At 41.7% G+C, this 1,153,433-nt stretch overlaps 9 protein-coding genes, 1 long non-coding RNA gene and 3 pseudogenes across 16 annotated transcripts; 8 read left to right on the top strand and 5 right to left on the bottom strand.

The window, feature by feature from the left end:
• The first annotated feature begins 17,512 nt into the window (after positions 1-17,512).
• On the top strand, positions 17,513-27,815 carry ccn1l2 (cellular communication network factor 1, like 2). The gene is made up of 5 exons (XM_033618500.2): positions 17,513-17,811; positions 17,954-18,167; positions 24,387-24,740; positions 25,703-25,905; positions 26,173-27,815. The coding sequence occupies exons 1-5, from the start codon at positions 17,746-17,748 to the stop codon at positions 26,473-26,475; spliced, it is 1,140 nt and encodes a 379-aa protein (XP_033474391.2). The 5' UTR covers positions 17,513-17,745; the 3' UTR covers positions 26,476-27,815.
• Positions 27,816-59,231: 31,416 nt separating this feature from the next.
• Positions 59,232-64,634, top strand: lmo4lb (LIM domain only 4-like b). Of its 2 annotated transcripts, none has more exons than XM_033618791.2 (5): positions 59,232-59,590; positions 60,871-61,109; positions 61,223-61,319; positions 61,693-61,851; positions 63,802-64,634. In XM_033618791.2, exons 2-5 carry the CDS (start codon positions 60,895-60,897, stop codon positions 63,808-63,810), a joined length of 480 nt encoding a protein of 159 aa, XP_033474682.1. In that variant the 5' UTR covers positions 59,232-59,590; positions 60,871-60,894; the 3' UTR covers positions 63,811-64,634. The 2 variants fall into 2 exon arrangements, with proteins under 2 accessions (XP_033474682.1, XP_078027114.1); XM_078170988.1 differs by lacking the exon at positions 63,802-64,634 and adding an exon at positions 63,154-63,787.
• Positions 64,635-126,292: 61,658 nt separating this feature from the next.
• bcl2l16 (BCL2 like 16) lies at positions 126,293-132,096 on the top strand. 3 transcript variants are annotated; one of them, XM_033619479.2, is made up of 4 exons: positions 126,293-126,521; positions 129,495-129,715; positions 129,817-130,419; positions 131,561-132,096. In XM_033619479.2, exons 3-4 carry the CDS (start codon positions 129,937-129,939, stop codon positions 131,687-131,689), a joined length of 612 nt encoding a protein of 203 aa, XP_033475370.1. In that variant the 5' UTR covers positions 126,293-126,521; positions 129,495-129,715; positions 129,817-129,936; the 3' UTR covers positions 131,690-132,096. The 3 variants fall into 3 exon arrangements, with proteins under 3 accessions (XP_033475370.1, XP_078027116.1, XP_078027115.1); XM_078170990.1 differs by having other exon boundaries at positions 127,667-129,715; XM_078170989.1 differs by lacking the exon at positions 126,293-126,521 and having other exon boundaries at positions 126,586-129,715.
• Positions 132,097-132,358: 262 nt separating this feature from the next.
• Positions 132,359-135,098, bottom strand: LOC117252506 (tubulin beta-1 chain). The gene is made up of 4 exons (XM_033619478.2): positions 134,949-135,098; positions 133,851-133,959; positions 133,648-133,758; positions 132,359-133,539 (listed from the first exon to the last, which is right to left on the bottom strand). Exons 1-4 carry the CDS (start codon positions 135,003-135,005, stop codon positions 132,479-132,481), a joined length of 1,338 nt encoding a protein of 445 aa, XP_033475369.1. The 5' UTR covers positions 135,006-135,098; the 3' UTR covers positions 132,359-132,478.
• A 46,325-nt stretch (positions 135,099-181,423) lies between these two features.
• Positions 181,424-194,597, bottom strand: LOC117253220 (Golgi-associated plant pathogenesis-related protein 1-like). The gene is made up of 7 exons (XM_033620614.2): positions 194,529-194,597; positions 193,413-193,514; positions 193,167-193,193; positions 192,760-192,966; positions 188,172-188,255; positions 183,909-184,058; positions 181,424-181,604 (listed from the first exon to the last, which is right to left on the bottom strand). Exons 2-7 carry the CDS (start codon positions 193,438-193,440, stop codon positions 181,600-181,602), a joined length of 501 nt encoding a protein of 166 aa, XP_033476505.1. The 5' UTR covers positions 193,441-193,514; positions 194,529-194,597; the 3' UTR covers positions 181,424-181,599.
• A 75,725-nt stretch (positions 194,598-270,322) lies between these two features.
• LOC117253093 (protein crumbs homolog 1-like) lies at positions 270,323-364,910 on the top strand. Its single transcript, XM_078170987.1, has 13 exons — positions 270,323-270,526; positions 289,615-290,310; positions 303,912-304,107; positions 307,260-307,399; positions 323,037-323,222; positions 323,335-323,448; positions 335,752-336,705; positions 338,244-338,785; positions 342,988-343,153; positions 348,190-349,051; positions 355,278-355,394; positions 355,538-355,664; positions 357,200-364,910. Exons 1-13 carry the CDS (start codon positions 270,457-270,459, stop codon positions 357,419-357,421), a joined length of 4,392 nt encoding a protein of 1,463 aa, XP_078027113.1. The 5' UTR covers positions 270,323-270,456; the 3' UTR covers positions 357,422-364,910.
• A 27,582-nt stretch (positions 364,911-392,492) lies between these two features.
• Positions 392,493-393,420, top strand: LOC144464364 (uncharacterized). Its single transcript, XR_013492090.1, has 4 exons — positions 392,493-392,716; positions 392,816-392,869; positions 392,976-393,050; positions 393,185-393,420. It is a non-coding gene; the product is annotated as an uncharacterized LOC144464364 (long non-coding RNA).
• Positions 393,421-417,559: 24,139 nt separating this feature from the next.
• On the bottom strand, positions 417,560-947,247 carry LOC144464370 (uncharacterized; annotated as a pseudogene). Its single transcript, XR_013492097.1, has 9 exons — positions 947,108-947,247; positions 942,404-942,722; positions 940,436-940,447; positions 837,515-837,537; positions 778,259-778,282; positions 768,223-768,232; positions 748,220-749,596; positions 681,779-681,799; positions 417,560-419,784 (listed from the first exon to the last, which is right to left on the bottom strand). The product of XR_013492097.1 is annotated as an uncharacterized LOC144464370 (transcript).
• Positions 481,597-484,798, top strand: LOC144464302 (uncharacterized; annotated as a pseudogene).
• On the top strand, positions 722,932-734,290 carry lhx2b (LIM homeobox 2b). Of its 2 annotated transcripts, none has more exons than XM_033619352.2 (5): positions 722,932-724,003; positions 725,472-725,674; positions 726,322-726,689; positions 730,114-730,319; positions 733,529-734,290. In XM_033619352.2, the coding sequence occupies exons 1-5, from the start codon at positions 723,821-723,823 to the stop codon at positions 733,817-733,819; spliced, it is 1,251 nt and encodes a 416-aa protein (XP_033475243.1). In that variant the 5' UTR covers positions 722,932-723,820; the 3' UTR covers positions 733,820-734,290. The 2 variants fall into 2 exon arrangements, with proteins under 2 accessions (XP_033475243.1, XP_033475242.1); XM_033619351.2 differs by having other exon boundaries at positions 722,933-724,003; positions 726,319-726,689.
• A 56,464-nt stretch (positions 947,248-1,003,711) lies between the features above and the next one.
• Positions 1,003,712-1,006,841, bottom strand: LOC144464301 (uncharacterized). 2 transcript variants are annotated; one of them, XM_078170985.1, is made up of 4 exons: positions 1,006,116-1,006,841; positions 1,005,624-1,006,017; positions 1,004,040-1,004,166; positions 1,003,712-1,003,941 (listed from the first exon to the last, which is right to left on the bottom strand). In XM_078170985.1, the coding sequence occupies exons 1-3, from the start codon at positions 1,006,196-1,006,198 to the stop codon at positions 1,004,131-1,004,133; spliced, it is 513 nt and encodes a 170-aa protein (XP_078027111.1). In that variant the 5' UTR covers positions 1,006,199-1,006,841; the 3' UTR covers positions 1,003,712-1,003,941; positions 1,004,040-1,004,130. The 2 variants fall into 2 exon arrangements, with proteins under 2 accessions (XP_078027111.1, XP_078027112.1); XM_078170986.1 differs by lacking the exon at positions 1,004,040-1,004,166.
• A 52,466-nt stretch (positions 1,006,842-1,059,307) lies between these two features.
• Positions 1,059,308-1,060,231, top strand: LOC144464330 (protein FAM200A-like; annotated as a pseudogene).
• A 51,166-nt stretch (positions 1,060,232-1,111,397) lies between these two features.
• Positions 1,111,398-1,117,933, bottom strand: LOC117253087 (uncharacterized). Its single transcript, XM_033620435.2, has 5 exons — positions 1,117,902-1,117,933; positions 1,112,659-1,113,574; positions 1,112,439-1,112,508; positions 1,112,173-1,112,347; positions 1,111,398-1,112,030 (listed from the first exon to the last, which is right to left on the bottom strand). Exons 1-5 carry the CDS (start codon positions 1,117,931-1,117,933, stop codon positions 1,111,865-1,111,867), a joined length of 1,359 nt encoding a protein of 452 aa, XP_033476326.2. The 3' UTR covers positions 1,111,398-1,111,864.
• Positions 1,117,934-1,153,433: the final 35,500 nt, after the last annotated feature.

Here is a 1,153,433-nt window from a genome sequence, read left to right as displayed (position 1 = left end):
CCCGCCTACTGTTGCTGCTTCCTCTGCAAGCTGCTTTCCAACCCACCTCCACCCCAGCTCCTCCTTTTCATGTTGTGTCTGACTTATAAATGTTATTTCTGTTTGTCATTGATGCTGGCTCTGTTCTTTTCCCAGGGGGTCTTTGCTGCTGCTCTCCCTGCCTTAGGCTTTCCATGTAGGCACATGGAAGGGCAGGGAGGTGTGCTCTCTCTGTCTTATGGCTTTCCACGCAGGCGTGTGGAAGGGCGGAGAAGTGTGCTCTCTCTGCCTTAGGCTTTTCAAGTAGGCAGGTAGAAGGGCAGAGAGGTGTGCTCTCTCCGTCTTATGCTTTCCATGTAGGTGCGTGGAAGAGGCTTTCTGCATAGGCCTGAGGAAAGGCAGAGGGGCCACAGAACAGAGCATTACCACAAAATATAATACTGCAAATGGAAATAAAGTTTTCTTTGACAAAAGTGTTCCTGACTGAACTCAGGTTTAGATTTCGGGAGCTTTCCACTAATCGGAAGAATGGATGAGGCCTAGTGGATTAAACACTTTTACGACTAATATCAGCAGTTGCCTCTGATACTTTTTACTGAGGTCAGTAACTTCCCTCTTGCAGCCAGACAGATTTTAGCTTCTTGAGTGTGTTCCCTCAAGAACATGACTGGACTTTCTATGTGGTGTTAAGTTGCTGGAGGAGACAAGGTTTCAGCAGCAGCTTTGAAGCATGCCAGGTTACTTAGTTTCTTTCACTTTGAAATGATTCGCGACCCTCCAAGAATTTTCTCACCCATAACCTGGAAGAGTTTTCAAAGAGTCCTTTGAATAAATTACCTCAATCCAGTTGAATATCAACGCAAACACTCCTGCCTAATTTTAGATGCCAATAACACTGAATACTTGTCACTGGGTAATAGTGCATGCCCCTAGCTGTTGAGCAAACATATGATCTTGCTAGTTTGCTGAAGGAAGCATTTTGCACTGAGCTGTGTTAAGATTGAGTCTAGCCAGGCCTGTTTCTGACTCACACACACAATACCTTCTGTGCTGTCATTTCTTGATTAAAAGTGACTTATTTCCATTTGCTGTATATTGTTTTGGGGTTTTTTTTCAGCCTCAGACTTTGTGAGACTCAGTTCCTGTAGGGGAGCCCTGGAACATTTTATGTTTATGGCTTTACTGTGATAACATTTTCCCCTCTGAATCACAGGCAGCGCTGTGTAGTGCTGCCACCTTTCCCCTGCCCACTAACAAGACACTCTCTGTCAGTTTGCTACACCGCCAACTCCCACACTAAAGTCCCTTTGAAATACCAGTTTGTTTATTCTTGTGTACTAAATAGGCAGTGTGCAGTTTAAGAAACCTCAGACTGACTGCAGGGAAAGGCAGCATCTGTTTTAGTGGCTCTCACTTCTGTAATTTCTTGCTAATTCATGTTTCTTCAATTGTACTCATGTTTCTCAAACTGTAGTGTGTTTTCATGCAAACTTCCTTTGATGGCACAGTATCTCTGAAGTCTGTGTTATATTTTCTCTCTTTTTGGCTTTCTGTATCTTTGTTTTCAGTGTTGGATTTTATGGAGGATGACTCCACACATTGGTTACCTTTTTATTTGCAAAACTCAGATTTTAGCTTTTAGACATCAGTTTTTGAAAATAAAATCAATGTATACATGAAATGTCCATGTTTTTTTTGTTTGTTTGTTTGTTTTTACACACATTACCACACACACACATTATCCTTCTCAACTAGAAGTGCTTTTAACATTTCTGCCCAACCGTCAGTCCAAATAGTCTATTCCAATTGTGGTCTATTTGGTTTAGTGCATAATGGTCTGCTGGACCACATAGTCCTCAGCTGTCTGTATAGTATGGTGACAAAATGTTGACATTTATTGTTGTACAAAGTTATAAGTGTGAATATCTAAATCTTTGAAGATTTCACTTTATGTAACATTGTTTCAAATTTTCTGGCTCCAGCTACAGCCAAGATGGTAGAGACTGGTATATCCAACCTCCAGGCTCCAAAACATCCTTTCAGCACAATTTACATTCCCATGGTGTGGCACTGTATTATTGATGTACAGGTGGCAGTAACACACCAAGATGTGCTACAATGTTTGCCAGATAAGACCATCCTGATGACATGAGCTCAACATTCAGTTTCCCTCTCTGTATCAGTCTGGACTTGTGCCGCCTCAAACATTTTCCAGAAATTACAATCCAACTGGGGCCAATCAGGGATCCACACCATGGTTGACAACATAAATAGCCAATCAGGGACTGCACTGTAGTTAGCCAGCTACAGCTCGCAGAACAGTTAGGCCCCAATCACTCAGAAAGCGTTTTGCAGGTTTATTTTGTTGCCAGGCAACCATCCCATCACTTCATAACCTTCTGGTGTATTCAATCTACCATTTATTTTAATAGTTTTTCATTTATTTATTTCACAGTAATTAGTAGCTAGTTCTTAAAATGAACAGGCAGAGGTTACTAGCTCTGGTTGAGGCTGAGAGACTGTCAGCAAAAAGTTTGTTGGACACAGGGAAACTGAGATCTGTGTGGGTACATGAGACCCTAAAAAAGAGGGTGGATCATGGGGAGTACCACCAGTTGGTCCAGGAGCTTTGCCTTCATGATGGCTGTTTCCAGGCATATTTTAGGATAACTCGAACTTTAATTGCTTGCTGTCTATAAGAGAAGTCAACCCCAGATGCACAGAATGTTCCAAACCATCCAAATGTGCTCTTATCCAGGTGTGCTGATTAATCCCATTTGATCATAAGTAACCTAACCTGTAAGTACCTAGCACTGGTAATGCCCCCTAAACACTATATAAGGGCAGGTGTGGTGTTGTGTGCAAAGACTCTGGCCCAAGGATTAGAGAGATGCCACCAAAAAAAGGCTGTAAGAAGAAGAATCTCAGCAGTAGTGAAATTGACGTACTGTTTAATAAACGTCAACAAAGTAAATGTCATTTGCCAGAGTGTGAGTATTGGTGTTAGTGGAAAATCAAAAACCTTGCAATGGCAAAACATTTGTGATGCTGTAACCATCGTGTCAGTAGCAGTGGTGGAGGAATTATTCAGATCCTTTCCTTCAGTAAAAGTACTACTACACAGTAAAAATACTCTGTTACAGGCAAAATCTCTCTTGAAATTTTTACTTTACATTTACATTTAGTAAATAAAATAATTTAAATAATTTAAAACCAAAGCATTAAACCCTCATATTTGAGAAGATAGAACTATGAAATGTTATTCATAAAAAATGATGAACAATTATCAGAATAGTTGCTAATTAAATTTCTAATCAATCAACTAATCATCTCAGCTACACTTGTACATGTTCATATTGTTTGTGCGCATAAATCTTTATTTGTAAATTAACTAAAGTTATTCAATTATAGTAGTAGTGTAAAAAGTACAATACCTCCCACTGAAGTGTAGTGGAGTCAAAACTGAAAGTGGCATGAGATTAAAATACTTAAAGCTATAGTTGGTAATGTTGGAGAGCTAGCAAGATTTGAAAGCGGCACCTCCTCTCAGCTCCACCCCCTCCTCCCCCTCCCGTCAGTGCTCCGTCCAAAGCCATGGCTCCACAAACTTGAATGCGCATCCTACACTGCAGTAGAAGTCAGCAGGGCAGAGGAGAGCCGAGTAAAATCACAAATCCCCCTGAAGCAAACAAATAATTACCTGTCCAACAGAAAGACAGCAACCTCTGCATCACTTTTCAGGCCCTTCAGCTCCCTCAGTTGTCTCCACCGTTCAAAAGCTGCACCGATGTTGACATCTGGTTTGTCGCAGCCTTTTCTGCCTCTGACTTTCTTTTCTCAGCCTGTTTAGCGGAGCAAGCCGTTACAAGTAATGCTGGAAGTGATACTTTTGGCTGCATTTTCTCTGCCATTGTTCAGCAAACTCCTGCTAACTCGGTATTTCTGCTGAGGAGTGTGCTGAATATTTCTGGCAACGGTGACACGTGATGAGTGCACGCAGGGAGGAGGGAGGGAGGGACGGAGGGGGGCTCGGGCAGGACGAGACATGAAGGCGTCTGATTGCTGGTTCTTTCCATTCGCACCGAATGGCAGGGATTGGTCAGAGTTTTTACAGGCCTGCAGCTGCCATAGAGGTCGGATTTTTTTTCATTCCTTTTTCTGAACACATTATGTATTGACTACTCTCAGGATGGAAGGGCCATTTCACCCAGTATAACAAGAAGTGTCTCTGAACAGGATTACCAAGGATAGCTTTAATTAAAGTCAAAGTACTTCACATTTGTACTTAAGTACAGTATTTGCAAGTCAGTGAGTGGGGTCAATGGACCAAGTATAGTAGTATTTCTTTAGCCCTGAAATTAAATATTCCAATCATTATAATTACTCTAAAACACAATCTAAGTTTGACTAAATGAAATTCGTACATTTTTTGAATGTTTGTCAAATGTAAAACTTACTTTTCCTTGTGTTAAGCAGCAATTTGTAAATAGTGAGAAACAAAATATTTTTCTCTTATCTTAGTAAGAGTGCTCTCGACCACCTGTAAATTTTTCTTTTGCTTAAGAGAAGAGAAAAATAAGAAAACACTGGTGAATCCCACACATAGATAGGTACTAACAAAATAAGTACAAATTGTGGATACAAACAAAAACAAGAGAACATTTCTTCATACATCATTTCTTGTGTGAGGCCCACTGTGTTTTGGTGAATAATACTGAAGGTAAACATAATTTTTGTTTGTTTACAAGTCCACTTGTTGCAGCCTCTCTTTGGAATGGACATGTCCATCAGTACCTGCAGCACACCTGCTAATGCCAGACACACAATGGCCAGGTTATTGCTAGTATTGCTAGCACTGTGGCCAGTTATTGCTGCTCTGTGCTCCCTGCTGTCATCACTCCTATTAGATGCTGTGGAGGAATGTGCGGGCCACAGCTTCCCTCGGCCCTGTGCTGGGCAGCTGCCAGCTCAAATCATGACTGCCTTTTGTATGTAGCTGCAGGCCTGCAGCCACCACATGCAGGACGAGCCTACTTCATCATTAACTTTTATACATCTCAAGAGTTTATGAGTTTGTGGAACTGCCTCCTCCTGCTAATGAAAACCCATCCAGCCAAAGCCTCCTTAAAATAAATGACAATTGGAATAAATTCCTCCAAATGGATGTTTTTATACACAGTGCTTTGTAGTATTTATTTTAGCAAGTATCTATTTATAATTTTTCACAAATTATTCTAGAAAGATGACATGTTTAACCTAGAAAACCATTCTGGTCCAGCAGCTTTCAAATCATTTAAATTGTATCTGGTGAGCTTCTGACTTTATCATCAACACACAGAAAGGATAGAAGCTCCAATATTAAATATTTGAATAAAAACATGATCCCTAATACCTGAAGATGCAAGAAAAATGAATGATGTTACCTGTCAAGTTATCTGCCGGGCCATGTCAAGCCAGGTGTACGCTGCTGAATGTAATGGTGAAATATTTTTCCTTTGAATGGTTTATGGACACAGATCCATGGATGCTTGCATGTTTTTCATTGAAGACTACAGGTCTGAAATAAATTATGCATCAAAGACAAGAGGAAGAATTGGCACTCTTTGTTTTCACCTGATGAACAACAGTTAGTGATGTCACGCAAGCCAATTAGTAAGTAGCCTGTCTATGCAGCCCCTCAGTAGCTTTAAATTTAGGCTTAGCCACTATAGAATTAATAACTTACAATAGTAAATAGCAACATGACAAAACAAAACCAAATGAGCATGCTTCATCTAGAAAACAGTGTGTTGTCAAAGTGCCTATGAATAAATTTTAAACTAAACAAACAGGTGTTGTATATATTTGAGGAGACTGCAAATGAAAGGTAAGTGAACATGTGGTAATGGTGAGAGTGAATGTGTGAATCAACCTTTTGTGTGGCTGTGGGCGCAGCCATCACCATAACAAAAAAGTCTCTCCAGAAATGAGGACTATGGCCCAATTCCAATCCGATCCCTTACAGACTCACTGACTTAGAGGCGCGTTCATGTGAAGTGCGTGAGTGTGTGAGGGCTGTCCCACTGTCAAATCGTCAAGTCAGTGAGTCAGTGAGTGAGCCCTTTATGCCCCCTTACCATAGGTCAGCATCAATGCGGACTTACAGTAAGGAAATTACCCACAGTTCATAGCGTTGTGACGTCAAATACAGGGGTTGCCATCGGAACACCGGAAGTGTTATAAAAAATAAAACAAAAACACGGTCGGCAGATATGCAAACGGTAACGTTATGGAAGGAGAGCAAAAAAACAGATAGATAAACAATGAAACATTACATTAACAAGGATTTAAGATGGTACATAAACACACATGAAGTCAGAGGAATACCAGTGGTTGTATTCCACACACAAAGAATAGCCTATCTATCTATCTATCTAATAGCCTATCTATCTACCTACATATATATATATATATATATGTATATATATATATATATATATAATTCTTTGTGTGTGGAATATATGCTGACAATAACCGATAAATGATCACGTCCAGAGGCGCCAGTGTCAACAACATTTTGTAGAGAGGGGGATAAGTGCTGTCCCATTCCTATTTATAGCATCCGGAGCCCTTTCAGACTCTCACACTCAATCACTTACAGCTGACGTCAGTTAAGTCAGTGAGGGTTCAGGGCTTGAGTCTTTAGGGGCCGGATTGGAATTGGGCCTCTGTGTGCTGGGATTTTAAAGGTAGGCATATTTTCCAACAACTTATACTTCCAGAGATCTTACTGAGCAGATTCATGTAACTTCATACACACACACACAAAAAAATCTAATAAGGGTCAAATCATTTCTAAAAAACATGCTCTCCCGAATGGTATATTTGTCCTTTCATGGTAAAGGTTGTGAAGCTAAGCTAATGCAACTAAAATTGAAAATTTGCTATAAGACAAAAGAAAAACTTCTGATAGGGATAGCATGTATTTAATAGATAACAGACCCTTTGGGGACCCCACAAAAAAGTGAAGCACAAGAGGAGGTGACGTCTCCAAAAGGTCAGATGAACCAGTCCAGAGCCATATTATTAATGCCAACATAGTATTTCAGACAGCTGATTAAGACATTGTGGTCCACTGTGTCAAAGGTTGAGCTGAGGTCAAGGAGAACTCAAAGATATGGGCCTGCGTCTGCAGCAAATAGTAAGTCACTGCTGACCTTGACCAGAGCAGTCTCAGTGCTGTATGAAAACCACACTGATATGTTTTCAGGCATTTGATTGTTGTTCATAAAAGAAGTCGAGTAGAGACAATGTTCTGTGATGTCTCCTAAGGATGATTGTTTAAAAACTCGAATTATTGCTTTTCGGTTGTATGCCTCTGTGCACCAGTCAAGTTTCTCTTACAGTTTACATCCTGTGAAAACATGAATGTGTCACACACATCTTCCCGCCCTCGGGATAGAAGATCTATACAATCAGCACAGTTTCAAGGTGGACGCCCAAAATCAGAGGCACCAGTTCAGTATCTGATCAAATATATCCCCATGCAAAACATTATGATGTCACAGTGCAGCTGACCATTGACGTTTTGGATATAAAATGCCATCACTTCATCATTATATCCTATTAGACATTTGTGTGAGATTTTGTCATAATTAGCATAAGAACTATGGCCAAAAACATGTTTTGTGAGGTCACATTGACCTTGACCTTTGACCTTCAACTGCCAAATTCTAATGAATTTATTCTTTAGTCCAAGTGGATGTTTGGTTAAAATTAAAAAAAGAAAACCCTCAAGTGTTTTAGAGATTTCATGAGAATGAAATCGATGCAAGGTCACACTGAAATTTGACCTTTGACCACCAAAATCTAATCAGTTTATCATTTAGTCCAAGTGGACATTCTTGCCAGATTTTAAGAAATCTCCTCAAGGTGCTCTTGAGATATCACATTCACAAGAATGAGACAGAGGCAAGGTCACAGTGACTTTGACTTTTGACAACCAAAATCTAATCAGTTCATTGTTTAGTTCAAGGGGATGTTTGTGCCAAATTTGAAGAAATTCCCTCATGGCGTTCTTAAGATATCGTGCTCATGAGAATGGGACGGATGGACAGACAGATGGTTGGGTGGACAATGCAAAAACATAATGCCTCCGGCTACGGCTATGGCATGGAGGCATTCAAACAAACAAACAAACAAAATAACAATATAATATGCTGCTGTTGTTTGTTCAGTATTTCTGTTTTTGGCAGCCTTTAACAAATTCCCATTTCCCATTAGGCCTAAATCTTCACAGAATAAATGTTGAAACTCGACAAAAGAAATCCAAGAGTCTACAGTGGAAAATTAAATCTTCAAAGTACAGAAGTGAATATTAATGTGTAGGTAAGCGATGATGACTGTTAGAAATTACTACCATGAAGGAATTTTTTTTATCTGCAGGCATCAGAGGACTGATGTACTGGTGCCTGTTCCCTGTCATGGGCATCCAAATCCATTACAGATCATGACATAATCTGCTCACACATCTATGAATTCTAATACTGATCTGGTGATCAGTGTGTACAGTATGGACAGTGTGTGTTTGGAAGGGAAAATGGAACTCTTTCAGAATGCAGTGTACCAGGAGCTTTTTAAGGACACTAGTATGAGGAATGTTGCGAAGACGTAACCTGTGGAGGTGGAGTCATGACTGGGGCTGGAGTGCAGCTTTCACACACGTACATACACACTCTCACACAGCTGATTTCACACTGAACATATATGTACATTTACCTAATCGCATATTCCTTACCAACAAATGTGCAAAATGTGTTGTGGTGTCCTTAGTTCTTCTTGTATCTTTTGTATACAGATGAGCAGGCTTAAAAAAGGATAAACACCTGAGCAAGACTGCTGTGGTGTGGTTGTAGATCAATAATGTTAGAAATAACAAGAGATAAAGTCTACGGCCTGTAAGCTGCCTTGTGTTGGGCTCAAAATGTAAAGTTTGTCCATATGGTGGTGCCAGAGGAACAGAAGGATGTGGTTCATCACTTTGAGAGCATGAATGTCCTTATTAACCCTTTGAGCTCTGCCAAAGAAATGTTCCGCCAGTGCATATGTTGGTATTTTTGGTTATTGTGATGTCACTTCTTGAAATATTTTCAAATGCTTCATATACCTGAAATCTGTACAGCCTAAGCTAAACAGTTATGCAAGTCAGTAAACCATAATAACTGGTAAAAGTATTGAAATTAAGTCAATTTAGTCAAATTTAAAATAAACAGAAATCTGATTTTTTTCCATCAAATTTGAATAAATAATCACACAAAGCATATCGATCCAAAAGATTTCTTAATGTAGAAACATGATCAAAATATTTCTTAACACTAATAAGTTAACAGTAAGTTATTTGAACCATGTACATTTCTTAGTTTTTGAGATATGCTCATTTTTATGATGAAACTATCAAAGCTGTTCTGATTTCGATTTCATCTGCATTAGAAATATTTCCCCCATGCCTACGTTGGTATTTTTTGGTATTTCATATCCCTAAAATCTGTACAATTGAAAAGCTAAAAGGTTATTTAAGTCAATAAACATAATTGATAATAGTATTGAAATTGTGTCATAAAAACAAACAAACAAATAAACAAAAATCTTGTGATCTTCTGGTGTCACCACATGATTTCACCATCTTTTGGACCACTTTTAGGATAACATAACGCCATCATGCATCACAAGCAGATGCATGATGGTGCAAAAGTAGTCTTAGCTTTCTGTTGCTGCAAAAATTAACCCTCTCACTAATAAAGTTTTTATTTCATACAGATTTTGATCGATATGATCTCCCATGGCCATGATGATACGATACTGTGGCATCATCCCACCGCACGTAGCACAATGTGGTTACATCCCTGCATGTGGATAATGTGATGGCGCATAGACACAAGTCTCAACTTTCTGCTGCTGCAAAAAAATGCTCTAGCTAGTATAGTTTTTATTTTAGATCAATGTTAAACAGGATCATGAACACAACAACCCCCACCCCCACCCTCCTGTGGCCGCTGGCAGGAGGTCCATTTTTAGAGGGTTTAATATAATGAGGGTAAATTAGTGTCAAATGGGCAAAGTTTCGGGTTACTATAATTTTTCATTAGTAGAATATTTACTAAAACTGATATAGAAGATATGAATGAACCCAGTCAGTGTTAAATGAATTGACTCTGGATGAGACTTACTGTTAGGCTTTTTAAGACACTTGTTCTAGAAAGCAATACACTTGAACGAAAGTGTTCTTTGCTAGTGAACATTCAATATTGGCTGAAGAGACGACACTATCTTAACATCTCTGCAATCACTGTAATGTAAAGTATTAGTAAATAACCTAATACTGTCAGCTCGTGAAAAATGTCAGTGATTTAATGATAAAGGCATTGAGGAGATGTGAAAAGATCTGTTAAACTTTTGCAAGATTAAGGTAAATGGCCCTCTTAAAGGCCCAGTGTGTAGGATTTAGGTGTTATATCCGCAGAAATGGAATGTAACATAATAAATGTTTTCTTTCGTGCAGAATCACCTTACATGAGAATCATTTTTTCATTCCCTTAAAATGAGCCATTTATATCTATACTGACAGCAGGTCCTCGTCTGCGGAGATCCCCATGTTGCACTGCCATGTTTCTACAGTAGCCCAGAACGAACAAACCAAACACTGGCTGTAGATAGGCCTTTTTGTTTTCTCACACTTAGTGTCAGCTACCATAGTTAGAAACTCCTCAAAGACTAGTGTGGTACAAATATTAAAACTGCTTTAGTATGTGCTTTTTACCAGTTTTAATCATCCGATCTGTTTGTATTGGAGAAGAAGAGACCTGAACAGTGAACACTGAAGAAATTTCAATCAGTAATCTGACACACTGGACCTTTAAGTGTTAAACTGGCTGCTAACTCATAACACACTGTTCCTGTGGTTAAGTGATGTCTTTTTAGTTGTGGGTGATTGGCTCAGATATAGTCTGAGTGGGCGGAAGTTCACTGCATAGATCAGCCTCTCATTGGGTGGAACAAGCCACCCGCTGAAGTCCCGCCCTACCACCTCCAGTTGTGTATCAGTTTTCAACCGTTTTCAACACGTCCTTTACTAACTTTTGCGGTGTTTGATCTTGCGGGGACGTAGCCATTTTTCTGCCATGGTTTGCGTCCTGTAGGCGATATTTTTGTGGCCGTGTTACACCAAAACCTGTCTCCCCCCAATATTTTTGCAAGCGCACCGTTGCTGTGGCACCGCCCAGAACGATTGTGACTGGTTGAAATAAATACAAGCAGCCGGGACGTTTTTTTTTCTCCAATCTTAAAGGGCCAGTGTGTAATATTTGGCATGGTTTATTGTCAAATCTGAATCTGAATATTCTACCCATTAATATGTTTATATAAGTGTATAATCGCTATAAAATAAAATTTGTTTGGTTTTTGTAGCCTTATAATTATGCTTTTATACATATATATATATATATATATAGCAAGGGCCTTGCTTTAAAGAGGTCGCCTTCTTGCGCCGCCATGTATGTAAGGCAGCCCAAGCGGACAATCCAGCCAGCCAGAGAATGCGTTTCGCATGTATAAATAAACCAACAAAGACAGCAGAAGGAAGGAAGGAGGAGGAGGAAACAGCAGAGAGTGTTAGTAGTTCGTCGACAGAGAGTAGTGAAAAGTTTTTTTAGTTATAAAGTTTGCGAATGGACCACACTTACCACGCAACAGGAGAGAATGAACCCGAACCGTCATCTGCGAGGAAAAGAAGACGCAACTTCACTCCTTGTGATGCACTCTCTGCTTTTCCTCCTGATGATATATCTCCCCAACGATGGTAGCAGTAGCACTGAATCCCATTCTGTGCAGCCAAATGGGAGCGGAGGATTCAGCCTCTCGTCTCGCCCGCTCAGCATCCAAGTTCCTCATCTGTATGCTCCGGCTCAAACAGGTATGGCTCTGGGTCTGTGTCCGCTACAAGAAGCTCTTCAAAATCGCGTTCAAAGTCATCCATTGCAGCTACTATAGTCCGGAGATATCGCTAGGCTAAATAAACAGCTGAGCTCTGTTTACAGGCTACGCTGTCAGTCAGTGTGCGGGCTGGAGATTGGTGGAGCAGAGAGGGGAGGGGGTACCCGCTAGGTATTGTAAAGGAGAATGTGTGTATGGAGTGTGTGTGTGTTACACTAGAAGAGTCAGAGGGTGAGACGGAGTCTTTTACCCCCTGGAGTGTTACCGGAGTTTTTGGAGTGCTCAAATAAACGGGCCTTTGTCCCGAACGCTACTCTGGTCTCCTGCTCGTGAGGGATTCATTACAATATCGTAACATGGTTTAGATTTCCAAATAAACATTCACCTCGTCGCTAGATAGACCTACTCTTGAAAAACTCATGTCTGCACAAGGCTTTTTGTCCCTACGAGGCGACCGTCATTTACCCGACGGGAGGGGTGAGCGAGTGAGCCATGCAATCTAGAATTTGACCACTGATGTCACTGTTTTCACTGGTTTTCAACCCATTTTACACAGTGGCCCTTTAAAGTGAGAGTCGGCCCAGCCAGACCTTTCTTTTCTTGAGAGCGAGACTAGCTCAGATATTACAGCATCTCTTCCTGCATACTGTGAACACTTCTTGTTTATCACTGTGATTGCTGTGAAAGTGAAATTCACAGTTGTTCAGCTGGATTTGCCATTTTTGTTACTACATTTCAAGGAAATGTAACAATGAAAGGAGTCTGTAGAGGGAAGAAAATTTTAAATACTAGGTGGTTTGCATTTGAGGTGTTTTCACAGTGGCAAGTTACCTCGTTAGAAGTTTGTAAGAAAAATGTTAAAAACACTTTATGACTGACTCTTCATGCTTGTGGATGGTATCAGATATCGAGCTGAGAAAACAAACAAGAAGCAACAGCGTGATGAATCACCGACTCCTGACCTCCATGTGTTTTGGAAATATTGTCCTGGCCAACAAACAATGGTTGGCACAGGGCCAGACAGGGCGCTGCCAAACTGGCAACCCCTCCTCCACTCCCTCCTCCTCCCGCTCCTCCATCAGTGTGCAACGCAGCGTGTCCAGTACACACATCCTGCCTTTGTGGACCAGGAATTCTAAGAATCCAGACTGCTGCCCTCCTCCCCACTGCTGCCCAACAAGGTGCTCTCACCCTACTTCCCTCTCACCCCCCATCTCACCCCACTCCAGTGTCCTGGTGGTTTTACAGCCCAGCCAGTCGAGTGTCTGGGGGGCTGCATGTGGTTTGATGTTGTGCTCTCTGCACACAATAACATCACCACTTCAGTCTGGAGTTACAGCACCTTCTGGCAGGTTGTGGGCTCTGGTTTGGTCCCATCCATATAGGCTACTACGAGTTTTAAGAGGTTTTCAGGGTGGGCTGTGGGTGCTGAGGTTAGTCCTGTTTCATCAAAAACTGGGGGCTTCTTTCATGGCAGAAAGTGTGAAAATGCTTCTGAAATATCATGGCAATAAAATTCTTTATTGAAATCCACAAAATTATCACCTCTCTTTTAATGTAATACTTCATCGCTAGCTCATTGCTAACTTAGAAATTTTGTTGGCACTTTCACTTCTGGGCCAAGGAACAATGGGGGCTGATCGTAGACTGACGTATTGGTATGGTGGGTGGGTCACGCAACTACTCCAGCTGCAGTTATACATGTACCTACTCTGGAAGCTTAGGGACACTGGATGTACAGTGTTTTATTTTGGTGTGAATTAAAGATGATGAAACAAGAGAAATTGTGGCCTCCTTATTATCCACAAGGCAGACGGACTGAAGAACATTATCGAACAAGAAAGTAGGGTTACAATAGTTCTCTAATTTCTCCCAAACTTTGTGGTTTTAAAGTTGCTACAACTAAGTGACTGATGAGTCAGAGGTTCTACATCTGCATTTTTCTGTGATCAGCCTGACAAACAATAACTGCTCCTGGCAACCACTACTGCAGCTTCCATGCTGACTGAGAATGATGTTGTGGGACAGATGGGTCGGTTGCTGAATTACAGTAAAATGAATTGGAAATTCAGTCTGATTATCAAGCTACCCCACAGCTTCCTCAGAATTGTCAGCAGTTCAACTGAGGTGTGATTTTTTTCCTCTCTTTGGATTGTTTAATGTGATGGATTTTTACAGACTTTAAAGGGCTCTCCGGGATTTAGTAGATTTATTAAGAAAACAGTTACAAAAAATAAACAGAATTTTGCAATTAAAGAATCATTTTTGACTCACCACAAACACCACTCAGTAAGAACAAGCCACAACCTCCAGAGCCGAAAAATGAAGCCAACACAAAAGTGCCAACAACTGCCAAAACTGCAGTGCCTCCACTTGAGGCTAATCTCTGGGCCACAGGGGATTTTCATGAGTGGCCACTAGGAGTCTTCATATACATACATATATATATATATATATATATATACAGTACAGGCCAAAAGTTTGGACACACCTTCTCATTCAATGCGTTTTCTTTATTTTCATGACTATTTACATTGTAGATTCTCACTGAAGGCATCAAAACTATGAATGAACACATGTGGAGTTATGTACTTAACAAAAAAAGGTGAAATAACTGAAAACATGTTTTATATTCTAGTTTCTTCAAAATAGCCACCCTTTGCTCTGATTACTGCTTTGCACACTCTTGGCATTCTCTCCATGAGCTTCAAGAGGTAGTCACCTGAAATGGTTTTCCAACAGTCTTGAAGGAGTTCCCAGAGGTGTTTAGCACTTGTTGGCCCCTTTGCCTTCACTCTGCGGTCCAGCTCACCCCAAACCATCTCGATTGGGTTCAGGTCCGGTGACTGTGGAGGCCAGGTCATCTGCCGCAGCACTCCATCACTCTCCTCCTTGGTCAAATAGCCCTTACACAGCCTGGAGGTGTGTTTGGGGTCATTGTCCTGTTGAAAAATAAATGATCGTCCAACTAAACGCAAACCGGATGGGATGGCATGTCGCTGCAGGATGCTGTGGTAGCCATGCTGGTTCAGGGTGTCTTCAATTTTGAATAAATCCCCAACAGTGTCACCAGCAAAACACCCCCACACCATCACACCTCCTCCTCCATGCTTCACAGTGGGAACCAGGCATGTGGAATCCATCCGTTCACCTTTTCTGCGTCTCACAAAGACACGGCGGTTGGAACCAAAGATCTCAAATTTGGACTCATCAGACCAAAGCACAGATTTCCACTGGTCTAATGTCCATTCCTTGTGTTTCTTGGCCCAAACAAATCTCTTCTGCTTGTTGCCTCTCCTTAGCAGTGGCTTCCTAGCAGCTATTTGACCATGAAGGCCTGATTCGCGCAGTCTCCTCTTAACAGTTGTTCTAGAGATGGGTCTGCTGCTAGAACTCTGTGTGGCATTCATCTGGTCTCTGATCTGAGCTGCTGTTAACTTGCGATTTCTGAGGCTGGTGACTTGGATGAACTTATCCTCAGAAGCAGAGGTGACTCTTGGTCTTCCTTTCCTGGGTCGGTCCTCATGTGTGCCAGTTTCGTTGTAGCGCTTGATGGTTTTTGCGACTCCACTTGGGGACACATTTAAAGTTTTTGCAATTTTCCAGACTGACTGACCTTCATTTCTTAAAGTAATGATGGCCACTTGTTTTTCTTTAGTTAGCTGATTGGTTCTTGCCATAATATGAATTTTAACAGTTGTCCAATAGGGCTGTCGGCTGTGTATTAACCTGACTTCTGCACAATACAACTGATGGTCCCAACCCCATTGATAAAGCAAGAAATTCCACTAATTAACCCTGATAAGGCACACCTGTGAAGTGGAAACCATTTCAGGTGACTACCTCTTGAAGCTCATGGAGAGAATGCCAAGAGTGTGCAAAGCAGTAATCAGAGCAAAGGGTGGCTATTTTGAAGAAACTAGAATATAAAACATGTTTTCAGTTATTTCACCTTTTTTTGTTAAGTACATAACTCCACATGTGTTCATTCATAGTTTTGATGCCTTCAGTGAGAATCTACAATGTAAATAGTCATGAAAATAAAGAAAACGCATTGAATGAGAAGGTGTGTCCAAACTTTTGGCCTGTACTATATATATATATATACACACATATAACTCACCTTTTTTATTTTATTAAGGCTTTAAGTTACGCATAATTAAGGGTGAGCTATTCTTGACAGGCTGTCAATAGTGTCCTCAGCTTCTCAGTCAGATCCACCCCTTGCTCCTCCACAGCTCCACCCTCTCGCCCAAATATGGTCACTTGTGGCTCCCAAAAACCAGGATGGCAGTGGCTCAAATGCCTGGAGTCCATAAATTAATGGGTGACGTCACAATGGCTATGTCCATTATTTTAACAGTCCATGAGTAGGACCTTCACATCATCACATGACCTTCCTCCATAGATAACGTGGCCCAGATGATAATGATGATGTGGATTTTCGAATTTCCATTTTTTCTGGCCTCTTGAGGGACTTCTCATCTATGTCTAAGCTTTCTCTAGAATGGCTACTGAACCAACGTGGACGAGAAGTCTTCTGTGTAACAAAAATATTTCTTTTAATTTTTTCTTGTGTTTTAATCATTTGGTGCTCTTCTAGATGTTTCTAACCCTCAGGCTGGTAATCATCCCCTGCAGTCATGCCTGCCTACATATTATACTACAGTTCACCCTGGTCAAGGTCCCACAGAAATCCAGAGCTGGTCAGTCCTTTGTACTTACCTGATGCATAATTGCTGCATCATATCCATAATCTTATGTTATTATCACTGGTTACATCCATTTTGACACACACAGATGATGTCTCAGTAGTTTCTCTCAGCAGACATGTTTTTTGGTATCCAATGTGCCAAATTACATTTCCCATGTTTCATGACAGCCTGAGCCAACGCTTAATGTGAGGACCTTCCTGCTCACTTTTTACGTGCCCCTGGGATGACAATGGGAAAGCAGATATTTTCCTACCAATCATGGGAAACTGAGGACAGGCTTGTATTTCCTGGAATGTGGCCCATTCGGAAAGAGATGGAGAGAACACAGGATGTCCTGAGCAGTGTCCCACAGCACACTGCAGTGAAAGGCAGAACCTGGCTGGTGGGCCAAGGCTGGTGAAAGCATTGTTCACAGGGATTTTCTCCACATCACCACTCCCCTTGTTCAAGACTCCACGATGGAGTGGGATTCCTTACTCAAGTTTTCCATTACACCTGTCCCACCATTATTTTCTTCTTTCATGCAGACATCTGTCAAATATGACCTGACCTAGGTATGTGTAATACATTCTAATCAGTGTTTGGTTGCCTGGGTATACCAGTCACTACCACCAAAGATTAGTCTCTTGCATTCATTTTGACACCTTGACATCCCTGAGGCCACATGTCCACAATAACACAGTGATTTGAGCATGTCTATATCAATATTTCACACCAACAGAACCTCCACCACCTCCCTGTGGACACTCTCCCCTTGTCTTGAGAGGAGAGTCTATGATATCACAGCGGGGCGGGGACATATGTGTCTATAAGTACAGGTCGCACACAGGGAGACCTCTCTATGAAGTGGAGCTGAGCTGTGTCGATCTGTGCTGACAACAAGACACTGTAGGAGAGCAAGAGAGCAGAAGGGTGTACCTCTCTGTGCGCAGACTCTGAACTGTGGATTTTATCCTGGAGCTGACAAGACTTCCTATCTTTAGGGACTCTGGATGAATGATCTAAACAACTTCTTACTTCTACAATTCTTTATTCCTTTAGAGGGTTTACCAGTTTCTCTTTTTGTTCATCTGCTGTAATCAGGATGCTTTGCCCTGTTCTGCACCACATCATTTCCACCCTGTTTGTGCTTGGCAGTGCTACAGTAATGGTGAGTTGCTGTGACTTGTGGCCATTTACTTTTAAACCTTCTCCTCTGTTTCTGAAATTTCCTGTTGATTTGAATTTGAATTTTAAAATCGGATCCACCCATTGTGACACATCCTGAGCTGACCTCTGACCCATTTCCCCAGGCAGAGAATAAGTGCCCTTCTGAGTGTTCCTGCAGCACCTCGCCCCAGCCATGCCCACCAGGCGTCAGCTGGGTGACCGACCACTGTGGCTGCTGTAACGTTTGTGCTCGGCAGTTTAATGAGGACTGCAGTGCCACTGAACCTTGTGATCACATCAAGGAGCTACGCTGCCATCTGGGGGCTGGAGGAGACCCTGAGCGAGGACTGTGTCGAGGTGAGGGCCACGGCTGGACTGAGTGAGGCACACTGTTAAACTAAAATGAAAACAACAAAAAAAAAAAACAGCTATGGACTTCATGCCCATATGTAGATGTTGTAATGAAGCAGCAATTATTTAATGTTTTTGCGTATTTGTGTCTTATGAAATATTAGGGTGACCATATTTTGTTTTCCAAAAAAGAGGACACTCAGCCCGGCCACGAAATAGCCTACTTAAATGATACTTGCAGTTTACTCAAAGATGCCTTATAATTTTAATATATTTAAAGTTTATATGTATGGATAGAAAATCAAGTTATATTACAAAATAATATCTCTCAAAGACAGAAATTCAGATAGGTCCCGATAGATAGGGGACACATACACACACTAGAGTGTGGCTACCCGATCCGAGCCCGACGGTGGGTTCGGTCAAAAATGTATAAATTGTATTCGGGCTCGGGTTGGATTCAGTCAGCTTTCAGTGAAAATGTAGTGTAAAAATAAATAAAATCCTATTGTCTGTCCTGTTTATTGCTTGGGGACTGTTATTTACGTGACAACACCTGAACAGAACACACACACACACATTGCCTCGAAGCCTCGGACCTCCCGCCTCCGCCTTGATTAAACGCTGAAAATAAAATAAAAGAGGGAAACAGGTTTTTCCTATTTTATCTTACTTTGTTATTAGGCATGTCCCGATCCGATCACGTGATCGGAAATCGGGGCCGATCACGTGGTTTCAGACTCAATCGGAATCGGAAGTTACATCCCGATCAGGGATCGGATATAGGCCTATGACATATCAGATACATGTCAGGGTTTTCCCTATTTGTCTAAAGCAAGACGGGCCGCATGGGGGGCGTTCAGATGTAGCTCTTTTGCACTCTCAAACCCATTACTTTTACTGTAGACGTGCGTCATGTGCGCTCATAACCCAAAGCGACGCCAGCGGCGCGCCTTCGGTGCAACACGCTTGTTTTTCGTGAACGTCCGTGTGTGTGTGGCTGCGTCGTCGCGGACATGTAACGATATGAAATGACGGCGCTTGCGAGAGTGTGAGAGACGATCGTCCGTGTCACCGTGTCAGCTGACTGTTTAGTGTGGCTGAATTGTTTCACTGCTGACTTCCAAGCAGCTGTTGTTGTTGATGTTTGAGCGCTACAGACCCCAGCAGCAACAACAGTCACTGCAGCTTCTACTGAGAGCGAGTCAGACGTAACGCACGTGAGACAGACACACGGACAGACTGCGCAGATGTCGCGGACATCGTTAAACTTCTTACACTGTTGTGTGACGGCAGATACAGAACCAGGTATTTATTTACAGTTAGAGAGGGAGAAGGAGTGAAGTGAGCTGGGGGAGGGAGGGAGGGAATGAGGGAGGGAGAAGGAGCGAGGTGGGGTGGGGGGGGGGGGTGTGTGTGTGTGTGAGTGAGGTGGGGGCAGACAGGCAGGTGAGGGAGGGATAAAGGGAAAGAGGCTGGTGATTGAGAAAGGCATGATAAGCTATTTTATTTTTGACCAAATGTTCTTGTTGTTGACTAATGGATAATGGAATTAATATTATACCGTGGAGCTACTGTACTATTATCATATAGTGAGGTTTTGATATCATGACATGTCTTACAATACTGCAATAAATGTCATGGGCTTGTTATTGGGGTACAGTATTGTAATATTGTGAGATTGTGATATTGTTACATCCCTAGTAGAGCACAAAGAACAGAAAAATAGTGGGATGATACAGTTAATCTACAGTAAAAAATTTTACTGCATTGCCAAAGTATCAGATTGGGACTCGGTATCGGCAGATACTCAAAATCAAATGACTTGGACTCGGACTCGGGGGCAAAAAAATGTGATCGGGACATCCCTATTTGTTATATTTCTCCCTCTCCCCTCGCTGGAAGCCTTGGACCTCCCGCCGCCCGCTCCCGTCTCAAACATGGAGGTCTCCCTCTCCGCGGAGCACCCATGGCACACACCCAGCCTGTTAAATAGCCTGTAACCATAACAACTGTGTGACACAAACTCAGTGCTTTGGTCATTAAATAATGTCGGGCTCGGTTCGGTTTCGGACATAACAAAACAGAATGACTGTCGGGTTTGGACAGAAATATGCGGCCCGTGCTGCACTCTAACACACACACACGCACAAGGAAAACCGGGCATTATCATCAATTTATAAACACCCCCCGGATGCCCCGGACAGGACGTGAAAAGTGGACATTTCCGGGCAAAAGAAGACGTTTGGTCAGCCTATGAAATATTGCATAATATATTCAAGGTGCTCAAAATCTCTCAACTGAGTCACCATTCCAAATTGCATAATGCTTATTCTAGGATCGCTTATTTCTTGGTAGATGGGAAAATACTGCCACATATCCACAATATAAAGTTTCACAATATCATTATTTCAGATCATGCTCCAGTCTCATTTTCTATGAAAAAATATGAATCAGTGGGAGAAAAAAGGAAATGGAGATTTGACTCTCACCTTCTCAATAATCAAAGCTTCTGCAAATATCTAGAATCACATATATCACTATTTTTTGAAAGTAATGATAACAATGACATTTCTCTTACACTGTTATGGGAAACCTTCAAAGCGTATGTGAGGGGGTGTATAATTTCCTTTCAGTCCTTTCAGAGAAAATGTGACAATGCTGAGCAATTGGAGTTGGACAATCAAATAAGGAAAATGGATGCAGATAATGCTCAACAACCGTCTCCAGAAAAATACAATGCAATTTCATCCCTCAAGTATAAACTCAATCAGTTATTATCACAAAAAATCTGTAAAACCTGTATCTTTATGAAGCAAAAATACTTTGAATTTGGAGATAAACCTCAAAAATTGTTGGCAAGGCAGCTTCGTAAAATAGAAAATGATAGAACCATCCATAGAATTAAATCTGAAAACGGTATACTCCACACATCACATAAAGACATAAACAGTAGATTTTAAACAGTTCTACAAGGGGTTATACATCTGGATTTAACACGCGAGCAGGCGATATGCAGAACTTTCTAGATTCATGCAAACTATCAGAATTAGACGATAATGATCGTAGTTGTTTAAATGGGGAGATTACTTGTGAAGAACTTATAAAATCAATTGACTCAGTCAAATGGGAAAAGTCCAGGTCCGGATGGACTAGGGAATGAGTTTTATAAGAAGTTTAGTGGGCGACTCGCCCCCTATTTGCTTAGAATGTATAAACAGGCATTTAAGGACGGTGTAATGCCGCAAACCCTGAATGAAGCTATTATAACTCTCTTACCAAAAAAAAAAGGAAAAAAATTTGAAGAAGTTGGCTCTTATAGATCCAGCTTTTTATTGAACATGGACCAGAACATTCTAACTAAAACTTTAGCTCAAGACTTTGTGTGTTGATGGATGGATAAGTTACTGTATAGTAATCCCACTGTAAGGATACTGACAAATCAGACATTATCTGCTCAGTTTAAATTATGTAGAGGTACTGGACAGGGGTGTGCACTTAGCCCTTCATTATTTGCTTTAGTGATGGAGCCGCTTGCAGAGACCATTCGATGCCATCCAGATATACATGGTTATGACACGGAACATACTGTAAACAAGATATCACTATTCGCGGATGATATTTTGTTATATGTATCTCAACCGAAAACTACAATACACTCAACATTATCCGTAATTAATTAATTTGGTAACTTTTCTGGATATAGAGTTAATTGATGTAAAAGTTTGCTGATGCCTATACAAATGGAGGATTATGGTTGGCTCGAATCACTTCCATTTAAAATAACAACAGGAAAATTCACTTACTTGGGAATTGTGATTACTAAAGAGTATGATTCATTATTTAAGGTGAACCTTCTTCCGTTAATAGATAAACTTAAGGACAGTATTCAGTTTTGGAGGACACTTCCAATTTCATTAGTAGGGAGGATAAATACAATTAAGATGGTTTTTCTTCCACAACTAATTTATCTCCTCCAAAACATACCAAATTTTTTTAACCAAATCTTTCTTTAAGAGGCTAGATACAATAATTCTTCCCTTCATATGGAACTATAAATCCCATAGAATTAAGAAAGAATATCTCTGGAAGCATAAGCTCCATGGAGGACATGCTCTGCCTAATTTTATGCATTATTACTGGGCTTCAATTATCCGTCTTATTGCATCTTGGTTAGATGATACTGCTCTGCTTTCAGAGCAACTGAAGATGGAGGGAGAGGACTGTCTGCCATACTCTGTCGGTGCAGTTATTCTATCTCCAGTTCCTCTTGATAAAACATATTATAAATATAATCCCATGATACATAATACAGTCCTAGAAGACCTGGAAACAGATATCAAAATACTTTAAACTAGGAAAAATAAAGAAACGGCTCTTGTTGTACTGGAAAAAGGAAGCTGCCTCAACATTGAAGTTATGGCTCACAGAACTGACCGATACACCGATTTATTATTAAAGATAAACAAAATGAATTTGAAGAAATCTGGCAACCTTTAATCTCATACCTTACAGGAAATAAAAAGGAAAACAAATTTTAACTCTAGTCTGAGACAGGGTGGGGAGGGGTGGGTGGGGCCGATAGGGGTGTGAATGAAGTTTGTTATGACCTGTGGGTCTGCTTTTTGGTGTATTTTCCTTTTATGATGTTGTTGTTGTTTTGTGTTTCTGTTTTGCTTGTTTGCAAGGACATTTTTTAGGTGACATACAAGTATCACCAATTAATGTTTCCTTATCGTCCTCTTGTGTTTGTTTGTTTGTACAGGGAAGGGAAAAAAAAAAAAGAAGAAGCATGGCAAAAGCAGTCTTATTTGAGGTTGGCAGCGGATGTTGCGCTCTGACGTGAAAGAATGTGATGTAAAGCCACTTTAAATTATGTACAAATGTTGTGATACCTCCATGAATGCTTCAAATAAATTATTTGAAACACAATGTACTGCTGCGGACAGCAGCAGCAAAACGTATTTTAGCCACCTAAAAATGTCCCACCTAAGAAAATTAATAGCAGTTTAAGTGTATGCTATATTGAGAGTATTTTCGCTGCTTTACCTTAATGTCAGACAGTAATCTCTAACTGAAAAAAATGAAGCTGTTTCATTGTTCTATTCACAGCCAGACTCTACTGAGAGAAACACTGATTTAACATTTAACACAGGAGCTGCTGGTCTATTACTGCCTCTTTTATTATTTTGTTTGTGTTATTGTGTGGCTTTGGCATTTATAAGGTTTAGTTTGGGTTCACCAAAGTCACACAATGACAATGAGTAAATACCTGATTGAGGCAGTGCAAGACAAGCAGCTCCCATGTTCAGCATTCTCAAATGACTGTTTTTGTCAGTGGAGTCTGGTGGCTTTGACAAGAGCATAGATGGGAAACTGAAGCCGTCCCCTGTCAGAAAGGGCTGTCTGGTGGGAAGACAGAGCAGTAAAAAATACTGTCAATATAACGTACAATTAAACTGATATTGATTTTTTTTGGACAGGATTTTTTTAGATGGCTGAATTATGTTTTGTTGCTGACCCCACCACAGCAGTGCATTGTGTAGCTTCTTTGTTGGACACCAGCACTTTTACAAACTGGGGGTGTACTGACAGACGTCTACTGTAGGTTATACATTGACTATGGTTAAGTGCCCCATACAAACCCACTTCAAAAAATCTTTCCCCTTAAGGAACACTCGGATTGGATTGGATTGGATTGGATTTAACATATGACAATCAGTTCACTACTACTGGGAAGCACTACTTAGCCTTTGGAAACAGATGTTAAGGTCTCCAGGAGCAGTCAGTGAAAATAATCCCAGTGACGTCATCAGGGTTATTCTGGAGAAAACAAAACTTAACCAGAAAATCTGTGTGATAAACTGGAGGTGTAAATTTTAAAAGATGTGGGCGTTTTCCAGCCAGGGAGGGTCGAATAAGAGGTGCAGTGAATGAATTTGCATCATGGGAAGTGTCTCGTCCAAGGGTTTTGGAGTTTGATTACAGTAGGGACTGACAGGAAGGATATTTCTATTGCACAGATTCCTGGTGTATTTCCTTAAATTGCTCAAAAAGCATGAAATCATGAAATATTCCTCTTTAGAAATATATTTATTTTCTCAGTTTGATTCAGGCTGTGTTGTGTTTGTGTACAAACACAGTTTTTCAACTGTGTTCCTCTATGAAGTCCACAGGTCTCTTTTTACAGCTGTGTTTCTATGTTTTGTATATGCATGTTAACAGCTGAGGCCCAGGGTTTGCCCTGCGAGTTCAACGGGCAGGTGTACCAGCACGGAGAGGACTTCCAGCCCAACTGCCAGCACCAGTGCACTTGTATGGACAGGGTGGTGGGCTGCATGCCCCTCTGTCCTCACCAAGTGCCCCTGCCCGACTGGCGCTGCTCGCGGCCCCGGCTTGCCAGGCCAGAGGGCAGCTGCTGTGAGGAATGGGTGTGTGACGACGACAACCACATCAGTGAGGAGCCAGACAAGCTGACACACACCTTCCTGTCAGACAGACAACTCCTTCCGAACCACATCAGTGCCCTGCTGCAGGCCCAGCCACACCCAGCTGCCACCAGAGGGGCCACGTTCAGAGGTAAACATCACAGTGTATCCCAGCGATGCTTTTTTGGTGCCCACCACCATCCCAAAATATGGTCTGAAGGAGAATTTTTCATGTCGATGTGCATGAGATGGGCCAAACCATGTCAGAATCACTCAACACAACATTTTCCACAGTATGGTTAAACAAATCCTGTGAAAACTGCTTTGGAATCCATCTTGAACTGGTGTCAGAGAGATATTTAGCTTCTGACAAACAATTGAATTTAGCTGTAATTACATGATTTACCACGTCATTACTCTAACATTCCATCAGAAATGTATACAGATATATATTCATTTCAGTTTCCAGTTCAGAGATTTTTTTTGGCTTAACTTATGACTTAAAATGAAATTAAATAATAATAATCATAATATAATCATTATTATACAAAGCTGATATTTTTAGTACACCCTGGACAGGTCACCAGACTATCACAGGGCTGACACATAGAGACAGACAACCAGTCACACTCACATTCACACCTACGGGCAATTAAGAGTCACCAATTAACTGATCCCCAACCTGCATGTCAATGAACTGTGGGAGGAAGCTGGAGTGCCTGGAGAAAACCCACGCTGACACAGGGAGAACATGCAAACTCAACACAGAAGGGTAAGTAATTTCTACTGTAGAAGTGAAGATTTTGACCTGGTATTAACAGTACAGTTAAGGTCATGTGGTTGCCAAAATCTTTGTGATTCATCCTATGGTGAATATAATTGTCCACAACTAATTTCATGAAAATTTGTCCTTTAGTTGTTGAGATATCCTCCTCAGGACCCAAGTGTGGGAAAACAAAACAACCAACTGACACCTCTATCCTCAGGTTCTTTCAGTGCTGGGGCAAAAAATATCTCATGAGCTTTGAAAATGCATGACATTTTTTTTTTAATTTAACAAACACACTATATAGTATGCTTGTAACTCATTGCCTTTGTTTTTTGTTGTTTCAGAAATGGTCTCCATCCCCATGTCTGAGGTGTTACTTAAATCCAGCTGTTTCCCACAAACTACAGAGTGGACTGAGTGTTCCACCACATGTGGAATGGGCATTTCAAGTCGAGTGACCAATAATAACCCAGACTGTCGACTGGTCAGAGAAACCAGACTGTGCCAGATCTGGCAATGTGGGCTGCAGCTCCCTGTAGCTAGCAAGGTATGCTAAAAAAAGGAGATAAACATAAAATACTAGTGGGATGTAAAGGATATTGCATTACGAGCTCATCTCAATTTCTTTGAACAGTCCAGTACTGGTGGTGAGTCAGCCTTGAGATGATGATGCTATATTTATCAGTCCTTTGGAATTCTAACATAGTATGGAAAATGCAAAGTGAAATCATCAAATGCTGCATTGCTCCTTGATAAAAACTAAACAGGAGTTTCATGATGTTGTTTTGATGGTGGCTCTGTTTCTGTCATCCAGAAAGGGAAGAAGTGTCAGCGAACTGTCCGCCCCCAGGAACCGGTCAGAATCACCTTCGCCGGATGCTCGACAACACAGCAGTACCGCCCTCGTACCTGTGGGGCTTGCACCGATGACCGCTGCTGCACACCCTCCCTCTCCCGCACTGTATTGCTCCACTTCCACTGCCCTGATGGAGAGAGCTTCTACAGGAACATGATGTGGATCCAGCGCTGCAGCTGCAATACAAGGTGTTGTGTACACAGCAGGCCCTCCAGCCCTTCAGTCACACTTCACAATGACATCCACACCTTCAGACACTGAGGCTGACTCGTCATGCCCAGTCCTGAGCTGGCACCCGGCTCCCAGGAACGCTGCTCAGCCTTGATTCCAATTTTTCCCAGTGGCCACTCACAGTATTGCAGCAAAAAAATCTCCTGCCACCCAAAACATAATTTTCTCCACTGACCACCATTATTTGGGAGAAGTCTGGAAAACTGTTGACAGGACACCTCAAACTGCAAACAAGGCCACTTATGACTCTTTCTATTATGAGTTTTTGATCCATGAAGGTATATATGTATAAAAATTTCCACCAGCCAGGAAGAACTATTTAAAAGTCTGTGATTTCATCACAATGTAAAGTCTATGGGCTGAGCGGAAACTGATGGGCATAGCCAGCAAAAACACACTACTGCGCAGACTCAGTGGGCCGCATACCCTGCAAGCTAGAAATATTTTTGATGTATGCATGCAGCAAGGCAATTGGACTGAATAAGCGCCATCTTGGTATCCAGATCCAATAATACATCCTTACCTGGCATGCTGTACAAAGACTCTGCACCTCTCCCTCCTTGAACCCACCACCTTACTCTCTGTCAGCACACCCTCCCCCCAAATAGGCAATACACTCGCCTGCACTTTAAATTACATCAGTTTGTTAACGCTAGAAGAGTGTTACTTCTCTTGTACCAGGCAGCACTAAGGACAACACACTGCAGTTTGCTGCTGTGTTCAAGCACTGGCAGAGAGCTTTCACTGAAACTCCTTTTATGTAATAGTTATGTTGTGTCCTCTCCACAGAGGGCAATGTGACAATTTGTCATTCACAAAAGATTTGTTAGACCAGTAATTGAGAACATTTAAGAGAAATGATGGGAACTATGACATGCATTTTCAGCAATAAGGAAGAAAGATGACAAAAGACATATTCATCATCAATGACAATGAGGGCTATGTGTTCTTTATTGCCCGTCCTTTGTGATACAGCATTTCCTACACATGTACTGGTTGTGGCATTGATTGTCTGTGTGTGTGTGTCTGGGTGTGTGTGTGTGTGTGTGTGTGTGTGTGTATTTGCATGTTTGAATAATGAGGAACTTCTACAAGTGAGAATTTACAGAGAATGTGCTCATGATTCTACAGTATATACATGAAAGCATGAGTATACATATTTCACTCTTAGCTGTGGAGTGGTTATTTCTAGGATCACCTCATTTTTCGGGGTGTGAGTTTGTTTTTTAGTGTGTGTCCTTCACAGTGTACATACAATGCTTTATTTTAAGTAATAAAAAGATGGTATATATTTAAGACATGCGACACATGTTAATCGGATGTTGTTGTCTGTAAACTCCTGCACATCAAATAAAAACTTATCGACCTAGTGTCTTATTGTTTGGCTAATGATTTAAATAAATGTATAAAGAAGTGTTGCAGTTGTTGCACTTTTAGTATTTGTTTTAGTGTTGTGGGTAACTCACTGGAAAGTCCACTTTGGGAATAGACCAACCAGAGGGTACTGGACAACCAATCACTATAAAATAGGAGATTTCCACATTTAGTTCACAAACCAGCTTCTCTAACCAGTCGCTGCTTAAATCATTATATCAAACTGCAACAGTCAGCATGTACCAGAGGGAGCAAAGTTTGGGACTAACTGATTTGATTGTTGTTGTTTTTTTACCCATTGTGTTATATAATATTTTGTGAATTTTCTTACTAGTTTTCAGGCTATAGCTGCTGGGGTTTGGAGTGAAGTGAGAAAATTAAAATGAGCCTAAGGGCCCGACATGCCAAGTCAACAGTCAGCCAATAGTCAACGTTGGGCCGATGGTGAGTCCGTCACCCCAGTTGGTGCGATGTGTTCTGCACTGTTGGCCCTTGTAGACCCCTGTCAGCTTTTTTTTATTTATTTATTTATTTTTTTTGGCCTATTCAGCAAGTTGAATCTGTGGTGGCAACGGTGGAGCCCATCGGTACATGAAATCACTCTGATTTACAGTACAGCTCAGAAAATAAATGTAAGTGAGTGAAGTAAATAAAGAGCTAAATTCAAAAGGGAGTGAGTTAAAAACAAACTTCTTACATTGGGTAAGATTGTTTGTCTTTATCCACTTTATAGTCTTTATGGTGTGTTCATGTGCAACTTTTTGGCTGAGACACAGGCGATGTGAGGCGAAGTAGCAAGTGACTATGACAATGGGAGAGGCATAAGGGCTGCTGCTCTCTCAGATCACCTGGCATTAGCAGTATGGCTATGGCATATTTTATGCCCTGGAACTAATCAGCCTGTCTAGTATGCGTTTGTTGTATATTGATGGGCCACAACATAAAGTCAAATGTCTGTTTTAATTAGTGTTACAGTAACGTTAGGCACATGTCGCTATGTCGATTCAATTAAATTTAATGTTACAATCGTAGCATGGGTTAATGTCCGGAGCTTGAGTTATTAGCGGCTCGGTCCCAGCAATGGGTCAGGCATTTCGGTTGTGTTAGGTGAGTAGCCCAGCAGCTCAGCTAACATAAGCATTGTAAAATGTAGCCCGGCGGGCAGCCTGGCGGCTGTGTTTAGCTATTCCCCTGCCTACTTCAATGATGATGGTACCTGTAATAAATGCAATATATGTGCTGAGATGGAGGTGAGGCTCAGTGACTAGAAGAGCTGGTAGAAGCGCTCCATAGCTGCAAGCTACTCCAGTAGCCGTAGTAGCTCTAGTGCTAACTCTGGGAGCTAACGCTAACATTCCTCTCTCCTCCGTGAGCTCACGGAGAAGAGTTGGAACATTAGCATGGCAGCCGACTAGTGCTAACGTTAATGTCCCCAGGCTTAAGCAGGCTCCCGGAACGTTAGCATGGCAGCCGACTAGTGCTAACGCTAACGTCCCCACGCTAGAGCTCACCGGAGCCGAGAAGCAGGCTCCCGGAACGTTAGCATGGCAGCCGACTACTGCTAACGCTAATGTCCCCACGCTTCTCGGCTCCGACTCACTGAGCCTGGCAGAGAAGCATGGGGACGTTAGCACTAATGGGCTGCCATACTAACATTCCAACTCTTATCCATGAGACCGTGAGCCCGGCTCCCAGCTCAGTTGGAGCGTTAGCGTGGCAACTGAGTAGTGCTAACGCTAACAGGAAAGCAGGGAAATAGCTAAACACAGCAGAGACCGAGAGTGAGTGAAAGACATTGCTAACTGCTAAACTAAGCCAAACTAAGTTGGCTGTTTAGGTTTTATTTCCTCGCCCCTGTGAATCTGCTTGCAGTGAAAGCGGGGGCTAACCGGTGCTTCCTCCTCATGCTCCACTTCACTCAGCTGCTAACACAGCCAGTTAGCCTCCGCTAGCTTCCCAGCAAGCGGCTCTCCATTTGGATCCAACCGGAGCACCGAGCCCTGGTTTGTTATTCAGGTTAATGTGGGAAGAAGCAGCGGGTATATCAGGCAGCTGAGTGAAGCTGGACCGTCTGGATGTGATAGTCTGTGGAGGTGCTGCGGTACTGGCCAGCACAGACTAGACGGGTGGGAGGGGGGGCTGTTGGAGAGCAGAGGTAGAGGGAGGAGTGGCTCATGACACACTTTGTTTTACTCTACAGGCAGTGCACAACAGCGAACCTAGCGGTGAAACGATTTCGCTTATTGCTCCTTTAATAGCACTAATAAACCCAATGTGTTTTAAATATAGAACAACCAGGTTTATTTATTTATAAGCAAACAATCTTAAATATGAGGCCTACATATTTTTTGAGCGTACATGATAAACTGATTCACTGAACAAGACTGGCTTACAATTAGCCTATTTTTGATGTGTTGTTAGATAGCTAACAAACAAAATGTTATCCTTAATAAACTTTGAACAACAACAAACTACAGCAGGGCTATTCAATTAGGCTACTATTTCAACTGGGCCGCATTTCAAAACCAGGGGACTTATTTATAAAAGAGTGCTTAGGATTCATACTAAAAGTTGACATGTGCCCAAAAGCTGAAAATGGCGTGCGCCAAAAAATAATCTGATTTATAAAACCGTGCGTACGCACACTTGCACGCAATGTTCTCTTTATAAATGTTGTGCGCACCCAGATCCGCCTCATATTCCGCCCTCTACACACCCTAGTTCAACCATAAATGGTCATGCAAATCACCTCATGAATGCAATTTGCATATAAATAAGCCGGCATGTGAGTGTTCTCTCGTTGTGTGAGTCACGGCGACGGGTTAGAAACGAACCAAAAAACGGAATTTCTACGAGACTGAGCTAGAGACCATTTAACGGGAGGTGGAGGACTGAAGAAAGATTTTATTTGATGAGATCCTGATCTCGTAATTATGAGAAAAGATCTCATAATTACGAGATCAGGATCTCGTAATTACGAGATAAGGATCTCGTAATTATGAGATCAGGAAAGGTGCCACATTAGCCACTGCTTAGCTCAGAACCACATACTGCACATCCACGAAGGGGGGTCGGAACTATTGTACTGTAACCAGCTGCCACTCCGGTGGTGCCATCTTGACTATATCCCATATCTTTATTAGCTATAATGTGTATATATTGGAAATTACGACGGAGTATTACACTAAGCAAGGACAACAGTGCGCACTGTATATATTTTGATCTATTTTGTACTTCAGATTTATATTGTTTGGCGTTAATTGGTGACAGAAAAGAACGAATTTCATTCTGCAGGGAAACGTATGTCCTTACTGCGCATATTGAATCTTGAATCTATGTTTTATGAAGACCCTGTGTGCGCTCAGAGCTGTGGCACAAGTTACACACCGAAATCTGACGGAAGAAAAATAATAATAAGACGAAAAATAAGTAGGCTGTGTGTGACTTACGCGCTGATGAAGTTGTGGGTGATCAATGCGCCTGACATCGATAGATTTAGTTTCAGCACCACGGTAGTGGCCAGCTCCTGTTAAGATATAAACAGAATGAAAGCGGACAAGGTAATTACAGAACTTGTCTTGAGAAATAGCTTTCAAATCAGAGATTAAATGCATTTTCAATAGAGGCAACTTTTTAAATTAGGCTATTGCTTTCTTTTCACTGTCTGCATCCATTTAAGATTTTACTTGAGATTTTACTTTAAGAAACTCTTAACAGGAGCTGGCCAATACCGCGGTGCTGAAACTAAATCAATCAATGTCAGGCACATCGATCACCCACCACTTCATCAGCGCATAGGCTAAGTCACACACAGCCTACTTAATTTTCGTCTTATTATTATTTTTCTTCCACCAGATTTCGGTGCGTAACTTGTGCCACAGCTCTGAGCGCACACAGGGTCTTCATAAAACATAGATTCAAGATTCAATATGCACAGTAAGGACACACGTTTCCCTGAAGAATGAAATTTGTTCTTTTCTGTCACCAATTAACGCCAAACAATATAAATTAAGTATAAAATAGATCAAAATATATACAGCACGCACTGTTTTAATATCTCCTTGCTTAGTGTAATATTAATGTGCCTGCTGCGGCTGGATCTGTGAGCGTTTGGTCGCTAAGAAGACTGTTAAGAGTGGGTCAGCTCGATCTTACAACTCCTTAGTGAAAGATCTTCTTAAGCTAAGAGCAATCTGGGGAATGCGGCCATTATCATGTCAACATACAGGGAAAATGTGTCCAGAGTTTATGACATTTACTGGGAGAGCTAGAGCCATTTGAATAAAGCTGACGTTATTACTGCTGTAGCATGATGTTATTAGGCTAAATACTACATTTCTAACAGTGTCTGAGCTGATTTATTGACACAGCATGCTTGTAAGCTGCTGTAATGTTTACAGGTTTACAGAGGAAATAACGGGAAATAACGGGATGTGACTTAATCGTGTGAAAATATCGTTAGTGAAACAGAAACAAGCGTTAGTTAGGGGACAAGAGTCAAGAGTCACAAAGACTCATGTGGGCTATGTTAAAAGTTACTTACAGAGTTTGGGACGGAGTCTTTTACCCCCTGGAGTGTTACCAGAGTTTTTGGAGTGCTTAAATAAACTGGCCTTTTTCCCGAACGCTCCTCTGGTCTCCTGCTCGTGAGGGATTCATTACAATATGGTAACATGGCTTAGATTTCTAAATAAACATTCACCTCGTCGCTAGATAGACCTACTCCTGAAAAACTCGTGCGCAAGGCTTTTTGTCCCTACGAGGCCGCCGTCATTTACCCGATGGGAGGGGTGAGCGAGTGAGCCCTGCAATCTAGAATTTGACCACTGATGTCACGGTTTTCAACCCATTTTACACACTGGCCCTTTAAGGAAAAAAAAAACACCAATTCACGGTGCTGTGCCGACGCAGTGCATTTATTTTGAAAGAGACTGTATGTATCAATTAAATTTCCTGTAAAAACGGAAGTGTATTTAAAGGAGACAATGCATGTAACAGGCAGAACTTTACACGGTGTCCCAGAACGTCAACAACCAACGTACCCAGGGTACCTTGCAGAAGGGTATTCCAGGTAAGAGGTTCAACAAACTCTGAGTCTAATCCTGAACTCTGAGTTGACTTACCCTGAGCTGGGAAACTCTGAGTATCCGGTTCCAGAACAGCTGATGCTAATTAGTTCAATCAACTCTGAGTAGGTACACCTTGAGTTAAGCACGTGCACAACCACAACAGGACTCCGGCTTGTGGCACCTTGCTGCATGTCACTCCCTTTGTCTCTCTCTCTCTCCCTTTCACGCTTAACTGTACTGTCAATTTAAGGCAAAATGCACCCCCCAAAAAATATTAAAAAAGAATTCTTGCTAATTTCAGCAGCTATTTTAAGCACATATAGATGGTTGATGCCTTTGCCACCCAGCAAAAATCTCACTCTGTACTGACATCAAAACTTGAGAGCCCTGTGCCATTAATTTACATTTAACCACACTTATTAAAAGTACATACAGGTGAAAAAGTGGTGGAGTGGTTTTGAATAAAAACATTATTCAAACAGGTAAGGCAAATTTTACTTGGCCATGATTGTACTTTTCTTTAGTTTTATCCATATTTGATTAATTAAACAAAGTCATTCAGTGGCTATATGTACTGTAGGCCACCAATATCAAATAAAAAGCTACCGTTCACAAAAAAAAACATACACCGCACAACATTTGCTCTGATGAAAGTGCACGTCCGTGGTGTGTCAGATTTGATATGTGTGGCCAGTAAATGATTGAGCCTAATGAAAAAACGGTACCGTTCAAACAGATATTCATTGGGGAATGACAGCACATCTAAATGGGGTCTGAAAATCCTCTCCTGGCGTAAAGCATTGTGAATTAATTCTGCCTCGATATCGATGGGATTTTTTTTTTTCCCTACTTGTCTGCATTGGTCTTCATAGCTTAGCGCCACTAAAGGGTGTAAGCTTCTTGTGAAGATTGATGCACTGTTAATCTTGCAGTCAAGTATTTTATACCCATAATGCGTGGTTGTGACCGTCACCCACCCTCCCTGGAGACTAGCCTAACAGCCTTTATTGGAAAAACTTCCTAATATGAGTCAGAGAGGGCCGTGATACACCAAAGTGTGTCAAGGGGAAAGTAAGGAAACAAGCAAGGGGGAGGGGGCAGGTGCATAAGTCCTGAGTTATATAGTGACAGTGCATGCGGAGAAGAAGGAGGAAAAACAAACAAACAAATAAACAAACAAACGAAAAAAAAACAGGGGAGAAACAGGCAGTGTAGCTGATGTATTGTGGCCTTGAGGTGGTTGTGCTCCATGCAGATTATCAAAAATAAACATATACATGTCTACTATACTGTACTGAAAAACAAAAACAAAAGAGAAGTCTATACTGAACACCAAAAATGTGAGAGTCTTGGTGGAGGGGGAAAGCCCGATTGCAGAGAAGAGTTGCCAGTGCGGTGTGGTAGGTTTGAGAAGCAAGTGGGCCCCTTTGGAGTGATCCCATCGGTTCTTTGCGATGCATCACGGAGCTGAAGTATCGAACATGCATGCGTGTATTTGAACCCTCCCAATGTGTTTATGAAAACCATCACCAGGGTCCAGGGCCAGCCCTGCGGGGGAAGGGGGGCGGTATGGCACCCCAAGACCGCAGGAGCGTCCAGACCCCAAGACCAGGGAGCCGCAGAGGCCGCAGGACAAAACGCAGGCCCAAGGACCCAGGGCGGCAATGGCCGGCACCCCCAGAGAGCCAGAGACACACCCCAGACAGCTGGTCAGGAGGCAGAACCCCGGCAGGAACCCACAGAGCCCCCAGGGCGCTACCCAGCCCACCCGCCACAGGACCACGGGACCCCCCAGACACCGGGAACCCAGCCACACCACCATGATGTAAATGGGCTCCCTGGCTCCGACCCTCAGCCCAGGAGGGCCGGGCCCCACTAGCCACGCTATACGTATCTACAGTGTGTGTAAACCCACCACCCCCCCTCTTACTATGATTCTCCGATTCCTGACGGAGAAACATTAACCCTACACCGTGAATGTGAATGTGAGTGCCCATAAGTGTGATGTGGTGCATTAAAATTGAGGGACATAGGAGACAGGTGGGGGCAAGGCTGATGGCTACAGCACACTGCTGTCCTGCAGCCCATGCAGCCATAGGCACCTGGAACCTGTTCCCATCTGTCCCACAAGATGTAGGTGTATGTGGTGCTTTAAAATTGGAGAACAGATAAGGATGGGCCGGGGGACAGCATGGAGGGCTACTGGACACCACTGTCCCATAGCCTGCCCCATCATGAAGCCCCCCAATCCATCCGTGGTCTGCACCTCGAAGAGTGAGTGTATGTGGTGCATTAAAACTGTGGAATGTGTGGTGAGTGAACTAAATGTGGTTTAGGAGGCCAGGCCAGTGTAGGCCCGGCCCGAGGGCTGGAGGGATGGATGGGAGGGGCTAGAAGGTGGCGCCAACCAGACCCCGGCGCCGCGAGGCCCCCCAGCGCCCATGGACAGCGGGCCAGGCGGGCCCCAAGGAAACCCCCCACCCAACCCCGCCCCCCAAGCAACTGCAGTGTCAGGCCCCCGCAATGGTCCCGACCTGGGCCACACCGCCCGCAGCAAATCGACCCCCAGCAGAAGGACGAGGCGCGCCACCAGGGTGCACGGACGACGGGCCCCACCCAGCCCCCCCGAACCCCGACGCGCAGGAGCACAGGCCAACCCGTAACCCCGCCAGTACCCCCCCAGACCGCCACAGACCCAAAGCCGGACCCCCAGCCCATCCGACCCGCCCCCTACCGCCGGCCGCACACCAACAGACAGGCCCACACTGCGCAGCACCAGAACACCCCCGCGGGCAGCACCCAGCCCCCACACCAGGCCCCCCAACCCGGGGGAGGACCCTGGGCCCGCCCGAGGCTGGGAGAGAGGAGCAGGGAGGGACGGGGAGAGGGGGGAGGGAGGAGGGAGGGGGAAGGGCAGGAGCAGAGTGAGGGGGGGGGGAGGAGGAGGAGCCCACCCACCCCGCACCACCGGGGGGACCGGCCACGCCACCCCAGGCCCAGGGAGCACGAGGAGACCCCGCCCCCCCCCCAGGCACACAGGGCGAGCAGTCCAGACGCACCCGCCCCCAGGGGAAACCGCCCGGCCCCGCGATCCCCCACAGAGCCAGGGAGCAGGCCCGGATTCAAGGGGAAGAAGGTGCACCTAACACATGCTTAAGACCTTGAGTTCTGATGAACCGCTGTGGTATATTGTGGTGAGAGAGATAGAGGGATTAGGGGTTACATCATTAACAGAAACATGTTACATACATAGTATGAACCATGTAGGAATTACAACCATTTCTTCACACAGTCCCCCGACTTTAAGGGCTCATAAGTATTTGGACAAACTAACATAATCATCAATTAAACAGTCAGTTTTAATACTTGGTTGCAAATCCTTTACAGTCAATGACTGCCTGAAGTGTTGGACACATAGACATCATCAGATACTGGGTTTCTTCCCTGGTGATGTTCTGCCAGCCCTTTACTGTAGCTGTCTGCACTTCCTGCTTGTGTTTTGGGTGTTTTGCCCTCAGTTTTGGCTTCAGCAAGAGAAACGCATGCTCAATTGGATTCAGGTCAGATGATATGACTTGGCCATTGCAGAACATTCCACTTCTTTGCCTTAAAAATGTCTTTGGTTGCTTTTGCAGTATGTTTCAGGTCAATGTCCATCTGCACTGTGAAGCATCGTCCAATGAGTTTTGAAGCATTTGGTTGAATCTGAGCAGATAATGGTGCCCCAAACACTTCAGCTTTCATCCTGCTGCTCTTGTCAGCAGTCACATCATCAATAAATACAAGAGAACCAGCTCCACTGGCAGCCATACATGGCCATGACATAACAGTACCTCCACCATGCTTCACTGATGAGGTGGTGTGCGTTGGATCATGAGCAGTTCCTTCCCTTCTTCCTTCTCTTGTCTTCCCATCATTCTGGTAGTTGATCTTTGTTTTATCTGTCCATAGTATGCTGTTCCACAACTGTACAGGCTTTTTAGATGGTTTTTGACAAACTCTAATCTGGCCTTCCATTTTTAAGGCTAACCAATGGTTTGCATCTTGTGATAAACCCTCTGTATTTATTCTAGTGAAGTCTTCTCGTGCTGACAAGAGCATCAGGATGAAAGCTGAAGTGTTTGGGGCACCATTATCTGCTCAGATTCAACTAAATGCTTCAAAACTCATTGGACGATGCTTCACAGTGCAGATGGACAATGACCTGAAGCATATTGCAAAAGCAACCAAAGACATTTTTAAGGCAAAGAAGTGGAATGTTCTGGAATGGCCAAGTCATATCATCTGACCTGAATCCAACTGAGCATGCGTTTCTCTTGCTGAAGCCAAAACTGAGGGCAAAACACCCAAAACACAAGCAGGAAGTGCAGACAGCTGCAGTAAAGGGCTGGCAGAGCATCACCAGGGAAGAAACCCAGCATCTGATGATGCCTATGTGTCCAACACTTCAGGCAGTCATTGACTGTAAAGGATTTGCAACCAAGTATTAAAACTGACTGTTTAATTGATGATTATGTTAGTTTGTCCAAATACTTATGAGCCCTTAAAGTCGGGGGACTGTGTGAAGAAATGGTTGTCATTCCTACACGGTTCATACTACATTTTTGAAAAAAGCCTTAAATGAAAGCTGAGAGTCTGCACTTTAAGCAGGTATTCATTGTTTCATTTAAAACCCATTGTGGTGGTGTACAGAGCCAAAATGACGACAACTGTATCATTGTCCAAATAATTATGGACCTGACTGTATTACACAACAGCCTTTCTTGAGTTGTAATATTTATATGTACAGGTGGCATATGCTCACAGGCTGAGTGGCACTATACAGACACGTTTAGTGAGTGAATAAATGGTGACCATTTTTCTGTAAAGTATGTTAATTGGTTTCTGTGGCCAGCAGATATTTTCTCCAGCGAAATATGTTCTACAAGGAGATTCAGCCAATGGTTGATGTTGAGGGTCTGTTTATCTTTCCAGTTGACTAGGATTGTTTTCTTGGCGATGGCGAGAGCTACAAGAAGAGAGTTGCAGTGGCTGTTTGGGAGGTCAATTGTCATCAGGTCACCAATTAAGCACAGGTTGGGAGATAATGGGATCCTGCAGTCCAAAATGGAGGAGAGTTTTTGAGTGACTGTTGACCAGAAGTGCTGGACGGATGAACATAACCAGAGTGCATGAAAGTAGGTGTCTGTAGTGTTCTGAGTACACTGAGTGCATGTGTCAGATTGACTAAAGCCCATTCTATTCATCTTTTGTTGGGTGATGTGTGTTCTGTGGAGTACTTTAAATTGGATAAGTTGTATATTAGTGTGTCTTGTCATCTTAAATGTATTTTTGCATATTTGAGTCCAGAAGTCAGGGTCCGGTGATTTTCCCATTTTAAAATTGGTAAATGTATAGAACTGGTCTTTGACAGTAATTTATAAATCTTAGAAAGGTTCTTCTTATTACTTGCAGAAAGCTTTGTAATACACTGCCTGGCCAAAAAAAAAGTCGCCACCTGGATTTAACTAAGCAAATAGGTACGAGCCTCCTATTGGATAATTACTGCATGGGCGATTATCTTTCAGCTGGCAACAAGTTATTTAACCCCAACTGGTGCAATGAGTTGCTTCTCATTTCCTAAACAACCATGTCGAAAGACACATCCCGTGGTCGTGGAAAAGTTGTTAGTCTGTTTGAGAAGGGTCAAATCATTGGCATGCATCAAGCAGAGAAAACATCTAAGGAGATTGCAGAAACTACTAAAATTGGGTTAAGAACTGTCCAACGCATTATTAAAAACTGGAAGGATAGTGGGGACCCATCGTCTTCGAGGAAGAAATGTGGCCGGAAAAAAATCCTCAATGATCGTGATCGGCGATCACTTAAACGTTTGGTGAGATCAAATCGAAGAAAAACAACAGTAGAACTCAGGGCTATGTTTAATAGTGAAAGTAAGAGCATTTCCACACACACAATGCAAAGGGAACTCAAGGGATTGGGACTGAACAGCTGTGTAGCCTTAAGAAAACCACTAATCAGTGAGGCTAACCAGAAAAAAAGGCTTCAATTTGCTAGGGAGCATAAAGATTGGACTCTGGAGCAATGGAAGAAGGTCATGTGGTCTGATGAGTCCAGATTTACCCTGTTCCAGAGTGATGGGCGCATCAGGGTAAGAAGAGAGGCAGATGAAGTGATGCACCCATCATGCCTAGTGCCTACTGTACAAGCCTGTGGGGGCAATGTTATGATCTGGGGTTGCTGCAGTTGGTCAGGTCTAGGTTCAACAACAGTATGTGCTCAAAGAATGAGGTCAGCTGACTACCTGAATATACTGAATGACCAGGTTATTCCATCAATGGATTTTTTCTTCCCTGATGGCACGGGCATATTCCAAGATGACAATGCCAGGATTCATTGGGCTCAAATTGTGAAAGACTGGTTCAGGGAGCATGAGACATCATTTTCACACATGGAGTGGCCACCACAGAGTCCAGACCTTAACCCCATTGAGAATCTTTGGGATGTGCTGGAGAAGGCTTTGCGCAGCGGTCAGACTCTACTGTCATCAATGCAAGATCTTGGTGAAAAATTAATGCAACACTGGATGGAAATAAATCTTGTGACATTGCAGAAGCTTATCGAAACAATGCCACAGCGAATGCGTGCCGTAATCAAAGCTAAAGGCGGTCCAACGAAATATTAGAGTGTATGACCTTTTTTTTGGTGGTGACTTTTTTTTTGGCCAGGCAGTGTATGTTTGGCAAATTCTGGTGGCTGCAAAGTGTCCTGAGGCGCTGGAATTCTCCTCTTGATTGTTTTTATCAATTGTAAATATTGTAGAAAATTGCCATTTCTTATTTCAAAAGTTTGAAATAAGTTTGTGTATGTCATAAGTATATTGTCTTGGAAAAGGTGATGGAGATGAGTTACTCCCTTCATCTCCCATGTGCTAAAATGGAGAGGTCTTTTGTTAATTTCAAAATCCGGGTTGTGCCAAATTGGAGAGAGCAAGCAAGGTTCTATCAGAGAGTTTGTGATTTCTAGTGTTTTCCACCAGGCTGATAAGGTGGAAGCAATCATTGGGTTCTTAAAACAGTTATGACGTCTGAGTGTAGTGGTGATAAATGGGAGGTCAGAGAGTTTTATATTGTTGCAGTCCGCCTGTTCTAGTTCGAGCCAGGAGTTGTAGTCTTCGTTAGGATATAACCATTTCAATAGGTATTGTAGCTGGTTAGCTAAATAGTAATGTTTAAAGTTAGGAGCGTCCAATCCCCCTTCCAATTTGTTTTTCTGAAGGGTACTTAGGCTAATTTTTGCTGTTTTGTTCTTTGAGTAGAATTTTATAATTGCAGAATCTAATGACAGGAACCATTTCGATGTGGGTGTGAATGGAATCATGGAAAAAAAATAGTTAATTTGGGGTAGAATTTTCATTTTAACTGTGGCTATTCGTCCCAGGAGGGAGATGGGAAGATTATTCCAGCGCTTCAGGTCACCACAGATCTTATCTTGCAGCGGGCTAAAGTTCAGGTGGACCAGGTCTGATAGTTTGGGTGAAATATTTATGCCAAGATATCTTATGTTGCCCACAGGGAGAGAAAATTTTTGGTCTGCAGGATTCCAAGAGTTCTCCATTATTGGCATTATTGTCGATTTAGACCAGTTGATGGAGTAGTCCGAAAGTTTAGAAAAATGTGTTATGAGATTAAATACTTCATGTAAAGACGATTTCGGTTCTTGTAGATAAAGTAAAATGTCGTCGGCATATAGATTAATTTTATGCTCTGAATTGGCGGAGTGGATACCTATGATCTTGCTGTTCTGACGGACTGCCATAGCCAATGGTTCGATGAATATTGCAAACATCGATGGGATTTCCTACATACGGACAGCCCATGTCTGTCTGACAGCTTGCTTCAGGCTCGGCCTGGAGGGAGGAGAACTCAGGGTTTCTTATAGAAAACCTGCCAGCGAGCAGGTTAGGTTCACAGAGTCAGTTGCCATGGTGATTGACTCAGAGTTTGACTTACCTCTCTTTCTGGAACCCTTATTTCAGGGTTAACATACTCAGAGTTTTCACTAAACCCGCTTTCTGGAATACCCCCCAGGTCGTATAGGGATGTGAAAAGTCCATGACCAAACGACAATATGTGATGAGGTCAGACTGAAAATGTGTTGGGGGTTTTTTGGCTTATGGCCTTTAACAAATTGTCTCACAGCATGCTGGGATAATCCACCCATTTAGCTCCAACACGCCATAATATGTGAAGTGCACAATGATAGTGTTATCCATTGGCCTTAATCTAATTAGGCAAAATCTAGTTTAAAATTTTTAGTTGAATTAACTCAAAACTCAAAAACTGTTGACTTGACATACAGTAAAAAATTATGTCAAGCTCACAAGGGATGAGTTTTTGTATCAAATCAACATAAAATCTTTATGTTATTTTGACAACATGGGGCATTTGTGTAGATTTTACATTAAAATTTTGTGTCATCGATGAATTAGGGTATACTACACAGTCATTTCAGTAAAGTAGAAACTATACTGAACTGCCCCAACATGTTAAAGAGGATGCCTATTTCACTTAACAGCTAAGTGACAATGCTGATATGGTGTTTTGCAGGTTATGGTATAATGTAGTAAAATTTAGTGTGTTAGCAAGTTAGCACTAAATACAAAGTACAGATGAGACTGAGGGGAATGTCATTAGTTTTGTATTGGTCATAAACCAAAATATTAGACACATGGAAATTTTGACGAGATGATGATGACCATTTCACTCAATACCACAATTGTCAATCTCATGGTGGCCGCAGAGGAAATCGATCACCAAAGTCAGTGGGATTCATTCTGTGAGAACAATGAATTCCCTGCCATTTTAAAAGCTAAAAATTAATATCTAAGATCATATCTAGACACTGGCATATTGGTGACGGCTGGAAATGCAAGGTGCATTTGTCACAGGTGGAGTGGGCCGCTGACGGCGTGGCTACGGCCCTGGTGTGCTGTGTGTTGTCGCTGCAGTCAGCTGTTGGCAGCGTGCTGGATACACAGGCTGTGTGCTATGATGAGCTGGCTTTGGGCTCATAGATATATATAATCATTAGATGACTCATTCCTGTGGCTACTGTGCGTCAACGTCGCCGCCATCTTGGGGAGGTCACAGCCAGTGTTCTGTCGATTTCCCCTACCTGTCGAGAAGTGCTGTTTTGTGGTTCTGCGCATGCACAGAGCCGATTTTCCAAGTTTCGTTTCCACGCCCATAAATTTTTGCTACTCGTCAGTCCATGCCTGAAAATCCATTTTCTTTGCGCTTTTGGCCTATTTAAGAAGTTAAGTTAGCATGTAGATTGCACTCTGGCTTTGCTTTTGAATTCAAATATTAAATAATTGCATGTACTGTGTCGTATAATCGGTAAGCACTTGACTAGACTCACAAGTCAGTCTTTAGACGCTTTGCTTAACTAAAGACTGATGTCTTTCTCCCTGATTTTGTGTTTAGATGGGCAGATACAAAACTCCCTACGTTGCAGAACCAGTAGTAAATCCGCAGGGCGGTCCTTCGGTGGCTCGCTGAACTCTTGTGCTTGTAAACATAGTCCGACTGCGTTAAAAGTTTTAAACAAAGTCGTTGTAAGTGCTTCATTTCCACAATCTTGTGGACTGAGCACGTTTGATAAAATGGAGTTAAATCTCTCGGCATCCAATTTCAAGCTCTCTGTGTGTTTGTTTCCTTGCGAACGAGAAAAGGGGGAGTGCACATTTCCGGGAGGGCGTGTCGTTTTAAAAAATGCAAGAGGCGTTGCTTTGTTGCCGGCCGTTTTCTCCGGTGTGTTAAACACACTTTAGAAAGGAGTGTCCCCAGACAGAAGGCGGAGATCTCTGATTATCTGGTGGCGAGACTAGCACTTGACTTGCACGTGTTAAGTCCAAAATATGCTACCCCTGAAATATTGATTAAAAATGTTAAAATGGTATGTCTAAATATGCTGCCATTAATCCTACAGTGGCAGTGAGGTAATTAGTAGTCTTACATGAATGCATTTGTAGCCGGTGCACTGTTCCTTACCCCTCCCAGTGCAGGGCTCTGGCTTCACTGGTGTTCCACTGATTGTTGGGCGGCGCCACGCACCTTTTATATACTGGTCCGGTCACACCGGCCATCCCTCTCTTCTCTCCCGGTTCCACTCGTCCCCCGTGGTGGCTGTGGCCTGGCGTGGCAGAGCCTGTGCAGGTGTGGTGGAGCCATTGTGGCGTGGCCGTGAGCGCATCGGAGTGCTGTCTGGCGTGTTTTGCCATCGTGGCGCACGTCTCCTCTTGCAGCATAACAGTGTGGCAGACTACTGTTGCCATGGGGCCAGGTTGCCCCGCTGGAAGCCCTCCCGGTGTGGTTGTGCCTCCTCGTGGCGGAAGCTGTGGAAATAACTCCGCTGCCTGCCTGCTGTGACACTGCGCCGGTGAAGTCCATTTAAATACTAATTCATCGCCACGGCTCCCTGGATGACACTGCTGTTTTGGCTTTATTGTTTTGGCATTGTTTTTGGTTCTGCTATTCTAGTGTCAGTTAACGTTTGATTATTTTGTTGTTTTGGTTTTTCTGGGTTAAGTGGGGGCCAGAACCCTCAGCACATAACACTGAAAGACGCCTGCTCATCACTGAGCTGCTGGCGGAGGCCTAACCGGTCCCCTGGGTTTCTGGGGTCCTGCTGTTGCTTTTGTTGATTCATGATATGTCTGATTAATTAATTTGAACATTGATTAATTTCAGTTACATTTCTTTTGTATTTCTCGTGGTTTTTGTTATTTGAAGATTTAAATCCTTTTTTTGTTATTTTCCATATTACTTTGTTGTTTTTGGTGTGTGTGTGTGTGTGTGTGTGTGCGCGCGCGCGCGTGTGTGTTGTAAGACCAGTCATACTGTGAGGCCATTTTAATTTTCCCTCTCTCCCTATGGACAGGTGCTGTGGGCCCAGAGCAGTGCCCCAATCCCTGGTGGTGGGTTCTTCACTTCTCCTCAGCGTGTGTGTGTGCAGTGTCACGGGTGATAGTTTAGTTTATTTTTCTCCTCCCTCATTGGTTTCAGGCCGCTGCAGTAAGCTCCAGCCCTGTCCTTTCCCCTTTTGGCCCAGTATTTCGTTGTGGTATAGACTGGTAATACTGAGCCTTTTTAATAATAATCTGTGTAATAAAGAATATTTTGATACCTTGAACACCGTCTCCTGCCCAGTGGTGATCCGAACCTGTGTGACCTTTAGCCTCCCTAAAAATATTAACTACTTCTTGGGGCGAAATTCCCCAGGTGGCATGGTTCGGCAACACACTCATCCCTACCATCCACTTGCCACACATTGATTAGTGGGAGCATTATTTGATGCCAAGTATTTCATCCATTAAAATACACTACCCATGAAATATTAATTTCATTACACTTTTTATACATTAGACGAAAGAGAGATTGTATATACAGATAGAAAACCATAAAGTAGCATTTTTTTGATAGAGTAGCGTGAATCGATAGACAGACCTGTCGGTTTATGCAGCGGTAGCAATTTTTAACAAAAGCAGCAGAAATCGTCCGAACCCCGGCTGGCTAGTAGGCCTACTGTTGTGTATGGAGATAAGTCTTCAGCAAACTTGGCGTGCTCACTCAAAAGTCTAACAGTGTAGGCTAATTGGGTGCCGGTCCAAAAAATTACAGCAAAGCAGAAAAACCCAACAGCACTAACAGTATAATACTTTTTACAGTAATAGTGGATTACACAGCAGCAGTCGAACGGACGCTTTTCAGCTCATAGCCGTCCTCAGCATTAAATGGTTTGTGGGCGTGTGTCCCTTTTAACAGAAACCAGCTGGAGTGATATATGGTAACAATCATTTCACCTGCCATTACTGGGTAAATAGATCTATACATTCATGTTACAGTAATGTAATAGGAATCTACTCTTATTTGAGTAGCCAACACAATGTATTGCCAGATGAGGAAACATTTTTATTAATACCACTACTAAAATACTACTCTCACTGCTCCTCCTACAGCTACTAAGAATCATAACTGAAGCTATTATTTAATCTAAGAAATCTATTTAAAGCGTCTTAGTGTCCCTGGGTCAAATATAAGGAGAAGATGCCAAAGTAAAAAAAAACAAAAAACAGAAATGAGCTTTAAGCAAATCCATAGATTGCACCAATTTTCATAGGCTTGTTTTCTACACTTGATATCAAAATATTATTTTAAAAAATGTTTAAGATTGGATAATCACATTAAATGTTTTATCTCAACAGTTAACACTGGAAATGTTGGTACAGTGAACGGTGTTGCTTTGATGCTAGTGGAGTTCATGGATGACTGGAGTAGGTTATATTTAGAATTATGAGTGTTCACTGCCCTCCAGTGGTCACTGCAACACTAAATGACCCCTAGAAATGCAGTATATTGTTTATATCAATTGCATCAATTTCTTCAGACCTCTAATCTGTCAGTTCATATCAATCTGGTGAGTTACTGTTTAGACAACATCCACAGAGCGTATACATATTGATTTATTGACAACATTTTCCCCACAGAACCATTGTTATACATCTCATAATGTAAGAAGTTCATTTAAAGATTAACCACAGTTGAAAAGTGGTAAAGTAAAGCTGCTTGCTAATCCTTTTGAGTAAAACTACAGCCACTGTGTACTGTTCCTGCTCTGTGTTTTTTTTTTTTCATCATCATGTCAGGATGTGAAGTACAAACCTGCCAGTGTCTGCTCCTTGCAACATCATAATATGCTGTCCTCTACTGGAGCTCAACTGGAAGTACAGCAAGGCGGGAGGTTGATGTACTGACTGAGAGCTGGGACCTTCTCTGACCTAATCTGCCCTGCTGTAGTGTACTTCAGCAAAAATAAATCCCATCAATGTTAGCAGAGCTATTTTGACCCTACTGTGAGGTGGGTGGAGGGGTTTTGAAAAATACTGTATGTATGTAAATATATCCTCATCATATTCCATACATTGTGCTTTTATCAATATATGCAAGTAGGCCTATGGTTGTTGGCTTTTTTGATGCTTTATTTGGGCATATATTACCGAAGATTTCAATGATAGTATAAATGGATGGATGGACGGATGAGATATTGACTAGCCCATTAGCTATGTCCCAGGCTGTCAAATATGACAACATGTAGTCTGCATTTATAACCTAAGTTTGAGATGATATTTAGGAGTGGTTGGTATTTAATGACTTTGGTCATAAAGGTTGCAGCCATTTTTAACTCGTCTATTAATCAGCCCTAAACCTAAACTAGATTATGATTCCTTTGAAAGCCTTGTTCTTAGTCTTTTACATCTGACCTGGAAAACCTCGCAGCCACGTTTATTTGTTATAGTGTACCGTGCTCCTGGCCCATATTCTGAATTTGTATCTGAATTCTCAGAGTTTTTATCCAGTTTAGTTCTTAAATCAGATAAAGTTATTATTGTAGGTGATTTTTTCATGTTGACGTTGATAATGACTCCTGTGTTTATCTCATTATTAGACTCCATTGGCTTCAGTCAGAGTGTACTGTTTTAACCACACCCTCGATCTAGTTCTGATGTATGGAATTAAAATTGATAACCTAAGAGTCTTTCCACAGAATCCCTCTCTATCAGATCATTATTTAATAACTTTTGATTTCTTTCTACTCGATTACATGCCACTCAGCAACAGTTACTATACTAGGTGTTTATCAGATAGTGCTGTCGCAAAATTTAGGGAAATGATTCCATCAACGTTAAATTTAATACTATGTCCTTCTGTAACAGAGGTTTCCTGTACCGACTTTAAACTCTCCCGAATTGATCATCTTGTTGATAGCGCAGCAGGCTTGCTGCAAACAACACTCGACTCTGTAGCACCTCTTAAAAATGAGTTAACAAAGCAAAGAAAGTTCGCTCCGTGGTTAAACTCTCAAACCTGAAAATTAAAACAAATATTGTTAAAATTTGAAAGGAACTTGTTTAGTCTGGAAAGACAGTCTCAAAACGTATAAGAGGGCCCTCCGCAATGCCAGAGCAAACTATTACTCAGCATTAATAGAAGAAAATAAGAACAACTCCAGGTTTCTTTTCAGCACTGTAGCCAGGCTGACTGAGAGTCACAGCTCTATTGAGCTTTGTATTCCTTTAGTCCTTAACAGTAATGATTTTATGAGCTTTTTTAATGACAAAATTCTAACTATTAGAGGCAAAATTCATGACCTCCTGTCCTAAAACGGAACCAATCTGTCCTCAAACACAGCTGTAAGACCTAATATTTAGATAGCTTCTCCCTGATTTCTCTTCAACAATTGACCTCAATGATTTCTTCATCTAAATCAGGGGTTGGCAACCTTTACTATCATAAGAGCCATTTTTGACCAAAAATATTTTTCAAAAATCTGTGTGGAACCACAAAATATATTTGAGACTTTTAATGAAAGTAATAAGGCCTATTAAGTCTAAATTAGCCTATACTAATAGTCTAAATGATCATTCATTCATGTCTTACCACAAGGCGGCGACTCTACAGGGCACTGTTCATGATTATTTGGTACTTCATCTTTGCAGAGCTGGCGGTGGAAGCAAACAAATCTGTCCGCACACTAGTTAATTCTCTATCTTAGTCTGAGACTTTTACTTTTTTGATCTGGCATCCATAGCTAACCAGCTAGGAGGACTCCTCAAGATGAGCCTCTGCTGTGGAGAATTGGCACAATTTCAAGGCAAATGTGTCAGGCAGTAGATGTGTTATGCACATTTTAGTTATTTTCATTTGGTTTGGAGGCTTCACAGTTTCACAACTGGAGAATGCAGGAGTTTCTTTAGGCCTACAACACTGATATATAAAAAAAATAAATGTTAAAAAACAAGAACATTACTCATTTCCATGTAATTTTTTTTGTCAAGGAGCCACTGGAGAGGTGCTAAAGAGCCACATGTGGCTCCTGAGCCTCAGGTTGCCTACCCCTGATCTAAATCATCGTGTCTCTTAGGCTCTATCCCAACTAGGCTACTTAAGAAAGTCTTAACACTCACTTATTAGACATGATCAGTATATCTTTATTAACAGGCTATGTACCACAATCATTTAAGGTAGCTGTAATTAAACCTTTACTAAAAAACCCACCCTCGATCTAATTTCTAATCTTCCCTTTCTTTCAAAGATCCTTGAGAAAGTAGTTGCAGGCCAGCTGTGTGAATTTCTCTGTGATAATAATTTATTTGAGGAATTTCAGTCAGGATTTAGAGTGCATCATAGCACTGAGACAGCACTAGTTAAAATTACAAATGATCTTCTGATTGCTTCAGACAAAGGACTTGTCTCTGTACTTGTTTTATTAGATCTTAGTGCGGCATTTGACACAACTGACCATCAAATTCTGCTACAGAGACTGGAACATTTAATTGGCCTAAAAGGTTCTGCACTAAGCTGGTTCAAATCTTATTTATCTGATCGTTTTCAGGTCATCCATGTTCATGATAAATCATCTCTAAGTACTAAAGATTGTTTTGGAGTTCCACAAGGTTCTGTGCTTGGACCAATTCTGTTTACTTTATATATGCTTCCCCTAGGTAACATCATTAGAAATCACTCTGTAAATTTCCATTGCTATGCGGATGATACATCGATAAAGCCAGAAGAAACGGATCAATTAACTAAACTTCAAAAATGCCTTAAAGACATAAAAACCTGGATGAGCTCCGATTTCTTGATGTTACATTCAGACAAAACTGAAGTTATTGTTCTTGGCCCCAAACACCTCAGAAACTCTTTATCTGATGATATAGTTTCTCTGGATGGCATTGCTCTGGCCTCTAGCACTACTGTAAGAAACCTTGGAGTAATATTTATACAAGTCTTTAAAAACTCTTAAGCTAATTCAGAACGAAGCAGCACGTGTACTGACAGGAACTAAGAAATGAGATCACATTTCTCCTGTTTTAGCTTCTCTGCACTGACTCCCTGTAAAATCCAGAATTGAATTTAAAATCCTACTCCTAACATACAAAGCTTTAAATGGTCAAGCTCCGTCATATCTTAGTGAGCTCATAGTGCCATATTATCCCACTAGAACACTGCACTCGGAGAATGCAGGGTTACTCGTGGTCCCTAAAGTCTCCAAAAGTAGATCAGGAGCCAGAGCCTTCAGCTATCAGGCTCCTCTTCTGTGGAATCATCTTCCTGTTGTGGTCTGGGAGGCAGACACTGTCGTCACATTTAAGACTAGACTTAAAGGACAACTTCGGTATTTTTCAACCTGGGCTCTATTTCCCCATGTGTATGTGTGCGTATGATTCATGGGTACCACTCGTTCTAAAATTGGTTCAGTATTGAGCCGCGAAATGAGCTTAAACGGTAATGGGGGCAAATGCGTCCCGTATAAAAGTGCTTTTTTTCGCCACTGACCGGTTCAGATCGCCAGTGTTATCTCTGTAGATAGCATATTGTAGCGGCCCTGGGGCAGTGGTGAGTGTGAATGAGTGGAGTCAGCTGTCAGTCAGTGTTGGAGCAGAAAGGCGGAAGGCGTCCCCGCTTGGTAATGTAAATGAGTATGTGTGTATGAAGTGTGTGTTATACTAGAAAAGTCAGAGGACGGAGTCTTTTACGTGCTACCCCCTGGAGTGTTACCAGAGTTTTTGGAGTGCTCAAATAAATGGTCCTTTTTCCCGAACGCAAGAACAGGATGTCGCGCAACACCCCGTACAGCTTTCATAGGCTGCCTTTGTCAGACGGCGAGATGCTGAAGTTGTGGCTAGTTGTGCTACAAATGGATGCTAACACTCCTGTCCAGACACTGCGCCTTGCAGACCATCGGGTCTGCAGTGCTCACTTCTCCCAAGATGACTACTGCCAGCCGAAGAAGAGAAGACATCCCATCCCGAAACACCTCTTCCTCAAGAAAACGGCTGTCCCACGAGCAGAGAGAGCTACAGACACAGTGGAGCAAAGCTCGTGACATCACACAACCCAGAGGTAAGGGAAAGGCTAAGTTAGCATGCTATTTACAGAGATAGCACTGGCGATCTGAACCGGTCAGTGGTGAAAAAACACACACTTCACACACACATACTCATTTACAATACCGAGCGGGGACGCCTTCCGCCTCTCTGCTCCTACACTGACTGACAGCTGACTCCACCCATTCACACTCACCACTGCCCGAGGGCCGCTACAATATGCTATCAATCATATGCACACATACACATGGGGAAATAGAGCCCAGGTTGAAAAATACCAAAGTTGTCCTTTAAGACTTTCCTCTTTGATAAAGCTTATAGTTAGGGCCAGCTCAGGCTTGCCTTGTACCAGCCTCTAATTAGGCTGACTTAGGCCTAGTCTGCCGGAGGACCCCCTATAATACACCGGGCACCTTCTCTCCTTCTCTCTCTCTCTCTCTCTCTCTCTCTCTCTCTCTCTCTCTCTCTCTCTCTCTCTCTCTCGTGTCCTATTACTGCATCTTGCTAACTCAGCCATTCTGGATGTCACTAACTCGGCTTCTTCTCCGGAGCCTTTGTGCTCCACTGTCTCTCAGGTTAACTCGTATTGCAGCGATGCCTGGATAGTGTGACGTGTGTGGTTGTGCTGCTGCCGTGGTCCTGCCAGATGCCTCCTTCTGCTGTTATCATTAGTCATACTTCTACTGTTAAGACATATGATTATTGTCACAAATGTATACTATCAGATATTAATATATACTTTCAACATATTGTACCACAGTAACCAGAACTATAATTATAATATTATTACTTTGATTAATTTTGTCGTAAGCTACTGTCATTACCGTCTGTCCTGCATCTCTCTCTGTCTCTGTCTCTCTCTCTCTGTATCTCTCTCTCTCTCTCTCTCTCTGTCTCATTGTGTTATACGGATTACTGTTAATTTATTATGTTGATCTGTTCTGTACGACATCTATTGCACGTCTGTCCGTCCTGGAAGAGGGATCCCTCCTCAGTTGCTCTTCCTGAGGTTTCTACCGTTTTTTCCCCCATTAAAGGGTTTTTTTTGGGGAGTTTTTCCTTATCCGCTGTGAGGGTCCTAAGGACAGAGGAATGTCGTATGCTGTAAAGCCCTGTGAGGCAAATTGTGATTTGTGATATTGGGCTTTATAAATAAAATTGATTGATTGATTGATTGACTTAAGACTTTCCTTTTTGATAAAGCTTATAGTTAAGTCTGGCTCAGGCTTGCCTTGTACCAGCCCCTAGTTAGGCTGACATAGGCCTAGTCTGCCGGGGGACCTCCTATAATACACCACCTATACAGTAATACACGAGCACCTTCTCTCCTTCGCTCTCTCTCTCTCTCTCTCTCTCTCTCTCTCTCTCTCTCTCCTTTGCTAACATTCATGTCCTGTTATTGCATCTCTCTAACTTGGCTCTACTGCATGTCACTAACTAGGCTTCTTCTCCAGAGCCTTTGTGCTCCACTGTCTGGCAGGTTACCTCGTATTGCAGCTGTGCCTGGATCGTGTGACATGGTTGTGCTTCTGCAGTGGTCCTGCCAGATGCCTCCCGTTTACTGTTATCATTAGTCATACTTCTACTGTCATTATACACATATGATTATTGTCACATACATATACTATCGTATATAAATATATACATACAACATATTGTACCAAAATAGCCGTAATTATTATTGTAATATTATTACTTCATGTGATTGATGACAGCTGAACCTGCCTGCAGTGATGTTGATTCACAAGTCAAACTTTTTTTGCAGTCTTTTGATCTTACTGCTGTCAAATTCTTCTTTTTTATTCACTGCTGGTTTATGTGAAGTGGTGTTTGATGATTTATGGCTGTGGATTGTGAAATCTAAAGGTGATATTTGGTGGATTGAAACTAGGCCTGTCATCCCAGGAGGCTGACTAGCCAACAGCCTTAGCTGTAGCTACCACCTGGCTTTGGATGCTACCATCACCTTGGCCTTTGCAGCTACCACCACCAGATCTTAACACCTACCACCACTAGGCCCTGCAGCGGCCCTTCCACCGGGCCGGGCCCTGCAGCAGACCGGGCCCTGCGGCAGCCCATCCACCAAGTCAGGCCCCGCAGCAGCCCATCCACCAAGCCAGGCCCTGCAGCAGACCAGGCCCTGCAGCAGCCCATCCACCAAGCCAGGCCCTGCAGCCCATCCACCAAAGCCAGGCCCTGCAGCAACCCATCCACCAAGCCAGGCCCTGCAGCAGCCCATCCACCAAGCCAGGCCCTGTAACAGACCAGTACAGGAGCAGCCAGCAGCAGCCAGGCCTCAAGCCTCCAGGAGCAGTGTCCACCATAGCTCCAGCAGCTGCTGGCTACCACCAGGCCAGGCTAACACTGTTGCTCCTGCAACAGCTGCATTGCCTCCTCCACCACCAGTGTTAGCCGGGGAGCTAACACAAGGCCCAGGCATCTGGAGCAACCCAGCTAACCAGACCAGCTAACCAGCCCAGTCAGCGGCTGGTGAAGAAAGAATGCCGAACGGAAGAAACAACACACGGGGCAAAGACATGACAACTACAGACAACCTGGAAGAGATTAAAAGATCTCTAAACTTTATGTCAGGTGAGCTGACAAAGTTAACATCGCAGCAGGATCGACTAATTTGACTAATAGAGGAAGTGAAATCACTGAAAGCCATGCTGACAGAGAAAGACATAAAGATAATACTGCTGGAGCAGAGAGTGGATGAACTGGAGCAATACACAAGACAAGACAACGTAGTATTAACAGGTCTTGAAACTTGACACCGCACCTATGCTAGAGCTACTGCAAACTTGGAGACATCAGAAGATGCCCCGCAGGAAGAACTGCTGACATTGGAACAACAAGTGGTGGACTTTTTGCGCTGTAAGAACATAAACATCCAAAGTGATGCTATTTCTGTTTGTCACACATTACCAAGAAAGACAGAGAAGGCAAAACCAGCTATCATCATGAGAATCATCAGTAGAAAGCAGAGGAATGATTTGTTAATGCAAGCAAAGAAACTGAGAGGTACTAATGTATACTTAAATGAACATTTAACAAGAAAAAATGGCATTGCATGAGAGGCAAGGATGTTGAGAAAACAGAAAAAAATCACAGCAACATGGACCCGAAATGGCAATGTATGGATTAGGGAAGAAGAAAGGTCACAGGCTAAGATGATAAGAGACCTCAAAGACCTAGATAAATTCAGAAGAAGATAATGAAGCTTGGTTGATGTAACTGAAATCAAAGTTGAAGTCAAACTTGATATAGGTGTAAGGTAATGGATTGAAGAGTGGACACAGAATAGATACATATACTGGAACATGGATCCATATACAAACTTAGATGCAGATTCTGAGAGTAAAATATATGATGTAGAAAAGGGTATAAACAAAAACATATTAATTCCTGTTAACAACAAATGTGAGTATTACACTGAGGAGCAATTTAATGATAAACTAAATTTGAATGGAACGCTGTCTATCATCCATTTCAGCAGTAGAAGTATAAATTGTAACTTAACAAAAATAAAAGATTACTTAAAGCAGTTCAGAAAGAGTTTTAGTATAATTGCAGTGTCAGAAACATGGTTGAAGGATGGGGATATGGATGAATTTCAGATAGAGGGATATGAGTTGTATTATGTAAATGGAAAGAATAGAAAAGGTAGAGGGGTAGCTTTGTATATCAACTCAACTTTGAACTGTAAGGTTGTTCGTAACATGACAACTGTTGTCGACAGTATTATGGAAAGTATCACAGTGGAAATTATTAATGAAAAAGCTAAAAATGTTATAATCAGTTGTGTCTATAGATCACCAGGTTCCTGCATAGAGACATTTACAGACAAAATAATGGAGCTGTTTGACAGGGGCCATAATAAGACTGTGTTTTTATGTGGAGACTTTAACATTGATCTTGAAAATCCAAGTTCACTGTATACAACAAGTGAAATCATAAATTCAATGTATAGTTTGAGTCTGTTTCCAATGATATCTAAACCAACAAGAATCACATCACAGACTGCAACTATTATTGACAATATTTTCACAAATGCAGTTGATGGAAATGTAGTGAGTGGGATCTTGATAACTGATGTAAGTGATCATTTACCTGTTTTTGCAGTTTATAAAAACTGTCAATGTAATACAACGGAATTCAACTCAGAAAATTGATAAGAAACAGATCAAAAGAAGCCCTGGAGTCACTGAAAGAAGACCTAAAAAAACAAAATTGGGATGGAGTGATGGAGTGTACTTAAATGATGTAAATATAGCTTATGATTCATTCATGACGTTATTGATAGATTTGTATGAAAAAAACTGTAAACTCAGAAGTCTTGCCAAGAAAAATGCTATTGACAAACCATGATGACTAAAGGACTACGGAATGCCTGCAAGAAGAAAAATTATTTATATAGATGTTTTTTAAAATTAAGGTCAAAAGAAGCAGAAGATAGGCATAAGAAATATAAAAATAGATTAGTATGGATAATAAAAAGGCATAAAAAGGAATACTATGGTGATTTACTAAATAAAAATAGAAGCAATATGAAGGCTACATGGGGAATAAGAAATAGTGTAATAAAAAATGATAAAATAAAATCAGCTCTTCCAAATTATTTTGTGAAAGAAAATCATGACATTTATGACAAAACTGAAATAGCAAGCGAGTTTAATGATTTTTTTTTGTAAATGTAGGTCCTAGTCTTGCAGCAAACATACCAACAATAAATGACAATGCAGATGAGAACAGAGTAAGGGATAATGTGAATAGTATTTTTCTTGGTAAGGTTGAAAAAGAAGAAATACTGAGTATTGTAAAAGGTTGTGCAAGTAAAGGATCCACTGACTGTGTAGATATGGACATGATATTAGTAAAGAACATAATTGAACTGGTTATTGAACCATTTACATACATACGCAATCTATCATTTTCAACAGGGATATTTCCTGAAAGTATGCAAACAGCCAAAGTAATTCCACTTTATAAAAATGGAGATAAACATGTTTTCTCCAACTACAGACCAGTATCCTTGCTTCCACAATTTTCAAAAATATTAGAGAAATTATTTGTAACCAGGTTAGACAAATTCATCGACAGATACAATATATTAAGCAATAGTCAGTATGGATTTCGTACAAATCACTCCACAATGGCACTAATGGAATTAACTGAAGAAATATCCACTGCAATCGACGAGACATTATTTTTTAAGTATTTTTGTTGACCTCAAAAAGGCTTTTGATACCATAGATCATATTATACTTCTTAAGTAAATATGGTATCAGAGGGGTAGCACATCAGTGGGTTTCTAGCTACTTAGAAAACAGAAAGCAATTTGTGCAGATAAATAATGTAAAATCTGAATCATATCATATAAAGTGATTTTGTTAATTTATCCAAACTGTTCAAATGTATTCTGTTCAAATGTATTCTGTTTGCGGATGATACTACTTTATTTTATTCTGGGGAAGATATAACACAGGTGCTGAATGTGGTTAAAAAATAATTTGAAAGAATATGGTTTGATGTAAATAAATTATCGCTAAATCTTGAAAAAACAAACTTTATGATATTTAGTAATAGAGGGAAAGGCACTGATGCTTCAATTAATATAGATGGTATTGAAATTAATAGAGTAAGGGAAATGAAGTTTTTAGGTGTCATCCTGGATGAGAATTTGAGTTGGAAATCACATATAAATTATACAAAGGTAAAAATATCAAAAACAATTGCTCTGTTACACAAAGTAAAGGATTCATTAGATAATAAAGCATTGTACATTTTATACAACACCATGATTGTTCCGTATATGACCTACTGTGTTGACGTTTGGGGAAATGCTTGTAAAACATATACTCAGTCAATTTTCATTTTACAAAAAAGAGCTATAAGAATAATCAGTAGAAAACAATATAGAGATCCAACAAATCCATTATTCCTTCAGTTAAAAATGTTGAAATTTCATGAATTAGTAGATTACAGTATTCTGCAAATTATGTTTAAAGATTTGAAAAAAGAGAAAGCAAGTATAATTTAAAAGGAACAGAGATCTTTAAAAAACCAAGATTCAGAACTAAACTGATGGAACATTGCATTTCTGTGATAGGAATCAGTTTATGGAACAATCTGAACAAAAAAACCAAAGAATCCAAGTCAAACATTACATTTAAAAGAACAATTAAAGCCAGTATGTTAAGGAAATATATTGAAATATGTTAGTTATGTTTGATTGTCATACCCATTGTCATGAAAGGTATAGTATCTAAATAAAATAAATAAAAAAATAAATAAATAAAAATAAAAAATAAATGTTTGAATGGTATCAATTGAATTGTAACTCGGGAACCAAAAAGAACGTGACTGTTTGTGTTGTGGCCGGCAGCTATTTTATTTTATTTTTGTTTATTTTGTTGTTGTTGTTTTAATTTAAGTGCTTTGTAAATTGATTTTTTGGGATAAAGGGGCGGATTAAATAAGATTACTCTTCTTTCTGCTCCCTTTCATTCAGATTTGGGAATGTTGTGTTTATATTGTATTATTATAATTATTTTTTTTTTTTCAATGAATGAAATAAAAATAAATAAATAAATAAATAAATTACTTAATGTTGTTGTAAGCTGTCATTACTGTCTGTCCTGCATCTCTCTTGGTCTCTGTCTCTGTCTCTCTTTTTCTGTATCATTTTGTCATATGGATAATTGTTAATTTATTATGTTGATCTGTTCTGTATGACATCTATTGCACATCTGTCTGTCCTGGAAGAGGGATCCCTCCTCAGTTGCTCTTCCTGAGGTTTCTACCATTTTTCCCCATAAAAGGGTTTTTTTGGAGGAGTTTTTCCTTATCCGCTGTGAGGGTCCAAAGGACAGAAGAATGTTGTATGCTGTAAAGCCCTGTGAGGCAAATTGCTATGTGTTATCTGTGATATTGGGCTTTATAAATAAAACTGAATTAAATTGAATTGAATTGAAAGGCCTCTTCCAAGTTAGAGTCAAAGATGAAGACTACCTCTAAAACACACACCTCTTTGAACTCTTCATGAACCACCACAACATCTGGTGTATTGGCAGATAGATGTTAAAAAGTACCTGGGTTACTGTTACAGAGATGAAGCATGGAATGTTCAATCTGGAAATCCATCGGTAAAAAAAAAAAAAAAAAATTCTCCCTTTACCTCTGGAGGCACAGCCCGGAGTTTTTCGACTAACAGAAGTGCAGGGGCCTCAGCAATCGCTCACACCCTTCACTTCCGGCGGTGCCCCCAGGGAATCGCCGTGTTGTTTACAAATACTTCGGGTAGAAAACCAGCAGAGTTTAGCTATATATCACATTTTTCACGTCACTATATCACCATGTAGACTAATCTGATGTTTGTTAAGTCAATAAACACAATGATTGAACAAAAGTTACTATTTCTGTGTGCACGTTTTGTAAATAATAATAACATCGTAGATTAGCTGGGCTAACCGTTAGCTGTTGACATTAGCCGTTAGCGGTGTCTGTAATAACCATAGACTGTATAAAAATAAGGTAATAACTCAATAAACGGTCCGTGAATAAAATATTTTTTCCAGCGGATATCTTAGTTACATCATGATTGAGCTAGCAAAGCAGTTTGTGTTGCTATGTGTGGTATTTATTCAGTTATGGGAAATCACGATGTCTAGAAAGCATTAGTGGCTGCAGCTGACAGGGACAGCTAACAGCAGCAGCAAAGCTAACATCAGGATATCATCTGTTAAAAGCCTCTCGTTGTCGGATACGACATGAAACTACTCCAGTTAGCTCAACCATGTTGTAACTAAGACATCTGCTGGAAAAAAAAATTTTTTCACGTTGACGAGATGGCGTTTTGGGTGGAGCGGTCGCTATGAACGCGGAGCTTGCTGTTTCTGTAGGTACACATTTCCTGGGGACAGCTGCACGTCTCGGCCACGCCCCCTCCCTTGTGATTGGCTAAAGTGCAGCATCGTTCAAACTCAAAGCCCCGCCCTCCCCACCTCTCTAGTCGTCTTTCACACAGGGCTGCTGACAGATTCTACAATGTAAATTGCAGAATCTGTCTTGAGAGATTATGGAATGTTTGACACTGGAATGTCTGTACATTCTCACTTAAGGTGAAAAATGGTTTGATATGTCCCTTGTCCACTATTCTGTCATGATATGCTATGTACATTGCTTTGCAAGCATTCAAAATGTGTGACATTGTTTCAGTGATCTGTTCTGTGGGGTGATGCAAACAGTGAGGAACCTGTGTTGTAGGAAACCAGATGGAGAGGTTGAGTCGGGTTTGACAGACTTGTAGTCTATAGCTTTTACTGTGAATGTGACAATGTCCTCACTGAGTGCAGTGTTCTTGGGAAATGAATGAGAAACAGAATGATCAGCACAGGAAAGACATGAAAGTTCCCTCTGAAGTTTTAATCCAGTCCTGTGTTGTTGTTGTTGTTGTAATCCATAAATTCGCCGGGTGCATGTAGGTGTTAGTGAGTGACTGTGTCCACCATATGTGGCTGTTGCCTTGACAGAGATGAGCGGTTCAGTTATAATGTCCTCTGAGACCCTCACAGTCCCAGAGTCAGACCACGCCCACTCCAGGAACACTTCAGAAAAAAACTAAAGAAAACAAAAATGTGTCCTTATCACACTCCATACATTGGAGCCTATTTTTATAAGTGTGGTTGCTTGCTTTTTTGCGTACTTGACCAAATAATACCTAAGATTTCAATGACTAGTCCCCTGTCTGACACACACAATTTTCATAAGCTCTTTATGTGGCGTGTTGTGAGCATAATGTAGCAAGGTCTTAACTTTAATTTGAAGGTTGATTTGATGAATTTGATGAAATATTCTGTTACTGTGTATCATTTCTTACCAAATAACTTCTTAACAACTTGGGCAGAACTTGCTAATGGAGAAATTCCACAAGCTACTGAAAGATGATTACATTCATGTTTTGACTTTTTTTTGACTCTTCTAATCAAAAGTTGAATACACAACTTCTTAAATGTAAAATTTGGAGCAAGAGAGCAAATGTCCATTAATTCTAATTAATAAAGCACCGGTGGACAGTTTTGAAAATGTCTGAACACATTTCCTCAGGGCACAGTTACTTACAGTAAAGTATGAGAAAGGAGATGCCATCTACATCCATGTAGCTAAACAATAAAAAAAATACCATTATTTGTTTGTAGCTATAGCTGTTTCCCATGTCAACACCGCACACACACAAAGTGGCATCCTGTGAGTAGTTTAAGGGATGTGAATGTGCATATTAATAAACCACTATAATCTCATAAATCATTTTGACTGCGGGCACGCCCCCTCCCCCCTTATTGGCTGCTGCGCGCTTTATGTCGGTTACGTCCCCTCTTAGCAATTTAAATAGTGCCTTGCGCAATTTGATGAATAGTGTCGTTGTCAAAAGCGCTGGAAACAGATCAAGGAACGTTGATAGATGGACAGCTGGAAGAGAGAGGAGAAGAAGAGGAGCTGCGTCATGCCTCCTCCTCACGGTTACATGTAGTTATTTCTCTTCGGAGCTGGATCTCGGGGCGAGTTTCCTCAACTCTTACCGTGCTGTCCCGGGCTTTATGTTGTGTTGCTTTGCGTTTGTTCTGGAGAGCTATGGAAGGCAGAACATGCCAAGTCTAAGTGTTACAACTGCACGCGTGTCGACGTTCCTGTGAATATTTTCTCAGCTTCTCAAACTTTACTAGAGGAGGAAAAGCTTCGGCTCGTAAAGGTAACATCTTGTTTTTCCTCTTTCTTTTACCTCTGCGCGCGCATTTCTGAATAAAGCTTTCCTTTAGGCTTACATCTCCTGGTTGGAGATGTAAGCCTAAACACAGCATGTCAGTTAAGATAATTTAACATAGATACTGTATAAAGTTAGAACTAGTTAGGGACCGTTTGTTACTTATGGGGGGGGGGGGGGGGGGGGGGGTTGCACATCGAAGGAGGCATGTCAAATAATTTTGAAGCACTGGGGAGGGGCTTGTGTTTTTTTTATTTTGGCTAAGAGGAGCACATAGGCTACAAGTTTAAGTGGTTTTATTTGGTATTTATTTGAAATACCATCTAAACCCAAAATCCCATTGATGGGTTTGAAAGGTATGTTTTGTTTGAAAAATACCATAATCACACCATTTCTAGTAGTCAGAAAGTGTAAAAATGAATGTTACCATCCAATTTCTGTAATTTTTAGGGAGGATTTGCAATTTGCTAAAGAAATTAGCTGTTTGTTTTGGTGATAACTCTAACTCCATGCTGTTTGCTTGTTGCTTTGGCTCCAATTCTGCTTATATTTGGTGTGAATATAAAAAAATACAGATATTTATGGTGGAGGAAGGGCTATGCATTTACCCCCAGTCACCCACCAGGGAGGCTCAAAGAAAAATATTTGTAACTTTGGGGAGGGTCAAGATAAAAATAAATCAATAAAAAAAATCACAGCTCAGCCACCCCCTTCTCTGATAAATAAAGTACAGTCCCTTGATGCTGAATAAAACACTTTTATACTCTTCAAGTATTACATATAGTCTTTTAACTGGCACTCTTCCAAAAGTCCAATTTGTTGACTTCCCCCTTTCCTCCCTGCACACCAAAATACATTGTTGACTTACGGCCTGTTGCATTAAGTACCTTTCCCTCTGTGTACTTGCCAATCCAAAAATAAGATTACTTGTGGTATATTAACGTTATGGAGTTTCAGTGAACACAATTTTAATATATTTTGCACTTCATGTGCTGCACTACTATGTACAGAGACATATCTGTGAAAATATTTAAGTTATTCTCTTGTGTTGATCGATATGTTAGTGTCTGGGTCAACCTGTTACAGCTTTTAAAGGGATCATGTAACAATTATTAGCAGTCATGCTGAAGCCCTGTCTAGGTTTGTCACAGCAAATGAAAATGGCTGATGTGTGCCTAGTCATAAATACAAAGGGCAGAAAAGTGAATATAGCTGGGTCCAGCTGTTCTACCTGTCTCAGTTGTCAAACCTCTACTCTATGTGTCTAGGAGCCTTTGAGGGCCCACATCAGCATGGTGAACAGCCAAGCATCAGGCATACCGCCAGCCCCCAGGTCATGTGCAGGATGCGGGGGGAAGATTGCAGACCGCTTCCTGCTCTTCTCCATGGAGCGCTACTGGCACACTCATTGCCTCAAGTGCTCTTGCTGCCAAGCCCAGCTGGGGGACATTGGCACCACCTGCTACAGCAAAGGGGGCATGATTCTGTGTCGAAGCGACTACATCAGGTGAGAGGAAGGAAGAGGTGGCAGAGGAGGAGGAAGGAGGAGGCAAGAAAGCTGCTGGTTTTTAGATTTTGGAGGCTGTACAGACTGAGCAATCTGTGTTTTTGTGTTTGCAGACTGTTTGGGCACAGCGGGGCGTGCAGCGCCTGCGGCCAGTCGATCCCAGCCAATGAAATGGTGATGAGGGCGCAGGGAAATGTTTACCACCTCAAGGTAAATCCCCAGTTCTCACATCAATGGGCTTTATCTCCTGCTGCTTGTTTGACAGAAACATCTGGGATTTGTTGGGGAGAGACAGTGGAACGGGAGGATGTGTCCCCTTAGTATCAGGAGAGAAATTGGTTGTGTCCTCCATCATTTACCTCATGTACTCAATTTTACACTTTGATTGAGACATATTTTAAGATATTTCAAAGTGATTCATATATTTATTAATACTTATCAATCTGGTTTCAGTGTCTCAGGTGACTTTGCTGACAAAATTTTGTTTCAACTCTTGATATCATGCTCAAAATATATTACTGTGCTGTAGCAGGTTGAATTTGATCAATTTCTGACCCTTTGTTTATTTTCTGCTCCTCTGTAGTGTTTCAGCTGTGCCACCTGTAGAAACAGACTAATGCCTGGCGATCGTTTCCATTACATCAACGGTACAATCTTCTGTGAGCACGACAGACCCGGCGCTGTCTTGCTCAACAGCCACCTGCCTCCACTTCAGAGCAGCTCTGTGCTGACAGACCAGAAGGTGAATAAAGGGGTTATTGACATGACGATACAGAATCATCTGTATTTACAGCAAAGCATAAGTTCTCCTTGCATAGATATGAATATATTTATTAACCCTGGGGCACCAGCAGGACATGTCATTAATATGAAGAAAATGATGCAGCAAAGTGGGTAAAAATAAAAAATGTCAGAGGTGCTATTTTTTATAATGCAATCACCAGTGTTTACACCACAATATGTCACAGAAAGAAACAAAAAAAAGTGTCTTAAATATAACAGTAGAAAGAAAAGGTGAAAAACAATAGAGACTTTAAAGATAATGTATTTATAAATGGCAGTGGTGGAATGTACATTACTCAAGTACTGTACTGCAAGTGCATCTTTGAAGTACTTGTACTTTGCTGAAGCATTTTCTTGTTATGTTACTTTACACTTCTACTCCTTTTTATAGGGAAATATTGTACTTCTTATTAGCCATATCTCATCAGTGATTTTACAAATGAATACTTTATAAACACAGTGCATCATGGGCTTATAAAATACATTTTTTTTTCAGATTAATTTGTAAAAATGTATTTTATGTTTAAAATGAGCTCCACACTGACCAGATACAATATTAAGATACTACTTACATGTTAATAGGGGTGTAAATCACTAGTTTCATCACAATACAATATTATGTAGCTTCTTTGGACAATGATACAATATTTGCCGTTATTATAAAGTCTGCCACGCTGCTATTTTGATTGAGTGTAATTCAGGGGTCTGCGATCGATATGAGTCGGTATTATATGATCATTTAACACAATCTTTTTACAGAAGAAGCTGCTACCCCTTTCTTTTTTTACTTTTGGCTAAAAGGATAAAAACCACACATACACAATGTAAATAAGTTGTTAAGTTTACTTAAAATTGACTCCATTAACACATATAAAACAGCACATGGGATAAATTAACCCTCAGATCTTTTTGTAAGAAATCCTTTTTTGGAAGAAAAGTTTTCATTTAAACCCAAACCATCATCCTTTTCCTAAAACATCAGGACTATCTGGCTCAAAGCTGAAGGCAAACTTCTCCAAACAGCCATAAAACAACAGCATCATAATACAAAAGTGATTTGGCTCATTAACTGTCAAGGTTCATAGACAAAACAACTGTTTTTAGCTAGTCACCCATTATAAGCTTAAGCACCTTTACATTACTGAAATTAGCCCAGCAGCTAGTGGACATTTTCTTTAGCAAGAGCTAAACAAATTGCTCACTGCATCTCCCAACAGAATAGTGCGATTAAATTTCAGCCTGCATGCATGTTTTTTTTCAGCTTAACATTATTGAGACAGAGCAGCTGATGTTGCTGCAAGAAGTTAGCAGAGTGAGATGCCCAGCAAGTCAGGTAACATAATGTTGTGTCTTATCTCGTAACTGGATGGATTGTTACACCCCTACATTAATGCAGCAGTAATTGTTATCCAGTATTATATATATATAATAACATGAAAGTGACAGGTATTATTCTGCTAATAATGCTTTTACTGTTGATACTTATTTACTTGTCTTACTTCCACTGAAGTATAATTGTGAAAGCATTACATAGTAATGCATACAGTTGAGTATTGGTAGAGTAATTAGGAATCTAAATACTTCTTCCACCAGTGAAAAATCAAATATGATTGTGGAACAATGATGCTAAGTGATTTTCCAGTGCTCTTTACAGCTTGTGCATTACTACTATAATGTAAGAAATGATTTTAAATCATATTGCATTTCATATTGTTTTGTTTTTTAGATTTTATTAATTCTCAAATAGGTATTATACAATAGATTGTATTTGTTCATGTGGGTGTGTCTATGAGAGAACAGAAACATGAACACAAAAGAACAGCTGTGGGGCTTTGTGTTCATATAGCCAGAGGGTATCTGTTGTGCCAGTGACCCTGACCCTTCTCCCTCTCTCTTGTCTTGTCTGCAGGTATGCTGAGTGGCAGAAGTGCTGAGTGTCGCCCTCACCCTTCCTCCAAGCTTCACTTTTCTTCGGTGCACTATTCTTCTCCTGCTACTGTCATTGTTGTGGATTCTCATCACTGACCCGCCTCTCCTCCTCAGGGAGGACGCAGTTTCTCACCAACATCCCTGCCCATCACCATGCCAGAGACTATGTACCACATTCAAAGTCCCATTTATGTCGTGTTCAACGTTAATGTGGTCTGTGCATCATGCAAAGACTTAGTGCTGACTGCACTGGCAAAAGGCTGCTTCAGGACTTAGAAAAAAGTGGAGGAAAACAATGACGATGAAAGCCTGCACCAACTGGAAGATGGAATCAAAGATCCTCAAATGAACATTTGATGGACTGCTGTAAAATGACTGTCAAAGCTTTGCTTATGCCATGTGGCATCCATTTCCCTGAGCGTCAGTGTTTTTAATGAACTCTTGATCTCTCTCTTGTATTTGTTAATCTGAGATCTAACACACTGAGTATGGAATATAAAATTGATGGGTGTCAGGCAAAAATCCAGAGTATCTGTAAGTATTCATTCATAGAAAACCTTTTAATGAGTTTAAAAAATGTTTGTCAGAAGTGAGATTCAAATCTTGAACATAAACTTTTTTTTTTAAAATACTTGAGGAAAACAAAATGTAATGTTGCTGTATGATTACTTTTCAGACGCCCTGCACAAAGCACTGAAATATCCAGTGACATTTTTTTCTTTAACTTCTGTAGAGTTTCATTTCTTCATCAGATGCCAGTTCAATGTGTGAAAAACAAATTGTGGAGTTAAAATTAAAAATCCTATAAAATGATTTTCCTGTTACATGTCATGAATCGCGTCATTTTGAAGCCCCTCAATGGCATTAGAGTGCCATTGTATTGCATGGCACCTAGCACCGTGGATGTGACTGTCTCTCTCACTCTCTTTAGCCCTGTATGGTGAAAACATGCCTGATTACCCTGAGGAATGGAATTAAGGGGCTTGAGCTCTGACCATTTACAGAAGCAATTAAACATGAGCCCTGTATCTGTGTTGCTGGAGCTCTTGGGAGGCTGAACTTGGGGCATATCCTGTGGCTGACTGGCTCAGTGGCTGCCTGCCTCTAATAAAGCCTAATCTGAAAGCAGGCTAATTAAAGGGGAGTGGCACCTTCTATATCCAGGGCATTTGAAACAATCTGATGTATTTACTGTTTACCATGTTCTAATTAAAGCTCCAACACAGACTGGTTTGTTTCCCACCACAGCTCTTTGTTCTCTGCCACTCTGCATGGCTTCTGAAAATGATTTTCCTGAGCTGCATCTAATTTGTTCTAACTCTGAGTGCCTTTTTAATGCTACGTAAAAACTTCCAAGTCTCAGCATACCATCGGAGGTTGGAAGTTAATCTCAGTGTGATAGCAGCAGTAGAAAGCAGAAGATAGGATCTGCTCTACTTTCACACCTTGTCTGGGAGCATGGCAGCCATCAAACTCACACCTTAATGCGCTTAGCTATTTCAAAACGTCCCACTTGTCGTGGTAGGTGCTGATACTGCATCAATTATTTATTCCACGTCTGATCAAGAAGCGTCACGCAAATTCATTAACGTATGCAAATGATCACAATTACAATTATCTTTGTATCGTGATGGTGAAGAAATAAAACCTCGGCACATTCCCAAGTCCCACTGCACCACAAGTTACACTTTGCATTCAAACTAATCAAGCCTCATCTGCCTTTTCCTAATTAGCCGGAACGTTCTCAGATGCCAATTAGCAGGTCTCATGAAAAGGCTCTTTGCCATGAGGCGTTGTCTTTTATCAGAGCTTCTGCAGGTGTGTGGCTCACCATGTAGCCTGTGTCATAGGAAAGTGTTTATTCCTGCTAATTAATCATATTAACACATGCAGATGAGTGTAATTGCCTGAGCGCCTCCACCTCACACTGTGTGAAGACACAAGATGATGCCAGGATATTTTTACATGCTCATGATGAAGAGGACCAGTGAAGCCTCCTTCTTGCCCAGACACTCCCGTGATATAGATCCAAGATGGCTGCCCTCCTTTAGCCCAGTTCTCTTTTGATGCTGATCCGCTATTCTGTCAGCCAGAAGCTCTTTCGAACTACTTGCCAGACAGAGTGTTTGGAATTGGACGATGTGCTGGCGCTAGCTTATATATCTCTGTGATGGTCCAGTCTGCTTTGTGTTGCCAGATGTAAACTAAAGTCTGAACAGCAGGAGAACACAGGGGCTTAGTTACCATGTAATAACTGTTGTTAGGAATGGTTTCAAAATGGAAGTATTTATTTTCACTTTAAGTTTGACTTCATCTTTAATGCTAAATACTCATTACTTGTGTTTTTGAGCTGCATGTCTATGAGAGTACTTACCAACTGCTGTTAGCAATACCACATCTTCGCCTAGAATCCTGCATGGGTCCATTTTTGAGAACCCACACCAGCCCATATCCATAAAGCTCTACCAGAACCGACGCGTCATTATGTCTAAGTCAAAGCCATACCTGCCTGCACCCATATATGGTGCCGTAGCATTGTTTCGACCTCTCATTGTTCCGACCTCTCATTAGTCCGACGTCCCGTTGTTCCAATATGTGATTATTACTGTATTTGTGTACCAGAGATACAAGTGTCATAGAGAGGAGAGAATGAAACACCATAACCTCCTGTTATTAACTCTGGGGTCCAGGTTGTGTGGGGAGCTCTCCGAGGTGCTGAATGGCTCCTGGCGGGCGTATTTCTACCTTGATGGTGCGCCACGACCGGCTCTGGGTCAGCTGGGAAAGGCTTGAGGCGAAGCAGGCTCACGGCTTATGTGTTTGTCACTTTCTTTTTCATTTTAACCCACACCATGATCTTTTCCTAACCCTAACCAAGTGGTTTTTGTGCCTAAACCTAACCAGACCTTAACCACAGGGCATCATGAACAGTGGGTTTAATATGGTTGGAACAATGGGATGTCAGACCAATGGGTTGTCGGAAAAATGGGCAGACCCCATTTTATTTGTGAATAGAAGATTACAGGTTAGGGTAGTACGACGCAGTTGTTTTGAGCGGAGTGGTGAGCGAGTGGAGCGGGATAAAATTTCTGATGGAGCGGAGCGGAGCAAAGAATGCGCAGAACCAAGCGGAGCGGATGAACGGTGCAAAGTGACAGGTCTGCGAGCGAGGAGCGGAAATTTTCACCCGCTCCGCTCCGCTCACATGCTCTGGTTGACATGCCACTGTCCCAGGCCTACCTTCAGAAATGCCTCATTCAAGGCCATGACCTCATGGAAGAAATCACGGCATTCTGCCTATGGAAGTTCCACCAGAGCATTCCCTATTGAGTAACCCAACTAAGTGCCACCTCAAAAGCTGTGCTAAAACAGCCCCCAAAGGAGGTCAAAGAGGTAGAGCATAAACCTGAGAATGTGCAGGCGGTTGACCTGCAGACAGAGGTAATGCCCACCTTCAGGTCAAGTATCTGTAATGTCCCACAGTCTGCCTCACATCTGTAGAAGTCTGAGGAGAGGAACCTCATTGATCTGGACAGCAAGGTCACCCACAGACAGGCCTACACAGAGTATGTCCAGTCCAGTCAGTCCAGTCAAATCATCATGCTCAGAGTCAGGCCGTTCACCAGTTTCAGGAAGAAAAGAAGGTAAATCCTGAAACAAACTGACTAAACTGTGGACAAATAAAGTACTGCCTGTTCACAGGGTGTACTTACCTCTTCGACTTACCTTTTGTTTGTTCAACCTGATGGACAGAAGTCTTTGTGTATGATGACATTTATTTCTAATACTTACCTTTGGTTCTGTACTTCTGTTTGCTTAAATCCTAAAGGAAGGATCTATGGTTCTGAGTACTCTTTTGTTGAACCTGAAAGGCAAAACACATCATTTTAAATTTTCTAATTACCTTTTGTTGAAGTACAAAGACAGAATTTATAGTGCTTAGTTACTTTTTGTTCAATCTCACTGAGTATCAAGGTTATAATAATAAGTATTAAAAACAAACTAAAAACATTTTTTTTTCTCACACATGGACTGTGCCTGGCCGTGGCTTGGGGGCTTATTCCACTCATGAATTTTGAAGCTTTTATGTGTCTTATAAAAGGCAATTGCTAACAAGTGGCTAAATGATACAACAGAACATCATCTTCCCAAATGCGGCCTTACAGCCTTGTTGTGGTAGGGATGTTAAATCATGCAACCGTGGTATAGGTCCTTATAGCCTAACATTAGCTTTTTACTTCTGGCAATTCCATTTAGGCTTCAAAAACCATAAAAGCGATGCTTATTTGTGAAGATTATTTTGCTGAATAATAGCCACAGATCTTATTTTCTGCAGTATTTCAAAACCCAGTGGAAAAATTCCATAGACTTTTTGACAAGAGAACAAGGGCAACATTAGCTTAGAGTAACAGAGTAACCAGGAAATAAGTCCTCATAGCTTTTGATTTTTTAAGTCATTTTATATCTGTGAGCTCCACAATCAAAATCATAAAAAGCATAAATCTAGACAAAGAAGTACACAGCCATTGGTAAGTGAGCAAATATTTTTGGGTTGTAATGTCTGTGATTGAACCCAAATGCAGCACTCAGCGACATTTGGTAATGACCTTTATTTATACACAAGGGAACAGAAACATGAGCTGACAGTTCATTTTTTGGCCCACACACAGTCTGTGGGTTCAGGTCTACGGAATGGACCGGGCCGCATTTGGAAGTGGGACCGGGAATGAGGACGTGAGTCCTCTGATCCGAACAGTTCAGTCTGACAGCAGGCAGAGATAATAAAGAGGGGCTTACTGATGGTGTGGATGAGAAGGGGAGGGCTCCAGAATCAGAGGAGCAGTCCAGCAAAGCAGCAGAGCTGACAAGGTATGAGTAGCAGGAAAGTAGCGGCCAGGCAATGGATCGAGGAGCTGACAGGTAGGTAAAAGAAGGACACACACACACAAGGCGGTGTGTGGCATCTCACAGCAGGGAACTGACAAGCAGGAGGGAACACTCACACTGAAATGTCGTGGCAGGAAAACACCACACAGCCACAGGCAGAAGGAAACCAGAGACACTGAAGCAGAACCTGTGGTCAGGGACAGAAGGCAATTTATTGGGAAACAGACAACGTAGACAGGTCAGAGGCAGGCAGGGTCAGTAACAAGGAATCAAGCCGAGAGTGAATGCTGAAAAGTCTTGCATGAAGTGAAAGAACAATCTGGCACTGAGGGAAAGGCAGGAGCTTATATGCAAGGATTGCTGATAAGAAGCAGCTGGCAGCAGGTGAGTGGAGGTGTCTTGATGAGGGGGCGTGGCTGGCAGGTAGAGTGGAAAAAACACAGGGAGAACAGGGGAGCGGAATGCAGGCTGTGACATGGATAAACTGATCCCTTAAAGGAACAGTGTGTCAGATTTAGGGGGATTGTTAGAATTCCTTCAGTGTTCATTGTTCAGTGGGTTTTTACGGGAGCTGAATTATCCACAGAGGTCTCTTCCTCTCCAAAACAAATGGACCAGTTGATTCAAACACAGCTGTAAGACCTAATATATATTTAGATTGCTTCTCCCCAATTTCTCTTCAAGAATTAACCGCAGTGATTTCTTCATCTAAATCATCAACATGTCTCTTAGACCCCATCCCAACTAGGCTACTTAAGGAGGTCTTACCTTTAGTTAACACTCATATATTAAATATAATCAATATATCCTTATTAACAGGCTATGTACCACAGTCTTTTAAGGTAGCTGTAATTAAACCTCTCCTAAAAAAGCCCACCCTGGATCCAGAGGTGTTAGCCAACTATAGACCAATATCTTATCTTCCCTTTATGTCAAAGATCCTTGAGAAAGTAGTCGCAGACCAGCTGTGTGATTTTCTCCATGATAATAATTTATTTGAGGAATTTCAGTCAGGATTTAGAGTGCATCATAGCACTGAGACAGCACTAGTTAAAATTACAAATGACCTTCTGATTGCTTCAGACAAAGGACTCATCTCTGTACTTGTTTTATTAGATCTTAGTGCGGCATTTGACACTATTGACCATCAAATTCTGCTACAGAGACTGGAACACTTAATTGGCCTAAAAGGCTCTGCACTAAGATGGTTTAAATCTTATTTATCTGATCATTTTCAGTTTGTTCACGTTCATAATGAATCATCCTTACGTACTAAAGTTTGTTTTGGAGTTCTGCAAGGTTCTGTGCTCGGACCAATCATATTTAATCTATATATGCTTCCTTTAGGTAACATCATTAGAAATCACTCTGTAAATTTCCATTGTTATGCGGATGATACACAGTTGTATTTATCTGTGAAGCCAGAAGAAGGTAATCAATTAACTAAACTTCAAAAATGCCTTAAAGACATAAAAACCTGGATGAGCACCAATTTCCTGATGATAAATTCAGACAAAACTGAAGTTGTTGTTCTTGGCCCCAAACAGTTTAGAGACTCTTTATCTGATGACATAGTTTCTCTAGATGGCATTGCTCTGGCCTCTAGCACTACCGTAAGAAACCTCGGAGCAACATTTGATCAAGATTTGTCTTTTAATTTTCATTTAAAACAAACCTCACGGACTGCATTTTTTCATCTGCGTAATATTGCAGAAATTAGGCCTATCCTGACCCGAAAAGATGCAGAAAAATTGGTCCATGCTTTTGTTACCTCAAGGCTGGATTACTGTAACTCTCTATTATCAGGAAGCTCTAGTAAGTCCTTAACTCTATGGGCCCGAACGACGCATTGTGCGTCCAAATTCACACCTGTTCTTCTCTATTGATTTTCTGCGTTTTTGACCGTGCGTCATAGCGAGAAGCCACGCATATCACGTGAAACAGCGAAATTGTAGCTTTCCGACAAGACCAAGCACTGGTAGTCCAATGTTTTCATAGCGAAAAAAATGATAAAGTTACACTAAAATGATGAATAACAGAGCTTTCATACAGCTCTGCACACACATTACTCTTGGATGGATTACTCGCGAATGCAGACTCGCACAGAAATGCCACACATATCACATGAAAGTGCAGGACCAGAGCTTTCCAGTGATGCCACACACATCATTGTACCGTCATCCCATCACGCTATAAATCCAGATTTATTGTCTACAAAATAAAAACCTGATGAATTTCTTCAAAATCCATTATACAGATCTTGTTATCAGTCACTTCATATAGTGAGGTATATCGTATCTTACCATGTCTTAGGCTTGCGTGTGTTTCTCCCTGTCAATCCACATTTGTAGTCCGGCTTTCAAGATGCAAATATCTCCATATTGTCCAGCTGACACTCCATCAAACTTTGTATGGCAAGACCAGCCACTTCACCTTTGCGCACCCAGACAACTTTAGCCTAATTATGCATGCATGACAGGGCCGTAGTCACCATATACATTGAGAGGGACATGTGTGTCCCCCCAATGCCCAAAATGCCCCCCCAATATATAACTGAAACTGAAAAACAACAACAAACTTTGTTTACTGCAAACAAAGTGGCAAATATTATCTTGGAGGACATCACTGCACTTTGTTGACTATTTTTCTATTATCTTAGATGTAAATATTGCATGTTTCTTTCAGATAAAACACATTTTTGACTTGTGAATGAGTCAATGGAATTTCTTGCAATAATGAAAAAATACTGGCATCATGTCCGCCTGGCACAAACCATGTTTTGGACAGCTGTGAAGTGACAGAATGTCCCACCATCATGGTTCTTACATTGTCAGATTCCAGAGAGTCTCCCCTCTTCATATATGGCAGAATATGTCTTCTTCCAACTTGCTATGGTGAGATACATATAAAAATGTAAGAATTTAGTCACACAGATTTGTTTTTTTCATTGATATAAAAATTAATATAAAATACAGGCACATAGAAGGACACAAAATAATGGCAAATCTGGATAGCCCTGATTGACCTGAAAAAAACAAGATATAGCATGTGTATCTAGCCTTTATAATGACTGTGATATGAGCTTAAAAGTAAAGGCAGTAAAAATACCCCAAAAATGCCTAGGGCCCATAGGGTTAAAAACTCCAGCTAATTCAGAATGCAGCAGCACGTGTACTAACAGGAACTAAGAAACAAGATCATATTTCTCCTGTTTTAGCTTCTCTGCACTGGCTCCCTGTAGTTAGGTTAGGGCTGGCTCAGGCTTGCCGTGTACCAGCCCCTAGTTAGGCTGACTTAGGCCTAGTCTGCCGGAGGACCCCCTGTAATACACCGGGCACCTCTCCCTCTCTCTCTCTCTCTCTCTCTCTCTCTCTCTCTCTCTCTCTCTCTCGTGTCCTATTACTGCATCTTCCTAACTCGGCCATTCTGGATGTCACTAACTCGGCTTCTTCTCCGGAGCCTTTGTGCTCCACTGTCTCTCAGGTTAACTCGTATTGCAGCAGTGCTGTTGTGTTGTGTTCTGCTGTTGTGGTCCTGCCAGGTGCCTCCTGCTGCTGCTGCTGTTATCATTAGTCATACTTCTACTGTTATTATACACATATGATTATTGTCACATATGTATACTATCAGATATTAATATATACTTTCAACATATTGTACCACAGTAACCAGAACTATAATTATAATATTATTACTTTCATTAATGTTGCTGTAAGCTACTGTCATTACCGTCTGTCCTGCATCTCTCTCTGTCTCTGTCTCTCTCTCTGTCTCTCCCTCTCTGTCTCATTGTGTCATACGGATTACTGTTAATTTATTATGCTGATCTGTTCTGTACAACATCTATTGCACATCTGTCTGTCCTGGAAGAGGGATCCCTCCTCAGTTGCTCTTCCTGAGGTTTCTACCATTTTTTCCCCCCTTAAAGGGGGATTTTTGTTTTTTTTTTCCTTGTCCGCTGTGAGGGTCCTAAGGACAGAGGGATGTCGTATGCTGTAAAGCCCTGTGAGGCAAATTGTGATTTGTGATATTGGGCTTTATAAATAAAATTTTATTGATTGATTGATTGATTAAAACTGGTAAGAAAACTGAATAAAGCAGTTTCACGTTAAAAATCAATGTTTCTCCAATGCTGTTTGGCATGTCAGAGACGGCCGCAAGCTGAACACCTACTTTGATAAATTAAGATCCAGACAAGGAGGTTTTTACCAGGAGCCAAATTATCTACAGAGGTCTCTTCCTCTCCAAAAAAATGGACCTGGTGATTTAAACCTGTAAAACCTGAACAAAGCAGTTCCACAGTATAAGTCAGCGTTTTTCCAACAAAGCTAGTGCCAGTGTTTGGTTTGTCTGTTCTGGGCTGCTGTAGAAGCATGGCGGTGTAACATGGCGATCTCCGTGGATGAGGACCTGCTCTATATGCAGATATAAACAGCTTATTCTAAAGTAACAAGGTGATTATACACAAAAGAAAAAAAAACACTTTTTCTTTTACACCATTTCTGCCAATATACCCTCCTAAATCCTACACACCGGACTTTTAATTGACCTTTTTAATCACAGAGCAGTAAGTACAGGGGTCATCAGCTGGACTCTGTACATAGATGTGTAGCCAGCGCCATCATACTTTTTGACTAAATTTGTCTGGTCTGTATCATGTTGATGAAGTTTAACTTTGTTACGCTTTTATGCCTATCATTACTCATGCTCTGTATATTCCAGACAAACTAGAAATGTCAAATACATTGTTTCTGAGGATTTTTCCCAGAAAAGGCTCACATTGGGTGGTTAGAACAGCAATGTAAAAGCTCTCTTGAACTGCACTGTACATTGTTACATCCATTATCAAAAAATGAATAAAAAAACAGATTGTTACTTTTAGCCAGGACTTTGTGTTGATCTTGAATCAAACAATTTTAGTGTGAGCTTCCAAATATTTAGATAGATTATGGATTAAAATGATTCCACATTACTGAAAAAATAGGCAGATGAGCTGACAGTGAAGGATGCCAGAGAGGTAGTGTGTGTTGAGTTTGTGCTGTAGATGAATGCTGATAGACAGGTCTTGTCAACCCTTAGGCACTGAGCTCAATGTAAGTATTTTTGCTGTAAAACCGCCATCTGGTTGTCACCATTTCCAAAACCCAAGCGTGTAAATGCAATGGTAGTGTGTTGAAAGATGTCTATGGCATTTAACTGTGATGACAATCCTTCTCGAGCTGCAAAAGCTATTTATGGTAACTCTGATCACTGAGCACCAGATGACTGCTGAGAAGTAGCTACAACTACTACCAATACACACCTAATTTGTATCCACAGTGTGTTAAATGTTCAGACGATTTCTGAATCCTCTTTGAATTTGCTGAGGTCTCCAGTGCTGCACCGCATACCCTGCATTGTATGGGAATAAACATGAGACACTGCTAGAACATGTAGGAAGCGAAGCATGTTGCAGCTATAACTCACTGCCTTCAACATGGGAGTAGAGGAGCATGATGACAAAGAGAGTGACTTTACAACTCTGAACCTCATACTGGAATGTCAGGGAGGGGAGAGGGAGAAAAGTTCTCTTGGCCAATCGGAGCGCTTTGAATAATTAAAGTGATCGGCTTAATTAGCTCAATTACGTTAATTTGACCACGGAACACGGCCATATGGTGAAAGGAAACAAAAGAGGGGGGAACTAATTAAAAGTAAAATAATGAGGATTTTAATTAACTGGCTCCCCAGACAGTGGAGCGCAGGGATCAGGAGCCTGCTACCATAATTAAAGTGCTGTAACGCTGGCAACATCTCTCCTCTCTTTCTTATATCTGTGAGGGCTCTATCCATCTAATTAAATCTGTAAATAAATTAGCAACATTGAGGGTTCCTGCTTGACTTAACACCGCCTTCAATCCACCCCCCACCTTCCCAATAACACACTCACCTTACTTTCAGCACACTGCACCACCCATATGTAGGCAAAGGTTGAGCTAAGGTCTGTCATTAACAGAGGGATGTGGGTAGAGGATGGTGTGTGTGTTTCACGCTATCATGTTTGTGCAGGCTGATGCTTGTGTTTGCTTCCTTTCATAACCCTGCATTCTGTTTTGAAGCTCTATCTGCTGGGAACACTGGCTGACGCAGATCAGAGGAGGCCAAAGTGGAGGTGACAGTGACATCATCTCCATGTGTAACACATGTGCAGGCTGCAACCAACTGCCATGCATGTTTAGTACGTGCCATCTGGGCTTCCTATCTCTGTCCGTTATATATTGTACCTCATTTTCTTATTGTTATCATTCAGCCACACCTCTCCTTTGCTCTGTGTTCAACCTTCCTTGGCCTTTTTCTTTCTCCCATGCACACACAGCCCCAGTAAACCTGCAGGAGCCACAACCCGTGGAAGCAGCAGCTTTTTCATTAAAATGCATTCAGACTGACAAGAGACTTATTTGCATACTAAATTAACAAGCACTTAAGAGTTTTGAGTGAACTGTTACACTAACAGCTCTGAGTAAATGAGGATCGAGCGAGCGTTCGACTGTCATTACCCACGGCTGTCACCGTTGGACAGAGAGACACACAGAGACAGATAAACGTGACACAGTCAACAAATGTATTGTCTTTTCCACCTCCACAGTCCAAACTATGGTTAGAATGATGCATCGGTTTGATGGTAACAAGGCTGATACTGGTTTTTCATTACAATCAATCAGTGTCATCCATATGATGAAGTTATTATAGAACTGATCAATGCTACGCTGGTAGTCTATGAAAAGACCCTAACCTGATAATAATAACTCTTAGATCAAATTCTAACATGTATGGATGAGTAGGCTCTAATGGTAGCGGCAGCAGTAGTCATGGTAGTAGTAGTAATATCTTGAAGTAAATCCTCTTGGTAATTCAATAACTATATAACTATTCATGGTCAAGTCCAAGAAATGTGTAAGTTAATGAGACTATAGCTTCGAACACTGTTTAAAATGAACTGCCTTGATAACAGAGCGGCAAATTTCATTTATACAAAGAAATGACCCCAAATACCCACTTATTGTTGCTAATTTTCCCCTCAAAGCCTCTCTCTCCACTGAGTTGGTCTCCACTAAGAAAAATGTCTGTCTTCAGCACATCATGTTGCAAATCCTGTTCCTGTGTTTTAGAAATATTGGTGCATTTTTTCCATTGATTTCCATTAATTTCTGTTTGGAATGAAAATCAATTAGCAGACTCTATGGTCACTTTATCTTTACAGTATATACTTTTACTTGTTTGACTAGCTTTTCAGGCTGTTCTCATGCACCGTTCATACCTTTTCCTATGAAAAGTAATGCATCCAAACTCCTACATTTCCCACGTAACTATGAGCCAGAAATTCCTGCATAAACCTCATACTTTGGAAGCCTGCGACCATGTGACCAGTGCGCTGGCGGGAGTAAACAGGTCCCGAGTGGTCTTGTAAGGAAGCAGGTTGGGATGGTGAACGGGTCACAAAATCATAGACTATGTTAATCACGTAACTTTACACCTAAGACAAAATGTCATTATTCATAAGATATACAAACTGTTCTTTGAGGATCTCTCTCTCTCTCTCTGTCTCACTCTCCTTCCTCTATCCATTCTCGGAATCCATCGGCTGTATTCAGCGTCTGACATCCAGCAGACAGCGATACAGCCTCTGGGGCTCTGGGGGCAGACCTCCGATTTTTTGGCATTCCAGTTTGATTTGGGCGGAGGAGGCAAAATTCCGTTTCTGACTTCCGTTTATATATAAGTAAATATGCTGAACCATTGCAATGGATTCTGAGTTTGCAGTGATGCTAATTATGTTCGGCCTCATTAGTACACTGCACCATTTAACCTGGCAACAACTGCAGCCAGCTCAAACGTGATTGGTCAATATCACGCGGACTACAAACAGCCTACAACTGGAAACCAGGGCTCTTCCGCTCTTCTTCCGGAGGCAAGCTCTCCAGGGTTTGCCTACAGACTCTACATTCACTGAATGTAGAGTCTGTATATAGAGACTACCCTCTATCTATCTGTCATTCCACAGTCATAAATCATGGATTACCAGAACCATCCAGGATGCCATAAACACACATCTGGAAACACTGACAATTATAAAGCAGCAGCCAACAATGAAAGAAGAGGTGGAAAAGGGCTAAATTACAGTGCACAAGTTGAAGAAGCTGACAGGATCATATTTGTGACAAATAAATTATATATATGTTTATACATTTACTACATCCCTGTTTACATTGCAATCACTGTGCACCTGTCTACCACAAATATATATTAGATTTTAAATTTTAAATTTGTTAGATTTTACCCATAAATTTTACTTCTGCACCAATTTATGTTTTAGTCTCTTTTGATTTTTACTTGTGTAAAAAAAACAAACCCTTTTTAATACATGTTTATTAAGCATTGCTGGAAGGAGCCTGAGATCTATGACTGTTCCTTTGTAATTGCTATGTGTAAGACAATATATATAAAATAAATATAAATAACTTATTATGCTTGTTTGGTTATACTGATTAATTTTCACACCACATGAAGTGAATGGAAATCAATGGATGCCTGAAACAGTAGAAAATATGCATATGGAAATATATATATATATATATATATATATATATATATATATATATATATATATATATATATATATATATATATACATATATATCTTTATTTTTATCTGTCAAAACCATGTCTGTCAGTCTTTAATCCTGGCACATTAAAAGGGTTACACCTCCGCCGAGTGCGACTGTGGTGATGATGTTCCCAGCAGTGCCTTGTTAGGTGAGCACACAGGGGTGCTGTATCAATGCCACTCTCAGCAGGCTGTGGAAGAAACTTGAGGGAGGGCTTCTCACTGAAGAGACACACAGACAGCAGAAGGCTGTTTGCAAAGTGACTGAAGCACCAGTTTACACCCCTTTTCCCATAAGTGTTTCGCTGATAGAAAAAAACAAACAAACAAAAAAAAAAACAAAACACAGCATCAGCTCAGTATCCAGACTGCACTGCATGATAATGGAAGATTTGCTTTGTCTTCATGTGTAATTTTACCGCACCGATAACGGTTTGGACAGGAGTTGAGTTATGGTTTTCTTTGTGTGTTGTATTTTATTTCTAAGATTTTTCTGCCTCTAGTAGATAGGACTGCTGAGGACAGGGAAAGGAGAGAGAGAGGGGGCTACATGCAACAAAGAGCCCTGAGTCAAAATCAAACCCGCAGCACTGCTAAGGACTCAGCTTTTAATAAATGGGGCTGCTCTACCAGGTCAGCTACTGGGGTACCCCCAGTGTTACCTGTAAAATTAATATTGTGTTACTGCAAATTAATATTTAAATAAAGCAGTGCATCGTCACTTAATTAGAAAAGAAATGTTGCAATAACCTGGTTTACGATGGAAGTGTGCTTAATAGAGCAGCCCTCCTTGGCAGGGCATCAATTCTGCGCCAAAAGCAGCTAAACTTCTTTTGTCGCTTCCTGCAAATCACCCCAGAAACTTTTACAAACTTTCCTCTATTTTGTTTTTGTGTTTGATTGATTACTATCCTCTGTCTGATTGTCATTCTCTTATGTGTTCATTCTCTTATGCGTTCACGTGTGCGCGCTCAGGGTGATCGGTGATGCAGGGTCTCTGAAGAGCAGCAGTCTCGTCAGTACTGATGTCCAGATTCTCAAGTGCAGGCATCGCCAATTCCCAGTCTGAGCAGCAAAGACTTTCCTCATCCGTTGACATTGCTTTGCATTTGAAACAACTACACCACCAGGTTTCCAGTGCTCGACTCCGGTATTCTGCGGCTGGCTGAAGCTCATGAGCTGCGGCGGCTGCTTCGTCCAGTAGCCTCAGTTCCGTCCGTATACTCGGGCTCAAACAAATACGGCTCAACAAAGAAATGCTGTTCCTCCTCAGTTTCTAAGTCTTCAGACATGTTGGGCTGTCCTTTGCTAAAAGACCGTAGTGCAAATTATCTTTTAGCTACTGTGGTTACTGCTGTCTCCCTGCGTTGCACGTGTCATGTGATGTAAACACGGGTGAGCAAAGCTCATGCTTTCGCTGGTCTCGCGCAGGCGCGCACACGTGAATGTGGAGCACAGAGAAACAGTCAGAGCTACAGGCTACAGTGAGGCTAAAAACAGAGTTCATGTGACGTTTTTCAAAACAACTTTTTATGTCGTGGCTGCAGCACACTTGGATCACTATAGATGAGCAGTATGGAGATACTTTGTGGATTCAATTTTGTGTTCTTGGATGTTAGTCTGGGGCACCGTCTGCCATTAGGTGTGCTGGCCGCTCCCCCCGCCGATCTCCGCAAGGGATTTGAAGACTCTAAAACTTCACCAGGGCCTCCATTGGCATATGGGTGAGTAGATAATGGCTGAATTTTCATTTTTGGGTGCACTATCCCTTTAACCAAGAAAAAGGAGAAGACATTAAATGCAGGGCTTTAAGTTGCAAATTCTCATTCACCCGTTATTCTTCAAGAGAAAAGAGACAGAAGTACATTAATTACTGACTGATTAATGACGTGGACGCGAATGTCTCCAGTTGCCTCTATGTCAGCTGCGCTGAATTTGTGCTAAATGTATGCTCCTGTGTCTATTTTGCAAGTGTTGCAAGTGCTTTTTGTAGTTGGCTTTGGACAGTGGTGGCATGTGGCTGCAAGTCACTCATCATGATGAGTCTGTAACCCAGGGGTCGCATTAACCGGATATTCTCGGTCATTGACCGTTTTTTTACTACAATGACCGGAAAATCTGAAGGCTGTTGGTCATTTTGACCGGTTGCAATTACCACCCCTGCCCACTTGGCGGTGGAGTACACAGTCAGTGGTTTAAGTGGCTGCCGTTTTCCCACTACAGAGAAAAAGTAATTCATCTGCTTCATGTAGCGTTGTTGACATAACGGCCTGGACACACCAGATGCGTTAGTGCCACAGAAGTCCTGCGAGTATACTTGCAGGTGCTTGACTGTCTACACAGGCAGCGCATTTCTCCTGCGCTCTCCACGCCGGTTAAACATCGACTCCACTCGTCTGTTCCCGTCAGTACTCATTTTTTCACTTCAACAGGTCATTTTAAACATGGGTAAGGCCATATTTTAATCGTTTTTTATAACGTAATAAGTTAATGACAATTTGTCATTGCATGTCTGTGTATTGAGGGTGTTGGATAAACACTGAATGAATAGGGCATATTGTTCTGACCATTTTATTCATGTAGTTATGTCTGTAGGCTCGGTGACACAAAATTAAAATTGTAATGAAGTGATTAGGGTATTGAAAAATGTGTTCGGTTTTGCACTGTTGTGTTATTTTGAATTATAAACATGGTATTTTCTCCTCACGTTATTATTGTATTTTGAAAATTGGCCGGATTCTGTCCGACTTCCTGTTTGGTACTATCCACTCTATCCAGCTTGACAGAAGTGCTCGCAGCTCACGTGAAAAATAGACCAGACGCCGAACTGAAGTGCTGCGGTGTGTGGATGTGACTGTTCATCTTTTCGTTCATGTCCTTATTAATGCACACTTTATAACTTGCTTGTTGGATTTATTAAAAACGATCGAATGAAAACTAAATGTCTTTGAATATCTTTATTATCATTTAAAAACGAAAATTAAAATGACCGGTAAAAATAGGTTATGACAAGATTTTTATGACCCTGTCGGTCAAAATGACCGGCGACGAAAAAGTCTAGCGCAACGTCTGCTGTAACCAGTCTGTAAACTCTCCTCTCCTGCGACTTTGCTAGCTAGCCAAGTACAGGTTTTTAAATGTAATCATCAGTAAACATCAAGGAAAGATGCAGAATTTGGGCTCCAGGTGAACTAGCATTCTGCTAGCCATTGTACAGGCGTTGGAAAGTAAACTGGATAACATTTTTGCTGCTTCACATTCCAACAGGATATCAGGAATTAGCAGAGAGGGTGAGAAAAGGAGAGGAGGCATGTGCTTTACAATGAAAGACTGGTGTGATGGTGGGAATGTGAGGTGCTGTCCTGATCCTGCTCTGGATCACTGCTATACACCGTTAGGCGGCTGCAGTGCTCAAGACACTGCCCGTGCTCAGGAGCAGCAAATCATGCGGATGTCTTGAGCTCTTTTCCCACTGCAACAAAAAACCCGTCTGAGAAGCACCCACTGACAACCAAATGAGCCTAGCAGACAGATGTCAGACCTATCAGGGAACTTAGCATTTTGGTTGCTGCCTGTCACCAAAAAAAAACCAAAAGAAAAAAAACAAATGCCTAATACTACAGATTTTAGTTTTTCCCTGGCAGTGACTTCTAATAGCGGAGTAAATTACGACTCTTTGTCTATCAGGAGCAAAAGCAGAGGTTAAGTGATGTTGTAGTCCACTCACTCCCAACTCACCAAATACCGCTGCTTTGTCAGCAGCATCAGACACTTACCTACAGAGGCACCATTTGCGGCAGTATGAGTCGCACCAGGAAGCGGCAGTTTGTGACAACAGTAGTGTAAAGAGCAAGAAAATCCGTATAGGGCAGGTGGGTCAAACAAACTATGGACTTTCACCCTGTTTGTTTCCTGTGTGAAACCAAAGGTCAGTGTTTTTGTTTAAATTTTGTTTAAAATTTTGCAAAACAAAAATAAAAAATCTTGCTTAAAAAGATGGAAAGCATGTTTCATCTTTGACTTCATGCCTTTTGGAGATCCGTTCATCTTCTAATTACTTAACTCTTCACAGTAGAGTGTAGAGTAAAAAAAAAAAAAGGAAGGGAGCACCATGCAAAAGCTTGGGCAGCCCAAGACATTTGAGCTCTCAGACACGTTTTACCAGGGCCTCAGACCATAATTAGATTGACAGGGCTTTGGCTTGTTCATTAGGAAAGGCCAGCTGATGCAAATTTTTTAGCTTTATAAATACTCTGCCTCCTAAAAACTTGTCCCAACAATCAGCAGCCATGGGCTCCTCTAAACAGTTGCCTAGCACTCTGACAACTAGAATAACTGATGCCCACAAAGCAGGAGAAGGCTAGAAGAAGATAGTATGTAATTAAGAAATGGCAGTTAAAAGGAACTGTGGAGGTCAAGGTGAGTCTGGAAGACCAAGAAAACTTTCAGAGAGAGCTGCTGATAGGATTGCCAGAAGGCAAATAAAAAACCCCATTTGACTGCAAAAGACCTGTAGGAAGATTTAGCAGACTCTGGAGTGCTGTGTCCTCACCACAAAATTCAGCATCAGAAGTCTACAAAGGAACATCTAAACAAGCCTGATGCTTTTTGTAAAAAGTCCTGTGTTAAAAGGTTAAAATAGAACTTTTTGGATGCTATGAGCGAAGATATGTTTGGGGGGAAAAGGGTGCAGAATTTCATGAAAACAACACCTGTCCAACTGTTAAACACTGGGGTGGATCGATAATACTTTGGGCTTGTGTTGCAGCCAGTGGCAGGGGCAATATTTCACAGGTGGTGGTGGGGGGGTGGGGGCGGGGGGGATGAATTCAGTTAAATTCCAGCAAATTCTGGAAGCAAACATCATACCATCTGTAAAAAAGCTGAAGATAAAGTGAGGATGGCTTATACAACAGGATAATTATCCTAAATACACCTTGAAATCCACAATGGACAACCTCAAGAGGAGCAAGCTGAAGGTTTTGCCATGGCCCACACACTCCCCGACATAAACATCACTGAAAACCTGTGGATAGACCCCAAAAGAGCAGTGCATGCAAGACTGCCCAAGAATCTCACAGAACTAGAAGCCTTTTGTAGGAGGAATGGGTGAAAATTCTCCAAACAACAACTGAAAGTCTCATAGCTGGTTACAAAAATCGTTTAGAAGCTGTGACACTTCCCAAAGGGGGCACTTAACTAGTGAGTATTGACCATGCAGGGTGCCCAAATTTTAGCTTCAGGCCCTTTTTCTTTTTTTGTTATTTTGAAACTGTGAAAGATTGAAATTTAAAAGTAATCTTGTTTAAATGATTGAGGAAATCTTTAACAGCATGCCTTTTGGAAATCAGTTCATCTTCTACTTAGTTAACTACTCACAGTAAATTAAATTTTGACTAGGGGTGCCCAAACTTTTCTTTACGCCACTGTATGTGTAGCTTGCTATGCTAGTGACGTATGTCACATGATGTATGTCAAGTAATGTGACATTACATTAGTGACGATCGTACTTATTTTAAGCCAAACTATATATATGTGTATATATATATATATATATATATATATATATATATATGTATATATGTATGTATATATAAAAAGACAAAAAGACACGATGCATATATAACGGGCATAAAATGACATGCCTGTCCAAAACTGACCCAGGAGGGTATGAACTGCATCATATTTTGACTTGTAGGTCCACTGACTCCTCTGTAATGGGAATCTTACTTTTTTCCAGGTAGAATCACAGTCCTGCCTAGCAGGAATGCCATCTAGCTTCACCTTCATCATTAGAGGAGGAACTGCCAAACTGTTGTCAGATGAGCGTCTGGGGATTAAGCTCCCTCTGTTTGTCTTTTTACGACAGGAGAGCTGGGACAGGCCAGGCCCTCATGGCCCTCATCAACCCCCCACTCCACCGAACCAGGTGGAACACACGTGCGTTCATTAGCGCCCTTTAATGAGGAGCAGATGCAACAATGCTCCCTCTCACTCTCTTGCTCTCACTCACAAAGAGCTGTGCAGAAGGACAGACAGACACTCATGCACACACACATTCAGACACAGCACTCCTGCTACGGATGGTCATGGAAGCAATGATTGTGTGTTTAGTATTTATATTCAGGCATACACACACACACACACACACAGGCAGGCATTCACACCCAAACACTCTCACATTGAAATAAATAGATTCTAACACATGAAAATCCATACTATATATGTGTTGCACACACTCTACCTCCCATACATTGGCCCATTCATTCAGTCCTATCAGGGGGGTGGGGTGGGGTCTTTCACAGCTCAGACGTGTGGGCCTCATTTGTCCAATTTAGATGAATGACTGAGATCATATATCATTCCCCTTATGTCAGACTATTTTTATCTTGGAGGAAGTCGATGCAAGCGAGCTGCAGGAACCAGAAAAACGCCCCATCTGTGGATCTGGGTTGAGCTCTTACTGGTGTGAGAGGCTGAACTTCTCATCATTGACAACAGAAGCAGATGGGAGGTTCAATGTCATTCTGAGGAAAACACAATCAAACTGCTGATGGACATATTGGCTGTTCTCATTACCACTTCATGTTCGAGCAACTTCTTTAAATCGAGGGGTAAATACACGTAATCCCTAAATTCTGGAAGAAGTCCATGTTTGAGTGATTACCAAAGCCAATAAATCTGTTAATGTTATGGAAATGCAAAGAGGCAACAGCACTAATTATAATCTGACTGATTTTTAGAAATAGTTTACCAAAAAAGAAACACTTTAACATTTGCAGATTTACACTTATTGGATTTCTTTCTGAAAGTCAAATGAGAAGGTTCATAATACTTAATTTCTGTTTGGTAAGACTGAATGTAGGCTATTAAAGTAAGACTGCACTTAGGCACATTAGTGCTATGAGCTAAATGCTAATGTAAGCATGCAAACATGCTCTTAATGACAATGTTAACATGTAAATGTTTAGCAGGTAGGATATTGTGTTTATCATGTTCACTATCTTACTGGTTGTTTAGCATATTAGCATGCTAATTTTTGCCAATTAGCACAGTAAACACACACTAAAAACAGCACAGTTAAGGCTGAAAGGAATATCATTAGTTTTACAGGTATTTGAACATAATCCATAATTAATAGGCAAATAAACATGTGGTTTTAGAGGAAGATGTAGTGTAACTATTTCTCAGTGAAACAGGTGGAGTGTTTTGTTGTCACAGTAATACCCCTTTTCCACCAAAATGAGCACATATAAATGGGTTTATTAAACACCTGTAAACCTGCTAAAAATAGGCAATAGTCCAATCCTTTCCCATTACCAATATACCAATACGCCCTTTCTGTGTGTGTGTGTGTGTGTGTGTGTGTGTGTGTGATCTCTTACTTATTCAGTCTTTCTTTCAAACCCAGTTCAAACAAATTTGGATTGATGTTTGAGTACTGCTTGGGCGGGAGACATACGGTATTTTGTGGCGGCGCATCAATGCATCTCACCAGTTAAGGGGCTAAAGTCACCCAGGTGTTATGTTTCCATCAATGCCGATTAGAGCCAGAGCCGATAAATACCAGTGACTATTGCAGACTCAATTGCCCTGGGTGTGAATGCCAATTGTAACCTGTCCCAATACATTAAAAAGTCAGATGTTAGCAGATGTAAGCGGGTTTTTTTGTGCAGTGAAAAGGGGCTTGGCACTGCCAGGTTTGGTATCATTGTTTTTCACAGAGACCAACACCTGTGTTTACCAACCACATCCAGCGACCCCCACAGAAGTCGAAGATGCAGCACATCTGGGGTGCCTGTGGCTCAGAGGTAGAGCGGGTCACTCCTGGCTCCTCCAGTCTGCATGTCGAACTATCCTTGAGCATGATACTGAACCCCAAATTGCTCCCAATGGCTGTTCCACTGAGGTGTGAGTGTGTTAAAAACTGAGTAGCAGGTGGTACCCTATATGGTAGCCTCAGCCACCAGTGTATGTGTGGCCGATGTGTTTGAATGGGTGAATGGGACAAGTGCAGGTCAATTTACTGGGTGGAGAAATAAACTGTTTGTTAAAAAATAAAATTGTCATTTTTACTCTTCTGTTTATGTTAAACACATGAAATGCATGTTAAGTGAGCTGTTGAAGGTTTTAGAGAGAGCCAAGCTAACTTAAATGCTAAGCGAGGCTAACCACGTCCTGATGCATCTCTGTTCTTTAGGGACAGTTTGGATCTTTTGAAGTGGGGTTGTATGATTTTATCCATAGTCAGTATATTACATGTGGTAGATGTCAGTCGGAATGCCCCCAGTTTGGAGAAGCAGGCTGGAGTCAGACACAGAGGCAGTGGCAGCAGCAAAACATATTTTAGCCACCTAAAAATAAAAATCCCACCTTAAAAAGATCAATATCAGTCAAAGTGTACGCTGTGTCTAGAGTATTTTCACTGCTTTACCTTGCCGTCAGACAGTGATTTCCAGTGGGGAATTAAAACTTTTATAACCCTCCCTTCAAAACAGACGCCATTAAGAAAACCAATAATGTAATATTGCTGAACACAGAAGCTGCTGGCCTACCACTGCCTTGATCAGTTAGTTTGTTTGTTATTATGTAACTTGGTGTTTACGAGCCATTAGCTTGGATTCACCAAAGTCACACAATAACACAAACTAATTAACTGATCGAGGCAATGGTAGACCAGCAGCTCCCTTGTTCAGTGAGTTTAAATGAGATTCTGGTGACTTTGACAAGAGCACAGATCGGGAACTAAAGCTGTTGAAGCCTTCTACACTTGCGACGGGCTATCTGACAGAAAAGTAAAGCAGTTAAAAAATACTGACTTAAACTGTTAGTCTATTGAATTTTTTTTAGGTGGGACTTTATTTTTAGGTGATTAAAATACTTTTTGTCCAATGTATAGCTTCTGAGTTGGCACTCCTTTCTACTCTTCCAATGTGTTCTTATGCCAACTCATCAAATATTGCATATTGCTGCTTTGTCAGTGCCATTCATGTCTACATATTATGTGGTAGGTATCCTCCTGAATTTGTTGTCGAAGTTGCAGGATGTTGTGTCAATTTCGACTGTTAAATGCATTGTCTTCTCAAAAGACACTTCCAATTTCCCAGGAGATGTGCAGTTTCTGCGTGTAAGATGCATGCAGTCTTTTTCAAAATAAACTTAGATCATCGGTAAAAACCCTTGTATTTATATCTATTTCATTGTGCAACACAAGCATGTGATTAGGTTTAAGGAAAAAAAGATCATGGTTCACACAGAAAGTGAACAATGGGCTCCTGGGTGAAAGTCTGGGGTTTTGTTGGACCCATCCACCACCCCTCCTGCCTGCCCGCCCTGTAGGGACTTTCCAGCTTATATTATATTGTAACTTGCAGCATTTCAACCTGACAAGGTCCAGTGGCATGTCATAGTGCTGTGAAAGGTGCCATCCGACCGTGTTATGAACTAATGGCGCCCATCCATGAATCATACTGCAGGTGCTGTCCAGCCACCCGGCAACAGATCACACCACCACCAAAGGTTCTGTCCGGCCACGTTACAATCTGATGCTGCCCAGCAGCATATCATACCGTTGCAAAAGACAGCTTTTGCCTTGGTGTCTGACACTGCAATCACTTAGCAAGCAGCAGTATTTGACAAGTTTGGAATGAGAACATTCTGGCTTTTCCAAACTGGAGGCATACTGCCATCCACTGTATGTAGTACACTGACCATGAATAAGTAGCCCTTGCAACCCCATCTCAAAAGATCTGAACTATCCTTTTAAAACACAGATGAGCCTCATGTCATTCATATAATTTCACTATTTAAAAGAATGCAAATATTCACATTTCTCCAAATTTTTTTAAAGGTAACACTGATTCTGATTTGACATGCAGAAATGGTTGCAAGCCAGAGTCGATCCTGCAACCACTGCGGCAAGGCATCGCCTCTGTACATGGGGCACCGGCACTATCCACTACACTACCAACGCCCCACACATCTGTTTTCTAAACCAGTTGCTTGTTTTGTCTGGAATTCCATGCCACCAGTTTTCAAACCCTGACTGCTTTCTAGCAGAGGGCCAGGCTTTAAAGCCACAATCCCCTTATTGCCTATTAAAGTTAACTCACAACATCCCAGCCTTGCTCCCTAATTGAGGCTGCTGAACTGGAGAAGCAGGTGGGGTTCAGACTGCCACATTGAGGTTTAGACACAGTACCCCCTGAGCTAAGCTAGCTGACATGTCAGCAAAGTGTAGTAGGAAAAATAATATCTGAGAAACTTGAATACATGCAGAACCAGTGTCAACAGACTCAGAATGACAATTACAGAAATCCTTTGTGTAATTGTTCAAGCAAAAATGTTCAAAAATAAGTCATTTTAAATAAAATACCTTTGTCAACCTGAAAACATGATAGCAAGTTTAACACAGTCTGCTTCAGCTGTAAGTGTCTTCCTTGTTATGTTTATGCAATAATTTTAATACCTGGCCATGAATACTCAACCACCGAGCATGTGAATGAAGGTGTAACCCAGCAACTTTAAAGATCACTGTGAATTTTATAACTTAACACCATTTCATCAACCAGGGACCAGTTAGTAAGCTGACACTCACTGATGTTCTATAATTGGAGAAATCACGTTTAGAAATGTGCTTCATTATATAAAAAATCAGTGTGATAGTGTGTAGGCTAAAAATAGAAGCATGATAAGGGGACTGTGTTGAGCAGCAGTGATGCCTAATGCCAACAGGGTCCATGTCATTGGTCCGACAACCCATTGGTCCGACATCCTTTTAGTCCGACGGTCCGCGGTGCTGAACAGCTCCCAGCGGGCGTAATTCTACCTTGATGGTGCGCCACGACCGGCTCTGGGTCAGCTGGGAAAGGCTTGAGGCAAAGCAGGCTCACGGCTTATGTGTTTGCCACTTTCTTTTTCATTTTAACCCACACCATGATCTTTTCCTGACCCTAACCAAGTGGTTTTTGTCCTTAAACCTAACCAGACCTTGACCACAGGGCATCACGATGATTTCGGAACGGACTTCGGAACAATGGGTTTAATATGGTCGGAACAATGGGATGTCGGACCAATGGGCAGTTCCCATGCCAACATACTGTCAATGGGCTTTTGACTGCAGAGGTGCTACTTTGGTTGTTTACAGTTATCATCTCAGTCTACACAGCTTACATCAAATGGAAGTCAGAAGATCTTTCCTGAACTGCCATTTGGATGTCTCAGGAAATGTGAGCACTCATGCAGTGTGTTTTTTCTGTTTAAGTGAGTTGCACCAGATCTCCGATATCAGAACCATGATCGACTGACCAACTGATAAGGTGAATTCAGATTGAACACAAAGCAAAATTTGACCTTACTTTTTTCGTGCCAATTGGGTAACACTTTAATATATGGTGTAATTTCATTGTATGAATCATTAACCTAAAAAATACTTGAAATACTACTGGCACTTCAAAGTAGATAAGAAAACATTGGGAATATGGGGTTAAGGGAATAATTGGGAATTTTATGAGTCAGAAGAGATTCTATTATTGTAAATACCGGGTACCTTCAGAACAGGGTTTATTGACATCACTTACTTTAAAGTAAAATAAAGTAATCATGGTGTAAGTAACAGTTACACAGTTGTTTCACAATTACAATATGCTACCAAAACTGCAGATCTACACACACGCACACACAGACATATATATAGAGGGGACTTGTCAGTCACCTATGAAGTACAGAAACATAAAAACAGGCTAAACGCAAATGCATAGAAAATTTAACCAACCTGCTCAAGTTTGTTTGGATTTACTGTGGTACAACAAAAACAATTGCTATTTGCTCATGGCAGTGAGCAGTTTTACCAACATTATTTCCAATCCTCAGTTTGGTCTGGCAGGTACCCAGTGTTTACAAAAAAAACCTAATTGCCCTAATGTTACTCCCATGTCCCCCATGATATTATTTTCTTACAATAAACGTACATTTAAAGGGATTGTTTGGATTTTTTGAAGGGGGTTTGTATTGTATGGGCTACTTATCCATAATCAGTGTATTACTTCAGTAGATATCATTCGGCACGCCCCCAGTGTGGAGAAGCAGGCTGGAGTCCCCCACAGAAGCTAGGCAATGTTCTGCTGCGGAGGGTTCAGCAACAAAACATATATCGAGTATTTAGAATACAGCTGACCCTATCAGACAACCCATTCAGATGGGAGGCCATTTTTACAGATTCTCTTCCCCATCTATGCTCTTGTCAAAGCCACCAAATTTCATGGACCACAGGGGCTGCTGGTCTACCACTGCTTTGATCAGTTTGATTGTTAGTTTGTGTTATTGTTGTGACTTTGGTGAATCTGAACCAACCCTTTAAATGCCAAAGTCACACAATAACACAAACAAAATAACTGTTAGAGGCAGACCAGCAGCACCGGTGTGGAGTGTCAGTGGAGTCTGGCTTGAAGGAGACCAAAATAACAGCTTAATTTTCCTGTTGGATATCACTTGGTACAGTTACACACTGTTAATGTACGTCCACGTACAGTGCAGGCTAAGACTGTTGATTGTTGATGTTTGGTTACATTGCAGCCTGTTTCACTGCTGTCAGCTGGAGCTTTCTCAGTTAATACTGGATCAGTTTCAAAAATTGTTGTTTCCATTAATCACACAGACACAAACGTGGGAAAACAGAGTCCACGTTGAAAAATATTGAAGTTACCCTTTAATGGTGTGTTCACACCTGACCTGTTTTTTTTTCCGCTAGCGACACATATATACAAAGTCAATGCAAACGGGCGATTGAGCGTATATTCGCCCAGGAGAAAAATCGCTCGGGCTCCTAGCGACAGCGACAGAGCGACAGAGCGATTTTTCGCTCGTTGCTTGAGATGAGAAATCTCATCTGGAGCAGTATTTTGCTGGGTCCTGTCGCTTGCAGCTCAACGCTGATTGGCTGCCGTAATCCTGGAATCCCGGGGGGGGGGGGGTGCTTGACTGTCATGACATGTCAGCTTCATTAAAAGTATAGCTGCAAATTAAAAGCAACAATAGACGTAAAAACACACAGACACAATACATCTGTGATCAGTTCCCTAATTTAATTTTAACAATTTTTTCAGTCTCGTTTCATTTTATGGAAGTGATCAATGTAAGTGCACTTGTCCTAGAGCCGCCAAGAAGGTTTTTATAATGCAAATAACTCTATTTAGATAAAACCTACAAGCTTCTCTTCCTATGACTTTTACTAAAAATGTGTCTTGTGTGTTTTCTGAAGCCTTTAAGTTACAAAAATGAAACACACTACACTTCTGAGCATTTATACCTCTGACTGAAATTATACATTTTGATACATACAGGATATATTGCAAAACTCTGTAAAAGTACACCAAAGCATACATTTTCGTTTCCAAATATTTATTTGAAAACGAAACCATTCATACTGTCAGTAAAAAAAACAGTTTGTTGATAATAAAAAACGAATGTAATCTCAACAGTGACCGCGCCAGCCGGCAGGACTGCGGCGCTTGGAGGGGTGCTGTAATCCTGGCGGTCCTAGTGTAAAGCACCACGGACAGCGCCAATGCATCTATCACTGTAGAGGCTCTGATGCCTGAGTCAGAGCATGTGAGAAGAGTTGGAGTTGGAGCTGCCTCAACCATAGGTTACTGGTAGGAAGAAAAATGGCTGCTGACAAAACTGTCACTGTCAACTGCCTCCAAGCGCCGCAACGATCTGCCAGACCATCATATGTAACTTCACTGTTTATGCTGCCCGTGTGCTCAGAAGCACACAATGAACGCATTTGAGTAATTTCCGAGAAGTTATGATAAAATAAAAAAAAAGTATTACAGACTATAGAATAGGATTGACAACCTCTCCAGTGTCTTATGTCAATTAATTAACACTATTTGTTGGCTTTTGATAATGCCTTTTTTTTTTTTTTTTTTGCTGCTGAGCTGCTGCTGCTGCACTGTGTCTCCTGTTGAAAGTGGTGATTTACTAAATATATTCTACAATAATAAATTAGATTAACTTTTGGTCTATAATATTGTTGGCTATATTACGCATTTTAATGAAAAATACTAACTAAAAGAAATAAACACCGAAATAATTAGTGGAAACTTTTTTTTTATTGATTCTCCACCTCTCTGACATACTAACAACACACACACACACACACACACACACACTGAACACACGACTGAATGAATGAATGAACATTGGAAGCGGTTCATCCGCAGTCCCGCCGGCTGGCGCGGTCACTGTTGAGATTCGTTTTTTATTATTAACAAAATGTTTTTTTATTGACCGTATGAATGGTTTCGTTTTCAAATAAATATTTGGAAACGAAAATGTATACTTTGGTGTACTTTTACAGAGTTTTGCAATATGTATATAGCCTACTTGTATGTATCAAAATGTATAACTTTCAGCAGCGCTCTGCCTCGGTCGGAGGTATAAATGCTCAGAAGTCTAGTGTGTTTCATTTTTGTAACTTAAAGGCTTCAGAAAACATACAAGACACATTTTCAGTAAAAGTCATAGGAAGAGAAGCTTGTAGGTTTTATCTAAACAGAGTTATTTGCATTATAAAAACCGTCTTGGCGGCTCTAGGACAAGTGCACTTACATTGATCACTTCCATAAAATGAAACGAGACTGAAAAAATTGTTAAAATTAAATTAGGGAACTGATCACAGATGTATTGTGTCTGTGTGTTTTTACGTCTATTGTTGCTTTTAATTTGCAGCTATACTTTTAATGAAGCTGACATGTCATGACAGTCAAGCACCCCCCCCCCCCCCTGAAATTCCCTGATTGCTTCAATGATGTCATCAAAGCGAAAAAGCGAGTCTCTTGATTTCTGCAACATTGACGAGCGATTGCAACTGAGCGATGAAGCGATATCAAAGGGGCGAACCGAGCGACAGCGAAAAAAAAACAGGTCCGGCGTGAACACACCTTAAGTCTGTGAGAGTTAAGAGCTTATGGGGGACACTGGAACTGTGCCAAACTGAGAAGATCCATTGTTCCTATTTGTCACCTAGACACGAATGTGTGAAAAGTGTGTCTTTTTTAAGCAATACGCTGTGTGCAGCAATACAGTGAATTTAGATTATACTTGTTTTAAGTAGTCAAATTTGCGGAAAAGTTGTGGTGATTGGATAAAAATGCAAGTTAGCACAGAATTCACAGGGATTGGTTGACTTTGTGTTAACTGTTGTGATTGCAACATCATGAAATCTTGGCGGGACTGTGAAATATGAAAACCATTTGTGAGTTCATGTTACTCCATTTACAGTCAACACACACCTTATATAAGAAAGGAGTGGATCACTTGTGCACAAACAGTGATAAAAGCTGCAGTGCCATGGGCATTTTGTCCTTCATAAAATAAATACTTTAATAAGTCCTTTTGTTGACGAGTACAACCCCATTTGTTTGATTACACATTTGATGCAAGGATAACGTAACAATCCACCTGCAACCTACAACCACTCAGTTCTGAAGAGCCAAGTGCAAGCAGGGGAGTGTGCTGATCAGAGGAGGTGCAGCTGAAATGTCACTGTGTGGTTTGTGTGTGTGTGTATGAGGTTTGACATTTCAGACAGAGATATCATTGCAGAACAGGGTGAGAGGTGTACAGCCCTGGTTCAGAAAGGGAGGGGTGTTCTGTCTCACCCTGAGAGTGGCGGACTGTGGTTTTGTCACCAAAGCAGGCCCCTGCTGTCAGACAATGCTGGGCAAGATGCTGGAATGCAGACTAGGAGTTAAAGTCCCTGTGGCTTCACTGGGCACCTGGTCCTCAGTCCCCCACTTGATAAGCGCCATCGCTTCTGCCCTCCTCAGTACATCCTCCCCCGGCTGGAAATGCCAGTGCAGGGCTGAGGGCAGAGTTTGCCCAACGCTGCCTCACCTTGATGAACCATGGGGCACCTATACTTCTTATCAGCACCCATACACCTGCACAGCAACCACAATAGGAGGCCATGGATGTGTGTCTGTGTGGTGGTAGTTGGGGGAAAGGCAAACAGAAGAACAGACAGAGGAAAGCCTGGTAGACAAGGAGGCCTCTTACTTTGATGAACTCATGGATATGTAAACAAGTACATTTCTTCCACACAAAAACAGCCTGACAGTTGGAGGTTTGTCAAGTCAGTGTGCCTTTGACTGTATCTGCTGTTGAACTGAACTTTCTTTCGCAGTGGAGGTTAGCGAAGGTGCTGCTAGATAAGAGATCAGGCCAATAGCCCTCCACCAATCTCTGGACCCATCTTTTGCTCTGTTTGCTTATTCTGCCAGTCGTAACCTCAGAAATAGGAGAGAGTGAAAGTGAGTTTAATTTGGGTGCTGGTAGCTGAACTCTATGATGGATTTCTATAATTAAACAAGCCTCTACAGTTGCTGTTGCTGTCTGTTAGACCTGTAACACTTAGCCTATGCTGTAATGGTCTGTGCAGCCACTGGGCTGCCTTGAGGAGGTTAAGTTGATCTATTTTGGATTTAGGTGGGCTGCTAAATGCCTCTTTGCATCAGGGGTTGCATTAACCGGATATTCTCGGTCATTGACCGTTTTTTTTTACAACAATGACCGGAAAATCTGAAGGCCATCGGTCATTTTGACAGGTTGCAATTACCACCCCTGCCCACTTGGCGGCGGAGTGCACAGTCAGTGGTTTAAGTGGCTGCCGTTTTCACACTGCAGAGAAAAAGTCATTCATCTGCTTCATGTAGCGTTGTTGACATAACGCCCTGCACACACCGGACGCGGAATTGAAGCACGGCGCCCAGCAGCGGAGGCAGTTTTCAGTCAGCGCCCATGTTAAAGGGACATTGTGTAACATTTTCAGTTGTTTATTGGCAAAAATTGGTGTCTGCATTCATAAATATGTCATCACTGGTGTACTATTACCTCCACCAATAATCTGACTTATTCTCGTAAAAGGAGAATTTCAGATTTGTTTGTACATTGTGTGGGTGAGTCGTCTGTGGGGTTACATTACGTTTTGCCATCTTGAGAATACACCCGCCAGCAAGGGACATACAGCACCGCCTTCGGCGTTTTCGTTGAGAGCCAGGCCAGCACTGCGTGACTGAGGAGCCGAAGGAGAGGAGCAAGAGGCACTTCGCTACTACCCTGGCAAATTTGAAACAAAGTCCCACTCTTTGAGCATAATGCAGGATCATGCATATGCAGCATCACGGGAGACGGAATCCTTGTCGTCAAGAAAGCGCAAAAGGGAATAGAAAAGGCAGCGTGACCGGCGAATTAAAAAAACGAAGGCCCACATCGGGGTGGCCTTTCCCAGGTAGAGAGAGCTGCTGAGGGAGAATGGTAATGCAATCACAGGCCAGCGCCGCTGTTGGCTGTTAGCCGCTGTTAGCGGCCAGTCGCTAACAGCCTCATCCCTCTCCTTGCATCACTGCGCCGCTGTTAGCTGTTAGCCACTGTTAGCTGCTGTTAGCGCTGGCCTGTGGTTGTATTACCTTTCTCCTTCAGCAGCTCTCTCCACCTGGGAAAGGCAACCCCAATGCTGACCCTTGTTTTTTAATTCGCCGGTGTGGATGTCTGTTCATGTTTTCGTTCATGTCCTTATTAATGCACACTTTATAACTTGCTTGTTGATTTTATTAAAAACGAACGAATGAAAACTGTCTTTGAATATCTTTATTATCATTTAAAAATGAAAATTAAAATGACCGGTAAAATAGATTATGACCAGATTTTTATGACCCTGTTGGTCAAAATGACTGGCGAGGAAAAAGTCTAGCGCAACGTCTGCTTTGCATATGTGTGTATATGCGCACACAAGCATGGCTTTGAGTGTATGCATGGCTACACACTTCTGTGTGTGTTTCCTATAATTGTGTAAGCCAATGAGGAACTGATAAGCCTAGTGGAGCCAGACAGCAGACACTTAAAGATGTCTGCATTGATAGTAAACCACGAGTTCAGTATAGGCACACAGTATAATTTTTAACCTGGGCTCCTATGGTGAAGTGTATACACAGTGTCTGAATAAACATTCCTTAAAGAGAACAGGTAAACAGATTGATCTCATCACTACTGGGATAGTGAGCAAAGCTCAGGCTGAATCCTGGTCTGTGTGATGTTATCAGGATGTCAGGTTGTCATAACCATCAGAGCACAGTTGCTCTGCATTCTTGCACTGCCACAACAGCAGACTAAAGAGGAAATTTAGCTTTTCCTTGGAGTTGAATGTAATTCTCCATATTGGGAGAGGAAATCTTAACACGTGATTGTCTGCAGAGCCTCTGCTCTGGTTGAGGGAGATCAAAGCGTGGGACAGGCAGTGTTAAAGGGGGCTTATTTAACTACTGTGGTGAGGGTCCGCAAGCTTAAAACAGCTATGATCTCACTGCTCATTGAAATGAATCCTACATCATCCTTCCACTCTGTGGCCTTGAAAGAAACTGTCTGCAGAAAATAGGTTAAAAGCTAATTGATGACATGTTGTTGGAGTGCATGAATCGTGCCTCTGCCTGTGCTCGTGAATCTGTGCACAAGGACATTACAAGTGCCTGTGAGAGTGCATGTGCCATGTCCCTCGCCCCCATCCCTCCTGTCTGTGTTTTTGAACTTGGAGATGAAGCCATCTGCACTGCTCTCTGGAGACACCAGGCTCCCTCGTCTCCTTGTCTCTCCCCCATTTTCTGCTCCCACTATAATGGGAAAATTGCTCTGTCTTTCCGCTCTAGTTGGGATTGGCAGCGTTGATAAGCATTGCAGAGACAATTAGCGGTAGGAGTTTTTATTGAGAGGCTTTCAAATGACGCTGAGCTGTCATTGGTGGCTAATACCCCTCGGGACATACCACTGCACTGAACATGACTCCCTCCTCAGTGAGAGCACACCCCTGCTTAGAGGTAAAGTCCAGTGTTTGGATGCAGCAACAGCCTTCTCAAAGAAGCACAGTCTTTTCATGGCTATAATTGCATTCATCTGAGCAGGGTTTACCCGCAATATATACTCAGACAATAGATGTGTACAGCAGCTGTTTTTGTTGCCTTTTTGTTCCTTTTCATTTTGTTGGCGATGAATTAGGGACATTTCTCGCTGTGCTGCAGTCTCTCAACTAATTACTGTTAAAAGGTCTGATATGACTTGGAGGTAGGCAGGCAGTGAGAGGTTGGAGCCTGTAGGCAGGCAGAAATATGAAGGTGTGGAAGGGGCTAGGGGCATTGTTTATGAGCTAAGTGAAGTGGACCATCACAGAGGGAGTCAAGCAAAGGCCAAATAAGAGATGGAGGAAACGATTAGAGGAGAGTGAGGGGGGAATGAAAGTGTGTGTGTGTGGGGGGGGGGGGCAACAAGAGCAACATTCCTGCATAGGACTCCATCCCCCCTTTCAGTAACAGGACACTCTTGTCTCTGTAGTGAGGGCGTCGCATGAGAAAGCCCAGAGGGAGTTGGGTGCCCTGCTCCCTCTACTTTTGTGTTTTCCTGTTTGGTGAGTTTTTACATTTGCTACAAATGTGTGTAGTTTTCACCCCTTTCCAAATCTTAGCAAGATTCAGCGACAACCGTCAACATTCCCAGAGCTATTCATTATGATCTGCCTCTCTTCCAATTCTCAAGACCAGCTCTCTAATTTCTTAATTCATCTGGGGTCAAACAGGCATCAAAACCCCAACTTAGTAGCTGCCAGGTTTTTCTTGAGCTCAGATAAAAGCTGTAATAATAACAATGCTAGGTGAGTCAGTGGCGCTCAATTCACAGCACACTGCTAATTGGCCATAAATGAGCCTATCTGGTTTGATTTGCTGCTAAGCAATGCTGCTTAAGCTCCCCCAGCTGCCCGCTCTGCCACTGCCCTGCTAACACCCGAGACCACCTAAGCTGAACTCATAACTTGAAACCTAAACTACACCTCTCTACACCAACACATAAAAACTGTAGGTAGGGCTTATTCCTAAGCCTTCCCTGCATTACAAATAAACCCTTGGCTAAGGCCTTCATTTGAGAAGTTGTATGCAACTTTCATTCTGAGAATAGGAAAATGACATACTGAAGTGAAGCCTTAAGACATTTTAAGTGTAGACATGAAGGTTTTACTGTCCCACAGTGTTGCTGATCAGTATGAAAGACTTGACATTTGGCTTGAAGTTGAAAATTGTGGATGGGGGCTGGTGTGTGTAGTGGGGTGAAATAGCATGGACTGAACCAGAGACTTGTACAGGACAAGTTAGAACATTATTGTAATAACTATAATAGTTACTGATAGATGTCAGTTAAAGGTCCCGTGTCTCTGGGGGATATATTTGCAGAAATGGAATATAATATAATAAGTGTATGCTTTCTTTAGTGTATAATCACCTGAGTATAAGAATTATTGTGTTTTCATACCTTAGCATGAGCCATTTATATTTAGATGGGGAGCACCACCATGGTTTCTACAGAAGCCCAGAACAAGGCATTTGCTGTTTTCGCGTTTTCACATTTTTGCCTCAGCCACCATACTTTGAAGCTCCTCTGTGACAAGCAGCATCAGAAAACAGATTATTTAATGTAGAACTGCGCTATTCAGTGTTTTTACCTGTTTAAATGACCTGGTCTGTTTGTTTGAAAAGGAAAAGACTTCTATGGTAAAAACCTCCTAAATCTGGATCTAAATTTATCAGAGAGGTGCTATTACTTATTAGCAGGTGCTAGGCACCACATCTGAGAAACACTGATTTGTAATGTGAAACTGCTTTATTCAGTGTTTTTACCAATTTAAATGACTGTGTCCGTCTGTTTTGGAGAGGAAGAGACCGCTGTAGATAATTCGGCTACTGCTAAAAAACGTCTGGAAATAAGTCTAAAATAAGGCGAGTACACAGGCCTGCTACGATGTCCCTACTTTACGCTGCCATTGCATTTTTACACAGAACCAAACAACAGCGGCATCTTGCTGCCCTAGTGTGTGTTTTTAGACAGCATCATAGAATCAAAACAAGTGTGACAGGCATGATGTGTAATACATCAGCATTGGCTTCTAGTGTGACATAAAACATTCAGGTCGGTATACAGTGGTATAACACGGCAAAAACAATCATTTACCATCTCTGTTATATGGCAGCTAATCTCGCCCTCTGCTCCAAGGGTAAGGAGCTCCTGGACTTCATTGTTTTCCCAATTTGTGGATATTTTCGGCTGCTGTTGTTTGTCTGTGAGTTAGCTGAGTAATAGTGAGTAATCTCTCGGTGATGGATTGCACACATAACACGTTGTCAAAATGTCACACCCATCCCACCCTGCTAGCTGTCTCTTATACACAGACATAAATTCGGAGCTGTTACTACCTCTGCTGTCAGTTTAAAGGCAAGACAACTCTGTCCCCCCATCCCCCCCAGTACTGCAATAATACCTCTTATACAGAACCCCGAGGTGCAATAACGGTCTGAAATTCCCACCTTGAACAGGCAGTGTGAAAAGGGCTGAAGATATACAAATAGTCACTTAGGGTTGAAGTACATCTCTTTACAGTACATTTATGACAACTACAGAGTTGAGTGTAGAATTTCAAACAAAAACTCTGTTTGTACATCAAACACAGATGTTTGGTATATAAATTTTATTTGATGTACACTCTCTAATGTACAGTACAGTCATGTGTGTGATTGTAATTTCTCAATTTGTCTAACTCATGAAACTTGAACACTTTGTTTCTTCACTATGTACATTGTACAAACTAATTATATTTATAACAATAAGACAACACTGTGTTTAAGATCTTATCATTTTTAGGGACCAAAAAATCCTGGTTAGGGTTAGAGAAAGACTATGGTTTGAGTTAAAATAATCACTCTCGCGTGATCATTTGTGGGTCTTGGGTTCACTTCCAGATGACCGCTGTACAGCCAATCATAATGTAAGACTTCATCAATGAGTGCAAGACCCCAAGCCAATCTGACAAGCTTGAGCACATCTTGTATGTGGATATAGTATTTTTTGTAGGAAAATGTACAAACAGTTTATGACAACAGCCTGGTCCATGGCATGTGCATCGCTTTGTTAACAATATCGCAATGTTCACACCATTTCATAGAGGAAAAAAATACAGCCATTTGACACTACACCAGTCCGATGATGCAAAATGGTCATAATTTATGCAAGCAGGCATGCTGAAGTTATGTGACATCGTAGGAGCACCATGCACAGGAAGACAGGGTCTTGGAACCTCCCATTTCCAACAGTGGAGGAAGGCAGGAACCAGTGACAGAAGAGCCATGATTCAAGAGGAGGTACGGAACCTGAAGGAGGAAGGACAAAGGTCAAGGGTAGTGGAGCTAGCTTCCCAAGGAGCCTGGACCAAATGGGACCTCCCCGAGAGGAAGATCACTTGGGCGGACCTGTGGAGGCTGGAGCCATTCCGCATCTCTTTCCTGCTGAGATCAGTGTATGACACATTCCCAACCCCAGCAAACTTGCATAAGTGGGGCATGAGAGAGGAGCCATTGTGCAAGCTTTGTGGGGAGAGGGGCACCTTGGCACACATCTTGTCCGGGTGTAAAACAGCACTCACCCAAGGAAGGTACAGGTGGCGCCATGACAAGGTGCTCATGACACTCGCTAACACCTTAGAGCAGGAGAGAAAGAAGAAACGCCAACCACTTCGGAAAATAACATCAATCCAGTTCGTAAGGGAGGGGGAAAAGCCACCAACCACAGCAACAACAAGAACCAGTCTGCTACAAAAGGCCCAGTCATGGGAAATGAAGGTCGACCTGGGAGGAAGACTGCAGTTCCCCCAGATCGTCCAGACAACCCTGAGACCGGATGTGGTACTGTGGTCTGAAGAGGCAAAAAAGATCATCCTCATAAAACTTACAGTCCCATGGGAAGAGGGGTGTGAACAGGCCTTTGAAAGGAAGAGCGCCAAATACCTAGACCTTCTGCATGACTGTAGAGGGAAAGGATGGCAGTCATGGCTGTTCCCGGTCAAGGTCGGCTGTAGAGGATTCCCTGCCCAGTCAGTTTGGAGAATGCTCACAGCCATTGGAATGACAGGGAAGGAGAGAAAGACAGCAGCTTGCAATATGGGGGAGGCAGCAGCCTCTTGCTGGTTATGAAGAGGAGTTAAACTGGAAGCCAGGAGGAGGAGATGGGCAGTGACTTGGCCACCACTGCCGAACCCACCACCAGGAGGGTGTCGTGGTTAAGGGTCAAAACACCCGACGAACGGTGGGTACTGCCTGATGACATCAACTCCCCCTGGCCAAGGCTACATTCACTCAAGGTGAATGAAGGAGAAGCATCTTCAGATGTATTTGTAATCTGAGTGTCGAGAAACATATTTACTGCTCACTGTTATGAAAACTACTGAAACTCTATTTTTATGGCTGTAGCGAATGAGATAATAATATTACTTTGGACACAGCTTAGGACTAATAAAATGAAGCCTATTTCATAGATGTGGGCATAAACAGTAGGCAGACATGTCTCAGAGTTTACTTGAGCCAGGGCCTACCAGGTAAATAGGTTTTGTTAACTCTTGTCTGAAAAATGGCTTTGTTAAGCTCCTATTTGTTTGGTATACATTCGGTGATATACAGAAAGATAATGTTTAGAAACAGACTAGCTTGTTGATTTGGAGATGTAGTAAATGATACATGATGATGGTATTTACCTGCCATCAGATATTCTATGTGTCAGATGGGATAGGGTCACTGAGAAGGGTGAAAGTAACAATAAAGAAGACAAAAACACAGGGGTGTAAATATAGACAGTGCAGGCAGTGTGGTTGCACTGGGGCCCATGGGGTGGAGGGGCCCGACCGCCACCTGGAAACACGTCCATGTTCAAAGAAGAACTCACATTAAAACAAAAATGGTGCTATTTTCCATACATGCCCTAAATAAGGCAACCCATCTCCATCATGGTTTTCTGGTTTTGTAAAACAGTGTCAATCTATAACAAATTCTAAACTTATTCTACATAAACTTTTGTTTTTTAAAAAAACCCTATAATTTACCAATAAAAACTATAAAATTGAACTAATAATTTCGTATTTTCTTTTGTAGATTTGTCTTAAACACATATGTAATGATGATTGCTGTGTAATATGTATGTTAATGTGTCCAATATCAAGTATCTGCAAGTGGATGTAACGTAAAAGCGGCAGTAAGACACACTGTTGCTAAAATATATTTATACACCTAAAACTGTGTGTGTGTGTGTGTGTGTGTGTGTGTGTGTGTGTGTGTGTGTGTGTGTGTGTGCGTGTGCTTTATAACTTGTAACTAGGGCGTAATAGGGCCTCTCATAATAGCGTGCACTGGGGCCCATTGTAACTACCTTACGCCACTGTAAAAACAGTAAAGTCGTGACTTAAAAACAGTTACATTACAGGCAGAATGCAGCAAGTACTGCGTCTTTCCATCAATAGATTCTCTCTTTACCATCTACCATAACAACAATAAAGTTAGATTCCCAAAGTCACAAACTCCATCAACCTTTGCTTAGCTTAAACTCAAATAATGGCAAATTTGATTGGTTCCACTCTGTGGGGTCCAGACCTGTTGGCACCACTTCTCCACCTTTAGCTTCAGATCAATCCCTGCACATCCTGTCGGCTCTGTTTGCACAGCTTGCTGCCCAGTGCTCATACTAATACAATACATTACCTCAAAGCAGAACAAACTATCACAAGCTGTCATAATGCTTAGTGTGCGCAGCTGGATCATCAAATAGGTGAACCTGCTGGCTCTGTGATGCTCAGGACTAGATTCAAAGCGACTTTAAAGTCTGAAATAACTAACTGATGATATTAAAAGTTAATTGACTGGGTGGCCAATGCTAGACGTTTACAGTATAGTTGTGTTTCTGGTATCATTATAAGCCCTACAAATATTTATTTGGTTTCTGTTGATGTCAGTTTGTTGATGGGCCCGTCAGTAAAAATGATCTGTTTGGCCCATAGACTGTACAAAATAGTGGATGGAGCTACCGTGACATCACCCATTGGTTTGTGGACTGCTGTTTTGAAGCCTCAAGCCTGGCATTTAAGCTGTTGCAATCTGTGTTCTTGGAGCCTGAAGGGACCGTATTTGTATGAGAGGGTGGAGCTGTGGAGAAGCGAGGGGTGGATCTTATTCACTGAGAAGAAAACCATAATATTACATCTCTGAGCACAGGGGAGCTGCTGGTCTACTGCCGCCTCAAACAGTTAGGTAGTTTGCGTTATTGTGTGACTTTGGCTTTTAAAAGGGTTAGTTTGGATTAACTAAAGTAACACAATACAATAAACTAATTGACTGCACCCGCGTTCAGCAAACTTAAATTACTGTTTTTGACAATGGAGTCTTGTGGCTCTGATGAGAGCAAAGATGGGGAAGTGAAGTTGTTAACGTGGTGTGATGTCATAGAAAGGAGCAGGGCACTTGCCAGTCAGGAAGGTCCTCTGAAATTTGCATGACAAGGTTAATGACTGTAAACCCTAATCCATCCATGACATAAAATTTTAATGTGAAGTCTACACAAATGCCCCGGATTGTCAAAATGACTTGAGTGTTGAGATAATTTGACCAAAATTTATAAAGCAGATCTCACCTAAGTAGTTTAAGGCCAATAAACAACACTATCATTGTGCACTTAACAAATTGTGTGAGTTTGCCAGCATGCTGTCAGACAATGTGTTTAAGGCCATAAGCCGAAGAAAATGAATATTACAGTGTCTAACCTAAAGTTGTGCTGAGGTGAAATTAAGAGCACGTCCTGGTTCAGAATTAATCTCTTTACCTTATTGAAGCAATTGAGAAACCTACGCTTGTCACAATTTATTTTTTTGTTCAATTAAATATTAAAACAATATTGTAAAATGTGTACTCAGTGTTTTTAATTTCACAAGACAGAATTAAATGCTCAAAAAATTATGTTAAACTGACATTAATTTCCCATCAGACAAGGGTCATGTGACACATTTATTTTGTGTCTGGTGCACTCAAAACTCTTGTGTTACTGTATTGTACTAAAGTAAAAGTTTGAGTGCAAACTGTTTCCAGAGAAATAAAGTTGAGTGAGTGGATGAAGGTTTACAGTGTAGGATTCTGACAAGATATAAATCTGTCATGAATAAGACAATGTTCCTAATTGTTATCAAATTACGTTTTTGATCTATTCAAGCAACAAAATATGCATTAAAATGTTGAAAATGTGTTTGAGGTTATTTTCCCCAAACACTGTGTGAAACTTTATCGATCAATTAATCAGTTTTATTTATAAAGCCCAATATCACAAATCACAATTTGCCTCACAGGGCTTTACAGCATACAACATCCCTCTGTTCTTTGGACCCTCACAGTGGATAAGGAAAAACTCCCCCAAAACCCCTTTAGCGGGGGAAAAAATGGTAGAAACCTCAGGAAGAGCAACTGAGGAGGGATCCCTCTTCCAGGATGGACAGACGTGCAATAGATGTCGTACAGAATGGATCAACATGATAAATTAACAGTAATCTATATGACACAATGAGACAGAAAGAGAGACAGAGAGAGAGACAGAGACAGAGACAGAGACAGAGAGAGATGCAGGACAGACGGGAATGACAGTAACTTACAACAACATTAATGAAAGTAATAATATTATAATTATAATTAAGGCTATTGTGGTACAATATGTTGAAAGTATATATTAATATATGATAGTATACATATGTGACAATAATCATATGTGTATAATAACAGTAGAAGAGTTAGAAGCTAATGATAACAGCAGCAGCAGGAGGCATCTGGCAGGACTACATCAGCAGCACAATTACACACGTCACACTATCCAGGCACCGCTGCGATATAAGTTAACCTGCGAGACAGTGGAGCACAAAGGCTCTGGAGAAGAAGCCGAGTTAGTGACATGCAGTACGGCGAGATGCAGTAACAGGACATGAGAGAGAGAAGGTGCCTGGTGTATTATAGGAGGTCCCCCAGCAGACTAGGCTTAAGTCAGCCTAACTAGGTACAAGGCAAGCCTGAGCCAGCCCTAACTATAAGCTTTATCAAAAAGGAAAGTCTTAAGTCTAGTCTTAAATGTGGAGACGGTGTCTGCCTCCCGGACCGCAACAGGAAGATGATTCCACAGGAGAGGAGCCTGATAGCTGAAGGCTCTGGCTCCTGATCTACTTTTGGAGACTTTAGGGACCACAAGTAACCCTGCGTTCTCAGAGTGCAGAGTTCTGGTGGGATAATATGGCACTATGAGCTCTCTAAGATATGACGGAGCCTGACCATTTAGAGCTTTATAAATTAGGAGTATGATTTTAAATTCAATTCTGGATTTTACAGGGAGCCAGTGCAGAGAAGCTAAAACAGGAGAAATGTCCGCCCCCTCACGCCACCACACAACTACACAACCCACTACTGACTCTTTTTTCTATTTTTTTATCAAGCTCACATTTATTGACTGTCCGAATATGTCTTTTATTGTGTGTTTGCGTTGTTTTGTAGGCTACTGTCTGTTCTTACTGTATTTACTGAGCTATGAGATACCCTGAATTTCCCTGAGGGGATGAATAAAGTATCTATCTATCTATCTATCTATCTATCTTGGTTCACACCTCTGGATCCAGGGTGGGCTTTTTATAAGAGGTTTAATTACAGCTACCTTAAAGGACTGTAGTACATAGAATGTTAATAAAGATATATTGATCATGTCTAATAAGTGAGTGTTAACTAAAGGCAAGACTTCCTTAAGTAGTCTAGTTGGGATGGGGTCTAAGAGACATGTTGATGATTTAGATGAAGAAATCACTGCGGTTTATGAAATATGGGTCTTGGTAACCTGGGTCATTCATCCTTGAAATGTGGAAATATGCATTTAGGCACTTCTAGAAGTTACATGGGCTCAGCCTGTTCTCATTCTTAAGTCATAGAATAACACTACCTTGTCAGTGATTTCGTGTTACAGAAAAGCCATCTTTGGCAGGGATATGATACGCTGCCAGGCAGAGTCAGTTTGTAATGCAGCCGTAATGATACGATGGTTGGCTGTTCATGAGTCTCATGCCAATAGACAATGCTCTAAACACAGACACACACAGACACACAGACACAGACAGACAGACTGACAGACAGACAGACAGACAGACAGACAGACACACAGACACACACACACACACACACAGAAAAAAATACATTAGAGCCTTATATGAGGACAATATAACCTGTGTGAAGACTTACATTCAAGTACACAACTATTACCCATAGAATCAGACTAGCTTTATCATCTAGCTAAAGAGTGAAGACTTTTGTTGAGATCAGAGACAAAGAACATCTCATGTTTTATGATTGCAATATACTGACTGGAGGCTTTTTGTAAAATGCCCTTAATTTCTGATAAGTTGAATGATTTCGCAGGAGTTCTGTGTTGTCTGTTTTATCACGTCAGTGTATTTTTTGGTGTCCTTTATTTCCATGTGGGTGGGACTCTTTTACGACACAATAAAAACCATGACTGTTATGCTGCCAGTTATCGTTATAATATTACGTAAACACATATTTTCATCTTTACAGTCCAGCTAATGATGTGTTTGAACAAAAAAAGGGATTTGGTTCAATAACAATCTAGTAAATAATCTGAATGCATTTCTACAAGCACCAAATGAGTATATAGCACAATAGTGTGTTCTTCCCACCCACTCCACCCTTCTTACATCTTGATACATACTTGTGAATGTTGCAGAATTGTAGTTTTACAATGCTTCTAATTTGTGTAATCTCAACCATGAGTGACACATCATTATCCTCTGCGTTGCTGAGGCTGAGACTCATACTGAAATAATGTAAAAACAATAAAGGCCAGGTAAGGCTCTGCTAACCACTCTGTGAGTGTGACAGGCGTTGAAGTGGGAAAATGGGGAAAGCAATTTCATTCCCATTCATTTTAGTAATAGCCTTAGTGTTGCCGAATGTTTCCACTAATGCATCACTTGCAGGTATCTGACTGACAAAAATAGATTTTTAATCTCATTATCTCCAAAAGAGCTATGCAGGAAGAGAGATGGAAAGAGTGTGTGAGAAACAGAGCTGAAGAGAGTGTGTATGTGTGTGACTGTTCATGACTGAGTGTGTTTGAGAGGGAGAGAAGAGAGAGCAGGAGGGGGTATGGGTGTACAGATATGCACCCTCGCTTCCTCCCACCCCTAGGTGCTCTAATTGAGAGGAGGCTTTTGTTATATAAACAAGAGGTACACCTCAAGTTGAAAATTAAATATTTGCGGAGCAGGCATCATGCTTTTGAAAGTGATATATATTCTAGTGGGTGAACGCTGGTGTCAAAGGGGTGCTGATGAAGAGGTGGTTACTGGCATGGAGAGCCTGCTCCCTGCACCAGACAGTCAATTCTCACCTCGCTGCTCCCTCACAACAATGAACACAACAGCCTCTAAAGCTCTATTTCTGTACGCTCCAATCTGATCATGCTGCTGCTGATTGTTCTACATCTCGATAGGCTGTTAAAGTGGTAATCTGCAAGTTCCTTGTTATTTTCCTCTTTTACTTTGTCTCCATGTTTGGTGCTAAGCGCTCATTACTGCAGTTTTGCTCTGCAAGTCCCAGAGATCAATCAGTGTGTCTGGTGCGCCAACATCTTTTTTCTCGGATTTTTGAAGTTTAAGTTTCTCTAAGTAGCACACTTCCATGTCTGGCTATTGCTGCTCAGGCTAATTTATGTTTCAGACATGGCAGAAAGTCTGACTTCCTGCAAGGCAACGTGTAGACGTGCAGCAAGTCAGAATTCCCAATGGATGGGCCATATTTCCTCGATACAGATCAATTCCTTCTGGCAAAATGTATGCTGAATGAATTGTAAAGATAAGATGATCAGATCATGCAGGTATGATGTTGGAAAGTTCACTCTCTCAGGATAATAAGGAAGTTATTTAAATATACCACAAAATGAGATTTGAGCATGGAGGTTCATTCTAGAACTTAGCAACAGGTTGTATGGCAAAAAAACAAAACATCAAAGCTTTTTTCTGAGCTTTCAGTATCTCATGTCACATGATGGTACTTGAGCCAGTTCAACTGATGAATACGGGAGATGTAGCTAAAAGCTCAGAAAAATAGTTTAGTTTAGTAGATCTTGTTAGTATTATTTTGTAACACACAAAATTAGATGTTTAACATGGTTAACTGGACTGAAAGTGCCATCAGCAGCTGAAGGCCACTCTGCTTGTGTTACAATTGAGGATAAAGTAATTGTTCCTGGATGGAGTAAATCATCATCATAATGGGGACAAACTGAACACATTTGCTGGACAAAATACCAGCCTTCAGTTCAGATTCAACTGACAGTTTTTTACAAACATGTTGTTAAAGTATCAACTGCTGTTAACAACATGCACACTGTAGCCTGCAGGTCTTTGTAGCAGTGACCACAAAAACCTAAAGAAATGACTTTGCAGGACATTTGCAGGACAAAGCTACCATGATGTCACCCATTGGTTCATGGACTACCATTTTGAAGGCTCGAGTTTGGCATTTTTGCCATTACCATCTTGGTTTTGTGGAGCCAGAAGTGACGATATTTGGGTGAGAGGGTGGAGCTGTGGAGGGGGTGGATCTGACTGAGTAGCCAAGAATGCTATTATCAGACTAAATTTAAGCCTTAATAAAATGTAAATTGTATATAAAGAAACAGTTGTCATAAAAAGAGGATATTACCTATAGACATCAAAACCTTTATTTTTGTTCCAGGCTGTAAGCATGTTTATTCCTGCTGTAAAGTTGGGCATTTTAATGTGGGGGGTATATGGGGATTGACTGGCCTCTGGAGAAAGCCTCAAGTGGTCGTTAGAGGAACTGCAGTTTTCGGCTTTATTTTTCGGCCCCAGGGGTTGCTGCTTGACTATCACATGTTATTTTCTAGTTCACATTGCAAACAATCAAAATTAAAGAAGTCAAAGGTAAATGTTTTTTTGACAGGTGTGTAAGTTTGAAGATCTTTGGGGAAAAAAACCCCCAAACAAACAAAAAAAACAAAACAAGTGTTGAAGGTGGAAGGTTACAGTATGACAGACACTATACGCTAATTAATGAGAGACATTTGACATTGACATTATTAATTTGAGATGCAGAAAGACAACATTTCCTCCTGTCTGCATGGGAGGAAAATGTGTGCTAATGCATTGGCAGAACAGAATAATACCTCTTAACAATAGCTGCCTCTGCAGATTCAGCCACTATCTAAAAGGCTTGTATGGCATGGCAGAGGGTAAATGGGAGCTGGAGAGTCTGGTGTGAATCAATAAAAGCCATCAAACACCTGAGGGGTCCCACAATTTTCCCACAAACCACTCCACCCCCTGGGCAGGGGGAAACAATGGTGGGGCATCAATACCTGCAATTGGGAGAAGGTGGGGCAAGCAAACCATACAAGTGGGTCACCTCTCCAGACAGCAAATGGGTGTGCAATCGTTTGCATCAATTCAGTCCAGTGGGAGATGGAGGAGAGGATAAGGAACAGGTGCCATTAGGAGTGTATTGGTATAGAAGGTGGGCACTTGGGAGGAAGAAGGGGTGTGGAGGTTTTTAAAACAGGTAGACATGGAGACACAGGGGGGTGTAGGTGTTTTCAATTACCCACAAATTCAGGGCAATTTCCTCCTCTTTCTGACCACACCTCCCACTGCGAGGCTGATGGGAGTCCTGAACAAGAGGCGTGGAGATCGCGATTGTTTGACTGCAGGTTGGTGGGGAGGAGCAGTAGGAGGTCGGTTTTCATCCGTCTGCCTTGTTCAACCTTTCTCTGTCACCTTGCAGCTTTTATTGGAGCTTTCTGTTTTTTTGCAGTGGGGTAGGAACTTCAAAGCGCATCTCAACTTCTGTGTAGATGTTGATAAGCCAGTTCCTGAGAGCGAGAGATACTCTTATGCTGCTTAAAGATAACAGAAACACATATAGACACACACACACACACACACACACACACACACACACACTCTCTTTTGTTCCATTCAGCAGAACAAGACCATGCTGTTTCTGTTTTGCAAAGTAGTTAAATTTGCTCTGTAGCAATGCACACCTAGTCTCACTGATCACTGTCAGCTTCAGTTAAAAACGCCTCTGCAACTGCCATTTGCATTGTGTTCCATTGTGTTGACAGAGAGGAGAGGTTTTTAAAGCTTTGGATTAAATTATTGCAGATACTTTGTCTGCATGGTGTCCTGGAGCAGATATGTTCTGACAAAAACACCTCAGCGGGGATGACAATTACAGAAATGGAACCGTTGTGCTCATTAGGACGGGGATGTGAACCATGATAATAATGTCCACCCATACAGGCTTGTCTGGCCCTTATCAACTCATTATTTGTTGCGAGAAACTCTTATCCCTTTACCCAGTGTTTAATTATTATTGATAATACACTCTAATTCAGGGGTCTTCAGCATTTTTCAGGACAAGGACCCTTAGCTCCAAGTGAGGTGGAGGAGTGACCCATATTGTATAAAACTGAGGTGCACTTGATATTATTCTTTAAATATTTTTGGGTCTTCTCTCATTTCTGCTTGCCTGTAGCTGCTAAATCAGCAGCAGTTGTAGCATGGCTTAACCTTAGTCTAAACCTCTGCACTTTTGCTGTTGGTTTCTGAGGTTGACAGTGTGTCAGAGTCTCTTGCCTAAAAAAATTGAAAATTATCCATTGTGCCTCACAAGAACACCTGGAATAATACTAATACAGCTAACTGGCCAAAATGTTTCAATAGTATGCACATATTTGCTAACTAGCTCACCTCGGCCATTAGGGTATATGTATCACACAGTGATTTAGTGTTAGCTAGCTCACATGATTGCACAAGGATCCATGGGTAACAGCAGCCCATCACCATGTTGTGTACTGTAAATTAAATGGGCTTTAAATAGGCTGATGCATCTTTGCTGATAATATGTTGGATTCATGTTAAAGTGTATTTTCTGAAATATTTTAATTTTTAGAAACTGTTATTATTAAATTAAGTAAAGTTCAGTACCAGAACTGACCTGTTACGCGTCATTATGTCTAAGTCAAAGCCGCACCTGAGCCAACTCATACTTATGATTACGCACATATGATGCTACAGTCACTCACATTAAAATGGGTTCTCTGTTCTTGAATTACAAATCCAGTGGAGGAAAAGGCTCTTTCACTGGCCGCACTCGATGCTGGGATGACGAAAACATTCTGCACAACCACTGCCAGGTTAGGATACATTTTTGTTCGGGCCTGTGTGTAATTGACAACAGAGTGAAAAATTGAATTTCCCCTCGGGGATTATAAAAAAAAAAAAAATTAGCATGCTCCTTCCACAACCATAAAACCTCAAAATGATCCTTCTTGGGTGTCTTGAACTCTATGCAGGCACCTTATCCTCGGGCTGAAAAGTTTCATTGTTGGAGTCATTCATGTCGGTGATGAATGTGACGACCAGGTCAAAGATTTACCTCGTATCATTGACTTTCAAAATAAAAGAAATTGTGACTTGATAATAGGGTTTCAGATGTCAAAATATTACACATACTGCACATCTTTTTCATTTGTTTTATTCTGAAATATAAAAATATATATTTTTCAGCTGCCCGCCTGCAGATAGTTCATTTCTACCTGTGAATTTATATGTTTATATATTTTTACCTGTTACACAGCTTTTTGAGGGTTACCCGTCAGGTACCCAACGTGGTACAGGACTGTGCCCCCTTGGGTTCACGAACCCCGTGTCAAAGACCCAGGCTCCAATGGATTTACTTTTTCCTCTGGGAAATGTAAAGCATAAGGAGAAAAAAAATATAACAAGAAGTGACAATGAAAATCTGTGAATAAAACAAAGCAAGCAAACAACTTATGACCCATGTCAGGCAAGGCTGATGACCAACCAGGCAACACCACAAAAGCCCCAGGTTCACTCAAGTATCAACTAGCTGTGATTTCAGTCTTTGTAAATTTGTGCAGTATTATGCCAGCATAGGTGTACTCAGGCTGCAACTAATGATTATATTCATATCTTTGTCCAGCCAATGGTCTAAAACCCAAAGATAGTGTTTAATTATAGAAGATACAGAAAACCAGCCAAAAGCACCTTTTAAACCAACATTTCCAGGAACTTTTATTACCAGGAATTTATTTACCTGGGTAAAAGAATTCCTAGTAATCTGTGTGGTTTGCGTTTCCACCGCACCTCAAAGTTCTGGAAAATTTATTCAAATTAGCGTGATGACGTAGTTGAGTCAGCGTGTGCCCTGTATTTGGCTCCGCCAGCTTGTTTACTGGTAACACAGTGCTGGTAAAGAGAGTTGGGGCTGTTTGTCTCAGCCAGCAGCTCAGTTTAAAAGTATTTTAAGATAGGTGTCAAACTAAGTTAGTCAACATACAGACAGCTGTCATTAGAGCTTATTAGTAACAATTCGCTATCAGCCAAACTAGTGTGCTGTCCTTGCGTAAAACATAACGTTAGTGACGGTGGATGAGAGACTGTGGGCGGAGCATATTGAATATCGCTGTCTACATGTTTACATGTTCATGCTGCTGAACACATGTATTGATAAAGTATTGGCTTCTTACTCACTAAGGGTTAATGTCACTTACAGTAACGAGCGTAGCTGCCGTCAGTTCGTGTCATTTTCTAGTTATCTTCACTTTGTTTCCACTGCGGCCACTCGGCTGTTCATTGGTTACTGTGTTGTGTAGGCTTGTGTGTGTGGATGTGTGTATGTGGAGGAGTTCACCGCCAGCACAAAAGAACCGATACCGTTAGCGCTTATCAATACTATGGTCTTTAATAATTTAGCTCTGGGGCTAATTTAGTACCAGGTTTCGGTACCCATCCTTGATCAAAACACAAATGAAGTGAAGCCTGTAGAAATGAAATAAAGTTTGCAGCAGCTGCCCATGCCAGGATGTGCGGAATGCTGCAAGTGTTTATTCCACCAATCAGCGTTCTTTAGCACACCGCCCCACCCCTCAAGAATTCTGGGTAATCTGAAAAGTCCTACCCCCCTTCTAGGTACTGTTTTCAGGGAAAGTTTGGGGTTGAGGGAAAGTTTTTTACCTGGGTAATTTCGGTGGAAACGCACAGAGGTTTTTCAAAATCCTGGGTAAGGGCCTAATGTTGTCATTATTCTTACTGAGAAACTTGAGACAGTTAGGGGCATTTTTCCATATTTAAATGATCAATAGATTCTCAGAATTGGTGCTGATTAATTTGCAGTCACTCAACTTATCGATTCAGCTTTGTAGCACTGATTGTTGTCTGGGGACATGATGAAGCTGCATGAACAGCGGGGATCAGTGGGAGCAGAACGTGCCTTTCCCAAACTCCACCCTATCCACTCCCACTCCATCATGGAGTGTAACTCCATTTATAGTCACCTTCACAGCTGATTGAAGCACCTGTCATTAAGGTGTAGGGTATAAATACAGCAACAAGCTTTGGGACAAACTTTCCTCCCTGTGACAGTCAAAACTTTTCATAATTCATGGAGAAAAATAAAACTTAATCCTATTTTCTTTTCTTCATATGTATTTTTAGCACTTATATTTGATCTGTATGTGCTGCTATTGTTGACCTGAATGTTTATGTATTATCCTTTTGTCATTAAAAGAAACAAATAACTTGATAAAAAAAAATACATTTAAGGAATAGATAGAAATAAAACTTACTTCTAAGTTTCTTTGGTCAATCTGATGTTTATAAGCTGCTTGTTTCTTGCAACAGCTCCTGTAACTTTATACTATACAACACTTTACAATCAAATGAACATGACTGTTTTCCAGAGATGAGAGAAGGGTGTATTTTATTGGAAATACAACATAACCTTTAAAATGTTAACGCCTATATGACAGTGTTAAATGTCTATCATAGTTTGAGCAGTTTACGTTTGTAAAGGTAGTCACATGGTACTTTTTTGTTCTGAGCATCTTCACCATGTACACAATACAGCATTGTACATGGTCAGTAAGTCTGTTACTGTTGGAGGGTTTGATAAGCCACTTCCACTCCTCGCTAGTTGGTTTGGGACAGCACTCAATGTGGCTGACCCTTCGCCGGAATGCAGAAACGGAGTGAAAGTGGGTAGGGCGAGGGTGTATGGGCTGGTTTGGTAAAGGCTCAACAACAACTTAATCTGGCCATGAATTCAGGGAAGTCATTTTAAGTTTTTAGCCATGCTAGCAGTGTGCCTTTACATCAGTGTTTGGGTCAGTTTTGTACAGGTGTTCAGGGTTCCCAGAAAATAAATCCATACTGACACTGGTGCTCCCCTAATTTGTCTCCTAAAGCCACATGGTTGTTGCTACAGGTTGAACAATTGGATGGACTGTCACGAAGTTTGGTACACATATGCAGTGTTTGAAAGTAGTGACGTACATGTAATCAAACTAGTAGTTTAACTACATAATGCAGTGGCTTGCTGGTAATTCAGCTACATTCACATTTGCAAAACAAAACAGTATCTTTTTTTGCCACCAAACGTGTGTGTTTGTAGCGACCTATCACTGTTTTTCCACTGGGGATATGCCATGAAAATTGTTTTTTTTATTTTTTTATTTTTTTTTTACCAAGACATTGCTGTGTTTCCAAGATATTGATGGCTTCTCCAGTCAGGATTGTGCCATTAAAGCAGGTTTTTAAGGCCAAACATGATCTTTTCCTAAGGACAACTTGGTGGTTAACTGCATGTTAATCAAAGTGTTGTTGAAACATAAAAACAAGTAAAGCTTCAACGTATCTACTATATAATAATGTACAAATGTAACATTTCAGTGGTTTGCAGAAACGTACAATGCCAACATCTATATTCTGCCGATTGGGCTGCAGCCATTGATTATTGCTATTGATTAAAGGCGCTGTATATAAGAATGTGGCCAAAACGGTTACTGCACTCAAATTCAAAATACTGCTGCGAGTTGTGTCCACTCCCCCTCCCCTACAGATTCGAGGTTTCTGGACAGTGGCACGCTGGAGACTGATTTGTTTGGCCACGGGCAGCTGCCATGGCAGGGCTGCGTCGCTGCGTCCTTGATCTTCGGTTCTCCAGCGGACCGTTCGAGCAGGTCCGGCTTCTCTGCTGCTTGCACTGCTGCCGGGATGCAGCTGAGGAGAAGCCGGCTGCTAATGCTATGTACCGGGACACTACTAACGCTGCTGCGGGAATACAGCTGAGGAGGAGCCGGCTGCTAATGCTATGTACCGGGACACTGCTAATGCTGCTTGCCGTGCTGCTGTAGCTCAGTCGTAACTGTAACTGATGCTGAGACTCTACTGACTATGTGATTGGTAGATGGCGGTGGGTGGTGCAACAGGCCAAAACACAAATTCAAAACATAAACATGATTTGCGGACTGTAAAAATGTTTTTTAAATGCAAATATTCTGGCTGTAGCTACTGTTGTCGGTGATATCAGTATGTTATATGAACATTATTCCTTAGTCTCTGTGACATATTAGGATGATTTTACTACTATTTGTTTTAGATTTCTTACATATAGCTCCTTTAACAATTGTTCAGAGAAGCTGTTGAATGCTACAGTACTTTAGAAGCTACCTTGCTATCTGAGTAACCTTTCACAATGCAATACCCCACCTGGACTGTGTTGGATTCTCTCTGGAGGGCAAGTGCCTGACTGGACACTCAGTACATTTACATGGACAGTTTGATTCCACTTTTAATCGGAATGAAAGGCCATTCCTATTAAAAGTGGTCATGTAAACGGTCATTCCGATTGAAAAATGGTCATTCCGATTGAAAATTTAATCCGATTTAAGGGGGTGGTTTATTTGTCATTCCGAATGAAAGAATTTCATGTGCATGTATACACTCATTCCTCTTTAAGTTCATTCCGGTCTTTCTGCGCATGCTCGTTTCCTTGCCCTTCTGGCGCGATGATGTATATAGCGCGCATAGCAACGGGCTGCATAGCAATGGGCTGCATAGGAACAGGCTGAGATAGAGCAGTCAGACTCGTTGCACTCACTGGTTTCCATTCGCCACAGCACGGTCTTCTATCTCCCTTCTCCTCCTCGACAAATGAAACATTAGCAGAACAAGGTTGTTGTCGTACTGCTGCTTCAAGAATATAAGCAAAACTAATAACGGCGTCGTCAAGCATCTTGTTATCCGGAGCGAGGACTACAGTGTTTTCTTCCGGTAAACGTAAACACGTAACATCCGCCCTGCCCCCTATCCAATCAGAAACCTTCCCTGCCCCAAACCTTGCGCAGACCTGAATAAAGGCGATTAAACTGATCTCCTATGTAAACCCTCATTCGGAATGAATATTTCCCATGTAAACTACCTGGAAAAACTTTAATTCCGAATGATTTCATTCAGATTTATTTCATTCCGAATGAGAAGCCATCATGTAACCGTAGCCATTGTGTACATAACCAAAGCTGATATTCATTACACTTTCCCATGAATAATGGTGTATATTATTTTTTTGGTTTATGCATGACCTGTGAACAAGTGGGCACTTTTTGCATTGAACTCAACTGAGTGGCATTTTATGGTGGCTTATTGACTTTGTTGTATTAGATTTTGTTGTAATTTAGCATCACATGTACCTTTTATATTTGATTGTTTCGTTTCCATTTCTAAATAGCTTTAGTTAACCAAACCAGATTTCTCCTGAGGGTAGCTTTGCTGTAATTCAGTAATTGGAAGCTTCCAAAGCTATGTTTTCAAAATAGCTTCCCAAAAATGTATACTCAGTTATGTTCCTCTCTGTAAACTTTCTTTTTGCCAATTGGTGCTAGCTATTCAGGTCAAAATCCTGGACAGTGCCATTCAATCAGGTGACTCTTTTTCTATATGTCAATTCCAACAGAGCAGAGACTCTGGTGTGAGAAGGAGAGGAGATGTGTGCTTTATGATTTTAGGACTGATGTAATGGTGGGAATGTGAGATGCTGTCCTGTTCCTGCTGTGGATCACTGCTGTTCAATGGCAGCTGCAGAGCGGTGCTGCCTATGTTCAGGTGAAGCAACCAAGTGGGCATCTTGTTGAGGTCAGGATGTATGGACAGTTAAATCATTCCACAACCAGAAACCTTTGATCACCAGAACCATCTGGAAACATGGACAGTTATAAAGCAGCAGTCAATAATGTTGGAGACATGGAAAATGACTAAATTACAGTGCACAAGTTAAAGGAGCTGGTGGGATCAAAATTTACTGGAGTTGTCCATCCAGCTCCATCATCAGGTCCAAATTCCAAGTGTTTTAAGATTATAGGCCTACTTCTCTTCAGTTGTACTTTGTGGTTAGCGCTCATTAGAAACTGTTGCCATGCTTACATGCAAAACTATGATGGTGAACATGGTAAACTATACCTGCTATACATCACCATGTTAGCATTGCCATTGTGAGCATTTTAGCACGTTGACACTAGCATTTAGCTACAGCCCCGCAGCTGCTAGTGTAGCTGTAGGCTCTCAAGTCTTTGTGTAGGTAAAAATGTTTAAAAATGAGTCTAGTGGCAACTGTGAGTTACATCATGTTTCCTATTAATCTTGCACCTTCCTCTCCAATGCAACTATGCACACATAAAAAAAACTCTTTACAAGGGACAGGAAGCTTCTCCTGCTTGCAGATGTTGCCACATGAACATGTGAGGGGCCTGATAGGAGCCTCTATCAACCATGTCACTTCCCCTGCTCCCTGGCTCAGCAATGAGGAACAACTAGGTAGCCATTTTGCACAAACACACACACACACACACACACAAACACACACACTGATACTACATCAGAAGTGTGTGTGTGTGTGTGTGTGTGTGTGTGTGTGTGTGTGTGTGTGTGTGTGTGTGTGTGCAGGGGGTGGGTTAGGCTTCTTTCTGGATGGTTAGCCTTATCTTCCCTCCCATGCACATTTACAATGTACGCTGCGCCAGATGGCCAGAAAACACAGAGCTGCTAATAGTACCACTTGATCATGTTTTCGCTACACTATAAATCAGTATATTAACAACATACATAAATGTCATACACGGAGCATTTGATGGATCCCCATGTGACACGTAAAGCCATTTCATAAAAGGAGAGTAAACACTTAAGGGACAATGTAGATTTAGCCATATGTGCCTTAGTGTTCTGTGAGAGAGATCTCACAGGCAATATCCACAATTTAAATACACTGACTTGAATGTAATTAGAATGGCTCTTCATGTTTGCATTTACATACATTTGTAGTTCATAGAGAGGTAAGATTACTGATGAACATGTAAGAAGAGTTAATTGGCCTGCATCTATGATTCAAAGCTAAAGCAGCCTTTATTTTGAAGTTCATTGTAAACAAGTGGTTATGAGCTCAAAACTTGGAGAGAGCTATCAAATTCCAGGTAAGCCTGCCACAGCACATACACACACACGTATATATATGTATATACATACATATATATGTGTACATATACATACATATATATATGTACACATACATACATATATATATATATATATATATATATATACACACATATATATATGTATATGTACACATATATATGTGTACATATACATATATATACATATATATATAGGCACACACATTTATCAGGCACACACTCGTAAATGCGAGGCAGTGTGTCTCCAGTAATACATTACTGCTCCCATGTGGTGAAATCGAAATTTAGCTGCACTTATAAAGGGTCAGTTCACCCAAATATAACAAAAAGCACATACTTTATCACCTCTGTGTAGTGGCATCTCTTCATGCACATAGTTTGGCTTTATTTCCTCAGGTTTTGTGATATATTATTATCTAGATTTCTGCCTCCACCCTAATACAATAGAGTTGAATGGGATTTTGTATGTGGCACATACAGCAAATCTCCATAACATGTCGATCCATGGAATAGAAAAGGCAAAAAGTACCTACAATAAAGACAAATAGGCCTTTATCACAGAAGACATTTTGACATCATAGGAGAAGCACAGTTGTTACTGATAACATTAATGATAGCTTCATTCTATTCAAATCTCCCACTAAGCCATAACTTCCAACTTTGCTACAGTGCAGATGCTCTTGCTTGCTTTCTGCTTTGATTTTGTTTTTCCTTCTTGTCACAAACTCCTACACACTTAAGGAGGTTTCCTAATAACTTTTGACAACTCTGGGTTGCAATTGTATGCTATTTCTTCAGAAGAAATTGCAGATATTGACATATACACAGAGCGATGGCAGGGGACAGCTCAGACCAGCGGGAGCTGCAGCATGAATAATCTCTGTGTGACAAGAGTGTGTTGAGTCCTGCAAAATCCACAACGGGGTAATCATGCCAAAACTGTCGGAAATATCTACAGGAAACTGCCGTGTTACAGACAAGGATTTTTACACTGGAAGCTGAGAAAGGACAACCATTGGTAAGACAGCTAAGTTTGCTACCACTAATCAAAGTAGCGTTAACCATGATGCTACCTTAAATAAATTAAACCTGTATGATACAGTATCTTTCCCAAAACTTGTTAAAGCGGTACCCAAACAGATTGATCCCACTGCCGCCATGCATACACTTGATGCTAAGCCACATGGAACAGAAAAACAAATTCTGGCATCGTAGGAAGGAATACAGCATCACTGGGCATACAGCTCAAAAAACAAACATCAACCACTATCTGAACTAGAAAAACAAATAACTGGTTGCTCTGTGTTGTAGAGTGTAGATCAAAAAATGTATCGGGTGCTTTTGGAAAAAAAAGGAGCTATCTAATAATCAAGATATTGTCATTCGTCCAGCGGATAAGGGCGGTGCTGTAGTTGTGCTATCTAAAGGAAAATATATTAAAGAGGCTCATCACCAACTTGATACCAAATATTATGAAAGACTACATAGTAACCCCTTGCTGGACATGAATAAACAGTTTGATGCTCTACTGAAAGAGGTGCTTGATGAAGGTTGTATTAATACTAATGCATTTGGTTTCTTAACTGTTGAACACCCTGTCGTGGCAGCATTTTATCTTCTCCCTAAGGTGCATAAGGAGCCAAAAGATAACCCTCCTGGCCGTCCTATAATATCAGGTAATGGTATTCTTACAGAACCAGCATCTAAATATATTGATTCATTTATTAAACCTCTGGTTAAGAAACTTCCATCTTTTATTGAGGACACCACTGATGTGTTGAATTATGGAGCTACATTAGGGTCAAAAGTTTTGTACTTGAAAAAATAAAATTTGAAACTGAAAATTCATGTGTTGATCTTGAATTTTGAAAAATACAACAATGTATTCAAAATAAAAATAAGCGTATGAAACGTTTTTTTTCAGGTTCAACAGCCACATTTTAAGTGCTGATATGTCCGATTTCCACATAGCACTGTGAACGCAGCGTAGTGTCCGCTTCGCTTGCGATGATGCCGTCCGGTCGGGTCAACCTGCTGGAGCCCATACATCCAGCACACAGGTGAGAAATGTTAACTAAGTTTTGGGAAATCATAACAAACATTAAAGGGTCATTTTTGTGACAAAGCACATTTCCACTCACCTGACCTGGCTCCAGGTGATTTTTGTGGCTCCAGGTGATTTTTTCCTCAAGGTCAAGCTTGGGGAAAAAAATCACCTGGAGCCAGGTCAGGTGAGTAGGGAGGTGTTTTAGAATTGTTTCCTTTTCCCCAAGCTCAAAGGTTTCATCCAGGGGAAACGTTTACTGGATGTGGAAGCATCAACAGGGCCGTGACGATGGAGCTGTGGAAATGTGTTTTGTCACAGAAATGACCCCTTAATGTTTGTTATGATTTCCCAAAACTTAGTTAACATTTCTCACCTGTGTGCTGGATGTATGGGCTCCAGCAGGTTGACCTGACCAGACGCCATCATCGCAAGCGAAGCGGACACTACGCTGCATTCACAGTGCTATGTGGAAATCGGACATATCAGCACTTAAAATGTGGCTGCTGAACTGCAAAATCTGGCATAATTTATCGCTCTTATACCGCAATTGGTGCTCAGTACTGTCTAAAACAGATTTCTAAATGGAAGTTTGTCACTGGCATCAATTTTTACACTGCCAGTCACATGAATATGCTGTATATAAGTGTTGAGTCAGAATTATTTTAGTTCCTACGTTCCCTGAAGGCACTGTCACACCCGTCTCAGTTGATGCCATGCCCTCCACACCACATCAGGGTCAAAAGTCTGAAACTGAAAAAAAAAAGTTTTGAAAGTGAAAAAAAAAAAAGATCTGAAAGTGAAAAAAAGATTTGAAAGTGAAAAAATAAGATTTGAAACTTTAAAAAATAAGATCTGAATCTGAAAAGATAAAACATGCAACTGAAAAAAATAAGACCTCAAATGTTAAAATATATATGGAAGTGAAAAGTGAAAATAAGTTATTTATTCAAAAGAATTACCAAAGTGAATCAAAATTATATTTAACCTGAAAAAAAAAGTTTCATACACTTATTTTTATTTTGAATAGGCTACATTGTTGTATTTTTCAAAATTTAAGATCAACACATGGATTTTCAGTTTCAAATTTTATTTTTTCAAGTACAAAACTTTTGACCCTAATGTAGCTCCATATTGAACAGGATTGCTAATTTGACTCAGATCCAATCCCATTTTCTTGTTACTATGGATATAGAAAGTTTGTACACAAACATAGACCATCAATCAATCAATCAATCAATCAATTTTATTTATAAAGCCCAATATCACAAATCACAGGAGGGGTTATCTGCTTTGAGCCAATATCTCTCTGACAGAGTGAACTCTACTCCTTCATCTGATTTTCTACTGAAATTGACAGACTGGGTCATTCATAATGACATTTTTTTGTTTATGGATGAAGTATATAAGGATTGGTGTTCCCATGGGTTCTTGTTTCTCTCCAAATTATACTTGTTTATTCTTGGGTTTGTGGGAAAAGGAATTTGTTTTAAATCCTGTTAATCCTTTTCATAATTGCATTACATGGTATGGCCGTTATATTGATGATGTATTTATAGTCTTTGATGGCAGTGAATCTCAACTTTTGGATTTTCATAAATATTTGAATTCCATCAATCCCAATATGTGGCTTTCTACTGATTACTCTCAACACAGTATAAATTTTTTGGATTGAACTGAAGGACAGTTGCATACCACTCTCTTCAGGAAAAGCACTTCGCGCAACACTATTCTTAGAGCAGATTGTTTTCATCCTCACCACCTCATAGAAAACATTCCATATAGTCAATTCCAACGCCTACGGCGTATTTGTGATTGAGAGGTTGATTTTGGTGAACAAGCGGAGGCCATGTCCAGTAGGTTTTCAGATAGAGCTTACAAACCTTGGGTGATCAAACAGGCATTTGACAGAGCTCAGTTACTTGAGTGGGATACTCTTCTTCATAAAAATAGACACAAGCCTGTACATCAGTCTCGTTCTTTTTTTGTCACTACATATAGTACGCATGCTGAACAAATTAAACGGGTTATTAAAAGTAACTGGGCCATTATTGAGAGTGACAATCTGTTGAGTCAAGTTTTTCCTCAACCACCTGTCATTTCTTTTAGACATGCCCCCACTCTCAGGGATAAGCTCATGCATTCATATCTTCCAGCAGATAAAAAAATGTACCTGGTTGACCGGTGGGTACTTTTAAATGTATGCGGTGCCCTCACTGTGATAATGTCCTGGAAACTAAAAGTTTTGTTGATGTAAATACAAACAGGACTTAGAAACAAAGTAATTTCATTAACTGTAACACTACTTTTGTTATATACCGCCTGTCCTGTCCATGTGAGGAAGGTTTTTTCTACATAGGCTGCACTAAAAGACGCCTGAGAGATCGTCTAGCTGAGCATAAATATGCCATTAGAATTAAAAATCATGACTACCCCATCGCCGATTTTATAAACTCTTATAAACTTGATCTTATGTTTTAAAGGGGCAAAAAGCGAAATCGTTTCAACGTTAGGTTCGCTGTTGTGCACTCCCTGTAGACCAAAACAAAGTGTGTCATGAGCCACTCCTCCCTCTACCTCTGCTCTCCACCCCCCACCCCACTCGCCTCAGACTGCAGCTTCTCCACGGACTATTACATCCAGACGGTTCCGGTGTTTCTTCCGCAGGCTCCACTTCACTCAGCTGCCCGATATACCTGCTGATTCTTCCCACATTAACCTGAATGAATGAAACCAGGGCTCGGTGCTCCGGTTGGATCCAAACAGAGAGCCAGGGCTAACGTTAGCTGGGAAGCTAGCAGAGGCTCACTGGCTGTGCTGGCAGCTGAGTGAAGTGGAGGCTGAGGAGGAAGCACCGGTTAGCCCCCGCTAGCTGGGAGGCTAGCAGAGGCTAACTGGCTGTGGTGGCAGCTGAGTGAAGTGGATCCTGAGGAGGAAGCACCGGTTAGCCCCCGCTAGCTGGGAAGCTAGCGGAGGCTAACAAACTGGCTGTGCTGGCAGCTGAGTGAAGTGGAGCCTGAGGAGGAAGCACCGATTAGCCCCGGTTTCACTACAGGCAGATTCACTCGCCACAGGGGCGAGGAAATAAAACCTAGCCAAAAAACAGCCAGCTTAGTTTGGCTTATTTTAGCAGTTAGCGATGTCTTTTACACAGTCTCAGTCTCTGCTGTGTTTAGCTATTTCTCTGCTTTCCTGTTAGCGTTAGCACTAGTCAGCTGCCACGCTAACGTCCCTACTCTTGTCCGTGAGCCGGAGCCGTGAGCCTGGAGAAGAGTAGGAACATTAGCGTGGCAGCTGACTAGTGCTAACGTTATAGCACTTCTCACAGAGAGGACTCACAAAGTGCTTCACAAGTTCAAATACAAAAAATACAATAGCAGAAACAATGCAAAATACACACACACACACACACACAAAGTAAAGTGCAACGAAATACAAAGATGATACAATGGACAATTAATGGAACGCATGCCTAAACAGATGTGTTTTTAACTGCCTTTTAAAAATGTCCACGGAAGAGGCCGCTCTCAGCTCATGAGGTAGTGCATTCCACCATTTTGGTGCAACAGCCTTAAAGGCTCTATCACCTTTCGTCTTTAGTCTTGTGTGAGGGACAGTAAGTAGGTGGCCATCAGCGGACCACAGTGACCTGACAGGACAGCGAAAGGACACCAGATCCGTCAAGTATGCAGGTGCTTGACCATGGAGGGCTCTGTAAGTGATGGTTAAAATCTTGTGCTGGATCCTGAAATTAACAGGGAGCCAGTGTAAGGATGCCTGGACTGGAGTGATGTGAGTGAACTTATGAGATCTGGACAGAAGCCTGGCGGCAGCGTTCTACAGCCCACAAACGTAATAAACCACAAACGTAATACAAATCTGCAGCTTTGAATGTAATAATCCCGCAAATGTAATAAATTTCCCACAAACGTAATAACAGCTGCCTACTACAAACGTAACACACAATTTTCCGCAAATGTAATAACTATTACATTTGCAGGAAATTATTACATATGTGGGAAGGTGAAAATCTAAACTGTAATAACTTCCCACAAATGTAATATGAGACTGAATAATGATCTTTGTGGTTGTTGTTGTTGTTTGTTTGTCCGAGGTGCTGAACAGGTACTGTAGGCCAGATGCTGCAGAGAAATCCGTATTAACAAGAGGCAGAAGAAAATAAAATAAATCCAATTAAACGACATATTTGCTGCCACAGAGTAATTCTGTGAACTGACAAGGAATGGCCAGTGTGTTTGTGTGTGTGTGTTTCTGTAAGTTATTTCTAACTTACTCAGAATGCTGCTCTGTCACTTTCTGACCCGCCCCACCCGACCTGCGGGTTGCTTGTCAACACATGCATCACTATTGGCAGGTGTATAAACAAACAAACAAAAACAACCACAAAGATCATTATTCAGTCTCATATTACATTTGTGGGAAGTTATTACAGTTAAGATTTTCACCTTCCCACATATGTAATAATTTCCTGCAAATGTAATAGTTATTACATTTGCGGAAAATTGTGTGTTACGTTTGTAGTAGGCAGCTGCTATTACGTTTGTGGGAAATTTATTACATTTGCAGGATTATTACATTCAAAGCTGCAGATTTGTATTACGTTTGTGGTTTATTATGTTTGTGGGCTGTTATTACGTTTGCGGGTGTAACAGCCGGTCTAATGAAGTTTTATTGAGACAGGTGAAAAGAGAATTACAGTAATCTAGACGTGAGGAAATAAAAGCATGGATGATCATTTCTAGCTCGGAATAAGTTAACATGGATCTGAGTTTGGAAATGTTTTTGAGGTGGAAAAAGCAGGAGCGAGTGACAGTTTTGATGTGGTCATCGAAGAGCATGGCCTGATCAAATGTGACCCCAAGGTTTCTCAACTTGGGGCGCACATTTGCACTGAGGGACCCTAAGCAGCTGGCCATTTTAGATGCTGAGGCGTCAGGTGCAATAATTAAAATCTCAGTTTTAGCTGCATTCAACTGAAGGGAGTTAGTAGCCATCCAGTCCTTAATTGCATTCATACAATCGTACAGTGAGTCAATTCCATCGGTCCTATCAGGGTTAAAAGAAAAATACAACTGGAGGTCATCTGCATACATATGGTATGAGATACCTTCAAAATTGTTGATGACATCTCTGAGAGGGAGCATGTAGCCTATGAGAAGAGTAGGGACGTTAGCATTAGCACTAGTCGGCTGCCACTGCTAATGTTCCTACTCTCTGTGAGCCCGCGGTTCATGGCTCCAGCTCACGCAGAGTATACATTAGCGTTAGCTCACCAAGTTAGCACTAGAGCTACTACGGCTACTGGAGTAACTTACAGGTATTTGAGCGCTTCTACCAGCTCTTCTAGTCACTGAGCCTCGCCTCCATCTCAGCAAATATATTACATTTATTACAGGTACCATCATCATTGAAGTAGGCAGGGGAATAGCTAAACACAGCCGCCAGGCTGCCCGCCGGGCTACATTTTACAATGCTAATTGCAAATGTTAGCTGGGCTGCCGGGCTACTCACCTAACACAACCGTAACACCTGACCCATTGCTGGGACAGAGCCGCTAATAACTCAAGCTCCGGACATTAACCCATGCTACGATTGTAACATTAAATTTAATTGAATCGACATAGTGACATGTGCCTAACGTTACTGTAACACTAATTAAAACAGACATTTGACTGGCTGTAGCCTTTTATAGGGAGGGAGGGCCAAGGGCTCTGGGGGGGGGGGGCAGCCGGACCGAGGGGCTGGAGGCTGGAGATCAACACAGAGGGAGGTTGTGTGAGGTCATGCTATACTCCAGATGAAAATACACCTCTAGTTCTTCACATAGCAATTGTTTAATTCCTTCAATCTAGAAATGATGAATTTCGCTTATTGCTCCTTTAACTGAGGTTTGGTTGGACAACAAGAATGGAAATGCTGCTCTTATTGAATCCACTCCACCAAATTTTAGATTTGAGTTTGAAGTACGACAGAACAAAAAAAAAAGGGTGGCGTCTGTGCCTTTTTCAGAGATTTGTTTGTAAGAAGCTATCATTTGATAGTTTTCATCTTTTGAATATGTGTAACTTAAAATAGAAATTAAGTTCTCTCCATGTATTATGTGATATACAGGCCTCCTAAATACTCTCCAAATGTTAAATCTACTTCAATTATTTGCACTGAATTTGACTGACATAACGGGTGATTTTAATGTACACACGGATAATGGGAAAAATGCCTCAGAAATTTCTACCATACTTCTTCCATCTGATGATCTGATCTGATCTTTCTCAACATGTGAGAGAGCCTACCCATATAAGCCTCTTCTCCCCTCGGACACCGGCGTCCGCGCTCCCTCCCTCTGTTAAATGGGCTCACAGGCGAATCTCACAAATCTCACAGGCGCACTACGTCATCAAACCATGTGATGTTTGGTATCACCGGATTCAAGGCTATTCAAGAGAAGGCTGAGACACGGGGTCAAACATGGGGGGATGGCACATGCGCAGTGTAACTTGAGCTGCGATTCTGGAGGGTGACAGTGAATAAGTACAGACCAGATGTCACTGCGCATGTGCAATCCCCCCATGTTTGACCCCGTGTCGCAGCCTTCTCTTGAATAGCCTTCACCGGATTCAGGAAGCTCTTGGCTGAATCTGGCATCGTTTTTCTTTTATTCCTTATGGATTTCGCACCAGAGCAGCCTAAACACACTAAGTCCAAAATCGCGATGAGTGGTGACAAGTCATGTCATGCCGTTTTTCCGAGGGGAAAAGTTAAAGGATTACTCGCGATCTCATGCGGATCTGTTAGCGGGCACGTAGCTTTATAAAAGGTAAGAGTCTCACTCCTACCACTATTTTTGGCTGAGATATACCGCCTAGAAAGTGGGATCACAACTTTCACGTTTCATATGGCTTTATTTGGTGATGTTTTATGGTGTTTCTGTTATAAACAACATCAGCTATCATAATCACGCCTGATTTCAATAAGGTACGATGTTTGGAGCTGGTTGAGTGTTGTTTGATCACCGATAGTACTGTTTTGAAGCGATTTCAAAATATTGCTGCTTGTGTTTAAATCACTCTGTGGTTCAGCGCCGGAATACACTGCCTGGCCAAAAAAAAAGTCGCCACCTGGATTTAACTAAGCAAATAGGTACGAGCCTCCTATTGGATAATTACTGCATGGGCGATTATCTTTCAGCTGGCAACAAGTTATTTAACCCCAACTGGTGCAATGAGTTGCTTCTCATTTCCTAAACAACCATGTCGAAAGACACATCCCGTGGTCGTGGAAAAGATGTTAGTCTGTTTGAGAAGGGTCAAATCATTGGCACGCATCAAGCAGAGAAAACATCTAAGGAGATTGCAGAAACTACTAAAATTGGGTTAAGAACTGTCCAACGCATTATTAAAAACTGGAAGGATAGTGGGGACCCATCGTCTTCGAGGAAGAAATGTGGCCGGAAAAAAATCCTCAATGATCGTGATCGGCGATCACTTAAACGTTTGGTGAGATCAAATCGAAGAAAAACAACAGTAGAACTCAGGGCTATGTTTAATAGTGAAAGTAAGAGCATTTCCACACACACAATGCGAAGGGAACTCAAGGGATTGGGACTGAACAGCTGTGTAGCCTTAAGAAAACCACTAATCAGTGAGGCTAACCGGAAAAAAAGGCTTCAATTTGCTAGGGACCATAAAGATTGGACTCTGGAGCAATGGAAGAAGGTCATGTGGTCTGATGAGTCCAGATTTACCCTGTTCCAGAGTGATGGGCGCAGCAGGGTAAGAAGAGAGGCAGATGAAGTGATGCACCCATCATGCCTAGTGCCTACTGTACAAGCCTGTGGGGGCAATGTTATGATCTGGGGCTGCTGCACTTGGTCAGGTCTAGGTTCAGCAACAGTATGTGCTCAAAGAATGAGGTCAGCTGACTACCTGAATATACTGAATGACCAGGTTATTCCATCAATAGGTTTCTTCCCTGATGGCACGGGCATATTCCAAGATGACAATGCCAGGATTCATCGGGCTCAAATTGTGAAAGACTGGTTCAGGGAGCATGAGACATCATTTTCACACATGGATTGGCCACCACAGAGTCCAGACCTTAACCCCATTGAGAATCTTTGGGATGTGCTGGAGAAGGCTTTGCGCAGCGGTCAGACTCTACCATCATCAATGCAAGATCTTGGTGAAAAATTAATGCAACACTGGATGGAAATAAATCTTGTAACATTGCAGAAGCTTATCGAAACAATGCCACAGCGAATGTGTGCTGTAATCAAAGCTAAAGGCGGTCCAACGAAATATTAGAGTGTGTGACCTTTTTTTTCTGGTGGTGACTTTTCTTTTGGCCAGGCAGTGTATATCTCTGACATGCTTGTGACATATGAACCTTCCAGGACCCTGAAGACATCTGGGGCCAGTCTACTGACAGCCCCAAGAGTCAGAACAAAACAGGGTGAAGCAGCATTATGTTATCATGCACCACAAACCTGGAATAACTTCCCAGATGATGTTAGACAAGCCCTGACTACTTTTAAGTCAAAGCTAAAAACATTCCTTCTTTTACACTGTTTACTCCATATGACTGCAACCTTATTTGTAATGGTGATTTTAAAAAAAAAAATGTAAATCATTTAGTAATTAATTTTACCTTTTATATCTTTTGTTTTTTCTCTTTGCTCTTTTCTGTATCCTTTATTATGTTTTATATTTTATTGTTCTGTAAAGCACTTTGAATTGCCCTTGTGTATGAAATGTGCTATACAAATCCAGCTGCCAAGCTGCCTTAGCCATGATGGCGTTGTGACAGTGAGCCAGCATGCACAATAATATATACTCCTATTCTGATGCACATATTGTTAATATTTCTTATTCTTATTTATATTCATGTAGACATTGTGTTGTACATTGTAGCATAATGCCTTTTTTTTCGATTTCTAAACTTTACATACTAGTTTTAGACATTGTAATGTAGCATAGCACTTTTTTTTTTATTTTTTACACACTCAGCATATAGCACATATTTTGTATTTTTTTTAAATATTTTACATACTGGTACGAAAATTGAAGCATAATGCACATAATTTTACTTTTATGTTTTTACATACTCATTATTTTCATACTTCCTATTTCTGGTTTCAACAATTCTCTGCTTGACAACAGAGTGACTATAATGAATCACAATATGTCAGGTTGTTGTATGATGTCTGATATTTTGCACTTAGAAAAAAAGAGATGATAGTTGTGGTTTAGAAGTGAGTTGCACATCATGTTCATGGTGACTACAGCCCTTTAATTAAAAAAACAAAACAAAAAAAACATTACATTAAAAACATACACACAACATACATTAAAAAAATTCTCAAAAGCTGGACAACTAAAATCAAAACTACCTGCATGACTAGAGCTATGTGAGAAAATGTTTTTTAATATATATGATAATTTAAAACCAAATTTGTATTCTAAATAGTTTGAAAGACTCAATGCTAAGAGAATAAGCTCATCAGGTTATGACAGCTAAATCATCATTTTGTTTAGGGCTCACAACTGCAAGATTTGATCAGAAAGATGATACCAGCTAAATGCTCAGAATACAGACACAATGAATTAAGTGGAACAGAAATTAAGTTTTAGTGTGGGAAAAGTCACAAAGTCATAACTCTTTGCATTCATCATGTGAATGATGTTAACAGCTCACTGAAAGCTGTAACCGATCAACATCATTTATTGCCTTTGGTTGTTTGCTCTTTGTAAAGCTAACATGTTTCTCCTGTGTGCTATTTATCCGGCTCTAGCTCTTGTGTTGGAATGGGCTGTGTGTCAGGATGGCCATGTCTGTGCATACGAGGTTGGAGATCAGTGTCAGTTTCCAACACGGGCTCTATATTTAGCTGGTAGGGGGAGTGGGTGACCCAGTCTGAGTGCAACACGTACAGAAACACTTCTCTGGACCCTAACAATCTTTCACCTGCTTGCTGTTTCTTTATAATTGGTGTGTGGTGAAGGCGAAGATGAGGTGAGTTATGAATATTTTATTTCCTCACTAAAAATGACTGCAGTATGCATGTTTACATCCCTCTTTTCTGTACTTTGATTTTTATGAATTTACATCTACAGCATCCCCACACCACAATGACAGACTGATGTGCCGTAGAGATTGCTTGGCAGTTGAGCTGTTATTTGTGTCCTACTGACAATCCATCTTGGTAATCAGTGAAGAGGCAATTAGAAGTGACCATGTGTCAGTCAGAGGTGCCAGGGGCCAGACTGGGCCTGAACAGTCCTGACCCGCTGGTGAGAGAGGCTTTTCTGATGGCCCATGACTACATAGACTATGTAACCACAGGAGGGGCAGACGGCACCATGGGTCCTGCTCCTACAGTCTGCACCACAGCCCTGCGCCACGCCGGAGACGAGCTCTTCAACCGCTTTCCCATCTTCTTCAGGCGCTGGCCTCGTGTCTTCCAGGATGTGACAGAGAACACAGCCTGCCCCATGCTCATGAGCATCCTGGATGAGCACTTCTTTCCCCCCGTCACTGGGGGGCGGCGCAGAGAGCTGTCCTGGAGCGCAGTGCTGTCAGTATATGTGCTGGCTGGCCAGATGGCTCTGCATTGCCATGAGAGAGGCATGGTGGTGGTCCTGCCTCAGCTGAAGGAGTGTGTGGGGGCCTATGTAGAGAGGGTAATCTGCCCTGAGATACGAGACAAGGGAGGATGGGTAAGATAACACAAGTGGATGCTCTTAACTTTATGTCAGAAGTGTGGACTCGAGTCACATGACTTCAGCTAGACTTGAGTCGCAAATTCGATGACTTTAGACTTGACTTACCAAAATCAAAAAGACTTGCAACTCGACTCAACTTTAACACCAATGACTCGTGACTTGATACCCTCCCTCAAGCTATTAAAAAAGTGTGCCATGAATCAATTAATTTCTCTTCATTTCCTAAATCAACTAACATTAACTCTATTCATTCCCAGCAAGTCAACACTTAATTTCCCAGATCCATTTTGTTTGAACCAGTCTGACAACACTGAATCAAGTTGTAGGAGAGAACCACAAAGAGCTAACATTATATTACTGAGCATCAGTTGGACAAAATGCCACCAAAGACAATCTCATTGCGTACAGAAACTATGCGGTGTTCAATAAAAAAAAAACAGATGGCAGTATGCAAAACATGTGGGTCAAAAAAAAAAAAAAAAAACCCACAGAGATGCAATAATGTCCGTCATTCGAAATTTGAAATTGCAAATTTCAGTAAAACATAAAAGTTGCAAGGGGCTTTTATCTTGACAGAGTTAAAGACATTAACACCATAAATTGGTGCAAAAAAACTCATAATGTTCCCAAACCATGTCACCAGAATGCACAAAATTAAGTGTGATGCTCAAAATGTTCTGTTGGAGGACCCCCAAACCCATTTCATGTCTCCCTCTCAATGTTGAAATAAAACCTACGGCCTTGGTCTGTTCATGTATTTTTACATATCTTGATGAATAATCTAATTTCTTAAAAAAAAAATCAAATAAATTCAACAGAAAATACTGAAATGCTGAGGTACAGGCCTTCTGTATATTTAAAAAGTTTTCTTATACCTCTTAATCAACAAGGCCTTGCAACCCCCTGTGAAGCTTTGGTGACCCATAGTGGGAGTTGGGACCCAAGGTTAGCAATCACTACCCTTAGTGATATATGACCACTGTCTTAGTGCACTAAAGAAGAAAGATGCTCTCAAAATACTATTTGCTTGGGGTCTTTATGTTGTATCCTTTGACTGGGATATATTATCGCAGTGTATTGTACTGAAGTGTTTAACTTAATTTTAAACTTTCATCTAATCATTTGTTTCTGACAGACTGGTTTTGTGTCACGCTTTGGAGAGAAGCAGGGCTTGGAGAGCCAGGTGAAGAAAGTGTGTTGTTGGACACTGCTGGCATTGGCCATCGGCATCCTCACCTACTGCTTGTGGAAAAGAATGACCTAGCCAACACTACCACCTAGTGACCACAACCACAAACTGTCCAAAGCTGAGCAACTACATGAAAATGTTTGCAGATGTACTTTACAGTCTGTAATTCTCAATCATTAAATATTTCATAAAGGATTTGAACAAATCACATCACTGACTGCAAACTTAATGTTCTGGTGATAGCCAATGTACAACCTTATGGCAGCCTGTGATGTAAGCAGCATTTCAGCCATTCCTATAGTCATGTGGGTGAAAACTGAGCTTACAGTTTGTGCAGAAATACATGAACTTCTGGTATAAATCACTCTGCTCTGACCTCCATGTCTGCTGTATACCAAGTTTATATGCAGGCAGGATTATAGAGTGGACTGGCATGTACTCTACTTCATTAATGCTTATTAAAGACATTTTGTGATAAACCATATTGTGATCTGCCAGTTGTTTTCAGACCATAGTATTAACATTTGAAACCAGTTATTTTAAAACTTATTTCAAATACACTGCACAAGACACGCTTATGTATCACTGCTGAATTTGATACTGTATTTCACAGATAGCATCATTTCTTAAACAGTAGTTCTACAATTACACTTTGATTAGTGTTATTTGTGCCAAATTAAAAACACCTCAGCTATCATCCCAGTATCAAAATATACCAAGTCATTAAAAACCACTAAGCCAGACTTCAAATATGCAGAAGAACTTTTATTAACATGGACAGAACACTGAAAACTGGAAAGGACTTAGAACATTTCACTGCAACAATTTGACAGCAGAGCTTTGGAAAAGTGTAGATTAGAACATTTAGGGCAGCTCCTCCTCACCCTCCTCCTCAAACTCTCCCTCCTCCTCAGCAGTGGCATCCTGGTACTGCTGGTACTCAGACACCAGGTCGTTCATGTTGCTCTCTGCCTCGGTGAACTCCATCTCATCCATACCCTCACCGGTGTACCAGTGGAGGAAAGCTTTGCGCCTGAACATAGCTGTGAACTGCTCAGAGATGCGCTTGAACAGCTCCTGGATGGCTGTGCTGTTGCCGATGAAAGTGGCAGCCATCTTGAGGCCACGGGGAGGAATGTCACAGACGGCGGTCTTCACGTTGTTGGGGATCCATTCAACGAAGTAGCTGCTGTTCTTGTTCTGTACGTTCAGCATCTGCTCATCTACCTCTTTCATTGACATGCGGCCACGGAAGATGGCAGCCACCGTCAGGTAGCGGCCGTGACGTGGGTCGCAGGCAGCCATCATGTTCTTGGCATCAAACATCTGCTGGGTGAGCTCTGGCACAGTGAGGGATCTATACTGCTGGCTGCCTCGGCTTGTGAGGGGTGCAAAGCCTGGCATGAAAAAGTGCAGACGGGGGAATGGCACCATGTTTACAGCAAGCTTACGCAGGTCAGCATTGAGCTGTCCAGGGAACCTGAGGCAGGTGGTGACGCCGCTCATGGTGGCAGAGACCAAGTGGTTGAGGTCACCATATGAGGGGGTTGTGAGTTTGAGGGTGCGGAAACAGATATCGTACAGAGCTTCATTGTCGATACAGTAGGTCTCGTCTGTGTTTTCTACAAGCTGATGGACTGACAGAGTGGCATTGTAGGGCTCAACAACTGTGTCTGACACTTTTGGGGAAGGCACCACGCTGAAGGTGTTCATGATGCGGTCGGGGTACTCTTCGCGGATCTTGCTGATGAGCAGGGTGCCCATACCAGAGCCCGTACCACCGCCCAGGGAGTGTGTGAGCTGGAAGCCTTGAAGGCAGTCACAGCTCTCTGCTTCTTTCCTCACCACATCGAGGACAGAGTCTACCAGCTCTGCACCCTCTGTGTAGTGGCCTTTAGCCCAGTTGTTGCCTGCACCACTCTGGCCTGCAATACAAGAATTGAGACTAAACATCACACTTTTAGGTGCACAATGAGAAATTTTCTGATCTTAAGTGCAGAGAAAAAAAAGTGAAATTAAAAAATTAAAATTACCAAACACAAAGTTGTCTGGTCTGAAGACCTGGCCAAAAGGTCCAGATCTCACAGAGTCCATGGTGCCTGGCTCCAGATCCACCAGCACAGCACGGGGCACATATTTACCACCTATAAATGAACAGGTAAGAGGTTAGGGATAATCAAATTAAAAAAAAAAAAAAAAAAAAAAAAAGAACTAATCAGGACTGCTTAAGACTGACCTGAGGCTTCATTGTAGTAGACATTGATCCTGTCCAGCTGCAGGTCACTGTCACCATGGTATGTACCAGTTGGGTCGATACCGTGCTCATCACTGATCACCTCCCAAAACTGAATCAAGACAGAATGCAAACCTTTGTTAGCTCTTAAGATCAAATGACAACATTCATTCATTCATTCAGGATGTGGGTCTGTTTTACTTGGGATGCCAGAGTTTCAATCAAATTTATAAAGCCCAATATCACAAATCACAATTTGCCTCACAGGGCTTTACAGCATATGGCATCCCTCTGTCCTTAGGACCCTCGCAGCAGATAAGAGTTCAAACTTTATTTCCCGCCGTGCTGCCTTCGCGCGCGCGGCCCGACCCCCTTATTGGCTGCGACTCAGGGGTTACGAATTTGAAAATTCCTGCTACGTCACTAACCGCCAAGACCGCCTACTTAAGGCAAAAGCCGGGCGCAATTCAAAAGGCAGTGCCAAATAGGCCTCAGTGAGCCGGGAAATGTTACAAAATCAGTAACGTTACCCTTCCAAAAAAAAAAAAAAAAGGGGGGGGGGTGTACTTTTACAATCGTACCGGATTAACGTTACCATTCATATAAAATAAAGTACATTAAAAAAAAAAATCACGTTGCTTTCCTTTTTTAATAGACAATGACCACTTCCTTTTTTCCGCATTGCAGTACTTGTTGGCAAACGAACAATGGTGATATTAAGCCAATAGTGCGCAAACGGAAATCGCATAACAATGTTAAAACGAATAACTAAAGGTTTAATGTGTTAACTACAACAGGCGGTCAGAACTTACAATTTTTCAACAGATACATTTTACGACACGAAAAAAAAAATGTTCTAATTGTTTAAAGCTGTCTACACTTCGACAAATTACGGCCCTAAAGACGTCCAAAGTCGTCATTAGTTTAAATTTAACATTAAACGGCAGTTTTCGTAAGTAGGACACGTTCGTATTTCGAGGGTGTGGTTTCTGCGACGCGTCCGGGCACAAAGCATCGGCTTCTACAGCAGAGTACACGGTGTTTCCCAACAAAATAACTCCATTTATAATTAAAAAAAACAAAAGTTTAGGTTTTACTAACCTTGGCACCAATCTGGTTTCCGCACTGGCCGGCTTGAAGATGAACAATTTCCCTCATTTTTATTTGTGGAGGTAGAGTCGACAATTGAATGACTTAGCCTTTCTTGTATGTGCGCACGCAGTGCTTGAACCCTTGCTTTTATACTACACCCAGACCCGCCCTTTACGCCTCATGTCGAATTTGGATTGGCTGATTTGCCCAAGCATGTTTGACAGACACAATTTTAAACCAATCAAATGTTCTAATGCCTATCCGCTATTGGTCTAATCCTCTTGCCAATCATATTCATGTCAAACGTGTGACTAACGTCGTCTGTGGACGTTGGCTTACTTGACTCATGATGGCGGAGCAGAAATACGACACTGAATATTCTGCTTTTCACAGCCGCACGTTGGCGTCTGTAACAGGCACTGAAACCTTTTACGTCCTCGATTACAGTGAAATATTTTGATTTGTCCGGTTATAAGACAGCAATCACAGTTGGTTGCTAGTAAGCCACAGTCCACGTGGCTGACAAACAGAATACAATGGTTCAGTTTAGCAGAAGTTTCACTAGCGGAAACTGTCGCAACAGAGCTGGACATGACTGGCGTGGTTTCAATCATAATTTTCAGTCATGTGCCTCAGAGGCCCAGGAGTCTACAGATTCCCATTCCAGCAGCTAGTTTGCCAGCTTAGCTCCCCTTTCAGTAGCTCACTTTAGTAATTAGCTGATGAACAGATTGGAACAAAAAGCTTGGTGATGCTTGATGATTTCAACCATTAGGTAATAGCATCATATCACAGAGTGTTAAATGCAAACATTGTGTGAAAATATTTCAAAGTAAAGAAAATAATAGTTATATTACAGGAATGGTTATATTTTAGGTGAACACTGAACATTAGGCTTAGGCCTACTACACTATCAACAAGGCAGGCAACCAAAAACAGCCCTGCAGTTCCCTGGCAGATGTAAAATCGTCTGTGGTGTAAAGTGTTTTCTTCCATCTTAATGTAGGTTTTAAACCTGTCAGAGTCAGCTTTATACACCTCAAAACATCTTTCAGAGGCATGGTGAATTCTTAAAGGGATAGTCTGGATTTTTTTGAAATGGATTAGTGGGAGATACTTATCCATAGTCAATAGCCTATATTACCTACAGTATGTGAGTCAGCAACCGCCCATTTTGGAGAATCAGGCTGGCACAGAAGCTAAGCAATCTAATGATGTCAAGCAGCAACAAAATGTATTTTAGCCTAGAGTTGCCACCCGTCCCCACCCGTTTTTCCCAGAATTGTTCTCTTTTTTCATCAGCTGTCCTGGGAAAAAAACAAAAATCTCTCCCGGGACACAGTTTGTCCTGTTTTTTGGGGGAAAATGCAGCAGCAGCAGGCCAAGGAGTCCATCCAGAATCAGTGCAACAGGCTCAAGAACATCTGTGTCAGAGAGACAACAAAGAGGTAAGAGGAGCTGTGGGAAGTCCTAACAGTTCACTTAGTATATTTGCACATCCAATCATGTTTTAATTTGTATTTTTTCCATTTATATTTAACCCTATGGGCCCGAACGACACATAGTGCGTCCAAATTCGCACTAGTTCTTCTCTATGGTTTTTCTCCGCGACCGTGCGTCATAGCGAGAAGCCATGCATATCACGTGAAACAGCAGAATCATAGCTTTCCGAATGTTTTCACAGCAAAAAAAATGATAAAGTTACACTAAAATTATGTATAACAAAGCTTTCATACAGCTTTTCACACACATTACTCTTGGATGGATTACTCGCGAATGCAGGCTTGCACAGAAATGCCACACATATCATGTGAAAGCGCAGGACTAGAGCTTTCCAATGATACCACACACATCATTGTGCTGTCATCCCATCACGCTATAAATCCAGATCAAGTGTCTACCAAATAAAATCCTGATGAATTTCTTTGCAATCCATTATACAGATCTTGTTATCAGTCATTTCATATAGTGAGGAATATCGTATCTTACCACGTCTTAGGCTTGCGTGTGTTTCTCCCTGTCTATCCACATTTGTAACGTTAGTCCAGCTTTCAAGATGCAAATAGCCTATCTCCATATTGTCCAGTTGACACTCCATTAAACTTTGTATGACAAGACCAGTGCACTTACCTTTGCGCACCCAAACAACTGAGGCCTAATTATGCATGCTGACAGGGCCGTAGTCACCATATACATTGAGGGGGACACGTGCCCCCCCCCAATGCCCATTTTTTTTTTAACTGCAATCAAAGTGGCACATATTATCTTGGAGGATATCATTGCACTTGGTTGACTATTTTTCTGTTATCTTAGATGTAAATATTGCATGTTTCTTTCAGATAAAACACATTTTTGACTTGTGAATGAGTCAATGGAATTTCTTGCAATAATGAAAAAATACTGGCAATCATGTCCGCCTGGTACAAACCACATGTTTTGGACAACTGTGAAGTGACAGAATGTCCCACCATCATGGTTCTTATATTGCCAGATTCCAGAGAGAGTCTCCCCTCCTCATATATGGCAGAGTATGTCAACTTCCAACTTGCTATGGTGAGATACATGTAAAAATGTAAGAATTTAGTAACACAGATTTGTTTTTTTCATTGATATAAAAATTAATATAAAATAAGGGGCACATAGAAGGACATGGAATGATGGCAAATCTGGTCTCCTATGTCCGAACTTCATGTTCATTGGTCAGTCTGAACTGTTAATAATGGCCGAGCCCTCTGCCTCAAACATTTGGTCGAGTGTCCCTTTTTTCACAAATCCAAGGTGGCAACCCCATTTTAGCCACCTAAAAAAAGTCCCACCTAAAACAATCAATATTGCTTTAAGTGTATGCTGTATTAAGAGTAATTTCACTACTTTCCCTTTCTGTCCGACAACGATTACCAACAGGGAGCAAGCTTTTGCTTAATTCAAAGCCGAATTCCATTGACTTGTTATGTTTTTGTTGTTAGTGTGTGTCTTAAAGTGGTTAGTTTAGATTCACCAAAGTGACACAAAAACACAAACTAACTAATTGATTGAAGCAGCGGTAGACTAGCAGCTTCTGTGTTCAGTGAGCTAAAATTACTTTTTCTGTATGTGGGGTTTCATGGTTTTGAAGAGAGCATAGATGCAGAGCTGAAGTTGAAGACTGCCTTCCTGTTGGAACAGGCAATCTTTTATTTTTTAGATTATTTTGGGGGCTTTTATCACATTCTTTATAGAACAGCTGAAGAGTGACAGGAAAGGGGGAGAGAGAATGGGGATGACCTGAGCTGCAGGTTGGAATTGAACCCAGGCTGCTGCAAAGGATTCAGTCTACATGGGGTGGACACTCTACTTACTGAGCTAGAGGCCTCCCCTGGAACAGGCTGACAGGAAGTGATATTGATTGTTTTAGGTGGGACTTATTTTAGGAGGCTAAAATAGGTTTTGTTGCCGACCCTATCTGCAGCAGTACATCCCTTCGCTTCCGTGTCAGACTCCAGCCTGATTTTCTTAACTGGGGGCGTGCCAACCAACATCTACTAATGGTAATATATTGATTACGGATGAGTACCACATACAACCCCACTTAAAAAAAAATCAGAAGCCTCCCTGTAAGATAACTCATGACTAAAAATATTACAATTCAAATTCAGTGTAAGTGTTAAAACAATGTAAAGAAGCTGGCTCAGACACAGAATGCCTGGAAAAAAGAAAAGTCTTTGTGTGTTTGTATTGTCTTGTCTGCTGTAAAGCAGAGTTGTGGAGTAAGGGCAGAGGGGCTTATTAATAATTCATCTGAATATTAGGCGTGAATGTGGCTGTGATGCCAGAGCTCTTGGATGGTATAGTTGCCATGGCCATGTCTCCAATGACTGAAGGAGGAAAAATATCACTCCCAGGTGGCTGTCGCCGTGATGATTAGGCTCTCCAACTGGGGGTTGTGGACATCTGTGCCTTAGCACAGGGCTTTAGATAAGCTTTTCAAGAGCCTATTCCCAGGCTTAAGAACAGTATCTATACATACCATACATTTTTATGTAGATTTGTGCTTGTGCTGAATAGTAAAGGCTTTCTGGGGTGGTATGAATAGTAATTCATTGAGTGAGTAGGCCTACCGTGGAGTTTGAAAACTATTATTAAAAGTTTGTATTCATACAGCCCGGGACCGCATGTTTTTACAGTAACACCACTGCTATGCTATCATATAATACAGTATGTAGGGCAGGCTCAGTCTCCTCTGTGTGTGCATTGTAATCTGACACACAAAGGCCTCCTCTGTTTGCTCCATGACTGTGTTATGTCATGCACATCAGCCTTATTTTTCATATTGTATATCATACCTGTGGGGGGAAGTTGTCAAATAAATAAGAAAAAAACACTAAAATTATCAGCTGGCATTATAACAACAGATGATCAGAGTTGCTTAGCCATGAAGGTCTAAAACAAAGGCTACAGCAGCTGGATTGAAGAGAAGCATCCACTACCAGCATTGACATGTTAGCAGCGGGTTACTTTTTATCTACCAGCCCTAAAAATAAAGCTTCTATATGGGACACTGAACATTGTCTGCTATTTTACATTGCATGTTTTTAGCTGGATAACACTGTCACTGTTTTGTTGCGTGAAAATGATGATGTTTTTCTACTTTTTGCAGCAGCCTTTGATTTGGACCTGTCTTGGTAATCTGACTTTATATCTTAACAGTGTGTAGTTTGTTTATTTGAGTTTCCTGTTTATGAGTCACAAAACATGGCCAACCTGAACAAAGTATGTGGATGTATGTGATCGTGAACATCTCCATAACCATGGGCATTATCATGCTGATCTATGGAGGCCAATCAAATTCTTCCACACCAAACTGGGAAAATTGTTGGGAAATGTAACCCAACCATGAAGAACATCCCACAGACTTTTGTGGACATCTAGTGTATCAAATGTGTTTCTATCCATTGAGACATCCTCTGTGTATTTTGTATAGAGGAAAGATTATATCACAGCATTAAGATCTCCCCGATTCATTTTTTATAGTTTGAGTTTGAGCATCTAGTGCTGTAGCCTACCACTGAGGAGGTTTAAAACTACACATTATAAGCAGCTCGTGATATTTTTAATGAGGCCATGCTAGCAATGTTGCTCTAATGATGACAGTGACTGTGTTTACATGCACAAAATATTCTGTTTTTTGCCCTTATTCTGAAAAAGACCACTGCCTGTTGGTTGGCTCACCACTTTGGTCCAGGCCGAAACATCCTAGCAACCACTGGATAAATTGTTCTGGCATTTATGTAAATATTCATGGTCCGCAGAGGATGAATCCTAATAACCTGGGTGGTCCCCTGACTTTTCCTCTAGTGCCCGTGACATATCTCCACAACTACTGAATGGATTGTCATGGCATTGGATAAACAGTTTATTCATGTTCCCCTGAATGAACTCGCATTGGTGATCCATAGCGCTTGATCTAGTCAAAATTTAATTTGTCTTATTTAGTCTATGACTGATAACCTGAAAAACCAATGGCATTCTCATCAGCATAAGCATTGCTTTCTGATTACTGCTAATTTAAACAAATGTTTACATTTAGAAAAGCCAAAGTAAGATAGTCAAGTCATCTCAAGACACATTTTGGATAAGGTAGGTCTAGATAGCCAATATGGTTACCATTACGCATGCGATAGATTAGTATTGTCTCTGTGGGCATGTTAACATACTGATTTAACAGCCATACATGAGGCACTGATGCCAGGCCTCACACAGGCTGAAGTGTTTTTTTTTTTAACCTGATGCACGGACTCATTGCAGCGTGTGGTTATTGCCAACTTCACTATGTGTATATTGAGTTTTGCCAAGTGATAATGCAGTTGGTTATGCAGAGTTTATGCTATATTATATATATCATAGTATTATATATATAACAAATTTACTAGCCTTGTAAAAAAAGAGACGAGCTGTGCAAGTACCCAGGAACAGTGGCGGGCTTTTTAACCAATTTTACATAGTGGCCAAACGTGAAATTACAATGACCTGGGGCCTCATTTATAAAACATTGCATAGGATTCATACTAGAAGTGTAAGTGCGTCAAAAAATAATCTGGTTTATAAAACCGTGTGCACGCACACCTGCAAGCACTTTTCCCTTTATAAATCACAGTCCACCCGGAAGGTTGCGCAGGTGGATTCACCTCATATCCCGCCCTCTACACACCCACATTCTACCATGAATGGTCAATGCTAAGTACCTCATAAATATTTTTGCATATAAATAAGCCTGCTGATCAATGGCAATGTACGCTCAATCATGGCAGAGAAGACAAGGAAAAGGAATTTCACGGAGAACGAAATAGAGGTGCTTGTGGGGGAGGTGGAGGCAATGGCGGTTTTGGGGGGGGCAAGAGTCGGAGGGGCAACGCGGAACTAAATCGTCTCAACAGGTTGCCGGTCGGACCACTTAAAGTAGCGCACCCATCAAAAACATCATTAGAGAATTGTGTGCGACAACTCTGAGCCTGCACGGCAACACACAGCACCATTGAAATAAGCTCTGAAAACATTTTCTTTCTCATTTGGCTCATGGTAGTTACATGTCACATCATGTTGATGTAGCGATGTGAAATACAATCCGGAGTTTTCATGGGTGTTTTATTGTGAAAATTGACTGGATACTCTCGTCTTTTCTGCGCCTGATTTCCTGTTTGACTTGATCTGGTCTGTGTACATTGACGTGCCGTCGCGCGGCATCCGTCAGTCTGTTCCCTACGCTGCTGTGCGCCAGGATGAATGAGTCGTGTGGAGCCAGGCCACTGTGCCATGTAAATTTGTCAGAACCATGTTTGAGGCACAAATAACTTGTAGCCTACATTGATTGTATGCACATTTTTACGGTTCACATAGACAAATTCATTTTCACTCGGAGCCCTTAAAGCAATGTGAGTGCAGTCAAATGCGCCGATTACATTTGGAAAACCGGACATTGCTGCAAATTGCCTTTTATTGTTGGCCTCTTCACCCACCGTGTAAGGAAACCTTATGTATCGACTGGTCATGTTAATAATGCCATCCAAAACGGCTGGCATTATTGTGCTCAGGGATGGCTGCGATATCCCAGACCTAAGGACAGAATTTAACTGCATTATATCATACCCAAAAGGGGCTTTAGGCAGAACATATAACATGATAAATTGTTAATCATATGAAACACATACCTGACAGCTAATTCCCACTGGAAAGAGCCGGTTGCCAGAAACCCAAGACTGGTCAGCACCTGTATATGCACGGGGATGGTGCAGTTCTGGCGGGTCGGTCTATCTTACACTGGACCAGCACATGGATCCAAGAGCACTGCTCTAGGGAATCTAAATCTGCTTATTAGCCAGTCATCATCATGGGCCAGGAAGGCTTCGTGGTCCCTAAAAACTCTATCCATCCTGATCCTACCATTGCCAGGGCATCCATTGTGCAGCATTACGCACGGCTGTCACCACGCTATTTATATGCTTACTTAGCAATTAGACTGATTGTTACACACCTTGTCACAATTAATAATCAATCAGTGCTATCCACTGCTCTATATCATTTGAAGATGGAAGTATGATATATGAACATAGTGCTGCAAATACAGTAGGCCTAATGGCTCACTAAAGGAACACATCAGTAACACTGCAGGCTTGAGTGTTTATGATTATGTGGATCTATAAGTCTGATGACATTAAATGTATGAGATGAATCTGGCTTCAATTCACCACCTCACCATCTGCGCCGCCAGTTTTCCCCGTCTCCAAAATGTTCGTGCGCAAGGATCAAAGTGGACGTACCAGTGCGCACATTCTTCTGCCAAGTTTATTTTATTATAACAACGTTTGCGTGGGAAGCATCTTTCAGGCCCCGTTTTGTGCGTAAGCAAGGTTTATAAATGAGGCCCCAGATCTGTCACATGATGCTACAGGCCCCAAAAAGACTGTTTTTCCACTGACTTACATTGGAAAAGAGACATCTTTTAATTGATTGATAAATCTTTTTGGGCATCACAAACTCCATGAAATGAGTGCAGAAGATAAGGGTAATATCATGGATGTATTAGGAGAACTGGATACAGGGGCTCTGTTCATTCCAGTTGCTCAGTGGCACATGAAGCCAAAATAGTTCAAAATTACTCAGATGATGGGCACTGCTTCTGCATTGTGCGGCCCATAGAGCAGGCGTAGAGACTGGGCAATCAAATGTGGCCAAGCATCTAACTTATGCTGGCCAAGCTGCTAACTTCTGGTTTAACGCTCCGCTTACTTGAATGGGGATGAAATTATTTCATCTTGAGCCTCTCCTAGATTTTCGGGATGTTATTAGACTGAATCGATCAAATCTTGTTAATGAAACAAGTCATTTTGCAGGGGTTATGTCACTCAAAAAATGTATCCACTGATTGACAGACATCTCTTTTCAAATGTAAGTCTATGGGCAAAAGTTTTTTGGGCCGCAGGGCATCACATGACAGACCCTAAAAACTGCAGTACTACTGTTTGGCTACTACGACAATTGGCTTTAAAGCCCGGCACACTTGGGTAATCTCATACTGCGGAAAATTGAGCTTGTTTGGCTTCATGTACCACTGAGCAACTTGTAGTAAATGTCCCCACTGCTGTAACCAGGTATTTTTGTACATCTATGGCTCAGTGTAGCAGCTTCAGTTGATTATAGTGGGTGTGCTCTGCTGTGAGTATGCTGCCACAGACATGTCACATTGCATCCATGTCCCATGTATTTCGGCTAGTAGCATTTAGCTCAAAGGACCGCCATGCTGTATCCAGCCTCACAGAGCTGATAGCATGGCTTATGAGACTTAGGGCTCTAGTTTCCTGGCGCAGCGCAGGTGGCGCAGGGTGGCGAACCCCGCGCAGAGCTAGTTTCGAGCAGCGCAACCCGAGGCGCGCTCAGTTTGGTAGTTTGGCAGACCAAGGTGCGCTGAGATGGGTGTGGCGGCGCAGCAGGGGGAGGTGTCGACAGATCCAGCTTGGCGCAGTGACAGTTTCATTGATTTACAATTGTGGTGACCTCCTCCCAGGCTACCTTTGCATCATCAGCCCGTGGAGGTCTGCTCGCAGTTCCGAACTGCGAGCTTGGACTTCCCGGACCAAAACATCAGTTTCCTCCTGGGAGGAGTTTGGCCGTCTGACGCTGCTGCTCTCTTCTGCCATGGCGAATTGAGGAAACTCTCATTACACCTTCGCGCGGCGCATTTGAGGGCGAGGAGAGGGGCTCATTTGATTGGTGTGATGTGTGTAAAACCCACTCCACGCCTTCTCTCCTCCCTCTTTCCGACTTGCGTCGGTAGGAGGGACGGAGGTGGGAAAGAGGAGTAGCTGTGCCAGGGCACACGGTGTGCCAAACTTACAAAATCCGCCTGGCCACACCCAGTTGGCGAAGCGCAGGTGCACTGCGCCCCCGCCGCACCCGGTCTGCGAAACTAGAGCCCTTAGTCTTGAATAAACAAAATGTGACTGTTTTAGGCAAATAAAATTAAAATAAATAAAACATAAAATGAAAGGCACTTAGCAGTTGTCAGCAGGAGTAGGCCTCCACTCCTGGAACCAGATAATACTGTAGTAAGATTAAACAAAAAAAGCAAACATGGAACATTTTGTGATTTTGTTTGATTTTACAGAATTTGTTTGATGGCAAGTTAAAACATTTTCTGGGTAGGCTGGGTTCTTTTGGGGGAATTGGGAGCCATTAATTTAGAACTTATAAAGTATTTTTTTTAGCCCTGCAAACATGGACTAATGACTTGCCTATACTGTGTAACATGTAAGCATATTCCAGTAATAACACTGAGGCAGACAGTGTGTGTTACAGACAGCCTCAGGACTTTGTGGATACTCTCTTTTATCTCAGTCAGTTTTGCTCCTATCTGTGCTATTACTGGTCAATTATAAGATAAGATAAGATAAGATAAGATATACTTTATTGATCCCCCAGGGAGGAAATTCAAGTATCACAGCAGCACAGGACAAAATCAAAGGACATTAAGTAGAATAAGATTAAAGAGAAAAAATAAAATGTAAAAATTAAAAGATAATAGATAAATAAAAGATAAACTAAAAATTGCTACACATTCATTATTCATTGATCCCTGTCTTTGGGACATGAAGTGTATGCATTAAGAGGTTTGTGGTGACAGTTTGAGGAGGTCAGCTGGGGCTTAATGCACGAAAAACATTTCAGTGCACTGGACAGAGTATTGCTATCTGATGCTTTTTATAAGTACATTACCTCATGATGCAGCACTTCTACAGTGTACTTACTGTGCGGTGCCATGCAGTGTGTCTCTGCGTAGCCTTGTTGAACGGGTTGAACCACTGCTGCTTGCCATGACTCAGCATCTCTCAGAACACTGCAGCATTTAGCACCTAGCCTCCAGCAGTTAGATCAATATTACAAAAAGAAAACAGATGCAGCTGGGATAGACACACCCACCTCAGAGGTTATAGTGCTTTAACAAGATTACCTGTGAAGTCACTGATGACATTTGATCATTAATTATGTTCACCAGAATCTGGGGTCTGCAACCTTTACTTTCAAGAGCCATTTTAAAAATAAATCAATGGGTCGAAATAAACATTCAGTAATGTGTTCTACTACAAGGTGGCTACTCTGCAGTGAGCTTTTTATGATATTTGTTTCTTTAACTTTACAGCATTGGTGGTGAAAGCAGAGAATCTGTCCACACACTATTAAATTCTTCATTTTTGGATTTGGAATCTATACCTTGCTTATCTAGGGAGACTCAAGACCACCCATTGCTATTGAGCTTTGGCAAAATGTAGAGGAAAAGGTGCCAGGCTGCAGATGTACGATGTATGATGTACACATTTTAGTTGACACAATGTTAAAACAGTTTTTTTTCTGGCTACACATTTTTACAGCTGGAGAATGTAATAATCACTTTAAGTGATGATTATAAAATCTTAAATGGTTTGGCCCCGCCTCCATTAAGAGACTTTGTTGACTTTCGCTCCAAAGGGTCCATAAAATCAACACGAACATCCTCAACAAGAGACTGTCTTATTCCTTTTCGTCGTACTGCCTTTGGGCAGTCAGTTTTTTGTGTGAAGGCCTCAACTCAATGGAATGCCCTACTGGTTACCATTAAGAACTGCAGCTCCATCTACAGTTTCAAAATTAAAGACACTGCTGGAAGACTCCCAGCACTGCTCTCACTGATTTTATAATACTGCTATGTGTGTGTGTGTGTGTGTGTGTGTGTGTGTGTGTATGTGTGTGTGCGCGCGGGCATGAGAGAGACTGTGTATGTTTGCACACATGAGAGAGTGTGTGTGTGTGTGTGTGTGTGTGTGTGTGTGTGTGTGTGTAATGTTGTGCTCTGTGTATCTATGTTATGTTTCTGTTCGTAACCTGCCAAGGGACTGCAGATGCAAATTAGCTTTAAGCTAAATCTGGTGCAATACATCAAATGGTAACATTTATGTTTAATATTGTACATGGTCCCTTTATAAATAAACTAAAATAAATAAATAAATCACTTATGGAGGAATTACTTGAGTATGCTATGAGTCCAGCTATTGCTTTTTACGAAAATCTCTCATAGTGTATCTTTAAATAGAAAGTAGTTCCACAGACCAGTCTTGATAGTGGGTTCTGTAGATTATCCAATAATCCAACACCATTTGTTGGAAATTGTTTCTGGAAAGAAATATTGTTTTTATAATGTTGCTTTTTAAAACTATTATTGGGTGATCCAAAACTTAAAAAAAATCATACTTGCTAAATACAGTTGAGATAATATGTTCCACTAATGAGGGATTTTCATTAACATACACTGTTTTGAGTGTAAAAAACCCAAACAAAACATGCATACAGATAAAGTGAATGAATGCTCTCAGGAGATGTAGAGAATCAACAATATACATTAGTGTGTAGCAATAACAATGGCATGTACTACAGAATAAATGTGATTCTGATATGTACATTATAAACCAGTGGTTTCTAAATGTTTTTGTGTTTCATGCCCCTTTTGAAAACAGAAAAAAAGTATCCATGTGAGAACATGAACTGCATCATAACAGAATAATTATGCAAGCACCAAGTGCATATTGAGGTGAATAACGCACCAGCTGGGGGAATGGTGTTCCAGTGCACGAGTGCTCCTGATATATTGTGGGGAATTGTTTATCAGGGTGGACAGGTGTTAGACAGGAACAGCTGGGCTCATGCAGCCAATGCAGCATGTCTGCTGCTGAGAGAACCACTGATTCACTCTCATATCAGGTTACTGACTCGCCACTGCTGCAGCATTTAGCCAGTCTCACATTCTGCTATCAGTCTCAACACTTTCAGGCCACAGACACAGAAGACATGATCGAAGTGTGTCAGGATAAAGTGTGTTTGTTTGACTGCAGGTTACACCCTGAGTTGACTTTGTAAAGATGCTGGAAAATACAATGGCTCAGCTGAAAAGGACACAGAATGAAATGACTTTTTACAGAGATGTTTGTTTAAAGCTTCATTTGGATTTGGGCCACTAATAGCAGAGGCTTTGAAAGAGTATTTAGACAAAGGATACATGAAATACTTAAATGCTCCATTATAACCAATAGGCCACTGCCCAACAAAGCAAAGCACGTTAACATATTTGTTCAAAATTCAGTTGAGATTCCATCTCACTTTTTGACATCTGTTTTACAGCACAAACCATTTGGGTAATACTTTCTGTGAAGACCACATCTTTAATGCATTATAAGGCCATTCATAGTGAATTATAGTGCATTTATAATGCTGTATGACTGCACTCATAAACAGACATAATGTTTCCTGATGCATTATATCAACAGTCATAAAACATTATAGATGTTCCTGAATAGTTATAAACTAGAGGTTGACTGATTCTTCATTTATTTGAAAGGGACAGTACACATTAATGAACATCAGTATGTGAGTACACGTGTAAATGTGTCGGAGTTAGCAAACCTGCTAATTTACATCCGTAGTCCCTTGGCAGGTAATAGACAGACAGACACATAGGAGGTAGATGAGAAAAAAAGAAGGAGTAATAATAATAACAGTACACAAGGAGTTCACATTAAAATACCCATTCATACATAGACATAAAGTGCAGTGTGGATTCTATAAAGTGCCGGGTGTAAAGTGCCAGTTGTTAAACTGATGGGGCTTATGATGCATTATGAATACTTTAATATAAGTTAAATACTTTAACTCACCTACACACTTTAACAATCAACTGCAGTAAGGACTCATAGAATGTTATAGTCCATGTAGTATCATAAGTTATCATTGTATGTGTTGTGGAGTGATGTACATATTGATGTATCAACAGTAATGTATGCTTCGTTATTTTGTTGTTGGTGTTTAGTAAAGTGTGATGCATTTTCATGTAGTTAAAAGGATCTATGCTGTCATGCACTAGAATACTCTGCCATTTAAAAAAAAAAAAGACTAAAGCCTGACATCTTCAGACAATGTGTCATGAGACAGAGAGCTTTTAGTTACAAAATAACATTTTTCAAAAGTCACTATTTGCAAGAATGTTAGCTTCAAAAAGAAAAATTATGTTTAACAGAAATAGATACAGTCGACGTCACAGCTACCCCCCCCCCCCCCCCCCCCCCCCCAATAATGTAAAACCGCGGAATTTAATCTTGTTTTGCTAACGCTAACAAGTTGTCATGGCGTACTTTGAGTCGCTATTGCCAGCTGACAAGGATCGATATGTTAAAAAATTAAATACACTGGGGTTGGATTGTTGTCCATACGTTTTAAAAGACTGGGCAAATGACCCGACTCAGTGGCCTGAACTTAATCGAGTTACCTGGTAAAGTACTATATCACTTTTGCTATAGGTATGATGAATTAAACTTAACATAATTTCAGTACCTGACATTAAAGAGACGAATTAATGTTCTCTTTCTCTCGTGTGCTCTTGGTCCCAAGGGAGGGCATATGGGGAGGTATATGGGATTAGCCTATGTTCACTGATGTTCTGTGACGTTATGTCAGTAAATGTTTACTTGTTCATATAATTGAAAACCTGTTAAAGAAAGTCTTTAGAAAATAGACAAATTAATGAATTCCAGCACTTTATTATCATCATTGATTAATCATCAAATAAATTCATTCATCCATTCATTCATTCATGTGCTGTTAAGCAGGGATTTTCAGAGCAGCCTCAAAAATTACAGGTCTCTGGAGGCTCATAATTTCTTCACAAGTGGCTTTGTCGGAGTTGTGCTCCATCACAAACTGTCATCATCAGACACCTTGCTGTTCCGATCTGATGTGAAGCCATCCTGGCGAGTGACAGACAAGCCGCATTGGACAGGGGTCGCAATACAGCGGGATGGTTCTGTTCTGGCCGCCCATTGCGACTGTATGGCAGGGTGAGTGTGTGTGTGTGTGTGTGTGTGTGTCAGAGAGAGAGAGAGAGAGAGAGAGAGAGGGGTGTGTGGTGTGTGTGTGTGTGTGTGTGTGTGCGTGGGTGTCAGAGAGAGAGAGAGAGAAAGAGAGCGAGAGGTGGGTGTGTAAAATGTATTAATATTGTTATCTATCTAGATCACGTTGTATATTAAGCCTTAATTTTTTATTCTTTTTCAGTCTTGATGAAAGTTGTTCCCATGTTGCTGCTGTGCTTTTTAAATTAAAGGCTTGTGTTAGGATGGGTATTAACAAAGTGCCATGCACGAGCAAAGCCTGTGAGTGGAACAAAATGTCAATTAAAAAAATTGAGCCCGCCCTTGTTGCTGAGACAACTTTTTACAAGGAGGACACCACATCAAGGAAGAGGAAACTCAAAGCCCCAATACCCAAAGCCTCTCTTTCACAGCAGAATCAGTTGCTAACTATGCTCACTGACAGATCACCTGATGCTGTGGTTTTGAACAGTTTTAAGAATTTTACCAGACCATCTAAAAAGCCATGATGTTTCAGCCAGCACGATGAGGAGGTGGAAAATGTGGAGAGAGCAACAATCAGCCAGGCATCCTGTGTACAGTGGCATCAAGAGTGAGTTGGTCGTATTACAGGATCCATAGCCCACCATGTCTTGACAGCTGCTGATAAACCAAGCAAGTCGTTAATAAATGAAATATGTCAACAACGACACAGGCCAATTATGAAGCCATGGATCCAGTGGGGGAGATACCATGAGAATGATGCCATTGAAACCTATCGGCATGCTCCTCAGCCATATATATATATGTTCCCCAGTAGACACACCGCATCACAACCTGGTCATCAGGAAGGCTGGTTTTCGCATTTGCCAGTCTATGCCATACTTGGGGGTTTCATGCGATGGCTATGTGAGTGCTGTGGGGAGGGTGTTCTGGAAACTAAGTGTCCTTATAAGTGGGCTCAGGATACTTCTGGTGGGTTCCAGCATATCCAGCAGTGGCTTGCTGACAAAAGAGGACACCTGGAAACGCTGACAAGCTTGAAGAGGAGCCATGCATATTTCACACAGGTATTTAAATATTTTAGCCTTACTGTACACCAAAATTAAGCATGAAACTAGAATTTGTATGATAATCCAAAATATATAGAGTATTGTCTATACTGTAAATATTAAGTATTACGATTGTATTGCATTTGTTTGTAAATGTAGCAAGTAGTAACAAACTAGGTCCAATCAAATGTCAGAGGCTAGATAAGCAGGCAGCCCCTTACAGAAATGTACAATGGCTTTATTTGATAGGTCAAAATGCAGATGTTTGTCACCCAGCAAGTATATGCCGACTTCATCACTTGGACTCCTCAGACTTGCCTGATATTTAGGGTCACCAGAGATGATGAGTTCATCAGTGGTGCCATCAGTGTGATGCAAAGATTTTGGTCACAATACATTGTTCCTAAACTTCAGGAGCTGAGAGATGCACAGGTAAGTGGTCTGATTTCCTATTAGTATGTAAAAATTACAATAAATAAGTCAGTGTGACTCTGAGTCATATTTATTTGTTACTGAATCATTTTGAATCATGTTTTAGACATTTAATTGAATACTTACTGAGAGAGCTGGGTGATATTTACAAACTCTAATATAATACAGTACATATATTCACAATATGAAATTAATGGAATGTGGTCTTGTACCCTGTTCTCAGTATAATCCATAACATACAGTATGTACATGTTTCTGCTAAGGAGGCAGAGTACAGGCCTGCTGAAAGCAGCGCAGAGAGTGGCACGTCAGGTGGCACAAGTGGTGGCATGGCAGGCAGCAGCATAGCAGGCAGTGGAGACAGGCAGCAGAGGCAGGCAGCAGAGGCAGGGTGACAGGGTGTTCAGCAGCAGAGCAGCACTGAAAGAAATGAAATACCTCTGGAAAGACAATCAACAGGTGGAACAGTCAGAACACAAATGAGTTGTTCATCAAACATATTCATCCTGCAACATATTTTGCCAGGAGGCCCAGATTATTAAATGATAGCACATTTATTTTATCCTTACATTCAAATTTAGTTGCTGTTGTACATAATACTGCCAGACATGTTCATTAATGCTGCACAGACATGTAGAATTCGGTCAATCATGGCCTTGTCTCTCTTCTGTCTCTCATCCCTCAGTCTCTTCACCAGTTGCAGAGGAATAGGACCATCCAAAATAGGGAACCGGCTCTTCAGAGCACCAATCACTCTCTCTTCAAGAAACAGATCACGTATTTGTTGTCAAAGTTCTTTTGTTACTTGTCTTACAATAAAACTATTACAACTGACATATCTAACTTCCTTGCTTCTTCCTCTAATGTCCATCCTATACATTTTTGCTTACTGTTACTATGCTCCCATGATGGTTCCAGAGCCCTCCTTGTCGGATGATCTTCTTTATGTCCTTTTAAATTTGCCCAATATACCAAACTTATTTGAAGTCTTCTTAAATCTATTGGCAATTCTCCCATTTCAACTTGCAATGCAGGGATTGGGGTAGTCTTACAAGCCCCGCAACATATCCTTAAAGCTGCACTTTGTATTATTTCTATTTTATCCAAATGTATTTTAGATGCAGATCCATATGCTATACATCCATAGTCCAATGTGGATCTTATTAATCCTATGTATAGCATTTTCATTATTTTCTTATCAGCTCCCCACTCTCTACTTCCTACACTTCTAATTACATTTAAAACTTTTTTACACTTATCAATTATCTTACCTATATGTACCTGCCATGTAAGTTTGGTATCAAACCACATTCCTAAAAACCTTATCACATTCACCCTTTCTAAAGTTTTCCCATATATTTTGAACTCAAATTCCTGTTGTATTTTCTTTTTGGTAAAGAATATAGTTTTGGTTTTCTCCACTGAAAATCTGAATCCCCATTTCATAGACCATGACTCTACATTATCAATTTCTCTTTGTAAACTCTTCACAATATATTTTACATTTTTCCCCCGTTTCCATATTGCTCCATCATCAGCAAAAAGAGATCTTCCTACATCACTTGCAACTGAACTATATATATCATTTATCATGATAGAAAATAAAATTGGACTAATCACATTTCCTTGAGGTACTCCATTCTCTACCGGCAAGCACTCTGAAAAACTTTTATTTATTCTTACCTGTATTTTCCTGTTACTTAGAAAATCTTTGATCCAATTAAACATGTTTCCCTCTATTCCTAATTTTTTAATTTTTATCAATACTCCCTCTTTCCATAACATTTCATAAGCTTTTTCTACGCCAAAGAAGACTGCAGCAACTATTTCTTTATTAGTCTGTGCCTTTCTAATATCTGACTCTAGATTTATTATTGGGTCCATCGTACTCCTCCCTTTCCTGAAACCACTTTGGTATTTTGATATCAAATTCCGTACCTCTAAGTAATATGTTAGTCTTTCTACTATCATTCTTTCCATTATTTTCCCTAAATGCGAAGTTAAGGCAATAGGTCGATAGTTTGTTGCTTTGCCTGACTCTTTCCCTGGTTTCTTGATTGGAACTATCACTGCTAATTTCCAACCATTTGGAAGCTTTCCCTCAGTCCATATCTTGTCGAATAATTCCAATATATACATTAATGTATCATCATTTAAATGTTTCAGCATTGCATAACTTATTTTATCTTTTCCTGGAGAGGTAATTTTTGCTTTCATAATTGCTCTTTTCATTTCATCAAGTGTAAACAAAGAGTTTAACGTATTTTCTTGAGCTTTATTGCACTCTAGATATTCCACATTCTGCCTTTTCGTATTTTCTCTTGCTTTCCTTTCTTCCTCTTTAAGATTTGCATTACTATGAACTCTTGCTAGAATTTTAACCATCATACTTGCCTTTTCCTCATCATTTATTGCTAATGCCCCTTCATGCTCCAGAATTGGATAATTCCACTCTTTCCTCACTCCACTCATCTTTTTAATTACTCCCCATACCTCATTGATGGGAGTGCTTTTTCCAAGACTTTCACAATATTTCTTCCAATAGTTCCTTTTTGCTTCTCTGATTATTCTCCTTACTTTAGCTTGTTCTCTTTTGTATTCCACAAACTTATCAAATTTCATTGCCTTTTTGAATTCATTAAATGCTTTGTTTCGATTCTTGATTACTTTAGCACACTCTTCTGTCCACCATGGTACTAGCCTTTTATTTTTCCTTCCACATTTCTCAACAATAGCTTGCTTTGCAGCCTCAATTATAACCTCTGTTATGTCCCTATTCCCTTTATCAATATCGTCATTTAATTTCACTTGCTTCATACCTTCCTTACTCAGATACTTGAATTTTTCCCAATAAGTTGTTTTGAATATCCACCTTTCTATTGAGCTAACTGTCACACTGTTCTCTCCTCTACCCACCTTGCATGTTATAGGATAGTGGTCACTACCTATTGTTGTGTCTTTGTTTACCTGCCACATGGCTATGCTTGCAATCTCTTGTGAAACCAGAGTTAGATCTAATACTGAATTAGACTGTGATCTATGACTTATTCTTGTTGAAGAGCCATCATTCAAACATACCAAATTTTTATTATCCATTATCTCCTCTATTACCAACCCATTGTGGTCTGTTTTATCTCCTCCCCATAATGTGCTATGAGCATTGAAGTCTCCACACCATATGACTTGTTTCTCATTTTGACCTTCTATTAATTTTATTTCGCTTATTTCGATTCTTTTACGTGGATTATAAAAATTTATGATAACCATATTGTGATTTTTTTCCCAAATTTGCACTACTATATATTCCAAGCTACTCCCACTCCCTAGGATTCTATACGGTATTCCTTGCTTAATGAATGTTGCACATCTTCCCCCGGAACCATTTACTCTGTCATTACGTTCACATATATAACCATTAATCACAAAACTCAGATGAGGTTTTAACCATGTTTCCTGAATACAAATAATATCTGGCTTGTTTCTTTGTTCATGAATAAATCTTTTTAATTCTTGCCCATTAGCTATCAAGCTTCTCGCATTCCATTGAAGCAGAAGCAATTTTATTTTAATCAGACTTGTGACTGTGCCACCTCATCTTTCCTCAACCTTTCCTTGTTTTTCAGCTCTTCATACACCTGTTCCCATGTTATCCCTTTTATATCTAGGTAGCGATTGGCGCTTTTCACAACTATTGCTGTTTTCTCCGATCTATGTTTTGTTTGGAACGTACAATTAATCATTTTATTTACTGACAATCAATGTATCTTCCTTCACTTTGCAGCACTTTCCTTTGTCCTCCTGTCTTGGCACCATCTTAGTTTCCTGATTTCCGTGGACTCTCCTGACAGCTTCAGCATATGAAATTTTTTCCCCATGTTTTGTTTGTTGGATTTCCTTAGCTTTTTTCCTTGCCTCACATTCTCTATAGACCACGCTATGATCTCCTCCACAGTTTGAGCACTTCAACTTAGCTCCAGGTTCACATTTTCCAAATTCATGTTCTCCTCCACACCTTCCACATACCTGTTTGCCTTTGCAATAGGCTGCAATATGTCCATATTTCTGACATTTGTAGCATCTCAGGGGTGGAGGAACATATTCTCTGATATTGTATCTCATGAAACCAACAAACACTGAATCTGGAAGTTTCCCTTCGTTAAACTCCAGCAGGACTGACATACTATCAACCTTTTCCCCCAGCCTCCAAGTTTTCAGTCTTCTCACATTCGTCACTGTTCCTCCTTTGATGTTTTCCCTTAATTTCTCCAGATCTTCTTCAATTGGGATTCCATATATCACCCCTTTAACACTTGTTCGGCTCTTAAACATTTTAATAGCACTGATTTCCTTTTTACACACTTGTTTAAGCTGGAGAGCTCTGGCTCGTTGCCCCTCATTCTTGCACAAGATAACAAGACTTCCATTACTTAAGATTTTCGCTTTCTCAATTCCTCCGATGCTGCCTTGTAGGTAGTGTGATAAAGCTACAGGTCCAACAGTTTTGATATCTTGCCCTTCTTTGAGCTTTATCAAGATCTTCATTTTATCCTCATCCATTTTCCTCTTTACCACTCTCTCATTTTCACTTCTATAATCTGAGCCACTGTCCCGTTCCCTTTGTACCGCGACTTCACTTCATTCCAATCAGTATATTCTTCATCCCTACTCTCCCCACTCACCCCCCCCCCCCAGACCCTGCCATTTACAGATCTACACAGACCTTTTCAGGGTTTAACTTTGCTTTTATTACAGTTTGTTCATTACTCACTGAACCGTTTTCTTCCGTCAAACGACAACCATCCACCGGCCACTCCTCTGCGCCTTACCCACAGTTCATAGCGTTGTGACTTCAAATACAGGGGTTGCCCTTGGAACACCGGAAGTGTTATAAAAAATAAAACAAAAACACGGTCGGCAGATATGCAAACGGTAACGTTATGGAAGGAGAGCAAAAAAAAACAGATAAATAAACAATGAAACATTACATTAACAAGGATTTAAGATGGTACATAAACACACATAAAGTCAGAGGAATACCAGTGGTTATATTCCACACACAAAGAATAGCCTATCTATCTATCTATCTATCTACATATATGTATATATATATATATATATATACATATATAATTCTTTGTGTGTGGAATATATGCTGACAATAACCGATAAATGATCACGTCCAGAGGCGCCAGTGTCAACAACATTTTGTAGAGAGGGGGATAAGTGCTGTCCCATTCCTATTTGTAGCATCCGGAGCCCTTTCAGACTCTCACACTCAATCACTTACAGCTGACGTCAGTTAAGTCAGTGAGGGTTCAGGGCTTGAGTCTTTAGGGGCCAGATTGGAATTGGGCCATAGATACAGTCGGCAATGACGGGAACGCCCACAAACGTCACATCTGGTTCAAACAAGGTTGCTTGTGGGGCTGCGCAATATATCGTTTGAACATTGCCATTGCGATGTGCGCATGTGCGATAGTCACATCGCAGGACATGCAACATTGTCTCTTTTTTTTAGAACATGTAAACTTTTGTTTTGCTTCAGAAAAGCAGCTCTGAAGAGAGCTCCCACACGCTGCAGTCACACACTGAAAATGAGCGACATGCAAGAGGGAGAAACGGTAAAGGAGGATTTATGCCTGGTACACACTACACGACTTTTCTGCCCGTTCTGAAAGTCACTATGTCACATTACACGATTGTCATAAAATCGTGCCATGACTTGGCTGACAGACTGGCTGCGGTCTGCGGGAAGGCAGGGCTGGACATCTAGCCCCGCCCATGTCATGCACGTCAGACGTCCAGCTCGCATATGGTACAAATCACGTGATCTCCTCCTGCATTTACACATCGGGAAACAATGAAGAAGGAGAAAGGTGTCATGTCGGTGAGTGTTAAATTACGTTACTATAGTTAAAAATTAAAAGCTTAATTCACATCTCATGAGGTTTTTGTTGCAGTGTATTGTTGTTTTAATATTACTTGTATGGTAAGTAGGTTAATGGTCAACATTACCGGAAACAGTTTGGTAACGTTAACTTTAGCAAAGTAATCTCTCTGTAGTAGCGTTATAAGCTAAAGTGACTGCCGTGGATTTCATTTCTGTTCAACCACCATAGGATGGTATGGTGAAGTAATTTGCTCAATCGCTAGTCGCACATGAGCCTCTAGGCCGTAAGGTGAAGCAGGAAAAGTCGTACAGTAACTGATTTTTTTTTTAAACCACAGAGGCTGCCATGTTCCTTCTCTGTTTACAAGAAGCAGGTACCGTATTGGTGTAGCGCGATCACGTGACGGCTGTGCCATCACTCTAAAATCTCATTGGGCTCAGAAGGAGCTAGTGCTGAATTGCGGCTGTGTTCACAGGACTTGTGGGGGTTATGAGCAACGAACTCCCCGCCGCTTAGCTAAACACGAAACGATCTTTTTATGGAGTAAAGATTGTGTGGTTCCGTGACTGTGGAATGGAATGAAACGATAACAGGGTTCACCTTATAGCCTATTCTGACGCAATGTATTCTACTTGATAAATATAACGTTACATATACAGCTCCGGAAAAAAATAAGAGACCACTGCAAGATTCTCTTTTTATTTGCAGAAAATAACCGTTGTTCATAATAACAAAAAGATGCAGTGTTTTCATATTCATCTTTTTTATTTTGACAGTTAATATTTTCTGCAAATAAAAACAGAGAAACTGATAATCTTGCAGTGGTCTCGTAATTTTTTCCGGAGCTGTAGATATTGTATATGTGTAGGCTATAACCTATGTTGCACCCACACACACACACACACACACACACACACACATACACACACATATTCATTGCACATTAGTACATTGATTGTACAACAGATTGTAGATACATATAGTATTTACAAAAAAGACAACAACAAAGAATACTCTATCGTACTCTATCACTGCCTCTGTGCACTGCCTGCATTATGTGATAGTTACTTTAACTTCCTGGAAATGTTTTATTTATTTTATTTATTTAAGCATTTATTTGGAAAGGACAATGCATATTGATGAACATCAGTATAAATACATCTGTAAATATGCCGGAATTAGCAGAACTGCTAATTTACATCCGTTGTCCCTTGGCAGGTCAGAGACAATTAAAAAACAAAAACAGTAATTAAAACAAACAGTAAGAATAGTTCACAAACAGACAATCATACATGGAAGTAAAGTGCAGAGTTAGCAGTAATGCCATAAAGTGCTATTTAAAGTGCGTCGATGGAATAAAGTGCTTTGATCGAATAAAGTGCATTTTATAAGCAGTCCAGGGGAAATAATCACCTACTGCCTGGGGCAAACTAAGTCACACAGACATAAATAGCCTACTGCAGGTGTTACATTTGCGTCCCATGTGCAAACAACAAAACAACAACAGTTTTACAGTACAGTAGCAACAATTATACATACAAAATACTCACAACAAATGTTGCCTTTAGCTAATTTGAATAAATGAATTATGTGAAAGAATACTAATGCTAATAGGACTTGTGTATCTTGAATCTAATGGTCAGTTGTTCTTCTGTTTTTGTGGATTTGTCCACAGCATCCCACCCATTTCCTGGCTAACGAGGACCCTGCTATTCCTGCAGCAGATACATTCAACTGTCCATGTTGTTCTTTCAGTACCAGTCTAAATTACTCTGCCCACTACCACCTCAGAAACCATTTAAATGGGGCAGTTCACCATAGAGGTATGGTCTGAATTTACTGTAGGTATCGTATTATTAAGATAAAACTCTATTTTGAGAAAATGTTATATTGAATGTTGAAAATAAAGTGGGGCCTCAAATAAGTACTGTTTTTATTTAATTATTATTATTTTTTAATTTACCCACAGGCTATGCAGGAAAAGGAAAACAAGCGGAGCTGCAGGGAATCTATTTGGAGAACTCTCACCCAGGCCTCTGTTCAAAGTTCTGCCAGATGTGTGCAGGGCTTTGTGAGTAAATGAGCCATGGATTGGTCTGTGAGTATTTTTATCTCGATACAATGTTTAAAGCTCTTATTCTTTGTTTTTATTTTTTAGTACTTTTCTTTTTAATGACTTTGAAGACAGAATGACTAAAAACTACATAAAGTTGACACCATTTGAACGCTTGGGGGTTGCCAACAAGCCATCAATTATATTCTCAACAAATATATATCGTTCTTCCATTCTATTCATCCAGATTGAGTACATGCCCTCATGACTAAATAAATAACTTTATTTATCACTGACAAACATTCTACTTTTGTTTCCAAGTTGAGTGAAATGTTATGTTTTTCTTCTAGGAATCACAGAGAAGTTGGGTTCGTGTTCTCTACATGTTTTACCTTTGTTATTTGTCAAAATAAATTGTTGAAATTAAACAAATTATTCTTGAGTGGTGGTGGTGCTGCCCATGGTGCTAGTGGGAGCATGAGAGGACAGACAATAGGATTCTCCACCTACCATGTGACAGTGGATGTGCAGGACGTCAACAAGGTTCCAGTTTTTTTTGTCCCAGTCAAATTTTTTTCCTGACCTACTGCTGACTATTTTTTCCTTTGGTACTCATTTGCATTAGAGTGTCAAAATACACTCCACACAAACAGACACATACAGTACAGATAGGCAACTGAAGGCTACAGTATGATACATCAAGACATGAAACACAGCATAGGTGAGAAATAATAGGTCAGAAATATAATTTTTAAAAGAGGTTAAAAAAAAATGGTGAAGTACTGGATGTCCTCTATAGAAATGTAATTGTAGAGAGAGTGCTTGTTAGGAGGTACAATAGTCAGGCAATGTACTAAGTTATGTTAGTAACAATTTGAGTAATTAAAATAGTTGACATAATTGCTAATACAACAAATATAAATGTTAATTTAAATCAGTTATGTTCATTGAATGTTTATCATCTTAAAGATAGCCTTCAGTCAAAAAGTATGCAATTGTTGCCATGGTGAAATAATGTGCCCTCACATCAATAATCAATCAATCAATCAATCAATTTTATTTATAAAGCCCAATATCACAAATCACAATTTGCCTCACAGGGCTTTACAGCATACGACATCCTTCTGTCCTTTGGACCCTCACAGCTGATCAGGAAAAATTCCCCCAAAAAACCCTATAACGGGGAAAAAAACAGTAGAAACCTCAGGAAGAGCAACTGAGGAGGGATCCCTCTTCCAGGATGGACAGACGAGCAATAGATGTACAAAACAGATCAACATAATAAATTAACAGTAAACCGTATGACACAATGAGACAGAGAGAGAGAGAGACAGAGACAGAGAGAGATGCAGGACAGACGGTAATGACAGTAGCTTACAACAACATTAATGAAAGTAATAATATTATAATTAATAATAATATATTAATATCTGATAGTATACATGTGTGACAATAATCATATGTGTATAATAACAGTAGAAGTATGACTAATGATAACAGCAGGCATCTGGCAGGACCACGGCAGCAGCACAACCACACACGTCACACTATCCAGGCACTGCTGCAATACGAGTTAACCTGAGAGACAGTGGAGCACAAAGGCTCCGGAGAAGAAGCCGAGTTAGTGACATCCAGAATGGCCGAGTTAGCAAGATGCAGTAATAGGACACGAGAGAGAGAGAGAGAGAGAGAGAGAGAGAGAGAGAAGGAGAGAAGGTGCCCAGTGTATTATAGGGGGGTCCTCCGGCAGACTAGGCCTAAGTCAGCCTAACTAAGGGCTGGTACAAGGCAAGCCTGAGCCGGCCCTAACTATAAGCTTTATCAAAGAGGAAAGTCTTAAGTCTAGTCTTAAATGTGGAGACGGTGTCTGCCTCCCGGACCGCAACAGGAAGATGATTCCACAGGAGAGGAGCCTGATAGCTGAAGGCTCTGGCTCCTGATCTACTTTTGGAGACTTTAGGGACCACAAATAACCCTGCATTTTCAGAGCGCAGAGTTCTGGTGGGATAATATGGCAATATGAGCTCTCTAAGATATGATGGAGCTTGACCATTTAGAGCTTTATAAGTTAACAGTAAGATTTTAAATTCAATTCTGGATTTTACAGGGAGCCAGTGCAGAGAAGCTAAAACAGGAGAAATATGATCTTGTTTCTTAGTTCCTGTTAGTACACGTGCTGCTGCATTCTGAATTAGCTGGAGAGTTTTTAAGGACTTACTAGAGCTACCAGATAATAGAGAGTTACAGTAATCCAGCCTTGAGGTAACAAAAGCGTGAACCAATTTTTCTGCATCTTTTCGGGTCACGATAGGCCTAATTTTCGCAATATTACGCAGATGAAAAAATGCAGTCTGTGAGGTTTGTTTTAAATGAGAATTAAAAGACAGATCTTGATCAAATGTTACTCTGAGGTTTCTTACGGTAGTGCTAGAGGCCAGAGGAATGCCATCTAGAGAAACTATGTCATCAGATAAAGAGTCTCTGAGTTGTTTCGGGCCAAGAACAATAACTTCAGTTTTGTCTGAATTTAACATCAGGAAATTGGTGCTCATCCAGGTTTTTATGTCTTTAAGGCAATTATGAAGTTTTGTTAATTGATTACTTTTTTCTGGCTTCATAGATAAATACAACTGTGTATCATCCGCATAACAATGGAAATTTACAGAGTGATTTCTAATGATGTTACTTAAAGGAATCATATATAGAGTAAATAGGATGACTCATTATAAACGTGAAGAAACTGAAAATGATCAGATAAATAAGATTTAAACCATCTTAGTGCAGAACCTTTTAGGCCAATTAAGTGTTCCAGTCTCTGTAGCAGAATTTGATGGTCAATTGTGTCAAATGCCGCACTAAGATCTAATAAAACAAGTACAGAGACGAGTCCTTTGTCTGAAGCAATCAGAAGGTCATTTGTAATTTTAACTAGAGCTGTCTCAGTGCTATGATGCACTCTAAATCCTGACTGTAATTCCTCAAATAAATTATTATCATGGAGAAAATCACACAGCTGGTCTGCGACTACTTTCTCAAGGATCTTTGAAAGAAAGGGAAGATTAGATATTGGTCTATAGTTGGCTAACACCTCTGGATCCAGGATGGGCTTTTTTAGGAGAGGTTTAATTACAGCTACCTTAAAAGACTGTGGTACATAGCCTGTTAATAAGGATATATTGATCATATCTAATATATGAGTGTTAACTAAAGGTAAGACCTCCTTAAGTAGCATAGTTGGGATGGGGTCTAAGGGACACGTTGATGATTTAGATGAAGAAATCACTGCGGTCAATTCTTGAAGAGAAATCGGGGAGAAGCAATCTAAATATATATTAGGTCTTACAGCTGTGTTTGAGGTTAGATAGGTACTATCTGACGACAGGAGGTCATGAATTTTGCCTCTAATAGTTAGAATTTTGTCATTAAAAAAGCTAATAAAATCATTACTGTTAAGGCCTAAAGGAATACAAGGCTCAATAGAGCTTTTACTCTCAGTCAGCCTGGCTACAGTGCTGAAAAGAAACCTGGGGTTATTTTTGTTTTCTTCTTTTAATGCTGAGTAATAGTTTGCTCTGGCATTGCAGAGGCCCCACTTATACGTTTTGAGACTGTCTGCCCAGATTAAACGAGATTCTTCTAGTTTGGTTAATCGCCAATTCCTTTAAAATTTTTGCGATATTTGTTTTAACTTACGGGTTTGAGAGTTATACCAAGGAGCGAACTTTTTTTGCTTTGTTAACTTCTTTTTAGGAGGAGCTACAGAGTCGAGTGTTCTCCGCAGCGAGCCTACGGCGCTATTGACAAGATGATCAATTCGGGAGAGGTTAAAATCGGCACGGGAAACCTCTGTTACTGAAGGTATTGGTATTGAATTTAACGATGGAGTAATCATTTCCTTAAATTTTGCGACAGCACTATCTGATAAACATCTAGTACAGTAACTGTTGCTGAGTGGCGTGTGATCAAGTAAAAAGGAATCAAAAGTAATCAAATAATGATCCGATAGCGAGGGATTCTGTGGAAAGACTGTTAGGTTATCAATTTCAATTCTATACATCAGAACTAGATCGAGGGTATGGTTAAAACAATGAGTGGGTTCATGTACACCCTGACTGAAGCCAATGGAGTCTAATAATGAAACAAACGCAGTAGCCAGGGAGTCATTATCAACGTCGACATGAATGTTAAAATCGCCTACAATAATAACTTTATCTGATTTAAGAACTAAACTGGATAAAAACTCTGAGAATTCAGAAACAAATTCAGAATACGGGCCAGGAGCATGGTACACTATAACAAATAAAAGTGGCTGCGAGGTTTTCCAGGTCGGATGTAAAAGACTAAGAACGAGGCTTTCAAATGAATTATAATCTAGTTTAGGTTTAGGGCTGATTAACAGACTAGAATTAAAAATGGCTGCAACTCCCCCTCCTCGGCCGCTGCCTCGAGGAATGTGGGTATTATTATGACTGGGAGGAGTGAATTCATTTAGACTAACATATTCATCTGGACACAGCCAGGTTTCGGTGAGACTGAGTAAATCAATATGATTATCTGAAATTAATTTGTTTACTAACACTGCTTTAGATGATAGAGACCTGATATTTAACAGTCAGCATTTAATTCTCCTGTTTTGTCTTTCTGTCACAGAAGAGGTTTTAATTTTTATGAAGTTGTTATGCACAACTCCTCTTTGTTTAATTTTGGATTTAAATAATTTAGGTAGTCAGGGGACAGACACCGTTTGTATAAAACTATGAAAACTATGGCTGGGTAACTGAACTAGAAGCTCAGAGAAGCGTATAGGACTGCGACTCTGAGTCCTGATCTCAACTCTGGGTTGTCAGGGATTTGAATTACTAATAAAATTTGCCAGGTTCCTAGAAATGAGAGCAGCTCCATCCAAAGTGGGATGAATGCCGTCTCTCCTAATAAGACAAGGTTTTCCTCAGAAAGTTTGCCAATTATTAACGAAACCCACATTGTTTGCTGGACACCACCTGGACAGCCAGCGATTAAATGATGACATGCGGCTAAACATGTCATCAGTGGTCAGATTTGGGAGGGGTCCAGAGAAAACTATGGAGTCCGATATCGTTTTTGCATATTCACACACCGGGGCAATATTAATTTTAGTGACCTCTGACTGGCGTAACTGGGTGTCATTGCCGCCGACGTGAATAACAATCTTACTGAATCTACGTTTAGCTTTAGCCAGCAGTTTTAAATTTGATTCAGTGTCGCCCGCTCTGGCCCCAGAGATACATTTGACTACGGCTGCTGGTGTTGCTAACTTCACCTTCCTCAGAATAGAGCTGCCAATAACCAGAGTTTTGTCCTCAGCGGGTGTGTCGCTGAGTGGGGAAAAGCGGTTGGAAACGTGAACAGGCTGGTGGTGAGCCGTGAGCTTTGGCTTGGAGCTATGCCTCTTGCGAACGGTTACCCAACTTCCTGGCTGAACGGGTGTTACCGGAGAACCGCTAGCAGAGGCTATGCTATGTGGCTCCGTACCGGCTACAGGGGGCTGGCTACCGCAGCTACTGAATGGTTTTCCATGGCGCGGAGCCGCGCTTCTAGTTCACTAAGCCTCACCTCCAACACAGCAAATAAGCTACACTTGTTACAATTACCACTGTTGCTAAAGGAGGCAGAGGCATAGCTAAACATTTGGCACACCGAGCAAGAAAGAGCAGAGGGAGAAGCCATCGCTAACTGTAAAGCTAATGTAGCTACCAAGGCTAGAAACGTGCAAACAACAGCTAAGAGATTAGCAGGGAAGTCGTAAAAAGGAGGAGAGCTATAAGTGCTTAAACAGAACTAGTGTGGGTTAAGACTTGAAGTAGATGTTAAAGCAACTGAAGTGAGAAAGTAGAAAGCAGGCTAGTAGAATTCACCAGAGAAGTACAGAGACGCTGTCACAGAAACACCGGAAATGACACAACTCGCTTACCGCAATACGTCAGCACCTGTCATCACCAAGAGTTGCTACAGATATGATTCTACATTTGCATTCATTTTTATACATGAAAGCATTTACGTGTGTTCAAATAAACATTTATGTAGTATATTAAAAAAAAAAAACCCATGAAAGCCGAGTTCGTGGTACTATGAATGCAGAGTGCTTCGGTAATTCCAACTTTTCCTGAATGAACCACAGTGACGTGTTAGATGTGGGCGGAGCTGGATGCCTGACATACGTGATTGATGTCTCATGCATGTGACATGGGCGGGGCTGGATGTCTAGCCCCGCCTTCCTGCAGACCGCAGCCGTTAGTAGTTGCTTTCACGACGTGTGTGATTTCATCGGGTTATTCTTGTCCTATTTTTATAACTGTCACTATCATTTCAGTTACTGTCTGTTCATGTGCCAGCCCAAATGTTGTTTTAATAACGTAAAAAGTGCCAGCAGATGGCAGGAGCTCCATTTGAAGTACCGTAGGCAAACATACAAGTCACTGAATCCTCCACAACAAGTTCCTACAAATATTTCACAATAAAAGCCTATTTAAAAAATGGAGGGATTCTCTCAGCCGAGGTTATAAGGGGCTTTTAATATGAAACAATTTCAGGAAGTGTTGAGTTTGAAATGACGGCGCGATGCATTAACTTTATCAAGGCAATGGGAGCGGATAAAAAGTTAAAATATAAAGATAAAGAGGGATTAATAAATAACAGCCCATCTTTAATGTAGTCTGTTTCACATGAAGCTGGTAGCCTCTGCAGTTGTGGTGAGTAAAAGCCCCGCCACTATTTTTTAATTTTCTTACTTTAAGTCATCTGGTGAAAATTTTTGTAATTTTTTAATATTGCATTATATATTGCCAAAAAAAAAAAAAAAATCGCAATGTCAGTTTTTTCCAATATCGTGCAGATCCAGTTGCTTATAAGCTAATGCTATCTACTGGAATGTCTACAATAGCCCACAAGCTACCTGTACACTCCAGCTGAAGATTTCTTACTTCAGTAATATAAATGTTTAAATGATGTAATTTTTTAAGCTAGCAGGCTTCAGCTGAAACTTGCAAGTAGCCCCTAGGTTAGATAGCTATAGCATCTGGCATAGATTTCAGGGGCTGCAGCAATTTCTGTCCACTTCTTTCATTTGTCACTGTCTCATTTAATGAGACAGTACTCCGCTTTTTTCTCCCTCCACAGTCTAAAACAAATGTAGCTAAATATGCAAATTCAAACAGTTCAATCAACCTAGAGCTGTAGAACAGAACATTTGATTTGCCACAGCAGAGTTCGAGCTGGGTGTAAACAGCTCAGACTGTGTGTTTCACTTATGGCTGTATGTAACATTAGCCTATGTATAAAGTTCTCAGATCAACTTTACACCATATTAGTAATGGTACAAGTATAAGACTAACTATAGAACATTATGTAGCCTAAACGATCTTCTGATGTTTGCTGTGTTTTGGACACATAATTAGTATGGATGCTTCTGCAGCCACACTATTGATATTCAGATCTTTATTCTTATTATTTCAGCAACTTTTCAGTTCGCTACTCCTTCTGCATTCTTTGTGCTTACAGGCACCGTTCCACTGCCAGAACGTTCAGCTCGTTCAGGACATGGGTGCAGGGCTGTTTCAAGACACTCTGGGGGCCCCAGGCAAGAGGCACCTTGGAGCGCCCCCCCCCTCCCCACATTCAAAAACAGCATCAATAAGTGATTAACATAGGGGGGGTCAAAATAAAATAAATAAATGAAATAAAAATCAAACAGCCATCCTCCTCCCCTGACAAGTAAAGAACAGTCCCTTCACAAGAACAGTCCCTAAAGTGTGGTGAGGTTTGTGGGCCATTACCTGCCACAAAGAGAGAAATGTGAACGGCTCGTTTCTCCTCTGACACATCACAAACCTGTGTGCCGCCACGGCTCGGCTGTTCAGGTATTTCTGGGCAGTCATGAAATCAACAAAGAGGAAATTATTGGACCTGGAGCCGGACTTCTCTTGCGCCGTATTTGACAGGAATACGGCATCTGTGACCCCCGTTCAACCCACAACTGGCAGGATTCGCCTTTTGTTTCTGCTGCTGGTTGAAATCTGTACTCGCACAGCATGCTCCTGAATGATTTGTTTTGCTTGCGCAAAACTATTTTTAGTCGCAAATGCGTTATTGGACGGCGCATGGACACTCACCCTCTTGCAATTGGATTTGAACTTATCCTGCAGTAGTGGTACCGTGAGTACTACGGTACTCCAACAATGCTAGCGTGGGTGGCAACCAATCATGCGGGACATGGTCTCAATTTGCGTGATGCGTGAAAAGAGACAGAAATGCTGTGCAGTCCCGCACAATGCGGTAAGTCTGGTCACCCTACTTAGCCACTCGCAAGCAGCAGCTAGTAGGGGGGCCCATTAGGGGGGATTCCAACGTGTTGTCGTTGTAGCAGTGTCTATAGGGGTTCCATCATATTGTCACTGATATGGACCAATGTCAGTCGTCTCTGGGGGCGCCCTTCCAGCTCGGGGCCCTAGGCAATTGCCTAGTTTGCCTGTCCGGTTGCGAGGGCCCTGCATGGGTGCTTGTGTTTTTCATACTATTTTTACTTTTTTTTCTCTATTTTTTTTGCCTAATGTCTTTCCTATGGGAAAATCTTCAAATCATCTTCAACATACTCCACTTGGAAGTGCTACTGTTTCAGCATACTTTCAGCTAGAAACTTAATTTAAACTTTAAACAGGTCCCAACAACTTCAGCTATTCAACTATAATTCAGCTCTTTGATATCTTCTACTGTTTTTGACTTATCGCAGGTTACGTTTTAAGCTGTTTTCAGACATTTTCTGAGTTTATAATGGGTGTGTTGCGCAGCAATATGTACATGAAAATGTAAGCATTTTTGTCCTCTTTCAGCTGATGTGGTCATTTAAGCAGTAAGTGAGTGAGCAGTGACTTACACTTTTTAAAATTTTCTGTCTCAAGCAACAAGAGGTCCTTTCTCTCTCCCATTGGCTGTAATGTTATTTTCTCTCATCAAGTCTGAGCAAAGCACAAATGTAGAGACTTTCTTAAAACTGCCATTTCTCAGTTATTTTTAACTTTATCTACACAAATGAATATGTTTGTGTTCAGCAGCTCCTTGGGGTGCTCTCAGTCAAGAGATTTTAACAATAGAACCTATGACTTTGGTACTACACTGTGTTTTTCAAGTGGTGGTTCTGTGCTCTAACCAGTGTTCTGATCATGACACATTCACAGGTGCCCCTCATTAATCACCATGGCAACAGTGTGTGTGTGTGTGTGTGTGTGTGTGTGTGTGTGTGTGTGTGTAAACATCCTTTATCAGGTGATTCTGATGAGCTGATCAGACCTCCTTCGCTTCATGCCTGTTGCTGCCTACTACAGAAACAAGCAACTACAACTACATGACATTTCTGCTATTACGTTTCATATTTCTACTATTTATACTTTTTATGATATTAAGCTTTTTTCAGCAATGTATTTTTATGGAGAAAATCTTTAAATCCTCTTCAACCCACTCCACTTTTAAATGCTACTGCTTCTGCATAGTTTCAGCTACATGTAATCTTTAAACAGGTCACAAGAACTTCAACTTTTAAGCTATAATTCAGCTCTTTGATATCTTTTACTGTTTTAAAATATAATTGCAGTTAAAGTTTTATGTTTTTTTCAGACATTTTCTGAGTTTATAATGGGTATGTATTGCGTTGCTTACAGTAGGTGACATCACTGATGAAATCACACACTCTAGATCAGTGGTAGTAGTTCTGCTTCTACTGGGGTGTTGGTGGTTTAGTGGATAGAGCCGGTGCCCCATATGCAAGGCTATTGCCGCAGTGGCCCAGGTTCGACCCCAGCCTGTGGCTCTTTGCTGCATGTCATTCCCTCTCTCTCATGTTTAGCTTTCCTATCAATTAAAGGCAAAAATGCCCCCAAAAAAATCTTTAAAAAAAAAGTATGACTTCTCCTGTACATTTTTTGAATTATCACTACTTCTACATTCTTTCAGCTACAGAAACCATTCAAATGTCAAAACATTCAACTCTGTGAGGATTTTCAGATGCTTGTGGCAATTTATTTGATATTTCTGCACTTCCAGCATTTTGTTTTATTTCAGCATCCACACGCATGTTCCACAGGAAATGCATTTTCTAGTTTGTCATTATTGTCCTCTCAGCCTGTAAGTTACATATACAGTCAGAAGTGTTGGCATGTAAAGTGGAGCTCCCTGTGGTAACGTGTGATCTGCTCAGATTAACTTGTGATACTGTCATCGATCGTGTTTTACATCAAAGTCCACAGACCTTAACTTCGTTCAACGAATGATATTCTACACAATTCATTTAAACTCATTCATACACATTTGACATGACTGTGATCTCTAATTTTAAAGCGATTTAATCGCACAGGTACGCACAGGTGTAGGAAACGAGAATTATCAGTGGCACAGAATAATGTCAGTATTGTATAGAATTATATTGTATGACTATCTGCTCACATTTTGGATGCATTCAGGTTTTATTATTGTGAAGTGTTTACTGAATGTCACAGGGGATCGTGCTCTCTTGGCTCTTGTCTTGGCTTGATATCTCTGTGGCTCAATGTTACTTTGGAGGGCATCCGTTGAAACATTGATTCATTACTATAATGAATGTCCAGCAAACTGTCCCTATCATAATGTTTCAAACGACAGCGTTAAATGACTATAATAGAGATGTGAAGCAATAAAAATGTTTATTTCCTGGTTAACTGACAACAGGTTCTCAAAGGCCATGCCTACCACGCATCTGTCTCTGTCACCAGTTAATTCAGCCACTAGTTAATCCAGCACACCAGCAAATGTGGCATGCTGTCTAGCTGATCACACGTAACTTGCGGCTCAAAAGTTTGCCTCTTTTCATATCTTGACCATAATTCACATATATATTATGAGTATGATTTGCACTTCTCAATTGAGGAACGGGGTAGCATGATGATGGCTGCTGGGTGGTTTAGCTCCACTCTATTTGTCTGAGGTAAAGCAGTGTAACTGACTAGGTGTCTGTCTTGCCCATTTTTGTAAAGATTTGAAGTTAATATTGTGTTTTTTGCTTTTATTAGGAGGAGCTCTGTTGCCACTGCTGTTTTTGTACCTTATTTTTTGTATAATTTATTCATGATTACCAATGGTTATTTTCTGTAATTTGTATTTGATTTTGTTTATTCCTTCACTAAGAAACTTCCTTTTTGGTCTCATTTTTGTTTTTTGTTAATTTGTTTAGCTGGCGTGAATGTAAGTAGTGGCCACTCTGTAGTGGTGAATCAGGGCATTTTTTTTATCTCTTTGCTAAACCAACTGTCATGTGAAATTTTGTATTGTTGGCTTTCTTGCTGGTAGCAGGCTGGTTGGGTTGCAAGGCCCTTTGGGTGGTAGGTTATTGAGTGGAGGCATCACCTTTTCCTCCAGTTTTCTTTGCATGTCCCCTGCTGTGTTTCTAACCTGTGTGTCATCCCTTCTGACAGTGAGTGTGAGTTTATGCATTTTTACGGCATGCTTTTTTGCTGTGCCTCGTGTGCCTTTGTCAGTGCTGCTAGCATTGAGTGTGAGCAGTTGCATGACACGCTGGTGGTGGTGGTGAAACACCCCCCCCCCCCCCTCCCCTTAACCTATGGGTTTCTTTGGGACCCTTCCCCCAGTACTGGTAATGTTATCCCTGCTACCATTTTTAGAATTATAAGATTTATTGGTAACACTTTACTTGAAGGTATCTACATAAGAGTGACATGACACTGTCATAACTATGACATGACACGGTCATGAACCTGTCATGAACATTATGTAAATGTCATAAACGTTGATGACTGCTGTCATTAAGTGTCATTCGGTTTTTGTAATGACAAGTTGACATTGTTTGGGTTGTCTTGATTATGACAACTTGACATTAATCAAAGTGACATTACCAGAAGCTGACATTAAATTTGTTTGGGATGTCCTTATAATGACAAGTTGACATTAAGCAGGATGACATTACCAGAAGTTGTCATGATAACGACATCCCAGGACATCCCAAACAAATGTGTATATATTGAGAGTATATTCTCTAGGAAAAATTCCCATAGTGGTGTTGTTGGGTTCATGTAGTCTGGGGTTTAGTTAGAGACCCTGGTCATACTTACGCTTATCTAATTATATATTTTGTTTATTTTGCTATATAATGTATTTTACGTTTGCTATACATTTGCTTTCTGCTTTGTATATTGCACACTTTGTATCTAGTTTTGCAACTACTGCAAAGCAGTTTCCCTTGGATAAATAAAGTTCTATCTTATCTTATCTTATCTTATCTTATCTTATCTTATCTTATCTAGCTAACCTCTTGCTGAAGTTAACTAGCTTAGCAGAGTATCAGTAGGCTAACTGCGATCTCAGCTTCTGACTTCAGAGGAGATTGCACAACATAAAACCTGAAGCTTAAAACACATTTCGGTGTATTATATTATAGATTTATTTATCATATTGATTTCTCCCAGGGGTGTCATAGAGGGGAAAAGTGGGACTCATTAGGGCCTTAAATGGGAGAAGGCCCTTGAGAAGCCTGGAGCAAAACGTTTGGTTTTGTTTGCAATTTTGTATTTAAATCAGTGGCATGGCCCATGACTAAATTAAAATTGGCTGAATAAATTGGTTGACTGACTGAACTTTATATAAGACATACAGTGGCAGCTCTCTGAGGCCCCCTCACCCCTGAAGGCCCTGACACACTGGTGTGTGTCTGTTGTCCTTGTCGGTCCAGCGTGTCTCACACTGTCACCCCTCATTGGCCCTGCTGGCTTTTCCTGGCCAATTCAGTATGTTGAATCAGTGAAGGCGCAGCCCGTTGGTGAATGAAATTACTCTGATTGGTGGTTCAACTCAGCACATGAGAAGAGAAACAGCAGCGAGTAAAGTAAACAAAGAGCTAGAGTCAAGAGGGAGTGAGACCAAAACAAACTCATTACATAAGGTCATTTTTCTTTAGCCATTGAACTCTTATGCAGAAATGTTTCCTGATGGTTTGTGTTATTGTTCATTGGCACGTAGTAAATATGCTCTGTTCTTTCAACATTGGATTGTGTTGTGGTTGTGCTAACTGGCTAACTAGCATCAAGACAGTCTTCCCGTTTCCCTTTTTTGAATGATGATTATGGACGACCGCCATATGCTGGTGTGAAGTTATTTCCTCTTATGCAGAACATACATGCTGGTTGGCCGTTGGCTGTAGTCTCTGTGGCGTGTTCATGTGCAACTTTCTGGCCAAGACATGGCAATGACTTGAGGTGATGCAACAGTCAGCTTTCGTTGCCCCTATTTCATTTAAGTCGGTTTGGTGGGTCTGGGCTATTAAAGGCACAAAATGGCTAAAGCCTTGTTCACATTACACGACTGCCCGACCAATCTTGAGTCGCAGAGATCTTTTCAGTGTTCATACCTGGCGACGTGTGTTTCTGTCTCACCAACTGCGTTACGGCCTGTGTGTGCAAACCACAAGATTTCACTACCGAGCCCTCGCCGACAGAGCCCCAGATAACACGGTGACATCAAAAAACTACGTTTTGTCACGTGTGACCAAAACCAGGATATTATGAAGTTCCCCGGCGCTACTTGTCAACATGGATGTCAGACAGCTTGGAGCTCTGCAGGTCGTTTGTGCCCCGCCCTGCACTGAGAAGAAACAGGAAAAGAAGAAAGGGATTTGGGTAAAGGAAAGGGTCGCTGCACGCAGATTGCGCGGGATGTCAACTCTGCAGAGAGAGTTGGAGGTGAGTTCTATGAATGAAACTCGGTTGCCACTGTGCCGCTAGCCTATTAGCTTGCATCGTACTGTCTATATAGCCTATGCATGTATTGTGATCCAGATTATTGTATCTTTCATAGCTGAATGATCGAACAGGTTTTCGGGAAATGCTACAGATGACAGCGGAGGACTTTCATTTCTTGCTGGGGCTGGTAGAGCCGTACATCGCAAGGAAAGACACCAGATTTAGGCTTGCCATATCCCCTGGAGAACGTCTGTCCTTGACCCTGCGCTATCTGGCTACAGGTGGGTTATTTAAATTGTGTGGAAGTAAGATAAATAAAATTAGTTCTGCCTCCAGAGCCTGGGTCCAAACATAACGCGCACTACGTGCTCCTGTGGACGCCACTATTGTTGTTGTTATTTGCCGGCTTGTCCTCCTCACATTCATTCCGTCCTCCTGCAAGCTGACGTGGGACGTATCCCGCCTCTCATTGGCTGATGCTCTTTGTCAGTCGTGACACACCTCTCCAGTTTTTTAGCGTGCCAGATATCCAGTCCCAGTCTCAGATGAGGGGGCGACTGGCTCGAAGGCTTTTTCACACCTGAGGGCAGTCTATCTACCGACTCACCTCCGACCCAAGGTGGCTCTCAAGATCCTCTGCAATGTCAAAATCGCGGTGAAAATCTAAAACTAGGCTTTAGTCTGACGCTGCACTTAGATTTACCTGTAAAAGCAGCTAAAGTAGAGGAAGTGATTGCTTATGCTGCTGGCGCACCAGCGTAAACTGTCATGTCTTTCCCCAAGAGAGAAAAATCGGGGTTCCACAAAAAAGGAAAGGAAAGGGAAAAAAAGGAATGTCAAAAACAGCTTGTGGTTAGAATTAGAAATAAACATCATGGTCTGGCTTTACATTTGTACAGGGAGCAAACACCGCGCTCTCAGGTAAGAGTCTAGAGTTTGTTTGACCCATCCAGCAGCCCTCCTGCCTGCCCTATATGGACTTTCCAGCTACCTATATTATGTCATTACTGGCAGCGTTTCAAACTGACGCCGTCCTGTGGTGTATCATAAGACTGCGAGAGGTTCCATCCAGCTGTTTTACAAACTGACGCTGCCTGGCAATGTATCATACAACCGCAAAAGGTGGCTGTTAGTGTTGGTGTATGATGCAGAAATCATTGACAAAGTAGTGATATTTGATGACTTCAGAATGCTACATATTATATTTCTTAGCCCAAGTACGGTTAATCAATATTTGGAGTGTTAGAGAAGCCTGTATGTTTGCCTGCTTTTGAGTAATACAGAAGGAGAAATGCATTCCTGCATTGATTTTTCCAATCATTTCCCATGCTGTTATGTGTCTTTAAGAGAGCCACGTGTGATTGGCTGCTCTCCAGAGAGTTGAGCCAGGAAGTCCATTTGATGCTAATACAGCCAGACAGTCACCAGCAGACTATGCACAGCCACAGCCCCACGCTGTACTGAGCAGAATGGTCAGTGTGGTCCAGGGGAAGTCCATGATGCATCTGCCCACCCTGCTAACACAGGATATCATGTTACAAAAATACAACAGTCATAATGTTGAGGCACTGGTGCAGGCCCATTTGGCTGCAGCAGGAGGAGGGTCTCACTCTACTGTACCATTGACTCTCCTGTCTACATCTCTGGGACTTGTCTGTGTGTGTTTATGGGATTCTGTCCACATTATTGTGCTTACTGAGTGTTAACATAATCTTTTAAGAACTTAAATGTGCTACATGATTAACATTTAAAGATCATATTCATCACCAAAATGTTATAAGCAAAAAGACTGGCTGCCCCTAATGGTTCCTGGCAGCAAAGTCACTTCCATCATGATCGGATACCAGCAAATTGGGAGGGATCAGGAAGTAACAGGGTTTATGGTAAATGTGGTTGTAATTAGAGGCAGACACTTCGGGGGGGGGGGGGGGGGGGGGGGGGGGGGCAACCTCAGTTACTTACACCTTTTGTTGTCCCTCTTCTCTGGAACAAACAGCCTGATCAACTGAGATCTGTCACATCTTTGTCTACCTTCAGAGATGATCTCCAAGATGTAGAGAGGGTTGAGTTGGATGGAATAATGAGGGGAAGGATGAAAAGGGGTTGAGTGTTTGGGGATGGATGGAGTTGAACTGAACTGATGGTGACGCTGGAGGGTTTATAACCCGGGGGTAAAGACCGAGGGTATAGGTGGACGCATCTTGATGTGCTACGTCATCCCCCTGGGGGTTCATATCCAGGATTGTCTTGTTATGAGGTGACAGTGCTAGCAGCTGAGCTACTGTGTTGCCCTGCTCAGAAGGAAGTGAGGAGAAGAATGGCGTTTGGGGGTGAGGGTTGTAAGAAGTGATGGTGCTTCTCAAAGTTGAGGATGCTTCCTTGGTAGGACGGGTCCTTCATAATCGGGTCCTACAGAGGCTTAGCATGACCCCTGCCTAGCATTTAGTGAGTACACATTGGAACAGACTAGTGAGTACCCAAATTTGTCGCTTAAGAGACCCCGCCTTCAAATCCAATTATGGGTACTTCATGCCCGTTGAAGATACATACATGCAGCCTTGGAAATTCACTGAAGTAGGGACTCAAAGGATCCCTGACATTGGAACAGTCCTTCGATGAGATTCGATGACGTAGCTTCCTTGAAATTCAGTCAGTCCTTGGCTTTGAGAAGCACCAATAGAGATTATGATTGCTAACATACAAAATTAAAATCTTAGCATGCCAGCATCATTGGTGTTTTAGCATGCCGATGTTAGAATTTAGTTGAACCACTTTGTTTAAGTAGAGCCTCACAGGCTGCTGACCTGGTTGTAGACTCTTGCTCTTGTTTTCTAAATTTAGTCTCTTTCTTCTGTACATGATACTATATGCATATTAATGTAAAGCACACTCAGTGCACTTGTAATGGCATGTGCTATATAACAACGCCACCTTGTCTTCACTTAATTTGGGGAAACACTAGGAATACACAGTGGTGGTGGTTGGAAGAAAGACATTTCTATTTGTATCAACAATGAATGAATTTGTTATAAAAAGTTGTGTTTTCATTTCCTTAGAATGAGCTGTTTATATATATATGAGGAGCAGGTCCTCATCTACGGTGATGGGACAATAGGAACAAACCAAACACTGGCTCTAGAAGCCCCTCCATGCCGAGCCAAGGGGAAGTCATTTGTCTGTTTGTTTTGGAGAGGCAGAGACCTCTGCTGATAATTTGGCTCTTGGTAAAAACTTCCTGAATGGGGAGCCCACTAGCTCACCTGGTTGAGCAGGTGCCCTTGTTGTGTCCTTGCCGCAATGGCCACAGGCTCGATTCCAACCCATGGCCCTTTGCTGCATGGTATCCCTGCTTTCGCTCCCCCTCAAATAAAGGCAAAAAAGCCCCTAAGATATTCAAAAAAACAATGAACATCAAAGGAATTGTAACTGGGAGAAGTTTCAGCTGGTTGCAGTCTGCAATCTGCTGTGTCAGAAGCCACTCAATCCCCCTAAATTTTACACACTGAAACTGTTAACATTTGATTTAAACGTATGTTACTAGTGTCATTGAGAAAAATTCTTTGCTGTGTGCAGACTAAATGAACTCTTTATCTTAAAGTTTTACTGAACACATTAATCTTGCCAAATAATGCATGCACTCAAAATCCTGAGCTGGTGCTTTAAAAAATTCTAAACCACCACACAGAGGAACCATCTGTATATTGTGCATACTGGATTAATTCTCTCTGCTTGACTCAGCAACAGACAATTGTAGTGTGGTTGACTGAACCTCAAAGAAAGAAATAATGAATCAGGGTTTCTTCTGCATTCATGACAGTGTTGTTAGAGGCGGAAGAGCAAGCTCCTGTGTCAAAGCCATATTTCTGAGAAGCTATAGCCACAAGGGGGCACTTTATATCAGCCAAAGACAGGGCTGATGGGGGATCAGGCTAATATTTTATGAATGCTTGTATTTCATGGTCACTTTAGGAGTAAGGTGATAATCACATACAGGTATGATCATGCACTAACAAGTGTGCATGTTCAGGGTCATCCAGCAGCCCTCTCAGTGCATACATACCTGTACATGATCAGTTTCATCCTAACAGCACGCGTGTCTGCTGCTGTGACTCTTTGATAATGGACAGGTTTTCCTAGCATACGATCCTGCTCCACAAACCTGGACAGAGGACATGAGGCAAAACAGACAGACACAGAATACATTCATTCTTATCTACACAACTTCCTCCTGATACACTGCATCTTTGCATTACTGTCAGTTATGTAAATCATTCCACAACCATAAACCATGGATTACCAGAACCATTCAGAATCATTCAGTCTGAGTGCAGTATTTAATATCTAATATAAAGCAGAGAATTTGTTCCCATTCTAATATGAAATAGCACACTGATCCTGAAAGGTTTATATTGTGTGGCTGTTACCTTTCTCATGGTTCTTAATACTAACTGGATGCAAATGAAATTAATAATTTATCACACCATGCTGTGCATTTCTAAGTATCATCTTCATGTAACATGTAAGTGCTTTATTGGAAATGAGGTCACTGGATTTTAATTATATGCTTTCAAATCTATTTCAGTCATAAATGACAGAGGTAAATAAACACCATATAAAACATGTTGTATTTAAGTTGTTGGTTTTTCATTCTCAAAACATTAGATCTCTTTTTTTTGTGCGTGTGCACATCCTGCTTTTCAGAGCAAAAGAGCACATTCTGTTGTGTTACGCTGCCACTTAGTGGTACTTTCTGGAATTGTTTTCACAGGGACAGTAGATGCCACAGGAGCTGAAGATAATTCAACTTCGTTCAAGTCTATAGCCCTTGTTTACATTAAGTTGCCTGATTGTTTATGTAGGTATGACATAAGTAATTGTTGATTTTGAAATAACTAAAACATTATTCTTGATGTTAAGGGGGAACTACATCCATTCATGCCTCTTTCTAATTCCTTTGCATCTTTTGGCATCTCTTTGTGATCATTTTGAGTCTCTTCCTGGTCAGTACATGTTTATATAAGTGACATTTTGCAGGTGTTGACCAGGGAGGCCCCTGACACTTTGGTCCCCTGGGCCTGTGCCCAGTAGGCCGGTTCAGTAATCCGTCCATGCACCCAGGGGAATGTTCTAAGTATATGCATACATTTCTGTTTCAAAACTGAGAATACTACAACAGAGTAAAGCTCATATAAAAAAAGAAAACAAACTGTGGGTCCACAAACTCAGTCTCCTATTCACTGTTTATGGAGCAGCTCATGTCTAAATACACTATGACGTCCCATTTCCTTCTCTGGTTTCTGGCTTTGAGAGAGAGTAGCTCATATTCACTAATATTGATTAAACCTTCCTTGGCCGAGGAAATAACATATTGGAATTCTCAATTTAGGTGGCTTACCCCTTTAATTTAAACAAAGTTAATAATGAATTGGGATTGATCACACCTTTTCACATTCTGCACAATGCATATGATATGAGCAACACGGTGCCTCTCGCCCAGTGTCAGCTGGGATTGGTTCCTGCACCTTGGGAGTATGTTAAGGTTATGTTACTACTATAGGTGACGAGTCATTTTTCACCCTTCTCACTAGTTTTAATGGGTTCCACATGAGAAGACTACTCAAGTTTGTTAGTTAGTTACACCCCTGAGGAATAAAAAAAAGTGTGTATCAATTCATAACAGCTTTCAATAAAGCAGCAGCAGTAAATAGTATGCTGAAACTGCTCTGTTCTAAATTATATACATTTTGTTTCATATTATCTATTGTTCTCTATAAATAATATTTTGCACATGCATTCCGAAAATGCTCATTTTTGTTTCTACTGCAATCATCTAAGAGCCCGAAAATGGCTCTTAACCTGTGGAGTTCTTTAACAAAGATTAATTCTTTAGTGCTGATTGTAAGGTTCTAAAATACGAACTACAATCATACCTACCCACAATGCCTTTCCTCTATATCAGGCAATAGGCTCGTTCGAGATGAACTGCGCCTCGCCTGGAAAGTAGACGAGAGCAAGCGGCCGCAGCGGGGGGCGGTGACAAAAAGCTGCGGTGAAGTCGGACAGTTTCCCGACAGTTTCCAGCAGCCTTCAGTCCGTACAGGAAGTCACAGACACACCTACATCCTGTCTGGAATGATGTCAATTCATTAAAAAAGTGATCAGACCCATATATCAGTTTGTTTTCACCATCAGTCACACAACATGTTTTCTGTTCGCAAAATAAACCTTCAAATCAGACAAATACAATCTTAATCTCTAAAATTTAACAAAAATGAGTAGTTTATCTAAAACGTCATCTTGTTGAGTCGACATCTGAACCAATCAGCTGTTAGATCAGGTGAGAGCCAGGCGGTGCAGTCGGTGGAGAGCAACTGCAGCGCCTGGCTCCACAAACTGCGGCCGCCTCGCTCTCGCGACTTTATCGCCGTCCACTTTTGTAATACGTCAGAGCAAGTCGGAATGAAGTCGGACACAAAACTAACCGGCATGCACTGTGCGCCGATCGCTGGTGATCGAATTTGCGCAGGACTGGCTCATCTCGAATGAACCTATTAGTAGGTGTCCAGATGTTATCAGGGCTGTCAGAGCTGCATCCCATCACTCATCATAGCTTCATAGAATACAATAGAATAGCTTCATTGTCATTGTACAATACTTCATACAACGAAATTTAAAGTGCAAACTTTTAAGTGCCCCAGAATATAAAAAAAAACAATATGCAAAAATACAATAAATAATAAAAAAGCACAACAAAAACAACAAATAAATAGTGACACTCAGAGGAGATCTCAGTCTATGGAGCACACAACCCACATTTTCAGTACTTCGGTGCAGAGTTCAGTTCAGAGTCAGAGACCCTCTCCACACTGTCTCCTCCAATGAACAGTGGTTGAATGACGCTCTTTTTTGCCCTCCTAAAGTCTACCACCATCTCTTTTGTCTTGGTAGTGTTTAGGATCAGGTTGTTTTCCGTGCACCACACCGACAGCCGCTCCATCTCATCCCGATACACTGACTCATCCCCCCCTGAGATGAGCCCCACCACGGTGGTGTCTACAGCGAACTTTATGATGCAGTTGCTGGCGTGTGTGGGGGTACAGTCATGCGTGTATAGGGTGAAGAGTAGTGGACTCAGCACACAGCCCTGTGGAGAGCCGGTGCTGAGGCTGATGGCTGAGGAGAGGTGGGGACCTGCTCTTACCCTCTGGGGGCGGTCTGTGAGGAAGTCCTTTATCCATAGACAGGTGGAGTGTGGTATTCCCAGTTCCGACAGTTTGGTCACCAGTCTGCCAGGTAGGATGGTATTAAAAGCAGAGCTTCATGAACACCTTGTAATGACAAACCCTAAGCCTATTTTATAGGCCTCTGCTCTAAAATTGCATAGCCTATCCATAATGAAATGAATATATCTCTGCAACCACAAGGTCTATTTGAATACTTTTGGTGTCATGGTAAAGGGGACACTTGTGAGATTTGTTAAGATGTGTAAATATCAGTATATGTGTTATATGTGAGGAGTAAATGAAGATGGCACACAGCACAAATGAAATATTTTGAGGTTCGCCTAAAAAAAAAAAAAAAAGCATTTTTAGGAAGAGTATCCCTTTATAGTACATAGTACAATAGTACAATATGTGAACACTAACTCTGCAAAGGTTGATTCTGATAAAGTGAAGCAGAACAATATTAGAGAGATTTTAGTACAGAAAATTCAGGCGAGCTCTGCAAAATTGCATCATGTTTGCATGTGATTTTTGTCATGTACAATCCTATATCTTTCATTTTTTGTTTCTGTAAAACCCTACTGATGTTTAGGGTATACATATACAACGGTCTGTTTCGTTTTTTTACTTGATTTCCCACTCCAGACTGACCAATATACACCTACTACATTTGAACCTGAGTTTCTATTCTGAGCTTTGTAGGCCCATATCTCAGAGACTGACAGCACTGTAAGCCAATCAGAGTCAGCAGAACGCGTTGTGGGGAGATATCGGCTGCTGTGAGTGGTCATTGTTTTTGTCCCCCCGGAACCTTTTTTTCCGCCCAGATTCATTTGAATGACGGACAACTTTCGGTAGTACGCGAACGGAGCATGAAACAACAGCAGAATGCGCATTTTACGGCGAAATTAATAAGGTAAGAGCCATATTACAAATATATTTTGGCAAAGAGATTTCTGTTGTTGTTGTTGTTCTTTGGGCTGTAGCTCTGTGATGGTTAAAGGGAGAGTGATTTGGATACAATCATACATGTAGTATACATGTGGAAAGAGTGGAGTCTCAGCTTTCATTTGAGATGAATGGTGTGTGTTTTGAATAACATGTAGTTGAGTTAGAGCCCGAAATATACCGAGTGGGTCGAGATATCGGTGCTGTTTGGAGTTGCTGGAGTTAGTTGTTGTTGTTTATTTAGTTGATATTAAAAAGTTTTCAGCATGTAAAAAGTTTTTTTTACAGCCTTGTAGCTGAGGTTCTGCTGTTAAATTTGATGGGCAACATCACTATATTCTTCTGATCAGTGTATTGATACACACCAGGCCTTTATTAGCAGCTCTAGACGTTACCCAACTGGGGGACTTTAGGGTTCAACAGGTTAAAAGCAGAGCTTCATGAACACCTTGTAATGATTTAGACTACCTACTATTTATTGTATCCAACATTACATGCTTCAGTATATTGGAATATCAGGAGTAAGGCTCATAAGATAATTGAATACACTGATTATACTCAGTGATGATTGGTGGATAGTAATTTATATCAGCTCGGACTGCATTTATGCCATGGGTGAAATTTTCTGACATATACTGCATAAAAACTGAAAACACCAATTCTACATTGATTTACTGAACCTCAGTACAATCACAAGTATTTTAAATCAAGACAGTCTTATACAACAGCATGTTTTATTTGATGTTTTTTACTTATTGACAACATGGAAAATTCAACAACAGTGTGTTGGGGGTTGCAGAGATGGTCAAGGTCCTCTACAACGATGTGCAAGTTTTCCTCAGACTCACTTCATCTCCCTCACTGGACGTATTTTCTGCTCCACCCTCCTCTGCCAGCTGTAAAATGCACAGCCTTTATGCTGGAAAGTGACAATAAATACTGGTGAGACATGCAAGTGTTCAACTGATGATGCTAAAGCATGAGAAGACACTGCTGCAGGAAATACGTAAGTATTCTTAAAATCTGCACCAGATGAGAATGAGTCAAATTCATCTAGCTGACTCAGAAGTGGCAGCATGAGATGAAACATCTGTCCTTGATGATTGAGACTGAAGCATCTGCTTTCCACAGAGTGAGCAGAGGATATTTAGCTTACGGTTGCAGCATCAGGGTTATTTAAAAAAGGTACTCATGTTTTCCCCCTTAAAAGGATGGTTCAGATTTTTTGAAGTGGGGTTTCATAGGTTACTTATTCAATCTGTTCTCATCCCAACTTGTCACATATTGTTGCTTGGTCAGTGCCGTTGACATCTCAGCTCTACTGCATGTCACTAACTCGGCTTCTTCTCCGGAGCCTTTGTGCTCCACTGTCTCAGGTGTTAACTTTTTTTAACTTATTGCAGCGGTGCCTGGATAGTGTGACTTGTGTGGTTGTGCTGCTGCCGTGGTCCTGCCAGATGCCTCCTGCTGCTGCTGTTATCATTAGTCATACTTCTACTGTTATTATACACATATGATTATTGTCACATATGTATACTATCAGATATTAATATATACTTTCAACATATTGTACCACAATATGTCTAATTAGAATTATATTATTACTTTAGTTAATGTTGTTTTAAGCTACTGTCATTTCCGTCTGTCCTGCATCTCTCCCTGTCTCTGTCTCTCTTTCTGTCTCACTGTGTCATACGGATAGCTGTTAATTTATCATGTTGATCTGTTCTGTATGACATCTATTGCATGTCTGTCCATCCTGGAAGAGGGATCCCTCCTCTTCCTGAGTTTCTACCATTTTTTCCCCGTTAAAGGTTTTTTTGGGGAGTTTTTCCTTATCTGCTGCGAAGGTCCTATAACAGAGGGATGTCGTATGCTGTAAAGCCCTCTGAGGCAAATTGTGATTTGTGGTATTGGGATTCATAAATAAAATTGATTGATTCATTGATTGAAAACACCTTGTACCTATGTTTACTTTATTGTGCAACACAAGCCTGTGGTTAGGTTTGGAAAAAAAACGGTTTGGCTCTACATTCAAACAGGAAGTGAACACGAGCTCTCGGGTGAAAGTCTAGGGTTTGTTGGACCCATCAACCACCCCTCCCTATAGGCACTTTCCAGCTCCTTATATTATGTCATTACCGGCAGCGTTTCAACCTGATGCCATCCAGTGGTGTATCATACAGCTGTGACAAGTGCTGTCCAGCTGACCAGCAGCAAATCATAACACTGTAAAAGATTCCGTCTGTCCGCATTACAAACTGCCGTACCATACCGCTGCAAAAGGTGGATTTTGGCATTGGTGTCTGATGCCGAAATCACATGCAAAGCTGCTCACAACCAGCTGGGATATTACATACAGTAGATGTCAGTTGGGACGCCCCCAGTTTAGAGAAGCGGGCTGGAGTCTGACATTGAAGCTAACCAATGTACTGCAGCTGAGGGGTCAGCAACAAAACATATTTTAGCCACCTAAAAAAGTCCAACCTAAAAATATCAAGATCATTTTAAGTGTACACTATATTGAGAGTATTTTCACACTGCTTTACCCTAATGGCAGACAGTGATTTCCAACAGAAAAATGAAGCCGTTACATCACTCTCTTCAAAACCAGACTCCAATGAGAAAAACAGTGATATAACACTGCTGAACACGGGAGCTGCTGGGGCTTCTACTGTGTTCAGCAAGCTTAAATTGGAGTCTGGTGGCTTTGTCAAGAGCATAGATGGGGAACTAATGAACTATGGCTTCTCCGTCGGGGCAGTCTGTCTGATGGAAAGGTAAAGCTGTGAAAATACTGTCATTATAGCATACTTAGACTTTTTTTTAGGTGGCTAAAATACATTTTGTTGCTCACCCCTCCACAGCAGTACATTGCTTAGCTTACTTGTCAGACTCCAGCCTGCTCCTCCGAACTGAGGGCATGCTGGCTGACATTTACTGTATGTATTATGCAGACTGTCCCTTCAGGTACTTGTGTAATTGTACTTACGGTTACTTTCCACCACTGGTCTTTGGTGTGATGTAATCTTAATTTGGATAAAACCATGTCTTCAAGGCGTAATCATGTTGCATTTACAAGATGCAGTGAAATATTTAAAGGTTAAACAGATACTTCTCTGGATCTACAAATTTGAAAAGCTGACTTCTGCTGCCTTGCAAGGTAATGTGCTTCATCTCCTACTCCAATAATAAAATATGCAAAATTTTGGTAATATATTACCTAGTGGGAGGACGTTTTCAGCAAAGTGTTCCGCCCCCATCATGTTGCCAGTTGGCCGGTACTGCCCAACCACAAAGACAGTTTTGCCATCAGTGGCCATACCAACGCCCAGTTCAGTGCTCTCTTTCCACACTACCTGAGTAAAATGACCTGCAGGAGGACACACAGTGGTGTAGTAAGGTCAAAGTATGACACTATATGTAACTTGCAAAAGAAACGCCATCTTCCAATGTTGTATAATATGCATAATACTTTATATTTATGCTGTGTTGCTACAGGCTACAAGTCATTTTCAATGGAAGCTGGTGACATGAAGCTACAAACTGACCCCTGACATTTGTCATTGAGGATGGACATGAAATGTCATCCAATGATGTGGTATGGTTTTAGATGTTGTTCTGTGTTATTTCGTGTAGTTACCTTACACTGTGCTAACTTTCTGTGCATGGCGCTGCACATGCAATGCAATCGGGTGGCAAAATCTGATACTAAAGTGGGGCTCAGAAATTGATGAAACCCACAGATATATTTTTGACCAAATACAAACTTTAGATGAAGTTCAGTCGAGGTGCTTTGTTGCAAGAGGCAGACACACAAGCCTGTGACTACTTAACAGCATTAACGAGCGCTTGAGTCCAACAGTGACGAGGCGATAGTTTAGCTGGTCTTGCTGTTGCATTGTAGCTTGTAGTGTTAACACAGCATAGAGTCCCCCAGAAATGAGTCCTGAAACACACTCAGTGGGTTTTTTGCATGGGTTTTTAGTAAGATGGCTGTAATAACGTCTGTGGTTAACAAAAGCTTAGGAGATGTCTATGTTTTGTTCTACCACATAAAATATGTCAGTACCCATTTGTCAATTTCAAAGCTTTTATGTTTCCAAAAAAAGTGGTTGCTAACTAGTGGCTAAATAAGACTACATGACGTAATGATGCCTAACACGTCTTTGTACATGTACTGTGGTGGCGACGTTAAGTCATGAGACCATGGTGTAGTTAGTTTATAGCCTAGTTTTTACGTCAGGTGATTGAATTTAGTCTCCAAAAGTCATAAACGTGATGTTCATTTATGAAGATTACCTTGCCGACCAAAATGTATAAGTATCATAAACGTTTGTTCTCCACAGAGCTTATTTTCTGCAATAATGCAAAATCCAGTAGAAAAATCCCATAGGCTTTTTTGACAAGGGAACAAGTGTGACGCTAACTTAAGTGTCAGCCTACATAAAAATGCCATCCTTTAGCCACTCTATTAGCCTACATGTAAAATACATCCTGCGACTACATTCAAACAAGTACATAAGGTTGATGTTAGCCTAGATTCTTTTCCCCAATGTATCTAATAATTACAGAGCACCATAACAAAGTAGTACTTTTTTTATTAGTATCTTCTTATTCTTATGGCTTAATCTTCAAATGATAGATATTTTAGGGATACAGATGTTGGGATTCATAGGACCACAGATGATTTGTCATTTGTTAAAATCTAAACTGGACATGTGAGGGCTCTCCTTGTCTGCATGCTCTTTGTTCTTCAAACAAAGACAACTATTTGACACTCATCTCCACAGGAGATCACCTCACACCTCCCAGTGAAACCAGTCGTCAAACTTGATTGGACAGTACTGTTACAGTGACATGCCCCTCTGTGATTTCACTGTAACAAACTCTAAAGGCCCGTTTCCACCGCAGGAACTTCGGGGTAATTTTACGGGGCCGGGGCTGTTGGTGCGTGTCTCCACCGCAGGAACCACCCCCGAAGGACAGAGTTCCGGAACTTTTACAGGGGCTAAATAAGTCCCTGCCTCGAGGTAGGTACTCAGAACGGCCCCAAAAGACTCCTGGCTGGGGCTTGGGGATTACTTGGTGCTGATTGGATATACTCAAGGAGGAATGTGACGACAACAGAAAGCAACAAAATAGCCGGCATTTTTAAAACTCAGCAGACGAGGGTTAGCTCGTTCATATAGCTTCCGCCGCCATCTAAAAAAAACTCACTAAATGGCCCGTGAAAAAAAGAGTTTTTCCAGCGGATATCTTAGTTACAACATGATTGAGCTAGCAAAGCAGTTTTGTGTTGATATGTGCGGTATTTATTCAGTTATGGGAAGTCACGATGTCTAGAAAGCATCAGCTAATAGCAGCAGCAAAGCTAACATCAGGACGTCATCTGTTAAAAGCCTCCCGTTGTCGGATACGACATGAAACTACTCCAGTTAGCTCAATCATGTTGTAACTAAGAAATCCGCTGGAAAAAATATTTTCTTCACAAGCCATTTAGTGAGTTATTACAGACACCGCTACTGGCTAACGGTGTCCCTACGTCGCCCCGGCCAAAATGGTCGCGCAACGATTACGTCACATCCAGAGCCCGTAACTTTACAGGAACCTTCCTCATACTCCGCTCTCTCAATGGAGACACAGCGGTTGAGAGGGCCGAGCGAGAGGACGTTCCTGTAGTAGTTCCTGCCCCCCAAATAGTACCAGGAACTTCTTCAGTGGAAACGGGCCTTAAGATAAGTTCTGCATCCTCTCAGACTCTTCTTCTTTTCTGCTGGGCTGGGACCAGCCCAGATGCTCTCTTGCTCGTTGACCTGCCGAGCAGCCCACACCTCTTTGCCCTGAGCTGTGGACCAGCCCAGAGGTGCCCAGACAAGCCTCCTTTTTCTCTTGGGCTTCCAACAAGCTCAGACCCTTGCTCCTTGCCCTGAACCATCAAAGGTGGGGCAATCACAGACTCTCTTAACCTGATCCAAAGAAGTTAGCGGTGCAAGCACAAGGTTTGTGGCTGACTTTCCAGCGACAAGGAGAACCAAGTTGAGTTAGCACCCCAGTGTCTAACTCTGCAAGGACCCCAAGTGACCAGCTTCCTCAGATTTGCACCTTTGGAACAAGGACACAACAAAGACTGCTTCTGGAACCACAGCTCTTTCCAGCCTTCTTCTGCTGGCTAACAAAAGCAGCACACCACAAAGTGACTCTTTCTTCCATCCGTTCAAGGATCGATAACGTAACAACTGGGCATAGCTTAATCACAGCTTTACAGGCTAAGCAAGACTGTTAAACTTGTATGTAATTTAATGCTGTTTCTTGAGTAAATTGTGATTGTTTGCAGTTAGGTCATTGGTTAGCTGGCTTTGTCAAAGCTAAGTGTGTAGATTGCTAATGCTGTTCACAGACAACATCTTGCATGCAACTAAACATCCTCTGCATTGATCCAGACCGTTTGCAACACATATCACATTCTCATAAACTCATTTACAATAGGCTTTCAACAGAGCTACACCCAAAGAGGCAACTCAAAGTTCCCGCTTCTCTTCCTTTGTCTTTGTCCTGACCACACGGTTAGACAAAAACCTCCCCCGATCTGAAGCCAGCTTTGATTTGGCCATCTTGTAGTTCTCTGTTGTCAGCCATTTTGTTTTGTAGGCCAAACGGCCCTTTTGATCACCACACCTGCCTCTCTCTCTCTCTCTCTCTCTCTCTCTCTCACACACACACACTCACACACACACACACACACATGCATATACACACACACATATACACACACCAAGCTTGTATATAGTTTGTAAGTTAGAATTTGTGTGTTTTGGTTTTGCTTTATTTACTTCATGAATAAATATAAAATGTTGCACAAGAATGAATGAATAGTCAACCTCTGCTGCGTCAAGAACTCCGAAATCCTTCAGGCTTTAATTAAATTTGGTTATTGTTATTAATTTAATTATTAATCAAAATTCCAATTTGATAGTTTAGTGAACTTTTGAGACAGATATCTTTTACTGGCTATCATTTTCCCTTTCCGGGAATGGTGCCCCACGAGGTGATTTTATGTAAATTAAGTCACATTATTTAACATAATTACTAATTGTTATTAATAATGATTCATTATTTCTGATAGCCAATTTGATGCTTTAATTGGAGATCTATAACAAGGTCAGGTCCGTGTTAAGGCTTTAATCCCAACCAATGATGCCGCCGTGTAAAACATAGCACTGGTGCCTAGATCACAACACATAGTATCCCCTCTTTTATAGTACCACCAGAATAACTTACAATATTAATGGTGCACCTTGGTGAGGCCTAATATTGTTGTTCCCAACATAAATGGTGCCTCCGTATGACACCAAAAGTTGTTGTTCCCAACATAATTGGTGCCTCCGTGTGACGCCCAGAAATGTTGATCCCGACACAGATACATATCTGTCTATCTCTATTTATGGCTTTGCTTGAGGAATCCATCCGGTGGGTTTAATTTTACCAATATTGCTCATGTATCCAGGCCTGCTCCAGTTGTAATTCTTGATCTCATTGTACCAAGAATCCACAGCCTCTCTCCCTAAAACTGAACAAGAGACAGAAAAAAAAGAACATAATATGAACATTTGAATTGGCAGCTGGAGTCAGAGAAGGACAGTTTAGCTAACAAGCAAACTGCGATGACAAAGAAGGGATTCTCATTTTTAAAAAATTACAGAAATGACAAAATGACTTCTTTAAAGCAAGCCTGTGAAACTTTAAATTAAAATTACAGGTGGGTGGTAATTGGTAAATGATAGTGTTACACTAGAGGAAGTACAATTCATTTCAAAGAACTGAGTCAGGAATGTCTTAAAGAATCTAACATATATACCAGAACAAGTAAGGCTGTAGCAGTAAAACCTTGAATTGTTTTTTTTTTTTCTTTTGCTTAATAATTCAGGGTTCAAGCCTGAAGGACTGAAATCTGTTGTTTTTGCTTTGACTTCATTTTTTCCTCGAGAAATGTTTTTGCAAATTCCTGTGAGAAGGTACATTGTATAGTTACCTATAATTTTCACCAGTGGTTGGAAGTTGTGAGTGTGCAAATACTGCTCAACAAATATGATGCCAGTTAGCCTGATGAGGGCGCTATATAATTGGGGGCTCATTAAATATTTGAAAGGTCATGCCCCTCACACTGTAAGTCCCATTGATTTGAAATGTGGCACACAAGTGCAGCTCAATGTGTTCCATGAAAAACATGCAAGAACCATTAAGGTATAGTCAGGCGGCTTAGCAAAATAATGGGGACGCGCCGGACAAAAGCACCAAATTTTTTTTATGTGTTCTCCATCACCATAGCTTTCAATTTAGAAGGGGAGCCGCTTCATCACAATGGTGGAAGGCAGCCATTTTGGATTTCCAAGATGGCCGCCATGTAAAATCTATAAGTGCCAATATCTCAGCTTCCAGTCTACTTAGAAGGTCAATCTTGGTGTCAAAATACACATTTTCTGGGTCAAGGAATGCATTGAAGCTATTAGGAATATCACTAGATGATTGTTTGTGCCAATATTAAATAATTTGGTTTGTTCCTTCACGAAAGACTGGTGCTGAAATGCGCTGGAGATTGTTTCTATGTCTAATATGACCATGCCATTATAAAGGTATTTGACTTTTTAAAGAGATTGCTTTGAAACTTCTTTGTGATGTCTATATGTATCCCTAACCAAAGAGCAACTCCAAGAAATATTTTGAGTCCAGGAATTACTCCTACCCAAACATCGTTTGAGACAACAATATGCATTTGATGAAGTAAGCTAGAGTGATGCCAGTCACTCTGTACATGCTCAGTTAGACAGTTAGATGTTCAGTTATTGACACAAACTCCCAGAGAAATTTACCAGCAAGTGTTTTTAGGTTAAAAACAAAACAAAAAAGAAAATCCCAAAAACATTTCTATCAGAAGAATGCTATTTTTGGATGATGACATTGCTGTAAGTAGCTAGCAAGTAGCTAGCAAGTACAGGTTAATAACTAGGCTACCTAGCTAGCTAGTTTCAGCGGGTTAGGATTAGCCCTAACCAGTACTCAAGTTGTAAAAAAAAAAAAAAAAATCAGGCTTGATGGTGGACTTTTTCACATGGGGACATAATTTGTGCTGAAGACAGCGCAGAGGGTCTGCCATAGCACCACTGCTCTTACATAGTTAGGGTCAAATGCACAGGACAAGTCAAAATCATTTCTTCTTCTTCTTCTACTTGGGTCAACCGATCATACTAATAATAATCAAAGTCAATTTTGCTTTTAGAATATTGAATTATAGTGTATTTTTCAAAAAAGCAGTTAGTGGTATATGATCAAACTGGTATCTAAGGGTTATTTTTTAATTGTGATTAATTAAATCATATAAATTAAACAAGAACCCCTTCATGAAAAAAAATGAAAAAGAAATTGGGAAAAATTTTGATCTTTATTGTTACAAATACAAATATTGTAGGTTAAAATTCCCAACTTCAGGGCATGGAGTGCAAATTGAAACTTAAAATATAAAAATATATTAAAAATACAAATAATACAAAATACATAGAACCAATTCTATGGCTGCCTACCCCACTCTCCCCTGTCTCATAAAAGTTTCCAGAGATTTTCATAGTAATGCTTTTTGTTCTCAACATTTCTTGCCCTTGCTTGCTGGCCATAGTTATCCTCCTAAATTGTATCCTAAATTATTACATTTTTACATGTATCTCACCATAGCAAGTTGGAAGTTGACATATTCTGCCATATCTGAAGAACCATGATGGTGGGACATTCTGTCACTTCACAGCTGTCCAAAACATGTGGTTTGTGCCAGGTGGACATGATAGCCAGTATTTTTTCATTATTGCAAGAAATTCCATTGACTCATTCACAAGTCAAAAATGTGTTTTATCTGAAAGAAACATGCAATATTTACATAGTAATAATATTATTCCTCACTATATGAAGTGACTGATAACAAGATCTGTATAATGGATTGTAAAGAAATTTGTTAGGTTTTTATTTTGTAGACATTTGATCTGTATTTATAGCGTGATGGGATGACAGTACAATGATGTGTGTGGTATCCCTGGAAAGCTCTAGTCCTGCGCTTTCATGTGATATGTGTGGCATTTCTGTGCGACCCTGCATTCGCGAGTAATCCATCCAAGAGTAATGTGTGTGCAAAGCTGTATGAAAGCTCTGTTATACATCATTTTAGTGTAATTTTATCATTTTTTTGCTGTGAAAACATTGGACCACCGACAAGTGCTTAGTCTTGTTGGAAAGCTGCGGTTCCGCTGTTTCACGTGATGGCTTCTCGCTATGACGCACGGTTGCAGAGAAAATCCATAGAGAAGAACAAGTGTGAATTTGGATGCACTATGCATTGTTCGGGCGCTCTCTATAGAGCACAGGCATAACATCCACGGCGCAGCTCGCTGAGATATGATATAAACATATCTTTGCATGTGTGCCCTCGCCCACAGTATTTTACTCGATATGCATGAAACCAAAGGTAAAACTAAATATTGAAATAGCAGTTATACCACATTCATTCAAAAAAAATGACACAAGGGATGGAAAGGGGGGATGGCAGTTTTAGAAGGGGGATGATTTTGACCGTTTTTATTTCAAGGGGGATGCTATCCCCCCTCATCCCCCCTCAACTCGAGTACTGGCCCTAGCCCTAACCCTTACCCTTCTGCCAATGGCTTCAAAAGCATGCAGTGAGCTGGTGAAGTGTGGTTGTAAAAGCATAAGTGGTTGTGGTACAAAGTGCTCATGCAAGAAGGCACAATGGAAATGCACAGAGCTTTACAGTTGCAAATGTGATAGATAATTGGATTATGCTGTACTTGCAAACAACATTTTATAGTGTTTAAAAGAGAAGCTAATAAAGTTCAATTGAATTCAAATCATTCATGTCATCCATTCCAGATGCTTTTGTTGAAAATCATATGAATACATTCCCAGAATTAATATTTTTATTTGATCTTGGCATGAACCATTATCTAGTGACAGTGGCGTGCACAGACTTTTTGAAGGGCAGTGGCGAAAAGAAAAAAAAGGGCACTTTAGCGTGCATTTTGGCTCCCAAACGGGCACTTTAGCAAGCGTTTTTCAACAATTGGGCCACGAGGGGGGGCAAATGAATGGACCTAACTCCATAACTGTTGAGCCAATCATCAATTTGCAAGACATGTTTAGATAAGTACTGGCTGCATACCTTGAAAGTGTCATTAAAATCGACCATTAGGAGTCACGTGCAAAGTGCAAGTGCAAAAAAATAAAATAAAATAATAATAATAACAATAACAATAATATAACAAAATGGACATGGCATAACACAAATCAGACTATAAATCATAAATTGTTTGTCCACTCATCACAAAACTTGCAGGATATGTTAAATAATAATGTTGAACCACATGTGTAAATTATTTTAAAATTACTCAATAGGGGACACCACCAGTTCCAAAGAAGTGCATTGGCCTTTCGTAAAATTTAGCCATAAATCAATGACAGCCCGTGCAAATATCACTGAACACAGGGGATGTTTTTAACTACTTTATTGAACCATGTCCCCAGAATGTTTCTGCAATTAACCAATGGGAAGCGACAGAAAAGAAAAGCATGGCCCAGCACAAATTTGTACGTAAATGAATAAGCATCTGTCCTGTAATCACAATACCTGGTGGTCTTCAATGCAAGTGTTGTAAACTGTCAAAGGGCTTAATCCTACTCAGCTTTCAAGACTCAAAGGCCCATGCTGACTTGAATCCCAGAATCGCAGCTTGCAGCTATATTTCTGCTTTGTCTTTGTAAGTGGAGAGTAGTGGTATTTGTTCTTTTAAAAGTTACACTCTTGTATTGTACTCTACTATGAGCAATGCTGTACAGAACTTTTTTTTTTTTTTTGAATAAACAAATCTTTAAAAAAAAAACCTCAGCAGATGAACAAATAAATCAATCACCTAAAATAAAGAAATGATATTTGAATAGTGAGGCTAATGTTGAATAAAAAAGAATAACATAATGAAAGGATGCAAAAAAAGAAGAAATGGGTTTGGTGCATAATCCACCTGTCATGGTTGCTGTGCCCCTCTTAAGGTAGATGTTCTCTCCATACTCCATACTGCCACTGTGCTGAAGGGAGCCAATTGCCAGCAGGTGATCAGCCCATTTCTGAGCTGAAGAATTCAGCTCGCTGCTGAACCTCAACGGTGGCGTATTATGCTTCGCCCTGTAGGTGTTGTGGGTTTCCAGGAACTCCTTCTGAAAGCTTGTGTCTGTAGATATAAAGGCATTATTGACCGATGAGCTTTTAGCACTGAGAGGAAACGTATTGTGCAATCACTGAGGCTGGCATTTCAAACACTGTGCATGTTTACAAGGCAAATCCTGCCCTGAGATATTTAATATCTCCTAAATGATAATGCCTTGTATTTTCTTGTTGTGGGAAATAATTTCTGAGCAAAAATGCACTAACCTGCCATTGTGTCTGTGGTTATGAAAGCTGAAATGAAATAACAACAATGTTAAAAATGATCCATAAAAACACATAACATAAAAAATCCAATAAATGATTAAAAATTCAGTTACAGATGATTTAAAGAAATTATTATCCAGGTGCTCAGACATAGTGCGGTGGTGATAAAAAGAGTAATTCTATCCAGTCACTGTAACAAACACCTAATACAAATATCCTATTACTGCAGTGATCTCCAGCACTTACCTAGTTCTGGTATGAAGGGATGTCCCATAGAGATGCAGTTCCTTTTGCTGTCTTGAAGTCAGTATTTATAGACCTAAGCCGGACCTCTCCCAACTCGTCTGTCTGTAGGAGGAGACAGATACCCAGTCCTTGCCTGTATTTTTTTTACAATGCAACTTATCCTTTTTGAAAAAAAAAAAAAAAAAAGACTCATATTGTTTGCAGGAATTTCCACTCACATAACATGCAGATTTAAATGCAGTGATTGTTCTGTAGATTGATTTTTTTCCTCATTATTGTCTCCCTAATCAATAATTACCCAGATACTAGGCTATATTAAGGCATATCAGGCTGCAGATAAAATATTCTCCTTTTATGGAAGGTAATCAAGCATGTGATAAAAAGTAGGTGTTTTTCCAGTTCCTTGGTATTTCTTTGTTCAATGTTTGCTCATATAACCAAGTGAATCCAGAGATAATAACCAGGTGCACTGCACAGGTAAGTGTCTTATAACCATAAGCAATTAAAAAGGCAATCAAAGAGCAGCAGACATACACTTTGCCAAAGAAAACATGTAAACAGAGAGTGCGAGTGAAAATATGTTAAGCGTGTCGCACAGCGAAGAGCAGATTCCTTCCTGCCATCTGACAGCAGACATCATCTGCAGTTGCTGGTGGTTTTAACAAGTTGAAGCCTGAATTAAACAGACAAAAGACTTCAAATACACATGGATCTCATTAGCTTACTATAAACGACTGTGCTGCTCCACCCCATGCTTATGTTTACCACAAATCCACCAAATGTCATCCTGATCATAGTGATATGATGAGCTGTTTGCCCAAAGGATTTACTGTGGCCTCCTGTTGTGAATATCACAACATCAGTGCTTCTCACCCATCTTCAGCTCAGAACAAGTGAAGCTGTTTTGTATCTGTTTGTGTTAAAGTGACAGTGGAAGGGTAAAAGAGACAGTTTGGATTTTCTGAAATGAGGTTTTACGGGGTATTTATCCAAAGTCAGTATCATATCTACCGTAGATGTCAGTCGGCTGTCATGCCCTGACTGGAAAGTTGAGTTACCTTTTTGTTTCTCCCAGTGTTCTTTGTCTTGTACTTCCTGTTTTATGTTGATACTCACCTCTCGTCTTGTTTCAGGTCCCTCGTGTGTCTCCCTCTTGTGTGATTACCTGCCCTGACCTAATGTGTTGCACCTGTGTCTCACTGTCTCCCTCCCCCAGAGTATATAGTCTCAGTGTTCCCTTCCTTCTGTGCCAGTTCGTCTCGTTCCTTGTGAGCGTTCCAGCCTTTTGTTCCCTTGTGAGAGTACTTAGCCCTTTAGTTCCCCAGACCTGCTTTTTGCTTGTTGACTTAGTATTTTGCCTGCCGATTTGGACACTGTTGCCTTGCTTTTTGATATCCTGTGTACTGACCGCTTTCTGATTAAAGCAGCTGTGCGGAATTTTACATTTTCGTTGATTATAGTGCCCCCCTTTGGTCGAAGCGGTATGACACCCACAGCCTGGTGTCGTAAAATCTCGACTGCAACCAGTAATTACCGCATGCATTTGTTTTGGAGAGTGAGAGGAAAATCATATATGTTCTGGTGTAGCTCTGAATTTCTTGTAAACTGAGGACAACTGCCTGCTGTATATTTGTGTTCATGGTCACAGTCACAGATACTTTTGTGGCGTTTGTTGTAACGTTAATAGACAAAAGCGGTTCACATCAGCTAATGTTACATTTAGCTTGCTTATAACTTCCATGTCGACATACAGTACAGGCCAAAAGTTTGGACACACCTTCTCATTCAATGTGTTTTCTTTATTTTCATGACTATTTACATTGTAGATTTTCACTGAAGGCATCAAAACTATGAATGAACACGTGGAGTTATGTACTTAACAAAAAAAGGTGAAATAACTGAAAACATGTTTTATAATCTAGTTTCTTCAAAATAGCCACCCTTTGGTCTGATTACTGCTTTGCACACTCTTGGCATTCTCTCCATGAGCTTCAAGAGGTAGTCACCTAAAATGGTTTCCACTTCACAGGTGTGCCTTATCAGGGTTAATTAGTGGAATTTCTTGCTTTATCAATGGGGTTGGGACCATCAGTTGTGTTGTGCAGAAGTCAGGTTAATACACAGCCGACAGCCCTATTGGACAACTGTTAAAATTCATATTATGGCAAGAACCAATCAGCTAACTAAAGAAAAACGAGTGGCCATCATTACTTTAAGAAATGAAGGTCAGTCAGTCCGGAAAATTGCAAAAACTTTAAATGTGTCCCCAAGTGGAGTCGCAAAAACCATCAAGCGCTACAACGAAACTGGCACACATGAGGACCGACCCAGGAAAGGAAGACCAAGAGTCACCTCTGCTTCTGAGGATAAGTTCATCCGAGACACCAGCCTCAGAAATCGCAAGTTAACAGCAGCTCAGATCAGAGACCAGATGAATGCCACACAGAGTGCTAGCAGCAGACCCAACTCTAGAACAACTGTTAAGAGGAGACTGCGCGAATCAGGCCTTCATGGTCAAATAGCTGCTAGGAAACCACTGCTAAGGAGAGGCAACAAGCAGAAGAGATTTGTTTGGGCCAAGAAACACAAGGAATGGACATTAGACCAGTGGAAATCTGTGCTTTGGTCTGATGAGTCCAAATTTAAGATCTTTGGTTCCAACCGCTGTGTCTTTGTGAGACGCAGAAAAGGTGAACGGATGGATTCCACATGCCTGGTTCCCACTGTGAAGCATGGAGGAGGAGGTGTGATGGTGTGGGGGTGTTTTGCTGGTGACACTGTTGGGGATTTATTCAAAATTGAAGGCACACTGAACCAGCATGGCTACCACAGCATCCTGCAGCGACATGCCATCCCATCCGGTTTGCGTTTAGTTGGACGATCATTTATTTTTCAACAGGACAATGACCCCAAACACACCTCCAGGCTGTGTAAGGGCTATTTGACCAAGAAGGAGAGTGATGGAGTGCTGCGGCAGATGACCTGGCCTCCACAGTCACCAGACCTGAACCCAATCGAGATGGTTTGGGGTGAGCTGGACCGCAGAGTGAAGGCAAAGGGGCCAACAAGTGCTAAACACCTCTGGGAACTCCTTCAAGACTGTTGGAAAACCATTTCAGGTGACTACCTCTTGAAGCTCATCGAGAGAATGCCAAGAGTGTGCAAAGCAGTAATCAGAGCAAAGGGTGGCTATTTTGAAGAAACTAGAATATAAAACATGTTTTCAGTTATTTCACCTTTTTTTGTTAAGTACATAACTCCACATGTGTTCATTCATAGTTTTGATGCCTTCAGTGAGAATCTACAATGTAAATAGTCATGAAAATAAAGAAAACACATTGAATGAGAAGGTGTGTCCAAACTTTTGGCCTGTACTGTATATTGAAGTGAAACAACGTCTAACAAGTTGCGGTATATTCTCTAAATAAAAACAAAAATTACATACCTGTCGATTAGGAAAAGGGCCGACTTGGGATCAGTTTTAAAACCTTTCAAATCTCTCAGCTCTCTCCACTTGGTGAATGCCCAACCGAGGTTTACACGCGTTTGGGCTCGAGCCCTATCACTGTCCCATTTAGCCTTCTTCTTTTCTCCTGTTCTTTTTCTTTTAGATGGTGCTCCTTCTTTATCCGCCATGACATCGAAAGTACAACCAAGTCCTTATAGATACATCTGGTAAAACTGTTATGTGTTCAGCGATGCCCGTTGTGTACCGCTGCCTCGAAGAACACTCTCACGGCTCTTCTTCGTCTCTCAATTTATTGGCGGATCGCAAACAACTTCCAGGTGCATACCACCACCTACTGTACAAGAGACTACTCCCAGCTACATGTCATTTAGCCTGTTTCTTAAATCCTACTCATAAACACGGCTCCTTCTTCTTCTTCTGTGGTTTAATGGCTGCGGGCTGCTGCGGGCGTGCAGACTTACTTCCGCCTCCGGGTGCCATATTCTGGTTTGCTGACTGGTGTCCGACCCGACCGAGGCTACACTAAATAGCCATATAGAGAAAGGCTTTTTTTGTCGCTGTTGGGTTCAAATAAATATGCAGATATTCAAGGGGAGGTGATACGAACTAGGGACAGTTTTATGAATGGTAAAAAGTTCCGCACAGCTGCTTTAAATGACTGATTTTTGGAAATGAGTCAGAGTCTGCGTTTTGAGTCCAAGTCCGTGGTTCAGTTCCTGACAGTACGAACTTGCCATAACATGGACTCAGCAGACTCAGATACAGTACGCTCTGTGCTCCAGGCACAGGTTCGCAAGATCCACAGTCAAGATGAAAAAATCAGTCTTCTTCGCCATGAAGTGAAGGAGCTGACAAATCGTCAGGAGTCCCTCCTGGGAGCTTTCAGAACCCAGATCAACCACCTCACTGGCCAAATGCAGAAGATGCAGAACCTGCCGGTCTCTGCTGATTCGACACCTGTGGCACCACCGGGATCTGGGTCCAATGCTGCTTCTCCTGCGCCCGCCACTCCGTCCCTGCCTCTCCACCTTTCCAGACCAGAGCGTTTCTCTGGAGACTCAGGTGACTGCAGAACCTTTCTAACCCAGTGTGATTTGCATTTTGAGCTTCAGGCTGCTGCCTTTCCCTCTGACCGCTTGAAGATTGCATACATTATTTCTCACCTGAATGGGAGAGCAGAGGCCTGGGCGACGGCAGAGTGGAGTCGTAAATCACCTGTCTGCAATTTACTGTCGCTGTTCTCCAAGACCTTCACCCAGATCTTCCAGCAGACAGCCCTTGGACGGGAGGCAGCCCGAGCCCTGGTTAGACTGCAACAGGGTAAGAAGAGGGTCTCTGATTATGCCATAGAGTTAAGGACTCTAGCAGCAGAGAGTGATTGGAACCAGCCAGCCTTGTTTGATGCATTTCTTGATGGACTCTCTGACACTCTCAATGACCAATTAGCCCCCTGGACCAACCTGCAGAGCTGGATTCCCTTATCGCACTGGCTATAAAGATTGACAAGTGTCTGTATGAGAGAGAGAGAGAGGCAGAACCAGACTCTGCAGTTCCCCACCGCTCCAGCAGAGGCAACAGGCTGGCAATTCTTATTTTCCTTCTTCCTGGCGACGCACTCCTCCTGCTGACTCTACCACAGCGCCTCCCCCAACCACGAAGGAGCCAAGCCTATGCAGCTTGGCTGAATCCCACCTGACTCCAGAGGAATGCCAGCGATGAGTTTCAGAGGGTTGCTGCATCTACTGTGGCCACCTGGGCCATTTCATCGCCTTCTGCCCGTTAAGACTGGGCTTGCCAGGGAAGGTGAGGGCACTGGTGAGCCATACTTCGACTGTTTTGAATCCCTCTAGTTTGCAACCTTTAGTGTCTCTCACCTCCCCTGTGTTTTCTCCAAGCCCCAACCTCCAGGGGAGACGAGTGAGGCCAATGCGGAAGTGCCAAAAACTGCAGTTCACTGACTGTCCACTTGAGGCTGGCTCCAGAAGTGAGTCAATCCCCATAGACCCCCATGTAAAAATGCCCAACTTTAGGGCAGAAATTAACATGTTTACAGCCTGGTACAAAAAATGGTTTTGGTCTCTATAGTTAATTTCCCCTTTCATGACAACTGTTTGGGGGGGGGGGGGGGGTGAATTTTTTTCTAAGTCTTCTGTTTAAATGTTATTAAGGTTTGAAATTGCACATAATTAAGGGCGTGGTCACTTTGAGTGACAGGTGGCACCATCACGGGTGCTAACTAGCATGCTAACTAGACGCTGGCTCCGCTGTGCGGAACTGAGCTCAGACTCGGCCGTCTGCTCGGCGTCATCTCAGCCAATTCGTGCCCATGTTCAAGGCATTGAACCTGTCCTCTCAGCCGTGTCTGTGCCTTTTAGATATTTTTTCAGGCAAATATTGGAGTAATATGGCTTGCTGTTCGATTAATTATACCAACAGACCGTCCAAGAAGTCTGTGCTCCAGGATTTTCAGTAAGTGAAAGTCGGAAATTCTAGTATTATTTTATTTATGTTTATATGTTAGCACTAATTAGCGGGTATCGGTGTCTGCAGTCACCACCTAGCTTGTCAGCAGCGTGTATCGGTGTCTGCGGTCACCTAGCTTGTCAGCTTATTATTATATTATTAAGCATTTATTTAGGACATGTAAAATCACGTTGATACCGGAGGTCTCATTTTCAAGTGCGACCTGTAACTGTTATCACAGCAGCAACATCCACATCAAGTTACAGAGCCACAGACAATACGATACAACACAAGCTTAGCTAATTAACTAGCTAACCAGCCAGCTAACGGTTAGCCTTCGAGCAAGACGCCAGTCCGGGGATGCATCGAAGTCAGAGCCTGACAGAGAAGTGTTAGGATTTAGGCATTTAGGGAGAGAATATTTTGAACAAAAGGCTGAGGCTGTGTGAGGTTTGAAAATAAAGGTCCACAATGTTAGTTAGCTAACATGATGAAATGTTAACGTTGTGATATGAGCAGTGTAACGTGAACGTAACATTAAGGCTATACTTGTTGATGGACTAAGAGTCTCATCCTACTCTCTAATGTGCTATGTGTGAGCTCAGTCCTGCGTGTTCTTTAATGAAGCAATAGGAGAAGATATTCGGTCTCAGTTAATGTAGTTTATTAAGCAGTAAAGGAATAAAATTACAGAGCTCTGGGTCTCAACTTCACGTCCCTGACGAACAACAAAGGTGTGTCAGTTCACGAAGTCTGACCTCCTGTCCTTTCCCTGACCCAGTATATTTGAGCGTAACAGAGTGTCATTGTGCACGCAAGGCGTTGTCCTCTTCTCATTGGCAGTTCCACTTCCTCCTTCACCACACCACGCCCCTGCCTCGTGTTAATCTGACTCCTTCCCGCTGGCGGTGGGGGCGTGGTTCCTGTTTTGAAAGACAAGAGAACAACACAACTCCCTACACGTGCTGTACCTGACTATCTGTATATCACTTTCTATTCTTTTTACCATATATGAAACTAATTATCTAAGCATTGCGGTATGTGCTCCTCAGACTTCATGTCTCTTCCTCTCCTGTACTTCTCCACTTCTGCAAAGCAAACACATTCAGATCAGCTGAAATCATCTCAGTATTCTCATTGTTCACACATCTAAAACTTATATAGTGAAACACAACTTATAGTAAAACACATAACATCATTCTATTCCCAACATTGTGTATGTAAATTAAAAAGTGGCGAACTATGTGAAATTACAATAAGGTGTGTAACGTAATTAAAAAAAAACTAATGTGACATTTGACTGTCACATATAAAATTTTAATAAGATTAGTGTATGATATAGGCCTGTAGTTACACAACAATAGATAATGCACAGACAGAATATGAGGACTGTGATGGCCACCACCTTTTTGTTTTGCTAAAATAAATTGATTATGATCTGTTGAACACTGAAGTAATTTAAGTTGTATTGTTTGCATGTAAAGGTGTCTGTGAAGTAGGTAGCTAACACATATATTACTTTTAATACCCATTTGTCTGTGTAAAGTTTTCCTCTAGGAGACCCAGACAAACTGGACCAGTGGACACTCAACACGAGAAGACAGAACTGGACTCCAAACAAGACTTCCCATCTGTGCAGTGAACACTTTGAGAGTCATCACTTCAGCATTGACTCCAGGATAAAGACACCTTTTTTCATACAGTACCTCGCAAAGAGTCAAGAAACTTATTAGTTTAAAATGATGAATTATTGTCCATAATACAATTAAATGTATTGTATATATTACTAATGTTCATACATTACTAAGTACTCGATTAGGGCACAGCTTGCTCTGTACTATTACTGATAAGGTGAAATTACTGACACACCACTGCAGTTTAGTGTTCCCCTGATGCAAAAGGCCAAATGAAGAGTTTATCAATCAAGGAACATGACATGTATTTACCAATTTTAACATTTTAGTGCCTTTTATGCAAAGACCCTTTATCAAAGTGAGAATTACTACCTTTTTCCCCACACACAGTCTGTGAAGAACCAGTGGAAAAAAATATTCTCATAATGAGACAGCCGAACATAGCATGATTCCACAGTGGCAGTGAGCTTTGAGAACAGTTCAGTTTCCTTTTGATAGCAACAATTATTTTAATGTGGATGAACTGCATACTGTACATTCATACTCCATTTTTCTTGGTAGTACACTGTTAAATTTAAAATCACATTCAAATATAAAGTCAAATATCTACAGAACTTAAACAAACAACTATTTTATGAATGACAGCCACTTACTCAGCAGTAAGATCATTTTGGTGGTGAGTGGGCTTTTAACCAAGACAGGCTGTAGTCAATGTTTTCTACCTGTGTTTTTAATCTGTCATCTTTCTCTCATGTAGGACACTTGAGGAAAGTTACAACACCTCGGCCAATGTGATATTTACTCCACAGTAAAGAGGTTGTTTCACAAGAAATTAAGATTTTGCAAATTATGAGGCTGGGTCCTAATTCATAGGTTTTATAATTACTGTTATAAATCTTTTCATTTATTTCATGTGTACTTTTTGTAACCTTTTAATATGGATATTTTCATGAATGCAAGCTTTGACTTAGTTTTGTTTGTGTAATGGTTATAACTTTTGCTATATAAAATGTATCAGACAAAATTTACTTTAGAGTAAAAGCAAATTTTTAAAGCTGTCATTCATCGGTTTCCTGTGATGATTGGAAATATAGTGGTGATTTAAACCATTAACAAAATATAATAGTTATTAATGGTATCTTAATGTTTTCATTTATGTCTTAACATTTACCCAAGTTTGCATTCATCTTAGCAGAATGTAAAAAAAATGAAAAGCTGATGTTATGTGCTGGTTTTGTTTGAACATTTCTTTAAGACAAATGAAGAAATTTCACTGAGAAACTCTTCTCCTTTTGTGAAAAACAAGGAAATATCTGCACACTGAATAGTTTTAAGTCCCGTAGGAGATATTATTTATTTGTGACGTTGTGACATATGAGAAGGTTCTGTGGGTATTGCTCGGTATTGAGGCTTATATAATGAGGATAAAAAAACGTAACACACAATTGGCTAATTATGTTTCTGTTTGCCTCACTATAAAAACGTCACAATACCTTTGCCTGAGGAAGACCCTCTCAGAGTTGGTAACATAGCGAACAAGTGATACCTCCTTGGGGGCTTCAAAACTATTGTGTCCAGCTAATTCTTTGTTTTTCACTTCGAGCCCTTTTATCCAGTCACATTCTTCTGTGTTAAAACTTCTAACAGAGCAGCAAATAAAGGTTACTCTCCAAAATCTTCCTAGGCTCTGCTGCTGGGTGTAAGGTGCTTAGTTAGCTTCAAGTACATAATAGTTAAAATAATCAGGCCCACACAGAAATGGACTGCTTATTTTTTTTGTCAGTGACAATGTTAAACATTAATGCTTCATGTTTTATTTGTAGTGTATGATTTCTTTGGCCTTTCAATTGACAGTCAGATTGGATTGTGAAATACAACATTCAGTCAGTAACAAAGACAGAAGGAGTGCAAATGTAAATAGAATTTATTGAAATTTTTAAACAAGTTATAGATGAATATAAAAAACTCAACATTAGCCATGACAGCCTGGGCTATGTTCAGGCCTAACAAAATGTGTCCTAAAGGCCAAATTCAAAAGCAGTGACACTGCCAACTGTAAGCAGTTCATTGCGTTTGGAGGTGGTCTTTAAGACAATTAACTAATTTACTTAAAAACATATAATTTCTCCTAGGTGTGAGATGAATGTGTCTGATGTGAGAGTGCTCAGTTATGGCACCATTTAAACTATGAACAAATGTAGCCATAGCACTGTAAACACATTTCCTGGCCTTATCAATTTTTGCTGGATTGCCACCAGCCTCCCACTTGCACCTTTGGGCCAATGAAGAAAATATTATTTTAATGCCAGGATGCTGGAGGTGAAGCTGGTGCAGGTCCTCCTTCATCATGCTGACCAGCTTGACACTGCTGACCTTCCCCATGTCATTGCCGCCACAGTGGATGATGAGGACACCTGGTGCTGCTCTTCCTCGCAGGGAGTGGGAAAAGAAGGAGAAAAGGCCTCTCCACCCCAGCCAAACCAGCAGACACGGACGCCCGGCATGCTGAGGGTGCTTCCCAAGGTCTTTGCAGCTTTCTGGACACCACGCCGGACATAGCTGTCACCAATGATCCACACTGTGCATATGAAAGTAAAATGAGTGTAATAAATAAATAGTGTTCTATATTTAAAAATGCTGAAGCTTTTTTAAGATTGTGTAATCTCAATAACAGCTTAATCATTGTTTCAAGGTTTGTTGTATAACGTTAGTTTCAGCTAAACTCAACTTACCTCAAGTTTCGTGAAGGAGCTGGCACCACAGGGCTAGCCAAAGTAATGTAGCTTGTTAGCCTCATAGCTTCTTAGCCTAGCTTCTTAGCCTTAGCTAACTTAGCAGCGCCGAGCGAGGTGGGCGTGTTTAAGCAACCAGGCTTCCTTCAGCCCGCCTCTTTGCCCATTTTTGATTGTCTGGGAGTTGGGCGGAGTCAGGCACTGCCAAGATGGTGACGTCCATGACCGAGTATTTTGAGCTTCAAACCCGCTCCTCAGAAACGGATGGGTGACGTCACAGTGACTACGTCCATTATTTTTATACAGTCTATGGTTTTCTCTTAAGCATCCAGTCCTTAGTTGATCCCGGCTCAGATGCTAACCTAATGGACTTTGATCTTGTCAGGAAACTGGGCTTCAAAACCTTCCACGTCAACCAGCCCTTGGATGCCAGTGCCCTGGACGGCAGGCTATTATGTAAGGTCACCCATCGCATTCAGTCACTGCACCTGTCTTTTCCTGACTCTCACACCGAAAGAATCAGCTTTCATGTCCGCACCCACTTATCCTGGGATACCCCTGGCTCGCGCTCCACAGTCCCCACATAGACTGGAAGACAGGGCAGGGGCAAAGAACTGTTTCTCAACCTCTCCTGTCAGAGCTTCAACCTCCTTACACCTCCCAGAACTCTCCCAGCCTGGATCCAGAGTTTCCCGACCTTTCCCGGGTTTCCGTCTGCTACCACGACCTCCTGAAACCCAGGCCATGGAAAAGTACATTGAGGAATCCCTGGCTACAGGGATTATTTGGCCGTCCTCCTCTCCCGCTGGCGCTGGATTCTTCTTTGTTAACAAGAAGGATAAAATCCTGTGGCCTTGCAATGACTACAGAGGACTCAATGAGATCACCATTCACAAGAGGTACCCCCTCCCTTTAATATCCACTGCTTTTGAACAACTAAAGGGTGCTAAGGTTTTCACTTAACTGGACTTAAGAAATGCCTATCACCTAGTTAGAATATGGAGGGGGATGAATGGAAGACAGCATTTAACATTCCCAGTGGTCATTAGGAGTACCTGGTCATGCCTTTTGGACTTAGCAATGCCCCAGCTGTCTTTCAGGCCCTGGTGAACGATGTCCTCTGGGACATGCTCTATGAGTTTGTTTTTGTTTATCTGGATGATATCTTAGTCTTTTCCCCTGATGAGCAAACTCATATTCAGCACGTCCGGCGGGTCCTCCAGCGCCTCCTCCACCATCAACTCTTTGTCAAAGCTGAGAAGTGTGAGATTCATGTGCCCTCCGTGTTCTTCCTGGGGTTCATCGTGTCTGAGGGGGAGGTCAGGATGGACCCTATAAAGCTGTTGATGATTGGCCCACTCCCACAAGCCGGAAGGAGGTCCAGTGATTCCTGGGGTTTGCAAATCTTTACAGAAAGTTCATCAGAAATTTTAGTTCTGTTGCCTGCCCCCCTTCATGCACTGACCTCTTCTAAGTCTAACTTCCAGAGGAACCCCCGGGCTGAGCTCGCTTTCCAGAAGCTGAAGACCAGCTTCACCTCCCGTCCTCACCTTGCCTGATCCCAATCTGCAGTTTGTGGTGGAGATGCATGCCTCCGATGTGGGGGTGGGAGCTGTTCTCTCTCAGAGGTCGGCCGAGGGCAATAAGTTACACCCCTGTGCCTTTTTTTCATGCCTTTGCCATTGGAGGAGTGGAGGGACTGGTTGGAGGGGGCTGAACAGCCTTTTCTCGTCTGGATGGATCATAAGAACCTCAAGTACCTGAGCACGGCAAAGAGGCTCAACGCTCGGCAGGCAAGGTGGGCTCTCTTTTTCAACCGGCTCCATTTCACCCTGTCCTATCGCCCTGGCTCCAAGGGCTTAAAGCCTGATGCTCTCCCATTTGTTTCCCTCTGAAAACTCTCGCAAAGATCCTACTCCCATTCTTCCCCTCTTGTGTGTTGTGGGCTCTGTCACTTGGGACATTGAGAGAAGGGTCAACGAGGCCAATGTGAACTGTCAACCTCCAGCCGGCTGCCCGCCGAACCGCCTGTTTGTGCCTCCTGTCTTACATTTACAGGTCATCCACTAGGCCCAGTCTTCCCAGTTATCCTGTCACCCTGGAGTACGCAGGACATTGTTCGTCATACGACAGCACTTGTGGTGGCTGATCATGGAGAAGGAGGTGACAGAGTATGTGGCAGCCTGTCCTGTGTGTGCTCATTGTAAGGTCTCCCAACGCCCAGTTTCTGGTCAGCTCCGCCCACTTCCTGTGCCACATCGACCCTGGTCAGACATCTCCGTGGATTTCATGACTGGTCTTCCCCCTTCCGAAAGTAACACCACCGATAGATTTTCAAAAATGGTCCACTTTGTTCCCTTGCCTAAGTTGTCCTCGGCCAAGGAGAAGGCCGAGGTGATGTTGCATCATGTTTTTCGCCTCCATGGTTTCCCCAGCGACATTGTGTCTGACTGGGGCCCTGTAGTTTGTGGCACAGTTCTGGCGGGCTTTCTGCTCACTCCTGGGAGCATCCATCAACCTCGCATCAGGCCAACATCCCCAAACCAACGGTCAGAAGGAGCGGCTGAATCAGGAGCTGGAGACAAGCCTGCACTGCCTCACCTCCCAGAGCCCCAACACATGGAGCAGACATCTCACCTGGGTTGAGTACACAATTCTCTCCCATGTTCCTCATCTGGTCTCTCCCCCTTTCAGTGTGCCTATGGATATCAACCTCCTCTCTTCCCTGCCCTGGAGAAGGAGGTTAGTGTGCCCTCTGCACTGGCTCTGGTTCGCCGCTGTCGGCCCGGGCCCAACGCACCCTGCTGTGCAATTCCGAGCATTACAAGAAGGCGGCTGACCGGCGACGGATCCCTGCCCCCACGTACACGAGTGGTCAGAGGGTATGGCTATCCGCTAAAGACCTGCCTCTCAGAGTGGTGTTATGACCCAGGTCTAGGGGAACCTGGGTCACACACGATTGAGTTCCCCCCACTCTTCCCACTCCCAAGAAGGTCAGCCAACTCCAGTGTGAAAGGTCAAAGTAGCAGTTTATTATTTTTTCTAAACCAAGATCCCTACCTTACCTGCACGACAAATAAATGTGGAAAAAAAAGACAATAAAACTAATCTAACTCCTAACTGAAAAACAGGAGAAAAAGGGATGGTCAACTAAAATGGCTCCCACCTACTTCTGGTGCTGCTACTGGATTAAATGCTCTGATTCAGGGTGCCATACTTGCAAATCGTGAGGGAGGGAATCAATCAATCAATCAATCAATCAATTTTATTTATAAAGCCCAATATCACAAATCACAATTTGCCTCACAGGGCTTTACAGCATACAACATCCCTCTGTCCTTAGGACCCTCGTAGCGGATAAGGAGAAACTCCCCAAAAAACCCTTTAACGGGGGAAAAAAACTGAGGAGGGATCCCTCTTCCAGGATGGACAGACGTGCAATAGATGTCGTACAGAACAGATCAGCATAATAATAACAGTAATCCGTATGACACAATGAGACAGACAGAGAGAGAGAGAGAGAGAGAGACAGAGAGAGATGCAGGACAGACGGTAATAACAGTAGCTTACAACAACATTAATGAAAGTAATAATATTATAGTTATAATTCTGGCTATTGTGGTACAATATGTTGAAAGTATATATTAATATCTGATAGTATACATATGTAACAATAATAATATGTGTATTGTATTGTAATGTACTGATTTATTGAAGACATATACTGTACCTTTAAGTTGACTTTTAAAAAGATACGTGTTGAAACAACGTACTCTGTTTTGCTGACAAATCACACACTGGATTATTATTTCATGTATTCTTATGACACACATACACTCACTCAGCACTTAAGCATTGTGGTGGAGAAGTACCTAGGATTAAAAATAGCATGGAGGATGGGCTCAGAAACCACTGGTGGAAAGTTAGGGAAATTACAGCTTGTCCTGATATGACCCTAGAGGAGGTGGGTCTTAGACTGCCCAGAAAAACATTATACGGTGGAATTGGCTCCAAGGGAGAAAAGGAGAGTGGGGAATACTATTATGAATGACTGCAAGGATTAAAGCAGCCATCAGGGGGAGACAAGAGAAATGTGACACTGTTATGCTTCAGCTCCAAGGGGGAAGGACTAAAGAAAAAGTGGAAACTCAGCAGAAATGTGACACCGTTACGATCAGAGCCAAGTGGGAAGGATTAAGAAAGAGATGACTCAGCAGAAAATCTTCACAATAAAAACGAGTGCGCAAACAAAGAAATTTGAGTCCTGCTCCGGAGCTTGACTCATTGAGTTGTGATGTGTTTGTTGCCTGCAAGCACATTAAACTCAGTTGCATCTGATTCTACGTGTCTCCAGTGATTTTTTACCTCTGAGTATTTGAGTTTTTGATATCTAATAGAAAACAAAGAAAGTCCGTTCGAGAAGATGGGAACGAGGTCGCAAGCTTTCTGGCCCAGTTCTAGACCATTTGATTTATGCTTCCACAGTATAATAACAGTAGAAGTATGACAAATGATAACAGCAGCAGCAGGAGGCATCTGGCAGGACCACCGCAGCAGCACAACCACACACGTCACACCATCCAGGCACCGCTGCGATATGAGTTATCCTGCGAGACAGTGGAGCACAAAGACTCTGGAGAAGAAGCCGAGTTAGTGACATGCAGTACGGCAGAGTTAGCAAGATGCAATAACGAGAGAGAGAGAGAGAGAGAGAGAGAGAGAGGGAGAGAGAGAGAGACAGAGAGACCGGTGTATCATAGGAGGTCCCCCGGCAGACTATAAGCTTTATCAAAGAGGAAAGTCTTAAGTCTAGTCTTAAATGTGGAGACGGTGCAGAGAAGCTAAAACAGGAGAAATATGATCTCGTTTCTTAGTTACTGTTAGTACATGTGCCGTTGCATTTTGAATTACCTGGAGAGTTTTTAAAGACTTACTAGAGCTACCTGATAATAGAGAGTTACAGTAACCCAGCCTTGAGGTAACAAAAGCGTGGACCAATTTTTCTGCATCTTTTCGGGTCAGGATAGGCTTAATTTCGTGAAGGAGGAATGCAGTAATTTGTCTCTGTGTGTAATTGATTTGAGTCTTACCTTTTGTTTTCCTTTCGTATTGCGTATTTTGTATTGTTTTGTGTATCTGTAACTGTGTTTGTGAGAGAGTTTTAAAAGAATATTTTGTCTGCACATGATTTAAAATAATAAAATAGCCCTCCAGGAGCAGATCAGTACGTTAGTCATTTTTCTTTTGATTACTGAAATGTTTAACCACTAATCTTTAGCTGTATTTTAAGTGTAACCCTTCACCATAACATACCACTAGTGTTTTTATCAGTAAAATATAACATTTTTCACACATAAAAAGCAAAGATGTTGAAATCTAGGCATATTCTGCCATCATAATTTGGCTCTCAGAATTCACCAGATTGATGCCTTTAAATCAAATTTATACAACAGTTAGTTCCGACCGAGTAATTTGATTGGACGAGAGGCATTCCGTGAGTGCTGATGTAGAGTATAACATCACTGGGACATGTAACAGTAAAATCACTCCTCTCACTGATGAGTAGCTCATAAATGTTTTTATTGCAAAAGTGAATAACATAGACTCTGCAGTTAAACTTATTATGTTTCCTTTTTTAGCAGCCAGGGCCTCAAATTAATGGTATAGCGACTACAGGAAGCAAAAAATAACGGGCCCTCATTACACCTCACTGTGCATGTGGATGCTTGACTTCCTGACAGGTAGACCCCAGGTGGTGAAAGTTGGCGGACACACCTCTGCCACCTTTACAGATAATACTACATAACAACCTACTCCTGAATATCACAGTACTAAGGAGATGATAGTGGACTTTGGGAAGAAGCAGCAAAGGGACTACGCCCCCCTTAAAATAAACAGGCCCACAGTGGACAGGGTAGATAGCCTCAGTTAGCTTTGTGTCCACATTACTGAGGGCCTGATCTAAGCACTGCAGACTGACTCAGTGTTGAGAAAAGCAAGGCAAAGACTGTTTTAGGGGATTTGAGTATCCCCTCAAATACTGAAGAATTTCTATTCCTGCACCATCAAGAGCATCCTGATGAGGAACATCACTGCCGAGTACGGAAACAGCACTGAATAGGACCACAAAGCCCTGAAAAGAGTGGTTTGGTCAGCTGAACACACTATAGGCGTTACTCTACCTGAATAAAGGTGTTTACACCAGATGCTGTAACAATAAGGTGAGGAGAATCATTAAAGATCCCAGCCACCCGGAAGACTGCCTTTTCTTCCTGTTGAGGTCTGGAAGAAGGTACCAGTTACACAAGGCCAGCACTGAGAGGCTCAGGTGGAGCTCTTACCCTCATGCTGTGTTCACACCACAAGTGACACAACAACAGGCTACAGTTGATTTTCAGTGGAAGCCAGTGACACGTAGCTACAATCTGACGACCGGCACTACTGAAAGGTGTGATGCACTACAAACAAAAGTTGAGCTGTCTTCAACATTTTCAGGACTATGATGTGGCGAAGCATCAACTAATCATATGGCAGGTTTATAGCTATTGTACTGTGTTATTTAGCTTTCATTAGCTGGCATTATGCTAGCTTTCAGTGAATTGTGGTGCACACAGAGATGGAGTGGGGGGGGTGAAATGTGATGCTAAAATGGGGCTGAGACACTGATCAAAATCTTAGATATTTTATGACCATAATACAAACTTTAGATGGCATTCATTTGAGGTGTTTTGTGGCCAGTAGCAGACACACACAAGTCAGTGACAACGTAGCTATGGTAAGGAGCACTTGAGTTACACTTCCACAGCGACTCGGCAATAATGTAGCTGGCAGTGCTGTTGCTGTGTAGCTTGTAGTGTAAACACAGTATCAGGCTACAAGGATCCTAAATCAAGACTTTCAGTGCTTCTCAAGGTCAAGGAAGAATGGCTGAATTTCAAGGAGGCTATGTCACTGTTCCAATGTCAAGGATCCTTTGAATTCTACTGAGGACTGAATCCTTCCTTCAGAGAATTTTCAAGGATGCATGTGTGTATCTTCAGCCGACATGAAGTACCCATAATTATTTGAGCACAATTTGAGGGCGAGGCCTCTTCAGTGACACACGCCTGGGCACTCACTAGCCTGTTCCAATGTGTGTTCACTGAATGTTAGGAAGGAGTCATGCCTAGCCTCTGTAGGACCTGAGTTTGAAGGATCCGTCCTACCAAGGAAGTATCCTTCACTTTGAGAAGCACCCTCTGCCTAAACCTAAACCCCAGAGACCTATATTTATTATTATTTCAGTGTTCCTGGATTGATAGAACTGATGGGTTGCATTTTAGTGAAGTCATAGTTTTAGGATTTCATGTAACAAATAAATTGATTGATTGACTGATTGATAGAAATGCCTTCTTTTCATTTTAGTTTGTGTATAGGGTAGATCGAGTTAAAATGATGTTCCCTATATGTTTTTATTCTTACTGTCAAGATAATCCTGGTGGAGGCCTGTACATGAAGTCTACAAGTAAACTCACAGATCTCTGCAGTCTGTCAGGAGGAGGCAGGGGCTTGTTTGTTTATGTCCTGCTTTCAGTCTGACAGATGTGACTGAAACTGACATCTGACATATTGATGCTGGCTTTTAGTGTGACCAAGTCTAAAGGAACTGAACGGGTGTGTAGGATTTAGGAGGATATAGTGGCAGAAATGAAATATAAGTATGTTTTCTTTAGTGTATAATCAGCTGTAAATAAGAATCATTGTGTTTTTTTTACCTTAGAATGAGCTGTTTATATCTTCTTAGGGAGCAGGTCCTCATCTGTGAATATTGCCATGTTGCACTGCCATGTTTCTAATAATTACGATTTTGTGACTTAATGTCTGCCTCCTTAGTTAGCAGCCTCTCCTCGATAAGAGCCTCGGAAAAACACAGATTTCTTTTTTATTTTTATGTGAAATTGCTTTATTCAGTATTTTTGCCATTTTAAAGGAGCAATAAGCGAAATTCATCATTTCTAAATTGAAGGAATTAAAAAATTGCTATGTGAAGAACTAGAGGTGTAATTTCATCTGGAGTATAGCATGACCTCACACACCCTCTCTCTGTGTTGATCTCCAGCCCATTGTTTACAAGCCGGTCAGGCTGCGCGTTCATGTACGTTCATGTGAATTAGCTATTCCCCTGCCTACTTCAATGATGATGGTACCTATAATAAATGCAATATATTTGTTGAAATGGAGGCGAGGCTCAGTGACTAGAAGAGCTGGTAGAAGCGCTCCATAGCTGAAAGCTACTCCAATAGCCGTAGTAGCTCTAGTGGTAACTCTGGGAGCTAACGCTTAGATTCCTCTCTTCTCTGTGAGCCCGCCAGGCTCCACGCTAGAACTTGCTGGAGCCGAGAAGCAGGCTCCCAGAACGTTAGCATGGCAGCCGACTGGTGCTAACGCTAACGTCCCCACGCTTCTCGGCTCCGGTGTTGGAAAGCAGAGGTAGAGGGAGGAGTGGCTCATGACACACTTTGTTTTTCTCTACAGGCAGTGCACAACAGTGAACCTAGCGGTGAAACAATTTCGCTTATTGCCCCTTTAAATCAGCGGGTCTGTTTGTTTTGGAGAGTCTGGGCTTATTACATTCATTACTTTCACCCTGTTTAATCACAGAGCTCTTCCCATTATGACACACTGATGGTTTGGGAACTCTGCAGGGAGTTTTCCTCAAAGGATCTTTATTGTTGTCTGGGACAGATTTTTTTTTAACTTTAGGTTAATTCAATTCAATTTTATTTATAAAGCCCAATATTACAAATCACAGCAATCACAGCCCTTTCAGCATGTGACATCCCTCTGACCTTGGACCCTCACAGTGGATAGAATTTAAAAAACACTCTCCAAAAAACAACGTTTTTTATATGTTTATCACAGCTACAGATCTACCTGTGTTCTAATGAAAAATGTGGAACTCCAGGCAACATTTTGGCCAAACGCGTTTAGAAAGGATGTTTAGGATGGATTCACCAGGTAAAAGACTAGACAGTCCTGAGAGAGTTAAAAGTGGAACAAGAAGTTTTAAGAGATTCACATTTTTTTGTGGAGCCATTTAAACTGTTATCAATGCATCCTGTCTGCAACACGCCCGTTGATGCAGGAGAAACAGTGTAGAATAATTCATTGAAACAACATGTTTGATGTGCACATATGCACTGGAGGGGCTGGTCTGTGTACTGAAAGAAGGCCTTCAGTATACAGTACTAAGGTTCTCCAGAGAACAGGATTGCTGATATTCACATCTTAAAAAGAAACCTTCCCAGCATCTGCAAGCTGTTATGGTGAAAACTACCAAAACAGCCCAAACATGGTTAGATCAGCAGTCTCCTCATGACATGATGTCATCAGACATTAGCTACATTATTTGCCTCCCCAGTATTAAACCCAAGCCAGGGCCTATGAGACGCTTTGCCTCAAAAACTGAACAATTCAACAATTTCTAATAGACTCGAACCTTGATTTTCTTTATTTGTCTAAAACGTGGCTAATGGTCTCATCACCCAACACTGCTTATGCCAGGATATGTTGTCTTTAGAAAAGATGGAAAGTGTGGCAGGGGTGGTGGACTGCTTATAATAATAATAATACATTTTATTTGTTAGGGCACCTTTCAGGCCACTCAAGGTCGCCTTACAGCAAAGATTAAAAAGCATACATCAAACAAGAAACACAGCATACAAAACATCATACAAATAGGCCAACATTAAAATAGAGGGGAAGACAGTAAGACAGTGTAAGAACATAATGCATTTGATCAGATGGAATGGGCAAGTCTGAACAGATGTGTTTTGAGTTTGGATTTGAACAGATTGATAGCTGTGGTGTTGCGGAGGTTAGGGGGGAGTGAATTCCAGAGCTGGGGAGCAGAGCGGCTGAATGTTCTGCTCCCCACACTGAAAAAAGGAACATGTTGGATTAACTTAATTCAATAGTGGACATTGGTTGCACACAGATGTTTTGCTTTGGCAGCAATTTAAACAATTGAGTTAAATTAACACAAGTTATTCATGTCCAATAAACCTGTGCATTTTGTGTTGATACAGTGTTATTGAAACATGTTTTGACAAAGTAATTTGAGCTCTTGGAACATTTTAATCCTTCACAATTTTATCACTTTATTTCAACACTATTCAATAACTTTTACCCCAATACTATTTGGTCACTTAAATACTACATGTTATTTTCATATTACATGTTAGTATTATATTCTAGTGTAAATTACACAATTTTACAACGGAGGCCTTAAAACAGATTGTTTGTATTATTCTCTGAAGATGGTTGCCTGTCACCACTAGTAACCTTTCAAAATAAAATGTCTAATTTCACTGCAGTGACAGTAGGTAAGGAATTGAACTGGCATTACTGTTCTACTGTAATACAAATCAACAGTGAACAAGTAATGTCAGTTTTTCAGTGTTTTACCGACTCAGTCACAGAATGGAAATTAGACCTTTTCTTTTGAAAAAGGTTACAGGCAACCATCTTTGAAGAGAATACAAACATTATGTTCAAGGTCTCTATTGTCAAGATTAAATTAAATAACAATTGTAACTGTAAACAATTCGATGTAACTATAGAACTGATTTGAAATGCAAAAACGTTAGTTACCATTGCCATTCCAGCAATCATTTATTTTAATGTCTAATACCTTTCTATTAACTCTCTTAATCATTAACATTACCCATTTTTACCCCAATTAAAAATAAAAATGAACAGTTGCATGTCAAAACCTTTATTCAAGAGCCATAGGATAAACAGACCTCATTGTGACATCTTGGTTCAAAACAGTATTCTTAGAAGTATTTAAAATTCCTTACTACAACTGAAACATCCCATTTCACACGGCCCTGTGGCAATTAAGGTTTTATGAATAAAATGTCTTATAACTCCGGCTATGAAATATACAGCGAGGGTACAACAAATATACATTCATTTTGAGACAACTGCCTTTAAAATATGTAACTGAAATCTACAGACCCGAATACAAAAAGTGCAATAAAATAAACCCCCGTGTTTTGTCTCCAATAATCTGAAAGATGCCATGTGGAAAAAAAAAGAATCTGGTCATCAACTAAGATTGAAGGTTTAAGTGACACTTATACAAGTAACAGGTAAATATTTCAAAACTGTTACACTGCCTTCAGTCCGGCCATGAATTCACCCTGTACATAAGATTAAGGAACTGTGTCAATATCTAATGCAATACTGTTGTAGCAATTGGAACAGCAGTTGAACTTGAACTTGAACAAGGTTAAAGTTTCATAAATTACATATTAGCCTAAAACCATCTAACCTAAACACATCTCTGGTCCCAGAGGTAGGGCCTGTACACGAAGAAAAACGATCCCTACAAAAGCCATATCTGAGTTGTATTCTTAGAAGCAGTATTCTTCTTAGAAGTATAGAACATTCTTTACTCCAACTGAATCAAACTAAACATCCTGATTCACACGGCCCTGATGGCGCTATTTAGACTATGTACAGTTCTCCATCTCTTCACCTGTAAAGACAGATCGAGACTACTACGAAGATTGAAGAATGCTGCCAATCAGAGAACATGTAGAGGAGAGGAAGAGGGAAAAAACTGGCCCCATCCACATGGCAGTTAAGGAATAAACAGTATAAACCGAGTGTCACTATCTTTTTTGATGGTGGACTTAACAATGGATGCTGTGATTTGTTGTGGGTTGCTGATTGTTCACCTGGAAATACAACCTCAACCCCAACAACAGTGAGCTCTCCTTACTGGAGCAGTTTTGTCTTTAAGCTTTGGGCTTTCCTCGAGAGTTGAGTCACATCCAACTCCATTACCACCTTTTGAATCACTTCGAAAGTGTAGCGGAGCTGTGACGGATACCTCATGTTCAAAGAGTAAAAAAGTCCAAACAGCAAGGCTGTTGCAAGGGCCACATTATCCAGATCTTGAAGAACCACCACACCCTCGATGATGATGCCAACATCAGAAAAGTCACTGCCTGGCGTCTCTCTGGTGACGTAGATTCCCACTGTCGTTTTCTCGATGGCACTCAGTGCAGTGGCCTCAGTCATGTCCTGATTAAAGATAAAACATTTCTTGAAGCTTTTTTTAAAAAAAAATAATAATAAAATAAAATAAAATAGATTGCTTTTGAATGCAGCAATTCTATTGCTATAGTTTATTTAAACCCATGTAAGTAGCATAGCAGATTACTACAGATTGTCCTGCCATGCTGCCATTCATGGTCAATTTCTGAGAGAAAAAAAAAAAAAAATACAGATATAACAAATTCCAGATCAAATGAAGAGGAGCCTTGGCAAATGGACCTAAACAGTCCAAGTAGGATCACAGGGTTAACTGAATATGTTTTGAAATGTAGCAAAGCCACAATCTACTCACAAAACAATCACCATGTACTCCTGCACCAAGACGTCAGGATTCTCATTCAGATAGATGCAGAGTCCTTTAATGAGGGACTCCCTTCCGGCATCAATGTCATCCTTAAGAATTATAACAAAGAAAATAGAGATATTTGAACTCTAGCACAGAAGAAAGTGATCAAAGACAAAAACTCTGACTTTTTTAAACAGTTAGCATGTGACACCAGTATCTACAAAACAACATTAGAACTACCCGTTTGGACCTGACCTTTATGGACTGGACTTTATATCATCTCCAGAGATGATATAAAAAAAGATATATTTCTCACAGTGGGACAGTGAATGCATGATAAAAATGACTGGGTCTTTTCAGTGGAATCAGTACTCACAGGTAAAGGGAGTTGAGCTTTGCAATGGATGCATATAAATATTTTCTGACCTAATGCAATGCATATACACTTTATAGTTAAACAATTTAGAGTTAAAAGTTCTTACTGTCATCATGGCAGCCATGTCTTTCAGCTTTTTGCCCTGATCCCCCGATCGCTTTGCAAACACTCTCAGCAGATGTTCAGAGAGAAGGTCAAGCTGCGACAGAAACCTTTATTGTAGAGGCATGGTTGTGATGCGCTTAAACTCTGCGTTTATCTGAAACTACATGAAATTATTTTTAAATAACGGCACAGCCCACAGATTTTAGAAGACATTTCTAAACATCAAAACTACACCTGCCCGCCATATCTTGGCGTGCTCTGTGCATGGTTAATTATCTGGTCTCTGCTATGGAATATTTGGATACACATCCTAATGAAGTCGAGTATTATTTTTACACATGAACACATTATCTATGACACAACTAGTCAGGGCATCATTTTTAAAATTACCTCCATTGCATCAAAAAGAGCTGGCCATCTCTCTTGGACATTGCTGACCATGGGAGCATCACAAATGACTTCTTGTCTTCTTAATGCAAATGTTCTGTCCATTTTAGCCCTAATTGTCTCTCTGTTGTTGCGCTTTTTGACATCTGAAAGGAGTTCGACCCTCATCTTCTCCAGGGACTGGGCACATTCTCCAAGTGGAAAAGAGGGGCAGTATTCCACTTCACCCCTCTTTGGTTTCTTAACGTCAAAAGCAGGAGAACGTTTCTCAGCTGGTTTATATTTCAAAGAATTCACACCTACTTCAGGACATCCTACTTTCCAGAGATGTGTGCGGTAGTTTGACAACTTTGAGGCTCATCTTCCATCCTTCATAGCCAGTGGGTGAGCCTTTTTCTTTTAAACATGGATGCTTCAGAATGAGTGCCTCTGCAACTTCTTCAAACTTACTGTCTGTGAGATAGACTGTGTACTTGACTACATCCTGGATCAACCCCTCTAATATGTCGGACTTCAGCTTTGGATCAGGAATCAGCAGCATCCCATTTTCCTTGAAAGCTACGTGGGCCTTCTCAAGCTTAAGCCTGTGATGATGTAGAAAGAATCACGGTGCTGTCACCAGAACAGGATAAGGTGTCATCCAGAGCACTGGTTGATGAAAAGGAGAAACTGTGTTCACCTTGGTCTTGAGGTTGGCAGGATGTGTATACAACTTTGGGTGTCGCTTTGTCTTGTATTTCTTCCACTGAAGTTAAGTTCATAAACTCGTTGCCAAAAAGCGTGTCCATGAACTGCAGTCGGAAGGGTTCCATTATTTTACACTGAGTCTTTATGTTAGTCTCTAGTTCAGCCACAGTTGAAGGCAGACCAGCAGAAAACATGACCCTCTGACTACTGTCTGGTCCAAGGATAACTCTGAGGATAGCGTGCGTTGTCATGGTCTCACTTGACTGTCTGTTAGGAAAGAATAAGAAAATGTAATTAGAATCAGTTTTATAACTGATTGTTAATCACCAAATCTCATCTTTTACTATTAAAACACTAATACTTTTAAGAATCTGACAACTTAACTCTGAAAGAAAAACAGACATGCCAACATCAATTTGTCAAAAGTGTACAAGAAATTGAGTTAATATCAAAAACAAAAAAACACCAGTTAGTGTGTCCAGGGTTTCCCATGCAGATTAGTACGTAACAGCAGAGAGGACAATGCTTTTGGTTTTTTTTTACACTATCCTCTAGTGTTCCCCAACACAGTCCTACCATTCCTTTCATCACAGGGATATGTTTGTTGTACTCTGTGTTTAACCTTGTTTGTGTGGGAAATGGTGATGGGATTGGCAATATCATGTACTCATGAGTACATGATGTTGCCAATCCCATCACCATTTCCCACACAAACAAGGTTAAACTGTTTGTGTGAGACAGCCAGTTAAGTGGTGAAGTTCTACCAAAAAAATCATTGATTGCTCTGCTTGGTACATGGGAAAAATGTTCTAATTTTAACAAAGCTGCTGCCACACTGTGCTCAATTACATCTGGGAGGTCATTTAGAGCACCAGCACTGCGCATCCTCACCAATGTCATCATCAGATGTATTTGAAACAGATTCTAGGGAAGCAAGGGTGGCTGATGCTATAATTCCTGGTTTAAAATCTTTTGGTGAAAAAGACCTGTGTTTTCTGCTCTTGTGGGATTTAAAAGATCCTAAGATGTTTGTTTGAAATTTGCAATCCAAGAACATACACGTTACAACCTCATTTTTCTTCAAATGTGCATTAACGTGAGTCCAGTAATCCCTCTCAGACACAAGATCCTTACAAGGACACAAATGGCAACTACATTTCTCTGACTGATGATGACTAGTTTTAATAACATGACATCTATTCAAATGAATTAACAGTGCATTCCACGTTCTAAAAGTGCATGGGCAGCTTGCATGCACACATGGAACACGTTTGGTATTCCCATAATGTCTATGTCTGACTCGATAGTGCTTCAGAATATGGGACCTACTTGGAAAAACTGAAGGACAGGTCTTGCATTGCCACATTCACTCTATCACTGGAACACAGCACCATTCACTGTGGAAGTGGAAACAAAGAAGGATTATAGGTAGGGTTGGAGATCCTGGAAAAACAGTTCGAGCAGGCCACATTTTAAAAAATACACAGACAAAAGTCAGACTTCTCTCTGAAGCTATGCCTACGGAGTGCAGGAACACGCACTGCTTGTTCAGCGTTGGGTTCACATCAACTGATTGCAAAAGGTTAGATAAATGATAGCTATACTTAAAATTAATAACAGTGCTAGTGTGATGGAGTGTACTGTATTGAACATTTTTCTAATATTTTGTCCAATCTGTTTCCATACATGACAGGGGCAAAATATCTGAAACGTTCAGAAACACAAAATAGTCCACTCAAGTAGACCACACCAGTTAAATTAATTACATTAATCACCTGTCTGACAATATATACAGGTAAAAGTTGAACCTATGACAGAGTTGTCGTATTAGATTGCACAGATGTATTAATGAGGTGACCAGTGTGTGTGTATGCATATGCTGAGCGATTCATTCAAATCTGTAATGCATTATAATTACTGTAACTATAAGAGCAAATACAACGTCCTGGTCTCACCACAAAAACTTGAGTCCATGATCCATCAGCTGACTCCAGGTGATATGCGGAATTGAGTTTGTCTGTCACTCTGCAGCAAAACAGGAAACAAATAATCTAGGCATTACAAAACTGTATTTCAATAAACATACATTCGATGTACACTCAGCGGCAACTTTATTTAGGTACACTGCATAAACTAGCATAAACCATTGTAAAATATCAAATAATTAATGTGAGTATTGCCTGCTCTGACGAGAACAGAGACTAAATCATGTTCCATGCTAACTGGCTAACTGACTGTGCAAAGCCAGCAGCTTGTATCCCAGAAAAAGATAAGTTTCCATTATGTAAGTTAGGCAGTGGCAGGCTATCCCTACGTGATTATTGCCACCACTGTTCAGACAGAGCAGACGCACACCAGTTAATGTGTCCTTTTTTATTTGAATTTCCTCTACTTCTGCTTATGGTCTCATTACAAGGTATTTTGGGGGGGGGGTCGCTAGCTTAATGCCGCTGATGACAGAGAGAGGCTGCTCGATGGCCAAATCTCACTAACGCTACAGTCACGGAGCAGTTAACACACAATGTAACTTAACAGTCAGTTGGCAAACCAATTCAAACAGAAGACTAAGGAGTTAAAGTTAAGTTGAATGTAACATGAACGGCTCCCGCTCAAAAAACAAATTCAGTTGAAACATGGTGATAAAATAGTGCGAGCAAATAAGCTCACGGCACTTATTTAACATTAACGTTACGTAGTGACTCTCAAGACATTAAACTACATTTGGCTGAGATTTCGACAATATTTAATTGGAAAATCCAGACTTACCGACCGAATAGTGGTGTGCGTATGGCGAGCCCTTGGATGTGATGGTTGTTTCCTTCTACCTGCAAAGCGCTCAAGACGAGATCACGTGCAGTATCGCGATAATTAACATCGCTGCTTTATTGACTCACTTCATCCCAATATGATCTGAACAAATTCATGTACCGTCTCTGCATATTATGTAGTTTCTACACTATATAGTTACGTTTAACTTTAAAACATGAGGCAATTGTGTTAAATACACCCAAGATGCTTACATAAATCCAAGAGTTGGCCAGTCTCCTTTTTTCAGTGCATGGTAGCCAGGCGGGAGGGAGGAATGGAGAGGTGGATGGAGGAAGAGGATCTGAGTGTGTGTGTGCGGGTGTGGCAATGTGGAGGAGGTCAGACAGGTATGGTGGGGCGAGGTTGTGAATGGCCTTGAAGGTGAGCAGTAAAATCTTGTATTGCATACGGTGTGTGATGGGGAGCCAGTGGAGCTGCTGCAGGATGGGTGTGATGTGGTGAGTGGATGGGGTCCTTGTGATGATACAAGCTGCTGAATTCTGTACCAGTTGTAGTTTATGGAGAGTTTTTTGTGGAAGACCAAACAGGAGGGAGTTGCAGTGGTCAAGCTGGGAGGTGACGAGACTGTGGACCAGAATGGCAGCTGTGTGAGGTGTGAGAGAGGGGTGGAGGCAGTTGATGTTGCGGAGATGGAAGTAAGCTGAGCGGGTTATGTCGTTGATATGAGAAGTGTAAGAAAGTGTGCTGTCGAGGATGACACCCAGACTCTTGACCTGTGGGGAAGGAGAAATGGAAGAACTGTCAATAGATAATGTGAAACTGGGGGATTTGGATAGGGTGGTTTTAGTGCCAATGAGTAGAATTTCTGTTTTGTCGCTGTTTAATTTGAGGAAGTTGGATGAAAACCAGGATTTTATTTCAAGGAGGCAGTCAGTGAAGGAGGAAGGTGGGAGGGTGGAGTCGGGTTTGGTGGAAATATGGAGCTGGGTGTCATCCGCGTAGCAGTGGAAGTGGATATGATTTTTCTGGAAGATGTAGCCAAGGGGGAGTAAGTAAATGATGAATAGCAGGGACAGAGCCCTGGGGCACACCTGTGGTGATTGGGAGTGGTTGTGATGTGAATGATTTCAGTTGGATGAACTGAGAGCGGCCCGGAGAGGTAGGATTTGAACCAGTTGAGGGGGGTGTGTGTGATGCCAATAGAGAGGAGTCTGTCCAGGAGGGTGGTGTGTGCGATGGTGTCGAAGGCCGCATTCAGGTCAAGCAGGATGAGGATGGATAGGAGACCGGAATCGGCTGCCAGGAGGAGATCGTTGGTGATTTTGAGAAGTGCCATTTCAGTACTGTGGAGAGGGCGGAAACCGGACTGGAATTGTTCAAAAAGGTTATTGCGGGAAAGGTGGGAATGGAGCTGAGAGGCAACAGTTTTTTCAAGTATCTTTGAGAGAAATGGAAGATTAGAGATGGGACGGAGGTTATTGTGGTTATTGGGATCTGCGCCAGGTTTCTTGAGTATTGGGGTGACAGCAGCTGTTTTGAGGGGTGAGGGAACAATTCCAGTGGTGAGGGAAGAATGGATTATGTGCGTGATGAGAGGGGCCAGAGAGTGAACGGTGGCTTTAACAAGAGCAGTTGGAAGGGGATCTAACTGGCAGGTTGATGATTTTGATTTTTTGATCAGACCAGTGGTTTTGGAAACGGTAAGGTAGAGCAAATGCTGAGAGTGACTGGGAAGGGGACACAGAGGGAAATAAGGAAGATGAATTGTGAGAGGAGCTGGGAGCAAGTTGCTGATGGATGTTATGAATTTTAGCAGTAAAAAAGGATAGAAGGGTATTACAAAAGGCAGTAGAGTACATCTGTGGAGGAAGTGAGTCCGGGGGTTGAGTAATGTTGCTGAGGAGTGAAAACAGGGCCCTTGAGTTACCGTCGTTTGAGTTGATTAAACCGGAGTAATAGGAGGATTTAGTCTGTGAGATGCAGTCCTTATAGTGGAGAATGTGGTTGTGATATATTTCCTTGTGCACAGTGAGACCAGTCTTATTGTAGAGGTTTTCCAGTCGGCGTCCTTTGGATTTAAGTTGTCTGAGAGCAGGAGTGAACCATGGTGAAGAGCAGGTGAAAGTGACAGATCTGGTTTTGAGTGGGGCAAGATAGTCCAGGAGATTATGAAGACTGTTGTTGTAATGGAGTACCATTTCATCAGGGGTGGAAAAGCTGTCCACGTTGGGGAGGGAGTTAATGCCAGAGGAAAGAATGTCCAAATTAATGGCCTTAATATTACGGAAAGAAATAGTGTGTGGATGACTGATTTTGGAAAGTGCAAGGTTGGCATTGAAGGAAACTAACGTGATCAGAAAAAGGGAGGGGAATTGCCTTACAGTTGACAGGAGAGAGACCAGAGCAGCATATTAAGTTGAGAGTATGTCCTTTTGAATGTGTTGGGTTTGATGATGAGTTGCTGGAGTCCAAAACTGTCAATGCAAGATGTAAAATTTCTGGTGAGAGCATTGCTGATATTGTCCATGTGAATATTGAAGTCGCCCAGGAGTAATTTGTTTGGAGAGAGTGTGGAAAGATGTGTCAGGAATTGAGCAAAGTCATTTAAAAACTCCTTATTTGGTTTAGGGGGGCGGTACACGGTGGCAACGATGGTGGGGATGGGGCCAGATAACTGTGAGGTGATGGATTCAAATGTGTGGTAGGCATGGGTAGAAACCAGCAGGACTTTCCACTTCTCACGGTAGAACATCGTGAGACCTCCTCCCCTGCCAGAGTCACGCGGTCGACAGCTATAAATAAATCCAGAGGGAGTGGATTCATTAAGTGTAGTAAAATCATTAGGCAGTTGCCACGTTCTGTTAAACAGAGAAAATCAAGCTTATGGTCCGTGATAAGATCCTGTAAGGGCTGACCCTTGCTCGTGAGCGACTGGATGTTTAACAGTCTGAAATTGGCATTGGTGTTATCATGCTTGTGAGATGAGGAGGCAGGGGCACTCAGTTTTATGTAGGAGAGGTTATTTTTATTTACAGCTTTGAAAGTGGACTGAGGGTGGAAGGGTGTGACAGTTACAATGGTCGCAATGGGGAAAGCAGCAGCAGAGGGGTGTAGTGACAGCAGAGGCCTGTAGGGGGAGTAGACGGAGACAGTGGTACACTGAGAAGGGACAGTAGAAGAAGAGGGAGGGACCTGTGTGTGTGAGTGGGTGAGGTGAGTAAACAGTCAGTCACGTGGGTATGATTGGACAGCGTGCTGCAGGTTGGCTTTTAACATGGAGCTGCCAAGTCTGTTTGGATGAATTTTAATTTATTAATTTATTTTTTTTTAAATTTTATATACTTTATTAATCCTAGAAGGGAAATTCAATTTTTCACTGTGTCTGTCAATTACACACAGGTCCGAACACACATGCACAAACTGGACCTATACATGCACTAAGTGGAGAGACGTCAGAGTGGGCTGCCCATGACCAGCGCTCCGAGCGGTTGGGGGGTTCAGTGCCTTGCTCAGGCGCACCTGGGCAGTGCCCAGGAGGTGAACTGGCACCTCTCCAGCTACCAGTCCACGCTCTATATTTTGGTCCAGACGGGGACTTGAACAGGCAACCCTCCAGTTCCCAACCCAAGTCCCTATGGACTGAGCTACTGCCGTCCCAAAAACAAGGTGCAGATGTTCCTCTGCATCACTGGTGAAGAGGAAATACTGCAAGAGCTGGACGAACAGTGAGTGACAACAGTTCTGCCTACATGTAGGAGTACTGTCTGCAGTTGAAACACTAAACCAATCTAGGGTTTAGGTAAATGACCATAAGGGTAACATATGGTTATAAGGGTACTATAAAGTTTTTGGTGGAAACGTAGCTTTAGGACACTTTGATTGGCTCAGTGTTTGATGGATGCAGAGGGTCCCATCAGATGTAACAGAAGTCCTATCAGGAATATAAAAATGAACTTAGGATGATAACATTAGAGAATGTTTTACTTGAAAAGAAACCATTGTAAAATATTCAACTTGGAGAATCTTATGTCATTTCACTGAATGTGTATGAAAATACTTGACTGAAATTTTGATTGAGGGGACTCCTATCTGATTTAGGATTCTTACACTTGAGTTTCAGAAATGTTTCCTGCATCACTTGTTCTGTGGTCTACTTCTTTGAGAAATGCAGTTTAGCACACTTTTTATTTCTCCAGGAAGTTTTTCTTTTCACTACAGCTGGGGGAAAATACACTCTGGCCGTGATCTTTGTACAAAACTTTTACATGTCTCACTTAAGTTAAATCAGATCACTGCAGGTATTTATAAACACTGACAGCTCTGAGGGGACATATATGGACATTATATTATACTCTGTCATTTTGTTAACAAGTTAATGAATTTCTTTTAACCTGATTTGACTCGCTAAAATGAAAGTCTTTCACATGCATATTTGCTTTTCCTTTGCTGCTGTTCTCTGCTGCTCACCAGCTCACCACAGCATCACTCTGTGTGTGTGTGTGTGTGTGTGTGTGCACGTGGGTGTGCGCAGCACATGTTGGCTCGCTGCAGAGAAAACCAGAGCAGGGCAGAGCACAAACGATAACTCATCACTATCGCCATCTGGTGTGCAGCTTAGTCAGTCACAGCCATTGTGTTGTCCAACAACATTAGCGCCCTCCATTGGTTCAGCCAGAGAAAGGAGCTGGAGTCAGCTTCTGCTGGATCATTCAGCTCCAGCTGGATCCCTCCTTAGTCCACTGGGCTCCCTCACAGGCTGAGAGGCGCAGGTCATGTCTCTGTGCTGGTGACTGTCAGCCTATACCTGGTGGGAGGAGTTGTTGAAACATCTGAAACATTCACTGTTGATCATGAGCTTATAGATACTGTCTCCTTGTAAGGTTTTGTTAAAGACTGACATCTAAAATTTTTACTTTATATATTATTTATGATATATATTATTATCTTGAAGACAACAGCAGATGAAGTGCTCATGTGGGTTGCAGTATCATGGTATCCAGGAAGGTGCTCTTTGGTCAGGAAGTGTAGAACATCTTGAAAAAAACAAAATCCAAGGCAACTCTTCTCTGGTGCAAAAGTTAAAAGGCCTTTATTAAATGGCTAGTTCATGATGAACATTAAAATCACCAACATGTTTCGGCCATGCTCACTGGCCTTCATCAGGGCATATAACTGCAGGGTTCACAGGTGGCCTAAATGAGGCCCTACTCAGACATGGGTGAAGCCAATCAGCACTCCATTTGCCAGACTGCAGGCATATAAGCAAAACTCCCTTTACACAATGCACTCATAACTAGAAACCTGCATAATAGGGCCAGTAGGCAAACATTGAGAATATAACAGATATAATTAGAAAAAATAAACTGCATTCAGAAGCAGAAATAACATGAAAATTAATAGAATATATACATAAAACACAAAAAAGAGACAACCAAGAATAAGAAAAAAAAAGAAAAGAAAAAAGACACTAAATATATGCAAACAGATATACGAAGCAGGGCACCTTTACATAGGAAGTATTAATTTACAAAAATGGAGTGAGGTCAAGGTCCTCATTAATTCCTGGATATACAGTAGCTTTCAGTTTGAAAATCCATTCCGCCTCTTTTTGATTGAGACGTTTCTGTCTATCCTCTCTTCTATCTGCCTCAGGGATATGGTCAATGCCCATAGCCAACACAGAGGAGGGGTCATTGCCATGATGTTCTTTGAAATGTTTAGCCATAGGGTAGTCCAGGTTACCTATCCTGATTGCATACTTATGTTCTGCAAGTCTATCTTGTAACCTGCGTTTAGTACGGCCAATGTAAAAGATTCGGCATACCTGACATTCAAGTTTGTAAATCACAAAGGTGGTTTTACAATTGATAAAATGATGAATACAATATGTTTTATTTCTAACTTCAAAGGTTTTAGATTTAACAATATTATTACAATGAGGACAATGGCCACATCTGTAACAGCCCTTAAGTTCAGATTTTAGCCAGTTATTGGGACGTGCAGCTGGTAAATGACTATGAGACACTCTGTCTTTCAAAGTAGGTGCCCTCTTAGTGCTGATTGGCTCCACCCATGTCTGAGTAGGGCCTCATTTAGGCCACCTGTGAACCCTGCAGTTATATGCCCTGATGAAGGCCAGTGAGCATGGCCGAAACATGTTGGTGATTTTAATGTTCATCATGAACTAGCCATTTAATAAAGGCCTTTTAACTTTTGCACCAGAGAAGAGTTGCCTTGGATTTTGTTTTTTTCAAGATATATTATTATCTATTGTATCCACATCATTTTCTGTGGGTCTATGATAGCAGTACTATTTCTACAAAAACTTCATTTATAGTAACAATACCTGATACTAGTCCATACCCACTGAGTGCACAGTTGTCCACGTACAGTTTCACATGGTGTGTGTTTGGGATACAGGTCATAGGAGACTGCAGATTAAATAGTCAACTGAACCCATTAAGAAGATCAATGTATTCAGACAGAGTTTTTGTGAACTTGATAGTACGATCGCTTTATTGAAAGTACAGTAGTACCATTGCCAATAGTGGGATAGTTAGTGGGCTAAAACTGTACATTAGTAGTTGAGGTAGCACGTTGAAAGGCAGATAGTTAAAGTGTTTGTATGTTGTATTGACTTGTATCGGTCGCATTTTAGCCATTTTTCTCTTCGGGCGAGAGGCAGGGTACACCCTGGACAGGTCGCCAGACTATCGCAGGGCTGACACATAGAGACAAACAGCCATTCACACTCACATTCACACCTACGGACAATTTAGAGTTATCAATTAACCTAGTCCCCAATCTGCATGTCTTTGGACTGTGGGAAGAAGCCGGAGTGCCCGGAGAGAACCCACGCTGACACGGGGAGAACATGCAAACTCCGCACAGAAGGGCTCCCACGCCCGGGATCGAACCGGCAACCCTCTTGCTGTGAGGCGAGAGTGCTAACCACCACACCACCGTACCGCCGACACCCAGTTGCCAATTAAAGTTAAATTTCTCCAGTCACCTTGAGGCATCCTGTTCTACATATCTACCAAGTTTAGTAAAAATCGATATGGCAGTTAGGCCTAGATAAGAAATTAGCTCTCTAGCGTCCCCATTTTGTTTGATGAGGTCAATAACGGAGGGGTCCCCTCAGATTATGTGTGGTAACATGCCTACAAAGTTGCGTGGTGATCGGTGAAACCCTTGAGATGTTATACACCTTTATGTGATGAGCCACGCCCTCCGCAATATTCATTGCCTTATAGAAGATCAGTCTTAGTAAGTTTTCCAACTTTTGCCTAGAGGGAACTTTAGATATTGGTCCCTAGATTATGTTCACCGAGTTTCATGCAGATTGGTCAAACTTCCTAGAAAGAGATCGATTTTAAGTGTTTTTCAAAAAATTCAAAATGGCGGAAAATCTATACAACCGGAAGTTATGGGTTCTTGAGGCAAATTTGATGCTCATGAGGAGAGTCATCTCTGTGCAGTTTCATGTCTGTACGACATATGGGGCATGAGATATGCCCATTCAAAGTTTTCAATCGGTTGCTATAGCGCCCCCCTTTGGCCAATTGATGTAACATTGCTTCATTCGCATCCTCCCATAACCCTCTACCACTGTGCCAAATTTCACATGGATTGACCAAGTCATTGAGGAGAAAAACATGGAACAGACACACAGACACACCCACAGACAGAGTTTTCATCATTATATAGTAAGAATAGTAAGATATAGTAAGATTGGTGAGTTTTTTCCCATGGTGTCACTATGACATTGCATAATAAATATTTAACTATAGAGCCTAAGGTATATGGACTCGGTCTTATGCTTTCAGGACTTCAGCCAGATGTTGGAACCTGGCTGCAACGATTTGCTTCCATTTGCCTCTGTTTGCAACACGGTGGCACAGTGGTTAGTATTGCTTCCTCACAGCAAGAGGGTTCCTGGTTCAACATATAGTGTATTATCATATCAAAGAATGTAGATAGGTATAACATTGAAATTCTTTATTTGGAATAACCCCTTGAGATGTATCATCTCGTTTTTGAGGGGGTCCTTAACAACAGAAATACAACACAGTTAAACAAAAAACATTTAAAGGGCCAGTGTGTAATATTTGGCATGGTTTATTGTCAAATCTGAATCTGAATATTCTCCCCATTAATATGTTTATATAAGTGTATAATCGCTATAAAATAAAATTCGTTTGGTTTTCGTAGCCTTATAATTATGCTTTTATATATATATATATATATATATATATATATATAGCAAGGGCCTTGCTTTAGAGAGGTCGCCATCTTGCGCCGCCATGTATGTATGGCAGACCGAGCAGACAATCCAGCCAGCCAGAGAATGCATTTCGCGTGTATAAATAAACCAACGAAGACAGCGGAAGGAAGGAAGAAGGAGGAGGAAACAGCAGAGAGTGTTAGTAGTTTGTCGATAGAGAGTAGTAAAAGGTTTTTTTAGTTATAAAGTTTGCGAATGGACCACACTTACCACGCAACAGGAGAGAATGAACCGAACTGTCATCTGCAAGGAAAAGAAGACGCAACTTCACTCCTTGTGATGCACTCTCTGCGGCGCTTTTCCTCCTGATGATATATCTCCCCAATGATGGTAGCACTGAATCCCATTGTGTGCAGCAAAATGGGAGCGGAGGATTCAGCCTCTCTTCTTGCCCGCTCAGCATCCAAGTTCCTCATCTGTATGCTCCGGCTCAAACAGGTATGGCTTTGGGTCTGTGTCCGCTACAAGAAACTCTTCAAAATCGCATTCAAATTCGTCCATTGCAGCTACTATAGTCCGGAGATATTGCTAGGCTAAATAAACAGCTGAGCTCTGTTTACAGGCTACGCTGTCAGTCAGTGTGCGGGCTGGAGATTGGTGGAGCAGAGAGGTGAGGGGGTGCCCGCTAGGTATTGTAAACGAGTATGTGTGTATGGAGTGTGTGTGTGTTACACTAGAAGAGTCAGAGTTTGGGACGGAGTCTTTCACCCCCTGGAGTGTTACTGGAGTTTTTGGAGTGCTCAAATAAACCTGCCTTTTTCCCGAACGCTACTCTTGTCTCCTGCTCGTGAGGGATTCATTACAATATTGTAACATGGTTTAGATTTCTAAATAAATATTCACCTCGTCGCTAGATGGACCTACTCCTGAAAAACTTGTGTCTGCGCAAGGCTTTTTGTCCCGACGAGGCCACCATCATTTACCCGATGGGAGGGGTGAGCGAGTGAGCCCTGCAATCTAGAATTTGACCACTGATGTCACTGTTTTCAACGATTTTCAACCCATTTTACACAGTGGCCCTTTAATGAAGATCATACCCTGAGTTTGTTGATAGATTTTATGGTGCATATCTGATCTATTGTCTATTGTAGTAATGCATGAACACATTGATGGTGAAGAGGTAAAAATCGATGTCTGAAGCTGGGCCAGAAGACTCCGGACCTCGCCCTCAACACCTTTGTTTGAACTTGTCTTTGAATCAAGAAAGCAGTACTCAGAAAGTCACTGTAGACACTTAATGTGTGTTAATGTGTTCACAAGCAACAACACATACAACTCATGAATCGGATGAATCGAACGGAACCAGACTGAAGACTCTCTGTGCTCTGCCTTTTATGCAGGTGGAGATTCCAATGAACCGCCACCTCTTTGTCCTTCCCACTTTGACCAGAACTTAATGGTGTATTACCCAGGCATGTTGGAAAATCATTCCTTATCCCTCAGTACATACTGGTGTCCAGATTGGCCCGGCCATGACTCCTTACATAATGGTGTACTGCATAACAGTGAAACAGGTGCATCTAACTTCTCCTTCCAATATATTCGGGCCTAATCCTACTGTATTTTTTTTTTTAAAAATAATCACAGTGATATACATTCAATACATGACTAGATGTGTGACTGAGTATTTTAAGTCAAGCATATATTCCATACCTAATTAAAATATGTGGATGAGTACCTGCTGATTAATACTTAATCACATTTTGTAGTTACGGCTCATTTTACACAACAATGGCTTTGCTAGTCATTGTAACTCATTTAACACTAATTCTATATTTGCTTTAATCAATAACAAAAATGACAGAACAAATGTACCGTCCTTGAACATTTAACAGTGAAAGATAAAACAACACATAATACAGTTTGTGCTTTCTGGTGTATGATTTTCTGACATTTGTTATTATGACACTGAAAAACACATTCACCAAACTGTCCTATTAGATTTATTATGTGCTATAGTTACTGAAAAATGCATTTAGTACTGCTGAATCACGGTGTTTTTTTTTGTTTTTTTTTAAAAAAAGTCAATGTAATAGAAAACTATCATCAGAAATTACAAAGGCATCAAACACTTTTTTTCAATTGTAATTTTCTTTAATGTGGAATAAGACTAATGTTAATAAGCTGTACCACGTTGACATCTCACAGGTCTCGATCAAATAAAAAAAACATCAATCAATCAATCAATCAATCAATCAATCAATTTTATTTATAAAGCCCAATATCACAAATCACAATTTGCCTCACAGGGCTTTACAGCATACGACATCCCTCTGTCCTTAGGACCCTCACAGCGGATAAGGAAAAACTCCCCAAAAAACCCCTTTAACCGGGGGAAAAAAAACGGTAGAAACCTCAGGAAGAGCAACTGAGGAGGGATCCCTCTTCCAGGACGGACAGACGTGCAATAGATGTCATTCAGAACAGATCAGCATAATAAATTAACAGTAATCCGTATGACACAATGAGACAGAAAGAGAGAGAGACAGAGACAGAGACAGAGACAGAGAGAGATGCAGGACAGACAGTAATGACAATAGCTTACAACAACATTAATGAAAGTAATACTATTATAATTATAGTTCTGGCTACTGTGGTACAATATGTTGAAAGTATATATTAATATCTGAAAGTATACATATGTGACAATAATCATATGTGTATAATAACAGTAGAAGTATGACTAATGATAATAGCAGCAGCAGGAGGCATCTGGCAGGACCACGGCAGCAACACAACCACACACATCATGCTATCCAGGCACTGCTGCAATACAAGTTAACCTGAGAGACAGTGGAGCACAAAGGCTCTGGAGAAGAAGCTGAGTTAGTGACATACAAGGACATACGATATGAATTACTAAACACAACTGCTTTGAAATTAAAATCTAATTGTCAAATCAACAGAGTTTGTATGCCTGAATACTCGGTATACATCTATTACAGGTGTCACATTTTGCTTCTGGGTGCACTTCTGGTTTGGCCTTTTGCAGAGGTTTCCTAATGAAGACCCTTTGGATGTCAAATTAGGAAATATCTTCACCTGTGCAGGTGGTGACTGTGCTATAGTTGATCCCTATTTAATGTTTTAAAAATTCAGTTTTTTTTAAAATGTTACTTCTTCCATCACCTATTTTACAACTGCAGAAATTAAGTCAAATATAAGAAACAGGACAGAGAATAACAAACAGACTGGTAAAACTTGTTCTGTCCTTTTATCAAAGGAAGCTAAACTTGAAGTGTTTTTCTGGCATCATAACCACAACCCATTTGAGAACTCGGGATGTTGTCCATGCAGTCTCCTTTCTCCACAGTCCAGATGAATGGCACCAAATACACCACTCCATACATGAGATCTTCCCTCTGTTGGCACCAGTCATTCAAGTTTCACAGTGTGGATACCTTTCAGATTACAGTAAAAGACAAACACTACATATGCCAGCTTGGCAAGATAGGTTCATGAATGTCTGCTTCAGTTGAAGACTAACTACCTTGTGTGCACTTACAGTATTGCCACCTCAACTGATCCCTTTGGATGGGAAGCTCTACTCCGAGGCTTCTCAAGTTGAGAGGACTCTGTTTTGTTTGTCGCCGCTTTTCAATCTGAATCTGAATCTTTGTTGTTTTTTGTCATTTCTTGTGCCTTTCTGTGCCCTTTACTATCACTATGCTGAGCTACCGTGTGAAGATTACAAAGTTTTTACCGACCCGCTCGCTGATCCGCTGTGGCTGTTGTGGTTTATCAATCTGTTCCTCCACCAACGGCTGCTCCTCCATCGACAGCTGTCACCCGACTTGCGTTGGTGGCTATCTTCACACTCGTGCTGGCTGCCAGGTGTCCAAAGGGACTGCTGGTATCTGGGTGATCTGGACCGCTGGGATTGCTGTGATTCAAGCAAAGTTTGGACTACTTGGGCTATTTTCCATCCAGCGCTAGCGTTAGCCACTGGTAGCTACTGCCCTTCCTTGGCCATGGGAAGGATCCAATACACCTCTGCGACCTTATCACCCACTCCACACAGGACTCTGTCGCTGTGATTAACTCTCTTCAACTCCTTTGCCGCCCCCGGTATATTCACCGGGGCTCCCGATGCAGCTTTCAGTGTCACTCTGCAGCTCCGAGCACTATCCCCTACATCTGGTCTGTCACACCTGTGACGAGTCATCCGAGCACTGTCGCACCTGCTGTGTGTACACGGAACACAGCGAGATCTCCACACCTCAGCATAGGAAACACCGCGGGATCTCCATATACCCAGCAGGCCAGAAGACACGGACCAGATTACAGAGTGTGAGGAGTGGATTTCTCCCTATTAAGACCTGTACAGAGATTCACCTCCCCATGTAAGGTTAAACTGGAACTTTTAAATGTACAATCCATAAACAATAAAGCATCTTTCATTCAAGATCACATCATGGAAAAGAGGCTACACTTGATGCCTGACAGAGACCTGGCACCAGCCAGAGGTGTACTTCTCTCTAAATGAAGCCTGCCCTCCTGGATATAACTTCTTAGAGAAAGCTCACAGCTCTTGTCGATCTGCTCTGGCGGTCATATACCGGCAGGAATTAGAACTGCCCCCGCTCCCTCTGCCTACACTGTTCTTGGCTGTATGCCTTACATTCAAATGCAAGCCCCCCTTCTCCATTACCATACTCATCTACCGGCCCCCTAAACCCAACCCAGCCTTCATTCCTGAGATGCATGACCTCACCACACTCTGCCCAACCTCTGCCAGTACTTTAATATTAGGGGACTTTAATATTCATGTAGAACCCCCCCCCCCCCCCCCCCCCTCCAGTCTGCAGCTGATTTCCTTCAACTACTGGACTGTCTCAACCTCCAACAGCAGGTGTATGGTCCCCCCCCCCCCACCCCCACACACCAGGCCCAAGAGGGAGATCCATTTCAGGAACCTGAAAAGCCTTAGCACAGATGCCTTGGCCTCTGACCTTCAAAATCTCTTCTCCAACCCTGCAGACCTCTCCTCGGTCACTGAGGCAGTTGATTACTACAACCAGTCACTAAACACCCTGCTGGATCCCCATGCACCTCTGAAGACCAGAACAGTCTCCTTCTTGCCCTCAGCCCCATGGTACACCAGTGAGCTGCGGGAGATGAAGGCTGGGTGGGTCCTGGAGAGGCGCTTCATAGCATCAGGACTGACCGTACATAAACAAGCCTAGAACACCAAAAGGCCTATGCTAAATCTCTCAGGGATGCAAGGTCACAGTTCTACTCAGACATCATCAACAATAGCCCTGGTAACTCCAAGAAATTGATCTCCACCATAAACCATCTCCTCAAACTATAAGCACTCCCCCTCTCTGAAGCATCAGAGGGGCGGTGCAACAGCTTCATCACTTTTTTCAGGAAAAAAGTTGACTCCATCAGGTCTCTCCTCTCCAGCTCTACCGACCCACCTGCCCAGACGGTCCACCCACAGCCTGGAAGTGCCCAACCTATCTACTGTTTCTCAGACACCACACAGCAGGAAGTTGAGAACATCATTAAGTCAATGAAACAGTTCTGCCTGTGCCCTGGACCACCTCCCCACAGCCCTGGTGAAAGCCAACCTCTCCGCCATCAGCCCCCTTATCACCAATGTCATAAATCACTCCCTTCAGGCCAGCCGCATTCCATCTGCCCTGAAAACTGCTGTCATTAGACCTTTTGTTAAAAAACCCACCCTTGACCCTGATGTTTTCTCCAACTACGAACCCATCTCCAACCTTCCATTCATATCCAAGGTATTGGGAAAAGCAGTTGCTGCAGAACTTTAGGACCATCTTAAGCAAAATAATCTGTATGAAAAATTTCCGTCCGGTTTCCATCCTGGCCACAGCACTGAAACAGCTCTGGTCAGGGTCACAAATGACCTTCTGATGACAGCTGACACCGGCTCCCCATCCCTCCTCATATTTCTGGACCTTACAGCTGTATTTGACACTGTGGACCACAACATCCTCCTTCACCGCCTGCATTCCACCATCGGCCTCACTGTCACCGTCCACAAGTGGTTCACATCCTACCTCACTGGTCGAACTGAGTATGTTGTATTGGGAGAGGCAAAATCACAAGTTCACCTGTGGTGTCCCTCAAGGCTCGGTGCTGGGTCCTACCCTCTTCACTTTCTATATGCTCCCTCTCCCTCTATCAGCAGGCATGGCATGTCATTCTATTGTTATGCTGATGACACACAACTCTACCTGCGGACAGATCCCACCCGCTCTGCACTCCTGCCATCTGCCTCACTCACTACCTGCCTGGAGGAGATAAAGGCGTGGATGAAGCTAAATTTCTTACAACTTAACAGCTCCAAGACTGAAGCCATCCTTGTTGGCACCCCACACCAGGTCAGATCATCCACCCTTACCAGCATCTCTTTCTCCAGTGAGAACATCCCCCTATCTACTTCAGTCACCAACCTCGGCGTTAAAATGGACCCCCACCTTACATTTGAGACCCACATAAGACACCTGTGCAAGACTTCCTTTTACCACCTCAGGAACATTGCAAAACTCTGTCCATCACTCAACCTGGCAGATGCTGAAAAGGTCGTCCACGCCTTTGTCTCCTCCAAGCTGGACTACTGTAATGTACTCTTCATCAGGATCCCTAGTAAAAGCATCCAGAGGCTTCAATACATCCAGAACAGTGCTGCTAGGATCCTGATGAGGGCGCGCAAGCATGACCATAATCACACCCATCCTCAAATCACTCCACTGGCTGCCCATTGAACTCAGAATTCAATACAAGGTCTCCCTCCTCACACATCAGTGCATTCATGGATACGCTCCACTCTATCTTAAAGAACTCCTCACTCCTCAGACTTCCTCACGTACCTGCCGCACTGCCAACCTCCTCAACCCCCCCAGGACCAGACTCCGGACCATGGGAGACCGGGCCTTCTGCTTGGCCGCTCCCAGACTGTGGAATGTTCTCCCTGACCACCTGAGAGCACCGCAGACTGTGGACGCTTTTAAACGCAACATAAAGACTTACCTTTTTATTAAAGGCTTTTGATATATTTTATCATGTCTGTTTTTAACTCTTAGCATATCCGCACTGCCTTCTGTAGCACTTTGAGATTTGTTTTTTTAATGTAAAGTGTGTTACAAATAAAATGTATTATTATTATTATTATATGAACAAAATAACTAAATAAAAAAATAGTCTTCTAAGTATTGTATTGTACATAATAATTATCAATACTTCATCAAGTTAAACCAGTTGCTTGATTCTCTATGAGGTATACATAAAGGTCTTTGTACCCTGAGGTCAGCGCTAAAGTGATGAGTCTCAAAGTGTTTACAGCACAGATGTGAAGCCTTGTTAGGAGTTCAGTTCTGTCTTCTCGCACTGAGCATCCACTGGTCTACCTAGTCCGCTAGCTCACCCAGAGGAAAACTTTACACAGACAAATAGATAGGTTAAGGAACATATGTCTTAGGTCACCCACCTCACAGAATTTTTATTTGCATTTTTTTTTTACATGAAAACATTACAACCTAAATTTCTTAATGTTCAGCAGGTCACTGCTTCATTTTAGCTTCAAAGAGGTGGTGGACATCACAGTCCTCATATTCATATTGTATCTGTTGCATTTACACTTTTTTTTTCATATGTGACAGTCAAATGCATTGTTTTGTCATACCACATTCACTTATGCAACACATGATTAAGTTCAGTAAGTGTTAAAGATAATGTAAAAACACTGAATGCAGTAACTGTTATATGTTAACGTTTCAGCCTACAGCCGATCAAAGTCGACTGTTTTAGCAATAATATTAATAAAAAATAATTAAGTCTGGATTTGTGGACCGTCAAATTTTGTGTTAACTTTCCGTATACTCTCATTATCTAGCTAGATAAACAACAATGCATGCTAATTTTCGCTAACATATAAATAAAATGAGAAAATAAAGTCACTTACCGATAAACTGGAGCACTGGTGTCTTGGACGGTCAGTTGCTACAATGCACAGCAAGCCTTATTTGTCCAACATTTGTACAAAAAAAATCTCCGACAGGCTCCGGCCAGCCAGCTCCACCACCTCAACACACAGTAAGGAGGTCAAGTTGAGTGGCCTGTGGTGAGGCCGAGCTGACAGCCTGTCAGTCAAAGTGAATGCCCTTAATTATGCAGAACTTTAAGCCTTAATAACATTTAAAGGGGATCACTATAAAAAAATTCACCCCTGTACAGTTGTCATAAATGAAGTAAGCCACAGAGACCAAAACCGTTTTTTGAACCAGGCAGTAAACATGTTTATTTTAGCTGTAAAGTTGGGCACTTTAACATGGGAGTCTATGGTGATTTGCTGTGTTTTTCAGCGGGCCCCCAGTGGCCAGTCGACGAATTACAGTTTTTGGCACTTCCACATTGGCTTCAGTCGTTTGCCTTGGAGGTTGCCGCTTGGGCCCACCATAACTACCTAACGTCACTGGCCCTGTCAGATCGGCATATAGAAGAAGAGTCACCTGGTTGAATGGTGCTGTCCAGGATTTAGCCAAGTTTCAGTGAATCAAAGGATTTTACAGTCACTGACATCCTCTATTATTGGACACTGATACAGCACAAAGGTTGTCCATTTTTTTTCCCTATGCCTGTACAATGGCTAGCAGGATGTTAGCTCAGCTGGTGTCCATCTTCTCCCTCTTTCCTTGATATTTATTGATGTTTACATTTGAAAACCTGACCTAGCTAGCTAGAAGTCATCAGAAGAAAAGTTTACAGACTGGTGAGTTGATTTCCTCATCCTGATGGATAACCACTGTACAAAGCCAACAACAAAAACTACTAAGACTTGCAAAATAGACATATGAGCACAAATTGAGCACAAATTTAGCAGAGCTAAGCTTTATAAACCTTAACCTATTTCTCATTTATGTTCTGTTGCATGTTGCATGTATAGCATTTGGACAGGTATACAATGGTGGCTGAGTCCTCTAATACAGTAAAATTACAGCACCCAAACAACAAAAACATGTGTGTCTGGTCTGTCCTCACTCCCCTGCTGTGAATTCCTAGTAGTAATGTCAGAGCTAAGCTGACAGACAGACACAATCTTAAAAGCCAAATGGAATGCAATGTTTTACTATTATACTTGCCATGCAATATTATTGGAGGATGTTTGCTTTGATCTCTCCTGACTTTGTTCAAATCCCTTTCATTACTTGAGCATTTGAACAGGCATACTTCAGACCAGGTCTGTGTGATGAAGGGTTAACAGAGGATGGTTTGGAGGGTCGTGGGGCCCACTGGGGGCCCCCTGCTGGAAGCCACTGTCTTTCTGGCTTATTAGCCCCTCATCAGGATTACTGCAGACAGGAGGCCAGAGGACAGGACAACAGATTGAGGCCTGACAATCTCTTTATACCATACAGAGAAAATATCATTAGAGAAGGGGTCAGCTGTTTGTCTGTACCAAAGACATCCACATGGTGAACTTGGAGATTTAGCCATACATCTGCCTAGTTTATTTGAAACACAGTAGATAGTACATTTTGTAGCAGACTCTAGTCAAGCACAGTTGACATCTTAATAAGAGCAAGAAGAAGAGAACAGACCCTCACATAGACAGGTATAGTGAGAAAGGCCTCAGTTGGCGTGTAAATCACTATTGTGCTAATCAGGTATTAGAGACAGCTGGAGCAATTAGTGAAGTCACAACAGAGATTTGTTTTGGCGAGCCACTGTCAGGCAACAACATTTCTCCCTCAATGAGAAACTTCAGAGATTTGGTCATGTATCTAGTGCCGCTGCTCTTTAAGATGCTTGAACAGGCCAGAATCCTTTTACTGGGACTCCCACTACCTACATGAATTCCCAGTGGAGGAGGTGAACTTAAGAGTTGGAGTTATCACAGCCAATGGTGGTTTTGGGTGGGGGAGCAGCAGGGGCCAGTGCCCCTGTAACTCTGAGTCTGCCCCCCCCTGTGGCCCCCCTCCCCGCCGAAGAGTCGGAGGGGCAACGCAGAACGCGGAACTAAATCGTCTTAACAGGTTGCCGGTCGGACCACTAAACCCTGACCCTATTTTATAGGCCTCTGCTCGAAAATTGCATATCCATAATGAAATGAATATATCTCTGCAACCACAGGGTCTATTTGAATACTTCTGGTGTCTTGGTAAAGGGAACACTTGTGAGATTTGTTAAGATGTGTAAATATCAGTGTATGTGTTATATGTGAGAAGTAAATGAAGATGGCACACAGCACAAAGGAAATATTTTGAGGTTCGCCTAAAAAAAAAAAGCTTTTTTAGGGTGAGTATCCCTTTGTAATGATGCAGCAGCAGCTCTAAACCTCTATCACATCATAGTACGATATGTGAACATTAAAGGTAGGATCTGGAGGATTTTCAAACAAAACAAAATATAGACATATACAAATGAAATCCTGCTTAATCATCACCTATGGGCTTCCACTCATGTGTGGTGGTGACTCTGTTTGCAGAGCTCCTGCCCTTTAACTGTATTTTGATGTTTTTGTGAGCTCGGACCGCTTCTGGGCGGAGATTTCCCCAGCCAATGAGAGAGCACAGGTGCCGTGCCCGAGCATGTCCGAGTGTGCACCAGTGCGAGCCTTGCCTGAACCTCTTCTGTGAAGCCTTCTTCCATACCTCTGGGCTCTGTACACCCGGGAGAGTTGAGCCTGATAGGAGGGGCCAAATTTGAATGTGTGTTTACAAACAGCAACTGGAAAATCCTACAGACCCTACCTTTAACTGTGCAAAGGCTGATTCTGATAAAGTGAAGCAGAACGATATAAGAGAGGTTTTAGTACAGAAAATTCAGGTGAGCTCTCCAAAATTGCATCATGTTTGCATGTGATTTTTGTCATGTACAATCCTATATCTTTCATTTTTTGTTAATGTAAATCCCTACTGATGTTTAGGGTATACACATACAATGGTCTGTTTCATTTTTTTCCTCTATTTCCCACTCCAAACTGACCAGTATGCACCTACTACATTTGAACCTGAGTTTCTATTCTGAGCTTTGGAGGCCCGTATCTCCGCGACGGCTTGGCCGATTTGAGTGATTGACACCTCGTTTGATTCGTTAGAGCCAATAGAATGACGCTATACCCACCAAAACGAGATTGACAGCACTGTAAGCCAATCAGAGTCAGCAGAACGCGTTGTGGGGAGATGTCGGCTGCTGTGAGTGGTCATTGTTTTTGTTCCCCCAGAACCTTTTTTTCCACCTGGATTCATTTGAATGAAGGACAACTTCCGGTAGTACGTGAACGGAGCGTGAATCAACAGCAGAATGCGCATTTTACGGCGAAATTAATAAGGTAAGAGCCATATTACAAATATATATTGGCAAAGAGATTTCTGTTGTTGTTGTTGTTGTTCTTTGGGCTGTAGCTCTGTGATGGTTAAAGGGAGAGTGATTTGGAGCTTTCATTTGAGATGAATGGCGTGTGGTCGAGTTAGAGCCCGAAATATACCGAGTGGGTCGGGATATTAGTGCTGTTTGGAGTTGTTGGAGTTAGTTGTTGTTGTTGTTTATTTAGTTGATGTTAAAACTGAGTTTGGGACATGTAAAAAAAATTTTTTACAGCCTTGTAGCTGAGGTTCTGCTGTTAAATTTGATGGACATCATCACTATATTCTTCGGATCAGTGTATTGATACACACCAGGCCTTTATTAGCAGCTCTAGAGACTTTAGGGTTCAACAAGAGGCGCACCCACTGGATCATGCAAAATACACCACACAAGGAGGAAAGGGGTGCAAGTTTTCCAGTGTTTAAATATAGTGTTTTCCATACATTTACTAATTTGCCCTGACTCATTTGGTCTGTGCAAATTGACGTGCGTCCGTCAGAAATAGACCGGTGCGTATTTGTAGTGGAGCGGAGCGGAGCGCCGATCCGCTTCGAGGCCGCGGCTGGTGTAGCAGCTTACATTGACTTGAATGGCCGCTATTAGCTCTGGCACCCGAGCCTCGACTGGATTGCGCACACCACAGATCCAGTGGGTTGCCATAAATGGGCCTGTCCAAGAGGCATTCAACTACCAGAGGACTGGGGCGTCGGTGGCTTAGTGGGTAGAGCAGGCGCCCCATGTACAAGGCTGTTGCCGCAGCGGCCCGGGTTTGAGTCCGGCCTGTGGCCCTTTGCTGCGTGTCATCCCCCCTCTCTCTCTCCCCCCTCGCACTTGCCTGTCCTGTCCATTGAAGGCAGAATGCCCCAAGAAATATCTTAAAACAAAAAAAAACAATTAAAAAAAAAAACTACCAGAGGACTTTTGAAATCTTCTTTTCGAAGCCGCATAAAATTAAATGCTCTGATTCAGAGTGCCATACTTGCAAATTGTGAGGGAGGGAGGGAGTAATTTGTGTCTGTTTGTGTGTAATTTATTTGACTCGTACCTTTTGTTTTCTTTTCGTATTGTGTATTTTGTGTTGTTTTGCGTATCTGTAACTGTGTTTGTGAGTGAGAGAGTTTTAAAAAATATTTTGTCTGCACATGATTTAAAATAATAAAATAGCCATCCAGAGGCAGATCAGTACGTTAGTCATTTTTCTTTTGATTATTGAAATGTTTAACCACTAAGCCATATTTTAAGTGTAACCCTTCACCATAACATACCACCAGTGTTTTCATCAGTAAAAATAGAATATTTTTCACACATAAAAAGCACAAAGATGTTGAAATGTAGGCATATTTTGGCATCATAATTTGGCTCTCAGAATTCACCAGATTGATGCCTTCAAATCAATCTGGCAAATCAAACCCCCCCCCCCCATAGTCTCCAAAAATCCTGTGGGAAACACTGATAAACTGATATATATATCTATACACACTATATATATATATATATATATATATATATATATATATATATATGTATGTATATGTACACTAAACAAAAATATAAACGCAACACTTTTGTTTTGCTCCCATTTTTCGTGAGCTGGACTCAAAGATCTAAAACTTTTTCTACATACACAAAAGACCATTTCCCTCAAATATTGTTCATGAATCTGTCTAAATCTGTGTTAGTGAGCACTTCTCCTTTGCCGAGATAATCCATCCCACCTCACAGGTGTGCCATATCAAGATGCTGATTAGACAGCATGAATATTGCACAGGTGTGCCTTAGGCTGGCCACAATAAAAGGCCACTCTTAAATGTTCAGTTTTGCTTTATTAGGGGGGTCTGGGGGGGTCAGAAAACCAGTCAGTATCTGGTGTGACCCCCATTTGCCTCATGCAGTGCAATACATCTCCTTCGCATAGAGTTGATCAGGTTGTTGATTGTGTCCTGCGGAATGTTGATCCACTCCTCTTCAATGGCTGTGCGAAGTTGCTGGATATTGGCAGGAACTGGAACACACTGTCGTATACACCGATCCAGAGCATCCCAAACATGCTCAATGGGTGACATGTCCGGTGAGTATGCTGGCCATGCAAGAACTGGGATGTTTTCAGTTTCCAGGAATTGTGTACAGATCCTTGCAACATGGGGCCGTGCATTATCATGCTGCAACATGAGGTGATGGTCGTGGATGAATGGCACAACAATCAGCAAACATCAGCAAACCGCTCACCCACACAACGCCACACACGCTGTCTGCCATCTGCCCTGAACAGTGAAAACAGGGATTCATCCATGAAGAGAACACCTCTCCAATATGCCAGACGCCATCGAATGTGAGCATTTGCCCACTCAAGTCGGTTACGACGACGAACTGCAGTCAGGTCGAGACCCTGATGGGGACGACGAGCATGCAGATGAGTTTCCCTGAGATGGTTTCTGACAGTTTGTGCAGAAATTCTTTGGTTATGCAAAGCGATTGTTGCAGCAGCTGTCCGGGTGGCTGGTCTCAGATGATCTTGGAGGTGAACATGCTGGATGTGGAGGTCCTGAGCTGGTGTGGTTACACGTGGTCTGCGGTTGTGAGGCCGGTTGGATGTACTGCCAAATTGTCTGAAACGCCTTTGGAGACGGCTTATGGTAGAGAAATGAACATTCAATTCACGGGCAACAGCTCTGGTGGACATTCCTGCAGTCAGCATGCCAATTGCACGCTCCCTCAAAACTTGCGACATCTGTGGCATTGTGCTGTGTCATAAAACTGAACATTTTAGAGTGGCCTTTTATTGTGGCCAGCCTAAGGCACACCTGTGCAATAATCATGCTGTCTAATCAGCATCTTGATATGCCACACCTGTGAGGTGGGATGGATTATCTCGGCAAAGGAGAAGTGCTCACTAACACAGATTTAGACAGATTCGTGAACAATATTCGAGGGAAATGGTCTTACAAACATTACAAGCAAAGAAAACAAAAGTGTTGCATTTATATTTTTGTTCAGTGTATGTATATATATATATATATATATATACATATATATATATACATATACATATATACAATGATATATATATATATATATATATATATATATATATATATATATATATATATATGTGTGTGTATGTGTATATATATGTATATATATCTTATTGTTCAGACTTGGATATTTGACCCTACTTGTATGTGCCCCTGTATCAAAAGGACTGGCCCTAGCTTGGCCCCCCATTAAAACTGGCCTAGAACCGGCACTGATCACAGCCTCTTATCATGGCTTCAGCTGTCAGACTGCTGTAGTGAAACTCGTTTTCATTTAACCTTGTATTTACACAGGGGTTTTTTGGTGAATTACAAAACGCCTTTGAATAAGTGTCCAGTACATTTTCAAGAAAATCATGAATATAAGCCCCAAAAGTTCAGTTTATTCCCCCTTTTATTTGCAGAAAAGAATTAAGAAACCTCAATAGACTCACAGAATGAAACATCTTGCTCTGGACAACTACACTGATTTCCATTGAATTATGTTTAGATATTCATGGTCCCCAGAGGGGGGTTCCTAATGACTGGTGAAGCTCTGACCTTTCCTCTACTGGCACTCCTATATCTCTATATAACTCTTTTTACACAGAAATTGTGGTGCTACAGGGCTGCTGCTATACTGCCTTTGCATGTCTATACAAAACCAAACAACGATGGCATCACACTGCTCCAGTGTGTCATTTTTGATTGCATTGCATCGCAGAAGAAAAAGAGGTGTGACATGTAAAGGCCCAGACATATCGAACTGATTTTAGAGAACTAGAGGCAAAGAAGGTCCCTTGCCCCGTTGCCTGATGTCACTGTGTCTCAACCAAAAAAGTTACATATGAACATACCGCAGAGACTACAGCTGATGGCCATCAAGCACATATGCTCTGCGCCTTCGAGAGAGGAAATTACTCTCCACACCAGCAGATGGTGGTAGTCTGTGATTATCATTCAAAAAGGGAAACCGTAAGACCATCTTGACACTAGTTGGCCAGTTTGCACATTAACATCACAACTTTGTTTTGGTCTTACTCGCTTTTGACTTGTCTTCTCGTGCTATGAGCTGAACTGCCAATCAGAGTGTTTTCATTTTCTAATGGGCACCGCCGTTCCCGGCACTAATTCAATGTGTTGAATAGACTGAAAAAAAGCTGATGTGGGCTGACCAGGGGCAAAGGTGCAGGTCACACTGCACCGAAGAGTGCGACAGACACTTTGATGCTGTTACCATGGTATAATGTTCCTACAGCATAGTGGCATGATATTCCTCCCTTGACCTTGGAGTGTAAAAGGAGCTTATATCTATCCGTGGCCACATTTCCATTAAATTTGCAACTGACTTTCATGGTCCAAAGAGTTTGAACCATCATGTTTCTGTGACCTCCAATCCTTTCTTGTGGTGCCAGCATCAGGTCAAAGATTCCACTTGAACTCAGTAAATATCACTGAGCTTTCCTTTAGTGCCATAGAACAAAATACTACGTCTGTAAATAACATATGTCACATGAAGGTTCAATCATATACCTTTTCCAGCATTGTTAATTGGATCTTAGATTTCCCCTAATGCAACACAATAGGATCTTTCTGTCAAAACCCCCCTGCCTTGTAAATGCTCTTTCAATCTCCATAACCCCAGTTTGTAACTCAGGCTTTCTTATACTGATGAGTAGTCTCCTAACCCACACCAAGATAGCCTTGATGATGTCTCTGATTTGACTGAGCTCCTCCAGAGCCACAGAAGTTATTCTAGAAATCTTTTCACAGGTTGTGTATTTTTTGTTGTTGTTGTTTTTTAGTAATGTTTATGTGTAGAATTGGTGGAGTGTCCCTTTAATTTCACTTTGGTCTAGTAACACCCTCAGATCTTTGCTTTTTAACCTGGTGCCTTCAAGAACAGCAGAACTGATTGGTCAGTATTTTGTTATAGTTTTAATCACTATTGTGTGTCATAAACATTGCAACCTTTCGGGGCCAGTATAAGGCATGTAGAGCTTTACAGGGTTTCTTTTTCTTTTTGCAGTGTGCTATTGCTGTTTTTCAAGTTTTCATTGCCTGTTTAGCCACAGCGGGTATCACTGTACACACTAAAGCTAAGTATCTGCTAGCATTCATAAAGATAGCATGATAGCATTATTTCAAACAAACAGGAAAATGTAAAACACATCACTTTTCTTTGTCCCACCAATTTTGTGGGGTGGAAAAACGTGTGCTTATATTTACTACAAAGAAAAGTGCTTCACTTTTTCTGCCTCATTTTATTTCGAGCATGAGCGTCTAACCAGGCAACTTTATCAAATGCATCAAAAAAACCACTTACGTTTAGTTTAATATAGAGCTGAGCTGTTGTGCACATGTGAGCATGGATGTGTGTAATGGTGGATTGGTTGTTAAATGGAGCTTGAATGCCTCCCCATCTCAGCTGGAGCAGCATTCTTTGTTGGCAGAGTTAAGAAGAGGGGGGTGAGGGGGTGAAGTTAAGGGTCACAAGGCAATTGGAGCTCTTTTAAGATGCCATTGTTGTGGAGGGTCAGACAGGAATGGATGTTAAGATGTACGAGGGAGGGAAATGTGTGTGTGTGTGTGTGTGTGTGTGTGTGTGTGTGTGTGTATGTGTCTGGATTGATTTTTATAAGGAACCCCATAAATTATAAACCGCTCTGTCCGTCTTCTCTCAATGAAAGGTAGGAAATGTTAGCTGGGATTTTTCTTGAAGAAAACACAGAATGAAAGGCACCACACTGTTACACACTCTCTTCTAACAACAATATTAGCCTTGCACATATCTGACATTGTTTAAAAACTTTATAAGTTACGTTACACATCAACACAGTGGGTAATAATTGACTGCTATAAACCTCTATTACCATTCAATAGCAGAATTAGCATTGGCTGCCCATTAGCAGACAGCTGCTGTTCTTCCCACCGCTTGTAAAATACCACCAACAGTGTTTCCTTTTTATCTGCTCTGTACCAGTGGACTGGAAACAGATGCAGTTATATGCTGTTTATCAGAACCTGGGAATTTTTATTGTAATTTAAAAACACATGTTTTGTTCTTTATTTGTACTTAATTGTAATACAATACAATACGATATACTTTATTGTATCGTATCGTATCGTATCGTATTTACATTCATAATTCATTATAATGCCTAAATGCCTTAGAAAAAACACACAGTCATGAACTGTGCCCTGTGTGATGTTATCAATAAAATGTATATATATATACAGTCAGGTCCATAATTATTTGGACAATGATACAGTTGTCATCATTTTGGCTCTGTACACCACCACAATGGGTTTTAAATGAAACAATGAATACCTGCTTAAAGTGCAGACTCTCAGCTTTCATTTAAGGCTTTTTTCAAAAATGTAGTATGAACCGTGTAGGAATTACAACCATTTCTTCACACAGTCCCCTGACTTTAAGGGCTCATAAGTATTTGGACAAACTAACATAATCATCAATTAAACAGTCAGTTTTAATACTTGGTTGCAAAATCTTTACAGTCAATAACTGCCTTAAGTGTTGGACACATAGGCATCACCAGATGTGTGTGATCTGTGTTTCTTCCCTGGTGATGCTCTGCCAGCCCTTTACTGCAGCCGTCTGCACTTCCTGCTTGTGTTTTGGGTGTTTTGCCCTCAGTTTTGGCTTCAGCAAGAAAAACGCATGCTCAATTGGATTCAGGTCAGATGATATGACTTGGCCATTGCAGAACATTCCACTTCTTTGCCTTAAAAATGTCTTTGGTTGCTTTTGCAATATCCTTCAGGTCATTGTCCAACTGCACTGTGAAGCATCGTCCAATGAGTTTTGAAACATTTAGTTGAATCTGAGCAGGTAATGGTGCCCCAAACACTTCAGCTTTCATCCTGCTGCTCTTGTCAGCAAGACAAGACTTCACTAGAATAAATACAGAGGTTTTATCACAAGATGCAAACCATTGATTAGCCTTAAAAATGGATGGCCAGATTAGAGTTTGTCAAAAACCATCTAAAAAGCCTGTACAGTTGTGGAACAGCATACTATGGACAGATAAAACAAAGATGATGAACTACCAGAATGATGGGAAGACAAGAGAAGGAAAAAGGGAAGGAACTGCTCATGATCCAACGCACACCACCTCATCAGTGAAGCATGGTGGAGGTACTGTTATGTCATGGCCATGTATGGCTGCCAGTGGAACTGGTTCTCTTGTATTTACTGATGATGTGACTGCTGAGAAGAGCAGCAGGATGAAAGCTGAAGTGTTTGGGGCTACATTATCTGCTCAGATTCAACCAAATGTTTCAAAACTCATTGGACGATGCTTCACGGTGCAGTTGGACAATGACCTGAAGCATACTGCAAAAGCAACCAAAGACATTTTTAAGGCAAAGAAGTGAAATGTTCTGCAATGGCCAAGTCATATCATCTGACCTGAATCCAATTGAGCATGCGTTTTTCTTGCTGAAGCCAAAACTGAGGGCAAAACACCCAAAACACAAGCAGGAAGTGCAGACGGCTGCAGTAAAGGGCTGGCAGAGCATCACCAGGGAAGAAACCCAGCATCTGATGATGCCTATGTGTCCAACACTTAAGGCAGTCATTGACTGTAAAGGATTTGCAACCAAGTATTAAAACTGACTGTTTAATTGATGATTATGTTAGTTTGTCCAAATACTTATGAGCCCTTAAAGTCGGGGGACTGTGTGAAGAAATGGTTGTAATTCCTACACGGTTCATACTACATTTTTGAAAAAAGCCTTAAATGAAAGCTGAGAGTCTGCACTTTAAGCAGGTATTTATTGTTTCATTTAAAACCCATTGTGGTGGTGTACAGAGCCAAAATGATGACAACTGTATCATTGTCCAAATAATTATGGACCTGACTGTATATATATATATATATATACAGTACAGGCCAAAAGTTTGGACACACCTCATTCAATGCGTTTTCTTTATTTTCATGACTATTTACATTGTAGATTCTCACTGAAAGCATCAAAACTATGAATGAACACATGTGGAGTTATGTACTTAACAAAAAAAGGTGAAATAACTGAAAACATGTTTTATATTCTAGTTTCTTCAAAATAGCCACCCTTTGGTCTGATTACTGCTTTGCACACTCTTGGCATTCTCTCCATGAGCTTCAAGAGGTAGTCACCTGAAATGGTTTCCACTTCACAGGTGTGCCTTATCAGGGTTAATTAGTGGAATTTCTTGCTTTATCAATGGGGTTGGGACCATCAGTTGTGTTGTGCAGAAGTCAGGTTAATACACAGCCGACAGCCCTATTGGACAACTGTTAAAATTCGTATTATGGCAAGAACCAATCAGCTAACTAAAGAAAAACGAGTGGCCATCATTACTTTAAGAAATGAAGGTCAGTCAGTCCGGAAAATTGCAAAAACTTTAAATGTGTCCCCAAGTGGAGTCGCAAAAACCATCAAGCGCTACAACGAAACTGGCACACATGAGGACCGACCCAGGAAAGGAAGACCAAGAGTCACCTCTGCTTCTGAGGATAAGTTCATCCGAGTTACCAGCCTCAGAAATCGCAAGTTAACAGCAGCTCAGATCAGAGACCAGATGAATGCCACACAGAGTTCTAGCAGCAGACCCATCTCTAGAACAACTGTTAAGAGGAGACTGCGCGAATCAGGCCTTCATGGTCAAATAGCTGCTAGGAAACCACTGCTAAGGAGAGGCAACAAGCAGAAGAGATTTGTTTGGGCCAAGAAACACAAGGAATGGACATTAGACCAGTGGAAATCTGTGCTTTGGTCTGATGAGTCCAAATTTGAGATCTTTGGTTCCAACCGCCGTGTCTTTGTGAGACGCAGAAAAGGTGAACGGATGGATTCCACATGCCTGGTTCCCACTGTGAAGCATGGAGGAGGAGGTGTGATGGTGTGGGGGTGTTTTGCTGGTGACACTGTTGGGGATTTATTCAAAATTGAAGGCACACTGAACCAGCATGGCTACCACAGCATCCTGCAGCGACATGCCATCCCATCCGGTTTGCGTTTAGTTGGACGATCATTTATTTTTCAACAGGACAATGACCCCAAACACACCTCCAGGCTGTGTAAGGGCTATTTGACCAAGAAGGAGAGTGATGGAGTGCTGCGGCAGATGACCTGGCCTCCACAGTCACCGGACCTGAACCCAATCGAGATGGTTTGGGGTGAGCTGGACCGCAGAGTGAAGGCAAAGGGGCCAACAAGTGCTAAACACCTCTGGGAACTCCTTCAAGACTGTTGGAAAACCATTTCAGGTGACTACCTCTTGAAGCTCATGGAGAGAATGCCAAGAGTGTGCAAAGCAGTAATCAGAGCAAAGGGTGGCTATTTTGAAGAAACTAGAATATAAAACATGTTTTCAGTTATTTCACCTTTTTTTGTTAAGTACATAACTCCACATGTGTTCATTCATAGTTTTGATGCCTTCAGTGAGAATCTACAATGTAAATAGTCATGAAAATAAAGAAAACGCATTGAATGAGAAGGTGTGTCCAAACTTTTGGCCTGTACTGTATATATATATATATATACATAATATATATATATATATATATACATAATATATGTGTGTGTGTGTGTGGATAGATAGATAGATAGATAGATAGATATGGTTGCTGTTTTTTTTAATATGTATCCTTTTTTCAACAGATCATATTAAAAGAACAAAGCCAACAATGTTATATTTCATCTCTCAATACTTCCTGACTACTCGACCCTGTCTGTGGCTCTCAAATCCACACGACTCGTTTTTAATGATGTGATGATGATGTGAATCCTTATAAACAGGTCACAAATATATTTTGCTTGTAAATATACAAAACTAACAAACGCACAAAAAAAAGATTACATAATTTCCTTAGACAGCTGGTCACTGTAATTTTAATCAAAAGCAAAGCTACTCAATCAGGAGGAAATGGTGACTCTGTTGGGGACAATTTTCAGCAGCGGATTAATCCACATCTGGTGCTCTAGTATGTATTTGTAATGATAGGATGGTGTATGTAGGACTGATTAAAAAAAACAATAGTGTGTGTGTTCATGGTAATAAAGGAACATGTCACCCAGTGCAAAACTGAGGCTAATTTATGTGTCTTTAATAATTTTTGGACAACAATGAAACTCTATGGCACAGTAGTCTCATGTAGCCAGACCTATCAGCGCTGCGGAGATAGGTCTTGAATCACCGATTATCCTTCTGTTAGTGATTAAAAAATGCTCTGGCCTGTTTGTGTTTCTTTAAACCAATCACAGTCGTGCCAGGCAAAACTAAGCCCAGGATGCAGCAATCGTGCTCTTGCAAAATGGTGTCAGGGGAGAACATTTGCACATAGAGGCAGATACTGTCATTCAAATGACCCCACAGAGGAAAACACCACAAAAAACATCATCAGTCATAAGTCACTGTGTGATTAGACTTATAGGGCTCTAGTTTCGCAGACTGGGTGCGGCGGAGGCGCAGCACACCTGCGCTTCGCCAACTGGGTGTGGCCAGGCGGATTTTGTAAGTTTGGCACACCGTGCACCCTGGCACGGCTACTCCTCTTTCCACCTCCGTCCCTCCTACCTGCGCAAGTCGGAAAGAGGGAAGAGAGAAGGCGTGGAGTGGGTTTTACACAGCCGATTCACATCACACCAATCAAATGAGCCCCTCTCATCGCCCTTAAATGCGCCGTGCAAAGGCGTAATGAGAGTTTACTCAATTCGCCATGGCGGAAGAGAGCAGCAGCGTTAGACGGCCAAACTTCTCCCAGGAGGAAACTGATGTTTTGGTCCGGGAGGTCCAAGCTCGCAGTGTCCGAATTTACGGAACTGTGAGCAGACCTCCACGGGCTGATGATGCAAAGGTAGCCTGGGAGGAGGTCACCACAATTGTAAATAAATGTTGCGTTTCTCTCGTGCGCGCGCGTGCTCTCTCTTTCTCTCTTGCAGTTTCACTCTGTTTCTTTTCTTTTGACTTTTCTAAGATGACAGATGCTGAATATATACTCCCTATCTGATGCTGTGGCTGTTTGTGGTTGGCTGAGAGGGATGTGAACGCATTAGTTTGCAGCTGTTTTTAATCAAATCAGGTTGGGTTTCCATTACGCGTGCCAAACGTGCCAAACGGTGCCAATCCCCTTTGATCTGACATCGGGGTTTGCCACCCTGCGCTGCACCAGGAAACTAGAGGCCTTAGTGATAAAAAACATAATCGGAGCCCTGGCGGTGACCATGACTATACTTTAGCTCAGGAGGAGCTCACTGGACCCATAAACAATAACAAAACAGAGGTTATTGTTTTCGGTCCCCCCAACAACACAGCCAGCATAGTCAGTCACTTAGGACCACTCATACCATATGTTCATAGCCATTCCAGGAATCTTAGTGTCATTTTATGACTCTGCCTTTAAATTTGACCAGTACATCATCTCACACAATGACCTCAAGACCATAACCACTGCATTCATCTCCTCAAGGCTCGACTACTGTAACTCCCTGTACTTGGGTGTCTGCCAATCATCTTTGTCTCATTTGCAGCTGGTGCAGAACGCTGCAGCAAGACTTCTCACTGGTGCCAGGAAAACAGAACATTACGCCAGTGCTAGCATCCCTGCACTGGCTACCCATCAAAGTTAGGATTGATTTAAAGGTTCTTTTATTTGTTTTTCAAGCCATACATGGGCTGGCACCCCAGTATATTGCCGAACTACTCTGCCCCTACGCCAACTCCCGACCTCTTAGATCCTCCGAACATTGTCTTTTAACTGTTTTCACGATCGAGGCTTGTGGGTAAGCGAGATTGTGCATTTGCAGTCGCTGCTCCAAAGCTCTTGAATAGCCTTCCACTCTTAATCAAATGCTCCCCCTCCACTGACACTTTTAAGACAAATCTTAAAATGTACATGTTTTCAATGGCCTTTGGTTGTCTGTAGTGATCTTAATATTTTGGCATTTCATCTTATATTTTCATGTTTGTAATTGTTCCATACCAGTTTTATTCTGTTTTATATTTGTGTACATTTTGTATTGCTATATATTTGTGTGTCATTCTTTTATCTTGTACAGCACTTTTGTCAGCTGCAATAGTTTTTAAATGTGCTATATAAATAAACGTGATTTGATTAAAACCACAGACAGAACAACTCAAAGCTGAGAATATAAAATCTTGGCCCCGGTCAAGCTGAAAGTTTTGAGCGAAGATGGGATGCCACAAACTTCCACAAGCTGCTGCAAAGGCTCTCAGAGGGCAGTAACTGTTTGTTAGTGTCCCGGTACTACAGGAATCTATACATCAATGATGCACAGACTATGGAACAGGGGCCTGTATCACGAAGCAGGATTAATGTCTTAGCGAGGTAACTTCAGGGTTAACCCTTGACCCTTTTGGTCTCACGAAGCCGGTTCAGTTCTTAACGGGGTAGATCACCATGGTAATTTACTCTGAATGGCTATCCTGCTCCAGAGCAGGGTAAGTTCAAGGTTGAATCTGATCCTATAGAAAGCACCACCCACTGGCCAATCAGCTGTTCGGAATAAAATGACTCCACTGACAGAAATGCAGCCCAGTCATGACGGGAAGTTTAATTAATTTGATTGATTTTGATTTGAAAGTTTATTTTGAACATTAAAAAAGAAAAGAAAGCAACAACAACAGACAATGAAAAGATTGTTCAAAAGGGAGTGGAAAGAAGTCGAAATTTCATCCCACCCCTTCATAAGAAAGAAACTGATCATTTGTGGACACTTAATAGCACCATTAATTAGAGGAAATGATCCCTGTTAAAGATAATGGGCCTAATTGACAGCTTTGCTGTTGGAAATGTGGAAAGTAGCCTATCATGTCTACACTTCATGGTGTTTGAGGGATTTTCCTTTTTGTTTTTTAAAGAGGGAGACTAGGTATATTTTTGCGCAGCTGTTAATTTCTAACACAGCTCAATATCAGGATGATTTTATTCAGACTATCAGTTTGGTGTTTATATGATTTAATTGTGGCGTCAGCTTTAAGCTTTATTGTAGCATATATAACGTTATGACAAAGAAGACCAATTTATCAGACGCAATGATGTTAGACTATAATTGTAATACACGCAATTCATCTGCATAGCATTGATTTCATGGGATTCAAGGGTGTGATCAGTGTCAGATGTACAGGTACTGTAGCTACTTGAACCAGTGATGAGTAATTTAAGCTACACATAATTTTATGTGCTACCTTGTTTTGTCTTGATTTTTCCCTCTCTCCTCCTCTATTTCTTCTTTCCTGACCCATTTTTTTTTCTTCTCTATTATGTGATTTCATTGATGTTTTGACAGGGGAATTTCTTTGATAAGCTTTTAGTGGCTTCTAACCTCTCCGGCACTTTTATTTTTTTAATCTTGTAAATTTTATACTGTCTGTTTTTAACATTATGTGCAAATAAACTAATCTAAACTAAAACTAAACATTATTCATCCCGTTATGCGTTGCCACGCATGTTTCCTCCTCCTGCAGCTGCCACGGTGTTGGCCTTTTCTGTAATGTTGCTTTTCTCCTCCTCATATTTTAGTAGAATTAATCTCTGATCCTCATGAGAAATACTTTTTTTTCCCTCACATATCGCACTCTGTGAGGGCGCTCTGTGAGGACGCTCAGTGACACTCAGTGATGCTGCGCTTCTCTCATGATTGTGATTGGTCCGCTGCGTGCACATTCACGGCTCTTGATAAAGCAACCCTGGGTTGAGTTACCGAGTTGATATCCAGCATCGTGATACTGATTATCCTGATTGCCATTGTTAGGGTTAGGCCCCTGGACACTGATCACCGACAACAATGGAAAGTGGACAATAAACAATGACCAGTTGGAATATTAATGAACTAGTGCCAGATGCACAGAAGAATCTTGGACTATGTAGATAAAAAAATCATTCTCAAATATAGTAACTGGATCAGGATAATAGAAAAAAATAACACAACAACAACAAAAAACATCCTCCTGTGGGGTATTCCAGGTAGGAGGTTCAACAAACTCTTAGTCTAATCCTGAACTCTGAGTTGACTTACCCTGAGCTGGGGAACTCTGAGTATGCGGCTCCAGAACAGCTGATTTGAATTAGTTCAATCAACTCTGAGTAGGTACACCTTGAGTTAAGCGCGCGCACAACCACAATAAAAAGCCATCATCAATGGAGGCCCAATACCTTGATTCACCATGGCAACCGGAGAGAAAAAGGGATCAACTTATTTTACACCTATGGAATTGGAGGTGCTCATGAATGCCTACAGCGAATATGAGCATATATTTCGTAAAAAAAGTAACACCGCCTAAGCTGCCAAGGAGAGAGAGGCAGCATGACAGAAAACCGCTGCCCGAGTCAGTGCCTAAGTTTGAATGCACTAGTCCATTAATTTAACATTTAACCGCACTTCATTAAAATCGTAGCATACAGGTGAAAAAGTAGTGGAGTGGTTTTGAATAAAAAATGATTTTCATATAGGTGCAATCTCACAGGGGAAAAACGCACTTGGAAGCAGCTTAAAATGATTAAGTTGAAGTTGAATGAAGTTCCCTCTTGGCAAAAGTTGGAAAACTTACTAAAACTGAGCTTCTATAAGACAATGAATATTGCGGAGGGCGTGGCTCATCACATAAAGGTGTATAACATCTCAAGGGTTTCACCGATCACCACGCAACTTTGTAGGCATATGGCCACACATAATCTGAGGAGACCCCTCCATTATTGACCCAATCAAATAAAATGGGGCCGCTAGAGAGCTAATTTCTTATCGAGGCCTAACCGCCATATCGACTTTTATTAAACTTGGTAGATACGTAGAACAGGACGCCTCAAGGTGACTGAAGAAATTTAACTTTAATTGGCAGCTGAGTGGCGCTATAACAAGAGAAAAATGTTTAAAAATGGCTACAATGCGACCGATCGCTGTGGCTCCCCCTGTGGCCCAATGTTGTGGTTTTTTTCAAACTTTTGGTATGCTGTACATAATCACGGAAACTGTCAGTGTGTCATTCTGTCAGTCAGTCATTCTGTCTGTCCCACATTTTTCTACTCACTGATGTGGTCAGTCTATGTGAAACTGCACATAGGCATTGAGGATTGGCATAGGTAGAAGTTGACAAAGCTACCAATGGGTATGGACTAGTTTGATTTACTAAACAAAGTAGCTTAAATAACCTATCATTCAGTGGCTATTTCATTATGTACTGTAGGCAGTGTTGGGAGTCGTTACTCAAAAAAGTAATGTATTACACATTACACATTACTTAGGAAAAAAGTAATCCCTTACTTTACTTGATTACTTCCTGGAGAAGGTAATTAGTTACAATACTCGTTACATTACTAATTACTCTATAAAATTGCCTGAAATGCATTGTCACGTAATTTGCCAGATAACGATATAGCATTTAACCTTACATATGTGTAACAACCCTAAGGTAGGTATAGATGGATATACCCAGAGTCGGCTTCACGAGGGGGCACCAGGGGGCAGTGCCCCCTCACTTCATTCACTGTGCCCACTCACTTGTATAAAAACATATGTTTTCTCCCATCAGTCTAATTGTAGCGATGACTGAAATCCATCATGCCATTAGGCTGTTGCATAAGGTGTCAGGCCAGAGCTTCTTGTTCATTGCACAGCTGGTTCACAAGGTAGGCCCTTAAGCAGACTTCCCTCTTTCTCTCCTTAAAGGGGAAGTTACGTTTTTTACAACCTGGACCTTATTTCTGGCATTAAATACGGTTGTTTACTCACCCAGATAAGTTTGGTGTCATTTGGAGTCCTTTGGAAGATATTTAGATCCGCGAGAGCCGCGTACATCCATATAGTGGGAATGATCGGGGCACTGACAATGAGGCTCTAAATAACAAATTATCTGCTGCGAAACTCCTTGTCATCATCATCCGGGTCATTTATACTGACCTACTGTCCTCGCTCCTGCTATCTGCTGTAAACACATGAAGCTGCCCCCATTTCTCCCCGGGTCTCAGTGCTTGTTTGCGGCAGAAACTCTCTCATCCTCTGCCTCATCCCCGCATCTGTGTTCGCCGCTGACCGGCTAGACATGGAGGACGACCCGTTGGCAACAGCCTGAAGCCCGTTGTCACTAACTCTTAAGTAAGGGGAAGATCTAATGATGAATTTATGTAACGCAAGTAACGACTTAAGTGTTTGATTAGTAACTGTAATGTGATTACTACATTTAGGGACAGTAGTGCCTTACACTACTCGTTACTGAAAAAAGCCATTTTTGGCAGTAACGCGTTACCCCCAACACTGACGGTAGGTCACTAGCAATTTAAACCCCCCAAAAAATACTGTTTCAGCTTGTACATCTTGCCTAATATCCTGCTTAGTAACATTTTAGTATACTCAGCCAACAGAAAGAAGGCAGAGGCCAGCAAAACATCACTAATGTCATATAAAAAGCTACCGTTCGCAAAAAAACATTTGCTCTGATGAGAGTGCACATCTGCAGTGTGTCAGATTTGATATGTGTGGCCAGAGAATGTTGTTGAGGTAAATGATTGAGTCTAATGAAAAACGGTACCGTTCAAACAGATACTCATTGGGGAAGACAGCACATCTAAACGGGGTCTGAAGATCCTCTCCCGGCGCAAGGCATTACGAATTAATTCTGCCTCGATATTGATCGGATTTCCTACATACGGACAATCCATGTCTGTCTGCCAGCTTGCTTCAGGTTCGGCAGTAGGGAGGAGACAGGGTGAACTCAGGGTTGCTTATATAAAACCTGCCAGCGAGCAGGTTAGGTTCACAGAGTCAGTTGCCATGGTGAATGACTCTGAGTTTGACTTACCTCTCTTTCTGGAACTGAAAACCCAGAGTTTCCCTCATTTCAGGGTTAACATACTCAGAGTTTTCACTAAACCCGCTTTCTGCACCCCTCATGTTGCCCAGTTTTTGATATACATGTGTGCTTTATTTCTTTCCCTAAAGGCTGAATGGGTGCTAGTTTCACCTTAGAATAACCTGATCTATGTTACCCTAGTTATCCTCTTTTTTCTTATTTTTTTTAGTTTTAACCCATGAGCCGCTTCCAGTTTAACCTGTATGTTTTGATTGATAAATGCTTTTTTGTTGAAAGCCCTACCTGAAGGTTTTTTTTTTTGTTTTTCAATTTTCAGTACCAGATAACTTAAGTTAAAAGTAAGGGGATGAGACAGTCTTAATGCCACTGCCTTAATTATTTTAATGGCAAATCAAATACAGGCATGTGTTTTTGTTTTTGTGTTTCATGTGTATTTCATTAAATGTTGTATGTTTGTAAAGTTGTTAGATAGGATCCTTGTCAAGTATGAAAGGAAGGTTAACCCCTTCTTGATTTTTCCAAAGATGATGTATGACATGTAGTGGTTTAACAATAGCAAGTTATAACTGTAACAGCTTGGGTAATAGGGCAAAATGAAATGCAGTTTTTACATGGCGGCAAGATTAAGAAAATATTTAAATTATCTGTGTGCAAGAAACACACCCTAACTCTGAAAATGAGTTTAAATGGAAATCAGAATGGGGTAGGAATATATATTTTAGTCATTGCCTTAGCAATTGTAGGGGAGTTATGATTAAGATGATTACGTTTAAGAATGAACTGCAACACACAATTCACTCTATCCAAACTGATGAGGATTGAAGGTGGATCACATTAGATGTAACAGTAGATAATCTATACATAAATATAATCAATATTTACGCTCCAAATGAAGATAATCTAAACTTCTTTGAGGAAATCCATAATGTTACTTTGTCTCAAGAGAACAATAACGATGCTACAGTCGGAGATTTTAATACTGTTGTTTCTTAAATAGCGATGATGTGAAGGTGATGAAGAAGTCTCCAATGACACCATCTTGCTTGCATAAAGAAAGGTTTATTACAAGAAGTGCAGCATCTATCAAGCATCTAGAATGCTTGAGAGAGAGTTCGAAACCAATATTAACTGCTCTGAATATCAGCTCGAAATACCATGCTTATATAGGGCGGTTGTTTTGATGAACTTTGAGACAAAATGTGACAAGTGACAGAGAGACAGTCTAGATGGAATCCAACCTTTCATCTTACTTATCTATCCTTGACCTAAGCCATGATAAAATCTTGACCTGGGCCCCTAACTGATCATATAAGACCCCGGTCATCACATAACATGTGGCACGTCAGATACTACAATACAGTATTAAATATAAACAAAGTCAGTGCAGGTACTCATTCTTTCAAAAACCACCCTCAGACACTTAGTAAAATTAAAGAACTTAAAGCATCCTTAAACTTAGTGGACAATAGGAGACGACAAAATTCAGAATCAACTAGATATACATGGCATAGAGGGCAGCAAGCTAGCCGTATTTATTATTTCCTCATGTCCTTTTATCTAATTCCCAATGTATCAAAATGTACTACTGGTGACCGCCTAAGATCCGACCATGCTATTGTAACAATTCAAGTCAGCACAGCTAAATATCCTTGGGGGCGTGGCTCACTTTTAAATGAAGTGATTATTGAAAAAACTAAAGAACTTATTGAAGAAAATTATGAAAACAATGAAAACACATTGGACCCATGCAATGTCTGTGTGCTTTCAGAGGAAATGCTATTAAGATGGGTTCATGGAAACAAAACAAAAAAATGTGATAAAGGAGAGGAGCGTAATGGATGAAATAAATGAACTGAATAAAAGGCTGGATGAAATGCAAGTGCATTGCGCTGAAACCATTTATTCAATAAAAAATAAACAACAGGAACTGGAGAATTTATACTCTGCACAGGTAAACAGTATTATCTGTAGATCTCATGCTATTTGGATGGAAAAAGGCCTCAGATTCCATGTCAGCCTGCTGTCTACTCTTCTATTGTGTGGCTGCTTTCATTAAAGCAGCCAGTCACTGAGGAATGTGAAGCTGTGGAGCTGCTGCGACTCACTACTTTAGACATTTGCATGTCGCTTGTTGAAGGTCGCCACCTCCCCAACACCCTCCCTCCCTCAGCCCCTAGCTGAGTGTTTAATTAAACTTTTCTGTTGTTGTGCACGCAGCAGGTTGGAGTTAAGCCTAATGCTGCAATCAGGGTTGTGGTTGGGGGTGGGAGTGTGTGTGGGGGTGGGAGCAGGAGTGGAGATGAGCAAGGCATTCGTCAACTTACCAGAGAGGAATCCGCCAACCAGACAGGTCCTGGGTAAGCTCCCCCCACCCCAGCTCCCAAAGGTGGGGGTGGAAGCTGAGAGGACTGGGGAAAGCAACAATCTATTAATCCACATCCTACACTTGAAAGTGCAAATTTAGAGTTCTTTACTACACATTTGTCTTGATTAAGCACCGAAAAAGTCAACAGTGTCATGGGAAAAGATATGTTTACTTTCTCAATAATTAACTTAAAACTCAATCAGTGGCTATAACCTTAACCGTGGTGTTAATATTGTTAGCCTAAACTTAATCACAGGAAATCGTGATTGGTCTCTGGTGTCAGAGTTCTGCTCTTTGTATGTGCAACATCCGCCCCAGCTACCTACAACTTTTGTGCAGCACAAGAACATCACATTTCTTAAACCAGATATATATATATTTTTTTTTGTTAAGAAGACGGGGTTAATCCACACAAAAACATCATATCTTACAGTGGTTGTTCAAGGTGCAAACTTGCAAACCTGTAATATATTACATATTGTTAGTTACCTTCATTTGAAAATAATAAGTTACTTATTTATCAGTTTATTACAATTAATTCCAAATCCAGTGCTGCGCAGGTCTGACCCATTCATGCATTCACATACAGTGGTTACCACTTTATATTAAAATAAAAAAAAAAGATACAGAACCATTAAATATATGAATAGCCTTGGATGTAGGGAGGATCAAAGTCTGATAATTATGAGATATGGATACATATTTGTGGGCCTATGATATGAATCACAAAAAACAAATGTTAAGGTTAGTACAACAAACAGACTGGCATGTGAGTCAGTTACTGTGATGAATGCAAATTAATACACTGCAGTAGGAAGAACCACTGCCAGTTCCCTGTGCACCGGTCAGCTACAGCAGCAACGGAGAGAGAGTTGTATATAAAAACAAGACGTGTGCTGGCATTACTCTGTAGTCGAAGGAGATGTGAATGGAAGCATCCAACATATACCAACATCACTCAGGTGTGCCGATCATCGAAAGGAGGACAGAATGAACCAGGGGCCAGCTCCTTATCCCAGCTACTTTCAAGTAGCCTTAGGACACAAAAGTAGAACTGGATACGTTGTACGTCGTTATTTTAATGGAAACACACTGAACATAACAACACACAGTACAGCTTGACCCAGACGTGCTGATCACCAGCACTCTTCCATAATATAGTCTGTAGTGACATGACAAGACACAATAACCTTTGGGGGATATTTTTTGTGGTGGCACACTGGTGGAAATGGAGCAAAAATGAAAACATGGGACAGAATTGTTCTTATTGAAACACTGTTTAAGGAATTAGCTTACAGTAATCAAGTAGTCCACTTACAGTGTTAATTACAGTGTTAATTTTGGGTCTTTTCGTACAAGACAACATATGGTAAAAAAAGAGAAAAAACTATGGTACTGCTATTCTTTTTCCTTTGCCTCGTAGTAATCTGTTTGCCCCTGTAATGACTCAGCTGTACTGTATTTTCAAACTTGGTGAACTGTTTGCAAATTTGCGTTTAGTTTTGCTTTTAATTATTTTTACTGCAGAGCTGTCAACTTTTCAGAAAACCTTGGAGTGAAATTTAAAGGAAGTTGGGCGGGCCCCAATCTAATGGGGGCCCTTTTTAGGGTTGCTACCATACGTCAGAGACATTTTATGTAATTTGTAATTTAAGTAAAGAAACATGACTATTTACAGCCATTTCCCCCATTTCATAACTTTTAATCCTTACCTTAAGTAGCAAGAACATAGACAGACAACATCTCTCTTTAAAATCACCATCTTGCGGGTAATTTATTTCCACAAACATAATCGTACTGCAGTATTAGCAAACCTTTACAGTATAAATTTAAATGCTTAAATTAGAACTGTTTGTGTGCAGTGTTGTACTGGCTTTTGGCTTTCTTTGAGGCCTTGATGAGTGTCCCAGAGGGCTCCCACTTGAAGAAGGGCTCAAGGTCAGCCATCTTGATTGTCATTAGAGAAGGTTCCATCCAGGGCCAAGCTGTTCCTGGTTTTGCTCTTATTCAGCCAACCTCTTGAACTGGCTAACCCCTGTCACTTCTTAAGAATAAAATGCCAAAGTACTATACTAAACAATCTAAACAGTAGTTTCTGATAACTCCTTGGACTACTGTGTAGATTCATTCAGATGGGATCAGAATAATAGGATAATGTGGAAAAATACAGTCAGAGATATAACCTTAGAGTTTAAACCTTGATTGTTTTGGTTTGCCAAGATCAATGACCATGTTATTATTTTGCAGTCTACACAGTGTTATGTTCCTGGAAGGCACATTCATAAACTTATTTAGGCTAGCCTAATCAATGATTTGGCCTATGCATGATTAATTTTATTTCAATTCTTTTAAATTAGCTTTTGAGCTAATATTTCCCTGTTCTTGATCTTTTATCCTGAATCATGCAACTCAATTTGTAAAGTCTGTTTTAATATGAGAGCTATAAATTAATCATCAGTAAATGTCTGAAGTGAAATAATGATAGTTAAAATATCACCGCGATGATGGTTTACAGGTACATGTGATGAATCAGTGGTACAGGAGCTATTATAACTACTTCCTGGTCAATCATTGAGTCCACGCTTCATACTGATGTTAATAAAGTGCATTTATTCTTCTGGCATGTTGATGAAACACCTTCATTGAACACCGTGAAAACTAAAAAAATGAGGAAATGAAAATCTCAATGAATATTTGTCCTGACAGACAGCAGATTTCTAATCATTCAAACACATGTAACTCAATTAGGCTACATTACAACAGTTACCTTTAAATTACATTATTTTCTCTTGTTACAAAACTTAAAACGATACAATGTAAGTCCTGTAACCTTTAAGTAAATGTTACTCTTTTACACCATTCAATACAAACATCATAGTAAGAATTCAAATTGTAAACATAAACACTGTTAGCTTACTGAATCAATTGTAGTGCATTATAAACAAAAACGAAACTTCTCAAATAGTGCATAACTATCATTCAAAGTGAAGCATGTGCTACTGTGTCAATAGCCTTGTGCAAGCTAGCTAACTCATACACAGTGATGTAATGCAAACAAACTATTGTTGTGCAAATTAGCGTTTCACACCACAAACCATTCGGTTGGTTACATCAAAAGAAAAGGTTAGTACAGAACAAAGGAAAGCTATTTACCGTGTGCGCCCTTGACCAGTTGTAGAATGACTGTAAACTTCTCTCCTGCTCTGTTCTCTCTCGCTCCCTCTACTTTACTTCCTTGTTTCGTGCGCTCTGAACTGTATCCGCCTAGCAGACAACAACATCCGGTTTAGGGGAGGGGGTTACTAATAAACAGAAATAAACTCAAAATATATTTATGGCGTCATTTACAGCTATTAATAGACAGCTGTGCGTAATGAGTGTGCGTTATGACAGCTATTCTGTGTAATGACAGACTGTCTCTTAGGGCCGTTTTATAGTCGACGCAAAGGCACGCAGACGCTAACGCATTGTGACGCATCGAGACGCATTGGCCGCCAATAAACTCAAAATATATTTATGGCGTCATTTACAGCTATTAATAGACAGCTGTGCGTAATGAGTGTGCGTTATGACAGCTATTCTGTGTAATGACAGACTGTCTCTTAGGGCCGTTTTATAGTCGACGCAAAGGCACGCAGACGCTAACGCATTGTGACGCATCGAGACGCATTGGCCGCCATGATGCGTGCTTGCGTCTCAAAATGTGTTTTGATACGCAAATGTTTTTTTGATACGCAACGCAGCGACGCGTGTAATACCATGCATTGCCAGCGGGGGTGATATTGCAAGTGACGCACTTGAAATTAACCACTTTTTGTTATTCACAGAAGACGCAGGTAGTCGTACAAGGTGTGTGCGTGTGCGCGTTGCCATCCTTGAGAGGCTGCAGGAGATACGGCAGGAGAGAGAGAGGGATAGAGAGAAGGAGAGAGAGCGAGAGAAAGAGAGGCAGAGAGAGAGAAGCGACATACATGTCACTTTTTGTAATTACCTGTGTACTTTTTTACAAGGTTTCCCACAGGAACAGAGGGCTATATCGATGCGCGACATCAAACAACTAATGCCACACCACAAACCTTTGTAAATTATGGTTAGACGGATATGCAGTCAGGCCTACATGTTAGATTGATTAGGTTTATTTTGTCTCCTTTTTTAAAATTTGTTCACTATTTTCTTATCTTCAGACAAAAAAATATAGGAGATGTTTCTTTTACCTGCTTGACAGTTTCGACTGTAACTCCAGTCTTCCTCAGAAGTGTCATCCGACGTGTTGCTGACGTGTCATTTATCAGCTGGCCGGCCCAACAGACCTATCAGAATCTGTTGGGCCGGCCACACCGCTGTTATACCGCTGGTATAACACCCCCGCTGTTATACAGTCTCTGGAGGAGGGAATCCCAGGTGTGCATGGGATTCCTTCCTCCAGAGACTGTATAACAGCGGGGGTGTGGTCTCTGGAGGAGGGAATCCCATGCACACCTGGGATTCCCTCTCCTCTGTTGGGCTGGCCAGCTGATAAATGACGTCCTCTTCAGTAGCCATTTTGATCTCAATATCAAATATGAATATCACCCGTAATGTTCCGGTGACTCTGCTACCTCCTACTGCGCAAGCGATGTATTGCATTTCAAGTGTTCAATGTTTTGACTATGACGCCTGGGATCCACTGCCGTTTTTTGTGTCCGCTGTGACGCTTATGCCTATTCATTTCCTATGGATCGCGTCAAACCGTTGCTGACGTCCCCGCAAAGCATTTTGGGTAGGCGGCGCGGCCGTTTGAGCAGCTTGGGCGCGTTGACCGCGACTCAACTTTATGCAAATTAACCCGTCAGACGCGAGGACACTATCCAATGGGGAGCAAGCTTGGTGGTGGTCTGTATTTTCCCTCTCTGGAACAACATGGCAATGGAAGATAAGCTAATCGTAGCAGTGGTGAGCTTTCCTATCCTGTATGACCCCTCTTTAGAGGTATATCGGAACACTGAAATGAAAAATGAGGCATGGAGGAAAGTGGCCTACATTGTTGAAAAAGATGGTAGGGCTATGACATAAATGAAGTGTTCAAGTGTTTCATTGTACAGTTGACAAGGCTAGCGGAGCTAACAGTAGCCCACTGAGCTACGTCCATCTGTATTTCTGCAATTTTCCGGGCTCTGCCTCCAAAGTGTCCTTTTCAGGGTAGGCGTCGCGTCCGGCAACGATTCTCGGTGACGTCAGTGGATCTGAGGCATCAAAGGAAGCGCGTCGCTTGCATTGCTTGCGTCGCTTGCTCGCGTTGCGTGCGTCAACTATGAAACGGCCCTTAAGCGGCAGGACTAATGAATGGTAAAGCGGGCACTCATATCGATAAGCAAACAGATTTAAGGGTGCCACGGCATCAATTCACACAGTGGGTGTGGAAAAAAAAATCTATAAACTTGTTAGTTTAACACCTGTGCATAACAGGATCCTCACATAACTTTGCCAAGCAGCAGTCAGTCAGGGGGTCAGAGAGCGTGCTAACGGTGATCCTGCGTGTCAGAGTCTTTGTAACCATGGCAACAATGACGGTGAGTGACAGACCTGTCATTATGTGTCAGCCTCTTCAGCAAATTCTGATTCAGTATTTCTCAGCTGTGTCTCCTGAAGTTCTTTCGGTTTGATAGCCTATTTCCCAAGTCATTCCAAGAACATGAAAATAGCAGCAGGGTGTGCACAGGAATACATTTTATTTTTCAATACGGGACAATCCTGTATTATAGGCTACAGGATGGGTGCAACACTATGACACATAAACACAATGCACGTCTGTCCAGAATCCTGTGTTACACAAACATTATACTAAATTAAATAGCCTACCATTTTAAAAGTAGTAAAACTGTAGTACCTGTGTCCCCCTGCAAAAAATAGCAAGTTAAGGTTCCAGAGCAGAATGTCGATCAGTATTATTTTTGACAGCGTGAGAAATAGAGGCGTAGAATAAGTGCATGTAAAATCTGCGTGATTCTCACGCTGATTGTGTTAGAGTTGACAGCTTTGGTGTTGTATTTTCTGTATTGATCTATCTTGTCTTTAATATTTTTTCTGCCCAGGGATTGCAGATTACAAATTAGCTATATAGCTGTCTCTGGTTCAACAGGTGTGTTGTGCATGGCCCCTTTAAACTAAACTAAACTAAACTAAAAACAGTCAGTACAACTCAGTAAATAATGCAGCTCTTTATGTAATACATATAAATGTCAATTAGATTTATTTATTTACTTGTTTATTTGACATGGACAAATGCATGAAACATTGCTAAATGTATGAAATATAAAGCAGATGAAATGCATACAGGTATCTAGCCATGGCTAATTTTCAACTCCGGTCCCTGGCTCAGGCTTTTAGAATTAAAATGGTAAGTGTAAGATTACTGAACGGAGTAATTCAATACAGTAATACAACACAACAGTTAAATACAGGCAATGACTAAGTCAAAGAGGAGACCACAATAAGAACAGAGATAAAAAACAAAACAAAAAAACAATGACTATGGTGTTGTTGTTGTTGTTGTTGTTGTTGTGATTTAAATCTACACGAGAAAAAAAAGAAAAGAGTTTGGTCACAATAATCATCTCCTTAAGGCCCGAACATACTCGGGCGTACTATAAGCAGAACGGACTCCGCGAGGAATGTCCGCAGTCATTCGGGCTTCCATAGTCGAGCGCACTTCCGCGCTGTAGTTTCCTGTAAAAATGTCCGTGAAAAATCCCCGCAATGTGAAAAATACATGCCGTGGAGTCCGTTCTGCGTATATGTTCCGCCCGAGTATGTTCGGGCCTTTACAGTGATCTATTTCAGCTGTACAGACATTATCACTATAATTGGTTTCCACTGTATATCTACAGATGCCTTTTGTTCAAGAAGGTTCAAATTAAAGTTGTCATTTATATTAACTATTATTAACTAATAACTATTATGCATTGGAACATAGATGGAGTCATACAGTTGGACAAAGTTATATTTTTCCTATAATTCACAACACAGGTAGTAAAGACGATACAGGCCAATAATTAAAGGCCTAGTCTAGGATTTAGTATTTGGGCATCTAGTGGTGAGATTGAGAACTGAAACTTGTCAAGCATGCAGAGGCCTGTACTACGAAGCAGGATTTGGCGTTAGCGAGGTAACTTTGGGGTTAACTTTGGGTTTTCAGTACTACGAAGCTGGTTCTTTATTTACTGGGATAAATCACTGTGGCAATTTATGCTGAACGGCTAACCTGCTCCGGAGCAGGTTAACTTCAGGTTATCAGATCACAGCCTGACAACATCCCGACCTCTGACCAATCAGATCACTGAGAAAAAAAGTATCCATGAATGAAAGTCTAGAGTGACAGGTAAAAAAGAGGAGCCTATATGTTGTTATAGGTCTTTAGAATAATTTAATATTTCCAGGTCTCTATTTCCACTGGTTTTAAAATAAAGCTTCTAACAAATAGAGAGATGATTTACAACACTAAACACATGATTTTAGCAGGATTTGAAATTATTAAGTTTATTTCAGTCCACAGTGATGGCAGACAGTGGTGCTACTTTTACACTCTGATTCCATCACTGCAGCTCAAAATAACATGAGGCACGTGTGATGAGAACTAGGATAAAACAGATATTTTAATAGTCAAATAATCCACGCACTGTTAATTGGCTCCCATTATTATAAATGTAACATTTTGGTCAGATACACCTCATTAGTCATTAACTACTTTTCCCCTTTTTACATGAGCAGGCTCGTGGCTGGATAGGAAAACCCAGAGCTGACTGAGCTAGTTGATAAACAGCTTCGTAGTACCAGTTATCCAGACGGCCAATGTTAGGGTTAGTCAAACCAGATAGTGAGAAGATATCCTGGGTAAGTTGAACTGGCTTCGTAGTACAGGCCTCAGGAGAACTACGGAAGCCGATACAAAAATGTTAATGGTTCTATCTAGAGTCAGTGTTTGTGAACAGTGGTTTGTGCATTCTGTGCTACTGTAGAAACAACATGAGAACTCCATGGATGAGACAAGTTTTGTATGTAGATATAAATGGGTTATTCTTAAGGTAAAGAAAACACAATTATTTCTCATTTTTAGGTGATTAAAACCTGATGAAAACATAATTAATAATATTATATTCAAATTCTGCCAATAGATTCCCCTAAATCCTACATAGTGGAGCTGAAGTGAAAAAATATATCTTGTCTGTAAATACACTTGACATTTTTTAACTAAAGGAAATCTAAATCTGACAGTTGTTAATTTCAATTTGTTTTGTATTTCAGCTCTATGTTGGTATATCTCAAATATTATTTCTCCACTGAAACATGTAGACTATGTACTTCCTGGAAGAGTTACAGTGAGGGAAATAATTATTTGATCTCCTGATGATGTAAGTTTGCCTCCTGACAAAGAAATGATCAGTCTAAAATTTTAATGGTAGGTTTATTTTAACAGTGAGAGACAGATAATCAACAAAAAATCTAGAAAAACACATTGGAAAAAAAATATAAATTGATTTGCATTTGCTAAAGTGAAAGAAGTATTTGATCCCCTATCAACCAACAAGATTTCTGGCTCCCATAGACTGGTTATGTGTCCACGAGGCACACAAATTAGTCCTCTCCCTTTAAGAGAGAAGCCTACTCCTAATCCCATCTTGTTACCTTTATAAAAGACACCTGTCCACAGCCGCAATCAATCAACACCATGGCCAAGACCAAAGAGCTGCCCAAAGACTTCAGGGACAAGATTGTAGGCCCGTACAAAGCTGTTGGTGCTATCATTCGCAAATGGAAGAAACATAAAATAACTGTCAATCTTTCTCGGCCTGGGGCTCCACACAAGATCTCACCCTGTGGGGTTTCAATGATCATGACAATGATGAGCAAACAGCCCAGAACTACCAAGAACGGCTTGTTAATGATCTCAAGGCAACTGGGACCACAGTCACCAAGAAATCCATTGGTAACACACTTCACCGTAATGGACTGAAATCCTGCAGCTCCCATTAGGTCCCCCGCTCCAGAAAGCACATGTACAGGCCCATCTGAAGTTTGCCAATGAACACTTGAATGATTCTGAGAAGGACTGGGAGAGGGTGTTGTGGTCAGATGAGACAAAAATCAAGCTCTTTGGCATAAACTCAACTCGCCGTGTTTGGAGGGGAAGGAATGCTGACTATGACCCCAAGAACACCATCACCACTGTCAAGCATGGAGGTGGATGCATTATGCTTTGAGGGTGTTTCTCTGCTAAGGGGACAGGAAAACTTCACCACATCAAAGGGAAGAGGGACGGGGTTATGTACTGTGACATCTTGGGTGACAACCTCAAAGGGTTGTGGATGGGTATTCCATCATGACAATGACCCAAAACACACAGCCAAGGCAACAAAGGAGTGGCTCAAGAAGAAGCACATTAAGGTCCTGGAGTGGCCAGTGTCAGGACCTTAATCCCATTGAAAATCTGTGGAGGGAGCTGAAGCTTCGAGTTGCCATACGTCTTGAAACCTTAATGATTTGGAGATGATCTGCAAAGAGGAGTGGACCAAAATCCCTCCTTAAATGTGTGCAAACTTGGTGGCCAACTACAAGAAACATCTGACCTCTGTGATTGCCAAAGGGTTCTGCCACCAGGTGCTAAGTCTTGTTTTGCTAAGGGATCAAATACTATTTTCACTCGACTTCTAACTTTTTTCCAATGTGGTTTTTTTTTTGGATTTTTTTGTTAATTATCTGCCTCTCGCTGTTAAAATAAACCTACCATTAAAATTATAGACTGATCAATTCTTTGTCAGTGGGCAAACTTGCAACATCATCACGGGATCAAATAATTATTTCCCTCACTGTAAGTACCTATATCTTTAAGCATTTATCCAAAAATATCTATTGTTGTGAAAGTAATTTGGCTGCTTTTTTCATCTTAAACTGAATATCTTTCTGGTTTTGGCTCTCTACAACTAAAGCTACGGTATTATGACATCACCAAGCAATTCAACTATTAATCTGGAAAATAATCAGCCACTTAATTGATCATGAAAAGTTGTTAGTTGTCGTTAGTTGCAGCCCGTAAATTGTCCATGTGTGGGATGTTAAATCATCATTACTAGAGAATTATATTGATTGAAGTGCACGTGTGTGCAATTAGAAATTCCTGAAAAACACTGAAAAGTAAAAACATGAACATGAATGAAGAAAAAATGTCAGTGAACAGGGATTCCAGTTGTCGACTGGTTTCAGAGATGGCCCTTTTTAAATAGGAATTGTGCAAATTTGCAGGAAAGCCCAATCTTCTTTCAGCATTGGCAGTATAAAAAAAAATTGGGGAGTGCAGCAAAATGGCACCTGCCTATTTTTGTTCATACAGAATGTGCCTTTTTCGGGGCAATGGGGGGCATGAACAAGTAACAAAACATGTAGCTCAGCGTGTGACGTAAATAGTGATGTACTCAGAGGGAAGTCGGCCCGTCCTTCACCGTCCCTTCATTCTTCATTTGCAAGGACAAGGAGGGCGCGCAATTCTTTGTCTCCCCAGTTGCTCATCTTTACTGTAGTGTCTGTCAGGTTTGCGTTTCCCTCTTGCTGCTAGTACTAGCTGCTCATTCCTGCTATCAGCTGTTTCCTGTTAGTCCACTGTCAGTGTGTCGCACTTGCAGCGTCATCAACAGCTCCTCCCACAAGTTATTAACAGGCGGAAGGGCGCCTCATTCTTTTTAAACCAAAAAGGTTCCGCCAATATGTTTACCCCTACGTGGTGGAAAATTGGGCACCTCGGATCAACTCGCCAATCAGGTTCTGTGTGTCTAAACGCTCGCAGCTTGCCGGCAAAACGGCCCAACATTCGCCGAAAATCTGGCAGTGTAAAAGGGGCTAGAGACTCAGTCAGTGAACCAGTGGTTGAATGAGTTCAGTCCAGTACTCCAGTTCATGTTTTCCTCCCCTCACTCTCTGCTGGGGTGATTACTCTGCTTTACTCCAGCCCAGCTTGTTCTCCAGAGAGACTCACACACACTCCTAAACACACGTTCATACACACACACACGCAGACGCAGAGTGCCAGTGGTAAGGCATGCTGGTGCTGGTGCTCACTGTCAGCAGCTAACTTGGAGCGGCTGGATGGAGTGTTACAGTGTGCTGGACTGAGAGCATGTTGACTGACAGTATTGTTCTACACTGACTAGAAACTTAAGCAACAATGGAATTTGGAAGAGTTTGGTCCAGATATCAGAGGACACTGCTGATCACCATGATGATGTTCAAACTGGGTAAGGCTTAATTCAACACATGCAGTTAATACTAGTGCAGAAATGTAAACACATCACTCATGGGAACTTTGAGACAGTTTTAAGGGAGAAACAAACAATTCACAATCCATCCACAGTTGTAGCTGCAGCCCTTGCTTGTGTGTGGAGTGGAAAACATCTGCTGCCTTGTTTATCTTTAGAATCAGACTCACGTATTGATATGTGTGCTTAGAGCCACAGTAGGACCATCTTGGAGATGTAAATATAGTTTGATCATCCTTTATTTTATTGCTTTGTACCTACAAATAATTTAAGAGTCATTTCCAAGTGGAGCCATGTAATTCTAAATCTAGGGCAATATTAACAATGTTCAATTGAAACACTTTGCATCAATATTCTCTAATCAATTGCATGTGTAATGTGATGGATCTTTTAGTTAGTGCACAGCACTATCTCACATCTGAACATACAAAAAAATGAAATCTGTCAGCACATATGGAAAAAAATACATGATAAATAAATTATAAATGAACTATAAAAGGCATATTTTACCTGTAATTAGTTCCCAAATACAAAATTCTTCCCAGGACACTTTCTAGAAAATGATAAGGAAATTATGGACCCATACAGTAAAACAAGACAGGTGGTTTTCTTAATCATTAAAAGCAGCAAAGCTTACTGTTAACTGCAAAGCATAGCATAATCATCATCATGTTATTTTGTATATACTATATTGTTATCATAACAGTGTGATGGAACCCAGTGATGTAATCAATGAGGCATTTATTTATGAAGTGATTTCTAAAGATGTGTGTGTGTTATGTGTAGGACGGTCTTATAGACATATCACTACATTACAGCTTCTTGGTTGACTCCACCACTTTATGAAACCTGTTGACCCATTTTTCCCGCGACCTTCATTTGTGTGAAGCGTCCGAAGCTTGTTTAAACTGGCAAACCAGCCGCAGGGATTGGTTGAGGGTGGCATTGTTGGAGATCACCATGGTAATGAGCTGAGCGTCCGAATGCACTACTACACAGCTTTTTTGTCTTAGCTTTGAATGGAAGGAGTGATGGGTATTAGGGAGCATGGCAAGAGATCTGGCACTCTGAGCTCTTAAGGATTAAAAAAAAGATAGCAGAAGCAGAGCACATGGGATGGTGAAGATGAGTATAACATAGATTTTAAGGTGCAGGGTTTGCCTACTATATTCAAGACTTTATTATAAAGAAAAGTACACAAAAGAACATCCATAGCATTTACCAACTAACTGACTGAGAAGAAACAGGGATTTCAGTGGAAAATTTCCCCAAACTGCAGAACTGTTAGCTTGAATGAAATTAAGCCTGAACAATAGCAGTTTTAGGAAAGAGAAAAGGCACCACAAGAACCATCTTTAAGTCTGAAAATCATAGGGAGGAGCCAGCTGATAAATAACTGCTTAGAACTAGACAAAAACATTGTGTTAAAAATGATGCAGTCTTTAGTCTTTGCTCAGACAGGACACAAAAGGATGTGCGCCTCTGACTGTGTAACTGTGACTGATTCAGAGAGGATTTGCGCATTTCTTTGTATAAAGCAAAGCAGCCACCTGCTGTGGAGCCTTTGGAGCACAAAGATGAATTCAGGCAGAGCTGCTAGACTCTTGTGGTGATTCAATAAAATTCCTCTTAGCCCAACTTGTGCATTAAGCAGGGGCTTCCCTTTCTCAGTGATTCATAGCGTTGCCGCGTCCTCTGCCCTGCAGTGAGACTCTATGTTGACTTTGTGTTGCTGTTTTTGTGACTCAGGGTAAACACTTTCTCTCACTCTCCCCCTGCATTTAGCATCTGCCAGGGGTGAAAAGAGTCATATCTCATTTAAGAATGTCTTTGTCTCATCAGACATGGTACTTTAGACTTGCACAGGTCCTTAAAAACTCTGAAAAAGTTAAATTTGTTCTTAACAACATACAGTATGTTATTTCAGTGCAACATATTTTCAATGCCATTGACTCGGTTTCTTACACAGATTCTTGCCAGAAACACAAATTTGTGCACTATGCACTTTGGGAGGTTATTCTGGTTAAGTTTATATTCAGTTTTGCACAGGGTGTTCCTAACTTTAAAAAATTAAATTAAATTGAATTAAAATTAAAAAAAAAAAAAAAGACTATTTTTTTTACTTAGGTTTTGACATATTTCTTTTTGTCAGTAGGGGTATAGCACCAACTTCTGGGCCCAGTGCATAAGCAGTCTTTATGTTATGTTATATGTTTGCTCCAGAAATCATAAGAAAGATGTCACAGTGCATCTTTGTTAGGCTCTGGTGTGGGCGTGTTGCTAGTGGAATGTCAGTGGGAATACACTCTAGACGGTATATTCTGTCAGTACTGTGTATCCATGTTCCTGCCTCTTTTTCAAATTGTCATACGTGTTTGGTGTCAAATGTAAAAACAAAACAAAGAAACTCACAATTTTTCATACAAACAAGGATAATGTGACAGTTTTAAATTTTGTATAACAAACTGTAAATGTCCTGTAATAATATTTGGTTTAATTTTCCTCAACCTTGGTAATTGCTTGGTCTGTTCATTCTTAGCTGAACAGCTTTCATTTGAAAACAAGTTTGGTATTTTTTTGCTTTTCAACTTGGCTTTAAGATTCATTTTATGGAAACAGCATTGCATATTAATCGAAGCTTTGCATAAGAAGAAGAAGAAACTCTCTGGTCTCTGGCAGGCAGTTTGATTCTGACATCATTCTGCCTACAAACAGTCAGTGGCTCTGCTCAGTGTTATTGTTGAAGTGAGATGCTGGTACCAGTCAGTGTCAGGGATCTACCCCGTCTGGCCATAACCATGATCTATGAAGGGGGGGGGGGGCTGTTATCAACTCTCTGGAATGTGTGAAGGGTTGATTGGGTTTGAGAGGTCTCCCTGTCAGCCTTCATGGGATTACAGGTAGCGCAGGTTAAAGTACATGGTTCTGACTGAGTTAGCTTTACATGACAGTCCACGGAAAGATCCTGCCTCTATTTGAAAAAGGGAGGTGAAAGAGAACAATGAGAAAAAGTAAAAGATGATCTCAGTACAAGTGAAAGCCAATAGAGGGAGGTAAAAGAGGGAGGTGATGCAAGACTGAGGAAATGACACTTCTGAAGATGAGAAAGGAGGGAGAAACATTCAGCCACATTTAGCATAAATGCTGGGTCAGTTTACACATTCTGTAGCATTTGTCTCACCTTGTCAAAAATGACTGAATGATTGACAACGATTGAGGGCTTTACTGCATTAACATCCTTTATGGACAAAAGGTTCTTATCAGTGTGTACTCTTGTGGTTCCTAGACAAAATGCAATGTTATTGTCCAATCCATGATCACATGTTCACAATTCCATGACCATTCTCTGTGGTGCAGTGCCATATGCTTTACAGTTACATGTATAAAAAGCAACATTTAAATTCAGCAGCAGGGATGTAATCTGTTATACTGAGAAACAGTTAGCTATGATTAGTGACGTGTTGGCAAGTAATTTAAATGTATCCCATCCTTTAAAATAATTATAATAATAAACTTCATTTATTTACTTTCATACAAGAAATGCAGCACAAAGCATGAAAACGTGAATTAACTGATTCATAAAATCATAGAGTTGGAAAACTATAAATCATAAAATCAAGAAAAAAGTTAAGAGTTGCCGCAGTGTGAAGCGTAAATAAAAAGTAAAAGCGTAAAAAGAAAAAGTTTCAGACCTATGACCTAAGACCTAAAAGTCAGAGCTAGGCTACTTAAAGCTCCAGTAGGCAACATTGTTTTGGTATAATTGAGTAAAAATTTTATAATATCCTCTAAGCATAATGTAAATCATGTGGTCTGAGACAAACAATAGGTTTCTGCACCTCACCATGGCTCTGTGTTCAGCCTCTAAAGAATCAGTATTGTGCCGATGTGCATCAACCAATCAAAGGTCAGCTCAGACCACTGCGTTCCTATTGGCTGTTCTACTGCATATGCGCGTTCCCGTGCCGCCGGCAGAAGGAGAGAGCAAGCGGCAATGGCGAACAGTGCACCAGGTAAAATAGCTATTCCAGCACAGCAACTGCCTACATGGCTAAACAACCCAAAAAAAGGAAGACAGAACTCGGTTCCCCAGAGCCCCGGAGGGAGGGGAAGGGTGTGGTGGGGCCGGGCCCGGCCAGAGGGCGCGAGGATCGGCCGTGGGAGCGGAGCCGAGGGCTCTCCACGGAGAGGGAGAGCCAAGCCTTGGAGGTATGTGCGGGGCGGGCTGCTGCGCGGTGAGGGAGAGCCGAGGCTTTGGAGTGTGTGCGGGTCCGCAAGGGAGGGATGGGGAGGGCTGCTGTGCGGAGAGGGAGAGCCGAGCCTCCGGGGTATATGTGCGGGGCCGTGAGGGAGGGATGGGGCGGGCTGCTGCGCGGTGAGGGAGAGCCGAGGCTCCCAGAGAGGGAGAAATAGAACCAAGTAGGATAAAATACTTGCATGCTCGTCTGGTAGGAGGGGCTCAGGGCGGAGACGAACGAAATCTAACTCAGATGAGACTCCGTTTTCAGGCTTTCTACCTACTGCAGCTTTAAAGGCTAAAGTGAACAGATACGTTTTTAGCCTTTTTTAGAAAATATTAAGGAAGCTAGCTTACCTGATATCTATAGGTGGTCTGTTCCGTGGCTTTGGGACATAACTGACAAAGGCTGCATCCCTGATCTTTGGACTGTTGCTGAGAACCTTCAGTAAACTAGCAGCAGATGATCGCAGTGTTCTTGGAGGCAAATAGTTGACAAGGCAGTTAGCAATGTAGCCTGGTCCCAGCTCATGTAAGGCTTTGTATACAAGGAGGAGGACCTTGAAATCAATTCTAAATGTAACAGGAAGCCAGTGCAGAGCAGCTAAGACTGGTCTGATGTGCTCTTTCCTCTTGGTTCTGGTTAATAGCCGAGCTGCAGTCTCTCAGTGATGTTTTTTGGAAGGCCAGTACAAAGTGCATTACAGTAGTCGAGGCAGCTTGAAATAAAGGCATGACTCAATTTCTCTGCATCTTTTTAATTAAGAAATGGTCGTACCTTGGCTATGTTTCTGAGGTGTTATCTTGTTAATGTGGAATCAGAGATCAGGCCCCAGATTTAATTCAGGGAGTTTAATTCCCAAGATTATTAAAAAGCATTTCTCTTTTTGTTTTAGGGCTGACAAGCAGGATTTCAGTTTTGTCTTTAAGGTTTTGTCTTTAAAGTGGGTAGATAAGGAGTCTCAAGTGTGCCACTGGAATAATTGTAGACTTTTTTAGCATTTTAATTACTTCGTAATCTGAGAAAAAAATAGACAAAAGAAAAATATATATACATGGATTACCTTTATTTTTCATTGAGTGGTTACTTGTTCCTGCACAGCAAAGGGCAGTTCAAAAGCAAACAGCTGGCCTGTCACTGCTGCTGTTGCTGCACCTTTTTTTGCTTTTACGGATGGCAATATTGGCTCGTTGGCCGATGGCTCAATTGGTCTATCACTTTGGCCCAAACTAAAATTTCTCACCAACTGTTGGATGATTGCCATAAAAGTTTGTTAAGAGTTTCGTGTCCCCCTTACAGGATGAATTGTAATAACTTATATGATCCTTGAAGACTTTTCATCAAGAACCACCATCAAATCAAACTTTTTTTTTTTTATTCTAGTTGTCCAATACTTTGGTTTATTACCAAAGACCTGCAAAACTAATACTATCTCCATCAACCTAAACTGCAGGCCTACTAACTGTTTAGAGCTGATTAGCAAATGTTAGCAAACATGTTAAACACAGGTGGTGAACGTAACAGTATTACCTGCAAAGCATCAACATGTGAGCATTATGATTGTGAGCATTTCAGCATGCTGATGTTAACATTATGCTCAAAGCACTACTGTGTCTAAGGACTGAGGAATACTCAATCAGAACCAGTATTTCTAAGAGGCTGTCTGATCACGACTGGAAAATTACAGAAAGTTACAGAAATTTCCAGACACAGCCACCAACTAATCTGATGTCCCAAAGGTGTGTCAACCATCCAACAAGCAGTTCTGATGAAGTATACTGGCCCTTTAACACTCACAGTACTCACAGAGCTGCTGGGGTTAGTCTTGTTTAGTAGCACACTGCTTAGTAGCTTCAAAATGAGCTGTTTCTACATTCAAGCAAACATAGTGACTGTTCCTATAAAGTATAGGAAGAAATATGCATCACTGAAAACTTGATTTGAATCATTTACATCTGAATCTGAATTAGTCAATTTGAATATTTGCAGTAAAACCTGAATTTAGATCATATAATTTGAATTTGTATTGTTAAACATGAGTAATTGCATTTAAAAACTGAATCTGAATAGCATAATTTGAAATTGAATTTATTATTTGGGAACTGAATTCCAATAAACATTAAACATTAAACTATCTAATATTCAATTAAATTCAGTTGCTCTCAAACTGAACTGAAAATTGCAGCTCTTTAAATACTTCCACATTCAGTTCTTACAATTTAAAATTAGCACTTGCAATTCAGTTTTAGTTTACTGAGACGCACATCTGGTCATTGAGGAAGAGCAGTTGATTGCAGATTCACAGAATTCTGGTCCCAAAACAAAATAGAAATGAGGAAAACAGGAGAAAACACTTTTGTTTTAACTTGAATTCAGCAAGCGCAAACCCCAGCACTGGCAACCCAGTCTCACTCCAAAGTCGTTGAATACCGTTGCTTGGTCAGTGATTTCTGGTGAAAAACCCCTCCTTTCACATTGGCATGACACGTGGCCGGTTGCCGTTATTGTTTAACGGCAGGGTAAAACAAGGTGGGACAACAATATAAGTTAAGAGGATGGAAATCCAAGTAGGATGAGCGGGAGGGTGGTGGAAGGGTCCAACAATTACCAACTTTCACTCAGGAGATAGATATCTAGATAGAAGCACACGAACAAGACAAGACACACGAGAGGACCTGCTGCAATAGGCTTCCACCTGGCACAGCACCATCTTGGTGTTTGCTTCCCATAAGACTGTAAAACCAAACGTTGTTCTTTTTTCCTAAACCCAACCATGTGTGTTTGTTGGCTAAACGTATCCACATGCATTTGTTGTTGAAGGAAAAAAACATCAATTTGCAGTGCTGTACCAATGTAGTGCATTTATTTTGAAAGAGAATGTACTGTATGCAAACTGCATACATTTTATTTATAGGCGCATTTCACGACACTCAAGGTGACCTTGCAGGCAAAGAGAGAGAAAATAACAGCTCAGGCGGGCTGGCGGGACAGTGAGGTGGATGGAAAAGGAAGACCTAAGAGTGCAGGTGGGGGTGTGGATGGGCAAAAGTTGGGAGTGGTACATAGGAGCTAGGTTGTGGATGGCCTTAAAGGTGAGGAGTAAGATCTTGAAGTCATTGCGGTATTTAACTGGGAGCCAGTGAAGCTGCTGGAGGACAGGAGTGATGGGACTGATGGAGGGGATTCTGGGGATGATGCATGCGGCAGAGTTCTGGACTAGCTTAAGTTTGTGGATGGACTTGAGAGGCAGACCAAAAAGGAACAGTAATCAATACGGGATGTAACCAGGCTGTGAACAAGAATGGCAGTGCTGTGTGGTGTGAGGGATTGGGTGAAGGCTGTTAATATATCATGGATGGAAATAGGCAGACAAAGTGACATTATTGATGTGAGCTAGGAATGACAAGAGTGCCGTCGAGGATGACGCCAAGACTCATAACCGTAAGGGTTTCTCTTAAGGGGAAACTGAGGAGTTTTCAAGTGTGAAACTGTCAATTCTTGCTAAGGTGGATTTGGTGCCAATGAGAAGTAACTCAGTTTTATCACTGTTTAATTTGAGGAAGTTGCAGGAGAACCAGGATTTGATTTCCTGAAGGCAGTCAGAGAGGGAGGAGGGTCAGGCTACCACAGGCCTGACTCTGTAACACCTGATAATTCATCTGTAAACATCTTAAAGTTTGCACTTATAAATGTCAGGTCTCTTACCAACAAGACTTTCATTATCAATGACTTTACAACATCACACAGTCTAGATTGTACAGTATACTCCTTACTGAGACTTAGCTTGATGAATCTGGTAGCAAAGAGTTGATTGAAGCTTCTCAACCAAACTTCTCATTTTCACATTGTAGCAGGTCAAATAGGAAGGGTGGTGGTGTTGCTGCAATTTTTTCCAATACTATATTCTATGTTTCTTTTGGTACACACTCTACATTTGAATATTTAGCCTTGGAAATGGAATCCCTGTCTAATACTCACAGTTTATCGTCCCCCAAAGCTTAAAAAAGGTTTTATTGCTGAATTTGGTGAGCTTCTATTCAAAATCACTGTCGAATATGACTCTGTCCTTATTTCAGAAGATTTCAACATTCATACTGATGATACTACTGACCATTTTGCTAACCAGTTTGCTGACATGTTATCAGTCTTCAACCTCACACTGCACATAGCTGTCCAGAGTGTGACCGTGATCATGAGTAGGCTCATGATCACGGTCACACTCTGGACCTGGTTATTTCTAAAGGCCTTGACCTAACCTTAGACTGCGTACGAGACGTTGGGATATCAGATCATTTCTGCATTCTTTTCAAAGCTGCTTGGATGTGTAAATATGTACCTACCCTAAAATCAGTAAAAAGGCGCTCCACTTGTGCAGACACATCTGATAAGTTTATAGCAAGATATACTACCAGGTCGCATTCTGGTTTTATTTGAGATTTTAACCCTGAGTCAAATTAGTCAATAATTTTAACCTCTCTGTGACACAAATTTTGAATGGTATTGCACCTTTAAAAATTAAGATAATGTTTGGTAAATCAAGAGTACATGGATGAAAATGGAAAGAGTGAAGGCACTAAAAAGAATGTGCTGCAAATCTGAGCGTAAGTGGCGTAAGACAAAAATGCAGGCTGATCATACTTCCGATAAAGTCTCATTAAGTAATTATGATAAAGAGATAAATAAATCCAAACAGCAGTATTTCTCTTAAATTATTTCTCAAAACCTTAATAATTCCAAGATTCTGTTCAGTGCAATTGATAAACTGGTCAATCCCTTCAGACCAATACCCACTGAGCTTCGCTCTACAGAAAAATGCAACAAATTTGCCACATACTATAAACTCAAGATTATCAATATTAGAAATAATATCATGACTGCCTCTACTGGTGTGAATGACTCCTCTCTTTTCTCTCATTGCCATGCTTCCAACAGTCTCTCCAATTTCACCATCATTCAAATGTTGTGAACTACAAGAAATTGTACAATAATTAAGCCCTGCTACATGTCCTCTTGATGCAATACTTGCCAAGTTTTTAACTGTCTGGTAGATGATGTCCTGGAAACTGTCAATTCCTCTCTACTCTCTGGAGTCTCCCCCAAGGTTCACAAACATGCTATAGTAACTCCACTGCTAAAAAAGATCAATCTTGACCCTTTTCTTCTTGAGAACTATAGACCAATATCAAACCTACCATTCTTGGGGACAATTCTGGAAAAGGTTGTATATCAACAATTATACATGTACCTGTTGAACAGGGACAGGACAAACAATAGCTGCCATCCAGCAGGAGATATAGAGTCCCTATAGCTAGATCAAATAGACTGAGGGGCTCCTTTATTTCTCAATCTGTTAAAATGTTGAATCAGTCGGGTTTGTCGGGGCAGGGGGGCATTTAATAGCCGCTAGGGTAGGGACCTGGAGGCACTGCAGCCACTTTGATGAGGTTACATATAGCACGTCACATGTCTGATGGTTGTCTCATGTCATATTTTGTTATGCTTTTGTCTGATGTGACATTTTGTCTGGTTGTCTGTTATATTATGTTGTTTTCTGTCACGAGAAAAAAGTGTCTTGGACGCAAGAAAATTTTCAGAAGTGATTTTGACAAATAAAGTATTCATTCATTCAATAAATGAAACCAACAGAATTCCACACATTCTAGTGGTTGGCTCAAATGCCGTCAGCGTGATTTAAATAGTAGATATTTAAATAGTTTATTGAGTTGCAGTTGTTGATCAATGTTTTTTACAACGAAAAATAGGTAAAGAGGAAAAGAGAAAAAGAAAAATGTAAGTAATATCAATCTGTTGATAGAAATGTTATTTTATATGCAAATACTTTAATAAAGTATTTCTTGTTTAAGGGCAGCACGGTGGTGTGGTGGTTAGCACTCTTGCCTCACGACAAGAGGGTTGCCGGTTCGATCCCGGGCGTGGGAGCCCTTCTGTGCGGAGTTTGCATGTTCTCCCCGTGTCAGCGTGGGTTCTCTCCGGGCACTCCGGCTTCCTCCCACAGTCCAAAGACATGCAGATTGGGGACTAGGTTAATTGATAACTCTAAATTGTCCGTAGGTGTGAATGTAAGCATGAATGGTTGTTTGTCTCTATGTGTCAGCCCTGCAATAGTCTGGCGACCTGTCCAGGGTGTACCCTGCCTCTCGCCCGATGTCAGCTGGGATAGGCTCCAGCCCCCCCGCGACCCTCAAGAGGATGAAGCAGTTAGAAGATGAATGGATGAATTTCTTATTTAAGTACATGGGATCTTAGGATTTTTTTTTTTTTTTACCGTGGTATTGACTTTGGTATCGAGAATCGTGTAATTTTACTGGTATCAGCGCCGACTACTGAATTTTTGGTATCGTGACATCCCTAACCATAGCACAGAAACTGCCCTGGTTAGGGTTATTAACGATCTTAAAATCAACACTGACAACCACAGAGTCTCTGTCTTGGTATTACTTGACCTCAGTGCTTCGTTTGACACGGTTGACCATGTCATTCTTCTTCAGCATCTTGAACAATGTTTAGGTTTTAAAGGCACTGTCCTCAACTGGCTTGCTTCATATCTCTCTGGTAGATCATTCTCTGTTTCTGTTGGTGATTTTAAATCAAACAAAGTCAGCATTCCATATTGAGTTCATCAAGGATCCATTCTTGGTTATACTGTTCTCATATGTATGAAACAGCTAGCTTAACTCATTCCTCCAAAAAGTTCCTCCAATGAACAGGCCATGTGTTGTACTTGGCAGGATTTTTAATGAAGAAAAGGTAAAACTGAAATACAATATTACACAGGCAAATATTACAAACAAGCAATAACTTACTCCAGCTAAATATCACAAGCATTTGGCTACAAACCATCAAAATATCACTGTTTCCCTAACAGATAAATTAAGCTAGCCACAGGTAAGTATCTACATGAATGAATTAAATAAATATAAAATTAAATGATGTAATCTTGTCTAATAATAACATATATTCACTTCTCAGGTTCTTAAATTACAATGTACTTACTGGCAATGCCATCAGAAAGGAACAGAAGAAGGATGGATAGCGATTTCACCAGCATCTGCCACCATGTGCCTCCAGCAACAAAATGGCTGTCCCCATTTTACAGGAATATACAAAATAAAACTAAACTTCAAAATAAAACTTTCCTACTTTTGTCACTTTCTATTCCGTTATGCCACATTGGTCCTTTGCTTTACAATTTGTATATGCTCCCACTTGGGCCCATTATTCAACAACACAACATATCATATCACTCCTATGCTGATGACACCCAGTTATACCTATCTGTTTCTGCCCACCATCGTCAACCAGTGAATGATCTCATCCAGTGCATTACTGATGTCAGGTATTGGATGGCCAGAAACTTTCTACAGCTAAACGAGGACAAGACAGAGATTTTATTAACAGGTCCAAAGGCTCTTAGACACCAAATTAGCACTTTGTTGTCTCCCCTACTGGTAAAACCCTGTGAGCATGTCAAAAATGTTGGTGTAATTAATGATGTTGATCTTAACTTTCAAAAACGCATTTGTAATATCTAGCAAAGTAATCACTCACCAAACTTCAACTTATTCAGAACACTGCGGCCAGAGTACTAACCAGAACCAAAAGATATGAACATATCTCTCCTATTCTGGCTTCTCTTCACTGGCTTCCTATAAAACAAATAATTGATTTTAAAATTTTACTTACTGTTTTTAAAGCCATGAATGGCCTAGCACCCTCCGACATCTCTGACATGCTCACTGAATATATACCGGAAAGACATCTGAGAACATCAAGTAAAGGTTTCCTCACTACACCCAGAATTCATTCTAAATCAGTTCAAGGTGCCCTCAGTCATTACGGACCTACTCTCTGGAATTCTTTTCCAAATGATCTCAGGTCTGCTGAAACAGTATCTTCTTTTAAAAGCAAACTAAAAACATATCTTTTTTCACAAGCTTTTAATCAGGTCTAGTGTTTGTATTAAAAGCTTCGTCTTCAAATGTTTTATACATTGTCCTATTGTATACAATGTTCTTGTTTATTTTTATCTTATTTGTTTTATATATGTATTGCTTATGAAATGGTATGTTCTTGGCATGTATGATTTTATCTGCTTTGCCTATTTAAGCACATTGAGTTTATGCTTGTTGTATGAAATGTGCTATATAAATAAACTTGACCTGACTTGACATTGTTGCCAATGATGAACCAGAGAAGTCGGAGCCCTGGCACGCAACAGGAAGGCTACAGCCAGGTGGTGTAATGCTGATTCTCATCCCAGCCACTTCACACTCGGCTGCGAAACCATCCCAGCTAGAGCTGGAGATCACTGTTCAATGGGGCTAGGAGGACCACCACATCATCCGCAAAAAGCAGGGACGAGATCCTCCCGTCACCGAACCTGACACCCTCCACCACTCGACTGCGCCTAGAAATTCTGTCCATGAAAGTTATGAACAGAACCGGTGACAAAGGGCAGCCCTGGCGGAGTCCAACTCTCACCGGGAACAGGTCCGACTTACTGCCGGCCACGCGAACCAAACTCACGCTCCTTTGGTACAGGGACTGGATGGCCCTTAGCAAGGGGCCACCAACCCCATACTCCTGGAGCACCACCCACAGGATGTCCCTGGGGACACGGTTGTAAGCCTTCTCCAAATCCACAAAACACATGTGGACTGGTTGGGCGAACTCCCATGCCCTCTCCAGCACCCTGGCGACGGTAAAGAGCTGGTCATGAATGTGGACAAAAGCCACATTGCTCCTCCTCAATCTGAGGTTCAACTATCGACCAGAGCCACTTCTCCAGCACCCTGGAGTAGACCTTACCGGGTAGGCTGAGGAGTGTGATCCCCCTGTAGTTGGAACACACCCTCTGGTCCCCTTTCTTGAAGATGGGGACCACCACCCCGGTCTGCCACTCCAGAGGCACTGCCCCCGATGTTTACACAATGTTGCAGAGGCGTGTCAGCCAGGACAGCCCTACAATGTCCAGAGCCTTGAGATATCCAGGGCGAATCTCATCCACCCCCGGGGCTCCACCGCCTCAGAGTTGCTTCACTACCTCAACGACTTCTGCCCCAGAAATTGGACGACCCACCCCTGAGACCTCTGGCTCTGTCTTCTCACTGGAATATGTGTTGGTGGGATTGAGGAGCTCCTCAAAGTATTCCTTCCACCACCCGACAATGTCCCCAGTTGACGTCAGCAGCTCCACGCCCTCACTGAAAACAGTGTGAGCAAGTTGCCGCCTTCCTCCCCTGAGGCGCCGGACGGTTTGCCAAATCGATAGTCTTTCTCCATGGCCTCACCGAACTCCTCCCACGCCCGAGTTTTTGCCTCCGCGACTGCCGCTGCTGCGCTCTGCTTGGCCCGCCGGTACCCGTCAGCTGCTTCCAGAGACCCACAGACCAACCATGCCCTGTAGGCCTCCCTCTTCAGCCTGATGGCTCCCCTCACCTCTACCGCCGTGACTGGCCCCAGCGGCCTTGCAGCCACAGCTCAAAACCGCCGCCTCGACAATGGCAGAGCGGAACAAGGCCCATTCGGACTCAATGTCCCCCTCTGCCCTCGGGACGCGGTCGAAGCTTTCCCGGAGGTGGGAGTTGAAGATCATCTTGACAGGTTCTTCCGCCAGGCGTTCCCAACAGGAATAACAAGTACATTCTAACTAATTGGAAATCATTGTTTTTAGGAACATGGATGGAAAAAGGAATATGGGCTGTAACCCATTTAATGGATGAGTTTGGCTGTTTTTTAGATTACAGAGATTTTTGTGATGAATTTAATATCATAAAGTGATAAAGGCCATTCCAGTTCCTCTTCAAACAAAGATTCAACAACTGTTGGTGTACTCCAGTACTGTTTCAGAAATGAGGCCACTGTGTATTGAGTTTATTAGAAAAGCTCTTTCATCACAATATTATCCTAACCAGCTGAAAAGAAAATATGTTCTTTAAGAGTACAGTGACAATTAGGCAAGGAAAATGAGGAACAATTTTTACCCTGTCCAGTCCTACCAAAAGCCAAATATGTGATATTTAAAATTTTGAATGACATCTATCCATCCAGTCACTTTTTACATGCAAGATTTAACTGGGACATCAATTCATGTGGAGTCTGCGAGAGGGGTATTGAGGCAGTTGAATATATTTTCTTCCAGTGGGAGCCTGAGATATATTGATACACCCTTTAAAAGTGATGTTGATTACAGCTGGAGTAATTATTAGTGAGAAAAAATTGGAGTTTCTAATAAACAATTTGATTCTACTATGCAAACACTGTATTCATAGATGTAAATATCTAAAGATTAAGCCTCTCATCAGTGGATGGAGGACTGAACTCAAGCCATTTGCAAAAAATAGCGGAAGTACATGACCATCAGAAATGCCTGGAAACTATTTTCATTCATTGGACCTGTTTCTATTTCTGGACTAAGACCCTCACTCTTTGTTAATTTCAGAATTCTGTATTTGAAGATTGTGTTTTTATTTGCCAACGCCAGAGTAATAATATGTTAGCACTGAAGGGTCACAGCAGACTGGAAGCCAGTAGCTCCCTCTCTGGGGCTGCTGTCCACTCTCTTTCTGTGAAGTAGTCTAGCAGGAGGGCTGAGGTGGATGGACCACGGGTGCACTAGCTACTTTACTTCCATCTCAGTTGTGGTCTCTGAAATTCACCAAATTCAGTGCCACATATTGGTGTTTTCAAATTTTGCAGAGACCTTCACTTAAAAGCTGTAGCAACTCAAAGTGAGCCCCAGCACTGGGGGTCCTGGACCGCCCCAATTCCACTCCAAATCAGCTGTTGTTGCTGTTATTCAGGTTTTCCATTCATTTTAATTCAAGGCAGACAGTTTGTAATATTTCAGCAGCACACTTTAGACTCTAAAGACTGGGAGTGACTCTCATAGCTGTTGGCCTAATGTACAAAGTACATCAAATTCAACAGGAGTTCAGACATTTTTCAAAAGCCAGAAAGTACCAGGAAACATTTTCAGTCATCATAAATTCACTGACAAAGGTCTGATCATTGCACCTCATCCTAACTGTGTCAACATCAGCTTATAAATGCTTTGCTGGGACTCATTACCAGCATTCAAATTCAAAGGAGCACAAGCAACACAACACCTCTCTGGATTTATCAGGTATGAAAGGCATCAAGACAATGGGAGGAGAAGTGAGAGACTGGTGTGAGGATGAAGACTTGTGTGTTAGAGCAGAGGAAGGAAGTGAAAGCAGATGCTTGTGAGAGGAACTGGGGGTGTTAAAGTGTATTCAGTGGGTAATGAGAAATGTAGGTGTGAGAAAAACACATTGTTACTGGGATGTTTTTGTTGATGACTTGCTAGCAGAGGAACACATTCTGTGTTGAGGATCTACCGCACCCTACAGTACCATGATTCCATTCATTTCAAGGAAGTTCTCCCCCTGTGGAGCATGAATGCGTTTAGCAAGTACATTATGTGAAGTCAAATGGAGATGCTATTGGAAAGGCCATGTTGAGACCTGACCTTGTAACAGATCTCCAGTTATTAGGAACTTGTAGTTCAAAGTATCAAAATGGTTGTCTGAAATAATTATTATTTATAATAACTATTAATTATGTTAAATAATGTGACTTAATTTACAATCATCACGTGGGGTGCCATTCCTGAAAAGGGAAAAGTGAAAGCCAGTTAATGATATCAGTCTTGTAAAATACACCAAACTATCAATTTGGAACACTGATTAATAGTTGAATTAATAGCTATAACCAAAAGTACCATATTAATAGTAAAGGCTGAAGGGTTTCGGAGTTCTTGGCATAGCAGACGATGACTATTCAGTCACTCTTGTGCAATATTAAAGAGACAGCAGATGTGATTCCGAAAGTATTTACTCACAAGACAGTAAAGCAAAACAAAACACACAAATTCTAACTAGCCACTATATACGAGCATGGGTGTAGGCTATATGTGTGTGTGTGTGTGTGTGTGAGTGAGAGAGAGAGAGAGAGAGAGAGAGAGAGAGAGAGACACACACACACACAAAGGTGTGTGTGAAACACAGGCCGCCTGGCCACACAACAAAATGGCTGACAAAAGAAAACTACAAGATGGCTGAGTCAAAGACAGCTTCAGATTGGGGAAGGTTTGCCTGAACGTGTGGTCAGTCAGGACAAAGACAAAGGAGAAGAAGTGGGAACTTTGAGTCTCCTCTTTTGGTGTAGCTATGTTAAAAGGCAATTTGTGAATGAGTATGGCTATGTGTGTCAATTAGAGCTTAGATTCTCTGCCCGACCACGAAATTATGGCCTGACCTGTGCACTGCCTTGACGGCACCACTGGCCGCGCACATGTGAGTTGTTGACGGTGACAATGTGTGTGTCGGCTTCGTCGAGTGTACCAAGTGCAGCCCGATGCTGGTAGCCTATATGACAGCAAAAAGATGGGGACCTCGACACTTAAGAGGCACATGACAAAGGCTTGTCATAGAAAGAAAGAGCCTTCAATGTCCATGTTTGTATCCTTAAAAAAAAATGTCGGGCTTAAACCGGGCTCGGGCTCGTAATTACAGGGCCAGGCCGGGCTTGGACAGAACATGCATGGTCTCGGGTGGTGTTGGGCTGGATTTTTTGGGCCCGATCTAAGCTCTAGTGTCAATATATTTTGCAAAAGGGTCTGGGTTAGTACAGAGGATGTTAAATTGCATGCAAGATTCTGTCTGTGTAATGCATAATGCACAGCTTTGGTGAAGCCAACTAACCAATGACCTAACTACAACAAAGATCACAGCAACAACTCATTGAGCAGTATTAAATCACAATTGACAAAATTAAACAGTCTTGCTTAGCCTGTACAACAATAATACTGCTATGCCCAGCAGTTACATTAACAATTCTTGAATAAATGGAGGAAAGGGATGCTTTGGTGTGCTGCTTTTGTTAGCCGGCAGTGGAAGGTTGGAAAGAACTGTGGTTCCAGATGCAGTCTTTGTTGTGTCCTTGTTCCAAAGCTGCAGATCAAAGGAGACCCGTCGCTTGGTATCCTTGCAGAGTTAGAAGTCTGGTGCTAACTGAACTTGGTACTCCTCATTGGAAAGTTAGTTGCAAACCTCGTGTTTGGCACACTCTGGTCTTTAGGTTCTGTGTCTGCCGGGAGCAGGCCACATTCAGAGCAGAGTTGCAGCTCCAGAAAATAGGGAATGTCAAGGTCCAGGAGAAAGAGAGAAAGAGCCCCCTTCGGGAGTTCAGGGGAAAGACAGAGATGGAGAGTTGAAGTTTCTCCTTAAGTTGGCTTGGGTACATTACAGAGTCACATGTCACTGTAGCCCCTTTCACACTGCCAGATTTTCTGCGAATATTGGGCCGTTTTGCGGGCAAGCTGCGAGCATTTAAACACACAGAGCCAGATTGGCGGGCTTCCCTCCCATGTCACTGTTACGTCACACGCTGAGCTACACGTTTTGTTACTTGCTCACGCCCCCCATTGCCCCGAAAAAGGCGCAATCTGTATAAACAAAAGTAGGTAGGCGGCATTTTGCCACACTCTCTGATTTTGTTTTTATACTGCCAATGCTGAAAGAAGACTGATTGGGCTTAGCTGCAAATTTGCACAATTACTGTTTAAAAAGGGCTTATGATAATCACCACTAAGTCAGTAATATCACTATTGTTTTACACATGACAGTGTGAAGTTCCCACCTGTGAGCAAACAGTTGTGAGTGAAACTTTCATTGACAACACTGACAGCTGCTACTTTGGTCATCTAATAAGTTTACTTTTAACACCATCTGCTGTGACCGTAAATCCGGAGAAAAGAGGGGCTTGTTACCTTTAGCACCGTTGAAGGTCAGAGTTATAGGTAGACCACCGTGTAAGCTGGAGGGTAATGCTGCTAAAGCTTACGAGGGAGGGCAGCAGACTCTTTTAGCCAATTGACATTAAGTTCACTTATTGATGTGCTCATTCACAGTTGAGTACTTTCATGTCAGGCTTTTGGTGAAACGTTTAAGTACATCCCATTACCTATATTCTTGGGGACATATTAATTTAACTATGACTACTTTGGTGTTTTAGTACCACTTAGTACTTAAGTAGCACTTACTGTGGTAACCGGCAGTGTTGTGGAGGTTACTTTTGAATAGGTTACAGTTAACTCGTTACCCTGTTAAAAATGTAATAGGTAATGCAGCTACTTTATTAATTATTATTAATTACTTCATTTAGCAAACAGTTGCCTATTTACACCTCCAACAGACAGAGCAAAACTGCATTGATATGGAGTCCGGTTTCTGGCCTCCTTTGAAATGTAATGCAATATGTACTCTCCCTTTAGCTCTATTTTGGTCTCCACCAACTTCTGATATCTTTCTGCTTTATTTACCAGTTAGTCCCTAATATGTCTGTATGATTTTTGTGCTGAGCAGGATGTGTACTGTAACTTTGTCAATGATTTTTCATTGAGAACTGCTGCCTGCTGCTCCATGAAACAAAGTTAAGTAGTAAGAGTGAACCAAACAGTAGATCTGTGAGCTGTAAAACAAAAGACAAACTGAAAGATACTAAAAAGCTCCATGGAGCTTTGGGGAACTGCAGACCTGCTGATAGTTCTCTGTGGGCTCATCGCAATGAGCAACCTGTTTCACATTACACAGTCATTTTATCCACTGTTGGATCAAATTATTGATCGGACCAACTTTAAAGCTTCAATTTGCTGTAGATGCAACCATCAGAAATGATGCAACTATCAGAAATGGTCAGCTTGAATTAGCTCAACCTTAAACAGATTTTATTGTAGAAATATGTTGCCTTTTGCATGTTGACTTACCATTTTGTCTTCCATACCAGGCCTACTGTGCACAGCAGCAGCAGACAAGTGTTTGTCATCTCCCTGCAACAATGGTGCCACATGTCTGGACCACCTGGGTGACTATGTGTGCCTGTGCCCCAAAGGACCAGTGTGGTACATGGGCAAAAACTGTGATGAGCTGTATGATGCCTGCATCCTGGCACCTTGCGCCAACTGTACCAGCAAGCTTGGGACTGACGAGTTCACCTGCCACTGCCTGGACGGCTTCACAGGGCTCAACTGCACACAGGATGTAGATGAATGTCAGAGCAACCCCTGCAAAGGCATCCAGTCCTATTGTGTTAACGGAGTCAACAGCTATTCCTGCCACTGCCCCCTGGGCTTGGGAGGGGAGGAATGCCAGGATAATATGACCACTTGTTCAGGGGAAACATGCAAGAATGGTGGCACCTGTGTGGACATCCCTGACACTGGGCACAGGTGCCAGTGTGCGGCTGGTTACGAGGGGAAGAACTGTGAGGAGAACATTGATGAATGCCGGTCTGAGCCCTGTCACAATGGAGCCATCTGTAAAGATGGGATTAACACCTATCAGTGTTTCTGTGTGCCTGGATTTCAAGGCTACCACTGTGACTTGGACATCAACGAGTGTGCTTCCCAACCGTGTCAAAACAATGGCACATGTCGGGATGAGGTGGATCACTACAGGTGTGACTGCACTCCAGGCTTCAAAGGTAAGCCACTGTGTATAGTTAATCAGGGTACGATTGGCTAGGTTTGTGAGAGGAGAAATCTGTTATTTAATCAGAGATTCTTGGCTAATGATCTGAGATTTGATATGAAAACATTTGACCATTTAAACAGCTATCCATATGAGACACACACACTCTCCATTTGAACACAAGGCTGCCTTACGGGCAGCTGCCCTATGGAACTCCAGACCAAGGCCATCCTTACCTATTCAACACTGGGGGACCATTTTAATCAACACCATCTGTGACCCAACTGTCCAGGGGATCTGGGGGGAATTTCCCCCAGGCGAAGTTTTTTTAAACTCAACAGCTAAACTGACCATTTTAGAGCACTCTGAAACAAAAATCTGAGATCACGGGATCCACAGAAAAACTGCACACACTAACATTTTATAACTCTTTAAGACATACTGTACTATGACTCTTTTATGACATAGGCATACTATGACTTTTTTATTACGTACTATACGCTGTAAACCCCGATTTGCTAAGTCAACTTTAAGTTTTTATGGAAAAAGCTTACACTCAAAACTTTTAGTTTAGTACAGTACAATATGTTAAGTTCTGAATACACCAGACACAATATAAATGTCTCACATGATCCTTGTCTGACAGGAATTTTATGTCGGATTAACATAACATTTTTTACTATTGTTTGAGCATTTAATGCTATATCATATGAATATAAAAACACTGAGTACACATTATGCAACTTTTTTTCCATTTTAGTATAGAATTATATTGTGGTGACCTTAGGTTTCTCATTTGCAAGAACAAGGCAAAAAAGTTGAATAGTGAACTAGGAGGTGCCTTTTATTTCACCTCAGCACAACTTTTTGGTTACTATGTATACAACTTAATTCTTGGTGCAAAATGTCTTTTACCACATTAACTGTAACCCATTAGAACCACTGTGAAATACATAAACATTAATCACTTTTTTATGGGCAACATGAGTGATTTAGAACATATTACTACACAGTTTTCCTCATTAAAAACATTGTCTCAGGGCATGCTGGGAAACTCCACCCATTTAGCCCTAACATGCCACAGTATGGTAAGTGCACAATGATAGTGTTGTTTATTGGCCTTAAACTAATAGGCAAAGTCAGTTTGATAACTTTTAGTTGCTAAGCACCGTTGAGCATCACTTCTGTGGAGGCTAATGGAGGCTTATGGCGCCCCAGATTCAAATGTCCAAAAACGCATAATGGAAACGACAAAATATCTCCATACTGCTCGTCCGTAATGATCTAAGTGTCCTGAAGCCCTGACTTAAAAAGTTGTTTGGAAAAACGTCATTTGAACTCTGTTATTAGCCTCATTGTAGCCTGTAGCTTGTCACACATCTATACTGCCAGATATTAATACATACTTTCAACATATTGTACCACAGTAGCCAGAACTATAACTATAATATTATTACTTTCAATAATGTTGTTGTAAGCTACTGTTATTACCTGCATCTCTCTCTCTGTCTCTCTCACTGTCTCATTGTGTCATACGGATTACTGTTAATTTATTATGCTGATCTGTTCTGTACGATATCTATTGCACGTCTGTCCGTCCTGGAAGAGGGATCCCTCCTCAGTTGCTCTTCCTGAGGTTTCTACCGTTTTTTTCCCCATTAAAGGTTTTTTTTGGGGGAGTTTTTCCTTATCCGCTGCGAGGGTCATAAGGACAGAGGGATGTCGTATGCTGTAAAGCCCTGTGAGGCAAATTGTGATTTGTGATATTGGGCTTTATAAATAAAATTGATTGATTGATTGATTGTAGCTCTAACTGCCTCTCTGGGCACCGCGTTCACGTGTGCGCTCTTGCACGAGACCGTGAGACATGGGCACCGTGTTTGTGTGTGTGTGTGCTTGCTTTTACTGGTCTCGCGCTGGCTGGTTGGTGCAGCCTGGACCAAAATGTTTTTGTTGCCATTTGCGGAGCCTGGGCTGCCTACAGAGACCAGATTTTTTCAGAGCATATTCAGAGAACATGTAGCTATGGGGTGCCGTTTGTAAAGTGGCTCACGCTGAAAATAACATCAACATTTTGCCACATTTAGCTTCAAACAATGTTTAAAAATGTGTTTTAATGTCACCTTTTACCACATTTACAGCAACATTTGTTAACTTAGAAATATATTAAATAGTTAAATCTAAATATTAAATGTGGCACCTAAATGTTAAAAGTTAAATCTAAATATTAAATCTAAATCTAAATGTTAAATCTAAATATTAAATCTAAATCTAAATGTTAAATCTAAATCTAAATGTTAAATCTAAATATTAAATCTAAATCTAAATGTTAAATCTAAATGCTAAATCTAAATCTAAATGTTAAATGTTAAATCTAAATGTTCTGGGTGAAACTAAATATTTAGCTAATATGCAAATTCACACTGCCGGTCACCTGAAGTACCAAAATAAAAGCTCGAGATGGTCAGACTGTGTTTATAGAATCAAATAACGAATTAAAACCAAATTATCGGGGGAAATGAAGAGTTGAACATACATTAGCATGATAATAACTACCTAAAATAACAAAAAACATGTTTGGAGAAATTTTATTTGACGTGTACTTTGAGTTGTTAGTGTCCCTTCGGAGGGAATACTTGTAACTAAGACATCCGCTGGAAAAAAATATTTTTTTCACGGACTGTTTAGAGTTAATGAGTCATTACAGACACCGCTAATGGGGCTAACAGCTAACGGTTAGCCCAGCTAATCTACGATAATCATGCTTCTCCAAATTTCTCCAATCATGTTTCTTGTTATTTTAGGTAGTTATTATCACGCTAATGTACGCTAGTGTTCCTTTCCCCCGATAAGTTGGTTTTAATTCATTATTTGATTCTATAAACACAGTCTGACCATCTCAAGCTTTTAATTTGGTACTTCCGGTGACCGGCAGTGTGAATTTGCATATTAGCTAAATATTTAGTTTCACCTAGAACATTTAGATTTAACATTTAGATTTAGATTTAATATTTAGATTTAACATTTAGATTTAGATGTAATGTGTGTGTGTGTGTGTGTGTGTATGTCAGACTCACAAGTGAGTTTTTGTGTCAAGAGAAATTTTTTTTTGTCATTTTGACAATCGGGCATTTGTGCAGACTTAACATTAAAACAATTTTTCATGGACGGATTGGGGTTTATATTGTACTATGACAATTTTTTTTAAATATACTATATGCCGCCATGTCATTTTAGTAACTATCTACAGTAAAAAAGAAAAAAACAAGCAAAGAAACAAACAAAAATCATTTTATACACTGGGCCTTCAACGTACTTTCTGAAACTACACCTGGCATGGCTTGTGTCCAAAAAATGAAAACATCAAAACTTTGTCGTAGAGCTAAACCAAATACATCATTGTAAAGGTCTCAACCTGGAGAGAAACATATGTCAGTATGAAGATTCTCCATGACTCCTGCTTTGAGCCATTCACCTTTGAACCTTGACCTCAGTGCATGTTTGAAGGCTTATAACTCAGCAACGAAAGGGGGTACAGACATGGGACCAACTGTTGTAGAGAGCTCTTGACCTCAGCTATCATGTGAGTGTAGTCAACAACTGGGGATGCTGTCAGATATGGGTAAAATATGGATAAAATTAATTTTCACCCATTTAGAAATTAGATATTTAAAATCTGATTACACAAATGTGTTAACCATCCCCTTAAAGTCCACAGCGTACTCTCAATTCAGTATTTACAACTTCCAAATCTAGGAAAAACACTTACATTTTTTAAAAACTACAATTCCCTAGGACCGAGTCATGCAGTTTGATACATATCAGCAATATAGTTGTAGTTCTTCTGATTTGCAAAGTAGGGTTCTAAATAGGGTTGAAAAAAGATATATCTACTGAATATATCAGATATCTAGTAAAGCCGAATTAGTAAACACACTGCACCTAGATGAACTATGTTAAGACAAAGTAAAGATGTAGGCTAATTTTTGATATTTTAGCTAATACGCTAGAAACAGCGTTTTTGGGATGGTAGGTTTTGTGGCTTGTAAAATAGAGTTGTAAAATAGAGTCGTAAAAAGATACATGTACTGAATATATCAAATATCTAGCCGAACTAGTAATGACACTGCACCTAGATGAAATATGTCAAGAAAAAGTAAGGATGATGGTTATTTTCAGATATTTTAGCAAGTTCTCTAGAAACGGCATTTTTGGGATAGTGATTGTTCCGGTTGTAGAGTTGTCAAATAGTATCGTAAAAAAAAGTAAATCTACTGAATATACCAAATATCTAGTACAGCCAAACTATCATGTTATTATTATTATTATTATTATTGGTGGGAAATTATAACAGAGGAATATAATTGCCGTTTTAATATCAAAAACACTTTAGCATTTTTGTGTATGTAAAGGACGTTGTTGAATGAGGGAATTCGTGTGTCCTCCACGGGAAAGGATCCTATTTGACTTTACATTGGCATTGTTTCCGTGGTACCAGCACATAATTTCAACCCATTACGTGCTGCGACCACGGAATGTGGTGTTAAGAGGTCGTGGTCAATTCACGTATATTTCTGTGAGATCAGATTGCAGATTTGGGAGGGGTCCAGAGAAAACTACAGAGCCTTTGTGCTCCACTATCTCGCAGGTTAACTTATATCGCAGCGGTGCCTGGATAGTGTGACGTGTGTGGTTGTGCTGCTGCCGTGGTCCTGCCAGATGTCTCCTGCTGCTGCTGTTATCATTAGTCATACTTCTACTGTTATTATACACATACGATTATTGTCACATACATATACTATCAGATATTAATATTTATTTTCAACATATTGTACCACAACAGCCAGAATCATAATTATAATATTATTACTTTCACTAATGTTGTTGTAAGTTACTGTCATTACCGTCTGTCCTGCATCTCTCTCTGTCTCTGTCTCTGTCTCTCTCTCTCTCTCTGTCTCTCTTTCTGTCTCATTGTGTCATACGGATTACTGTTAATTTATCATGTTGATCTGTTCTGTACGACATCTATTGCACATCTGTCCGTCCTGGAGGAGAGATCCCTCCTCAGTTGCTCTTCCTGAGGTTTCTACCGTTTTTTTTCCCCGTTAAAGGGTTTTTTTGGGGGAGTTTTTCCTTATCCGCTGCGAGGGTCCTAATAGTACAGCGGAATAGCAGATAAATTGTGCACTTTTTGAAAAAAGCATGAATTTCTACCATAGTTTGTACATACCATAAGGTTTATTTTCAGATGTGGAGGGAAGTCAGATTTGACCTCTGAGGCCCGGGAGAGGTCAAATTCAAGATGGCCGCCAATAATATTCAAATATGCTTAACTTTGGAACCAAACACAGTAGAAAAACGTTTAAGGTGTCATTTCCAACTAAATTTAGGGTGCCCATTCAGTTGATGATACTTTTGAAATCATCAGAATTCAAGAAAATGCATTTAGGTCAAAGTCATGGTCAAATTATGCAGACGGAGTAAGATAAAGGGTGCAAAAAGATGGTTTATTTCCAACATAGTAACAGTAATGATAATGATCATTAAAAATGTATTTACTTACAATATTTCAGTAGGCCTACTATGCTTCTTATACTGAATCTTGCTTTGAAATCAGTAATAACACGTCTACATTTACATGCCATCTATTAGCTCTCAAGCCTGTTTGATACCAGTGGCACAGTACTGAACTAGGCTACTTTGCTATCACCATTAATTCAGCTATAGTCCTACTTCACACAAATGACCAAGCTGAAATCTCTGGAACATGCGCTGTTCAATCATTCAACTGACTTCAACTCATGTATGTTCCAGACTGTGTTTTTTTTTTTTTTTTTTTTTTACCACAGAAGCTAGCTAGCTAACTAACTAGGCAGACTCATTCCCGGCTACAATCAAATTCAATGTATTTGCATGTTAAGGCTTTACTCAAGTATACTTTTATTGGCGGCGTTTCCCAGATGGCTCGTAGTGCTAAGAGCTTCTTAAGAGCACTCTTAAGCCTCCCTTGAAAGAAAAACGCATTTCCCAGATCGCTCTTAGCTTAAGAAGATCTTTCACTAAGAAGGAGTTGTAAGATCGAGCTAACCCACTCTTAATAGTTTTCCTAGCAACCAAATGCGCACAGATCCAGCCGCATCAGGCAAATTAATATTACACTAAGCTTTCTGACTAATTGCTGTCTGAGTAATTTTTTCCCTGCTTTTCTGAGTAGTATTTTCTGTTTTTCTGAGTAATATTTTCTGTTTTTTGGAGTAATTTATTTATTTTTTTGTTTTTTTGGTGTAATTTTTTCTGTTTTTCTGAGTAATTTTTTCCGGTGACCGGTGCCTGCGTAAAGTCAACAAACTAATGATAACACCATCTATATGACTTAAAGACAAGAGTATCTCCCAGTGTCTCAAACCCAAAACAAAGTGAAACTGGATTAAACTAAACAAGCGGGTCATGTTGGCTTCCATTATATCGAGCTCTCAAGAAAGGAATGAAAGCGTCTGTTGTTCTATTGCTCTCTTAACTCTGAAAAAAATACTCAGAAAAACAGAAAAATTACCATGAAAAACAGAAAAATTACCATGAAAAACAGGAAAAAAATACCACGAAAAACAGAAAAAATTATACCGAAAAACAGAAAAATAAAAAAATTACTCTGAAAAACAGAAAAAATTACTCAATAAAACAGACTTTTTTTTAAATTTGTCAAGTGAATGCAATACGCTTCCGTAGATATTGAAACAGTGCTCACCATATATATTTTGATCTATTTTATACTTCAGATTTATATTGTTTACCATTAATTGGTGACAGAAAAGAACGAATTTCATTCTGCAGGGAAACTCATGTCCTTACTGTGCATATGACAATGAACACTTTGAATCTTGAATCTATATGTTTTATGAAGACCCTATGTGCGCTCAAAGCTGTGGCACAAGTTACGCACCGAAATCTGGCGGAAGAAAAATAATAATGAGAAGAAAAATAAGTATGAGGAATAACAAGTGTGTTCCTGTATGTGCTCTGCACATCAGGCACACAAATAAAATGAATCATCATCACTATCATTTATCATAATTTGTCTGCACATATCCCACATCTGTATGCACATATGAGATAGTTTACCACATCCAAAAAATGCATCAGGCCACAACAGAAACACATCCATCCTCCAAACCTGCGACATTCAGATATCAGGCAACTGACAGGTGTAAGTGAGCTCAGCTTTAACCACATCAATGGATGCTCCACCCGCTACTCTATATAAAGGTGTTGCCACATCACACATGTGTGAGATACCATGGCTGCTTTACAGCATATTCTCGCTGCTAACCAACAGCGTTGCCGTGTGCGAAGCCAAACCGTTTATGTAAATGCATTTGTGCGTCACTCGACGTGCTGTCAGACCGGGCTGTCCAAATGAAGTACCAAGATACAACGCCTCATCAACTAGTGTCTTCACACGGAGGGCAACTTGGTGCAATTTTGCCCTCAGCCCGGAGGTGCAATGCCTGGCTGCGCTGCGTTTTTACGCAGTGGGGAGCTTCCTGGATGTGGTGGGAGACGGCACTGGCCTCAGCAAGGCGTCTGTGTTTTTTTGTTTAAATATAATACATTTCCTCATGATTCTCTTACCAAGACTACTTCTTATTTAGCTGTAATCTTGTTTTCGTCATGAAAATAGGTCAATAACAAATATTTATCGAACACACATACACACGAGCAGCAGAGAATTACTACATTAGGTAGCAGCGCTGTGTCTGACTTATGCGCTGATTAAGTGATGGGTGATCGATTTGCCTAACATCGATTGTTTCAGCACCGCGGTAGTGGACACCTGTTAAGAGCTTCTTAAAGAGCAATCTTAAGAGCGATCCTTAGAAGGGCATTAAGAACGCATCTGGGAAACACTCGTATCTTAGCAACCCTTCTTACCAAAGACGTTCTTAACTGTGCTCTTAAGTCTTAAGACACTCTTAACTGGGAAACAAGGCCATTGTCTGTACATAGTCAGTCAGTTTACCTGGTAGGATATTTATGTCAGACGTGCTCTCTGTCTCGTCACTTGTGCATACTGTAGCCTACTCATCATGTTGCCTACTGACTACATCGCTACTGGCATTAGCTACTGATGCTCTAGAGGGCCATCTGCTGATAATGATGTGCTTAGCAAGAAAAAATAACCACACATCCCAGTAAATGATAACTAATTACTGAATAATACATGAGAGTAAAATGTAATTGAAATATTTTTGGTGTTCATTGAAACAAAAAAAAAAAAAAGAGAGAGGAAAATGTTTTCTTTTGTAAGCAATTTTTTACCTTGACCTTGACCTCAATGCATTTTCTTGAATTCCATTGATCTCAAGAGTATCACTAACTGAATGGGCACCCTAAACTTAGTTGGAAATGACACCTTAAATGTTTTTCTATTGTGTTTCGTTCCAAAGTTAAGCATATTTGAATATTATTGGCGGCCATCTTGAATTTGACCTCTCCCGGGCCTCAGAGGTCAAATCTGACTTCCCTCCACATCTGAAAATAAACCTTATGGTATGTACAAACTATGGTAGAAATTTAATGCTTTTTTCAAAAAGTGCACAATTCCTCATAATTTGAGAGCTTATCTGTACTATAAGGTATGCTGTAAAGCCCTGTGAGGCAAATTGTGATTTGTGATATTGGGCTTTATAAATAAAATTGAATTGAATTGAATTGAATTGAACATAGTTTTTGCCTATTCACACACCAATGCAACATTAATTTTTGTGACCTCTGATTGGCCTAACCTGGTGCCATTACTGCGACGTGAATATCAATCTCACTAAATCTACGTTTAGTCTTAGCCAGCAGTTTTAAATTTGATTCACTGTCGCCCACTCCGGCCCCAGGGATACATTTGACTGTGGCCGCTGGTGTTGCTAATTTCACGTTTCTCAGAATAGAGCAGCCAATGACCAGAGTTTTCTCCTCAGTGGGTGTGTCACTGAGTGGGGAATAACAGTTGGAACGTGAACAGGCTGGTGGTGAACCGAGGGCTTTAGCTTAGTATTACGCTTCTCTCGGACATTTACCCAGCCTCCCGGCTGCACGGGGGTTACCAGAGGACCGCTTCCAAGAGCTACGCTATGTGGCTTTGTGCTGGCTACAGGGGGCTAGCTGACTACCGTAGCCACAGATTGACTTGTCACGGAGCCGTGCCGTGCTTCCAATTCACTTAACCTAGCCTCCAACGCAGTAAATAAACTACATTTATCACATGTACCACTGTCGCTAAAGGAGGCAGAGGAATAGTTTAACACCAGGCACACCGAGCAAGAGAGAGCAGGAGAAGGAGAAGCCATCGCAACTGTTAAGCTAACGTAGCTAACAAGGCTAATAGCGTGTGAACAACAGCAAAGATTAGCAAGAAAGTTGTTAAAAGAAGAGGAGAGCTATGAGTGCTTAAAGTAGGGTGACCATATTTTGATTTCCAAAAAAGAGGACACTCGGCCGGCCACGATATAGCCTATTTAAATGATACTCGCAGTTTACTCAAAGATGCCTTATAATTTTAATATATTTAAAATTTATATGTATGGATAGAAAATTCAGTTATATTACAAAATAATATCTCTCAAAGACAGAAATTCAAATAGGCCCAAATAGGGACACATACACACACTAGAGTGTGGCGATCTGAGCCCGACGGTACCTGACGGGTCGGCCGGGTTTGGTCAGAAATGTAGCTATAAATTGTATTCGGGCTCGGGTCGGATTTGGTCAGCTTTCAGTGAAAATGTAGTGTAAAAATAAATAAAATCCTATTGTCTGTCCTGTTTATTGCTTGGGCACTTATTTACATGACAACACCTGAACATAACACACACAGACACAAATTGGCTGTTTGTTTCTACCTCTCTCCTCTCTGGAAGTCTCGGCCGACTTGATTAAACGCTGAAAATAAAATAAAAAAGGGAGACAGGTTTTTCCTATTTTATCTTATTTTGTTTTATTTCTCCCTCTCCTCTGGCTAGAAGCGTCGGACCTCCCGCCTCCCGCTCCCGTCTCAAACACAGAGGTGTCCCTCTCCGCAGCTGAGCACCCACGGCGCACGCCCGGCCTGTTAAATAGCCTGTAACCACTGTGTGACACAAACTCAGTGCTTTGGTCATTAAATAATGTCGGGCTCGGTTCGGGTTCGGACAGAAATATGTGGCCGTGCCGCACTCTAACATACACACACAAACACACGGAAAACCGGACATTATCATCAGTTTATAAAAAAACCCCGGACGCCCCGGACAGGACGTGAAAAGTGGACATGTCCGGGCAAAAGAGGACGTTTGGTCAGCCTAGCTTAAAGGGAACTAGTGTGGGTTAAAACGTGAAGTAGATGTTTCGCAGCTGAAGTAAGGAAAATTAGAAAACTAGCTGGTGATCAGCACAGAGACGCTAACATAGAAACACCGGAAATGACACAACACACTTACAGCAGAACGTCATTAACTAACGTGGGCTCATTTATTGCAGTTGAAAATCTGTCTCATAATCTTCAGAATTCATGTTCAAGTTTTATTCATGTTACCTGTGGCCACATTATGTCACATCATTCTAATGAAATAGCTGATTAGTCAGTCAGGTTACCCTTGTTAACTTCACATTAGCATTAGATGAGTCGACTGCACAGCTACTGTAGCTAATGGTTTGTGATGAATTCAATCATGGGGTAATGCTGCACTGTTATCCATGGTCAAAACAATAAAACTAAGAAGAACTTTAGAGGCATGTTTAATGTTGTTGTTATGTTGACGTTACCGTGTGAATTAGTAGCCAGTCTTGTCTTTATCTTCTTCTGGTTAATGGTGGGTGGCAATTTAACCCTTTGGGCCCTAGGTGTTTTTGGGGTATTTTTACTGCCTTTATTTTTAAGCTCATATCACAGTCATTATAAAGGTTCATTCCATGTCCTTCTATGTGCCTGTATTTTATATTGATTTTTATATCAATGAAAAAAACAAATCCGTGTGACTAAATTCTTACATTTTTACATGTATCTCACCATAGCAAGTTAGAAGTTGACATATTCTGCCATATATGAAGAGGGGAGACTCTCTGGAATCTGACAATGTAAGAACCATGATGCTGGGACATTCTGTCACTTCACAGCTGTCCAAAACATGTGGTTTGTGCCAGGCGGACATGATTGCCAGTATTTTTTCATTATTGCAAGAAATTCCACTGACTCATTCACAAGTCAAAAATATGTTTTAGCTGAAAGAAACATGCAATATTTACATCTAAGATAATAGAAAAATAGTCAACCAAGTGCAACGATGTCCTCCAAGATAATATTTGCCACTTTGATTGCAGTAAACAAAGTTTGTTGTTGTTTTTCAGTTTCAGTTGTATATTGGGGAGACATTTTGGGCATTGGGGGGAACACATGTCCCCCTCAATGTATATGGTGACTACGGCCCTGTCAGCATGCATAATTAGGCTGCAGTTGTCTGGGTGCACAAAGGTGAAGTGCGCTGGTCTTGTCATACAAAGTTTGATGGAGTGTCAACTGGACAATATGGAGATATTTGTATCTTGAAAGCCGGACTACAAATGTGGATAGACAGGGAGAAACACACGCAAGCCTAAGACGTGGTAAGATACGATATTCCTCACTATATGAAGTGACTGATAACAAGATCTGTATAATGGATTGTAAAGAAATTCTTCAGGTTTTTATTTTGTAGACAATCAATCTGTATTTATAGCGTGATGGGATGACAGTACAATGATGTGTGTTGTATCCCTGGAAAGCTCTGGTCCTGCGCTTTCATGTAATATATGTGGCATTTCTGTGTGAGCCTGCGTTCGCGAGTAATCCATCCAACAGTAATGTGTGTACAAAGCTGTATGAAAACTCTGTTATACTACATCATTTTGGTGTAACTTTATCATTTTTTTTCACTGTGAAAACATTGGACTACAGACAAGTGCTTGGCCTTGTTGGAAAGCTACAGTTCCGCTGTAACGCACGGTCACGGAGAAAATCCACAGAGAAGAACGGGTGTGAATTTGGACGCACTATGCGTCGTTCGGGCCCATAGGGTTAAGGTGCATTACCCCATCAATGGGCGTATGGGGTGTTTAATAATATGAGGGTTTTATCAAACATTTATTATATCTTTATGGAGGAAAATTTGTCAGTTTATTTATTGTTCATTACCTGAAACATAATAGGGCATTTTTACAAGCAGAAATTACGACTCATATTTGTGTTTTTGTTAGCCGAGGACCTCTAGTGGCTGTGGTAATTATAACAGCAGAGCCGGGGCTAGCTGGGAGGCTAACTGGCTGTGTTTCCCTCCGGTCATGCTTCAGCTAACGTTCCGCTAGCTGCTAGTGAGGAAATAAAACCTGAACAGCCAATCAGAGTGATCTCTCTCACCGACAAGCTCCGCTGCCGATTCAACGTGCTGAATCGGCCAAAAAGCTGCAGATGCTGAAGTGCTGATGGTGCGGGACACACCGCCGACAGACGCTCACCGACGGCCCGACTTTGGTCAACGGCCGACCGTCGGCTTGGTGTGTCAAAGCCTTAAGGAGCATAGACTGTAAATAAAGATGGATGACGTAACCGCTCCTCATAAGTGAAGCCAAAATATCGTCCCCTGCTGGCTAGCTGTAGTACAGGCCATAAAGCTCGCCCCTGCCCGATCTTTTCATAAACCTAGCCAAAGAGTTTTAGTGCAGCAGTGACCAATTCCTAACCTTGAACAATTGCTGAAAGCTGCCATTATTATGGAATCACTGGCCAATGTTTCCTGTAATCATTTAGTTCAGAATGAAACTTCCGTTAGTCAACATTAAATCTGTATCTGTCTGTTTTTTTTCTGACATAGAAAAATGTCTTGGATGAGATTTCTGAATAGGAATATTGTGAACTCTGGTGGAATCTGATCACATTAGTTACATTGAGTTAGCCAGTCTTGTCTTTATTTTCTTTTTCTGGTTAATGGTGGGTGGCTACTGCAATTTAAGGTGCGTTACTCTCATCAATAGGCGTATGGGGTGTTTAATAACATGGGGGATTTATCAAACATTTATTATATCTCTATGGAGGAAAATATATTGAGATAATTATCTTTATTGTTTTCTGGCCCAGCCCGAGTAACTCCTAACCTGTTTAACTTGCAACCCCAGAAAACAAAGCACAGTTTGCTTGGGACTCCTCACATTATGCATATAGTACATCAACAGGTTTTCACCAGCTCAACCCAAGACTGATTATTCCTTTTCAGATTGTTTTTTCTTTTCTTTTTTCCCCCTTTTTTGTTGAAGACATTTAAAGATTTTATATTAGTGTTTTACAACAGGACACATATGCACGCAGAGGGTGCAAGGGTGGAGGGTGGGTGGGTATGTTAGGTGTCTCGGGTTTGTGTAAGGAGGGACCATATAAAAAGAGGTTGCCTGGCTCTGTTTAAGCAGCATTAGTATGTGTTGATGTCTACTGTCTGCAGCTGAGTTCTTGGCAGCCCAAGTACTATTGGGTTGTTATCTGTACGTGTGCTAAGATAATAATGTGTGTTGCCAATCTCACTCCTTGGCTCACTGCCATCCCCGCTCTGTTTCCTGCAGGGATAAATTGTGAGGTGGAGATCGATGAGTGTGAGGTGCATCCCTGCCAGAATGGTGCCACCTGCCGAGACCATGTCGCCATGTACACGTGTGAGTGCATGGCCGGCTTCCAGGGCCAAGACTGCGAGGTCAACATTGATGAATGTGCCAGTATTCCCTGTTTGAATGAGGGCAAGTGCATAGATGGGGTCAACAGGTAGGATTACACACACATGTGTTTGTCTACACATACCTACACATACAATTTGGTCATAATGATTTGGGTTTTTAAAATGGTTACAACCTCATGGACGAACACTTACACTCACACATACAAATGGACTGTAGTGCATGTGAGGTAGAATGCAAATTGGTTATGTCAACCCATACAGTTGAGGTTGACAGATTTGTCAGTTGATGTATTGTTCATTACCTGAAACATAATAGGGCATTTTTACAAGCAGAAATTACGACTCACATTTGTGTTTTTGTTAGCTGAGGACCTCTAGTGGCTGTGGTAATTATAACAGGAGCAAAGGAGGAAGTCAGGCAATGTAGTATAAGGAGTATAGACTGTAAATAAAGATGGATGACATAACCGCTCCTCTTAAGTGAAGCCAAAATATCTGTATCGCCCCCTGCTGGCTGGCTGTAGTACAGGCCATAAAGCCCGCCCCTGCCCGATCTTTTCAGAAATCTAGCCAAAGAGTTTTAGTGCAGCTGTGACCAATTCTTAAACTTAAACATCTGTTTAAAGCTGCCATTATTATGGAATCACTGGCCAATGTTTCCTGTAATCATTTAGTTCAGAATGAAACTTCCGTTAGGCAACATTAAATCTGTATCTGTCTGTTTTTTTTCTGACATGCACACTAGAAAAATGTTTTGGATGAGATTTCTGAATAGGAATATTGTGAACTCTGGTGGAATCTGATCACATTAGTTACATTGAGTTAGCCAGTCTTGTCTTTATTTTCTTTTTCTGGTTAATGGTGGGTGGCTACTGCAATTTAAGGTGCATTACTCTCATCAATGGGCGTACATTGAGTTAGACTGGTGCTTGTAAGTGATTATCGTCCTCTGTGTAACCAATAAACATCTTAATTCAAATGTCTATATGACTTTCTACACACCATGTTTGTGTTTATATTTCCCTCTCATATTGAGCCTGGTAAGGCCGCTGTGTCATCCAGCAGTTTGTTGTGTCAACTTGAGGCTGCAGGGCAGACATTAAAGTTGACCAGGGATAAGAATTAATCCACTTACTGTCAGCCATTGTGATGAGTCATTAGATGTCTGGAGGTGCTGAGAATACCTGGGTAGTAACACAGATGGGAAGAGCAGGGAGTGAGGATGATGGGTAGGATGTTATATTTCACACTTAAATACAAGACAAGTGATGTTAAATAGTCCAGGAAACAGTGCAGATTTCTTACAGCTGTTCAGCTTAACCCAGACCAGCTGATCATCAGCTGATCACCCAGTGGTTGGCACTCCATGGAATGGTTGGAGTGTCAACCACTCACAAATTCATATAATCATTTGCTTTAGTTGCCCTTTCAAAAGGGCAATTGCAATGATGTGCAAAAGACAAGTTCAGTTTTTGCTTTTATTGTCTGAATCATCATTTTAAAAGTAGTGCTCATTCTCCCTCCTTTTAAAGAAAAGGTGAATTTATAAGGAATAACATACCCTTGCTCATTTCAGTACACTTAGGGGTTTGTTACTTGGTTTGGTATCACCAGTAATTTGTGGTTGCTAATGTTGATTATATTAATGTTAGATATTGTTGTGCAACTGACATTATGTCATAACTCTTCACTTGTTTACAATGTTGTATGATGTCCCAGATAAACATTTCAGTGGTTTTATAACTGAAGTAGAACAAGTGGTAACCCAGCATATCAAGAGACATGTTTCCTGCATGTGGTGCCATTTTACTTGCTCTTCAGGCTCCTACAGACCCCATCTTTAGAGATTTTAACAAAGTTTAGTGCAGCTGCACTGTGTAACATGGATCTAAAAACTTGGGTACTATATCAAGTTTGATGTATGTAGACTGTACAATGACAGGGCCCACTGAATCGCAGGCTACGACGTATAATAGCTTCCTGTACTGAGTGCACAAGGATGCTACATGGGTTATTAAACTGTGAAGCACAACATAGAGGGTCACATTATTAAATAACCCAATGTTCTGTGGGCACTTTATACTGTGGTATGTCTGTTTGCTAGCCGTTAGGTTGCTCACCTCGCAGCTGCAACTCCGCTGCTATTTCCTTCCATGCCTCGTCCTTCTTTAAGCGATCATGGTAAGAGCCCGAGAACACATCATAAAGGCAAGGCGTCTGCTGCCACATTTCGACTAGTTTTCCTCTTTGCTGGAATCCCACACATTTCTTTTAGCTTGTTTTGACTCCATGACAAGCTGCTATCCATCTGTTTGTTTGGGTTTAGCACCAGTGTGTCATTTCATGCTGCATTTCTATTGGTTGGTTAGTAAACATAGGTGGTAACAGCAGTCACAGAGTGAGTTGGTTTTTATTAATGATAATGATAATAATAATAATAATAATAATAATAATGATACATTTTATTTGTATAGCACTTTCAAAACACTCAAAGACACTTTACAAAAACAAAAAGAACAAAAAACAACAACATAAGAGCAGTACAACACAGTAGAGCAAGAATGGTGATTGAATGCAAGCCTGAACAGGTGGTTTTTTAGCAAAGATTTGAAGGAGTTTAAGTCTGTACAGTTACAGATGTGTTGGGGGAGAGAGTTCCAGAGGGAGGGGGCAGCAGTGGAGAAGGCTTTTTCAAATTTTCCAAATTTCTGACACTGTCAGAATTTAATCCCAGGCAGTTTTTGAATGCAAGACCGTGACAACGGCCATCCTTGGGCCTCTCTCACTGTGTGATGTAGGACCACCGTTTTAGAGCCACGACCAAAGATATCGCCACGTTTCTTTCACATTGCTCATCTTTCATCTGGGACAGTCCAAAATCACACAGTGGATACCACGCTCTAGTCCGGTCGCCTCATTCTGTAGTTGCCACTCGTGCCTACAGTAAGTACGGTTGAGAGAAATTCAGTCGCCTTGCACTCCATTTTTATTGACTATAGGCCTGCACTCATTTGTTTTTATTTTTTCTTCCTCCACTAGATAATTGATCTGTTTATTTAGAAAGTTAGAAATCAAACTGTGCCTTTTTGCCAAGTCCTAACAAAATTTTTTTTGCACAAACCAGTGATTTATCAAAGGTTAATCACACACACAAAATATTTAGATTTCATTATCCATCTCTTCCTGGTGACAATCACAGTTTAAGACAGGCTTATCTGTTTCTCTGCTTTTTTTCCAGCTATGAGTGTGACTGTGAGGGGACAGGCTTTGAAGGTGACCATTGTGAAGAGGATATTCTTGAATGTGCTTCTGACCCCTGCCAGCATGGAGCCACGTGTTTGGAGGGGATCAACCAATACCAGTGCCTCTGCTGGCCAGGTACACCATGACTACACTTGTTAAAAACCAACTCTCAAACATTGCAGTAGTCATACATTAACCTGCTGCTCAGTAAAAGATACATTGTTATATAGTTATTACACTTGGAAAAAAAAGCTAGAACTTGCACACATAAAAAGTGTCCTCAGGCTTTAAGTTACCCACACATATATCAGGACAAGAGGTGGATAACGAGCAGGGCTGTGCTTTGCAACATGCAGAATTTCCGGTAGAGCTCTTTATAAAACAACACAAATTCAAATCCTTCATTGCTGTGATGAATTATGAAAAGTGATGCATGAGCACACTGCAACAGAGAGAGATGCAGATGTCAGCAGACTTCATCTGATTTTTGCTGTCATAGTCTGTGTTTATGTGTGTGTGTGTGTGTGTGTGTGTGTGTGTGCGTGCGTGCGTGCGTGTGTTTGTGTGACTTAAAGAATGGGCTCAGATTTTTCTTCCAATACAAGACTCTCACATATTGTAAGCTAGAATAGATGCCGTTTTACTGTAATACTGATACTGATGCATGTCCCCAAAATGTTTCTGCAATAGAGCAATAGGAGATAGGAGACCAAGAACGTGGCCAAGCACAGTTTTGGATATAAATAAATAAGCATCTGTCCAATGATCAAAAAATGTTTATTTTTAATGTAGGCGTCCCAAATTGTCAAAAGTCGTGGTCTTACCTAGCTTTGAAGTTTTGAAGGTCCATGCTGGCTTGAACCCTGGAATCACCGCTTGTGGCTATATATTTATTTTTTTTTAGTGTGCAGTTTTCTTCGAGGAACGTTTCTTTCAAGGCTGTGGCCATGGAGTCAACATTGGAGGGGGACCAAATCTGCACGCCCCCCCCAAACACACACCCTTACTTCTTGCCATTGAAATTCTAAAATAAAATATGTACAAGTTCACACATGAGAATGAATGTCTAAGACACCAAAGTGAACATGGAAGATCTATTATCAGATAATAAGTGCACTGTAAAAATGAATTTGTTGGCTCAACAAAAAAAAAAAAACAAGTTATCTTGCTGCCTTAAAATCTTGAATTAAGTGAGTTAAAGATACCTAGTTCTTTACACTTCCAAGCAAGTTCCTATCACTTACAATATTAAGTTAAAGTGACTGATCTGAAAGTGACAAACACTTTGATCAACTTGATATTTTAAAGGGGCAATAAGCAAAATCGTTTCACCGCTAGGTTTGCTGTTGTGCACTGCCTGTAGAGCAAAACAAAGTGTGTCATGAGCCACTCCTCCCTCTACCTCTGCTCTCACGCCCCCCCCCCCCCTCCTTGTCTGTGCCGGCGAGACGAGTACCACAGCACGGACTATCACATCCAGACGGTCCCGGTGTTTCTTCCGCAGGCTCCGCTTCACTCAGCTTCACTCAGCTGCCTGATATACCCGCTGCTTCTTCCCACATTAACCTGAATAACAAACCAGGGCTCGGTGCTCCGGTTGGATCCAAACAGAGAGCCGCTAGCTGGGAAGCTGTGGAAGCTGTGTTAGCAGCTGAGTGAAGTGGAGCATGAGGAGGAAGCACCGGTTAGCCCCCGCTTTCTCTGCAGGCAGATTCACTCGCCACAGGGGCGAGGAAATAAAACCTAAACAGCCAACTTAGTTTGGCAGTTAGCAATGTCTTTCACTCACTCTCGGTCTCTGCTGTGTTTAGCTATTTCCCTGCTTTCCTGTTAGCGTTAGCACTACTTGGCTACCACGCTAACGCTCCAACTCCAACTGAGCCGGGAGCCAGGCTCACAGTCTCACAGAGAAGAGTTGGAACGTTAGTATGGCAGCCCATTAGTGCTAACGTCCCCACGCTTCTCCGCCAGGCTCAGTGAGTCGGAGCCGAGAAGCGTGGGGACGTTAGCGTTAGCACCAGTCGGCTGCCATGCTAACGTTACGGGAGCCTGCTTCTCGGCTCCGGTGAGCTCTAGCGTGGAGCCTGGCGGGCTCACGGAGAAGAGAGGAATGGTAGCGTTAGCTCCCATTGTTAGCACTAGAGCTACTACAGCTATTGAAGTAGCTTGCAGCTATGGAGCGCTTCTACCAGCTCTTCTAGTCACTGAGCCTCGCCTCCATTTCAGCAAATATATGGCATTTATTACAGGGACCACCATCATTGAAGTAGGCAGGGGAATAGCTAAACACAGCTGCCAGGCTGCCCGCCGGGCCACATTTTACAATGCTAATTGCAAATGTTAGCTGAGCTGCTGGGCTACGCACCTAACACGACCAAAACGCCTGACCCATTGCTGGGACCGAGCCGCTAATAACTCAAGCTCCGGACATTAACCCATGCAGGGTTCAACGCTAAGGTTTTTTTTCACTTGCCCGGTCGGGCAAGTTGGTCACAGATCTACTTGCCCGAAGTCAGTTTTTACTTGCCCTATAAAAATTGTTGAATTTAAGCGGCTATCAGTTAACAAAGACTGCAGTTATTTTCATGTTATGTAATCTTTATTCACACTGTATTTATTAATTAAAACAACATACAGTACAGGCCAAAAGTTTGGACACACCTTCTCATTCAATGCGTTTTCTTTATTTTCATGACTATTTACATTGTAGATTCTCACTGAAGGCATCAAAACTATGAATGAACACATGTGGAGTTATGTACTTAACAAAAAAAGGTGAAATAACTGAAAACATGTTTTATATTCTAGTTTCTTCAAAATAGCCACCCTTTGCTCTGATTACTGCTTTGCACACTCTTGGCATTCTCTCCATGAGCTTCAAGAGGTAGTCACCTGAAATGGTTTTCCAACAGTCTTGAAGGAGTTCCCAGAGGTGTTTAGCACTTGCTGGCCCCTTTGCCTTCACTCTGCGGTCCAGCTCACCCCAAACCATCTCGATTGGGTTCAGGTCCGGTGACTGTGGAGGCCAGGTCATCTGCCGCAGCACTCCATCACTCTCCTTCTTGGTCAAATAGCCCTTACACAGCCTGGAGGTGTGTTTGGGGTCATTGTCCTGTTGAAAAATAAATGATTGTCCAACTAAACGCAAACCGGATGGGATGGCATGTCGCTGCAGGATGCTGTGGTAGCCATGCTGGTTCAGTGTGCCTTCAATTTTGAATAAATCCCCAACAGTGTCACCAGCAAAACACCCCCACACCATCACACCTCCTCCTCCATGCTTCACAGTGGGAACCAGGCATGTGGAATCCATCCATTCACCTTTTCTGCGTCTCACAAAGACACGGCGGTTGGAACCAAAGATCTCAAATTTGGACTCATCAGACCAAAGCACAGATTTCCACTGGTCTAATGTCCATTCCTTGTGTTTCTTGGCCCAAACAAATCTCTTCTGCTTGTTGCCTCTCCTTAGCAGTGGTTTCCTAGCAGCTATTTGACCATGAAGGCCTGATTGGCGCAGTCTCCTCTTAACAGTTGTTCTAGAGATGGGTCTGCTGCTAGAACTCTGTGTGGCATTCATCTGGTCTCTGATCTGAGCTGCTGTTAACTTGCCATTTCTGAGGCTGGTGACTCGGATGAACTTATCCTCAGAAGCAGAGGTGACTCTTGGTCTTCCTTTTCTGGGTCGGTCCTCATGTGTGCCAGTTTCGTTGTAGCGCTTGATGGTTTTTGCGACTCCACTTGGGGACACATTTAAAGTTTTTGCAATTTTCCGGACTGACTGACCTTCATTTCTTAAAGTAATGATGGCCACTCGTTTTTCTTTAGTTAGCTGATTGGTTCTTGCCATAATATGAATTTTAACAGTTGTCCAATAGGGCTGTCGGCTGTGTATTAACCTGACTTCTGCACAACACAACTGATGGTCCCAACCCCATTGATAAAGCAAGAAATTCCACTAATTAACCCTGATAAGGCACACCTGTGAAGTGGAAACCATTTCAGGTGACTACCTCTTGAAGCTCATGGAGAGAATGCCAAGAGTGTGCAAAGCAGTAATCAGAGCAAAGGGTGGCTATTTTGAAGAAACTAGAATATAAAACATGTTTTCAGTTATTTCACCTTTTTTTGTTAAGTACATAACTCCACATGTGTTCATTCATAGTTTTGATGCCTTCAGTGAGAATCTACAATGTAAATAGTCATGAAAATAAAGAAAACGCATTGAATGAGAAGGTGTGTCCAAACTTTTGGCCTGTACTGTATGTCATGTATTGTAGCTTAATTCCTACACAAAAATGACAGTGTCAGGGCTTAAAGTGAAAAATTTGTCAATCGTTCTCCATCTATAATTTTGCGCCCTACTTGAGCCATGCCCACCTCTATTTATTTTTCACCCCTCTCTCCAGTTCTGCTGTATTAACACCGGGTTTAATATATTTTGCTTCCATCTCTCTGCCCTGCTCTACTCTTCTTCAACGCTACTTAGCTCTCTCTCTACTCTACCAGTAGACTACCACATCCACCTGTAGCACAAAATGCCCACAGCAGTGTTTCCCCTAGGATGGAGTTGTAGCAGCGGAGGTGAAGCACACGCATGAAAAATAATTTTCACATGCGTGAAACTTTTTTGTATGCTTGCAAAGCACAGCCTGCTGGGATGTTTCTATGTATCTACTGGCACCAGAAGGGCTCTTTAGGACTAAGTACATACAGTACATGTGTGCACAGAAATGAGCAGTTGAAATGTCTAGCTTACATATGAGGTGTCTCAAGATTTAGGAACATACAATTGTATTGAATATAATAAAAGTAAAAAGTCACTTGACATGCTGCTGTTTTGTGCTATGACCTATTTAAGTGCTGGAAGTTGTTATTTACGTGACAACGCCTGAACGCAACACAAGCTATGCATAAGTGCCGTGCTACGCTGCTTGGAGTGCTTGTGTTTGTCTGTGCGTAACAGCAATCTGATGGTTATTTACACACTGTCCATAACAATAACTTTGTCAGCTGACAAACTGCGCTGGGCTCGGGGTCAGGTTTGGTCAGGAAAATGCGGCCCGAGCCGCTCTAGCGTGCTCACCTGTGTGTGTGGTGGAACTCTGCCGTGCGCGATACAGAGAGCAGAGGAGAATTGTTAACGCGTGACCATGTAGAGACAGAAATGACACGATGACATAACACCAAAAATAGTAGGTTTTTAAGTTATTATATGAAGCGTTCGTCCCGCAAAATAATATCAGTGGGGGCTGTGGGCAGGACATTGTTACACAGCTGTGCCTGTGACTTCAGGCAGAGAGACCGCTGCATCAGAGCCGAAGGAGCACGTTTTAAAATACATTTATTTTATCACTTAGTTATTAACTTATACTATTTTTAGCAACTTGCCCGATCGGGCAAGTGAGTTGTTAGTTTGTGTGCCCGACCTTGAGTTTTACTTGCCCCGGGCAATCGGGCAATCCTTATTGTTGAGCCCTGCCATGCTACGATTGTAACATTAAATTTAATTGGGGGGTTCTTACATGAACTTACATGAACGCGCAGCCGGACCGGATTGTAAACAATGGGCTGGAAATCAACACAGAGAGAGGTTGTGTGAGGTCATGCTATACTCCAGATGAAATTACACCTCTACTTCTTCACATAGCAATTTTTTAATTCCTTCAATCTAGAAATGATGAATTTCGCTTATTGCTTCTTTAAGTTTAGTCAATAACATTTTTAGTATTACTAACAAGGAAATTTAAGTTGTATGAACTTAATGCCTAGTTGAGGTGACATTACATTACAAGTCTAACCAACAAACATGTATTTCTACATTTGTTTCAGAAACAAGGAAATATAAATTATTCCAACTTAGCCCCTTAGTTGAATCAATCAATCAATCAATTTTATTTATAAAGCCCAATATCACAAATCACAATTTGCCTCACAGGGCTTTACAGCATACGACATCCCTCTGTCCTTTGGACCCTCACAGCGGATAAGGAAAAACTCCCCCAAAAAAACCCTTTAACGGAGAAAAAAAAAAACGGTAGAAACCTCAGGAAGAGCAACTGAGGAGGGATCCCTCTTCCAGGATGGACAGACGAGCAATAGATGTCATACAGAACAGATCAACATAATAAATTAACAGTAAACCGTATGACACAATGAGACAGAAAGAGAGAGAGAGAGAGACAGAGACAGAGAGAGATGCAGGATAGACGGTAATGGCAGTAGCTTACAACAACATTAATGAAAATAATAATATTATAATTAATAATAATATATTAATATCTGATAGTACACATGTGTGACAATAATCATATGTGTATAATAACAGTAGAAGTATGACTAATGACTAATGATGGCAGCAGCAGCAGGAGGCATCTGGCAGGACCACGGCAGCAGCACAACCACACACGTCACGCTATCCAGGCACCGCTGCGATATGAGTTAATCTGAGAGACAGTGGAGCACAAAGGCTCCGGACAAGGAGCCGAGTTAGTGACATCCAGAATGGCCGAGTTAGCAAGATGCAGTAATAGAATACGAGAGAGAGAGAGAGAGAGAAGGAGAGAAGGTGCCAGGTGTATTGGGGGGGGGGGGGGGGGGGGGGGTCCTCCGGCAGACTAGGCCTAAGTCAGCCTAACTAGGGGCTGGTACAGGGCAAGCCTGAGCCAGCCCTAACTATAAGCTTTATCAAAGAGGAAAGTCTTAAGTCTAGTCTTAAATGTGAAGACGTGTCTGCCTCCTGGACCGCAAGAGGAAGATGATTCCACAGGAGAGGAGCCTGATAGCTGAAGGCTCTGGCTCCTGATCTACTTTTGGAGACTTTAGGGACCATGAGTAACCCTGCATTCTCAGAGCGCAGAGTTCTGGTGGGATAATATGGCACTATGAGCTCTCTAAGATATGATGGAGCTTGACTTGACTTGACTTGGCTAGAGCTTTATAAGTTAACAGTAGGATTTTAAATTCAATTCTGGATTTTACAGGGAGCCAGTGCAGAGAAGCTAAAACAGGAGAAATATGATCACGTTTCTTAGTTCCTGTTAGTACACAAGCTGCTGCATTCTGAATTAGCTGGAGAGTTTTTAAGGACTTACTAGAGCTACCAGATAATAGAGAGTTACAGTAATCCAGCCTTGAGGTAACAAAAGCGTGGATCAATTTTTCTGCATCTTTTCGGGTCAGGATAGGCCTAATTTTCGCAATATTACGCAGATGAAAAAATGCAGTCCGTGAGGTTTGTTTTAAATGAGAATTAAAAGACAAATCTTGATCATCCACATAACAATGGAAATTTACAGAGTGATTTCTAATGATGTTACCTAAAGGAAGCATATATAGAGTAAATAGGATTGGTCCGAGCACAGAACCTTACGGAACTCCAAAACAAACTTTAGCACGTAAGGATGACTCATTATGAACGTGAACAAACTGAAAGCGATCAGATAAATAAGATTTAAACCAGCTTAGTGCAGAACCTTTTAGGCCAATTAAGTGTTCCAGTCTCTGTAGCAGAATTTGATGGTCAATTGTGTCAAACGCCACACTAAGATCTAATAAAACAAGTACAGAGACGAGTCCTTTGTCTGAAGCAATCAGAAGGTCATTTGTAATTTTAACTAGTGCTGTCTCAGTGCTATGATGCACTCTAAATCCTGACTGAAATTCCTCAAATAAATTATTATCATGGAGAAAATCACACAGCTGGTCTGCGACTACTTTCTCAAGGATCTTTGAAAGACAGGGAAGATTAGATATTGGTCTGTAGTTGGCTAACACCTCTGGATCCAGGGTGGACTTTTTTAGGAGAGGTTTAATTACAGCTACCTTAAAAGACTGTGGTACATAGCCTGTTAATAAGGATATATTGATCATATCTAATATATGAGTGTTAACTGAAGGTAAGACCACCTTAAGTAGCCTAGTTGGGATGGGGTCTAAGAGACACGTTGATGATTTAGATGAAGAAATCACTGCGGTCAGTTCTTGAAGAGAAATTGGGGAGAAGCAATCTAAATATATATTAGGTCTTACAGCTGTGTTTGAGGTTAGATAGGTACTATCTGAGGACAGGAGGTCATGAATTTTGCCTCTAATAGTTAGAATTTTGTCATTAAAAAAGCTCATAAAATCATTACTGCTAAGGGCTAAAGGAATACAAGGCTCAACAGAGCTTTGACTCTCAGTCAGCCTGGCTACAGTGCTGAAAAGAAACCTGGGGTTATTTTTGTTTTCTTCTATTAATGCTGAGTAATAGTTTGCTCTGGCATTGCGGAGGCCCCTCTTATAAGTTTTGAGACTGTCTGCCCAGATTAAACAAGATTCCTCCAGTTTGGTTAATCGCCAATTCCTTTCAAATTGTTGTGATATTTGTTTTAACTTATGGGTTTGAGAGTTATACCAAGGAGCTAACTTTCTTTGCTTTGTTAACTTCTTTTTAAGAGGAGCTACAGAGTCAAGTGTTGTTCGCAGCGAGCCTACGGCGCTATCGACAAGATGATCAATACGGGAGAGGTTAAAGTCGGCACGGGAAACCTCTGTTACTGAAGGACTTGGTGTTGAATTTAATGACGGAGTAATCATTTCCTTAAATTTTGCGACAGCACTATCTGATAAACATCTAGTACAGTAACTGTTGCTGAGTGGCGTGTAATCGAGTAAAAAGAAATCAAAAGTAATCAAATAATGATCCGATAGCGAGGGATTCTGTAATACAATAAAAGCTTAACAGTCGCACAGTTTCTTTGTTTTTAAAAGTATTTAACAGTTGCACATCAACAATTGTGTAAATAGGCTACTTGCACAATCACTTTCAGTCACTTCCACATTTGGCATATTACTGCCTCCCCACTTGCGGTCAGTACAGATGCCTGTCGATGAGGAGGGGAAAAGAAGAGAAGGAGATGAGGGTAGGAGAGGAAGAGAAGATGAGAAGAGAAGCAGTCAAAAACAGTGTATATTCAAAACATTCTCTTAATTTTTATTATTTCATAACTTTTCCAGGAAATATATCATGTGGGAACCCTGTATGTAAAATCAGAGTGATTGAATGCAAACCAAATTCACCCCATTTCTGGCAGAATTGTTAAGGAGGAAAAATGATTAATATACTTAACTTTAAAAAAAAAAATAGGCTTACCTCAGTGAAGTAAAAATGCCTTGGGTGAGACCAGGAGTTTTCCATGCACCATATATGGGGTCAGTGGGCAGTAGTTGTTCAGTTCTTCTGGTTCTACAACTAGAAGATTTGTGGAAGGTTTCTTCTCTTATACTCCTAACAAAACAGATCAATATTACATCATCAGTTTAATTTTGTTACTTGCAAAATACCATATTCATAAATCCAAATTTTTAATTTTTGAAAAGTAGTTCAATACAATACAATTCAATAAACAATACATTATAACAATCCAACATTCTAAAAACAGAAAAGCCATCAAAACCACTGAGTTACCTTTCTCCACATTTCTCCAAGGCCATTTTTATCTACATTCTGTGATCCCCTGGCATTATCTTATTTCATGTTCATGTTATGTCTCATGTCAAATCTGCTATTGACTAACATCTCCATGAAGTTAAAAAAAAAACAAAAAAACACAACACACTTGACTTTGACCGTGCACATTTACTGAAAAAGCCTTGTGACCGAGCAGATCGAGTTTGTCTGTGTAAGCTAGAGGTGCCGCTGCAGCTTTCACTCCCCTCCTCTCCTGTGTCTCTGACACAGGGGGAGGGGCGGAGGAGGGCAGAAGATGCGTTAAGTTTATGGTAGTTTTCATCAGCACACAGGGGGATATACACACACGAGCTGACAGTAACAGCTTGTCTACTCTAGAAAATAAAATGGAGTCGGTTTCTAAGTGCCAAACCCTGAGCAGATAAAAATCAGTGATATGCACGGGGCTGTGACGAGCGCGTACTGTCAATTTACCACAGGAAATAAGAACAGCATTTTGAATATACTTGAATATACTTCCTTAACATTTCCAAATTCTCAGTCAGAGGCTATAGACTTCTCTTCCCTCCTAGCTCGATGCCTCATCCTTCTCAGGTGGAAGGTGACTACACCTCCATCTCACACACATTGGGTTAAGAGTGTTATGTCCCACCTTAAGCTGGAGAAGTTTAAGTTTACCATACGTGGCTCCACTCAGAAATTCTTTAAGTGGCAACCATTCCTGGATTACTTTGAGAAAGAATTCCCCTCTTTTAAGTTATTCTATATTTTATGGGACTAATTTTTTTTTTAATCTTTATTCATTTTTATTATTATTATTATTTTTATTTATGTATTTATTTTAATTAATTAATTTTCTCCTTTTACTGTGTGTGTGTGTGTGTGTGTGTGTTAATATACTGTAACAATAAAACTGAAGGTCATGTCATTATTGTCTGTATTGTGTTTATTGTGGTCTTTTGTTATGGAAACTCCAAATAAAAATAGTTCAAATAGAATATATATATTTTCTTAACACTTACATTAATATGTTCAGCTGAGTACCAGTAATAAAGTGAAAAATGTTCAAATAACCAAATACACTCACTCCATAGACGACAGAGCTGTTAGCATTAGCGTTAGCAAAGTTAACGTTAGCTCATTCGTCGTCGCACATTTATCTTCAAAATATTCGGACATATTGTCAAACAAATACTTCCCAGTGCAGGTATACACATTCATCTAACACACTTGTGAACATAAACTGTTAACAGGAGGGACTCTTACCTGGATATTGTGATAAAAACGCAGACACGCTTTCCTCTGCTCACTGGTTATGTTCTTGCTGTTCCGTTGCTTGACTGAAATGGCGTCCTTTCCAACTGACACGAGGAGCAGGAAGGCAGTCTGTGATGCGTGGATTGTCCAAGGCCATTTTGCAGGGGCTACTCACATTTAATTGAGTCAGCTTAGCAATCTAAGTTACCTGGACTGTTCTGATTTAACAACAGTTGACAACATTAAAACTTAATATTTCAAGTTGGCCCAATGATTTACTTTTAGTTGGACTGACTAAGGAAAATGAGCTGAGGTAACAAAAAAACCCAAATTCATTTTTACAGTGTGGTGTGTCTTGCTGACTCATTTTTTGTACTAACGCTAAACGCTATAACTAATGTTACTTCTATAATCCGACTGATAGGGTAACACTACTCATTTTCTCACTTACTTACTTTGCTTTGACCCCAAATAGAATCAATGCGTTTTATGTGATAAACTTAAGCAATTTCTTTCATTTTGGTTAAAGATGATTATTTGTATTATATTTTGGTCAACAAAAGAATGATTTCATGTTTGACATGTTCATTTATCACTTTTTATTAACATTTTGACAACTAATGACATCATTGAATAATCACACAACACACAACAAATGCAGTAATGGACTACACACACACACACACACACACACACACACTTACTAATGACATCATTGAATAATCAATAATAGCATAACAGGCTACCTAACATGCGCGCAAGCACACACACAATAATGGTAAGTTCCGTATATTCGGACACTGCAAGCTTGGACCTCCCGGACCAAAACATCAGTTTTCTCCTGGGAGAAGTTTGGCCGTCTGACGCTGCTGCTCTCTTCTGCCATGGCAAATTGAGTAAACTCTCATTACGCCTTCACGCGGCGCATTTAAGGGCGAGGAGAGGGGCTCATTTGATTGGTGTGATGTGTGTAAAACCCACTCCACGCCTCTCTCCTCCCTCTTTCTGACTTGTGCAGGTAGGAGGGACGAAGGTGGGAAAGAGGAGTAGCTGCGCCAGCGCGCACGGTGTGCCAAACTTGCAAAATCCGCCTGGCCACACCCAGTTGGCGAAGCGCAGGTGCACTGCGCCTCCGCCTCGCCCGGTCTGCGAAACTAGAGGCCAAAAGGTTATTTACTTTCTTTACTTTCTGTCATGAAGATATGATTTGAACCATTAAAGGACAGTTCCACAGAGTCTGGTGTGGTCCACTGTGTTGAAAGCAGTGCTTAAATCAAACGGCACTAAAACAGAGACTTTGCCTGAATCAGTGTTCAGGCGAATGTCAGTTATAACCTTTATGAGTGCATTCTCAGTGCTGTGATAGGGCCGAAAACCTGACTGAAAGCTATCAGAACAATTGTTCAGCTTCAATAAGTTGCTAAGTTGCTAGTAGACAACTTTTTCAGTGACTTTCCTTAAAAACGGTAAGTTTTAAATAGGCCGATAGGTGTTCAATACAGTGGCATCAAGACTGCTCTTCTTTAGGAGACTGCAGTTTTCAAAGCATTTAGGAAAGTGCCAGATTGGGGGGAGACATTAACTATAAACCTGCGTTCACACCAAACGTGAATTCGAACGTGAAGATTACGTACATACAAAGATTACATTACATACAAAGTCAATGCAAAGACGCGATTAGACGCGAATTCGCGCCGGGCGGCGCGATGGACGCGTCTAGCACGACGCGATGGACGCGATAGAGGCGCCTAGCATGGCGCGATAGACGCGAAATTCGCGTCCAACGCCTCATCGCTCGAGTTGAAAATATTGAACTTTTGAGGCGAATTCGTGTGGCGCGAAAGACAATCAGCGTCCCGTTGTTGACACAATAAACTGCTACTCACCGGAGACAGATGGACAGATGCTCCACAGCTGAAATGGAGCACCTGTAGTTGGTGTCCTGCCGGGAGATCCTGGCGCCAGCCCTCGCCAACAGGTCCTCAAACTGGGCCCCAGTCAGCCTGAAGTACCGCTGAAAGTGGCTATCATGCAGACGGAGTTCCTGGAGGAGGTGGTGAAACTCGCCGAGCTGGATGCGCTTCTGCAGGATAGGGTAAACCCAAAAACGACAGCGTTTGGCCCTCCGACGCATCTGGGACTTCCAGAGCAGGTACAAAGCAGCGATGGTGGTTATCTCAGTCATGGTCGTCAGTGGCTACCCGGAGCTATATGATACTACGTGTCTACTCTACAGAGACCGCAACAAAAAGGAGCAGGCTTGGGTGAAAGTCGCTGCGAGACTGGTCTACTTGGTAAGTTCTGTAAATATGTGTCTTTAATTAGTTTGCAGAATGGTTGTACTATGAACGTTAGCACTAGCTTAGCTCCAGTTAGCACAGCCGGCTTCCCCGCTACTCGCGCGAATGACGTGATAACGAGAATTAACAAAATCGTCCAGCGTCCAAACTCAGGCGTTACGCGCGGTGCGTTACTCGCGTTACCAGTGAGTAATTCGCTTCACTCGCGCCAGGTGTGAACGTTACATAAGAGTTAGTTGTTTGACCAGGCTGCTCAGCACAGTTTTACCCAAAGTGGGTAAAACATCAAGGCAGCAAGTTGAAGAACTGAGACTAGAGACAATTTCTTCCAGTGTTTTGTCAATGATGGACTTAAATTCTGTCATACCTAACACTTTGGGAAGACTGCAGTGATGGTACTTTATTCTTCGGCACTGAGGAGATAGTGCGCTCCAACTATCGGGGTATCACACTGCTCAGCCTCCCGGGTAAAGTTTACTCTAGTGCTGGAAAGGAGGCTCCGATCGATTGTCGAACCTCAGATTCAGGAGAAGCAATGCGGATTCCATCCTGGCCGTGGAACAGTGGACCAGCCCTTTACCCTTGCGAGGCTGCTGGAGGGGGTCGTGGGAGTTTGCCCATCCAGTCTACATGTGCTTTGTGGACCTGGAGAAGGCTTACGACAGTGTCCCTTGGGGGGTCTTGAGGGGGGTACTACGGGAGTACCGGGTGTCAGGCTCGCTGCTACGAGCCATCTGGTCCCTGTATGACCAAAGTGAGAGCTGCGTTCACATACTTGGTGTAAAGTCTGTTGGCTCCATCACACGGTGACCTCCTGCATGCACTGGGGCGTTTTGCAGCCGAGTGTGAAGCAGTTGGGTTGAAATGTCAGCACCTCCAAGTCTGAGGCCATGGTTCTCTGTTTGAAACCGGTGGATTGCCCTCTTGGATTGGAGGAGAGTTACTGCCTCAAGTGAGGGAGTTCAAGTATCTTTGGGTCTTGATCACGAGTGAGGGTAGAATGGAGTGTGAGATGGATCGGCGGGTCGGTGCAGCTTCTGCAGTGATGCGGGCGCTGCGCCGGTCTGTCGTGGTGAAGAGGGAGCTGAGCCGGAAAGCAAAGCTTTCGATTTACTGTTCCATCTACGTCCCAACCCTCACCTATGGTCATGAACTCTGGGTAGTGACCGAAAGAATGAGGTCACGGATAAAAGCGGTGGAAATGAGTTTCCTCCGTGGGGTGGCTGGGCTCAGCCTTAGAGATAGGGTGAGGAGCTCGGACATCCAGAGGGAGCTCGGAGTACAGCTGCTGCTCCTTCGCGTCCAAAGGGGTCAGTTGAGGTGCTTCGGGCATCTGACTAGGATGCGTCCTGGGCGCCTCCTGCTGGATGTATCCTGGGCACATCCCACTGGTAGGAGGCCCCGGGGCAGACCCAGAACACACTGGAGGGATTACATATCTTGTCTGGCCTGGGAACAAGCTCAGCCAGCTGCCCCCGTGACCCGGCCCGATGGATGGATGGATTGAGGAGTTAATTGCACATCTGATGTTGTGAACCCTGTTATTAAAAAAAGGCTGCAACCGGAGGGTTAGTTAATCTGTCTACAGTAGCAAATAACATATAAGTTGTTAGTCTTTCTGTTGATGATCTCAGAGAAAAATGACTGCCTTGCACTTGTCAAGGTAATTTGATCTTCGTAGATTTTAAAGTGAATATGGAGCTTTGATTTACGCCATTTTCATTTTGCTTTCCGGCACTCACTTTTCTGGACCCTTGCAGAATGAGTGTTTATCCATGTTGCCTTTTGCTTATAACTGATTAATTTCACCTTAACAGGAGCAATGACATCAATGACATTTGCAGTTTGAGAGTTGCAGGAATTCAACAGATCATCAACATGATTTGAAATTGTGGCAGATTCAAATTTGATGTTTGCCATGAAAAGTGTTTTGGTGTTCTCATTAAAGTATGTTTTTTCAACATTTGCTGATCCATGGGTAATTTTGGGAGTTATTGACAGATCAAAAAATACATAGAAATGATCTGATAGAGCAACATCAAGCACAGTGACATTTGAAATATTAACACCTTTAGTAATTAGTAACTCAATTTCTGTGGCATTTTTCTCACAGATATTATCCATGTGAACATTAAAATCACCAGTAATGAGTGCACAGTCCAGTTTAGTACAAATAATTGAAGGCATCTCAGTAAAAGCATCAAGAACATTTGGAGAGTATTTAGGCAGCATGTAAATCAATGGTACATGGAGAGAACTTCATTTAAATTTTAAATGACACATATTCAAATGATGAGAACTCACAAAATTATAGCTTCTTACAAAGAAATCTATCTCTGAAAAAGGCACAGATATCACCTCTTTTTTGTTTTGTCGTGCTTCAAACTCAAATCTAAAATTTGGTAGAGTGGATTCAATAAGAGCAACATTTCCATTCTTGTTGTCCAACCAAATCTCCGTTAAAAACATAAGATCAAGTGACTTATTACCTAGAGACCTGACATTAAATACAGCTAGTTTTAAATTTGTTGGAGTGGGGCCTGTGATACATTGCTTACAGGGAATTTGAATCAGATCTATGGAATTGGAGGATCTTAGTGTCACCCTCTTATCTAATGTAAGTTAGGACGGGATCACTTCATGGCTTGTATGGATAAAATAAAATGAAAAAATACAGTGAGCATTAATTCTTTTAATGCGAGTGTTATATTAAGGCAGACTTGTCCTTTAAACATGTATTTGTCTTTCTGTGTATGTCCAGGTTACAAGGGAGAGAACTGCCAGCTGGATGTAGATGAATGTGACCAGCATCCCTGTGAGAATGGTGGCCAGTGTTTCCAGCGCTCAGATATCTTGAACTACAGAACACTGCCTGAACTCAGCAATGTCAATTTCAGCTATGAAGAGGCAGCTGGTTTCATCTGCCACTGTCTGCCAGGATTTACTGGTAAGCCTCTTCACAACAACACCCCTTCAGTTTCTTGATAGATTGCCCTGTTAACTTGCAATGAAGTGATGAGGACATCGATCTGAATCTCATTAATATGTTCCGCTGGCAGGAGACAACTGCTCAATCAATGTGGATGATTGTGAGTCTGGTCCATGTCAGCATGGAGGAACTTGTCACGATCTGATCAACTCTTACCAGTGTGTGTGTCCAGACGGCTTCACAGGTAGGAGAGACCTCTTATCTGCTCTTCTACTCTTATCTCCTAACAAAATAAACTGAGCTGCTCTTCCTCCAGTGGCACCCCACAGAGTGTCCTGTCCCTGTTACTATTCATTCTCACTGACTGCAGGAGTCAGCACAAGGACCAGCACTGAAGTTCTCACGACAGCTGTCGCATGTGCTTGTAATCAGTGAGCTTGCAAAGCTGTGATAATCTAGGCAGGTTTTAAATCTGTTGTGTTTCACACTGAATAAGTGACAAAATAGAGTATACTGAAAATAGTCAAGAAGCATACTAAAAAGAGCAGATTCTTGAGTGTGCTGTTCATGTACTATTCTCTGCTAATGTAATGCACAAAGTGCAAAAAGAGCTTCTTATAGCAGAAACATTTAAATAAACTGCAGGTGGTAGTGAGACAGCTACAGGAAGATCTATGACATCAAAACATAAGAAACTGTAAATCACTAGTAGTGAGTAGCACCCTTCTTTGTCAAATGTCTAGTGTTCATTGGGAGTGTAGTGGCAAAAACTTCAAGATTGGGTTTTTCCTTTAACCCCTATTCCAGTTTCCTTTGTTCTTACCACAGGGAGAGTGCAGGTGCAGTGTGTGTCAGACTCACAGCCTTCTTTCCAATAATCATTACATAGAATATTTAGCATTCACTGTGGCAAACAAAACAAAACAAAAAAAATACATGAGATGACATGATGCAGTGATTTTAACTGTAGCATTTGCAGGTTCCACCCATGTTGTTATGGCTGTAGTGAAGCTGAAGCTGAGGTCAGTGATGGTGTCTGCTGTCACCTGCCTTCTCTCCGCCATGTACCATGCCAAACCAATAGAGAAAAAAAAAATTAATTATGTGAATACAAATAAATTTAAATGCGGCTCCTACAAGGAGGTAGAGCAGGTTGTCCATTAATCTGAATATCAGAGGTTTGATCCCTGGCTCCTCCAATCAGCATGTCATAGTGTGTGTGAGTGTTTGCCAATGGTTAATGGAGTAACATAGCACCTTGTATGGTAGCCTCAGCGTGTGTGTTTGAAAGGGTGTGTAAAAGGACTTTGTGTGGTCAGAGGACTATAAAAGTGCTATACATATACAAGTCCATTAACCATTGACCATTTTAGCTAATCCAGATTACCCTCTTTAAAGTCCAGGTAAAGCAAGCAGCAAGCAAAAAAAGTATGTGTAATGATTTTGTCATACCATAGAAAAATGTGTCATTAACCACCCAGCCAAATTAGAAAGATTAAAAAAATCACCAACTGAATAATAGGTTTCAAAATTGTGAAAAAAGAGATGCTGGGGGCGTGTCCACTGAAGGAGCTCATATGAAAATAATGGACAATTGTTAGGAACTAAGGCAGTAGCACAGTAGCATACACACATCCTGAGCCAAGTAACGAGCCACCGTGCAGCAACAGACTCTTGTTAGCAGCTAACTCAGTGCACTGTAGCTCACACAGTCTATGGTTGCACAGCACACACCCTCTGCTAAGTGGCTATAGCCTCTCATTCAGCAGCTAACATTAGTTCAAAGAACACACCCACAGCAGTCAGCAGCTATGCTGGCGGGCCAAGTAGCTAATTTGGCCAGAAAGACTGGTGGATCCATTAGTGACAACTGTTAAGCTTGTGTTTATGACCTGTGGCATTTAACTAAGGTGACCAGACAGCCCGAAAAATTCGGGACAGTCCCGAAATCCAAGCAGTTGTCCCAAATCCCGAATTCTGCCCTAATTGTCCCGAAAATTACACTAGAGCAGAGTCTGGAGTAGGTATTGCCTGATAAAACATTAAAAACTGATCATGGTGGTTGAGTAGTCCTGCAGCTCCTGCCGGCTGCACATAGGTTGCAGCAGTTCCTACATGAATTATGGGTGTTGTATTTTTTAAATTGTGTACAGCAGTGGCAATGAAGTAGATGAAGAGAACACAAGTTGCAGCCGTGAGGACAGGGAAAGCGCAGGCAGTCACGAGAAGGAGTGATTTGTACGTTGCAGCGCAGCCTCATGTTCTAACTGTTCAAAACTGTTCTACAAACTTGTTCTACAAACTGATAAGCCTGTAACGAATGTACCAGGCATTTTTTATTTTGTTAGCTTTTATTTTTTATTGATTTTTAAAGGACAAGTGCACTTACATTGATCACTTCCATAAAATAAAACGAGAATTTGGAAAAGAGGAAAAGATTGAAAAAATTGTTAAAATTAAATTAGGGAACAGCTAAAAGAAATTGTTTGCTAGCTTGATGCTAATGGCAATACTCACCGGGTTGCTAAAGTGCCTCTGCTGTTTCACACCATCATTTTTCCCTTTTTACTCTGTGTGGTAATGTCTCTAGAGGAAATACCAAAAACCCTGGGGTGTTGTTGTCGTACAGTTGTCTACGACAGCAGATCACTCTGTGTTCCTATTGGTCAAAGTGACAGCTGTGACAGAAGTCGTGAACGACAAAAATAAAATCAAACATGCTAGACGTCAGAACGTCGTGATGCGTCCCAGACGTGGCGTCGGTTGTCGTTAACTATGACACACTACACGAGATGAAACGATGGATTATCGCGTACGACACTCATTGTCGTTCACGATCCATGCCTGTATATATCAATCTTTTGAATTTAGGGAGTTGTATTCCTTCATTGGCAAACATTTTATGGATTACACTATCAATCAGTGAATCAGATTCATTGATATCTACAGCATCTTATTTTATTTTGTTTGACTTTTTCATCACATGGACATTTATTTATTGTAATGTGTAAATATCAGATTTCTCTGAAATGTGTCACAAGCCAACTTCCTCCGACAGTGATAACAAGTTATTAGGTAATAGTAATAATTATTTGTGTACTGGTTTGCGTCACTGCAAAAAGAACTTTTCCTTTGGAGGACAACATGTCAAGTGAACTGAAATGATTGTCCTCAGTAGAAGCCAGTGTTGGCAGATAACCTTCATGCCAGGTCTCAGAATCTCCTTTGCCAAACAATAAAGGGTTAATCTTCCTCCTGCTGATCATTCCTCATGGCCAGCCAAGGTTATTAATCCCTCATTAAAGGAGATTTGTCACTGCATCACTCAAAACAGGGGGATCTGCACCAAAAGCTGACCTTCAAATGCACAATGTGAATTTAGAGGTGAAGAATTCAGCCAGATGCTCTCATCAACAAAATGAGAGGCTAATTTAATTTGCCAACAGTATTATGGCCATGTGATGAGGAGGGCACAACAGAGCATAGCAGAGGATAGGAGGGGATGAGAGGGCATATGGTATGGAGGAACATAGCAGACAACAGCAAAGCCAATAAAAGGTGCCATATGTCAGGCGTCCGCCGTGAGTATTAAACAGGGTCTCCTATGAAATTTGTTAGGGGGAGGAGGAGGAGATTACAGCAAAGCATCTTAGGAGCCTCATTAAAGCCTGATGAAAAAAAACACGGTACAAAACATTGTGAGCAAAACAAGGGCTTTTTTCCCCAAATGATCTACACTTCATTTCTCTGGTATGCTACACTCTAAACATGTCACTCTTGTGCAACAGCAAGCTCCATATGGCTCAAAAATATGATCCTATTAACTCTGTATGGCATGTGTGCAAGAAGTCGACCTTTCACGTGCATGAGGTGTTCGTCATTATAAATGGCTGTTAAACCGGTAGAGATGATTCCCTCTTGGGACGCTCCTCATTAGTATTTGGGCCAGACTAGGAGGAGCTACGTATGTCTGGGTTAGGGTTATTAGTTTGATCAAATTTCATAACGCTTTTCACACTCTGGCTTCCTTAGGTTTACTCATAATGTCATCAGCAACATGTACAGTACAGGCCAAAAGTTTGGACACACCTTCTCATTCAATGCGTTTTCTTTATTTTCATGACTATTTACATTGTAGATTCTCACTGAAGGCATCAAAACTATGAATGAACACATGTGGAGTTATGTACTTAACAAAAAAAGGTGAAATAACTGAAAACATGTTTTATATTCTAGTTTCTTCAAAATAGCCACCCTTTGCTCTGATTACTGCTTTGCACACTCTTGGCATTCTCTCCATGAGCTTCAAGAGGTAGTCACCTGAATGGTTTCCACTTCACAGGTGTGCCTTATCAGGGTTAATTAGTGGAATTTCTTGCTTTATCAATGGGGTTGGGACCATCAGTTGTGTTGTGCAGAAGTCAGGTTAATACACAGCCGACAGCCCTATTGGACAACTGTTAAAATTCATATTATGGCAAGAACCAATCAGCTAACTAAAGAAAAACGAGTGGCCATCATTACTTTAAGAAATGAAGGTCAGTCAGTCCGGAAAATTGCAAAAACTTTAAATGTGTCCCCAAGTGGAGTCGCAAAAACCATCAAGCGCTACAACGAAACTGGCACACATGAGGACCGACCCAGGAAAGGAAGACCAAGAGTCACCTCTGCTTCTGAGGATAAGTTCATCCGAGTCACCAGCCTCAGAAATCGCAAGTTAACAGCAGCTCAGATCAGAGACCAGATGAATGCCACACAGAGTTCTAGCAGCAGACCCATCTCTAGAACAACTGTTAAAAGGAGACTGCGCGAATCAGGCCTTCATGGTCAAATAGCTGCTAGGAAACCACTGCTAAGGAGAGGCAACAAGCAGAAGAGATTTGTTTGGGCCAAGAAACACAAGGAATGGACATTAGACCAGTGGAAATCTGTGCTTTGGTCTGATGAGTCCAAATTTGAGATCTTTGGTTCCAACCGCCGTGTCTTTGTGAGACGCAGAAAAGGTGAACGGATGGATTCCACATGCCTGGTTCCCACTGTGAAGCATGGAGGAGGAGGTGTGATGGTGTGGGGGTGTTTTGCTGGTGACACTGTTGGGGATTTATTCAAAATTGAAGGCACACTGAACCAGCATGGCTACCACAGCATCCTGCAGCGACATGCCATCCCATCCGGTTTGCGTTTAGTTGGACCATCATTTATTTTTCAACAGGACAATGACCCCAAACACACCTCCAGGCTTTGTAAGGGCTATTTGACCAAGAAGGAGAGTGATGGAGTGCTGCGGCAGATGACCTGGCCTCCACAGTCACCGGACCTGAACCCAATCGAGATGGTTTGGGGTGAGCTGGACCGCAGAGTGAAGGCAAAGGGGCCAACAAGTGCTAAACACCTCTGGGAACTCCTTCAAAACTGTTGGAAAACCATTTCAGGTGACTACCTCTTGAAGCTCATGGAGAGAATGCCAAGAGTGTGCAAAGCAGTAATCAGAGCAAAGGGTGGCTATTTTGAAGAAACTAGAATATAAAACATGTTTTCAGTTATTTCACCTTTTTTTGTTAGGTACATAACTCCACATGTGTTCATTCATAGTTTTGATGCCTTCAGTGAGAATCTACAATGTAAATAGTCATGAAAATAAAGAAAACGCATTGAATGAGAAGGTGTGTCCAAACTTTTGGCTTGTACTGTATATGCTTTAATAGCTTGATTTAGCAATTACTACAGAACCAGACAGAGAAAGAGAAAAAAAATAGATGGGTACAGAAAAAAAAACTACTTTACTACTTCACTTTAATGTGATTAATTTGTGATTATTGTGATTATTTTCCATTTCCAAACACTTCATGTCAATTCTAACAAGGTGAAGCAATCCTTACCAAAGTGTCTGACTGGGAATCAAATGAATGCAAAGAAAGTTACTTTATGATCTTGACTTTTAGATTTATTTATTTCAAATCAGTGCTGTACTGCTACAACATCGTGGTCTGAAGCCATGACGTAAAGGTAGGAGACAACTTCAAAGTGCTTATTCTGTCAGTTACAGTGTTGTTTTGACTGTTTGTTTGTTCAAAAGGATTACAGTGTTTCACAATGTGAAAGTGCAGTTACTCTGATATAATTTTGATTACTCACTTTCAGTGATAACCGGTGAATTTGGGCGGCAGTAGCTCAGTCCATAGGGACCTGGGTTGGGAACCAGAGGGTTGCCGGTTCAAGTCCCCGCCCGGACCAAAATATGGAGTGTGGACTGGTAGCTGGAGAGGTGCCAGTTCACCTCCTGGGCACTGCCGAGGTGCCCTTGAGCAAGGCACCAAACCCCCCAACTGCTTGGAGTGCCTGTCATGGGCAGCCCCACTATGACATCCCTCCACTAAGTGCATGTATAGGTCCTGTTTGTACATGTGTGTTTGGACCTGTGTGTAATTGAAAACAGAGTGAAAAAATTGAATTTTCCCTCGGGGATTAATAAAGTATATGAAATCAAATTTAAAAAAAAAAATAAAAATTTGAAAGCATTTGCACCTTTCAGGAGTTCCTGTTTAGTTGCATTCTCTGATTCATACAGATCCTGTGTGTGCTAAACTATTGTTCCCTGCAATAGTAAAGCATATGACTGGTCACAACATGCCAACCTGAGGGCGTCCTCTCAATACATAATACTTGTGTGATGGAGTGTCTGTGTCGCTCTGCAGCTACACCGCCAAAGCACTAGTAGGCGGTGGGGTTATAATAGGTCTTTACCAGCAGTGTTTACATGTGATGGCATCCAGCTGCATATCATACCTCCACAACAGATGGCGTCCAGCCATGTTATGAGCTGATGCCACTTTATCATACTGCTGCGGCAAGTGTTGGCGTGTCACAACACAGAGAGAGGCTCCATCCAGCTGCATTGCCAGCTTACTCCATCTGGTGCTGTATCATACCACCGCGAAAGGCATCTTTTGGCATCAGGTGTCTGATGCCAATATCACTTACAAAGCAGCGATATTTGAATACTTTGGAATGAGAATTAAATGGGCTGGAAGTGCTGTAAAGTTTGAATGATTCAAAAGACACCTAAAAGACACATAAGACATGGCTTAATAGAGACACCTTTAAAGTGCACAAATTGACTTCATTATAATTTGCAAGGTTGACAGACAAAACACTTGGCTTTTGCTGGACACATTTTCCCCATAAATTCAACATGCTAACGTTACTAGCACAAGCAAGCAAGAGATTTTCTCTACTCATATGAAGCCAGGCACAACAGTAACTTTTAACAAAGGTAACATTGCGAAATTCTGCTCCATTATAACCTGCAAGGTTCACTGACAAATGAATTGTCTTATACTAGATATGTTTTCCCCACAAATACAACATGCTAACATTATTAGCACAAGCCTATGACATTTTACATTGAGTAAGTGTGCCTAGCGGCTAGTGAAGTTTTGCCCTTCTCATGTGAAGCCAGGATAAATTACACACAGGATCTAAAAGTCCATTTAAAAAGCACTGCAGTTAACTTATTAGACTGTGTTTCATCCACAGGTCTGTAGTGATTTGCTCACTCCAAAATAACATTAGTGCTTTGCTGGCTTTGGCGATGCAGTTGCCTGCTGTTATCAGTCTTTTAGCTGCACCTGTAGGCTCAGCTGATAGGTGGGAGCTCAAACTCAAAGTACAGCGGTAATTTAATTCCATTTTACACAAGGTGGGTTTTACTTTTACATGTCAACTGAGCTGTCTGGGAGTCTTTTAACGTGAAAGAAGCAATTTAAAAAAGTGCATCACAACAGGAAGCAGGAAGCTGCTGTGGTGGCTTGACTACAAGTAGGGGGCTGTCAAAGAGACAAAATAGCAGCATACGATTAACATGATAAAAGGTAAAAAATAACGCATTATTGTTCCAACCTTGATCACACTGGGATTAAGAAGATTCTATCACACACTCACACATACACGCACATACACAAACGCATACATTAAAATCCAATTTAGGTTTGATACCAGTTAATTAAATAAAAGCTACAAAAGTACAAGTCCAAAAAGATTTTTTAAGATTTCGTTTGAAGCTATCTACTGACTCAGAGCGTCTGATGTCCTCTGGAAGGCTGTTCCAGAGATGAGGGCCAATGACACAGAATGCAACATCACCATGCCTTTTAGTTCTACTCTGGGGGACATTCAGTAGACCAGAGGTGGAAGATCTTAGGGATCTGGAGGGAATGTATTTGGCCAACATATCAGATAAATAGTGAGGAGCCAGACCATTAAGAGATTTAAAAACTAAAAGCAAAATTTTAAAGTGAGCTCTAAAATGAAGGGGAAGCCAATGAAGAGACTTTAAACCTGGAGTAATGAGTTCTTGATGTTTTGTCTTAGTGAGTAGACATGCTGCTGCATTTTGGATCATCTGCAGTTTGTTTAAAGATTTCTTTGAGAGGCCTGAGAATAAGGGCTTACAGTAGTCATGTCTGCAGGAGATGAAACCATGAACACTGAAGTTTTTCATTGTGTTCTTTAGATAAAAGAGGTTGCACATGAGCAGTGTTTCTAAGATAAATATTTTTTTTGGGACATCCACATGTTAATTTGATCAATACAGCATGACAGTTTTTCAATTGGGCTTATATCATCTGAAGAGAATGATATGTACATCTTCCTGTCATAGGATTTGAACCAGGTTAGAACTGAGCCTGAAATGTTTAGATTGATATGGAGCCGTTTTAGAAGGATGCTGTGATCAGTGGTGTCAAAAGCTGCACTTAAGTTGAGAAGGACAAGAAATGAGGTCTTTCCCTTATCGAGTGCCATTCTAAGATCATTTACAACTTTTACTAGTGCCGTTTCAGTATTATGGTAGAGGTATTAGGTAGATTAGAAAATGGGCTTGAAGTTGCTTAAGACCAGAAGGTCTGCACTAGAATTCTAAAAGCGGTTTGACAAAAGCGGTTTTTAGAGCCGTGGAGAAAGTACCATTGAGCAGAGATTGATTTACAATTTCAAGAACATCCTCAAAACAACCAAACGGGTGGGGATTGGGTCAAGATCAAGTTGAGGTTTTGAGATCATTGACCACTTTCCTGAGCTGATCTTTTTTGACAGTAGAAAATGTGCTCCAGCTATAAGGAAGAGGAGAGTTGTTTGTCATAACCAGGCCAGGGAATACTTTTTTTTTTCAATACGCTGTCTGATGTTTCTTATCTTATCCCTGAAAAAGATGGCAAAATCCTCACAACTCAATGTAAGGTTGATCAGGTTGGGCTCTGGGTGAAGGCAGCTGATAGTGGAGAAAAGAGTGCTTGGGTTGTTTTTTTTTTTTTTTTTAACAGTTATAACTTTCCAAAAATAGATATGACGAGCTTTGCGGGTCTCTTTGTTCAGTAAAGCCAGTTGTTGACTTAAAATGACCTGATGCACTTCCAGTTTAGATTTTCTCCACTGTCGCTCTGCCTTCCTACAAGCTCTTTTAACTTGAGAGATAGCTGGTGCTTCCCATAGTGTTTTTTTTCCTTGAGTATAATGTTAAAATTGGCATAAATTGTTAAAATGTTAAAAAAAAATAGGTCACCAGGTCCTTAAACCAATCTGAACACCATTTGAAACATGTGACATCTAGTATCCAAAGAATGTCTGTGGCAATGGTGGTTGCTTGTAGATGACTTATGGAGACAGAGATGTTAATTAATTTTACGTATTCTTAAAAATATAGAGTGACAGACTTCTGAATCAACTATAGGTTGCAGCGCAGCAAAGTTTTGTCACAGTTCAGTGGATGTGCTGAAATAATTTCAGGTTTATTTGACACACTGGTGATTTATTATGATGTTTTGAAGTTTGGAATGTGAAATGTCTTGAAATTAAGATTTAATGTAATAAGCCACACCCCCTTTAAGCAATCATTTTCAAATTTTGTGCATCAACTGAGACATGACCCTAGATGATGCAAATCAAGATTCGTTCAAATATCTTTGGCTGATTATGACATATCAACTTTTTGCAACTGTAGCACCCCTATTGGTTGATTTGAATCAAACTTTCAGGGTACGATTCAGATACTTATGTCGACACTTCCTACAAATTTGGTGTCAATTGTGCTGAGCCACGCCCCCTCTAAAGTTCATTGGTCAATATCATCAAAAGGCAATGACATATCAAAAAGTCTTTAATAACGAACGTTTGGTGCAATCGGATCAGTGGCTTAGGAGGAGATGTCAAAAAGGTGTTTCACAAAAAATCCAATATGGCCGACAATGTAGTGGGCGGACCTTCAGGGTTTTTCAGGCTTTTGTAGGACCCCTTCACCTGACCATGTGTGCCAAGTTTCAAGTCAATCTGACATAAGGTGCGTGGGTAGTGGACTTTCAAAACCAAATTTTTCTTTACCTTTATTATAGCGCTCCCATCTGGCCTAATGGCATTATATATCTTGAGCAACAATTGCACACAACTTCCAATCACTGGTGAAAATTTAATGTCTCTACGATGTACCATCTCACAGGAATTTGCAAAACATTTCTGAAGAATAATAATAATAGCTGCTCTATCATCCTTCAGCCAAGTTTCTTTCATCAAGTCTTTACATGAATAAAGGCCGAATTAAACAATACATGAAGGAATAGTTTGACTTAGGCAAACTGTTGTTTCAATTTTAAGGGAACATTTAATTTAAACATAACATTTTCAATAATTTGAAATTTTATCCCACAGTCCCATTTCCCATTCACCTCTGGCAAGCATAAAACAAAACACAGAATTTTGACAATAAAGTTGGATTTTAAAAATTGTAGGTGCCATAACATCTGAAATCTGACAGATGGTCATATTAAGGTCAAATTAATAGCGAGTTAAAGAGAAATGTTTAAGAAGTACTCTGCACTCTGACGGTTGACTCCTCATCTCTAGCTATGAACATTCCATCCCATAGAAACCAATGTAAAAACCTGAGAAGGGCATTTTTACCAAGCTTCAAACAAGTTTGAATATTTCAAAAATTTCGAACAAGATTTGAAAGTTGAATACAAGCCAGAATGTATGAAAGATGGTGAACATTTTAAAGTTTGAATGTTTTTTTTTTTACATGAATGTATGATAGGAGAAATAGGAGTTGAAAATGCTTGAAAAAACTTGAAAAATTTGTGTCAAGTTTTAACAGTCCTCTCTTCTGCTTGATTGGGGAACGATGCCCGAAAAACACTGAATATTTCGGAAAGCATGAATGTTATGAATGAGAAAAATACAAGCACACCATTCTTAATTGAGGTGAATAATTTTGGTGCTTGATCAGTTGAGGTTTAAGTCTTCCCACAGGCAATAAATCTAATGTGATATAATCACAAGGGGTTGAGACTGACTAGCTGCTTTTCAAATGTTAATAAAAGATCAGTATGGGCTCCATGTATGGTTCCAACCATGCCCAGGCCTGAAACCTTGAACCTGCAGCACCTTCTGCAGGTTCAATCTAGCAGCTTCTGCTGCTAGTGGGCAGGGCCTCCACAGGCAAGCACATGGAGCAGGGAGGGGGTGCAGCACTGCATTCCTCTTGTCAAACACTGACAGGAGCCAGCTGGACGCTGGAGGCTTACCGCTCTGCCTGGGCTGGGCTGCAGACAGGAGAGGAGCAGAGGGTGTGAGGGAGGGATTCAGGGAGGGATGAAGGAGGGAGAAAGAGAGGGAGGAAAAGAAAAGGTAGGCAGGGCTGCTTTGTAATCACTTCTGCCTGTCTGTCTGGTGCAGAGTGGAGGAGTGAAGGAGCTTTTGCTCTGTAAGTTAGAAAGAGAGAGAGAGAGAGAGAGAGAGAGAGAGAGACTGGTTGTGTCACTTCTGTCATCCAGCATTGTGAGGAGTGAGTTGGTTGTTGCCACAGTGGATCATGGGTGGAGGCAGGTTGATGCTGCTGCTGCTGCTGCTTCTGTGCTGCTGCTGGGGGCCCTGGCAGCTGAAAGGTACAGTATGCTACAGCACTTTATTGCTAAATTAACAAAGCATAAAGTTGCATGCTTGTGTATGAGGGTGGAGTCTTGGCACAGAGAGGATGAACAGCTTTAGGGTTCCTAGGGTGTAGAGTATTTTAAAGGACTATGTTAACGCAAGCTGACTGCTGCTGCTGCTAGGGCTTAATGTAGAATGCGGTTTGATTAGGTGAGTTTGACTACTGAAACCAGGACGGACTGTACAGGATGTGTGTGGCACAAGTTTGTCTGACCAGCATATAATGCATAATTTCAATGTCTTGCTGATACAATCAGGATGACAGATAGTGGTTTAATTGCATCAAGGAAATTTGTGCAAATTTAATTCTCCTCTAATTGTATTATTAAACAAACCTGCCTGTTCATTTGTTTACATACATGCATTAGCTCTGTATCTAATTAAGTCATTTACTGTAGTTTGACTCTCCAGGCTCCCAGTGCATTCCCATTGTTGTTTAATTGATTATTCAGATTTATGTGATTAAATTATCATTAAATATGACTTCCACTGTGATCCATGTGAAGGTTGTGTTTTGACTGTCTGACTGTGAAGTTGTAGTACTAAATGTGAGTGCCTCTTCATTTAGGTGTGCACTGTGAGGTGGATGTCAACGAGTGTGACAGCAGTCCCTGCCAGAATGGCGCCACGTGTAAAGACGCTGCCAACTCCTATAGGTGTCTCTGCCCCATGCCAGAGCCTGGCCAGGAGCCATGGGGTGGGCAAGACTGTGACGTCCGTCTGGTCGGCTGCCAACAGCACCAGTGTCAGCATGAAGCAGGTTGTGTCTCTGTGCTAACCGATGAAGGAGAGCACAGCTACACCTGCCTGTGTCCGCCTGGCTGGACTGGAGAACGCTGCAACACCTCCACCACCTTCTCTTTCAACTCTGAGGGCTATGTCCACATGCAGCTGCCTGTTTCCAAAAACAGGACAAAAAGGGAGACTAAAGACCACAATCACGGGCTCCACATGCAGCTCCGATTCAAGAGCACTCTGCCTGACATGGTGCTGTACTACCGGGGCAGCATGGAGCACTTTGTCTCCTTGGAGCTTGTCGGAGGCTCCCTTCAAGCCAGGGTGAAGTCTGGAAAGGTACTGCAGGTTATTTACCCTGGCCCAGTCAATGACGGGGAATGGCACCAGGCCACTGTCACCATGGATGAGAGGCTGGTTTTGGTTGTAACAGGACCTGGCTGTGAGGAAGAGTGCCTGGTGAAAAATGAGGGCTATAACCATCTGATCTTCCTGCAGCCTAGCTCCTTTGAACAGCTATATGTTGGAGGGGCACCGCAGGAATATTTAGCCCATATGTCCAGCGGAAGGGGCTTCATTGGCTGCATGGAAGACCTTCAAGTTGATCACAAGTTGCTTCTACCTCAGGACCTCATCAGAGAGGAGAACCAGGGCTTGGAAATAGGATGCAGCAAAAAAGAGTGGTGTCAAGATGACCCATGTATGCGGCATGGGCAGTGTGTGGACATGTGGGTTCGTTCCAGCTGTCGGTGTCATCGGCCCTACTATGGAGAGAGCTGTGAGAAAGGTAAGAGTAGATACAGTATACCTTATAAGTTTGCAGGAATGCACTCAACTTTTAGCACAAAAGCACTACTTATGGACCCCTGGATAGATTGCTAGCAATCAGAGTGGGGGTCTCTAAGTTGTGTTACAGGAACTGTTAGAATGCTTTTGTAGGTGGGACTCTTGTCTTACAGCTAACACTAAAAACAACAGCAGATTTTTGTATCCTAGTCAAAGACAAAACAAAATGTATGAATGAAATTAAACTCCTTCCTAATGATCACTCAACAAACACCTTGACTAGACAAAGCTGGATAAATCGAAGTCTGAGCTTCTTTACCTCTTCCACTATGTAACAGAATTAGCTGTTTAGGGCTTCTGTTATGCCAAATTACAATTACAAATTCAGGTGCAAAAAAACAAAAGAAAAACAACAACATATAAATATCATGTCTAAATGTAATTTTTGAGACTGAAAAAACACTTTGCCAATTAGTGTTTCTCCAACACTGTTTGACATGTTGGACACAGACAGCTAACACAGCACCTGCTGATCTTTGCTCTCCTTTTTTCTCTGATAACTTAAGATCCAGACATTCAGGAGGTTTTTACCAGGAGCCAAAATATCTGCAGAGGTCTCTTCCTCTCCAAAACAAACCGACCCAGTGATTTACACCAGTAAAAACACTGATTAAAACAGTTTCAATAAAAAAAAAAAAAAAAAGTTTTTCCAATGCTGTTCACCTTGGAGGGGCTACTAACTATGTTGGCCAACACAAAAATGTAAATGGCCCTATCTAGAGCCAGTGTTTGGTTTGTCCTTTTTGGGCTACTGTAGAAACATGGCAGTGCAACAAGATGATTGCCATAAACAATGGCACGCTTCCTACATAGATATAAACGACTTATTCTAAGGTAATGAAAACACAACAATTCTCATTTTCAGTTGATTATACACTAAAGAATACATACTTATATTCCATTTCTACCAATATATTCAACTAAATCCTACTCACTACACCTTTAAAGTGTCAGTCCAGTAATTAAATGTTGTACTGCCATAAAGTTGGGGCACCAAATAAACAATAAGGCAAAGGTCAAGCAAATTTATTTGTATAGTGCCTTCCAATCGCAAGTTAATTTGAAGTGCTTCACATGTGACATAAAAGGAAATCAAGGCAGTAGAGGCAAAGATATCCTGACATTTATCCCCTACAGTATGGATTGATCTCCAAAAAGCACTGGATCCTGCACTTTCTATAATGCGACCCTTCCTGGTAAAAGCAGAAATGTCAAAATTTCCTTTAAAAAGTTGTACTGTTTTAGTGCAGGCCAAGACACACAAGTGATGTGTTTTGAAAGAGGTCCTCCGTAGCCTTCCAAGATATTATAAAACCGTTTCACAGGCTGAATAGTCTCCTGAATAGTCTAAACTGATATGTAAAACTAGAGTGCCCCTTCAAGGAAGCCAAAATACAGTATTGTTGAAACAGGAGTAAGCATGCGCCAAGGTGTTGGGGTAAGATACTGACAACTTTGTGCTTTCCAACCTCTCCTCAGAGTACCCATCCTGGACCTTTGGTCATGAGAACACCACCAGCTATGCTGCATTTAACATCTCAGATACCCATGGAGACAACTTCACCATCTCTTTTTTGATGCGCTCCCTCAAACACAACGGTCTGCTGCTGCAGCTCCATCGAGAAGGAAAGCCCTACCTTACAATCTATCTGAAAGAGGGCACTGTTGCTATTTACAGCCCTCACACCACACTGCTGTCAGAGGCCAAGTTCGTCACTGACGGCAACAATAATTTAGTGACTGTAAAGGTACAGTCTGGCCATGTGGTTTTCCCTAAAGCAGGGTATCATCGCGCCTTAGGGAACGTGAGTGTAGAGGCAGGGGATGTGGCGTATTTGGGAGGGCTTCCTGCAGGTAAGGGCATATATGCCTGGGGTGGACATCTCAAGGGCTGCCTGCAAGACATTCGGCTGGACCACAAACATCTGACCAGTGAGGATCATCTGGAGGGGGTGGAAGTTTACCAGGCAAGGACAGAGCAGAATGTGCTGCCAGGATGCCAAAGTGATGACACATGCAAGGTAAATGAGAAATGTATAGCCTGCTGTATGATTATCACCTCAATTACAAAACAAAACACACTTCGTTGAAATGTGTGCTTCTGTAGAGAATAGCTGAACTGACTTTGTTTGTTTTGCAATGTTACTGATCATTTAGTATGGGAATACAATTAAGATTTTTTTTTCACCACAGCAAAATTTTATTTAATTTAAAGGGTCCCATACTAATCTCATCCATTTTGGTCAGGGGTCTTTTAAACCTACTGCTAATCTCTTTAAACGGTAGCATTGTACATTTCTGCAAACCACGTATAGGTTTCATTTGTACATTTCATCATATCAATGTTTCTTAAGGCCCTGACACACCAAGCTGACAGTTGGACATCGGTCAATGTTGGACCGTCGATGAGCATCTGTTGCCCTAGTTGGTGTGGTGTGTCTTGCACCATTGCCCCTTGTTGGCCCCTATCAGTTTTATTTTGGCCCATTCAACACAGTAATATAAATGTATGCTCTTCTCTCTCAGCACTGGATTGTGTTGTTATTGTGCTAACTGGCTAAGTAGCATCAAGACAGTCTTCTGGTTTCTGTTTATCAATGAAGATTACAGACACAGGCGCAGAATAGGGATGTCCCGATCCAGCTTTTTCCACTTCCGATCCGATACCAATATTACAGCCTTGAGTTTTGGCCGATCCCGATCCGATCACTTATTTTGTTGTCAGTCATGTTAGAAAAGGTTTGATCAAGTGATATTACTCTAACAAGAAGAACTACTTAATCGGGTTAGTTAGGGTTTAGGGTTAAATAAACAAACTTTAAACTTGAGCATTAACATTAAATAAAAAATATAGCTGGTTTGCTTTGGCTGCTTTGGCCCCTTAATAAATAGAAAATAAATCGACACAAGAAATCTTTAAAATGTCTAATATTGAAATTAACACAGCAGCAAGACTCCATACACTTGTGCTTTGGCCCCCTAATAAATAAAAAATAGATTAACACCACAAGACATTGTTGACATTTAACAAACAATGCAGCCTTTCCTTTTCAGTTATTTTAGTAGTGTCAGTGCAAGCCTGGTGCTGCTGTTTCCTGGGACCAACAGAGGGGACAAAAAAACCACACACAATATTGTACAACTAGTCCATCCATGCTCCAGTTTCACTAATTGTGCCCAAAACAATGCTATCAGTGCTCTTTACTTAAACAGTAAGAGTGTAAACCAAATAAAAATATCATTCTCAAAAAACCAGAGCAGAAAACAAATAGTCAGTTAACTAAATTGACCACCACTCTTCCTACCCTCCGTGTGTGTCTGCCGTCTGCGTGCTGGCCTGGTGGATTGATAGTAAGAGCTGGAGCGGATCACTGGAATGGACTGCTTGAATTGCGGAGCACTGGGCTGGTGGATCGGACTCCATGAAAAACTGGATCGGAGTTCTTGGATTGGCATTTTTCCATGCAGTCCGATCCGATGCCGATGCACGTTTTTTGCTAATATCGGCGGCATCCCTAGCGCAGAATGTATGTACGTGCTGGTTGGCCGTCAGCTGTAGTCTTTGGGGTGTGTTCATGGCCAACTTTTTGACCAAGACATGGCGATGTGAGGTAATGCAGCAGGGGGCCTTTCTTGCCACTAGTTCTCTGAAGTTAGTTTGGTGTGTCTGGACCTTAAAGTGACATAGTTCTAATTACATGTGTATGAGCTTACTGCCTCATAGTGAGCAGGATGGGATGGTGGATGGTGTGAGACATTGGAGAGATGGCTGCTGAGCTGCAGACCACTCTTTGAGACCAGCAAACACCATTTTAAGCCATAACATGATCTTTTCCTAACCATAACCAAGTGATTTTTGTGCCTAAACATAAACACACATTACCCACAGCATTGTTGAAACGTAAGGAAACGAAGCATTTTAACAATTCCACCACATAATGACGTACAAATGTTACATATCTGTGGTTTGCAGAAAACTACATTGCCAACATTTTATCTGGCGAGTGGGCTGGCTTAACTACTACTCATCTGTCATTGCAATTACCTGTGTTATTTCTACTATTATTCTCTGCAGCAGTGGTTCCCAACTGGTGAATCATGGTCCAAAAATGGGTCGCAGGTCCATTCTGAACAGACCACAAGTGACTTGCAACAGTGTCAAGTTTGTAAAAAACACACTTTATTTTTTAAAGCAGCTGTGCGGAACTTTCTGTTTTCGTTGATTATAGCGCCCCTTTTGGTCGAAGCGGTATGACACCCACAGCCTTGTGTCGTAAAATTCCGACTGCAGCCTTCGGCTTCATTCGTAAAATCTCGACTGCAACCGGCAATTACTGCATGCATTTGTTTTGGAGAGCGAGAGGACAATCATAAATGTTCTGGTGTAGCTCTGAATTTCTTATAAACTGAGGACAACTGCCTGCTGTATATTTGTGTTCATGGTCACAGTCACACATAATTTTGTGGCGTTTGTTATAATGTTACTAGACAAAAACGGTTCATATCAGCTACATTTAGCTTGCTTATAACTTCCATGTCGTCATATATTGAAGTGAAACAACGTCTAACAAGTTGCGGTATATTCTCTAAATAAAAACAAAAATTACATACCTGTCGATTAGGGAAAGGGCCAACTCGGGATCAGTTTTAAAACCTTTCAAATCTCTCAGCTCTCTCCACTTGGTGAATGCCTGACCGAGGTTTACACGCGTTTGGGCTCGAGCCCTATCACTGTCCCGTTTAGCCTTCTTCTGTTCTTTTTCTTTTAGATGGTGCTCCTTCTTTATCCACCATGACATCAAAAGTACAACCAAGTCCTTATAGATACATCTAATAAAACTGTTATGTGTTCAGCAATGCCCGTTGCGTACCGCTTACTCGAAGAACACTCTCTGTAAACATGGCTCTTCTTCTTCTCTCAATTTATTGGCAGATCGCAAACAACTTCCAGGTGCATACCACCACCTACTGTACAAGAGTGTGCAATGTGTCCGAAATCATTCACTACTCCCTACTACATGTCTGTTAGCCTGTTTCTTAAATCCTACTCGTAAACACAGCTCCTTCTTCTTCGGTGGTTTAATGGCTGCGGGCCGCTGCGGGCGTGCAGACTTACTTCCACCTCCAGGTGCGATACTCTGGTTTGCTGACTTCTGCTGTGTCCAACCCGACCGAGGCTACACTAAATAGCCATATAGAGAAAGGCTTTTTTGTCGCTGTCGGGTTCAAATAAATATGCAGATCTTCAAGGGGGGGGGGTGATACGAACTAGGGACAGTTTTATAAATGGTAAAAAGTTCTGCACAGCTGCTTTAAGTTCAGTGAATTTCTGGCACCGAGTTTTTATTTTGCTGTTTCCTGCTGTAGAGTGAGTGACTAACTGACAGCAACTTGAGAGAGACAGCAAAGTAGCTCAACGACATGGCCAAATGCAAGTGTGATGCTGAGTATATTATGACTAAGGAGAAATCTGGACCCCATGGCTAGACGAGTTGGAAACCACTGCTCTACAACACATTTTTCTGCTACTGCTACTACTGCCTCTGCTACCACTATTGCTAGTACAGGCCCTACTGTAGGCTATGTCTCCAGCTTCAGCAGCCCTGGCTCAGTTCTTCTTTAAAATAACAAATTAAAATCAGCATGTTACAATACAATCTCTAGATGTTAACATGCTACTGTATATGAGTATTACTGTAAGAAGTGCAGCTCAGACTGATGGTAGTGTACAACTTAGATTCTGAAACTCATTTAAATTCCTTCTCTGGGGTATGTTCCAAATTTAATTCCAGCCCATCTCGTAATTTTTAAGAAATTTCAGTTTCAACCAAAGTGGTGGGCTGACAGGGCCATCTGTAGAGCCACTATAGCATGGCTACATTGTATAATTATCCATAGTGCATCACATCCATCATATCACAGATTGACAAAACTGTCTGCCAAATATTCAGATTTAATGTAAAAACTCCAGATAAACGCTCTTATGTTTTGCCAGTGTTTGGCTCTAACACTGAACCATGCTAATTGTGTTAGCACCTCGCAGTGCTGTCTGGTAGCTGGGCTGTACTGTAGTGCCTTAACCCTATTAACATTAATCTGGCTGGAGTACCTTTGATCTGTAAGTTACCGCTCGATCTTCTCTGCAGCTTTTACCTCTGTGGTCGCATCAGGTGAGAGATTTTACAAGACATCATCTAATACATCTGTATTTGTCTGTGCACAGGATCAGCCCTGTTTCAATGGTGGACAGTGTCAGGTTACTTGGAATGACTTCAAGTGCGACTGTTCCATTAACTACTCTGGCCGGCTGTGCGAGACACGTTTGTGGTGTGTTGATAATCCTTGTCTTGACAGAGTGCGCTGTGTGGACTTACAGGATGGTTATGAGTGTAAGTAATCCTTTGACAGTGATTATTACTCTCTTTGTTAAGGCAGGGCTAGTCAAGTCAAGTCAGGTCAAGTTTATTTGTTTAGCTCTTAATTTCTTGATAAGATTTACAGTCTTGAAGTTTCTGAAGTGTTGTTTAAGCACAGCCTGTCTACCTTAGACCCTCACTGACATTGAAGGAAAAACTGCTTAGTGCAAGAGAAGGAAGAAACTCCATTACCTTAAGAGTCTGACTGCAAGAGGTTCTGTGAAGAAAGATTATGCTACGACAAATGTATAGTTTATGGTTGATGCTTTTTCCAAGTAGCAGGAATAAAACTGGCAACAGGAAGCAACATAGACACATAGGGAATGTGACAACAGATTACCTGAACCAAAACATTCAATTCTATTCAATTTTATTTGTAAAGCCCAATATCACAAATCACAATCTGCCTCAGAGGGCTTTACAGCACATGACATTTTGGACCCTCAAACAGATAAGGGAAAACTCCCCCAGAAAACCATTAAGAGAGAAAAAACATGGTAGAAACCTCTGGAAGAGCAACTGAGGAGGGATCCCTCTTCCAGGACGTACAGACGTGCAATAGATGTCGTGTGTCCAGAACAGATCAACATGATAAATTAACAGTAATCCGCATGACAAAATGATACATAAAAAGAGGGAGAGCCAGAGAGAGATACAGGGCAAGCAGTAATGACAATAGCTACAATTTAGTAATAATAATAACAGTAATTTTGGTAGCATATTTTATAAGTATATATTAATATATATCAGTATATATATGTGACAATAATAATCATATGTGTATTATAACAGTATGAGTATGACTAATAATAACAGCAGTAGTAGTCGGCATCAAGCAGGACCACGGCACCAGCGCAACCACAACACACGATCCAGGCGTAGCTGCAATTCAAGGGAACCTGCGAGACAGTGGAGCACAAAGGCTCTGGAGAAGAAGCCGAGTTAGTGACATGCAGTAAAGCAGAGTTAGCGATATGCAGTAATAGGACATGAATGTTAGCATGTGTAAGTCACAAGCAAGTCACAAGTCTTAACCATCAAGCAAGACAAGTGAAGTCAATGCTCAGGTCAAGCAAGTGACATGTAAAGTCATAGGAAATTATGATATTTTGGTCAAACATTAGCTAAAAAGCTAACATCTGACCAGCCAATAAGTTAGCTGAAAAGACATCTTTCTTTCTAGCTTTTGTAGTGATGATGAAGTTGGATGTTGTGGTGGTTGTGTCACTGATTTTTGAACTGCAGACTGCATACTACTGTTTTCTTCTTACTACCATTATCGACAACATAATACTTGAATCCAAATTTTATTATTTTTTGATCAGCCCTCTCCATGATAGCTACTTGTGTATTGGCCTCTGTTGGTCTGCTGCATCCTATTAGGTTGCTAAGTTTGTATGCAGTGCACTAGAAATTATCCAGTTATGTTAAAAAAACAAAAAAATAGCTTCTCAATGTCTAGAAAAATGCTTATATTAAAACAAAACTAAACAAAACAAAAATCCTTTGAAGTCATCTGTCTCAAGTCTAAGTCAAGTCTCAAGTCATGAATATCAAGTCAAAGTCAAGTAGAGTCTTTTGTCAATGTTAGTCAATGGTGTAGTGGTAGTTGATGAGGTGAGTGTACTACTATTTAGATGGGTAGGTTACCAAGGTGGAAGTGGATATACTGTCCTAGATATTTCAATGGCTTTTTGGCTTATAGGTGGGTATACTGTAAATGGCAAGGAAAAGAAGTGGGTATACCCCGCACACCTGGATATACCCTCTACTATACCACATATGTTAGTCAAGCAAGTCTCAAATCATCATATTTGGACCTCGAGTCTAACTCGAGTCCTGCACGTCTGGTTACTGCAGTAGAATTTCAAAGCCAGCCCGTGCTTATATTAATGGCGTTTGTTCCTGCTCCATTGGGTGTGGCAATCCAGATGTGTGTGTATTATTACGCTTACATTTTTTGTCCTTGACTAAAGTATTCCCAGCTGTGATAATCAACTGGCTAACACAACTTTTTAGGTTATTTGGAGAACATCTTGGTAGAACATCCAAAGTGTCTGCAAAAATAAAAGCAAGACAGATACACTTATATTGATATACTGATACCATAATGAGGAAAAAAAATGGATTCTATAAATGTAAATTGTAAATTGTACAAAGCAACTAAATTGAGGTCATCAGTGTGCAATCATTAATTACACATATCTGAACTTACCCAAAAGAGTGCTTGGCACTTTTTTTCAAGGGACAGCACATCAGCAAGTGGTTTTCCAATCAGTGCACTGATTGTTTAATTTCTAATCATGACTTATATCATACAAAGTTTTGAATCAGCATATGACTTACACATAATTCTTGGTTTAGTTTAGTTTTATTTGCACATAATGTTAAAAAAATTTACAAGATTAAAAGGGAAATGTGCCGGAGAGGTTAGAAGCCACTAAAAGCTTATCAAAGAACCTCCCCTCAATTAAATCATACAATAAGGATAAGAAATGAACAAAACAAAACAACAAAAAAACAAAAAGCGGGAAGGAAAGCAGAAGGACAAGAAGGAGGAGGAATTAGGGAAAAAAAAATCAAGACAAAACAAGAGCAAATGAAATGAACAAAATCAATATAAGATTACGTGTTTGACAATGCACAAACAACTAAGAAATAGTCAGACCAAAAACAAGGACAATGCAAACAAGGAAAAAAATAATAATTCCACTTTCCATTTTCATTTGATTTTTGAAGATTGCCAGTGAGGATGATGCTTTAAGAGATGGTGATAGGTTGTTCCAGAGAGATGGTCCTCTATAACTCAGTGAGAATTGAGCAAGGGAAGTCCGACAAAAAGGGCGATGAATGTCTTTGGACTGTCTAGTGGAGTATGAGTGAATATCAGAAGAAAAAATGACAACATTTTGAAAAACACTTGGTAAGCCATGAGTTAAATGTATGAATTTATACATAAATACACAAATCTGGTATTTGTTTACATCATAGATAGATAAAAGTTTGTATCTTCTGAATAAAGAAGCTGAAGGGTAACATCTATTAACAAGACAAATCATTCTCAGAAATCTTTTTTGGACTAATAGAATCTTATTAAGATAGGTAGAGCATGTAGCGCCCCAAACAGAATTACAATACATAATATAAGGAAAGATTAGACTGTAGTACAAGGTTAAATGGCAAGAATGATTGGTCAGTGAACGAACTCTGCTCAAGATAGCAATTGATTTCATAGTCTTTTTGCATCTATATGGAGTTTCCATGTTAACTTCTCATCAACAATGACTCCTAGGAATTTAATATGAGGAACCTGAGTTATTTCCTTGTTGTCTAAGATAATTTTGGCATTTTCTTTTGAATATTTTTTGTTTTTAGCGCAAAAGAGCACAAAATTAGATTTATTTAAATTAAAGGACAACTTCGGTATTTTTCAACCTGGGCTCTATTTCCCCATGTGTATGTGTGCGTATGATTCATGGGTACCACTTGTTCTAAAATTGGTTCAGTATTGAGCCGCGAAACAAGCTAAAACGGTAATGGGGGCAAATGTGTCCCGTATAAAAGTGCTTTTTTTCACCACTGACCGGTTCAGATCGCCAGTGCTATCTCTGTAGATAGCATATTGTAGCGGCCCTGGGGCAGTGGTGACTGTGAATGAGTGGAGTCAGCTGTCAGTCAGTGTTGGAGCAGAGAGGCGGATGGCATCCCTGCTTGGTAATGTAAATGAGTATGTGTGTGTGAAGTGTGTGTTACGCTAGAAGAGTCAGAAGACAGAGTCTTTTACGTGCTACCCCCTGGAGTGTTACTGAAGTTTTTGGAGTGCTTAAATAAACGGGCCTTTTTCCCGAACGCAAGAACAGGATGTCGCGCAACACCCCGTAAGTTACAGCTTTCATAGTCTGCCTTTGTCGGACGGCGAGATGCTGAAGTTGTGGCTAGTTGTGCTACAAATGGATGCTAACACTCCTCTCCAGACACTGCGCCTTGCAGACCATCGGGTCTGCAGTGCTCACTTCTCCCAAGATGACTACTGCCAGCTGAAGAAGAGAAGACATCCAATCCCGAAACACCTCTTCCTCAAGAAAACGGCTGTCCCACGAGTAGAGAGAGCTACAGACACAGTGGAGCAAAGCTCGTGACATCACACAGCCCAGAGGTAAGGGAAAGGCTAAGTTAGCATGCTATTTACAAAGATAGCACTGGCGATCTGAACCGGTCAGTGGCGAAAAAAACACACACTTCACACACACATACTCATTTACAATACCAAGTGGGGACGCCCTCCGCCTCTCTGCTCCAACACTGACTGACAGCTGATTCCACTCATTCACAGTCACCACTGCCCGAGGGCCGCTACAATATGCTATCTACAGAGATAGCACTGGCAATCTGAACCGGTCAGTGGCGAAAAAAAGCACTTTTATACGGGACGCATTTGCCCCCATTACCGTTTTAGCTCGTTTCGTGGCTCAATACTGAACCAATTTTAGAACGAGTGGTACCCATGAATCATACGCACACATACACATAGGGAAATAGAGCCCAGGTTGAAAAATACCGAAGTTGTCCTTTAAGAGAGAGTTTGTTCATACAAAACCAATTTGAAATAGATGATAATTCCTCATTAGCTTCTTGAAACAGAGTATCAACATTTTTATGTGATGCAACCAGGCATGTGTCATCAGCAAATAAAAGAAGTAAAAAAAAAAAATTTGCAAAACATTGGCAAATCATTGATATAAATCAAGAGCAAGAGAGGTCCAAGGATAGAGCCTTGGGGAACACCACAAAGTATCTTCGCTCTATGTGAAGAATGCCTGTTAAATGATACATAATGTTCTCTGTCCTTTAAATAATTAAGCAGCCATTTCAAAGCAACACCTTGAAAACCATATTTATGTAATTTTGTAATAAGTATATTGTGATTGACTGTGTCAAAGGCCTTTGACAAGTCCAAAAAAATACCAGTAACTTTTCAAAACTGCTCACATTATCTTCTTTTTCCACAGGTTTAACTGAGGCCATTTTTCAGGACAATGCTCTACAGTATGTTGCCAACAGCTCCTTTCTGAGCCCTGTAACCAACGTCACCATGGATTTACGGACACGGGATGAGAATGGGATCTTGTTGCGTGCTGAAAGCAAAGCCGAGGTCTTCTGCCTGGGTCTGCTCAACTCCTCCCTGCTGGTCAAAATGGACAGCGGGACGAGTGCAGAGCTGCTGGCCTTCACAAGTGACAGGGCCATTGCAGACGGAGGGTGGCATCACATTCAGCTTACCATGGTCGATCCCACACAGTTAGCGTCCCGCTGGCACCTCACTGTAGATGGACAGAGAGTTGGTGGCAGCTTCAGTGTTGGCGGCAACCTCAACTTCCTCAGTGACACCAAAATATGGCTGGCTGAGAAATACACTGGATGCTTAGGGGAGGTGAGAGTAGGTGGAGTCTACCTGCCACTCGTAAATGTTCCAGATGCCCCTCAGATTAGCCGCTTCTCCAGACTGGGTGGGCACGAGCCAATCATAGGATGCCAAGGTGCACCGATTTGTGATTCCCAGCCCTGCCTCAATCAGGGTATATGTCAGGATCAGTTTAATGAGTTTAACTGCAGCTGCAGTGCAGGATGGGAGGGGGAACTGTGTGAGATGGAGATAAATGAGTGTTCTTCAGGTCCATGTGTCTATGGTACATGTAAAGACATTCTGGCAGACTACCAGTGTGACTGTAAGCCTGGGTACACAGGTAAAGACTGTCAGGATGAGGTGGATAACTGCCTGGAGTTCAGCTGTGTGAATGGAGGAACCTGTGTGGACACAGTGGGAGTTCACACATGTTCATGTCCTCCTGGCTACATTGGCAAACGCTGCCAGTAAGTACAGACTTCTATTGACTCTCTACAGCACATTTTAGGCTTTGTAGCTTTTGGTTAAATTCTCAAGAATTCTCATGTGTGACCTTCCACCACAGTGACTACACCTGGTTTTACTCAGTCTTAAATGTGCATTGATTTATTAACTTTTTGCCACTTGAAGTCAGTGGAGCCAGTTGTCAACAAAAAATGGACATAGTATGTTCTTATGAAGATTATATGGCAAATGTGTCAACAGACAATTGTCTAGTTATACATTCAACAAACACAAACTTTGTCTGTGGCCACTTGATGTATGCCAGTACAATCACAATCACAAAGAGATGCAAAATGCCCTCACAGAGACACAAAACAACCACATAAGCCCCCTTTCCACCACAGGAACTTTTATCAATTACCCAGGATTTTGAAAAACCTCAGATTTTGAACTTTCCCTCAACCCCAGACTTTCCCTGAAAAAAGGATCTAGTAGGGGGGTAGGACTTTTCAGATTACCCAGAATTCTTGAGGGGCCGGGATGTTTGCTGAAGAGCACTGATTGGTGGAACACACACTTGCAGCGTTCTGCACTTGGATAGTGTTGAGCGTTCAAAAAACAAAAACAAAAAAAAGCAGTTTTTGTTGATTAGCCCTTGTACCTTTTGTGTGTGGCTACTAATTTAGCAACCATTGTGGCTTGTACTCACTTTTGACAGTGTGAGTTGTTTGTTGTGTAGTTCTGCTTTTGCAGTCTGCATGTTGTGTGGTACTTTGGAGGGTATTTAGTACTGGCTGTACTTAGTGTGTGACAGTTTTTTTTTAATGTTTGTGTGGTGGCTGTAATTCGTTTGTGGCTTATAGTCATTATTTGTACAGCTTTTGGGAGCCCCTTTGCCAGGCTAGAGTCTCAGTGGAGACATTTTTGGTGGCATTCAAAGAGATAGGAGATGCCATTTCATGGTTAGCATGCCAGAGTTAAATGTCTGTGTGCTACTATCTTGTTGCTCATTGAATAGTACTAGTAGTATCCATTTTTGTGTGTGCCATCATGGCATTTGAGCTGGACAGGTTTGTTAAGGACCCTGACGCTCAGCAACTCTTTCGTTGCACAAAAAAAGATCTTCGTTGTGTAGCAGAACACTATGATATTGATGTTCAAGGCAATTTAAAAAAAGCGGAATTGCGTACAAAAATTATTGATGGTCTGATTGAGCAGGGTGTTTTTTCTGAAAAACTTGAGGTGCCCGATCAGCAAGATTTTGCATTCTCTGAGGGAGAACAGGAAGAGTTGCAACAGTGTGAGCATGAAGCTACTAAGGACAAAATCCTAAGGGTGAGGGAGCTTGAGTTAAAGCTGCAGTTGAGGAAGTTAGAATTAGAGATTGAGGCAAAGGAAAGGCAGCAGCTCAGGCAGCATGGAACGCGAAAAACTTAAACTCGCACACGAGTGAGAGCTCAAGAAGATGGAGTTAAAAGCTCAAGTAGTGAGTAAAGCTACTGACAATTCTGCTGCCTCTAACAGTTCCAAATTTGATGTGGGTAAAAATATAAAAATGGTCCCTCCTTTCAATGTAAAAGATGTTGAGAAATATTTTTCACATTTTTTCACATTTTGAACGAGTGACAACCAGTGTACTCTTCATTGACTTTTGATAAAAGTAAAGTAGGGCCTATGAACTTGTGCCAGAAGCTTATAGGCAACGTTTTCATAGCTACTTTAAAGGTGAAAAGCAAACCTATGTGGAATTTGCCAGGGAAAAAAGAAATTTTGTTTGACCGTTGGTGCGCCTCTGAAAGAGTGGAGACAAAAGAGCAGTTGCGGCAGTTGATTCTTCTGGAAGAGCTCAAAAATTGTGTTCCAGAGGTGGTTTCCACTTATTTAAGTGAGCAGAGAGCAAAAACTGTAGAGGACGCTGCTGTATTGGCTGATGAGTATGTTTCACCCTGAGGTTAAGACTCATACAGCTGCACAGAGATCTTGTTTTCCCAGTAAGGTTTCCAATGGTAGTTCCACTCCCTATGCTTCTGCCAAGAAAATTTCAAGCTCTAAGAATGGAGTTTCAGATAGGATTTGTTTCTATTGCAAGAAGCCACCATAATGCTGTTCACATGGTTCAGAACCTTCCAGCTTTGAACCATTTATCATTGATGGCTTTGTAGCACTGTCCGAATCTGATCCTGCTGTGCCGATTCGTATTTTGCGGGATACTGGTGCATCCAAGTCCATACTGCTAAAAGGAGTGTTACCTTTGTGTGAAGAGACTTTCCTTGGTGGTGATGCGTTGATACTGGGTTGTGAAATGTCCTATGTCAGGGCACCCCGGCATTCTGTGTATTTAAAGTGTGGTTTGGTCACAGGGATTGTGTCAGTGGGTTTGCGTCCCTGCATTCCAGTTGAGGGGGTTAGCCTCATTTTAGGTAATGACCTAGCAGGCAGAAAGGTGTTCCCTCCACTGATTGTGACAGAAAACCCTGTTCCTTCTGAACAGCCTGACCCTGGTGACAGAACACTGCAACCTCTTATTTACCCTGCTTGTGTTGTGACTCATGCACAGTCTTGAGAAGCTGATGTTGTCAACATCTCTGAAACATTTTTGGCTGATCCTCCTGATACAGCTGAACCAGAGCTGGTTGCTGTTGATGCAGTCAAGTCTGACTGTGAAGATGACCAGGATGACTTATCCCCTGCCTTCAAAGTTGTTGATTTGACATTGTCTAACCCTGGTGTTTCAGCTGAAACTCCACTACAGCTAGGTAGGGTATAGCTAGCAAGGTCACAGAGGGCTGATCCTTCTTTAGCCAAGTCTTTTGCAGCTGTTAAACCAAAGAATGAGTTGCTGTCTGTTCGTGTTGGTTTCTATATGGAAGGTGATGTGCTTATGCGCAAGTGGACTGCTTCTTCTGGGTCTAACTGGAGCACTACTTACCAAGTCGTTGTGCCCTCTGTTTACCGTTTGCAGATACTTAACTTAGCTCATGATAATGCTATGTCTGGTCATTTAGGGGTTACCAAAACTTACAATCATATATTAAAGAGGCAACAGATAGGATTCCTTTTTTTTTTAGCTTGGCGCCACCTAGCGTCAGCAGTGTTGCTCGCACCGTCGCAAAGACCAAATTGACCGTGGGGATCAGAGATAATCAATAAAATGTAGGCTGTAAAGCCACCAGTATACCTCTATGCATATGTAGAATGAGAAGGTGTGTGGACACTATACTAAATAAATGAGTAAAGAGACCGAGCAACAATTATCAGATTTATCTGAAGAAAAAAACAAATAGTAATGCAAATAATTATACCAGAATGCACAGTACCAATACAAACAACTCACAGTAAATTATATCAATATGCACAGTATCAGTACAAACAACAGTAGACACGTAAGTGATAATGTATAGTGAGCCGGTGACTGTTGAAAAATAACTCCCAACAGGGGAATGGAACCCCGACGCGCAGCAGAGTTATTTTTCAACAGTCACCGGCTCACTATACAACAGGCACCGGCTCACTAGACATTACACTGTCCAGTCCCTGATTGGCTGACCGACCAGTTTGACGCATTTCCTGCCGTAAAGCAGATTTTTTTCCACGAAAATTCGTCCCTGGTGGCAGAAGCTTATTGCAAAGATTGCAAAGCCATTAAGTAACCTATGTAAACGCTGATAGTCTGATTTTACTGTGTATACTACCCTGTGCAACCCACATTATTTTCATAATGATATATATAGGCAAAAATGCTGTCTGTTGATTCTTTAAAGCACTTCTTTTGGCCTGGTCTAAAGGCTGCTGTTGCAGAGTATTGTCACGCCTGCCATGTATGTCAGTTAGCAGGCAAACCTAACCAGGTGATACCTCCAGCGCCCCTACAGCCCATTCCTATAGCAGGAGAGCCATTTGAGAGGCTTATTGTAGATTGTGTTGGGCCCCTACCAAAGTCAAAATCTGGTCATCAGTACCTTTTGACCATCATGTGTGCCACCACTCGCTACCCGGAGGCAATACCTCTGCGCTCTCTTAAGGCTAAGGCCTCAGGGAGCTTGTGAAATATTGCACTAATTTTGGCTTGTCGAAAATTATTCAAACAGATCAAGGGAGTAACTTTATGTCCAAAGTTTTCAACCAGGTGCTAGAGGTTCTGGCTGTGAAGCATCAGGTTTCTAGTGCTTATCATCCTGAGAGCCAAGGAGCTCTCGAGAGGTTCCACCAGACCCTCAAGTCTATGTTACGCATGTTCTGTCTTGAACATGGTCCAGGGTGGGATGACGGCATTCTCCTTCTGTTGTTTGCAGTCCGTGAAACTGTGCAAGAGTCATTGGGGTTTAGCCCGGCCAAGTTGGTGTTTGGCCACACCGTCAGAAGGCCATTGAAACTGTTGCGGGAACAGCTAATGGCAGATTCCCCATCTCACGTCAATGTGCTAGACTATGTGAGTTCATTTCGAGAGCGTCTCCATCATGCATGCAGCATAGCCAAACATGCTATGGAAAACTCCCAGTCTAAAATGAAACAGCACTTTGATAAAAATGCAGTGCAGCGTTTTTTTCAGCCTGGGGACTTAGTGTTGGCTCTTCTGCCCATGCCTGGGTCAGTGTTACATGCCAGGTTTGCTGGGCCTTATGTGGTTGAGAAGAGACTGAGTGACACAGATTATGTCATTGGTACTCCAGACAGGAAGCGTAAGTCTCGTGTTTGTCATGTTAATATGCTGAAGTCTTATGCTGTCTGGTTTCAAGAGGGACAAAGTCCATCAAAGGAACTGAGTTGTGTCGCTGCAGTTTCAGTTGTTTCCACTTGCCCTGGTGATGATGGTTTAGCCAAGGAAAACACGGCTGCCCTGGGTGCTCGGCTCCAGAACTCACAAGTGAAAATCTAGAGACTCATCTGTCTTATCTTCTCAAAAGGAGGATGTTCTTCAGCTGATACATGGTCATCTTGCTTTGTTTTCAGATGTACCCACTCGCACAAATGTACTGCAGCATGACATTGATGTAGGTGATAGCGCTCCTATCAAGCAGCATCCCTACCGTGTAAATCCTGTCAAGTGTGAGTTGATAAAAAAGGAGGTTGAATACTTGTTTGCCAATGGTCTTGCACTTCCCAGTAACAGTTCTTGGAGTTCACCATGTTTATTGGTTCCGAAAGTTGATTTGACTCCTAGGTTCTGTACAGACTATTGAAAGGTCAACAGTGTAACTAAGCCTGACTCATTCCCTCTTCCACGCGTTGAGGACTGCATTGACAGGGTAGGAATGGCCTCTGATATCTCTGCATTTGTCACACCTGACAATTTTCTTCAGCATACTGTGATGGCCTTTGGCATGTGTAATGCCCCTGCCACCTTTCAGTGGCTCATGTGGACAGTGTTGGCTGGTATAGATACCTGTGAGGCCTATTTAGATCAATCAGTCAATCAATTTTATTTATAAAGCCCAATATCACAAATCACAATTTGCTTTACTCCAAGGCTGGGTGGCCATCTTTGACTACGCGTAGGCTCAGTCACTGGTATTTGTTTATTTATAAAGCCATTCTGGGTAAACTACCATCGTACATTTGCACTTTGATTGCTCAGAGTTCTGACTGTAGTTATAGTCTGAGATTGCAAGATTTGGTTTTATTGTCTGTCCCACGTGCATGGGCTGAATTCGGAAAGAAATCTTTTAAGGTCTCTGCTCCCCTCACTTGGAATGGCCTACAAGATGTATTGAAACTGAAGGTTTTGGTCCCTATGTCTGGTTTTAAAGGTCTCATAAGTACAATGGGGAATGAATCGGTTGGTATTTGTTGATGCCTGTAGGTATTTAAATTTAATTTAAATTAAATTTAAATTTATTTAATTTAAATGTATTCATTTATATCTTAGTGAGTATCTTTTATGTTTTATGTTGGGACTAACCTGGTTAAAAATGGATTAAATAAATAAAAAAATAAAAATGACAGCAAGACACAAAATTGCCACAGATACAAAACAACCTCAAAGAGGCATAAAACAACCAAAAAAGCCACAAAATTACCTTTAAAACACAATCCAACTACTAAGAGATGCAAAACAGGAAAAAAAGAGGCAATTCCACCACAAAGTTTGTTCCTCTTGTTCTTGTGTAGTAGACATAGTAGGGCCCTCTGCATGTCTGTGCCCAGAGACCCATTGTCTCATAATGTGTCCGTCTCATAATGTGTCCATGTGTATAAGTACAATATTATATACAAGAATGTAATGTGTATATGTGTGTGTGTGTCCAATAGGTGGCGTTTCCCTCCTGTGGCGTGTGATGAAAACACGGAGTGTCTTAATGGAGGGGTTTGTATTGGAGGTGACTCTGGAGGCAACTGCACCTGCAAGCCGGGATACACAGGTGCCAGGTGAGACCAACACACTCAACATTCCTCACCACACACCTGCTGCTCAGGGGAGAGTGTGTCTGGACCACATCCAAGTGTGAAGGTCAGGAGAGCCGCTACTCTGTCAGCCAGTGTTGTGTTAAAACCCTTCTGATGTGTTTCAGGTGTGAGACAGAAATAGATGAGTGTGAGTCCAGCCCTTGTCGCAACGGTGCCACCTGTCTGGACAGACTCAACCATTTCCAGTGTGTGTGTGTGCCGGGATTCAGTGGCACACTGTGTGAGAGAAATGTGAGTGACATACACTGGCTTTGAGTTAATTCCTTTTCACAGCACACGAACTAAATGAGAACCTGCATCTGACTGATGGATTTAATACTCATGGCTGAAATTTAAGAAGCCTTGAGCTGCCACAGAAGCCGTGATCAAGAAATAGGAAAAACACAGAGAAACAGCACATGACAGTATGGTTTTAAACAGGGGTGTCAAACATATGGCCTACGCGCCAGAATTGGCCCAACAAAGGGTCCAAGCCGGCATACTGGTTGACTTTTCACGCCTAATATTGATGCTCTTGTGAAGGCTAAGAGGTGGCAGGTTTCACGAGCAAGTTAAACAGTGAGGAACCTACTGTATATTAAATATTGCATAATTTGGTTCAGAGTTTATAACATTAACGATAGGCCAACTGTTACCCATGAATCTTTGGGCAATCGTGAGCTAGCTAAAACTAAATCACCGTTCAGCGAGGTGAACTAGTTAGCTAACATTTATGTGCTATTGAAACATTTTGGCCATTTAGCTGTATTATTATTCCAAATGTACGAACATTCTTGTGGGACACAATGGATCATTTTGTAACCTTTTGAGCAAGAGATTCTGACACACCATCCACCTCAGAAACCACTAGCAAAAAGTACAGAGGGTGAAGCAATTGCGCTTAGCCATGCTAAGAACTGCTGCTGACTTTGCAGTTACAGGCAAGCGTAATCGAGAGAAGACCAAAAAATATTTAGAGAACTATCCCACATGCAACTCAATTCATATAATATGTGTAGTAGGGGTTTTCTGCTCCATCTTTCTTTGAACTAAGGGGTCCTTGACCTGAAAAATGTTAAACATAAAGGACCAACAAAACAGCATTACTAACCGTTTCTCCCATAATGTTATATCCCAGTCCAGTGTAGACCTTTCCAAATTGGAAACATGTCAGGATGACTAAAATAGCACTAAAGGTTGTATAATTTTCAACACATCAGGGAATCATGTAAACTTTTTAATTATAACTGATAACCGAAAGTCACTAAAATAAAGTCATGGTATTGTATAGCTACAGGTGATTGTTTAGAATATTTGTTTAATTAATGAAAAGTGTTATTATAACAGCAAATACTAATAAAACACTGTGAAGAAATTTAAAACAAACCATTTTTTCCAGTGTTATTTGTTCAGATTGGTCATCAGGAGGACCACTACTATGAATTTGTTGACCTCTGCCTTTTTGTCAGTACAGCAGAGCATCTAGACTGAAAGTGATTTTATCAGTAACATATTCCCATTATATCTGCAGACATAATGACTCATTGCAAAATTAGTTCAGTTGTTAATAAATTGATTTTTGTCCGCATTCTCTACAGACAGGGCAACTGTCATGCTGGAGGAGAATAAACCAGGCAAACCTGATTTCTTATAACTGATCTTTAAAACATGAACAAATGATTTATTAACCACTGATAAACCTATTAGTTAGAGCTATGCCCTATTGAAAATGGTACTAAAGAAGGTATGGCTACCTATTCATGACACAATGTCCTGTCCTTATGCAGAAAGAGGAATATAAGGAGCGAGTCCCCTGGCTGGTGGTGACCATTCCCCTGACCACACTGTGTGTGTTACTGGCCATCGTGGTCGTGTTTTGCCTCATCATGACAGCACGGAAGAAGCGTCAGTCAGAGGGTACATACAGCCCCAGCTCACAGGAGGTAGCTGGCGCCAGGCTAGAGATGGGTAGCGTCCTTAAAGTACCCCCAGAGGAGAGGCTGATCTGAGGCCTGCAGCCCTGCGTCACAACCTCACATCTAGTGGATGTAGGCCTATGTAAAGGGCAGAGAGAACAGATGCTCTGCAGTGTCACACTGAAGAGCCCTTCTGTCTTTCGAGGAAGTGATGGAGGATAAATCTACGACTGATCCTCCACTTGGGAAAACTACTGACGTTGAAGTCTCACAGATGGACAAGTTAAGACCAGAGGCTGACACTGCTTCCTTATTACTCAGCCTGTCCTGTTGTAGAGGGTGTACCTGGATGGCCTCAGGAAGAAAAGTCTTGAGGACAATCCCAAGCTTGATACCCATAGGACTAAAGTCATGTGAGGACCACATGTACTAAAGAAAAGCAACCACACCTGTGGATATTAAGGAATGTATTCACACTGACACCCTCCATATGCTCACATAAGAGCAAGAGCAAGTAATTCATCATTTATGGTTGAGCAAAGCAAAATATTCAAAACCTTCCTCTGCAGATTCCACTGCAGATTCTGTTTTGCATGATGGTAGAAAGAGGCATGTGTAGAGGGAGTTTAATTTGCATGGGTATAAATTGCATAATATTATCAGGGGTACCCTTTCATCATCTGCATACTCCTTATAGTAGCATTACATTGCATTTGCAAGGGGATGTCTGTCTTATAGTGAGATTTTTTAGAAACAGGCACTAGTTTCAAATCCTGACTTTATCTTGTTAGAGGTCCCTTGGTATTGCTAATCCTGTATGACTCTTTTGCCATAATGGTTTTAAATGCCTGATTTCTGCTTTTTTTCCCCTCTCCTTCTAGAGTAAATCTCTTTTTTATCAGTCTTAAAAATTGGAAGCAGCAGTTGCAATATCAGTTGAAGAAGGAATGTATTTTCAATTCAAACCTCATCTTTTCCTTTGCTGAATCAGAAATTTTGAATTTGCACAAAATTTCCTTGATCACTGGTAATTTAAGGTGCTTTATATATTTAGAATAATTCTTGTCCCATGTCAAAGGAGCATTCTTAAGTGAAAGGCAGTACTCTTCCATCATGTATCTTTAGGGTTTTATGCATTCAATTACTTCGTAGGCTAATTTCATTTTATTTAATCTGCTGTGGTGTGTGAATGAAAAAATGCAGAAAGATCATACAATGAAACATGACCCCAGAACTGAATGTGCGGATGGGCACAGGCTGTTCTCACGAACTGTTGGTGCATATTCCAATGAAAAGTAATGCACCAAAATTTGTACATATCCCATGTAATGGTGAGCAGTAACTCGTGCATAACTCATGTATTTTGGAAGGCTGTGATCACATGACCAATGCTCTGACAGGAGTAAAGAAGGAAACTGTCTGGACCGGTCCAGTTAAGAGGCAGGTTGGGATGGTGGGTGAGTTACAAAACACTGGACTTTCCCTCCCAGGGACTGTGTAAGCTTTGAGTCAACTTTGAGTTATTTTAAGGTATGTCCTCATCAAGTTTCTTTTCCTAAACATAACCAATGTAATTTTACATTTTTTATGTAAGTTAATGTTAAGGACGTAATGTCATTTGTGGGGTCCTAATTCATAGGATATCAAATATACCTTTATATGAGGACATATTGATGGACATCAGTGGAACCTCTGCAGGAGTCAAACACTGTTATCTAACTATTTGCTGTATTACGTTGTCAAAGTCTAAACCACTCTGCCCCTTCTTTGTCACTGTGCAAGTATGCTGTGAGTATTTCAGCCATGTCTTTGTGTTGTGTATAATGTGCTGCAAAAGTTCAGGTCACTGTATTTTCCTTTTTTGTTATGTTTTCAAGAGGAATAGTATTTATTGTAGGTGTCTTATTGCTGAGGTCTAAGGTGTCATATTAGTTTTTGTGGACGGAAATACTTCAGATGTCAGAAGAGTTTTTTTCAAAGAATGTATTGTAGGTACTGTGTGTAGGATTTAGTGAGATATATTGGCATACATAGAATATATGTTTCATAACTATGTTTTCATAAGCATATAATCACCTGAAACTAAAAATTGTTGTGTTCTCCCAACCTGGTCTCACTCGGAAGTCGTCAAATACTGGCGCTTGGTCAGTGACCTCCCGCGTCAGACACCAACGAAATAAGCCACCCTTTCACATCGACATGATACGGTCGCTGTTATTGTTTAACAGAGGCTGGCGGCGTCAGGGTCAACAAAAGTTGACAAAAGGGACAGCAACAAAAGTTACGCGGTAAAGTTCAACTAGGGTGGGTGGGAGAGGTGGTTAATGGGTCCAGTAACCACCGACTTTCACCTGGGAGGCTGGTGTTTGCTGGTGTTTCCCCTAAGATTGTAAAGCCAAACCCTGTTCTTTTGTTGCCTAAACCCAACCATGTGCGTGTTGGCTAAATGTAACCATGTGTGTTTGTTGCTGAAGAAAAAAACATCAGTCTGTGGTGTTGTACCGATGGAGTATGTTTGTTTTGAAAGACACTGTATGAAAACTGTACATTTCCTGTGAAAACAGAAGTGTATTTTGAAAACAGACAATGCATGTAACAGGCTAAAGTTGACACAGTGTCCCAGAACATCAACAACCCACGCACCCAGGGTACCTTGCATGTCATATCTCGAAGTGGAAAGTCCATGACCAGATGTCAATATGTGATGAGGCCAGAGTGAGAATGTGTTGGGTTTCTTTACCTTACAATGAGCAGTTTATATTTACATAGGTAGCAGGTCTTCTTCCATGAAGTCCGCCATGTTGTTTCTACAGTAGCCCAGAATGGACAAACCAAACACTGGCTCTAAATAGTGCTATTCACATTTTTGCGTCAGTCATTGTAGTTCTTCTAAAAGCATGGCACACAGGAGAGGTTTTGGTGGGTTGCATTCTGCAACTTCACTGCTAGATGCTACTAAATCTTACACACTTGACCTTTAAAGGAACAATTCAACAATTTCAGAATTCCACTCATTGAGTTTCTTTCCCAGAGTGAGATGAAAGGATAAAAGTCTGGAGCTGGAGAAATTAGCTTAGCTAAGCATAAATACTTAGGGGGGAGACCAACTAGCTTTTCTCTATCCAAAATTCAAAAATATTCCCATCAACAACCTGAGTGCTCACTAATTAACACGTCATATCTCATTTTTTTAAATTCCTTGCAGAAACAGTGATCCATACAAAAATGTAAAACTGACAGTTGATAATTGTAGGGTGAGAACTGGAACTGCTTATTGGCAAACAGCTAGAGGCAGTGATTGTGCACAGTGCACAGTGAGGTAGCCAGGTTTTGTATGATGATGCCAGTACAGAGGCCAAAACGTCACAGATTGTTGCTGCTAACTCACGCACTCTAGTGACACTGCACAGAACACTGGATGGATGGACTGATTGTTGTTTGCCATTAAATAGTGCCAGCACCAAATCCCAAAACCACCAATTTCTCATTTTTCCACTTCTGTTCATGTACAGATAAAACAAAAAAGAAACAATGTCTTAATTAGTGAACTTTGAAAGTGTTCATAGCCATATCATATTTTTCACTTTGGAAGGAGCAAGGTGAGCTGTTTTCCTTTGCTTCCAGTCTTTATACTAGGCTAGGCTAACCACACCCTAACCCCAACTTCCTATTAAACACACAGACATGAGACTGATATCCATCTTTTTGTCTGATTGTCAGACAGAGAGCAAAAAAGTATCTTCCCAGACTTTCACTTTAAGTTGTCATATCGATAAAACATTGTCAAGTTGCACTTCCTTTCTATAATCTCACGGAGTGGCTTCAGACAAACCTGTGTTCTAACTTTAGGGTAATGTTCCACATATACTTATCATTATACTTTGATGCCAGTGTACTCACATTTATACTCCAGAAGGACCCACTGCTCATTTGCCTTTCACTCTGTACTCAGCACTGTTGCTAACTTTATGAAACCACTTAACCAGGATGCTTTTACAGGTACTAAAGGTGCTGATAACCCAGACTGACAAACTGTAGCGGTTTTATGGTAACAGATAAGTGACATGCAAGTCACAGGTGAAAATAAATTAGAGAGACACTGGTCATTACCAATGAATGTAGTATTAAATGTAACTTTAAAGGGGTAATATGTATGACTTTCATCATGATCTGTGGAGTTGTAGGTAGCATTGGTGTCAATGACCAATAACAATTACTTTATAGTTTGTAGTTTAGTTTGACTTTCTTGTATTTGATCGAGTACAACTGACCCAATATTGGTCAAATGTAGCTGAATATGTTTATGGCCGAAGGTACTGTATGTAGACACCCCTGTTTTTCAGTGTTTGGTCCAAGCACCTGATTTCTAATAAAGGGAATTCTTAATGCTGCAGTAGTTTCTGTTTGGGATATATGAATCCCCTGTGGCTCAGAGGGTAGTGCAGGTCAACCATCAATCGGAGGTTTGGCAATTCAATCCTCAGCTCCTCCAGTCTGCATGTCAAAGTATCCTTTGGCAAGATACTGAACCCCAGCTTGCTTCCAGTCAGTGTGTGAATGCATAATGAATGTTTAAGCTGGGTAGCAGGTGCATGTGACATGTAGTGTTAAAGTGCTTTGAGTGGTCAGAAGACTAGAAAGGCATTATACAAGTGCAGGTTAATTTACCTTTTACCATTTACATGCCTCAGTTCACACAGTTAGCTCCAGAAAGAAATTATTTTCCCAATTTGGGGTGAAGGAACGTAAATGGCCTGCAAAGAGCCCTGACCTTAACCCCATCTGACACCTTTGGGATGAACTGGAATACTGACTGTGAGTCAGACCTGATCACCTGAGATCAATGTTGGACCTCACTAATGCCCTTGTGGCCAAATGGGAGCAAATCCCTGCAGCCAGGTTTACCATGGTGAAAAGCCTAAAACCAGAACAGTAGAGGCTGTTAAAGCAGCACAACCATGCCCATGGTTTTTGAATGAGATTTTCAGCAGTTAGGTATAGGTGTAATGATGTCCACATACTTCTGGCCATGAATTGTATGTATAGATTATCAAGGATACCTTCCTGAAATTTCACTGAGGTCCACAGTATATGACAGTATTAGCATGCTAAGCAACATCCATCTCACCTTCAGCCTCCCACCTGCCGAGTTTGCTGCCTTCTGAAAGCCATGCTAGTAATAAACAATACAAACTCACTAAATGATGAGAAAGTTAATATTGTTACATATATATATTTCTTATTTAACAGAAAAACAACCTTCTGAATTCAAGTTTCTCTTTTTCTCTGAAATGAGACTAGTGTTAACTCATCCTAAAACACATTTCATTCATCCTAAAACACATTTCATTCAAACTGGACAGAAACAAAATAAAACTTACCAAAACTGCCTCAGTTAGTCTTGGTAGTTGTCTAGTTAGTTAGTCCGCTGTTCCAACATTCAGTAAATCTGGTTTGGTCAAAATAAATCCCCAATTCACAGAGTTAGATGTGAAAATATGTTGCTTTTCCATATGGTCTCTCTCTCTCTGTTGCGGGCCAGATTCCACAGTCTGGAAATGTTATTCCCATCACTTGGAGTCACAGTGTCTGTCATTTCAGCTTCTCATTCCCAACTCATCAAATACTTCTGCTTGGTAAGTGATTTTGGTGTCAGACACCGACACCAAAAGCCACCTTTCGGGGCAGTATGATACGCTGCTGGCCTGCCAGACAGCACCTGTCACGGCAGTACTATACAAGTACAGGCAGCGTCAGTTAATGACGTGACCAGACAGCACCTGTCACAGTGGTATGATACGCCACTGGATGGTGTCAGCTTGAAACACTGCCAGTAACAAAGTAGTATAAGGAGCTGAAAGATCCCTATGGGCTGGGCAGCACGAGTATTGGATGGGTCCAAAAAACCCCAGACTTCCACCCAGGAGCCTGCTGTTTGCTGGGTCCATGTCGTTGGTCCGACAGCCCATTGGTCCGACATCCCATTAGTCCGACGGTCCGCGGTGCTGAACGGCTCCCGGCGGGCGTATTTCTGCCTTGATGGTGTGCCGCAACCGGCTCTGGGTCAGCTGGGAAAGGCTTGAGGCGAAGCAGGCTCATGGCTTATGTGTTTGTCACTTTCTTTGTAATTTTAACCCACACCATGATCTTTTCCTGACCCTAACCAAGTGGTTTTTGTGCCTAAACCTAACCAGACCATAACCACAGGGCATCATGATGATTTCGGAACAATGGGACTTCAGAACAATGGGTTTAATATGGTCGGAACAATGGGATGTCAGACCAATGGGCTGTCGGACCAATGGGCAGTTCCTCTGTTCGCTTACCATGTGAATGTAGATCCAAACCATGATGTTTCTTTCTAAACCTAACCTTGTGCTTTTGTTGTACAAGGAAATAAACATAAATATGAGGTGTTTTACAGACATTGTAAGATTATTTTGAAACTGTATGCATCTAACGATTAGAAACTGTACATTTCCTGTGAAAATGGAAGTATATTTAGAAAAGGCATAACGCATTTAAAAAAATGACATGCCATCCTGCAATGTCAACAACAAATGTAGGAGGACACCTATTGTATAGACCTGAACGGCACTGACAAGGTAGTGATATTTAACGAGTTGGGATGAGAAGAGGGTGGCCTGTGCCGCCAGTGGAGGCTAGAGACTGACTTCTGATGGCCCATCATGTGCAGTACATACAATGAGTTTAATAGATAGAGGACCATCTGTATTTTTGATGGTATTGAAAATCATACTGTCAGGAATTCTTAATACCCTGATATGTATGAGTATGTATGACTTTATGAGTACGAGGATGCAGGGTTGTCACGCTACTGACTACCTGTAGGGTTTGATAAAGTTCAGAAATCACTTAATGCTCCTTTAAAATAACTGCAGGGAACATAGGGGTGTGTGGATGATGAGATGACAGTATGTGCCTTTACGTTCTCCTGCATTCATGAAACAAGAATCCTGTGGTCTGTTTTTATGTTACTTATTCAGACAGATGAAAGCCTTTGTGTAGTGTTTAGAAGGATCCAAAGGAAGGGCACAGACAGAAACCTCACTGAGAGAAGTATACAGGGTAGCAGCTCTGCTCAAACATTCAAATGTCAAAAGCATTACAGTTTTGTAAAGACTTGCAGTATTATACAGTGATGTGACTTAACAACAGAACATATACAGTACAGGATGGATAGGTATCCCAGCTATGTGCAGAACGGTAGTGATTTTACACTGGAGATGTTTTTACTAAAGCTGTACCACCGTGTACAGCACACTGTAGACCAGACATCAGGAGTTCTATTCCAGTAAACAGGATCCACTTTGTGAGTGACACCAATGGGTCAACCCAGGACTTATATACTGCAATTCACTTACTAGATACCTGTTGTTGTTTTTTTAAGTTAGTGTCTCTTTTTTTGTACTCAGAACACTTGTCTATATGAGGAGGATTTTGTTTATGGTAATGTTTTGCATTTAGTGGAAAATGGCTTTAATTGGAATCAAAATTGGCATGTATGAAATGTGTCTTAAACAGTGTTCAAGGAAAAATAAAACATTTCATTTTGTAAAAACTGTTTTTTTTTAATGTTTTACTTTGTTTTCCCATTACCAACAGTAAAGTAAAAAGATTGTATACACACTTAAACAAGGTACAAAAAAACTGGTCCCCATAAGACATAAATGTAATGACAAAAATCCTCTTGTATGTGCAGTTTAGAATCCACCTCCTAAATTGTCCCTCATGCCAAATCGTATGTGACATGTCAGCATCTCATATGTTCATGCATCTCCAAAATAAGTTTTTACAGCAGAGGGAAAGGCTGCAACAACACAGGAAGCTGAATGTCTAGACTGTTGGAGAATCATTATTATTATTATTATTATTATTATTATTATTATTTTTTTATTTTTTTTTTTTTTAATGTAATCTTTATTTTATCAGGCAGTCTCATTGAGATCAAGATCTCTTTTACAAGAGAGACCTGAGAACAAGGAACATTCACAATCAGCAGACAAAACAACACACAACACAACAAACAAAAAAACAACAAGATATAAAAGGAATTAGTAGAAACAGTTACAACAATCACAGTAAACATCAGGCAACAGAGACTGAAAATCTCCGAGATGAATGAATGTCTCAAGTTTAAGGGCAGATTGCAGTTCATTCCATTTAAAGGGAGCATAATATCTGAAACCAGTTCTGCCAACATTAGTACATGTATATGGAATATCTAAGGTTAGATACACTGAACAAAAATATAAATGCAACACTTTTGTTTTTGCTCCCATTTTTCATGAGCTGAACTCAAAGATCTAAAACATTTTCTATACACACAAAAGACCATTTCCCTCAAATATTGTTCACAAATCTGTCTAAATCTGTGTTAGCGAGCACTTCTCCTTTGCCGAGATAATCCATCCCACCTCACAGGTGCGGCATATCAAGATGCTGATTAGACAGCATGATTATTGCACAGGTGTGCCTTAGGCTGGCCACAATAAAAGGCCACTCTGAAATGTTCAGTTTTATCACACAGCACAATGGCACAGATGTCGCAAGTTTTGAGGGAGCGTGCAATTGGCATGCTGACTGCAGGAATGTCCACCAGAGCTGTTGCCCGTGAATTGAATGTTCATTTCTCTACCATAAGCCGTCTCCAAAGGCGTTTCAGACAGTTTGGCACTACATCCAACCGGCCTCACAACCGCAGACCACATGTAACCGCACCAGCCCAGGACCTCCACATCCAGCATGTTCACCTCCAAGATCGTCTGAGACCAGCCACCCGGACAGCTGCTGCAACAATCGGTTTGCATAACCAAAGAATTTTTGTGAGAAATGGTCTTTTGTGTATATAGAAAATGTTTTAGATCTTTGAGTTCAGCTCATGAAAAATGGGAGCAAAAGCAAAAGTGTTGCCTTTATATTTTTGTTCAGTGTAGTTACTGGATTGTGTTCTGTAGTTGCTGGATTTAAATGAGAGAAGATTTGTGAGGTAATTAGGAAGTTTCAGCAGTAGAGCTTTGTAGATGAATAACATGAGATGGATATTTCTTCTAGACTGTAACAAAGTCCAACCAACGTTTTGATACAGAGTACAGTAATGAGTGCGAAAATTGTCATTAGTAATGAAGCATAATGCACTGTGATACACAGGGTTTAACTGCTGAAGAGTTGATGGGGCAGCGTGGCAATATAAGATGTCCCCATAATCAAGGACAGACATGAAGGTTGACAGTACAATGATTTTTCGGTTGGAGGGAGACAGACAGCCTTTGATCCTGTACAAGAAGCCCAATTTGATTTTTAGTTTTGAGTTAGCTGTTAAAAATTGCTGTCAAGCCAAATTCCTAAGTATTTGTATGAGTGACATGATACGTTGGACATATTGTCTAATTTGTAAATAACACTGTGCCTAACAAAGATTTTATTTGGATTTCAGAAAACAAAGCAAATTTACCATTTATAAGAAGATCATGCTGACTGTATTTGTTCAAACTAAAATATCCTGCTTCACCAATAAAAGGAAATACATGGCTTACCAGTAATTCACTAACAAGACCACACCAATAGTATTTTCAGAATGATTTATTACATGTTATGGATAATGAGTAGTCATGACTGAGGAGGAGAGGGTTGAGGGATGAAGGGATGAGGGTCAAGGGATGGAGGGGTGAGGGATGAAGGGATGAGGGGTTGACGGATGAAAGGATGAGGGTCGAGGGATGAAGGTCGAGGGATGAAGGATGAGGGTTGAGGGTCGAGGGGATGAGGATAAAGGGATGAGGGGATGAGGATGAAGGGATGAGGGATGAAGGGATGAGGGGTCGAGGGAAGGAGGGATGAGGGGGAGAAAGGGTGAAGGTATGAGAGGAGGAAAGAGGGTTATGGGTGGATGGACGGATGGATGGACGGATGCTTGGTGGTTGGAACCAGGAAGCTGAGACTCTGGGTGGGGGAGCCGTCTCTTCGATCTCTGGGGTACAATCAGAGCCCCCAAGAGAACTTCAAGAGCAAAGGTTGGCATGGGCATGTCTGAGATCGCCCAGATTGTTGCGGATGTACGTGAGGTAGGCAAGAGATGACCAACAACCGAGAATTTTAATGAGATGGTCGGCGATTCCCTGTCATGAGGCGGAAGAGGCAGCTCTGATGCAAAACGAATGCCCCGAGTATAGCTATGGGGATATTCCGGATCTAGATGGGATTTGGTGGAAGTGTATGAGCGCAATACACCCATCCATGTAAAGGGATGTAGAGTGAGGAATTGAGGGATGACGGGATGGAAGACTGAGGGTTGAGGGATGAAGGCTGAGTTTCCAGGTAGCTGGCAAGCCCGGTGATTAACACGTTGAGTCAAAGGCAGGAACACGGGAGGGATCCTGGGTGTGAGACTGAGTGGAGGAGTTGTCTCTTCGTGAGCTCCGCTTTGGATAGTGCCCCAAAGAGAGCTTCAAGAGTACATGGGAGTTTCGAATCAGTGCATATGTGTGATGTTTACTAAAGACAACGGCGCCCTGGAATTTTAATGTGGTTAAGAATTTTCTGCCTATACACGGTTACAGTGCTCCATGCAAAAGATCGGAGGCTGGTGCCGATTGTCAGAATATCTGGAATAATAACGGGAAAGCAAGAGTCAGCGATTGAGGATATGGGACACTCAGATTGATGGATTGGTGCAGGTCTAAGGCCAGGGAGAGTGTCTGCATGAATAGCCTGTTAAGCAAATGCGATCGTGCCCCCGAAAGGATGGCTGCTGTAGAGACAGGGTACGTTTCGTGGGTTGTGGACCAAGGGATAGAGGTGGCTGAGTTTGTTTATTACAAAATGTTGAGGAAGGTTAAACTTATGAGAGAAGGGGATAAACATGGGGCAGGAGGTTGTCCATTATTGCTTGTCTGGGATGGATATACGATGGTCGTGGAGGAGGAAATGGTTACGACTATTGCAAACGTGGGAGCGAATGTGGTGGCCAGCGGTGGAGGCTGCGTCGATTTACTTTTCAGGAATGACAACGAGAGAGAGTTGGAATTATGAAGTTGCATTAAAAAAAACTGGGACAAAGTGGAGGGTCAAAGATGCGTTGGGGCGATTTGGAGCGCTGCAGGAAGTGACGAGCCATGGAGGCTTTTCGGGACACGTTGGAGACTGTCCGCCGTCTGGTCTCTGAAGTCCGGTTTGGATCGTGATGTGGAGAATGCTGTTGCGTGGAGAAGGCTGCACCGTGAGTGCGTGGCTAAAGATTGTTGGGAACAGGTGGAGAACGTGCATGCGCGGCAGCGCCGATGGCGACCGCAATTCTTGACCCTTGTGGATGGAGGAGAGGATTGATCCGGAGTCGGAGAGAGTTTGTGGGGCAGGTGGAATGGAGGTGCTGGCGAGGCAGAGGTATGGGAGCCGTGAAACGCATATGGCTCTGCCTGGAAGTTTAGTCTTAAGGACTGCTGCCGGAATGATATGACTTGAGGTACCACACCACCGGCATGGCTCCGTGGTGGTTAGCACTGGTGCCTCACAGCAAGAGGGTTGCCGGTTCGATCGGTGTGGGAGCCCTTCTGTGCAGAGTTTGCATGTTCTCCCCGTGTCAGCGTGGGTTCTCTCCGGGCACTCCGGCTTCCTCCCACAGTCCAAAGACATGCAGATTGGGGACTAGGTTAATTGATAACTCTAAATTTTCCATAGGTGTGAATGGTTGTTTGTCTCTAAGTGTCAGCCCTGCAATAGTCTGGTGACCTGTCCAGGGTGTACCCTGCCTCTCGCCCAATGTCAGCTGGGATAGGCTCCAGCCCCCCCGCAACCCTGAAGGATGAAGCGGTTAGAAGATGAATGAATGAATAATCGCCTTCGGGTGGATTTTGTCTGGATCAGGAGGATTGTTCTGCAGCTCTGGATCCATGGTGAGTTGATTAATTGATACGATAAAAACTGCCTTACTTTTAGATTGAGGTAAGCCTGTACACCTGACGTGCATGTCGGTCGATGTGGAAGCTGAGTCAGAGGAGTAGAAACAGATGAGGTGTGCTTAAACACTAATTGAATGGAAATGGGATGTGTTCAAGGTGTGGTCTTGTTCCCGAATTTAGTTATAAAACTTCATTAAAGCCAACCTGATCTCACAGAAATACGTGAAATGACCACGACCTATTAACACCGCATTCCGTGGTGGCAGCACGTAATGGCAAACAATGCCAATGTAAAGTCAATTAGGGTCCTCTCCCGTGGTGGACACACGGATTCCCTGATTCAATCACGTCACGTCAACCTCGTTTTCCTCAATGATATCTTTAACATTCCTGTATACACACAAAAACGCGGAAGTGTCCTTGATAACTCAACAATATGACAGGTTAATGTCAAGGCCGTAAAATAAAATAAATGTATTTTGCCAGCTTTTGATAGCGTGGGGCTTTAAGAGCATTGTGCTGTGGGCGGATGGGGCGCGTTCCACTACTGTTTTGTAGCTGTAGTCCGCCGTCTGTGGGCTTCATTCCATTTCAGATTGCCATCCGTCTGCCGTAACTGAATCCAAACGCCAGTGATAAATAAATAAATAAGAAGATAAAAATAAGGCTGAGCACGGAAGAACCAGAGAGGAAACACCATCACATGGAGCCGTCTGCCCCTGGCAACCCGGCCACCCTCCACTCCACCAGGGGAGAGTGGACCCCAAGCCAGCGCCACAGAACGGCTGCCCCGCTGGTTATACCTCCGACCGTGGCAGCTGTCACACAAACCGCTGCTGAAAATTATACATTTTGATACAGGTAGGCTATATACATACTGCAAAACTCTGTAAAAGTACACCAAAGCATATTTTCGTTTCCAAATATTTATTTGAAAACGAAACCATTCATACGGTCAATATAAAACATTTTGTTAGTAATAAAAAACAAATGTAATCTCAATGTGAGCCAGCCGGCGGGACTGTGGCTGAACCACTTCCAATGTTCATTCATTCATTCATTCATTCATTCATTCATTCATTCAATCGCGTGTTCAATGTGTGTGTGTGTGTGTGTGTGTGTGTGTGTGTCAGAGAGGAGTATCAATTAAAAAAAAGTAATTATTTCGGTGTTTATTTCTTTTATTCTTCCGTTTTTTTTAAATTAAAATGCGTAATATAGCCAACAATATTATAGACCAAATGTTAATCTAATTATTATTGTAGAATGTATTTAGCAAATCACCACTCTCAACTGGAGACAGCAGCAAAAAAAAAAAAAAGGCATTATAAAAAGCCGACAAATCGTGTTAATTAATTGACGTGAGACATTGAAGAGGTTGTCTCCTATAGTCTGTAATTTTTTATTTTTTTTATCATAACTTCTCGGAAATTACTCAAAAGTAGAACATGCTAAAAGTAAATACAATAATAGGCTAAATAGTATCTAAGCAATAATAAAGTGTCTAAACAATAATAAATATTATCTAAGTTATCTATTAGGCTACCATTCCACTCTGTAAATAGATTTTAACATTTCAATATGATTTTAATATTATTTTTGCTTATTTCATTATTGTTATTATTGGTTTTACTTTTTAGTAGTATTGTATTGTCTGAGGATGACTCATTTTAGTAACTAACTACAGTAAAAAAGATAAAAACAAGCAAAGAAACAAACAAAATTCATTTTATACACGGGGCCTTCAAAGTGCTCTCTGAAACTACACCTGGCATGGCTTGTGTCCAAAAAAATGAAAAAATCTAAACTTCGTCGTAGAGCTAAACCAAATACATCATTGGAAAGGTCTCAACCTGGAGAGTAACATATGTCAGTATGAAGATTCTACATGGCGCCTGCTTTCAGCCATTGACCTTTGAACCTTGACCTCAGTGCATGTTTGAGGGCTTATAACTCAGCAACGAAAGGGGGTACAGACATGGGACCAACTGTTGTAGAGAGCTCTTGACCTCAGCTATCATGTGAGCGTAGTCAACAACTGTGGGTGCTGTCAGATATGGATAAAATATGTATAAAATTAATTTTCACCCATTTAGAAATTAGATATTTAAAATCTGATTTCACAAATGTGTTTACCATCCCCTTAAAGTCCACAGTGTACTCTCAATTCAATATTTACAACTTCCAAATCTGGGAAAAACACTTAGATTTTTAAAAAACTACAATTCCCTGGGACCGCGCCATGCAGTTTGATACATATCAGCAACATAGTTGTAGTTCTTCTGATTTGCAAAGTAGGGCTCTAAATAGGGTTGTAAAAAGATATATCTACTGAATATATCTACTATCAAGTAAAGCCGAACTAGTTATTACACTCCACCTAGATGAACTATGTTAAGAAAAAGTAAAGATGTCGGCTAATTTTCGATATTTTAGCTAATACACTAGAAATGGCGTTTTTGGGACAGTAGGTTCGTTTGCGGCATGTAAAATAGGGTTGTAAAAAGCTAGATCTACTGAATAAATCTAATATCTAGTAAAGCCGAAGTAGTTATTACACTGCACCTAGATGGACTATGTTAAGAAAAAAAGCAAGGATATTGGCTAATCGTAGTTATTTTAGATAGTACTCTAAAAACGGCGTTTTTGGGACGGTAGGTTTTTTGCGGCTTGTTGTAAAACAGGGTCGTAAAAAGATAGATCTACCGAGTATATCAAATGTCTAGTAAAGCTGAACTAGTAATGACACTGCACCTAGATGAAATATGTTAAGAAAAAGTAGGCATGATGGTTCATTTCAGATATTTTAGCAAGTTCTCTAGAAACGGCGTTTTTGTGATTGAATATTTGAATAGGCTATAACAAATATCTAGAACAGCCAAACTATCACGTTATTATCATTATTATTATTATTATTGGTGGGAAATTATAACAGAGGAATATATTTGCCGTTTTAATATCAAGAACACTTCCGCGTTTTTGTGTGTATACAGGAATGTTAAAGATTGTCATTGAGGAAAACGAGGTTGACGTGACGTGATTGAATCAGGGAATCCGTGTGTCCACCGCGGGAGAGGACCCTAATTGACTTTACATTGGCATTGTTTTCGTGGTGGCAGCACGTAATTTCAACCCATTACGTGCTGCCACCATGGAATGCGGTGTTAAGAGGTCGTGGTCATTTCACGTATTTCTGTGAGATCAGGTTGATTAAAGCAGCTGTGCAGAACTTTTTACCATTAATAAAACTGCCCCTAGTTTGTATCACCCCCCCTTGAAGACCCGCATATTTTTTTTAACCCAACAGCGACAAAAAAGCCTTTCTCTATGTGGCTATTTAGCATAGCCTCGCTCGGGTCGGACACACAGCCGAAGTCAGCAAACCAGAATATGGCACTCGAGGCGGAAGTGATTCTGCTTGCCCGCAGTGGCCTGCAGTGATTAAACCACAGAAGAAGAAGGAGCCGTGTTCTTCGAGTAAGCAGTACGCAATGAGCATTGCTGAACACATAACAGTTTTACCAGAGATGTATCTATGAAGACTTGGTTGTACTTTTGATGTCATGGCGGATAACGAAGGAGCATCATGTAAAATTATCTGTGACTGTGGCCATGAACACAAATATACAGCAGGCAGTTGTCCTCAGTTTATAAGAAATTCAGAGCTACACCAGAACATTTATGAACAGGTCTTACTTTACTACTAATTTGTGTGTAATGTTAGCATGTTAGCATGTTTCCACTAATTACTTGGACTGACCTAACGTTAGTAGCGTTAGCTTTGCAAGTGAAGGCTGCAGGTAACAGCTTTGCTGTGTTAGGATTATGTTATGTCTCCGATGATTTGGGAGGTATGCCCGTTCTCTATCATTTTCATACTGAGACAACATGATCGATATCTTTTTTGTGTCTGTACGTCCAGTGGCTGTGTCTCAGCGGTTAGCATGGCGCTTATAGGGGGTCAGTACGTCCTGCGCTGTGATCTGCGGAGGGATACACCGGTGAGCAGGCACAGGCACAGACGTAGCTTGTAAACAAAACTCAGCTGTTTATTTAGCCTAGCGATATCTCCGGACTATAGTAGCTGCAATGGACGACTTTGAACGCGATTTTGAAGAGTTTCTTGTAGCGCACACAGATCCAGAGCCATACCTGTTTGAGCCGGAGTACACAGATGAGGAACTCCATGTGTTGGATGCTGAGCGGGCGAGAAGAGAGGCTGAATCCTCCGCTCCCATTTTGCTGCACAGAATGGGATTCAGTGCTACCATCGTTGGGGAGATATATCATCAGGAGGAAATGCGCCGCAGAGTGCATCACAAGGAGTGAAAACTTTGCAGCAATCACTAATCTTGGCGTGATTGAAACTTTTTTTCATGTTATTAAGATGAACTGGAAAAAACGCCCCAGGCCTGCAGGAGCTGATGGACGGCTTTCAGTCAAGTGAGTAATATCGTCCATGTCGTCTCTTTGTTTGCTTTTACCGAGTGACCTAGCCTACCTGTCCCAGAGCCAGCTGCAGCTGTTGCTCACCGGTGTATCCCTCCGCGCAAGATGTACTGACCCCCTACAAGTGCCATGCTAACCACTGAGACCCAGCCACTGGATGTACAGACACAAAAAAGATATCCATCATGTTGTCTCAATATGAAAATGATAGAGAAAGGGCATAACTCCCAAATCGTCTGAGTATTCTTTTCACATAATAATGCGGACACAGCAGATGACTTGATAACTGTTTATTCCTCCTTCCACCGAACGTACACAGCTGCTTCTCATTGTTTCCAGTAGCACAACAACAGTTACTACATTACCCAGAATAACTTGAGGCTCACACTACTACGGTAGCCTTAGTAGCTCAAAATACACAACAGCTTAGATCAGAACAGAAAGACGACAGGAGAATTTACGGAGTCATTTTGCTGTTTCCACTAATTACTTGGACTGACCTGACGTTAGTTAATCCTCTCGCTCTCCAAAACAAATGCATGCGGTAATTGCCGGTTGCAGTCGAGATTTTACGACACCAGGCTGTAGGTGTCATACCGCTTCGACCAAAGGGGCGCTATAATCAACGAAAACGAAAAGTTCCGCACAGCTGCTTTAAGTACTCCAAAAAAGACATTGATGGAAGAAATTGGATTAGTTGGACTCACTCTCCACATTCCCTCTCCTTTTTAAAGAACATCTTCTTTTCTCACTTTGCACAGCCCTTCTCTCTCTCTCTCTCTCTCTCTCTCTCTCTCTCTCTCTCTCTCAATTTCAATTTCAAAGAGCTTTATTGGCATGACAGTTTAGAAACAATATTGCCAAAGTGATTCATAGTAATTTCAATACATGGATAAAATCAAATAAAGTAAGAAGAAAGAAAAGAAGAAGAAAAAGAAAGAAAATAATAATAATAATCTCTCTCTCTCGCTCTCTCTGTTTGAAGCTATGATGATGCATTCCTTTGTGACTCTGAGCAGCTCCCACCCAGGCTGCCTGCTGGCTTGGTCAGAGCCTCTCCTCCCTAATGATGGCAAGTGAAGCAGGGCAAGCATCCTCCTCCTCCTCCCTCCTGATCCCAGAGTGTGGGGGCGGAGGAGCCAGGAATGCTAGCATAAAACCCTGAGATTATCCTGCTCCTCCAAACTACTTGAGAAAAGGCAAAAGAATTGTTTTCAAAAACTAAGGAAACACATACAATCACCTTATCAGAGAACATACAGTACAGGCCAAAAGTTTGGACACACCTTCTCATTCAATGCGTTTTCTTTATTTTCATGACTATTTACACTGTAGATTCTCACTGAAGGCATCAAAACTATGAATGAACACATGTGGAGTTATGTACTTAACAAAAAAAGGTGAAATAACTGAAAACATGTTTTATATTCTAGTTTCTTCAAAATAGCCACCCTTTGCTCTGATTACTGCTTTGCACTCTTTTGGCATTCTCTCCATGAGCTTCAAGAGGTAGTCACCTGAAATGGTTTTCCAACAGTCTTGAAGGAGTTCCCAGAGGTGTTTAGCACTTGTTGGCCCCTTTGCCTTCACTCTGCGGTCCAGCTCACCCCAAACCATCTCAATTGGGTTCAGGTCCGGTGACTGTGGAGGCCAGGTCATCTGCCGCAGCACTCCATCACTCTCCTTCTTGGTCAAATAGCCCTTACACAGCCTGGAGGTGTGTTTGGGGTCATTGTCCTGTTGAAAAATAAATGATCGTCCAACTAAACGCAAACCGGATGGGATGGCATGTCGCTGCAGGATGCTGTGGTAGCCATGCTGGTTCAGGGTGTCTTCAATTTTGAATAAATCCCCAACAGTGTCACCAGCAAAACACCCCCACACCATCACACCTCCTCCTCCATGCTTCACAGTGGGAACCAGGCATGTGGAATCCATCCGTTCACCTTTTCTGCGTCTCACAAAGACACGGCGGTTGGAACCAAAGATCTCAAATTTGGACTCATCTGACCAAAGCTAAGATTTCCACTGGTCTAATGTCCATTCCTTGTGTTTCTTGGCCCAAACAAATCTCTTCTGCTTGTTGCCTCTCCTTAGCAGTGGTTTCCTAGCAGCTATTTGAATATGAAGGCCTGATTCGCGCAGTCTCCTCTTAACAGTTGTTCTAGAGATGGGTCTGCTGCTAGAACTCTGTGTGGCATTCATCTGGTCTCTGATCTGAGCTGCTGTTAACTTGCGATTTCTGAGGCTGGTGACTCAGATGAACTTATCCTCAGAAGCAGAGGTGACTCTTGGTCTTCCTTTCCTGGGTTGGTCCTCATGTGTGCCAGTTTCGTTGTAGCGCTTGATGGTTTTTGCGACTCCACTTGGGGACACATTTAAAGTTTTTGCAATTTTCCGGACTGACTGACCTTCATTTCTTAAAGTAATGATGGCCACTGGTTTTTCTTTAGTTAGCTGATTGGTTCTTGCCATAATATGAATTTTAACAGTTGTCCAATAGGGCTGTCGGCTGTGTATTAACCTGACTTCTGCACAACACAACTGATGGTCCCAACCCCATTGATAAAGCAAGAAATTCCACTAACCCTGATAAGGCACACCTGTGAAGTGGAAAACCATTTCAGGTGACTACCTCTTGAAGCTCATGGAGAGAATGCCAAGAGTGTGCAAAGCAGTAATCAGAGCAAAGGGTGGCTATTTTGAAGAAACTAGAATATAAAACATGTTTTCAGTTATTTCACCTTTTTTTGTTAAGTACATAACTCCACATGTGTTCATTCATAGTTTTGATGCCTTCAGTGAGAATCTACAATGTAAATAGTCATGAAAATAAAGAAAACGCATTGAATGAGAAGGTGTGTCCAAACTTTTGGCCTGTACTGTATATCAGTGACTCTTTATTTTGTAAGTTATCCTTTCTAATGGAAGGCTTGATAACATTTGTCTCAGTCATTGAGTAGTGCTTGGTCTGTGAAAGTTTTTCCACAAAAGTGCAATACATATTTTGGCATTAAGCAAGCTGAGGTCTATAAATGCTCGTTCATTTTTACTATAGTTATGTTTCTCTGGATAAATGCCCAACAAAAAAAGCTTAAGGTCCAGTGAGATTCTTTTTAAAACAAACTCCTCAATTATAATTTTTTCCTCTTCCCAGATTATTTTAATCTTTCCACATTGCCAGATACAGTGAAACAATGTTCCCCTGTTTTCTGTACATTTTGTGCATATGTCTGGTATGTTTTTGTTGTATTTCTTGAATTCCCCTGGTGTCACATAAATTCGCATTAACCATTTATACTGTATTAATTTAAGGCATGTATTTGTAGATTTAGTACAAGCATCAGCACAAGCTGTGATCCAATCTGCAAACTGTCCTTTTAAACCAAGCTGTTTTACAGAGTTTTGTCTGTGTTGTCTGTGTCTGAAACACAGTTGTCAGTACTATCAAGTGTATATTCAAAATATTGTAGTAATAATAAATAGATGTCAGTGTTTTAGATTAGTCAGGGTCTTTATTCAGGATCCTTGTGTCCTGAGGGTAGAAGCTCTACCTGCGCCTCTCAGTTGAGCTTTGTGACCAACCTGGAGGTGGGAAATGTTGCTCTGAGTCCACCACTGACTCAATGGCTGCATCCCAAGTCTCTTAAAATTACTGCTAACCACCTTATCTAGCCACCTTATCTAACTGTTTAGTCCCTCCCACTTAGGAAAACATGCAAGGAGTCAGGAGTTAGGAGTGAGGAGTGAGGATTACTGATTAAGAGACATGAGACGGCCTTGCTCTGAAGCGTCACGTAAAGCGACGTCCTATTCTGGTGATGGCGCGACAACTGGATCTGCTGCATAACAGAGCCAGCATTTGGCATACATCCCAAGTCACATTATATTCGCTGATCAAAGCCGTAACCCCCCCCCCGGCCGCCATGACTTTGGTCACACACTTTTGCATGTATTACCATTGTACCATTGTTATTGAGTCATTTGCCGAAGTTTGTCGCAATTAAAGAATGGTCTGTAGCCCTGCCACTGTCACTGTGATGAGCATCATTATCATTATTTTTATTATCATCATTATTATCACTATTATTAAATCCACTTGCCATCATTCAACAAGCCACCTGCTGAGTGAATAAGACATCAGACCTGTCAGTCTGCCTCAATCAATTCAATTTTATTTATAAAGCCCAATATCACAAATCACAATTTGCCTCACAGGGCTTTACAGCATACGACATCCCTCTGTCCTTATGACCCTCACAGCTGATCAGGAAAAACTCCTCAGGAAGAGCAACTGAGGAGGGATCCCTCTTCCAGGATGGACAGACCCGCAATAGATGTCGTACAAAACAGATCAACATGATAAATTAACAGTAATCCGTATGACACAATGAGACAGAGAGAGAGAGAGAGAGAGAGAGAGAGAGAGAGATGCAGGACAGACGGTAATGACAGTAGCTTACAACAACATTAGTGAAAGTAATAATATTAATTAATATTAATATTAATAATTTATATTACCTACAGGCTATTAAACATTATTCCACTCACATGACATGCAGGACAATTAATGATGGGCAAATGTGTTTTTGTGTGTGTGTGTGTGTGTGTGTGGTTCTGGACATGAGCAGCTGCACATTTAACAGCCACACATCACCGACAGTCCGCTGAACAACGCAACGGGTTGTGAATGAAATAAACTTAATTACAACATGACAGTCTTGCATGAAATATCATTAACGTTACTCTTTGTATTCACGTAGGCATGTGAATTACAGCGTTTCATTGCAAAGAAGGCATGTAACGGGTACACTTGCGCTGTTTCTCCGCCATCTTGTTCAAATGAGCCAGACGTAGGGGGCGGGTATTTATACGTCAGAGCCTCAAGCTGAAAAAGACTTCCTGTTAGGAACCTCTCGTGTTACCTTACTCATCGCACCTAACAGATCCCTCCTAACTCCTATCTTCTTCCTCCACAGAGCTCCATTGTTGTCCAAAAACTACTAAAAACACACCAGTGTGCCGTACTGTTGCACTGGGGGATATGTTCCTTCATTACCATTGTGGGTTACTGTATGTAAACACAGTGGCAAGTGAAAGTCAAATTAAAAGCCAACTCGAGTTTCACTCACATTTGGTTTTTCATCTTGATATTTTTGCATCTTTTTCTATGCTGCCAGGCTGTCAGTCCGGGCAGCTGACTGTTAGTGGCAGCTCGCCTCTTTGTTCGGAGACCTTTGTGGTGCGTTGTTAGACAGTCAACTTGTAGCTTTTGTAGCGTGTTGTAGCTTTTTGTAGATTTTCTGCACTCTGTTTTGAATCCTTGAAGTGTGGCCAGGTTTTAGAAAGACTTTTGACTCATTCTCTGTATTTTCCTCCACACACAGGTTAATTCTCTGTATTAGAGACACTAGGGGCTGTTTTTGTTGTTTTACAGTTTAACAGTTAGTTTAGGTAGTCAGAATTTGTTTTACTTTTATTTTTGATGAGTCAGATTGTAGGCTAAACTTCATAGCTCCTAGTGAGTCCTCTTTTTGTTATATTTTGTTTTTGAGTTAAACAGCACCCACCGGCCCTCTTCCTTGGTTTGTCCTCCATTTATTGTTAACCAGTTTTCTTTAATTTAAGTTACAATAAACTGCTTTTACCTTTTACCATCTGGGTTTTTGTGTTGCTTCCCTTTCCCCTGCAAGCCAGGTTGCAACAACAAAGAATAACACAAACCATATTAAGTTGCCTCTTTAGATTTTTTGGTTGTGATGGACCTGCCTGTGTATACTCACACACTTGGTTCTACTTTAGTCTACTGCCAAAACCTACCTTATTATTTATACTAATTTTTGGGATTGGGAAGATTGTTTTAGTTTTTACTCAGATTTTTTACCTTATTTAGATGGCAACATCCAACTCCTGAGAAATTCCTATGAAACTTAGTATACATATTTATACTCCTCAGACAATAATAATTAATATCACAGTTGCTCCCCTGACTTTCTCCTTATACCACCATCAAACAAATTTCTACTTGTTCACAAAAAATGTCAACATCTAACAGGCATAATTTCATTAAATTTGAGCACATTCTTACATCTCACAGGATAAGCCCTTTTGATTTAAGACTTTCAGGGCAAAGTTTACATGTAAGACTTGAGCATGTATGCCTTGAGCAAGGCACTGAACCCCCAACTGCTCGGGGCAACTGTCCAAAGCAGCCCCCTCACTCTGACGTCTCTCCATATAATGTAGGTCCTCTTTGTGCATATGTGTGTGTATTTTGGGCCTGTGTGTATATGACAACAGAGTGAAAAAAAAAAAGAATTTCCCTGTGGGGATTATTAAAGATCTTTTTCTTCTTGTAGAGGAGCTTCAGAATTTTGCTCTTATTATTATTAGTGTAGGAGAACTATTTACGTTTAAATGTGTCCATAGAGTTGCGTAACTAGCTAAATATGAGAGTGTGTAATCAGATTTTTAAAATTGTAAAATAATCTCTAAATGTGGACTGAAATTTGTGAATGAGTAAAAAATTTGTATTCAAAATCCATGTGTGCGTAATCAGATTAGTAAATGTGTGAGAAAAAATCTCCAAATCTCCCAAATTCTTATTCAGATTTGCAAGTAAATGAGATTTTTAAATGTGTACTCAATTTGTACATGCATACATAAATTGTTAAATATATAGACAAATCTGTATGCTTACATAGATATAAGTGGCTGAAAAAAAAGTCAGTATTTTCCTCTAAGAGCTGAAAATACAGACAAATAATCAGTTACAACTCAGGCAGGCCTCTAATTGTCTGTCTTTTAACTCATGACTTTTGCTACACTTCTGCCATGGCAGAGCTCTGTAAATGTGTATGGAAGTTTGTCTGTATGTATCGCTCTGCCCTCACTGTACCTCAGTAGCTATACAGCCTAAATACCACCAGTCGGCGTTAGCAACCTGCAATTTAAAGCGCAAACTTACTGCATATTCCATACCATTTATACTGTACTATATTTTTGTACATTTTTTTTAGTATGTCATGTAAATTAGTTATACTGTCATACCACCACTATATCACTTTACTTAGATGTGTCTGCACTGCTGTCAAAGCTGAAATTATCTTCTACCATAAGTAATTCAGTTCACATACAGTAAGTCCAAGGTTAATACACAAGCAGCGATTATAGCCTGCCGAGATCCTAATCAACTGGAGGCAAAAGTTTTTTCTACTCCACAGAGATTACAATCCCTTAAAACAACAAACTGAAATCGGTTGAGAAATGAGAAACTGAAGCTCCCCTATTTGTTTACAGGCAAGCCTTGCCTGGCCTCATGATGGTGACATCAACATTTTGCAGCAACAGGCTGAAGCAGTTGATGCAGTGTCTATGTGCAGTAAATGCTGTATGTCCATAACCACTAGCTAGCCCAGCAATGTCATCCTTAAATCACCACATGCTAGCACCAACTGGTGGTGTGTAGGCTGCATAGGTACTGAGGCATAGTGCATGAAGAACCCACACACATCTGCAAATCGCCAAACACATCATAGATCTCCACCACAGCAGATGTGTAAGAAAAGACGTGTAAAAAGACAGCCAACAGAGGGACCTGCAGTTGTAACTGATTGCTTGTCTGTAGTTCCAGCTCTCACAGCAAAGTATTTTTCAGCCATTAATATCTATGTATGCATACAGCTTTGTCTACACATACATTTACAGATTTATGTATGTATCAATACACTTGCAAATCTGAATACAGGTTTGTAGATTCACAAATCTGATTATGCCCACACAGATAGGCTACTGACTACATATTTGCAGATTCCTGTATGCATTCACAAATCTATGTTTTTTTTTTTTATTCTTTTACACATCTGAATATGCAGATTTAACTACAGTTACACAACCCTCCACACACATTTGTTAATAGTTCTGCTACAATAATGGTCCCATATTTACCATCTAATTTATGGTCTCCTTGTTGTTTGATGTGTGTATTGTTTTTATGAGTGGGATTTTAGCCTCTGTTTATGTATTCATGCTGTAACCCTGGTTTAAAATCATTAGATCAACTTACAACTTACAATTTGCTGTCATCACACTAGAATGCCAACCACACGCCACATGTCCTTCATACATTATGACATATATTGACATTTTGCTAAACAAATAAACTTCATTATAGTCTCTCCCTCCCTGGCCCTCAGAATAGGATGCATGGCGCACCTGCCCACCCCCCCACCCTCGTGCACCTCCTCCTCCACCCATCTGCCCCTCGCTCTCCCTCACTGGATGGCTGGCTGGCAAGTGACAGGACTGACAGACGAGGCCTGTTCCTGGGTTAGTATCATGTCGGCGGGGAGCGAAGCCTCCCGGCGGTGTCAGCCATCATAGTGCCAGCTCCAGGTCTAATGAGGGAGACTGCCGCCTCGGCATTCCCTCCCCGGTGTCAGGAATCGGCCGACAAATCAGCAGTGCATCACGGGCCCAGCACAAATGATATGTTGACAAATGCAGATATTTCACTTTTAATTGACACTAAGAGACAGAGATGATCCGGCTGCCAGGGCTTCTGAGGAGACAAGGACAAGACAAGATGGGAGGGAGGTATAGAGAGGGAGAGAGAGAGAGCAGGGATGAGAGAAGGGAGGGGGGTTAAAACAGTGTTAGAGAAAAGAAGATAATGGAATAGGCCTTGGAAGATGTTTAATATTTGCGCAGGGTGTCATTTTTTCTGTGTGGTATGGGGGGGGGGGGGAATGAGAGGTGTGTGTTCCTGAGACTTGTCAGTGCTGACAGCCACTGTGGCAGCCTCACAGCCTACTGACTCTTCTAAACCCTGACAACATTGCCTATTCATTTAGCCAGGTGGGCTTTCTCTGTAAAGTCCCCTATCTCAACTCTGCCTAACAAAGGCTGGATCAGGGAACACTTGATATTCTACTATACATTCACTCTTACACTCTTATTGTCTGCTTGCTGATTATTTTTGGGGCTATGAAATGCCTTCTTTAATAGGTAACACCACTGTTCATAAAACCCAATATACATACAATACAGTCTTTATATTGATGAAGTTTTTATTATTGTTTCATGCATCATGCCCAGCTTACAACATACATGACACCACAAGTAAATATAAACAGATCTATACTTTTTCAAACAATACAACATCAACAACAACAACAACATAAAGTATCAGGCATGCCTGCAGAAGGTCACAATGACCGAAAGCTTGCATTAAACTGATTGAACTCAGTGTTTGAGTGTGCGGCTGCTGTTTTGTTGTTTTTTAAGATTGCAACCAACTAAAACTTCTCCTGACTGAAATTCCCTCAGTGTTCATTGTTCAGGAGTTTTTTACCGTGAGCTGAATTATCGGCAGAGGTCTCTTACTCTCCAAAACAAATGGACCCGGTGATTTCTTCCACTTATAACTGCAAGGTTACTTAAATTGTGTGAGACAGCAAACAGCTTGGACCCCTTGTTCCCCATTCATGAGTATCCTGACAATCCACTCTGGCAGGGGGTTACTCTCAAACCTGCTTGACATCTGTTTGATGTCATTTGATGTTAATATGAATTGGAGGTGCCCCTTTTTAAACTGGCTTTCAAGTGCATCTCCACTGACAGTTTATCAATCCAATAACATCAATCCACAAAAAGATCCAGCGGTAATTTACCCAAGATGCACTGTAGGCAGGTTAAGGACTGAGTGCAGACTTTAACATCTTCAGGAAGAGGTCTAAGCCAAGTTTGCAGCAGTATGTTTGTCATAAAAATATTATTCTAATATTAGTAATCAAAGCTAAAATTGCTTATTTTATTTATTGATCCTCAGACTGATCAAATCGTATGTAGATTGTAAACATAGCATATACAAACAAAAAATTTAATGGATCACTTTTGTTTGTGCTCCCATTTTTAACAGATTTAAGTTCAAGATCTCAGACTTTCTAATGTACTCAATAGATAAATTTCTCTCAAATTTTGGTCACAAATTTGTTAATCTGTGTTAGTGAGCACTTCTCCCTTTCCAAGATAATCCATCCACCTGAGAAGTGTGCCCCGGAAAGGTCACAATAAAAGGACACTCTAAAATGTGCAGTTGATCACACATCACAATGCCACAGATGATCCAAGGTTTGAGGGAGTGTGCCAAATTGACATGGTGACTGCAGGAATGTCCACCAGAACTGTTGCCCGTCAACTGAATGTTCTGAATCTGATGTTCACTTCCATCAGCCATCTCCTATGTTATTTCCCTGAATTCGGCAGTACATCCAAGCCTCACAACCACACAAACTGCTGTCAGGTCAAGACACTGGTGAGGATGACAAGCATGCAGATGAGCTCCCCCAAGACAGTTCTTGATGGTTTGTGCAGAAATTCTTTGGTAGTGCAAACCAATTAGCTGTTCAGGCGGCTGGTCTCAGATGATGTTGCAGGTGAAGATGCTGGATGTAGAGGTCCTAAGCTTGTGTGATTACACATGGTCTGCGGCTGTGAGAATGGTTGGATGTACCGCCATAGGAATCATCAACCAAGGAAAGAAAAGACTTGATTTCAGCAATTTTGTCTAGGTTTAAAAAAAAAAAAAACATCTGTCTTGGGCGGCACGGTGTGGTGGTTAGCACTCTCGCCTCACGACAAGAGGGTTGCTGGTTCGATCCCGGGCATGGGAGCCCTTCTGTGCGGAGTTTGCATGTTCTCCCCGTGTCAGTGTGGGTTCTCTCCGGGCACTCCGGCTTCCTCCCACAGTCCAAAAACATGCAGATTGGGGACTAGGTTAATTGATAACTCTAAATTGTCCATAGGTGTGAATGTGAGTGTGAGTGGTTGTCTGTCTCTATGTGTCAGCCCTGCGATAGTCTGGTGACCTGTCCAGGGTGTACCCTGCCTCTTGCCCGATGTCAGCTGCAGCTCCAGCCCCCCCGCGACCCTCAAGAGGATGAAGCGGTTAGAAGATGGATGAATGAATGAAAACGGCTGTCTTGGTGATATTTTTAATGTGCTCCTCAAAAGAGAGGTTTGAATGAAACGTATCAGAAAGATTCCTGGCTGTCTGACTTTAGGATCTCTTACAGTTGTTACTTGATCAAACTGGTATCTATGTTGATCAGGGCCAGTGACCAGCATCTCAGTTTTAGCAGGAAATTTATGTGACTTCCAGTTTTTCGCAGCAGACAAACAGCCATCTCATGGGAATGATAAAAAGTTCTGCTGGTAGGGGTTGAGGAGGTAGGTTCTTGGTTTAGAGGGTGACTGACACCAGCTTAGAAGTTTCAATAGCAATAGTCTAAAAATCTGTAAGAACAGAGACAAACTGGGATTCGCTGCTTATTTTACGCAAGTAACTCATCTAATTTTATGCAGATAAAATCTAAAAATTATGAGCAAAGGATGTGCAGTTAACAGATGGCTGTTTTTGGTAAGTTTGGCTACAGTGTCAAAGAGAAATCTAGGAATGTGTTTGTGGTGACTGATTAAGAGGGATAAATATGCTGCTGTGGCAGTGGACAGACTTGTGCCATGAGAGGTAGAAAATTTCCAGGTTTGACTTACACTATCTCCTGCAAGCCCACTGAGAAGCAAATGTTTCATTATTAAACAGGGGTGTAGACCTCTTTGATTGTCTTGTTTTGGTGGAAGGAGGTGCAACTGAAGTCATACCAGAAGGGGCTGTGCTGAAGTCAGTGGTAAAATTTTCAGCAGGGCCTGTCACTGCAGGAGCCAGCACCTCAGGCACTAGCTCACCAATGACCAATGTGGCGATTACTAAATAAATCAGCATCATCATTCAGAGGTATGGACTCAAGTCACACACTTTGGACCTGAGTCACAAAATTTATGTCTTTAGACTCGACTTGACAAAATCAAAGAAAACTGGCCCTGGACTTCAACACCAATGATTCATGACTTCACTTGGACTAGAGTCTTTTGACTTGCAAAGACTTGATACCTTCTTCCAAGCCCACAGATTATGTTATTTAAAAAGTGTGCAACTCATTTCCTGAATCACCTAACATCAGGGCTATTACCCAGCTCCACAGCCGTTGGTGGTCAACAAAAAACAAACTGCAGTATGCAAAAAAATGCAGATTTAAAATTACAGAGACCCAACAATTTCCAACAACTTTTTTTAACAAATAAATACAAATTTTAAAAAGCATTCAGGAATTTTGTAATTTCATTATATTATTACTTTATTGTTAAAATTCCTCTAAGATTTGGAAATTAGGTTCAGGTGGTCTATAGAGCACCACGAACTGGATTTTGTTTGCACTGGAAAAATTAGTTGAATTAAATGAGTTTGGAGATTAAACTGAAAATCAGTTTGTCTCACCAGATGTGGACTGTGGCTATACTACTTTGGCCAGCACTCTCCCTCCCCTTCGTCATCTGCAAGGTTATCATTTTTAAAATCCCCTTCGCTATCAGTAACAACAACAACTACCTCCAAGCTAGCAACCTACGCACTGACATGGCAAGTTTTGATGAAGATTTGAATTGTAAAGATCTAAAACGTATAAAACAACTTGCGAACGCACCTCGGAAAAGCAAAGACTCCATCTTGCAGGACTCTCATACTCAATGTTAATCCATTTTTTGACACAGCCAGTCGGAATTGATCTGCCACATCTTTCAAAACTTCTCTAGTCAATCAGTACCTGAATATGATCCTTTTTGCACTGGGGGTCCGATTACAGACCATTACAATTCCCCGCTGGGTGAGCGAGCCCCCTGCATAGTCAGCCCAGTTAGCACAAGCTAACACAGTAGCAGCACTAACATCCAACACTGAGCCTTTAAATGGTCCCAACAAAGTCATACAGATACAGTACCAAAACAGCTCAGAAGTGTCGTTAGTCAGACGGTCCTGTCTCTGTGTATGTTCCCCTCAACTCTATTTTGTAAGGCTACTGTCGCTACATCCTGGACTATGCGTCACCCAGAGCCACTGTGATTGGTTCAGAGAAACACAAACAAGCCACACAGTTTTTTCCCCTAAAGCAGAATGGTAAAATGATGATTCCAGAAAAGATACAGTCCAAGTAACATACACACTGATGTATAGTTAGGTGGGCAAGCTTCATTTAATGGTGAAAAAACATTTGGTTTCAGCCATATTTCACATAAATCAACCAAATTCAGGTCAGTAATCTGAAACTAAATTTGAAGGTCTTCTTGGGGCCCAGTTTTCATTAGTATGCCAGTCTAGCAGTAGAGGACGTATTTATTGGAACAAGATTTCTTCTACTATTATTAGTACACAATCTTGGTGGTCACGCAACAGTGTGCTAGACATTAACCAAGCTAGTGGACATCAAATCCATGCTGACTATTAACTCTCTAATCACCTGCAACCTGCTGAGCACTAAGTCTTTTATGTCCCTAAGATGCATAAAAATGAAACGCATTACATTAGACTCATTTTATTCCTGTAGCTATTGAATGATTAATCTCAACATGCTTACCTGCTCTTTATCTCGCCAAAAACTACACTTTATTTGGCTATTTATTTAAGGTATGACTTAGCTCTCCATTGTTGGCTATAGTCTGTGGATAGCAATGTGGGTCAATTACTTTGTCCAACACTTTGGTCCAGACTGAAATATCCTGACAACTATTGTATGGATTAAATGTAGATTTTTTTCATGTTTTGACCTCCATATATGATTTACTATTCTACATGATCAATATGAGGTCACTTCCTGTAATTTGAGTGTCAAAAGTACCTTCAAAAGTGACTTTGTCTTGTCTCTTATGGCTGGAAACCACCTACATGAGACCAAGAAAAAAACAGGAACATTTGATGGGGCGTCTTGTTACAGTTTCTGTCTTCATCTAACCTACCCTTCAAGTCCCCTGTGTTGCAGGTCCCTGTCATGACCACCAGAGAGCAGACACAAGCTATAGTTTTGACTGAGCACTGACAAGCAGAGGGAGAACATCCACGTTTCAGTGTGTTTATTTCACATTCTTGGGCTTTGCTCATCAGATCAGTTTAAAGAACTAACCCTCCAAGCATCCACATCTCTCTCATGAATAAAGCTGTGGCCCTTAGTGGTCCTGGCACTGTCTCTTGGCAACGCTACACTGCTCTCTGAAGCTTAATACACAGTCACTCACGCAGACACACACATGAAAACCCACAAGCACACACACTGGATGGGTAATAGTTGTGGGTCACAACAGAAACATCATTAGATATCCAGCTGTCAGCCACTTTCTTGGATTCTAAATTGGACGAGTGGGTGAGAGTGATACAACACAGCCGAATAATGACTCAATTGCATATTGTCTGATCTGTTAAAAAAAAAAACCCTTGGTGTCTTCTCACCTTTAAGTGTCTGCTGGAAGTGAAGGCAGACAGACTTAAAATACCGCAGGATTCAAGTCAACTCTGGGCTGAATCGCTTGACTTGGGGGGGGGGGGGGGGTGTTGAGGGCCCACTTTCTCACGGAACTAAGAGTTTAAGAGAGTAAGTTTCACACGAAGGCAAGACAGAGTATTTACTCTGCTGATGAATTTGTGGTTAATTGTGAGTGTTGGTGTGTATGACTATGTGAGGGGAATGTTAATGTGTACCCTTGGGTAGGGCTGATAGAGAGGGAGACATCCCTCATTAAAGTAATTAGACCTGCAGGAGAGGATCCCCCGGCCCAGGAATAGATATGCACACTACATGCACATGTACACACCACACACACAACTGTGAGGACCTCTCACACTCCAGACACATGCATGCAGCCACAAAAACACACCAATGCATGCACACAGTAAACTACACACAGACACACACAAACTCAACACAACCTAATTCAGCTCTAATTCTAAAAATGGAGCTTTGCCTCAGACCCTTGCACATTAATCCTTTGATATACCTGATGCAAAAATATACACAGAGTTTTGTCAAATATTAAATACATTATAACCTGATCTCACAGAAATCTGTGAAACAACCACAACCTCTTAACGCTGTATTACATACAGGTGCCACGTAATGTTAGCACTACGTGCCAGCACCATGGAAACAATGCCAATGAAAAGTCAGTTACAAACAGTTCCAGTTTTAAACACTTGGTTAATGTTGTGAGGTGGTTGCAGTTTGGTTAGGTTTGGTACAGAATGTAAGTACATCATAACATAAGTAAGTAGGCTAGGTAATTTTAAAAACTCAATGTTGATTTTTGATTTCACACAGCAGCAGTCTCCTGTGTTGTTTAACCAACCATCCACCCCACCATCCCACCCTATGCAGACTTAATCACTCTCAAACTACCTAATGTGTGATGCTGTCCAGGGAATTAATGTGTCCACCATGAAAAACGATCCTAACTGACTTTCCATTGGCACTGTTTATAGTGCCTACACCTAGTTTACTGACGGCCTGTCCATGGGCCCTCCTAAGGTGATTCTTTAGTATAATGATATGTAAATCAACTGCTGTATTTGTTGTTGTTGTTTAAGTGGTTTACTCATACGACATAGCCTTCCAAAGCTACTCTCCTCACGGTGCCTTTACTGTGTACCATTTCAAGACACAACCACCACAGCAGGCTCAATAAACACTTCTGCCAGAGAAACAAAAAATCAATAAACAGTTATAACTCACCTATGAAGCGTTATCTTAATCCACAGATCAATATCATGTAGACCAAACCACAGTTTACACAGCTTCATTTCTCACACACTGCAAATGGTCTTAAATCCAGTGACAGATGTAGTTGAAACACATCATCACATCCACAGATATCCCATTGCATTTCTTCCATATATTATTCTTTATTTCTCCCATTCTGCATGTAAACACACCAACTGACATATCTCTAAATGGAGGTGAGCTCCTGGCCTTTCCATTGACACCTCATTTGAGCCAATAGGAGCTTCCAGTGCTGTTGCTATGGCCTCAATAGCCAACCAGAGCCTAAGCTGAAGGAACAAATTTCCGGTAGTTTAGAGGTATTTAAAGAGCCAGCAATTGATCCACCCCACCCGAGGCTTATGGGTCTTGTAGTCAATGACACTCCTCACCTCCAGAAGAGTTTTTAAGCGGTTAGTGTCATCATAGAGTGTTACTGATGTAGAGAAATGATAAACAAATGGCTCCTGTGTTGTCTTTAGGGAAAAATGTCAGTTTTTTCAATTAAGGTTTTCTAGAAGTGTGTTTCTATACAATAAGCTGGTAATAAGTTGATTAGTTTTTCCTCTCATAATCATACATTCAGTACATTGTTTTATCCTCTTTTTACCTGGACAACATCTCAGAAAAACATGTTAAGTGTTTATTTTCTGTAACCTACTTTGAATTTGAGCTAGTTGTGCCTTCATGATATGGTCCAACAACAATTTTTATTTCAATGTGTTGAAACTTGTATGACTCAATGTCTGAAGCACTTACAGTGATTCTGACTGTGGGGGAAAAAAATTCTGTATTATGTTTCAAATGAGACAATGCATACACATGTACAAAAAAATGGAACAAGAACAGCTTTCAGTTTACTTGGGCCATGACTCGGATAGGGGTTTTAGGTGAATATTAGGACCTTAAAGAGGCTTAAACATACAGTAATGCTTGCCACAATGTAATGTAATGTTTAGAGGTTGTGGTCATTTCACATATTTCTTTGGCACCAGGCTGTTTGTGAATACTGTATGTTAGTATTAAAGGATTATTCTGGATTATTACATGATATTTCTTATTTACTGTAGGTCCGATTATCTTGCTGCATGCATTTTTGACTCAGCAGACTTTGATCTAATGTTTTTCCCCAAATCTCATTATTTAATTTTGTGAATACAGTCTTCTCATAACTGATAGAAATAATGACATGATGATAAAAAATAAAATGCAAATGCATTAACTAGAATTATGAAGATGACAATCCAGCACCTCACACTCCACAGGTTTAGTGTAGGGGAAAAACTACACAAAAAAATTGCCTACCTCATGGGAGATACAGTATGGATAGCATTATACACCTCTTTAACAGTTGTAGTAGAATTCATTCATCATTCAGAATTTATTTCCCACTCTTCGGGAAAAACAAATGTGGCAAAATGCATACAGACTGAATTTTCAATCTTTTTTTTTTAATGCATGGTTTTGTAATCATTGTGGTGACATATATCATTGTCTAGTTGCCTAAATCAGGCTTAGTAATTTCTGATGCTAAACCAGTTTACTAGTTGGGCGAAGTCCGGGAGTTATCATCAATCAAGCTTGACTAAGCATGCAAGATGGAGCTAAAACCGTAGCACCAGTCCCAGAATTCTCCCGGAATGACATCTCCTTTTGTGATGATCATACCAAGTCAGGAGTCATTCAGGTGTACACAAACTCCGCCACCCCCACCCCTCCATCCACAACCTGCGAAATGTCTCTATAGCAGCCATCCTTTTGTGGGCACGGTCGCATTCCCTAAACAACATGCTATTCATGCAGACGCTCACCCTGGCCTCAGACCCGCACAAATTCATCAATCTGAGCGTCCCATATCTTCAATCGCCGACTCTCGCTTTTTTGTTTTTAATTCTGAGAAATTTAGAAATTCTGACAATTGGCTCCAGCCTCCGACCTTCTTTCGCCTGTTTTACTTGGGCTGTCTCTTCGCATTGAGCCACCTTAACCACTTATAGACAGAAAATTCTTGACCAAGGTAAAATTGCAGGGCGCTGTCTTCTTTAGTGAACATCAAACATATACGTTACGCTCCCAATGACATCCGAAACACCCATGCGCTCTTGAAGCTTTTCTTGGAGGCTCTATCTGAAGCTGAGCTCATGAAGAGACAACTCCCCCACTCAGTCTCACTCCCTGGATCCCTCCTGCATTCCTCCCGTCGACCCAACACATCCATAGAAGTAGTATATAGGGACCAGCTTTGCGCGTGCGTGCGCGTGCACGAGAAACGTGCGTGCGTGCGTGCACGCGAAACGTGCGTGCGCGTTATGAATTATGAATTATGAATAATAATTCCCCCCCCCCAACCCCCCTCCCCCACTCCTGCTCTCATTGGTTAAACATAGTGCCTCCTTCTGGGGGTGGTCTCGAATGAAACCGTAGCTATTGGCTAATCAAAAGCCCCTCCTTGCGGGCGGATTATGAATAATAACCCCCCCCCCCCCCCCCCCCCGCACCGGAAAGAGACGATAAGTGTTGATTCAACACCTCGCCTACCCCAGACCATTACGCATGGTGCCGAGATGTCCGAAATCAGAGGAATTAAGAATGCACGGATGTTTTTTACAACGACCCCCCTGCTGTGCACCATCTGTTTGGTGTAATAAATGTTCAGACATGTCTGGGCAAAACATGTGAAGAAAGTACAGTAGCCAATCATACAGCAAGGCTAGACCAACAACCAATCAGGGTTTAGCGATGTGTGTCGTGTTTGCTTAATGTTTTACCCAAATGTATAAAAATCCCTGTGAAACAAGCAGAGGACACTTTTTTTAAAAAAAAGGCTAGGTTGCGTGAAACACAGCGGACCCTTTTCTACTGCTTTACTGTGGACAATGGCTTCAATTAACGGTAAGCGTGCCTAAACTATATTGGATAACATTGCTCTCTAGATACTTAATTTTTCTCAGAAAAAACATTCTAAAAAACAACAACTACAAAAAAACAAAAAAGTGTTTCCTTATTAGGTGCAGCTGCTGACGATTCCGGAGTTGAAAACCGTGCCCCTGCGCCCCGCCGCACCAGCCGTAAGTTAAAATAACATTTCGTCGTGTGTGTGTGTGTGATCGTGTGTGTGTGTGTGTGATCGTGTGTGTGTGTGTGTGTGTGTGGGTGTGTGTGTGTTTACTTATTTTCATTATTACTGTTATTAAATTCTAAACCTAATGAATGTATTTTCGTTTTAAATCTTGACCTAATGAATGTATTTTATTATTATTATTTTAAAGAGTGTGTTACTAGGCTAAATAATGGTATTACTTTCCAGCTGCAGCACAAAGACGCTCACTTTCGTTGAAAAGGCGCAGAACAGACCCTCCAGCCTCTGCTGCTAGAGATTTTATACCGTAAGACTGTTTTTTTTTTAATATAATTTATTTATCATTAATGGGGGAATGCTTGCGGCATCATTGCAAACATCTGTTTTACCTCCTCTTTCTCCACAGTGCACAGCGCAGGCCGCTGTGACCCCTCCATCAGTTTTCTAGCGGGTTTAACACGTAAGACACAATGTTTTAACGCTACTTTATATGAATATTATGCTAATATGTGTCGGATACAGAATACTGCTAACATATCATTTTGTTTTGTTTTTTTCCATATCAGTGCCTGGGCGATTCACCAGGACTACCCAGCTGAAAATTTCCAGAGGGTTACACCGTCAGGACAAGGATTTCTCACGTAAGACACATCGTTATATTATAATAATAATAATAATAATAATAATAATAGCAGCCTAATAATGATAATAATATTAATAATAATGATAACGTTAATGTTGTAATTTTATTTATGTATTTTTTTTTAATAAACAGTGTTCAACCGCCTGAGCTGACGGCCACGCAAGAAACAAACGCTGCGGTAGCTGCGTTACTGGTTGCTCAGGGATTATCTGAGGGTGAAGCGTGGAGCGCACAAGGATCAGGCGGTGTAGAACCGGCTCCAACGACTGTTGAGGAGTGCTTCAACGACACATTCAAGGAGGTCGGGGAGTCTGTGAACTCGTTTCCTAACGGCCGAGAGGAAGTCGGCGGAACAGCGGGCGCCCAGCAGCGTGACAGGGCTTCGATCAGTGAGGAACACGGGCCATCTCCTCCTCCTCCTCCTCCGTGCCGTCGGCTATTTCACGTGGGAATATCTGCAGAGGCTTTGTGGAGTCAGCAGGAGTCGCTCTTCCCACCACAGGACACCAGCCTACAGCATCAGCACGAAGTAAGCAAAGATCTGTTTTCTACAAGTACACCTGTGAAGGCTGGCGTTGCTGATGCTGGTGCTGCTTCTGCTCCCACAGCGGGGAGAGGTGTGTGTGTGGGGAATCTCCCCACAATCCCTACATTATTAAGAGGTGATGACTATATTCCAGATTTTGATGACCTGTTAGACAGTACTGGTGATTATAGACACAGTAACTTACCCGATTTACTGACATTATCACCTATACCTGCTTCACCTCCTCCCCCTCCCGCTGTTTTTGCTGACGTTGTTGTTGAAAATGGTGAGGAGGAGAGCATAGTATTTGTTGACGCATATCCAGGCCAAGCCTCCACCCCGCCGCCTCCCCCCAGGGTCCTCATCCCCCCTCCATCCCCTATCCCTCTTCCCAGGCCTCCTCCATCAGCTGTTGGTGTTGTTGTTGATGCTGTTGATGAGAGCGTAGTATTTGTTGACGCATATCCAGGCCAAGCCTCCACCCCGCCTCCAACTACCCCTCCTCAGCCTATCCCTCTCCCTTTGCCTCCTTCAGTAGGTGTTGTTGTTGAGAGTGTCTTGAACCTCCCACCCCAGCTCTCCAGCCCTCCTCAGCCTATCCCTCTCCCCCTGCCTCCTCCAGTAGGTGTGGTTGTTGATGCTGGTGTTGAGAGTGTATTGAACCTTCCGTCCCATCCCTCCACCCCGCCTCAGCCTCCTATCCCTTTTCCCCTGTCTCCTCCAGTAGGTGTGGTTGTTGATGTCGGTGTTGAGAGTGTCGTAAACCATACGTCCCCGCCCTCCAGCCCACCTCCAACTACCCCTCCTCAGCCTATTACCGACCCTGTCTCACCCTCTGATTCTCCCATCCCAGTGGCTGCTCTAGCAAGAGAGAACGTTTTGCTCAAAATCAGGTGCAGGCAGCAGGCTAGGTTAATCAAGCGCGAACAGCGTCAGAAAAGATTTGCCAAGACGCAATACCTCCTCCTGGCAAGCGAGCGGCGAAACCTGATTAGGAACAGTAAAACTAACGAGCGACACTACAGAGCCCTTAATACACAGGTACAGTTGCTTAAACAGAGTGTCGGCACCTTAATTGAACTACAGCACACAACCACAACATCAATAAATAACCTAGTAGACGCATTGTATAGAAAAAACAGGAGCACACTGTAAGTAGACGTAGATAATGGCACCACCAAGGAAACTGTTAAAAACGAATGAGCACCCAGGTCGGGATGGTCGTTATGACACCGATGACGAAAGCACACATTTTACTGATAATGTTGATTCGTCCCAGTGCACTACAGAGGGGAGGGGTGCTTTGACAGGTACAGTTAGGGAACGTTTTAACACACCCTCTGGACCAGATGTATTGGCTAGCCACAGCAGTGTTATGCGCTGGTCCAGATACATTATAAAAAGAATGCGGGGGATAGAGAAGAGAACAGCGCTGTTTTTAAGAGACAGAATTTTATCCTCATCATCATCGTCATCACCATCACACGCTTGTGGTTCAGGTTCTGGTGTTGCTGCTACTCCCGCTACATCTAATGCTGCTGTTATTGTAGAAATTGGTGTTAATAATAATAACAACAGTGACAATGATAATAACAGTGATGATAATATAGCCTCACCATGCCGCTGCTGTCAGTTCTGGGACTGTGAGTGTCTCTGGTGTGAATGTGTGCATGATAGTGGGGCCTCTGCTGAGCATGCTGCTGTCAGTTCTGGGACCGTGAGTGTCTCTGGTGTGAATGTGTGTGATCGTGGGGTCTCTGCTGAACATGCTGCTGTCGGTTCTGTGAGTAACTCTATGGTCTGTCAACACGGTGCAGGAAATCCGGTAGAAGGAACACCTACTGTTCCATCTACCAGTACAGGCGGTGCACAGTTGCGTGTCCGTGACATACCTAGATTCAACGCTGCCGAATTTCGCCAGAGGGTCGATTTCAGAGACGTTAGTCTTGATAATATCACCCAGGCAATTGACAGTGTTAGAGAGAGGTTGTCAGGTGTGATTGGTGCAGCCTTAGAGGACTCTCCTGCAGGTAGTGTATTAAATGTGGTTTTGAGAGGACCATCTCTAGCCAGCGATGTGCAAGCTGTTTTAAGCTCTGACAACGCATATGACGCTGACGAGTTTTTGGAGGTGATCTCTCAAGTTGTGCAGAGTAATGACACGTCGCTGACAGATGATGATCTGGAGTTTGTTGTGACTGTGGCATGTGGTAGTAGCGGTGGTGGTTCTAGACTGAGGCTAGGAAGCGTCCCTTATGATGAAATTTTATCTAAGAAGGGAAGGCACCTGTATAACCCTGAAAACGATGGGTCTCAGAACAGTCTTTGTTTCTCCCTTTGTCTCGCCCATTTTGTTAATGAAAGCTCGTCGGCTACTGATAAAATGCAGTATGCTAAACAACTGCATAGCGCTGTAGGATTTGATGAAACCCACAAGGTGTCGCTCTCTGATATCACAAAATTTGAAAATCACTTAAACCTAAAAATCGTAGTATTCCACCACGGTTCAGGGCGTAAACACCTACAGTGTTACAAAACCCATGACGCAGTACACGCCAGCACTGTGTGGATGTACCTGCACAATGACCATTATTACCTGATTGTAAATAAATCCGGTTTCTTTGGCGGTACCTATGTGTGTGACTACTGTTACGGTTCATACACAGAACCGTTTAAGCACGTTTGTAAATACCTCTGCAATGTTTGTTATACACCGTGTCACATGCACACAGGGGCCACTGTAAAATGTACAGAGTGTAAACGAATCTGCAAGTCCAGACACTGCTATAATCAGCATAAACACCCTCACTCTAAACACGACGCAGCGCCGTGTGACAAAGTGAAATATTGTGAAGAGTGCGGTAAAACCTACAAGGTGGCAAGAACGCAGCATAAATGCACACCACCAAAGTGTACACACTGCGGTGAGGCCCTAAATGAGAGCGATGCGGTACACCAGTGTTTTATCCAGCCGCTGAAAAAACAAACCCCACACACAAAATACATATTTTTTGATTTTGAGACGCGTTATCACGAGGGCAAGCACGAAGCAAACTTTGTGTGCGCTATGGACACAGAGGGAAACAAATTTTGTTTCAACACCCTGAAATGCGTTGACACGTTTGTTAAACGGTACCGGCAGCCAAAATATAAGGGGTACACATTTATTGCACACAGCGCCTCTGGGTTTGATAATTACATACTGCTGGAATATTTTGTGCAACAGGGGATCCCTCCCACAGTAACCATGCGTGGCAGTAGGGTCATCCTGATGTATGACAAGGCATTCCAGCAACGCTGGATCGATTCTTTCAGCTTTCTACCCATGCGTTTATCCAGGACACCGGCTGCCATGGGTTTTGAGGACATGGAGAAGGGGTATTTTCCGCACAAGTTCAACACCAAGGCAAACGAGTACTATGTGGGCAAATACCCCGACCCCTCTTATTACGGGTACAACACCATGTCTGACAGCGACAAGCATAGGTTCATGATGTGGTATGACACCGTCCGTGAGAAAACCTTTGATTTCCAGACAGAAATTCGCCACTACTGTGTTAATGATGTAGAAGTGCTTCGCAAGGCCTGTCTAATTTATCGTGAGACATTTATCAGGTGCACAGACCTCGACCCGTTCGCGTTTACGACACTGGCGTCGAGTTGCATGGGCGTTTTCAAAACACGTTTTCTACCCAAAGACACCCTCGCCCTCACGTATGAAGGCGCATACACCCAGCAGAATAAAACCTATTCTGAGGTGTCTATGCAGTGGCTGGAATACGTGGCCAAGGTAGAAGGCTCCGAGATTAGACACGCTTTGAACCGCGGTGAGCACCGATTTGGGCAGTTTTTTGTGGATGGGTATAACACGGCCACAAACACCTGCTACGAGTTTGCGGGATGCTTTTTTCACGGATGTGTCAAGTGTTGCGTCCAGACCGAAGTGAATCCTGTCACCAAAAAACCCTATGGCAGTCTGTACCACTCATTCTGTGAAAAAATATCAGCGTTGAAAAGCGTGCATGGTCTGCGTGTGGTGGTGATGTGGGAATGTGAGTGGGAGGCGCTAAAACGTTCAGACCCATCTGTTCAGGCGCACCTCAACACTTACAGGCCCAAAGAACGCCTCGACCCACGACAAGCCCTTTTTGGAGGGCGTACAAACGCCATCAAAATGTACCACAAGGCTGATAACGCAGATGAGAAAATTAGATACTACGATTTCACAAGCCTGTATCCTACTGTACAGTCAAAAAAACAATACCCAGTTGGACACCCTCAAATTATCCACCGAGATTTTGGTCCGGTAGAAAATTATTTCGGGTTTGTAAAGTGTACCGTGCTTCCTCCCAGAGGTCTGTACCACCCCGTACTGCCCTACAGGTGTCACAAAAGGCTCATGTTTCCGTTGTGTGGCAGGTGTGCTGAGGAGTTAAACCAGACCAGTGTCTGTGCGCATACTGACGCCGAGCGACAGCTGTCAGGTGTGTGGGTCTCATTTGAACTTCAGAAAGCTGTCGAGAAGGGGTACCAGATTGTCTGCATTGATGAAGTGTGGCATTTCCCAAACAAGACAGACACATTGTTCAAGGAATATGTCAAGACGTTTTTGAAGTGTAAGCAGGAGGCGTCAGGCTACCCCGGGCATGTCACTACTCCTGCAGAAAAAGCCCAGTACATACGCGACTACCATGAAAAGGAGGGGATTTTACTCGATGCTGACAAAATCTGTGTCAACAAGGCGGTCAGGAATTGTAACAAGCTTCTCCTGAACTCATTGTGGGGCAGATTCAGCATGCGGAGTAACATGCCCTCCTGCGAGTTAATTACAGAACCGGAGAGATTCACACAGCTCATGTTCAGCGACCATTATGACGTGCGTCAGTTTGGGTTTATATCCGATGACGTGGCCATTGTCCAGTGGTGTCACGCAGATGGTAAGGCGTCCAGAGTGAATGATGTGAATGTGTTCATAGGGGCTATGACCACCGCCTATGCTAGGCTGATGCTGTATGACTTGTTGGACAGGCTACAGGAGCGTGTGCTGTACTGTGACACGGACAGCGTCATTTTCACGTCCAGCCCAGGTGATTGGGTTCCCCCTCTAGGCTCATACTTGGGTGACTTAACCGACGAGATCAATGACGGTGATGTGTGCGGGCTCCCAGAGGAAGATTATATCACAGAGTTTGTGTCTGGGGGTCCAAAGTGTTACGCCTACTGCACAAAACTTGGTAAAACGCAGGTCAAGTGCAAGGGTGTCACACTTAACGCCAAAAATGCAGCAGTGCTCACCCACGAGTCGCTTAAGGGGTTGGTCCAGTCCTTTGTGACCAATCAGAACACTCAGATGCAGGTGATCACAGAGGCGGAAACCATCAGACGTGATAAAAAGAAGTTTCATCTTAAAAATGACATAGTACACAAAAAAGTCAAGGTGGTATACAACAAGCGCAGAGTCCTGTCAGACTACAGCACGCTGCCTTATGGCTACTAACATCTCTTTTGACTCAAGACTGCAGCATCCGTTTAGTTTGGTGGTGAGTGGTTCCTCAAATTGTGGAAAGACGTATTTTGTCAAGGGTCTTATTGAAAATGCATCTACAGTTATTTCACATAACATTGATAATTTGGTCTACGTATACTCATGCTGGCAGCCTTTATACGACCAACTCCTTAAATTAAGAGACATCAGCTTTGTTAAAGGGTTACCCGATTCCCTGTGTGACGATGAGTTATTACCCCCGGACAAGACTAATCTACTCGTCATAGACGATTTAATGAATGACGCCAGTAACAATATAGAAGTTCAGAATGTATTCACCAAATATGTCCACCATAGAAATCTCAGCTGTATATATCTGGTTCAAAATTTGTTTATACAAGGCAAGGCTAGCAGAACCATTAGTTTAAACACAAACTACCTTGTCTTGTTCAAAAACCCTAGGGATAAATATCAGGTTACACTTCTGGGCAAACAGATATTTCCTGGAAACACTAAATATTTTTTAGAGGCGTTTAATGACGCCACTAGTTCTGCATACGGGTATCTCCTCATAGATTATAAAGCTGCCACTCCAGACCACTTGAGGCTCAGAACCGCTTTGTTATCAAATCAGCACGTTGTTTATATGCCTAAAAAACAAAGGGCTAAATAATGTCGTCACGCGTGCAGAGGAATCTAGCCATGTTGGAGTTGTTATATAAAGCAACGCCGGGTATGAGAAGGGTCATTGTGTGTGGCGCTAGCGCAGACTTTATCGATGCACTCTGTGAAATAGCTTTAAATGTGTTGAGAGGTAACATCCCTTTGACAGAAAAACAGTACGCTCAGTTAAAAAAGAAGAGAGGCATCATCAGACTAGTTGCGGACAAAAATGTTAAACATTTAAAGAAGAAAAAGACGATTAACCAGAGCGGCGGGTTTTTACTACCACTACTTGGAGCAGCTATACCATTTATTACAAGCCTGATAAGCAGAGGTTAAGAAAGAAGAATATGGAGCATGCGCAGAAGATGTTTTTGGTTCCTCAGCATCAGCTTGACATGTTAAAACAGCAACAACAGCAGCAGCAGCAGTATCAGGACCAAAACACTGCAAGCATAAGACAGGTAGTACAAAACGACCTTGACCGAGCCATGTCTGACATTTTGAAACTACCGGACACAGACGTATATGAAAAGGCCAAAAAATACTCTCAAGTACTGCAGCGTTATTTGGCATTGGTGAGACAGGGTGAGCGTGAAAAAACTGTACTGACCCTGTCAATGCCTGATACCGAAATTAGACCCGAGGACCGCAGACCTGACGATGATGATGATGGGCATAAAAAGGACACGGTTTTAGAGGGTGTGTTAAAACACATTCCCAAAAGAAGTCAGAGAAATGCTGAATACATTCTAGACGCAATTACCCGCTCAAAGCATGTTTTATCCTGGACAGACAACGCTGAAATTGTTGTTAACGGTCGTCCCCTCCACAGTACTCATTTGTATGACCTGGTGAAAAGTGTCACTGCATCACACAACATTTCAGACATTTCTAGACCACTGGGGTGGGACGTGTTCCTAAAAACCCTAGCCCATTTAAACATACCTTTAATGGCCATCCCTAACAAACAGGTGCGTGGGGATATAGCTGAGTATAAAAGAATCGGAGACGCCCCTAGTTTTTCAGCCCATAAAAGCAAGGGGAAAAAACGGTCGGTAATAGACTCACCGGGGTACTTTAGCACCCCACTAAGGACACCTGCTTCAACACGTTCACTACCTCACAGACTAAACACTTCACAGTGGGAGGATTTTTAATAATAAAAGGATGTGTGTAATTTTGTTACAATTGTTCTGATTTCTTTATCTTTTTTTAATATTTACTTTTGAATGCCGTTTGAATGTATTTTTATTTTTCATTATTACTATTATTAAATTCTTAACCAATTTAATGTATTTTTGTTTTTAACTCTTGACCAATTGAATGTATTTTTTATTTTTCATTATTACTATTATTAAATTCTTGAATGTATTTTCATTTTAAATTCTTGACCACTTGAATGTATTTTCATTTTAAATTCTTGACCAATTTAATGTATTTTTGTTTTAACTCTTGACCACTTGAATGTATTTTTTATTTTTTCATTATTACTATTATTAAATTCTTGACCAAATGAATGTATTCTACAAATGTGTTAAATAAATGGAATGTCTGAACTGCGGATCATGCCTTCTCTCTCTCTTTATTTATTAGAATTATTCACAGTCACACAGCATGTTGCTGCACTGTACACATGTGAAATTATATCCACGGCATACAGAGGGCTGTATTTTGTTTACAAACTTGCACACCATAGCATCATTGCGTGCCAGATTAGCACTATACATGTTTAACATTCTTGTAAAAGGAATTCCTCTTTGTATATGACAGAAAAAAGACACAATGCTGTCCACAGGTTGTAGAGTAGTTGTTCTGAACCTGCCTCTGGGAATAATACACGTCTGCACAGTTTTCAACGAGGTATCTGTATATCTCCGATGGAAATTTGTTGCTGTTGGGAGGGTTTCCAAAACTGTTAAAAAAATATCCATGCTTCTGTTTCGTAATATAAATAGCGAGCCAGTGTTCACCGGGCATGTTAGAGGGATGTGTATTCACAACCAGCATGGCTGGGAACGCTGTGCCTTTATGGTTTGACAGTTGGTCGCATGCCAGGACTCCTAAAAAATTTGTCCCGTTAATGATTCTTTTATTGAGGATGCCGGTCAGCTCTATAGTGTTCATGGCTGATACCGCTTCTTCTTCTTTTTAGTAATAATCCAAAAGTACTTGTCTCTTGTTTGATATTTCGATAACAGAATCGTAAACAGCATAACACACGAGGTTAACGGTGCGCTGTAGAGGTACTCTGAAACGGACTTCCAACCTCACATTACCACTTTTAATCAGTGATACATTCCCTGCACGACCGTCGTCCGGTTCCAGATTGAAGCAGAATAACGTGTAACCATTCCCGAAATCATTACGTGATATGGCCAGAGACCTGTCTTTTAAATGACGTCCTGTAGTTTGTACCAGCTGGAAATACTCTCTCACATACTGGCCTCTCTGAAATAGTGGCTGAAAGGGCTTTGCAGGGTGAGACTGCCCGTCTGCGTACAGGCTAATAAACTCTGTATCGTAATGCTGAAAACAGAAGGGGTTCCGGTTATAGCTCCCCGAATATGCCTCATGGTCAACAAAGCCTATGATGACGAATTTGGGGATTTGTCCCATGTAAAGATTTTCCTGGTTGCACACTCTTGTTCCTGCAGGTATGGAAAATGTTTTCAGAGCCACTCTGTCAATAGCGTATTTAGCGTTAGTGTGCTGCAGTGCCCTGCTATGCGCCAATCTAACGGCAGGTGCCACGGCCACCTTTTTCACAAATAAGCTAGCCGATACGATCTTCACGGCGTATTGATTATTTTGCGCAGTCATTAAGGCAAACTCGTCCTTTGATCGAATAAATTTTAGGGAAATGTCTATACCGTTTAACAATAACTTTTCCTGAAAAAACAAATCGGAGTGTATTGGTGCTATTAATTCCACAGTGCGACTGTTGACAGTGTATCGCCCTCTTTCGGCTAGGCCTTCGTTATCTCCGGCTATGGAGGCAGCATTCATGTGGTCTGCTGTGTCTTTACAAAACAGGCCGCTGCTAAACTGTGTATCCAAGGTGTCCTTTCCGTAGTTGATTAAACACTCGATTATCCCACGGTACGGGTATGTGTTGGAAGATTGGGTTATAAGCCTGTCTCCTAACATGATATCCACCTGCGAGAATAACGTACACCCGGGGTAGTTTACAAAACCCACATCTGCGGCTTGGGCCAAATCGGTACCATCGGGGTTCGTGATTCTCGCGCGCATGTACAGGTAGGTATCATTTAGATCAATGTAATCCTCGCCGCAGGCCGATATAAAAAATTCCAGAGGCATCCCGTAATGCCGAAACCGGGGGTATTTCGACAAATGTAGATTTTTCAATGGATGTCTCTGTGTACAGCACTGTGAACAGATCCAGCTCCGTCTTCACACATTCTTCCGACTGGTTGTGTATGAGAGCCATGGCTGTTGCTGTTGTTTTCTCTTCTTAGACTAGAATATGTCTTTACGCAGAATCACCGAGCGTCTTTTGGAAGTTGTGCTTCTCTTGGCGGCCGACTTCTTTCTGATGCGTCGTGTCACTTTGACGGTCGTTTTACGCTTTTTGGACCTGCCGGAGCTGCGACCCCTCGACGAGGGGGGTCTTTTGGACAATCTTTTTCTGATCACCATCAACCCGTTTCCTTCCTGTCGTCTCGATACAGCGCTTCTGGCAATGTTGGACGCCATATCCCCTACAATGTTTACAGCTGCGTTTTTTAAATGTGGCTTGGCGATGCTGAATCCTTTTTTAAATAACGGTACAGCCATTCTAAGCAAGCCTCGAAATATGCCGCCTAAACCGTTACCGTATTGTGTACTTGAACCTATAAATCCGGGTAATTCGCCACCCGCTTGGTTCATGTAATATGTCATATATCGGGCATCGTCACGCACATATGGTGTGTAGGCCATTTTCTCAGGTCTAGAAATACTGCTTCACAGGTCTAAAGTGTAGTTTAACAATCACTTTTCCGTACGTGAATGGTATATACTGGTTTTGATCGTTTTTTAACGATATCTCAATATCGTCAATGACAGATTCGGAGAGCGATGTATAGTGTGGCTTGTCATATGTCAGAGTGGGCATACGACCTACCTCCGGCGTTATATTTATACATCGGAGGAGCGGCACGTGGCTGTCTCCCACTAGCTGATAATCAACGATATCGCTGTAAACGTATATATTATAAACTCCCCCAAAAATATCTGCGGGGTGAGGACTGGCGTAGATTTTCTTAAAAATAGGGGTCACCGGTATCTCAAACGGCTCACCGGGCTTAAAACCCAATATTTCGGCCAGTTTCCCGCGGAACGTCACCTTATATCCTTCTCCTCCCGAAAAATAAACATGATTTGTAATGTTGTTATATTGAAGACCTAAGCGCGATGTTATCGGGTTGCCGATGCATTTAGCATTAAATTCTTTTAGTATTCTGGGAATGGAGTCGTCAAACCCGGCAAACAGTGTTATAGTGACTGTCTGGTTGGTTTTACTATCGTATATTAACACGTCCGCGTCAGAAGCAGGGAACGTTGACCACACCCTAGGGTACTGAAGTTCAATAACTCCCACCTCGTATGGTTCGCTCAGAACGATCGGTTTTGCTAATTTTGTTCGGTAGCGCCATATCTTGTTATTAGGATACACGTGTAGCGATGCATTACTCGGTAACGTGACATAAAATCCGTTCTTGTTCTCCATCTTCTTGATGTTATTGGGACGTGCGACAATTCCAAAGTGGCTGTGTAAACAGATAACGCCCCGTGATATATATATATATATATATTACACGTCAACGATGTCCTTTTCAGAGACCCACGAGTTAAATTTCTCAGGCCACCCCAACCATTTCACAAGCGCCATCTTTTTCCGGCCTATAGTTTTTCTGGATATTATTTTCTCTATTTTAAACACCTTGTTTTTGTCAATGATTACCAGCTGTAGCTCAGGCTCGTAAAATGCGCCTTTTACCTCTTCACCCGAGCAATCTGATATTCTATACACAGGCTGGTCACGGGCTATGCGCCTAGTTATTGTAAAAAACTCGTCTGTATATGTTTGTTCATAACCTTTTCTAAACACCACACGGAGTTTTGATATTCTCACAGTGTCCCCTACATTATATTTGAACGATACGATCCTCGGCGGTTTCTTCTCCTTGTACAGCGTGTTAAAGACGAGCTTCTTGTTGTCTTTGTTTACATCGGATGGGGCCATCTTTATCGATCTGTGGTGAGACTTGTTGTAAGCGTTGACGAGGTCCTGGACGACATCAACATATCTACGCGAATTAACAGACGTTAGATATCTCCACATGCGGGTCTTAAATGTTCTGTTGAAACGTTCAACCGTGCTAGCCTTAGTCTCGTTTGAGGTAGAGAAATGTTTAATTTTATACACCTCCATTAGGTGTTGAAACTGTTTGTTATAAAACTCTGTCCCCTGATCGGTTTGGAGTTTTACAGGTATGCGGCCTTTGTTCAAAATGTCTTCAAACGCCTTTGCAACAGATGTACCGGTCTTGTTTTTAAGACACCTAACCCATGCATATTTAGAAAATACATTGATACATGTCAGCAGGTAGCGCACATTGTCATTTTCTGCTGAATATTCACTCATGTCCACCAGATCGGCCTGGAACTGTTTGTCAATACCGCTAACCAACACCCTGTTTCTAGGGAAGTGTACAGCTGCTTTAGCGTGGAGGGTATACACATCTTGCCCCTGCAAGTAACGCTTTACTTCAGGCATCCCCGGAGCCTCCCCAGTGCATTTTCTAACAGCGTTGCAAAGTTTTTGTACACCTCCAAGACCCCCCGGGTGTGCGGGGTCGTGGTAAATCTCGTCTAGCGTGCGCTCCATATTCAGTCAACAACACAAGTGGCCGGGATGAGGTCGACACACCGTCTTTTATTTGTTTATGATTTTTCAACATGTTTAGGTATTTTACGCACACCGTCACAACTCTGTCTATCATGTGTCGCACTAGGTGCTGAACTGCATCACAAACATCTAATGGCACACCATTTTTAATCATCAAAACACACGCATCACAAAGAAATGCACAAAGACAAATAACATGGCCTGTTGCAAACGCCTCAGACTCATTACAGTTTGTGAAATATGCCGTTACCACATCTTTAACCGCTGATGAACTGTGTGCTGCCACACACACTGTATCATTCCAATTTATAACACTTGTCCTTATATCGTTTAAATGGTTGTTGAATGTAACACAGTCGCGTGGGACACCGTCACCGGTAATTACCCCGTACAGAAGTGATGTCAGTCTGTTCATGGCATAGCGTCTTTTCCACGACAAAAGATACGTGGCTATTGTGATCCCAAACAACAACATCATTTTCTGTGGTAAATATTACAAATCTGTCGATATGCAGCAGCAGCACTTGGTCCACACGGTGAAGGCGTTGCGTAAAGCGGTCTCGTGCTTGTGGTCCTCCACCGTCTCCATTTCCTCTTTGGCAGATAGTCCGTCACATCCGGGTCTGAGATAGTGTCTCACAGTCTCGGCCGCTCCTAAAAGCCTGTCTTTGAGAAAGCCCCCGGTGATATCTGCGCAAACAGGTAATGTAGAGCTTTTCCTAGAGACAGCTTGAATACAGAGTCCAGAATCTGGTCAAAATACATACATCTGATCTGATCAAATTCAAACAAGCAAGAGTGTTGACGCTGACTCGGGTGGCTGATTTTACACCCGTTGCAGAGAGCTCTTGTTTTTTCCCACCCTGTGTGATACTGGCAGCGTGATAGAAAGTCTTTGATCGTGTCCACGTCGTCTTTTGTCAGGGACAGTGTCGAGACATGTCCCTTCTCCTCCTTCTTCTTCTCCTTCTTCTTCACATGCAGCGCCTCAAGCGGCTTCATATGAGGTGTGCAGGGTTCCACACCACCGCAATCGTTTTCCCAACACCCTCTAGTATCATCGTCATAGGTGCTGATAAGGACACTGCCTGTAAAAAAAACAACAGAAAAAACAACATTAAAATCTTATACACCGTTTATCATAATTTAAAAAGACAAAAAATACAAAAGTTATGCTAACCTAGGCTTTATCAGTAGTCGACGTGTCTGATGATTTTCGGGCGGCACAGGGAAGGAAGGTGACTACCCCGCGCATTAGCCTGCGCATCATCGAAAAGAAGACGTTTTCTAACACTCTGATAAGAAGAGAGGATCCTGTCTCTTCTGATGCCCTTGTCAGCTTCGTCAAACAATTTCTGCAGAGATCTCCAGTCGCACCACTGAATAAAGAAAACAGTTTTAAACCACTCGTCACGCTCTTGAAGTGTAAGAGGGTAGGGTTGTTGTCCCCATGCGTCGCGGCCTCTGCTCGCGATCACAGATTCTCGATCTTTGCACACACTGAGAAAAATAAAGTCCTCCCGCCGTTTGTTAAAACGATCCGTCTCGACGCGGTACATCTCGGGGCCCGTTTTGCTGACCCACTGCGAGACATAAATACTCTCTGGGAAACCGGGTTGGTCTAGGTCAGGGCAGACCTCAGACCAAAACAATTTCCAATCTCTATGCATCAAACTGACCGTCCATGTTTCAACGCCTGGTATTATTCATAATCCATAATTCATAATTCATAATTCATAATCCATAATTCATAATCCAGAATCCATAATTCATAATCCATAATTCATAATTCATAACGCGCACGCACGTTTCGCGTGCACGCGCGTTTCACGTGCACGCACGCGCACGCACGCGCAAAGCTGGTCCCTATATACTACTCATAGATGCATAGACCGTGGAACCGGGGGAGCCAGGGGGTCCATGGCCCGGGTAACTTTTGTACTCTGACATAGAGGGCTGCATTGGGATTGCGGGACCCAAAGCAAATATCGCGGGAGCGGGCGGTTTGAACTTTGCTGCAGGCAGGAATGGGTGGCTAAAAAAAAAACACTGCGGGATCGGGATGTAGCCTATTTTTTTTTTTTTTTTTTTAAAGATGTAATAGTCATTTTGATCCACACTCCACCAGTTGGTGGCGGTAATGGACCAATTCGCTGTTTGCCAACCGCCATTAAACAGTAGAAGAAGAAAAAGAAGAAGAAGAAGATGTAGCCTAGCGACAGGATGTCAACACAGGAACTTAGTGCACATGCATTCCACTCCATATTTATTCATAAATGGACGAATATGCCATGAACCAGCTCTGCTCTCAATTTGACACTTGCTCCACCTGTCTGTCTGTCTGTCTGTCAGCTCCATCAGTCATGAGACAAACATGAAAGAAGACGTACAGTTTATTGTGTTTCACCGGCGACGAGCTGTCATTACGCGCGACTATTATGCACGTCTGCGCGCTCTTTATAACTCACTGTGTGAACCTATGTTGCATAATAAAGATTTGCCCCCTCGTAATTTTTAACCGCCCCCTCAGTAACTTCATCCTGGTGCCGGGCTTGCCTTAACCTCAATCACTGCGTGATTATATAAAGGTAGAAAAATAAATAAATACAGAGAAGGAGAATAGAATATGAAACAGCCTTTATTTCATTAAAAACTAAATGAAAACAATGAAATAGGAGCGCTATTCCTGACCAGTGCGTCAAAAGACATGCAGGCCAGGGAAATGAAACAAACAACCCCATGAATCTCTTTATTAATAGCCTATAAAATGACGTGTTTTCTCCTGCGGGACAGCAGAAGACACAAAATCAATGCATCTTAGTGCTGACTTGTGATGATAATGAACATGATGTTGATTTAGATTCAAGGCAGCAAGATGAGTTTTGGTTGTGGTTGTGGACTGGATGTACTTTGTTGTTTGCTATAGTTTCATCTGTGCGTTTATGTGTAAATAGACTTGGCCTGTTGTGTGTGAATGTTAGAGTGGGATCAGAGGGGTTAATCTGAGCAAGCATGTGTTCGTGTTCATGTGTGTACTGTAGATGTGACTGTGTGGCGTCGGAATAAAAAAAGTGCTCCGCAACGTTATTTAATACATCAGTAATATTGTCTGTTTCAATGCATATGCCCCCTCACCCCCTCCACATGACTTGAAATTATGGCCCCCTCTTGTTCAGATGCATTCCGCGGTCCATGCATAGATGCACTCGCCTGCTACCCAGAAACTACCCTCAAACCTCATCCTTTCATTCCTCACTCTTCATCCCTTGATCCTCATCCTGTCAACCCTAACTTTTCATCCATCCCTTCATCCCTCATCCCTTTATCCCTTATCCCTTCATCCCTCACCCATTCGACGCTAGACCCTCATCCCTCCATCCCTCATCCCTTCATCCCTCCATCCCTCCATCCTCAACCCTCCATCCCTCCATCCTCATCCTTTCATTCTATAATCCCTCAATCCTCATCCCTTCATGCTTTCCTCCAAACCCATAATCCATCATATGCAATAAACCATTCAAAATCTTTTTCCAATTGTTGTGGTCTTTTTCTTCTTTGTTAGTGAAATGTAGTTTTATAACTACGTTCGGGAGCAAAGACCATGCCCTGATCACATCCCATTTCCGCCCAAAAGTATTTAAACACACCTGATGCATTCTCTTACTCTTTGACACATTTCTCTTTCTCTTGTGTCCTACTGTACATCTTTCTTTTCTCTGCTCCTTTCTGCATACAAGAATCAGTAGGGGCTATATCTGAAGCCGTGCTCACAAAGAGACAACTCCCCCACTCGGTCTCAAAATCCCTTCTGCGTTCCTGCCTTCGACCCAACACATCCATCATTGCCCAGAAATTCAGCCTTCATCCCTCAACCCTCAATCTTCCATGCTTTCATCCCTCAACCCTCATCCTTTCATTCCTCTCTTCATCCCTTGATCCTCATCCTGTCATCTCTAACCTTTCATCCATCCCGCCCTCGACCCTCATCCCCACATCCTTTCATCCCTTCATCCCTCATCCATTCGACCTTCGACCCTCATCCCTTCATCCGTCCATCCTTTCATTCTCTAATCCCTTGATCCTGACCCCTTCACGCTTTCCTCCAAACCCGTCATACACAATAAACCATTCAAAATTGTTGTTCTTGGTGTGGTCTTTGTTAGTGAAAGACCCAAAGTCTGTGTGACATCTGGGCCATACTGCCTGCATGAGCAGTGCACAATGGCTCCCTCACTGAACTGCTGTGGCTCACATGCGTGTGGTGTTCAAAGAAATAGTTTTTTTGCTGCTGTGGTGCTGTTGCAGAGCTGCCTGATGCTATAAATACTGTATTTCCACAATTAAAAGCAGATGCTTTTAAGCCATTCAACAGGTCATGCAAATATTTCACATCAAAAAGATGTGTATTAACAAATGAAGGGATTCTGTCAACAGAAACGTTGTCAGAGGTTTTTTATTTTGAGAAGCACAGAATGTACACAGGCAACACTACACTAAGTGTATTGCTTTGCAGTAACTTTTTTTATGGGTAAGCAAGAAAACTTTTTAAAAGTTGGTCCCCTCAGTATTGACTAAAGGAAACATAACAAAGTTTGTAAGCTACAGTCAACTTAGATGTTAATGAAAAATCACAGCTGAAGTCTACCCTGAGTCTGCTGCACAGTACACACCCAGCAGAGGGATCCACATGTTTGGGTGGGGTGCAGGGGGCTAGATTCATCAGCTGTATTACAGAGGAGATGAGGAGGTGGACGTGAAAGCCTGGTGGAGAACAACAGAGCAAATTAGTCAAGAGGAGCTGACAGAGCCCAGCCAAGTGGCTCAGCATCAATCAGGGAGGGGGAGGCGGGGCTGAGGGTATAGGCATCAGAGTTACACTCAGTTACTAGTTTGCAGGTGCTGGACTTTTATTAAATATCACAAATGGTCATCAACCACACTGTAGTATTAAGAAAATCCATTGTAGAAAATCTCTTAATGTGATTTTTTAATGATGTGTTTAAATGTAGCGCACAATATGTATGTTATAATTTATTTTCTAATATTTTACTTAATGAATCAATCACTTGTATTGTACTCATGTATAATACAGTGGTAAAGCACTAAAGATGAAAGTATCAGTTGGACCAATGCAATGTTATCACTGTATTCTGGTTGTTGGCTGGATAGGAAGGACAACCTCCCTTGGAGCATCATTTTACATGCATTGTCAAAATCTGGATCAAATGTTGGTCTGGGAACTGATCAAGGGTGGAGCAGGAGACCTCTGGCAGAAGGCCCAGAGGGCTGGACAGGGGCGGAGCAGAGTACCTTGAGTGGACAGACTTAGGGCCTGACATCTGAGCAGAACCACCTAGGAGGATGATGAGGATGCTGGAGCGATCTGAAGGGCGACCAGGATGCAGAGTAAACGGAAAGGGCAGATCTTGAGGGTGGCCAGCACCCCGACGCCTGAATAGGAGTGACGTCTGCCGGGACCCCCGATGCCTGAACAGGAGTGACATCTGCCGGGACCCCCAGCATCTGAACAGGAGTGATGTCTGCCAGGATCCCCGACGCCAGAACAGGAGTGACATCAGCCGGGACCCCTGACGTCTGAACAGGAGTGACGTCAGCCGGGACCCCCGACGCCTGAACAGGAGTGACATCTGCCGGCACCCCCGACGCCTGAACAGGAGTGACGTCAGCCAGGACCCCCGACACCTGAATAAGAGTGACATCTGCTGGGACCCCTGACGCCTGAACAGGAGTGACATCTGCCGGGACCCCCGGCATCTGAACAGGAGTGATGTCTGCCAGGATCCCCGACGCCAGAACAGGAGTGACGTCTGACGGGATCCCCGAAGTCGGAACAGGAGTGACGTCAGCCGGGCCCCCGACGCCTGAATAGGAGTGACGTCTGCCGGGACCCCCAACGCCTGAACAGGAGTGACGTCAGCCAGGACCCCCGACACCTGAATAGGAGTGACATCTGCCGGCACCCCCGATGCCTGAACAGGAGTGACGTCAGCCAGGACCCCCGACACCTGAATAGGAGTGACGTCTGCTGGGACCCCTGACGCCTGAACAGGAGTGACGTCTGCCAGGATCCCCGACGCCTGAATAGGAGTGACGTCTGCCGGGACCCCCGACGCCTGAACAGGAGTGACGTCAGCCAGGACCCCCGACACCTGAATAGGAGTGACATCTGCCGGCACCCCCGATGCCTGAACAGGAGTGACGTCAGCCAGGACCCCCGACACCTGAATAGGAGTGACATCTGCTGGGACCCCTGACGCCTGAACAGGAGTGACGTCTGCCAGGATCCCCGACGCCTGAATAGGAGTGACGTCTGCCGGGACCCCTGACGCCTGAACAGGAGTGACATCAGCCAGGACCCCCGACACCTGAATAGGAGTGACATTTGCTGGGACCCCTGACGCCTGAACAGGAGTGATGTCTGACCAGACGGGCAAAGCAGATCTGGAGGACAGGCAGGAGGGTGACTGGACAGGTGGAGCAGATTCGGGGGTTGGCCAGGAGGTCGACCAGGTGGACAGAACACCTCTGAAGGCTGACCAGAGGGGTGAAGCGGATCCGGAGGGTGGCCAGGAGGTTGACCAGACAGGCGAAGCAGATCTGGAGGCCGACCGGGAGGCTGACATGACATGCGGAGCAGACCTGGAGGCCGACTTGACAGGCGGAGCAGGTCTGGAGGCCGGCCAGGAAGTCGACTGGACAGGTGGAGCAGGTGTGGAGGCTGGCCGGGAGGCTGACGTGATAGGTGGAGCAGGACTGTAGGCTGGCCGGGAGGCCGACTTGGCAGGCGATGCAGGTCCAGAGGCCAGCAGGGAGGCTGATGTGACAGGCAGAGCAGATCAGTCTCCAAAAGCAGATCAGGAGCCAGAGCCTTCAGCTATCAGGCTCCTCTCCTGTGGAATCATCTTCCTGTTACGGTCCGGGAGGCAGACACCGTCTCCACATTTAAGACTAGACTTAAGACTTTCCTCTTTGATAAAGCTTATAGTTAGGGCTGGCTCAGGCTTGCCCTGTACCAGCCCCTAGTTAGGCTGACTTAGGCCTAGTCTGCCGGAGGACCCCCTATAATACACCGGGCTCCCTCTCTCTCCCTCTCTCTCTCTCTCTCTCTCTCTCTCTCTCTCTCTCTCTCACTCTCATCCTATTACTGCATCTTGCTAACTCGGCCATTCTGGATGTCACTAACTCGGCTTCTTCTCCGGAGCCTTTGTGCTCCACTGTCTCTCAGAATAACTCATACCGCAGCGGTGCCTGGACAGTGTGACGTGTGTGGTTGTGCTGCTGCCGTGGTCCTGCCAGATGCCTCCTGCTGCTGCTGCCATCATTAGTCATTAGTCATACTTCTACTGTTATTATACACATATGACTATTGTCACACAAGTATACTGTCTGATATTAATACATACTTTCAACATATTGTACCACAGTAGCCAGAACTATAACTATAATATTATTACTTTCATTAATGTTGTTGTAAGCTACTGTCATTACCTGCATCTCTCTCTCTCTCTCTCTCTCTCTCTGTCTCATTGTGTCATATGGATTACTGTTAATTTATTATGCTGATCTGTTCTGTACGACATCTATTGCACGTCTGTCCGTCCTGGAAGAGGGATCCCTCCTCAGTTGCTCTTCCTGAGGTTTCTACCGTTTTTTTTTTTTCCCCGTTAAAGGGTTTTTTTTTGGGGAGTTTTTCCTTATCCGCTGTGAGGGTCTTAAGGACAGAGGGATGTCGTATGCTGTAAAGCCCTGTGAGGCAAATTGTGATTTGTGATATTGGGCTTTATAAATAAAATTGAATTGAATTGAATCTAGAAACCAGCTGGAAGGGTGCAGCGGCCCAGCAGGAGTGGGGACTTGAGACTGCTGAGGCCCAGCAGGAGCAGGGACTTGAGGCTGCTGCAGCGTCACAGGAGTGGGGACTTGAGGCTGCTGCAGCATCACAGGAGCGGGGACTTCAGGCTGCTGCAGCATCACAGGAGCGGGGACTTAAGGCTGCTGCGGCCCAGCAGGGTCAGCAGGGGGCAGAAGCAGCTCAGAAACCTGGGTCTGTCCCAGCACAGCACAAACAGGAACTTGGGAGCACTGTAGCTCAGCATGGACAGGAGCTTGAGAATGCTGCAGCTTGGCACAGACAGGAACTTGGGAATGCTGCAGCTCGGCACAGACAAGAACTTGGGAATGCTGTAGATCGGCGCAGACAGGAACTTGGGAGGGCTGCAGCTCGGCAGGAACAGGGACTTGAGAGCTCTGCAGCTCGGCAGGAACAGGGACTTGAGTGCTGCAGCTCAGCAGGAACAGGGACTTGAGAGGGCTGCAGCTTGGCAGGAACTCTTGGTGCAGGAGTCGGCTGGACCACCGACTGGACTCTGGGTGCAGGAGTGACGTCAGCCGGGACCCTCGATGCCTGAACAGGAGTGATGTCTGCCAGGATCCCCAACGCCAGAACAGGAGTGACATCAGCCGGGACCCCTGACGTCTGAACAGGAGTGACATGAGCCGGGACCCCCGACGCCTGAACAGGAGTGACATCTGCTGGGACCCCCAGCATCTGAACAGGAGTGATGTCTGCCAGGATCCCCGATGCCAGAACAGGAGTGATGTCTGACGGGATCCCCGAAGTCGGAACAGGAGTGACGTCAGCCGGGCCCCCGACGCCTGAATAGGAGTGACATCTGCCGGGAACCCCGACGCCTGAACAGGAGTGACGTCAGCCAGGACCCCCGACACCTGAATAGGAGTGACATCTGCTGGGACCCCTGACACCTGAACAGGAGTGACGTCAGCCAGGACCCCCAACGCCTGAACAGGAGAGACGTCAGCCAGGACCCCCAACACCTGAATAGGACTGACATCTGCCGGGACCCCTGACGCCTGAACAGGAGTGACGTCTGCCAGGATCCCCGACGCCAGAACAGGAGTGACATCTGCCGGGACCCCTGATGCCTGAATAGGAGTGACATCTGCCGGGACCCCTGATGCCTCAACAGGAGTGACATCTGCCGGGATAGGAGTGGCACCTGCCGAGACCCCAGACGCTGAAACAGGAGTGAGGTCTGCCAGGATCCCCGACGCCGGAACAGGAGTGACATCTGACGGGATCCCCGACACTGGAACAGGAGTGGCGTCAGCCAGGACAACAGATTGAGGAACTTGCTGTATGCTGGGTAACTGGGACTGAGGCTTGGCCTGGTTGCTGGCAGGATGGGCTTGGGATTTCTTCCCACGTCTGGTAGTCTGGTTGAGGTTCCGAGGACATCCCAGGGCCAGGCGGGTTCTCAAGAACGGGTTGACAGCTGGGGTCGGCTCAGGATGTGAAGGCTGCAGGCTAACAACCCCGAGCCTAACTGACTCAAGTGTGGGCTGAGAGTCAGGAGTGCTCAGAAAGTCCTCAATCCAACTAGGTAACAGATACTTTAGCCAAGGCCTCAAGGAAACCTCCTGGCGTGTTAATGATAAGGCTGCCTCTCTGTCAGTGTTACTAGTGGCATATCTCCAGTCATTTTTTAAACACATTAGTTTAAATGTCACTGAATGAAGGTCTCCAGCTGAGTCCATGAATGATTGGATCCCTTTGTGGTGGATCCATGGTGTGGGAGAGTGCGCTGGGTTCACTTCTGGCCAGATTGTACTGTATGGGTGTGACTAAACCCAAATGCAGCACTCTGAGGCAGGCAGACGGTTGATAATGACTTTAATTAGAACACAGAATAAACAGAAAACTTGAGCCGACGAAGATATGCAATTAATGATTCATTCTTCGGGCTCAGAGCCCACACACAGTCTCTGGGTTCAGGGGCAGACAGGTAGGTGAAAGCACTCACACTACAACGGCGTGGCAGGAAAACACCACACAGTCACAGACAGACAGAAATCAGAGACACTGAGGCAGAACTCGTGGTCAGGGACAGAAGGCTGGTGAGTTTACCGGGAAGCCGACGACGTAGATGGGTCAGAGGCAGGCAGGGTCGATAACAGGAGATCAGACAGGTAAGGAATGCTGTAATGTCTTGCATGAGGTTGAAGAACAATCTGACAATAAGTGTATGGAGAGCACAAGTCTAATGTCATGGGTGGCCAAACTGACCAGAGCCCACCCATTTGTACAACTGGCCCATCCCAAATGACTAGGAGAACAAACATTTTCTTAACTTTCCTTCCTGATAATTAAAATTATCATCTAAATACACAAAATAATAATAATAATAATAATAATAATAATAATAATAATAATACATTTTATTTATAGAGCGCTTTTCAAAAACTCAAAGACACTTTACAGGCAGACAAAAAAGTGCAGGAAAATACAAGAGTGCAAAACAGCAGACAAAAAGAGCAAAAAAAAAAATACAGACAAGAGTACAAAGCTACAGACAAATAAGAGCGCTGAAATTACAAAGTTAGGTGCATTCAAATAAACACAAGAAGTTTGTGCTCTTACAGTAAGAGTTCAAGGGAAGAGCAAGAATAAAATAGGTGGGATCAAATTTAAAAGTTAAATTCAGAGCGGAACACATATGTTTTGAGTTGAGTCTTGAAGGAGGTGAGGTCTGTGCAGCCACAGATGTGTTGTGGGAGGTAGGGGTGTGCCCGAATACGAATGTGTTATTTGTATAGGCACAAATAATGTCTTTGAAACATATATTTTTCTATACAAACATACCAATTATTATTCGGATGGGAAAAAACATGCGCGTCATGCACTTTTTTTTTTTTTTTGGTCATGTGGTTGAGAAACGCCGTGCTAAGCAAACAAATCAAACACTGGTTATGCCTGCTTACAGTGAGACGGTAATACACATTTTCACTCACCCGTTGTCTGCCAGATAGCCTAAAGTTGAACTGTCATCAAAGCAGCAAGTTCCTTAATCCTGTGTAGGCCAAATGTTAGCTGGTCTTTCTTTGGTAGGTATGGAGATGAAAGCGTGTTCTACCGGCAGACGTTATATCCAATTATCCATTGCTGTTATCCACAGCGACCGTTACGGTGTGAGCATTTTACTCGCATTTGTGACCAAAAATAGTTTTGTGCGAGCAAAAGAAATCATTCTGGAGCACGCTGTGTGAGATTTCAATTTCAGATTTCAACCAGCAGCAGGAACGAAAGGCGAATCCTGCCTATTGTGGGTTGAATGGAGGTCAGAGACAGGAATACTGCTGAGCACTATGGCCACCGCAAGATTTACCGGCGACCGAGAAGCCCGGCTCCAGGTCCCGTAATTTCCTCATGGTTGGTGTCATGACTGCCCAGAAGTACATGAACAGCTGAGCCATGGCGGCACGCAGGTATGTGACGTGTCAGGGGAGAAACGAGCTGCTCATTTTTCTCTCTTTGTGGCAGGTAACGGTCCACAAACCTCACTGCATTGAAGGGACTGTTCCTAACCTATCGGAGGAGGATAGCTGGTTGATTTTTATTTTATTTATTTATTTTATTTTGATCCCCCCTGTAGCCACAAATATTTTTCCTTGAGCTTTTTGAAGTGACTGGTGGAAAATGCATGACCCATCACCATGAATTAGATTTTTAAAATTTTGCTGAGTTCATCCGATGAACAGTCCTGTGTGTGTGTGCTGGGTTGGCTTATATGTGTATTCTTATATAGGCTATGTCTTATATAAACTCCCAATGCAAAATAGATTATTATTATTATTATAATTATTATTATTGTTATTATTGAAAAGTGAAGTATGAGGATATGAAAATATATTTCAGAACTTATTATATGCCAATATTAAATCAATTTGATGCTTTGAATGCTCAGAAATTGTATTGCCAATGAATATAAAATTAGAAAATACAATGTAACACAACTTCCGGTACAAGCCACGCCCACATCTGCTTTTTATCCGAATACAAATACAGATGCAGATAATTTTGCTGGTTGAACAGATACAAATACAGATACAGATAATGATATCTCTGCGCATCCCTAGTGGGAGGGAGTTCCAGAGGGTGGGGGCAGCAACAGAGAAAGCTCTGTCCCCCCAGGTGCAACGCTTGGTCCTAGTATTCAAATAAACACAAGAAGTTTGTGCTCTAATAAAAAAAAAAAAAAAAAAAAAAAAGGGATCAGCACTCAGTGAATAATCCTCCTAAGCCCTACGATAAGCTATTATGGCAAGGCTTAACTATACAGACCCGTGAGCAGTGATAACTAACATGTCTTTGGGGTCATCGGGTGGGAACCTCCTTTCACCGGTGTTTCGTCTAGTTAGTCCCACGACACCTCCAGGAGGCTAGACAGTGATCTCTGGCGTCCCAGAGACACTCCCCTAATGCCAGGTCTCACTGCTCCCCACACTAACCGAACAACCTCCTTTACCTTACCTATACTACCACAGAGGAGGTAGACCCAGGGAAGGAAGCCTTGTTAGGCTATCACACTCCCCCGCCGGGTTAGGCTGTACAGTCTACCTCCCCAGGACGAGCCCTCACAACAATGACATCTCCAGGAGGCTGGACAGTGATCTCAGCCCAAACAGCACTGCCAACTTCAACCAAGCCCAGGCTCCGTTTATGCGAGCTCCAGGCAGAAGCAATGCTGATAATACCTTTACTAGCACATTCACCATACTCTATTTCACATGCTACATAGCATAACTACAATGTAAGCTAAAGTTAAAGGAGATAAATGAACTCACAGGATCAGCAAACACACTCACTTTGCAGCATGGTCTCAAACAAAATGGATTCAAATAGGCCACTCCCACACTTAAATAACCTTCCTCTTCCTGGATTTCCTTCTTACTTACACATGGCTTTCTCAGCCCAAACAGCACTGCCATCTTCAACCAAACCCAGGCTCCATACATGCGAGCTCCAGGCAGAAGCAATGCTGATACTAGCTTTCCTGTCACATTCACCATACTCTATTTCACACACTACATAGCATAACTACAATATAAGCTAAAGTTAAAGGAGCTAACTGGACTTACAGGATCAGCAAGCACACTCACCTTGCCGCATGGCCTCAAACAAAATGGATTCCAATAGGCCACTCCCACACTTAAATGCTTCCTCTTCCTGGATTTCTCCTGACAGGAAGTGGATCTCTCCACCTGATCTCAAGGAGTTATGTGCCCTGCTTAGTAGTTCCCCCTGCTGCCCCCCAGCTGACATTATTTCTTCTGTAATAGATAAACTGGCTGCATTTAATTGCTTCATCTGACATTTCCCTCACTGTCTTCCTCAAATTCTGTCCCCACACTCCGAGTTCCCCCAGGAGTGAGACAGTTGATCTTGCTATGAATCCCCTACACCCCACTTCCACTGGACAAATCCTAGTCTTCCATCCTCGCTGCTCAGCTTCTGCTCCTAAGTCTGCATATCTAAGCTTTTTTCTTTCATAGGCTTCTTCCACTGAGTCTTCCCAAGGAACTGTCAGCTCAATGAAATAAACTATCTGTTGACTCACTGACCACAACACTAAGTCAGGCCTCTGCCTGGTACAGACTATTTCCTGAGGAACAACAAGCTTTCCCCCTAAATCTACTTGCATTTCCCAATCACAAGCACCTTCTAGGCGGCCACACCCTTGCCTCCTCACTAACTTATCCCTTCTGTATTTCTCTCCCTCACGGACAAACTGAATTACTAAGCCCCTATCCTTAACACCTTCTGAATTCACCTGTCTTCGTTTCCCTTCGATGCCTGCAGCTAAACATTTCAACACCTGATTATGTCGCCATGTATATCGGCCTTGTGACAAGCCAACTTTACAGCCTGACAAAATATGCTTTAAAGTTGCGGTACGTGAACACAATGGGCATGATGGGTCCTCATTTACCCACAGTTTTAGGTTCTGGGGGGTTGGTAACACATCGTATGTAGCCCCTACCAGGAATCTGATACGATTCTCCTCCATACTCCACAGGTCCCTCCAACTAAGCTTCCTCTTCTCTACACTTTCCCAATTCAACCACTGTCCCTGTTTAGCCTGGGCCACTACCTTTGCACCCCTTACTATCTCTTCCTGTCTGCGTATCTGTTCTACAACCAGCTTTCTTTTATCTTTGAGGCCTGCTGTATTCCATACCGGTTTACCTGAGCCAAGCCCCAGGCCTCCCCGGCCAAACTGAACATTACCTACAATCTCTGCATGTCTAAGAGCTGCCTCTGCCTCCTGAACTGCCGATCTTGGGTTCCACTTCCTCCCCTTGGTTGGATTTGGAACCACACTCCTAACTACCACGTCCTTATTCCCAGATAACAAGAGCTCTGTCCTGACCTTGGTACATTTAAATTCCTCTGTTAAACTAGATACTGGCAGCTGAAGTATCCCTTTTCCATACAATGCAACACTACTTAGGCACCTAGGAGCGCCCAACCACTTCCTAATGTAAAAAAAAAAAAAAAGGTACAGTGGGTACAGTGAGGAGGTTGGCGTCAGAGGTGTGGAGGGTGCAGGAAGGGGTGTAGAGGTGGAGAAGTCTTTAAGGTAGGAGGGGGCCTGGTTGTTAAGTGGGTGAGTAGGAGGATTTTTGATTTTGAATTGGATACGGTAAAGAATAGGAAGCCAGTGTAGGTTCTGGAGGACAGGGGGGATGTGGTCACGGGATATACTGAAGTTCATTGAGGAGATTGGAGGTTGTGTCGTAGAGGATACTGTTGCAGTAGTCGATACGAGATGTAATAAAAGCATGAATGAGGGTTTCAGCTGCAGGGAAGGAGAGCGAGGGGCGAAGGCGGGCAATGTTTTTGAGATGATGGAATGCTGATTTGGTGACTTGCTTGATGTGTTGGTTGAAGGAGAGATTGCTGTCAAAGATGACTCCAAGGTTGCAGCAGTGGGGGGAGAAGGTGGCATTGTCGATAGAGAGATGGAAGTCTTTGGCTGTCAGGGTGAGGGAATTTAGACCAATTATGAGTAAGTCTGATTTGTCATAGTTCAGTTTGAGGAGATTTGTTTGCATCCAGTGTCTGATATCCGAATGACAGTTTGAGAGGGTGGAGTGGGTCTGAGAGGTGATGGATTTGGTAGAAATGTAGAGCTGGATGTCATCAGCGTAACAGTGAAAATGAAGGCCGTGACAACGGATGATCTGAGGAGGGGGGGGTGAGGTAGAGGATGAAGAGGAGAGGACCAAGCACCGAACCCTGGGGGAGACCTTGGGACAAGGAGGCAGTCAAGGAGGAGCAGTTATTGATGAAGATGAATTGCTTCCTTTCAGTAAGATATGATTGGAGCCAGGTGAGGGCATCGTCTATGATGTTGAGGAAAGATTGTAGGCGGGAGAGTAAGATGGAGTGGTTAATGGTATCAAAGGCAGCAGTGAGGTCCAGGAGGATGAGGATGGAGAGTTGACCAGAATCTGAGGAGAGGAGAAAGTCGTTTGTTACTTTGAGGAGGGCAGTTTCAGTGCTGTGGGGGGTACTGAATCCGAATTGAAATTGTTTGTAGAGGTCATTATTGGTGAGATGGGCTTTGATTTGTGAGGTGACAACACATTCCAGGATTTTAGACAGGAATGGGAAGTGGGAAATGGGTCGGAAGTTATTGATGCTGTCAGGGTTGTGTCCAGGTTTCTTGATGATGGGGGTTACAGCAGCCAGTTTCAGTGATGAGGGAACAGTGGAAAAGTTGAGGGAGGAATTGATAATATATCAATCCCTGAGATAATTGGGGAGATGGTGGGGAAGCAGTGTTTTAACAAAGGAGGATGGGATGGGATCTAGGATGCAGGTGGAGGATTTCATGGTTGAGATTATTTTGGACAAATCAGCTGGGGAGATGGGTGAAAATCTAGAGAGTGGAGAGGTGATAAAAGGAGCAGGGGGAGGGAGGAGGAATGGGTGATGGGGGAGGAGGATAGGTAAGGTAAGTGTAGATGATATCAATTTTGGATTGGAAGAAAGGGAGGAAAGACTAAAAAAAGTGTTTCCTTTATCAAAGAAGCAAATGACAACATTTATCATGTATATCATGTATTATTATGTATCTGTGCAAAGTCAATACAGAGATGCTTCCACATTCCTCTACTGAAGGGGGTGATGTCTGTGTACTTTGCTAAAATCTGAGATTAAAATGTACCCGTGCAACATAAATTTAGTACGTCAAAAATCTGAAAGCCAATCACTGTCTAATATGGAAATGCTGGCAAAGAAATCTGAAATCTCCAGTGCAGAGTGGACCTTTATACCTAATATAAAGAGTTTTCTTCAAGACTGTAGATGAGATGGGTGAACTCAACACAACACACTCGATAAAGTAGTTATATGAAGAATAAACATTTGTAACTTTGCCCATTTTCACACCTGTCCAAACACTGCATGTGGGAAGAAATTAGGTACAGATGGGACAATGTAAAACTACATAACAAAAACAAAAACTGCAGATGCAGGATTTCTAAATCCACACATTGGAGAGGAGTTCCAATGTTTGTCTTAAGTTCCCAACAGCACTTAATTTGAAAAATGCAGCAGCCTTTGAGAAGACAGTTGGAGAAAGACTGACAGACAGACTGGCAGGAAGGAATGACAGCTTGTTTGATTATGGAGAAGCTGAAAGGGCCACTGCAGACCAGCCTGTCAAATATGTTGTTGTTCTGTTGCATGTAGCTTTTCTTCACCCTGGAAGCATTTCCCGATGTACTGTTTTTGGGCTACACACTGTCTAACACTCCTTCAGTTAGAATACATGGCAGCTCCCCAGCTCCACAGTATACTGATGGACACTAGTACCATCTCAGCTCAAACATATGATGAGTTACAGGAGCATATAAAAGGCATCTTGCAGGTTGTAGACCCCAGTAAATTAATGCATGGGGAAATTATTTAGAATCTAGATTTTAAGAAGAAAAATACATCTATTTTTACAGTAATACCTGGGGTCATTTTTGTTTTCCATTTTTGTTAGATTTTATTTTCCACAACCAAAAGGACAGATTGCACATGATGCCCAACCTACCTACTAGATGTCAGAAGGATCAGGAACAGACAAGGGTTAGAAGAAATAATGGACATGGACTAGAGACTGACTTGCAGTGTGAAAAGAACCAGAAGAGAAGTGGGCAGGGGTTTTGTCAAATGACCTGTGTTAGCTAATGATAGCTATGTATTCAATCTATTCACATTCCAACTTTGTGAAGTTTGCAATCACATATCAGGCAGCAAGGTGGTCCAGTGGTTAGCTTTGTCGCCTTACAGCAAGAGAGTTACTGGTTCGAACCCTGGTTGGAGGGTTGGAACATGGGGTGGCTTCCTCCCACAGTCCAAAGACATGCAGGTTAGGTTAATTGATGACTCTAAACTGGGTGTATGTAATGAATGTAAGTGTGAATGGTTGTCTGTCTCTATGTGTTAGCCCTGTGATAATCTGGCAACCTGGGATAGGCTCCAGCTCAAATGAATGAATGAATATCAGGCTTTAGCAAATTAGTACTAGTCGTCTAAGACTGGCAGGAGTATAGGTACTTAGATACTGCCATGTGTCAGTCGTGTCTTGTGTTAGATAAGACAACTCCACACTTCTAGGGCAAGTGGTCAAGATGGAGGGCATTGATCAGAATAACCAAAAAGAAGCTGACAACATCACCCTAGAAATTCCCCCCAGCGACTCATGTTACCTTAGATGAAGGCATGCAGGTTTGTTATTCTAACAAGCAGGGGACCGTTCAATTCTTTAATAACAATATCCCATAATTCTGCATTGAAAATAACAAAGCACCAGTAACAGAGCCATTAGATGCACAATCAAAACATTCATTAGGGAGAGGCTGGGGAATATTCTGAGCTGAGGCTTACCAGTTGGAGAGGTCAAGTAGAACAGGGAATGGGAGGTATCCCAAAGAACAGTCACCCCAAATCAATCACACACACACACACACACACACACACACACACACACACACACACGTATGCACGCACGCATGCACGCACGCACATGAACAATCAAGTGCAGGGGGTGGACAGATGAGCACAGCACACACATGAAGGTATAACCACCACCAGAAGAAACCAGCCCGCTGCACTTCAGGCTCTTAGCTTCAGAAAAGGATGAGGACAGGCTACAATTAGTAGGGCTCCACTCAAAGAAACAAACCAAACATCCATGTAGCAGTGGCCTAATGCCGAAACACTGGTTATCAGCAGTTAAAAAAGGCCCCCTGCCAGTGGTGTAACAGAACTCAAAACAAGGCAAAACATTAAAAAAAAAACCTCCCCAAATGAGCAATATTCATTTTGCGTCAGATGGTCGTACACTTAATGGTGCTTATTCTGCTAGTAAAAAGGGGCGATTTGGGCATGCATTCGGCATCAGGTGAGAGCTAAGAGGGCAACTACCTGCCTTTAAGACTAGCTAGTAATTGACAAAGCAGAACAAGACAACACCACATAGACCAAACATTAATCTCTGTTCTGCTACACAAGGATTTAGGGTGCTGTACCACAGGGATGGGGGAGAAAGAGAGAGAGAGAGAGAGAGAGAGAGAGAGAGAGAGAGAGAGAGAGAGAGAGAGAAGGAGAGAAGGTGCCCGATGTATTATAGGAGGTCCCCTGGCAGACTAGGCCTAAGTCAGCCTAACTAGGTACAAGGCAAGCCTCAGCCGGCCCTAACTATAAGTTTTATCAAAGAGGAAAGTCTTAAGTCTAGTCTTAAATGTGGAGATGGTGTCTGCCTCCCGGACCGTAACAGGAAGATGATTCCACAGGAGAGGAGCCTGATAGCTGAAGGCTCTGGCTCCTGATCTACTTTTGGTAACTCTAGGGTCCACGAGTGACCCTGCGTTCTCAGAGCGCAGTGTTCTGGTGGGATAATATGGCACTATGAGCTTTCTAAGATACGACGGAGCTTGACCATTTAGAGCTTTATAAGTTAACAGTAGGATTTTAAATTCAATTCTGGATTTTACAGGGAGCCAGTGCAGAGAAGCTAAAACAGGAGAAATATGATCTTTATATATGTGCATATAATCAAACACTTTTAACAGTGAATGAAACATTATTGTAACAACTTGTAATAGCAGAAATGAATATAATGTCTGATTAACTAGCACCCCACAACAGTAATAAACATGATCTCTCAAATAAGTGATAGCATTGAGGAATATATAATATTTTTAGCCAAGCACAGGGCTAAAAAAAATCCTAACCCATGTGGTGGCTTTTCACCAATGTAAGAAGTGTTGCCTGATCCTCACCTGCTGCGGCAGATAAAGGAGTGGGCTCGGTGCATATAAAAAGATTCATACATATTGAAAACACAGCAGGTCTGATCCCGCCCTCATTCATAATCCATATTCCTTAAGAGCCCCAAGAACAAAATAGCTCTTAGTGCTTAGCTTTGGAATTCATTACAATACATTCTCCCACTGTTGCTTAGTTTGGACCTGACTGAATGCAGAATAGGGTTCGAGGAATAAAGCTGGGTGGTCCACATATAATGTGATTATACATGCAAGGCATAATGCATTTAGAACAAGGGACGCTTTTTTAGAGGACAGATAGATAAAGTCAGATGACAAAAGAGAGGGATTGGCAGAATGTGAATAGAGGAGCCACAGTAACATTATCTGACTCTGTTCCAACATGCAAAGTATGGCTGATGTTGATGAAACATTGCTCTACCACTTGGCTTTAGAACGATTGTATATTATATCAAGAGTAGCCTACTCAAAATGACCCAAAAACATGAACCAAGAAAAAACTAGAGTGTGTGTAATTGCTGAATAATGTTGCTCTGAAAGAGGAGAGTCACAATGATTGAAAATCAGTAATGAAGAAAACAATTCACATTTATTTCTGTGACTGACAATATATCAGAGATTTGGCCCAAAGCCAGTTTAAGGAAGCATTTGTTTTGGCTATTAATGTGTATTTTATGAAGAAAGAAACAATCTAAATTAAAGTTTTTATCAATCAGTTCTCTTCAGATAAAGAAAAACTCCCCAAACCCTGTAATGGGGAAAAAATGGAAGAAACTCTGTCAAATGTGTTGCCACACCTGGCTAGTAAAAGGAACTGGCAGTTTAATTGGGACTCAGCTTTTAATTGAAATTGTATGGTAATTACATAACCCATTAGCCTTAGCTGTGCTAATTAGCAAATGTTAGCATACTGACATGCAAAACTAAGATGGTGAATATGCTTAACATAAGCTAAACATCAGCGTGTTAGCACGGCCATTATGAGCATGTTAGCATGCGGACATTAGCATTTAGTACAGCTTCACAGTGCTGCTAGCATGGCTTTAGACTCAAAACAGGGACAGTATCAGTTTAATATATCAGCTAAGTGTTCCAGTATATCTTCCCCAACTCTATTTCTCTTCTCATTACTGTCATGATGAAGAGTAACAACCTTTTCCAACAGCTTCTCATGCACTTGTATGTACAGTAAATTTGTCCATACTGTATAAGAGACTATGGATGTGTGTGTGTGTGTGTGTGTGTGTGTGTGTGTGTGAGTGTGTGTGTGTGTGTATACATTTCCTCATGTGAGTGGCGGAGAGCTGATTAACAGAGTGGTGAAGAGCTGAAAAAGAGCACATCCTGAAAAACACACCGCATGCAAATGTGTTTGTCACTCTGACAGTATGTCTCAATTAAGGCCCGAGAAGCCGAGCAGAGCCGGTCTGAGCTGCCAGCTTTGTTGACCCCCCACCCTCCAACACACACATACACACATTATGTCCACACACTTCCTTAAAGCATAGTGAAAACTAGAAGGAGAAGGACAAAGAAGAAAGAGAGGAAACTGAAGGGAAGGGGAAAGAGGAAGCCTTCAGCAATGTGACAGCGGGGGAAATTCTTGAGAGGAGTCTGTATAGTAAATTGACAACTGGAGATCCACGGCGAGGCGGGATGGTAATGATAAGACCGGCTGGAGCACACGCCACTGATGCCAGCGCAAGCTGTAATGACAACAATAATGGCAAACAATAAACACTCAGATCTGACATCCCACTGCAGCAGCCCCCTCACCCCCCCCCCCCCCCCCCCCCCCCCCCCCGACACGCACACACACACACACACACACACACACACAGCTGACGGCCACTGTGGCACAGCTCTTTACTAGAGCATGGTTTACCCTGCAGAAAATACATACATGTTGAAAACACACCAGAAAAACTGAAACAAACACAGAATATACACAGTGTACATATAAATGTAGGCTGTGGATCCACATCAAACACATCAAGTGCAAAAATACAAATATAATTAGGCACACATTCTATGCAGCTGCAAACAGCTAAACACATATCCACACAAACTGTACAACTCTGCACGCACACACACACACACACACACACACACAGATGTACCACAGAATTAATTTCCCGCACACACAGTTACGTACACATTACAGAGACAGAACATGCAATGATGAACACACTGTGTGTGCAACTCACATATTAAAATACACACTGAATAGTACACACATAAAACACAGATAAACAGACACATTTAACAGTGTGTGAAGCTGCACACACACCAACAGACTTGCACTCTCTCCAGCACCACTGTAGCAGGGAGCTGATGGCGAGGAGAGACCAATGATGGCTGATGTGGTGGTGGCTGGCTTGGTAGCCATTTAATTAATCTCTAGACAGACAGTGGCTTCAGAGAGAGAGAGAGAGAGAGAGAGAAGGAGACAGAGAGAGAGAGGGGGAGAGAGTGAATATGGAAAATCAAGATAGAGACAAAAGAAGCGACAGCCACACAGGCTGTGTCTGTCTTTCTGTCAGCCCTCAGGACACATCAGACGCTGAACCTCAGGGGCCCAGTCTCTGTCTTGATGGAACAGTCCCAAGTCTTGGTTTATAGAATATGGAAGAATGGAGGGATAGGTTCAAGTTTGAAGGGTGGCTGCGTGGCTGCAGTGAGCTCAGGGGGTACATGGAGTTGCTTAAGAGGAGACCCTAACAACTTATCTTTGTTTGTTTGTCATGCAGTCTGTCAGCTAGAATGCAAATGTAGGGCTGGGCAGTATTAAATCAATTGAAAATGATATCTTAATATATATATATATATATATATATATATATATTTCAATCAGGTGAGACAAGAGTAAGGAATAAAGATCAAATTTAATGCTAAATATAGGTGTACAGATTAACAGATGATTGTGCTGATAAGATTTTAACAAAGTCTTTGGCACTTAGACACCACAGGGAGAATATCTGAGATCGTGGGACATCTAAACGGCAGCAAGATAAATCCCCCCATGGAGTCTAGACACTGGTGGTGGTGGTGGTGGCTGATGACTTTGTAGATGAATGATGAAGCGAAATGAGGCTGCATCCAAGGAGACTAGGTGGTGATGGGGAGGTAGAGGGTACGCACAGCAGCAGCATGAAAGGACTGCGGGCTGAAAAAGAACTATATTTAAAATGAGGAGCAGTGAGATGATAGGCTGACGGAGAAGGTATGTCACTGTGCTATTGGTTAATTGTAGATCAGCTGTAGAAAAGCTGATGACTCAATTGACAGCCCCGAACACTGACAGCCAGAGATAGAGAGTGAGCATGCTTGCGAGGGGTGACTAGCAGGGTGAGGAAGAAAGTTACAGACTGTTGGGGTCAGCATTTTCAGGGTGTCATACGGCAGCACCAATTATGTTGGGAACAACAATATTAGGCCTCACTAAGGGGACACCATTAATGTTGTAAATTGGCTATCGGAAATAATTAATAATTATTAATAATAATTAATAATTATGTTGAATATTGTGACTTCATTAACATTAAATCACCTCGTTGGGCACCATTCCAGTAAAGGAAAAATGATAGCCAGTTAAAGATATCAGTCTCATAAAATACGCTAAACTATTAATTTGGAGTTTTGATTAATAATTAAATTATAGCAATAATAAATTAACAGTAAAGCCTGAAGGATTTCAGAGTTCTTGACCCAGCAGAGGCTGACTAAGCAAAGCAAAACCAAACACACAAATTCTAAATAACAAGCTTGGTGTGTGTATATATATCTGTGTGTGTTTGTGTATGTGTGTGTGTGTGCGTGCGAGAGAGAGAGAGAGAGAGAGAGAGAGAGAGAGAGAGAGAGAGAGAGAGAAAGACAAAGGCGGGTGTGGTGATCAAAGAGCTGTTTGGCCTAACAAAACAAAACAAAATGGCTGACAACGGAGAACTACAAGATGGCCGAATCAAAGCTGGCTTCAGATTGGGGGAGGTGTTTGTCTGACTGTGTGGTCAGGACAAAGACAAAGGAAAAGAAGCAGGAAATCTGAGATGCCTCTTTGGGTGTAGCTCTGTCGAAAGCCTATTTGTTGATGAGTCTATGTGGATGTGATTTGCGTTGCAAACGGTCTGGATTAGTGCAGAGATTTGTTAGTTGTGTGCAAGAATCTGTTTGTGAACAGCATTAGCAAACTAAACACTTAGCTTTGGTGAAGACAACTAACCAATGACCTGACTGCAAACAATCACAACAATAACTCAATGACAGCATTAAATCACATACAACAAGTTAAACAGTCTTGCTTAGCCTGTAAAGCTGTGATAAAGCTATGCCCAGTTGTTACGTTACCAATCCTTGAACGGATGGAAGAAAGAGTCACTTGGTGGTGTGCTGCTTTGTTAGCCAGCGGAAGAGCTGTGGTTCCAGATGTAGTCTTTGGTGTGTCCTTTGTTCCAAAGGTGGAACTCTGAGGAAGCTGGTCGCTTGAGGTCTTTACAGAGTTAGACACTGGGTGCTAACTTAATGGTTCTCCTTGTTGCTAGAAAGCTAGTTGCAAACCTTGTGCTTGCAAGTCTAACTTCTCTGGTTAAGGTTTGCCTGTGCCTTGAGCATGGGCAAGTCGTGGTCCAGGAAAAAGAAAGTCTGTGAGCAATTGCCCTCCCTTTCGTGGTTTGGAGCAATGGAGCAAGGGTCTGGGTATCTGGTCCAGGCCCAGCCGAGAAAAGAGGTGTGGGCTGCTCGGCAGCTCCCGAGTAAAAGAGAGATCATCTGAAGGGAGGAGACCTTCTACAGATGCCTGTGACATCAGAGTCACATGTCATTGTAAAAGTCCTGTCCAATCAAGTTTTGAGACTTGTGTCTCACTGAGGTGTGAGATGACCTCCTGTAGAGATAATGTCAAATAGCTGTTTTTGTTTGAAGAACAAAGAGCATGCAGAGAGGAAAAGCCTTCACATGTCCAGTTTAGAATTTAACGAATGACAAATCATCTGTGGTCCTGTGACTCCAAACAAGACTAAGCATAAAAAGTATTGTCTTCCTGACTGAACTTTCGCTAGAGCTTCATGTGTATAAGATGCTCAGTCTGCACAGTGAAGTTCTTATTAATGATGTGTTCTGAACAGTATACAAGAAATCATAAATTACTGAATAATAATTATGTAATTTATGATTTCTTGTAAACTGTTCAAGAAATCATAAATTACTGAATAATAGTTATGTAATTTATGATGTGTTGAACAGTATACAAGAAATCATAAATTACTGAATAATAGTTATGTAACTTGGGTTTTTTGTTGTTGTTTTTTGTTTTTTAACCTAACCATGTGCTTGTGTTTATGTGCTGGCATTGGTTGCGGATGTTCATGTCCACTGACAAAGGGAGGAAGGGTGGGGGCTGCTGAGTGAATTTTTACACCTTGCACAGCTCTACAATGACATGATATTTTACCCATTTTAAATAGTCAAATTTACGGTAAAGTTGCAGTGATCGACAAAATTGCAAAGTTGCACAGAATTCACAGGGATTGGCTAAATCTGTGTTAACTGTTGTGACTGCAACACGCAGGGGAATGTAGTCAGACATTCAGTCAGATGTTTTAGAGGATGGAGTAAAATTATTTTATTTTTACTTTAACATAACTGTGATAACATTTTGCTTCAGCCTCCAGACTGTTGTTGGAAAGCACACGGAAGCAGATTTGGGCAGTGTCGGTTACTAGTACCATTACCAGTAACTGCGGCAGTGCCATGCCATTGTTCCAATGGCCGATTATAGAAGAGACATAAGAGTACCCAACTGCAGGCAAGATGGCGGACAAGGGTGCTGCCATATATCCAATCCATACCGGAAGTCCATACCGGAAGTTAATCTTCTTCGTGTATACATACTGGATGTCCATACCGGAAGTTGTATACATACCGGAAGTCCATATGGGAAGTCAGTTTTTAAGTCTGTCTTTTTTATATTATTTATTTTAGCAATGCATATACAACAATCATATATCTATCTATCTATCTATCTATCTATATATATATATATATATATATATATATATATATATATATATTTATTATAAAAATAAAAAATAATAATACAATTATTTCAGCAATTATTCTAAATACAATCATGTTTTGTTTGGAATAACATTGACCCCAACAAGTTAAACCATGGACACAGCAAATGTCATACTTACTCTTACATCAGTATGGTTAATTGTAACTATTTAACTATTAAATGAACGTAATAATTAGATTGTCATATTGTCAGATGTACTCTATTATATTTCAGGAACACATGTAAACACAATATTACACTATTGTACTGGCAACATAAAGAAGTAGACTTGGAGTTCTCTTTTTTTGTGAACAAGTTTTTATTCCAGATATCAATATCAATCTCAAAAGTAGAAAAAAAAAACAAAGAAAAAATGGAAAAACAGTAAAATAATTTATTTGGTCTATAAAATGTAAGAAAATGGTATAAAATGTCAACCACTGTTTGCCAATGTCTTTTAATGCGTGCGCGTGCGTGTGTCGGTACATATTCAGTGTAATGATGTAGTTGGCCGCACGTGCGTGCATTTCATGGCGGGAGGTAAGTCGTAGTTGTGTCGCTCTCTGGTGATAAATGTTCATAAAAGTTGTTATTTGTGAATATTTGAATGTGGCCAAACTGCTGTATGCTGCTCTGTGTAATGTCTGACTCGTCCTGTGTGAGTCATGCAGAGACTTGAGTCCGTTAAATTAAGTTTTACGTAAGAGAGAATAGAAATTGGAAGTGCTATTGATATTTTTAAGTGGCGCAGCCAATTATATACAGTATGTTGATTAATGTGTGTGTCTGTTTGTTTGTCTGGCTGTTTGTAGCATCAGAAGGCAGGAAGTGACCTTCCAGAGAAACAGGCGCGTACCAGGCTCCATATGTCATGTTGGTTGCTCTCAGGGTATGTTAGTAACAAACTGTATAATACTGTGGATTTTTATGCATGTCAATACATGCTGTTATAATACCAGTGCTATGAGTGCTTGCAGCAGCACAAAAAGACCTTATACTTACATTATTTTTTTTTCTTTTTTGTGAGTACTCCAATATTGGAAACACTTCCCTATCACAAACACTCTGTCCTTGCCAACCAACGTTAGCTAAGGTTATGTAACTTTTAATGTTATGTAACAGATTAATATAGTCACCACTTATGAATTTCACCAAAACATTCTTCTTTTATTAAAATGTTGTTTTGTTTTAAATCGCGTGCCCGTGTATGTGTGATTTGTAAGTTTTGTGTAAGAAAGAATATAAATTGGAAGTGCTATACATATAATATTTTTAAGTGGCGCTGCCAATTATGTTGCTTAATGTGTGTGTCTGTTTGTTTGTCTGGCTGTTTGTAGCATCAGGAGGCAGGAAGTGACCTTCCAGAGAAGCAGGCGCGTACCAGGCTCCAGAAAAATCCAAGCGGGAGAGTGGAACCTTTAGACTGGCCACAAGCCTCTGGCACTGGGCACTGGGCTGTCTAACCAGAGCTCCTTGGTACATTTAGCCACAGTAAAACACACTTTCCTCAACAATCGAGCATCAGATTCAAAACAGATTAGATTACACCACTAAAATCAATGTGTCGTGTGCTTGCTAACTGAAGCAGACTTCAGCCAGTCAGTGGCATTCTCAGCCCTTCGAAGTAAGCAGAAGGTAGTTTGTTCAAAGATGCAGTAAGGTACCGGTGCAAATTTTGTGGTCTTCATGCCCAAAACTTTAAAGGCGCTGTATGTAAGAATGTGGCCAAAACAGTTACTGCACTCAAATTCAAAATACTGCCGCGACTCGTGTCTGCCCCCCCTCCCCTACAGATTCGAGGTTGCTGGACGGCGGCACGCTGGAGACTGATTTGTTTGCCCACGGGCGGCTGCCATGGCAGGGCCGCGTCGTCCTTGATCTTCAGTTTTCCAGCGGACCGTTCGAGCAAGTCCGGCTTCTCTGCTGCTAACGCTGCTGCCGGGATACAGCTGAGGATACTGCTAATGCTATGTACTGGGACACTGCTAATGCTGCTTGCCGTACTGCTGTAGCTCAGTCGTAACTGTAACTGATGCTGAGACTCTACTGACTGTGTGACTGGTAGACGGCGGTGGATGGCGCAACAGGCCAAAACACAAATTCAAAACATAAACATGATTTGCGGACCGTAAAAATTTTTTTAAATGCGAATATTCTGGCTGTACTATTGTTGTCGGTGAGATCAGTATGTTATATAAACATTATTCCTGAGTCTCTGTGACATATTAGGATGATTTTATGACTATTTGCTTTAGATTTCTTACATATAGCTCCTTTAACTGTGTATTCACACCAAAAGCATCATGAGCTTCATAAGCAGTCGGCAGCCATTCATTTTCAATGTACGCTTACTACGAGGGGCGTCTGGAGCGTCAGCGGCAGCGAGCAGCACGATGCCAGCAACCGGAGCGTCACTGTGAAGTTGAGAGAAGCTCAACTTTATGCAAATGAGCAGCAATGCCGCCGAAGCAGCAGCGAGCAGCAGGCAATTGCAGACCGTGAATATTCTAGGCGGGACAATGAAAGAAAAAGAAAGAGAAGACGAAAATGGAGGAGAAGTTGATTGTGGCGGTCTCCGGTTTCCCAGAGCTATATGATGTGTCTCTGTTTATTTACAGAGACATCCAGAAGAAATCAGATGCCTGGAAAAGGGTATCTGAAATTGTTGGTTTGTCTGGTAAGTAAAATAGGCTTGTGTCGATCCTATGAGTCATCCTGTGCACAGCTGATCAGCTGAACACATCTGCAGCGCAGCTTGAAAGCCCCGCCCCTTGGCAGCCTTCTGCAAGCCCTGCCAGAGCTGCCAGGCAGCGCGATGCCAGCGACCTGAGCGACCGCTGGCGCTCATAACGCTTTTGGTGTGAATGCACAGTAAGAAGTTTTGTGTGCATGTGAAATCACAGATATGTGGCAAAATGTTAGGATTGCACTTGTGTTTTTCCTTTCCTCCTGTCCCCCCCCCCCCCCCTTTCTGTCAGCAGGAGCAGGCAAGGCGTGGCTTCTTCTACTCACCTGCAGGCAGTCAGCAATCATCCACTCACCTGCACACATTCTGCAATCACCCTGGTGTATATAGATCGGCTCTTCCCTTCAGTCGTCGCCAGTTCGTTGTAAACCCCTCATGGTAATGTTCTCGGCCTCGGTCTTGTACCAGCTCTGTATGAGTTTTGTTCTTGTTGTATGTTCTTGGCTCCTGACTCCGTTCTCCTCTGTTGCAGCCGCCTTCACTCCGCTGCTGACCTGCCTCGCCTGCCACTGCCTTCACCTGCTGCACTCCAGCCTCAACCAGCAAACCCCTCAACTGTCTGCCCTGCTCCAACTCCGACATCCAATCCTGGAATACTCACCCTGCTACTGCCAAGCTCCAGCTTCTCCCCTCTGGACCTCCCCTGCCTCTGTCAAGCTCCGTCCGTCCGTCCCCCCCTCCCTCTGGACCTGCCTATCACCGGTAACCGCCACTGTCAAGCCAGCCAAGCTTGTGATCCTGCGGCAGCGTCCCCGCCTTTCACACCAGAGACCCGGGTTTGAAACCCACACAGGACACTAGTTTCAAGATTTCTTTATGAATAAATTTGTTGAACTGAGCTCTGTGGTTTTTTTGCATTTTTGAGTCCTCCTTTCGTTCTTGAGTTTAACAGAACAAACTGGCCATAACATGGACTCAGCAGACCGTATTGAGCAAGCATTGTCTGGCCAAGGCAGTCAGATTGGTGTGCACGAACAGCTAATTAAAGCTCTGTATGAATGTAACCAGAATCTTACCTACCAAGTTTCAGAACTCACCCACCAAGTCTCCTCTCTGGCTGCTGCTTCATCTCCACGGGTTGCTCCTGCTGCTCCAGTTCCTGATAGCCGCATTACTGATCCTGAGCCATTTGGGGGTGAGTTGGATAAATGCAGGGGGTTTCTCCTTCAATGCAGTTTGGTGTTTAAACAGCAGCCCCAAGCCTTTTCTGTTGATTCTGCCAAGATCAATTATGTCATTGGGCTATTGCGGGGGAGGGCATTAGCCTGGGTTGAGGCTGCTAACTCCAGCTCTCCTATGAGTGCATCTTCATACCAGCAGTTTGAGACCAAGTTTCGAGCTGTCTTCGACCATCCCAACTACAGTGGCAACGCTTCTAGTCGTCTCCTGAATCTACGCCAGGGGAGCCGGTCCGTAGCAGATTATTCTGTGGAGTTCTGGACACTGGCAGCGGACGCCAAGTGGAATGACGAGGCACTGCAGGGAGTATTCAGTAATGGCTTGAATGAACACTTAAAGGATGAACTTGCTACTAGAGATAGACCAGATGATTTGAATGCCCTGGTTTCTCTTGCCATTGCTTTAGATAATTGTCTTCGTGAACGTCGTAAGGAACGTGCTTCACGCTCCCTGCCTTCATGCTCTCTGTCTGCTTCCTCCTCAGGCAGTCATTTTACCAGGCCTGCAGGCCACAACACAGAGACTCACTCCAAAAGTGTTCCTACAGCTCGACCTGCAGAGGAGCCCATGCAGCTAGGTCGCACAAGCTTAACCCCGGAGGAGAAGCTCCGCAGGATTCGGGCGGGTGAGTGCATCTACTGTGGAAAAAGGGGCCATTTCATATCACACTGTCCTGTGCGTCCAAAAGAGCAGGCTCACCAGTGAGCCTGGGGGTGCTGGTGAGCCAAATTTCTGAGACTGTTATTAGCCCCCAAAAGAACTTGCTACAGATCCAGGCCTCTCTGTGTGTGGGCAGCGCTAGGCTTCCTCTGTTAGCCCTTATAGATTCCGGTGCTGAGGACAACTTCATTGACAAAAGGCTGGCAGAGCAACTCGGGTGTGAGCTGCTGCCCCTGACGACCCCGATACAGACTAATGCTCTGGATGGACGCCTTATTGCCAAGGTAACTCATTACACGTCCCCTGTCAACCTCACTCTCTCTGGAAATCATCATAAGTCTATTTCCCTTCATCTGATCTCCTCCCCTCAGACTCCCTTGGTGCTGGGGCACCCCTGGCTCAAGCTGCATAACCCACATATTGACTGGGCTTTGGGAAAAATAATGGGGTGGAGTACTCATTGTCACTCTGTCTGTTTGAAGTCTGCTCTGTCTCCAGTAGGTACAGCCATTGAACAACCCCCGTACAATCCTGATCTGTCTCTTGTGCCCTCTGTCTATCATGATCTCAGGGAGGTGTTCAATAAGTCCCGTGCTCTGTCTCTCCCTCCTCATCGTCCTTATGACTGTGCCATAGATCTGCTGCCTGGAGCCCCCCTTCCCACCAGCAGGCTTTACAACCTTTCCCGTCCTGAACGCGAGGCTATGGAAAGCTACATCACAGAGTCTTTGGCTGCAGGCATAATTCGTCCCTCCTCCTCACCTCTGGGAGCCGGATTCTTCTTTGTTGACAAGAAGGACAAGAGTTTGAGACCATGCATTGATTTCAGAGGTTTGAATAGCATTACCATAAAAAATAAATACCCCCTTCCACTGATCAGCTCTGCTTTTGAACCTCTCCAGGGTGCCACCATTTTTTCTAAGTTGGACCTTAGGAACGCCTACCATCTGGTGCGCATTAGGGAGGGGGACGAATGGAAAACCGCCTTCAACACACCTTTGGGACATTTCGAATACTTGGTAATGCCTTTTGGACTAACTAACGCCCCAGCTGTTTTTCAGGCCTTGATCAATGATGTTCTGAGAGACTTTCTGAACAGGTTCGTTTGTGTCTATTTGGATGACATCCTGATTTTCTCCCGCAGCCTGGAGGAGCATGTCTCCCATGTCCGCCTGGTCCTGTCCCGACTATTGGAGAATAAGTTATTTGTGAAAGCCGAAAAGTGTGAGTTCCATGCTAAGTCTGTGTCATTCCTTGGCTATGTTGTGCAGGAGGGGAGTGTCAAGGCTGACCCTGAGAAGATCAGAGCAGTGGAGGAGTGGCCAACACCACAGAACCGTAAGGAGCTTCAGTGGTTCCTGGGGTTTGCTAATTTCTACCGGAAGTTTATTCGGAACTACAGTAAGGTAGCTGCACCCCTCACCCGCCTCACCTCTTCCAAGCTTTCTTTCAGTTGGTCCCCTGACGCTGAGAAGGCCTTCCTCCATTTGAAAAGTCTGTTCACCTCTGCGCCTGTTCTCTCTCAGCCCAACACCAGTGAACAGTTCATCGTTGAAGTCGATGCTTCTGACACTGGGGTGGGGGCTATGTTAAGCCAACGCTACGGTCCTGACAATTGGCTACATCCCTGCGCCTTCTTCTCCAGACGTCTCTCTCCGCCGGAGCGTAACTATGACGTGGGCAACCGTGAGTTGCTGGCTGTCAAGTTGGCTTTGGAGGAGTGGAGGCACTGGTTGGAGGGGACGGAGCAGCCGTTTGTCGTTTGGACTGATCATAAAAACTTGGCGTACATTAAGTCTGCTAAGAGACTAAATTCCAGGCAGGCTAGATGGGCACTCTTCTTCAGTCGGTTCAACTTCACCATTACGTATCGTCCTGGCTCTAAGAATACTAAACCTGATGCTCTCTCTCGTCAGTACCCTGACCCTGAATCCAGTCCTGCCCCGGAGTCCATCCTCCCTGATGAGTGTGTGGTAGCTGCTTTAACCTGGGGCATCGAAAAAGTTGTCAGAGATGCCCAACTTCAGGACCCTGATCCAGGTAACGGTCCTGTAAACCATCTGTTTGTGCCTCCCTCTGTCCAATCCCAGGTGCTGCAATGGGCTCACACCGCTCGATTCTCCTGCCACCCTGGTGCTAAGCGTACCTCAGCTGTCCTCAAGAGGCATTTCTGGTGGCCCGCAATGGATGTTGACACCCGGGAGTATGTGGCTGCCTGCACAGTCTGCGCCCGCAGTAAGACCCAACATCTGTCACCTGCTGGACTTTTACGCCCTCTGCCCATTCCTAGCCGCCCTTGGTCCCACATTGCTTTGGACTTTGTCACTGGCCTGCCTGACTCCCAAGGTAACTCAGTCATACTCACAGTAGTTGACAGGTTTTCTAAAGCAGCCCACTTTATTGCTCTCTCAAAGCTGCCTTCAGCAATGGAAACAGTTAACCTGTTAACTGAACATGTCATAAAGTTACATGGGATTCCCTCTGATATTGTCTCTGACCGCGGCCCTCAATTCATCTCTCAAGTTTGGAGGGGGTTTTGTAAGGCTTTAGGGGCTACAGCCAGCCTGTCATCAGGTTTTCATCCTCAGACCAATGGCCAATCTGAGAGAGCAAATCAAGAGTTAGAAGCTGCTCTACGTTGCATGACCTCTGCTAACCCTTCTTCCTGGAGTTCCATGTTGCCTTGGATTGAATATGCACACAATACTCTGCCTTGCTCTGCCACCGGACTGTCACCTTTTGAAGCCTCTCTAGGTTATCTGCCTCCTTTGTTCCCGGACCATGAGGTGGAGTTGGCCGTTCCTTCGGTCCAGGCCCACGTTCACCGCTGCAAGGAGGTTTGGACCCAGACCCAGAGGGCACTTGAACGTTCCCAGCAAAGTGCCCAGGACACTGCTAACCGCCGGAGGAGGCCAGCCCCCAGTATCAACCAGGTCAGTCGGTGTGGCTGTCAACTCAGAACATTCCACTTCATGTTGAATCCCGTAAACTCTTTCCTCGTTTCATTGGTCCATTCCCCATCTCGGAAATAATCAACCCCCCCCCCCGTATTATTGATGACCATCCTGCCTTCACGGTCAACCGTTTGGTTGATGTGCGGCGTCGTGGCCGGGGCCTCCAGTACCTGGTGGACTGGGAGGGATATGGTCCGGAGGAGCGCTCTTGGGTCCCTCGGTCCTTCATCTTGGACCCTGCTTTGGTCCGGGAGTTCCATCGTTCCCACCCTGGAGGCGCCCGTTGAGGGGGGGGTACTGTTAGGATTGCACTTGTGTTTTTCCTTTCCTCCTGTTCCCCCCCCCCCCCCCCCCCCCTTTCTGTCAGCAGGAGCAGGCAAGGCGTGGCTTCTTCTACTCACCTGCAGGCAGTCAGCAATCATCCACTCACCTGCACACATTCTGCAATCACCCTGGTGTATATAGATCGGCTCTTCCCTTCAGTCGTCGCCAGTTCGTTGTAAACCCCTCGTGGTAATGTTCTCGGCCTCGATCTTGTACCAGCTCTGTATGAGTTTTGTTCTTGTTGTACGTTCTTGGCTCCTGACTCCGTTCTCCTCTGTTGCAGCCGCCTTCACTCCGCTGCTGACCTGCCTCGCCTGCCACTGCCTTCACCTGCTGCACTCCAGCCTCAACCAGCAAACCCCTCAACTGTCTGCCCTGCTCCAACTCCGACATCCAATCCTGGAATACTCACCCTGCTACTGCCAAGCTCCAGCTTCTCCCCTCTGGACCTCCCCTGCCTCTGTCAAGCTCCGTCCGTCCCCCCCTCCCTCTGGACCTGCCTATCACCGGTAACCGCCACTGTCAAGCCAGCCAAGTTTGTGGTCCTGCGGCAGCGTCCCCGCCTTTCACACCAGAGACCTGGGTTTGAAACCCACACAGGACACTAGTTTCAAGATTTCTTTGTGAATAAATCTGTTGAACTGAGCTCTGTGGTTTTTTGCATTTTTGAGTCCTCCTTTCGTTCTTGAGTTTAACAGCAAAATATAGATTTGCATGTGGGGTAGATGAGTGCCCAAGCACTTTTAAAACATAAGGTCACACCGAATGCAGAGCGGGTTCTGTACAGGGGTAACCTGACCTGTCAGGTTTCTGGTTGTACATATGTGGCAGATAGTTTTTCTTTATTATGCTTGCACCTCAGATTTCACACCAGAGATGGAAAGAAGATTTCCTGTCCCTTTGAAGGCTGCCAATAAGTTCAGTGTTAGTCTTTTTCTTCCCATGTGTCAAGGAAACATAAGCAGATATTCTCAGCAAAGCAGACAAGTCAGGATGAAATTGACAGTGCCCAAGCCCCAGATGAGATTGAGCCTCCATCCATAAATGATCATGAAGAAGGTTTTGGCCAAGACACAATGTTAAACAATTCGGCTCTGTTTTATTTGAAAATGCAGGCCAAAATGCTTTTGCCTGCCAGCACTATACAGTGCATTATAGAAGAATTTCAAGATGTCCACAGCTGTTGAATGAGAGAAATTCTTGCAAAACTGGAAGAGAAACTGGCAGTGTTAAACATACCCCAAACTGAGATTGATACAATAATCAATGAACTCTTACAGGATGACAAATTAGTGACATACAATGACGGAGTGTTGAGATCACATAAAACGAGAGAGTCATTTTTCAAAAAATCTTTAACTATGTCGAGCCCACTCAGGTATACCTGGGAACTGATGATCACGGCAGAGAAAGATTTTGTCAATATGTCTCTGTTAAGGAAACATTAAAATCCCTACTTAAACAGTCTACAGTGAGAGAGCAGTACATCCAGTCAAAAATGCACCACGGTATTGACATGGTTTTAGAGGATGTGAAAGGTGGCAAAAATGTGAAAGAAAACACTCATCCTCTACCAAGATTCATTTGAAGTAGTGAATCCACTAGGTGCAGGTAAAAAGAAACATAAAATCCTGGCAGTTTACATAACTATGGGGGAGATCTTCCCATTGTGATCATCGTTTGATCCAATGCAACTTATGTTGCTTTGCACAGAGGATGATTTCAAGTTATTTGGACAGGACAAAGTGTTCTCAAATCTTCTTGCTGACCTTAAGGATTAAGAGGACACAGGTTTTCAGTCTGAGGATGGCGGTACTCTTAAAGCAACCTTGATTGCCATTTCTGGCGATAATCTTGGCTCCCACTGCATTGGTGGCTTCACCAAAAATTCAGCAGCAGTAAACATTTCTGTAGGTATTGTTTGATAGAAAGAGATGTGTTTGTACAACCACCTCTTGCCCTTTGCCCTAAATGAACAGTCACAGATTACAACCAGAGTGTTCAGCAGCTGTCCACCACTGATGAAAATTTAGTACATGGCATAAAATTTGATCAGTTTTTAACTCCTTGAAATGTTTTCATGTGTGTGGTGGTCTCCCACCATGTCTGGGCCATGACCTATTTGAAGGCGTTGTGTCAAATGACTTGGCACTTTTTATCAAGCATTTGGCAAAGGTTGAGAAGCATTTTACATATGACAAACTGAATAGGTCCATCTTAAAGTTTAAACACTTGGGAAGTGATTCTCACAATAAGCCAGCTGTAGTATATATTGGTGATAGCATTAAAAACCCAATGGATTCACAGGTCTGGCAGTTGTGTCTTCAGCTAAGAGACATAGTGGCGCTCATTTGTGCTCCCAAAATTAATCATAATCAGGTTGCATACCTAAAGGTAATGATAGAGGAATATGTGTGTCTGAGAGGTGCCACATTCCCTATTCATCCTCTGAGGCCAAAGCATCACTATTTGTTGCACTGTCCGGACCTCATCCTGCACTTTGGTCCACTGATTCGTTTGTGGACCTTAAGGTTTGAGAGTAAGCACTCATATTTCAAGGAGTGTGCCAGGAAATTACACAACTTCATACACTTGTGCAAAACATTGGCAGAAAGGCATCAGTTGCTTCAGTCTTACCTTTGTAGCGGCGAGTTGTTTACTCCGACAATTCAGGCTGTCGGTGAAGCAAATGTATATGATGAGAACTTATATAATGATCTCATTCAGAAAGCAGTAAGGACAAGCGGCTTCACGAGGCAAAGCACTTCAGAGGCATCGGCAGTGACATACAAAGGAACCAAATATAGCAAAGGCCTCATGGACCACACTGACCGTGGTTACGTATTTGGGAAAATATCCCAAATTCTCCTTAATCGCACACAAGTGCAGTTTGTTGTCAAAGTGCATCAGTCAGTGTGTTTGGTTGAGCTTGGACTTCACTGTCTACCTGATTCTGAGAAAAAATATCTATGCGTCAGTGCTGACAGTGTATGTGACTACTATCCACTTCCACTATATCAGGGGTCAGGTCTCTCAGTTGTTTCCCTGCACCACTCAGTGTGTTTTTCATAAAGTTCCCAAACAATTACATACCACCATTGTGGTGAAGAGTTAATACATATGACTAAATATGACTATGACAATTATCACTATAATCTACAGTATATTTTGAAGAATATAACATTACATATAAGAAAAGGGGTTTATTTAAGGGTAGATTTATTTAACACAGTGGCTACAACATTTCAGTAAGTCCAGTGATTTATTTATTATTACATTTCTTCCATTTTCCCCTTTCTGTCATGTACCAGAGTTTGGGAACCCCTGGCTAAAACCATTGCAGGTATGGATGACGAAAGCCTTCTGCAAAAACTTGGGAAAGCCTTGCCTGAATTGGACTTTGCACAGCTGAATACATTGCTCAAGCACCTTGGAGAAGAACTTGGAGTGGTTACAGAAGATGACCTTTAGTATGTGGAGAGGGATGATATACAGCCCCTTTTAACTCCAATACAGACCCACAGACTTCTTAAGGCCTGCAGGGGAATGGGTAAGGAATACATGAAAATACATGAAAACATCAAACATGAAATGTGTGGAATCTTGTAATAACTTAAGGGTCATGATTGCTGTTATTCCTTATTGATTTCTTTATGTGATTACGTTGCTATGTACATTATGTTTCTTTTATATTTTGAAGAACGCTTTTGTTACCTCAAGGCTGGATTACTGTAACTCTCTATTATCAGGTAGCTCTAGTAAGTCCTTAAAAACTCTCCAGCTAATTCAGAATGCAGCAGCACGTGTACTAACAGGAACTAAGAAACGAGATCATATTTCTCCTGTTTTAGCTTCTCTGCACTGGCTCCCTGTAAAATCCAGAATTGAATTTAAAATCCTACTGTTAACTTATAAAGCTCTAAATGGTCAAGCTCCGTCATATCTTAGAGAGCTCATAGTGCCATATTATCCCACCAGAACACTGCGCTCTGAGAACGCAGGGTTACTCGTGGTCCCTAAAGTCTCCAAAAGCAGATCAGGAGCCAGAGCCTTCAGCTATCAGGCTCCTCTCCTGTGGAATCATCTTCCTGTTACGGTCCGGGAGGCAGACACCGTCTCCAAATTTAAGATTAGACTTAAGACTTTCCTCTTTGATAAAGCTTATAGTTAGGGCTGGCTCAGGCTTGCCCTGTACCAGCCCCTAGTTAGGCTGACTTAGGCCTAGTCTGCTGGAGGACCCCCTATAATACACCGGGCTCCCTCTCTCTCCCTCTCTCTCTCTCTCTCTCTCTCATCTTATTACTGCATCTTGCTAACTCGGCCATTCTGGATGTCACTAACTCGGCTTCTTCTCCGGAGCCTTTGTGCTCCACTGTCTCTCAGATTAACTCATACCGCAGCGGTGCCTGGACAGTGTGACGTGTGTGGTTGTGCTGCTGCCATGGTCCTGCCAGATGCCTCCTGCTGCTGCTGCCATCATTAGTCATTAGTCATACTTCTATTGTTATTATATACATATGACTATTGTCACACAAGTATACTGTCAGATATTAATACATACTTTCAACATATTGTACCACAGTAGCCAGAACTATAACTATAATATTATTACTTTCAATAATGTTGTTGTAAGCTACTGTCATTACTTGCATCTCTCTCTCTCTGTCTCTCTCTCTCTCTCTCTGCCTCATTGTGTCATATGGATTACTGTTAATTTATTATGCTGATCTGTTCTGTACGACATCTATTGCACGTCTGTCCGTCCTGGAAGAGGGATCCCTCCTCAGTTGCTCTTCCTGAGGTTTCTACCGTTTTTTTTCCCCGTTAAAGGGGTTTTTTTGGGGAGTTTTTCCGTATCCGCTGTGAGGGTCTTAAGGACAGAGGGATGTCGTATGCTGTAAAGCCCTGTGAGGCAAATTGTGATTTGTGATATTGGGCTTTATAAATAAAATTGATTGATTGATTGATTGAAGTAGTTGGATTCTGAATGTCTTTTTGTTTCTCTTTTAAAAATCAAATGGACACATGAACACAGATTCAACAGGGAGCTCCCTGGAACTTGTCACAGTCACCAGTTCACTCCTTTCATCACAAAGTTCCACTAGTCCTGTCCTCTCTGCCAGCTCACCCCTTGACATACAACCACAGGCTGGTCCCAGTTCTTGGATCACCAGATTTGTTGTTCCATGGGAGAAGATGTCCCCTGCACTCTCACTAGCTATCCACCATCCCTCTGCCTGTACTGTCCTTGTTTGAATGCCTTGCATTCAAATGCAAGCCTCCTCTGTCCTTGACCTTTCTTCTTATTTACCGCCCCCCTAAACCCAACCGAGCTTTCCTCCCAGAGTTTCAGGACCTACTCGGTACACTCTGCACAACCTCTGCTAATGTCATGATACTTGGAGACCTTAACATTCATGTGGACACCCCCTTGTGTCACTTTGCTGCTGAGTTCCTCCATCTACTTGACTATCTTAACCTTCAGCAACACTTTGATGCACCCACTGACTCAAGGGGGCACACACTTGACCTGGTGATAATAAACTCTGTTCCCATCATGAACTTACAGGTACATGATCTAGGGCTGTCGGACCACAAAGCCGTCGTCATGGAGCTGCCTTTCTCCCTCTCACTGTACTCTAAATCGAAGCGGCAAATCCGCTTTACAGCTATGAAAAAAAAAAACTCAGACGCCCTTGCTTCAGATCTCAGGTGCGTGTCTTCTGGCTCTACTGCTCTCTCCTCAGTTACTGAGACAGTGGATTTCTACAATCAGTCCCTGACCAGCCTCCTAGACAATCATGCCCCCGTCAGGACCTGTACAGTCACCTTTTCACGCTCAGCCCCTTGGTACACTAACAAGCTGCGGAGGACGAAATCAGCTGGACGTATCCTTGAACAGCGCTTCAAGGCATCAGGACTGACTGTACATAAGCAGGCCTATAGGGAACATCAAACTGTCTATGCCAAATCTCTCAAAGACGCACAGTCCCAGTTCTATTCCAATGTCATCAACAACAAACCCGGCATCTCTAAGCAGCTCTTTTCCACCATCAGTCACCTTCTCAAACCATATACCAGCTCTCACCTGGATGCCACAGTGGGAAAGTGCAATAACTTTATCAACTTCTTCAGGAATAAAATAACAACCATCCGCTCCCTCCTCTCCAGTGCTTCTAGCCCCTCAGCTACTCCGACTCATATGACCGACCCACTGCCTGGGCCTTCCAGACCTTTCAGCCATTTTTCTCCTGTCACACAACATGAGGTTGAAGCCACAGTCAAAATAATGAAAGCATCCACTTGTGCACTGGACCCCCTCCCCACAGCCCTGGTAAAGTCCAATCTTCCTGCCATCAGCCCCCTCATTACCCAGATGATAAACCTCTCCCTTCAAGCTGGTCATGTCCCACCTGCACTTAAAACTGCTGTCATTAGGCCACTGCTTAAAAAACACACATTAGATCCAGATGTCCTTGCTAATTACAGACTAATTTCAAACCTTCCATTTGTCTCAAAGGTGCTGGAAAAAGTAGTGGCTGCTCAACTCCACAACCATCTCAAAATTAACTGTCTTTATGAAACATTTCAGTCTGGTTTCCGACATGGCCACAGCACAGAAACAGCACTGGTTAGGGTGACCAGCGACCTGCTGATGATGGCTGACGCTGGCTCCCCATCCCTTCTGATTCTCCTGGACTTGTCCGCCGCTTTTGACACTGTCGAACATAACATCCTGTTGCACCGTCTTCACACCATCGGCCTCTCCAATTCCATCCACAACTGGTTCTCCTCCTGTCTCACCGGGAGGACTGATAATTGAAACCACACCATTGAAAATTTTTATGTCGGGGCTTCAGGACACTTGGATCACTACGGACAAGCAGTATGGAGAAATTTTTTGGTTTCAATTATGTGTTTTTGGACGTTTGACTCTGGGGCACCGTAAGCCTCCATTAGGTGGAGATGTGTTGCTACCCCCTCTCCCCTGGGATCTCCGCAAGTGATGTGATGACTCTAAAACTTCACCTGAGCCTCCCTCGGCATATGGGTGAGTAGATGATGGCTGAATTTTCATTTTTGGATGCACTATCCCTTTAAGGTCTGGATAGTGTGGCATTTGTTAAATTGAAAATGTGTAGTTTACCAGCCCTTGGCAGGTGAACCACAAAGTTGATTTTTAAACACATCTTCTCCATCTAACTCTCCCCTTCATTTACATCAGAAAGACACTCTCCACCGAAGTCCTTCCAACATCCCGCTGATCGACACCCCCCCCATTACCAAACAAAGCTACATGGCCTCCCCTGCCCCCTTGCAAATTCTTTATGTCAAGAAAAAAGACAATCTGTTAATATTGTTTGTTTTTGGAGGAAAAGTAATGTTGACCTTTATAGTTACAGTAAATTTAGTACATGGCATAAAGTTGATATAGTCTTTAACTCTTTGAAAAGTGTTCATGTTTCAAACATTTGTAAGCACTTATTGTTCATATTGTAAACTATGAATTTTATTGTACTGAATTAATTGTGCTGAAATAGTACAACTTTTCCCAGTGAAACTATGAATTGTATACTTGAATTTGATACTGTTTTTATACTGTTTTGATAAAAAAAATGTTGATGTATTGCGAAATTTTTTGTATGTTAATGTTTTTAAATAAAGAATTTGAATTTACTGCATATCACTGTAAATATTTTTTTCTACAGTAGTCTACAGGCCACGGCATTTCAATAATATACATCAATATTTTCAGTAATACATTTCTTACTGTAAAACCATATAACAGTAAGGATACTGTAAGGACTAAGTTATACAGTAACTTTTGGCAGCACTGTTGCCTGCTTAATACTGTAGCAGCTGTTTACACTAACTTACTGGGAGCACGATTACCTGCTTACTACTGTAGCAGCTGTTTACAGTAACTACTGTAACAGTCGTTTACAATATTAAGCAGGCAACAGTGCTGCCAGTATGTCCCAGTAAAACAGCAAGGCTGGCAGTGCACCAAAATGGGCTGATATGAATATTATTGTAATTTTATTGTAAACAGTGACTCGTGTTGATTTTCGAGGGCACTGACAGCAGTTGCTCTGCCTATTTGTTTATCAGGATAGACACCACCTTCTGAAAAATAAACTAAAAATAACTAAAAATATCTGGACGTGTTGCTAGACTCAAACAAGCAAGTGCAGTGTTCATGCCATTTTCAGGAACTAACTCACATGCATGACAAGAGTTAAGAACCGAGGCTTTATTGAACTCTAGGTTTTTTGTCTCCAACTTTTAACTTTCAACTTTCAAACATCATAGGGTAGGTTTTACAAATCTAATAATTTGTTTATGGTGGAGGGAGGGTTGTGCATTTTCTGCCACTCAGGGGGGCTCAAGGAATCACAATTAAGCGAACAAAACAAACAAAAAAAAGAAAAAAAAGGAAAAAAAAGTCAAAAACAACATAGTCAGACCCCAGCCTGCATGAGAGAGACATGGATCAACAGAGGATGGGCAGGGGCCCCACAGACACTGCTTACGCATAGGGCCCAGAATTTGGTGTTACGTCCCTGACCATAACCTTAGGACCTCATCAGCCTCAGCTGACTTGAGTGTCTCATACTATTCACAGTAACTGTCCTCTGCTATTGATCAGTGTGCTTAGAGATATTTTCAGGACAATTTTCATTTTCATTACTATTTTTTTTAAAAAACAAAACAACAACAAAAAACAATAGATAAAAAATTGTATTTTATTTAGAATCTTAATTTGTTTTTAATAAGAATTCAGTTCAAGAATTTGTTTGTTGTTATTTGTTGTTAAAGCCTCAAAAACTGCATTTATTGTCTACTACTGCCTACTGTGGGATGATTAACCCAGTGGAGTTTAAGGGCTTCTCATACACAGCCAGTGTAGTAAATCTATTAAACTGCATCACATCATTCATATCAGAGATTGACCACACTAACTGGATGACATGTTTTTAATAGACCAAAATGATGAAATGTGAAATGATGCGGAACCGAAATCCAAAATGGCAGAGGACAGAATAAATAAGAAGGTATTTACTGTATGTGGAGTAAATCAAGCACTTCTCCATGGGCAAAAAAGCTTTGTTCAGGAGGTGAATATGGTGTATATTTACAGGAAAAAGGTTATGCTGTAGCTTAACTCTATTAAGAAAAAAGCTGTTACTAAAATTTGAAAATTTAAATTAAAGACATGTGTGCATATAAAACAGAAGTTTTGCCCTGAACCATCTGTAACAACCTGTTTATCTAGCCAAAGATCTTTAATGCACAGCTGAGAGCTGGTGTTCTTCCATTGAGAACAGGCGATTCAACAATATTCAGGATGGAAACAAAATATGTGAGTTGTTTGATTTGGGTGAAGTGGAGAGTGAGTCCCATTTTTTTTTATACTGTAGGCCTACAAACTGATGACTTAAGAGAGTTAATGTTCTATGTCATCTAAACCCTGACATCTTCTGATGCTCAGATGACCTAAAACTAGAATGACCGACTTCTGGTTGAGCAGCCATGAGGTAGGCAGCATAATATCAGAGCTCCTCAATCACCAAGAAAAACACCGTAACAGAAGAAGTTAAAGAGGCGTTTATAATATGCCCAAACCAAAACAAAAAAATGTTTCACAGACGAAGGAAAGGGTTCAAACAGCCGAGGAAGAGCCCGTGGAGGACAACACAGCTATTCATCCTGACATGGGGGAGCTACAAGTGGATGCGGATATGGCTAGCCTGCAAATGATACTGCAAGATCTAAGAGACACTCTCAGAGAGATACGAAAGGACATTAAGGCAACTAACAGCAGCGCTGACGAAGCCGAAATGCGAATTTCATAGACAGAGGAAAAAGTGCAGGGGCTGGAGGAGGCTACAAGGGAACTGCTAAAGCTACACGCTAAGTTGGAAGATAAGCTAATGGATCAAGAGAGAAGAGCAAGTCAGGGGAATATAAGAATTCATGGCATAGAGGAAGGGTCGGAGAACAACTCCACATCAATGATAACATTCGTGGAAAATCTGCTGAGGGACAAACTGGAGTTGCCTCACACCGACGACCTCAAGATTGAGCATGCGCATTGCGCACTGGGACCAAAACCACCAGTCAACTGCTTCCCACTGCATCGCTGGGGTTTGCATAGTGGCGCTGCTTCACGGCTTGGATTGCGGTTGGCTACCGTGCCACTTTTGACTACAATCATCTGGGCTGTGTATAGGACTGAAACATTTTAATTCCATTAAGTGTGTGATTGTGTGGAGTTACTCTTATTTTTTTACTTGTTAATTTGGCCCAGCCCCTTAATTTCTTATTATTTCAATAGCCGGTTTTGATTAATTTGATTTCTTTGTGCGATTTAAATATCTGTTTGGGGGCAATTGTTTATTTTTGTTATATTGTTTATTTCAGTTTTGTTGTTTTGGGCAGTTATTTTGCTTAGTTTACTGTTTCCTGCCTACTTTTCTTAGTTAGTATATTTTGTCTTATGCTGTAATTAATTTCTGTTGTAACTCTGTGTTTTATCCCCTTTTCAGTTGCTGCAGGCCGGTGGTGGTGGTGGTGTTGGTCACCTGGGTGGTGGTATCCCTCCCTTTTTGTGTGCCGTGTCTTCCTGGGATCGTGGGTGATTTCACAAAGTGTGAGTGACTGTCACGTATGCCTGGGTGTTCAATTTATTTAGCTTAATATTTTCTTTGTTCGATGGATTCCCATCCCCCTCGCTAGCTCCGGTCTCACCAGCAGGCCTCAGCTCCTGATTAGGTTCCCCTCCCCCTTCCTTTTGGTATGAATGGAGTTTTGTAGTTTTTAAAAAATGTATTTTTTGGAATAAAGTGTACCTATTTTTGTAAAGAATTTGGAACCACGTCTCTTGCCTTTTGAGTGAACGAACCTGTGTGTCCTATTGATAATAGTGGTAATAATTCTTTGGGTGAAATTCCCAAAGTGGCATTGTCAGGCAACCTAACGTGTAACACATTGTATTAGTAGAACGCTCTGCTCGCCTGCCACAGAACAAACAAGTAACCACTGCCGTGTGAGGCGTTTAGGCTAGGTTAATGACATTAATGATATAATATGTATGATTGGAGAAGATCTGACTTAGCTAAAAACATGGAACACTTTGAAAACTTAAAGGAGGGCCCTCCACCACAGCTGGGGACGCATGGAGGCGGCAAAAGATCTCGGCTCCTTCAGGGTTATCAAAGAGATCTCAAAACAGGAAGTTCAACTTAAGACATTGGTAAAATGTATTAAGGGCCTTCCAGACTGTTCTATTCATGTTCTTTTTGTGTTCATGTTTTTATAGACCATTTCAAACTGGACAACATAAATATTCTAAATGGGTCCCTTTGTATTTCCTGTTTGAATGTACAGTACAGGCCAAAAGTTTGGACACACCTTCTCATTCAATGCGTTTTCTTTATTTTCATGAGTATTTACATTGTAGATTCTCACTGAAGGCATCAAAACTATGAATGAACACATGTGGAGTTATGTACTTAACAAAAAAAGGTGAAATAACTGAAAGCATGTTTTATATTCTAGTTTCTTCAAAATAGCCACCCTTTGCTCTGATTACTGCTTTGCACACTCTTGGCATTCTCTCCATGAGCTTCAAGAGGTAGTCACCTGAAATGGTTTCCACTTCACAGGTGTGCCTTATCAGGGTTAATTAGTGGAATTTCTTGCTTTATCAATGGGGTTGGGACCATCAGTTGTGTTGTGCAGAAGTCAGGTTAATACACAGCCGACAGCCCTATTGGACAACTGTTAAAATTCATATTATGGCAAGAACCAATCAGCTAACTAAAGAAAAACCAGTGGCCATCATTACTTTAAGAAATGAAGGTCAGTCAGTCCGGAAAATTGCAAAAACTTTAAATGTGTCCCCAAGTGGAGTCGCAAAAACCATCAAGCGCCACAATGAAACTGGCACACATGAGGACCGACCCAGGAAAGGAAGACCAAGAGTCACTTCTGCTTCTGAGGATAAGTTCATCCGAGTCACCAGCCTCAGAAATCGCAAGTTAACAGCAGCTCAGATCAGAGACCAGATGAATGCCACACAGAGTTCTAGCAGCAGACCCATCTCTAGAACAACTGTTAAGAGGAGACTGCGCCAATCAGGCCTTCATGGTCAAATAGCTGCTAGGAAACCACTGCTAAGGAGAGGCAACAAGCAGAAGAGATTTGTTTGGGCCAAGAAACACAAGGAATGGACATTAGACCAGTGGAAATCTGTGCTTTGGTCTGATGAGTCAAAATTTGAGATCTTTGGTTTCAACCGCCGTGTCTTTGTGAGACGCAGAAAAGGTGAACGGATGGATTCCACATGCCTGGTTCCCACTGTGAAGCATGGAGGAGGAGGTGTGATGGTGTGGGGGTGTTTTGCTGGTGACACTGTTGGGGATTTATTCAAAATTGAAGGCACACTGAACCAGCATGGCTACCACAGCATCCTGCAGGGACATGCCATCCCATCCGGTTTGCGTTTAGTTGGACGATCATTTATTTTTCAACAGGACAATGACCCCAAACACACCTCCAGGCTGTGTAAGGGCTATTTGACCAAGAAGGAGAGTGATGGAGTGCTGCGGCAGATGACCTGGCCTCCACAGTCACCGGACCTGAACCCAATCGAGATGGTTTGGGGTGAGCTGGACCGCAGAGTGAAGGCAAAGGGGCCAACAAGTGCTAAACACCTCTGGGAACTCCTTCAAGACTGTTGGAAAACCATTTCAGGTGACTACCTCTTGAAGCTCATGGAGAGAATGCCAAGAGTGTGCAAAGCAGTAATCAGAGCAAAGGGTGGCTATTTTGAAGAAACTAGAATATAAAACATGCTTTCAGTTATTTCACCTTTTTTTGTTAAGTACATAACTCCACATGTGTTCATTCATAGTTTTGATGCCTTCAGTGAGAATCTACAATGTAAATACTCATGAAAATAAAGAAAACGCATTGAATGAGAAGGTGTGTCCAAACTTTTGGCCTGTACTGTATGTTAATGCAGAAGCTGACAGGAAGTAAACAGGGACCAAAGTTGTTGCCCTAGCAACAGAATAGCAATGAAACGGTCCATAGAGTGCGAGTGGAGGGGGGGTAGTAAGATTAAAGGTGGCACCTGATTTATAATAGAAAGCCAAAGAGTTCCACTTAGGTTGGCTTCTTACAATGTGAAGGGTGTACTTAACCCAGTAAAAAGAAGTAAAATTCTGGGCAAAATGAAAAAAGACAAGGTAGATATAATATTTCTGCAAGAGACCCATTTAACTTTTTTTTTATGTAAGGTCATGTAAAATTGGGATAATGGACACCTGGATTTAAATTTAAAAAATAGTAAAAATACTTTTTCCTGGAGTTTAGATGTACTTAAGGGAAAGAACTTCAAGAGGAAATTCAGTTATACATGTCAGAAAATGATAATGGAGAAGTGTCCCCACTTATGGCATGGGATGCAGGTAAGGCTGTTTTGAGAGGGAAAATCATTGTGAAATTGGCATTACAAAAGAGGCTCAGACAGGAAAAATTGGATAAACTAGAAAAAGAGTTAGGAAATTTGAAAAAAAAAAACATAAAAAAGATACCCAATTGGACATTACTCAGAAAATTAGGGAAATTAAAAATCAGATCAAAGAAATGTACGAGGCAGACATTCAGAAGAAACTAACCTTTTTGAAACAGATGTATTATGAAGTAGGTAGTAAATCAGCTAAATTTCTGGCATACAAATTAAGAAACAACAAGCAGAGAGGGTAGTACATAAAATTAAAGACCCATTCACCAAACAAATGAAACATGACTTTAAGGACATTCAGAGTTGTTTTTAAAAATATTACAAAAACCTATATGCCCAGATGGCCCGTAAGGGGGACAAGTCACTTGAATCTCTGCTGGCATCACTTAATCTCCCAACAATTACAGAAGACCAGAATAAAGTCTTACTGGCCAATGTGACTATAGGAGAACTGCAAAAGGCAATCTCTAGACTCAAACCTAATAAGTCTCGGGAACCGCCCATTGGTCCGACAGCCCATTGGTTCGACATCCCATTGTTCCGACCATATTAAACCCATTGTTCCGAAGTCTGTTCCGAAATCATCATGATGCCCTGTGGTCAAGGTCTGGTTAGGTTTAGGCACAAAAACCACTTGGTTAGGGTCAGGAAAAGATCATGGTGTGGGTTAAAATGAAAAAGAAAGTGACAAACACATAAGCCGTGAGCCTGCTTCGCCTCAAGCCTTTCCCAGCTGACCCAGAGCCGGTCACGGCGCACCATACGCCCGCCGCGAGCCGTTCAGCACCGCGGACAGTCGGACTAATGGGACATCGAACCAATGACATGGACCCGTTCAGGATGTTCCTGGATGCAGCGTACAGGTCAGGTTGAGACTTTATAAAAAGGTAGCGACAAGGTGCCAGACCTCAAGCAGCACACATCCAGCAGGACACTATGAAAATCACAGACACGGCACTGAAAAAATACATATAGCAGGGGGAGGAAATGCCAAGAGGACAAAGCTTGTTCTACAACGAGAATGAGACTGTAGTTGGTTTTCACTGACGTACTGTTTACAAAGATTAACCAACAATCCCTGCATGGTATACCTTTAACTAGCTTCCCCCCTATACAGACCACACAGGGTCATTCGTACAGTAGCTAGGGAGTTAGCTAGGGACGCCGCGAGCCGTTCAGCACCGCGGACAGTCAGACTAATGGGACGTCGAACCAATGGGCTGTCGGACAAATGACATGGACCCATAAGTCTCCAGGTTTCGATGGGTTTACAGCTCAATGGTATAAGACTTTTAGTGACTCTTTATCACCATTGTTACAGTGAACAATCAATTGGGTCCTTAAAAAAGGAGAGATTCCTCCATCTTGGAGGGAAGTGATCATAACTGTAATACCAAAAGAAGGGAAAGATAGGTCAGATTGCTCTAACTACCACCCAATTAGTTTGTTGAACCAGGATTATAAACTCTTCACATCAATTCTAGCAAAACGCTTAGAAATAATACTTTCAGATATTATACAGTTGGATCAAACAGGTTTCATTAGACAGGCAAACACAGGACAACGTTAGGAGGACATTATATGTAATTAACTATATAAACAAACAAATACAATTTAGAGGCAGTCTTGTTAGGGTTAGATGCAGAGAAGGCATTTGACTCTGTTGATTGGTCTTTCTTATATAAGATATTAGAGAGGTTCCAATTCCACGATGATTTTATTAAGACAATACAAGCTTTATACTATAAACCAACAGCTAAAATTCGGATTAACGGAGGATTATCAAATATTTTTTAATTAGAAAGGGGATGTTGACAGGGTTGCCCTGTGTCCCTGCTCTTGTTTGCCATCTTTATAGAGACTTTGAGTCAGTGGATAAGACAGAATGAGAAGATAAAGGGGATCATGGTGTCTCAAGAAGAACACAAAATTGCCCTGTTCGCAGATGATATTTTGATATACTTGGGGCATCCATTCACTTCCCTTCCAGAATTGCTCATAACCCTGAGGGAATACGGATTATTATCAGGCTATAAAGTAAACACCCACAAATCTCAAATTTTGACATTTAATTATTCTCCTAGCCAATCCATCAGAGAGGAGTTTAACCCTATGGGCCCAAACGATGCAAAGTGAGTCCAAATTCACACCTGTTCTTCTCTATTGATTTTCTCATAGCGTGAAGCCACGCATATCACGTGAAACAGCGGAACTGTAGCTTTCCGACAAGACCAAACACTCTTCGGTAGTCTAATGTTTTCACAAGGAAAAACAATGATAAAATTACACTAAAATTATGTATAACAAAGCTTTCCTGCAGCTTTGCACACACATTACTCTTGGATGGATTACTCACGAATGCAGGGTCGCACAGAAATGCAACGCATATCACATGAAAGCGCAGGACCGGAGCTTTCCGGTGATATTAAACACATCATTGTGTTGTCATCCCATCATGCTGTAAATACAGATCAATTGTCTACAAAATAAAAACCTACCGAATTTCTTTACAATCCATTATACAGATCTTGTTATCACTTGATATAGTGAGGAATAATATTATTACTATTTTTCTATTATCTTAGATGTAAATACTGCATGTATCCTTCAAATAAAACACATTTTTGCCTTGTGAATGAGTCAATTTCTTGCAATGATGAAAAAATGCTGGCAATTATGTCCGCCTGGCACAAACCACATGTTTTGGACAGCTGTGAAGTGACAGAATGTCCCAGCATCATGGTTCTCATATTGCCAAATTCCAGAGAGTCTCACCTCTTCATATATGGCAGAATATGTCAGCTTCCAACTTGCTATGGTGAGATACATGTAAAAATGTAAGAATTTAGTAACACGGATTGTTTTTCTTTTCATTGATATAAAAATTAATATAAAATACAGGTACACAGAAGGACATGTAATGATGGCAAATCTGGGTAGCCCAGATTGTCCTGAAAAAAACAAGATGATGGGGCCAGGGCTGTTGGTGCGTGTCTCCACTGCAGGAACCACCCCCGAAGAACAGAGTTCCGGAACTTTTACAGGGGCTAAACAAGTCCCTGCCTCGGAGTAGGTACTCAGAACAGCCCCGAAAGACTCCTGACTGGGGTTGGGGGTTACTTGGTGCTGATTGGATATACTCAAGGTGGAATGTGACATCAACAGTGAAAGCAACAAAATAGCCGGCATTTTTAAAACTCAGCAGATGAGGGTTAGCTCGTTCATAGCTTCCACCGCCATGTAAACAAACTCAATAAACGGTCTGTGAAAAACATATTTTTTCCAGTGATATCTTAGTTACAACATGATTGAGCTAGCAAAGCAGTTTTGTGTTGCTATGTGTGGTATTTATTCAGTTTTGGGAAATCATGATGTCTAGAAAGCATCAGTGGCTGCAGCTGACAGGGACAGCTAACAGTAGCAGCAAAGCTAACATCAGGACGTCATCTGTTAAAAGCCTCCCGTTGTCAGATACGACATGAAACTACTCCAGTTAGCTCAATCATGTTGTAACTAAGACATCCACTGGAAAAAATATTTTTTTTCACGGCCCACTTTGTGAGTTTAGTGAGTTATTACAGACGCCGCTATCGGCTAACAGCTAACAGCGTCCCTAAGCCACTACGTCGCCCCGGTCAAAATGGTCGCGCAACGATTACATCACACCCAGAGCCCGGTAACTTTACAGGAACCTTCCTCCTACTCTGCTCTCTCAGTGGAGACACGGCAGTTGAGAGGGCCGAGCGAGAGGACGTTCCTGTAGTAGTTCCTGCCCTGCAAATAGTACCAGGAACTTCTTCAGTGGAAACAGGCCTTTTGAGGGGTGCACACTGCGACACTTCCAGGATCTTAAAAATCGATTCAGTTTAACCAATCAGGATTTTTATAGATTTTTGCAACTTAGACATTACCTAGAGAAAATAATGAGAAAGGAAGAACTGCAACAAACTAATTTAGGTATAGTGAAGATATTTCTACTCGGCTACAGGTCAGACCCTGGACGTAGAAACATATCAAAGATATATAAGGTGTTGCAAGAGCTAGTAGGGGAGAATACTGTATATATAAAGGAGAAATGGAAGAAGAAGAGTAACATCACGATGCAGATGGAAACGTGGGAAAAAATAATCTTACAACAGTGGAAAAATACATCTGCTCTGTCTTGGAGAGAATTTGGGTGGAAAAATATAGTTAGGTTTTTAAAAGTTCCAGCTCAAAGCATTTCTCTGGGAGGAAGTACATCCTGCTGGAGATCCTGTGGCGAGAAAAAGGCAACACATTTTCATGTGTTTTGGGATTGCCCGGTCATTTCAAAATATTGGGTTTGAGACCCTGGCCTCTAGTTTCGCAGACCGGGCGAGGCGGAGGCGCAGTGCACCTGCGCTTCGCCAACTGGGTGTGGCCAGGCGGATTTTGCAAGTTTGGCACACCGTGCGCACTGGCGGAGCTACTCCTCTTTCCCACCTCCATCTCTCCAACCTGCACAAGTCGGAAAGAGGGAGGAGAGAAGGCGTGGAGTGGGTTTTACACACATCACACCAATCAAATGAGCCCCTCTCCTCGCCCTTAAATACGCTGCACAAAGGCGTAATGAGAGTTTACTCAATTCGCCATGGCAGAAGAGAGCAGCAGCGTCAGACGGCCAAACTTCTCCCAGGAGGAAACTGATGTTTTGGTCCAGGAGGTCCAAGCTCGCAGTGTCCGAATATACGGAACTGACCAGTGGAACTGAGCAGACCTCCACGGGCTGATGATGCAAAGGTAGCCTGGGAGGAGGTCACCACAATTGTAAATCAATGTTGCATTTCTCTCGTGCGCGCGCTTTCTCTTTCTCTCTCGCAGTCTCACTCTGTTTCTTTTCTTTTGACTTTTCTAAGATGACAGATGCTGAATATATACTCCCTATCTGATGCTGTGGCTGTTTGTTGTTGGCTGAGAGGGATGTGAACTCATTAGTTTGCAGCTGTGTTAATCAAATCAGGTTGGGTTTCCATTACATGTGTCAAACGTGCCAAACGGTGCCAATCCCCTTTGATCTGACATCAGATGTGACGGGACAGTCGATATAGAGATACATTTATGTGCTGATTGCAGATAGTTGCATTGAATAGTGTTTTTTTGGGTATTTAGTGCATTGTTAATGTGCCTGATATTCTGGAAACCTGCCTGTGAGGTTTTGGTGACGTGTGCGCACTGTCCACTGGTCAGCCAAACTTCGGCTTACACCGGCTGCGCTCCCCCTGCAATGACAGTAGATGTGGTTTCAGCTGGCGAGCTTTTAGCGCACCTTCGGCGAAGCCTTTTGGCACGAAACTATCACTGCGCCAAGCTGGATCTGTCGACACCTCCCCCTGCTGCGCCGCCACACCCATCTCAGCGCACCTTGGTCTGCCAAACTACCAAACTGAGCACGTCTCGGGTTGCGCTGCTTGAAACTAGCTCTGTGCAGGAGCACCACCCTGTGCTACGCTGGGAAACTAGAGCCCCTTATGTCTGTGATTAAGACCGGACAATATGAAGGGGTCTAAAAACAAATATATCTAGGCCTATAATATTCTACTATTAGCGAGTAAGAAAGCAATCACAAGGAAATGGTTGGCAAAAGATGCTCCTACAGTCGAGGACTGGATCAAAGTTGTTCAGGATATTTTTATAATGGAGAAGCTAACATTCATTCTTAGGCTTGAACAAGATAAGTTTGAAAGTTACTGGTAAATCTGGATAAACTATATGGCAACATACAGGCAAGATACTGGGTAAAATGATAAAAAAAACCCCTAGTTTTTGACTCCACTCATCTTGTTGCGTTTTCTTTCTTTGTTTCAGCCATTACACTATTCTCAGTCAGAGTTATACATGCATGTAGCAAACTATCTTTATTTAATTTAGGGATGCACCGAATATTCGGTAACCGAATATATTCGGCCGAATATTGCAAAAAAACACACATTCGGTATTCGGTGGAATACAATAGCGGCGTGTTTTGATAACGCAATCAAACGGCGTGCCTTGACGGGCGAAATAAAATGTCGGCAGTGTGGCGATCCGCCCGTCACCATACTCGCATTTGCGACTAAAAATAGTTTTGAGCGAGCAAAATAGGCTTAAATCATTCAGCACGCTGTGCGAGCAGCCTACAGATTTCAACCAGCAGCAGAAACGAAAGGCGAATCCTACCGATTGTGGGTTGAACGGGGGTCACAGACACAGACAGTAATGTATTCCTGTCAAATATGGCGGCCATCGGCTTACCGGCGAGGAGAAGTCGGCTCCAATAATATCCTCTTCTTGGCGTGTGGACTGCCCAGAAGTACCTGAACAGCCAAGCCAGCCGAACACAGGTATGTGACATGTCAGAGGAGAAACGAGCCTTTCACATTTCTGTCTTTGTGTCAGTAACGGTCCACAAACCTCACCGCACTTTAGGGACTGTTCATTACTTATGAAGGGACTTGTCAGGGGAGGAGGGTGGCTGGTTGATTTTTATTTTATTTATTTATTTTATTTTGATCCCCCCTATGTTAATCACTTATTGATGCTGTTTTTGAAGTATGAATAAGTCAATAAGTAATTTATTCCATTGAATTATAGAATTGTAATATTGTAATTGTATTATAGAAAAATGATTTCTCTTTTTATAAATGACACAAGGCACATCTGCCTCATTTTTGCTGTGGTATCGTGATACTACTCAGAACCATGATATTTTCATTAGTATCGAACAGTGGGTCCCAATTTTGGTACCGTGACAACACTAATCTGGAGGGGGTTCATCTGCAAAAACTAATGAAAAACTAAACAATGATATTCGGTATTCGGTACTCGGTATTCGGCCAAGCATTTAATAATATTCGGCTTCGGCTTCGGCCACAAATTTTCATTTCGGTGCACCCCTAATTTAATTTATTATTATTTTTATTTGTGTTGTTGTTGCTCTTGTCATCGCTGTTATCACCCCACTATAAGATAATGTTCTCAGGAGAAGTCATGGATAAAGGAAGGTGTATATGGGGTAGACAAATTTATTAATATCACAGCTGTTATTGTTTATTTTTTTTATCTACTGTTGTATATTAATCTATTTTATTTATTCTATTTTTATTTTTCTAGTTATCATTATCATTTCTCATTTTTCAAATCCTTAAGTTAAGCCTACCAATTCAGATACAAGTATACCTATATAGGAGTACTGTGATAGGAGAGAGTGTAGGTGCTTTTGCAATGATGTGAATTTTTCTTTCTGTCTTTTTTTAATCTGTCTATTTTTATTTCATTATCTGCTTTGATGAAAGACTTGATGACATGTATACAAAATTAAGAGCAACATGTATAACCTATTTTTTCTTCAAATAAAAAGTTTAATAACAAAACTAGAATGACTGTTTCATTCCGATGTGTTTAAGTTTGCCAATTTTGTTGCTTAAGCCTGGAAGAGAAGGCAGGAAATTTTGTTTAGTTAGCATTTATTTTGATTTCTTTTCTTTTTTTTTCAGTTTTTTAACGATAAATGCCTCTGTCAGTGATCCATGATCTTGGCCGTACAAAATGATGATCTGATTATAGATGATGCTTTTGCTGCTTTGTCCCATTTTCTTTCCTTTTAATGAATTCTGATTTTATGTTTGCTGGACTCTGATCCTGGCTTGCTTTGAATTTATGGTGTCTTGTGGGCTGGGCATAACTGCTTGCATGACACAATAATAAAGGTTAATTCATTCAGTTCATTGTAATCAACTGCCAGTTGTCTACCCATGGGGTGATTCGGTCTATAGGAGGACTGTATTGGCTCTAAACAAATATTGGTCTGGCTTAAACTGTATATGGCTCCACTGTTTGTTATTGGTCTGTGCAGTGTGTGTGTGAACTATTATTCTACATGTATGGGCCTGCACATGAGTGAGGCTGTTCTTACCTGTAGTCTGTGGTCCCTAGGCATGGCGGGCCTAGTAACGGGGCTAATTGGGTGTAAAGGGAGGGGTGTGTGTGTGTGTGTGTGTGTGTGTGTGTGTGTGTATTGAGACTCTTCAGCATCAGCTGCACCTGATCCGGCTGCTTGATTAAGATGTGTAATCTCCTGCATGAAACAACAGCTGACCAGCTCCCCTGGGTGGTGGCCACACACACACACACACACACACCCACACACACACACACACACACACACCTGTGCTGGTGGCCATGACAGCAGGCACCTTACAATCCCAGGGGATGGTACTCTCTATCACACACCTGGTATGTACACCTCCCCTGTCTCAAAGGTGAAGCCCCACAACAGAAAAACAGCAGTATTTTTTTTCTTTTTTTTCCCGTAAGGTTTTAGAATCACAGTGTGATTGTGGGAAAATGGAAACTAATCTAATTTTTGCATTAATCCTCAGAAATACGTAAATAAAATGCTTTATTCTGTGTAGCCATAATGAAGCTGTAAACAACCCGTAGCCAGCTGTAATAACACATTGTGTATATGCATGTTCCTGTATATAAACAATAATCGAAGTTCATATGGAGGTATTTCCTTCTATTGAAACATGCACTGAATGCTGCTTACACAGCTAAAGGGAAACGTGTTGTAATTCTCTCTGGCAAGTTACTTCTTGTTTGTAAGCTCTCTGTTCTCCATGAGGAAAAGCTGTATTTAGTGGTCAAAAGTAATTCAATACATTTTCTCAAGTGCTGTATTTTGGTACAGTTCTAGTAGGTATTTGTCCTTTACTTGATAATTTCCTCTTAATGCTTTATACTTCAACTTTACAACATTTCAGAAGGTACTTTTTCTCTACTAGATTTACCATTCAGCTGTACTAGGCACACTAAGATATTAAAATCTAGTGATAAATCCAGACAAATATGATGCAATGTTAGGTAATTACACTACCCAACAAAATAGACACAAGTTGAAATTACTGTAATAATAGCTCCACAGCTCAGATGTAAATCAGAAGATATACTACTGGTGATACTTATGTATTTTAAATTCTAGGACCTTTATTTTTGATACTGTATTTTTGGCATTGTAATATTGATACTCTTACTTACGTAACTTATCTGAATACTCTTCCACCACAGCACTCAAGTCACAAAAGACTGAATTGATGTTTTTTAGGCAAACATTTTTCCTTTCAGAATTTGTCATTCATGTTGTGAATGATTGTTAACTTCTCAGTTAGCCCTGACTGTGAGAAATCATTTTGGGGAGTATTTATGGATTAATGTTACTAATTATTCATGAAATTTAGCTATTGATCTGTAGTATCTTGTTGATTTGATGAGTCTGTGTATTTAGGTTGTTTGTACTAATGTAATTTGGGGTTTTTAAGATTTTACTTTTTCATTTTCTGTGTTTGTCCTTTAACATTTTGGAACCATGTTGGATGTTCTCACTTTATTGTGACATCCTTATTCCTTGACATCAGTGTGTTTTGTCAATCCATTAAAACCCTCATTGAAACTACAACTTTATTTTTCTATATTTTTGTATTTTTTATTTTCTACTTTCTGTGCAATTATTTTAAACATAAATCCTTAAGCCATTTATCCATATATGTATGTATGTATGTATATATATGTATGTATGTATGTATACGTATATATATATATATATATGTATACACACACACACACACACACACACACACACACACACACACCACATATTCTAATGTATCAGTAATTTTCTGTCTGACACTTAACATTTCTCCAGATTATTGCAGATTATTCAAACATTACAGCATGTACAACCACTGGGGGGATCTGATGCAGACACACGCACCCACACACACACACACGACTCCAATAACTTCCCTACCCCGGCAGCGTGCTGTGGGAGCTGGTCAGCGGCGTCAGTCAATTGATTGAGTGCAGAGGAGGAGGAGGAGAAGGAAGAAGGAGCCGCAGGCCATGAGCAGCAGAGGAGGTGAAGACCTATTGGAAATCAGTGCACCATGAGCATTTCTGCCCCATATGGGCAAAACACGTGCTCAGACAGCTGCCACAGCCCTCTGCAGTCGGCCTCATCACACACTGAGAGGCAGCATGTTAACCGTGCAACGTCCACACTGTCAGGAGTCTTATCATGTTCACTTCTCATTGATTTCATCAATTAGGCCTCTTGAAATTGAAGTCCGTACTATAAAAGAAATGGAGAAATACACTGTGATTCAGTTTCGGATGACAGCATTTTGTATGTTTAAGCCACATACAACAAACTGTACAAAGTTTACATTACTGCAGACCATTTTCCAAACCATACCATAGAGTGAAAATCAACCTGAAGAGACTCAAAACTTTATAAATCCCATAATCCATCTGAGTGAACATCACATCTATTGTTATTGTTGTCAAAGTGCTGCTATTGCAACGCAGACTTTTTTAATGCAATCTACACTTTCAGCTTCATTTTAATAGAATGATAATGCTTCTTTGACAACTATAACAGCAGATTTCTATCTTATTTACTTTATAGTAAGATTACAAGTTTCTCTTTTCAAAAACTGTATATTCTCAAATTTGAAAATTGAAGACCAAATTAGGTAAGTTTTATAATCATAAATTTCAAATCATATATATTTCTCAGGGGATTTTAAAGTCTCAACTATACACTGCTGTATATTGTAAAATCCCCTTTGTCATTATAAATCAAAAACGAACCAAAAAATAACAATAATACTACTAATGATAAAAACAACAACAATATTAATTTTAACAACAATAATAATAATAATAGTAATGGTGATGCAATGTTTTTATTTTTCTGATTTGCTGAGATGCAGTTGGATTCAGATAATAAGATAAATGACTAAAAATGGAAAAATATATTATTAATAATAATAATAATAATACTATTACTACTACTACTACAAATAATAATAATAATATTAAACCCTGTTTATATAGCACCTGTCATACAAGACATGCAGCAAAGAATGCTTTACAGTTAGAGCATTATATGCATTAAGTTCTTCACATGAAAATAGAGAGAATGGACATAAAACAGGCCAACAAGTCAGTTCAATATAGAAGGACATTAGGTGCCTATATGTAAAGCCCCATTTCCACCAAAGGTTACAATCGGCATTCATACTTAAATGACTCTGCAGTGGTCAAGGGCATTTATTGGCTCCAGATCCAATTGGCAATGATGGAATAACAACACCCACGTGAACTCGTTAATTTTAGCCCCTTAACCAGCAAGATGCAATGACATGCCACCACAAAATACCATCCATCTTCCTCCCAAGCAGTGCTCAAACATCGATCAAAATAAGCCTACACTGACTTTGAAAGAGGGACTGTATGAAAATAAATAATGCTGAATTCTACTGTTTACTAACCTGTGACACACCAAAACCAACCAAAAAAAAAAAAAGCCCACACAGAAAGGCATACTCGTCTATGCTGCAGAGCCATGTACATACCTCTAGCATACTATACTATACTATAGCCTGTTTTTAGTGGTTGTTCCCCGTGTTTAAAGACCCTCGTACACATGCTAGTTAGGGTTGAGAAGGGGTATAAGTAGCACAGCAGTGACTTCAGACTAAAAAGTTATTTTGTAACTCCTCATTAAAAAATTTGTTATTAAAAAGCATCAAACCACAAATAATTCATTTTAAAATTGGAGTACTGTGCCGTTTTCATTTTTTTCCTCTTTCTTTCTGTGTTTTTTTTTTAACAGCAAGATAGAGCATTTGACCCGGGTCCCCTTCTTCATATGATAATAAGTATTGTTGTTGTTATTATTTTTAATATTATCATCATCATAAGACAAAGAAAGCCCTGGTTTGAGGAACACTGATATTTTTGAGTAGAATCAGCAGATTGCTGATATTTTGTGGCCATATTTATGGAATTTAAATGTAATGTACTGTAATAAATGTAATGTGATTTATTATTTTATCTGTCTATCTACACTCTAAAAAACTTGCTTAAATGCTTAAAATTAAGAAGTTTTTCAACATCAAAAATATGTATTAGGTAAGCAGGATGGAATTAAAATTGAATAAGCTTTAATAATTTGAGTGGTGAATATCAACACCTTTTGGATGAATATTAAGTTGATTCAACTTAATTAACTGACTTAATAATGCCAGAGGTTTAACTACTTTAAAAGATGCATGCAAACTGTTGCTTAATATTTTTTGAAGTTGAACCTATCTATCTATCTATCTATCTATCTATCTATCTATCTATCTTTTTAGGAATGAGAATCACCTTGACACTGGACAATCACTGTATCACCAATATCCTGACTTATGACATTGTTTTACATTAACAGCTCCAGCATCACTTAAGACTGTGAAGTGAACTCCTCAATCCTCAAACACACACAGAAAAATCGTTGTGATCAGAAAGGAACCTACATCAGTATTTTCATTTCAGACCCCAAATTTGAATCATGCAGCAGCCTGATTGTGGTTTCTGTATGCCCTCATACATGTAGTTTTACATGTATGTCATTTTCACACACTGGCTGAAAACCAGCTTCCATCTTATCAAAATGCAAAGAGATCTTCAGCCCTCCATCAGGCCCATCTATAGATACAAGATAAGAAACATTCTCACACCCCAAACAACATCTCCAAAGTTATAGTGTTGTGGTTAATTAGAGCCTATTTATAGACTTGGTGGTGGTGATGGGGGGGGGGGGTTGACAGAGAAGCTGCAGTACCCACTGGGGCCTCTGGATGCCAGTGTGGTGTCGGTAACAGCTTGCTTGGAGAGGAGAGGTGAGATGGGGAGGTGGGGGGGGGGTGATGAAAGCGATGGACGAGCCGGTTGAAGGCAAGGAGGAGTTGATGTTCAGAGGCGAAAAAGCGACTGGAATCTTTTCTTTTCTTCATGTCTCTGTTGTCGGGTCCGGCTGCACCTCCCAGTTCCTCCAAATTCTGCAGCATCTGTGTGTTGATTTGTTCTTTTACTACTCTCTGCCTGTATTCCAGCGTGTGATAGAGGTACACCATGGTGTGGCAGACTTGTAGGCTGCCTAATTAATGCTCCAGAGCCTGGGAGGTGTGTGTGTATTTGCACTTCCAGCCGTATGTACTCTGTGTGACTGTGTGTGCACAAGCATTTGAGGGGTGTATGTGTTTATGCGTGTGTGTTATCTACCCCCACCCCCCCACCCCCCTCGGGGCGTGAAGCAGACTGCAGGGGCTGGTACAGGAACAGAGCTGGGATCATGGAGGCAGCACTGCAGGCATCTGCCCCCAGGAAGCAGCACCAGCCCCGCGCAGCTGGCACCAAGGCCTTCATGAGCCAGGAAATGGCACACCTCCCCGACTATCCTTCACAACCCCCTTCCCCCCACAAACGCACATACACACACACACACACACACACACACACACCTCACACATGCCTCACACACCCTCTGTACACTGTTCTTCAAACAAGCTAACATCACTGATTCCTACTGGAAATTAAAAAACAAAAAAAAAGAAAAACTGTGGGAGAAAACAAATACACAATTAGGAAGGGTTTTATTCGTTTGTCAATCATGCATGTCAGAAAATTTTTTAAGTATTCAGGCAGACAGCTAACATTACAAAAGTGTCTATTATGTGAGGAAGGACTGTAGTTTGAGTCTTGTGACATTAATTCTTGCCCATTTATCATGTATCGTAGCTGGGGAAAAAAATGCCTAAGAAATGCTTTCAGCATATTTACATACAAAGTTCTTTGGGGAATTGAAAGATGGACAATTTGACAATTACAACCTCCCCCTCCCCCTTTCCTTCCACACTGAAAGCCTTGGATTCCCTAAAGAATACACAATGCATGACATAAATGCATGTGTATCTATTTACCTCTCCCTGGATTTCATGTAAATGTAGTTTGATTTATTGTTTTCATGTGTTGTGAGTGGGTGTTTGTGTGTGTGTTTGCACAAGCATGCTTGCTGTGCACGCCACCATGTGCAAAGGGCAGGCTCAGAATATATATCTGTGTGTTGTGCAGGGCAGCGTGTCCATCATTTTCTGCAGACGGTAGACAACCAGCTGACAGAGCGACAGGCCCTCACCTTGGATTACTCCCATGCTGAGGAGGCTGCTCTGGGCCTGGCCGCCAGGGCGAGCAGGGCACTAACAGGCCTGGGCCTCAGCCATCCTCTCTGCACCCACACACAGGCAGGACTGCGGGGTACAATTAGGCGGACAGGACGCCATACCACCGCTCACCTGTCAGCTAGACTGGCGACGTGCGTGGGGTGCAAATTGACACAAGTGCCACAACCGGGCCGACAGGAGATCCGCGGCAGGGACAAATCTTGCTAACAAACCCCGGTGTCCTGTCAGTCAGCACAGGGGCCACCTCACATTGACCCCCCAGACCAGGCGTTGGGCTCTGCCTCTTCCTTGGCGCTTGCTTGGCAGACACTGGCCACCTTAGGCCCTGTCACTGAGCTGAGATGACATGGTCACATGCAGGCACAGCCAGCACCACCATCAGCCTCTCAGTCATTACCTTCCATCAGCCGACCAGAAAATAGACTGGTAAAATCTGTAGGGGAAAATGACCTAAAGGCCTGACCTGAAAATGGCACAAAAAGCTGAGAGATGGTGCTACTCGCTCCCAAAATAATAGTCTGTGTCAGCGCACCTGGCCACTAGCCACTGGCCATATCAATGCCTCCCAAACGAGACAGAGGAGCACACACTAGACAGAGATCCAGTCGAAAATTGCCTCTACCCTCAGTCCTGCGACTTAAAGGAACACAAGAGACCCAAAGTAGTTTTGCTCAGCTTTACAAACAAAGTTGATCATTACAGATAAAAATAAAAGAAAACTTCTTCTGTGCGTGGACAGCGAAAGAACAGAGACAGAGAAAAAACATGATTCCTGACAAAAGATTATGGCAGACAGGGAGCAGGAACTCAGCTAATCCTGTTGTCTGACTGCAATCTGCCATTTGGAATGTTGCAAGGGTAATGCACCGCTAAATTTACTGACGTTTGCACTAATCCATTTAATTCTCTTTTAAGGGGGAAAGTGTTCACATGAGTGAGCGGCTTGTTTTAATGTTGATGATTTAAAGATGGACAGAGTTATGGAAGCGGACAGACCCATGCACGCAGACAGTCAGCCAGCCTGTGTGAGGGGATGGAGGATGCTGTGGGTTTAAGGGTAGCAGGGGGGATGGGTGGAGAGGGGGTGTAGGTGGTGGGGAGGTGTGTGGAGGGGTACTTCAGGTTGCCAGGAAGGCCATTTTTCCTATCTCTCTATCATTCTTTTTGTTTTTGTCTCAAAATAGAGTTGAGAGCTGAGGAGGATGGTAACACTCAATTAGGCTTTCCATATCCTTTAACACAAGTAATGGTTCTCTGTACTGGGGACTATATGGGAGCCAAATGCTGTATGCAGGGCCGGTCCCCCTGGCAAGGCGGGCTCATCCCAGCCCATTGTTCTCTATCAGTGGACAAGGCTGATTCCTGTAATTAGCTGTCAGCGCAGAGCCCTCAGCAGCTTAGTGCTGTCCGCTCAAATCAAACTAATGAAATGCAATCCGCTCAAATGTCCTGGATGCATATCTGTAACAGGCCTGCGCACACAAGAGGGGAGGTATGGGGAGCCTGAGCCACGGCAGGGAAACATCCCCCCTTTGCCAAACTTAGGATTCAAATCCATGCTCATTAATCCGTTAATTCAGCACATTTTTGACAGCCAATTAATGCGGATGAGGAGTGGGTGATCTGGGCAGGACAGGAGGTGCCTGAGCACGGTAAGAGGACCAGGCGTGAGGGGGTGAAGGGCTAGCAGAGTCGGACCCCAGCATCACTCAACCATATCATTCTCCATAGTGTTCCTAGCAACCAACAAGCCTCAGTGTAGAAATAATTTCCCACACAACGGTGGCATTCATATTTATTCTCTTAATCCATCTATGAGATGATGAGACAGCACTCAGATAATGCAGGCTGCAACTCTGCCAACATCCTTCATGCTAAATTTGACAATTCAACATTAGACTTGTCTTACAGTGAAAACTTTGAGAAAACAGGAAGGGGATTATCTTATCACACCAGATGAACAGGTCTCCTCCTGTCTGTATTTCCATGCACATGACAATGCAATTACTGGTAAAAGTTTGCCTAAGATACTGCAAATGTATAATTCTCTTGCTGTATTAATGAAGATCATACTGCAAGTGATTTTACAAAAATTACCAAAAAGAAGCAAACAGGACAGTTGACTGACTGCATAATTTTGTTTTGCCACTCTTCATTTTATTTGTGTTTTATTTATTCTATTTCCTCTTTATTTTGTCACTATAGCTATCTTGTTATTGGTCATTTTATTCGTATTTATTAATTTTGACATTTTGCATCCTGCATCTTGTATTTTTGGTCCTCCCATTTCAATTTAATCTTAACTCTATCCCTAGTTTGTGCATGCATATATATATATATATATATATATATATATATATATATATATATAATACACACACACACACACACACACGTATATAACTATTTTAATTAATTAATGCCAAAAAATGCATTCCTGTATGGTGAAAAGATGCACAACACAATGAACGTTGTATTCTACATGTAAACGTGTAACCCCTTCATAATCACTAACATGTTAGGTTCCGCATCATTTAAAGTGGACTGAAGTAGAGCCACACCCCCTTTTTTAACATACATGGCTGACAGTGAGTCAAGGAAAAAGCACAAGGCACGTCTCAGTCGAGTAATCATATTGTTAACGTACATAATTTGTGTTTGAGCTATGTTTAAAGTAAATATGAGATGTTATATTCAGGATTTTTCAAAAATGTCGATCCATGAGGGGGATCTAAGCATCACTGGAAAATAATAATGATAGGAGAAATACTGTTTAAACAGGAGAATCTGATTTCTGATTTATTTTTATAGATATAATTAGCTTTTATTATGTCCACAGACTATTAGGCTCAGAAGGTTTATATATTGTTTATATATACTTCATGAATTGAGTATATTTTGAGTTGTGGTAAAAAATCACACTATTCGTTGATATGAATTGAGATTTCATGAAAAATAAGTAAACTCACTTTACAAAAAAAAGAAAAAAGTTCTGTTAAGATCTTTTATTGGCATTTTTCCTATTAGGTGGTTTCTGTGTTAAGATTCTTTGTCCACTGGAATGGACAGAAAAAAGAATAACCCATAATAAAGTATCTTAATAAAAAAAAGTGCATTTGAGTGCATTTAGAGTAGAAATCCAGGATCGTGTGTTTTGAAATTTGATATTTTTCTATTTGAAACATAATTGGGCTCTGAATACTTTGTTAGAGTAACTTCTTAACAATAACATTTATAACTACATATACATACATATATATATACATATATATATATATATATATATATATATATATGTACATATATATATATAGTTTAAAATTATAATGGCTAAAAAATACTGTTGGTGATTCCCCTTTTGGAAAAATGTTGGAAAGTGACCATTTTGCTGACTGAATTTCATTATGTGCTAAGAGATATTGTATATGAAATACTGTTTTAACCCTGCTGTTTGTATTTGATTTCATAAAGCTGCATTTCATATTTTTGCTGGTGTAATTCCAACAGGGAATGAGGGGACAAAATCCAAGTTTTGTTTAGCTGTGGCTCCGAGGTGGAGCGGGTCGTCCACCATCCAGTCTGCATGTCGAAGTATCCTTGAGCAAGATACTGAACTCCAAGTTACTCCCGATGATGCTTCCATCGGTGTGTGAGTGGCACCTTGTATGGTAGCCTCAGCCACCAGTGTAAGTGTGTGTGTGCATGGGTGAATGTGACTCGTAGTGTAAAAAGCGTCTTGAGTAGTCAGATGACTAGAAAGGTACTATACAAATGCGAGTCCATTTACCATTTACCATTTACATCTCTCTAAACAGTGTCCCCCTATTGTCAAACTGTGCCAGTCCAGATGAGAGAAGAGAGGAGAAGATAAAAATGTTGATAAGTTTTTTTAAACTTGTTTTCACCTGCTACCATTACACTATGCAATTGTGATATTGATGTGTTACCCTCACAGAAATACTTTATTACAGTAGGTAGTACAGTAGTACAGCAGCACAGACCTATGCTTTGCCCTCTGTTTTGCCTTTCAGGACAGCCTGCCCAGAATCCCCACAGGTGGAGTTTGTTGGAGCTATACAGAGACATGTGGAATTATTAATTTCTATCAATGATATAGACAATGACAGTACCATTAGACATGAGCCAGCAGAGAACGATGTTCCTGAGAAGAAAAAAAAGATTTGGTAATTGTCTCAATTGTTTAATTGCTATGTTTACAGATTTTTAAAAAATGTTCAGAAGGTTGGGCATTAGTAAGTAAGTAAGTAACATTTATTTGTAGAAAGTGCTTTACATTAAAGACAGACACACAATAAAAGCAATTTAAAATAAAAATAAAATAGCAATGCCATACAGCGCAGAGCTGACAAGTTCAATCACAGCAACCACAATGCAAATGGGGGCAGAGACACACAACTACAAACAGGGGATAAAACTAGGTAAGGTAATAAATACTGTGGATGACATATTCTAACAAAAGTCTGCATGAATGAAAATGTTTCCAGCTGCTTCATGAGGTTATCACAGGAATCTAGGGATCGCAGCGATGGGGGAGAGCATTCCATAAGTTGGGTGCAGACTTTCGCGGGTGATATAGCAGGTATGAGGGACAGCCAGTAACTTCTGTTCAGATGACCTAAGTGACCAATAAGGCGAATATGGGAGGAGGACAGCAATGTACTGGGGTGTTAGACCACCCAAGGCTCTACAAATCAGCACCAGTATTTTAAAAAATGATGTAGAATTTAATGGAAAGACAGTGAAGAGAGGATACAATTGGCCTGATATGTGATCTCTTGTCATTTCTGGTTAAAAGCCCAGCAGCTCCATTGTGGACAGTTTGTATAGTACGACTTAAACAAGTTTGATTTAAACAAGTATGAACAGCATTACAGTAATCTACATGAGAAGAAATAAAAGCATGAACAATCATCTCCATCTCAACCTTGTTCACCACAGATCTTATTTTGGAAATGTTCCTTAATTGAAAAAAACAAAACAAACATGAACGCATAAGCTGATGAAGATGGTTATCAAGTGACAGGAACAAGTCAAGGATGACACTTCATTTTGTGCAGGAGTAAAGCTTTATGGATGTTCATGTATACTGTCCTCTAGTTTACTTGTGCTGACTCATGCTGCCAGTGAAATGAGAGTACTCTGCATATTACTGTTGTTAAAGCTAACACTGACTGAAGCTAAATCCCACTTAGTATATGCAGTTTGTTTCACAGACGTTGTTTAGATCCCATGTGCATATTAACGTGTTTGCTACTTCAAATTATGCGTCACACACTTCATTCATCTCTTCCCTCGACCTCTCCTGTGTCCTCTCTCCTCCTGTCCTTCCTTCCTCTTCCCTTTCTATGCTTCCTATCCTGTGCCACCCAGGCTTGTGTGTGTGTACGTGTGTATGTGCAGTGTGATGTGGATGAGATGGAAGCCTGGGGGCATTAAAAGCAGCCAGGGTTTTGCCGCAGTGTTGGTGGGCTCGTGGTCTCCACTGAGCTGTGATCAGATGGGTCTGGGCCGCTCTGGGACTCGGCCTCAGGCGTTTGACAACACCGCCAGCCCCGCCATGTGTGAACACTTGTTCTCTTCAATTAAAACAGTCATCTGAATATTCCAATCACATTGCTTAATGACAGCTCTCCACCACGCATGCATGAAAATCGAAGTAGAGGTCAATCAGTCCCGATGAGAAGCCTGGATGGGTGGATGGGCTGACCCAGACATGGAGCCAGCAATCAGAACTGCTTTAAAATATCTAATTGATTTTCAAACAGGCTATAAAAGAGTACTGAAATCTAGTAATATTATATAGTAGTAATAATTTGTCTGGCAAATATGAGCATGGCACTAACACCGTCAGAAGTCACTGCAGATTAGTTGATTGCAAATTAAATGATCACAAATGTGTTGCAGAATAACATCACAAATGTGAAAATGTTTGGAAATATATATGTAGGAAGTGGCTGTGTTGCAGTTACTGTATTTAGCCTTTAGTTTCTCAGCCTTTTCCAAACTTTCTGAACTCAATATTTTCATGACAGCAGCAGTTACAGAGATGTCAAACTGTCACGTGAATTTGACTGGAGCTTGTTTTGTGTTCTGTTTTGACAGAGCTAAAAATGTATCAGATAGGAATTCTGACAGATTTCCAATTTATTTTAGTATTTTCTTTAAAAAAAAAAAAATACATGGAATATGGCAATGTATGAGCCATAGAAATCTACCCCAACTGTATATCATGTCATTCCACGTTCTTTTCTTTTTTTATCACCAATTTTAGATTCAGATTGCAAGGTATGGAGTAGAAATAATGTATACAATACAAAAATAAAAATAAAAATAAATTTAAAAAAAAAAAAACGCCTGCAGGGATGAAGCGTGACCATAAACAGTCAAGTTTAAGTTTTGACTAAAATGACAAAATTAGAAAACTAAATATAGATGGTTCAGATAGTGCTTTAGCTACTTTCTCCATTATTTCTATCTTAAGTTTTGTGTGTGTGTGTAAATATGATGTGACATGGCATGCTTCATGCATTCACCGCACACTGTCACACACTGTTGGAAGTGTGGTCAGCCATCACTGGCCACCACTTGCAACAGTATCATTGTGTGTGTGTGTGTGTGTGTGTGTGTGTGTGTGTGTGTGTGTGTGTATGCATGTCTGACTGAGTGTATACACACTGGGTATTCACTGAGCAGAATGTCCATGAGTTTATGAATGCTCACAAGCGTTGGGAACCAGATGTTTAACTGTCTTGTGGTAACTGTAGTTTTTGTTATTCCTGTGGTTTTTATAATTAGATATCAGTAGTCACATTCCCTTATAAATTTGATGCACACAACACCTACAGTATGATATTAACATGATAGATTTCACCAAAGTCACAACATTTCCTGCTTGCTAATTTTTCATAGATCATGGTAGCTGAGTATGACTCATACAAAGCTGGGTCAAAAGTAGTCATTCTCAGATACCCAGTAGCTCATCTGGTGGTAGTGCGGGTGACCCACATACAAAGGCTGTGTCCTTGCCACAGTGACCATGGGTTCGATTCCAGTCAGCGGTCCTTTGCTGCATGTCATCATGTCACCCTTTGCAATCAAAAAACAAACAAATAAGATAGTAATGCTAATCATTGCTTCCATTGGGTTGCCTTGCATTTTTCTAACAGATGAAAGCTGTCATCACTGGAGGTTGCTGTCTGAAGTGGCCTTGTACAAAGTCTTGCATTTTATTTAGACTGATGATCAGAAGTAACGTAACTTAACGTAAAATGAACTTACTTCTTTTTTTTACACATAGCTAAGTAATTGTTTTTAAAATTAATTATATTCACACTGGTGTTCTTTAAGCCTACTTTACACTACATGGTTCAAGTGACCCATTTCCGATTTTTTCATCTCAAGTGGCACAGATCGGATCTGTAACATGAACTTGTAAACTGGAAAAAACGCATGATATTGGATATTGTCAGATCAGATTCAGGCCTCCTTCATATGTGGAAATATATTGGATATGAATCAGATATCTGCTAATAGGTCTGTAATCTAAACAGACAGATCGGATATTTCCTGGCAATCCACGTCATACGTCATGAATAATGCGACGACAGCGCATTTTGATGACGTGCTCATGAGCGGGGAAAGGAAGGAAAGCCGAATAAATCGCACGTTAATCAAAAACTATGAACCAAAAAAGCACAATCTATTCCGAGTGAGACAAACTGTTTGATCCCCGTCTCCAGTGTACCAGCAGAGAACCTGCAGAACCGAATCAGCGAAAAAACACACCGGGCTACACAGCCTCTCTACCTGAGCAGCTGAAGCTGCGGCTCGCAGCCTCGACACACAGACACACAGACGGTGCTTCTGCATGCCAGCCAAACGTGTGCGCAACTGTGAGAAATAAATATGTGAGGTGTACACTGCTTTTCTATCTTTTTTTCCCTTTTCTTTCTTTCTTTCTGTCAGCGACATACACTCCTAACACAGGACGGGTTGTTTTTATTGACTGAGTTGATTATTAAGCCACAGTGATGCGCGGATTGGCTCTGATAGCACCCGAATCAGCATGTACGCATCAACCATCCAGCCGCACCCGTCTGCAGCTGCACGGACATTTCCACTGCTCTGTGTAGGCTAAGTTACCTTTTAAATTATGTGGAGCAGCGCCAGCTTTCCAGGTGATTTATTCTTTAATGATTAACTTCAAATATTTAAAGTTAGTCCTTAAAATTGCTTTCAGTAATGTACACATTTCCATGCGCGCAGTAATGTCACTGCAGTAAATACCGTGGGACATTTACACAGTGGTAAGAGTGCTGGACCGGAAGTGTTGCACAAAAAACTGGAAGCTGGCTGCGTTCTGTTTTGCCTCCGTGTCTCCGTGAAAAAAAAAGGTGAATAGAACATGTAAAACAGGTAAATCGGATATAGGCAACAAATCGGAATTGGGTATCAAGACATGTTAGTGTAAAGGCAGCCTTAGTGACTGCATGTAAACTGCTTTCACTCAGTAATTTTCCATCCGTTAGTGATTGTGTTTTCTGCTGCAGAAGACTCGTATCATCTCAGTCCTCTTGCAACAAGCACAGCTCTGAACATGCTTCATGTACCAGTAAAGACCAGACCGATTTTTTATTGATTATCTTTATGCAATTAATTCTCCCTGTTTGACATAACAAATAATCACTGATACATTCTTGGATCTTTAAAGAAATAAAAATAAATAATAATGATAATATTAATTATAACAACAATACTACTACTACTACTACTAATAATAATAATAATAATAATGATAATAAAAATAATGGAAAAAATATATAATGCTGTTAACACAATTTCGACCTGCAGCCCTAATGCACGTCATCTCCCCTCCATCTCCCTCTCCCATCTGCCCTGTTTGCTATACTTTCAATAAAAAGGCATGGACATAAAAAATCCCACTGAGGCCTAATGGGTTATGGGAGAGTTCTGAATGCATTTAAATGTTCTGTGGAACACTAAAGCCGTACATGAATACAATGGCAATTTTATGAGTCGATCTCGTGATTGCATAAGTTTCTGAGAACTGTTTATCTGCAGTAAGAATCACAATATTATTAGCTGGAACTAAATAATATTTCAACAAAACTTCCAACACAGCATGATCTTAATGTCATCAGATTACAGTGATAAAGTACAAACAGAGAGATTAGATGCACATATTGTTCTTTCTTTATTAAGATCACTGTAACAAATGTGTCACTTCATTATCATCTCCTGTGGACACAGGATTACAGTTTCCTAAAACGCAAGAGAAAGTGTAAGTCAGTGACATTGGGGCACGGTGCATTGGGGTTGTTCCTAGGCAGCGGGAAGAGAGAGCAGGACTAGCTCCTGCTCTCTCTTCCCGCTGCCTAGGGTTAGGCTAATGTGTGTTATGTATGGCGTGGTTACAGCCAACAGTAACCAAGTTTGTTCCTTAATAAACACTCATTTGCAAGCAGGTCAGTCCTCCTGTTCATTCAATGCATCCGTCCAGACAGGACACTACAATATTATGGAATATACGGTGCTCAGCTGTTATGGAATTGTAGAGCTATGAAGAGAAAAGTCCTTGAAGTGCTCAGTAAAAATAGACCATTTAAGCACCTACAATATGGATTGTTGATAGATAAATCTGAGTGTATAATTTCCCCTCATCGATCCATTTATACTGACATTGAGATCATTTCAAGTAACCTACACCTATTTTGTTTGTTACATTTCGTTTATTGAGGCTAGTAAAAAGGCTAAAATGACAAACCTCTGACTGGAGGTGTGTGTGAGTATTTTTTTTCAGGTGTTTCTTAGCATGTAGGTACATGGTGCACAGTGGTCTTAGCTCATCTGAGCATCTGGGGAATTGAAAAAGTAGTCAAGTTGTTCATTTAAACCTCGCCATATTGAGGCCTGGCTGAGCGGGCTCAGGTATGGCAGCTTTTAAATACAGCTCATTACTCATTACTGCCGAGCCCAGGCCCTTTAATTTGTGGAGCTTGGCAGCTGGACCACCTGGCCACACTTTAAACACTAAACGCTGCTCTCCCTAATGGCCGCAGATTAGATCATTACCTTAACAAATCAGAGAGGAGTCTGCCTGGTGCCGAGCTGGCAGCCAGGAGGGACGCAGAGAGAGGAAGACACTGCCAGAGTTTACATGCAGGCACACACATGGAATCTAGTTTGGGGGCAATGTATTATGTGTAATCACCTGACCAAAGTCATGCACTTAGTGAGAAACTTGATTTAAATATCACTTCAGTTTTAATACAACATAGCAGTAACAGCAAGATCAGTATTATTTTACTCTCCAGGTTTATTGCTGAGACCTGAGAACCATGTGACGATACTAAAAAGACCATCAGACAAGTTGGAAACAAACCACCACATTAGTCAAACTTATTTGGAAGTAAAGACATATACAAACAGTAAAATGAAGACCCAAACTGTCCATTGTAAACATGCATCACAGTTTACAGACTCAGTTCATGCTTCAGCTATGACTGGCTGTACTCAGTTATCTGTACAATGTTTTCCTGCAAGCAGCATTTAAAACTTACTGTTTAGGTGCACCCATTTTCAGTTTTACCTCCAAATAAAGTGGTTTAAAGAAAGTGATAACTTATTAACACATTTTTCCTGACAGGTTGTTTCAGTTGTAGTGATTTCGACGTCTTCTCAGAAATTACTTTGATGAGTACAATGTAATAAAAAAAGAAAAATAAAAAAAAAAGAAGGCAAAACTATGAGTTTAAGAGAGAAATTAAAGTGCACCAGAATTAGGCTAGCATTTAAAATATGTGGTTTAGTCCACTGTATATAGTTGACTGTGGCATGTGAACATTGCTTTTTTCTCTATTGTTTTTTCTGCACCTCTGACACTCCTACACTTGCATAACATTTCCTATACATATTGATAGCACCTTCTCAGGGGCTGATGTCAGGAGAAAATATGCTTCAATAATGTGCACAAGTGCAACAACAGTGAAAAAAAACAACAAAAAAACCTTACCTTAACTTTATTTTATCAAACAAAAAATATCTATAAGGCATGTAGGCATGTTGTTTCAGGATGCTCGAAGATATTTGAGAGTCTCTATCTAAACAAGGTAGAATGACATAGGCGCAGACATTTCCTGTCGCCTCTCTGTCAGCTCCACTAAGTTTGTACTAAATTTAGGCTCTTATGTCTATTTTGCAAGTCTTAGTTTTGGTTTTGGTCTTGCTTTTTGACAGTGGTGTTGTGTGGCTTAGAGTCATCCACTGGGATGAGGAAATCAACTCAACAGTGTGTAAACTCTCCTTCTGCAGACTTCTGCTAGCTAGTCAGGTTGAAATTTTCAAATGTTAACATCAGTAAACATCAAGGAAAACATGGAGAAGATCGACACCAGCTGAACTAACATCCTGCTTAGTTTACAATGGGATAGAGAAGCTCTAATATCCTTTGATTTACTGAAACTTGGCTAAATCCTGAACAGCGCCATTCAGCCAGGTTACTATTTTTCTATATGCTGACCTGACAGAGCAGAGGACTCTGGGAGAGAAGGAGAGCAGGCATGTAATTTACGGTCAATAAGGATTGGTGTGACAGAGAGATTACAAGGTGCTGTCCTTCTACTGCTCAAGATTGCTGCCCATGTTCAGGGGAAGCAGACATATGGTCATCTTATAGGGGTCTGGAGGATGTATGTGTCATTAAAGCAACCTGTTTTATACATCCAAAGAACTTCTATAAAAACTGCTTGGCAACCAGACCAGGCATTTAATGGAGACAGGCCTTTTTTTGTCAAAATATGTACTATCACCTGGCCAGTACATGGGACTGGGCGTCTAATTGGGACTAGGCTCTCAATTGAAGTCAAACGGTATGCTAAATACCTACAAATAATAAATTAAATGACTGCCAACAAACAGTGAAGTGCGAAGTGCTGGTATGTTCTGATTCAGAAAGATCCTGAAGTTCCAGGCAGCAGTAGCTCTCTGGGTCCATAAGCATTCATTTACAGTAGCTTCTGCTCTTACTGGGCCTCCAGTTTCCACAGAAGTTTCCCTTCTCTCTCTTTTGGCCTGTTCAGTCTTGCACCACAAAAGTTCTTCTCTGAGTATCTCTTTGTCTCCTTGGGGAACAGCATTTTGTTGTCGCTGTCATAATCACTAAGTTTTCTGAGTTTTTCTAATTTTCTGATATATGTTGTCTCCTGCATAAGCTGCTGAAAGTCTGACCGTAACAGCTGACCTGGAGCATAACACAGTGAGCGGCACAGCTGCGCATATGTGCTTATGGAATATGGGAGTTAAATGGTTTAGAAAATGTAGTGCCAAATGAAAGGGGTGTCTGACATCAAGCTAAAGTGATGAAAATATTCTAAATTTAGGTCCACTCCAGACTGATACTGATTGTTTTTAGGTAGGCCTTTTAAGTGGCTAAAATATGTTTTGCTGTTAGCCCTAATCCACAGTGATGCATTATTGAGCTTCTGGGGAGCTCGTCCTGTCTGCTTCTCCAAACAGGGAGTCTGTTGACTGCCATCTACTGTCTGTAATACACTGACTATAGATAAGTACCTTATACAGCCCCACTTGAAAAAAAAAACAACCTGAACTATCCTTCAAAAAAAGAGCAGTGACCATATATAAAAGTGTGCAGAAGCCATATGGACTTTTGCACACATACACAACTTTGGTTGCTTTTCACTCTTTCTGATGAAAACAAATGTGATTCAAGTGCCTGTGAAGGTCCTCCCTTCAACATGCTCTCCTAGATTGATATAAAGGTTGTCTGTCAGGAAGCACCTGAGCTGAAAACGTATGCGTTGAGATGAAATCGACAGAGAAAACAGAATATGGGTGAGAGGGAGAGCTCCAGTGATGTACACTCCTACACTACAAATGGAATGGAAGTGATGCTCCATTTGTATATGTGTGTGTGTGTGTGTGTGTGTATGTGTGTGTGTGTGAGTATGTGTCCATCTCAATCTGCTGTGGATGGAGCGATGCCTGTCCCCAGTCCACAGACTATTCCTTCTGGGTCAAAACTAATTGGTGCGGCAATGTTGAGACTTTGCTCTGATAATGACCACAAGCACTCTGGCTGCTCTCGCATGACTGACCTAGTGATACCAACCCACTCCATTCTGCCCCTCCCACACACACACACACACACACACACACACACACAGTGCTGGAGCAAGAGATGAGAGGGGGGGGTGATAAGTAGCAGGAGCTAGTTCAGACAGAAGACAGGAGGATGGAAGATATGTGGGAACATGCAGAGAAAGTAAGGTAATCCTGTGTGGTTGATGTCTGAAACCACATACAGCAACATCAATTGATATGTATACAGTATGATAAAATGAAAATAAATTACCAACAAATTTTCATTACAATTTGTGTAATACCAGCTCTTTGTTAGTGGACCTACACATCTAAATATGCTGCATTAGGTACCTTTCATTTTTGGATGCTCATTAATTTCATACAGTCTTTTTCAAAATATATTTTCTATATAGGCAAAACACTTAATTTCTAGGTTTGGTTCCTGAGGATTAGGCAACAAAAGGGTGTGGTATAGGTTTAGAAAAATATATTGTTTGGCTTGCATTTCACACAGAAATAAGCAGTGGACAGCCAGGTGAAAGTCTGGAGTTTGTTTGACTGATCCACCACCCTTCCCACCCTCCCTAAATGGACTTTCTTGCTCTTTATATTACAGTAGTTGCCGGCGGCGTTACAAACTGCCCCTGCCTGATGAATATCATACTGCTGTTAAGGGTGCCTGTGTGTGTTGGTGTCTGACGTTGACATCACAGACAAAGTGGCGGTATTTGATGAGTTGAGAGCAAGAACGACTGAAATTTCAGCTACATTAAATTGAGCGGGACTGGTATTAACCAAGTTTTCTTTTTAAGTCAATTAATCTACCACAGTCAGGGTTTTTCATAAGCACCAGCTGGCAGCCGGATAGCTCGACATTAAAACATTGCCATTACCACTTTCGTACTGTTTCAAGTCATGTCACTGTAACAAATGTAGTAGAACCCAAATGCAGCACCACTGACAAAAAGAACAGTTTGTAATGACCTTAGTACAATGCTTTGCACATAAGAGAATGAGCAGGTAGGTGTAGCAAAAGAAATATTCTTGACTTGAGGCCTCCTGAGGCACATGATCAATCCAAATGCTTTGGTGAGCCATACCGAAGCACGGAGCAGGAGATTCTCTGGCGTCTGCTGGAAAGACACATACATCAGACAGTTCAATTGTGTGCAGCAGTACCATGAAGAAGCAGGTGGGAGACATCGTCAGGCGAGCAGAGGATCCAATACCAGGTAAGCACATGGGAGGGGCGGACACACCAGTGGGGAGCAGACAGTAGGTTGGTCAGGCCAGGCGAGAAGTCATGGAACCAGCGGTGACGGTGAGTAATCCCCGTGGCGCTCACACAAAGGTGATGTATGCAGCCACACAGCAAATGACTTCACAGCACAGGATAACACAGGCAGATGGCAGACAAAATCACGTTGCAGAGCTGTCAGGAAAAAATCAGCCAAGGGGAACACGCAAACAGACACAAGGAATACAGAAGCAGCGGTTATGGTCAGGGACAAAAGGTTGAGGAGTTGGAAGTCTGGATGTTAAAACAAGCTGAGTTAATGTTAGCAGTAGCTCAGTGGCAGGTAAAATAGAACTTAAATATGTACAGTTGTTGATTATGATGCTATATCTATTTTCATTTAAACTAGTTAGCAAAGCAATTGTACTGCTAGCCTACAGGGCTCACGATGCAGTACCCTGTGTAGTCAAACCTTTATGCTACAAGCGTTGCTGCAGTTTGGTCGGTGTACCTTCCGTTCATTCTATTTCCAATTCTGAAATGCAAATCAGAAAGCAAAAAAACAGGCATTTTTAGTTTTCCAATATATGTAGCAGACTTTAAAACAACCAAACAAGAGCTGTTATCCATTAAAATATCACCATAAAATTGGATTTTGTGTTGTTTTCCTATTATAGATTTTTATATTCCCAGATAAACATGAAGAATCCAATCTATGCTAATCCAAAATACAAAAATGTGGGGATATCTGTATTATTACAAGGTGAATCGGAAGCATTATTTTAGCTTTAATGCAAAAAATGCGGTGAACCGGAAGCAGTATTTTAGCTTTTTTTCCGCGAGTATGTCTTAAACACAGCAGATTGGGTTGGCAGCAGTCTAAAGACGGATGAGATGGCGTCACTCGAGCCCTACGAAAATGTAATTAGAGAAATGATTACACAGAATTTCTCGTACGCCGACATTTCAACAAATTTGTCAGAACTAGGTGTGAAGGAAGGATGCTCAGCAATGAATGTCAGGAGATTTTGTGCACTCCACAACATTTCCAGGAGGGGACATGTATCCGACTCACAATTAGAGGCTGCTATCAGCAGGGCAATAAATCAGGTAGGTTTTTTTTGGTTTTCTTTGATTTACAGAGGTGGGTAGTTATGAGTTACATTTACTCAGTTACATTTACCTGATGAGGTTTTTGGATAAGTTGTTCTTCTAAGATAGTTTTACATCATCTCCATACTTTTTACATTTACTTGAGTAGGTTTGTGAAGAAGACTGTACTCTTACTAGACTCCATAAGGCTATTTAATTTACCTAAAGATTATGATTTTGTATTTTTGTCTGATTAAATGCATGTTTTCACAAATTAATCGGATGTTACTCAACAGTTGCTTAGTACTTGAGTAGTTTTTTCGCCAAGTACTTTTTTACTCTAACTCGCGACACCTACTTGACTCACATTTTTCTGAAGTAACGATACTCTTACTTGAGTAGAATTTTTGGCTTCTCTACCCACCTCTGTTGATTTATTTCTAGACTCCATGAAGACTAGGTCAAATGTCACAGCTTACTTATGTTGATTCATCAGACAGGGTCAACATATGGTCGAAAGATGATGACCGGGTACCTGTCTGCAATGGGAGTGGTTGCTGGTGAACGCCGGGTGGGGAAGATTTTGAGAACAACTCATTGTCCCTATCACGAAATGTGCAAACGTGTAAGTATCTTTTGCAAGCCTTTAATGTTGTGGTATATGGTGTCATGTATTTTACTAGCTAACTTTTACTTACTTTTCCCCCAAAGGGCGCACGTAACCTTAACCCTGTCCCCTACACAGCTGCATACATGGGACACAAAATCCACATCGACCAGAACGAAAAACTGGTCATGTTCGGAGTGACACACATTCTAGCAGTAGACGGGTACAGCAGTAAGGTCGTTGCCCACACAACCATGCCTGTCAAGAATAACCTCAGGATATATGAAGAAGTTTACAGGTTAGTCCTTCTCAACTTTTTTTTGGCTTTAAAACCCCCTTTCTCTGATTTCAGAATCCAGGCAGGTGTAATTTTTGTGAAAAAGTCCATGGAAAAGTTAGTCTTTATACATACATACTTTTTTTTCTTTATATTACTTTGTATGTAATATAAAGACTAACTTTTCTCACAACTTCACTTTTCTGTGAGTTTTTGTGACTTCCTTTGTGACATTTTTTCAATTCTTTTGACATTTTTTAAAACTGTTTTTTGTGAGTTTTTAGATATTGATTCTACTGTTTTTTGTTCTTTTTTATTTGTGATAGGTATACTGACCCATTGTTTCTCAAATGGGGGTCTGTGTTCCCCAGTGGGTACTCTGAGGTGCAACGGGGGGTACATTTTGGATTGACTGAAAGCACTGTATTTTTCAGGATTCATTTTATTATTTAACAACGTGCTTTCCGTCAATCCAAAAACCTGAAAGTAAAAGTAAGGTTTTGGCTCTCTTGTCTGTGTGCATAATTATTAGGCAACTATAAGATTGTAGAGCTATTATGCAACTGCGAGAAATACAAAAATGTTCCCATCTCACCTGTTTGCATTCTTCTGCTAAAGTGAGAATAATAAACAAACAACTCAAATTTCTGAAAGTAAAAAAATATATATCTGTGACCAGTATAGCCACCCTTCTTTTCAATAAATCACAAAAACAGTGCACTAGTAGATTGCAATATTGTTGATCTATCGTACAGTGCAGACTCAACATTTGATTGAGTCATGTTTCACTATTTTACAGATCAGCAGTTCTTGAATACGGGATGTGGGACCAGGTCAGGGTGGACCATGGCCGTGAATTTTACTTGTCCCTCTACATGCAGGAGATGCTGTCTAACCACAGACACAACTTGCAAAGGCAACCATATCGCCAAACTCAGTCAACAAAGGTGAGGTAACAGTCTCCTTAATGCCAAAAATGAGACTAAGCTTTAGAGATGTTACTCAGTTTTTTATGTACTGGTACTGGACACCAAAATAACAAACTTTTGCTGCACTGATCCTCAATTCAAACACATGGGGCCAAAACCTCAAACCTTAATTAGCCATATAAACAAACGCCCACCTAAACAATGACTGCATTGTTTACATTCATGCTCCATCTAGAGAAACCGTTGCACAGGTAAACACAGGAGACTACGCGGGGAAGAGCAATAGAGCCAAATGGATGAGTGGTTTTGTGGCAATTCACTACATGGAGTGTGAATGTACACCAATATCGCATTGTTTAGGTGGGCTGAAGTATCACTTTAACCAGATGCACCCTTGAGTGAGGGGTGCTTGTAGGTATCCATACACATCAATGGTCTTGCTCCTTGGACTCCTAATCAAACCTCTTCAATACTGTCTGTAAACTTTTTACATCTGATATAATCCTGTTTCCCCTCACCATGTTAATTTTGCAGACTAAATTGAGTCTACCCTTTTCTTGTCTACAGTATCATACGGTGGAGTGATTGTGGGTCGAGATAAATAAGTGAAGGAGGCCCTCATACAGCTGCAGGATCAGGAAGTCCTCAACATGGATGACAACGTGACAAGATACTGTACATCTAACCTTACTGCTGAGCTGTGCAAGATTGGCATAACAAGAGCTGTACATGCATGGAATGCACACAGAATTCCAGGTGAGTTAAATAAAAAAAAACATGTATCACACAATCCAGTCCTTTTTTGTGAACTTTTAATTTAAATTTGGCATTGAATTTTAACAATGAAATTTTGTGACCTATGCTTTGCTTCACAGGCAAAGGAACACCCAATCGCCTGGCAGCAGGAGGATGTCCAAAGAAACTGGGAGAGGAGTTGTTGCCACATGCCTCCCAAGCAGCAGACATGTACGAGCAGGATGTTGGCTCTTCACTAACTAGAGTCTCCTGCTTTGGAATGGACCCCTTCTCAACTGAGGAGGACAAAGTATCAGCAGAACAACTTTTTGCTGAAGAATACCCTGATATTTCAGTTTTATTAGATAACGTGGTAAACTATAACTTCGTACCTTTTCAAGATGCATTGCTGTATCTGATAAACATTACGCAGCAATATGCATGAACATGTCAAATAAAGGCAAGTTGGTTCTGGATATACTGTATATTTTGTTACTTTCCCTTAACAAAATCAAACACTTGCTAAAATTGCTACAATAGCAGCGTTAAACATTACACAATATTGGTTTGAAGTGCAACATGAAATACAAAAAATGTATAAAAATAAAACTATTATGTAGCTACAGCTGTTGAACAAGTGCAAAATTCCAACTGGATTTAGAACAAGGCTATTAGCCAGCTGTAACAGAGGTAATCAAGCTTAAATCGTTGAATGTGATACAATCACACTTAAAGGATTAATCCATCTTAATTACACCAGCCAATGAGGAGAGGAGATGGTCAAGACTGGTCAGCCTGTGAGCATTGACAGAGAACTCATCTGCCCTGCATTTGAGGCACTGGTCAGATGTCAGCATCCACTGGTCAACGCAGTTTTTGCAGCCAACAAAGCTTTTGCAGCATACGGCAATCACAGGCTCTTCCATTAGCCCTGTTTGATGGAGAAAAAAAAGCACAACACATATGCAACATTACAGTTCAGTATATTATCTTGTCTTTACTTAAAGTAACAGTTCACCCAAAATGAACATTCTGTCATAATCTACTCACCCTCATGTCAGTTAAACCACAGGTGCAGTTTGTCCATATAACACACAAGGAGGTTGCAGCACTACTGGAGAGCAAGTGGGTCTCCATTGACTTCAACACAGTGCATATAAAGTCAATGGAGACCCACTTGATACTTGTGTTTTAACTGACACGAGGGTGAATAGATGACAGAATTTTCATTTTTGGGTGAACTGTTCCTTTGATATACATATTACATATGTTTAAAAGCTTGGCAAGGGACAGTTTCATTACAACATGGAAAAGCAATAATTAACGTTTAATTCACTTGGACACTCCATTAGATCCTGCTTAAAAGGTAGACTTTAATATAGATCAAACAACAAAATATCTTACAGACCTTTGCATACAATACAACCAAAGGCATCCTTTATGTGTGTTATCATGGTGTTGGTCAGAAACAGCATGGCACCCCTGGTGTTGTTGGCATGTGTTGACAGGTCCTTCACGACTTGGGTGACCTCACTCAGTCCTTGAGCAGCCAAGATCACTTCCTCTATTTTATCATGGACCCCCTGAAGACCTGTGGAGTCCATGTCTTTATGACTACAGGGAGGGTTAAAAACAACAACAAATATTATACAATATTCACCAGTTCTGTTCAGATAACTTTTTTCCTAAGAGATGTTATTTAAAACAAAATAAAAGACAAATATTGACAGGTAGTAACTAAAATGTTTACCTCAGTTTCTTTCCCTTTGTTCCTTGCTGGAACTCATGGAAGATCTGCTCTGGGACAGCAAGAAACTTTTTTGCATTTTGCTTCCAATACTTGGATCCTAGCAAGAGAGGAAGACAACTCATGTAACAGATACAATGTAAACACATTTACTGCTGAACAGAATACTTTGTGGGTCAAAAAAAATTAAGAGACAAAGAGAGCACAGTATTGAAGTAGATGGGGCATGTAGTTTAACAAACAAAGCATATTTATTTATTATTATGCAACTATTCATTTTTTCAGTTAGTACCTCTTGTCCCTTCAGAGTCCACAATCTCATTTCCCTGGGCATCAGTCAGGATGAGAGGGTCATCACTCTGCAGGGCATCATGTATTTTTGCAAGGATACCTGTGGTTGTGGCTTCAAACTCAAACAGTCTGAGTACAACCATACGTGCAGGCTTCAGTTTCCCCTGGCTGAGCTCAGCAATGAAAACAGACCTAGAAAGATTGTTGTGGGAGTGGTTTGCATCAAGTCAAATCAATTAATTCCATCTCAAACACATAGCCTACATTACAATTGATGCAATTACAATTGATTCAAGTTTTAAAATAATCTTGGTTACAAAGGATCTTAAGAATTACAAAAACAAATACAATCATGTGGATTTATTCATATGTAGCTAGCCTTGGACCAAGACGTTCATGAAAGCAACCCCCCTTTTTAAATATTTAAATAATTTTAAATAATGTACATTTTGATATTTAAATAATTTAATATTTTTTTAATAATCTGACTAGCAAATAACTTGGTAATCAATGGTAGGGGGGCTCTGAACTGATGGGACTGGGGGTACCTTTGGAAGGTGTTACTCATGCTTGCTCCAGGGGTAGTGGGAGCAATGGCCTGAGCAGGTGATCCCAGAGCAGCAGTGAGCTGTGCTGGACGGTGGAACTGGAAACGGTTCTGGCCTGACAATGGAGGAGTCTGCTCGGCGACTGGTAGAGCAATATCATCCCCATGAACCTCATAGTGGCCTCGGGGTCCAAGCAGCTGAAATGTCCAGACGATCCCGGGAATATCGCCACATTGTCATCATCGGTTATGTACAGGCTAGGAGCATATACCTTTGAAAGAAAACATGTAGGGACCTTAATCAGACGGCTATTCTGTGCTAGCATCCTTTGATCTTAGCATGTTCTCCAAACGAACGAAAAAAGTGTTACTTACCTGGAAAATTCTGGCAATTTTATCTCCCATCATGTCGTCCTCCCTAAGCGTTAGCCTCTTGTTTCCTTTAAAAAGGATATAACTGGTTGAGTCCATTGCGAACGAGGAATTGTTGCTCGACACCAACTTGAAGTGAAAAACACCAGACTAGCACCGCGACCTTCCTGACACACGGACCAATCTGCGCGTAGGCTATATTTATTTATTTCCGGGCCATGGACTGAAAAGCATAAAAATTGAAAATTGAAATTCGAAAAAGAGAAATTTAAGGCATTTCAGCAAAAACTAAAATTTGAATAAGAAATGCAATAGTTTTTTTTTTAAAAAAAAGGGTCATTAAATAGTTGTCCGATTTTTGTTTCACAAATGGTAATAGAAAAAATGGCCCTAAATTTGTTTTTTGATTTGCCTTTCAGAATTGGAAATAGAATGAACGGAAGGTACACGGACCCAGTTTTGACCCTTCAAAACTATTTCCCTTCACTCTGCACCTGGGAAGTAGCTCAAGTGACAGAACTCTGCCTCTTGTCTGACTGCATCCCCTAACATCGTCCCATTGCCTATGTGTGCGATAATGCCACCTATGAAATTCACTTTGCATTCATGAGTCAGTACGTTTACGTGCAGCTTGAGAAAATTGAATTATTGGCTTAGTCTGACTGAAACCGGACTTTTAAATGCATGTAAACAGCTTAGTCCGACTGAAATTGGACTATCCGTAGCTCGACTAACACACCTAGATAATTCAATTGAAAATCGAAACATTGCTGCATGTATCCACTAAGTCCAACTGGAGTCGCACTCAGTGTTCTGCACATGCACTACTTTTTCTTTCGCGGCTTTCACCAGGAAGAAGAAGGAGATGATGCAGCAGTAGTGCAGTAACTCCCGGAAAAACAAACAAACAAACACCATGGCAACCGAGAAGCAGAAGACACACTTCTGGATGGATGTGGAAACTACATTCATGCTCCGACAGCTAAAGGAGCTATACATTTTGAAGTTTATGGATGGTAGGAAAATTCAAAATGCGGATTTATTTAAAAAAGTTTCTGAACAAGAACTGGAACTAGTTCAATATGCACTATATTAAAAAACTTAGCGCCACCTATCGAAGTGCAGGCAGACGTACTTGGTTAGAAATTCGATTTTCTCTTCTGCATATATACTACTACTACTAATTCTCAGACTCGACTGATTAACCAAGCTATGAGCTTAGCTCGACTACTGCGTGCATGTAAATGCACTGACTGACACACACACGCACACACACACATTTCTCAAATAACAGAGTTCTGGGTAGGAAGTAGCGGCCCACTTTAGGTAAAGGCGCACTTTATCTACGTGACATAATATTCTCCTTACCCAATACTTATACTCCATACCCCCTTACCCACCTCCTCACTGTTTCCTGTGCAGAGGAATGGTCTGGCAGGACTCACTTTAAGAAAAGCTGTGTTGCTGTATTGTTCTAATCAACTCCAGTCCCTGAAAGCTGAGAGCTGGACATTGAGCTTTATTGTTAAAGGGGGTTTCTAAAGCATATATCTAATACAATTCAGGCAAACAATGTGAAACACTGAGAAAAAAAATCTACTTTTTACATTCTACGCTGCACTGCAGTTTATTCGTGAATCCCGGGCAGCATCAGTAACAGTGAACTTGTCCTTCTCCTTCTCTTCCTGAGGAAGGGGAGGCTATTTCCCCCCCCCCCCCCCCCCCCCCCCGTTGTTTTCTCCATTTCCTTTCACTCATGCATGTTGTACTGTGGCTTAAACGTGCGAGCAGGGCTTAGGGTGTAATCCAGTCGGATCCTGCGAATGCCTGCCGGGGGGAGATCGCAGTAACTGTGCTCCCATGAGGACAGGGAGCACATACACATATGCACACTTACGCACTCTCTTTCTCTCTTTCACCACATGCCCTCTTTTCCTCGACACCAGTCAGGCAGCGCTGGCTAAGTGTATGCACCTGGCAGAGGATGTGTTTCTCAATCTGCAGAAGTGTGGACTTTACAGGGGCATGCGTACCTATGAGGTCTGGAGTCTCGTGCACTGTTAAAATTCACAATTCGTCAAGTCTGCAAGGGATCTCAATGTCTGTAGACTTCTAGAGTCAAGTGAAGCAATTCAACAGAGGTGTGGAGAGTATCATGACTTGTGTTTTAACTTGTGTTTGAAAAAAAAAACAACAACTTGTAACTCAACGTTGACTTTCAGCACCAATAGCAGCTCTTTTGCCTTGTTATAACCCGATATCCGGCCCAAGCCCAAAGGCTAGAAATCTCATTAAAGGTTCAGTTTGTGGGATTTAGTGGGATGTATTGGCAAAAACTGAATATAATATGTAAAGTATGTTTTTTTTAGTGTATAATGACCTGAAAATAGAATCGTTGTGTTTTTGTTACCTTTGTTTTTGTTAGAATGAGCTGTTTCTATCTACATATGGAGCAAGTTCTCATTTATTGATATCACCATGTTGCATCGCCATTTGAAGCCCAGAATGGACAAACCAAACACTGGCTCTAGATAGGGACATTCGTGTTTTCGCATAAGCTACAGTGGTTTGTGGCCCCGACAAGCAGCATCGGAGTTACACTAATTTGTACTGCGAAACTATTTTAGTGTTCTTCCAGTGTCAGTCACCAGATCTGTTTGTTTTGGAGAGTAAGAAACCTCTGCAGATAATTTAGCTCCTAGTAAAAACCTCTTGAATGTCTGGATTAGAAAAAAGGAAAGCACATATTAGAAGGTGCTAGGCTAGCTGCCCATCTCTGACTAGCCAAGCTGCGTCTGAGATACAGTGACTCTAAATAGGAACACCAATTTAAATCACTTGTTTCGTTTGTTTTGGAGAGGAAGATACCTCTGCTGATAATTCAGCTTATGGTTAAAGCCTCCTGAAGGTATGGTTCAGAAAAAAAGGGAGCTCACATTAACTTATCAGAGAAAATAGGGTGGGCACACAATAGCATGTGTTGGGCGAGCTGCCCGTCTCTGACGCCAAACAGTCACAGAGATATGCTTATTTGTAACATGAAACAGCTTTATTCAGTGTTTGTACCCATTTGAATAACCTGGTCCATTTATTTTTAGAGGAAGAGACCTCCGCGGATAATTTGGCTCATGGTAAAAACCTCCTGAATAATGAACACTTACGAAAATCTAGCCAGGAGAAGTTTAAGCTGGTTGCAATCTGCAATTCACCACCAGACACCACCAAATCCCCCTAAATATTACACACTTTAAAAAGTGTGCAATAATCACCCTTTAGTTTTTTTGTTAATGTATATACTACAAGCTGAAAGCAACTAATTCACATTGTGCAAGGAGGAGTAAAAGATGTGATCGGCAGGGCACACCAGCAAAAAGACAATTATTGACTTGTGTGACTTGTCACAAGTCAAGTTTAGCACTAAGCCTTTGGTGTCTTTACTTTAGACTTGACTCACAACGTACAACACTTACTGGGGCCTAAAAAGCAATGAGTTTGTCCAACCTCAAACTACCAATAAGTTGCAAAGACATCTATTTTTCTTTGTTTCTGATGTATCCACTGAATAATGTGGTGAGGCTTGAGATTGCACACATCATCGGAAAAGTGAATTCTGTTCCTAGTTGTTCAGAAAAATACAGATGGTATACAAGGCTAAGGTCTTGTTACTAGCCTTGATTGAGGTGCTAAATCCCAATTCCTGTGGATGGACATTTGGCATCAGTCATGGACAAATGGATTGATGAGTAGATAAAAGCAGAACGGCAGAGATAGAGTGTGTCAAGGTTCCTTTTGTGGCAAACTTTATGCCAGCAGGTCTCTGAAGTGTCAACATCACAGTTGACCACAGAAACACTCCCTTTATCTGTTTCATATGTGACTGGTGCCTCTCCAGATTTTCATAATAATAACCGATTGCTCCCATCCTGTGGCGCCCCAGTGAAGTGAAGGTGACACCTCAGCGGCAAACTGAAAACATGACAACAAATGGAAATCAATTAATCAGTCGATGGGACAGCAGAGTGAAAGGGAAGGCGGAAGTGAGTAATGAAAGGTAGAGGGGTGTCTTTTAAAGCTTTATGACATTCCTGTGTAGATGGAGGTGGGGGTCTGGTGGACTTGAGTGGCCTCTGATGTTCCACAGTGGTCCCAGAACCCTACTTTCATTAGTGGACTGGCCCATAAAAGGGCACCCAGAGCACCTGACTGCCTACCCAGCCAGCGCCAGCCCCCCTCTTTCTCCTTGCTTACTGCCTGCCTCCTCCATGCTGCCTGCCCTATAAAACATCTGGTGACACAAGACCTCGTCTGTTTCAGCTAAGTCTGCTCGCCGCAATCGTTAACAGTCTCTGGTCTAATTCAAAACAGAAGTGGCGTGACAGTCCGGTCCAGACCAGACCAGATCCAGCGCTTACGTACAAGAGACGGAGTTCAGGAAGCATGAGGTCTGGTGTTTACCCTCACATCAGATAAATCAGTGCACAAATAATACATCAAACACACAGGGGGAAACACATACACACGCAGTCTTATTATAGGCGACGCTTAATAGCCTGCTTGATTGGTCCAGAGAGAGTCGAGACCCTTCCAGGTAACACAGCAGGAGGCTCCAGCCCTCGATTATCCAGCCACTCCTTCTGAAGAACACAGCCGTCCATTGTCAGACTAAGCAGTCACTCACATCAAACAGAATGCAATGTACAAAAAAATGCAACAGCTTATGAGGGGAAAAGGGCTGAACTCAAAGAGAGATGTCTGTCCATATTTAATTTAAGGCAGGCTGCTGTCGGGGAGGCTGGGACAGAGCGGATCAAAGGCCAGTAGCGTGCTGCTGCAGCTCCTAACCACTTAGCACCTTTTCACTGCCTTTGATCTGATAATTAAGAGGCTACTCCAAGAGCAGGTGGCACTGATAAGTGTACTGCTAAACCAACAGCAGAGTGCATACACTGCCAAAGTCCTGTTGTATAACCACAGATACGCAACAGTACTCACATACATAAAGAGTCCAGCTCGTCCATTCGAAGTAAAGCTAAAACACTAGCTAGCTACGTGTAAATAGCTCAAGCCACTCCAGTAAATGACAAGGCAAAGATGAAAGTCATAATAGTCTGAGTCTGATGGAGAATGTTGACTGCTGAGAGCATGGAGAGGAAACAGAAAACAGGATGAGACAGAGGGGATTGTGGGTGAACAGGAGGGCGGGGGGCATATTGAGGTGCCTTGTCCATTACTGGATGTGCTGGGGGATGAGGACTCCAGAGGCAGATGTGAAGAGAGAGATCCCCGTTGTTTTGTTGGCCACTGAGGTACAGGAAGCAGAGGTGTGCACACTGTGTCATTACACAGGCTTTGAAGATGTCCCTGATCGAGAGAAGAGCTTCACATTAAAACACAGCTCAGAGGAATGCTCCAGACAACCTACAGTAAGGACAGACAGAAGGGAACACACTGCATGCTGGGAATGAATCTAAAAAGCACCTTGTAATACAACCAGTTCACCAGACCCCAAAACAAGTTTCATCACAATTTGCCTCAGAGGGCTTTACAGCATACAGCATCCCTCTCTCTTTAGGACCCTCCCAGCGGATAAGGAAAAACTCCCCCCCAAAAAAACCTTTAACGGGCAAAAAAAATGGTAGAAACCACATGTTATATGAGAATGTTGTATTGTCGGGGTCATCCCTATGTTCCCAGGGTTCTATGTTTCCCAGGTTCTATGTTCCCCACTTAACCCTGCAAAAAAAGGTTCTATGTTCCCCGCTTACACAAAAAGGGTTCTATGTTTCCCGCTTGGTTGAGCGGGCAACATAGAACCCGGGAAACATAGAACCTTTTTTGTGTAAGCGGGGAACATATAACCTTTTTTTGCAGGGTTAAGTGGGGAACATAGAACCCGGGAAACATAGAACCCTGGGAACATAGATACGCTCCCGTATTGTCATGTCACGTCTTGGAGTGTCATTGAATGCTTCATACCCCTAAAATTTGTACAACCTCCGCTAAAAGGTTATGTAAGTCAATAAATCATAATAATTGACTGAAGTATTTAAATTTTGTCAGTAAAAATAATGCAAAAATTAGATTTTTTTTAATCAGATTTTACAAACAAATGGGGTAATGAGAGGTGAGCTAGAGAAGGAGATATCAGCCACAGGTAGTGGACCTGCATCCTCAGATGGCTTCCATAAATCACGGCTCTGGCCTGTCCCCTCTTGACAGGAAAGCATCTAAACTGCAGAGAGGTGCCAATGCTCTTTCTTCTCTGTGGTCACCAACATTGTCTTGGGAATAAAAGACAGAGAGCTTCCTGCAACTTCCAAACATCATACGCTTGTAAAACGATCTGTCATGGTGCTACAAATATGTAATAAAAAATTGTACTTGTCTTATCATTCCTAAGAAATGAGGCTGCAACAGAACTGAGCTTCCAGGACATGTATATGAATGGATGGACCGTTTCATTGTTATTCTGTTGCTAGGGCAACAACTTTGGTCCCTGTTTACTTCCTGTCAACTTCTGCATTAACATACATTCAAACAGGAAATACAAAAGGACCCATTTAGAATGTTTATGTTGTCCAGTTTGAAACGGTCTATAGGAAAAGCTCTGCCCAATATTTGGTTGATGTAATGGTTGATATAATGAACTGTATGCATGGAGCTGATGGTATAGTCCCGCATCCATATTCCAATAAGAGGGAGGAAGTATTTGCTTCAAGTGGCAATCTTCAGGGCTGAAAAATGAAGCTAACACAATGTGCTAAAACTGGCAGTTCCTCTAATGGCCACTTGAGGCAGGCTCTAGAAGTTTGCAGCCAGAAAAACAGTTTGGATCTCTAACCCTAAATTCAACATTCATGACAACTGTACAGGGGCTGAATTTTTATATAACTCACCTGTTTACATTTAATGTAAACAGGTGAGTTAACGTGTGACGTGTGGCGTTGCTGAAGTCTGTGAGTCAGCTCCACCCTGTCATCCAAATATGGTCAGTCTGTCTCCAAAAATTCAAGATGGTGACTAAACGTCGAACTCGAGGCATCAAAATAGCAGTACATAAACCAGTGGGTGACATCACAGTAGCTACGCTCATTATTTTATACAGTCTATGGTTTAAAGGAACAACAACGAACAAACACTGCTGGACAACTTCACCTTCTCTACTGTCTGTGTCTGTGCACCAGTCAAGTTTGCATCCATGTCTGTGAAAACATGGACCCTTCACAAACATCATCCCATAGAAGATCTATACCATCAGCACAGTTTCAGGGTGGGCACCCAAGATTAGTGTCACCAACTCAGTATCTGACCAAATGTCTCCCCCTTTATTCCTGAGTAATGATGTTTACTATTGGCCAGAAAACTGTTTTTGCAGAACATTGTGATGTCACATTGTAGTTGACCTTTGACCTTTAGGATAAAAAATGTCATCACTTTATCATTTTATGCTATTAAACATTTTTTGTGAAATTTTGTCATAATTTGCATTTGAATTTTTGTGTTATGGCCAAAAACATGTTTTGTGAGGTCAAAGTGACCTTGACCTTCAACCACCAGATCCTACTCAGTTCATTTAAGATAGCAAGTGATCATTGGTGCCAAATTTGAGGAAAAACCCCTAAAAGCCTTTTTGAGATATTGCATTCATGAGAATGAAACAAATGCAATTGTAACCCCCATAAATTTAACAGATGCTCTAAATCCTACTTTTTAACTCTGTTTATAGTTGTTTGTAAGTTACAATTCAAGTTAAACCTTCATTGATTCTGATTCATATGTAACCCTCATACATTTAACAGATATTCAGTTAAATTGAATTTTGGAGTTATTATTGCAGTTTGATTGAATGTCCAGAAGGTGGCGCTAAGTGTGTGCAAGATGTGCCTGTAAGGAGTGGCCATACGGAGGAGAAAGGGGGAGGGGAAGGGCAGTACGAGGTAAAAAAACAGAAAGGAATCCAGCAAGACATGATGAGCAAAACAGTGGAGGGAAAACTTGTTTTTACTATTTGATATTCAGTGTTAAAGTTGTCCAAAAGAGACTTACCTTGTTCTAGGATATTGCTGTTTACGAGAAGATGGAGGATCGTTATAAGATGTGTTTTGGATGGCAATTCTCCGATGAGTTTTTTCCTTCAGCGCTAGCTTGAAAAGCGATGTTAGCTCATGCTCAGTTAAAAGCTCTCTAAGTCTTCCTAATCTTGAAATGTTTTTGTCACATACAGCAAACATCTCCTCACGATCTGCTAGCTACATGTCCTCTGAATATGCTGTGAAAAAGTCCGGTCTCTGTAGGCAGCCCAGGCTCCGCAAATGGCAACAAAAACACTTCACTTCTGTTCACGTTCAAAAATTTGTTATCAAACACAACGGAGCTAGCTTGCCTTTTAGCCTCATTGTAGCCTGTAGCTCTAACTGCCTCTCTGGGCACCGCGTTCACGTGTGCGTGCTTGCGCGAGACTGTGAGACATGGGCAACGCATTCATGTGTGTGTGTGCTTGCTTTCGCTGGTCTTGGGCTGGCTGGTTGGTGCAGCCTGGACCAAAATGTTTTTGTTGTCATTTGTGGAGCCTGGGCTGCCTACAGAGATCGGACTTTTTCACAGCATATTCAGAGGACATGTAGCTAGCGGATCGTGAGGAGATGATTGCTGTATGTGACAAAAACTTTTCAAGCTTAGGAAGACTTAGAGAGCCTTTAATGAATGTGGATGGAAAAAAAAAACAATCGGGGAAATGTGTGTGACTGAAACAGATGCACTATATAAAAATTGTATTGTGTGAATTTTCTGAGAGGTGACATGAGATATTATGAATTTTATTTTCAAGTTGTGGGCATGTTTTATGTTTGTTGTGAACATTTGAGCCAGCAAAACGCTAATGCAAGGTTAGAAGATAACCGAAAGATGCACGCTTAAAAAAGAAAAGAACATTATCTGAAGTTAACTTGTATGGTGTGCAGGTTGGTTCTTTTCTTCTCAATTTTTGAGAGAGGTCAGCAGAGGATCTTCATCGAGCAGGAGTGACAACAACCACCACTGTGTGGAGAGCCAGAGATGAAACGCCGCTGGACTTGGATGTACCGGATCTCCACTTTGATTACAGATAAGCTTCAGCAACATGTACAAAAAGGGGCAGCTAACTGCTCTTACACTACGTAGTTGACTGAAAAAAACCCAACTTACTGATCTGACTGAATTACTCTTGCAAGAAAATCTGTCAAGGAAAAAAACAAATTGCATCTGAAGAGGAAATAAACAAGAACTAAAAGATGTGTTGAACTGTATGAGATACTACCCAGGCAATAACAAAAGAACTGAGGGTGGACAATTTGATAAAAAAAAAAAAATGTAATTTTCTTTATCTTGATTTAATACTTGAAATAGCTCTGAAAAAAGAGATACATTTCGGTTGTTACTTATTTTTATATTTTTAAGAGTCTATTTTGTTAACTAAGCCAAAGTGAAACATGTGAAGGGTAAATCTTTGTTATATCTTTTTTATGTTTGGAATAAATCCACTCTACTTGTTTTCACAAAGCAGAGTCTGTGGCTTACTTATCATCCTCCTTAAATGGCCTGTATGTAAGTTATTGGTGTAACTGTTAATTGGTCTCTCAACCTATTTCAGTACAAGTACTGGATACACAAAGTCACAGTGACCTTGACCGTTAACTACCAAAATCTATACAGTTCATTATTGAGCTCAAGTGAACATTTGTGCCAAATTTGAAAAAAATAAATAAAAATAAAATAAATCCTCAAGGTATTTGTGAGATATCATATTCACGACAAGGAGACGGATGCAAGGACCTTGACCTTGGATCACCAAGTGTAATTAGTTTATCATTGAGTCCAAGTGAACATTTGTGCCTAATTTAAAAGAAATTCCCTAAAGGCGCTCTTGAGACATTGTGGTACTGACATCAGGATGGATGGACAACCCAAAAATATTATGGTTAGTATGATATAATATAATGGTTATTATTGTAACATTTAGGGTCCCAGAACTTTGTGTCCAGCAATCACTCCTGAGCAGCTACAAAAAATCCTGGAGCATTGTTGCCACTTACCTCAAAACCCACCTCACCTCCAACGACCTATTTGAGATGTTTCAATCTGGATTCCGGTCGCAACACAGCACTGAAACAGCTCTTCTCAAAGTCACCAACAACCTCCTCCTCTCCGCCGACTCTGGACACCTCAACATTCTCATCATGCTCGACCTCACTGCTGCATTTGACACGATTAACCACTCCACCCTCCTCTCCTGTCTTAAAACCTGTTACAACTTCACTGGCACGGCTATCTCCTAGTTCAGTTCATGTCTCTCCAACAGACAGCAAGTCATCCATATTATTAACTGCACCTCCTCCACCGCTCCTCTGTCCCAAGGCCTCCCCCAGGGTTCTGTGCTTGGTCCTCTCCTTTTCATCCTTTACATCCTCTCATTTGGTAACATCATCCACCGATATGGCCTCCATTTCCACTGCTATACTGAGGACATCCAGATCTACATCGCCACCAAATCCATCACTACAGCAATCTGCTCAACTCTTGAAAATTGCCTCACTGAAATAAAATCCTGGATACAAACTAACTTTCTACAACTCAACTGTGACAAATCAGTTCAGATAATCTCATCAGATAATTTCAGCCTTAATGTTACAAATTCTACACTTTCTCCATCTCCACATTTACACAACCTCGGAGTCGCTTTTGACAGCAACCTTTCATTTGAACTGCACGGTAATCATATCACCAAAACCGCTTTCTTCCATCTAAAAAACATAGCTCAGCTCCGCCCCTCACTCACCTTCTCCACTGCAGAAACTCTGATTCACGCATTCATCACATCCAGACTCGACTACTGCAATAGCATTCTGTATGGTTCATCTTCTATAGTCCTCAATAAACGACAGTACATCCAGAACTCTGCTGCCCGTCTCCTCACCCAGTCCCGTTCCCGCGACCATATCAGGCCCGTCCTTCAGAACCTCCACATTCAGGTCAAAGTCCTTCTCCTCACCTTCAAAGCCCTTCATAACCAGGCTTCATTTTACCTCACTGACCTGTTGCACTGTCACACCCCCTCCCGCATTCTCCACTCCTCTGATCCAAATCTCCTCTCTCTACCACACAGGACCAAGCACAAAACCTGGGGGGACAAATCGTTCTCCACTGCTTCCCCCTCCCTCTGGAACTCTCTCCCTGACACATCCATAACTGTGCAGACTTAAACTCCTTCAAATCTTTGCTCAAAACCCACCTGTTCAGGCTACTTTCAATCCCCATTCTTGCTCCTACCTGTGTTGTACTGCTCTTATGTTATTGTTATTTTGTCTTTTGTTTTTTGTAAAGTGTCTTTGAGTGTTTTGAAAAGCGCTATACAAATAAAATGTATTATTATTATTACTTTGTCTAAAACACAACAAAAAAAAGCAACTTGCATGATGCGTGTAGTTTTCCACACAACAGCTGGGCGGAGTTAAATTGGCTACCTTGCTGAAGAGTTGGAGGTATGCAGGTCTCTTTGGCTGCTATTTTTCCTTACCCTTACTTCCCACAACATTCAAACTCATCTTATTCCCAAAATAACCATTGTCATGTCCTATAGATGCAGTTTGGATGAATAATTACCTTGTGTCTCCTTTGACTGCTTTACATTTAAGGTGTGTGTGCATTAGCATTCACATAATACAGCCTTGATACAGTGTAGAGCATGAGCAACAAATAGTGAGACTGCTATCGATGAGATCAAATTACACTGTAGCGCATAATTTCCTGTGAATCAAGTCAAAATCGAGTCAATTTGAATCCATGGTTGGAATGGTGGACTCTGCCACTAACTATGAAAGCCTCTTTAGAATGCTTTCTACCATTTTCTCCCCCATAACAGGTTTTTTTGGGGGAGTTTTTCCTTTTCCACTGTGAGGGTCCAAGAACAGAGGGATATTGTATGCTGTGCCTCTGAGGTTTTGTGGTTTGTGATATTGGGCTTTATAAATAAAACTGAATCGTCAGATTGCTTAATAATGTCTAAAACCAGTGACCACAAAATCAAGAGGCTGCATTAAGCAATTTTGCCATGGCTGCTTGGAGGTCAGTCAATCAGTAATTTATCTGTCACATGGAATCGTAAAAGGAACACCTCCAGTGAATAATAATAATAATAATAATAATAATATGATAATAACAGTAACTATATTTTTATAGCGCTTTTCTAAACCAGTTACAAAGTGCTTCACAGTATGAGAAAATAAAGAAGTAAAAGAACATAATTTATATATATTTTTTATCTATATCTCTCTCTCTACATATATATATATATATATATCTATATATATATATACATATACATGTATATATATATATATATAGAGAGAGAGAGAGAGAGAGAGAGAATACAGTGCCCTCCAAAAGTATTGGAACAGTGAGGCCAATTCCTTTATTTTTGTTGTAGACTGAAAATATTTGGGTTTGACATCAAAAGATGAATATGGGACAAGAGATCAACATTTCAGCTTTCATTTCCAGGTATTTACATCTGGATCTGATACACAACTTAGAAGATAGCACCTTTTGTTTGAACCCACCCATTTTTCATGAGAGCAAAAGTATTGGAACATGTGACTGACAGGTGTGTTTTGTTGCCCAGGTGTCTCCCAATTACATTGATTATTCAAACAATAAATAGCACTGGATGTCTGACCTCAGTTTCAGATTGGGTACGATAGGTTTTGCCTGTGCAGACTGCATTTAGAGGTGGAACCAACATGAAAACCAGAGAGCTGTCTATGGGTGAAAAAGAAGCAATTGTGAATCTGAGAGAAGATGGACCATCAATCAGAGCCACTGCACAAACATTGGCCATAGCCAGTACAACCATTTGGAATGTCCTGAAGAAGAAAAAAACCACTGGTGTACTAAGCAACAGACGTCGAACAGGTAGACCAAGGAAAACATCAGCAGTTGATGACAGAAACATTGTGAGAGCTGTAAAGAAAGACCCTAAAACAACTGTTAGTGACATCAGCAACAACCTCCAGAGGGCAGGAGTGAAGGTATCACAATCTACTGTTCGCAGAAGACTTCATGAACAAAAGTACAGAGGCTACACCAGATGATGCAAACCACTCATTAGCAAGAAGAATAGGAAGGCCAGGCTGGAATTTGCCAAAAGGTACAGAGATGAGCCTCAAAAATTCTGGGAAAAAGTTTTATGGACTGAAGATTAACTTGTTCCAAAGTGATGGAAAGGCGAAAGTTTGGAGAAAGAAAGGATCTGCTCATGATCCCAAACATACAAGCTCATCTGTGAAACACGGTGGAGGTAATGTCATGGCTTGGGCTTGCATGGCTTCTTCTGGGACGGGCTCTTTCATCTTCATTGATGATGTAACACATGATGGCAGCAGCAAAATGAACTCACAAGTCTACAGAAACATTTTGTCTGCTAATTTAAAGAAAGATGCAACCAAACTGATTGGGAGATCCTTCATCATGCAGCAAGATAACGACCCAAAACACACTGCCAAACAACAAAGGAGTTCATCAGGGGCAAGAAGTGGAAGGTTTTAGACTGGCCAAGTCAGTCTCCAGATTTAAACCCAATAGAGCATGCATTTTACCTGCTGAAGAGGAGACTGAAGGGAGTAACCCCCCAAAACAAACAACAACTGAAAGAGACTGCGGTGAAAGCCTGGAAAAGCATCACAAAAGAAGAATGCAAAAGTTTGGTGATGTCAATGGGTCACAGGCTTGATGCAGTTATTGAAAGCAAAGGATTTGCAACTAAATATTAAGTCTCATTCACTTTAATCTATTTTAAGTTTATATGTTCCAATACTTTTGCTCACCTAAAAATGTTGTGTTCCATTACAAATAATGCTATCTTCTAAGTTGTGTATCAGATCCAGATGTAAATACCTGGAAATAAAAGCTGAAATGTTGATCTCTTGTCTCATATTCATCTTTTGATGTCAAACCCAAATGTTTTCAGTCTACAACAAAAGTAAACGAATTGGACTCACTGTTCCAATACTTTTGGAGGGCACTGTATATATTATATTCAAGGTTCATTCCATATATTCTGGCCTTCATTCCATATTTTCAGACATTCATTCCATATATTCCATATATTGTTTTGATTCACAATCTAGTTACAGTAAACATCGGAACAAGAAAAGGAGCACAAACGACTTTCTTCATTTATTAGAAAGATTTTTCTCATCACAATCTGTTATTTCCCTCAACAACTTTTACAGTATTATCGATACAGTTTAAGTCAGAGAGTGCTCCTCTGTCAGCAGGAAACACTTTTGCATTACTGATCGTCATTTCCATTCAGTCACATGTGAGGCTGATAGTTCCTGAGAGTCAGGTCAATGAGATACAGAATTTTAATTTTCCCTGAAAAATCTGGCCTTATAAATATTTTCCAGTATTCAAAGACACCATAATCATATTCTGGGTTATTAAATAATGAATTTACAATCAGAATATCAATGGAAATAGATGCAAATAATGAATAGACCCAAATCATATAAACACATTCTATGACTGAGCAGGACACAGTAGATATTATAAATACAGCATACACGGGTTTCATTCATGTGTAGTTGATTATTAGACAGAGAGAAAACACTGTTGCTCTAACACTGATAACTGTATCTGTATCTTTATCATTATCATATGTATACTGTATATAACATTATGTGTGTACAGACAACTCAGAAACAGACTTCGCCCCATGTGACGCATCATTGGAAAAGATGTTTCATTTCTCTAAAGGCATATATGAGATTGAATGGCAGGCTGAGAAAGGAACTTACAGCCTGAACACGAAGAGTATTGTCTTCCTGACTGAACTTTTGCTTCAGCTTAATTTTAAAAAAAATCTTGACATTTGTGAAGCTAGAATCATAAAATGTTTTTGCATTAAAAAACAATTTAGATGATTATCAAAATAGTCAAAATTTATTCTCTGTCAGTTCAATAATTGACTCAGTTCCATCTCTACTTGTACAGTTTCATATGTTTTGAGTGCAAAATGTGCACCTGAGTAAACACATTTAGTTACATTCCAACACTAGGTGCAGTTTATGTTATTTAATCTTTATTAGTGAGTATGACTTGACTTTTGACTTTCTTGACCTGACCAGTGACTTGACTTGACTTGCTTAACATATAGCAATGACTCAACTTGACTTGCTTGATTTTCACCACAGTGGCTTGGGACTTGCTTGAGACTTGTTGTATTGAGTAATGCATTCATGAGCACTGAAGATGGCTGCAAAGTCTGCAGCTGAATTGCTATTAAAACTGCACGTGTACACAGTTTGCTTTGAGCAGGGACTGACAGAAATGCCGTTTGTATCAAATAATACCATTTTGTGATCACTCAGGCAGAGGGAGTTCATGTCTAAACCCAGGGTAAAAACTAAATCAAGAGTGTGGCCCCGCTCATGTGTAGGAGATGATACATGTTGTTTTAAATTAAAGGAGTCACATATGGATAAAAATTTAGACGTGAAATGATTATCAGGGTGGTCAACATTAATGTTAAAATCACCAACCAATAAAATGTGGTCACAACTAACAGCAACAGAGGAGATAAAAATCAGAGAAATACGATAAAAGACACAGCTGTTGGGTTTAGGAGGGCGATAGATGGTAATACAACATAGGGATGTCAAAATTTATTTTAAAGATCAATACTTAAAAGCTGTGAGGTTTCTCCACTGAGATGAGTGTATAGTTTTTATAGACAACTGCAAATCCACCTCTGTTGCCCCTGAGTCTAGGTTTGCTAAAACATGTGTAACTGGGGGGCGTCGGTGGCTTAGTGGATACAGCAGGCGCCCTATGTTCAAGGCTGTTGCCGCAGCGGCCCAGGTTTGACTCCAGGCTGTGGTCCTTTGCTGCATGTCCATACCTCTCTCTCTCTCTCTCTCCCCCCTTCACACTTAACTGTCCTATGTATAAAGGCAACAATGCCCCAAAAAAATCTTTGGGGGGGAAAAAAAAAAAGTATAATTGGGAGGACATACTTCAGAAAATGCACCTATATCGCCAGTTCTAAGCCATGTTTCAGTCTTAGTCCTTTTTTTGTGTCCTCTTACATTGTTGGCTGCTGCTTTATTACTGTCCATGTTTCTGGATGATTCTGGTATTTGTAATTTCCACCATCACACCAGTCCTTATTCACTGTAAAGCACACGCCTCCTCTTCTTCTCTTGCCGGAGTTTTTTTTTTTTTTGTTTATTTTAAGGATCCCCATTAGCTGAATGCCTTGGCAATCAGCTAGTCTTCCTGGGGTCCTCTGCCTTGTCACGCTGCCAAATAGAAAAAGAGTCACTTGGTTGAATGGTGCTGTCCAGGATTTAGCCAAGCTTTCAGTGAATCAAAGGATAATACAGTTCCTGATATCTAATTGGAAACTGATGCAGTACGGCAGTCAGGATGCTAGTTCAGTTAGAGCCCATCTTCTCCATCTTTCCTGGATATTTATTTCTGATTACTTTTAAAAACCTCAACCTGGCTAGCCAGCAGCTAGCTAGCTGACATCAGTGGAAGGAGAGTTTACAGCATGGATGTATTAGGAGAACTGGATAAAGCCATGAACATGAGGCCTCATTCACTCCCGAGAGTGAGTCGCTCAGTGATGAAATGTTTCAAATGCTGTGTATAAATTACCCGGGTAATCCGCAGATGTCTGGTACTGCTTCTGCAGTATACGGCCCATAGAGCAGGCACACTACTTACAGTGGCTGAGCGTGACCAAGTACAGACAGGCTTCTTTCTTCTGCTGGGTGAACAGCTAACTTACAGTTCAGCACTGCGCTAACTTGAATAGGGGTGAAATGATTCAATCGAACAGCCCTTCTAAACTTATGTTGTTATTGGACGGAATGGATTAAATTCGGAGCCCAGAAATTGCAGTACCACTGTTTGGCCACTGCAAAAATTGTCTTCAAAGTCCTCTCAGGGGGGCTGGTTCTCAGACTTGTGAGTTGATTTCCTCATGTTGATGAGTGACTCCCAGCCACCAATATCCAAAGCCAACCACAAAAAGTACTACCAAGACTTGCAAAATAGTCATAAGAGCCTAAATTTAGCACACATTTAGCACAAATTTTGTGGTTGACAGAGAGGCAACTGCAGTCATCCGCACCATGTCACAGAGTCATGAGAATTAGGTTTAGGTAAGATTTGAACTTCTCACAAGCTTTATTTTTCTTAATCAGACAGCTACTTTTTATGCGCACAACCCAGTGAAACATCATGAAAGAAAACCTATCCCAAACTCTGCCCATGTGCATGTTCATTATGTCAAGACTACAAAGACACACAAAACCCCCCAGATATCTTAGATCAAGCAGGGAGGCAGTGGAATGCAGCTAGGAGAGAAGGCTATGACAGCAGGCTTTTTGCCCTGCCGCTGAGTGTGGTTATTTAGACCATAGATATACAGTACAGGCCAAAAGTTTGGACACACCTTCTCATTCAATGTGTATTCTTTATTTTCATGACTAGTTACATTGTAGATTCTCACTGAAGGCATCAAAACTATGAATGAACACATGTGGAGTTATGTACTTAACAAAAAAAGGTGAAATAACTGAAAACATGTTTTATATTCTAGTTTCTTCAAAATAGCCACCCTTTGCTCTGATTATTGCTTTGCACACTCTTGGCATTCTCTCCATGAGATTCAAGAGGTAGTCACCTGAAATGGTTTCCACTTCACAGGTGTGCCTTATCAGGGTTAATTAGTGGAATTTCTTGCTTTATCAATGGGGTTGGGACCATCAGTTGTGTTGTGCAGAAGTCAGGTTAATACACAGCCGACAGCCCTATTGGACAACTGTTAAAATTCATATTATGGCAAGAACCAATCAGCTAACTAAAGAAAAACGAGTGGCCATCATTACTTTAAGAAATGAAGGTCAGTCAGTCCGGAAAATTGCAAAAACTTTAAATGTGTCCCCAAGTGGAGTCGCAAAAACCATCAAGCGCTACAACAAAACTGGCACACATGAGGACCGACCCAGGAAAGGAAGACCAAGAGTCACCTCTGCTTCTGAGGATAAGTTCATCCGAGTCACCAGCCTCAGAAATGGCAAGTTAACAGCAGCTCAGATCAGAGACCAGATGAATGCCACACAGAGTTCTAGCAGCAGACCCATCTCTAGAACAACTGTTAAGAGGAGACTGCACGAATCAGGCCTTCATGGTCAAATAGCTGCTAGGAAACCACTGCTAAGGAGAGGCAACAAGCAGAAGAGATTTGTTTGGGCCAAGAAACACAAGGAATGGACATTAGACCAGTGGAAATCTGTGCTTTGGTCTGATGAGTCCAAATTTGAGATCTTTGGTTCCAACCGCCGTGTCTTTGTGAGATGCAGAAAAGGTGAACGGATGGATTCCACATGCCTGGTTCCCACTGTGAAGCATGGAGGAGGAGGTGTGATGGTGTGGGGGTGTTTTGCTGGTGACACTGTTGGGGATTTATTCAAAATTGAAGGCACACTGAACCAGCATGGCTACCACAGCATCCTGCAGCGACATGCCATCCCATCCGGTTTGCGTTTAGTTGGACGATCATTTATTTTTCAACAGGACAATGACCCCAAACACACCTCCAGGCTGTGTAAGGGCTATTTGACCAAGAAGGAGAGTGATGGAGTGCTGCGGCAGATGACCTGGCCTCCACAGTCACCGGACCTGAACCCAGTCGAGATGGTTTGGGGTGAGCTGGACCGCAGAGTGAAGGCAAAGGGGCCAACAAGTGCTAAACACCTCTGGGAACTCCTTCAGGACTGTTGGAAAACCATTTCAGGTGACTACCTCTTGAAGCTCATCGAGAGAATGCCAAGAGTGTGCAAAGCAGTAATCAGAGCAAAGGGTGGCTATTTTGAAGAAACTAGAATATAAAACATGTCTTCAGTTATTTCACCTTTTTTTGTTAAGTACATAACTCCACGTGTTCATTCATAGTTTTGATGCCTTCAGTGAGAATCTACAATGTAAATAGTCATGAAAATACAGAAAACGCATTGAATGAGAAGGTGTGTCCAAACTTTTGGCCTGTACTGTATATAATCATAGATGACTCATTCCTGTGGCTACTGTGCGTCAACGTCACCACCATCTTGGGGAGGCCGGCTGGCTAGTACTGTTGCTTATGGAGATAAGTCTTCAGCAAACTTGGCGTGCTCACTCAAACGTCTAACAGTGTAATTGGGTGCTGGTTCAAAAAATTACAGCAAAGCATAAAAACCCAACAGCACTAACAGTATAATACTTTTTACAGTAATATAGTGGATTGCACAGCAGCAGTCGAACGGATGCGTTTCAGCTCATAGCTGTCCTCAGCGTTAAATGGTTTGTGGGCGTGTGTCCCTTTTAACAGAAACCAGCTGGTTCAGATTAACATACAAATATGGATCATTCATAAATGCAACCTCAGTGATACATCGAATAGTCTAAATATAATTTAAAAAAAAAAAAAGAATAGAAAATCTTGAAGCACAAAATACAATACAATATCAAAAGAAGCCATCAACGAGGTATCTACTGTATATGATATCTATGATTTAGACCTGGTACAAACACTCTGCCTTAAGATGTGGTCAGTTGACACTTTGTACAAACTATTTTTTGAAGCACACTGAAGCCTTAAGTTCACTAAAATTCTATTACAAGTTTTCTGAGGTTTAGTCTTAAAGGGATAGTGCACCCAAAAATGAAAATTCAGCCATTATCTACTCACCCATATGCCGAGGGAGGCTCAAGTGAAGTTTTAGAGTCCTCACATCACTTGCGGAGATCCAAGGGGAGAGTGGGTAGCAACGTAACTCCACCTAATGGAGGCTTACAGCGCCCCAGATTAAAACGTCCAAAAAACACATAATTGAAACCACAGAATATCTCCATACTGCTCGTCCGTAGTGATCTAAGTGTCCTGAAGCCCTGACATAAAGAGTTGTTTGGAAAAACGTCATTTAAACTCTGTTTTCAGCCTCACTGAAGTGTGCGCTTGCGCGAGACCGTGAGACATGGGCACCACTTTCATGTGTGTTCACGTGCTTTTGCTGGTCTCGCGCGCAAGTGCGCACACATGAGCTCGGTGTACACAGAGCTCGGTGGAGATATTTTGTGGTTTCAATTATGTGTTTTTTGGACGTTTTAATCTGGGGCGCCCAGCCTGCATTAGGTGGAGTTGTGCTGCTACCCACTCTCCCCTTGGATCTCCGCAAGGGATGTGAGGACTCTAAAACTTCACCTGAGCCTACCTCGGCATATGGGTGAGTAGATAATGGCTGAATTTTCATTTGTGGGTGCACTATCCTTTTAAGTATTCAAACAGCAACACATTACAACTCTGCAGGACTGCAAATATGCAAAGTAGGCTACCGAGTGTATTTTCTCACCTTTGTCTATCCAGGCTACCGTGGCCCCACCAGAAAAATAAAATGTGGAATAAAGCAAATATGCAAGACCATTTGTGTCTCTTAAATCATAACAAGAAAAGATTAATCCGTTGAGTTCATTGCAGGGTTGTTGTCAAATCAGAATTAGGTCCAAGTTTGTGTTAACGATGATGATAAACCACAAGATGAATTCCTTTCACACTCTGTAAATCAAGCCACAAACAGAAATCGACCTCTGTGCCCCGACAGCTAGCAGCACATGGGTGGAAAAAAAGGTTTGGGGCAAAAAATGGAAAGACAGAAAAATAATTGGGACCCCCCCCCCCCCCCTCCCCCTCCCCACAACCTCGGCCACAGACATAATTAACACTGGCCTAGTCAGGAGGCCTGGAGAGAAAATCTGCTGTTTGGGTAAAAAAATAAAAAGAAATGACCAGTAACATATTGTCTCCTTTATATACATGCATGCAAATAATGCTGGTAGCTCTGTCCAGTGTAATGAAGCCTTGTAAAAAACTGGCAAAGTCATTCATTCATAAAATTCCAATGTGTGACTATTACTCTAATTACAGAGCACGTCGGCCCCAATTAGCCCACTGCTTCTCCTCAGTTTCATTCTTGATTAACGGAGCCCTGGTAATTACAGGTTTCTTGAGAGGGGGGTTTTAAGGCATTAGCTGGCTCACACAGCAAGCTGTTAACTCCATCCGTGTCCTTCCACACTGCAGAACCTTCCTGTACTCAACTGCACCATCCCTGCACTACCAAATGCTTGGCTGGCTTTCTTCATCAAGGTGTTGTCTTTGTCTTCTGCACCCACTTTCACCACAGCATGAGTTGGCCCAGAAGCCATTATGTTTCATAATGAAGAGGAAGAGGAAAGGGTGAAGAAATAAATCAAGATAAAGAAAGAGAAAGAAAGTCATGGTGACAGGAGCAGGGCTAAGGCTATGACCAGCACAGGCAACAGTGCCATGTGTTAATTACACATGTAAAGCCTATTATATCCAGAGAGGACACCTGCTGGCAGGGGAAATGAGGCCAGCGCCAACGCTTGCTGCATAGAGTAAAGCAAGCCCTCTCTCTGCTGGGGAGATGATAGCACTCTGATTACATTTTCATATAGTGCCAGGAATGGAGAGCGCACTTAACATTCAAATCATTCTCCAGGGAGCCGTCACAGGCTGAAACTGAAATGTTCCAGGTTGAAGGGTCATCACTTAGAGTGCTCAGTGGTCACCGTGCTCATGGGGTCAGTGTCATGGTTTAAGGCAGAAAAAGAAAGACTGAGATAAAGTGGTGTACTATGAGTGTGCTCGCACACATAGACAAAAATCTGGCATGCACACACCCATGGATTGTGTTTTCATATTATAAATTATTCTTTGGCCTTATTTATTCACCTGCCTTAAACAGTCGACCTAAACCTAATTCTAAAGTGAAATTTAAACCCCCCCCCCCCCCCCCCCCCCCTCGCCTCACAGCAAGAGGGTTGCCGGTTCGATCCCGGGCGTGGGAGCCCTTCTGTGCGGAGTTTGCATGTTCTCCCCGTGTCAGCGTGGGTTCTCTCCAGGCACTCCGGCTTCCTCCCACAGTCCAAAGACATGCAGATTGGGGACTAGGTTAATTGGTAACTCTAAATTGAATGTGAGCGTGAATGGTTGTTTGTCTTTATGTGTCAGCCCTGCGATAGTCTGGCGACCTGTCCAGGGTGTACCCTGCCTCTCGCCCGATGTCAGCTGGGATAGGCTCCAGCCCCCCCGCGACCCTCAAGAGGATGAAGCAGTTAGCAGATGAATGAATGAATGAATTTAAACCCCCAGCCTCCAGCTCATAACTAGAATCTAACCTGAACCATAACCTGAGCCTAAACATAATGTCAGCCTTAACCCAATCCCAACACCAAACAACAGAGGTGAAGAGCAAAAAATAGGTTCAATATGGATGAATTCCTCCTTTGCATTTCATCCTTGTGGAAACAGCAGAACCAAAATACAGTCATACACAGACATGCACATGCACAGACACCCTTCAATAACTCACCTGTGGCCCACACCTTTACTCAACAAGCTCCAGTGTAATTGCTGCTCTGTGGGGTGCTAGGTGCTTCTTCAGTACAATTTGTATCCTTTTTTCACCAAAATCAGTGCGTATATGCAGGTTTTTTGATTTTTTTTTGAATGAAGGAAAACTCATTAAAGAGAAATTTCAGTTTATTTCAACCCGTCTCCTGTCGTCCTAAATTTGTTTCAAGTGACTAGTGACATAGAAATAATAGTTAGCATGTTAGCCGTTAGCCTAGATACAGCCGGGGCACATAGTAGCGTCAGACCTGTTAAAACGTAAGTGAACGGGCATACTTCAAGTGCAAAGTTAGTCCACTAAACAAGCTTTTTTCCACAAAGACCCCCTTATATCGTAAGGATAAATGTCAGAGAACATATAGAAAACGACATGTAAACGTGTTGTCTTACCTTACTGGTGTGGTGCCATGTTTGTTTATCCCTCTAGCTCTGCTTTCCAAAGCGCAGCCGAAATACAGTACAGGCCAAAAGTTTGGACACACCTTCTCATTCAATGCGTTTTCTTTATTTTCATGACTATTTACATTGTAGATTCTCACTAAAGGCATCAAAACTATGAATGAACACATGTGGAGTTATGTACTTAACAAAAAACGGTGAAATAACTGAAAACATGTTTTATATTCTAGTTTCTTCAAAATAGCCACCCTTTGCTCTGATTACTGCTTTGCACACTCTTGGCATTCTCTCCATGAGATTCAAGAGGTAGTCACCTGAAATGGTTTCCACTTCACAGGTGTGCCTTATCAGGGTTAATTAGTGGAATTTCTTGCTTTATCAATGGGGTTGGGACCATCAGTTGTGTTGTGCAGAAGTCAGGTTAATACACAGCCGACAGCCCTATTGGACAACTGTTAAAATTCATATTATGGCAAGAACCAATCAGCTAACTAAAGAAAAACGAGTGGCCATCATTACTTTAAGAAATGAAGGTCAGTCAGTCCGGAAAATTGCAAAAACTTTAAATGTGTCCCCAAGTGGAGTCGCAAAAACCATCAAGCGCTACAACAAAACTGGCACACATGAGGACCGACCCAGGAAAGGAAGACCAAGAGTCACCTCTGCTTCTGAGGATAAGTTCATCCGAGTCACCAGCCTCAGAAATGGCAAGTTAACAGCAGCTCAGATCAGAGACCAGATGAATGCCACACAGAGTTCTAGCAGCAGACCCATCTCTAGAACAACTGTTAAGAGGAGACTGCGCGAATCGGGCCTTCATGGTCAAATAGCTGCTAGGAAACCACTGCTAAGGAGAGGCAACAAGCAGAAGAGATTTGTTTGGGCCAAGAAACACAAGGAATGGACATTAGACCAGTGGAAATCTGTGCTTTGGTCTGATGAGTCCAAATTTGAGATCTTTGGTTCCAACCGCCGTGTCTTTGTGAGACGCAGAAAAGGTGAACGGATGGATTCCACATGCCTGGTTCCCACTGTGAAGCATGGAGGAGGAGGTGTGATGGTGTGGGGGTGTTTTGCTGGTGACACTGTTGGGGATTTATTCAAAATTGAAGGCACACTGAACCAGCATGGCTACCACAGCATCCTGCAGCGACATGCCATCCCATCCGGTTTGCGTTTAGTTGGACGATCATTTATTTTTCAACAGGACAATGACCCCAAACACACCTCCAGGCTGTGTAAGAGCTATGTGACCAAGAAGGAGAGTGATGGAGTGCTGCGGCAGATGACCTGGCCTCCACAGTCACCGGACCTGAACCCAATTGAGATGGTTTGGGGTGAGCTGGACCGCAGAGTGAAGGCAAAGGGGCCAACAAGTGCTAAACACCTCTGGGAACTCCTTCAAGACTGTTGGAAAACCATTTCAGGTGACTACCTCTTGAAGCTCATGGAGAGAATGCCAAGAGTGTGCAAAGCAGTAATCAGAGCAAAGGGTGGCTATTTTGAAGAAACTAGAATATAAAACATGTTTTCAGTTATTTCACCTTTTTTTGTTAAGTACATAACTCCACATGTGTTCATTCATAGTTTTGATGCCTTCAGTGAGAATCTACAATGTAAATAGTCATGAAAATAAAGAAAACGCATTGAATGAGAAGGTGTGTCCAAACTTTTGGCCTGTACTGTATATCTCGCCAGCTCTAGATAAAGCCCAGCTGGATACTTCTCCAGGTCGAGGTGTCTCGTCCTCAGTCACATCCAGACCTTGAAAATAAGGCTGCAACTGGTCCCATTCCTTGCAACAGAGGCATTCCTCTTCTGTGGGCACTGGGGCACAGCATTCACAGGTACACCACCAATCTCCAGAGCTACGCAGCCTTGCAGCAGCCATTCCTCCCCTCTCGTCCTCTACCTGTTGCGCCTCTCTCTCTCTCTTCTCCTCCATTCTTCAATTTCATGAAGCTCTTCGTCAGTGTATTCTGGCTCAAATAAATAAGGGCGGCCATCAAACTCTGCAAAATCAAATTCCTCCTCCACAAAGTCGAAGTCTGGCAAAACGTCAGCCATTATTCTATAAATCTTTCATAAAATAAATGAATGAACCTTTCAGGCTACTGTCCGGTTCTGCCTTCCAGCTGTTGCTGCTTGTTCAGGCACGCTGTGAGATCGCTGCTTGTTCTCGCGATATTTCGGCTGCGCTTTGGAAAGCAGAGCTAGAGGGATAAACAAACATGGCACCACACCGGTAAGGTAAGACAACACGTTTACATGTTGTTTTCTATATGTTCTCTGACATTTATTCTAATGATATGAGGCGGTCTTTGTGGAAAAAAGCTTGTTTAGTAGACTAACTTTGCACTTGAAGGTATGCCCGTTCACTTACGTTTTAACAGGTCTGACGCTACTATGCGCCCCGGCTGTATCTAGGCTAACGGCTAACATGCTAACTATTATTTCTATGTCACTAGTCACTTGAAACAAATTTAGGACCATAGGAGACGGGTTGAAATAAACCGAAATTTCCCTTTAAAAAGAGCCAATAGGCTCCTTTCCCATTGCCAGGAGACCAGAGCCATGTACAGCACTTTACAGCAGACAAGTATGCCTTTGTCTATTTTTTATATAACATGGACTGCCCAGTGCATAGGTTACTAGACAGTAGAAAGCCGCATGAAGACCAGTAAAAATGTTATGGTGGTTACTTGTCATATCTGTTACTGATTCATGCTGTCTTTCAAACTAAGTGCCAAAGTTTTTTTCTTTTTTAGTAGGAAAACCCTATTAATAAACAGGCGATAGACTCCTCTCCCATTGCCAGTAGACCTGCAAGTCGTGTTTTTTTTTTTTTTTTTTTGTCTGGTGTGTCACGTCTGATTTCACAGATGGGCTTTAAAAAAGCTAAACAATAGAGAGCAGCATGGAGGCAGGTAAAAATTATACAGTGGCTACTTCTTTTTATATCTCTTATTCAGTCTCTCTCTCAAACTGCCAACTACTTTTGAACAATGTTCGAGCACTGATTTGACAAAAATGTACAGTATTTTTCCACAGCCTGTCATTGCATTGCATGAACAAAGGGACATAAATAGATGATACACTCCTTTCCCACTGACACTAAACCAGAGCTGTATACATCATTTTGCAGCACACATGCATTCCTCTCTTTTTCACTTTATTCATTTATTTATTTATTTTATGGTCTGTCACATTCAGTATCACGGATAGGCTGGAAAATAGGTTAGTAAAGAGTGGAAAGCAGCATGGAGGCCACTGAAAATGTTACGGCAGTTACTTCTTTTTATATTTCTCATTTTGTCAGTCTCTCTTTCAGACTCAGTGCTGACTACATTCGTCTCCATCTCCATCCGCTGCTTGGATGGAGACGGACAGTATTTTTTGGTGGCCTACTGTTGCATTGCAATGGCAACAGGGCAAAAATAAGTGTGTGTGCAGAACTTTGAACACTGGAAAGCCTGTTAAAAATAGGTAATGGACTTCTGGTGGTTACTTCTTTTTTGTATTGCTTACTTATTTAGTCTCTCTTCCAAACTCGGTGCTGACTAATTTTGAACAATGTTCGAGCGCCATGTGTCATTGCATCATGCCAGCAAAGAGGCGAAACCTAGCACATCCACCTGGGTGTCGGGAGTTATGTGACCTGGGTGTGAATGCTGATTATAACATTTCCCATTAAATACAAAAGTCAGATGGTAGTGGGTGTCAGTATGAGTTTGTCCAGTGGGAAAAGGGTGTTTTTTAAGAGCTATTTGTTTTGTTTTGGTGTTTTTTTGTTTGTTTTTTAAATGTATGTACAGAACATCCTTGTTCGGTAGTGCTTTTTATTGTCCCATGAATTCAACCTACATGTAGGCCTAACTTCTCATTCAAACTGGAATTGTTGTGGTATGCTAATTAAATGGTAGTATGTGGTGCAGTCCAACCTTGCACTTTTCGCCCTCTGACTGTCTATAGCTACAGGCAAAACCTATGAACAGTAGAGCAAAAATGACTGAAACAGAGATGGTAGAAGTGGACTGTAAATTCACGTCCACATACAATCCAATTTAACAATTATTTTTTAGATTAAACGACTGAGAGGCATATCTTGATTTCAGGCAGCAACAGCAGAAATCAAATGCACTGAATTTCTCCCATCGTGCCAACTCTTCCTTGTGCTCCACTTCTTACAAAGCTGTGCCACGTTACAATGAGACCCGGATTAAACTCTGTACCAAATGAGGCTTGCTCTCTGGAAGGAAATGATATGATCAACTTCACACCCATCAGGGGAGCTTGTGTACATCTTGCCTAGGGTCTCGCATCCTCATACATATTCAAAAGCCTTTCACAGTTCATTATAAACTCACAAAATCTCTGCTCCTTCCTATCCTAGATAGCCATGTTACATTCATTAAAAGGGAGGAATACAAAGCCTCCCCAAATTATAACGATACAAATTCCTCACGCAATTAGAATTTAACTATTCACCGTCTCACATCTAGGGCTCGGATCAAAAAACATCAAACACAAGCGTGCCTAATGGATGTCTCTCTACATTGCACAATTAACACTCAAGGACAAACAATAAAGGAGTGGGAATCATGGCTGTCTGATGTTTAGTTTTTGTTTTGTTTTGTTTTTTTTTTACATTTTTTGTCCTTCAATGCCATTTGATATGTAGGTTTAAAAAGTAAACACCTTTGTTTCCCTCTATCAAGAGTCATCCCGAGAGAAGATAAGTTGGATATAATCATGCAGACTTTTTTGCTGAAAATAGTCAGTGACTGAAACACTTTAAAGAGACAATCACTAAGTCACACACATTCTAAATGACAGATCCAAAACAACACACATGCTGTAACTTTTCATGCATCCAATGACTCAAATGTGATGATGACAAATGTAAGTAAACTATGAAAATGCAGCAGTGTCTGAACCTACATGATTGAAAAAGGTGACGATAAAGAAGAATCAATATTTGCAAAGTTAAAGCAGCCTTGCTTTTAGCCATACTATAAATAAGAATCCACTGGTTCAAAAAAAAAAAAAATACATATATATATATATATATATATATATATATATAGGTGAGACCGGGGATGATTGTAACACTTTGTTTGAGCAAGTGTAACTCAGTGTGTTTTTTTGTTAGAGCTCTTAAATTGTGATATGTGGTACCCATATTTGTCTGCTATAAATAACACACACTTTGACCTCTACTACACCATCACAGATTATGGATTAATTATTAATGTCAAATACAAACAGGTATATTGTTACAATGTACCCCAGTACCGGGGTGAGTTGTAACACTAGCTAGGGATGGATGTAACAATTAAATTATTGTGCTTAAAAAAGATTCACAATAGGCTAAATGTATTCAAGCACTTCAATGAATAATAAAGAAGGAACAATAAACTTGTAAGTATACAATAATTATATTAAAATAAATAGAAATGTATAACATAAATACAAAAAAGGCTGACGTTTGAACAGCATTTGAACAGTTGAACAATGAACACTTTCGAAGAGTAACTATTATCTGAGCAAACTAAAGCATAATACCTATAGCCTATTTTCAATCTGATTGGCAGTTGTGGCAAATGTAGATGTCCTTGCCTGGGGTGCAGGCTTCGTGGGCCCAAAATCCACACTTTTTAAGAACTGTTACAACCCTCCCCATGCCTAGCAGCCATGAAAGAGCTAACAGTTTTTAGCATTTAGCTTCAAAGCTAGCACTAATGAAACACATCAAATTAAACTAGAGAATCTACTACTTGAATCTATGTAAGTGAAACAACTGTACATACAACACAATGGACACTATGCAAAAAACAACTGTGATGAAAATTTTTGGTTTCTCACCTGAAAAACTGTTTTTTGGCTCTAGAACAGACAAATTTGGACTCAGAGACATGCGGCTTCACCAGTGAGCTCCAATTGTAAATGGGCATGGACTATGTTGATGATGTCACCACAGCTCGTTTCTAATTGGCCAAACTGAGAGTGTTACAGCTATCCCTTTGTTACAACCATCTCCGGTCTCCCCTTTACATATGTGTGTGTGTGTGTATATATATATATATATATATATATATATATATATATATATACAGTACAGGCCAAAAGTTTGGACACACCTTCTCATTCAATGCGTTTTCTTTATTTTCATGACTATTTACATTGTAGATTCTCACTGAAGGCATCAAAACTATGAATGAACACATGTGGAGTTATGTACTTAACAAAAAAAGGTGAAATAACTGAAAACATGTTTTATATTCTAGTTTCTTCAAAATAGCCACCCTTTGCTCTGATTACTGCTTTGCACACTCTTGGCATTCTCTCCATGAGCTTCAAGAGGTAGTCACCTGAAATGGTTTTCCAACAGTCCTGAAGGAGTTCCCAGAGGTGTTTAGCACTTGTTGGCCCCTTTGCCTTCACTCTGCGGTCCAGCTCACCCCAAACCATCTGGATTGGGTTCAGGTCCGGTGACTGTGGAGGCCAGGTCATCTGCCGCAGCGCTCCATCACTCTCCTTCTTGGTCAAATAGCCCTTACACAGCCTGGAGGTGTGTTTGGGGTCATTGTCCTGTTGAAAAATAAATGATCGTCCAACTAAACGCAAACCGGATGGGATGGCATGTCGCTGCAGGATGCTGTGGTAGCCATGCTGGTTCAGTGTGCCTTCAATTTTGAATAAATCCCCAACAGTGTCACCAGCAAAACACCCCCACACCATCACACCTCCTCCTCCATGCTTCACAGTGGGAACCAGGCATGTGGAATCCATCCGTTCACCTTTTCTGCGTCTCACAAAGACACAGCGGTTGGAACCAAAGATCTCAAATTTGGACTCATCAGACCAAAGCACAGATTTCCACTGGTCTAATGTCCATTCCTTGTGTTTCTTGGCCCAAACAAATCTCTTCTGCTTGTTGCCTCTCCTTAGCAGTGGTTTCCTAGCAGCTATTTGACCATGAAGGCCTGATTCGCGCAGTCTCCTCTTAACAGTTGTTCTAGAGATGGGTCTGCTGCTAGAACTCTGTGTGGCATTCATCTGGTCTCTGATCTGAGCTGCTGTTAACTTGCCATTTCTGAGGCTGGTGACTTGGATGAACTTATCCTCAGAAGCAGAGGTGACTCTTGGTCTTCCTTTCCTGGGTCGGTCCTCATGTGTGCCAGTTTCGTTGTAGCGCTTGATGGTTTTTGCGACTCCACTTGGGGACACATTTAAAGTTTTTGCAATTTTCCAGACTGACTGATCTTCATTTCTTAAAGTAATGATGGCCACTCGTTTTTCTTTAGTTAGCTGATTGGTTCTTGCCATAATATGAATTTTAACAGTTGTCCAATAGGGCTGTCGGCTGTGTATTAACCTGACTTCTGCACAACACAACTGATGGTCCCAACCCCATTGATAAAGCAAGAAATTCCACTAATTAACCCTGATAAGGCACACCTGTGAAGTGGAAACCATTTCAGGTGACTACCTCTTGAAGCTCATGGAGAGAATGCCAAGAGTGTGCAAAGCAGTAATCAGAGCAAAGGGTGGCTATTTTGAAGAAACTAGAATATAAAACATGTTTTCAGTTATTTTACCTTTTTTTGTTAAGTACATAACTCCACATGTGTTCATTCATAGTTTTGATGCCTTCAGTGAGAATCTACAATGTAAATAGTCATGAAAATAAAGAAAACGCATTGAATGAGAAGGTGTGTCCAAACTTTTGGCCTGTACTGTATATATATACATACATATATATATATATATATATATATATATATATATATATATATATATATATATATATATATAGGTAACATTTTGGATGATTAATGACTCTTTTATAATCTGACACACTCAGTTAGTTTAGTACAACCAACATGATTTGCTTTGAAAAAGTTGAGCCAACTTAATATAGTGACATTTAGTGGTCAAATTACTATATTTAAGATATTCTAACTTATTATTTTAATTAGATCCTACTCAAACATGTCACAAGTATTTTTTATTTTGAACAACTTCTTTAAAAGAATGAATGAGAAGATGTGTGGACACTTTACCAAATAAATGTGTAAAGAGACCGAGCAACAATTATCAAATTTATCTGAAGAAAAAATAAATAGTAATGCAAATAATTATATATACTAGTACAAACAACTCACAGTAAATTATACCAATATGCACAGTATCAGTACAAACAACAGTAGACACGTAAGGGATAATGTATAGTGAGCCGGTGACTGTTGAAAAATAACTCCCGACAGGGGAATGGAACCCCGACGCGCAGCAGAGTTATTTTTCAACACTCACCAGCTCACTATACATTATCCCGCTTAGAACATGGCTTAGCTACTACTAAAACATTCAAATGTTACAACTGGCATCAATATGTTAAATTGCTGGCAGAGTGTATTGACAGAGGAGAGGCGTTCACTCCACTTCTCCCGGTCGGAGATGCTAGCTGCGAAGGCTGCCCTCACATTTATGGCCAGTGACCGACATGATCTCCCTGCTCTCCAGGCCAGCTTGGGAGCGCTGTGTGGACTAACGTTAACTGATTTTGATGCTCCTCAGTCTAAGGCCGTTGCAGTGAAAAGTGTTCACTTTAGCTGGGCGTAACTTAGCCGGGCGATGTCCGTCGATAGCTGCCTCCGTGAGAAGAGAACAGAAGGAAGGGAGGGGGGTATCACTGTCCGAGGGCTGCTGTAGAATGGCAACGTGGATGTCAGCTGACCAACACTCGCTACCCGGTCCCTGGTCTTGCCTGCTAGGAGTGAACTAGCAGCCAGTATAGTACAGTCCTCTCTCGTCTAGCTAACATTTAGCCGTGTTACTTACTGATCCATTAGAAAGAAAGCTAGCTGGACATCTGTTTTGAAGCCTCTTTCCTTTTTGATCTTCTTTGCCTCCTCAGACAGAGGAGCTTGTTTTCTTTCGCTAGGCCGTTTTTCACTTGTCTCCAAACTTAGTCCGTCTGCCATTGTGCTCGTGACTCAACTATCTTATGCCCAACTCCTCATAAAGACCAGCCTCAGTCCCTGATTGGCAGACTGACCAGTTTCGCAATACACAACGCATTTCCTGCCGTAAAGCAGATTTTTCCCGCGAAATTTCGACATCGGTGGCAAAAGCTTATTACAAAAATTGCAAAGCCACTAAGTAACCTATGTAAATGCTGATAGTCTGATTTTACTGTGGCCAATACCCGGTGCAACCCACATTATTTTCATAATGATATATGTAGGAAAAAACACTATCTGTTGCCTCTTTAAGTGATTAAAATACATTAATGAAACAAAGAAAAAAATATTAATGCTGAAAAGCATAAAAAAACATTATCCACTAACTCCATTTATCATATTTTAGAGTGTGCCATTCATTGATTCAGTTTTGTAATTCCGTTGGATTTCTAATAAACACTGATGCCAGTAACATAACAGAAATAAAAAAGGGCACTGAACCTAAGAAAAGGAAGAAAAGGATTGCATATCTGTGTGTGCGTACATGTATCAGCTGGAGTCTGGGTGTGCAGATCAGTTTATGTGTGGATGTTAGATCAAGCCAGATGATGATCTGGTTGACTGGTGTTAGCAGAGCTGATCTCACAGTTCCTGGGTTGGGGAGAGCTGAACGCCAATCGCCTCTCCTGCTGCTTCCCAGACCAAGCTGGCTGTTTCTAATGAGACAGGCGGACAGGGAGCTGTCACACTGACGGGGGCCGCCTGACACATGAAAATGAGACCCCCGATCAGCATGCTGGGATCAAGTAGGAAGACTGGGAGGGACTGGGAGGGTGAAGTAGTGAAAAAGGGGAAGGATGGGGAGGGCAGCCTACCAGCTGTCAGAGGACTGAGTGACAGGTCAAGGAAGGCGGCTGAGCAGCAAAACTCCTCCAAGGGCCTTTGAGTGACAAGAGACGAAAGGCACATCTCTGCATACACAGCAGTGGCTGCAAACTCTCCTGTCTGGCTTGTCTCTGTCATCTGACAGGCCTACAAGGACCAATCCTGTTCTACTCAGGGACTGTTCACCAGCCAAGAGTATCAGCAGAACGGCGGCTATTGATCTACATTTAGACCTTCTGGATCTCTTATTACTTCAACCAAAATTCAAAGTGCTAGTTTTTCTTATCCAAATTCCTCTCTGTATCACTCAGTTTTGATTTTACCCCATGATAAATACAGCAGCTTTAGCGACATTTATCATCTAAATGTTGCAAAGCATATCTGGTTATTCCTCCAAGATGCCCTGCAGACATGCCTTTCTGAGTGATGACTGTGGGATTATCTCTCCATTACAATGATTCTACCTGACAAGGCATTCTGTCACATCTCAAATGACTGCTTCCCTTGAAGAGCCAGGTGCTCTCTCTGCGTCGCTCACATCCGCAGATTGCCGGAGATTTGAGACAGCCCCACATTACGTTTCATCTGCGGGGGAAAAAGTGAGCGCTCAGGCTCGGCGACACTCCCATCCTTCAAGGTGTTCTTGTTCCATCTGCTGGAGGGTCCAGCGGGAATACTTCTCTCTGAGCTCCTTCCTCAGTCCCAGCAAGCAGCCTTTCATGTCAGACAGGATACCAGACAGGAATCCCAGCTAGCACTCGGCTTCACTTAAGACTTACATGTTGACAGAGAGAAAGAGGAGTGTTCTCTTATCTCTGAATGGTCTCGTTTTTTTCTTAGACAGCCCAGACTCAGATGCCAAACTCAAAACATATGCAGTGTGGGAGAGGATGGATCAAGAGGTAGGCTATGTATGTACTGTAGTTAGAGCAGTAGAAAAAAGAGCTGTCTTATAGGTGTATGGTATGAAATCACATGTACATGCTCAAATAAAGTAAGGGATTGTAAAAAATAAAGTTATGTCCTTGTCCTTGTGCAAATTCTGATCTTAATGTAGCTAAAATGAGGTAAGTAATAAAGGTTACAATAATGTAACCTTCATTCTATTTGCTGAGGCAGAGCCCTCTCCTGGACTCTTTGGGTAATATTCCTCCAATCACAGGCACGCATTTGCACACTGAGAAAAGTATAAATGTAGTCGGGCAATCAGGAAGTACCTACCTGAATACGTGCGGACCCCATGGTATATAGAGAGGCAGATTCCTACCACCAGACATGGTACACTCTCTTCAGCGAGTGGAGTAGGCGCAACAGGGCCCCTAGGTAGAGGGGTCTTTGGGTACAATGGGTGGAGTCTGATGAGTGAATGCCCTGTCATGACATAGCATAGACCCAGCCATGCTGATCCTGACCAGCTAAAGGTTAGTTGCCGTAGCCTGCCTACTACTTCTTCTGAGGAGCTCGGGACCCCAGCCAACCCAGGTAGTAAGCAACCTAACTGGGTGGAACTTTGGTCTAACCTAAGACAAGCTCAGTGTGCTACTTGCTGTTCTCTGAGGGAACATTATCAATCAATCAATCAATCAATTTTATATATCACAAATCACAATTTGCTTCAAAGGGCTTTACAGCATACAACATCCCTCTGTCTTTTGGACCCTTGCAGTGGATAAGGAAAAACTCCCCCAAAAAATGAAAATTATCATTAGCTTAGTGCTGCCCCACACGACAGTGATTGGTTTACAGAGAGCAAAACAAACCAGGGAGTTTTCCCTACAGCAGAAATATAATCCGTGTCAATTTGGAGCCAAACCATGATTTTTTTTTTTTTTTTTTTACCTATCCACGTGCTTTTGTTGCCTAAATGAAACTGTGTGCTTTTGTTGATCTCCTGGTGTTTGGTTGTGGCATCCCAAAACAGCAGACGCAGAAGGGTACCTAGCATGTAATATGTGACATGAAAGTCCACTGACAAAGCGACAATATGTGACATCTTTGGATGAAAACATACCCAGATAGCATGCATACATCTGGCCGACGTCGGTCCGATGTATCAAGTTTAGATCGTTAAGACGTAGCAGGGAGAGCATTTGCTCATTGCCAAGACGTCGCTAAGACGTCGACCTGTAATCGAAAATGACCACTACGCGACGTTCAAACGATCAATAAAAGAAGCTGCGCTCAGTGGGCGCTCCTTCATTAATATTAATATGCTTCGTTAACTACGACCTTTATTCATTTAGGTCGGACCTTTCAAACTACAAATATTTCACCATTCAATGTGAGAAATCAGTGCTATCATATTCTAGTTATTTTTGTGAGTTGATGTAAATGATTGTGTTAGATGGGCATATGATATCGCGTCATATCGATCGCAGGCTCCTGAATCGAATCAAATCAAAAGCGTATCGTGACAGACTTTGTGATATCGGCAAACATCGTATTGTCATCCAAACAAATCGATATAATATCGTATCGTGATGAAGCTGGTGATTTACACCCCTAACTGTTACCCTATTTCGTGTGTAAGTGTGCACAATGAAGAGACAAAAGTCAATTTGACAAACTTTATTTTCAAATTTCCACAAACAATATCTGATGGCCAGTCCGCTTCTCCTGGCACCCTGCAAGAGACAGAAAAGATGATGAGCACATAACTTCAAGAAACAAATCCTAACTTCACCACTGTATTATTTTTTAGCATTTCAGCTGTCTTTTAGCCAGACTGAAGGCTTTGGGTCTGTCACTCTGCTTAATTTAGTGTTGAAACTGTTATATAACGGGATCCGGCGTTAACTCCGTTAACTGTTAACAGCAGCTCAACAATCAGTTTTTCATCTCGGAAAAACAGTGGTTTCAAAACTGCGCTATTACCTGTAGCCCCCGGGTCAGTTTGCTTTGCAGAGGAGGAGACCTTGACTGATAAATTGCCCATAAAATCACATTTACAACATACCGAAGGCACCTTAAACTTCATTATTTGACCTCCGCGCTCCTCTCACCCACACTTGAGCACCCGTTCTGGTATACACAATGTCGGCCAGCCCCGCCTTACCTCCACGCTCCTCTCCGCTCCTCTCACCACACTTGAGCACCCATTCTGGGATACACAGTGTCGGCCTGCCCCACCTTACCTCCGCGCTCCTCTCACCCACACTTGTGCACCCGTTCTGGGATACACAGTGTCGGCCCGCCCCGCCTTACCTCTGCGCTCCTCTCCACTCCTCTCACCCACACTTGAGCACCCGTCCAGGGCCCTGGAGGTCAGGCCGGGGGGCCGCGGGACCACGGGTGGCAGCTCCAGGCACTTCCACTTTAACCCAAAATGAGTGCTCACGATAACCAGATGAGCAGATAATGTCAACTAGGGAAAATAAAATGAAAACACCACAGTTGTAGCCTTTTAGCTAACATGAGCTAAACCACTAAACTAGCTAACAGCTAACGAAAGATAACGTTAGCTGGTGCTATACACCCAGTCGTGCCTTGCCACTCACCAGGAACCTCTTTTAACGGTCACAGAAGAAACAAAATAGCTATTTTCTGCCAATTTATTCCAATTAGCTTACCTGAAACCAACTGCGATGAGATGCTGTGTCCTGCGAGCTCAGTTCCAAACAAAGACCGCAGAGATGAAATTCCGCCTCTGTGGCGACTTCCGTATGTGGGCAGACATTCTACGGCACTGGGCCGACCCAAAGCTGATGTAACAGAGATTTTTGATGAGCTGGGACAAAAGAGTATTAAATTTAAAGATATCCGCCCATGCGGCCGACGCTTGTCAGACGTTATAAATTCAGGGCCGATGTGTTGTCCTCAGGCCAACGTCGGCCAGATGTATGTGTGCTATCTGGGTATTGGTTAAATGGTTATTCCAGGCCTTTCTGGCTCTGAGCCTAGATGTGCAGGGTTCAGGGTTTTGATATCTTTAACCTAGAAATTAAATTCTTCCATGCAAATATTCAATTTTTTTATTTTTTTTGCTTTTTTTTGGCCTTTACATATCCTAGCTAAAGGGAGTACAAGGATGACTGCCCCTGTTTTTAAAAATATATTTCATCATATTTTATTGGAAGCCTCCCTACTCCCATTTACGATGTCAGTTTGCTGTTGTTACTGACTCAGCACATCATCAGCCATGTATTTATCTTAATACAAATCATCTTATAACAAGGGCATTCAGCCATTTGGATACTATCCCAAACTTGCAAGAATCATGCAAGCATCCTTCCATTTAAAAATATTGTAATGAATACCACAAGATTATCAAGCGACAATGGGTATCTTGGATATAGAAATCATAACACACCAAACCAATGTACAAGACCTTAGTTAACCACTTCATTTGCTTCTGATTACATTTGACTGCCAAAAGCAACTATTTGCAAGACACTCATCACTTACCTCATGCCGTTAAAATTAGGGTTTTAACGGTATGAGATTTTTACAGTACCTTATCAGGAAAATTAGAAAGATAAGGACACATGAAAAAAACAGTGCACTATACCACAGTTTCATGGTATCAATATATATGCTATACAATTACTGTTATCTTCCCTAGTGGATAAAAACATAAGGTTTTTTTGGTGGATGAGCAAATGCTTTATTATTGAAAACTATTTTGTTTTAATGGGAAAAAAAAGTATGACAGGCAGTCAAGGAGGAAAGGAAATGCGCATGTACAGGTTAGATTTTCCATCTGGTTGCCTTTTTTTTTCATTACCGTAGAAAAGCAAATGTTCACAGTATGATAACTGTCAATTTTCATATCACGGTATGCCTTGAATCCTGTATCTGCAACACTACCTACAATTGATATCTTTAAAAATTGGATCCCCTTGATCTCCCACACAAAATAACACTATCTGGATGACTTAGATATAAGACATTAAGCCCTTTTTTTGCTCAAACGTATGCCAGCCTGTGAAACTTTGTGTACTGTGTGACTGCATCTGGTGTGTAATGTACACACTAAACACTGAATCCATTTTGAACAATATGTATTTTCTGCATTAAAAGAAAAAAAAGTGACTCTAATAAGACTACAAAAACATATGTAATCCACAGCAGGGAAGGAGCCTTTTTGGCCCTCAGTATGCAAATGCATTAATTCTAAAATTGCTTGTTTGAGGGTAGCAGCCATCAGTGTGTTTCAATTAGTATCTCAACAGCAGGTTTTGTTGTTAAATAACAGGACACATATTGTTATATCCAGTAGGCTTCTAAGAGCACAAATAAAAACACATTAACAGTTTAAAAGAGACTGTAAGGAGTAAGATTGATGTACCATATGGCAATATTATTAAAAAAGGGACTGCTTATGCTTTTTTAATGCTTCTTATGCTTATGACCATGTGAACGTGAACATGTTTGCAAGATGTGGTTTATTTATTGATGGGTGAGAGGGTCTTGAAAGGCAGACAGAACATTCTACCCAGGTGTCTTTTATATGTGGAGATGTCTGACAACACATGAGCTACTGCAAATAACAACAACAAAGTGAATGGCATTGATTTTCCATCACAGTACAACTAAAATGGACAAAATGTGAAGAGTGTGAGAGCAGAGGTGGGGAGGGAGGGGTGAGGGGGCATCTCTGGTGAGTGCAGGAAATGGGTGCAGATGACAAAAATGGCTAGGGAAAAAATGAACACGTTAGAGAAACATGGACAAAGACAGTCAGTTAGAAGAGCCCATGAAAGGCTGCAGCTGAATTGGCCGAGGCAGGAATCAATATTGGTGCTTCAGCTGAAGGTAGGCTAAAGAGATGGCTGGACTGTGGAGAAAACACAGTGATGTTCAAAGTAGTTAATACACTGTAGAAATGGTGAGCAGCAAGGGCTATCTGTCAATGAAGTGTATGTGTTAAATATGTGTGTGAATGTGTGTGTGTGTGTGTGTGCGCGCGCGCAGTGGACAGGGAGAGGTGGCCTACGAGGCCTCACCTCTCCAGTGGAGTGGTAAATCAGCCATCAGCCATGTGACAGGCACAATGCCCCCATGCTCTGCCCAATGAGACATTACCCTCTCAGCCCCCTCCTGCCCCCTTCCTGCCCCCTCCTCGACGGAGCTTTGATATCCCTCTTCGCTCCACTGACCAACCGATGGTAGGGGGTGCACCCGCAGCATTCCTCCAAACCAGCCGAACGGAGCAGCTGAATATATCCCATCATGCAACAAAAGCCCAGAGGAGCCGCATTGGCCTTTGGAAGGGAAGGGGGTGGGGGGCATGATGTTCAATCGGTCCCCTCGGCCTTTTGACCTGATAGAGCTGGCTGAAACCACTGCTGACCCGGCAGGAGTTAACAACTGCTTCCTGTCTGCTGGCATTAGCATAGCCAGCAGTGAGGATAAGCTGATTGCACCATGGGGCTTTAGCTGACCTGTTACAGTCAACTACCTGCCTCAGTGTCTGACTGCAACCCTCTCAGACACAACACGGCTCTCAACAAGAGTGTACTATCAGTCAACACTGTCACTGAAGGCTTACGGGCCATAGTAGTCCATGACAAGACCAACCAGAAAAATAGGAAAGTATGATATTTAAACTTGGTTTTTAGGAAAAGTGAAATGGCCTCTTATTATCTCAACGTCTGAAAAGTGAAGCCAATGCAGAAGTGTCTTAAACCTGCATTCTTTGTGATAGCTAGCAGGGGGCAACTCTACTGGTTTCAAATAGAAGTCCAAATTTATAGAAGTCTATGACAAAATGACCCTACTTCTTTTTTGTCAAATACATTTTATTGAAGAAGAAGAGATTTCAGGATGTAGGACATGGACACAGTGTACATTTTCATTTATGGAGAATGAAACAAGATACAATATAATGTCCAACATAATAAACACATACACATCAGAATAGAAAGAAAACTCCTAATCACACCCACCCTCCCTCCCTCTCCTCTGCTCAGCATGTAGTATATGACAATAAAGGTAGCAATGGAAAATAATCTTTATTAAAAGACAAAAGGTGAAAAATAATGTTGGACAGTCAACGATATGGAGTGTCCACTATGGGTTGTTTGTTAGGTAATGGGCGAGGGGCAGCCAAATCTTGTCAAACCGTGACTCTCTTTTATTCAAAAAAACCCTTACTTTTTCAGTGTGAAGGGTATTTGTCATTTCGTTGAGCCACAGCCTAAAAATGGGAACTTTCTTCTTCCAGAAAGTCAGTATTCATTTTTTGAAGTTGCTGTTGTGGTTTTTTTAATGCTGGTATAGAATCTGAAGTTCCCAGTATAATAAAGACAGGGCCAGGTTCCATGTGGGTATTAAGAATGTCAGAGAATGCTTTAGACATTTTTGTCCAGAATTTCTCTATCTTGGGACAGAAGATGAAACTATGGACATGGTTTGCCTCAGCTGTGTTGCATTTATCACATTGTGGGGAAGTGTGGGGAAGTGTCTGGAAACAGCCTGTGAAGCTTTGATTTTGTGGGGAACCCAAAACTGAATGAGGCAGTGTCTAGAGTTGATAGAGCAAGTGTTGATCTGTTCAAGGCTCACTTCCCATGCAGTTTTAATTGCTGACATAGAGAAGGGTTTGAGAGATTGTAGTGAGTAACAGAAGTGTGACACCTTTTTATCAGGACCTGCAGTTTGAAGAAGGCACCTATCTAGAAGTGAGGGTGAGGCACTTATATAAGAAGAAAGGTAGGTGCGCACATAGTCTCTGATTTGCATAAACCTAAAATGATTACTCCAAGGGAGTTTATACTTTAATCCTGTAGTCAGAGAAGGATTCAAACAAGTTAATTTTGTCCAAAACAGTGGGAAGACTAAATTGAGGCTTGGTAATAAACAGGAGAACGTCATCTGCATACAGGGAAATCTTATTAGGTGTGTCTGCAACATTGGAGCCATAGATATTTGGGTCAGTGCGAATAGACTCCGCGAGGGGCTCGATGGCCAGTGCGAACAGGAGGGGTGAGAGGGGACACCCCTGTCTCATGCCCCTAAACAGGCTGAAGTGGGAGGATAACATTCTGTTAGATAAAATTTTTGCCCTGGGATTTTTATACAAAAGTTTGAGGCAGGTGATAAATTTGTCTCCTAATTTAAATTTGTCCAGCACAGCGAATAAATAAGACCGTTCTACCTGGTAAAACGCCTTCTCGGCTTCGAGAGAGACGATTACAAGGTCGCTGATGCTGGACTTATTACATTTTATTAAAAAGTCATCTGAGGTTGGAGAAGGAGTTTCTGCTGGGGACAAACCCAGTCTGGTCTGAATGTACCAGCGTACTCATATATCTGTTAAGTCTATTCGCTAAAACTTCGCTAAAGCTAATATTTTCTGGTCCACATTAAGTAAAGAAATAGGTCTGTATCCTCCAACCTCCTCTGGATCCTTCCTCTTTTGTGGAATAAGTGTTATGACAACCTCTCTAAGCGTTTGTGGCAGAGACCCATTTTCGGGGGTTTGAGAGTACATTTTAAGCATATAGGCTGTAAGTATGTCAGTAAATGTTTTGTACAGCTCACAAGGGAGACTGTCTGGTCAATACTAAATGGTTAATTAGGCTGTCAAATCAGCTGCTGCATGAGGAAAAGAGTTTAGACCAATCGACACAACATTTTTTCTGAAGGAATACTCCATCAAAAGTTTGTAGCTAGCTGCTTTTGAGGACAACGGTAGATGTGCAATTGATTATTACCATCCCCGAGTACAATTGCCCCCAAACTCCACTCCACCCACTGCTTAGCTTTTACATTAGCATGTTGATCCTTACTTGAGTACACGTGTCAACACCCAAGAGGCATTTTTGTTGTTCTGCAGTATAGCAAAGGGTGCTGCAGATGGAAGCTGCTGCTCTGGGGATCGTCATCGGTGAAGCAGCAAGGTAGGGTCTGCTCCTAGCCAGAGGAGGAGCCACTGCCATTGGGCATGGAGCTCTACCTCCAGAGCTCCAACAGCATAAAGGTCAAAGGTGACAGCGAAGCCAAATTTGAGTCTTTTTGTGGGGAGTTCCACTGCCGTCTGATATACAGGCATAAGTATTAAATTGAGACTGTTTCATAAAAGACATAAACTTCTAACTCACATTAACACCAGATGCATACAGTACCAGAGTACGTAAGAACCGTACTTGAGACTTGAGGCCACATTTTACAAATGGACACAGGCATAGGCATATGGTGCGTGGGTACTGTACACAGTGTTGATGCTAATCAAGCGAACTGGACTTTGGGTCAAGTGCACTTGGATCTGGGCCTGGGTCCCTGATGTGAGAGGCCCTTGATAGGAGTGTTTGGAACATACTAGGCATACAGACTTTCCAAAGATTGTGGACAAGAGAATACTTTAAAAAAGTAAATTTCATGTTCAGGACTCTGGATCACCTTTGTTACCACTGTGAATTTAAGCTCACTACAGCTGCCATATTACACAAAATCCGATGTGATGGTATCAGTGTGAATCAGATTATACAAATCACAGTGTGTGAATGCTTCAATATGCTTTTTTTAGATATAATGTATCAAAGTAAAATTTCCCTGCCCCTTTATATAGTCTTGTCCACTTTATCATTAAAATTGCAGAAACGTAAACTAACGGCGAGATGCCAAACCTTGCTTTACCCACTTGAGGCTGATACTAGATTTACTGGTTACAATAAGACCAGTGAGTTTTGTAGTTCAGAATTATCTGTACTTGAAAGATGCATGGATATAATCACAGAGTAAAAGCTGTAAATGTCACAGTTAGTGAGCACCCAGAATTATCTAAATAATTTGGCAAAGGTCAGAGGGCAGTTAGTTAGGATGGCACCTGCAATGTCAGCTCCATGTGACAGAGCTGACTGAGCTGGCAGCACAGACAGTGTATGCTTTGGCAGTATCTATGGCATCAGCATCAGACTGAAACCACTGGGGTGTAACTCTCTAGAGGATCAGGAGCAGGCCGCATATGTTCTGCCTCCAACACCTAATGCCATCGGCTGCACAAAGCACAAACACTGCCTCCGCCTTGGCACAGTCTTCTGGGATACCAACTCACTGTTGCACTCACACGCACTCTGCTTGCATCACTTCAGAGTTGAAGTAAACCAAAACCCAGTGTCGGAGAGAGAGAGGGATTAAGGAATTGACTTCCCTTAGCCAGGTGGAGATGAGACTTTCCGGAGGATTAAAAGCTCGAATTAAGAGTGCAGTGCAAGATCAAGATCTGCCTGTGTGTGAGTTGGAGCAGATCTAAAGTTACACTGCAAAAATGGGAATAATTTCATGAACATTCATATAGCTTGATGGCCATGGATGAAACAAGTAAATCAAGCTAAGATACAAGTGTGTTCTATTGCCTGACCTTTAGGGTGAACCTGAGAAAGTCAAATGCTGTGGGTGCCTTTCAGCAAGGCACTGAATACCCCAGTTGCCCCATTTGTTGTAATGTGATTTTACCAGGCAGCTCTGAGGTTTGAAAATGATATCACATTAAATCAAATGACCATATGAAATAAGGGTGTCGCTTGTTGTGATGAACTAATCGAGAATCATCAGCCAACAATGTTACACTGTGTCTGCTGGATGGATAAATAGTAAATAGCATAAACTGTTTGCTAACACATTTTCCACAACAACCTAACATGATTTGTTCATGCTATGTTTCCAGCTTGCATCACTAATGTCAAATGACAAAGAAATATTTAATAATAATGCCACTGTAAAAATCATTCATTCTCATTTGTTTAACTAGATAAGCTACAACATGCAGATACATGCTGGGAAATCATGATGTCTAGAAAGCATCAGTGGCTGCCGCTGACAGGGACAGCTAACAGCAGCAGCAAAGCTAACATTAGGACGTCATCTGTTAAAAGCCTCCCGTTGTCGGATACGACATGAAACTACTCCAGTTAGCTCAATCATGTTGTAACGAAGACATCCGCTGGAAAAAATATTTTTTTCACAAGCCATTTAGTGAGTTATTACAGACACCGCTAAGGGCTAACAGCTAACGGCGTCCCTACGTCGCCCCGGTAAATGGTCGTGCAACGATTACGTCACAGAGCCCCTAACTTTACAGGAACCTTCCTTGTACTCCGCTCTCTCAGTGGAGACACGGTGATTGACAGGGCCGAGTGAGAGGACATTCCTGTAGTAGTTCCTGCCCCCCAAATAGTACCAGGAACTTCTTCAGTGGAAACGGGCCTAATGAAAACCCAGGGATGGGCAGGCAGACAAAGGATCAAAGTTTGATCATTGAGACAGGGATAAATATTTGTAGGCCTGTAATACGAAACACAATAGACAAATGCTGAGGTTAGCACAACAAGTGGATTGGCATGCAAGTCAGTCACTACGATGAGCGCAAATGAATACGCCAGAACTGGAAGACCTGCCTGCAAGTTCCCAGTGAGCCAGTCAGCTACAACAGTAGGCCCGTTTCCACCGCAGGAACTTCGGGGTAATTTTACAGGGCTGGGGCCGTTGGTGCGTGTCTCCACCGCAGGAACCACCCCCTAAGGACAGAGTTCCGGAACTTTTACAGGGGCTAAACAAGTCCCTGCCTCGGAGTAGGTACTCAGAACGGCCCCGAAAGACTCCTGGCTGGGGCTTGGGGATTACTTGGTGCTGATTGGATATACTCAAGGAGGGATGTGACGTGAACAGAAAGCTACAAAATAGCCGGCATTTTTAAAACTCAGCAGATGAGGGTTAGCTCGTTCATATAGCTTCCGCCGCCATGTAAAAAAAACTCACTAAATGGCCTGTGAAAAAAATATTTTTTCCAGTGGATATTTTAGTTACAACATGATTGAGCTAGCAAAGCAGTTTTGTGTTGCTATGTGTGGTATTTATTCAGTTATGGGAAATCACGATGTCTAGAAGGCATCAGTAGTGGCTGCAGCTGACAGGGACAGCTCACAACAGCATCTGTTAAAAGCCTCCCGTTGTCGGATACGACATGAAACTACTCCAGCTCAATCATGTTGTAACTAAGACATCCGCTGGAAAAAATATTTTTTTCACGGGCCATTTACTCAGTTATTACAGACACCGCTATCGGCTAACAGCTAACAACGTCCCTACGTCGCCCCGGTCAAAATGGTCGCGCAACGATTATGTCACATCCAGAGCCCGTAACTTTACAGGAACCTTCCTCCTACTCTGCTCTCTCAGTGGAGACACGGCGGTTGAGAGGGCCAAGCGAGAGGACGTTCCTGTAGTAGTTCCTGCCCCCCAAATAGTACCAGGAACTTCTTCAGTGGAAACGGGCCTAGTTTTGCAGAGAGAGTTGCATATATGAAGGGGATAGCTGGCATTGCTCCGCCATTGTAGGGGATGTGAATAGAGAAACATCCAGCATGCTAGCGCACATCTGAAAGCATCAACCACATGTGCAAAACACAAGGATAAAGAAAAAAAACTTTAGCATAACTCCTTATGTCCGCTGCTTTCAAGCAGCTTTTAATTGCAAAAGCAGAACGTCGTAGACATAGTAGGTATATGAGAGGAAACACAATGAACATGCTAACACACAGTACGGCATTACCCAGATGTGTCAATTGCCAGCACCTTTCTCTAACATGGATGAATGGTGTGAATGAATGAAAAAATGAAAACAATAAACACTTAATTTCGGTTGGTAATGTATTACATGACATTGTAAGTGTAATGTTATATCCTGATAACGTGTTACAAAAAGAGGGTATTAGGGGTTACAAAGGCAAGGCGTTACCCCCAACACTGCTCACAACCCTCTTCAATGAATGGAACTCACTCACTGACTAAAGCTCTATACTTAGGTGTACTCTATACACTCTGCAATCTGGAGAGCTCAGTTGGATATGGTTGAAAGCTAGTTTCAGAATGTGTTATCACTGATCATCAGATTAAGCCTGAAAAATTATTTTTTAATAGTTCTGCAATAACAACAGATCTCAAGATGCTTACAGGCATAAATGTATCATTGTACTGCCTACAAAGAATACATGGCAATATCCATTTAGCCAATGCATGTCAAAAGTAATCGCCTAAATGGTGGTAATTGGATGAATTTCTGTGGTAATGCAAATAAAGGCTAATTGCCACTTCCACTCCAGGCCACCAATAAAGCCTCCAACGACTGGAAAAGAAGAAAACGGCCCATGTCTATGCCGTGAGACTCCCTGCAACATATAACCACCTTCATTCCTATTCATAGTGCACTCACATATCTTTAATGGCTCATTTGAATTGGTTCACTGCCAAGCGAGTCTCTCTCCCCCTTAACAAACAAACACAATGACAATATTGCGAGTCAAGCTGTTGTTTGTTACTGGGCAGTGAGATGACGGCGGTTCTGTGACTCCCACATCACAAACCAGTGTGTAGTGACCTGACCCACCGCTAAAGGAGTGTTTGAGGATGCTGAGGATGGGGAAGGAGACATCAAATCCAAGCAGATGGGATGAAACAATGGCACAATGCAGCATGTCTGTGACAGGCTGCACCAGCTGATCAAGGCAACAGCAATTTACTGGCGGTGAGCGATTTTGCAAACACCAAATGTAACCAAATAACAAAGCTTTGCTTTTAAAATTACTATAATTTGTCTCCTGACAGGATCTATATGAGCACTTTCTTTGTCTTATTATCTCCTATATGGATGTAGCAACAGTGACAGTCTTTTATTTTTCTAAGTAGTATTGTTCTTTATTAAGTGGAACACAGAAGATTACTCAGTGACATGTCAACTCCTCCAATTTACTATGTAGGATATGTTGTCTACATCCACTTAGCTAATTAAGACAGTCACAGCAGTGTAGATTTCAGGGCAGATCAAACAGTACTGTGTTGATATGGGAAACAGAGGAAGACTAGTCTCCACCAACTCTGTTATATCATAATCCGTGTTCCCTCAGCCTGATTAAAACATTTCAACAAGAGCCTGGGCTGCCTACCGTGGTAGCGCCGTAGAGAGGCTTGGTGTAGAAATATCACAGCTCCCTCATTAGTGAGAGGGGATTTCATTTGGAATATCTCACCAAGCACTTTGAGAGAAGCGGCTGTATTTACATTTAAAAGATCCAAAGTGGCCGTCTGAAGCTAGCTACCTCTTTCCTTAATTGCTGGCTTCAGTTGTCCATGAATACATCCACTTTATTACTGGCTCTCATTACTGGACGGCACTGAGGAAAGTCTCCTTCTCCTCTGTCCCCCCCCCCCAACACACACACACACACACACACACACACACACACACACACACACACACACACACACACACACACTCTCCATCTCTCTGTCTTCCTTTCGAGCAGGGCAGGACCGCATCAGAGTTCTCCCAGTGGCCAAAAGACACAAACAATCGAGAGGGATTAGACTGTAATCCTGTTTTTACTTTCATCTGCCACATATTCATAAGAGAAGCTCTGTGAAGCATGGGATTCTTGAAGGATGTGCTGCATGGAAAAATAAGGGGAAGCACTGTAAACAAAGCAGTACAAGGATGGGGATTATACATTTTAAATGACAAGGGGACAATAAGCTTGACAACAGATTTCGACCTAGCCGATACTGAATAAATGTTTGCTTGCCAGTTGATTCAGACAGTGAAAGATACTGTGAAAGGTGAACACTACGAGGTCACTTCACTGCATCAGGTTTTCACATGCAGCAACCTCTGGAGCTGGAAAATGAAGTCAATGCACCATTGCCAAAATCTGCAGTTCCATAAATGGCTACATGAGACTGACTCCTGGAGAGTCAGTCCCCATAGACCCCCATGTTAAAATGCCCAACTTTACAGCAGAAAGAAAGATGTTTACAGCGTGGTACAAAAAACCCCAAAAACAAACAAACAAAAAAAACTAAACCACAGTTTAGCAAAGCTCTAGCCTTGAGCTTTTTGTCACATTCCTCAGGACATTTTGAGCAGTTGTTGCAGTGTGGCATGGTGGCTGTGGTGGTGGGGCATCAGGGAGTGCTGTTTCAATGGGGGGTTGCATTTGAGCTATGATGCTGTGTAGGTGGGTGGAGCGTGTAAAGCAGCACCCACAAAAATGCCAGGAGCCAAGGTTTCCCAGCAGAACATTTCATTGTAATGAGAGACATTACAAATTATATATATATATATATATATATATATATATATATATATATATATATATATATATATATGTGTGTGTGTGTATATGTATACACAGTATATATATTTTTTTTAAATTTTTTTTTTTGGCTGAATGGTGTAACTCACCTGTTTACATTTTATCAAGTCTTAGGCCTCTAGTTTTGCAGACCGGGCGAGGCGGAGGCGCAGCGCACCTGCGCTTCGCCAACTGAGTGTGGCCAGGCGGATTTTGCAAGTCGGAAAGAGGGAGGAGAGAAGGCGTAGAGTGGGTTTTACACACATCACACCAATCAAATGAGCCCCTCTCCTCGCCCTTAAATGCGCCGCGTGAAGGCGTAATGGGAGTTTACTCAATTCGCCATGGCAGAAGAGAGCAGCAGCGTCAGACGACCAAACTTCTCCCAGGAGGAAACTGATGTTTTGGTCCGGGAGGTCCAAGCTCGCAGTTCCGTATATTCGGACACTGTGAGCAGACCTCCATGGGCTGATGATGCAAAGGTAGCCTGGGAGAAGGTCACCACAATTGTAAATCAATGTTGCGTTTCTCTCGTGCGCGTGCGCTCTCTCTTTCTCTCTCGCAGTCTCACTCTGTTTCTTTTCTTTTGACTTTTCTAAGATGACAGATGCTGAATATATACTCCCTATCTGATGCTGTGGCTGTTTGTGGTTGGCTGAGAGGGATGTGAAGTCAGTAGTTTGCAGCTATGTTAATCAAATCAGGTTGGGTTTCCATTACACGTGCCAAATGTTCCAAACGGTGCCAATCCCCTTTGATCTGACATCAGACAGTCGATATAGAGATACATTTATGTGCTGATTGCAGATAGTTGCATTGAATAGTGGTTTTGTGGGTATTTATGGCATCGTTAATGTGCCTGATATTCTGGAAACCTGCCTGTGAGGTTTTGGTGTCGTGTGCGCACTGTCCGCCGGTCAGCCAAACTTCCGCTACACTGGTTGTGCTCCACCTGTGCTGACAGTAGACCTGGTTTCAGCTGGCGAGCTTTTAGCGCACCTTCGGCGAAGCCTTTTGGCACAAAACTGTCACTGCGCCAAGCTGGATCTGTCAACACCTCCCCCTGCTGCGCCGCCACACCCATCTCAGCGCACCTCGGTCTGCCAAACTACCAAACTGAGCACGCCTCGGGTTGCGCTGCTCGAAGCTAGCTCTACGCCGGGTTCGCCACCCTGCGCCACACCAGGAAACTAGAGCCCTTAAAATTATGCATAATTAAAGGCATGGCCACACTGTCTGACAGGCTGTCCGCCGATAGTGTCCTCGGGCTCTCAGTCAGCGGCGACACGTAATGGGTTAAAATTACGTGACGGTACCACAGAAACAATGCCAATGTAAAGTCAATTAGGATCCTTTGTCATGGTGGACACACAAATTCCCTGGTTCAACAGCGTCACATCAACGTCGTTTTCATCAATGATATCTTTACCATTTCTGTACACACAAAAACACGAAAGTGTCCTTGATAACTCAACAATATGACAGGTTAATGTTAAGTCCATAAAATAAAATAAATGTATTTTGCCAGCTTTTGATAGCATAGGGCTATAAGAGCATTGTGCTGTGGGCGGATGTGGCACGTTCGACTACTGTTTTGTATTGTCTGCCGTCTGTGGGCTTCATTCCATTTCAAATTGCCCCCGGTCTGCCACAACCTGAATCTAAACGCCACTATCTCTGTTAAGAAAAGTTTGTGTGTGTGTGTGTGTGTGTGTGTGTGTGTGTGTGTGTGTGATGCGTGTGTGTGTATATGTATGTGTGTGTGTGTGTGTGTGCATCAAATCTTGTACCATGGCAATATAAACAGGATGAAAACAGGATGATCAAACTGGACTTTACATTTCACATTCCTCAGTTAAACTCTGCACTTGTCACTTTCATATTATTTCATCAAACTGGACTTACCTTTGTGCATTGCATTCAACTTCCACTGTTACATAATTTATTTAGTTATGCACTTTGTTGCTCTCATATGCTCTTCATACACTTCATTTCTTTGTCCATAGCGCAGACCATGTTTCCTTTGTACAGTCAGTATTTCATTTCACGTTTTAAATACCATTTCTGGACTATTAGGCTAGTATTTCACTCTGTAAATAGATTTTAAAATTTCAATATAATTTCAATATTATTTTTGCTTATTTCATTATTGTTATTATTGGTTTACTTTTTTCTATTTTCATTCTTCTGTGTTGCGTGTTTTTGGGAGCAAACACCAAGACACATTCTTTGTATGCTTGCATTTGCTAACAAAACAGATTCTGATTGCATGCATGTCATGCTGACATAAAATCTCAAAACCAAGAATCATAAAGATAAAAAAAAATCTCCAGGGTTGTGTAAATAGTAACCTATGCGTGGATGTTGGTCTTATCAGCCCTAACCGTAAACCAAGCATATTAGACCTTCTTCCAAGCCTGTAGTAATGTACTAGATTGTCAGTAGTATTGTATTTTCTGAGGATGACTCGTTTTAGTAACTATTTACAGTAAAAGGAGAGTAACATATGTCAGTATGAAGATTCTACATGGCTCCTCCTTTAAAATGACTGATGCAAACTGAGCCTATGTTACAGGTGCATGTTCCCTCCGTCCAGAGCTGTGTTCAACTTATTTGTTTTATAACAGGATAAACAGATATTAAATGCATTATTTTGTTTTTCAGTGTGAATAAAAAAAATAATGGAAATCCACCTTTTTCCGTTATCTTCTTCAAATGGGCAATTGAAATAGAAATTAGACCACAACCAGTAACCAACGTGTGTTTGGCCTTTATTGTTGTATCAATATTATGTGCCCCTACTGCATAGATAGACAGATAAATAATAAATAATAGCCTAATGTTAATTATAGCTGCTGCGCAGCGATGGGTCGAGTCCGGGCATTTTTAGGCAATTCTGAGCAACAAGCAGAAGAACTAGAAGACATTTAGGAATTTAGCAACACAATCTGTCTTTTGCATCAGCTGAGGCTTGAACTCACAACCTCTGAGACTAAGAATCAATTTCTGTCTCACTGAGCTAATTAGTCAGTGACAATTCATGTGTAGCTTCACAAACTGACTAAGCCAGACGTGCAGGATTAGCAGCCGTCCATGCATGGAAAAGCAGAAACGCAGAAACAAAAATCTGAAAATACACATATTGCATCTAGACAGCATGGAGATGTTGGTAATTTGTTTGTAACAATGATTGATTTGCTCGAGAAGTGAAATACTGATGTTTAAAGTTGCCATTCTTACATTGACTCCAACTGTTCACATTAGAGCAAAATTCAAAATGCTGTCAAAAATTCAGTTTGAGATAAAATTCTGAAATTTGCAACACATCATCTACCATGACTCTAGAATTTTGTCTTTTTTTCATGAACATTGAAGATTTATTTAGCAAGAATTTGCATGTATATGTTTACAGTACCATTTACAAACATTTTGATGCACTGTAGGCTCAATTTTTGATAAATCAAATATCTGAGAAATGTAGTTTTTGTAGGACAGTCTGAAGATGAGAACAGAGTGATGAACTTCAGAATTTTTAATAGGTTTAAATGTACAAAAGTTTCTTCAGTATTGGGGCTACAGTTTGATGAAAGTTGTGAAGTTGTAGCACGTATGGTTTTTATGAATTTGTTTTGAACTTTAGACGCTTGCTGTAGCGCCACCATCAGGACTATTGGCTTGAGTTTACAGCTGAGGATATCTGGCATGAGACTGGACCTTTGTGCAAAGTTTGGTGAGTTTTCACCCATGGGAAGTACGATTTCCTCGGAAGAAGAAAGAAGAAGAAAAAGAAGAAGAATATATATATATATATATATATATATATATGTATATGTATATGTATATATATACATATACATATATATATATACACATATACATGCATACATATACATATATATATATATATACACATATATATATATATATATATATATATATATATATATATATATATATATACACATATATATATATATATATATATATATATATATATATATATATATAATCGCTTTGGTGCATTTCTCACGTCACTATTAACATTTGCACAAGAGTTAGTGCATTTCTCAAAACAATTAGTGCAAACTGCAAAACCTAGTTGATAACCTGCAAAACTGGGTCACTTGCTCAAAATGGATAGTTCATTCCTCAAAAGCAAGTATTCATGTCAATGAAAGTGTCAGTGTCATCAAAATGAAAAGTCCTGACACCGTTGTTTATGAACAAGAGAGTCACATGGCTTTGTCATATGACAGTTTACTCTGTAAGTGTTTTCCAATGCAAAAACATCAGATCTTGGTGACACTACCTGAAAATACTCAGGACAGCTCTATACACTATTTGCACAGCCATTTGAAAACTACAGTAAAATTACACATTACTGTGTTTAGTGAGGTAACAGAGTACAAGACACTGAATACGTATGTTTCACATTTTTACTGCAATTCTAATTTGTTCACAGCATTGTGCAAAAGAAAAATACACACTTACTTATTACTTACGTATGACACAGTGACAGTAGTGCAGATTATTTAGTGCTGAATTACTGTCCAATACACACCTGTTCTCCTGACGAAATGTTTGAATAATTGAATTTACAGTGGTTCTCCCAACATTTGGCTGTTGTGAGGCCGTGACTGACAATATGGTCCACAATTGTAGCCCTAATTTCATCAGGAATCCGCCTATACTTTAGTTTCGTAAAGGATGGTCAAGTGTACCCTATGTTAAAGGAGATTAGAAAGGAAGCACTGAAGCACCTGTCCTTAAAATTTAGAGAATTCGACCAGCTCTCATCATGGCTGCCATATCCCAGCCAGCACACTCATGTGGGGCCCAGATGGGCTCCACCAGGGCTGACATGGGGGGCCCAGTCTGGCTGCCCAACTGGGGCCCAGCTAAATTTGTCCTCAGTTTCCATGGAGACCCCACATGTGTTAGCCCTGATGGGCTGATGATGGGCCCTTGCTGGGCTTCATGCGGGTCCCACATGGGCAGAACTGCTTTTCCCCATGTGGGTCCCACAGATTTTCCCGTACATGGGTTGATGACGGGCCCTGTTTGGGCTTCATACAGGTCCCATGTGGGCAAAACCAGTTTCTCCCATGTGGAGCCTATGGAGTTTTTCATGGGTTGGTGATAGGACACAGCTCAGTTTTATGCAGTGCTTGTGTGGACCACAGCAGATGCATATGGAGAGTACACATTTTATATATATATATATATATATATATATATATATATATATATATATATACACAGTACAGGCCAAAAGTTTGGACACACCTTCTCATTCAATACGTTTTCTTTATTTTCATGACTATTTACATTGTAGATTCTCACTGAAGGCATCAAAACTATGAATGAACACATGTGGAGTTATGTACTTAAAAAAAGGTGAAATAACTGAAAACATGTTTTATATTCTAGTTTCTTCAAAATAGCCACCCTTTGCTCTGATTACTGCTTTGCACACTCTTGGCATTCTCTCCATGAGCTTCAAGAGGTAGTCACCTGAAATGGTTTTCCAACAGTCTTGAAGGAGTTCCCAGAGGTGTTTAACACTTGTTGGCCCCTTTGCCTTCACTCTGCGGTCCAGCTCACCCCAAACCATCTCGATTGGGTTCAGGTCCGGTGACTGTGGAGGCCAGGTCATCTGCCGCAGCGCTCCATCACTCTCCTTCTTGGTCAAATAGCCCTTACACAGCCTGGAGGTGTGTTTGGGGTCATTGTCCTGTTGAAAAATAAATGATCGCCCAACTAAACGCAAACCGGATGGGATGGCATGTCGCTGCAGGATGCTGTGGTAGCCATGCTGGTTCAGTGTGCCTTCAATTTTGAATAAATCCCCAACAGTGTCACCAGCAAAACACCCCCACACCATCACACCTCCTCCTCCATGCTTCACAGTGGGAACCAGGCATGTGGAATCCATCCGTTCACCTTTTCTGCATCTCACAAAGACACGGCGGTTGGAACCAAAGATCTCAAATTTGGACTCATCAGACCAAAGCACAGATTTCCACTGGTCTAATGTCCATTCCTTGTGTTTCTTGGCCCAAACAAATCTCTTCTGCTTGTTGCCTCTCCTTAGCAGTGGCTTCCTAGCAGCTATTTGACCATGAAGGCCTGATTCGCGCAGTCTCCTCTTAACAGTTGTTCTAGAGATGGGTCTGCTGCTAGAACTCTGTGTGGCATTCATCTGGTCTCTGATCTGAGCTGCTGTTAACTTGCCATTTCTGAGGCTGGTGACTCGGATGAACTTATCCTCAGAAGCAGAGGTGACTCTTGGTCTTCCTTTCCTGGGTCGGTCCTCATGTGTGCCAGTTTCGTTGTAGCGCTTGATGGTTTTTGCGACTCCACTTGGGGACGCATTTAAAGTTTTTGCAATTTTCTGGACTGACTGACCTTCATTTCTTAAAGTAATGATGGCCACTCGTTTTTCTTTAGTTAGCTGATTGGTTCTTGCCATAATATGAATTTTAACAGTTGTCAAATAGGGCTGTCGGCTGTGTATTAACCTGACTTCTGCACAACACAACTGATGGTCCCAACCCCATTGATAAAGCAAGAAATTCCACTAATTAACCCTGATAAGGCACACCTGTGAAGTGGAAACCATTTCAGGTGACTACCTCTTGAAGCTCATCGAGAGAATGCCAAGAGTGTGCAAAGCAGTAATCAGAGCAAAGGGTGGCTATTTTGAAGAAACTAGAATATAAAACATGTTTTCAGTTATTTCACCTTTTTTTGTTAAGTACATAACTCCACATGTGTTCATTCATAGTTTTGATGCCTTCAGTGAGAATCTACAATGTAACTAGTCATGAAAATAAAGAAAACGCATTGAATGAGAAGGTGTGTCCAAACTTTTGGCCTGTACTGTATATATATCAAATATTTAGTAAAGCCGAACTAGTTATTACACTGCACCTAGATGAACCATGTTAAGAAAAAGTAAGGATGTTGTTTTTATTTCAGATATTTAAGCTAGTACTCTAGAAATAGTGTTTTTGGGATGGTAGTTCTTCCGGTTGTAGAGTTGTCAAACAGGGTCGTAAAAAAAGTAAATCTACTGAATATATCGAATATCTAGCACAGCCAAACTATCATGATGTTGTTGTTGTTGTTATTGTAGTTATTATTATTATTATTATTATTATTATTATTGTTGAGGGGAAATTATAAAACAGGAATATATTTGCCGTTTTAATAACGTAAGGGGAACAATTTATCCTCTAATAACTATAATCTAACTACCTCATTACATCAAATTGGCAGTTATATCACACATAACAATATGTTATATATAACAATCATAACTAATGCACTATAATAAATTGAGTCAAATGATGATAAAAATAGCAATAAAATAAAGTTTTCTAAACTAGAAAATAACATTAACCACCACCCATTGCGTGACATTGTTGAACCAGGGAATTCATGTGTCCACCATCACAAAGGATCCTAATTGACTTTACATTGGCATTGTTTCTGTGGTATCGGCACATAATTTAACCCATTACGTGCCGCCACCACGGAATGCGGTGTTAAGAGGTCGTGGTCATTTCACGTATTTCTGTGACATCGGGTTGTGTAGGACAGCCAAGTTGAAATCAAGAGTCCTCACTTCCAAGAACAGTATGCAGTGCACTCAGTTTGCAGTGTGGACATCAACGTTCACTTATGAGCTGTTTCAGACCTTTCAATCACAAACCATAAAATGCAGGCAATCTTCACTCTAATGTAAATTTAAAGTAAAACAAAAAAGCTATTATCATACACCAATCTGTTTTTTTTTTGTTCTAGGCATCTCTGTTATTTGTCACTGTTTTGTCTGGTAGTGTACATATAAGGATCCCAAAGTACAGCTCTAACTATCCAAACAAAATATGCAGCTGAAATTTACCAGCCAAAACAGCTAGCAGCAACATAATTTGATTGTAAGACCTAACTTTGTCCTCCAAAAGGAATTATATAAAATGTCTGGAATGCTGTGAAGACATCAGCACCACCAGTAAATGGCCAAAGAGCTTGCAGAAAAAAAGTTATGGAGGTTGACTAATTGGTCTTGCACGGATAGCATGCCCTGATAGCATGCCCTATTATCAATAAGATATTTACTCTTCGCATTCCGCTGCTGGATGTAAAATCCATGCTGGGATACTGATAAGTTCAGCTGCCAAATAATGTTCAGTAAAATTTTGGCTGCAGTTGACTAAATGCAGACTTAAAATTGAACAGTAATGTTGTTCTGTAGGCCTCCTTAGACTTTTTCCCTTCTCCATGCACCTGAGCTCTTAAGGCCAAAACACACCGGCAGCGTACGACGCGTGTCAAAACAGCCGCCCCCATTATTTTCTATTTACAAACCCACACCGGCAGCGGCTCGACGCGCGTCAACATGCCGCGCCGTGGCACTTTAAGCTATTGTCCTATTTTTCCAGCGTCACCGCCCTTGAAAAAGCGCTATTTTGTACTTCCCAGCCTAGCGGACTGGAGTGTGCAATAGAAATCCGGTTGACGCCCCGCAGCGCAACGCTTTTTGTGTGTGTTGGAGTTGGACTCGCGTCAATGACGCCGCCGGTGTGTTTTGGCCTTTAAACGGACAACTGCCTTCACTGGAAAGAGTAAAGGCAGGAACACACCATCTGTTCCACCTCTGAGCTGATAATGAACCTGATTTGGCTGTGATGACTGATGGGATCAACTTGACCAGTCTGGGTCAGTTGGTCTTGACAGTTGAAAGATAAAATCATATAATGTGTGATGTGAAAATATTTTAATCTTAAGTCTTCAGGTCCAGTGGCTGCCAGTCATTACTACTAAGGCTTTTCAAAGATGTTTGAGATTTGTGACTGACACTGGTGACCAATGAAACTGCTTGTGCGTCGGCTGAGGGAAACATACTGGAATATAAATGACTTTACTTGAAGTCAACTTTGTGTAGCCCTCCCACTCAATTCTCATTTGCTACAGAATTGTCACGGCAAACCCCTTTAACACCTTAAGCATGGGAGGCGAATTGGAGGGAGTCTACTAAAATATTAAATTTGGGATAGATCTACTGTAACTAGAGCATACAACCCTGCCTAGGGTGCAGAGAGACCTGGTTAGCTGATTTTATAGCTATACTGTCTATGTGAGCTTAACAACCTCCCATGCATACCTTTAACACACCATAGCCCTACTAATACCACATTCAAACACGAATAAACATTTTGACTGCGAATATACATTGCAACATAAAATGTTTATTGACAGAAAAACGAAACAATCACCCTTTTAAATGACCTGGTGACCCTTTAAGTCCTTTAATAAAATAAAATAATAATACCCGGGATTTTGTAAAACTCAGTTATGGTACCATGTCGTTGGCGCGCATGTTGGAGCTCATTTGAATCCTCATGAAAAGTGTTTCTCAGTACTCACTAATCCTTGGAGATTCAGAAACGGTTAGCAGCAGTTTCCTCAAACCGTCGGTTCAGTGAAGAAAGGTGATGAGATGGAGAAACGAGTCCTGAAGACACGTCCATGTGCGACATCAGGTCATCTGGCAGCAGCGAAGTCCCGAGCACCCTCTACAGCAGCAGTAGCATGCGTGGCAGCAGGCAGGCGGCAGGCATGTAGGCTTGAGGCACACTACGCAGAAATTCACAACACTAATAAACTCACTATTCATTCCCATACACTATTGATATTGTCACCAGTTCACAAAATGTCCATACTCACTCAGAAAACCCGGTGTAAAATATTCTCCCTCACACACAGGCTCCTTCTTCTCCCAGCTAGCGAGGACGAGGCTAACTAGCATTAACACACAACAGAAAATGGCGTCGCGGACATTAAGTATAATTTCCGGCTGAAACAGCTCCGAACATGGCTCACTATTACATTTTGTACCAGGTAACACACAATAAAACCATCCGGTTCGAAGTTTCCGTTACAACAGTAACATTAAACACTTTTAAATAGCTTACAACTAGCTCCTTCGTTGCATCGTTATTCCTTTCCTCGTTTCTCCCGTTACTCGTCTGAGCCTCCTCTCCTCTTTTTTTAGTCCCACCCCCTTCTCAGAATCCGGTAGGTAGTTGACGTTCAACTTTGACAGGCACAGATTGGCTAATAAGAGATTGACACCTGGTTATTCAATTAAACAGAGGAAACTTCATGAGGCATTCACAGACCGTTCAGAACATGGGACATTTTAGTACCTTCCCAAATAAAGTACGATTATGAACTTCTTCATATTAATTAAACTTATTTCACAACAGCAGTAACTTGACAAACAATACTACAAATTATACTGCATATTTGTTAACTGATCACATGTTTAAAGGAACAAAACAGTATCATTTGTAGCGGGGCACTACATTTGTTTTATAAAAAGTTTCCTTTATAGATTCTACTGTTGTACATGCTTCCCCATCCAGAATCACACCTAACTACCACCAGAACACCATCCATTACTGATCATGTATTGTTTAGTGATTTTAGATTTTCAATGTGGGGGCCCCAAGCAAATTGAAGGGAAGAAAGGGGAAATGATAAAAAAAAAAAGAAAATAAATAAATACAAATAATACTACTAATAAATTGATATTGATATTATTATTATTATTATTGTTGTTGTTGTTTATCAAAAATATATAATTTATAATATATGACATATTGAAAACGTATACGCCATGTGCGTCCTTCTAATTGTCTACCGGTCAAAACAACATCCGTTCATCAGATTGTAAGATGTGCACCTGCCACAAAGCTGCTCGGCTCCTGAACTATCTGCCTTGCTTGATATAGCATCTAGCTAGCAGTAGTTTTGTCAGTGGGTTTTTATACACATCTTGCAAAAGGGGGACCTGGCCATAAGCTAATGCTAATTTAGAGGCCTTGGCATTGAAAAGTTTGGGAGCCCCTGGTCTAGTGTATTTTCTCATTCTTAAGGTTTATGCTCCCTCCTATTTCAAAGATTAAAAAATGTGTGCAAGTCAGTGAAATCAATCTTAGAGTGGTTCTTCAGGGCTATGTCGGTTTCAGCTAATCCCAAACTTGCACTGATTCCAGCAGCATGTCATTGCAGCCCAGCTGCCAGGAGAAAATGTTGGGATTGCACATTTCTGCAAACCACAATTGTTACATTTGCTCATATCATAACTATTATATCGACATTTCTAAAGCAACGTATAGTATATGAGCTGACATTGTCATCAAGGAGGGGAGAGGATGGTGGATGCAGCTTTACCTGTCACCCAGGCCTGCTGCAGACCACTGCAAACCATTTGAGACCAACAAACAAAACAACAAATTGTTTCTTAGGGAGTTATTGATGTGTTTTCAGCAGCCTTTTAGCCCCCAAACATGGATGTTTTTTTAGGGACCTGCCGCCGTTTATCCAGGGGGCTAGTACAACCAAAAGCAATTTTTCTTTATTCTTTTACAGTGGCTTTGTGGCCCCAAAACGGGGTATTTTAAGTTGAAAGTTAGTGTTATGTGAAGTTTCAGTGTATCTGTGGCCAGGCCCAGCCACTGTTAAGAGGGCTGCGCTTAAAACCTAATTAAAATTTAAAGGGTGTTTTTTCTAAAAAAGAGCCAACAACGCCACCTAGGAATTGCTCAGGGCCTAGGACCTGTAAAAAGCACACAGGTTCAAATCAGGCGAGCAGAGTTAAAAACCAAACAGGAGTATATTCAATTAAACCCAAATTTATTACAGTAAAAGAACAAGGGATGTACCACCCAGATAAAAACAGTACTGAATAAAGAGTTGGGCTTGGGCTTCTGGGGCTGAAGCCACGGATGTTTTTCCTCTAGCCCCGAACCAAAAAAAGGAATCCCAAGTGTCCTCCCTAACATACACAAATCATCCTTTCACTTGAGCAAAAAGTTTGATGGTTATTAAATAAATAAATAAAATGTATAAAAAGGCGATGGCTACAAAAGACATCAGTCTGGTATGTTGTATACATGTGACACAGGGCATGTTACCCACAGCTTGCAGCGTGGAGAGAGTGCTACTTGCTTACTGAAAGTTTACAGGTAAAATCATGGATATTCAACATTTTTTCAAAAGAGACAACACAAAGAGCCAGTCAGCAGCAGCAGCAGCTCAGCCTTAGCCGGAGATTGAAGCTAAAGACAGTGGATAAACCAAGACGGTCCACTGCGAATCACTTTCCTGTATCAGTGTCATGTGGGGTTCGCAACCACCACGCCCCTTTAGGAGACTAACAGCAGGTCCTGAGTCCATTGACTTCAGTGGGAGAAATGAACGTGATTACAGATTATGGCTGATTCTTTCACCCAATAGTCATGGAAGCAAATGGACCCATTTATCATAAGCCACATATCTTCAGAACATTCTGACACCAAAATGGCGAATTTCAGATGGACAAATCAGGAGAAAATTTACTTTGTTCAAGACCTGTCTCTGTCTCAACAACACACTACGTGAGATCTAGCAACAGATATCTCCTCTCTGGTGCTGCAATCAGTGTAGTTTCACCAAAGATACTGGATTAAAAAAATATTCTTTCCAGCGGATATCTTAGTTACAACATGATTGAGCTAGCAAAGCAGTTTCGCGTTGCTATGTGTGGTATTTATTCAGTTTTGGGAAATCACGATGTCTAGAAAGCATCGGTGGCTGCAGCTGACAGGGACAGCTAACAGCAGCAGCAAAGCTAACATCAGGACGTCATCTGTTAAAAGCCTCCCGTTGTCGGATACGACATGAAACTACTCCAGTTAGCGCAATCATGTTGTAACTAAGACATCCGCTGGAATTTTTTTTTTTTTGTTCACGGACCGTTTATTTAGCTTATGGCCAGTAAGGGTACACACATGTTGACAGAAGCGAGGTTGGGGATACTCGTCTTTGACTGGTGGTTCTCCATTGTCTTTGATTGGGGTATGGGGACAACGCCTACTTAGGAGACCGGAAATGTATACCATTTCATACAATGGCAGTATATTGTAGGTGGGCCATCTTGTAGTAATCCAGTATCTTTGTTGAAGCTAAGCAGCTTGCTCAATCAAGCCTCAATCAAAGCAACTTCATAGCATGCATGAAGCTTCTTGAACAATTCAACCCTTTTCTTCAAACCTATACTGCACCTTCAAATGCAACCTACCTCTCTCCGTCTTCCCAAAATCAAGTAATAAGATCCTGCTCTGAAGTAATAACTGAGAAGATAATCACAGTTATGAAGGCAGCCAAAATCTATTCTGTGATGGCAGATGAGGCAAGGGACGGGCAAAGTGAACAGCTGGCAGTGTGTGTGCGTTAGATAGCTCCAGAGGGGATTGTTAAGGAACGTTTCCTAGCTTTGAACAAGCTGAACGGATTTGATGCACAGTCAATTACTGACACCATAGAGCAGGTGCTGGTTTCCAATGGCCTAAATGACCTGAAGTGTGTAGCTCAAGCATATGATGCTGCCTCAGTGATGAGTGGGGCAGTTGGTGGTGTAAATGGTAAATGGACCTGCATTTGTATAGCACCTTTCTAGTCATCTAGTGACTACTCAAAGTGCTTTTTACACTACGAGTCGCGTTCACCCATTCACACACACATTCATACACTGGTGGCCGAGGCTACCATACAAGGTGCCACCTGCTACTTAGTTTTAACAATCTCACACACCGATGGAACAGCCATCAGGAGCAATTTGGGGTTCAGTATCTTGCTCAAGGATACTTCGACATGCAGCCTGGAGGAGCCCGGGATCGAACCGATGATCTTTCCATTGGTGGACGACCCGCTCTACCGCTGGGCCACAGCCACAACAAGCACGTTTCCGCGAGAAACACCCAGAAGCTATATATGTGCATTGCTATGCACACAAACTCAACCTTGTACTATGTCACACCTGCAAGGCGATCCCAGAAGCCACTGACTTTTTTGACCTATTGGAGAGTGTGTATTCATTTTTTAACGTGTCGCTTGTCAACCATGACAGGTTTGCTGTTGTCCAGAAACAGTTAGGATGGAGCTCATCCAGCTATCAAAGACCCGATGGGCTTGTCAGGTGCGATTTGTTAAAGCCATGCTGGACAACCTCCCTGCTGTTAAGCAGTGTTTAGAAAGAATCTGTACAGCAATAGCTGTTGGACTCCGCTCCAAGCTATGGAGATTCCCGAGAGTTTACATGCCTATGTTTCAGAGCCGGCTCTCCATCAAAGAGGGACTGCACAAGTACCTGCAGAGGGAAACTGTGGACTTTGCCCAAGCGCTGCAGCACAAAACTGCCATCTATGACACACTCAAAGAGCAGCGGACATCTCAGATCACAGAGGAGATATATGAGAGAGCAAAAGCCACTTGCGAAACACTTGATATCCCAGAGCTCACTTGTAGTCAGAGATGGAAGCAAAAGAGGATGGAGGACTATATAGTAGAGTCATCATGTGGTACGAGCAGGAGCTCAGACGTTAGTACTGCAGAGCATCTCAGACAGAGATTGTTGTTTCCCTGCCTGGATCGAATGATTCAAGAGCTTGAGAATCGGTTCTCAGGTGTGGAAGCTGAACTTATGATGGGCATTCGGTTGTGTCACCCAGCCTCAGAGGTCTTCCTGTCTGAAGAGTCCCTTGAACACCTTGCCAAACACTACGGAAACCAGCTACAGTCAGAGGAGCTCCTGGTAGCAAAACATTTATTCACAAAAAAAAAAACCCAGTCAAAACCATTCCTGACATACTCAGTGTGTTTAAGCTCCTTGACATATGTTTCCCACTCTGAAATCAGTCTTCCAAGTGGCTCTGACCATCCCTGTAAGCAGCTGCAGCTGTGAAAGATCGTTCAGTGCTCTGTGCTGGCTGCAAACATGGTTAAGGAGCACTACTGGCCAGGACAGGCTCCATCACCTGGCAATGATGTCCATTGAAAAGGAGCTTCTGGATGAGCTGGACCACACCAAGGTGATTGATACTTTTGCACAACTAACCAACAGACGGCGCAGTCTGATGCTCCCAAAAAACTAGAGGAGTTGAGAGAAGGCTGGAAAGACAAGAATAGAGATAGACAGACTGAGCCATGGACAATAGAGGTGGATAGAGCAACAAGAGAGGAGGAGGAAATATGCTGATAGACAAAAGGAACAGGAGAGGAGAGAACAACAGAATGGTGGATACAGGATATAAAAGGAAGAGTAAAATGGAAGAGTGAGAGACAAGGATAGATAGACAAGTCACAAACAGCAACAACAATGATAGAGAAGATAACAGGGAAGATGAATGGAGAAAGCAGGAAATCATTAAAGACAAGAGGAGAGACAAGAGATAAGACAAACAGCAACAAGAGGAGGAAGGAAAAAGACAAAAAGAACAAGGGGACAGAACAACAGAGAATGAGCTTGGAGACAGGAGAGGAAAGGAAGAGTGGAGGAAGGAGAGACAGACGAGAGACAAGGATAGACATACAAGTCACAGACAACAGCAACAATGATAGAGAAGATAAGACATAACAGTGAAGATGAATGGAGATTGAGAGAGCAGGAAAGACGAGGAGGGAGAGAGAGGAGGAGGAGGAAAGACACTGACACACAAGACACAGCAATAGAATGTAAGCTTCTACGGTGTTCTATGTTCATGTAGTTATATTGCCTCAGAATGTAATCATTCTTGTCATGATCTGTTAGTATTGCTGAGCATCTCAGAAAGTGTTTTTCCACCGCCTAGACTGAATGATTCAAGAGAATCGGTTCTCACTTCTCAGGTGTGGAAGCTGAACTCATGATGGGCATTCAGGCATGCCACCCAACCTCAGAGGTCTTCCTGTCTGAAGAGTCCCTGGAACACGCAATAGAATGTAAGCTTCTATGGTGCTTTATGTATTATAGTCATGTAGTTATATTGCCTGAAAATGTATTCACTCTCATCATGATCTGTGTATCAGTTGATCATTTCTTGTGACACGCAGAACTCCATTACTTCAGACACAAGCAGCAACAAGAGACACTGACACACAGCAATAGAATGTAAGTTACTACAACTGTATGTTGCTGTGTGTGTTATGTTCCTTTAGTTCTCTTGCCTGAAAATGTATTAATTCTCATCATGATCTGTCTTTCAGGTAACCATGTGACACACAGGAGTCCATTCCTTCAGAGAGAAGACACAACAAGAGAGGAGGACAGAGGACAAGACAATCCAGCTCAGCTCAACACGGTACCACTCCAACACAGTCCAAACTCAACACAGCTCACCTCAACACAGTTTAGGGTTAGGTATACTAGTAGGATTGGGTTAAGTATAAGTATATAAATTAAATTAAAGTCAATAAAAATTAAATTAATTAAGGTTAGGCTTAGGTATAAGGTTGTGGGTTACAATTTGACCTGTCTTCGCGTCACATTTCTGGGAACTAGCCACTACCTATTGTATTCTATTCTGCTCTGTTCTGTTCTGTTCTGTTGTAGTCTGGGTTCTGACGTCTGTCACCTCAAAATCAGGCAACGAGACACAATAGCACTATGCTGTGACATTGGCGGACACGTCTCATTGGCTAGCTCCCCAAGGGGACGTTACTTGCCAAACATTATGGAATCCAGCTACTATCATTCTTTGTGAAAAAAACAGCAGAAGCCATTCCTGACATACTCAGTGTACCAGACATGTCCTCTCCTCTGTTTGAACTGTGCTTATGCTATTGGTTTAGTTGGTAGTAAAGAGTCCATTCTTAATCCACTTATAATGTAACTGTCTTTATTAGAGTCAATATGTAAAATACTAACATGACACTCATCCTGTAATCAGGGACTGGTGGGGATGTGTCTCTGCCAAGGTCATTGTACAGTTCACTTATTGCACAAACACACAAAGGGATTACAGCGACCCAGGTAACTAGTCACACGTAAGAACATGCTAAAAAGAATAAAACACAGCAATCATAAAAACCATGCAAGGTGAAATAAAAACAGCACTCAAATAAAAACATGCGAAATTAATTAAAAGCAGCATTCAGCTGAAATGCTCAAATAAAACCTGCACCAATATTTCTGACCCTGTCACCTATCCAGTACATAATTATGTGCAAATTAAATGCATCTGTGGTTTGAAAAGAAATAATGCCAACGTTTTTTTGGACAGTTGGGTTGGTGTATGGAGTTGTGTGTTTGTTAAAATCTAAACTGGACATGTTAAGGCCTCTTCTCTGGGTGTTGCTATCTGAAATGGCGGCTGAGACTGCATGTTCTTTGTTCTTCAAACAAGGGACAGCCATTGCTTTACAGGGTGCCACATTGTCACACCTAAGTGAGAGACCAGTCTTCAGACTTGATTGGACAGTACTTTCACAGTGACATGTGACTCTGTGATGTCACCAAGCAAACTTTGAGAGAAGTTTCTGCTCTCCATCAGGCTCTCTCTCACCTCTTGATCTTGAGGCCCGTTTCCACCGCAGGAACTTTGGGGTAATTTTACGGGGCCGGGGCCATTGGTGTGTGTCTCCACCGCAGGAACCACCTCCGAAGGACAGAGTTCCGGAACTTTTACGGGGGCTAAACAAGTCCCTGCCTCGGGGTAGGTACTCAGAACGGCCCCGAAAGACTCCTGGCTGGGGCTTGGGGATTACTTGGTGCTGATTGGATATACTCAAGGAGGGATGTGATTTCAACAGAAAGCAACAAAATAGCCGGCATTTTTAAAACTCAGCAGACGAGGGTTAGCTCGTTCATATAGCTTCCGCCGCCATGTAAAAACACTCACTAAATGGCCTGTGAAAAAAATATTTTTTCCAGCGGATATCTTAGTTACAACATGATTGAGCTAGCAAAGCAGTTTTGTGTTGCTATGTGTGGTATTTATTCAGTTTTGGGAAATCACGATGTCTAGAAAGCATCAGTGTCTGCCGCTGACAGCAGCAAAGCTAACATCAGGACGTCATCTATTAAAAGCCTCCCGTTGTCGGATACGACATGAAACTACTCCAGTTAGCTCAATCATGTTGTAACTGAGACATCCGCTGGAATTTTTTTTTTTTTTCACGGGCCATTTAGTGAGTTATTACAGACACCGCTAAGGGCTATCAGCTAACGGCGTCCCTACGTCGCCCCGGTAAATGGTTGTGCAACGATTACATCACATCCAGAGCCCGTAACTTTACAGGAACCTTCCTCCTACTCCGCTCTCTCAGTGGAGACACGGCGATTGAGAGGGCCGAGCGAGAGGACGTTCCTGTAGTAGTTCCTGCCCCCCAAATAGTACCAGGAACTTCTTCAGTGGAAACGGGCCTTTGGACCTCAACTGAGGTAAGACGTAGGCAGGAGGATCTGCGACACCCTTCCCCTATTTTCTCCATGCTCACAGCAGGACCTGCAGTTCTGCTCTGAATGTGCCCTGCTCCCAGCAGACACAGAACCTGATGACCAGACAAGTTATTGTGCAAAATACAAGGTGTGCAACTAACTTTCCAAAAAGGAGAACCAAGCTGAGTTAGAACCAACATCTAACTCTGCAAGGACACTGAGCGACCAGTGTCCTTGAATCTACAACTTCAAAACAAGAACACAGCAAGGATTGCACCTGGAAGCACAGCTCTTTCTAGCCTTCATCTGCCGGCTAAAAAAGCAGCATGCCACAAAGCAACTCTTTCCTCCATTTAAGGACTGGTAATGTAACAACTGGGTATAACATTATTACAGTTACACAGGCCAAGCAGGACTGTTTACCTTTGTCAGTTGTGATTCAGTGCTGTTCACTGAGTTATTGTTGTGATTGTTTGCAGTTAGGTTATTGGTTATTTGGCTTCACCAAAGCTAAGTGATGTTAGTTTGCCAATGCTTTACACAGACAGTCTTGCATGCTCTCTCTCTCTCTCTCTCTCTCTCTCTCTCAGTTCAGTTCAGTTCAGTTCAAGCTGCTTTATTGGCATGACTGCATTCGAAACAATGTTGCCAAAGCATATTAACACAATACAACACAAATATAACAATTATAAACAATAACAATACAGTAATAATAATTGCAATTATAAAACAAAACAAAACATGGAGAGCATGAGTGGCTATGGCAGGGTTAAAAGTCATAAAGAAATTAATTTATACAACAGATTAATTATCAATATATAAACAATTATCAATCATCAAGTTGATGGCAGGCTGTTACATATTTTGCCACCAGTACAAAACAGTCCTCCCCCTCTCTCTCAGTAGGACCAGAAGTTTCTCTAAGTTATTCCAGTGCAAGAACTCTGGGAATATCTTTATTATTTTTGCAAAATACTCTATAATGCATTTATATTTGTCACATTGAGTCAAGAAGTGCAGCTTAGTCTCTACTGTTGCCTGGTCACAGTGAGAACACAACCTCTCCTCTCTGGGCAGCCAGCTCTGTTTGCGTCGGCCGACTTCTACTGCCAGGTTGTGCTCACTCAGTCTGTACTTAGTCAGTGTTTTCCTCATATTCCTATCAGACACTGTGCTCAGGTAGGTTGCCACAGAGTACTGTCTGTTGAGGGCTATATACATTTCCATTTTGCTCTGGGATTTTTTTTAGTTCTGTTCAATATTCTTTGTATTTTTCTTTTGTCATAATCTGGTTGGGGCTAATTTTCTGGGGGCATGTGTCCTGAAGCTGAGGTGGTTGTGATGTAGTGACCTGAGTGGTTGAAGGTTCAGTCAGACTCTGGACAAGCAGGTAGAGGGGACTCCTTTGTGGGTTCAGCTCCTGGCAGCATAGGGCTTTATAGGAAAATGAGAGTGGGTCACTTGTTTTGATGTGGTTCCAGAAATTTAGGTCTTGTTTTTTAATATTTAACAGTAGAGGATATTGGCCTAATTCAGCTCTGCATGCAGAGTTTGGAGTTCCTCTCACCTGGAGGAGACTTCTGCAGAACTCTGCATGCAGGATTTCAATTGGATGTTTGTCCCATTTTGTCCAATCTTGCTGAGTTTGTGCACCCCACACCTCGCTGCCATACAATGCAATGGGTTCGATGATTGATTTGAATATTATGAGCCATGTTTTTATTGGTAGCTCAGTGTTTATTGATGTCTTGATGGCATAGTAAGCCCTTTTTGCTTTGTCTTTTAGATCATTCACAGCCATGTTAAAATTCCCTGTGTTTGAAATGTTTAGTCCTAAATATGTATAATGGTTTATTTTTTCAGTGAGGTTGTTTCCACTTTTGAAACTGTTATTGTTTCTCTGTAATCTGCATCTTTTCTGAAAAATAAGCACTTCGGTTATGGGTTGGTTAACTGTCAGGCCCCAGGTTTGACAGTATTTTTCCAGTTCTGATAAGTGTTGCTGTAGCTCCTCTTTTGTTGGAGACAACAGGACCAGGTCATCAGCATGGAGGAGAAACTTTATTACAGTCTCTTGTAATTTCAGTCCAGGTCCAGGAGAATTTTCTATTTGTTTTGCCAAATCATTGATATATATGTTAAATAGGGTGGGGCTGAGGTTACTGCCTTACTCCACGTCTCTGGAAGAAAGATTCTGTTTTCTTGGTTCCAGTCGTAATTGAGCATTTCCATTAGTATACATTGATTTTATCAGGTCATATACTTTTCCTCCAATACCACTTTCAATTAATTTAAAGAAAAGGCCTTTGTGCCAGATTGAGTCAAAGGCTTTTTGAAAATCCACGAAACAAGCAAAAATGTTCTCATTATTTTGTGCACCTAACTATCAATTAAAGTGTGCAGTGTGAAAAAATGGTCTGTGGTTCTGAATTTAGGGAGGAATCCGATTTGGCATTTGCTTAATAGCTGATGTTCTGTAATGAAGTCTATGGTTCGTGAATTTAGTATACTACATAAAACCTTTCCCAGGCATGAATTTCTGCAGATCCCATGGTAATTCTGGGGGTCTGTCTGTCTTGTGGACTGTTATCAGTCCTTCACTCCATGACTCAGGAAAATAGCCAACTCTGAGTACTAAATTGAAGAGTTTCAAAATGGCTGATCTGAATTTGGAGTCTGTGTGTTGAAGCATCTCATTTAGAATGCCATCAGGTCCACAGGCTTTTTTATACTTTAGGGTTTTCAGTTTATGGTCTAATTCATTTTCAGTAATTTCATAGTCTAATGGGTTTTGGTAGTCTTTGATTATTGTTTCTAATTGACTTAATTTTTCTTCTATTTGGTCTCTTTCAGGTGTGTTACTTGTTTCTTGGTATAATTCTTTAAAGTGCTTTATCCAGATATCTCCATCTTGAATGGCTAGATTGGCTAGTTATTATTATTATTATTATTATTATTATTATTATAGTTTAAGGTCCTCCAGTGGTCCCAGAAATTGTTTGAGTTTATTGATTCTTCAATTAAGTTCACCTGGTTTTCAAGGTGGTGTTTTCTTTTAGTTCTCAATGTTTGTTTATATTGTTTGAGTGTGTCACTATAGTGATTTTCTGGAGCCCTGTGCTTTTGGTTAGATAGTTGTCTTAGTTTTTTCCTCATGTTTTTGCATTCTGACTCAAACCATTTTTCTTGTTTTCCCCTTTTTTGTTTTGGTTTAGGAAGGGTAAGTTAGATTGTTGTGCCACATGATAAAACATATTGTTGATGTGATTTGTGGCTATATTAACACCTCCTTTACTGCATGGATATGTATGGGCCAGGAAAGAGTTTAAATACTCTTGAGTTTCACGGCTACTCATTGCTTCCTGATATTCAGGGAGTCTGTTTTGCTCCCATCTCTAGTGAGTTGTTATACTGTATAATTTAGTGGGATTGGGGCATGGTTGGTTAGAATGTGTTCTTTTTAGATAATAGTCTGATCTGGTTATGGTCTGAAAAGGGGGTTTGTTGCTTAACTGTGAATGCTCTAAAAGAGAAAGGGTCCAAATCTGTTATGCATATGCATCTGCATAATCTACTGTGCTACTGCCAAGAGAAGAACTGTAGGCCAAAGGAGTCCCCTCTTACCCGATCAATGACTATGTACAGAACAAGGGCCCGGCAGAGCTGCAGTAGTTCTTTCCCATTTTTGTTTGTCATTTTATCATAATTATTCCTCGGGGTAAGAGTTAGACAGGTGTTAGTTTTGTTATTCATCTATCTGTCTCCCTTTGTACTTACACTATCTGTTTCTTCTGCTGTGCGTGCATTCATATCACCTACTATTAGGACATTTCCTTGAGTTTGGAAATGACTGATGTCACCTTCTAGACCAGCAAAGGTTTGATCATTAAAGTAGGGAGTTTCAGCTGGAGGGATATAGATTGCACATAGATAGATGTTTTGGGTGTTGGAGGTCAGGTCTTTCTTTAACTTAAGCCATATATATTTTTCACCTTCTTTAACAAGTTCAATAGAATTTGTATATTCAGCTTTAAACCAGATAAGTATTCCCCCTGAGCTCCTTCCTTGTGTTACTCCAGGAAGCTTTCTTGAATTGACTGTCAACTCCCCATAGCCTGGAGGACAGCCGGTGGGCAAGTCTCCTCTGTCCCATGTCTCCATTAAAATGATAATGTCCAAGTGTTTGAGCTCATCAGTAAACTCGGAGTTATTACTTTTAAGTCCAAAAGCTGATGATCTCTCTCTTTTTCTCTCTTTCTCTCTCTCTCACATACACACACATCTGCACACGCATGTATACACACCCATGCTTGTATAGTTAGTTAGTTAGAATTTGTGTTTTGTTGCTTTGCTTTCTTTATTAATAAATATGTTATATGTATGTATATATGTATGTGTGTGTGTGTATATATATATATATATATATATATATATATATATATATATATATATATATATATTCTGCAATACTGATATTGCACAAGAATGAATGAATAGTCAACCTCTGCTTTGCCAAGAACTCCAAAATCCTTCAGCCTTTACTATTAATTTGGCAACTTTGGTTATAGTTATTAATTTAATTATTAGAGTTCCAAATTGATAGTTTAGTGTATTTTATGAGACTGATATCATTAACTGGCTATCAGTTTTCCCTTTTTGGATGGTGGTCCCTATTAGGGGGGTTTAATGTAAATTAAGTCACGTTATTCAATATAACAGTCTGTAAGAATAAGAAGTCAAATTATTTACCTAAATTAGTAAAGTGTTATTTTCCTTCCTGGCAAAGACGCTTTTTTGCAAAATTTAACAGTCATGGCAGCATTAAACCACTGCGGAAATGTAACTGAGCAGTTGGTGTAATTGTTGTGGGCCCCTAAAAGTTCATTACTGAGTAATCCAAGCCAGTATGTATCACTGTTCCACCGCCTGCAGGTCCCAGAGGGGAGATTGAGACTACCATATCAACACAGGAATGACTTTGTTTCCCCCTCATCACACAAACACATTACAGCCTGGACACAACCCACACCTGACCTGTGTCACTCAACATGAGCAACACATGTACACAGGCTGGTCCAAACCCACTCTGTACTGGCATTCAGAAAAGTGTTAGCAATGTGAAATTCCTGATATACAGGAAGTTCTGGTGTAAAATGATACATTTTACTTCTTCAAAAACGTAAAACTAAGAAAAACAGGTTGTGGCAAGAACATTGATATCCAAACAGGTACCACCCTAAGCATGAAACATATCATCATTCTTTGTAAATTGTGAAGAATATTCTGCTCACTCAGACAATAAAACATCAACTAAACCACCAAGAACAGTTACATCTGGTAAATGTTTGCAGAATTTACATTAGTATCATTTCTCAAATTCTTTAGAGCTCGGTGCAGGCTGTGTTTTCTAGCTGTCAACACTTGCTCAGGCCAAAGCCCTGGGATTACACAGGAGCTGATGGCTGTCTGTCACGAAGACAGGAAACCTGAACAGGAGCGAGGAATTGTTAAGTACATAATGCATTTAAGACTTTTAGTCCTTGATTCAGCAGGTAGGATAGGTATTTTTGGAATTTCCCAGGTACTTTGACAGGATATGTAGCATCCCATTTGCCAGGAGAAAATGTTGGCATTGTACATTTCTGTTAACCATGGATATGGGTTGACCATCAAGCTGTTCTCATTCCAAAGTCATCAAGTGCCGCCATTCGGTCAGTGATTTCGGCATGAAACACCAATGCAAAAAGGCACCCTTTTGAGACGGTATGATAAGCCATCCAGCGGTGTCAGTGTATAATGCTGCCAGTCGGCATCAGTTTGAAATGCCCCTGTATAACAATGTAATTAAAAGAGCTGGAAAGTCCCTATTGGGTGGATGGGAGGGGAGGTGGATGGGTCCAACTAACATCGGACTTTTTCTGTGCTCACTTATTAATCAGGATTGGGTGACACCCCCTACCAAGCTTATAAAATGTTTGCTTGACTCCTGTCTACCCTTTTGCACCCTGATAAAGACCAGATAGTCAAAATTGGACAGTGTTTTAATGTAAGCAGCCATGTTTTGAAATAAAGATTTTTTAACTTTAATTCAAATGCATCTGTTCCTGCTACATGCATGAGTGCCTGAAGTTCATATTTTCTTCTCAACACCGGACTTGTAGAAACTCTACATTCCCTGTGAAAATAGATTTTAAAAAGACACAATGCATGTAACAGGCATAAACTGACATGGTTTCCAGGAATGTCAACAACAGATGCAGGAGCATGCTTAATGCAACATATGTGGGTGTGAACACACACATTAACCACAGCATTGTTAAAATTTAGGTTTTAACATATCCACAACACAGTAAAGTACAGATGCTCATGGTGAAGAAATGTACAATGCCAACATGTTTTCCTGGTGATTGGGTTGCTTTATTAGCTGTTGTTTATTGTTTGTGTTTGTTTGTTTGTTTGTTTGCTTGTTTGTTTGTTTGTTTGCTTGCTTGCTTGTTGTTTTGGTCCACCAGTGCCTACATTGGTATTTTTGCTTACTGTGATTTCATTTCTTGGAGTATCTTCAGATGCTTCATATCCTTAAAATCTATAAAATCTAAAATAAAACGTTTTGTAAGCCAATAAACTATAGTAATTGATAAAAGTATTGAAAATGTCAAAATGTCATTAAAAAAGTAGTACAGAAATTGGACGATTTTTCATCAGATTTTACATAACACAAACAGTATTGGCTCAAAAGATTATTAAATGATAAAGGGAAAAAAATCTTAACACTTCATAAGTAATTTGAACTTTGTACATTGTTTAGTTTTTGAGATATGCTCATTTTTATGAGTGCAAAAGCATTCAATCCTCTGGCACCACCACTTGTTTTCGCAAGGCTTTGCACCAAATGTAATGTAGTGCAAGGTCATTCTTAGAAGCATACAACATCATGATATGGAAGACAAAGATTTAAGATTTCTACTGCAAAAAGAATGAATGCTCTCACTATTCTGGTTTTTGGATTGATACAGGATTATGCATACAACAATCTTCCAAAGCCATTAGCCAACAGAGAAAATCCTGGTGAAATTCTGGTGTAATTACGGCAACAACATTTGCATCACCATAACTTAAGGTAACATAAGCTAATGACTTGAGGCAACGTATACTCATACAATTCATACAATACGCTACGAAAATTGCATGCACAACAGTTTGTATGATATTCTACAAGTTTACAGAGGACGTTTTGTCCTTTCACGTACAGTTAAATAATTAACATAACGTTACGGAGGTTAGGTTTAAGCAGTAACAGTTACAATGGTCAGGTTGAGGAAAAGAAACATGGGGGGTGTCTTGAGGTTCAGGCAAGTGAAGCTAATGAGGTTAGGTTTAGGAAAAGATACATGGTGAGGACCTACCTTAAAATGACTTAAAGTTCACTCAAAGTTCATGCTGAGGTGAACACTCCTGGGTAAAGTCCAGGCCAAAAGTCAATTTTTTTTGTGACCCATCCACTTCCCCAACCTACCTCCTTACAAGCGCTTGGGACTGCTTCCTTGTTTACTGCCTTTAGTAGGCCTACATTGATATCGTGATCACAGCCTGCTTGAGGACAGGGAAGACAGGAGTCTTTGCTCTCCGCTGCAAAAACAATGAATGCTCTAGCTATTGTGGTTTTTATTTTAAATCAATACATACAGGATCATTCAAATGATAAGGTCTGTTTTTAAGGGTTTATTCCAACTCCCCTTTTTTTTAAACCATGTTCTTTTTACTGCAAATTTATTCAAAACATCCTCTTATTATGTTATTATTAACACTGCATCAGTGCCAACAATATACTGTTCACTCCACACCTTTCCCTTCACCATCTCCAATCCAATTTTTTACTACCACTATTCTACTCCATTTTCCTTTCATTTTCTTTATCCTCTGTACTCCTCTCCTTTTCTGTTCCATTTTTCCCCCCTTTGCTTTCTGTACCGTTCCATTCCTTTCCTTTCCTGACACCTGGGATCCATCTTGGGTCCAGCCATCATCCAGATCCCCTTTGAAACATAGAAATAGAAGTGAGGCCTTAAAACTTTACGGTGAGAGCCTTAGTACCACATGCCGTTCCAGTAGGAGCACTGCTAGCAGGCCTGCGGATTTATGGCTCATGACACGCATATATTTAATTTGTAACCAAACACTTCCTCTTTCCCTCAGTCTTTTCAGAACTCTGGACATGTCTTGTTTTCTCAGGTCAGGGGTTAAACAAAGGAAACATAGTGCTGGCTAGGTGAAGGGCCAGAGCCAGGGGGGTGTCAGAGTCACCTCTGAAGGCAGGCCAGAGCAGACTGTGGAACACATCAAGTTTAAAGGTTAGCTGTGATATCTGGCAGGAGGGCTGGCTTGCTGCAAAGACCTTAAAGTGAACAGGGAGCAGGAATCAGAGCCTTTTGCATTTTATAAAACAACATCCTCTCTCTCTGCAAGAAGCTCTCCCAGTTGTTGGCCTTGACATCTTTACTGCCCCACTGGCCATAAACCCCCCGGGGGGCGGGCCCAAATGCAGTTACACGCCCCACTGGCTCTCCACCTCTGTGGGGTGGTGTATCAACATATAAGTTTATTTTGTGTGAATGTCCTGCAGTGCTAACTGCTCATCCCCTTTATGAAGCCCAGATCATCATGAGCAGAGCAGCCAGTCTGGATATACTGGCTGTTACAAAGAACAATCCGCTATGCAGGCTCACAGCATAGGGGATTTTATCCAGAGCTACAGCACATTGGAGAAACCATTAACAGTTATCTGCATCTGTTTAGATAGACTGTAAAAATAATGGACGTAGTCAGTGTGACATCACCCTTTGGTTTGTGGACTGCCGTTTTGAAGCCTCGAGTTTGGCATTTTGGCTGTCGCCATCTTGGATTTTTGCAACCAGACATGCAAATATTTGGATGAGAGGGTGGAGCTGTGGAGGAGCGAGGGGTAGCCAGAGGACATCACGCACGACCACCTACAATGGCAAATTGACCAGGGTTTGCCATGCTAATTTGCCGTTAACAAAGTTAGCTTCCATAATTCGAGGTGAACTTTAGAGGTAAGTATTAAATTAATCTTAGTGACGTTAGCTAATGGCATACATGTCCACTTTTGGCAAATATTACATATAAGAGGAACAGGATAGCTTTTACCTTGTAACTTTATTGTAGCATTAACTGAGGTTAACATTACTGTGTGTAAGTTAATGTTTAAATGTGTGGTGTGTAGTTAGCATAACTGCAACTCGGTGGTTAACACGTAACATTACACCACACAAATCTGTTATTGATTAATGTGTAGTATTCTCCCAGCTAAAAGGAGTAATGTTACAGTTCAATGAGTGTGTATGTTAATATTAATGTTGTTTGGGTAAGGTCAGCTTTTGTAGGCTGTTCTTTTCAGTGTTGATGACAGTTGTCAAAAATATCTGTTGGAATGATTCTTTCTTTCTCTCTCACAAAAGGTAACAACACTGAGTGTTGCATCATTTCATGTGCACCCACACAAAGCAGCAGAAGTGAGTAATAGTTATTTTTCTATTGCTGTTTAGTGTAAAACAATTTTTATTTTTTTTTTTACATCATTTTACATCATCATCATTTTTTTTACATCTAAACTATCATAGTGTATTTTCAGATAACTGTGTGAAGCTCATCTAATACATGTTGTTTCTGTTGTTATTTTTCTCAGTAGCCTACAATATGATACAATACTCACTATGGCACTGTTTTTTTTTTCATCCAGCCACTGTCTGGATCACTGGAGACAGCTACGTCTAGCGTGAGGCTGATAGAGCTACAGAGACCATGGGGAACAGCTTTGGTGTTGATGATATCTACATCCACTGGTTCAGCTGAGGTGGAAGAGCCTTTTCCCCTACTTCACCCAGTCTCTATGAGCCAGAGCAGTTCTGGATGTCCTCCTCATCCACTGTGGTGAGAAAGACCTGGGAGATGTCTCAAGTGTCAACCTCATCACAGCAGAAAAGGAGGATGTGCACCTCCTCCACCTGCAGCATTCAGACATGAAGAACATCTTCTCTGGCACCACCCAGAGATGCAGGTGGAAGACTGCTGCCAATCTGGGAAAGATTGACAAGGCTCACAGATTTGTGAACAGTGTTATGGCTACATATGTCCATTGTTTAAGCGGCAGCTTTGTACATCTACCTCACACAAAGCTTGACACTCCTGGGCTGTTTGTGAACAATGCAGTTTATTTCACATTTATTATTTCAAAATTACATATTTTTAAACAGTTTAACTGCGTCCATTAAAGCCCAACTTCAGCAACCGTGTTCGACAATTTGTTCCTTGTTGAAGTTGAGTCTTAAGGGAATTTTTTTTTTTTACCTCAAAACATAGCCCACATTGTCAGTCCTTATGTGATGAGGGTTATTTTCATTATGTTTATATTTTTATATTATTTTTATTATTATTATATTATTATTATTATTATTATTTATTGTTGTTTTTTGATTTAACACTTGTGGCCATAACACTGTTCAGTATTTCCAGCTCTGCTCTTCCTCATTCCCTACAACCTTTCCTGTTCCCTTTTGTCTAATTCTGTTATCACCCCAGTCCTACCACCCAATGGACACTGTCTGCCCCTGTGTCGGCCGTAGCTGCAACAAATTATAACTATGTTAAAACATTAGACTTCAGAGTTGAGTATTTTGTTTTTCAGTAATTATAGTTAATATCACTGTGCTGTTCCAAGAACATCACTTACTTTGAGAGAGGATGTTAGTGGGACAAATTTACATTCAAACACTGTCATGTTGCCTTATTGTCTCTGTCATAGCGACCAGAGTAAACCAAGAATCTGTTAACATGAAAAAACTTAAGAGCAACTTCTTTCCCCAAACTGTGAGCCTGCTACATACTGTCTCACACACAAAGACTTAAAATGAATAATGGCTCCTGGACATTTTACACCTTACCACCATTACGCAGGGACTGCTGCAATAGCTTTTTCACTGACTGTTGCACTGTCCTCCCTTTAATTGTAAAACAGCTTTTATTCCTTCGCCCATACCAGGATTTGGACTTTACCTATTGCTGGACCAAGTGCTGTAAGTTATATGTTAAGTATTATCTTTATACTGTGGTTTCTCATGTCAACCATCTCTACTGTAATTTATAGTTGTTACTAAACTTACAGCATGTACCACTGGAAATTCAACTACCTCTTTTCATTTTGCAAACTTGTTTTGTAACAGTTAGGTTCAACTTGTCCTTGATCCACAGCTATACTGTCACATTATTTAATTAATCCTTTTTTTTATCATACTGTTAAATAGTAAAGAAAAAATGCACTTACTACTGTTTAATCATGGTAATAGAAAACTAGCATCACAAATTACAAAGGCATTAAACACCTTTCAGTTATTGCTGTAGTTAAGAATAAAACCAGCGTACATAAGCTGTACCACGCTGACATCTTGTAGGTCTCAATCACATGGAAAAAACATACAAGGACATATGATATGAATTACTAAACCCAACTGTTTTAAAATTAAAATCTAATTGTCAAATCTTCATTACACATAACAGAGTTTGTATGCCTAATTAGTACTCAGTACACATCTATTACAGGAGTCACATTTTGCTTCTGGATGCACTTCTGGTTTGGCCATTTCCAGCTGTTTCCTAATGAAGACCCTTTTCATGTCAAATTAGGAAATACCTTCACCTGTGAAGTTGGTGACTGTACTTTAGTTGATTCATAACTTAATTCTAGTTTAATCATTTTAATTAAAAAAGAGAATGTTACTACTTCTATCAGCTATCTCACAACAGCAGAAATTAAGTCACATAGCATAACTTTTAACTAACGTTTACGTGGTGGAGCTTTATTTTACCTCAAACACAGCTGTAAGACCTAATATATATTTAGATTGCTTCTCCCTGATTTCTCTTCAAGAACTGACCGCAGTGATTTCTTCATCTAAATCATCAACGTGTCTCTTAGACCCCATCCCAACTAGGCTACTTAAGGAGGTCTTACCTTTAACACTCATATATTAGATTTGATCAATATATCCTTATTAACAGGCTATGTACCACAGTCTTTTAAGGTAGCTGTAATTAAACCTCTACTAAAAAAGCCAACCCTAGATCCAGAGGTGTTAGCCAACTATAGACCAATATCTAATCTTCCCTTTCTTTCAAAGATCCTTGAGAAAGTAGTCACAGACCAGCTGTGTGATTTTCTCCATGATAATAATTTATTTGAGGAATTTCAGTCAGGATTTAGAGTGCATCATGGCACTGAGACAGCACTAGTTAAAATTACAAATGACCTTCTGATTGCTTCAGACAAAGGACTCATCTCTGTACTTGTTTTATTAGATCTTAGTGCGGCGTTTGACACAATTGACCATCAAATTCTGCTACAGAGACTGGAACACTTAATTGGCCTAAAAAGGTTCTGCACTAAGCTGGTTTAAATCTTATTTATCTGATCGTTTTCAGTTTGTTCATGTTCATAATGAATCATCATTACGTACTAAAGTTTGTTTTGGAGTTCTGCAAGGTTCTGTGCTCGGACCAATCCTATTTACTCCATATATGCTTCCTTTAGGTAACATCATTAGAAATCACTCTGTAAATTTCCATTGTTATGCAGATGATACACAGTTGTATTTATCTGTGAAGCCAGAAGAAAGTAATCAATTAACTAAACTTCATAATTGCCTTAAAGACATAAAAACTTGGATGAGCACCAATTTCCTGATGTTAAATTCAGACAAAACTGAAGTTATTGTTCTTGGCCCGAAACAACTCAGAGACTCTTTATCTGATGACATAGTGGCCTCTAGCACTACCGTAAGAAACCTCGGAGTAACATTTGATCAAGATTTGTCTTATAATTCTCATTTAAAACAAACCTCACAGACTGCATTTTTTCATCTGCGAATTATTGCGAAAATTAGGCCTATCCTGACCCAAAAAGATGCAGAAAAATTGGTCCACGCTTTTGTTACCTCTAGGCTGGATTACTGTAACTCTCTATTATCTGGTAGCTCTAGTAAGTCCTTAAAAACTCTCCAGCTAATTCAGAATGCAGCAGCACGTGTACTAACAGGAACTAAGAAATGAGATCATATTTCTCCTGTTTTAGCTTCTCTGCACTGGCTCCCTGTAAAATCCAGAATTGAATTTAAAATCCTACTGTTAACTTATAAAGCTCTAAATGGTCAAGCTCCGTCATATCTTAGAGAGCTCATAGTGCCATGTTATCCCACCAGAACTCTGCGCTCTGAGAATGCAGGGTTACTCGTGGTCCCTAAAGTCTCCAAAAGTAGATCAGGAGCTAGAGCCTTCAGCTATCAGGCTCCTCTCCTGTGGAATCATCTTCCTGTTACGATCCGGGAGGCAGACACTGTCTCCACATTTAAGACTAGACTTAAGACTTTCCTCTTTGATAAAGCTTATAGTTAGGGCTGGCTCAGGCTTGCCCTGTACCAGCCCCTAGTTAGGCTGACTTAGGCCTAGTCTGCTGGAGGACCCCCTATAATACACCGGGCACCTTCTCTCCTTCTCTCTCTCTCTCTCTCTCTCTCTCTCTCTCTCTCTCTCTCTCGTGTCCTATTACTGCATCTTGCTAACTCAGCCATTCTGGATGTCACTAACTCGGCTTCTTCTCCGGAGCCTTTGTGCTCCACTGTCTCTCAGGTTAACTCGTATTGCAGCGGTGCCTGGATAGTGTGACGTGTGTGGTTGTGCTGCTGCCGTGGTCCTGCCAGATGCCTCCTGCTGCTGCTGTTATCATTAGTCATACTTCTACTGTTACTATACACATATGATTACTGTCACACATGTACAGTACAGGCCAAAAGTTTGGACACACCTTCTCATTCAATGCGTTTTCTTTATTTTCATGACTATTTACATTGTAGATTCTAACTGAAGGCATCAAAACTATGAATGAACACATGTGGAGTTATGTACTTAACAAAAAACGGTGAAATAACTGAAAACATGTTTTATATTCTAGTTTCTTCAAAATAGCCACCCTTTGCTCTGATTACTGCTTTGCACACTCTTGGCATTCTCTCCATGAGCTTCAAGAGGTAGTCACCTGAAATGGTTTCCACTTCACAGGTGTGCCTTATCAGGGTTAATTAGTGGAATTTCTTGCTTTATCAATGGGGTTGGGACCATCAGTTGTGTTGTGCAGAAGTCAGGTTAATACACAGCCGACAGCCCTATTGGACAACTGTTAAAATTCATATTATGGCAAGAACCAATCAGCTAACTAAAGAAAAACGAGTGGCCATCATTACTTTAAGAAATGAAGGTCAGTCAGTCTGGAAAATTGCAAAAACTTTAAATGTGTCCCCAAGTGGAGTCGCAAAAACCATCAAGCGCTACAACGAAACTGGCACACATGAGGACCGACCCAGGAAAGGAAGACCAAGAGTCACCTCTGCTTCTGAGGATAAGTTCATCCGAGTCACCAGCCTCAGAAATGGCAAGTTAACAGCAGCTCAGATCAGAGACCAGATGAATGCCACACAGAGTTCTAGCAGCAGACCCATCTCTAGAACAACTGTTAAGAGGAGACTGCGCGAATCAGGCCTTCATGGTCAAATAGCTGCTAGGAAACCACTGCTAAGGAGAGGCAACAAGCAGAAGAGATTTGTTTAGGCCAAGAAACACAAGGAATGGACATTAGACCAGTGGAAATGTGTGCTTTGGTCTGATGAGTCCAAATTTGAGATCTTTGGTTCCAACTGCCGTGTCTTTGTGAGACGCAGAAAAGGTGAACGGATGGATTCCACATGCCTGGTTCCCACTGTGAAGCATGGAGGAGGAGGTGTGATGGTGTGGGGGTGTTTTGCTGGTGACACTGTTGGGGATTTATTCAAAATTGAAGGCACACTGAACCAGCATGGCTACCACAGCATCCTGCAGCGACATGCCATCCCATCCGGTTTGCGTTTAGTTGGACGATCATTTATTTTTCAACAGGACAATGACCCCGAACACACCTCCAGGCTGTGTAAGGGTTATTTGACCAAGAAGGAGAGTGATGGAGTGCTGCGGCAGATGACCTGGCCTCCACAGTCACCGGACCTGAACCCAATCGAGATGGTTTGGGGTGAGCTGGACCGCAGAGTGAAGGCAAAGGGGCCAACAAGTGCTAAACACCTCTGGGAACTCCTTCAAGACTGTTGGAAAACCATTTCAGGTGACTACCTCTTGAAGCTCATGGAGAGAATGCCAAGAGTGTGCAAAGCAGTAATCAGAGCAAAGGGTGGCTATTTTGAAGAAACTAGAATATAAAACATGTTTTCAGTTATTTCACCTTTTTTTGTTAAGTACATAACTCCACATGTGTTCATTCATAGTTTTGATGCCTTCAGTGAGAATCTACAATGTAAATAGTCATGAAAATAAAGAAAACGCATTGAATGAGAAGGTGTGTCCAAACTTTTGGCCTGTACTGTATACTATCAGATATTAATATATTATTATTAATTATAATATTATTACTTTCATTAATGTTGTTGTAATCTACTGTCATTACCGTCTGTCCTGCATCTCTCTCTGTCTCTCTCTCTCTTTGTCTCATTGTGTCATACGGTTTACTGTTAATTTATTATGTTGATCTGTTCTGTACGACATCTATAGCTCGTCTGTCTGTCCTGGAAAAGGGATCCCTCCTCAGTTGCTCTTCCTGAGGTTTCTACCGGGTTTTTTTTCCCTGTTAAAGGGTTTTTTTGGGGGATTTTTTCCTTATCCGCTGTGAGGGTCCAAAGGACAGAGGCATGTCGTATGCTGTAAAGCCCTGTGAGGCAAATTGTGATTTGTGATATTGGGCTTTATAAATAAAATTGATTGATTGATTGATTGATTTTCCAGCTTCACACAGACACCCTTTGGTTAGATGTATTATCACCCTTAATTCTAACACTTCTGTATTACCTTTGGACTTCAGTGCATGACAGTTAGCAACTAGATAGCGAGATAACGAGCTAACAAGCCAGACAAACAATGACACCTGCTAATTAGTGCTAACATTGAAATAAAATTATACAATTATCTGCACAGCAAGACGTATTATTTGTCGGATATTTGTACAATAAATAAAAGGAGGTCAAGTTGAGTGGCCTGCAGTGATGTTGGGTAGACAGCTTGTCAGTCAAAGTGGCTGCAGCCTTAATTGTGCAGAACTTTAAGCCTTAAAGGGATAGTGCACCCAAAATTAAAAATTCACCCATTATCTACTCACCCATATGCCTCTCTGTGCACCACGTTCACATGTGCGTGCTTGCACGCAAGACCAGCGAAAGCACGTGAACACACATGAACGCGATGCCCATGTCTCATAGTCTCGCACAAGCGCACACACGTGAATGTGGTGCACAGAGAGGCAGAGCTGCATGCTACAATGAGGCTAAAAACAGGGTTCAAATTAAGTTTTTCCAAACAACTTTTTATGTCGGAGCTTCAGGACACTTGGATCACTATGGACGAGCAATATGGAGATATTTTGTGGTTTCAATTATGTGTTTTTGGACATTTGAATCTGGGGCGCCATAAGCCTCCATTAGGTGGAGTTGTGTTGCTACCCCTCTCCCCTTGGATCTCCGTGTGTTGTCAGGACTCTAAAACTTCACCTGAGCCTCCATCAGCATATGGGTGAGTAGATAATGGCTAAATTTTCATTTTTGGGTGCACTATCCCTTTAGTAACATTTAAAAAATTCACCCCCTGTACAGTTGTCATGAATGATGACATAAGCCATAGAGACAAAAACTGTCTTTTGCACCAGGCTGTAAACATGTTTATTTTAGCTGTAAAGTTGGGCATTTTATCATGGGAGTCTGTGGAGATTTGCTTTGTTTTTCAACCAGCCCCAAGTGGCCAGTCAGTGAACTGCAGCTTCTGGCACTTCCACAGTGGCTTCACTCGTCAGCCCAAGGTTGCCACTTGGCTATAACTGACATGTACGTACTTGGGCATTATGGCAGGTATATACACACACTATGATGATTTTAGTCCATAGCATGCATCTCTGTCTGTCTTTTAAATGAAATCTAGACAGAATAGAATAGAATAGAATAGATCTTTATTGTCATTGTACATTGTACAACGAAATTGCAGAGCAAACCCGTTAGTGCAAATTTATAGATAAAACATAAAAACATAAGAACATTGGTACTAAGATAAAAAAACAAAACAAAAAAAAAACACATAAATACCAAGCACACAGCTCACACGCACAGACACAGCTCACAGACACATAGTCATGAGATTATTGCACAGCCACTCTTTTTATGCCTTGATTGTGTTCAGCGACACTATTGCTCTAGACAGTTTGTACACACTGCTACAGGGACGTAGCACCAAATTCTGGGCCCTTTGGATAAGCAGTCTCTGTGGGGCTCCCACCCTTCCTTTCTTGATTCATGGCTCTGTTTTGCTTAAGTCAGTTTGCCCTCTTTTCCTTTCCTGGCTGTGTTTTTGGGAACAGACATGATGACGGTCTCCTGGTGCTCCAGCAGAATAAGCAGTCACTCACCCTGCTTTAGCTGCATTTAGGGGTCATGTCCATCAAATCAATTTTTATTTTTTCTCTGAACGTTGATTAATGTTAATGTTCAACTTTGGGTAAAAATGCTGCGCTCGGCCATTCAATTACAGTGGAGGACAGACAAATACAATGAAGACACACCATTACCTCTTAAATGCATACATGCTGAACAACAACAACAAAAATCTCTTTATGAACCTATAAAGAGCAGCAGGTCGGTTAGACTCACAAGTCAGTCTTTAGACGCTTTGCTTAACTAAAGACTGATGTCTTTCTCCCTGATTTTGTGTTTAGATGGGTGAATACGATTTCATAATTTAAAAAAACTCCCTACGTTGCAGAACCAATAGTAAATCCGCAGGGCGGTCCTTCGTTGGCTAGCTGAACTCTTGTGCTCGTAAACATAGTCCGACTGCATTAAAAGTTTTAAACAAAGTCACTCTAAGTCCTTCATTTCCACAATCTTGTGGACTGAGCACACTTTTGATAAAACGGAATTAAATCTCTCGGCATCCATTTTCAAGCTCTCTGTGTGTTCGTTTCCTTGTGGACGAGAAAAGGGGGAGCGCACATTTCCGGGAGGGCGTGTTCTTTTAAAAAATGCAAGAGGCGTTGCTTTAGAAAGGAGTGTCCCCAGACTAGTCTCGCTCACCAGACCTTTCTCAAGAAAAGAAAGGTCTGGCTGGGCCGACTCTCACTTTGAGATTGGAGAAAAAAACGCCCCGGCTGCTTGTACTTCTTTCAACCAATCACAATCGTTCTGGGTGGTGCCACAGCAACGGTGCGCTTGCAAAAATATTGCCGGGGGGAAACAGGTTTTGGTGTAACACGCCCACAAAAATATCACCTACAGGACACGAACCATGGCAGAAAAATGGCTACATCCCCGCAAGATCAATCACCGCAAAAGTTAGTAAAGGACGTGTTGAAAACGGTTGAAAACTGCTACACAGCCGGAGGTGGTAGGGTGGGACTTCAGTGGGTGGCTCGTTCCGCCCAATGAGAGGCTGATCTCTGCAACGAACTTCCGCCCACTCAGACTACCCCAGACTATCAGAAGGCAGAGATCTCTGATTGTCTGGTGGCGAGACAGGTCGGTCATCTCTCCCAGCATGCTTCACCCTTCCCTGCATCCAGAGCATCCAAGTAATCTACCTTGACATGCTGACATGTTTACCACTTCACATATTGCATCTGGTTGCTATACCAGATGCAGCTGAAGCATCTCAGCTGAAAAAATGCAGCGCTTCTACAGCGCTCTCAAACATTCTCTGTTGGGCGTTTCCTGAGGAGAACCTGACATTTTCAGCAGGGAAAAAACACTTTGGTGGACACGGGGCCTCGCATACGAATCCTGACACAGGAGCAGACTTAACCATTTTGAGGCTGTAAATGGTGAGAGGGGCCTCCCATATTTTTTTTCATAAAAAGTTAAATCTTTATGCTGATTTATTCAGCCAATTTTAAAGCAACACAATGGAGGATTGCGCTTTTTACCTTACGGGGTCCCCCTACAGATGAAAAACGGTATTGTCTGTTAAAAGTGTCGCAAAAATCTTTGTGCATGCATTTGTTGACAAGCCAGTGATACCCGTGAACTTCCTGAAGCTGGCCGTGTAATACTCAATCATCATGTCTTCAGAACAGGTAAAGTAGCCTTATAGCATTTTGTACATACATGAATGGGCCGAATGCTTTATTAATTTATTCATTTTCGAAACTCAGAAATGAGTTGCTCTCTGCATGTCAGGGCTGATCTCTTCCTCACAGCACGCGTGCGCACACTCACACACACACACACACACACACACACACACACACACACACACAAACTCAAGAGTGAAGTCAGACAACAGCAGAGAGGCCGCGGTGCAGATGAAGGGAATATAACTAACTATTCTAGTTGACGACAACTACTCTTGTCACGGTAAGTAAGTGCGATAAAACCTCTGCCAGCTAAGCCAATACTTTATCAACAGGCCTACATGTGATCAGCATGTAGAAAGCCATATTTCAATCCGTTCAGTCCACAGTCTGTCATTCACCGCTATTATGATTCATGATCGCGGTCGACACAAGTACATCACGCTCGCAATGCTAACAGCAAACTGTTAAAGACAAACTAAAATGAAAGCTGTCTGTATGTAGGCTAACACTTTATCTTAAAATGTACCTGAGGCAGCCGACCTGCAGACAGTGAGTCTCCTAAGTAGAGGGGGGACAGCAGTAACAGCACCAGGTCACCATCGGTCGGGCATCCCTCCTCCTCTTTCAGCTTTTGCCAGCGTGTGAAAGCTGGGCCAATATTAAGCCTTGTTCGAGCTCTTGTTTTATCGCTCTCCCGTTTTCTTTTCTTTGTCTCCTCGGACAACACCTTCACCTTCTTCCTTTTCTTTGTCACTTTAGCCATGACAACCACGTCTAACTTCGTTCACCTCGGTTCGGCTACGCTACTCTAAAGAGAGGAAGGGGATATGATGTATGCTGTAAAGCAGCCAAATTTTGTAGTCCTTTTTGTGTCCGGGTTCCTACCCAAACCCTGAAACTGCATAGTGCCAGTGCAAGCGAAACAGAAGCCCCTTTTACACTGCCAGATTTTCCGCGAATGTTGGGCCATTTTGCCAGCATTTGCCAAGCGTTTATACGCACAGAGGTGGAATGGCGAGTTGATCCGAGGTGCCTACCATAGGGTAGTCATATTGGCGGAACCCTTTGAGTTTAAACAGACCGAGGCGGCCTTCCGCAATGGGAGGGGCTATTGAAGACTTGTGGGAGGAGCTGTTGATGATGCCGCACATGCGAGCCACTGGCGGTGGATAAACAGGAAACAGCTGATAACAGGAATTAGCAAGCAGCTAGTAGCAAGAGGGAAATGCAAACCTGACAGACACTGTAAAGAGGAGCAACTGGGGAGACAAAGAATTGCACGCCCTGCTTGCCCTCGCAAACAAAGAGGCCATTAACTGTCAGATGACAGGGACGGTGAAGAACGGGCCGATTTCAGAGAGAATCGCCGCCTGATTATCGCCGTCTGACTAGCCGCGGCTTCCCTCCCACATCACCGTTTATGTCACACGCTGAGCTACACATTTTGTTACTTGCTCACGCCCCCCAATGCCCCGCAAAAGGTGCATTCTGTATAAACAATAGTAGGTAGGCGGCATTTTTGCCGCACTCCCCTATTTTGTTTTTATACTGCCAATGCTGAAAAAAGACTGATTGGGCTTTCCTGCAAATTTGCACAATTCCTATCTAAAAAGGGCTAGATGCTCTCAAGCAATGATGGAGGTGTCATCCAACCTATTGTAAGTTGATATACCATCACAAGGATCTTGGATATATATTTTGAGGGCTCAAAAACTCCATTGTATTGTTTTAATGTAGTTACAGTACAACTACTTCACAACGATGCCTCTGCTGCAGTGTGTCAGATTGTTTATTCTAGTGTTACTCCCTACACTGGCATTGCATGATGGCACTGTCTTCACCCCAGTACAGTTTTATTTCATTTGCTGTCCTTACAGCATAATAAATGATGTTTAAAAACCCAATAGTAACATGTTAATTCAGATACCCCACATATTGCAGTTATTTTGGATGATCCAAAAAACACAACAGATTTTATAAGAACTGTTTCTTTTGCATAAGGTAGTTCCAATAAAAACTGTTCACAGTGTATGTGGATTATCCATCCTAACAAAAGCACAGTTTCTGCAAAGACCCATTGCTGTTAGTTTTCTAAATACCATTATTTATTTTCTGTGAGCACCAAAAATACAATTCCATTCACCTCCACTGTCCTGGATTGTCAGAGACAAATATCTCAAAACCCAGACGTAAAATGGAAAATATGTTATGGATTGATGATTTGGGTTGACTGAGTCTTTACACATCTTCACAAGCTTACTGCAACAATAACCTGATAAACAAATTTGCTCAGTGTGTTAAACACTGACTCATTTTGTGTAGACACAAAGAAGTAGAAGCAGCTATGAGAGAAAGCCTATCTTTATATCACATGAAGAGCTGGAGCCAGAATCCCTCTTCACTCCATCTGCTCTGCACAGAGAGCTGCCAACTACAGCTCAGCAACACCACATACACATGCACTCACTACATCTAAATCCATACTAACATACACTCTCAGCACCACATGGATATAAGTAAGCCTATCTTTGTTACCTGGTGACCCAGTTAAAATAAAATGCTTGAGCTACATTTCAATAAGAACAAAAAGGAATTAAGGTTTGTTACATGGTTAAACAAACAAACAAAAAACAGATGATCTGGTAAAGTCAGTTCTTTGCAGTCCAAACACTGAAGCCAATAGTCAGGTTCTGTGCTATAAACAGAGCTGAGCTGAGCTTATTCCTGTCTCGCTTCTTTATGGGCCATTGTTTACCATATGCGGTGTGTTAAAGACAGGGACAGCAGGTAAATCACAGGCCTAGGCCCAGCACACACTCCAACAGCAGACCAGAGGAGGACATGGCCACCAGCGTGTGTGTGTGTGTGTGTGTGTGTGTGTGTGTGTGTGACAGAGAGAGAGATTTTATGCGAATGTTGGGCCGTTTTGCCGGCCAGCTGCGAGCATTTACACACACACAGGCGGAATGGCGAGTTGATCTGGGGTGCCCAATTTTACGCCTCGTAGGGTAGACATATTGGCGGAACCCTTTGAGTTTAAACAGACCGAGGCGGCCTTCCGCAACGGGAGGGGCTGTTGAAGACTTGTGGGAGGAGCTGTTAATGATGCAAACCTGACAGACAGACACTGTAAAGATGAGCAACTGGGACACAAGGAATTGCGCGCCCTCCTTGCCCTCGCAAATGAAGAGCCCATTAACCGTCAGATGACGGGAACAGTGAAGGACGGGCCAATTTATGAGAGAATTGCTCCCTGACCAGCCGCGGCTTCCCTCCCACGTCACTGTTTACGTCACATGCTGAGCAACATGTTTTGTTACTTGCTCACTTCCCCCATTGCCCCCAAAAAGGTGCATTCTGTATCAACAAAAGTAGGTAGGCAGCATTTTGCCCCACTCCCGATTTTGTTTTTATACTGCCAATGCTGAAAAAAGACTGATTGGGCTTTCCTGCAAATTTGCACAATTCCTATCTAAAAAGGGCTATAGAGAGCGAGAGTGAGAGAGAAAGAGAGTCAGGTAAAGACAATAAAGTCTGGAGAGGGCAGGTTGTGAGCAATGCAAGGACCCTATTAAAATCACTCAACTTATTTTTATTTCACCAAAAACAAATCATGCTTTCTAGCGGCTAAAGGAGCTCAAAAACTCACAAAACTTTGCACCCATATCAGAACTGGTGAAAATTTTGATATTTTATGGGTCTGATGCTTGGGTGTGGAAAAAATGGCTCGGTAACGCCACTTAGAAAATTTCAATGAAGCAGCCCCAATGGTACGTTGAACCTAGAGGTATGAAAAGTAGGGGGCTCTTGTAACAGAATAAGAAACAAAATCTCAATGTATTTTGACAAACTCTTTCTGGAGACTTCACTGGATCGAGTTTGAATTTGGTCGTACAATTTAAATACCTTGGAAATGCTAAATTGTGAAGCTTTTGACTTTTCATCAAAATGCATGGCCATGGCAAAGCATCAAATTTCCATGCCTTGCCATGGAACAGGAAGTGGTTTCTAACTCCACTGTGCATGTTCAAATCTGCCCCAAACTTCACATGTTTGATTACAGTCCCCACGTGGACACATCTACATGCCAATATTTAGTTCAAGTCAGTGCGCCACCTACTGACTACAGGAAAGGACATTTTTTTATATTTTGATGTACTTCTCTGAGTAAATCGACCGGATCCACTTTAAAGTCCAACTTGCAGGTTGGAGACCATGGTGAATAAATGTGTAGGAAAATGATACTGAAAATGATGATATGAAACTCGATTAAAACCTGTCCCTTAACTTTGGAAGCCCTAAACGGTCATACATACATACATTTTATTTCCTCCGTTTTCTCGTGATTACGAGATAATTTTCCTCCGTTTTCCCATGATAATGAGATAATTAATTTGAGAGATAATGAATGAAACGTGGTAGGCCTGAGATTTCCATCACAGTGACATGTCATGCTGACTGACGTCTCCTTGAACACCAACGTTAAGCCTAGTTCTCTGCTTGTTTGTGTTTTATTTTGTGTTTTGTGCAAGGAATGAATTAATGTTACAACAGTTGTTTGTCAGCTCACTTGATGGCTTCTAGTGAGGTTCGGTTTTTTTTAAGCGATAATAGGCTACTGACACACAATGAAACTTGCGTGCAGCGTGCATATCAGTCTGCTCTTCTCACTCAGGAGAAACTGGACACAAATAACCAACCCGTGTGTATCGATACCTAATGTCAATGGCGCCACCAGGGGGTCCAACTACCCATAACTCTGACCTGCTAATCTGACCATGCAGGTCTACGGCGAGTTTTATTGTTTTAGGCCCATAATGTGACCGCCCATTAATCTGACCATTTTAATGCCATTATTCCGACTGTCAGATTTCATACCCAGTAGTCCAACCATCCCTTAGTCCGACCACAACACTTCCAACACGAAGCGTGCATTTCTCCCTCACTGCTCTCACTCAGTGTTTATCTCATCAACGGGAAATCACATCATCTGCTATATGTGACGTACATGCCCTTATTTGGATAACACATCCTGGTATTCCCCACACATAAAGCCTATTGACAGTGTATTGCACTCTGGCTGCAGATGTACAGTACAGGCCAAAAGTTTGGACACACCTTCTCATTCAATGCATTTTCTTTATTTTCATGACTATTTACATTGTAGATTCTCACTGAAGGCATCAAAACTATGAATGAACACATGTGGAGTTATGTACTTAACAAAAAAAGGTGAAATAACTGAAAACATGTTTTATATTCTAGTTTCTTCAAAATAGCCACCCTTTGCTCTGATTACTGCTTTGCACACTCTTGGCATTCTCTCCATGAGCTTCAAGAGGTAGTCACCTGAAATGGTTTTCCAACAGTCTTGAAGGAGTTCCCAGAGGTGTTTAGCACTTGTTGGCCCCTTTGCCTTCACTCTGCGGTCCAGCTCACCCCAAACCATCTGGATTGGGTTCAGGTCCGGTGACTGTGGAGGCCAGGTCATCTGCCGCAGCACTCCATCACTCTCCTTCTCGGTCAAATAGCCCTTACACAGCCTGGGAGTGTGTTTGGGGTCATTGTCCTGTTGAAAAATAAATGATCGTCCAACTAAACGCAAACCGGATGGGATGGCATGTCGCTGCAGGATGCTGTGGTAGCCATGCTGGTTCAGTGTGCCTTCAATTTTGAATAAATCCCCAACAGTGTCACCAGCAAAACACCCCCACACCATCACACCTCCTCCTCCATGCTTCACAGTGGGAACCAGGCATGTGGAATCCATCCGTTCACCTTTTCTGCGTCTCACAAAGACACGGCGGTTGGAACCAAAGATCTCAAATTTGGACTCATCAGACCAAAGCACAGATTTCCACTGGTCTAATGTCCATTCCTTGTGTTTCTTGGCCCAAACAAATCTCTTCTGCTTGTTGCCTCTCCTTAGCAGTGGTTTCCTAGCAGCTATTTGACCATGAAGGCCTGATTGGCGCAGTCTCCTCTTAACAGTTGTTCTAGAGATGGGTCTGCTGCTAGAACTCTGTGTGGCATTCATCTGGTCTCTGATCTGAGCTGCTGTTAACTTGCCATTTCTGAGGCTGGTGACTCGGATGAACTTATCCTCAGAAGCAGAGGTGACTCTTGGTCTTCCTTTCCTGGGTCGGTCCTCATGTGTGCCAGTTTCGTTGTAGCGCTTGATGGTTTTTGCGACTCCACTTGGGGACACATTTAAAGTTTTTGCAATTTTCCGGACTGACTGACCTTCATTTCTTAAAGTAATGATGGCCACTCGTTTTTCTTTAGTTAGCTGATTGGTTCTTGCCATAATATGAATTTTAACAGTTGTCCAATAGGGCTGTCGGCTGTGTATTAACCTGACTTCTGCACAACACAACTGATGGTCCCAACCCCATTGATAAAGCAAGAAATTCCACTAATTAACCCTGATAAGGCACACCTGTGAAGTGGAAACCATTTCAGGTGACTACCTCTTGAAGCTCATCGAGAGAATGCCAAGAGTGTGCAAAGCAGTAATCAGAGCAAAGGGTGGCTATTTTGAAGAAACTAGAATATAAAACATGTTTTCAGTTATTTCACCTTTTTTTGTTAAGTACATAACTCCACATGTGTTCATTCATAGTTTTGATGCCTTCAGTGAGAATCTACAATGTAAATAGTCATGAAAATAAAGAAAACGCATTGAATGAGAAGGTGTGTCCAAACTTTTGGCCTGTACTGTATATTAAGCATGAATCTGTTCTTGCAGCATGTCTACAGAAAGTATTTTGTTAGAGACAAACCATCCATCTAACGTTTTGCCTAGCCTTGACCAGCAAATTCATCAGCTTGTAACAATTTGCCAACAACAGAAAGTGAGGCTTATGTCACAACGCTACTTTTACAGGTCACAGGAGGCACAGGTTCACAGTGCCAAGCTGAAACCCCTGATATAACATGAAACCCCCAAAAAACTTAAGTCTTTTTGCTTTCAAAATGCAGCAATAAATTGTATAAAAATGAAAAGGACTCGTATGGTTAGTTTAACTCAACAACTTTAGTGTCATTAAATCAAACTCAAACTAACATGCGTCTGGCTCGGACGATTCACTCAATTAACACAGCGCGTCACGCCGATACAGAAAACAAATAACCCCCACTGTGCATTTACTGCTTGTTTATTAATTCCAGTCACGTTTTATGTGTGTGAGATCCTGTGCGTGCACCTTGAATATCACATGTAAGGCTATTTCATAACTAAAATGGTGGTGAAAATATTTAACTTTGCTAGACGGCATTTCTCTGAGCCATTCGTTAAAAGGAAGTAATGTATTTGCTGTGGAAAGAAGGCTACATAATGCGGAATTATAGGCTAAACAATCTTTGCTTCCTTTAATTTAGTTTGGATAACAGTAGCAGTCTAATAGTAGCTGCAGCAGCAACAGCGTTAGTTGCCAACAGCTGTCTTGTTTTTATTTCTTTATTACCTCCGCCAAGGAGGTTATGTTTTCGCCGGCGTTGGTCTGTTTGTCTGTTTGTTTGTTTGATTGTCTGCAAAATAACTCAAAAAGTTCTGAACGGATTTTGATGAAAATTTCAGAAAAGGTTGATAATGGCACAAGGTACAGATGATAAAATGTTGGTGGTGATCGGTTGAAGCGAAGTGGATAAAATAATAAAATGGCGGGAAATCCGAGCTGCTTGGCGGAGGTCTGCGCTCTCTTAGTGCTTTTCGAGTTACAGATATGCGACGTTATTTGGCCATGGTGATTGCCGCTTGCTGTTGGTATGCAGGACTTCTGTTTTTCTGCTGCTGTTGTTTTTTTTTTTTTTATCTATGTACACTGTTATGTCAGAAGTAGTGAGCTTTGGAGTATAGACATTTGTTTGTTTTTGCATCTTCAGCACCAAGGACAGCGCTTACAGTGATTTTGTTATAACCGCTGCCCGTAACAGGCTCAGGGACATCTTCAGCACCAAGGACAGCACTCGGTAGTTCTTGTCTGCTTTTGTCATGTGGTGAATTCTACTGTTGGCCTCCTTATGGAAAAAATGTAATAAAATTTGCATTCGTTAGAACTTCTTAATGTTTTATTTGTGTGTAGCTTATGGCAGCCAGTCAGTAGCCTAGTGAGCGGCGATGTGTGATGTGCTATACAGCAGGAAAAAATGGCAGACCCCCCCCCTACTTAAAACATCTTCCCATGTGTAGGGAATACCAGGATGTGTTATCCAAATAAGGGCATGTATGTCACATAAAGCAGATGGATGTGATTTCCGTCGATGAGATAAACGCAACTGTCCTCACAGTCAGTGAGGCAGAAATGCACAGACTGTGTTGGAAGTGTTGTAGTCGGACTAACGGACAGTTGGACTACTGGGTATGAAATCTGACGGTTGGAATAATGGCATTAAATGACTAAAATGATAAAACTTGCCGTAGACCTGCATGGTCAGATTAGCGGGTTGGAGTTATGGGTAGTCGGACCCCCTGGTGGGGCCACTGACGTTAGGTATTGATACACACGGGGTGGTTATTTGTGTCCAGTTTCTCCTGAGTGAGAGGAGCAGACTGATATGCACACTGCAAAACACAAAACAAAACACAGAGAACTAGGCTTAATGTTGGTGTTCAAGGAGACATCAGTCAGCATGACATGTCACTGTGATGGAAATCTCAGGCCTATCACGTTTCATTCATTATCTCTCAAATTAATTATCTCGTTATCACGGGAATACGGAGGAAAATTATCTCTATCACGGGAAAATGGAGGAAACTTATCTCGTTATCACGAGAAGACAGAAGAAAATTATCTCGTTATCACGAGAAAACAGTGGAAATAAAATGTATGTATGTATGTATGTATGTATGACCGTTTAGGGCTTTCCTACTTAACAAAAAACAACAAAAATAATAAAATTGAGTATTCAGACATAGATATTTACAGAGCTTATGTTATGACCTATTTAAACCCAGGACATTAAATGAGAAAGTGATACGCTAAATATATACAAAATCACCATTTATAGGGTACTTTCTACTGGGAAGTAGCTGTCCCCAACCCTGACCTCTAAAATTCAATTCATGTAAGTAACACTTAAAACATATTTTTTTCAAAAGTGTAATTTAGAACATCTTTCTGATTAAGTTTAAACAGAAGTTGAAAGATTTAGATGTGGGATTCATTTTTAAATTAAGAAACTATGCTAAAAAAAAAAATAGTGTCCCTTGTTTTCATGTCACTACCGAAACACAAGAATTTTAATGCACTGGTTGAGTCTGGATTTTAGCCACACCCCTGAATTTCTGAGAAGGAGGGTAGTACTGCACCCCCGTCCCAGATGGCTGCATGGTAAGTTGCTGACTCCCATCATTTTTTAAATAAATGTCTTCCAAAGTCTGAAAATCAGTATGTAACTTTTAAAACTGTCACTACCGAACACATGTTCTCATCAATTATGTAAAAATTTGGGGTTCTTATGCAAAATATTATGTTTTTCTGTGTGAACAACTCTTCAAACATGTGCTTGTTAGCCATGTGACTGCTAGCATTCTTTAGTTATACTGAAAAATAGCTAGGATTGTTACTACCGAAACAGTCACTACCGAAACCTATGGTAAAGTTTCGGTAGTGACATGATCATTTCAGTAGTGACAAAATGGAATGGTCAGTAGTTAAACCCCATAATTTTGTGGTCCAAAGTCTTGCTCTTCTCTGCTCTGCTCTACTCTGCCCTGGTCTACTCTATACTCTACTCTACTTTGCTCTACTCTACTCTGCTCTGTTCTACTCTGCTCTACTTTGCACTACTCTGCTCTACTCTACTATACTATACTATACTCTGCTCTATTCTATAATCTGCTCTACTCTACTATGCTCTGCTCTATAATCTGCTCTACTCTGCTCTACTCTATTCTGCTCTGCTCTGCTTTGCTCTACTCTACTATACTCTGCTCTACTCTACTATGGACCTGAACCTGCATTTGTATAGCGCCTTTCTAGTCATCTAGTGACCACTCAAAGCGCTTTTTACACTACGAGTTCACATTCACACACACACATTCATACACTGGTGGCCCAGACTATCATACAAGGTGCCACCTGCTACTCAGTTTTAACACACTCACACACCGATGGAACAGCCATTGGGAGCAATTTGGGGTTCAGAATCTTACTCAAGGATACTTCGACATGCAGCCTGGAGGAGCCCGGGATCGAACCGCTGATCTTTTGATTGGCGGACGACCCGCTCTACTTCTGAGCCACAGCCGCCCCATGCTCTATTCTACTCTACTCTACTCTACTCTACTCTACTCTACTCTACTTTACTTTACTCTGGTCTACTCTATACTCTACTCTATTCTCTACTCTGCTCTGTTCTACTCTGCTCTGCTCTACTTTGCATCTACTCTGCTCTGCTTTGCTCTACTCTACTATACTCTGCTCTACTATACTCTGCTTTGCTCTACTCTGCTACTCTACTCTACTTTGCTCTACTCTGCTCTACTCTACTATACTCTGCTCTACTATACTCTGCTTTGCTCTACTCTGCTACTCTACTCTACTTTGCTCTACTCTGCTCTATTCTACTATACTCTGCTCTACTCTGCTCTGTTCTACTCTGCTCTTCGTTCTACTCTGCTCTGCTCTACTCTACTATACTCTGCTCTGCTCTACTTTGCTCTACTCTATTCTGCTCTGTTCTGCTCTACTCTGCTCTGTTCTACTCTGATATACTCTGCTCTGCTTTACTCTGTTCTACTCTGCTCTACTATGCTCTGCTCTACTCTGTAATCTGCTATCCTCTGCTCTGCTCTCCTCTGCTCTACTCTACTATACTCTGCTCTACTCTGCTCTACTCTACTCTGCTCTACTCTACTATACTCTACTCTACTCTACTCTGCACTACTCTATTCTGCTCTGTTCTACTCTGCTCTACTCTGGTCTGCTCTACTCTATTCTGCTCTGCTCTACTCTGCTCTACTCTACTATACTCTGCTCTACTATACTCTTCTCTACTTTGCTCTACTGTACTGTACTGTACTCTACTATACTCTACTATACTTTTCTCTACTCTGCTCTCCTGTACTGTACTGTACTGTACTCTACTGTACTTTACTCTGGTCTACTCTATTCTTCTCTACTCTGCTCTACTCTGCTCTGTTCTACTCTGCTCTACTCTACTATGCTCTGCTCTACTCTGTAATCTGCTCTCCTCTGCTTTACTCTATTCTGCTCTGTTCTACTCTGCTCTACTCTGTTCTATTCTACTCTGCTCTACTTTCCACTACTCTGCTCTGCTATACTCTTCTCTACTCTGCTCTGCTATACTCTGCTCTATTCTACGCTATTCTGCTCTGCTCTGCTCTACTCTACTATACTCTGCTCTATTCTATAATCTGCTATACCCTACTCTACTATGCTCTGCTCTATAATCTGCTCGACTCTGCTCTACTCTAATCTACTCTTGTCTACTCTGCTCTACTATATTCTGCTCTGCTTTGCTCTACTCTGCTCTACGCTGCTCTGTTCTACTCTGCTCTTTGTTCTACTCTGCTCTACTCTACTCTACTTTGCTCTACTCTATTCTGCTCTGTTCTACTCTGCTCTACTCTGCTCTGCTTTACTCTGTTCTACTCTGCTCTACTTTACTATACTCTGCTCTGCTTTGCTCTACTCTACTATACTCTGCTCTACTATACTCTTCTCTTCTCTGCTCTACTATGCTCTGCTCTACTCTGCTATGCTCTGCTCTACTCTATAATCTGCTCTACTCTATTCTGCTCTGCTCTGCTCTGCTCTACTCTACTCTACTCTACTATACTTTACTATACTCTGCTCTACTCTACTGTACTGTGCTCTACTCTATATTCTGCTCTACTCTACTCTGGTCTACTCTATAATCTACTCTTCTCTACTCTAATCTGGTCTACTCTACTCTGCTCTACTCTATACTCTACTCTTGTCTACTCTATTCTGCTCTGCTCTGTTCTACTCTGCTCTACTCTACTATATTCTGCTCTACTCTGCTCTACTATACTCTGCTCTACTCTACTCCACTATACTCTTCTCCACGCTACTCTATTATGCTCTGCTCTGCTCTATTCTGTTCCGCTCTATTCTACTCTGCTCTGCTCTGCTCTCTCAAAAATGAAATTGTTTTATTGACCACAAAACATTTGTCTTTGAATTTGTAATTCCCACCATAAGGCATACATTTGAGAAAATATGATGCAACCTTATAAACAGAATAATGGTCACTACCGAAACAGGACAATCACTACCGAAACAGTGCAGTCTCTACCAAAACACTGGGTGTTTTGTAAAAAATAAAGTATATTGAGTATCAGCTAAAGTATTATGATGCTAATCGGTTACATTTATGTTCTGTTTCATCAATTATTAACTCTGAAATCAATCTGATCAGCATTATGCATTTTAAAAAGAAAGATTGCATTTAGATTTTGAAGAATTATATAATTTGAACTTCGAAATTTGTTAAAATATAAATTTTTATACATTTAATTGTGAAAACCTTCAGTCAAAAATTTGTAAAAATTTAAATCTTTAGTCAAGGGAAGGAACAAGCATAACAGGTTGATATATCTTTTTTTGTATAATATAATACTATATGTTTCGGTAGTGACAAATTTTGGGAGAGGAAAAACATTCCAAAACAGTCTGAAAATACAATATAAAAATTTACAGTCATTTTACTAGATATGTGACCTTTACATATGGTACAATATATATAGGGACAAAGTTTTGGAAATAAAACATACAAAATTTCAAAATATTTCCAGCCTTACTTTGCACACATTCTGTAGAATGCCCCATACACACTACAGTGACTTTTGGGGTCGTTTTTGTTAGAATTTTGCTTCCGCATCTACGAACCCACTAACCAGAAGTGACGTAGCGTAAGGGAGTCCGGCCGAGTTCAGTTGAGTGTAACATTAATAAACATGGATCCAGGTACTAGTTTTGAGACTGAGGAGGTTGAAAATGTACATTCATATGCATATGATGGCCCACAGGCTTATAATTATGAGCCTGCTAGGCATCCAAGAGACTGGGAACAGATCAGGGTTAGGAGAGAAATAGAGCTGTGGTGTGAGGAGAACCAGTGGAGAACTGGGCAGGTGTCTTGGTGAGCGACCAGCGTTAGCTAATGACAGCTAACGATGTCTAATGCTGTGTTCAGATCACAACATTAAATTTGCCATCACGTATTAGGTTATAACAAAGCTACCAATAGTTCTGCCAGTATTATATAACTAATGCTGCTTACCCATAACAGAAACTAATGCACAAATATCAGCTTGTATCAGACGTGTTTTGCTATGCGTGTTATAACTCTGCATTACGTTGTATTGATGTCCGCAGGGGAGAGAGGGAGAGATATGAAGATTTCCTGATAAGTTTTTGTATGATAGGTGCTTGTGTGGGAACTGTCAGCCCATGTCCTCAGCTGTGGAGAGTATGTGCTGCAGGGAGGTGGATGCCTTCTGGGCTCTGGTGGAGAATCTGACCCCCAGACCAGATATAACATGCCTCACACTGCCCATCAACCCTCACGCTGCCCGCTCCCGTCTCAAACACGGAAACCTCCCTCTCCGTGGAGCCCGCCCGCCCTCGCACATACCCCCAAGCCGACCCGAGCCGACCCCAGCCTCGTGGGTATGTGCGCAGGGCAGGCGGGCTCCGGCAGGAACATAATCCTCCCGTCCAAAATGAGCGCTGCACACGGCCGCGTTTTTGGTCACAGATGAAGCCGTGAAATCGCGCCAATTCACCTGCACAAAACGCACCCAGGCACGAAACTAACTCCATTCCTTTTTCTGAAAACGGTGGACTCGATGTCCTGACAGACTCGAGTTTGTGCAACCTGCACAAACACAATAATTCGGCATAATCACAAATGGTGAAATGCACTATTAACAACCAAAAAAATACTAACTCACAAGTTTACTACTGCTCAGACTCACTACCACCTACTACTGGACCTACTATAGGACAGAGGCAGGGTCAAGGACGCAGAGTCCCTCTCGTGACATAGTATCAGGTGATGTTGGAAAAAAAAAACGTTTTAGAAGAGGAGCTAAAAAGAGCTAGCCTGGAAATCCAGACCCAAATCTAGAAAGATTTAGGGTCTGGCCATGAGTAATTAAAATGGCCCAACTCGAGGGGCGGCACCAAGCATGCATTTGTAAATATCACTGCACGCAACTGGATAACACTACGACCAATCAGAACAATACATGGGGTGACGTATACGCTTAGCTACCAGCCGAGCTAACTGGTAGATTAGACTCTTGCTGTATCTGGTTGGCAAAACAGCAAAAACGTCCTTCTTGAAAAGGAAAGACTCGAGCACCATCTTCTGTTCCTCTTTAGAGAAAAGCCAAGTCTAACTCGTTCATTGTAGCGGCCAAAGCCGTTTCAAATAACTGGTGTTCATCCGTAGCCATCTTGCAATGTTTACTGACTGATTCTGGACTTCGTCGTCGCAGCGCTGTTGTCATCTGTTTAGCTCGCCTCTGTCCCGCCTATATCAGATACACCGATGTGATTGGTGCAGCTCGGTTTCATGGGCATAGGTAATGAGCATCATTACTGATTGCCAGAGTGACTCGCTGAGCAAATTCAAATTGTGCTCTCACAAGAACTCTGGATTTCCAGGGTAAAAAAGAGCCACTTTTTCCTCTGAATTTGTGCCCTTACGTCGTGTAAACCATAATAAATTCTGAATTAACTTCTCATATGGTAATTTTCAGACAAGGTTATGCATATATTTTTAAAAATTTAACCTGCAAGTTGCACTTTAAATTTGGGAAGGAAAGGCTTAAGACCTTGATGACGCTTTATTGTGAAGATTGTGAGTTTTTGTTGAATGGTGTTGCTGTGTCGGTGCGGCTAATTTTGATGTGTTGGCATGACACATGAGGCTGTTGTAACTTGATTTTACATGGTCCAGTCTGCCCCAGATTTCTAATGCTGGAGGACAGTCTGGGCCTGACGACAAAGATCATGCAATTTACATAAAATTTACATGGTGTGGTCTACAAATGATATTCAGCAACACAATGTGTAACTACAGTGTGTTCTTCTTTGCTACATAGAAGGCACAGGAAGTGATACACAATTTGTAATGCAACATTACCAGCAGAACGCACTCCAGGCAGGAAAAACTAAGTTGTGTGCGCAATGGTCTCCAGTGGTCATAGTACTACACAGCCATGCCAACCTGCATCCAACCAGCACCCCTGAAAGGCAGGAAGGGTCGAGGGCCCATTCATTGCTGCTTGTGGCTTTAATAATTTATTATTTTACATCAAATTTATGAGAGGGTAGATCTGTGATTAAAGGGCTTTAGCTTTTTGCTACCATAAGAAAGAAAGAAAGAAAGAAAGAAAGAAAGAAAGAACTTTATCATCCACCATAGTGGAAATTTGTCTTCATCCTCTCCAGACACCAAACTACACAAGACATAATCAGAACACTCAAGACACACAACAGAAAGGAAAAGTAAAGTTGAGTAAACTTGTGCAAATAGGCAAAAAAAAAATAGCAATAACAGGTAGCCTACAATCATGTCATGTTCAGAGCATGTATGGCATGTGGAATGAAAGATTTCTTATATATGTTCCGGCTCGCCCTCGGGACTCTGAATCTGCGGCCAGATGGAAGCAGTTCAAACTGTGACTGTCAGGGGTGTGAAGTATCCCCAGATATTTGTCTGGCCTTCCTGACAACTGCCCCATTGAACAGCTCACCAAGTTGAAGTTGTGGCTTACCAACCACCTTCCCTGCAATTTTTACAATTGAGCAAAGCTTGTTTTTCTGCTTCACATTCAGATTACAATACCAAACAGCTATATTAAACTGCAAGATGTATGTATGCCATTTCCAATATGTGACTGCTTACACCAAAGCTCTTCAGTTTCCTAATTAAAAATAGTCGCTGATTTGCTCTCTTAAAAATGGTATCCAAGTGCTCATTAAAACTCAAGGTGCGATCAATGATTGTACCCAAATACTTAAAATGATCCACAACCTCCACAGGCTGGTTGTTAAGAACAACAGGGGTAACATTAGTAACTCCCTTAGTATGTACTACAAGTTCTTTTGTTTTGGCCACATTCATTTTCAAATAAGTGGCCTGGCACCAGTCCTGCACATATAGAATATAGATTTTTGGAAAGAACATTCTAAAGTAAAACTTCCAAAAAAAAAACAACAACATAAAAATCTTTGTCTTATTTCACAATGTATTTGTTCATTAATCTATATATTTACATACTTTTTAAAAAATATATATATATATATATATTTTCAAGTTTTATTATTTTTATTTTAGCCTGTTTGTATTTCCATACAGTTGCTGTGGATGAAGGGTTTGTCTTAAAATGACTCAGAACCACAGTCTCAAAGCATCAGTCCCAGGTCAAGTTTAGGAAATTGTAGATGTTGTGCACACCTCCCCTTCATCTGCTCTCCCCTCCCTCCCTCTTCGCCCGTTGCCGGGCTACTAACCAGCAGGGGGGTCTGTAATCCCAGCAGCACCATTGTGCGGACCGGCAGGTATTTCCCCTGCCTCTGCTGAGCAGCAGACTCAGCTGACTGGCAGCGCTGTGGGAGCAGGATGAGTTCTCCTCCTCAAAGCCTGACTTCCTTACTTCCTGTCTATCAGCCAGGGTTTTCTTGAAACACAGAGTAATGAAGACAAAGCTGTTTATTGCACTGCTTCAGTGCTGTACTTCATTAGATCCACATCTCAGTCAATGAGAGTGAGATAGAAGCATCAGTGTATGTTTGCTGAGGTGTTTGGCTTTTTCATTCCTAACCCTCCATCAACCTCAGAGAATACCACTTAGTCTCCAACAGCTTTCCATTCAGACCAGTGGAAGGGTACACTTATTTAATCTTGACTGATCTGGCCTAACCAGTAAGTGGTTAAGGTCCTGTGTGTGTGTGTGTGTGTGTGTGTGTGTGTGTGTGTGTGTGTGTGTGCGTGTGTGCGTGCGCGAGGGGTGAAACGTATCAGCGAACACACACACAGTGCATTCACTGCGTACTTGATACGTGTACATTGCATGTGCAACCATCACCGTGTACTTGCTTCGCGTGCACTGCGCGTGCATTCACCGTGTACTTGTTACACATGCAATGTGCGTGCAATGCCTGCACACGCCTAAACATGTGGTTATTAGACGTGCGTGTGTTGACACGTCATGTGATCGCAGGAGTCAAAAGTTCCAGCACTTGAAGCAACAGCGCTTCGTGTTACGGACGTGTAACACGTAGCATCGCTATGCTAACTAGGTAGTAGTGTATATATATTTTTACACAGTATCTACCTATCTATCCATCTATCATCTGTCATCTATCTATCTATCCAGTTCAGGCACTATTTTTTAACAATTCTACATCAAATCATTTGTTATAATAATAGGATACTCGCAGCTTTATATCAAGGGGAAAAAAATCCTAGTCTTTCTCTCCTGGTTCGACCCAAAAAATTGTTTCCCTGCACCATGTTGGAGGAATTTCTAATCACCGTCCAATATTTATTGATATTGTAGGCTAATGAACTGGGGTTGAGTGGAACGGTTGCCATGGCGACAAGTAATCAAAGACAATGTATTCACCTGTGGATCTGACAGAGACTCTGGACTGATCATACACAGCTGGACTTGATTGCAGGGCACGAACTGAGAAAGGAGATCCGAGCGAGTGACAGTTTGGCTCTGGGAAGCGGAGCTGCTGTAAAGTGCCCGACGAAGCCACCTTTATTGCATTCACGGCCGGGAGGGGGGGCGAAGACAGCCAGCGTAGGTGGAGAAGTTCCAGGGGTAGGGTGGAGGTTAGTTAAGGATCAGAGAATTAGGAATGTCCTCCCGCTTTCCAGCTTTGTGTGTGCAGGCGTCTGTCATGCTGTCAGCCGCTTGGTGTTCCAGCACTGGAACCTCCACTGCATACGGGCCGGGTCGGACCAGCACCACAAGCCTACCCCGGTGGAGGGTCTCCTTGATCCGGCCAGTTAAGAGTTTGTTTTAAAGTATGACATCTTAAGTGTTTTTGTTATATTTACAGTCCTGTCAGTTATAACTGAAAGCCGAGCCCGCTCAAAAACCTCACTCCGTGCGGTGCTTTCTGTCTGTGGAGTGCACATCTTTAAAACAATGTTTGAAAGAAAAGTAGCCAAAGATAAGGTGTCATATTGAAGATTTCGTTTGAACAAAATATAATTTGAATTTTGAAACCTGTTTTTTTGACTTTTTTTGTAATAAATTACTTTTTTTGGACTTCAAACATTTTTCTCAGCGCATTATTGGCGAGTTAAGCCAGCCGCCACCTGTAGAAAGTGGTTTTACACACAATAAAGCCTATAGTTTGGGAAAGTATAACACAGAAGTCTGCTGGTTTTAATCCGCCCGTACCTTATTACGCTATTAATTAGCCTAATAATTAAAATTGAATGACCCAAATCCGTGGATATCCAGAATATCTCTAGCCTACTTTACGTCATCCCAAAACTGAATGTCCCTCAGGCATATAGGCTTTTTACAGCAAACAGGAATAAAATATAAATCTAGATTTTACAAGTAAGGAAAGACTTGACAAGACATCAGCATGAACAGCGCTGAGTGTTCCCCGCTCTCAACCTGGCAGCGAAAATCCGAGTGAATTTAACCCATTTAAGGATGTCTGAAAAGCTGTTTCCATAAACAGTCAAATTCGCAAAAGGGCAAAATGCGAAAAAAATGTTTATGAAAACACAACTATTGATTAAAAACATACAGATGGAGGTTTGCAGCATTTAGGATCCAATTCAATAGGCTATATTCACAATTAGGCTGTTGTAGCCTATATATTATCTTAGTTAAATATTTTTAAACCACAGCCAGACATCGAGGGTGGTCAGTAGCTCTGATTTGTGAGGATAAAATAAAAATTTAAAAAAATCATGCCTGTGTATACGCAGGCGTATGTCTGCAGCGACTTGATTGATTCATTCATTCCGCTCTTGCGAAGCACACGCACGCATGCCTGCATGTGTAAACTATGGAGACAGACAGTTTGCCAAAGTAATCTGATGCGTTCAGGTGTTAATGATGTGTACATGCACTGTGTGCGTGCGCGAGATTCACACGCACATGCAGGTGTAGTGTATGTGTGGCGTTTGTAACACGCTGTGCACGCGTCCTGAAAAGACGTGTGAGCGTGTCATTTGAGTGGAGCGAACAACGCCTGCGCGTCATGTAGCGGGCATGCGTGTAACACTCGTGTCTCCATAGTAACCCTATGTAAAATGTAGGTGTGCGCTCACGTGGTTTGATTAGATCTGATGTGTCCTAAGTAGGCGAAAGTGATGCTTTGTAGTGTGGTTGGGTGAAACGTTTGACCCCTCATAGCGTGCGTGCGTGCGTGTGTGCAGCTGATCTTGCATACTACCTTTCTCAGAACCCATCGGCTGCATTTGGCGTCTGACTTCTGGCAGACGGCGATACAGCCTCTGGGGGCAGACCCCCGATTTTTTGGCACTCCAGTTTGAGGAGGCGAATTTCTGTTTATATATAAGTAAATATGCTGAACCACTGCGATGGATTCAGAGTTTGCAGTGACACCAATTATGTTGCGCCTCGTGAGTTCACCGCACGGAGCGTTTAACCTGGCAACAACTGCAGTCGGCTCAAACGTGATTGATCAATATCATGCGGACTACAAACAGCCTAGCACCGGAAACCAGGGCTCTTCCGCTCTTCTTCCGGAGGCAAGATCTCTGAGGTTTGCCTATAGACTCTACATTCACTGAATGTAGAGTCTGTATATAGAGACTGGCATACTACTGAACCAATCAGCCTATTATTTTGTGCACACATGACACATGTATGACTGTATGCTCAAGGAATTCTCAAGGTTGCAGTGAGTCACAGTTTTTGAAAAACCTGCTTTATACCATCATTGACTGCTCAGTCCTCACTCCCCTTAACTGGCCAGTAGGGGAATCGGCTCATGAGCCCATAGCGATACATTTACCAGTCTCAGCTCTCTGTAATCCACATGCGACAAGGTTTGGTCCATCTGCTGCACAATGTCATACAATATTAGAAGTGCTTCAGAACTGGGGCGTTTTGGGGGGCACTAGTGTGCAGGCTATGGAGTAGACGTTTGTGTGGAAGCTCTCCAGAACCTTCGTGCCAAAAAGTTAAAATAGCACCAGTTGGAGCAAATTTTTGCTTTTTGATTTGTTTACATTTAGTTATATGTTTATACAAATATCTGTGTGAGAAGACATAGCTGGTAGAGGGCAAAAAAAATGCAACACCGCCCCGCCTGCACCAAGACCCAGCACCTCCGGCTCACCCCCACGGGGGAGTGATAACCCGACTACCATTGACATGACCTCAGCGATAGCCATGGAGACTTTCAGGCGCGAGCCTCTTACATCACTACGTGAAGATATCGGACATATTATCAAGCTGGAAATCAGAGAGGTGCTGCAGAGGGAGATGGCGGGGCTTTGAGGAGACATAAACACGGTTAAAAACTAAACTGCAACCCTACCAGAGCTCAGTTGCTAAAGAGCTAACCTTGCTAAAAAATACCACGACCAACATGGAGAAGAGTCTGTCCTCGTGCACAGACGACATCATCGCATTACAGCACAAGGTCAAACATCTCCAGAAGCAGTCGGAGTCATTACAAAATAAATGTGAGGACCTGGAGGCGAGAGCAAGGAGGAACAATATCAGCATTGTGGGAGTGCCAGGGAGCCAGGACAGCTCCGCCACCGTGGTTTCAGTGCTTCTTCAGAAGGCATTTGACCTAGAGGAGGCCCCGGGTCTGGATCAGCCAGCACCAAGACATTGAGACCAACCACGCCTCATCGTGGCTCGCGTCCACTACTTCCAGTACTGTGCAAACATCCTTCGCCTGGCCAGGGTGAAGCAACAGGTCAAGGTGGATGGGATGACCATCTCCTTGTACCCAGATTACACTACACGGGTGGCCAGAGTTTGAGCAGGATACAATGCAGTGAGACAACAACTCCAACGGCTGGAAGGTGTTAGATATGGCATCCTTTATCCGGCTCGCAGGAGCGGATTTTCTCCACACCAGAAGAAGCACAGGCTTACATTTCAAAGAACATCGCCACACAGGGGGCTTCTAGCAGTGAGTGACAGTCATGATCAGGAGGATACTGTGAAGTCGTGGACATTTATTGGAATGTTACAAGTATTGTTCTCAGTCAGCTGATAAGCTAAAATTTGCCTAGATTTTTTTAGTCCGCTATCAGCTTTGTTATCATATCTCATACTCTCAAAGTTATGCCGCCAATTACATTATTGTTTGCCATTATCTAGCTTTTTTCTTTTCTCTTTTTCTCCTCTCTCTCCATGTGTGTGTGTGCGTGTGGAGCACATGTGTGTTTATGCGGATTAAACATCAGAGCCCCGCTATGTGGGCCTCCTCCCCAATATGCAGCAAGAGCATGTATGTGTGTGAGTGGGTGGATATGTGCTTGTGTGTGAGAGTATGGAGGAGAGAGGGTGCATACACATGTTAGGATATACATGCATTGTGCAGTGTTATCTTAATACATTTTTATTTTTTATATTTACCTATTTTTGTCAGATGGGTTATCACCACCAGTCACTTCATATTATTGCTTCTACCAGACCACCCATATGCGGTAGAGATGCAAATCTTGCCAATATATCTGTGGATATCCACAATCCGCAGGTGGGTGGGCCAATAAAAATTAACACTATAATTAATTTCAGGTGGATTGCGGGTGGATTTGTCAGTTACCCGTATGGAAATGGGAGGGGATGGCACACTCCCTAAAACAGGGCACAAGAGGACTTGACTTAATTCAAAGACTTTTATTATATTATTATTATTTATTTTATTATTATGTCATACAGATTACTGTTAATTTATCATGTTGATCTGTTCTGTACGACATCTATTGCACGTCTGTCCGTCCTGGAAGAGGGATCCCTCCTCAGTTGCTCTTCCTGAGGTTTCTACCATTTTTTTTCCCCCCTTAAAGGTTTTTTTGGGGAGTTTTTCCTTATCTGCTGTGAGGGTCTTAAGGACAGAGGGATGTCGTATGCTGTAAAGCTCTGTGAGGCAAACCGTGATTTGTGATATTGGGCTTTATAAATAAAATTGATTGATTGAAAATTGATTGATTATTGCAACAGAGCAAACAGTATTAGGCTAGAGTAATTTTTACATTAGAAATGTGACCACATTTGAAAGTAGCCTATAATCTTTCAATTGTTTCAGTCAAGAAAATGTGCCTATATGAAAACCGAATGAGCACGAATGGCTGGACATAATTTAAATGTAAATACAGTAACTTAATGTATGCAGCAGGTTGGGTGCGGGTGCACGTCTCTAAATATTAGAAGATAATTACGTCGGGTGGGTAGCGGGTGGATGATTGAGTGCACGAGGATTCGGGTGCCATCAGTGCATCTCTAATGCAGCCTATCTACTTATTTACTTAATTACTGACTATCACTATTGTTTATTTATTTATAATACTACTTGAGTGCTATAACTGCTGTCTTTTTGTTCTGGGGTTCTTAGTGGATTGTTTAGTGTTAACCCATCATACCTATGTGGGGACTTATCCTAGACTTAGGGGAGGCTACAGTGACCTGGGTGTTTAAAAGAGGTCAGCACAGGGTTTCAAGGTCTTTTTTTTGTTCATTTTGGTTGTATTTCTTCTGTCCAATGAGAAACACTCACATTTGTACATTTTTCTTAACGTCTATTAACATGTTGGGGACATGTATTTTACTTGCGCTAGTCCAGCTGGTCGTACAATCATACTTCTGCACAAGGTATCAAGATAACAACAACAACAACAAACGCTCAGGGCCTAGGCTCAATAAGATTCATTAGTTGGAATATTAAAGGGATCTAGCATCCTATTAAGAGCAATAGGGTTCAGGGTAAGTAAGGTTTAGTCTTCATGTACCTCCAAGAGACACATCTCCGAAATGATGAAGATAATAAATTGAAGAAATGCTGGATTGGTCAGATATTTTCCTCAGATTATGGAGACAGATCTAGGGGGGCTGCAATACTGATTAGGAAAGGTCTTCCCTTCACACCAATCAATACTTCAGATGACAAGGGTCGGTTGATCATAGTAACAGGAAAGCTGTATGGTAACTTGTGGCACTTTTCAGTCTCTATGGCCCCAACTGGCATAACCCTCAGTTTTTCTCTAACTTCACTCCCAGACCTTAATTTGTATGTGTTGATATTAGGGGGAGACTTGTCTGTCTCAATCTAATCCTAAACAAGACAGGAATGTGTCCAAGTCAAGTGTACTAATTTTGACTTTCATGCAATCATACAGATTATACGATCCTTGGAGACACACCAACCCCTCTGCCAGACAGTTTTCTTTTTTTTTCACCAGTCCACCTTTCATATACTAGAATCAACTTTTTCCTAATTGATTATAGAACAATGTCCTTTGTAACTGATAGCAGATATCATAGTATAACAATTTCTGATCACTGCAATGCACAGCTGGACATGCCATTTCCAAACAGCTCTATACCCCAGCGCTCATGGCAACTTGACCCACTATGACTAACACAGACATCATTTGAAAAATGTATCTCTGACCAAATAGACTTCTTTCTTTTGACCAACACTACCCCAGGAATGTCATATGCTACCATATGGAAGTCACTTAAGGCATATCTCAAGGGTCAGATTATCTCATATACAATGCATTTCCTGTAGAATTTTACAAGGCGTTTATATCCAAGATGGCAACTTTTTATGCTTATTGTTCCAGGAAATCACTTCAGACAGGAAATTGCCTCTCATCATGACTCAGGCTACTATATCGGTTTTATTAAAGAAGGGTAGAGATCCATTGGACTGTGGTTCATATCGTCCAATTAGCCTGTTGAGCTGTGATTACAAGATTTTCACAAAAGTTCCATTGCGTCGCTTAGAAACAGTGATACCAAAAATTATCGACCCTGATCAAACAGGCGGAGGTTGTGCTCTCACTCGATGTAGAGAAGGCCTTTGACTGGGTTGAGTGGGATTATATATTTATGGTGCTCAATAAATTTGGATTCGGTCCCTCTTTTACCTCATGGGTTAAGACATTTATACACGTCGCCAACAGCTTCAGTACGCACAAACTCCATCAGATCTGATTATTTTGGGCTACAGGTACCTGGCAAGGATGTTGCATCTCACCATTTTTATTTGATCTAGCCATGGAACCACTTGCTATATCCTTGAGAATACAACAGCGCATTGCAGGTATTACTAGAAACCAAACAGTTCATAAAGTATCACTATATGCAGACGATTTCTTACTATACATATCAAACCCAGTGGAATCAATCCCCAAACTTATACACACACTAGAACAATTTGCAAGACTATCAGGCTGCAGTCTTAATCTATCAAAAAGTTTGATTTTTCCAATAAATCAACTAGCGAAATCCACTGATTATAGCAGTTTTCCATCTAAATTAGAACAACGGGTTTTCACCTACTTGGGCATAAATGTTACGCGCCTATATAAAGACCTCAATGACCACAACTTCAAAGCATTGTTAGAATGCATTAAACAGGACTTCCATAAATGGTCAGCTATCCCCACCATGTAAGCAGACTGAGTTAACACAATCAAAATGATAGCACTACCACATTTTTTATACTTGTTTCAGATGATCCCGGTTCTACTAACTAAATCATGGTTTAAACAATTGACCAGCAATATCACTAGTTTTATCTGGGGCACCTCCTCCCCATGGATTAAGAGAAGTTCATTAGAGATGCCCAAGAGCATGGGGGGACTTGGCCTGCCTAACTTCTTATTTTATTACTGGGCAGCTAACATCTCCAAACTGAATTACTGGATTTCGATGCATGAAAGCAAGGCGGGACCAATATGGGCTGCAATGGAACTTGAATCTGATTCGCTACTTTCACCAATTTCCATCCTAAGTAGCCCCCTGCCCATCAATCTAAGTCTCCAAAACTTGGGACCGGTTATTAAAAATTCCCTTAAGACATGGCTGCAATTTAGGAAGCATTTTCACTTCAATCAGGCAATCACTCTTCATCCCCTGGTACAAAACCACATGTTTCCCCCAACTCAAACTGGCACTGCTTTAGAAGCATGGTACAGAAATGGGTTGGGGCTCTTCAAGGATCTCTTTGTAGACTTAACTTATTTTGAATTACTACAGAAGGACAGTAACATTCCTAAGAACCACTTCTTCAGATACCTGCAGGTGCGCAGCTTTGCAAAGAAGCACTTCCCATTTCCTCACTTACCACCTAAGAATGTATTGAACGCCATACTGGAGATGGATCCCAATGCAGGGTTCAACGCTAAGGTTTTTTTTCACTTGCCCGGTCGGGCAAGTTGGTCAGAGATCTACTTGCCCAAAGTCAGTTTTTACTTGCCCTATAAAAATTGTTTAATATAAGCGGCTATCAAATAACAAAGACTGCAGTTATTTTTATGTTATGTAATCTTTATTCACATTGTATTTATTAATTAAAACAACATATGTCATGTATTGTAGCTTCATTCCTACACAAAAATGACAGTGTCAGGGCTTAAAGTGAAAAATTTGTCAATCGTTCTCTGTCTATAATTTTGCGCCCTACTTGAGCCATGCCCACCTCTATTTATTTTTCACCCCTCTCTCCAGTTCTGCTGTATTAACACCGGGTTTAATATATTTTGCATCCATCTCTCTGCCTGCTGGGATGTTTCTATGTATCTACTGGCACCAGAAGGGCTCTTTAGGACTAAGTACATACAGTACATGTGTGCACAATAATGAGCAGGTGAAATGTCTAGCTTACATATGAGGTGTTTCAAGTTTTAGGAACATACAATTGTATTGAATATAATAAAAGTAAAAAGTCACATGACATGCTGCTGTTTTGTGCTATGACCTATTTAAGTGCTGGAAGTTGTTATTTACGTGACAACACTTGAATGCAACACAAGCTCATGAGTGCCGTGCTACGCTGCTGTGCGAGCAGCTGTTTGTCTGTGCGTAACAGCAGTCTGTTGATGGTTATTTACACAGTGTCCATAACAATAACTTTGTCAGCTGACAAACTGCACCGGGCTCGGGGTCAGGTTTGGTCAGGAAAATGCAGCCCGAGCCGCTCTAGCGTGCTCACCTGTGTGTGTGGCAGAACTCCGCCGTGCGCGATACAGAGAGCAGAGGAGAATTGTTAACGCGTGAACATGTAGAGACAGAAATGACACGATGGCATAACACCATAAATAGTATATTGTTCTGTTATTATATGAAGCATCCGCCGCGCAAAATAATATCAATGGGGGCTGTGGGCAGGACATTGTTACACAGCGTGTGCTTGTGACTTCAGGCAGAGAGACCACTGCATCAGAGCCGAAGGAGCACGTTTTAAAATACATTTATTTTATCAATTAGTTATTAACTTTTACTATTTTTAGGAACTTGCCCGATTGGGCAAGTGAGTTTACATGCCGGACCTTGAGTTTTACTTGCCCCGGGCAATCGGGCAATCCTTATTGTAGAGCCCTGCAATGGAAGGAGGAGGGTATCCAAGGTTTACCAGACGTCACAAGACATCAAGCCACTGTCGTGGGAAAGCACCAAGTTCGCATAGGAAGAGGATTTAGGCATTGTACTATCTGATGAGATATGGCAAAATAGTTTGAAACGTATACATACCACATCTCTCTGCATAAGCATGGTCTTATTCAATTTAAAGTTGTGCATCAATTCCACTATTCAAATGAGAAGCTGACCAGAATATACCCTGACATTAACCCTGAATGTCCAAGATGCAGTCATAATCCAGCTATGTTTTGGTCGTGCTGTTCTCTGGGTCCGTCCCAAGTCTCTTATTTTTACAGGGCTACTGCTAGCTCCTCGCTTGAACTGGAAGTCGTTCGAGGTCTGCCATCTTCTAGGCCGTCCCAAGTCTCTTACTTGTGCAGCGAGGAGCTAACACTAGGAGCTAGCAGCAAGCTTTAAGCAGCTACAAGCTAGGATGGTCGAGAGCTTCCTATCTGGAAGAGTTTTTCAGCTGAACGCCATGACGTATAAATACCTGCCCCCTACATCTGGCACATTTGAACGAGATGGCGGAGAAACAGTTCAAGAGTAAGTACCCGTTACATGCATTCATTGCAATGAAACGCTGACTATGTTGAATGATGGTGAGTTAATTGAATGATAGTGCTCATCACAGTGACAGTGGAATAGCAGGGCTACAGACCGTTCTGTAATTGCACAAACTTCGACAAATGACTCAATAACAATGGTAATACATGCAAAAGTGTGTGACCAGAGTCATGACGGCGGGGGGTGGGGGCTACTGTTTTGGTCAGACGCCAGACGCTGGCTGCTTTACGGAGCAGATCCAGCAGTGCCGCCGTCATCAGGAATGGACGTCGCTTCACGTGGCACTTCAGTGGAAAGGCCGTCTCATGTCTTTTAAACCAACAATGCTCGCTCATCGTTCCTAGTGCTAGCTCCTCGCATTTTTTCCTAGGTGGGAGGGGCTAAACAGCTAGCAAAGTCGGCTAGATAAGATAACTAGCAGTAATTTAAGAGACTTGGGACGGACCCTCAGAACAGCTTCTGGACAAAAATTTTCGAAGCTGTATCTCACATACGGGATGTCAATGTAGACCCTAATCCAGTAAACACCATCTTTGGAACAACACCCTCGGAAGAGCATTTTACTATTCTACAGTCCAATGCCATAGCTTTTTTAACACTGATGGCACGGAGGCTAATTCTCATGCAGTGGAAGTTGGTAAGACCTCCCTCATTTAAACACTGGGTTAAGGAGGTGCTTTCTATGATTCCACTGGAGAAGCTGAGGTATAGTCGCAGCTCTCACAAGGATAGATTTATTCAAACCTGGACTCCCTTCATAGAGTTAATTGAGAACATATCTTTAATTTGACATCACTCTAACACAATAACCTTTACACGTATGAAATGACCAGCTGGATCTGTGCGCATGATTAAAGATGTCCCCATCATGTCTTTGTAATGTCTTGTTTCTTTTTAGGGTATAAGTACATCAAAAAATGTGAGTGTGCATCTATATTATTTTTCCACTTCTTAATTTTTTCCTTTTTTTTTTTTTTTCCTCTTTGGCCTTGTGAGGGGTGGGTGGGTGGGGCTGATTTGTTGTTAAGTGTTCATTGTTTCGTAATCTGAAAAAACACTATCAATGAAGTTCTTAAAAAAAAAGAAGAGGGGCGTTTTGCCTGCCTGACTTGCAGATTTTGTTGTTTGTGTCATTTGATATTTGTGCCTCTACTATCAGTAAGTAAGCAGGCTGTAGAGTTAAATGTTTTGGTTTTGTCTGTTTAAATTGCTTTATTATTATTTATTGCTGTTATTTCCTACTTTGCTGTGCTGTAGCTTACAGACAAAGTTAATACTGTTCAAAGTTCAGTTTTGAATTACATGTATCAAAGATGTGCAGCTATTAAAATACATTCATCCTCATAATTACATTGTATCTATATTTCACATACTGTTAGAAGGAGAAATCAGTCTGCTCTGTGCAACGTGCCATGGTTCTGTACAAAATAGATGGGACACATATTTTTATTGAGAGCTTCTGAAACACGCTGCTACGCGTCAGAAGGAATTACAAGAATGGTCTAGAGTGACTCTACTGAGTGCACCTTTCTAGTTAATCATAAGTTTCTTGTAAGTGCAACACACAACTTGCCAAATCTAGGTGTTTTAACTACTGCTGCGTGATTTGATATTTGTCAACCGGTGCCAGTAAAACACGCTGAATGTACCGCACAGGCTGAAGTAAAACTAAAACTCTGTTTCCACAAGCAGTCCGGTACAGTTCAGGTCATTTTGGTATGCATTTTTTCCATCTCCACTGTAAGAAGTTGTGGATGGTACCAATGGAACCTTTACTTATTGTCTCTATTTTTGGTCACCCCTCTGTTGGGGTACCTTGCAAACATATCTGGTACTAAAAAGCGGAGCTGTGAATACTGCAATCTGTTGATTGGTCAACAGAGGACAGTCACTCTTGTTCAGGGCTGATTTGTGGCTAATTTTGAAGCTTATGTAAACACTGTTCATACCATGGCAAGTTTTACATTCAATAGTAAACTATAACAACAAAATAAAAGGATGTTTTGCTGCCTCTCTCAGCAGCTGTAGTCAGAGAAATAACTTTATTCACTGGGCTGACTGCCAGCAACTATTAAGGTGGAATGTTTAAAAAAAAAAGCATCAGGAAACATTCCTGTGGGCTCCAGCAACATTAAACCCCTGCACTTGCCTGAAAAGGACTAAATACACAAACCCACTGTTTTTAATTTTTTTCACTGCAGCCTGTTCTGTTTTGTTCTGAAAATATTGGCATGTAACCCCATTCTGTGGACGATAAACAAGGTGCAGACTTCCCTCTGTGTCACCTGTAATGAGGAAATACAGCAAGTGCTGGATGGAGCACTGAGCGACAGTAACCGTGCCCACGTTTAAGAGCACTTTTCCAGTAGAAAGGCTAAATGGACCGAGGGTACCATGTTTGAAGGGTTGCTTTTGGTTCCATAGGTACCATAACGAAAGTGTTTTGTGGAAACAGGGCTTAAGGGTAACTGAGATGTGCTGATTCCAGGAAAAGATCACACATTAGACTGCTGTTCACATTTCATCTTTTCCAACAGTCGATGTTGGTTTCTTGTGCCAATGACTTCAATCTTTCCCTTATCTAAGCCAAGTAGTTTTAGTTGCTTAAACTTAACCAAAACTTACCCTTAGAGGGGGCAGATCATAAAACATTCATGTGTCCGTTTTGAAATGATCATGGGTAATTTTGGGAGATTCTGAGAAAAATAAAATGTCAGTTTGAGGCGTTATTGTGTTAAATTACTGAGATGGTGCCAATGACAGAAAAAGTATCATATTAAGTTTCATTCTAACTGCAAGTCTTCTATGGACAGATAAGTCAGTGATCTTATATGCTTATGTTGTTTTATTTGTACAGAAAGGTTCTTAGTGTAGCTACAGTAAATGTAGTGATTTTAACTCGGGCTCTCCAAACAGTGGCACACTACTGTAGCGGCCTCTTAGAAGTTCTGTCCTGCTGCCTGTGGCCTTTGCAGCCCTGGTGGGGTGCATTTGTCCCCCCTGCACTGCTGCCCTGCCAGTTGGCAAGCCTAAACCAGGAAACTGTCAGTGTCAATTGAGCTGAGTAAAGGAGGTCCTGCTAAAGGAGCCTTGCTAGTTCCAGGGCCCACCTCTGTTTCCAAAGCATGGGAATAAAGAGCTCTGCATTCCACAGGTCTGAGCTGCCAGCTTTCCCCCTGCCCACAGTTCACAGGGAGCCCTGAATGAGATTAACAAAAGCGTTCTGTTGGACCCCTCTTGGCTGGCTTCCACGTCAACAGCTCGCAGGGTCAGGGGTCACACTAACTACATTCATTCCCAGCAGACCCCGTGCTCCAAACACAGGCTGCCAGTCGCACAAACTCCCAGCTTTTCCTCTAATCCCCCGAGATATGTCTGATCTCTCCACATGTTTCTGCTCAATTAAAGCAATATCACACCTTGCAAATGGAACGGAGAGAAAGAGAGGGAAGCAGGAGAGAGTGCAGCCGCAAAGACGAACAGAGGAGAGAAAGTGAGAAAAGCAAATGAATGGAACATGGAGAGTGAAAGGATAATGGAATTATTAATCTGCTTGTGTAAGGCACTAACACATGAGGCTGCGCACCTGATGAAACACCAGAGGCAAAAGCTCAATAGTTGATGGAGAACACATGACTGGCATGGTAGAGAAGCCAATACACACATACATCACACAGTATATACTCTCACACCTGCTCCATTCTTTCACTGGTAAATATGAAATACATCTTTGTTTTTCTTTAACAGAAATAATGGTTACTACATCGTGTTTGCTAAGAATTCGTGTATTCAAGAGGATCTGATTTGTTTAATATTATTATGAAGTGTTTTGGCATATTTTTATCAGATTAAGTGTATCACTCAGATTTGACATCACAATGGACCATTTTATTTGACTGATTTTTTTTCCAACTGTTCCAGGAAGTCATTGGCTTTTATTGATTTCTGTGCAGTATGAGATGAAGTTGTAGATGCTTTGATGGCTGTTTTCAGTAATAAATGCTCTAATAAACCCATCACACTGTATGCTATGGTGCCCCCCCAGAACCGGTAATTCGTTCTCATTCTTAAGTCATCAGATACCACTGCTTTGTCAGTGATTTCGGCATCAGACACAAACGCAAAAAGGCATCTATTGGCACGGTACGATATGCCACGAGGTGGCGTCAGTCTTCAGTGGTACCTGGCGGCATATCATGCTGCCGCAAAAGGTGCGTCAATTTATAACAACGCCAGATGGTGCCAGGTTGAAACGCCACCAGTAACAATGTAATATGAGGAACTAGAAAGTCCCTATAGGGCAGGAGGGAGGGGTGGTGGTTGGGTCCAACAAACTTCAGACCTTCCCCTTGGAGGCCGCTGTTTGCTTCCTGTGTGAATGTAGTGCCATACCATGATGTTTTTTTCTAAACCTGACTGTGTACTTTTGTTGCCTAAACCTAACCATGTGCTTTAATTGTACAAAGAAAAAAAAAATGCAAATGCAAGGTGTTTTTTTTTTTTTTATGTAAGTTTAATTAAAAAAAAACTGCATGTATCTAACTAGCAACACTGTACATTTTCATGTGTAAACGTAAGCGTATGCAAGTCATATGCCTAAATTGGCACAGCATCCTGGAATGTCAGCAGCAGATGCAGAACAATACCTAGTACGACATACAGTGGTGTACTGTAGTTACAACCGGCCCCAGTGCACGCCATTTCTTATCATCTCATCACGATCAAATGGAGACTTGACACTGTATAACACCAACATACATATTATGTCAAAGATCCTTGAGAAAGTAGTCGCAGACCAGCTGTGTGATTTTCTCCATGATAATAATTTATTTGAGGAATTTCAGTCAGGATTTAGAGTGCATCATAGCACTGAGACAGCACTAGTTAAAATTACAAATGACCTTCTGATTGCTTCAGACAAAGGACTTGTCTCTGTACTTGTTTTATTAGATCTTAGTGCGGCGTTTGACACAATTGACCATCAAATTCTACTGCAGAGACTGGATCACTTAATTGGCCTAAAAGGTTCTGCACTAAGCTGGTTTAAATCTTATTTATCTGATCGTTTTCAGTTTGTTGACGTTCATAATGAATCATCCTTACGTACCAAAGTTTGTTTTGGAGTTCCGCAAGGTTCTGTGCTCGGACCAATCCTATTTACTCTATATATGCTTCCTTTAGGTAACATCATTAGAAATCACTCTATAAATTTCCATTGTTATGCGGATGATACTCAGTTGTATTTATCGATGAAGCCAGAAGAAAGTAATCAACTAACTAAACTCCATAACTGCCTTAAAGACATAAAAACTTGGATGAGCACCAATTTCCTGATGTTAAATTCAGACAAAACTGAAGTTATTGTTCTTGGCCCCAAACAACTCAGAGACTCTTTATCTGATGACATAGTTTCTCTAGATGGCATTGCTCTGGCCTCTAGCACTACCGTAAGGAACCTCGGAGTAATATTTGATCAAGATGTCTTTGTTGTCTTTTAATTCTCATTTAAAACAAACCTCACGGACTGCATTTTTTCATCCGCGTAATATTGCCAAAATTAGGCCTATCCTGACCCGAAAAGATGCAGAAAAATTGGTCCACGCTTTTGTTACCTCTAGGCTGGATTACTGTAACTCTCTATTATCAGGTAGCTCTAGTAAGTCCTTAAAAACTCTCCAGCTAATTCAGAATGCAGCAGCACGTGTACTAACAGGAACTAAGAAACAAGATCATATTTCTCCTGTTTTAGCTTCTCTGCACTGGCTCCCTGTAAAATCCAGAATTGAATTTAAAATCCTACTGTTAACTTATAAAGCTCTAAATGGTCAAGCTCCATCATATCTTAGTGAGCTCATAGTGCCATATTATCCCACCAGAACACTGCGCTCTGAGAATGCAGGGTTACTCGTGGTCCCTAAAATCTCCAAAAGTAGATCAGGAGCTAGAGCCTTCAGCTATCAGGCTCCTCTCCTGTGGAATCATCTTCCTGTTGCAGCCCGGGAGGCAGACACCGTCTCCACATTTAAGACTAGACTTAAGACTTTCCTCTTTGATAAAGCTTGTAGTTAGGGCCGGCTCAGGCTTGCCCTGTACCAGCCCCTAGTTAGGCTGACTTAGGCCTAGTCTGCCGGAGGACCCCCCTATAATACACCGGGCACCTTCTCTCCTTCTCTCTCTCTCTCTCTCGTATTCTATTACTGCATCTTGCTAACTCGGCCATTCTGGATGTCACTAACTCGGCTTCTTCTCCGGAGCCTTTGTGCTCCACTGTCTCTCAGATTAACTCATATCGCAGCGGTGCCTGGACAGCGTGACGTGTGTGGTTGTGCTGCTGCCATGGTCCTGCCAGATGCCTCCTGCTGCTGCTGCCATCATTAGTCATTAGTCATACTTCTACTGTTATTATACACATATGACTATTGTCACACATGTATACTGCCAGATATTAATACATACTTTCAACATATTGTACCACAGTAGCCAGAACTATAACTATAATATTATTACTTTCAATAATGTTGTTGTAAGCTACTGTTATTACCTGCATCTCTCTCTCTGTCTCTCTCTCTGTCTCTCTCTCTGTCTCATTGTGTCATGCGGATTACTGTTAATTTATTATGCTGATCTGTTCTGTACGACATCTATTGCACGTCTGTCCATCCTGGAAGAGGGATCCCTCCTCAGTTGCTCTTCCTGAGGTTTCTACCGTTTTTTTTCCCCGTTAAAGGGTTTTTTTGGGGGAGTTTTTCCTTATCCACTGCGAGGGTCATAAGGACAGAGGGATGTCATATGCTGTAAAGCCCTGTGAGGCAAATTGTGATTTGTGATATTGGGCTTTATAAATAAAATTGATTGAAAATTGATTGATTACCCAGAAATAATCATTGCATAGTATATGACAAAAATACCAAAGAAAAAGTTTTTTTTATAGCTTATTGATAGTTTAGGTTGAATAAGCATATTTTATAACACATTTTGTTATAGATTGCTACTGAAGGTTTTGCAAAAAAACAAAAACAAAAGTAGAATAGGAATGGGTTTGCCTCTTCAAAGGTATAAAGCCTAGCAAATGGTACCATTTTTGTATTTAATGTGTTTTTTTCAATCTATTTTTCAACACAGGCATAGATCTAAGGTCTCAATCTGAATTACCCACAATGCCCTGTTTTCTGACCAGCATATTGTAAGAGGGCCCCCTTACCTAATGGGCAGATATATGATGAGTTTGGTTTGTTGAAACTGAACAGCAGGCACAGTTAGAGACTAGCTGATGAACACAGTGGAGCATTTAGCAGCTAAAGAGACAGATATTTTTCTCAGGAGCTGGAGGAGACAAAACAAAGCCAAAAGAAGAGTGAATATTGGACTTTCATTTACCATGAGAACACAAACATGACTCAAAATGAATGCTATTGCTCTGTGTTGGCTGAATGTGTAAAAAGGCAGCTGTTTGTTTCCATATCAGCCAGACCAATTATAGTATTATATTATTGTATTATAGTCAGTTGTTCTTAAGCTCAATCGATTTAATCAAACATCTAATTAATGCAGCTTCAAGCAGAAGTTTTCTAATTGATGTTCATAGCATTAGGAAGTGAATGGAAACCAAATGCTGAATGGAATGGTAGGAAACACACATCATTGTACAGCATACATTTGAAAATGGTGAGCAAAAATGTTATGTTTATATGATTTGTTGTTAAAGAGCAACTAAAACCCTAAACCACTTTTTTCAGTTGAAAACCAGTGTATATGGGCAATCAGGTCTCACTCCCAAGTTGTCGAATACCTGTGCTTGGTCAGTGACTGTAGCCTTTTTTATAGGAATTGTGCAAATTTGCAGGAAAGCCCAATCAGTCTTCTATCAGCATTGGCAGTATATAAACAAAATCGGGGAGTGCAGCAAAATGCCGCCTGCCTACTTTTGTTTATACAAAATGTGTAGCTCAGCGTGTGACGTAAACAGTGACGTGCTCGGAGGGAAGCCACGGCTGGTCAGTCACTCTTCGTTTGCGAGGACAAGGAGGGCGCGCAATTCCTTGTCTCCACAGTTGCTCATCTTTTCTGTAGTGTCTGTCAGGTTTACATTTCCCTCTTGCTACTAGCTGCTCATTCCTGCTATCAGCTGTTTTCTGTTTATCCACTGCCAGTGGGTCGCATGTGTGGCGTCATCAACAGCTCCTCCCACAAGTCATCAACAGCCCCTCCCACAAGTCTTCAACAGCCCCTCCCGTGGCGGAAGGGCGCCTCATTCTTTTTAAACCAAAAAGGTTTCGCCAATATGTCCACCCCTACAAGGCAGAAAATTGGGCACCTCGGATCAACTTGCCAATCCGGCTCTGTGTGTCTAAACACTCGCAGCTTGCCGGCAAAACAGCCCAACATTTGCCGAAAATCTGGTAGTGTAAAAGGGGCTACTGATGAAGAAAGCCGTTCTTTTGCATCAGCATGACACACATGCCGTTATTGTTTAATGATGCCCAGTGGCATCAGGGGGAAACACAGCAGGACAACAAAGAAAGTTAAGGGTGCAGAAGTCCATGTCCAACTTTCACCCGGGAGACTGGTGTTTACCTCCTGTAAGATTGTGAAGCCGAACCCTGTTCTTTATTTCTAAACCTAACTACGTGCTTTTGTTGCCTAAATATAAGCATGTGTGTGTGTTGGCTAAACAGATCCACGTGCATTTGTTGTTGAAGGAAAAAAAAAACGTCAGTTTGTGATGTGGTACTAATGTAGTGAGCTTATTTTGAAATAGACTGTATGCAAACTGCACATTTCCTGTGAAAACAGAAGTGTACTTTGAAAACAAATAATGTATGTAACAGGCTAGTTAACACAGCATCCCAGAATGTCAGCAACCAACACACACTTTGCTTTTGGCTGATCTGGTGACAGGTGACATATATACAGTGGTCATGGTGGTCTGCCCATGTGTTGTTTTTTGGAGGTAAGTTACTATATAAAGACCTGAAACTTGGAAACACATTGGTATGGTCCTTTAACATTATTTTATTAATTTGTATCTAATTCTGTCCCTGAAGTAAATCATGCAGAAGAGACATCGGAATTCTTCTAACTTTATCTAGCAGCAGTGACATGATGAAAAAATGTTTTGATTTGTGAATGAAACAGAAATATTACTTCTGTCTAATGAGGCACAGTTTATAAAGGGGTAATGAGTTGCAACTAATGGCCATATTAATGGTTAGCAAATCATTTACTAAATAGAATTCATAAACCAGTGATAAGAACATTTGAGTTTTCAGGTGGCTGGTTCAGGACTTGTTTTGTTGTTTTGTAATTTTAATGTTTACTTTATTAATCCCCCTGAGGGGAAATTCAATTTTTTCACTCTTTTGTCATTTACACACAGGTCTGAAAGACACACATGCACAAACATGACCTATACATGCACAAAGTGGAGAGATCTCAGAGTGAGGGGGCTGCCCTTGGTCAGGTTGGGGGGGTTTGCTCAGGGTGGTGAACTGGCACCTCTCTTGGGCCACCAGTCCATGCTCCATATTTGGTCTGGACAGGGACTTGAACAGACGACCCTCCAGTTCCCAACCCAAGTCCCTGAGACTGAGCTACTGCCACCACATAGGTATTCATTCATAAGGAGGACCATTGTCGTGTAACATTTGACCCCTAGCTTTTTAGAGGAGCTGCAGAACATCTGGACCCAAATCCATTTATCAACAACTTATTAACATTTCTAACTGCAAACTTATTAATCTACCTGTGGGTCTACCTGTGGACGATGCCCACCAGGGGCGATTCTAGGATCAGAGATTTAGGGGTGCTGAACACCCAGAGAGCTGCCCGGCCAGGCAAGATAAATTTTACTGTTTTGTACATTTTAACTCAATTTCATTCCCACATTTGTGAAAGAAAAGCACAACACTTTTTGGGAAAGTCTGTGACTAAATAACAAAGACTCAAATCTGATAAAGGTTATTTAAATGCTGTGCCACAGCAAAAGAGGAATGGATTGAAATCACAAAAGAAACATATGGTAACCCTAATTTCTGGGGGAAGATAACTCATTGTGATACAGCATCTCCTCAACATACACATAAACAGTATGTATGTTTCTGGAGTAAATCAGCCCCCATAGTGAGTATCAAAAATACCAAAAATGGACCTTGGACTTATTTTTTGGACGTTTATTTGAAATGCAATGCACAACATGCAACATTAACACATTGACAGTAATTGACTTTTTCAATGTTTGTCTCTGACTTTTTCCTTCTTGTCTGTATTATATAATACAAATACATAAATAAAAATACACTTAAAAAAAGAAAAGTGCTTGAAATCTACAAAATAATAATAATAAATACACACAATAGGAGTTATAATGTTAATGGGCATCCAGCCAGTTAGCTAGTCAGTAGCACCTTGGCTTTAATATAAACACATGCACATGACACAACAGCTAGCTTCTCTCAAACAGAGGACAGTGGTACTGACCACCTGTAACGTTTTGTAGCTAGAAAAAACATCATCTAACTCCTACCTAACAACATAAACAGTGACCTATGATTAAATGCAGCAAAAATGAAGACTGGTAATGATAATAATGTGTTGGTATTGAGTGGTAGAAGTTAAGAAATGTGCCACATATCCTGGTTTAAGCCAGGTACTTACACCACTACTGCATATCACCCACTCTGGAAGGCAGCGCATTGTGCTGTGCAGATAGAGCACTCAGAGGGAGGGATGGAGTGGATCAAACCAGGCAAGTGGGGGTGGTGCTGCTGTATTTTTGTTGTTAAAATATTATGTTGCAACCAAGTACTGTATGGTTTTGACACTTTTCTAGCTTGTTAAAAAGGGGACATACAGTAAAAAAAAAAAAAAAAAATCTCTCAAATTTTAGGGGTGCTGGGATTCAATTTAGGGGTGCTTCAGCACCCCCAAAAATGGGCTAGAAACACCTATGATGTCCACGATGAAGCATTAGCAAGTAATTATTATCAGGCTTCAACTTTGAACTTCTTATCTTTTGATCATTATATTTTGATGGTGTTTTTCTACTCACACGATGTCACTGTGGAGCTTCAGAGAGCTTCAGCTTAACACCTAAAGGCCAAAGTGACATGACTCTGCCCTCAGTACACAGGAGGTCTCTGCACACGACATGGAAAAGTCACTCTGTACTGTATTTTTGCTTAAAGCAGAGGGATGTCTGCTTTGCCCTGCATTTGAAACCAGTTAGCCCAAAGAGCAGAGGCAAACCAAACTGGACAGGGGGAGGATACAGAGTGAAAGAGGAGAGATATATAGAAACAGGGATGAGGGTGAGGCTGTTGAGGAGGTGGAGATGGTTGGTGGGGGCTGATACATGGAGGATCATACATTACTTTTTTCTCCCCCAGTATCTCTTGTCCTTGATCTGCCTGCTTTTCTTTAAGCTGGATCCAGAGCCCTGCCCCCCTGCCGAGTCTTTAGCCCAGAGGAGGGGAGGCCTCGGCCAGCTGCAGGCTTCACTGGAGCCCTGCGCGCAGAGGTGGAGAGGGAGGAGGAGAGGCAGGGAGGGTAGGGACGTGTTGTGGTGGATGGAAGCAGAGACACAGAGAGAGAAAGAGCCTGAGAGAGGCAGCCGATGACAGCGTGAGTGCAGCAGAGGATATTGCACTCAAAGACACAACACAGGAACCCTGAGAGATTGAGTTTCAAAGTAGGAAAAATAGCCAGGGATTTCTAACTTCCCAATCCACTTCCACAGCTGAAATTGTCCAGCAATGTTGAGCAGTAGTCAAGTCAGGAGGGGAATTGCCAAATTTACAGGGTAGCACATTGTTCGACAGATCTGCTTGATCCTAATATACTGTTATGGTATCACTTACTATCAAAACATATTTTCCATAGCAATGAATGAGTTATTAATTAATCATTTCATAATATCTTATAGATCAGTTAGAAGCAAGGCATTATCTTTGGCTCTGAAAGGTGAAGCCAACATGGAAGTGCCTTAAAGCTACATTCTTTCTGATGGCCAGCAGGGGGCGACTCTACTGATAGCAAAAAGAAGTCTGATGGTATAGAAGTCTGTGAAAATGACCAACATGTTCTCATCCCAAGTGGTCATATGTCACCGCTATGGCGGCATTGTCAGTGGACCTTCATGTCTATTTATAACATGCAAGGTTTCCTCCTGCATCTGCTGTTGATGTTCCAGGATGCTGCAATCAACACCGGGACATAAACAAAAGCATGTGGTTAGGTTTAGAAAAGAAGAAAAAAAATTCTTAGAAATGTGGGAACATAGGGCTGTGGGACCATTGGGCTGTGGGAACATAGGGCTGATCCCTGCAGGACCCATCCACCACCCCTCTTGCCCACTCTATAGGGACTCTATAGGGACCTTATATTACGTCGTTACGGGCAGCGTTTCAAACTGATGCTGTCTCGCAGTGTATAATACTGCCGCAAATGGTTCTGTCCAGCCGCATCACAAACTGTCTCTGCCCAAGGGCGTATCATTCCACTGCGAAAGGTGACTTTTGTTGTTGGTGTTTGACGCCGAAATCACAGACAAAGCGGTGGTATTTGACAACTTCAGAATGAGAACAGATTGTAATGACCTTACCTCTCACTTGATTTATTACCTAAATAAACATTTTCGTGATGATATTATGGTCTCAATTGCTAGTTTCAAGTTTTTTTCAATACAGCATGATATTCATTTAGTAAATTATTCTCCCATTTACAGTAAAATAGATGATAAGGTAGGGAATGCCTAGTGTCCTCAGCTTCTCGGTCAGATCCACCCCTCACTGTTCCACAGCTCTACCCTCTCATCCAAATATGGTTAATTCAGGCTAAAAAAACCCCCAAAAGAACCCAACAAAAAAAATATTAGCGAAGGCTGAAATACCAAACTGGAGGCCTCCAAACAGTTGTCCACAATGCCATAGCTGATGTCATGGTGGCCATGCTCACTTGTTTTACACAGTCTATAAGCCATTCATCAGGAAACCTTGGGGTTGCTAGGTTGCTAGTGGAGAAGAAATGCAAACCGACAGGATCCTTTATGAGGGTGCCCTATTATAAAATGGCACCCTGTCTTACTGATATTACATTAAGATTACATTAAATTGTGTTTCTAAATGTTTCTTATGCAATCAGTTTTCAAAAGCAGAGGGACAGCAGCTTACCCTGCCAAACCAAAAATCCCAAACTCCAAAATAGTTTTTATACAATGATATCAATCATTGTCCTGACATTTAAAACCAGCCAATGTTTCGAATTATTCCCTGATAAATGATGAAAAAGACTCATCCATTATCAAACATGTTATTAATCAACTTTCTGTTGACTGAGTATCTGTTAACTACTGACTAAGCACTAAAATGGACAACAACAAGGATCAATTTCAGACTAGTCACAAACTTTTACCAAAACATTTCCAAACAAACTTCACAATCAAAAGCTGACAAATGTCCTTTGACACTATCTGTACATAATGATACCGCATATGAAGTCTTGAGCCTAAGGTTGAGAAACTGTATTATTCCATGTAAAGGAGGAATTACCATGACATGTGACCATAATATGACCATAAAAAAAAAGTGTAAGTTTCGATATATTTTCCTTTCCTTCGATTTACAAAGATATTGGAAACAAAAAAACAAAACAAAGATTTTTTCTTTTAAAACATTAACCCTTAAAAACGGGTATCCTACAGATGAACTGCGGGAGATTAAAATGCAAAAAAAAAACCAAAACATAAATGAATAAAATAGAAACCACAAGCATTCACTTCCCTTACTTACCATGCAAATGTGGTATTTCGCTGTAATAGCCATGGAGACGTTGTTTGCTCAATCCTGTTTATATCGATCTGAAATAAAAAAAAATCATATAGTTTGAGCATTCATTATTTCTGCAGCAGAAAGCTGATGATCACGCTGACGCTCACAATGACGTCATTGCGCTCAGTGTGGTGAAAAAAACTGTATGAAAACATGCTGTGGTGTCAAAAAAACGAATGGCCATGCCTTTTCACTCTGCTCAATATTCAATATTTGGTTTATGTTTCTACATTCAAAAATCTTTTGGATCAATGTAGTTTGTGTTTTAATTTTGTAAATTCTGATGAAAAAAAAACATGTTTTGTATTATTTTTAATATTTTTAATATATAACATAATGTTAATACTTTTATCAATTATAATGGTTTATTGACTTACATAACCTTTCAGCATAGGTTATACAGATTTTAGGGATACAAAGCATTTGAAGATACTCCAAGAAATTATATCTCAATAAGCAAAAAATACCAATGTAGGCTCTGCAGGACAATTTCTATTGCAGAGTTCAAAGGTTTAAGGCTATTTCATTTAAGTCTGTAAAGAAACAATGAAGAACAATTGCACCATTTCTCTGTATTTTGAATTGAGTGAAATGTTATTATTATTATTATTATTATTATTATTGTTATTATTATTATTATTATTATTATCATTGCACTCTGTCTCAACTCTTATGTCCCTACTTACTAAACTGAACTCAGTTTATTTCATTATGCAGTATTTACTTAAGTACTGCTGTATGCACTGCTGGCCTGTTTGCTCTTCTGGCTTCCAGAGGAGGTGTGATGTGATTGGTTTAGCACATTGTCCCCCTGCCATCAACAGAGGGCGCTAGGACTCAATATGTGGATCCACTGAACCTAAGCAAAAAAGGAATGTTTTTGGGTGATTAATATTTGATGTGAAAAGCTCTATCAAAAAAAAAGCCTAAATCAATGGCAAAAAATCAAAACTGTGGGTTTCCACTTATATGACATGTAGACAGTATCATGTCTACCTGGGATTACTAAAGGTGGCTCAATCGTGTTTGTGTGAGGGGAGATCCAGTTGCTCAGATGCAGCCAAATCCCATTTAAAAAAAAAAAAAAAAAGATCACAGACATCCTCTCTCTAGTGCCAACACTCAGTGAATCAGCAGCATTACCATAAGACGCAGCTCCAACATGTGTAACCAAACAGTCACATCCCAGAGATGGTGTTTTATGATCTGTTTGATAACTTGTGTGAAACAGCACTCCCTGTTCATTTATAAATCCCAGGGAATCCCCGAGAGGTAGTGACAGCTGATTTAGAGACGCTCAGGGCTCTGTTGGTGAAGATAAACTGAGGTACTCTCTAGCATCAAGGTCTGCCGAGGACCCGGAGAGTCTAAATCACTCCTTAAAGAGACAGGGAGCCTTGGCGTCACCAGGGGCCAAGAGTGTTGCGGGGCCACTGGCAGGCCCATGACGCATTAGCTTCATGTTCTCTGTCAACCATGCTATAGTGTTCTCCAAAAAGTTTCCTGCAGGAAAGAAAGGGAGATAATTCATACATCTAATGGGAGCCATAAATCCTCATATTAACTTCACCGCACTGAAAAGAAGGGCATGGCCTTGAGAAATAAGAGACAGATGAGGGCAGGGAAGAAAAAAAACATCATTTAAAGGGGGGGGGGGGGGGGGGGGGGGGGGTGTGTGTTTAACAGAAGACAACAAAAACAAGGAGGTAAGATCTGGGTTCATATCGAGACGTAGTCCAGACAATCAAGGGGGAGGGGGGAGGGGCACCACAAAGGGAGAGAGGGTATAGGAGACTAAGGGGTGACAGCGGGCCCCGGTGCAAGGGTGAGACAGGAGGCAAGAGGGGCCTGGTGGCAGGGCCCAGGCCTGGGTGGTGTGGCGCTAACAGGCCCCCGGGGACACAGCGCTGCAGGACCATATGGGGAGCAGTGAAAGGGAGAGGAGCAGCGGGAGCCCCGGGCTGACAAGCCACCGCTGCCCCTGCTTCAGCTGTTCCCCTGGAGCCCCGGGGACCTGGGGATTAGAGCCACACAACAAAGACAACACATACAGGACAACACACATACACACACATGCAGGGTGGACACCAGTGGCAGGAGTCCATCCACTTATAGTACAAAGACAGGTACACACTGGCACACACACTCATATAAACTCATTCACACACAATGGATGTACTACCAAAATGAAGCAGAGAGCCCAGAGTCCATCCACTTATGCTCTGCAATACACACAGCAGATACAGTGCCAGTAGAAAGTGGCAAGACCAAACTCAATCCACTTACAATCTAAATGATGGGTGCTACACAAAGGCTACACAATACGCACAAACAGCCAGGCTCACATGCACACACACACACATTACTGTTTGTTTCAAACACACACATTACTGTAATACAAACTCAGCTCATACTCTGTGGATACTGCAGCAATGAAGGGATGCGACACACTCTTACACACATATGTGTGTACATGTCACATTGAGGAACACATACAATCATTAAAGGAATATTCTGGATTTGGATATAGTTTCTATCAGTTATGGAACTGAACACGTATTCACCAAGTTTTGGAAATTTGGAGACGTCACAAAAGAGAAGTCACAAGAACACAAGCGGTCAGACAATTGGACAGGTCATAAAAAAAAAAAAAAAAAAAGGTTATCCAGATTATCTGAACCATTTTTTATGGAGGTCAAACTGAAAGTGACAGCACCTGAAATGTTGATAATAAGGAGTATTGTGTACACACAGTATAGCGGGTTAGCCTAAACTTAAAGCCACTGAGGGGCTGCATAGACAGGCTACTTATTAATTGATGTGCTCACCTTACCAAACTGACTGCTGCTTGTAGGTGAAAACAAAGAGTCAATTTCTTCCTTTTCTTGGATGCATAATTCATTTATCAGATCGTAGTCTTGAATGAAACTTGCCATCATTCATAAAATCTGTGTCCCTAAACCAACCCAATACACAAACTTTCATCAATACATAGAGCACTATACACCTCACTTAAGGTGGCCCTGCATTGGTCAAAAAACTATGTGTGCTCCCCGTCTGGCAACACCTGTCTCTCAATCAATGGTTCCTCCCTATATTGGCAGACACCCATGACAATTAACAAATTAACAACTTATACACAGTTTACACCATAGATGGCTCATATACACAGGTTTGTGTTATCATTTTACAGTTTGCTTTTGTGTTCTCCAGATAAATTTGGCTAATCTGGGGTGCTGTGTAAAACATAATCTCACCTCTCCTGTCCCACTGGACTCTGTGTTTCCACAATCCAAGATTTTGACAAGTAACTTGTTGTATTAGTATGTCGTGTAGCATAATGTTATTATTAGAACAGAACAGAACAGAATAAAATAGAATAGAATAGAATAGAATAGAATAGAATAGAATAAAGGGTGGCCACAGCTATGATAATGAGAAACAAGTTGTTAGAAATTAGAGTGATTCTGACAAAGCATTTTTAGGTTCTCTATATACACCAGCAGGGATTTGATTATATTGTGAAGAATTTGCTTTATTTATTTTATTTGTAAGGAACTATGTACATTATTAAACAGAAATGTTGCCATTTGATGTATTATGCCAGAGTTAGCTTACTGTAAAGCTGCGGTCTCTGTCAGTCTACAATTAAAACATCACCCCCTTAGAAATATAAGGGTTTATCTGCGTTCTGAGCTTTTTGGAGATACTGAGATTCAAAGTTTTGCATTCCAAATAGCATAAATGGTATGAACCTTCTTGTTTTTCCAATGCAATACTATTGTGATTTTAAATGTGTTGTGATGTGCCTGTGTACTGCGATAAAAATGATTGCAATATTTTGCGATTTATTACCTATTAAACTGCAATTTATCTCCCCAAAGGAAAGGTTTGTCACCGTCTGTGTTATCTAAAAAGATAGTTTTCAGTCTTCAGTTCATCCCATTTTAATAATTTTTTATTGCAGCGGAATGTATCAAGTTGACTGAAAAATCAATTGATTATATTATTCTAGTAGGCGAATTGTAATCTATATAATAAAAAAAAAGATACTTGGCGTCTGTGTTACGATACACAAAAGTATCACAATACTATGCTGTATTGATTTTTTTCCCCCACCCCTAGTCTGGGCTATAAAAGCACACTCCCTTTCATGTAGAATGTGATCTGTAGGCCAGGGCATCTCCACAGCACCACAATGCTTCATTTATGATTGTATGTTGTAACACATTTTACCTTTATCAGAAAATTGCAGTTCCTGCAATTTGCACTTGGCCATATTGTGATTTCAGCCCTCGTGCTAGCTACTATGAGCAACAAGCTAACAAAGTCAAGTGTGGTTTTATATGACAGCTGGTTGCTATGGAGCCCCTTTGTGGTCACATGGTCAAAAAAGAAAGCTTGATGTGTAAATCTGTGCTCTTGGATTCAAAATCCATGCACAATGTATGATTTATGGAATTTTCTATGGTTACTTACCATAGGCTACCTTACTGAGCTGCTGTGGTGCACACCTGTGTGGTATTCATACAAACAGCACTGGTGCAACACTGCTGCCTGCCTGCAGCCATATCTTTCTACATTGAATCTGCTTCAGGTAAAAGCCACAATAAAAGCATTGTGCTAACAAATGAAGGGGTTCTATCCACACAAACACTGGAGGGCTTTTAAACGGAAATGGAAACAGGAAGTGTTGAGTATATATATGAATATATATTTATATTTTCCATGTCTGTAAGGTATTGTACAGATTAGGGATGCAAAGTATTGGATTTTTTCAGGGAAAGTTTGGGGTTGAGGGAAAGTTTTTTCCCCGGGTAATTTCGGTGGAAACCCGACAATGTTTTTCAAAATCCCAGGTAAATGATAAAAAGTTCCTGCGGTGGAAAAGGGGCTACAGATATCATAGTTTAAGTGAGGGAATGAGAAAGCTTCCCTTCTAGGAAATCCAGTGACAACTCTGTTCATCAAACAGAAATGGGTTCAAATGAACAATAAGAAGTTTAGCTTTCTGCCAGAATATGTCTATTTGATGTTTATAGAGACCCCAAAATTTATAGATAAAATTGGTTTAGATGTTGGTGCCTGTTATTACAAGTATGGTAGTGTTTTTTATGGACAAATGTCTGCGACCTAGTGAGAACGGTAGGCTACCATAATGCACAGTTTACAATCTGTTTGCACAGATTTACACAACAAATTGTTTATTTTACACATGTAGTTGTTTTTTTGTTTTGTTTTTGTTTTTTTGACCATGTGATCCCAGAGGGGTGCAGTAGGTTGCTTTTATTACACTGGAAGATTATTTTATTTTTATTTAACAGTAGTAGCAGCAATATAGACAGCAAATGATGGAAAAGAGATACAGAGGGGATGTCAAAGTCCCGTGGTCTTAATCCCTCCCCTACAAAAGCTTTTTTTGACCTGTAGCATCTGACATATACCGAGAGTCTGCAGAACTGTACAGTAATACATTTACAAGTTGTTATCATGCGTCCCTGCAGTAACTGATGTGCTGTCTCTTAATATCTGTCAAATGAAGCCATTTTGAGTAGCAATTTATTAAAATCTCTTTCTCTTCCCATAAAGCATAAATGGCGTGAATCTTATGTGTATGTTTTACAATTTAGAAATGCCAGACATAGGCTACACACTCTCACAGACATAATGGATGCAGTGGCGTTGGATGTTTAGTAGCTGCAGCATCCATTCACTTATTTTATAAAGCAGTGGGCTATATAACTTCCTCTGGTGTACAAGAATACCATGGAAAAGATACTTTTGAAGCCACCTGCTCTGGCGTGCAGCCAAGTCCCTGTCAAGCCCACAACCAGACTTTCAACTTAATCTACTCTTCCCTGAAACTGGAGCTGGTGAAAGTTACCTGCCTCGATCAAATAAGGGAAAGGGGTAATGTGTGTATGTGGGACGAAATCGGAAACCTCACACCACAGCTAAATCTACCCCATGGCAGCGAGTACCTGCTGCCTGCTATCTCCGTCCCTCCTGTAGCCCGAGGCCATGAAAGCAGCCTTGGCTAACATTAGGCTGCATTTCCTAGGGCTCAGTGAAACAGAGTACCACCTGTCCTCCTGTAGCTTTTCCCTCCTCTCCATCTTCAATCTTCACAAAGACAATGAGCCACTGCCACTCTTTTACAACACGCATTGAGATTGGGCTGATGGGCAAACCCATGGGGGGGGGGGGGGGGGGGGGGGGTCAGTGGTAGCACCTGCAGTGTCACACCAACCAATCAGCCTCCAGTCCATCCCAGTCATTGTGTTGTCTGACTGCCATTGAGTCTTGAGTCTTCTCCCAATTCCCCCAGTTCAGCTCGGGATGACAAACACCTAATTAATTTCCCCGACACCAGGAGAAGCAAGACTCAAGCTGGGGAAGAAACTGCCTTTAGCAAAAAAGAAGTGGAAGTGGAGAGATTAATTCATGAAGCTTTTTTTTTTTCTCCTGGAAGTATTTGCATGAGGAGTTCTGGCTGTGGACTAAAGTATGTGCTGCCTTCTCCTCTCTTTTCCTCCACACACACACCAAACACACCTCTAATTCATATTCACCTCCTCCTTGTCTGTATTTTCCTCAACTTTAGCCTTTGGCGCTCTCCCTCTCCAATGACCTCATACATCAATATGAACCAAAATGCATACATTACACTCATTAAAATTCATGTTAAATCCACTATATTCATAGGAATTAAGAGGTAAAATAATATGAGGACAAAGCAGGAATGTGGCTTTGTGGCTAGCCTTTATTAGCCACAGAATAAACTCCACTTTACCCGTTGAACTACTGTTTGGCAGACTATTTATGCAGATTTAAAAAAAAATAAATAAAAAAATCTACCCCTGTAGAAGCAGACAGAGAAAGTCGTCAGACTAAAAGTGTTTATCTGCATTTTTATGATCTGCTCTTTATCATCTTATAGAGATAAACATCTTGAGCCCTTCCTGTTTGTCTTGAAATGAGAGAAGAGACTGATTCAGTGAGGCAATTGATCTCATTATGCCACTGCTGAATAGTTTTATGGTCATTACATCACAGTCCTGTTTGCTCCACTGCTTTATCCGTATTAAGATGTATTGAATTCAGTTCCTCAATGGATGTCTCCATTTCCAGTCTGTCACATGAAACAGGCCATTATTAGTTTCACACTCAAAATGATGTACACAAAGGTTACGATCAGCCCTTTAGTTTTAACGAGTGCATATATCATAAAGCAATCTGAGGGCAATAATCGTTCATCATTATTGAGACGACGACGCTGCTTTGGGGACCTGGCTGCAGAATGGAAAACAGATTTCTTTCAGACTGGGTGGAGGACTTGGAGACTCTGTTCACTCTGCAGCGGAAAGAAGACTCACATGTGATAAAGACTGAATGTTTTCTAGTCAGTGTGAGCAGCAAAAGTTTGACAGAGGCACTTTCTGTTTGATTCCAGTTTGAACCACATGAGTATCCACAAAACTAATTCCAGAGGCCTTATGAACTCTTCAAAGTGGAACTTGCTAATGTTCCCATGTGATAAAGTAGATCTTACACTTTATGCCATTTACCTGAAACAGCTGTCTCTTCGGTGTTTTTACAAAAGTCTTATATTGGGCTGAAAGAAACTTTGTCTCTTCCTCAAGAGGAGTTATTTACAATTCAGACATTTTGTTAAAAATAATTGTAAAAAAATTATAAAACCCACCAAAGGAGCACTCTTGTTGTACTTTGATGAAACTATCTGTGGTTTCACCAAACCGTATCAAATCTGCTTAAGAGGCAGATCTCGGTGTAGAGTTAACTGAGGAGGTGCGGAGGGATAGCATGGAGAGGATCCAGTGAAGTTCACTTAATGCCAGACTGCAGTCAGACGGATTCAGATCAAAGTCATGCATAGGCTACATTATTCCAAAGATGAACAAAATGTATCCCAACATATCTGACATCTGTGATAGATTTAACAAAAGGTACTCTCTGTCACACCTAGGTTTTGTCCTGACATTGTCCCTTTGTGGCAGGATATCTACTCTTGGAACTGTTCTGAAGCTTCTCTTTTCCTGAAGACCCTAATGGTTGCCATGTTAGTAGCAAAAACGATAACTGTACTTGGGGCCCAAAAATTAGGCACCTTAATTTATCATTATTAGCTGAAGTCTGTGAGATACTATGCTTTGTTTTTCCTAGCCATTTTTCCTTTTTGTTTATGTGACAGGCTATACATTGTTGTATTTATTGCTGTCTAGTATGGCTGTTTTTGTTTTGTTTTGTTTTGTTTTGTTTTGTACTGTTTGTTTGTATGTGGGTCATGTAAGTTTGCAAGTCTGTTTGTCACTTTTCCTTGATGAAAATTAATTATAATGTATATAATGATGATTTTAAAAAAGTATAAGTACAAAATAATTAGCATCAAAATATAATTAAGCAATATCACACGAGAGGGAGTGATGTTATACTCATATATCGTCATGGCTGTGATTCGGTCATAGGCACAAGGCCGCAGGCCAAGTGCCGAAGACAATCACAGCCGTGACGATATATGTGGCCTCATGCCTATGACCGAATCACAGCCGTGACGATATACGAGTATAACATCACGAGCTCAAGTGTGATATTGCTTTTATACAACAGTTCAACAGTTAAATAAGCAAGGCTGATTAAGAAATGTTGAAAAATGAGGACAAAATAGATAATTTAAGCATTTTATTTGTCTTCCGCCAACAAAAATAGTTCCCTCAGGTCTCTGCTGTCACCGTTGCTATGTAACACAAACATGGTGCACCAGGCACTTACTCTTTATACACATTTATCTGCACATTTCCATTAATTGTGCAGCCGGTGAAATAAGTCTCTGGTGACTGCATGGTGGACTGTCGCTTCACAGGCACAGCCGACTCTGCCTTCTGATCTGACAGTATGTTGCTTTTCTCCAAGTCATTGAGCTCTGCTGATGAAACACTGACAAACCTGGATGTGTGCTCAGATGGATTCAGCTTCTCCTCTCCCTCATCTTCCTCTGATGACCATTCATAGTTCAATTCAAAACTTATTTTAGGAAATAAATCCATATTTTTGGCTGTTTGACAGTGGATGAATTAATTAGCCTACAACGCAACTGCTGACCTAACTGACACTAACCGTCAGTTTTGATTTGATTGTTGATTGCAGTCAGCTGTGAGGCGGAGTGATACATACACAGTGAAATAACTGTGATGTTGTACTCCAATATCATCACGGTTTTATTGTCTCTCAACCAATCAGATTGCAGGGCCGGAACTAACTGTTGTATAATAAAAAAATAATCTTATCATTACCTATGAAAAATACATCATATTTTTTTGTTGAGTGTATTTTGTATTATCAGTTTGCAAAATTATATAATAAATATAATGGTGTAAAAAGTACAATATTTTCCCCTGAATTATAGTGGCATAAAAGGTACAGAAGTTATAGGAAACTGAAATACTCAAGTTTAAGTATCTCAAATTTGTACAAAGTACAGTACTTGGGTAAATGTACTAATTCATTATACACACACACACACACACACACACACACACACATATATATAGATGTATATAGATATAGATATATAAACATAAAAATATATGATACAGAATACACATTTTATCACTTGGGTTTTGAATGGATGAAACAAACAAGATGTCAGTGAGTTTTAGATTTGCTGGTAGATAATTTGTTTTGCTGGTGGATTGTTTTGTTTACTGTTGGACAGCGCCAGGCTAATTGTTTCTGTATGCTAAGCTAATCTGATGGTCTCCTGGCTGTAGTTTCAAATCTACCATACAGATATAATAGTGGTATTGATCCTCTCATCAACTCTTACCAAGTTTGTGAATTAGCTTATTCCCCAAAATATAGCCTCCTACAATGTATGTAACTGTTCCCATGATAATATTGTCTTTCCATGACCATGAGTTTCCCCTTACCTTAAGGTTTTGTCTTTTTGAGTGAGAGGAGAGGCAGAAGTGTCCCAGCTTGTGTGTGTGCATGTCTGTGTGTGTGTCCCAGTCCCTGAGCGTAAGGTGAGAGGGTTGTTGTGCTCTGTGTTTTATTGTGCTAAAGCCTGCAACTGAGCCAGACTTTTAATTGCAGTAGCAGCGGTGGGAGGGGCTGCTAGGGCGGTTCGTCACCCTGCTGCCGTGAGCTGGGAGGCTGGGAGTCAGAGCAGGTCCTGATCCCCTCCCCGGGGGCCCTGGGGCCCAGCAAACTGTCACCTCTTCCTCCTGACGCTGCACACCTGAGGCTCTGCCATGTTGCCCCCGCACACCCCACCCCTATCCGCCCGTCCCCTCCCCCCACTCTTGCATCCACCGGCCATGCTGACATTATACAGCTCACAACGTCTGTCTATACGCATCTGCTGATCAATAGGCTTGACTCGGAGCACATTGACGCTAGCATCGGCCTCATTGATCACATCCAGCCTCCATGGTTGGGTTTTCAAAGATAATTGGGCCCAGGAACCTGCCTCCTTATGAGTGACAGTGGGCTGAAATGATAATCAACTGGAGCCAGTCCAAGTACAATCCCTGCAGGACTGGCTGGACTTGAGGCAGACGGCAGGGTTTCCTATTTTTAAAAGGATCTTTTAGTTAAGCTGTAGCCTCCAACAGCCATTCAGGAATCATAAATACTGTAACTATGGCTGCTAATATCGCATCATTTGACTATATGTGCAAGAATCACCAACAAAAGTGGCAATTTTATTGAAAATTCTAATCAATCTGTAAATAACATAGAATATTATCTGTGAAAACCAAGGCATTGATTTAATCCTTAGGGCAGAAGTGTCACAACAACCAGATACCAAAAATATCCTCCCCATGGACACTCAGTCCCCTGTCAAATGGAGTGTCTGAGAGATGATGTAAGGCTTTAATAAAAGGCCAGGCTGCTGATATTGATATTCATTATTATGTGGCCTGAGCTAACCCCATTATGTTCCCATTAGAGCTAATAACATATACAGCTAACTCATTTGTTTCATTTAGCCACTCTGCATATACAAAATGAAATGACACCGGATGGTGACAAAAGGAGACAGAGGGGTTTTACTTGAATCAAGCACATTTTCATCTCGTAAGGTTTCAAAGGTTTTAAGAGAAAAGAGAGTCATCTGGATATCAAAAGATATCAATATTTCATGTGTGAAGACTGAGATTTATAGTGCATTGTGTGTCAAGCAGATCTCATTTTTTTTCTGACACAAATTCTTAGCTGCTTTTCAGCAGGTAGCCACAACACAGGCAGCACCAGAATAGCTTCGCGAGGTAGTGATGCAGTTGGTGTAGTGGGTGAACGACGGCGAGCCCAGGGCATAGGCCTACATATTCAGAGAGAAAAGGACTCAACCTGCTTTTGGAGGATGAAGGCTGCTAAAAATAAGCCAGAAGAGCCAAAATCACAGAAACAGAGAGAGAGAAAGAGAAAGAGGAGGAGCTGCCATCAGCAGGTTGGGCCGGGTTTTGCCCCTCGCTGATTTAAGCCAGAAAGCTCCCACATCTCCACTGCTGCCCCCTCTGCCCCTGCTGCTCCGTCTCTGAGCCCAAACCCCCTGTGAGAAGCTGTGCCCCTGTGCTCAGGCTGTCAGGCCAGCACACCAGCTCGCTACCGAGAGGCATTATGCTAATGGGAGGGCCTCCTTCTCTCTCTCCCTCTCTCTGCAGCCCTTCACTGCTCAGTGGATCGGCTTGCCTTAGGGCCCTGCTGCTTGTTTTGACAGAGCATCCCCTGATAGTTGGGATTAGTCCAGCTTGTTTGGCTAAACTAGGAGAGGGGGATCTTAGGCTACTTTGAGTTTTTGGAGCTCCGCTGGAGCCAGATGCCTCCTGCTTTTATCCCCACCAGGAGAGGGCCTGCACCCCCCAAGGCCTGCCTACAGCCATGGGCAGCCATAACCATATAGGCAGTGTCAGGACCCATACTGCACACACACACACATGCAGCGCAGAGAAACACAATAACAATTTTACACAGGCACACACACACACACAGACTGAACACACTCTTCATACCGTATCCAAAAGACAAAATATTCACAGCACATAAATAGTAATGCAAAAGCCTGAGAAGAGAAGGCTGATGCAACCCTCAACCATCACAGGCCTCCTGCGACGCAACCTGGAGATACAGCAAGTATCTGTTCTCAATCTAGCTGTTCTGTGTTCCAAGTCAGAAACCAAAAATGCAAAACAAACATAAAAACATTTGACATACAACAAAAAGAGTTAAATAATTACAGTGGTTGTTGATTATTTCATTCTGGTTGCAGTATCCTGGCAGGATAGAGAATAAAACACCAGGGTCCCGGCACTTCCCAGGGAAACCTTACATGAGGAAGTGCTGTTTTATGGCTACATTCCTGCTCTACATTAATGGAGGCGTTGGGCTGCTATCCCTTTGAGAGAGTCTTGAACCTCTCTATTAAAGTGGCTGACCTTTGGTTGGTGGTTCAAACAGCCGGTATGCACATTAACGTCACATTCCCAACGTTAGCGTCTGAAGGAGGAAAAGAGAATAAATAAGAGAAGGTGGAGTGATCTCCCTTTCAGCAGCCGTCCCCAACAGGAGGCCCACGCTATATTTTATTCACTAATGTCAGGTGGGTTCAGGCACACTCAGGGTCGTCCACAGATCGGCTTGCGCCACTGTTTTCATCAAGGTCAGCTGGATGAAAAATAGAGCTATCCCCATGTTAGATTGACTACAAAACACTGATGCCGAGGCAAAATGCACAGGGAGATTTAAGAGGAGGAGAGAAGAAGGAAAGAAAAGAGAGGAGAAGACAACCAGAAATGAAAGGAAAGGAAAAGAAAGAATGGCAAAAATGTAAGAGACAAAAAGAGGAGACGATGGTGAGAGCAAAGGGGAAGAAAAGAAAAAATATATAAATGGCAGGAGAGGAAATGGAAGATGAGAGCAAAGTAAAAGTACACTGAAGTGGAAAAAAGAGATGATGGGAAACAAGGGGAGCAGAAATGGAAAAAAAAGCAGAAGAAGAAAGAGGAAAAAACAAGAGATGTTAGGAGAGGAGCAATGAGTACCAGACAATCAATAACAAGAAAAAACAGAAGAGCAGAGGAAAGAGGAGGTGGTGGAGGACAGGAAATAGGAAGAAGAAATTGAGAGAAAAAGAAGAGAGGAGAGGAATCGGAGAGGAGAGGAGGGTCTCTGGAGGGCTGGGTCACGGAGGCCCAGGGGTGATGTCAGCCTATTAAACTGATTTCACAGGTTCCCTTAACGAAGCCTCTGGCATGTTAAAGGCCAGGAAGCATCCTATTTCAGCCTTTTTTTCCCCTCCCCTTTAAAGCGGATTGAGTGCGGGACTTATCGACAGCTCCTGACAAACAGGCGTGAAGGAGGGCAGCTGCTGGGGCAGTCCTCTCAGGACCCAAAACACAAGGTGGTATTCTGCAGCGGACCTACCGATCTTCAAATCCCAGCCAAGCTCCATCTCATCATTCTGTGTTGCCCTGACAGAAACCGGATCTTGAGTGTTGAGCAGCAAGGTTCAGCTGATCAAGGGTTGTTCCAGGCTGGCAGAACTGGTCATATTTTTGGATGGAAGCTACCAGTGGAGGACAGTATGCACTTCACAATTTCCTTGACCAAAAATGATAAACTATTAAGTTCAGATTGGGCACAAAAGTCTGAAGCTGGGCAGACACCATGCCTTTGTATTTATAGTTGTATGGTAACTATAAGTTATCATACAATCATAATAAGGATTTAGACAATATGGTCTCTCTGCTCTGCAGCAAAGTTACAGTTTTGGCCACATATAAAATACTGTTTCAATAATATTAAAACAAGTTCATTACAGGTTATAACAGATCTTCTGACAGCAACCATGAGGGGAATTAGACAGTGGAACTGCTCAAACTGCAAGACAGCTGACCAAAGTTTCGAACCTGCACAAATCTGTCTTATTATCTAAGAAACTGATCCTTGATCATTTAGGCAATTAAACAGGCATTGTGCTGCTTCTCAAAGTGCACATCAAACAACTGAACTGCCAAAAATTTAAACCCATACACTCTGTCAGTCACAATGAATACATCATAGCTCCCAATGCAGACCAAAGGCAACATTATAATTTGACACTCCAGTTTACCCAGTATCTTTCCCTAGTTGGCATTAAATGACAACCCTGTCCCCCACAACATTCATGCACTGTAAGTTACTTTATCAAAAAGGGCCTGACCCTAAATTTGGGATTGCTGGTATTGCACATAATATCATTGCTTCCTGCTAGCACTTATAATGTAGGAAATCCCTGCACACATTTACAGCAAAGTCTAATGCCTGGGCCACACTGCATGCATGAGCAGCACATGATGGTTACCTCGCTGAACAGCTGCAGCAGCTGCTATAAATGCTGTATTTCCACAATTGAAAGCCAGTACACCACTAATTTGTGGAGCTGTGCAAGCCACTGCATTGTCAACACCATGGTCCTGCAAATATTTCACAATAAAAAGCTTTGTGTTAACAAATGAAGGGATTCTGTTGACAAAAACATTGTCAGAGGGCTTTTATTTTGAAACAGAAACAGGAAGCGTTGAGTTAAAAATAAATTGTTATAGTTTTCCACTTCTGTGACAGATATAGACATTGAAACTCTAGTGACAGGTGTCAATATGGTTATCAAAAGATATTTTTCATAGTTTATTTTTGCTGAAAACGGGCAAGATTCCTATTCTCTAGGTGTTTTGCATCTGAGCTATGCCTAAGCATTGCCTGAGCAGCGCTGGTCGCATGGGCAGTGCAGCTGCTCTAACCTGTTAACATAGGCACAGAAATAAAAAGAACAAGAGGCTCCATGATGCACATGTGCTGCTCATACAGGCAGTGTGGTCCGGGTGTAATATTGTTCAGACAACATTTGCACTGGTGCAGAATGCGGCCTGCGGGTGAACTGGCCGGAGCACTGCATCAGACAGACCGACTTCCACTTCCTGGACAACACACCTGGCATGCTCTCTCTCCCTCTGTCTACAAGGCTATGAGCTCCCTCTGTTGTTGCAGCATCTCTTTGTAGGATATGAAGAGAGGACTCAATGATGTCAACTTGAAGGCATGCAAACATGGACCGCGGGCTAAATCATACATTTACGCTTTACGAAAAAAAAGCACAGGAATCACAAAGGACTCAAACAGGGCTCAAACAGCAGTGCCAGTGATGTCAGCATTAACCATCTTAATCCTGCAGCTCCTCAGACAAGTACAGGTCACGTTACTTAGGCAAACCTGAAGTCCAAAGACACATTTTAGGCTATCTGGCTCAGAATATATCTGAACTTAACAACAGTGAGATCAACTGCTCAATTTGTAAGATGTACAGTGCTGCACCAACCTGTTAGCAATCTGACAGCCCGTTCATGGGCCCTTGTGAGTTTTATTTGCTAAATTATGATATATAAACATCTGCTGTATTTGTTGTTGTTGTTGTTTAGGTGGGTTCTTATCAATCAATTCAATCAATTTTATTTATAAAGCCCAATATCACAAATCACAATTTGTCTCACAGGGCTTTACAGCATACGACATCCCTCTGTCCTTTGGACCCTCACAGCGGATAAGGAAAAACTCTCCGAAAAACCCCCTTTAACAGGGAAAAAAAACAGTAGAAACCTCAGGAAGAGCAACTGAGGAGGGATCCCTCTGCCAGGACGGACAGACGAGAAATAGATGTCGTACAGAACAGATCAACATAATAAATTAACAGTAAACCGTATGACACAATGAGACAGAGAGAGAGAGAGAGAGAGAGAGAGAGAGAGAGAGACAGAGACAGATGCAGGATAGACGGTAATGACAGTAGCTTACAACAACATTAATGAAAGTAATAATATTATAATTAATAATAATATATAATATCTGATATTATACATGTGTGACAATAATCATATGTGTATAATAACAGTAGAAGTATGACTAATGATAACAGCAGCAGCAGGAGGCATCTGGCAGGACCACGGCAGCAGCACAACCACACACGTCACATTATCCAGGCACCGCTGCAATACGAGTTAACCTGAGAGACAGTGGAGCACAAAGGCTCCGGAGAAGAAGCCGAGTTAGTGACATCCTGAATGGCTGAGTTAGCAAGATGTAGTAATAGGACATGAGAGAGAGAGAGAAGGAGAGAAGTTGCCCGGTGTATTATAGGGGGTCCTCCGGCAGACTAGGCCTAAGTCAGCCTAACTAGGGGCTGGTACAAGGCAAGCCTGAGCCAGCCCTAACTATAAGCTTTATCAAAGAGGAAAGTCTTAAGTCTAGTCTTAAATGTGGAGACGGTGTCTACCTCCCGGGCTGCAACAGGAAGATGATTCCACAGGAGAGGGGCCTGATAGCTGAAGGCTCTGGCTCCTGATCTACTTTTGGAGACTTTAGGGACCACGAGTAACCCTGCATTCTCAGAACGCAGAGTTCTGGTGGGATAATATGGCACTATGAGCTCTCTAAGATATGACGGAGCTTGACCATTTAGAGCTTTATAAGTTAACAGTAGGATTTTAAATTCAGTTCTGGATTTTACAGGGAGCCAGTGCAGAGAAGCTAAAACAGGAAAAATATGATCAGGTTTCTTAGTTCCTGTTAGTACACATGCTGCTGCATTCTGAATTAGCTGGAGAGTTTTTATATGACCTGTCGTTCCAAAGCTATGCCCCTTCCATTGATGTGGGCCATTTCAAGAGACCACTACCACAGCAGGTGCAATACACGCTTCTAAAAGACAAATGCAGACAAAAAAGCATAATTTTGATCCAGAGATCAATATTAGCCACAGAGAAATGCTGCTGATATAATTCCCACACATTCCCAGTGGTCCAGACAATCTAAATCCAGCAAAATATTTAGTCCAATCACATTATTACATCCATAGATATCCACTGCATTGTTTCAAATGCTTATATTTCTCCACATCCATAATTATCCATATCTCTTGTATGGAAATTGGAAATGGCTGACCACTGGCTGAGATCAAAACAGAGGCAAACTCCTATTCTTTTCATTGTCACCCCACAGCCAATTCGCACTTCCAGTGCTGTTGCCTCAATAGCCAGTGAGGGCCCTCTGTTGAAGGAACATCCATTCCTTACAATGCCGGGTTTAAAGCCAATCAATAGTGCCTGAACAAAACCTTAGAAGAACTTGTGGGATATGTTTATTTTCTGACATTGTCACTTACTTTAAATTTAGACTTGGACCTTATTATGTTTTGCAGCTAATGCTTTTATTTCAGTGTGTTGAAACTTCTAGAACTCAATGACAGGAGCACTTTCAGTGATTCTGACTGTTGGGGAAAAACATTCAAAGTGTTCCCTGTCAAATGAGACCATGCATGTACATGTTCTAAAGATGGAACAAGAGCAGCTTTCAATTTACTTCAGGCCAGTATTGAATGTATTTTGAAAACACAAAAGGCATGTAACAGGCTGAAGCTGACACGGCGACTAAGAATGTCAACAACCAATGTACCCAGGGTACCTTGCACGTCACGTGACGAGGTCGGATTGAGAACGTGCTGAATTGTCTAATACTGTCTTTTTCGTCTGGTGATAGGGTTGTGTGAATTAAGGCAAAGGGCTGGAACGTTCTTCTATGAGTTACATGTAAATATATGTGTAATCTTTATAAACAGATATCTACAGGCAATAGTACAAGATTTTGGTATCGTAAGTGTTGTGGTTTCCATTTGTAACACGACAAATCATGTTTGAGCAGGCTTTTCTCATATACTATTCCTTGTTTTCCTACAAAGGTGAACACACCCAAATTCATACATATCCCATGTAATCAGGAGCCAGCAATTTCTGCATAACCCATGTATTTTGCAAGGCTGTGATCATGTGACCAATGTGCTGACGGGAGTAAACAAGGAAGCAGTCCTAACTAGTTTTTTAAGGAGGGTGCTTGGGGTGGTGGATGGGTCACAAAACCATAGCCTTTGCCCTGGGATTTACCCTAGAACAGGGTGTGTTCAGAGCCATGTGAACTTTAAGTGAACTTTATGTCATTTTATGGTACATCCTCACTATGTTTCTTTTCCTTAACCTATCCACAGCAATTTTAATTGCCTAAACCTAACCTCTGTGACTTTATGTTAATTACGTAGCTTTACATTAAGGATGTAACTTCATTCATGGTGCAGTAATTCATAGGATATCATAGGAACGGCTGTGTGTGCATTTTTGTAGGATGTCATACAAACCGTTCTATAAGGATACATTGGTTAGAATGGGCTTTGGTTTACTGCAGTATGTGTGGAGAGCAAAAGAGGCAGAACACACTGGCTAAAAATGCAAACTCAGAACCCGCTGAATACAACCTGATGATGATTTGGCTTTTTAATGAGCTTTTTTCTAATTTATCTCCATTCATATGTATATATGTGTTTATAGAGATTAGCCAAAATGTTGTCTGAACCTGTCTCATATTGCTAATTGTATGGGAGAAAACGAGCAGCACACGGTTTAAGTCTTGGCCTGGGTATCTGCTGGCTATGTCAGATCTCCTGAAATATTTACCATTGAACTTCCATTGTCAGCTGATAGGTTCTGAGATTGAGAGCTCACTGGAGGATCCAATTAGCTTGCTTTACTACTGCTAAATGAATGAATGAATGAATGAATGAATTCATTCATTCATTCATTCATGAATTAATTAACTTTATTTATAAAGCACCTTTCATGCACAAAATGCAGCACAAAGTGCTTTGCAATTCAGATGGCAGAGACAAACACCAAAGAAAGAAAACCATGCAATTATACAACACTCATTCAAGGAGAAAAGAGAAGAATATGGAAATGTATCAATCAGTAATTAATCAAGTAAAAATAAAAATAAAAACGTATATACAAACATACAATTAAGAATATTAAAACAGATAGCTGGTAGTTATAGGCTATGTCAAAAAGGTATGTTTTGAGTCGTCATTTAAAACTATCCACTGAGTAGGTCTAATATTTAAATGCAGGGTGTTCCATAATTTTGGGGTGTAGCAGCTAAAAGACGAAGAAGAAGCTTCAGGGGGGACTTGGGGGGGCGGTGCTCCCCCGGCCCGGAGTTGACAGGGGCATGTCACTGGGCCCGTCACGGAAGAAGCAGGCCCCGCCTCCCACAAAATTGATTGTAATCACTGACTGTTAACACTGACATATGGACTATGTACAGTCAGGTCCATAATTATTTGGACAATGATACAGTTGTCGTCATTTTGGCTCTGTACACCACCACAATGGGTTTTAAATGAAACAATGAATACCTGCTTAAAGTGCAGACTCTCAGCTTTCATTTAAGGCTTTTTTCAAAAATGTAGTATGAACCGTGTAGGAATTACAACCATTTCTTCACACAGTCCCCCAACTTTAAGGGCTCATAAGTATTTGGACAAACTAACATAATCATCAGTTAAACAAGATGGCGGCGGTGGCAGTGAGTGGTCTGGCTGGCTCCACTCGCATGCAAAGATGTACTAACTGCACCATCCTTAAACCCATCTATTTAATATTTAAGATTTCTCTCTGGATTCTAAGCAAACTACTACACGGTGCCCTGAATCAGTGCGGTAAAAATAGGGGAAAACCCGATTATCACAACGCCGGCCTGTACCTTCTCGTGTGTGGCGTCCTGCTATTGCCGGCTCTGTCCGCGTGCAGCACACCTGGGACTGCAGCCGAGAAAGTACAACACTGCGTGGATAACACTGCAGACGATCCACTCGGCATCTTATCCGGGAAAACACAACTGAACTTCCTAGGATATGGCTCAGTTACAATCTTTGCACAAGTCCTCAGGGACGGCCAAGCTCAGTTCCTCAAGCCACCATGCAAAACCACACTGAGAAGAATAAATGACAGCTGGCATAAACGCCACACGGCAAAAATGCTACTGCTACTGCTTCTTCTATCGGGGGATGTTCACCTAAACCCTGGACCTATTTTCCAACAAGCGGAACAAGCAACAGCGAAAGACAACACTCCGACGCAGATTGTATCTCCAGTGACTGAATCCCTCCAACCTGCATTGGCATCTGTAACAATCCTGCAACCCACTCCTCGGGATGGTTTGGAGGAGGCACAGACGGATGGACAGATCCACTCGGCAGCCGTCGCTGGAGTTGATCCACCTGACGGCCAGGGATCTACATGTGCCATGGAAGCTGCTGGGCTAACGTGGCAGCCAGCGCTGTATCCCGGTGGATCCGCGGTGGACTCAGCGCTCTGTTATCCAGCGCAACCTGAGCGCTCCAAAGACTTTGTCGCTGACACTGGGGTGAGTCCTGATGCCCATGGTTATGCACACAAGCTGATAACCACAGACAGTAATCACGAGAACAAACGTGGGACAGTAGGCAAGTGTAAACAAACACGGAAACAGACGAGGGGCAAAATAGCCTCACGTCTTTGTGCAAATACAAAACAAAGAGAACTCAAACTTTTTCAAACTGTAAATCATGCACAAGTTATTTGGAATCCTGAATCAAAACCTAAAGGCCTGCTAGGTGGTCATATAAATATCAGAAGCTTATTACCAAAAATAGATCAGATTAGGAAACTGCTTATGGAATCCAACTTGGATTTCTTATGTATATCAGAGAGCTGGTTGAATTGTAATATCTCTAGTGATCGAATCAGTGTATTAGGATACTCATGTTATAGGAAAGATAGAACCTCGAGCAAGAGAGGGGGTGTTGTAATTTATATAAAGGAGCATTTCAGATGTTTTAACCTTGATTTGAGCATTAACTTAGAGTGTTTGGGACTTACTGTGACTCTCTCACCAAATATGAATTTTAATATTGTTGTTCTGTATAACCCTCCCCCTCATGGTGCAGATTTTTACAATGAACTAAATAGTCTTCTTTCTGTCTGTGACACATGTAATGAATGTATCTTACTTGGTGATTTTAATATAAACTGGATGGTTAAAAGCGAAAAATCTAAATTGAAACCACTCATGGAGAAATTTAAATATAAACAGCTGATTGATAAACCCACGCGCATTACAAGAAAGAGTGAGACACTCATTGATCTGATTTTTACAAACAGGCCAGAGAGAGCAGTAAAAACTTACAATCTAATCACTGGCCTCTCAGATCATAATATGATACTAATAGTAAGAAAGCTAACAAAAAAACGCTTAATTCACCATAGCAAAATTGAAAATCAAAAGACAACAGGAATTCCTAAGTCAAAAATGGCAGATTTTGAATATGAGTTATCACAAGTAAACTGGGAAACCATAACTAAGGAGTCAACGATGAATCACAATGTAAACAATTTCACCTCAATTTTAGGCAGCTTGATAAGTAAACATACAAAAACATGGAAAAGTAGACCAAAGAAATCCTCCCTCCCATGGTTTAATAATGATATCTACCAACTCATCAAAAAGAGAGATCTTGCCCTTAAAAGGTCTCTAGTGACGAAAAACAATACTGACCACCTTACCTTCACCAGTCTGAGGAACAAAGTGGTGTCTGCGCTACGGAAGGCCAAGAGCAACTATTTCCACAAACTAATTGAAGAGGCTAATGGCAGCAGCTCTAAACTGTGGCAGCAGATCCATAGACTAACAGACACAAGTAAACATAAACACCCTAAAATAACCAATCTTAAAGTAGACAATAACCTAATTGACAGTAACGAGTCAATTGCAAATGCTTTTAACCACTTTTTTGTTGAGTCTGTACACGAACTAGCAAGCCATTTTACATCAACTGACCTCAAGACATCCCCTGAAGACTGTGATAATGCCTCCTTAGATGGTTTTTGCATTAAAGAAGTATCCAGTGATACAGTTAAAAAGGTTATTACAAACATGAACAACTCAACGTCAAAAGATATTGATAACTTAAACGCTGGTTTAATAAAGAAATACCAGAAATATTTATTGCAGCCTATCACTCACTTAGTGAACCTCTCAATAAGAACTAATACATTCCCAGAAAGCTGGAAAACAGCAATAATTACCCCGATTTACAAGTCGGGAGACAAGGACATGGCAAGTAACTATAGGCCTATTGCCATTCTCCCTATAGTCTCAAAAGTCCTGGAGAAGATTGTTGCTATACAACTGATGGAATATTTGGAGACCAACCAACTGCTCCATACACAGCAATTTGGATTTAGGCCTAAATACTCCACAGAAACAGCTAATTGCTATTTTATTGAGAGGGTCAAGGGTCTGTTGGTCAGGGGACATGTTGTGGGGACAGTGTTCTTGGACCTCAAAAAGGCTTTCGACACTGTCGACCACAGTGTCCTCCTGGCCAAGCTAAAATGTTTTAAATTGTCTGCAGATGCCATTCAGTGGTTTAAGTCATATCTGGAGGAAAGACAACAATGTGTCAAGGTAAATGGGGAAAAATCCCAATTTCTCACCAACAACATCGGCGTACCACAGGGGTCCATACTTGGACCACTGTTGTTCACTATGTACATTAATGACCTGCCGCTAAGTTGTCCAGGTGTCAGCTGCCAAATGTACGCTGATGATACTGTCATCTATGTATCTGCTAAAACAGCTAGCAAAGCAGCTGACCACCTCACACAAGCACTTGAGAAAGTCACTAATTGGCTTGAGTTGTCTCATTTAACCCTGAATGTTAAGAAAACTGTTTCTATGTGCATTTCTATCCGCAATAAGCCTATGTGTGACTTGTTTGAGGTGAAGATTAAAAATGAAATAATTACTGAGGTGAATAAGGTCAAATACTTGGGGATTATATTAGATAAGAACTTAAAATTTGATAAACAAGTACAGTACATCTGCAAGAAGGTTAAACCAAACCTCAACTGTTTTCATTTTATTCGAAGAGACCTGTCATGCAAAGCTGCACATCTTTACATGCATGCTATGATTTTCTCCCATTTGTCATACTGTATCACGTCATGGTCACAAGCTTCTCAAGTCACTCTGAAACCCGTAGTAGCAATATATAAGCAAGCAATAAAAATTATGGATCAAAAACCCATGAGATGGCACCACTGTGGCATCCTGAGAAAACACAACCTTCTTGCATTTGAAAATCTCATAATTTACATAAATATCAGACTGGTTTTTAAATGTCTTTATAACTATGTATCACCCCTGTTTTCTGCACTGATAAAAAGACGTTTGAGCTCAAGTCAAATGAACACACGAGCCTCCTACAATGGTGACTGCATTGTTCCCAGGTGTACAACATCATTTGGACAATCTGCCTTCTCAGTAAAAGGCGTTAACCTATGGAACACTCTACCCACTCACCTGAAACTGGAGACTGATACAAATGCTTTTAACAGAGGACTAAAAGCATGGTTAAAAGCAAAACAACAATGTTCACATGTATAAATATGGACTTAGTTTAATATTGTTACTAATACCACGGTTGCGATCATGAATTTTGTTTGTTTTATCTCCTACTGCTGATCATATGCTCTGTGATCTTTGAATATTACTGTTTGCAATCATAACATCTGTTTGTTTTATCCCATTTGTTAATTATATGCTTTGTGTTTTTAGAATGCCGCCTATGGACTGGTGTTGAAAATTAGCACGTGTGCTACATACACCTAAGCAAAGGCATCTGGTCTGTCCACTGGGACAGTCTCAATGTATTTGTGATGTCCATATCAAATAAAATAAACCTAAACCTAAACCTAACAGTCAGTTTTAATACTTGGTTGCAAATCCTTTACAGTCAATGACTGCCTGAAGTGTTGGACACATAGACATCACCAGATGCTGGGCTTCTTCCCTGGTGATGCTCTGCCAGCCCTTTACTGTAGCTGTCTGCACTTCCTGCTTGTGTTTTGGGTGTTTTGCCCTCAGTTTTGGCTTCAGCAAGAGAAACGCATGCTCAGTTGGATTCAGGTCAGATGATATGACTTGGCCGTTGCAGAACATTCCACTTCTTTGCCTTAAAAATGTCTTTGGTTGCTTTTGCAGTATGCTTCAGGTCAGTGTCCATCTGCACTGTGAAGCATCGTCCAATGAGTTTTGAAGCATTTGGTTGAATCTGAGCAGATAATGTAGCCCCAAACACTTCAGCTTTCATCCTGCTGCTCTTGTAAGCAGTCACATCATCAATAAATACGAGAGAACCAGTTCCACTGGCAGCCATACATGGCCATGACATAACAGTACCTCCACCATGCTTCACTGATGAGGTGGTGTACTTTGGATCATGAGCAGTTCCTTCCCTTCTTCCTTTTCTTGTCTTCCCATCATTCTGGTAGTTGATCTTTGTTTTATCCGTCCATAGTATGCTGTTCCACAACTGTACAGGCTTTTTAGATGGTTTTTGACAAACTCTAATCTGGCCTTCCATTTTTAAGGCTAACCAATGGTTTGCATCTTGTGATAAACCCTCTGTATTTATTCTAGTGAAGTCTTGTCTTGCTTACAAGAGCAGCAGGATGAAAGCTGAAGTGTTTGGGGCACCATTATCTGCTCAGATTCAATTAAATGCTTCAAAACTCATTGGACAATGCTTCACAGTGCAGATGGACATTGACCTGAAGCATATTGCAAAAGCAACCAAAGACATTTTTAAGGCAAAGAAGTGGAATTTTCTGCAACGGCCAAGTCATATCATCTGACCTGAATCCAACTGAGCATGCGTTTCTCTTGCTGAAGCCAAAACTGAGGGCAAAACACCCAAAACACAAGCAGGAAGTGCAGACAGCTGCAGTAAAGGGCTGGCAGAGCATCACCAGGGAAGAAACCCAGTATCTGATGATGTCTATGTGTCCAACACTTCAGGCAGTCATTGACTGTAAATGATTTGCAACCAAGTATTAAAACTGACTGTTTAATTGATGATTATGTTAGTTTGTCCAAATACTTATGAGCCCTTAAAGTTGGGGGACTGTGTGAAGAAATGGTTGTAATTCCTACACGGTTCATACTACATTTTTGAAAAAGCCTTAAATGAAAGCTGAGAGTCTGCACTTTAAGCAGGTATTCATTGTTTCATTTAAAACCCATTGTGGTTGTGTACAGAGCCAAAATGACGACAACTGTATCATTGTCCAAATAATTATGGACCTGACTGTATGTGATAGACATTTGTAAGCTTATATAGGTCACCCCAACCAGGATGATTATGGTCATGGTTGGTAAAAACCTGACAAACCTGACTTGGGTCATATAGGTATAAAACATCAAATAAAATGTTGTGCTGCATGACTAGCTTTATTTTCACACTCACAGTTAACTTTACAACATGCAGAGAGCAGAAATATCACATTAAAACGCTTATGTCCCACTCGCTGGTCGTCTCGCCATGATGCGTTGTTGTGTTAAGGCACAGATATGGAGACATTATAAAAGCCCTCATCAAAATATCCCTTACCAGTGACAAAAAAGATGAGCGCGATGAAGCAAGTGTGCTCAAGAATGCCATAAGCAAATTTTCCTTCATATTTTTGGTCAACATGCAGACCAAGATCTTGGAATGCGTAAACGTTGCCTCACAGTTACTGCAAGCGAAAGACGTGGATATTCTCAAAGCATCTACTCTACTGCAAAACGCAATCAGTGTTTTGATGGAGTATAGGGATCAATTTGATGAGGCTAAGTCTGCCACTCTTGCTTTAGCTACAGTTTGAAACAACCAGGGCCAGAAAAGTTAAGGGTCACTTTGATGAACTTTCTGAAGACAGTCGCCTCACTGACGCAGAGAGCAACTTTCAGGTGAACGTTTTCAATGTCTGCCTTGATATGATCATCCAGCAACTTTCCCAAATATTCACCAGCTTAAATGGAACTGCAAACATGTTTGAGGCAATTCACCCAACACACTGCTGCAAGCACAAGATGAGGAGTTACACCAAGCTGCCCAGCGGCTTAGTGCGCACTACAGTCGGTACATTGCCCCCAGCTTCCCTGGCCAGCTGCTTTCTTTCAGAACCTGTTTCAGGGACCAGATACCAAAACAAAAGTCTGTCGTGGATCTAGCAAAAATGCTCATTGTAAACAACCCAGCAGTAACTTCTACATTCAGCGAGGTTTGCACAGCTCACTGTTGCAACCTCCGAGTGCTCATTCTCCAAATTAAAAATAATTAAAAACCATTTGAGGAGCACGATGGGACAGGAGAGACTGAGTGGACTGGCCATATTGTCCATAGAAAATAACCGAGTAAAGAAACTGGACATACAGCGCATTGTGGATGAGTTTATGGAGCGCAAGGCTCATCAAGTGCCATTCAAATAGTGGTGAGTGGGCCTACTACTTCAAAATGAATTTGTACTTGTACGTGAAGTTATGGGCCGCCGTGCCAATTTTACTATGGCCTAGTAAGATAAGACAGGGTAGTTGGGTCATCTGGCTTTACAGACACATACAGTTGTGTGTCATCAGCATAGCTGTGAAATGACGTACCAAAATGATGGATGATAGATCCCAATGGCAACATGTAAACTGAAAAAAGCAAAGGTCCTAGGACACTGCCTTGGGCCACACCATAGTCAACATTAATTGTCTCTGATATGTGTTCCCCAATTCTGACCTGAAATTTCCTATCAGAAATATAGGAGTGAAACCAGTGAAGAACTATACCAGATAAGCCAGCCCATTCCTCAAGACGGCCAAGTAGAGGATTTTGATCAATAGTGTCGAATGCAGCACTAAGGTCGAGGAGGATCAGGACAGACATATTCCCAATGTCTGAATTTAATCTAAGATCATTTAAGACTTTAATAAGAGCTGTCTCTTAGGCAGCTGACAATAAGGGAAAGACCATGTGACCACTTCGAAAGACAGCTGACAGGAGGGAAAAGACACTAAAGGTGCTGGCATGGGCTAACAACCCATGGCAGCAGTGGTGAGGCCTAGCAGCCTTGCTACAACCAAAATTAGCTACAGCCAACATAGGGAAAATACCCCAAGGGTCAGCAAGAACACGGGTGGAAAATGACTCACAGGTGGATTACACAGTAACAGACACTGGAACGGACACGACTATGTATTGGATCTGTGACTCAGTGAAAGAAGGGGGCACGGACCTATCCACCAGGGCTAGAATTAGCTGCACTTGAGGCAAGGCGAGCACATGTGTAGAGAGTACAAAAGTAACACAATCGAGAACAAGATGCTTCAGGTTTGTCCTTGCAGCTGGCAGAAAGCAACATCAATAAAAGGCCTCAGAACTCATCAGGGAGAAAAGAAGTGTGTGGCAAAGAAAGGGCAGAGTAGCCGGATTGATTAGTACTTCCTAACTCATATTGCAGCGGTGCCTGGATAGTGTGACGTGTGTGGTTGTGCTGCTGCCATGGTCCTGCCAGATGCCTCCTGCTGCTGCTGTTATCATTAGTCATACTTCTACTGTTATTATACACATATGATTATTGTCACACATGTATACTATCAGATAATAATATATTATTATGAATTATAATATTATTACTTTCATTAATGTTGTTGTGAGCTACTGTCATTACCGTCTGTCCTGCATCTCTCTCTGTCTCTGTCTCTGTCTCTCTCTCTGTCTCTTTCTCTGTCTGTCTCATTGTGTCATACGGATTACTGTTAATTTATTATGTTGATCTGTTCTGTACGACATCTATTTCACGTCTGTCCATCCTGGAAGAGGGATCCCTCCTCAGTTGCTCTTCCTGAGGTTTCTACTGTTTTTTTTCCCCCTGTTAAAGGTTTTTTTTTGAGTTTTTCCTTATCCACTGTGAGGGTCCCAAGGACAGAGGGATGTCATATGCTGTAAAGCCCTGTGAGGCAAATTCTGATTTGTGATATTGGGCTTTATAAATAAAATTGATTGATTGAAGTCAGTCGAGTTAGTCGGATGAAGTCCAGCAACAGGTAAAGAAAACCACAGTTCGCAGGATATCAGTAACACTGCCACTGAGGAGGAGGAGGAGGAGGTAGTAAGAGGGGATGCAGGTGACACTGAGGTTAGCAGGCCAGTCAGAGAGAGAACCATGGAGCAAAAGGTTAGAGTTAGATGGCCTAGGGCAAATGACAGTAAGGAATGAGAGATGGTTAGTAGAGATTTGTCAGTGATCTTAAGCAGGCAGAGAGGTTTGGGGTGCATGAGAGAAAGAGGGGTGAGAGGGTACAGTCAGGTATGTCTAGGTGGCAAAGAAAAATAGAGAAGTTAGTTAAGGAAAGGCAACAGAAGAAGAAAGGGAGGGAATTAATGTGTTGCAAGAGGAGTTGAGAAGCAGGCTAGCAGCTCTTAGAAGGGCAGAGCATCTCAGGAAAAAGAGGAGGAAGATGGAATATGTAAGGACAGCTTTTTTCAGGGACCCTTTTAAGTTTGTTAACGGATTGTTTAGCCATTAAAAGGGAGGGCAGCTTAAAGGGCAGCAGAAAGGCTAGAAGTTGAAGAATATTTAAGAAATACATATTCAGATTTAGAGAAGAATAGGATAGAAGGTTTTCCATTGGATATCCCTCCATTAGGAGGGATAGAGCATGAGATGGGTGTCAGGCCACCTAGGTGGAAGGAAGTTCAGGAGGTGGTCAGGTGTGCAAAGGCTTCTTCTTTTAGGGCCTTATGGAGTTCCCTACCGGGTTTATAAAAGTGCACCTGATATCCTTAAATTTTTGTGGAAACAGCGAAGAATAGTTTGGAAGAAACAAATTATCCCAAGAGCATGGCATAGGGCAGGGGGTGTCTTCATTCCCAAGGAGAACGAGTGCGTGGACCTTAACCAATTCCGGATGATTTCTCTCTTGAATGTAGAGGGGAAGATTTTCTTCAGCATAGTAGCGCAGAGATTAACTAGCAACTTAGAAAGGAATAGCTTAATAGATACTATGGTGCAGAAGGCAGGAATATCAGATTTTGCAGGGTGTTCAGAACATACTAGCATGATCTGGCACCAGATTCAGGCAGCAAAGATTAAAAAAAGGGACCTGCACGTAATGTTTTTAGATCTTGCAAATGCGTTTGGTTCAGTACCACATAGCCTCATTTGGAGTGCATTTGACTACTTCAAAGTGCCACAGGTAGTTGTTAACTTAGTGAAAGCATATTTTCAGGATATTAGGTTGTGTCTGAGGACAGCAGGTTTCACAACAGGTTGGCAGAGGCTAGAAATAGGTATTATGGCAGGGTGTACAATTTCTCCATTAGCATTTACTATACTGATGGAAGTAATCATCAGGGCTTCCAAGTTTGTGGTAGGTGGGGAGAGACGGTAGGATGGGCTGCATCTTCCACCGGCTTACATGGATGACATGACACTGATAACCACAGTGCCATGTACAAAGAGGCTACTAGAGAAGGTAAATAAGAACCTCAAGTGGGCCAGCATGAAGATCAAGCCTAGTAAGTCTAGAAGCATCTCGATACATAGAGGGAAGTAAAGTGATAGGAAGTTTGTCATAGATGAGGAAATCCCAACAATTAGTGAAAAGTCAGTAAAGAGCTTAGGTAGGTGGTACAATGTGGAGTTGAATGATGAGGAACAGGTGATGAAATTTAGAAAAGATGTGGCTGAAGGATTGAATAGAAAAGATAAATCAGAACTTTAAGGAAAGTTGAAGTTGTGGTGTTTGCAGTTTGGGCTATATCCTAGGTTAATGTGGCCACTGTCAATTTATGAAATTCCAATAACCGTTGTGGAGAGAAATGAAAGGTTGGTTAGCTCCTATATTAGGAAGTGGTTGGGGACTTCTAGGTGTCTAAGTAGTGTTGCATTGTATGGAAAAGGGATACTTCAGCTGCCAGTATCTAGTTTAACAAAGGAATTTAAATGTACCAATGTCAGGACAGAGCTGTTGTTATCTGGGAGTAAGGACGTGGTAGTTAGGGGTGTGGTTCCAAATCCAACCAAGGGGAGAAAATGGAACCCAAGATCGGCAGTTCAGGAGGCAGAGGCAACTTTTAGGCATGCAGAGATTGTAGATAATATTCAGTTTGGCCAGGGAGGTGTAGTGTAATGTATCTGTTTAGTCTTATGCTTTAGTATCAGTTGACCTTTAAAAATACATGTCCAGGCAGTATACTCTGCTTGATCATAACCAGTCACACCATGGTTTATTATTTCATGTATCCACATAATGTGCACACGCACACACTCATTGGTGTATTGTATTGGATGCAGGAACTGATAGGATCTGATGTTCAAGAACAAAAGTGGAAAGTACCTACGATCTGACCTAGGATTTGATGTGCATGTATGACACCATTATGTTCGATCTGATAGGATTTGATGTTCATGTATAACACCATTATATTCGGGCTTATGTGGGAAGGACTAAAGAGAAGAGCATAAAAGAGAGCACACAGAAAGCAAAACTTCAGTCCTGCTCCAGAGCTTGATTCATTGAGTTGTATGTGTTGTTGCCTGCGAACACATTAAACTCAGTTGCACTTGATTCTACGTGTCTCCAGTGATTCCTTGACTGCTGAGTATTTGGTTTTAAAGATACTTATTGTGGACAAGAGCAAAAGTAGTCTAAAAGTTGAAGACAAGGTCGGGACCCACCAGGCCCAATTCCGGGCCCTGAGTTCTGCCTTATCATGTGGCGATCCAGCGTAGGAGGGCAAGGAGGTCAGATCCTGAGGCTGGGGGCACTGGGCTGCACACCAGACGTACAGGTGGCCACCAGATAAGGTAAGCAGAGCCTTTTTCTGCCTAAAACCGGCGTGCATCTGAGGTGCAGTGTTGGGAGCCGCCCGGGTCAGAGGTATTTGACAAATTCCTCTCCTAAAGAACCTAAAGTGTGATGTGATAGTTGCTAACTGATAACACAACATTGGGACATAGCTGATTTATTGCTGGAGACAACTGAATCTAGTGCAATAAGCATGACCTTGGTGCGGAGAGAGTGAATGAGTGTGTGTGCGTCATCTAGTGCAATAAGCATGACCTTGGTGCAGAGAAAGCGAATGAGTGTGTATATGTTAAACAGTGACGGACTGGGACCAAAAAGAGGCCCTGGCATTTTTGGCACAGAGGCCCCATGGCGGCGCATCGGCCAGCCAGGGGTGAAAAATTTTCATATTATATTACAAAAAAATATGCATTTTTACGTCATTTTAGATCATCAGTTCCTTATTTGTGAAAGAACAGGCGTGGTGTCTCATATCCCCCCTCCCACATATTACTAGGTACTATGATTGATGATTTTACACATACTAACATAAAAAACACTACCGTTGGCGGAACGTTTCAGAGAGACACAGAGTGTTCCACAACTACCATAGAAACTCACACACTCACTCACTGCCTTGATGCACAATAGAAGAGGAGACACAGTCATTATGAATGATAAAATTGATTTGTGGCTTACATGGGAGCATGTGGAAAGCTAACCCTATGATGAGAATGCAGAAATTCAGAACGCACACCACGCAATCAACTCACTATAATCGCACTGGTACAGTAGGCAACAATGCACAGCACACAAGATAATAAGGCAGCAGCAGAACCCCCATAAATTCAGGCACGTTCAAAGGCCAGACTAATAACCTCAGTTAATAATACTAGCTCTATGTCTACCAAAACACAAAAATCTGAAATCAAGCTCCACACAACTTCATCCTAAAGGCTTAGCCTACTTCCACCATTAACCATAGGCGCCGCCTCTTGGACAGAATACAGCACAACCAAATTATAACAACAGAAACATAAATCTTACACCAACCACAGTGCATATTACAATAGCTTCACCAAAACATGAAAAGAGCACTGCACAGCCACAGTGCACATTTCAATAGCTCTATCAAAAGCACTAGTTACAACAGAAACAAGAAGGACCCTATGTGTTATAAGCCATAATAAATGTTACAGCAGCCACAATGCATATTACAATAGCTTCACCAAAACATGACAAGAGCACTGCACAGCTAGAGTACAAAAATAAATATGTGTCTCTTAGTGTCTTCTTTTAAATCTCTTCTTAAAACTCACATTTATCGTATGGTCTTTTCTTAATTGATAAAAATTAATTATTGTAACTGTTTTTAAATTATTTGATGTTTTATTGTTTTATATACTAATTGTTTTTATTGTGTAATTGTTTTTTATTGTTAAGCACGCTGTAACTCCATTTGAAAGGTGCTATACAAATTAAGTTATTATTATTTATTATTATTATATTATTATTATTATTATGTCTTACCTTTAAGTAGTTAGCAGGCTGCGAAGGAGTTTGCTCTTCTCTGAGGCAGAGGCTGTACTGCTAGCTGCACTTGCTGCAGAAGTGCTCGGTCTGTCGCCGCCGGGTAAACACTTTTTTGTAAATAAATCTGATATTTTCGCATACTTTTCACTCTCCGCGAGCATAGCTTTCCTTTTTTCTCTCTTTTTCTCCACTCCGCCCTTCTCCACCCATCTTTTCGTGCCTCGATCCATTTTCTTTTCTTGTTGTGATGTTGTCGTTGACGTTGAGTGCATTACCCATCATTCATTTGTCACTTGTCAGATGTCAAATGTCATCACTCAATGATCACGAGAAAATGCTTGATGACCAAAAACACTTTATATTACCAGTAGCCCCATTTCACTCATATTTATTTAAAATTATATTTAGGCTACTACTTATATGTAGTATTATATTGTAACTTGTGCAATGACCCCATTTCACCCTGACTGTATATATTCTGTTTGTGTAAATAATCTTGTATATATATATATATATATATATATATCTATATACGTATATATACATATATTTATTTATTTATGTTTATGTTTGTTAATAATTCCTGTTTATTTAACTATATATTTGTAAATACTATTGTTTAAATTTCTTACATTTTCTCGTATCTTTCCTCTCTTGCAAGGAGCACCTGTAACATTAATAATTTCCCTTCGGGAATCAATAAAGTATTTCTGATTCTGATTCTGATTCTGATTGTGGCCGATAAAAATGTTTTGTTTTTTTTTTGTTTTTTTGGCGGCTGCGGCCATTCTGGCATTTGCCCAAATGCCAGATGGCCAGTCCGTCAGTGGTGTTAAAGACATAAAAGGAGTGCCAAATACAGTACAGCAGAAATAACGTGAGTTAAGAAAAGAGAGAATGCATAAAAGCATTCTGTGGATACCGCTGTTAATCTCACAGCACCTCAAGCTCAGAAGCAGGGGCACTGCATTAGAAAACAGATCTGCACAGGCAGAATCCTGACAAAAAAAATAAATCGCTAGGAGCCTTAAAGGACTGCGATAGGAAATTAAAAATAAATCGCTAGGAGCCTTAAAGGACTGCGATAGGAAAGGAGAAATAAATCGCTAGGAGCCTTAAAGGACTGAGATAGGAAAGGAAAAATAAATCGCTAGGAGCCTTAAAGGTCTGCGATATTAAAGGAAAAATAAATCGCTAGGAGCCTTAAAGGACTGAGATAGGAAAGGAAAAATAAATCGCTAGGAGCCTTAAAGGTCTGCGATATTAAAGGAAAAATAAATCGCTAGGAGCCTTAAAGGACTGCGATAGTAAAAGAAATAAGAGTCGCTGGGAGCCGATAGGACTGCGAAAGTGATCGATCAAAGTGTAAAAATTGTAAATATTATAGAAGAAGACAGGAGTTGTTGTAAATACAGTTAAGATAAATTGACGCGTGTAGATAAAAACACTGATGACATAATAGACTAATGACTAGACTAAGAAGAGGAGTGTAGGAGGTAGATAAAAAGAGTGCCTCCCAACCAAATAGAGGCACCAGCACTCCGAGGACAGAGACATGGAACTGGGAAGAGCTGTATAACAGAGAAGGAAGAAAGTGAATGAAGGAGGAGACAGGAGAAGCATGGAACGCTAACCAGACCACCCAAAGTCTGTTCAAAATGATGGTCAAAAAGGCCATGCCAGAAGAGGTGCAGCGGTGCTTGGATGGTGTCGTAGGATTGATGAAGATGGACTGGCCTGTGTTCTCAGAACATATCACCCATCATCCCCGAAAAGATGCAGAAAAATTGGTCCACGCTTTTGTTACCTCTAGGCTGGATTACTGTAACTCTCTATTATCAGGTAGCTCTAGTAAGTCCTTAAAAACTCTCCAGCTAATTCAGAATGCAGCAGCACGTGTACTAACAGGAACTAAGAAACAAGATCATATTTCTCCTGTTTTAGCTTCTCTGCACTGGCTCCCTGTAAAATCCAGAATTGAATTTAAAATCCTACTGTTAACTTATAAAGCTCTAAATGGTCAAGCTCCATCATATCTTAGTGAGCTCATAGTGCCATATTATCCCACCAGAACACTGCGCTCTGAGAACGCAGGGTTACTTGTGGTCCCTAAAGTCTCCAAAAGTAGATCAGGAGCTAGAGCCTTCAGCTATCAGGCTCCTCTCCTGTGGAATCATCTTCCTGTTACGGTCCGGGAGGCAGACACCGTCTCCACATTTAAGACTAGACTTAAGACTTTCCTCTTTGATAAAGCTTATAGTTAGGGCTGGCTCAGGCTTGCCCTGTACCGCCCCCTAGTTAGGCTGACTTAGGCCTAGTCTGCCGGAGGACCCCCCTATAATACACCGGGCACCTTCTCTCCTTCTCTCTCGTATTCTATTACTGCATCTTGCTAACTCGGCCATTCTGGATGTCACTAACTCGGCTTCTTCTCTGGAGCCTTTGTGCTCCACTGTCTCTCAGATTAACTCATATCACAGCGGTGCCTGGACAGCGTGACGTGTGTGGTTGTGCTGCTGCCGTGGTCCTGCCAGATGCCTCCTGCTGCTACTGCCATCATTAGTCATTAGTCATACTTCTATTATACACATGACTATTGTCACACATGTATACTGCCAGATATTAATACATACTTTCAACATATTGTACCACAGTAGCCAGAACTATAACTATAATATTATTACTTTCAATAATGTTGTTGTAACCTACTGTCATTACCTGCATCTCTCTCTCTGTCTCTCTCTCTGTCTCATTGTGTCATGCGGATTACTGTTAATTTATTATGCTGATCTGTTCGGTACGACATCCATTGCACGTCTGTCTGTCCTGGAAGAGGGATCCCTCCTCAGTTGCTCTTCCTGAGGTTTCTACCGTTTTTTTTCCCCGTTAAAGGGGTTTTTTTGGGGGAGTTTTTCCTTATCCGCTGCGAGGGTCATAAGGACAGAGGGATGTTGTATGCTGTAAAGCCCTGTGAGGCAAATTGTGATTTGTGATATTGGGCTTTATAAATAAAATTGAATTGAATTGAATTGAATTGAATCATGTAGAGCACTACAGGAAGGAGAAGAAAAAACAGGAAGAGGACAACAAACAGCTAGCCACCAGGCTGACACAGTTACAGTTGGGGGAGCTGAGCATAACTAGCTAAAAAAGAAAAATAGAAAACAAAGATCCAGGCTCCTGTTGTCATGGCCAATCAGGCAACGCCACAAGCTGCCCAACCCCTGCCAGTGCCTCAGATGGCTGAGCAAACGTCCCGTATAACCCCGCCAATACCACACATCATCACTACTACTATTCACAAAAGGCAGGTGGAAACAACGGTAACCAGAGGCCCCTGAGGGGGCAGGGTCGGGGCAGACCAAGGGGAGGACCAGCAGGCCGAGGAGAATGAAGAGGGGGACCGAACTTTCCTCCAGGACCCCAGCCACCTCAACAGCAAACCTATCAGCAAGCCGCACCCTATCAGCAATCAGGCCCCCAAGAAATGAACACAGGCTATCCAGGAGCGAATCCTGCTGCACCTGACAACTTGTGCTGGGGTTGTAACCAGCACGGCCACTGACGTAGGGGCTGTCCGGTCAATCCATGGGAAGGTCCAGCAGAAAACTGGCTTAACACGGAGACAGGGCGCCCATGATATTGCTGCCCAGAGAAGCCTGAGGGGGAAGTAATGTCACCAGTCATTTTGTTACAGCCACACGACAAACCAAGTATACCTGTTGTCATCCACGAACAAGCATACCCTTTTATGGTGGACACAGGGGCTATTCATGCATTGGAAAAGAAGGCTCTAAACTCCCCCTCTCTAAGTCATCCATCAAGACCATAGGCTTCTCTGGGAAATCACAAGTCTAACCACTGACAGAGCCCGTTCCAATGCTCATCGCAGGTAAAGTGCATATTTGCACCCCTACTCTATTCATCTCACACCCCAGTGAATTTATTAGGTAGAGACATACTATATCCTCTCAAAGCTAAGATCATGTGTACTCAGGATGGACTATATTTAGACTTCCCTGAAGACCTCCCACAAAGCATGATGCCACAACTGCCCTTGGATGAAACAGAGACACCACAGGCATTGGTCTACTGGCTCCAACTGACACCAGAAGAGTCTCACCTCAAACAGACATGGACTGAGTGGGAACCATGGGTCAGGTTACACTTTGACACAGCACATACGCCCACCTTGCCACTGCACTGCACGCTCATGTACGACGCAGATCAGACTCATGTAGATTACCAAGAATGGTGGGATGCCATACTCAATAAGAAACCACGTCTAATCACAAGTGAAGATATGTATTTGGGACCGCAAGTCGTGGCAGCGGCCGTTCACCTCCCAGAAGAATTAGCTGGGTGGTTTCAGGTGCCATATTCTACACCACATGTTACATTATTGATAGCGGAGGGTTATGAGTCTCACCATCTGGGTCCTATGGTCAGACGTGCACTGCAGGTGCGAGAGTGGTTACCCAAAAACAATACATTAGAATTTCAACTAAAACAGGCAATGAGGCAACTGCATACAAAGTGCTGGTTGATGGTATCACACACACGCAGATGGCAGTCACCGACGAGCATGCACAGTTACTGAGAGAAGTTCCATCACAGCTATGGACAGCACATAAGACAGACGCAGGCTTGATAAAATCCGCACAACGCATTCACATTCCACTAAAACCACATGTTAACCTACCATACCAGAGACAGTATCCTCTCCCACAACATGCCATTGACGGTATCAGACCCACAGTCGAGGGCTTGGTGAAAGCGGGGGTACTGATCAAAACCAGGAGCCCCTGCAACACGACCATTTTTCCTATCAAAAAAACAAATTCCTCAGACTGTTGTCTAGTGCACGATCTGAGAGCAGTTAACGCAGTGGCAGAGACGGAGACACCACATGTGCCAGACCCACACAGGTTGCTTTCGAACATACCCCCAGACGCTTGGTGGTACACAGTTATTGATTTATGTTCAGCTTTTATCAGCGTACCCCTCCACCCAGATTCTCAGTATCTGTTTGCGTTCACCTATGAAGGTCAGCAATATACATATTCACATCTCGCACAGGGGTTCTTGGATTCCCCTTCGATCTTTAACCGTGTGTTGACACAGGATCTAGCCAATTTGGCCATGCCGAGCACTGTACTACAATATACAGATGATTTGCTTGTTTGTAGCACCTCTAAGGAGCAGTGTCAGAAAGACTCCATTGCAGTGCTCACAGCCTTAGCCTTAGACACAAGGTCAGCAAGGACAAATTGCAGTTCTGCCAGCAGTCTGTAGAGTACTTGGGCAGACAGTTGAGTGGGAATAAAAGATGCATTGCCCCATCACAGATAGAGGCAGTAAGTAAGGCTTCTCAACCTTGTACAGTGGGGCAAATGCTGTCTTTTTTCGGCATGACAGGATACAGTCGACCATGGATTTGTGACTATGCCATAAAAACTGCTCCACTCAGAGCGTTAGTAAGAGCAGCAGGACAGACAAATAATACAACACAGCTGGCCTGGAAAGAGGAAGCAGAAGGTGCATTTCAAGCTCTAAAAATAGACATGCAGTCCACCCCAGCGTTAGGCACCCCTAACTACGCTAAGCCTTTCCATCTCGATGTGGCAGAGAAATCTGGATTTGCATGCGCCGGCCTAATGCAAGACACACCCACAGGGAAGTAACCGCTAGCATATTATAGCACCAAACTCGATAACATAGAGGCAGGTTTGCCTCCCTGTTATCAAGGGCTGGCAGCCGCTGTTTTTGTGTTTCAGACAAACGGCAATTTTGTACTACGTACCCTGTTGCTATGACATGCTATAATTTGGGTGCATGGTAGTAACCATTGCGCAAGGGGGGAGATCCTCCGGATGTTGCAAGCAACATGGTGGTCACCATTCATGGCAGCCACGGTAGATAGAGTACTAAGCGAATTTGAAACTTGCACGAGATACAACATCAGGAAAGTTTTCACAGCCCCACTGGTGCACATACTGTACCACCCCCAGATGGTCCTTTCAGACATTTCATGTTAGACTACACAGACATGGGAGCACAATCCAGAGTAAGAGGAATGAGATACGTTTTGATAGTCATATGCAGATACAGCCGATGGGTAGAAGCAACAGCCACAGCCCGATCAGATCACAGGACAGTTGCAAAATTCCTCTGCCGAGAAGTCTTCCTGATATTTGGGATGCCAGACACCATATCATCAGATAACGGTAAACACTTTGTATCGAATGTAATACAAGAAGAAAGTTTGGCTGTGTCTACCACCCTCAATCACAGGGGGCAGTAGAAAGAGCAAATGGGATTCTAAAAACAAAAATAGCCAAGATAGTAGCAGACAGTGGAGACAAGCTTAACTGGGTAGACGCTTTGTCGCTTGCACTAATGTCCATGCGCTCACAAGCCAGCAGAATCACACATCTAACACCGCATGAAATGCTCACAGGTCGACCCATGCCAATACCTTATTTGAGGGGGCCCTGTGAAGGGCCCTCATTGGAGCAGCTGCAAAATGAAATGTTTGACTATTTACGAAGTTTAACTCGTATCCACAGGGCCATCTTCCAGCAGGCGAAAGGGGCCACGGAAGACAGGAGAGTCGAGATCCCAGAGGACCTTCAAAGAATACTCCCAGGAGAGTGGTTGTACGTCAAGGTGTTCAAAAGAAAGTGGGACCAACCAAGAAGGGAGGGTCCATTCGAGGTTATAGTAGCAACCCCAACAGCCTTGAAAGTTGGACGTTTGGTTTCATCTTAACCACTGCTGCTGAGCTAACAACCCGGAGAGACCTATACCCCGACCCAGGACCAGACGGAGAGTACCTCCCTCTGGGCCGCAAGGAGAAGGCGAGGCCGCCCCAAGGGGAGTAGGGGGTCATCCGGGAGGGGAAGGTGATGCCTCCCGGCAGAGTCAGGGGACAAGGCGCTCCTCACGCTTGGTGGCCAGGCGGGGCCAGAGCGACATCCAGAGTGACAGCAACGGGTCGTTGCCCAAGAGGGTGTCATCAGACAGTACCACGGAGGGGAGCACCTCCTCCACAGTGGCTAGCGATGAGTCTCATGAGTCGACACCTGACAGCCACAGGGATGATGATGAGGGCGCAGGGACAGCAGGAACAGAGGAGGCAGAGGAAGAAGAGGAAGAAAGAAGCAGCACAGAGGAAGGCGAAGCAGAAGGCCAAGACAGTACAGAAGCAGACACAGGAAACACAGACCCAGCAGATGCAGACGCAGGAGACTCAGACTCAGGACAGGGACCAGCACCCTAGCAGGCCCCTTAGTGATGGGCCCCTAGTCAATGCAGGAGGCCAGGGCAGAATAGGTGGAGGGATCCAGGCAGGAATAATAGCGGCAGTGCTACTAACGCTACTACTTGCCTCAGGAGTAAAACCAGGTGAAGGAATAGAACACAGCAGACAGAATCAGGGGCAGATAGACAGATGTCTACTTGCATTAGGATCTATGGCCGCAGAGCACAGACAGATACCTAAGAGAGAAATAGTGCAACTAACCTACTACAAATCGCATGCGTATGCCGACATACTGATGGAGGGCCCAGAGAATGGGCATAGGTCCAGTTTGTGCATGTGTGTGTTCGGACCTGTGTGTAATTGACAGAGTGAAAAATTGAATTTCCTCTCGGGGATTAATAAAGTATACAAAATTTAAAAAATTAAATTAAAAAAAAAACATCAGGTTGCGTGGCCGGTCTATAGGACCACAATGTAGCGCCGACGGGAGGGTGACAGCAAGAGTCTGGTGTGATGGTAATGATTGTACTGACATAGACACTAGGCACACGATAACCATAGAAATTGTGTAAGGAGAAACAGTCAAGTAGGAGTAAGGGATAGCCATCAAACACACAGCACCCAGGTAGCACTTGCTGTCACCAGACCCAAAAATACTAACAACCTTTCTACTAACCTATGAAGTTTCTCTCTAACACTGAGGGCTCTAGTTTCCCGGCTCAGCGCAGGGTGGCGCAGGGTGGCGCGAGGCGCGCTCAGTTTGGTACTTTGGCAGACCAAAGTGCGCTGAGATGGGTGTGGCGGCGCAGCAGGGGGAGGTGTCGACAGATGCAGCTTGGCGTAGTGACAGTTTCGTGCAAAAAGGCTTCGTCGAAGGTGTGCTAAAAGCTCACCAGCTGAAACCAGGTCTACTGTCAGCGCAGGCGGAGCGCAGCCAGTGTAAGCCGAACCTTGGCTGACCGATGGACAGTGCGCACACGTCACCAAAACTTCCCAGGCAGGTTTCCAGAATGTCAGGCACATTAACGATGCAATAAATACCCAAAAAAAACACTATTCAATGCAACTATTTGCAATCAGCACATAAATGTATCTCTATATCGACTGTCCCGTCACATCTGATGTCAGATCAAAGGGGATTGGCACCGTTTGGCACGCGTAATGGAAACCCAACCTGATTTGATTAACACAGCTGCAAAATAATGAGTTCACATCCCTCTCAGCCAACCACAAACAACCACAGCATCAGACAGGGAGTATATATTCAGCATCTGTCATCTTAGAAAAGTCAAAAGAAAAGAAACAGAGTGAGACTGCGAGAGAGAAAGAGAGAGCGCACGTGCACGAGAGAAATGCATCATTGATTTACAATTGTGGTGACCTCCTCCCAGGCTACCTTTGCATCATCAGCCCGTGGAGGTCTGCTCGCAGTTCCATATATTCGGACACTGCGAGCTTGGACCTCCTGGACCAAAACATCAGTTTCCTCCTGGGAGAAGTTTGGCCGTCTGACGCTGCTCCTCTCTTCTGCCATGGCGAATTGAGTAAACTCTCATTATGCCTTCGTGCGGCACATTTAAGGGCGAGGAGAGGGGCTCATTTGATTGGTGTGATGTGTGTAAAACCCACTTCACGCCTTCTCTCCTCCCTCCTTCCGACTTGTGCAGGTAGGAGGGACGGAGGTGGGAAAGAGGAGTAGCTGCGCCAGGTGCACGGTGTGCCAAACTTGCAAAATCCGCCTGGCCACACCCAGTTGGCGAAGCGCAGGTGGGCTGTGCCCCCACCTCGCCCGGTCTGCAAAACTAGAGCCCTGAGTGGTGGGAAGGAAAGGGAGAAGGCAAGGGGAAAAGAAAAATGACTTGAAATAAAAATGTCCCCTTACAACACATAGATAAGTGCAGAGTATGGCCAACCAGTGAACCCCCTACCCATACCCGCAGAGCCCAGGGTGCCACCCCGGGCCGAGCTACCAAGAGCTCTCAGCCGTGCAGTATCGCCCAGACCACCCCTACCCAGCTCCTGCAATGATCAACACACCACCACCCCCATATGTGCTGCAAGGAGGAGCCCCCATCGTGGCCCACTGGTACCAGTATTCCTCGATGACCTTGTTGATGACCTACACGCCTCCAGTTCTGCAGCCGCCACTAATGCTCAATCCGAGCCAACCCCTCTTCAACTCTGCGGACAACTCACAACGTGCCCTGCCAGGTTCTCAGCCCCTGTTTGAGACCCCCATCCCAGGGATGGCCACGAGAGAATGGGGATCAACCATGACCGGGGAGATGGCAGGCCAAGGAACCTACAACCAACCCCCCAGCAACATCAACCTGTATGATATGGCCCAGCCAGGACCAAGCCAAGTGAAAAATCTTTGGGAGGGACACCCAGGCAACGTGGCACCTCCCCCATCTCAATACATGACGCTGAAAGTGCCTGAGCCTCAACCAACCCCCATGATGTCACAGCCACTGCAGAGTGACTGCACTGAAGACAAGTGGTGGATGGCACCACTGTCCTGTCCATCCTCTGAGACGGCCTCATCCTCAGAGGATGTACCAGAAACAGATGCAGAGGGGCCACTACCCCCGCTCATGTCCTACTCCCCAACCAGCCCACCTGTCAATGAGCCCCAGCCAAAGCCAGACCCACCGCAACCGGTGCCAGTGAATGCACATAAGCCCCTGCCCCAGACACCAATGTCCCGAGCTATCAGAGCTTGGCTGCAGCAGGATTACAAGGTGTGTCCCGAAGAGGTAGAGAGGCATCTTCGTGAGCTACAGACAAAGAAACCCACGACGGAGAGATACAAGCTGCTCGTGGACCATCTGCGAACCCTGCTCCACAACGTTCCCTCAAAACCCTACCATCATCTAGTGAGTAGGCTCCCCCTGGAGTTGCGCCCAGGACTGCGCAAAGTGTGCTACGCCATCCACAAGGTGCATAGAAAGACACTGGGCCCTGAAGTCACAGTGTGAGCAGGACCAACAGGAGAAGGTAAATCTGCACGCTCAACTCAACATCCTGACGAGAGATAACCGTGACCTGCGGAAGCAGCTGGCAATCGAGAGTTGGAGCATGAGATCGAGCTGCTGAAGGACCAAGTTGCAGCCTACCATCGTTATATTACTATGAATACACTGGAGTGATAATATATATAGTATATCCCACTGTGAACACTGTGTGTTGCACTATTCACCTTTGTAATTTTCTGATCAAGCACTGTGATAGAGTGTCACTACTGATTGTGTGCCTTACCCTTGTCTTGCCTAGATAAATTATAACCAGTAGAGTTGAATCACGTGTGATGCCTAGCCAGCTGCTTGAGTAGAATGGGACATTGCAGTCCCAGAGGAGGGAATATATATTTTTCCTCTGCTAGCTTGATGACTTCATGTAGAATGTAGAATGGGACTTTTCAGTCCCAGAGGGGGGAATATATATTTTCTCCCCCGCCATGTAGTGGGACTTGTTAGCCCCAAAGGGGGGAATGTAGTGTAATGTACGTGTTTAGTCTTATGCTTTAGTATCAGTTGACATTTAAAAATACATGTCCAAGCAGTATACTCTGCTTGATCATAACCAGTCACACCATGGTTTATTGTTTCATGTATCCACATAATGTGCACACACACACACTCATTGGTGTATTGTATTGGATGCAGGAACTGATAGGATCTGATGTTCAAGGACGAAAGTGGAAAGTACCTAGGATCTGACCTAGGATCTGATTTGATGTGCATGTATGACACTATTATGTTCGATCTGATAGGATTTGATGTTCATGTATAACACCATTATGTTCAGGCTTCTGTGGGAAGGACTAAAGAGAAGAACATAAAAGAGAGCACACAGAAAGCAAAACTTCAGTCCTGCTCCAGAGCTTGACTCATTGAGTTGTATGTGTTGTTGCCTGCGAACACATTAAAGTCAGTTGAACTCGATTCTACGTGTCTCCAGTGATTCCTTGACTGCTGAGTATTTAGTTTTGAAGATACTTATTTTGGACAAGAGCAAAAGTAGTCTAAAAGTTGAAGACGAGGTCAGGACCCACCAGGCCCAATTCCGGGCCCCAAGTTCTGCTTCAGCAGAGGCCTGGGGCTTGGCTCAGGCAAACCGGTATGGAATAAAGCAGTTCCCAAAGAAGAAAGAAAGCTGGTTGTGGAACAGATACGTAGACAGGAAGAGATATTAAGGCGTGCAAAGGTAGTGGTCCAAGCTAAGCAGGGACAGTGGTTGAATTGGGAAAGTGTAGAGAAGAGGAAGCTTAGTTGGAGGGACCTGTGGAGTATGGAGAAGAATCGTATTAGATTCCTGGTAGGGGCTACAATGTGTTACCAACCCCCCAGAACCTAAAACTGTGGGTAAATGCCAACCCATCATGCCCATTGTATTCAGGTACCACAACCTTAAAGCATGTTTTGTCAGTGAGTCAACAGACAGTTTGTTTAATTGAGCTGACAGTTCCTTGGGAAGACTCAGTGGAAGAAATCTATGAAAGAAAAAAAGCTTAGGTATGCAGACTTAGGAGCAGAAGCTGAGCAGCGAGGGTGGAAAACTAGAATTTGTCCAGTGGAAGTGGGGTGTAGAAGATTCATAGCAAGATCAGCTGTCTCGCTCCTGGGGGAACTCGGAGTGCAGAGACAGAGTTTGAGGAAGACAGTGAAGGAAATGTCAGATGAAGCAGCTAGATCTAGTCAGTGGATTTGGATGAGGAGGAATAATGTCAGTTGGGGGCCAGCAGGGGTACCTACTAGGCCATGCTTGAGACCATGCTGCAAGGTGAGTGTGTTTGCTGATTCTGTAAGTTTATCTTCTCTATCTCCTTTAACCTTAGGTTATATTGGAGTTATGCTATGTAGCGTGTGAAATAGAGTATGGTGAATGTGCTAGAAAAGGTAGTATTGGCACGGTCACTACCTGGAGCTCGCATAAACGGAGCCTGGGTTTGTTGAAGGTGGCAGCGCTGTTTGGGCTGAGAAAGCCATGAGTAAGGTAAGGTAAAGGAGGTTGTTGGGTCGGTGCGAGAAGCAGTGAGACCTGGCATTAGGGTAGTGTCTCTGGGATGCCAGAGATCACTGTCTAGCCTCGTGGAGGTGTTGTGGGACCAACTAGACAAAACACTGGAAGGAGGTTCCCACCTGATGACCCAAAAACGTGTTAGTCTTAGTTACTGGTCTGTATCATTGAGCCTTGCCATAATAGCTTATCATAGGGCTTAGGAGGTTTTTCACTGAGTGCTGATCCTTTCTCTAGAGCACAAATTTCTTGTGTTTATTTGAACTCTGTACTGTGGTTCTCTCTGAAGCCTGATTGGAAATTTTCACGAATACTGTTCTCTGACAGGTGTTTCTTTCATTGCTTAAACAGTACTTTCTCTAAAACGTTACTTAGAAAAGGTAGATTAGAAACTGGATGGTAATTATTAAGAGAGGAGGAATCTAGGTTAGCTTTTCTGAGTAACGTTTTTACAGTTGCAGTCTTAAAGGAATATGAGAAAAAGCCAGATTGAAGAGAGGTATTTATGTTAAGGAGTGTGGTTAACGACAGTTGGTTGTAGGTGGACATGAAAAGGTCAGATGGAATGGGGTTAAGGGAGCAGGTGGACGGTTTCATGCTGGGGATCGTTTTGTGTAGTTCATCTTCTGTGATTGAATCAAAGCTAGTCATGGTACTTGGAGTAGGAGGGGTACTTTGAAGGGGGGTTCTAGTGGTTCCTGGAATGATTTGAATGTTGAGCCTGATATTATAATTTTTTTCTTTAAAGAAAGAGGCAAATTCTTTGCAAGGTTCAATGTTGAATGTGAATTTAGAATGCTTTTTATACCTGAGAATAATATTCTGGGATTGTTTGAGTTGGCTGTGATAATGTTAGAGAAATGGGCATGTCTTTCAACCCGCACTGCTTTATTGTATTTGGTGAGAAGTTCTTTGTATATATTGTGGTGGGCCGACAATATACACTGAACAAAAATATAAACGCAACGCTATTGTTTTTGCTCCCATTTTTCGTGAGCTGGACTCAAAGATCTAAAACTTTTTCTACATACACAAAAGACCATTTCCCTCAAATATTGTTCACGAATCTGTCTAAATCTGTTAGTGAGCACTTCTCCTTTGCTGAGATAATCCATCCCACCTCACAGGTGTGGCATATCAAGATGCTGATTAGACAGCATGAATATTGCACAGGTGTGCCTTAGGCTGGCCACAATAAAAGGCCACTCTAAAATGTTTAGTTTTATCACACAGCACAATGCCACAAGTTTTGAGGGAGCGTGCAATTGGCATGCTGACTGCAGGAATGTTCACCAGAGCTGTTGCCCGTGAATTGAATGTTCATTTCTCTACCATAAGCCATCTCCAAAGGCGTTTCAGACAATTTGGCAGTACATCCAACCAGCCTCACAACCGCATACCACATGTAACCACACCAGCCCAGGACCTCCACATCCACCATGTTCACCTCCAAGATCGTCTGAGACCAGCCACCCGGACAGCTGCTGCAACAATCGGTTTGCATAACCAAAGAATTTCTGCACAAACTGTCAGAAACTGTCTCAGGGAAGCTCATCTGCATGCTCATCGTCCTCATCGGGGTCTCGACCTGACTGCAGTTCGTCGTTGTAACCGACTTGAGTGGGCAAATGCTCACATTCGATGGCATCTGGCACGTTGGAGAGGTGTTCTCTTCACGGATGAATCCTGGTTTTCACTGTTCAGGGCAGATGGCAGACAGCGTGTGTGGCGTCGTGTGGGTGAGCGGTTTGCTGATGTCAACGTTGTGAATCGAGTGGCCCATGGTGGTGGTGGGGTTATGGTATGGGCAGGCGTATGTTATGGACAACGAACACAGGTGCATTTTATTGATGGCATTTTGAATGCACAGAGATACCGTGACGAGATCCTGAGGCCCATTGTTGTGCCATTCATCCACGACCATCACCTCATGTTGCAGCATGATAATGCACGGCCCCATGTTGCAAGGATCTGTACACAATTCCTGGAAGCTGAAAACATCCCAGTTCTTGCATGGCCAGCATACTCACCGGACATGTCACCCACTGAGCATGTTTGGGATGCTCTGGATCGGCGTATACGACAGCGTGTTCCAGTTCCTGCCAATATCCAGCAACTTCGCACAGCCATTGAAGAGGAGTGGACCAACATTCCACAGGCCACAATCAACAACCTAATCAACTCTATGCAAAGGAGATAGGTTGCACTGCGTGAGGCAAATCGTGGTCACACCAGATACTGACTGGTTTTCTGACCCCCCCAGACCTCCCCAATAAAGCAAAACTGCACATTTTAGAGTGGCCTTTTATTGTGGCCAGCCTAAGGCACACCTGTGCAATAATCATGCTGTCTAATCAGCATCTTGATATGGCACACCTGTGAGGTGGGATGGATTATCTCGGCAAAGGAGAAGTGCTCACTAACACAGATTTAGACAGATTTGTGAACAATATTTGAGGGGAAATGGTCTTTTGTGTGTATAGAAAAAGTTTTAGATCTTTGACTCCAGCTCATGAAAAATGGGAGCAAAAACAAAAGTGTTGCGTTTATGTTTTTGTTCAGTATATGTTTTCTCCATTTGCGTTTCGTTCTGCGACATTCACGTTTCAATTTGCAAATAGCACTGGTTCACCAGGGCATGGGTCTCACCATGGGTTTTTCCTTCAGCTTTATGGGTGCAACAGTGCCAACCGCAAAAAGAAGTTGGGTGTTAAAGTAAGCTACAAGGTCGTGTATGGAGCTGGAAGAGGGGAGAGACAATGTAGTTTGACTAATAATATCAGAGAACTTAGCAACTGCACAGATATCTATGTAGCGTTTCTTAACTAGCTGATTTATCCTTTGCTTTGTGGTTGATAAAGTTGCTTCAAACAGAACACAAAAAATGATCGGAGATGGCATGGTCAGTGATAGTAATAACATTGATATCAATACCCTTTGATAAAATTAAGTCCAGGGTGTGGCCATGTTTATGTGTTGGTCTTTTAACATGTTGAATGAAGTCAAAAGAGTCAATAAGATTTATAAATCTTTGCATCATCACTCTGATCTACACATAAGTTAAAATCACCTTTAAGGACTGAAACATCATAACTGGTACAAACTTGGGAATTCAGATAAAATGTTTGCATTGTGTTTAGGGGGCAATAGATGAACGCAAGAAGTGCTGGAGTAACAGTTGGCCTTTGCAGTGATACAGCTACATATTCAAAGGATGTGAACAAACCTAGGTCAGCTGTAGAGCAGTGGAAGTAATTTGAATAAATAATAGCAACATGAACTTCATAATTTACTTTTTCATGCCTAAAGAGGGATAAAACACTCAACAAAAAACTGTGGTCCTAATAATTCATGCATGAAAGGAATAAACACGATTTTTCTTAGCCATTAGATTTTTCTGTGAATGCCTGTTGGAAATCCTGACAGGAATGTTGAAAACAACTTTAGATGGTCCAAAAATTGTCAATAAAATTCATGCTGTCATTTTCACATGCAGAATAGTACCAGGAATTAATGCTCAGCAGCCTACTGAAGTGCCCCATCCCACAGCCGATAGCGGGTGTTGGGCTGGAGATGTAAACACAGCTGTGGCACTGTTTGAGGACGTTAAAGAGACTGACCAAGTCTTGTTTTAATGGTTCGGACTGCTGTTTTTTGATGTCATTTGTGCCAACATGTATTATGATCCTGTCAACATCAGGATGGGATTCAATGATGTGTGGGACTTTGTCAGTGACGTCTTGTACTGTAGCACCAGGGTAAAACAGAGTGTGAGCTCTGTGGACATTTCTGATTATCGAGTCACCAATTATGAGCGTCGATGGAGAGGTCTGAAATGGCTGATGAGTCCTCTGTGCGCGGGGAGCAGCTCCATATGGCCACAGTCTGGTATGGTGATGAGGAGATGGAGCGCAATGCTGCGGGGGAAAAAGCTGTTCCTGGGAGATCCACAATGGCCAGCCTGAGGGTCATTGTGAGCCAGGAGGGAGGGTTTATCTGGCTCATCCAGAACCTCCACTCCAGCAGAGGCATGTCAGGATGGAAATGGAGCTGCAGTTTGATTCCCATTGCGCAGTGGACTCGCGGTGAGGTTCGTCAGGGGACCAGAAACCGTGATCATCAAAGGAGGAGGATGGGGCTGCGGATTCCAGCAAGTGGAGGGAATTCATGGGAGTCGAGGAGGTCAAAACGATTTTGCAGCTGCAGGTCTTTGTTTGCTGCAGTTTTAAAAGGGGGTGTAGAAACAAAAGTTTAAAGGTCCAGAGCTGTGCCAGAAAGCTCGCGACCTCGTTCCTTTCTTCTTGAACGGACTTTCGTTGTTTTCTATTAGATATCAAAAACTCAAATACTCAGAGGTAAGAAAATCACTGGAGACACGTAGAATCAGATGCAACTGAGTTTAATGTGCTCGCAGGCAACAAATACATCACAACTCAATGAGTCAAGCTCCGGAGCAGGACTGGAATGTCTTTGTTTGCGCACTTCGCTTTTATTGTGAAGATTTCTGCTGAGTTGTCTTTTTCTTAGTCCTTCCCCCTTGGAGCTGAAACATAACGGTGTCACATTTCTCCTGTCTCCCCCTGATGGCTGCTTTAATCCTTGCACTCGTTCATAATAGTATCCCCACTCTCCTTTTCTCCTTTGGAGCCAATTTCACCGTATAATGCTTTTCTGGGCAGTCTAAACCCGCCTCCTCTAGGGTCATATCAGGACAAGCTGGAATTTCCCTAACTTTCTACCAGTGTTTCTGAGCCCATCCTCATTTAGAAATGATGCACAGTGAATCCTAGGTACTTCTCCACCACAATGCTTAAGTGCTCAATGAGTGTATGTGTGTCATAAGAATACATGAAATAATAACCCGGTGTGTGATTTGTCAGTTGCACAGAGTACATTGCTTCAACACGTATCTTTTAAAAGTCAACTTAAAGGTACAGTATAAACACTTCAGTAAATCAGTACATTACACTACAGGGGGAGGGAGAGTCTGCCCCTCTTTTTGTTGTACTGGGTGATGATGTTGATCCGGAAGTGATGGAGTGGAGCTGAGTAGGGCTTTGGGTTTGCACCCAAGCTGGAGCCAGGGGTCCTCTGGAATGGTGACTGAAACAGCGGCTGGAGAACAGGCGTAGCCGCCGCAACTACTCTGCGTAGCCTGAGGAGTAGCCATGTCATCAGGGTAGTGAGCAGTGGTGGCAAGATCTTCAGCAGCTGTGGTGGTGCCTTTTGCATGGCCAAAGATGATAGTGTCCAAGTGCTTCTCAGCCTCCTGGATTTTGTGGAGTGTGAAAACTCTGCTCCAATGCTATGCTCCAACTCCGCATTCTTGTCGAGGAGAAAGTCAGTTAGTCAGTTCGTGCAGCCCGATGGTGACCTAAGCATAGTCATGGCTGCTTGAGCATGTGCTCAGCTTGTTTCTCAGCTTAAAGGTTTACAAACCAGGCATCTGATTGTTGAGGTCTTTGTCCAGGTAAAAGCTATTGTTTAAACAAAGGGGATCTAAAAACTGTATCATAGAAAAGTGGCTTAAACTAGATAAAAGTCTGTTTGTGGAGAACCTTTCGTGGATACCGACACGCTGCATGCCAACAGGAACAGGAAGAAACCTGTGTCTCTCCAGTTCATTGTTGAGAATTGAGAGGTGCACTCATCGGCAGATATGTCCCATATAAACGCTGATTGTATTTCTTTTTAAAACGTAATCAACCTTTGCTTTTTGCAAATTACACAGTGTACTTGCTGTTTTTAATGAAGTAAAAACCAACATAAGATTTAGAAGGTAGAGTGGTAAAGGGATAATATCACTTAAGTATCTGCTGGAAGATAACCGTTGCCTTGAAATGTTTGCATAAAAGGAAAATCACTTGTATGAGTATACAGTTTGTGTGTGTGTGTGTGTGTGTGTGTGTGTGTGTGTGTGTGTGTGTTCTCTTGTTCCCAAACACATACACAATCTGCTGAATCGTCCTGTCTGTTAGCTGCAGCTGGCACTCTGTTGCCTTGCTATCAGTCCCTGCAGCATATGCTACCAGGTGCTCTCTCCCTCCAAATGCAATCTTTCATCAAGGTAACCCAACTGCAGACAAATTAATTAGGAGAATATCAAGTCAACAGAGCTAGGCCCAGAAGTTGAAGGTGGCGTATCAAAGCAGAAAGCCAGATTTTTTTGGCTTCTGTCCCTTTCTTTACTTGTCTCCCCCTATGAAAAGCCTTTTCTAACAAATAATGCAAATTTGCTTTGCTGCTGGAAATACAACCATGTTGAAAGAATAAGGTCAAAGCAGAATTGCTGATTTTGAGAGAAGATACATGATTTTAAAGAGTTTATCACCTATGTAATTACTGATCATGTAAATATATGACATGCACTTCATTACATAAATTGATTAAATATCAGTTCAATTTTATTTATAAAGCCTAATATCACAAATCACAATTTGCCTCAGAGGGCTTTACAGCATACAACATCCCTCTGTCCTTTGAACCCTCACAGCGGATAAGGAAAAACGCCCCAAAAAAACCCTTTAACGGGGAAAAAATGGTAGAAACCTCAGGAAGAGCAACTGAGGAGGGATCCCTCTGCCAGGACAGACAGATGTGCAATAGATGTCAAACAGAACTGATCAACATAATAAATTAACAGTAATCCGTATGACAAAATGATACATAAAGAGAGACAGAGACAGAGAGAGATGGAGGACAGACAGTAATGACAATAGCTTACAACAACTTTAATTTAAGTAATAATATTAAAATAACAATTACGGCTATTGTGATACAATATGTTGTAAGTATATGTTAATATATGATAGTATATGTATGTGACAATAATCATATTTGTATAAAAACAGTAGAAGTATGACTAGTGATAACAGCAGCAGAAGGCATCAGACTATGGCAGCAGCACAACCACATCACACGATCCAGGCACAGCTGTGATATGAGGTAAACTGCCAGACAGTGGAGCACAAAGGCTCCGGAGAAGAAGCCGAGTTAGTGACATGCAGTAGAACTGAGTTAGCGAGATGCACTAACAGGACATGAATGTTAGCAAAGGAGAGAGAGAGAGAAGGAGAGAAGGTGCTTGGTGTATTAGGAGGTGTATTATAGGCAATTCACTTCTCAGTGTCATGTCTAAATAAGGCCTTGATAACAATATTCCAACCCACCTGTGGTATTGTCTATCAAAGAATTATGATGTGTAAAAAACGGCTGTGTTTGAGTGGTAACTCATACAACATATAGCTAGAAAGCTACATTATTGTGATTTGATTGATGCAAACTCTTTCAAGATACAACCACCACAGCACTTTCAATAAATGCTTCTGTCAGACGAACAAAAAAACAAGTATAACTGGCCTACGGAGCCTTTCTATAATCCACCGATTGATAATATTCCAACAAAAACTGACCTGACCAACCTGATCTCATTCTGTCTGTCAGTTGTTGAAAACTGGCGCTTGGTCAGTGACTTCCAGTGACGAAAAAAGGCATCCTTTCATGTTGGCATGATATGCTGCTGATTGCCGTTATTGTTTAACAGTGCCTGGCAGTGTTTGGAGGAATTGAAGCAGGACCACCATGAAAGTTAAGGGGGTGTCAGTCCAAGTAGGGTGGGCAGGAGGGGTGGTAGATGGGTCCAACAACCACCGACTTTAACCCAGGAGGCCAGTGTGTACTTCCCGTATGATTGTAAAGCCAAACCCTGTTCTTTTTTTCCCCACACCCAACCACGTGCATGTATAGGCAAAACATAATCATGTGAATGTGCTGTTGAAGGAATAAAACAACAGTTTTTGGTGTTGTATCAATGTAATGTGTTTATTTTGAAAGAGGCTGTATGCAAACTGTGTATTTGAATAACAGACGATGGATGAAACAGGTCGATGTTGACATGGTAACCCAGAATGTCAACAACAACCAACACACCCAGGGTACCTTGCACATCATATCTCAACGTATAAAGTCCATGACCAAACACTGATATGTGACGAGGTTGGAGCGAGAATGTATTGTCCTGACACGTTGGCAAAGGTCCAGATGATTCAAATCTTCATGCTAAAAAACATGCTGCAGAAAGCCAACACAAAAACATGAATGGCAAACATGCTGCAAATCGAGGTCCTAATTATCTCTGCCCAAAACCGCTGAGCGAGACACCAACAAAAATATGCAATTTTTGCAGCAGTGTGATATGCTGCCAGGTGTGTTGGTAGTTGTTGACATTCTGGGTTACCATGTCAACTTTGACCTGTCACTAACAACAGAGATAAGAGGGTACCTAGCGCGTCATATTTTGACGCAAAGGTCCACTGAGAAAGTGGCAATATTTGACAAGCTGGGAATAAGAACACATCGCTCCACCAGGCATAAGCCTGAAGGAAATCATGTGTTTTATCGTCTGTGTGTGTGTGTGTGTGTGTGTGTGTGTACATATGTGTAGTCGTCTGTCTGCAGCTAATTTTGCAAACTACTGGACCAATCAGCCAAATACTTCGTGCGCACATTTATGACTGTACACTTAAGGATGTCTCGTGGTTGTGGTGATTCACAATTGTTGAAGAAAACAACAGCAAAGAAAAACATTTATCGACTTTTTTATACTGTCATTGACTTCTCACTCCTCTTAAGCGGCCGGTCCTGGCCGCAATTTTTCTGCAAATCGCCTGGCTAAAAACAAAAAGTCTTACTGTCTGTAGCAGGGCACATTTTGGCCTTTGTCTTGGCTCAGAAAGTAACATTATTGGAAAGGTTTGGTCTCATTTTGAACCAGAGCATTTGTAAATTAATTCCACACCTGATATGATATGATATGATATGATATGATATGATATGATATGATATGATATGTTCCATTATATAAGCCAAGATGTGTGATGGATAAATTACTTTTTTTGTTTTGTTTTGTTTTGTTTTGTTTTGTTCACTGCCATCTTAGCTGCAAAGGAGCCAGGAGGAGTAATTCCACTGGGCACAACAGCACCGCTTTTTCGGCTGCCATACCTGTGACCCAGTTTTGTTCCGTCAGCTGCACGTCGTCATACTACACTAGGAACATTTCCGAAGTGTAGAGTTTTATCTGTCTGATCTTGTAGACTTGAGGATTTTGTTGATTTGGCCATTTAAATACTAGTTAAATAGTTTCCTTTTTTTTTTCTTTTTTTCTTTTTTTTTTTTTTGCTATTTTGGGCAAGGCTAGTTTATTTATGCCAGAGGCATGGCTTATTGTTGTTATTATACTGATAATACTGATAATAAGATAATACTGTTAAAAGTCCAGTTGTGAATGGCACAGATCAGATCAAAGATCTGTGGCTGTTTTTAAGTTATCTGAAATATATTCATCCTCATAATTACATCATATCTTTTAAAACACAATGCAGCCCGTCTGCAGGAAATAGAAGAATTGTCTAGAGTGGCTGTGACCAGCTTGGGCAGCCTTGTCGCAGCCTGGATGCCGCTTTCCATTTATAATCTATATTTAAATATGCTCAGCATGTCCCCACCCAAAATACTGATAGAATATATGAACAAAAAACTTGCTATGCTATGAAAAGCAACCACCCACCCCCATGTAAAGTACTTATTAGCAAATATAATCATGGGCAACTGTAGCCTCCAGTTATTTTGATTTGTAAAAAGTTTGAACTGCAGTGTGGTATCTTTCCTCTGATCGCTGAAAAGGTCTGGAAAGCAGCTGCAAGCTTCACTTGAACAGAGGTGTTGAAGTTAACACTCGTGAAAAACAAACAAATACATACCTTTCTATGTCACTTATTTACTTTTTACAAGTTAATTTTGGGAAGTGATTGTTTAGTGTTTGTACAGAGTGACACAAAGGGTTTTAAAGGGTCCTTAATTTTAGAATGAAAAGAGTTTACCAAAGCGGCCAGTGGGCTAAAGAGTTCAAAACACCTTAAAAGTACAGAACAACTTTATTGTGAGACCAACGTGTTTCACATTGTGGCCTTCATCATGGGCAAAATCCTACCTCAGACCCCCAGCAAGATGATTTTGTCTGGCTCTGGTGTTTCCCCCATACTGTGACTTTTGTGTACTATTACACCCCCCGTGGGTTGCTGCAGGTAACCCCTTTCACATTTCACAGTCATTTAAAAGACATGTCCAGTGTGTAGGATTTAGGGGAATATAGTGGTATAAATATAATACAATATAATATAATAAGTATATTTTCTTTAGTGTATTCTTTAGTGTATCTTATTTTCACCTGAAAATAAGAATTGTTTTTTTCCTTACCTTAGAATGAGGCATTTATATTTACATTTGGATCTGGTCCATGTCCAAGGAGATCACTATTTTGCACCACTATGTTTCTACAGTAGCCCAGAACGGACAAACCAAACACTGGCTCTAGATAGGGCCATATGCAAAGACTTAGATTTTTTTTAACATGACACTGCTTTATTCAGTATTTTTAGCGGTTTTAATCACCAGGGGTCTCATTTATAAAACAGTGCATAGGATCCATACTAAAAATGTATGTACAGACAAAAGCCAAAAATGGCATGTGCCAAAAAATATTAGACAATTTCTACAATCAGGCTTCAACCTCACCATCTGTGACATCAATTTCCTGTCTCCAAAATGTTTGTGGACCTTTATTGATAACTGCAGCTTGATGTTGAATGATCTTAGTTCTCTCAGTTATGAACTCACACTATGAACCATATGTATACTGCATGTCTGTTGTGTGCTTAAGATTTTGCCCCCCGGGGTTAAGGCATTTAATATTTGCTTTATTAAACCCAACCCTAGTGGTCAGATATGTGGTTGCATGTTCTGGGTGACCATTTCACAGGGGTGTGAAACTAGATTACTTATTATTCTGGGTTCACTGTGTGAGAAGATACCCTGGAGAAGGTAAGTGTGCTGAAATGTGTTGGTGTAGCCTATTTAATTTATATAAAAATTTAAATGATAGCCATAAGTGTAAACCCCAACCTATCTTGTCTAGTTTTCTATATGTTTCTATACTATCAGCTGTCCAATAGTGGTGGAATTGCCAAATAGAAAAAAACAGCAACAAAACATCAACAATAGCAATGCCAGAACGAATCTTTCAGTAGTAACCAGTGTGAATATCAAGCTGGTTTCATTTAACAGAGAAGATGTAAATTGGTCAGTCAGAAGTGCAACAAAGCTTTCTATGGCCCATTTACAATGCCTGTTCAAGGCAGGAATTTCACACCATTATGCTGCCTTGGTGTACTGTATAAACGTATGAATGGGGAGACCTCTGTGCTGGGAAGGTAATATTTAATATATTGAAGGTAATATTAGCGCTGAAACGATGTCTATGAATGGAACAGCGAGCAGGATGGGATCATTGGCGTATGTCCCACACTGTGGGAAATTTAAAAAGTGGCTGATAGCTGTTTGTGACTAACTCAAAGAAGAGGAATGACAGTTGATAATGTCTAAACATTGGACGAACAATGAGTTTTAGTATCAGAGATGGTAAATGATTGTTATTGTCATGTTATGCCATTGTTATTGTTTAGAAAGCACTGCCGACATATGTTTTATGTCACACTAGAGGCTGATGCTGTTGTGCTAAATGGCTCTAAATTCTGTGATGCCGGCACACAGTCTATGATCACACATTGGAGTGGCATGACGGCGCCGTTGTTTGGTTCTGTGTAAAAATGCTAAGGAGGCATGAAAATGGGACTTTGTAGTGGCTCTATAGCGCCATCTCTGTGTAATACAGGCTGATAATAAATGATTTCACTTTTAGCTAAAATGTGGTATTTGTTGGCCTGGAACTAAAAATAAGCATATCATTGTCTTTAACATTTGCAAGAAAGATACATTTATCTTCATATGGATTCAAGAACTCATTGGCAATCCGGTCATCACCATTTACACACACACAAACACACCTCACCAGGCAAACTGGCTTTGTGCACTCTCTCGTGGTCCTTCAACAGTTCAACTCTTAGCTAAATGGATCTCAACGCCATCCCACAGACACCAGTGACCTTCAGTCATTTAGCAGGCAGTATGATAGGAACATGATATCAACACCTGAACAAAGCTCAGCATAAAGCACCACATCAAGCTGCTGTTTATTCATAGCGCAGTTGGTTGAGTCTGTCATCTAGAGGTCAGTCATTTGAATACACCCCCATTACAGGCTACCGCCATCCCTTTGCCTTCCAGTTAAAACAGCCCCACATCAGCCACTTCAAAAGAGCCCGGCTTCAAACATCGCGTTTCCAATATGACAAACGTACTTCATAGCAGCAGCTCTGACAAAATATGCAGCAGCTGCCTAACGTAAAGGATGAAACGTGTAAAAATCAAGACTGCACTACGCTCGTGTCAAAGAGGAGACACAGAGAGGCAGAGAACAAGAGAGTGAGAGAGGGGGAAAGGAAGGCAGAAAGATGAGGAAGAGAGACAGAAAGGACAGGAGACAGAAGAGAAAAAGCCCAAACAGGCTTTGTTTTAATTACTGGCGCAGGAAAGGCGGAGAAAAGCAGAGATTTTTGCTCGTTAGACTATTGCTTTGGATCAAACGCTATATTTACATATCAGATTAAACTGCTCCCGCAAACGGTGAGATCTGAGCTGTGAAGGCACGGCTAACGAGAGGGAGCCATCTTTCGCTCACATTTGGCTGGGAAAATAACACTGGCAAAACAACTCATCTGTACTTATTAGAAAGAGCAGTGTACAAAGACCTGATGAAGGCAGAACTCAGAGCAGAAGAGCTAGTTAGAGCAACATATATCTTACAAGTGAGCCAACAAACACCACATCACATACGAGATGGGCCATTTTGGAAAATTGGAAGACAGAGGAGTGGACCAAAACTCCAACATTTTGCTACTCCTCGTCGAGCCAGCCAATTAGAGGTCCTGGCAGGTCAAAGTGCATTATGGGAGGTGGTTGGAGTTTAGTAGCAGCAAAAATACACTTTCAGAAACAACTCCCCCTTCTTTCATCCTGCCTTTCTTCTGTGGCCTTTATTCTCCCCTTCTGTAGATAGAGAAGAGCTAGCTTTGTGACTCAAGGGATCCAAACGACCGGCTATCATTATTCCCTCTCAGATGCCAGTCTCTCCTCTACCCCCGCCCCAAACACCACCACCACCACCACCACCACCAGAACCAGGCTTCCCCGACCCCCACCCATTCATCACCCCCTGCACAGACAGCTACATAAGCTACAAGAGGCAGAGGCTGCAGCAGTCTCTTTACTGTGTACAATAAAGACTTCTGAGGGTGAAAACTCCATTACCACAGAGTCGCCGCTTCTCTCAGCCATCAAATGAGTGAGAAAGAAAGTAAAGCGCAAAAACAGCCAGTGACAAATAGCAATGACTGAATATTGTAGTGTGTGTGTTTGTGTATTAGTCAATCAACACTTGCAAGGCCGCCTCCTCCAAAAGGGAATACGTGCGGCAAAAGCAAATTCAGCATCTATTGGAATAACAATGGAAGTGATTGGAGTTAACAATCCAAATCACTAGGTGCAGGGATTTGAAACATATGTCATATTGTTGCGCATCAGTGATAAAAACTAATAACAGTATTCCCTGACTGCACTGTATGAGTGAGAGTCAGACACAAAGCCCTAGCAGAGCGCAGCCCCCCTGCCGCCCCTTATCCTGCAATGTCAGATATATCAGCAATGCTAATGCCCAGGCAGCATCCTGCACTGCTCGCCCTGAACCACTGAAAAGACAACCATTTAGGCTTTAAAAGACACACATAAACAAAAAAGGAAGGAGGAGATGAAGAGAGAGGGGAAAAAAGAAAGACAACGCAAGAGAGGGAAAGTAAGAAAGAATGAAGGGAGGATGGGGGTGGGGGGGGTTGGTAAGAGGAAGTCAATTATGTATTCTGAACCTGGCCGATGTAGTCCTCAGGGATCTGCCTCCGCACCTCAGGATCTGTAAATAATTGACAGATAATATTAATTGGCTTTGGATTAGTGAGCAAGCTCAGTATCACACATTAATATTTGATCAGAGGATGATAGGGACCCTGGCAGGGGATCCGAAGGGGCAGCTGAGGCTGTTTTGTTGATTAGACCAGAGACGGGAGGAGACAGAGGCAAGTGGTAGCAGCAACAGCAACAACAGCAGCTCCAGAAACACACACACACACACACACACACACACACACACACACACAGCCGTGGTTTGATGCGCCCATTTGCTCTAGGCTGCTAAATCTCCTACTGCCAGCAAACTGCCTGCTCCTTCTTCACCACAAAGAATAAGGAAAGGAAACCACAGAGGAGGACTTCCGGAGCCAGGCAGAGATTGACTGTTTTTATTCAGATTTTCAGTTTTATTCTCCTATGATGATCTAAATGCTGACTAAGACGTTACAAGCCTGCCAGGGATTGAAATATGAGGGGAACAAATATCAGTAGAAATATTTTTGATTTGTTGGGAAATTTAGATTTTTGTCTGTATATTTTATTGTGTTATTTGCTCATAAAGGTAAAGGGTGTCAGATTTATGGGGATGAATGGGGTGAGGTAAATTGCAGATTGTAACCAGCTAAAACGTTTCTCAGCTAGAATTCCTTCGGTGTTCATTGTTTAGGAGTTTTTTTTTCAAGTGCTAAATTATCGAAAAAGGTCTCTTCCTCTCCAAAATAGTTACTTACTAGTAACTATACTACTTACTAGTAGTTGGCCAACGCGAAAATGTGAAAACGCAAACGGCCCTATATGTAGCCAGTGTTTGTCCGTTCTGGGCTACTGTAGGAACATGGCGGTGTAACATGGCAATCCCCATAAACAAGGACCTGCTCCCTATGTAGATATAAAGGGTTCATTCAAGGGTAAGGAAAACACAATGATTCTTATTTTCAGGACATTATACACAAAATAAAACATACTTATTATATTATAATATATTTTATTATATAGTGGAACATTTCTGCCAATATGTCCCACTAAATCCTCCACACTACTCCTTCAAATCAAGTCAAGTTAACTCAAAATTACAAATTCTTCTCAGAGGGCTCATAAAATAGAGATATACACGTACACATAAAATACAATATAATAAAAGCCCCACCAGAAATCTGTAAAAGTAAAGCAACAAAAGCAATTTGGAAACAGAAAAAAATAAAAATGAAACATCTACAAATATAAATAAAGTATCAGTCAGTTGTATAAAATTAAAGATATTGCTGTCATGACATAAAATGTGGAGAATAATTTTCCAAAACATCATGCAAAAAATCAGGCATTCTTGAAATCTCGCCAAAGCTTACACAGGAGACATATGTAATGTTACCCTGATGCTATGAGCTATCCTCTGCTTGCACTATGATGCACAGAACCATGCAAATCTTGTTTGAATTTAAAAAATGAATAAAGAAATAAAAAAGGTTAAGAAATGAGGCCTAAACTTGAAGGTGCATGGTGTTTCCTGCAGCAGCAGAGGCAACAGCAGTGATACTCAGAGTGGGAAAAAACAAACAAGACAGATTTACGCAGCAAAACAAGCTGGCAGACATACATGCACAATTAAACTCATGGAGGCTAATTAAAGTGTTACTGGAAGCATGCAGCTAGAGTGTGACAACATAATGAAAGATTGAAGAGGGGAGGAGAGACACGGGACCCCCCTTCACTACACCCTGCTTTCTTTCTCTCTGAAAACAATGCCACCTCTGCCTTTCTGCACTTGCCTCCTCTCTCTCATCTACCATATGCTGCCATTTGTTTAGTCAAATCCCCTTTAAGCAGTGCAGATCTATGGCTCTGAGGCAGTGCTTTTCTACAACTTGGATCAGTCCTCATAGACACATCGGCAGCTCGTATCCCTCATGGCCGTGTCACTCGGCCAGCTAGAAGAGTCTCCCGGGAGTAGCTTTTTATTGCTTTTCCACACCATTTGTCTGGCGATTACAGCTAGCCTCCCCTGAACCAGGGGAATAATCACAATATTTCAATTTAAAGATAGCAGGGGAGAGAGAGAAGGGCTAGTTTGGCTTGGAGATTGTTTCTGCACCATGCTGTGAAGAGGGCACCAATTGGATGAGTTATAGATCATCTCCTGACATAAATGACTTCTTAACATTAGCAGGAAACTGCACTGCCTGTCCCCACACACACTCAAAGTGAACTTGATTTACCTGCCAGCAGGAGAGTCTGTGACATTCCCTAAGGTAAGGTATGGCTCCAGCAGATTCCAGGTCCAGAAGAGTGTGGTCCTAGGAACACACAGAACCCTGAAACTCCCCCAAAAATTAATTAAAATTAGACTGTTTAAAAAAAATTATGTTGATTCTACATATAATTGTCAGTTACTGTAATACCGATTTATTGTGCAATGTTAAATAATTTAATCATGTCCAGGGTACCTGATTTTTAGCTGTAACTTCAACTTGACTTCTTAATATTCTTCACTAATTTTCCATAACCGTTTATCCTGTTACAGTTCGCAGGGGTGCTGGAGCTTGTCCCAGCTGACATGGGGCGAGAGGTGGGCTACAGACTAGGTGCCAGACTATCGCAGGGGTAACACATAGAGACAGACATCCATCCATCCATTTTCATAACAACTTATCCTCTTGAGGGATGCGGGGGGGCTGGAGCCTATCCCAGCTGACATTGGGCGAGAGGCAGGGTACACCCTGGACAGGTTGCCAGACTATCACAGGGCTGACACATAGAGACAGACAACCATTCACGCTCACATTCATAGAGTCACCAATACACCTAACCTGCATGTCTTTGGATTGTGGAGGGGAGCCAGAGTGTGCGAGAAAACCCATGCTAACATGGGGAGAATGTGCAAACTCCTCACAGAGGGGTTCTCCCACCCTGGGTTTGAAACCCCCACCCTGGGTTTGAACCAGGAACCCTCTTGCTGTGAGGCAACGGTGCTAACCACTGTACCACCGTGCAGCCCAATATGACATCATTACATACATAATACATTTGATAATAATATTATTTAAAGGTATTATGTGACTTCAAAGCAATCTCATTATGTCACAAGCATAAGTACAAAAACACATTAGATCTCACAAAGATAACTTTTATTTGGTGAAAGAATACAGTACAACATTGACATTGGACTCCAGAGTTTCATGCAGTTTCATGCTCCATCCATCTCCTTCCTTGGATACATCGTGGCTAAGGGGAGCATGCAGTGGATCCAGAGAGGGTGTCAGCCGTCACTTCTTGGCTTTTTTCTGCCTACTGCAAACAGCTGCAACGCTTTCTGGGCTTCTCCAACTTTTTATCCAGGGCTACAGCACGGTGGCTGCTCCTCTCACCGCTCCGCACCGACATCTTCCACAGTGCCTTTCCAGTGAATTCTAGCAGTCAACTTCATCCCTGCACCTTCTTCTCCTGGCGGCTATCCGCCAGGCTGGAGGGGACCAAGCTGCCATTCTTGGTTTGGACTGACCATAAAAACCTTGAGTATATCCGGACTGTCAAGAGGTTCAACTCCCGTCAGGCTCTGTGGTCCCTCTTCTTCACCCGGATCAACATTATGTTGTCTTGCCAGCCAGGGTCCGTGGAGCTGGATGCTTTCTCCTGCCAGTTCCAGGAAGAAGAGGAGACTGTGGAACGAGGGACCAACCACATCATGCGTTCCCCAGGCGCTACGGTCCGACGTCCTCCAGTGGGCTCACTACTCCAAGCTGTGTGCCATCTAGGCATCCAGAGAACCAGACGTCCTGCAGCAGCAGTTCTGGTGGGCGACCATGGAGGAGGACACACAAGGGTTCATAGGTGCCTGTCCTGTCTGCAACCAATACAAGCCCTTGCATCAGGGTCCAGCTGGCCTCCCTCAGCCCCTTCCTGTTCTTCATCACCCATGGTTCCACATCTCCCTGGACCTCATCACCAGTCTACCACCATCAGATGGTAACACGGTTATTCTGGTGGTGGTGGACCGATTTAACAAGATGGCTAACATTGTGCCTCTCCCCAAGCTGCCACAGGCCAAAGAGACCACCTCGCTTCTCCTGCAACATGTGTTCCGGCTCTATGGCATCCCTGTCCATGTGGGCTCCGACCAGGGTCCTCAGTTCCTGTCTATCTTCTGGAAAGAGTTTTGCCCGCCACTGGGTGCTACTGTCAGTCTGTCCAAGTTCCACCCCCAATCCAAGCGCAAGAATCAGGAGATGGAGTCCGCCCTGTGGTATATGGTGTCCCAGAACCCTGCATCCTGGTCCCAATAAATCCTGGGGGTGGAATACGCTCATAACACTTTGACCAGTTCTGCCACTGGGCTCTCACCATTCCAGTGTGCCTATGACTTCTAGCCCTAGCTCTTCCCTGCACAGGAGCAAGGGGTCTCCTGTCCCTCTGCCCAAGCCTTCATCCTTCCGGGCCACCGGACCTGGAAACAAGGCTGCACTCCTCTGCTCAGCAGACCGCAACTCCACATCTGCCTATTGGCGCCTCTCAGTGGCACCCACCTATCAGGCCAGACAAAGGGTGTGGCTATCGACCCAGGACCCCTCTCTGCAAATGGAGTTCAAGAAGTTGGCTCCCAAGTTCATTGTACCCTTCAAGATCCAGAGGGTCATCAACAGGTGGCGGTGAGATTAAAGCTCCGGTCTATGTGCATCCACCTGACGTTCCATGTCCCCAGGATAAAGCCTGTCTGGGAGGACCCTCTGGTCCCTGCAGTCACCCCTCCGTAACTACCTCAGCTCATACACCTGGGGCCCGCCTACACGGTTCACCATTCGCTATGCTTCTGCTGCTGGGGAAGGGGCCTCCATTACCTGGTGGACTGGGAAGGATACGGTCCTGAAGGGAGGTCTTGGGTCTCGGCTCGCCACGTCCTAAACCCCCAACTCATCGCGGATTTTCACACTCGGACCAGCCAGGGAAGGGGAGGTTTCTCTCTCCTGGGCCTCATCCTCCCTGTCTATGGAGGACATCAATGTGGAAGGACTGTCCTCGGAGGAAGGCGGGTTCCTCCTCCAGAGTGGAATCTCAGCTCTCCTGACATCGCTTTCTGCCTGCCCCCTCTCGCCGGCAACACACCTTTGTGCTGTTACAGTGCTCCACGCAGAGAGCTGCGGACTGATTCTGTTGCCCTAGGAATACTGAAACTGTACATTGACTCTCTCTGTTGCCTCACCAGTCTGCATTGCCTGTATTTATTGAAGTGGTGCATTAAAGCTAAGTGTAAATTGTTCAGCCATGTAGACTTTACATCCCCCAAGATTCAATAAATTCTACATGATCCAAACATGAATAGAGAGAAACATAAATGAATTATGTAGTAAACACTAAATGCACATTTGTAAATTGAACAACCCACCATTTCCCATTTCTTCAGTGTACAATGATGAACTATTATTATGGACTGCTGAGGTTTCAGTGTTACCAATGGTGGAGTCTTTTGTTGTAAACAGTAATCCGAACAACTGTCTTACAAATTTAGAAACTTTGACTAGTGCTTACACTGGATAGTGTTCTCTGTTCTACATTATGCATTGATTGCCCATGTCGTTATAGAAATTCTGCTTTTTTTAATAAGTGGCTCAATAGCTACGATGTTCCAAAAATATCAACAGGTCATATAAATGCTTTGCAACCATTTTGATGATTGCAATGAGCTGCTGTTCATAATCTGTATTGACTTTGAATCTGTAGTTATTATTGGTGATTTTGACATCCTTATAAACAACTACCAGGAAAGAGTGACTAAAGAACTGTGTTGTGTTCTTGATAACTATGGAACTATGTAAATAGTATTAATGCCATTGCCCCCACTGAGGTAAAGGTCTCCACTTAGGATTTCATCTTTCGTATGACTGGATCTCAGTGCTGCAGTCAACACAGTCAACCTCCACATATTACCAGATCCACTGGAAAACTGGGTGGGATCAATCAGACTGCTGCAGCTGATTCAGAATGTTGTTGCTCAAGCTATCACTAAGACCAAGATCACATCACACCAGTTTTGAGGTCTTCACACGGGCTTCCTGTCTGTCAAATCATTGATTTCAGAATATGACTGGTTTCTATAGTACTGACTGTTTTAACAAAATACTTTTCTGATTACATTCTGAACGATCCAGAGCTCTCAGGTCATCCGGGACAGGTCTGCTTCCTGTATCAGGAGTGAAAACTAAACATGGAGAAGCAGTGTTCAGTTTTATGCACATTGTAAAAAAAAATCTAATTAAGTATATTAGGCAGCAAGTGAAATAACTAATAATGGGTAAATTATGCCTACTCTACCTATACATTAACAGTAACAAGAGTCACATAAAAAGGTATCGTTAAATATACTCCAAGATATTGAATAATCACTGCACTGCAACATGCATGTGTCAGCACAACCCGTTCTCATCCCAACTCACATATGCCTGCTTGATCAGTGTCATTCACATCTACATATTACGCACTAGGTATCCTCCTGTGTTTGTTGTTGACCCCGCCCATTCATGTACTGTATCACACTGTTGTGAGAGGTGCCATCTGACCAACCAGTGGTCTATCATAACATCATGACGGTTTCAATAAACACCATGAAATTGACACCGCCCAGCACCATACCGCCACAAAAGGTGGCTTTTGGCGTTTGTGTCTGATGCAGATATCACTGACATAGCCACAGTGTTTGACATCTTCGGAATGGGACCGAGCTGGTCAGCACCCATGCAGCAAGGCTAAAGTCAGTTTCATCTGTGGGACTGGAGAGGGTTGAGCTGAAAACCAAAACAAAGTCCCCGAAAACTGCAGGTCTGCTGCATCTCTTTTCTTTTAAATTAGGGCTGAAGACTTTTCCATTTGTTGCTGCCTTTCATTAAATCAAATAATTATTATTTCCTTACATCACACTGTAACTTTTATTCTTGTATTTTATACTTGTCTTATTCTATCATAGCTTGTTTTTATTTGTTCTCTTGGTTGAATGTCCTTTAATAATGTCTTTCTTTTGCACTTTGTATATAAAGCACTTTAAATTGCACTGTTGCTGAAATGTGCTGAATAACTAAACTTGCCCTGCCTTGCTGTGCATTGCCTATGGCATCTCATTATCATCAAGATTATCCTTTGGACATTGTGCAACCAATTGCAAAATAATTCAAAGTCATAACATTTGGCCCTGTCTGGCTCTACTGCATTTTTCTTGTTTAAAGGTCCAATGTGTAGGATTTAGGTGGCTATATTGGCAAAATCTGAGTATAATATTCATACCAATGCTTTTATTTAACACTGAAACTAAGAATCGTATACTGACATATGGGGCAGGTCGTCACCCACAGAGTCTGCCATGTTTCTACAATAGCCCAGAACAGACAAACCAAACATTTGTTCCAAATAGGGCCATTTGCATTTTTATGTCAGCCATCATTAGGGTTGGGACTCATTAGGATTTTAACAATTCCGATTCCTTACCGATTCCTTCTTAACGGTCCGATTCCTTACCGATTCCTCTTACCAATTCCTACATTATATTCATTATACTTGCTATACTTAAACAAGTATATAATAAACACAAATGCAATGCTTGTATAATCTCCCTGAGAATATATAAGATGACACTTTAATGTTACTTTATATTCATGACTGTCTGATTTCACTTCATACACTTGCACCATTTTGTATGAATTTCTCAAAGTACAACCAGGCTTTGGATGACTTCTGTCGTATGTTTATCTTCTCTCTTGCTCGACTGGCGCTGATCTGAGATCAGTGGGCGGGTCCACTCGACTCACTCATGGAGATGCACGTGGCATTACCACAGTCACTTACACGGCCAAATGAAAGACAGCTGCCAACAGTCTGGACCTGTTTTTTTTTTTTTTTTTATAATCTAGGAACCGTTTGCAGGAACCGTTACTCCAAATGTGATGGAACCGATTCCGAAAAAGAACCGGATCCGGATCCCAACCCTAGCCACCATAGCTCTCCTACATATTTGGCACATATAGAGAATTTTCAGCTGGTTGCAATCTGCAGCCTCACTGCTGCATGCCTCTAAATCCTTCACACTAGACCTTTACAGCACTTGAACTCTTGAACAATTTTTTTTTTTACTTTTTTCCCCATTTTGTTTACATCAGACCTCATGTATGCTGACCAAGCCTCCAGAACACATACTCACTCCGACCTTGTCACATATCAGTGTTTGGTCATGGATTTTCCATGTCGAGATATTGCATGCATTGTCTGTTTTAATACACTTTAATTTTCACAGGAAATGTACAGTTTGCATACAGTCTCTTTCAAAATAAATGCACTACATATTGTGCGTACAACACCACAAATTGATGTGGGTTTTTTTCCCTTTAACAACAAATGCATGTGATTACATTCAGCCAATGCATGCACATTGTTGGGTTTAGGCAATAAAAGCACATGATTGGGTCTTGGCATAGGCGATTCTAGCCCATTTTTGGGGGTGCTGAAGTACCCCTAAAATTTGAGAGATTTTTTTTAAAATTTTTTTTTTTACTGTATGTCCCTTTTTAACAAGCTAGAAAAGTGTCAGAACCATACAGTACTTGGTTGCAACGTATTATTTTAACAACAAAAATACAGCAGCAGCTACGAAAGCTAGCTGCTAGCTACGAAACGTTACAGGTGGTCAGTACCACTGTCCTCTGTTTGAATTGGAATGAGAGAAGCTAGCTGTTGTGTCATGTGCATGTGTTAATATTAAAGCCAAGGTGCTACTGACTAGCTAACTGGCTGGATGCCCATTAACATTATAACTCCTATTGTGTGTCATTCATTCATTCATCTTCTAATCGCTTCATCCTCTTGAGGGTCGCGGGGGGGGCTGGAGCCTATCCCAGCTGACATCGGGCGAGAGGCAGGGTACACCCTGGACAGGTCGCCAGACTATTGCAGGGCTGACACATAGAGACAAACAACCATTCACGCTCACATTCATTCACTCACATTCCTATGGACAATTTAGAGTTACCAATTAACCTAGTCCCTAATCTGCATGTCTTTGGACTGTGGGAGGAAGCCGGAGTGCCCGGAGAGAACCCACGCTGACACGGGGAGAACATGCAAACTCCGCCCGGGATCGAACCGGCAACCCTCTTGCTGTGAGGCGAGAGTACTAACCACCACACCACCGTGCCGCCCCCTATTGTGTGTATTTATTATTATTATTTTGTAGATTTCAAGCACTTTTCTGCACTTTTCGTGTATTTTTATTTATGTATTTGTATTATATAATACAGACAAGAAGGAAAAAGTCAGAGACAAACATTGAAAAAGTCAATTACTGTCAATGTGTTAATGTTACATGTTGTGCATTGCATTTCAAATAAAAGCCCAAAAAATAAGTCCAAGGTCCATTTTTGGTATTTTTGGTACTCACTATAGGGGGTTGGTTTACTCCAGAAACATACATACTGTTTATGAGTATGCTGAGGAGCTGCTGTATCACAATGAGTTATCTTCCCCCAGAAATTAGGGTGTTTCTTTTATGATTCCAATCCATTCCTCTTTTGCCGTGGCTCAGCATTTAAATAACCTTCATCAGATTTGACGGTTTAGTCTACAGACTTTCCCAAAAAGTGCTGTACTTTTCTTTCACAAATGTGGGAATGAAATTGAGTTAAAATGTACAAAACAGTAAAATTTATCTTGCCCGACCGGGCAGGTCTCTGGGTGCTCAGCACCCCTAAACCTCTGATCCTAGAATCGCCCCTGGGTCTTGGTAAAAAGAACAGGGTTTGGCTTTACAGTCTTATGGGAAGCAAGCATCGGCAACCCGGGGAAAAGTCGGTGGTTGTTGGACCCATCGCCACCCCTCCCACAGACCCTACTTGGACTTCCGCTCTCTCTAACTTTCACTGATGTCCCGCTCCCCCTGACACCGCCAGGTGCCGACCAGCTGCATATCATTTTTTCATTTTCATTTTCATTTATTCCTTTTGGCCCCTCCCCGGGATATAAGGGGCAAACAACAAAAAATAACATTAACAAATCAGGACAGGCGGCAGCCAATGCACAGCAAAATAAATAAAACAGAATTTGTGTACATACATACAAGTCAAAGCAAATCAAGAGAAACTAGTCAAGATTTTCTTTAAAAGTTTCAACAAATTTGACAAGACCTTTACTTTTTGAGATGACATTAACTTTTGAAACTTATAAATATTTGGATTTGCTAGAACTGTCCAACCAACTCATGCTGACATGAAAGGATGGCTGTTTCTGTCAGTGTCTGACGCCGAAAGTCACTGACCAAGTGTCGGTTTTTGACAACTTTGGAGTGAAACTGAGTAGGTGAGACATATTTGACTTCACAGATTGGAAGTGCAGGCCATGTGACACACACTGTCTACGGGGAGGACAACGATCTTGTACTCAACGTCGACAAAACAAAAGAACTCATCATAGACTTCAGGAGACGAGCCCACCCTCTGCAGCCACTCACCATCAAGGGGACCATGGTGGAGCAAACTGATAGCTACAAGTTCTTAGGCCTGCACATCACAGAAAGCCTCAGCTGGGCCAAACACACTGTAACCACAGTGAAAAAAGCTCAGCAGAGGCTGCATTTCATCAGAGTGCTAAAGAAAGCCGGACTTGGACGCCAGCCCCTCACCCAAGCATACAGAGGACTTGTGGAGAGCATCCTCACCTCCGCCAGAGGAAATCCATGCAACGGGTCATCAGAGCTGCAGAGAGGATTATTGGCTCCGGTCTCCCTTCTATGGAGACAATATACACACAGCAGTGCTGGAGGAAAGCGCAGAGCATTATGAGGGACAGACACCACCCAGCACATGCCCTGATTCAGTGGGTGGACTCGGGGTACAACCTGAGACACCGCAGGCCAGGGAGCATCAGTGCTCGCACAGCTCGCTTTCACAAGAGCTTCTTCCCAGCCACTACCAGACTAGTGGCACAGGACATTAGGGAGGGAAGAAGTTATCTCACACCATAACCTCATAACTCTTTTCACACTATACACACTACATAAGGAAAATGTGCAATAACTCCTTTTCACACTATATACATCACATCAGGACATTGTGCAATAACCCCTTACAACAATAATGTGCAATATTCATAATGTGCCTTTTATTTATTCACTGTATTATTACTATTATTTACTAGCTTTTGGTACTTGATTGTTATGTGATTTACTGTGTTTTCTTTACTGACCTTTGTGTCTTTTGTTTTTAACTGGTGCTCGGAGAAACGCACAAGAATTCCAATGTACCTGTACTGTGATGTACTTGTGCAAATGGCAATAAAACTCTATTCTATTCTATTGTACACTGGCCCATTTCCTCTACACACACAACACTGATGAACTTATGACGTTATCTTCATGACATTAATGTGTACGGGGAGCCAGCAGAATGTTAGTTGGCTCAGCCAGAGAAGTATTTCAGTGTTAATGCTCTATGGGCCAACAAAAAGCACAAGCCTCAAACACTCTGGCCTCTAGTTTCGCAGACTGGGCGAGGTGGAAGTGCAGCGCACCTGCACTTCACCAACTGGCTGTGGCCAGGCGGATTTTGCAAGTTTGTCACACCGTGCGCGCTGGCGCAGCTACTCCTCTTTCCCACCTCGGATTCACATCACACCAATCAAATGAGCCCCTCTCCTCACCCTTAAATGCGCCACGTGAAGGCATAATGAAAGTTTACTCAATTCGCCATGGCAGAAGAGAGTAGCAGCGTCAGACAGCCAAACTTCTCCCAGGAGGAAACTGATGTTTTGGTCCAGGAGGTCCAAGCTCGCAGTGTCCGAATTTACGGAACTGTGAGCAGACCTCCACGGGCTGATGATGCAAAGGTAGCCTGGGAGGAGGTCACCACAATTGTAAATCAATGTTACGTTTCTCTTGTGCATGCGCGCTCTCTTTTTCTCTCTCGCAGTCTCACTCTGTTTCTTTTCTTTTGACTTTTCTAAGATGACAGATGCTGAATATATACTCCCTATCTGATGCTGTGGCTGTTTGTGGTTGGCTGAGAGGGATGTGAACTCATTAGTTTGCAGCTGTGTTAATAAAATCAGGTTGGGTTTCCATTACGCGTGCCAAACGTGCCAAATGGTGCCAATCCCCTTTGATCTGACATCAGATGTGACGGGACAGTCGATATAGAGATACATTTATGTGCTGATTGCAGATAGTTGCATTGAATAGTGGTTTTGTGGGTATTTATTGCACCGTTAATGTGCCTGATATTCTGGGAACCTGCCTGTGAGGTTTTGGTGACGTGTGCGCACTGTCTACACCGGCTGCGCTCCGGCTGCGCTCCGCCTGCGCTGACAGTGGACGTGGTTTCAGCTGGCGAGCTTTTAGCGCACCTTTGGCAAGGCCTTTTGGCACGAAACTGTCACTGCGCCAAGCTGGATCTGTCGACACCTCCCCCTGCTGTGCCGCCACACACATCTCAGCGCACCTCGCCAAACTACCAAACTGAGCACGCCTCGGGTTGCGCTGCTCGAACTAGCTCTGTGCGGGGTTCGCCACCTTGCGACATCCTGCACTGTGCCGGGAAACTAGAGGCCTTTGAGTGAGCAACTTTCACTGGATTGAATAGGATGCCATCTTGGAAAATAGTATCCAATTCTCTTACTAGATCTAAAATATTGATTATAAAACCTGCAGCAGAGCTATTAATTGTCTAATCACACATTTAAAACACATCTGGGCTTCAGCAGTTCTTGAGAGGTTCTTAATCATCTTTGGGAAGCAGCCTCATTTGGTGGAGAAGCATGAAAAAATGTAAAACGGCATTACATATACATACAGTCACATCTACCAGAAAGTTGGTTTTCTTTTAAAAAGTCAGCAATGAAAAAACATTCCACTCAGATTGAACCAAACTTGCAAAGAACCACACAAGTCACTACTAAACAAGATGAGAGCACTTTGACAAAGCTTTCTTTTTAAATGTGTTCTTCATTGTTGCATCACTAATAGTTAAAAGTGGTGTCAATGTTGCAACTTAATCACTCTTCAAGGATCATGGCCCTGCTGAGCTTAATTAATTAATTATGAATACAACCACTTAACTGCTGCAGGATATCATGCATACCATTGTGAACGCGCTGACCTACAGTAACCCTGCAGTTTTTTTTTGTTTGTTTGTTTTGTTTTGGCTTTGTTTGTTTTTTTAGCTTTTCTGTTAACCATGCATGCTATAGGGATTGTAACAGTAATGTGCACCAAATGTGTATGATCTTTATCTTTTTGATTGCAGATTGTCTTCATCAGATGGATATGACTTTTTGATTCACATTAAGACTAAGATGTTTGGCTTGGGTCATTGTGCAACCTTGAACCTTATACCTCACCTGCAAAACAACCATCAGTTATTTACAATGTGTTACCTTGAATTCTTGAAGGAAACCTTGTTTGTCCAGCATGTCACCACAGTGAACAAAGAATCCAAAAAAATGTGAATATTTTTCATTAATGTAAGTAAACAGGGTCCCTGTTTAAAAGCAGTAAAATTATATCAAAACATCTGTTCACATACTCTCGCACAACTCGTACCGTATGATCCAGTCTCATTTATGCAGTGGTATGCTCACTACCTACCAAACACATGCATTTACACTAAAACATTATGATTGGAAACACATCAGGGACACCTGTCTCATGCACAGCTGAGCAGCATGCCTGGGCACACGCATGCATTTCAACTCTTAAGCGGAGCTCATAGGCACGCGTGTGCTCAGGCATGCATGGGGTGTATTACTCATAGGTGGATGTGTTTTATATTGTAATGTTGTTTTTTTTTAGCAAAAATGCATGCGTTTGGGAAGCAAGTGGAAGTGGAACAGTGGAACAAGGAGATTTGGATTATACCGCATGAGTTGTGTGAGGGATTGAAAACGGATGTTTTTTTATTAGAGTTTTGCTTTTGTTAAACATGGTTACCAATGACTTATATTCATGAAGAACATTGGCATTTATGAATTCTCTGTTCACCATGGAGGCATGGGAAAAAAACGATGTTTACTGTAAATGTTTACTAAAGGAATTCAAGTGAATAATTGATATGTAGATGGTCATTTTGCTGCTGAAGTATTCTTTTACAATCACAACATAACATGATCTGTTTGTGACCTGTCATGCCTGTATAGGTGAGACATTCTGCCAGTGTTCTGCCTATTCATCAGGGTTGGGGTCTCTGCTGAGAAGCAATAATCTACAGCAAAGGGTTTAGGAGAAAAATAAGAGATAGCATGAAGAGATGAAAAGCAGACATGAATAAGGGCAGTCTGTTAGAGAGAGGATCGCTTGAGACTTGTGCATGGACCTTATAATCCCATTGCTCCATTTCATGGAGTTTTACCCAGAAGAGCTTATCCCCAGTATCTAACCCTGCTCGTACTCCACTTGGTAAGATGGGAACCAGAGTGAGAAAAATCAAGGGACTGATAGGAAAGTTCCTGAGAAGGACTGTTGAGTCCTATAGTTCTCTAATTAAATGTACAACTGAAAATATCAAATTGGACATGCTTAGGAGGGTGGTCCATTGGCTCGTTAACCTTATCGTTTAGCATACACCAGAAGAAGTGGCTATATTCTAACCCTCATTTATGTATTTCCACAGAATTTAGTATTATTGTTTTAGATCACATCTAACAAATAGAGTGGAAATTCTATCTTGAAAATGACTGAGGATGGACACAATAACAGTGAACTCACCTCTTTAGGGATACAAAATTAGTACAAAAAGTCATCTGTGACTTGAGTGATAATTAGCATTAAGTCAGCATTGTAGGAGCCTAAATATGCGATTAAAGGATCTTTTTGTGTTTTGTTTTTTATGTAAAGTTTTGTTTTTTGTTGTTACATCTATATATTGTCACCTTTGGGATGGCAGCATTCCTTGTTTATCAAGGCATTTTTCTGTTGCTAGGAAACAACATTGTTGTTCCTCTTAGACTTCCGGTTCAGCCACTACTGCATGTAAACGACATATGAAAGACCCAGGTTAAGTCCTTCTGAACTGAAATACACACTGTGGGAAATGGCGTTTTAGTTTTAGGACCTTGCAGCTCAATGGTAGGTTTTTCCTTTCGATAAGGTATAAACTTGATGTCAGAAATAAAAGACATATTAATAAACGAAATAAGTGACTGTCAGGAAATTCCAGGGTCTATCTTTCATTACCAGTAACTGAAGCCCCTTTTCACTGCACAAAAAAACCCCACCAACACCCGCTAACATCTGGCATTTTATGTAATGGGTAAGGTGACAATCGACATTCACAACCTGGTCAGGTGACTCTGCAGTTGTCACGGGTATTTATCAGCTCCAGCTCTGATTAGCAATGATTGAAATAATATAAAGCCCAGATGAATGCCATATTTTTAGCCCCCTTACCAAGATGCAGTGATGCACCACCACAAAATACCATCCATCTCCAAGCAGCACTCAAACATTGACCCAAATTGCAGTGAGTTTGAAAGAGAGACAGAGTAAGTAATAGGTAGATAAAAAGAACCACTATTAAGTTTGTATAGGCCTCAGTTGTCTAACCGTTTTTTTCTGCCTGTCAGTGACATCGAACTTTACACACCAAAGAAAAAAAAAACGACATACAGAAAGGCATACATGTCTGCTGCTCTGGTCTACTGGCAATTGGAAAGGAGTGTGTAACCCATTTATAGCGAATTTACTTGTGGTTAAAAAACCTGCGTTGGTAGAAAGGGGTATAAGATGATTCGAGCTAATGATTGCTAGCCAACAGTCTACAGGGGGAGAGAAGTATATTTGTATTTGTGTGTGCTGTTTGTTTGTCTTGTCATTTTCATTCTCCAAAAATTTGCATAACTGACCAGTAATGGATTAGGCCCCCAGCGCGTGGAGTTTCCCGACAATGTCCAGTTTCGTTGTTTGACTGCTGCAATACACACTTTGCACTGGTTCCTTTCTTTAGGAAAGTGATAGACTTTTATCTAGGTAAGTTTGTACCTTGTCAAGGAAAACAACCTACCAATGAGCAGCAAGGTCCTAAAACTAATTTTGCTATTTCCTACAGTCTGTATGTATGTTCAGGAGGACTAAAGTTCAGCATTTCATATGCCATTTACATGCTGTAGCCCAGTCCCTTTCTAGCAACTGAAAGAGGCCTTGATCCAGTTCATAAAATTTTATTATAAACAGCATTTTTTGTTTGTTTGCTTATTTTTTATTTTTTTTTTCCTTTTTTTAATTAAATGATCTTTAATTTCTAGACAAATGGTGTAATCCATGGATGTATATGAACTGGATACAGCACACGAGTCAGCCTCCCTGCCATTTTTTGTCACACTAAGTTAGTGCTCAGCATAGTGTTTCAAATAAGGTAGCTTACATGCTAAGGTAAGGAGTAAGATAAAGGGAAATTCGTAACAGGGTCCAGATTCACAGCAACCAGATATTGTTAAGTCTCTGAGGAGAATTTGATGTGAAATCACTGTGATAACATGAGCAACAAATCAGAATTGAAATGACAGAGAAATATCTTGCCTCTGGCAAAGTGTACAGGAGGGCATATTCCATCAGAGAGAGGTAAATGAAGAAGCTGTCAAACAGGAGAACATAACTTTCTATTTGTCTTCATCCAGAGAGGTGGGGTGGAGGGGTTTAAGTCCCTGGACCAGAGGGAGGGATGCTGCTGTGATCCAGTCGTAGCCTTTGATCCCTCGGATGACCCAAGCCACCGCTTGGACTCTGGAAATGAACACACCAGAGGCCTGTGGGACCCAATCCATCACTGCTCAGTCCTGCACCTCGCTCTGCTGTAGTGTGTATGTGTGCATGCAGCAACACACACACACACACACACACACACACACACACACACACACACTCATTTGCTGGTGCTAAAGCAAATGAAGGCCTGCCAACACACTAACATGAAGCTAAGAGCTACACAATAGACGAATTCGGTGAGCGATTTGTGTATGCCGCCATCTTGCGGCGGCGCCATTGCTGCGGTGACATGTGTCAGTCATCAGTTCATTATACTGTCATTGTGAACTTACTCTCTACAATGACAACATCATGAATAGCTGGATTGATGATGTTAGACAGTGGCCTCCGGTAACTGATGAAGGTATCTTAAATGAGTACCAATATTAATTTAGAAATTAACCATTTGTTTGAACGATAAGCAGGAAAGATTAGAGTAATAGGGAGATAATAGACTGTATCATTAAACACTGTGTAATATAACGTTAGCATACGTTATGTGTGCTGACGTTAGCAAGCTAGCAGCGTGACATTTAATCATTATGGACAGGCTACATGACTAAAAACAACAACAACATGTGTTTGTGTTTTGTTTTAGGTATTCAAGAATACCAAGAATCAAGAATTACAGGTCTCTGATTGAGGGTCAAAATTACCTGAGCTCCGGATGGTCGGGCAAATTATACACCGCCTTTTAGACGACCATCACATCATATTGAAGGTGATCAATATTGATAGCCTTCAATATGATGTGATGGTCACGTAGCCTGTGCATAATGATTAAATGTCACGCAGCACACGTAATGTATGCTAACGTATGCTATCTCCCTATTACTCTAATCTTTCGTGCTTATCGCTCAAACAAATGATTAATTTCTAGGGTTAATTCAGGGTGAGTGGGACATCAGGTTGGGTGGGACAGTATAAGTAAATTGGCTGTATTTTCTCCCCTGGTCATTGAAAATAAAAACTTTTTTCTGCTGAGCCTTGCTGTGAAACCACATTATCAGAGTTGCTTACACTCATTGGTGTGATGTCACATGTGGGGGCGGGGCCAACATCAAACAGGAAGTTGACCCTGCATAACCCAAGGTGAGGAAAATGATTTTGATTGTTATGATCACAAGGTTATAAAAAATATTTTAGCCAGGATATTGCAGAAATATTTGCTGGAAACATGAATTTGATGCACTTCTACAATAAAATCAGAAAAAAAAGAATGTTACGATTATGTTTATATTTATGGAATTGGGTTATTTTTATGTCTTGGGTGGGTGGGACAGTATAAGTAAATTGGCTGTATTTTCTCCCCTGGTCATTGAAAATAAAAACTTTTTTCTGCTGAGCCTTGCTGTGAAACCACATTATCAGAGTTGCTTACACTCATTGGTGTGATGTCACATGTGGGGGCGGGGCCAACATCAATCAGGAAGTTGATCCTGCATAACCCAAGGTGAGGAAAATGGCATAAGATTTTGATTGTTATGATCATAAGGTTATAAAAATGTTGCCAAGATACTGCAGAAATATTTGCTGGAAACATGAATTTGATGCACTTCTACAATAAAATCAGAAAAAAATGTTAAGATTATGTTTACATTTATGGAATTAGGCTATTTTTATTTTGTCCCACCCACCCAAACACAACATGGTTTTGGGCGAGTGGGACAGCACCAAAAGGCACTCTTAATGAATAAAAATGATCAATCCTGCCATAGGGAATCATTATATATGTTCCAGATTAATAGTTCCTAACCTTCTTGTGTGTGCAGACCCAAAATCTACCACACAATTGTTGATGGAGCACCTCAATTTTACTGCTAGCCCGACTACCTAGCTAGCAAAACAGCTAGCATAAACAGCAAGTGTACCCAGCCTACTAGGGATGCATGATAACAGATTATTTCCCAGGATCTAATTTGCAGATTGTCCCCAACTCTTCAAGCCTATTGTTGATGATAGGATATATAGAGGAACACACACACACACACACACACACACACACACACACACCAGCCAATACAAACTGCACGCATGCACACACAAACACACAGACACACACTCACAAGCATTGGTTCCATGAGTCCTGCGGAGAGGACAATGGGATAATTGAAAGTTCAGACACCTTCACCTGCAGGGATTGCCTGTACCCAGACTGATTTGTTTTTGTTTGTTGGCATTTGTTTTCACAGAGTAACGTGTTAAATGAAATTTTGACCTGAAAAAATGTTGTACTTCTGTTACATGTGTTTTTATAATTTACCATGTTCTATGAAATTTTGACCTGAATTCGGATACATGTATCCACGAATTTGTGTTTTTAGGCATGTTCAATAAAGGTAACAGGCTAAATCAGTGATCAGATGTGTTGTCCCACTCACCCAAATGTCCTGTCCCACTCACTCAAATCTCACACACAAAAACGAATTCAGTCAGTTCACAAAAAAGGGTATGCCATGCATCCATAGAATATAATCAGATCTTCTTTCCTCCTCAAATGGATAGGTAACATCTTCAGCATTACAGAAATGCATCATATGTTGGGTTATTTTTTGAAATCCATAGCCAGAAATCTCACACAATGCAGAAAACCGAAAACTGTCCCACTCACCCTGAACTTACCCATATCGGTACTCATTTAAGATACCTTCATCAGTTACCGGAGGCCACTGTCTAACATCATCAATCCAGCTATTCATGATGCTATCATTGTAGAGAGTAAAAACACAATGACAGCATAATGAATTGATGACTGACACATGTCACCGCAGTAATGGCGCCGCTGCAAGATGGTGGCATACACAAATCGCTCGCCGAATTCGTCTATATCTAATGTAAACTCTTGTATGTTGCCAATATTTAGGCCCAATCGCATTTCTTATTTTCCAACTTTCCATACGAAATGGGACAACCTTTCAAGACCCTGATATGTCATCAATAGCCATAGATGGCATGTATGCAAACTAAAAAAGACGCAACTATGGAAATAATGGTAATATCACAGTTGCAGTTGTTGTATTGATCCCGACATGTGGAAAGAAAATTCTTTCAGCTATTTTCACTACATTAGTACCCTTCCACCATTATTTAAATTTCTTCATTACCTCCTATGGTCATATCTAGCTTGAGCTACACTACTTCCTCTATGATCTCCAGTGGTACTGCTCCATTTCATCCATATTCATGAGCTTTCAGAAAACGTGCACAAATATGGACAAATAAGCGTTTATGCAGAGACTTCTGTCCCAACTCTCTATTTGTGCAGGTTTTCTGAAAGCTTGAGGATACGGATGAAACGGAGTAGTACCAACAAAATTATGGAGGCAGTGTTGCGTGGTTCAAGCAAGATACGACTGTAGGAGATGATGAAGAAATTTTAAATAATGGCGGAATGGAATGAATCAGTAATATGGTGAAAAGAACTCTATCCACATGTCAAGATGTTTATAATGGCTGCACAGACCACCGCCATCTACAAAGCTGCCTCTGTTCAAAGGTACTCTACAATATTACAACCTCCTCCACCATCACCTTGTTTGTTGTTGTATGAAAATTTTGATTCAGCCCATCAGTGGTATCTACTGGCTGTGTCCATGCCATCATAAAGGATACATGGAAGTATGACGGCACGTTTATAGTGTGACGTTTACAATGTTTGAAACTGACACATCTATTTTTGCTAGTAAAGGGGGTGTAAATGAGCCCTAACACTTCACCGTACCCCTCTATCCCACCAAGAATTGGGACACCCTAACCCTTGACATGAATGTGCAAAACAGCGGGATAAGGGATCAGTGGTAGGGGCAAGCAGTGTTTTGTGATTGGGCATTAATATATTTAAACACATACAGTAATGAGCACTTCACACATGCATACTGTACAAGTATCTAAAAATATATATGTACATACATGTTGTGCGCACAACACATAGTCATAAACACACATTATACCAGCATGTTAGCTACACAGGCACACACGTAATCAGAAAGGCACCATTGCTATCATAAGAAAAATCAAGTTGGATGCAGCAACGGGGGAAAAAAAGCAAATCAGCGCTGTGACAAATTAAAAGACATGCAGCATTATAAATGAACAGAGAAAATTATATCTCTCTTTCCAAAAGATGAGTGTTTGAGTGGTGCATTTGTGAGTGTATGCATGTAAATCTCATTAGACAGAGCAATACCCAGAGCAAATTAAACCATTAGCTTCCAACATGTTTAAAGGAACACTTTAAGATCACTTCCTATTAAGGCTTGCCAGTAAACAGGCCTTTGAAATGGAGCCCTCAACTCGGAGCAGAGCAATGTTGCAGACATCTGCCATACCCAGCCAAGCCCACAGTAAACTACAGGGGAATGCTTTCTGTGCTACACATCGCTCTACATAACACTCCACATGCTTGTACAAGGGGGGAAACAAACCCTGGGGATTCATGGCCTCATAGAGTAGAAGGCATAAAAACAACACTTAGCTGTTTTATAGTAAATTAATAGATATACGTTGCATCTGCATTAATTTGTAGCCAGGGTGGCCTCATTCACATTGTAACCCTTAACCTTAGAAGTGTTAAGTGCCTTGTTACACCCGTTTACCAAATACTAAAACTAATATTAACCAAAGCACACTTGTACATACAAACTGTGTTTCAATTTTAAGCCTAACACCATCTTCTATCTTAAATAATAAACTAACATTATTTTTTTTTCCATGACCATGAACCCATAGCCGTCATATTAAAGTGTTAAAGGATTTGAGCATTCATCTCCACTTGTGGCTTTTAACACAAAAATACCAATGCAGTGTAACCTCTGCCTTTAACACAAAGAGTAGGTTTCTGTAAATTACTACCATCTGCTGAAGTTTGCATAATTCACAACGGAAATGGAGACACACCCCCTGAAGTTTAGTGAGAGGAACCCACTGGGAGTAAATTCCTTAACCACTGTGTAAAAACACCACATTTTAGATGCAGGGCCATTTTAAAATTGCTAACATTTCTTCAGAGCAATTTTAATATGTTGCCTGTACTTGTTTTCAGCCCCTCATGTTATTGTGAAGATCATTCTTAAAAGCTGGACATGTTGTTTGTTGTATATAAGTTTTTAAAGAGATAAATAATTTGCTGGGAAGGAAATATTTTGGAAAACTGAAAACATGGTACCGAGCAGGACAACTGTTAGCCACCATGACTAGACAGACAGAAAATAATGCCACTTGAGTTCTAACAAAACAATTACAAAAAACAGCTACATTTGTTAAAAAATGAAAGCATACGATACCCATTTAACTTAGGAAATCTCAGTGCATGGTAATTTCAGAAGTTAAATAATTAATCATCTTTTTCAAATTACAAAATCCAACAATACATTGTTTCAGCAGAGATTGGTGATTTGGTTATTTATTGAAATTAATAATTTTGGGAGTTATACTTACAGTACAACCACATTGAGTTAACTGACCACAAAAAACACTGATATTACTGATAAACACTTCTGAGATTATTTCTCAGGTCAGCCTTGACTTGGGTTTATCCATTGTCTCAGGTAAAGTGTGGCGTTGAAATTGAATGTGCAAGTAGGATATTCTATGATCTATGAAACAAGGCATTTAAAAACCACCTCCAGCACATAATTTAGACAGACTGAAATTAACTACTGAATGCTGGACTAAATGAAAATATACAGCTCTTCTAATTCCCAGGGAATCCAATACCAATACTTTGTGATGCCTCTCAGCATGTGATATTGATGCCAAGGGCACTCTTTTTTTCACGCAGTTTTATGAGATGCATTTGGCATTCAACTAACTCCAATTAAAACCCATCAAGAATACTTGACAAGAGCATTTGACATGGTGGAAAGAGCGAGAAAGTCATCACAGGGTCAGAGGGAGAGGAGGTGGATGGGTCAAACAAAACTTGAATTTCACCTGGGAGACTTCAGTTTGTGCCCTATGTGAAACCAAAAGTCAAGGTATATGTTTAACCCAAAACATGTATACGCCAAAGGGTGCCCTGTGTGTCACTATGAAGGGCATGAGAAAGCATCTGTATTTGACGACCTGGAATGGTTGAAATATTATATATTTATCAAGAGAAAATGTAGGTGATTTTTCTACCAAATTCAATGATTCCAGTGGCCATTAGAGAAACTGCATCTCAAGATACTTTGTGAATAACTTATTTTTTTCAGCCATGGTGGTAGTCATATGATGTCACTGAAAAGAAATAACCAAAGAAACTACAGAGCTATTGTTTTCTCAATGTCACTTGGCAGTTTTAACTGGGATTAGCATGATAGCAACTAAAAGTACATTTCAAATAAGAATGTGTTTATGTTAAACTAAAAAAGTCAAAGCGTATCTTCTAAATCGTTAACATGTTAGAAATAAAGTGGTGTGGTATTTACTAGGGATGTGCAAAGATGTTATTATCTGTGTCTGTATTCGGATAAAACCGGAAGTGGTTGTGTGTTACATTGTATTTTCTAACTTTATATTCATTGGCAATGCAATTTCTGAGCATTCAAAGCATCAAATTGATTTAATATTGGCATATAATAAGTTCTGAAATAAATTTCCATATCCTCATACTTCACTTTTCAGTAACAATAATAATAATAATAATAATAATAATAATAATAATAATCTGTTTTGCATTGGGAATAGTTTATATAAGACATAGTTTATATAACAATAACACTGACCAGACAATTTGAACTAGGAAAATGAAGATTTAATGAACACATTCTTTTAAACATTTTGTCACTGAGCTTTTTGTTAAGCAATAGACTTAGGCCAGTCTCTAACATGGGTCAATGAATGATCAGTTTGGACTGGGGGAAAAACAGCTTTACAAATCAAATCCACCAGTCACTTCGAAAAGCTCAAGGAAAAATATCTGTGGCTACAGGGGGGGATCAAAATAAAATAAATAAATAAATGAAATAAAAATCAACCAGCCATCCTCCTCCTCTGATAAATTAAGAACAGTCCCTTATCGGTACATAAACCAGACACGTCATGCAGCCCGGTTGGTATATTTTAGTACATTCCCTAATAGACCCACAGTGGGCTGGGTGCTAACAGTCACTGTGGAGCACTGACACCAACGAAGAGGAAATTATTGGACCTGGAGCCGGTAAATTTTGCGTGGCCATAGCGCTCCACCGTATTCCTGTCTGTGACCCCCATTCAACCCACAACCGGCAGGATTTGCCTTTCGTTTCTGCTGCTGGTTGAAATCTGTTTGCTCGCACAAAACTATTTTTAGTCACAAATGCGAGTAAAATGCTCGCACCGTAACGGTCGCTGTGGATAACAGCAATGGATAATTGGATATAACCTCTGCCGGTGGAACACGCTTTCAACTCCATGCCAAAGACCAGCTAAGATTAGGCCTACACAGGATTAAGGAACTTGCTGCTTTGATGACTGTTCAACTTTAGGCTTTCTGGCAGGCAACGGGTGAGTAAAAATATGTCTTACGTCTCACTGTAAGCAGGCATAGCCAGTGTTTGATTAGTGCGGCGTTTCTCAACCACATGACCAAAAAAAAAGTGCATGACGCGCATGTTTTTTTCCCATCTGAATAATAACTGGTATATTTGTATAGAAAGAAATATCTGTTTCAAAGGCATTATTCGTGCCTATATGAATAATATATTCATATTCGGGCACACCCTAGCTTCTCTGAAATGTATGGATTGAAATATCCTTTCTAAGTTTCCTTCTTGGAGTCTTGACTCATTGTATTTTTCCTCTTACAGAGTTTGAATCTCCGACTGTCCAACATCTGTAGAGAGCAGAGTCAATTCTTCGGTATAATGCTTGTGTACTCTAAGGTCTTGTGTGGTTTGGATTCAAGCGACAGTGGTTAGGCTCCAGGGAGTTGCTTGTCTACCATGGTGGAAGCCAGTTCCATGTGTTGAGAGCAGTTTTAATAGGGTGCTGGGGAGAAATAACACTGCTGAGAGGAGCGACCATAGGCTTTCTGCAGGAGGAGTGAGAGACAGTTGTGCCAGCCCCTGGTCAGAATCACACACATTCACATTCCAGTCTAACTGGATATTGCCCCAAAGTCCCCCTGAGGAGATTAACCACAGCTGAGTGTTAACTCCTTCAACTCTGTTCAGCTGCCTACCTTTCACCAGCAGACTCCCGTTCCAACACCTCAGTCATGACTCCTTCTGCCTCCATCGCCCTATTTTTTGAGCTCAAAATTGAAATGTTCCACCCATATCACTCTGTGACTTTACAATTCTAAACTAAATTGCACTATAGATAGTCAGATACCAATAACTTTGAGAATGCAATGGTACTTGTAATTGATAGTAAACTATGCCTGGCCAACACATCTTCACTCCCAACAATGCTCAGCAGGAGACTGGACCCACTAAGAACTGTTGTGGAGAGGGGCACATTGAACACACTGATAGCTATAATGGACAATAGCAGACACCCTCTCCACAGCCTCCTGGAGCCACAGAGGAGCAGCTGCAGCAGTCAGCTCATCTCACTGCGTTGCAGAACAAAGCGTTTCAGGAGACCCTTTGTCCCCACAGCAATAAGACTGTTAAACACCACCTGAATCCAGTCACACACATTCAAACACATCACATTAGCCACAACTGGAATGGACTGTGGAAAGTTTTTGCAATTTCATTTTAATTCAAATTAGATTTTTTATTTCTATTTATGTACTTATTTTAACTCATTTTATGTCTATTCTAAAACCACTGTATTAGGGGTGTAACGGTACACAAAAATCTCGGTTCGGTACGTACCTCGGTACACAAGTCACAGTTCGTTTTTTTTTTTCGGTACAGTAATGAAAAAAATAGACAACTATTAAATATCTTTTACTTATTGGTAACCTTATTAAGACATACCACCACAGCAGTTAACTCTTTTTATACATTTTTTGAATGAAACAAATATATATAAAATCCTGCTTTTTCACATTGTTTGAATGAAACTAGAAATATAAAAGTGAAAAATAAAATCCTGCTGTTTTTTTAACACATTTTTTGAATGAAAAATATAAATATACATTTCTGCTTTAACAGTTTTACTCAGTTAAAATAAAAAGTATAGTGCAGCTGGTCAGCTTTAAAGCCTGCTCAGATTCAGTTTTACTAGGAACTTACTTAGCTCTCCCACTTTGTTAAAGTGCAGTAAACAAAACATGCTTATATCTAAAGTGCAGCTTAAACAATTTTACTCGACTCCAGTGGCGTTGGTTATTTCTTTAGTGCGATGGTCAGGGAAACACTCTTTCTTTTTAAATGATGACGATATCGTAGTTTGCACCAGATTGCTTTTTCTAGTCGTGCCGGTTAACGTTCAAACTCGGATGGTGTCTCTTTAGATGCGTTAGCATGTTAGATGTGTTTCCAAGTACATACCCGACCGCTGTTCTGCAGTGTCGGCACACTGCTTTTGTCTTGTCAACTTGTTTATTTCCATCTTTGTATTTTACCCTGAAACCAAAGTGTTCCCAAACGGAGGACTTAAGGTTTGCGGGTGGGTCTTCAGGTTCGTCAGGCTCACTTGCCATGTTGTCAAAATGCAAGAATGCGCTGCACAAAGTGAAAGCGGAGATTTACGGTCGGACTCGGTCCGTCACTCAATTATGTCCGTCGGGGAACTAGATATTTTAAATGGTTCGGCTCGCAAAAACGGAATTAAAATAAAACAAAATAAAATAAAATAATATTCTGCGCCCAATAATTCGGTACAGGGTCGTGCCGAACCGAAAGTCACGTACCGAACGGTTCGACACAAATACATGTACCGTTACGGCCCTACACTGTATTATTGTTGATGAGGGAAAGTGTGGTTGTTGTTTTTTATTAGCTGCTGGACAGCTGAATTTTCCCTAATAAAGTTCTTTCTGTTCTATTCTAAATACTGATGCTTGATCAGTGGCCCTCTGCATCAAACTATGACACTCTAGGTAGCGTCGGTTTTGGATGCTCAGCCATATGTGTCAGTGCCAACTTGCTACATGCATATCTGTTTTCAAAATAGTTAAACCAGTATAAGCTTACTTTATTATTAGCTTTAGGCAGCAAAAGTACGTGGTTAGGTTCAGAAAAAAAGATCACGTTTTGGGTTAAAATAAGTATGTTTGTTATTGACATAATGCGACACAACATTTGTCATGTGACATAAGTCAGTTCAAATAACTCAACATTGACTTTTGGTTTCACACAGGACTGGACAGCGGCCTCCTGGGTGAAAGTCCTGTGTTTACCTTCCCTCCTCCTGCCCTGTGCAGACTTTGTCTCGCCCTTTTCGCCACCTCAGTTGCTTGGAGCATCCAATAAATGCGCAGCCCGATGTGTCACATACAGACACTAAAGAGTGCCTTGGTGTAAAGTAGAATTTGACCTTCAAGGCTCTGTTGTGTCATCTTCTGACTCTGTTCATGTTCACTTTTTGTCACCCTTTTGGGACCGGGCCAACATTATTGAAATGTTGCATAACTTAGAGTAGCGACCAACATAGAAGGCATGGAGAGGGGGAAAAAAAAAGAGAGCACCGGCAGCTCGTGAGAAGTGCTGGTGCACAAGAAAAAATCACAGTACACCACAGAGTGAAACTGAGCACTGCTTTTAACATATTTTCACCTGGAAATCCCCACAACCGAATTTGCTGGGCTGCACTGGCATAAGTTGCTCCAATAATTAGCTTCACTTCTGCTCCATGAAGTAATTTTTATTAGAATTCACCTCTGTGAAATCCCCCTGGCTTTAAATTTTGTGCTATATTTTCTTTAATGATTTTTTTTTTTTTTCATCTCAATGCACTGCATTGAGAAAAAGTAAGCAGGTTTGGAACTTCTGTCTCACTCTCGCTTCTTTCGTTATTCACACCATTACCTTTACCACTTTTGTGTGTAGAACCAGGTGCAGCACCATGAATTCCTCATTGGAGAGACATTTCAGAACTGTGTGCTGTTGTGCGGATGCCCATTTGTTGGATTCATTCTGGCCTGATTCTGGACATCAAAACATGTTTAACCTTAGCTGTATCAAGCTAATGTATCATAATGATAATAATAATAATAATAATAATAATAATAATAATAATGATAATAATAATTTGTTTCGATCATACAAAAAGCAAAAAAAGAAAATTGTAGGCTCTAGGAAATGCAAGTGGGGCTTTGGTCTAGTTATTTCATTTTTCACATGAAATTGACTGAATAAAATGTTGCATTTCTTTGAAATATATTCATGTCAGACACGACAAACACTAACCAGCCAGTATTTGTATTTTCAAAAGTACTGGCCAGTACTGGCCCCATATGTTAGTGTAGGCCTCCTGTCAACTGGCTTTGCTTACTTTCTGTCCTCGCTATCGTATTATTCCCTTTTCTTCCTCAACACTGTAGAGGCAGATAGGCTCTATGGTGATAAACTGGGTGTCATTTTCTTTTGACCTGCTGCGTCTTCACTGCTCTGTGTATTCTGTGTGATCATCCTTCTGATAATCAAACCTAGATTCTGTTTTACCAAACTCTTGATACAATAACAAAAGTGTGTTTATATTCAATTTTTGTTCATACTTTCTTTTGGCTGGATCACAGCAAAGCAAGGGCCAGTCCTATGCAGTCTGTCATTGAGTGAATAGGTAATGAAGTTACACCATTGGTCGGTCAAGTTGGAGTTTCCCCATTACTCGTTCTTTCAAAATGAATAGGTGCGGCAGTATTTCAGCTGGTAATGCCGATCAATAATCTGATTCACTGCCTCAATACATACATCATTGTGGTTGCTACACAAAACATTTGTTATTCTACCCACACAGCTTGACCCAGAAAGCCTCTTTTGAGGAATTTCGGAAGAGCTTTAAAATATCACAATTTTTGGTGCCACAAGTTCTTTTCTGTATACATTAACATTTTCCTGTATATGTGTTTCAAATATGTGATATTTCCATACTATATTAGTTGGGGTTTAGGGAGTTGAGAAAGAAGGAGTGATTGTGGATGCACTTGAAGCAGATGGGTGTTGGTGATTGGAGCAAAGATGAAATTAGTGGTAAAGTTGTCAGGTATAGGTTTTAGTTTGTCCAGGAATAAATGTTGCTGCTTCTCAAGATTGTATTCACATTACCTCCTTTTACTTCACTGTTTTAATCTCTTACAGCCTTGACACAGGAAGCAGATGGCCAACCGTCACTCAGATTGGGCTGTCGGTTAGCATTCGTGGCCGCCATTGCTGTGGAGTGTCATTGGCCATCATCAGTGGTAATTGGCTTTTGTTCCACCGAATGAGCATGTTGAAACAGTGTTAGTGACGATGGAGCTTGTTGATGAATAAAATCACTCTGACTGACAGTTCAGCTCAGCGCACAAGAAGAGACACGGAGGTGAAGAAAGTAAACAAAGAGCTAAAGTCAAGAGGGTGTGAGACCAAAGCAAACTCATACATAATATAAGATTATATTTCTTTATCCATTGAGCTCTTTAGCAGAAATGTGTCATGATGGTTTGTATTATTGTTCACTGGCGCATGTATATATATATATATATATATTTATATATATATATAATTATTATTGTTATTATAATTATACGCCAGTGAACAATAATACAAACCATCATACATGTATGTATGTATATATATATATATATATATATAAACTTTCTTCTTTCAACATTGAATTGTGTTGTTAATGTGGTAACTGGCTAACTAGCATCAATACAGTCTTCAGTTTCCCTTTTGAATAACGATCACAGACTACCATTGCCTGTTTGTATGGAGGGGTATTTCCTCTGGTTGGCTATCAGTTGTAGTCTTTACGGAGTGTTAGTGTGCAATTTTTTGGCCGAGACACGTAAACGAGAGGTTACACAGCAGGTGACTTTCATCGCTGCTAGTCCTCTGAAGTCGGTTTGGTGTGTCAGGGCCTTTAGCTTCATAAAACCCTTCGAAGGACACGTGTTGATAACTAGTGTCTGCTGTAAACAATGATACTTGCACTGAAAAGCTGTTAGTCTATGTACGCTGTATCTGTCTTGTGTCCTAACTGCTGGGTAAAGGAAAGGGGGTTAGCTCTGAACTTCTGAGGCAAAATAAATTCTCCCCTTTGCCTCTACACCACAGTGTGGAAGAGACAAGTAATCTTGCTATGTTTTCCATAAGATCAACATTTCAGGCTGTGGGCATGTTCAAAACTGTAATGGGATGCAACCAAGGTCTAGTCTGTTTAACAAAGTAACACAAACTTTGCCTCTCCACTGTGCATTGGACTAAAATCTAACAATAACACTTTAGATGAGTAACCCAGAACAACAAATTGTAAAAACAGAATGACTGTATCACTGAATTTATTAAATCAAATCCTAAATCAATAGACTCAAACGTAGCTTAACCATATCATGTGATACTTCGGTACACTTTAAGAACAAATATTACATCTGCAAAAAAACTGCAGATGAACATCCAGGAATTCACATAATGCAGTAGAAACCAATGATTACCCCTGTAACAGTTTGGACACAATTGACCATACACTTCGCGACCTAGTCTTGTTAGGAAATACACACAAACCAAACACAAGAGACATTGAAGGCTGCTTGCAATGTTTTGATAGCAATGTATCTTTTTTGCATTGATGTGATGATAAAAAAAGAGTAGGTGTGAAATCTAAAATATGTAAAATACCATGCTGTAATTGGACAATAGGCATAATTTATGAAGACTGTCACAAACAGCATATAAACCAAAAATTGCAAGTAAGAGAGAAACTGAAGTAAGAAAACACAGTGTTGTGGTCACTGCTAAACATCCACATGTAAAAGCTATATCAGCTTTTACATTTCAGGAATGTGTCAGCTGTTGGCATACTAGCAACATGTAGCCTTCTGCAGGTCCCCAGTGGACAGTATCTATTTACAGTGTAACACTTTCCATGGTTAACCCATACAAGGGCTGAGCTCCTGGGTGTTTGAAGGCCAGAGTGGATGCTGATATTTTTGAATTACAGCTGATAATAATTAATATTTTCAGCTCATATCTGACTGTTTTTCGTGAAAAGGAATCAAAGAAATCCCCTAGTAGTAACAGTTTTTACTGCAAACTTGTATTCTTACAATGTAACTTGTATTCTTACAAGTTTGGGAAGACCAATTTATTATCTCCATCTGAACACAGCCAAAACCAAGGAGATGGTGGTGGACTTCAGAAGAAAGAGGTCACCCCATCAACCAGTCTCCATACAAGAGGAGGACATTGAGGTGGTCCACACCTACAAATATCTGGGGGTCCGGATGATAAGCTGGACTGGTCCTCTAACACTGAAGCCCTCTACAGGAAGGGGCAGAGCTGCCTGATTTTCCTGTGGACACTGAGGTCCTTTGATTTGTGTGTGGAGATGTTGACCATGTTCTATCACACAGTGGTGGCCAGTGCACTTTTCTACGCTGCAGTGTGTTGGGGAAGCAGCTTGACAGACAAAAACATCAAGCGACTGGACAAGCTGGTTAAAAAAGCTGGCTCAGTGCTCGGCAGGAGACTGGACCCACTAAGAACTGTGGTGGAGAGGGGCGCACTGAACAAACTGAAAGCTATAATGGACAATAGCAGACACCCTCTCCACAGCTGCAGCAGTCGGCTCATCTCACGCTCATCTTACACAGAACGGAGCGTTTCAGGAGATCTTTCATCCACACTGTTCAACACCTCCTGAATCCAGTCACAAAAACATACTCATACACATCACATTAGCCACAACTAGACTGAGCTCTGGAATGGGCAATTTTAATTTAATTTTAAGCTATCTATCTATCTATCTATCTATCTATCTATCTATCTATCTATCTATCCAATACACAGTTAGGCAATATCAGATAAGGGAGCAAAAGTGGCCAGTAATCAAAAGAATGGTCTATTCCTAACTCATACTAGCTCTATTTCCTGTGTCCAACATGTTTGTACAGGCAACCCCCAAAAAACACTCATATGCTCACACTAAAACATACGTGTTCTCTTAGTCCTGCAGACTTGAACCCTGACTGTCTCAGAATTAACCACTTCCTCTGTGGTGGCAGTAAAAAAACACAGCCATGAGTGTAGCAAGCACTGGATGGGTAGACCCTGCCTCCCATCTAAGTACTCTGAAAGTTCTGCGTCCTTGAGAATCAACTTTTCAGCATCAAACACACAGAAAAGTCATACTAATTGATGGTGCATCTGATTAAAATGAGTGGCTAATGAGAGTCGAGCCGGGAAGAATGTGAGAGAATCCGTGTTCAAGCTCAACTTTTAACCTTTCTGTCGGAGGGCGAACCACTTTGATGTTCCTTGGTCTTTTCATCAGGCCCGTTTTTGGTTATGAAAAAGGCATTTTCAAAGTACAAAGGCGAAACTCACATTTGTAATTTGTCTCCTCTTCAGGAACAAATGGTCATCAGAAACATCGTTTTTTCCCCCCCTTGTGAACTATGTAGAGGGGAACTATAAATAAAGCTGCAAAATGAGAGGTGAGGAGGCCGAGGGCTGTGCTGTCAATCCACTGACTAGATTGGGAGGTTCAGATCTGCAGCCGTTCTGCCTGGAGTCTTACACCCAGAGCAACTACACTGTGATCACACCCTCTACAGACTTAGAGGCTCTCGCCTAGTTAGAGGGAGAGGGAGCGGGAATTGGCAAGGGGTTGTAGGAGTTGTGCATGTGGGAGTGTGTATGCGTGTGTGTCATAGTGGGTGCAAAGGGGAGTGCAGGCGATACTTGGATGGAAATAAAGGTTGAAATCCTTGACTGCGAAAACTGTCATAGCGGGGGACATGTGCAGAGCCTGTTTGCCTAATAACCTGGGTCTTGTAAAAATATGAATGTGGAGTCCTCTGGAGCATATAATTTAACACCCCTATGCCATGGGAGATGAGTGAGAATTGAAGCGAGTACACCTTGACAAAGGCTATTCTCTTGGTTTCACACCAGCGGAGCGGTACCATGCAGGGTGCTGCTGCTGAGGCTAGGGCTGGCACAGCAACCAGCCTATATGAATTAAAGCTGCACAAAAAAAGTCACATTCATGCAAAGTCACTCATCTTATACACCTCTTATGCTCCTCCTTAACACTGCAAAACATGCTATAGAGTGCATCACACATCACTGGTTGGTATTTTAACATGGTATCACAGAATTTTCAAAAGTGTGCACAGTTTTAGTATGTAGTAGTGATTGTATTCCATGTTGGAATTTGTGAAGGGACCAAGAACAAGACATAGCACTTGAGAACAGATAAGAGCACAGTCATCCCTGGATAATGGGGTGTCTTTCTTGGGGACCTCCAAACTTAATGAAACATGGCAACGCTCCATATTTAGATCATGACAGAAAAAGCAGCAGGAACTTACTGTTGTAGTTTGTCTTCAAAATGCATGTGATTGTTTACAATGAAAAAAAGGAAGCCACTTGGCTCCGATGGCTGATCCCACAGGTGCTCTTTGGCAGGGCAGATGAATGTACAAAAAACAGGATCAAGGAAGTCTTCCTTGTTATAAAGTGGGGCAGACAACCCTGGAAAAAAAGGGCACTTGGTCTTCAGGTGAAAAAATATTATAAGTGTAATATTTGAGCATATAGACAAGCTGACAGACCAATGTGTATTCATTCAAGGTCTACATCAGGGTCTGAAAAATACAGAATGAGTCTGAATTTCTACTGAACATGAGGTCTAGTACGTAACCCATAGAGGGTGCTAAAACAATAGCATTGGCCCCATACATGCCTACAAGCTAGGGAGAAATGTATCTACAAAAAGGCATAATAGCATTAACATTAGGTGAAAATGTATAAATTACTGAAAATGCCAAACAAATACTAATAAACAATAATTAATATTTCACTTAAGGAATAAGTACAGTTTAAGTATAAAATAACCCTGTCTGACTCAGAAGTCATCGAAAACCGCACTTGGGCAGTGACTTTTGGCATCAGACACTGACAACAAAAGCTGTCCTTTCACATCGGCATGGTACGCTGGTTGCCGTTATTGTTTAATGGTGCCTGGCAGCATCGAGGAATTTCAGCAGGACAAATGCACAATAAATGGACTGCACTTATATAGCCCATTTCTAATCATCCAACCACTCAAAGTGATTTTTACACTACGAGCCACATTCACCCATTTACACACATTCATACACTGGTGGCTGAGGCTACCATACAAGGTTCCACCTGCTACTCAGTTTTTAACACACTCACACACCAATGGAACAGCCATTGGGAGCAATTTGGGATTCAGTATCTTGCTCAAGGTTACTTCAACATGCAGACAAATTCTGATCTTCCGATTAGTGGAAAGCCCGCTCTACCTCCTGAGCCATAGCCACCAACAACAACGAAATTTGTTCTAAACCCAACCACGTGTGTGTGGCAAAAAATTGCAGTGTTGCAGTGTAGTGTGTTGATTTTGGAAGAGACTGTATGCAAACTGTACATTTCCTGTGAAAACAGTAGTGGATTTTGAAAACAGACAATGCATGTAACAGGCTGAAGTTGACACACCGTCCCTGAATGTCAACAACCAAAGCAACCAGGGTACCTTGCACGTCATATATTGACATGGAAAGTCCAGGACCAAATGTCAATATGTGACGAGGTTGGAGTGAGAATGTGTTGTACAAAAAGGCAATGCAATGAAGCAACAAGGTTTAGTAGGTGCTCTTTCACCAAAAAAAGGGAATTCTCTGAGGCTCAAGTGTGGGTAAACAAATCTCAGTTTGATAAATAGTGATGTGTTCCCCTGCAGAGTGGCCAAATTGTTAAAGTAAGCTCTGGAGTCTATTATATATTAACACTGACATGTGTAAGTGATAACCATCTCCACTTTTGCCATATCGAAGAATATTATATTATGCTTGAGTCAGTAAAAGTCAAATACTATTGTCTCAAGTAAGTGGGGCATTCTACCGATTTTGTGCAAAGTGCTGTCCCTTACCAAAAAAACAACAAAAATAATAAAATTGAGTATTCAGACATAGATATTTACAAAGATTATGTTATGACCTATTTAAACCCAGGACATTAAATGAGAAAGCGATATGCTAAATATATACAAAATCACCATTTATAGGGTACTTTCTATTGGCTCTGGATTTTAGCCACACCCCTGAATTTCTGAGAAAGGGGGTAGTACTGCACCCCCGTCCCAGATGGCTGCATGGTAAGTCGCCGACTCCCATCATTTTTTAAATAAATGTCTTCCAAAGTCTGAAAATCAGTGTGTAACTTTTAAAGTTGTCACTACCGAACACATGTTCTCTTCAATTATGTAAAAATTTGGGGGGTTTAGGCAAAATATTTGTTTGTTTGTTTGTTTTTCTGTGTGAACAACTCTTCAAACATGTGCTTGTTAGCCATGTGACTGCTAGCATTCTTTAGTTATCCTGAAAAATAGCTAGGATTGTCACTACCGAAACAGTCACTACCGAAACCTATGGTAAAGTTTCGGTAGTGACATGATCATTTCGGTAGTGACAAAATGGAATGGTCAGTAGTTAAACCCCATAATTTTGTGGTCCAAAGTCTTGCTCTTCTCTGCTCTGCTCTCCTCTACTCTACCCTGGTCTACTCTACTCTGCTTTACTCTATACTCTACTCTTCACTTCTCTTCTCTTCTCTACTCTACTCTGCTCTGTCCTACTCTGCTCTACTTTGCTCTACTCTACTATACTCTGCTCTACTCTGCTCTGTTCTGTTCTACTCTGCTCTACTTTGCACTAATCTGCTCTATTCTACTATACTCTTCTCTACTCTACTCTGCTCTACTCTATTCTGCTCTGTTCTACTCTACTACACTCTGCTCTATTCTATAATCTGCTCTACTCTACTATACTCTGCTCTACTCTACTCTACTCTACTCTACTCTGCTCTATTCTGCTCTGCTGTGCTCTGCTCTGCTCTGGTCTATTCTATTCTGTTCTGCTCTGCTCTGCTCTACTCTACTATACTCTGCTCTGTTCTATACTCTGCTCTACTCTACTCTACTATACTCTGCTCTACTCTACTGTGCTCTGCTATACTCTATACTCTTCTACTTTGCTCTACTCTGCTCTGTTCTACTCTGCTCTACTACACTCTGCTCTACTCTGCCCTTCTATACTCTTCTCTACTCTGCTCTACTCCACTATGCTCTGCTCTGTTCTACTCTGCTCTACTATACTCTGCTCTGCTCTGCCCTTCTATACTCTTATCTTCTCTACTCTGCTCTACTCCACTATGCTCTGCTCTACTCTACTCTACTCTACTCTGCTCTGCTCTACTATAATCTGCTCTACTCTATTCTGCTCTACTCTGCTCTGCCCTCTCAAAAATTTAATTGTTTTATTGACCACAAAACATTTGTCTTTGTCTTTGTAATATTCCCACCATAAGGCATACATTTGAGGAAATATGATGCAACCTTAAAGACAGAATAATGGTCACTACCGAAACAGGACAGTCACTACCGAAACAGTGCAGTCACTACCGAAACACTGGGTGTTTTGTAAAAAATAAAGTATATTGATTTATCAACTAAAGTATTAGGATGCTAATCGGTTACATTTATGTTCTGTTTCATCAATTATTAACTCTGAAATCAATCTGATCAGCGTTATGCATTTTACAAAAAAAGATTGCATTTAGATTTTGAAGAATTATATAATTTGAACTTCGAAATTTGTTAAAATATTAATTTTTATAGATTTAATTGTGAAAACCTTCAGTCAAAATTTGTAAAAAATTAAATCTTTAAACAAGGGAAGGAACAAGCATAACAGGTTGATATATATATTTTTTGTGTAATTTAATACTATATGTTTCAGTAGTGACAAATTATGCGAGTTCCAAAACAGTCTGAAAATACAATATAAAAATTTACAGTCATTTTACTAGATATGTGACCTTTATATATAGTACAATATATATAGGGACAAAGTTTTGGAAATAAAACATACAAAATTTCAAAATATTTCCAGCCCAACTTTGCACACATTTGGTAGAATGCCCCAAGTATGTATTGACTTATTATAGTCACTAGAAAATAGATGCAGTCCTACATAAAATTGAAACTAGCAAATAATAAAGTTTTATCTTTTTACTAATAAGCATAGCATGAGCACATAGGAAGAGAAAAAGCAGAAAGTCTACTTCATCCTTCAGTCACAGGCTGTTCTCATACACTGTTCATACCTTTGAAAAGGAATGCACCAAATTCATAAATACCCCACGTGAGTTAGTAAAGTTAGTAATTTCTGTATAACCCACATAAGCAGGAAGGCAGCAATTAGGTGAACAGTGCATAGACAGAATAATTAACTGAGTAGTCTACATAAGGACACAGGTTGAAGTGGGGGATAGGACATTAACACAGGACTTTTCCCCCAGGAGACCGCTGTTGGGTCATCTTTAGATGTGTTGTGACAATGGTTTTTTTTTTTTTGTTTGTTTGTTTTTTGTAAACCTAACCAAAATAACTTTACTCGCCCAAACCAAGCCTATGTGACCTCTGACCTATGATACCTCTGTGCTGTTGACATTCTGGGACACCACAACCAATGCCTGCGCATAAACAAAAGCACTTGGTTAGGTTATGAAAAAAACATAGTTTGGTTCTACATTCATACAGGAAGCGAACACCTGGCTCCTGAGTGAAAGTCCAGGGTGTGTTAGACGCATCCACCACCCCTCCCACCTGCCCAATAGGGACTTTCCAGCTCCTTATACTATGTTGTTAACAGCAGTATTTCAACCTGACACCATCCAGTGGCATATCATAACACTGAAAGGATCCATCCAGCTGGATTACAAATTTAAAAACACTGTGCTTGTTTCACAAACTTTCATCTGATGGGGCTGCTTTTTTTTTTTTTTTTTTTTTTTTGTTGCCAAATGCAATCCGTGAAATTGCAAAACTGTATGGACATTGTTGAAAAGCAAATACAAGCAGAGCTACAGAACAGCTTGACCCATTCTCATTCATAGGGTCCACTGGGCACACAGCTCTTGACTGGCTCAATCACAAGTCATTCACTCAGTTCAGTCATGGGGCTTTGGAGGACTTTTGCTGCTGAGATGGAATGAGAAACAAGAGTGCTGCTTTCTTTTGTCTCCTTTTTCTCATTCCTGGTACCAGTGCTGGCTCTGTCCTGCATCTGTGAGGTGGATTAGGCTGACAACACGGAGGTTGCATTATGTCCTGAGGGGGCTGTACTGTAAGGTTCGCCGCCAGTTCTCTCTCCCTCTGTCTCACCCCACTTAATGTACCGCTTCACTCAAAAGCAGCTAAATCTTTGTTAACATGGAAACTATGAACTCACAGGGAGTTAATCAGAGTCAGTGCAAGCCTGGCTATTTGCATGTGAATTGGCTGTGGCTGTATACCAGGCCTCTTTATGTCATTCACTCCACAGTGCCTCGGGCTTCTGTCCTCTGAGACATCACACTGTCACAGGTACATGTTAGGGAGAAATATCTGTTATGTCCTTACTTGGAGGAAATCTGCCCTTAAAATAGCCAGAATAACCTTGGACAGTGATTTGAGTTTGTGGTTGGCACCAAGAAATTCAGATTTTTCAAAGCTCTGAAATGTGCATTTTATGTTGTCAGGAGCAAAAAAAATATAAAATAGCTTTATTCTCTCTTCCAGCTTGGCCACTTTTACAGCTTTAAAGCTTCTTGTCAGACGCTTTCTATAAAATATTGCAGTAAATGGGAAGACTCTGACAAAAGAAGATTTGAATTTCTTTAGTTTTATTGAAGCTGTGTTAACATCCCTCCCTAAAGCCAAACTTCCTTCCTTCTCCTTCTTTTTCTATATGGTTTGAATTGGAGAGGTTATTGAGAGGGGGAGGAGAGAGGATGTTAAAGAAGAGACTAAATCTGATGTGGAAATGTAGACTTAGAAGGATTTATCCATTTGAGAAAAGACCTTTTCACTTGTTTTGTTGGTTTATCCCCTAAACCCCGTCTCACCCCCCTGCCTAAAAGCTTTTGACATCTTCATCTTGTTCACAGTGGGCAGGCTTTGTTTGCTCTGCTTGAAAAAGCGGATGGGGCTTGGCCCTCCCCTCTCTGTGGCACAAGTGTAGGACTTTGCCATGGCAAAGGGGGGATTTCTCTTTCCTCCTGCCCCCTCCTTTTCCACATAACTACAATATGGTCATTGTCTGCCAGTGAATAATGTGGCCACTCGGGCAGCATGGACTGCTCCTCGGGCTTTGACTGTGAACCAGCTCTTTTCTTCAGCGTGAAAGGACTCTAATCCATGTAAATATAAGACTCTGAGTACAGCTTGGCCACGGTGGGGTGAGCGAAAGGGAGGAATGGAGGGGAGGGTCAGCAATTTAACCTTTGACCCAACAAATAAGAGGCATGTAAGTTTTAGAATTGCTCTCCAAAGAGGGGCTCCTGTGGCAGAATGAGCTTCTTTTGTAATCCTTGCAGTCTGGGGTAGATTGACAGGAGCTGGGATGGGAGCACGGTACAGCACAAAACCAGGAGAAAAACAGTACCACATCACTGCAATGAGAAAGAAGACAAACAGACCGTGCTAATTATTATTTATCTCCTTCCAGGATAAAACCTACCAATTTGAATAATTTAATACAACAACGTTTGTGCGAGAATTGAAGACTTTGACGGTTCTGCTCTCAGAACGTATAAAAATTAAATCAATATGAAAAGGCTGGTTTTCTTATTTCCTCAGTCATTTTGAGTGACCAAGATTTTTCTCTTTATTCAGCTCATGTACCACAGCAGCACATTATGCTGTCTCCTCAACTTTATTACCATCAACAGCCATTAAAGCCATAAAGCACAATACTGATCAGATGCAGAGTTGGTCAGAATCAGCTGAAGATTCCCCACCGAGACATGACTTTGACTACCTCTTTGACCAGCCCTTCTACAGAACAGAAGAGTACATTGAGCCTCATCCTGACAGCACTGTGTCTAATATACTACCTGATTAAAGGAAATGGCCACTTTAGAATGAAAATATAGACAGTACTTACTGACCCTCATGGCGACAAGAAGTCCAGTGTAGTTTTATAATCTACAAAACTCGTTCGGGGTATCGGAGGATAACAGCTAGCCGGAATAACAGCTACACTTGAAGTGCATGGAACCCACATTTTGAAAATGTAATAAAACCCTGCTAATGCATTTCAAAAACATCAGAACGACTTGTCCGTCATAATCCAAGTACCCTGAAGCTGCATCGTGCAAAATTGAAAAGACGTAATTTACTCCACTTTTATAGCATCACTTCTCACCGTGGTCAGTTAGCCTGCCCTGCAGGAGTGCTGTGTTTACATGTCAACTCGCACGAGACTAGCTGATGGCTAGTGGTGGTGCTAGTTCTCGAGTCTCGTGCGAGTTGCCATGTAAACACAGCACCCAAGCAGTGATGAATGGGCCCTCGCACTATTGCGCAACTTGGGGGAACTGGCAGGACGCCGGCTGACGCAACAGGTAATTTCTGTGAAAGTCAGACATCACATGCAGGAGTGAGATGGCATATCCTTCATAGAGTGTGGGTGCTGGAATGACCTATTTCACATTTTGTACCACTCCCTCCCACCCTACTATAGGGTGCTGGAGAATGTGCTAATAATACATGATGTTATTGTACAGCAAATATAGGTGTCTGAAAAGACAAACTTCCTGTTGCCACTGGGTGGCGCTATGACTATCATGGAATACTGTCATATAGATGTGTTCAGGGCGGGACTATTATGAATCATGTGAACCATTTGCTTCAAAGTTATATATATATATATATATATTTATATATATAACTTTTGATCACAAAGTAGTATAGCTCGCACAAACCAATTTTGAAGTCAATCAGATTAAATTTGTAGGAGTAATTCATTAAAATGTGAAACATGGAAAACGCCTAAATTGACCATGAAATCAGAAATGTTGGGTTTGGCCTATGGGTCCAAGAGGCTTTTTTTTTTCAGGGCGTGATACCTGATATATGTGTGTACCTATTTTCGTGCATGTCAGTCAAACATGCCGTGGGAGCTGCTCTTTAAAAGGTGTGGCCAAGCCATATCATGTGTCCAGGCCTAGACTATTAATGAGCGTGTGAAGTTTCAGGCAGATTAAACAAACTATACTAAAGTTAATGCCAATTGCTGTGTTTTGGCAAAACATCGTTTGGTGACACCTCACCGTCGTCACAATATAACATTGCAAAGGTCTTAAGGCATTTATGACAGCATTTGACTTGGATATGGTCAACCTGCCAGGAGGAGCATGTTAAAGTCTTAAACATGTCATTTCCTGTCGCCACTAGGTGGCGCTCTAAGTATCAAGGAATCAGGGCACGACTAGTAATTTCATGTTTCTTGGCAAGACATCAAATTGCCCTTCAGCGTGAGGTAGATCTTGTGATAACATTTGACCACAGAGTAGTCAAGCTTGCACAAACCAATTTTGAAGTCAATCCGAAGAAATCTGTATGAGTTTGTTAAAATAGAATAGGTGGGAAACACCAAAAATGACCTCAGAATTCAAAATGGCCGACTTCCGGTTGGGTTTTAGGCAAAGGGTCCAAGAGACTTTTTTGTGCGTCAAAGCGTGAAACATGCTCTTTAAGGGACGTGGCTACATACTTTGCCCCGTCCAACAATGAAAGCCATATCACACATACATTTATACAGCAACTGAAGCACATTTTGTTTTGTGGTATATTTTGTTTTTATGAGGCATATAAAAAATAATTGTAAATTGAAGCGCATGCAGAAATTGGTGCATTTTCAAGCATGTTAAAAGCCCCAAAAAGCCAATTTAATTGGAGGAAAAATAATACTGTTTCATTCAGTTTCTATAGGGTCCTTGCACCGAGGTCAGAGCTCAGGCCCTAATTATAAAATAGAACAGAATGAAATGAATATCCAAAAATAATAAAATAGAAATATATGCACATTGTTCATTAATCAGCCAGTAATTTGGACATTGACCAGCTGATTTAATTCATTTTTTGGCACTACATGTGTAACACAGAGGAGGACCTACAAATATTTGTTGATACCTCTCACATAGCTAAATGATTGTGATGATTGTGAGAAAAGTCATTATAAATGCATCAATAATCATATGGTTGCATAATCCTTATTCCATCTTCTGCATTTCAGCATGCGACTTCTCAGTTTGATAATAAAACTACATTTGTACAATGAATTGTGGAATTTAATTAAGCTCTTAGTTACAGTCCCCTGCTTTAAGTACAAATAATTCATTTTTATTTCATTTACACCAAATCTCCACCACACCAAGTCAGAAAAACACACTGTACTTTTTACTCCACTGTATTTGTCTGGCATCTCTAATTACTTTGCAGATGTATAAAGAAAACATGTGATCAGTTTATGAAATGTGATTCATCATTGTAGTAGCCAACAGTATTTATGGTAGCAAAAATCAATCGAATGATATAGACAACACATTAGTAAAAATTTCAATGCAGGACTTGTGTTGATTTTTTAGTAAAAGAACTCAAATACTTTTTCCACCACTGTTTCCAACATTACACTCATTTCCAAAAGGCTAATTTATCTGGCTAGTACTCACACTAATTCAGTCTTCCAGCTTCACTAGAATTAGTATGAAACAGGTATTTAAATTAAAAATATAAATATTTCTTCATGAATCCACTGGTCTTACTTAAAAAAAAATTAAGGTAACAATTTGCATGCATCTTTATGAGTAGTTCCAACTCTGGCATTATCTAATAAGTCCAATGAGTCTTTTATAATCTGACGAACTCAATTCAGTTAGTACGATAAACATGATTTGCTTTGACCCCAAAAAGCTTAAATGAGTTTAACCAATTTATATATGCAAAAGTTGTGGTTATATTTAGTGGTGAAATTATTATTATGTTATTAAAGATAATTTCTAACTTGTTATTTCAATTCGATCGTACTCAAAAATGTTAAAAATATTTTTTATATTGACCAACTTCTTAAAATAATTTGTCAACTGACTAAAACATGTTAATGAAGCAAACATAATTCCTTTATGCTGGAAAAAACTCTTCTTTATTTTAAGTCATATCCACTAACCCCATCAATATTTTTTAGTGTGTGGGTGGAGTACTGACCTTTAACCCTCAGCCTTAATTAAGCCCTTGAAAAAAAGGTGAATTCAGAATTCTCATTTTATCATTATAGTCTTTACATCTCAGATCTGTCTTGTTTTTAACATGTGGACCTGACACATTCTTAAAATATTTGATTCTACACTGAAGCTGTATTTTCCTTAGCCTTGCACCCCAGATTTTTTCCCACATTTCCTGAAAAATGGCAGGATATGTAAATAATTTAAAACACATTTCCTAAGCTCACTAAAATTTCATTCTTATTTGTATCCATGTAGTGTATATCTGTGTAGAATCCTTTCCAGATCCCTCTCCATCCCATCACTGGAACCCCATGCATTTTCTCTCAATTTCTTACACCATGTCAGTGTGAGCATATGCAGTCTCAGTGTAAGCAATGGCTCCTGCTTTATGTTGTGCTGAAAAGTGGAGAATAAAGAAACATCAGGGCATTTTAACTCAGAGCATCTGTGTTCCTCACTGCCCTCCTCCATTCACTGCTCTTTCCTCCTGCTATTACTGTGACTACCTGTAATTTTGGACAGGTCATTACAGAGGTATTCCTGTTGGGTCATACTCTACATTTCTGTCTGTGTATTTCTTGAAACTTTCAGTCATTGGTGTTTTTCCCCAGCACTTCCTGGAGATCACCTGTCAATCAAACAATATGGTGACTAACTTAGTGGAGTTGCAGTTTTGAACTAACTGCATTTGTTTAGTTACATTTAGAATTCCTCATTTCCTTCTCCCATCTCCTTCTTTCCTTTGTGAATCAGAAACTGATTTGAGTGCTGCCATCTTCCTAGCTGTCCCAAAGCTGTATGAAATGAATTAAGTGGTTTGGGAAAATCATCCTTAACATATACAGCCCCAACTGCTTACCAAGTATTTATTCAAATTTTAAAAGGTCATAAAAGGAGAAAAGGTCATGTATTTAACATGTCTGTATCGTTAAGAAAGAGGGTTGGGAATTTTACATCAAGCATACCTTGTTTTTGCTGTTTCTGAGTGTTTTTTAATGATGTATCAAGAAAAGAGAAGAAATTCACTAACCTCTCAAGGCATTAATATATATTTTTTTAGGATTAACTGTTGGATGGATGGATGTTGCAATATCATGAGCAAGTGTCCCAATTCTCTCTTGTCTCCTTCACTTCCCTCCCTTCCTTTCTCACTTCCTCCAAATCACTTCCTGCCAGGAGAAAGGTGATAGAAAGAGTGGACAGGAAACGAGCAATAAAATAAATCTGGATACAGGCTGACTCATTACTGTACAGAGCGGTGTTTTCCAAACTTATGGCCTCAACTTGATAGAAATGTGTGCTTACAGCCCTGTGTCACTTATTGAAGTGACATATGGCTATGAATTAATCAGTGACTTTCCTGTCTCTTTTTTTTATTTCAGCAATTTTAGAGGCCCTTAAACGACAGTACCACCAGATGATTTGATTTTGAATTATTTTCAGATGAACTGAAGGATTTAGGGTTGTTTCGTTGGTTGATAAAATGCTCTTACTGTACTTCTTCAAAAAAAAAAATTATAAAGGTCCCTGTTTCGACTCAAACCAGGGATGTTAATGGATGGTGCCTTAACCCCAAAGCCACAGGGCAGGGGCGTAGCTCCAAATTCTGGGCCTTATGCACAAGCAGTTCCTGTGGGCCCCCTGCTCTGCCTCTCTTGCCTCTCCACGTGTCTGTCATACACCTTTTGCATTTTTTTTTTTCAAAAATTGTAGCATGATAGCACGATCCAGGTATTTTTAAAGATCAAGTGAAATAGCCAGTAGAGCATCTTGAGCTGCTTTTAGGTTTCATAATGTGATATTTTTCCGAGTGAAACAAAACGAGTAGTGCAAAAAAAAAACAAACAAACAAAAAAAAAAAAAACAGCACCAACATACATTGTTGTCTTTCCCCAAAAAGAGAGAAATGTGGGTTCCAAAAAAGAAAAGAAAAAAAGGAAAGGGATAGAAAGCAAACTGACCTTGTAAAAAAAAATGGATTCCCTCACCAAGAAACCCCTACCAAAAAAGCTCACAGAGATAGGCTAGATGTTTTTACAGATCAAAAAAACATTGACAAATAAATAAAATCTTAACTCAGGTTCCACTTATTAACTGAGGAGGTCTGATGTGTCTTTTGGCCCTTTATGAGGTCCCCAGCCTCAGGTTGTGGACCCCAGGCATAGAAAGTTTAAAATGCCTTTTGTTTGGATGAGAATGAACGCGATGGTTGCATTCTATCTGATGTGCTCTCAGTGTACTCCATAAGAAAACATGCTCAATGGATGAAATCTGAGAGGCTCAGCTGCACTGTATAAAGCACGCTATGTGTTTACACTCATGTGTGATTCTTCCTCGCATTAAACGTGTGTCTGTATACATGCGGGATGGTGGATGGTGCACATAGGGAGTAGGTGACGCACCCCCCCCCCCCCCCCCCCCCCCCCCCCACACACACACACACACACACACACACACCCAACCCCCCCTTGTGTTTTTAGTCTCCTCTGCTTTGTTCCCTATCTTAATTACAGCCAAGCTCTCCTCAGAGCCCGTAACCCACTCCCCACTTCCACAGCAGCATCCCATTAAAGCCACGCACCCCGATGCCTCCCCTTTACCTTTATGCAGAATACAATTAAAAAACGGGGGGAGATCAAAAAGATGCCAGGAGCCTGACGAGGGTGATGTTTTTCTGAGAAATGCAGATTTGTCTTATTGATGGCTGCCCCGTTTGGAAATCATTACGGGATGGGAGTAATCAGTAGAGCTGCATCAGCATTTTACATGCAATAACACCACCTCCTAACACACACACACACACACACACACACACAGAGTATATGCTTTCAACAAAGTATTTCGCTCCTCACCTCTGAACTTGTTGTTGCATTTGCTCAATTAAACAACAGCATGAGCCTCATATCAGCTCATCATTTTTAATACTTCTACTTCTATTAAATATCATATAAATTATGATATTAATATACATGATTTGCCAGTCTAAGCTGACACAAGGGTGTATTTCCTATATACTTTCCCCAGTCTCATTAGTCTCAGTCAGTGGTGTTGTTAGGCATGTGTGGCTTCAGCCCTAAATGTTTTAAAAATAGCCCCTAATCTAAATATATAGGCAATATATGTTTTAATAAATAAGAATACGTCTAATAATTTAAAAAAGCCATAGAGTCATAGAGGGCCCTGGGAATGAGTCCTGATAATGACATAAGGTCTGTGGTTAACACAAGCTTAAGAGACTTTCAAATTTTATTTTACCACATAAAATATGTCAGTAAATGCCCAACTCGTGAATTGTGAAGCTTTTATGTATCTTAAAAACAACGGTTGCTACCAAGTTGCTAAATGAGACTACAGAACATCCTCACACTGAATGCAGCTTTACAGCCTTGTTTTGGTAGGGATGTTAAATCATGTGACTGTAGTTAGTTTATAGCCTAAAATTAGCTTTTGAATTCTGGTGATTGCATTTAGGCTTCAAAAGTCATAAAAGAGGTACCCATTGGTGGAGATTGTCTTGCTGAACAAAACTTATAAGTATCATAAATGCTTGTTTCCCACAAAGTTTATTTTCTGCAATAATCCAAAATCCAAAAGAAAATCACAAAGGCTTTTTGATGAGGGAATCCGTGTGATGCTAACTTTCGCACTGGCCTATATAATACACATTTCAACTTGTATATTTATTAGTAACAACTACTAATATTTTTAACATCACAATTCATAATTAATAAAAAAGTTTTAAAAAGTACCAAAAAACGTTTTAAGGGTAAATAAGGTACCAGAGTGCATGAATATGCATCAAAACTGAGCTTGTTTATAAAAAGAATAGAAATAACAAAATACACCCCCTGCAGGAGTCTGGGCTGGGCCCCCTATGTCCTCAAACCCTACAAACGCCCCTGCTCTCAGTTTCAGTGTCCTGAATGAGGCATTGTAAATCTTCACCTTGATAGGACGTAAGTTTTGTAGAAAACATTGATTTTTATTTTTTTTTAATGTTTTGGCATTCAAGTTGGCAAACTTACTTTTTTATGAGACCTCAATAATCCAAAAATGTTGGCCACATTATTTGAGGTTGGAGTGACTGGTGTGGATAAAATCCTACATCATTTGATATTGTGACTGATACCAGGATACTGACGTTTTGTATACTGGAGTTTTTGTGGGCTTCATCAAACTAAAGGCAGATGACAAATAAAAAAAGGTATTGTGGAATGGGCTTTGATGCTGCATTGAGACCTCCATGTTGGTTAATAAATCTGAAAGAAAATCTGCTTAAGTACTTAATCAAATATCCAAAATAATGAATACAATTTGTTGATTTTATTGTTGGTGGAAAACTTGTTTTGGGGGGGTGTCAGGAGGACCCATTCATCTAAAGTCATGGTTATAGCCCTTACCATGATATCAGTTTGTACCAACATACTGTGTTTTTATTTTACTGAGAAATAAAAATACCTGTTTATGGCAACAATTTACATATCCAAATGTGTCACCAACTTGTGATGAATGTCATTCCTCAGAGGCAACTCTTTCGCATGTCGCATGCGCTGAGGTTGCATCTTTTTGGTCTGATGACTTCAACAACATCTCAGAAATGATTAATAATTCGCCAGAACCTATATTAATCATTCTTGGTGTATCTGAAGCATTAAGACAATTCACCACTGTCAAACAACAAAAATGTCCCTTACTGTATCATTGCACCAAAAATCTGCTACTCATGTCATGGAAAGGAACAGGAGTTTTGCAATATGTGGCTACATGATCTAACCAGTACACTACATTTGGGAAGGATAACATATGTCTTAAAGGGCAGACTCCTTCAGAATATCACAATTTGGCAACCTCCCCTATGACAAAGTGCCATTCCATTGTTTTGTCTTGTTTCCATTACTATTTCCTGCACTTATTATTTCAAAATGTTTTAATGTAAATTAACATGAGCACAGCACTACAATATGATATATGTACTTCCATCTTTGACTCAATAAAAATTCTTGAAGACAATTTATAAAATACCTACAATTTGTATGCATCTTTATTTCCAACTCTGGCATTATTGAGAAAATCCTATGAGTCTTTAACAATGTGACAAACTCAATTAGTTTAGTACAGCCAGCATGATTTGCTTCGACCTCAAAAAGCTTATTAAGGTTAAACCATCTTAATATTAAACCAAAAGTCATGGTGATACTTAGTGGTCAAATTATTTTATTTAAGATATTCCAACTTGTTATTTTATTTCAAACTTACCCAAAAACGTCAAAAATGTTTTGGATTTTGACCAAGTTCTTAAAGTATGTGGTCAGCTGACTAAGACACTTTAATGTAACCAATGCAGTTTCTCATCATCCACTAACCCCATGAAGCATTTTAAGTGTGTTAGGTACCACAATGTAAACAGCATGACAAAACCTCTGACAGTGGACACATTTATATCATTTTACAGTATATACCATCATATCATCCAGACCTAATATGAACTTGGCAAGCATTATAAAATCAAATACTGATACCAAATTCATACCAAAACTAGGGTTTCCTAAAATTGTTGCAACCAAACCTCATAGATCAATGTTAAAATTTTAGAAGGTGAAAAAATATAGAACTACATTCAGAATAATTTACTTGACATTTAGCTCATATGTAGTCCTTGCTTGATCATTAGTATTAGTTTAAAATGATCCTGGCACAATGTAGCGAATTCTCACAATGGATCCTGAATTAATTGTTTTAATGTGAAATCTGTTCACAACAGTTTAAACCTTTTTGTTTAGAGTTACTAAACTTTTTATGATGAAACTTTGCCTTTTTTATATACAGTAATATGTCATAGTGAGTGGTATGAATCTGATGGAAGTGTATGTATAAAGCTTAAATAATGGTATCCTGGTGTTGGTGATGGTCTGCCTTTTGATTCTCTGTCTTGCATCTTTTTATCTCCCAGCACTGAAGATGTGAGTCTACTGCCCCTATGTAAAAAAAGAAAAAGCGTGTGTGTCTGTGTGTGTGTGTGTGTGTGTGTGGGGGGGGGGGGGTTCTGGCTGAAGTGTAATTAATTCAGTTTTACCTTTTTAAATAAATGTACCATAGATGAATTAAATATTGGACTATTTTAACCAGCGCGGATCTGCCTTAACACTCTTGATACTGTTGTTAATTAGCATATTGTGAGTTTTCTCCTCCTCTGCTAAGAATATTGTGAACACATATTACTGAGAATGTTCCAAAATATAGTCCAGACCTCGGCCTACATTTACATAAATCATCTTTAAATCCTGTGTAAACGTGTTCTTCTTCATCATCATACTAGGAAGCGACTTAAACCAGTGGAACAAGCCAGTCTCGCTCTTCTGATACAAATACATACAAACTGATATTTTTTTTCCCCTTAATCTTACACTCCCACCTAATATCATATTTCATACACGCCCGCAGAAATGCCCGTTGCCGCTATGTTTAATGTATAAACCCAGTCTTATAGCAGATAGAAAACGCAGATGATAAATATGCATGTATTCAATTAAGGGTATTACAGAGGAGTTGATTTGCATAAGGATTTAGGAGCTTAACATCATATTTGTGCTATAAAACTTCACAATAGCCTAAACGAGAGCTGTTACGCACGGGAGGGGGCAGGACAGGTATTTGTGAAAGAAGCGAGGAAAAGAAAAGGAATTCAAAATATCAAGCAAACTGAAAATAATAATAATTCTGATATTGTTTAAGCGCATAAATTTACAGCTATAACATGATTCTGGTATATAAAAAGTCAGGAGGTTGGATGGCTGGATGGATTTCGTTTTAATGATTAACTAACTGCTTAAATTGACTTCAGTTTCAAACAACAAAAGCCAGAGCGGTGATGTGATAACGTGTAATTTTCTCCCACACCGCTGTAACTACCGTCTTTTGTGCAAGATCAAACCTCTCCTACTGTCCTCAAACACGTCCTCTGATGACGACGTCCACTTTTCCCCTCCCAATTAAGAGCAGAGAGCTAATTAGAACAGAGCGGATCCGGGATCAGTTCAGCCTCACGCTGCAGCCCCCGCTGCTGAACCAAACTGCTCGCTCTGTCTGTGGTGGGAATACAAGACTGAAGCCGCTGGATAACAAATGACATCAAATGACAGAGTGGGGTTCACGAGATGAAGCTCGTTCTGTTGAATAAATAAATAAATAGAATCACTGACGCTTAAATGTAGAGATGACAAGGAGTGGTGCCAAAATGATTTTTACAACACTAAGTTGACCAATCCTATTAATGGCAGTGTTGCGACACACCTCCCGCCCTTATCAATAAAAAAAACTCTGTTTAATTTTGGGGCTTGATGTTCTGTTGTCTTGATTTGATTTTATTATCTCTGGAGAAAGGTGACATTTAATAATGTCATTCTAAGGGCCGCGCCTTTAGACCTTACCACAAATAGCTTTAGTAGCTAAAATAAGTTCAGTTGAAATTAGCCCAATTTACCTTTCACAGAATATAGGTCAAATGTGGCATTACATGAATAAGTCAAAGTTGTGGATACAGTTAATGAGAAGCTAAATTATCTTTAGTTTCAAGTAAAAGTGTTTTCATGGATTGTTTTGTGGCTCTATTGTTTGTCCTTTTTAAACAACAAAAACAACAAAAGTCGGATTAAAAAGCGAAACGCAGTTTCTTTATTTTATGGCTGGTTTGGGATACTTCATGCCATTTTGCTCACCCCTGCAGGTTCTATGCAGAGCCTTTTGGTGTCATGGAGAGGCTGTGAGCAGCAACAGTGTGGTGCTGTGTGGAACCCTATCTGTGCGTCACTTGAGTAAAGGTCCCAGTAGACCTACTCAGTACACACAGACAGATGAACAGACAGACAGCTCCAACACCTCAGAAGACCGAAGACGGGGAGATCCTGCTCTGACTCCTCTTCTCTTTCTTTCAAACTGACCTTTCAAACTGCAGCTACGGACAGACAGATAAGTCCGTGCGTAAGGGAGGCAGAGAGGCGCTGCTGCTTTTTCAAACCGATCGGTAAAAGTATGGCCAAACAGTTCGGTGACGGCAGAACAGCCAATGAACATAAATGGTGCGTCGTGACGCAACAGGGCCCCGTTGATAAGGAGCGGAGGGTCCAACCGGGACCTGAGAAGGAGGAACGGCAGTTTTGGAGGGCCAGCAAACACTCGCCTATCATCAGTCAACGTAGAGCCAACTCCTCCTCTTCTGCTGTTACGCACATGTATGCAGCCTACTTGGCAAAAGACAAACATTAACCAAACAGACTACTGTAAAGGAAAACTGCTTCTCCCAGACGACCAGCGGGATTCTATAAAGCAAAGACTGTGTGCTGCTATGTTTTCTCATTTTCTCTTAAAAGCAAAAGTAATTTGAGCGACATTAATCCGCTGCAGTAAGCACCAACTTGGACTGTTGAACCTGGAGGAGAGGAGGAAGCTCCCTGTCAGCTTTTTTGGACATATCTTTTTTTGTTATTTCTGACTGATGCATTAGAAGGCTGCTACCCGGTGTTGGCAGTGCCAGTTGCACAGAGTTACTTATTGTTCTGCAGAAAAAGGGGAGACATTTGCCAATGCCTTGCAAACAGTCGAAATCCTGAAATATTACTCCCGGCGAGGAGGAGGCATCGGTGCTGAGACCCATGCAGCGGAGGCTTCCATAGTTGGTATGTTTTTTCATCGTAAATGGAAAAGAATATCTAGAAAGAGAGATTGGTAGTAAAAAAGAAATAACACCATACCTGAGAGAAAATTGATTCCAGTAAAAGAAGCGAAATCTGTGCGGTTATTTATGAATTAATCATAGCTTATTAATAATGAGAGCTGCAGAGATTCGGATGATGGTTTCCATTGGCAGATGAGACGTAGTGTGGAGAACACGTGTCCAATTTTCCCTCATATTTTTTCCTCCCTGATCTGGATTTCTCACTTGTCACGGCAAGAAAGGAAACCCTTCAAAAAAGCGAGAATTTCAAGTGGCATTGTTGAGCTGGGTTTTGCCTCTGATGGACATCTTGGCTTGCAAACCCGAAGAGAACAGTTATAATATCCTCCCCTCTGCGGCAACGATGCTTTTCCATGGCCTCCCTGGAGGCGACGTACACGGTGTGGTGGAAGAAATGGACCGGAGAGGAAAGAGCGAGTCAGCAGCCATCAGCTCGGCCATCGATATGGGGGAATCAGAGACGGTAGGAGAGATTCATTTGGCCCTCTCGGCTTGTTAGCGCAGGCAGCATGGCATCCTAGAAACATGTGACAGTGGCTGCATTCTCACAGCTCCAAGCACCTTGATTCATTTTTTAACAACAAAAAAAAACTGTTCAACAAATACTCCAGCTTATTTTTAGTTAATTTTTAAACGCCTCTCAAAGTTCCTCCAAAGGCCTGAAGGTTGTGATTTCTTCAGCCACTGTTTAACCCAAAACTTCTTTTAGTTCCAGCAAAGCTTCAACCAAACGGACACAGAGCTAAAATTATTCAAAAAACAAAACGATCACATTTATTTTAAAAACTCAGCTATTCATTTCTTTAAGTGTGCCTTTTATGATGCGTGACAACACAGGCAAATTGGTGGTGGTTCACAAGCCAAAGTAAATGCATATTTTTGCACCGGCAATTTAGCACAAACAATAACAGCAGTTCAAAGTGTTTTTACTCTAATTTGGAAAATCGACATGTAGCTTTAGATTCTGTTTATTTGCTATTTTGTGAACACATTACAATTCAATGAAATTGCATACATGTAATGATTAGAAAGTTCAATTTTAAAAAAAAAACTGAAATGCGCTGCAATGAAAATTCAGAAAAGTGGAGAAAATCTTAATTTTAACCCAGCTTCCATTTTCAGTTGCAAAGTATTTGTGAATTGTATGCGTTTGTGTGCGTGCACATGTGTTTGTGTCTATTTTGCAGGCCTCTTGAAAATAGCAATTCATGACAGTCCTGTGTCATAAACCTGTTTTTTTTTTGTACCTTAAATCATTTTTTTTTTTTTTGAGAAATTAACAGCACATATAACTGATGCCCTCCACTAAAAATAATATTTCCATAAGACCATACACAGCGTGTTATTGGCTCTTAATAGTAACTTTACAAATTACTTTATTTTTGTTCTTTAATCTGCTGCTGTGGGATGGTACTATCAGACATACAGTCATATTACAATGGCCTTATCATACCTTATCTCCTCTGGTAACAGAGTAATTTATATTCATAACTTTCGAGTATTTTTAGCCTACTTTTTCTCTATTGTAACAAAATATTCCTATGCTTTTTAAAAAATTAATTAATTAATTTATTTCTTACATTGTGGTTGTAGAGCCGTTGTCTTTTTCTGACTGGATTGTGTTTTAATATCATGATTTTATTCACGTTTAGTATTATCGAAGTTGTTGTTGTTTTAAACTACCTTTTATGTTTCTTCATAAAAGTTGTAAAATCATCCCACATTTGAGTGGTGGATGTGGTCATTTTAAGTCTTTAATATTCTTATCATAAAGCGAACAGAACAGTTATCTGACTTGTTAGGCTTTTATTTGATTTCCTCCCCCATGTTAGCTTGACTACATGTTTCAGGGTGTACAGAATCTTGTTTTTCTCACCAAAATCATGTCCTGACGCTGTGTCCTCGTGCCTCTCTCCCGTGTTTACCTGCAGTCCATGCCGTGTATGAACAGCGAGCGCGTGGCTCTGTGCGCGGGCTGCGGCAGGAAGATCGCGGACCGCTATTACCTGCTGGCAGTGGACAAACAGTGGCACATGCGCTGCCTCAAGTGCTGCGAGTGCAAACTCAACCTGGAGTCTGAGCTCACCTGCTTCAGCAAGGACGGCAGCATCTACTGCAAGGAGGACTACTATAGGTAGGAGGGCGTGCAGCGCCTGGAGCTCCACAGTCCAGCCAAAAGTGTCCGGGATACACCGCTGTGTAGGATTTCTTAAGTGACAGTATGTGTTTCAAAATATGGTGGTTGGTGAAAATACTTTTTTTTTTAAGTTAAGCTAGATTAACACCACACATGACCAAGGATGGAACATTAAAAAAAGGCTGACTGAAATGTAAAAATGTCAGTAACATGTTTCTTGAAATTTCAGTTTCATTTAAAAAAAGAAAGCACGATCTACATTTTTGCTTTTCTCACAGCTTCTATCTTTGTAATAAGGGTTTGTAAAAACTGATACTGACATTTTCCCACTAATGACAGCTTATATTTTTTGTAATGTAATTCCATTTCATTTCAATATAATTCACGTGTTTCTCGCAGGACCTGGCTATACATATTTCATTCATTTACAATATCACCAAGTTGATGCAGGCTATCTGTCTAATTCACCTGATTAGTGCGCGGGAAAAGTTAAGCCATTGGTTTTTGAGTGCATGAAAGTCCGAGTGCTTCGAATAATTAAGCGCCACAGATAGTTTATCCAGCCTGGCCCACACTAACACAGCAGCAGGCCTGCCAGGCTCGGTGTCCAGCCGCTGATGAGGTTTCTGTGTTGTCCGCAGAAGATTTTCGGTGCAGAGATGCGCTCGGTGCCACCTGGGGATCTCTGCCTCGGAGATGGTGATGAGGGCCAGAGACCTGGTCTACCACCTCAACTGCTTCACGTGCACCACCTGCAGCAAGATGCTCACAACTGGGGACCACTTTGGCATGAAGGACAGTCTAGTGTACTGTCGGCTGCACTTTGAGACTCTCATCCAGGGAGAATATCAGACACATTTTAACCACGCGGACGTTGTCCCACACAAAGGCCTGGGCCCGGCCAACACGCTCGGACTATCCTACTTCAATGGCGTGGGGACAGTGCAGAAAGGCCGGCCCAGGAAGAGGAAAAGCCCCGGGCCGGGCGCCGAGCTGGCCGCTTATAATGCAGGTAAGAAGGAGATTTATAAAGGCATTCAAAACCAAGCATGTTCACCTACTGTTGCGTGATGATATTGTTCATAAAATATGGACAGAGTTCAGGAAAAAGCTGTCGTGGCTACTTTTTTTTAAAAAATAAATGCATAAAATTAATGTCTATTTCGTACTTTATCCTGTTTTGATGCCGAGTTTAGGCCTACATCAAAATATTTAAAAACAAAACAAAACAAAACAAATCGCTGCTTAGTACAAACTAAATCTCACTCCACTGTTTTAATGAACAGCGACCCAACGTGAGCTGATTAAGACCGACAGGCTTCATTAATGAAAAATCTTTGTAACATTCCTATAGGGGTTATATTGTCTCTGCGCTCTCCCCGGTAATGACTTCATCATAACTTCATCACTGAAAACTTTACAGTGTGTCTTTCATTCCCTGCGGTTTCATATCCCTTTAATATTTCTATAGGGAGTTTATATTGGTAGGCCTGGTTTTAAACAGGTCTGGGTGTCACTGTAATATATATTTAACACCCCTAAAGAGACTTATTGTGCTAAATATTGAGTTTATAGCGGCCTCAGCGCATTGTGTATTTTTTTATATGATCTTCCTTTTGGAAGTTAGTTTGCTTGTGTGCGCTTTTGTGTTATTTGAGGATCTTTCACATTATGATAGTCTCCACTGAGCTAAGGATTTCTGTCAGAAACAACAGCAGCATGTTCATGATGAGGCCAAACATTTTGCTTGAATAAGCCTGAATACCAACTAATGCACAAAGAGGAAAGCATGCAGGCCAAGTATGAGGCCAGGCAGGACGAAAGCAAAGCTATGTACAGAGGAGAACAGTGAATATACTGTCAGATGGGAGGAAAAAAAGGGGGTTTTTCAGTGAGAGGTTTGTCAATAAAGTAGGGCTTCTAACATGAATACATTTAGGTCATAGTTAATTTTTTTTGCAAACACTTCAAAGCTCCAGTGTGTGGATTAAACCTTTCATGCAGCTCCATATAGATTTCATTGGGTCAGTGAGCTACAGCAATTCTTAAACTTGCATGTAGTCAAGGTCTTTCTGAATGGTCATCTAGAAAATAATCATTTTTCATTGTTGGTGGTTTGTAGTCATGTTTCAGTTCAGTCAATCTGTCATAAAAAGAAGACTTTTAATGCTTTCGCTCTTTTCCACTTGTTAGACTCCATAGACATCTACAGACCCTAACACCGCCCCTGCCACACACACACACACACACACACTACTGGGGCCTTTTTGCATTGAAGCTGGGTCAAACTGGGTGTGTACCAGAGAGATCAATGTGATGTGATGAGTTATTCACTGGAACAGAGAGCAGGGAACACAAGAACATTCAGCAGAACTATCTGGAATCTCATTTATGTGGCTTTTACATTAATTCATTAATATTTGAACTGAATAGATTCAAATGTTCATATAAAAAGAAAGTTGATAACAAACTAAATAAAGGAGTCTGTTTTGTTAATTGTTTCGCAAAACTTTTTTTTGTTTTGGTTTGTTTTACACTTAAGTCAGTTAAGCTTAAATAATGTGCAACATGATTTATCGGGTTAGTGGATAATGCTAAATATAACTTTTTCAGCATAAAAAAATAGGTTTGTAACATTACAGTATTTTAGGAAGTTGGTCAAAATCATGAACATTTGTGACATTTTTGAAACGGATGAATTAAAATAAATGAGTTAGAATATGTTAAATAAAATTTGACTATTAAACATCACACAACGTTTGGATAGACATTAATTTGGTTCAACTTAATTAAGCTTTTTGAGGTCAAGGCAAGTCATGTTGGTTTTACTAAAATAATTGAGTTTCTCAGGTTCTAAAAGACTTTTAGGACTGATACATTAATGCCAGAGTTGGAGCTATAACAATGCATGCAAATCATTACCTTATCTATTTATTTATTTATTTTAATTTGAAGCAGTAGATTCTTTACTTTCCAATCCAAATCAGCTTATTTCCCTTTTCCCTCCTGGATCAAGTTATTCTATTTTTTTGTTATTATTATTATTATTAGTAGTAGTAGTAGTAGTAGTATCATTATTATTTATTAATCATTGTAATTTCTGATACAAGCAAAGCTGCTTTTAAAACAAGTCAAATGATCTCACCTATCAGTGATGGACTTTGCTTTTAGAAAATACAATCTTTCAGAAAATGTAAGAACACAACATTTCATCATAATGATAAAAGGAAGAAACTAGGGAAAAAAGCTCTTTTTTTATTGTGGTATTTAGTAAATACATTAAAGAAAATGAATTAGAATTAGAATTAGGAGAGTTAAAGAGGCAGTGCGCCCTCTCCTGTTTACAGCCAGAAACAACATCCACGCCTCACCTGAACAATCACATGAGAACATGTGGCAACCTGGAGGAGCCTGAAGCTCTGAGATTGTATTAACACTGCGAATAAGACATTGTGTATGAGGACAAAGAGACAAGCACGAAACAGGCTGCTTTTTTGTTAAAATGCTGCAGCATATGCTTTGGCCAAAAAGCAGCATTTGTTCTGCCTGGTGTGTATGGGCTAATTAAGTGAAGTGTTATTCTGATGGTTTTCACTCACTTCATATTCATCATTTGCGTTCTGATATTGAACACGAACTGTTATGCATGCAGCAACACTTTGATTATTGCCAAGAAATTTGCAGGCTGGGACACATGCATGTGTGTTGTTGTTGTTGTTGTTGTGTGTGTGTGTGTGTGAGTGTTTGTGTGTGTGTTGAAGCTAGGCTAGCACCTCCTCCTAGGATGGAATCCCATGTAGACGGGGACAGACAGAAAGACAGACAGCCGAGGTGTGGAGTGGAAGGTGATCTGCAGCTGGAGGAAACAGCTGTCAGGTCACAGCGTCTCCTCGGATCAGATTGATTTTATGGATTTAAACGAAGAGAAAGAATCCAGATTGACATTACCACATTTTTCTAAAATGTTAAAAAGCAAGATGTACAATAACAAAAAAAAGCTAAAAACAATTTTTAACAGCAAAATTGTGGCCTCAATCACCTTAAAATCTTTCTTTCTTTCTTTCTTTCTTTCTTTCTTTCCACGTTTGATATAATGCACCTAAATGTGGAGTCGCTTACATACACAGTTTTGGGACATTTCTTGATTGCCGTAGGAGATTAATAGGTTTTTCAGCTATGTATTACTGATAACTACACTCACCAGTAAAAGGCATAATAACATGCATCTATATGATGCATTTTGGAGCTGCCTCTGTGCTCTCAAAAATGGAATTTTTAGAATAAAAATGGGGTGAGAAAAAGAAAGTAGTCCCTACAGTGCTCAATGCAAAACAGCCAATCTGAAGTGAAGGACTAAACAAATCTCAGTGATGATGATTGGTGATTGGATCAGAGTCCCCTCTCTCTAACCAGCTGCTCTCTCCTGTTCCCTGTAGCGCTGAGCTGTAACGAGAACGATGGCGAGTCCATGGATCGGGACTCTCAGTACAGCTCCAGTCAGAAGACCAAGCGCATGCGGACATCCTTCAAGCACCACCAGCTGAGGACCATGAAGTCCTACTTTGCCATCAACCACAACCCAGACGCCAAGGACCTCAAGCAGCTTGCCCAGAAGACTGGCCTGACCAAGCGGGTCTTACAGGTAACCACAGCAGCCTCTCACTTCAGATGACACCACAATCTGTTTCCTTTGCTTCACCAGGGAGAAGGAGACAAATGCCAACAGGAGTGAAGGAATTTTACATGTTTCCAATGAAAATCAGCCTGCTTCCAAGTGTAAAATATATGACGTAGGTTTTCCCGAAAGAAGCCAAATCAGCTGCTCTTTTTGAAGATAGTGCTGTTTTTCATTCTAGTCAAATGCTTGGAAAACAACCTGAAGAGAATCATAAATAGATTGTCTTGTTCCCTTTTCCTTCTTATTTTAATAAAAACACAATAATAAAAATAAATAATTCAGGGTTCCCACAGTTTTGGAAAACCTGGAAAAGTCATGGAATTAGTAAAAATCATTGAAAGCTTTGGACATGTCATGAGATTTTCTTGTGTGTAATGAAATTGTTACAGTAATCTTAAGTGGATAATGGATAACGTAACATAATAGCAAGTGTATTTTCGTTGGCTGTTGATGTAATGTAGTGTTATGTGTGACAGCGTTTTGTTTACCATCACATATGTTTGTTCTTTTTTTTTGTTGTTCATTCTCTCCCTTCATGTATGTCAGGTACTGAAATGATGCGTAAATAGAGTTTGAAACTGATATGTTTAAAAACACCTGGCAAGTGGGGCAAGAAATGGAAAAAAAGTATTGAACAGTCATGGAAATGATCTGAAATTGTGTCCATGAAAATGCTGGGAACCCTGTAAATTCATTTAAAAAGCTCCACTAGAAAGAAGCACAGTTTTTAATTTTCCTCAAGGAAAAACAAAGTCAAGGTGTTTTCATATTGCATGATTACCTGGAAATTAAAAGAAAGGCATAACAAAAGAAAACAAACAAAAAACAAAAAAACAAAAACAAATGTAATCTATTTAAGTGGACGATGTGATGTTATGTTGAGGACTGAGGGATGAAAAACAAAAAGCTCTGTAGTACACACGAAGAAAGAGGAAGCACAATAGAGCGTTTGATTTCCACAAAAGACGACAGCAAATTATCTGGGGGACTGAGAGGAAGAAAAATGAGACAAAAAGGTTTCTGAATCAAATTTTTTCTGAGAAGGGAAAAAAAAATCATCCTGCTGCTTTAATTAACGCTTGCAGAAAACAAAGCAGTCGTTTTGCTTTGATGCGTTCGAGTTTTCATGCCTGTTATTCCAGCTGAAGCGCTTCTCCCTTCGCCTGTTTCCCATGGCTCCATCATGATAACAGTGCTAACACGCTCCAACACTCGGCTCAGCACAGACTGCCGGTTCACCCACTCACTCACCACATCTCAGATACACCTTTTTACTGTTGGAAAAGAGAGCAAAGATTAAATGTAGGAATATGAATACAAAAAAAAGGAAAGAAAATAGATTAACATCAGGGACAATGAGGAGCAGGATGCTTGTTCCAAAATTGAGGTGCAGTGCTTTCTTGAATGGGTTCATGAGGTCCTCAGGACAGCAACGAAGATCCGTTCATTTGTTGCCATTGCAAATATAAGCATAATGACTGAAATCATAGTTGCTTTTATCCCTGTACAAACTATAGACAGGTCCATTATTATCTTATTAAACTATCGTTGAAAACAGGAAGCAATGGCTCTCTATTTTCAAGTGCAAACATAAAAGAAAATGTTTTTTTTTTCCTGTGGCTACCACTGCCCTTTTCTCTGAGACTAGCCCTTAGCCTACATAAAGGTTGTTTTAACTTTTGCACACAGAGGAGTGCCCAAGCATTTAAATGTTCTTTTATCCTTGACTCCAGCTGAGCATCTGCAAACAGACTTTTAAAAGACATGGGGAGGTTCTCACTGGTATGGGCTCTTAACTAGTGAATGGAAGGAATGTAGTGTGGTGGTGGTGATAATTGATAATGTGGTTCTGCTTGGGGTTCTGCAACATCAAAATGTTTTAAGGATCATATCCATATTTTGCTTTGCACATTTCAGCCCTTTTGGGGCAAAATTTTTTAAATCCGCCAAACTAAACAACAAAATATGTAGTTTGTCATTGCTTTAAAAATGTCCCATACAGGCATTTTCTGATTTGATGTCTCTATCAGCAGGGTGACATAATTTTTCAGTGGGTTTCAAAACTGTTCTAGAAATTAGTCATATGGCTGCTCCTCATCTGTTATAGCTTGGGTTAAGGTTTGGTTAGGTGTAGGCACAATATGTCTTGGTTTGTGTTAAGGAGATATACAACAAAACAAAATTTAAACACAACACTTTTGTTGTTGCTTCCATTTTCCACAGTTAAAGTTAAAGTCTAATATCTGTGTTAGTGAGCACTCCTCCTTTTCCAATATAATCCATCCACCTGACAGGTGTACAGAAGAAGTATTCGTTTCCTTAATTCATCTGTATGGAAATGTACTGAAAATGATTTTGGAAAGTAAGAAAATCTACTAGTAGGCTTCAGAAAATGGTTGGCAGCTAAATGTTTGCAGTTACTGCGCCCACATATGCAAAAGCACAGGTGTGGTCAATTATTAGTAGGTGAGTGGAATTTTGTTTTGGTTGCTCACAGCATTGAAAAATTACATTTATATAATCAGTACCATCATGTCTTTTCAGAAAGGTGTCCTTATTACTCTTGATAATTGACAGACCTTGCCGTCAACGTTGAACAGCTATCATTTGAATTTCTCATTATGAAAATTGTTTACAGTGTTCTCTGGGTTATCTAGAGCAACAGGAACACTGTGGAAAAACATGCAACTGCAGATAGGAGTTTTAAAGATAATTATATGTCATTTTTCATACTGTAAGATTAACACACTATAAAAAAGAATCCACAGGTTCAACTTTTAAAAAAATCAAGGTAACAATTTGCATGCATCTTTGTAAGTAGTTCCAACTCTGGCCTTATTGTGTCAGTCCTAATCTGACAAACCCAATTAGTTAAGTATAACCAACACGATTTACTTTGACCTTGAAAAGCTTAATTAAGTTAAACCAACTTAAAATTTATCCAAAAGTTGTGGCAATGTATAGTGGTCAACTTTTATTGTTGAAGATATTCTAACTTCTAACTAATTCTAATTTCTTTTAATTCCATTCCATTCCACGGTATAAAAAATATCAGAAATTTTAAGAATATTATTAAGTGTAGAAATCTGTGGTGGAAAGTTCCATTAAGCATTAGCTCACTTTAGTAGATCACTTCTCCTGTAGTAATTGATTTTGTTATTTTATTCCCGCAGGTCTGGTTTCAAAACGCTCGGGCCAAGTTCAGGAGGAACCTGCTGCGGCAGGAGAGCACTGGGGTGGACAAGGCATCCGATGGCTCCACACTGCAGGGTGGGACGCCATCAGGCCCGGCCTCGGAAATCTCCAATGCCTCCATGAGCCCCTCCAGTACCCCCACCACCCTGACAGACTTGACCAACCCCACCATGCCCACTGTCACCTCCGTACTCACTTCGGTGCCGGGTGGCATGGACGTCCACGAGTGCAGGAGTCCGTCACAGACCACACTGACCAGCCTGTTCTGATGGACAGAGTCCTTCACCACAGCCTCAGCCCTACCCTGTCCCCTCTCACCTCTGCTCCACCTCACTGGATCTAAAACTGAGCACTGTTGACTCCTTCAAACATTAAACGGATTAGGAAAGAAAAGGTAACAGAAACATAAAAAAAAAAAAAAAAAAGATTTCATTTTGCTCTGAGCCCATTAGAGACTATTTGCATAGTGAGGCGGCCAAGCCTTACAGATGGAACAGTTGTTGTTATTTTGATGTTGTTGTCTTGTTGAGAACTGAGGAGACTTGATTTGCATTTTTCAATGTTTACAGAAAGAGACTGCGGGAAAAAGAATCTGCTTAATTTTTAATTAATTCATTTTTTTCCAGCACAGTATTTATGTTGTTGTACAAGAGTCACTGTTAGAGGGATTGTAAAAAAAAAAAAATCTTTTTTTTGAAATTCTGAGATTAAACACAGGTTACAATATCCTACGACTGCAATGTGCCTTACAGTCCATTTTATCCCAACTGCTGTTCTCAGTAGTCGGCCACAATCTGACACCAACAATTTATACCTCTTTTGCTTGTGCGTGTGTGTGTTACGGTTAGTTTCCTTTTGTGTTTGTGTATTTTATGCACAGTGATATACATTCTGCTGTGCTTTGATTTCAAATGTTACATTTCATGATTCAACTTGAGTTAGAACAAACTTACTATCCTCCTCATCATGCTTTAACCTACTAGAATCCTCTGTCTTACGTTGTCAAAAAGAGAATTTAAAGAGAGCTCAGACCTGCTGTAAATGAGGACACAATGGGCCTCATACAGCAACATTGTCTTAAATTTCTCCCATATCTCCACCTTATTTCTGTTCTGACAAAAAATAAGAGACATCAACTCCAGATGCACCAAACATTCTTAACCATCCAAATGTGCTCTTACCCAGGTGTGCTGAATGATGATCATAAGAAACTTTAAATTATTACTGGCAACATCCCCATAACACTATATAAGGACAGGTGTTGTGTCATGTGCAAAGACTCTGGCACATGAATTAGAGAGATGCCACCGAAAAAGGCCGTAAAAAGAAAAAGAATTTGTGCAGGAGTAAAACTGACATACTGTTAAATTAACTTAAATAAAGTAAATGTCACTGGTACTGGTGTTACTGGAAAATCACAATCTCAGCAATGGCAAAATATTTGCTGTGTCAGCAGAAGTGGTGAAGGAAGTATTCAGCTCCTTTACTTAAGTAAAAGTACTAATACCACACTGTAAATATACTTTATTACTGGTAAAAGTCCTGCATTAATGTACGGTCAGGGAAATGTACTGCAGTACAGTATTAAAAGTAAAAGTTCTCATGAAGGAAAGTTTAAATACATTTAATAAATCTAAATAATTAAAAGAAAAAGTAACACATGCTCATACATATATGTGAGGAGCTGGAACCATTGAATGTTTTTGCACGAAAAATGACTAAATAAAATGATTATCAAAAATTAAAAATTATCAAAATAGATGCCATTTAATTTTGATTTTGAATAGACTAATAGTTTCAGCTGCACTTGAATATCTTCATAGGGTTTGTGTGCAAAAAATCTTGATTTGTAAAGTAATTGCAGTTATCAAATAATTGTGGTGGAGTAAAAAGTAAAATATTTTCCTCTGAAGTGTAGTGGAGTCAAAGTCGAAAGTGGCATGAGATTAAAATACATAAGCAAAGTTAAAGTACTTCAGGTTTGTACTTAAGTACAGTACTTGTGTAAATGTACTTAGTTACATTCCAAATTACAGTACTTGGGATCAGTAGACTAAGTGTAGTAGTATTTCTTTAGTCCTCCAATATATGATACTTGTGTTTTTTCTTGCATTGGATAACAATTTGTGGACCATGAGAAGAGAATGTTTTTCTCTCCTCTTGCTCAGAGTGCTCTTTACCACTCATTAAATGTTGTCTTATTTAAGAGAAGAGCAAAAATATGAAAACACTGGTGAATCCTGCACATAAATGGATACAAACAATATAAGAACAAATTGTGGATACGAACAAATATAAGAGAAAATTTGTTCGTATATCGTTTCTTGCATGAGGCCAAGTATTAAACACCAGGTATTCTTTTAGTTTAACACAGGTCAGATGGAGAATTCTTACTTTTTCAACCAAGACGCTGGAGTAACCCTGATGATGACATTTCAGATTTGTCACATTAATCTTAGACTTTTAAAATGAATTTGCTAATGCACATTTTTCAATTCAAATCAAGACATTCGGAGGCTTTGAATAGTCTCAATTTGTCAAATTCAAACCTACACCTTCCACTGATGAGGCTTATGTAATTAGCTTGTATAGCATGCCAACAATATTCCATATCTCTGTGCATGGAAAATGTCACTGTAGACACATATAATGTGATTTTTAAAGCAAGAGAGACATATCTCTTTTAAGATGCAATACAATTATTTGATTCTCTAAAGATACAACACAATATTCAAAAAGATCTTTCATTAGTAGTAACAATCAATGTAACTATCTCACATTAACAACATTTTTCTTAAAGAAATGTTGAGTTAAAATGATTTGTCAAGTTGGATATTTTTGTGTACGATAGAAAACTGCTATGACTGGGAGGAGAGCTGCTAGTGATGCACACTGAGTAGTCCCGTACTGCTGTAATGATCTTGCGAGAGCTTCTCTTGCTGTGCGGCTTCTGCATATTCTTGTACACGTCCCTGTTGTCCTCACTTCTAGAAGAAATATAAACACTACCAATTATAAGACTATTTAAAGATAATTTGTGCCTCCAAGTGCAAGTGTTCTTCATCGACTGATGTGTACACAGTACTGTATACACACAATGGTGCACTGCTCCGATTGGTCAGAGGGATTTGGTATTATGGTGCTTCTAAACCAGAGCTATGAGTAGAAATGCAGTTAAGTACAACCACGAGGAGGCTAGGGTGCACATATATAAATCCATCATAAAACACGTCAGCAGCAGTAGAGGTGAAATCCCTCTGGTTTACATGCATTTCTACTAATTCTTCTTCTTCCTCCTCTTCTTCTTCTTCTTCTTCTTCTTCTTCTTCTTCTTCTTCTACGTCTTTCATTCCTGCTCATAACCATTCAGCTGTTTAATGCACATTTAGCTTTTTTAGTTTTTTTTTATTTCAGGGTGGAAATACTACAAGTTTTTTTCACAGTTGTGTGAAGGGAAAAAGTTGGTGTGTTGACACAGAAAAGGTCTGATAAAGGTTTACAGAGACAGATTTTTCTTTCAAAAAGTTATTAAATCTGCTTCCTTTTCTTTTTTCCTTTTTCCTCCATTCCACTAAAAAGCCCTGAAATTAAAAAAGAAACATGGTAGCAGACAGCAACCACCACAGACATTCATCTTTATGATGGGAGCAAACACTAAATCCCATTTTGTTTAAATGACTTTTTTGGTCATTTTGCTTGAAATTTTTACAACATTAGGATAGAATCATACCTACTTAAACACAAACAAGTTAGCCAGTTAATTATGTTTTCATTTGCATGTCTCTTTTCATTGAAGGCAACAATTTCACTCACATTCTCTGTGAGGGCCCACTGGGCACGGCCCCGCTGCCATTTTTGCCTGTCTTCAATATTTGAGAGTGTAGAGACATAAAAGAAAAATCATGGGGGAAACCAGTGTATGACACACAACAAAGGTCCCTGGCTGTAGTTAAAATTTGCCAGTTTCAGGTTTAATTTGAGATTTAGTTTTAACATATATTTTTTAATCGCTGCAATGCAGCCTTAGGCTTCAACTACACTAAGGCTACATTAAAATTACAGGTGTCCTTTGATGGATTCCTATGCTATTTTGTATGGTGCCTTACAGATTTTGGTAGTGAGGAGTATCAGTGTGGCTTTGGTAGAATGCATCACTTAACTCACTTTACTGCTCACTACTAGCGGGGGTTTATGTATGCGTGCCAAGGGGATCCATTGTCTCATAATACACCCATGCTCTGGGTGGTCAGCGAAAGGCAATATGGGAAATGTAGTAACACAGCTTTAAAAAAATGTAAAAGCTCCATAATCGGTCCATAATAATATATATGCATATTATGGACCATTACATTCAACCCCTTTCACCAAATGTGGCACTAAAATCAGAAGAAAGGAAAAGAAATAATGCACTCCACCAGTCACTTAAAATAAGCATCTGTGCCTAAGCTGAGAGTGATAGTAGCTGACAGCCTTCCCGAAAGTGTAATCATAAAAAAATCTGTTTTCATGGGCAGCTTTTCCTCAGTCTGCCAGAGCAAAATGTTACATATTTCTCATGGCTCCAGTAGCAGGGACTTGAGCTGATCATAAAGGTAGGAAGATTTTCCACTTAAAAATATCACTTTACAATCCCTTCCAACACGGAAGTTTAACAAGGAGGTGGTGAGTGGGCGGTGGAGGGAGAGGTCTAGAGAATTGCAGTCTTTACACTTTGTAAGCAAAACATGAATTATGAAAAACAGACCTTAACTTCCCCTGCAGTGCATAATTAGAAATGGGTGTACATAAAAAACCCTCACAGCATACAGACTTGGTAATTATCTCTGCAACAGTGTGAGGAGTTTGAGGACGTGACCACTGACAAAACACACTCCATGCGACAAAACCAGTTCACTGTTTGTCTAGAATATTGACCACATCCCTACAGGTCTGCCTGCATGTTCAGTTAACAAGAATATGAAGTGTGTGTGTGTGTGTGTGTGTGTGTGTTTGGAGCCCTTACTCCAGAAAATTCAATTCAATTTCAATTTCATAAAGCCTAATATCACAAATCACAATTTGCCTCAGAGGGCTTTACAGCATACAACATCCCTCTGTCCTTATGACCCTCACAGTGGATAAGGAAAAACTCCCAAAAAAATCCCCTTTAACGCTGAAAAAAAAAAAATGGTAGAAACCTCAGGAAGAGCAACTGAGGAGGGATCCCTCTTCCAGGACAGACGTGTAATAGATGTCGTACAGAACAGATCAACATAATAAAACGGCAGTAATCCATATGACAAAATGAAACATAAAGAGAGACCGAAAGAGACAGAGCCAGAGAGAGATGCAGGGCAGACAGTAATGATAATAGCTACAGTAACATTAATTTAAGTAAACTGTGGTACAATATATAGTATGTATTAATATATAACAGTATATGTACGTGACAATAATAATCATATGTGTATGATAACAGTAGAAGTATGATTAATAATAACAACAGCAGTAGGAGGCATCTGGCAGGACCACGGCAGCAGCCCAACCACTACACACCATCCAGGCGTAGCTGCGGTACGAGGGAATCTGTGAGACAGTGGAGCACAAAGACTTCGGAGAAGAGGCCGAGTTAGTGACATGCAGTAATAGGATGTGAATGTTAGCAAGTGAAGAAGAACCAGCGGAGACAGAGAGAAAGGGCTTGGTGTATTATAGGGGGTCCCCCAGCAGACTAGGCCTATGTCAGCCTAACTAGGGGCTGGTCCAAGACAAGCCTGAGCCAGCCCTAATTATAGGCTTTATCAAAAAAGGAAAGTCTTAAGTCTAGTCTTAAATGTGGAGATGGTCTCTGCCTCCCGGACCGAAACAGGAAGATGATTCAACAGAAGAGGAGCCTGAAAGCTGAAGGCTCTGGCTCCTGATCTACTTTTAGAGACTTTAGGAACCACAGGTAACCCTGCATTCTCAGAGTGCAGTGTTCTGGTCAGATAATACGGCACTATGAGCTCTCTAAGATATGACGGCACCTGACCATTTAGAGATTGTAAGTTAGGAGAAGGATTTTAAAATCAATTCTGGATTTTACAGGGAACCAGTGCAGATAAATATGATCTCTTTTCTCAATACCTGTAAGTACATGTGCTGCTGCATTCTGCATCAGCTGGAGAGGTTTTAAAGACTTATTAGAGCTACCTGTTAATAGGGAATTACAGTAATCCAGCCTAGAGGTAACAAAAGCATGGACCAATTTTTCTGCATCTTTTGGGGACAGGATAGGCCAATTTTTTGCAATATTATGCAGATGAAAGAACACAGTCCATGAAGTTTGTTTTATAAACGAGTTAAAAGACCAATCTTGATCAAACATTACTCTGAGGTTTCTTATGGTAGTGCATCCAGAGAAACTATATCATCAGATAAAGAATTTTTGAGGGGTTTGGGGCCAAGAACAATAACTTCAGTTTTGTCTGAATTTAACATAAGGAAATTGGAGCTCATCCAGGTTTTTATGTCTTTAAGGCATTTTTGAATTGTAGTTAAGTGATCCATTTCTTCTGGCTTTATCGACAGATATAATTCATCTGCATAACAATGGAATTTACAGAGTGATTTCTAATGATGTTACCAAAGGGAAGCATATGAATAGAATAGAATAGTGAATAGAATTGGTCTGAGCACAGAACCTTGTGGAACTCCAAAACAAGCTTTAGTATGTAAAGATGATTCATCATGAATGTAAACGAACTGAAATCGGTCGGATAAATAAGATTTAAACCGCCTTAGTGCAGAACCTTTTAGGCCAATTAAATGCTCCAGTCTCTGTAGTAGAATTTGATGGTCCATTGTGTCAAATGTGGCACTAAGATCTAATAAAACAAGTACAGAGATGAATCCTTTGTCTGAAGCAATCAGAAGAGAGAAGAGAAATAATTTGTAATTTTAACTAGTGTTGTCTCAGTTGTATAATACACTCTAAATCCTGACTGAAATTCCTCTGATAGATTATTATCGTGGAGAAAGTCACACAGCTGGTCTGTGACGACTTTTCAATCAATCAATCAATCAATCAATTTTATTTATAAAGCCCAATATCACAAATCACAATTTGCCTCACAGGGCTTTACAGCATACGACATCCCTCTGTCCTTATGACCCTCGCAGCAGATAAGGAAAAACTCCCCCAAAAAAACCCTTCAATGGGGAAAAAAAACGGTAGAAACCTCAGGAAGAGCAACTGAGGAGGGATCCCTCTTCCAGGACGGACAGACGTGCAATAGATGTCGTACAGAACAGATCAGCATAATAAATTAACAGTAATCCACATGACACAATGAGACAGAGAGAGAGAGAGAGAGAGAGAGAGAGAGAGAGATGCAGGTAATGACAGTAGCTTACAACAACATTATTGAAAGTAATAATATTATAGTTATAGTTCTGGCTACTGTGGTACAATATGTTGAAAGTATGTATTAATATCTGGCAGTATACATGTGTGACAATAGTATCTTTGAAAGAAATGGAAGATTAGATATGGGTCTATAATTGGATCTCTGGATCTAGGGTGGGCTTTTTTTAGAAGAGGTTTAATTACAGCTACCTTAAAGGACTGTGGTACATAGCCTGTTAATAAAGATATATTGATCATGTCTAGTAAAGAACTGTTAACTTAAGGTAAGACTTCCTTAAGTAGCCTAGTTGGGATGGGGTCTAAGAGACACAATGATGATTTAGATGAAGAAATCATAAAGTTCAGATGTTGAAGAGTAATCTGGGAGAAGCAATCAAAGTATTTATCAAGTTTTACAGCTGTGTTTAACTTCCCTGTGTTTGAAAGAAGATTGGTGCTGTTTGAGGGCAGGAGGTCATGAATTTTGCCTCTTAGGGGGTGATCACACAGAAATGAGACGCTACAGACACGGACGCTGGAAGCCCTTATTCAATGTGCGCTAGCTACTGGCGTCTGGTGCTCAAAAAAGTTGAAAATATTTGAACTTTTCAGCGTCTACGCGCTTCTAAAAAGACGCCGGAAAAACAGCCATCTAAAAAGACACTTGAACGCCGGTCAGACGCGCTGTATCATAGGAAAACAATGGTTTTACTGGCGTCGCGTTTCTAGCGTTTCATCTCAGTGTGATCGCTCCCTAATAGTTAGAATTTTCTCATTAAAAAAATCATTACTGCTAAGGGCTAAAGGAATACAAGGCTCAATGGAGCGGTGACTTTCTGTCAGCCTGACTACAGTGCTGAAAAGAAACCTGGGGTTGTACTTATTTTCTTCTATTAATGCTGAGTAATAGTTTGCTCTGGCATTGTGGAGGGCCCTCCTATACATTTTAAGACTGTCTTCCCAGATTAAACGAGATTCTTTCAGCTTGGTTAATTGCCAATTCTTTTCAAATTTCTGTGATATTTCTTTTAATTTTCGTATTTGGGACTTGTACCAAGGAGGGAACTTTCTTTGTTTTGTTAACTTCTTTTTAAGTGGTGCTAGTCCAGTGTTGTTCGCAGTGAGCCTGCAGCTCTATCAACAAGATAATCGATTTTGGAGAGTTAAAAGTCAGTATGGGAAACCTCAGTTACAGAGGGACATGGTATTAACATCGATGGAATCGTTTCTTTAAATTTTGCTACAGCACTAATAACTGTTGCTGAGTGGCGTGTAAGAAAGAAATCAAAGGGAGAAATGGATTCTGTGGAAAGACTATTAAGTTTTCAATTTCAATTCCATGCCTCAGAACTAGGTCGAGGGTGTGGTTAAAACAGTGAGTGGGTTTATGTACTCTAACTGAAGCTAATGGAGTCTAATAATCTGCAGTAACGAGGGAGTCATTATCAACGTCAACATGAATATTAAAATGACCCACAATAATAACTTTATCTGATTTAAGAGCTAAACTAGATACAAACTCTGAGAAGTCAGATAAAAATTCAGTATACGGGTCAGGAGCACGGTACACTAAAAATAAAAGTGGCTGTGAGGTTTTCCAGGTCGGATGTAAAAGACTAAGGACAAGACTTTCAAAGGAATTATAATCTAGTTTAGGTTCAGGGCTGATTAAAGTCAAAAATGGCTGCAACTCCCCCTCCTTGCCTTGAGGAATGTGGGTATTATTATGACTGGGAGGACTGGATTCATTTTGACTGACATATTCATCGTGACACAGCCAGGTTTCAGTGAGGCTGAGTACATCAATATGATAATCTGATATTAATTTGTTTACTAACATTGGTTTAGATGACAGAGACCTGATATTTCACAGTCCACATTTAATTCTTCTGTTTTGTCTTTCTGTTACAGAAGAGGTTTTAATTTTATTAGGTTTTTATGCACAACTCCTCTTTGTTTAACTTTTGATTTAAATAATTTAGGTGATCGGAGGACAGACACTTTAGGTGGGTATCTGGACTAGAAGCTTACAGAAGCGTTTAAGACTACGACTCTGATTCCTGGTCTCAACTCTGGGTTGTCAGGGTTTTGAATTTCTAATAAACTTGGACAGGTTCCTAGAGACGAGAGTGGCTTCATCCAAAGTGGGATGAATGCCGTCTCTCCTAACCAGACCAGGTTTTCCCCAGAAAGTTGGCCAATTATTTACAAAGCCCACATCATTTGCTGAACGATGAATCAATCAGGTCAAACAAACATATGGATGTTTTGGCCAAGCCTGGCTGAAACTGCATATCTGTGTGATATAAGGACAAAACATAGTTCAGGCTATAAATTCTCACTGTTGAAAAAAACATATTTGGCCGCCTGCTTTATGTTAACGTGTGATGTGAATTTGATCCAGTAATTACAGGGAAAGGAAGAGCCTTGGCAAGCATCACAGAGAAATAACACAACAAGCTCATAACTGAAAATTTACTGTGTGTTAATAGATGCTTATGTTTTTATTTTCCCAGAAATTGTTCTAATTCTAATTCTAAGGACAATAAACTGTCTATTAAGAATTCTCCAGAGCAGATGGGGAGGGTTCAACACCTTTACAAAATCCAATTGATATTAAAGCCAACTTTAATCTCTGAATCAGTAGAATTCTTTTACTGCTTCAAACAACTGGCTATATGCCAGTTTAGTGAGATGGCATGGCATCCATAGATCCAGATTTGACCTTTGACTTTTATTGTAAAACTGAACACAGATAAAACAGAGGATATGATCAAACCAGCGTTATAGCACATTTTATTTCATACATTATCAGTGGTGTTGTTAGGCCTGGGTGTCCAAGGCTTCAGCCCTAAATGATTTAGAAATAGCCCCGGATCTAAATAGGCTGTATATATTTTTCAAAAATAAGAATGGACCTAATACATAAATTAATAAATACATTAATGAATACCAATACTAATCATAATATTAATTACTACAATAATAGTGTGTAAGTTTGTTCATGCATTAAAGCCCTCGAAAATAACATGATAATAAATTTTGATGATGGGAGTTGCAAAGTATTCTACTATCAACTACTAATATTTGTAACATCTCAATTCATCATTAAGCTGAATGAAATGGGATAAAATGAATGTTTTATGGGTACATGCGATGCCAGAATGCATAAAAACATCAAAATAGAGCTTGCTCATTAAAAGAAACTTCCTGGTAGACGATCCCCACAGATCCCCCTACAATGGTCTGGGCTAAGCCCCCAGTGTCCTCCATTCCTAGAAACACCCCTATACTGTACTACATTCAGTGTTATCAAATCCATAGAAAACTGCAAAACTAAAAATGAACTGATCTAGACTTGAAACTGATGAGTCAATTAATCAGCAAATATACTGCATTTGATTAATCACGTAACTTTTTCATGCCCTACACTTTCTTTTCACCTTCTGTAAAGTAAGAATTTGATGCTAGTAAATAGAATATCTTTAGGACCTAGGGCTGTTGGTTGGATTGAATAAGACATTTAAATAAGCCTTGGAGATTTTTTTTCACTTTTTGATAACCTACATAAAAAAATAATAATCAAGAAAATTATTTACAGAATAATTGATACTGAATATAAACAATATTTGCATCTTTAAATTGATGCTACTGTAACCATCATTACTGTACACAATATTAAGTCACCATACTAATTTATGTTGCTACAAAATACTGTGGAAAGATTAATGTTTTAGCAGGAATAATTCCACATTGTTATTTTTGACCTAGAGAATTGATTTATATTATTAATACAGTAATTATTCCTTTATCATCAATAGCACTTATGTATGACATATTTTATATAACATATTTTCATGTGTACTTTTAAGTTGTTATTTAAAGTCCCCTTAGCCTCAAGTGAGATTAAGAGTAACTATAGTTTCTACCTGGTATTGTTTTGCAGGGGACAGGTGTTAGCGTGACAGAGTCAGGGTAACATGCTGCAGTTGAATTGGAGAGAAGCTGGATGAAATGCAGTCTTGCTGAATTTTGGTGTGAATTAAAGAAACTAAAAACAAGAAAAAACTGTAGCATGCTTATTACCCACAAGCCAGAGGGAGGGAGAACGCCACCGAACAACAAAGTGGGGTTACACTACTACTCAAGTGTTACTTGTGTGTCCTAATACGGTGTCCCAACCGGATGTGACGTGAGTGAGTGCCAGTGAAAAAATCAGTTTGACTGCATTGCTTTCTATTGGACTGTCCTGATTTCCTGCGGGCAACACGACACAACGCAGCGCAATGCGGCAAGCTGTTTTGGGCTGAACTTTTGTTGGACGCCCCATTTCTATTTTTATTTTGCCACTCGCGTTGGAAGCACCACAATAAACAAGGAATGGCTGATTCACAAGATTTAAATGAGGAGTTACCTACAAGATATGCACTTATTTCACTATAAAAACCTAAATACATTGGCTGGAGGGAGATCTCCAGGAAGATGAAGGTTTCTTGTAAGAATTCAGTAGGATGCTAGCAAGCTGGCTTGTTTTAGAAAGTGGAAATGGTGGTATGATGTAGTGTGGGAGCTTCAACAATGATATCTATAAGTTACCCGCAATAGTATTGTTGAGAGTATGGTGGTGTCATCTTCTCCATCTTTTCCTCAGTGTTTACTGGTTTTTACATTTGAAAACCTTGACACAGCTAGCAAGCTAGAAGTCATCAGAAGGAGAGTTTTCAGACTGGTGAGTTGATTTCCTCATTCTGATGAGTGACTCACAGCCACATGCCACCAATTCCCCAAGCCAACCACAAAAAGCAGCACCAAGACTTGCAAAATAGAAATAAGAGCCTACATTTAGCAAGTTTATCAGAGCTGACAGAGAGGCAACCAGAAATGTCTGCCCCTTCATTATGCTACTGCTTATTACAATAACTCAACAATGGTCAGCAGTCATGTAAAATTCATGCATTTTATGCAAAAACACCAATATGATGTTTTGAAGGGGTGTTTTTAAGAAATAAAATAAAATAGAATAAAATAAACAGAAACTTCCAAAACTGTTTTAGGACCTAAAAGCCATTACGAGCTAATAATTTCTAACTCTGTATCAACACGTCTTATTGTCAGTCATTACAACATAACTATAGGTCAGGAGTGTATAAACTAACCCTCCTAACTAGCAGTATTTTTTTCTCATAAGTCTTCTCTAGGACATGGTTTATTCACTGTGGAACTGAAGCCACATTCGCATTTGCATTTCAGGCATTTAGCTGGCACACTTCTGCAGAGTGACGCACAACCACTTACAGCCACTTACGGAATAGCAGAAGAGGCTTAAATTCCTGGATCACCAACATTACAAGCAACCAAGAGTAAGTAGAGCAAGGGTCATCGTCTCTCTCTCTCTCTCTCTCTCTCTCTCTCTCTCTCTCTCACTCACTCACTCACACACACACACACACACACACACACACACACACACAGCTCTCGAGCCTGTCCTGATTCAAGGCCACTTCTCCCAACCCAGCTTTCCCAGAGGAGCAGATGCCAGGCAAGCTTGGTGCTGAGGGCTTTAAGGTCTCATGTTAGGTGTCTGAGCCAGGATCTACAGAGGATGCCAAATACATTGGCCAGATGTACCCACACACTCATATAAAGTGGTGTGATGATGGTTTTAAAACGGAGAGGCCAGTCTTAACAACGCATGACAGGCAATATAGAAACACTGGGCCCTGTAAAGTTTAATATGCAGGAACAGTTCCAGATTTCAGCATTAGAGCAGCCCTCTAAATACTCAGATTTTTTTCTTTGAACTGGGGAGTGGGGTGGATCCAAATGTTACAGACATGCCTGAAACATGCTATTTAATGACAACCATCCATCCAATTAACACATAGACCATTTATATTGACATACAGTTCAAGTAGTTGTTAGTTAGTTAGTTTATCATGATTTGACTTTTTAAATAAGAATGTGAGTTAATGCTGCTCTCAGCTGTCACTCCTTGAACATGGGGTGTAGACAGTTGGGCAGATGCTCCACATGGATTGCTTTTTCTTCAAGTGTTGTTCATTGTTTGGTAAAACTGTCCTTTTTCACCCATTCCACATGAAAACTTGATTTTCATGGATGTTTGCAGACCCTCCTCACTATAATAGTGAATATTTACATCGCATTGCATCTACATTGCAAAATGAATCTTAATTCATATTGGTCCAACCTACTCCAGTTCAGGCAAATTCATATCTTTTCACAGACTATGATAGAGAGATTTAGTTCTTACTAAGCATTTGTAATTTCAGAAAATTAACAATTCTACTACACCCACATCAGTTCTGTTTGGGATTGTGCAAAAATTGTTAAAATGGTAAGGTGGGATCAGAAAAGGGGGAGGGTATTTTATATCAGCCTTCTCCTGCCATGTAGTTAAAAGCTGCAATAATATCTACATCATACAGAGTATCAGACGTTGCAGCTTTTGTTTGCCCTGTGGCTGATAAGGGTGCATTTTACCATACAGATGACAGTCTGTTTATTTACCAGGGTTTCATTATGTCCATCATACTCAGCTGGTAGCTAACAGAACCATACATTTTGAGAAACACAAAAAAAACACGAGGATCTTTCTAATTACTAAAGTCACTACAATAATCATTATTTCTTTAAATAGCATTTCATTTTTTATCCAAAAGCCACTCACAACCAGCACTTTATTCTGTACTGTAAACCCCAATTTGCTCACTCAACATATTTTTTTTTGGAAACACCTTACACACTTTTAGTTTATTACAATACAGTAGCATAAATGTTTTGAGTACACCACACAAAATAAATGTGCCACATGTCAGTTTAACATATTGTTGTTGTTTGAGCATTTAATTTTGAACATAAACAAAATGAGTAAACATTTTTCAACATTTGGATTTGAGTTTCATTGAGCGAAAAACATATGTTATATTGTGCTTAGGTTTCTCATGATCATAAAGATAAGGCAAAGAGATGAACTTTGAACTAAAAAATTCTCTTCATTTTACTTCAGCACAACTTTATGTCTAAAACCCACACAGGGGGGAGGTCCCTAACTTTGTATGTCACTTATCTCATGGTGCAAAATGTCTTTTATCACATTAACTGTGTGAGCGATTTACAACATATTTTAACACACTTTTTTTTGGCTTATGGCCTTAAACACATTGTCTCACGACATGCTGTGGAAACTCCACCCATTTGTTGTCAGGCTCCCAGGTCCAGCTCTGCCTTGCGCCACTGTACCGAGGATGACCTTATGCTTCAGCCGAGTTTAGGTTTGCTGGACCGCCTCAGCTGCCCTCCACTTCCTCCCTGTCCTCACCATGATCCCTGCCCCGGACACTTTGGCGTCTCTGGATCCAGAGCACTGCAGGTGTTCCTGTGCCACGATGAACTCCTCCCTGACCAAGCTGAAAGGGAGCCTGAGCTTATTGGTGTTCCCATACAGTCCAATGTTACTTAGGCTGCGTGGCAGTCTCAGCCATCTGCAAAGATAGCTGCTCACTCTTTGCTTAAAAACCTTCCACCACAGTCATGGGAACCTCATAGATGAGCAGAGGCCAGAGGATTCTTGGGAGGATTCCATGCTGGTAGATCCAGACCTTGAATCTTCCATGGAGCCCAGACTTGTCCCCTGCTCTCAGCAAGCCCTCTAGGTCAGCACTGGTCGCCTTGATGGAGTCCCTGTCATTCAGGCTGCAGCTGAAGACCTTCCCAAGGCTCTTCACTGGCTTCTCAGTGACTGACGGAATCAGATGTTCTCCCAGCCTGAAGCGGAATTTGTCTGTGACCTTCCCCTTCTTTAGAACCAAGGACCTGGACTTTGCAGGCTTGAAGCTCATGCGTGCCCATGCCATGATCCTCTCCAACCCCTGGAGAATCCACCTGGCTCCTGGTACAGTCATCACCGTGAGGTCGTCCATGAAGGCTCTGATGGGCGGTTGCTTTACTCCAGACTTGCTGAGTGGGCCTCTGCATTCTGTTTCAGCTCCCTTGACCAGCATGTTCATTGCCAGCACGAAGAGGGTCACTGATATGGTGCAATCTGTAATTATGTCCACTTCCAGCTGGTGCCAGTGCCTATGTCAACTGGCCAGATGAGACTCTCAAGCTGAACTCGCTGTAATAGTCCAGGATGAGGTCTTTCACCTTCTGGGGTACATGGTGTTTCTCCAGTGTGACCTCCACCAGCTTATGGGGTATGGACCCATAAGCATTGGTGAGATCTAGCCACAGTACAGCCAGGTCACCTCTGCCCTCTCTTGCCTCCCTGATGAGCTGGGTTACCACGCCTGGTAGTGTTCCAGGCAACCAGGAACTCCTGGTATTCCTCCCTTCTGCACTGACATGTCAATGTACTTATTACTCAATAGGAAGTCGGAGAGTCTCTTGGCCACGATGCTGAAGAAGATTTTGCTCTCCACACTGAGCAAGGAGATTACCCGGAACTGGTCGATGTTCTCAGACTTCTCATCTTTCGGTATGTACATTCCCTCAGCATACCTCCATGTCTTGGCAATCTTCCCTCTCCTCCAGATCACCTTCAGGGCCCTCCAAAGTTGATGTAGTAGCTTTGGGCAGTTCTTATACACCTTATAGGGCACGCCACTTGGGCCTGGTGCTGAGCTCGATCTTGCTCTCCTCACCACTTCCTCCACTTCACCTGGCAGCCTGTGAGTTATTTTTAATAACAACATGGTGTGCTAGTGTGTGTAGCATGCCAGTGATGTATGTCTCATGATATATGTCATGTGACATTACATTACATTAGTAACAACCGTATTTATTTTAGGCCAAACCATGATATTTTATTCTCAACCTAACCATGTGCTTTTGTTGCATAAATCTCAGGAAGTAAATCAAAAAATAAAGTATTTTACTTAAGTTCTAATTTATTTTCAAAAAGCATCTAAGAAGTAGCAACTGCACATTTCCTGTGGAAACAGAAGAATTTTTGTTATGTGGATCATTAGAGTGGAGTGGATTATGTATTTTTGTTTGTTTGTTTTAAATATGACATTCAGCACCTTTTCATGTCCTAATCATTTCTGTACAGTCCCTTAGTTGGGGTTGAGGTTAGAATGACTTATTTTGGTTTAGGTTTAAGTTAGTTTGGGTTATAATTTTGCTTACTATACAGTACATGAGCACCCATAGATAAATCCACCTGCTCAGCTTCATTTTTAGACGTATCGAAAAACGAACAGTAATGTTCATACAAAAGGTGTAATGAAAAAGTTCCTGTATATTCAGGCTGATCGGTTCAGATCAGATGAGGCTGGTGGATGAGCCAGGCTTCCATTTTCATCTTTTAGAGGTAAGGTTATACTGCATACCCTGGCAGACAGTGGAGTGGCTGATGAGTGATGGAGAAAGACAACAGCTTTAGGAGAGATTCAGTTGGGCAATATAGGGGAGGGAGTGGAGGGGGAGGGGGTGGAGAACTTGAATGTAATATATAATGAAAATGAGCTGTGCTCTGGTCCCCATTCCCTTGGTCATTATGTGGCCATTTAGGCTGACTTTAGCCCCTTGCCTCTCACCCTGAGGGCCTCTCCATCTCAGGGCTAGCAGCTAATTAGCATGAGGAGGTTCAGCTAAAGCAGAGATGACTCTCCCTCTGATCACATTCACTCAATGGCTAAGGACGCATGAAGAGATGAAATTAGAGTGATTAATTAGGCTTTGACACTCTGCCAAAGGTTCTCAATTTAGCGCTGTCACATCAATAAAAAAGGCATCTCCTCAACCACACCGACCTAAAAGAAAACGAGGTGGGGGTATTACTAACAATTAAGACCAATTACTGGGAGCAACCCTCCAGTGGGAAGACATACATAAACATGGTAGAGCACAGAAAGTTATACCAAAGTAGCCTACTGAAGCCACCATATCTCTCTTGACCTTACACTGGAACAAAACAAAATGTTACTGTTTAACTATACTGTTTTTCACTCATATTGATTAATGTGGTTTTCAGTCATTTTGTGCTGTTGTTGTTAGATACAGATTAATGACTAATTTAGTGACATTTTACAAACCATTGTACATCACTCCACTGCATCTCTCTAACTCTGTTCGTGTCCCACAGGCACAGCTGTGTGCCTCTCTCCCTCTAGTTTCTCCCCCTTGTACCATCAGACTTCTCTGTGCTGGACCATCAGCCATCCTGGGACCTTTCTCTCTCCTGGTTGTTGGCTTCATTCCAGATATTTGGACCTGGATATTCACCCTCTAGGAGATTCAGCTTCTCCACTTGTCTCTCTTTCTCTATATTTATATCTATATTCAGTCTATATTTTTGTCATCTTGATTGTCCATTCTGTGACTTTACCTTGGCCTATTGTGTATACAAGACATCTATTGCATGTCTCTCTGTTCATGTCTGGAGAGGATCCCTCCTCAGCTGCTCTTCCTAAGGTTCCTTCCTTTGAGAGTTGAAAAGACAGCATCATGTGCTGTATAGATTTTAAAGCCCCTTGACACAAATTTGTGATTTGTGATACTGGGCTATATAAATAAAATGGACATGACTTGACATAATAGTGTTAGAAAAGCAGTTGGTCAAGTTTAACAACATTAAAAGAGCTGTACTGATTTACAAGGATAGAGAGGAACACGACTGTCATCTGATTCTATTTTTTTATTTTATTCTTTATGTACAAATAACTTCAACTCATGAGTTGATATAACTTAATTTTCCTCACATGTGACCAACAACTGCGGTTGTACGGTTAATGGGATAAAATCAACATGGTCATTGGTTGTAACAATGGTGCATGTGGACCCTAGGAATAATAGCTGCTACTTTGGCTACAGCGAACAGGAATCCTATTGAATTCAATGGAATATTCAGCACAATTTTATATCATAATACAAATGTACTTACCAAAATAACTCAACAAGCCCTCCAACTCATACAACACTGGTCGCAAATACCTATCCTTTAACACAACGAGTGTGTACTAAATATGTCATATGGATTACTGTAAATGTATTATGTTGATCTGTTCTGTACGACATCTAATGCACTTCTGTCCATCCTGGAAGAGGGATCCCTCCTCAGTTGCCCCTCCTGAGGTTTCTACAATTTTTTTTCCCCTTAAAGGGTGCTTTTGGGGAGTTTTTCCTTATTCCTGCGATTAATTGCAGATTCCAAGCAGATGAAACTTTGCACAGCTAGAATTCCTTCAGTGTTCATTTTTCAGGAGGTTTTTATCAGGAGCTGAATTATCCACAGAGGTCTCTTTTTCTCCAAAACAAACTGACCAGGTGATTAAACAGTTTCACCTTACAAATCAATGTAATTCCGATGCTTTTCTGCATCTTGGAGACAGGCAGTTCGCCCACAACATGCGATTGTGTGCTCACATTGTCTGCTATCTTTACCACAGACGTTTGTTAGAATTTAGGATTTACTTTGGCAGTGGTTTAGCTAAAGCTATCTATATAGTTAGTGTCTTCAGTCAAACAAGCATTTCTCTGTTTTTTCATTATGCAGCTTGATAATAATAATTTAATACCCTTACAGCTTAGAACAAAATCTAAATGTTCCACAGATCTCAACCGTCCTCAACTTGACAGACAAGGAGGAGAGCTCATTTAATCCAATCCAGCCATTACTACGTCTATGGGAAAGGACTGCCTTGAACAACCAGAGAAGAAACACTGCTTCATTATCCTCCTTCCCAGGTGACAAATCCTCCCTGAACGGAGCAGAATGTAAAAGTTTTCCTGGGACACGCTGGGCTCCTGCTCTATTTAGATATACAGTGAAGTGCTGTCAGGGAAACGTGCAGCAGGTTTGGGGATCTGCACTTAGCATGGCGGTGCACAGAGCTGGGTTGGGAGCTGCAGGGCTCTCCCTGCGGGTGTTAGTGTGAGTACGGCACAGGCAGCTGTCAGCAGAGAGGTGGCATTTCCTGGTCTGACGCTGACAGAGGCTGTCTGCAGGCAGTAGGAGCACAGCCAGACTGACACCCTGTTTATTCACAGATGACATCCGGGCTGGGGATGGGTGTCACTGGCATTTTGATTCACCTAGCAATGTGAAAACTTCCCTGAAACACTGTGTGATGAAGTCTTTGTAGAGTACACATAACCAGAATAATTGAGGAGCTCCATCGTGTGTGGGCCCCATCATCCCCGCTACCCGGCTGTGCAAGGAACTAACATGGAACTAACATACATGCGCACACACACACACACACACACACACACACACACATGCACGCACAGAAACACATTTTCTCTCATCGTTCCACCCACACATTCAGTGTAAAATCTGTCCCAGATTTGCTGCCCCAAAACACACAAAGTGGAGACTAAAATTTTCGCTAGAAAAGCTGTAGATACCATGAATGTACCATATCCTGTACCACATGGTCTGTCTAACACCTGTCAGTGTGAGACAAAATCATCATGCCAATGAGAATGTGCATGATTTAAGTTAAGTTTATTGTCCAGGGTAAAACCATTTTCTTTTTCCCTTCCCATTTATATGCCGCATACTTTTGATGTCAACTTGAATTTACCTGACCATGGAGGGAACCTACAACTCTCTATACATCATTACATGTAAATTGGTGTAGGTTTCAAAGAATAATTCAGATATGTACAATGTGAATCTCATTTTTGTGTTTGTTGATCATCATTTCTATTGATTACAATAGCATTGTAACAAATTATCTGTTGAGATCTCGGAACACAATGACATTTGGATAACAGATTCCAACAGGGCAAAACCACAAACAGTCAGATAAGTTTTAATCCTTTAAAAACTGACCTCATGTAGATGGCCACAGGATAATATAAGTATTGTCTTATTATGCGGGTAATTCCTCGTGATGGCCACAGGAGATTGCTGTTTGCATAATGGGTTAATCCTGTATATACACATATTGATCTAAAATAAAAAACATAATCATAATATGAATCAGAATCAGCAATACTTTATTGATCTCCCAGGGAAATTCTGATTTGTTACAGTTGCTCCGATGTAGAGAATAGAGAATTTTAAGAAGTAAGAATGAGAGTATGAAATAGAAATATGTACATTTACAGTCATACAATAAAATTAAAAGGAAAATAAAAACGTACATTATGCTACAATGTTTAAGTAAATTAGGAATAAAAATATGTTTACTGTGCTCAGTCTATAATTGGGTATTGGGTATTGTATTATACTATAATGTTCACTACAATATATACATCAATAGAATAAAAACAAGAATAAACATAAGAAATATGTACAGTTATGTGCATTATATGTTGAATAAATATATAAATTTAACAATGGTTAGAATATTCATTCTTTTGCGGCAGGAAGCTCATAATGACATCTTTGCACCACACTGCATGTGAAGCAAAACCATGTAGAAAATAATGTACATAGTTCATATAACTTATGGAATATTAAGAAATATTTTGTTTATATTTCTACATGTAAAAAATCTTTTGGTTTATCATTTTTTGTGTTATTATTTTGTAACAGCTGATAAAAAAATTAATTAAAAAATCAAATTATGTATTCTATTATTTATAACCCAATTTCAATACTTTTTGCAGTCATTGTGGTTTATTTACTTACATAACCTTTAAGCTCAGGTTGTTTTAGGGACATGAAGCATTAAAAGCTATCCAGCTAATGACATCACAATACGCAAAAATACCAATGTAGGCAGTGACGGACCATTTCTATTGCACATTTCAAAGGGTTTAACAAACCAAACTATTACCTAGATGATCTTAACCACTTTATTTGGAGGTAAAACTGAAAGTGAGCAATAGTGTTGATATACCAAAATGTTTGATAATTTTTGTGTTAAAATCTGTTTGGAATTTCCCAATGATCTGTACTTGCTGGAGGTAAAATGTATCTCCAGTGTTAGTGATCAGTGGTGGCAGTACCAGCAAAGTAGAATGGCAACTTCCGAGGCTTAAAAGTAAAGTAGACTACGCAAACATTCAGTGCCAAAAACTGCTTCTTTAATGATCACTTGAGCCTGGCTTTAAAATATGTCCATATTAAAATGCCCAACTGTAAAGCAGAAATAAACATGTTTACAGCCTGGTACTAAAAACACTTTCAGTGTGTATAGCTAATTTCAACATTCATGGAGGGCAAATTAGCGAATCCTAGGATAGCGACGGAATGACCAACCCTACTCTTCTCATGATTGGCTGATACGTGTTGCCTACATCAGATTGGTTAGGTGTAGGTAAGAGGAGTGGGGTTGATTAGGGTAAGAATGTCAGGATAAGCCAATCAGAGGCAGAGTCAGGTGGGCCATTCCTTTGCCATCCTAGGATTCACAAATTCACTTTGGGAGTAAATTTTTATATAACTCACCTGTTTGAATTTTATTAGGGTTAAAGTCATGCATAATTAAAGCAGTGACAGGATGTCACAAAGTATATGGCTCAGATCCACCCCTTGCTCCTCCACAGCTCCTCCCTCTTTTCTAAATTTGGTCTCATCTGGCTCCAAGAAAAAAACAAGATGGCGAACTTGAGGTGTCAGAACGTGACTCGACAAACCAATGGGCGACCTCATGGTGGCTACATCTGTCATTTTATACAGTCTGTGATTCATTCCCTTTGATACAGCGTGAGCCTCCACTTCAGTGGAGAGAGAGAAACGGTGTGTCTGCCTCCCCATGTCAACAACAAGAGTTTGTTCTCTTTAGATATACTACCTGTATGGTTAACAAAATGTGGGAGTAACGTTACTTAAAACTGTTGTGCAAGGGAGGAAGCACTTCAAACTTTGCCAAGCACCTCACTGACAGACACCAAGACCTCTCCAAGGTCTGCCATTCAGCAATTAGCGAAACATTCTCAGCAGCTAGTGAAACACCCTAGTGCAGACTTTTTACTAGAGTTTGCCAGCCTGTCACTTGGCATTTGAAGATAATTACGAGCAAGGCTGTTCTAGGCTCTCAATGTCCGATAGTCCACCACTTACATTTTCATAACATGTCGTCAACAAAAATGAAACATAGATTTCATCTTTGGTTTTATTATCAACATCTATTTTTTTTAGCTCTTTGTCATCTTGTTTTCAGCATGGAAAAATGGTCGTTGACAAAAATAATGTCTTTATAATGTTCATAAAATAAATCAACACTGCTTTCCAAGAAAGGCAAAAAAGAAATCTTAAAAAAAAGGTCAAAATTTAGCATTATGACAACAATAGGGACCGTACCTTAAGTGTTATTTATGGTCCCTCTTTCCATAGGAATACTGTGTGCCAAGGCTGTAGCCATGGAGTCAACATTGAGGGGACCGAATCTGCATGCCCCCCCACCCCCCCAAACACACACACCCTTACTTCCTGCCATTGAAATTCTAAAGTAAAATATGTACAAATTCACTAACACGTTTCTTTTTTTTTTTGAATGAAAAATGAAAATCTTATCAGCAAACTGTTGACAAGAAAGCGTATTGATACACATCGTACACATGGGGGCCAACAGGAGTCTGTACATTAACAACTGCTGTAATGTCATTATTGGATCTTAACCATCAATATTTGCTTCTCTCTCAATTTTCACTCACCTCCATGTCACCACCACATTGACACACTCTCCCTGTGCTTTCATCCTCCAAATGTTCTCTCTCTCCCTCTGCCTCACTCTCTTTATTCTGAACACACCAAAGTGAACATGGAAGAAATATTATCAGATAACAAGTGGTGTCTCTTGCTCAGCTAGCCTACAGACCATTTCTGATCTGAATGACAATAATTCTTATATCAAGAAACACTGACTCTTTTTTTGTACTAACACTACCGTACTGTATAACTAATGTTACTTCTATAATCAGACTGATTGGGTAACACTACTCATTTTCTCACTGCTCTTAACTTACTTTGCTTCTTTTCTGAGACTGGCCAAAAAAAAGTCGAATGTCTCTGCCACCCTTCCTCTTGCTCATGACGACTCACTGTGAAATTAAACATGCAGCACTAACGTTATGAGAGACACTTCCAAGTTCAAACTTCACACAGGCCAGGCTTGTTGTTAGCTAGCTAGTTAGCTAGCTAGCCAGCTAGCTGTTATAATGTGGTTACATTTGGTGCAACACTGCAAAACAATAACCATTCAGGACATCAAAATGTCATATCATTTTGCAAAATCACAATAAACAGTTACAATATAGCCTACGTAATGCTCATATTACCTTCTCATTTTCCACTTTTATTCAGTAATGAATAGAGAGACAAATTTACATTGCCTGTCTGGAACGTTACCCATACAGCAGTCGATGATGGCAACCATGGCAACCAGCCTTGGCATTCTGCTATGGCAACTCCACATGGACAAACCACACGCAGAACTGCAATACTTGAACCGATAGTAATAATAACAGGGATTTGGTATGTTTAGTTATAATTATGATGATTACATTATTTTGGATGGTGGTATGTGGTTGCCTATCGTAGAATAGCAATGAAAAAAAACAACTTTTTTTCTGTTTCAGTTTCAGTTATATATTGGGGGGGACATTTTGGGCATATCTGAACATTGGTGGGGACGTGTCCCCCTCATTGTATATGGTGACTACTGCCCTGCTGCGTGCACACAGCTAAAACGAGTACAGTAGAGACTCTTTTCCACTGGACAAAAAAACCCACCAACACCCACTAACATTTGTCTTTTGTCTTTAGTGGGAAATGTTTCAATCAGCATTTATTCCTGAGCACCTGGGAGGACAGGCTAATTATCACCCATTTTCCAGCACAATGCAATGATGTGTCGCCACAAATTCTGTCCATCTTCGCTCAAACAGTGTGCGAAAAGCATTCCAAATTAGTTGGCACCAAGTTTGACGGAGAGACACAATAACTAAAATAAAAAAAGAGTACCCACAGTAACATTTACACTGGCCTCTGTGCTGCTGTCTACTGTTAATTAGCCTGTTTTCTGGTGCGTTTATGACTCTGAATGTGACATTCAGAGAAAGGCAATGGTCTACTGCAGAGTAGGGCTGGGCAATATTATATCAATATTGTGATATGACTCGAGAAATCATCTTACTGTTGTAGCTATTCTATTATTTGCCTTTATCCACTTTGTCGTTGTATCCTTATTACTGATGATTATTTATCAGAAATCTCAATATTTTTGTGAATGCACCAACAGTCAACCCCACAATATCAACACAATGTCAATATTGAGGTATTTGATCAAATTATGTGATATTTTATCTTCTCCATATTACCCAGCCCTGCAGCTTTTGTCCACTGGGAAAGGAGTCACCTATTTTCAGCAGGTATTCTGGCATCTAAAAAGCCTGTATGTGTGTGCTAATTACAAGTACAAGTCAAGTTCAAGCAGGAGGTTGGTCTGTAGTCTGTGGTGGATGTTAAGGCTACAGTAGACAGTCTGAGTAATTATTTTCACCTTCATTTACTCTTCTAAATATCTGGATCTCTTGGTTGTGTTTTTGCCTACTCATATTGCTTTTTAGAGATGAGTTTCTTCGGTGACTGCAGTGCTATCATCACTTCGGATGTAATGATACCACTACATGAACACCAACATTATGCTATATTAACATGATAAAAAGTCAATGATATGATATACTGATGATCTTACCAAACTAAGAAAAATGTTAACTTGAGAAAATCTCGTCTCGTCTCGTCTCGTCTCGTCTCGTCGTCTTCCACTTATCCGGGTCCGGGTCGCGGGGGCAGCAGCCTCAGCAAAGAAGCCCAGACACTCCTCTCCCCAGCCACCTCCGTCAGCTCTTCCGAGGGAACCCCGAGGCGCTCCCAGGCCAGCTGGGCGATGTAATCCCTCCAGCGTGTCCTGGGTCGGCCCCGAGGTCTCCTCCCGGTTGGACATGCCCGGAATACCTCCCAAGGGAGGCGTCCGGGAGGCATCCTTACCAGATGCCCGAACCACCTCAACTGACTCCTCTTGATGTGGAGGAGCAGCGGCTCTACTCCGAGTCCCTCCCGGATGTCCGAGCTCCTCACCGTATCTCTAAGGCTGAGCCCAGCCACCCTGCGGAGGAAACTCATTTCGGCCGCTTGTACTCGCGATCTCGTTCTTTCGGTCACTACCCAGAGCTCATGACCATAGGTGAGGGTTGGAACGTAGTTCGACCGGTAAATCGAGAGCTTCGCTTTCTGGCTAAGCTCCCTTTTCACCACAACGGACCGGTTAAGCGTCCGCATCACTGCTGACGCCGCCCCAATCCGCCTGTCAATCTCCCGCTCCATCCTACCCTCACTCGTGAACAAGATCCCGAGGTACTTAAACTCCTCCACCTGAGGCAGGACCTCCCCCCCGACCTGGAGTGGGCAATCCACCCTTTTCCGGCTGAGGACCATGGCCTCAGACTTGGAGGTGCTGATTCTCATCCCAGCCGCTTCACACTCGGCTGCGAACCGTCCCAGTGAGAGCTGGAGGTCACTGTTCGATGGAGCTAGGAGGACCATGTCATCCGCAAATAGCAGGGACGAGATCCTCCTGTCACCAAACCTGACACCCTCCACCCCTCGGCTGCGCCTAGAAATTCTGTCCATGAAAGTTATGAACAGAACCAGTGACAAAGGGCAGCCCTGGCGGAGTCCAACCCTCACCGGGAACAGGTCCGACTTACTGCCAGCCACGCGAACCAGACTCGTGCTCCTTCGGTACAGGGACTGGATGGCCCTTAGCAAAGGGCCACCAACCCCATACTCCTGGAGCACCCCCCACAGGATGCCCCTGGGGACACGGTCGTAAGCCTTCTCCAAATCCACAAAACACATGTGGATTGGTTGGGCGAACTCCCATGCCCCCTCCAGCACCCTGGCGAGGGTAAAGAGCTGGTCCACGGTTCCGCGTCCAGGATGAAAACCACATTGCTCCTCCTCAATCCGAGGTTCAACTATCGACTGGACCCTCTTCTCCAGCACCCTGGCGTAGACCTTACCGGGTAGGCTGAGGAGTGTGATCCCCCTATAGTTGGAACACACCCTCTGGTCCCCTTTCTTGAAGATGGGGACCACCACCCCGGTCTGCCACTCCAGAGACACTGCCCCCGATGTCCATGCAATGTTGCAGAGGCGTGTCAGCCAGGACAGCCCTACAACATCAAGAGCCTTGAGATATCCAGGGCGAATCTCGTCCACCCCCGGGGTCCCGCCGCCGCGCAGTTCCTTCACTACCTCGGTGACTCCTGCCCCCGAAATTGGACGACCCGCCCCCAAGACCCCCGGCTCTGTTTCCTCACTGGAATACATGCTGGTGGGATTGAGGAGCTCCTCAAAGTATTCCTTCCACCGCCCGACAATGTCCCCAGTTGACGTCAGCAGCTCCCCGCCCCCACTGTAAACAGTGTGAGCAAGTTGCCGCCTTCCCCCCCGAGGCGCCGGACGGTTTGCCAGAACCTCTTTGGAGCCGATCGATAGTCTTTCTCCATGGCCTCACCGAACTCCTCCCACGCCCGAGTTTTTGCCTCCACGACTGCCGCTGCTGCGCTCCGCTTGGCCCGCCGGTACCCGTCAGCTGCTTCTGGAGACCCACAGACCAACCATGCCCTGTAGGCCTCCTTCTTCAGCCTGACGGTTACCGCCGCGACTGGCCTCCGCGGCCTTGCAGCCACAGCTCGCAACAGCCGCCTCGACAATGGCAGAGCGGAACAAGGCCCATTCGGACTCAGTGCCCCCCTCCGCCCTCGGGACGCGGTCGAAGCTCTCCCGGAGGTGGGAGTTGAAGATCATCTTGACAGGTTCTTCCGCCAGGCATTCCCAGCAGACCCTCACTGCTCATTTGGGCCTGCCAAGTCTGCGCGGTGTCCTCCCCTGCCACCTGATCCAACTCACCACCAGGTGGTGATCAGCTGACAGCTCTGCTCCTCTCTTCACCCGAGTGTCCAGAACATATGGTCGCAGGTCAAATGACACGACTACAAAGTCAATCATTGACCTGCGACCTAGGCTGTCCTGGTGCCACGTGCACCGATGGACATCCTTATGCTCGAACATGGTGTTAGTTATGGCCAAACTGCGACCTGCACAGAAGTCCAATAACTGCACACCACTCGGGTTCAGATCGGGCAGGCCGTTCCTCCCAATCACGCCCCTCCAGGTCCTGCTGTCATTGCCCACGTGAGCGTTGAAGTCCCCCAGCAGAACAATGGAGTCCCCGGTCGGGGCACTGTCCAGCACCCGTCCCAGGGACTCCAAAAAGGGCGGGTACTCTGAACTGCTGTTCGGCGCATAAGCGCAGACAACAGTCAGGACCCGTTCCCCGACCCGAAGGCGCAGGGACACAACCCTTTCATCCACTGGGGTAAACCCCAACATACAGGCAGAGAGTCTGGGGGCTATCAGAAAGCCCCGCCTCTCACCCGGAGCAACTCCAGCAAAGGAGAGAATCCAACCCCTCTCAAGGACCGGAACTACATAGCCGGAACTATGTGTCGAGGTGAGGCCAACTATATCTAGCCGGTAGCGCTCAACCTCTTCCACAAGCTCCGGCTCCTTCCCCACCAGAGAGGTGACATTCCATGTCCCAAGAGCCAACTTCCGTAGCCGAGGATCGGACCGCCAAGGCCCCCGCCTTGGTCTGCTGCCCGATCCACACTGCACCGAACCCTTCTGGATCCCTCTGCGGGTGGTGGGCCTGCAGGGGGACGAGCCCATGTAGCTGGTTCGGGCTGGGCCCGGCCGGACCCCATGGGCGAAGGCCCGGCCACCAGGCGCTCGCCCACGGGCCCCAACCCCAGGCCTGGCTCCAGGGCGGGGCCCCGGTAACCCTCCGGGCCGGGTACACCAACTCTTGTTATCTTCCATCATGAAGGGTCTTCTGAACCGTTCTTCGTCTGACCCTTCGCCCAGAACCAATCTGCCATGGGAAACCCTACCAGGGGCGAAATGCCCCTGACAGCACAGCTCCTAGGGTCATTAGGGCACTCAAACTCCTCCACCACGATAAGGTGATGGTTCTCGGAGGAGACTTGAGAAAATGTCCATTATTAAATAATGTATCTGATGTGTACGTCGGCATTTTCTCATCGGGTCTGAGCCAACGCCCTAGGAACAGTGCTGAGCCTTGAAGCCAACTTTACATAGTGGTCACTCTGCAGCGCACCGGCTGGAGCGCCTACTGAGAATTCTTTGGCTTTGTTATTTACGTGGTTGGGTCAGGAAAATGCGGCCCGAGCCGCGTGCTCACCTGTGTGTGTGTGTGTGTGTGTGTGGGTATCGGGGCAAAACTCTGCTGTGCGCAATACAGAGAGCAGAGGAGAATTGTAAATGTGCGACCACGTAGAGACAGAAATGACATGCCGTCATGTAAATAAGCTAAATAACATAAAGACCTGTTCTATAGGCCTGGATATGATGCGTCCAGAGCTAAGATGGAAAAAAAAAAAAAATCAGCAGCGGCGGTCATATAGTTGCATATAGGGGAAACACTGGCCCTCCAGAGGCAGATCAGTACGTTAGTCATTTTTCTTTTCATGACTGAAATGTTTAACCACTAATCTTTAAAACATTTTTCACACATAAAAAGCACAAACATGTTGAAATCTAGGCATATTCTGCCATCATAACTTGGCTCTGAGAATTCACCAGATTGATGCCTTTAAATCAAATCTATACAAAATTTTCTCCCAGAGGAGCATGCCTCCAGACCCCTCTAGAGGCTTTTTGGTCATTTTGGTATGAATTTTGCTAAAACTGGTTAAAAGGGTCTCTTTACCTCTCACCTCAATATGTCTCAGTGAAAATGGGTTTCTAGGGTCCTTACAATAGAAAATCTCTCCCTCCTCACTCTCTCAAAAGAGCATTATTGTTGTACTAAACCTACTAGTACAAACTAGCCTGCCATAAAAAAAACAAAACTATCACCTCATTGCATAGGATTATGTACAGCCTACTATAAAGTAGCTATGAGCTAGAGTGGTCAAAACTGATGTTAAAATGCATATATTTTTTTAGTCAAATAATGTGAACATTTTCTGCAGCTGGGCCAAATCCTCCCCTTCCTTTTCAAATTCTGGACCTCACTAATTTCTAAACCCTGGCTACAGCCCTGGGTCTTAGCATGTTTCCAAAAGTCTGTTGTCCTCTTGACCAATGTGATTGTGCCACTGTTGTTTAAACAAAAACAACACAATCAGGGCTTGTCATTAAAGCTTTTAAAAAAAAAAAAATAAACAGAGATTTGGACTATTATTATAACTTATCAGTGCGCAAAACATACAATTAGCAAAAAATAATTACATGGCTGGGACAGTTCTGACTTAAATATTGTTTTATTGCCTGTACCACTGGCTCAACATTGACCAATGGCTGGCTCTCAGCTTGGGGTGACAGGGCCTTAACTTACTGTGGTTCTTGGGAGAAAAAAAAATAGCCCATCAAAGTCTCCTACCTTCTGTGGCAGAATTTATGTGGAAGAAACTAACAAAGCTTTTTGTCCAAAACTACCCCTCCAGTCATCTTCTTTAATATGTGGGGTGGCTGTGACTTAGAGGCTGAGATGTAAAGCGGGTTGTCCACTAATCAGAAGATCGGTGGTTTGATCCCCGGCTCCAGAACCCCAAATTGCAGCTGATGGCTGTTCCACTGGTGTGTGAGTGTGAGTGAATGGTTACTGGGTAGCAGGCTGCACCTTGTATGGTAGCCTTGGTCACCAGTGTGTGAATGTGTGTTTGAATGGGTGAATGTGACATGTAGTGTTGAAGCGCTTTGAGTGGTCAGAACACTAGAAAGGCGTTATATGAGTGCAGACCATTTACCATTTATTAGTATAGATTTGGGTGAACGCCAAATCTCAACTACAGTAGTCTCAGACTTAGTTGAGAGTCAGAGGGTCAGTCATATAAGTGAAGACATTATATTGAGGTTCTCCACTGATTGGTACAGATGTAATAGGCTGGCTTCTACAAAGCTTTTCTCAATAATTTGAAAATAAAAATCTTTTCAGCTCAGTTGTAACTGTCATTAGTTTTTGCTCTTCATCAGTTGTCAGGAATACAGATACTAGTATCTTGTCAGTGTCAATCATGCTAATAAGAGGAGAGGAGGGGCCAAACCATTAGCATGTAGCACATTGTACAAAAAGTAGCCAAAAGTAATACAGGCTGCCCAAAAACATTTTTAGATGCCAAATTAAATAAAAAAGTGGCAAATTTGGGCAGAAAAAGCATCCAATCTGCCAACAATTCCTAATAAATTGGAAATGTCCTTAAAAGAATCTTAAGAAAAAAAAAGATCACAGTATTTAATATGAGTACTTTTTACTTTTTTTAAATAATTATTAACATTTTTAACTTTATTTGACAGAAGACAGTGTAGAAATAGAAGAGAGAGAGGGAGATAGAGGGTCATGACATGCTACAAAGGATCTGAAGCCATAATCAAATCTTTGACATTGCATCATTTCGCATACACAGTAATCACTGAGCTACCAAGGCGCACCATGACAACAAACCTTTTTTTTTGAGTTGTTTCCTGACTCGTCGAGGAGAGGGTCAGAGTTTTCCCACCCTTTACATTACCAATGCACTGTGGTGTTTGCCAGTGCATTCGTCTATTAATAATACAATCCGTTAAGTTAATGTTGGTGCAAATATCTTTCTACAAATTAAAACAAAAGATGTATTAAAAATATCACAATGAAAACTGTCAAAGAAAACAACAAAACACAGACCTACAGTTAAACACTAGCACTACAATTATTGCATCACATTTTTTTAATTCATTGAAATATTTTGATTCACTGAACTGTTTCTGAAGAATGACTGTTAATATCCCCAACACATCCAGATCTGGCAAACTATCTCACTGTTATACTACTGGAGATGTGAGTTTGTCTAAAGACATACTGTAGGCAAGGAAAAGGTCAAAGGTCACTTCGAAGAGCTGAGCTCCATTTGCTATATGTTTCATCTGACAAGCATGTAAGTTAATTCCAGTGAAACATGAGAGGTTTATCTTTGCAATGGCAGAAATACTATTTTTAGATGAACCGTGTCATCCCCCAAACCTGCTGTAATGTCCACATCCAACACACACACACACACACACACACACACACACACACACACACACACACACACTACACCACAGAGTGCCTGGTGATCAAGTTAACTTCCAGGGGCCTGTTGTTCGAAAGTAGAATTAACCAATCCAGGATAAGTGGAAAAGCGAGGCTGGACAAATTCCCCTAAGTCCATCCTGGCTTAACTGGTTGTTCGAACACCAAGCCAGGCTGAGGAGGCGCGGCTTTGTCAAGCCAGGTGTAACTTATTCAGGTGAGTGCGCGTCCATGGCTTTCTTAAATAGACCCCGAGATCGATCACAGATTCACCGATGCAGCAATGGAGAGGGCACGTGCCACATACTTCTCACCCAGTGAGCAGCGTCTCATCATGGACACTTATGAAGAGGTAAAACATATAATCACGAAGAAAGGAAACACTGCAGCGATAATAAAGCAGAGAGAGTGCGTGGCAAACAATTGCGGACCGACTGAATGCATAAGTCATCTAAAAATATACACTTGCAGCGCAAATGAATCTGTCATAATTACAATTAAAGTTCCGTCCACAAATTAACAGTTGTACACTTCACCTTAAAGGTGAGCAGTGGAAGTTAAGCAACTGCTGATTTCACACCAGCAGAAGAGCTCACCCTGGATCAGAACCGAGCAAGCTGATGATGGAGGACGGAGGGGGGGAAACCGCCCTCTTCATACAAGGTACATTATTCCAGTATACTGTACATGGAATCAATCATTTTATTCATTCACTAATCAACCATTGGTGTTATGTGGACTGTCTGACTTTGGATCGTCTTGCAGTGTAATACAAATTGACAAATTAAAAGAAAAACCTTAAGGAAATTGGACTTAGAAATTAAGAAACTAGAGAAAGAAGTAAGTGATTTTAATGCACATTGTAAGCATGACGCAATGTATTAATCAATGTTATTTCTCTCTTTCTCTCCACAGCTCAAAGCAGACAGTGACTGATTTTAGTATTTTTCATTTAAATAAAATGAGGTCAAGAATGTTGTGGTTTCATCTTCATGTTTTCATTCACTGATGTAAAGTACACTGGAGTTATTGGTCCACTTAACTGGGAATATAATTTGGGAATGTCATACAGTTATGATATCTAATAACCACTAATTGTGTTAATGCCAAATACACCTACTTGTATGTTTATTCCAACAATTAATCCTTTTATTGGTAAGGATATGTGCATGTCAAAGTATGTTTGGGCTATGACAAAAATAATGTTTTAAATGTTAAATGTTTTTTTTTTATTATTGTAGGCTTAATGTATTTTGTTCAAAAATGAGGCAAATACATACATAAGAACATGAAATGATGGTAAAACACACTGATTTCCGATTGCAGTGACAGCTGACTGGACAGATAAAGCACCAGGCTAAACTAAGCCTGGTTGTTAGCCTGGTCGGGACCAGGCTAAGTGCACAGAATAAATATCCATGGCAACATATGTGCCTCTGCTTTTGAACAACCGAATCAACGCTAAGTTAAGCCAGGATAACCAACATATCCCGGCTTAATCCCTTATCTAGGTTTCGAACAACAGGCCCCAGGTATCTGAATGAAATGATTCTTTGTTAAATACGGGATGTATTAGGTCATAACAAGACAGTACATCACGTAGTATCATGTAAATAACTTGACGTAGGTATGTAAAGTTAAAATCAGTCAACTGTCACTTTGGGTTACCCCAGCAACACAAACAGCAGTCTCTATTTGAAAGTCCTCTGTTTGTTTGAACCATCCATCATCCCATCCTTTTTCTCTTCCTTATCACTCTTTAAACTGTGAGGATGTAAGATTAACCAGTGTTCATTGCGTGACATTGCTGAACCAGGTAATTTGTGTGTCCTCCACGACAAAGGGTCCTAATTGACTTTACTTAGCCATTGTTTTTGTGGTGCTGGCATGTAATTTTAGGTGTCACCACCATCTAATGCAGTGTTAAGAGGCTGAGAAACACTGAGTGACTTTTGTTTTGTGCACAAGAAAACTTCACGGGCACCTTTAAGTTAGTGTAGAGCACAAATAAGGTAATTTCAGAGCACGAATCAGTGTCTGGGAATTTGCAGTGTTTGACATTTTGATTGCTAAATGACACGAATTGCAAAAAATATGTGGTACTTATAATTATACCTAATACTGTTTTTCCCCCCCAACAGTGATGATATGAAATAAAATACGAAATACCTATGTTTGGAGATGGATGACAAATCCAACAACAGTTGCATATATCTGTGTTTCCTTTATTTATTTATTTTACAACTTACTCAAAATTTTCAACCTTTATATATAAATATATAATATCATTCATCCTTTATGTTCTTCCTGTCTTGTCAAATTATTGTTTCTGCACTCACAAAGCTCAGGAGATGCATGCAACAAGCACCCGACACCCTACTTTCTGACCTGAATGCACACACAATGGATCAGCCTGCTGCTAATAGTGTGAGCCTTTGCCTGTGGCCTTTACAATGTGCACAGAATAAAGTTCAGGTGTCAGTAGTTCAACTGATTTATAATAGTGAACAGGCTGTGATTAAGCACTGATGTCACGGGATTCCTCACCACTCATTTGGGGAATCAAGTAGTTTGTATCCAAACAAGACAAATGGGCCACTGGCTGCTTGTAACCTTTTACATGTGCGTGTTCCCTCCAATCATATGCCACTGCTCCCTGGCTCTATGAGCTAGCTTTATTTATAGACATGCTCCTCCTGCATGTATGTCTGTGTATTTTGTGCATGCTGTTTGTCTGTATTATGTTGTGAGAAAACACAGTTGTTCATACTTAATCATGTGGAGCCAGGGCCCTCTAACAACAATTCATTTAGTCGTCACACTTCTCTTTGTAATAGGCCAACAATTAATTTTGGACTTGGAATTCCTCCCGCAATATAGCCAACATTCCAGTGTGTGTAACAAATAGACCTTACAGACCATTGTTGAAATTTAATCTGATAAATTCTCAGTCCCCTTAATCCCTTAAACCTAGATTTAGGTGGACTCACAGTGGAGCAAACTTTAACAACCTTTTATGCATCCCTACATCTAGTGACTGTACAGATCAAAGCGGGACGGACAATCTTGCTAATCACCTCAGATCTCAGTACACACACAGACCACCAGCTGCTAACCCACCACACAAGATATCCTCACCAGTGACCCTGAGTATAGAACTTTTAAATGTCAGAACTCATTTAAACAAGACTTTTATTATTAATGACATGATGTTAGATTATAACATTGATTGTATGTTTTTAACTGAGACCTGGCTTAACACAGATGGACCAGCTACACTCATTGAAGCCAAATGATATGGGAAATTATACACTGAACAAAAATATAAACGCAACACTTTTGTTTTTGCTCCCATTTTTCATGAGCTGAACTCAAAGATCTAAAACATTTTCTATATACACATAAGACCATTTCCTCACAAATTTTGTTCACAAATCTGTCTAAATCTGTGTTAGTGAGCACTTCTCCTTTGCCGAGATAATCCATCCCACCTCACAGGTGTGCCATATCAAGATGCTGATTAGACAGCATGAATATTGCACAGGTGTGCCTTAGGCTGGCCACAATAAAAGGCCACTCTGAAATGTTCAGTTTTATCACACAGCACAATGCCACAGATGTCGCAAGTTTTGAGGGAGCGTGCATTTGGCATGCTGACTGCAGGAATGTCCACCAGAGCTGTTGCCCATGAATTGAATGTTCATTTCTCTACCATAAGCCGTCTCCAAAGGTGTTTCAGACAATTTGGCAGTACATCCAACCGGCCTCACAACCGCCGACCACATGTAACCACACCAGTGCAGGACCTCCACATCCAGCATGTTCACCTCCAAGATCATCTGAGACCAGCCACCCGGACAGCTGCTGCAACAATCGGTTTGCATAACCAAAGAATTTCTGCACAAACTGTCAGAAACCGTCTCAGGGAAGCTCATCTGCATGCTCGTCGTCCTCATCGGGGTCTCGACCTGACTGCAGTTTGTCGTCGTAACCGACTTGAGTGGGCAAATGCTCACATTCAGTGGCGTCTGGCACGTTGGAGAGGTGTGGCGTCGTGTGGGTGAGCAGTTTGCTGATGTCAACGTTGTGAATCGAGTGGCCCATGGTGGCGGTGGGGTTATGGTATGGGCAGGCGTATGTTATGGACAACGAACACAGGTGCATTTATTGATGGCATTTTGAATGCACAGAGATACCGTGACGAGATCCTGAGGCCCATTGTTGTGCCATTCATCCACGACCATCACCTCATGTTGCAGCATGATAATGCACAGCCCCATGTTGCAAGGATCTGTACACAATTCCTGGAAGCTGAAAACATCCCAGTTCTTGCATGGCCAGCATACTCACCGCATATGTCACCCACTGAGCATGTTTGGGATGCTCTGGATCAGCGTATATGACAGCGTGTTCCAGTTCCTGCCAATATCCAGCAACTTCGCACAGCCATTGAAGAGGAGTGGACCAACATTCCACAGGCCACAATCAACAACCTGATCAACTCTATACGAAGGAGATGTTTGCACTGCGTGAGGCAAATGGTGGTCACACCTGATACTGACTGGTTTTCTGACCCCCCAGACCCCCCTAATAAAGCAAAACTGCACATTTCAGAGTGGCCTTTTATTGTGGCCAGCCTAAGGCACACCTGTGCAATATTCATGCTGTCTAATCAGCATCTTGATATGGCACACCTGTGAGGTGGGATGGATTATCTCGGCAAAGGAGAAGTGCTCACTAACACAGATTTAGACAGATTTGTGAACAAAATTTGTGAGGAAATGGTCTTTTGTGTATATAGAAAAAGTTTTGGATCTTGGAGTTCAGCTCATGAAAAATGGGAGCAAAAACAAAAGTGTTGTGTTTATATTTTTGTTCAGTGTATAAGCAGTTTCCAATGTATATATACAGTACAGGCCAAAAGTTTGGACACACCTTCTCATTCAATGCGTTTTCTTTATTTTCATGACTATTTACATTGTAGATTCTCACTGAAGGCATCAAAACTATGAATGAACACATGTGGAGTTATGTACTTAACAAAAAAAGGTGAAATAACTGAAAACATGTTTTATATTCTAGTTTCTTCAAAATAGCCACCCTTTGCTCTGATTACTGCTTTGCACACTCTTGGCATTCTCTCCATGAGCTTCAAGAGGTAGTCACCTGAAATGGTTTCCACTTCACAGGTGTGCCTTATCAGGGTTAATTAGTGGAATTTCTTGCTTTATCAATGGGGTTGGGACCATCAGTTGTGTTGTGCAGAAGTCAGGTTAATACACAGCCGACAGCCCTATTGGACAACTGTTAAAATTCATATTATGGCAAGAACCAATCAGCTAACTAAAGAAAAACGAGTGGCTATCATTACTTTAAGAAATGAAGGTCAGTCAGTCCGGAAAATTGCAAAAACTTTAAATGTGTCCCCAAGTGGAGTCGCAAAAACCATCAAGCGCTACAACGAAACTGGCACACATGAGGACCGACACAGGAAAGGAAGACCAAGAGTCACCTCTGCTTCTGAGGATAAGTTCATCCGAGTCACCAGCCTCAGAAATCGCAAGTTAACAGCAGCTCAGATCAGAGACCAGATGAATGCCACACAGAGTTCTAGCAGCAGACCCATCTCTAGAACAACTGTTAAGAGGAGACTGCGCGAATCAGGCCTTCATGGTCAAATAGCTGCTAGGAAACCACTGCTAAGGAGAGGCAACAAGCAGAAGAGATTTGTTTGGGCCAAGAAACACAAGGAATGGACATTAGACCAGTGGAAATCTGTGCTTTGGTCTGATGAGTCCAAATTTGAGATCTTTGGTTCCAACCGCCGTGTCTTTGTGAGATGCAGAAAAGGTGAACGGATGGATTCCACATGCCTGGTTCCCACTGTGAAGCATGGAGGAGGAGGTGTGATGGTGTGGGGGTGTTTTGCTGGTGACACTGTTGGGGATTTATTCAAAATTGAAGGCACACTGAACCAGCATGGCTACCACAGCATCCTGCAGCGACATGCCATCCCATCCGGTTTGCGTTTAGTTGGACGATCATTTATTTTTCAACAGGACAATGACCCCAAACACACCTCCAGGCTGTGTAAGGGCTATTTGACCAAGAAGGAGAGTGATGGAGTGCTGTGGCAGATGACCTGGCCTCCACAGTCACCGGACCTGAACCCAATCGAGATGGTTTGGGGTGAGCTGGACCGCAGAGTGAAGGCAAAGGGGCCAACAAATGCTAAACACCTCTGGGAACTCCTTCAAGACTGTTGGAAAACCATTTCAGGTGACTACCTCTTGAAGCTCATGGAGAGAATGCCAAGAGTGTGCAAAGCAGTAATCAGAGCAAAGGGTGGCTATTTTGAAGAAACTAGAATATAGAACATGTTTTCAGTTATTTCACCTTTTTTTGTTAAGTACATAACTCCACATGTGTTCATTCATAGTTTTGATGCCTTCAGTGAGAATCTACAATGTAAATAGTCATGAAAATAAAGAAAACGCATTGAATGAGAAGGTGTGTCCAAACTTTTGGCCTGTACTGTATATGTATATATATTTATATATATATATATATATATACATATATATATATATATATATATATTCTATGTGGCTACTGTAGTAAAAAATACAGGCGCACATGTGTAAGTACGACTGTACGACTTCCAAAAGTCGTAAAGAAAGCAAGGGAAGAACATTTAATAAAGCCATGGAGGGCGGCAGTGAATTAACCTGGTTAAAGAGTACCTCCCCGGATGGGACACTCTAAAACTAAAGCCAGGAGGCAGGGATCATTTCATTGGTCACCAATAAACCTGGCGTTCTGTTGGTTGGGGGATATTGACAGGGTTGTTACACAAAAAAAACACCAAGCACAAGGCAGAAATCTGAGAGCAGAAATTCCTCAAGCGCACAAAAGCAGCTTGAGTGCGAGGAGAAGAGCTGCAGTTGAAGCAGGAAATCTGTGCAAACAACACTGTATCTGAGTGCGAGCACACAGTTTGAGCAGAAACAGAGAAGATCTGATCAAGCAGAGGCTATTTGAGAGCGAGGGCAGGATTTTGAGGGACAATATTACAAAATCTGAATGTGAAATCAATAATGTTCTCAAATTGATATACCACTCTCTTGATAAAGATAAGAAAAAAGCTCCATAGATGCTACCTGAGGGAAGCATAGTGAATAGAATTGGTCCGAGCACAGAACCTTTGATGATTGACCGTTGATGATTTAGATGAGGAAATATAGGCAACCACTCAATTCATTTAGCTACACTTCACAATCTGGTTGGCTTCTCTGGTACTGTTTTTTAATTGGTTTAAATCTTATTTTTCTGACAGAGTATTTAGCAATGGATGAATGTTCATCAAAAAGCTATAAATTGGACTGTGGGGTCCCCCAAGGTTAAATTTTTGGTCCAACACTCTTTAATCTTTACATACTGCCACTTGGAAACATCATCAGGAGGCACGGCATCAGTTTCTATGGTTATGCTGATGATACACAGCTGTACATTGTTGTGTCTCCTGATGACTCAAGACCATAGATATCAATCCCAGCCACATTAACTGAAATGCTGTTCATTCCAGCATTTGGGAGGATCTTCATTCAGGCAATAAATTTAAAACATCAGAGCAAGTGAAAATTATCAGGAGGGAGCACATTGAGAAAAAAACTGGACTCATTACCTTGGAATCTTTTTCAAATAGTCACAAAGACAATCTTTAAGATACAAAAAGGAAGCATATGAAAATCTCTTTCTCATCTTTTCTCTGCAGCAGCACTTCAGCAGTTTACAAATGTCACCTTGAAGGATTAGAAAGTTCTGAAAATTACTGTCAAGCAGTTATTTCTGCTTGGGCTTCAAATGTGCGAATTTGCCTACAGTGCACCTTTAAAACCTCAATGAAATAAAAAAAAAAAAAAAATACAAAAATCTTCTTTTATGCTATATTTAGTGAGTGAGTGAGAAAATCTGGATATGAAAGCTACTTTTCAGTATTTACACCTGGATGTGTTTCAATCTCACATAAGACAGAATAAAATAATTTTTCATTGCAGTCATACCACATTACATTGTTTGACATATGTTGTCTAATATTTGTGAACTTTTCAAGGCCATCAACTTGAAAATATGTGTTAACACTTGTACAATAATGACAACTTCCATCCAAGCGCCAGTGACTCAACACTGCAAACAAAACATTCTACATTGAGTGAATGTAGAGTCTGTAGGCAAACCCCGGAGATCTTGCCTCCGGAAGAAGAGCGGAAGAGCCCTGGTTTCCGGTTGTAGGCTGTTTGTTGTCCGTGCGATATTGACCAATCACGTTTGAGCCGGCTGCAGTTGTTGCCAGGTTGAACGGTCCGTACGGTGAACTAACGAGGCGGAACATAATTGGCATCACTGCAAACTCTGAATTGCAATGGTTCAGCATATTTACTTATAAACAGAAGTCAGAAACGGAAATTCACCTCCTCCTCCTAAATCAAACTGGAATGCCAAAAAATCGGGGGTCTGCCCCCAGAGGCTGTGTCGCTGTCTGCTGGAAGTCAGACGCCGAATACAGCCAATGGGTTCCGAGAATGGTCCAACCTCCCATAGGTCCGACTATCCATAACTCCGACCACCCGTTAATACGACCATGCAGGTCTACGACGAGCTTTATCGTTTTAGTCCCATAATGTCGAATGTCCATTAATCCGACCATTTTAATGCCATTATTCCGCCTGTCGGATTTCATACCCAGTAGTCCGACCACCCGTTAGTCTGACCACATGCTGCATCCAATACAGTTTCTGGTTGATTGTGGACAGTACTGAACCTTTTATGTGGAAATCAGACAAAAAAACATGCATAAATCAAATTTTTAACATGGGCCAAAATGAGAGATTGTGGCATCACCTGTCTTAGCATTTTTCAATACTTTCCACCACTGGGATTTCTTAGGACTTTTGATATGTTATAACTAACATAATTATGAGTCTAAAACAGTTGAAAGAGTTTCTGTTGCAATTTGTGGGAGGTCATGTCATATAATGATTGGACTATTAGCCGCCAAGGCTGAGCAAGGAAACACAGACGTCCTTCACTCATATTAATTTATATAATTATTCATATAATAGGCTATATTATTATATTATCTTATATAGGTTACTATTATTTTGTTGTCTGTGTTGTTTTTATCTGTGCTAATTTATCTGCCATTTTTCAAAACACCTTGCAACCTTGTTCAGCAAAGTTCCTTGACAATAAAGGGTTTTTTTTTATATAATTTTTATCACTATATTGTCATTTTGTGGGTGACATAAAGGGGCTATAACTACCCTTCAACATGCACTGAAACACCCTCTGGGTAATATGCAAAATCACTGGCTGACGTCACTCTCCAGCCAGCACACTAGTGAACTTTGACAGATAAAAGAATAAATAAATAAATAAATAAATAAATAAAAAACTTAGAAAGCTATACTTTGAAAGATCCGGACAACTGGGCTTCAATGAAACGTGCACAGAAGTGAGCGCTGGGCAGCAGGACGGATCAACAAGACTGGCTTGCTCAAGAGTGGAGCAACTATTTAAAACAGTTTTACATTTCAGAGTCATGACCTCACCTGTATAACGTTAGGGTGTCCAAAATGGGCTAACTTACAACAAATAATAAGGCATCACTTTTTTTCTCAATGTGTCAAAATATTTATTTTGTAAGAAACAACAGTCGGATGGACCAACATTTGAACATAATTATAAACAGCTCGTTTATTTACAGCACACAATTTTTAAAACAATATATACATATTGGCTACTCACACATGAACGCTGTGTAGCCTACATAAAAATAAAAAAATAAAAAAACAGAAAAACACAAACTTTGCTTTTCAAAAACATCTCTGCGATAAACTGTTCATGAATGTTGCACCGACTGAGTCACGATTTACAATAAGCAATAATTTCCTCTCTCATTATTTGGTGCGTTTCGCGAAAAACAACCGCAGCAGCTAGTCACGAACCCATCACGCATTGAGCGTACATGGAATTGCGACCGGTAATCCGTCACTTGGCAATCATTTGAATTACCCTTTTTCCTATTGCTTTGCACAAAATTACGTCATTTGACAGTGATAAATAACAGAATTCCCTAAGTAAACATGAAATAATAAAGGAAATAAAAGAAAAAAACAAATCAAAGCACGTCGAAGCAAGTTACAAGGGATATTTTGTGGTTGTGGAGGAGTTCACAGGAGGAAGTGCAGAGGGCTGACACAGCCATCCAGGAGCAGCTGGATAGGAGCACAACCGCAGACACAGCAGCCTGTTGATGAGCCAGCCGAAAAACAAAGCATGGAATATTGTATACCTTGGAATATCTATAATCTGTCTCAAGTCCCAAGTCATGAATACCAAGTTCAAGTCAAATCAAGTCTTTTTTGGATGTTAGTCAAGAGAGTCAAAGGTCCTCCAATTTGCTGACTTGACTTGACTCACCTCTGACTAAAAGTCACAAAAAGTTGTGCATTGAATGCAAGACTGCACGCCAGTACTCCTCCAGCGTGCGGACCCCGTTTTGGTAGTCCTACTTCAAACCACTGATTCTGGTCTCCAGGTACCTCCTTTTTGTCTTTTGGGCTGGACGGGGTGCTCCTTGCTGAGCAGCTCTGACTGCGACTTCTGTCCGTCGTTGTTCATCCTTGAGATGGCGAATGAACACCCAGATGTTGGGATGACACCTGTCAAGAACTAGGTTCCACCTATGATGAAAAGCTAAAATAGAGATAACTTTGCTAGATGGCATTTCTCTGAGCCATTTGTTAAAAGGAAATAATTTATTTGCTGTGGAAAGAAGGCAACATAATGCAGAATTATAGGTTAAACAATCTTTGCTTCCTTTAATTTAGTTTGGATAACAGTAGTAGCCTAATAGTAGCTGCAGTAGCAACAGCGTTAATTGCCAACAGCTGACTTGTTTTTATTTCTTTATTACAGATATGCGACGTTATTTGGCCATGGTGATCACCGCTTGCTGTTGGTTTGCAGGACTTCTGTTTTTCTGGTGTTGTTGTTTTTTTATCTATGTACACTGTCTTGGTTCGTCATGTCAGAGGTAGTGAGTTTTTGAGTATAGACATTTGTTTGTTTTTGCATCTTCAGCATCAAGGACAGTGCTTAAAGTGATTTTGTTATAACTGCTGCCTGTAACAGGCTCGGGGACATCTTCAGCACCAAGGACAGTGCTCAAACTATTGTGGGTCTTGTCTGCTTTTGTCATGTGGTGAATTCTACTGTTGGTCTCCTTATGGAAAAAATGTAATAAAATTTGCATTTGTTAGAACTTCTGGTAACACTACATAATACAGCCCGCGACTTAGAGCGTACCTACCGCTCACTTAGAGCGTACCTACTGCTCACTTTGCACCTAATTTAACAGAAGTACTGCGTAACTCTCGCTCACCCCCCCGCCCCATTTCCCCCATGTTTTACAGTATAATTAGGCTGCTTCTTAGCGCGTAACTCCCGCTGACTTATGTCCTACTTTACACCAACTTCCACAGAAGTACAGAGTAACTCTTGCTCACTTCCCCCACTATTTCCCCCGTGTTTTACAGTATAACTAGGCTGCGTCTTAGAGCGTAACTCCCGTACAATTATGTCCTACTTTACACCAACTTAGAGTAACTCTTGCTCACTTTTCCCCGCTACTTTCCATGTGTTTTACAGTATAACTAGGCTGCGTCTTAGAGCGTAACTCCCGTACAATTATGTCCTACTTTACACCAACTTAGAGTAACTCTTGCTCACTTTCCCCCGCTACTTTCCATGTGTTTTACAGTATAACTAGGCTGCGTCTTAGAGCGTAACTCCCGTACAATTATGTCCTACTTTACACCAACTTAGAGTAACTCTTCCTCACTTTCCCCCGCTACTTTCCATGTGTTTTACAGTATAACTAGGCTGCGTCTTAGAGCGTAACTCCCGTACAATTATGTCCTACTTTACACCAACTTAGAGTAACTCTTGCTCACTTTCCCCCGCTACTTTCCATGTGTTTTACAGTATAACTAGGCTGCGTCTTAGAGCGTAACTCCCGTACAATTACGTCCTACTTTACACCAACTTAGAGTAACTCTTGCTCACTTTCCCCCGCTACTTTCCATGTGTTTTACAGTATAACTAGGCTGCGTCTTAGAGCGTAACTCCCGTACAATTACGTCCTACTTTACACCAACTTAGAGTAACTCTTGCTCACTTTCCCCCGCTACTTTCCATGTGTTTTACAGTATAACTAGGCTGCGTCTTAGAGCGTAACTCCCGTACAATTATATCCTACTTTTCCCGGACTTACAGTGTAACTCCTCCTGGTCTTTTTTTCCCCACCAATCATTTTAAGTACCAGGTATATTAAATTAAATAGTCTGCTGTACAATATGAGCACAGCCTTTCGCTCTTTGCAATTGTTACAATCTTGTTCTTGCCACGAAGGCTGCGTCCTTCAAGCACGCAGACCCCGAATCAGGACATAGGTATAGTGTGTGTGCTTCCCCTCTACACTACACTTACTTGGCATTGCAATTACTGTTCGCGACCTACTTGTAACTCTAAAATGCCGCACTTGTTGTGCCTCGTGGCCCCTTGCCGTTTGTATTTGTGTTAGTGTACTGTATACATTTGCACCATTATAGTTGGGTCATGAATGCTATTTGACCGATGAATAGTCAATTGTAATACGGTGTGTGCACTGATGTATTCTACATTTTCGAAATACGTTTTGTTATCCATAGTTAAGCGGAAAACAGTTAAGAATGTTTAAAAACACAAACTTTGTAGTTGAAAACGGAAATGTAATCCACTTGTTATGGTTTAAAAGGCTAATGATTCATGATGTGAAATGTAAAGACAAGATAAAGTATTCCATGCCGAGAAAAACTTTACAGTTAAAAGTTTGCTCACTTTGTGTTACTGTGATGTATTTACGTAATAATGATAATGACCACAAAAAGAAATTGAAGTTGATGATGCAACATAGTAATACCTCTCTTTCTGCACAGGTGATGTTTTTTTAGAGATTCTGTGGAAAATTACATGTGGATTTGACATTCAACCTGACGAGGGAGATGGCTAGCCACCCATGACCCCGATCTCTGCCTTGACCCAAGGAGTTGGATCAAGATCACCTTTTATACGGAGGAGCTCATACATTCTTCCATCTCCATCACTGGGTGTCACACTCCAGTATGATAGTAGTACCACAATGATCTTTTCCACTTGACTTTTGACTTAGAAAGTACATTTGTCAACTGAAACTGACTTGACTGACTATTTTTGACTTAGAAAAACCAAACGGATCACAATAAAGGATCAAGACTAAATTGAACAGTTTATAACAGAAGGAACAAAACTGAACGTAAATAACAAAAACCAGTAGAAATGTGTTATTTTATGTTGTCAGGGACACTTAGTTTCATCTTTGGATTGTTTTCAGATGATGTTATTTTGTGAAACATTGAAGTAACTCTAATTACACATTAGTTACAGTGGTAGTAGACTGTACTTAGACACTAAGGAGGGGATAATAGTGCAAACTTCATAGTACAGCCCGGTTCCCTGTAGTTAGCATGTACCTCCAGGAGAGCTAGGGTGTACTTACACATTAAGGAGGGGATAACAGTGCAAACTTCATAATACAGCCCGGTTCCCCGTAGTTAGCATGTACCTCCAGGAGAGCTAGGGTGTACTTACCCACTAAGGAGGGGATAACAGTGCAAACTTCATAATACAGCCCGGTTCTCCGTAGTTTGGCAGTACTTACAGGAGAGGTAGGCTATACCTAGACACTAGTTACAGGGAAATTAAGATCTACTTAGACACTGATTACAGTTTGATGTGTATTGTATGTACTTCATGTACCTATCTATGTACTGTTTATGTTTTATGATGTTTTATTGTTGTAATTTTGGTTTGCTGCCTTCTTGGCCAGGGCTCCCTTGTAAAAGATGTCAATCTCAATGGGACTCACCTGGTTAAATAAAGGATAAATTAAATAAATAAAAATTACTGTACTTACGGAGTATGGATGAGAGGAATAGTGCCTGTCATGTGTTTTCTGTGTAATCACATAATAAAAACATTTTATAACTCAGAATGACTCATTATTGTGGATTTATTACTGTATAGTTTGTGTTTTGCCCTTGGATGACAGTACGAGACTTCCATAGATGTGCATTTTAGAGAGGTAAGTTTGCTACCAGCCAGCCTGTTATTAGCCAATTTCCATACTGTATTCCCATTTCCCAACATATTATTTTTCTAAACCATAATGAATAGTACATCTCGAGAATAGGGGTGAAATTTGCCTGCTGAAAAAACAAGATTGTAACAATTGCAAAGAGCAAAAGGCTGTGCTCATATTGTACAGCAGACTATTTAATTTAATATACCTGGTACTTAAAATGATTGGTGGGGAAAAAAAGACCAGGAGGAGTTACACTGTAAGGCAAAGTAGGACATAATTGTATGGGAGTTACGTTCTAAGACGCAGCCTAGTTATACTGTAAAACACATGGAAAGTAGCGGGGGAAAGTGAGCAAGAGTTACTCTAAGTTGGTGTAAAGTAGGACGTAATTATACGGGAGTTACGTTCTAAGACGCAGCCTAGTTATACTGTAAAACACATGGAAAGTAGCGGGGGAAAGTGAGCAAGAGTTACTCTAAGTTGGTGTAAAGTAGGACGTAATTATACGGGAGTTACGTTCTAAGACGCAGCCTAGTTATACTGTAAAACACATGGAAAGTAGCGGGGGAAAGTGAGCAAGAGTTACTCTAAGTTGGTGTAAAGTAGGACATAATTGTACGGGAGTTACGCTCTAAGACGCAGCCTAGTTATACTGTAAAACACATGGAAAGTAGCGGGGGAAAGTGAGCAAGAGTTACTCTGTACTTCTGTGGAAGTTGGTGTAAAGTAGGACATAAGTCAGCGGGAGTTACGCGCTAAGAAGCAGCCTAGTTATACTGTAAAACGTGGGGGAAATGGGGGGGGGTGGTGAGCGAGAGTTACGCAGTACTTCTGTTAAATTAGGTGCAAAGTGAGCGGTAGGTATGCTCTAAGTCGCGGGCTGTATTATGTAGTGTTACCGAACTTCTTAATGTTTTATTTGTGTGTAGCTTATGGCAGCCAGTCAGCAGCCTAGTGAGTGGTGATGTGTGATGCGCTATACAGCAGGAAAAAAATACAGTGATGTCACTCATTCATTCATGCAGTTGGCAGCCCGCCCCCCCTACTTAAAACATCTTCCCGTGTGTGGGGAATACCAGAATGTGTTATCCAAATAAGGACATGTACATCACATATAGCAGATGATGTGATTTCCCGTCGATGAGATAAACGCAACTGTCCTTACAATCCGCGCATAGAGACATTGCAGCTGTGCAGTGGTACTGCTGCTCTGTGTTTACTGAAAGGGGAAAGTTGCCTGGTCCCCCCTGAAATGTAACTTTATTGTGGTCGGATTTTTGGGAGGTTGGACTAATGGGATTCAAATACTAGGTCGGACCTTTGGGTAGTCGAACAATTGGGTGGTCGGACTGACATCACAAGTCTATTAACCATTTGTCATATTAGCCAGTTTACACATTGTTAGTGTACCAAATAAACTGCTCATTTTAGCTGTTCAACATATCAGTTACCGACAGTGTTGGGGGTTGTTACTCAAAAAAGTAATGTTTTACACATTACTCAGGAAAAAAGTAATGCCTTACTTTACTTGATTACTCCCTGGAGAAAGTAATTAGTTTAATTAATACTTGTTACATTACTAGTTACTCTGTAAAATTGCCTGAAATACATTGTCATGTAATTTGTCAGATAACGATACAGCATTTAACCTTACATATGTGTAACAACCCTAAGGTAGGTATAGATGGATATACCCAAAGTCGGCTTCACGAGGGCGCACCAGGGGGCAGTGCCCCCTCACTTCATTCACTGTGCCCACTCACTTGTATAAAAACATATGTTTTCTCCCATCAGTCTAATTGTAGCGATGACTGAAATCCATCATGCCATTAGGCTGTTGCATAAGGTGTCAGGCCAGAGCTTCTTGTTCATTGCACAGCTGGTTCACAAGGTAGGCCCCTAAGCAGACTTCCCTCTTTCTCTCCTCAAGTATTTGCAGGGTTTCCGCCAGAGAAGTTGCTATGCCAGGCGGGGGGTGGTTACCGTGTGTAAAGGTGTTATGATTATATTACTTGCCCACTGCCCCACAGTCATTTAGTTCATTTTTGCATATGAGCGCCACGTTCATCAAATAAAAAAAACTTGAATTTGTAAAATACTAAGCGTGTTATCAATACTTGCGCACAGAGTAGCGGAGTGAGACGTCTGTCCTCGCTCCTGCTATCGGCTGTGAACACACGAAGCTGCTCCCATTTCTCCCCGGGTCTCTGTGCTTGTTTGCGGCAGAAACTGTCATCCTCTGGCTTGTCCCTGCATCTGTGTTCGCCACTGACAGGTGTTGTACCGTATTAAGCACGCCTGCCGTGAGAAGCACCCCTGGTTGCAGCGGCAACGCGCATTCCCGCGACCAGGGTTGCTTTTCACGGCAGGCGTGCTTAATACAGCACAACATCGGCTGGACACGGAGGAAGACCCGTTGGCAACAGCCTGAAGCCTGTCGTCACTAACTCTTAAGTAAGGGGAAGATCTAATGATGAATTTATGTAACGCAAGTAACGACTTAAGTGCTTGATTAGTAACTGTAATGTGATTACTGCATTTAGAGACAGTAGTGCGCTGTAACGCATTACACCCAACACTGGTTACTGAACACAATAAATGTATGTAACACACGACAGCTACGGCGGGCACGACATGCCTGTATTAGCAGCTAAGGCTAGAAATAGTTAGCTGCCTTATTTACGGACATGATATCCACTGTAAACATAAAAATATGGCACCACAACTTAAGGATGAACTTAACATGAATGCGTAGGTCTTGCTTCCTGCTACATCAAGATTACAGCGTCAGTTAGTTACATTACAAAGCCAATACTGACACCTTGTGGCGGAAACAGGTATCACCCTACAATTACTGCAGGTGAAGCAGGTGAGTGTGTTTTTAATAGTGACACAAAGTGTTTTGTCTACATGCTGGTTGACATGGCTGTTATACCACTGGGGACCCTAAGATCATGTTCTCAGTTTTATACAGCAGAGTATTGCGGCCACCATGACAAATACAACTCAGGTCCTTGTTAAAATGAGAAATGTTCTCACTATCTGTGGCAACAATGTGCTTTCAGTACAGTACAGTTAAGTAAAATGAAAAATAAATAAAGGACTTTATCACAGTAAAAGTGACCCCACAGTGGCTATTCTACCAGTTCTTGTTGCCTACATTTTGATATGTAGTTCCTAGTGTACTGGTTACGTGGATTCGGTAATCTTGATAAGATTGTACCTGGATCAGGATGGTTATCCAGTGTAGCTTTGAAAAGCTGGTACAAAATTAAAGTGAATTATCTGATCCTCAATAGTAGGCTAAGACATGGTTGTAGGTAGTGTTGTCACGGTGCCAAAATTGGGACCCACGGTATGATACCAGTTAAATATCACGGTTCTGAGTAGTATCATGATACCACAGCAAAAATTAGGCAGATGTGCCTTTTGTCATTTATAAAAAGATGAATCACTTTTCTATAATACATCAATGATATTTCAATGGAATAAAATTACTTATTGACTTATTCATACTTAAAAAACAGCATAATTTCTGGGCAGTCATGACACCAACGAAGAGGAAATTATTGAACCTGGAGTCGGGCTTCTCGGTCGCCGATAAGCCATTATCTTGCGCCGCAGAGCACTATGGCTGCCGTATTTGACAGGAATATGGCCGTATTCCTGTCTGTGACCCCCGTTCAACCCACAACCAGCAGGATTCGCCTTTCGTTTCTGCTGCTGGTTGAAATCTGTACTCGCACAGCGTGCTCCTGAATGATTTCTTTTGCTAGCACAAAACTATTTTTAGTCGCAAATGCGAGTAAAATGCTGGCACCGTAGAGCTCTATGGAAAACAAATCACTGTAGAATAAACAAATCTAGCCTACAAGTAAAAAGAAATAAATAATAACTTTCACTGCTTAAAGATACTCAATAGCTCAGCTAATGCCTGAAATGTCACTGGAAAACAAACCACTGCAGCAGCATATTGAGTGCCAGGTGGCCAGCGCGCTGTTATTGGACGGCGCATGGACACTCACCCTCTTGCGATTGGACTGTGAACTTATCCCACAGTAGTGGTACCATGAGGTACCGTAGTACTACATTTCTCCAGCATTATGGTATCATATGTACCGTGGTGTTTTAGTACCGTGGTCTACCGTGCAACACTAGTTGTAGGTGAGATAACTATTGGGTTGCAGGACTGTAAGGCGAACACTATTGAAGGCACGGATGTAGGTTCTGTCATGCAGGTGCAGGCATGGGCTTCACACAGCCAATAAATAAGGAGTCGAGACCGAAGTATGGTTCAACGTGACTGTATTCATATGTATGTGTGGTGTTCTAAAATAAACAAAGAGATAAAGGCACTGAGTACAATACTGTTCAAAGTAATGTTACACAGTACATCATGCAATACTCCTCTCATTATCTGCACAGGAATGTACAGCCAAATATACAACTTAAAATAGGAGCAAATTATACCACACTACAGCTAATGCTTCTCTCATCACTCTAGTAGGCATTTACAGTAGCTATTCATCGTAGCCTGAACATAAATCAAGGGAACTATGTGAACAGTAGCCAAATTACTCTTACACCCAGACACATAATTAAAGCTATTCAGTCCTGATAACTAAGGAGAGTTAGCTAGCTTTAATACAGAGCAATATCCGCACTCCTAGCACCCAGGTTACAATCATAACTACCATCATTAACTCCGCCAACAATAAACACTCGGTAATGGCGTTTAACTGCCCATAAAGCCATCAACAACATGATGGGTACATGAACTTACTTCATCATTGACACACACTTTCAACATGAATATGCCGCACATGATCCACAGGTAATACATGAGAGCTGTTTCACACATACAAGAACAAAAAGTCATAGAATAAATGAATTTACAGAATACATTTCCAAGATCTCAGATAAGCCTTTGCATTAAATAAAAATTAAATAATAAAAAACAAAATAAATAAATAATAATAACATAATAATACAATATTGTTATTTCAACACATAAATGTATTTAGCAATCTCTGTAATCTTAAATTTCATCAAATGCCAGGGAATACATAAAATACCTTTTCATAGTTATCTAAAAATTGTGTATTCTTTTAATTTTTAACCAGGGCTAAGGATTTATAAAGTGAATTAAATTCAACCAAAAAATGAGGAAAGGTTGGTTTGGAGGCTGAAAATGTTTGTTTATAAATAAAATATTTTCCCAATAAAATGTAAAAATTAACTAAATACTGAAGACACTTGTTCTTATTTTCATAATAACATATAACATCTTTCAGGGAAAAACAGTATGACATGTTAACATGGGTGAAGATATGAGAACACAAGTCCGACCAAAATTGCATCGTGACATTACATTCAAAAAACAGATGGTTTAAAGTTTCATCAGCATGCTCACAAAAAACACAAGAGCTGTCCACATCCATGAACTTTGAAATGAAAGAGTTAGCAGGATATATTTTGTGAAGGATTTTGAAATGAGTTTCTTTTACTTTGTTATGAATACAGTATTTGTGAGGTAAAAGCCATGCTTTTTCCCAGTCTATGTCCTCTAAATGAGAGTGCCAATAAAATTTTCCTCGTGGAGAAAATCTCTTTTTATCTTGAAAAAATTTCCTTATATGTTTATTGTTACATTTCTTGTCTTGTATGTTGATACCATTCAAAAGCAAAACAGATGTGTCGTCTGGTCTAATAATTAAATTGTGAATGAAGCACAATATTCAGGAAAGAAGTGATTGCTGATGATATTTAGACAGTGTGACCAGAAGCTTGTCGGTGAGTAGTTGCAAGTTAAAACAAAAGCAAGCCCACCAATTTTTTCAGAAATATGATTGGGGATGAAGAACCACAATGAATTTTGATGTGTCAAACATCTTTTTAGCCAATTGATTTTAAAAGTATTTATAATATCAATGAAATTAAGCACTTCAACACCACCTTCCGCTCTCCTGTTAGATAGAACTGCAGTTTAAGTTTGTGTGTTTTATTTCTCCAGATGAAGTCCAGAAATAGCTTGTTAATTTCATTAGCTGTGGTATCATTCACAAAGAGAGAAAGAGATGGATAAACAAAATGAGAGACGCCTTCAGCTTTCGACAAAAGGACCCTGCCATATAATGTTAAGTCTCTCTGAAGCCAAAGATTAAAGATATCTCTAGTTTTTTTAATTCTTCCAGAAAAGTTCAGTTGTTGCCTTGCTGTTAAATTTTTTGTTATATGAATGCCCAAATACTTGACCGTGGTTTTTACTGGGATATTATCTATGATAGTATCGTCACAATTGTGTATGGGCAATAATTCACATTAATTCAAATCTATTTGCATAAACTGATGCCAGAATCTTGTAATCAATAGTAAGGAGAGTGATAGGTTGGCAGTTTTCTATCACTAAGGTGATATCTGGTTATCTGGTTTCGGGATTAGCGATATAACGCCTTGTTTCATAGTTGTAGTCCTCATCAGTTGTGACTATGGGCTCTACTTTCGCAGACTGGGCGAGGCGGGGGCGCAGCCCACCTGTGCTTCGCCAACTGGGTATGGCCAGGCGGATTTTGCAAGTTTGGCACACCATGCGCCTGGCGCAGCTACTCCTCTTTCCCACCTCCGTCCCTCCTACCTGCGCAAGTCGGAAAGAGGGAGGAGAGAAGGCGTGGAGTGGGTTTTACACACATCACACCAATCAAATGAGCCCCTCTCCTCGCCCTTAAATGCGCCGCACGAAGGCGTAATGAGAGTTTACTCAATTCGCCATGGCAGAAGAGAGCAGCAGCATCAGACGGCCAAACTTCTCCCAGGAGAAAACTTATGTTTTGGTCCGGGAGGTCCAAGCTCGCAGTTCCATATATTCAGACACTGCGAGCAGACCTCCACGGGCTGATGATGCAAAGGTAGCCTGGGAGCAGGTCACCACAATTGTAAATCAATGTTGCGTTTCTCTCGTGCGCGCGCTCTCTCTTTCTCTCTCGCAGTCTCACTCTGTTTCTTTTCTTTTGACTTTTCTAAGATGACAGATGCTGAATATATACTCCCTATCTGATGTTGTGGCTGTTTGTGGTTGGCTGAGAGGGATGTGAACTCATTAGTTTGCAGCTGTGTTAATCAAATCAGGTTGGGTTTCCATTACGCGTGCCAAACATGCCAAACAGTGCCAATCCCCTTTGATCTGACATCAGATGTGACGGGACAGTTGATATAGAGATACATTTATGTGCTGATTGCAGATAGTTGCATTGAATAGTGTTTTTTTTGGGTATTTATTGCATTGTTAATGTGCCTGACATTCTGGAAACCTGCCTGTGAGGTTTTGGTGACGTGTGCGCACTGTCCGCCGGTCAGCCAAACTTCAGCTTACACAGGCTGCGCTCCGCCTGCGCTGACAGTAGACCTGGTTTCAGCTGGCGAGCTTTTAGTGCACCTTCGGCAAAGCCTTTTGGCACAAAACTGTCATTGCGCCAAGCTGGATCTGTCGATACCTCCCCCTGCTGCGCCGCCACACCCATCTCAGCACACCTCGGTCTGCCAAACTACCAAACTGAGCGCGCCTCGGGTTGCGCTGCTCAAAACTACCCCTGCGCCACCCTGTGCTGCGCCAGGAAACTAGAGCCCTATGTGTTTTTCGATCCTACCAATAAACATTTCACTAGAAGGTTTGTTGAATTCTGATTTGTACCAAGTTGCTATAAAAGGAAAAAACAGAATCAGATATTAATTTTTGATCCGTACATTTACTACCATTAATATTAAGCATACTTAGTGACTTTCTTTGACCATTTCTTTTCTCCAAAGCAAAAAAATAGCTGGAGTTTGTTTCCCCCTTTTCCAGCCACCTGGCTCTAGATCTCACAAATGCACCCTTGGCTAACTCAATATAAATCTGATCTATTTTTAACTGTATTTCCTTTACTTCTAACTCCTCTTCTGAAGATAAGTTGCTTTTAGATAAGAGGAAACCAATGCTGCTCAGTAATTCAGCTTCTGTTTTATTTTTAATGGCTTTTAACTCTTTAATTCTCTTTACAGCAATACTTCTTGTCATAAACTCCAAGTACTCCCATTTTTGTGTATATTAATTTTCTGCAATTTCATTAAAAATTTCACTGGCTAGGTTTTTTATACTATCATTAAAGCAATTGTCTTTAAGAAGGGCATTATTAAATTTCCAGTATCCTTGTAATTTAGTCGTATTCTGTGAGCCCCCTAATTTCAGAGTGATTTTCTTATGATCTGACAACGGAGCAAAAGAATGGGAGACATCTTTCACATACTGAAGTGCAGAGGAAGAAATTAAAAAAAGATCAATCCTGGATCTAGATGAAACGTTACTATTAGACCATGTAAAATACTGTATATCAGGGTTAAAAAAACGCCATGTATCGGTCAGGGAGAGATCTGAGCAAAGTTTCAAAACAATATTGTTGTTCAGAAAAGATTGACACAGTTTTGGGGGGAATCTATCTATTGCATCATCAGCACACTCATTAAAGTCGCCACCTAAAATTACATAAGAGTTCGGATATTTGTGTAATAGCTCATTTATTTTTGAGGTTATCTGACTAAAAAGCACCTTATTGGACGAGTGAGAGTTATGCCCATAAATATTACATACTATAAAATTTGAGTTATCAAGCTTGAAAATTATGAGAATCCATCTACCATCATGTGAAGACACCACCTCTAAGATTCCCCCTTTAAATTTATGCAAAAAAATTTAGACTCCGGCAGAAGGGCTAGTACCATGACTACAGTAAATCTTATTTCCCCACTGCCCTTTCCAGAACTTTACATCTGACTCAGTTGAATGTGTTTCTTGTAAAAATATTAGGTCAGCCTCACTATTTTTACAAAATAGAAAAGTGACTTTTCTTTTCAACAAATCGCGTATACCTCTGACATTCAATGACGTAACTGTTAGAGAATCAAACTTAAAATCCATTAAGAATAAAAGGATAAAATAATGAAATAGCTCTCACAAACATATAACAAGAACTTTGAAGTGTGTTTTAGATTCCTTAAATGAGGAAGTGATAAGGCAGCCAAAAAAATTTTGTGACTATAGAAAAATATAGTGCTGGTACCATAAAGATGCTTACTTTAAATAGATTTATTCAATTATCAAAAATGACGGGTTAAACCCAGAATATTACTGTTCAAACAGAAAGCGTTTTTTTCTTCTGCCTGTTTTTAATTGTAAATTATATAAACTAAATATGATGAATATATTTTGCTGCTCAAAAATAATATTGCTCTAATAGTTAAGCAAAGTTGCAATGCAAGCTGTGAACACACAATTAATTAAAATAAGAGAAGAAAGAAAAAAGATTGATTATATTTTTACGACCATTTCCCTTACCCCTTGGAACAAATAATATTTTTATAAAATTGTATAAGGGTGTGGGATTATGAATGTAACTGCTGGTGTCTATATCGACGACTTTCTTCTACATTACCAGGTGTCTCTTAATATCGACAGTTTGGAAACATAGCAATTTTCATCAGTCATCTCCGAAAGTTAATAGTTCTTAGTCAATGATTCTTTGCATAGTTATAACCTCCCTGGAGACGTGAAGTGTTTGGAAACAGCATTCTTCATCAGTCTTCTCCGAAAGTTGATAGTTCATAGTCAATAAGTCTATGTATAGTTCTATTATAACCTCCCTGGAGACATTTCATTTGTCTGAGGAAGAGGGTTTAATCAATGTCTAAATGGTCAATCTTCTTCCCCTCTATCAGAGCATAAGGTCCTAGGAAGGACCCCTTTTTACCTTCTTTCCTTGCTTTTTCCCCAAGGGGCCAGAGTTTTTCTCTGGCCACTCGATCCTCTGGGGAAAGTGCCTCGGTGAGACGCAGCTTGTTGTCCCGCAGAAACTTGCAGCCCTTGGCACTCTTCAAAACAGCGTCATGGATACGGTGCAGCACGAAGAGGATGATAAGAGACCAATGGGATCCGTCCTTCCTCTTCGGAACCAAGGCGATGCGCAATGTCGACACCCTCCAGTAGATATTTATGAAGTCCCGGGGCAACTTTTCCAAGGATGTCAATCACCACTGCTCTCACATCTTCGTTAACCTCCTCTCTCACTCCGTGTAGTTTCAGTGTCCATCTGTAACTGTAGCGCCTGTTTTCAGCAACTTCTACCCTCAGAATCCAGTTCTCTTTTTTCAGTTGTTCAATTTCTAACTCCGTCCATTTCAAAATGTCTTTGTGGTGATTAATATCCACCACAAGTTGCTCAACTGTAGAAGAGAGTTTTTCAATATGGTGAGACGTTGTTTCTGTCGTGCATACAATCACCGAAATCTTACAGAACATCTCGTCATGTTTATTGGACAGCTCCTGGATAGCTGCCAAAATGTCGGCACTGACATTTGCACTGTCACCGTTACTGTTAGAGTCCTGTTTCTTCCGCTTGTTGACATGTTTCGCTGGAGTGTGACTGGACTGGGCCGAAAGGGTGTCCATTGTATTTCCGGGAGTAGTTTCTATGCTCTCCTCACCTGCTGCATTCATTTCTATTGACTTTTCAGGGTCACTCCCATTAGCATTGGAAGTCATATTCTTTCACTAGTGTTAACGTCCGTTGGCACGTTAGCTAGCTTGCATTAAAACTTTTACTGTCTCGGTTTTCCCAAGCTTTTTCTCTTTTCCACGGAACTTAAGTCCTGGCACCAAAATGTTAATGTGTTAAAGTCACTTTTTTATCATTAAAACGTTAAGTTACCACATATTCTGTCTGTCTATTCACAAAGCCTCAAATTGTTTGACGGAGAAACTTTGCATCCAGCATCCTACGCTACCGTGATCTTGGCTCTCCCCCCATGAGGATGCAGACTTTCACAGGAGTTTTCCCCAGAGATGACATCACAGCTGCACTTATCCCAACCGCTACCTTGTAAAATGGTCTTTCCAAACCCTGGAGAGGGACCCAGCTGCAGACAAGATGGCAGACAAGGGTGCCGCCATATATCCAATCCATACCGGAAGTCCATACCGGAAGTTGGTCTGTGTATTATTCGCCAAAGAAGAAGAAGAGGAAGAAGACAAAGAGAAGACGAAGAGAAGAATGCGAACAATACATGCATGATTAAGAGAAAGAACGGTAAGGGAACAAGTCTTTTAATTATTAGAATTAGACAACTTTATCGTCATTGTACATTGTACAACGAAATTCTGTTCGGCACTTAGCACTAGCAGTACTAGGTAGTAGCTAGCACTAGCATAAAATACCAAGCCGTTGTGTTTATACGCACCGTCATCTTCATTATATTTTAACACATGTGTTATGTTCTCTAAGATGCAATTCTATGTAATGTATGGAATCATTAGGGGGATGTCTATGTGGGGAATCTCGGCATGCACAAATTACTACCACCGGATGGTGGGGTTTAGCTACATTTGTTGAGTAAAAATAAGGGCATGATTGGTATTAACTTAACATTAGCTGCTCAAGGTCTGTTGTGCTCCCTTTCATCAATGTCTGTGTGTAAACGGTGTTAATGTTGGTCAGAGACTATTACTGCCCTCGCTTGATGTGTTGGTTAATTTAGATGTGTAGTTTGCAGTGGGGTTAATATGTGTTCCTCTGCTTTTTGGTGTGTTGTGGTGTAAAACATCTGTGCACACACTCACCGCACACAAGCCTTTTTTTTTTTTTTTTTTTTTTAAATTTTTGGTTTACCTGGTCTCCTTGTGTATTAATGCTTGTATAACCTCAACCCTGTACTGCTCAATCAAGTTCTATATATCTTTTTTTTCTGGAGATATTCTAAAAATAGTAACGAGAGTCGTCTCATGTGGTATACAGGGTTAACCTGGTTAACCGGGTCAGATAAATAACGTTTGTTTTAGTAATGCATCAGAGCACTTAATACACATACACATGTGGATACATAAATAGCTGTAGTGCTTCCTCCACCATGAGTCCTTTAGATTGGTAAAATATGGTTGATGTTCAGTATGTTTTCCAGATATCAATGTTGATTAACTTCTCCTTTTTTCAGATGCACCCCTCTATTTTGAGTGACAAATCCAGTCTGGAGCAAACAACCCTTTCACCATCCGAGTTTGGGTGTCCTCTCTGCCCCAAATTTAAAACCAAAAATGAGAGCGCAATCCAGAGGCACCTGAAAAACCATACGGAAAATGCAGTTCATTACCATGGTATGTTGATGAGAAGTATCTGTTTGAGATCATATACTTCTACATGTAACAGTAATATTTAATGACATTTGTTTGGGACAAAACAAGACATTTTAGGCTGCATCTTGGGATTTGGCAAACAGTGGCTGACATTTTATACCATTTTCTTACATTTTATAGACCAAACAATTAAATTATTTTACTGTTTTTCCATTTTTTTCTTTGTATTTTTTCTCCTGTTGAGATTGATATGGATATCTGGAATAAAAACTTGCTCACAAAAAAGAGAACTCCAAGTCTACTTCTTTATGTTGCCAGTACAATAGTGTAATATTGTGTTTACATGTATTCCTGAAATATAATAGAATACATCTGACGATATGACAATCTAATTATTACGTTCATTTAATAGTTAAATAGTTACAATTAACCATACTGATGTAAGAGTAAGTATGACATTTGTTGTGTCCATGGTTTTCAGTTGTTTTGAACGACCTGATAGTAATCTGCATATTGCAACTGTAACCCAATATATGAAAGTGCACACCTTATTTAATCTTTGTTAGAAATTAAACCAACTAAAATTCATGTGTTTGCTGATTTTCTTCAATTTTTGTAGGTTTAATTTGTTGGGGTTAATGTTATTCCAAACAAAACATGATTGTATTTAAAATAATTGCTAAAATAACTGCATTACTATTTTTATTTATTTCATAATATATATATTTATAATTGTAGACTGCTTCAAAGTTTGTAAATGTATTGCTAGAATAAATAATATAAAAAACACAGACTTAAAAAACAACTTCTGGGGGAAAAAAACAACGCAAAAAACTGACTGCCGGTATGGACTTGCGGTATGTATACAACTTCCAGTATTGACTTCCGGTATGTATACATGAATAATATTAACTTCTGGTATGGACTTCCGGTATGGATTGGATATATGGCGGCGCCCTTGTCCACCATCTTGGTGCCTTGAAACCCCGAGCATTCTGACCCAGATTAAATTTTTTGAACAGTGACTAGGGCAGCATGGGCAGGATGGTGTATGTGGGAGTTAAAATAAAATATGGTGTGTGTGTTTATGAGGAAACTTGTCATCCAGTGCAACAGTGTGGCTCAATGTGTTACAGTCTGCTTCTCTCCCTCACCTGCTCCTGGTAAATTTCCCCTCACCTAAACTCTGAGTGCCAGCCACACCCATCTCATCAAGGCAACTCTGCTCACCTGCTCAACTCAGCTTGCCACCTCATCAGCCCAACTCCAATCACCTGCTTTCAATCACTGACTGGCTCGGTATAAAGACTTCTGCTCTCCACACACTCACAGCCAGATTGTTCTTTGACTTCATGCGAGATCATTCCAGCATTCACTTTTGGCTTGATTCCCCGGTTCTGACCCTGCTTGTTCCTGACCTGCTTCCGTCGTCTCTGCCCTGGTAATTACCTCAGCCTTCTGTCTGACTCTGATTCCTGCCTGCTCCTGGTTCCCGTCTGCTCGGCTCTGTGGCTGCATGGTGCAACACCAGTTCTGCATCCCTTGTTCAGTTCTCAGCAATAAAAGTCATTCTGCCTGCCTCTGAGTGCTGCATTTGGGTACAATCTCACCCCGTGACACAGTGATGTGTTTAAGTCATTTTTGGACAACAATGGAACTCTATGGCACAGAGGAAGATATATCAGGCTCTGATTTAAACACAATTTGTGTACTCGATGCATTCATTGTCGGTTTCGGTCTTTTCATTGGATTTGCTGACAATGGTAATACACAAAAATATAGACAATTCAATCATTTATTCGTCACATAGAACTATACAAAGTACAACTCCAGTGAAATGTGATCCCATCAGCTCCTTAACTTTTGCACTGCAATTTAGTCCTTTCTTACTACTTCTTACATTTGTTGGCTGCTGTTTTCTAATTGTCCATGTGGGGGTTCTAGTAATCCATCGTTTCTGGCTGTGGAATAATTTAACTGTTCACACATCCCAAACACAACAAAATGGCCGTACAGTGGCTTTTCCTGAACACGTCAGCAGGATGGGGACAACAGCTCATAATCACACCATCACACCTGTTCCTATTCACTCTAAATTACACGTTTCCTCCTTCTCTCACCAGTCCTCTGTCCTGTCAGATCAGCATATAGAAAAAGAGTCACCTGGTTGAATGGAGCTGTCCAGGATGTAGCCAAGTTTAGTCTAAGAGGTGTCTAAGGTGAGTCTAAGGATATTAGAGCTGCTTATATCCTGTTGAAAACTGATGGTGCACAGAGATTGTCCAGTTTATTTTCCAACGCCTGTAACATGGATAGCAAGATACTAGTTCAGCTGGTGCTCAATGGTCTCCATCTGAAAATTTTCATTTGAAAACTTCAACCTGGCCAGCTAGCAGGTAGCTAGCAAAAGTAGCAGAAGATGAGTTTATAGACTGGTGAGTTGATTTCCTCATCCTGATAAGTGACTTGCAGCCACATGCCACCACCATCCGAAGCACCACCAAGACTTGCAAAACAGACTTAAAAACGTAAATTTAGCACAAATCTAGCGGCACTGACAGGTGACTGGAAACATCTGTGCCTATTGCCAAACGTATCCTTGTCTGCACAAGCTAAGTAATGCGAGAGCACCAATTTATGTACAGAAATTACAATTAACATTTACTTTCAACAACTGTCTTAGAATTCCACTTTTGGTTTGTTGAAATGCTTTTGACAATCCCTCTTGAATGAAATATACCCGAGTTTATGTATACAGTGCAGTGGGGCTTTTGAAAGACCTGGATATTCACACTTTTTCAACTCCCAGAAGGACAATGTATTGCGGAACCACAGGTTATATTTAATTCATTGTGCTTTGACAAGACTCACTAGTCGTTTGTTTAGGGCAGTCTTCATTGCAACAAGTCTGTTAAATAGATAATTGACAATTCTCTTCTTTACTCAGACTTCAACATAAGCCCCGTATGGTAGGAAACGCAACTACAGTGTTCAAAATAACTATTGTCAAAGTACTCTTGGAGAAGCAAAGTGACAAATCAGTCAGGAAAAAAGACACTGAATTCCATATAAATATAAGATTATCAATCACCAAAATTACATGTGGAATAATGATATAATACACCATTACCATTTGTGATTGCTTGATTGAACATGTGGAGATTATGCGTGTGTCTTTGTCTCATTTATGTGAGGAGCATCACACCACGTCTCTTGATGCATCAATGACATGGTCAGTGAGTGTGTGAGCTCAGCAGCAACTCGTTTGGCTGAGTTGTAAAGCCTTGTCCTCGACTCGTCCTGCCTTTATGTGGCCCAGACAATAGGCAGACCTCCCAGCAATGCAGCTGGGCCTAGCCCTCTATACAACAGCACTTGTACATACACTGTAAAACTTCACTTCAGTCAAATTTAGTCGTCAACTACTGTATGTGTGTTCTAGTCAGTAACTAATCTCTGATCTGATATGACAGTAATGTTATTCCATATGAAGATGAAAATAGAGATCTCTTAGAGTTTGTCTTTCAATGCTTCCTTTTGGCCCCTAGACACTGAAATCTTTAACACACTGCAAGGAGATAATATTTAACAAAACTAACTAACAATTAAGAATTCTTAAAATCTTGTTTCAACCTTTTGTTTCAAGTTTTTCCAGAAGGTGGTGCAAGAGGGAAGGCATTCAGTATTTATTTATTTTTAATTTTTTTTTTGGAGAATGGAAGTGCTGAAAATTTTTCAGGTCAGTCTACCCATTATAGATTTTTCTTGTACAAGAGATTTGATGGCGCTAGAGAAAAGGTTAGGAGTTCAGGAAAACTATCATCTATCCTGTGAAAACAATAAAAACCTTAGCGCATTTTAGATAAATGCCAATATATTCCTTTTTTGTGGATGAAATTTTGTGAATCCTAGGATAGCAAAGGAAAGACACACCCTACTGTCCCTAAGATTGGCTAGTACTAGCACAAGTTGTGAGCTGTAATTTGGCACTAAATCGGCAGCCGTGTGTGTCTGACTGTGGATGGTGGAGCTGTTGGGTGGATTTGTGGAGTTTGTTGGTTGCAGTGGTGGCTGTTAGCAGTTGGCTCTCTGCTTCTAAGCCACTGAACCACAGCAGAACAAGCAGCCACCAGCTGCCAGACTTCACAGCTGTTGATCCCCGCAGGACTCCACTCAGATTGTCCAAAGGGGGTTTATGTATAAGATTAAAAGGTGAACAAACTGAGGACTAAATGAGGAGAAAATGAGCTGTTCACTGTAAACTATATGCAAACTAAGGTGTGCTGGTGCAGGAAGGTTGCAGACATTTCAAATAGCTACAAGAGCTTCAAAAGCATTAACTTGCCTACCTAAAATACTAAATAATTACTAAAAATATTACTTATAATATCAAAAAATATCAGTGGTTTCTCACTTTACAGGTAGCTCAACAAGATCATGACATCTAGTTTCGCAGACCGGGCGAGGCAGAAGCGCAGCACACCTGCACTTCGCCAACTGGGTGTGGCCAGGCAGATTTTGCAAGTTTGGCACACGGTGCGTGCTGGCGCAGCTACTCCTCTTTCCCACCTCCGTCCCTCCTACCTGCGCAAGTCGGAAAGAGGGAGGAGAGATGGCATGGAGTGGGTTTTACACAGCCGATTCACATCACACCAATCACATGAGCCCCTCTCCTCGCCCTTAAATGCACTGCACGAAAGTGTAATGAGAGTTTACTCATTTCGCCATGTCAGAAGAGAGCAGCAGTGTTAGCTGGCCAAACTTCTACCAGGAGGAAACTGATGTTTTGGTCCGGGAGGTCCAAGCTCGCAGTGTCTGAATATATGGAACTGTGAGCAGACCTCCACGGGCTGATGATGCAAAGGTAGCCTGGGAGGAGGTCACCACAATTGTAAATCAATGTTGCGTTTCTCTTGTGCGCGCGTGCTCTCTCTTTCTCTCTCGCAGTCTCACTCTGTTTCCTTTCTTTTGACTTTTCTAAGATGACAGATGCTGAATATATACTCCCTATCTGATGCTGTGGCTGTTTGTGGTTGGCTGAGAGGGATGTGAACTCATTAGTTTGCAGCTGTGTTAATCAAATCAGGTTGGGTTTCCATTACGCATGCCAAACGTGCCAAATGGTGCCAATCCCCTTTGATCTGACATCAGATGTGACGGGACAGTCAATATAGAGATACATTTATATGCTGATTGCAGATAGTTGCATTGAATAGTGTTTTTTTGGGTATTTAGTGCATTGTTAATGTGCCTGACATTCTGGAAACCTGCCTGTGAGGTTTTGGTGACGTGTGCGCACTGTCCGCCGGTCAGCCAAACTTCCACTTACACCGGCTGCGCTCCCCCTGTGCTGACAGTAGACCTGGTTTCAGCTGGCGAGCTTTTAGCGCACCTTCGGCGAAGCCTTTTGGCATGAAACTGTCACTGTGCCAAGCTGGATCTGTCACCACCTCCCCCTGCTGCGCCGCCACACCCATCTCAGCGCACCTCGGTCTGCCAAACTAGCTCTGCACAGGGTTCGCCACCCTGCGCCACCCTGCACCACGCCGGGAAACTAGAGGCCCATGACTTGCCGTTTGTCTCTAAAGTTGTGAGTTTGAGCCTAGATGATGCAGAATAAACATTCTAATTCCTACTCTGGCATTGTGCTGTGTAAATTAGAGACATATGATCTGAAAGATGTTTTTAATTTAAGAGGTTTATGATCTGGATAGTTCTGCCGACACACCTGCAGCATTTATAATTTCTATTTCTTCTGAGTTACCAGTGCTGCAGCTAGTTGCTGCTGCAGTGACATTTTTTCAGGACTGAGCAAAAGATGCACCAGCAGAGCTCTTAGGTGCTTTTGTTTTTTAATCACATTTGTATAAATTTTGTGAGGTCAGTTATGTCATTATTGGTGTCAGTTTGTTCTGTTCAGTTATATTCAGTTTTTGGTTAGTTAGCATAGCCTGAGTTCAGTTTTGTTAGTTGACCTTTTTAATGAGCCAAGGGCTTTGTTGATTTTTATATTTTTTCTTTATAGTTAGTCTTTTTTAAATAATTAGTCTTTATTTTTAGATAAATTAAACCCTCTTTTCAAAGTGCACCTGTGACTCCTCATGCCCACCAATGTGGTCCTTTACACTCTGTTAAAAGCATTGAGTTCCACTATGCTGATTTACTGTAAATGCAGTTCAGATATCTCAGGGTGGCAAATCTCACAAAATTATTGTATTCCAAATCAAAAGCCCTTTTTAAATAGGAATTGTGCAAATTTGCAGGAAAGCCCAATCAGTCTTCTTTCAGCATTGGCAGTATAAAAACCAAATCGGGGAGTGCAGCAAAATGCCGTCTACCTACTTTTGTTCATAAAGAATGTGCCTTTTTCGGGGCAATGGGGGGGCGTGAGCAAGTAACAAAACGTGTAGCTCAGCGTTCAACGTAAACAGTGACGTACTCCGAGGGAAGCCGCAGCTGGTCAGTCCTTCAGCGATTCTCTCGTAAGTCGGCCTGTCCCATCATTTGACGGTTAATGGCCTCTTCATTTGCGAGGACAAGGAGGGCGCGCAATTCTTTGTCTCCCCATTTCCTTTTCTTAACCTTAGCATCTGTCAGGTTTGCATTTCCCTCTTGCTACTACCTGCTGATTCCTGCTATCAGCTGTTTCCTGTTTATCCACCGCCCGTGGGTCGCATGTGCGGCGTTAACAGTCCTTCCCGTGGCGGAAGGGCGCCTCGTTCTTTTTAAACCAAAAAGATTGCACCAATGTCTGCCCTACGAGGCAGAAAATTTGGCACCTCAGACGAACACGCCAATCCGGCTCTGTATGTCTAAACGCTCGCAACTTGCCGGCAAAACGGCCCAACATTCGCCACAAATCTGGCAGTGTAAAAGAGGCTAAAGATGCCTTTGTGTCTCTGCAGCATTCTTTTTAGTGAGACTTTTTTTTTTTTTTTGCATCCCTCAAACACATCACTGAATGTAATTGTTAACTTTCTTCTCAACAGTCACTGTATTTGGGTTTTGCAGAAATGTTTTTAGAGTGTATGATCACCCCAGCTCCTGTACTTGGGAAAAGTTCTCTGTGATTCAACTGTCACTCATGGGCGGCCAAAAGCCTGGTGAAAGGCTCTGTGCCGGCTGAGTGGTGAACATTTCTGAGGCCCAGGCGGGTGGGGAAGAAAGGCCTTTGTTCTGGGCTTCCCACTCCACTGGTCTGCTTTTGGGCTCTCTGGAAATGGGGCCACAGTAAACAAACAATACATCTTGATGAATGGATAATGATGCACATGTTTACCAAGTGAAATTTCTGCAGCACATTCTCTGTTCACTCAGCAGAAAAAAAGAAGCACACTGATAAAGGGCCGTTTCAATTCATATGTTTGTTTTATTCAAAGGAAGAAGAAAAATAATTCAGTGTCTCAATTATCAGCAGTCTCAGTTTATTTAAAGTTTAGCTCATGGTTGTTCCACATCAATTATCTAACCTTTCTGTCACAAAAATGACACCTTTGACCCCACAAAGACAGCAAGAGACAAAAACACAAACCAGACTAAAACCACTGCAGCCACCACTGATTCATATTTAATTCTAAACAGCATATTTAGTTCAATGAACAGCATTTCTAATTCATTTTGAATTAGGCATCTTGAAAGGTCTTGTAGCCTTTTTGACCTTTGCAGCAAAGGCCTGACAACACAGACTGACTCTTAATGCACTCAATCCCTCTTTATCGTCACGAGATACATGCGTGTTTCCCAGTTTATCAGGAGAGATTAAAACATCAGGCAGACAACATCAACAGATTGGAGGGGATTGCATAGCAGACAGACTGGGAGAACTGGGCTGTATTGTACTGTGTGCTACACATTGGGAGGCTTGGGGTCTTTGGTGCGCCGTAAGAGAGCCTGGGAACAATAGGCTGCACACAAATCCCTCTCCTCACCTCACAAGCGCCTCTGCCTTCCATTCCCATGACAGAGAAGCACTGGGCTCAGGGGGCAGCCCATCAAAGTCACTTGACTCAAGAGAGCTCCTCTCAGAGAGGTAGGGGGCAGTATCCTCTGTGGGGCCATTAAACGTGAGCATCACAGAGGGTACTTGTTCCAGGTCTGAAGGACTCCATCTGCTTGTTAAATTCTGGCTTCGTCATGGTTCTTCTCGAGAAATCATCGTAGACATTTTCATACAGAAAGTTGTCACTGCTGCTTCTCTCATATGACACAAAAGAGAATTTTTACATTTGCTGAATCATCTGCTTCTTGTTGGGTCCAACTACTGTAACATCAACCAACACAACCTTAAGCCCCTTCACCACTGCATAAAAAAACCACTAACATCTGGTACTTTAATGTAATGGGAAAGGTTACAATCAGCATTCACACCTGGGTCAAATGGCTCTGCAGTAGTCCCGGGTATTTTTTGGCACCGGCTCTGATCGGTATTGATGGAAATAGAACACCCGGGAGAACGCATTAATTTTGGCCCCTTAACTGGCAAAATGCAGTAATAAGCCACCACAAAATACCATCCGCCTCTGCCTAAGAAGCACTCAAACATTGTTCAAAATTTAGTTAGCACCAAGTTTGAGAGAGAGACTGTGTAAGTAAGAAACTTTAAAAAAAAAAAAAAAGGTAACCACCATGACATTTTCACTTACTTCCACAATGCTTCAGTGTTTACTAACCAGCCTGTTCTCATTCCAAACTCATCAAATACCACCCCATGGTCTGTGATTACAGCGTCAGACACTGATGCCAATAGCTAACTGCTGTGGTGGTATGATATGTTGCTGGGCAGCATCAGTTTGTAATGCAGCTGACCAAAACCTCCCGTAGTGTTACGATATGCCACTGCTTAGCCTGACAGCACCTGTCATGGCAGCATGATTTGCATGAGTTTGAAACTCCACTGGATAACAACCGAATATAAGGAGCTGGAAAGTCCCTATAGGATGGGGCGGAGGTATGGTGGATGGGTCCACCAAACCCTGGAAGAGAATGAATAATACTGTGTGACGTCATCATAGGGTGGGGGGGTTCTCCCCCACTGACCCATCCACCCCTCCCTTTTTGGAGACTTATGTCAAAATGTGATGGCCGGTAGCCTTTTCACCTATTTTAGCAACCTCATCAAACCCCTTCTAGGACGTAGAACGTCATCAGCCAAGCACCAATCACACCACGAGGGAGTTTTCTGCGGACCCCGCCCCTCTCCTAAGAAGCTGTGTTGAGCAAAATGAGCGAAAAGACTCAGGAAAAAAAAACAAAAAACAAAAAGAAAACAAACATGACCAAGAGAACGGTGGATTCCTCCGAGAATGCTGTGGCGAACAAAAAAGAAACGCTGGGAAGAGGAGGGAAAATTATGTTTGATGAGAGAAACGTCACCTGTGGCACCGTTGCAACGAGTTTTCGTGAATCTTGGCCAGCACCCCAGAAGCGTGTCAGGCATGTCCGTCGCTTGCAGATGCCTCTGGCCTCTGCTCTTACGCAGGAATGGAGTTTAGATGCTCGAGGTGCGTGGGGCTAGAAGTTCAACTATAAAGCGAACGAAGTGTGTTTTTATCAGTTGGAGAAAGGAGAAACTTTTGGATCTCGTTGCCCAAGCAACACTCACCTCAATAGACTGGAGTGTGTTAAATATGGTGGGATTAATCGATTTTAGTGTGCCTCTTCTGCCCGAGACAAGAGACATGAGAGAACCAAATTCCTTGCACGGCCTGAAAAAAATTCTGCCGGGTACAAAGAAGAAGAAAATTGTGGCCAGTACCGCGTGGGAGACGAAAAGTTCGGCTTCAGGCAGATGGTTCTGAATGCGGTGTATTCCAGGCATCATTGCGCAGTCCTCTCACAGACTGGTTGGAAATGATGGAGGAAAATGCGGAAAATATTAAGGAACTCTTCGGCAGCAGTCGGAGCTCTAGAGACATTGCTTGTGAAAAAAGCACTGTTTTAGAAGACTCCTCCTCCTTTTCAAAAAACCCCACCCTCCCTCCGTACCAATACGTTTAAAAAGCTACGACAGACGGACGTAGTTAAAAACGACCGATGGACTCTGAAAAACATGTCTCTCCCACCGCCATCACCACCGCCTTCATCAGCTCCTTGATCGCCAGAGGCCGGTCTTATCAGGCCTTCTTCTGCACCACCGTTGCTGATGCATTCGGCCTCTCCTCCTCCTCCTCCTCCTCTGGCTCAAGCTTTTTGGCCTCCTTCTCCGCCGCTGCAGCCATCCCAGGACTTTCCTCCTACTCCTCCATCTTCACCAACAGACCCCGCCCCTACTTCTCTGGCTCAGGCTTTTCGGCCTCCTTCTCCGCCACTGCAGCCATCCCAGGGCTTTCCTCCTACTCCTCCATCTTCACCGACAGACCCCGCTCCTCCTCCATCGACTCCAACAACGCCCGATTCACCCGACGGTAGTTCTTCGTCTTCGTCTTCGTCTTTGTCTTCTTCTTCTTCTTCTTCTTCACCGCCTGCTGCCGCTGCAGACGTGCGAACCGGATATCCTTGTAAAGGAATGCACGATGAAACGGACGCGGTGTTGTCTGTGAGATTTCTGTGGTGAGAGCCTTAGTGAGTAAACTACTGCTGTATGTTTTGGGCAAGTACAGAAAGGAAATCTGCAACTGGTGTCAAATCAACCATCCAAGTCAGTGTCAGCACGAATGTCTGGAAGAGACGTCAGACTATTTTTACGAGGTACACCACCACCAGCTGATGCAAAGACTTTGGACGGATCGTTTTATCCCTACCATCCAATGAGCTCTTAACGCTCGCCTTCTCTGCATGTCCAAGTGCCAGATCCAGGGTGCTTGTGATTTCCTGCTGCATGACTTTAAAATGATAAGACGCATTGACCACTCGATCGCCAAGATTTACAACACGATGACCAAAGGGGACGAGGAAAAGATTGAAATCATAGACCGAGCTCTGGAGTTTTGGCTTAATGAGTGAAAATGGGTCACTACTGGAGTAAACTTGTAACGTGTGTAGAGGAACACATTGTCATTTGTCATTTAATCTGTGTTTTGGATCAGGTTATTAAAAACAAAATGACTGTGAATCATGTGGGTTTGAACAAAGATGTTAAAGTAACTCGATTGGAATGCATGTTGGATATAGTCAGGTCCCAATCTGTCAGCGTTGGGCAGTAGCGTCACTACAGTAGCGGACGTTTGTAGTTTAACTACATTTCTCAGTAGCTTGGTGGTAGCATCGCTGTTTTCTGAATCAAGTAACTTCTCAGTAGTTAAGCTCTTTTATTGATCACTTAGCGCGGTAGGCTACATTTCCAAAATCATTTCTGAAGCTCAAACGAGGCGGAGATTTCTGTTATGGACTGAAATAAAACTGTCACCGCTACCACACAGAGTCACTTCCACATGAAGCTGACGGGGGACAGCCCTCCATTCCGAAACCCCGCCGTTCCGAAACCCCACCGTTCCGAACGACCCCCACTCTGAAATTGATTTTCAAGTCCATATCAAGTTTCCTGCATCAAACACTGCCGCCCGCTCTCTGGCCGCATTCGCACAATTCTGAAACTCGTTGTACTACAAAAGCTTGAAATGAACGTTCAACTCATTGTTTTTTATTGAAAATATGTCACTGTCTTCATTTATTAGGCCTATGTATAATTTCACCGCCGCCACTCCTGCTGACAGCAGACCGGGGGAGAAAAAAAGATATTTCTTTGCTCTGTGCTTTCAGAAAATAACAAGGGTTAGGGTAAGAAAGACCAACGGTCTGTACAGCAGTCCCACGGTGTTTGCAGGGCATATCAGGCTGTGTGATTATGTTTGGTTTGGTAAGTTTGGTTTAACGCATTGGAGCAATTTCATACAATTTCGGACATTTAACGTGATAAACTAATTTCAGTTCAACATGGTCATTTGCTTAGAGGATTCAGCTGAAGCATAATGAGTGTTATGTCATTAAGATGAAGTATTTGCTTCTTTTGTGGTTAATAATGCACATAATCCATTGGACCCCATCATGAATGGGATTTATATTCATTCCTGCAGACAGAGGCAAAATGTTGTATTTTTGCTAATTGTGCACAATGTGCATTTAACTTTTGTTTTTGTCACATTTTATAAAAATGAGTGTATCTCAAAAATTAAGTTATGAAAACACTCAAAATAAATTTTCTGTGGTTTGAAAGGATTTTGTGCAACTTTTTTACATTTACAATTTTGAGGGATACAGCCATGATATTTCTGTATTTAGAAAAATATGTGTAAAAACAAAAACGATTTTCATTTTTTTAGTGGTTTATTGCACTTTTTAGCAATTTCTTTCATTAGTATGGACATATGTCCACACATATTATTAAAATTTGGGATTTAAGGGTTGTATTGATGTATAGCATATTAAAATACTCCAAAAAATGGCCCTACAGCAGGTAAAATTGTAAAGATATGCTCTGGCGGACTTGTTCTATGGTAGGTCATAAAGGGTTAAAGGTACAGCATAAACACTACAGTAAATGAGTACATTACACTACAAAAACATTACAAGATAGAGTACAGGCCAAAAGTTTGGACACACCTTCTCATTCAATGCGTTTTCTTTATTTTCATGACTATTTACATTGTAGATTCTCACTGAAGGCATCAACACTATGAATGAACACATGTGGAGTTATGTACTTAACAAAAAAAGGTGAAATAACTGAAAACATGTTTTATATTCTAGTTTCTTCAAAATAGCCACCCTTTGCTCTGATTACTGCTTTGCACACTCTTGGCATTCTCTCCATGAGCTTCAAGAGGTAGTCACCTGAAATGGTTTCCACTTCACAGGTGTGCCTTATCAGTGGGGTTGGGACCATCAGTTGTGTTGTGCAGAAGTCAGGTTAATACACAGCCGACAGCCCTATTGGACAACTGTTAAAATTCATATTATGGCAAGAACCAATCAGCTAACTAAAGAAAAACGAGTGGCCATCATTACTTTAAGAAATGAAGGTCAGTCAGTCCGGAAAATTGCAAAAACTTTAAATGTGTCCCCAAGTGGAGTCGCAAAAACCATCAAGCGCTGCAACGAAACTGGCACACATGAGGACCGACCCAGGAAAGGAAGACCAAGAGTCACCTCTGCTTCTGAGGATAAGTTCATCCGAGTCACCAGCCTCAGAAATCGCAAGTTAACAGCAGCTCAGATCAGAGACCAGATGAATGCCACACAGAGTTCTAGCAGCAGACCCATCTCTAGAACAACTGTTAAGAGGAGACTGCGCCAATCAGGCCTTCATGGTCAAATAGCTGCTAGGAAACCACTGCTAAGGAGAGGCAACAAGCAGAAGAGATTTGTTTGGGCCAAGAAACACAAGGAATGGACATTAGACCAGTGGAAATCTGTGCTTTGGTCTGATGAGTCCAAATTTGAGATCTTTGGTTCCAACCGCCGTGTCTTTGTGAGACGCAGAAAAGGTGAACGGATGGATTCCACATGCCTGGTTCCCACTGTGAAGCATGGAGGAGGAGGTGTGATGGTGTGGGGGTGTTTTGCTGGTGACACTGTTGGGGATTTATTCAAAATTGAAGGCACACTGAACCAGCATGGCTACCACAGCATCCTGCAGCGACATGCCATCCCATCCGGTTTGCGTTTAGTTGGACCATCATTTATTTTTCAACAGGACAATGACCCCAAACACACCTCCAGACTGAACCCAATCGAGATGGTTTGGGGTGAGCTGGACCGCAGAGTGAAGGCAAAGGGGCCAACAAGTGCCTCTGGGAACTCCTTCAAGACTGTTGGAAAACCATTTCAGGTGACTACCTCTTGAAGCTCATGGAGAGAATGCCAAGAGTGTGCAAAGCAGTAATCAGAGCAAAGGGTGGCTATTTTGAAGAAACTAGAATATAAAACATGTTTTCAGTTATTTCACCTTTTTTTGTTAAGTACACACATGTGTTCATTCATAGTTTTGATGCCTTCAATGAGAATCTACAATGTAAATAGTCATGAAAATAAAGAAAATGCATTGAATGAGAAGGTGTGTCCAAACTTTTGGCCTGTACTGTACATGTGTATGCTGCTCACTATAAAATGTGTTTACTAAAATGTGTTTACTAGCCTCATTTCTAGTCAAAACAAATCTCTTTACACTACAAATTTTCACTTGAAATAAGTATAAAAATCTGCCCATGGAGCAAGTTTTTTTTTTTTTTTGCTTGCAATAAGAAAAAAAAAACTTGCTCCATGGACAGATTTTTTTTCTACTTGTTTCAAGTGAAAATTTTCCTGAAACAAGTGAAAATTGTCTAAAGACAAGTTACTTTTTAGGTGATGAGTCTTATTTCAATTGTAATGAGATTTGTTTTGACTAGAAATAAATATTCTTGGTAAGATTTTGAGTTTTTGCAGTGTACATACACATACATACATGCATGTATGTTTTTGACCATGTTGTGACTGTTTGAAGCAGGTCTTCATTCTTGCTGTTGTGGTTTGAGTCGTGTTGGGAGTTAGTGCAGCTCACTGTTCAATAAACAATTGAACTTAACTTTTTTACCTGCCTATCTGTTTGACTGACAGTTTTATTGATCAGTAAGATAACACTGACTTGGCATGAAGTTGGTTCAATTTAGTAAAAAGCTTGGATGTAGTTGCACTAGTTACTTTCATTTTGCTGTAGCTTAGATTGCTACATTTCTGAGGGTGATAGCTTTGATGTAGTGAAGTTTCATTTAATATTAGATTAACTAGTAGCTTAGCTCACTACACTTCCCAAGTAGCTTGCCCAACACTGCAATCTGTACATACACCCTGGCATGTGTTGGTACGGTGCACATTGCAACTTGTAAAAGACGGTTCGGTGGCCGATGCATTCTACAAAATCATTAAAGAGATGAATGCCTCAAACGTAAGCCATTTGGTTACTCTTACGCTTTGTTTGTAGACGCAGCTAGTTGTCTTGTACAAGGCAATAATGTACCTGCGGACACCTTGACAGAATTGAGAAGGTTGCATTATTATATTCGCATTATCCACGGGACCTCTGCCATGAATTTGCTCTCGTCTGCTTTAGCCTAATGCTATGTTGTTGTTTTATAACCGTGCATACCTCATATATCTTGTGATTGTTTTTAAATCATGCATACCTCATATATCTTGCGATTGTTTGAATCATGTATACCTCATATATCTTGCGATTGTTTCTAAATCATGTATACCTCATAATTTGTGATTGTTTTTGAATCATGTATACCTCATATACAGTAAAGGCCAAAAGTTTGGACACACCTTCTCATTCAATGCGTTTTCTTTATTTTCATGACTATTTACATTGTAGATTCTCACTGAAGGCATCAAAACTATGAATGAACACATGTGGAGTTATGTACTTAACAAAAAAAGGTGAAATAACTGAAAACATATTTTATATTCTAGTTTCTTCAAAATAGCCACCCTTTGCTCTGATTACTGCTTTGCACACTCTTGGCATTCTCTCCATGAGCTTCAAGAGGTAGTCACCTGAAATGGTTTTCCAACAGTCTTGAAGGAGTTCCCAGAGGTGTTTAGCACTTGTTGGCCCCTTTGCCTTCACTCTGCGGTCCAGCTCACCCCAAACCATCTCGATTGGGTTCAGGTCCGGTGACTGTGGAGGCCAGGTCATCTGCCGCAGCACTCCATCACTCTCCTTCTTGGTCAAATAGCCCTTACAAAGCCTGGAGGTGTGTTTGGGGTCATTGTCCTGTTGAAAAATAAATGATCGTCCAACTAAACGCAAACCGGATGGGATGGCATGTCGCTGCAGGATGCTGTGGTAGCCATGCTGGTTCAGTGTGCCTTCAATTTTGAATAAATCCCCAACAGTGTCACCAGCAAAACACCCCCACACCATCACACCTCCTCCTCCATGCTTCACAGTGGGAACCAGGCATGTGGAATCCATCCGTTCACCTTTTCTGCGTCTCACAAAGACACGGCGGTTGGAACCAAAGATCTCAAATTTGGACTCATCAGACCAAAGCACAGATTTCCACTGGTCTGATGTCCATTCCTTGTGTTTCTTGGCCCAAACAAATCTCTTCTGCTTGTTGCCTCTCCTTAGCAGTGGTTTCCTAGCAGCTATTTGACCATGAAGGCCTGATTGGCGCAGTCTCCTCTTAACAGTTGTTCTAGAGATGGGTCTGCTGCTAGAACTCTGTGTGGCATTCATCTGGTCTTTGATCTGAGCTGCTGTTAACTTGCGATTTCTGAGGCTGGTGACTCGGATGAACTTATCCTCAGAAGCAGAGGTGACTCTTGGTCTTGCTTTCCTGGGTCGGTCCTCATGTGTGCCAGTTTCGTTGTAGCGCTTGATGGTTTTTGCGACTCCACTTGGGGACACATTTAAAGTTTTTGCAATTTTCCGGACTGACTGACCTTCATTTCTTAAAGTAATGATGGCCACTCATTTTTCTTTAGTTAGCTGATTGGTTCTTGCCATAATATGAATTTTAACAGTTGTCCAATAGGGCTGTCGGCTGTGTATTAACCTGACTTCTGCACAACACAACTGATGGTCCCAACCCCATTGATAAAGCAAGAAATTCCACTAATTACCCCTGATAAGGCACACCTGTGAAGTGGAAACCATTTCAGGTGACTACCTCTTGAAGTACATAACTCCACATGTGTTCATTCATAGTTTTGATGCCTTCAGTGAGAATCTACAATGTAAATAGTCATGAAAATAAAGAAAACGCATTGAATGAGAAGGTGTGTCCAAACTTTTGGCCTGTACTGTATACATATATATATATATGTATATATATATATATATATATATACACATATCTTTGTTTGGTCATGGACTTACCTTGGGTGCATTGGTTGTTGACGCTCTGGGATCAGTTTCAGCCTGTTACTTGCATTGCTTGTTTTCAAAATACAATTATGTTTTTACTCGAACCAGCCGCTATACTTGGACTTTCACTCCTTTAACTTACATTGTTGTCCTGCTGTTTCCCTGACACTGCCCGTCACCATTACACAATAATAGCAACCGGCCACATATTATGCTGACATGAAAGGGCAACTATTTTTTGTCAGTGTCTGACACCGTAAGTCACTGCCCAAGCGCCACTATTTGATGATTTAGGAATGAGACTGGGTTGTAGAGGCAGTGTAGTGAAACTGAAGCGAGATACGGCTGTAGGTGACTACGAAGACATAATGGCGGAATGGAACAAATCAGTAAAATGGTGAAAAGAATTCTCTGTAAAGATGTTGGGATGTATATAATGCCCGCATAGACCACTGCCATCTACAACATCTTAATTTAAAGGTACAATGTTACGATCTCCTCCACTGTCGACTTGCTTGTTGTTGTGTGAAATTTGTGACTCGGACCTCTAGTGCCATCTATTGACTCTGTCTATGCCATCATAAAGGACTCATGGAATATGAGAGCAGCGACATTCGCAACATTTGAAACAGACATATCTATTTTTTGTACATAAAGGGAGTATAAATGAGCATTTAACAATATTTCCTTGTTACAGTGATCAAAAATGGAATCTGGGCTGTGTATGAGCGGGGTTGTAGCTTTTCTACGAAGACAACTACCCAGCCTTGTCTAATAATCCTTGAAGCTAACCTGAAAGCTAACCTCCCACCATTGGAGTTTTTTATTATCTTTAGTGAAATGAAGAAAATAAGCTTATGATTTCTATCTGGAAAGCTAAAAACATTCTGCTCACAAATTGACTTCAACAGATATAACAGGTGTACTTCATGTCAAAACAGAACTTTCTCAGGCTTATGTGAACCACAGACTTTCTGCATACATTTAAAAGGGGTCTCTTTGAACTGTGTTTCTGTGTTAAGACTAAATTAATGACAAACTTTCAAACTGACCAATGATAGTCACAATAAACTGGGGGTTGAGAAAATTCTATGACACTTTTGCCTTCAAAGCCAACTGAATTATGTCAAAATACTGTTCTTCATGCCGGAGAAGATGACAGTTTAAAATAAGGCTTTCAAGTAGAAAATAGGAGAGATACTAAAATATATTGAATTCATAATACAAGTGGACTTTTCTGTTGATATCTGGTGTAGCACTAATCATCTCATGATTTACACTTAATTTATATTATTGTGGAATGTCTCGTTATATTTTGTACAACACTGTTACATTGCATGTTTGCTCAGTGCATTTTGTTACACTGACAAAGACAGACACCCAGGCAAATATCCAAGGAAAACACACTCTCTTAGTATCTTACTCCCTCCCTCTCACAGACATACATAGACACACACAGACACACACACACACACACACAGACACACAGACACAGACACACACACACAGACACACACACACTCCTGTGCAAACTTCAAAAGGTGCTTTGATCAGAAATCTGGCACCCAGCTCTCTTGGATTCTCTCTTCTGAGGTGTATTATGTCTTCTACGACTTTATCTTCTGTTGGCTTATGAGCATCAGATCCACAGAGCTGTGTAGGCCTTATGTTTGTGATGCTGTATTTTAAGGCTTTGCCATATGCCAGTCGCCCGCCATCCTGAGGAGTACACAAAGGATCAAAATCATGTCAGAAGGCAGAGATGGAAAGGTTTTAATCACAGAAAGTCTAATTCTGTTTCAACATGCAGGTAAAGAGATAAAATAAACAAGTGAATTAAAGTGTTACATAAAGGGAGGAAATGATTTGTCACAAATTTTGATATCCACATTTGATAAAAAAAGATACAAAGAGGGGATAATTATTTTACCCCCCCAATGATAAGATGAACAGAGCTAATCTAATGCAACATATTGCTATATGAGGGGCTGTTACACCTACGCGGTTTACATACCCATGGGTCTAATCATCTACAATATGTTATGTGTCCCTTTATTGTCAAATAACTTCCAAATAAAGCTATTAGCTAAGGGAGGAGAGCAAAGGAATAGGAGTGGGGTGGAGGGCTGTGGGTATATTATTCATGTGAAAACACTGTATCACAGAAACGACTTAATCTACCTGAGCTTCTCCCCAAAGGTGTGAATTATGAAGGCATTTATGGGCGCCCCATATATAGCCGTGTTTATTCTCAATTTATGGCTGACAGAAGCGAGAGCAGGAAAGCCACTTTGAAACCCTTAAAAACGCGTGTTTCATGCACCACCACAGCACTGTACAGTTACAGTAGCACACAAACGACTCCCCGTGGACCTGCCTCCGTAGCCATCCTTACATTCTTAATTTCTGAGGCATAATTCTTTTCAGAAACACTCAGCCTCTGCGGAAGAACACGTTTATAAAGGTGATGAATTACCCTCATAAAGGTAGCTATTTTTTCTTATCAAAAGCACAGGCTGAAAATCCAGTTTGAGGATTCAAATAAAGAGGAAACCCCTAAGGTACGACAAGGTGCGATGATCCACTGGACCAAAGGGAAAATATTTTGGGATGGAGCAGAAGGGAGTATGGTCAATAAAGAGAAAATAAGAAGGGGCCAGAGTGAAAGAAAACCTTGCATGAATAACCTGCTTGCTGTACTCATTTCTAATCATAAGCCAAGATTCCCTCCCAACATGATGCCAGTATAAGTGTTGGGCGGGGGGCAAACTCCACAGTCCTCATTCAGACAAAAAACAAAACAAAACAAACACATTCTAAACTCTCTCTGTAAGTAAAATGAGGCTTTGGCAGCCTGAGTTAATCAAATGGAATGAGTATATTCCAGTGTTTCAGTCTATTCACTGCAAAATTGTGTTTCTCCAGACAATGTTTCCTGGCTCAGCTGCAGAGGAGGGATAGAAACACAAGGGGGAATTCTACACTTAAAGAACTACAGCTTCTGGATGTAATTGTCTAACTCAAACTGCTGCTTCATATAAATACCAGATAAACTTCTGAAACCATTTTTGCACAAAACAAATACTTTCCCCAATCACTCATACTGAACACACATTAATAACTTTATTTATAAAGTGTCTTTCAAAACAGTGTTACAAAGTGCTCTACAAGTTACACAAAATAATACATTGGGGCCCTGACAGCAAAAGCACAGTGGCCTGTAGTTCTTATTCTAGCTAGTGGGACTGTCAGTAGATTTTTCTTGAAAGATCTGAGATTGCGTGCAGGTAGATGGGGGCATAAATGTCCACAGATGTATACTGGTGCTAAAGTAATGCGTTAATCTTTAAAACCAATTCTCAAGTTAACAGGAAGCATATGCAGGGTCACCAAAATGGGGGTTATGTAACGTCTTTTATTTGACCCAGTCAACAGTATCCTTGCAGCGTTTTGTACAATTTGAAGTGTGAGCGTGCTTTAATGTTTACTGTCAGTCACACACGTTAGAAAGATGAGGGAATGAAAAACGTTACCCAGGTCCAGCAGCATACAGAATAAATATTATACACCTATACATTGTTAAATAAATAGATGAAAAATAATAAATACATAACCTCTAATAGTAGTCTAATAGTAAAAAACATATAGAATCAGCAGCATGTAATTGCAGCAGTAAAGTGCAGCAGTAAAGTAAAGTGCAGGGGGACAGTTAAGTCAGTGAGTTTGTGAGCCTCACAGCCTCTGGGAAGAAGCTGCACTTTAGCCTTGTTGTTTTGGTCTTGAGGCTGCGCAACCTTCTGCCTGAGGGGAGGAGGGTGAACAGTTCATGTGCCGGGTGGGTGGGGTCCTCCATGATACCTGACGTTCTGCTTCTGCACCTGCTGACATAAATGTCCTCCAAGGAAGGTAAGCTGCTGTTGGTGATTTTTTCTGCAGCTTTGACCACTCGTTACAGCGCCTTCCTTTCGGCCACAGAGCAGTTCCCATACCAGACAGTGATGGAGGATGTCATGCTTTCCACTGCACCGCGGTAAAAGGAGGTCAGGACAACAGGGCTGAGAACAGCAGGGCTGAGGCCGGCCTGCTTCAGCCTCCTCAAAAAGTACAGCCGTTGGTGGGCCTTCTTTAGGATGCAGGCTGTGTAGGTGGCCCACTTGAGATCGCTGGAGATGTGCAGGCCCAGGTGCAGGTGGAGAGGTGGCATGAGAGCCACTGGTCAATAGTCATAGATAGATAGAGTGAATTCCAATAGTTAGTTCTAGAGAAAATAAAAGCATGAATAACTCTATCTAAATCAGAGAATGATAGAAATGATATATATATATTTTTAAACCATACAAAGTTGATAAAAACAGGACTTGACTCAGTTATTGATATGGTTGATTAAAGTTAAATTGGAATCAAAGATAACTTCTAGATTTCTTTTAGATTGGACTGCTCAGAAGGTGCTAAGTTAGGTAATGTTTTACTGAATACTTAAATGTCTAGTGGCCCAAATAATATTATTTCAGATTTTTCTTCCGTGAATTGAAGGAAGTTATTTGACCTTCAGCACTCGATGTCCCTTAGACAGTCTGTTGGAGGATTCCTTGTTTTATAGACTGGTTTAGTGTCATTGGCATAACAATGGAAAGAGATTTTATGATTGAAAATTAATCTGCCAGGAGGAAGCATGTAAATACACAACAGAAGAGGACCTAGGGCAGAGCCTTAAGGTACACCATAGTGCATAATGGCAGCATGATGGTAAGTTACCAAGAGTGACCTTAAACTCTTGATAAGGAAGGGATAACTTAATATTTAGAATGAACAGGAGGAATGACTACAGCAAGATATACATGTTTCAATGTTTGATCACCATATTTTAAGACAGACTTGAAACACCATCAACCAACCATCTCTTTAAACAAAGTAGGTCACACACAAGTCCTTTTTTAATCTTACAGAGAGAAATTTATCTTAAACAAATGTACACATGGATTTATTTTAGTAAGGGTACAAAATGATGAAATTACCTTACACAGGAATCAAGCACAGAATTTGTGACAAGCTGAAGTATATTAGACTGCCCTCTACAGGTCATTGGCCCTCATTTATCAATCGAATGTACAAACCAGCGTAGACCTGAGTGCAGAGATGATTTGATGCCGGATTTCCACTGGATGCGTGTCCCTTGCAGAACGGTAGCGCTGGTTATCCGCTGCGTGCTCCGCCATCCGTCAATACCCACCGGCTGCATTTGCTGTGCGGAGCGGTGCAGCTCCGCCGGAAGACATCTCGGTGCACTGCCATGATTAATATCTCCTTGTCCATGGTGTCAACGAGGTGAAATGCTGTCTGAAAACCTCTGACCTGTTGACTTCAGGCCTGCCTCTGCCCATTATGTAGTTTTCAATGTGTAGTGCAGGGATCCGCTGTGAACACTGTGCATTTTATTTTGAAAATTAACTGGATGTTTTATTTTATTTCTGTGCACGACTTCCTGCCCCGCACGATCTGCTCCGTGCTCAATTGCTGCGTTGTGCTCCGGTGTCCGGCAAAAATAGAAGTCCTGCGTATCTGTTGCGGAGGGCTCCGGAGTGCCGGAGCTGAGACGGAGCCGGAACACAGCACAGCCACAGCCGGAAACACACACATTGACTAGAACTGAATCCTATCGGCTCTGCTGCCGTGCCAGAGCGGAGATGCAACCAACATGCATCTGGTGGAAATAGGCCGTAAGGCTCGCGTGTGATTCCTGAAATATTCGTATCTCGGCAGTCACAGTTTAGGAATGACTGGGTGTTGATAAATGCAGCAGCTGAAAACAATTGAAATTAAAATATCTCGCCCCAACATACCCTGTGTTTAGGGGGCTTCCCCCCGAGAGTTTATCACATGGAGGGGCGTAATGCGGTCAAGAAGATTTTTCACTCTCACTTGGGAGGCCGTATGATCATAAAGCCAAACCCTTTTTTTTTTCTTTTCAACCAATTTACGTAGGTTACCATGCACATCATATCTCGTTGTGGATAGTGCATGACCAAACGTTGATATGTGACTAGGTCGGAGTGAGATTGTGTTGCACAGGTGCACATAATTTTAAAACAAGACAATAATTATCTAGTCTCTCTGTCAAGGTTACAAGTTAGACTAATGCAGGATGGTAAGCAATGGGCTGACACTGACTGTTGATTAAATGTTGAATTTAAACTGTTGAGTAGCTGGGCATACTGGGCAATATGGATGCACATCTCTCTGTTAATAATAACCATGAAGTATTCAGCCATACTATTGTAAAAATAGTTTTACATCTGAAAATGTATGAAAAGGGGGTATTGTTATCTATAATTTCCAGGTGCTCTACGTTTCAGTTTGTCACTAGAGGAGATGCTGGATCACTAGCCAGTACATTCACAGATTCAGTTGATCAACGTCCAGCCTCAGACCCAGTCTATCTGGCTTCAACAAATACTAGCACCATTAAAGTGTTTAGGCCTATTTCTATCTGTTCTTGCCCTTTTTTGGGCAATTTTATACTAACATTTTATTATTTTATAACAGTGCTCCTTTTGTCTTGCTTTCTCATTTGATCACTGTACCAAACCTTACACAATATTATTACCTATTTGGTAAATAAATGTATGTTTTTCATCATATGGTTGCCTTCTGCATCATATCTTTTAGTCGTATCATATCCGTTATTAGACAAGTGAGATTCAGTCCTCTCCATATAGAACATAATACTTAAATATGCATTGAACTTTAACCACAACAAACAAAAGGCCCTAAGGAGGATCACTCAGTTGCAAATACTGTATTTACTGTAGTCTATTTAAAGATAGTGTTGCTGCAAATAGGTCCCATTTTAGTTTTTACATGCTTGTTTTAACAGAATGAATGCTTAAACTAATATGTACAGTACACATAAGTTTGTATTTACTGAGGAGTTTGAGGAGGGCCCCCATACCAAATCCTGCTTAGGGCCCCCAAAAGTCTAAGGCAGACCCTCATGATATGTAACTGACCAACCTATAGCCTACATACATACATTAATATTAGCCTGTCTTCATGTAATACTAATATTATTGTAAGATACACATGAAAGCTTATAACTGATCCAGACCGCTCCCATCTCAAGCATAACAGGTGGCGGAGGAGACACAGATGCACCACCTGTGTCCGAGCCTGGCAACAATAAAAATGTAATTGCCTTTTCTTTACTGATCATTTAATGATAAATGATAAAAACATGCCTTGTTTGTTCAGTGTTGAATTAGTCCCCCACGAATGATATTACCTTCCTACTATACAGATACACAGTTACAGAGGTTAGGTCTAGGCAAGTAAAATTATTGTGTGTAGTTTTAGGAAAAGAAACATGGTGAGGAGGCACCTAAAAATGACTCAAAGTTCACACGGTTCGCCCGGGACTTTGCCCCAGCAAAGAACCGCGGGCGAAAGTTTGGTTTTTGTTACCTATCCACCACCCCAACCTGCTCCATAAAAGCAGTCCACACATTAGTCACATGATAACAGCCTTTTTAAAATACATGGGGGTATGTACATATTTGGGTGCATAACTTTCCATAGGAAAATGTACAAACAGTTTATGAGAACAGCCTGTCTTGGTACAGAGTTATACATCTGTGTATTGGGTGCTGAAGCTAATATTAGCAGTTACACATGCTAAAAATGTCTTTGTGGGTTCAACTATCCCTCATTCAGGTTGGGATAGTCTGAGATTTTTACTGGGAGCCAAATTATCAACAGTGGTCTCTTCCTCTCTAAAATAAAAAAAACAACCCAGTGATTTAAACTGGTGAAAAAAACTTGATAAAACAGTTTCACATAACAATAAAGGAAAAAAATAATATTTTTTTCCCAATGCTTTTCTCTAAGAGGAGCTACTAACTAAGGTGTGATGTTAAAACACAAATTACTCTATCTAGAGCCAGTGTTTGGTTTGTCCATTCTGGGCTACTGTTGAAACATGGTGGTGCAACATGGTGGACTCCATGGATGAGGATCTGCACCCTGTGTAGATATAAACAGCTCATTCTAAGGTAATAAAAACATTATTCTTTTTTTCAGGAGATTATACACTAAAGAAAACATACTTATTGTATTATATTCCATTTCTGCCTATTCCCCTAAATCCTACACACTGGACCTTATTATTGTGCAATACAATTCAGCACTATAAATTATGGCTTGAAAGTTACCATGTGGTTGAATTTACAACAAAGATTGAACATTGTAAACTTCACAAAGGTAGAATGTTTTGCATGGCAATTGCAGTGGAATGAGCTACACTGTACTAGACTCTGTGTTATTGTCCAGCTCCTGTGTATGAAGTGCACTAATGGGCACTCATCAAAATCTCATGACTGAAACTTGTTTAGGAAGATATGGAAAATAGTAAAAAGAAAAAAGAAATATCTAAGAAGCAGAGAGACAATTAGCATATCTTTCACACCTTTAAAATGTTTGAGTCATGTTTGCAACTCACATTATGCTCCTTTCAAAATGTATTTAGTCTTACATTTAGTGATGACAACCGTAAATTTATTTATAATTACTCAGTTAGTACATGAGTGAAGATTTAAATAACCAGGGAACCACTGGAAGTTATGGCATAAATTTGACAGTTAAGCTTCAACAGGAATTTGGCATCATCATGCATCACTGACTACATGTGACTTTGTGCATCAGGTTGAGGAGCTGCAGGTACTGTAGCCTACATCACACACTGATAAATTTTTCATTACCAGTGTTCCTCTGCAAAGCAGCAAAGTGACTGATGGAGTATCTGTTTCTGCACCCTGGGGAGCACTGTTTTGCTCTGCAATTCACTGACTCTCATAGATGACTTGGCTCGGTTCTCCTGGGGAATCGGAGCACAGAGACACCCTTTGGAGAAAATCCCTGCTTCCTCTGTGATTTAAGGGAGTTGTGTGAAGATCAAAGCCTCTGTCCCAGTCCCCGTAGTCTCTCCTGTTTAGGGGGGAAAGTCAGGGGTGCTGGGAAATGGATGACCCCAGGGGATCCGCCAAACAAGGGAACTCAGGCTCTCAAAAACATACTGTAAGGTGACTGTACAGCTGCCATATTCTCTCTCTCTCTCTCTGTTGTTGTACAAGGAAACTTGTGTCAGCTTCACTTGAAACACCTTAAGTGTGTGTGTGTGTTTATGCGTGCATGCGTGCGTGCATGTGTGTGAGCTTGGGGGGAGGTGTAGAAAGGTCAGTAAGGGATAGCAAGTATTAGGAAGCTTTGCTTTGTTTTTGACTTCATATAGAAGTTGATCATTAGTTGAAAACTGGAATTCATCAACCTCCAGCATGTCCCCAGTGAGGAAGCCTGTGAAGTTCATCTTAATGAATAATCCCCCCCCAAACATGCTGTACAGCCTTTCTGGAGGATGGACAGTATGAAGCACACATCATACATGGCAGGAAGTGTTACGCTGTTGGTTATTGATTCCATGTTGCTTAACAATTCCACAAGTAGCCCAGAGTGCTGATCCCTCTTACCTTGATAGGTGTGTTAATACCATCTGCATGGTGGGTAACCCCTACCGCCTGTGAGGAGCGCACACAGCCCTCCCCCCTCCTCTCCCAGGGAGCGCTGAGGGGGAGGACCAGCCTTGCTAATTAATAATTCACCCCAGGCCAGACTACCTCCCTGGTGGCTCCACGTGATTACAGCAAGCAGCCAGGAGTCAAGGTTAGTGGTAATGATAGAATGGCACACCAACAATAACTAGCACAGGATTGGCCTTCCCACTGGTAGATAGGAAGGAGTCAGAGACGAGCGGAGAATGAAGCCTTCGGTGGAGCGCACAGAGAGGGAGGTTTAAGGGTGTGTGTGCATGTGTGTGTGTGTGTGTGTGTGTGTGTGTGTGTGTGTGTGTGTGAGAGAGAGAGAGAGAGAGAGAGTGAGTGTGTGTGTTGGTAGGGGATGGGGGGGCTGGATTGTTAGGAGTGCTGCATAAGGCCCTTTGCAGGGTTTTTTTTTTTTTTTTTTTTTTAGATGTGCCCTCTTAGAAGTATGGTGTAAAATTAATGCAGAGGTCTTAGAGAGTAAATATTGAATAAGTGCAGCTCAATGGAGTTGAAAATCAAAAGCACCTCCTCGGGAGCTGTTGGCCTCCGAATACCATGTGCTGGTTTGCTGACCTCTACATTAGCATTACTTTAACAGAGGAGATGGGTGGTATGTTGGGAAAGCAGAGAGGGAGGTGGTGAGGCGGAAAGGGTTTGGGTGGTGGGGTGGGGTGGGGTGTGGGAGATGGGGTGGGGGGTGGGAGGGGGGTGCGGTAAGCACTAAAAGAAAGGAGCAAAATCTGCAAGGCTGGGGTCCTTCTACTCTGCAAGATCCTCGCCATGCACTCGCAAAGAACAGGAGGAGGAAGAGGAGGAGGAAGGGTTAGAAGCAGCCAGCAGCCATCAGGAGTGCCAAGGCCTGAGGCCCTGACTAGCAGACTCACTGTGTAAAACCTTGACTCTGTGTACTAACACAGCCCACACTCTGGATGGGAGACCTGACCCAAGACAGATTTTTGGCAGAGTGCTGGTTTTAGACGGAGAGAGCTTGGCCAACTTTTAACCCTGGACACGTAGCTTTTAACTTTGGATACCAGGCTGTTAAAGATCTCAAAGAGCATGTTGTTCCCGCTCACATTTCACAACATCTGTCATGATCGATTACAAAACAAGTGCTAAACCATGTATGTCCAGGAGGCAAGTTCTGCCTCGAAATAATCACAGCCATTTCTAGGTTTTAAGTTTTCAGTTTCTCTGTGGTGTGGTCACATTTGGTACACAATGGAAGTGAAATTTCAAGTTGCTCTTTTGTTTGCAGTGGTTCTTCTGTTATACTAGGAGTGACTCTACTTATTGGTAACTTTCACAAAGTGGTTGCTCGTCTCTCTGGAATTCATACAATAACAATATCAATAAATACATTCAATTAACAAAACTTAAATAAAACAAGAAAAGGCAAGACATGCCAAATATAAAGTTTAGTAAGATCATCAAATAATTAAGATCTGCTTTAATGGTCAAGGAAGTGTGTACACATACAAGAAATTTGATTCTGTTGCTCTCAGTGTAGGGGAGACCTGGGTTGGTTTGATACAGGTGTTGGTCAGCACACAGCTACAGTGGCATGCAAAAGTTTGAGTGCCCCTGGTCAAAATTTGGTTTACTGTGAATATTCAGGCAAGTAAAAGATGAACTGCTTTACAAAAGGCAAAAAGTTAAAGATGAAACATTTCTTCAATATTTTAGGCAAAGTTTCTTTTTTCAATTCAATCCTTTCCAGCTTCAAAATAACAAACAGAAAAGGGCCTGTGGCAAAAGTTTGGGCACCCTTTCTGGTCAGTACTTAGTGGTGCCCCCTTTCAGTTCAGTTCGATACACTTTTTTTCCGTTTCCACTGTGAAAAATTGTGGATAGTACTGATGGAACCATTCCTAACTGTTACCACTTTTGGTACACCTTCTATTGGGGTACCTAGCACACAGATCTGGTACTAAAAGGTGGAGATGTGAACACTGCAGTCTGTTGATTGGTCAGTAGCAGATGGTCACTCTGCTCAGGGCTGAGTTGGTGCTGTTCATACTGTGCACAGTTTAATTAGTAAACTGTAAATATGCAATGAAAGAATGTTTTGCTGCCTCTTGCAGCAGCCAGTGTCAGAGAAAAAATAACTTAATTCACCGGGCCGACTGCCAGGATTTTTAAGGTGGAACATTAACTTGTAATGTTACTCAATGCACAAGCTGACGACGTGACTCAATCAACACACCTTAAATATTCTTCATTACAACTTTGACCATTACCTTAGTTTTTATATGACAAACACTAAAATCTTCAAGCATTTATATGTATTAGTTTTGGCCAGGTTATGTGAACTACATATATTCTATAATATCCAACGTGCTTTCTCCAACCTTTGCCTTCACTTAAACACCAACAAAACAAAATGCATGATATTCAACCAGAATCTACCACTTATCACCTGTCCTCTCAAAATCTCCTCCCTGGACGGATCAGACCTCCAATTTGTCAATTCCTTTAAATATCTGGGTATCTGGCTCGACAGTTCGCTCTCCTTTGATGTGCACATTAACACACTGCTCTCCAAAGTCAGATCTAGAATTGGTTTTCTGTTCCGTAACAAAGCATCTTTCACCCACTCTGCAAAGCACACTCTGGTTAAAATGACAATCCCTCCAATCCTTGATTACGGTGACATAATATATAGGTCTGCCTCCAAAGCTCTTCTCAACAAACTGGACATCATCTACCACACCGCCATCCGCTTTGTTACAGGTGCTCCTTTTAACACCCATCACTGTAACCTGTACTGACTTGTCAACTGGCCATCACTTCACTCCCGTAGACTGATCCACTGGTATGACTTCATTTACAAGACGATCACTGGAAACACCCCTTCATATCTCGGCTCACTACTCCGTATCAGCAACATCAACCGTAACTTACGCTCCAGCAGTTACATTAACCTGGTCATTCCAAAAGCCTGCACCTCCTTTGGCTGTCAGTCATTTCAATTTGCTGCCACTAGTGACTGGAATCATCTGCAGCAAAAGCTTAAACTTAACACATTCATACCATTCTCCTCTTTCCAAAACACACTCCCAACAATAATCTGTGATTGTTGCACATGTTTTTAACTTCTCTGGACCAGCGCTACCACTTTTAGCTCATACTTTTGTTATGTGTTGTGTGTTTTTTATATACTGTGTCCGACTGATTGTTTCACTGTGACTGAATGTGTCTGATTCTCTGTGCTGCCTCTTGCCCAGGTCATCATTGTAAATGAGAAACTGTTCTCAACTGAGTTACCTGGTTAAATAAAGGTAAATAAATAAATAAATAAATAATCCTCACTCGGAAGGGTCGCATAGCGTCAGGCCAATGCGACACTAAACCCCTGAGCTTGCCTGAGAAGCCACAAGCCTGCTATATTCAAATATGCCATGGAGAGAGACTGTCACTGCAGCCTGTTTTATTTTGAGCTATTTTGTTCTGAAAATGTTGCTGTGCAGCCTCGTTCTGTGGATGATAAGTGGGGTGCAGACTTTCCTCTGCATCACCGCTAATGAGGAAATCCAGAGTAGTGAGTGACAACAACCCCGCCCACATTTAAAGGTATAGTTGGCAGTGGAAACGCTAGGGTGTAGGTACCATGTCTGAAGGGTGCTTTCGGTTCCACAGCTACCATACGGAAAATGTTTGGTGGAAACGGGGCTTTAGACTGTTAGGGTTATGGTCAGGGTTTTGGTGGCAGATCTAGGCAATCCAAACCAAGTCCAGTAATCATTGCTTATAATTAAATTTGAATAAAACTTCTTCTACCAGACTTTTTGCTCTCTTTAGTCCTGCACAAGCCATAAGGAGAACTTGCAGACTGGTTGTCCTATTAGCGGTCATGGGAAGTATACTGAACATGTCTCCACATCCTTTCTCCTAAAAGTGAAGAATGTCAAGCAAATCATTTCAATTATCAGAGTGCCTGTGGATTTGCACTTTAAAGAGCAGCACGCATAGTGTGGCTATGAGTTTCATCAACATAGAGGGTGGTCCTTACCCGGTACTGGTCGTTTAACTCGTGCTCAGTGGCAGCCATGTTTTAATCCACCAATGAAGGGTAGTTCCTTTAAAACAGATGAAAGACAAGATATGCAGTAGTGTTTAAAATTTCATGTCAGATTTATGGACTTAGGCCTTTTCTTTCATGTATTAATAAGCCCAGTGAACATCTGAGCTGAGAGATTATGGACTGAAATCAGCCCAAATATGAATAAGTCAGCTCGTGTTAATGTGATTTGGAACTCGGCTTTTCATCTTCCTAAGTGTCAGGGTAGGAGAGAGGGAGTCATTATAGGGATCGGGAGATGAGGCCCCTGCAATTTCAAACAAACCTCCTTCCTGGCTTCTGCTATGGGGGCCCCAGCATTGGACGGACTGTTTTTGTTTTCTGCAGTAATTTTGTTGATTACATGCTGTGGGTCAGCAGGGGGGGTCAATTAGAAAGTTCAGAGCAGCAGTTTTGAGAGCAAGACGGGTCAAAACTCCAGTTGTTTTAGTTTTTATTTACAAAGAGAGGAAGACTTTTGCTGAACATGCACAGTTGTTTTCAGCCCCTCTCTATTTAAGCTGCCCAGTAACTCCTGCAGCCTTCTATTATTGGCCACTGGGAGGTGAATAGTACTGTACAGCCACAGCACAGACTCTGGTGATTAGCAATTGGAATAATGTTCAATGATACAAAACTACACTTCATCTTAAGATAAAAAGCTTGTTTTTGTCATTTAAAACATACATTACTTAAAATCATACTATTAATGGGCCTCATGCAAAAACGAAATATGAACAGATAAAAGAAAAAAATCATGTTTTTACAGTCAACATATTGTTGCCCAATGCAAGGAAAATAAGTTTTATATTTGAGGAACATTGTGAAAAAAAAAAGAAAAAAGAAAAAAGAAAAAAGCATGAATTTCATATAATCAAATTTAGATTTTGTTTTAGAGTAATTATACTGACGCATGAGGCCAATTGTCTCGCTATACCAATGTGTCAAATTTTTGAAATATTGAAAGACCGTGACTGTTTTCCCTCTTGCACTGTAGTGGAAAAAGAAACACAAGCTGTAACACTGGGGCATACTCACTTCATTTGTCTTACTCAAGCCTTACATTAACTTCAGATGAACTTTGTAATGTATTTTTGCACAAAGCAAGGATATGCATTCTGTGCCCCGTCACTTACATTTGAAGCACTTCAGGACGTACCTCTAAATGGCCAGTATAAACAGAGGAAATTATCAAGATCAACCAAAACCTTTTTCATTGGTCATATGGGTTCCTGACTATTGTTTTAAGACAGACTTGAAAAACTGTGAATCTGTCCTCTAAGGTAAAGATGTGGTTAGACCACTAACGCAATTTTAAGAAAGAGTGAAAAACTCATTTTTAATTGCTGGTAATTGTTGAAAGCAATGTTTGAGCTATATTTTTGTTCATGCTAGACAGACTGTCTGAATCTGTTCCTGCTACAGCAGAGCAGTACAGACAATAATTTTGGAAACCATCTGGAAAGTTTGTGCTGTTTGCAGAAATTGACACAAGGATATTGTGGTTGACAGAGACCAGGAGAGGTGGGGTGTGACAGAAAAACAAATCAAAACAATACGTGCCGGAAGGCAAAGTGTCTGTGAAATCTGTCCGAGGTCAATGGCACATTAATCGACAATGATCAATAAAGACTCCTCTCAATACTCACAAAGAATGTTCACATGCAGTGGATGCAGCAGTTGTTCAGAGGTCTTAAAATTCATGTAAATTCACACAAAATGCCAACCCAAGACACGCTCAAAGTAAACTAAAAGCATTTCTTGTTCCATTTTTAGTACATTAACATGCAAGGTCTCATTTGAAAGGTAACATATAAGTTTTTTTCCCAACAGCCAGAATCACTGTAAGTAGTTATATAAGCTTCAACACACTGAAAAAAAAAATATATATATATATATATATATATATATATATATATATATATATATTTTACCTTCACCTGAATATTTTCTTGAAAAAAGAAGCTGCAGATGACTGGGACTGACTGGGGACTTACTAGCTGGAAAACCCAATGGGACCAGGTCATGAAGCCTCACATAGTCAGTATTCTGCCCTTACTAGGGTGTACAGCTGATTTCTAGCTTGGCAGATAGCTAAACAGGTTCCTCAATTAACATCCAGGAGTCAGCAGGTAAGTTTAAGATGTTTACTGTCAGAAGCACTTTAAAACTGCAATACAGAAATAAAAATAAAATGTTACAATTTGTAATGTATTTGACTCTTTCTTTCACATCAACACATGCTGAGTCATTAATTATTATGCACAGCACAAATACACACAAACATGTGCTGGAATTATCATTGATTAGCCACTACCACTAACTATGCCATAGATAGGGTAACTAAGGTGACCAGATTTCTGAGATGAAAATCAGGGACATTTTCAGTGTGGCGATGAAAAATCATTAAATATTATCATTATGAAATAAAAAACGGGGACAAGTACTTTTTCGTGTATTTTGACCAGCTTTTATTACACAAAAGGTTGCAATCAAACAAATGAGTGACATCACCAACCATCCATCCACTGAGGAAGACAAAAATATCTTAATCTTGTTAGCTTGAGGATGGATTTTTTTGGTCAAAGGTTTCTACTCATACCTGAATACTGAACTGATATTTATAACACAAAAGGTGGCAATCAAAAAAATGGGTGACATCACCGTGATCCCCTCATTCATCCACCTCCGTAGCCTCTGCCTCAGGAGCCTGGGTAGAAAAAGAGCAGAAAAGAACATGAGAAAAACTGCAAGAACAGAGCCAATAGTAAGTGAATAGTTTCTTAAAAAAATAACATCAGTTTTGGTATTAAACTTAATTTAGTCATTGTGCTCTTTTTTATCTGCTCTATGTGATTGCCTCTGTTTGAAATGTGCTACATCAGAGGTTCCTAAATCTTTCAGACCATATACCACTTTGTACCAAACCAAATTTCCAAAGTGCAACTTTCTGCTGCAGATATGATTTCATACAATGAAAATAAGTGTATCACCCATGCAACAGCATCAGCAAGGCTAAACAACATCAAGAAAATGCTACTTTATTAAAATCAAAGAATAGCCTACATTTATAAAGTGCACTCACAAAAGTCACTCATCAGGGGGACAGACTACATTCAGCCAGTTTCTCCTTCTATCTCTTCTCCTGCATGTTACGCACTGCATGTTACAATCATACTTACTTTACCTCACTTTACACACACACACACACACACACACACACACACACACGCACACACAGTCAAGTCTACTGCCAGCTCACACAAAATAAATAAGTTCATACACAACATACCATTTAACACGGCCACTGGTCTCCTTTTCTCTCCTTTTTGCTGCCTCTAGATTGTTGTTGATGCTGCTGCGTCTGGTCGTGCTTCCTGATAACGTCTGTAAGTCATACAACTTCTCTGGCGATGCATTTACTGACTACCGTAATAACTGGTGTTTGAGTCTGCGCGCATTTTCCCCCCATTCAATGTCAAAATCGGGGACATTTTCGGGGACAGCTTTTACCAGGGACATGTCATCCAAATCGGGGGCTGTCCCCAGAAATCGGGGACGTCTGGTCACCGTAAGGGTAACACGTTAGCATCGCTCCCATTTTTAAGTTTTCCACACAAACTATCTATCTAACTATCTACCAGCCGTGCAGTTGCGCAGGATAGCAACGGCTAAGGAAAACTTCATCGGCTGTTTCCAACAGAGAACCAGTAGGCTATTATTAGTGAGGAAAAAGATGTACTAGCCCTATATATACCTACTACTACAGCGCGAACACTGGCTCAGGCTCACGACACACTCTCGTCAGCTGCTGTAGGTAAACAGAGGAATACCAAAATGGTGCAAACTTGTGATTTCCCCAGCTGTGGGAATAAAAACATCGCCGGCTCCCAATTCCATCGGTTTCCTGTTACAGATGTAACCCGTAGGCAACTTCGGCTTGTGTCAATTGGGATGAACCGCGCTACCAAGCCGGCGAGGGTGAAGCAACTGCGCGTATGTCAAGCTCACTTCAGCTGCCCACAGATCCCGACGGACAGAGAAAATGCAATTTCCGCACTGCTGTGTCCAAAGAGAGATATATTACCTAATACCAGTCTATATAACGATGTCTGTAACTGATTGTCTGTAAAACAAAATGTTTGAGTGAACTAATAGCCTGTTGTGTTGTAGAGTACGTTATATGCGGCCTCGTTTTACTGTCTGCATTTAGTTTATTATATTAGGCTAACTGCTAAATCCATGACATCAGTAATCAATCACATAGAAATGTGAATTCATATGTGATTACGACCAGTCTCTGCTTTGTTCTGATGGTGGGTTAGCCAAAGTTGATTAGTTACGGCGGTTAGGCCTAGATAAGAAATTAGCTCTCTAGCACCACCATTTTGTTTGATCAGGTCAATAACGGAGGGGTCCCCTCAGATTATGTGTGGTCATATGGCTACAAAGTTGCGTGGTGATCGGTGAAAACCTTGAGATGTTATACACCTTTATGTGATGAGCCACGCCCTCCGCAATATTCATTGCCTTATAGAAGCTCAGTTTTAGTAAGTTTTCCAACTTTTGCCAAGAGGGAACTTTAGATATTGGTCCCTAGATTATGTTCACTAAGTTTCATGCAGATTGGTCAAACTTCCTAGGAAGAGATCGATTTGAAGTGTTTTTCAAAAAATTCAAAATGGCGGAAAATCTATATAACCGGAAGTTACCGGTTCTTGAGACAAATTTGTTCCTCATGAAGAGACGCATCTCTGTGCAAAGTTTCATGTCTCTACGACATACGGGGCATGAGATATGCACATTCAAAGTTTGCAATTTCAATCAGTTGCTATAGCGCCTCCCTTTGGCCAGTTGATGTAACATTGCTTCATTCGCATCCTCCCATTACCCTCTACCACTGTAACACACCCACAGACACACAGACAGAGTTTTCGTCATTATATAGTAAGACAGTAAGATATCAAAGAAAGTAAACATTTTACATGTTTTTCAAGGTTTTGTTCCAGGTGCTTAAAAAAAGAAAAAAAAAAGAAAGAAAGACAAAAAAGAAAAAGAGGGTAAAACAATGTACTGAATGTGTGATTATAAGAAAAAAACAAAAACAAAAAACTAAATCAACACAGACATACATGTCTGGCGAGCAAGCAGAGCTGTCTCTATGGAAATTGCTTTCGTCATAACACTTCCTAGGACAGATTCAAACTTTGGCAGCAGTAGTAGTAGTAGACTAAGCTAATGCTACCTAACACAACAACAGTTAGCTCTAACGTTAGCTAAATCGTGGGATCACTTTTATCTGGTTGTTTTAAGTTTTCCTTTAACGATCATGCTGATCGGGCTTCATATCCGTAAGCTGCTGCCCAGGCACAGCACATTTCACAGCTCTGGTCCTCCAGTCTCGCTGTCCCATCGGCCCGGTCGCCCTCCTCCCTGGTGTCACAGCTGGTCTCGGGTTCTGTGGCCACCCTCCCCTGGCTGCCCTCGGTGCATGCCAGCACTGCGCTGGCCCAGCCGGAGGGTTCAGCGGCTGAGATGTGTGGCCTCATGCAAGGGCTAGATGCTGGGGCTCTGGACATCGCCCCCAGGGCTGCTGATGTACTTGACTGGGACACCATTGCACTGACGCCGCCAGCTGAGCTGGTGGTCAGCTTGAAAAATGGACTCATGGCCCCAGTTCACAGCTCCACTCCCAAGCCATCCCAGCAGTCCTGGACAGAGGTGGTACGTCATGTCCGAAAGAGAGAGCCGGTTGGAGGGAGAGCCCCTCTACCAACTCTCTCTAACCGCTTCTCCCTTCTGACGGACAAGGCTCCAGCTCCCAGCTATCCCTCAGCAGCCCCGACTCCAATGGCTCCTCCTGACACGGCTTCATCTCCTCTACCTGCAGCCAGCACTGATTCTCCTCCACCCAGTGCTGGCTGGGTGGCTCATCACTCCACCTCGAGGAAAAACTGCTGTAGGATGCTGCAGGAGGCCGTCATCACATGCTCAGGAGGTCTTCCCCGGGCTGAGCATGCTCGCCCCCGCACACCTGTGCCGATCTCCCAGCCTGATCCACTGTCCTCACTGTAGCCAGAGGCAGCTGAACGTCGACTGTCCTGTCCATCCAGTCTCGGTTCTCTGCAGACCATACTATCCATACTATCTCCAGAGAATTTTTAAACCTTTTCACCTGCATGGATTTTAAACAACACGTCACACAGCCAACTCACAACAGAGGACACACCCTGGACCTGGTCATAACCTATGGCCTGTCTACTGGTGTGTCCTCTGTTGTTGACCTGGCTGTGTCTGACTGACCACTACTGTGTGTATTTTAACACCTTTATAATTTGGCTTTTAACTGATTTCTCTTCTTTTATTATATATATATATATATATATATATATATATATATATATATATATATATATATATGTATGTATATATATGTACATATATATACATATATTAATGTCTAATTTAATGATCTACTTTTAAATCTTTATGCATTTTATTATTATTAATTTTCAACTCTTTATTTTTAATTTTTTTAAATCTTTAAATTTTCTAAATCTTTAAGTTTTTTATGCATTTTATCATTATTCTATCTCAGGCCTGTTTTTATCCTACCATTTGTCTTGGGGTGGGGTGGTCTCTGTGGCGACACTCCCTGTGGCCGTTGGCTGTGGCACCTCTCGGTGTGGATGGCTCCCCATAGGTGTTTTTTTTCCTCACCTGGTGCCCCAGTGCCCTGCCATGTTACTACAGTATACTGACAGCAAGTGAGTGCTGTGTGTGTTTGTGTGTGTGTGTGTGTGTGTACACGTGCGTGTGTGTGTGTGCATACATGTGTGTTATATGTGGGGGGTTGGAGGGGTGGGTTTTTCATTGTTTTTATTTTGTGAAGCACTTTGTGTTGCATTTTTAATGTATGAAAAGTGCTATATAAATAAAGTTTGATTTGATTTGATTAAGGAGCTTACTGTATATAAAACACTTCTAGAAAACCTAAATTGATAAGAAAGACTGTTTTCTTTCTCTTAGACAACACAATAGAGAAGCCATTTATTTGTCATTTATGTACAGTTATAACAGTCTGTAATGCCAAGAGAGACTTAAAAACTCCTCTGTAGGTGAGAAGTGTTATTGATGAGAAGACCCATAAGCCATCAGGCCAATCATTGATTGATTGGCTATGAGGCCTTACAAAGTAAGGGAGGGCCTGTGTTTCAACACAGGTCCTCATTGGTTTTTGAGGCCTTGGCAATAGCATCGAACCTCTACATGCCTCTGCATGCTCATTCACTACCCCAACCTCCATAAACTCTGATCTCCTTGCAAGAAATTAGTTGTCACTGTGAGGGAAACAACTTCATTTTACTGTAAGCCTACTGAGTCCTTTGCCTCAGATGCTATAGGTGGTGTGTCCTTTACATAGCAAGTTAGACTCCTATGTAAAGGACACAGTACTCCTGACATTGGCACTAAGAGCTGACACTTTTTTTTGAGGAGACAATTGTCCAATATGGACATAAATCCCAAGGACACTAAAAACAAATTCCACTTTCATCCAACCTGGGTGTGTATGTGTTTTTGTGTGTATGTGTCTTAAAGTTAGCTAGGAAAAAGTGGGATCAACAAAGCCAGTGCAGACATACTGTAAACCAGGGCTATTCAATTACAAATTCAGCTGGGCCAGATTTTAAAATTGAGACCTTAAGCTGGGCCACAAATTTTCAGCGGTCAGTAAGGAGAAGGTAATGACAAATTTCAAACCATCACAAATAAATATAATGAAATAACAAGTGATGTTTATTCATCATCATCTTTCATCATCAATACTTTTTCACTTTTAAACTATAAGAATAAACATTTTTGTCTTATGTAAACCCAGGCATTAAAACAAAAAGTGCACATTTATGGTGATAAAATTGTTTTCCCTTTTGAAATGAAAGAAACATATCTGACATAGGGACATCAGAAAGTGCATTAAAACCTTCTCTAAATAAACATAACCTGAGGTAGTGGCAATGCTATTTTTCACTTTAAAATACTAAAAATAATATTTTGGTCACAAAATTGTGCCTCCCTTTTAAAATGAAATGAAAGTAACATTCTGGTCATTTCTGACCAAGGCACATCACAAAGTGCATTTAACTAAATAAAAAAGAACCATCAAGGCTTTCAGTGCACAAACCCATTACAAGTCATAAAAGAAATTAACAATCAACAATGAATACTACACCACACGTCCACTACTGCACACTGTTTTAAATCACCACATGTGTGAATAGGCATACATTTGGCTCATAAGATGTCACTGCAATCCGAAGGCACTGGTGAAGAGTACTGTCAGTGAGGGAGCAACGAGAGCTGCATTTTATTGCGTTCATGTGTGAGAAGCTTGATTCAAAAGTATATGTTGATCCAAACATACTGAGAACACGGATTGCTACTTTCTTGACGTTAGGAAACTGGTGCACGTTGACATCACTCCAAAACTTCACAGGTCCGTTAGTGCAAAGTTCCTGTAGCATGGTTATGGATGACTGCATGTCAACAAGTTCAAGAATAAATTTCCCCTCGTCAATGGAAGGGACCACTTCCTTTGCTCTGGCAGAGAGGTCCCCTTCTGTTGCAACAGTGAAGGGGTCTCTGGCAAATCCCATCACCTCCGTGGGCAAGACAAGTCCATCCAATCTACCAGCAAAGTTCTCTTTCAACCTTGCAATGAAATCTGTCATCACATCCGTGATTTGCACCGGGGATGAGATGCATTTGCGGAATGTCGGAAATGCAGCATTCTACCTGTGGTCAAGTTGGTCGCGAAAATGTCCAGTTTGATTTGGAATGCGCGCATCTGTTCCACAAGATCAATGACAGTTTTGTCTCTGCCTTGTAGTCCCACATTTAGGTTGTTCAGGTGTTTGGATATGTCACTCAGAAACCAGACATTAACCATGAAGTTGTTGTCCAGTATGCGATTCAAGTGTGTCTCTGCTTTTTTTTGCTTGCTGTTGCGGAGGAAAGTTGTTATCTCCTCTCTGAGAGGCCGTTTACATGTACACGGTGATTTTGATAAACGGAGACATCTTCCTTCGTTTTTTTGCCCTTCGTTTACACGCAAACGGAGATTTCTCCTCTGAAAACTCTGGCCAGAGTGGAGATTTTGGAAAACTCCAGTTGCGCGTTTGCATGTAAACTGAGATAAACGGAGATAAACAGAGTTATAGGCAGCTTGCGCCTGTGTCAAAAGTGCGACCTATGTTGCTGTGGTGACAATGGATACATGGAAGGCTTGAGCTTCTCGTTACACTGCCACCTACAGGTTTGGCATGCTCTTGTGTATATATACACGGGTAAGTGTAAATGAAGATCTTTTTGAAAACGGAGACGGTGAAATGTCCGTTTATAAAAATAGCCGGCAACATGTAAACGGCCTCTGAGATCACAGAAACGCTCCAGTACTTTGCCTTTGGATAGCCACCTGACATCATTGTGCAAAAGCAGGTTGTGGTGCTCAGCAGACATTTCTGACAGCAGCTTGCGGAATAAGCGATGTTGGAGGCTTGATGTGGAGTGAATAAAATTGATTGTAGCCATCACATTGTCCATTGTCGTTTTAACACCGTCTGATGCACAATGCAGTGTACAGATGAAATCTGGGGTGCAACAGCGGACCAACGTGCTACCAAACCACTTACTTTCCCTATCATGGATGGGGCCCCATCCGTCACAAGCATGCACACACGCTCCAAATCCAGACCATTGTCTTTAAAAAATGCTAAGATTTTCTCAAGATTACCTCGCCAGTTGTGTGCCCGTCTAACGGCAGTAAGCCGAGCAATTCCTCTCGGAAGATTTTACCATCAAAAAAACGGACATATATGCACAATTGTGCCGTATCACCTTTGTCTGTGGACTCATCTACTGCTATAGACATGACATCAGCTTTCTTCAGCTCTTCCAACAGTGTTTCAAACACATCTGTAGCAAGAATTTCAACCCTGCGACTGTTTTAAGTGTCTGACAGGGGTACATTTTTAAAGGCAGATGTTACACTCATTTTAAGTGTGTTGTCATTTATCACTTCATCCACGACAGCAAGCATGCAGTCTTTCACAGTTTCAGAGTCTGTGAATGGCCTTTTTTTCTTTGCCAAAATCCACAAAACACGAATGGAAGCTGCTGTGGCTCTCTCTTGTGCTGTACATGTCCGCACCAAAGTAGTACTGCTCCGGTTGTAAGATGCAATTAAACTTTGTACCTTCAAGGTTCTCTGCTGGGATCCTTCGGGAAAGTTTACCCGGAAAGTCGGGTGTTTTTCCTGGTGGTGTCTCCGGACATTGTACTCCTTATGTACCGCAACGCAGTCATTACAAAGCAAACACATAGGTTTGGCTTTTGGAGTTGGCGGTAAAATAAAACAGCATCTGTCTGTCCAGGCAGGGTTAAACCGACGGTTTTCATCATCACTTTTCCGTTTAAGGGTTGACAAAGACATACTTCTTGAGTTTCTAACATGGTTTGTATCAGTAGTTTCAAAATAACGCGCTGCATTGTGGGTTGGCTGTGTGTTGCTAGGCTACATGGAGTGTTGCATTCACTTTCTGAACTACTGTAGGAATTTCGAGTTAATTCCCATGAAATGTGTTTTTGTTTTTTTCTCTGCTTTTTTGGCTGGACCACGAGCTGGGCCACTCGGGCATTGCTTCTGGGCCGCATGTGGCCCGCAGGCCGCCAATTGAATAGGCCTGCTGTAAACCAAAATGAGGTCGACAGCAGAAAAGTAGGGCAAAGACTCATTTGCTCCACCCTACCTAGAATGCAGACTCAACTGTGGATCCTGACTTTCTGGATGATGAGTGATGGACTGATTAATATTGTGTCTAATTGGTGAGGATGGTGGGTGGCTGGCTGTTGGGCGGTGTGTGTCTGTGTGTGTTGGTAGGGTGTTGTTAGACTGCCCCAACATGGCCTGGAGCGCCCCGGCACAACCCCAGCTTACCCCGTGTCTGTGATACCCCCACCAGGTCCCATAGGGAGGCCTCTGCTGGTGGAAATCAGTGGAGATGGAGCTTTCAGGGGACACAATGTGAACTGTAGAGCTCCTGTGGTTTTAAATAGAGTGAGTGCCCCCGGCTCAATTACTGTCTCATGGAAAGTGGAGGAGCCATAATTGAATGTGACAGAAGCAAGCTGTGTGCACTTGGCTGTGGCAGCGCCTCTCGCAGTCAGAACGCAGCTCTGACAGCGATCTGCCGCAATGTGCATACACCAACAACATGGATGTGCAACCAAATTGGTGGAGACATCATTAAAGCAGCACTAAGCAGGTTTTTTTTATGTGAAAACACACCTGTCTTATCAACCTTAGACAATAAGTGAAACAACAGCACAGTAGAGAAGCATCACATCCTGGCAGATCCACTGATTTTCCAAATTATATCTGTGTCTGGTCTCATCTGATGAATACAAAACTGGCTGAAATCCAAAAGTTGGCAAATATGACCAGACGACCCAGATTTCTGGTTAAATGAAGTTCAAAATGGTCTTAGACACTGCCATTTGGAACTGGCAATGCATCTGCAAAATTGCAGTTCAGTCACACTTTAATGAAAATGAATGAAACTACTTCCCCTTGTCAGCTAATTCTCCCTTATATCATAGCATATTTAACAGTAAATGCAAATGTATGTATTTGATATTCTTATACTATATCTTATTGTTATTTTATGTCACGATAACATATGTGTTTATGCGTCTTCTGGCAAGAAATCTGTAACTGTAACCTCCCAATTCACACTTTTTTTCCCCCACCTGTATCATTTTTACTGTCAACGTAATCATCTTATGCTATGTGAAGATATTTAAAGGGGTTGACTACAACAAGACCACATTGCAATACAACACAGATATAAAATAAAATAAGATTCTATTAGCTAGCCTCAAGCAGCAACACAGGTCAAAGCACCTAAAGCAAAGCTGCTAGCCAAGCATGGTTTTTTTTGTTTTGTTTTTTTAACTTTTACCAATTTTACTGACTCTCACTTCCTTTTTAAGGGCAAGTGAGTGTCAGTCAATAGCTGGCACTTTGAATTCTGGTTTGCAAAGATTTTCAAAAATGGGATTCCTGGGGTGAGTTTTCTATGAGTTTGCTGGATATCAAACAGAACTGTCTACTTGTTTCACTTCGTTTCCATCTTCAGTCTGACATCATGTCCACTCTAGTTGATTTCTGTGGTGAACGGGGATTTAATTTTCCTTTACCAATCACTAGGGACCCACATTTCGACCTGAATCTAATGTCATTTTAAGTCTAGACTTACGCGTTGCAATGCCAACGTACAAGGTAGGTAGGTAGGTAGGTCAGGATGCAGGTATGTAAGTCTGTAGGTACTGAAAGTAGGTAGGTGGGTTAATAAGTTGGTTGGTTGGTTGGTAGATCGGTAGGTACAATGTATCCTCATACAATGGTTCATATTATATCCAGTGAAAATGCACACACAATGGTTCATATCATACAGCATCCTATGAATTAGCACCCCACAAATGACATTAGGTATTTAGCATAAAGTTATGCACTTGACATAAAGTTACAGAGGTTAGGTTTAGGCAAGTAAAGATACGGTTAGGTTTAGGAAAGGAAACATGGTAACAACAAACCTTAAAATGGTGCAAAGTTCACTCAAAATCTGGTTCCAAACACTTGTATCCTGGGGAAAGTCCCAGAGGAAAGTCCTATGTTTTGTCACCCATCCACCACCCCAACCTGCTTCTTTACTCGATTGTTTCCCACTTTATTCTTTACCTCTGTCAGGGCATTGGTCATGTGATCATAGCCTTCCAAACTGGCTCATCATTATATGGGATATATGAATTTTGATGCATTTCTTTTTGCAGGAAAATATATGAAGAGTGCATGAGAACAGCATCATGGGTAGGCGTGTAGGCAGGTTTATTTGACAAATTTTAAAACATACATGACAGGCTGTTGTTACGGCCGCTGGCCTGTGTTGTTGTTTTTCTTTGTGTCCCCTTCCCTTTTTTCCTCCAGGTCCCACCTCTCCCTCATTACTAGTGGTTGAGCACACCTGAAGCCACTTGTAATGGGGAAACCATAAAAGCGGAAGGACTGGCTGCTACGGGGGGTTCAGTAGACCGTGACAGCAGAGCTGTGTGTGGTGTGTGTTGTCTGGTAGAAGCATTTTTGCGTTGAACGATCGGTGGGTACTCCTTTGGTGTGGAAGGGAGGGTGTTGTTTTCCAGTTGCTGTTTTGTTGGCCCAAACTTACGTTCTTTGCTTGTGTTTTATAGGTGGTCTGGCTACTCGTTTTGGAGCAGCTCGCTTTATGTTTTCATCATATTCTGTTTTGTAAATAAATCCATGTTAAATTAATGTTGATCTGCTCTCCTCTCTCCTTCTTCCGAAAATACCTGGTAAACATTTTATGTTACTCCCCTCATCCCCTGGGCTCAAACGGGGACGTAACACTGTTCACAATGATGGTCTCCATTTAAGGAATCTAAAATTGTCAAGGATTAAAATACACAAAAAAGCCCTTGGGCTTATTTCCATTGTGGTTGCTTTATTGCTGTACAGGATGGCAAATTGAATATGAAAGTGTCAAGCAAAAATGACATTAAACTTAAAAAACGTATGATAAAACACTAAGCATTTATATAACTGTACCTAAAAATTTGAGCAAAGTATAAACAAACTACAATGTTGGGTAATACTGAGAAGACGCCTATTTAGAAGAGTAGCCTCTATCTTATCTATATAGTAGTCACAAACAATGTGATCACTAGTTACTGGTTCTGGTGCAGTGCTTGACAACACTTGGCAACAGCTTGACAACAGAATTAGTCCTGTCTGTGGTGCAGTTTGGCTAATCATTAGTCCCCCTGCAGTGCTCATTGGATAGTTTTTTATTTTCACCAGGAAACTGCTGTTTCATTTCACGATACCAGAGAAATCAGTCAACTCGGTGCAGTAATTGGATTCAAAGGTCTGGAAGCAGGCAGACTATGAGTTAGGGCTGCCTTCTGAAAGTCAGACATTCGAATCATCAGTCAGAGACCCCTCAGTCAACTAAGACTGCTCTAAATCGAGCATTAGGGTACTTTAGGGGACGTTTCAGTCCCCTGATTTGACAAAAACAAATATGGACGGATACATCATGATTTGAGACTAGTGGTTGTGCAGTAAACAATGTGCGTGCGGTCGAGGTAATGGGTGTATGGGATTGGTGTGGGGGGTGGGATGAAGGACATAAGACATCCTGTATATACGGAGATAAACATTCCTTCTCGAACTATAGACCAATTTCTCTCCTTCCACAGTTCTTAAAAATATTAGAAAATCTTTTTGTCCAATGACTCGATCACTTGATAGAAAAAACATAACTTACTGAGTAAGCATCAGTAGGGCTTTAGATCAGACCGATCCAAAACAATGGCAGTGATGGAAGTGATAGAGCAAATATCCACGGCAATACATAATAAAGAATAAATGGTAGGAATCTTTATAGATCAAAAAAAAAAAAAAGCATTTGACACAATTGACCACAAACTACTAATGAGCAAACTGGAAAGATATGCGATTAGAGAAGTAGCTCAGAAATGGCTCAGTAACTATCTCGAAAACAGACATCAATATGTACAAATAAACAATAATAAGTCTGACTTGTTGAGGGTTACATGTGGAGTTCCACAAGGGTCAGTGCTGGGTCCAAAATGGTTTATATTGTATATAAATGATATTTGTAATGTGTCCAAGTTGTTTGCCAATGATACAAATTTGTTTTGTTCTGGTAAAACATTTGAGCAGCTTCTGGTGGAAACAGAACTGGATATTCTAAAACGATGGTTCAACATTAACACGCTATCATTGAATGTAAATAAAACTAAATATATGATATTTGGAAAGCAAAAACACAATAACCAAGTAAAAATTATGATAGATAATATTGAAATAGAAAGATATGAGAACAAATCTTTGGGAGTTGTCATATATCACACCTGGGGTGGCAGTGGCTCAGTCCATAAGCTCAGAGCTCAGACTTGGGTTGGGAACCGGAGGGTCGCCTGTTCAAGTCCCTGTCCAGACCAAATATGGAGCGTGGACTGGTGGCTGGAGAGGTGCCAGTTCACCTCCTGCCGAGGTGCCCCAAGCAAGGCACGAAACCCCCAACCACCCTGGGCGCCTGACCAAGGGCAGCCCCCTCACTCTGACATCTCTCCACTTTGTGCATGTATGGGTCCTGTTTGTGCATGTGTGCGTCTTTCGGACCTGTGTGTTAATGATTAATAAAGTATATAAAATTAAGAAAAATAAATAAATAAATTATTAGGACATTCTTAACTCAAATTCATTACAAATATTGTATCATTCTTTGATACATCCATATATTACTTATTGTGTGGAAGTTTGGGGAAAAACATACAAAACAATCACAAATCCGACTTGTTTGCTTCAGAAGAAAGCCATCAGAATTATAAATGGTAAATGGACCTGCATTTGTATAGTGCCTTTCTAGTCATCCAACCACTCAAAGTGCTTTTTACACAAAGAGTCACATTCACCCATTCACAGACATATTCATACACTGGTGGCTGAGGCTACTATACAAGGTGCCACCTGCTAATCAGTTTTAACACACACACCGATGGAAGCATCATCGGGAGCAATTTTGGGTTCAGTATCTTGCTCAAGGATTCCTCGACATGCAGACTGGAGGAGCCGGGGATCGAACCGCTGGTCTTTCGATTGGTAGACCCACTCTACCTCTAAGCTGCAGCCATCACATATCAACAGAGCAGATTATCGTGAACCGACAAATATAATATTCATAAATTTACAGGCACTCAAATTTAGTGACCTTGTGGATTTTAAAATAGCATCACTAATGTACAAAGCATACAACAGCATGTTACCAAACTGTATCCAGAGGTTGTTTCAAATAAGAGAATGACAGTATTAACTGAGAGGGAAGTGTATGTTCACAAAAACAAAGAGCAGAACAAATGTAAAACAAAGAGGTGTTTCAGTATATGGATTACATTTGTGGAATGAGCTAGAAACAAAAACGAAAGTGTGTAATACACATCATAGATTTAAAAAAATATTTAAACAAAAGATGACTAACAAATATAAGACTGAAGTATGAACACAAAAGTGTATATAAAATGTGTTTGGGATATTTGGGCAGATAATAGGCCTATATACTGTACTTAGTTCTATCAGTTTCTTATTGCTTTGTATAATTTATAGCTGATAAAAACAATGAATGTTAAAAGAGTAGGTGTTTCATAATGCTAAAAAAGCATTAACTTAATGTTTTTGTATTGTCTCTACCAGAACATTTGTGTTTTATAAGTTGGAAAATGACTGAAATAAACTAAACTAAACTAAAAACAGGCATCTGTTGCAGTGGTATGATGCACCACTAGACGGCAACATGTTGAAATGCTGCCTCCTGCCTCGTGACCCGGCTCATAGGCCATGAAAAAAATGGGAGACATACACAGTATCAGCTGAAAAGTGCACAAATGTATTGTTAGCATAAGATAATTGCAAAAATGTAATTAAGTTATGAGGTGTGTAAATCTGGGTGTCAATGTGTTGGCAGGTGAATGGGTGAGTGAGTGATGTTGTATGGTGTAAAACGCAAAGTAAAAACCAGGCCAAGGCCAACTAAACAAAATGTGGTGCTGGATGAGGGGAAGAGGATGACCTGATGGCGCAGCCTGGTTTAAGTAAGCTGGCACTGGAAGGCTGGCCAGGTGCTTCCAGTTGCCACTTACTATGCTCCACCCACCAGGACCTTCAAGACACAGCAGACAGACAAACAGGGGAAAACACACACAAAGCAGGCCCTGCTGAAGCAGAAGGCCATCACAAACAATATAATATAATATATGGAGTTGCAAAGTTCCTATAGGGTGGGCAGGAAGGGTGTTGGGTGGGTCCTACAAAACCCGGACTTTCACTTCAGAGGCTGATGTTCACTTCTGGTATGAATGTGGAGTCAAACCATGATGTTTTTTACTAAACTAATCATGTGCTTTTGTTGTCTAAACCTAACCACATGCTTTGTTGACATTCCATTGTTGGTTGTAGCATCCGAAACATCAACAGCAGGAGCAAAATGATACCTAACACAGAATATGTAGACATGAAAGTCAACTGACAAAGAACATGTTGGTTCTGCCCAGTGTCCTGTGTTGGTGGGATATAGATCATCAGAAATCCTTTGAAGTATGGAAACACAGCACTATGGAAATGCTGTTTTCTTGTGACTCAAAGAATCATGAAACTCTTGCATAAGAAGAACTGCTATTACATGTAGTATGAATGGGTAAAAGAGTCTGTTTAAGTAGACAGGTATATGTGTAAGCATGAGTGTGGAAATATGTGTGTGTGTGTGTGTGTCTGTGTGTGTGTCTGTGTGCATGCACTTGTCTGTGCATGTATGTGCTGCTGCTCTCACTGTGGCAGGTGTCTCTCTGACAGGCGTGTGATGAGTTGAGCCTTGCATTGAGTCTGTCTAAGCCCAGTGACTGGGCTCCCTCTCTATCCCAATAAGCTGCCCTGGGTCTGCTGGGCTGATTCTGAGCCCCCCCTCAACCCTCCACCTTTGACTGCACCAGTCACTAGAATACCAATGACTCAATGTCCCTCACTTCTCACCACTCCCTGCCATCTATGCATATTTGATGTTCCGTCCCCTGATCTAAATTGCACTAGCATTTTTAAAATGCCCTCTCTAACCTGTATAGAATACAGTTTTCCCTCAGAGTTTAACTAGAACGTGGTTTTGAAGGCCACAAATAATACTCAAAGGTAAATACAACCTGGGTCTGATTTTCATAGTGTTGTAGTAATAATAATAATAATAATAATAATAATAGTAATAATGTACTCACCAAGTTCTAGGCATGCAGAACCATAGATAAAAAGGTGTCTGATAGGGCAAGAAACAGAAGCAGACAGACCATCAGACACATCAAACAAACTGCTGTGCTAAAACAAACAAACTGATTACCTATACCAGACTTTTTGGCTCAATTTTGACTTACCATATTGAACATAATTGTGCACACACCAGATTTCAGCAGAATAAGGGATTATTACCAACATTTCACATGTGTTCACTTTCATCTTTACCTCCAAATAAAGTGGTTTAAATAATCGGGATTAACTGTCGACATGTTTACATCCCTCCTCCAAGAAATTGCCACCTTAACGTGGTGGAGGGGTTTGCAGGTCCCTGTGATCCTGGGAGCTATCCAGGGCAAATAGGTCCTGATAGAGTCTCCCAAAGCAAACTGGCCCCAGGGAAGAGGCCAGAAGTTAAAATATTTTCAACTATTTGAGCGTCAGACACCAGTAGCACCATTCGTCATTGTCGTCATTGGCCCAAGCAGACAATCAAATCCTCTTTCCTGTTTTGTTGTGGCAGTTAAGGCAAGTTTGGTCAGTTACAGCAGTTACGGCAGTTACAAGCGACAGACAACACAATGCAATCCGGAGACGAGAAATTTATCCTGACAATATTTGATTTTGAAGAATTATACAACACACACACACACACACCTCAGTACTCGAACAAACACAGGAGGAGACACGCATGGAGCTGTGTGAGCAGCGCAACGAATTTGTCTGGTGAGTAGAGATTCAAGGGGAGACATAGGGAGATGACAGGAGGTGTGTGTGTGTGTGTGTGTGTCTGTGTGTGTTGCACACGCACCCCTGCTTCACAGAACTCCTTGCTGTTTTTTTTGTCTAGTGCACATTGAATAAGCGCTTCCAGCGTTTCAAGTGTCTTTGAAGCGTCCCCGTTTCTAATGTCTCATTTCTGTGTGATCGCCCCCCTAAGAGTAGCATAAATCAGAGCAGGAGTACCTCACCCAACACAGGGAATACAGGGACCTGCCCCCTACAGGGCATCTGGTGGCTGGACCTTGGGACATGGGGCCCGGTGGAGCTCAGCCTGAAGGAATGACTGAATCACTAAAATTGACTTTTACCGACCAGGAAGAGATACAAAAAGATGCAAATGACTGCAAAGAGGCACACAATGCCCAAAGAGACACAAAATTACCTCAAAGAGACACACAATGACCAAAAAGACATGAGATTATCTGAAAAAGACATAAAATGACCATGACGACACACAAAACAACCAATAAAGACACAAAATTAGGTCAAAGAGATACAATATAACTACAAAGAGACACAAAGTAACTACAAAAAGGGACAATACGACCAAAAATACACATTCTTTTTTTTTTTTTTTTTTTTTGACAAATGACAACAAAGAGACAAAAAAGGGAAAAAATGAGGTAAAACCACCACAAAGTCTGTGTTTTGCTCCTATGTGGAAGAGGTGGTGAGGCCTTTCACATGTCTGTGCCCAGGGGCCCATTGTCTCATTATCCACCAAGATGTTTCTTCATTTGCTTGTGTCTATTTGCAGGTATTTTCTTAATATGCAGTGTGTTGAGCTCTCAGTGCCACCATACTTAGGGGCTCAATTGTTCATTACACTCTGTAATATTAAACTGCTGGCTAGACAGACAAAAACAACATAATGTAACAAATCGTGAAGCTTTAACATTGTGGCCAAGAATGTGAAGTTTGTTTTGAGTGTGGAACTCAAAAAAGGTCCCCTGAGTAATTCAAATCTATTTATTCATTTTTTGTTTTGTTCTTGAGAGAATATATTTGGTAAGTTTTGTATCAATCTGACTGTTATATTTTGGGTAGTTGGTGGTATTACACTATTGGTTTAAATGGAAATAGAAAGGGTTCTTCCTCTTGGGAGCACTAATGACTTGATTAGATTTGATATGTCTTTGTCCTTTGTGTAGAACTGAGAATTTAATTGTGAAATAAAAAGACATAAACTGTCATAAAATCTGCTATAATAAATCATGTAATGTTTTTATGTAGGTGTTGTCAGGGAAAAACATCTGTAACTAAACACCTGGATCTTTAATCCCAGTTTATAGTACGCATCACACATTTAGTTGACTCTCTTCATGTTGGTCATTCTACTATTTTATTTTCAAGGTAGGTCTTTCACAATTTACAACACTTCAATGTGTAGAATAGAGTTCATCACCAATTTAGGCCAACACAAGCCTAACACATCAGCATTTGCCTCGTAGATTCAATTCAATTCAATTCAATTCAATTCTATTTATAAAGCCCAATATCACAAATCACAATTTGCCTCACAGGGCTTTACAGCATACGACATCCCTCTGTCCTTAAGACCCTCACAGCGGATAAGGAAAAACTCCCCAAAAAAAACCCCTTTAACGGGGAAAAAAAAACGGTAGAAACCTCAGGAAGAGCAACTGAGGAGGGATCCCTCTTCCAGGACGGACAGACGTGCAATAGATGTCGTACAGAACAGATCAGCATAATAAATTAACAGTAATCCATATGACACAATGAGACAGAGAGAGAGAGAGAGAGAGAGAGAGAGAGAGAGAGAGAGAGATGCAGGTAATGACAGTAGCTTACAACAACATTAATGAAAGTAATAATATTATAGTTATAGTTCTGGCTACTGTGGTACAATATGTTGAAAGTATGTATTAATATCTGACAGTATACTTGTGTGACAATAGTCATATGTGTATAATAACAGTAGAAGTATGACTAATGACTAATGATGGCAGCAGCAGCAGGAGGCATCTGGCAGGACCACGGCAGCAGCACAACCACACACGTCACACTGTCCAGGCACCGCTGCGATATGAGTTATTCTGAGAGACAGTGGAGCACAAAGGCTCCGGAGAAGAAGCCGAGTTAGACAGGTGTGTTATGTTGCATGGTCTAACAGAGTTGCCAGGAATGATAGAATGTAATTAGTGTATGACACTGGAGAGTCTTAGGGCCCTATTTAGATGGTGTAATATGCAAAGCGCCAGGCGTGCGGTGCATGGGTGTGTCCCAGTCACTTGCTAGTTAGACAGCGCATTTTCAGACTGTGCGCCATGGCGGAGAGTCTAAAAGGGTTGGACTTACTCTGTGAATTAGTCATGGGTGTGTTTTGGGTGTATCATTCAATAAGCCAATCAGAGTTTCACCTCTCATTCCCTTTAAAAGAGGCGCGATTGGAGCGCATGGTGGAGAGCTAGTTAGATGGCGGACCTACGAACTGGAAAGAGTGAGCGTTTTACAGCCGAAGAGACGGATCTCCTCGTGTGGGAGGTGAATGCCTGTCAGAACCAGATCTACGGGGAAAGCAGACAGGCACCCAAGCTCCCCTAGATAATTCCCCTTCCCCTCCCCGTCAGATAATTTCACAATTTCATTTGTCATTATTACAAATTATGATGATCATTATTACTGTGATTAGATCATTCTGATTAATGACTGACCATTAAGACGTGTTTCTGATAAATATTTTAATGTGCACAATAATAACCTTTCACATTGTAATCATATTTTTATTTGTTATCTTTTGCATATGTGTGGCTGCTCCGTGTGTGTCTGAGTGCACGCGCGTTGTGCACTAGGGCTGTCAAAAGCACCATGAAATTGAGTTCGAATATTTTCGAATTAATTTAGTAGAGTTCGAATAATACTCCTCATTTTTAGACCAACACACCCAGAGAAGCGCAAGTTCATTTGCTAGTTAGACGACGAGGGCGCAGGGCGTGAAAATGACAATTGCGCCTGCATCTAAATAGCAATGACACTTGCGACATGGATTATGCGCCCTCTGCCGTCCCCAATAGGATCTAAATAGGGCCCTTAGTCTCATAACATTCTGAATGCTGTTTGTGGTGCTCTTCTGCCATGACAAAATAAGAGCGCTGAATAATGACTTCATGTCACTCTGTGTACATACAGTATCAAACTGTATGATTGAGTCTTTTCAAAGCCAGTGTTCTTGCAGATTTTATCTCACTTACTACAAATTATATATTCCAGTTTACTGCTGACAGTTTTCAGGGCAAATCACAGTGCTTTAGAGTTCCACTGACTACCATTAATTTGATTACTGTATAGAAATCAATGTACATCTGAAACACACCAGAGATACCTACAGGTAATCTTTTTCGAATCTTTTGTACCTCACTGAAAGTATTTGCAAAGAAGAGATTAGTTTAAATATCTCTATATATATGTAGATATATATTTTTTTATCTTAACCCAGATTTAATCCTGATACTTCCTGCTGCAAGATAACATATCGACTACACAGCTAGGCTAAATGTTTCTGCTACCAGAAAGTGGGAGAAGACACATGAGGTGCCCAATTTTTCCATAATTATTTTTTTTAAATCAGGGATCCTGAACAGAAAACAGAGCCTGTGAAAGCATAGGTTAACACTGTTTTTCAAATCTGTATTACAATAATACCATATGTGCTTTAAAACAGTCATTCATTCCCCCTGTTAGTGGGGGACAAAATGTAAAGTCTGTGTTAGCCAAATCAAGTGGGTATCTTTATAAGTTAGTCTTTAGAGACTTCATTTGTCTTACTCAGACTGCTGAAGCTTGATAATCACCATAAGAGGAGATCTCTTATACCCCTTTTCGACAGTTACGGACAGAGTTGGGTATAATGTGTTAGAGTACTTTGATTACTTTTTGCAGTAACGAGTAACGCGTTAGTTTGCTGTTTGAGTAATCAAATACTTGAGTACATTTTCAAACAAGCCATTTACTTACGTTACTTTTAGAACGCTGGTCCTTCAGCTCCAAAACAGCGATGGCTGTCTTTTGGCTCTAATAATGGAGATAACATTAAACCTATCATTCCAAAGAAGCCACGAAGCTTGTGGCTAGCGATGTGGTAGAAGAAATGCTGCCGTTGTCTACGGTGGAGTCTAAGGTCCTATTTATACGACAACTATTTCAACTGAAAACGGTAAACTTTAGTTGCGTTTTGGCCGATCGTTTACATGACAGTGGCATTTTGGGTGCCTGAAAACGCAACATTTTGAAAACGGGTTCCAGAATGCAATTTTTTGGAAACAGCAGCATCTCCGTTGTCATGTAAACTTGCAATATGCAGTTCCTCTGAAAACGGAGACTTTTCGCACATGCGCATTACGGTTCCAGTCACTAGGCACGCGCGAGAAAGTCGACCATCACAACAACAATGCCGAGCTCTGTTTATGCTGCTCACCCTGTTGATTTGAAGTGAAGTGTAGATCTGTTACTGTAGCAACTCCACCTCGTCGTCCATCCAGACAAACTTATCTGTGCATGCTTTTGCCATTGTGTCTTCTTTGTTTTGGTTTGTAATCACCGTGTTGTAGAGGAAGGTGCTTCAGCGCAGGCGCAGGGCGTCATGCCGTGGTGTTGCTTTGAAAATTTACACTGCCACCCATTGGCCTGGCGTGCATACTACAGCGTTTCTAGTAGATTTTGCGGTTCCGTGTGAATGGGAATCGTTTCAATAACGTCGTCATATAAGCGCATAAGTTTTTTAAAATGCAAAGGACAGACTTTTCCATTTTTAGAGAAACTGTTGTTGTCAGGGCCTAAAAAATGGTGGAGTAGGACTCGCTGACAGACAGGTCAGACTCAGGACTTGCATTATGCCTGGGGGTCCATGTCATTGGTCAGACAGCCCATTGGTCCGACATCCCATTAGTCCAACGGTCCGCGGTGCTGAACAGCTCCCGGCGGGCGTATTTCTACCTTGATGGTGCGCCGCGACTGGCTCTGGGTCAGCTGGGAAAGGCTTGAGGCGAAGCAGGCTCATGGCTTATGTGTTTGCCACTTTCTTTTTCATTTTAACCCACACCATGATCTTTTCCTGACCCTAACCAAGTGGTTTTTGTGCCTAAACCTAACCAGACCTTGACCACAGGGCATCATGATGATTTCGGAACACACTTCGGAACAATGGGTTTAATATGGTTGGAACAATGGGATGTCGGACCAATGGGCTGTCGGACCAATGGGCAGTTCCCATGCCGGGTACACACCACTTTTCTGCCTGTTCTGAAAGTCACTATGTCACATTACACAATTGCGGAGTCATAAAATCGTGCAGTGACTTGGCTGACAGACATGACACACTGCACGATGGTACTCACCAATTATCCCCGGTCGTCTTTCATGACTTAATGACTTAATTTATTATGTTGATCTGTTCTGTACGACATCTATTGCACATCTGTCCGTCCTGGAAGAGGGATCCCTCCTCAGTTGCTCTTCCTGAGGTTTCTACCATTTTTTCCCCCGTTAAAGGGTTTTTTTGGGGGAGTTTTTCCTTATCCGCTGTCAGGATCCTAAGGACAGAGGGATGTCGTATGCTGTAAAGCCCTGTGAGGCAAATTGTGATTTGTGATATTGGGCTTTATAAATAAAATTGACTGATTGATTGATTTGTCCTATTTTTATTACTTTTACTATTATTTGAGTCACTGTGTCTGTTCATGTGCCAGCTGAAATGTTGCTGTAGTCACCTAAAAGCATCAGCAGATGGCAGGAGCTTCATTTGAAGTACCATATGTAAACATTCAAGCTACTGAATCCTCCATAACCAAGTTCCTACAAATGTTTCACAGTAAAAGTCTATTTAGAAAATGGAGGGATTCTCTCAGCTAAGGTTATAAGGGGCTTTTAATTTGAAAGAAATTCAGGAAGTGTTGAGTTTGAAATGACAGTGCAATGTGTTAACTTTATAAAAAACAACGGGAGCAGATAAAAAGTAAATATATAAACACAGAGGGATTAATAAATAACGGACCGTCTATAATGTATTTTGTTTCAAATGAAGCTGGGAGCCTCTGCAGTTGTGGTGAGTAAAAGCCCCGCCACTATTTGTTAATGTTATTACTTTATGTCCGACCGTGAGGATGTAACATTGTTCACTAGCTTGATGCTAATGACAGTAACGTTAACTCAGCGGGTTGACAAAGTGCCTCTGCTGTTTCACACCATCATTTCCCCCTTTTACTCTGTGTGGTAACATCCCTAGAGGAAATATTAAAAATGCTGGGGTGTTGTTGTCATACAGTTGTCTACGGCAGCAGATCGGTCTGTGTTTCTACTGGTCAAAGTGACGGCTGTGATGGGAGAATTGGATCTCAGTGAAGGGCAAGTGGTCCATAACTTTAATTTTGGAGACAAAATAATGCAGGCTTAGCGCCCTGTGGTCCATTGCCCAATAGGAAATGTAGAATACTCAAAAGTGCTTTAAAAGTGCTTGAGTTACTTTTCTCAGGGAGTAATGTTGGAAGTACTTTAAAAGTACTTGAGTTACTTTACTCAGGGAGTAACGAGTAAATTAACTGGTTACTTTAAAAAAAGTGACACAGTAAAGTACCTTGATTACTTTTAAAGTAACCCTTACCCAACTCTGGTTACGGACCAGCTTGGCTTGGCTTGGTTTGAGCAATCAGCCCAGCACAGCAGGGATTTGTATTTTCATTAGAACAGGTCTACCTTTTTGAGGGTGTGTTTTTAACTGATGATGGCTTGTCTTGAATGATGACGTTTAAACTTCCGGGGCGCTCACGCTTGTGCGACCTGGGAGCAGCTGTGTGTCATGGTAATTGTTTGTGAATTGTTTGTCTTTTTTTAACACTTTTTTTATCACTTGGAGCTTGTGTGGAAGTCTTTAATTATGAGGTGCATCTACTTAGGCATCCTTGTGGCACTTTGGACTCTTTTAAGTCGGTTTGCCTGGGGACTAGATGTTGACTGCAGCGTGGCTGGCTATAGGATCACCTACAGCCGGGAGATACTGCTTGACATGTGACCACTGATAGCAGGCAACGCAATTCCGCCCGTTCCCCACTCGCTAGGGAGCGGTATCTTGGCAGCAACAGGTGGAATACTGTCCAAAAAGCACCGGAGGAAGAGAGGGAAGAGAGGAGGTGTCCATCACAGACTGAGGAAATATGGGCTGGATAAACCGCTGGCTTCCTCCGCTCCCGACTATACTCCTCTCTAATGTCCAATCCATCCGGAATAAAATGGACGAACGAGAGGCTTACGCTAGATTTTGGAGACACATGTTTGCTGGCTTTTACAGAGACGTGGCTGAAAGCCTCGGACAGCAATGAGGATCTACACATATTCTATGAGACTTTAATCAGGCCCAGATACACAGGACTCTGAAAATGTATGAGCAATATGTCACCTGTGCAACAACTTTGAAAAACTCCACAGCTGACTTGTGTTATGGCTCAGTGCCTGGTGCTTTCAGGTCCCTGCCCATGCCTCCCTTTGGAGTGTCTTATCACAGCAGTGTCCTGCTGATGCCGATCTACAAACCCATCTGTATATGGGACTGCCGTTTGTAAAGTGGCTCATGCTGAAAATAACATCAACGTTTTGCCCCATTTAGCTTCAAACAATGTTTAAAAAAGTGTGTGAATTTTTAACGTCACCTTTTACCACATTTACAGCAATATTTGTTAACTTAGAAATATATTAAATAGTTAAATCTAAATATTAAATGTGGCACCTAAATGTTAAATCTAAATATTAAATCTAAATCTAAATGTTAAATCTAAATGCTAAATCTAAACCTAAATCTAAATGTTAAATCTAAATGCTAAATCTAAATATTAAATCTAAATCTAAATCTAAATCTAAATGTTAAATCTAAATATAAATGTTAAATCTAAATGCTTATTTAATATATTTCTAAGTAAATATTGCTGTAAATGTGGTAAAAGGTGACATTAAAAAAATCGCAACACTTTTTTAAACATTGTTTGAAGCTAAATGTGGCAAAATGTTGATGTTATTTTCAGCGTGAGCCACTTTACAAATGGCACCTCATATCTGTGAGAAGCAAGTGCATACAGTGAAAACAGTAAGATGCTGGACAGAGAACAGCATTGCCACCTTACAGGCCCGCTTTGATTTGACAGATTGGGATGTCTTTTATACTTCATGTGTGGATTTAAATGAATTGACATTAACTGTTTCCTCTTATATATCTTTTTGTGTGGACTCTAATATCCCCTGTAAGGAAATTACCATATTTCCTAACAACAAACCATGGGTCACCAAGGATGTCATAAACATGAAGAAACGCATCTTTTATACAGGGAGCACTCAGGAAAAGAAAGAAATTAACAGAGTGGTAAGGAGTGAGATAAGGAAAGCTAAAAGAGTTTATAGGGATAAGATGGAACACAAATACACCAGTGGCGATCTTCGGGCAGCTTGGAAAGGAATAAAGTCAATGTCCTCCATCTCTCAGGGAAGTAGTGGAAGTGATAGGAATCCTATTAAAATTGAGGGAATAAAAATGACTGACCTTCCGAATGTTTTTAATAGTTTTTATTCTCGCTTTGAAATGCATGACTTTTCTGATAACATTTCCCTTCTCAGAGAGTCTTTTATCTCTGATTCTAACATTATCATTGAGCAGGATCATGTTAGAGATCTTTTAAAACGGGTCAATATAAGGAAGGCCCCTGGTCCAGACCTCATTTGTGGGCGTACACTTCGATATTGTGCTGATCAACTCTGCAGTGTCCTCCAGCATGTCTTTCAAATGTCACTTGATCCTAATCAAATTCCTGGCATGTGGAAATCTTGTGATTCCCTGTGATTCCCATCCCCAAAACATCTAATCCTATGATTTCAGACCAGTTGCATTAATGTCATTAATAATGAAATTCTTGGAGAAAATCGTTAAAGGCCTGGCTTTCTAGTCTTCTATAGAGAGACTTGATCCATTACAATTTGTCTATCAGGCAGGGAGAGGGGTAGAGGACGCAAAGCTTTTCATACTGTACTTAATCACCTCTACAAACACTTAGAGAAGCCACAAGCCCATGCCAGGCTCCTATTTGCTGATTTTTCTTCAGCATTCAACACAATGCAGCCACATCTCTTAATAGAGAGCCTAGTGTCTAAATTTAAATTATCTCACCAGCTTGTGTCAAGGATTTTAGATTTCTTAACTGGCAGAGAGCAAAGAGTCTCTGTTAATGGCCGTCTCACTGACTCTGTAACCACTTCCACGGGTTCACCCCAAGGGCGCGTCCTTTCGCCCTTACTTTATATCATATACACTGATGAATGCAGGAGCAGGCAGGAGGATAGCTATCTGATTAAGTTTTCAGATGACACTGCACTGTTGTCCCTCCTCTGTGGTTCAGAATCAAACCATGAGAGCACCCTAACTGATTTTATTTCCTTATGTGACTGTAACGTTTTGGATTTAAATGTATCCAAAACCAAGGAATTGATTATTGATTTTAGACTTAAGAAGGACACTCCTACTGAGTGCATCATACATAATGAAAAAATCGAAATTGTTTCATCATACAAATACTTGGGGACCTTTTTTGATGCCCATCTCAAATTTGATGTGAACACGGATTTTATTGTGAAGCGAGGGCAACAGAGAATTCATCTTCTCAGGAAACTAAACTCTTTCTCTAACATACCTGTTATACTCTGTCGATTTCATCAAGCATTTATTGAAAGCCTTGTGTGTTTTTCTTTTATTTGCTGGTTTCATTTTTTTTCAGTTAAAGACAGAAACAGCCTGAGCAGTATTGTGAAGTCCTGCTCTAAGATTATCGGAGTGAAATTAAGAGACTTAAGTTCCTTCTGCGACCAGCAAATCCTCCGAAAAGCAGAGTGCATTTTAGCCTCCCCGACTCATATTCTTGCAGGTGAATTCTCTCTGTTGCCTTCAGGACACCGCTATGTCCTACCTGTGTGTAAAACAAGCCGCTTCTCCAAATCATTCATCCCCTCTGCACTCAGACTTTTAAACTCTTCATAGGGTTGTACTGTTTTTTTGGTTTTTTTTAGGCTATCATAGGCTCTTTCTTATTATTCCACACTAAGCTCCTAGTGTGTGTATATGTATATTGTCGTCTGATGTCTGATGTACTTATTATTTATTGCGTGCTATGTAGGCTACATGTATCACGACAACCTGCTGCTCATAACTAATTGCCCCTTGTGGAATTAATAAAGTTGTTTGAATTGAATTGAATTAAAAGCAGCAGGCTGATCCATGGGTAAATTTGTTATGTATGAACTTTTATTGTGAAGCAGCAAATAAGGAAATATTGAGTTTTTGAGCAGCAACTTCACACATCAGATAGGTGGATAGGGAACATGAAACAATAAAATGAAGCAGATAACTAAAGTAAAAACAGGACACGGGAGAGAAACTGAACTCCAAACCACAGAGATTCAGTTGGAAGCTACAAAAGTACAGAGAGCTGAACACACAGAGACTTTAAAAAATGTCTTTCTCTCTGGTCTCCTGGTACTTTCCAGTTCCCTGTAGGGCCACATTACTTACTGGCACTGCCCAGCCATGTATCATACCGCTGCATGTCAGGTGTCTGACCCTGAAATCACTGAAAGTGGCGGTATTTGACAACTTCAGATTAAGAATGGGCTGGACCGATGCACTGATGGAGTAAAGAACAGAGAGGAAAGTTGTCTGTTAAGGAGGCAGTTTGGGGGGGTGGATGGGTCACAAAAGACTTTCGGCCGGGATTTACACCAGGATGCCAGTGTTCAGAACTGTATGAATTTTGAGTCATTTTAAAGTACGTCATCACCATGTTTCTTGTTGTGTGGGCATGTGAGGATGTCATGCATCCTCGCATCAGTGTGGACTTAAAATGATGTTAGATTCAGGCAGAAATGTGGGTCTGGTGACTGGTTAGGGAAAATCAAATCCCCCTCCACCACAGAAATCAATTAGGGTAGACACAATGTCAAACTGAAGATGGAAACGGAGTGTAACAACTTGACAAATCTGTCTGATATCAGGGGCTTTCAATTTACGCCAATGTAAACCCAGCCGCAGCAATACTTACCACTGAGAGCAACTGACGTACATATAAAGAGCGAAATAGTCCGTGTAATAAGGGAAGGAGGGGAGGTGGATGGGTCAAACAAATCAAAGCTTTCACCCAGGAGACCACAGTTCATGTCCCATGTGAAACCAATAGTCACCGTTGTTTTTATGTTACGTTACGTACTTTACGTATGGTCATTTAGAAACTAACATCATTCACGTGACATTTTTATATCACATTATGTAATTAATGCACTTATTTTAACCCCAAACATGATTTTTTTAAAAAAAACAAATTAAGTAGTTTTGTTGCCCAAACCTAATCAAGTCCATTTCACAACATTAACCACATGTTACAATGTGTTTCAGATGTGCATCACATCTAGACACTAAAGGGTGCCCTGTGCATCACTATCAGACCCTGAGGGGTGTGACAAAGTGTCGGTATTTGACAGCCTGGAAATGAGAGCTGGTCCATGGGCCATGACCACTCACAGTTTATTTTTCTTTGATGTCAAAGTTCAGTCCATGCGTTCTCATCCCTACTCGTCAAATTTCTCCACTTTGTAAGTGCCGTCCATGTCTACATATGTGCTAGGTATCCTCCTGCATTTGTTGCTGATGTTCCAGAACAGGGTGTCAGTTTACACCAGTTAAATGTCATTTTGCATTTTGTATTTTATAAACACACTTCCGTTTTCAAAGGAAATGTACAGTTTCTGTTCGTTAGATGTGTGTGGTCTTTTTCAAAATCAAATTCCAACATTGATAAAACACCTAATATGTACCTCTATTTCCTTTTGTAAAAAAGCATGTTGGTAAGTTCAGAAAAAAAAAAACACATCAAGGTTTGGCTCACCAAACACCAAAATCCGGGTTCACTGGACCCATCCACCAACCTCCCTCCCGCCTGCCCTATAGGAACTTTCCAGGTCCTTATATTATGTCGTCAGTGTATCATACCACCTCAAAAGGTTCCCTCCTGCCGTGTTAAAAATTTACAATGACTGGTGTCGTATCATAGTGCCACAAAAGGTGAAAGTTGGTTTTTGCTGTCTGTGTCTAATGCTGAAATCACTTGATGAGTTCGGAGTAAGAACGGTCTGGTTATGTTGTGAGGTTGCCAGGTTGCGCTTGTATGGAAGCCTATACAAAATGTTAAAGTATCCCTTTAAATTTAGAATACAGTATGTCTTCTACAGCATCAGTATCATGTAATGATAATGTGTGTTCGGACCTGTGTGTAATTGACAACAAGAGTGAAAAAACTGAATTTCCCCTCTGGGATTAATAAAGAATATAAATTAATCAGGAATAAAATGATGCTCTATAAAAATATACCATCACGTCACTCAACTCAAGTGTTTAAGCAGGCCTCTTTTTACAGAATAAATTAACCTCCACCCCCAGCACCCCGTGGTTTTGTAGCTTGCATGCATGGCACAGCATATCTGTTGGAGTGGTCTAACAATAAGAAAATGCTGCATTCACAACAATATGAACAATAGCAGGGAACAGTGAGCCTGTGAAATGTTTATTCAGCACATTAAAGAGTAATGAGTAGCCCCCTCCAATGACTGAGACCACATTACTAACATGCTCAGTTAAAGGAGGCTCTCTCCCAGGTTTAATGGGTTACTTGGATAAACATAAACAACACCATAATGAGCTTAGATCCATATTTTCCTCATTTTCTGTTGATAAGCAAAAATGGTTCTGGTAAGCAAAATTAGCCCCTTGCATCTTTAGGCAAAACACACACACACACACACACACACACACACACACATACACACACACACACAGTGCATTGCACAATGTTCGCACACACTTATTCTGAGCTGTTTTTCTTTGCCAACAATTAGCGCCTTTGCAGGGCTCATTTGCACTATAACTCACACACAGGTTGTCATTCTCTCTCCATCCCCAGTTACACTTTAGCCCTGTTGTTCCTCTCTGCTGAGTGAGGTGCAGGGAGGAGGTGGGTTGAAGGTGGCTGGAGTGTTTGTATCCTTAACCACGCAGCTGCCAATGCTCTCATAGTGGCTTGTTTTCACTGCTTCATCAAAAAAACAAGGATCACAACTTTGTCGGCAAAAGACAAGATTGCAGTGTCATCATATTTACTGCCATGCAAGTGGAGTTTTTGTTCACACAATCTACATTTTGCTTAGGCAGCCAAAAAGCATCCTCTTCTCCTGGACAGTGGGTGCATTAAGAGAATGGGAGGTGAAATCCCTAGCCTATTAAAAGGGAACGTGGTGTGGAATGTGGGGGAGAGGACTCAGTGGCATCCACTCAGAGCTCAGTTTGAATGTATTTTTTGTGACAAGCTGGATATTGGAATGGATAGCTTCCTTGTCATTATACCTTGTGCTCGGAATGAATTTATCTAGATTACATAATTGGGCTCCCCCCTGTAGGAGGCAGTGGCTAAATCTTTACCTGCATGAAGTGGATGATTAGTTTTGCGCTGCACAGGGACAGACGGCATCTCGACTCAGCCAGAGCCTGATTGAAGAGTCTCAGACCTGGAATCAGTAGCAGCGGGAGAAAAGGCCTTGAGCTAATAGAGCATCACTGGAGCCACTTCAGATGCTCTTCCAATTTACCATATTAAGTCGCTTAGTCACATCCACTTCCCTGTAATTCATTCACTGCTAATGCCCTGATGCTGTTTGGGAATTAAGGTTAATCATCTCCTTATTCATCAAAGCCGAGAGGGCAATTACTGCATGGAGTGCAAGGGTGGCTCTGGCTGGAGAGCCACAGCTTAGTTTTTGTCATCACACACTGTGGACGTTGTAATTACATCATAATAAAGTGCAATTAGTTAATGAATGGGAGCATACGCTGCTAATGACAAGCAGTAATCTAGCTGCGTCTTTGCCCCTGTGCATGTACCCCCTCCTCTACAGTGGCGACATGGAGCTGTGGATGTGCACATGTGCCTTTGTTGGGTTTAGCAGGCTCATAAGCTTTTAGTAGTGTGACTACCTCCCAGTGTATGATGTGTGAATATCAATCAATCAGTTGGTAACTGGCAGCACACCTGGAAGAACTGGCTAAATGGCTGCTGTGCTCCAGTTGAATACTTGTTTACTGTGTACTTTACCCACCACCTGAGTCCATTCTCTAAAATACATTTTTTGTATTTAATTATTCATTGCGACCTCCTTGTCTTCTCACTTCATGTGGGACTTATTATTTTTGTCTCCACTCACTTTACACTTATATTTATGTTTAGTGTACAGTATATTGCATTTAGTACTTTGTATTTTATTTTTTTCATGTATATGTTTTTTATGGATGTGGTATAGTCTTTTCATAAATTACTTATCTAGGCCAGGTATCTGTTCTTGTTATTTTTACTGCAGTGACACTTCAAGTGCTTATCTAAAATTCAGCACAGCGACTCATGGGAATATCATGACGTAAAAAAATCCCACACTGTGAATCCCAATTCCCTCACTGAACTTAGCTTTTGTTGAAAAAGCTTGGAATCAAAACTTTTAGTTTACTACAATACAGTAACATGAAAGCCTTCAGTACACCAGACACAAAATAAATGTGTCACATGACCCTTGTCTGATGGGTATTTCAGTTTAACATAACTTTTTGTTGTTGTTGTTGTTTGAGCATTTAATTTTATGTCATATGAACATAACACCATTGAGTACACATTTCTCAACATTTTTTTTTCAATTTCATTGAACTGTAAAAAATAAAATATGATGGCAAGCTTTTTTGTCTTGATTGCTAGGCAAATAGATGGATTCTGAACCAGGAAGTGCTCTTTATACTTTTAGTCAAATTTACTCAAAACTCAAAAATTGTTAAAAAAAAAAAAAAATATGTCAAGCTCACAAGGGATGAGTTTTTGTGTCAAGTGAAGGTTAACTTTTTGGGCTCTGGTTTCCCGGCTCTGCGCAGGGTGGCGCAGCGCAGGGTGGCGAACTCCGTGCAGAGCTAGTTTCGAGCAGCGCAACCCAAGGCGCGCTCAGTTTGGTAGTTTGGCAGACCGAGGTGCGCTGAGATGGGTGTGGCGACGCAGCAGGTGGAGGTGTCGACAGATCCAGCTTGGCGCAGTGACAGTTTCGTGCCAAAAGGCTTCGCCGAAGGTGCGCTAAAAGCTCGCCAGCTGAAACCAGGTCTACTTTCAGCGCAGGCGGAGCACAGCCGGTGTAGTGGCAGTTTGGCTGACCGGCGGACAGTGCGCACACGTCACCAAAACCTCACAGGCAGGTTTCCAGAATGTCAGGCACATTAACGATGCAATAAATACCCAAAAAAACACTATTCAATGCAACTATCTGCAATCAGCACATAAATGTATCTCTATATCGACTGTCCCGTCACATCTGATGTCAGATCAAAGGGGATTGGCACCGTTTGGCACGTTTGGCACGCGTAATGGAAACCCAACCTGATTTGATTAACACAGCTGCAAACTAATGAGTTCACATCCTTCTTAGCCAACCACAAACAGCCACAGCATCAGATAGGGAGTATATATTCAGCATCTGTCATCTTAGAAAAGCCAAAAGAAAAGAAACCAAGTGAGACTGCAGGAGAGAAAGCAAGAGCGCGCGCATGCATGAGAGAAACTTAACATTGATTTACAGTTGTGGTGACCTCCTCCCAGGCTACCTTTGCATCATCAGCCCGTGGAGGTCTGCTCGCAGTTCCGTATAACTGGACACTGCGAGCTTGGACCTCCCGGACCAAAACATCAGTTTCCTCCTGGGAGAAGTTTGGCCGTCTGACGCTGCTGCTCTCCTCTGCCATGGCGAATTGAGTAAACTCTCATTACGCCATCGCGCGGCCCATTTAAGGGCGAGGAGAGGGGCTCATTTGATTGGTGTGATGTGTGTAAAACCCACTCCACGCCTTCTCTCCTCCCTCTTTCCGAGTTGCGCAGGTAGGAGGGACGGAGGTGGGAAAGAGGAGTAGCTGCGCCAGCACGCACAGTGTGCCAAACTTGCAAAATCTGCCTGGCCACACCCAGTTGGTGAAGCGCAGGTGCGCTGCGCCCCCGCCTCACCCGGTCTGCGAAACTAGAGGCCTACATGTCATTTTGACATTCCAGGGCATTTGCGTAGACTTTACATTAACATTTTGTGTCATGGATGGATTGGAGTTTACAGTACAGGGGATTGCACTTAAAAGCTTTACCAAAAACATTTATTTCCAAAGTGGTCCTCAGTGTTGACAGCTAAACATAAGGGCATACACAACATTGCAAGCAAACAAATCACAACATAAACTGCTCATCTCCTTGCAACTCATCGCCCATGGTTCAGATTACCTCCCTCAAAGGCAAACTTTTAATCCTTTTCACAACTCCTCCTCAACTATTTTGTTTTTTTTTCTGGCTTTGTTTGATATGTAGGGGCAGGTTATTCCACAGGGAGATCCCAATATAGAAAACTGAGCTTCTTGCTATACCATTAATGAATATGTACAAGGACCCGCTCCTTGTGAACAAGTATGTTCACTGTTTATTGGATACCCATTAGTTGTTTCCTTATCAACAATTTATCCTGGGATCCTTACCAAAATATACAGTATAATCATAAACTGTATGAAAATAATGGACATGGGTACAATGACGTCACCCTTGTTGACTCCTGTTTTGAAGCCTTGAGTTTGGCCTTTCGGCTTTTGCCATTTTGGTGTTTATTGGATCCAGAAGTGACCAAAAAGGTGGACCTGTGGAAGTGTGAGGGGTGGATCTGACTCACTGACTGTGGTGACACCTGCCAACATGGTCAGCCTGCCACTCAAAACAGCCCCACCTGTAAATATGTGCAACTTTAAGCCTTGATAAAATATAAACAGGTGAGTTTTATGAAAATTTACCCCCCGCATAGTTGTCATGAAATTAGCTATAGAGACCAAAACCGTTTTTTAGACCAGGCTGTAACCATGTTTATTTCTATCGTAAAGTTGGCCATTTCCACATAGAGATCTATGGGGATTAACTGGCTTCTGGAGGAAGCCTCAAGTGGCCATTCAAGAAACTGCAGCTTTTGGCCTTATTTTTCAGGCCCAGAGGCTGCTGCTTGAGTACAATTCCCAAAATATCTACACTTATAGAACAATTACAGTAATACAGCAGAGGTGTATTATCACCATTACTGTCAACACAATAATATTATATAAAAAACAAACAAGAGTTTAAATGTAACTACTGGGGTTTAACATTAAAAAATATTATATTTATATTATTATTACATTATAAAAGGCTCAACAGCAACATCTCTTTCCACACTGTACAAAACACACTGTGAACTATTGTCATAGACACTACAGTATTTCTTCACTGAAAATGATTTCCTGTAAAAAACTGTTCACTGTACAACAATGATGGTGACAGAAATCTCAGAGGCAGATATCTCAGCACTCTATAGAGTAAAACCAAACCTGCATGGCTGCATACATGGAAGGATTACTTAACAGGCCTACTGGACATAGGCCCAGGGGTCCAAAGTGTCAGGGGGTCCCCTGGCCCTCACCTGTAAAATGTTACTCAAATAAACACGTACCAACCAAGATAAAACTCAAAGTGACCACAGAAAGAGGACAAAGGAACTGCAAAGGACACAAAATAACTACAAAATAGCCAAAACAACCATAAAGAGACACAAACACAAAAAGACAGAGAGACACAGAAAGACAGAAAAAATGACCACAAAGTGACACACAATGACCAAAAACTACCAAAAACGACACAAATTAACCTCAATAAGACATAAAATTACCTCAGAGACACAAAAATAACTCCATAAGACACAAAATTAACTCAGACACACAATGACCTCAAAGAGACACAAAATTACCTCAGTAAGACACAAATGACCTCATAGACACAAAAGTACCCCAGAGACACAAAATTACCTCAGTTGAACACAAAATTGCCTCAGTAAGACACAAAATTGAGTAAGACTTAAATGACTACAAAAACAGACACTTTAATGTATTTGTTCAACATTTATCATTTGTCTTTCTTCCCATCTAATGCAAAATCTTAAATTATTATTAAGACAAGTAAATTGTCCTAAAAAAACTGATTAAATGTTGAAAAATTAAAGTGTACGATTTTGGGGTATGGAGTCTTTAATTAAAGATAACAGAAACTTTACCTACTTTGCTGTCATTGTCAAGCCAGTGAGCAATCAACTACACGGTCACACGCAGAGGTTATTGTGGTCATGGAGACATGCTGGACAAGCACTCCTTTAACTGGGCTGCTCTAATCAGTGTTGATGGAGTGTGAGGAGGGATGCTAATCTGGGTCATTGCATATGTAAATGCACAGCTGGGATCTTCGCAGTGCCAAAACACATCAGCCAGGGTGTCTGAGTGTCACCCAACATTAACTCCAACACTGCGAGTCCAGTTAGCCGATAAATCCCCCGCCCAGTAGGCTGTCCTGTAAAGGGGGGATTAGTGCGATCACCAGCCATGTCAATATAACACTTCCCATCAGTTTTAGTGGACTACAGTCTCAGCATGCAAATACACCTCTAATGATACCTATCTACTCAGACAGTGTAGGTTTTATTTGTCTAGGTTTTGAAATATGTGCCTCTTAGATTTCTGCCCCCACTGCAATAATTAAGGTCCTGATGGCAGTAATAAATTACTTTTATGAAATTTAACAGCAATGCAGCTTTCCAGAAACAGTGTTATGGTTGCTCTTGATTATCTATAAACCTCACTATGAATTGTTTTTGTTGTATTCAGTTAATAATATTTTTTATTTACTTTTTACAAAAAAAAACTGTCCCCATGAAAACTGGTGTAAGAATTGTGTGTCTGGGTGAATTGAGCATTAAACCAGACTAAACTTTGCAGCTCATCTCCTTATGTTACAACTTGTAAGATACAGCCAGTCATTAGTACAAAAGCATCCCAAATATTATCTCAGTTATTACAGGGCTTTGTTTAAGACTATAATTGGACCTTGTGTTGCCTCTGTTGTTCTGCACCTTGTCATCTGTATGTCAAGGTGTCCTGTCCATTGTGTAACTGTTGCAACTTTGCAGTCAATACAGGAAATTTGTTGATTCGCAGCTGACCAGAGATGTCAAATTTGCTATGCAGTTCTCCAGTTCTCCTGTCATGTAGCCATGTAGCTATGGCTTTTAAAGATCCAGTGTGTAGCATTTATGGGGATATATTGGCAGAAATGGAATATAATATAATATAGTAAGTATGTTTTCTTTAGTGTACAGTCACCTGAAAAGACAAATTATGTTGTTGTGGGTCCTCGTTTATGTAGATTGCCATGTTCCTACAGTAGCTCAGAACGGACAAACCAAACACCATTTCCATTTTAGACTTATATGTAATGTGAAACTGCTTTATTCAGTGCTTTTATGGGTTTTAATCACCTGGTCTGTGTGTTTTGGAGAGGAAGCTGGTCTTACTCTGAAGTCGTTGAAAACTGACGTTTGGTCAGCGGCTTCCGGCATCCTATACCAATGATAAAAGTTGTCTTTTCATGTCAGCATGATACACCGCCAGTCGCCATTAGCGATCGGGGGAAACGCAGCAGCACAACAACGAAAGTTAAGGCGGTGGAAGTCCGAGAAGGGCAGGCAGGAGGGGTAGTGGATTGCGCTACCTCAGAATAATAAGGTTCTATCTGCGTTCAGATCAGTTTTGAGATATTGAGGTTTAAAGTGGAGTTGAAGCACTGAACAATATGACTGTGGTTCGTTAGATTTTTACCTTAGGTAAGATATGACACAGCAATCAAACTTGATATTCACCCAGATTTGCTATAAAACTAGATGTATTTCACTCTTTCACCAGTAGGGCACAGCCATCTTTAAACAAGCTAGTTAGTGACGTCACGCGAATGGTTCGGCTCTGTCGTTCTCTGTTCGCCGGTAGGAGTTAGTGAAGTGGTTGGCAAAATGGATGTTGGTAGAGAAAGCAAAGGAGACGACGAAAGGAGAACCCGAGGAGGATCGTTTTGTATTGCCCCTGGGTGTTCAAATGAGTTTTATCGACTTAAAGAAGGTGGTAAACTGGTCCATTTTCACGTCCTTCCCATGAGGAGACCACAAGTGATGCACCGCTGGCTGTCTGCTTTGAAACGCGACAGTCCACCTATCGGAGCTGGACTAAGAGTTTGCAGTGACCACTTTCTGCCATCAGATTATGTGGAGGAGGGAGGCTTCGATGAGTCCGGAAGATTTGTTCGTTGGCCCACAAATCGGCTGAAGCCAGATTACGTGCCATCAGTGTTTGATTTTAGCCGGTACAGTGTAGGGGAAACGGACAGACCACTACATACGGACACTACGGACTCTGTTCTCCGCCGCAGGGAAAGGGCACAAAAACGCGCGAGCCAGGCAGAAGAGCGAGAGGTGGTTTTACTGTAAATGTAGCCTATAATATCGTAGCATCTGCCAGGACATGTGGAAGGATGACACGGTTATTCGGCAAATCACCGTTTATTACTCCACAATACAAGTTACTGTTGGCCGTAACCACGCCGAACAACCGACAAAACAAGGACTTAAAGGAGCAACAAGCGAAATCGTTTCACCGCTAGGTTCGCTGTTGTGCACTGCCTGTAGAGCAAAACAAAGTGTGTCATGAGCCACTCTAGCCCTCTACCTTTGCTCTCCAACACCCCTCCCCCACCCCCCCACCCCCCCACCCCCACTAGCCTAGTCTGTGCCGGCGAGTATCGCAGCATCTCCATGGACTATCACATCCAGACGGTCCCGGTGTTTCTTCCGCAGGCTCCGCTTCACTCAGCTGCCCAATATACCCGCTGCTTCTTCCCACATTAACCTGAATAACAAACCAGGGCTCGGTGCTCCGGTTGGATCCAAACGGAGCTAGCGGAGGCTAACTGGCTGTCGTAGCAGCTGAGTGAAGTGAAGCATGAGGAGGAAGCACCGGTTAGCCCCCGCTTTCACTGCAGGCAGATTCACTCGCCACAGGGGCGAGGAAATAAAACCTAAACAGCCAACTTAGTTTAGCAGTTAGCAATGTCCTTCACTCACTCTTGGTCTCTGCTGTGTTTAGCTATTTCCCTGCTTTCCTGTTAGTGTTAGCACTACTCGGCTGCCACGCTAACGCTCCAACTCCAACTGAGCCGTGAGCCGGGCTCACGGTCTCACGGAGAAGAGTTGGAACGTTAGCATAGCAGCACATTAGTGCTAACGTCCCCACACTTCTCCGCCAGGCGCAGTAAGTCGGAGCCGAGAAGCGTGGGGACATTAGCGTTAGCACTAGTCGGCTGCCATGCTAACATTCCAACTCTTTCCAACTCTTTCCAACTCTTCTCCGTGAGCCGGCTCACGGAGAAGAGAAGAATGTTAGCGTTAGCTCCCAGAGTTAGCACTAGAGCTACTACGGCTACTGGAGTAGCTTGCAGCTATGGAGCGCTTCTACCAGCTCTTCTAGTCACTGAGCCTCGCCTCCATCTCAGCAAATATATTGCATTTATTACAGGTACCATCGTCATTGAAGTAGGCGGTGGAATAGCTAAACACAGCCGCCAGGCTGCCCGCCGTGCTACATTTTACAATGCTAATTGCAAATGTTAGCTGGGCTGCCGGGCTACTCACCTAACACAACCGAAACGCCTGACCCATTGCTGGGACCGAGCCGCTAATAACTCAAGCTCCGGACATTAACCCACGCTACGATTGTAACATTAAATTTAATTGAATCGACATAGCGACATGTGCTTAACGTTACTGTAACACTAATTAAAACAGACATTTGACTTTATGTTGTACCTGTCCAGGAGAAGAAGAGCTAGCTCCGAGTCAGATTGTAGCCCCTTTAGCTCTCGCAGTGCTCTCCACCTTGGAAATGCAAGGCCAGTGTTAATCCGAGTTCTGTCCCTTTCTTTATCTGACAATTTCTTCGGCAACAACCGTTGTTTCTTTAGAGGTAATGTCAGATCCTGGTCGTCTTCAGGTGGACGTTCCACTCTCTGCCATTTCATTTCAAAAATATGCGCTGCCATTGCTCAATGGCTGTAGCCTTTTATGGGGGGGGGGGGATTCACATGAACGTACATGAACGCGCAGCCGGATCGGCTTGTAAACAATGGGCTGGAGATCAACACAGAGAGAGGTTGTGTGAGGTCATGCTATACTCCAAATGAAATTACACCTCTAGTTCTTCACATAGCAATTTTTTAATTCCTTCAATCTAGAAATGATGAATTTTGCTTATTGCTCCTTTAACTGTAACTTTAGCTCAAACCATGCACTGCTGCTCTCTCCTCCAGCTCGCTTCCAAAACACACAAGCACGTGCACTCACACAGCTCTCATCCCCGTCACACTCGCACCCCGCCCCCCTACCCATACTCATACTTCAATCCCAAACATGCCATTAACTCACAGAACATTGACATTATAACAGAACATTCACTGCAGGGTTGCTACAATATTGATAATCAAAGTTACACTTGTGAAATTAAATGAATCTACAGCTCAGCACAACAATAGCATAGACTGCCAAATCAGCTGCCACTGACAAGCGGGTATTTAAAAATGGCTGATCGCCGGCTGTCCAGAAACAATACAATGTTACGGACACGTAGCTAACAGAGAATTAGGAAATGAATCAATGGTTGCCTTGATCCTCAGCCTTTATGCCTTGCCAAAAACCTATACAGCCAAACACCATAAAACTCCACGGACTGTGGTTATTTCTATTAGTCAGGTCAATATAAAACCAGGTGTGTCTAAATAAAATATCACAGCATCCTACCGTGTGATCGTTCAAGTGTCAAATACCAAATACGAATGTCTGGGGAGAAAAATCCGCTTTTAGCTAGGCTATCCTTCCGACCTGGTAAAGTTACTATCCCAGTCTGCTGAAGTGGTGTATGAAAAACATCTCGGGGGGGAAAAAAACGCTGTTTGCTACTTATGATTAGAGAGGAAATGGTGCACAGGTGTAAACATCTGGTGGGCAGGCAGCGAAACTCATTTTAAATGAGACATTGTATTCAAGACTTTCTGATCCAAACATTAAACACTGATAAAAAGAAAAAAAAAACAAAAAAAAAACACTACTGAATGTTTTGTAATTCTGATATTGAAATGTCAATTCTTTGCTTATAGTGTCTAATTACACATGATCTTTTGGGGAATTTTCTCAAAATTGGATATCTGAAAAGGACTTTCTGTCGCCCAAATGAGAATATCATGACATCAAATTTGGAGTCATGATGGAGGATTTTAAAAAGGGAAATTATGTAAATTCCCTAATTATTACGGCTAAGCATTTTATCCTCAGATATAGTAGATTTAACAACATATTTAAAAAGCAATAAAATGTATAAAAATCATGGATGAAAGGATCAGGATTGTATATTTTGACAGTTTTGACCATTTGATTTCATTCTTTCTTTGTTTTTATTGCTTTGTGCTCAGTTTGTGATTTATACTGATACTTTGTTGTGAGCTTGATATTGTAATGGCTAGACTTTGTTTATATGATAAAGATAAAATAAGTCTAAAAACATGTATTAATTATTTTCGTAGCAATGGAAAATAGGAAGAAATCACAATTTGTATGGTTATGTAACATAGATCAAAGATAAATTATTAAATAAAACTAAAACATATATACATACATAATTCTTTATTTTTTTTCTCTAAGGAAATTAACCATAGAAACATTCTCTAATAAATACTTAATGGAACACGAGCTTTTGTTTACACACTTAACACAGATTTTTCTTTGACTAACTACATAGATCTATCTGTTTTCAAAGGTCAGGGAAGTATGTAGGCACTTGTTGGAGTTGACTAGAAGTGAGGAAGCATGTGAGGAACTGGAAGAAAGTCGAGGCAGCAGAATCATGGTGAATGTCAGTACCCAGACTGATCTGGTGGAAGATGAAAGTGAGGGCAGTGGAAGAACACGTGTGAGCATAGGTACAGTCACTGATGACATAGAAAAGAACATGGTACTCATCAACGACCATTCCTACTATACATCAGTGGATGACTCTGGTGTGTTGGATAGCATCCCAGTGCCAAGGGCTTCATCACCACAGCATAGTGAGGTATCATTTGAGTGCATGAGCAGTGAGGGGTCGGTCCATGAGGACAGTGCTGAGAACATGAGCTTAGATGAGCCTGCTGATGAATTTTGCTTGAGTGAAGAAGAAGAAGAAGAAGAAGAAGAAGAAGAAGAAGAAAGAGAAATGAGCTTGATTGATGTCGAAGATGAGGAGTTCAATCTCTCAGACGACAGGAAGAGCATAGTATCTGTGCAAGAGCTACTGAAACTGTTCACTGTGTGTCATTGAGAGAATTGTAGAAAATGTCTTGTGGAGCCGCCAACTGTTTCCAAACATGGATTTGGGATGAAGGTGAAGACTGAGTGCATTGATGGCTACAGCTATACCTGGCGTTCCCAGCCTCTGGTGAGGGGTGTAATGGAGTGCAATGTGTCAGAACCTGCAGCAGTATTTGTCACAGGGAATGAATGCACTCCATTCATAGAAGTCTGTGAAACAATTGGCTTAGAGAGCCTCTCCAAGAGACAGTGGTTCAACATTCAAAAGGCTTATGTCATCCCTGAAGTGAATCAAACCTGGTGTTCACACAATGAGGCTGTAATGAGTGCAGTAGGTGATGAACCACTGGTGGTGTCAGGTGATTCAAGGTATGACAGCCCAGGTCACAATGCGTCATATGGGACCTACTCCGTCATTGACACAAAGTCAGGGCTGCTGGTTGCTCAGGAGACTGTGAATGTCACTGAAGTAAAGAACAGTTACTGGCTAGAGGTTGAAGGTCTGGAGAGATGCCTTGCAAAGCTGGACGAACACAACGTCTCCATCTCTGTGCTAGCAACTGATTGCCATCCGTCTGTCCAAAGGGTAATGCGAGAAGAGTATGGCAACATCAAGCACGAGTATGATCTCTGGCACATTGTTAAAAGTGTAAAAAAGAGTCTGCTGAAGTGCCACAATGAGGACTTGCTTGAGTGGAGCAGGATGATCACCAACCACCTATGGTACTGTGCTGGCTCATGTGATGGAAGTGTGACCAAGCTTAAGGAGAAATGGATATCTGTGCTGCACCACATCACCAACACTCACCAATGGGCATCTGGTGAGATGATATGGAAATGTGAGCACCCTCTCTACAGCCCTGAAGAGGAAAACAAACACCCATGGCTCCTTCCCAGCTCTGCTGCATTTAAACACCTGCAGAAAGTTGTGTTGGACAAACTGCTGTTGAAAAAGCTGGAGAAAGTAACAGAGGGCATTCATACTGGCAAACTTGAGTCTCTCCACTCCCTCTACACAAAGTATGCCATAAAGAGAAAGAAATTCCTGAGGGAGAGCTTTGAGGCTTGGCTTTGTGTAGCTGCGCTGGACCACAACCACATGATCAGAGAGACGGCAAAGACCAAACAAGGAGAGGAGCAAATGAAGCACCAGCTCTCCAAGGCTTCTCAGCAGTATGTGGTGGTACCAGTGAAGGTCTGCAAAGACTACAGCTTCAGAAAGGACATTGTGGCAGGAGCACTGAAGCGCTGTGAGGCAATCTCCATTCGGGCAGCACTGAGGGAACACACCAAAGAGAAAGCAGTGACCATCGGCGAACATAGAGGAGTTAAAAAAACAGACAAAGCCCTGTCAGTAGCAAAACATATCAGCAGATTTTCAGCAAAGCCCAGCACTACACATCCATAAGCCAACGTTATTAGTCTGTTGTACCCCCACAACCCTGACAGATGCATTTCAAGTTCAGATACCCTTCAGTGACACCACCTGTCATGTAGAAAATGTATTAATTGAAAATGATTTGAAACTGGATGTTATTATTACTAATGATCATATATTATTTAAGTATTTTTTGGGGGGGTGGTATTGCCTTTATTACTTTACAGCTTAGAGAGTGACAGGAAAGAGCTATCTGGGTGCCACATTGATTATATATTGTTGAATATTGTTATAGTATTGTTTCATACAAGACATATTTATCCTGGAGTTTTTAGGCTTGCTCTCTTTCTTCTGTATGTTTGATCAGTTGCATGTGTACATAGACTACTTTTCAATCGAAATCAGTTACCTTTAGTTATTAATTTTGTCTTTTCTGTTAACTAGAGTTTGAGCAAACTAGTTTTCAAGAACTCTGAATTACAGTAGCTGGTGTTCAGTTATTGCAGATGGCTCAGGTTGGTACAGTCCGCTTATCGTTGCTGTTGCTAGTTTATTGGTTATTGTGACTATCAATATACTGCCAGCCACAATTTGTGATCCTCCTCACAATTTTTTTTTTTGTGGTGACTGCAGAAGTACCCAGTGAACTACACCCAGGTTGGGAATCACTGGCCTCCAGCGTGTCATTTAATCATTTTTAAAAAAAAATAGTTTTACTGTAATTTCAGCTACAATTAATTAAAAACATGATTGGGTAATGAAAGGGTAAGGTAATGTAAAAATTAATAAAAATGTATTTGATCATTCTTTTATATTTTAAGTATTCATTTTTCATCTGCCTATTGATTGTATTTTCAAGTGCAAAGTATTAACTTGACCCTTTTGAACTAAAAAATAATATGGACAAAGAACAATGTGTATGATTAAGCAATGTAATGGGAGCATGAAATTCAAAGAGGCCATAAATATACAACGTAACAATTGATTAGAAAACAATTTATTGCTTGAGACACACCAGCTTTTTTACAAGTCATAAAAGTACTCAAATCCATGGTATTCTTTGGATGGGAATACGTTCCTGATGGCATTCACAACACAGGATGGAATCGGGATCCTGTTCCTCCTGCCAAGATGACCCCTGGAGCAAAGGGTGAACTGCCTGTAGGTTGTCAGCCTGAAAAGACTGACAGGGAGAAGTTGGTTAGGTCTCACATGTGGATGTAAGACTATGCAACCTAAAATCTTTATGCTCATTTTCATCATTAATCACATAGAATAAAGGATAACCATATGATTACATATAATTCAAATATCAGTAAGACATAGCTCAAATGTAAATATAACAATCACAATATTACGATGGCTGATAAATTAAATATCACAATTGATAAGACAGAAAAAAAAAATTCAAGTTGACTTCTGTACTATGGCTCATGGCTCCCTCTGCATCACTCTAAATGTAGGTATATTAATCTAAATTGTATTTTGCCTGTGTGTCTGTGTGAGGATGGAGCTCTTCATTTCTAAAATTTTACCAAGGAGCTAGCAAGAGCTTGGTTATTTCTCCACGCCAGGGATAAAGTATAATATGTACAGTGAGACGAGGATGGGCGTACAGATGCAAAACCAAAGGGCCACTGCCAGCTATCCAACCCAAAATGCACAATCAAACACGACAAACAGTTCTTCTGTTGGTAAGTCATACAGTTTGTTTATTTACTGATGCTTCGTGATGCAGAAAATGTCTAGATTTGACTCGGTTTCTAGGTGGCAATGATGTTGATCTAGGCTAGGCTTGCTAACATTATAGCTGTATAGCTGCGACATGATAACGTTAATGTGATGCTAATGTTAGCTATGTAGCATCTGGCACTGTTATTGTGGTCTGACAAGTTGATTGAGACAGCAGTAGAGCATATATTCTATGTGAATAAGTGTTTTGTGTGGTTTGACAGCTAAGCAGCAGCCTTCCATTAAATGTTGTCATTATGCCAAGTTTACCTGCTGTTGATTGGGCGTACCAGTGTCTCAGCTCGGATGTCCCTCAGGGATAGCAGAGACCTCTAGTACCTCTCTCTCCTTGCACAACATCTGAAATGTGGAATTGGTCGTGACACAGCGATCTTGAATGATATGTCTCAGGTTGACTTCTTGGCAGCACATACTCTCCGCGCTAGTTGGCATCAGGATACAAGCTCTGCACTTGCACCACACATTATTCCCAATCCGCCAGCTGTCAGGTTCAGGCACCCTTTCATCACCGCTGTCATCCGAGTCCATGGGAATAGATCTGACTTTATTTTGTCTAATAGGCTCAAAAGCATAAGCAATTAGATTCTTTGCTTCTGTGGTCCTCTCTACCTCATCAAAATACTCAGACTCCATTGTTTCAACCGCGAATTAGCTTGCTAATTAGTCAGAAGTCCAGTGTTGTGGCAGAGCTCCTAGTAAACAACCATTCTCATGACGTAAACGCTGGTCCAAATACAGCAAAAAGACATATTAATTAGTGGATTTTCTCAATAATGGCTTACAGTTAGAATGTCGTTGTTGTTGTGTACATCTAACTAAGTCATTAAAGTTAAAAATGTGTGTCTATTTTGCTATTTCATCTCCACTTTAAAGTTTTAGCATTGCAAATAGCAAAACTGACAAATGGAGCACATTTCTTTATAGCACCAGAGTTACATACACCATAAATGTATTCTACATCTGAAATATCAAAATTCTACATGAATTGTAAATTAGGGTTTTTGAAACAGGTCAATCATAGATCGAACCTTAAAGTTCTAAAAACTAACAGCCGCCTTGGAATTATAAGGTCCTATCTGACCTGACGTGCTGACGTATTGCGGTAAGCGAGTTGTATCATTTCCGGTGTTTCTGTGACAGCGTCTCTGTACTGCTCTGGTGAATTCTGCTAGCCTGCTTTCTCACTTCAGTTGCTTTAACGTCTACTACAAGTCTTAACCCACAGTCGTTCTGTTTAAGCACTTATAGCTCTCCTCCTTTCTACGACTTTCTCGCTAATCTCTTAGCTGTTGTTTGCACGTTACTAGCCTTGGTAGCTACATTAGCTTTACAGTTAGCGATGGCTTCTCCTTCTGCTCTTTCTGCTCGGTGTTGATAATGACTCCCTGGCTACCACGTTTATCTCATTATTAGACTCCATTGGCTTCAGTCAGGGTGTACATGAACCCACTCATTGTTTTAACCATACCCTCGATCTAGTTCTGACGTATGAATTGAAATTGATAACCTAAAAGTCTTTCCACAGAATCCCTCGCTATCGGATCATTATCTGATTAATTTTGATTTCTTTTTACCCGATTACACACCACTCAGCAACAGTTACTATACTAGATGTTTATCAGATAGTGCTGTCGCAAAATTTAAGGAAAAGATTACTCCGTCGTTAAATTCAATACCAAGTCCCTCAGTAACAGAGGTTTCCTGTACCGACTTTGATCATTTTGTCGATAGCGCCGTAGGCTCGCTGCGAACAACACTTGACTCTGTAGCTCCTCTTAAAAAGAAGTTAAAAAAGCAAAGAAAGTTCGCTCCTTGGTATAACTCTCAAACCCATAAGTTAAAACAAATATCGCGAAAATTTGAAAGGAATTGGCGATTGACCAAACTGGAAGAATCTCGTTTAATCTGGACAGACAGTCTCAAAACTTATAAGAGGGGCCTCCGCAATGCCAGAGCAAACTATTACTCAGCATTAATAGAAGAAAACAAGAACAACCCCAGGTTTCTTTTCAGCACTGTAGCCAGGCTGACTGAGAGTCAAAGCTCTATTGAGCCTTGTATTCCTTTAGCCCTTAGCAGTAATGATTTTATGAGCTTTTTTAATGACAAAATTCTAACTATTAGAGGCAAAATTCATGACCTCCTGTCCTCAGATAGTACCTATCTAACCTCAAACACAGCTGTAAGACCTAATATATATTTAGATTGCTTCTCCCCAATTTCTCTTCAAGAATTGACAGCAGTGATTTCTTCATCTAAATCATCAACGTGTCTCTTAGACCCCATCCCAACTAGGCTACTTAAGGAGGTCTTTCCTTTAGTTAACACTCATATATTAGATATGATCAATATATCCTTATTAACAGGCTATGTACCACAGTCTTTTAAGGTAGCTGTAATTAAACCTCTACTAAAAAAGCCCACCCTGGATCCAGAGGTGTTAGCCAACTATAGACCAATATCTAATCTTCCCTTTCTTTCAAAGATCCTTGAGAAAGTAGTCGCAGACCAGCTGTGTGATTTTCTCCATGATAATAATTTAGTTGAGGAATTTCAGTCAGGATTTAGAGTGCATCATAGCACTGAGACAGCACTAGTTAAAATTACAAATGACCTTCTGATTGCTTCAGACAAAGGACTCATCTCTGTACTTGTTTTATTAGATCTTAGTGCAGCGTTTGAAACAATTGACCATCAAATTCTACTGCAGAGACTGGATTACTTAATTGGCCTAAAAGGTTCTGCACTAAGCTGGTTTAAATCTTATTTATCTGATCGTTTTCAGTTTGTTGACGTTCATAATGAATCATCCTTACGTACCAAAGTTTGTTTTGGAGTTCCCCAAGGTTCTGTGCTCGGACCAATCCTATTTACTCTATATATGCTTCCTTTAGGTAACATCATTAGAAATCACTCTATAAATTTCCATTGTTATGCGGATGATACTCAGTTGTATTTATCGATAAAGCCTGAAGAAAGTAATCAATTAACTAAACTCCATAACTGCCTTAAAGATATAAAAACTTGGATGAGCACCAATTTCCTGATGTTAAATTCAGACAAAACTGAAGTTATTGTTCTTGGCCCCAAACAACTCAGAGACTCTTTATCTGATGACATAGTTTCTCTAGATGGCATTGCTCTGGCCTCTAGCACTACCGTAAGAAACCTCAGAGTAACATTTGATCAAGATTTGTCTTTTAATTCTCATTTAAAACAAACCTCACGGACTGCATTTTTTCATCTGCGTAATATTGCGAAAATTAGGCCTATCCTGACCTGAAAAGATGCAGAAAAATTGGTCCACACTTTTGTTACCTCAAGGCTGGATTACTGTAACTCTCTATTATCAGGTAGCTCTAGTAAGTCCTTAAAATCTCTCCAGCTAATTCAGAATGCAGCAGCACGTGTACTAACAGGAACTAAGAAACGAGATCATATTTCTCCTGTTTTAGCTTCTCTGCACTGGCTCCCTGTAAAATCCAGAATTGAATTTAAAATCCTACTGTTAACTTATAAAGCTCTAAATGGTCAAGCTCCGTTATATCTTAGAGAGCTCATAGTGCCATATTATCCCACCAGAACTCTGCACTCTGAGAACGCAGGGTTACTCGTGGTCCCTAAAGTCTCCAAAAGTAGATCAGGAGCCAGAGCCTTCAGCTATCAGAATCCTCTCCTGTGGAATCATCTTCCTGTTACAGTCTGGGAGGCAGACACCGTCTCCACATTTAAGACTAGACTTAAGACTTTCCTCTTTGATAAAGCTTATAGTTAGGGCTGGCTCAGGCTTGCCCTGTACCAGCCCCTAGTTAGGCTGACTTAGGCCTAGTCTGCCGGAGGACCCCCCCCCCCGCCCCCCCCCCCCCCAATACACCTGGCACCTTCTCTCCTTCTCTCTCTCTCTCTCGTATTCTATTACTGCATCTTGCTAACTCGGCCATTCTGGATGTCACTAACTCAGCTCCTTGTCCGGAGCCTTTGTGCTCCACTGTCTCTCAGATTAACTCATATCGCAGCGGTGCCTGGATAGCGTGACGTGTGTGGTTGTGCTGCTGCCGTGGTCCTGCCAGATGCCTCCTGCTGCTGCTGCCATCATTAGTCATTAGTCATACTTCTACTGTTATTATACACATATGACTATTGTCACACATGTATACTGCCAGATATTAATACATACTTTCAACATATTGTACCACAGTAGCCAGAACTATAACTATAATATTATTACTTTCAATAATGTTGTTGTAAGCTACTGTCATTACCTGCATCTCTCTCTCTGTCTCTCTCTCTGTCTCATTGTGTCATGCGGATTACTGTTAATTTATTATGCTGATCTGTTCTGTACGACATCTATTGCACGTCTGTCTGTCCTCAGTTGCTCTTCCTGAGGTTTCTACCGTTTTTTTTCCCCGTTAAAGGGTTTTTTTTGGGGAGTTTTTCCTTATCCGCTGCGAGGGTCATAAGGACAGAGGGATGTCATATGCTGTAAAGCCCTGTGAGGCAAATTGTGATTTGTGATATTGGGCTTTATAAATAAAATTGATTGATTGATTGATCTTCCATCCATCCATCCATCTTCTAACCACTTCATCCTCATGAGGGTCGCGGGGGGGGCTGACATTGGGCGAGAGGCCGGGTACACCCTGGGCAGGTTGCCAGACTATCGCAGGGCTGGCACATAGAGACAGACAAACCATTCACGCTCACATTCACACCTACGGACAATTTAGAGTCATCACTTAACCTAATCCCCACTCTGCATGTCTTTGGACTGTGGGAGGGAGCCGGAGTGCCTGGAGAGAGCCCACGCTGACACGGGGAGAACATGCAAACTCTGCAAACTCTGCACAGAAGGGCTCCCACACCCGGGATCGAACCGGGAACCCTCTTGCTGTGAGGCAACAGTACTAACCACCACACCACCGTGCCGCCCTAGGTTCTATCTTCAAAAACAGAAAAAGGAACAATGATTATCAAAGAATTTTAACAATTTACTTATACATACTGTTGGAATGTTCAGTTTATATAATAAAAAGTGTCTTTTTATTGGTTAATATGTTAAATCTTCATGCATTTATGCACTTACTGCTGTAACAGAATATTTTTCTAGTGCGTCATTTTTCCTTTCATCTTTCTTATTCATGATAACAGTAAGTTAAATGTAAATGAATGATTTTAAAAATGCATGGTCTGATGCAGGTCAGGTCCTTGAGTTTATCAAAGTCTTTTTAGTAGAAAAGCAAAACGAGTTGAATGAATATTTAAAATCAGTCTTTATTTTGATTGAAACAGGTTGTTTGCAGACCCCAACTCCTCTTTTAGGGTCCTCAACACCTCCTCCACAGCTCCTACCTCCTCTGCCACCATCCCAGAAATGTCCTCTGTAGTCCCCAGCTCTTCAGATGTAGGTCCATGGTCCGGTGTTGCAAATTTTGCCCTCACTCCATCTTTAGCTGGCTCAGCATCTGGCTCAACATCACCAGCCTGTGGGAAAATTACTGATATTATACCATTGCTGTAATCATATAGCACAACAGAAAATAAATGAGAATCAACTATAAAATTAAAATCCTTTTAGGCCCATGTATTATCAGTTCAAGTTGTCTTCAGCAGAAAAAAGCATGAGAAAGAAAGATATTACTTCAACAAAATCCCACTTTAGGTTAGGGCTTGCCTCAAAATGATGGCTAAATTACATGTAGGCTACTAAATTAACATTAGCACACTATCAATAGCCTGGTATTATAGATAGCCTATTTGGTGGTGATTATCTCCTCAGCTAATACTGCACAGGAATGACAATTTCCTCAACTAGAACTGAAACTAAAGCGATTTTAAGAAGAGAACTCACCTGTTATTTGTTTAGTTCATCGATGAAATCAAGAACCCTTAAATTGCGGGTAAAACTGGCTTTGGTTTTATGAGACATTTTTCCATCTTCTAAATTCTGGGGTGAAAAAGACAACCTGGCACCATAAAGAGACAGTATTTGATTGGTCCTTCTGTAAATATTCCAAAAGATGATTGGGCCACAGATAGAACCTTATAACTCCAAGTCTGAGTGTAACTTTGTAGATAGAACCTTTTTGTTTTCTGAATAAAACACCAAAAATTAATTTTATTTTTAAAAAACACCTTAAATAATGTTCACAAGTTATACCAGAGTAAGAATATGTAAATAACTCAATTTTGACAAAAATGTCAGATAGAATCTTATTATTCTAGGGTAGCAGGCCGGTGTTTGCCTCCCATAAGATTTTAAACCCAACCCTATTCTTTTTTCCTCACCCAACCACGTGTGTGTGTTGTTGAAGGGCAAAAAAACTAAAAAAAAATCTGCGGTGTTGTACTGACATAGTTCATTATCTTGAGAGAGACTTTTTGCATGTCATATCTCAGCGTGGAAAGTCCATGACCAAACATCGATATGTGACGGGGTCGGAATGAGAATGTGTTGAAGAGACCTCTGCGGATAGTTCGGCTCCTGGTGAAAATCTCCAGAGCAATGACCTCTAAAGGAACTCTAAGCAAGAAGTTTCAGGTGGTTGCAATCTACAATCCTCACCGCTAGGTACCACTAAATCCACCTAAATCTTACATACAGGACCTTTAACTTGCTGTTTCCATTATTACAGTCTTTCATAACTTTTGTATTCACATCTTTTTTATTACATTTGACTTTTGTAATTAAACTCACGTCATAGCATAAGCCACTGTCATGAGTATTTTAGCCACTCGAAGACTGTGGAACATGCTGAAAACATATTATAACACTGTAAAGTTCATACCGCAAATGTATAACAACCAATTGCCTGTTCACACATGCAGACATAGAACAATATTAATATTTATTTGAAGTTATGTCTCTCATGACTTGATGAATGTAAATCCAATAATTCCTATCTTTCTAGTTCTCTTGTTGTTCCCCAACTTTCTTTTGCTGCTAAAGGATCCACTACAGTATGACCTCCAGATAGAATCTATCTGAATCGGTCTGCTGTTGGGTTTATCTGAATTTTTTTTCAAAATAGGCCTACCAACCATAAAACTGAATCAAAACCGTAAAGTCATGGGCCTTAAAATCAAAACAGGGTGGATTGAAGAGCCCTTTGAAGAGCTGAGGGGAACTGCAGAGTTGGTTGTGGATTAATGTCACCTTTCACATGAAACTCAGTTGTTTGATTTTTAAGACATGCAGGCAGGAGGATATTTTGACACAGCACATATGGGTTTTGCAAGGATCAAACCTATAACACTTGAGTTGAGCACAATCTGTTGAATCAATCTGTCATTGTATGGACCTATATTGGGGCCAAATGTTTGTACTTGAAAAAATGAAATTTGAAACTGAAAATTCAAGTTTTGATCTTGAATTTTGAATATACATCAATGTATTCAAAATAAAAATAACTGTACAAAAAGTTTTTTCCACATTAAATATAATTATGATTCACTCTGGTAATTCTTTATTTTCATTTTTCACTTTCATATATTTAGATATTTGAGATCCTATTTCTTTCAGTTGCACATTTTATCTTTTCAGATTCAGATCTTATTTCTTTCAGTTTCAAATCATTTTTTCAGTTTCAGATCTTTCTTTTTCAGTTTCAGACTTTTGGCCCGGATCTAGCATGGGGGGCATGGAATCAACTGAGAGGGGTTTGGAATCATGACAGACAGCTAAACAAAAAGGCTAGGGACCTTCCCCTATCATGTTTCCTTCAGGGAACGTAGGAACTAAAACATTTCAACTCAACACTTTATGTAGGCTACACCATATGATTGGCAGTGAAAAAACGGATGTCAGTGACAAACTTCCATTTGCACGGCATGCACAAATATCCTGCGTGGCTAAATGTTATCGTTATTATTGTTATCCGTGTTATTGTGTACGTCAATAGCCATACTTTAAGTGCTGAAATTTCCGATTTCCACATAGCACTGTGAATGCAGTGCAGTGTCTGCTCGTAATGATGGAGAGCCATAGAGTGTCGAAGTCACGCCCCTTCCGGTGAAGCTCATGGGACCTTAAATCGGAAAAAATATGAATAGCAGTGAATGAGGAGAGAAATATTATCTTTTGGTCCCGTTTGAGTTGTGACATGAAATCCAAATATGTCTTTAATGAATTTAAAACATAAATTTTAAGGGCAAGAAAGTCATACTTTGTGGTAAAACTGCTGAGATATAAGCTTTTGAAAAAACCGTAATTAGAAAAACTACACAGGAGGCAGTTGCATATGTGACGTCATAGCCTTCGCTCGCTTCCAGCAGCTTGGAGTGACTGCAACCTGGCACAAAACACACAGACATCTTCAATCATAAATCGATTAATCATAAAACAGTGGAATTTCAGCAGGGAGGCCAAGCTGCAGGAAGTGAACGAAAGCTATGACGTCACATACGCGACCTCCTTCTGTGTACTCTTGAGTCTTTCTAATTAAAAAGCTTATATCTCAACAGTTTTACCACAAATTATGACTTTCTTGACCTTAAAATTTATGTTTTAAATTCATTAATAACATATTTAGATTTCATGTTGCAACTCAAATGGGAACAAAAGATAATATTGCTCTCCCCATTCACTGCCATTCATATTTTTTCCGATCTAAGGTCCCATGAGCTTCACCAGAAGGGGCGTGACTTCGGCACTCTATACAGTCTTGCAATGATGGCGTCTGGTTCAGCAGGCCCACCTGCTGGAGCCAGCACACAGGTGAGAAATGTTCAAAATGAGAGGTCATGTTGTGACAACATACAATGTTTCTGACGTCTTTAAGTGGTGAATTAGCAAAGCTGGAAGTTAAGCATAGGGCTAACATTAGCATCAAGTAGCTTAACGTTATTTAGCATTCAGATAGTAGGTACTATGTGAAAAACACAGATAATAAATAAATAGAATAAGGGTAGAGCTGTTTTGGCTGTGGGAATGCATGGGGTGCTGAAAAAACCTGCAGCAGCCTGTGGTGGAAAAGGTTGATCCATGCTACAGTATGAATGTGGCCTGATGCTATCAGCTAGTGTTTGTGCAGTGGTTCCCAATCCCAACCTTGGTTCAGGACCTCAAATGGGGTTGCCAGATACTTAGTCAAAATAATTGATCAATAACAATTAAATTCATCTTTATAATGGTAAAAACACAATCTCAACCGCCCAATTAAATATGGTGGGTCAAGAGAACTCAAATAATAAATCAAAACTGGGGACAAGGGACGAGTGTGTGGGTGTATGAGTGACAGTGTGGGTGTAAAGAAGAAAGCTAGCGACATGCTAATAAACACGAACACTAGCAACAATTTTTTCAAAATTCAAGAAAAAAACTTTTCTGTTTCAAATTTTATTTTTTCAAGTACAAAACATTTGGCCCCAATATAGCTCCATATCATTGTGCCGTCTTGTGGTGAATGTCAAAGAAAAAATGTGAGTGCTAGCTGTCCCTCATCAGAGTGTCTTCTTGTGACTGAAGTGCTGTCATCAGTGGGCACTTGAGTTGCAGAGGGTTGTGTCACTCAATGCTCCCCTACATTGTTTGAAGAAACCCTTTTATGCCCAAACAACACTAATTACCTGAGGTGTTTTACCCTGCCAGGGTTCCACCACAGTGTTAGCAGCAGAAACATCCCCCCCTGTTTTCTATCTTTAATCCAACACATTAAGCTAAATACTGAATGATACTGGAGAGTAGATCCAAAATTACATGGGCAGTTTGTATTTTGATGGAAATTGATACCAATAGTATAATAGTGAAATTACCTATAACTTATTAGCGGTGCCAATATTTAATATTTCTGTGACCATTTTCATGCTAGAAAATACTAATCAGTGTTCATTCCAGACATTTATCCTTTGCGAGATGGACACACTTAGGATATAACACATACAGCAGCTTTTAAATCAAAATTTAATATAAGGCCTCTAATTATTATTGGGAGCACATAAAATTTGATTTGACCAAAAATAATGTGTGATCAAACAAACTGCATAATTCTAACATAACTCACACCACTTGATCCAAATCAGTCTGGTTTCAAGAGTGGTTATTCAACTGAATTTGCATTGCTGTCATTGATAGAAACCCTTTGGTCAGTAAGAAGGGATGTAATTGGTTTTCATCTTGCTGGACATAAAAGCAGCCTTTGACATGGTGGACCACCAAATCCTTTAATCCACCCTGTCTCTGGTACTGCACTACTCCGTGATGAGTTCTCCATTGCAAAGTGATCAGTCAGAGTGGCTTGGCAAAAAAAATAGTCCAAGTGTCACTTTCTTTCCACTGGGCTACTGCAGAGATCTGTGCTTGGTCCCCTTCTTTTCTCAATATAAAAACCCTCCTTTGGTCTGATTGTCCACAAATATGGTTTTCTTACCAATGCTATGCTGATGACACCCAGTTCTATTTGACCATCCTGCAAGACAATCTGACTGTCTCAGCAGGGATCTTAACCTGCCTCAGTGATATCTCAAAATGGATGATAGAACTTTAATTCAGTGACTGTAAGACTGAATTCCTGGTGATCCTAGTCAGTCCTTCTGTTCAACACAACATTAGTGTCCAGCTCAGCTCTGCCCCACTCTCACCAGCAAAGTCTGCATGAAATCTGGGTATCAGGATTTAACTTTGTAACTCATTGTATGTAAATCTTCATCCAAAAATGGAGAAAAAAAAAGGTTAAATATCTGGTGGTGCATTCACAAACATTTGAAAATGCTCTCAGAGAGCTACTAACTTAGCCTAAAAAAAATCTAGCACGATGTCCGGGCTAAGGAGTGATTTACGAAAATCATCAGAATACGCCATTGACTTTAGACCAGGTTTTTGTTGGTCACTGGCACATTTGCTTTTTACGTCATCTAACTAGCAACGCGCCATGTCTGCACCTGACCACTCCTCATTTTTAGACCAACACACCCAGAGAAGCGCAAGTTCATTTGCTAGTTAGACGACGAGGGCGCAGGGCGTGAAAATGACAACTGCGCCTGCATCTAAATAGCAATGACACTTGCGACATGGATTATGTGCCCTCCGCCGTCTGCTTTAGACCATCTAAATAGGGCCCTTAAAGTTTAGTTTTGGAAACGATTTTAAGAAGCTTCTAACTGTGTATTGATTGAAAGTCTCTTAAAACAATTAAACAGAATTGTGAAATACTCGGCCTCATGTTATACGAGTGTGACGCTCATGAAATGGAAGGTCACATTTTATGTAATTTTGTTTGTTTTATTTTGAAGATGTTATTTCTGTGCAAGAAATGTGTTAATTTGGGCCAAAATGCTCAATAATTACCTCTTGGTAAGAGTGAATGCAAAAGAGCTACTCAGTGTTACCAGCAGGAGGCAGTGTGGCGAGTTGCTTCCCCTCTTGGACTCACCTTCTGAGTGGACTCTTGTTTACTTCCTCATTCTACTGAGCGAAGCTGCACTGAACGGAAGCAAACTGTCACCTGTCTCATTCTTTCTCCTGTTTTACAGGTTGATGGTGTTTTAAAACTTACATAAATACCCACATTTGTACTTTACATTTCAATATGATGGTAGATCGATTTTTGTAAGGGTACTGAATGTGTTTGGATGGGTTTCTGAACCAGTGGCAGAACTTATAGTCTCTGTGTGTCACAGGTGACCTAAGATGTTTGTTTACTTTTTTCTCTCTGTTGTGACCAAACCATGTCATAGTTTCTGGCTCCAGCACATTTCATTTCTGGGTTAAAGCTATTATCTTGGGTACAGTATTTTGTTACCTGTGTAAATAAATTTAATGTTACAGTTATAGAGCGATATACATGTATTTAGTTAAAATTGTAACCAGTTAACATTGTTAAAACTTGCAAGTCTTTAGCTCAAGCCTTCAGCTCAGGCATTTATCTTGAACCAACAGTCATTAAGAGCAATATGCCCGTTTCTTTTTATTTACACTACGAGTGAGGTTAAATAAGGGAACATGTGAGGTCCTATACATTTTATATTTCATGGTATTATTTTCGGTAGTTGTGAACTACATGATAGCTCAGTTAATTGACTGAATGCGGATGTATTAATACAGTGGTCCACTGAACTCAGGATTATTCTTTATGAAGAACTGGGAAATGTGTGTGTGTGTTATTTGGAAATAAGAGGCTTACGCTGTAACCAGGCTATATGTACAGTATTTTGGTTCTGTTTCTGATATTATGGATGTTGTACTGCTAATTGACATTTGAATATGGAAAAAGATAGTTGCAAATTGATAAGTAAATTCTACTGAGCGAAGCTGCACTGAACGGAAGCAAACTGTCGCCTGTCTCATTCTTTCTCCTGTTTTACAGGAACCTACAGGAACCGGACGTACGTTCAGGACTTCTCTAGGGTTGCCAAACCAATGTATGAGCTCTTACAAACCAAAACCACTGCCACGGTGATGCTTCAGCCCAAGCAAAAGAAAGGGAAAGGGGCACAGTTGTCATCCAGGACTCCAGTGAAGTGGGCTGAAGAGCACCAAAGGGCTCTAGACCAGCTCATACACATCCTGTCTAACCCGCCGGTGCTTGATTATCCTGATTTTGATCTCCCTTTTGTGCTTCATACAGATGCGTCGGAACAGGGGCTGGGCGCTGTTCTGTACCAACGCCAGGGAGGAAAGCTCAGGGTGATCGCCTACGGGTCCAGAACATTGACGCCGGCAGAATGAAACTACAACCTCCACTCAGGCAAGCTCGAATTTCTGGCCTTGAAGTGGGCCATAAGTGAGAAATTTCGAGACTATTTGTTTTATGCGCCCCACTTCATCGTCTACATGGATAACAATCCGTTAACCTATGTGATGAGCACCGCTAAGTTAAATGCTGTTGGCCATCGATGGGTCGGTGAGCTTGCTGACTTCCGGTTTGAGGTGAAATATCGACCAGGAAAAGCAAACATTGATGCTGACACTCTGTCTAGGTTGCCCTTAGACACTGACAGTTATGTGGACTCATGCACACAGGAGCTGCCCAGAGACACCATTCTGGCAACATGGGAAGGCAGTAGAGTTGCTAAGCAACGAGATGTCGCCTATGTAGCTGTCCTCAACTTGTCGCAGCATGGTTCAATCATGCAGTCACCAGAGCTGCTCCCGACCATAAGCCGCGATGAGCTCATGAAATGTCAGCGAGATGATCCTGTCATCGGTCAAGTCATCAGACTGAAAGAGACTAACAACGCTCTGACCAGTGATGTGAGAAGGGGAGTTAATGGTCTGACCAGGAAACTTCTTCATGAGTGGAAAAAAACTCCATCTCAAAGGCGGTCTGCTATACAGGGAAACCAGTCAAAGAAGTCAACTTGTCCTGCCCAACCAGTACCGAGCTTTGGTCCTGAGACATCTCCATGATGACATGGGTCACATGGGGACCGAGAGGGTCTTAGGTCTAGCTAGAGATCGATTTTACTGGCCGTACATGAAACAGGATGTTGAGTCTTATGTGACTAGGAAGTGTCCATGCCTTAAGCAGAAGAAGCCTGTCTCACACATCAGAGCGCCCATGGGGAGCATTACCACCAGCTCACCCCTAGAGCTTGTGTCAATTGACTACCTTCATCTGGAGCCTAGTAGAGGTGGCTTTGAGTACATCCTGGTTGTTGTAGACCATTTTACCAGGTTCGCACAAGCCTATGCAACCAGAAATAAGTCGGGAAAAACAGCTGCAGAGAAGCTCTTTGATGATTTTATCCCACGGTTCGGCTACCCATGGAAATTACATCATGACTAAGGGAGAGAATTTGAAAACGAACTGTTTAAAACCCTGCAGCAGCTGAGTGGTGTTGGTCACTCAAGGACCACCCCCTACCATCCTCAGGGGAACCCGGCGGAGAGATTTAACCACACCTTGCTTCAAATGCTCAGGACCCTGAAGGAGAAAGAAAAGGAAAAGTGGAGAGAGCATCTGTCAAAAATTATCCATGCTTATAACTGTACCAGGCATGAGGCGACTGGGTTTTCACCCTTCTATTTGATGTACGGCCGCCACCCATGCCTGCCTGTGGACATGATATTTGGCTTGGGTACGGATGAAGAAGCTACCTCCCCAAGAGGCTATGCAGAGAAGTGGGCCTCAAGAATGAAGGAAGCTTACAGACTCGCCTCTGAGAATAGTCAGCAGTCAAGTTCCAGGGGAAAGAGATACTATGACCGCCATATGAAGGGTGTTGTCCTTGAACCAGGTGACCGCGTCTTGGTGCGTAACCTGAGTGAGAGAGGTGGTCCAGGTAAGCTAAGAGCGTACTGGGAGGACATGGTCCATGCTGTGAAGGAGAGGGTTGCTGAGGGGCCGGTTTACAGAGTGACGCCAGAAGCTGGTGGAAGTAGAGTACGCACACTACATCGCAACCTGCTTCACTTAGTCAATGACCTACCAGTGGACTTACCTCAGCCAGCACTGAAATCACCAGCTGAACAAAAGGGAGACTCACCAAAATAGTTACCTGCTCCATCAACAGAACCACTCCAACAGAGAGAAAGGGCCAGACAAAATATAAAGAGACAGAGTGAATGGAACCCAAGCAGTGACTCGTCTGATGATGAGGAACCCCGATACTGGCTGAGAGTACCTGTAAAGAGAGGACTTGAGAACACACACGTTCAGCCTGTATGTGAGCCTCACAGACACTCTAATCAACATTATAATCATGTAATAACCACTGAGAGATCTGACCAAACTCGACCACTTGTACCTGAAAGAGAAACTAGACAAGGTATACACGTCAGTGAAAGAGGGGAGAGCTTGTCTGATGTAGAGAGCAGAGAAATGGGACAGAGGACACACGAGGAGGAATGGACAGAGGAGGAGCACTTACCTGTTGATCCAATACCAGCAGAACCTGAGCAGGGAGTAAATAGGCTGCTACCTCCTCAGACAGAAAATGAGCAGCCAATGAGGATCAGGCTACTCATCCTCAAACTCGGAGGTCCACTCGTGAGAGAAAGCCCACCCAGATGCTCACATATCAAACACTAGGCCGACCTTCATACCATCCCCGACCCATTTGCAACACAGTGGGGGCCTATGGATTGTCAGCAGTACCAACCTGGGGAATGCAACCATATCCCATGATCTATCACACACCTTTTCAGACACCGCCATACCTCACACCATACCAAGTCTTACCATACACATCAACCACACAGTTCACTGCACCACTATTTGTGTATTGACATTCGTGCATGTACATCATTAGACAGACTTATCTTGAACTCACCTATGGATATTGAAATGGTATGAGAAATGTTGAATGTTGAAAAGGTTTGAGGTTTAAGAGTATGTAAATGTCTGGAGCCATTTTTATTTTGTCAGGGAGCGTGTGACGCTCATGAAATGGAAGGTCACATTTTATGTAATTTTGTTTGTTTTATTTTGAAGATGTTATTTCTGTGCAAGAAATGTGTTAATTTGGGCCAAAATGCTCAATAATTACCTCTTGGTAAAAGTGAATGCAAAAGAGCTACTCAGTGTTACCAGCAGGAGGCAGTGTGGCGAGTTGCTTCCCCTCTTGGACTCACCTTCTGAGCGGACTCTTGTTTACTTCCTCATTCTACTGAGCGAAGCTGCACTGAATGGAAGCAAACTGTCGCCGGTCTCATTCTTTCTCCTGTTTTACAGGTTGATGGTGTTTTAAAACTTACATAAATACCCACATTTGTACTTTACATTTCAATATGATGGTAGATCGATTTTTGTAAGGGTACTGAATGTGTTTGGATGGGTTTCTGAACCAGTGGCAGAACTTATAGTCTCTGTGTGTCACAGGTGACCTAAGATGTTTGTTTACTTTTTTCTCTCTGTTGTGACCAAACCATGTCGTAGTTTCTGGCTCCAGCACATTTCATTTCTGGGTTAAAACTATTATCTTGGGTACAGTATTTTGTTACCTGTGTAAATAAATTTAATGTTACAGTTATAGAGTGATATACATATATTTAGTTAAAATTGTAACCAGTTAACATTGTTAAAACTTGCAAGTCTTCAGCTCAAGCCTTCAGCTCAGGCATTTATCTTGAACCAACAGTCATTAAGAGCAATATGCCCGTTTCTTTTTATTTACACCACGAGTGAGGTTAAATAAGGGAACGTGAGGTCCTATACATTTTATATTTCATGGTATTATTTTTGGTAGTTGTGAACTACATGATAGCTCAGTTAATTGACTGAATGAGGATGTATTAATACAGTGGTCCACTGAACTCAGGATTATTCTTTATGAAGAACTGGGAAATGTGTGTGTTATTTGGAAATAAGAGGCTTACGCTGTAACCAGGCTATATGTACAGTATTTTGGTTCTGTTTCTGATATTATGGATGTTGTACTGCTAATTGACATTTGAATATGGAAAAAGATAGTTGCAAATTGATAAGTAAATTCTACTGAGCGAAGCTGCACTGAACGGAAGCAAACTGTCGCCTGTCTCATTCTTTCTCCTGTTTTACAGGAACCTTATCTGTGTACAGGTACTCTGCCTGGGACCTGTTACACGAGCAGGACTAAACTATGTTTTTGAGAAATACTAGATTTGTTGCTTTATTTAACTGTGGTCAATGTGGCCGCTTTTATAGCCTATAGGCCTTAGGTCTAAATGGAGAGATGCGCAAAGGCGCAGCCAGGTATGGTGCGTAATGGAGATTAAGTGGCAGCGGCGGCAGCCGAATTTTACTGGTGGTGCTGGAGGGGGGAGGTTGACTATTAATTGGAGGTGCTTAGGAGTTGTGGATATAGCCTACAAATAAAAGCATGCGGAGTCTTTTCAATTGATATGGTTAATTGACAACATTTTAGCTTAGATTGTACAAATTTCAGGGATATGACGCATGTTACATCACAATATGCAAAAATACCAGTTTAGGCACTGGCGAACCATTTCTATTGCAAAGTTCGAAGGGTTAAGAAACTCAAAAGCCTCTTCAAACTCCTCCTCCCTACTCCTAACAGTTTTTCATCTTAGGAGCTCTCTTGAGATGAGTCTAAGAAGCTCTGTAAATAAATGTCTTTACCAGGATCTAGTCTCAACTTTAAGGGGCCATTCTTAGCAAATGTCATAATTCTGAGAATTTTCTTAGGATTGTGTCACACATTCTTTGTTCTAGGAAGTCTTGTGAACATGGCTCCTGCTCAATGATTATGTAGTGTAAACATGGGCAACAGATAAAGGGGGAAAAAAGGGTCACAGCAATGACGGAGCCAATATGGGCCATGGCCACTATTGACTTAAGTGTGGCCACCCCCTTAGCCACCACACACAGCACCACTTTAGGGGTTAGTCTTATGTTTTTTTTTTATGTTTTTTTTAAATATTATTTTTGTGGGCTTTTGCCTTTACAGAGAGTGAAATGGGGAGACAGAGAGAGAGACAGTGGGGACTGACATGCAGCAAAGGGCCGTGAGTCGGATTTGAACCCACGGCCGCTGCAGCGAGGCAATGCCTCTGTACATGGGGCACCGGCACTATCCACTACGCTACCGACAGCCCTTTAGATATTTATTTAATGGCATTAATCATGTGCTACTATTTTAGATTATATAGATAGCAGGCACGGCGTTTTAAAAAGTTTTTATTTTTTCGAAGAAAAGTTTAGAGTGGGCCTGTCGAAAAGTGGGTGGGCCTAGGACCGTTAGGCCCACCCACTTTTCGACAGGCCCACTCTAAACTTTTCTTCGAAAAAATAAAAACTTTTTAAAATATTATAATGTATTGTTATTATCATTATTATTATATAATTTTGTCATGAATGATTCAAAATCAGCTAATAATCATATAATTTGTGCTGTATTCGTCTTAGGGCCCTATTTAGATGGTCTAAAACGTGAAGCGCCAGGCGTGCGGTGCATGGGCGTGTCCCAGTCACTTGCTAGTTAGACAGTGCGTTTTTAGACTGTGCGCCATGGCAGAGAGTCTAAAAGGTTGGACTTACTCTGTGAATTAGTCATGGGTGTGTTTTGGGTGTATCATTCAATAAGCCAATCAGAGTGTCACCTCTCATTCCCTTTAAAAGAGGTGCGATTGGAGCGCACGGTGGAGAGCTAGTTAGATAGCGGACCAACCAACTGAAAAGAGTGAGCGTTTTACAGCTGAGGAGACAGATCTCCTCGTGCAGGAGGTAAAGGCACGTCAGAACCAGATCTACGGGGAGAGCAGACAGGCACCCAAGCTCCCCGAGGTAAAGCAGGCATGGGATCACTAACACAACAAAGATCTTACTAAATATCTGTGGACTGTGGAATATTATTCAAACCTGTTTTCATCATATAACAGAGCACAGCTGTCAGGACTGCAGCGGAGCTCCCTAAGGTGCTGATCCTGCAGCTAGGACCTGTTCAGCGTTTTCTCCCCCACCCACGTTTGTTAATTGTTTTCAAATGTTTCCTAGAGCTGTGTTCTGCCTCTTATTTGCATGTGTGTCCTCTCTACACTCAGATAACAATATAATAATATAATATAATGTAGCCTAGTATAACATGTTAAAATAAATGCAATGTGTGGGCTTTGGTTTTCAGTCAAAGAAATGATTGATTTGTCAGATAATTTCACAATTTCATTTGTCATTATTACAAATTATGATGATCATTATTAGTGCGATTAGATCATTCTGATTAATGACTGACCATTAAGACGTGTTTCTGATAAATATTTTAATGTGCACAATAATAACCTTTCACATTGTAATCATATTTTTATTTGTTATCTTTTGCATATGTGTGGCTGCTCCGTGTGTGTCTGAGCAGAGTGCACGCGTGTTGTGCACCTGCCTAGAGACGCATATTACTAACTTGTTTAACAGCGCAATACGCCATTGACTTTAGACCAGGTTTTTGTTGGTCACTGGCACATTTGCTTTTTACGTCATCTAACTAACAAAGCGCCATGACTGCGCCTGACCACTCCTCATTTTTAGACCAACACACCCAGAGAAACGCAAGCTCATTTGCTAGTTAGACGACGAGGGCGCAGGGCGTGAAAATGACAACTGCGCCTGCATCTAAATAGCAATGACACTTGCGACATGGATTATGTGCCCTCCGCCGTCTGCTTTAGACCATCTAAATAGGGCCCTTAAAGTTCAGTTTTGGAAACGATTTTAAGAAGCTTCTAACTGTGTATTGATTGAAAGTCTCTTAAAACAATTAAACAGAATTGTGAAATACTCGGCCTCATGTTATACGAGCAGGACTAAACTATGTTTTTGGGAAATACTAGATTTGTTGCTTTATTTAACTGTGGTCGATGTGGCCGCTTTTACAGCCTATAGGCCTTAGGTCTAAATGGAGAGATGCGCAAAGGCGCAGCCAGGTATGGTGCGTAATGGAGATTAAGTGGCAGCGGCGGCAGCCGAATTTTACTGGTGGTGCTGGAGGGGGGAGGTTGACTATTAATTGGAGGTGCTTAGGAGTTGTGGATATAGCCTACAAATAAAAGCATGCAGAGTCCACATCAACAAAAAACCATGCACATTGTGGAATTAGAGGGACCACCAACAACAACCATCTTTGAACAATACGTCTTTATTTTAATTTTGCTGGGCTCCCCAGTCATCAAGGTAACCCTGAGAGAGAGAGAGAGAGAGAGAGAGAGAGAGAGAGAGGGCACATATTTTCATGGGCCATAATACACACTGAGCTATACAAAAGAACGACAGCTCCAACCATACTAACGTAACACAACAACACTATCGACTATGCCAGAGTATAATAAAAAATAATCCCTGTACTGCGCCTGTGGCAGGCTAATATATTGTTACTCACCACTGGATGTCTTTACAGAAGAACTATGCGTCTGTTATTGTGATTGTTGGCAAAGGCATCGATGATTTTATCTGTGTCCAGATCTTTGGTCCTCCTGGTGTGTATGGTCAAGAATGCCAGGTTACTGTTGTGCGTATCGCCACTGTTGTTCCACAGGTATGTCTTCAAATGCCGGAGGCAAGAGGTGCTACACTCGGGCAGGACCTACCGTAAATAATGTATTATCGGGCATAGATAGAGAATTATCACTTGTATCCAAATGAAGATTAATTTTGCTCTGTATCTACTGATTGCATAAATAGGCAAAGGCTATATGTCAGTGTTGAGTTTAAAGTTTGCCCACAAATGGTAAATGGACTTGCATTTGTGTAGCCCCTTTCTAGTCTCCTGACCACTCAGTGTTTTTACATTACGTGTCACAGTCACCCATTCACACAGATTCATATACTGGCTACCATAAAAGGTGTCACCTGCCAACACGAGTTGGAAAAATAGAGAGAGAAAAAGAAACACAACAATTATTTAAAGTTTAAGTAAGATTTTTGCAGTGTTTCTAAATATGTGTAAATTTGTCAGTTAAAGTTGCCTACCTACTGCATCAAAATGCCAGAATTTGTTACGCTTCCCTTTTATCAATACTTATTCATGAGCAGTAATCAGAGTAATAGAATGTGTATAACTCATTGTGGAGTGAGACTCTTCATTCAATTCAGCTGCAGTGCGGCTGGCAGCTCCTCAGCTCCGGCCAGCCTGTATATCCAGTTCAGACAAACAGGTGGGAGGAACAGAGAAGGTGTGGGGGTTGCGTCCCAGACGGATGAATAGCCTTCTTGATTGACGCTGGCCTTTGTGCACATCTCAGCACTGCTGCTGTTCTGACACAAGTCTGTTGCACAGTAATGTGTGATCAGAAGAAAAGGGCACCAGCGGCTCTGATCATGATTCTGCCCAACTCCCCCGTCACCGCTTCCCCACCCTGGCTCCAACATCAGCTGGAAAGAATCAGACTTGACACCAAACACACATTCAACTAAGTCAGCTGAGCGTGGGATGTGAGGAGAGTAAACTGTGGGGCGGAGGAGAGGGATATTGCAGGTGACTGTGACGGGTATGAGTTACAGATCGGACAGGCAGTTCGCCTACTGACTTACTGTCAAATTTAGTAGCCACTGGCATTTTTAGCCTGTATGGGCACCTAATCCCTTCTGGGTTAATATGCTAAACTGAAGATGACTGGTACCCTAGTGTCATTAAATATACCATACCAATATAGGTATTTTGAATTTGCACCATATTCTTAAAAGGCTTAGGAGTAGGATGGCATTTTCCATATTTATTAGGGTGAAGTAATTTGGGGCACTTTTTGGTAGATTATCAAGAAAACCACCTAAAACTGTAAGACTGTTACTTTTATAAATTGTTGTGGTTCTCTGTCATATTTCAATATACAAAATATGTTGCCAAGTAAAATATTTTAGAAACTTTGGACCTTCAAACACATCAAGAACCCCGACCTCACTTCGATTACATGTTTAGGTAAAATGGGACAGTCATGTTTGTTTTTTAAATGGTTAAGTCCATTTATCAGTTCAGTCTTAAATACAGGCCTCTTATTCTCCGGCGCGGCGCAGGGTGGCGAAGCCCGTGCAGAGCTAGTTTCGAGCAGCGCAACCTGAGGCGCTGTTTGGTAGTCTGGCAGACCGAGGTGCGCTGAGATGGGTGTGGCGGCGCAGCAGGGGGAGGTGTTGACAGATCCAGCTTGGCGCAGTGACAGTTTTGTGCCAAAAAGCTTCACCGAAAGTGCGCTAAAAGCTTGCCAGCTGAAACCAGGTCTACTGCCAGCGCAGGCGGAGTGCAGCCGGTGTAAGTGAAAGTTTGGCTGACTGGCGGACAGTGCGCACACGTCACCAAAACCTCACAGGCAGGTTTCCAGAATGTCAGGCACATTAACAATGAATTAATTAATTAACAATAAATACCCCAAAAAAACATTATTCAGTGCAACTATCTGCAATCAGCGCATATATGTATCTCTATATCGACTGTCCCGTCACATCTGATGTCAGATCAAAGGGGATTGGCACGTTTGGCACACGTAATGGAAACCCAACCTGATTTGATTAACACAGCTGCAAAATAATGAGTTCACACCCCTCTCAGCCAACCACAAACAGCCACAGCATCAGATAGGGAGTATATATTCAGCATCTGTCATCTTAGAAAAGTCAAAAGAAAAGAAACAGAGTGAGACTGCGAGAGAGAAAGAGAGAGCGCGCGTGCACAAGAGAAACGCAACATTGATTTACAATTGTGGTGACCTCCTCCCAGGCTACCTTTGCATCATCAGCCCATGGAGGTCTGCTCAGTTCCGTATCAGTGACGGACTGGGACCAAAAAGAGGCCCTGGCATTTTTGACACAGAGGCCCCCTGGCGGCGCATCGGCCAGCCAGGGTCATTTTAGATCATCAGTTCCTTATTTGTGAAAGAACAGGCGTGGTGTCTCATATCCCCCCTCCCACATATTACTAGGTACTATGATGGATGATTTTACACATACTAATATAAAAAACACTACCACTGGTGGAACGTTTCAGAGAGACACAGAGTGTTCCACAACTACCATAGAAACTCACACACTCACTCACTGCCTTGATGCACAATAGAAGAGGAGATATACAGACACAGTCATTATGAATGATAAAATTGATTTGTGGCTTGCATGGGAGCATGTGGAAAGCTAACCATATGATAAGAATGCAGAAATTCAAAACACACACCACGCAATCAACTCACTACAATTGCACTGGTACAGTAGACAACAACGCACAGCACACAAGATAATAAGGCAGCAGCAGAACCCCCATAAATTCAGGCACGTTCAAAGGCCAGACTAATAACCTCAGTTAATAATACTAGCTCTATGTCTACCAAAATACGAAAATCTGAAATCAAACTCCACACAACTTCATCCTAAAGGCTTAGCCTACTAAACAGAAACATAAATCTTACACCAACCACAGTGCATATTACAATAGCTTCACCAAAACATGAAAAGAGCACTGCACAGTCACAGTGCACATTTCAATAGCTCTATCAAAAGCACTAGTTACAACAGAAACAAGAAGGACCCTATGTGTTATAAGCCATAATAAATGTTACAGCAGCCACAATGCATATTACAATAGCTTCACCAAAACATGACAAGAGCACTGCACAGCTAGAGTATAAAAATAAATATGTGTCTCTTAGTGTCTTCTTTTAAATCTCTTCTTAAAACTCACATTTATCGTATGGTCTTTTCTTAATTGATAGAAATTAATTATTGTAACTGTTTTTAAATTATTTGATGTTTTATTGTTTTATGTACTAATTGTTTTTATTGTTAAGCATGTTGTAACTCCATTTTGAAAGGTGCTATACAAATTAAGTTATTATTATTATGTCTTACCTTTAAGTAGTTAGCAGGCTGCGAAGGAGTTTGCTCTTCTCTGAGGCAGAGGCTGTACTGCTAGCTGCACTTGCTGCAGAGGTGCTCGGTCTGTCGCCGCCGGGTAAACACTTTTTTGTAAATAAATCTGATATTTTCACATACTTTTCACTCTCCGCGAGCATACAGTAGCTTTCCTTTTATTCTCTCTCTTTTTCTCCGCTCCACCCTTCTCCACCCGTCTTTTCGTGCCTCGATCCATTTTCTTTTCTTGTTGTGATGTTGTCGATGACGTTGAGTGCATTACCCATCATTTGTCACTTGTCAGATGTCAAATGTCATCACTCAATGATCGCGAGAAAATGCTTGATGACCAAAAACACTTTATATTACCATTTCACTCATATTTATTTAAAATTATATTTAGGCTACTACTTATATGTATATTGTGGCCGATAAAAATGTTTTGGGCCGCCAAGAGAAGATTTATTTATTTATTTTATTTATTGTTATTTATTTATTTTTTTTTTTTTTGCCTGGCGGCTGCCAGCCACAAGACCATGCAGTCGTTCTGGCATTTGCCCAAATGCCAGATGGCCAGTCCGTCACTGTTCTGTATATTCGGACACTGTGAGCTTGGACCTCCTGGACCAAAACATCAATTTCCTCCTGGGAGAAGTTTGGCTGTCTGATGCTGCTGCTCTCCTCTGCCATGGCAAATTGAGTAAACTCTCATTTACGAGGCGAGGAGAGGGGCTCATTTGATTGGTGTGATGTGAATCGGCTGTGTAAAACCCACTCCACGCCTTCTCTCCTCCCTCTTTCCAACTTGCGCAGGTAGGAGGGACAAAGGTGGGAAAGAGGAGTAGCTGCGCCAGCGTGCACAGTGTGCCAAACTTGCAAAATCTGCCTGGCCACATCCAGTTGGCGAAGCGCAGGTGCGCTGCGCCTCCGCCTCGCCTGGTCTGCAAAACTAGAGGCCACAGTCTTACATTTTAACTTTCCCAACGCATTTCTCCCTGAGGCATCGTTAATGGGGCCTGCCTGCGTATTGTACTGATGTAAAAAGGACAGCTTTTTTTTTGATGGTGTTGGAAACAGGAAGTTACTGACCAAGCGTCACATTTTGACAACTTCACACTTCACACACTTTGGTTAGTACACTTCAGTGTAGTACACTATGAACTCTATGTACTTCTTGCCTGGCGCACTAATTTCAACAGGGTAGTGTTGTTTCAAATCAGACACTGCCATTTTGCACTTATCGGAAGTGACAATGGCTTTTTTTGTTTTTACCACTCTTCTTCATCTTCGTCGTCTTCTTTTAAATAGCAAATTGCAAATGGACAGTGGAGCATTTTCACCAACATCTGACCACTATTTCTACCAAATAAAAGATAAAGTCCGCACACCAGAAGCTGCTCCTTGAACATTTATTTAGACGTAATGTTTCGGGCTCCTGCCCTTCATCAGACAACTACTAGACCACTATCTCTACCAACACATAAAACAAACTTACACCACAATGTCAATGATTAAAATGTGCTGCCATAGCTAGAGGCAAGTTAGACTGGGATTGGTTTAAAGAAATACAAACAACCCACAGCAGAATGATAACATGTGCTTCCAGATTGTGGAGATATTGTAGGTCTGGATACAGTAGGCTACCATTCAGCAATAACATCACAGTTGGAGGAATGTTGACCAAGCTGCTACCATGGATACAACTGAGCATTAATGACACAGTGTGTTAAGGTGGTGGTGGCCAATGAGTTTTTATCAGCAGGCCTAACATTTCTGTTGTTGCCTCTACCCAAAAATATGAGAAGCATCGACCTGCAGAGCCGGAGAGCCACAGTTTTAGACGTACACATGCAAAAGATCCAGACACAGTTTCAGATGTGACTAGCAGACCCACAGTATTATGTTGTACGGACAGAGATTGATAAATATATTTTTAAAATGATTTAAGGAGGACCATCGCAAGGAGATATGTTCCTTGTTTAGATTATCAAACGGCAAAGGGTCGTAAATATTTGTTTCTGACTGCCAGTGTTAGGAGGTTGGGAGGCCGACGGGGTCAGTCAGCTTTCCTCCAGTGTCCACACAACCCTGGATGTGGAGCCATGGACTTTGTTATTTATATTTTCCTTGCCAGAAACAAACAACTACAGTGTGATCCATTTGATAATCTAAACAGAGAACATGTTTTTTTTTTTGCGGTGGTCCTTCTAAAATGAGCAGTGGTTGAAGTTATATTCTGTCATGATCAGGGAGTTGATATGCAAATGCTAGCTAGTCAATCACTTCGTTACTGTGAAATGATTGGCTAAATGAAAAACTGATACGTTTTTGACTGACAGGGGATTGTGAGCCTCTTACTGGCCAAATTTAAAAATGATTGACAGATACCCAACCCTCACAAGCTCATGCATGCAGTCATCTGAAACTTTTTCTGGACCTTACACATGCATACATCTATAACTGTGGATCTGCGGGGGCTCTCCAGCTCTGCAGGTTGATGATATTAAAAAAGCAATCACTTTTAAGGTTTTTTTTTAGAGGTTCAGTATGTAATGCTAGATATTTTAGTGCTATTTCTCATTCACAGGTTATCAAATACAAATACCGACAATCTTAGGTTTGTAGTCAGACTGAACCTCCAGCCCAAAGTGTCGATTTTTGATGACCTGAAAATGAGATTAAACAATCAGCTATCCTTCTCCAGAATTACTGACTGTACCTCTACAATGTATTGAATAAAAACTGCAAAATATACCACAAAAAGTATTTTCTATTACTCAGTCTTTTTTTTCTTTTTTTACCTCCACCTTTAATATCCACAGTATTGGAGTGATACTGATGAGATACTGATGAGATCAGATAATGTGTTTTATTCTGCATAATGCTGTTTTGCATTTTACAACATTATATGAGGTCAATGTATTCTCTAATCTTGCCAAGTGGGTCTGATTCCAGCAGGTTTGTATGAACGTCTGAACTCAGTGTTTGGTTGAGCCTTCATTCCTTTGCTGGGGAATTCATGCATGGTGCTGTTCACCTGCAGGTAAGGTCACTGTCAGAAAATAGAACACCTTTTGGGATAGTGTTGCCTAGTGCTCTTGCCAGTTGACAGAATGAATTGTGAAAAATGTTGCAGCTATAAATGTTTTCCCACAGACTATCAAATCAAACACATCCTGATTATACAAAATACATCATCCTGATCATCACTACAAGCCTCTGCTTTCACATTGTCTTATTGTTTTAACATTGTCACTTAAAATGTCATGAAAAAATAATGATTACAGATGTTTTAAACAGGGTCTTTAATATTTGCACAATTTAACTTAATAAGCTAGTTCACATTAAAAAAACATTTTAAGACTAATTTCATTTAAATGGTAAATGGACCTGCATTTGTATAGTACCTTTCTAGTCATCCGACCACTCAAAGTGCTTTTTACACTACGAGTCACATTCACCCATTCACACACATATTCATACACTGGTTGCCGAGGCTACCATACAGGGTGCCAACTGCTACTCAGTTTTTAACACACTCACACACTGATGGAAGCATCATCGGGAGCAACTTGGGGTTCAGTATCTTGCTCAAGGATACTTCAACATACAGACGGGGAACTGTGGATCGAACCACCGATCTTCAGATTGGTAACGACCCACTCTATCTCTGAGGTACAGCCGCCTTTAACTTTGCACTAAAGCAGAAATAACAGTGCAATATGACAAGACAAACTACAGCTGTTTTTTTTACAGTTGTGATGTTATGCAGCAAAAAAAAGTTGGGCTCAGTGGTTGGATGTATGAAGTAACTGTAACACCTGAGACTAGAGTTTACAACCTGTCTACCATAAACTGTCAGTGGTGTTTTTCTGTGAAAGCAGGGGTAGGCAACCTGCAGCTCCAGAGCTACATGCAGCTCTTTAGCTCCTCTCCAGTGGCTAAAATTTTAATCTTCATTTATCATTGTGTAGGCCTAAAGTGAGTCTGACATTCTCCAACTGTATAAAGGTGTAGCTTATATACCAAATTATTCTCTTTGTCTGTTGCCTTTTCCTCTAAATTTTGAATTCAACAGTACATATTTTAAGGGCAGCTGTAGTACCTACTAAAAGTAAAAAAAAAAACTATGTGATGCGGAACGCACCCAAAATGCTGCAGGGATGCCTATTTTATTTTTTGAAAGTTTTTTTCTTTATGTGAAAGTTAGTGTTGTTCTGGTTTCCTGGACAAAAAGCCAATGGGTATATTTTTTGGGCACTTCAATTGCGCTTAAATGCAATCATCAGAAGTAAAAAGCTATTGTTAGGTTGTAAACGAATTCCATGGTTGTACAACTTCAATGTCGCCACCATGACAAGGCTGTAAAGCTGTGTTTGGTGTGATGATATCATGTAGTCTTATTTAGCCACTTGTTAGCAACTGCCTCTTTAAAGACATGTAAAAGCTTCAAAATTTAAGTTTGGAATATATATTTTTTTATCATAGAGCAAAGCAGGAAAGTCTCTTAAGCTTTAGTTAACCATGGACCTTATTTCATGCATCTAACCAAAGACCCACTGTCTTAAAGATGAACCGGTAGTGCAAAATGCTAACTCGTTTCCACATTTTTGCACTCATTCCTGCAGCACTCTACAATATTGGAATTACAGTACTTAAATCAAAGCTGCAAGCAGTAATGAACAGGCCCTTGCACCTTCACACAACTTGGGGGTCCTGGCAGGACACCGGCATTTCATTTCGGTTAAAGTCAGACACTGCACACAGGAGTGAGATGGCATATCCTCCATGATGAGTGGGCACTGCAATAACCGGTTTCATATTTTGTACCCGTTTCTATGTCCACTATGTGGCTCTGGAGAACACACTAATTAAACGTCATGTTGTTGTAAACGGGAACTGCCCATTGGTTCGACATCCCATTGTTCCGAACATATCAAACTCATTGTTCCTAAGTCCGTTCCGAAATCATCATGATGCCCTGTGGTTAAGGTCTGGTTAGGTTTAGGCACAAAAACCACTTGGTTAGGGTCAGGAAAAGATCATGGTGTGGGTTAAAATGAAAAAGAAAGTGACAAACACATAAGCCGTGAGTCTGCTCCGCCTCAAGCCGGTCGCGGCGCACCATACGCCCGCCGCGAGCCGTTCAGCACCGCGGACAGTCGGACTAATGGGATGTCGAACCAATGGGCTGTCGAACCAATGACATGGACCCGTTGTAAACCAATTGCAGACCACACTATATAAATTTCAGGTTGATCTGAAATTGTCTGATAGATAGATAATAGTCTTACTTCCTTGTGCCAGTAGGGGGTGCAGTTAACATGACACCTAATGTGCATGTATTTGGCTTTGGGCCTGGAGCCTAATAAAACATGAAGTTTGGGGCACAGTGGACCATGTACTCTGGAGTTACAAAGCCCTGTTTGGTGGTAAAACATGGAAATTTGACGGCTTGCCACGATGCCACGTCAACGTAAGCCTGTTACATGCATAGTCTGTTTTCAGAACACACTTCCGTTTTCACAGGAAATGTTTGCATACAGTGCCTTTTAAAAATTAATGCATTACGATGGTACAACAGAGCAAACTGACACTTTTTTCTCCCAACAAACGCAGGCGGTTACATTTAGCCAACACACGCACACATCATTGGGTTTAGACAATGAAAGCATGTGGTTGGGTTTAGGAAAAATAACAGGGTTTGCCTGTAGATTCACACAGGAAGTGAACATCGACCTCCCGGGTGAAGGTCAGTGGTTGTGGGACCCATCCATCATCCCTCCTGCCTCGCCTCCTTAACTTTTGTCTTTGTCCTGCCACGTTCCTCCTGACGCCACTAGGCACTGTTAAACAATAACAGCAACCAGCCTCATATCATGCCTATGTGAAAGGATGGCTTTTTTCATCAGTGTCTGATGCCGGGAATCACTGTCCAAACACTAGTATTAGATAACTTTGGAGTGAGACTAGGTTGACCTGAAAGGAGATCTTGTTGAACGCAGGTCTTGCTACACTGACTGAATGAGTCACCAAATAAATATTAGCTGCCCAGCTGCAACGCATTAAACAGCATTAAAATGTACCTGTAAATATGTCCCCAAATACCCTTTTTTTTACTCCTTTTAATAAATATCAATAAAATAATAATTAATATTTTGATAACAAAGTCAAACACTGGAATTTTATTTGACTAAGCGTTTTTTTCACTTGGACTTTCAAGCTTGTTAGATTTGAAAATGTCCTACTTCTGAACCATCCAGTGGTAGCAGAAGGATAACACTGCAGCAGATAAATGCACATTGCTACAACTAAAGGTGAGGACAATGATATGACTTGACTCAAATACACAAATTATGCCTATTTTTTGAAGAGGGTTGTATCATTTTTCGACACATAGTAACTTTAATCCATTGTTTTATTCACCTGTTGACTGAGCCACTTCTTTTTATCCCCACCAAGTTGAACACAAGTTTTGGTATGCACTAATTAACAACCTTTTTTTTGTTTGTTTGTTTTTCACTTTGAGATAAACTATTTAGTAGCTTGAATTTCTCTCTCCCTTTTGTATTCACCCTCTGTTTAAGAAAAATATTCTGAGGTGTGCTCTCTGTAAATCATCTCATTTAATAAAAACCTCTTGGAACTAGATGCACTACAACCTTTAAAAGAGTTGGGTCAGCAGAACTTGGTATGAAATGGAAAGCCTCAAAGCAACCAGGCTAAAGGCATGCAACACAAGAGGAGTAGAGTGATAAAGGTGTAGTTTACAAGGTAGAGACAGAGACATTAAGAGAGGGAGAAAAGAGAAAGAAGTTATAATAAAGAGCAAAGGAGGGGGAAAGAGAATAGCTGGATGAGGCAGAGAGCAAGAGGAAAGGAAAAGAGAGAGAAGTTAAGACTGAGAGCTGGAGAGAGAGAGAAAGCAAGGAGGCAGTGGTAGAGAAGGAAGTAGAAACTGAGAAGAAAGAAGTGGAGAGTGAAAGAAGACAGAGAGAGGGGAAGTGGGAGAGGGCAACATGATATGGAGAGAGAGAGAGAGAGAGAGAGAGAGAGAGAGAGAGAAAGAGAGAGAGAGAGAGAGAGAGAGAGAGAGAGAGCTAGCTGTTGTCAGTGTCATGCTCCTGATGGCCTTCTCCTGCCTCCTCCTGCCTCTGCTCCTCTGTAATAACTTGTCAGATCGATGGCTCCCCAGACAGCCTGGCTTTTTCCTGCAGCACAAATGAAGTGTATGACATTTCTGCCACTTTCTCAGGTCACCACTGCACACTCCTAGTTAGTTAGTTATGTTATTGACACAAATAGATAAAATATTGTTTTATCTTCATTAAAAAACATGCCATATTCATCACAGTATTCTTCTAAACATTTCACTTTTTCAATCAGCCTTTCTCTTGAGGTCGCCAGAATAATGGTATCATTATCATTAGCATTAAAACATGAAGACACCTCAAAAATCCATCTTCTCCACATTGTTGTTTGATTTTTCTAATAAGCATATCTACAAACATCACAAACAAAAAACAGGATGTGAGAGATCCTTGCCTCAACCCAACAGAAGATGTTATCATAGTGGAGCCCAAAATACTTGTTGTCACACTGTACATTGACATCAGAGCTAATATCATAGTAAGTCCACACCCCAGGCTCTTTAATTTCGAAACAGTTTTCCTCTTGGGACCCTGTCATAAGCTTTAGAAAAGTCTATAATGGCAATGTAAAGTTTAATCTTCCTTCTTACACAGTATTGTATTAAAAGCTGAAGTGTCACAATATGTTCAACACAGCTCCTTTTTAGTTGGGCGCCAGCCTGCTCTCGGAATGGCTTATACCAGGCCATTAGTCTATTATTCAGTACATAATCATATAACTTTGCTATGCTATTGATCACCCCTATAATTATCACAATCTTGGGGGTTACCTTTCTTGAATAACATGTCCAGTTTAGCACAGGTCCAGCTAATTGGATAGTCCAACACAAAGACAATATTCATAAATGTGCATAAAAATATTACCCATTCCCCGGCAGAAGTTTGAACACACCTGGGCTTACTACATCAGGGCCCGCCCCTTTTCCTGACTTTAGCTGGTGGTCAATTACATACTGAACTTCCTCTACTTTGATAGGGTCATCTAATAGTGGCATGTTAACATTAGCCCTCCATATGCAGCGGGTTTTCTCTGTCACCAGGAGGGGGATTCAACAGCCTCTCTTTATGTGTTTGGAAGTCCGTCCGGCGTCTCTTGAAAAGGAGTTACAGAAAACTCCCCTTTCCAATCAATAGCCCGCCATAACATCTTAGCATCACCACATTCTAATATACGCTGCCACTGGGGTGAGAATGCTACCTGGTTTTCAGGCAGACTATGTGGCAGAGATCTGGGGCTGGCTAGTTTGCTCTGGGCAACACAGTTATGCAAAGATTCTGTTAACCACACAGCCATATGATCTAGATCCTGGTCAAAGCTAAGGATAGGGATTTCTAGTAGACTTATGTTGTGGGCAAACTGGGCTGCATTTGCACGTACGCAAAGCCAACAACAAGGATTTGGAGAAGTCTGCTGGGATGTACGCCCCCTGAGGGAGAAGTCAGGGAACTGCAGGGATGGATACACAACTCAAAACAAATGGTTTCAAATGTCACTGTACACCCAAATAACAGAGGTGAAAGAAGTTGTAAAAGAATTCATTGAATAATTGAAGACCAAAAAAAAAAAAAAAGTACAAGACCATATGCTATTACGTGCTGAAATGTCTCAGGAGCATCTCTGCACAGCCTGCACCTGGGGTCCTGTCTGGTGTGGTAGACCCCTGCTTCTATTGGTCTTGTACTTAGTGCATGCTCCTTTGCTGCCATGGTTAGTGCTTCTGTGCTGTCTTTCAGTCCAGCCTTTTCCAGCCCGTGGTAGGATTTCTTGATGTTGGCCACTATCTAACCTGTGGTACATGTCATGCAGGGGCTTGTCCTTCCATGAGGGTTCATCCTACTCATCTGCAATCTCAGGTTTCTGCTGCCTGATGTATTCACTAAGCAGCTCATCTTTGGGGGCCATTTTCCTGATGTATTCCTGAATCTTGGTTGTTTCGTCCTGGACAGTGGCTCTGACGCTTACCAGTCCTCAGCCTCCCTCACTAGGCTTAGTGTACAGTCTCAGCGTGCTGGACTTGGGATGAAACCATCCATGCATTTTGAGAAGCTTCCTTGCCTTGATAACAGTGGCCTCTATCTCCTCCTTTGGCCAGCTTATTATACCAGTGGGGTGTCTGATGACTGGCATGGCATATGTGTTGATAGCTCTGACCTTGTTCTTTCCATTCAGCTGACTTTTCAGGACCTGCCTTACTCTTTGTAGGTATTTGGCTGTGGTTGACTTTCTTGTGGCCTCCTCATGGTTCCCATTTGCCTGTGGGACCCCAAGGTATTTGTAGCTGTCCTGAACATCTGCAATGCTGCCCTCTGGTAGTTCAACTAACTTGGTTCTGATCATCTTCCCTCTCTAAGACACCATCCAACCACACTTTTCCAGACTGAATGACATTCTGATGTCATTGCTGTAGATCCTGGTGAGGTACATCAGTGAGTCAATGCCTCAGTCACTCCTGGCATACAGCTTGATGTCATCCATGTAGAGGAGGTGACTGATGGTTGCTCTACTTCAGAACTGGTATCTGTAGCCACTCTTTGTGATGAGTTGGCTAAGGGGGTTCAGGCCTATGCAGAACAGTTATGGGGGCATCACCTTGGTATATGCCGCACTTGATGGTAACTTGTACAGCTGGCTTTGAGTTGGCCTCTGGAGTAATTTTCGACAGCCCAGTTGAGTTCTTGATGAAGGCTCTCAGTGTCCTGTTCATGTTGTACATTTCCAAGCATTCCAGTATCCATGTGTGTGACACTGAGTCGTAGGCTTTTTTTGTAGTCGATCCAGGCAGTGCACAGGTTGTTCTGCCTGTTCTTGCGGTCTTGGGTAACTACGCTATTGACCAGTAGCTGATGCTTGGCTCCCCTGGTATTACTACCAATTCATTTCTGGGCCTTGCTCATGCATCGGGCTATGTGCCTATTCATCATTTATCTTGTGCAGAGGCAGGTTACTGGCTGGTAGTTGAGGATTCTTCAGGAGAAAATTTTGTATATATGTGGTTTGAAGGCATCAATCTGGTGAATTCTGAGAGCCAAGTTATGATGGCAGAATATAATAAAAGATGAAGTCCGCACACCAGAAGCTGCTCCTTGAAGAATTTATTGGATGTAACGTTTCGGGCTTCCTTCATCAGACATGAAGCGAATGTGGATACGCACCTCCATATATACAACCCCTTAGGGTCACCTGACACAATCAGGTGATGGACCACAGGTGTGAAAAAATAATAGTATAAAGGAAATAAAAAGGAAAATACATGCATGCATATATACAATTCAAAAGATCAAAGTACACTACAATGCAAAAATACCACTTTACAAAATTCTTTTAGAAAATATTTAAGAGAATTTGTGCAGGTATAAGACCTGCAGTGCAAATGTAAATATAAATATATCACACACACTTTAAGTATCACATGAAGAAAGCATCAGGTGAAGACCATCATAAACTTATGTGATATTAACCCTTTTAAACCTGGAGCGACATCACTTTTCTTGTGCTGCATTCAGGTGCCTTTCGCAAGTATTAGAGCATTTGAACCCTGAACAAATTGGTGGGATTTCTTTCAGAAACATGGGAAAAAAGGCAATGAGCAACTTCGTAAAAAAAAACAAAAAAAAAAAAGGTCCCACAACTTCCAAAAAACAAAAAACAAAACAAAACAAAAAAAAAAAACCAAACAGATTTAGAATTTATTAATTTTTTTAAATAGGGGAAAAGGCAATGAGCAACATGGTAAGAAGTGTCCAACAAATTCCAAAAAAATAATAGATTAAGAAAAAAAAAAATTAACTAGGGGGAAAAAAAGGCAATTAACAACTTGGAAAGTAATGTCCCACAAATTAAAAAACAAACTATGTTTATAGCTTATTACATAAACGTATTGAAAAAAAAAATTCAACTAATTTCAAAAATTGAAATTATCAATCAATCAATATTATTTATAAAACCCAATATCACAAATCACACTTTGCCTCACAGGGCTTTATAGCATACGACATCTCTCTGTCCATAGGACCATCGCAGTGGATAAGGAAAAACTCCCCCCAAAAAAAACTTTAATAGGGAAAAAATGGTAGGACAGACAAGCAGTAGATGACGTACAGAACTGATCAACATAATAAATTAACAGTAATCCATATGACAAAATGATACAGAAAGAGAGACACAAAGAGAGAAGCAGGACAGGTAATTGTGGTACAATATGTAGGTATATATTAATATATGATAGTATATGTATGTGACAGTAATTATATGTGTATAATAACAGCAGCAGTAGGAGGCAGCAGTAGGAGGCATCAGGCAGGGCCACGGCAGCAGCACAACCACGTCACACGATCCAGGCACCGCTGCGATATGAGTTAACCTGCCAGACAGTGGAGCACAAAGGCTCCGGAGAAGAAGCCAGGTTAGTGACATGCAGTGGAGCTGAATTGGTGACATGCAGTAACAGGACGTGAGTGTAAGCAAAGGAGAGAGAGAGAGAGAGAAGGTGTTCAGTGTATGATAGGATGTCCCCCGGCAGACTAGGCCTAAATCAGCCTAACTAGGGGCTGGTACAAGGCAAGCCTGAGCCAGCCCTAACTTTAAGCTTAAGTCTAGTCTTAAATGTGGAGACGGTGTCTGCCTCCCGGACCGTATTGTGGCCGATAAAAATGTTTTGGGCCGCCAAGAGAAGATTTATTTATTTATTTTATTTTATTTTATTTTTATTTATTTATTTTTTTTTGCCTGGCGGCTGCCGGTCACATACCCATGCAGCCGTTCTGGCATTTGCCCAAATGCCAGATGGGCAGTCCGTCACTGGTTACAACCCACCCATCCCCCCCATAAATTACGCCTGTGGTGAAAAATTTTCTATTTTTACTGATAAAAACACTAAAGTGTAAAGTGTATACGCTAAACAATACAAAATATGCAATACGAAAAGAAAACAAAAGGTACGAGTCAAATAAATTACACACAAACAGACATAAATTACTCCCTCTCTCCCTCCTCCTCCCTCCCACACGATTTGCAAGTATGACACTCTAAATGACAGCATTTAATTTTATGCGGCTTGGAAAAGAAGATTTTTTTTTTTTCTTTTCTTTTCTTTTCAAACCTGTCTGCATTAGTCTTCGTAGCTTAGTGCCACAAAAGGGTGTAAGCTTTTTATGAAGATTGATGCACTGTTAATCTTGCAGTCAAGTATTTTACACCCATACTGTGCGTGGTTGTGACCGTCACCCACCTTCCCTGGAGACTAGCCTATCAGCCTTTATTGGAAAAACTTCCTAATATGAGCCAGAGAGGGCCGTGATACACCATAGTGTGTCAAGGGGAAAGTAAGGAACAAGCAGGGGGGATTGAGGGACAGGTGCTTAAGTCCTGAGTTATATAGCGACAGTGCATGCTGTGAAGAAGGAGAAAACAAACAAACAAGCAAACAAACAAACAAACATACAAAAAAAAAAACAAAACAAAAAAAAAAAACAGAGGAGAAACAGGCAGTGTAGCTGATGTATTGTGGCCTTGAGGTTGTTGTGCTCCATACAGATTACCAAAAATAAACAAATAAATGTATAATAAAGAGAAAAAAAAGAGAAGTCTATACTGAATACCAGAAATGTGAGAGTCCTGGTGGTGGAGGAAAGCCCGATTGCGGAGAAGAGCTGCCAGCGCGGTGTGGTAGGTTTGAGAAGCAAGTGGGCCCCTTTTGAGTGATCCCATCGGTTCTTTGCGATGCGTCACGGGGCTGAAGTATCCAACATGCATGCGTGTATTTGAACCCTCCCAATGTGTTTATGGAAACCATCACCAGAGACCAGGGCCAATGTCCCAGCCCTGCAGGAGAAGGCGGGCGGTGAGGCACCCCAAGGCCGCAGGAGCACCCAGGCCCCACGCCCAGGGAGCCGCAGAGGCCACAGGACACCACGCAGGCCCTAGGACCCGGGGCGGCAATGGCCGGCACCCCCAGAGAGCCAGAGACACACCCCAGATGGGCGGGGCAGGAAGGCCCACCCACCCGCCGCCAACGCAGACACTCCCCCCCCTGTGAAATGTGTGGTAGGTAAACTAAATGTGGTTTAGGAGGCCAGGCCAGTGTAGGCCCGGCCCGAAAGCCGGAGGGATGGATGAGAGGGGCTAGAAGGTGGTGCCAACCAGACCCCGGCGCCGCGAGGCCCCCAAAGCCCACAGGCAGCAGGCCAGGTGGGCCCCAAGGAAACCCAACGAGCCCCCACCGAACCCCGCCCCCCAAGCAACTGCAGCGTCAGGCCCCTGCAACGGTCTCGACTTGGGTCACACCGCCCGCAGCAAACCGACCCCCAGCAGAAGGACGAGGCGCGCCACCAGGGTGCACGGACAACGGGCCCCACCCAGCTCCCCGGACCCCGGCACGCAGGAGCACAGGCCAACCCACAACCCTGCCAGTAACCCCCCAGACCGCCCCAGACCCAAAGCTGGACCCCCAGCCCGTCCAACCCGCCCCCCACCGCGGCCGCACACCAACGGGCAGGCCCACCCTGCGCGGCAGCAGAACACCCCCCCGCGGGCGGCACCCAGCCCCCGCACCAGGGGGCTCACAGGCTGAGTGGCACTATACAGACATGTTTAGTGAGTGGATAAATGGTGACCATTTTTCTGTAAAGTATGTTAATTGGTTTCTGTGTCCAGCAGACATTTTCTCCAGCAAAATATGTTCGGCAAGTAGATTCAGCCAATGGTTGATGTTGAGGGTCTGTTTATCTTTCCAATTGACTAGGATTGTTTTCTTGGCGATGGCGAGAGCTACTAGAAGAGAATTGCAGTGGCTGTTTGGGAGGTCAGTTGTCATCAGGTCACCAATTAAGCACAGGTTGGGAGATAATGGGATCCTGCAGTCCAAAATGGAGGAGAGTTTTTGAGTGACTGTTGACCAGAAGTGCTGGACGGGTGAACATAACCAGAGTGCATGAAAGTAGGTGTCTGCAGTGTTCTGAGTACACTGAGTGCATATGTCAGACTGACTGAAGCCCATTCTATTCATCTTTTGTTGGGTGATGTGTGTTCTGTGGAGTACTTTAAATTGGGTAAGTTGTATATTAGTGTTTCTTGTCATCTTAAATGTATTTTTGCATATCTGAGTCCAGAAGTCAGGGTCTGGTGATACACCCAGCTCTTTTTCCCATTTTAAAATTGGTAAATGTATAGAATTGGTCTCTGACAGTAATTTATAAGTCTTAGAAAGGTTCTTTTTATTTCTTGGAGAAAGCTTTGTAATATGTTTGGCAAATTCTGGTGGCTGCAAAGTATCCTGAGGCGCTGGGATTCTCTTGTTTTTATCAATTGTAAATATTATAGAAAATGTCCATTTCTTATTTCAAAAGTTTAAAATAAGTTTGTGTATGTCATAAGTATATTATCTTGGAAAAGGTGATGGAGATGAGTTACTCCCTTCATCTCCCATGTGCTAAAATGGAGAGGTCTTTTGTTAATTTCAAAATCCGGGTTGTGCCAAATTGGAGAGAGCAAGCAAGGTTCTGTTTGAGATTTTGTGATTTCTAGTGTTTTCCACCAGGAAAAGAAGATTTGTAACGTCCTCTGGTAGTTGAATGCCTCTGGGACAGGCCCATTTATGGCAACCCACTGGATCCGTGGTGGGCGCGATCCAGCCGAGGCGTGGGTGCCGGAGTTACTGGCGGCCATTCAAGTGAATGTAAGCTGCTCCACCAGCCACGGCCTCGATGCGGCTCGGCGCTCCACTTTGCTACAAATACACGCCGGGTCTATTTCTAACGGATGTACATCAATTTGCACAGACCAAATGAGTCAAACAGGAAGTCAGGCGCAGAAAAGACGAGAGTATCCGGTCGATTTTCAAAATAAAACATGCATGAAAACTTTGGACCGTATTTCACATTGCTCCATCAACATGATGTGACATGTAACTACCATGAGCCAAATGAGAAAGAGAAAGTTTTCAGAGCTTACTTCAATGGTGCTGTGTGTTGCCATGCAGGCTCAGAGTTGTTTTCTAGGTGTTTTCAAGAATGCCTCACAAAGTAGATGTCAATATTCCTCAGCATCCCATTGATAAATGCGTTCTGTTCTGTTAACTCAAGCTCACGTTTGGAGAGCGACGTCTGTGGTGAGGCCGGGGAGGGTGAGGGGGAGGGAGGGGGAGCTAAAGGATAAGGATTGTCAGTAGGCGCTCCAGCCAGTGCGCTACAGAGTGACGTTCATTTACGGGAGGCATTTTATATCTGGCCGATTTTTGGAGACTATGGCAGTTACTATTACTATTGACTATTAGTCAATGTATGGGAAACACTGCATTTAAACAATGGACAACTTGCACCCTTTTCCTCCTTGTGTGGTGTATTTTGCATGATCCAGTGGGTGCGCCTCTTTAAGTGGTCACCACGTTAAGTGGCCGCCATTGGTCAGGGCCAAGTGCTGTCCAGCTTTTTTTGTTGTCTTTATATATATATATATATATATATATATATAATGAAAATATGTATGTGTATATGTGTATATATATATATATATATATATATATACATATATGTATACTTCATTAATCCCAGAGGGGAAATTCAATTTTTTCACTCTGTTGTCAATTACACACAGGTCTGAACACACACATGCACAAACAGGACCTATATGCACTAAGTGGAGAGATGTCAGAGTGGGGCTGCCCATGACAGGCACTCTGAGCGGTTGGGGGGTTTGGTGCCTTGCTCAAGGGCACCTCGGCAGTGCCCAGGAGGTGAATTGGCACCTCTCCAGCTACCAGTCCACGCTCCATTGTTTGGTCTGGATGGGGATCTCAACAGGCGACCCTCCTGTTCCCAACTCATTTTGATACCTTGCCACTAAAGCCCCATTTCCACCGAGCAGTAGGCTGCAGTACAGTTCAGTTTGATAAGCTTTTTTTTTTCCATTTCCACTGTGAAAAGTTGTGGATAGTACCGATGGAACCGTTCCTAACCATTACCATTTTTGGTACCCCTTCTGTTGGGGTACCTAGCACACAGATCTGATACTAAAAGCTGGGGCTGTGAACACTGCAGTCCGTTGATTGGTCAATAGCAGATGGTCACTCTGCTCAGGGCTGAGCTGTGGCTGGTTTTGAGGCAGAAGCCACTGTTCATATCGTGGAGAGTTTAATTAGTAGACTGTAAATATGCAATGAAAGGATGTTTTGTCTTGCAGCAGCTGGAGTCAGGAAAAAAAAAAACTTAATTCACTGTGCCGACTACCGGGATTTTTAAGGTGGAACGTTAACTTGTAATGTTACTCAATGCACGAGCTGTAATGTGACTCAATCAACATACCTTAGATATTCTATATTACAACTTTGACCATTACTTAGTTAATTTAGTTTTTATATGACAGACACTTTTAGTAATGAGTGGATCTGGAGCGTTTATATGCATTAATTTCGGCCGGGTTATGTGAACTGCATATATTTTAATCCTCACTCGGAGAAAAGAAAAGGGTCGCGTAGTGTCGGGCCAACACAACACTAAACCCTCGAGCTTGCCTGAGAAGGACTAAGTGCACAAACCCACTATTTTTAAATATCCCTATATATAATAATAATAATAATAGAGACTCTCACTGCAGCCTGTTTTGTTTTGAGCTATTTTGTTCTGAAAATGTTGGTGTGCAGCCTCGTTCTGTGGATGATAAACGGGGTGCAGACTTCCATCTGTGTCATGTGTAATGAGGAAATACAGTGAGTGCTGGATGGAACAGTGTGTGACAATAACTCCGCCCACATTTAAAGGTACAGTTTGCAGTGGAAACGCTAGGGTCCAGGTACCATGTCTGAAGGGTACTTTCGGTTCCAAAGGTACCATACCAAAAACGTTTGGTGAAAACGAGGCTTAAGACTACACTTTGGATGGTTTGGTGGAGAACATCCTATTTATTTTCCTGGCTTCTTCTTCTCCTGAGTATCTCTTTAGGCAGGTAGCCAGAGCTGTGAACCTTTGCTTGGCAGTCTCCAGTGCCTCAGGTATAGACCTTTTGTTGTACTTCCTAGGTATCCCTTTCTTCCCACACCTTTCTGTAGCTCTGAGAGTTGACTAACCTCTCCCTGTGTCCCCTTGATCTCGGCCTCCAGCCTTCTTCTTCATGGAGGGTCACGCTCTTTGTGGCTCATAGTGTTAATGTTGTAGCCAAGCATCTCTAGGATCACTGTTGCTGTAGTGTATATCAGCTGATTCGTCTCAGTTATGGTCCAAGTAGGGATAGTCCATAGTACTGCATTCACATCATCTAGCAGACTTTCAGAGGGTACTTTGTCACTTAATAACTTTGTCAATTGGTAATTGGCTTTGGGGTGCCAGGTTTCAAGCTTGTTCATTATTCTCAATCACTGGTCATTCGCCTCGCCGTAAGGGAATCTGTGTCGTAAGGGCTTGGGCCTTGGTACCTATTCTCGGAGTGTGAGGATGATGATGACATCCCCACTTTGACGTGTCTACTTGGCTCCCCCTTGCCGTAGCATGTTTGTTGTACCTCATCAATCTCTAGTTGTGGTAGCAGTTGGCATTTGTGGATCTTGGTACACTGGGCTAGGAGTTGTTTCTCTGTCAGATTATATGTTGGGTTTCGAGGCATCCATATACCCCACATCCTTTGCATGTAGCCCCTCTCACTGGGATTATTTGTATAGTAGCATTCCAACAGTTCCATATTCTTTGCTCTAGTCCATATATGTCTTGTTCCAGTCACCCTTCTCATCAGGTTGCACTGGTTGCCCAACACCTTACACAGACTTTGTTGACTTGGGCGACGTCCCAGCTGATATGATATATAGGCTAGTGCATTAAAGCTGCATTTACTGATCCTTGACCACTAGGGGCAGAAAGAATCAAAAAATAAATACCTTATATACAGCACCTGATAGCAAGCATCTATGGCTAATATGTAGCCTACATTATGGTGATGTACTGTACATCTGCTCTACCTCATAGCACATGCTGGATGCCACTTTTCATTGTGCCTTAAGATTCATTACCAGCTTCATTACCAGCTGTAAATCACCCATCATTGTACTCTGTATACTAAAGAAGGCTGGCTGTCTGGCGGTCTGCTTGCAGGCTTCTAGACTGGTACACCTTCATCTATAAAGCAATTATTGGACTACTCCCCTCATATCTCTGCACCTACCTCACTTTCACATCAATTCCATCATCCAGTTTGCGCTCTCTGGACTTTCTATCTGCCTCTGTCCCCAGAACTCATACTGAGCTTGGGAAGAGGGCATTCATGTACTCTGCTCCCTCTGCCTGGAACAGTCTTCAAAAATCATTAAAATTGCAGGAACTAATCACCATTAATGATTTTAAAATTCAGCTTACAGGCTTTATAATGGCAAATTTTGGAGTGTGAAAATGTTTTACTGCATAGTATTTTATCATCATGACATAAGTGTTCTTTTAGTGTGTATTGTGGTGCACTGTTTTGTTTAACATGAACTTTTCCTCCTCAGGATCCCCTGTTACTACCTTCTCTGCCCCCATCCAGCCCTCTCCTCCTCCTCCTCCCCCTTCCCCCACCAGACTGTATTTGTAGGGCATAACCCCTCCATAGGACTCTGGGCCTAGGTTTTGTTTTTTAATGCTGCCATTTTGGCCAGGCCTTGCTCATAAAAGAGATCATTTGATCTCAAGCAAATCTGCCTGGTAAAATAAAGGTTAAATAAAAACAAATAAATAAGGGGCGTCTGTAACGTAGTGGATAGTGCCGGCGCCCCATGTACAGAGGCAACGCCTCGCTGCAGCGGTCGCAGGCTCGACTCCGGCTTGCAACCCTTTGCTGCATGTCAACCCCCGCTCTCTCTCACACCCCATTTCACCCTGTCCTGTTCATTAACGGCAAAAAGCCCAAAAAATAATCTTTAAAAAAAATAAAATAAAAAACATTCACATCTAGCAGATGCAGAGCTAGAGTAATTTTCCTGTCAGCCTGGTGAATCAAAATCTAACGTCTGCAGGTCTTTCAACACTGGGTGGTTGATTTGAATTTTTTGTTTGCTTTGAGGTTGTTTTTTTCTGCTTAGGGGACTAAAACAAAGCAACTAGATATGAAAAACTGTTAAGTTGATGTTTGAATTCTTATCATTGTCTTGCAGTAAGTCATTGACTTTGCTGCAGCTCAGCTTAGACCTACAGCTCTTGTAAGGTACCAGCACATAACGTTATGACAGGAATGAGGTGTTACATTGGGCTTGAATCAAAGCCAACACATCTACACCTAATATTAGACACCCCCATCTATTAAAATTCTTCAAAAAGCAGTTTACAGTAAGAGCAGGTGGAGAGACAAGTAATTTTTTTTAGACCTCCTAACTTACCAATGTCAGACCACTGGGTCTTATTTTAAACAAAACTGTTCTTGTTCCAAAATAATGAAATGTTACTAGAATATTTTGTTTGTGAGACATGAATCTTTATAAACAACAAAGAAGAGTGAAACATTAAAACTGTTGTTCAATGAAAGTGATACAATATTGTTGAATGAAAAAAATGGCTGTAAATTTTGTCAGTTATTCATCTGGTAAGTTTCTTAGATTTTACTTCAGTACCAGAAGCTATCCAAAAACCTCCTGCTCCAAAATATGACTGCATAGGTCATTTATATAAACTTAAATTACGACTTATATTTCCGCTTTTTGTTTGGCAATGACCTCTATTGCCCAGAGTAATTACTTTTGAAACAGCAGGAAGTCAGATGGCATAAAGAATGACAAAGTTGTTCAAGGGTTCAAGAGTTACTGTTGTGGTATTCCTTGTTTGTTATGTGATATTTGTTACGTTGCCTTAGTAACAAACATTGGCACCTTACCAAGGAGTTTTGTGGCTGAAACCTAACCATGTAGTTTTGGTCCAACTGCTACAATGTTAAAGCCCCTACAAGGAACTTTCATTTTGAGTTGATTTTGGCGACCCTGTGGACAAAAGCGGTAGTGTTTTGCCGGAATGAAGCCTACATTTCCCATGAGCTCTAACGCATATTGTCGTAAAGATGCTTACCTGGCTCGCGCATATGTATGTTTTGGGGCTGAATGAAACAACAAGATGGGAAAATTTTGCCCCCGCACCTATCGGGGATCCCAGCTCACCTCTGCCATGCCCCAGCTCCACCTCTCCGGCGTAAGCACCATCGCCGTCGAGGTAAATGCAGCAGTCGGCTGGTAAGGCTGAAGGCCTGTTTGGCAAGCACTTCCATGGCTTCTTGGACTGAGTATGGAGCGGTGCCTCGCCTCTTTATTTCTCGGCAATCGCTGGACTCTGTCACAGCCTGGCTGGTACCTGTCGTCGGCCCGAATGAGGTGTTCCAGCCCCGCAGCCCCTGCTCTCCTCATCCCTGCTGGCACGGGGTGAATCTGCACAACCAGCAGCCTGTATGTGTGGCTCTGCTAGATCGCTAGCAGAGTTGGGTATAACGCGTTACAAAGTAACAAGTACTTTGATTACTTTTTGCAGTAACGAGTAACCTAACGCGTTAGTTTGCTGTTTGAGTAATCAAATACTTAAGTACATTTTCAAACAAGACATCAGTTACTTCCGTTACTTTTAGAACGCTGGTCCTTCAGCTCCGAAACAGCAACGGCTGTCGTTTGGTTCTAATAACGGAGATAACATTAAACCTCTCAGACTGAAAGAAGCCACGGAGCTTGTGGCTCACTACTTGGTCGGAGAAATGCTGGTGGAGTCTAAATAGGTGGAGTCTAAATAGGTGGAGTAGGACTCGCTGACAGACATATTTCAGACTCAGGACTTGCATTATGCCTGGTACACACTACACGCTGGTACTCACCAATTATCCCCGGTCGTCTTTCACGGCGTGTGTGATGTCATCGGGTTACTCTTGTCCTATTTTTATCACTTCTACTATTATTTGTGTATGATCATGTGCCAGCCGACATGTTGTAGTCACCTAAAAGCGTCAGCAGATGGCAGGAGCTACATTTGAAACGCCATAAGTGAACTATCAAGCTACTGTATTTTCCACAGGAAGTTCTGACAAATGTTTCAGAATAAAAGCCTATTTAGAAAATGGGGGGATTCTCTCAGCCGAGGTTATAAGGGGCTTTTAATTTGAAACAAGTGTTGAGTTTGAAATGACGGTGCGATATGTTAACTTTATAAAGACAACGGAGCGGAAAAGTAAATATATAAACACACAGAGGGATTAATAAATAACTGACCGTCTATAATGTAGTTTGTTTGAAGCTGGGAGCCTCTGCAGTTGTGGTGAGTAAAAGCCCCGCCGCTATTGGTTAATGTTTATGTCCGACCATGAGGATGTAACATTGTTTGCTAGCTTGATGCTAATGACAGTAACGTTAACTCAGCGGGTTGAGTGCCTCTGCTGTTTCCCACCATCATTTCCCCCTTTTACTCTGTGTGGTAACATTCCTAGAGGAAATATTAAAAACACTGGGGTGTTGTTGTCATACAGTTGTCTACGGCAGCAGATCGTTCTGTGTTTCTATTGGTCAAAGTGACGGCTGTGATGGGAGAATTGGATCTCAGTGAAGGGCAAGTGGTCCATTACTTTAATTTTGGAGACCAAAAATGTAGGCTTAGCGCCCTGTGGTCCATTGCCCAATAGGAAATGTAGAATACTCAAAAGTACTTTAAAAGTGCTTGAGTTACTTTTCTCAGGGAGTAACATTGGAAGTACTTTTAAAGTAATTGAGTTACTTTACTCAGGGAGTAACGCAGTAAAGTAACTGGTTACTTATTTAAAAAGTAACGCAGTAACGCACTTTGATTACTTTTAAAGTAACCCTTACTCAACACTGATCGCTAGCCAACAAAACGTTTATCCTGAAGGATTTCCTGACTTCCCGAGGATTGGATTTTCTCTGTGTGACTGAGACGTGGCTGACTGTTGGTGAGTCCAGTGCTTTCACAGAACTTTTACCCGATGATTGCTGCTATTTTAACTCCCCACGGACATCGGGCCGAGGAGGAGGAATAGCAACTATTTTTAAGAGTCACTATAAATGTAAGCAGCCAGGTAAGATGACGTGTGCCGTCTGAGTGCCGTAAATAATTTCATCCTGGAAGCCACCTGGGGCGGACCCGGAGACAGTTTCCTAAAGGTATGGATATACACTATATAGAAATAGCTTAAATTCACACCGACGGTCTCATTTGCTGTTGTAGGTCACGCACAGACATCAGCAGAAACGACTTTTGCATATCCAGTTAAAAGTTCCTTGTAGCGGCTTTAACTATATGTTTAAAACTGCAACTGTTAATGGTAATATACAAGCTATTCTGCTGTCCAACAGTAGGAGCACTAATTTAGGAAATGCTCCTGTGGGTCCCATTCAGAGAAAAGAAACACACAACCTATGTGGCTGTATGGGTTGGAGGGCCTGTTGTGTTGTCCAGTGTGACGCTACCTTACACATGGCTCAGAACATATTACTGGTTTACTCTACACTTAAGGTATTGATTATTAGGGCCCAAGCAATTACCCTATGTAATCCAAGGAATTCCTTTTTCTTCTTATCTTCTTATTATTATTATTTTACTCTTATTCTTCTTCCTCCTCCAAATGAATCTTATTTTTGAGGGGTCAAAAAGTCATGAAACTTAACACACACACCACAACTAGTGAAAAAATTGATACTGTAGGGGAATCCTGCTTGGGTGCAAAAAATGTCTCAGTAGCACGCTGGTTTCACCTACATGTACGAAACTTGGTAGGCACATGTAACATGTAACTAGGCTCTGGGCCCGAAGCTATGAACATGCAAATCAAGTGTCAGAAAATATTTCTTGTCAGACAGTTATCTTTGGATTTACAGGACATTTACATGATGGGGTCTACAACTGATGTACAGCAACATAACACATAATTAGTGTGTTCTCCAGCACCCAATAGTAGACACAGGAAGTAGTACCAAGTTTGAAACAGGTCATTGCAGTGCCCACACTCTATGAAGGGTATACCATCTCACTCCTACATGCAGTGTCTGACTTTCATAGAAATGAACAGTGGCATTAGCCAGCGTCCTGCCAGTACCCTCGACGTGAGTGAATGTTCATCGCTACTTGCAGCTTTAATTTTCATTATTATTCATCTGAATTAGGTTTTAGATGTATACACATACACTACATATATTAGAGTTTAAAAGCATGCCTTTAATTTTGATGACACATTTCACTGGAAGGTGAAGTACTGACACTGTCTTTGTCAGGGTCCAGTGTATATCCAAGTCTTTGAGAGGAGACCTTTGGAACTAACAGTGACATGTCAAAGTGATATAAGAAGGTACTTGTCATCGATGTATTATTTTGAGCTGGGCTGTTTTGTCGGTAAGAACATAACTTTTAACAGATCTAGTCCACTTATTTAACAAAAGTGTACACAGGAGTCATATTTGCAGTGAAGCCATCCCCATTACACTCATCATTCAAGTACAACTGATGCCCACCATATGCAAGTGAGAGGCTGTGGGCTCCAGAGATGGTGCTAGTGTTAAATGGCAGATGGGAGATGGAAAGGAAACAGGTTTAGGTGGGGATGGAAGCAGTACAGAAGGTACATGAGGAGTGAGCTGGGGTGAATGTGGGGCTGCAGGGGCCTTTTGCTGCATTTCTGTGCAGCAACTGTCAAAGACGATTTTCCTTGCCTCCCACTGTACTACTGAGATGGAGGAAGCAGCGGTATGATCCATGAACCTGCATGAAAATCAATGTGGGCAGCCCAAACGTGAAATCGATGCGGCCGGCTGGTGAGGCAGAAGTGGGAGCTTGAGAGAGGGAAGAGGAGGAAGGGAGTTGTGGAGGGAAGGAGGTGGGGCAAAAGAGTTCACTGAAGTCCACAAGAGTGGGTTGCACTCCTCCTGAGCTGGGCCACGCGGAGGAGTTGAGGTCGGGGCACTGTGGGAGGGGAAACAGAGGGGTGAAGTTAGTTGATGTGGTAATGAAGAGGTGCCACAGAGTTCGACCAATGGGGATCTGAAGGCTTGTACCAATGGAGGGTTTTGGATTAAAGCGCCTGCTATGTGATAATTTCTGCAGTTTTCATGCCAAAGAATAACAAATATTCAGTGGTTTCCTCAGAATTAAGTTGTTTTTTTGATTTGAAAACCAGAATTTATGAACATCAGAGGAGACTAAAGCTCTCCTGAGTTACAGTCAGGTGCATAATTATTTGGACAATGATACAGTTGTCATCATTTTGGCTCTGTACACCACCACAATGGGTTTTAAATGAAACAATGAATACCTGCTTAAAGTGCAGACTCTCAGCTTTCATTTAAGGCTTTTTTCAAAAATGTAGTATGAACCGTGTAGGAATTACAACCATTTCTTCACACAGTCCCCCGACTTTAAGGGCTCATAAGTATTTGGACAAACTAACATAATCATCAATTAAACAGTCAGTTTTAATACTTGGTTGCAAATCCTTTACAGTCAATGACTGCCTGAAGTGTTGGACACATAGGCATCATCAGATGCTGGGTTTCTTCCCTGGTGATGCTCTGCCAGCCCTTTACTGCAGCCGTCTGCACTTCCTGCTTGTGTTTTGGGTGTTTTGCCCTCAGTTTTGGCTTCAGCAAGAGAAACGCATGCTCAATTGGATTCAGGTCAGATGATATGACTTGGCCATTGCAGAACATTCCACTTCTTTGCCTTAAAAATGTCTTTGGTCGCTTTTGCAATATGCTTCAGGTCAATGTCCATCTGCACTGTGAAGCATCACAGTTTTGATTCAACCAAAGTTTTGAAGCATTTGGTTGAATATGAGCAGATAATGTAGCCCCAAACACTTCAGCTTTCATCCTGCTGCTCTTGTCAGCAGTCACATCATCAATAAATACAAGAGAACCAGTTCCACTGGCAGCCATACATGGCCATGACATAACAGTACCTCCACCATGCTTCACTGATGAGGTGGTGTGCTTTGGATCATGAGCAGTTCCTTCCCTTCTTCCTTCTCTTGTCTTCCCATCATTCTGGTAGTTGATCTTTGTTTTATCTGTCCATAGTATGCTGTTCCACAACTGTACAGGCTTTTTAGATGATTTTTGACAAACTCTAATCTGGCCTTCCATTTTTAAGGCTAACCAATGGTTTGCATCTTGTGATAAACCCTCTGTATTTATTCTAGTGAAGTCTTGTCTTGCTTACAAGAGCAGCAGGATGAAAGCTGAAGTGTTTGGGGCACCATTATCTGCTCAGATTCAACTAAATGCTTCAAAACTCACTGGACGATGCTTCACAGTGCAGATGGACATTGACCTGAAGCATACTGCAAAAGCAACCAAAGACATTTTTAAGGCAAAGAAGTGGAATGCTCTGCAATGGCCAAGTCATATCATCTGACCTGAATCCAATTGAGCATGCGTTTCTCTTGCTGAAGCCAAAACTGAGGGCAAAACACCCAAAACACAAGCAGGAAGTGCAGACGGCTGCAGTAAAGGGCTGGCAGAGCATCACCAGGGAAGAAACACAGATCACACACATCTGATGATGCCTATGTGTCCAACACTTAAGGCAGTCATTGACTGTAAAGGATTTGCAACCAAGTATTAAAACTGACTGTTTAATTGAAGATTATGTTAGTTTGTCCAAATACTTATGAGCCCTTAAAGTCGGGGGACTGTGTGAAGAAATGGTTGTCATTCCTACACGGTTCATACTACATTTTTGAAAAAAGCCTTAAATGAAAGCTGAGTCTGCACTTTAAGCAGGTATTCATTGTTTCATTTAAAACCCATTGTGGTGGTGTACAGAGCCAAAATGATGACAACTGTATCATTGTCCAAATAATTATGGACCTGACTGTATATGTAATACCTCTTTCCCTCACCCCTCAACTGAAATCTCAGTCTTATTACATGTAAAGTTCCACTGAGGGCTGCTCCAGTCTAGCACTGGCAGACAGGAGCCGGACAGTGACGGCCACTGACCTTGCCATCTTGCAGCTGCACACTGAGACATTTTACATCCACACTGCAGTGTAATCCAAACTGGGCAGGAAAGAATGTAGCACTTCTAGACACACACTGATTGATAAAGGCCTGATCTCAGACCCACACAAAATTTGGGGAAATTACCACGGTACAATAATAAAGAAAAAGCAGATGAGAGAGATGAGGAAATAACATTGACTTGCCTGAGTAGTTTGCTGAGAAGAGACAATAAGACCTCCACACTTCAAACTATGGCGCTCTCAGTACTCCTCCAGGGTCAGTTTTAGATGTGTCAGTTTTTGCAGGTTTCATGCATATAGTGTATTTTAAAAATAATTATCTGTGTTTTGGTGCTTTTTGGTTTCACATGGGACATGAACAGTGGTCTCCTTTGTGAAAGTCCTGTGTTTATTTGACCCATCCATCCACCCCAACCTTCTCCCTACACTGACCTCCTTGCTCTTTATAAGTTGCTCTGAGCATTATTGCCGCAGATAGGTTTAAACTGCAGTTAACTGAAAGCCTGGTGCGTCTCACACTGACACTAAAGGGTGCCTTGTGCATAGTTATCAGATGCTGAGGGCAGTGATAAAGCATTTGCATATGACAATCTGGGAATAAGAGTGGGTTGTACAGTCATATCATTTCATTTACAGCTCAAAAAGCAAGTTTAAGAGTGCAGTAATAATTTAAAGTCTGGGTAAAGCAAATATAAATGCGTGTAATGAGTTTGTCACACCACAGAAAAATGTCTTATTAACCAAATAGCCAGATTTGAATGATTAAAAAAATCGCTAGGTATATAAAATTAGATTTCAAAATTGTAAAAAAATGAGTAGAACTTTTGCTCAGAGATGCTGACGACATGTCCACTTAAGGAGCTGAAATGAGGATCGAGCCACTGAAAAACCACGGACACAGGGTCTGAAATTAACACCCACCAAGCATCAAATGCAGGTAGATTTTCCGTTTGGTGAGTAAATCTCAACAGGCTGTCCGCCACACTGATGGGTACATGTTTGAACCAAAATAGTGATGTAATAAAAAAAAAACTATGCACAGATTCTCTGCCGTGTTTTGGTGTGATTTAGGGGGACACGGCTCCTAAGCTGCTCCTCTGTTGTCTGTCACATACTACACGCGTGTCTACAGTGCTGTAAAACTGACCATCTCAACTGCTCCTAGTTTTGCTGCATTGTTTTACTGCATGAGACATAAGCTGATCTGCTAAACTATTACATGCCACCGTTCTGCCGCTACCTACCATTGTGCCTATTCATAAAGGTGATACAATAATAACATAGAGGCCACGTAGTTTGAACCAAGACGGCAAACTCTTATTGCCTCCCACAGTCAGCCCCAGCACATTAGCTTCACTTCTTCCGTTCTTCATTCATGAGTTTTTGGATCTCTTAACTGGCTTGGTGCCTAATTATGACAGTATCTTAATTGTTGGAGATTTAAATGTGCACGTCTGCTGTCCGCTGAAGCCGCTGGCCAAGGATTTTATAAACCTCATTGAGGCGTTTAATCTCGAGCAGCATGTTACAGGACCCACGCAAGAGCATGGGCATACTTTAGACCTCGTTTTATCATGTGGTTTGCCTACTTCAAATGTCCTAGTATGTGATGCTGCTTTTTCTGACCATATGCCTGTGTTATTCGAGTTTGCCTCGCCCTGCCTTGTAAATAAACTGTGCGCTGCTGCGCGCAGGTGCCGTATGGTAAACCCTGGCACTGCCGCACAGTTCTCCTCTGCTTTTTACGCTACTATGTCCGACTCCGTGTCACCCCTTGACAAGAACACTGAAGTGTTCATGTCCTCATTTCTGACCACTTGCAATAATATCATTGACTGTGATTGCTCCTCTTAAAATGATGCGTCCCAAACCTAAATCTGAGCCATGGTTAAATGACGTCACTCGCACTGCGAGGCGCGAGTGCAGGCGAGCAAAACGCAAGTGGAAGAAACACAAACTTCATGTTTCTCATGATCTCATGAGGGACAGCTGGAAAAGATATCAAAAAATTGTTAAAGAGCAAAAAACAAAGCATTTTTCTGATATCATTTCCAGTCATTTTAACAAACCACGTGTTCTTTTTAAAACAATTGATTCTATTTTAAATGTTCCCAATCCACCTGCCTTGAGGCTTCTTCTGAGGTCTGTGAAAAATTTTTTGTTTATTTTGTTGAAAAGGTAGAAAATATCAGAGCCCACATATCCCCCCCTTTGTGTGACCCCTCCATTGCTCACACTTGCCCTGCGGTTTTGAACCAGTTTGAGCCAGTGTCTCTCTTTACCCTCAACAAAATTGTCACCCAGCTTAAACCCGCCGGCTCTCCCACTAATGTTATCCCACCTCGCTTTTTTAAAGAGGTTTGGGAGACCATTGGTCAAAATGTCCAGCAAATTATAAACAGTAGCCTTGCCTCAGGCACTGTTCCAGTGTATTTTAAACAGGCCATAGTGGAACCTCTGATTAAAAAGCCAAATCTGGATCCAAACATCTTGTCAAATTTCAGACCAATATCGGAGCTTCCTTTTATTTCTAAAATCCTTGAGAAAGCTGTACTTTCACAACTACAGTCTTATCTTGATGTTCATGGCATCCTTGACATCTTTCAATCTGGGTTTAAGGCTTTTCATAGCACTGAGTTTGCACTTTTAAGGGTTTTTAATGATATTTTACTGACCACTGATTCTGGTGACTCGGCTCTTTTAATGCTTTTGGATTTAACAGCAGCTTTTGATACGGTAGATCACTCAACTCTCATTGCTCGCCTGGAACAATATGTGGGTTTAAAAGGTACAGCACTCGATTGGTTCAGGTCCTACTTGTCAGAGAGAAGTTTTAAAATAAAAATTGGTGATTGTGTCTCCTCATGTGCCCCCCTACCGTGGGGAGTTCCCCAAGGGTCCATCCTTGGACCAGCTCTTTTCTCTCTATACCTTCTCCCTCTTGGGCAAATTTTTAAAAAACACAACATATCATATCACTTATATGCAGACGATACCCAAGTATATCTCCCTGTAAAAAGAGGTGATGGCAGTTCTGCCACACGTCTGCTAGACTGTCTCAGGGACATCAAAGCCTGGATGGCCCAGAGCTTTTTAAATTTTAATGAAACAAAAACTGAAATAATTATTTTTGACTCCAAGGGAACCTATGATGCCCTTCTCAAGGACCTGGACCCCCTTTTACCTTATTTTAAACCCACAGTTTTTAATCTTGGAGTAAAGCTTGACAGTGATTTTAAATTGGACCAACAGATTAACTCTGTTGTAAAAACCAGTTTTTATCATCTTAGGCTTTTATCCAAGATTAAATCTGTTCTATCTTTTAGTGATTTCGAGCGAGTGATTCATGCTTTTATTTCCTCACATTTGGACTACTGCAATGCACTTTATCTTGGTGTAAACCAGGCTTCCCTGGCACGTTTGCAGCTGGTCCAAAATGCTGCAGCTCACCTTTTAACAGGCAGCAGAAAACATGAACACATCACCCCCATCCTCACTTCTCTTCACTGGCTTCCAGTCCATTTTAGAATAAATTTTAAAATTTTATTGTTTGTTTTTAAGGCACTAAACGGATCAGCTCCACAATATATTTCAGACCTCTTAATTGCTTACACTCCCTCACGATCTTTGAGGTCAGCTGATCAGCTCCTCCTCGTTGTCCCTAAGAGTAGATTAAAAACACGAGGTGATCGAGCTTTTTCTGTGGTGGTCCCTAAACTATGGAACGAGCTACCACTAGAAATAAAGTTGTCCCCCACCCTTCTTACTTTTAAATCACGTCTTAAAACTTTCTTTTTCTCTTTGGCTTTTAATTCAGCGTGAGAGTTGTGTGATGTCTGATCTCTGTTCTGTTTGTCTTTCTGTTTTGTATTTTTAATCTGTTTTATGACTTTTTCTTATTTTTCTTTTTAAATCTGTTTATTTCTTCTCTTAATTATTTTTAAATTATTTTTATCATTATTATCTGTATCTTTATTTTAATCCTCATTACGCTTTTCTGTATTGTAAATCACTGTGCAGCACTTTGATAAACTTTTATGTTTTTAAAATGTGCTATATAAATAAAATGGATTGGATTGGATTGGAATAGTTGTAGTAGCACAGCACACACGCCCTCCAAGCCAGGCAACAAGAACCTCTGCGTGGCTATAGCCTCTTGTTCAGCAGCTAATGTTAGCGCAAAGCACACAACCACAGCAGTGAGCAGTAACTGCTGGTGGGCTGGGTAGCCGATTCAGGCTGTTAGACTGAAAGGCACACGACAGCTGTTAGCTTGTTGTTGTTTATATTACTGGGGTATTTAACAGATGTTAATTCATGTGCTTTTTTAGACTGAAAGAGCTCAGAGAGCTTGGGAAACTCCCTGCTCACACACAGTGAGTGAACAAAACCACACTGATGCTACACAATCTGACGTTGGTAGTAACGTGGTGTTTATACAGTAGGGAAGGGGTTATGTTAAGAATTGCTCCATTGCGTTATCAAGCATGAAAGCCTGCCCAAAAAATCCTGGATACAGAAACACTTAAAAACAGTTTAACGGTCTAACTCCACAATTTAGTGAGCACTAAACACTACACAGTTCACAGTCGTTTCACATGTTTTCGAACAAGTATTTTTTTTAACATGTACAATGTGTTTCAAAATAAATCATATTTTGCTTTACCTGGACTTCAAACTAACTTAAGTGGCTTAAGTTGAAGTGACTTAACTCAAAGGTACGGAGACCTGGAGGTGACATGCATATGTTAATTTTTTTAAAACGCACGCACACTTTCTAATTCGCGTGCACATTTTATAAAAACAATAGTTTAAAAGGCTGTGCATGCAATATTGGTCCATTTGGAAGAGGGGAAAGCTATGGAGCAGAAGGAAGTGTTTGTTTTAAATGCTCAAGTGGACCTGATTAATGTGAATGATGAGGGAAGAGTGACGAAATAAAGAAACATCAATATGTCATATGAAAGTTTTTTTTCAACGTATTTACTGAAAAGCTACACTCAAATCCAGGTTACAAAACCTGTACAGATGCTTCTGCCAGAACCACAGTACAAGAACATACATGTCAAACATGTAAAACAATGGACTATACAGTGAATTAATGCATTAATGATGGTATCCGTCCTCTTGATGTCCGTCCTCCTGCTGCAGTTGGTGGGAGTATGAGGCGCCGATAGCCACGCGCACGCGTTTTAATAAAATGCATGTGCGTTTTATAAAACATGTGCGCGAGTTCAAAAGCGTGCACGCGTTTAAAAAAAAAAAAAACATATGCATGTCACCTCCCAGTCTCCGTAAAAAGGAAAAGAAACATTTCTTTAAAAATAAATAAATGAAATAAAATATGGCCAAAACTTCTAACTCTAATTCTAAAATGTTCACATGACCATTGTGGGAAAATGATGTGTCAAAATATTGTCATAGCAGTGCATTTACTTCTAAGTAAATAAAACCAGAAATATCTTCAGGGTAAGTGAAATATGTTTTATACGTATATATATATGCTGCAATATGACCCTTAAATTACTACATGGTTTGGCATCTCTTCACTGTACATTGCAGATCTTGTAACACTGCACAATCAAAAGTTTTTTGTCTCTAATTGGCACTCCTCCTACTTGTGCTCTCCATACGTGATCATGGTATGAGCTGGTGCTAAGCATAATATGGAGGCTGAATCTAAGGATGCTTGTGAATTTTTAAAATTTCAAATAAACACAAAAAAGGGCACTGGCAATTATCTCCCTTTGGATAATAACAGGCTGGACATTGTGCAAAAATGGTAATGGACAAATACAGCAGACCCATATGACCATGTGCACAGGATCTCTTCTGCTGAGGAGTGCTGTGCAGTATAAATGTGCACGCATGACTATGTAAGTGTGCGCGCTTGGGCAAGACGGCTGCCAGCTGCAGACCACTGTTCAAGACCAACCAACAACAAAATTGTTTGTTTTTAGCAAGATATCAGTGAAATTTCCAGCCGTGATTGTGCCAACTAAAGCAGCAAAACATGAGCTTTTCCTAATCAGAACCAAGTGTTCTTTGTGCCTAAACCACATGTTAAACACAGCATTGTTGAAACATAAAGTTTCAACATACCTGCTTTATGATGGGGTAAAAAATGTTATGTTTGTGGTTTGCAGAAACCTACAGTTCTAACGTATTTTGGGGCGACTGGGTTGAGAAGCTACAGGAAAACAGCTCAGACATTGAATCAATGGGCTCTAGTTTCCCGGCGCAGCACAGGGTGGTGAACCCCGCGCAGAGCTAGTTTCGAGCAGCGCAACCCGAGGCGCGCTCAGTTTGGTACTTTGGCAGACCGTGGTGCGCTGAGATGGGTGTGGCGGCGCAGCAGGGGGAGGTGTTGACAGATCCAGCTTGGCGCAGTGATAGTTTCGTGCCAAAAGGCTTCGCCGAAGGTGCGCTAAAAGCTTGCCAACTGAAACCACGTCTACTGTCAGCACAGGGGGAGCGCAGCTGGTGTAAGCCGAAGTTTCCAGGTTTCCAGAATATCAGGCACATTAACGATGCAATAAATACCCAAAAAAACACTATTCAATGCAACTATCTGCAATCAGCACATAAATGTATCTCTATATCGACTGTCCCGTCACATCTGATGTCAGATCAAAGGGGATTAGCACCGTTGGCACGTTTGGCACGCGTAATGGAAACCCAACCTGATTTGATTAACATAGCTGCAAACTAATGAGTTCACATCCCTCTCAGCCAACCACAAACAGCCACAGCATCAGATAGGGAGTATATATTCAGCATCTGTCATCTTAGAAAAGTAAAAAGAAAAGAAACAGAGTGAGACTGCGAGAGAGAAAGAGAGAGCGCGCACACGAAAGAAACGCAACATTGATTTACAATTGTGGTGACCTCCTCCCAGGCTACCTTTGCATCATCAGCCCGTGGAGGTCTGCTCACAGTTCCGTATATCTGGACACTGCGAGCTTGGACCTCCTGGACCAAAACATCAGTTTCCTCCTGGGAGAAGTTTGGCTGTCTGACGCTGCTGCTCTCTTCTGCCATGGCAAATTGAGTAAACTCTCAGTACGCCTTCGCGCGGCGCATTTAAGGGCGAGGAGAGGGGCTCACTGGATTGGTGTGATATGAATGGGCTGTGTAAAACCAACTCCATGTCTTCTCTCCTCCCTCTTTCCGACTTGCGCCGGTAGGAGGGACGGAGGTGGGATAGAGGAGTAGCTGCGCCATGGCGCACGGTGTGCCAAACTTACAAAATCCGCCTGGCCACACCCAGTCGGCGAAGCGCAGGCGTGCTGCACCTCCGCCGTGCCCGGTCTGCGAAACTAGAGCCCAATGGTTCCTCAGACACAATTTGTTTCTGAAGTGCATCTGGCAAAATTTGTAATATGTCCTTTTGAATGGTTGCAAACATTCAGTTGTCTGCTGTACGTCTGCTGTATGTCTTTTCATATCCCCTGGGCAACTCATAATGTTACATCAGCTTGTCGTCCACTCCATCATTAGTGGCTATAGAACTCCACCCCCACAGTGGAAGTCCCTCACGTCAGAGATATTTTTTGAATGATATAAGTAGCTCCAAAACTGTCCTGGCAAATTTCTTTCTCAGCCTGGTTAGCCTGTCCGCACTAGTGATTATCTCCCTCTACTGCAAATCTCTCCCCAAGTTTAATGTTACCTGCCCCATGAGCCTTTGCACTTTGACCTGATGTAATGATGTTGCGCCGTCAGATCGCGGGAATAAATTAAATTTGAAAATTTTAAACATCTCTTTTCATATATTTTCTGACAGGCACCTTATCACATGCTGTTCAAAATGTAAAACTAATTTTCAGATAGCTCATGAGTTAGGGGTAAAATGGCCGGCTGTTTACAGACTGTATTGTTCCACCCCTTGTCATGACTGCATGCACAGATGTGTCCACACATTGTCAGCCTGCACAGTCAGTGCTATCATAAATATTGGGCTGCACATGGATCGGGGGTATGGGGCAGATTACATTATTTTTGTCATGAAGCAAAAACAAGACTGTTGTTCAGTTTGGTTCAGTTCAGCTTTGTTGTCCCACTTGAGAAAATAAGGACCTCTGCCATCGTAAGCCAACAATAGTGTTGCTGAGTGTTGTTTTTGGCCCTTCACTCGACAGCAGTGACATGGCTGGTTGATCTTGTATCTAAAGCCAGGGCCCCTCTCTAAAGCTGCCTTACTGTAAGTCAGCTTGTCGATAGCTGTGACACTGGCGGTGAGCTGACCCAGCTGGCCAGACAGCAAGCGGGTGATTGATTCCTTATACATGTCAGCATGGTTGAAAGGTCTCTGGAGCCATGTGGCATTTCAGAAAGTGCCGAGCCCACAGGTCAGGGGTCTCCTGGCTGCTTCTGGGGGCCCCTGGGGTAGTGGTGGGGTGGGAGCACAGAGGGGGTTCCGTCAAGGCAGAGCTGAATGCTTGTACTTGGAGTCTTGTTAAAAGAGCCCAGGACCATGTTAATAATGGGACTAGTCAGGCTCAGACACCTGGGTACAGGGCTGTCACTGCCATTCCCCCTGCCTCAACCTGAATGACTGATATGACATGTTATGGGTAGCCTCTCAGCATGTCGATACAAGGGAGCAACTTGTACCCTATCGTTCACACCATGGGCAGAGTGGAAAACTGCCAGCAGCCGAATGCTGGTGAATTGAAACTGTTGTTGGGGAGAAGCTTATTTCCTCTACCAGCCAGTTCTCCAGGTACTTTGGTGTCTATCTTGCATTAAAGTCATATTGCCCTTGCATTCATTGATAGTGTTCAATATTCCACATTTACAACAGTTCTCTGCAGTATTTTTTTTTTACTGCTGTTGTGTTGAAGCCAGCAGCTGGTTGGTATTCAGCGTGGCTACTCTGCCCACTGTGTCTGGAACGTGCAGCGGCCGGGGCATCCTCCAGGTCAGAGCAGGGGTAAGGGGGTTTGCCAGAAGCGTTGCCCCCAGCAGACTGAGCCCTCACTGGGCACGGCTCTCTGATCTGCTCCCCCTCCTCCCCCTCATGCCTGAGACAATACCAGACTATCGATATCTCTCAAACGCACAGTCAAGCCTGCTTTCCCACTTTTGCTTTTATATCAGATTTTTTAATGTTTTTTCGCTTAAATTTCCAGATACTTCAAGTTTTTTTTTGCCTGTTTTGCTGCTCTGTTTCGAGGCAGACAAGAAAGTGTGTGCAGGGTAGGGGGCGGTGTGTGTGTGTGTGTGTGTGTGTATGGGGGGGGGGGGGGGGGGGACCAGGCGCCAGCGGTTGTGTCCTTCAGGGTGATGGAGGACAGTGTCTGAGCTTTGATCATGGTCAAACCACGTCCATCTGGGTGCCCTGATGCCAGGGGCACTTTGCCAGCCTACTTAGTATCTCGGATGTCAAATCCTTCACTGGGGACATGTCAGCCAGACTTGAAACATGGACTCGATTGGGGTAGAGTACCCTTCAAATCTTTTGGCTTATGCATATCTGACCCCTCTACCAAGAATTAAATTATCCCAAGCTATCCATAAAAGACATTCTGTAATGATGCCATAACAATTACGGTGTGAATCAGGCCTGGCAGCTCATCTCTCCTCCAGCCCAAATGAAGGCCTTTATTAGGAGAGTCTGAGTCCTCCTTTGCATACAGCTCCATGGTGCCATGGAGTAAAAGGGCAGTGTGCAGGAGCCACACTGCCCTTTACTACCACAAAATGAGAGGCCTAATGAAGGCCACAAGCAACACAGCTATATATAGCCATAATGACCACAGTCACTACTGTTGGATGTGGAGTGGAGGGAACCGGTATTCCAGTATTATTTGTGTTTTCTCGGCTCAGCTGTAGCCTTATTGGAGGGATAATTGTTCCTTAGAGAAGGCACAATTTTTCATCAGTGTGTACCATACACTGCTGTTCAGCATCCATGATATGATCAGATTCAGCTGCAGTTTAACAGTTTCAGCTCAGATTTGAAAGGGTTTGATAGTTTAACTTGCTCAATGTTCTGGAATTGAAACACAAGAATACATTTTTCCTTTTTTTTTTAATTCTTTTCTGTCTTTCTTTGTTTATTCCTTGTAATTGCAAGTACTGAATCAGAAATGCCCACAAAAATAACATCTCCTGCCACATCAAAAATACTTAACATGGGCTAAAGTCAACTTTCTAGCCAATCCTAGAGAAGCATTGATTTTTCATTGGGATGCTGCCAAATGGGTATATTTTACCCCATTTCCCAGATAAGTGTACATATTTCTGGAATATTTTATGTTATATATTTTAATTGAATGACTTGAATTAAATCCTTCTCCTCACTTACAATACTCTAAATGGTAAGGCTCTGTCATATCTTAGAGAGCTCATAGTACCCTATCATCCTGTCAGAATCTGAGAATGCAGGGGTACTTGCGGTTCCTAAAGTCTCCACAAGTAGACTAAGAGCCAGAGCCTCCAGCTATCAGGCTCCTCTTCTGTGGAACCATCTTTCTGTTTCAGTCCGAGAGGCAGACACTGTCTCCACATTTAAGACTTTCCTCTTTGATAAAGCTTATAGTTAGAGCTGGCTCAGGTTTACACTGGACCAGCCCCTAGTTAGGCTGATGGCACACTGAGTCCCGTCTTTCCTTCTCTCTCTCTTTCTCTTTATCTGCTAATATTCATGTCCTACTCTGTGTATCACTAACTTAGCTCCTCCCCTAGAGCCTTTATACAACCTTGTATTGCAGGTTACCTCAGATTGTGGTTGTCACTGGATTGTGGGTCATAGTTGCGCTGCTGCTCATATATTAATGCATACGTATATCATATATACACTCATAAACTATTATTATTTATATTTCTGTGATTCTTGTTACTGCAGTTATTGCCAATGCTGTTGCTGTGCATATCTCTCACTGTCTCTGTCTCTCCAACCTGGTCTCACTCCAAAGTCGTTGAATACCTACGCTTTGTCAGTGACTTTCAGCGTCAGACACCAACGAAAAAAGCCATCTTTTCATGTTGACACAATATGTGGCCAGTGGCTGTTATTGTGTAACATGCGTGACGCGTTAAGGGGAAACGCAGCGGGACAACAATGTAAGTTAAGGGGGTGAAAGTCCAAGTAGGGAGGGTGGGAGGGGTGGTTGATGAATCTAACAACCACCAAAAATCACCCAGAAGGCAGGTGTTCACTTCCTGTATGATTGTAAAGCCTAACCATGTTCTTTTGTCCTAAACACAACCGCGTGCTCTTGTTGTTGAAGGAAAAAATACATTAATTTGTGATGTTGTACTAGCGTAGTGCATTTATTTTGAAAGAGAGTGTATGTAAACTGTACAGTACATTTTTTGTGAAAACTGAAGTGTATTTTGAGAACAGACAATTGATGTAACAAGCAGAAGTTGACACGGCGTCCCAGAACATCAGCAACCAACACACCCAGCAGTGGTGTAAGGTAGTTACCACACACCCCAGAACACACTATTGCGACGAGCCCTAGTGTATGCTAGTCACTGCTCACTGGACTTAGAGATGTGCTCAGCTTGTCAGTCTTGACAGATTTCGCAGTTTAAGTACCGTATCATATCATCTTGAAATACAGACTTGACATAAGGCAACATCAACATGTACACAACATCTATTGCACATCTGTTCGTCCTGGAAGAGGGATCCCTCCTCAGTTGCTCCTTCTGAGGATTTTTTCATATTCCTCCCTGTTGAAGGTTTTTTTGTGGAGTTTTGCCTCACCTGCTGCAAGGGTCCAAGGACAGGGGGATGTTGTATGTTGTAAAGCCCCGTGAGGCAATTTGTGATTTGTGATATTGAATTTTATAAATAAAACTAAATTGAAGTAAATTGAATTTAATTTTGAATGATGCATGTCCGTCAAGATTTCAGGCAGCATCCAGTAGAGTGTGATATTTTTTTCACTGTGGAATTTTATTTTTTTTTTTTTTTAGGAAATTAATTGGACGGGGGCGGCATGGTGGTGTGGTGGTTAGCACTGTCGCCTCACAGCAAGAGGGTTTCCAGTTCGATCCCGGGTGTGGGAGCCCTTCTGTGCGGAGTTTGCATGTTCTCCCCATGTCAGCGTGGGTTCTCTCTGGGCACTCCGGCTTCCTCCCACAGTCCAAAGACATGCAGGTTGGGGACTAGGTTAATTGATAACTCTAAATTGACCGTAGGTGTGAATGTGAGCGTGAATGGTTGTTTGTCTCTATGTGTCAGCCCTGCGATAGTCTGGCGACCTGTCCAGGGTGTACCCGGCGCGATGTCAGCTGGGATAGGCTCCAGCCCCCCCGCGACCCCCAAGAGGATGAAGCGGTTAGAAGATGAAGATGAATTAATTGGACGGTGTGTGCTTGGGGTATGTAGGGGTGGACACACACAAACACATCACGCACCAGAGCACAGAGAGACAAAGTTTCTTGGAAACATTTACTTTTGACAGATGTGTCCACTTTGGTTCAGACCTCTTGTTATGTACCCATGTAGCAGTATGTAGCTCCGCCTTATGCATCACTTTTCTGATATGTTTCAGTTCATTATACACTCCAGCTATGTGTTGAATAAGAATATGTTGTAACATTGTATGAGGGCATGCCATTGTGGGTTACATGCTGACTGTACATACACACTCATACTGTTATGCTGAGCAGCCATACCAGCTAGTTTTCTCCTGCTGTCACACACAGCACACAGCAGGCATGTACTGTACATGCGCATTATCATGCGGGGCGATGTCTCCGGCCCGCTGCATTATGCATGGAACTCAGGGGAGCCAGGCCAGTGGAGTGTGAGAGAGAGGCCCAGGAGCGAGCCACGCTGTCGGACACATGTCAGCGCAGTCACACCACCTCTCCATGGACCCCAAACATACGCAATCGTACAATGTACATACTCACACACATCGCTCAGTAACCTGACAAATCTGTACATGCATGCACTCACCCGCAGCCTGTCAGACAAAAGTCAATGTGATTCGTTCCGTGTCTCCATTCCACTGTTTAGTGAATTGGTTACGCTAATGCAATACAACATAGGCTCCCATCAACCTGACAGACTTATGATCAGTTTTTCACAGAGAAGCTGCACCACAGTTGCTTAATGCCATTTGTGTTAATTATGTGGAACATTCACATGCTGTCGAGCCTCATTACACTACAGGTACTAATTGGCCTCTAAAGGTGGAAGGGAGCAGGTTAAATTCCTCGCAATGATGAATAATTCTTTTGATGTTAAGCAGCATTCTGGCTGTTGTGCAAAAGTCAATAAAAGGTGCTTGCATGTGTGTATCACGGATGTGTGTGAGTGTATGTACAGATGCCCACAGGAGGAAAAGCGCTATAAATATTTGTGCATGTGTGTCTGACTGTCACACACTGTTATTATGCTGTTGGATGCTGTTCAGGTGTTTTAGCAGACAGACAGCATGCTGGCCCTGTGAGAGCCATATGGAAATTTTTTACACTATTTGTTAACACTGCCTTGAAGCACATGCCTGCTCCCCAGCCAGCTAATGCACACAGGTAAAGCCAGCCTTCCTTCTGCCACATCATCCACCTCCTGCTATAGGTTTGCCCCGCAGGCCTGCCCGCTGTGCCTCCAACCCTGTGGACAATGGACGGATCCAACTGTCAGCAGCCTCAGGTGAGAGTGGGTAAGTGAATATAAAACAGAGGAAACTACTGTACAATCAACAGGCAGCAGCAAAAGGACATCAGTTATTGCAGTGCTTCTCCATGTTTAATGAACAAAGGCTACTTGATCACAGCTTTCCAAAATACATAGAGTATGCATGAATTACTGGCTCATGGGATACCTAAGGATTTTGGTACTTTTCATGAGAACAGCCTGACTAAAATGTAGCAAAATAATAATAACAATAATAATAATATGTAGTCGACAACAGTCCTCGTGTTGGCCATGATAAATTACTGTCATTTTTCTTTTTCAACAAACGTCTTATTTCAGAATCTAAGGCAGATCTAAGCCAAGACACTGATTGATTTAATTTAATTTAATTTAATTTAATTTTATTTTATTTTATTTTGCTATATTGAGAGAAGTCTGTCAAATGGTGCCATTTCTAGTCTCATCTATGTCATAACATAAAAAAAAAAAAACCCTGGCAGACTTGCTAATGAAATTTTAGACATTGTTATCTGGATCTGTCGCCCAAGTTTTGCATTTTCAGCCAGTGGGTGCTTTGTGCTGTTTTCTACTCTCCCTCTCTCTCTTTCTCTCAATTTCTCATTTTCACTCCACTTGTATGTGTGTGTGTGTGTGTGTGTGTGTGTGAGCAGGCTGGTGGAATAGGTCCCAGGGGGCTGGATTACCCCTCTGCATGCCCCAGGCCAAGTGGCTCTTGGGGGGATTACTGTTAGACCTGCACCCTGGCTGGATTAGAGCGCCGGACCTCATTTCCATCTCCTTATTTACCTCGGCCCACTAGAGGAAATGCTCAGCTGCACAAAAACATGCTAATTGATGCTGAGAAAGCCAAGGAGAGGTGCAACACTCACACTGTAAGCTTGTTTTTTGGGAGGGTTAAAGGTTTAAAGATGAGTTGTTGAAAAATACGTTTTCAGTTAGTCACCAAATACTGTAGGGCTTTTATGGTGCATGTCGCAGGGCTACAAGTTGTGTGTGTATGGGTACAAACTGCATTTTTGCATGCTTGTTGTTGCTGTTGGTTTGGCTTGTGTGTATATGTGTGTGTGATTTGTGTTTGAATACCTTACACACCTTATTCCTAGCCCCCATGATCCCTTGCGCAAATTATGTGTGCGACTTCCGGCGTTGAACCAAAACCGGCAATTTCCAGTGGTAACAGTTTGTTTACAGTACTCTTTTCTTCTTTCCAAGAGCAATTGGGAAATAAAATGTGGAACACACCCACCTTAGATGCAGGGGCGGACTGGCCATCTGGAGGTTCTGGAGAATCACAGAACGGCCGGTACTCCAGGACGGCTGGTGGCTGCCACGCAGTCATCACCGTTGTTTTTTTTTTCTTTTTCCTTTTTCTCCCTGATAATCTAGTGTTCCACGTCCAGTCCGCTAGGTGGCAGCTTTTAAATTGGATGCCAGCCAGTCAACAGATATCTATGGCCGCCAATCAAATTGAAGAAGAAGGAAGCGCAAATCGAGCAGCCGTGTGCAGCAGGTGCAGATGGGAGAGACATTACAGCCTTTTTACATTGTGCTGTATTATAACTCATACCATGTGTGTTGTGTGTTTCAGGCAGTCACCTGCATTGTTTTGTTCAGCAGAGAGACATCTGGAGTGTGTCGTTTATTTCTCAGTGAGTATTCTACACTATGCTCTTAACACAACACCTAGTCAACATCGGTGCTATTGCTATAATTTGGAAGGTATAGTATTATGTGTTAAGATTTAAGTATTTTGACACCCATGTATGGGGCTGATGAGTTTCCGCGTACTGGTTGTTGTGGGCTGGGCCGAGTCAAAGTCCAGGGCTGTTTTTTAGTCCCAGTTCGCCCCTGCTTAGACGGGATTATGTTATCATACCTCTGCCATCTCTGACAGACATCTCAAAGCATCGTTTTTTTTTTTTCTTTTCAACAGAGAACGTTAGTAATTAGCTTGCCTTGCGCCGTTAAAATATTGTTAACTTTAACATGGCCCAAGCTAGCTTAAGGTAAACATCTGCTCTTTCTAAAGATGATTTATGTTTTCTGATGACTTATTAGGAGATACATTCGGCAAACATTTAACATAATTCAGTCTTAACTGTAGCTCCATGGAAAGTGAATGAATGAGATGTTTCTCAGCTAATTAAGAATTAGAATAAGAATAAGAATAACTTTATTCATCCCCAAGGGGAAATTCAATTATCTGTCAGCTCATCTATTATATGTCAAAGAATTATAAAGCCTGATGGCTGTTGGTATATAGGATCTTCTGTATCTCTCTGTCCTGCATCGAAGAGAGAGGAGCCGTCCACCACAGTTTTTTTGGTCCATCAAGGTGTTGTGGAGTGGATGATCTGGACTGTTCATGATGGCCTCGAACATCTTCAGTGTGCATCTCTCCACCACCTCCTCCAGTGTGTCCAACCTGACTCCAATCACAGAGCCAGCTCTTTTGACTAGTTTGTCCAGCCGCCTTGCATCTTTGTGTCTGATGCTTCCTCCCCAGCAGACTGCAGCATAAAACAACACACTTGCCACCACAGACTGATAAAACATCTGCAGCATCTTACTACAGATGTCGAGACATCTGAGCTTCCTCAAGAAAAAGAGGCGTGTAGAGAGCGTCTGTGTTTAGGGACCAGTCCAACTTATTATCCAGGTGTACACCTACATACTTATAGCTTGGCACCACCTTGATGTCCACCCCACAGGTATTCACTGGCTGAAGAGGGGGCTTGGACATTGTGGAAATCTATGATCATTTCCATGGCCTTTGAGGTGTTCAGGAGGAGACAGTTCTTGTGACTCCAGTCACTGAAGGCTTTTATCAGGTCCCTATTTTCAGACTCCTGCCCATTCCTGATACACACCACAATAGCAGTGTCGTCCGAGTATTTCTGGATGTGGCAGGACTCAGAGTTGTATTTGAAGTCCACTGTGTACAGTGTGAACAGGAATGGAGCCAGGACAGTCCCTTGTGGAGCCCCCGTGCTGCTCATTAATGTCCCAGAAACACAATTACAAAACATAATTCTTCGCTCGTCTGCGTTAATGACACAATTTACATGTTTTTTTAACTTCTGATTAATTAAAAACTGTTCTGAGCAAAACATGATGCTGAATTTAGCAGCAGACTTCAGTAATGGTAATAAAAAGTAGTAGTAAAAGAAATGACTTTTGGCATTCATTTTCTTTATATGATATAAAGGAAGTACGGTAAATCAGTAACACATTCTCAGCCCTAATGACTAAATACATATTTCAAGGTATGCTGCTGAGTTTATTTTATAACAAGTCATTTTCCTATGTAGGTAAAGCATGAATTGAGACGGGGGAAGACAGGGATATCATGTACTGACGTTGAGTGACGGGCCTTTTAGTCTATGTCATTCTCTTATGCAAATTCTGATTTGATACTTTTTCTAACTTTTTCTTGTGAAACACTTGTGGTTTTATTTCTCATATCGTTGGAGCATTTGGCAACAGGAACAATCCCTTTTTGTTCTGGTTACATGTTCAACATACAATTGCTGAAGACAAAAATTTAGCTTAGACTGGTTGTTAGTTGTTACAGACACGGACAGTGCAACAGGTACCAGAGATCTGCAAAAACATTTTGGAAAATCCTAAGTTAACATTAGTTAAATACTTGTTAAAAAAATAAATCAGTATTTGCTAAAGTGAAGGCAAATTACTTTGGAATAGAAGCAGCGTTGGCAGTTAGCCACCAAGAATAGCCACTAGGACTAACCACAGACAGTATATGGGACTAACTAGCTTAATGCTAATTCCGCTGTCTCACTAGAAGTTGCGCATATAATAATTTCTACAGTAGCGCCCTCAGAAATAAGGTGGATAGGTGCCTCTATCTGTGTATGTACATTTACTTGCATTTCTGTCTGTGATATGTCTGTGTATGTATGTATAAGTGTGTGTGTGTGTGTGTGTGTGTGTGTGTGCGTGTGTGTGTGTGCGTGCGCGCATGTGCATTTGCATTTGCATTTGCATTTGATTGTATTCTTACTGGTTTGCATGTTGTTGTGTTTGAGTGTGTGAATGATACTGCTTTTCACGCTTTTTTATAAGTGTGTGTGTGTGTGTGTGTGTGTGTGTGTGTGTGTGCGTGGCCGTCATGGCGGAGGTCCTCATTACTTGGTGGGGTCACATACAGACATGGCCACAGCACGATGAGGACAGTTGGCGGACCTATTCCTATTCCCGCAGCTCTTTAACGAGCTAGTGATGGGGAGAACAGCCCAGTTGCCCCGGCAACCGGAGTGAACCCCGACCCCAGAGGTTGGCAACCTGTATATATTAGGATCACAGGCCTATGCAAATGGGCCGCTGGTCCTTTCTCCCCTTCTTTTCTTCTGCCAGAATGTCCTTCTTGTTCCATCCTGGACTTGACATGTGTGCTAACAGTGCCCTTGCTCTGAAGGGCGGGGGAGGCGGAGGATGGGTTGCTGGGACTTCCATTAGTATTTGCTGGGGTGACAGGAGCTCACATTCTGGCTCGGACTCCGCCGATGTATGACCCTCCACCCCCCAGAACAGCCTGAGTTCCAGAAAAGTGAATCATTAGGAGAAAAAGTGCTGTGAGCTTCAGTATCCTCTCAATATGTTTTTCTGCCCGTACTTCCTGGCTACATTTTGCCCTTATGTTGCTTTAAAAGCAACATTTTAAATTGAAGAAGAATTTGATTTTTAAATTAATTTTGAATAGAAGTGCAGAAGCAAATTTTGCTTCTGCACTTCTATTGCTGACTGATGACTGATTTAAACATGTGTTACCTCTTTTCTCATCAAGTCCCAAACTTTCTTCAACTAGGCGTCCAGGGGGAAAGTAGAGGACTTCAGCATCCTATCACAGACATGCAGTTAGCATCCACATTTTAATAAACCACAAGCATGATCTTTCTCTAATATTTACCATACTGTAGTTGCCATATGCAGACATTATAGAGACTAGTCTCTTTAACGTCTGCTCAACCATTTGGTAGAGCATCATTTGAGTCACAATATTTGGTAACACTTTACCTGAATGTATCTACATAAGGGAGACATGACACTGTGATAACTATGACATGACACTATCATGAACTTGTCATAAACATTATGTACATGTGATAAACGTTTATGACTGCTGTCATTAAGTGTCATTCAGTTTTTGTAATGACAAGTTGACATTGTTTGGGTTGTCTTGATTATGACAACTTGACATTAATTAAAGTGACATTACCAGAAGATGTCTTTGTCATGGCAAGTTGACATAAAATTTGTTTGGGATGTCCTTATTATGACAACTTGACATTAACCAGGATGACATTACATTACACATTTTTTAATAAAAGATGTGTTGAACTTAACCTTATTGAGCTATTTCTATCACTTGGTTTAGGTATGTTAAGCTAAAACAATCCACTAGATGTCACTATGTCTTTAAATTGTATGTATTTCCAGTTTACCTCCTACAGGAAGTTAGTAACAAAAAAAGTCACCTCAGACATTAGGGCTCTGCATGGATTTAAAGAGGTTTTTATTACATATGTTATGGTGTCAGGGGTCTTACTGAGCAGATTTCTGGAACTTCATGCAAAAAATAAAAATCTAATAAGGGTTAAAATTAAAAAACAAAACAAAACATGCTCAACCAAACAATATCCAATACACAAACACACACACACACACCTATATATACATATATATATATATATATGTGTGTGTGTGTGTGTGTGTGTGTTTGGACTGGTGGCTGGAGAGGTGCCAGTTCACCTCCTGGGCACTGCCGAGGTGCCCTTGAGCAAGGCACCGAACCCACCAACCGCCAACCCCGTGAGGCAAATTACAATTTGCCTCACGGGGCTTTACAGCATACGGCATCCCTCTGTCCTTTGTCCTAAGGAAAAACTCCCCCAAAAAAAACCCTTTAATGGGGGGAAAAAAAACGGTAGAAACCTCAGGAAGAGCAACTGAGGAGGGATCCCTTTTCCAGGACGGACAGACGTGCAATAGATGTCATACAGAACAGATCAGCATAATAAATTAACAGTAATCCGTATGACACAATGAGACAGAAAAAGACAGAGAGAGACAGAGACAGAGACAGAGAGAGATGCAGGACAGACGGTAATGACAGTAGCTTACAACAACATTAATGAAAGCAATAATATTATAATTATAGTTCTGGCTACTGTGATACAATATGTTGAAAGTATATATTAATATCTGACAGTATACATATCTGACAATAATCATATGTGTATAATAACAGTAGAAGTATGACTAATGATAACAGCAGCAGCAGGAGGCATCTGGCAGGACCACGGCAGCAGCACAACCACACACGTCACGCTATCCAGGCACCGCTGCAATACAAGTTAACCTGAGAGACAGTGGAGCACAAAGGCTCCGGAGAAGAAGCTGAGTTAGTGACATCCAGAATGGCAGAGTTAGCAAGATGCAGTAATAGAATACGAGAGAGAGAGAGAGAGAGAGAGAGAGAGAGAGAGAGAGAGAGAGAGAGACAAGGAGAGAAGGTGCCCGGTGTATTATAGCGGGTCCTCCGGCAGACTAGGCCTAAGTCAGCCTAACTAGGGGCTGGTACAGAGCAAGCCTGAGCCAGCCCTAACTATAAGCTTTATCAAAGAGGAAAGTCTTAAGTCTAGTCTTGAATGTGGAGACAGTGTCTGCTTCCCAGACTGTAACAGGAAGATGATTCCACAGGAGAGGAGCCTGATAGCTGAAGGCTCTGGCTCCTGATCTACTTTTGGAGACTTTAGGGACCACGAGTAACCCTACGTTCTCAGAGTGCAGAGTTCTGGTGGGATAATATGGCACTATGAGCTCTCTAAGATATGACGGAGCTTGACCATTTAGAGCTTTATAAGTTAACAGTAGGATTTTAAATTCAATTCTGGATTTTACAGGGAGCCAGTGCAGAGAAGCTAAAACAGGAGAAATATGATCTCGTTTATTAGTTCCTGTTAGTACACGTGCTGCTGCATTCTGAATTAGCTGGAGAGATTTTAAGGACTTACTAGAGTTACCTGATAATAGAGAGTTACAGTAATCCAGCCTTGAGGTAACAAAAGCATGGACCAATTTTTCTGCATCTTTTCGGGTCAGGATAGGCCTAATTTTCGCAATATTACACAGATGAAAAAATGCAGTCCGTGAGGTTTGTTTTAAATGAGAATTAAAAGACAAATCTTGATCAAATGTTACTCCGAGGTTTCTTACGGTAGTGTTAGAGGTCAGAGCAATGCCATCTAGAGAAACTATGTCATCAGATAAAGAGTCTCTGAGTTGTTTGGGGCCAAGAACAATAACTTCAGTTTTGTCTGAATTTAACATCAGGAAATTGGTGCTCATCCAGGTTTTTATATCTTTAAGGCAATTATAAAGTTTAGTTAATTGATTACTTTCTTCTGGCTTCATAGATAAATATAACTGTGTATCATCCGCATAACAATGGAAATTTACAGAGTGATTTCTAATGATGTTACCTAAAGGAAGCATATATAGAGCAAATAGGATTGGTCCGAGCACAGAACCTTGCGGAACTCCAAAACAAACTTTGGTACGTAAGGATGATTCATTATGAACGTGAACAAACTGAAAACGATCAGATAAATAAGATTTAAACCAGCTTAGTGCAGAACCTTTTAGGCCAATTAAGTGTTCCAGTCTCTGTAGCAGAATTTGATGGTCAATTGTGTCAAACGCCGCACTAAGATCTAATAAAACAAGTACAGTGACGAGTCCTTTGTCTGAAGCAATCAGAAGGTCATTTGTAATTTTAACTAGTGCTGTCTCAGTGCTATGATGCACTCTAAATCCTGACTGAAATTCCTCAAATAAATTATTATCATGGAGAAAATCACACAGCTGGTCTGCAACTACTTTCTCAAGGATCTTTGAAAGAAAGGGAAGATTAGATATTGGTCTATAGTTGGCTAACACCTCTGGATCCAGGGTGGGCTTTTTTAGGAGAGGTTTAATTACAGCTACCTTAAAAGACTGTGGTACATAGCCTGTTAATAAGGATATATTGATCATATCTAATATATGAGTGTTAACTGAAGGTAAGACCTCCTTAAGTAGCCTAGTTGGGATGGGGTCTAAGAGACACGTTGATGATTTAGATGAAGAAATCACTGCGGCCAATTCTTGAAGAGAAATTGGGGAGAAGCAATCTAAATATATATTAGGTCTTACAGCTGTGTTTGAGGTTAGATAGGTACTATCTGAGGACAGGAGGTCATGAATTTTGCCTCTAATAGTTAGAATTTTGTCATTAAAAATGCTCATAAAATGATTACTGCTCAGGGGTAAAGGAATACAATAGAGCTCAATAGAGCTCTGACTCTCAGTCAGCCTGGCTACAGTGCTGAAAAGAAACCTGGGGTTGTTCTTGTTTTCTTCTATTAGTGCTGAGTAATAGTTTGCTCTGACATTGCGGAGGCCCCTCTTATACATCTTATACATCTTATACATCTCTCCACTTTGTGCATGTATAGGTCCTGTTTGTGCATGTGTGTGTCTTTCAGACCTGTGTGTTAATGACAAAAGCGTGAAAAAATTGATTTTCCCCTCAGGGGGTTTAATAAAGTACATAAAATACAATAAATAAAAAATAAAATGAAAGGCTTGGGTAAACAGGAGCCCACTCTCACAGCTAGACACTTTCCACTCACCTCCGACCTTCTAAGCCTCTGTATTCATTCTCTGCGCTCAGACTATATATCCCCTATGGTAGAATTAACCGTAGAATCCATGTTTCTGCTGGCTTTCTTTGGCTTCCTAAAGTGCTCAGAATTCGCACCTACTTCATCCTCCTACAATCCTTCTCATCATCCCAGCCTATCTGACATCACCATCCACACTTTAGACTCCCTCATATTCACGCTCCAAAACAGACCAACTGGGAGTTTCTTTTCCTATTCACATTTTCCGCTTCAACTCCTATCTCAGCCCATACAAGCCACTGACCAAATACATCAGCTCTAGGTATGCAGCGAATGCATCACCTCAACACCCTCTCTTTCTCACTGAAGCAGGAAAAAATGGCCACTAATTCTGGTTACAGAAACATTTTCACAAAGTCCTTGGCATTTCAGGCATATCCTCAGAACACTACTCAAGCCATTCTTTCCGCATTGGCGCTGCATCCATAGCTGCCAGACTGGGCATCTCAGATCAAACAATCCAGGTCCTAGGCTGCTGGTCATCTCAGGCATATATCCTACATCCGCAACAAACTCAACTCAGTTTACTTTAACTCTGACTATTTTGGGGGCCTGTAATCAGCTCGGGTAGAAAAATGCCTGAGATGGAACCCCCAGTATCCCTCAGCCCGATTTCAAGTTCATCCTCCCAGACCAACCAAACAGAAGACATCCCTCTTCCACCTCCACCCCCACTTACGTCCATTCACCATTCCTCAACAACTAACACCTCCTAAATCACAATAAACATTTAAATGACATATTGTTGTGGCGTTGTCTTTGCTAGTGAAAGGACAGTTATTTGGCCCTTATGTCCACAGGATGCCCCATTCTCACCCAAGTGAGAGACGAGTCATCAAACTTGATTGGGCAGTACTTTTACAGTGTCATGTGACTCTGTGATGTCACCAGGCAAACTGTAGGTAGGTAACTGTAGGTATAGATTTGCTCTCTCACACAGTCTTCCTCTTCCTCCTGGGCCCTTGACCAGCCCAGACGCCCTCTTCCTCTTGCTCACAGCAGGAGCAAAACCTGGAACCAGACAAGTTAGTGTGCCAAACACAAGGTTTGCAACAAACTTTCCAACAAAAAAGGAGGGCCAAGTTGAGTTAGCACTCCAACGTCTACCTCTGCAAGGACCCCCAGCGACCAGCGTCCTTCTGCACCTTCAGAACAAGGACACAGCAAAGACTGCATCTGGAACCAAAGTTCTTTCCAGCCGTCTTCCACCAGCTAACAAATGCAACACGCCACAAAGCAACTCCTCCCTCCATCCATTCAAGGATTGGCAACATAACAACTGGGCATAGCATTATCACAGCTGTACAGGCTAAGCAAGACTGTTTAAGGTCTAAGGTTTAAGGTTAAGGTTATTGATTAGTTGGCTTCGCCAAAGCTAAGTGATGTTACTGATGTTGTGTGCAACTAAACATCCTCTGCACTAATTCAGACCCTTTGCAACACAAATCCCATTCACATAGACTCACTTACTAATTGGCTTTCAACAGAGCTACACGCCAAAGAGGCAACTCAAAGTTCCCGCTTCTTTCCTTTGTCTTTGTCCTGACCACAGACCTCCCCCAGTCTGAAGCCAGCTTTGAATTGGCCATCCTGTAGTTCTCTGTTGACAGCCATTTTGTTTGTAGGCCAAATGGCCCTTTGTTTACTACAACTGCCTTTGTCTTTCTCTCTCGCGCGCGCGCGCACACACACTCACACACACACATATATATACACACACACACATATACACACCATGTCTGTATATTCAAATAAACATGGGATTTCGTCATCCTCTATGACAAACTTCCTATCACTTAACTTCCCTCTACGTATCAAGATGCTTCTAGACTTCCTAGGCTTGATCTTCATGCTGGCCCACTTGAGGTTCTTATTTACCTTCTCTAGTAGCCTCTTTGTACATAGCATTGTTGTGGTCACCAGTGTCATGTCATCCATGTAAGCCCTAACTGGTGGAAGATGCAACCCGTCTGCCATCTTTCCCCACCTACCACCCACTTAGAAGCCCTGATGATTACTTCCATCACCATAGTAAATGCTGATGGAGAAATTGTACACCCTGCCATGATGCCTATTTCTAGCCTCTGCCAACCTGTTGTGAAATCTGCCTTACTTAGACACAACCTAATGTCCTGAAAGTATGCTTGCACTAAATTGACAACTACCTGTGGCACTCTGAAATAGTCAAACGCACTCCAAATGAGGCTATGCGGTACTGAACCAAACGCATTTGCAAGATCTAAAAATACTACATGCAGGTCCCTTTTGTTAATCTTCGCTGCCTGAATCTGGTGCTATATCATGTTAGTATGCTCTAAACACCCTGAAAAACCTGGTATTCCTGCTTTCTGCACCATGGTATCTATTAAGCTATTCCTTTCTAAGTAGCTAGCTAATCTCTGCGCAGCTACAGTAAAGAAAATCTTCCCCTCCACATTCAAGAGACAAATCATCCGGAACTGGCTAAGGTCCACAGAATCCTTCTCCTTAGGAATGAGGACACCCCCTGCCCTACTCCATGCTCTTGGTATAATTTGTTTCTCCCAAACTATTCTTAGCTGTTTCCACAAAAATTTAAGCATATCAGGCACACTTTTATAAAACCGGTAGGGGACTCCATTAGGCCCTGGGTCCGAAGAAGCCTTTGCACGCCTGACCATCTCCTGAACTTCCTTCCTCCTAGGTGGCCTGACATCCATTTCATGCTCTATCCCTCCTAATGGAGGGATATCAGGTGGGAAACCTACAGTCCTATTCTTCTATAAATCTGAATATGTATTTCTCAAATATTCAACCTCTAGCCTTTCTGCTTTGAGCTGCCCTCCCTTTTCCTGGCTGAACAATCCTTTCACAAACTTAAAAGGGTCCCTGAAAGACCTGTCCTTACATGTTCCTTCTTCCTCCTCTTTTTCCTGAGATGCTCTGCCCTTCTAAGAACTGCTAGCCTGCTTCTCAACTATTGCAACACCTTAATTCCCTCCCTTTCTTCTTCTGTAGCCTTTTTCCACTGCTTTCTTAACTGTCTACTTTTCTTGACTAACTTCTCTATTTCTCTTTGCCGCCTAGACTTAGGCCCCGTTTATACGACAACAATTTCAACTGAAAACAGTAAACTTTAGTTGCGTTTTGGCCCATTGTTTACACGACAGCGGTGTGTGCAACTTTTTGCACACACCGCTGTCGTGCAACTTTTTTGGAAAACAACAGTGTCTCCGTTGTCATGTAAACTTGCAATATGCAGTTCCTCTGAAAACGGAGACTTTTCGCACATGCGCATTACGGTTCCAGTCACTAGGCAAGCTGACAGTCACAACAACAATGCCGAGCTCTGTTTGTGCTGCTCACCCTGTTGATTTGAAGTGAAGTGTAGATCTGTTAAGGTCTGAACATACTCAGGCGGAATGTACGCGGAGGAATGTCCGCAGTCATTCGGGCTTTCATAGTTGAGCGCACTTCCACGTTGTAGTTTCCTGTAAAAATGTCCGTGAAAAATCCCCGCAATATGAAAAATACATGCTGAGCAGTCACTGGTGCGCGGAGCGGAGTGCAAGCAGTCGTAAAATCTGAGCTTTGCGTGCACAGGGCTTGCTGACATCCGCTTTGAGTCCGCGCGGACCTCCGCGGAGTCCGTTCTGCGTACGTTCTACCCGAGTGTGTTTGGACCTTTACTGTAGCAACTCCACCTCGTCATCCATCCAGACAAAGTTATCTGTGCATGCTTTCGCCATTGTGTCTTCTTTGTTTTGGTTTGTAATCACCGTGTTGTAGAGGAAGGCGCTTCAGCGCAGGCGCATGGCGTCATGCCGTGGTGTTGCTTTGCAAATTTACACTGTCACCCATTGGCCTGGCATGCATACTACAGCGTTTCCAGTAGATTTTGCGGCTCCATGTGAATGGAGATCATTTCAAAACGTCATCATATAAACGCAGAAGTTATTTGAAATGCAAAAGACAGACTTTTCCATTTTTAGAGAAACCGTTGTCATCTAAACATGGCCTTACCTGACTGTACTCTGTCACTCCTCTTTCTCTCATGCACCCCAAACCTCTCTACACCATATGAGTACATTATATCTCCCATCTTTTCTAACCTTGCTATTGCATTTCCTCTAAGCCTACTTAAGATTACTGACAAATCTCTATTAACTATCTCCCATTCTTTACTGTCATTTGCCCTAGGCCATCTAACTCTAACCTTTTGCTCCATGGTTCTCTCTCTGACTGGCATACTGGCCTCAGTGTCAGCTGCATCCTCTCTTACTACCCCCTCCTCCTCCTCCTCCTCCTCCTCCTCAGTGGCAGTGTTACTGATATCCTGCTAACTGTGGTTTTCTACCTGCCGCTGGACTTCATCCGACTGACTGGACTGACTTCTTAGGAAGTACTGATCAATGCGGCTACTCTGCCCTTTCTTTGCCACACACTTCTTCTTTCCCTGATGAGTTCTGAGGCCTTTCACTGATGTTACTTTCTGCCGGCCACAAGGACAAACCCGAAGCATCTTGTTCTCAACTGTGCTACTTTTATCCTCTACAGATGTGCTTGCCTTGCCCTTAGTGCTGCTAATTCAAGCCCTGGTGGATAGGCCCGTGCCCCTATCCTTCACTGAGTCACAGATCCAATGCATAGTCGTGTCCGTTCCAATGTCTGTTACCGTGTAATCCACCTGTGAGTCATCTTCCACCCCTGCTCTCGCTGACTCTTGGGGTATTTTCCCTATGTTGGCTGTAGCTAATTTTGGTTGTACTAAGGCTGCTAGGCCTCACCACTGCTACCATGGGTTGCTAGCCCATGCCAGCACCTTTGGGGTCTTTTCCCTCCTGTCAGATGTCTTTCCAAGCGGTCACGTGGTCTTTCCCTTGTTGTCAGCTGCCCTATTCACAGCAGTCACTAGCTGGGCTAGTTCTGAATTCAAATAAACACAAGAAGTTTGTGTAGAGAAGGGATCAGCACTCTGTGAATAACCTACTAAGCCCTATGATAAGCTATTATGGCAAGGCTTAACTATACAGACCAGTGAGCAGTGATAACTAACATATCTTTGGGGTCATCGGGTGGGAACCTCCTTTCACCAGTGTTTCGTCTAGTTGGTCCCACGACACCTCCAGGAGGCTACACAGTGATCTCTGGCGTCCCAGAGACACTCCCCTATTGCACTAATATAGTTAGTTAGAATTTGTATGTTTTGATGTTTTGCTTCCTTTATGAATAAATATGTTTGGAATCATACCTGCTGTCTGTTTAATATTGCACAAGAGTGAATGAATAGTCAACCTCTGCCAAGTCAAAACCTCCAAAATCCTTCAGCCTTTACTATTAAATTTGGTCATGGTTATTTATTTAATTATTAATCAAAATTCCAAATTGATAGTTTAGCAAACTTTATGAGACTGATATCTTTAACTGGCTATTGTTTCTCCCTTTTCGTGAATGTTCCCCCATGAGGTGATTTAAAGTAAATTAAGTTATTATTTAACATAATTAAAAATGATTTTTAATTATTATTAATTATTTCCGATAGCCATTTTGATACTTTAATTGGAGATCTATTAAGAGGTCAGACCCAAGTTGAGGCTTAAGTCCCAACAAATGGTTCCACCGTGTAATATATAGTACTGTTGTCATTCACAACAAATGGTCCCCCTCGATTAGGCATAGATTTCCAACAAATGGTATCCCTGTTTCACGCAACACTCCTAAGTCACTGAAAACTGCTGCTTGGTCAAAGCCATCCTTTCACATTGGCAAGATACATGGATGGTTGCCCAGCAGCATCAGTGGAAAATGCAGTGGGACAACAACAAAAGTTAAGGCCGCAGAAGTCCAAGTAGGGCAGGCATAAGGGGTGGTGAATGGGTCCAATAACCACTGACTTTCACCTAGGTGGCTGCTGTTTGCTCCCTGTAAGATTGTAAAGCCAAACCCTGTTCTTTTTTCCCAAACCCAACCATGTGCTATGGCTGCCCAAACCCAAGCTTGTGCGTGTGTTGGCAAAACATAACCATGTGCATTTGTTGTTGAAGGAAAAGAATGTCATTTTGTGGTGTTGTACCGAGACTTTATGCAAACTGTACATTTCCTGTGAAAATTGACGTGTGTTTTGAAAACAGACAATACATGTATCAGTCTAAAGTTGACATGCTGTCTCAGAACGTCAACAACTAACACACCCAGGGGGGTATTCCATCAACGTAGCTGAGAATATCCAGACTAAGGTGTAATCTTGAAGTTTGACTAAACGCCAACTCCCAATCTAGCTCCAACCCGTTCCATCAAGTGATATCAGCTGGCTCCAACTGACGCTAATTCAAGCCTCACCTGTTAAGCCTCAACTCATGCACGCGCCCAGGGAAAATAAAAAGCCCAAACTAGTCGAGTGCCGAAAATGTTGCAAAATGTCAAAAAGCAAAGGAAAGGAGCGAACAGAGGCTTTTTCTACGGCGGAGCAAACACTCCTTATGGAAGTGTATGAGGACTATAAGGACATAATTAAGAAAAAGGCAATACTGCAGCAATTAATAAAGCAAGGGAGGTGGCATGGCAGAATATTGCCGACAGGCTAAATGTGTAAGTGACAAAGAAAATTAAGCATTTCAGCATAATATCATTTTCTATAAATCCTGCATCAAAGGGACAAAATATATGTAGATAAGAACACCTATTAAATCTAACAATTCAAGTCTGCCTAATGAAATTCACCAAATGTGTAAATAAATATTAGTGATAGACTGTTTATCACATTTATCTACTGATTCCTATGTACATTTCAGATGATGCATTTAATCAAACTATTTTATGTCAATCATCGCATTTATCACATAATTGATTGTAGATTATGACATTTCTGAAATGATCAGTTTATAGGAAATAATCACAACATTTATCTATTGATTGTAGAAAATTCCATTTAGCAAATCCAACAGTTCAGTGGAGATGAGGAAAACTATTCAGTGAATGCAGGTGATAGTGAATCAGTGATCTATTTCTCATCATTTGGGAGTCAATTGTAAGCTCTATCCCTTATTATATCAAAATAAGGAAAATCCCCTTAAATGTATGGCATGTGCTATAGGATGAGGAACAGACAAACCACAATGGTGTATGTCCCATTTTAATGTGGTTGCTTTGTGTCATGGTTAATTCATAAATATAAAAGATAACCATATGTTAATGTGAACAAATCAAGCCCTATGCATGATGTATGGTGATGCTAGAAATAATCAAAATGAATATAAAATACACCCTTTTTACCTCTCTGCAAACAGTTGCCTTACTTAGCCTCTCAGCATCACCAACACTATACAGGAATGTACCGCTAGCAAAGAACCTCAGTGCAATACAGACTGACTGCACAGTGGTCAGAGACTGGCTGCGGCATGTGACCTTTATAATGTGTGGTTCCAGCAAACTGCATAGATACACTATGCTTTGCCTGCTGAACCGTTACCTCTCCCACAGATAGGAGTCTGTCTGTATCAATGGGCTGGTCCTGTCCTGGAAGACCCTTGGGGCTGGTGGTGGTTGGAAGGCCCTCTGGACAATGTGGGCCTCCTCATCAACAGGATCCTCGATGAAGGGGCATGCCATTATTTCCTAATTTACTCTCTCTTGCTCTGTCTCTGTGTCTCTCTGGGTGTGTCCCTCTCCCTCTCTGGCCGTTGTCAGTTGACCTTAATTGACTGTGAATTTGCTGGCCAATTGGAAACACAGTGGGGTGGGGATGGGAGAGCAATCACATATTCATGTACAATATTTTTTTAATGCCTCAGTTTCATTTTAATATAGTTATGATTTATTAGTTTGATTTTGACTTTACTGTTGTAAGTGTTTTTTTTAAATTACCTTATTTTTATTACATTTTAATTTGTTTTTTAATAGTTATTTTTTTTTATTAATTATGTTATATATTTTATGATCTACATATTATTTTATCATCACATGACAGTTGTGAGTGTGTAAAAGCACTGGCAAACTGTCTTTTAGGTGTCTGTTCTTGTCTATTGAACATTTTTTGATCATAGATGGAGCTAATTCTCACCTTAATCCTGCTACAGACCAGGATTGCCTGGCAGCATAAGTTACCATGGTTACTAGGCTGGGATTCAGGTTAACCACCTTGATGGAACGGAGTTGTGGCTCAGGTTGATGGAACGGAAACCGGAGTTTAGCTCGATGTATCAGGCTTAGCCAGAACCATGGTTTCCATGGTTACCGATGTGAGGCTAATCTTAGCCACTTTGATGGAACAGAACTCTGGCTCACATTAGCCAGACTTGGCCATTTAAGCCTGGATTTGCCTTTAGCCTGCTTGATGGAATACCCCCCAGGGTACCTTGCACGTCATATCTCGACGTGGAAAGTCCATGACCAAACGTCGATATGTGATGAGGTCAGAGTGAGAATGAGTTGACCCAACCTGAACCTGATGCAGTTAATGTAACATTACTGAAACACTGTAAACTGAAATATTATACACAATCCAACCATCATTATTGTGGTGGACACTTCCACCACAGATGGATTCAGCACTGTTTTTTTGTGCTTGATCTGTTTTCCAGCAATGTTTAAGTTCCGTTTGCTGTTGCCACTGCTAGCCAGAAAGGCCAGAATGTCCCGCAAAAGTATACCAAGCTTGGGGTAATGTTAGGTGAAGACATATTTTGTTTGACATCCTTCATTCTTAGTTACCTCATGTTACCTGAATAAATACCATCTGAGATAGCTTGTGTTGTGTTCATGTATTGTCACATAAATAACAATCCCCAGCACTGAACAAGAAGTATGCCAAACCCAACCTGACACCTGAACATCATTTTCAAATATTTATCTGAACCCAGGACTGTCAGGTCCCACCAGGCCCAGGTCGGGTATTCACATATACAGTAAATGTAATCAGGGTTCTGCATGATTATCCAATAACATCTCAGCCAATGGGGTAGATCAGCTCTTTACCATAACAGACTTTTTCCAGGAATTTAAGAACCTCTTAATGAACTTAGGAACTTTAGCTGCATTTTAAGCCAGATGAACCAGGGTCCAAATGTTTGAGTTTGCACCCACTGGCAATTTGACCAGCTGAGTTACAGGGGACCCCATCAGCCAGCCTGAGTGGAGCTCAGACCAGCCATTTCACACTTCTGCAACTTTTCTCTGCAACGCTCTAAAATGATTTTGTCTCATCACAAATCATTGGTCTGAACTGGGCTTAACAGTGTTTTAAGATGAAACACTGAGTGATAGATTTTCTTAATTTCCATGTTTGTCTTAAGTTCACACTGCTAATTCACAATGCTTGAATACTCATTTAGCTTTGTGCTGCTCTGTGGCCTGTCCCTTAAACAGTGCTGGGAAGTAAAGTGTATTTACTCAAGGACTATATGTACAGTTGAAGGGCTACTGCACTACATTTCAAAAGCAAATATTGCACTATTTAATCGACTAATTCTTTGAAAGCCATAGCTACTAATAACTTTGTCAATGAGGTTTTATAGACAAACTTATTATTAGCTTATAAAATATGATGTGGTGTTACTAAATAGCCCAATAGTCTATACTTTACCTAAACCATCAACAAGATGAAATGTTGCATACACAGTAATGCATTAAATAATAATGTAACAATACAACATAACACCCACAGGGGTCAAGTACATTTAAATTTAGGATTTTTACCTGTAGTGGGTTATTTTTACCTTGAGGTGTTTCTGTTTCTATTTGAGTAAAAGATTCTCCACCACTCTGAAAACTCATCATTTCAACACTGGGATTGCCCTGAGCTCACTGAACAAGATTACATGCCATACACACCTGCCTTTTTGCCCTGCTCACTGACACACAGACAGACTGAGACAGGTCTATCCATCAATTGCCACAGTTAAGATCTCTTGAATGTCTAGCCTGCACTACTGGTAATGGAAATTTATTCACTTTCACCTAGTAGCTAAAGCTAAAAGGTTGGCATGGATTTTGATGATATTTTGTGCTCTGCACCTTGATTTGTAAAGACATTGCCTTATGTCTTTACCAAGAATGCACTGTGAGGCCAAACATCATTTGTACTAGTTCTGTTCTTGTACCCTTGTACTGCATCACGCATCTTATGAGAATGAAAAACTTTTTTTTTTTTCATGTTGACATTGGATGTGTTTATCTTTGTGTGAAAGTATTATAATACAGTGGGCCTGGTGTATTGTGCATGAATCCAAGGCCACATGAATAGGAGAGCTACAATTAGCTGCATCTGATCTGCCTTCCCCCTCTTTTATCTTGTGTAAAGCAGTACAACCAATACAACAAAAATCCCTTTTTAATTGGCAAACAAACACTAATCATATGCAGTAATACAGAATCCTGTATTCACTGTTGCTGTTTAAAATCTTTATTTCAGAGATCTCACCATATGTCTGCCTCTTATATGACCAAATAACTAGCATTTCATGCATAGTTTCAGGTTATGGCAATTAAATAAAAGAAAACAACCAACCAAAGAAACAGTAAAATAAATATTCACGTATTTTAATTTTCATGAGAGCACAAAAAAAAAAATAGAGAAGTCACTAAAACTTTCAGTTGCTTGTCCAAGGTTAAGTTAGCATAATAGTCCTCTTTCCCTTTTTGGCTCTTCTTAGTTTTTTAGAATTCACTTTATTTGTGTTCAGACCAACCAGAAGATCCAGACATACAGTAGCCCCTGATACATGCTGTATATGTGTGGAACCATATACTACACTGCAGCTGCTAAGGGCATAGTTTGACATTCTGGGGAATACGCTTATTAACGTTTTCTTAACAAGAGTTAGATGAGAAGGTCAACACCACTTTCTTATCTGGCCGTTAATTATGAAGCTGGAGCCGGCAGCCCGTTAGTATTAACTTAGCATGTACACTGGAGTCTCTGCTGGCTGCCTGGCAACCTCACTGTGACGACAAGATTTCAGGAAGTCACTGCATCGAGATGGTAATGAGGCACACAAATAATAACAAGTGGCAGTTAAATGGAGTGAAGAGACTCCATAAAGGCAAAGCCAATGTCTGAAGTTTATGAAGAAGGGATGGAATGCGTTCTGATACATAATGGAGTGTGTTTACATGGACATGAATAACCCGTTTATAAGGCTTATCCCGTTTCAGATCATATTTGGGATATAGTGTTCACATGAGCACTGAGAAATCAGATTAATTATATTTGCCATATACCTATTAGAAGTGTTGGGCAAGTTACTCTCAAAATGTAATACATCACATATTAGTTACAAATTACCTTCATTTGAAAGTAAGTTAGTTTACAATATTACTGTCTATGTTTATTAATAAGTTACTTTATACACTACTTTTACATTACTTTCACCAAAATGACCTCTGAAGAACTAATGTTTATTTTAAATGGATGAGGGTCATGCTGTTTCGCAGCAGTTAATCAAAGCACAGAAGCTCCAGTTTATTACAGTTCATTTCAAATCCAGTGCTGCGCAGGTCTGACTCAGTCATGCATTCACATACAGTGGTTACCACTTTGTATTAAAATCCCCTGCTCTTATTAATAATAGTGTGATGATATAAAACCATTAAATAGTCTAGACTGGGTCATGCAGGCAGAGGATCAAAATCTGATAATCAAGAGATATGGATAAATATTTGTGGGTCTATTATATAAAACACAATAAACAATTGCTGAGGTGAGCACAACAAAGGGAATGTTGTGTGAGTCAGTCAATAATGAGCGCAAATTAAAACACCGGAGCTGGAAGACCCACCTGCTGATTCCTGGTGTGCCAGTCAGCTACAACAGCAATGGAAAGAGAGATGTGCGTGAGAATGGGACTGTGTGCCAATGTGGCTCTGCAGTTGTAGGGGATGTGAATGGAAGACATTCACTACCATCACCCAGATGTGCTGATCATCAAGGCAAGGAAAAAACAAACTGAAGGACAGCTCCTTATCCCCGCTACATTCAAGCAATCTTGGGACATGAAAGCAGAATGGGACACATTGTAGACATTGCAGGTTTTAATAGAGACATATTAAACATGATAAAGCCTAGAAGGGTGCAGGTGATCAGCACATCTGGGACTGTGCGTTAAGTGTAGCATATAATGACATTACAAGACACAACAACTTTTGAGGGACATTTTTCTCTGCTGGCACACTAATTGAAGTGGAGCAGCGTAGATCAGTGTGGATGAATGAAAAATTAAAACAATTAACAGTTTATTTCAGTTGGTAATGCGAAATTGTGTTGGTAACTTACTTTATTACTTCGTTACTGCAAAAAAAGATAGTATATTACTGTAACATGTTACTTTTGTAATGTGTTACTTTTGTAACACATTACCCACAACACTGCCTACTAGCAACCCCGTTACAGATTACTGCGGTCTATTTGTGCAAGCATTGTGATGTTTCCAAAACAAACTGACAATGGGAGATGAGAGTGAAGGAAATATTTAAAGCAACACTTGCCTTTTTGGAAATTCTACGCTTTTCTTTGTTTAGGTTAAAATGCCATTCTCATATGGTTGTAAGAAAACTCCGACCAATCATTGCATTCAGACCGAAAGTTTCTGCTGGACAGGTAAGAAATGTAAGAGTATTTTTAACACTATACTGTACATTGTCTACTGCTTTACAACTTAAGAGCTAATTCCTTCTCTGCTCAGATCATAGAATGACAATTTCCAAAAAAAAAAAAAAAAAAATCAAGCCAAATCATCTCGATTGTCCCCTGGTGGCTGGCTGCAGTAAAGGTCATGAACCGCACCCCCTCCATGTTAGGGGTGGGACATGGGTAGGCTGACCAAACGTCCTATTTTGCCCGGACATGTCCACTTTTCACGTCCTGTCCGGGGCGTCGGGGGGGTTTTATAAACTGATGATAATGTCCGGTTTTCCGTGTGTTTGTGTGTGTGTGTTAGAGTGCGGCACGGGCAGCATATTTCTGTCCGAACCCGAACCGAGCCCGACATTATTTAATGACCAAAGCACTGAGTTTGTGTCACACAGTTGTTATGGTTACAGGCTATTTAACAGGCCGGGCGTGCGCCATGGGTGCTCAGCTGCGGAGAGGGAGACCTCCGTGTTTGAGACGGGAGCGGGAGGCGGGAGGTCCGACGCTTCTAGCCAGAGGAGAGGGGGAAATAAAACAAAATAAGATAAAATAGGAAAAACCTGTCTCCCTCTTTTATTTTATTTTCAGCGTTTAATCAAGGCGGAGGTTGGTGGCTGGACGTCCGAGACTTCCAGAGAGGAGAGAGGTAGAAACAAACAGCCAATGTGTCTGTGTGTTATGTTCAGGTGTTGTCATGTAAATAACAGTGCCCAAGCAATAAACAGGACAGACAATAGGATTTTATTTATTTTTACACTACATTTTCACTGAAAGCTGACCAAATCCGACCCGAGCCCGAATACAATTTATAGTTACATTTTTGACCAAACCCGGCCGACCCGTCGGGTACCGTCGGGCTCAGATCGCCACACTCTAGTGTGTGTATGTGTTCCCTATCTATAGGGGCCTATCTGAATTTCTGTCTTTGAGAGATATTATTTTGTAATATAACTGAATTTTCTATCCATACATATAAATTTTAAATATATTAAAATTATAAGGCATCTTTGAGTAAACTGTGTGTATCATTTAAGTAGGCTATGTCGTGGCCGGCCGAGTGTCCTCTTTTTTGGAAATCAAAATATGGTCACCCTAGACATGGGCCATGTAAATGATCAAAGTACATTTCAAGTAAATTTTTCCCTAATGTGGTCTCTGTTAATGTAGTTCTTATCACACTGTTGTATGTTCATGTGTTTGTTATTCTGATAGTTTATTCATTTATTATCCATAACCGCTTATCCAGCAGGTACAGGGTCACTGGGGAACTGGAGATCAGCACTCAGGTAGAGAGAGGAGGAAGGGGTAAGAGGGACAGGGAGTGTAGAGACAAGAGAGGCATGGCACAAGGCACAGCACATGGCTCACATACAGCAGATCAGGTAGGGAGGAATCTTTTTCATCCTCCCTTGTTTTTCCTCTCCCCAAACAGGTTCGTTTCCCCCATGTTCTTTTAGGTGCTGGGGTTTTGTTGTTTTAGTTTGTTGTGTTAATTTGGGCTGGAGATTACCAGTAGTCACGTTATTTGTCTCTTTTGTTTTCTTTAGGTTTAATTCATGTTTTAGGTAGTTTAGGGGGAGACGCTGGGAGCAACAGCCCACTGCGTGGTTGGCCCAGCGTCTTCCCTCCTTTTGTTCCTTTTGGCTGGGGTCTCCAGTCCCTTGTGTTTTCCTTTAGTTTGTTTGTGTCTTTGTTTAATGTTCTGGGGTATAATAAAGCTGGTGGGTAAATTGTTACCTTTGGTGTGGCATCCTCTCTTTTCATATGTTGCAGCCTCCTACCCCTATTGAGCCAGGTTATGTTTCTGTTTGTATGGAGGCCTTAACATATTCTATAAAAAGGGGAGCTGACATCATAATAACAACTTTGTGAGCCATTCGGTGTGCTCGCTGCTTGCAACTGTTTGGGCGGGTGTATGGGTAGCAACTGCAGACCACAGAGATTTCTTTTGCACAGACTCTGGCTCAAAATAACGTCACCAGTGCAAGATGGCAGCAGTGATCATCAACAGGTGTCTTCTCTGAGAACATCTGCATCTCTCTCTTTCTCGCACACACACACACACTACGTAGTTTCTCATCTAACGTTGTTCCTAAAAGCAGCTACTCTTGTAACACTGTCCTCCACACTGGTGCCAGCCTGCCACTGTCACTGCATATAGGACAGGGGAGCCTCAGCCTCTGTCATTGATGAAAGACAAATCTCTGTGTCTTCATCACTCCCGAAGTGAGACGCTGAAGCCATTTTTTGTATTTCTGTTACACCGATTAGCTGACGCTGGTGCTTAATAACCATGGCAAGGTGAATACATGTAATTATATCTCTGTGTCTTTTGGATTACTCCAGCTAGCATAAGGGGCTGTATGCATGCCACATCTTAAACCACTTCCCTCCATAAAAATCACGCGGTCAGTTGCTGGGCGGTACTCTTGTGCCTACTCTGTACCAACTTTCAAGGACATGGAGGCAGGTTGCATCTGAGGTTGTTAAGCAACAATAACCAGCACCATATCATAGCCTACTTACTAGAAATCCTGAGTGCAGACCTGATCTTCTACCAGGTATTGTTTTGTAAGTGTGTAAAATATTGTCCATGGGACAGATGTAAAGCTCTGAGTAGTCCTGCACTAAACTGATCAACTTCTTCTCCTTTTATCACAGACTGATATTTACAGAAGAAGGGCATGATATCTGTTGGCTATGATTGGTTGGTCCACGTTATCATGACAAGATGACGCCCCCAGTGCGGATGCCTGTTAAAGCAGCTCCTGCTCACTGCTGAGCTTTTTTCAATTTCTTTTCATTTAACTTTCTTATTTCTTTCTTATTTTTTTATCAGTTAGCTAGCTAGCACTTATGTTCTGTTTTGTTATGGAGACGAAGACCGCTCTCTTTATAGCGGTCTTTCTCCCATTTTGCTATGGATACGATCGTATGCAGGGACCTGGCTCCCAGCCGTGCCTCCATTGTTTACACCCGGGACCAGCTGTTAGCATTTGCGTCACACCGCGGTGCGGCCCGAGGAGAGGCATGACATTCCTGGCGAGCTGCGGAGAAGGAGACGGGGATGTCGCGCTGGAGTGCAGCGCCGACAACAGAGGAGACGGTACAAACCCGTCCTCCCGTCCGTCGTCATGGGGAACGTAAGATTGCTCCCCAACAAGATGGATGAGCTCTCAGCACTGACTTGCCATCAGAGGGAGTACCGGCAGAGCAGCGTGCTGGTGTGGCTGAACACGTAAGTACCGGACACGATCGCCGCGCTGGACGGATTCCAGCTCATCAGGCATGACAGGACAGCGGACAGCGGTAAGAGGAAAGGAGAGGGGCTGGCTGTGTTTGTGAATGATAGATGGTGTAACGCTGGGCACATCACTATCAAGGAACAGCATTGCTGTAGGGACATTGAGCTGCTGGCTGTTGGCATGAGACCATATTATCTACCCAGGGAGTTTTCTCATGTCATAATGGTAGCAGTGTATGTCCTCCTCTGCAAAGGCTGAGTCTGCTTGTGACATTCTCCACTTTGTTACAAGTAGGCTGCAAACACAGCACCCTCAGGCCCTCCTTCTGATGTCTGGGGACTTCAACCACGCCTGTCCATCCACCACCCTGTCCACCTTCACCCAGTATGTTTCCTGCCACACCAGAGACAATAAAACACTGGATTTATTTTATGCCAACACCAAGGAGGCATACCACTCACCCCCCTGCCCCCCCTGGGAAAAGGTGATCACAACCTGGTTCATCCTCTGCCTGTCTACAGACTTCTGGTGCAGAGATAACCAGCAACCACCTGCACTGTAAAAAGATGGTCTGAGGAGGCAGAGGAGGCCCTGAAAGACTGCTTCGAGGCCGCTGCGTGGGAGGTACTCAGTGATTCCCATGGAGAGGACATTGACAGTATGACATCATGCATTACGGACTACATAAACTTCTGTGTGGAAAGCACCGTACCCACCAGGACTGTACGCTGCTTCTCCAACACCAAACCCTGGATTACTCCAGAGTTAAAAGCTCTCCTGAAGGAGAAGCAGAAAGCTTTTAACTCTGGAAATAAGGAGGAGCTGAAGGCTGTGCAGAAGGAGCTACGGAGAAACATCAGGCAGGAAAAGGAAGGATATAAAAAGAAGATGGAGGAACAGCTGCAGCAGAGCGATGTCAGGAGAGTCTGGAGAGGTCTGAAAACCATCTCAGGACACAAACAACCAGACTCCCAGGCCAGAGGCGACCAGCAGTGGGTGAATGATCTGAATCTGTTCTTCAAAAGATTTGATCAGTCTGCCCCTCCCCTGGCCCAGACATCACGGCTGCAACCCCCCTCATCCTCACCTGCACCTTCCCTCCCACCTACACTCCTGGCACACTGGCACACTTCTTCAACACCTCCCCCACCCCCGCTCCCCTAGACATCTCACCAACCCCCACCCCCCCCCACCCCTCCCCCCACCTCATCACCCCCACCCCCCAGCACACAGCCCCCCTGCTCCAGCTTGTCCTTCACTACCTGTCAGGTGAGAGATCAGCTGAGGGAAAATAAAGACGAGGAAGGCTGCGGGTCCAGACGGCATCAGCTCCAGGCTCCTGAAGTCCTGTGCAGACCAACTGTGCGGGATAGTTGAAACCATCTTCAACCTGAGCCTGAGGCTGGGGAGAGTACCACAGCTGTGGAAGACATCCTGCATGGTACCTGTGCCCAAGACTCCGCACCCCAAGGACTTCAGCAGCTTCAGACTGGTGGCATTAACCTCATGAAGACTCTGGAGCGCCTGGTCCTGTCTCATCTCCGCCCCGCAGTAGGCCCTTCAATGGACCCGCTGCAGTTTGCCTACCAGCCTGGCATTGGGGTGGACAACGCCGTCATCTTCCTCCTGCATAGAGCTCTTTCCCACCTGGAGAAGCCCGGAAGCTCTGTGAGAATTATGTTCTTTGATTTCTCCAGCGCTTTCAACACCATACAGCCTGCACTTCTGAGGGACAAACTGGAGCACATAGGGGTGGCTAATCACCTCACATCCTGGATCCTGGACTACCTCATGGACCGGCCGCAGTATGTCAGGACCCAGGATTATGTATTGGACTTGGTTGTCTGCAGTACGGGGGCCCCGCATGGGACGGTGCTGGCACCATTCCTCTTCACCCTTTACACTGCAGACTTTTCATACCACACCCCCACCTGTCATCTGCAGAAGTTCTCTGACGACTCTGCTATAGTTGGCCTCATCACAAATGGGGACGACAGGGAGTACAGAGAACTGAACCAGGACTTTGTGGACTGGTGCCTGAGGAACCACCTTCAGATCAACGCGGGGAAAACCAAAGAGCTGATAGTGGATTTCCGCAGGCGCAGACTCCTCCCCCCAACACCGGTGAACATCCAGGGAAAGGACATTGAGATGGTGACATCTTATAAGTACCTGGATATTCATCTTAACAATAAACTGGACTGGACTAATCACATAACAGCACTATACAAGAAAGGCCAAAGCAGACTCTACCTGCAGCCAAGCTGTCATCTCTGAGGACTAATGACTCCCATCCTCTGCAGGAGGAGATAAAAGCTCTGGAGAGCTCCTTCAGCGATAGACTGATTCACCCAAAGTGTGTGAAGGAACGCTATCACAGGTCCTTCCTGCCTGCTGCTGTCAGGCTACATAACCAGCACTGCTCACAGTAGACTGCACCATGGACACTTTATTGACACTACGGATACTTTATGGACACCACAGCTGTCTGCTGTTTTGCACATACAATCACTTGCACTAGATGTGCTCCCTTTATCCACTGGTCATTTTCATTCACTACTGCTCATTATTATCCACTTCGTATTATTTTTATTATTATTACTATTATTGTTATTGTTATTGTTATTTATCGCCGTCTCTTGTATTTTTGTACTTATTTGCATGCCTAGTTATTTAAGTTTTTTAAGTTTAAATTTGAAATATTTAATCTGACTCTTTCTCCTTGACTGCTGTAACACTGGAATTTCTCAATTGTGGGATCAGTAAAGGTGTATCTTATCTTATCTTATCTTATCTTATCTTATCTTATCTTATCTTATGACATACATTATGCACTGCTGTGTTCCAAATAAGATTAAGATTTTGAATGGTTATTGCATATGATGGATTATGGGTGTGGCAGAGAGCTTGAAGGGATGAGGATCGAGAGGTTAGAGAATGAAAGGATAAGGATGGAGGGATGATAGGATGTACAATTAAGGGATGAATGGATGGAGGGAGAGGGATGAAGGGATGAGGGTTGGAGATGAAGGACAAAGGGATAAGAGTTGAGGGATGAAGGGTGCGGGATAAAAGGATGAGGGTGAAGGGATGAGGTTGAATGGATGAGAGATGAATGGATGAGGGATGAGGGGATGAGGGTCAAGGGAGGAATGGATGAAAGGTTAGGGATGACAGGATGAGGATGAATGAGAAATAAAAGGATGAGGGTTGAGAAATGAAGGGATAGAAGATTAAAGGTCGAGGGATGAAGGCTGGGTTTCTGGATTGTGTATGAGTGCGATGATGGATGTGTTAGTTGAACACAGGAGGGATCTCGGGAGTGAGACTGAGTGGGGGAGTTGTCTCTTCATGATCTCGGCTCTGGATAGAGCCCCCAAGAAAAGCTTCAAGAGTGCATAGGTGTTTCAGATGTCGTTTGGATCAGAGTACATATGTGTGATATTCACAAAAGAAGGCAGCATCCTAGAATTTTAATGTGGTCTAGAATTTTCTGCCTATAAGCGGTTGAGGTGGCTCCAATGCGAAGAGACAACCCAAGTCAAAACAGTCTAAAGAGGGTCAGAGACTGGTGCCAATTGTCAGAATTTCTAGAATTAATAGCAAGAAAGTCAGTCTGCAATTAAGCATATGGGATGATTGGACTGATGAATTGGTGCGGGTCTGAGGCCAAGGTGAGCGTCTGCATGAATCGCATGATGTTTAGCAAATGCAACCATGCCCCCCAAAAGAATGGCTGCTATAGAGACTGGGTACATTTCACAGATTGTGGACTGAGGGGTGGGGGTGGGGCACTTATAACCTGTGCTCATATGATTCTAAGCTGTGGAAGGAGCCTCATACTGAAAAAACTACAACACTACACTGAATATGCGGATAGCTCAAATGATGGAAATTACTGTGTGTGAAAAGATGCTGGGAAGATTAGATTGGAAAAATGATAACAGAAACAAATAGTATGGGGAGGAATAACAAGGTATAAGTAGTGAGGTGTGGTCCTGCTCCTAGAACTAAGCCAACTAGTAAACTTAAGTTTACTAGCAAGGACTGTACCACAACCAAGCAATTAGTAAAGGTTTAATAAGACTGGGAAGTGCAAAAAGGTTGAGGAAGGATAAACGAATGTGAAGAAGGGGATGAACCTGGGGCAGGAGGTTGTCCATTAATGCTGGTCTGGGATGGATGGATGACGGTCAGGGAGGAGGAAATGGTTACTACTGTTGCAGACATGGGAGCGAAATGAGGTGACTAGCGGTGAAGTGGAGGGTCGTAGATGCATTCAGGCAAATTTGGAACACTGCAGGAAGCCAAAAAATGTTAAGGACCATGGATGCTACGGAAGGATTGATGGGGGGATGAGTAGCCTGAATGGGAATGGATGCAGGGGCTAAGAAGGTCAGAAGTGGGTGGCAAGCATTTGCCGTAAGAGCGGAAACCTTTTTGCAGGTGTTGGTTAACGTGGGAATGTAGGTGGTGGTTCACAACTGCCAGTGGCTAGATTAATGGAAAGCTGGTTCCATATAAGTAGTTATGGGTAAAAAATGAAATTTTATTTACTTTATCATTATTATTCATATTTTTTATGGATACGATGAGTGGTGAAACTGCGAAAGAAAGTAATGTCTAGAGAGGAAGAGGGGAGCTGACACTGGCTAGTAAGACTGGCTGAGGGTGTGTTTAGGACAAGGTCGTTAAGGATAGCTTTCTATGAGACAGATGGAAGGTTTTCTGGCCGTGGAATTGATTAGACAGCTGTGACGATGTGATAAAGCTTTCAAATGCAGCAATGACAAGAACAATTATAGCTGCTGCACAGCGATGGGTCGGGTCCAGGCATTTTTAGGCAATTCTGAGCAACCTCTGGAACCTAAGACGGTCATCTACCGCTCTGAGCTAATTGGCAAGTAGCAACTCAACAGTGGCTTCACAAACTGAGTAAGCCATTCACTGTTGTGTAGGAAAGCAGCCATCCGTGCATGGAAATGCGGATTTGAAACCACTGTAAAAAATTCAGTTATTAAGACAAAAATCTGAAAATACACATATTGCATCTAGACAGCATGGAGATGTTGGTAATTTGTTTGTAACAATGATTGATTTGCTCCATAAGTGAAAAACTGATGTTTAAAATTCAAAATGCTGTCAAAAATTCAGTTTTTGAGATAAAATTCTGAAATTTGCCACACATCATCTACCATGACTCTAGAATTTTGTCTTTTTTTCATGAACATTGAAGATTTATTTAGCAAGAATCTGCATGTATATGTTTACAGTACCGTTTACAGTCAAACATTTTGATGCACTGTAGGCTCAATTTTTGATAAATCAAAAATCTGAGAAACGTAGTTTTTCTAGGACAGTCTGAAGATGCTCTGTAGCAAGTTTGGTGTCAATTGAGCAAAAATTGTGGGAGGAGATAGGTTTAAGAAGTTTTACAGTTTTTGAAAAAACAGAGTGATGAACTTAATAATTTTTAATAGGTTTAAATGTACAAAAATGTCTTCAGTATTGGGTCTACAGTTTGATGAAAGTTGTGAAGTTGTAGCATGTATGGTTGATTTGTTATGAATTTTCAAAGTTTTGAACTTTAGACGCTTGCTGTAGCGCCACCATCAGGACTATTGGCTTGAGTTTACAGCTGAGGATATCTGGCATGAGACTGGACCTTTGTGCAAAGTTTGGTGAGTTTTCACAAATGGGAAGTATGATTTCCTTGGAAGAAGACAGAAGAAAGAAGAAAGAAGAAGAATACCTAGGATTACAATAGTGTCCTGGCAGCTTAGCTGCCCGGACCCTAATGAAATGACCTGAGATAGGGTTATTGTTTGTTTGTTAGTTTGTTTTAACTTTGTTTTGAATGAGCAATGGCTGCTTGAGAGATTTCTTGTAATACATATTAAATGAGCATTGGTAGAATATGCATATGACAATGAGTAACTTAAAACTTGGAACAACATGACCTGACTCCCTGCTAATGGGAGCTAATGGTACTGGCTGCTGTTGAGGGGAATTGCTTTCCTTTCAGGACGCATTGGAGACTGTCCGCCATCTGGTCTCTGATGTCCGGTTTGCATTGTGATGTTGAGAATGCCATATGGAGAAGGCCGCGCCGTGAGTGTGTGGAGATGAATCATCTGTAGTCTGACTGCTGCGGGAATAACATGGCTCGCGGATAATCCCTTTTGGGTGGATTTTCATCTGGATCGGAAGGATTGATCTGCAGTTCTTGATCTGTGGTAAGTTGATTATTTGTTTGTCTTACTTGTAGATTGAGGTAAGCCTGTGATTATACGTGAAGCACACAGTCTGTCAGTGTGAGAAATGCGCCGAAGAGAAAGAGAATGCATCAGGTGTGCTTAAATGTGACCAGCCATGGAAAAACCAGAAACAAGTCTCCCGAGAGGCATTTTGAGTTATTTACAGATTCTGAAAGTGTAGTTTCTAAGCTTTCCAACGATGTCTAACACATGGAAATCTGAAAATATTTGAAGAAGTTGTGGCCATTTGAATGCAGGCAGTCCTCAAACTACTTTACTGAGAAATCCAGCCTGAACGATTCTGAATTCTCAGGTGCCAGGTAACACAATGCTGCTCATTTGCATCTCATTTAGATAAGCCCTACCCCCTACTGGTCTAGCTGTCAGTGACATCTGGTATCTGTTAGCCTGCAGGGCAGAAACTATTGTAGTACGACGCCGAGCGAGGTCCTTTTTTTGCTCCGTAACACCACCTCCGACCATTGCAGCTTACGATGGGGCGTTGAACTGCTGGGCTGCGGAGGAGAGGAGGTAGGATCCCAGGCTACTGTGTCCTGAAGAGCAGCTTTTAACGAGGAGATCTGTAGAGACTGCTCGTGAGCCACGTCCAGGGTGTTTGTCAGCAGCTCAGATTGGGATTTGAGTTCCGCTTACAGCCTTCGGATGTCTTCCCTGAGGTTGGCAATGATCCTGTTTTTCTTAACGAGTTGCTGGTTTTCATCGGGATGGCTGGATGTAGCCATTAGCTTAGCAAACCAAGCTAAGTTGCTACAGGTTGCTACAGGCAGTCTGACAGAACATATATGCACTGATAAGCAGGAAGGTCAGCACACAGGGAGCAGACAGACAGACAGTTACTGCTCCCAAAACAACAACCGCCTCCCATGATGATGACATCACGGTCTGTGACTCTGTCCTCCACATTACAAGAAGCCTGCAGACATTGTCTTTGTCCCAGCAAGAATGTCAAGAAAAGAAGAGATAGGACAGTCACCACGCCGCTTTCCCCCTTATGCCGGCAATTTCACACAGCCGGCGGGATGGCAAAAATAAAAACAACAGCAAAAAATCAAGGATGGTCAACCCATCAAATCTGATATGTATCTCATGTCAATCTCAGTCTGTCTCTAAACTTATGCCAGATAACGTTTCACAATTAGCACTTCTAAATATCAGGTCTCTGGCTGGCAAATCCTTCTTAATCAATGATTTTGTTAACAAGCACAAACTTGATTTTATGTTTTTAACTGAAACTTGGCTAGGTCAGGAAAATAGTGCAGTAGTTTTGATTGAGACAACCCCTCCAAATTTTAGTTTCTTTAGTGAAGCAAGAATACATAAGAGAGGAGGCTGAGTTGCCACTCTGTTCAAGGACAGCTTCCAGTGTAAGCAAATGTTTTATGGTCAATTTGACTCCTTTGAATATGTTGCCACTCAGTTAAAATCCCCCTGTCGAGCAATTTTAATGACCATCTACAGACCCCCCAAATATGATGCAAGGTTTTTTGATGAGTTTGCCAAATTGCTGTCTATTGTGTACATGGATTTTGACTGTGTTGTTTTAGAGATTTTAACATTCATGTTGATAATCTTACAGATGGGTGTGCTAAGGAACTGTTAAATATTCTGGATAATTTTGGGCTTTCTCAGCATGTCACAGAATCAACACATAACAGAGGACACATATTAGATCTAATTATTTCCAAAGGTCTTAATATCTCTGAGGTTGTGGTGAACGATGTCGCTTTATCTGACCATTACTGTGTTTCGTTCAAAATGACCACCCTTGCTAATCCTATGAAAAGTGAAGCAGAGGTGATCAGAAAGCGTTAGTAGTAAAGCTAATACGACTAGATGTTTCAATCCCTTTGGTAAGTAGGTAACTCTTGACGGCAGCAGTCAGTGTGGAGTGGTGAAAAGGGGAGGGTATGTATATCACTGGGGTCATCAGGTGGGCACCCTGCTTCATTGACGTTTCGCTGATTGAAGCCCACAACGTCTCCACAGGGCTCAACGATGTACCCAGCATCCCAGGTACACCCCTCTCTATGTCATACCCTCCATTTCCCCCGATGGACTCTGCATGGCAGGGGCGTCCTTCTCCCTGAGCCAGGTGTTTGCCTGGCCACATACCATCTGTCTTTATTTTGGTGCCCAGTTGTTGTCGTTCCGTTTGATCCAGAGCCAATTGCTGCTTCTTTTGGCAGCACTTGACACGGACTTGATAGCCTGTTGGAGGGAGCAGCCCCTCATCCCCATTTTCCTCAACAGACTGGTGGTAGATGTTGCGACAAATCCCCTGCATCCCACCTCTACTGGGAAGATGATGGTCTTCCAGCCATTCTGGGATGCTTCAACTGCCAGGTCAGAATATTTGTTTGTTTTTTTTTTCTCTCGTAAGCCTCTTCAACCCCATCTTCCCATGGTACTGTCAGTTCAATGACATAAGCCATCTTTGCTGTAGGAGACCACAGAACCATGTCTGGCCGGAGTGTTGTAGCTACTATCTCTGGGGGAAACACAAGCTTTTTATCAATGTCCACTTCCAGTTTCCAATCTCGAGCAGACTGCAGGATGCTTGCATCTTTTGGTGTTGTTTGGTGCTCTTGAGGTTGGCCTGCTGGTACAAAACATAGGAAGTGGACCTTTCTTGCTGATGTTTGTGGAAGGTTATTTGTGGTGGTTCGCCTCTGTTCCAGTGTTGATGCCAGCTCTCTGAGTACTTGGTTATGCCGCCAAGTATAGCGCCCTTGGGTGAGACTTGTCCTGCACCCTGACAGAATGTGCTTAAGGGATGCAGGTGCTTGACACAGGGAACAGGCGGGATCTTCTCCATACCATAGTTTCAGATTTGCGGGGGAAGGTAGCAGGTCGTACGTGGCTCTGATGATGAAACTCAGCCGCGCTTCCTCCATCTGCCAGATGTCACGCCAACTGAGCTTTTTCTTCTCCAGGCTCTGATGGAGTCCACTTCCTTCCCGTCACCACCTTGGGGGCCGCTGTTCGAATGACTGTGTCCTCTGATTCAGAAAGGGTCATGACCAGCCTTGTTTTTGTCCATTTGAATTCTTCCACGAGTCCGGCGATTGGTAATTCCAATTTGCCGTTCCCATACAGTCCGATGGAACTTAGGCAACGTGGAACTCCAAGCCACTGTTTGAGCCAAGTGCTTATCACCTGTTCCAACTTTTCCACCTTGGTGATGGGGATCTCGTACACTGTTAAAGGCCACAAGAGTCTTGGGAGTATGCCAAACTGAAAGCACCTTTCCTGGCAACAAGGTCTTATTGATGTGATCCATGTAGATGATGGTATCCTTTTTTAGTTGTTGAAACTGCTCAGTGTCTCTGAGCTTTGCATCATACCATCGTCCCAAGCTCTTCACTGGCATTTCTGAAACCGTTATATAAATGATAACACCTGTGCATTATTATTCACCCAGGGTTTTACACCATCACCAACCCCACCCTCAGCTCTAGTTGATCACCTTGTAAACAGTTTTAGTTCCAATGTTATGACTGTTATTGATTCTATCGCCCCAATTAAGACCAAAGCTCTGTCAGGTAGGAAAAAGGCACCCTGGAGAAACACCACACTGGTTAAAGAATACAAAGAGTATGTAGACAAGCTGAACGCAGGTGGCGAAAAAACAAACTCCAGGTATATTACGACATTTATAAAGAGAGTCTTCGGAACTATAACCAGGAACTGAAGAATGCAAGGCAATCATATTTTTTAGAGATTATCAATAGAAACAGTAATAATGCCCGCACAGTTTTTTCTGTAGTGGACAGACTGACCAACCCCACAGCATCACTCCCTCCTGAACTACTGTCCAACAAGTCATATAATGACTTTGCAGCCTTCTTCACAAACAAAATATTACAGATAAGACAGGCAGTGTGCAGCTCCAGCTCAGGAATGATAACACTTGTGCCTTCCTGTCCTCCAGGTTAATCTAGATCATTTTAGCCTCCTAGATTACACAACTCTAACAGAAAGGGTTTCAAAATTAAAGCCCACAACATGCTGCCTTGATATTCTGCCTTCAAACTTTTTTAAAACCATTTTTAACTGCATAGCTCCGGGTGTACTGCAGATAATAAATACTTTTCTTAAAGCAGGCCAGTTTCCCCAGGCCTTGAAAACTGCAGTAATAAAACCTCTCCTAAAAAAATCATATCTGGACGCCACAACAATTAGTAACTATAGGCCAATATCAAATCTGCCATTTTTGGGGAAAATCATTGAAAGGGTTGTCTTCCAGCAAATCCATACTTTATGATGCAAAACAATCTTTTTAACACATTTCAGTCTGGATTTCAGCCACATCACAGCACTGAGACTGTACTTATCAAAGTCTTAAATGATATTCATCAGAATAATGATGCATGCAAATCCTCTGTCCTGGTATTACTAGATCTCAGTGCTGCATTTGATACAGTTGATCATAATATACTACTTAGCAGATTGGAAAAGTGGGTGGGACTCACCAGCACTGTGCTACAATGGTTCAAATCTTATTTACAAGACAGGGACCTTTTTGTGTCAATTGGTAATCATGAATCTGAGCGAACTACGATCACATGTGGGGTTCCTCAAGGGTCCATTCTCGGACCACTTCTATTCAACATCTATATGCTACCCCTAGCCCAGATTATGGAACATCACAACATCTCCTATCATACGTATGCCGATGACACACAACTCTATATCTCAGTGTCATCACATGACTACAGTCCCTTACTCTCACTGAGTAACTGTATTCATCAAATCAATGACTGGATGTGCCAGAATTTTCTCCAGCTAAATTCAGAAAAGACAGAGGTGTTAATTTTTGGCCCTAAAAATGAAAGGGCAAAGATCAGCGCTCACCTTGGCTCTATGTCATTGACAGCTACAAATCAAGCCAGAAATCTTGGTGTTATTATTGACTCAGACCTGAACTTCAACAGCCATTTAAAGTTTATTACTAAATCTGCCTATTACCACCTGAAAAACATAGCTAGAATTAAGGGGTTTCTGTCTAAACGAGACATGGATAAACTTACTCATGCATTCATTTTTAGGTTGGATTATTGGGTAACACTTCAAAAATCAGCCCGCGTTTTAGAGCGTTGCGATATACTCCTAACAGTAAAGTGCTACAGTTGTTTTGCCTCGAGGTCGTTGCCGTTTGTATTTGTGTTAGTAGTGTACTGTATACATTTGCACTATTACAGTTGGTTATGGATGTTATTAACAATGAATAGTCAAGCGTAACACAGTGTGTGTACTGCTGTAGCCCACAGTTTCGAAATATGTGTGTTAATAGCATACATAATTTTGTTATTCATAGTTAAGTTGAAAAATGTTAAACAAATGGTTAAAAACATTAACTTTGCAGTTCAAAGGAAATACGTATTATTTGTAATTGATTAATATGCTTAATAATCACAAGTTATGGATTAATAGGCTAATAATTCATGATGTGAAATGTAAAGACAGGATAAAGTATTCCATGCTGAGAAAAACTATACAGTTAAAAGTTATTCATCTGCTCACTTTGTGTTACTGTAATGTATTTATGTGATATTGATTATGGCCATAAAACAATTGAAGTTGATGATGCAAAATAGTAATAGCTCTGTTTCTACACAGGTGAGGTTTTTGAGATCCTATGGAAAATTACATGTGGATTTGAGATTTTACCTGACGAGAGATATGGCGAGCCACCCATGAACCTGATCTCTGCCTTGACCCAAGGAGTTGGATCAAGATCACCTATTATCCGCAGGAGCCCATCCATTCTTCTATCTCCATCACTTGAGCATCACACTCCAGTGTGGTAGTAGTATGACAACGACCTTTTCCACTTGACTTGTGACTTAAAAAGTGCATTTGTCACAATAAAGGATTAAAACTAAACTGAACAGTTTATAACAGAAGGAACAAAACTGAATTTGAATAAGACAACCAGTGGAACGCTGTTATTTTTTGTCAGGGACACTTTGATCCATCTTTGTATAATTTTCTGGTAATATTGTTACCTTGTGAAGCATTGAACTAACTGTTTTTAAAGGGTTAACATCTGAGTGCCATGCTACAGCCTAAGGACAGGCAAACAGTGCAAACTTCATAATCCAGCCCGGTCTCTTTTGTTGGTATATACTTAGGTGGAAAGTACTGCCTAGTTTCCCTGTAAGTTTTGGGGGAAATTACCCAGTACTTTCAGACTAAGGATGGGCAAACAGTGCAAACTTCATAATCCAGCCCGGTCTCTTTTGTTAGTATATACTTAGATGGAAAGTACTGCCTAGTTTCTCTGTAAATTTTAGGGAAATTACCCAGTACTTTCAGACCAAGGACAGGCAAACAGTGCAAACTTCATAATCCAGCCCAGTCTCTTTTGTTAGTATATACTTAGGTGGAAAGTACTGCCTAGTTTCCCTGTAAGTTTTGGTGAAAGTACGCTGTAGATGTGAGAACAGCACCTACCATGTGGTTTCTGTGTAATTCATTCAATTCAATTCATCCTCTTGAGAGTCGCGGGGGGGCTGGAGCCTATCCCAGCTGACATCGGGCGAGAGGCAGGGTACACCCTGGACTATCGACTATCGCAGGGCTGACACATAGAGACAAACAACCATTCACACTCACATTCACACCCACGGACAATTTAGAGTTATCAATTAACCTAGTCCCCAATCTGCATGTCTTTGGACTGTGGGAGGAAGCCGGAGTGCCCAGAGAGAACCCACGCTGACATGGGGAGAACATGCAAACTCCGCACAGAAGGGCTCCCACACCCGGGATCGAACCGGCAACCCTCTTGCTGTGAGGCGACAGTGCTAACCACCACACCACCGTGCCACCCTGTTTCTGTGTAATTAAATAATAAAAACATTTTATAACTTTTCATGACTAATTATTGTGTATTTTAAGATATATGTAGGCTATATTATTACATTACTGTATTGTTTGTGTTTCGTCCTCGGATGGCACTACAAGACTTCCAGAGATGTGCACTTGAGAGAGGTAAGTTTGCTTTGTACTCCAGCCTGCCTGTTAATTAGGCAATTTGCAGAATATAGACCCATTTCTTGACATATTCATATTTAAACTCATTCAATGAAATGTAAACAAAACATAAATATTAAAACCCTGGAGTGTGGATGAAATTGCCTGATGACACATAGGTACATAAAAGTGACTGAATCAACTGCCATGAGCAAAGGGCTAAAGCATTTGTTTTTATTGCACTTCATACATATACAGATTCATATAAGGAAATTAAACCATAAGTTTTGGGAAATTACATAAGTGACGAGTTATACTCTAACTCCCGGGAAAGTATGTGCTAAGTGACCGCAAGAGATACTCTAACTCCCGGGGAAGTATGTGCCAAGTGACCGCGTCGTTATACACTAACTCCCTGGAAAGTATGTGGTAAGTGACCGGGAGGAGTTATACTCTAACTCCTGGGAAAGTATGTGCTAAGTGACCGCGAGGCATACTCTAACTCCTGGGAAAGTATGTGATAAGTGACCGGGAGGAATTATGCTCTAACTCCCGGGAAAGTACATGTAAGTTCCCAGGAGTTATTCGCTAACTCCCGGGAAAGTGGGCGAGAGGTACACTCTAAAACGGGGGCTGACTTATCAAGTGTTACCGATTATTGCAATGACATATTTACAGGCCTTAACAAAAAATCAATCAGACAGCTGCAGCTGATTCAGAACGCTGCCGCCAGAGTCCTTACAAACACCAGGAAACTGGAGTGCAGCGTATTTTTGGTTACAAAAGCAGTTCTGCCACCTTTTTTACCCCCCCAGTAGAGAATACAAAGTTAAAATTTGATAGGCAGGTCTCAGTGAGAACAACTGGTGCGTCAGTGCCAAGCCATGTTTCTGTTAAAAGAATACTGTCAATATTATTATCTAAAATCAGGTCATTTATGATAAAAGTTTTAAAAGAGAGCGCGGCCAAGTTAATGTTCGTGCCGAATGTGTGCTCATCATCACCTGTGCGATGTAAAGGAGTAGGGTGCAGGATGTTATTGTCACGAGGTGTGTGGACGGGGTAGTCTGAACCTTATGATGGTCTCTATTGGGAATGTTTCTGGTGAGAGTGTTAGTGACAAATGAGGCCGGTAGGGGGAACTGGCAAGGGGAACAGTACTCGGTGCTAATACTGGTGCAGGTAGAGGTAGAGTTTCCGTAGAAGGGGCGTGTGATGTAAACAGTCAGTCATGAGGAGCAGATTCAACAGCGTGCTGAATGTCTGCGGATAGCATGTGGCTACCCAGCCTGCTGGGGTGAAGTCCGTTGGTCCTGAAGAAGGAAGACCGGTTCCAAAACAGATTAAAATTGTCAATAAAACCAAGGCCATGGGCATTGCAGGCGGACAGGAGCCAAGTGTGGAGAGAGAGGGTCCTCGAGAAGCGTCACGCTCCACTCCCAAGTGTGGGTATCGGGCCGGAGAAAAAAACAGACTTTTCACAGCTACTTAAAAAGTTAAAAAGGGCACTGAAATCATTTTTGGTTAGCTCAGACTATTGGCGAGCTAAATCGTTCGTCCCAACATGGAAAACCACTTGGTTTATGGAGGACGGTAGTGAGCGCAGCAGCCCCGGGAGCTTATCCAGGATGACCGGGATTGTGGCTCCAGGGAAACAGCGAGTGGCAGCATTAAAGAAATGTATGTTTCTCACTATGGAGTCCCCTACTATCAGAGTGGCTGGGGGGAAGAGGGGACGAGGAGAGGACAGCTGCGGCTCACCGGGGGAAGGCGGCGGGCAGTCTGCGTCCGGACCGTGGCCTGGGGTCACCGGGAGAGGAGTCCGAGCAGACGAGTGTTGCAGCGAGGCAGTCCCGTGAGAAGGATTATCTCCCGGTTTAGGGTAGTGGGGACTTCCGGAGCATCTCAGCACAGCCTCCTTCAGGATCTTACGCCGAGATGCGGAGGTCATTGCCCGGGAAGACAGCTGCTGATGTGGCCCCTCGGCGGAGCGGAGAGCTACCTGCTGAACACTGTCTGCTGCCAGTGGAGAGGAAGCCATGCTCGGAGAGGGGTCCAGGTTGTGATGAGTCGGAGTCGGATTATCCCCAGACAGAAACGCAAAGCGGTTGGAGAGGCTCAGGCGAGGAGGTGAAGCGGTCCCTTCCACAGCTGTCTTACGACCCCGGATCACCACCTCGGCCCAGGACAACTGATGGTTAGGTGTTGAGCAGGAGGAAGGCCAAGGACAGGTGGAGGGGTCCCACGGAACTGTGTCCTGGAAGGCTGCGGTGAGGGAGACAATCCGTAGTGACTGCTTGTGCGCCACATCCAAGCAGCTAGCCAGAAGTTACTCTTTGTTTTTCAGTTCATTAGAGAGCCGGCGGATGTCCTCTTTAAGGTCAGTGATTCGCCAGCGATTCTCCATTAACAGATCTTCTTCACTGGGCATAGCTGTTCCGGCTAGCTTAGCCATCAGGCTTAGCCATCAGGCTAAGCTAGCTTGATGTGTTTGTGTGGAGGTCTTTGGAGTCCACAGGCTAGCTGAAAACTAGCTGAATGAGTTGATTACCTGTCCAGGCTGTAGACAACTCGAGGTGCAAAGTCACAAATAACCAAAGTCACAATAAAGTTAGACACGGCCTTCTATCCTTGTCAACTATCAACAATATTCCTCCGCTCAACTCTGCTCTCTTACTGACGTTGCTGTTGCTCTCTGTGAATCACCAGAAAAAAAGAAGAATACATACTCGAGTATAGGTGAAAACTAGTGCATGAAAACTACTCAAAACGTTAAGAGCTTTGAGCTTTCAGAGCTTACAACTGCATATTCCAAATTTGTAGCTTCAGTCTTTTAGTTTATTTTTTACATATACTTTTCCCAAAGTTTTCCCAATATTTTTATGTTCAAATATTCTGATGTTATTCTTGAATGCCAGCTGTTTCCTTTTCCACTGCCAGTGAAGAGCGTCACTGGTAGGGCGTAATGTACGTGAAGGTTTTCCCCCACACAATCCTTTTGCACAGGCACCCTGATCAACCCATAGGGGTCACTAATGCAGCAACATGAACATGATCCCTCACTGTCTTCCCATCCACAGACACTAGTCAATATGATGGATGGAGCGCATCGCAAAGCCAGAAGCACTGCTGTGTGGACTGAACTATAAATTGGTCTCTTGGGTGGACCGTGACTGCTTTTACCCACTTTTAGCCAAATTCCTCAATTTTATGTGTATGGTGTCAATGGACACAATTTTCTGAAAATACAATGAGAACCAGAAAAGAAGGCACACTCACAGCTGGCAGAGCAGCCTGCCACTGCTGCCCAGAGCACCCTGATGCTACATAGTAAATATGATGTGGTTTTTGTACATGATGCCTGATAGCTTAGCTGGTCATGCTTTTCTCCCCCCACCTGTTGATGTTAAATTCAGACAAAACTGAAGTTATTGTTCTTGGCCCCAAACAACTCAGAGACTCTTTATCTGATGACATAGTTTCTCTAGATGGCATTGCTCTGACCTCTAACACTACCGTCAGAAACCTTGGAGTAATATTTGATCAAGATTTGTCTTTTAATTCTCATTTAAAACAAACCTCATGGACTGCATTTTTTCATCTGTGTAATATTGCGAAAATTTGGCCTATCCTGACCCAAAAAGATACAGAAAAACTGGTCCACGCTTTTGTTATCTCAAGGCTGGATTACTGTAACTCTCTATTATTTGGTAGCTCTAGTAAGTCCTTAAAAACTCTAATGACAGCTAATTCAGAATGCAGCAGCACGTGTACTAACAGGAACTAAGAAACGTGATCATATTTCTCCTGTTTTAGCTTCTCTGCACTGGCTCCCTGTAAAATCCAAAATTGAATTTAAAATCCTACTGTTAACTTAAAAAGCTCATTTAGGTCAAGCTCCGTCATATCTTAGAGAGCTCATAGTGCCATATTATCCCACCAGAACTCTGCGCTCTGAGAATGCAGGGTTACTCGTGGTCCTTAAAGTCTCCAAAAGTAGATCAGGAGCCAGAGTCTTCAGCTATCAGGCTCCTCTCCTGTGGAATCATCTTCCTGTTGTGGTCTGGGAGGCAGCCGCCGTCTCCACATTTAAGACTAGACTTAAGACTTTCATCTTTGATAAAGCTTATAGTTAGGGCTGGCTCAGGCTTGCCTTGTACCAGCCCTTAGTTAGGCTGACTTAGGCCTAGTCTGCCAGAGGACCTCCTATAATACACCGGCACCTTCTCTCTCTCTCTCCTGTCCTATTACTGCATCTTGCTAACTCGGCCATTCTGGATGTCACTAACTCTGCTTCTTCTCTGGAGCCTTTGTGCTCCACTGTCTCTCAGGTTAACTTGTATTTCAGCGGTGCCTGGATAGTGTGACGTGTGTCGTTGTGCTGCTGCTGTGGTCCTGCCAGATGCCCCCTGCTGCTGCTGTTATCATTACTTCTACTGTTATTATACACATATGATGTTGTTGTAAGCTACTGTCATTACCGTCTGTCCTGCATCTCTCTCTGTCTCTGTCTCTGTCTCTGTCTCTCTCTCTCTGTCTCATTGTGTCATACGGTTTACTGTTAATTTATTATGTTGATCTGTTCTGTACGACATCTATTGCTTGTCTGTCCGTCCTGGAAGAGGGATTCCTCCTCAGTTGCTCTTCCTGAGGTTTCTACCGTTTTTTTTCCCCCGTTAAAGGGTTTTTTTTGGGGGAGTTTCTCCTTATCTGCTGTGAGGGTCCAAAGGACAGAGGGATGTCGTATGCCGTAAAGCCCTGTGAGGCAAATTGTGATTTGTGATATTGGGCTTTATAAATAAAATTGATTGATTGATTGATTGACATCATCTACAGTGTACAGGAAAGGGAAGAGAGCCAGCCCTCCTGATCAGTTTGTTGACTCCCTTCCTGTTTTCCATGCAAAATGAATATCCAGGTGTTTGTAAGACTGTGTTCAAACCAACAATAAAACTGCGTCAATAAAATGCAGCCTCCTCATTCATTTGGCACATCAGGGGTCCCTACAACTCCAGCAATAAGACTCACCAAAAAGCCTGGCGGAGCTTTTGTAGCTTCCAACTGTCACACCCACCTCACACAATGATTGGTTGAGTGTGTGAGGTCGAGAAAGTAAGCAGATTTTTGAACTTCTCTCACACTGTCTCTCATCACGTTTTAAACTAGAATTACCACCCCGCAGTTGTATGCCTCCATGCACTGGTCAAGTTTCTCCATTACATCCATGTTTACATCAGTTTACAGTTTACATCCATGTCTGTGAAAACATGGATGCTTCACACACATGTTCCCCTCGACAGCACAGAGGATCTATACAATCAGCACAGTTTCAAGATGGACACCCAGGATTACTGACACAAATTCAATATCCGAACAAATGTCTCCCTTTCTGTTCCTGAGATATGACATTAAATAATGGCCAGAAAAGTGTTTTTTCATAACATTTTTTTGTCACAGTGCAGCTGACCTTTGACCTTTGGGATATAAAATGTTGTCATATCTTAATTTTATCCTATTAGACATATAGTAAAATTTTGTCGCAATTAGCATAAGAATTCTTGAGTTATGGGGTCACACTAATCTTGACCTTTGAATACCAAATTCTAATCAGCTTATTCTTGTTTGTGTCAAATAAAATAAAATTTAAAAAAAATCCCTGAAGGTGTTCTTGAGATAACGTGTTCAGAAGAATGAGACAGACAAAGTCTAATCAAAATCTAAAAAATCTAATCAGTTCACTGTTTTGTCCAAGTGAACATTTGTGCTAAATTATAAGAAATTCCCTCACGGCATTCTTGAGATATGCCAATGTTGAAGACATTCCCTCAAGGTGTTCTTGAGATATTGCATTCTCGAGAATAGGACGGATGGACGGATGGACGGATGGATGGATGGACAGATGGACGGATGGACGGACGGACAACCTGAAAACATAATGCCTCGAGTTCCGGTTATCTCCGGCACGAAGACATAATTTAAAAATTGATTTTCTCATCAGTTTAATGAAGGGCTGTTTTCTGTTCGAACCTGTAAGACAGGACAACCCCAACAGTGGTGTAGGGGTTGTCCTTTCTGAATCCACCACCAGCTCTTTGGTTTTGCTTGCACTGAGCTGTAGGCAGTTCCTGCTGTCACTACATGAAGTTCTCTCAACAATGGCTGAAGAGAACACAACAGATGAGGCTTACTGATTATTTGACATGTGTAAAAGCATTTCTGTGTAACAGAAAATATTAATGCATAGTAGTATGTAGTCTGGAAGTGGACTCTCTCTTTTGTTGTTTTGAATTTGTTGTCTGTTTTCTCCTGCAGCAGCAAAATGCCATTTTTAACACAGAGGATGGTCAAATGTAAATGGAGAATGACTATGCTATGCTAATTACTATGCAACTTTAACCTGCAGACAAACAGATAAACAAATGCAAACACATTTCATCCTGGCAGTGGGGATCGCTTGATTTGCTGTCAAAGCATTTTGTGGCTCTGCCCTCACCTCTACACTTGCCTCTCTAGAAGCTGGACTAAGTAAGAGTTTAATTCTGTTAACAGACTGCTCTCTGCACACTGGGCAAGCTGGCCTCAATGGGGCCTGATTTATGTACTGACAAGCTGTGGAGGCTCTGTGTGTTCTGTGTGCACTGGAAGACATATCACTGCTGGAAGCTAAATAAAAAATCAATGAGAGTGAGGCTGGTTGGTTAGGGAGAGCGTCTGCTCGGCTGGAGTTTAACAGCTCTCCGCTGACTGAGGCTGGGGGAACAGCCATCGATTTTACCCCCACCCCATCCCACAATGCCTCCATCACACCCTGCTTTTAATAAATCAGTTTGGTGTGTGTGTGTGTGTGTGTGTGTGTGTGTGTGTGTGTGCATGCGTGTGTATATGTGTGTACTTCTATTTCCTTCTATGCCAAACATTAGGGAAGTAGCTGAAGATAAACACACCTTAAACAGAGTTAAGCCACCTTTTCACACTCACTCAGAGCTTCATTAATACATTTACAACAATCAGTGTAGATAATTATAACTGGAGTAATAAAACTCACCACTAGTTTGCATGTAATCCTTACCTACTGAATATCTTACCCATATTCCTTTCAAAGTCCCTAAATACCACTGCTTTGTCAGTGATTTTGGCATTAGACACTGTTGCCAAAACCACCTTTCACAGTCATATGATACACTGCCAGGCGGCATTAGTTTGTAACACAGCTAAATGGCTAGACAGCCGGACAACACCTGTCTTGGCAGTATGATACACCACTGGACAGCATCAGTTTGAAATGATGTTGGTAATGATGTAATATAAGGAGCCAGAAAGTCTCTATAGAGGAGGGAGAGGGCGGTGGACGAAACAAACCCGCTGTTCCTTTCCCTTAGCAATGTAGAGCCAAATCAAGTTTTTTTTCTAACCCTAATCACATGCTTTTGTTGCACAAGGAAATAAATACAAGTTGTTTTACGGATGTAAGTGTATTTTTTAAAAAAAAAAAACAATGGTTGTATACATCTAATTAGCAGAAACTCTACATTTCCTATGAAAACAGACTTGCATTTTGAAAAGACACAATGTTTTTAACAGTCGAAAAACAACACGCATTCCCGAAACATTAACAACAAACACAGAAGGATACCTACCGCGTCATATGAAGATATGAATGGCACTGATCGAGTAGTGATATGTGTAAGTTGGGATAAGAATGGGTTGGAATTTTTTGTTTTTGTTTACCAAATTTCTACTTACTAATGATGATATGTGAATCATTCCTTTCCAGTGTTAGGGTTGTTACCCAAAAAAAAAAAGTTATGTATTACACATTGATTGTTAAAAAGAGTAATGCATTACTTTACTTATTTACTCTCTGTAGAAAGTAATTCATTACACCACTCACTACTTTTGCGTTAATCTGCAACATTGCCTGAAGTGTACTTTTACGTAATTGTGAGTTAAAAATTAAAGCTACAAGCAGCGTTGGGCGGGACCTCGGACCAGCTCACATAGACAGTTATAGACAAAAGTTGTTGATGATTTTAGACCCCTCTCCACTCTAGCTCACAGCTGACAATTTCATTTGCTCATGTTACTTTCAGAGGCACTAGCTCACTTCCTGTTGGATTTAGGTCAGGGGTGTCAGTGCGTGATTTGTAGGTCTTGATGAGATGAACAAGCCAGTTTTGGTTTGAACTTTCTATGACATTCCTACGGGCGGCACTGGCCATTTGCGCACCAATGGGGCTCCACGTCATGCAGTAGATGCCCTTTTTTCCTTTTTGCCCCTGCCCTTTAAACATCCTGAGTCCGTCACTGAGATGGAGAGACAAGCTGTGTGAGAGCAGGCAGATGGAGATGGCTTTAAAATGTCTCGAACTCCTCCCTTTTATTCCCAAACCATGGGTCCAATCATCAATCTGAGTTTCAGATGTCTAGCTCACAGCTGACAATTTCTCCACATTTGCTCATGTTATTTTCAGAGGCACAAGATCACTGCCTACTGGATTTAGGTCAGGGGTGTCAGTTAGTGATTTGTAGGTCTTGATGAGTCGAACAAGCCAGTTTTGGTTTGATCTTTCTACGACATTCCTACGGGCCGCAATGGCCATTTTAAGGCAGATTGAGATGGTTTTAAAATGTCGGGAACTCCCCCCTTTAATTCCCAAACCGTGGGTCCAGTCGTCAATCTGAGCATATCAGCACAGAGATACATTCGTCCCGAACACAGCCATGTAGTTTTTATGTTTGTGGAGTCAGAAATGTGATCTTGGTCGTAAGTTTCAGATGTCTAGCTCACAGCTGACAATTTCTCCACATTTGCTCATGTTATTTTCAGAGGCACTAGATCAAGAATCAAGATGGCACTGCAGAGGGCCATAACTGCCTCAAAATGAAACCATATCAATGTACCAAAGGGGCAGGCCTTCCTAACCCCGCATAGTGCACATGGTAATTGCCTGAAAATAATATGTCAATATTCTATCTGTTCTATCTGCCCATCATGCAGATAGTTTAAGAGCTTAGTCATGCAAGTAACAATATAGCTGTTAGATTAGTAACTGTAATGTGATCATTGAATTTAAACAGTAATAAGTTACATTACTGCCAAATGTAATGTGATTACAGCAACACATACACCCAGCACTGCTCCTTACAATGTGTTTCCAAGCTTCACCCTAAGTGTTAATCTGTCACCAGCCCACACAAAGCTTAGCATGCATTCCAACTCTCCCCAATTTATTTCAAGGCCTGTATAACCTCACTTTATGAGCCTGATTTATGTTCAACTTGGCAAAACACTAAGGCTTCCTCTCTGTGAGCAGACGAGAGAGGCTCAGTACAAGAAGAACAAAAAGACATCCACATTAACCATTCCACCTCTGTCTGTTTGGATCAAAAAGAGTTTACAAGCATCTTCCAGGTCCTTGACAGGGAAGAGGACATTTCTGATCTCACACAACATCATAGCTTCTCCCTCCCTGTTCATCTTCTTAACAAATAAATTCAGTGCTAGATGGTTCCGCCTGCTGTGTGTAACTCAGCATGTAGTATACTGCACTCTGTATACAAATAATGACTGTGGGGATCTTGATAATGTAATGATGTGTGCATTTAACCCAGGAAAGTGACTGGTTGTGGTAGCAACTTTTGTGGTAAAGGCTGTAGTTTGCTTAAACAACATAGTTTTGTTCCAGTCCATTTATGTCCAGTTGAGAATGGCTAAACTTGATGGTGGGCAAGATGAAACAATTATACAAATTAGTTGAGGTGGGAATCCCCAGAGGACCCACGATACAATATTATCATTAATCAATCAATCCATCAATCAATCAATTTCATTTATAAAGCCCAATATCACAGATCACAATTTGCCTCAGAGGGCTTTACAGCATATGATATCACTCTGTCCTTTGGACCCTCACAGCGGATAAGGAAAAACTCCCCCAAAGAAACCTTTAAGGGGTCACAATTCAATAGTGCTGTGATATTGCAATATGCTGAGTATTGTGATACAATTGCAATGTATTACCTTTTTTTCCTACTGCAAATTATTTCCCCAAAGAAAAACTTTGTCAACATCAGTTTTACCTCATAAAAAAGTTTTTAGTCTGTTTATCTGACTTTAATCATTTTTACTGCAGCAAAATGTGGTACAGTGCAGACAGACTGACCAACACTGTCATAAAACCTGTCAGCAATACTGCATACACCTGACAGACTAAACTGTTGGCAGATTTAATGCCCTCTGCGAGACCAAATTCGGTACACAAGCAAAACACTTCACATGCAGGTATACCGCTAACTGAATGACAACACCCATGTTAGAAGTGTTGCCTGTTACAACAACTAGGTTGTGCTGCATTTTGTAGGAGGAATACAATGTTTGCTCCAGTGTGACTTTCATGTACTGCTCTGGTTTGGATAACGTGAGACAGCAGTCACCAGTCCTCTGTGAGATAATGTGCCGTCACGTATGATTCCACTGACCTTGACCTTTTCAACAATGCTGTATGGATGCATATCTTTGCACATGAAGTAGGTGATGGACTGTGTTATTTTGTTAGCTCTCTCACAGTTGAATGGTAGTTCTGTCAAGCTAAGTGTGTCCAGTGTTGGTTTATTTTTCAGCGGAGCAGGTTTTGTGTTAGTTTGGCTGTCAGCGGCTATCGCTATCTCTGGATGGTGGCGTGAGAGGAGAGCTCTCATGTTCATAGTATTCCCAGGGTAGTTTATTCTCAAATGACACTGCTTGCGAATTGCATGTGTCATATCCAAGTCCTTTCTTCCTTCCATATTAAATAAAAAAACAAAATTCGTCCACAAGTTTGATTCATATGCTGACGGCGCATTTCTGATTTCTTTCTCTAGTGCCTCCATCTTTGTTTTGACTAACTTCCTGCCAAATGCCGCTGATTAAGACCTCTGCTGACCTCACCAGGAAAAAAAACAAACAAACATCTAATGGACCAAAAAAGCAAATGATTTTTATTATTCTACTACCAAAAATTGTGTATTTGCAAAAATCAATAATCAGTCAAAATCAATAATGTATACAATAAAAGATCAATATTTGGCGTCCATGTTTAAACATATCACCATGCAAAACATTGCGATAATATGGTGTATTCATTTTTTCCCCCACCCCTACAAATAAGTACACACACTTTCATTCATGATCTCTGTTCGAAGGCACTTACGGTTTTGCACCCAGGTGTATACACATACAGTAAAGTGCTGTTGTGTAAGTTATATGGAGATGGGAAAAACATCCACTCATCTGGAAAGTTACAAAAATCGCCATTAAAGGAAAAGTGTTGGGAAAGGGGCTTATAGACATCCATAATGCATTTGTTCAGTGATGTCTGCAAATGAGGCAGCACATGCTGTGACAATTAGGGGATTAGAAACACCTGTCCACTCAGTTAGCAGTGATTGGGTGGGGGCAGGTGTTTTTTTTTTTTCTCCTTCCACAGTGTCGGGACGAAGCCGAGTGGGACGGTGACCAACCAAGGCAGAACGGAGCAGCATCAGGCTGACGTTGGAGCTGAGGAAGACGAGAGAGGGAAGCGCTGTCGGACTCAGGGACCTAAGTACCTCTCTCAAACACTTAACACCTGTTATAGATGCCAGTTCCTTTTTTTAGGGGAATGTAGTCAGCTATTTGAATCCACCCTACGCCTTGGTCAGATTCTGTTTGTGTGTTTCTTAAGTTTTTTTTTTGTTTAATAGACGTGTGGTTTATTCTTTTCAAGATTTTGTTGCATGTTATTTTGGAATTGACTGTGTGCGTTTGGGGGGCATATTCAGGCTGTGCCTTGGGACTGGCTAGGCATATATGAAGCAGGAGTCATCTTGTTAACGTATGGATTCCCATGCCTGCGAACATGGCATTCTTATATCTAGGCATTTGTCCACTCTCCCCTGGCTGCGCTGTCGCCTGCTCCATGAACTAGAAGAGAGGCTGCCTCCACTGATCTTCGGACTGTTTTAAGGACTCTTTTAATATTTTTATTCATTGTTTTACACATTACATTTACACATTTACAATTTAACTAATAAATTGTATTGTTTTTAACTTTACGTTGACTGGCGTGCTGATTGACAGTGCTCCTCAGTAGGACTTGGAAATTTCAAACCAAGTTTTAGCCCTGTCACAATTTTGGTGGAGATCCCAGACTTAGAAACTACCTCAGGACCAGACTTTGCGTCAGCTAGGACTCTGATGCAGGAGCAAACAGGACATCTGCCAGGACCCCGGATGCAGGAACAGACTTGACATTGGCCAGGACTGCTGACTCAGGAAACACGACAGAAATCTTGCTGGAACACGAACGAGTTTTATCTTAGCCATGGGTGGAAGCGGGTGGTCAAAAAAAAAAAAAAAAAAAAAAAAAATATGTGGATCCAGCCAGGTCTCACCCCAAGCCGTCCTTTTACATCAGCATGATTGCATAGGTGAGCATGAAGTGAGATGACTGTGGAACTAGTAAGGGACAGGTGAAACTTGTCACGGCAGGGCAGACAGTAAATAAACTAAGTGAATAAATGCATCAAAGAAAAAAACAAAAACCCAAATCCTAGAAAACAGAATTGTCATGATGATGACACGTGAAAACAAAGATAGATTTCTCATGTAACAAATGTGGAACATTTCTTCCAGGAAGTCTTAAAAAGTTTCAAGGCCTCTGGACATAGAGCAGGATTGTGACAAGCAATTCACTATCCTTATCTCACCAGTCAGCACAGTGGGCCACATTTTGGCCTAAATATTCAGGACTACGGACAGCTCTGCTCAAACTTATTTATTTTGGAATGCAGTGACGGGATGCCATGACAGTTGTGTCATGAAAAATAAATGAATTAAGCTCCACAACATGTCATTTTTCGAAAATAGATGAGAGGAAAACACTGAGGGGGTGAAAAGTCCACCAAATGTTGACAGTAGAGCTTAGATTCTATGCCTGAGCCCGAACCACGGGTGTGCCGCGCACATGTGAGTTGTCGACGGTGATAACGTGTGTGCCGGCTTCGTCGAGTGTACCAAGTGCAGCCCGATGCTGGACGGGGACTTCGACACTTAAGAGGCACATGACGAAGGCTTGCCATGGAAAGAAAGACGAGAGTCAGCCTTCAATGTCCACATTTGTATCCTTAAAAAAAATGTTGGGTTTAAACCGGGCGAGGGCTCATGATTACAGTTAAAGAGACGGGCCGGGCCGGGCTTGGACACAACATGTGCAGGCTCGGGTGGGGTTGGGCTGGATTTTTTGGGCCCGATCTAAGCTCTAGTTGGCAGGGCACCTAGGTGGGTGGCTGGAGGTGGGATTGGGGGGATGTCCTCCAATTTCGGTATTATCGACCCATTCTCATCCCAACACGTCATATATTGCCTCTTAGTCAGTGCTGTTCATGTCTACATATTACGCACTAAGCACCCTCCTCCTTTTGTTGCTGACATTCCGGGACAGCGTGTTCTTTTCGTACGGGAAGCAAACACTGGCCTCCTGTGTGAGAGTCCAGGGATTGTTGGACCCATCCACTACTCCCAACCTATAGGCCCTTATAGGCTTATAGGCAGCATATCATAACGCCACAACAGGTGCCATCTGGCCATGTAATGACCTAACACTGCCCATCCGTGTATCATACTGCCATGATAGTTGCCGTCCGGCTAACCAGTGGCATATCATAATCCTGCAAAAGGTTCCATTCCGCTGCATTAAAAACTGACAGCACCCAGCGGCGTATCATAGCAATGTGAAAGGTGGCTTTTGATGTTGTTTTCTGAGGCTGAAATCACTGACAAAGCGGCGGAAAGGGAGAATAAAAAGTCATCACACTTTTAACAACTAATCCCAGTTAAACAAATGAAACAAGAAAAAAGTAGTCTTTGTCTAATAATAATAATAATAATAATAATAATAATCATAATAATTATTATGATATTGTCATAAGTATGGTGGTACTGTGGCTCAGTGGTTAGTGGTAACCTCACAGCAAGAGGGTTCGCAGTTCAAATCCAAGGTGGGGAGGATTCAGACCCTGGGTTGGGGATCCCTTCTGTGCGGAGTTTGTATGTTGTCAGTATGGGTTTTCCCCCGGGTGCTCTGGAGAAAAATCAAAAAGACATGCAGGTTAGGTTAATTGGTGACTCTAAATTGTCTGTTGGTGTGAATGCGTGAATGGATGTCTGTCTCTATGTGTTAGCTCTGGCGGCCTGTCCAGGGTGTACCCTGCCTCTCGCCCAATGTCAGCTGGGATAGGCCCCAGCACCCACGCAACCCCAAACAGGATGAGCGGTTACAGAAAACGAATGAATGAATAATAAATGTACCTCATAGTTGTAAATTCAGGCCAAGAACATGTTCTGCCTGGCGAGTTTCACATTTTAATACCTTGCCTGAAGTTTTGAGGAAGGCCTCTTCACCATGTGAGTCAGAACCCTGCAATCCTACAGCAGGATTAATGTCAAATGTAATCCAGATGTAGAGTTTATCAAGTATTTCAGTCAGCCCTCCTGTGGGGGAAAGACTGGCTACATTTCAAACATGGTTAGGTAGACAATGGATTGATCTTTGTCTTTTTATGCTGTCTCTGAACAAGTACTGTACATCTGTGTGCATGTATTTTGTGTGTGTGTGTGTGTGTGTGTGTGTGTGTGTGTGTGTGTGTGTGCAGGCCTTTCCACAGTATCCTCTGTGCTAGGGGCTGGATCACAAAATGGGATTATTGGTCCTGGTAACTTCTGCCACTCCAACTGAAATGTCCTCAGCTGTTCCACAGATGAATACACTCTACGGTTGTGTTCAAGGTTTCAACATTCACTGTTGTATGGTGGAGCATACGGGCGTTTTGTCTCTTATTGTGTGGTGTTAGTTATCAGCAGATGGGCTTTAGTCACATAGTCGCCTCAGCCAAATGGATCTGTTAACTGCAGACTGGTTAGACCAGCACAGGAATTAGCGATACAGAGTCTTCAGACACATCCACTAGTTAGACATAGACTGGCTGGCCGTATACTGTAGACGGATCACACAAGCTCACATAAGAACGTTCTTTTGCTCCCCTTTTTATTATTAATTTGTTTATCACACAAGCTCACGTAAGAACATTCTTTTGCTCTCCCTTTTATTATTAATTTGTTTACCTCACACAAGGTATGCCAATATTATTTATTTTCTTTGCTTAAATTATTATTAGGTCAAGGTGTAGTCACTCTATAAGCCTTTCGGGTTTCCGACCTCACCTGCACGTTTCCTTATTTCCTCTTCCTAACCCTAACTATAACCCTACCAAGAAAGATATGTATATGTATTTGTTTTGTTTTAAATTTATGTGTGCAAATAAATAAAAGTCTAAAAGTAAGGGTGACCAAATATCCTAAAAAATTCAGGACAGTTGTCACAGTCAGGACAAGCACAGTTGTCACAGTCAGGACAAGCAGTTGTTCTGTTTTCTGAATCCTCTCCTGTTTGTCCTGAAATTAACCATTATACTACTACTACTACTACTATAACTACTACTACTACTAATGATAATAATGTTGGGATTCACTGGACCACGGATGATTTGTCATCTGTTAAAATCTAAACTGGACACTTAAAGGCTTCCTTCTCTGCATGCTCTTTGTTCTGCAAACAAAGACAGCTATTTGACACCCATCTCCAGGATGTCTCACCTCACACCTCAGTGAGACACAGGTCTCACAACTTGATTGGACAGGACTTTTACAGTGACATGTGACTCTGTGATGTCACAGGCATCTGTAGAAAGTCTGCTCCCTTCAGACAGTCCTGCTCTCTTACTCTAGAGCTTCTGAACAGCTCACACCTCTTTCCTGCTGGGCCTGGAACAGCCCAGATGCTCAGGCCCTTGCTCCTTGCCCCGAACCATCAAAGGTGGGGCAATTGCTCACAGACTCTCTTTTTCCTGGACCACGACTTGCCCAAGCTCAAGGCTGAGGCAAACATGACCCAGAGAAGTTAGACTTGCAAGCACAAGGTTTGCAACTAGCTTTCTAGTAACAAAGAGAACCAAGTGAGTTAGCACCCAGCATCTAACTCTGTAAAGACCTCAAGCAACCAGCTTCCTCAGAGTTCCACCTTTGGAACAAAGGACAAACCAAGATTGCATCTGGAACCACAGCTCTTTCCGGCCTTCTTCTGCCAGCTAACAAAGCAGCACACCACTAAGTGACTCTTTCTTCCATCTGTTCAAGGATCGGTAACGTAACAACTGGGCATAGCTTTATCACAGCTTTACAGGCTAAGCAAGTGTGTTTAACTTGTTGTATGTGATTTAATGCAGTTTATTGAGTATTTGTCATGACTGTTTGCAGTTAGGTCATTGATTAGTTGGCTTTGCCAAAGCTAAGTGTTTAGTTTGCTAATACTGTTCACAAACAGATTCTTGCACAGAACTAAACAATTTCTGCACTAATACAGACCATTTGCAACACAAATCACATTCACATAGACTCATTAACAAATAGGCTTTCAACAGAGCTACACCCAAACAGGCATCTCAAAGTTCCCACTTCTTTTCCTTTGTCTTTGTCCTGACCACACGGTCAGACAAACACCTCCTGCAACCTGAAGCCAGCTTTGATTCATCCATCTTGTTGTTCTCTGTTGTCAGCCATTTTGTTTTGTAGGCCAAACGGCTCTTTGATCACCACACCCACACCACGCCTTTGTCTTTCTCTCTCTCTCTCTCACACACACACACACACACACACACACACATATATATACACACCAAGCTTGTATGTAGTTAGTTAGAATTTGTGTGTTTTGGTTTGCTTTGCTTGTTTGTCAATAAATATGATCCTTTGGAATCATACCTGCTGTCTGTTTAATGTTGCACAGGGGTGAATGAATAGTCAACCTCTGCTGCATCAAGAACTCCGAAATCCTTCAGGCTTTACTGTTAATTTTGGTTATTGTCATTAATTTAATTATTAATCAAAACTCCAAATTAAAAGTTTAGCATCTTTTATGAGACTGATATCTGTAACTGGCTATCATTTTTCCCTTTACGGGAATGGTGCCCCACGAGGTGATTTAATGTTAATTAAGTCACATTATTTAACATAATTATTAATGATCATAAATTATTACTAATTACTTCCGATAGCCAATTGACCCTAACATAATTGGTGCCTCCGCGTGAAGCCCTTATTTATATTGATAACATAATTGGTGCCTTCGTGTGAGACCCAGGAATGTTGACCACAACATATTTGGTGCCTCAGTGTGAAGTCCGAATTTAAATCCCTACAATAATAATAATAACAATGCAAAAAGGAGAGTTGTCTGTATGCGGTAGGACTCTGCTGAGAAGACCAATGTTGCCAACACTTTTTCTTTTTACAAAAAAAAACAGAACTAGCTCCAAAAGTTGCTAAAGTCGTCAGAAGACTCCATACACTCATTTGGATATTGGTTATGCATCAATTTTGCATAAAGGATGATGAAAGCATTTTACATCTCCACTGAATTAGATTCAATAGAAAATCCTCAGATCCAAATCCATCAGCCACAGCCACCATCTCCTGTTGCTGCAGTGCAGGACTGAGAGGTTCAGGACGTCGTTCATCCCAACAGTCATTAGACTCTTTAACGCCTTAGTCGGGGGAGGGAGCACATAGCTCATTCCCCTACTCCATCTGCACACCCTACTGCATTTTTGCACTCTCTACTTTTTTTTATTGTGTACACTGTTTACATGTAGATTATTTTTATTCTTAATTTACTTTATTTTATTTTATATTTATATTTATATTACTCATTTATGCCCTGTTTTTTTACTTGACCTACCTGTACTTGTACTTTGTATGTGCATTAGCCACTGGACACAACCATTTCCCTGCTGGGAATGCAATTGGAGTTCTCATTGCAACATGACAACTGCAGGTCCATCCTTTTGCCATCAAAAGAGTCATGCTGTCAAGTCAAGGTTATTTATTTCAATTTATCTCAGTATTTATCCATGGGCTGTTGTTCTTCATCTTGCCTCCTTCTCATTACGATGTTATCAAATACCACCACTTTGTTAGTGATTTCAGTGTCAGACGTTGACATCAAAAGCCACCTTTTGTGCCACTATGATACACCGCTGGACAGCATTACTTTGTAACACAGCAGGACAGAACCTTTCGCAGTCTTATGATATGCCGCTGGTTGGCCAGACGTTGCAATGGTATATGCTGCTGGACCACAGCAGTGGATGCGTCCAAAGACTCTAGACTTTCACTCTGGCTTTCACCCTAGAGCGCAGTGTTCATTTCCTGTATGAATGTAGAGCCAAACCATGATGTTTTTTTCTAAACCTAACCATGTGCTTTTGTTGATGTCCTGTCTTTGGTTGCAGCATCCTGGAACATCAACAGCAGATGCAGGAAGACACCTAGCATGTAATATGTAAACATGTAAAAAAAACATAAAGTCCACTGACAAAGCAGAGGTATGTAACAATTTGGGATGAGAACGTTTTGGGAGCAGCATGGATTCTGATCAGCACTTCACTTCCAATTTGACATCATTGTTGAGTTGCATTCAAAAACACTTTGAAATCTGATCTGAGTGGCAATAAACTATTGATAAACACCTCAAACTCAGGGGCGGGGCAAGGGGGGTGGCTACTTGGGCTCAAGCCTGGATGTTTTCTGAAAAGACCCGAATGTGAACTTTACTTTGGAAAAAACGTCTCATGAGTAACGTGCAGTACCGGAGTCCAACAGAGAGGCAGCAGCTGTGGGAAAGTAGCCTGCGTACTGTGTAGCCTGCCTGGGCCTGCCCTGAAGAAGAAGTGTTTCCTTGTTCATTATTCTCCAGGGTAACATGTTTTTTCCATGAGCGTGGGTGAAAGCGGAGCACTTACGATTGTTAGTGAACGGCCGGTGGTCACGGCGAGTGGGAGGACAATATGAAGGTTTAGGCTTTAGTTTGTTTCATTCATCTGCTACATAGTTCAGTATTCAATATTATGAATGTCATCATGAATAATGACAGGCACCCACTCCATGCATTAGAGGTTTTTAGGAAGAGCACACATAGTGACAGGCTCATCCCACCAAAATGCAAGGAGGTACAGAAAGTCTTTTCTGCCTGCTGCCATATGGCTTTTTAATGATCAATAGTGCTCAATAATCTGATTTTATCTCCTGATGTGTAATTATCTTAACATACTTTTAACTTATTTAACACTGATGCCTTCCTTATTTTATTCCTGAATCTATTTGTGACTGATTTGCTTTATCTATGTGTTGTTTTTCGATCCAGTATGTGGTTGCAAGTGATGCTGCTGTAACATTACAGTTTCCTTTTGTGGATTAATAAAGTGTCTTGACTTGACTAAAGGGTATGCATTTTTGTGTTCTCCAGTCCCTTTTTTTCCTCTTTAAAGTGGTGGTAATTTGAAGGTGGTGGTGTTGCAGCAAAAAACAAAAGTTCACCGTCTGGGCTAAGCCCCGGATGTCCTACAATCCTAAATCTGCCTCTGCTCGAACTGTAAACAAGGTTATGACTCTTTCTATAATGTTGGGACCTCAGCCACGTGTTTTAAACAATAGAGAGGCCTTCACAAAACCAGCGGGTCTGAGAACAAAGGAAGCCTGCCAGGCCTCCATTGGTCCACTAACTGTCAAAGGTGTAAATCACTTCCAAAATTCAAACTCTTGCTCCTTATTGGGCGACAGCGGCCAGATCCAGGTGGTCAGGTGAAATTCCCTCTGACGTCACCGAGACTTTCATTGCCATCGCACGCTGATGAACCCCGCAATGCCCATGTTATGAGCTGCTAGAAGGAAGCCAAAAGCTTTTTGTGTGCAAGTTGCTGATAGGGAGCATTTAGCTGACCTAGGCAGCCCTTTTTCTTGACTCACTCGATGAGGAAAGACACATTTTTCTATTTGTTAAAACCATTTCTCCAGAAGAAGACGGAACCACCGAGGCCCCCTTTCTTCAAACGAGTGGACTCTGCTGATCCCTCTTCTGCCACGCCGAGGATAGCCCTTTGATCCTGCTGTAGGATGCTACAGCTGCACTCATCCCATAGTAACGGAACGAGGTGGATGGGACGCACGCTTCTCGTGGCAATGGACCCAAGTAAGAGCTTTAGTCTGGGCAGAGACTTTATACTTTGCGTGTAACCTAAACTGTGACTGTGGACTTTTACTGTGTCCTTTTTGATGTTCTGATCATTGATTGCTGTTTGTTGTTATGTTTGCCAGAGCAAATTGGTTGCGTTTCATGTGGTGGATGACCCGCCGTTAGTTTGTGCTGGCCACACGCTTACAATATGCTGTATTCCTATCTGGAACAAGGACCAGCAGACGGTAGGCTGACCCCAGCTAGTCTACCAGCCTCTGAGGGATAGGAAGGCGACCACTGTGTTCCTCCACGGCCGCTGTTACACTGCACCAATTCCGAGCGCCTGCTCTCCTTATTTTCCTTTCTCCCTGTCTCTTTTTTACTAACCTACACGCACACTTGCAAGCACACACATGCACACCTTAAACTCGTGGTAGAATCACCCATTGCCCTATGACTAACTCCTTCAGAGAAGTTTGCCATTACCAAAGTTTCCACACACTCGTGCTGGCACAGCTAATTTGTTAGAGCATACAGTGTGTTTGATCTCACTGGATGCCATCTTGTGATTGCTTTAAAGGAGCACATAGGGCCAGCGGTTTTTATGACCCATTGTCTTGCTCTAATCTCCCGCCTCACACTTTTCAGTACCTGGTGTGATGTGTTTCACATCCGCCATTTCAGGTCTGTGGTAACATGTTATTAGTGTAGTATATTTAATAATTCAAAAGCTTGATTGTTTAATCGTTGATTGTTTGATAAAAATTTGTGACTTTACTAGAGCAGTCCTCCATGGTTCTTTGTGCATTGTTTATTGTATCAACAGCTGGTTGTGATGGTCAGTCCTCGGGTTCACGCCTTCTAGATTATTTGATTATAAATATTCACATATATTGGCAAACTGAGACGAGGATTTTCCCTTTTTGACTACATATAGGTTGGGCATTGAACCCTGAATCCAGGGTGGTGCCCTGGAATTAGTAATTTACCGTAATTATTTAATTTCTTAATTATTTACAATTAGTAATTAATAATCAATAACCAACCTGCCTTTAGCAAATCCCAACAATTATGAATTTTTGATCTATGTAGGTTTTATATTTAAAAACCTTTCTTCAAGCCGAGAAAAGGGATCTAAAAATCTGTGATGTCATTACAATGTAAAGTCTACGAGCCAACTGGGAACCCGGGCAGGGCCAGAGAGAGAATCATGTGCATATTCAGTGCAAGCTAGAAACTTTTTCTTGTCATATGTGCTAGGCTAGGTGAGCAGTTCTATTGGACTGACTATGTGCTGTCTTGAGGTCTGGTATTTAGTTATGATTATACATCTATGAACACAGCACTAGACTTTAAGAAGTAAAGTGTAGTTTGCATAACATTTGACATGTTTTGGGATTTTCTGAGCATATTTTAAACAAAACCCCAACAATGTATATTCAAAACTATTCCAAAACATACTGTTAATTCCAAACCATTTCCAGGCCTGGAAAACAGTTTTTTGAACCCAAGAACTTTTCCAGGAATTTTATGACCGAAATGGGAAATAGCTTTCATTGGACCCCATATGGCGGTTTGAACTCAGGATGGGGGGTTCAAACCATGGGTCAGGGGAGCCCTTATGTGTAGTTTGCATGTTCTCTCTGTGTCAACGCAGGTTTTCTTTGGGTGCTCCGGCTTCCTCCCACAGTCCAAAGACATGCAGGTTTATAATTAAGTGCAACACACACTGCCGCCAGCGCGGCGATGTGGCCGTCAAGTACCGCCCCCCAACACACATTGGCAGCGGCACGCAGCAGCACCGTCAACACTGAAGTGTATTTCCCATCCCAGCCCACTAGGTGGCTGTACCTACACTAGTTGCCAACGGTTGCCAACTGCTAGTAACGGAAGAAGAAGAGGAAAAACTTTGAGGCAACAACAACTTGGATTTCACGGGTGAGTTTCTTATCAAAATTGTCTTATTAAAAATTTGAAGCAATCGGAGTTGATACTACGGTGACCGAGGAGTACATAAAAGGCTTTTATCGCAGCGCCGGCCGAGCTGGAAATAGAGCAGTGGGCTGAAGCAGAGCGGCGCAGGGACATGAAAATTTCCCTTTGTTAAATAGGAGACAAACATTTAGTGAATCAGCCAGTGTCCATTTTCAGTTTGTGCAAATAAAATCACTGTACAGCAATTTCTGTTTCAGTAAAAAAGTAGAAGGCCAGCAAACCATAATGAAATATTTCCATTACACTCATCCTCAGACAAATAAGTGTTCTGTGTTGTGCCCTCTCACCCCAGCTGAAGCCCTCTCTGACTGGCACTCCCTGATCACCCTAATGAGGCTCGGGCACAAACTGGGGCGAGAGGGCACTGCCATTATCTGGTGTCTCCCCCATTAAAATCGCCTCTAACAGCCATGACCATCCAACACACAGTCATCCTCCACTACAATTAGCGGGTAAAAATTATGCAAATATAAACTAGTGGAGTTGCTGAGAGGTTGCAGAACACAGAGGCATATAAGCAGGGAGGTGATATGAAGGAGAACTGGGGAGGTATGTTGTCCAGAGGGCAGCCAGTGATTAGTAGCATCAACCTATTCATTGTCACGGCAGTAATGTTGTTTGGGTGGGGACAGAGTGGGGTGACAGAGTGACAGGGGTAATTACTTAGGAGAGGTCACCCTGAGGTGGCATAGGGTGAGACAACACTGCTGGAGACCCGCTGGCCCCCCATGTCACTGACAGCGACCGAGTGAACTCTGTGCCGCCATGCTACAGAGAGGTTGCTGTACATACGCTACACTACACAACAGTGAACACAGAGGCATACATAGGTCTACATCACATGTAAATCTGATGATACACACACACACACACACACACACACACACACACTTTTCTAAACTGAAAATTGTGTATACTTCATTTTTAGTGACTGTTTTTGAATGTGTGCTGTGCAGTTTCAGATTTTATGTATATTTAGATATTTGTTCCTGACTCCTGCATTGGGTGACCCACAAAAAAAAAGACAATTCACAGGTGATATGTTGTTCTAATTTTATTTCTGGGTCCGGTTCTGGTTAAATCAAAGAACATGCTGGTAGGATCATGGGTGTTTGATGATAAATATATGAAAGAAAATAAAAATAATCATACTTTTATTTAATGTTTCAACATTTTAATCCTCTGACTGCTGACTTTGTGTGTTGACTCTGCTTTCTACTTGGAATATGAGAGCTGCTTCAGTCTGGTTTGTTCTAACAGGGACGTTAACTGTGCTAATGTGCTGCTTAATATAAGAGAATAAGCCAAAAATATATAAATAAATAAATAATTTCAAATTTCCCAAATAACCTTAATTTTAAAATATATTATCTTATTTATTTTATGTATGTAATAGCCAAAAATGATCACTGTAAATGTCCTGCCAAACCAAATTATTTGAACAGCACATACAGGATTTTCAGTCAGGCCGCTGATCTTCTTAGAACAGGCTGCAGTTGCACGTCGCAGTGGCGGGGCAGGTTTGTTCTACCGTTGCAACCATCTATTGATTTAGCCATTAGCCGATTCTCGAAATTGACTTACAATGTGTCATCCACCACACTGAACTTCAGACTACATTCATTTTTGATCAGTTATATTATGCTTGATGGCTTATATGGTGTGTACTGCATTAGCTCAGAAAACAAGACAGATTTCAGTGCATTCTAAAGTGACCCGTGTGAGTGTTATCTGATCTCACTTCACTATTATGGAGCTTTATCCCTATCTTTATTCAAGAGAGTGGTCTATCAGTTTGAGAGCATTATTTATTGATTTCACGTTCAAAAACCCAGCCCTCGCACTCAAATAGCCTCTGCTTGCGCTTGGATCTACTTTGTTTCTGCTCAAACTGTGTGCTTACACTCAGATACAATGTTGCTTGCACAGCTTTCCTGCCTCTCGTCCAATCAAATTACTCGGTCGTATTTATATGTATGTATGTATATATATATATATATATATATATATACACATATTTATATATATATATGTATGTGTGTATTATACAACAGTTAGTTCCAACTGAGTAATTTGATTGGACGAGAGGCATTCCGTGAGTGCTGATATAGAGTAGAACATCACTGGGACTTGTAACAGTAAAATCACTCTGCTTATAGGTGTTATAAATATGAATACAACCGTTAATTAACCAGCTGTCACACTCGCTACATTGACGCAAAACCGACACTATAGCGTTACACCAAGAAGATGGATATTTTCCCCAAAATTACATTTGAATTAAATTATGAGTGGTTGTCAGGAGAGGACAAGGAAAAGGAAAGCTAGGACTCTTCAGTGCAGACCTCCAGGTGTGTTTGAATCCGGCCGTGCCAACATCCAGGTTTGCAACGTTTCATCAGCCGAACTGGACAAAGTTACACAGTTGCAGATCAATGTAAATACAAAGTAACTTGTGAGTTCCTGGCGTGTGTGCTGCGTTGCCTGGCAACAGACTGGGGGAACTCGGTTTTACATACTTAAATAATTTATTTAATCACTTTTTGTTAACATTTCCTTACTCAGCATTGCTGTTTAAGCTGTTGTTGAACTGTTGTATAAAAGCAATATCACACTCGAGGTCATGACGTTGTATTGTATATCGTCACGCCTGTAATTGTTTTTGACCAAATCACTGCTATTGTCTTGTCAACTGTGTCAACTTTCCATCTTCGTATTTTACCCTGAAACCAAAGTGTTCCCAAACGGAGGACTTAAGGTTTGCGGGTGGGTCTTCAGGTTCGTCAGGCTCACTTGCCATGTTGTCAAAATGCGAGAATGCGCTGCACAAAGTGAAGGCGGAGATTTATGGTCGGACTCGGTCCGTCACTCAATTATGTCCGTCGGGGAACTAGATATTTTAAATGGTTCGGCTCGCAAAAACGGAATTAAAATAAAACAAAATAAAATAAAATAATATCCTGTGCCCAATAATTCGGTACAGGGTCGTGCCGAACCGAAAGTCGCATACCAAACGGTTCAACACAAATACATGTACCGTTACAGCCCTAATATATACATAGATATATATAGATATATGTAAGGGATAATGTATAGTGAGCCGGTGACTGTTGAAAAAGTAACTCCCGACAGGGGAAGAGGGTGGGAGTGGATGAACCCGGTTAAAGAGTCCCCGCCTGGACGGGACGCTCTAATACTAAAGCGAGCGCGCCCACAAGGAGGCAGGGATCATTTCATTGGTCAACAGTAACGACCGAGTAATTTGATTGGACGAGAGGCAGTATATATATATGTGTTAAATGTTCTTCCCATGCTTCCTTTACCACTTTTGGAATAAAGGGACTGCACACGTGCGGCATATGTATATATATATACATATGGCGCACGTCTGGGCGGGTACTCTTTAACCGGGTTCATCCACTCCCACCCTCCAGGCCTTTATTTAATGTTCTTCCCATGCTTCCTTTACCACTTTTGGAATAAAGGGACTGCACACATGTGCCATATGTGTATACATACAGTACAGGCCAAAAGTTTGGACACACCTTCTCATTCAATGCGTTTTCTTTATTTTCATGACTATTTACATTGTAGATTCTCACTGAAGGCATCAAAACTATGAATGAACACATGTGGAGTTATGTACTTAACAAAAAAGGTGAAATAACTGAAAACATGTTTTATATTCTAGTTTCTTCAAAATAGCCACCCTTTGCTCTGATTACTGCTTTGCACACTCTTGGCATTCTCTCCATGAGCTTCAAGAGGTAGTCACCTGAAATGGTTTCCACTTCACAGGTGTGCCTTATCAGGGTTAATTAGTGGAATTTCTTGCTTTATCAACGGGGTTGGGACCATCAGTTGTGTTGTGCAGAAGTCAGGTTAATACACAGCCGACAGCCCTATTGGACAACTGTTAAAATTCATATTATGGCAAGAACCAATCAGCTAACTAAAGAAAAACGAGTGGCCATCATTACTTTAAGAAATGAAGGTCAGTCAGTCCGGAAAATTGCAAAAACTTTAAATGTGTCCCCAAGTGGAGTCGCAAAAACCATCAAGCGCTACAACGAAACTGGCACACATGAGGACCGACCCAGGAAAGGAAGACCAAGAGTCACCTCTGCTTCTGAGGATAAGTTCATCCGAGTCACCAGCCTCAGAAATGGCAAGTTAACAGCAGCTCAGATCAGAGACCAGATGAATGCCACACAGAGTTCTAGCAGCAGACCCATCTCTAGAACAACTGTTAAGAGGAGACTGCGCCAATCAGGCCTTCATGGTCAAATAGCTGCTAGGAAACCACTGCTAAGGAGAGGCAACAAGCAGAAGAGATTTGTTTGGGCCAAGAAACACAAGGAATAGACATTAGACCAGTGGAAATCTGTGCTTTGGTCTGATGAGTCCAAATTTGAGATCTTTGGTTCCAACCGCCGTGTCTTTGTGAGACGCAGAAAAGGTGAACGGATGGATTCCACATGCCTGGTTCCCACTGTGAAGCATGGAGGAGGAGGTGTGATGGTGTGGGGGTGTTGGGGATTTATTCAAAATTGAAGGCACACTGAACCAGCATGGCCACCACAGCATCCTGCAGCGACATGCCATCCCATCCGGTTTGCGTTTAGTTGGACCATCATTTATTTTTCAACAGGACAATGACCCCAAACACACCTCCAGGCTGTGTAAGGGCTATTTGACCAAGAAGGAGAGTGATGGAGTGCTGCGGCAGATGACCTGGCCTCCACAGTCACCGGACCTGAACCCAATCCAGATGGTTTGGGGTGAGCTGGACCGCAGAGTGAAGGCAAAGGGGCCAACAAGTGCTAAACACCTCTGGGAACTCCTTCAAGACTGTTGGAAAACCATTTCAGGTGACTACCTCTTGAAGCTCATGGAGAGAATGCCAAGAGTGTGCAAAGCAGTAATCAGAGCAAAGGGTGGCTATTTTGAAGAAACTAGAATATAAAATATGTTTTCGGTTATTTCACCTTTTTTTGTTAAGTACATAACTCCACATGTGTTCATTCATAGTTTTGATGCCTTCAGTGAGAATCTACAATGTAAATAGTCATGAAAATAAAGAAAACGCATTGAATGAGAAGGTGTGTCCAAACTTTTGGCCTGTACTGTATATATATATATATATATATGTGTATATATATATATATATATATATATATATATATATTTATATACACATACGGTGCCCGGACGGGACGCTCTAATACTAAAGCAAGCGCGCCCACAAGGAGGCAGGGATCATTTCATTGGTCAACAGTAAATCTGGCATTCTATTGGTTGGCGGATTTTGACAGGGTTGTTACACAAAAAAATCCAAGCGCAGGGCAGAAATCTGAGAGCAGAAATTCCGTGAGCGCACAGGAACAGCTTGAGCGGGAGGAGAAAAGCCGAAGCTCGAGCAGGAAATCTGTGCAAGCAACATTGTATCTGAGTGCGAGCAACATGGTATCTGAGTGCAAACCCACAGTCTGAGCAGAAACAGAGTAGATCCAAGCGAGGTGCAGGTGCAAAGTGCACCTGGCTCTGGGAGCTATTTAGTTCAAACCTGCAGAGTATGACTTGTAGTTTGGTTAGATAGAGGACGGATCGTATTCCCAACACACCAATCACTCCAGACTGCTTCCTCTAAAGAGTCCTGTGTGGTTGTTTTGGTCAACACCAGGGTACAATTGCTGTGTTCAGAGTCAAACAAAAGGTCACAACCCAGGTTAAAAAAATTCCCTAAGATACAAATTTGCATAAGGTTTTACAAAATGACACATTGTTAAAATCACATTCATTACACTAACAGTATCAAAGTCACAAATGTTATAACTATGACCTTGCTGTCATATCACACACTTTTAGGGTAGTCTGAACTACTTGCTGCTTGGGTTACACCATCTGTACACACTCCTAATCTTTGTCCTGCTCCTAAACTAGCCCCTGAATTCTTGAAAAATTAAGGACCAGCCAAAGTGTTCTCCATCCAAAAGTTTAAAACTGGTGCTCACAAGGATAGAAATATAAGAACACAAACACAGAGAGACAAAGCCTGAGGGGAAGTGACAGAGCCACCAGGAAGCATTGCAGAGCCTGCTGTGAGTAGAGGAGTGTAGCTCTAGCTCTCTCCACAGATCAGCTCCACAAAGAACTCCCTCTGTCAGTGGTTTACCTCTCTTCATACGACTTGTCACTGCGCTCTTCCACTTTAGTGCCTCTCTCACTTAGATGAAGCCATGTTAGAGTGAGGGTGGAAGCAAGGCACTCTAATGCATTCAGAGGAGATTGGTTGTGAAGTCTGGCTCCCCCCTATGCTCTTCCTCCGAGGCTGGCCTATTGATTGTTGTGTGTGTTGCTGCATCCTGAGATCCCCGTCAAGCCTTGTTATGGCAGAGGCGTTCCTCTGCCCGGCTTTGGCAGGTAACTACAGTGGTGCCGTCTGGAATTCTAACAGCTCCTGAGCTTCATCAGACACATTTGGGCTTACTTCTCTGTTTTTGTTTCCCTGTTGATTCCATTTTTGGTTTTGAATGGTCACTGCTTTGGAGATTCTGCACTACACCTGTCAGTTAACTCTGAAACTTTTTTTCTTTCCAAACAAAGTTTGAGTTTCTGTCAGAGGTGCTCTTTGCTGTGTCTGCCAGTATAGTAATTGTAGCATTTTCTATTAAGGTTCTAACCACTGTAGCACACTTGATAGTGCTGTCTCAAAATTTAGTGGGGTCCTAAGGGTTACTAAGGATCGCAAGAATCTCCAATATGTTCTCATCCCAAGTTGTCACATATCGCCACTTTGTCAGTGGACTTTACGCAGGCACCTTGCTGTAAGACTTTGCGGTTGTTAAGACGAAAAGCCCATTCAGATCTGCTGGACATTGCAGTGTTTCTCCAGAATCAGTTGGACACATATGGCAAGCTCAATGGATACAAGATGATGCATCTGAAATGCATTCAGGCTGGCTATGTGGTGACTCAAGTAAAGTGCCTGCGTGAAGTCGGCAGACTAATGATAACGCCATCTATATGACTTAAAGACAAGAGTATCTCCCAGTGTCTCAAACCCAAAACAGAGTTAAACTGGATTAAACTAAACAAGCGGGTCATGTTTGCTTCCATTATATCGAGCTCTCAAGAAAGAAATGCAAGCGTCTGTTGTTCTATTGCTCTCTTAACTCAGAAAAAAAATAATCAGAAAAACAGAAAAAATTACCCTGAAAAAAAAGACTACGAAAAACAGAAAAAAAATCCACCAAAAACAGAAAAAATTACACAGAAAAACAGAAAAATAAAAAAATTACTGGAAAAACAGAAAAAATTACTCAATAAAACAGATTTTTTTTTTATTTGTCAAGTGAATGCAATACACTTCCATACAAAATATTTCCTAACACTATATAAGTTATTTGAACTATGTACATTGTTAAGGTTTTGAAATGTAGTCATTTCTATGAGCAGATTGAGAAGGCGTTCATTCATTCCTCTGGCATCACTTCATGTTTTCACGGGGTTTTTTACTACATGTAACATGGCGTAATGATGCCATTATGAATGTATAACATGATGACACAAAAGACAGAAGCCTTAGCTTTCTGCTGATAAAAGAATGGATGTTCTAGCTTTTATGTTTTGTTTTTTTAAGATTGATATATACAGGATAATGTAAAAATGATCTCCTGCAGCCATTTTACGGAAATTCCCGGGGAAAGTCCAACATCATTAGAGCAAAATGCTACATTTGCACCACATGTAAGGTAAGGTAACAGAAGGTAATGACATGGTGACAGGAAAGACAATAGCCTTAGTTTTCTGCTGCAAAATGAATGTTTTAGCTATTATGGTTTTATTTTAGATCAAGATGTATATACAGGCTTATGCAAGTTAACAATCTCACATGGCCATTACGGGGAAATTCCCAAGGAAATTCCGGCAAAATACGATGATTGCACTGCACAATTGAAAAGGAAATGTCAGGTCATGACACAATGACCCTAAGCTTACACTGCAAAAAGAATGAATGCTCTAGCTATTATGGTTCTAATTTTAGATCTATTTAGACAGTAATATGCAAAGAACGATGTCCTGCAGCCATCTGCGGGAGGTCCATTTTGAAAGGGCCAAGTTGTAAGTAACTTAAGGTTTGGCTGTTACACCACTCTGTGTGTTATATGGTGCATTAAATTTACCTTTCACCATTTTGTTTGTTGCTAAATTTTGACTGTGTATTGTATGCCCTCTAAAGTGCTCAAAGAACAAACAAAGTAGTGTACATAGTGGCATGAATGCAACTTTTTCTCAAGATATTTCGCAGGACACAAGCAGATTTTAATGTTATCATGGCAGTCACATGAATAAACTGGGAGCAAGGTTATTGTTCTGTGGACCACCACACAGGTGTGTCGGAGTGTTATGAGCTGACCATTAGAGCTCAGACTGAATGCACTGTTCCCACAGGACAATGGACAGCCTTGATACTTTGCAGCGTGCTTGTGAAGAGTTAATCTCAGTAAATATTTTCTACAGACGTTTTTGTGGTTGATTACCCGGCTTGCCCCTGTACATATGCAGCCCTGGCCTGGAAGAACAAGGGGGACAAACTCAGCCCTCCATTTACCACTCATTCGATGCACTCATCCATGCAGCCTCCCTCCTTTGCTCTCTCATCTCATCCCATCGCTCTCCACTCTGCCCATTAACTTCAATTAATGTGATGGTTCATCAGTGGTGGAGGACTCTGTCATGGGGCCGTACCCCACTACTTATCTGATTACTCTTAATGGGAGAAAATACGATAAACAAATTCAATTATCCCTGACCTATTTCCAATGGTGGGGACATAGGATTATTATTCATGTCATCTCTGAAATATGAATATGAAGAGAACTAATTACCTTGGTGTCACGTTATGGATAGACAGGGTATGTAAATATATTCCATATTCATGGTGATGAACTACTCTGCATTGTAAAGGCCAGAGAGGGAGTGAGTGATACTGAAGATGAACACCCCCTGTTGTGTCCTCAGTGGCCATCAATTCTTCACAGAGAGTGGCCTTCATCCACCTGTATTGATGACTGGAATGCCGGTGCCGTAGATTCCTCCTGCAACCACACAAATGATGAAGACAGATGGATATAGATTTAATTAAATCCAGACCTGAATGTATTAAGATTGAAGGAGGTAATTGAAGATGAATGCATGCTATGGCTGCTAATCCAAGCCCTGGTTTATATCCTCCCTCCAAGAATTTCACAGACCGGCTCTACAACAAATGAAGAAGGAGCTACATGTAATGCTGGGTTTCAAATGGTGTTCATCCTTAAATTAAGTGATAATAGCACGGGGTTCTTGCTCATATCAATGAACTTCCTAATATTCATGACAATTCCATTAACATGACAAGAGAAGTATGGTTTGCTGTTTGTGGAAAAACGAGTAGTGAGAATATTTTTGTTGTTGTTTAATAAAGCTACATTAGTCACGATTGTGTAAAGTGAAAGGAATTGGTAATAAAGGCAAGAAAATTTTACACAGTGCTGCAGCTCCCCTCTACTCCGCAGGACATTCAGTCTTTAGCTCATCCTTTTAGTTTTGTGGCCTGGAAACATCACCTTCATAATGTTTATCTTAAAACATGTGGCTGTTTTCAGCAAAAAGAAGCTCAAATAAACTCACTGTATATTACCTGCCTGGCACCAAACAGCAGATGAAAAAAGTAGGTAAGCAGCTGATGACCATAGTGGATCTTAAGTGCAGTTAAACATACTGTCTTCTTTTATTTCTTATTCTTTATTTTTTTGTCAGAAGTTGGTGGAGACCAAAATTGGAGCTAAAAGAAAAGTGAATCCTAGACTTTTATTCATAAGGTGGACAAAAACACCACTCCAAATAAATGCTAATGTTGCTCCAAATAGAATAAATACGACGTTTGCTAGCAGGTTAGCCATACTGTGTTTTCAGCTTGTTTTACTGCCCTCAAGTGGTCAAAAATCTATTAATGCAGCTTTAAGTAGCATTATAAGTAGGGGTGTAACAATACAAGTAGTCATACTGAACCATTTGATGTGGGGCGTTTTCGCTGCAGTATGCATTACAACCGAAGAATTTGATGAATTATCCAATTACATTTGGAAAATAAAATATACAGCTTAAACTGTGTTTAATATAATGTTGTCACTGCTCTCAACAAGGCAGCCCACATGACGAAACAGGGGACATGCTGTCTGTCCCTCCCACCCCGAAACCAGAACATTCTACTCTAGTGAGACACACCAGGAGTCAGCTATGCTAAGCTGGTTTGGAGCCACTTTGGTTTCACTGTGAATTATGAGGGCGATGGGATGGTGAGAGAGAGAGCCATAGATAATAAAACAACAGTAAGCACTGGGCTGAATGAGTCTTTACTCAGCATCTAACCCAGTAGTACAGTAACATACACAACCCCTGAGCTGAAGCATGAGCCGCTGTGCAGTGACAGACTATCATTCAGCAGATGACAGCAGCTAATGTTGGCACAAAGCACACAACCAAAGCAGTTTGCTGCAACTGCCAGCGGACTGGGTAGCCAATTCTGCAGAAAGACTAAAAGGTTTGTTAGTGATGGCTGTTAAGCTTGTGCTTATATGACTGTGGCATTTAACAGAGATGTTTATTCATATATTTATTGAGTTGAATTAGCTCAGGGACCTTATGGGATGTAGCGAAGTCACCACAGACACACAATGGGCGACAGAAACGACACTGATACTATGCGCTCTTATGTTTGTAGTAATGTAGTATTTATAAAGTAGGGGAGGACTTTTGTTAAAGATGGCTCTAGTGCGTAGTTGAGCAGGCTTTTAGGCCCAACAAAAAAATCTTGGACTCAGAAATGGTGAACAGTTTCACAGTCTTACTCCACAGTCCAGTATTTCACAGTTCAGTTCAGTCTGTTTACATATTTTCAACAAGGATTTTCTAACATGTTAGTTTTCATGCATTTAAAAATTTAAACAAGGAAATGTGTATGATATTTCTATTTCTTTTGCTATATTGACAATGTATCAAACCTTGACACCACTGTACCACATCAAACCCAAATGTGAATTTTGTGAACCGTTACATCTCTAATTATATGTATTGTTATCTTAACTGTCTTTCAATATGTTTTCAAGTTGCACCATGAAAATCATGTAAAACAAGTCAAACTGCACTGGAAATAAGATCATCAACAGTACATGAGATTATTTAAGTCCATTTAGATCTGCTCAATTTTAGAACAATTTTCAGACTATGTGGTATCAGATGACTTGTTCAGATAGGTAAGTGCCTTTCCTCATTATGGCATTGTGTCTGTGGAATAGCATGGGCTCCCTCTGTTGGCTGCCAGCTGGCCTGTGCTTTACTGGTAATAGAGGAGATGTGGGGCCAGTGTGACTGTCACTGGAGATAAATGGGGATCCAGAAGTGTTCAGGCCACTGTTCCTGCCCCAGTCCCCCCTCACAAAGAAACCCTACCACATCTTCAGAGATGAAGAAATTCACTTGATTTAACCTCCGCTGAGAACCAGTGACTGCTATTCTAAGGCCATGTGCTTCCTTATACTGAGCTGCTGACTGCTGGTGTTTAAACCCTCGTGTGCCTGCTTCTCTTTCTCTTTTCCTTTTTCCCTTATGCACTTCCCTCTCCAGCATTCTGTTTCTGTGTATATGTGTGTGAGTGTGTGTATATTTCTCTCTATCTCAGAATACGCCGGCGCTTGTGTCTCGAAGAGTTCACTGACTCTAAAGGATCGATGAAGGGAGGAGATTCAGAGCCAATTATTTTCAGCTTAATGGTCCCTAGGGTGCAGGGGTGAGCAACAACAAAACGCCTTCAAGAGACATCAATTCTGGACAAGCCAGCTCCTCCATCTCTGTGCTGCCACAGTGTGGGCATCAGCTCCCAGCTCTCTGGAGGAGAATGAAGCGCACACTGCAGTGCACACTCGGACGCACATGCAGTTATGAACACACACACAAATACATACAACAGTAACAGCAGCTGGCAAGTGTAGCTCTCACGTCACAATGCCACAGTGACTATCAGCACTGAACCAGGAAAGCTGCTTGATGGCAAACAGATGCAAACAAAAATCATACAGTTAAGATAAGAATACAGTTAAAGGACCATTTCTCTGTTTTTGTTTCTCGTTATTTATGCAAAGCAATTACAAGCTGCTGTAAGTTCCAGTTTATTTCAGCCTGGCAATAAAATCAATTGATACCTGCTTAAGATACATATTTCACCACAATGAACATCTGGTTCACTTTTTTTCTCTAAAATGATGTCATTATGTGACATACCAGAGTTTATCCAGGAGCTACTAACAAAGTTCTAACACCATCCCTTTCAGAAAGTTTATTTTGTTCATTGTTTTTCATGAGGGTTTGATTTAGAATAGAGAAATGACAAAGTTCACATGCTTTTCCAACCCATGACTTCAGGGGAAAGTCCTGAGCAAAAGTCCTTTTTATTATGAGGAATCAGTTTCATTGTTACAAGTGCTCGGGACTACTTTCTTGTTTACTGCTGTCAGCGCATTGGTCACATGATCGCAGCCTTTCAAAGTATATGGGATATGTACAATTTTGGGTGCAGTGGCTTTTGTAGAACACACAAAAAATTTGTGTGAATAGCTTGGTTCATTAAATTGCTTTTGTGAACGGCCAACTGCAAAGGATGGTGTCATTTCTTGCACATACAATAGAGATTGATGATATAAAATGTAAAAGATTTTATATCGTCAAAGAACATTTTGTAAGACAGGCCACTTTGCACTGATTGTAAATGGACTGTCGTAACAAAGCTGTGGTGTGTTGGACCCAAAACACAGACTCCAGGCAGAGCACAGTGATCACAGGTTTATTAGTGGAGACAGAGTAAGTAAGTAAGTAAGTAAAGGGAAAAGGGGCTCGGTGAATGGAGTGGGGTCAGGGAAGCAGGGCAACGGAGGTGGCTGAGGGCAACAGTGGAGCAGAGGCAGGCAGTGGCTGGCAATGGCAGATGGAGGGGAGCTGAGTGGATGAGATGACCGAAGCAGGTCCAAGGGAGCAGCAGGCAGTGCAGGAGAGGATTCCTGGGACAAGGAAACAAAGGTTAGTTCTCAGTTGGCTACACACTGGAGCAAGAACCACACAGAAACAAAAGGCTAGAGGTTGGCCTGACGCAAAGTACCGCAAAGGAAACTGCAGCGATCTGGCAGTGAGTGACTGAAAAACTGGAATATTTGAGCAGAGGCTTGATGAGCTGATGGGCATCAGGTGTGTCACCTGCAGCAGCTGCCAGATCCTGGGACCTGCCCCTGTAGGAGAGAGAGTGAGACACACAAGGGAGGGAGGGGAAAAACACACCAGGAACAGACTGCACAGGTGTGGATATGACAGTACCCCCCCCCCCCCCCAATGGTCACCACCCAGCAACCCACCAGGCTTGTCCAAATGAGCTCGGTGAAACTCTGTCACAAACTGGCTTGAGCTGCAAGATGTGGAAAACTGGGTGCACTTTGAGGGAGTTGGGGAGCTTAAGGTTGAGAGCAGCAGGATTAATGACGTCAGTGACCTCAAAGGGACCCAGGTAACAATTTCCAAGACTCAGTCTTAAGGGGAATATTTTTGGAGGACAACCAAACTTTCTGGCCTGGATGATATGTGGGTGTTGGAGTGCTTTGTCTGTCACCCAGACAATGGCTCTTCTCAGCAGAATGGAGCAGGGCAGAGCGGGCGCTTTTCCAGACCCTGCGGCAGCGGCAGAGATGATGGTGCACTGAAGGTACAGCAATCTCCCCTTCCTGTGCAGGAAACAAAGGGGGAAGGTATCCCAGAGCACACTCAAAAGGTGTCATACCTGTAGCAGCACTGGAAAGGGAGTTGAGAGCGTACTTAATCCAGGCAAGGTGAGTACTCCAGGAAGTAGGATCTCGGGCCGCCACATACCACAGGGCTGCTTTCAGGTCTTGGTTCACCCACTCCGCCTGCCTGTTGGTTTGTGGATGGAATCCAGAGGACAGGCTGACCGACACACCAAGGGCTGAGCAAAACACCTTCCAAACATGTGAAGTGGATTGAGAACCCCAGTCTGAGACAATTTCTGAGGGGATACCATGGAGCCTGAAGACATGGTTCACCAGGAGATCTGCTGTCTCGCGGGCTGAGGGAAGTTTCTGGAGAGCAACAAAGTGAACAGAAAAAAAAAGGTCTACTATGGTGAGGATGGTGGTGTTACCTTGGGATGGGGGCAGCCTGGTGACAAAGTCCACAGCAATGTTAGACCAGGGATGGGCTGGGAATAGGCAGGCACACACCTGACAGGCAGCGATGAAGGCTCATGTGTCAGCATCTATGGTGGGCCACCAGAACTGACGCTGGGTGAGCTTGAGGGTCCGGTTATACCCGGGGTGGCAAGCTATGCGGGAGCCGTGCCCCCACTGAAGAACCTGAGACCGTACAGATTCCGGGACGAAGAGTCTGTCAGGTGGGCCATTACCTGGGTCTGGCTGAGTGCGTTGAGCCTCTCTGATGACCTCAATCTCCCAGGTGACCGCCCCCGCAACACAGGAGGGAGGCACAATGGTGTCAGGGCTCGAGGGGGATTACATTTAAGGGGATCCCCTGAGTAAGACTCCGGGTCCGCAATGTGAGGCTCTCTACTGGAGGGAGAACTGGAGGAAGCAGCTGCAGGAGGGGAGCTATGAGACTGAGCGGCAGAGAGCTGTGAGATTTGGTCTGTGATCATAGAGAGTTGTGTAGAAAATTGACTTACTTGCCTGACGAGAGCGGTGGAGTTGTCCAGTAGGTTGCTGAGTAGGTGGTCGTGTTTACAGAGAAGTTCCTCTTGACTGGAGAGTGTGAGCCGGAGGGAATCAGAGTCTGCAGGATCCATGATGGCCAGATCGTTCTGTCGTAACGATGCTGTGGTGTGTTGGACCCAAAACACAGACTTCAGGCAGAGCACAGTAATCACAGGTTTATTAGTGGAGACAGAGTGAATGATGAGGGAACAGGGGCTCGGTGAGTGGAGCGGGGTCCGGGAAGCAGGGCAACAGAGGTGGCTGAGGGCGACAGTGGAGAAGAGGCAGGTAGTGGCTGGCAATGGTAGGTGGAGGGGAGCTGAGTGGATGAGATGGCCGAAGCGGGTCCAGTGCAGCAGAGGATTCCTGGGACACAGAGACAAAGGTTAGTTCTCAGTTGGCTACACACCAGAGCTAGAACAACACAGAAACAAAAGACTAGAAGTTGGCCTGACGCAAAGTACCGCAAAGGAAACTGCAGCGATCTGGCAGTGAGTGACTGAAAAACTGGAGTATTTGAGCAGAGGCTTGATGAGCTGATGGGCATCAGGTGTGTCACCTGCAGCAGCTGCCAGCTCCTGGGACCCGCCCCTGTAGGAGAGACAATGAGACACGCAAGAGAGGGAGGGGAAAAAACACACCAGGAACAGACTGCAGAGGTGTGGATATGACATGGTCAAATGTATGAGCTTGTGGTCCCGTATCCTGGCTAAGATACAGTGGCGATTTTCATCATCCACACATCAGTTTTCTCTTTAAGCAGATTCTGCATATGTATGCAGAGTCCATAGGCAACGGACAAGGCTTTGGTATCAGAAGTAACCTAGGGCCTCAAATAAAGCTGTGCGTGGATTCGATCCTACAACATGGCGTACCCAGAAACCACAGAATCCACATATGCTAACAAATCTTCAGATATATAAAACTGTGCGGCGCACACCTGCACGCAATCGTCTCATTATCAATACCCACCTGCAGTGAATTGTGTACGCGTGTGCTCCTCCTCGTCTCATCCCACTTCGTCACCCATTGTAGGGCCACAATCATCCATAAATGGTCAATGCTCAATAGCTCATGAATGTCCAGATGGTTTTAAGGACCCCTTGCTGGGTCTTTTATTGAGGGAGAGATGGAGACAACACAGTCAAAGAAGGAAGCAAATTAAAAAAACAAGCAGTGTGGCAACCTGTGGCGGATGCCGTAAACAGTGTGGGATCGACGCACAGAACAACTGCCAAGGTGAGTCGCTGTGGTTTTTATTGTGTGTTTTGTTTTTATCTCTTCTATTTTGTAGCACTTTGAAATTTATTTTAAATGAAAAGTGCAATATAAATAAAATGTATTATTTATTATTAGGTGAAAAAGAAATGGTCAGACACCAAAGTAGAAGCCAGAAAAACACTTGCAGTCCACAGACAAAGCTTCCAGTCAACTGGTGGTGGTCAGGGAGAACCTCCACCCTGGCCATTTGATGTGAGTGTTGCAGTGATCCTTGGGTAAAACCCTTCTGTCTGGCATTGGGCCAGAAGCTGAGGGAGACACAGATGCTGTTGCGGATGCCACCGATAACGGTAAGGCCAACGTTTGATACCAACGCTGACCTTAAAGTTTTACTGAATTTCAGTAATAACGACACACATTGCATTTAATGATTTCTTCCATTTTATTCAGACACAAATGTCGCTGTGGGTGTTGGGGACAGAGTCTACCCCAGGTGCCAGCATTGTCTCCAGTGCGCAGGTGGACCCAGTTTGCCCACAGGCATGATCCAGTGGCATCACAGAAGGAGGTCACGTGAGTAGCCACATCCTCTCTGATTCCGTGCTGCATTATTAGTGCAATCCAAGATTTAACACATGAAGTACAGGGAATACGGAATGTGTTATCTGAAATGTGCAGCACATTAAAAGAAGAAGTTTAAAAGTTTAGGAATGCCCACCCTTTTCCACATAGTATTTTTCCTTTAATCCCAGAGTTGATGGTGAAAAATCTGCACATACATTTCAAGCCTGTCTCCACAATCTTTTTGTACACAGCAACCTTTATAAATGAGGCCCCTGGTATCCATTTTTAGTCTGCTTGTGGTTCGAGTAGTATTTACCAATCACATTTGAACAGCAGGTAAACAGTTCATGTGGAGAGGCAAAAACTGTTGGTCGAAATGTAATCTTGGAACCCATCGGCTATCGTCTGAGGAGTTAGTTATATATTACTTTTTTAGTTTTCATTGATTTGCATTCATATGCAGATATTTGCTTATGGAGATTTAACAAAATAATCGACGCACAAATTAGGAAGTCTTGACTTGGATATCCCCTGGCTACACTGGGTCAGCCCAGAATATTGGTCCTCATCCCCAGAAGCGGATTTCCAGATTGCCTAAAAGCAGAATTGCATTGGGGAACAAGGGGGAAGTACCAAGTATGTTGGGCGCTTTGTACTCCCAAATATTTTGGTGGTTTTTCAGTGTTAAAACAGTATCAATCAGGCTGTTCTCATGCACTGTTTCTATAAAAAGTAATGCGCTAAAATTCATACATATTTCATGTAATGATGAACCAGTAATTTGTGCATAATTAATTAAGTAACTTTACATTGAGGACATAACATCATCCATGGGGTGCTAATTCTTATAATATCATAAGAACTGTTGGGTCAGTCTACTTTCACCTTTGCTTCACAGAGGAAAGTAATTGTCATTTTTTTCTCATGGCCGCAAGAAATAGATGTTAACAGGTTGTTTTAAGTCTTAATGGTGGTGGATGCTATTGTGCAGTCTTTTTAAGAGTTTTGTACCCCCTCATTTGTCAAAAAGAAAAAAAAAACTTTTACAGAGAAGTGCAAATGGTGTCTGCCAAAAGGTATTCAGGGAGATGTAGGACGTCAATAACTGAAGCAGCCAAGACAAGTTAAAGGATTGCAATCACTAAGGAGCCAATTGAAACATCACAACATACTGTAACACACTGATGGTATAGTGCAAGAGAATGAGTGGGGGATTTGTTCTTTACAACTCTTCTCAGACTCTCCCTGCATACAGCCCATTCATCTGCACTTTACCATCATTGTTTGAATGGAATAAAACACAACTGTGTCTTCTGATAGTTATCTTAAAATATTGGGGAGGTGAAGAACCTTCTGGGCTTGGAACCATCTCCTTTCCCAGGTTGCAGAGCAGCGGGATGCCAGGTTGTTTAAAGCAGTCCCACTGGGTGTCTCAGAGGCGGCGTTCAATGAGGCGCCGCCGGCGACACTCTCCCCCAGCAGCTTAGCGCTCATCAACTATTTAGATATGCACTTAACGCTCCTGGGGAAGCTAACGTCTATCAGCTGGCAGACAGAAAAAGGGGAAACACTCGTCATCTGCTGCTCGTCATCTGTGAGGTGGTGAGGAGATGAGAAAAGGATAATTTTTCTCAGGACTCTGCATGGCCAAAATCAAGCCAGATTAAAACTGTGGTCATCGTGGCCAGGCTAGTTTCTGCTGCCAGAGACTGGTGGAGAGAAGGGGGTTTCTTCGTTGTCCCATGTGTGCCCTCCTCTAATCCCTTCTCCCATATTCTGTACCTGTAAGACAGTCCCCAGGCACAGAGCTATGAGGCTTCCTCCTCATGTGAGACATTGTTCTTCGTCTGTACAGACACATCTCTCTCTGTCTGTCTGTTCACATCCCTCTCTCTCACCCAGGCTCTCAGACTCCCCTACTCCGTTCTCCAACACCCTTATCACCCTCTCACCACCACCACCACCACCACACACCTCCCCCACCAACACTCCTCCTCCTCCTCCTCATCCTCCTCAGTCCTTCCATCCCCATTACATCCCCAGACTCCCACAAGCAACTCCATGAGGGGTCGCATGATGAATGAGCAGACAGCCAGCAGGACCTCTGTGTGTGTGTGTGTGTGTGTGTGTGTGTGTGTGTGTGTGTGTGTGTGTGTGTGTGTGTGTGGGAGAAGTATGCACGAACATGCAGCTGTGTGTGTGTGTGTGTGTGTGTGTGTGTGTGTGTGTGTGTGTATGTGTGTGTTGGTCAGAGAGTGATGACCACAACTGCCAGAGTGATCACAGTGGGATTCATTACGGCGACAGACAGGGCCGCCTCTAAAACACTGTGTGTGTGTGTGTGTGTGTGCATGTCTTGACAGGCCCTCCACTAAAATGGCGTCTAAGGATTACACTCTGACTGGGATGGAATAAACAGCACTGTGTGTGTGTGTGTGTGTATGTGTGTGTGCAGGTTTGATAAATTATTTACATCACTGAGAAAGCAGCGTCGACACTGTTTATGCCCGCACCTGCTCTTCTCAGTGCTTAAAAGATGATTTATGTGTTATGGTCACATTGGATTTCAGCAACTATTGGTCCAGCATCTTTTGGGACATTAAGTGGTGGTTACAAAGTGCCGCAGGCTCGTTTGGGAGGAGGCATAGGGAGAGAAGAGCAGCATCATATAACTGGACCAGGCAAACTCCTGTCCAGAGAGCTGTTACAGCAGTTTGTTTGCTCTTACACTCAAATGAGTTATGGACACACTAAGGGAGGGAAGGCTGGCAATGCTCGCCATGAATCTTGCAGTGTAAGAAGCTATCATCAGGATAGGTTGACACTACTGGAAGTTAAGCCCCCACTAATGCTCAACTAAGGGAAAAAGAAAAATCAGGCAACTGTGCACAGCATCTAAAAACTTGTAAGCACTGCACAGGGAGTGAAAAAAACTACACATGTAAATACATCTGTTTTGGGAACCATGCAGATAAAAAGGCAATATTTCAGGTTGTCATGCTCATGTTTCTTTTTCTTTTTTTTTCATTTTTATGGTTAGATCATTGATGTGTAACCTGTTCTCAGTGTTTATACTGCAAATAACTTTTGCACTTTGACAGTGCTCTTTTAAATAAACATATAGTACTGTCAATCACTATCATTATATCATATCACTATGTCACATTTTAAGTGCATTTGCATACATATAATAAAAAATAACTAGGGCTGTCAGACATGTTAATCCTGATGCGATTAAGATTAGAACATAATGTGTTATTGTGTTTTAATAGTGTTAATAACATGCTGCTAACATGCTTTTCTCTTCAGTGCACTCTTACATAGTCAACTCACTGCAGTGGCTTCCTGCTGCTGCAGTGATGGAAAATAAGACACCACTGCACTTTTGAATGGCTTCTTTCACTTTAAAAAAACACTCCCAGATGGCTCAAGTGGCAAGTCAAAAGTAATATAAACCTTGTGTCAAACTGACTTTGAAATATTACCAAAGTCCTTCTAGTTTGACCTACCTCTTACATGCTGAGCACACAGGTTCAACTTATCACACGTCAAGTCAGCAGGTAACCACATCACCAAAGCCAGTAAAGCACTAATGTTACTTTAGAGTATGCCAATAATGGCTAAGCCCCGCCCTCAAATGCGATGAGTCAAGTGAAGTTTAAAAATGGTCAAACGGTGTGCATGGGGTACATGCAGCTCCGACACAAGGTATCCTGACAGGCTGGGTGACAGGGTGTATTTTTTAACCTTTCCGAAACCACATCTCAACCAAGAAAAGTTGGATAAAGTTGTTTGCGTTAAACCACAAAATAAACTCAACATGAATAAGTTTAACAAGGATGTCTGCATTTGTTCTAAAGTAAGTCAACATCATGTTTGAGGCAACATATTGTCACTTTGCTGGAAACAAATATAAAGTTATCTTTAACATCTCTAGCTAACGTTAGCTAAAGTTAGCCTAACATTAGCTCGTGCCGCATTGTCCATCATGTCACCTTGTTTGCTGGGAGTTCATTAGCCTATTTTGTTCTAGTTTTTGTACTTTCGTGATTGTACATCATTGTTAGCTGTTGTCCAAAGGGCTCTAGTTAGGCTAACATTAACTTCTGGAGCTTAGCTTCATTAACTTATCTGTAATCGCAGAGAGACACTCTTGGTAAAGATGGGAAAAAGGCTGTTATCCTTTTATCCAGTGCTTAATTTGAGCTGGAACGTACTGGAATGCGTACCAGGATCTTTTCAGAAAAGGCCCTGGTGCGTTCCGGAACTAATTTGCATGGGTCTAGAACTTTTCACATCTAAAAACTACATACAGTATTGGCTGATGTCACTAGTGTTGCAGGGTGGAGTACCGTAGTACTACAGTGCCTCACATACCACTTCTGTGGGATAAGTTCAAAGTCCAATCGCAAGAGGGTGAGTGTCCATGTGCCGTCCAATAACATCGCGCACTGGTCAATAACAGCGCACGCTGGCCACCTGGCACTCAATATGCTGCTGTAGTGGTTTGTTTTCCAGACATGTGAGTATCTTTGAGCAGTGAAAGTTATTATTTATTTCTTTTTACTTGTAGGCAGTGATTTGTTTTCCACAGAGCTCTACGGTGCGAGCATTTTACTCGCATTTGCGACTAATAATAACGAAAGGCGAATCCTGACGGTTGTGGGTTGAACGGGGGTCACAGACAGGACAACCTGATCTCACAGAAATATGTGAAATGACCACAACCTCTTTACACCGCATTCCGTGGTGGCAGCACGTAATGGGTTGAAATTACGTGCTGCCACCACGAAAACAATGCCAATGTAAAGTCAATTAGGGTCCTCTCCCGTGGTGGACACACGGATTCCCTGATTCAATCACGTCACGTCAACCTCGTTTTCCTCAATGATATCTTTAACATTCCTGTATACACACAAAAACGCGGAAGTGTTCTTGATATTAAAACGGCAAATACATTCCCCTGTTATAATTTCCCACCAACAATAATAATAATAATAATAATAATGATAATAACGTGATAGTTCGGCTGTTCTAGATATTTGTTATAGCCTATTCAAATATTCAATCCCAAAAACGCCGTTTCTAGAGAACTTGCTAAAATATCTGAAATGAACCATCATGCCTACTTTTTCTTAACATATTTCATCTAGGTGCAGTGTCATTACTAGTTCAGCTTTACTAGACATTTGATATACTCAGTAGATGTATTTTTTTTACGACCCTGTTTTACAACAAGCCGCAAAAAACCTACCGTCCCAAAAACGGCGTTTTTAGAGTACTATCTAAAATAACTAAAATTAGCGGACATCTTTACCTTTTCTTAACGATTAGCCAATATCCTTGCTTTTTTTCTTAACATAGTCCATCTAGGTGCAGTGTAATAACTACTTCGGCTTTACTAGATATTAGATTTATTCAGTAGATCTAGCTTTTTACAACCCTATTTTACATGCTGCAAACGAACCTACTGTCCCAAAAACGCCGTTTCTAGTGTATTAGCTAAAATATCGAAAATTAGCGGACATCTTTACTTTTTCTTACCATAGTTCATCTAGGTGGAGTGTAATAACTAGTTCAGCTTTACTTGATATTAGATATATTCAGTAGATATATCTTTTTACAACCCTATTTAGAGCCCTACTTTGCAAATCAGAAGAACTACAACTATGTTGCTGATATGTATCAAACTGCATGGCGCGGTCCCAGGGAATTGTAGTTTTTTAAAAATCTAAGTGTTTTTCCCAGATTTGGAAGTTGTAAATATTGAATTGAGAGTACACTGTGGACTTTAAGGGGATGGTAAACACATTTGTGAAATCAGATTTTAAATATCTAATTTCTAAATGGGTGAAAATTAATTTTATCCATATTTTATCCATATCTGACAGCACCCACAGTTGTTGACTACACTCACATGATAGCTGAGGTCAAGAGCTCTCTATAACAGTTGGTCCCATGTCTGTACCCCCTTTCGTTGCTGAGTTATAAGCCCTCAAACATGCACTGAGGTCAAGGTTCAAAGGTCAATGGCTGAAAGCAGGAGCCATGTAGAATCTTCATACTGACATATGTTACTCTCCAGGTTGAGACCTTTCCAATGATGTATTTGGTTTAGCTCTACGACAAAGTTTAGATTTTTTCATTTTTTGGACACAAGCCATGCCAGGTGTAGTTTCAGAGAGCACTTTGAAGGCCCCGTGCATAAAATGAGTTTTGTTTGTTTCTTTGCTTGTTTTTTCTTTTTTACTGTAGATAGTTACTAAAATGAGTTATCTTCAGACAATACAATACTACTAAAAAGTAAAACCAATAATAACAATAATGAAATAAGCAAAAATAATATTAAAATCATATTGAAATGTTAAAATCTATTTACAGAGTGGAATGGTAGCCTAATAGATAACTTAGATAATATTTATTATTGTTTAGACACTTTATTATTGCTTAGATACTATTTAGCCTATTATTGTATTTACTTTTAGCATGTTCTACTTTTCAGTAATTTCCGAGAAGTTATGATAAAAAAAATAAAAAATTACAGACTATAGGAGACAACCTCTTCAATGTCTCACGTCAATTAATTAACACTATTTGTCGGCTTTTTATAAAGCCTTTTTGTTTTTTTTTTGCTGCTGTCTCCAGTTGAGAGTGGTGATTTGCTAAATACATTCTACAATAATAATTAGATTAACATTTGGTATATAATATTGTTGGCTATATTACGCATTTTAATTAAAAAAAACAGAAGAATAAAAGAAATAAACACCGAAATAATTACTTTTTTTTATTGATACTCCTCTCTGACACACACACACACACACACACACACACACACATTGAACACGCGATTGAATGAATGAATGAATGAATGAATGAATGAACATTGGAAGTGGTTCAGCCGCAGTCCCGCCGGCTGGCTCACATTGAGATTACATTTGTTTTTTATTACTAACAAAATGTTTTATATTGACCGTATGAATGGTTTCGTTTTCAAATAAATATTTGGAAATGAAAATATGCTTTGGTGTACTTTTACAGAGTTTTGCAATATGCATATAGCCTACCTGTATCAAAATGTATAATTTTCAGCAGCGGTTTGTGTGACAGCTGCCACGGTCGGAGGTATTCTTCCGTGCTCAGCCTTATTTTTATCTTCTTATTTATTTATTTATTACTGGCGTTTGGATTCAGTTACGGCAGACGGATGGCAATCTGAAATGGAATGAAGCCCACAAACGGCGGACAGCAGCTACAAAACAGTAGTGGAATGCGCCCCATCCGCCCACAGCACAATGCTCTTAAAGCCCTACGCTATCAAAAGCTGGCAAAATACATTTATTTTATTTTATGGCCTTGACATTAACCTGTCATATTGTTGAGTTATCAAGGACACTTCAGCGTTTTTGTGTGTATACAGGAATGTTAAAGATGTCATTGAGGAAAACGAGGTTGACGTGACGTGATTGAATCAGGGAATCCGTGTGTCCACCACGGGAGAGGACCCTAACTGACTATACATTGGCATTGTTTTCGTGGTGGTAGCACATAATTACAACCCATTACGTGCTGCCACCACGGAATGCGGTGTTAATAGGTCGTGGTCATTTCATGTATTTCTGTGAGATCAGGTTGGACAGGAATATGGTGGTCAAATAGCCTACAGCAGCTCCGCGGCGCAAGATAACAGCTTACCGGCGACAGAGAAGTCCGACTCCAGGTCCAGTAGCCTAATTTCCTCTTTCGTTGGCGTCATGACTGCCCAGTAGTACCTGGACAACCGAGCCTTGGCGGCACACAGGTATGTGACGTGTCAGAGGAAAAGCCGTTCACATTTCTCTCTTTGTGGCAGGTAACGGTCCACAAACCTCACGGCACTTTAGGGACTGTTCTTTACTTATGGAGGGACTGAGGAGGGTGGCTGGTTGATTTTTTTTTTTATTTATTTATTTTATTTCAATCCCCCCATGTTAATCACTGTTTTTGGAGTATGAATAAGTCAATAAGTAATTTATTCCATTGAAATATCATTGATGTATTAAGCCTATAGAAAAGTGATTTATCTTTTTATAAATGACAAAAGGCACATCTGCCTCATTTTCAGTTTCAGTTTCAGTTTATTTTATTTACAAAAGGACAGTACACATTAATCAACAGTGTTACTGTAAATGTGCCAGTTTTAGCCAGCTGGCTAATTCACAACTGCAGTCCTTTGGCAAGATGTTATAGAGAACCACAAACCTGAAAGATAAATATATTAAAAGTAGACAGCATCATAGTATAAAATAACAATGACATAACACAGAACAGAATCCAGTCCATCAATGTACTTATAGCCATATTGGACGCACAACACAATGATAAATAAGGGGCAGAAGCATAGCAGCACAGACAGTACATATCACGAGTAACATAGTAGCAGAAGCATAGTAGCACAGATAGCAGCAAGCGCAACAATTCACAAGAGTCATGCAGAAGCACACAATAGCAGAAGACAGGTAAGCAGCACATAATCAGCCATGCAAATCAGAAGATGTACAGAGAAAGAAAGTTAGATGCAGAGCTAGACATGGCGGGCGACAGAGACAGAGTAAGACTCCATTGGGATGACAATACATACCAAGCTGTATATCTGGTGGCCTATTAATAGATAAAAAACATTCAACAAATTAACAACATGTTAAAACTAGTGAAAAAAAGACCATACACTTGTTACAGATGCTCACATATTTGGTTTTTTAAAAGCCATGCCTTAAGATTTTTTGTAAATGTATGATGCATGGCACAGTTTCTGATGTCAGTTGGAAGTGTGTTCCAGAAATGTGCAGCTCTAACAGAGAAGCAAGATTGGCTAAAAGAACTGGACCTGAAAGGCACACTGCATTCCCCTCGCTCACTTGATCTTGTGGATCTCAGGCTAGATGTTTTTTGCTTAACGAAGGCATTGAGAGGTGGGGGGGCCAGTCCATGCAAGATCTTAAATATTAGACAGGCATCTGAGTACTTTGTCAGGTTCTCAAAGCTGAGAAGGTTTATTTTTGCTGTGGTATCGTGATACTACTCAGAACCGTGATACTTTCACTGATATCGTACCGTGGGTCCCAATTTTGGTACCATGACAACACTAGATGTCACAACCATTCCATTCGGAGTTGCGCAGTGAGGCAGCTCGGGTGCCGCTTAAATAAGTGTTCCCCCACTTTTGAGAGTAGGGGAACACTGCTCTCTCAGAGGCCCAAAGTGTTCCCCTACTTCTAATTTTACAAATTAAGCACTGCTTTTATCATACTGTCAGCCAAAAACCTTAACTTCAGTGGCACTTTGATGCACCAAAATTTGAGCATTATGTCTCCAAAAATCATCAATTGCCTCCTGCAAAATGCCATGTCCTGTGACACCTGCCATAGCGCCGGTCACTGAATGTTGATATTTTGTTTCAGTGAGTGGAGGGGTGCGTGGCTTAGACATTGGTCAATTGTCACCAGTATTGGGTTACCACCTTACAAAAATAATGCATTACAAAAGTAACGTGTTACAAAAGTATTACAGTAATGAAGTATATTAACGTGTTACCAACAGGATTCTTGGTAAAATTATTACATTTACAATGTCATGTAATGCGTTACCACCTGAAGTAAACTGTTTATTGTTTTCATTTTTCATTTATTCACACTGATCCACACCGCTCCACTTCCACCAGTGCGCCACCAGAAAAAATATCATCTGAAGGTTGTTGTGTCTTGTCATGTGATTACAGACTACATTACAGAGGGGTGCCAGTGGGTTATAACGTACTGTACGTTATCATGGTCATTGTATTTCCATTAATATACCTACAATATCAACAGTGTATCCCGTTCTGCTCTCGCATCTTAAGGCTGCCTGAAAGCAGCGGGAATAAGGAGCTGGCCTCCAGTTTTTTCTCCTCACCCTGGTGATCGGCACATCTGGGTGATGTTAGTATATGTTGGATATGTTTCCATTCACATCCCCTACATCTGCAGAGCAAAGCCGGCACACTGTTCCGTTCCTATGCATAACTCTGTCTCCGATGCTGTTGTCCCTGACCGGCACACCAGTAACCGGCAGGTGAGTCCTCCAGCTCCGATGTATGAATTTGCGCTTGTCATTGTGACTTACTTGCATACTGTTCTGCTTGTTACCTCAACCTCAACATTTGTTTATTGTGTTTCATATCATAGGCCCACAGATATTTTTTCCATATCTCATAATATTCAGACTTTGATCCTCTATCTGATCCTCTCTATATCCAAGGCTATTTGTTTATTTATAAAGGTCTAGGCTATTTATTGGGTCTATATCATCACACTATTATTAATATAAGCAGGGGACTTTAATACAAAGTGGTAATCACTGTAAGTGAATGCATGAATGAGTCAGACCTGTGCAGCACTAGGTTTGAAATGAACTGTAATAAGCCGGAGCTTCTGTGTTTTGATTAGGCCCTACCTGCTGTAAACAACATGACCCCCATCCATTTCAATTCAATTTTTTCAATTTTATTTATAAAGCCCAATATCACAAATCACAATTTGCCTCACAGGGCTTTACAGCATATGACATCCCTCTGTCCTTTGGACCCTCACAGCGGATAAGGAAAAACTGCCCCAAAAAAAACTCTTTAATGGGGAAAAAAACGGTAGAAACCTCAGGAACAGCAACTGAGGAGGGATCCCTCTTCCAGGAAGGACAGACGTGCAATAGATGTTGTACAGAACAGATCAACATAAATGTTATAGTTGCTCTTCCTGAGGTTTCTACTGTTTTTTTTCCCCGTTAAAGGGGTTTTTTGGGGAGTTTTTCCTTATCCGCTGCGAGGGTCATAAGGACAGAGGGATGTCGTATGCTGTAAAGCCTTGTGAGGCAAATTGTGATTTGTGATATTGGGCTTTATAAATAAAATTGATTGATTGATTGATTGATTGATTAATGATAACAGCAGCAGCAGGAGACATCTGGCAGGACCACGGCAGCAGCACAACCACACACATCACACTATCCAGGCACCGCTGAAATACGAGTTAACCTGAGAGACAGTGGAGCACAAAGGCTCCACAGAAGAAGCCGAGTTAGTGACATCCAGAATGCATCCAGAATGGTTAGCAAGATGCAGTAATAGGACACGAGAGAGAGAGAGAGAGAGAGAGAGAGAGAGAGAGAGAGAGAGAGAGAGAGAAGGAGAGAAGGTGCCCGGTGTCTTATAGGGGGTCCTCTGGCAGACTAGGCCTAAGTCAGCCTAACTAGGGGCTGGTACAAGGCAAGCCTGAGCCAGCCCTAACTATAAGCTTTATCAAAGAGTAAAGTCTTAAGTCTAGTCTTAAATGTGGAGACGGTGTCTGCCTCCCGGACCGCAACAGGAAGATGATTCCACAGGAGAGGGGCCTGATAGCTGAAGGCTATGGCTCCTGATCTACTTTTGGAGACTTTAGGGACCACGAGTAACCCTGCGTTCTCAGAGCGCAGTGTTCTGGTGGGATAATATGGCACTATGAGCTCTCTAAGATATGACGGAGCTTGACCATTTAGAGCTTTATAAGTTAACAGTAGGATTTTAAATTCAGTTCTGGATTTTACAGGGAGCCAGTGCAGAGAAGCTAAAACAGGAGAAATATGATCTTGTTTCTTAGTTTCTGTTAGTCCACGTGTTATGCCCAGCTCGTTTAAGAGCACAACAAAAGAGGGAGAACCACATAGCAACCAGTTAGATTAACCAAAAATTTATTTAAAGAATAAGATTTAAGTGCAGATCAGTAATCAGTGGTGTGGTGAGAGGTGTTGGATGTATGAGGTGTATGTGTGTAATCATAAGGAACCAAAAGAGCCAGTGTAACACAACCCAAACCAAACCAAACAATGCTGGGGTTGCCTGGAGGCCCCAGCCATCCAGGAAGGAGAGAGAGAGCCATCTTGGAATGGCCATGCCTTTATAGACAAGGCCACAGGTGAGGTGAATCCCATGACGAGATGGGAGGGAGACAGGCAGGGAGAACCTGGGAAGGGAGGAGCACAGAGAGGCCAGCAAAATACAACATGGCCGAGGCCATCACACACGTGCTGCTGCATTCTGAATTAGCTGGAGAGTTTTTAAGAACTTACTAGCGCTACCAGATAATAGAGAGTTACAGTAATCCAGCCTTGAGTTAACAAAAGCGTAGACCAATTTTTCTGCATTTTTCTGGTTCAGGATAGGCCTAATTTTCGCAATATTACGCAGATGAAAAAATGCAGTCTGTGAGGTTTGTTTTAAATGAGAAATAAAAGACAAATCTTGATCAAATGTTATTCCGATAGTGCTAGAGGCCAGAGCAATGCCATCTAGAGAAACTATGTCATCAGATAAAGAGTCTCTGAGTTGTTTGGGGTCAAGAACAATAACTTCAGTTTTGTCTGAATTTAACATCAGGAAATTGGTGCTCATCCAGGTTTTTATGTCTTTAAGGCAATTATGAAGTTTCGTTAATTGATTACTTTCTTCTGGCTTCATAGATAAATACAACTGTGTATCATCCGCATAACAATGGAAATTTACAGAGTGATTTTCAATGATGTTACCTAAAGGAAGCATATATAGATTAAATAGGATTGGTCCGAGCACAGAACCTTGCAGAACTCCAAAACAAACTTTAGTATGTAAGGATGATTCATTATGAACGTGAACAAACTGAAAACGATCAGATAAATAAGATTTAAACCAGCTTAGTGCGGAACCTTTTAGGCCAATTAAGTGTTCCAGTCTCTGTAGCAGAATTTGATGGTCAATTGTGTCAAACTCCGCACTAAGATCTAATAAAACAAGTACAGACAAGTTGTCTGAAGCAATCCGAAGGTCATTTGTAATTTTAACTAGTGCTGTCTCAGTGCTATGATGCACTCTAAATCCTGACTGAAATTCCTCAAATAAATTATTATCATGGAGAAAATCACACAGCTGGTCTGCGACTACTTTCTCAAGGATCTTTGAAAGAAAGGGAAGATTAGATATTGGTCTATAGTTGGCTAACATCTCTGGATCCGGGGTGTGCTTTTTTAGGAGAGGTTTAATTACAGCTACCTTAAAAGACTGTGGTACATAGCCTGTTAATAAGGATATACTGATCATATCTAATATATGAGTGTTAACTAAAGGTAAGACCTCCTTAAGTAGCCTAGTTGGGATGGGGTCTAAGAGACACGTTGATGATTTAGAAATCACTGCGGTCAATTCTTGAAGAGAAATTGGGGAGAAGCAATCTAAATATATATTAGGTCTTAGGACAGCTGTGTTTGAGGTTAGATAGGTACTATCTGAGGACAGGAGGTCATGAATTTTGCCTCTAATAATTAGAATTTTGTCATTAAAAAAGCTCACAAAATCATTACTGCTAAGGGCTAAAGGACACAGGCTACAGTGCTGAAAAGAAACCTGGGGTTGTTCTTATTTTCTTCTATTAATGCTGAGTAACAGTTTGCTCTGGCATTGCAGAGGCCCCTCTTATACGTTTTGAGACTGTCTGCCCAGATTAAATGAGATTCTTCCAGTTTGGTTAATTACCAATTCCTTTCAAATTTTCACTTACGGGTTTGAGAGTTATACCAAGGAGCGAACTTTCTTTGCTTTGTTAACTTCTTTTTAAGAGGAGCTACAGAGTCGAGTGTTGTTCACAGCGAGGCTACGGTGCTATTGACAAGATGATCAATTCGGGAGAGGTTAAAGTCGGCACGGGAAACCTCTGTTACTGAAGGACGTGGTATTGAATTTAACGATGGAGTAATCATTTCCTTAAATTTTGCGACAGCACTATCTGATAAACATCTAGCTGTTGCTGAGTGGCGTGTAATCGAGTAAAAAGAAATCAAAAGTAATCAAATAATGATCAGATAGTGAGGGATTCTGTGGAAAGACTGTTAGATTATCAATTTCAATTCCATACGTCAGAACTAGATCAAGGGTATGGTTAAAACAGTGAGTGGGTTCATGTACACCCTGACTGAAGCCAATGGAGTCTAATAATGAGATACACGCGGTAGCCAGGGAGTCAATAAAAAGAATTGACTATTCTTTTCTTTATTGATAAAAGAATTCAGAAACAAATTCAGAATACGGGCCAGGAGCACGGTACACTATAACAAATAAAAGTGGCTGCAAGGTTTTCCAGGTCGTATGTAAAAGACTAAGAACAAGGCTTTCAAATGAATTATAGTCTAGTTTAGGTTTAGGGCTGATTAACAGACTAGAATTAAAAATGGCTGCAACTCCCCCTCCTCGGCCGCTGCCTCAAGGAATGTGGGTATTATTATGACTGGGAGGAGTGGATTCATTTAGACTAACATATTCATCTGGACACAGCCAGGTTTCGGTGAGAGTAAATCAATATGATTATCTGAAATTAATTCGTTTACTAACACTGCTTTAGACGATAGAGACCTGATATTTAACAATTCGCATTTAATTCTCCTGTTTTGTCTTTCTGCCACAGAAGAGCTTTTAATTTTTATGAGGTTGTTATGCACAACTCCTCTTTGTTTAATTTTAGATTTAGATAATTTAGGTAGTCAGGGGACAGACACCGTTTGTATAAAACTATGAAAACTATGGGTTGGTAATTGCACTAGAAGCTCAGAGAAGCGTATAGGACTGCGACTCTGAGTCCTGATGTCAACTGGGTTGTCAGGGATTTGAATTACTAATAAAATTTGCCAGGTTCCTAGAAATGAGAGCAGCTCCATCCAAAGTGGGATGAATGCCGTCTCTCCTAATAAGACCAGGTTTTCCCCAGAAAGTTTGCCAATTATTAACGAAACCCACATTGTTTGCTGGACACCACCTGGACAGCCAGCGATTAAATGATGACATGCGGCTAAACATGTCATCAGTGGTCAGATTTGAGAGGGGTCCAGAGAAAACTACGGAGTCCGACATCGTTTTTGCATATTCACACACCGAGGCAATATTAATTTTAGTGACCTCCGATTGGCGTAACTGGGTGTCATTGCCGCCGACGTGAATAACAATCTTACTGAATCTACGTTTAGCTTTAGCCAGCAGTTTTAAATTTGATTCAGTGTCGCCCGCTCTGGCCCCAGGGATACATTTGACTGTGGCCACTGGTGCTTCTAACTTCACGTTCCTCAGAATAGAGCTGCCAATAACCAGAGTTTTATCCTCAGTGGGTGTGTCGCTGAGTGGGGAAAAGCGGTTGGAAACGTGAACAGGTGACGTGAACCATGGGCTTTGGCTTGGAGCTGCGCCTCTGGCGAACAGTTACCCAACCTCCCGGCTGAACGGGTGTTACCGGAGGACCGCTAGCGGAGGCTATGCTATGTGGCTCCGCACCGGCTACAGGGGGCTGGCTAACTACTGCAGCTACTGAATGGTTTTCCATGGTGCGGAGCCGCGCTTCTAATTCACTAAGCCTCACCTCCAACGCAGCAAATAAGCTACACTTGTTACACTTACCACTGTTGCTAAAGGAGGCAGAGGCATAGCTGAACATTTGGCACACCGAGCAAGAAAGAGCAGAGGGAGAAGCCATCGCTAACTGATAAGCTAATGTAGCTACCAAGGCTAGTAACGTGCAAACAACAGCTAAGAGATTAGCAGGGAAGTCGTAAAAAGGAGGAGAGCTATAAGTGCTTAAACAGAACTAGTGTGGGTTAAGACTTGAAGTAGATGTTAAAGCAACTGAAGTGAGAAGGCAGAAAGCAGGCTAGTAGAATTCACTAGAGCAGTACAGAGATGCTGTCACAGAAACACCGGAAATGACACAACTCGCTTACCGCAATACGTCAGCACGTCAGAGCAGGGGAGGACTCATTTAAAATGAACATTAGTTCTTCTGAGCTAATTTTGGTGAAAATAATGCAAAAGTAGTGTAATAACATATAGGTCTACACAGAAAGTAATATAGTAAAGTAACTTATTGCTTTAAAATGAGGGTAATTAGTAATATGTCTGCCTCCCTCCAAAGTCCCATCCTCCTCCTCCTGCAACTCCACCTCCCTCCAAAGGCCTACTCCCCCCTCCTCCATTACGTCCTCATTACGTCTATGATAGACCTAGGCATTGGCAAGCTAACATTAGATACACAGAAGAGGAGAGCGAGTGTAACATTACAACCGAGACAGTCAAATGCAACCCTGGAGTTTTAAAACTCAGTGATGACTGGTCTGTTTTAGAATAATGTTACAGTGCTAACGTTAGATAGTAGCGTTAACGTTACAAGTAAGTGGAAACACACAAGGAAGATAACGTTAATGTTTCTTCACATCACAGCACCATCGCCACCACAGAGCTTACCAGATGATGCAGCCTCCCTGTCTGCTCTATGTAGTGTTATGCAAACAGTTATGTCAGTCGGAGGCCTCCACATGGGGAAGACAGACAGGACAGGAGAAAACTCCGACCAATCATTGCATTCGGTCCGAAAAAAAAAAACTCTGACCAATCATTGCATTCAGTCCGAATGTCAAATCTTCTCTAGCTGTTAGGCAAATTTATACCATGTCAAATGTCGTAGGCTTATGCTAATAATGTTAGCATGTTGTATTCATGGGGAAAACATGTCTAGTATCAAAATTGAACTTGTCAGTGAACCTTGTGAGTTGTAATGGAGCCAAACTTTGTTGTGTTACCTTTGTTTAAATGTAGCTGTTTTTCCTGAGTAGTGGCCAACCCCGCTAGTCACTAGGGTAATTTATACAATGTATATGTGTAGGTTTGTGCCAGTAAGGTTAGCATGTTGTATTTGTGGGGAAAATGTGACCAATAAAAGACAAGTGTGTTTTGTCTGTTAAAGTGCCAAGTCCTGCACTTTGTTTACTCATCATCCACCCCAACTACAAGGCTGATTATGACTTACTTCTACTCGTATCTATCCATGCAGTTTTGGTTTTATTCATCCAGGTCCTAAGGTACTTGTCTGGGGAACTGCCCATTGGTCCGACAGCCCATTGGTCCGACCATATTAAACCCATTGTTCCGAAGTCCGTTCCGAAATCATCATGATGCCCTGTGGTTAAGGTCTGGTTAGGTTTAGGCACAAAAACCACTTGGTTAGGGTTAGGAAAAGATCATGGTGTGGGTTAAAATGAAAAAGAAAGTGACAAACACATAAGCTGTGAGCCTGCTTCGCCTCAAGCCTTTCCCAGCTGACCCAGAGCCGGTCGCGGCGCACCATCAAGGTAGAAATACGCCCGCCGGGAGCCGTTCAGCACCGCGGACCGTCGGACTAATGGGATGTCGGACCAATGGGCTGTCGGACCAATGACATGGACCCCTTGTCAGTTGGGCTGACCTTCGAATCCATTTATGGACAGTCGAAGCTTTGGAGCTCAGAACAAATTTAATTCGAAGCATTCGATGACGGGGGCGGGGGATTTAAAAAAAAAAATTATGGCGACAACGTAGTTTCTTCCAACACTAGAATTAAGATAAAAATATTCACAAACGAAAAAACACTAATGGTCGGTGATAGGTAGTGTTTAACTTTTGATTGAACACTAAATTAAAACAGATGCGCAACTCAGAGCATCAGAAATGTCTCTGACACCAGACTCAGAGCGGACCGGTGGAACTGGAAAATGCATATTTTACATCAATGAAATCTATTTTATCATTATTTTGAGTCACATTGTTGAAAGAATTAGCAGGTCTCCATTGTGCGTCGGGCTTTCTATTTCCTTGTCGGAGATTTTTTCTTTTTTAATTACATGATATATAGGCTATTCTCCCTTAACTTGCCAGTAAAAAATACCTTTATCGATTTCAAATAACCAGTGGCAATAATATCCCCGTTCTCTGATTTACTGTGAAACATTTTAAGCAAATTCATGCAAAAATCAGACCGGATGACTCCGCAACCATACTATTAGGCCTACTAGTTACTACTTACGTTTTTCAAGTGATTTCCCAAATTTGTCGTTAAGTTTGACTTTTTGGGGGTTGTCGGGGCATATTTTAAAGTGCAACCACACATCTGATGACCTCATGGACATGTCTGCCAGCTCTGAGTGCGCTCATTGTCAGTATCGGACTGGTGGGGGTTAGTGTTGCTTTTAAGACCTCCACCCAAAAAAACGAGGAAAAAAAAAAAAAAAATCACAATCGAATCCCGTGCCATCGAATTTTTTGGGTCAGCCCTACTTGTCTGTAAGATTTCTGTCTCCACATTAATACAAATGTTATTCATATGTAGTGCTCATAGCATTAAAACTGACAATGACAAAAAAAAGAGCAGAGGATAGAAAACAGCAGCATCTTTTCAACTTTGACTTGCAGACACTTGAAATTTGCTTAAATAAGGACAGCTATCACAGGGAACCTGATGTCTGCTTTTCCTGTTGTGGAAATTATGTTGGTGTTTTTTTTTTTAACAAGCAGCAAGTTGATTTACAAAGCACTGATGGCCACCATGTTGAGTTACCTAAGTCAAGTCAGGACAAGTCTCTGCAAGGTGACATTCATATTGACTGGAAATGAACACAAACCAGTAGATGCCTCTAATGCAGAAAAATTAAATCTCAAGGGTACATATGGTATTCCTCTGTTACTGTTAAAGTATCTTAGTCTGTGGCTCTTAGCCCGAAACTCATTAGTTTCTAATTAGGTCAGAAATCTTTAAAATGGTTCACAAACATACAGTTGAATTTTTTTTAAAAAAGGCTCTGTCTTTTCCTAAAATAGCTGCTCACTGTAGTTGTTAACAAATGTTACACAATAAGAAGAAAACTGTATTTTGGTGGGACTATTTGTAGTGGTGGATTAATCCACATTTGTTACTTGAGTATTTGTGGCAGCAAGACGGTGTATGTGGGACTGCGTCAAAAAAATATGCGCGTGTTCATGGTAATGACGGAACACGTCACAGTACAACAGTGTGGCTTACTTAAGTGCTTTTAACAGTTTTTGGACAACAGTGGAACTCTGTGTCACAGAAATAGCCAATACTTGTTAGTGCATAAAACCATTAGTGATTATCAGTTTTATTTATTAATAAAACATTATCAAGTCTTTTTATGGGATTTACTGACAACAAAAAATATATGTAATACTACCAGTCGAGACATCTCTTTCCTCAAAATGACCCAATAGAGGTTGTTTGTACAGCGGTTTATTGTTAGCAGGAGCAAAGGAGGAAGAATAGTGACATAGTATAAGCTGAGACTGTAAGTCAAGACAGCCCACTTCAGATTCATTTCCTGTGTCTGTATTACGTGGCTTTTGCCACTGCCCCGCCCCTTTAGGAGAATAGCAGTGGTCCTCATTTCACAAGGTTAGTGATGCTCAAAAAATGTATCCACTGATATACAGAGACAAGTAGATGTACAGATTATGACCGTTTCCTTCACCAGTCACTAAAGTAAACATTGGACCCATTTTCACAAGCCCCAACCCTTCTAAACATTCTGGCACTGAAATGGCTTTTTTTTCCCAGACAGACAAATCAGGAGAAAGTTTACTTTGTTCAAGTCATGTCACTGTTTAAGCAACACACTTTCATGAGATCTGGCAACTGGCATGATCTTACACTGAGTTGATATCAGACTTAAGATAGAAGATGACAATGAGCGACAAAATAAGGAAGAAAAATTAAATTTACTACATATAGTGTTGTATATATATATATATATGTATATATCCATGTTTACAAAACTTCCAAACGAGGTCACTGTGTACAGGGGCAAGACAATCACACTCAGTTAGGAGACTGGAAATTTATACCATTTTCTGCCATTGCCATAGCTTGTAATGCATTATCTTCTGTTACAGAGTATCTTTGTATAAGTCCTCATACAGAGGAGGTCAGAGAGATGGGCCAACAAACACAGGGCTTTGACGCAGGAGACTGCTGTTTGTGTCTCGTGTGAAACAAAAATTAAAGTTGAGTTATTTCAAGTCAACATTTGAGTTATTTACATCACATAACGTTATTCAGGTCACATGTGTAGTGTACTTCATTTAAGTCATGTACGTAACATACATTGTATTGTATGTTTGTGTGTAACAAACGTAACAAACATTCTTATTTTAACCCAAGCCATAATATTTTCCTAAACCTAACCAAGTATTTGTTGCCTACACCTAAAACATGACCATTTCACACTAACACAGTTTAAAACTGACAATTAGCAGTCATGTATGTCGTTTTTGTGTTGATCTCCTGCCAATGATAAGGGCGCTAATTTAGGACATGCTCCTGTGGGTCATAACAAGGACCAAACAACTCATGCAGGCATATAAGTTAGAGGACTAGTTGCACCAGTGTTATCCTCTGAACACATGAACTGTTGGATACAACATTAAAAAGCATGGCCATTTTGTTACTGGGATGGCCCACCCAATAAAGTGTTCATTCAGCTGCTGTCCAGTGCATTCGGTACCAAAATCTGGGTCATTCCACAAATGGAGGACAATTTAGACAACAAAACATTTGAAAAATTGACCCTTTCTTTTATAATTTTCTGTTATGTTTTCAAGAAGAACAGGTAATAAACCATCAAATAATTTGATTCATCCAGCTCAGACATCAAAGATACACTTTTTATGAGATTTTTTATTTTTGTCTGCCATGCTTGACGCAACCCTGTTACCAATACTCAGGACCCTGGAAAAAGTGTATTTTAAAATATTGTTGGTTAAATACTTTACCATTACATATAAAATAGTCACATTTACATTGTTTACTCATTTAATTTCAGATAATACTTGACTTAAATTCATTTAAGCAACTTTTGAAATCGTCCTGCCCAACTTTTAAGATGTCACACATTATTTTTATTTTAGTATTTATTTTAAAATATTTTCTAAAATACATTCTGCGTATAATCACTCAACTTTTAATGAAAATGATATGGTAACAGGGTTGAAATTAGAGTAGTGGGGTTGCACAAAGTAACATGGTTGAATGAGTACATTATTTTGATTGAAGATAATGACATACATTTTATGAAAAAATACTCAGAACCCCAGGATTGTTGTTTAATATGTTTTTATATATCTTTTTGATAAAGGATCAACGGGATGAGTTGGAATGTCATAAAGTAAACACACACTATGCTCAGTGGTGCTGTAGAACTCTGAACAAATCAATTAAAAAAATTAAAAAATGTCTATTTATGTATTAAAAGTGATCTGAACATGATTGAAGGATCTTGCTCTTCAATAAAAAGGTCTATGAACTGAGATAGATACAACCCTGTTACAGTAGAGCAACCCTGTTACTCTAATTTTGGTAACAGGGTTGCAAATTAACCCTATGGGCCCTAGGCCTTTTTGGGGTATTTTTATTGCCTTTACTTTTAAGCTCATATCATTATAAAGGCTACATACACATGCTATATCTTGTTTTTTGATACGTGTCCCCCTCAGTGTATATGGTGACTACGGCCCTGTCATGCATGCATAATTAGGCTGCAGTTGTCTGGGTGCGCAAAGGTGAAGTGCGCTTGTCTTGTCATACAAAGTTTGATGGAGTGTCAACTGGACAATATGGAAATATTTGCATCTTCAAAGCCAGACTACAAATGTGGATAGACAGGGAGAAACACACGCAAGCCTAAGATATGGTAAGATACGATATTCCTCACTATATGAAGTGACTGATAACAAGATCTGTATAATGGATTGTAAAGAAATTTGTCAGGTTTTTATTTTGTAGACAATTGATCTGGATTTATAGCATGATGGAATGACAGCACAATGGTGTGTGTGGTATCACTGGAAAGCTCTGGTCCTGCGCTTTCATGTAATATATGTGGCATTTCTGTGCGAGCCTGCGTTCGTGAGTAATCCATCCAAGAGTAATCTATGTGCAGAGCTGTATGAAAGCTCTGTTATACATCATTTTTTAGTTTATCATTTTTTTATGCTGTGAAAACATTGGATTACCGACAAGTGCTTGGCTACAAGCTACAGTTCCGCTGTTTCACGTGATATGTGTGGAAAAAAAAAAAAAAAAATTTCATGGACCGTTTAGAGTTAATGAGTCATTGCAGACACAGCTAACGGGGCTAACAGCTAACGGTTAGCCCCGCTAATCTACAATAACCATGTTATTATTACAAAACGTGCACACAGAAATAGTAATGTTTGTTCAATCATTGTGTTTATAGACTTTACCAACATCAGATTAGTCTAAACGGTGATATAGTGATGTGAAAAATGTGAGATATTCATATATGTAGCTAAACTCTGCTGCTTTTCTACCCGGAAGTGTTTGTTAACAATAAGGCGATTCCCTCCGAAGGGACACTAACAACTCAAAGTACACGTCAAATAAAATTTCTCCAAACGGGTCATTCCTACTATTCGGTGCCATTTGAGTCCCCATGACATAGTATGTATGTAAAAATGGGCTAATACTTATTTCTTAAAGCTTGGCTTACATGGTGAACCGCCCTCTACCATAGAATACAATGATATGTACGCAGGATTAATTAAATTTAAAATAATTACCCTAATTTTAGGACAAGTAGGCTAAACTGCCATGTCCCCAATCACGTCTGCTCAACTTAAGTTACAAATATAAGTAATAGAAATCAAACAAATCCTACATTTTTAATTACTGTTGTATAGCCTCATTTATAATATTCCTCACCGAATGTTATTTTTTGTTATTAATACATTTTTATTGCTTAAAATTTTTAAAAAATGTTGCGTCCCTGAGTCGACTGTCCCTGTCAACTGTTACTCTGATGCAAAGATCCCGGAACACGCCCCCTGATTCTTCATCTAGTAACATGACACAGGAAGTAGCTCACATTTTTGGAGGGAAAACCAAATACAAGAAGCAAAGTAAGTACCACTCTTTAATCAACCTTTTTTCCAATGTTTTAGAATGCTTGACTGATGTGGTAAAGCATAACATGTCCACCCTGTTACACTTATTTATTGTGGAAACCGATCATTTGTGGTAATTTTGGAAATATGGAAATAATAAGAAATATGTTAAAAATCTTTCTTGGCTGTCACCAAGTGCTAGCTTGTTTTTCATCACATGAGTAGTAATGGATAACTTTAGCATAAAATGTCCACCCTGTTACCGTCCCCCCTGTTACTGTTTTGCACAGTAACGGGGGACACACAGTAACAGGGTGGACATAAGAAAGCTAGATGAACAAGTTTTTCCAGCATGTGTTGGTTTTTATTACTAATTGATTATGAATTGATTAGTTACACACTTTTAAAAGATTTGTTAAATTGGCATGCTTGTACTTGTCAAGGAATGGCACCCCTGTCTGCTGCAGAAAAGCAGCGACGCTACAGGGCAGGTCGGGATGCAGAACCTGAAAGAAGGCAGCAATACCTCAATCAAGAGAAGGATAGGTGGACAAAGGACAGAGAAAAAGGAAGAAAAAAGAAAGTGTCAGACCTCAGTGAAAGAGAGAAGAGAGCACAGAGAAAGAAATGGCGAGAAAGGAGGAGGAAGCTTAGGGAAAGAGCCAGGACAATGACCCCTCCTCCAAGTCCAGACATTCCCCCAGAAGCAGAAAATACCCCAGTACCAGGGCCCTCAAGGTTAGAAGAGAGTTGATGGTTGTGAGTGAGTGAGTGAGTGAGTGAGTGAGTGAGTGAGTGATTGAATTTGTTTACAGTCACATTGTGTAAATAAATAAATATATAAATAGGGGAGTTTAGGGAATTAATAAAGTGATGGTCTTACAACCACAGGTATAAAGCACAACTCACTTTAATGTGACTAATGGCCTAGAATTGTTGTATACAAAGCCAAATATATGTTAGAGTGACTGTAAATTGTGATAATATGCTTATTGTGTTTTAGGCAATATATTGTTGGACGGAAGAATGTCAGGCGAGGGAGAAGGAGGCTGCAGAATGAAAGTGAACAGCTACAGGCCTTATTGGAGAGGGAAAGGAAGAAAAAAGAAAAATACAAGAAGAGGTACCAGCGCTTGGCAGGAGTGAAGAAATCATCACGTTCTGTAGTGGATGCACTGCTACACAATCAAACAGTTAACAACACCATTAGGAGAAGAGTATTATTGCAGGAATCAATAATCGAGGACATCAGAAATAAATACAAAAACACCAAGAAGGAACGGGAGAAACAAATTATAGCAAAAACAACAATTGGAAAAATTATAAAGAAATACAGGCTGCAGAGGGCTGCACAGGTGACTCTGGGCTTTTCAAAGAAGCGATGTCAAAGACCAGATGGAGGGCTCATAACCTTTGAAAGAAAGTTGAGCAACAGATTACCAGCTGAATGCAAAAAGAAAGTAAAGGCTTTCTTTTTAAGAGACGACGTCAGTCGGATGACAACAGGAAAAAAGCAAACTGTCACTCAAAAGAAAATGAAAAAACAGAAACGTTTGCTAACCGACACAATGAAGAATCTGCACCAGAAGGTCCTCTCAGAAAATGAGCATCAGGTCTCTTATTTTTGTTTCTGCACCTTAAGACCATTTTGGGTGGTGGTGCCCACAGAGGCTGATCGCGAAACCTGTCAGTGTAGAACCCATGAGAACTTAGAGTTCATGGCCAACACCCTGTACAGCCAAGGTCTGACAGCATCAAAAAACCTAGAGGAAATGTCAGATGCAACAAAGTGCGATCCCAAATCCAAACTCTGTGCATATGGTGAGTGTAAAGACTGTGTTCTCTCAACACATGCAATGTTGAGAGCTCCTACAAACACAGAGGTAGCCATTACCCAGTGGTCTCTGGAGGACAATAACAAACTGAATGATGGAGAGGAGTCTGGGAGAAGGTCAACGATTACGGTAAAAAAAAAGTGATGACAATAGAGGATGCACTTGTAAGTGAATTCCAGGACAGACTCTTTAGATTTAGGCGGCACATCTTTAATATCCGATGGCAGTACAGAGCCTACAGACAGCTGAGAGAAAACTTGGGGAACAATGAATGTCTACTACATGTAGATTTCAGTGAGAACTACTCCTGTAAATATGCACAAGAAATTCAATCGGTCCATTTCGGAAGGTCACACCAGCAAGCAACCCTACATACTGGAGTGCTATACACTGCAGCTGAACTGTCCCCAGTGACTTTCTGCTCCATCTCACCTTCCAGATGGCATGATCCTCAAGCTATCTGGGCCCACCTTGACCCTGTGTTAGACATGGTGAGGGAGAGATACCCTCTGATCAATCGCCTCCATGTCTTCAGCGATGGCCCAGCTACCCAGTACAAACAGAAGGGCAACTTTTACCTATTGTCAAAAGAGCCTCTCAAGAAAGGCTTCAAAGACATCAGCTGGAATTTCTTTGAAGCCAGCCACGGAAAGGGGGCTCCTGATGGTGTAGGGGGTACTCTTAAAAGATCAGCCGACCAAATTGTGCGGCATGGAGGAGATATCCCCAATGCAGAGGCCATGTTCCACCAGTTGAGGAACTTGAGCACTTCGGTGGAACTTTTCTTGTGGGAGAAGGAGATGTTGAAAGGAAAGTGCATGAAATGATGGATGTGCCCCCGCTTGTGCCTGTCAAAGGAACAATGAAAATCCACCAAGTCATCAGCCTCTCTCCAGGGACAATGAAGTCCCGCAACATAACTTGCCTATGCCAAACAGACAAAGGTGTACTGGATTGTCCGTGCTATGGGCTGAAGGAGGTGAGCCTTGGAGAAGAACCATCCCGACCTGAGGTCATCACAGAAGAAAACATTGGGCTGTGGTGCATTGTGACCTATGATGGTGAACCCTACCCAGGAATCATCCTGGAGGTTGAAGATGTTGTGAGAGTCAAGTGCATGCACAAGAATGGGACCAACAAGTTCTACTGGTCAAGTCCATGAGACGATATCCATTGGTACCCGGATGACCAGATTGTGTGCCTGATGAGAGAGCCACAGCCTTTAAGCAAGAGGTCTGTCCAGCTGGAAAAGACAGTGTGGACTTTCTTAGAAAAACACCTGGGCTGCTGATTTCTTAAATAGCCTGCTGTTGGAGAAACTGAATCTGTGAGGTCAGAGACTTTGGGGGTGGCGTTAATGTTTAATGGTTGTTATTGGAGGTACATTTTTACTTTCATTGTTATAATTTGTAATGGTAATGTGATTGTTGAATGAATTCCCTTTCTTTAATGAAATGTATTATTCTTGTGTGTGTGTGTGTGTGTGTGTGTGTTTTTTTTTTGGGGGGGGGGTAAATGTGAATGTTGAATGAATTCCCTTTATGAAATGTTTTATTGCTTTTGTGGTGGGGGGTGGGGGTGGGTTGGTTAAATGGTAATGTTAATGATTAATTGTTTCATTTTAATGTTCATGTAAATGTACTTTCATTAATGAAATGTGTTGTCCACTGATATGAGGTCCACCCTGTTACATCCTGTCCACCCTGTTACTCTTCTGTCCACCCTGTTACCTGTGTGTTTTTTGATAATAATTAAATAAAAATAACAAATACTAAGCATTTCTTTGTGTTTGCTTGTAGTGTATGAATTGGCAAAATGAAATCACTTGCAAATAAAAGCAAATTCCATTTAAATTCCCTTTAATTTGAAAAGTAATGTGTTGAAATTACATTGTGCCTTAAAATAGAGCAAGACTTTTTGTGAATATACTTGTTTGTGAATATTTGTCAAAATAAATATTTCAAGGGTAAATCAAGGGACATTTTAACTCTTAGAAAATGGAACTATTACCATCATTGTGCATTCAAAACATATAACAGAGATGAGAATGTCCCATAACAGGGTGGACATTTGGTCTCTGTAACATTCAAAGAATTTGGTCAAAATTATTAGACCATAATATCCTGAGCTGGACCAATATATTTTTCTTATAGTTTAATAAGTCCTCATTCAGATAAAATAATAAAATCATGGAAAATTTAACCTTTTTTTTGATAAAGTAAACAAGGCTGAAATGGCACCGAATAGTAGGAATGACCCAAACATGTTTTTGTTATTTTAGGTAGTTATTATCACGCTAATGTACGTTCAAGTGTTCATTTCCCCCGATAAGTTGGTTTTAATTCGTTATTTGATTCTATAAACACAGTCTGACCATCTCAAGCTTTTATTTTGGTACTAACGGTGACCGGCAGTGTAAATTTGCATATTAACTAAATATTTAGTTTCACCCAGAACATTTAGATTTAACATTTAACATTTAGATTTAGATTTAACATTTAGATTTAGATTTAATATTTAGATTTAACATTTAGATTTAGATTTAGATTTAATATTTAGATTTAACATTTAACATTTAGGTGCCACATTTAATATTAAGATTTAACTATTTAATATATTTCTAAGTTAACAAATATTGCTGTAAATGTGGTAAAAGGTGACGTTAAAAAATTCACAACACTTTTTTAAACATTGTTTGAAGCTAAATGTGGCAAAATGTTGATGTTATTTTCAGTGTGAGCCACTTTACAAACGGCATCCCATACTTTTCTGTCTACTTTTTAAAGTTCACATACAAAACACAGTTACATGCTTAATTAATTTTACCCCCATTAATGCATATCTCATCACACTGTTTGTATTCACATTTATTTCCCTCCAAAGTTACACAGAAATTGTTCTGCTATAGCAAGCAGAATGTGAGATGTAACTTGTGTGGTGTGTCTTAGCTTCAGATTGCATCATTTTCCGCGTTGTATCTCCCAACATGTCCCAGATATCAGTCTCCTGCTGCAGATGGGTGTCACAGCCAGATTTACAAACAGCCCCAACAACACAGACACCCAGGCGTACCACAATGCCACACACCAGCTCAATATTTCATAGCCGTATGAAATATGCTTGAATGTGTGCACGGCATCTGCCATCTTTGGGGCTTTGCAGCCCCCAGGAGGCCCGTTTGATCTGTAATTGGGAAGTGTGCTGAATTAATCAGCAGTTTATCTGCTTTTTAATTGAAATAACACTTTCAAAAAACACTGCTAACACAGAGAACAACACCACTGATCCTTCCCATATCATCTTTTGCCTATTGTCAATTTTCATCTGTGTGCTCACTAATGGCCTGCTGAGATTCAGGGAAAATAACAGTAGTGATGGGAATCAGAAAGAAATATCTTTACTGTGTAGACAATTATCTGGATACTCAGTGGAGAATTCATCTGATGTTTTGATTTAGATTTTTTTTCTGTGTGTTCTGTTGTTTTGCGCTTTCATTGATATCACATCATATTCCTTAGTTAAAAAGGGCTATGCAAGAGTGAAATGATGTAGAATTATATAATCCTTAGTCTATTTTGCATCTTTGTTTAGTGATGCCTTAGGCAGTGCAGCGCTGCCCCCCACAGACATTGGCTGTGGTTGAATAGTCCTTTTTGTGGAAGATTCATATCTGAGTGAAATGACCTGGAAGCATGTAAGAAGGAGAGACATTAGTTTAGGGCAACCATGATAAGAGCTATAAGGAAAGGCACTTCAGTGCTTCCCTTCCTATCTGCTTCAGCATAGGATACACTGGACCATGCTCTACGTGGAGAAGATAATGCCGTTCCACAATTCCATGTGGCAGCAACATTTAAAGTGACACATCATATGCAAATCTGCATTTCCTAGGATAGAGCCAGCATGATCCGCCCTAACCTACCTCTGATTGGCTAGTTGTGTTACCTTTGTGGCACAGTAATCCAACTGTAGGTTATTAAACACAATAATTTCTTGAATGTAGCCTAATGCACACTAGGTGAGTTGTATGTCTCCTATGTGTTTATATGGGCTAATAGCAATAAAGTGTCCATAGTAATTAAAAAATGTGATGTTATACAGTGCCAGTGTTAGACAGTAGCGCCATGGGAGTGTCAGTAGACGTCATTGTCACCGTGCAAGCAGCGTATGCGCAGGTCTCTGGGGAACTCTTGCATGAGCAGGTTAGATAATGAGAATCTCTGTGTACATGGAAGCAAAACAACGCTGTGGATGCTGGGACAATATTTCTACTGTGCTTCAGTGGCACTTGGTTGAATTCTGAAAGTATTTATTAGCAATGACACTAAAGGAATGGTTCAGATTTTTTGAAGTGGGGCTGTATAAGTTACTTACCTAAAGTCAGTGTAATACAAACAGTAGATGACAATTGGCGTACTTCCTGTTAGGAGAAGCAGACAGGGCAAGCACCCCAGAAGCTCAGCAATGCATTGCTGTGCATAGAGGTGCTCAGCAAAGCATATTTTAGCCACTTAAAAAAAGGCCTACCTATAACAATTAGAAATGTGTATATATATACATATATATATATATATATATATATATACACACACACATATACACACATATATACATATAGACACACATGTATGTACATACATGCAGGTCAGCCATTTCGGTCAGAAAGTACTGTTGTGTGATACAAATCAAATGACACTTCACATTTGTTAAGATTTCTAATGTTACAACCTGGCTCTTAAGGTCAAGGTCAAGGTCAAGGTAAACTTTATTATCCCCAAGGAATTTGTTGCACAGACAGAAGTACATAAATAAATTAAAAACCAACAACACCACCACATACACACAAACAGTATCACAAGAGAGACAGGGAGTTACATGATACTGTTAAGGAAGACGATGGTAACAGGGACAAATGAGTTTTTTAGTCTATTGGCAGAGGTGGAAAAAGTACTGAAAAATTCTACTCAAGTAAATGTACCTTTACTTTGATGAAATTCTACTTAAGTACAAGTAAAGCTACCCATCTAAAAATGAACTCAAGTTAAAGTAAAAAGTAGTTTGTTTGAAATGTACTTAAAATAGAAGTTACTTAGTTACTTCAAACAACTTGATGGGGGTCACTCCTATGCAGTTCAAAAATGATCCAGGGGTCATAAATCCAATCCAAAAACTATTTTTTCTATGATGAACCATAGAATTCAATTAAATTTAGGGCTGCACAATATCATCAGAGCATCACCATCACAGTGTGTTCTTGTGCAACAGTCACATTGTGAGACTTGCAGTATAAGTTCATCATATCAATATAATATTAGTCAAAGGCAATATGCCATACTTATTTTGCTGGTTAATACTTTAGGTTGTGAAGTTCTCAATTTCCATGACAGTTTGATTGTAAAATGTATATTTCATGCAAATACAGCCTTTCCAAATCCCAAATGATGACTTCTTTCCAAATAGAGCTATTCAAGTTATTGCAATACACTGTATCGCAATATACAAAATCGTCGTTGCATTGTCAGTTTTGTCTAATATTGTGCAGCCCTCATTCATTTTGACTCACCAACACAACTGTTAGACTCATGATACACAGAGCAAGTTTTTGAGCAATGTTGTTGGGCATTATGCTCAGGGATGCAAACAGGTGTATGGTCAAAAAAGAGAGAGCTTGTAACACTAATTTGGAAGAATACTGTGTATTCCAAAACAGAACAAATCCATTGAGCAACAGTGTTTCCCCTATATGCAACTAGCAGCGGTGGTGCTCCGCTGCTGAAATATGACCGCTGCTGCTGATTTATTTTAAGTTTTTTTGTCTTAGATCTTTAGAAACTACTGTTATATTATTTGGCGCTACAGATGCTTCATATCCAGGTCAATTCACAAACTTGTGAGTAAAGCATATAAGAGGAGAGGAGAGGGCTCTGTCTTATCTCTTCATAAACTGAAGTTATATTATTTTGAGTGACAGATGTTTCATATAATAACATAACAATATACTATTTATCATGTTATACGGTGAAACGTTTCACTTTATAACCTGATGACATATTGTTTACATGACGGCATGTCATTTCACACAGCAGCACAGCAGCTTGCTGTCCACGCCTGATACGTTGCTGATCCAAGAAACTATTCTCCCTCTAGTGGTACCTATACACCCTTACCACCTTATCACAACCCTGCTGGCTCTACTGACTGTTGTCCTAGTTCTGCATCTACCCACCGCCTTGACTACCGGCACCTCCTACCCTCGCACCTTGCCGTTAGCATAGCCCAAGCTAGCCAACGTGTTACATCCATGGCCTGTGACAACATAATGCTCACAAAAGCAAACAAACAGATTACAGACCTTAAGGAAGATATCCGCCGACTCTCTCAGGAACTGCAAGATAAACAGGCCATGCTGACCTCCTGCCTGGACCTGGCTCACAAACAGTCCTTGCACATTGTCTCCCTCAAAGCGACCCTCCAGGACACCGCCCCATGGGATACTTCCACCTGTTCCTCCTCCTCCACACCCAGCCTCCAGACATCCTGGGCTGAAGTTGTGATCCCAGCAGAAAGAGACTCCAGGATGCGACTGACTCTCCTTCTTGCTTGAGCCTCTCCAACTGCTTCGAGGCGCTAGCAGACAACCCAGATCTTCGCTCGGTGCCGGCAGGCCCTGCCGATAGCTCTCTGCACACAGCTGCTGGTGGTTGTTCAACGCCTGGCTCTGGAAAGGCCGCTGGCCCCTCTCCGCCTGCGGCTACTGGTGCTTCGCCCTTGGGCTCAGTTGGCTCCTAGTCTGGGGTGTCCTACACCTGCGGCTGATGGCGTCCCCGCGGCTTCCTGCTCTGACAGCCCCGCGGTGCGCCGTCTCCCCGCTCCAACTGCCCTGCCTTTGGGATCATCGTGGCTGGGTCCACACTGGCAGCTGGCGGTGTCCCCGCAGCTCGCTGCCCCAGCGGCCCGGCACCCATGGGTGACGTGGAGCCCTCCTCCCTGCCAGCACCCACCAGTACCCAGAGTGGCTCTGCTGCAGTCCCAGATCGCCAGCTTTCCTCCTGGACAACTACCTCTGCTTCACGTCACAAATTCCTGAAGGAAGCCGTCCTCAGATGCTCTGGAGGCCTCCTCCACCCCATGGCACCGGCAGACTCTCCTCCTCCTGGGGCCAAAATGGCCGATCCACCTAAGCACCTGTCCGGCCGTGCCGGTCACCGATCCCGCGGCCAGCACATGGCCCAGAAGCTGGCTTGCCACCATCCAACCCGGCAAAAACCCTTCCTTGCCCGCTCTTCCCTCCAACCACCCCAATCATCAAAGACTCCATCACAAGGAATATCCGCTTCTTCAATGCCACCACCTGTTGTTTTCCTGGAGCCACAGTCCCGGTAATCCTGGGAAAACTCCCTGGGCTGCTGCAGTCACTCCCATCCCCGATTACCCGCATCGTGGTGCACGTAGGGACCAACAACCTGGCTCAGGGTGCCTCTGAGCTGATCAAAAGTGCTTTCACCTCCCTCCTGGACTTCCTACGCACTTGTGGAAAGTCCGGTCCCATTCCCACACTTGGTTGCAGGGATGCTCGCTTCTCTAGACTGCTCCTGCTGAACACCTGGCTCAGGCCTGCCTGCTACGCTTGAGGCTTCAACTTTGTGGACAATTTTAATCTTTTCTGGAACCGTCCCTCTTTCTTCAAAACACGATGGCATTCACCCTACCACCCTGGGAAGCTGCATGCTGGCAGCCAATATTCAGCATGCTGTACATCACGCGCCACGTGCATGACTATTTATATCACACGCCCCCTCCACCGACACTCACCCTGTGCCAACAGCAGCGTAGAACACAGCCCCGCTCACCAGCGCCCCCGTCCGAACATATCAATCATTAACCCTCCCACCTGAGACATTCCCCATACAGTCCATCATAAAGCACAGACCATCCTGCCCTTACTGCACTAAGACTGTGAATAACAAAAACCTATGCCCCATCTTCTGCATTCATGCCACCCCGTGCTACTCAAACCCAACAACACCTGAAACTGGCTCTACTCAACACCCACTCACTGACCAACAGAAGTGCCATCCTACATGAATTCATCACTGACAATAAACTGGACTTCCTCTGCCTCACTGAAACCTAGCACAAACCCCTGGATTACTTCTCCTTAAACCAGACCACACCCACTGACTACACCTACACTGACAAACCCCGCCCAGACGGACGGGGTGGGGGCGTTGCTGCCATCTACAGGAAATGCTTTAAAATATCGACAATCTCCATACCTCCTGCTCAGTCCTTCGAACAAGTTGCCCTCAAACTGTTTGGTCCCACTTCCCTGGTCATCGCCATCATCTATCGCCCTCCCAAACCTAGCAACTCCTTCCTCTCAGACCTCGCCGAATTCCTTACCCAGCTATCCGCCGTATCCCCCTCAAGTCTCCTGCTGGGGGACTTCAATATCCACATTGATGATCCAAACTGCAAAAGTGCAATAGACCTCCTGGAACTGCTCCACTGCCTTCACTTCACCCAGCATGTCAACTTCCCCACCCACTGTTGCGGCCACATCCTGGACCTAGTCTGCTCCGCGAGTCTCACCCTCCACCAACTCTCCAGTACCAACCTCCACATCTTGGGTCACCTGGCCATCACTGTGGACTTCAAGACCCCCCTCCCTCCCCCAAAACTCAAACACAGTATATCCTTCAGAAATATCAAGTCCATCTCCCCCTCAGCTTTCTCTGACTCACTGGCAAACACTCTGTCCACATCCTCCACCCCGCTGACCCCAAACTCCTCTGACCTGGTCACCCACTACAACAATACACTGTCCCTCTGCCTCGACAAACTGGCTCTCTTAAAAAAACAAAACTGTCTCATTCACTCACTCATCTCCCTGGTACACTCCTGAACTCCGTCACATGAAAACCCATAAGCGCCAGCTTGAAAGACTTTACAAGAAAACCAGTCTCACAGTCCATCTCCATGCCTATACAGACCACCTTTCAAACTACAAAGACGCCCTCACTGCCACCCGGTCCAACTACTACTCCCAACTCATTCACTCTGGCTCCAATAACCCCCAAGACTCTCTTTTCCACCGTCAATAAACTCCTCAAACCCTGCAACAACACCCTCTCCTCCATCACAACTGAAAAAATGCAACTCCTTCCTGGCATATTTTTTCAATCAAAGATTGAAACCATCTACACTCAACTCAGCAACCCCCCCAGCCTGGACCCTGACGTCATCTCAAATTTCCATCCCCTCTCGAACCTTCCCTCTCTGTAAAAAATTCTGGAACGTCAGGGCGTCAGTGGCTTATGGGTAGAGCAGGCGCCCCATGTACAAGGCTGTTGCCGCAGCGGCCCGGGTTTGAATCCAGCCTGTGGCCCTTTGCTGCATGTCATCCCCCCTTCACGCTTACCCGTCCTGTCCATTAAAGGCAAAATGGCCAAAAAAAATCTTAAAAAAAAAAAAATTCTGGAACGTGTTATTGTCTCCCAAATCAAGACCCACCTCCGCTCTCATGAACTATATGAACCATTTCAATCCGGATTCCGCCCTCAACACAGTACCGAAACCGCTCTCCTCAAAATCAATAACAACCTCCTCCTCTCTGCCAACTCTGGCCACTGCAGCATACTCATCCTCCTTGACCTCACTGCTGCCTTTGACATCATCGACCACACCACTCTGCTATCCCGCCTACAAACTTCCCTCAACATCACTGGCTCTGCTCTCTCCTGGCTCAAATCATACCTCACCAACAGACATCAGTTCATCCACGTCAACAACTGCACCTCTTCCACCGTCCCCCTTCTTCAAGGTGTCCCTCAGGGCTCGGTGCTTGGTCCTCTTCTCTTCATCATCTACTTACTCCCCCTTGGTTCTATCATTCGTCATCATGGTCTCCATTTCCACTGCTACACTGACGACATCCAATTCTACATCTCCACAAAATCCATCACCCCGGCCACCCGCTCGACCCTCACAAACTGTCTGACTGAACTCCAATCATGGCTGCAAGCCAACTTCAGAAATATTGGCCGTCTCTGTCCATTACTCTTCCTCTTTGTCGCTGAAACTCTCATCCATGCTTTCATCACCTCAAGACTGGACTACTGCAACAGCATCCTCTACGGCTCATCATCCAAAGTCCTCAACAAACTTCAGTACATCCAGAACTCTGCTGCCCGCCTCCTCACCCGCTCCCGTGAACATATAACCCCTGTCCTGCAAAACATACACTGGCTCCCTGTCCCGTACAGAATCAATTTCAAGATCCTCCTCCTCACCCACAAAGCCCTCCACAGCCAGGCCCCCTCCTACCTCACGGACATGCTCCACCACCACACTCCCTCCCGCAACCTTCGATCATCAGACAAAAACCTCCTCTCACCTCCACACAGGACCAAGCACCGAACCTGGGGCGACAGAGCCTTCTCCATAGCTGCCCCCTCCCTCTGGAACACCCTCCCTATACACATCCATGACTGTCCAAATCCATCCACCTTCAAATCACTCCTCAAAACCCACCTTTTCAAATCCGCTTTTAACCTTAAACATTAGCTTTTCATTCTGTTTCTCATGTGCCCTCCTTTTCTTTGTTTTGCACTATGCTTTTGCACCTTGTTGTTGTATATTGTCCTTGTCTTCTGTTTATCTCTTTGCACTTAGATGTATGTACTTCTTTTCTTTGGTTTTAAATGTAAAGCATCTTTGAGAGCTGTAAAAGCGCTGTATAAATAAAATGTATTATCATTATTATTATTATCATTATCATTATTATTATTATTTCTGTCCTTACATGGTCGCACCTTTACAATCCTCCTCTGCTCTCTGTATCACTCACAGCGGAGTTCAGTCCCGATGCACACACCCACACACAGACACGTTCGTGCACACACACACAGACACAGGTGAGCACACAAGTGCACGGCTCGGGCCGCATTTATCTGACCGACAATTATAAATGGCACTGTGTACACAGGGTTTTCTTTCGTTTCATTCGTTTTTCCGTTCATTTCAACTGCTGCGTCTGCTTGTGCTTCTACCGAAGCACTCCCACCCTCCTCCATCTCTCTCTCCAGTAACTCGCCGGCACCGGCCGCTTGTTCTGGGTCAATTCCACGTGAGATTTCTGAGATTCACCCTTTTGGTTTTCATTTAGCTGAAAACTTTTTTTTTTTAACTCAATAACGGATGTGATCTTCAATGTAGCGAAGTACAATACTTCAGTCAAAATTTACTTAAATAAAAGTATATTACAGATTTCAAAAACTACTGAAAAAATTACAAATTACACAAAAAAAACTACTCAATTACAGTAACATGAGTAAATGTAATTAGTTACTTTCCACCTCTGTCTATTGGTCCTGCATCTGGGCAGGACAAATCTGCGACCAGATGGGAGCAGCTTGTACTCGCTGAAGAGGGGTTGACTGCTGTCAGCCAGGACTGACTGGGCTGTCTTTGTGCCTCTGACTCTGTAGAGTTGAGAGAGTTCTTCAAGCTTTGTGCCAGCAATTTTACTGCACATTTTTACAATGTTTGTCAGCCTCTCCTTTAAGTGTAAGTGACCCAAACCTATGGAAGCACATTGCATTCAGTGGATAAAAAAAAATTAGACACCTTATCTCGTAATTACGAGATCAGGATCCCGTAATTATGAGATCAGGAAAGGTGCCACATTAGCCACTGCTTCGCTCAGAACCACATACTGCACTGGGGGGTCGGAGCTACTGTAACCAGCTGCCACTCGGGCGGTGCCATCTTGACTATATCCCATATCTTTGTTATACAGTGTATATATTGTAAATAGTCTTGTGTGTGTGTGCAGTAATTCAATGTAGTGCCTTATAGGGCTGTCAAAAGCACCATGAAATTGAGTTTGAATATTTTCGAATTAATTTAGTTGAGTTCGAATAATCAAATTTATTATTATTTTTTATTTTTTTATTTTTTTTACAAAAAAACACAAAAAATAAGATGCTTATTGCTGACGCAATATGAACGTGACACTCAGATGAAAACACCTGTTCTGACTTCACTGAAGTGCCAGATATGACCAACTTCTGCCTCGCTATCTGAGCAATGTTTGGATACTTCAGTGCGTAGTTTCCCACCACAAGTGTGGATCCTAGTCGGCTCGTAGCGGTGTCTCATTCTGGTAACGTTTCATCTCTTCTTCAAAAAGGGTAGGCAGGGAGGCAGCAGGTGCAGCACTCTCCCTGTATGTCTCCCCGAACAGGTCACACATCGTGGACAGCGCAGTGGTTGGTCTTGGCGCAGCGGGCTGACTGTGTGAGTATACTCGCAGGACTTCTGCAGGACTACCGCATCTGGTGTGTCCAGGCCGTTATGTCAACAACGCTACATGAAGCAGATGAATGACTTTTTCTCTGCAGTGTGAAAACAGCAGCCACTTAAACCACTGACTGTGCACTCCGCCGCCAAGTGGGCAGGGGTGGTAATTGCAACCGGTCAAAATGACCGACGGCCTTCAGATTTTCCGGTCATTGTTGTAAAAAACCGGTCAATGACCGAGAATATCTGGTTAACGCGACCCCTGGTAGCAACACAACCAAACTGGGCCAAATCACCACAAAGCCTAGACCTCATCTCACCAACATGGTGAATTTCAGCTTCAGACGAGCCCCCACTTGTTACAACCCGGCTCTCAGGCTGCAAGGCAAGGCAAGGCAATTTCAATTATATAGCACCATTCATACACAATTCAATTCAATGTGCTTTACAAGAGAAATACATTAAAAACAATAGATCATTAAAAACAAGAGCTAAAAGCAAGACAATAAATAGTTAAAAACAGTGCAGAAAATGTATTTAAAAAGCAAACATAAAGCAAAAGCAACAGCAGACAAACAATAGCTACAGATTATCCTAATAGTAAGTCACCTATCTAGTTCACTTCCTCCGTTGGCGCCTCTCCCTCCATCGCTGTGTGCCTCTCTGGCCCTGCTTGTGCGCAAGCCCAGTTCCTATCCCCCCGAGAAGCACCATGCCGGATGATCTCCGCAGGGAAAGCTGACATGGGGTCCACGACCGTACCCGAGTCCTGAAGAAGCAGAAGGAACTCCTGGCTTTACTGAAGCGGCTCATGATATTCACAAAGTCCTCTCCAAAAGTCACTAAAGAAGGTCAGAGTAAGGAAAAAGACTGTCAGCCTGAGGTGAGTTATTGTTGCCATGATCAGACACACATAAGTTAAGACAGTACGTTAGTAGGGACAGTAGAACAGGTTCAAAACCAACAGACACCACACCACTGCTGCTGCTTGTCACCATTAGTCCGGCGCCATCGGAGTTCTTTAGTTGTCTTAGGCTGCAACAAGGATGGGAGATGAGATGGGTTTACAAAAAATTACTAATTTATTTACAAAATAATGATAACTGAACGTGAAAGTCAGTAATCAGTCATGTCTGCGTGTACGGGTGCCTGGAAATATGTGTAGAAAAAAGTAAGAGAACAGCAGCTAGTTCCCCACTTAACCAAATTGCGTGCCCAATCACCCTAAGGCATCTCCAACTTATTGGACACCAAACAATATTGACAAACCCATAATTCCTTACATCTGCACTCCTTGACCTTCTCTAGTGAAAAAGTCTTCCACTCTTCCATGACTTACAACGTGGCTTGAAATTACCTGCCCAAGACACTCAAACTACAAGTTATGCGACAGAACCAGATTACAACTCATATGCTGAGCTCAAATAGACCCAATGCACAGCCAAAACATCACTGAGGAACTGTTCCCCTAATTGCCTAACCAAAACATACTACTACTACTCACCCCTAGTCTTCATGTGGCTTGCAGCAGGTATTTACACACTAAAACCAGCAGGCAACCTCACAAAATCCCACAGACGTGCTCCCGAGACAGTTGCCTGTAAGCAGCTGAAACTAACCACGTTGCCACAACACTACCAAAAAAAACCCAGACTGATGCAACACAAAGGGGAAGCACCATACAACCCTGGGGGACAGAAAAACAGTGATTTATGATCAATGACCATGCACATGGGACCTCCACAACTCCATGTCACCAATAAACACCACTCAGTGACACAAAAATTCACCCCTCAGAACTTAATTTTCTATTAAACAAAGCTGTCTCCATAAACCCAAAGTAGCAAAAACAGCATGCTTACCAAAAACAGATACCAGAGCAAAAGCACAACATATCAGAGCACACAGCTGAATCAAATCACCTAATCAGCAAGTGCAATCAAGGATGTGCCTGCTGCTACCAAAGGTACAAACACACTTACCAACAAATCAACATGAATGGACAAGCTTCCAATTGTCACAGAAGTAGCAACCAGACGTTGCGCTAGACTTTTTCTTCGCCGGTCATTTTGACCAACAGGGTCATAAAAATCCGGTCATAATCTATTTTTACCGGTCATTTTAATTTTCGTTTTTAAATGATAATAAAGATATTCAAAGACATTTAGTTTTCATTCGTTCGTTTTTAATAAATCCAACAAGCAAATTATAAAGTGTGCATTGACAAGGACATGAATGAAAAGATGAACAGTCACATCCACACACAGCAGCACTTCAGTTCGGCGTCTGGTCTATTTTTCACGCGAGCTGCGAGCGCTTCTGTCAAGCTGGATAGAGCGGATCGTACCAAACAGGAAGTCGGACACAGAAAAGACGAGAGAATCCGGCCAATTTTCAAAATAAAATAACAACAATAATAACAATAATTTTGTGTCACCGAGCCTACAGGCATAACTACATGAATAAAATGGTCAGAACAATATGCCCTATTCATTCAGTGTTAATCCAACACGCTCAATACATGGACATGCAATGACAAATTGTCATTAACTTATTACGTTATAAAAAACGATTAAAATATGGCCTTACCCATGTTTAAAATGACCTGTTGAAGTGAAAAAACGAGTACTGACGGGAACAGACGAGTGGAGTCAATGTTTAACCGGCACGGAGAGCGCAGGGGAAATGCACTGCCTGTGTGAGTATACTCGCAGGACTTCTGCAGCACTACCGCATCTGGTGTGTCCAGGCTGTTATGTCAACAACGCTACATGAAGCAGATGAATGACTTTTTCTCTGCAGTGTGAAAACAGCAGCCACTTAAACCACTGACTGTGCACTCCGCCACCAAGTGGGCAGGGGTGGTAATTGCAACCGGTCAAAATGACTGACGGCCTTCAGATTTTCCGGTCATTGTTGTAAAAAACCGGTCAATGACCGAGAATATCCGGTTAACGCGACCCCTGGTAGCAACACAACCAAACTGGGCCAAATCACCACAAAGCCTAGACCTCATCTCACCAACATGGTGAATTTCAGCTTCAGACGAGCCCCCACTTGTTACAACCCGGCTCTCAGGCTGCAAGGCAAGGCAAGGCAATTTTAATTATATAGCACCATTCATACACAATTCAATTCAATGTGCTTTACAAGAGAAATACATTAAAAACAATAGATCATTAAAAACAAGAGCTAAAAGCAAGACAATAAATAGTTAAAAACAGTGCAGAAAATGCATTTAAAAAGCAAACATAAAGCAAAAGCAACAGCAGACAAATATAAAAACAATAGCTACAGATTATCCTAGCAATAAGTTACATATCTAGTTCACTGGTAAGCTGCAGTAAATAGTAATGTTTTAAGCCCTGATTTAAATGAGCTGACAGTTTCAGCCGACCTCAGATATCAGTTTATATATTAGATATAAGTTTGTTCCACAGGCGGGGAGCATAGAAACTAAAGACTGCTTCACCTTGTTTGGTTTTGATCCTGGGAACACTGAGTAAACCTGTTCCAGATGATCTGAGGGGTCTGGATGCTTCATAACGTACAAGTATAGTACAGGGCAAAAGTTTGGACACACCTTCTCATTCAATGCGTTTTCTTTATTTTCATGACTATTTACATTGTAGATTCTCACTGAAGGCATCAAAACTATGAATGAACACATGTGGAGTTATGTACTTAACAAAAAAAGGTGAAATAACTGAAAACATGTTTTATATTCTAGTTTCTTCAAAATAGCCACCCTTTGCTCTGATTACTGCTTTGCACACTCTTGGCATTCTCTCCATGAGCTTCAAGAGGTAGTCACCTGAAATGGTTTTCCAACAGTCTTGAAGGAGTTCCCAGAGGTGTTTAGCACTTGTTGGCCCCTTTGCCTTCACTCTGCGGTCCAGCTCACCCCAAACCATCTCGATTGGGTTCAGGTCCGGTGACTGTGGAGGCCAGGTCATCTGCCGCAGCACTCCATCACTCTCCTTCTTGGTCAAATAGCCCTTACACAGCCTGGAGGTGTGTTTGGGGTCATTGTCCTGTTGAAAAATAAATGATGGTCCAACTAAACGCAAACCGGATGGGATGGCATGTCGCTGCAGGATGCTGTGGTAGCCATGCTGGTTCAGTGTGCCTTCAATTTTGAATAAATCCCCAACAGTGTCACCAGCAAAACACCCCCACACCATCACACCTCCTCCTCCATGCTTCACAGTGGGAACCAGGCATGTGGAATCCATCCGTTCACCTTTTCTGCGTCTCACAAAGACACGGCGGTTGGAACCAAAGATCTCAAATTTGGACTCATCAGACCAAAGCACAGATTTCCACTGGTCTAATGTCCATTCCTTGTGTTTCTTGGCCCAAACAAATCTCTTCTGCTTGTTGCCTCTCCTTAGCAGTGGTTTCCTAGCAGCTATTTGACCATGAAGGCCTGATTGGCGCAGTCTCCTCTTAACAGTTGTTCTAGAGATGGGTCTGCTGCTAGAACTCTGTGTGGCATTCATCTGGTCTCTGATCTGAGCTGCTGTTAACTTGCCATTTCTGAGGCTGGTGACTCGGATGAACTTATCCTCAGAAGCAGAGGTGACTCTTGGTCTTCCTTTCCTGGGTCGGTCCTCATGTGTGCCAGTTTCGTTGTAGCGCTTGATGGTTTTTGCGACTCCACTTGGGGACACATTTAAAGTTTTTGCAATTTTCCGGACTGACTGACCTTCATTTCTTAAAGTAATGATGGCCACTCGTTTTTCTTTAGTTAGCTGATTGGTTCTTGCCATAATATGAATTTTAACAGTTGTCCAATAGGGCTGTCGGCTGTGTATTAACCTGACTTCTGCACAACACAACTGATGGTCCCAACCCCATTGATAAAGCAAGAAATTCCACTAATTAACCCTGATAAGACACACCTCTGAAGTGGAAACCATTTCAGGTGACTACCTCTTGAAGCTCATGGAGAGAATGCCAAGAGTGTGCAAAGCAGTAATCAGAGCAAAGGGTGGCTATTTTGAAGAAACTAGAATATAAAACATGTTTTCAGTTATTTCACCTTTTTTTGTTAAGTACATAACTCCACATGTGTTCATTCATAGTTTTGATGCCTTCAGTGAGAATCTACAATGTAAATAGTCATGAAAATAAAGAAAACGCATTGAATGAGAAGGTGTGTCCAAACTTTTGGCCTGTACTGTATATCAGAGATGTATTTAGGCCTGAGACCATTTAGTGCTTTATAGACAAGTAACAAGATTTTAAGGTCTATCCTTTGACACACAGGAAGCCAGTGCAGTGACTTAAGCACTGGTGTAATGTGCTCCACTCTCTTGGTGTTGGTGAGGACTCTGGCAGCAGCGTTCTGGACGAGCTGCAGTTGTCTGATTGATTTTTTACTCAGGCCTGTGAAGACACCGTTACAATAGTCCAGCCTGCTGAAAATGAAAGCATGAACAAGTTTTTCTGTATCTTGTTTAGACAGAAATTCTTTTATTCTTGCTATGTTTTTAAGGTGGTAGTAGGCTGATTTAGTAATTGTCTTAATGTGACTATTGAAATTTAGGTCTGAGTCCAGAACTACACCAAGATTTCTTGCTTGATTTGTAGGTTTTAGTGTCATGGCATCAAGGTGAGCACTGACTATTGATCTTTGTTCTTTGGGGCCAAAAACAATTATCTCAGTTTTGTCTGTGTTTAGTTGTAGAAAATTCTGGCACATCCATGTATTGATTTTGTCAATGCACTTATTTAGCAGATGTAGGGGACTGTAGTCATCTGGTGACACTGTTATGTAAAGTTGTGTGTCATCCGCATAAGTATGGTAGGAGATGTTATGATATTCCATAATCTGAGCAAGAGGGAGCATATAGATGTTGAACAGAAGAGGCCCAAGAATGGACCCTTGAGGAACTCCACGTGTAATTTTTGTTCGCACAGATTCATAATTGCCAAGTGACACAAAGAAATCCCTGTCTTGTAAATAACATTTAAACCAATTTAGCACAGTGCCAGAAAGTCCCACAAACTTTTCTAGTCTGTCGAGCACTATCTTATGGTCGACTGTGTCGAATGCAGCACTGAGGTCCAGTAATACCAGAACCGAAATCTTTGATGCATCACTGCTCAGATGAATGTCATTTAAAACTTTTACAAGTGCAGTCTCAGTGCTGTGATGTGCTCGAAATCCAGACTGAAAGGCATCAAAGGAATTGTTTTGCTCCAAGAAGGTGTTAAGTTGCTGAAAAACAGCCTTTTCAATGAACTTTCCTAGAAATGGTAGGTTTGATATGGGCCTGTAGTTATTTATTACTGTGGCATCCAGATTAGGCTTTTTTAAGAGAGGTTTAAATGACTGCGACCTTCAGGGCCGTTGGAAAAAGGCCTGACTGAAGAGAACAGTTGACTATCTGTAGTATATCTGATGCTATGCAGTTAAAAACATCTTTAAAAAAGCTTGTAGGCGGAGTGTCAAGGCAGCAGGTAGTGGACCTAAGATCCTAACTATGTCTGTCAAAGTAGCATAATTTAATGGGTGAAAAAGTGCCAAATTAACTGGAGTAGTCTTATAAGGCACAGGTGAAATAGTCACTGTGTTGGAGTTACAGACTGTCTGTCTTATCTTTGAAATCTTGTCTGTGAAAAAAGAAGCAAAGTCATTGCATGCCTTGGTGGATAGCAGTTCAGGAGGGACTGACGCTGATGGGTTTGTCAGTCTGTCAACAACAGTAAATAAAGTCTGTGCATTGTTGTTATTTTTGTTGATAATCTCAGAGAAAAAGGACTGCCGCGACCTTTTTAGCTCCAAGTTGTAGATGTGCAGACTTTCCTTATAGATGTCATAATGAACCTGGAGTTTGGTTTTTCGCCACCTGCATTCTGCTTTTCTACATTCTCTTTTTTGAGCTTTTACCCATGTGGCGTTCCTCTGTGGTGGTTTTTTCTTACCAGAGACAACTTTGACCTTCATGGGGACAATATTGTCCATAATATTCAATGATCTGGTTCATAGTTTCCGCTCTAAAGCTATGAATATTTTTTTGTTGTTTGTTTTTGTTGATACAGCATTTTCTGATTACCTCTGTTGTAATTTTACTGGTGTCAGCGGAGATAGCCATTTTAAAGAAAACACAGTCAGAAAAGGCAACATCAGTCACCACAACCTCAGAAATGTTGAGCCCTTTGGAGATAATTAGATCTAAAATATGCCCCTTATTGTGTGTTGGCTCTGTTACATGCTGGGAAAGTTCAAACTTGTCCAGGATGTAGAAAAGTTCTTTTGCACTGCCATCTTTGGGATTATCAATATGAATATTGAAATCACCCACTATAACAACACAGTCAAAATCAATACAGACAACAGACAATAGTTTAGAAAAGTCATCAACAAAGTGTGCACTATATTTTGGAGGCCTGTAAATGGTTACTAATACTGCTTGACAGGAGGATCTCAACTGCAGTGCAACATATTCAAAAGACTCAAACTTCCCATATGACAACTGTTTGCACTGGTAAACATCCTTAAATAAAGTGGCTACTCCACCTCCTTTCCTAAGTTCTCTAACTGAGCTGATAAAATGGAAGTTTTGGGGGGGCTGATTCAATAAGTACTGCTGCACTGTTGTTTTCATTTAACCAAGTTTCAGTTAAAAACATAAAATCAAGGTTTCTCTTGATAATAAAATCATTAATTAATAGTGACTTGCCAGCCAGAGATCTGATATTTAATAAAGCTAAGTTTAGTGTACTAACATTGTCTGACACAGTCTGTGGCTGACACATAACTTGAGTCAGATTAGATAGAGTAGCTGTGCGCTTCGAGTACACATTGTTTTTCCTGATGCTAGTCAAAACAGGAATGACAGACCTTGGAGATGACTCTGGCTGATACTTTTCAATTTCAAGATGTGTTTGACCATGCCACCGGCTATTTAAGATCGCCGGTATGTTTAAGGAAGCGGCATGGGGTCTGTCTCATCTCTGACAGGCACCTGAGTGATGACGTCTAGGGCTACTATTTAAGAGTTCATCAATTTGACTGAGCTCCATGGTGATTGTGGTGGTGGTGGGGAGGGTTGACGTTAGCTCCTTAGTGGTTGCGCCGGTGCTGGGGGGTGACGACGCTGGCTCCTTGGTGGTTGTGATGAAGGGCAGGAGGGGGGTTGTTGGATCCCTGACTGGGACAGGGACATTCTCTGAATGCCTTGGGTGATGTGGAGCAAAGGGTCAGGTGAAGGGGGAGAGATGCAGGCTGTCTGTCTCTGTGCCCTGTACTTGTCCTTGGCTCTTATCTGTCCATTCTTGTTTTGGTATGGCATTCCAAGAGCATGACGTAGGTTGGCCCCGAGTAGTCTCCATCCAGTGATGTTCGGATGAATCCCATCACACTGAAAACAATCCTTACAGTTCCAAAAGATGTTAAAATTGTCAATAAACTTTATCCCATGAGTGAAGCATGCCGATGTCAGCCATGTATTCAGGGCAAGGAGTCTGGTAAAAGACTCGATTCCTTTCCCCTTTACGGTTATGTAAAGCATTGCCAAAAAAAGCAAGAGAGAGGCTTGCTAAAGAGCACTGCTATACCCAACCATTAGGTAAAATGATGCGAAATACCTGCAAATAAATGAAACAACAAACAATCAGTACAGTGTGAAACACTGGTATCCTCTGATCCAGAAGGATCTTGAAGTTGTGTTGTAAACAAGTCCCATGGCAGCAGTAGCTCTCTGGGTCCGTCAGAGTCCAATTGTGTGTTTTCAATGTGTTCCCCTCAATCTGATTGGCCAAAGAACAAATTAGTCTACCTTTGAGAGCAGAAAGTGTGTAAAAATGCTCCTAATATCAACATTCTTGCACCCCAAACTGACCAATTATTGAACTGATTTATTTTATCTTAAGTTCTATAATTAATTTCTTAATTCCAATGTAAATAAAGATCCTGAAGTAGGGTGGGGCAATATAGTGAACTCAATATCATTATATAAGTATAAATGTTTTTCCAATATTAATATAGAGCAGAAAGATTTTGCAAGATGGCGGTGGCTAGTCTGAACTTGTGTGTTGCGTGCAGCTGAACATGTGAAAATCATAAGATTATACATTGCTAGAGATTACCAAACTGCACTCAAGGTTGACAGAGGGAAGACAAACAATTTTGACATCAACAGTTTCACATTTAGTTTAGCAGCAGAATGGCGTCCTTGTTAGCAACAAAAAAAAATGGGAGACTGCAAAAAAAAAAAAAACTCCCCAAGCACCCCAAGCACAAATGAATGGCGGGAAAAGGGCATATCAATGGAGAACAGTGTCCTGGTGGAGAGCCGCGAGGCCGAGGATAAAGAAAGTGTTAATTGTGGACATATGCCTGACGCACATGAACACACAAAGAGCAATGCGGGGGGCGCGAGGTGCAGATATGCGGTGGCCGTATTGTGAATAGAGCCCCAGGGACACCAAAGTGGAAGAGACCCAACACTCCGAGAGCTGGAGTGCTTCTTTACAACAGGTATGAGACAAGTGAGGAAGAGGATACCACGATCAGGAACATGAGAGGTGAGAGCCAAGAGGAAGCTATGCACAAAGATATAATGGCAGCAGTTAAAGCTGAAACGGACTCAACTCGAACCTGAAGAATTAACCAAGATCATGCTGATCACTATCAAAGCAGCGGTACTGGCAATAGTTAAAGCAGTGCAGAAACAGCTGATGGCATCAGTGGATAGTAGTGAACTTGGCACAAACATTTTTGGAAAGTAGGTAAGGCCAGAAAGTAAACATGCGTATCAGTAGAACTGAGGAGCAGACGAGTGAAGAGACTGAGGATCAACTTGTGAAAATGGTGTGTGAACTTACTGCAGCTGCAGATACAACAGTTAACGAAAGTGACATCTCCATTGTGAATCATCTGGGTGACCCAAGAAAGCAGGGGAAGGCCCGACTCATAATAGTGACATTTGTAAGTAGAAGACAAAAAGTAGACTTGGTGAGGAATAAAGTAGTGCTTAGAAATCAAGAAGCTCATAAGACAGGGGTCATCAATTACATTTGTCCAAGAGGCAGAATTTTTCTTGGCAGACACTTTAGGGGCCAGATGCTCTCGTAAAATAAAATAGAATTAATATTGTATCCTAAATAATGGATTTTTTTTTGATATTTTTAATTTCATTTTTGGCCTTTGTCAGTGTTAACAGACTTACAGTATATTACCTGTACTGCAGCAAGCCACTAGGGGGCAATTGAGATATTTTGTGAGGCTGACAAGCTGTCTATCATTGTCTCATGCAGTGTCCTTGTTGGTGGAGAACAATTGCAGGAAAAAGGCCTTCTGAATATATTTTAGGCATGAAAAATGGCACTCTCAAAGAGCCTTAAGCGGAAAGTTGATGTAGAAAACCGCAGCTTTAATGAAGAATGGACTGATAAATATGCATTCATAATGACAACTTTTAGAAATGCTCTACCTGTGTGCCTCATTTGCAATGAAACTGTCGCTGTCGCTAAAGAATATAATCTGAGGTGTCACTGTGACAAGTTAAATGATGATACATTAATAATCTGATAAATTTAAAAAAGATTGCAATTTCATGGTCTGTAACAAGATTAAAATGCTGTGATGAGGTTTTAAAGATCATATGGTCATGAGCAGAGTTGGGTATAACGCGTTATAAAGTAATGTGTTAGAGTATTTTGATTACTTTTTGCAGTAATCGAGTAACCTAACGCGTTAGTTTGCTGTTTGAGTAATCAAATACTTAAGTACATTTTCAAACAAGACATCATTTACTTCCGTTACTTTTAGAACGCTGGTCCTTCAGCTCCGAAACAGCAACGGCTGTCGTTTGGTTCTAATAACGGAGATAACCTTAAACCTATCAGTCTGAAAGAAGCCACGGAGCTTGTGGCTCGCTACATGGTTGGAGAAATGCTGCCGTTGTCTACGGTGGAGTCTAAATAGGTGGAGTAGGACTTGCTGACAGACATACGCTGGTACACGCTACACGCTGGTACTCACCAATTATCCCCGGTCGTCTTTCACGGCGTGTGTGATGTCATCGGGTTATTCTTGTCCTATTTTTATTACTTACTATTACTATTATTTGAGTTCCTGTGTCTCTTCATGTGCCAGCCGACATGTTATTGTAGTCACCTAAAAGCATCAGCAGATGGCAGGAGCTACAGTGCCCTCCAAAAGTATTGGAACAGTGAGGCCAATTCCTTTATTTTTGTTGTAGACTGAAAATATTTGGGTTTGACATCAAAAGATGAATATGAGACAAGAGATCAACATTTCAGCTTTCATTTCCAGGTATTTACATCTGGATCTGATACACAACTTAGAAGATAGCACCTTTTGTTTGAACCCACCCATTTTTCATGAGAGCAAAAGTATTGGAACATGTGACTGACAGGTGTGTTTTGTTGCCCAGGTGTCTCCCAATTACATTGATTATTCAAACAATAAATAGCACTGAATGTCTGACCTCAGTTTCAGATTGGGTACGATAGGTTTTGCCTGTGCAGACTGCATTTAGAGGTGGAACCAACATGAAACCAGAGAGCTGTCTATGGGTGAAAAAGAAGCAATTGTGAATCTGAGAGAAGATGGACCATCAATCAGAGCCACTGCACAAACATTGGCCATAGCCAGTACAACCATTTGGAATGTCCTGAAGAAGAAAAAAACCACTGGTGTACTAAGCAACAGACGTCGAACAGGTAGACCAAGGAAGACATCAGCAGTTGATGACAGAAACATTGTGAGAGCTGTAAAGAAAGACCCTAAAACAACTGTTAGTGACATCAGCAACAACCTCCAGAGGGCAGGAGTGAAGGTATCACAATCTACTGTTCGCAGAAGACTTCATGAACAAAGTACAGAGGCTACACCAGATGATGCAAACCACTCATTAGCAAGAAGAATAGGAAGGCCAGGCTGGAATTTGCCAAAAGGTACAGAGATGAGCCTCAAAAATTCTGGGAAAAAGTTTTATGGACTGAAGATTAACTTTTTCCAAAGTGATGGAAAGGCGAAAGTTTGGAGAAAGAAAGGATCTGCTCATGATCCCAATCATACAAGCTCATCTGTGAAACACGGTGGAGGGAATGTCATGGCTTGTGCTTGCATGGCTTCTTCTGGGACGGGCTCTTTCATCTTCATTGATGATGTAACACATGATGGCAGCAGCAAAATGAACTCACAAGTCTACAGAAACATTTTGTCTGCTAATTTAAAGAAAGGTGCAACCAAACTGATTGGGAGATCCTTCATCATGCAGCAAGATAACGACCCAAAACACACTGCCAAAACAACAAAGGAGTTCATCAGGGGCAAGAAGTGGAAGGTTTTAGACTGGCCAAGTCAGTCTCCAGACTTAAACCCAATAGAGCATGCATTTTACCTGCTGAAGAGGAGACTGAAGGAAGTAACCCCCCAAAACAAACAACAACTGAAAGAGGCTGCGGTGAAAGCCTGGAAAAGCATCACAAAAGAAGAATGCAAAAGTTTGGTGATGTCAATGGGTCACAGGCTTGATGCAGTTATTGAAAGCAAAGGATTTGCAACTAAATATTAAGTCTCATTCACTTTAATCTATTTTAAGTTTATATGTTCCAATACTTTTGCTCACCTAAAAATTTTGTGTTCCATTACAAATAATGCTATCTTCTAAGTTGTGTATCAGATCCAGATGTAAATACCTGGAAATAAAAGCTGAAATGTTGATCTCTTGTCTCATATTCATCTTTTGATGTCAAACCCAAATGTTTTCAGTCTACAACAAAAGTAAACGAATTGGACTCACTGTTCCAATACTTTTGGAGGGCACTGTACATGTGAAGCACCATACATAAACTATCAAGCTACTGTATACTCCACAGGAAGTTCTGACAAATGTTTCACAATAAAAGCCTATTTAGAAAATGGAGGGATTCTCTCAGCCGAGGTTATAAGGGGCTTTTAATTTGAAACAAGTGTTGAGTTTGAAATGACGGTGCGATATGTTAACTTTATAAAGACAACGGAGCGGATAAAAGTAAATATATAAACACACAGAGGGATTAATAAATAACGGACCGTCTATAATGTATTTTGTTTCAAATGAAGCTGGGAGCCTCTGCAGTTGTGGTGAGTAAAAGCCCCGCCGCTATTTGTTAATGTTATTACTTTATGTCCAACCGTGAGGATGTAACATTGTTTGCTAGCTTGATGCTAATGACAGTAACGTTAACTCAGCGGGTTCACAAAGTGCCTCTGCTGTTTCACACCATCATTTACTTTTAAATCTGTGTGGCAACATCCCTAGAGGAAATATTAAAAATGCTGGGGTGTTGTTGTCATACAGTTGTTTACGGCAGTAGATCGGTCTGTGTTTCTACTGGTCAAAGTGACGGCTGTGATGGGAGAATTGGATCTCAGTGAAGGGCAAGTGGTCCATAACTTTAATTTTGGAGACAAAATAATGTAGGCTTAGCGCCCTGTGGTCCATTGCCCAATAAGAAATGTAGAATACTCAAAAGTACTTTAAAAGTGCTTGAGTTACTTTTCTCAGGGAGTAACGTTGGAAGTACTTTTAAAGTAATTGAGTTACTTTACTCAGGGAGTAACGCTGTAAAGTAACTGGTTACTTTTTTAAAAAGTAACGCAGTAACGTACTTTGATTACTTTTAAAGTAACCCTTACCCAATATGAGAAACAATTAATAAGATGTGTTTTAAAATGGGTTAAAAACAGTAAAAACTCATGGTATGTTTACAAAGGGTTAAAACGCTAAAAAGTCTCTTTAATTAATTCAATGTTTATTTCATTTTTCATTGTTAAAAGTTAAGATATAACAGTATTATCAGTGATCGACAATGTGCCAGTCCAGCCGTACTCTGTCTACATTTGAGTCAACGTGCTCCTCCACCCTGTCCGAGCACAGGTGAGAGTCATCAGTCATCAGGTACGTGCACAGGTGAGAGTCATCAGTCATCAGGTACGTGGGAATCCCTCCCCACACTCACCCACAGAGAGAGAGAGTGACCCTCCCCCTCATTTCCTCACTACAATACAAATTTTGAGTAAGTTAAAGTTTTGTCAAGTATGGTAACAAGTGTGTGTGAGTAAAACCCCTGCTTGTTAGGAAAGATCAACCCGTGGCTGCGCCGAGGGTGTATGTTATTCTGTGAACTTGCATGTGCACGGTAGAAATGTATTTTGCACAGTTGTTTACATATTGTTTATTTGATGATTATTGTGAGTTTTGTGAGAGTTTGCTGAGCTAAAACTGCATGTTATTTACCAGGGACAGTGAAAAGGATGAGAGTTATGTCTAAGAAATTCATTTTTGTTGTGATTGAAAAAGAATATGTAATATATGCTACTGCATCTGACCTGTAGTGTAAATGTTTAATTGGAAATTGTATGTATATATTTTCTATGATTGCAGTAAACGTTGTTACTGAGGAAACACCACTCTTAATCATTCTCGTGATTATTTCTCCCCGTTTTCAGGGGCATAACATCACCACAACACAAAGCATGCAAGTTTCAAGGAGTCATATCCTGAGCAGGCAGAGCAGTTATCTGAACAAGAGAGGGCAACAAGTGTGTCTCTCTAGGCTGCCTGGGTACTCCCCAGGCATAACAAGCCATTTACCGATACGGAGGACAATACTGACATTTCCCAGATGTGCATTTTCATCAGGTATTTTGATGGCACAGATGTTAGAGAAGAGCTGCTGGCCTTGATTCCACTGGAGGGCAGTACCACAGGTGCTATTATCTTTGGTAAGCTGGAGGAGCTATTTCATAAGCATAAATTGTCATTTGAAAAAGTCAAACTGGTTGTCACAGATGGTGCTCCTGCCATGATTGGCAAAAACGGAACTAGTGAACAGAATTAAGACTGTTGCTCCCAGCATTAACACACTTCATTGTCTCATTCATTAAAGCGTGCTGTGTGCAAAACTAAGTGGCAATCTTAAAGAGGTTATGGACAAAACAATAAAAATAATTAACTTCATCAGAGGGAATTCAAGCCCACAGCACTGTTTGTTCCAAAAATTTGAGAAGGAATCTGAAGCCTCTTATGATGACCTCTTACTCCACAATAACATGCACTGGCTCAATAAGGGCAAAGCCCTGGAGCGCTTTGTTGAACTCAGGGATCAAGTTGTGGATTTTTTAAAGCAAAGTCAATCAACCTGCGCATCACGCAAAACCAAGAGTACATGTGCAACGTTGCATTTTTCATGGACATAATTTCCCATTTGAACGCACTCAATCTACAACTACAGGGGAAAGAAAAAAACATGGTGGATATGGTGGAAAAACTTGATGCCTTTGGAAACAAACTTGATTTTTTCCATGCAGATTTGTTGTCAGGGAGGCTGCTACACTTCAGCAAGACAGTGGGTGACAGCAAGGTCACAGAGAAGATGAAGAAATTTATTACACAGCTTAGGGAAATTTTCTCTGCCAGATTTGATGACTCCCTGCCATTTCCAGGGATGTCATTGGATTCATACATGACCCGTTCACTATCAGCCCAGGTGGAGAATTCTCTGCTAATGTGAGGAAAGTGAAGCCACTGGACAAGGCGGCTATTCAAAGGGAACTAATTGACATCCAGGCCACTGGTGACATGAAGGCTGCTCTCCGTGGTACTAAAAGCTTGAGCGCTTTTTGGGTGTGTGAGTATGACACACTGAAGACATTGGCCATATATGTGCTCACCATGTTAGGATCAACATACACCTGGGAAGCTGCTTCTCAAAAATGAAGTCTGTAAAAACGCATGAGAGGAACCAACTGTCAAACCAGTCTTTGGAGGACTGCTTGCGCATAAGCCTGTCACCTGTCAAAGCTGATGTTAAAAAGATATTGTCGGCGGGGAAATTTAAGTTCTCCCATTAGCCAAATGTGAGTATCTCAGTCTTGTGAGTTTCATGTTTTTTAATTTATTTGTATTAATTTGTTGGATCACAGGCTACCTTAATTTGATGTAAAGAGTAACATGTCTGTAACTGAGGCCTGTCACTTTTATTTGCCATTTGTATCTATTTGCTGATGTGCAAGGCTTGCATTTACCATGCTTTTCTCTGTTATGTTGATGGTTGACATCTTGAGACACTGCAATTGTGTGCTATTGTGTGGAAAAAAACCCAAGCAAGGACATTTGTGAAAAACAACTACAGATAAAATGAGCATGTGAAACAATAAAAGAAGTGTGAAATGAAGGCAATGAGTTTATCGTCATTTTTTAATTGAAGGCAGTCTATGGCACAAGCTACTTTACAGATGGTGATTGTTTTATTTGATTTAAAAAAGATGAATAAATATAGAAACAGATTTTTTCCTCCCCACTAGGCTATTTCTGATTTCAGTAATATTGTGGGGGCCGGATGGAAAGCCTTGGTGGGCCAGATGTGGCCCACAGGCCGCCAGTTGACGTTTACTGTCATGAGAAGATCTTCATTAGCGAGAATCTATTAGATTCAGGCTGTGCAAGTATGCTAAAGAGAAATGTCAACACACATTCATCAGAGATGGTAAAGTTGTCTGCAGCCAAGGACAGCCAATATGTCACTATTAACACTCCCGATGACCTGTTTATGATCAGATATGATGACATTGATTACAAATCCTTTGGCATCGACATACAGGACAGATATGGAGTACAGACAGAGGAGATGGGACCTAGTGATTGGAGAGCAGACAATTGGCGCTTTTCTGTGTGATTTTAGTGAGTTTTTATCATCCATCATTCATTATGATAATCCTCCTGGCCGGTGACTTTAATATACATGTAAATGATAACATTAACAGCTTCGCTGCAAACTTTTTAAGGATTACAGAGTCATTTAACCTGAACCAGCATATATCTGGCCCCACGCACATCACTCTGGATCTGATTTTCAGTCTTGGGTTAAATGTCATGGATGTTAGCATTGAAGATTTGCCAGTAACTGACCACAAAAGTGTTTTATTCAACATATCATTCAATGCCGACGTCACTCCAGGGAAGCAAGTAAAAAGCTCACGCATCCTAAACAGTTTCTCAGCAGAAAAATTTTCTACCACATTTGACTGCAGTGCAGCCCATGCTCCGTCACCTCATGCTGACGTAGAGTCTCTAGTCCATGTTTTCAACTCCCACTGCTCTACAGTTTTAGATGAAATAGCCCCCATAGTTACTCGTACCATCAGGCCTGTAAGCTCCTCTCCTTGGGTAAATAACCAGATCCGCAGCCACAAACACAAATGTCGAAAAATAGAACGGCTTTGGAAATCCACCAAACTCCAGGTCCACCGTCTCTATCTCAAAGATCTGTTAACAGAGCTTACTGTGCTGATGAAGAACACAAGGGCTGCTTATTTTGCAAATCTGATCACATCCAGCAGGCGAAACCCCCGAGTCTTATTCCAGACTATAAACAATATCATCAGTCCTCCACTCCCCTCAGTCCCTGTTTCCTCCAATCAGGATTGTAACCATTTTCTGTCCTTTTTTGTGAACAGGGTTGCTGATGTCAGGGCTAGTATCACCCCCTCCAACCTGTCCACCCAGGCAGATTTCTCTAAGCAGTTTCTCCTCTGTCTCTGTGCAGGATTTGACTGAGCTAGTAAGCGCCATAAAATCCTCCTCTAGTCCACGAGACATCTTACCAACATCCTTGCTGAAAGAGGTTTTTAGATCTGTGGGCCCCAGCTTGGTCTCCATCATTAACACCTCCCTGGAATCATGCTGTGTTCCTTCATTTTTCAAACAGGCTACTGTGCAGCCATTGCTCAAAAAGCCAAGCCTAGACCCCTCTATACCCAAAAATTACAGACCCATCTCCAAACTGCCGTTTATATCTAAAATCCTTGAGAAAGAAGTAGCAAACCAACTTACCTCCTTCCTGACCATCCAATGCCTGTTAGATAATTTCCAGTCTGGCTTCTGGCAGCAGCACTCTACAGAAACAGCCCTTCTCAGAGTGTCTAATGATACTCCGATGCAGGCAAATGCTCTGTACTGGTGCTATTAAACCTAAGTGCAGCATTTGATACCGTAGACCACCATATCATGCTAGACAGGCTCAGTAAGTGGGTGGGTGTCTCTGGGAGTGCTTTGAAGTGGTTCGCCTCCTACCTCAGTGAGAGAAGTTTCTCAGTAGCTGTTGGCCCTTTTGTGTCTGACCCTGCTCTCCTGTCATGTGGCCTGCCTCAGGGTTCTGTTCTGGCTCCTTTACCATTCCCTCTGTACATGCTTCTCTTTGACCATATCATTAGTCATTTCAAAGGCGTTTCCTATCACTGTTATGCAGATGACATTCAACTATACCTGTCATTTAAACCGGATAACTTTAAAGAAATCAACTCACTCCATGAATGTCTGTCTGCTATCAAGAACTGGATGGCCAACAACTTCCTCCAACTAAATGCAGACAAGATCGAGGTTCTGATCACTGCTGATGACTCAACAGTCTCAAAGGTGATCGACCACATGAGGTCACTATCACAAAACATCAGATCTAACCTAAGGAACCTTGGAGTCATTTTTGACCAAAACATGCTGTTTGACGAACATGTCAGTTCCCTGTCCCGCTCATACTTCTTCCACCTCAGAAACCTTGCAAAACTCAGGTCTATCATCTCACACTCTGAACTGGAAATGGCTATCCATGCATTTATTTCATCCTGGCTTGATTATTACAATTCACTGTTCACCTGCCTCAGTAAATCATCCCTGGACCGTCTACAACTTGTCCAAAATGCCGCTGCCAGATTACTCACTCCATCACACAAGTCCTGCCATATCACCCCCATCCTAGCATCCCTGCACTGGCTTGCTGTTCAGATCCCACTTCAAAATCCTGGTCCTAACTTACAGAGCCCTCCACAATACAGCCTCAGTTTACATCTGCAAGCTCCTCAAACCCTACATCCCCAGCCGGTCACTTAGGTTTTCTGACCAGATGCTCCTGGTAATGCCTCGGTTGAGACTAAAAACCCTTGGTGACCGAGGCTTCCAAACCATGGCCCTAAAGCTCTTGAACTCCCTGCCCCTGGATCTGACATCCTCACCCTCTGTCCAGATTTTTAAGGTGCAATTACAAATACACCTTTTCAGGCAGGCTTTTGGACATCTGTAAACAAGTATGTAGTATGTTGTAAATAGATTGCTGTTTATGTTGCTCTGTATTTTTGATTGTATTGCACTGTTTTATATTTTTATATTTGTATTGTATTGTATTGTATTTTTTTATTGTGAAGCACTTTGTGATCTCTGAGCTGTGAAAGGTGCTATATAAATAAAGATTTACTTACTTACTTACATACTTACTTACTTACTTATGTACCGGTGACTGAGTTTTTCAAGGCTGACAGTAATGGGCACATCTTTTACATTAGTGCCTTAAATGGAAACTTCAACTGAGCAAGAGATGAAGGACTTTTTTTTTTAAATTAAAACTATGAAAAGCAGCAGAAATAGATAAGAGTCTTAAATGAGTATATTAAAAGCACTGCATGTATATTCATGCCCGTATATGTCTGTCTGTTCAACAAGATTTTGGACTGTGGAGTTTTCCCTGAAGACTGGGTGCTTGGCCTTATTGTGCCAATCTATAAGAGGAAAGGTGAAAGTGGGGACTGTAATAATTACAGTGGCACCACAGTTTTGAGTTGTCTTGGTAAATTGTTCACAAACATATTAAATGTGGGGTATGTAAGTTTTTTGAGGATAATTCTATCCTGAGGGAAACTCAGGATTTAGAAGAAGTTACTCCACTATTGATCATATCTTTTTACTGAAACTTACTGATGATTGGTATTGCATTAAAAAGAAAAGACTGCTCCGTTCTTTCATTGACTACAGTAAGGCATTTGATACAGTTTGGGGGGATGCACTATGGTACAAACTGTTAAAAGCAGGTATTAATGGCAAATTTGTGGATGTAGTGAGGAATATGTATAAAAATATCAAATCATGTACTGTATATTTGTTAATGCTACTAAATCTAAGTTTTGCAAGCCTTGCAGGAGTTCAACAGGGTGAAAATCTATCACCATTGCTGTTTGCTCTGTTTATCAATGACCAAGAAGACTACCTACTACAAAATGGTTTATACCAAGGTGGCAAAGTGAGCTCAGAAGTATGATGAGTATGATGAATATAAGTATGATCATGTAATATATATGTTGAAATTAAACAAGAGTTTAAACTGGAAAAGTATCTGTTGCATGAAAACCAAAAGTACAAACAGGCTATTTGTAAATTTAGGGTAAATAACGCCAGAATTCCTAAAGGCACTGGAAGATATAAAGGGCTGGAAAGACACCAGAGGATCTGCAACTTCTGTGATGATAATGAGATGGGAGATGAGTATCATGTCTTGTTTGAATATCAGAATGTAAGCTTAATGACTTACAGAAAAATGTATTTGCCACAGTATTATTTAAACAGTCTATCTATGTTTAAATTAATTTTGTTATTACAATCAGATAAGCCAAAAATCATCTGTAAACTAGATGCTTTTTTCGATAAATGTCCATCCTTTGTTCAAGTAACATTGGTTGTATTTCAGCCACGCTGTGTGCCATTGTTTTGTTATTGTATGTAATAATTGTAATCCATACCATGTGATATGGTCGTGAGTCAAATAAATAAAATAAATAGAGATAAGTAGATCACAATGTGACACATATCTACAAAATTACATTTTAAGTTAGTGATGGTCAGTGTAGGCGGCACGGTGGTGTGGTGGTTAGCACTGTCGCCTCACAGCAAGAGGGTTCCCGGTTCGATCCCGGGTGTGGGAGCCCTTCTGTGCGGAGTTTGCATGTTCTCCCCGTGTCAGCGTGGGTTCTCTCCAGGCACTCTGGCTTCCTCCCACAGTCCAAAGACATGCAGATTGGGGACTAGGTTAATTGATAACTCTAAATTGTCCGTAGGTGTGAATGTGAGCGTAAATGGTTGTCTGTCTCTATGTGTCAGCCCTGCGATAGTCTGGCGACCTGTCCAGGGTGTACCCTGCTTCTCGCCCAATGTCAGCTGGGATAGGCTCCAGCCCCCCGCGACCCTCAAGAGGATGAAGCAGTTAGAAGATGAATGAATGAATGTTCAGTGTAATAAACTGCTTTCTAAGCTTTACATAAAATGAAACTCTAAAATTAATTACTAATTAGTTAACTAGTTACTAATTTCATTAATTTTCAGATTAAAAATTTTGTTATGGCCTATTCAAGTGCTGGAATTTGTTATTTACGGGACAACTTCTGAACGCAACACAGGCCCCACTGAGTGTGTGTACTGTGCCATGCTGCGGTTTCGGGCTGGGCTGGGTTACAAATGTCTCGGACTCAGGTCAGGTTTCGGTCAGGAAAATGCAGCCGAGCCGCGCTCTAGTGTGCTCACCTTTGTGTGTGTGTGTGTGTGTGTGTGTGTGTGCGCATGCATCGGGGCGAAACTCCGCCGTGTGCGATACAGAGAGCAGAGGAGAATTGTAAAGGTGCGACCATGTAGAGACAGAAATGTGTAAATGAGATAAATAACATAAAGCTATTTACTTTGTTTAATAAAAGGACAAGGTATAGACCTGTTCTATGAGAAAGGTAACCTTAAATGACTGCTGTTGTGATCTGGCGCTATATAGAAGTAAAATTATATAAAAATTAACTTGACCTTCAAGGGGGGGTGGGGAGGTGCTGTTGGTATAATGGTAGGGGAAACACTGTATATTTATATATATGTATATATATATATATATATACATATATATTGTGGCGCACACAAAATTTATGGCCACATTTTTTTTGTGTTTATTTAATTATTCATTTATTTGAGTTTGGTCATATTTTCAACTTTACCATGTATTGCCTTTTTTTTAAGAACAGCAGGTAAACAGTATTTGACAGAGAAATCTCTGATATTAACTTCTACAGAAGTGCAATTTACCCTATGCAGCGCTGTGGTTTCACGTTGAGACTGGACTGTGTATGCGCATCACCTACGTCTTCTCAGAGCTGGAGAAGAATGAGAAGCCACACCTCTGCCTGCTTCATTATTAGGGACCTCGGCCAAAGGCCCTATTGTTTCTGATATGTTTATTATTAGGGACTTTGGCCGAAAGTACGTTTATTATTATTAGGGACCTCGGCTGAAGGGCGAGGACCCTATTGTTTTTGGTGCGTTTATTATTTGGCTGAAGACCCCCTAAACATGCTCATATCCTCACCGAAATCGGCACGCATGTCAGGACTGGCGAAAAATTTGATAAAATGAAAGAATTAACCCCCAAAGTGCCCAAATGGGCTCACTAGCACCACCTAGCCACCTAGTCACACTAAAATGGCCAGTGCAGCCCGTAGGAATGTTGTAGAAAGATCAAACCAAAACTGGCTTGTTTGTCTCATCGAGACCTACAAATCACGTGCTTGCTCTTTCAAAGTAAGATTTCGCCTCAAAAATGCTATTTTTCAACCTTTTTCAAAAAATATCTTGTCCAACACCATTTATCGTATCGGCTTCAAACACACACACATTACAGCCCAACTCCTGCTGAACAGATCTTATATATAACTTTGTCATTACTCGAACATGCCACAAAACCTCCTGATAATCTTCGCGCCACCTAGACACACTAAAATGGCCACTGTGGCCCGTAGGAATGTTGTAGAAAGATCAAACCAAAACTGCCTTGTTCATCTCATCAAGACCTAAAAATCACTCGCTGACACCCCTGACCTAAATCAAACAGAAAGTGAGCTATTTGCCCTTTCAAATTAAGATGACATTTTTCACAAATTCTCTTTTTCAAAAAATATTTCCTCCTACGCTGTTTATTGTATCGGCTTCAAACACGCACACATTACAGGCCAGCTCCTGCTGAACAGATTTTCTGAATAATTTTGTCATTACTCAAACGGTTTGGATTTTATGGGCTCTAACAGGTGACTTGACACAAAACCTCATGCCAATCTTCATGCCACCTACACACACTAAAATGGCCACTGTGGCCCGTAGGAATGTCGTAGAAAGATCAAACCAAACCTGACTTGTTCGTCTCATCAAGACCTACAAATCATATGTTGACACCTCTGACCTGAATCCAACAGGAAGTGAGCTAGTGTGTGCGGCCAGCGGTGGGGGGCGGGTCGGATGGGCTGGGGGTCCGGCTTTGGGTCTGTGGCGGTCTGGGGGGTACTGGCGGGGTTGCGGGTTGGCCTGTGCTCCTGCGCATCAGGATTCGGGGGGGCTGGGTGGGGCCCGTCGTCCGTGCACCCTGGTGGCACGCCTCGTCCTTCTGCTGGGGGTCGATTTGCTGCGGGCGGTGTGGCCCAGGTCGGGACCATTGCGGGGGCCTGACGCTGGAGTTGCTTGGGGGGCGGGGTTGGGTGGGGGCCCGTTGGGTTTCCTTGGGGCCCGCCTGGCCTGCTGTCCATGGGCGCTGGGGGCCTCGCGGCGCCGGGGTCTGGTTGGTGCCACCTTCTAGCCCCTCCCATCCATCCCTCCAGCCCTCGGGCCGGGCCTACACTGGCCTGGCCTCCTAAACCACATTTAGGTCAATCATCACACATTCCACAATTTTAATGCACCACATACACTCACTCTTCGAGGTGCAGACCACTGATGGATTGGGGGGCTTCATGATGGGGCAGGCTATGGGACAGTGGTGTCCGGTAGCCCTCCATGCTGCCCCCCAGCCCAACCTTATCTGTTCTCCAATTTTAAAGCACCACATACACCTACATCTTGTGGGACAGATGGGAACAGGTTCCAGGTGCCTATGGCTGCACGGGCTGCAGGACAGCAGTGTACTGTAGCCATCAGCCTTGCCCCCACCTGTCTCCTATGTCCCTCAATTTTAATGCACCACATCACACTTATTCATAGTAAGAGGGGGGGTGGTGGGTTTACACACACTGTAGATATGCATGGCGTGGCTCGTGGGGCCCGGCCCTCCTGGGCTGAGGGTTGGAGCTAGGGAGCCCATTTACATCATGGTGGTGTTGCTGGGTTCCCGGTGTCTGGGGGGTCCCGTGGCCCTGTGGCGGGTGGGCCAGGTGGCGCCCTGGGGGCTCTGTGGGTTCCTGCCGGGGGGGCGTGGGGGCGGTCCGCGTCGGGTGGTGGGTGGCCGGGCCCTCCTGCCCCGCCTGTCTGGGGTGTGTCTCTGCCTCTCTGGGGGTGCCGGCCATTGCCGCCCCGGGTCCTTGGGCCTGCGTGGTGTCCTGCGGCCTCTGCAGCTGCCTGGTCTTGGGGTCTGGGCGCTCCTGCGGTCTTGGGGTGCCATACCACCCCCCTTCCCCCGTAGGACTGGCCCTGGACCCTGGTGATGGTTTTCATAAACACATTGGGAGGGTTCAAATACACACATGCATGTTCGATACTTCAGCTCCGTGATGCATCGCAAAGAACTGATGGGATCACTCCAAAGGGGCCCACTTGCTTCTCAAACCTACCACACCGCGCTGGCAGCTCTTCTCTGCAATCGGGCTTTCCCCCTCCACCAAGACTCTCACATTTTTGGTGTTCAGTATAGACTTCTCTTTTGTTTTTGTTTTTCAGTACAGTATAGTAGACGTGTATATGTTTATTTTTGATAATCTGCATGGAGCACAACCACCTCAAGGCCACAATACATCAGCTACACTGCCTGTTTCTCCTGTTTTTTTTTTTCGTTTGTTTGTTTATTTGTTTGTTTGTTTTTCCTCCTTCTTCTCCGCATGCACTGTCACTATATAACTCAGGACTTAAGCACTTGCCCCCTCCCCCTTGCTTGTTTCCTTACTTGCCCCTTGACACACTTTGGTGTATCACGGCCCTCTCTGGCTCATATTAGGAAGTTTTTCCAATAAAGGCTGTTAGGCTAGTCTCCAGGGAGGGTGGGTGACGGTCACAACCACGCATTATGGGTATAAAATACTTGACTGCAAGATTAACAGTGCATCAGTCTTCACAAGAAGCTTACACCCTTTAGTGGCGCTAAGCTATGAAGACCAATGCAGACAAGTAGAGAAAAAAAAAAAAAAAGGAAGTGAGCTAGTGCCTCTGAAAGTAACATGAGCAAATGTGGAGAAATTGTCAGCTGTGAGCTAGAACTTAGAGCTTAGAACTAGAGCTTAAACTTGCGACAAAGGTCGCATTTTTGACTCCACAAACATTCAGGACGAGTGTATCTCTCTGCTGGTATGCTCAGATTGACGATTAGACCCACGGTTTGGGAATTAAAGGGGGGAGTTCGACACATTTTAAAACTAGGGCTGTGACAATAACCGCATCACTGCAATACTGCGGTGATGTGATGCCTACCGCAGTGAAGAGGTCATCACCGCACAAAAGAAAAAAAAGAAAAAAAAAAGCTGATTCATCATGGCGGCGGATCTGGTTCCTAAGCCAAATGTTAAAAGAATACTCCGACGATTTGGGAGTTATGCCCTTTTGCTATCATTTTCATATAGAGACAACATGATGGATATTGTTTTTGTGTCTGTACGTCCAGTGGCTGGGTCTCAGCAGTTAGCATTGGGGTCGGTACGTCCGGTGCTGTGATCTGCGGAGGGATACACCGGTGAGCAGGCACAGGCACAGACGTAGCCTGTAAACAAAACTCAGCTGTTTATTTAGCCTAGCGATATCTCCGGACTATAGTAGCTGCAATGGACAACTTTGAACGCGATTTTGAGGAGTTTCTTGTAGCGGACACAGACCCAGAGCCATACCTGTTTGAGCCGGAGCATACAGATGAGGAACTCCAGGTGTTGGATGGTGAGCGGGCGAGAAAAGAGGCTGAATCCTCCGGAGCGGCGGAGCCACGACGGGCCGAGGTGAGATGGAGGTCAGGGGAGGACTGGTGGTGTAGCTGCGGGGCTAGCTAACATATTCCTACGGAGGTAGAATCATTTTGCTGCACAGAATGGGATTCGGTGCTACCATCGTTGGGGAGATATATCATCAGGAGGAAAACCGCCGTAGAGAGTGCATCACAAGGAGTGAAAACTTTGCAGCAATCACTTGCAGCAAGTTAAACTGGAAAAAACGCCCAGGCCTGCAGGAGCTGATGGACAGCTTTCAGTTGAGTGAGTAATATTGTCCGTGTCGTGTCTTTGTTTGCTTTTACCGAGTGACCTAGCGTACCTGTCCCAGAGCCAGCTGCAGCTATTGCTCACTGGTGTATCTGTCTGTGCAGGACGTAAACACACTATAGTTCATGTATCAAACCTCTTCTAAAGTGACTAAAACGGACTCTCGTTTTTTGAATTAATGTTTAAACATGTTTATTTTAAATGCACGTGCAGAAATGCCAGCTTCAGGGTTTCTGTAATGTTTATTTGTTCACTTTTACTGTAGGCAATGATATCCATCATGTTGTCTCAATGTGAAAATGATAGGGAAAGGACATAACTCCCAAATCGTTGGAGTATTCCTTTAAGTCGCCAATTTGGGCACGTTTTGGATTTGTGCCAGATGACAAGGGGCAGCCAGTGAATTTGGATGAGGCAATATGCCGTATTTGTCAGAAAGAAGTATCAGTTTCTTGAGGAAATACGACGGGGGGGGGGGCTGGGGGGTGTGACGTATCACTGTGGTATGGCGGTGATACGTCACTCTGTCACCGCTGTGAGAAAAAATACATACCGTCACAGCCCTATTTAAAACCATCTCAATCTGCATTAAAATGGCCACTGCAGCCCGTAGGAATGTCGTAGAAAGATCACACCAAAACTGGCTTGTTCGTCTCATCAAGACCTACAAATCATTCACTGACACCTCTGACCTAAATCCAACAGGAAGTGAGCTAGTGCCTCTGAAATTAACATGAGCAAATGTGTCAGCTGTGAGGTAGACATCTTCAACTTGCAACCAAAATGGCATTTTTGACTCCACAAACATGAAACCTGTATGTCTGCATTCAGGACGAGTGTGTCTCTCTGCTCATATGCTCAGATTGACGATTGGACCCATGAGTTGGGAATTAAAGGGAGGAGTTCAAAAGCCTTCTGAAACAAAATTTTCCCCCCTAAACATGCTCAAAAACTCACCAAAATTGGCACGCATGTCAGATTTGATAAAATGAAAAAATTAACCCCATAAGTGCCAAAAAGGGCTATCAAGTGCCACCTAGACACACTGAAATGGCCACTGCAGCCTGTAGGAATGTTGTAGAAAGATCAAACCAAAACTGGCTTGTTCGTCTCATCGAGACCTACAAATCATGCACTGAAACCCCTGACCTAAATCCAACAGGAAGTGAGCTAGTGCCTCTGAAAGTAACATGAGCAAATGTGAAGAAATTGTCAGCTGTGAGCTAGAGTGGAGAGGGGTCTAAAATCGTCTACAACTTTTGTCTATAACTGTCTACGTGAGCTGGAGGCGGTGTGAGTCCGAGGTCTAGCCCAACGCTGTTTGCAGCTTTAATTTTTCCTGTTTTCTCAGGTCAGTTAAATGTTAAGTGCACACAACACCTCGTAAACAGCTTTGAGACGAATAGTTACCTATCTACAAAGGGGTTTCTATTACATGTTGTGTTTTTGTAAATGTGAGTTTTGTGGACAGAGTAATGGCCAGGTGTAGTTAAGAGCACAGTAGCATATCCGGTGCATTGCCTCGTGTTCGAGGGTGATTTTCTGGTTCCTGCATATCGTATTATTTTCTGATGAGGAAGCAAATCCAATCCATCTATTCCAAAGGGTCATTCTTTATAAGTTATGATGGTCATTTCACATGTTGCTAAAATACAAAAGTGTTTTAATATAGTGCTAGGTGTAGACAAGTTAATTAGCTTATTGTAGCCCCTGTCGGCTGAGGCAGGAATTGTTCTGTTTTGTTTCAGCAGCGCCGACTGTCTTCATGTAGCCTACACTCACAGTAAAATGTGAATCCGAGTTGCAGCAGTGCAAAACAGCTAAGACGGTTGAGATACCAGTTTGTAACCTCGGTTATGCTGATGTAAGGATAGTAATTACATGCAAATGACTGAGTTGAATAAGTTGAGTTGAATAAATAATTTAGGCACATTTCATTGGAGACACCCAGAAAAGGGCAATTCTGTTTTTTTATGCATTTAAAGGGTAATTTCAAAATTTTATTTATTTTTTCCTCAAACAGAAACCTATACATATATATATATATATATATATATATACATACAGTATATATACAGTACAGGCCAAAAGTTTGGACACACCTTCTCATTCAATGCGTTTTCTTTATTTTCATGACTATTTACATTGTAGATTCTCACTGAAGGCATCAAAACTATGAATGAACACATGTGGAGTTATGTACTTAACAAAAAAAGGTGAAATAACTGAAAACATGTTTTATATTCTAGTTTCTTCAAAATAGCCACCCTTTGCTCTGATTACTGCTTTGCACACTCTTGGCATTCTCTCCATGAGCTTCAAGAGGTAGTCACCTGAAATGGTTTTCCAACAGTCTTGAAGGAGTTCCCAGAGGTGTTTAGCACTTGTTGGCCCCTTTGCCTTCACTCTGCGGTCCAGCTCACCCCAAACCATCTCGATTGGGGTCAGGTCCGGTGACTGTGGAGGCCAGGTCATCTGCCGCAGCACTCCATCACTCTCCTTCTTGGTCAAATAGCCCTTACACAGCCTGGAGGTGTGTTTGGGGTCATTGTCCTGTTGACAAATAAATGATGGTCCAACTAAACGCAAACCGGATGGGATGGCATGTCGCTGCAGGATGCTGTGGTAGCCATGCTGGTTCAGTGTGCCTTCAATTTTGAATAAATCCCCAACAGTGTCACCAGCAAAACACCCCCACACCATCACACCTCCTCCTCCATGCTTCACAGTGGGAACCAGGCATGTGGAATCCATCCGTTCACCTTTTCTGCGTCTCACAAAGACACGGCGGTTGGAACCAAAGATCTCAAATTTGGACTCATCAGACCAAAGCACAGATTTCCACTGGTCTAATGTCCATTCCTTGTGTTTCTTGGCCCAAACAAATTTCTTCTGCTTGTTGCCTCTCCTTAGCAGTGGTTTCCTAGCAGCTATTTGACCATGAAGGCCTGATTCGCGCAGTCTCCTCTTAACAGTTGTTCTAGAGATGGGTCTGCTGCTAGAACTCTGTGTGGCATTCATCTGGTCTCTGATCTGAGCTGCTGTTAACTTGCCATTTCTGAGGCTGGTGACTCGGATGAACTTATCCTCAGAAGCAGAGGTGACTCTTGGTCTTCCTTTCCTGGGTCGGTCCTCATGTGTGCCAGTTTCGTTGTAGCGCTTGATGGTTTTTGCGACTCCACTTGGGGACACATTTAAAGTTTTTGCAATTTTCCGGACTGACTGACCTTCATTTCTTAAAGTAATGATGGCCACTCGTTTTTCTTTAGTTAGCTGATTGGTTCTTGCCATAATATGAATTTTAACAGTTGTCCAATAGGGCTGTCGGCTGTGTATTAACCTGACTTCTGCACAACACAACTGATGGTCCCAACCCCATTGATAAAGCAAGAAATTCCACTAATTAACCCTGATAAGACACACCTCTGAAGTGGAAACCATTTCAGGTGACTACCTCTTGAAGCTCATGGAGAGAATGCCAAGAGTGTGCAAAGCAGTAATCAGAGCAAAGGGTGGCTATTTTGAAGAAACTAGAATATAAAACATGTTTTCAGTTATTTCACCTTTTTTTGTTAAGTACATAACTCCACATGTGTTCATTCATAGTTTTGATGCCTTCAGTGAGAATCTACAATGTAAATAGTCATGAAAATAAAGAAAACGCATTGAATGAGAAGGTGTGTCCAAACTTTTGGCCTGTACTGTATATATACATACATACAATGATGTCAACTTGAAGGAATGCAAATATGGACAGCGGGCTAAAACACACAAAAAAAAGAAAAAAAAAATGGAACCAAAACCTGTAGGACTCGCACGAACAGAAGTGTGTATGACCCCTCTCTCTCTCCCCCCTTCACACTTGTCTGTCCTGTCAAATAAAGGCTAAAAATGCCCAAAAAAAAAACAAGTGCATATGACCATATAATAAACTCTACTCAAATATTTTTTACTATTACATCATTGCATATTATCATTATATGTATCCAATCAGAACAGCATGCTGTCTCAGTGCTGCACAGGCTCAGAGGTCTATTTAGATAAAGCAGACAGTACCCATATCTTGTCAATACAGCACAGAAAAGGTAGCTCTCCTTTGCCTCTGATGTTACTATATTTATAGTGATTGCACCAACTGTTAAACAAAAGCATGGAGGTGTCTCCCACCATCCCCCCTGATAGTAGCCATAACAGAGGTGATATAATAAATTGTTGCAGTGAGATCAGTGTCTGTGGGAAGAGGCATGGGAGGAAGGGAGCGAGTCTCATTGTTCCTGCTCTCCGTGTTTCTGCTCTTTAAGGCAGATCCCAGGATGCCCATATGACGAATGGTAACCATTCTGGAGTGGCCGTTTGGTACCTGGCATCACAGTAGACTGGGAGCCCTGGGCCATCAGGTCTGAGATGGCGGCTGTCCCCAGCGCTCTCTAGATGGGGCCCCTAAGGGCCTCCGCTCTGCCTAGTTGAAAAGGAGGCGCTATAAATCAGCCCATCTGGAAGGCTATGCTCTGCCTCACTTTTCATCTCAGCCCCCACTCCCTGATGGGGAAGACAGGGCAAGAGGGGTTGGGAGGCAGAGGGTAGAAAGGGTTCACATATCTGGGGAGTGAGAGGAGGAGCTGCAGGGAGGCAGGGCAGGGGTCTCTACCAGCCCAATGATCCAGTAACCCAAGGGCCAGGAGATGCTCTGAAGAGAGGAACCACCAGAGAGGGCACACCAAGAGTCAGAGTCAGGAGCAGCTACTGTTCATTAGTAGTGTAGAACACAGTTTTAAGGATAATTTCAGTTAATAATGACCACAGACTTGTTCTCATAGTTTTGGGCATCATTCCCACATGAAATAATATCACTGTAATCAGTGAGTTACTTTTTGAGTTGTTGTCCGGGAACTCATCAACATAGCTAGTAATTAATTTGATTGTTATCAACTTTAAAATTACAAATCTTGTGCTTGCTGTAACCTAATGCACTACACAGGTGCTCCAGATATTGTTCATGGCAAGGATGAATAGGCTGCCCAACTTGACACAATGTCAAGCTCAGCTCAAATCCCAGTTACATCAGCTGATCTCAAGCAGACCAATCAACTGATGGAGCAGTTAATTAAAGGAATGGAGTCAGTTGATAGATCACATTTGCTTTCTGTGCAACCAACTGGCAAATCTCATTCAGGACGCCCTATTTAGGGCCTGTCCCAATACCCACACTTCCCCTAGAAATACCCACTTGCGCTTGGTTGTGCGCGTACACGTTTAGGCAAATGGTGTCCCAAAACAGAATTGAGGTAGTGGAAGAGGTTTCCAACACTTAAAACCCTCCCTAGATTCCAAGGGAGCCGCGACCCACACTTTCAGCCAAGTGGAAGATGAAATTTCCCAGAACACCTTGCAAAGTCAGCAACTTCAGCAAGGAAAACAATTTGATACTGTACGATTGGAATGTAGGCTATACAAACAACAGATGGTTGGACAAGCATAAACTCATCAGCAACTCAGTTGAACACAGCATCAAAATATTTAAACAAATTGACCTGAACAAAATCAATCAGAACTAGAAGACGTCACAGGCGCCTCCTGTTTTCAGCATTTCTTCTCTGTTGATTCATCAGACGGAGAAGAATAACATAACACATGCCACAACACATGTGCTGGAGCCGGCATTTTCTAACCTGAATGACTACCGGTATCTTGCGTCGCTACTACACGTGATATATGCCTGTGTGTCGGCCATGCCAGTTTGCATGAAGTGGTGTCTCATTTCTTAGGGAAAGATCTCTAGCCTAATATTTCTCACTTCCCTCATCAAGGGTTATCTCACAAACGAGGGCACTTAATACCAAGTGGAAGATTTAAGGGGTAGAAATGGGATTGGGCCTTAAACTGCTCTGCCTACTGTTGCTGCTTCCTGTGCAAGCTTCTTTGCAAGCTCCCACACATGAGAACCAGGCTGCCAGTGTGTGTACTCCAACTTACCCTAATGCTCGTCATGTTGAGCCCTGTCCACGATGAGGATCCACCGTGACAATCGTAGGCACCATGGATTCACAGCAAAAGCAATCTGAAGCAGAGGAAGCCAATCTAAAGAGAGTGCTGTTCCTGCCTGTCAGAGCTCTCATCTGGCAAGTAGTTATTCATTGTTCCCAGTATTACAGAGTGGCCAGTGTGCCCAGGCCTTTGGGTGCATTGCTTCAAAACAGTATTAGTTTACAGCAGCAGTTGCAGCTTAGTAGGAAGACCTCTCTCACTGTTTTTGGAACATCAGTGTCGAACCCCCCCATCTGGGACTCCATCTAGTCCCAGGGAAGCCACAGAAACAAGCAAACAGCTCCTGCAACTTTCGCTACAGTTCCAGTTACGGCCGCTACTTCTGCATCCAATTGAACCCTAGTCCCAGCCAGCCAGCTCCACAGTTCAGGATGACAGCCCCATCTGTTGGCCTTCTCCTCCATTCAGTCATTGCTCGCCAAAATGAACTCCAAAAATTCAGCAGCTGCAGCCGGTCCATTTTTCCCTGCAGCCAGGCTATCATCCTCCACCGACATGGATGCATGCATGGCAGACATCTGCGACGCTGACTGATGACATCACCACATCAAGCTTTGATGGCATCACATTCCTGCAGAGGACATTGGGAAGTGTGGTTCCAGTCTCTTCCATGGTTCCACTCTTTTCTCTTGCAGCTGCCATTTCCCGCAACATGAAAAGCCAAATCCCAGCAGGTAATGGAATCAATTTTGTGGTGCTCAGTGATAGGCTTATTGTGGGTTGTGGAGATATGTTCATGATGCTAAAGGACAGTGGCCCCTGACTCTCCTAAACTCTGACTTTAGTTAATTTAATGTCATCAGTGAGGTGTATCCATTCCATAGAGCATTTCTGATCTGGCCATGACCAACAAAGGAGGATTATTTATGAATATCAAAAAATCAAAGGCTCCACGTCATGTTATGTCCATCCAAAGACTGGACTGGTCAGTATTCAACCTGGCTCTCAGTGGTAAACCTCTCACTTCCCAAATATGTGTCCAAAATTCAAGCCTGTCCAAGCTCCAATCCAGGGAGACTAATGTGATTCCAATAGACGTGCATGCATTATAATTTTTATGACCACATGTACAAGTTCTATAATTTTAAATATATCCATGGTTGCAGCTTTTGAAATAAATTAATAAATACAATTTTAATTGAAATAAATGAATAGATAATAAAAATATAATATAATAATCTGGAGTTTGGAAGAGCTTTAAAAAGCATTCTAACAGCTGTTTTATCAATTACATGATAACGTGACTGGTTCATGGGGTCCTAGCTTGTTTGACATGGTTTGTAGTGTAAAAGTTTGTGCCAACAAATCAAGCAGCAAGGTTAAGATGTATAAATTGATTAAGAAACTTATATAATCATGTTTTTTTATGTACAAGGCATTATAAAGCTCTTTAATCTACATTTAAATATGATAAAACATTGTTGTATGTGTCAAAGTACTCATAGCACCATAGCACCAGACTATGTAATCATGTTGTATGCACCTACTGAAAGAACACACTGTGCCTTGTTTAACGATGAAACACATACTCAAATGCTGTAATACATACACACATTCACTGATTGCACTCTAAAGGTTCACCTTGCATAAGACTGAGAGCACTGAGGACTGTATAAAAAGTCCCCAAAATTCACATGTTTTTTAAAAATAGAGTGAAAGCGAAACCAGACCTAAGGGTGGAAAACTTGGGAAATTCCAGGCTGCATTACACCATTAAAAATGGGCCCAATCAGAATTGGACACAAAGAAAGGTTTTCCACCAATAGAATTGGACTTAAGAGGGAAAGATTAGCAAAAAGAGGTGGAGACTCATTTGAATCTCCACCAGCATATAAGCCAGGGTTCTGAGAGCAGGTTTTCAGTCACACTCCGGAGTCTGACTCGCTAAGTTGTATGTGTTAAAGCCTGTTGACACATTAAACTTGATTGCATCTGACTTTGCCTGTTTCCAGTGTTTCTTTAAGTATTTGCCAGCTGAGCCTAAGGTACCAAATCGACATCTGAGAACAACTGATAAGAGACAAGAGGTTCAAGGTCGGGAGCCTACAGGCCCACTTCCAGGCACTGATTTTTGACACTTCAGGTTGACAAAGTGTCACTTGTTTTTTTGTTGTTTTTTTTTAAGATTATTTTTTGGGGCTTTTTGCCTTTAATGGACAGGACAGACTGAAATGGGGTGAGAGAGAGAGAGTGGGGGTTGACATACAGCAAAGGATTGCAAGCCGGAATCAAAACTACGACCACTGCAGCGTGGCATTGCCTCTGTATATGGGGTGCCTGCACTATCCACTACGCTACCGATGCCCCCGAAATAAAGTTTTCTTTCACTAGTGTTCCTGACTGAACTACAAATAATTTCTACATGCTTACAAACTGTAATTTCCTCATCATTTGAGAAGCTCAACATCTCTCTATTTATGGTCTCAAAAACTTTGACACCACAAATAACTAATCTGAGACAACTAGGATTTGTACCCAGGTTTATTGTAAACTCTGGCTTATCCATCAGACTGTTAAGAAGCAGAAAAATTACTTAATTTAAGCCTGAATTCTTCCTTAATCTGCAACATGTTAGTCTGGAGGTTTAAACTCTCTCACAGAGTTGGTGATTAAAGCAACACTTTCATCTCTGTCAGAGAAAACTGATCTGAGTTCAGACTTCTTACATACAACACAGCAATACTCAAAGGTGACTGAGCCTCCTACCTGTCAGAGAGTATCAAACTATAAACTTTCCGGAGACAGTCAGGACTAAGTGTCCTGCATGGATCAGCTGTGATGGCTACTTGCTCTGCTGCCGTTCAGCAGCTAATGAAACATCCTGGCACTGACTACTTACTGGAGTTTACCAGCCTGTCACTCCTGCGGCATTTGAAGATAATTTCAAGCTTGGCTGTTCTTGGCTTTTCACGTCTGATAGTCCACCACTAACATTTTTTACACGTCTCATCAAAGAAAATGAAACATAGATTTAGTCTTAGTTTTTATTATCAAGATCTATTTTTAGCTTATCATGGTATTGTTTTCCTCATGGCATGGTTGATGAAAAAAAATTTTTGTCAAAGGTGGACAGACTTTGTCAACACAGTGGCCCCACCCATAATATGCATAACTTTGGACCTTAGTCAAATGTAAAGGGGTTACTTTAAACAGCAAAAAACAGAATGGTCATGAATGTTGAAAGTAACGATAGAAACCAAAACTATTTTTGTACCAGGTACCAGCCTTTTTAATGAACTGCAGTTTTTGTCGCTTCTGCATTGGCTTAATTTTTCAGCCTCAGAGGTTGTAGCATGGTGACCACTAAACAGGCTTCAGGGGTTACAAAATACTAGAGGAAAGAGAGAGCTACATTTTGTTTGCGCTCAACCTGCACATTTGTAAACTGTAAGTCCAATATTTCCTCTCCTTTTAGCTCTGTTTTGGTTGCTCCAACACCTACACCACCTGCTAGTTGCTAACTTTGTCTATGCTCTGTCTTGTGCTGGACAGGTAGTGTACAATAGGTTCATCAGGGCTTATTGCTAAAAACAGTTGCCTCCCTCTGTTGGAAGAAGAAAACTAAACCAAAAAAATAAAGTTGCAGACCATAAAACCAAAACAATTAACTGAAACACACTAAAAAATTAGTTTAGGGGAGCTGCAGAGTTGGTGTTCTCTGTTGCAGAGTCCTGCACTGGGTACGTGTACAGGTAAAAATGACCTACACACGGGCAGGCAGCCGGTGACAACAAAAATTATTTTTTAAATTATTTTTCAGAGTGAAACAAATGAAAAAGCTGAGCAGTATGTGGAATATTTTGACATCTAAATCATTATTATCAAGCCCCAGTTCCTTTTATTTTGAAAGTCAATGACACAAGTCAAACTTTGACCCCATCATCACATTTGTCACCGACGTGGAGCACTCCAGCTATGAAACTTTGCAGAGGGAGGATGAGGTGGCAGCATATATCAAGTTCAAGACACCCAAGAAGGATCCTCTTGAGGTTTTATGGTGGAAGGAGCATGCTAAAATTTGCCAATGATTGCGCAGAATGTTTTCACCATCCCAGCATCAAGTGCAGCCAGTGACAGAGACTTTTCCTCCACTGGATTTATAATTCAAGAATGGAGAACCCATTTTAATGTCAATGACTGTAGCCTGTGTGTGTTTAATCTCAGGTGCGGGTCAGGTCGTAGGACTTGTATTAATGGGCGTGGGCAGGTGCGGCTTTGACTTAGACGTACTGACAGGTAACGGGTCAGTTCTGGTACTAAGCTTTATGGGGATGGGCAGGTGCAGGTTTTCAAAAATGGACCCATGTGGGACTCTGCTCTGTGGACTGTCATAATGAGCGACCCCTCTCACATTACACATAGTAATTTGGCTCATTTTCAATTTATGAACTTTTTCAGTCATCACAACTCACCTAATACTATAGCTTAACATTTGCCAAAATCTTTCCAGTTAGGCCAGATGGCATGCTTCGAATTTGAAACCTGAAGGTGTACTAGCAGCAGCAATGTGAGTAGACTTAAAATTAAACATGTATCCAGATCTGTAGCTCCTTACTTAGCATAATTAGTTGATAAAAACCTAACTGAAATGTTACGGTAAGTGTTACTACTGTCTGAGAGGGTGGGAGTGAGAGCATGAGTACATTTCAAAGGGTAACAAGCTTAGACTGATTTTGATTGTATGAGCGGGAGCTGGTGTGTGAGCATTCATGTCTGTGTGTGTGTGTGTGTGTGTGTGTGTGTGTGTGCCTGTGGCAGTAGCAGAGGTCGAGCAAAAGAAGGCTTTTGCTCCATATCTTCAAACAGAGGCATGGTTCTATGCAACAGGACCCTGCAGACGGTGGCAGTTCCGGGGGCTGCCGGGGTGGCTGAGAGGAGTCACACTGCTTCAAAAAAAAAACAAGACACAACTGCAGGGCAGAGCATCTGATCCATGCACGCGCGTCCACCCTCCAACCACCGCAATGAGGAGGAGAGAGAGGGAAGAGGTTGCCTTCTCTATTCACCGGTGCTTAACTTTCTCTCCAGTACAAACAAGAGAGAAGAACTGAAGAGGCTACCATTACAGCCCGTCGTACAGCTTAAACACTCTGCTCCATCTCCCTCCATCTCTCCTCCTGGGAGCGGAGAACCAGAAAATGTGCCAAAAACACTGCATGAATAAGTTCACATGTAGGGTTGTCAAGTTCAAATCTTTCAAGTAGTGAGCTCGTAGTATTTGAAAACGTAATAATAGTTGGAGTAGTTCTAGCTTAGGTTCTACTGACAGCAGAGGTATAGTAGCAGAAGTTAAAGCACTACAGTAGTAGTAGCAGATATAGCAATGGTAGCAGTAATACTGGTATTCTTAGAGCACTGATAATAAAAACAAGTATCAGTAGTGAAAGTGGTTAGAGTAATAAATGAAAGTGGTAATAGCTGTAGCAGTGGAAGCACGTAGAAGTAGGAGTAAACAAATCACAGCAGTATTTGTAACAGTAGAGGTATCAGTGCTGGCATCACTTGAGGAAAATAAGTTACATTTACACAAGTATTGGACTGATGCACAATTTTGAGGTATTTATCTGACAGCTGCTTTACTTCTTACTGTGCAGGTTAAGCTTTTACACTGGACATTAGACAAGCTATAGGCCTATATGACAAAATTATCTAAGCTCAAGGGTCTTGCTAGCTTGCAGGCATAAATGTTTTTCAAGTCATGTACAAATTTCAAGTCATATGCAACTTTCAAGTCATGATACACCTTTCACAAATTTCAGTGTCCTATAAAAATGAACAGGGGAGCAGTTGGTAAAGTAAATAGTGATTTTAAAATTGTATATGTTGTCAGGAAGAGTTGATTCAGTGCATAATTTTTTATACTTTGGGATGGACCAAATCATTCCAAGTCAAAAGGCCAAAGGCCTAAAGTTCCACTGACACCTCAAATCATAGCTGTCAAAGATCCAGCATGTAAGGGGGTGATCACACAGAAATAAGACACTAGAGACGCGGACGCTTCAAAGACTCTTGAAAAGCTGGAAGCGCTTATTCAATGCGCGCTAGCTACTGGCATCTGATGCTCAAAAAAGTTGAAAATATTTTAACTTTTCAGTGCCTACGCGCGTCTAAAAACATGCGTCTACAAAGAAGCGTATACAAAAACGCCCGTCTAAAAAGACGCTTGAATGCTGGTCAGACGCGCCGTATCATAGGAAAACAATGGTTTTACTGGCATCATGCTTCTAGCGTTTCATCTGCGCCACCCCAGAAATGTATCTGCATGTTGTCGTGATGCAGACCTGTCTATTTTGTGTAAGCTGAAAACCATTTCCCTCCGTGGAAATGAAGCTTTTATTTACTTTTATTTCACAGATTGCGAAGACGACAAAGCCCCCACATAATGGCATTTTAAGTCCTGTGTGCAATTTATCCTGGCTTCATATGAATAAAAAAAATAGACACTAGGCTAATTTATGTAATGCAAAAAGTCATAGACTTTTTTTATTGTATTTATTTTTTTATTTTATATACTTTATTAATCCCCGAGGGGAAATTAAATTTTTTCACTGTTTGTCAAGTAGACCCAGGTCCGAACACACACGCACAAACTGGACCTATACATGCACTAAGTGGAGAGATGTCAGACTGGGCTGCCCATGACAGGCGCTCAGAGTGTTTGGGGGGTTCGGTGCCTTGCTCAGGGGCACCTTGGCAGTGCCCAGGAGGTGAACTGGCACCTCTCCAGCTCCCAGTTCACACTCCATATATATTGTATTTGAGGGGAAAATGTGTCCAGCACAGGACAGTCCTGACTGTGAGTCTTGCAAGTTATAATGTAGCCAGTGGCTATCTTTGAAATTGCTGCCATTAAGCCATATTTAATGTGTGTTTTGGGTGTGTTTTGAAACAAGCAAACTTAAAATCACTTCACAGAAACCCCACCACTGACTCGTATTTTGGAAGTGTAACTCCAGAGCACTACAATAGGGCTGCTACGAAGTGCCTTCTTTACACCACTTTTGCATTTTTACACAGAACCAAACAACAGTGGCATCATGCTACTCAAGCGTGTGATTTTGGATGGTGGCATCCCTGAAATAAAAGGGGCGTGACAAGTGCAACTTTTAACAGCATCAGCCTTTGCTGTGCCATATAATATACGTGTCAGCAATGCTTTCTAAAGAAAACCAATGGCATTTACAATTAATCATGGTCCCTGTTATATAGTGGCTAATCTTGTCCTTTGCTTGGAGGGTGAGGAGCTTATGGACCTCATTGTTTTACCAATTTTGCAACACTTTCAGCTGCTGTTTTTCCTCTTTGAGTTAGCCACAAACTGCTGCTAGCTGCTTTTTAAATCACCTGCAGTGGGAAGCAGAAAGACCATGTCATGAAAATTTCACACCTGTCCAGCTGTGTATGGGTAGTTGATGAGGTGGGTACACTGCTAGGTAGATGGGCAGGTTACCAAGAAGGAAGTCGGTATTCTGTCCAGTGGCTTTTTGTCTGATAGATGGGGAAACTGTAAACAGCTGGAAAAAGAGGTGGGTATACCCCATATACTAAGGTATACCCTCCACTACACCACTGTAGCCGTCCTGCCCGTGGTCCTGTTCTGTTGGCTGTCCCTTTAACCAAGACGATGATTCAGCGCTGTTTCTACAGTTTCTACAACTCTGCCCCCCTATTGTGTGACTGTATCTTTTTTACACGACAGTAAGGCTTGATATTCCTGCCTTGAACAGGCTGTGTGAAAGGGGCTTGTGAGTATGGGGCGTACTGTTGAATAACTTCATTTTGAGTTGTATCAAGGAGCTAGTTATCTCTCCTAAGAATCCATTCTTTTTTGGGGGGGCGTAGGTAGGCTACTTCCCAGCATATATTCATACAGAATGCCATCACAGCTGCTGTCCCCCTGAAAATGCACCACCAGGGCCTACTTCTCGCTGTGATTTTAAGAGAGAGACAGTTTTTAAGGGTTAATGTTACTATGTAGTAGCCACAGCAGTGGTAGTGCTAATAGTCACAGGGAGTTCCATTGGCACTGAAAGGAGTCACACTGCTTCAAAAAGAGACAACTGCAGGGCACAGTATCTGATCCAAGCATGTGCCTCCACCCTCCAACCACTGCAACAAGGAGGAGAGGGTGACTTCTCTATTCGCAACTGCCTAACTCTCTCCAGTGCAAACAAGAAAGAAAAAGTGCAAAAGTTACTATTACAGCCTGTCACACATCTTAAACACCCTGCTCCAGCTCCCTCCATCTCTCCTCTTGGGAGAAGAGAACCAGAAAATGTGCCAAAAGCTACAAGGGGTGGGGGGGTTCGCTTCAAATGAATGCTAATTCTACTATCACCCCCACATCACCACCACTACTACACCCCACCACCAATAACTTTGTTCACATATTGATGCATTCTGCTATCAACTTCAATGGCACAAGCCATCTTGTGGTAAGAAAGAGGACGATCAAGCCAGGGAATGGAACAGGGAGAGAGCGAGAAAGTCAGATAAAGAGGGGGAAAGTGAAACGGGGGTCCCAGATTATTTCTTCACTCGAGCCCAACCACTGCCTTCATTAGCCCCCCCATTAATTAGCCTCCTTGAGCTCATTTGCAAGTCAATGGCTGTGGCTGTAGGACTGGCGGCTTTGAGCCGCAGCGCCCCTGTGATCTCTGGGTCCTCCAGCCCCTCCACCCCTCACACACTGGATGCAAGCCTTCCTGACAATTAGTACAAAAGAGATTCATGCTTCATATAGCCAATACATTATTCATATTTTCTCCTCACTTAAATAAATCATAATGTTCTTGAGGGTTTTACTTAAACAACATGCTTTCTCTCCCTCTCTCTCCCAGCTACAGCCCATCTCTTAGCTAACATCCAAATTAAATTGGTTTGCAATGACCTTGCTCCATATTTAGGTCCCTTCCTCAACAGTGAGAGACAAGTACAGCCCCTGTCCCATTCCCCCTTCAATATGATCATCACGGGTCTGACAAAAAGTACATTTTGTCCACCCTCTCATGTCTAAAAGGCCAGATCAGACCCCACACCTCAAAGAATTCAACAGTTTCCCATTTATTGAAACAGCATTGCACTTTTATATGCAGAGTCGGTTTTGATGCTTCTGGATAATCAGCCTTTTTCCTCCCACAAACACAGACTGGGTTGAAAGTCTTCCTGAGTACTGACTGCTCCCTGAGAAGCGAGCTCAGGCTTTGTCTGGAGGATTGTGGGCCTTGATGCCTCTTATGTCCTCTGCACTGATCTGTTAGCAGTGTTGTGCAAGACCAGAGCAGTCTGGGCAGAGTAGAGCAGCTGTCTCAATGATTTAGCAGCCCTTTGTACTATTATTCATCTGATTGGAGGGAGTCAGTGTCCAGCTGAGGGCCTGCATCTTTTATGACCACTTGCAGTCCATTCAGACAAAGGTACCTCCGTGGAATACTTTCAGGACCCGTAGACATGTATATTGATATATATGGCTGCATATTGATTTTGAACATCTTTATTGCATTGTGAAAAGGAGGAGGATCACTGTGCTCTAATATACATTTCTTGGGTTCCCTTTTAAATCGTCTGTCTTGCTTTTCCCCTCATGTTGACATTGATATCATTAGACAGAAGCTGTCATGTTTTCTGCCACACTTGTCATATTAGTTAATCCATCAATGCCTGTCCGACAGCTGTCTCTTTTAGCTGTAAACTTCGCCGCTCATTTGGAAAGTTACACAGTGCGCTCCAGGGTACATAATCCTCTACTTTCTCCCTCAGAAGTTCCTCAGCCTCACTTTGGCTGTTGTATATTTGAGTGTTTTACTCCAGCATCGAGGGGTCCAGGAGATCTAAGGCTTTACGTAGACACAGCTAGCCTGTCACTTGAGACTGGGTAGAAACAGGTAGTGCAATTAGCCAGCAGAGAACATGTTTATCTGTCAGCCTGAAGACAGGATGGGATGGCTTTGGGGAGAAGGAGGGGTGGGTATGGGGGGATCGCACTGCCCCTTTTAACTGTGTACAGGCTATTAGACTATTTCATAGAACTCATTTTCAAACACAAAAAGGGGAATGCCCCACCCCTTACCCAATTAGGAGAAGAATCCCCTTTCTTCAGCATTTATTACACCTATTCAGTATTCTGGATGCTGCTATCAGTTTTCCATAACTAGGCTGCACAAAGAGCAAACGCTCTATTTGGTGTGATTTGTTGCCCCGCTTGACCACTTCTTTGTCTCGGCCGGGCTGGCTAAGCACTGTGGAATGGGGCACCCCTGCTGTTTTATCAAGTCTGCTGAATCCGTAATGAAATAAGTGTGGGTGACAGTGGCAGTGGAAGGAGGGAAAGTGGAGGTAAGAGCAACAGACCACCTTATTTGAATCATTTAAGCAAGATGCAATTACGACTGCACCCAGCATAGAGGAAACAGCCAATTTTAAAGGCAACAGAAATCAATGAGCACAGCAATGGTGATGTGTGTGACAGAAGTGCCTGTTAGTGGTATGCGGCTGCTCTTGAGGATCATTACACACCCTGTAGACAATACATTATCACCAAAAGAGAGGAATGAAAACAGAGCAGTGGGAGGCAAGGAGGGGCGACTGGGCCATCTGTATTATTGCTTTGGACGACCATTCGGGGATGGAAAATGACAGTTGCTTTTCACATCTTTCAAGTACTCTTGCCTGTTTGTTTGGGGTTTTTTTGCACTTTTGCACACTTTAAAATATCTGCAAGTGTTGATTTTAAAGTGCTCAATGTATGATAGACTTAATGCTATGATAAGATTAATTGTGATGTGACAAAGGAATCTCAACCATGGCGAAGTCAAAGCAAGAGGTGTAGGTTCTGTTTCATATGATCACCCCCTCCAGACACATAAACACACACTGACATGTATGGTTTACCTTTGTGAAGTTCACATCCACACTCACACAGTCTCACACAAAAGAATGGATAGGTCTTCTATGCAAGCAGCTTATTATGACCCATATGCGCAGTTATTGTTAGGTGGCGACCTCTAGCGGTCATAGTAATTATGACGGGAGGAAAGTAGGGTTTCAGATGACGCTGTATAAAGAGCAATAAAGTCCTTGTTGGAGGGGCCGCATGGGTCAACCAAACAGGACTTTTACACAGTAGACTGCTGTTTGTGTCCCTTGTGAAACCAAAAGTCATCACTGAGTTATTTTGACTTACATACGTAAGTTAAATTACGGAACATAATTAACTCATGTCACAGAATTGCATACTGAACCTTCAACTGGAAGACTGTGTTTATCTGCTCTGTTTTTTGACCCAACTTGTCAAATACCAACACATTGTCAGTGGACCTACATGTCTGAATCTGACGCCCTAGGTACACTCCTGCCTCTGTTTTGTACATTTGGGGACAACGCTTCTTACATGCATTACACCTTTTTAAAATTCACTTCCATTTTCACAGGAAATGTACAAATGTACAGCATGTTTTATGCATACAGTCTTTTCTTTAAATAAACATACCACATTGGTAAAACACTTCATTTTAAGGTTTAACACGAACATGTGGTTAGGTTTAGCAAAAAAAACATGGTTTAGCTTAAAATCTGGAAATGAACAGCTGGCTCCCAAGCGAAAGTCGGGAGTTTGTTAGACCATTCCACCTTTGCTGTTGATATTACAGTCGTGGCATTAAAACTGCTGTCACTCAGTGCGTATCGTGTGTTTGTGTCTGACACTGATGTCTACTGACAAAGTGGCGGTATTTGAAGAGTTCCGTTTCTGCTGACTGCCCCTAAACTTGACATGGCTGGTGCTCATCATACCGCCCCAAAAGGCGATTCTGTGCGTCCATGTCTGATGCCAACGTCTACTGACAAAGCGGCGGTATTTGATGAGTTCTGCTGTTGCCTGCTGCCTCTAAAATCGACGTGCCTAGTGCATATCATACCTCCATGAAAGGTGCTTCTGTGCATCTTTACGCCTGTGTCTGACAGCGACGTTCACTGACAAAGCAGCGGTATTTGACAAGTTTCCTTGTTGCCGGCTGCTCCTAAACCTGACGTGGCCAGTGCATATTATACCACCATGAAAGGTGCCTCTGTGCATCTGTATATGACACTCACATCCACTGACAAACTGATGGCATTTGATGCATTCCATTATTGTTGGCTACCTCTTAAACTGACGTACATGGTGCATATTATACTGCCACGAAAGGTGCTTCTGTGCATCTATGTCTTACACTAGCATCGAATGACAAAGCGGCGGTATTTGATGAGTGCAGTTGTTGCCGGCTGCCCCTAAACCCCATAGTATATCATTCCACCTCACCCTTTGTGCATTTGTGTCTGACACCAACATCTACTGACAAAGCAGCAGTATTTGACGAGTTTTTGCCACCTGCCTCTAAACCTAGCGCGCCCGGTGCGTATCATACCACCATGAAAGGTTTCTCTTTGCATCAATGTCCAATGCTGGCACCACTGACTGAAGTTGGGAATGAGAACGGGCTGGACTGGAAGTCTCGAGCTAGTATGAATGTTCCTCTGATTTAAGACCAAATCTCCTATAAACCCTGTTCCCCTCTCACCCCCTTTCCCCACTCTTAAGTGTCTTTGATTTTATTGAAAGGAATAACACTCCTCCATTCTGATGGCACAAATAGTAAAATGTTCATGGTAATTATACGAATGTGTTAAAGACACTGTGTTATTTATTAATGGTAGAGGGGTACTCCACCAAATTTTTCTTGTCACAGGGAGTGCTACAGAGCAAATAAAAACAGCTATATAAAGACTTCTATGGTTCTGAAGGAGCTTTCTAAAGTCTGTAATGTAATAACCCTTGATTGTATTATCAAGGTTATTTCATCTTGGTCTTGAACACTAAGAATTTTTATCACAAAGCCTGCACAACTGGGGGATGTGCCGTTAGAAAGATGAGAGTGTTTACCAGGCAGTTGGGGTCAAACAAAAGTAGGTGTCAAGTTGAATTGTGGGAAATACAAGTTCCAGTGTTTGGGCCTTGCAAGGAAATGAAAGTCAGGGTATCTAAGCCCCTGTGGCTTTGATTTTGACCATTTTTTCCTATCTGTCATAAGTCGGCCAACAGTAAAGAAGTGAATTGAATTCAACTTTTCACAAGCACACTACATAAGGATGGGACTATTCTGTCATTCTCTGAGGGGAAATTTACCAAAAATCATTTTAAGGGTTTGTTTTGTGGAATTCAGACAGGAAGTTCTCATATAAAGGAAGAAAGGGAAAATTAAATAAGCCTCATAGGTCAGTTTTGTGGGATTAAGGCTTTTTCAGTTACTTAGTCTTTACATTAGATGAGCTCCAGTAGCATCCAAGCCCAGTGTTGGATATAACTTTGACTGAGTCCGGCACCTCAGGGACACGTCAAGCACCAGTGCTTTCACTCTCTGTTTCTATCTTTGCATCTCTCTCTCTCTCTCTCTCTCTCTCTCTGTCTTCCCCTCTCTCTCTCTGAGGCCATCTGGTGTATGTTGGTGGAGCCAGGCATGCTGACTGGAGTTGGTGCAGACCAGGCCAGTCTGCGTACTGGAACACAACTCACTTTGTATATTGCCTTGTTTTGGCCACAGAGCCTCGTTGATCCCCCTCCACAGAACATTTTACATTTGGAACACTCCTCATTTACACTTGTACAGACGAGCTGCACAGCGGCCGAGGAGTGGCATCATGAATAAAATTATAATATCAAAATATCGGCAGTGAAATGATCTGTTTCTGTGTGTGTGTGTGTGTGTGTGTGTCTTGTGGAGGGGGAAGAGGAGGGGGGAGGAGGAGGTAGACACTGGAGATTGAGAAGCAACTATGAGAACTTGTCAGAGGAAATAAGAGGGGGTTTCTGGACCATGGACTCACTGGCTGGAAAACAGGAATCAGAGGAGAGACCCCCAGACTTCTGTCCAGCCATGTGTAAAAGAAAAAGAATCCCTCCTCCATCAGCATTCTTGGCTCTTTTTTTTCCCAGCCCCAGTGATCTTCAGTCCAGCTGCCCAGTCAGTAAAGCTTGAAACTGTCGGCATGGCTTCCTAAAGGTAGAGCTCAGTGTATGCATGGATTGAATTTAACCCCTCTATCCTGTCTGTTTCCAGGGCAAGCCTTCTCTGTACCTGATGCCCCCCGCCTCTGTGGCTCTCTATGGAGGACTGTGGCTGGCCATTGGAGCTCCATGCAGGTCCACCCCTCATCTATCAGTGACACGACTGGCTGACAGAGCACTTATTCATGCTCACTCATGAATATTCAATTTCCTCCTTCTTCAAGGGTAGAAAGACATATCTATACACAGGAGAGAGGAGCGGCATCTCTCTCTCTGTTCGCTCTCTTCTTGTATCTTGCCTTTCTTTCCCTCCTTCTCCTCCTCTGCCACCTCTTTATACATGTACAACCTAAACATCAGCAGCAATATGCAGGCCTTAATTTCATGCGCATGTTTCATTAGAGGTGTCGACCAGGAGACATTTTTTCCCCGACACTTTGAGTAAGCCAACACAATCCTGCACCGTTTGCGCGAAAGAAAAATCCCATTTGTCCTTTGTCAGCACAAACACTTTAATTTGAGGCTTTCACTCCTGAGCAAGCAGCAGATCTCCTCAGAAGCCCGGAGAGACACAGGAAGCGCATGTGGGTCTTTCAATCTCTCCCTCATCAGCAGAGGCACACTTCATTCCGCATGGCCTCCATGTTTTTATCAGTCAGCGGGGGCATGCATAAGTCAAAAGGAGAGGGAAAGTGCAGGTGTGTCAGCATATAAATAGCCATCACAACTGACGGTCACACTGTTGTTTAAGGAGCTATATGTAAGAAATCTAAAGCAAATAGTCGTAAAATCATCCTAATATGTCACAGAGACTAAGGAATAATGTTTATATAACATACTGATCTCACCGACAACAATAGTACAGCCAGAATATTCACATTTAAAAAACATTTTATGTTATTTATTTCAAATCATGTTTATGTTTTGAATTTGTGTTTTGGCCTGTTGCGCCACCCACCGCCGTCTACCAGTCACATAGTCAATAGAGTCTCAGCATCAGTTACAGTTACAACTGAGCTACAGCAGCACGGCAAGCAGCATTAGCAGTGTCCCGGTACATAGCATTAGTAGCCGGCTCCTCCTCAGCTGTATCCCGGCAGCAGCGTTAGCAGTGTCCCGGTACATAGCATTAGCAGCCGGCTCCTCCTCAGCTGTATCCCGGCAGCAGCATTAGCAGTGTCCCAGTACATAGCATTAGCAGCCGGCTCCTCCTCCGCTGTATCCTGGCAGCAGCGCTAGCAGCAAAGAAGCCGGACTTGCTCGAACGGTCCGCTGGAAAACCGAAGATCGAGGACGTGGTGACGCGGCCCTGCCATGGCAGCTGCCCGCGGGCAAACAAATCAGTCTCCAGCGTGCCGCTGTCCAGCAACCTTGAATCTGTAGGGGAGGGGGGGCGGACACAACTCGCGGCAGTATTTTGAACTTGAGTGCAGTAACCGTTTTGGCTACATTCTTACATACAGCGCCTTTAAGTCTTAAAATGCTGCTTTATGCAGAAGAGTTTACTGGATGTTTTATAACAGTTGGAAACACAGTCATGGACATCAGCACAACATGGCATTTACATTGTGGTTAGAGTTTAAAAAAGGTGTAGAGTGAGTTGGAGGATTACCTTTTATTTTTGTCATTTTTAGTCCATCAACAAGAATATTTCTCTCTGAAATGTGCCATATGCTAAAATGGCCTTGCAAGGTGAACAACCAGTTTAAGCTGTAACTGAAACTGCACAGTTTAGAGTCCTGCAGCCAGGTTTGGAATTTTGTCATTTTAGGGGAAAGGCCACTTGGCCTGCAATGGGGCATGTCTTTTGACACAAAGGCCACATGACAGAGCACCAATGCTATTAGTTAAACTCTGGTTTCACTTGAACAGACATATCCATTTCTAAAAGTATTAATGCATTTTTAATAAACAGTTAAGAAAAAAAAAATAGAATTACCGCCTTGCAGTTGTACGTCTCCACACACCAGTCTAGTTGCAGATACAGTTTACATCCATGTCTGTGAAAACATGGCTGCTTCACACTAATTTTCCCCCCCAACAACACAGAAGATCTATACAATCAGCAAAGTTTCAAGGTGGACACCCAAGATTAATATCACCAATTCAGTATCTTACCAAATGTAACCTTACTCCTGACACTGACTAATGGCCAGAAACATGTTTTTGCAGAATAATATGATGTCACAGTGAAGCTGACATTTGACCTTTTCGATTCGAAACACCATCACCTCATAATTTTATTTTATTAGACATGTCTGTGAAATTTTGTCATAATAAGTGTATGAATTATTAAGATCTAGCCAAAAAAAAGTTTTGTGAGGACTGACCTTGATCTTTGACCACCAAATCTAATTAGGTCATTGTTGAGTCCAAGTGGACGTTTCTTCAAAATTTGAGGTTATTTCCTCAAGTGTCCTTCAATCACTTAATTCCAATCAGTTCATTGTTGAGTCCAAGTGGGTGTTTGTGCAAAATTTGAAGAAATTCAATCAAGGTGTTCTTAAGATATCGTGTTCAGAAGAATGAAACATATCAAGGTCAAAGTGGCCTTGACCTTTGACCACAAAATTCTAATCAACTCATCATTGATTCCAAGTGGACAGATGTGCCTAATTTTAAAAAAAAATATATCGTGTTCACTAGAACATACAAATGGATGGACGGACAACCTGAAAACATAATGCCTATGATTATGACTATCACAGGTGCAGAGGCATAAAAATGATCTAAAAGGTCATTTATTTCGGAATGTTTTTAATTTAAACATTATTTCTCCTGAATGCAGTCTGATGAGGTACATGATGTGAGTATACATGATGACTCAATAGCATGAATGTGTGAAGAAAGACAAATACACATGCAGTTGCAAATTTTGTCATATATCAGATTTATGTATGGGATTGTTCCTTACAGCGTTATAGTCTGTAACAGTAATTAATAATATTAATAACACCTCAACTATAACATTCAAACATGTCAAAGCAGAATTTGTCAAAAATGTTCTGAAAAACTGCTTGCACTAAGGCCACCTGGAAATTTTAGGCCTTTGGAGGGAGGTGGAGTTGCAGGACGAGGGGGATGGGACTTTGGAGGGAGGAGGGAGTTGTGGATGTAAAAAAAAAAATTCTAAGTGCTGTGTGAAATGCAAGAGAGATAAGAGTAGATTTAATTAACAAATGGGACACTTTTTAAAAAGGTGTATTTGCACAATGAGAAAACAAACAGTGCAATGTAAAAATAGAAGAAATAAAGGTGCATTGTCCAGAGAAAAAAGAAATGAAGGCCAAAAACAAAAAACAAAAAAAAAAAAACATACATGGAAGGAAGCCTTCACCTTCACCAAGGAGGCTCTGTTGAGAGTTGCACATGCACGGCATTAATCGACCTTTCAGGTAGCTTTTTTTCAGTGGCCACACTCAAGTGACAACCTCCAGGACTTGAAAAAAATAGAGACGACACTGAAGTGCCAAAAACTGCAGTCCCTCTAATGGCCATTTGAGGCTGGCTCCTAGAGTGAGTCAATCCCCATCGACCCCAAGGTTAAAATGCCCAACTTTGCAGCAGAAATAAGCATGTTTATAGCTTGGTACAAAAAATGGTCTCTAAAGCTAATTTCCCTGTTCATGATAACTGTACGGGATGTTAATTTTTTTAATATAACTCACCTGTTTATATTTTATTAAGGCTTAAAGTTGAGACTAATTATTATTACTATTATTTGAGTCACTGTGTCTGTTCATGTGTCAGCCGAAATGTTGTTGTGGTCACCTAAAAGCATCAGCAGATGGCAGGAGCTACATTTGAAGTGCCGTATGTAAACATTCAAGCTACTGTATCCTCCACAACTAAGTTCCCACAAATGTTTCACAATAAATGCCTATTTAGAAAATGGAGGGATTCTCTCAACCGAGGTTATAAGGGCTTTTAATTTGAAAGAAATTCAGGAAGTGTTGAGTTTGAAATGACGGTGCAAAGTGTTAACTTTCTAAAGACAACGGGAGCGGATAAAAAGTAAATATATAAACACACAGAGGGATTAATAAATAACGGACCGTCTATAATATAGTTTGTTTCAAATGAAGCTGGGAGCCTCTGCAGTTGTGGTGAGTAAAAGCCCCGCCGCTATTTGTTAATGTTATTACTTTATGTCCGACCGTGAGGATGTAACATTGTTTGCTAGCTTGATGCTAATGGCAGTAATGTTAACTCAGCGGGTTGACAAAGTGTCTCTGCTGTTTCCCACCATCATTTCCCCCTTTTACTCTGTGTGGTAACATTCCTAGAGGAAATATTAAAAACACTGGGGTGTTGTTGTCATACAGTTGTCTACGGCAGCAGATCGTTCTGTGTTTCTACTGGTCAAAGTGACGGCTGTGATGGGAGAATTGGATCTCAGTGAAGGGCAAGTGGTCCATAACTTTAATTTTGGAGACCAAAAATGTAGGCTTAGCGCCCTGTGGTCCATTGCCCAATAGGAAATGTAGAATACTTAAAAGTACTTTAAAAGTGCTTGAGTTACTTTTCTCAGGGAGTAATGTAGTAAAGTAACTGGTTACTTTTTTAAAAAGTAACACAGTAAAGTACTTTGATTACTTTTAAAGTAACCGTGTTGCAACTCATAATGTAATAATGGCTCATAATGTAATTACGGCTCATAATGTAATAACTTAAATGTAATAAAAGTTCATAATGTAATAATCAGCTCATAATGTAATAAAATCATGAGCACATAACGTAATAACGGCTTTGCGCATAATGTAATAACCTATTACATTATGAGCCTGGTATCGCTCATAATGTAATAACAGTTCATAATGTAATAATGGCTCATATTGTGAGAAAACTGCTGCATTATCATCATTTTTACATCTTAAAGTTGGAAATAAAGCAAACGGCTTGGGTTTCAGCACCTTAGTAAACTAAATTAGTGAAACCAAGAATTATTTAATCGTAATTGCATTCTCACATTTTATTATGTAAGATGTATAAAGTTGAGCCACTAGTTGGCACCCGTGTTAGGTATTTTGGGCCTTTGAGAATGCCATGCTCACTTCCACTGTCTGATTGTTGCAGGTCAGCAGTTGGTGGAAAGTTTAAATATTATGACGGATGAAGACTGCTGCATAAGTATTAGTAGGTTATACAGAGTGGCTGGATGCAATTGTGGCCTTGCATCCAATATCAGGCAGCTCTTCAGCCAAAATGCCAGGTGGATTACAGCCTAGATACTGATTCAACATATATCCTTTGGATGGTTCCATATTAAAGACATTCATTGGAAGAAGTACAGTTTTCTTTTTTTTTTAAAAAAAAACAAATCCCATTCACTCGTTAAACCTTGATCTGAGTGAACACTGGCACAGTCACTGACAAATGGAGCCCCCTGGACTTGATTTTTGTTGGCAACTATATTTTATGGTTATGTATTATTTATGCATATTGTTTAGTTAAATGTATTTGGACTATGTTTTTACTTGAGTGGCCTGACAGGCTCAGGCTGTGTTTACATTTTAAGAACTTTTGAGGTGGTTCATTGTTATTACATGGTTCTAAAACGCTCTTCTCATTCTTGCACAAGTTAAAAAAAAAAAAGTAAACTAAATGAATATGTTACGCTGCTATCATGTATTTAACGTAAGTAATAGGAAAAAAATGCTTAAAAGTCTTAATTAAATTGGCATTAAGACCAGCAATAAAATAACAGCAACATTTTGACTGGAAGGTCTTCACTAGGTTGTATGGAAGGAAAGAGTGTTTACTTGCTTATTTGAAAAGACCAATCTTAAATGTGTTTTTATTGTAGAAGTTATTGTGTCCTGCATTTATTGTAGCAATAGTAAACAAAGAAAATGCTCTTTTAAACTACATGAACTACAGTCCCCCTCCTTCTTCCCGCTTCTCCAGCTGGCTTTTGAGTTGGTTACTGTCGCACCACCTATAAACAAGTCATAGTCAAACACAAACACAGACCTCTGCCCTTAAGTGCATTCACATTGTCAGTGTGTGCAGTTTTGACCTTTACAGTATATCATGGACTTAACCTATGGGGGATGATGCGTTCAACAATTAGGCTTCTCTTCCTGTTTATGTGGCCCGCCGCATATTGGGGGCGGAGGTATATGGCATCTAAGTTGGCCATTACTCCACTGCGTTTTGCAGAAATTGTGTGATCCTGCTGACAGACAGACAGACACAGAGGTGAAAGCATTTCCTTTCACCCCTGTAGGAATGGCAGAGGTAAAAATGATGATAATGCAACACTTTTCTCACAGTATGAACCATTATTACATTATGAGCTGTTATTACATTATGAGCGGCACCAGAACGGCTCATAATGTAATAAGTTATTACATTATTACATTATGCACAAAGCTGTTATTACGTTATATGCTCATGATTTTATTACATTATGAGCCGAATATTACATTATGAACTTTTATTACATTTCTGTTATTACATTATGAAGCGTTATTACATTATCAGCCATTATTACATTATGAGTTGCTACAAACCCTTACCCAACTCTGGTGGAGACTGACTGGCTTCTGGAGCCAGCCTCAAGTGGCCATCCAAAGAACTACAAGTCTTTGGCACTTCTGTGTTGGCTTGATTTTTTAGCAGGCCCTCAGGAGGTGCACCAGGCTTTGAAGCCAATATTCCTAGTGGCCAAACAACTGCAATGTCTGGGGTCTGCCATGTGATTCCCTGTGGCCCAAAAAGACTTTTTTCCCATTGTCTAGCATTAGGAAAGAGACAGTGGATCAGTGGATACATTTTTTTTGAGCAATGCCACCCCCTCAAAATGATTTATTTTACTATCAGGATTTGATCCATTTGGTCTGATAAAATCTAGAAGAGCTACAAGATTAAATCATTTTAACCCCATTAAAGTTTGCAGAGAGCTAAATAAGAAGTTAGCCATTCAGTCAATGGAAGTAAGACCCTTGGCTGTACTCAGTCACCCTCAGCTTCCATGAGTCTCTAGTGCACCTGCTCTATGGGCTTCACAGTGCAGAGGCAATACCAATCACAGTAATGTTATATGCAGCAGTTGAACCTTTTTGGCTTGATGCGCCACTGAGCAACTCTCATAGGAATGAACGGGGCCCTGCATTCATCACTGTATCCAGTTCTCCCAATACATCCATGTTTTTTTAGCCCCAGAGGTTGCTGCTAGGATGGAATTGTTCAGTGAGTGCGACACCATAAATATCCTTGTCACGTGACTAATCCATTTTTTGGATTATTGTCATAGAGACTGCAAGATCCTTTGGAGAGATCAAGTAGGCAGTGAGATGCAGCAAAGAGGAGGCTCTGATGACACTTTTGGGTGATCAAAAGTGAACAGGTATAAACACTTTTGTCTTTAGACGTGGTTGGATGACACAATATTCAACTTAAGTCATTTGAAGCATACAATCAATTTTCCCTTGATAAGGCTATCAGAGTACCCACAGTTGATGCAATCATTCCTTTTTTTTTAAACAATTTCCAGTTCTTGACCACTTGATATGGAGTCTATCCCAGCTAGCAATGAGGTGAAGAAACCCTGGTATGTGATAATAATCTTAAATCCGTGGTGAGACAGACAAACGGGTACAAAGTCAACATTTCAAAAGAATTTCAAAGCTGTGTTATTTCTAAGGTTGTGGATGTGTGTATGCTTTGCATCTTCACAAATTCCATTGCTTAGAGGTGACACTACTCTGAACCTTTACAATTAGAAGGGCTTAAACCTCACTCTCTCTTAAAGGGATAGTGCACCCAAAAATGAAAATTCAGCCATTATCTACTCACCCATATGCCGATGGAGGCCCTGGTGAAGTTTTACAGTCCTCACATCCCTTGCGGAGATCGGCGGGGGGAGTGGCCAGCACACCGAATGGCATACAGCGCCCCAGACTAACGTCCAAGAACACAAAATTGAATCCATAAAGTATCTCCATACTGTTGATCCATAGTAATCCAAGTGTGCTGCAGCCGTGACATAAAAAGTTGTTTCGAAAAACGTCATATGAACTCTGTTTTTAGCCTCACTGTAGCCTGTAGCTCTGACTGCTTCTCTGTGCTCCGCGTTCACGTGTGCGCGCTCAGGGTGATTGGTGATGCACGGTCTCTGAAGAGTAACAGTCTCGTCAGTACTGATGTCCAGATTCTCAAGTGCAGGCATCACCAATTCCCAGTCTGAGCAGCAAAGACTTTCCTCGCCCACTGGCATTGCTTTGTATTTGAAACAACTACACCACCAGGTTTCCAGTGCTCGACTCCGGTATTCTGCGGCTGGTTGAGGGTTAGGCTCATGAGCTGTGACGGCTGCTTCGTCCAGTAGCCTGAGTTCTGTGCGTATACTCGGGCTCAAACAAATACAGCTCAACAAAGAAATGCTGTTCCTCCTCAATTTCAAAGTCTTCAGACATGTTGGGCTGTCCTTTGCTAAAAGACTGTAGTGCAAATTATCTTTTAGCAACTGTGGCTACCGTTGTCTCTCCCTGTGGTGCACGTGTCACATGATGTAAACACGGGTGAGCAAAGCTCATGCTTTCGCTGGTCTCACGCAGGCGCGCACACATGAACGCGGAGCACAGAGAAGCAGTCAGAGCTACAGGCTACAGTGAGGCTAAAAACAGAGTTCATATGACATTTTTCCAAACAACTTTTTATGTCGCGGCTGCAGCACACTTGGATCACTATGGATGAGCAGTATGGAGATACTTTGTGGATTCAATTTTGTGTTCTTGGACGTTAGTCTGGGGCGCCGTCTGCCATTAGGTGTGCTATCCGCTCCACCCGCCGATCTCCGCAAGGGATGTGAGGACTCACCAGGGCCTCCCTCGGCATGTGGGTGTGTAGATAATGGCTGAATTTTCATTTTTGGGTGCACTATCCCTTTAAGAAAGTACTAAAGCAATGTAAACAGGATAATCAATCAATCAACCACTCAATCAACCAACCAACCAACCAATCAGTCAATCAGTCAATCAATCAGTCAATCAATCAATCAATCAATCATCACATGGACTCATACAATATACAACTCCAATGTAATGTGATCCCAACAGCTCCTTTAACTTGTTTTCTGAATTTAGTCCTTTTTTTTTATGGCACATTGTTGGCTGCTGCTTTATAATTGTCCATGTTTCCGGGTGGTTCTGGTGATTCATGTTTTCTATTTGTTAAATAATTTAATTGTCCACACATCCTGATCTCAACAAGATGACTGTGCATTGCAACCTCCTCCTAGTTAACGTTAGCTTACATACAACATAAACAACAAATGCTACGCGAGTTAGAAAACAAACTTACCGTGAATAGGGCAGCTGACAACACGGGAAAGACCACTTGGAAAGACAGCTGACAGGAGGGAAAAGACCCCAAAGGTGCTGGCATGGGCTAGCAACCCATGGTAGCAGTGGTGAGGCCTAGCAGCCTTATTACAACCAAAATTAGCTACAGCCAACATAGGGAAAATACCCCAAGAGTCAGCGAGAACTGGGGTGGAAAATGACTCACAGGTGGATTACACGGTAACAGACATTGGAACGGACACGACTATGCATTGGATCTGTGACTCAGTGAAGGATAGGGGCACAGACCTATCCACCAGGGCTAGAATTAGCAGCACTCAGGGCAAGGCGAGCGCATCTGTAAAGGATAAAAATAGCACAGTTGAGAATAAGATGCTTCAGGTTTGTCCTTGCGGCTGGCAGAAAGTAACACCAGTGAAAGGCCTCAGAACTCATCAGGGAGAAAAGAAGTGTGTGGCAAAGAAAGGGCAGAGTAGTTGCATTGATCAGTACTTCCTAAGAAGTCAGTCGAGTCAGTCGGATGAAGTCAAGCGGCAGGTAGAAAACCACAGTTCGCAGGATATCAGTAACACTGCCACTGAGGAGGAGGAGGAGGGGGTAGTAAGAGAGGATGCAGGTGACACTGAGGTCAGTATGCCAGTCAGAGAGAGAACCATGGAGCAAAAGGCTAGAGTTAGATGGCCTAGGGCAAATGACAGTAAAGAATGGGAGATAGTTAATAGAGATTTGTCAGTAATCTTAAGCAGGTTTAGAGGAAACGCAATCGAAAGGTTAGAAAAGATGGGAGATATAATTTACCATATGGTGCAGAGAGGTTCGGGGTGCATGAGAGACAGAGGAGTGAGAGGGCACAGTCAGGCAAGTCTAGGTGGCAAAGAGAAATAGAGAAGTTAGTTAAGGAAAGGAGACAGTTAAGAAAGTAGTGGAAAAAGGCTACAGAAGAAGAAAGGGAGGGAATTAATGTGTTGCAAGATGAGTTGAAAAGCAGGCTAGCAGTTCTTAGAAGGGCAGAGCATCTTAGGAAAAAGAGGAAGAAGAAGGAATATGCTAGGACAGGTTTTTTCAGGGACCCTTTTAAGTTTGTTAAATGATTGTTCAGCCAGGAAAAGGGAGGGCAGCTTAAAGCAGGAAAGCTAGAGGTTGAAGAATATTTGAGAAGTACATATTCAGATTTAGAGAAGAATAGGATAGTAGGTTTCCCACCGGATATCCCTCCATTAGGAGGGATAAAGCATGAGATGGATGTCAGGCCACCTAGGTGGAAGGAAGTTCAGGAGGTGGTCAGGCAAAGGCTTCTTCGGCCCCAGGGCTTAATGGAGTCCCCTACCGGGTTTATAAAAGTGCACCTGAGATCCTTAAATTTTTGTGGAAACAGCTAAGAATAGTTTGAGAGAAACAAATGATCCCAAGAGCATGTCATAGGGCAGGGGGTGTCCTTATTTCTAAAGAGAAGGAGTCTGTGGACCTTAGCCAGTTCCGGATGATTTCTCTCTTGAATGTAGAGGGGAAGATTTTCTTAAGTGTAGTAGCGCAGAGATTAGCTAGCTACTTAGAAAAGAATAACTTAATAGATTCCATGGTGCAGAAGGCAGGAATACCAGGTTTTTCAGGGTGTTTAGAGCATACTACCATGATCTGGCACCAGATTCAGGCAGCAAAGATTAAGAAAAGGGACCTGCATGTAATATTTTCAGATCTTGCAAATGCGTTTGGTTCAGTACCGCATAGCCTCATTTGGAGTGCATTTGACTATTTCAGAGTGCCACAGGTAGTTGTTAACTTAGTGCAAGCATACTTCCAGGATATTAGGTTGTGTCTAAGTATGGCAGTTTTCACAACAGGTTGGCAGAGGCTAGAAATAGGCATCATGGCAGGGTGTACAATTTCTCCATTAGCATTTACTATAGCAATGGAAGTAATCATCAGGGCTTCTAAGTGGGTGGTAGGTGGAGAGAGACGGCAGAACGGGTTGCATCTTCCACCAGTTAGGGCTTACATGGATGACATGACACTGGTGACCACACCAATGCCATGTACAAAGAGGCTACTAGAGAAGGTAAATAAGAACCTCAAGTGGGCCAGCATGAAGATCAAGCCTAGTAAGTCTAGAAGCATCTTGATACGTAGAGGGAAGTTAAGTGACAGGAAGTTTGTCATAGATGATGAGGAAATCCCAACAATTAGGGAAAAGTCAGTAAAGAGCTTAGGTAGATGGTACAATGTGGAGTTGAATGATAAGGAACAGGTGGTGAAATTTAGAAAAGATGTGGCTGGAGGATTGGATAGAATAGATAAATCAGAACTTCCAGGAAAGTTGAAGTTGTGGTGTTTGCAATTTGGGCTATATCCTAGGTTAATGTGGCCACTGTCAGTTTATGAAATTCCAGTATCCATTGTGGAGAGAACTGAAAGGTCGGTTAGCTCTTATATTAGGAAGTGGTTGGGCGCTCCTAGGTGCCTAAGTAGTGTTGCATTGTATTGAAAAGGGATACTTCAGCTGCCAGTATCTAGTTTAAGAGAGGAATTTAAATGTACCAAGGTCAGGACAGAGCTCTTGTTATCTGGAAGTGAGGACGTGGTAGTTAGGAGTGTGGTTCCAAGTCCAACCAAGTGGAGGAAGTGGAACCCAAGATCGGCAGTTCAGGAGGCAGAGGCAACTCTTAGGCATGCAGAGATTGCAGGTAATGTTCAGTTTGGCCAGGGAGGCCTGGGGCTTGGCTCAGGCAAACCGGTATGGAATACAGCAGGTCTCAATAAAAGAAAGCTGGTCGTGGAACAGATACGTAGACAGGAGGAGATAGTAAGGGGTGCAAAGGTAGTGACCCAGGCTAAACAGGGACAGTGGTTGAATTGGGAAAGTGTAGAGAAGAGGAAGCTTAGTTGGAGGGACCTGTGGAGTATGGAGGAGAATCGTATTAGATTCCTGTTAGGAGCTACATACGATGTGTTACCAACCCCCCAGAAAACTGTGGGTAAATGGGGACCCATCATGCCCATTGTGTTCAGGTACCACAAGCTTAAAGCATATTTTGTCAGGCTGTAAAGTTAGCTTGTCACAAGACCAATATACATGGTGACATAACCAGGTGTTGAAATGTTTAGCTGCAGGCATCGAAGGGAAATGAAGACAGGTGAATTCAGAAGGTGTTAAGATAGATAAGATCTGTGGTGACCTGAAGCGCTGGAATAATCTTCCCATCTCCCTCCTGGGACGAATAGCCACAGTTAAAATGAAAATTCTACCCCAAATTAACTATTTTTTTTCCATGATTCCATTCACACCCACATCGAAATGGTTCCTGTCATTAGATTCTGCAATTATAAAATTCTACTCAAAGAACAAAACAGCAAAAATTAGCCTAAGCACCCTTCAGAAAAACAATTTGGAAGGGGGATTGGACACTCCTAACTTTAAACATTACTATTTAGCTAACCAGCTACAATACCTATTGAAATAGTTATATCCTAATGAAGACTACAACTCCTGGCTCGAACTAGAACAGGCGGACTGCAACAATATAAATCTCTCTGACCTCCCGTTTATCACCACTACACTCAGACGTCATAACTGTTTTAAGAACCCAATGATCGCTTCCACCTTATCAGCCTGGTGGAAAACACTAGAAATCACAAACTCTCCGATAGAACCTTGCTTGCTCTCTCCAATTTGGCACAACCCAGATTTTGAAATTAACAAAAGACCTCTCCATTTTAGCACATGGGAGATGAAGGGAGTAACTCATCTCCATCACCTTTTCCAAGACAATATACTTATGACATACACAAACTTATTTCAAACTTTTGAAATAAGAAATGGCAATTTTCTACAATATTTACAATTGATAAAAACAATCAAAAGGAGAATTCCAGCGCCTCAGGACACTTTGCAGCCACCAGAATTTGCCAAACATATTACAAAGCTTTCTCCGAGTAATAAGAAGAACCTTTCTAAGATTTATAAATTACTGTCAAAGACCAGTTCTATACATTTACCAATTTTAAAATGGGAAAAAAGAGCTGGGTGTATCACCGGACCCTGACTTCTGGACTCAGATATGCAAAAATACATTTAAGATGACAAGACACACTAATATACAACTTATCCAATTTAAAGTACTCCACAGAACACACATCACCCAACAAAAGATGAATAGAATGGGCTTTAGTCAATCTGACACATGCACTCAGTGTGCTCAGAACACTGCAGACACCTACTTTCATGCACTCTGGTTATGTTCACCCGTCCAGCACTTCTGGTCAACAGTTACTCAAAAACTCTCCTCCATTTTGGACTGCAGGATCCCATTATCTCCCAACCTGTGCTTAATTGGTGACCTGATGACAACTGACCTCCCAAACAGCCACTGCAACTCTCTTCTTGTAGCTCTCGCCATCGCCAAGAAAACAATCCTAGTCAACTGGAAAGATAAACAGACCCTCAACATCAACCATTGGCTGAATCTCCTTGTAGAACATATTTCGCTGGAGAAAATATCTGCTGGCCACAGAAACCAATTAACATACTTTACAGAAAAATGGTCACCATTTATTCACTCACTAAACGTGTCTGTATAGTGCCACTCAGCCTGTGAGCATATGCCACCTGTACATATAAATATTACAACTCAAGAAAAACTGTTCTGTAATATGTAACGTGTTTCTGTTAATGATGTAACCCCTAATCCCTCTATCCCTCTCACCACAATATACCACAGCGGTTCATCAGAACTCAAGGTCTTAAGCATGTGTTAGGTGCACCTTCTTCCCCTTGAATCCGGGCCTGCTCCCTGGCTCTGTGGGGGATTGTGGGGCCGGGCGGTTTCCCCTGGGGGCGGGTGCGTCTGGACTGCTCGCCCTGTGTGCCTGGGGGGGGCGGGGTCTCCTCGTGCTCCCTGGGCCTGGGGCTGTTTCCGCCCCCCCCCTTCGCTCCGCTCCTGCCCTTCCCCCTCCCTCCTCCCTCCCCCCTCTCCCCGTCCCTCCCTGCTCCTCTCTCCCGGCCTCAGGCAGGCCCGGGGTCCTCCCCCGGGTTGGGGGGCCTGGTGTGGGGGCTGGGTGCTGCCCGCGGGGGTGTTCTGGTGCTGTGCAGTGTGGGCCTGCCCGTTGGTGTGCGGCTGGCGGTAGGGGGCGGGTCGGATGGGCTGGGGGTCCGGCTTTGGGTCTGTGGCGGTCTGGGGGGGTACTGGCGGGGTTGCGGGTTGGCCTGTGCTCCTGCGCGTCGGGGTTCGGGGGGGCTGGGTGGGGCCCGTCGTCCATGCACCCTGGTGGCACGCCTCGTCCTTCTGCTGGGGGTCGATTTGCTGCAGGCGGTGTGGCCCAGGTCGGGACCATTGCGGGGGCCTGACACTGCAGTTGCTTGGGGGGCGGGGTTTGGTGGGGGCCCGTTGGGTTTCCTTGGGGCCCGCCTGGCCCGCTGTCCATGGGCGCTAGGGGCCTCGCGGCGCCAGGGTCTGGTTGGCGCCACCTTCTAGCCCCTCCCATCCATCCCTCCAGCCCTCGGGCCGGGCCTACACTGGCCTGGCCTCCTAAACCACATTTAGTTCACTCACCACACATTCCACAGTTTTAATGCACCACATACACTCACTCTTCAAGGTGCAGACCACGGATGGATTGGGGGGGCTTCATGATGGGGCAGGCTGTGGGACAGTGGTGTCCGGTAGCCCTCCATGCTGCCCCCCGGCCCATCCTTATCTGTTCTCCAATTTTAAAGCACCACATACACCTACATCTTGTGGGACAGATGGGAACAGGTTCCAGGTGCCTATGGCTGCACGGGCTGCAGGACAGCAGTGTGCTGTAGCCATCAGCCTTGCCCCCACCTGTCTCCTATGTCCCTCAATTTTAATGCACCACATCACACTTATGGGCACTCACATTCACATTCACGGTGTAGGGTTAATGTTTCTCCGTCAGGGATCGGAGAATCATAGTAAGAGGGGGGGTGGTGGGTTTACACACACTGTAGATACGCATGGCGTGGCTAGTGGGGCCCGTCGGGCGGTGGGTGGCCGGGCCCTCCTGCCCCGCCTGTCTGGGGTGTGTCTCTGGCTCTCTGGGGGTGCCGGCCATTGCCGCCTTGGGTCCTTGGGCCTGCGTGGTGTCCTGCGGCCTCTGCGGCTCCCTGGTCTTGGGGTCTGGGTGCTCCTGCGGTCTTGGGGTGCCATACCGCCCCCCTTCCCCCGCAGGGCTGGCCCTGGACCCATAAACACATTGGGAGGGTTCAAAAACACGCATGCATGTTCGATACTTCAGCTCCGTGACGCATCGCAAAGAACCGATGGGATCACTCCAAAGGGGCCCACTTGCTTCTCAAACCTACCACACCGCACTGGCAGCTCTTCTCTGCAATCGGGCTTTCCCCCTCCACCAAGACTCTCACATTTTTGGTGTTCAGTATAGACTTCTCTTTTGTTTTTGTTTTTCAGTACAGTATAGTAGACATGTATATGTTTATTTTTGATAATCTGCATGGAGCACAACCACCTCAAGGCCACAATACATCAGCTACACTGCCTGTTTCTCCTGGGTTTTTTTTCGTTTGTTTGTTTATTTGTTTGTTTGTTTTTCCTCCTTCTTCTCCGCATGCACTGTCACTATATAACTCAGGACTTAATCACCTGCCCCTTCCCCCTTGCTTGTTTCCTTACTTGCCCCTTGACACACTTTGGTGTATCACGGCCCTCTCTGACTCATATTAGGAAGTTTTTCCAATAAAGGCTGTTAGGCTAGTCTCCAGGGAGGGTGGGTGACGGTCACAACCACGCATTATGGGTGTAAAATACTTGACTGCAAGATTAACAGTGCATCAATCTTCACAAGAAGCTTACACCCTTTAGTGGCGCTAAGCTATGAAGACCAATGCAGACAAGTAGGGAAAAAAATAAAAAAAAAAGTTAAGGATAGGAGTTTAGCTATTCAGTTTGTCCGTGAGGGAGACAAATACAGAAGGGATAAGTTAGTAAGGAGGCAAGGGTGTGGCCGCCTAGGAGGTGCTTGTGATTGGGAAATGCAAGTAGATTTAGGGGGAAAACTTGTTGTTCCCCAGGAAATAGTTTGTACCAAGCAGAGGCCTGACATAGTGTTGTGGTCAGTGAGTCAACGGATAGTTTATTTCATTGAGCTGACAGTTTCTTGGGAAGACTCAGTGGAAGCAGCCTATGAAAGAAAAAAGCTTACATATGCAGACTTAGGAGCAGAAGCTGAGCAGCGAGGATGGAAAACTAGGATTTGTCCAGTGGAAATGGGGTGTATGGGATTCATAGCAAGATCAGCTGTCTCACTCCTGGGGGAACTTGGAGTGCGAGGACAGAGTTTGAGGAAGACAGTGAAGGAAATGTCAGATGAAGCAGCCAGAGCCAGCCAGTTTATCTATAAGAAAAGAAATAATGTCAGTTGGGGGCCAGCAGGGGGAACTACTAAAGCAGGGTACATAACTCCTTGAGATCAGGTGGAGAGATCCACTTTCTCTCAGGAGGAAATCCAGGAAGAGGAAGGTTATTTAAGTGTGGGAGTGGCCTATTTGAATCCCTTTTGTTTGAGACTATGCTGCAAGGTGAGTGTGTTTGCTGATCCTGTAAGTTTATTTATCTCCTTTAACCTTAGCTTATATTGTAGTTATGCTATGTAGCGTGTGAAATAGAGTATGGTGAATGTGCTAGGAAAGGTAGTATCAGCACTACTTCTACCTGGAGCTTGCATGTATGGAGCCTGGGTTTGGTTGAAGGTGGCAGTGCTGTTTGGGCTGAGAAAGCCATGTGTAAGTAAGGAGGAAATCCAGGAAGAGGAAGGTTATTTAAGTGTGGGAGTGGCGTATTTGAATCCATTTTGTTTGAGGCCATGCGGCAAGGTGAGTGTGTTTGCTGATCCTGTGAGTTTAAACTGTCTCCTTTAACTTTAACTTATATTGTAGTTATGCTATGTTGCGTGTAAAATACAGTATGGTGAACGCTAGGAAAGGTAGTATCAGCACCGTCTCTACCTGGAGCTCGCATGTACGGAGCCTGGGTTTGTTGAAGCTGGCAGTGTTGTTTGGGCTGAGAAAGCCATGCGTAAGTAGGGTAAAGGAGGTTATTGGGTTGGTGCAGGGAGCAGTGAGACCTGGCATTGGGGGTGTGTCTCTGGGACACCAGAGATCACTGTCTAGCCTCCTGGAGGAGTCGTGGGACCAACTAGACGAAACACTGGTGAAAGGAGGTCCCCACCCGATGACCCCAAAGACATGTTAGTTATCACTGCTCACTGGTCTGTATAGTTAAGCCTTGCCATAATAGCTTATCATAGGGCTTAGGGGGTTATTCACTGAGTGCTGATCCTTCTCTAGAGCACAAACTTCTTGTGTTTATTTGAATGTGACACTAAAAACTTAAAGTGCATGTCACATAAAATTTCTCCAAACATGGTTTCTGTCATTTTACGTAGTCTTTCACGCTGATGTATGCTCAAGTGTTCATATTCTCCGATAAGTTTGGTTTTAATAATTTATTTGATGCAATAAGCATAGTCTGACCACTCAGGCTTTTATTTTGGTACTTCCGGCGACCGGCAGTGTGCATTTGCACATGTGATGGAAAATTATGGTATTTGACCTTTTTAACCTATAGTGTGTTCTGCATGTGCTGTATAAGGTTACTTGTTTTGATGAAACTGAACTTCTTACCTAATGATATGTGTTGCTCATTTAACCCCTACTGTGATAGTAGTGTTAGATACAGCAGAGGCCTAATGGAAGTAGGTTAAAGGTTACGAGCCACGGAGGCTCCCACACCAAGTGTCTTGGCCTCAAGAGATGTTGTGTCTTAGGGATGCTTACTGCAGAAACCACCTGAGTGCCATATATTTTGACTATTGACATGCATGTGTTTTGGGAACTATAAAGATAGCATGACTGAAGAACATCGAGCCACTCACTCACTGACTCCATTCATGAATGCTTATTAAAACTCAAGAAAGACAGCCGACGTGTGAAGACTTTTTCTTTAAACTGCTCATTAAATAGTTGTTTTGCCACCACAAAATTGGCGACCACAAAGGGACCTCATCTGTGAGCGGATTCTGGAATTCTGGACTGAAGGTGTGAAGACTGTGTGCACAGCAAGAGCCGAGGCTCTTACACCTCAAACTCCCCCACAAAGGAAGGTTGAGAGGAGGGCCTGATGTCTGAAAACCGGGATTCCCTTCACCGTTGGGGTCCAACGAGCATGGTGGTTGTCAACACCTCGCTGTCTTTTCTGGTGAGTTTTGAGGACTGCGCAGGAAAAGTCTTTTCCAACTATTGAGATAGGTTGGCAGATGTACTATGCACTGTTTCTGGGAAGCTGAGTGCAGGAAAAGTGGTGAGCTCGGTTTAGGTCAGGGACCTAAAGTAGTGTAGGTTAGGAACCTAACACGACACCTGATTATTTCAGCCGTTAAAGGCGGAAGAAAAGGTGGTGAGAAGCTGTCTGTGAGTGAAGTGCTTTTTTTCTCCTTATTTCCTTTTTGCAAGTTGTGCGCATTTTCGGGTAAAGGTAAAAATTTTCCTTTAAAGTGAAAAGTTTGTGCATTTTTTGAGATTGATTTTTGCTTCCACAAATTTGATTTACTTGTAATACTACTAAGAAAACTGAGTTTGATTACAATGGGATCTGGACAGAGCAAAACCTCAAAGGGGAAAATTGAGCCTGATTATGCCACTCCCAACGTCAGGTTTATGGAGATTAATTATGGGAAGGAGAACATGGCTCAGTTAGATCTGTGGGTCAATAAGTGCTGTTTCCCAAGAACAGGCAGTCTGAGGCTTTAGAGGTGATGTTGACAGACTTAAATGAATGAATAAATAAAGGGTGTAGAAGGGAAGTTTGGAGGAAAGGTCAAGTTTCAGGCAGATTGGTCAGCTTTTAGTAGCTGGATGAGGGAAGCCAAGCACAGGCAGTGCCCCAAAAGTTTCCTGGCGCAGTGTTTGAAGCTGGATTCGGACCTCGACTCGGCTCCACCTGTACGGCCCCCACCGTATGTTGAACACCACGAACTGGAGGGAGCAGCTGGCCTCTCTGAATCAGCGCTGCTTACAGAGACATTGTTCTTCGGCTGTTGAGAAGATTGAAAACAGAGTTCCCTGTTCATTTGGACTGGGGAAAAGTGGTGGCGGTTAAGCAGGATGCAGATGAGACTGTCTCTGCTTATCTATACCACCTAAGACAGGCAGCAATGCAGTATGGTGGACTGACTGAACTTGAGGAAAGTGAAAGGGGGGGCACAAAGACAATGACTGTTGTTTCAAGTGCGGCAAAAAGGAACATTGGGGAAGAAACTGCTGTAAAGGGGGAAACAAGATGGGGCAGATGAGTCAGATTGACTATATGGTGAGCGTACGAGGACGGATGAATCTGGTGACGACACTGGCCTGGAAAATCAACCAACACTTCAGACACGTGAGAACACTGACACTAACACTAACACAAATACAGAAACACACAACACGCACATCATGACTGATGAGCTTGTTTCTGACGCGATTCTGCACCTTGAATCTAAACACAGAGAGAATGAGCATAGTAATATGCTGGCTGATTTCTCAGCTGAGGCATACAAACAGATGCCTCGATACACACCGTCAGTTAAAGGTGTTGAAGTCTCTTTCTTGGTGGATTCCAGGGCCACAGAATCAGTCGTAAGACGTGATTTTCATCCGAACGCTAAACCTAAACTGAGTGGGAGATATCAGAAAACAGTTGGGGTTGCAGGAGAAGCGATTATTGAAAAATACACTGCTCCGCTGAAATGTTTTGATTCTGAGACAGGGAAGCCTTTCAAACACTCGTTCTTATATTCTGACAAATGCCCTATCAATCTGATGGGACGAGACCTCGTATATGTTGGGAACTGTTTTGATGAGTACACCTGAAGGCATTCAGGTGAGGAGAGTGAAGAGAGTGGAAGATATATTTCCCTCCCCCTGTTTTGCTGCAGCTCCCAGAGACACACACACACACATGCTGACGTCACATGCCTGCACTGCACAGCACACATGGTCTCTATTTCACACACTGACCGTGATTATGAGGACATCTGGTGTAATACAGGACAGAAAAAGGATAGGTTACAGCTAGATTGGTTGTATTGGAATGACGTTAATTGTGCTGTCTCAGTGAAACTTCCTGATTGATCGCATGAGTTGATTTTGTCACAAAACTCTGATCCACACATCTCACTGGTAAATCCCAACCGCACAGACCTGGGTCTGTGGGTGCGGGAGCTGAACGCCACTCTGGTAACACTTTACAATAATGGACACAAAATTAGAGTAGTTACTGAGAAACTAATGAGGAACTAATGAGGAACTAATGAGTAGTTACTGAGGAACTAATTACACTGTTAGACATTTCAGAGGGTACTATTACTGTATTTCACTTATACAGTAACTTGGTGTTACTGTAATTATGTAATACAGTCTGTTACTGTAAATGAACTAATTTAATAGTACACTACTATAATCCTATTTTTTAAATTTTTTTAAAAAAAGAACATACTGCTGAAATTATTTAAAATATAAATTCTTTATTTAAAACATCTGAATGTGCAAAAACATGTAAAACATTCACATCCATTTCATTTAAAACATTAATATTTAAAACCAGATAAGTAAACTTCATGATGGCTCACTGCCAAGCCAAGACAGTAGGACATAAGTCCTAAACTGAAATATGAACATATTCACCTTTCAGTGCACACAATAAAACAAAATTATACAAGTGCATCAACTCCCCTCTCAAACAATAATAACATAAACTTGACATTACAATCTGTGTAATGGAGGGATCTTTTAGATGACATATTAAGACATTAGCATATGCTTTTAACTCATTGTTAACTGTGTATATAGAGAACCCTCAGATGAATGTGATTCTTCAAGTAGAGTATTTTTCATTCATTTTTATTGTCAACTCACTATTTTTTGAGGCATTCTGGTCTCCAGACATAGGTACAGAGTGAGCGCTCTTCTCATTGCTTGTCACATTGTCCCATCTGCTCTGTGAAGATGTCTCTGCAACATGCAGAGGCTGCAGGAAGGAGAGAGCTTTCCACTCAGAGTCTAAGGTAATTCACCTAGTCCAAGTTCTTCCACGCAAACTCTGTTAGCTGGTGAAGGAAGGAGGCCACTCGACTATTGATGGCTTCCGCCTTGCTCTTCACCACTGCTCCTGTCTTGCAACTCACTCCAGTTTTTGCAGTGCATTTTGTGCCTTCCTCCTGATTGATCCTCATGAAGAATCTTAAGGTCAGAGAAGATTGATGGGAAAAAACAAAACATTGAAGGTACACATTAAGATACATTTACATGGCTCAGAAAAGATGAAAAAAAGATCAACTTTGAATCAACAGCAACATGTGGCAAAGAAGAGAAAAGCACTTACCGTTGTATGAGTTCCAATGTTGCACAGGCAGGCTCCTGATATTCTATGTTGAAAACATAGAAGCATCCAAAAAACACTGACAGGGCATCTGCAAACCCCAGGTGCTCCTCTAAAACATAGGCCACCCTCCCTTCGATGCTCACCATCCATTTTGTGGCCGAGAGAAATGTGTTCCCTTGAAGACAAAAAAAGGCACATTGCACATCTTGACAAGGCATACAGGACATGCTAAACTTCCTCAAAATCATAAGGAAGTCTTCTCTTACCAAGCATAATCAATCTTGGTGTGGATGGGAGTGTCATGTCTGTCTCAATCGATCGCTTTGTCGCAGTTGCCTTTAAAACACACAAAAAAGCTTGGGATTACAACTGGTTTAAAACACATCTTAAAAACAACAATACAGTGGGGTCCATAAGTCTCAATTGAACCACATGGCCCACTATATATATGATGCCATTTAATGTAATTCATTACAATATACTTACATCTGCCAAAAGAAAGATGGAGCCCTCTTGCTCCTGGAAGTGCTTCATCAGAAGAAGCACTGCAGCTATGCCGGTCCGGCTCTGCTGCATGGCTGTTGTGTTGCTCTCAATGTCTCGTAGAAGACGCTGAATGGCTCTGTTCTGGGTCTGTCTTTGGAAGAAGTTGATGATCCTCGTCCCCTTGGATTGAAGAGCCTCCCCCACTCGATCACAGATATCAATACCTGTGAGTGCTTTGAAATGGTCACAGAGTCCTCTTTTTGTAAAGAGGAAAGGCCAGTGTTCTTCAATCACACTAATACTCAGAGGAGGACAGGATTTTAGCATGTGACGCTGATAGATGTATGTCAACCTCATTGACTCGTCAACACCTGGCCTGTCCACAGCTCTGGGGCCAGCAGACTGGAAAATGGCCATTATATCTTTTCTTCTGTCTTCTAAAGACTCAGAAGTCTCTCCTTCTGGGACACATTTTGGCTGCCAGTTAATGCAGCCGTAGCTGTCAACTTTACACCGCACTGTTTTGGTGCTACCATCATCACTGGTTTGTGACATTATCCTCGGTCTTCGTATTTTCTCACTCACATTATTGCGATTCGCGTGTTCAACTCTAGTCTTAAGTTGTTTTGCAAGTGAGTAATACCCTACTCCTAGCTGTTCATCTTCCTCAGTCATGTCAACAAAGGTGGAAGGATATTTTGACACGATCATTTTTGCGATTTCATCACAGGCAGCCTTGTTTGGATTTGGACAGTGTTCCTGCATGGCACTCACCATGGTTCTCTTCCAGGCTCTTCTGTCCTCAGGTCTAGCCCTCTGCCCTCTTAATGTTGCCTTCAAGAGTGAGGCAGGCATCTTGTTCCATGGGATCTCAAACTGGTTGATCCATGCGTTTTGTGGTCTTGTTGATGGAAATCTTGAGAAGTGGGATTGGGTACAAGGAGGTATAGGTGTAGGTGTCAGTTGTGTGTCCAAGGATGGGAAGAGTGCCGTTTGTTCATCCGGTATGGTGCTGAGAATAATGGGCTGATCAGTGTCCACTGCTCCATTCAGCACAAATGAAGAAATATGTTAACGGATTAGTTTCGGTTATTCACAGTATTTACAGTTTACATAAAAGAGAACTTAAAATTGCTTTATAGTGAACCTTAAAATCTGCCTCTTTCTTAAACAATACAACATCTGCATCAGTAGAACTGCTGAACTATTGTTATGCTTGCTTATTGTTATCCATTTTAACTTTAGAGACAACATTAATAGTAGTTAAAATCAATTTATTAATTAGCTCAAACCATAGAAGTATCAGAAAAAGCTCTATCTAGACTCATACAGTTTTTTCACCATTTTACATTCTCTTAGATTTATTTCCCCTCACCTACTGGCCTGAAGGCCTGGATAAGTCTGCGGCGTAGAATTGGCTTTAAATGCTGCTGCAAATCATCTGGCTCAAGTAAGGCAAGGTCCGCTTTCTTTGTTAGTCCAAGTTCAGATGATAGATGTTCAACAAGGGCCAAGAAATTCTCACTTTCCAATTCTGGTATCACTTTACAAAGTTCCTGAATGCATTCAGCCTCCATACCTAAAAGGAAGAACACACTGAGTGATGCAAGGAAACAGCAGGGAGGTCCAAGATGTTGTACACCGGCAGTGGATAATAGTCCTGCAGGCTATCTGCATTAATATATGCATATTTATTATCTGACAACAAGTAGTAGACACCAAGATCAATTAACAGAACTGAGTGATGCACCAAAACAACAAAGCACACACTTTTATCATCAGCAAGTATCAGACATATTTTCCCAAAAATCAGTGTTTCCCCAGTGTTCTCTAGAACAACAACAAGGCCTTTGGTGTACTTGGTCCCTTTGTAAGTCACTGCTGAAACCTCTGAGGTTTTATGTCTGTCAATATCAGCTGTGCTTAACACCGTCTGTATATCCCTGTTGTATGACTGTTCATCAATTTCATTTGCTTCACCTGCAATCTGAATGGGAGCTGGGAATAACTGACCTTGCCATAAGTATGACTGAAGAAGCTGGTGTCTTTCAGCCAGTGTTTTACTTAAGTGAATAAAATTGTGAAGCTTTCTGGCACAGTCCTTAAAGTAGCAGTGCTTGCTCTCAAACCTCAGGGTCCACAAGCGTATTAGTGGCCCAAATTTTAGGATAAGGTCAGGATAATGCAAAATGTACTGATGCTTTGGTTTGAGAGGGGAGTCAGGAAACATGCTTTTCCGTAAATACACATATTCCTCTAGCAAAACTTTCAGATATGCCACCTCATTCTGATGAATTTTTGGAGCACAAATCAACTCCGCAATTTCCCTTAGTTTCAGGCACAATTGCCAGGCCTCACTGTCAATAGGGTTTTTGATCCACTGACTGACATAAAGTGGTAAGAGTCGTAACAGACATCAATTTTGTGTGGCAGAACCACTGAGTTTTTTAGCCTTTTCCTTTATCTCACATGGTTTGTTGTGTGAGTCACTGCCCAGGAGTTTTGTCTGTGAGATGGCCCAATTTATCTGGTCATAGGTGAATTGTTTTTCAACTTTTTCCAAATGTTCAATATAGAGAGCCAAATCATTCGCCACTACTCCCTCAAAAAGATCATGCCCAAGACACGGAGGAAGGCCAGAGCAGACATGAAAAGACTTCAGAGAGTTGAAACATGAATCAAATTTGATTCCATCTTTGATGTTGTGTTCTGGGGTCAGTTGTTGAACACTGTCATTATAATTTGCTGATGTTCTTTGTGGGCCAAGTACCAATGGTGAACTGACAAATGTCTCTCTGTCAATCAGGCAGTACCTGCAAAAGTGTTTGCTCGAGCTAAAATTTTCTGTGAATCCACCAACACCATGTGAACCAAGGTTGTCACCACATATGGCAATCAGTGATGCCATAAGTTGGCTCCTGTCTTCCAACTGAAAACCTGAATCCTCCAAGTCTTTTAGATCAGCAATAAGGCGGGAAAATACTTTGTCCTGACCAAAAGACTTAAAATCTTCCTCTCTGCAAAGCAAAACAAGCTGCGCTGGGTCAACAGTGGAACGATTATGTGGTAATATTTCCCCAAGTGTCATGTACATGGCCATGATTTTGTGTTTTCTCTTGCCAGAGCCTAGGGGGTTAACCACCTCAAAGGCATCCATGTACAGAATGACTGACAGAGAATGTGATGATCCTTGTAAAAGAGCATTTTGTTTGAAGTATTTGCCATCATTAACATCATTTAGAACCATATCACTGTGCACATGTAATTTAGACTGTGTATACTGGTCTTTCACATTGGACTGCTTAAACAAGGCAGCAAGTGTATCCTTTACGGGTACATACTGACAAAAGCGCTCTTCACCAGTCTTGTCTGTTCCAAGGTACATCTGAACGGGTGCAACATATTCAAATTTTTCTTTGAAATATGTTTTCCTGGTTCTGTCTGATCTCAAAATACCTTTACTGTAAATAGTTAACAGATCCTCTTGTTCAAGTTCTGTAACTATTTTCTGGATTTCATCATTAGTGATGTTTAACCCTTTCAGTCTCTCCTCTACCTTTTTAAGCACATGCTTCATTCCACTGCTATGGGCCTCCTGAAATTCTTCAACAATGCACTGCACTGTTGTGGCTGGTAAAAGCAGTTTGGCCTGCAGTTTTAAATAAAACAATGCTACATTCTTTAGATACATGTCAGGGTTGTTATCATCAAGAGATGCATCTGTCATCTCGTCTTGATCGTCTTGAACTTGGTTGTCTTCAACTTGGATTTGGGTATCTGGGTATCTGGGTGGTGGCTGGGCTACAAACGACTGCTTATGTTTTCGTGAAATGTGTGTGGCAAATGATGTCCTCACTCTAAAATACTTTGAGCATCCTTCAAAAGGACAATTAACTTTTCTGCCATTCCGTATGTGTAATCTTAAATGAACACACAGCAAGAAAAAATGATCAGCCACATAATCACATCCTTGAACACTGCATTTGAGGTCACCACTATGCTGACACCTGCTTTGTTTTTGTGACACATCAGGCATATGATTTCTATGCATGTGAGACTTTAATGCAGAAAATGTCCTGAAATTCCCAGGACACACATCAATGCCACATGAAAACCTGTAGTTAGCCAAGTTTCTATGACTTTTTGCATGGGCACAAAAAGTTTTAAAATTGGCAGTCTTGTGGTTACAAAACTTACAGCTATACATGTTGTCAACACATTAAAATAGTGTAATGTTACTGTGAAGGGGCAAAGAAATGCACCTGTGAACTGCCTCTGTTGGACAGTGTGCACTGTAACTTAACTTATTTAGTCACTGAAACGTTAAATTCTAAACATTTTTTGATAATTTTTACTCCACTATCTCTGTTTTTATTTGTTATTGGCCTATGTGATATGAATTTATACACATCTGTTGAACCCCATGAAAAATAGCTGCACGGGCAGTACTAACTTGACCGCCAACTCCGGTGGTAAAAGGAGAAGTCGAAAAGCTCTCATACGTGGCTTCTTTAGTATGCGTGTCCTGAGCAAGGAATGGTGAGACAGAGATGTGTTGAAAAAGTTCTGTGATCATGAATGGCATAACAACTTCAGTAACGTTACGTCGCGGCGATCGTTTGTAGTGCTGTGTGAATTAATGTGGGTGGTCATAAGCCTGGCTCCGGGGAGAGGACAGTGCGTCCATGGTGCCTTTAAAAATGCCAGTGGCTATAGTACTGTACACGGAGCTACACTGTCACCCTGCTCCAGCTTTGTGGCTACGGTAACCCGAGATTTACTCACACAGTCTGTATGCCGTCGGAACCATGACGATGTAGAAATAGAAAGAAAATTACCGGATAACGTTAAAGCTCTGTATGCACTACGAGAATGGATTGTTTAAAAAGCTAGGTGTGTTAAACCGTTATCTCAGAAAACTTCAACCGCCTTAATCCCTTAAATATTTCCGTTTTATGCCATTTACATGACAACTCAAATAATCCAAAAATGCCAGTTTTCCGATAATAATCGTTGTATTAGTGCGCATGTAAACTCACTTAACCAACAGTCTTAATCAGCAGTAACGTTAGCTAACGTTACGTTTCTGTCACAGTTTAAATTAGCTAACGTTGTTAGCCTTAGCCTCAACCTGAGATTACGACAGACTAACGTTACTCGGACTAATATTTAATCAGTTAATGCAGGGAATATTTATCACATAACAACGCTAACCATTTCCCTTTTATGCTTCTCCTTCTTACCTGCTTGCATCGTTGATGGTCTCACCACGCATCTCACGGATCCATGGGGGGGTCTTCTCAAACAGTGTCCATCACTGAACTGGCTCCCTTGGTATATGTTGGTTCCACACACAACGAAAAAATGAAGGGGTCTGGTAAAACGCGGTAAAACGCGCTAAAGGCAGCCGTTAAAAAAATACAGTATCATACATCATTTTTAAAAAACATAGTACAGTACTGTATATTGTGGATGTTCCCACTAAAACTTCCCATGATGCAATGCAAATTACAGTAATTTACTACAAAGGGGATTTACAGTATTATACTGGCTGATATGTGGTAAATAACTGTTTATATTACAGATCTGTCTAACAGGTACACAAAATTAGAGTAGTTACTGATGACCTAATGAGAAACGAATGAGGAACTAATGACGAACAAATGAGTAGTTACTGAGGAACTAAGGTACACAAAATTAGAGTAGTTACTGATGACCTAATGAGAAACGAATGAGGAACTAATGAGGAACAAATGAGTAGTTACTGAGGAACTCAGCTACACAAAATTAGAGTAGTTACTGAGGAACAAATGAGGAACGAATGATGAACTGATGAGTAGTTACTGAGGAACTAAGGTACATAAAATTAGAGTAGTTACTGAGGAACTAATGAGGAACTAATGACGAACTAACTATTAGTTAATGGTCAGTTCCTCAGTAACTCATGATCAAATTTCAGAGGAGTAGTTACTGAGGAACTAATGAGTAGTTACTGATGAACTAAGCTACACAAAATTAGAGTAGTTACTGAGGAACGAATGAGGAACTAATGAGAAACTAATGAGGAACTAATGAGGAACAAATGAGTAGTTACTGAGGAACTAAGGTACATAAAATTAGAGTAGTTACTGAAGAACTAATGAGGAACGAATGATGAACTAACTATTAGTTAATGGTCAGTTCCTCAGAAATTCATGATCAAATTTCAGAGGAGAAGTTACTGAGGAACTAATGAGGAACTAATTATTAGTTAATGGGCTTCTTCAGTAACCCCTGATCAAATTTCAGAGTAGTAGTTACTGAGGAACTAACTATTAGTTAATGGTCAGTTCCTCAGTAACTCATGATGAAATTTCAGAGGAATAGTTACTGAGGAACTAAGATACACAAAATTAGAGTAGTTACTGAGGAACTAATGAGGAACTAACTATTAGTTAATGGTCAGTTTTTCATTAACTCATGATCAAATTTCATAGAGCAGTTAATCACGACTTAATGATTAGTGAACTAGTTACTTCATTGGTACAGAATCATTACTCAATAACCTGTCATTAGTTAACCTTTTTATGTCCTAAAGTAAAGTGACACATAATGAGTAGTCTTTCATTACTTCATCATCATCTTTACAATTAGTTCCTTAAAAAAAATCACAGACAGCAGGATTCTTGAGAAGGGTTTTATTCATTCTTTTCAGACCACATACACATTAATATGATCATCCATGTTATTCTGTACAAGGTGCTGACGCACCAAACCGACATCAAAGAACTAGCGGCAACGAAAGCCAACTGTTGCGTCATCTACGTCACCTTACGTCGCCCTGTGTCAATTGCATTTGAACACACTACAAAGACTACATCCGACAACTGAAACTGTTACTCATTTATTTTGGCACTGCCCCATTGTCAAAAGACTGTGGAGTGATATTTGTAATTTTATTGTGAACAATACTGAAAAAGAATTTGTGTTTGCTGTTTTGGAGGGATGTGCTGTTTGGGCATTTTGACTTTAACAGAAATACGGCAAAACCCAATGAAAGATTTATTATTAATCTCATCTTACTTTTGGCAATTTTTCACATTCACAAATGTAAGTTTACACATAGAAAACCTTCTTTTGTTGCTTTAGTTACATTGATTCCATTAAATTTTCCCTTAATCAAAAGGCAATCAAAACCATTAATATTTGTGATCATTTTAATATTTTCTTGTAAACTCTTAGCCCCCATGGCATATGTGATATATGACATATATGTGTAATGTTGAAGATCTGCATTCTGTAAACTTCCTGTCTTAAATAAAGTTATGGAAAAAAAAAAAAGAAGACTACATCCAACGGCAAAGTAGCACGTTCTGTGCCTGCGTGAAAGGAAATAATGCAAAAGGGGAAACCGGAAGTCCGATGAATGTATGAGATCAACATAGTAGCACGGAGTGTGTATATTCTCAAGGAATTTTAAGTGGAAAAGATTAATAAAATAAGAAAAAATTATATTTCATTTCCACTTCCACCTAAAGTAAATAGGTCAACTTCAAAATTTTAAATGAAATTTACCCAACGAACGAATTTTTAAGATTAAGGTTTAACTTTGAGTTGAATAATTTTGTTTTTTGTGAAAGAGAAATTGAAAGTTTCTTTCATTGCGAGATGCAGAGCTGGCTACAGTCCAAGGAAATTTAGTTACTTTTAACAGTAAAGACAATTATATTTGGTGTTTTTGGCGAAAATAAGAATGTGGACTTTGTCCTCAACACTTTGGTGTTACTGGGAAAGTACTTCACTAACAAATGCAGATATTTTAAGACCAAACCGTGGTCGACTCATCGGAGGAATGAGTTAAAACTCTTGAGTAAGTCCCTGAGTCTTGTTAAAGGAAAGAAAGCCCTTAAATTATCTTCTTTACTAGAAACATTTAAGTTAATATGAGATGGCCCCTGTGATTTATTTTTATTTTATTGTTTTTGTTTGTTTGTTTTTTTTATTTTATTTTGCACTATGTTTGTATTATAATTAGGTTCATGATGTAGGCCTATGTTTTGCATTTCATATTGAACTTGCTCAACCCAAGGCAAAAATATGTGGTTTTGTATGTCTATTCTGTGCCTTGTTTGTTTGTATCTATCTTTCAATAAACAAAAAAAAAGCTAAAAAAAAAAAAAAGTAGCGCAGAGTGACAGAGCGATACATCCTGTCAGCCAAGGGGTTTCCTATCTGTGCAGCCGTGCACCGCAGCACCTCCACGGACTATTACATCCAGACGGTCCGGGTGTTTCCTCCGCAGGCTCCACTTCACTCAGCTGCCCGACAAGCCCGCTGCTTCTTCCCACTTTAACCTGAATAACAAACCAGGGCTCGGTGCTCCGGTTGGATCCAAACAGAGAGCTGGGGCTAGCTGGGAAGCTAGCGGAGGCTAACTGATTGTGCTTCCCTCCGGTCATGCTGCGGCTAATGCTCTGCTAGTCGCTCCCTAGCTTCGGTTTGTTATTCAAGTTAAAGTGGGAAGAAGCAGCGGATCTGTCGGGCAGCTGACTGAAGTGGAGCCTGAGGAGGAAGCACCGGTTAAACCCGGTTTCACTACAGGCAGATTCACTCGCTACAGGGGCGAGGAAATAAAACCTGAACAGCCAATCAGAGTGATGTCTCTCTCACCGACAAGCTCCGCCGCCGATTCAGCATGCTCAATCAGCCGAAAATTTGGAATGAATGATGAACTAACTATTAGTTAATGGTCAGTTCTTCATTAAGTCCTAATCAAATTTCAGAGGAATAGTTACAGAGGAACTAATGAGGAACTATTACTTAATCATTACCTACCCTTTTTGTGTACCCTAAAGTAAAGTGAGACATCAGAATGAGTAGGTAATGATTTAGTACTCATTGTTCCATGTCCAGACTCTCCTGTGAGAACGCCCATATTTCCTGTTGCGTAAAATACGACCTGCTGGCGAACCTGCAGAGTGGAAATTTGTGCAAGACCTAAATATTTAGTTTCACCAAACACATTGAGGTTTATCATTTAACATTTAGATTTGACATTTAGATTTAGATTTAACATTTAGATTTGACATTTAGATTTAGATTTAACATTCAACATTTTACATTTAGATTTAGATTTAACATTTAGGTTTAACATTTAATATTTAGATTTAACTGTGACATTATATTTAACATATTTCAAATATTGCTGTAAATGTGGTAAATAGTGACTTTAAAAAATTCACACACCTTTTTTAAATGTTGTTTAAAGCTAAATGTGGCAAAATGTTGCTGTTAATTTCAGTGTGAGCCACTTTACAAACGGCACCCCATATGCCTTAATCAATATTATGTTACACAAATAAAGAGATTCAGAATTTGAGTAATTTTCCATATTAACAGATGGTATGCAAAATGTCTTTCACTCTTGTTGTCCTTTTGTCAAACTGCTCAATGTGCATTGTTGGACTTGTGTCTGCCCGAGGTATAATTAAGGTACCCATTTAGGATGACACTGTAGCATTTTACAGGCTGGTTTGCCTAAGAAAACACACAGACTTTCTTTGATTAGTTACGTAGCTATGCAGCCAGCTAGCTGTGCAAAGTTAGCTGTGCAGCAACAACCCAACAACAAACAACACACCTTGGCTACCGTATGTCATATAGCCATGCAGATCTATAGGTAGCCATCTAACAGTTAAAAGTGTTTTGATCCTAACTTGCCTGTGTGAAAACACCATGACCATACATAGAACACATATATCAGGAAATGTTGCCAAAGGTGATGTTTGTTTGTCTTACAGCTGCTGCCCATGCCATGTAACACTTTGTTAACTTGATGATCTGAGTTTCACTGTTTTCCTCTAAGCTGAAAAGTAGTCCTGTCTGAGACTGTTGTCCCAATTCTGCTCTTGCTTGACTTGTGACCATCACCACCCACTCCTGTGGAGTTGTTATCTATTCCCCCAAATGGCAACCTCTGAGACAGAAAAATTAAGCCAATGCGGTGCCAAAAACTGCAGTTCAGTCAGGAACAGTTTATTTCCATTTGCAGTATTATTTTTGTCGGTATGGCTCTGTTCTGGGGCCCCTCTGCCTTTCCTCGGGCCTATGCAGAAAGCCTCTTCCACGCACCTACGTGGAAAGTGCACACCTCTCTGCCCTTCTGCATGCTTAAGTGGAAAGCCTAAGGCGGAGAGAGCACACCTCTCCGCCCTTCCATGCGCCTGTGTGGAAAGCCATAAGGCAAAGAGAGCACACCTGTCTGCCCTTCCACGTGCCAATGAGGAAAGCCTGAGGCAGGGAGAGCAGCAGCAAAGACCCCTGGGAACAGAACAGAGCCAGCATCAATGACAAACAGAATGACATTGATAAGTCAGATACAGCATGAAAAGGAGGAGGTGGAGGTGGGTTGCAAAGCAGCTTGCAGAGGAAGCAGCGACAGTAGGCAGGCCAGAGCAGTTTAAATAGGGCACCCTGGATTTGAAATTGTTGAGGTTTTGTTTTAAATAGGTATCTGATACATACGTGTGTGTGTGTGTGTGTGTGTGTGTGTGTGTATGTATGAGGGGTCAAACGTATCAGTGAACACACACACACTGCATTCACTGCGTACTTGATATGTGTAAATTGCGTGTGCAACCATCACCGTGTACTTGCTTCGTGTGCACTGTGCGTGCATTCACCGTGTACTTGTTACACATGCAATGCACGTGCAATGCCTGCATATGCCTAGACGTGTGGTTATTAGACGTGCTTGCGTAGACACGTCATGTAATCACAGGGGTCAAAAGTGTCAGCTGCTGAAGCAACAATGCGTCGTGTTACGGATGTGTGACACATAGCATCACGTGTAACGATTGCTAACGATTATTGCTAACTAGCTTGCTGTGCTAATCAGACTTGCGTGCGTAGACATGTCATGTAATCAGAGGGGTCAAAAGTGTCAGCTGTTGAAGCAACAACGCGTCATGTTACGGACGTGTGACACGTAGCATCGCTATGCTAACTCTGCTAATCAGACGTGCGTGTGTAGACATGTCATGTATCACAGGGGTCAAAAGTGTCAACTCTTGAAGCAACAATGCGTTGTATTACGGACGTGTGACACGTAGCATCGCTATGCTAACTCTGCTAATTGGACGTGCATGCATAGACACGCAGGTGTAGTGTATGTGTAGCGTTTGTAACGCGCTGTGCGAGCCAGGAGAAGGAGGGGGAAGCTGGAGAACATACACTGAACAAAAATATAAACGCAACACTTTTGTTTTTGCTCCCATTTTTCATGAGCTGAACTCAAAGATCTAAAACATTTTCTATACACACAAAAGACCATTTCTCACAAATATTGTTCACAGATCTGTCTAAATCTGTGTTAGTGAGCACTTCTCCTTTGCCGAGATAATCCATCCCACCTCACAGGTGTGGCATATCAAGATGCTGATTAGACAGCATGATTATTGCACAGGTGTGCCTTAGGCTGGCCACAATAAAAGGCCACTCTGAAATGTTCAGTTTTATCACACAGCACAATGGCACAGATGTCGCAAGTTTTGAGGGAGTGTGCAATTGGCATGCTGACTGCAGGAATGTCCACCAGAGCTGTTGCCCGTGAATTGAATGTTCATTTCTCTACCATAAGCCGTGTCCAAAGGCGTTTCAGACAATTTGGCAGTACATCCAACCGGCCTCACAACTGCTGACCACGTGTAACCACACCAGCCCAGGACCTCCACATCCAACATGTTCACCTCCGAGATCGTCTGAGACCAGCCATCCGGACAGCTGCTGCAACAATCGGTTTGCATAACCAAAGAATTTCTGCACAAACTGTCAGAAACCGTCTCAGAGAAGCTCATCTGCACACTCGTCGTCCTCATCGGGGTCTCGACTTGACTGCAGTTCATCGTCGTAACCGACCTGAGTGGGCAAATGCTCACATTCGATGACGTCTGGCATGTTGGAGAGTTGTTCTCTTCACGGATGAATCCCGTTTTTCACTGTTCAGGGCAGATGGCAGACAGCGCGTGTGACGTTGTGAGCGGTTTGCTGATGTCAACGTTGTGGATCGAGTGGATCGAGTGGCCCATGGTGGCGGTGGGGTTATGGTATGGGCAGTGTATGTTACGGACAACGAACACAGGTGCATTTTATTGATGGTATTTTGAATGCACAGAGATACCGTGACGAGATCCTGAGGCCCATTGTTGTGCCATTCATCCACGACCATCACCTCATGTTGCAGCATGATAATACACGGCCCCATGTTGCAAGGATCTGTACACAATTCCTGGAAACTGAAAACATCCCAGTTCTTGCATGGCCAGCATACTCACCGGACATGTCACCCATTGAGCATGTTTGGGATGCTCTGGATCTGCGTATACGACAGCATGTTCCAGTTCCTGCCAATATCCAGCAACTTCGCACAGCCATTGAAGAGGAGTGGACCAACATTCCACAGGCCACAATCAACAACCTGATCAACTCTATGCCAAGGAGATGTGTTGCACTGCGTGAGGCAAATGGTGGTCACACCAGATACTGACTGGTTTTCTGACCCCCCCAGACCCCCCCAATAAAGCAAAACTGCACATTTCATCTTGATATGCCACACCTGTGAGGTGGGATGGATTATCTCAGCAAAGGAGAAGTACTCACTAACACAGATTTAGACAGATTTGTGAACAATATTTGTGAGAAATGGTCTTTTGTGTATATAGAAAATGTTATAGCTCAGCTCATGAAAAATGGGAGCAAAAACAAAAGTGTTGCGTTTATATTTTTGTTCAGTGTAGATACACCAGGACATGCTGGCAAGCTAATAGACACCATAGTATGCAAGGCCTGGGACATACACACACCCTGAGGCCAGTCCAAGCACCTGCAACATCCACACCAGCTCAAACTTGGTTCGAGGGCAGCAAGTAAATTCACAACTGATCAGCTGATGCTGATTTCATTGAATGGCCACTTGAGGCTGGCTCCAAAACCGAGTTAATCCCCAGTTACACTGCCTGAGGGACAGGCTGTCTGCGATGTGTTGCAGTACTCTATGAGTCAGATCCACCCCTAGCTCCTCAATAGCTCCACCCTCTCATCCAGATACGGTCACTTCTTCAAAAATGGTAGCATCCGAAATGCTGAACTGGAGGCTTCAAAACAGCAGTCCACATACCAGTGGGTGACAACACAGTAGCTACATCCATTATCACATAAAGTGTGATCACCGCCCATTACCACAAGGTGTGTGTTGGCAGCTGCCTGCACCCATGAACATCTTAACCATACATGCCTATACAATAGCTTGATAATCAATACATCTTCTTCAGTCTTGCAGGGAAAACATGTTGTTTTACTGTGGGGCATGCATACCTTTTATTATAATCTGTAATATTAGTGACAAATGTCTGACTTGCCTTGCTCTTGTTTTGTATTGTGATGTCCAGCTTTCATCTTCTTGCTTCTAATCTGCCCGTTCTAGATCCCATGGTATTCCAATCCCAATGGAATCCTCTACGGGAAAGCTGAAAATGGCACTCCATCAGTGATCCATTTCCCATGCTGGTCCTAAGAATGGTTATAGCAGTTGATAATACAGTTAGCATTCACCATTCCACATTGTTTTTAAGTTAGAAAAGATATAAACACCACTGCAACATTTACATCAACTACTACTACAAGAGACCATTGAAAAACCAAGAAGGCTCACCTTTATAGATGTATTGAGACCTCGATATAGCATTGAAAGTGGGACCCCATCCACTCTGATTAAAGTTCCTCAGTGGCGCATGAAGCCAAAAAGCTCTATTTCCACAGTATGAAATTACCCAAATGATCAGTGCTGCTTCTGCATCATTGGGCCCATACAGCACTAGAGACTTCAGCCAGCTAGGTCGGCTACTTGTGGTTTTATGCTCCACTAACTTGAATAAGAATATAAATGATTGAATCATGCAGTTCGGACCGAAAGAGTTAACTCCTGATAGTGAAACGAGTCAGTTCATGAGGGTTGTGATGCTCAAAAAAATGTATCTACTGATTTACAGACGTCCCTTTTTTTAAAGTAAGTCTACGAGAAAAAGACTTTTTGGGCCTAATAACATCACACGACAGAAATTACAGTACCACTGTTTGGCCACTCCAAAAATTGGCTTGAAAGCACGGCTCACTTTAAAGTTATTTCCTGTGTCCGTGTCATGTGGGTTTCACCACTTTAGGAGACTAGTGGCAGGTCCTGAGTGTATTCATTCCAATGGTAGAAGAAAACGTGAGTACAGATTATCACTGATTGCTTCACCCCCATCCTCACTAAAGCAAATAATGGAGCCATTTTTCACAAGCCCTAAACCTTCTTAACATCCTGACACTGAAGTGGCATTTGTTAGATGGATAAATCACCAACACACTGTCTCGAGATCTGGCCAAAACTGGCATAATCTTGTATTGGGGTGATATCAGATATTAAGCTATCAGATAAAAACGAGAGGCAAAACAAACAATTAAATTAACAAACATTAAATTTGTACTGCATATAGTGTTTTTATAATCAGCTTTCATCCATCCACACCATATTCACAACACTTCAAAATGAGGTAGGGGGATGCACGGGCAAGATGACTGTGCCCACTTAGAAGACTGGAAGTGTACACCATTTCATAACACTGCTGCAGCTTGTAATGCATCATCTTTTGTTATAGAGTATCTTTGCTACTACTCGGTCGCTACTGTAGCTTCTGTGTCCTAAAATACCACAATGCCTTGCGTTGCTCACTTTCGCCTGTTCTTTATTAATTCTGACTAAGAGATTGTTAGAACTGTCCAATATCAATGCTCTGGTCTGGCAATAGTCAATGGCACAGTCTGCCCTCTGTTCAGTGTCTGCTGGAATATGCCCATGCCCCCTGTGACATTTCATATTGTAAGGCAGAAAATATGGATGGATGGATGGATGGAAGGAAGGTGGATTAATGTTGAATGGATACATTTCAGTGGAGAATATTAATGTGCTATGATGGTGTAACTACTACTCAAGAGGCTTTTTTTTTTTTTTTTTTACATATCACTGAAAAACAAGATTTGGCATGAAATGGTGACATTTGAAGACACTGAGTATCAGCAGAAATATTAGCTGGTGGCAGCCTCAGTCTAAAGGTACAAAGTCATTAGCAAAGCTTTGGGTTTCTACCACGGCAGCCTGGTGAAAGCATATTTTGGATTCAGTTTATGTGTCCCTGAAAATTCATCAGTAATGAAAGGTGATGTTTGCGCAGCTAAAGTGCCTCGTGACGAGCACAGGATTTGACTCTGACTTGTGTTTGTGATGATCAGTGCTTGTAGCTCTCTAGGTGTGATGAGGACTTAATTAGCTGTTTGTGGATTTGGCTGCTGTGGATTACATTGTGGATTGCAGCGACAATGCTGGGGCAATGAGCGGGCTAAGTGCAAACCTCTGTTCTCATAATTGCACATCTGTTTCCCGTTGCCTGCTCCTGTAATTGCCTCCACCTCAGTCATTTCTACAGAGGCCAGCTGCAGGTGACTGCAGGTAAAACGGGACCAGGAAATCTGTCTGCCCTCTGATCAGCAGAGATATGCAGGGACAACTGGGACGGATGTTTTGACAGCTTCTCCTGGGCACACACACATATGCGCTCACAGAGTATGTATAAGGATACTATCAAGTCCTACACCACAGCATCACCCAGTGGTTGAAGAGAGAATTGCAGTTAAAAATTATACAGATTAAATGAAATCAAGACATTGTCCAATGGTATGATCTCTCTCTTTGACACACACACACACACACACACACACACACACACATGTTGTTGCAAGATCAGAAGTTATGAAAGAACTGGTCAAAAAGAGACATTGAGATAAAACACTCAGGCATATAAATTGTGTGTTTTGCTTATTGTTCCTTTATTGTGCAGAGTTTAGCCCTAGAAGCCTGTTGTCTTTGTTTTATTTTTTTTTTCATTCTCAGTCTAACACCTGGACATACAGGATTTTGCTGACATCACAGCGAGTTTGTAAGCCAATCTTGGCTCAAAGTGTGTCATGGGAACTGCGGTGCACATATACTGAGAATGGACTTTGGAGACATCTTGTGACCAGCATTAAAATGTGCCTTGAGGTAGTATTTGAAAATAAAAATAATGAATGAGAAATAAAAGTTAAAGGATTAAAGTACATGACACTATTGGATCATTTTTCTGTTTGCTGAACTCAGTCATGAACACCTATACACACACACCTATAAATCCTGAAGGCCACCTACTGTTTAATCTTTGTATTTGATCTATAAACTGATATCAAAGAAAGGAACAAAATACAACCTGCAGCTGAAATTAAGAAAATTTCCATGGGTTCAGGTTTTATTCTATTGATGTTATTGATGATGTAACATCTCCTGAAATAATCAATGAAAGAATGAATATTAGAACAATTCTTTGAAATAATTACTAATTGGAGACAAAGGGAGAAACAAATGGAAAGATTCAACATAGCAAATTAAGCAGAAAATCAGGAATAAAAGTTGAGGTGATACTGACAGCTTTTAAGCAAGATGGTGCTACATAAAGGAGCCAGTGGATGAAATGAATGTGTACACATGCATGTAGATTAGTGGATGTGCATCATTTTATCATTTTTGTGTATACATTATGTCTATGGTATCTTTCCAGATTTATTTGTTAAAATTCTTACTGAGCCTCACCATATTAAGGAAGCACCTTTTTCCCCTCTCCTTTACTTAATAGTTTCACTTCATTACAATTACTTTCTCTTTCAGTTTAACCATTTTAGGTATAACAGAGCAAACTCTATTAGAGTTCACACCATTTACCTGCAAAAGTTAAAACATTACAAATTAGCGCTTAAAAGACAGAAAAACATAATCAGTGAAGTGAATTAAATATAATAAAGAAATAGGGAAACAGGAAACCTAATAAAGACATGCAGTGATCTCAAAATGCATAAATAGGGGGACAAATATATGTGTTACTGGTGTGGGTGTCTTAAAATGTGAGGTGTTTATCCGAGGACAAAACAAAAAAAAACGACAGTGAAATGAATTAGGATTGTGGTATAATGTGTTTCCTCAGTGAACTGGTAAACCTGCACTGTGCCACATGGTGTCAGTGTGCTAAAATACAGAGTTACCAATCTGATGTTCATCTGAGGACAGATAATGCGTATCCTTTCTCTACTACACTATATTCATAAAAGAAGCAAAAAGTGCATCTACAGTTATCACCAAATTAGCCCACATTTGTAATCACATAATATATTGCTTTTTAATTGTCATTTTATTATAATATGCACCAATGATGGCAGTTTGAGATAAGGGTCTTTGTGAAAAAGTTAGCAGCAGTATTCAGATTTAAATGAACTTAAAAACTAAACAAATACCACAGTGTAAAAATACTCCATTAAAGGAGAAGTCCTGCATCAAATTCTAATAAAAGTAGGCCTACAGAGATATCATCAGTAAAAGGTAATCAAGCATTAAGCAGTATTTATCTCACAGAAGGCACCTTTATATTATGACATATTACATATTACTGAATAATTGTTAGTGATGCAGTACTTAGTCAGCATCATTCTAATGTTATGTTGCTATTATTTGGTAGATACATTATAAAAAGCATCGTATTTTATATGATCATTTTATGTTTTACATCTTACTGTGCAAAATAACTTTTAATTAAAGCTGTATAAAAAATACTTGAGTTGAAAAATAAAGTAGCTTAATCACCTACCTCAGATTCACAAGCAGTTGCAACAGCATATTCTTAATGTTTTTTTTTTTTTTTTTTTGGTTTGTTTTTCCTGAAATTATAGTAGACTTTCCCACAGGGAAGTAAAATGTGCAGGTGAAACCAACTATTCCTTGAGAGTATGAAAATGTCTATCTACAAAAGAAAAAATAGTTAATCTAGATAAGGGAATATTAAAAAAATGACCTTCCATCATATATGGGCAACACTGATTGAAAAATCCCTGTTAGATTAATTCAGTCCTCTCACAGGACCAATAGGTTCATGATTTACATTCTCCCATATTCCCTTTACAGCAACATCTTTTCATTTCCAGGTTTCTCTTTTCACCGGATTTCCTATAGCCAGCCATTTCCTTTGAGGATTCACTATAAAAGATACTCACATTAGCTCATATGATATACACAGACACATATGGCACAGCCAGGTCACAAAAACAGCAAAAACAGAGGCAGATGAGTCACTCTCTTCCAACTTTTTTGTCCAGCCTCTGAAATCTTTATTTCTTTTTTACCTGAATCCCCTGAAACCCTTCATTCTTTCATTTTTCCGTTTCAAAACCAAATCAGTAAAACAGAAAAACAATCTTGTTTTTCTGATTTGAAACCAGAACAGAAAAACAGGAAAACAGAACAACAGAAATCACGTTTTGTAGTTGTTTTTTTGTTTTAAAATTAAAACAGAAGAACGTGAAAATGAAGTTTTTAATTTATTTGTTTTGTTATGGTGATATTTGGATAAATTAATAAACGTAAATATAAACTTCGCAGAGGAGTGCTCCATTCTCAACTACTTGTAGCCTAATTATGGCTGAATTCCAGCCTTATGCAGACCTGGTCTGTGAACCTTTTGAAAGTGGCAAGACACACGCAGAAATCAGTGACATTTTGCAGCATGAAGGGGCCACGCAGTGTTCCATAATGAGCGTCACACAGTAAGAAAAAAATCCATAGAATTAGGGATAATGTCCTGGCAGAAAATTACTGGTACATTTTCCGGTAAGTTTACGGACACTTCCTTTAACCCTATAATGGAAAATTCCGTAGATTTATCCTCTGTGACATTCACGGACACTTCTGTTACTCCTAAAACGGAAAATTCCATAGATTTACAGTATATCCTCTGAACCATGTACAGACACATCTGTTAATAATAAAACAGAAAATTCTGTCAAATTAAAGCATTTGTTGAACATTTCTTCACCACTGAAAATTCTAATAATCAAACCTGTACCATGGGCAGTTTGGAATGTACAATTCTATATAGCCACTTAGTAACCTACATTTTCTTCCATTCTAAAACAATGCTGAAATTCAGTAATATTTGGTATCCATCACCAGACCTGTGCAATGTTCTAAAGTGATGAATAAATCTTTATGCAGCTAATACAGCAACATGGCCAAACAAATCCACCACAATATAAGCAAACTGAGCATGTTTATTTTTTCCTTTTGTAAACATCATTGCATTAAAGTGCATTCATGGAGTTTTTCCTCATGTAAACATTTTCTTAAAAGTCAAGTACATTCAATAGCTTTGATTACTTTTAACAATTAGAATGCCTAAAAACTGAAATGACAACAATTCATTAAACAATGTGCAGGTAGGGGTGCACAATAATACAGTATCAGCAGTATCAGCACATCATCTGTATTAGCCGATAAAGGCTTTAAAATTAAATATTGGTATCAGCCCAAAATGAGCAATTCTGCTGATATGGCAGGTCGAGATGACATTTTCATGGTGTGCAGCATAATTAAAATTATTAAATATAAAAACTGTCAGCAGTAGGTTTCTTATTTTGCTAAGTCAATGTGTGCATTTTGAATAGCACTGTATTTTATGTTTGCACCTGCCAGTGGGCCATCACAATAAGAAAAGACAGTCTTGATGTTGTCTGCACTGCACTGCACATTGCCCAAAAAGAGTTGAAAAATCTTAGTATATCGGCAAAATCCAATATCGTGCATCCCTTGCTTTGTATAAGAGGGGTTTTTTTTGCTTTAAACAGCAACAAACTGAATAAAACATGACAAAATAAAACTCTGAAATGAAGATGCATTCAATAATGAGCATTGTATCTGTGAAAATGTGTGTGGCACCAAAGGTAGTCACAATAAATTTTTAAATAGAGCTGCAACAATTAATCGATTAGTTGTCAACTATTAAATTAACCAGCAACCATTTTGATGATCTTTTAATTGCTTTGAGTAATTTTTAAGAAAAAAAAAAGTTCACTGAATATCTTTGGGTTGTGGACAAAACAAGACATTGGAGGGCATCATAATAGGCTTGGGGAAACACTAAATAAAAATTTTTACTATTTTTGGACATTTCATAGACCAAACAACTAATTGATTAAACAAGAAAATAAACTACATTAATCAGCAATGAAAATAACCATTAGTTGCAGCCCTAATTTTAATCTTTGAAACAAGTGAAACTTTCAAGATTTGAAACCATTTACAAATACATGGCAAAAAACAATACAAGAAACAAGACAATTGTCACCATCACTACCAAACATTTCAATGTTAGTGCCATTTACTTTAACAGATCATGTAATGTTTTTTTTTTTTAAATTCGGTTATTCACCTCTTCACCAAGCATGAAGCAAGAGGCAGGGCTCCGTGTGTGTGTGTGTGTGTGTGTGTAAGCAATTGTGTTGAATGTTTCATGTTTATTTTATTGTATGCTTAAAATTTTTTAATATGGACTTCACAAAGACCAGACAGTGAGCTTAGATCCAAATAAAATCCAAACAAAAATGCACAATTGAAAATACTTGACACAAAAGGGAACAACCTAATATTTGTTGAGTCATGGTTTGGTTTTGTTTTTTTTTCAAAATAATTTGACTATTCATGTTCAGAATATGGCACAAGATCTTTATGGCCTTGTTTTGAGAATGATCGGCAGGATAACAATATGATTTAATAATTGATTTTATATATATTTTGGTTGCTTTCTGATGATTTTTTTAATGGATGGGCACATAGTTATACACAATATATAGCTGCATACATGTAGAGTTATTTTTAAATATAAACATTTAATACAATAACTTTGTATTACTATAATAAGCAATATGACTTTATAACATTCACACGCAGCTTTTTAGGAAGAGTTACACATATTTTATGGGTCTACAGTTCATGATGTGGACTGAAATAATGTCCTCTACATTGAAAGAGTCAAGTGACCAGCACCCATGTGCTTCACAGATCCTAACTTTTAAGGTTGAATTGTGGAGAGTGCTACCTCTGCGAAGTGAGTGACCTGAAGCAAGTAATGGGTGTGAATCTGTGCTAATGAATCTATCAGCCCATGATTGTCTGCACTGTGGGGGATGGTAGTTGACAATGATCACTGGGCCTTTCAACTCTGGGCTTCAGGGTTACTAACTTCTCATAGCCAAGATGCTATATCCAATACAGACTGATACACGAGTCATGAGAAATTAAAACTAATGATTTAAGACAGAAACGGTCGGTAGAAGAAAAACATTTTATTTTTCTAAATTCTGGAGTTCTGCAGTTTAATTTGTATGGAAATGGGCTGCCATCATCTGTTGTCTGATGGCATCAGCTATAACCCCTCTCAGAAGCAGCACAAGAAGAAGCACACCTGTAAAGTGGGCTTTATGTGTATAGAATTTTAATTTGAACTTTGTGCTCTAAAACCTTTTTTTTAACCTTGTTGTAGGCCATATTTTTTTCATCACAGTTTTTCTGCATCAAACATGTCTTGTGTGATACAGTGTGTAACAATTACAACAGGAAACACTTTATTTACAAAAGCAAAAACTGATCAATCAACAATGCTTTCTTCTGTTTATCACACTTTTTTTGCCCTAATGCATACATGCAGGAGTATGAGCGGTGTTCTATTAACCACTGAAAAGGAGACCTGTGTCATTTTGTTCAGACAAGCTTCAGGATTTATTCACATACATATTTACATAGGCTACATATTTTTGGGACCATCTCTGTTGTTATATAGTACAACATTCAAAACAATATTTGACACATAAAGCTCTTTTTGCTGGTTCTGAGAGATACTGATGAATAACATATCCATATTCATAGTGTATACAGACAAACGTCGATAATTACTAATAATGATAATTACGAAGTGAGGAAAATTTAAATGACCCATTATAAAACAGACTGTCACGTAAAACTGATAATAGATAACAGACAAATAGAAAGAGTATATGAAATTAAATTTCTTGGTGTAGACCTTGACCACAAAATCTGCTGGAAACCCCATGTAAACCACGTATGAGCAAAGCTTTCAAAGTGCACTGCAATTGGGAAAACAAGGCATATTCTGGATCATAAATCACTATACACTCTACTGTTCACTGTTTTTACCGTATCTATCATACTGTGTGGAGGTCTGGGGAAACATCTACAGAAGCACTCTATAGCCAGTATGCACACTACAGAAAAGAGCAATAAGGACAATAAACAATGCGGAGAACACACAACCCCACTGTTTATAAAATCACACACACTGAAATGTATGGATCTGGTTAAATTCAAAACAGCGCAAATAATGTACAAAGCAAGGAATAGTCTACTGCCAAAAAATATCTGGGGAATGTTATCAGAAAGAGAAGGTGGTTATAATCTAGGGGGAGATCTAAATTTCAAAAAACATAAAGTACAAACAACTATGAAAGCATGTGCATATTGAGCTGTGGGGTGACTTTGTGGAACAGTTTGGATGGAGATAAAACAAAGTACAAACTTAAACCTGTTTAAAAAGAAGTACAAAAATGTATTTCTAAACAGAGTGTGAGGAGGGATATATATAAAATAGTGAAAATTGTTATATTATAATCGCTTAGTATATGGTATATTGTATATATATATATATATATATATATGGATATATATATGGATATTTGTGTATACATATTATTTGCAATGATATAAAATTATATAAACCGTGAAGTTTAAAAGGGGTAGGAATAAAAAAAAAATGTATACTTCTTCCTACTCCTTTTTCGTTTTCCTATTTGTTTTGTTTTTTATTTTTATTTTATTTTTTATACATTTTCGAAAATAAAATGTATTTATTCATTCATTCATATAACTGTAGTCCTCACCATTGTAGTCCAACATAAAACCAACCCCTTTCCCCCTGTTTAGGAAATAGTTTTTTGAGAACATTTGCATTACTGTACCAGAAATCATTAGCAATCCATGCTTCATCTCAAGGAACAATCACTGTTCAAATAGTAAGTAAGTAAGTAAGTAAGTAAGTAAATTTTATTTATATAGCACTTCTCACAGAGAGGACTCACAAAGTGCTTCACAAGATAAAATACAAAAAATACAAATACAGAAACAATGCAAAATACACAAAAACAAATAAAAAGTAAAGTGCAGCGAAATACAGAGATGATACAATGGACAATTAATGGAACGCATGCCTAAACAGATGTGTTTTTAACTGCTTTTTAAAAATGTCCACGGAAGAGGCCGCTCTCAGCTCATGAGGTAGTGCATTCCACCATTTTGGTGCAACAGCCTTAAAGGCTCTATCACCTTTCGTCTTTAGTCTTGTGTGAGGGACAGTAAGTAGGTGGCCATCAGCGGACCACAGTGACCTGACAGGACAGCGAAAGGACACCAGATCCGTCAAGTATGCAGGTGCTTGACCATGGAGGGCTCTGTAAGTGATGGTTAAAATCTTGTGCTGGATCCTGAAATTAACAGGGAGCCAGTGTAAGGATGCCAGGACTGGAGGGATGTGAGTGAACTTATGAGATCTTGACAGAAGCCTGGCAGCAGCGTTCTGGACTAGTTGGAGGCAGTCTAATGAAGTTTTATCAAGACAGGTGAAAAGAGAATTACAGTAATGTAGACATGAGGAAATAAAAGCATGGATGATCATTTCTAGCTCAGAATAAGTTAACATGGATCTGAGTTTGGAAATGTTTTTGAGGTGGAAAAAGCAGGAGTGAGTGACAGTTTTGATGTGGTCATCGAAGAGCATGGCCTGATCAAATGTGACCCCAAGGTTTCTCAACTTGGGGCGCACATTTGCACTGAGGGACCCTAAGCAGCTGGCCACTTTAGATGCTGAGGCGTCAGGTGCAATAATTAAAATCTCAGTTTTAGCTGCATTCAACTGAAGGGAGTTAGTAGCCATCCAGTCCTTAATTACATTCATACAATCATACAGTGAGTCAATTCCATCGGTCCTATCAGTGTTAAAAGAAAAATATAATTGGAGGTCATCTGCATACATATGGCATGAGATACCTTCAAAATTGCTGATGACATCTCTGAGAGGGAGCATGTATAGCGTAAAGAGGATAGGCCCAAGCACTGAACCTTGGGGCACCCCATAAGAAAGGAGGGCAAACTCTGATTTATGAGGGCCAACAGCCACAGAAAAGGATCGATCAGACAGATAGGATTTAAACCAATGAAGGGCGGTCCCTGAGATGCCTACCCTGTCCCTCAGCCTGTCTAAAAGGATGTGGTGATCAACAGTGTCAAAGGCTGCACTGAGATCAAGCAGAACCAGGATAGTGGATTTACTGGCATCGGAGGCCATCATGATGTCATTGGAGACCCTGAGAAGAGCAGTTTCTGTGGAATGTAACTGACGATAACTGGGCTGAAATTTATCTAAGATATTGTAACTGTTCAACGCTGTCACTAACTGGTTTGCAACTGCTTTTTCTAGAATCTTAGATACAAAGGGCAATTTGGAAATGGGCCGGTAGTTACTAAGAACAGCAGGGTCCAGATTGGGCTTTTTGAGAATCGGCTGAACAACCGCTTTTGATTATGGAGAGCAGAGATGGACCAATAGTGCTGAAAACATTTTTCAGCAAAGTTGTGGGCAGGATATCCAGCAGACTAGAAGAGATCTTCATAGTGCACACAAGATCTGCTAAGTCTTGTAAGGAGACAGGTGAGAAATTGTCAATAATTGACTGTTGTTTGGGAGGATCAGGAAGGGAGGAGGAGGAGGAGGGTGTTATACTGGCCTTGACACTGGCAACTTTATTCACAAAAAACATTAAAAAACTGCTACAGTCCTCATCAGAGGACACAGGTAGAGCAGGCGGTTGCACACCAGTAATGCTACTTATAGGGTCAAAAATGACCCTGGGATTTCTCTTGTTAGAGAAGATGAGATTTTTAAAATAAGAGGCTCTGGCCACCCTAACAACAGAACTGAATTCAGCTAACAGTTCTCTAAAATAAAGACGATGTACATGAAGCTTGGTATATAGCTGGCCGGGATGGTATGTATATACTGGGCTTCTCAGAGAAGGTTCACAGGAATCCTTGGTGCCTTTTGAAAGTGTTTCATTTTGCAATTTTTGAAACAAGACCTTTTCTACAGGATGAGGTATGATACAAAATGTTTTTCTCTTTATAAAAAACTGTAGATTTAAATCCATAAAAATCAAGTTTAAAATTTTACACTCTACAAATTTACAGTCTCTATGATGTAGAATATTTTAAGATTTTATAGACTTGCAATTATCAGTTATTCTGGAAGTTTTTAATGCTATTTTGAAAATGTCTCCTTTATTTTTCAGAAAAGTCAAGTCAGTAGTTAATGTTGTTCATCCCAAACAACAAGGACAACTAGTCAGGAAATTCACCCTGCAAGATAAAGGTATGTTATTGTTTTTTAAATGTCTTTGGTACATCATCGCAAAATAGGTTTGAAGTTTTATTAACTTAGCTCAGCACTGAGCCTTGTTATGGGATGGAAAAATGGCCATGTTATTAGATAAATGCCAATTCTGATACAAATTCTGAATAAAAGGAGCAATAATGATCAAATCTCATAAGTTGAGAAATAAAACTTGCACAGCAATGTCATTTCCTTTTTAATCATGGTACTCTCTTTTCTATCAGCAACCTGCAAAGTCTGGATAATGGGCGATAGCTACAGTACAGGCCAAAAGTTTGGACACACCTTCTCATTCAATGCATTTTCTTTATTTTCATGACTATTTACATTGTAGATTCTCACTGAAGGCATCAAAACTATGAATGAACACATGTGGAGTTATGTACTTAACAAAAAACAGGTGAAATAACTGAAAACATGTTTTATATTCTAGTTTCTTCAAAATAGCCACCCTTTGCTCTGATTACTGCTTTGCACACTCTTGGCATTCTCTCGATGAGCTTCAAGAGGTAGTCACCTGAAATGGTTTCCACTTCACAGGTGTGCCTTATCGGGGTTAATTAGTGGAATTTCTTGCTTTATCAATGGGGTTGGGACCATCAGTTGTGTTGTGCAGAAGTCAGGTTAATACACAGCCGACAGCCCTATTGGACAACTGTTAAAATTCATATTATGGCAAGAAACAATCAGCTAACTAAAGAAAAACGAGTGGCCATCATTACTTTAAGAAATGAAGGTCAGTCAGTCCGGAAAATTGCAAAAACTTTAAATGTGTCCCCAAGTGGAGTCGCAAAAACCATCAAGCGCTACAATGAAACTGGCACACATGAGGACCGACCCAGGAAAGGAAGACCAAGAGTCACCTCTGCTTCTGAGGATAAGTTCATCCGAGTCACCAGCCTCAGAAATGGCAAGTTAACAGCAGCTCAGATCAGAGACCAGATGAATGCCACACAGAGTTCTAGCAGCAGACCCATCTCTAGAACAACTGTTAAGAGGAGACTGCGCGAATCAGGCCTTCATGGTCAAATAGCTGCTAGGAAACCACTGCTAAGGAGAGGCAACAAGCAGAAGAGATTTGTTTGGGCCAAGAAACACAAGGAATGGACATTAGACCAGTGGAAATCTGTGCTTTGGTCTGATGAGTCCAAATCTGAGATCTTTGGTTCCAACCGCCGTGTCTTTGTGGGACGCAGAAAAGGTGAACAGATGGATTCCACATGCCTGGTTCCCACTGTGAAGCATGGAGGAGGAGGTGTGATGGTGTGGGGGTGTTTTGCTGGTGACACTGTTGGGGATTTATTCAAAATTGAAGGCACACTGAACCAGCATGGCTACCACAGCATCCTGCAGCGACATGCCATCCCATCCGGTTTGCGTTTAGTTGGACCATCATTTATTTTTCAACAGGACAATGACCCCAAACACACCTCCAGGCTGTGTAAGGGCTATTTGACCAAGAAGGAGAGTGATGGAGTGCTGTGGCAGATGACCTGGCCTCCACAGTCACCGGACCTGAACCCAATCGAGATGGTTTGGGGTGAGCTGGACTGCAGAGTGAAGGCAAAGGGGCCAACAAGTGCTAAACACCTCTGGGAACTCCTTCAAGACTGTTGGAAAACCATTTCAGGTGACTACCTCTTGAAGCTCATGGAGAGAATGCCAAGAGTGTGCAAAGCAGTAATCAGAGCAAAGGGTGGCTATTTTGAAGAAACTAGAATATAAAACATGTTTTCAGTTATTTCACCATTTTTTGTCAAGTACATAACTCCACATGTATTCATTCATAGTTTTGATGCCTTCAGTGAGAATCTACAATGTAAATAGTCATGAAAATAAAGAAAACGCATTGAATGAGAAGGTGTGTCCAAACTTTTGGCCTGTATTGTATATCTGACATGGTGAACAGCGAGCAAAAGAGACCGTCAGGACGGATCCTGGTGTGTCTGCCTATGTCCAGTGGTTTGAAAGAGGAGGCATGTGTTGGGATGGCCTGTTACCCTTCTTCCACCAATGACTTAAACGAAGAACTGCTCCAGATGTGCTAGTGATCCACTGTGGGGGCAACGATCTTGAAGAAGGACCTGCATGACCTCCACCAGCAGTTTCCTTGGATGAAGATTATGCTGTCTTCTATCAACCAGAGGCACCACTCGAGGTACGTCCCCCCAGGGAAGATGGACAAAGCGCGGACATTTGTGAACAGTGTGATGACAACTTTTATTTTGTGTGTCAATGGGAGGACTGTGCATCATCCACCCATAATGTTTGACAAGCCTGAGCAATTTCTAAGTGACAATGTTCATTTAAGCTCAGAGGGAAATGATTTATTTTTAGCTGATATTGCTCAGGGTCTGAAAGACCATGTCCCATCAGGCTGATAATGGATTTCAGACCGCAATTTTAGGTGGCAAAAAATAGTCTTTCTTATTCTATGTGGTCTTGCTATCAAATATGTGTATATTTTCTTTTCTTTTCTACAACTGTCTTCAGTCAGCCATGCGATTTGAAGAGAGGCATTTTGCTTCTAGTGATGTTTACAATCTGTATTTCTACTCCAGACAAATGTGAACATGGAAGGAGAATGGCACTGATGATGATGATCATGATGTCTTATTTGCCTCATAAATTTTAAAACCTACAATAAACCTTGATGGGATTTAAAGTTTAAAGTATATTTATCTTGCATTATTTATTGTTACATTAGACATTACCTACTAAATAAACATTTATCATGAGTCTAAAATGGATGTGCCAATAACATGAACATCTCATATCCAATAATCTGTGCGTTCTATATTTGGTAAGTCTTACATGTTATGTTGGTAAATTTCTTTTTTCTTCTTCTTTTTCAATTTTTTTTCCGACTATATCTGTTTATTCTTTGAGCATACAAAACAGCAACCCCAACAAACAATAATATACTTATTATTTTCTTCTATCTGACTTCTCGTTTTTCCCCTGGAGCAGGAGGGTTTAATGACCACAACTCTTCATCCATTGTGCAGCTCATCTGGGGTGTTTTTAGCCAGGTGTGGAGTTAGCCATTGTAGTTACAACTTGAAGTAACGTCTGCTAATTTGGGTAAAGGATGCATCAGAACTCATCAGACATGATTAGCTTTAAGCTATTGTTGCGGAATGGGCAGTCATTTTGAGTCATGTTGAGTCAAGGTAAATCTGTCTTTGCATATGATAATCACTGTTTCCTTCACTTCAATTTCCTTGCTATCCTGCTAACATCCGTCCTGTGATGGAATCACCTATAGCCTCTCTCAGAAGCAGCACAACAAGAAGCACACCTGTAAAGAGAGTTTCACGTGTAGAATTTTGTTTTGGACTTTGTGCTCTAAAACAGAAAAGATGGTCCCCACTTGGACTGCACAGAATGACCTGCAGTAAGTCCCCTCTTTGTTAGCACAAAAGGACATGTGTCCCATGTTAGATGGTATGGAGCGACATTCACACTCCTGCATGGATACATACATTAGGCCAGAAAAAGACATAATTGTTTGTAGTTATGTGTTTTTCCAGTTTTGTGAAAGAGCACATGTGCCTATAACATGAACATCTCATATCCATTAAGGTATTCAGTCACTGAGATGTATTTAAATTCACAATCATTATAAGTCAACATAGTGGTAAGACTGCCTTATACCATTTTTGCATCAAAATTAGTGCATGTATGCAAGTTTTTTGGTTATACAACATAACGTGAGCAGACTATTGACCTTACGGCAGAGAAGCAAGACATTAATATTTTGTAAAATGAAAAATGAAATCATGTTTTCATAAATTCAACAGGCCAAGAAACAATAGCTTGATTCTCAATCAATGGCATATGCATTTGTGAATATGTGATACGTGATTTGATTTCACAAATATTAATAGCCTAACTGATCATTGATATTCTCACTCACAAACATCAACTGAGATTCAGTTCATTTCCTGAAATGATAGCCTATTCACTCAAAACTTGACCATTAGGCTGGGCCTACTAAAAAACAAACAAACAACAGAACTGTTAATATATCCATGTAGGCTATAGTGTCACCAATTTCATTACACACAAGGGCATTTTAAAGAACACGTTAGTGCAATCAATAGTCAAGTATTTCCATGAACATCTTAACCATCGGCCAATTGACTTTTTATGGCCAACAAATATCCTACAATTGCCACATTCAAAGGCAGTCCCTGCAAATGTTTGATTCGTCATCAACAAGAACTTCATTTTCCTCCCCACAAGACATATGATACCACTTCTTGCAGGAATTACAGGACATCCACTCTTCATCTTTCTCTCCACAAACGCTGCACAAATTCTTTGTTTACTCAGTTTTCTTCCTCTTTTCAGGTTGTTTGCCCGTCCCTTTACCTTTAGCTCTGCTTTGCACAAAGTTAAAGTGGGCTTCACTTGTCAGGTAGCTGCTTGGAGGCTTTGTTCTTTTCACCTTGCTGGTAGAGAAGCGTGCACGGGAAGGCAATGTGATCAGCTCAACAAAACTTGTCTTGACCTCCACTATGTTGCTGGGTTCTGGAGGAATCATTTCAACTGTCTGCATAGGCCCTGATGTTGAAGGAACAGCTGTGTCCAGGGTGGCAACCACATCTGGGTCAAGTGTTGCTGACACATCCAGGTCCAGACAAGGAAGGTGCCAATCTGAGGGGTGAGTATTTCTGTTATGACCTGTTCCATCTCTCCAGTCTCAGCGTCAACAGTTTCAGGAGCTTCTTCCCTTTCAGTCGTAAGACACAGCGCAAACAGAGACTTGTCAATGCGAGATGGGTCCAGGGGATAGATCCCACTGCCCTTGAATCCAGCTTTAGCATTCTCTGGCATTGCCGCACTCCTCCATGCCTTGGAGAGTATGCCAAGAAGCAGAGACTTTTGCAGTGTCTGCCCACCATTCTCCCTGGCAAAGACACAGCCCTCTAGATTCCAATGGTGCATCGGGCTGTGGAAAAAGGCCCTGTCAGATGGCTCTAAAACGTGGGTTGTATGCGGAGGAAAGCAAATGACATGCACATTGTTTTTTTTTCATCAGTTCCAGGAATTCTAAATTAAAAATATGAGAGCTATGCCCATCCAAGAGCAAAACATGTAGACAGGGGTCGTCTTTAGGGAGGGAGGCAATAAACTGCTTGCCCCAGTCCAGAAATACATTTGCATTGATCCACCCAGTCTCAGTTGCCTTGACCAGGGTGTTCCTGGGAGCCCCGAAGTACCATTCACAGTGCAAACGCTTCGCCTTAAAAATGGCCATTAGTGGACCATATTCTCCTGCTACATTGAGACTTGTGAGTAGTGTCGTGGTCTCGCCTCGCTTGTTTGCAGTGACTTCAGAGCAGGGCAATCCTACTGGTGACACCATTCTCGAAGACACAAAATGGTCCTGGAGACCAGTTTCATCACAATTTCACAGATGTGATGGAGCATCTTGTAGGCCAAGGTCGTGGATTATGGTCTCATAGGTCAGAAATCACTGCCCCACTACAGTCGGCCTGAAACAAGCAGCCTGAGCTGCAGAGAGGGCCTCTGGCTTCCTTAGGCCAAGACTGGAATGCCTCTTCATGAAGGCCTCAAACCAGTAATGGCCTGCTTGTAGTCTGCTTCACGTGACATAGCAGAAGGCAAGTTTTCAGTCACTCTTCGTCATCGTTGCCATGGTTACAGAGACTCGGGGGCGGTAGTTAAAAAGTCTGCCGTATTACGGAAGAGGCTGTCCAGATACAACCATACATATCTGCATGTCCAGATACAGATATGTATGGTTGTATCTGGACAGCCTCTTGAATCCTAAAGGATGATCCCGTATTATAAGGATGGATACCCTATACAGAATGCAGCAGCACGTGTACTAACAGGAACTAAGAAACGAGATCATATTTCTCCTGTTTTAGCTTCTCTGCACTGGCTCCCTGTAAAATCCAGAATTGAATTTAAAATCCTACTGTTAACTTATAAAGCTCTAAATGGTCAAGCTCTGTCATATCTTAGAGAGCTCATAGTGCCATATTATCCCACCAGAACTCTGCACTCTGAGAACACAGGGTTACTCGTGGTCCCTAAAGTCTCCAAAAGTAGATCAGGAGCCAGAGCCTTCAGCTATCAGGCTCCTCTCCTGTGGAATCATCTTCCTGTTGCGGTCCGGGAGGCAGACACCATCTCCACATTTAAGACTAGACTTAAGACTTTCCTCTTTGATAAAGCTTATAGTTAGGGCTGGCTCAGGCTTGCCCTGTACCAGCCCCTAGTTAGGCTGACTTAGGCCTAGTCTGCCGGAGGACCCCCTATAATACACCGGGCACCTTCTCTCCTTCTCTCTCTCTCTCTCTCTCTCTCTCTCTCGTATTCTATTACTGCATCTTGCTAACTCGGCCATTCTGGATGTCACTAACTCGGCTTCTTCTCCGGAGCCTTTGTGCTCCACTGTCTCTCAGATTAACTCATATTGCAGCGGTGCCTGGACAGCGTGACGTGTGTGGTTGTGCTGCTGCCGTGGTCCTACCAGATGCCTCCTGCTGCTGCTGCCATCATTAGTCATTAGTCATACTTCTACTGTTATTATGCACATATGACTATTGTCACACATGTATACTGCCAGATATTAATACATACTTTCAACATATTGTACCACAGTAGCCAGAACTATAACTATAATATTATTACTTTCAATAATGTTGTTGTAAGCTACTGTCATTACCTCTCTCTCTCTCTCTCTCTCTCTCTCTCTCTCTGTCTCATTGTGTCATACAGATTACTGTTAATTTATTATGCTGATCTGTTCTGTATGACATCTATTGCACATCTGTCCGTCCTGGAAGAGGGATCCTTCCTCAGTTGCTCTTCCTGAGGTTTCTACCGGGTTTTTTTTCCCCCATTAAAGGGTTTTTTTTGGGGAGTTTTTCCTTATCTGCTGCGAGGGTCCTAAGGACAGAGGGATGTCGTATGCTGTAAAGCCCTGTGAGGCAAATTGTGATTTGTGATTTTGGGCTTTATAAATAAAATTGATTGAATTGATTGATTGATTGATTGATTGATACATACATACATACATTATTGCAGAAACCACAGCCGTTTCCAATTCAGCATCTGAAACAACACTTCTCTGACGAAGGTTGTGCTCCATGCAGAATCTCCTGACGCTCATTATGGAACACTGCATGGCCCCTTCACGCTGCAAAATGTCACTAATTTCTGCGTGTCTTGCCACTCTCAAAAAGTTCACAGATCAGGTCTGCATAAGGCTGGAGTGCGGCCATAACTAGGCTACAAGTAGTTGAGAATGGAGCACTCCTCCGCGAAGTTCAAAAGTTCCTCCACAGATCTCCCAGCATTCCCCGAATTTATCCAGATATCACCATCACAAAACAATGAAATTAAAAACTTAATTTTCACATTCTTCTGTTTTGACTGAAAAAAAACAAAACAAAAAAAACGTACAAAACGTGTGAATCCGTGTATGGTTCGTTCTTTCATTATTTTGTTTCAAAACAAATCAAAAAAACTAAAAATTAAATACATTTTTCCATTTTTCTGTTTTAAAACAAAAACCAAAAAACACAAATACAGATAAACAAAAAAACTGTGTTTTTCTGTTTTGGAAATAAAAATGGAAAAACCCAACTTTGGTTTTTTGCAGATTCATTTTTTCATTTATTGTTTTGGACAAAAAGTAGAACTGCGGTGACATCAAAATAAAGTAGTAAGAAAAGAAGTAAAGAAGTAACTTCAAAATAAAAGACAGGAAGACTGCCAATAAAACTTATTAATATCCTATACAGCTTTCCCATGTATCTTTTATTTCCACTTACACTTGATGTTTTGCGCATTTTGAAAAGCTACCTGCCATTGCTGTGAGGAACTTTTCATTCATAAAAATAGAGATAAAATGTTATGATAGCAAATTTTATGGCTACAGTAAAACTTGTTGTTCAACCATAACGTTGCTGTTCAGAGACTAATAAGGGAAATCGTCATTGTTCCCATGAAGGACATATAGGATTTCCCTCAAAGGTTGTGTTTTAATATTCATTTGCCGAATTGTTTGCAATAAAGTAACCGAGGATATAATAAATTATTGTGCGTGCTGCGTTGTTACTGTTAATACTGGGTTTCTCCATAACGCATTGTTGCATCAATGAAGTTTCAAACTGATGTTTGTCCTTTTCACCAGCAGATGGCAGTAGGCCTATGGATTTATTTGCTGTCAATGAAAGCCTAGTTTTCTCTTAGTTTCTGTTGGATCATACAGACCTGCAATTCTTCAGGTTATTGATACGGACAATTCAATTATATGCAGCATATATTTACTTGTATTCTTTTATATTGGTGTATCACATAGGCCTATGCATTGTTGGCAGAGATGGGCAGCATTTTAATTACATGTATTTAAAATGTTTTATCACCTACTATGACAATAGAAATGTCATACAAAAATACATCCTGTGCCTTTTTTCAAAATCTGATTAATCGAATAAAATAATTAATGATTAATTCATTATTTTTTAAAAATATATAAGTTAGTGGCAGCCCTAACTGTATGCAACACATCTGATATTATACATATATATATAATATGTATATATAAAATATCATACATATTATTTTAACCTGTTTTAGTGTTTCTTGCAATGTCCCTCACAATAAATAATAAATACATGAATACAAACACCTTAGCTACTGTTGAGCATTAGAATGTGATGAGGAACCTTTAATGTTCATATGAAGGCAAGTGAAGGAACTGCTATGTTACGTTCTAATAACCTTTCCTATTTTAATTTTAAACTTTTTTCTGTTTTTTATGTTTATAATCTGATAATCCAAACCGAATAATATTGAAGTGGCACAGTAATGACAGATTCAAAATGTAGTGTGTACCAGTTAAAGTATTAAGGCCAGGCTTGTGTTGACCGCAACATGTGTGAAGTGGGGACCACAAGCAGTTTGATAACAAATCTTTGACAAATCTTTACTTTTCAATGAACACAAGAAAAAAAAAAACTCCTGTTTTGTCCTGGCTGGAATTAAAAATGAAACAGTCAGGAGACTCTCGCTGTGCTCAGCATTGCCGTGGATGTTTCCATCGGGAGGTTTGGACCGGTGATTCTCAAGAGCAGCACATACTGCGCGGAGGCCTCATCTTCATCCTGCCTGAGCCATGATGACTCTTTGGTACCTCACGATTCCATTCGATTTCGATTCTTGGGGTCACGATTCAATTCAAAATCGATTCTTGATTCAAAACGATTCCCGGTTCAAAAATTTATTCTTGATTCAGTACATACGGGTGTTTAATTTCTACTCCAGTCTGCTGTGCGCGAAGAGAGACAGTGTGGAAAATTATGGCATGAAAGCAGAGTAAAGTATGTACAAAATTATGTCATCTTTCTATTTGAAAAAGTCAAATCAACTGATTGCAATAATCAAACATACAAAGGCAAACTCAAGACAAAAGGTAACATTTATTCATGCTTAACTTGCACAAATGAAAACTGAATTCTCAGTGACTTCAAGAATAATAGATTCAAGTTATCAAAAAATAAATTAAAAGTGCTGCTTAGGGTTGGGCATCGAGAATGGAATTGTGAGGTACCCAAAGATTCACATCCCTAGTCATCATGGCTCAGGCAGGATGAAGATGAGGCCTCCGCGCAGTATGTGCTGCTCCTGAGAATCACCGGTCCAAACCTCCTGATGGACACGTCTCCGGCAACGCTGAGCACAATGAGAGTCTCCTGACCATTTCATTTTTAATTCCAGCCAGGACATGTGTTCATTGAAAAGTAAAGATTTGTTAAAGATTTGTCATCAAACTGCTTGTGGTCCCCACTTCACGCATGTTGTGGTCAACACAAGCCTGGCCTTAATACTAGTAACTTTAACTGGTACACACTACATTTTGAATCTGTCAGTACTGTGCCACTTAAATATTATTCAGTTTGGATCATCAGATTATATTCAAAGTATAAACAAACTGCTGCTAGCATCATTCTGTAGGACTATTTAAACAAATACAACACAGACATCAATACAGTTGCTTGGTTTTATGGACTTGCAATCACATCCAGGTCATAAATGATAACATAGTTGTACTTTTTAATCCCAATTTTCATGAAGTGGATATTTTTTTGAGGCTCACTGTTGCAAGACTATGTTATCCCAGTACAGGTCCACTTTGTCCATATACAAATGGACAGTGTTGGGCAAGCTACTTGGAAAGTGTAGTGAGCTAAGCTACTAGTTACTCTACACTACACTTCACTACATCAAAGCTATCACCCTCAGAAATGTAGCAAGCTAAGCTACAGCAAAATGAAAGTAACTAGTGCAACTACATCCAAGCTTTTTACTAAATTGAACCAACTTCATGCCAACTCAGTTTTATCTTACTGATCAATAAAACTGTCAGTCAAACAGATAGGCAGGTAAAAAAGTTAAGTTCAATTGTTTATTGAACAGTGAGCTGCACTAACTCCCAACACGACTCAAACCACAACAGCAAGAATGAAGACCTGCTTCAAACAGTGGTCAAACAACATGGTCAAAAACATACATGCGTGTATGTATGTGTCTGTACACTGCAAAAACTCAAAATCTTACCAAGAATATTTATTTCTAGTCAAAATGTCTCATTTCTAGTCAAAACAAATCTCATTACACTTGAAATAAGACTCATCACCTAAAAAGTAACTTGTTTTTAGACAATTTTCACTTGTTTCAGGAAAATTTTCACTTGAAATAAGTAGAAAAAAATCTGTCCATGGAGCAGGTTTTTTTTTTCTTATTACAAGCTCCATGGACAGATTTTTATACTTATTTCAAGAGAAAATTTGCTTGAAACAAGTATTTTTAAAGTGTAAAGAGATTTGTTTTGACTAGAAATTAAGCTAGTAAACACATTTTAGTAAACACATTTTATAGTGAGCAGCATACAAATCCCAACCGTGTTTACAAAGTTTGAATGAACGAGACGGATGCAAAGGAAACGGAGGCTGCGCATTGATCCTTTTGCCTCTGTCTGCAGGAACGAATATAAATCCCATTCATGATGGGGTCAAATGGATTATGTGCATTATTAACCACAAAACAAGCAAATACTTCATCTTAATGACATATAACACTCATTATGCTTCAGCTGAATCCTCTAAGCAAATGACCATGTTGAATTGAAATTAGTTTATCATGTTAAATGTCCGACATTGTATGAAATTGCTCCAATGCGTTAACCAATCTTTGTGCATAATCAAACAGCCTGATATGCCCTGCAAACACCGTGGGACTGCTGTACAGACCGTTGGTCTTTCTTACCCTAACCCTGGTTATTTTCTGAAAGCACAGAGCAAAGAAATGTATTTTTTTTCTCCCCTGGTCTGCTGTCAGCAGGAGCGGCGGCGTGCGTAAAAATACTTGACAAGCATCTCCTTTTAAATGTGTTTGCTGCTAGCGAAATTATACATAATAAATAAAGACAGTGACATATTTTCAATAAAACACAATGAGTTGAACATTCATTTCAAGCTTTTGTAGTACAACGAATTTCAGAATTGTGCGAGTGCAGTCCAAGTGCGGTCCGAGAGCTGGCGGCAGTGTTTGATGCAGGAAACTCGATATGGACTTGAAAATCTGTTTCAGAGTGGGGTTGGTTTGGAACAGCGGGGTTTCGGGGCTGAACAAATGCTTCCGTGTGATAAAATTGAAATGTATGTTGCAAGTTAGATTATTCTCCTTGTTCCTCTTTGTCGACCGTTTGACATGTCCTGACTTGTACACGCACATGATCATGTTTTTATCTGAATGATACTTTGCTTGAACCCTGTTAAAACAAAAGATTGATATGTTGCAGAATTCAGTATTAGTTTCAACTCTCTAACATGTAGCCATACTGCCATCTTGTGGCGGAGTTAAGAAGAGTTACCGCAAGGAAGTCAACTTTATATATTTTGAATGAAGATATAATTAGGGATTATTAATCAACTTGTTGCATGAATACGTGCTCCTTCATTTTGTTATTCATTATATATTGTCACTGAGTTAATCTAGAGTGTGTGTATTTGACGTAGGCTAGTTGTTACCACGGGATAATAATAACTGCATTTTGATTTAATGTTAATCTGTATGTTTAATTGGATGTGAAGAATCAATGTTGACCATAGTGGGAAGAGTATGCGTCCCTCGCGCGCAACATATCAAAGTATATGACCTCGTATCAGGAAAGCATTAAAGTTCCCTCTGAATATATCTCAGGGTGATATATGTCCACTTTTTGGCCAGTCAAATACCCGTGCGCTCGGGGCGGCTCAGTCTCTTGTTTTTCGCCTCTCTTGTTTGTTTCCTCCCGTTCTTTTCAGTTCATTCTAGTAGTGTCTTTTTCCGTTTTAGTTATCTGCTCTTTTCTTTTTACCCTATGTCTTTTGTTAGTTATTCCCTATTATTCGTACTGTGAGTTCTGCCGTGCTTATTTGCATTTTACTTTTTTGTCGTGCGTAATTTCCTTTATTACTCTTTTGTGCTCATGAGCAAAGTTATTTTGAACTTTTAAATTTTATCGATCCAGTTTCTTTTATCTCCAGTGTTTTTCAACATTTTTGCGCATAATAATAGCTTTGACAGCAATATCGAACAGCCAGCGATATTGTTAGCCTATCACATTATTATAAGCGAGTAACCAGAACGAAGTAGACCAGCACCTGTTGACCAACCTCTTCGCTCCAGATTCATCGGAACCGGCTGCCAGCCACTTGCCACAGTGGTCCTCCTGCCAAGCCAAAAGGCCTTCTGCACCGTGAACCAGCCCACTGGGCATCCACAGGACATCGCAAACTCAACCGCTCCCCCTGCTGTGAGACAGCCATGCCATTCTGCTGGAAAGTCCAGGAGCCACGGAGCGACAGTCTAGGGGCCCTGAAGGAGCTTTGCCTTTGATCCCTACTGCTAAAAGTGCTAATTACCCTGATTTTAATTTAGGTTTCATTAGACCTACATGAATGGTTTGCGCATTCCTGCGTTCCCCATTTATAATATAGGCTATTTTAATATACTCTACCACTATCGCCAAACTAAGTAACTCACACGAGTGTTACTTCTCATTTCATTCCATTTATATACTGTTAATTTTGTGTTGTGTCATATAATCATCATTTGCTATTCATTTATTCAGTTGTTACCTATTTAGTTTAAATAAATCTTCATTTATCGCCAAGTCATTGTCTGTGTATATATCTTTTGGACAGGAGCTGAAATCACTGTATAGAGAAATCAAAACCCAGATATTGAGATTGATTCATTATTGATAAGCGTGCTGACGAATTAATAAGTGATTTACAGAGTTATTAAATTTGATTAGTCGCTTCCCTCGTTAGGAGGGTGGTGCCCCAAAATTTATTACGAGTGCAAATATTCTCAAAGAGGTATTTCCCCTACAATAATATCAGATGTGTTGCATACACATAACTTAAAAAATAATGGATTAATCATTGATTATTTTATTTGATTAATCAGATTTTGAAAAACGGCACAGGATGTATTTTTGTATGATATTTCTATTGTCATAGTAGGTGATAAAACAATTTAAATACGTGTTATTAAAATGCTGCCCATCTCTGCCAACAATGCATAGGCCTATGTGATACAACAATATAAAAGAATACAAGTAAATATATGCTGCATATAATTTGAATTGTCCGTATCAATAACCTGAAGAATTGCAGGTCTGTATAATCCAACAGAAACTAAGAGAAAACTAGGCTTTCATTGACAGCAAATAAATCCATAGGCCTACTGCCATCTGCTGGTGAAAAGGACAAACATCAGTTTGAAACTTCACTGATGCAACGATGCATTATGGAGAAACCCAGTATTAACAGTAACAACGCAGCACACACAATAATTTATTATATCCTCGATTACTTTATTGCAAACAATTCAGCAAATGAATATTAAAACACAACCTTCATGGGAACAATATGCATGACATATGAACAGCAACGTTATGGTTGAACAACAAGTTTTACTGTAGCCATAAAATTTGCGATCATAACATTTTATTTCTATTTTTATGATTAAAAAGTTCCTCACAGCAATGGCAGGCAGCTTTTCAAAATGCGCAAAACATCAGGTGTAAGTGGAAATAAAAGATACATGGGAAAGACGCCCACTTGCCTGTGAGGCAAATTGTGATGTGTGATATTGGGCTTTATAAATAAAATTGATTGAAATTGAAAGTTGTATAGGATATTTATAAGTTTTATAGGCAATCTTATCTTCCTGTCTTTTATTTTGAAGTTACTTCCGCCTCTGATGTTACTGCAGTTCTACTTTTTGTCCAAAACAATAAATGAAAAAATTAATCTGCAAAAAACAAAGTCAGGTTTTTCCATTTTATTTCCAAAACAGAAAAACGACCTTTTTTTTGTTTATCTGTATTTGTGTTTTTTGGTTTTTGTTTCAAAACAGAAAAACAGATTTAATTTTTTGTTTTTTTTTATTTTGTTTTGAAACGGAATAATGAATGAACAAACCACAAATGGATTATATGGATTTACCGGCACTGTTTGTAGATGGATTTCTATTTACATACTGTAGCAGCATAGATGTGCCATCTATGTTATTTAGTGCCACTGCTTGTATTTAGTGCCACTGGTGGCTGTCACGAGGTGGGCCAGTATAAAAGCGGCCATCCTCCACCGGCCCTTCCTTTTGCGCCCCTGTCGTCACTGGTGCATCACGTCCGGGCCCAAGGTTGTTTGGCCTGACAGGTATGGCTGCCCGCTGCTTCACCACGTTGGTCACTTGATTCTCTCCGTGTGCTCATGGCATTTGTGTTATTTTGTAGGGCAACTGCTTGCGTGCTGCTCCGGGTTCCCCTTATGTGCTGTGGTGTATTTTTTTGGGTAAGTATCCTCTTTCTCGGCGTTGTGGTTGATGCTGTCTGACGGCTAACGCTTGTGTGGTCCCAGGTAAACGCCGATGGCAGTCGGAGTCCTCTCTCCCTCCCTCTTCCTGTGCGAGCAGCACAGGAGGAGGAACATGTGTCCCCATGTTTGGTCATAAACAGGTATGTGTGTTTTAGTGTAGCAAGCAAATGCAGTGTTTCCTGGTAAATGTAGCAACACTAACAGCATTTTCCCCATGATTAGGACTAACTGCAATCAGCTTATTGGGGTTTGCTGCTGCTTTGTCCTACCAATGCTTTGTCTCCACGTTGCTTTGTCTCGCTGTTGCTTTGCGCCGCTGCTTGGTTTTTGCTCCGCTTTACTCTGCTCTGGCTGGTGTATTGCGTCCACCGCTACCTGGCTTCCGCGGCTTACACCATGTCCCAGAGCAGCTCCACCAAAG

This window comes from Epinephelus lanceolatus, chromosome 9 (assembly GCF_041903045.1).
Source record: "Epinephelus lanceolatus isolate andai-2023 chromosome 9, ASM4190304v1, whole genome shotgun sequence".
Lineage (NCBI taxonomy): Eukaryota > Metazoa > Chordata > Actinopteri > Perciformes > Serranidae > Epinephelus > Epinephelus lanceolatus.
The sequence above is the reverse complement of the archived record's forward strand: the minus strand, read 5'-3'. Positions and strand labels throughout refer to the sequence as shown.

Excerpts from the sequence above, each read along its gene's own strand:
- ccn1l2 (XM_033618500.2), top strand. The coding sequence starts at position 17,746 with ATGCTTTGCCCTGTTCTGCACCACATCATTTCCACCCTGTTTGTGCTT. Across the intron at positions 18,168-24,386 it reads TGAGCGAGGACTGTGTCGAG|CTGAGGCCCAGGGTTTGCCC; the intron begins GTGAGGGCCACG and ends GCATGTTAACAG. Across the intron at positions 24,741-25,702 it reads CAGAGGGGCCACGTTCAGAG|AAATGGTCTCCATCCCCATG; the intron begins GTAAACATCACA and ends TTGTTGTTTCAG.
- lmo4lb (XM_078170988.1), top strand. The coding sequence starts at position 60,895 with ATGGTGAACAGCCAAGCATCAGGCATACCGCCAGCCCCCAGGTCATGT. Across the intron at positions 61,110-61,222 it reads TGTCGAAGCGACTACATCAG|ACTGTTTGGGCACAGCGGGG; the intron begins GTGAGAGGAAGG and ends TTGTGTTTGCAG. Across the intron at positions 61,320-61,692 it reads GAAATGTTTACCACCTCAAG|TGTTTCAGCTGTGCCACCTG; the intron begins GTAAATCCCCAG and ends GCTCCTCTGTAG.
- bcl2l16 (XM_033619479.2), top strand. The coding sequence starts at position 129,937 with ATGTGTCAGTCAGAGGTGCCAGGGGCCAGACTGGGCCTGAACAGTCCT. Across the intron at positions 130,420-131,560 it reads TACGAGACAAGGGAGGATGG|ACTGGTTTTGTGTCACGCTT; the intron begins GTAAGATAACAC and ends TGTTTCTGACAG.
- LOC117252506 (XM_033619478.2), bottom strand. The coding sequence starts at position 135,005 with ATGAGGGAAATTGTTCATCTTCAAGCCGGCCAGTGCGGAAACCAGATT. Across the intron at positions 133,960-134,948 it reads GAAACCAGATTGGTGCCAAG|TTTTGGGAGGTGATCAGTGA; the intron begins GTTAGTAAAACC and ends GTCTTGATTCAG. Across the intron at positions 133,759-133,850 it reads CTACTACAATGAAGCCTCAG|GTGGTAAATATGTGCCCCGT; the intron begins GTCAGTCTTAAG and ends GTTCATTTATAG.
- LOC117253220 (XM_033620614.2), bottom strand. The coding sequence starts at position 193,440 with ATGGGACATCCCTTCATACCAGAACTAG. Across the intron at positions 193,194-193,412 it reads TCCCTTCATACCAGAACTAG|CTTTCATAACCACAGACACA; the intron begins GTAAGTGCTGGA and ends ATTTCATTTCAG. Across the intron at positions 192,967-193,166 it reads AACCACAGACACAATGGCAG|ACACAAGCTTTCAGAAGGAG; the intron begins GTTAGTGCATTT and ends TTATATCTACAG.
- LOC117253093 (XM_078170987.1), top strand. The coding sequence starts at position 270,457 with ATGGAATTTGGAAGAGTTTGGTCCAGATATCAGAGGACACTGCTGATC. Across the intron at positions 290,311-303,911 it reads CTGCACTCCAGGCTTCAAAG|GGATAAATTGTGAGGTGGAG; the intron begins GTAAGCCACTGT and ends TGTTTCCTGCAG. Across the intron at positions 338,786-342,987 it reads AAAGTGATGACACATGCAAG|GATCAGCCCTGTTTCAATGG; the intron begins GTAAATGAGAAA and ends GTCTGTGCACAG.
- lhx2b (XM_033619351.2), top strand. The coding sequence starts at position 723,821 with ATGGACATCTTGGCTTGCAAACCCGAAGAGAACAGTTATAATATCCTC. Across the intron at positions 725,675-726,318 it reads TGCAAGGAGGACTACTATAG|AAGATTTTCGGTGCAGAGAT; the intron begins GTAGGAGGGCGT and ends TGTTGTCCGCAG. Across the intron at positions 730,320-733,528 it reads TGACCAAGCGGGTCTTACAG|GTCTGGTTTCAAAACGCTCG; the intron begins GTAACCACAGCA and ends TTATTCCCGCAG.
- LOC144464301 (XM_078170986.1), bottom strand. The coding sequence starts at position 1,006,198 with ATGCCCATCAGCTCATCAAGCCTCTGCTCAAATACTCCAGTTTTTCAG. Across the intron at positions 1,006,018-1,006,115 it reads TCGCTGCAGTTTCCTTTGCG|GAATCCTCTGCTGCACTGGA; the intron begins GTACTTTGCGTC and ends TCTGTGTCCCAG. Across the intron at positions 1,003,942-1,005,623 it reads CCACCGCTCTCGTCAGGCAA|GAATCCTCTCCTGCACTGCC; the intron begins GTAAGTCAATTT and ends TCCTTGTCCCAG.
- LOC117253087 (XM_033620435.2), bottom strand. The coding sequence starts at position 1,117,933 with ATGCGTGGTGAGACCATCAACGATGCAAGCAG. Across the intron at positions 1,112,509-1,112,658 it reads CCATCTTTCTTTTGGCAGAT|GCAACTGCGACAAAGCGATC; the intron begins GTAAGTATATTG and ends TGTGTTTTAAAG. Across the intron at positions 1,112,031-1,112,172 it reads ACATTGGAACTCATACAACG|ATTCTTCATGAGGATCAATC; the intron begins GTAAGTGCTTTT and ends TCTGACCTTAAG.